The 1153433-nt window shown below is 43.0% G+C and overlaps 2 protein-coding genes and 1 long non-coding RNA gene across 3 annotated transcripts; 1 reads left to right on the forward strand and 2 right to left on the reverse strand.

Annotated features, from left to right (window-relative positions):
* Window positions 1–75527: 75527 nt before the first annotated feature.
* NRP2 (neuropilin 2) lies at window positions 75528–179669 on the reverse strand. The gene is given in 19 exon segments (XM_030580306.1): window positions 75528–78298; window positions 87480–87521; window positions 91355–91451; window positions 93008–93270; window positions 104619–104771; window positions 107117–107233; window positions 112796–112940; window positions 114493–114842; window positions 116238–116382; window positions 125172–125327; window positions 128331–128389; window positions 128392–128499; window positions 131443–131598; window positions 132283–132513; window positions 138572–138650; window positions 138652–138704; window positions 138707–138753; window positions 159260–159437; window positions 178958–179669. Coding segments are annotated over 19 exon segments (2733 nt in total). The 5' UTR covers window positions 179031–179669; the 3' UTR covers window positions 75528–78017.
* A 47165-nt stretch (window positions 179670–226834) lies between these two features.
* On the reverse strand, window positions 226835–920202 carry PARD3B (par-3 family cell polarity regulator beta). Its single transcript, XM_030579423.1, is given in 26 exon segments — window positions 226835–227816; window positions 259601–259680; window positions 296378–296513; window positions 343541–343846; window positions 366872–366982; window positions 435143–435380; window positions 436986–437192; window positions 484623–484667; window positions 502339–502454; window positions 504267–504372; window positions 509248–509377; window positions 516018–516065; window positions 516067–516143; window positions 516146–516179; window positions 516182–516190; window positions 526885–527070; window positions 548496–548624; window positions 549709–549848; window positions 554305–554663; window positions 563730–563855; window positions 568126–568212; window positions 588012–588094; window positions 636226–636335; window positions 676200–676371; window positions 864529–864630; window positions 919499–920202. Coding segments are annotated over 26 exon segments (3618 nt in total). The 5' UTR covers window positions 919619–920202; the 3' UTR covers window positions 226835–227455.
* LOC115659392 lies at window positions 900077–901951 on the forward strand. Its single transcript, XR_004002534.1, has 3 exons — window positions 900077–900185; window positions 901402–901405; window positions 901931–901951. It is a non-coding gene; the product is annotated as an uncharacterized LOC115659392 (long non-coding RNA).
* Window positions 920203–1153433: the final 233231 nt, after the last annotated feature.

Genomic DNA, 1153433 nt, shown 5'->3' on the forward strand with positions numbered 1-1153433 from the left:
TGCTGTTCAAGGTGTTTTTCGTAATATTTAAATAATGATTTACTCCCCATCGCTGTCGTTTTCATGCCCCCCCTTGGATGTTGGAAGCAGACATCTGTTTCTTTTCCTTTTTTTAAAGCAGCATTTTCAAAAAGGAAGCCACGAAACCTGTTTGCTGCCCAATAACAAAGAGCAACCCAGCCTCCGACATGGAGCACAGCAAAACCTGGAACTGATGAGTTTCCAAGAAGTGATTTAAACTGCCCCCTTGGCAATACGCTCACCTCTCATGGCAAGGAGGTTAGGAAAGGGCAGGGACATTTAGTAGCATTGTTCTCTGTATTACAGAAGAGCCCTCGTATCAGCATGGGTTGCTAGCGCTGTATCCTGCTGCTCTGACACAACCCCAGCAGAGGACGCCGTGTGTGGGGGACTCTTGCTGTCACTACAAACTTGGCCCTAGTGGGGTGGTGTTGGCACCACTTACACATAGGGTGAGTTCTCCCTCCTTGGGAATGGAGGCTTGAAGATGGAAAGTAGGGGTTAGAGGCGTGTCGAGGCCCCAGCCTGCCCAAAGAGGAGTGGTGATAAATTGCTCTTGTGTGAGTAGCCACTCTGTTGCCTCCCCAACCAAGGGCAGGGCCATGACACACAGCTGGGGTGCCTCAGGGCCTGGATTGCATAACCTTGCCCTGCAGGATGGAGCTGATTGCTAAGAATCCCTGGCATGGTTATTCAGAGGCAGGCATGCGACGGGCTGTGTGGTAGGCGATGTGGCGATAACACCAGCTGTATTTTTTTCCGTCAGACTGTCTCTATAATTGTTACCTTAGACTCTGCTATCTAAAGGAAATGCCAGACTTTACATTATCCCTGTGAAGTGCTCTGACAGGCTGACAAGGAGCTTTTGGGTTTTTTTCTCTCTCTCTTCTCTGTTAACTCTTTCAGTGCAGTGGCATTTCCAGGAGAGAAGCATGTTAGGACCAGACGATGGGGAATATTTCATTTTGACTGACAGACTTTGTGTCTGTCTGGAAGCAAATCTATGGGGCCCCCTTGTCCTAGTGAGGGAACGTGGCTGTGACACACTTTTTAGAGCCCACGCAGCTTTGTGTGTTGGTCGTGGCTTCTGTGGAGGGGTTAGGGTTAGGGTTACGGTAGCTGGAATGATTATCTCCATCCTGAGATGTTGCTCTTCACCTCCCTTTCTTAGCATTGACGCTACCCTTCCCATCTAGGTATCAACACACCTCTCTCCGTGGTTTATTTACACCATGAAAACAAGTGATTGACTGTGGCTGTATAACATGGTTTGGTCCAGCTGCGTGGTGTTGGCTTTGTTCACACTAGATTTTGCGGGGGAATCTCCCACGAGTGCAGCCCCACCAGTGCTAACAACAGTGGAGGTGCTCGTGTAAACAAGGCTTAGCAGGCCACTTGTATTGTGACTATTGTGTTATCTAGAGCTGCTCCAAAAGGTCAGATGACAAGGTGGTGAAGGTAGCAGTACCTGTCTCCCCTAGCACTACATTGCCATCACTGGTGGGCCTGCACTCATGAGAGACTGCCAAAAAAAAGACTAGTGTAGACACAGCCAAAGTAGCCAAGCCAGGGAGAGAGGCTGATAGGCACTTAGACTTGCCGCAGTCACACTGACTGGGCAAACTAGTTCATAACCCAATTCAGCCACAATACAGTTTAATAGCCATTGCTGAACTCGGTTCGTTTGGTATGTGGAGGAGGAGCATCTCCAGTTCTCCTAGCTGAGTCCTCAGGGCTCTGAAGCCTCTTCATTTCCTCATTCCCTCTGCATCACTGGCCTACCTGCAGTCAGCGGGGATGACAGGCTGCAGAACGCTTTGAGTGCCATTCCCAGTTGCCCTGTACGTGAACGCAAGCAACGCTTTCTGCAGTGTGTTAACACCATTGCTGGTAACCTGCCAGTGCGTGGGAAACAAACAAACAGGTTCAGGATGGGTAGGGACAACAGTGGTACTGCAAGCTGGCAGATGGCAATCGAAAACAGAGACAGTGAAATTGCAGGAATAATGAGCCAGATCCTCAGCTGGTGCGAACTGGTGCCACTCCATTGGCTTCAATAGAGATAGGCCAGTTCACAAAAGCTAATGATAACACTTAGCTCTTATACACTGCCTTTTATCAGTAGACCATAGAATCATAGAATATCACAGTTGGAAGAGAACTCAGGAGGTCATCTCAAAAGCAGGATCAATCCCCAACTAAATCATCCCAGCCAGGGCTTCGTCAAGCCTGACCTTAAAAACCTCTAAGGAAGGAGATTCCACCACCTCCTAGGTAACCCATTCCAGTGCTTCACCATCCTCCTAGTGAAAGAGTTTTTCCTAATATCCAACCTAAACCTCCCCCACTGCAACTTGGGTCCATTACTCCTTTTTATGTCATCTGCTACCACTGAGAATAGTCTAGATCCATCCTCTTTGGAACCTCCTTTCAGGTAGCTGAAAGCAGCTATTAAATCCCCCTTCATTCTTCTCTTCTGCAGACTAAACAATCCCAGTTCCTTCAGCCTCTCCTCATCAGTCGTGTGCTCCAGCCCCCTAATCATTTTTGTTGCCCTGCACTGGACTCTTCCCAATTTTTCCACATCCTCCTAGTAGTGTAGGGCCCAAAACTGGACATAGTACTCCAGATGAGGCCTCACCAATGTCGAATAGAGGGTAATAATCACATCCCTCAATCTGCTTTCAATACGCCTAGTTATACAGCCCCAAATCCCGTTAGCCTTCTCGGCAGCAAGGGCACGCTGTTGACTCATATCCAGCTTCTTGTCCACTGTAATCCATACGTCCTTTTCTGCAGAACTGCTGCCTAGCCAGTCGGTCCCTAGTATGTAGCAGTGCATGGGATTCTTCCATCCTAAGTGCAGGACTCTGCACTTGTCCTTGTTGAACCTCATCAGATTTCTTTTGGCCCAATCCTCTAATTTGTCTAGGTTCCTCTGTATCCTATCCCTACCCTCCAGCTTATCTATCACTCCTCTCAGTTTAGTGTCATCTGCAAACTTGCTGAGGGTGCAGTCCTTGCCATCCTCCAGATCATTAATGAAGATATTGAATAAAACCGGCCCCACGACTGACCCTTGGGGCACTCTGCTTGATACCGACTGCCAATTAGACATGAAGCCATTGATCACTATCCATTGAGCCTGATGAACTAGCCAGCTTTCTATCCACCTTATAGTCCATTCATCCAGCCCATACTTCTTTAACTTGCCGGCAAGAATACTGTGGGAGACCATATCAAAAGCTTTGCTAAAGTCAAGGAATAACACATACCCTGCTTTCCCTTCATCCACAGAGCTAGTTATCTCATCATAGAAGGCAATTAGGTTAGTCAGGCGTGACTTGGCCTTGGTGAATCCATGCTGACTGTTCCTGATCCCTTTCTCTTCTAAGTGCTTCAGAATTGATTCCTTGAGGATCTGCTCCATGATTTTTCCAGAGAATGAGGTGAGGCTGACTGACCTGGATTTGTGCTCACCCAGCTTTTCTAAATAGTCCCAAACCACTTCTTTCTCCACAGAGGGCTGGTCCCCTCCTCCCCATACTGTGCTGCCCAGTGCAGCAGTCTGGGAGCTGACCTTGTTTGTGAAGACAGAGGCAAGAAAAGCATTGAGTACATTAGCTTTTTCCATATCCTCTGTCACTAGGCTGGCTCCCACATTCAGTAAGGGGCCCACACTTTCCTTGACCTTCTTTTCATTGCTAACATACCTGAAGAAACCCTTCTTGTTACTCTTAACATCTCTTGCTAGCTGCAACTCCAAGTGTGATTTGGCCTTCCTGATTTCACTCCTGCATGCTGAGCAATATTTTTATACTCCTCTCTGGTCATTTGTCCAATCTTCCACTTCTTGTAAACTTCTTTTTTGTGTTTAAGATCAGCGAGGATTTCACTGTTAAGCCAAGCTGGTCGCCTGCCATATTTACTATTCTTTCTATACATCAGGATGGTTTGTTCCTGCAACCTCAATAAGGATTCTTCAAAATACAGCCAGCCTCCTGGACTCCTTTCCCCCTCATCTCCCAGGGGATCCTGCCCATCAGTTCCCTGAGTGAGTCAAAGTCTGCTTTTCTGAAGTCCAGGATCTGTATTCTGCTGCTCTCCTTTCTTCCTTGTGTCAGGATCCTGACCTCAACAATCTCATGGTCAGAGCCTCCCAGGTTCCCATCCACTTTTGCTTCCCCTAATAATTCTTCCCTATTTGTGAGCAGCAGGTCAAGGAGATCTCTGTCCCTAGTTGGTTCCTCCAGCACTTGCACCAGGAAATTGTCCCCTACACTTTCCAAAAACTTCCTGGATTGTCTGCACCGCTGTATTGCTCTCCCAGCAGATATCGGGGTGATTGAAGTCCTCCATGAGAACCAGGGCTTGTGATCTAGTAACTTCTGTTACTTGCTGGAAGAAAGCCTCATCCACCTCATCCCCCTGGTCTGGTGGTCTATAGTAGACTCCCACCATGACATCACCCTTGTTGCTCACACTTCTAAACTTAATCCAGAGACTCTCAGGTTTTTCTGCAGTTTCATACTGGAGCTCTGAGCAGTCATACTGCTCTCTTACATACAATGCTTCTCCCCTACCTTTTCTGCCCTGCCTGTCCTTTCTGAACAGTTTATATCCATCCATGACAGTGCTCCAGTCATGTGAGTTATCCCACTAAGTCTCTGTTATTCCAATCACATCATAATTCTTTGACTGTGCTAGGACTTCCAGTTCTCCCTACTTGTTTCCCAGGCTTTTTGCATTTGTGTATAGGCACTTAAGATAACTCGTTGTTCGTTCTGCTTTCTCAGTATGAGGCAGGAGTCCTCCCTTCTTGCGCTCTCCTGCTCATGCTTCCTCCTGGTATCCCACTTCCCCACTTACCTCAGGGCTTTGGTCTCCTTCCCCTGGTGAATCTAGTTTAACCTCACTAGGTTAACCAGCTTGCTTGCGAAGATGCTCTTCTCTCTCTTCGTTAGGTGGAGACCGTCTCTGCCTAGCAATCCTCCTTCTTGGAACACCATACTCTGGTCAAAGAATCCAAAGCCTTCTCTCCGACACCACCTACATAGCCATTTGTCGACTTCCATGATTCAAAGGTCTCTACCCAGGCCTTTTCGTTCCACAGGGAGGATGGATGAGAACACCACTTACATCTCAAGCTCCTTTATCCTTCTTCCCACACAATGCTTTACAAAGGAGATCAGTATCATAATTCCCATGCCACAGATGGGGAAATCAAGGCACAAACTGGGGAAGTGATTAACCTATGGTCACCCAACAGACCAGCTGTAGTGCCAGGAATAGGATGCAGGTCCCCTAAGTCCGAGTCCAATGTTCTATCTGCTAGGCCAGTGATCACCAACTGGAAGATTGCGATTGACTGGTCGATCATGGAGCTTCTGCCAGTCTCTGGCTGCTAAAAGTTCGGTGGCGCAGCGGGGCTAAGGCAGGCTCTCTACCTGCCCTGGCCCCATGCTGCTCCTAGAAGTGGCCAGCAGCACGTCCCTGCGACCCCTGCTCCTGCCTGCAGGTACCACCCCCACAGCTCCCATTGGCTGGGAACAGGGAACTGCAGCCAATGGGAGCTGTGGGGGTGGTGCCTGCAGGGAAGGGCAGTACGCAGAGCCACATGCACCTCGCCCAGGGGCCACGGTGATGTGCTGCTGGTCGTTTCTGGGTGCAGTGCGGGGCCAGGGCAGGCCTGGAGCCTGCCTTAGCCCTGCCACACCACTGCCCAAGGTAAGTGCCACCCAGCAGGAGCCTGCACCCCTCACCCCCTCCCACACCCCAACCCCCTGCCCCAGCTCTGAGCCCCCTCCAGGACCCAGCACCCCATACCCCCTCCTGCACCCTAATCCCCTGCCCCAGCCCAGAACCCCCTCCTGCACCCAAACTCCCTGCCAGAGCTTGCACCCCGCACCCCATCCTGCATCCCTTCCCACACCCCAACCCCCTGCCCTAGCCCAGTGAAAGTGAGTGAGGGTTAGGGAGTGTGAGCGATGGAGGTAGGGAGGATGGAGGGAGTAGGGTGGGGCCTCAGGGAGGGAGGAGGACCTAAGGGAAGGGGCCGGGTAGATCCTGGGTTGCACTTAAATTCAAAAAGTGATCTTGTGCTTAAAACAGTTGGAGACCACAGTGCTAGGCCATACTGCTGAAGCTCTGGCCCACTGTATTTAAGTGGTGCAATCTAGGTACAGCACAAAAAACTCTGAGTAGAGCCACCTGCTCTCTTTGCCACATACCAATGATGCCACTGGGGGTGAGAGAGATGCGGGTTGTCTCTCATAGTCCATTGGAAAGCTGATTGGAGTTGTAGCCGAGCTATTGGTTTTAATGGTAGAATTGTGAATGGGTGTTCTTGCTGTGTTTTGTGGTCTCTGTGAAGCTGAGAGGTAGCCTGGGGAAATATGAATTGGAAAGAAAATATCCCCAGCTGGGTGATATATGCACGATCTTTTCAAGACTGCAGGGGTGTTTTGAGAAGGAGCAACAAGGTAAGAGGTAAAGGAAAATAATAGGTAGAGATGGTTGGAACCCACAATTCTTGTTCTGTAGGAAGTTCTGATATTTTAATTTTTTCCCTATTCTGAATCTAAATGAAAATCCAAAATTTCTTGCAGAATGAAAATTCCAAAATTGTTTCAGAAACATCAACATGACATTTGGTTTTGACTTGATCAACTTGACTTTACTTTTACACTATAATATAATTTATGATATAAAAGTTGAAATATTTTGACTGTTCGATGAAATATAACGTGACATAAAAGGCAAAAAGATAACGTTGAAATGCAACGTTTCGATAGTCGAAATGAAATAGCTTTATTTAGACTAATCCTTTTGATAATTTTCTGTTGAAAATTTTGACAAAGTCAATACATTTCCATAGCTCTAATGGTAACGAAAGAAATGTAAAGCAAAGATATTAGCCTGGTAAGCTACCAGTGCTAGATATGTCTTGGTACCAGGAGAGAAATGAATACACCACAGTTATACTTGGAAGTGGCATAACCACTATTCCTCCAGTCACGGCTACTATTGGAAGTGTTGGGACCATACTGTTGCTCCTTCTGTCCAGTGGGTATATGAAATATATCTGTGTCCACTGCCCTAAAATTGCTGCTGCTACAGTTGCCCATTAATTAATAATTCTGCTGTGTTTGCATTGTTATACAGCTCCCAAGAATGAAAGTTCACTTGTTGCATGCTGTCTGTTACCACCAATGCAACAGTCAGAGGTTTTACAGTCACAAATGTCATCATATGGCTCCTGATACCTCCAGCCATCAGAGGTGGTGGGAAGAAATATTATGGAATGGTTATTCAGTTTTACATGTAAACTATGTTCTGCTGTCTGGGAACTTTCTCCTGGGTAATCTGAGACTGTTACAACAGTTGTTTGGATGCAAATCCAAAATTAAATAAACAGAAAAAATAATATATCAACTTCTGGCCTCCTGATTTATCTTGAAACATGTCACAGATACCTTGTAGCTTTTGCTGCTGATTTTTAATAGCAATCTGAGGTGACTTCCAAATGAGCAGACCTCTAGGCAGACTCTCTTCCTGACTCATTAACATGCCTGACAGTGTTCATTAGGCACAGGCCCCAGAAGCCAAACACAACAAACAAGTCTGTATGGACCTTTTGGGGTCAGAAGCTGCCTCCTGTGACTTTCTGAGTAAAATCGGTGGATGACATGGTGGCATGCTTCTGGCTCTGTCCTTAGGGGCTGGAGATGAAAACAACAGTAACTAGATGGTGTAACTTACTCTGTAGCTGACAGTTGAACCAGAATCAGTGCAAATCATGAACACACTCTTCTCGTCTGGAAGACTTTTAGCAGCTTAGAGCATGGTACGAACAGCCTGGACGGCAGAGTGGCCAAGAGACCCCGGCACTCGTAGCAAGAGTGAGGAAGTTGTGGAACATATTTTGATGTTATCTCTGGGATGGAATGTGAACCTACATCCAGCTCATGGAATTGGGGTGTGGAAGAGTGTTTTAGAACAAGGCTATCCCATCAGTAGGGCTGCTGTGCATGACGGTTTGTTACTTGCAATCCAAATAACCCGGGCTGAGGTTCTCAACTTTTTCCGTACCACAGTTCCATAATACAAAGGAAGAAAGCTTTGGGACTTGCCTCCTACCTAACCATAAAGGATCAAGGGTCATCAAGCCGCCCACCCCCAAAACCTGTTTGCAAGCCCCAAGTTGAGAATCCCTGCACTAAAGTGAAGCAAGGATGAGGTGAGTGCGTGCTGCAGAATGATGACGATGAACTGGTGTCTGGGGAGGAGACTGGGTGTACACCCAGCATGCACTGGGAAGCACTGAGCAGCTAGTGGTGAGGAACAAGGCTTCGTGGCCCCAGGTCAGCTCTTCCTAGCACTCAAGTATGTCTTGGGATAACAAACCTGGCTGCTGCACCTGCCATTTGCACTTGTGGCTCTGTTCCCAGGATAGCATTTAAGGTCCCTTGCCCTGTCCACACCTTGTTTCCTACCCCCGATTTCTCTCCCTCCATCCCAGCAGGCCACCCTCCTCTCTGCTAACTGGTGCACATGGGGACGGAAAGTTGTGTGGCATGATGCATGTCTCAAAGCCATGTGTTCATTGCTAGCGCTTTGCCTTGCCACCCTGCCTTCATCAGCACCTGGCAGCCCACGGGATCAAGCCATGGGAGGGGACAGTGTATGATTTTAAACCTTGACAGCTCGGGTCCCCAGGATCTGAACATGCATGGGGAAGAGCAAGAGGGTGACACAGCAGTTTGGGTCAACGGTTGCTGGTTGGCTGGAGGTTTGAATGCAGATACTTTCTGGAGCTAGGCAAGCTGTCCTGCTGCTTCTGCCATTTAATATCAGTCCTGGCTGAAAACGGTAAGTGGTAGTGTGGCTATACTGTAAATAGACTAAACAATAGGACCGAGCAGCCCAGTCCTTTATTCCCCACCAAGAGAATTACCTTCTACTGGAATCCTGAACTTTCCCAACCACATCACATTGTCACATGCTTCAGCATGAAATAAAAGGCATCGTTTCTCCCTCAGCCCTAGAGAAGAAGGCGAACTTGCTGGAGGTTCAGAAGATGCATTGTTGGGCTGCCAATTACCGATGTTGAGACGAAAGAACTGTGATCCTGAAACAAGGACCTGAAGGAGAAGAAAAGGATGGACGACTAGGGGAGGACAACTCAAAGGACGTATCCCCTACAAAAGAACAGCAAGGAAGGCAGGACAAAATGTCCAAACTGTGATGCTGATAGTTAAGTTCCTATAGCCACATTAATGGAGGAGTTTCAGAAGTCCTCATTGTTGATCTAACTCTGCTCCCCAGGAAAGTTTATCATTACATTCAGTGGGAACAATTTGTAACACTTACTAGTCAAAAAGGTCACTTCTGAGCCCTTTTGAAAATTTCACATCAAGGTACCTCAGTCAGGGTGCCAAGATACTATTCATGGCTCTAACACTGACCCACAGGGTGACCTTGGTCAAGTCACAGCATGTCAGCTATGCCTCAGTTTCCCTATCTATAAAATGGGCATAAGGATACTGACCTTCCTTTAGCAAGTGCTTTGAGATCTTTGGATGAAAGTGCTATGTGAGAACAAAATATTATATATATATTTATTATTATTCATGATTTATTACATAAAATAGCCTGGTTTTCAAAAGTATTTGGCACCTATAGCTCTCATTGGCTTCAACGGAATTTGTCTGTGCTTAGCACTTCTAAAAATGAGGCCATTGATATTTAGGTGACTAAATATGGATATAGGTGCCTAACTCTACGTACGCAAGTTTGAAAATGAGGCATGATCTTCTGTGACCCAGGATCTGCAGCTCAGGGGAGAGGGTGGAGAAGGTGTCTTTTGAAGTCACCTTTGCACCTTCCCAATCCTGGGCTGCTTCAGAGGCTGGGAAGGCTCTGGGCATAACACAGACATCCCTAGGAGCCTAAATCACTGCAGCCTCCCTGGCGCTGCCCTATGGACCACAACCCTGTCCACAATCTCCAGTTGCTGTATGCCATGGCCCTGCCCTGACAAAACTCTCCCACCCCACCACTCCCTATGCCAGGAGATCGGTGGAAGACAGCATATGGTTGTCTCTGCAGCGTCCCCCCCCCGGCTGGAGCATGGGCTTTGATGCCATTCCAGCCCTTTTATGTGACTTTACAGGGCTGGGGTAACACTGAGGATCTCACTGTTGGGTCTTGGTTCCCATAATCTAGCTAGAGTCTATATTCTGTTTTGGACAGTTTGGGCTCTGGAAATAGGCAATTAACAGTGAGTTTCTCTGTGTAGCGGATAATAGTCAAAACATCTTGAAAATGATTCGTAATGAGAGGTTTGAGAGCCGCCGTTGCTCCACACACACACAGACAGTGAATACTGTCATTAAGAACTCTTTGAATGACAGTTTCAGTAGTTCATTATCCTGGATCGCTGCTGCTGGCAGAAAAAAATAGGTGTGGGATTTTTTAATAATACTCTTTCAAAAGTCATTTTCATGGTAAAGCGGAACAAAATAAGGGCAAGATTCTACCTCCCCTCATGCGAGGACCGAGCGTGTGACTCACGTAAAGCAAACACCCACTCACAGATAAAGGAGCCTAATGTGTCATGACACAGGAACTAGCGCTGCAGACCAGACATAGGCCCCATTCTCAGCCTTGACACCACCAGTTTTGTGGAAAGCTGCCAGAAGGTTCCTCTGGGAGCAGCAATTCTCTGATGCTGGAGATCTGACACAGCTGGCCTCTCAGTACAGGGGTTGTGTTGACTGTGGGGTAAGGGGTGTGCCAGGGATCAGAGTGGATGAGGAAGAGCACATGGCATTTGATCCATTCCCCAGTTGGGACCACTGCAATAGGTGCAATTTAAAGAAGCCCCTCAAATGCTTTGAATCTCCCGGAGGCCATTTTGATTGCCTGTCAGGGTATGGTCAAGGGAGCGGAAAGCTGGTTTAGTCACCATTCCCCTTCTCTCACCTCAGCTTCACTGACTAACTTTGGCCCAGCTCAGGTTCTAACCTATAAAAGCCACCAGTTGGGATCAATACAATTCCAGCAAAGGTGGGAGTGAGATGCCTACCTACCTTGGGAGATCTGGACTCGCCTGCCAAGTGTTTAAAAGCTGGCCTCCATTTGTGCTAGCAAACTGGTTGCATGGAGTTGTCTGAAAACCAGGTTCACAAGTGCAAACAGGTCCGCAGAAGTCCAAGGGATGATAATTGCCTGCAGTGAATTGTGATGTGAGTGGAATACTACACCCACAATTACCTGTACCTCTGCATTGTGTGGGAACAGAAAGGAAGGCCTAATTTGGTGCTAAAAGGGTAGCAACAGGCTGGGACAATGCCAAATGCGTGCGGGTACACTGCAAACATGGAAGGAATCTCCAAGAAAGTGGCATGAAATCCACTGGCTCCCCCAAAACAAGAACACAATGGTGGACTGAGAATGAGTTGTATCTTTCGGGGGGGGGGGGGACGGGATGCTATTCACACAGCTAGCGTGAGGGAATGTGTAGGACCACACGGCACTTCCCTTCTGCTTTGGGAACGGTTAGGTCTGTTTTCTGGAGAAATTCTTCTATTCAAATGTTTTGCCTTCAAACAATGTGGCACATGGTCCCTTTCAGTCCACTAGCTCTGCTGCCTGCCGGGCCACAGACGTGTGTGTGTGCTCCCTCCTGGAGGTCACGCACTCGCTGTTCTCGTGGTTGTGTGGTAGAAACGTGGTGTGTAAGCTGGAGGTGAATATGAAACTGAAATCTGCTCCCTTGCAAACAAAGCAAAATGTTCCACGCTGGCGTCTGCATGCCCCTGCGGCTTTCCCATCCGCACACAGTCTGCTGTTAGCGGGAGATCATTTTTGCTGTAACCGCTGAGCACTGCTCAGGATGCTCTTCCTTTTTTTCCTTCTTAGCTCAGTGCTTTTAAAGGGCTGTGGCTTTGAACCCTATTGTGGCACATTCCCTGCCCTGCTCCGCTCAGGCAGCACAAAGGGAGCGAAGGCTTGTCTGCAAGCCTCTCGGTGGAGATTCTACAGGCACTGGGAATGCATGTGTCGGGGGCTGGGAAGAGCAATGTGCTCTGGCAATCTCCAGCTAGTGGCTGTTTCTTTACAAGTCATTACCAATTGGTGCAGCTCCCACGGCTGCTCTAACCTGCTCTCAGGACCAGGGGCAAGGCAGCAAACAAGAATTGTAACTGGCCCCGTGTCAGCCCCCCTCTCCACCCAGCATAAAGTAGGTATGCAGAGAATATGGTCCTGCTTATCTAATCCAAGGTGGCCTACTCCACCTATAACCCATAGCCTCCCTCTCTTTCCCCCTGCCTGCCTGCCTCAGACCATCCTCCCAACTTCTCTTCATCATTGCCTAGGTCACGCTGGGACTGCCATTGCACAATGTGATGGGATACAGTCTCTCTTCTCATGGGCAATGACCCCCATTAATTACTTTTGTGACATTTTGAGATGCACCTGAGAAGTAAGGAAGGGGTTAATGCAGGCACTAGGAATTGAGAGGTTCCCAGATGTGCTGCTTATAGCTTCTTTAAAGGCTGGCCCGAGAAGAGACAAATGGGCTTGGGGTGATTTTTCAAAGGCACTCAGGGCCAGATTTTTCAAGGTATGTAGGTGCCGAACTCCCATTGAAATCAATGAGTTAGGTTCCTAAATACCTTGAAATATCTGGCCCTCAATTCCTATTGAAAGTCTGCTTTGTGTCTTCAAAACTCTCCCTTTAGTGCACTGAAAATTGGGCCTCTTTAATTTAGGGCCTCTTTAATTACTCTTTAGGTTCCTAGTTTTGGGCACCCAGCTCTGAAAATATCAGCCCCAACCCAACAGACCTTGACTTCAAAGGAAGTGCAGTTTAGGAAGGATTGACGAAAGCCTGAGTGTGGACCTCCAGATTTGGCCCATTATAGCAGAATGGTGTCTGACCATCAGAGATGTGAAGTTCTGGAACAGCCTTCTAAGGGGAGCAGCGGGGGCAAAAAACCTAACTGGCTTCAAGTCTGAGCTTGCTAAGTTTATGGAGGGCATGGTATGATGAGACTGCCTACCATGGCATGTAGCCGGTCTGTGACTGCTAGCAGCAACTATCTCCAACAGCCGATGATAGGACACTAGACGGGGAGAGCTCTGAATTACTACAGAGAATTCTTTCCCAGGTATCTGTCTGGTGAATCTTGTCCACATGCTCAGGGTCTAACTGATCACCATATTTGGGGTCAGGAAGGTGTTTTCCCTTGGGTCAGATTGGCAGAGACCCTGGGGGTTTTCACTTTCCTCTGCAGCATGGGGCATGGGTCACTCCCAGGTTTAAATGAGTGTAAATGTGGATTCTCTGTAACTTGAAGTCTTTAAATCATAATTTGAGGACTTCAGTAACTCAGCCAGAGGTTAGGGGTCTACTTCAGGAGTGGGTGGGAAAGATTCTGTGGCCTGCGTTGTGCAGGAGGTGAGACTAGATGGTCATGATGGTCCCTTCTGGCCTTAAAGTCTATGATGTTAGTGCTGAGATTACTTGGGAAAGGTAACCGATGAGACTAGGGCTAGAATATTGTTGTCTTATATAGCTGTCCAGTAGCACGTTTTCAGTTTGGTAGCAGATGTGGTAGCAAAGTGAGCGTGACAAATCAAAAAGCACATTCCATGTTAAGTTTAAAAAAAAAGGAAAGGAAAAAAGAACAAGAACAAGCAAAACCACCGAATTCTGGATTGTGAATCCAGGATATTTTAAAAACGTGTCATGGACCGTGTATCACGATTTGTCATGCCCCTTTGATTGACTGGCACAGCCCGCTGGCAGAGTGCGAGGTACTCACCAGATACAGCCCCTTGATTCATTATTCACTGGCACATCCCAGTTGGCTTGCACGGGACTCTGGCAGAGCCCAGAAATGTCACAACATCTGCTTCACGATTAGTCATGCTTGCTGTGCATGGTACGCGTGGGGCCCTGGCAGTGTCCAGCATTTCATACCCTGTCACAGAATGTGTTTCAGGATTTGTCATGCACGCTGCCACTGGTTGACGTGTTAGCATGGTGGAGGGGCCCAGTGGTTTGCTCAGATCACGGGATGTGTTTTCCTGATTGGTTATGCATGTTCTGATTGGCTGGTGCTGCACAACCAGCAGGGTCCCGAAACCTTTTCAACACTTGCAGATGTGTTTTTGTGACTCCCTAATGGCCATTCCAATGGTCTGTGCAACAAACTGGTAGAGTCTCGTATTTTGCATAACGTGGCCGTGATGACTCACATCCACTTTGATTGCTCTGCATAGCGTGCTGGCAGAATCCTGGATTTTGTACAGTGTCACAGACTGTACATAACTGCTTGACATATGGCACCTGGGAAGAGGCCAGATTTTTTGTTCAGGTCACAGAATGTGTTTTCATGATTAATTATGCAAAACCTCCCTGGTTAGAAAGAAGGCACCGCTGGCAGAGTGCCACATATTGCTTTACATACTGTAGAAAGGGAGAGACTTTGGCTCGCAACTCTTCTTGTATGACTGCTTTTCCTCTCAATGTCACAAGAAATGTCATCTATTGATTATGCTAACAAATCCCTAGGCAAAACTCTAGCTTAGTCTCCACCACAAAGTTCTGCTGGCATAGTTGCTTAGGAGTGTGAAGAAACCACACCCACTAACCGACGTAGCTAGGCTGGCAACACTGCCTATATAGTTGCAACTTTTAGCTAGTGTCGTTTGAGCAGGTGGTTTTTAAGTATGCCAGCACAGCTCTTCCTCCTGTCAGCTCACGCTGCGTCTCTACTAGAGGGCTCTAGCAGTGCAGCTATACAAGCAAAGCATTTCTAGTGCAGACAAGCCTTCCCATAGACTTCAATGGGACGTTTGCCTGTGACGATGGAGGAATAATAGCTCTTATATAAAGCTTTTCATCTGCAGATTCCAAAGCATTTTGCACAGGAAAGTAAATATCTCGATCTCTATTATACTGGTAGTAAAGGCAACATGATTCAGAAGAACATATGCATCATGACTCATCCAGTTCCTATCCACTCTTTTATTGAATTTCATTAATTAATATATTTGTTTCCATGTATTATTTATTTGTGGGTGTGTTTTCTTCTTAGAAAATATAAACAGATATTTTGCTTTAAAAAACTTTTAATAACTCTTCTTACTCTTATTATTCTGTTACTCCTCCACATTGACTTCAGTGGACTTTGGCTCAAGACCTAAAAGCCATCTCCTCCATTAAGGGAAGCAGGTGGTCAAGCCTTGTTGCTCAGAAACAGAGCTGGTAAGGAAAACTGTTTTGTTGGGTTTTTTTGGCTGAAAAATGCCAACTTGTTGAAAATGAAGCTGTTTGCAAAGCAGTGTTGGTTTTGATGAATTTCTGAATTCAAAAACACCTTTTTTTGGGGGGAAAAAAGTTTTGAAATTTGTTCGAACATTCAGTTTTGACATTTTTCTAAATGAGCAGCTTTGGGTTTTTGAGTTGAAATGACTATTTTTTTTTAAATTTGAGTAAATCTGTAGACTAAAAATAAAATATAATATTAATTAATTAATTAATTAATAATAATCCCTGAAAAGAAAAACTGGAAATGAAATGCTTTGATGGAGTGGAACCACATTTTTTTTTGTCACTACATGAAAATTTTCAGAATTTCAACTTTCCATCCTGATTTGGGCAGGATTTTTTTTTCACAATTTATGAGATTTTTGTGAGATGGGAAATTGCATTTTCCTGCCTAGCCCTAGTCAAAAAGCCCTGGGGAACAGAGTGCCGGTGGTGTTGGAAACATGGTCTATCCATTGGGGACAATGAGCCCGTTTGAGGCAGTTCAGTTCTTGTGACGTACGTAACTAGATTTTGGTGGCCATTGTTTCCATGCGTCCTCTTCTGCGTTGGTGCCTTCAGTAACGTTTTCTTACTCACTGAAAGCACAGACAAGAATTTCTTGCTGACTTCAAGCCAGACGGGTCTTGTTCACTCTCCCGGTGTGTGAGCAGGGAGGAAGTAGGAGGAGACTAACCTTTGGGCTCCCTCCTTCTCCCCAGGAATCGAGTAGCCCTTGTGCCCCCCACCTCGCTGCCCTGGAAGCTTGACTTTTGTGCCTTCACCCTCATCCCTCTGCTTCCCAGCAGTGTAAGTCTTGTGTGTGCCCTCAGGGCCGTTGCAAGGAAGTTTCGCGCCCTAGACGAAACTTCCACCTTGCCCCCCCCTCCAGTTCTGCAACAGCTCCCTGCCATCCCCAGGAGGCGCCTCCCCCCCACGACAGCTCCCACCCTCTGCCCTGAGGCACGCCCCCTCCCCCTTGGCAGCTTCCCACCTCCTGGCCCGCGGAGCCGTGCGGTACCTCCTCACCCCAGCTCACCTCTGCTCCGTGTCCTCCCCGAGCACGCTGCCCCCACTGTAATTCTCCTCCCAGCCTTGTGGCACCAAACAGCTGATTGGCGCCGCAAGCCTGGGAGGTGGGAGAAGCAAAGCAGCGACTGCGCAGTGGAACCCCCTGGGCTGACCCAAAGGAACCCCTGGGCTGCCGGTGGCAGCTCAGACTCTCTCTCCCTTCCAGCACAGCGGCCGCTGAAACACTTTAAAAAATTTGGGGGGCGCCGCTTTTTGGCACCCCCAAATTTTGGCGCCCTAGGCAACTGCCTAGTTAGCCTAAATGGTAGCACCGACCCTGTGTGCCCTTCCCCACCCGGGGGCTCCTGCAAACACTGTGCCTCCTGCAGGGCTGCCTGAGGCAGAACTTCTCTTGGGGCTCTGAGGTGGGGCATCCAACTCCACACTAGAGGCTGTGGGGTTAATGAGCAGCTCTGTCTCCAGGTGGTTCTGTCCAGCAGTGTCTGCGCACACTGGAGGGGGAGCTGACAAAGGGAAGGGAAGCAGCTCAGAGGCAGGCAGCCAGTGGATGGGAGCAGATCTGTGTGCTTGGGAAGGAGGCGCGGTTGTTGCCTGAGACCTGGCAATACTGAAGTAAGCCTGTGAAGGAGATGGCTTTGGAAGGTCAGAAACTTCGTTTCATGTTCTGTGCTCTAATTTACCCTGTGAGTAAACGGAGACTCTGCTGGGAAGTGATACCGGAAGGCAGCCGCTTAGTGCCCCTAGGTGCAGGACTTAGTTGCCCACCATTGGGCCCTGGCTTGGCACCCAGTGGAGAGGGTGGGCCCAGGCTCCCCTACCAAACCTGAATGAGGGGACAATGATAGGAGCCAATTCCCTCAGCAGGGAACCCAGCTGGGGAAGGCCCTGAACACACAAAGGTCCAGGCCTCAAGTCCCTGACCTAAGGAGGAAGCCCATGCAGTCAGCTGAAGATGTTCCCGTTGGTGGACGTGTGTGTGTGTGTGTACTCACCCCAAAAGGGGTGGACTGGAATGTTTGATATGGCCTGAAGGCCGAGTCACAAACAGGGGATGGATCACCACAGGGTGGAGCAATAGTGAGGGAAGCCCAGGAGGAAGGCTACCTGCTGCACTCCTGCCTGGCCCCTAGGCAGCACAGGCAGTGAGCGTTCCCCTTTACAGGCTCCCACTAGGATGGTGTCCGTCTACACTCACTCCAGTGCTGGATTGTGGTGCCTCCAGCACCCTCCGTCTGCTTCCCAATATGCCTGGAGGCAAACCTGTCTGCGAATGGTCAGTATACTGCTCTTGCACAGTGGGCCAGATCCTCCCTCAGCCTGCGGAAATCGGCTTAGCTCGATTGAAATCAGCCAATCTACACCAGCTGAAGATCTGCTCCAAAGTATCTTATTCTAGTTAGGGGTCCATTTTATTCCTTTTTGGGGTATTGGTTAGTGTAGTTTGGTGCTGGCTAGCACATCACTACCGCTGTGTAGAGAGCTTCTGATTCACAGCTGTCAAATGGGCCCTTCTCACTGGCACTAAATTCAGTTGAAAAGGCTCGAACAGTTCAGTCTAAACAGCCGAGGGCTATTCTCGATTACATTTTAAAGAAGCTTAAAATGGAAGCTAAAAAACCCTGCTGTCCTTTTGCACAGAACTTTCCTCTCACAGATGTCACTGTTAGTCTCTTTCTTCTGAGCAGCCTGTAGATCTTTTCAAGGATCAAACTCTGTTGCAGGCAACCTCTCTCAGCAGATCAGTCAGCCAGACTTGTGCAGGGCTCACGTTTAGAGACGAGTGAACAATTCACAGTGAATAATTTATCAAATGAATTTAGCAGCTTTTCCTGCTCACAGAATATCCATGGCCAGATTGCAATTCCCTCAGATGTAGTCTGCATTGGAAATTAAGGCTCAGTCCACATTAGACAAAGTGGTTGCGCTAATGGAGCAGTGATGGTACAGTGAAAACTCCTCACATAGATGTGCCCACATCAATACCTGGCAGGGTTTACTTTGCGTGCTTTATTCCAGAAAGTTACTGGATTAAGCTGCATCAGTATAAACCCCATTTTAACACCAGTCCAGCACATCAGCATTAGGGGTTTGCACTGGTGAAAGTATGTCAGTGCACTGATTCCAATATTTCTGATTAGGAAAGGCCCCAATTGTCACATATTTTAAACTCTCTAAGTTGACCTTGAATGTATTTTGAGCTGAATTGGCTAGTTGCGATTGGCCAGGTCTGATACATGGTATTGTTACTGTTTCCTGATTAACTGAGTGCACAAGCACTCCTGGGTGTGAATGCCAATTATGGTACAAAACAATGAAGACAAAAATAAAGGAGAAGTAATTAAACAAAGATAAAATATGAATGTTTAGGTTTAACAATTTTGGCACTGATTCAGCAAAGCACCCACCTAGATGCTATGCTGAATTGGGAAGAGGGTCCTTAATTTCCACTTGCACTAATTAGAATTTACTGACCTTGAAGGAAATACAGGGTATTTAAGAATCAGGAAGGCAAGATAAGTATTTATGAAATAATTAACCCATTACATGCCAAGTTCCATGTTGTTAGAGACTCACACCTAGTAGGATATTGGACACTGAGGGCCACATTTTAAAAAATATTCAGCTGCCAAGCTCACATTGGGAATTAGTCTATTGTAGATCTGGAGGGCTTGACCCAACTTGGGACAGTTTTCATATTCACTGATACACTAAGGCGTGGGAGAAACCTGGCTCTGGTATGAGGACTGATCTAGCCAAAGCTTGCATGCTCTGAATAAGTGAAGCATATGCCAGCAGATTTGCTGTGTTGCCCTTGTATGTGCGCTTAAGATAATTAATTATTTCAAATTTCCAGTTGTCAGACACGGGTTTTGCTTCGACATCTGCCAGTTTAGATCAGCGATCAGTGAAAACGTGTTGATAACATCAGTTTCGCACTCACTGACATTATCCTCGGCGCTGACACCCAACAAGCTCAGAGCTGGCATACAGTGAAGGTGTCTCCTCGATGTCTGTTGCATGAAATACCAGTAATGAGCTGGATCCAACCTGGGTTATACAGTCCCTTAATTGAATGAACGTGGGAATTTATTTCTATAGTGGACTGAAGAAGGCCAGAATATATTCTGGTAGGGTGGGGGTGTGGGGAAGTCGTTCATTTAGGGTGAAAATAGGGCGAAGAGCCCAGGGCTTGGAATGTTGTTTTCATTTGCAGGCTGATAAGTCTTATAATAAGTGAGGGGGTCATAAAATGATATTTTATATTTAGGAGCCTCTTCACTTCTCTCTCTTTTGTTTTTGTTTTGTTTCCAGGATAGGGTTCTAATCAGATTGTGTTTTAGCTGCATTAGGTCATTATGATTTTAGGAAGGAGGCTGAAGAACTCATTCTAACAGAAGAAATCTTTATTCCAGTGAATCATTTGATGCTAGATTTGAAGTGTTGCCAGGAGTCATGATGCATAGTTCCAGGGGTTTCCAGTTCAGAAGGGTGAGAACCCCCTATTTCCTTGGACAAGGGGCACTGACGAATGCTAATCCCGAGTTTCTGTCCAATAGCTTGATCCAAGGGTGGTCATTATAACTGGATTTAGAGTACACAAGGTAGAAACTGTAAGGGTTAAAGCAGGCTCAGTGATCAAGTTCATTAATGAAATGATCACGGACCCATAATGGAAGCAAGATATCGCTTTGTCAGGTCAGCCTGCGTTTTGTGAAGCAATGGTGGAATGTTTGCTTTAAAGAGACTGGGCCAGCTACTCAGCTGGTGTAGTCAATGGAGTGACACCACTTTATAGTGGAGTGTTCCCAGTCACACAAGCTGAGGATCTGGCCCAATTCCTTGAGTTAATTTAAAAGCAACTGGCTTCCAAAAGTAAGGAGTGTACTTCGTATCTGAGGTCCAGGGTTTGGGGAGACGTTAAATATAGTGGACCAGATCCTCAGCTGGTATAAATCAGTGTCACTCCGTTGCAGTCATTTATGCTGATTTGTACCAGCTGAGGATCTGGCTTATTAGCAGGGAAAGCTGGAACACAGAGGAGAGGCCTGCATTGGGATCTGATAGGTTAATGGTCATATCAGCCGCTCAAGAGGGGTTCACAGTAGTGAAGCGATCTCTGAGAAACCGCTCAGTTTCCAGCTCTCGCAAGCCTGGTTCCCGGAGAGAGCAGCTGTCATGGAAGGAACTAGGGCCAGGCAGGTAACTTGCTTGCAGCCTATGCAGGTGATTAGTCTGCCCTGATCAATAATGTTAATTTCAAAGCCTAATTGGAAATTCTAACACTTACCTGCAGTGAACAGGGAGGGAGAATTAATTCACAGCTGTGCTGCTCTTTGGCTGGCTGTAGTTTGGGTGCAGACATGGGCAGGTGTGTCATGGTTTACAGCCTGAATTGTGTTGGATATCGTTGGAAAGAGCTGGAAACGGTACTCTTTATTACATGTATTACAGCCAGTCCTAGGGAACTTGGGCCCTACTGTTGCAGGTGTTGCGCAGACACATGGTAAGGGATAAGATTACAATTAGCCCGATCTACGGGGAGGGAACTGAGGCACAGAGATTAAATGACTTGGGGAAAGTCGCACAGGAAGGCAGTGGCCGAGCGAGAACTGAACCCACATCTCCTGTGCCCCTGTCCAGTGCCTTAACGCCAGACCACTCTTTGTCTCTCTGAAGGGCTGAGTGCTGCAAAAAAACTATCAATGTCCTGAACTGGCCTCACAGTCAGGGAAACTCCCGTTTTCTCTTGTTCCTGTCCAGATCAGAGCAGCCCTCACAGGGGTATCCTCTAGGCATCAGGAAAACATGGATGGTGGCTTGTTTAAGCGTGTTAAAATATTTTATAGGCTGCCAAGTGGCAGAGGCAGCTGCAATTGAGTCACTGTTTTCACACTGCTCACTCCATACCATGCGTTTTATCAGCATTATCTCCACTTCACCCTGAGTATCTGGGGGAATCATCAGAACTTATTCCAGAGTCAGAATACTGAATCTGTTCAATTTCGGCAACATGGCTGCATTCATAACCTTGTCATTATCCAGGAGATAATAACCTAAGGCAGAGTTGTTCATTTCTTAAGTCATTGAGCAATGTCCTGTTTATCATACTGTGCACATCCAAAAATATCACACACACACCAAGCTTTTTCCCCCCTAGAGCCATCTGCAGAATTCTCTGCCCTTTGGGCAGCATTATTATCATCTCTGTCCCTCGAAACAGATCGCAATTTATACCAGCCATGTTGCAGGTTACTTTATGTCCTTTCCACCACATGCTCCAGCATATGTAGACAGCAGCATCCTTCATGTATTGTGGCTCGCTGTTTTAATGTTTTTAATATGGCACCCAAAAGCTTTAAGGCAGATCTTTGCTGGGTATGACATTGGCATGTTTTAATGAGCTTTGTAGATTAGATCGATGATGTGGAATTGGGTTTTTTAAAGCGGTCAGCGAGGCTAATTAATCTGTTGTGTGTACAGAGTGTATTGGCTGTTTGGTGCCCCTGCTGGATTAACACTGATAGCACTTTTTGGCTACAGCCAAGATTTGAAATGATGTTAGAGAAGTGTGACTCTTTCCCTGAAATGTGGCTCACTCAGTTTCAGATCTCAAAGTCCACAGGGCTTAGCTTTTAAAAAGCTTGTTTATGAAACAACGTTAGAGGGGATGGGAGCCCATAGTGAGGGTCTGTAAAAATCCATTTTATAACACAGGTAGCCCCTGGATGCACAGAGATGGGCAACAGTGTCAGTACCTGTTTAAACATGTTTTTTTAGCTATGTGCTAACACAATTTCAAATATCAGTGTTTAATGGGCCTAAGATGGCAACCAATGGTCTTCATTTCCTTTTCCTTTCTCCGTCTCTCTTGTTCCCTTGTGTATCCATCTAGGTGTTTCTTTCTGCAAAGCAGGACAAATTAATACTCTAACTATACCTGGCTGTGGTATAAAGGGTGGAAAGTGTGTGGTGTTATTAGCAGTAGTAGCATAGTGTGGTCAGATTCTCAAAGGCATTTAGGCACCTAAAATGGGAGTTAGGCACGTCTGATTCCCTGTGAAGAAGCTGAGCCATACTGCCTTTCAGTCTCAGCTGAGATCAGGGCCCCCTTGTGCGGCAGCAAAGTGTCGTGTGTGGCTCAGATAGATATTTGTCGCGGCCTCTGAGCAAGCAGGAAAGCTGTGGATTCCAGGAGAGGAAAAAAAGTGGATGAAGACTGATGCCTGGTCTGCACTTAAATTAGATTGCCCTAGCCACGCCATTCAGGGCTGTGAAAAATGTAGTGCCCGGAGTGCCATAATTACATACCCTGGTGTTGATGCAGCTAGGTCAACAGACAAATTTATCTTTTGACCTGGTTACCACCTCTTGCAGAGATGGATTAACTACATTGATGGGAAAACCCCTTCCACTAATGTAGAAAGCGTCTACACTACAGCGGCATAGCTGCAGCACGGTAGGTGTGCTGCTGTAGCAGCTGCGGTGGAGACATACCCTTCGATCTGTGTCTGCAGTGGGGCCAGGTTTATGGCAGCACTAGAGACAGAACGGAGGCAGCTTGCACCTTCTGTGTTCTGGGTTGCAGGGAGGCTAGGGCAACCTCCCTTGCTGGCCCATCCTGCTGTGCAATGGCCCCCTGCTCTGGGGTTCCATTGGCCTGATCTATACACAATGTTGCAATCATTTAACGATTGGTGTGGGGTTTTTTTTTTATGACTTAGGGCTTGTCTAAACACTGAGGGGTTTTTTTTGTGCTAGTTAAATTACAGCTGTTTAGAAATGGCTATAACTGACTCAATGTAACCCCTTATGTGGGGTCAAAGTGATTTACATTTATACTGGTTGTTTTCTCATCCAGACAAGCCCCTTGTGTCAGTGCCCACTCTGGCTCCTGTAGAAGGTGTCTGGCACCAGGGATATTCCCCCGGTTGACCTGACTGCCTTTTTGCAGCCCTTTTGAGCTGGACAGCACAGGGCTGGATTCTCCTGAATGGAGTCACTCCAGATTGATATTGGCGTAACTTGTAGGCGGTTCATTCCATTTTTAGTTCTTCAGCAAATCTGTTGCCGTGTCATTCTGCTCTTGCTGTTTTTATCATTCCAGTTCTCTTTACAACCGGTGAAGCTGTCTGTTCTTGGAGACCCAGGCTGAGTGGCTGAATACATCCTCCCTACCTAGGCACTTCTAAATAAAGATCCTGCCATTGCTAAGTGACTTGCCCAAAGTCACATAGACAGACTGTGGCAGAGCCAGACTTCCTGGGTCCCAGTGTCTTAACCCCAAGATCTTCCCTTCTTTTGGATAAAGGGTGCATAAAATATTCTCCTTCTGATGGAGGTAAAATCACTGGCTGGCCTTCAGTGGCAGAATGATCCCCTTTACTGCCTAATAATAATGATATAAAACCACAATATTTATTGAGTTCCTCACCCCTTTATGAAGATCCCAAGGTACATTAACATCCAGACTGGTACCATTTGCATTTCAAGAGGGGTTAATAGAATAGTAGACCTTTTCCTCTCCTTCCCCTTTCTCTTTGGACTTTTAATCATTTTCTCTTTGGCTTGTTTACTCAGCCCTTTTTAGCATGTGTTGCTATGCAAAGTTGGAAGGAGCTGTTTGGATAGAGGAGGTGTTTGTATATTTGAAGTTCAGCAAAATCAAGGTTTGACTTGATAGCATTTCCTTTTCAGGAGGCTCAGCTGTCAAGGGTTGTTTTCTTTAAAAGAATGTTTTCAACGGTTTTTGCTATCAATCCCTGCTAGGGGATCAGAAATAAAGGCAGGAGAACCCTTTACAGTACAGAGCGACCTGGACAGGGGGCTTAAAAATAGCTGTGTTATTCTGAAAGCGAGGAGCCTGATGTACTTCTTTAGAAGAGGTGTCAAATCCAGTGGTTTATTGTTGTGATAATGCCTTGGGTGCCAGCTGAGTGCCCTTGACTGTGTTGCCTCATGATAATACCAACACTCTGTAGCTATCATGCTTTTCCTCTGGTGCTTTCCAATGATGGGTGAATTTTATGAAGCACATTTTACAGATGAGGAAACTGAGGCACTGGGCAGTCAGGTGACTTGCTCAACCTCACGCAATGCGTCTGTGGCAGAATTGGGAAGAGTCAAGTTCTCCTTGTCTCTTAGTCCCCTACATGTGCTGCTGCCCTGATGGAATGAAATCCCAGCCAGATGAATGTCTGCTGCCATTAGCCATGGACCAATTTGGCAGAAGCAGTTGTCCTGGAAATGGTGCTTCTTTGGGAGCAGAAAAGCAGGAAAAGGGAAAGAGACTTCAAGCCAGAAGGGGACCATCATGATCATCTAGTCTGATCTCCTTCTCCTGTATAACACAGGCCATAGGTGAAGATATGCGAACCAGTGATTCATGATGCCTGCTTCAGAAGCTGCTAAGATTGCTGGTAGGAAACCCCCATAAAGTATTTCTGCAGTAATCACCCAACAACAACAACAAAAATCACAGGGTGAAATGTCATGGCAAGGAACCAGCTTCCACCGAGCCAATTCATTTACAGTTCTCGTTAATTTGGGCTGACCTTTATTCAAATGTCTACCATAAATGTATTCACAATTCAGACGTTTGACTTTGTTTTGGTCGACACTACTCTAATGTCTTTTTCTGCATAGCTCTCTCTTTTTTATGGTAATCCAATGTACTGCCAACTCTTCTCTTGCTATGTACACCAGCAAAGGGAACCAGATGCTTCTTGTTTTCCTCTGAAATATATCTGAACGTTGTTTTTGTTTAGTGTTTCAGAGGGTTTGGCTAAAAGTCAATGTTTCATAAATATGGTCTGCCCTGCGCCCTGTTTCCCAACTTACTAATAGTTTTGGCTGCAGTTCCCATCGTGATTAGAAATCTCTTCTCATCCTCATGTAAATGAGCCCACTGTGAAAGCAGGCCCGTTTAATTCCTCTCATGTGTCCAACTTTAGTTTTCATTCCGAATCAGTCATTCCTTGTGAAAAGGTAAGAGCAGCAAGACAGAGCTGACTTGACAGCTTCGTTCTCAGACACTTCGGCCAGGCGTTGGCCAATGAAGAAACTTCCTTGAAAGTCATTCATTTTGTGTCTAGTACTGACAATGAAGGGAGAAAGCCATAAAATTACAGCAGAAGCTTGGACTGCAGCAAAATCCTTGTATCCAGCGGTGTTAATAAGCTGTGCAATTAGCCGAATGGCCTTGTGAAAGCTTCTGTAATGTGCTAAGGGCCAATTTATTTTCAAAGCCTAATGCAACGGATAAGGCAAAATGCATGCAAGCCCTTGGATTCTGAGTACTCACGTTAAGTATTGCACTTTTGAGCACCAATTTGCACATTCAGTTACTAGAGTTGCATGCATGGGTGCTAGTTTGCACAATACAGGTTTTGCCCTGGGTTCAGTGAGAGTTGAGGGTGCTCAGCATGGTGCAGGAGTCAGTTCAATTTTCCCATCAGTCAAATGGAGATAGTATTTACCCACCTCTGTGAAGCACTTTGGGCTGGATGCTGATTCTAGGCATAGCCTTGAGCAAGGGGTAATGTGTAAGTACTGTTACCCCAGGAATAGCCCCGGGAGACATGCAGCCTACAGACATCCACATCCTTGTCACAATTCCTCCCCTTCTTTTGCCTTGTCCCTAGGAGATGGTGTTTTAGTGCTGGCCATCGCAGTAGATGGTTCTCTTTCTTGCTTTGGCTCACCCTGGCCAGTGAGTAGAAGGAGGGAACCAAGATTCTAGTTTCAGGGAGGGAGGAAGTGGGGAAGCTGCCCCACTTAACCCTATGTGTGCAAAACCAAGAATCAGGTAGGCCATAGAAGGATATAGAGGGAATTCTTATCCCTTCTTCCTTGGGTGCATAGTCGGAGTCTAGCCCTTGGGATCTATCAATGGCAAGCACTATCTATGAATTATGTATTAGTGTATTTCTGTATATGGGGATACTGCTTCCCAAGATGAAAACCCCAGTAAACTACAAATATTCAATGATTAAAAAGGAATACTAGGTAGGTTTATTGTCCCTGTATTCGCTCCCTGCTGATTCTATTTGATTCTGTGTCTCTCTAAGGGTACATCCAGACTACCCGCCGGATCAGCGGGTAGCGATCTGTCTATCAGGGATCGATCTATCGTGTCTCATCTAGACACGATAGATCGATCTCCGAACACACTCCCATCGACTCTGGAACTCCATCAGGGTGAGTGGCAGAAGCGGAGTCGATGGGGGAGCCGCGGCCGTCGATCCCGCGCCATGAGGATGGGAGGTAAGTCAAAATAAGATACCTCGAGTTCAGCTACTCCTGTAGCTGAAGTTGCGTATGTTACATTGCGCCCCCGCCTCCCAGCGTAGACGTTCAGTAGCCTCAGGTGGTCCTGTAGTTAAGCACTACTCAGGAAAATAAGGTTCAATTCCCAGATCTGCCACAGTTGCTCTGTGTGACCTTGAACAAATCACTTCATTTCTCATGACTTGGTTCCCTATCTGTAAAATGGGGTTAATATTTCCTCCCTGACTGTCTTGTCTATTTAAATTGCACATCTTCTGTGGCAAGGATCATGTCTATACAGTACTCATTTGGGGCCTCTAGGCACTAGTGTAATAAAAATAATAAGAAGCCAAGCTGGGGAAACTTGTGAAAAGTACCTGAGTGATAGGAGCCTAATTCTCAGGCCTGATCTACACTGGGGGGGGGTCGATGTATAGCGGGAATAGTGTAGCTGAAGTCGATGTATCTTATTTCAAGTTACCTCTCGTCCTCATGGCGCAGGATCGACGGCCGTGGCTCCCCCGTTGACTCCACTTCCGCCTCTCATCCTGGTGGTGTTCCGGAGTCGACGAGAGCACGTTCGGGGATCGATATAGCACGTCTAGAGGAGACGCTATCTATCGATCCCCGATAGATCGATCCGCTACCCATCAATCCAGCGAGTAGTCTGGACGTACCCTCATTGATTTCTAATGAGATTTAGGTGCTGAAAACATTTAGGCACTCTTGACAATTTTACACACACGCCTCTCATAGCTGCTCCTATTTTTATCTCATGTCTGCTTTCACATCGCTGTCTTCTTTTGCTCTCTCTCCTTTTCCCCCCGCCCAATGCCTTAAAATCTTTTTATTGCCCCTTTCTTATTTTGGGTGTGATTGGGCTGTATTTCTTCTCCTGTGCCAGATTTATGAGTTGTCAAGAACTCCTGCCATATGCCTCTGACTGATGACAGATCCCTCTCCCTCCCCCACCAATCAGATTCATGGCTGTTTTTCAGGTCTTTTAATACTGTAATGTTGAGACTATCGCTTTTATTTGCTTTCAGCTTTGGTCCTTCTGTAGAACTTTCAGGTATTTGATAATATTGCTCCCAACCCCCAACGTACCCTGTGATTTGCAGCTGTTCTCATGAACTGTTTTGCAGTGGATTTGTTCATTGCATATGACTGGGAGAGAGAGGGGAAAAAGCAAAGCATTACTGAGGAATTTAGTTTTCCATAGGCTCAGATGATTCTTCAAAACTTGACAGGGATTGACTTTTTTTTCTTCAAAGCCATGATTTGCTGTGGAATTGTTGTGTTTTTTATTAACATACTAGCAGTGAGTGCTTAAAATGGTTGGCTTTGCAGATCCCTAACTTCTTTCTTTAATAAATGCATCTTAGGCTTACATTTTTTTCCCCTCTGTGTCAGCGGGGGTATGTGTGAACTCTTTCTTCCCCTCAGATGTACGCAGACTCTGCTTAAATCATCTTGATTTCTCTCTGAGGTAGTGAGACTTTGGCTTTTAGAAGCTTGCCACACCAGAAGTTGTTAAAGCTTCCCCATCAAAAAAGCTAGAAGCAAAATTGTGCTTGGGATTTTGTGGAAGAATGCTGGATTATTGCCAAGATATAAAGGGCTCCCCAGCTCTGTTAAGCACATTAGATGTCTTCCTAAAACATGGTTTTGAAATTAATTTGGCGATCATTGTCCTTGAAGAGTGCTAAAGGGCTCACCACCTCTGCCCCGTATTGCTCGACAATTGCAGTGGGCCGTCTCCTGGATGCTCTCCCAGAGTCTAGGGGAGCAAGAAGGAGATGGGACTGAAGTTGGCATAATGACCTCCAGCATGGGTCCTGGAGCGCTGGCTGCTACCACTAGAGTTAAAGGAGTATTTCCAGCCATTGGGGCAATGGACAAAAGTACAGGCCACTGGCTGTAAACAAAAAACCCCACTGATTGATACTAGTAATAAGCTGTTATCCTTTATCTGAATCTGCTGCTAGATACGAGGGGCAGGGGTGATGACAAACATAGCCAGCACGTGACATGTTCCATGTGCTCTTGCAAGAACAGGACAAGTGTAACTTCTCTCAATCATCTATAGGACTGTCCCAAAACACTGTAACATCACTACTGTGAGTTGTAGTGGTCTGGATCATAAATGTAGTAACAACGTTTCTGTCCTGAGTTACCTTATTATAACACCACTGAAGTCTGTAAGCAGAATTGGTAAGTAAGAGTGCATTGTGCAATGTACTTCAGTGGCACTCTTCAGCTGTAGACATCACAGTGCTGTATCATGTAGCTCTCTACAGATGGGGGACCTTAGGCACAGAGCCCTCATGTGACTTGTTCCAAGTCACCCATCGGGTAAGTGGTAGCCCCAAGAATAGAACGCATGTGTCCTAACCTATGAAAGTTTAACTATTGTTCTCTCTGGGAACAGGAGAGTGCTTGGAGGTCGACTGGGCATGACCTATAGGCAGAATGTAGCTCTCTGGCCCAAAGCCAACGGTATACTACAAACCTTTGCCAGCTTGGGCCGTGAAGAGGTGTGATCTGTGAAGTTATACTGGCCAAAGTGCACTTTTACCAGCGTAGTTTATTGCACTTCGGGATGGAGGGCCGGAGGAGGCTGGCTGTAATAAGCTATGCCAGCAAAAGCACAGTTTGGGCCAGTATAAGCTGCAGCCACACTAGGTGCACGTCACTGGCACAGCATCCCTGTAGCGTTATACCAGCAAAGCTTTCCCAGTGTAGGCCTGGCCTGAGTGTCCTTAAGTGACAGCGGGGGAAATTCACCCTAGTGAAGAGGGACACTAGGCCTATGCACGTATGTCCCACTTACACCTCAAAATAGGGCTTAAGACGGCTGGGCATGATGCACAGATCTCGTGCTGGCCCTCTGCACCAGGGTGAATTTCATCTATGCGGCATTACCTAATGAGCTCAATTCACCTCTGGAGGAAAAGGCTGAGACCCGACCCATTTGGCTGGTGGTGAATGTGGCATGGCCAATTTACTGTCTGCATCATGCTACCTAGCTGCTATCAGGTAAGTTAATGATGAAGTGACAGCTCAAGAGTTTTCAGCAAAGCAGTGTCAAGGTCAGACGCTTGGTATTTTTTATGGTCTAGTTCCTTGATATTTTTATGATATTATTAAAAATGAAATAGAGCTTCCCATGGAAGACCCACTACTGCTTGAAACACCTATACATCTGTGCACGCAACAGCACATTTAGTGCATGGTAGCAGGGGCCACATGGCCACTTAATGTGCGGCTGGCTGGCACGCTGAAATCACACCGCAGCTTGCTATGCGCTCAGTCGCCCTGTAAACAAGCCTTTACAATAGCTTGATGTGAAGAGCTTGTATCTTGAGATAGGTGTTCACATTTTCCAGGTGCCTTTTGCTTGCCACAGGTTCCATAGGAAAGAAAACGGAGGCCAATATTAGCATCTCAGCACTAAGGCCAAAATGATATAGGTGCCCAAATGTTAAGCACCTATGTAAGTGGCTTGGAAATCAGTGGGAGCGGTTTGTTGCATCACCGTGACAGGAGCTTAAATGTGGCTTTCAGGGGCAGTTTTAGGCAGCTAAATGTGAACCTTTTGGCTCAAATTCATTCTGCAGTGATGTTTAGATTTGGCCTAAGAAAACATATCTTCTGCGTATCTCCTTCTCTTCGAATGTCTACTGCCTGTTTTGTTGCTGCTGCTGCTGCTGCTTGGCTGTACTAATGTAGGGGCTAAAATGGTTATTACAGACCGCAAGTCAAAAACTAACAAAAAAAAACCTGGCAGATCAAGGGATGGCTGCAAACAAATGGGCAGCCTATAAAGAATCCAGAATGAGGGGGGGAGGTGTATGGGGGGGAGACTATCAGTTACTGTGAGGAGTGATAGGAAGCGAGGCTGCTGGGGGAAAAGGAGCCTGCTTTGTGCTTGGATGTTGTACAAGGCTTGTTTTCTGACACAGCCTGTTAAGCAATCAACAAGATCAGAGACTTAACCCAATCAGGCAGCATGAAAAAGCAATCCCACCCCTTGACACACATGGGGGTGATTAACCAGGTGGCAAAAGAAAACTCCAAGGCCAGCCATGAAAGCTTCAGCAAACTCAGGGATTCATGCCTGCGTAAAAAAAAAAGTGGTTGAAATTCCAATTAACTATCATAGCAAGTCACTTGGTTTTGCTATGCCCTATGGCCTGGTCTACAGTTGGGAGAGTGGGGGGAGACAGTAAGACTTCCCTGATAGCTACAACTGCCGGGGGGCAACTATGGTGGGTGCACTAGTGTGAACAGGTGTCACTGTCATCAACGCTGTTATTATCGTGGCAACATCTAAAGACCTCTCCCCCAGCAGGTCCTACTGGAACTGCTACTATGGTTCTTCCCCTTGGGAGCTGTAACCAGTAATGAATTCAGAGACCCAAAACAGCCTGCTTAAAACAAAGTATTCTTTATTCTTAACAACAGGAAAAAGGCAAAGCATAAGTGAAGAGCTTTGTTTAAAAAAAAAAAAATCTATATATCTATCTTACTGCCTGGCCTTGGGGTCTGGGTGCTGCTAGTTGCCTCTCAGGCCTGGTCCACACTACACAGTTAAATCGATTTAAACAGCGTTAAATCGATTTAACTCTGTACCCGTCCACACTACAAGGCACTTTAAATCAATTATAAGGGCTCTTAAAATCGATTTCTGTACTCCTCCCCAACGAGAGGAGTAACCCTAAAATCGATATTACTATATCGATTTAGGGGTAGTGTGGACAGAAATCGAAGTTATTGGTCTCATTCCTTTAATGTAGCTACCCAGAGTGCACCGCTCTGGAAATCAATGGTAGCCTAGGACCATGGACGCACACCACCGAATTAATGTGCCCTAGTGTGGATGCATAAAATTGATTTTATAATATCGGTTTTATAAAACTGGTTTTAGTAATTTTGATTTTATGCTGTAGTGTAGATGTAGCCTCAACAGTCTCTGCCTCAGTCTTACCTCCTGGCCTTAGAATCAGAGAATATCAGGGTTGGAAGGGTCCTCAGGCGGTCACCTAGTCCAACCCCTTGCTGAAAGCAGGACCATTCTGCAACTAAATCATCCCAGCCAGGGCTTTGGCAAGCTGGGCCTTAAAAACCTCTAAGGAAGGAGATTCCACCACCTCCCTAGGTAACCCATTTCAGTGCTTCACCACCCTCCTAGTGAAAAAGTTTTCCTAATATCCAACTAAACCTCCCCCACTGCAACTTGAGAACATACTCCTTGTTCTGTCATCTGCTTTCACTGAGAACGGTCTAGATCCATCCTCTTTGGAACCCCCTTTCAGGTAGTTGAAAACAGCTATCAAATCCCTCCTCATTCTTCTCTTCTGCAGACTAAATAATCCCAGTTCCCTCAGCCTCTCCTCATAAGTCATGTGCTCCAGCCTCTAATCATTTTTGTTGCCCAGTGCTGGACGCTTTTCAATTTTTCCGCATCCTTCTTGTAGTGTGGGGTGCAAAACTGGACACAGTACTCCAGATAAGGCCTCACTAATGCCGAATAGAGGGGAATGATCACATCCCTCGATCTGCTGGCCATTAGCATTCTTGGCAACGAGGGCACACTGTTGACTCATATCCAGCTTCTTGTCCACTGTAATCCCTAGGTCTCCTTCAGGGACTCCCTTTTTAAACCAGCCAATAGCACTGCTCTACAGCCAAAATGCTTCTGAAATAAATGTAGTACAACTTTACTAATTCTGGGTCACTGAGAACGAAAATGGTGCTTAAAATTGTTGATTGGCTCTAGTTTTCAAGATATGCTATTGGGTCAGTATATACGACTTGGGAATATATATGACTTGGGAATAGCGGAGGATAAGTGAGTTATAAAGGGAAGGGATCTCAATTTAAACCAGAAATAACTAAAATACACCTTTGACTGGATCTATGAATAAATCTATGACTGGGTTTGGACAGTACTTGCTTTTGAGGCAAAACAATGAATGATGCAATCTGAAGCTGGTATTGCATCATACATGATATGAATTGCATCATGTTATTCCTAGAAGTCATGGATGATGCAATCATAATGAAGCTTACATCACTCTGCTGAACAAATTGCCCTATATCAGCTCTAGAAACAGGACCAGCGCTAGGGTTTTGAGCGTCCTAGGCGGACGGCAATTTCGCCGCCCCGCGCGCTGGTCCCGCGGCTCTGGTGGAGCTGCCGCAGTGGTGTCTGCAGGAGGTCCACCAGAGCCACGCGAGCAGCCGACCGTCCGCAGGCACGAATGCGGCAGCTCCACAGGAGCTGCCTGCCGTCCCCTCCGGACACCCTGGACTGCCAGCTGCCGCGGTGGCGCCCTGACCCAGGGTCAGTGCGCCTCCGAGGCAGCTGGCAGCCGGCAGCCCGGGGTTTCCCTGGGCCAGGGGACCCCTGCCCTGGGCTGCCGGCTGCCGGGGCGGCGCCCTGACCCAGGGGACACCCTGGACTGCCGGCTGCCGCGGTGGCGCCCTGACCCAGGGGACACCCTGGACTGCCGGCTGCTGTGCAGGCGCCCTGACCCAGGGGACACCGTGGACTGCGAGCTGCTGCGGAGGCGCCCTGACCCAGGGGACACCCTGGACTGCCGGCTGCCGCCGGCAGCTCAGACTCCCTCTCTGTCCCAGCAGCAGCAGCTGCTCAACCATTTAAAAAAAATTTGGGGGCACTTTTTGGCGCCCTCAAATCTCAGCGCCCTAGGCAACTGCCTAGTCCGCCTAAATGGTTGCACCAGCCCTGTCTAGAAATCATACAGTGTCGTGCTCTCTTCTTTGTCAGTGTTTGATTTTGCAAAGGGACACATTTCTGTTTAGCCAAAGTGAGCAGAGATGCCTCGTACTTGTGTGAACAGTGCAGATAACTTCTGCTATGTTTGTGGTGAAGTGATTTTTGCATCACAAAAGCATGGTATAACCACTATGGTTAAGAAAGCGTATCACCTTTATTTTGGCTGCAAAATTGGAGATCAGGACAAGAGGTGGGCCCCACACATATGCTGCAACACTTGTGCAACAAATCTTGGCCAGTGGTTGAACAGGAAAAGGAAATCTATGCCTTTTGCAGTGCCAATGATTTGGAGAGAGCCAACAGATCATACCAGCAATTGTTTCATAGATTCATAGATTCTAGGGTCAGAAGGGACCAATGTGATCATCTAGTCCGACCCCCTGCACAAAGCAGGCCACAGAACCCTACCCATCCACTTCTATAACAAACCCCTAACCTATGCCTGAGTTATTGAAGTCTTCAAATTGTGGTTTGAAGACCTCAAGCTGCAGAAAATCCACCAGCAAGTGACCCATGCCCCACGCTGCAGGGGAAGGCGAAAAACCTCCAGGGCCTCTGTCAATCTGCCCTGGAGGAAAATTCCCTCCCGACCCCAAATATGGCGATCAGCTAAACTGTGAGCATGTGGGCAAGACTCACCAGCCAGCACTCAGAAAAGAATTCTCTGCAGTAACTCAGATCCCATCCCATCCAACATCCCATCACCAACCACTGGGCATACTTATCTGGCGATAATCAAAGATCAATTGCCAAAATTTGGCTCTCCCATCATACCATCTCTTCCATAAACTTATCAAGCTTAATCTTAAAGCCAGATATGTCTTTTGCCCCCACTGCTCCCCTTGGAAGGCTGTTCTAGAACTTCACTCCTCTAATGGTTAGAAACCTTCGTCTAATTTCAAGTCTAAACTTCCTAGTGTCCAGTTTATACCCATTCGTTCTTGTATCTACGTTGGTACTAAGCTTAAATAATTCCTCTCCCTCCCTAATATTAATCCCTCTGATATATTTATAAAGAGCAAGCATATCCCCCCTCAGCGTTCTTTTGGCTAGACTAAACAAGCCAACCTCTTTGAGTCTCCTTTCGTATGACAGGTTTTCCATTCCTCGGATCATCCTAGTAGCCCGTCTCTGAACCTGTTCCAGTTTGAATTCATCCTTCTTAAACATGGGAGACCAGATCTACACATAGTATTCCAGGTGGGGTCTCACCAGCGCCTTATATAACGGAACTAACACCTCCTTATCTTTGCTGGAAATACCTCGCCTGATGCATCCTAAAACCACATTAGCTTTTTTAATGGCCATATCACATTGGTGGCTCATAGTCATCCTGTGATCTACCAATACCCCAAGGTCCTTCTCCTCCTCTGTTGCTTCCAACTGATGCGTCCCCAATCTATATCTAAAGTTCTTATTATTAATCCCTAAGTGCATGACCTTGCACTTTTTCATCCTATTACTATTACTCCAGTTTACAAGGTTGTCCAGATCTTCCTGTATGATATCCCGGTCCTTCTCCATGTTAGCAAGACCCCCCAGCTTTGTGTCATCCGTGAACTTTATTAGCACATTCCCGCTTTTTGTGCCAAGGTCAGTTATAAAAAGGTTAAATAAGATTGGACCCAGAACCGATCCTTGAGGAACTCCACTAGTAACCTCCTTCCAGCCTGACAGTTCACCCTTCAGTATGACCCGTTGGAGTCTCCCTTTTAACCAGTTCCTTATCCACCTTTCAATTCTCATATTGATCCCCATCTTTTCCAATTTGACTAATAATTCCGCATGTAGAACCGTGTCAAATGCCTTACTGAAATCGAGGTAAATTAGGTCTACCACATTTCCTTTGTCTAAATAGTCTGTCACCTTCTCAAAGAAGGAGATCAGGTTGGTTTGACACGATCTACCTTTAGTAAAACCATGTTGTACTTTGTTCCAATTACCCCTGACCTCAATGTCCTTAATTACTTTCTCCTTCAAAATTTTTTCCAAGACCTTACATACTACAGATGTCAAACTAACAGGCCTATAGTTACTCGGATCACTCTTTCTCCCTTTCTTAAAGATAGGAACTACGTTAGCAATTCTCCAGTCATACGGTACAACCCCTGAGTTTACTGATTCATTAAAAATTCTCGCTAACGGGCTTGCAATTTCATGCACCAGTTCCTTTAATATTCTCGGATGAAGATTGTCCGGGCCCCCCCGATTTTGTTCCATTAAGCTGTTCAAGTATGGCTTCTACCTCAGATGTGATAATATCCACCTCCATATCCTCATTCCCATTTGTCATCCTTCCATTACCCCTAAGCTCCCCATTAACTTTATTAAAGACTGAGGCAAAGTACTTATTTAGATATTGGGCCATGCCTAGGTTATCCTTAACCTCCTTTCCATCCTCAATGTGTAGCGGTCCCACTTCTTCTTTCTTTGTTTTCTTCTTATTTATATGGCTATAGAACCTTTTACTATTGGTTTTAATTCCCTTTGCAAGTTCAACTCTACTTGGCTTTTAGCCTTTCTCACTTTATCCCTACATGTTCTGACCTCACTAAAATAGCTTTCCTTGCTAATCCCACCCTTCTTCCACTCCATGTAGGCCTTCTGCTTTTTCTTAATCACCTCTCTGAGATGCTTGCTCATCCAGCTTGGTCTACAACTCCTGCCTATGGTTTTTTTCCCCTTTCTTGAGATGCAGGCTTCTGAAAGTTTCTGCAGCTGCGACTTAAAGTAATTCCAGGCCTCTTCCACATTTGGATCCACAAGTTCTTCAGTCCAATCCACTTCCCTAACTAATTTCCTTAATTCTTTAAAGTTAGGCCTTTTGAAATCAAAAACCCTAGTCCCAGATCTATTTTTGTTTATCCTTCCATCTAGTTTGAACTGAATTAGCTCATGATCACTTGAACCAAGGTTGTCCCCTACAACCATTTCTTCTATGAGGTCCTCACTGCTCACCAAAACCAAATCTAAAATGGCATCCCCTCTTGTCGGTTCTTCAACTACTTGGTGAAGGAATCCATAAGCTATCACATCCAGAAAAATCTGAGCCCTACTATTCTTGCTAGCACTTGTACTCCAGTCTATATCTGGGAAGTTAAAGTCTCCCATGATCACACATTTCCCATTAGTGTTTACTTCCTTAAAAACATTAAAGAGGTCTCTGTCCATATCCAAATCAGATCCCGGTGGTCTGTAGCACACCCCAAGCACTATCTCAGGGGAGGCTCTAGTAGCTTTCTTTCCCAGAGTGATTTTTGCCCAGACAGACTCTGTCTTGTCCATTCCAACACTTCTTATTTCTTTACAGTTAACCTCCTCATTGATGTACAATGCTACTCCACCACCTTTGCCTTTATTTCTATCTTTCCTAAACAGCACATAGCCTTCAATACCTGTACTCCAGTCATGACTACTATTCCACCACTTTTCTGTTATCCCTATAATATCTGGTTTCACTTCCTGCACCAGTAGCTCTAGTTCCTCCATTTTGTTCCCTAGGCTCCTCGCATTAGTGTACAGACATCTTAATTTTTGCCGTTTGGCTTCACTCACATTCTGTACCCTGTTAGGCACAGACATTCTACCACCATCATCACCTGTTAGTCTGTTATCTACACTACCCTTCCTTCTTATGCCAATTCTTCTGTCCACAGTTGTATCCCTTCTTACTTTGTTTACTTCCCTCTCAAGGTTAAATTCCGGCGTGGAGATCTCCCGAACATCTCCCAACCATCTCCCCCAAATTTCTAGTTTAAAGCTCTCTTAATCAGGTCGGCGAGCCTCCATCCTAGAAGTCTATTTCCCTCCTTGCTCAGGTGAAGTCCATCCCGAGAGAACAGTCTTCTGTCCGTAAATGCTTCCCGATGGCCGTACATCCCAAAGCCCTCCTTATAGCACCACTGCCTGAGCCATCTGTTGATCGCCATAATCTTGTCACACCTTTGTCACCCTTCTCTAGGAACCGGCAGAATCCCATTGACGATCACCTGAGCCTTGATTTCCTTAATCGTCTTCCCCAGTCTGGCATAGTCTCCCTTGATACATTCCAGAGAGTACCTAGCCATATCATTGTTACTTCTGCATGGTGCCCCCAGTTGGGAAAGGTATGTCAAAGAAGAAAAAGTGGACTGTGCATTATCCAAACATTCCATCAGCTATACGCCTAGTACCCCACGGAGAAGGACTGCCGGTTCCTGATGCACCAGAATCCTTCTCACTCGAGTCAGACGAGGAAGAGGATGAAACTTCTGGTCCTGAACCATCAATGTCACAGGACCCACATTTTCTCCCATCCTCCTCCTCTGAACCACACCTCTTAACACAAGGTGAACTGAATGACCTTGTCAGGGATTTGGAACTACCCAAGAGTAAGGCAGGGCTGTTGGGCTCCAGACTACAGCAGTGGAATCTCCTGGCAGGCTATCAGGGCAAATGGAGCCCATCAATGCTTGCAGACTATTGCTGGACAGTGACAAGAGATGCTCCATTTAATGAATACAAGAGACAAGCCAAGAAGCACCAAGTAGACACTGAATAGGACTAAACTATGTACATAATGTCTGTTACAGCTATCCCCTTACTCCATTTTGTTTCTTACAGCTGTCCCCATACTCCATTTTGTTTTTGTTCTCCTCCTCTGGCCACCCCTCCCTGGCTGTTAAGTTGTTTACCACGACCACTGCCCTTCTCAAAGGGAGGGCCCCTTAAGTTGTTTACCAAGAGCCATTGCCCTTCTCAAAGGGATGGCCACTTGTGCTGCATGCTAAGTGGGACCACTGCCCTGTTCAAAGGGTTGGTCCTGTTATCACCTTGTTAAACCTGGGCTTTGTGTAGGGTAGGCAATGTCCAGAGCTGCAAGACCTAATGTGTTTTTAAGATCCTGGGCATGAGTCATAGGCCTCATGTGCTTTTGAGTCCTGAGGTGTGAACTCACACCTATTGTTCAGGACTCTGCCCAGCCACGTCTCTGTGCTCACCTGCAGTTTTTCCCTGTGTCTCCTCCCCTGTGACAGAGGGAGCCTATCAGGATTACTGGCGGGAAACTGCCTGAGTCTGCCTTTAAAAACAGGCATTTTTAAAACAAACATCGGAAAGGTTCCTGCATTGCTGCCTGGTCTGATCAGCCAGGGGTTCTGGGGGTTCCTTTCTCTGCTCTCATTTTATTTTAGAGCGTACCCCCGTTTTTAAAAAAAACAACCCTCCCACGAAGAACGAATTGCTGCCTGAGAGATCTCCTGATTATCGAGACCTTACCGAGCCCTCCTTGCTTCTTCTGATGTTGTTGCTGCTTCTGCCTTTGCTGCTACCTTGGGGACTGGTAAGAATCCCTCTGTGAAACTTTCCCTACTTTTATTTTATTATTTTAGCTGCTGGCTCTGTTTCCCCAGCACCCAGACTCAAGCTAAACCTTGGTCTGTGTCTTAAAACCTCTCAAACTCCACGGTGCTTTGCCGCTAAAAATAAGTTTGTGCCGCCGCTAAGCTCTGCTTCTGTGGGCTTTGCTTCGGGGCTCACTGCTTTCAGCCATATCCACTGCTGCAGCCACCATCCCTTGGCTTCCTTGGGGGGGCTGCTTTGGCAGCTGTATCCTGGGCACATACTACTCTGCCCTCTATGACTTCCCCATAGCAAAAGGTGCACCATAGGTTTTGCTTTTTAGTTTAATAAGTCATAGTTTGCTAGGATTGTAGCGCTTGTTAGTTTCACCTGCCTTGCTATAGTTGCTGTTTTGTTGCTCCGTATAGTTGCTTGTTATAGTTTGCTTAGAATTGTGATATTTGTTGTTTTGCCTAGTCATTGGTTAAGATAAATTTGAAAAAGCCATTGCCTGGTCGTATTCTGTACCTGTTTTGTTACTTTGTATAACCTGCTTGTCATTTTATATAAATTTGATTAAGTTAGATGATAGGTAAGGTTTTTGCTGTTTGAATTCGTCTTCCCGCTGTCCCAATCTCTCCCTGAACTTTCCCGTGTCTGTTTTTCCCCACTCCAAATCTCCTCCTCTGTGTACTTCCCCGTGTCTCCCTGTTGTAACCCATTGCTGCTTTTCCCCCTGTGTAACTTCCCAAACCCTTTGCCGCTTCTGTCCTTTTTTTTTTTTTGGGTGTCCCTCTAGCCCTTCCTTACACTTCTCTGCTGCCTCTCCCTGTATCCCCTGTGTTCGTGCTCTGGCTTCTCCGCTGCCCCTCCCCTACCGAAGATCACCATCACACTGCTCCGTTTGTCTTCACCCCACTGCTCCGCAACTTCCCTGAAGTGCTCTCCACTGCTGCAACCTGTTTCTTCCCTCAGCCTTTTTCCCCATTCTCCACATGCCTTCCCATTGCTTGCACGTTCAGCGCCCTCCCCTCTTGCTGCTCCCAGACTCCCCTTAAGTGCGCTCCAGCTGCTCTTGTCTCCCGTACGTCCAGCCCACAGGCTCCTGAAGACTGCTCTGGGCTTCACCCCGCAGGGCTTCAGAGTCTCTTGCTGCTTGCAGCTGCACTCTCCTCTCATCAGTTGCCACTGATCATTCACTCCTCTCCCCACTCCTGTTTCTTGACTCAGCCTTTAGGTACACTCTTGCAGATTATCTGCTATTACAACCTCACAAATTAAGTCATTAATTTTCTTCCATGCTGTTACATTGCATAATTTCACTTTTCACCCATATTGTGTCATTGCACTATGATTCACATCTTACTTGTGGTTATAACATCCCATTGGTCGCGTCCACTTTTCTGATATACTTGTATTGCATTGATGCCACTGTGTTACATTGTATATATAACTATTAACCACTTAATACATTCTATCTGAGATTGTTGACCATTTCATATAGAAGCTACCATTTTACTTTCATTTCTTTTTGGTACATTTTGCATTCCACACTGTATCTAGAGTTGTTCCTATGTAAAGTTGAGTTGCTTATTGACTGTACTGTATCCCATTGTGCTGAACCCCACTTACTGCACCCCACTGTTAGAACTCCCTACACTGTTCAATAAGAAGAACCCCCCCATCATTGTCTATTGTAAACACCCTATACACCCCATCCCATCGTATTTCATTGTTAAATTCCCACCACTTCCTTTTTCCTTTAATAAAGAAATTAATTGGCACCCCACCTGTGTGGTAATTGCTCCCCAAGATCTCATATACCTGCGGGCAGGGACACATAATAATTTTTTTGCCTTTTGTTTCATAATAAATTTTATTTATATAACCCTTTTGCTGATTTTTAAAGTGTTACATAAACAGGACAGGTGAAATATTATCATGTAAAGCAACCATAAACACATGAAAAGACCTAGGTTTACAATTTATGATTAAAACTCTACTATCTACACAATATACATAGACATAAAATGTAAAAACTTAAATATCTTAGAAACAGTAGCCAATCAGTTGTTTTCATTGTCATATTTGAATTCAGCACATCAAAATACATAATAAATATCACATTTTATCTCTGAAGCAGACTTCTCAAAAATTGTAGACTAGTGTAGTCTTGGTTCTGTCCTGTACCAGCTGAGTGATCGAGATAAACTTCAAAGCTGAGGGCTCTGCATTGTGTCTTCTCTTGCATCTGACGAAGTGGGTATTCACCCACGAAAGCTCATGCTCCAATACGTCTGTTAGTCTATAAGGTGCGACAGGACTCTTCGCTGCTTTTATCTCTTGAAAAGTTTGCCAGGAAGGGACGTAAATATTGGGATCCATCCTCAATTTCTAGGTGCAAATCCTGGCAAACCAGCTAGTGAATGACCACATGCTATGAGTACAGAGAACACAATGATTCAGTCAAGCTACTGTAGTTCCAAATTGTTACAGACACTGTAACAGCGGAGCCAGGTGAAGGCATAAGTTAGCAGTTACAGTCGTCTGAGTCACCATGTGGCGAAAGACTCCTTCCCAAACACAGGGATGGCGTGAGAGCACAAGGTATGTGTGTGTATGGGATAACTGGGAATCATGAAGGTGGGTGTTACTGTGGCTATAAGACGTATGAGCTCAAAGGTAGGGCATGGCTAATCGAGGCAGAGCCTTGGAGGTCTTCCGAGCCCTGTGGGACATTCTAACCCCTGCTTACAAGAGTCTTTTTACAGTTGAGTTTAACTCCAATGACTGGAGTGCCAGTTTACTCAAGCTCCATATGTTTGTGGTTTACTAGAGCACAATGTAGGTAGCCAGTGGCTATTACTTGGGGCTTTGACTGCAAACGTATGAGCCCAAGAATAAACATTTGGGGGTTGTCCAGACTAGACCGACATATTAGCTAATCTAGTTCATTAGCAATCACTTAACTTGAGTTAAGGAACTTGACTGCAGACAAACCCTTAGATTATATAGGGGTTAAAAAAAACCCTCCACCCACCTCTGCCCCATCTCCTCTGGTGTTCCTGTTGTTGGTCTTATAGGCAGGACTGTGACTTCACTGGTAGTGTTAATGGTAGGTATTTTTTGGCATAAAAGGCGGTATAGCCATAATGTATTTGTTTAATTCATTTGAATATGTGATAGAAGAAATGCCCGAGTGACAAGAAACTAATTAAAAATCAGAAAGACAAGATCTTAGGGGAGAGAGAACGTGAATAAGCAGGGGAGAGCCACAGGCTTCGCTACCTGCTCCTGCCAGTAATTAATTATTACTAATCTATTCATTAGTTCAGACCTGGAGTTGGGTCCCAGTCTCCTCACTGTCCCCCCTCGTTCCTTAGAGAATGTGTTTTATTTAAAATTCCTCATTGAAACAAAACTCAAAAAAAAAAATAAAGCATATTAGATTGGACTCAGCTCTTGCTATGTTCTGAGGGGATGGAGTCCAATCTCTCAGCAATTTGAAATGGGGACTCTATTGCATTAGATTGTTAGGCTTTGATTACTCTTGTATCATAATAAAAACCCCTCCCGCCACTTCCCTGTCCTTGCAGATGGTGTCAGGATTAGGCAGTGCACATCAGCATTGGTTCTCTGGAGTGCAAATGCAACAGAAAAGGGGGCATCGCCTGGTTTCAAACCTCCATTTAAAAAAACAAACCCGTAACAACGACAGCACGAAAAGGCCAAGCCTAGCTCCTGGGTAAAAATGAGAGGATTTTGGTTGTTATGGAGTGGATGGTTATGCTCCCTGGAGTTTGGCAGAGCTGTATCCCATCTATTCATTTAAATCAACTGCTTTGCCTCCCATTTTCTATTACCTGCTGTTTTGCTCTCCACTTTAGCAGTGGGGACTCTCGAACAGCATTGATTTACAGGATATGGCAGGACAGGTCTGACACTGTTGGAGTTGCTTATCTCCTGCTACGTCCCGCTAGATGAAAGCCTCTCCCTCAGGTATCAATCAGTGCATCATTCTTTATTTCTAGGAGAGGGAAGAGCTGTCAGCGTTGCATTCTGAACTGCCAGCTGCCCTTCATTGCTTAAAGAGGGTCGTTTATGCCAGAGGGCCAATACTTTGAACATGGCGAGAGTTTAACTCCTGCAAAATGTCATTTGCTTTGCGGTGGCTGGGCCTGATTGCTTCAGTATGTGAGGCCATTGGCAAGTAAACAGGAATTTTCCTCAGCGGCTCAGCCCTGCTTCCTCTGTCATGGTAATGGCTGCAATCTTAGTCATGGCTACACTGGCGCTTTACAGGGCTGCAACTTTTGCGCTCAGGGGGTGTGAAAAAACACCCCCCTGAGCGCTGCAAGATACAATGCTGTAAAGCCTCAGTGTAATCATGCCGCTCCCAGCGCTGCAAGCTACACCCGTAAGGGATGTGGTTTACGTGCAGGGCTGGGAGAGCTCTCTCCAGCGCTGGCGCTGCGACCACACTCACACTTCAAAGTTCTGCTGCAGCGCTGCCCTGGCTGTGCTTTGACGTTTCAAGTGTAGCCATACCCTTAGCCGTAACTCGGTCATTGACAGGCTGATGCAGCCGAAACAATTGTGATGTCATTACTGCTGTGAGATGCTGAAGACACATGCAAACGTCTTGGAACAAACAGAGCCAAGCAAGATGATTTAAAAATGCCAGTAGGTAGTGGCCAGGACCTTCCTACTGTAAAGGGACCCTCCTACTGTAAAGAGAGGGGAAGAAGGAATCCACTCTGTGCATGAGCCTGGCTTTCAGCTTAGTGCCAACTTCAATGAATGACATTTTTCCTGTCACTGTACTGAAAAATGAACCACCTGACACTAATGCTGGATGGGCTTTAGACAATCTGCATATTGTAGGAGGCTTCCATAGCACTGAAGAGGCAGTGCAAGGCTCTGGGGGCATTACCTGTCAAGAGCTACAACTGCCTTATGACCAAGGACCACCTTTGCTAGGTGGTTTGATCACACATCACTGGACTGCGTGTAAGAGCTAGTCTTGGCTGCAGTGCTTAGTGTTAGGGACCAGTGTAGTGCCCATACTATAATTAGATTATGATGTGGTATTATCCACACAGGTTAGAACCAAGCCTGTCCTAGCACCTTGGGCCCCTCCTGTATTATGAGAGTGTGATTGAATCCAAAGTGACTGTGTCTCAGTCTTGTGCTTAATTTCTAGAGCTGCCACAGACTCTGGGGAAGCCAGGCTCTCCGATTCCACTCTGGGAAAGGAATTATTCCGTTGTCACTCCTGTCTATTTAGACTGTAAGCACCTTGTGGCAGGGGAATGTGTTTTGCCCAGCACCTGGTGAAAAAAGGATCCCTCGATGTTGATTGGACTTTGGTAACATTATAAGGCAAGTAGTTCTAGTAACCAGGGTGGGGAGACATTACATGTGCCTTTTAAAAACTAGGGCCAAATCCATAGTAACTCCAGTTAAGTCCCTGGAATTTCTTTGTAAACAGCCCTCACCGTGCCCAGCTGTAACAAAGCTTCTTGGCATTGTCATGGCAGCTTGGGCTCCTGTGTACATACACACTGCCAAACCATATTACAGTGTCGTTGGGCATTATCATGTCATACCAGTCCCAACACTGAACATTTTACAGTGTGAGTCGTTCTTCTGTTCAGCCGCACCTTAGGCTGAAGTTTGGAACAGGAACACTAGGGGCTGCTTTGCAAAGGCAAGATCCAGCACGATGGTCAGTAGAATCGGCGACAATTATCAGGAGTCTTGGCGACTGTACCAGGAAAAGTTCATCTGTCTCGTGCACTGACAAAACAAAGGTTGCCTTTGCGTTTGACTTTGACACCAGGTTTAGCGATCAGTCTAGGTGTACACACAAAATGACATTTAGGGAAGCAGAGAAGGGGAAAAATCCCTTTTAAGGAGTGACTCTTGCTCTATGCAGCTGCAGCTTGTTGACCGACTCTTGGTGACCTTCCACATAAGGCAAATGAGCCTTTAATATGGGATGCAATCGTCGGTGGGAATATTAATGAGTGGAATCTAATATTTGTACTATTAACATAATGGGAGACTTGACATTAAAAACCATAGCATAAACTTGCCAGCTCTAGGCAGGTGCTCGGATAGGGTGGTAAGCATGGGAGTAATGTGTTATGTGTTTACACCAGCTCTGATATAACTCAAGATGTTCTGCCAGGTGTCACCAGATGGTGCTATTGTAGTCTTTGCATGCCAGCAAATGCTTAGTCTTAAAGACGTGTTGTCTTGTTGTGGTGTGAAACAGAAATCCTTGAGCGATGCTGTGGCAGATAGTTTATCTCTTTCTTCTTCTTCTCTATATATTTGACAGCACGTTGGTCACACAGCAGCTTCCTTGGAAGCAGGTATTGGCGTGTGGGCTGTATTCCTGGAAGAGGGCACTGCTGTGTCTGTGACTGCCTCCTGCTTCTGAACTGGGGTGCATGTAAGTTACTTTGAATGTATACAGCTTTTATGTCACTAATTGCTCCTTTGCTGGGAAGGCAATCTGCAAGGGCCTGATCCCTGCTACCACGTGGCAAAGGTACATTAGTGTCAGAAGAAGGGGCAACAATGAATTTTTTTTTAACAATAGCCTGGTTGATTAAAAATCCTTCACTGTGCTATATTGAAACCCCCATCTCATCAGTCCTGGGTGCAAATGTAGGCCAGATAGCCATCTGACCAGTTAATGTGTATGCAGCAGTCTGCTCCATTGTGTAAGCAGGAGGTGCCGAAGCCTGGCCAGTCTCAGTCAGTTTGGGGAAGGGAGTGCAGTGTGGGGAGTTTGGCTGGGCCCCTCCAAGCAAGTGGGTCCTCAGGGAGCCCAGCTGGAAGAGGCCCTGGGCCGGCTGATCGCACCACTCCCAAGGGACTGGAGCAATTCCTCCACCCTGGACCAGCTCTGGCTGTACTGCTGGCCTCAGTCTGGGCAGGTGCAGGTCGCCTCCAGAAGGGCTGGTTAGTGCGGCCAGGAGGCAGGGCTTGGGGTAGTGGGGTCTGGGGGAAGTCTGGTGTGTGTGTGCTGGGCTGTGAAGGGGTGGGGAAGATCTGTGTGTGCTGGGGCACGAGGGAGAGGGGGTTCTGTATGGGGTGGTGGGGCTGTGGACAGGGGGTGCTGTGCCGGGCGCTGTGCATTTGTGGCAGGGGTGTGCTGGACACAGTGGGTCCAGGGGGGGCTCTGGCCATAGGAAATTGGGTGTGTGTTCCAGTGTTTGAGTGGGGCGGCCGGGGCGGGAGGAGCTGTGTGACCAGACCTGGGCCCACCCCCTAGGGGAAGTGGGGTGCTGACAGCACAGTACCAGGCAGTCACTGTGTGTCTGGCAACTGCGTTTGTAAATAGTGCCCTTGCACTGGCTGGGCGGAGCCAGGCCATCCTGCCCGACTGACATCCCCCCCCATGCCATGCTCCATTGCCCCCATGGGGGCCCACAATGTTTGGCGCCGGGCCTACAAAAGGGTTATCCGCCCTGATCCGACTCCAAACACAAAGAAACTGGCTCAGGGAATAATTGCTCTGAGCAGAGGTGAGCAATTGAGGAAGACTTGAGCTTACCGCCCTTCAAGTGTGTTCTTCCTTCTGTGCTGATAAGCAGAGTTTGTCTACACTCTTTTGGGCGGGAGGGGGGGCATAAGCTGTGAAATGGTCATATAATTTTTGTTTTGATCCATCTTTCAGTCACACCAAGGACCCACAGCGTATGTAGTTGGGGGACACGGAGGAGGGATAACAAAAAAGAGAGGATTTCGCACGCGTGTGTGTGTGTGTGAGAGAGAGATTAGTATAGGCCTCCCTGGGAAGGGGCTGGTTGTAATAATCACTGTCAAACACACAGGCGGTAACAGCATTGCTGAGCATTCCACCCCCAAGAACTAGCCATTTGTTCTGGCACCAGCTGAAATAACTGCATGAAATATGTGGGAATGGAAAGGAAAAGCATCACTTTCATCACTTCATCACCATCCCCGCCACCAATGCCCAGACTGGCCCCAGAATCCAGCTGGACCATGTTTTGGCCTCATCATGTCTGCACTGGGGCCAGTTTCAGACCTTTGCCATTCCTGAAGCTGGCTCAGCCTTCCACCCTGCCTGTGTCAACATCTTCAGCAGGACGCAGATAAGAAGGAAAAGTTCTCTGTAAACAATGGAGTGTGGCATGCCAGGAGGCATTTTTTTAATTCAGTGGAAATGTCAAAGATCCTGCCCCAAGGACACTGAGCTACAAAAAATGCAAGAATGTAACTTGTTTTCTTTTTCTGAACCTTATTTTTGTCCTGAAGATTAGTAATTAGGCCAACAGTCAAACAGCTTCCAGGCATGTGGAATTGTGTAAAAGGTGACTGCATGCTCACACTGGCCCGGGGGTTGTGTCTGTAACAGGATCACCAATGAAATCAGGCTTCACAGATCCATCCATGGATGGGCAGTTAGGGTAACTGCATTGGATGCTGTCCTACGATGTCTCACCACCATCCCTCCTCCCTGAGCTAGAGGGCTGAGAAGGCTATCAGACCCTCCTACCATCAGTTCCTGGCTTCAGGACTGGGTCTGACGATTTGAATGGGATTAGTGCCAGCTGTGAAAATCATTGGTGACATCTACAGCTGTTAACTGAGCCCAGCAGCTCACTTCACCTACAACAAATTACACCATACTAGGAAGTTTTGGTTACTACTGACCTGGGCAATTTAAACTAGCAATATCGAGACAGAAGAGCCTATGTCCAGTCTCCCTTTAGACAAGCTATTTACTACTACCAGCATGAGTCCTGCAGCTTTGCTTTTGTTTCCCTGCAGCTGACGGTTTGCCTCAGGCATGTAGGTCAATGGGATACTTTGGACCCTCTGTTCAAGACCCAAGAAGTCCCCCCCGCTCTTTCCAGAGTTTAAAGGAGAGTCCCTGGAAACGCAAGCTGGATGTTCAGCCCATCTCAGCTGGAGGCTGCTTCATTCTGGTGAACTGTCTCACCCTTACACCGCAGCTGCACCCTCCCCAGAGCACATCAGTAAGGTTCTGACCTTCCTGGAGTCAATCAATAGTCTTTTGTTCTTACCAGGCCTAATCAGGGTAAAGATACCTGCAGGGCTGGATTTGAAAGGGCAGGAAAGCAGGTTCTCCTTCCTCCTTGGGATGCCTCCTGCCTCGAAACGAATGCTAGTTCCATCAGTGGGCCTCCAGCCAAGCTGTACCTATGCCTGAGGACTTTTCCTTCTCCACCTCCTTAATGTCTTCTTCTTCCTGCTCTAAGGACCCTCCCAAGCGCCATGCCTCTGGCCCTGATGGAGACCTTGGTCTTACTGCTATCCAAACTTCACTAGAGTAGCCAAGCCTTGCCTTGTATACATTCCCGAAGCATGCTATTTCCATCTAGGGATTACATCACTCCTCAGCCCTGCCTCAAAACTACATTTCCCCGGGTTCCTTTGCCTGAACAGGCCAGAGCACCAATAACTGGGGACTCATAACCACACCCCCATAAGGCCCCGGCACATTCCCACCCCTTACTTTTAAATTTTCCTTTTACAAAACAAACTGGACAGCCTCTCTACTGTAATGTTTATTAAATAGCATTTTTAAAGGGTTTTTATACAAATCATATAACACAGTTTGATTTTCTTTTTACGTTGAATATCACAGTAAAATAGCTGAAGCTCATATGTCCTGGCTCATCAGTGAATGGTTGACTACCTCGCACTGCAAACCTTGGAAAAGTTTCAGCTTCTGCATACAGTTCTTAAGGGTTAATTCCCATGCGCACCTCCCTGCAAATGAAATCACAACATGCAAACATGCCTATTAGTAATGATTACCTGACACTGGGAGGATGTGCGATAACATTAATACTGTGTTATTAGGGTATTTGGAATGGGCATTGCGTGAGAGACTGGGTTAACAATAGTTCGTATTTGCAGATGAGACTGCACCAATTTTACATTCCCTGTTAAAGTTCAAGCAAACACGTTAGACTGTATTAGAACAGTAAAGCACACAGTAAGCGGTAAGTGAGGTATAATGGCCTGTTTCTGCTTAGCAAGTGTGCGCATTTCAGGTCCCTGACCAACCCACATGGACTAGGAACTGCAGGACTTTATGGGTATGCTTTTCCATTACGCACAGCTTGCTAGAGTCGCTCCCATTAGTGCCACGATCAGAAGTACTCTCTCCTGCCCCAGACCACAGCTACAGTAACACCATTCAGGGGCCCATGTAATCATTTACATACATAAGACATACAGAGAATTCATGTGTGCATAAACACACATTGAGCTGACTCTATGTATAATATGCCTTGCCCCCTCTAGCTGCCTACTAGACACTGTAATATTACCATATATTAGGGACTATTGTTTCTCTAAGTTGACTTTTATAGTGGGTGACTATGGTATTTTCCATTCACCCTTCCCCATTTGTGTGATTTCAAAGAGGGATAAAGGTGATGAGTAGCAGCAATCCACCTTTAAATGGTCTGATACATTTTACTATCACTGTGTCTGGTTGTGAATTTGGGTTGTTTTCTTTTTGGCAGAGTAATGAGTAGTTGTGTGTGGAGGACGCCCACGTTAAGGGATCAATTTTTCAAAATAAAAAAAAACTGGGATGGTTTTGTGCCAATTTTTTTTTTAAGGGATATGAAATAGTCACATACTAGATAAGAATGCACTTTTCAAAAAGTGTGGTGTAAGGCCTGGTCTACACTACGTGTTTAAACTGATTTAGCAGCGTTAAACCGATTTAAACGCTGCACCTGTCCACATGACGAGGCCCTTTATAGCGATATAAAGGGCTCTTTAAACTGGTTTCTGTACTCCTCCCTGACGAGAGGAGTTGCTGAAATCGGTATTACCATATCGGATTAGGGTTAGTGTGGCCGCAAATCGACGGTATTGGCCTCCGGTGCGGTATCTCACAGTGCACCATTGTGACTGCTCTGGACAGCAATCCAAACTGGGATGCAGTGGCCAGGTAGACAGGAAAGCCCCGCGAACTTTTGAATTTCAGTTCCTGTTTGCCCAGCGTGGAGCTCTGATCAGCACGGGTGGCCATGCAGTCCCAAATCCAAAAAGAGCTCCAGCATGGGCTGTATGGGAGATACTCGATCTGATCGCTGTATGGGGAGACAAATCTGTTCTATCAGAGCTCCGTTACAGAACACGAAATGAGAAAGCATTTGAAAAAAATCTCCAGGCTATGGTAGACAGAGTCCACAGCACAGTGCTGTGTGACAAGCGTAATGGAAAGCCAAAGAATCAAATGATGCTCATGAGGAAAGGGAGGGGGGGTACTGGAGGACTCCAGCTATCTCACAGTCCCCGCAGTCTCCAAAAAGCATTTGAATTCTTGGCTGAGCTCCCAATGCCTGTAGGGTCAAACACATTGTCCAGGTGTTTCAGGGTATATGTCGTCAATTTACCCTGCCATCTCCCCACCATGAAAGAAAAGGGAAAAAAAAAAATCGTTTCTTGACTTTGTCACCCTATGTCTACTTCATGCTGCTGGTAGACACGGTGCTGCGCAATAGCATCCTCTCCTCTCCCCTCCTCCCCCCGGTGGCAGACGGTACTGCTATCCATCGTCATCATCAGCCCGTGAGTGCTCCTGGCTGGTCTCAGGTGAGGTCGGCTGGGGGCGCCTGGGTAAAAATAGGAATGACTCCCGGTCATTCCCGGTAGATGGCACAGAACGGCTGGTAACCGTCCTCATCATAGCAATTGGGTGCTAAACTCCATTAGCCCCCCCCCTTTTCATGTCTAAAGAAAAGTTTCTGTACTGCCTGGACTATCATAGCAGCGGGATGCTGGGCTCCTCTTTCCCCCCACCGTTTAATGTCCTGCCTGGACTATCATAGTAGCGGGAGGCTGCCTCCCCCTCATTTTATCTCACTAAAAAGTCAGTGTTTCTTATTCCTGCATTCTTTATTACTTCATCACAAATGGGGGACACTGCCACAGTAGCCCAGAAAGGTTGGGGGAGAAGGGAATCAATGGGTGGGGTTGTTGCGGGCACCCCCCGTGAATGGTATGCAGCTCATCATTTCTGCGGGATCTGACATGGAGCGGCTGTGCTCTCTGGTTCTCTGATACACTGGTCTCTCTACACTTGCCCCATATTCTAGGCAGGACTGACTCTATTTTTAATAAACCATAAAGGAGAGATTGACTCAGGGAGTCATTCCCATTTTTGTCTTTGCGCCCCCAGCCAACCTCAGCTAAGACCAGCCAGGAGCACCCATGACAGCAGCAGATGGTACAGAACGACTGATAACCGTCATCGCATCGCCAATTTACAATGGCACAGCAGACGGTACAGAATGACTGGTAACCATCTCTGCTACCTTGCAAAGGCAAATGAATGCTGTTGTAGTGCTGCAGCACCACCTCTGTCAGTGGCATCCAGTACACATATGGTGACAGTGACAAAAGGCAAAACGGGCTCCATGGTTGCCATGCTATGGCGTCTGCCAGGGCAATCCAGGGAAAAAGGGCGTGAAATGATTGTCTGTCGTTGCTTTCACGGAGGAAGGAATGAGTGACGACATTTACCCAGAATCACCCGCACACTGTTTTTGCACCATCATGCATTGGGATCTCAACCCAGAATTCCAATGGGACGGGGAGACTGCGGGAACTATGGGATAGCTACCCACAGTGCAATGCTCCAGAAATCGACGCTAGCCTTGGTACATGGACACACACTGCCGAATTAATGTGCTTAGTGTGGTCACGTACACTCTACTTTATACAATCTGTTTTACAAAACTGGTTTATGTAAAACTGGAATAATCCCGTAGTGTAGACATACGCTAAGTGTCACCCCTGCCAGCTTCCAACTCAACAAGGGTCAATGCTTATTTTTCAGGAGGATTTTTTCCAAGTGAGCTTTTCATGAAACTCTCAACAAGAGCCATTAACATTCATGATGAGCTAAAGAACCCTTGACTTGTGCCCACAGTCATACTTCTTTTCTCTTCACTCCAAATGCTGCCTATCACACTGAGCACTTGTTTTACTGGCTGGCTTGTTCCTAGTACACACAGCAAACGCTACTCCATGTAGCATTATGCCCAGAAAACTTGAGATTATAAAAAAAACCAAAACGAAAATACTTTGATATCTGAATGAAAAGAGAAGCACATCAGGTGTCTTACAAGAAGCTCCTGGAAGATCATATGAAAACAACAGGATATGTGGACCCTTTAAGAATAAAACTGCTGGCATATGGATAATCTATGTGCAGTAATAGAAACATTCATATAGATAACTCAGCTGTATTAAACTGAAATAACATCACTGATGTGAAACCAGGGATTTTAAATCTTTTCATTCACTACATTATGGACATAACACATCTCTTGTGTGGCATGATCACACAGACACAGAGAGAAAATACAGGCAGACCACTTGCAAGTACAAAGACAAGACTCTTCAGTTAGGCTCTACCCAGCAGAGCGTCCATGAAGAATATATTACGAAGAGGGGAAGGATGAATGCCTTGCTTGTAGTCTGATACATCACTGATCTCTAGACAGAAACACTATATTTTTCTAAGGCACTTGATCAAAACAAAACAAAACACCCCATAATTTTGTTGTTGGTGTTGGCAACAGGTCAGAAGCAGAGCAGCTTCGCACTGAAGGGACGAGAAGATGACCACATTTTGGTCTAAACTGTTTACTTGATATCCAGACGGGAGTTTGCAGCTCATACCTGACTCCATGGAAAGCAGAGGAAGTTACCATAACCCAAAGGAGAAAGAATGGTTACTGTCTTAGTAGGGCAGGCAATTAATCTAAGTGTGTTGGGTCTCACCCCGCACCATAACCCACTCCATGGAATGGTGCATGATGATAATTTTTTCCTTCTTAATCTGAGTGGCCATCACATTATCAAAGAATTTAAATATATAGCTATATATATAGCAGACCATTCTCTCAAAAAAGCCATCTCCAGAGTCTTGGGAACCTTACAATTGCGTGTCTTTTGTTTGCTGCAATTTTCTTATATATATACTTTAAAAAAGGATAAAAGAAATAAAAAGAGCCCTTCTGAGGAAGGTCGGTGCTGTTTCAATCCAAGTTCTGGATTTAATAAATGGCTCTTATTCATAAATCACTTTAAGGCTCTTCAGCTTTTCTCTGAGGAGTGCGTCTACATGTAAGGTTTCCTTTCTATTTTGCTTCTTAATCTCTTAAGAAAGCACGGCTATTTCCATTGACCCTAAAATTGGTGTAATTCTTTCCACCCCCTATGACGCCTGTATATGGAAAGTTAAAGGCAACAATCTGCTTTCATTTTAGGCGTAGAAAGTGCAGCTTGCTGGGTTTGTATAACGTGCACCAAGAAGAAATCCCTTAACTCAAACGAATATCTTGAATGGGGAGAGAAGCGGGATGGGCTTTTGTGTGTGTGTTATTTCTAAAGACAGAATGGCTGAGGAATTTTCAGCCACGTATTCGGGCAAGGAAGTGGGAAATAATGATCCACATTTTATTTCTCACATCCAAAAGGTAAAGCAACATTTCCTTGGACACGTCTCAATCATCCAATAAAGGGGCAAGGGAGCATCTGAGCTCTTTCCTTGTTCCAGCACAGTTCTCATCATTAAAATAATTATTCCGCTATCGTAGTCCTTGCAGATTGTAATCTGCTTACTGTAGTCTACAACTGTGATTTACGACAGGGGCCTCATGCCCATGCCCCTTCTGTATTCCAGATTGGTTTGATTATGGCATTCCATTCCCACAGACAACAAGTAATCTTCACCAGCTACTCTTGCCGGAATGAAATGTCACATGTGATTCCGGTGCAATCAGTCATGCCTCAGAACAGCACTTCTGGTGGTTCATTTTGACTTTGTGCTTGATGCCATCGTACAGCTCAAAGTTGTAGTTCTCCAGAGTAGTGGAGCTTCGAGAGGAAAGCCCAGTATAGGAGCATGTACAGTAGAGCAATAACCCAGCACAGATGGCCCCTAGGAAACGCCAAGTGAACTCATAGCTATGATGGTGACTAGGATTGGATCCAGAGTGTAGAGCCAGTTCTTGTCTTTGTCCATATTTGGGGTTACTGGAGAGTTAGTAGAGAACAGTGTGGTGTTGTTATCCAGACCAAAATAATCTGTAATATAATTGACATTTATTAGCCAGAGATCATTTAGTCACCTTAAACTTATTGTAAATAACAGCATCTGCGATGGTCAGAGTTAGGGCCAGATCCTCGGCTGGCATAAATCAGCAGAGCTTTCAGTCAATGGAGCTATAACAGTTTAAACCAGCTGAGGATCTGACTTTTCAAGTGCAGTTGTAGTCAGAAATCTGGTTCTGTGGGAATCACCTCTCAGGGTCTTTGTGACCTGTCAAAGCTTCCATACCTAATTTGATCCATTTGCAAGACAAGATGCAATGTGAGCTCCAGTTAATGTTTGAACATTCAGTTCTGTTGGTGCCACCACAAAACCAGTTTGTTGACTTTGCAGTGCTGATAGTAGAAAAAAAAAAAAGGAAAATTTATATTTTTTAGAAACTTAGATGCAACTTGAATGGCACATACAGTAATAGGACAGCATATCTTTAGTAACAAGGTGCCTGCTTTATATAACCAGTTTTTTTTACCATACTGCATTTAAGTCCTTGAGAAATAAACAGAGAAGGTGTTAAGCAGCATCACTATAAATGTTCCTATACTAAGTACATCTGCCTTGACTGAAAGGACGCTTCATCTATAGAAAGCACTCTTCCAACAGGGTCTTATCCTGCACCACTGGTGTCAGTCAGAGCTTTGTTATTTATGACAATGGGCACAGGATCAGGCCCATACTTCCTATCGCAATATCACCGTTGGGTTTCACTCAAGGCAAGAGTGTTACTTGGAACTACTACTGCAATACATTTCCATCAGTAGCTGAGATGTGTTCAAAACCCTGTATGCACACACGTTTGTTAATTCTCACAACAGTCCCTATGAGGCAAGGGGATAAGTATTATCATCCCAAAGCCGCCCAGTGAGGACTTCCAGACTTCAAACCGTAAGCTCAGGTGAACTTTAGTCATAGGATCCACAAGACATAAGAGGCAGATTCTCAGGGGCCGTGAGCTGGCTTCAGTGGAACTACGCACAGGGCCTAGGGCGCCTAGTGGCTGAGGGCGCCTAAAAGCCCGCTCAGGGGAGGAGGTGGAGTGGAGGTGAGCTGGGGTGGGGGGGCGCGGGGAGGGCCGCCCGCACTAACGGGAGGGGGGGGGCCGAAAAGGGGAACCGCTCCCTCCCCAAATCACCTCACTCTGCCTCCTCCGCTGAGCACATAGCCCCCACTCTAAGGCCTGGTCTACACTACACGTTTAAACCGATTTTAGCCGTGTTAAACCAATTTAACGCTGTACCCGTCCACACGAGGCCCTTTATATCGATAGAAAGGGCTCTTTAAATCGGTTTCTGTACTCCTCCCCGACGAGGGGAGTAGCGCTAAAAATTGGTATTACCATATCGGATTAGGGGTAGTGTGGCCGCAAATCGACGGTATTGGCCTCTGGGCGGTATCCCACAGTGCACCACTGTGACTGCTCTGGACAGCAATCCGAACTCGGATGCACTGGCCAGGTAAACAGGAAAAGCCCCGCGAACTTTTGAATTACATTTCCTGTTTGGCCAGCGTGGAGCTTGATCAGCACAGGTGACCCACACAGAGCTCATCAGCACAGGTAGCAATGCAGTCTCCTGAGAATCGAAAAAGAGCTCCAGCATGGACCGCACGGGAGGTACTGGATCTGAACGCTGTATGGGGAGAGGATTCAGTGCTAACAGAACTCCGTTCCAAAAGACGAAATGAAAAAATATTTGAAAAAATTTCCAAGGCTATGATGGCCAAAGGCCACACCAGGGACTCAGTGCAGTGCAGAGTGAAAGTTAAGGAGCTCAGACAAGCCTACCAGAAAACCAAAGCAGCAAATGGAAGGTCCAGGTCAGGGCCGAAAACATGCCGCTTCAACGCTGAGCTGCATGCAATTTAGGGGGCTGCGCTACCAGTTCCCCACCCCTGTCTGTGGATTCCGAGGTGGGGGTGGTAATCTCAACCATGGCTGAGGATTCTGCGGAGGAGGCAGATGAGGAGGAGGAGGAGAAAGATGAGGACGACCTTGCAGTGAGCACACAGCACTCTGTTAGCCCCAACAGCCAGGAGCTTTTTGTGACTCAGACAGAATTACTTTCCCAGCCGTCCCAAGCCACTAGCCCAGACAGTGAAGCCATGGAAGAGACCTCTGGTGAGTGTACCTTTGTAAATATAAAACATGGTTTAAAAGCAAGTGTTTTTTAATGATTGATTTGCCATGAGGGCTTGGGATGCATTAGCGCCAGTAAAGTTACTGGAAAAGTCTGTTAACATGTCTGGGGATGGAGCGGAAATCCTCCAGGGACATCTCCATGAAGCGCTTCTGGAGGTACTCCTAAAGCATTTGCAGAAGGTTTCTGGGCAAGGCAGCCTTGTTCCGTCCACCATGGTAGGACACTTGACCACGCCATGCACGTAGCAAGAAATCTGGTATCATTGCATGACAAAGCCTAGCTGCGTATGGTCCCGGTGATTGCTGGCATTCAAGAAACATCCGTTCTTTATCTCGCTCTGTTATCCTCAGCAGAGTGATATCGTTCATGGTAACCTGGTTGAAATTCAGGAATTTAATTAAGGGGACAGAGATGGCCATTTTCCTTCTGGGCTGTTGCTTAAAAGAAGTCCTTCCTTGCACGTAGCCAAGCGGGGGGAGGGGAGGAAGGCTAGCACTGAGCTTTTTTGCATTTGGCTAGCAGGAATCGTCCCAGCTACCAGCCACGCAGTGGGGGGCGGAAAGGGGGGTGATTAGCAGTGATCTTCCATGATACTAGCCAAGCGGTGGGGGGAGGGGTAAAGCAATCATCCTAGAGAATTGGATGGTGGGGGTTGGCTTCTGCTGCTGCATGTTAAGAGGAAGAAGCATCAGAGGGCACTGTGTATATGAAGGCTGGAGAAGCCGAAAGACAATGGCTTACCATGGCCGCATGCAAGCTGAATTCTGATGCCCGGACCTGCGTCTGTGAGATCTGTAACACCAGAGCCGCAGGCACTCAATATTAAGATGCAAAATGCGACCTTGTAATGAAATCACATGTGCTATGTAAGGTGAATAGTGTTGCTCACTGTGAAAGAGTATAACCATTGTTCTGCAAAATGTATCTTTTTAAATACTTCTCCCCCTTTTTTCCCTCCCTCATGCAGCTGCACATTTTTCAAGCCTCCCTACTCCATCCCGAAAGCTATCTCAGATAAGGCGGAGGAAAAAGAAGACACAAGACAAAATGTTCTCGGAAATCATGGAAGTAACCCGCAATGAAAGAGCTCATCTGAATGACTGGAAGGATGTGGTAGCAAAGTACAGGAAAGATGCCAGTGAATGTGAGGACAGGAGGGACGAACATGAGGATAGGAGAGACGCTCGAGATGAGAGGTGGTGGCAGGAAGATCAGAGGTGTAGGCAGGAAGACCAGCAGTGGCGGGATGCAACACTGGAGCTGCTGCGTGATCAAACTGATATCCTCCGACGTCTGGTGGATCTTCAGGAAGGGCAGCGGGGTCACAGAGTGCCGCTGCCGACCCTGTGTAACCACCCTAACCCTCACCATGTTCCATATCTTCCTCACCCAGACGTGTAAGAACGCGTGGGGGAAGGATCCGTGCAACCGCCCACTCCACCCCAGTGGACAGTCCAACCAAAAGGCTGTCATTACATTGAAATGTATTTAATGGCCTTTTCCTTCCCTCCTATGCTCCTCCCAAACCACACCCGGGATACCTTGTCAGTTCTCTGCCTCTTTTTATAATTATTTTTTAATAATGAATACATGATTTTTAAATGATAGAGACTTTATTTCCTTAAGCAAGCTGTAATCGAAGGGGGCGGGTGGGTTGCTTACAGGGAAGGAGTCAATAAAGGGGGGGCGTTCATGAAGGGGAAACAAACACAGCAGTCAGACCGTACCCTGGCCCGTGATGAAACTCGTTTTCAAAGCTTCTCTGATGCGCACCGCTTCCTGGTGTGCTCTTCTAATCACCCTGGTGTCTGGCTGCGTGTAATCAGTGGCCAGGTGATTTGCCTCAGCCTCCCACCTCGCCATGAAGGTCTCCCCCTTACTCTCACAGAGATTGTGGAGCACACAACAAGCAGCAATAACAAAGGGGACATTGGTTTGGCTGAGGTCTGAGCGAGTCAGTAATGTGCGCCAGCGCGCATTTAAATGGCCAAATGAACATTCTACCACCATCCTGCACTTGCTCAGCCTGTAGTGGAACAACTCCTGACCACTGTCCAGGCTGCCTGTGTATGGCTTCATGAGCCATGGCATCAAGGGGTAGGCTGGATCCCCCAGGATAACTATAGGCATTTCAACATCCCCAACTGTTATTTTCTGGTCTGGGAAGTAATTCCCTTGCTGCAGCAGTTTAAACAGAGCAGTGCTTCTGAAGACACGAGCGTCATGAACCCTTCCTGGCCATCCCACGTGGCTGTTGGTGAAACGTATCTTGTGATCCACCAGTGCTTGCAGCACCATTGAAAAGTACCCCTTGCGGTTTATGTACTGGGTGCCCTGGTGCTCCGGTGCCAAGATAGCGATATGGGTTCCATCTATCGCCCCCCCATAGTTAGGGAATCCCATTGCAGCAAAACCATCCACTATGACCTGCACGTTTCCCAGAATCACAAACTTTCGTAGCAGCAGCTTAATGATTGCTTTGGCTACTTGCATCACAGCAGCCCCCACAGTAGATTTTCCCACTCCAAATTGATGCCCGACTGACCAGTAGCTGTCTGGCATTGCAAGCTTCCAGAGGGCTATTGCCACTCGCGTCTCCACTGTGAGGGCTGCTCTCATCTTGGTATTATGGAGTTTCAGGGCAGGGGAAAGCAAGTCACAAAGTTCCATGAAAGTGCCCTTACGCATGCGAAAGTTTCGCAGCCACTGGGAATCATCCCACACCTGCAAAACTATGCAGCCCCACCAGTCTGTGCTTGTTTCCCTGGCCCAAAATCGGCTTTCAATGGCTAGAACCTGCCCCATTTACCAGCAGGATCTCCAAAGTGCAGGGGCCCGCGGTTTGAGATAATTCTGAGTCCATGTCCTCATCACTCTTGTCGCCGCGCTGCCATAGCCGCCGCCTCCTCGCCTGGTTTTGCAGGTCCTGGTTCAGCATAGACTGCACGAGAATGCGCGAGGTGTTTACAACGTCCACTATTGCGGTATTGATCTGAGCAGGGTCCATGTTTGCTGTGCTATGGTGTTTGCACAGTTCACCCAGGAAAAAAGGCGCGAAATGTTTGTCTGCTGCTTTCACGAAGGGAGGGATGAGGCTGTACCAGAACCACCCGCGACAATGATTTTTGCCCCATCAGCCACTGGGCTCTCAACCCAGAATTCCAAGGGGCGGGGGAGACTGCGGGAACTATGGGATAGCTACCCACAGTGCAACGCTCCAGAAATCGACACTCACCTCGGACCATGGACGCACACCGTCGAATTAATGTGCTTAGTGTGGCCGCGTGCACTCGACCTTATACAATCTGTTTTACAAAACCGGTTTATGTAAAATCGGAATAATTCCGTAGTGTAGACGTACCCTAAGTTTCCGCCAATCAGCGCAGCAAGCCTGAGAGGGGAGGAGAATTAGAGTGATGCCGGCGTGCTCAGCGGAGGAGGCGGAGCCGAGGTGAGCTAGGGCGGGCTCCCCAGGTGGGGTTAACTGCTGCAGGGGGGCTCCCTGGGTGGGGTTAGCTTCCACGGGGGGAAGAGAGTCTCCCCAGGTGGGGTTAGCTGCCTCAGAGGGGGGCATCCCGGGCAGGCTTAGCTTCCGTGGGGGCAGAGGGGAAGTTTCCCCAGGCAGGGTTAGCTGCTGTGGAGGGGGGCTTCCCGGGTGGGGTTAGCTGCAGGGAGGCTCTTCTGGGGGATGGGGTTAGCTGGGTGGTTAACTTCCTTGCACTGGCCCTGACTACGCAGATTCACCAGTTGAAGATCTGGCCCATTATTTTGATTAAAATAAATAAATAAATGGTCAAACCTCATCTCAAATCCTGAAATGAATCCCTAAGAATTTTTGAAGATTTGTAAAGTTCAATTATATTTAAGGCCCAGCTCTCCCTGCCTGAAGCCCAAGGCCACACAAAGAGCCAGTAGCAGAGTTGAACTAAAATCCACTCTCCTGATGCCCAGTCCTTTGCTGTGACCACTAGACCACACTGCTTCTTCAAATTTTGCAAACAATGTACACCGCTCCTAGTTCAGAGCAGAGAATTCTAAACAAGCTGTGATCTGGGGGAAGAGTTGGAGCATGTGAGATTTTAACAGACCAGCCATTCAGAACCCATCCGATAGACTAGTGGCTCTCAATCTTTCCAGACAACTGTACCCCTTTAAGGAGTCTGATTTGTCTTGTGTACCCCCAAGTTTCATCTCACAAACACACTGTTACTGAAAAAGGCTTACTTTCTCATTTTTAATCATATAATTATAAAATAAATCAATTGGGATATAAATATTGTACTTACATTTCAGTCTATAGTATATAGAGCAGTATAAACAAATCATTGTATGAAATTTTAGTTTGTACTGACGTCATTAATGCTTTTTATGCCTGTTGTAAAACTAGGCAAATATCTAGATGAGTTGATGTATCTCCTGGAGGACCTCTGTGTATCCCCAAGGGTACATGTACTCCTGGTTGAGAACCACTGTGACAGACAGTGTCACACCTGACAGTCTACTCTCCCAATGATGGTTTATCACCAAATAGAGAGAGTCGGTTTGGGATTGGGGAAAGGGAGTTGAGGGGTAAGGTGGTTTCTGGAGGGCTGTTAGGATCAGGAAGGGGGAACTGAGATGAGTGGGCCCTTGGGGACTGGAACCACGTAATAATACAGATAGGTATGAATTAGAATCCCAGATTCCAAACATGCTCTATCGCTGGGATCTTTAATTGTGTTTTGCATCTTGCCCGTATCTCTGTAGAGGTCCAAAGTAAGACCTTGGATCCACAGACTCCTCTACTTGAGGAAAGTTCAGCCCCATATGCAAAAATTGTAGATTGTACCCTTCTCTAGTAATAGTAGACTGTGACAATGCAACATAAGTTTCCCCCTAAATTTCCATTTTATACTCACCATCTTCATTGTCATCTCCAGTGTCTTGCCCAGGGATTGCAAAGGCATCCTCTAAGCTTGGGAAGTCCACTAGAATGACAAAACATGTATTGAAAACAGTCACTTTGTTATGAGACCTGCCAGGTTTGAACTATTGCAAAGTTTTCCATAGCTATGGCCAAAGCCAATGAATTATCTTGAGTGTACAACAGAATAGATGCTTCATGGTACATCACATCACATTTTTTCCCACTAAATGACCAGCTTTTAAGAAAACGAAACAGAGGAAAAAGAAAGAACCGGATAATCTGCACACCATTGAAATATTGTCACTACTGTCTTCATAATGGCCATAACTCATTATTAACATGTCATGGGTATTATACTTATAATTTTCAATAGTATCTTAGTGCCATCATTAGTTGCCATTAATGGTAGATCCATTTAACACTCTACATTTCATCATCCCACATACATCTTAGTGGACACAAAGCCCCAATGACCCACTTTCTCTTTGGTTTCAAATAAATTCATAGTAATTTAAGGAAGTCGTGTATCATCATTACAAGTTTTAATGTAAAAGCTGGTTGAGACTGAGCGAGACGGGGAGATTTGTAACTGGATGTTCATATTCAGGCATTTATGTTAACATCTCTCTGATCCAAACGCCTTTTAGTGGTGACATTTTTTTTTATTGTTCAGCATAGATCAAACCCTACTAACCAAATGCGCTTGCTGCAGTCAAAATAGAGCTAAGTTACTCTGCAGTGTAATCTTTCCAGTATTAGCACTATTCTAGGATAAATGCCTTTGTATTTACACTTGCCTACATTTTTCAAAACTAACTATGATTTTTTGGATGCCACTCGGAGACACTTTAGAAGACCAAACTTGCTGAGCACCCAACTAGCTGAAAATCAGACGTCTTCAAAGCATCTCAAGTTGGTGCACCTCCAAAACAAAGTCACTTTGAGAATATAAGCTACTGTTGTGTATCTTACATGAGTTGGCAAAGAAGAAGAGATCAATGTATTTAAAAGAAAAAAAAATCACCTAAAAAAGGGCCAAAGAAGTGTAATGTGCTTAAAAAGCAACATCTTGCAGTTCTAAGGGCCTTTCCAAAAATTACAAGCTACTGATTAAACCTAAATTAATGTGTTTGCCATGAGACTGTTACACAGGTGCCTCTGTCAGAAATGTGTATAGGTCGCTACTGTTTTTAAGTCCTCCAGCTTAATACTATTCATCTAGAACGTAGGGCCAATTCATATCGCAGACTGACTAAGCTTGACAAGAAGAGGGAAAGACATACACACATCCATTGAGTAATTTGAACTGTAACCTGTCAACACTTATCAAGAGGGAAAGAACTTCAGTGTCTTAGCAAACAAAATCAATAGTGTATCCATCACTGTCTCCATGTGCATTACCTAGAAGCCTGGGTGTATATCAGCAGCACTGTCCCCCTCACGAGAGCACCTCTCTGTCCCAGCCCGAGCCCTAGATTCCCACCACGCCATGAAGACCCCACTATCGTTCTGGTTAAGGAGAGACTGGGTGCAATTCTCCTTCCGAACACACCAATGTTGCTCCTGCAGGGCCAAATGGTACGTGTTGAGATGCCTCAAAGTTGGGGGGTGCCTTAAAGAGGCCAGAATTACTGAGCAATCACCCTATGTAAGGCAGTATGAATAAAGGGAGCTCACTGGGCCGTTAAGCAGCTGAGAACATGCCTTCCTTCAAGGGCCTGGTGGCCCAAATTCACTGCTGGTGTAGCATTTGTTCCACTGTGTCTCGTCATAGTTCCTGGCCTCTTCAGGAGAAATGAATCAGAACTGGGAATTTAGCAGTGGGTGTTTACATGGGAAAGCACCACCACTAGGCCACTGTGGCAATCGTGCCAAGAATGTTCAGTAGCACATCATGATCATCAGTGCAATGATCGCCACATTGAAAGTGGTATCGTTTATTGGGCATCAAATGGAAAGCTCCTGCCTGGAGAAGTCACAGATGCAGAGAGGCCCTTCTAGATGGTAATTCAGATGCTCTGTTTGAATTGGGAATAAAGGGAGAGTGATAGACCTGAATGGAGCAGAAGTATCTACCTTCTTCCCAGCCTTTGGGCCTGATCCCAGAACCTACTAAGTCAATGAGAGTTTTCATTGATTTAACCAGGCTTTGGATCAGGTACCTTATTAGCAGGAAACAACACAGATACTTTGTAAAGCCTGTGAGTTTGGGATTTAACTTTCATAGCATAAGGATGTGGAATGGAATGGTTCACCTATCTACAGGTTCTCTCACTCCAGACCTAGAGATAAGCCCAATATAAAACCTCAGGTCCACATCACCCTACACTTTGGAGAAGATTAGATCTAATGTTTTACAGCTAGAGTCAATGCAAGTTTGAGCTCTATATGCTCAGACTAGGCTGAACTTAGGTCTTTGAGGTGGTGTCTCAGCAATTCCTTCAGCTCCCAAGTAAAGACTGGAGACTGACTGCAGTATCCTTAACACTGGTGTTAATGCTATTATTTTCCCACATAGTCATTAGCACAGCATTCCCTTCACCCTCATTATTCAAGTAGTTAAAAATGTTTCTTTTAATTTTCAAGTGAAGATGGGAATACAAACACAGAAGGGAACGTTTGTGTCCCTCATAATGATCAGCAATGAGAGACCCAATTAATTAAGCTGAGGCTCTTCTATCAGTAGCTTTTCAAAAAAGGAGCAAGTTCACCTGATTTCTGAGCACTTCTAGGACTTGACCCACTCAGAGGAAACCTTTTAGGATCTGAAGAACTGCCTGAGGGCCTCTTGCAAGTATTCGGAATTGTTCACGTATAAAAATCACTCAGAAAGTGCCCCAAGCTAATCATCAATCAGGAGACAAGAGGTCAAATTCTGCTGTCAGTTTCACCCATGCAACCATTTTGAAAACATAGATAGCATGAGCATAAATTAAGATAGATTTGGCCAGCTGCCTGGAAAGCGAATCTCTGGACTCCACTGAGGCAGCAGAGTAGATGCCTGCCTTGGCTATTCCAAAGGCTATTCATTTGTTCAAAAACACATGAGAAACTCAACTCTGTTTTAGTTTCTTCTTAGTTAGTTTTGGTGAGCAGGAAGGAACTAAAAACGTATCGGATAATCAACACTTTTGAAAGAACATCAATTCTCCAAGCCTTAATGGGAGGACTGAGCACTGGGGAAAACTTGAATAAAAAGAACATTTATACAAAAAGCTATTTACTCTGCTAGCAATTTTCTCTACTCCCTTTGCTAATATTGCTCATATTTGTGTTTTAAGAGCTTTCTCCTACACAATCCATTTCCTCTTTCAGCTTAGTCCTGTAGCAGAGCCAGGATCCTCTATTTATCACATAGCATGCTATTGCCATCGACTTGTTTGTGATGTCATGCATCTGCTCCAATGCGCTGTCTATGGATGAAACCAAAACACCCCTTCTTTTTTCCATAAGTAATTAGCAAAATCAGCCTTGGCTGTTTGGTGGCCTGTGGCGCTGAGACGACCAGACTCACATCCAATTCCTAGTAGCTATGTGCTCCCATTGCAGAAAATAGCCCTGCATTTGGCATTAAATAGCACTTTTGTTGACAAGTGTCAGTACAGATGTGAAGACCTGGGTGGGCCATGAAAACTGACCCCATGGACGTACTCCCTCTAAGTCAGGTTCAAGGCACATTGGCGGAACCATGATCTGCTCATGCATTGTGCCACGCCCAGGGGCGGCTCTACACATTTCGCCACCCCAAGCACGGCGTCATGCTGCGGGGGGCGCTCTGCCGCTCGCCAGTCCCACGGCTCTGGTGGACCTCCCGCAGGTGTGCCTGTGGAGGATTGCTGGTCCTGCGGCTTGGGTGGAGCCACGGGACCACCGGACCCTCCGCAGGCACGCCTGCAGGAGGTCCACTGAGGGGCGCGGGACCAGCGGACCCTCTGCAGGCATGCCACCAAAGGCAGCCTGCCTGCTGCCCTCCCGGTGACCAGAAGAGCGCCCCCGCAGCTTGCCGTCCCAAGCACGCGCTTAGTGTGCTGGGGCCTGGAGCTGCCCCCCGGCCACACCCATCAGGTGCAATAAACAGGATTTAATGCACCTCTCCTGTGCATAAACAGAGGGCTTTTCATTCTTCAGGGGCTATCCATCTGCTGTCTTTCACATGTACTAAATTTACTTGAAAATGTTAAATGAAAAAAATCATTAAGGAAAGTTATGCAAGAAAGTTAAGTGAAACTCTATTTAAGTATGATGCATTTGAAAGCTTTGCCCAGTGTGAAAGGCCCCTTTTAAGAAAAATGTGTTGAATTATGGCTACGAACCTCCAGCTATTCACGCTGAAAGCAGTAAAGGTGAAGGCCAACCTAAGTGATGGCTTTCGAAATGGCCGGATGCCTAGCAGAGACTGTTATCTATTGTATCTGAGATCACCGCCAGCAAGCTAAAAGGCTAATTTATGGATCCTGAAAAAGGAAGATGAGGAGGTTTTAATCAATGTAGTTGAAATATCTTAAATAGAATGCACATACCAGCTCAAGACATGGGGCTAGCAGGACAGAGGTTGGTATTTTCAGAGACATTAGGAGGTTTAATGTACATTGCTTTAAAAAAGTGACTGAACATAATGATCGCAGGGGATGTGACACAGGAGGTAATGTGCTGACCTTTTTTGCTGCTTTCGCTCCAATTGGGCATACGTTGTAAGTGAAAACAGCATAGAGATGTCAGCACAGTTTGGAGCCGATATGCACGTGTATATCTCGGTCAGTGTGCGGGGTAAATGGCTGTAAGCCCATCCAATCAGCTCCGCTTTGGGCTATGAAGTTTGGTTTCAGTGCAGTGGCATTTTTGAGGGAACGACACTTGTTCGGAACACAATGACATCTCAAAACCAACATGCCTAGAAGAGTCTACCCACAACATGGGCCACAACAGAACGACATGCTGTAAATTTTGCACCACGTCCATATATTTCCCTCAAGGGGGCCTGTTTCTCTGTCTAGACGGACAGTTTTCCAGACTTCAAATCATTCTTGTAGGTATTTTCTGAACTCTTATCAACTTTGTTTTTTGAAGTATGGACACCGAACTGGACACAGTGTTCCGGTAATGGTCTCACTAATGCCCTATACAGAGTTAATATTACCTCCCTCCTCCCATTTGATATCCCTCTGCTCATGGAGCCAATGTCTGCATTTGCTTTCTTAGCTACAACATTGCCTTGGGAGCTCACGTTTAGTTAGGCCTTAGATAGGTCCAAGGATGGGCTCCTGAACTGCATGGCTCATTTTGAAACGCTACTATCCCTGTGGAACCCTGCTGGTGCGCTGAGGATGCGCTCCCAGAACGTGGGCTCACAATGTGGCAGTGTCATGATGCGAATACCACTATTTTGCAACACAGGAAAGGTTCCAGGTTCACTGAGCTTTGCACGTAGTCAGAACCTGAGCTGCTCCCAAATACTACAGCTACCGTATACATGACACACTTTGCTTAGAAGAACCTTGTAGAGATTTTGTAGATGCCAGGACTGAGGTGAGCTGTCAGAGCTCCATGAGGGTGACTCATACATATCTCCTGTTTTTCACTGCATTTCACTCATTAATGATGTATGCAAACATCTATTTCTTTTTTCTTTTTTTAGAAAGTATCTGAATTACTCTAGCTTATTTTGCATGCTTGGTGTACTTTGAAATCTGATCGAATGCCAAAGTGATCGCTTAAAATAACAGCACTTTATTTGCTGACACAGTGCACTGGGAATTTCCCCAAAGAAAGAAATCCACCTCATCACTCCCACTTACACACTTATCACTACCCCATCCGCTGGAGAGAGAACATGTTGAGTGGGCAGCACAGCATGAGTGCAATTGTAAATGAGCGATTATAGTGGAGTATTGGAGACCAGAGAGACTGAGTATCACCATGTGACCAAACAATAATGCACAGGACAGCTTGATGTATTAAACTCGTCATGCATGGACACTCAGGAGTTAAAGTTGTCCTGCCAACCAGGGAACTTTTCTTGCCTCAGCCATTTAACACCGAGCCATTTCTTTTAAAAGTATTTAGAGGAATGATCTGAAGCCCTACAGTTTACAAAAAGCGACAGAGTCCCGTGGCACCTTATAGACTAACAGATGTATTGGCGCATAGCTTTCGTGGAGTGAATACTCACTTTTCAGATGCATGCAGTTTACAAGTGTTTTGGGCCAATACACTCTTGCCTTAGTAGGAGCGTGGACCACTCCAATATTTTAAAAAAGGGAGCACTGGGCAGTGTACGGTAGGGACCAGCCTTGTACTAGCAGAAAAATGGACTATCATAGGCTACTGTAATATTTTCATAACGGAAAGGCTGGAAATGTACTGCAAAGAATAATCTTTGCGTTGGCCGGAAATGGACTAACTGACCTACAACAATTATCTTTGGAATCTGTTGATGCCTTTGTGTTTTTGGTATTTCCTAGGTATGTGTTACAGTTACTAAGGAGGTAGTGTTGCCTAGTGGACAGAGCACTGGCCTGGAACTCAAGAGGCCTTGGTCCTAGTCCCAGTTCTGCCTCCATCCTACGAGAGATGCAAGTCACTTCCCTCCCTGTAAATGGAGATGATGATACTGACTTCCTTTGTAAGCGCTTTGTAAGTGCTATGTACGAGCTAGAGATTGTTAGCAGTGGTATCGATTAAGGGCCTGATTCAGGAAAGCAGCCCAGGAGAGCAAAGCTTAATGTTAAATACGTCCTTATGTGTTTTGCTGGCTAGATTTGGGGTAGAGTGTGTGCTTAAGTATTTTCCTGACTCAGAACCAGGGTGAGGTAAGCTAACATAGCAAGCTTTTAAAGGTCATCACTGTGTGCACTCTTCTAGCTGTCACTTCCATACACCCATAAGCTCAGTTCTATGGTATCTACCCATTGCAACACCTTGGTCCTCTACTCTGAAAGTCACACATTACTGGGTGATATCATGTAATCTCTATGGTTCTTTACACATAGAGTACAATGCTAGTACAAGCAGGGCCAGCTCTGGCTTTTTGCCGCCCCAAGCAGCGGAAAAGAAAAAAAGATAAAGCTGCAATTGGCAGCACTTTGGCAGCAGCTGTACCGCGCCACTTCATTCTTCGGCGGCAATTCGGTGGCAGGCTCTTCCCTCCGAGAGGGACTAAGGGACCCGCCGCTGAATTGCCGCTGAAGACCCGGGCATGCCGCCCCCTCCTATTCGCCACCCCAAGCACCTGTTCCTGCTCTGGTGCCTGGAGCCAGCCCTGAGTACAAGGCACACAAGGAGACGACACTGCAGAAACATGTCCCTCAAAGGCCTGTAACAGTGTGTAGTGGTGGGTGGTCTAGATTCCATATACAGCATATAAAGTAGTGCACCAGTACCTGCATGCCGTATCAAATGCTGTGGCAGGAATTAGAACTTCTTTGTCCCTAAGGAACAAGGGCTCCAACTTTAACATCCTTTTAACTAGCCTTTTGCTTCCTTCAGTTGTTTATTTCTAGCTCTTTAATTTTAATGAACTGCTAGAAATAAAAATGGACGTTGTTTTGTTTTGTCATCGGGAAGCAGCCTGTATGGACCCACCTTGCCATTGCTTTATTTCGCTTCCCCACTGCAGTGTTGTCTCTATAGATGTGCTCACCCAATTGTTGTGAGGTTGATAGGTCCCAGTGCGAGTGAATGGAAAAACACTTTACAAAAACATGCGCCGCAGGAAGGGTTACTATCTCATATGCTTAGTAGCTGTTTTTCTAAATGAAATATCCTCACCATTTCCAAACAATTTTTATCCCCGAACACTAAACACATTTAATTTACACACTAAATGGTCTCACTAATGCCCTATACAGGTCTCCCCAGACTAATTTACAGACTAAATCCTTGCCCAATTTTAAAGGAAAGCCGTGTTTTGGATAGAGCTTAATGGAAAAGGAAAAAAGTCCCCAGTATCAGCTTGACTGTCCTGCTTGGTATTGTAACTTCTGTACTTTGTATTTAAGCCACCTCCCAGGAAGCCCTGGCTTGAGACTAACCTCAGAACTCAGAAAGGGGTGGGGTGCATGACAGAGTATGTCACTATAGACACACCTATACAGCAGCTAGAGGAGTCCTTCCCAGCTTGGATCAATATGCACGCACTAGCTCTGCTCTAGTTAGCATGTTAAAAATAGCCACGTGGCCGTGGTGGCACAGGGAGGTGTCATGGGCTAGTTGTCCATGTATGTACATAGGATGTCAAAAGAGGTGGGTACTTGGGTGGCTAGCCCTAGCTACTGACTGTGCCACTCCAGCTACACTGCTGCTGTTTGCATGGTAGCTCAAGCAGAGCTAGCTTCGGCATGTCACTCGAGCTGGGAATTACACCCGTTAGCTGCAGTGCAGATGTATATGGAGGGACATTCTCATGCTCTTGCTGCATGCTACATTCTGAATCCATGTGAACCTCAGGGCCTGTGTGCATTTCCAGTTAAATTTAGAAAGAGGGATTTTCACTAAAAAGGGAAAATTAAAGAATGGCAATTCAGAAAGAAAGGTGAAAGGATAAACAGGAGGGGACAAGAGCATGGGGGAAGTATAGTCATATCCCTCTTTCTTCAGAATGCTTCCTCCCCTATGGCCTCAACCTGCTCCCACTGAAGTCAATCTCAGGAGTCCCAACCATTTCAAAGGTATGGGATCAGGCCTCTACACAGGGGATTGGTCATACATTTTCCCTAACAGATTGGTACAGGAAGCAATAAGAACAAAGTGGATGTGAGAGATTCAGCAATGAAGTCACGCCAGGGCTGTCTTTAGCAGGTATGTAGCAAACGAAGACTCTCCATCATTAGAATCTTAAGCCATTCCACATAGGCTCCTGGAAGGCTTCTGATTTTTGCATATCCCCAGTGAAAGCTGCGATGAAATGATGCAGATTGCAGATGTGTCTAATGATGAGCAGATGTCCCAACATCTGTGTTATGCTACCCAGTGTTAGAATATAGCTTGACTGTCTCCTGCCCTGATGTGCTCACACACAAACAGTATAATCAGAAACTGCCTGGTCTCCTGAGGCGACGTGACCAGATAACTAACAGGTATTTTGCTCTCACTCCTTCTAACGTACAGAGTAAGCAACAGACTACACTGCCGGTGGCCATTGGTGCCACTGTGCTTAGCTATCTAGGCAACTAGTTGAGTGAAGTGATTCATAATGGAGTCCTTCACTTGCAGGTCACTGGTTCGACGCCATCTTAGGGCGGTGATCAGAGAAAGTTGTTTCCAATTTGACGTCTGGTGTGGAATAAGTTGCCCACATGACAAAATACAACTCTAAGTTGGTGCTGCCAGTTGTCATTTTCAGCCAAGAGGCTGAATATTGTATTTGCGCGGAGACCGACCTACCATCTCACACTGGCAGGTGTTGCCTGCAGAACAGGGCTGAGCTGCATTGACAGGGCAGTCTGAAGACAGCTCCGCCACGTTTGGTGGCTAGAGCTGCCAAGCTGCCACCTTTCATGAATACTAAAAAGGGTGAGGAGAAAAGGAACGAGCTGCTCTGCTGCCTCTGGATCTTTTTTTCTCCCTCCTTGTTACCTTTTTTTTTTTTGGATAATGGGTAAATAACGCTACCCCTCAAACTGGCAGTCACTTCCGTGATTGCTATTGGTGTCACTGAAGCCACTGATGGAAGTGCTGTGGCCAAGAGCCAGGATGCTGTCTAGCTTCTGGTCCCTTCCTGGAGTCTTTGAGCCTGATTCTGCTGCCACTTATTCTGGTGTAAATCAGGAAAAGCTGTGCTGAAGTCTTGTAAGTCTGGCAGTGTAAAACCAGCATCAAGGAGAGCAGACTCTTGCCTCCTCAGTTCCCAGCTCAGGAAAAGCAAATGTACCCTTTCAAATGAGAAACAAAATCCAATTATTGATGCTATCTGCTATAGGCACTTCTGGGAGAGCTGCCCTGAAATCAATCGCATTCTCCCCGTGAGGCATGTGGCCCAGTGTGTGTCCAGTCATGCTGCTCACTGAACAATTATTGCACCTTCTGGACCTCTTCTTGAGCAATTCTTCGTCTAAGTCACACTCTCGATGCGAAGGGGTAGCCCAAGAAGGAAGCAGCCCAGAACTTTCAACAGCACAACACACAATTTTTTTCTTCTTTAATGCTGTGATTTGTTGCCGCTTCTTTTGTCCCGTCCTACAGTGGGTAGCATATTCAGGCAGAGGCACACTTACTATTCATGGTGTTTGTGTCGACTGTCTAGTACAATGGAGCTGCACCTTATAAGCGCTTCCATAATACAAATAAAATCATCAGATGTCTTGGCTTCACTTTGGTGTCCAGAGTCAATCATAAAGGCTGATTACTGTGAACATACTTTTCTGGCATAAATATGATGCTTCACAATTAATCACAGAGCAACCAAAAGCTACTGTCAGAATTGCCATACAATGGCACTCTCAGCAAAGAGGCCAAGGACAGAAAATGCCCATGCAGTCAGGGCCGGTGCAAGGAAGTTTCGCACCCTAGGCAAAAATTCCACCTTGCACCCCTCCAGCTAACCCGGCCCCCCCACAGCAGCTAACTCAGCCCTGCACCCGGGAAGCCCCCCCCCTCCGCAGCAGCTACCCCCCGCGACAGCTAACCCCTCTCCCCGCCCATCCCGCCATGGCAACTAACCCTGCCTGGGGAGACTTCCCCCTTCCCCCGCCCCGGCAGCTAACCCTGCCTGGGGAGACTTTGCCCCTACCCCCCCCCCACGGCAGCTAACCCTGCCTGGGGAGACTTTGCCACTCCCCCCCACCACCACGGCAGCTAACCCTGCCTGGGGAGACTTCCACCCTCTCCGTCCCCCCTCCACCACAGCAGCTAACCCTGCCTGGAGAGACTTCTCCCGCTCCGCCATGGCAGCTAACCCTGCCTGGGGAGACCTCCCCCCGCGGAAGCGAACCCTGCCTGGGTAGCCCGCCCCAGCTCACCTCGGCTCCGCTTCCTCCACTGAGCACGCCGGCGCTGCTCTAATTCTCCTCCCCGCCCAGACTTGCAGAGCTGATTGGAGGAGACTTAGAGCTGGGCTGTGTGCTCAGCAGAGGAGGCAGAGTGGAAGTAAGTTGGGGCGGGGAGCTGTTCCCGTGTGCCCCCCCCTCGTTACTGCGGGCAGCCCTCCCTGCGTCCCCCCCAGCTCACCTCTACTCCACCTCCTCGCCTGAGGGGACTTTTAGGCGCCCCCAACCACTAGGTGCCCTAGGCGGCTGCCTAGTTTGCCTAAATGGTTGCACTGGCCCTGCATGCAGTGACTCATTGGTGGCTAAACAGGCAGCTTCAGCCTCCACGAGAGTTAATCTGGTATGTTTCACAGGCAACAAATGCACCAACGAAACTCACCCACCATGTCCCTACAAGTTGAGCTATTTTAAATTAAACTACTTACATATTGTATACACAGAAACAGCCCCACAACTATACCAGCATTTAAATGAACCTTTCTGGCCATATTTTTGAGGGCTGTGTACAGACAGTGGTTCTGCTTCTGATCTCACTTACACTTGTCAGCTCCACTTTAGACCAACTTGGAATTCTAGCACTTTAAAATTCTATTTGTCCTGCAGGGTGAATTCCACTGAATAACCTTGAGTTCCTGTAAAAAGCAAGCAAACCAAAAAACCCTCCCTCCTTTCCTGAAGGACCAGTGGGATTTTAAGGACCAGATCTTCAGCTGGTATAAACTGGTTTACCCAACAGCCAATCAGATCCTGGTACTTAAGTTAACTACCGAGTTGTTTTGTAGCTAAGATAGCTTTATATATTAGAACTTAACCACTTGCTTTAAATCACCTGTGTTCTTTGATGCTACAGAAGAGTGAGATGCTTTTCCTCAAGCATATACATGGGTGCCTTGTGTGACCAGCCGCTACACTACACATACTACAGGACTGATACTCAAGCTGAGACCTGGACTGCATGAACCTATTGCAGTTGTTCTTCTAAGGCCAGGTCTACACTAGAGAACTAGGTTGGTTTAACTATGTTGGTTGGAGTTTGAAAAAATCCACCTCCTTAAGTGGCATAGTTAAGCTGACCAAAGTCCCTGAGTAGACAGCGCTAGCCTGATGGAAGAATTCGCCCGGTGACCTAGCTACCACCTCTGGGGGAGGTGGATTACCTGCGCTGATGGGAGTCACCCCTTGGCGTCAGTAGTGTCTACACTGAAGCACTACTGTAGTGTTTAAAGTGTAGGCAAAGCCCTGCATCACTAACACAAGCTCCTCAAGTCTTCCTTCAATCACACAATGGCTTTATCTGTCAGCATGCTCAGGGTACGTCTCCATGGGTCGAGCTCTGGGTTAAATCCACAAAGGTGTACTTATGATGACACAGATACTCACACTCACTTTGTGTTTACAACTGCGGAGGCTGCCACTGGACCTTCTGCCTATTGCACAATAGACATGAGCTGCTTCCATTCTTTGCTCTAAAGGAGGGGAATGCTGCATAGTGGAATACTGAGCCTTCACTGTTCAGCTGGCCCTGCCCAGGAAAGCTCTACCACAGAGGTAGTCAATTATTTTTTGTCAAGGGCCAAATTTCTTGGTCAAGGTATGGGCAAGGTCTAGATTCCAGAGAAAATAATAAAAAAACACCCCAACAATCATGATAAGTAAATAAAAAGATTGCAGAGTCCAGTCAAAAGTGTCTGGCGGGCTGGATTTGGCTGCCTATTGACCATCCTTGCTCTGAGATTGCTTTCTAGGGATGAACTCTGTGCTTCATATTTATTGCTGAAGAAAGCTTACTGGAATTGCACATACGCTTTGCTTTTTGCAATCATGTGCTAATTTTGGCTGTGTGTGCATGACGTGCTCCCCATCTAGCCTGTATGTGCTTCTGTTTGAATCTTGGTCGACTTGTGTGTGAAGTATATAAGGAGTAATTAACCCCCGAACTACCCCTCTCTTTTAATTTGTTTACTTAAAGATTTTTGCTCATAGTGAGACTATCAGATATTTTCTTGCCCGCTCTCTTTTTTGTGCATGTTTGTCTTGCATTTTGCTTGGATGGTCACTGAAGTGTACAAAATGCAAATTACGAGTGTTGGCGCTCCAGTGAGCTGCACAATTAAAGCAAAAAAAAAAAAAAAAAGTCTACAGCGCTTCAGCTATGCTTATATTTGTACAGCCACAGCAAGAGGACAAAACTTGAACTCTGAATTCTTTGATTTTGGCCTAAAAGCCAAGTAAATCCAGGAAGTGCCATTGCAAAGCTATATGAATGTCAGACTAAAGCTTAATGCCGAAGAAAAATAAATAGCTACATAAACGTTCTCTTTAGAAAAAAAATAGAACTGGCTTCAAAACAGAGGCCTAGCTGCTGGCTCTTCTGAGACAGCATAAGATGCACAGGCCAACATAAAGGCCAGGAAAAGGAGAAATACTACACCAGAAGCATCTGTATTAATCCTAGGGCTTTCTACAGTGCTGCTGGGCCCTTGCTTCCCAAAGAGGGTAGACAGACATGCCTCAGCTCAGCTAGAGCGCTAAGAACAGCAGGGTGGCTGCAGCGGCTCAGGCTAGTCACCCACATATGTAGCGAGGGTCTCTGGGCTTGGGTAGCTAGCCCAAGCTGCCCTAGTCACGCTGCTATTTTTTAGCTGCTAGCTTAATCAGAGTGAGAGTATCTACAGCTACCTGAGCTGGAAATTCTGCCTCTCAGCTGCAGCATAGATGTACCCTAAACCCAAGGACTGCTGAGCGCCTTTTGTACTGGGGCGGCTCTCCTGAGCCATCACCCTGCTACGCTGGCTATACTGCTATTTTTAGCAAGCCAGAGTAGCCACTGGCCTCTTTCGGTGCTTCTGAGCACAAAATGCAGGGGCGACCGAGATCCTCGGCTGGTGCAAAGAGGCGCAATTCAACTGGGGGTCTTACTGGAATGGTGCCTACAGACCCCAGCAAGGGCCTTGCCCATTTAATTCTAAACACTGAGCCAGTCCACATGCCAAACTTCTAGCAATGGTGAACAAACCGCTGCCACTTTTCTATGCAGCTGACATTCAGAGGAGCAGAAAGATTTTTTTTAAAAAGAAGCAATTTTTTTAACAGTATATTGTGTGTATCTTGTGTAGGGACTAAGTGCACAATTTAGCTGAGCTAGCCAGCTTCCCTGGGGCACTATGAAATTATAGGTCCCAGGATTACCATCCCAAGAAATTCCATATAATCACATGTAGCAATTTAGCACTTAAGTAACTTCAGCAAAATCCCCAAACAATCATCTGTTGGTTTGGCTGCCCCAAACTCCTAACTAGAAATGGTACAAGAGAGTCTAACAGCCACTGTTAAGGACCTGATCCTGAGCATGGGGGGGGGGTCAGATTCTCAGCTGATTATAATCTTGGAACACCTACACTGACTTCCTGTACACCAGCTGGAGATCTGGCCATGAGGTTTTTTGTTAGTGACTTGAACGGACGCATAATCAATTTGAGTTACTAAAGGAAAGAGCAATACAACTCTGAAGGGAACGTGCAATGAAATGTCAGTTTGCCCAATGTCATTCTCATAAACAAACAAAGAAACCCTCCCCAGATGTTTGTATAAAAATATCATCCTTTTATTACATTCCACACAATACATCTTTAAAGAGTTTCAAATTTCCACAAGATATTTTCACACACAGGCAACTGCGCGATGCTGGGGATGTCACAGTTCTAGGAGGGAAAAAATTGGGAGTAAAAATCTTTTTTCTGTTGTCGTTGTCTTTGGTGATTTTTATTTTTAAGATTGGCCCTCAAATCCTCCTCTCATGTACACCAAAGCCTCCTCCCGAACGTCAGCAGGCCTGCCTTGCTGTAGCCAAGAGGAGAATTTTACACAGGGGTGTCGTACCAACTTCGGAAATATGACTAGAGGCTTTCCTACCTTACTGAAACTGTAGGTTTGATCTGAAAATGCACCAACAGACTTTCAATATTTTATGTCCATTATTATCTTTGATAACTTAGCATTGGGGATTTCATAGCAGAAGTGATATGTTCGATCCTGCCAGTGCTACGTAATGAAGAGGCTCACTAATAAATGACTTCCATGCTGGAAGAAGCTCTCCCAGGGCTCACGTGGTACTGAACGCATCCTGAGAGGTGATGGATGCCCCTGAGTGCCTCCTGACTTCAATGGGAGTTGAAGGCACTTAGTCTCCTGGCCCCCAGGCTTGCAATCCCAGATGTGTGTTTACTCTACACATCTCTCTCTTTCTAGATGCATCCACCAACACATGTGCTCAATGCAGAGAATCGGTTTTAGATGTTGTGCACTTTAAAAACTATCTCCCTACCAAAGCAGCACTGTGTGATGTTACCAGCTAAGCGGGCATCTCTGAAATCGGCAGAGTAAACTGCCGCATGCACTGAAGCATGCTGCTGACTAAGGCTGGGAAGGGGGGGGACCAGAGAGTGTACATCCCCATGGACGTGCACCACTGGGGATTGGCTAAGACTCGAGCAGCCTTGGTCTCTCTCGTGATACGTGCCAAGCCTGCATGTGTGGGACACACTTTCCTGATCTGACAGAATGAGCAAGACTGCAAACAGTAAGCAGAACTGTTATCTTTTTTTTCTGGGGGCATGGAGCAGACAGGGTGGCTGGAGGTCTTAATGGTGGGGATCTGATCACTTGCCACAACCAAACGTGAAAAAGCCTGAACTTTGTTCCATGGAGGCGCATTCTGCACAAATAGATCAGACTTAATGATTCAAACCACCTTTGCATGTCATCGCTTGGTAATTTATATAAGACATTTTCACTGCATTGCTTCAGAGCCAATCAATAGATGGAGGCTTATCTTGGTTTCCATTATTTCTCCTTAGTTAGAGATGCAACAATATCTGGATTTCACCAGGCCTGCCTGCTAGTGCTTTGTTTGCTAGATGTTACTGATGCTCTAAGAAGCAGAACATTAGCAAATGCAAAACTAATTGACATTCTAGAAAGTCAATTAGCCATTTTATGATGCAGCAGCTACGAACTTGGGCAGAGAAAACAGAAGGTAAATTAGACTCGTCTTTTGTAAATTTCTAGTAAAATGACAAGGAAGAGGATTCCCACTTCCCCTGCAAAAAGATCAACATAAAAACATCAGCATCTGGAGTGAGGTTCCTTAAAAAATAAATAAACCTCAGATTCAATTAACTACAGTATTTAACATCCACCTTAGATCTGCTTTAAGTCTACACATTACTCCAAGGCTGGGATTAACAGATATAAACTAAACATTCTTTACGAGCTTCTCTGTTGTAAGGCAACTTGAAATAGATTCACTTCTGGACAGGGGTGGGGTGGGAAGTGGTTTCCGCTACCAAACAATGGCTGTGTTATCATGCTGGCTGAAGAAATAAGAAGATGGGTCTTAATTCTGAACGGCTATGAACCTCTCTGAATTCTTCCCACCATCCAAGGGGGTCTTTTGGACTGTTCAGCATGGCCTGTTCTTTTCCTTATGCACCCGCTGACATTCCGATATGAAATATAAACCCAGCCAAAGCTAGATAAGGCAACAAAAAAGCATTGTTTTCTTCCCCAAGTAAACAAATCAGTATCTTTATCACAAATGGTATCCCAGGCCTTCCACAGGGGCTAACGCATTCCCTGTGTAAGCAGAAGCTATACAAGCAAGTTAAAAAGGGGCCTCTTTTAAATATACATTCAGTCAGTCAGCCTCACACGCTCCCATGCACACGTACATACATAGATTTATATAGACGCACGCACGCACACCAGCTTCTCGACTTGCCATCAAGTTTCCTTGCAGGTTGCCTACTGGGAGAATCAGTCTTTGAAAATAATAAAGAGGAGCGTTCCCTTGCAAAGTGACACGGGCGGGATCTCTCGCCTGGCGATCCAAGCTGCAGCATTCGTTTAGAGGTTGTAAAAGAACAGGAAGGGCTGGGAAGGTAGGGGACAGGGACAGAGATGTCTAGAGTTCACACAGACACTAGGTGAGGAGAAAAGTGCAAAAATCGAGGCAACGTATTTGGAGTCTGAATTTTTGTTTTTGTTTGTTTTGTTCTTGCTCCTGTTCGGCTCTCAGCAGCGCGAGCTGTGGTCTTGCTCTAGTTTTATTGTTAGGGTGGGCTCCACTGCCAAAGGAGCCCCGTTGGTATAATGGGAGGTTTTGTAGGTGATGGCGTGATCACTCTTCTTGGCCGCATAGCGGAACCGGTGGTAGTGGAGCACAAGGGCCAGCGCGACGGAGACCAGCACCAGAACAGCACCTCCGGCGGCCATAACGTAATACCAGTAGGCTGGGATGGGCTGCACTGACACCGTGTCCACTGTGGGCTCGCTCCCTGGCAGAAGGGTGCCCCCTGGTGGAGAGACACAGAAGAGTGTTGCTAGGTGGGATGCATGCAGACTAATAAAAAGAAACACACATGCTTTCAAGAGTACAGCACAGCATTAAGTGAGGTTATGTGACCCAGCTCCAGATACAAAACTTCCTTTTTGGGAGAAACACAATTTGGGTGTTGGATGAGCAGACATATTAAAGTGGCTTATTAATTAATCAACCTGGATTTAAATACAAATTCCAGCATTTTTTATATGAATAAAATCCAGTTTTTGGGGGGTTTTTTTGGAGGGGGGGGGCCTTCCCCGAATCAGCTTTGTCTTGTCTCCACATGACAGTTGTGGCAGGCAATGACAAAACGTCACTGTTTTAACTGGAGGTAGAGTTTCACAGCAAAGCAATAAGGAAGTCGCAATAGAATGCTGGGAAAGAAATCAGAGGGAGAAATATTCTTCATTCTTAAAAGAAAAAACAGTGAAAAAGATCTCTCGCCAGGGTGCCCTAGACCTCTGCATAGAGATGGGACCATGACGATTGTCTAGTTTAACTTCCTGTATAGCACAGGCTGTGGACTGTCACCCAGCAATTCCTGCATCAAGCCCACAATTTTCAAACATTTAGCAAGCCAGGGATGCACAATCCACGCTGCTGAAACTAAACTACCATCAGCCACCTGTGTCGCTGAATTCAGGCTTGGTTAAGTGTCTAGGGCTCTCCCTGTTCCTCCACGTTTAACTCTTTTTGTGCCAGCACATCTCTCAAACAGAAAAGGAAGGTGGAGGGAGGCATGTATCGCTTTGTGGCTGAGGTATTTGTTTTAAAGGTCATGTCGGGATAATACAGCATACATACAAATTCTGTTTTATTGCCAGCCCACGCACACATATGTCCTCCAACAGACTCAGAAGATGCTAAGTGGTATGTTTAGGCTAAAACCACCTATCTCACTAAAGCAGGGCGGCACTAATGCTAACGCAACTATTACTCAAATGTTGCTTTTGGAGACAAATCCTATCTAACTGGGGATGCACTTTTGGAATTTATTGATTGGCTGGTCCATGGGCGAGAGTCTCTGAGGAAACTTTCCAGATCACTTGTTCTGTTGTTGAACAAAGACATTTTAGTATTTCTCTGGAGGCAGCCTGACGCTTCTCTCATTTTGCTATCATTTCTGCAATAGAGGGACTCTTCCCACACAGATGGAATTGCCAGGAGCATCTTAAAGTGGATAGTTTGTGGGCTTCTGTGATTTGGTGTCAACTTATTATTCAGCTCACTGATAATAACTGCTGCTTGGCAACCAACTCTGTGTCTGTTTTCAGTGCATGCGCAGAAGATTCCAAGGGGAAAACGAAATACTGAAGGATGAGTCCTGCTATGCACACAGCAAGGATGTTTCCCATAACAGTCCCCACCTACCTCCCCCAGGTGTCCTACGAGACTGAGGTGGTGATCTATGTGGTAGCGCTGCAGAGTTTTGTTCTGCTGTAGCCTACATAGGAGATCATTTTGCTTCTTAGTCACAAAAGGTGATGGAAGTGAAAAACAGGGATCAAAACTGCATCCAGAGTGCTTGGTAAAGACTAATAGGGTACATCCTGCTTCTTTGGTGCAGGAGATTGGAAACGACTCACACATTTGTAATTCCAGGCAAGAAAGAGTCTCCTTTCTCAGAAGAAGTGTACGTTCCTCCCCGATACACACACAGTCACAACCATCATTAATTGGCCTGTGTCTCAGCAGAGAGGTCATTTACTAGGTGGTAACAGAAGGATGAACTCTCCTTTCACCCTCCCACAGAGGCAGTCCCTCCAGAACAGAGTGGAGGGACATGGGCAGGGCAGCATGGGGCAAGCCTGTAGTGTGGCTGCCAGGGCTGCGCCCTATTCTGGGCATAAGCAGACATGCCAAGAATGTCTGACTTATGTGACTGGGCAAGTAATTGAGCCGCTCTGTGCCTCAGTTCCCCATCTGTACAATCAGGGACGTCCCTTGCTATTTTGGTGCCCTATGCAGCCCCCCCGCTCAGAGGGGCTGAGTGGGGCCCCAGGCCTCTGCGGGGTGTGGGGGCTGGCCCCAGACCTCTGCAGGGGGCTGTGTGAGGCCCTGCCCCAGGCCTCCACGGGAATAGGGGGGCTGGCGGGCTGGCTACTTCCTGTGAGAAGTGGCGTGACCCGGCCCCAGCCTCTCTCTGCTCCCCTGGCTCCCAGCCTTGGGGGAAGGGGGGGAACTGCCCCTCAGCACTCGTTGGTGGTGCGGCTGGGAGCCAGGGGACTAGAGCAGGCTGAGGCTGGGTCGCTCTACTTACTGGTGTCCCAAATTTCCTGGTGCCCTACGAAGCTGGAAAGGACGGCCCTATGTACAATAGGGGCACCAGCACTGCCCAGCTCCCAGGTGAGGATAAATACATCACAGATTATGATGTGCTCAGATGCTGTGGTAGTGGGGGGCCATGAAAGACAAGGAAAAAAAAGCACAACACGACAAGGCACTACAATAATACACATGCTAAATAATAAACCCCATTTGACTATCATCCTCCCATCCACTCTCCCTGAGCCAGTTCCTGAGGGGTGAGAGGTGGTGGTGGTGCCAGTCTTGACTCTACAAGACTCTTGGATGGGGTTGGCCAATCTGCCCCCTTCTCCCCACATACCTGGCTGTAAGGGGCCCTAGGTGCTGTTGTCACCACATGCCACTGCAGGGGCTACTTGCTCCACCCCATAGTGCTACCACGAAGGAGCCTGGTTTGCTCCCTATCAAATATTTGGAGGGGGTTCCTAAAATCCGCCCCCTCAGTTTTTTTTCTTTAAATAGACCCACATTGGGTTATTTCTATCATGCAAAGGTAGGGGCACAGATGTACTGCACATAGCTGTAGCTAGCACAGGGTTTCTCAGACTGGGGTCATCGCATGTGTAGGGAAAACCCCTGGCGGGTCGAGTCGGAGTGTTTACCTGCCCCGTCTGCAGGTCTGGCCGATCGCAGCTCCCCCTGGCCGCAGATTGCGGCGGCCAGTAAGTCCCTCGGCCTGCCCCACTTCCAGCAGCTTCCATTGGCCCGGAGCAGTGATCTGTGGCCCGTGGGAGCCGCGATCGCCTAGACCTGCCAATTGGGCAGGTAAACACACCAGCCCGACCCGCCCCACCTGGGGCTTTTCCTACACAAGCAACGACCCGTTTGAGAAACCCTGAGCTAGCACAGTTCTGCGCCCCATGTGGGCACATGTGGCTACCCAATGGCAGTGTGCTGTCGTTGTTAGACAGTATGCAAAGTGTGAGGGGATGGGTAAGAGGAGATTACTGACCACACTGAGCTGAAAGGAACTGCACACAAGTGCCGACGAAAAAAAATTCCAAATGAGAATGTTTATTTAATGTTCTTGTAGAAAGACTGCCTTATTTCAAACTGGCTGGTGCACTGAGAAGAGAGTTTACAATGTGGTCATAAAACAATACCCAAGTAATAAACTGCTGATCTCTTTGGGGAGGGTGTAAAAGTACAAACTGTCCTGCAAAATGACAAACGATGCAAATATCTCCACTAGATCTCTGCTTGCCGCCCAGGCAGCCCAGGAATGGAAACCTACAGACGTTTTAATTATGGCTGTTTGGCGCTAACCGGCACTTCAAGGCTCAGATTCTCAGCTGGTGTATACCAGCATAGCACTATCGAAGTGAGAGGAGTGAGGCCTGTTCACAGCAGCTGAGGATCTGGCCCCAAATACCTTAAATTCATGCCCTGGCTGGAAAAGAGAGTAGTCTTCTCTTCTCCATTCCCAAAGGCTTGCTGCTTTCTTCTATTTAAAATCAAGGATTGCGCTTTCTTTAGGTGAAGGATGCAGACGTGTGTGAAAGAAACTTGCCTTCCCTCTGCCAGATGGACATGGGCACTTATTTAATTTTAAATGACAGGGGCTTTGCCAGACCTCTGTGAAGGTGTATAATATACCAGCGAGTCTCAGAGATAACCAGTCACTGTTTCCAAAAGCAAATCCACTTAGCTGAGTCCTAACAAATGTACGTATGTCTAATCACCATCCTTGCTTGCTCAGAAACACCTACTCTTAATCTGACAGCTAGATGGGGCATGAGAAGTAGCATTACAGCAGCTGCCTCTCAAACACTGAAGGCTCAATTCTGAGTGCAAAGGCCAGTAGTACATAGCATGGATAACAACACGATGTGCTTACATAACACTTTCCATTGACGAGAGCTTCACAAACAATTAACTTTGCCTCACACAGCTACTCTGAGCTACGACCCCAGGTACATCATGGAATTTACCACCAAATTTGCTCCTGGCCTCAGAAATCATGCCCAGAATCTCAACGTTGATTCAAAAAAAGTGTTGTCCTTTTATGCTTGCAGACATAATCTTAAAATGTGAACAGTGTAAACCAAGACAGCAATGCCTGCCTGAGTCTGCAGAGAGACTGAAACAATCGTATTGATAGGTGCGAACTGAACCATTCACCTCAGTCAGGGCCCAGTGGACTCTGCAATTCCGTATCTGTGGTATTTGGCATTTTCCTAAGATCCCCTGAAGTTCTGCAGTTTTGCTGGAGAATTGGCCATTTTGTTGCAGCCAAGTGCCTGATTTTGAGTCTCTCCCCTGACCCTTCTGGAACCTGCCTCTTGCTCTCCAGATTTCTCCACAAGAGGGCATTTATTGGAATTCATGTTCTGCACTGTACCATGCAACTGAGCAGCAGGGGGTTGGGAAGCCAGAGCTTACAGCCAGGCAAAGGGGAGCCAGAAGTGTAGGCTGGCAAGCTAGGCGGCCTGGAGAAGAAACACTACAGCCGCCAGGACCTTGGGAGCCAGGGTAATGAGCTGCTGAAGATAGGCATAAGCTCCCCCTTCCCTGGCATGCATGAGGGGAAAAGGAGGTGCTGAGCCTGGCTGCCGAAGAACACTGTGGGAGCTAAACCTCTTGGGGGAGTACAGAGAAAGAACCCATCCTTGAAAACTATTGTCCATGAATTTCACATCCGTGAGCATCTTCAGGTCTGGGCCAGTGCACGTGTGGGGATTGAGGAGAGGGGAACAAAAGGGTGATCAGTTAATGTCACAGTGGATTTTAGAGGCTGTGGCCGCAGAATTTGGTCTCCCCGTGCCATGGAGTCCAGGGCGCCCTGACTACCAGACATGGATTCATTATACTATGCATTTATAGGAGAAGAACATTGAGGCATAGAGAGGTTAACGTCCAGGGCTGTACATTAGATGGGGCCAAAAATGTGAAGGGAAACTAGAAGTCCTGACCCCTGCAGCCACAAAACTGATTAGCTTTTATTCCCCCGAGTAGAGGGGGATCCTGGATGGTATAGGGCCTGTGCAGTCAACTCTATACCACACCTTCCCAGCCCCACTGGTGCAGCTGGCATGGCTTGGGGGGAGGGGAAGAGTGTGACTAGAGCACCGTTGGACTCCAAAGATACCTAGCTCCTTCGAGGCTAAGGCTCAGTGCAATCTAGAGCAACCCTTACGCTACTCTAACTTGCTCCAGAAACTGAGCCAGCCCATGGCCAACTCAGAACTGGGAGGACATAAAGATGGCTTCAAGCCACCTCTGCTCTACTCCAGCCCGGTCCCAAGGATCTAGCACCAGGTCTCTTGCTTTAATTACTACATCACACTGGCCCAAGGTAGGCTGAGGAGATAGCAGAGGTCTGGAAAGTCAATTTAGCAACTCAACTAGTTAAGGAATTCCACTCATTTGTCTTCAAGCATTAACAAAACCAACTTGTAGCATTAAATGTAGTTCTTCCTTATGCTGCCGACTGCTATAAATAGCTGTCAGTCATTCAGTACATGCATACAGTACACCAATGTTATCGGCTCTGTTTTACTGGCTCTTTGTTTTCTGGAAGTTTATTTTATATATAGAAAAATGCTCTGCTAAGATGAAAAAAATCCATCCTCTTAACTACATTACTTTTCTGGTCTCCCTTACGTTCTCCCACACATCCCACACTCTCTCCTTTCTTTCATTCATTAGAGCCCTAGTTCTAAAAAAAAAGCGCCTTTCTGTTTCTGTCAGGTTCGTGTGCACTTTGTTTTATGCATGACTTGGGATGCATATCATTGTAAGTCTGATTCAGACTACAGGCTCTGGGACATTTTGTTTGTGTGCAACGTGTGCTGACGTTCACCCTTGTGCTGCCTACACACTACCACTCCACCCTCCCAGCCACACAGCAATTTCAGGATTTAACATTAAAACCAAAGATTTAGTTAAGTAAGAACAAAAATCATAAAGGACAAAAGTAGAAAATAATATGTCTAGAACCCCTAAGTCTGTGGCCCTGTGCCACAACCATGTCACAGATACACGGTCCTCTTAGAAATCACTGAAAAATATGCCAATATGGACTTGTTTTTCATAGATTCCAAGACCAGAAAGGGCCATTATGACTATCTAGTCTGACCTCCTGTATAACACAGGCCATAGTATTTCAACCAAATGACTCCAGCATCAAGCCCAGACCTGCTGGTTGATGTAAAGCTAGACAGACATCCATTTTTAAAGATGGAGAATCTACCACCATCAGGTGATGGAGAATCTACCACGTTCCCAGGGAAGTTGTGGTAATGGTTAAAAACTTGCTCCTGAATTTGTCTAGCTTCATTCAGCTTCCAGACACTGGATCTTGTAATGCCTTTTTTGTCAGGGTCAAATGTTCCATATCTCAAATGGGGTCATAGTTTATGCACACTTGACTGGTACTATCAAAGCCTGACCCACTTGCTGAGATGTTCGTTAGACTTACCACGGCCCATGCACCCACACTGGGTTATAGTTAAACTGTCTGGGTTTTTCAATCTGCCCTTGTAGCAAGCAGTTTTGCTGGATATTAAAAGGACATTAATCTAGGGGAACATGAACTTTGTCCTGCCAGGAGCCAAAGGGATGCACCTAATTAGCACAAGGACAGGTTGATTCCAGCTATCCTCCTCCTTGAAATAGAGGTGAGATCCACGGCGACCACAGGTCCTACTACGTAACACTCCATCTTGATTAGTGTGCCCATTCTCTGCATTGAGATGGAGCAGTGCATGATGGGACCTGTAGCAGTACCTCAGCAGTAAAGGAGATGGTGGCCCAGAGCACATGTATGGAGTAATAACAGTCGTAGCAATAAGACTTTCTTGGCAGCCTTCAGATTATTAAACCTCTGCTTTAGCCTGAGACTCAGCCTTTCTCGATCACTTTCCCCATCTAGAAACCAAACACTGGGATTTACTGTTAAGTCACAGTGAACAAATCAGTGCATGTGAACACGGGATGGAGGAAGAGGAGAACTGCTGGTATTTCTATCACTTCTGGGACACAACAATCAACCAGAAAACCACTGCTTTCCTCCCTGCCCCACAGAAAGCTCTTGCTCCCACTCCCTCCTACTGCCGGCCTGGCCCATCTGCCTCTCCTTTCCCCCTCACCAGCCAGGCCCTGGGAGGTATTTAGCTGGTGATAACCTCCTCCTTCAGTTTCAGCTACTGGGAAGGGTGTTCTTGGATGAGGGTCTCCAGCCAGTGCCGCCCTTCTACTTTTGCCTGCACGTGGGCTGCGGGGTTGAGTGTGTTGGGTAAAATCACAGCACTGTTGAAGTCAATGGAAGTTTTGCCATTGATTTCAACAGGGCCAGGATTTCGCTCATTATTTTTAGTTCATGTCCCAGTCTCTCTCTGAATGCTCTGCAGAGGTTCTCCACAAAGGGTACAGAGAGCCCGACCGAGATGCTATGCCAATATGACACAGTCTCAAAGGAAGCTTGTAATAGGATAGAGCCCAAGAACGCAGGCTGGTTAGTGCCTTTAGGAAAAGAAAGTACATTATATAGCAGCATACAGGAATGGTCTGTGTAATGGTTACAAGGCTTTAGATCATTGGGCTAGAATACTGTACCAGCTTCTCACCAAGGCTGTGGGTCTCAGTGGAAGGATATATAAACAAGCCAAATACCTAGAACGCTTACATTAAGAATATCACCATAACTATAATATTAGCTCATTGTTAACTCTGAGGGTGCCTCTTCTAATGCTAATAACTTACAGGCTGGTCCAAACCCCACTGAAGTCAATGGGAGATTCTCTGGCAACGCCAGTGGGCTTTGGATCAATTTCATCTGGAGCCATGAATCCCAAAGCACTTTGCAAACTATTGACAAAGGAACGGCTTCACCAATCACTGTAAAGCAGTTACCTCTGGGGTGAACCCAACACCTTTTAACAGTTCCATGCAATAGTTTAGGAGAGATGGTCAGGAAGGATATTATAACCAGCTGAAAATAAAGGGGCCATTTTAAAACAGGCAGAATGCCTTTTAAAATAAGGATTCCTGCTTTTCCTTTTTTGGAGTTTGACAATCTACACATTCACTCATGGAGAGGTAGTGAGCCTGAGATACTGAAAAAACGATGAAAAATCTTCCCCAAAAGAGGACAGATCACATTTTTTCAGTGTAGAAAACAGCATCCCTGCTGAACCAGAAACATGTTTAATGAGCAGGCACTATCTCTGAATTCCTCTTCCTTTTGTTTTACTCTGTAGGTTTTATCAAAGAGAAGAATCCCATTTGCTATTCTTTAGACTAGCATTACGCTATTAAATGCATCATTTCACCTTGTTTCCCTTTTATTGAATGTCAACTTCCAAACTCCTGGTGACAGTTGTTCTTCCAATTCTACCGCCTAATTTCCTTCTCCTTGCAAGCAGGCCTGCTGCCACTGTACCTCACTAATAGCTTTGGCATCTGTACACTGGAAAGCACCCATCTTCATGATAAAATAAATCATTGCCACCCCTTTCATTATTGATTCACTACCAATTTTTTTTGGTTAAATCTATTGGTGGTTACTCCTTGCTCCTGGGTCCTACATTTAAGCTTTATTGCGCCTCCCTGGGCATTGTGAAGCAGAGCACTTTATCCGGTCTTATTTGTCTTGATAATGGGTTTCCGAACTTTAATTAGACATGAGGTAGCAAAGCCTGCTCTGCTATCTTCTCCCCTCCTCTCCACAAAGAGTGCATAGGCTAGTGCCCTCTGCTGATGGGAAGGCATATTACACATTTACAGTTTCTCCTGTCTCGTAACAGCGTACGTTATTTTCATATGCACGCACACTGATTAAAAAAATAAAAAACAAAAATGAAATCATGCCATCAGAGAAATTACTCAAATAAGTGCCATTTTACCTGGAATGTAGAAGTTCTCACCTGGGAAAGCTGTGATGGGTTCTGCAAATGGAAAATAATATTCTGATTTTAGAAGAGAGAATGTTTAAAACAAACAGAAGATCACATTGGATGCGTCCCTAGTGACTTATCAGTGACATCTCCTCGAGCCCGACATCAGCATCTGTGACCACTGTGACTAAATGGGGAGCCCTAATCCAGTAGTTCCCAAACTTTTTACTAAGGTGACCCACCAACTGTATATAAATTCCTGGGTGAGGCCCAAAATCATACACCAGCATCCTTCTCCTCCTCTGTTGCGTTCTCCTGGCCATGTGAGGAGGCACTCACCACCTGCAGCAACACCATCTACCCTGACAATGGTGCAAGTGATCCTACTACACGCCCGGAAAAAAAAAAGGTTGAAATCAGAAACTGCACATTCAGTGACAATGGGCTAAATGAAACAGACTACAAAGATAGGCTTGCAAAATGTGCTGATAAAACAAATGCCCATTTGTTATCAATGAAGTTATCAATCATTACCTCTCTAGATACTATAAGTGGCTGTTGAAGGGGGTATTGTGGAGTTACCTTGTTGTTGGAGTTATGGTAGGCTTGCCTTGACAGGCCAGGGGGGCTACGTTTTCTTTTGCATTTAAAAGGTGGTAACTCTATCTAGCAAACACTGCAATAACTCACAGGAGCCCCTCAATGGAAGCAGGGGTGTGGATTTCACAATACTGAAGAGGCCTCTCTTTCATAGACTTTAAGGCCAGAAGGGACCATCATGATCATCTAGTGTCACCTCCTGCACATTGCAGGCCACAGAACCTCACCCACCCACTCCTGAAATCGACCCCTCACCTCTGGCTGAGTTACTGAAGTCCTCAAATCATGGTTTAAAGACTTCAAGTTACAGAGAATTCACCATTTACACTAGTTTAAACCTGCAAATGACTTGTGCTCCACGCTGCAGTGGCAGGGCTGGCACAACCCATTAGGCTACCTAGGTGGTCGCTTACGGTGCTGACATTTGGGAGGCGGCAACTGCGGTGGCCGGATAATCGGCCGCCACAGTCGTCGGTGGTATTTCGGGGGTGGGACCTTCTGCCACCTCTGTCAGAGGCACCATTTTGGGGGCAGGACCTTCCGCCGCCTAAGGCGCCAAAAAGGCTGCTGGCGCTGCTGTGCAGAGGAAGGCAAAAAAAAACACCCCAGGGTCTCTGCCAATCTGCCCTGGAAGAAAATTCCTTCCCAACCCCAAATATGGCGATCAGTTAAACCCTGAGCATGTGGGCAAGACACACCAGGCAGACACCTGGGAAAGAATTCTCTGTAGTAAATCAGAGCCCTCTCATCTAGTGTCCCGTCTCCAGCCATTGGGAATTTTTGCTACTGGCAGTTACCGATGGGCCACATGCCATCAAAGCCAGTCTGAGATTAGCGTGAGCTAAAAAGTTGGATTTAGATCCAGACTTCAGGGTACAATATGCCCCAAATTCAGAAGTGTTTGAATTCAGGGATTCACTCATCATAGAAATAGGAGCCTGCTACCAAATCCCAATCTGAATCAGTGTTCAGATTCCAAAACACCCTGAAAGGTGGGTGGTATTTGGATCTGGGGTCTGGGTTCCAGCCCATCTCTAGTTTCAATTTTCACAGGCCACATCACTTCTGGCTAGCCATGCATCCCTCTGTCTTACAGTTCCGATAAACAAAGGAGCGTGATTTTTGCAGTTACTTTGAAGAAGTGATCTGTAACAAATTACTGGATCTGAAAAGCAACAATCAGTGCTTAGCAGTGATTACTTGCTCTCAAAAGTAATAGATTTCTGAGTATTTTTAGATTACTTCTGCATTACGCCTGAGAGTCATAGAACCAGGCTGTGGCTGTATAGAGCACTGTGAAATCATCGCTCAAGTTCAGAACACGAGTGACAGGTTTTCGAAAGGAAAAAATTATTGAGAGTTAGAGTTCTTTTCAGGCTGAAAAGGAATCAGATTACTTCCCAGGATTACATTTTAAAAACAGTAGCCTGTTACCCGTGTCAGTTATTTTTATGGTGCTGACAAAGAGGGAATGTGGTATGCGCATATTGTTTCATATTACTATAGTGGCTTCAGAAGTTACCCTACAGCTGAAATAGCGTTACATTTTTCAGTTAAAACCATTTAAAAATCCCTTTGTCAGGCATAATCAAAACCAAAATATCACCATTTACTATTAGGTTCATAGGTCCAGATTTAAGTTCCTGAAAAGATACAAGTAAATCTATGTAGCAGTTTGAAGCAATTTTTAGAGCTAGTGTCTAACATTTTTTGGACCTTTATGACTTACAAAGGGCTTTGTTTTAACACTTAAAGCTTTTCTTACATGTGGATAAAAACAAAATATTAGCTAATCAGGCAAGTTTGAGTATTTTAAAAAAGCTAGAAAAGAAAAGTTATTAGTATTATTCATCATTCGCATTTCTTTCTTATGCTATGGACGCCATGCCATGTTTGTCAAATGCCAACACAGAATTTTTCACATGCAACATTAGCTCTTTTGGCACGAGGGCAAGCGGTCAGTAGAGTTCAAAGCTTCAAAGAAACTTGGACCCACGGAGCTCAGAACCACTCCAGGACAAGAAGTTGACCTCTATTCTATTCTATTCTATTCTATTCTATTCTATTCTATTCTATTCAAGCTCTTGTACTGCCCTCATCAACGCAGTATCTGAGCCTTCCAGTGGTGCATTAAGCAACGTGACTAACAACTGTTATGTGTGGTTCATTTTCTCGCTTGTCCTAGTGTCCTATCTTGCTGAATTTAGGAGGCCCCTGGCAACCTGTGCAGAGACAGCTTGCTGATGTGAACCTTTTTAAGTCCACCTTGGGCCACGGCCAGCTACAATGGAAAGACTCTGATTTCAGTCCGGTTAGGTGTGGCCAACAGCCAAGCACTTCTCCTGCTGCTGTACAGAATGGGAGGCCCACTCCCATGGACGTCTGCCAACACAGACCCCACTAATTAGATATTTTACATAGTCCAACTCTACCCACCACTCCTCTAGGGCCAGATCCTGCCATGACATTGAAATCAAAGGGAATGAACATCTTGGCAGACTCTATCCGATGTTCATTATCTGGGGACTGCCATTATCTAAATACAATAGAGGGATGGGTAGGCTAGACGGATGAACAGTTGAATTACCATTCCAGTGGTAAACCTCTAATAAATGTTTTTAAAGCTTATGTAGCTTTCATGTTTAATGAACCTGTCTACCTGACTTTTGCCCTGAACGGGGAAATGATGAATTCTAGCACAAGCTTCTCTTTCATTATTGTGTTAACACTGCTATAAAACCCCTCTGCTATTTATTTCTCATTAGAAAAGGCTCCTATTGAACCCATCAGTCCCTCCAAGCATGTAATGCTAACTGGCAGCTGGTTTCCTGTGTCTAGCACTTTCGTTTTAAATTTTGTGTATGTCCTTTTTCTACAGAGTGTTCCTTAATAACCTCACCTATTGTTTCAGCCCTCCTCTGTAGACATATATATTCCTCTTGATGCCTTTGACACCAGTACCTATGTTCCCTAGGGACTTATTTTCCCTGATATCCTTCAGATGCAAAGAGTAGCTTTGCTGAAATCCAACAAATCACTACAGCTCAGGCAGGAGAAGAGTTCCGGTCCCTTGGCAGAATCCTAGAAACAAAGGCTCTCATGAACTGGACTACTTTTGCTGCATGCAACTGTGATTCCTTGTTTCATTTTGTGCAGCTGAGAGGATACCAGAATCACCGGGTGTAATTCCATGAGCTGTGTTATGCTGGAGGTCAGACGAGATGTCACAAAGATCCATTCTGGCCTTAAGTATCTATAAGTCTGCGAGACAGATGTTTACGTACCCATACAATTCTCTAGGGAGATATCGGAGCCAATCCGGATGTCATCGATGGCAATTTCTCCCGAATGTCCTTTGCGTATAACACCATCGAACACAATCTACAAGCAAATCAGAACAGAAATGTCACCGTTAGGCTTCCACTCCCAAGCAGCACAAGCAGTCCTTGTTCCCCTGCGAGAAAGAGCCGAAAATGTGCTCCCCACTTTTCAGTCACACCTGAGGAGCTAATGGCAAGGGGCCAAATGATGGCATCCTTACCCGGTTTTACCAGTCCTCACTCTGGCAAAACTTCTATTGGCAGTGAGAGTTCTGTCTGAGTAGGGACTGAGTGAAAATTCAGGGAGTTCATCATTTGGCCCATCAGTTGACAGCTGGATTCCCAACTTGCAGTTTGTTTGAATAAAACTTATTTTTCAGGGACTACAAAACAAGGCAATTGACTTGGGGTTACATTGGTTATCATGGACTCAGCAGGACTGAATCAGCATAGTTCCAGTGAAGTCAATGGAGCAACATGGATTTATACCAGCTGAGGAGCTAGCTGATTGAGTTAAAACTGGACACGGGACATGATAAAAAAGAGGTTTAATACCTGGAGTAAGATTAAAGTGATAATATTAAGCTGTGAAAAATGCTGAGTGAAAATACCTGCATTATTTAAGTAATATTTAGTTAGTTATTTAGTAGCTGTGCATCATTTTTAACATGCAAAATACTATCTAAATGCCAGGTACCCTATCTGGAAGCACATTGCGTGCATTGATATTTTATTAAAAAGCCAAATGAATGCACACAAACCAGCAATACATCTCCAGGGACACCGGTACAAAGACCTTTGCTTCATGTTTGCAGTCATTGCTTCCTTTCCACTGATAACTTGAAGCCCAATCCTGCAGTCCTCACACAAGCAACCCTCCCTCCCCGACCTCAACTGGGAGTTTTGCAAGTCAAGACTGCAGGGTCAGACCCTAAATTCCACGGCGCAGGGACCATGTTTTCCCTTCTGTTTTGGACAATGCTGAGCACAGTGACTCAATAAGAAGTAAGAATAGGCAGCACATGTTCTCTGGCTAGCTGGCTGAGCTTTGGCCCGATCCTCTTCCTACTGACACAATGGAGGCAGGATCAGGCCGTTAAGTCTGCTTGCCTTGAATGGCTTCTGGTCTCAAGGTGCACACAGACCTGATTTCACCCTCTCCCATCCCCAACCCCCAGACTTGGAGCCAAGGTCAGGAACATGGTGTTTGCTTTTTTTTCATTCTCTTTTTCAAAGTGGGCTCCCTCCCTTCCACCTCCCCACCTTTCTGCTGGCAGGATTTGTTTGTGTTTGCTCCTTAGGGCTTTGTGTCTCTTGTCAGATTACCTGATAAACATCTAAAAGGAAAGGGAGGAAAATATTTGTAAAAGGGGAGATTTCAGGAATATAAAAGGCAACAGGACGAACAAAGCCCTAAGTCTGCGTATAAGGACAGGCATATTCTGAATAACAAATAGAGTGTTATTTAGTTACTATAGCAACATAAGAAATACAATGAAAACAGCTCTGCTCAACAACGTTCCCTAATGATGAATGGGCACAGCCCTTTGAAATATTGACATAACTATCACTAAAAGCCACTGGAAGCTGAGAACAAATGGCCCTTTATCATCTTACTTGATAGTCCATATCGTAGCTTGGCAGAATGATCCGTCCTTCTTTCCACTCATCCCCTTGGTCTTCTGAGATGATCCACAACAGCTTTTTCTCCTGGCTCGCTTCCCGCCACACCTGCAGCATTATCCCACTCCCGCCAGATGCTTGGTACCGGAACACCATGCAAACAGCACTCCTGGGCAAGTAGATCATGGGGCTGACGAGCCGAACACGCTGGTCCTCTCTTCTTCCACTGCTCTGCACCTGCAAGTAGCTTTTACTCTCTGTTCAAGGAGAAAAGAAGTAAAACCTGATCAGATCACTTGTTAGCATTTGTAATGAAAGTTACACCTTGCAGTTCTCAGCTGGGGAGGATAGCAAGCACAGCTGATGGCACTTCATAGTTCTCATCCAAAGGAGAAATTCTCCCATAGGAACCCAATGTTGTCCCAGAGGGTTGATTACATTTCCCCCTGTTAATTGGACCAATTTTCAAACCCAGGTAGTTAAGTTAGGGCACTTGGATCTATACCTGGATGCTCAAATGGGAACAAGAGCCCTAAATGGGTCTTTGGGTGTCCATGTTGATTTCAGTACCCAGGGGCAAAGTTGGGTGCTCTAACTTAGGTATTCAGGTTTGAAAATGGAGCCCACAATATATTCTTTGTGTGATGCTTCATCTCTTGGTTCTTCTAAAGGACATCAACTCATATTTTGCTTCATGGAGTATGCTGGTCCTTAGAACCAGGGGTGGCTCCAGGCACCAGCGCAGCGGTGGCTTCGGCGGCGGCAATTTGGCGGCGGGACTAGCGGACCTCCTGCAGGCGCTCTGCCAAAAGCCACCTGCCTGCCATGTTTGGGGCGGCAAAAAACATAGAGCCGCCCCTGCTTAGAACCTACACTGTGGACATTAAGGGGCACCCTTTTTAAGTATCATATAGTGATTGAAACTCAAACACAATTGTTTAGTGAGTCATTTGCTGTACAGAGCCAGGTGAACTTCATATTCAATTTCAAACATATTCCCAAACTGGGATTTCCTTTTTATTTGGAACATGAATACTGGGCTTAATTTCTACTGGTGCCAAATCAAAAAAATGGGCAGAAAGAATGAGTGTTCATTCTTGCTGCCCGTCCAGCATGAACTAGCTCAGAACATAGTCTCAGAGGATTCACAACATGGATCCCAACAAAATACCATGGGCAATATTTATGGCAAATCTGAGGTGTCTCTCATTTTAAAAACAAACAAAAACACTGCTGCACATTCATTCAGCACCATTTCATGGAGGGGAGATACACAGGGTGGTAGCTGTTGGGACAGAGAGACTAGAACAACAAACTGAAAACTTTGTTCCTGCTGTTGGGAAGTCTGAGACATAGCTCTGTGAAGTGACAACCAATAGTGACAGAAAAATTCAAGAGAAAAGATTTCTGTGAAAAGGTCAGGATTTTACAGGGACTGAGACAAAACTAGCCCTGCCAAGGGCTACATTGCAAACAATCCGGATAAATCAAGAGATATTACTAGGAGTTAGAAAACCTGTGCTGTATCAAGCATACACTCAGAACTTCCGTGGAGTTTAGTGTTTGAAAGAGAAATACCCACTGTATAATAAAAAGCCTGAGCAGTAAGGGAGATGTCTTTTTTGCCAGCAGCCATAGTGTGGTAGGATACCAATAATGACACTGGAAAGCATAAGCCAAAGATTGATGTAATTAGAACAAGTTTCAGTGCAGTTATAGTCAGAAGAAATGACTCTATAATAATGACATTGTGAGAGGTTTCATATTTATGCTGCCTGAAATTTGCTTAGCTTACAAGCTTGAAGTTGATTTTTCTAACCGCCAGCATTGCAAACGCATCTTACTATCTGGATATCAAGCTTATCAAGCTGTGTTCTTTGTGACTCCTTTCATCACCAGTGGTAAGCACTTTGCAATCAAAACCTAGCTGACAATTTTGTTGATGATACGTGAGGCAGAATAAACCCAGCTCTCCGTTTTTCCATGCTGTAGCTGGATTGGCCCTGAAGTGCAAATAAGAGATCAAACTTGTTTTTGTAAGAAAAATAAGCAAATATGACTCAGACAGTATTAAACACCAGAAGCAGGTGTGTTGAGTATAGTGATGCTTTTTTAAAACACACAAGTCACTTTTCAGGCTATAACTACATAACAATCCCTAGGGAGGAGGAACAGATAGCAGTACTTATAAAGGCCAACCACATCTGATCACACAGGTGAAGTCCACAGATGTAACTGGACTCGGAAATGCATGTAGCAGCAAAAGGCCTTTGGCATGGCACTTGGCTGGGTTGATCTAGACTATTCAATATCTTTATCTAACCCATGGCATTAAAATAAATTCCACAAAAGAACCATGTGGTCCACTCTATGCGCTGTTCCTGCAATACAGTATGTGGAAGCCCTGGAATTCCGAAATACACTGAATTTTGAGGGAAAGTTACTGCTGATATTACTGCAAAAAGAACAGGAGTACTTGTGGCTTTTAGAGACTAACAAATTTATTTTGAGCATAAGCTTTCATGCGCTAAAACCCACTTCATCAGATGCATAGAATGGAACTGTACTTTATGTACTCTATAGCTGGTATGTGTCATTAGCATACCATGTGACAGCCCTTTTCTCCTTTCCTTCACTCTGACATAGATACCACAGACTAAGGGTACGTCCAGACCCTTAGGGGTAGCGATCGATTTATCGTGGATATTGCAATATATATCGATCCCCGAACGTGCTCCCCGTCGATTCTGGAACTCCACCGGAGCGAGCAGCAGTAGCGGAGTCGATGGGGGAGCCACGGACATCAATCCTGAGACGTGAGGACGAGAGGTAAGTCGGAATAAGATATGTCGACTTCAGCTACGGTATTCCTGTAGCTGAAGTTGCGTATCTTACATCAACACTCCCCTCCAGTGTTGATCAGGCCTTAGTGATGTGTAGTTTCCTCTCCCTACTGCACTCCTGCTGTCTTAGCTCCTTTGACCTTGATGGGTGGGATTTTGAAAAGTTCTTATTTGGCCTAAGTCTGCTCCCATTGAAGTTTTAGCACCAATATCAAGAGAAAAATTAGTTCAACATTGAGCAATTTGAAAATCAGACCAAATGCATCTCCAGAACTTGAAACAGAGACCTGTAGATTGACTGAACTCAGGTTTCAAAAACACCAGAAGACAGATCCCTCCCCTCCCACCCAAAAAAACCCATACAATCAATTTTTTACTGCTGCTGCAACAGTTAAATGAAGTTAAAATCAAATTTTGTCTGATCAAAATACTCAACTTTTGTGTACTCCCTGGACATATGATCAAAAAGTAACAGAGACACATTCATTCCTTGAGAAATTCCACTGACTTCACATGAATTTGTCCACTTTGTCCATTTTAATGCAAACATCAGCAGAGAAAAAATCACAGAGTGTTTGCCAAGTCCCAGCTGAATGAAAATCATTTGAAAAAGTACCATGCTGTTCTCTAATGGAGGAGGGGACTAGTGATTCACTACAGAGTAGTGGTGGAGGAGGAGAAGATGCAAGAGATAAACAAGTGGAGGAAGAAAAAAGAACAAGCTGTACTTCACGCATATGCAGTGATAAGATATAATCAGTCGCCAAGGTCTCCTGAATTCAAATTCTCTTTCTATAATTCACCACCAGCCTTTTCAAAGGAAGAACAAAATCAACCAAACAAACAAACAAATACTCTCAAAAGAAAAAAACGAACAGCAACAGTATAATTATCTTGAAGCTAAAACTGCTTCCCAGGCAAGTCACCCAGTCAGGAATAAAAAACACCACTTGGATTTCTGAGTTTTTAGCACTTTCTGAAAACGGAATATATTTGACTGTATCCTCATCCTCCATGTGTTGCTTGACTTCTTAGACTTTGATCCTGCCATGAGATCCTTGTGTCCTGGGAGAGATCCAGTCAAGTTAACGGGGCTCTGTCTGGTATCAGGGGCTGTCTGGTGGATCCAATTGCAGAACTGGTGCCTTGAACTGTAAGCTGTTCGGGGTCGGGATGTCCTCCTATGTGTTTGTACAGTATCTAGCACAATGGGGCCTCGATCCTAAATGTGGCCTCTGCATACCCAGCTTCCCAAAGCTAGAGTCAATCCTCATTTAGGAATCTAAATAAAAGTGGCCTCATCGAGTGAAGTACTGAGCAACCCTATTTCCCAAGGTCTTGAAGATGGTCAAAGGTGCTCAAAAAACCAGGAGGTTGCATAAATTACAGAGTTGAAGAAAATATGGCACCAGCACCTTGCTGGTCTCTTTTTGGAGTGATAAAGTGCTGTCTTGACTCATTTGAACAATACCAAGCAGTATGATTCACAGATGTGCTCATTCTTTGGGCAATTCCACCAACTGCTCCCCTGCAGCTGACAGCGGGTTTTGTTGGGATGTGTTTTTGTGCTTTATAATGCAGTTTAGAGAGACTACTTGAGCAAAGGCAGACATTACTTGCTATGCCATTTGAACATGAAGCTAGTGGGTCATTCTAATGGCTGGAGGGACCTTAATGAAAAGCCTTGTGAACATGCTGAGACCAACTAAACAAGGCCACCGCAGAGCTAATTGCTGACGCAGCATGTCAGAGCCTCGCTGTTCCACTAGTTGATATTTTTGACACAGTTAATGGAAGGCTTGCAGCGCAGAGAAGACACCTGAAAGAAAATCTCTTGTGTTGCTAAAACATTTGAAGAAAAACTATACAGAAGATTTTATTAATCCTTTCAGGATCAAAAAATGCATTTCAGCCACTTCCCTGGCTCTTTGATTCAAAGCATCTGTTCTTGCTAATGACACAGTCGATAAGGCTCCCACAGAACTGGGATCAGAGGTTCAAAAGGCCAGTTCACAGGACAAATATGTTCAGGCATCTTAGCCTACTGCTGTTTCTGCAATTGGTGCTTCTGTCACTTCCCATGGAGATTTATGGATGCATCTGGATTTAGTAGAGCAAGAGCAGCGTGAACATGCAACTATCACCGACCAGACAACAGCATAATCAATTATATGTGCACCTTAGTGAGCCCCAGATCAATCAGAAGACTGATCCTCCAAACAAACCATCTGGAAATCCAAACAAACCATCTGGCCAACACGCACTTCTTTTGGCTAGCACCTTCCCCTCCTACTAGCGAGCCATGTGAGAGAGTATTAGGTGCAGCAGGAGATGAAGTCTCACAGCTCAGGTCATGCTTAAATCATGTTGGTACAGCAGCTTATCTCACAAGGTCAATCTGTCTGTACTTGGTTCCTGAATACACAACAATTGGCTCCCAAGAAAAACAGATACAATGACTGGTCACAGCAGCACATCTGGAGGTGTTGAAACAGAACACGTTGGGTCGGATATAGACAATCAATTACCACAATTCTCAGTCCAAGTTTCCTCTTCACTGGAGATTGTTGACTTAACAATTGCTATTCTTATGCAGGATCTTTGCATTCACCTAGACCTCTTTCACAAGTCACTGCACTGACCATTATTACAAAGCTAACTCCTCTGGGACTTTCAGTGAAAGCACGGTACCTCACCAACATCTGCTTCATATTGGTTAAAGCAAATATATTCTCCTGCTCCTTTAGGTCTTCATGTCCTGCTGCTAGTTGCAGAGCTTTGCTGTCTGTGATTTCCATCACTAGGTCATATTCACAACTACCAGTTCCATCTGTATCTATGTATCTATAGCTAGCTCCTGCTCTTCCAAGCTTGCAGTAAATGGTCCAGTGGACAGGGCACTGATCTGAGGTTCAATTCCCAGCTATGCTACTGACCTGCTGTGTGACCCTGTACTTAGCTCTCCATCTGTGAAATCCTCCCCTACCTCCCAGGGGTGTTGGTAAGCTAAAAATTCATACTGATTGTGGGGTTCTCCAATATGAGGGCCATGTAAAGTCTGGTTGTGGGTGCTCAGTGCCTCAGAGGCTCAAGTAGTAGTTAGAGCCAGATGTTTATGATACATGTTCTGCTCAATATTTGCATGAGGATCACCTACAAACGAATGGAAACTGCGCATTTTTGTATGTATCGGATGTGTGTGCGCCCAGGGTTCCACACACCAATCTGTGTGCCTACACACTTTTACGCATGCACAACGAAATACATCAGCCCACAAATAAAGGCATTACGTGCACCATCCAGGCATCCGTTTTTGTTGACACATGTTGGGCACGCAAATGTTTCAAAACCTGGCCCTGGGAGTCATTCGCCACTGAGCCATTTTCATGAATCCATGGGATGAGCCAGTCCACTACCTAACATTTTAAAAAATCCTCTTTGCTTTCCAAAGAATTCTCCTGCCCAGTTTTACAGGCAATATGTGGACGTTTGTACGTGGAGCAAAGGAATGCAAACATCCATGTATACGCTACGAAAGGAAGATTGGCCTCTGTGTATAAGCCTAGGGCCAAGTACTCCTGTCACTGAAGTTAATGGGAGTTTTGCCAGGCGTTCAGGGACAGAGTGTGACCCTGGCTGTGCTGCAGTGCAGGAGGGTAAGGGACGTAAGGAGTCCCTTTCTCCTCGGCTCAGGCTACCTGCATCACAGGGGGAAGGGAGAGGCCGCCATTGCAGGGCTGCTGCTCTCCCTCTTGTGCATGAGCATGGGGAGTGGCTTGAGCAGCTTAGTTGGTGCACCAGGTGAAGGGATCAGCACCGGGAGTAGGGCTGGGAGCAAGGGAAGAATCAGCAATCAGACTGTAACTCACTATGTGGTTCGGGGTCTGTTCTTGGGGCAGTGCAGCTACTCACCTCCACCTTAGTTGGAGCGTTGGCAAAGCTCGCAAGGATCAGGGTCTATTCGTGCAAGTTAGGACTGGACGGCTCACTTGGCTCCAACTGAATCAGTGGCAAAACTCCCATTGACTTCAAAGTGATTGGGTTTGGCCTCAAAGAGTCAAACTGTGTCACCCTTACTGACATTGGGCAGGATGTAACACTGCAAATACGCCCCCAAACTTCACTGGGACCTGTCCTGGCATCAGGCTCTAATCAGCACAAGCAACGGTATCACAGTCTGGCCCTATTCACAGGACTGGCCCAATCCTACTCCATGGAAATTAACAGCAAAGCTTTTATTGATTCAGTGGGGCAGGACTGAGGTCCAAGCACCTAAATTCTCATAGACCGCGATAAAAAATTAGCCCTTAAAAACTCCGGAGGAATAACACAAGGTTGGTAAAAGGGTCACCGGCAGCTTAACTATGGCCCAATATTTGTGTTATTTTTACAAAATGAGCTCTTGCAAAACCTCAGAGCAGTGTAAACATTTCCCCATTGGAAAGATTTTTAAGCAAATAAACCTTCCCCTGTTGAGTCTGCAACCCAAGTACAGCAGCACTTCAGCCCCCCAAAGTGAAGCAGGCCACAGACCAAAAACCACAGTGAAATTCTCTCCATTGATTTTCATGGCTCAGTCTCAGAGAAAGTACAATAGCGGAAAAGATACACTGTAAAAATCCTACCCATTAGTTTTGTAGAGTCACAGGTGTGGTTAGCAATGGTGGATTCATACAGGTGCTTACTTCCCATACGTAGGGCTGAAAAACCTTTGCTCACTTGGATAGATAGAAATGGAAGTATAAGGGAGGGATGATAGGATTTCTAAACTGACAGTGTTCTTGTAACATCTTCTAATAATTTCCTTAACAACTGTAAAAAAGTCTAAACATCCGTGGTCCAGATTCTCAGCTGGCGTATTCCGCTGATGGCAATGGAACAAGACTGATTTATACCAGCTGAAAATATGATGCCCAGTATATTTTCAGACTCCTGGCAGTCACTGAAGATGATGACTTTGGCAGGGCTCGTCAGCACCTACCCTACCCATCTCAAGACATCCAGCTTAACAACTGGAATAAGTGGGTTTTTCTTCAGGTCTCTCAAGGCCTGGATCCTGCCCCACTAACACCAATGGGCATTTTGCCATTGACTTCTGGGGGAGCAGGATCAGAACCTCATTGAAACCTGATCTTGTTGCAAATTGTGGTAAATTCCTTCAAGACAGCTAACGGGGGAAATCTGGGAAGCATGTGAAAATCCAGAGAGAAAAAACTGCAATCCCTCTTTGGGGCATGACAGTGGAAGAAACTGGGTTCCTTTGCCCCACAAAAAGGGAAATAGCAGCTGGTGTAAGAACAGGCTTCTGCTGAGTTGAGCCGCTTGGCTCCACTTTCACCAATAGGGATAGCTGAATTTGTCATTGGAGGTTTTAAGAGATGACATAGAGACAATCCATGTCGCTAAAAGCACAAGGAACATGGTGCTGATAAAAGAAACTTCAAGGTGCCTGTGAGAGTATCTCGGAAATAAAACTAGTGGAATGAAAGCAGAGGGTGTCTTGGCAGTCTCGAGGACCCATTATCCATGCCAAAGAAGAGGAATAATTGTGAGCACACACATAAAATGAAATGGGAACATATCTAAGGAATCTGAGCCTGTCTTTCGACAGACTTTTCTAATCAAATGCTTTCAGATGCTATTTCAGCATGGCCACTTCCTCCTTCCCATGCTCACTCAGCCAGGGCCCCTCCTTTTAATTTAATTTTTTTGTTTTGCCATCTGATGAAGAAACAGAAACACATTCCACATACCTCTTAAAGACACAGTGCATTTCTTTCTATCATGGGAGAGCCAAGCATTCCAGGTCAGCACCTTAAAATTTAAGGATCTCCAACAACTTTGAACCCCTCATTAGCATGTGCCCTGCCTCTAAACTAAGCATAGCTGCTCTCCTTCACCCAACTGCTCACCCTTTGTAGGAGCAGGGGTTCAGAAGGAAAGACCACCCTGAACAAAAAGGACTTTTCATCCTTTCTTGCCTGGTGTCTGATAATGAGTTTCATAAGTAGAAGCAAAATGCCGGAGGGGGTGACTAGAAAACCATCAGAGGAATGAAGGACTGTGAACTAACAATACAGCTACTCTGCTCCCAGTCAGCAGGCTACAAGAGGCTCTTTTTAACATTACAGGTCTCTTTTTAAAGCCGGAAAAAGCAAATAGTTGTTTCATTTTGTGTTGTGTTTTCCTTCCTAATTTCTTAAAGCGGGAACAAAGTAAGACCCAATGGTCCTTTTTTGTATAAATCCCTTTATATTTTTCAGTGCAGTGAAAAGCCAGACACGCTCAAAGCCAGGTGGCTCATACATGATTGTGTCTGACATTCTTCTCAAAACAACAGGGTGTAACTGATCAACATGGCAGGGCCAGCTGTGATTCTAAAGCCACTGGCTCTTCTCATGGACTCGGCGCTTCAGGTGAGAGTGGCGGCAGAGGGAGAAGAAGGGGCCAGCACTACTTTGGGGAGCCAGCTCGCTTTCTGGTAGCCTTTGTCATCATGAAGCATTCCAGGCTCAAAAAGAGACCTAGGCTCTATTCACAGCTCTGCCACTGATCTGCAGCGTGATCTTGGGCAAATCACTTCCTCCCTCGACGCCTGTGTTTCCTCCTTGTCTGTCCCATCTGTTTAGACTGTAAGCTCTTCAGGGCAGGGACTCTCTTGTCTCCAAACTCCATGGGGGGGCTGTAGGTGCTACTGGAGAGACAACACCCACCTTGTCTCTCTAATATCCTGGGACCAACACGGCTACCGCTACACTCTAGCTGCCACTGTAATGCGAACAACAATTACTTAGAGAAATCTCTCTGTGGTGGCCAGCTGCAAAGCTCACTAAATCAACAGAAAGACTCCCACCGGCTTTAGTGGGCTAGGGACCAGGCCCTAAGGACTAGAGGGACCTGCAATGCAGAAGTAGCAGAGAAAAAGAGAGGCAGGGTAAGAAAGTGAAGGACAGAGGAAGAAAACTCCATTAATGTTGCAGACACACAGAGAAGGCCATATCCTCTGCAGGAGCATCACTCATCCCAGATTGTCCCTAAACAAACACATATGAGTCTTTTAAGAAAAAAAGGGCAATTAATTGTAGGAAGACTCAGGGGAGAGGAAATGAAATGAAAAATTGAGTCTGAGTTATAAAAATAAGTAATTTTTTTTCCTACTTGCAGGAGGCTTATTACATTAATTAAACATTATTACAGCGAATGAGATGGGGAGGGTTCTTAAGCCTGGGACTGGCGGTAAGTGTTCTCTCCTGTTGCCTGAGGCCCCAGTGATCTTCAGATATTAATCTTCTCAAGCACTCAAAGGCTGAAGAGATAAACACTCAAAATATGAAAATGTGTTTCTCCATTTTTCACACTGTGACCTGTGTCAAGCCAAAGAATCTGTCAGATGTCCAGAGAGCCTGTGCTTAATACAGTGCTGATGGGGGTTGTAAGAGATCTGGGCGTCCTATTGGTCAATTGGAAAAAGTGTGTGCGCGTGCGTGTGTGTGTGTATAAGTAAGAGTGTGTGCACACGCATATATGTGTTTAAGAGTGAGGTGTGTGCAGAGGTGTAGTGGACTCTCCTCAATCAATGTATTTCATATATATATATATATATATATATATATATATATATATATATATATATATATATATATGCATTCCTCTTTGGCTTTGCCAGCCAGGTGTTCCCTATGCTGCCTTCTAATTGGCTGTTAGAACTGTCAGTCTGGCCAGTGCCTCTGTCATGTGGCTGACAGGTTGAATGTTTTGGTTTCAACACTGAAATCTATTGGTAAGAGCCAATGGGAGGGGTCAACTCGATCCATCAAATCCTCATGCTCTTTAGATACAGGCATTAAAGTCCTTGTGCCTCCATGTGGCATCTGGAACAGAAGTAAAGCTGGGTGAAATATTCATCTGAACCTCAAGTTGACTGAATGGGACCCTTGAATTTCCTGCACAAAACTCAGCCCATGTTCATCAAAATTAAGTGAACACAGGTTCCAGTTATGTGGAAGCTGGTGAACCTGCTTTGTACCCCAACGACATTCCTCCAACGTCATCTCAGGTAAGAAGATGGCACAGGTCCCAGGGCTGGTTCCAAGTTACAGGGATAGGGAACTTCTGCCTCCAAGCAAACTTGCAGGGCTTGTCTCACTTCCAATCTCTGCAAACAAATCTTAGCAAAACCCTTCTTCAGCTAAGCCCTGCAAGGCTCACTCAGTCCTAGTCAGAACACCAAATTCTCTGTTCCCACAACACAGGCCTATGCCGGAACAGATAAAGAGTAAAATGTAAGCAGAATTTTTTGTATCTTTAGGTCCTGGTGAGTTCAGTCCCAACAGATGACTTAAGTCTATCCCTTCAACCACAGGATGCAGAATAGCTGAAGTCAGGCTCTGCCCAGCCATGGACTTATTATGATGTGTGTGCCCATAGCAAGAGGTGGGAAACACACTGTGGGTAGTACTGATGGGCCCACAGGAGAAAATCTGGATCAGGAATTTGATGCAAGTCCAAACTTCCCTATATGGAATGGGGGAGGAGACTCGGCACCAGGCTGCTTGGTTTAAGCCCATCTCTAGCAGAGAGTTAGTGTAATTCAGTGACATGGTTATCGGACCACAAAGCAGAATATCCAAAGAATTAACAAAGGAAAACATCCACTTCTGCACAATCTCTACCACTGTTAAGCAGCGTTGCAATAATCTTTTCCATGGAGAAAATGTCATAGCCTTTCCCCCCTTCCCTTTATAATGTATGAATTGGCTTACCAGGTAAGGACCCGGTGCTTGGTCCTGAATTGCTGAACCAGGTGCTTCTAGAATGGAAAGACCACGTATAATCTGTTGCAGGGTCATTAGACCAACCACACAGGTCTTCAGCGAGGTCAAAGTTGCAATTGAATCCTACAGGAACCTGGGCATCTTATAAAAGGAACATAACAAAATAAAACTTGCTTAAAGAACAACCTGCAATAGAGGGATGTTATTTAAAAACCAAAATAGCTGGCAAGTCATAAATACTGAAGAAAGCATGAAATCTCTCCCTCACAGATGCTTTCAACCTATCTCATGTTTCGTCAGCTTTGAGGATCAGCCTTAAATTCTGCATCATCAAAATGCTCACATCAAGTCCTTCAGCTAATCCACCAAACTAAGCAAATATAAATGCAGGCACCAAATGCTTCCAGGCTCTAATCAGCATCTTCTCTTCATCCCCTGGAGTGGCCAAATATTAAATTCCTTCTTAAATGTCAGAGACGAATGCTTCCCAAGTGCCCTTGTGATGCAGTATAGTTCCACTCTGGCTCCAAAAAAAGAATCTCGAGTGCCGCAAAAGCCCAGCTATCAAGTGACAGATCTCAGCATTCGTGCCAGAAGAGAACAGGATGCCTGGAATTATGAATGGTCACCCCGGGTCAGTATCCACTAATGAAAATGTAACCTATGCAGCTATGAGGCAGCAGGGTCTAGTGGAATAATCCAAGGGATGAGAATTAAGAGAGCTAGGTTCTATTCCCAGCTCCACCGCTGACTCACTTTGTGACCTTGAGCAAGTCACTTAACCTCTCTGTACCTCAGTTTTCCCTTCTATTAAATGAGGACAATGCTTGCCTATCTTTGCATAGTGCTTTGAAGTCTCTGGACAGATTTCATTCTCAGCTCAAAGCATTATTATATGATGTGAACAGAGCCCTCAGTAACAGAACTTTGGGCAAGGATAGCTCTTGGGCCACAGGGGCGGGTGTCAGAGGAGGCTTGAAGCTCAGGCCATGTCTAACACTGTGTGGCAAGCCCATGTGTGACTCTACAGCATGCCAGCTTGCTGTGCAGTAACATCCCTACGGACACTGCTCTAGCACAATGAAAGTCCCGGAGGAGGCTTAGTCTTGGAGAGAGGAGGCTGCAATGCCATCTGAGCAGGGAAGTCACTGCATGAAGGCTCGAGAAGGGACTTCGGTTGTAGAGCAGCACTCTGAGAACGTCAGAGGAGACGCTCCTGACTCGGAAGCACGGGAAGAGGGGCCAAATATAGCAAAGGCTTGTTTGTAGCTTTCCTGAACATCACCATGCCCCAGAGTTAATGACAGTCAGCAAGAGCTCAGTGACCCACGCAATAGCCATCAGGTGAACATCGTGCCATGGTGCGAGCCATACCCCACCCAGTGCCAAGTCACAATAAAGCAGTGTGGACCTGGCTCCTTTTATTACAACCTAATCTAGCTCCCCAGGGAGAAGGTCTCTTTCTGTTAAAGTCTCATCAATTTGATGGTCCAGAGAAATATGCCTCATTGCTTGTGAAGTCGAAGAATGAAAATCACAGCTAAATATGAAGGGGACCATCTTGGGTACTGGTTCTACGCGTTAAAACGGATCACCAGGGTAGAAAGTACATCTCATGCTGCACTGCATGGCACTCCTGCTTTCTGTGGCTTTAACGAAAAATGGCATCCTGAATTCCAAAGTCACCCCACTGACGTCAGAGGAGTTCAACAGGTGTAACACTGGTGCAGGCAGGATCAGGCCCTTTGTGCTGTCTGTAGCTAATGTTTCTAGAACTCTGTCATTATGAGCGGTGTGAAATAGTTAACTTGTTTTCAAGATCTCATTAGATTCCCCTTTTATGTTTCCATCCAGGCCTTAACGCTGATGGGCCAAAACACTGGCAGAAATCTCACCTGGAAGCTTCTTCTGATGCAATTTCTAGTCAAAGTTTGCCAAATCATGAGGTCTGAATAAATGTCCATGCTGTTGGGTACCTATCCAAACCCTCAACTCTGAGGGTCAAACTCTGCTTCCAATTACAATGGAGTAAACCCACTGAATTCAGTGGAATCAAGCCCCTACATATTTATGGGGCTTATGTGGTCCCTTTAACATAGTATATGAACATGCCACAACCTTTAATGTTTTTATCCTCTCAACACGTGTTTGAGGTAGGGCAGTGCTACTATCCTCATGTTACAGATGGGAAACTGAGGCATGGAGAGACCACAGGGAATCTGTGATAGAGCAGGGAATTGAACCCAGGTCACCCAACTCCCAGGCTAGTATCCTTACCACTTTATTGTCCTTCCTTTCTCCCTCACTGTACAATCCTTCCCTGATATAACAGCTCAGACTTTGACCCTGATTCTTACAAGTACTATCATTCTATAGGTTTCCAGGGCCCAGTCCCACTGGGTAGGAGCCAATGGAAAGACGAGAGTGTTCACTTAATGGTTAACCAATCATTTACTGCGCTAAGGGTGCCTGGGTCTGGTACGTACCATCACCTTCTCCACAGCCATCGCCACACTCTGTTATCTCCTCATCGGTAGGGTATGGAGACGTGGTCTCCTCACTCTTCAAGGTGGGCTTCAGTGTCTCTGAAGTGGACTTTACATCTGCATAAAGAAAATGAAGGAGAACAGGTGATCCTAAGCCTCATCCTCAGAGAGCCCAACAGAGGAAACCAAACAGAACTCTTTCTTTCTGAATCTTATCACGAGAGGGAAAGAAAGCGGCAGTAATTTCCCACATGCTACAAATGTCAGCATGGCTTGAATAACTTGTGAAGCTTCTTTTACACCCAAAGTGGAAATAGGGAATTCTCTGATCTGTGGACCCTGAAGGATAAGGATCACCTTTAAACCGACAGGCTGTTTTTTATGTATGTATATACTAGCTAGCAGATTTGTTGTTATGCTGGATAACAGAGATCCCAGGCAGCACATTCCATTCTTTCATAAAGACATAACTACATAAAAACATATTCCCACCAATTGTGCCAGTTTTATAAAAACAAGTCACTCAACACCACAAATGATGCAACCACAGATGGACCCAGAGAATCCCTAGCATGCTCTGGCTCAAAGTAGAAAGCATCTGGTTTCATGCTCCACCTTCCTGAAGATTTAAAGTGGCTCTGTTCTATTTCCCTCTCCTCCATATAGACTCTGGGAACCTACCTAAAAGCAGGTGGCAAGGAAATTTAAGCAAGAAAATACTAAGATCAATAGTACATGACATTAAGTTCCACCTTCCTCTCCATTTACATGGGGAGTAGAGCAGTCAGCAGAGTCCAGTGTTCTTCCCAGTTTTAAAAAGGTTTCTTTGCTCTATTACATGTGATTAGGATTCTTTATTGGCACCCTTCAGGATATTATTTAATAAAACCAGAAGCTGAGGGAAATGGCTAAATACACTGAATATTTTCCATACACTGCTTCCCAGCTTCTGTGATTGAACATATTGCACATAAACTCTTGGGTTCCTTTTTTACTTTCAGCTGCCTTTTATTCATGGTAAAATACTGAACAACCTCAAAGCCTCCTAATATTTAAGTCCAGATTTGTTACTACCCCATAAAACTCCAAATGTTACCCAGAAGCAAACTGCAAGCAGCAAGGCACAAAAACAGTCATCAAAAAAAAAAAACAAACCCAAAACCATCAGCTGAAGGCAACACGTCAAAAGCTGCAAGTTACTTCCACTCAGTATGTGTTTTTGTTGTTGCTGTTCTTGGTAGGGTGACCAGATGTCCCAATTTTAATGGGACAGTCCTGATTTTTGGGTCTTTTTCTTATATAGACTCCTATTACCCCCCACCCCCATCCCAATTTTTCCCACTTGCTATCTGGTCGCCCTAGTCCTTGGCCTTTGAGATTTATAGTAGGAATGTGACAGTGGGAAAGGACCTTGAAAGGCAAAGGACCATATGCAGTCCAGATGCTCGGCTGCTGTCAATTGGTATCGTTCCACTGCTCAGGACAGCGTGTAGCAATGTACCCTGAGAATCAGTGACTATGGTGGAACATGACAAGATGGTGAGACAAGATAATGAAAATTGCAGGGCCAACGCGGGGTGTGAAATGGAAAGTGAGAAGGAGAAGGTCTCTCTTCCACCAGGCAGTGTCCTTGCGGCAAGAGGTACCTGCTGATCACACTGCAAAGTTGTTGGGCAATTGAAACCAGATGTGTGGAACTTCAAAGGAGAGAAGAGCAGTCACAAGCTAATGTTCATCAATCTCCAGTCTTCAGAGGAAAAATGTTAGCAGTTCTTTGATATGAGCCAGTTGCTGACCAGTCACTTCATCCTTTTTTTAACTACCTGCCAACAACCCATTTTGAACCTAGTTCCTGTTAGTTACCTGTTTGAATTGATAAAGTCACTAGACATTGATAGAAACAGTGGCAGCTGGGCAGGGTCCGCTCTACAACTTGTAACCCTATTTGAAAACATTTTCAATCGTCGTGTTTTAACCACGCTCCTGACCTTGTTCTCAAGCAAGTGCTTGACCATTGGGTTTCACAGCCAGGCTTAAGCACAGCTCGGTAACATGTTTGGGTCTCACCTACTGAACAGAGCCATGTCTTAAGGCAAGGCTACACAAACGAGTAGATTGCAGCAAGTTGGGGGGTGAATCTACCCCATGCTACCTTGCTGCAGAAGAACTACGTGCACCCTGCTGACAGCTGTTAAAGCGCTTTGATCTAGTCCTCTTGGAAACAGGACCAGCTCCAAGGATCAGCAGAGTGCACATGGATAGCCAGACTGAGGCCGGGTAGTGCAGCGTGGATTCACACCCCAGCTTCTCACACTCTAATTGTTTGTGTAGACAAGCTTTTAGTCACACCAAGGGATTGCTACACTGTAATCGGTTGGGTTTTGTAGTTTACATGAAACCACAGGTACTCTCCGCTCCCCAGATTGCTTGTTAACACAGTTGTAACAAGGTTTGCTCCCACACTTCCAGAATTACAAACTATGCTACCGTTACAGCTATGAATTCTTGTAAGTAAATTAAGTTAAGCGCATTTATGGCCAGCATTTTAAAAATTGCAAACTACAAATGACTAGACAGTCATGTTGGGAAATGATGGTCAAGGACACTACTTGGAAAAATGGTGCTTTTTTAACATGGTTGTTGCTAGCACAAGTTCAAAGCTCACTGTGGACAGAGCCATACAGGTGAACTTACACAAAAAGCAGAAAGGATTGAGGCAGCTGCACTGTAGAGTATGGCCTGGATTCTTTCCTGCAACAGAGTGAGCTGTGGGGGCAGGCGGGAGAGACATCATGGAGTCAATTCTTTGCCTGGCTTAGCAGAGGTTAGAGTAGCCTGGGGGCTGCTCTAAGCTACACCAGCTGGCAATGGTCCCCAAGGGACTGTCTGTCATCTGGGGACAGCAGAAAGCTGCAGAGAGGAGGCATAGGAGCTTGCTCTGCTGACTCTTCACCCATTGTTGACTCCTCCATGCTAGGGGAGATCTCAAGGGGGATAGCACCAGTTCCTGTTCCCTTGGCACTGCTAGAGCAACACACGAGTGATGGGTCAGAGGAGAAAATCTGGTCCAGAATGAGTACATCTTCAACTAGCCTAAGGCCTGTTCTCTCTTTTCTGGGTGTAAACTGTGACTGTCTGAGCCTGCTATCTCGGCAAACACACCAGAGATTGGAGCAGGGATCTCCCCAGTTAAAAGCAAGAATCTCTACAGCTTGCCTCAAAGAGCCAGGCTCTAGCTGGATGCTGTCACAGACTCACATCCACTGTGGATCAAGCACAGAGGGTGACATGCAACACATGCTGACCTGGGGGTTACATCTAAAAAATCTGCACACACAAAATGAATCGCCAGAGTACGTCTGAGTATGTGGATGCCTAATTACTAGGGTGACCAGACTGCAAGTGTGAAAAATCAGGACAGAGAGTGGGCAGTAACAGGAGCCTATATAAAACCAAGCCCTGAATATTGGGACTGTCCCTATAAATTCAGGACATCTGGTCACCTTACTAACTACATAACAGGCAAAGACAAAAGTACTCAGATCTGCCTCCACAATTCAACTGAGGGTGCAATTTACACCTGCCAAAAGGGAGGTTGCTCTGCTGAAAAGCTGCTTGAAATCAATGTTTTCTAAATTTCATAGATCTTAAGGCCAGAAGGGACCAGTATGACCATGTGGTTTGACCACTGCATATCTGCATATCACAGGCCATAAAACTTCAGCATGAGGTGTCTGCATCAAGCCTGGAATTTCAGTTTGCCCTATAACTTATTTTTTAGAAAGATATCCAGTCTTGATTTAAAGTTAAATAATTTAGGGTGAGATCCCCGCTGAACTCAGTGGGACCTTTTGCCATTGATTTCTATGGAGGCAAGAATTCACTCTTACTATTTTTTGTTTTGTTTTATAGTTTGCTGGTAAATGATTGTAACGTATTTTGTATACATCATAGAAGAAAGGAGTAGTAAAAACCCAGTGATAGGCTAGCAGTGAGCTATCCGTCATTTAAGCTTCTTCGAGCAGGAATTCTTACAAGAAAATGCCTTATACAGATGTTGTTTTACATGGAAATCAGACCTCTTTATCACTGACATCTGGAGACCAGATCCAGATTTAAACAAATCATTGTATTATTTAGAAAAACCCGAAAAACACAGGAATATTCCTCTAGCCCAAAGGGACAGCATCAAGCTGAATTCGCCTTTTTTTTTTCTTTTTTTTTTTTTGTATTTTCAAATATGGACCAAGATGGACCATTTCACACTGCGACTCAGAGGACTAAATTTAGTTCTGGTGTAAATGGGCAAAACTCCCAATGACCTCTGTGAATCTGTTCTGCAGTTTTCATGGGTCATACCTCTGTATTCAAGGCAAGAGCAGCTGCTCCAGTTATGAAAACAAGGTGGACAAATTTTCGGTTCCCTGGTCCTAGAACAGAGGGTAGCCAAACTTTTTGGCCTGAGGGCCACATTGGCGTTGCAAATCTGTATGGAGGGCTGGGAAGGGAAGGCTGTGCCTCCTCAAACAGTCTGCCCCTGCCTCCTATCTCTCCCCTCCCACTTCCTGCCCCCGGACTGCCCCCCTCAGAACCATCAACCCATCCAACCCCCCCTGCTCCTTGTCCCTTGACCGCCCCCTCCTGGGACCCCTGCCCCTAACCATCCCCTGGAACCACCCCCATCCAACCGCCCCTGTTCCCTGTCCCCTGACTTCCCCCGGGGACCCCCTGCCCCTTATTCATCCCCCCCACCCGCCCCCTTACCATGCTGCTCAGAGCAGCAGGAGCTCGCAGCCTCACCACCCAGTTGGAGCCAGCCGCGCCGCCCACACTGCTCGGCAGGATCGGCGGGCCAGAGCACTGGTGGCGCAGCGAGGTGAGGCTGCAGGGGAGGGGCCAGGGATAGCCTCCCCGGCCGGGAGCTTAGGGGCCGGGCAGGATGGTCCTGTGGGCCAGATATGGCCCGCGGGCCGTAGTTTGCCCACCTCTGTCCTAGAAGTTCTAGAACTGTCTCAAGATGCATCAGCATCAGGATTTCTGTGGTACTCCACAGCAGAGAAAAAATTCCTTAGTAGAGATCTAGCACACAGGACGCTGGGCTGGAAATCAAGGCCTCTGGCAATAACCTGCTCTGTGACCCTGTAAAGTCCCTTCTGCACCTTGCTGTGTCTCTGGTTCCCCTTCCTACCCTTTATCTTGTCTCTTCAGGAGAGAGACTGTTTCTTTCTACATGCTTGTACAATGACTGGGCAAGGCCTTGATCTTGGTTAGGGCCTCTAAACACATGTGTAGTATAATTAGTAACGTTAAAAATGGGAAATGATCACCCTTTAGATAGTAAACAAGAATCAGAGTTGGGCCTGCACCCAGCTGCCACATCTGAATCCTGCAGAACTGTGGGAAAGCTTGAATCTGGGACCAAACTTTGCAGTGAGATCTGGTCTCAAGCGAAGCACCAAATCTGACTACATTTTAGTATGGAAAAGTTTGGATTTGCATCATGCTCTAAATTGTAGCTTCACAGCTCAGGTTTACCTCTGCTGAGGTTGCAGAATTAGAACACCACCTCCTGTGGGAATGTAGGGAGAGAGAAATAACTATATCTCACCTACTTTATTATTTCAAGAAATATCACCTTGTCCTTCTGACCAGGTATAGAAATGAAGGCAAGGTTCATACCTGTCCAGTCGCAGCCCAACACCTCCAAACGCATCCCAATCCCTGCTGGGGACCAGCGTTCTGGGTGAACCCGGATGTACTGTGCAGGAACAGGGTCAAACCTTCGGACTTCAGGGATGTCGTAATGCATGTTACCTTCAAAAAGCTGCAAAGAGAGAGACACTAATCTATGCATCATGTGTATTATCCACCAACAAACCTGGAACATGAAGCATTCCAGCAAACCAATTACTAGTTCATGTTCATTTGAACCCTGTGTTCCACAGTCCAAAATCACGGTCCGTTGTCATAAAGCAAAAGAACTGGAAGCACAGTAGATACAACGAGGTATCTGCAGCAGTAAGCTACAGAAGCATGAGGAGGATTTCCAGATTTGGGGCTATCCTACAGTCCATGCACGTACGACAGATAAGGGACAAAGTATGAAAATGGAGAAGGAAGTGCAGGAAAACAAGAGGCTAAAACAAACTTGCATTAGAAGGCAGCTCAGGTTCAGCCTAGATAGCACAGATCTGGCAATATCCTGTGTTACCTGAAACAGACAGTTTTGGCTGTACTACTTTGGGTCTTATTTCCAATTTGTAGCTCTGTGAGTGAACATATGCTGTCCCCAACTCAGTCTCAAGAGAACCACAGTCTGTTTCTAATGAAACCATACCACATGCTTTGGCCCAAACTTTATATCGCCCATGCCAGATTCCCATCCAAGCTACACTGGTGCAAGGTTGGCGTTACTCCACTGGCTTCCAGCATAAATGACATCACATTTTGTCCCTGGCTATTGTCTGGGATCATTTGAATTCTCATTTTTCCGCAGTGTCTAAGCAGTGGCTACCAACCAAGCATGGCAGACAACTCCCCTTTCGGTTGCCTGTGTGTTGGGAACAAATTTAAGTTTATTGTCGCAGCTAGTCCCGCAAAACTCATTTGTGGGATTGAGATTGTTACAATGTTGCAAAAAGTTCAACTCTTTCAAGCCTCTAGGAGGAGAAACATTCACACACACACGCACAAAGAAGGTCACTAGAATCCAATGACTTAATTCCTTAGAGCAGTGCTACATATGGGGGCAGTGGGAGGTCCATGTAGATGGGAAAGGGAGGTTCCAGGATTGCCCCCATAGGCAAAAAGAGGTTTGTGGTATAGAAAAGGTGGAGAACATCATGTGTCCTACATCACCTTCTTGTCTCGGGGGTAAGTAACACCTAGAAGGCACCTTCCTTTAAAAGGTGTATTTAGCCTCTCTGCAGGGACAACACACACTGTCCAATGGATTCCTTCATCCTCCTACTTGCAAGAGCTGGGAGGATCGCCTGGATGATGGTCACACCTCCTGGAGGGGAAGGTTCCTCCTGATGTACCAGCAGCTCTGCCTGCTCCTACCAGGCACTGGATGGGAGCTCCAGTAAGAGCTCTCCATTCTCAGTGGCTGCAGGAGATGAAGGGAATCAGATCTCCCCCAGGCAGGGCAGGTATGGAGTGCAATGATATGGGGATAATGTCATGAAAGCTGGGGCTGATGGCCCAATCCCCACACCACCACAGTCCCTACATGCTGTGCTCTCTGAGAACGAACCAACCCCACTGTGAAGAAAGACAGGCAAGTAGGGCCAGTGAGTGGGGCAAAGGCTGGATGTGGAGCTATCCAACCCAGTATTATTGTCCTCTAAGGTCTTATTCCAATAGACAGGTCCTACCTTGGGTTGCATGGTTTTGGTGTCCTGTATATACTCCCAGTCCTTTCCATTCATGCTGTAGGCCACTCTAAATTTCTTCACAAAGGATCGAGCCTCTACCATGGTGATGCTGTCTCCTCCTCGGGCCCCTTGGATAACCACTCCTTTCACATTCTTAGGGACTCCCAGGTCCACCTGCAGCCACTCTTCCCCTGGCTGGGCTTGGGGGATTCGTGGGAACCATCCAGAGCGGCTGCTGACCAGCCGTGCCATGCTAGGAGACCAGTCGTACCCTCTGATTGAGGAGGCAGAGATCTGGGAGTCTGAGATAAGGCCAGAAAGCATCCCCAGCATGTTGGAGCAGGGCGAATCTGCACGGAGAGAAAAGGAGCAGGGGAGAGAGGGAAACCATCAATAACACATTGAAGTGTGTCAGCGTTATGCTAACAGGGCAACGTCCCACTGCGCTTAACTGCTAGGTACTGAAATGTCAAAACACTTACACCAGCTGTAATTCCCTTTATTGCAGCCCTCAGAGGCTGCAGGAACCTCTCAATGGACGTTCAGAACATCCTCGCTTTTGGAAACTCTGTGCAAATCATCCCCTGCCTCGTTGCTGGCTTCTCACCCACATCTACTTTGAGTCTGTTAAAAACATCTCTTTCATAGCAGAGTCCTGGCTGCTGATCCTATGGTCACAGCTTCCTTTACAAAAGGTATGTCCTGTCAAAAAGCCTGGGTGTGTCCTTCCTCTGCAAGGTCACGACTTCTGCACTGCCAGCTTCTGAGGAGACTAAGGGTATGTCTACATCTACAATTTTGCAGCGCTGGTCGTTACAGCTGTATTAGTAGAGCTGTATAGGGCCAGCGCTGCAGAGTGGCCACACTTACAGCAACCAGCGCTGCAAGTGGTGTTAGATGTGGCCACACTGCAGCGCTGTTGGGCGGCTTCAAGGGGGGTTCGGGGAACGCGAGAGCAAACCGGGGAAGGAGACCAGCTTCGCCGCGGTTTGCTCTCGTGTTCCCCGAACTCCACTGCAAACCGCAGGGAAGGAGACCTGCTTGCTCGGGGATTCGGGGAACGCGAGAGCAAACCGGGGAAGGAGACCAGCTTCGCCGCGGTTTGCTCTCGCGTTCCCCGAACCCCCCTGCAAACCACAGGGAAGGAGACCTGCTTGCTCGGGGATTCGGGGAACGCGAGAGCAAACTGCAGGGAAGGAGACCAGCTTCGCCGCGGTTTGCTCTCGCGTTCCCCGAACCCCCCTGCAAACCGCAGGGAAGGAGACCTGCTTGCATGGGGGTTCGGGGAACGCGAGAGCAAACCGGGGAAGGAGACCTGCTTGATTACCAGAGGCTTCCTCGGGTATTCTGGGATACCTGCTTATTCCACGGAGGTCAAGAAAAGCGCTGGTAAGTGTCTACACTTGATTACCAGCGCTGGATCACCAGCGCTGGATCCTCTACACCCGAGACAAAACGGGAGTACGGCCAGCGCTGCAAACAGGGAGTTGCAGCGCTGGTGATGCCCTGCAGATGTGTACACCTCCTAAGTTGCAGCGCTGTAACCCCCTCACCAGCGCTGCAACTTTGTGATGTAGACAAGCCCTAAGGCAGGCAGAATTAGGGGCGGGGTGTGTGTGTGAGACCTGACCCTAAGGAGGATTGAAGAATTAATGTCCTTTCTCTGCTTTACACAGGACAGGCTCACACAGGCAAGAGGAACAGGAGGGAGGAGGAAGAAGGGAAAAAACTAGAAATCTCCTAACCTGTGATGCGGCAGCCATAGAGCTCAAGTCTGAGAGCAATCCCATTGTGCCAGACTTGGGGTCGGATCCGGACAAACCGAGTCAGCACTGGAGCGTGGATCTTGTTCAGGACCACTTCAGTGACATCGGTGTTAGCTTGAAATACCTGCAATGGGGAGAAAATATCAGGCTGTCCTTGGCTAAGCAAAATAATCGCCCAAAGCAAAAGGGTGGGCAGGGGCTTTCAAGGACGGGCTAGTGCCCAAGCAGCAGGAAGCACTGAGGAGCAGTGCACAGGGAGCTGGACTGGCTGGAGTGGGCAGGGTGCACTGTCATTGATTCACTCTGTGACCTTGGGAAAGTCGCTTAGGCCAGAAATGGCCTCTGATTTTGGGTGTCCAGTTGGGCCTCCTTTTCCATTGGCTTCATCTGGAACAGTGGATGTTTGGCCCTAAAAACCTGAATAAATAAAATACAAGGCCAATTTTGATCGTAACTTGTCTGTGCCTGAGTTTCCTCATTTATAAAGTGGGGACAATAGCCCTTTCCCATCTTTGTGATGTCTACGGAGATCTACAGAGAACATCAGTGTGCAAGTTCAAAGCATCATTATTCAGGACCACGCTGTGGCTTTCTCTTTATAATCAATGACCACCCATGCCACTCACGTAAAAGAAAGCTTTCAGGGGCACTCTGTGATCCAGAGTGGTACAAACAAGCTGCTGTCTTACCAGATGGCCATAATCAATAACTACCATGTGGCGTTTTTTCTCGCTCGCTCGCTCTTCCATTATACAGTATACTCATAGGTCTGTCTTAGTTTTCAGTGCCATCGGGTGGAACAAGTGAAAAAGGAAACATCCAGCTTGAGTGTAGTTTTAAACTGGTTCTCTGTGCTGTACAACTGCCCACCCTGGGGCGCTGAAGTCATTACTTCCAGAGAGAAGCTGGATGCTCTCCTTTCTGAGCATGCCAGGCTTTCAGAGTTAGCGCATCATCTGTTGCAAGCCAGGAACTGCATAGACACTGCAACATTGGCTAGGCTTTATGCTCTCTCCGACCCTGCATATGCTTTGCTCAGCACAAGAGCTTCCATGAAGTTTATCTGAGAGTAAAACAGGAGGGAGGAGAAAGAAAATGCTTGGCACTGGCTCAGCTCTGTCAGAGGCAAGAGTTAAATAATTCAACCACAGATTCCTGCGATTCAGAGAAAACCAAGTGAGGCTGTAACCTGGCCCGTTGCCTTGAACAGGAGCAAGGCTCTCACTGACATATTGTTTTAAAAGCCTGCAGACAGGACACATTAATGCAGCTCTCCTGGAATCCAACCCATTGGGGCATGGAGATTGTTACAGCTGGGAGAGAGTAATTCAGCACCAAACTTGTGATGGCTGCTGACATTGTTCACAGCGCCGCAACCTGAACTCTGCTCTCCAGGCAACCTGCTGGGATCCTGCCTCTGGGAAGTTACGGCATTAGTTATGGGGTGGTGAGGAGATGGGGGCTGTACAAGGCTCTGCCTGATAATTGGGATTTGGAGTAGATACGAACTTCAACAGAAATGCTAATCCAGAGACTACAGATCATGCTGGTACTGTTTAGCAACATAGCATGGTTTATGGGATTTTAATATCCTATTTTATCCCTGTCCAACCCCCTCTTCCCATCCTTTCCTTGCTCAGCAGTCACCAGACACCCTTTTTCCAGCAGGAGGGCTGGACAAATGGTGGTTGCTGTGAGTGAGCATGTGTGTGTGAGAAAGAAAGAAAGAAAGAACGAAGGCCCACACTCTTGAGTGAGAGGATATATTTCCACCCTAAACCAAAGGCTCCAGCTTTATGTCACCTGAAAAGCTGATGTGCAGCAAATCACCTAAGAACATAAAACAGGAGAACAGGAAATGTTTATCCGGCTCTAATGTAACCACCTTTTATTTGGTTTAATATAATCCCAGTTTCCTGCTTTTTCGCGCTGTGCATCAATCCCTTCCTTCTCCAAACACATCTACATCTCTCTTTTACATGTATTTATCCTCCTCATTTCAGGCACCTTTCCTGATAATTTATTCCATTTGAGGATTACCCCCACTCTGGCCCACTTGCTGATTACTCCCATTCTGGCTTGTTCACTAGTTTATGTTACCTAATTTTTGAACTCCCTTTGCAGTATGAAAAACATGGGCCTAATTCTGAATTTACTTAGATACAGGGTGCCACTGACTTCAGCAGAGTGACTCTGAATTTACACCCATGAAATAAATTCCAGTATTGGGCCTTACAATTTTATCAATCTCTTTTGTAATGCTGAAAACATCTCTTAGATTGCCTGAAATCCTCCTCCTGTTTCTAATGAAACAAATCCTTTGACCTTACATTTTGCTTCAGAACTTAGGGACACGTTCCTTCCCCAGACAGAACCCGATTCAGGAAAGCACTTCAGCACGTGCTTCAAGTTAGGCACGCATGTAAGAACTGTGCTGAATCCGGGCCTTGTTTATGCGTTATGTGCAATTCCCATCAATAGGAGCGGCTGGTAAGGAAGCGCAGGCCCAAAATGACCCCACTTTGTTTTTTAAAGCCAGCTGGCATCTTTGTTGCCTTTGCTGCATCCTCCCTTTGTACTGCGCAGAGATTAATACTAAATGGAGCAGACAGGAGGCAGCATTTGTGGTATGTCTTTTAAGTGCTTTAATCAGTAACAATACCACCTCTTATACACTATAGGACCGAGCCCTGGTCTACACTTAACACTGAGGTTGACATAGCTATGGCACCCGGCTGTGACCTACCCCCGGGTGTAGAGGCAGCTTAGTTAACCTCGCTCTCATTGCTTAGGGAGGTGGTGTCCCTACAGTGATGGAAAAATCCCTTCTCTCAGTGTAGGCGGAATCTGTGTTAAGGGGTTATGCCGGCACAGCGACTGCACCAGAGCTATGCTGCTCTAGTCTCTTAGTGTAGACCTGCCCCTAGCATCTCCTGTGCTTTTATTACTGAACCTCTGCTCTGGGCTGACAGTTTTAATGTTTTTTCCACAATAAGTCCAGATCCTTGCCCTGATCAGATCTCTTAACATTGGCTGCTTGCTCCAAGCTTACTTACTTTTCGTTACTCCAGTAAATGTTTTTTGCCAGTCCCCTAAACACTCAACCCCTTTTGAAGCTGGTTGCGTTGCTACACATTTATCTCTAATTTTCCTATCGTCAGCAGTGACAGGATCAGCCTCAGACCCGCACCTGGCCTACATTTTGAAAAGCAATGACTGATTTGGGGTGTTTGGGTGTCCAGCATGGGACAACTTTAAGATGCCAAATTTTCAGAGGGTGGGTGCTCAGCATTTTCAGAAAATCAGACCTACTATCCCTGATCACTTCTGGAAACCTTGTCCCCCTTCCTTCTTTTGAGCTGCTGGATGCTGACCTGTTGGTGAGAAATCTATTGTTGATTGAATTTGTTTTAACTAAAAGTCTGGTCCAAAGCCCCTTGAGATCCAGGGGAAGATTCCCATTGATTTCAGTAGGCTTTGAATCATGCCTGGAGTTAACTTTCACAGCACAGGAAGAACCAGCAGGAGAACTTGTGAAGCCCAGAGCTCCAGGGAAGCGCAGATGTTTTGTTACACAATGAGAACATCACATTGTCTCCCTATCCTTTGTACACTGCAAGCCGCTCCACACTTACGATGCGCCAGATCCATAGCTGGTATAAATCAAGGCAGATCCATTGCCTTATATGGATCTGCAATGATTTACACAATCCAAGGATCTGGCTGTGATAGATGAAAATACACACACAAGGGGGGCAGAGTTGGAAGACAAATGTAAAAACCATTTACAAATTAAAAACGTCTTCCAAGCAGCGACCAAGGCAACACACTTTCACTGCAGCATCAAAGGCCTGCCTGTCCCCTCCTTACACTTCTATTTTTACTTCTGTTTTAGTCCAGCGGACAGGTCTACATGTAAAATTAAATTGATAATCAATGAGAGCTGACTTGCTTAATTAATTTGCTGCAGAAAACAGGGAAGGGGGAGGAAGCCGGGGCTGGAGGATGCCACGGTGGGTTTTCCACCTCCTGCCCCCACTTGTAAATCAGATCCAGGACACTCTTCACTTTAAAACTTCCCCTTGTCGGCGAGGGGATTTTTTTTAAGCTGCATTAGTTCCAGCGGGTGTGGGAATCCTGCCAGCTGCCAAGTCAGAAGTGAAGCAAGAGTGAGAAAAGCACCATTAAATCCAAAAAACAGTTTATGGCTAGGGACAGTCTCTTTCCTTATTTATTTTTAGTGCTGTTTTTGTCATCATGCAATTTCTTGGGACATTCCAGAGAGAGGTTTTGTGTTTTCTAGGGTGGGGGCGGGGATAGCAGCCGCTCCTCCCCCAGCTGCGTGTGTCTCTCTCTCTGCACCAGCTAGATTTACGGCAGGATTAGGTTACCCCATGGAGACAGAGGCCTGGAACAGAGCACGTTAACAGGATTAGGGTTTCAGGATTTGAGACAGAGAAGCATGAAGGAGAAAAGTCGGGGAGATTATTTTTCTTGCCAGATAGGGAGGACTTGAAATGAGGAGCACGGCAGCTTGGTGGCGTGAGGATCCTGGAGAAGAGATGGATAGTTTTGCATTTATTAAATCCAGGAACAGTGGAGTGGGGGGCGGGGGGAGAGAAATGCTCCTGCAGCCAGACAGAAAGCAGTGCACCTCAGCCTCTACACTTCACTTCCATTGCCTGCCATCGGAGCATTGCCTGAGGAATGCATGCAAGACTGGGCCCTGTGTACACTGGGCAGAGAACCATCTGCATGTGAGTGTGCCCTTTACTGGATCAAAAGTTATTCCCATTAAAGATATAATATAGGATCCTATATACCTAGACAAATCCTGGATCGGGGAGTCTGCTGGTACTCAAGGGCAATGGGAGCTACTGGTATGCTACAAAGGACGAATCGAGACCCATAAGCGTAGGAGAGCTGGGACCTGTAGTTCTCCAAAGGCGCAGCTCCAGGGGTGAATTCTAGGTCCTAATTTTCCAAATATGGACAAATCTGAAGTGATCCTTGTTTCGTCTGCACAAACAGTGAAAGCAAGTCAGGATTTGGGAGATGGATACATTAGTGCAGAGGAGAGTGTAGGCTGAGGGCTACATCTTCCCTCTCTAGACAAAGAAGCCACCCAGATCATTGAACACAGATGTCCAAAGTGAGAGTTCAAGTACTTTTTGTTACATCTTAAAAAAATGCCTGACAAAGGACTGATATAAATGGACACTATATTGCACTCAGAAATATGGCCCATTGGGTCCACTGATTCTCTGCTCTGTGGTGTAATTATAAACAGTGTGTGTGTGCACATGGCAGAGAGGAAGCCCCCAATTCTGCCCCTTCTCTCTGTTACAGAGATAAACCACGTATTTGGGAGCGCTGGAAATTTGCATCCATATTTTGCACCCTGGGCCCACGTCTCATACATGTGCATGTGTGTATGAGAGAGAGAGACTAATGGACTAATGTATAACAGGCACGTCTGTTCCACATTCATGTGGATGACTGCGGACGTATTGCCTATGTGTACAATTTTCTAGGCTAAATCTGGAGAGACGCATGCCTGCAATGCCCCAGACTAAGCGGTAATCGCTTTCCTTTGCACAGCACAGCCTCCCTCACCTGTTGACTGGGAGCAGCTGGGCTGAGGAGGCAGGTTGGTGGACAGGAGTAGAAACAGAAAGACTCTGATTAGTCCTGATCTCATTCAGGCAGCATGTCTGCAATTTGGCTACGCTCCCTTCCCTCTCCCCCAAATATATTAGCACTCGGCAGGACCACAACAGTCGTCCTCCACTGCCTTGAGCTCTCATTCATCTTGTTTTCCACCAATTTATTCTCCTCTTCCTGTTCCCTTGCCTTCGGTACACTGTATCAACGCTGACAGCAGCCAGGGAATTGAAGTCTAGCCTTTAAATTCTGCAGTAAACACCACATCTGCCCACCCTTTCCTCGGCACTGTAAGCACTGGAGGGGAGGTCACACCTGCCCTCCACTTTCTGGAGAGAACATTATCTGCCATCCACTCCTCCTAGGCTCACTCCTCCTCCTTTTTTATATCTCTCTCGGAGGAAGATGTAGATATTAGCTGACTCGCGGGTACTGCCAGTTAAGGTTGGCTCCCTGCCCACCTTACACAGGCAAGAGGGAGATGGGCTGATCTATCTCTACGTGTATACACAGGAATACCAAGTCTCCCGCCCCTCCCTACTCCTCGTGGCATCAAATCAAACTGCGGCAGACTTGACAAATCTGTTTGGCACGGTTTACTCAACTTTTCACTTTGAACCATGCGGCGAGCTGCACTGATGCACCAGGAAGAGTGAGGAATCTGCACATTAAATATAGACATCTGGGAGGTTTCCTGATGAAAGAACAGCAGTGATTAACGTTAAACGGGAAGGACAGCCAGCTCGCTGGTGCTCCGTGCACCGAGCTGTGCTACAGGGCTCAGGGATGTACAGTCGAATCAGAAGGTTCCGCACTCATCCTGCTGCTGCTCAGCTGCTGGAGACTAAATATGTAAAGGGGAGGGGAACAAACCAGTCAGCCTGATTTCAGGCTAGGCAGGTCACCAAAAAGCAATTACTTCTCCACCAGCCTCAGGAGGTGTCTGCTAAATTGAGTCCAGCACAAGGGAGAGAGACAGAAATGAGCATAAAGGAGTAAAGAGGGAGAGATTTAGATTTAAAAACTAAGGCAGAGAATGGGCTCGAAGTGGTTGTGTAGCTGAGCTGGTCTTTCTACATACAAAGGGGCCAGATCCTCAGCTGGTGTCAATGAGCACAGCTCCACGGACTGCTGCGAACTGCACTGACTCCAGCTGAGGATCTGGGCTGAGGGGTCTCACGCTTTGCGGATTTCATCTCCAGCTAGTGTAGAACATAGCTCCATTGAAGCCAGCCCAGCTGCCCTGATTGACACCAGCTGAGTTCCAAGGCAGGGAAGGATAAAGTCAGAGGTGACAAAATTCACTATCGAAATCTGCTTCACACTGAAACTGACCCTGACTTGCAAATTTCCTGCAAATGGTAATTGAAACACCAGCCTGACCAACTTGGTTTTTCTGAGCACATCTTTCTAACCATAGTTTTGCCCATTCCCTGTATGCTGTGCAAAAATGGTCCCAATGAAACTTCAAACTTCCCTGATTGTATGTTTTGTTGCAGTCTGGAAACTCAGCCAAAGTTCATCAAGAGGTCTGCTAAGGCCTAGGAGCCTTCTGAGACAATCTGGGCCCAGCTGGGACGCAGTCACAGATGCTGGATAATTTTGTACTAGAACGATGTGACATTTAAGAGATGGGCCCTAGCCATCTTGTGCAACTCCAGATCCAATCTGCCCAAAGGTGTTTGGATCTGGGAGTTTGGGTCAGGCCCATCTTCAGGAAATGTGGAGTTTAATGCTTTCAGTGTGAATCCAAGGGGTGCTAGCTGATTTGCAGCGAGCTTTGAGGGGAAGGGTCAGTCAATGGTTAGGGCATTATCATAGGACACAGGAGCCCTGTATTCATTTCCCTGCTCTGCTACCGACGTTCTGTGTGACCTGGGCAAGTCACTTAGCCTCTCTCTGCCTCAGTTTCCCTTCTCCCCCCCATGCCTCACCAGGGGTGCTCTGGGGATAAATACATCAGTATGAGGTGCTCAAATACAATGGTAATGGGGATCAAATAAGCACCTTAGACAGTTAGTTTGAACCTGAGACACAAACTGAAAGACACTTGTGGGTAGGTGAAACCACGCGGACACAGAGAAAAGAAAATGTTTGGACAAATGGCTGCAAAGTTGAGCCAAAGGGTTTCACACCCTCTGCCAATGGAGGGCTGAGAGCCTCACTCAGGAAAATGAAAAAGAAATAAATAAAGGCACTGCGAAATCACTTCACCTTCATCTCAGTTTTGTGCCCAACCCTCAGCAGTTAATGTAACAGAACAGATTGTGCAGACGAATTTCTTGCTTGTGGGACAACTGCTCCTGTTCCACGCACTGTATAGTGCCAATGTAGACAATCCACTAGGGGATGCCAACACAGCAGCCAACTTCAGTGCCAACCACAGCAGAACTCTCAGGGGCATTTCAGAAGTTCCTTTAATTAAAGGGCATCAGTACAGCCCAGGTGAATAACAGTGCCGCGCCTTCCTAAAGCCACCTCTGTTTTATATACAGCTGCACTCTGTGCAGCCAGTTGTTCCCCTACCCACTCTCAATAACACAGCGCCACACAAGCATTACTTCATTGTGCATTCATGGTGCATCCAGAGGCTCAATGATCATTAATGATCTCCAAGGGTCAAACATCCATATTACACACAATCCACCTCCCCACTCCACTACACACCTCCAGGAGCTGCGGCTACAGCAGGCACAAGCAGCACTTGCCAACTGTGATTGCTACTGCAGATCCCGTGTGCCTGACAAAGTGAATTGTTCCTCGTTATTTATTGTTCGCTTTATTCTCCAGGACACAGTGATCCCCTCTTAGGATTTGTGCCCTTTCATTTCCAGGCCTCAATAACTCCTGAATTGCAGTTTCATGTGGTTTTGTGATTGTTAACCCAGCATGGGGATGGGGCTCCAGCCATAAATGCTCAATGAATCTTGTATGGCAAAACACGGGCTGTGAAAAGCATTTTCTCCTTCATTTGCAGTCAAAGAACATACTGCAGGCTCTCTCCACTGAGCAAGATGCAACAGCAGCCAGGTTTTCTAAGGAACAGTGATCGCTCTATTGATGAGAAAGATCATTTCTGGGGAAGGCCTCCCCACGCAGCCTGTTAGCCCCAACCAAGCAGCGACAGCAAAACAGGCCTTACAAAATAAATCCTTAAGTCCGTAAAATGTATTCTCGTCTTTTCCCTCCCGCTCCTCCGCCGATGGCAAGGCTCCCATGGGTGCAGCTGTTAAGGGACAATGCATTTACCTTATGGTTTTTACCATGCCGGTACATCATCCAGTCCTCACCGTTGGTGCTGATCTCCAGCTTGTAGGAGCGGACATAGTAGCCATTCTGCGTTTCTTTGGAGATGGCACCCTGGGTAGCAATGGCTGTCAACATGGTCAGGAAACGAAGGTCCACCTGGTTGGGAGGTGAGGAGAGAAGGGAAAGAAGGACGAGGAAGAAAATGGTGATTACCATCAGTCCCACGATGGACAGGATCATCCCCTCATTTTTAAAAACTAAGGGCCAGTTGCTCAGAGGGTGCAAACCAGCATGGCTCCAACTGGTCCAGCTTGACTGGAGCATTGTTGATTTATACCAGCAGAGGATCTAATATCCCATTTGCTTTTGTTAGAGCCTATAAACACAGCTGTGGCTTTTGCCACTGCATTGCTTGAGTGTTCTGTGCAACAAGGGTCACACTGGTTTGGAAACCCAGTATACTGTTCCAGGGCTGATTTTCAGACCACTTAACTGAACATGCCACAGAGAAAAAATGTTTCATGCTCTGAAGTTTTCATGCCATTTTATACTTCCAGGGGAAAGCGAGGGGGAAAGTATGTTGCAAGTGTCTCTGTTTAAGTATGAAACAGGCTAAGTGACTGTGTACGAACGTGTGATTGATCACAAAGGGCAAAATCTTGATGCTCTTTCGCAGTTTGTACTCAGTCTTTAAGTAAACTCCCATTGATTTCAATGGGAAAAAAGCTTTAAATCGATATTAGTAAAATCAATTTTATAAAACAGGTTTTATAAAATCGATTTTACGCATCCACACTAGGGCACATTACTTCGGTGGTGTGCGTCCATGGTCCCAGGGTACCATCGATCTCCGGAGCGGTGCACTCTGGGTAGCTCAGTAAAAGAATAGAAACAATAACTTCGATATCCATCCACACTAACCCTAAATCGATTTAGTAATATCGATTTAGGGTTACTCCTTTCGTTTAGCTGGAGTACAGAAATCGATTTTAAGACCCCTTAAAATCGATTTTAAGTGCCTTGTAGTGTGGACGGTTACAGCGTTAAATCGATTTAACGCTGTTTAAATCGATTAACGCTGTAGTGTGGACCTGGCCTAAAAGAAAGGGCCTAAAGAAAGTCTTTGCTCTGACATCCAGAACTGAACTCCACACTGACAATGCTCACTCCATCTCCAGCACAATCAATATTATTCTAGCTGCACATTCACAACATTTTGTTAGGACTTCGGCCATCAGGGTGGCTGCAGAGTCAATGGTCCTTGTAAGTAGCAGGAGAGTCTCTCTCTCTCTCTCTCTCAGCTATCTAGAAAGTCCATGGAGGTTCAAGGGGCATAAGGTCAAGTCAGGACTTGTGCAGGAATGTTAACGGGCCAGCAGCAGGGCTGGTTCCTTTCACAAAGGACTTCCCTAAACAGCAGCTCAGCCACCGCTGACTCTCTGCATGTCACAAAGGCAATAAAATAGTCCACAAGTCTTATTATGTTCAAGGGTCAGTTTAACAGCAGGACAGTCAATGTGGCTCAGTGCGGGAGAGGGAGGAAAGCTGAAGGTTTGGAGTGCAATGGTGGGGCTTTGCCAACCCTGGCTTTGCGTCCAGCAGAGATGCTTTCTCACAGTGTCGCTCTGCCAGTGCTGGCTACCAGGCCCAAACAGCAGTGCCTGCCAGTGCCAGGGTGCCCTTTCAGCACTTGCTCGGAGGACAATGCTGGCTGAGCCTCTAGCAGACCATGCTTTTGACAAAAGTGATCTAGAGGTCAGTTCAATACTGCACACTGCAGCAGCTGCCTGACAACACAAAACGGTTGCTAAGTCCAGTAGTATAGCCCCAATTCCCCATCTCCACAGCACATTAACCATAGAATCATAGACATGTAGGGCTGGAAGGGACCTTGAGAGGTCATCTAGTCCAGCCCCGCCATGATGCAGCAGGGCCAGATAAAACCAAGTAAACACAGACCATCCCAGCAAGATGTTTGTCTAACCTGTTCTTAAAACCTCCAAGGATGGAGATTCTACAACCTTGTATGATAACCTATTCCGGTACTTAACTATCCTTAGAGGTAAAAGTTTTTCTTAATATCTAACCTAAATCTCTCTTTACTGCAGATTAAGCTGATTACTCTTGTCCTACCTTCTGCAGACATGGAAAACCATTGATCACCATCCTCTTTATAGCAGCCTTTAACATATTTGAAGGCTCTTATCAGGTCCCCTCTGAGTCTTCTTTTCTGAAGACTAAACAAATCCATTTTTTTAAATCTTTCCTCATAGGTCAGGTTTTCTAAACCTTTTATCATTTTGTTGCTCTCCCCTGGACTCTCTCCAATTTGTCCACATCTTTCTTAAAGTGTGGAGCCCAAAAACTGGACACAATACCGCAGTGGAGCAGGACAATTACTTCCCATATCCTACATACGACACTCCAGTTAATACACCCCAGAAAGATATTAGATTTTTTCACAACTGTATCACATTGTTGGCTCATATTCAATTTATGATCCACTATTAACCCCAGATCCTTTTAAGCAATACCATTGCCTATCTAGTTATTCCTCATTTTGTAGTTGTGCATTTGATTTTGCCTTCCTAAGTGTAGTACTTTGCATTTGTTTTTACTGAAATTCACCTTGTTGATTTCAGACCGATTCTCCAATTTGTCAAGGTAGCTTTATATTCTAATCCTGTCCTCCAAAATGCTTGCTATAACTCCCAGAAAATTTTATAAGCGTACTCTCCACTCCGTGATCCAAGTCATTAATGAAAATGTTGACTAGTTCCGGAGGCAGGACAGACCCTCGTGCATCCCCAGTAGATATATCCTCCCAGTTTTCATGGGCTATAACCCACTTATAGCCCACAAAAGCTTATGCCCAAATGAATTTGTTAATCTTATGCCACAAGGACTCCTGGTTGTTTTTACTGATACAGACTAACACAGCTACCCCTCTGAAATCCATCTTCCTAATTTGAGAGCAAACCACTGATAATTACGCTTTGAGTACAATTCTTCAAGCACTTGTGCCCACCTTATGGTATTTTCATTTAGTCCATATTTCCCTAGTTTGCCATGTGGGACTGTATCAAATGCCTTATAAAATCAAGATATAATATTCATCCTCGATGATTTCCTCTTCCTGTCACGGGGACCTGTACTAACCTGGAGGAACTCCTTGTTGGAATCGAGGTTGGGGGGTCCATCGTTGTCATCACTGTGAGCCGGCTCTGCTGTGGGGTCCATCTTCCATCCGAGTAGGTGGAGGAGGCACTGATCTGTTCATTGGAGATTCTGCCAGATTCCATCCCCAAAGGAACGTTGCACTGGAAGTCTGGAGCAGATGCACACACACAAATACACAGACGAGTTTACAAATTCTGTATCTTTCACTCCCAACTGGAAGTAAGCCATGAACTACTCCCCAGCATCTTAGATCAAACCCATATGTCTGACACGATGATCGGATTTACACAGAAATATCTGTGCACACATCCAATGCAAACAACTATTCAACATTAAGTACAGGATTGGCATTAGGTTTGCAAGGCCCTCTGTAAATTAACACACATGGGGGGGCTCAGTCCCAAATCCTTTCCCCTCTATGATAGGGTTCTTCCACCTTTGCACACCCACAACCCTCCCCCTGGCCATACCCTCACTTTTAAGGCTTTTAAATCCACATTAACTCAGCCATGTGTCATGTCATATATTTTATGGCATATGTTTCCTAAGAAACAGTAAGATACATTCCACAAAGAAAACATCAGTAGCAAGTACTACATGGGCCAGACCCTAAGCTGGTGTAAACTGCTATAGCTCTACTAATGTCCCATATGTTGAACACGGTTGAGTTAACACTGCACTAGAAACTGGGCAAAATTATGCTCTAAGCGGTGCCATTAAAGTCTCAGTTTACACCAATGTGAATAAAAGAGCAGGATTTGACACTAACATATTTCATTTTCTGACTTTAGTCCCCTTGATTTTGTACATTTAATTACCTTGTTTTTTAAAGAAGAGAATAAAAAGGGGACAAAAACAGGGGGGAAGAGGGGAATGGAAGGAGAGGGGATAAAATTGAAAAACTGAAGTGCCCTTAACTGAGGCATCCTTAACTCATGCAACCCTAGCTGAGGCATTCCTAACTGAGATATATTAAATGCAAGACTACTGCACAGAGGCAGCCATAATGCAAATGTCCTTAGCACAGCAGATCCTGACTGTGCATGTCCAGTATTCTAAATTGCTCTAGGTCATAGGTTCTCAGCTTGGGGACAACAGCCACCTTCCCTTTCTTTATTCTTGTTTGGTTTTTTTTTTTTTTTTGGGGGGGGGGGTAGGGGAGGCTTGAAACTTCTGAGAAGGGTGTCCTGAAACATATTTTCTGTTGTTAACATGGAATCACAGTACAGAAAGGTTTTGACATGGTCTTAGGTGAAGGATGCCAAGAAGAAAATAAAAAGAAACTTTAACAGCAATGTGTTAAATTGCTGTGTTTAAACATTCATAATTTTAAAAGACAGAACTTATTTATCAAACCAAATACTTTTCCCCTTCCTTAGCAAGGGCTAAAAAGAGATTAAGTTGAACTTTTCTAGCTTCAGGCATTTTTGAATTAGACAAGTGCAAAATTCCATTGGCAATTTGGAAAGTGTATTTTGGAAAACTGTATTTTCCCACTCTATCAATAATATGGCTGCCCAATTTTGCCCAGATTGTCCAAAAATTGTTTGGATTGAGACCAGACATGGAGAGTTTCAGTACAAAAGGAATATGAAAACATTATGAACTACTGAAAAGGGTGGACTAAGGTGGAAACTGCAATTCACGAGTGTGACATATCACTCCATATTCTTTATGAAAATATGCTTATGATATGAATATGACATAACTGAGATATACTTTATGCTAGATAGCTCATATGAAATATTATTGGGAAGGTTGTGATTTGCTGAATGTGATTATCCCGTGTGTCTGCCTGTAACATTTCTGTATCTGAAGTTGGGAATATTAACCACGTATCTGTATTTCAAATGTGTTACTTGGGTGTCACCCGCAACCAGCCCTTGAGGTACAACAATGAAAAAGCCAGACAAGGCTAATGGGCCATTAGCAGAGACAATGGACTCTGAAAGGACTTAGTCTTCCTGTGGACACTGGAGATAGCCTACCAGCAATGGCTGCCACAGCCTTGCAGAGACCAGGGTCCAAGTCACCTGACTCTGGATACCCCTCCTCCCCTTTTGGAATGCAGTGGTTTTCCACTAGAAGACAAAGGGTTCCCGCCTTATGCAAGAGCTATATAAGGCAGGGGAGTGACATTATCATGGGTTCTCCACTCAAAGAGGCACTGAAAAAAGACCTTGAAGCAAGAACTGAACTGGGGGGAGAAGGGTTGAGCCCAAGCTGGGAGGGCATCTAGCTTGTGAGTAATAATACCTGAGGTCTCAAGAGGGAGACCAGTGTAGCTGCCTTTCAAGACTTTCTGTAATCTGCCTGCAACAATATCTAGGGCGAGAAATACTATTTGTAACCAATTTCTTTAGTGAAACTAGCTTAGCTTGCGTGTTTGGTTTCATTTGCTTAGTAATCTGCTATGTTCTGTCTGTTGTCTCTTACATTCACTTAAAATCCACTTTTGGTAGTTAATAAATTTATTTCTTGTTTATAATAAAACCCAGTGTATGCAATTTCTAACTGGGGGGGCAAGAAGTGTGCACATCTCTCTTCAGATTGAGGAAGAGAGTGGATTTTTATGAGTTTGCGCTGTGCAGATTTTTCTATACAACGCAAGACAGTATTATTTTGGGTTTATCTCCCAAAAGGGGTGTGCACGTGAGTGCTGGGTGAATCCTTTCACACAGAGCTGACTTCAGTCTGTGTCTGCAGTGGGGTGTGGCCCTACTTGTGTGTGTGCTGCAAGAGGTTGCAGAGACTAATTCAACAAAACAGGGAGAGGGAACGCAGGCTGATTGAACAGGGGAGGCTCAGTGAAATCCCAGTACATCAGGTGGCATCCCAGAACGGGGGTCCAACCTGTCACAACCAGTAACTACAGTTTCCACGCAGAAGCTAAAATATACATAGTTTCATTTCTCTCTGTACGGCTGTCTGGGAAAACAACCTCTTGAAAACACTCATCCTGGCTCACTCATACAAATGCTTGCATACACAGACACACTGAATAATGGAAACACTCCCAGAAATTCATTAAAAATCCCACATGACTGCATGAGTCCCATAAACAGGCCTGACTGTAAAATTTCCAACTTACTTTCCGGGATCTCCTGCTGGACCAAGTAGTAGCGGGCAGAGAAGCCATCTTTAGCCACTGCCAGATCAGTATGGAAGGTAAGCGAGAGAATACCAGTAGCTGAGCGGATCTCAGAAGGTGTCCTAGTGCCACAGTACCTGCCTATCAAAGGGCCAACTGCAAAAGAAAGAGCAGAAAATAGGTCCAGCCTTTTGGTTGGACTCTTTAGTCTTTATGTAACCTGACAAGTCAGCACTACTTGGCAAGAATACATTGGTAGTGGATAGCGAGTAATAATCAACCCTGCAGAACCAATCTGGATGAAATGAAGGCATTTTTGATTGATTAGTTTCTATCACTATATTTTTACAAGAACAGAGGTAGATCAAGTGTAATATCAGTTTGTTCACCTCTCCGAATTTCTTGTGCACATCTGTGTGTCCATCTACCTGCATCTCTAATGCATGTAATATATAACACATCTGATACATCCTCTATGGGACAGGCATTATTCTGTCCTTGCAGGAGATGGACTCAGTGATCAATAGATCTTTTTCATCTCTAAACTCAATGATCCAGTGATACAATTAGAAAAATTAAAGGTGTAGGTTCATCAGTAATATGAAGTCTACGCTGACACTCCATGGGGACAACCCAGTATTAGGGACAGATAGGATTTGCATCATCACCATATTTAACAGCTGAGAAAAAGGCCAACAATATTTTGCATTTGTTACTGCTGCAGAACACCGACAAGTCATTCCCTCTATGGAATTTTCCAGACTCATCATTATCAGCTGGTTCACGGGAGAATAGCCAGAGATGGAGAAAGCCTTGGTGATACATCACCCCAGTGCTTACCTTGAGAAATGCCATCCCAGATGTCCAGCCAATCATACTTGCAATCTCCCTCTCCGACCTGCAAGGGGTCATGCTCTAGGTCAAAAGGTCATAAACTGAAGGATGATTTCCATCTTGGCTTGGCCATGATGGTGAAAGTGCAGTCCAAGTTGTGGGGATACTTATCAGGGAATCCTGGGGACTCAATAGTGCCGTTGGAGCTGGTGAAATTTCTAGAACAGTCTTCAGAGCCTGCAGGGGTAGAAAAAGCAGACATAACAAACAACAACAACATGGCTGACACTGACAACTCTTGCCTTCTGTGCGCTTGGCAACAGTCATTCTGTATCCAGAGCGTTGTCAGGATTTTTGCTGGCAACTTCTTGGGACACTAGAACTTTGTACATTTCATAAGACAGAGGGTGAGCTTGTTAAATAATTCCAACGGGCTTTGGACTGAACATCTCATGTTCACCGTAGACGTGTGCCTAGACTGCTTTGAAAACCTCACTCAGAATCTATAGCTAATCCCGCTGGAAATACTCTGAAAATGGTAGTAAGGAAATAGGAAAGCCCAAAAGGTTTGGGAGCCCAAGCTGCACTGCAACGCAATAACACCTGTTGCAACACAGTGTTATAATGTCACCATGCCAGCAGTACAGAGGTTATGCTCTGAGGCAACAGCATGGTCAGGCAGTAGTGGGTCAGGCATGAGGAAGAGTTTGCTGTTCTTTTTCACCCTTCCTACAGTCTATAGGTGAGTTCTTGGAGCACGGGGTCTTCTTAGCTGGCACTGTGAAAAGAAGACTCCAAGATGCAAGCATTCTTGGGACGCACCATCACTAACAATGGATCTGGACCCACCATGTTCGGGGTCAGATCGAGCAGACTGCAATTGGGCTAGTGTACATAATATAACCGGTTCCCCCAGCACATTGTGGGAAGGCAGGGGGAGAATGGGCATAAGGGGTAAAACACATATGGCCAGACTAAGACCTAGCTCTGTACAGCTATATTTGGGGAACTAACTGAGGGAATCACGGACCACAATCAGGGAGAGTGACTGACCTAGGGAGGAAGGAAAGGAATGGAATCTGGCAGGGCCGAAGAATTGTCTAATTTTAAAAAGAGATCTCCCTGACCTACTGATTTTGTGTCTGTCTGCTTATCTATCTTAGAACTTAGCACTAGCACCTATCACTGCAGTATCTGAGGAAATTTCCTCTTGAGAGTCATGAGATCTGGGTTATTTTCCCAGCTGTGGCACAGACTTTCAGCAAGGCCTTGGGGAGTCACGTAACCTTTCTGTGCCTCAGTTTCCCTATCAGCAAAATAGGGATACTAATGTTTACCTAGAAACAATGCTATTGTGAGGCTTACTTCAGTACTGCTTTTAAAGCCTTTCCAACTACCCTCACATGGGCAATTGCTAGTGAAGTAAATGAGCAACAATTCATTATCGCTATTATGTATTTATTATCCATCGGAGTGGCAATTAGCAGAGCAACCTCATCTGCAACTTCACCCAAAGCCTAGGACCCTAGCTATAGAGCGTATGGCCCAGCCTATGTCTCCAGAGTGTGGCTGCTGAAAGATTCAGCGGTCGGAGGACTGGTGTGTGTGTGTGTGCGCGCACGTGCGTGTGTGTTGAGAGAGATTCTGTTGACAGGAGGAACAGAGCGCTCTTTCTCTCTTATTCAGCTCTCTGCACCAGAAATGTTAGTTATTTCTATTCTTGAGGAAGACTTTCTGATTGCCAACAGGGGCAGACAATGTTACCACTTATTTATTGCTGACCTTGACGCTGGCCTCCCTCCTATCACAGCCTGCTCAAGGTGCCTCGGGGTGAAGAGGAAGGGGGAGAAGAGGAGGTTGTGTCCTATTCATACCATGGCTGCTTTAAAACCACTGCTCTTTAGAGGCTGGACAATTGACAATGGAAATCTCTAGCCTGTGGGCCATCGGAGGGGCAAAGAGGGTGTTACAGTGGCCTCTATCCCCATGACTGTAACAGAGGGTTAACATTCACTAAGGCTTTGACTTTTGCTTGATAAGGATGCTGTGCTTCTCCTCTATAAACTCACTGCTCCCACTCACCCAGTCGGTGCAAGTCTTTCTGGGACCAACCAAAGCCTTGTTATTAAGATCTGCACTAGCCTACGCAAGTTAGGAGAGCAACTTGAGACAACAGCTGGACCGTTGGTACTGTAGTACCCCTAGGTGGAGTAACACTGAGAGGAACTTCTTAACTGACTATAGGAGAGCGGCCAGCTTCTTTGGTGTGATAATGCAGAGGGAAATAGAAGAGGCCAAGCACAAACCGCAAGACAACACAATGAACAAGAATAAGACTGTATTTACTCCTGATCAAATAAAAAGGCAGCCAGATTTATGAAGAGTCTAATACACACTCCCAGCCAAGGAGGAAAGCACAGAAATATTCAATAAACCAGATGTTGACTGTCAGGAAATGTCCTCTAGGGACTATACAGCAATGTAACTGTGATACTGTGAGATAGCAATGATTTCCTCATTTGGGTCGCTTGTAGCGGTTAGTATCTTTGTCAATAGCTTGACTGTAACCAGCAAACAATGATTGGCTTTAAGGTAATCTGCAAATAATAAATGGAAATCATGTTTACTTCAGCAATATGTGCTAAATGCTCCCACTCACCAGGCTGAGAGAATAATTCAGCACATAAACAACTAAAAGGAAACCACTCAGGGCTTGTCTACGCTGGCACTTTACAGAGCTGCAACTTTCTGGGTCAGGGGTGTGAAAAAACACACCCGGGAGCGACAACAGTTTTAGTGCTGAAAAGCATCATGCATCCGACGAAGTGAGTATTCACCCACGAAAGCTCATGCTCCGATATGTCTGTTAGTCTATAAGATGCCACAGGATTCTTTGCTGCTTTACCGGTATAGACAACGCTTTAATACCAAGAGCTGCGCTCCCAGTGAGAGCTACCACCCCTCGTTCAGGATAGTTATTTTTTATCACCAGGAGAGCTCTCCCCCGGTGATAAAGCATGACTACACTGCCTATGTCACAGTGTGGCCGCACTGCCACGCTGTAACGTGGGCAGTGTAAACATACCCTTAAAAACAGGCCTGTCCAACTGCTCTGACTGTCACGCCCCAGAGGCAGGGATGGCTGGGGCCATAAGTTCAGATCTGATCTCTCCCAAATATAGTGGCATTTGGGGAAAGGGTGTTGGTTTGGAGCAATCTTTCCTGGAAGCATTAATATCATGGCTATATACATGAACTCCTGCATAAAGGGGAGTGGGTCATTTTTCTTTTTTTGGAATGGTTTTCAAAGTGCGCTTATTTATTATTCTTCCATTTTTAATAATAAAAAGGAGCTTTGAAAACTCTACCAGGTAATAAAAGAAATAAGAACTAACCTGGGATGTACAGGGCAGCAGAATTTCCTTAGTATGAGGAGGTCATGAGGGGGTCATGGGGCCAAACTTTTGAAAAGCACAATGATTCTGGGGTCCAAACTTGAGACCTCTTAATGAGGCCTGATTATCAGAGGACGGGTGTGCTCGGCATTTCTGAATAATCAAGGCTCTGTTTAAGCTGTACTGCTTGAATTGGGTACTCAAACTCATTAGGCATGTTTGAAAATTGTGACCTGGATGTCATCTTTTGGGGGGTGTCACAGCCAAACTGACCAATACAAAACCAGGGGACTTAATATTAGGAAGCAGCTGTTTATATGCTGAGTGCCCTCTCTTAATTTTGTGTGTGTGTATGTCACTGACATGGCGTATCTTAATTGGATGCCCTTTAAAGACAGTGGAACCTTCACTGGATAAGCACCAGTTCTGACTGAACCTCAGCTCTGAATCCATACGCTCCTACCTATTTGTCCACAGACAAAAGGCAGGCCTTTGTTTACCCCACAGATCTGAGGCCAGAGACCCTCCCTACCACTAAAGACGGTTCAGGGAACACTGATCTCTCTGGGTGAACAACAGGCTTCAGTGCCTCCTCACCCTCCAGGAACTGAAATCTGCTGATGTTTTGACTTTTTGCTCTATGCGGTTTCAAGCTAAGAGCCCTCTTCAGAGAGGACAATGAGCATTTTAACAGCACTCAGTACCAACAAGGAGGCCTGTACTGATGAAGCCCCAGCCCTAAGGCCGTCTACATGAAGGGAAGTATATTTGTCTAGGGAATCCAAGCTGAGGGACAGGAAATGAGAAAACTCACTCCTGCCTTCCTCCTACTCCTTCTGCTTCTCTCTGATGCAGCCCTTACTTCCTCTTCCTCCAATGGTCTTTTCCCATGACGTTAGCCCCTTCCTGGTTCGTACTCAGTGGACAGGGTGCTTCTCACTCCATGCCCATTGTACCTCCCTGCCAGCCGGCCTCAGCACGGCGTCACTGCCTGGTTTCGTGTCAGCTCAGCCTCATCCTGGCCACTGCTGCATACTGGACTACTCCCAGGCCTGCTTCATGACATAAAGTCAGGGTCTGGGACAGGCAGCAAAGGCAACAGGGACAAGGCACACAGGAGGGACTGGGATAGGACCAAGGTGTTATGGGTAGGAAGAGGCAAAACAGCCCTGGTTTGAGTCAATTATCTTCCCTCCTGCACAAAGACTCATCTCTGATCCCTGCCTCAGCGTCCACTATTCCCTCAGCAAATCCCATGAACAGCCAGTCCCGATGAGTTAACTACCCATTCAGGATTAATCAACGTTCAACCATTAAGTGAGACAATAATGTCATGAACAGGCTGGTGTGTATGTGCCACACTGCCCTCTACTGGATGGGAAAAGAACTGCTCAACTATATGCCAGAGGCTTTACATGGCCCCACCTTCATCACGATTCTCCATTTAACGAGTCACCCCAGGAATAGATACACTGATAGATTTTTTTAATCCACCACCCCCCCTTCTAATTAAAGTCAGGAAGTCCTATTTCATTTATATTCCCATCCCCAGTCAGCCAGTCTCAGCACCCAAGCCTGTATGTGAGTATGTCTCTGTGTATTTACAAGCATCTGTCTCTAAATAACATATAAACTGTGCACAAAACCACTAAATACTTATGCGCGTTGTATTACGATTCTGGAAAAGAAACAAACAAAGCTGCGCCTATTTTTGATTCTCCAGCATATTCATGTATTTGTTTCATATTCTGCTGATGATGTGACAGTCGTGTGTTTTCTTCCAGTACTCTAGCAATGGAATGTGGGCACAGGGCCTGGTCCTATGACAGATAGCTTCGGGGATCCTTGTGCAAAACATACTTATTCCCCTCATGTGCACACAAGCTCTCTCGCTCTCTCTCTCTCTCAGGGTAACTGTACACTAGAAGTGCTGTAGCACATCTAGTGAAGATGCTTTATGCCTATGGGAGAGCGCTCTCCCATCGACGTAAACCATCTCCGAGAGAGGTGGTAGCTATGTCCGTGGGAGCAGCTCTCCTGCCGACATAGCGCTGTCCAGAATGGTGCTTAGGTCAGTGTAACTTACATCGCACAGGGGGGCGGAGCGGGAGGGGAAGACATTATTCACACCCCTGAGCGACATAAATTATACCGACATAAGTTGAAGTATGTACAATGCCTCAATCTCTCTCCTCTCTCTCTCTCTCTCTCTCACACACACAAACACAGATGTTTCGTATTTTCCTTGAGACTACTTGTTCTCATGCATACAGTTTCTGACAAATATTTAGACAGAGCTGATATAAAAAGGCCTTTTGAGTAGCTTTTACTTTCTTCCAGAATAGTTTTGTATAAAACGGATTTATGAATAGTTTCTTCCTGTTATACTGAACTCAAGAGCCGCCTGTCTGACTCCCTTGCTGACACTGCAGGTAGCAGCCCCTTTAAATGAGAAGTCCACCCGTTACAAAAACCCTTGCCTTCCAGAAAGAGAAAACAGAGTCATTGATCAGTGCTTAAGTTGTATATCCACAGGAGCTCTACACAGTTCTAAAGGAGGGACAATCTTCACTTAGCCCTCACTTAACAAGCGCTTACATGCCATGAAAAAAAGATTAAGAGTGTTGTAGTTCTGGAATGCAAGAGAATTTAATGAGGAAATCTGCTTTTCATGCCAAGATACGAATCAAAAAGCACTATAACGCACCACTAAAATCTTTACCTTCTTGGAATGTGATTGAAACAGACTTGCCAAAAAGAATACCCTTTCTACTGAGCATGTGCTAAAAATCCTACTGAAAATGTGGCTTATGGGATTTGCTCTGTGATGATCCCCATGTCAGCTGCTGGGGATAGGTTGCTGTAGGTCTGCCAGTCCAAAGTCTGCCTTTGACACTGACCTGTCTTGTAGATCTCATAGCGCAAAGAGAAGCCAGCGCCTTGCCGTGCGTAATCCGAGGTGAACTTAATGTAGATGAGAGGAGCCTGAGGAGATGATGGTCGGAGGAGCGATGTTCCCACAGTGTTTGCCAGCAGGTCTGCCGACTCACTGTCTCCGTCCCGTATCTCGATAAAGTCATATCTGTCCAAGGGAGACAGAAGAGACATATGACAACAGGGTTGTGTTACAGAATGTACAGCACAAACACAATGCGTCCTTCTTCTCACCCTATACGTACCTACCTACTTCACAGAAGATCTGCCTGGCTGCTTGCTTTGCCCATATCACCCCCTTGCTTGCATCTCTCCATTTCCACTGCAGTAGGCGCAAGTTACTTGTCTTCAACTTTTGGCCCTTTATGGCTTACGCCTGTCCTAACTAGGATCTCTAATCCGCTAGACAGATGTAAACTCCTCACCTCCCCTTCTGCCCACCAATTGTCACCTTTGATTGCCCATTTGCCAAATTTTCAGACAAGCAGTCATCATGCAGTCTCCCATGCTACCACTTATGCAAAGGAGAAGCACCCTATAAAATCTTCCAGGCCACTATCCTCCTTTACATCTCTTCTTAAAAGGCGCACTGTCCCATGATGCTTACAAAACACTTGGCATTTCTTAGGCCTCGTCCAGACTAGGGGAGGAAAATCGATCTTAGATACGCAACTTCAGCTACGTGAATAACGTAGCTGAAGTCGAATATCTAAGATCGAATTACTCACCCGTCCAGACGGCGCGGGATCGATGTCTGCGGCTCTCGTGTCCGATTCCGGAACTCCGTTCGGGTTGATGGAGTTCCGGAATCGATGTTAAGCGCGCTCGGGGATCGATATATCGCGTCTACACTAGAACGCGATATATCGATCCCCGAGCAATCGATTTTAACCGGCCGATACGGCGGGGTAGTCTAGACGTGGGCTTAGACAGCTGGTCTGCTGTGATCACTGCTTATTCCACTGTTCATAATGGCCTCACTGCTTCCTTGTCTCCCTGCAGTTGCTGTATCCACCTGTTGCCTTTCATCTTAACGTTGGAGCCTGGGTCATCTCTTTGTCATAGTCTGTACAGCCCCTGGCACAATGGAGCTGAGGCCTCTAGGTGCTACCCACAATACAAATAATAACAATATTAATATAACAAACACCTCCCTCTACTGACACTTTGCTCCTAGACCTACCTCCCATCCCATACTAGCTTATGTGTTTTCTTTCCCTCAATTCCTTCCCTTGTTCTCTCTAGTCAGTTGTATTATTTGTTATTTATATTCAGCTCTCAGATATCGCTCTCTGTCCAATGATCATTCACTCTCCAAGCACTACTGCACAGTAGGTACGTTACTATCATTATCCCTATTCACACTTGCCAGAGAGGTAAAGATGGGATTTTCAAATGCACCTAAGTGATTTAGGAGCACAAGTCCCAAGGGGTTTGACAATCCCTCCCTAGATGACTTGTCCCAGGGCACACAGGAGGGCAGCGGCAAAGGCAGGAATAAACATTCTTAACCCCCAGACCCATGCTTATTCCTCTAGCCTACTTGTAAGAGTTTCCTTCTAACACTCTCTATACACAGTTTTCCATACCTCTCACTTCAGTTGACTTAAGTGGGTTATCACATTATCCATATGACCATCAAGTAGGGGTGGAGGTATTGTATCTTGTGCCTAACCCTGAAGTCTTTACACACATCCCCTATCGGCTTCAAAGGAAGTTCATGTAACAATTTAAGGATTAGTGAAAACACACACCACACACCACACACACACACACACACACACACACACACACACACACACACACACACAACCAGCTCAGTCCATGGAAGGCAGAGATGGGCCAAAGACAAAACTCCAGATCCAAACACCTTCAGAACTTGGGCAATTCGGGTCCATATCCGGAAGCAGATCCTCAACTGACATCAACAGATCTATGTCAGTTTACACCAGTTTAGGATCTGACCCCCTTAATTTAGTAGTCGAAAGCCATCTGTAACAACATGGATAACAATGGCTGAACAACACATCTTTTCATTTTAGCCATCTTTTATTATTAGAAGGGACTTTCTGGTGCACTTCTTTGATTTCATTCAGAACGTTTACCTCCCTGTATTAATTAAATAGAATATCCCAAGGATACTGATTGAATAATCTGCTACTTCTTTAAATTGATCGAAATAAAGGGTGGAATTTGGGTTATTTTTACCACGGATTATTTATTTCTTTAGGTTTTGATCAAATTAAATAGAAGCTCTAATTAACCTGTGATTGAAGTAACTGGAAGGAAATATATATATATATATATATATTTATTTCTATGTTGATTTCTATGTTGCTCATCAAATAGTATGTGGCTGTAGGTGTACAAAAGTTAGACAAGCAGTAAATGCTCAAACAACATGGCCGTGTAACCGTTTAGTTCAACATATATATCATACCAAATGTGACATTATAACAAATAGAGGCAGTGTGGCCTAGTGAACAGACACCTCTGCCCTAGGATTTAGGTTCTATTCCTGGCTCTGCCTCTGGCCTGTCAGGTGATGTGTCTGCCCCGTGCCTCAGTTTCCCCATCTGTAAATCCAGGATAATGATATTTATCTTTGTAAAGCGCTTTGAGAACGATGGATGAAAAGTGCTAGATAAGGGCTAGGTGTTATTATCATTACTCTACCAGCTCCTCCTAAAGCACTGAGTGAAACCCTAAATGCAAATACTGGGGAACTACTGGCAAATTTATGCCTAAGTTAAGCACCTGCAGCCTGTATTTTGGTGCTGTTTGGCACACAGATGCCCAAATTCCATTTGACATGCCTAACTAGACATTTGTAAACCCAGATTAGGCATTTGTGCACTCAGTGTGGGTGCCAAAGTTTGGAAACCGCACTCTGTAATGCACATAATCATCATCAGGCGCACACATTGCTGAGAGAAGCGACATAAATGTGACTGTTGATAACGAGGTCTAATTAATCAAATACAGAGCCTTGCTGTGATCAGCACTTGGGCAGACACCATGCAAAATAGAGAGAGAAAGAGAGAGAAAGAAATGAAACCCTCAAGGCTATTAGAGAGGGGCCCAAGTCACAGAATTCAGATCGAGGGTAGCCATGTTAGTCTGTATCCACTGTATCCAGATAGTTAGTCTACTATCCACCGGACTCCTTGCTGTTTTGAGAATTCAGATCTACAGCCAGATTTCAAATCATCCAAAGCTTAATGGTGCTGGAGCCTTACCAGTGTGCCAGGACCATTCTGTCTATTATGCTGACCAATATAATCTTATTGTTTCTTTGCATTCCCCTGTCTGTCTGTATCCACCTGTTTTTCTTGTCTTACACTTAAACTGTAAGCTTTTAGGGGCAGGGACTGTTTCTCTGTTCAGTGTGTGTACACAGCCTGGCACAATGGAGTCCTGGTCCACAACTAGGGCTCTTAGGCACTACAAATAAATAATAATTCTGGTTTCAGTTTGGCCCATTGTGATAAAAGCCCACTATGAAATTCTCATCTGAATCTAAAACTCCCCCTGAATCCCTTGGCGTGTTCCTCTTGCCGCATGTCTAGTGGCAGGGTAGCACTGGTATCTCTGTGTGGCAGATAAATAGTTTTTACTTGAACATCATTCAGTCTTTACACACTTTCTCTTTCCTTTCTGTGTTTAGTTTCTGACCAGCCTACCATTATTTACAGAAAACTACCTATCTTTCTTTCTCTCTTTATTTGCTTAGCATCAACCTGTGAAAACAACATGCTATGCATCTTCTCCCCCGGAGACAGGAGGACGCAGAAATGTTACACGCTGCCAGCCCTCCTACTATCCACTTTGTCACAAGATCCTCTATTTGGAAACTGAGAGTTGAAAGAAGTAGCTTTTTGGACACAGAAGGAGTCTCATGTGACTCATTCCTGTTCTGCAAGACACACATACATCATTAAGCAACAACCCCAGAACTAAATGTGCTGCTCAGAAAGGACGGCAGTCCGGATAGGCCAGGGCTCACTCCTTTCAGGGAGTTAATCAGGCTGAACTCCAACTGGAAAATGCCTGAAGCTAAAGTGCTATCTATACTTGGCCAGGTACTGAGTTAGCAGTAACTAACCAGCCTATAATTTGGTGACAAACATAATTTGGCTGGCCAGCGTGAAAGAAACCAAATCACATTTAAAACCTCCTTTAAAAGAGTGATCTACCAAAGGAAGAACATGCATGGGACTAGATCTTCAGCTGGTGTATGGAGCTACACTGATTTACACCAGCTGAGGATCTGGCCTCACACAGGATATCTAAGCAGCTTCCATTAGTGCATTAAGCAACATGATTAACATTTGTCACATGTGGTTTGTTCTCTCTCATATCCTCTCCTCAGGGGAAAAATTGTATGTGTAGAGCAATGCTTTGTTTTGGTAGGGTTTTGTTTCTCTGCTTGTTTCAACCACAGCGCAGCAAACAGAGGAGGCATTTTTTTCTAGTGAACATCTACTCCAATTCAAAAGACTTTTTTTTCTAACCACCTCTGCAGCCCTTTCACATTCAGTGAATATCTGTGTGCTCCTGAGTTAACTAGCATGAATTCTTGAATATTCATCAAAAGTGAATTTCAAGTTGTACATTTGATTATAGAATTTGCCGTTTGTGCTGAATAAGTTGGTTTACATCCCTGTAAGTCAAATCACATCATTTCTGTTCTCTCATTTATATAACTCAACAGCACAACAGGAATTTTGAGTTCATGCTGTCGCCGTGACATAAATCAACCAATCAGTACCCAGAAGAAAAGATACATGACTTATGCAATCAAGCAACACATTATGAAGTGACAAGATCTATAACATCCTGTAGACCAAGAATTAGTGAATAATTTCAAAAAACAAATAAAACTCATGAATTTTGCAATCTGCTCAAAGACAATTTGCAAATAGAAAAAAAAGGCTAAATACATCTAATGAGTTATTCACTGGGGAATAATTGCTCCTCTCTACATTAAAACATTTGGCCTCATCCAAGCATCTAAAGAGGAGTTTTCTCCTCATGAAACTAATCCTTAATAAATCAAATCTTACAACCAACTAAATAAGTTTGCAGGAGGTGAAGAGATCGTTTTTGCCAAATGTGGAATTAATACAAACACATAAGGGATTTTTGCTGCTGTTGTTGTTAAAAATCTTGGCCCAAACCCCGTAGACCTTACTGGGGCAAAATTCTCATTATGTTTTTACAGTACTTATAAAGAAATCTGCAAAGTGGGACAGTATTCACACCGGGATATTACTTCTACCAGAATGCACTATAAGAGCATTTGCTTTCTTTACTAGTTAGACTTCATGCTTGATTCCTTAAAAGTGAAAGAGCAAATATGTTCATTCCAAGAATTCACATACTAAATTGAGAATCCAGGCTAACTTCCGCAATGGAGACTGCTCATTTTCTTTCACACTTAGGTTCTGCCCACACACTGGCCCAAGCTCAAGTACGTTGTTAAATGTAGTTCTGCTACAGTGGGGTCACTGGCCAAACCATGTTAAAATCTGGTTTTGCTAGAACTTTGTTTACGTTGAGTTTAAACACAATTTCCAAACTTGGTTCCTTTTCCAGTGTATTTGGGGGTGGGGGGGGGGGAGAAGAACCCTTTGGATTTTTTCTGCCGTTACAGTTTCATTTCCAGATGGTTATGGAACAGCTCATTATTGGGTGGGGCAACATAATGGCATGATGGCATCTGAACTATCTCAGCCAATCACAAGACAGCTGGTTTTCATTCATATGCAATACTATAATTCCACTGGTTAATTAAACATAGCCCAACACAAGGCACAATTTTACTGGTTAGCTGAACTCCTAAGTCATATCTGTACAGGGGAAACTATTGTCAAATACCATAGCTAATTCCTATTCCAATCCCCAACGAGACAGTGATGCAAACGGTTGGCCCAGCAGTCAACACATATTACAAGAAAACGTGGTCAAGGGATTTTTTACGGATGCAGACCACAGTCTACATCAATGGAACAACTACTCGCAACGGCAGCTTAAGGAGGAAGGGGAATTACTGGGCTCGAAACAGTCTCAAACACAGGGTTGTGTTTATCCTCAGCATTGTACACACATCATTGGGTGTTTTGTGACGCAGGTAGTAAAAGTCGAAGTGCTTCTGCCTACGTAAGCAATGGGGAGAGAGAGCAGAGAGAGAGGGGAATACATGCTTAGCTACTCTTCTTGAAATTGCTTAACAAAGTGAGTCAGAAAACATCTATCACTTACAAATGGAGTTGCAATTTATTAAAGATTCTTTCTTAACAGAAAGTGACCTTGCTTTACCGGTGTTAAGAGAGTTTTTATAATTCAGTATAAGGCCTTTTAATATCTCTACTACTCACCCTCCTTCTTTCTTTTTTCTTACTGCCAGCCCTGTCTATTACTCAGTATCTTGCCACTCTGTGTTTTCTCCAGTTTGTAGCAGCTTTGGTGTTCGCCCTTAGAACATAGAAGGCCAGGTTTGGGGTTGCAGACATTAGTATTGTAGTATTGTAAGGTTACACTGGCAACCAGTTCATATGTTGGAGTGAATCCAGCTTGCCTCAGTCACAGGCGTAGTCTAAGTGGAATCAGTGTGTGACTATCACAAACTAACCAAAGTCCTGCCCCAGTTTGCACCTCAGTTCTTTCATGCAGCTTGGCCCCAAAATGGCATCTAGACAGGCAAAGAGCTATGCTGCTCCTTGGGATGTAGCTACACCAATGCTTCCTCCTCACAATTGATCTGAGCCAACATATACCTCCACCCTTGCATGGTCGCAGGAAGATACAAAGTCCAGAAACATCAGTATACACCTAGCAAGAATGTAACCAGATACCTCTGGGCTCTCCAGCAGACTCACCTGAGGCTACCCTGCTGAGCAACACAGCCAAAAGTGCAGAGCCCAAATTCATGTTGCTCAGTGCATGATCAGAGATCAACAAACCTACTGTCAACCACATCCTCCTAGCTGCTGAGGCCAGCGTCATCCAAACATGATAAGATAACACTGCAGGGACATGTAAGCAAGTGGTAGCCAGAGGAGGAGGGGATGTAGTCACTGGGAATGGAAAAACAAAAAAACTTCAGAAACAGACTCCAACGAGAAACTGCAAACTGGAATTAAATTGCAAACTGGACATCGTCAAATTAGGCCTGAATAAAGACTGGGAGTGGATGGGTCACTACAAAAACTAATTTCCTCCTGCCGATACTCAGTCCTTCTTGTCAACTGTTTGAAATGGGCCACCTTGATTACATTGGCCTCATTAGCACTACAAAAGTGATTTTTCCGCCCATGGTATTCACCCCTTCTTGTAACTATTGACAATAGCCCATTTCCACCTTAATTGAATTGGCTCACTAGCACTGACACCCCCCTCCTGCACTTGGCAAGGCAACTCCCATCTTTTCATATGCTGTGTATTTATACCCACCTACTGTATGTTCCACTCAATGCATCTGATGAAGTGGGTTTCAGCCCACAAAAGTTTATGCCCAGATAAATTTGTTAGTCTCTAAGGTGCCACAAGGACTCCTCATTGTTTTTGCTGATACAGACTAACATGGCTACCGCTCTGAAACCTGGGAATGGAAAGTAGAGCTTAAAACAGGACAGAGAAAAACCTTTACGACTTCCCATCATAACCCCTGTGCCTACCATAGAAGCCTGAAAATTAGCTAGTTTCCCAGCTGCAACAGTCACATGCAAAACTTTAGCTTGGATAGTATTTTCTCTACATTTTTTACTTTTGCCTTTTTAAAAAGGAGAGAGATAGATAAAATCGACCCTATTTGCAGTCTATCCTGTGAAGCCACGCTTGTGATCTAGAGATGGGAACTAGCTGCACAGTTATAATCTCAACTTTTCCCACATTTTATTATTAGTTTTATTTATAGTACAAGCATTTCCATGGTGCTCGTGACTGCAATATCTCAGCACCTGGCAAATATTAATGAATGTATCCTTAGAAGACCCTGGGAGGTAGGAAAGTCGAGAGGATTGGTGACTTGCCCAAGGTCACACAGGAAGTTTGCAGTGGAGCCAGGAATAGGATCCAGACTTGATTAAACAGATTATATTATATTAGACTAGTCTAGGCTACATAGACAGACCAACAGAAAGACAAACATATAGATACTCAGATTAAATCCAAACACTCCCAAATTTGGGAATGGTCAATGTTGATTTGGGCTTCCCAGCCCTGCACTCACTCCTTTGTCCTGTTTAGCACAGCATGTCCTACGGTAACTGCTCATAATAGGAAAAAATTGGAAGGGTGTGTGTGTGAATCACTATGATATTGCAAATTCTCGCTCGAAAGGGCTAATATACTACCAGGTAGTGCAGGTATATTGGAAAACTGCTTAGCCAGAACTTCTGCCAGCCAATCTAATTGCCTCTTTCACAATATCCCTTTTATAAAATCCTCCAAAAGTTGTGGGTGGTTTTTAAACATGCTTTAAAAATATCCTATTTCATGGTGATGATGTCACAGTTGAGAATCAACAGTTTTATTAAAAATGGTTATGGAACAGCTCAGCATTAGGTGGGGAAAGAGGTAAGTGAACCAGCAAATCAGTCTAACACTGATGTTTTGCAGCAGGCAAAATTAATGTCAACTGCATGCTGGTTAGCTCTGTCAGTTGCTCTGATGTCACCACCCAACACTGTGCTTTTCCATAAACCGCCTTCAAATCAAATAGAGCATTTTGGAAGCGTGAAAAAAGTCCCCAGTGACTTTTAAAGAAACTTAAACAATAGCAGTATACAAATAACATGAGTCAAGCTGTTGCAAAAGGTGCAGGAGATTTTTAAATGGCATATTTTAGGATCATGCTGTCAGAGGCATGAAAGTAATCTTTCTGATGACATCATAGCAAAGAACTTATATTTGCTGCCAGTAGGATTTTATCTCTAGTGATTAATTATAAATATGGCAGATAGATTTGACTTACATTGGTTTTACATGGGTGTAATTCATCAGTTTATGTGCAGTCACTCCTAATTTACATGGGTCTGAGAGCAGAACCAGGCCTGATGTATATCAGTATCTGTATCTATAAATTGGTGTATAGACATAAAGGGTGTGATTCTAGTCTGAAGCTTGTATACTCATTTATGTAGTGCAAAATGGGCATAGAATGCTACTAATTCAGAATGATAGTGTTTTATGCTCACTTTGCTCCCATTGCAGGGCGGTGGAGTAGCAAAGCCCAAAGGGCCTGATCCTCTTCCAATGTGCAAATCAGAAGTGACTTCACTGGAGTCAATGAAGTTACAGTGGTTTAAAACGGGTGTAAGTGAGAGAAGAATCAGGCCTAGAGTTGTGTGGCGTGTATGCGGTATTATGGGGTTTTATGAACAAACAATTCTTTCACTCTGTTTTGGGTTATTTCTCAACTCTTCCTAACCTAAATGACCAGAACTTCTGAGAAGAGAGAAAAACTAGCCATCCAGTTCAGGCAGTAGAAAGAGAGAGAATAACCCAAAACAGATTGGAAGACTGCTTCCAAAATGCCTCAAAGACAAAAAAATAAATAAATAAATGGAAACCCCAAATAACATCTATTTATAATCTTTGGTTTTTTCCACTGCCATCATAGCAGTGTCGATGCAGAGATTCTTCCAGCAATTACTGTACATTACGTGAAATCCAGCCAAATATACCTTGCAGAAAGGAGAATCAAAAGATTTTTAAAACTGCTTCTTTGGCAAGTTTAGACTCAGATGAGAATTTAGTTTCGGCCTCCCATTCACTGCCCCTTGCCAAAATGAACTCTGAATACTTCCCCCACATTTGTTACCATCCCTTCTTCAGGCTGCATTCCTGTGGCAGTTCTCAGCTGAGAGGAGTGTTGGATGAGAGAAGAGCTTGCATCTGGGACATATTTGGAAAACTGTTCATTACAGAAGAAAATAAGATGTGCTAATGTGCACGTTAGGGGTTTCTGCAGGCTGTTATTCGGGAGTTACACGTGGCTGTTTAATTTTATTTCTGTCTCTAAAGCCATCTCTGTACATTCCTCGCCTTACTATCTTTAGCTTCAGGGCTCTTTTTTTGCAAGAAGTCTTTAGTATTCCCCCCAAAAAGAAAATCAGAATGAAAACAGGAATAAAGTGGATTAAATACTTAAGGATCGCCCCCAGCTTCCACACTGTTCTACTTTGTTAATATTGTAATAGAATTGAAACAACTCACAGCCCATCCTGTCACACAGAAATTTGAGAAACTCCATTTGCACCTCCCTGCTTCTGCTACAATCCATTTGTGGAGAAAATTGGACTTTGTTTTCTATTTCATTTTACTGTCACCACTCACTGGCGCTTGCTCACTAGCAGAAGAAATATAATAAATAAGAGATAATAATAAGTAGCAGAAGGTTCACTGAAGAAAAGTACATGGCAGAAGCTCAGTGACAGTCCAAGTTGGTGTCATATCACATCCACAGAGCTGGACCTGATTCCTCACCTCGGAACTATGGAATAGTATTACCTTGAACCTATTCACACTTTGTTGCTTACTGCACAGCCTTTTGCTTGTTTCACTCTTGGAATAAATATAGCACCAGCCACATTAACCTAAAACTATTCATAGATTCATAGATTCATAGATTCTAGGACGGGACGGGACCTCGAGAGGTCATCGAGTCCAGTCCCTTGCCCTCATGGCAGGACCAAATACTGTCTAGACCATCCCTGATAGACATTTATCTAACCTACTCTTAAATGTCTCCAGAGATGGAGATTCCACAACCTCCCAAGGCAGTTTATTCCAGTGTTTAACCACCCTGACAGTTAAGAATTTTTTCCTAATGTCCAACCTAAACCTCCCTTGCCGCAGTTTAAGCCCATTGCTTCTTGTTCTATCCTTAGAGGCTAAGGTGAACAAGTTTTCTCCCTCCTCCTTATGACACCCTTTTAGATACCTGAAAACTGCTATCATGTCCCCTCTTAGTCTTCTCTTTTCCAGACTAAACAAACCCAATTCTATCAGCCTTCCTTCATAGGTCATGTTCTCAAGACTTTTAATCATTCTTGTTGCTCTTCTCTGGACCCTCTCCAATTTCTCCACAACTTTCTTGAAATGCGGTGCCCAGAACTGGACACAATACTCCAGCTGAGGCCTGACCAGCGCAGAGTAGAGTGGAAGAATGACTTCTCGTGTCTTGCTCACAACACACCTGTTAATGCATCCCAGAATCACATTTGTTTTTTTTGCAACAGCATCACACTGTTGACTCATATTTAGCTTGTGGTCCACTATAACCCCTAGATCCCTTTCTGCCGTACTCCTTCCTAGACAGTCTCTTCCCATTCTGTATGTGTGAAACTGATTGTTCCTTCCTAAGTGGAGCACTTTGCATTTGTCTTTATTAAACTTCATCCTGTTTACCTCAGACCATTTCTCCAATTTGTCCAGATCATTTTTAATTATGACCCTGTCCTCCAAAGCAGTTGCAATCCCTCCCAGTTTGGTATCATCTGCAAACTTAACAAGCGTACTTTCTGTGCCAATATCTAAGTATATCTATAGGAACCCCAAAATGATCAGCCCACCCTATCCTCCTATCAGTTTGTTTCCCACATTCCCTGTAATAGTCCTGCCCTTAATGATGATATGGGAAGGTCTTCCAATGGCTGGTCTGCTAAGCTGACTTCTTTTGCTCAGTAGTTTTTCACTCTCCTCTAGTTTACATTCTGGCTCCTTTTCTGTCAGATGAATTATGAAGACATTGCTCAGTTTAAAGGCAACCCTGTTACAGTAAGGCTGAACTGAAGATCTACTCTTTCTCCCTCCTTCTTAGGGGATGGACTGGTTGTGCAATTGACAACGTCTATACATTAGGAAAGCCACTTACTCTATTCCACCATACCCTAAAGTACCATCATGTATTTGATAATTTGCATATAAACCTGAACATCCCAGCCAATTAGGTACAGTGCAATGCAGGGACAGATCAAGCCAGGCTGACTCGGATGCTAAAAGCATCCTGACTTGTCTGGTAAATATCCTGCAGTTTGGCCTGGCTAGAGTACAATTTTCAAATGTTAATTTTGCACAGTTAGAAATGCAGGCCATTCACCAGAAAGCAGGCAAGAACACCAGGGATCTGTACCACTGGAGAAGAGGCTGGATGAGGATAGGACCTGCAGTGGGGAGAAAGCATGTCCCTTCTCAATAGTCCTACAGTAGAAAGTACATCTCCTGTGCCTGTTGAAATCCACCCTTAGCCGAGTAGCCGAATCTGCAGCTTCCTCAAAGGTTGTGCCTGCACTAGAAATGTTCTTGCCCATTATTCCCAATAGTTAATGCTCCACAGACACTAACACCAGGCCAAGAACTAGTGCAGACTAGAGATAAGCATTTTTACTGCCGGGTCACATACCACGTGAGTACAGCGTCTGCATGAGTGATAAAACAGTCTAATGCAAGCAAGGGCCGAGAGGAACAAACTTGGGGAAAAGCCGAAGGAACAGTGGGTGGGAATGTGAAGTGGATCGATATATTTCCTCTTATTGAGGGACGATTTGGAAGTAGGGTGACTATAATCTACCAGTCCAGGCAACTGAAATCTCTCTGCTCCCCCCACAAACAATGCCCTGACACTTCTTTGTTCAAAGATATTTATTTCCTTTACTATTAAAACAATCCTTTGGTTCACTCTCTCACTCAGTCTCCCCCAGCGTGTGTATTTTGCCCTGACAACTCAGCCAGGGAGCGTTACACGCCTTTCTCACCCTCCAAGGCTTTGGTTCAGCTCCATTGACACTAAAGGCAAGAGAATTCTCTGTGTGTATGAGGAATCAATTACTTCCTCTGACACTCTATTACTATAGCCCTCACATCTCCAGAGTCCAGATGAAAAGAGAGAAGAAGGAGGGGGCTTGAAAGGGTCAGGGTATCCCACGCTGCCATAATTAAAGAGACAGAAAGATGTCTCACTCCTTGACCAACTGCCTGAAACTGGAAGGCGCATGGCAGGAAAACCAGACAAAACAATGATCATAAAGAAAATCTTAAGAAATCAAATGGAGCAAAATAATTCTAAGCAAGACACAGCAAACACAGGATACTAGTGGGTTCTTACCCCTGTAATAATCATGTGACACACAGGCATGCTGATAAGGGACCAGTATTTATTTCCTGCTGATAGCCACCTGCCACAGGTCAAGACTACCAAAGATTAACACCTTTGTCAAATGTCAGGGCCAGTATCCCAACTCCTGGGGGCTAGTGTTATATCTTCCGCTCTTATTTTAATAAAAATGGAAATAAAACATTATATTAGCATTCACAAATCAAACAACGGTCCTAGGAAAGAAGTCAGGGCAGATGCCCTGATCCCCCTAACATTTTAGCTCTCATTGGATGTCTGTCAATAACTACTTGCTCTGAATCCCACTGAATTTCTGACGCATTGGCCACTTCTTGTTCTCATGGAAGTTCCTCCTTCAATGTCCTGTGTGAGCACTAAGGAGGGTCTGTGAACTGCAGTCTGTGTTTGTTGCGGGTGGTGTTTCTCACTATCAGTGCCTGTGCTCCTTGTGTCAGCAAAGGAGAATTCTGAATGTCCTCAAGAAAGAGTCAGTCTCTTCCTTGCTTTTATTTTGGGATCGTCTGTTCCTCCTGTAGGACTGACCCTCAGTGGCAACTGTGGCATGTAATCCCGTCCCACTTGCAAGAGGGGTCACTCTCTGACATCCTTGGTACAGGATCTTGTTCTGATAGTTTCCCCAGGATTAACTGGCTTTGGCTCAAGAAGCTTATTAGATACTGGCAACCTTCATCTCTGAGTTGTTTTTACTATTAAAAAATAAAAGCCCCGAATTGCAGTAGTCTAACAATGCTCTGTGTGGATCCCATGCATCTCCCAGGGCTTCCCTCTTTAAAGAAAAAAAAAATTAAGTTCTTTGCTATTTGTAATTATTTTTCTACTAACCAGCACAGTGAGGGTCTGACACAATGTGCTCGAACTGATATGTCAGCATGGCTAAAATGAGCTAGTCATGAAGTGTAGCCCATACCTGTTATTAGCCCATCTGGAATTGCACAGCAAACAAACTGATTTACAGTCAGTGTGTGATTACATTGATACTCGATGTGTTGTACAACAGCTGCATTTCAAATAAATTTTGAATGCTAGTTTCCTAATAAGAGATAATCTCTCTCATTTAATTCAAATAGATCAGTGCCAACCTTAGAGAATCAAAACTCTCCTGTGGTTCCAGTGACTCTTTTGCAATCTGCTGCCTTTGTTTATTGCAGATTTCACACTTGATGGTGAAATTTATGTCTGGTCAAAAGAGGATTTCTTGGCCTCTGTTCTTAGATGAGCAATGTGCCTGGTGCTTAGCATTCTGACCTGATGCTGTGTGTTATTATGACATGGTATCCTTTGTACAGAATTCCCTCATTGCAGGAACTCCACCTCTCCTTACGCTTGGAGCAGGCTACGAGTTAAATAGTGTCTCCTATTTTACAGATGGGGAAACTGAAGCACCCTACGTGATTTGCCCCAGGTCACACAGTAAGCCAAAGATGGAGGCAGCAGGCAGGAATAGAATCCAGATCTCCTAACTCGCAGTCCTGGATGTTAACTGCAGGCCCCTCCTTTTTCCCATACATAAATAAATGTCTGAATAACATAAATTAAGAAACTACATGCAGCAACGGTAGTTGGAATCTCATTAAAGGACAGATCCAATGCCCCTAAAAGTCAGTGGAAAGGCTTATACTGACAGCAGTAGGCTTTGTATCAGGCCCTTAAGGAATACATTTTTATACATATGGCACCTTTCAGACCGCCTCAAAGTTCTCCACAAATAATAATTCACTAATTTTCATAACAATCCTCTGAGATGTGTAAGCATTATTATCCCCATTTTGTAGAAGGAGAAACTGACATAAAACGAAGAGACAAGTGACATTCTCAAGGCTACACAGCAAGTCTGGAGAATTGCCACCAACAGAACCCAAGCACGCTGACCCACAGTCTCTAGTATTTCACTCCTTGTGGTTATTGTCCATTTGTTTTAATGAGATTGCTTCATTACTTTTACATTGGATTTTCATTAAGTGTGGTCAATACAGGATACAAGAGGAAATACAGAAGACATACTGTCAGGCTAGAGAGTGACTTGAAGCACATGCCTGTGTCAGGCAGCAGAAATCCCCCTTATCCCTCCATTGGGCTGTCTCGATCTTGGGTCCAGGTGCACAGGAGTAAGCAGGGCTATTCATTTGCCTACTCTCTCCCTGCAATAGGTGACCAGTGCCTTGGCTCTGTCTCCTTCCTCTCTACCCAGACAAGCTGAGCCAGTGCAGGGTGAGTAGTAATTTACTGAGGAGATAGGCTAGCAGTAAATCACTACCCCCACGTGCCAGGATGAAACAGGGAAAGAACAGTGACTCAGAAGTATGTCTCTGAGGCCCACAGGGGCAGTGTCTAAAGGCACAATCTGGCCCTTAATTTCTAACAGGGGGGATACACTGTACAGAACCCAATCCTGACCTTCCTGCGCCCAGCAGGCTGGGTGAAACAGAGTGGTGAGATAAACATAACAGCACTTCTTCTGCCTCCTCAGTGTCTGAAGAATTCAAACTATCCTTTAAGGATTTACGACCGAGAACACAAGCACAAACTTATTCAGAGTTGGCTGTATGTTTCTGTTGACAGTCAACGGGCCACAATAACTCAAAGAGTCCAGTGAGCTGTTCCATTCAATTCAGTGGGTGTTGACTCTGAAGACTAATGCCCACCTACCCAGGGATTATGAATGGGGACTGGGATGGTGGCAGAGTTAGGTTAAAGTATGCTCCAGTTTAACCACAGATTCCATTGCAGATTGCTCTGATGTCTGAACAGCTCCAGCTCAAAACACGGTTTCTGCCTGTCCAGCCCATAAACCTACAAGCAACCAAATGCCTTCACGAATGTTTCCTCTATGATTTCCCTTCCCTTCATGGTTAAAGTTGAACCCTTTCCATTGTTTCATTCACAGAAGATACAGTATGGTCGCTTACTACGTCCCCTCAATACACATCTTTCTCTAACATTATTCATATATTTCTATTTTCTAGGGATTTTCCCAATTTAGAAAGAAATGGCATTGTTTCTAAAAGGTTTACTATTGAGCTAATTCTGCATATTTTTCAAAACATTTACTAATCAGTCACCTATAATTGCTGTCTTGTCTGCTCTTTAACCTCTGCTGATGGAAGGAAGATTTCTTGCAGTGTTACGTTCTTGTGTGAAGGGATATGGTCAAGGGTGCTGGGCCTAAAATTATAGTTGCGAGCTGTGGTTTGGTTTGTGGGGACTCACACTCACTTTGCATTGACTCTCCCTTGCTCTTTTCTTGTGAGCACACAGGATATTAAAATCTACAGGACTCAGCTGAGAAAGCAGAATATTTTTGTTTGCTTGTTTCAGTGCCCAGGTTGCTAGAAATACTGAGAGGCTCATGCAACCACAACAACCTTACAGGCTAACTAGACTCTAGCTTGATGTGTCTCATGGGATCCCATCCCATATCAAACACCCACGGCTTCAATGGAACACACAGCAGCATGGCTGTTATCATTGGTATTTAGTAGCAAAGGAGATGTGTTTTAGTTGATCTAGGAGTCATGAGCCCTGGGTTCTACTCTTGGCTCCCTGACTGATGAACTATATGACCCTGGGCAAGACACTTCACCTCTCTTTCCCCTCCCACCCTTTGTGTGTCTTGTCTATTTAGAGCATCCACTCTTTGGGGGTGGGACTGTCTCCCCTTCTGTGTTGGTACAGTCTAGCACAGTGGTGTCCTGATCTTGGCTGGGAACAGTAGGTGCTACTGTAATACAAATAATTAATCAGCAGCAGAGAATTTGGCTATCCGCCAATGCTGCTACCCTCCTTTGGGGAAACTGATATTTTCCAAGATCAGCAGAGCAGCTTTAAAACAAAATATGAGACCTGTGTAAGGTGAGTTAAATTATAGGCAGGTCAGCACAAGACTGGGAGTACTGACCCTTTAAGTTCTGTTCTCATATTAGGGTAAACGTGCATGAATTTCCCATAGTGCTTTCCACCATGCCTTTCTTCTAAAAACAGTTTTTGTTCACGATGAGGTCACTCCTTTGGATCCAAATTCTGCGGAAGGTCCAAACTCTGTGGCTCAGGCTCATCTTTGGTTTTCATTCTGCCCGCTCTCTGAACAGCCACCTCTCACAAGGACCAAACTCTCTTGAGCTACATGTCTTGTTTGGCATGGTACCACCAGAGGGGGCTACAAGTACTCTTGTTGAAGCCAATAGTGTGTGTGAAATCATCACAGCCAGAGACAGCATGTCCATTGGGTTATTCATAATTCAACTGCATTTCATGTTCAGAAAAAGTCGAAAAAAACCCAAACATGCTGGGCTGTTTTTTATGTATGTATATTTTTAGATAATGCTTTCCTGGTTAAGCCATTATGACTCAAATGAGAGGTTCTTTTGTTTGTAGTAGGAGCAAGGCTGTTCCACTATGATGTGAAATGAATCTGCTTCCACCCTGTCTATACAGAAAAGACTTGGAATTCAAAGGCAGCTCTGCCCAGTCTAATCCTTCAGCACCATGAGTTTAGTAGAGCAGTGGATGGTAGATTTCAGGAGACAATCTCTGGAAGGGGCTTTTAGTGGCCCAAAGAGAAACGTAGCTGGAGATGGGACAAAAGACTGGAAAGGGTGGCTATAGAATGCAGTGATTCACGCAACACTGAAGCTTCTGAGTTGGATTTTCCAAGCAAACAGCAAAGACTGAACAGAGAAATGGCAATTACGAAGGATTGGGTAGAACAGCCACTCATAGAGAGAAACTTCATTTCTCATCTGTGGGAAGCTGGTTCAAGTCTCTCCTGAGATCAAAATAAAACTTGGCATGTGCAGGGCTGCATGGCTTACGCAATGCAATGTGACAGAATGGCAACCTTTCACAAAAGCAGCATGCTCTTTTCAAACGGGATGCTGTTTCCCGGTTCAGATAGCAGACACCCAATCCCACTGCATTGGACTGAGGAGCAGCAGTAGGAAAACGGCAGCTGCACTCGCAGTGCTGAGAGGAAGAAATGGTGAACAGACGGGCTATTACAATTATTTCCGAATAGTTTGGCTGGTCTTAACCAGAGCGTCTCTCTTTCCCTTTCCCCTTTTGCTCCCGGCTTTACTGCTGCATTATTGCATCGGAAGGGCAGCGCAGAAGATGGCCTGTTTTTTTCCAGGCTTGATTTTAGAAAGCGCCTACCCTACAAGCATTAAGATCCTGGCTCTGACTAATACACAGGAGGAGAAAATAACAGAAGACGGCCAATTTTCTTTGTTTTGAAGTGCTTTCCAAACTAAGGAGCTTCTTTGGCGCAGGGATGAAGCAGAGAGAGAGAGAAAGGCCTTCGAGGGCTTCAATTACACCAAATTATTCCTTTCATGATGGGGGGGGGGGGGAAGGCCCAGTTACTTCCTAATGTAGCTGGACACAGCTTAAAAAAAGAAAAAGAAATATGGGACTGAACAGCTGTGCCTCCAAAAAAAAAAAAAAAACCTGGCAAAAGAGAAAATAATTAAAATAATCAGCACTGTGGGAGAAACTGCTTTGCAGCGATCTCAGAAAGCTCACTGACTGAGCCTTATCCAGGAATTAACATGTATTTAGTGCCCCTTCTAACACCAATATCCCATTCTAACATCAGCCCTGGGGAGTGAAGCAGGCATCCAGGCCCTTGCAGCTCAGAGAAGGAGGAGGCGGAATCAGTGGCATGGGCATACTCCAAAAGTGTAACTTGCATTATTTACACACATGCACTAGTCCTAGAACAGAGATGCAGGCAATCCCCAACGTCAGTACTCTCAGTCCAGCACTGATACCTAGTTCCTAGGGAGTAACTCTGCCTCAAGAATTGATTCTAACCAGAGACCACTGCGGACAGCAAATTCTCTTGCTGCTCACAGAATTCCCTCCACCTAGAGCCTTATGCAACCAAAAGTACCAACACCAACCTTTCTTCTAAGGCTACAAAATTGATCACATGCCGTAAGAAAAAGAACTTGGAAAACTAGCTGTAATAGTGACAGCTGGTGGTGCTTGCCACAACTGCATTCTTATCCCCATTTTATAGATGGGAAATCAGGCAAGACGTGGGGCAATAGTTTCAGGATCAGATTTTCAAGTGCTTACACCCGCAGCTGAGGACAGCTTTTCAAAAAGAGCTCAGCTCCCACAGACTGCCGAAGGGCCAGATTTGCAAAAGCATTCAGCTTCCAACATGCTTAGTTCTTCTGAAAGCTGGGGCTGCCTGTGGGAGTTAAGCACTTTTGCAATATTGGCCTTAACTTGCCCAAGGCAACAGAACGAGTCAATGTCAGAACCAGGACTCTTAACTCCTACTGCCAGATCACACTCCCCTCTGTATACTAAAAGCTAACATTAACACGCTTTTATAGGGTTTTCATCAGTACATCTCCAAGTGCTTTACAAGGAGATCAGTACTCATTTTACAAACGGGGAAACTGGCACCCAGAGAGGGGAAATGACTTGCCCAAGGTCACCCAATAGGCCAGTTGCAGAGCCAGAAATAGAATTCAAGTCTCCTGAGTCACAGTCCAGTGGAACTGTAACATTTTATTACCATAAGTTTTGGGTGACTGCATTTAGCCGCCAGTAAGTTATGCAGCTTTGCCTAAACGCACAACAATAAAACCAGGATCACAATTTTGCTTAGATCACTTGTGTTCCTTTATGTCCATGGTCAGGGACCCCCCCCTCTACTGAACATGGGCCTGATCCTGCAAAGTATTGAACTCCCTCAACACTGACTGACTTCAGCCCTGGTTGGATCAGGGCCCATGTGTATCAAATGGGCCACATATTCAACTGGTGTAAAGCAGTGTGCTTCCATTGAAACCAATGGAGCTATGCTGATTTACACCTGCTGAGGATCTGGCGCCATAATTTTTAATCTTCAAACAAAATTCACCTAAGATTTTGCTGATTGTTTTGTGTCAGTGGGCCTGATCCTAGAGTCTCATATGTGGATGCTTTCATAAATCAAAGGGAATACTGTGTGTGGAAAGGCTGCAGAATCAGCCCCATTTTAGGAGATCCTAAACTTTTCCACATTTCAGACATCCCAATAGTTAGTCATGGACTCCGGAGGGTACATACTGATTATAAATCCACAGAGACCACACCATTAATTCAACCTTTAATGGTGCCCATTGATGCTGTTAATTATTTACTAGCTGCTAATTGATTTTCCTGGATATCCCACTTCCTGGTCTCCCCTTCAAAATTACAATTCACCAAGTGTGGCAGAATCAGCACCGATGCAGGGAACAGAACCCAACTCCTTCTATGTGCCAAGGCTCACTACACCCAAGGCTCAGATTCAGACCTTTGCCTTTTGAGTGTCACAGAGTCACACAACAGCCTGCTAGAAGGTAAGCCAGACTCTTGCTTACTCTGAAGGAGGGTGACATAACGAGGTATGCTTGGAGACTGGGGCCACCACCCAGTTTCCTGTTTTTGGGAGTGCTTGGTCCTCATGTTTCTAGATTAAGAGAGGAAGAGGAGGAGGAGCAGATTATCTAGTAAAGAAGAAGATGAAGGCTCTTACTTGCAGTCATGTTTCTCAATTTCAAAATGAGGGTTGAAGTTGAGGATAATCTTCTGATTTGCTTCCGGGGCATAAATGACCCACTCACAGTTCTGGTGGGAGGGGTAATCCTGTGGGTATTCAGGTGAAGTGATGTAACCAGCATCCTTTGAATTCAAACGACCCCCGCACGACTGAACTGCAAAAACAACCAAGAGAACAGGTGGCTGAAATTAGCTATGAACTTCAAAACATTCACATTTATGCCTTTGGTTGATAAAGAATGTTTAACAGGCCTTTATGGCAGCGCGGTCTGCAACTACAAAGCTAATCACTGGGTGCATACAGTGCAGCACATACACTACCCCCCAGACACACACACACCACATTTTAGACAGATGAGAAAAGAGCCATAAACGCTCCTGCCTCTGCAATTACAGATTTATGAAAAAAGAGGCCGTGAGGTATCAGATCATTTGGAGCTGCCTTTATTTTCTCCCTCTATTGGCTCTTTTACAGGCTCTTTCTGGCACTCTTCCACAGCAACCACAAACGCACTGTACAAACATTGCTGGATGAAAATGCACAACATACCCCTGCAATGTAGGGAAGTAGCATCATCCTAATGTCGCAGGTAAGGAAACTGAGGCACAGAGGGTTAAGTGACTTGTCCAGGTTCATACAGGAAGTATGTGACAGAGCCAGGAACAGGTCCTCAATCGCCTGACTCCCTGTTCTGTGCTTTAAACCACAAGACAGTCTTTCCACTCCCCTCTTCTAAGTACCTCTCCTCTCAGTTTTGTCTCTCTCCTCTTGAAACACTTCAAGCCAGCGGAGCAGTTGAAATTACAGACTCCGATAATCAACAATGGTGGTTTTGTGGCCCAGAAATGGCCTGGTAACAATTACATGTTGAGCAAAGGAAGCACTTTCAGCTTTGGGTTATAACAGGCCCTAGAGGGCGATTTCATCTTCAAAAAAACATTTAATCTTATGAACACCACAAATCTGATTTATTATTTCCTTACTAGCTGGGAGGAAAATCTGCATCATAGAGTCAATTGATAACATACTAAGATTCCTAACAAAGTATCTTTCTACAATAGGCATCTATATTTTACGTTCCTTTATTCCCCCAATCCCAGCAGAGCGGCCATCACTGCCACCACTGCGTGCCGCCGCTGGCTCCATTCAGCCGATAGGGCTGCACCATAGAGATCCAATGGGGGCTGCCAACCAGACGACACTAAGCCAACAGCATCAAGAGGCTACGGAAAGTGCTTGTGTCGCCTTCCCAGATGCAGACACTATTCAGACAATAGTTAAGTCACTCTTGTAGCCTGATTCCTGGTTCAAAGACAGGCTTCCTCCTCCCTGCCACACCCAGCCTGGACTAGAACAATGAAATAGACACAGTGGAAGCAAGTGCATGTGTGTGTCCACTCATTCCCAAGCTATAAACCAGCCCAAGCCCACTCTTGTTAACAGACTGAGTGACCTTCATTGTCAGTGAAGCCACATTTGGGAAGTGAACCACCCGCCACTGGCAATGTGGGATGTTTGTGAGCAAAGGCTGAAATTCCGCAGCACTCGGAGCACTTAGCCATGGGAAGGTTTTAATTTAAAAGCCACAGCAAACCAGGAGGAAAGAATAATACAAAGGGGGCGGGAGATGGGGGGAAGGAAATGCCTCCAAGATTTTGCGCCGCTGGCATCAGTCATGCTTCAATATCATCATCTGCATGAAGCGGCAAGGACTTGTGAATTATAGATTACCTCTCAGCAGCCACCCAACAGGACCGGATCTTCTTCGCTACAGGTGCAGTTCAGCCATTCCCCAGCCTGGCAATATTATTGTCTGCGCCATTTCCATCTTAGACAAACGAACAGACTGTCGAGAGTTCAAACGCACAGGGGAAAGAAAGGGCAGGCGTGCAGCACTGCACTAACGCCGGACAGTGAGGCTTTAAAGCCGTGCCTCCTTCACTTGTTCCAGCTCTGATGTGCTAATCTGCATTAGATCACAAAACAGAGCCAGGGCCTTTCCTTTAAGGGGAACACACAATCTTGTACTCACTGTCAAAGCACAGAAGGGAGCCTGATCTCTAGCAGAGATGAACAATTACACCAGGTTTTACACAAAGGCAGAGATAATTGGCCCATCACAAATTAGCCCACTTCTGAAAGTTACTCCTGTGCCTCTCTAAGCAAACTAAATGACATTCCTCTGGGTGCTCTGTGTACTGCATACACCGCAGGACAGCACTCACACAGGTTTTGTAACATCTTGTTAGTCACTGCAACTGGAAATTTAGGCTTATCCTTTGGGAAGATTTAAGGTCAAGATCCTTAGCTGGCGCAAACCGGTCTAACTCCATTGATGCCAATGGAACTACTCTGATTTACGGCAGCTGAGGATCTGGCCTTAAAGGTGTCTGAACGTGGAGCAGCAGCTGCCCTATAGGCTGTAGAGGGTGTAATTTTCCAATTTGTAAGCTCCTCTCCCAGCTCTTTGCAGGAAAACCATATCCCAGCAATCAACTTGCCCTGTGCCAGCCTTTCTGCAATGAGATCTGTGCAGCCAGGTGGAACGGTTCTTAAGACATCCCTTCAACTTAACCAGCTGCCTCCTCCCTGCAAATTCCCTGGAAAAAGAAAAAGCATGTGCTGCATGCAGACCCAGCGGTGAACAATAGCGACAGGAAGCCTCCTCAAAGGAGGAGGGGTGCTCTGTCCTCCCCACGAGGGAGTAATCACTTCCTTGCCACAAAACAGGACTATTTTTATCCCCTTCTACTTGTTGATGTTCTAAACCATATTCCTCCTTAAAAATAGCTTTCTCCTCGCATCTCAAAGGGCATCGCTGTGACTTTCCCTTTCCCCAAATAAAACAAAATCCAAAAAAAGGCACAACAAAACAGTTAAGAGCTGAGGACTCATAAGAACATCTGGTTTTGTTCTACAGAGAGCTTGCTCAATACAAAAATACTTACAAACGCACATTCTTGCACAGATCTCTTTCCCTCTCTTCTGCAGCACATGCACCTACATGTGGCTATGTGGATTTTAGACAGATAGGCAGACACATCGGCGTGCACAATCTGTTGATGCTGAGATATATATGTGTGATTCACACTTCACTCATGTACACTTCCACACCCTCCCATAAAAATCCACACATCATTTGCACACTTGTACACCCTGCTAAGGACGATAAATATTCAAGCTGCAGACTGCTTTTCTTGGAAAAGAGTGAAGTCTTGAATCAATGAAAACAAATTCAATCCTTCCACTACTCATCATCCTCTCTGCAGCTTTTTCAACATGCTTACCCACTAGACTGGTATCACCAACTAGTCACAGGATTCTCGCACCCTTACTCATGCTGAACAACAGAATGAATACTCCAGAGGAAGCCCCAATTAAGTCAATAAGACAACTCATGCATTAAGAAGATCCACCGTGTGAACACGGGTATCAGAATCTGACCTTTCTTCTTTCATTCTTGGCTGATAAAATGAGGTGCAGAAATCTACTTTTACCCCAAATCTTGGGTTCACACATTGCTGTGTAAACCCATACCAGGTAGACAGGGCGGGACTGACCAATCCCATGGGCTTGATTCTCATCTCCCACCAGTTTTAACCCTGAGTATTTTCACTAACTTCAGTGGCAAAACTCCTGATTTATACCAGGTAGGTGAGATCACAATCAGGCCCAATGGTTTTACACCCAAATTCCTTTTATGATTACAGTCTAAAAGACAAAATGTAATTGAACTGAATGAAACAAACAAACAGATGGGGTTGGGGGGCTGCATTTCTCAGCTCCATAGATACTAGGGAGATCGACAATTGTGTTTCTCTTTGTTACTGTTAGAACACCTCACCCACAGGAACATGTCACCTGCTACTCTAACAGGGCCAGAAGCTGCTGTGGCATTTTTCCCTTAGCAGCCCCCTTGAAATAAACAGCAGCAGCTGGTCCATAATCAGCACTTCGATACTATGACGGCGGATATTACACCAGCTAAATGAGGCCTCATAAAGCAACCCTGCCTGACCAAATGATCTAATGGCTCCTTGAGGTGGGCTAGACAACTTGACACTGGTGTCAGTCCAGCTTCCAGTGGACAAACGCCCTCACCACAAAAATGCGCCACCAGAATGGTCACCCCTTGTTGGCAGCCCCAGCAAAGCGACCAAACACTGATGTGCATGAAAACTGAAGGCTAATTTACATACCATGTTGAAATAACAGTGTCATTTTAAGCCAGTTCAGCTTAATTGGTGCAAAAGGTTGCGTGGGTGTTTGCATTTCAGCAAAAATCAGGCTTGTTTCGATTTACTTAAGTCAGTTAAGTTGCCTGATCTTTAGATTGTGTATTAATTATATTGATTACTTAAGAATCTACAGTTATCACTTTGAGGGTTGACAGGTCCTTGCCCCAAGATCAGGCCCGGTATTATTCAAATTATGATATAGTTGGGAACCCTGATATGCACAGTTGCAACACTCACAGTATAGGAACTCTTCTGTCTTTACAAATATAGTTTATGAATACATTTAGCACAGTGACAAACACCCAAACTCAGTAAGGTAGCTAGAGATACTACAGAACGTACATCTGCATGTCCATATACTCACATCATCCCTTGCAGAACGTGAAGTGTTAGCCACCGCCTTCCCTTCATCACCGGTGGCAGTCACTCTGGCACCTCCCAAGGACTACATCTCCTTCTCCCACTGCCCCTCGGCTGTGAGGCCACTTTTATAATATGTTACGCTGCCATTATGTTTGATGCATATTCATCAGGGGATTTTTCCCCTTTTCCTTATTTGTATTTCCTCACTTTACTAATGTCGAAGTGGCTCTCTCCTATAGGTTAGTATATCAATGATCTCAACTTATGATCATATATGTCAATTCGTTACCATGGCCCTTTTGTGGGTAGGTATCACATTTGTTATTTCTGCCCTAACTTGTTTTTTTGGTTCTTTCCAAATTCCAAGTTGTGATGCACCATGAACTTAGGAACCCCCTATGCATAGGTGCCAATTCTGTCGGTGCTCCAGGGCTTCCTATGCATAGGGGGTTTCCTAAGTTCATGGAGCACTCACAGAGAAAAATTAGCTGGTGCTTAGCACCCACTGGCAGCCAGCTCTCCTCCCTCCCCCACATTCCCGCCCACCAGTGGCCCCCGCTGATCAACTCATCTCCCTCCCTCCCAGCCAGGGCTTTGGAGCGAAGCCCGTAGCTGGAGCCCAGAGCAGCTCCGGAGCAGTGGTGCTGCAGGTTTTTGACTGGAGCTTGCTCCAGAGCCGGAGCACAGCTCCAAAGCCCTGCTCCGAGCATCTCCTGAATGCTGCAGATCAGCTGTTTCGCAGCGTGCAGGAGATGCTGGGAGGGAGGGGGAGGAGCAGGGAGGGGGCGTGCTCAGGGACAGCGCAGAAAGAGGCGGGGCAGAGTTGGAGCACAAGCAGGAAGAGGCTGGGCAGAGGTGGGGCCTTGGGGGAAGGGGTGGTGTGGGGGTGGGAAGAGGAGGGGCAGAGGTAGAGGTTTAGGGAAATGGGCGGGGTGAGGGTGTGGCCTGGGACTGAGTGGGGGTTGAATACCCCAGGGAAAATTAGAAGTCGGCGCCTGTGCCCCATGCCAACCTACTTCAATGCATTCTCTATGTTAAAGGTTGCAGCCATATATGGACCTTATGCTTTAGCTCATCACCATCTCTCTAGATGAAAGGTCCAAATATGTGTGTGAACTTTGCCTTAGCTCAACGTAAAGGATGTGGCCTGTAGGTCCTTGCGTTACAATCAAAATATACTCTAATATAAGCCTATAAAACAAATAATCAAACCCATAAGAAAATAAGAAACTTAGAAGAAAAGCTGTATAGGCAAGTAAGCAGGTTAGCCTTAGATGTATCTCATGTACCTGTTACGCACGTCAGTTCATTGCCAGGACACTTCTGTGGTTGACTCATGTGTCTGTGGTCAGAACTTCCCTTTTAAATCTATTTTCAGCTCCCCAAATACTTTGGGTTTTCCGCTGGGCCATTTTCTGTGCAAAGTTTATCTGTTCAACGTTCAGAGGCCTCAAGCCTTATGCTAACTTGCTGAAGCTAATGTCTTACAGCATACAGGCCTGTGGGTTGCTTGCATTACTGCTGAATATAATGCAAAGCAGAATATAGTGCAAAGCAATGAATATAATAAAGACAAGCTAGCCCAGGCTTATGCAAAACAGAAATAAGACACTCTTAAAGCAAAATCACAGAATCCACTCAAGCTGGTTTAACTAAACCGGTGCAAGTTTGTGTGTAGACAAGGCCTGGGCCACTGTTCCAGCCCAAGTCTGTCCATACAGGTCAGGTCTTGAGGCACATGGGCTGGGCAGGGTGAAGGAAGCAGGCACTGCTGCCGCACAAGCAGTGTGTGTTGTATGGATTAAACAGAAGATGTCAGTTTCCAGCGTGCCTTGGCAGCTTTCACCAGCCTTAAATTCCCTTAATAAAATTAAAATGAAACATTAAACATTAGCCAGATCTGCTAGGGGCCCAGTATGTTCCGCCACTCAGTAGCAAAATGCACTGTTTGGAAACCGCTCTCCTGTGCTCCCTCCCAGGCTTGCTGGAGGAGGAGAGCTAGATCTAGGATGGTGGGTCAGCAGGGGAAGCAGCAGATCTCTGGCTTGCTCCTCCCCTGTGCTCAATCACAGGGAAACGTCTCTAAACCAATTCTACAGTGCTGCCGTGGCTCTGGTGAGGGCAGGGGCAGCTGCTCTCCTGGGCATCATCCTCCCTCAGATCCCCCAGGGAGTAAGATCATTCCAGCAAGACCGTACACTGCTTCCCCCGCCACACTGGGACTGACCCCTGGAAGGTTGATGGCAAGTCCATGGCAATACAGCTCCCAGAGTACTGTGCAATGTAATGGTGGGGAACCAAAGGCCTGAGGCATCACATAAAAACATTGGACACAACACAAAGGCTCCAGCCCTCCAAAGGTGTCCTGAGAGGTTTCCCCACACAGCTGGGTTTGGAGAGCTGAGATCCTTGCCCACTCTGTGGTGCAGAACATATTTCCCCTCATTTCCCCATGGGAAAATTAGGAGAAGCCTCTCCTTGCTGGAATTCACCAGCCAAGAGCAGCCCCTCACATGCATGTGCACACCACTCCCTTTAAAGTTGGCCTGGCAAGCATTACAGAAATGGATCAAAGCAGATGGTTGGGCCCAGGGATCTGCCTAAGAGATTATATGAGAGTGCCCTGACGCCTTCGAGCGCTGTGAAATCTTGAGAGAGAGGGTGTTCTCCCACTGAGTGAGCTTTCTGCCAATTAAATCTCACCAGATTTTGCTGACATCAGAAGAGCAGGGTTCAGCGCATCCTCTGATCTTGGATACAAAAAGCGAAGGCCAACTCCAAGTATAACTTAAACTTATCCTGACCAAAGAGGTGCATTTCAAAACAAACACACATGCTGCAGCCGCTCAGAGTTGGTGGTTTCCAACAAGAAACCACCAATAAATCTTTTTGATTCACTAAGGTCATATTTGGTTACGATGCATTCATGCAAAAATAGCACATGACATAGGAGCAGTTCCTGCTGTCATAGCCATTCAAGGAAGGAGACAGAGCTGAGACATTCCAGCACCAGGTAGTCAGTGAGAGTTCTGCCTGCACCAAGAGAGAGGATCAGGCTAGGTAACATTTTGTTGAGAGTCACAACCAGGACTTTAGAACCACCAAAGAGGAGACTGCTGTCCGGAGAATCCTTTGGCTGAGCCCAGTGCACGCTGGGACAGGACTTTGGGGGCATAACCAGCGCCTTGTCAACACACACGCTGAGCAGACATGAATGATCTATGAAGTTTATGTACCTCCCTACCAAGTCCCAGTGCCTTGATTTAAGGAGCTCCCAGTAGCTGGGTGACATGCAGACCCTCTGAGTCCGTTTGTTGTATGTCAGAGTCCAAGGAGAGTGAGAGTCAAAGCTCCTTGCAGCCAAATTGGGAGCATTTGCAAAACATCAGGGCTGCTCAGGCACAGAGCCATAGGCTGTTTCCGTGGTGCCCACCCCTACAAACTGTGCCAGTCATCTGGCCCACAGAAAACATATGAGCTTTATCTGGGTCAGGAGTATCGCTCAAGTACATCTGAGTTAGGAATAAATGAGATCAAAGAGCCAGTGTTCCCCGAAACCACAGCCAGGGAGAAAGAAGGATGCGCGAAGCGGGCTGCGAGATCTCTGTCCAAGGGCATGGAGACAGGAGGGGAGGATGAGCACTTGTTGCTTATTGGCGGTCAGGACTCCATCCCCTCAAGCTGCATTCTTTATGTACTTTTTTTTAAATGCCATGAACACCGCAGCCCGTGCACTCCACTGCCTCCTCCCTAACAGGCCCGAAGATCTCTGCTCCTCGGAATTCAGCACAAAGGACATGGCCTAAAGCAGTGTTTCTCAAATGCGGCCACCCAGGAGCCATGACAGCCTCCTGGGTGGTGACGGGAAGGGAAGCAAACTATTGGCTTCTTCCTCGCCCTGCCTTCCTGTTGCTGCCCTGTACCGCCTCTGGAGACACGTGGGGCACAACGCTGCAGGAGCAAGGTGAATTCTCGACCCGCCTTGGTGGCGCTCAGTGTTAGGCAGCAGGCTCCAGTCCCGGGACTTTGGGAGCCTGGCTGCATGGCTTTTCTGGCCATGTGGCCTCAGCTTTGGGCTCCAGCCCTGGCTCTGGGCGCTGGCCTCTGGACGCTGGCCTCTGGCTCAGGTCCCTGGGTGCTGACCCCTGGCTCCGGCCATGAGGCAATGGGCTCCAACCCCCGGCTTCAACTGTGCGGCCCCTGGCTCTGACCATGCAGCGGTAGGTGCTGACCCTCTGCTCCGGCCATGCAGGCTCCCCCCACCCCATCACTCCAGACCCTTGCTGCCTCCCCAGACTCCCCATCCATCCCCCATCACCCTGGACCCCCACTGCCTTCCTGGTCCCATATCCATTCCCACATTGCCACAGTCCCTGCTATGTCCCTCTCTGACCCCCGATTTAGGGCTTAATTTGTCCTGGGGCTTGCTGAGAAAAAGTGTGCTGTGAAAAGTGATATTAATGAACATACAAATATCACTTCTCACAGAATTATTTTTATTATTGAGGCCACACAAAAAAACCCACATAAATAAATTACAATGATTTAGACGTGTCTCTGTGTATATTTATTTGTTTTTCCTAAAGTTAATTACGTATTTTAGGAAAAAACATCAGTGCAGCCACCAGCAAGGGTTGGTGGCTGTAGTCTGAGGCCACCAACATATTTGTTGTGAGAACCGCTGCCCTAAAGGCTCCTTTTCATGCCATCACATACTCACTTATAGCTCAGTAACAAAGGGTTCTAACACCTTGGTGGATTCATTATTCTTATCACCACGACTCACAGTGCTTTAGAAGCATCTATTTAGGTTTTTATAGGGTTCCACATCACAGTGCTATCTGAGCCTCTACCATAAGATAAAATCCTTGCCTCAGGGAAAAAGAACAGAAGTACTTGTGGCACCTTAGAAACTAACGAATTTATTTGAGCATAAGCTTTCATGGGCTGCAGCCCACTTCATCAGATGCATGAAAGCCCACAAAAGCTTATGCTCAAATAAATTTGTCAGTCTCTAAGGTGCCACAAGTACTCCTGTTTTTTTTGCAGATACAATTTAACACGGCTGCTACTCTGAAACCTGCCCCAGGGAGTTTCTAGTCTAGGAACATGAACAGGGATCAAACACCACAAATGTGATATCTCTGATTTAAACATTGCTTAATGATCTGTCAAGGAAAGACACATAGCACAGGGGAAAGCTAATAAGGTTAGCTATTTTAGCCCAAAAGTGGAGGTCATAGTTAACTGAGGTGTCACATTGGTTTGATTTCTGTTGTGAGCTAAAGTTTCAAAGGCTTCCTGAAGAGCTTAATAGATACAGATATACACACACATGTAAATACACTTATTTAGCTATGCAGCGCCTTCTGTAAGATGATCACAATGTGATTAAGCACACGCACAAACTTTTCAGGATTCTATAAAAGGGGAAGTTCCCCAGATGCCACCTCATCTCATCTGAGTCCCTCAAAGCTGCACTCAGAGTTTAACTAAATTTCATGCCTGAGCCATGGCTAAGCCGATTGCAAGGGCTATGTCTGTGATCTGAACTAGGATTTTGTTTTATTCAGAGTGACTTCAGCCTGTCACAAGACAGCCTCATAAGAACTCTGTCTGGGCTTAAGCAAAAAAGAAACGAGCCAATCCATCAGGCTAGGAATGCAGCCGTTCGACCACTTCCTAAGGCAACTGGGAAGGGATACAATCAGGGCTGGTGCAACCACTAGGCGAACTAGGCTGTCGCCTAGGGCACACCAAAAAGCAGATGCATGCGGGCAGTGGCCCCCATGCACCCCCTGGCTTGCCCCTTGCTGTGCTCACTCCTGGGAGCCACAGAGCCCGAGTGCGGTGAGCGGGGAGCACATGGGAGCCACCACCCGCATGTATCTGCTGCAGGAGCCCCCGGGGGGGGGGTGCTGGGTCACAGCCTCGGCAGGAAGGGCAGGGATGCAGCTGCTCCCTGCTAGTGGTCCCACTGCCTTTGCAGGGCTGCTGCCCTACTGCGCCGCGCCAGCTCCTCCATGGCTGGGGCTCGCCGCCCCCAGAAGCCAACGCTCTGGCTCTCCAGTGCATCCGGAAGGCGGCTCCTCCCTGCCGCGCTGCTGCAACAGCCCTAGCCCAGCAAAGCCAGTGAGTGGACTCGGAGCGGGGGCCAGTGGGGTGGGGAGGGCTCATGAGGGGGGGCTATGCATCCTCCAAGGGACTTCAGGGGACAGGGAAGGGGGAACCTGGACTGGGCATGGCTGACCCCCTGGGCAGGCTTGCCCCTGGGGTTTATAAAGGCTCGTTGGGATTTGTCCCTCAATGAACTGATGTGCAAAAGACAGGGGGGCAAGGTGGACGTTTCACCTAGGGCACAAAATATCCTTGCACTCGCCCTGGATACAATATATTTACTTCCTAGCACTGGATAGCAGTGAACTGACACCTCTTGGTAACTGATCGAATGGAACTGTTCCCTGTGAACTTTTACAAGGAAAAATCATTAACTTTTTTTTAAAAAGTGACAAATTAAAAGATTTCCAATCTTTGCACCCTTCCTTGCTATCTTAATCCAGGGAGGAACTTAATATAGAAACCTAACACTCGGACAACTAGAACCTCTTTCCTGAAAATCACAGGGAACAGAACCTCAGCTGGTGTAAATCAATGCAGCTAGATTGATTTACAGTAGTTGAGGATCTGATCCCTATCCTTTAAAAATTCTCATTTCATTTTTAAAAAATATTACTTTGATGAGATTTCACATCATAGCCATTTCACATAATGCCACCTGCACTAACCTCATCATTTGTCATCTGAGATCATAAACAAATGCAATTCCAATAGGGCAACTGATCTAATAGTGTTAGTTTATATTTATTTCCACTCTTCTCCAGGCCCTACTGCTAATGTAATTCTGGAACCATTGGTGATAGGTCTGGTATTACAATTCATGGCTACTCCAATAGTCATTTGAGTGGAGGAATGAACAAACATTAGAACTTTCAGGTCAACAAGGAACAGTGTCTGTTTCCACTTGCTTTTGTATTATAATTCCAAGCAACTGAAATTGCATAAAGGACTACTACTGTTTCATAGCGATATCTAGGGCCTGCAGAGTGCTTTTCATCAGTAGATCTCAAAGCACTTTGCACAGGAGGTATCATAACCTCTGTTTTACAGATGGGGAAACTGAGGCACAGAGTAGTGAAATGACTTGCCCAGGGTCACACAGCAGTACTGGGAATAGAACCCAGGTTCCTTGTCCACTTGTCCAAAGAACACATAATATGCAAATTATTGGGATCATCTTCCCCCTGCAAAAAGGCTCTGGTGGGGGGATAAAGGAAGAAGATTAAGAGGCAATTGACTTCCATAAATTAAGGAAGGGAAGGCGCATTCACCTAGGATACACGTGTAAAGAGTTTTGATCTCTTCTGATGACAGGTGTTATATAAATCTGAAATCATGATTATTGTTATTACTACAATGCCAAGAAGGAGATCCTGAATCTTACCTCTCCACCTCCACCCCCACCCCTACCCTCGCCTCCATAACGCCTTCCAGGATCATGTCTTATTTCCTTCTGTATCCAACACTTTTTGTTGCATTCCCCATCCAGTCAACTACCATTCCCTTCCTCCTCTTCCCAGGGCCAGGCTCTCCAAGGAGAAGGATCTTTATCAGAGGACCTGCTGAAGCTACCGAGCAAGTTAAAAGGCTTTACACTGAACATTTGGCACTGTGCTGTCCAAAATGCATGTCAGTAGCCTGCTAATACGCACCGCTACACTGGACACAATCCCCCTGCTGTCGTCTTCCTCGACTCTTCTGGATTAGATCATGGTTCTTTTATGGAGACACAGGAGGAGATGGTATTGTTTAAGAGCCTTGCTGGGCAAAAGCTATTTTGTCTTTCTGAGGGCTCTCTCAAATGCAGCTACTGCTAAGCCTTAATACCAGAGCAGAAGTTATTACACATTCTGGAAAATGCCTTAAATACATTGTTTCCTGCTGAGCAAACATTCAGTGGTCAGGGAGGAAAGGAAGGGTGTGTGTGGCGTGCCCATGAACATGTTTCTTTACAGCTCTCTCTCGCCCTCCCCACTCTGGAAGAGAGAATTCCAGGCCAGGGCTAGGTTCTGAGGGATCCCTCTAAGAAACGCCTGTGAAGTGAAAATGAATGGCATTGGCATGGAAGCCTATTGGCCTATTAGTCCTATCATGTAGAGGTGGCCAGAGGCAGCCAGGTTTTCAAAACCCGAACCAAGAGTGGTTCAGAGCCAGGTTCCGAAGCACCAGAGCTCAGCGTGTCTGTGAACGAGCTATCACTTCTGTCTTACCTACATAATGGGCAAAACAGAAAAGACCCAAAATGTGGGTGGTTCGAGCTTTGGATCCTATTTTTCTTGAATCATCAAGTCTGGAGGGGAAAGGGGCAATTCAGATAAAAGGTTCCAGTTCTGTCCACTCTCGTCTATTAATATGTGGGTTCACTTTGCATGCCAGCCAATGCAATCTTCATCACGATCCCTCCTCATAACACTCGGATCACTTCCTCTACATCCCTCTAAGGAAAAGGAACCGCTCTAAGAGACCATTTAAAAAAAAAAAACTAAAGGCACAAAGGAAAATCCTTTTCCCAAAACAAAATTTGTTAATGAAGTCAAAATGACAGAAGGTCACCTGCAAATTTTTTTTTAAAACACTAAGTCTTTGCTTAGCAGCCAGGATCTAAAACCCAGTCCTACATGCCCCTTCGTAAGCAGTCCCATTGAATTTAACTGGACTACTTGTGTGAATAAAGGCTTACTGGGATGAGTCCTTGTTTTTGAGGGGAGCCGAACAGGTTGATCAATCTGGACCAATTCCCGAACTCCTCCTTCAGACAAAACCCCCACTGAAGTCAGTTCTTGTGTCTATCTCTGGAGAACAACTTGGCCCTTTGAGACTTTGATGTGACTTTGACTACTGGGAGATGACCCTTTGATTCTGATTGTGATTAAAACCATGCCACTGTAGCCCGAACCACTGCAAAACTGTGCCAGCAACAACCCTGACCTGTGTGAATGCTGCTACCACAGTTTCAACCAGAGTGTGTGAAGAGGGATTTTGAAAATAACCTAGTTATCCCTTTGTTACAATTAGAAATGTGTCAAAGGGCTGGTGTATGATGAGGGTAAAACTGGACTGTTCACGCCTCCTCCTCACTCCCCAGTGTGTAAATTCTGTCATCTTTCCCTGCTTTCTGGATTAGAGACCCCAAGTGGGAGACCCCAAGATGGGAGGCTTGCCTCTGTGACTTCATATCACAATGGAGAGGAGTTTTAGCAGCTTGCAGTTTTCTCTCACACTGCTGCATATGGCCCCCACCAACACTGCTAAATGCTTGCTTCAATATTTCAACTTTAGATCCAATCATGGTGTATTTATACAGCACAGCTGGTCTGTCAGAGGTCACATAATTTGGCAGTCGTCCCAGCGCTTAAAAATTAATTTTTCCTTATTAATACAACTGGGGGTCCCACAGGATAGGATCCTAGCCTTATCTGAACCTGACAGCTTCCTAAACCCTGTGAAGGATGCTTTCTCCTCTAAGGCTATCCGTGATCCAAGGCCACTGTGTCCTGGAACCCAACTGCACTAGATCCGGTTAGGAAGCCAATCCAATGGCTTGTGCAAAGTGACACACTGTTGCAGTGGGGGAGAGCGTCTGGTTTGCTTTCTGAGCTCAGCCACCTTAGCCTGGCACAATGTACCTAAAGCAAAGAGTAAATAACGGGAAGAGAGAAATGAGAGATGGAGATGGAAAGTGTCTCCTAGAGCCCTCTGGGGAAAAGCATGTCTGCTGTTACAGTAGACGCCACAAACAATAATTCTGAGCCAGAAAATAGTTAGAAAAACATGGGTTATAGTCCCTCACTGAGCACATACTCATATGTTTTAATGAAGCTCCTGGCAACTGCCGGATTCCTAGTCTAAAAATCCTTTCTCTCCCAGTTAGTTTTCAGTTAACAGCATAACAGGATTTTAAAAGGCAAAGCAATGAGTGTTTGTGTGCCGCCCACGCGTGTGTGCATGCAAGTGGGTTGTTGGTTCTGCTAGATTACAGAAGTCATTTCTAAAAATATCAGCTTTTAGGAAAATATTTGGAAGTCTTTACAAGTGAGCACTGCTTGGAGTTGCATAAACATCATCTGAATCACTCTGTACTTGGGTCACTCAAAACCTTTGCTTTCTTATTTGATTGGTTTTGCAACTAGCTGAGGGAAGATGAAAAAAACACAGATGTCCAACCATCAGATTTATCTTTCCAGGGTCTCCAACCCACTCCCTACATAGTTATCTTAGTCTTTGCTTGACTACAAATAAATTGGCAGCTGCAGTGTTTATCTCTTACAGTAAAAATGACTGGAAGAGGTTTTTTTCTGTGTGGATTATCATATTATTGTCTATTAAAAAATCTCTCCCCTCTCTATTTACATCCCTAGGGGGAGCTTAAAGAGGGACTCTCATAATGGGGGAAAGCTTTCAAATACACCAGACTTCCAATATAAATCCATCCACCTCTGACATGTTTTTCTTACCATGTTTGCTAATTACTAAAACTACTTTTATATAAATCAGAGTGTGCACCCTGTCACAGTTTATTGTCTCTTATTAAATTACATAATGATGTCATTTTCCAGTATTTGTGATATCACAACCATTTCCTTGACAACAAAAAGTCTCATGTCAAACAGGATGAGAACTTCATTGCAAATGCAAACAGCACCGGAGGCTGGATTGCAGGGAGGAGGAAGGCACTCACCCAAATATTTTTATTGAACTACATGTCATCAGGGAATGGTAATGGGATACAGAGCCCTGCACCTCTAGGAACCTGATTCTATATCTGCTCAAGGATATGAGAGCACACAGCACCTAACAGAATCAGAGTTGCATGTGTTGTTGCCAATTTAGCTGTTTTCCAATGCCCCTGTAAATTCAAACACCCCTCTAATTTCGATTCCTAGGGAAAGTACTGAGACTTGTTTCAGCGAACAAGGGTGTCCCCCACAATGTCCCCTTTCAGACTGTGACAAAACCCTTTTCCCACAGATGCCTGTGCCGGCATAGGAGAGAGTGAAGTATGCGTAGTTCAGTAACATCCACTGAATCTCCCAGACAGCAAAGTGCAAATTTGAAGTGCAAGGCTTGTGGGGCAGAGGGTGGGGCAAAGCAGGAGAACTTGCAGGAGGGATCTGTGGATTTCTTCACGAGACCTTTTTTAAGAAAAACAACTGTCATCTGGTCCATAACAAAGGAAATAAATGTCTTCTTTAGGAGCGTTGTTATGAACTCCAGGGATAAATCTGTTCTGACAGAGATGTCCAGGACAGGGATGAATTTAGTCCCCACCAGGGCATTATTTGAGCTGCTTAGTGGTATATGCAGTATGAGTTAGATCAGGCGCTCTCAAACTATGGGCTGGGACCCAAAAGTGGGTCGCAACCCCATTTTAATGGGGTTGCCAGGGTTGGCTTAGACTTGCTGGGGCCAGGAGCTAAAGCCAAAGCCCAAGCCCAAGCCCAATCGCCTGGGACCGAAGCCCAAGTCCTGGGCAGTGGGGCTCAGGTTACAGGCCCTCTGGGGCTGAAGCCTTCTGGCTTCAGCTTTGACCCCACCACCACCAACAACCAGGGATGGTGGGGCTCGGGTTTTGGCTTTGGACTTCCCCCACCCCCTATCTGGGGTGGTGGGTTTGGGTGGGCTCAGGCTTGAGTCCCCCCTCCTGGGGTCATGTAGTAATTTTTGCTGTCAGAAGGGGTCATGGGCGCAATGAAGTTTGAGAACCCCTGAGTTAGATGGTCCTGTAGTTGGAGGGAGGGTGGGGCTCCAGTAGGGAGGGTGTATGAATACATTTGCCTTCTAGTAGTGGGTGGGTGTGGTTTTGCCCTCTAATGGCTTGTCCAGAGGTAGAGGAAAGAACCTACTACTATGATCAGCTATGGATTCCTTTCAGCGGACAAGCCTATAGTTTTGGAGCTGAAGAGTAGAGTTCTAGTCCAACCACTGCAAGTGTGTGTGATTCAGTATTTGTGCCCACTCCCTGCAGCACGTATTTTCTTTACAGTCTCAGCCTAGTTCCTAAGTGAACAGATGTCCACCTCAAACCTCAACACCAGGGCTAACTGGCAGGCCCTTCAGAAAGGCCAAGGGCTGAAGGGGCAGGGATTGTGAACTCCCACACACTCTCCCTTAGAAGTGTTCTGCCTGGGTCAGGCCAGGGCTGTGAAAGCTGGCACCTACCTTTCAGGGGCACTAAATTCACCGAAAAAATAATCTTAAATAATAGCAGAAGAAACCCAGCAGGACTCTCCACATCCAATCCCTTTGGTATAAATGATCTACAACCGGCACTTCCCCTTAATAGGGCAACACCTAAATGCACCGACAGACCAGCTACTGCTGTGCTGATCCAAACTAAGTTCAGACTCTTTGGCGCTGGGGAAGAGCTGCAGTTCAGCCCAGCTCCGGCAAACGGGAGCTTAGTCACAGCTCTGATCTCTCCCATTACCTGCTGTTGGTTTTAGGGAGGAATCAGTCAGCTGAAATGAAGCATTCCCTTCTCACGTGGGAAAAGCAACAACATCCCAGGCTCATTTGCAACTGAAATCACTTCTGGTGGAGCGAATGAGAGAGACTCACTTGGGGAAGGGGGGGGAGAGAACATATGCGCACGCACACACACACACACCCCAACGCAGACAGCCCCGGACCTGAAGTGGCTGGTGGCAGGGCGCGGTGGAAGCGAGCAGAGGTGCCCTCCAGTCAATGGGCGTCTCTGGCTGAGCGGTCTCGCCTCCGGCTGAGGTGGGGGACCCGCTGCGCTGGCAGAACTGGTAGGGATCGCCCCACCTTTCTCTCTGCTCCACTGGCCCAAGCAGATTGATGCCCAGTGGGAGCGAGGCTGCCAGTGCACACGAGAGCCGCAGCAGCCGCCGGCTTCAGGCGGGGCGGGGGGAGGGAGAGGCTAGCACCAGGGACCAGAGAAGTCCTGTCTCGCTGGAGGAATGAGACGGGGTGTGTTGCTTGATTCCTATCGTCTGCACAGCCCCGCTCTTCGCAGCTGCACAACTGCCGCTGCATGGGAAAGGCGGGGGGCGGGGGGGAGCACGCTTTAGCTGGACACTCACTCTCCGAGCTGGTCTGATTGTAAATCCCTTTAAGAGGGTTTCCCTTGGAAGTTTCTCCCCTGCTGCCTATTGCGCTGGATTTTTCCCTGTGACGCGCCTGGACCCGGATCGAGCAGGGAGAGGTGAAGGAGGAACATGGCAGCAGGCGGACACTGGGTGTGGGAGGTGTCCGCACAATCACGACTGCGGCCCCGATCCTGCTTCCCGTTGGATTCGCTGGCAGCAGGATCCGGACCCACCCGAGGGAGGCGCCCCCGGGTCCCCCACTGCTTTGGGTGCACGGGCCCCAGGGGGCAGGCGCAGAAGTTTCTCAGTCCGAGCTGGCCTCGGTGCGTTTGTTTGAGGTGCATGGTACAGGGCCCCTTGCACGCTGGTTTCTGCCTGGCTGAGCTCTGTGACAGCCCAGGGGCCACGCGCCTCGGGGCACCCCCCGCCCCGGCCTGCAGCCCCGACCAGGCGCCGAGCTGCAATTTCAAATACAAACCCCTGGCACCAGGATCACTTTAGCCAGCCTTTATCGCCTCCCATAACGTGCCAGGGTGTTTCCCAGCGCCAGACACCGGTTCTGGATGAGCGAGCGCCTTCCGCCTCGGCACACGCCCAGGGGGACTCAGAAGTGACGGGATCCGCTGCCTGCGGTGGCACGAAGGCTCCGCTCCCAGTGAAATAATGATGGTCACTGACATACAGCGAGTGCCTCCGCGCGGAGCCAGGGGGGAGCACGATGCTCGCTTAGCCTCGGCTCACCCCGCCTCCCGGCGGGCAGCTAGCTGCTTCCAGGAGTTGCACATCTTTTAATAACGGCGATAAACAGAAGGACATGTGAGGTTTGTATATTTATTCTTGCGGGTTCCTCCCTCCCCCGATCTGTCTTATCAGGGTTTCACTCCCTGCCCAGCGGTTAATGAGCTGGAAAGGCTCTGTCAGATCTCCGGCGGACTAATTAAGCGGTCTGGGTTTAGTGTGCCCTTCACCAGGGAGGAGGGATTTAGCCAGCCACCCGCGGCTGTTCTGCGCAGCCCAACATTTCTTTACCGATTGTCAGAATTAAACAGCGGATTTGGAATTTGATCGGAGTCTCGTTGTTTCCCTTATCTCAACACAGTTTGTCCTCATCCCTCCGCTCCCCCCGCACCTCCCTTTCCCCCCCCCCTTTTGGCAACTGCTTAGGACAGAATTCCATCAAGAAAAGTTTCTAACCACTTCAGAGGGCTCCTTAGACCGCTGAGGTCCGCACTGTTTATTTTATTAATAAAAATGTATATGCATTAGCTACTCTTTCCCTGGAAACAAACATTGAAGGGAAGCATCCCCAGCTGCTACAGAGCCGTGCATTTTATTAGACAGTAGGCACAAAACGATCTGCTAAGAGCCATGGGGGTGTTTTTTGGAACCGCCACACCGTCTTAAAAACATACGAACTTTTTCAGATGCAAAAAGTAGGTTGCTTTTCTCCCTTGCCCATTCAAACCTTATTTAATTAGACTTTGTAAATGTATCTACAACCGAGTGGATATCAATTATTTATGCCTTTCTGGCTGGGTTGGAAAAAGAAAAACTCCAGGGAGATATGTTCTGCTTCAAAACATTAAAAAAAAAATCTCTCCCGAAAACTGTAATGCAAAGGCTTTGTAGTTTTTTTTTAAAAAAACCTTTTGATTTATTCCATATGTGTCATCTGAACACAGCCAAAGCCTGTCTCCGCGTGTGTTTCAAAATACAGACACCCAGACCTCAGCACACTGCATCCAGGGAGAGAAAAGTTATTTCCAGCAAGGGAGAGAGTCCTGGCTCTAGCTAATCAAACCTGCTGTGGAACTGTATAACGGGAAGAGAGGATGCCTCATCCCCTGCCTGCTTTCAAAGGCAAAGGATTAACAGCTGAGGAAATTAACTTTTGTGTGTCTTACCTGCTTCGCCTAGCACTCCGGATCCAGCCAAGTACAGAGCTACAAATCCCCAAACGAGAGGCAATGTATCCATTTTTAGCGAGAAAAGGATGGGTTTTTCCCCCGCGGGGCTGGCTAGGGGCTCTCCTCGGGAACTGGAAATCACGCTGGTCTTCACCCCGCACCTTAGAATTTCCTCGGCAAATGTTTCGAGTTGTCTTTCGCTTTTCCTTGACGTGCCTTGGCGTCCTGCCTCGCCCCCGCTCCGCTGCCTTGTACAAACCCACTAGCCGGAGCCCAGGAACTCCTTCAGTGCAGAAGCCGGCTGCTGCTTCCCCGCCGCCCCCAAAAGCTAGTCTACAAATCGCGCGTGCCTGTAACGCGCGTGTGTGTGCGATCGCCACAGTCCCTCAGCGTGTCATTTCCTCCAGCGTGCCATCATCGCCCCCGCTTCCCGAGAGCCGGCGGCAGAAATGACTCGCCCGGGGCATCGCACCGCCCCGGCGCTGGAGGCTGCAGGGTGGCACCGCGCGCGTCCCGTGGTTTCCCTGCCCTGCGTGGCCGTGGCCGGGGCGCCGGGCAGTGGCACGCGGCGCTGGGGGAGGCGGAGGGTTCACGTGCCGCTGGGGTGTCTCCCCGCTATACACACACACGCACCCCGCGCCCGCCTGCGTCTCTCTCTGGAGAGGGTCAGGCGCGCGGCGCTGGGAGCCTGCCTGTGCCTCCCTCCCGGCTCCGCGCTGCCTTTTCAGGCCGCCGCGCGTGCATGTCAGCGCGGAGAGGCAGAGCTAGCCGATTACACGCTCGCCCAGGGCCCGCCCCCTCGGTGCTCCCCGCCAAAGCGGCCACCCGGCGGGCACCCAGCGCCTGCCTGCTCCCAGCACGCAGCCGGCCTCCCGCCGCGCCGCCCCGCCCCGCCCCTCCTGCCAGGGCTGGAGCGGAGCGAAGGCTTGCCCCGTCCAAGGGCCGCACCTGGGTCCCCGCACTGACCCCAAGCCCACTCAAGGGGGGGAGGGGAGGGGGTTACTAACCAGGTTAGTAACTAACTAGCTCCTAACTAGCTAACCAGGCCCTGGCCCCTGGGAGCTAGTGGACATCACAGCTTCCTCCAGAAACCTAACCCAACCCCCTGGGCTCCCATGCGCCCCTCCCTCCCAAGAGCAGCTACAGGCTGGAGCTGTACTAGCTATAACCTAAGATTGGCCACATTGGGTCAGACTAATGGTCCATCTAGCCCAGCATCCTGTCTCCCGCCAGTGGCCAATGCCAGATGCTTCAGAGGGAATGTATCAAACAGGGCAGTTATCAAGTGATCCCTCCCCTGCCCTCCAGTCCCGACACCTGGCAGTCAGAGGCACAGGGACTTCCAGAGCATGGGGTTACATAGCTGACCATCAGGGCCTATCTGCCATTCTTCAAATAGCTGAAAGGCTTTTGCTTTAACTCGCCAGCAAAATGAATACATACAGAACCTCTAGGCTGAGACAGATCATGACAAATTTTAGCCCCCAAAAAGAGAATTTCTCACAAAGATATGGGCATATCAAGATGCAGTGACTGCTTTGATGTAACCTCAACTATACCCAAGGTTAGCAGGCACCCAATACAATGCTGCAGCAGATAAACAGATGAAGTTAGGTCAACGTCCAAAGAAAGATAACTGTGCAGCAGCCTTGAATTCATCTGACATTATGATTTAAATCAAACCAAAACACACAGAAGTTAATTATACGTTTCTTTATACCATTTTTAAAAAAAATGTTGCTCTGGCTGCTAAATAATCACATAATTAAAATATGTATTTTTCATAATGATCAGGAAAGCATTAATGGTTAGATTTTTTTAAAATAACTACACATGCTGATGTGTAAATACTTTTTTGCCAGATTTTAGCTAGGTATAAAATGATCAGTGCAAGGGAAAACAAGCAAGAAAATAAAACAGTTGAAAAAGACGAGATACGAAGACAGGAAGAAGTGAAGAAACTTTTATCCTGATGGTAGCACAGTCACAAATGTTCCAAGACACAGACAATTTATGCCAACTAACTATTTTTAAAGCAAGATGCAAAAAAAAAAAAAAGTTTACATAGAGCCCCAGGCTAACAGTTTCTGAAACACATCGGCTGCACCTTGTTTTTTAGGATGAGCTTGTGGGTTCCAAGTTGTCTTACTTCAATAAACATTCATTACTGCATTATCAGAAAGGCTGTAAATAGCCAAACTGATTAAAATAATGACACACCAAGGCTAGCCTGGCTTTTGGTGTGACTCCATGCAAAAGTAGGACCTGGAAAAAATGTCAGATGGGGAAGCATCAGGACAAGAATTTCTCATGCCCCTGGGCAATTCTGAGGGCAAATTGCTTCCTCTCTACATCTGCTGCTGGAGGGGAAAATCCAGTGCTTCCATAACATAAGAATCCAAGTGACTGCTTCCTTTGCCTGTGCTTAAGACCAGCTGTATATAATACAAATTAAATAACACTGAGAAAATAAAAACTCTCTTCCTCATCCCATATACATTATATCATCTAGGTGGCAATGCTAGCTACATGAAGAATCCCATTCATTCTACAACCATTAAACTGCTGTTATTTCACACCTTTGACTATTTCACCTGCATTCTTCTCCCTGATCTGCAGCAGGATTTTAACATTCCAAACTTCAGAGCAACTTACAAAGTCATCTTAAAAAAAAAAAAGAATGCCACAAAAGTCAATTTAACTACTGCCTCTTGAGGAGGTGGCGGTACCTATGCCTACAGAGGAAGCTCTCCTCCTAGCATAGGTAGTGTCTTCACTAAGTGCCACAGTGGCACGGCAGCACAAGTGCAGTTGCAGTGCTGAAAGTGTAGACAATCCTTGAGAGCTGGAATGTCAGGCTAAGAGTACAAAGTTAGAGTGAACCCTACAGTCATGACACTCTGACATGCAGAAAAGCTATTTGTAGAGCCGTTTAAACAGTCTAGGCTATATTTCCTAACACTCAGAAGTTTGTATATGATAATTTAAGGTAAGCTCGGCTTACCTGAGACAGATGGACTGAAAAACACCAAAATGCTCCAATTATAAAAAAGTTGGTCCCTAAAAGGCAACAGAAACAAAATACACAATGGGGTGGGGGTTGGTGGTAATAAAAGTTTCATCAGAATTTGTTTAGGGTGATGGGCATAATTTACTTGAGTTCCATTGCTTATAATTTATGTATAATTTTATCAATTCATGCCAACAGAGTCTTTACAATATGATGTGAACGCACATACACAAATAGGGACTGATTCCATTATCATGGAAATCAATGCGGCCCTGATCCTAAACGCCAGGTGCCTAACTCTCAGGTTTAGGCCCCAAAGTCCCACTTATAGGTTCCATTGCCATCCACAAGACTCCTGCCAAACCCTATCCATATGTGAACTGACTCAGTGCCTATGTTCTTGCAGTGAAAGTTCTCTCAGAGCCTAGGATCCTGTCTCTGGGTATGTGCACTGCTGCCTCTCACTAGATGTTCGGACACCTATCTGCCACCTAAGCCCCAGAGTGATCACAAACCCGGGGAAGATAGGTGTTCGCTCACCTATGTTGTGGGGCCTGAGCTGGGAGACATGCTCAAAGACCACCCACTTAAGGCTAGTGAACACTACTGCTTAAGTTGATGCAACTTATGGCACTCGGGGTGTGAAAAAGATCCTGTGAGTGACATATATTACATTGGCTTAAATGCTATCCACATTGGCACTATGTTGGCAGGAGATGCTATACCACAGTTGCACCAATGTAGCACTGTAGTGTAGACTTGGCCTCTGTCGAGTCCTCTTGGAAATCCAGCCAGAGGAAGAGCTGCTGTCACTTCCCAGTGGTTAGAGCACTCACCTGGGGTGTAGGAGATTCACATTCAATTCCTCCACCACCACCCCCGCCTGTTCAGGACTGGCTCTGCCACTTCTCAGGAGGCTGCTCTAACCACTGAGCTAGAGGATAGTCTGATGTGGGGCTCCCTCAGTTGCTCCTGTTGAAGCTGCTCCACTGTGGATAAATAAAAAAAGAGTGATTGGAACAGGGGGGCCTGGACCCACAGAGTCTTCCCTCCCAAGGGGATGCCCTAATCACAGGCCTATAGTGCCATTCTCTTGCTTTCTCTCTGGCCCAATGACTTCTCCACTTTGGATAAATACTCACATAGTCATTAGGCCTGAGAGAGATGCCTAAGTCCCTTTATGGGTCCAGGCCTGAGAGTCTTTCCATTGACACTAGTGGGTGCTGGATTGGGCTCACTTGGTACAGCATCTATAATGAGTGTTACCTTCAGTGCTACGCAGTGCTTGTTTCATCTCTGTGTTTTGATACCTCATTTTGAGTCTTCATCTTAGGCCTGATCAAATTCCCATTGAAGTGAATGAAAAGATTCCCATTTACTTCAGCGGAGCAGAACTAGCTCCTGTCTTCATTGCATTTCCAGTTTGAAAATATGTGACTATTATTTACTACGTGCTAATGGTTAGATGACTAGCAAACTAGCAAAGTGTGATTTTTAGGATATAAATAGTTGTCACAAACCATAACACAGATATCAGAGTGTTACAAAAATCCACAGAATGAATCATTCCTCTCTTGAGATGTGTATCAAAAGAGCATAGAAAAAGGAAAGGTTACCAGCCCTAATCAGAGAGAATTCTAGCTGACTTTGCTTTGGTCCTGATCTTGCAGAGTTACAGTATGTGAGCAAAATTCCCATTGATTTCATTGGGTGTTTTATCTGGCTAGGGGTTGTTGTCTAACTGCGTTCTTTACAATCTAAGGGAAAGCTACATTTGTAAATGAGGTTTCGCTGTAGCAGCACTCTTCTGCCACTGAGTAAGAGAAGACGATAAACTTAAGTAAGAAAATATCAGCCGTCAAATCTGAAGTTACCTGCTGCTCTTTAAAGATTTCTCCCAACCACTTTTCAGTACCTCTCCATGGACACTACACACTCAGGCTGTTAAGCGTTTAATATCATCATCCCTAGAAGTATTCTCTCCAGCATGTGCTATTTCCTCTAAAGGCAGAACTAGAATACCAATCAGCATTGCCCAATGTAGTAATTCCTTTAAGCTCCACTTTCCACTATGTGGAATACCGCATGCAGATGTGGTCACCCCATCTCAAAAAAGATATATTGGAATTGGAACTGGAAAACGTTCAGAAAAAGGCTACAGAAATGATTAGGGGTAAGGAATGGCTGCCATATGAGGAGAGATTAATAAGACTGGGGCTTTTCAGCTTGGAAAAAAGATGACTATAATAGAGGTCTATAAAATCATTACTGGTGTGGAGAAAGTAAATAAGGAAGTGTTATTTATTCCTTCTCATGAATAAATGAACTAGGGGTCACCAAATGAAATTAATAGGTAGCAGGTTTATAACAAGCAAAAGGAAATTTTTTTTCACACAATGCATGGTCAACCCGTGGAACTCCTTGGCAGAGGATGTTGTGAAGACCAAGATCACAACAAGGTTCAAAAAAGAACTAGATAAATAATTCATGGAGGATAGGTCCATCAATGGCTATTAGACAGGATGGGCAGCGGTGGTGTCCCCAGCCTTTGTTTGCCAGAAGCTGGGAATGAGAGACAGGGGATGTGTCACTTGATGATTACCTGTTCTGTTCATTCCCTCTGGCACACCTGGCATTGGCAACTGTCGGAAGAGAGGTTACTGGACTGGATGGACCTTTGGTTTGACCCAGTATGGCCGTTCTTATGTGACTTCAGGAGATGAAGACAACCAAGTTGGTGGTATCTACCAGTTTGGAGTTAGGGCAGGGATGGGTCAAATATTAGCTTTGGACCAAAAGCCACTGGGAGCTTTGCCATTGATTCCCGCACAACACGGGACCAGGCCCTTTGAAGGTACCTATTTTGAGCTGAAGCTGTTTAGTCCTAACATGGATTTAAAGGTTAGAAGGGACCACAGACCATTTAGTCTGCCCTTCTGTGTATCATTCACGAGTAGCTGTTCACATCAATTAGCATGGCTCAGTGCAAAATTTAGGGCTGGATTTTACAAGCTCTCCAACATGTAGAAAGAACCCCCTTTACTTCAATGGGAGCTCTGCTCGTAGAAGGCTCTTTCTTAGCATCAGGCCCATTATGCCATTTGCCTGAAGTTTTAAGGCTCAGCAAGTATTCACCAGACGTCGTGGGCATAGCAACACTTTTTCCATATTTGACTATAAGAAACAGCCATAAAACCTCACTGAAAATGAGACAATGTGTAATTTAATTGTACTTTAATATATCATTTATTGCACCATCTGCATTAGATTTGGTTGAAAGAATTTCACAGACCAAGTGTTGGTTACAGTTTAGATATAATGGAATTCTCTCCCTCCCACTCCTCTGTAGCTGAGAACATTCGCTTCCTCAAATATTGACTTTTACTCATTTTTTTTGCTCCTGACCTAAGGACTAATATAGGTAGGATTTCCCTGGCATTCGTTAGCTTTGCCCTGTCCCCTAATTATCCCATCTTTTCAATAGCAGCCATCCAATCACTTTTTCTTTGATTAGGGGAGGGATAGCTCAGTGACTGGAGCTTTGGCCTGCTAAACTAAGCATTGTGAGTTCAATCCTTGAGGGCTCCCGCTTAGGAATCTGGGGCAAAATCAGTACTTGGTCCTGCCAGTGAAGGCAGGGGGCTGGACTCAATGACCTTTCAGTTCTATGAGATAGGTATACCTCCATATGTTATGGTGCAGCAGCTTTCTCCATGACTGATCATGGAATCATAGGGTTGAAAAGGACCTTAGAAGGTCAGCTAGTCCAGTCTCCAGACAGATTTTTACACCACTTCCCTAAATGGACTCCTCAAGGATTGAACTCACAACCCTGGGTTTAGGGGGCTAATGCTCAAACCACTGATCTATCCCTCCCCCTTCACCATGTTTCTCCATGAACTGGCCAACAGGAGGTGCTAGTAAGATAGGAAATCTTCAGCCTTACCTTAACCCTTAACCTCTCTTCACCCTTATTTAAATAATTAATCAAAGGTGTGTCATGTATTTTTATACCACTCTCAGGGCCCCAGAGCAGTGATACAAAACAGATTCTTTCCACCTTTATATCAGGACATATTTCCATCAGACACTTGACAATATTGCAAAGCACGCAAACAAAAGGGCAGGGCTGAAACACTGTTAGAACTGAGAATAAAAACTGATATCTGGGCCTGCATGAGAAGATAAACAGAGATTGTGCCAATAGCAAGAGAGAGATGATTCAAAGATTCTGGGGCCACACAGCCTAGCAGTTAGAGCACATGACTGGGTCAGGAGGCCTGCGTTCTCTTACTGACTCACTGTGACATTAGGCCTGGAACTTACGCTGTCTGTGCTTCAGTTCTCCCGTTATAAAATAATGCTTCCCTACCTTTGTAAAGCACTTTGAGGTCCACAGATGAAAAGTGCTAAACAAGTGCAAAATACTAATTACTACTATTAGTCTATCAGATCTGTGACTGTCTCAATGTGGCCACAAATAATAATTAACCAAATGTCCTATGAGTATGAACTTAAATACGGTCAAAATCTCATCTGGGAAGTTGAACTCCTAGTTGTATAGAGACCAATTCGAATTCAATGTGTGAACTAGTTTTTCCAAGGGGATAACCTTTCAAACCATAGCTAGCAATCTGGTTATTTCATTGCCAGTGAAATCACTGCTAATTTGAGTCTCAAAATAGTGATTGAACGGGTAGGGCTGGGAACGCTGACCTTTTGCTACTGAAGATGCTTCAGGGAGGGTCAACTCACACCCACTTTAGTCGTTAGTTCACAGACTTCCTTCAAATATTTACTCCTACACAGTTTACTAAGATGCCAGTCAAACTTCAGACTGTGGGGTTGGGGTGGAGTCTCCTCCTCTTCTGCTCACTTTGTAATTAACAAAGTTACTTGTCTGGGGAGGACAGTCTTACTTTTTGCTTCCCTGCCTTTATTGTGTTTAAACTAAAACCGAATGCATGCATTTCCCACCCCTATTCACATTCATCATTATTACTCATATTAGGCACTGCTCTGTTTTTAACTTTAGCACTGAGCTGTAATGAACCTGGGAACCATCAGGGGGCAGCTGTGACCAAAAAAGAACACAGCAAGAGAAAACAAAGGGGACAGGAAAAGACGACTAAGGGGGAAATTAAGGAAACAGGGAGGCAAATCAGGAAAGACATGAAAGAGGAAAACAAGGGAGGAAAATACAAGGAGAGAAAAAATGAAGAAAGCAGAAAGGGGAGATGAAGAAAAAGAGAATAGTCAAAACCACAACAAGGGAATGGGAAAATTAACCAATACAAAGAAACGTGAAAGGGAATAAAGAAAATGAACTAATAGAGTTAAAATACATAATCAGATTAGCAGAGGAAATGATTCATCCCTGCTCTAGAAGCTGTCTCTCTCTCTCTCTCTCTGAGAGGACTTTAAACCCTGAAGTTCTACTCTGAGCCAGGCTGTTCAAAGCCTGCTCTGAGCTGGTGTGCATGGGAAGGGTTTGTGATACTAGAGGAAAAAAGCTGCATTTTCAGAGTTAATAAAAAAGCTTTCAGACTTCAGCAAGCTGACTAAATTAGGCTGTGAATATAAAGATGCCGTATTATTTCTCAATACAGCAGCACTGTGAAAGGAGGGAATGGATTTCTTTTGAAGCAGCTGCAGGATAATCCAGGGCTTTCGGGTGTACTTCAGCCAAATGCACTCTCCTGGTTTCAGCAGGTTAACTTCATAAAAGGCTCCATCCACTGCTTTAATGTTTGATGGGATCCCCACTGGATGGGTGCATTAGGCAGCAACAACCCCCAGTGGGATGATTGTAAGTTGATGGTTTGCATGGGAAGTGGAATGAAGAGGGAACACAGAACCTAGGATGTAGGGGCTGGCTCCTGAGCTACTGTAATAGCAAGCAAGGACCTGGCGCTACGCTGATGGTTAGAGCGGTCACAGAGCCAAAACCTCAGGCCAATCCAAACAATAGGGAAGTTTGGGGCTGGATCTGAACTTTCCTGCTGCCTCCGATCTCTTTATGATGAACAGCTAAAGTGGTTACAGGGTTTCTTTAGTTCCCCTTTCTCTGTACACCAGCTGGTGCCAGGAAGTGATGTTTATCCCCTGCGGACTATTTTCTGCGGCTGCTGGGAGTGAGGTTTCCCTTCTGGATTCTGAATTACCCAATTCCTTTAAAGAGGGGACATCTGAATCTGCCCAACCAAGGGCTGCAGAGGCAACTTGCCAGGAGCCCAAGGACCCTAATCCAAAGCCTACTGAGGTCAATGGCAAGGCTCCCAACAATGTCACCAGACTTTGGATCAGGCCCTTATTTGCAGGAAATGGTGTATGTAGCAGGAATTTTCCTCAGTAATGGGGAAGGGTGACTTGCACAGACTCGACTGCTGACTCCTCTCTGACTCACTCCCAAGAAGTTCCATTGCCCAGTGTTGGTGGCTTTGACATGGCCTTGACTTTCTTACACCACTGTAACTCAGGTGCAGCTAACTCCCTCAAAGTCAGACTTACCCGGGCGGGAGCAGGCAGGACCGACCGTCCGCAGGCAGGACTGCGGAGCCATGGGACCAGCGTGCAGGGCGGCGAAATGGCTGTGCGCCAAGGGCACTCAAACCCCTAGTGCCGGTCCTGGTATAGAGCCTAGCACAATGGGGTCCAGGTCCATGACTGGGGCCTCTAGGTACTACAATAATACAAATAATACTAATTATAAGCTGTGCCATTGACTTCAGCAGGACCATTTATGTATGTAAGCACTATACATGGGTAGTACATGCTGGTGCAGAACTGGTCCCTAACTGCACAGTGTTAGAGGGGGACTTGTGAGCAATCCCATTACCATACCTCTTTAAAACACATGCATTCCTAAACCACATTATCACAGGGTCATTTCAACTCCCTCCTGCCTGAAACTTGGCAAACAAATTCTCAGCCAGAAGCAATTTCTTCTTTCTTATAAACAAAATGTCATTACCATTATTTTGGCACTTGGTTTGATAGATCCTGGCAAGAAAAGGCATGTGTATATTTAAAGAAGCATTTTTTTTTCTTATCATGTTTTAGCTTTTGACCTCTCCTCTGCTCTAATATTCATGCACATTCTGCAGTGTATTCTCTTTGTGATGCAGTCACATAGCTCTCACAACCACAAATAGGATTCATATACACCCCTCTAGAAGATAATGCTCTCTTCTGGACTACTAGGAAAAGAGATCTTTTAGGTTTGGGTTTCTTTATATGATTTTGAAAAAATATTTCTTTTGCTTCCTATATTATTATTATTTGTATTACAGTAGCGCCTCAATAAAGATCGGGATTTCATTGTGCTAGGTACTGTACCAACACCAAATAAAGGACAATCCCAAAGTTCACAATCTAAATAGGCTAGATAGAAACTAATAGCCAGCCAAAAACTATGCAACATGTGCATTGACTATACTTGCAACATTTACATAGATTGCAAACTCCTGGGGCAGCAGGGGCTGTCTTTTTGTTATGTACGTGCAGTGCCTAGCACATATGGGGCCTTAATCTCAGCTGAGGCCACAATACGAACAACAACAGGGGAAAAGTACAGAATTTTATTAGTTTATAGTTGTGTCACAGGGTACATCTACACAGGGATAAAAAACCTGTGGCTGGCCTGGGTCAACTGACTCGGGCGCACAGGGGTCAGGCTCCAGGGCTGAAAAAAAATTGCTGTGTGGATATATCCAAGTCTGAACCTCTACATAATGATTTTTCCATCCCAGAGAGTGAGCCGTGCAAGTGCAAGTCAGCTGATCTGGGCCAGATGCAGCTATGCTGTGGGTCTTTTATCCCTGTGTAGAGGTACCCACAGCATATTAGGCACTTTCCAGCTACTCAAGGAGGGATGGCCCATGCCCTGAGAACCTCACAATCTAAGATCCGGTTAGTTTCAAAATCATAGGATGATCAGATTATCTAATCTGACCTCTTGTATATCACAGGCCACTAAACACCACCCTGCCACCCCCACAGCAAACCCAACAACCAGAGTTAGACCAAAGCATAACTCAGCAGAGTTAGCCACTGTGTGCCACAGGCAGAGAACAGGAGGCCCTGAGGTGCAAACGGATTTGCTTTCCTTCCAGCTATGTTTTTAAATTTCTCTAAACTAACCCATCCCCCCTGTAAATATGCCACATCCAGCCTGCAAATATCAGATTTAAGAGCTTTCCATCCACTGTACTGAATGCTGAGCTGTTTAGAGACAAGTTTTCATCCCTAGTGCTGCCACAAGCAGAAAAGGTACAAGGAAACCAGTGAATCCCAAAGGAAGCTGTCTGAATGCCAGCTGACATAAGCCAGCAAACCAAAGAAAGGCCCTTCACACCACTGGTAAAGGAAGGGTGGCGGTGGGGAGGAGGGCAAAGCTACCAGATTCCAAGTTATAGTTAGCCTGGGCCTGAACCAAAACCTGAGCTCCTACCTTCTGCCTCCCCCGCACCCCAAAGGTGTTGGGAAAGTTTGGTCCTACATTTGGGGCTGAGCTCAGCAGCCTGAACCTGCATGTTACACCCGTAATTGCATGTCACATCAAACTCCATGCTGTGGTCTGACATGAGGCAGTGCTGATGTATCGGAGTAAAGGTAACCTTCGTAAGAGTTTCTCTGACAAGTGCAAGCCCCACCACACAAAGAGACTTCATCCCTGACCAACCCCACATTTTGCCTGCGTTCCTGCCTCCCCTCTTGGAGGCCCTGAGACGTCACACCCCATTTGGTCAAGGTGGATGTTATGTGGGTCCCAGTCAGTGCTGCTCCTTAATCACTGCTGAGTGGTTCCTTCACCCCCAGAGGTGAACGTGCACCCGTCTCTTAACATGCCGAACAGGCCCATGTTATGCCATCGATTTTTCAGCAGAACTTCCCATTGAGATTAATGGTGAAGCCTGCTTAACACTCAATAGCATGATATGGCTCCCAGGCATCGAGAGCTATGTCATACTGGACTCAATGCACAGTTCTCTGGAGCGCTGGGATTAGGAGCCATGCCTGTCTCTCTTTATAGCACAGAACAAGCAGGTCACCCCTTTAACGTTATTTTATCATAGGGTAGGCCCAATGTTTTCCAATCCAGGTGCCTAAAGCTGACTCCAATGGGAACAGCAGGTGCCTCTGAAATTCAGGCCACTTATTTAAGTGTCTTAATGTGGATTTAGGAGCCTAGTTTTGGGTTCCCACATTTTAAAATGTTGCCTGTAAGTGCTTGGAACTTGTAAACAAAAACAAAATAAAATTATAACTAAGGGAGAAAGGGCAAATTGAGAGGAAGGAAGTTAAGGCATTGGGGTGGAACCAGGAGAGCTGAGTTTAATGGCCAAGACTCCATGAATGAGTTGGGCATATCACCTGGGGCCCAATCCAATTGAAATCAATCAGCTCTGGATTGGACCCTTAATCTCTCTGTGTCTCAGTTCCCCATCTGTACACTAGGGGTAATACTACTTCCTCTCTCACCTGTTGTCTGTCTTTATTAGATGGGCAGCTCCTGCCATCAGGGACTGTCTCTTATTCTATTGCCTGTACAGCACCTAGCACACATGCCGCCATAAGACAGATAATAACAATTGTAGCATCTTCTTCGTGCCTCATCTCTCAGGATGAGACGTTCCATGCCTCAGCCACAGCATTCAGAACTCGGTCGCTTTGACCACGTCTGGAGCAGGTGGTTCTGTGAACCTCGCTATCAAGGAGATACCGAGCAAAGTTAGTATGAAACTCAGTGTCTTGTGAGTGTGTGCAAGTTTGATGGTAACCGTGGGGATCATTATCATCAGAGAGACTGAGGAATGGCAGCTTTTAGTTAAACAAATGAAAAGCTGCATTTAGTCTCTTTTGCCCCATTGTGATAGCAGTGAATAAAGGCTTTTTAATATATTTTACAGCTGCCATTTCATAGGTTTTCTGCTTCACAATAGTCTCTGCAGTTCTGACTGGGAAGTTGTTGCATAAGCTTTTTGTTTTTAACTCTCCTACTGAAATAATACATATTAATTGCCTCATTCCTGAGTTTTTTGTTGTGGTGGAAAATTTAGGAAGTGTGTTGGGGGGGGGTGGATGGTAAATCAGCAGCAGCTGGGAGAGGGGCTGGGGAGGTAGCGAGAGCAGAGCAGGGTGTCGTGGGTGAATAATGCAAGAGGGGACTTAGATGACACATTAGGCAGGCAGACAGACAGGCAGGCTCTGGAGGGAGGAGGTATAGCAGGGAGCTGCAGTACACAAGGGTTATGGAAGGAGTGGGCAGCTGAAGTAGCAGGGCAGAGATTAGGAGGCAGGAGCAGGAACAGCAAGGAGAGAAAGGCAGGTGGAGGTGGTGGGATGAAGGAGCCCCAGTGGAAAGGAGCTGACTGGGAGTACACGCTCTGAGGAGAAAAAGTGGCTAAGGGTGGGGGAGGGGACCTTCACACTGGGGCAAACAAAAACCAATACCAGTACAAGGACATTAATTAACGATAGTGGGAACGTCCATTGCACCTTACATCTGCAGGGCTCTGAGTGGTTTGGGAGGGCGGGCCAGTCATAGTAATACTGCCATTTTAGAGATGGGGAAACTGAGGCACAGAATCCTTGTATGCACCATGCAGACAGTTATTAGCACTGTCTGGTCAAAACATAGGTCTCCTGACCTCCCCTTAGTAGACCACACTAAACCCTTTTCACAATAAAAGCATTTTTTCCCCTATGGTCCCTTTGAGTTTGAAGGGGGGGCTTTCTACCTTCAGAAGTCTTTGACATTCTCAGGTGGAAGGCATCTCGTACAGGTGCCACATTCTTATTTATTTCCCTCTGCTTGGTTCCACAGTGCAGGCCCTGTTCTGCGTCTCATGGCATAGATACAATGGTGCCATCACCACTACAGCCTGATGGCTGCATTGTGGAGATAACCAGCAGGAGAGCAGTGAGAAGCCCCATATTGTAAGCACATGAAAGGTGAACAGACCGGAGTTCAAGTCTAGGACTGGAATACATCTGTGGACTGAATGCTTCCCACAGCAACAAAGTCCCAGTTTAAAATAAATCCAAAAAATGACTTAAAACCCCATCCTGCTTCCACTGCAGTCAATGGCAAAATCCCCACTGGCTTCAGTGGGAGTAAAACCAGCCCCTGGTGGATTGATTTATGACTAGCACATGCTGTACCACTGCCTGTATGTGTTTCTTTTTATTTCCATGGATGTTTTAACAATAAAGCAAATGCCTATAGATTTATGCCTATGAATTATTGTGCTTCTAATGAGAGGAAGAATTACCTGAGCAGTGTTTAGATGGTCCTCTGTTGCCAGCACAAATGCAATTGCTTGGTCATTGACTGGCTGAATATTACTGTTCACCCCATTGGTATTTCCATTAAAAATATTGCTAAATGTAACTCCACTTCTTTGGGGAAAGGGAACGCAATCTGTTTCTGCAATTACAGTTGCTAAGGAATTGGAATTGAAGTCATCATCATATTACTGTAACTCATTACAGCTACTAATTGGACACTCATCTGACAAGCACCTTATTGCTTAACTGGGGGAAAAAAGACTATTAGGGACAAAACAAAATTAAACAACTCTTTATGGCTACAGGTACTAGTGCATAATGTTTTGTATTGTTACCAACTTGGATATTATGAGGCATCAGCTAAGCCTAGCCTTGGGCATTTGCATCTACAGCTCTACTGCACTAGGATGCTTGTAGAATAAACCCAGGACTAATTTTCAGAGGTCCTGTGGATTCCCAGCAATCACTGACTTCGCTGGGAGCCCCTGGTTCTCAGCCCCTCTGCAAGACAAGTCCCAAATTGTTCGTGGCTATTGAAAATGCTATTAGCCCACCCTGGTAGGGAAAAAAAATCTGTTGTTTTTCTGTAATTGATCAAACACAAATATCCAGCTCTACAGTTTTACAACTAATCACTCTACTTCTAGGGCACGTGTCCTGAGCTATGCAAGGCACTAGCAGCTGTCATTCCAATGGATATTAATTTATATTGTGTCTCATTCTAGTTCTCCGATACACAAAGGGAATGGGATGCCAGTGGGAGCTTTACATGAAGACATCTGGTTGAAAGACAGATAGTATCCACACTGGAGAGATCACACCTGGACTTTCTGTCATGGTATAATTCCCCACTCTGAACCTTAGCATCCAAAAGATGGGGTACCAGCATGAATTCCTCTAAGCTCAATTACCAGCTTAGAACCTGTAGCGTTGCCACCAACCAGGAATTCCAGTGCCTGGTACACTCTGGTCCCCACAAAACCTTGCCCGGGGACCCCCAAGACCCAGACCCTCTGGATCTTAACACAAGGAAAGTAAATCCTTTCCCTCACCGTTGCCTCTCCCAGGCTTCCCCTCCCTGGGTTACCCTGGAAGATCACTGTGTGATTCAAACTCCTTGAATCACAAAACAGAGAGGACAATTCACCTTCCTCCCTCCTTCTCTTTCCCCCTCCCAGACTCTTCCTGAGAGAAAGTAATCCTGGCACAGAGAGAAATCAGCCTCTCTCTCTCCCTTCCCTCCTTTCTCCCCACCAATTCCCTGGTGAATCCAGACCCAGTCCCCTGGGGTCTCACCAGAATAAAAAAAACAATCAGGTTCTTAAACAAGAAAAGCTTTTAATTAAAGAAAGAAAAAACAGTAAAAATTATCTTTGTAAATTTAAAAAAAAAATGGAATAGGTACAGGGTCTTTTCAGCTATAGACACTGGGAACACCCTCCCAGCCTAAGTATACAAGTACAAATTAAAATCTTTTCAGCAAAATACCAATTTGAACTCCTTTCAGCCAAATGCACATTTGAACTCCTTCCAACCAAATACACATTTGCAAAATAAGAAAACAACCATAAGCCTAACTCGCTTTATCTACCTCGTACTCACTAGTCTGAATTTATAAGAGCCTGTATTGGAGAGAAACCTGGTTGCACGTCTGATCCCTCTGAGCCCCCAGAGTGAACAACAACCAAAATCTAACAGCACAGCACAAAAACTTCCCTCCCTCAAGATTTGAAAGTATCCTGTCCTCTGGTCAGGTGACAGCCAGGCTTACTGAACTTGTTAACGCTTTACAGGCAAAAGAGATATAAAGTACTTCTTTGCTATTAACTTTTCTTATATGTTTATGACACTTTCACTTTAAAATCAGTGTAACCAGTTGCTTCCTGGATCTCTGCTTTGTTAATATAAATTTTAGATTCCTCCTCTCCTCTATCAATCATTGGGAAATGAGATTCCAGGAAGGAGGAATTTCTGTGCAACATGTAAATGGAAGCCAGAATTTCAGGGTATTGTGTATTTGATCCAAACTGGGGTGCTGGGAGTGAGAGGGGGACGGTGGTGGGAGTGGGGCTAGGAGAGGAGTCTGTTATTTGGAATCCAGTAGGGTCCAGAAAAGAAAAATGGCTACTCAAAGGCAGAGAAATGCTTCAGTATGCCTAGCTGCTGACTCATGACTCCAGAAAACTTCTGAGCTAATATAATCTTTGAAATGTAGGGCTGGAAGGGACGGAAAAAGATCATCTACAGAAAGGATATGGATACACTGGAGAGAGTCCAGCGGAGGGCAAAAAAATGATTAGGGGGCTGGGGCACAAGACTTACGAGGAGAAGTTGAGGGAACTGGGATTATTTAGTCTACAGAAGAGAAGAGCGAGGGGGGATTTGATAGCAGCCTTCAACTACCTGAAGGGGGGTTCCAAAGAGGATGAAGCGAGGCTGTTCTCAGTGGTGGCAGATGACAGAACAAGGAGCAATGATCTCAAGTTGCAGTGCGGGAGGTCTAGGTTGGATATTAGGAATCACTATTTCACTAGGAGAGTGGTGAAGCACTGGAATGGGTTACCTACGGAGGTGGTGGAATCTCCATTCTTAAAGGTTTTTAAGGCCCATCTTGACAAAGCCCTGGCTGGGATGGTTGGTCCTGCTTTGTGCAGGGGGTTGGACTAGATGACCTTCTGAGGTCTCTTCTAATCCTAATCTTCTATGATTCTGTGATCTAGTCCAGTGGTTCTCAAACTTTTTCTTCTGTGGACCACTTGAAAATTGGTGAGGGTCTTGGCAGACCACTTAATGATCTTTCCAAATGTTTGTACCATTAGCTAACTATTGTAAAGCGCTTTGGATAAAAGGGCTATATAAAAAAAAACAAAATAATAATTAACGTATTTTTGTTCTACAAATAAAAGCACACAACTCATATTTTAATTTCAGTAGTCTCTCCCCTGCCACAGAAACCCCTGAGCTGGGGCTGGGGAAGGAGGGCTGTCTCTCCCTGGCAACTGCAGCCCTGGAGCTGGGGAAAGTTATCTTTTTCTCTGGCCTCCACAGCCCTGCACATCCCAAATTCCCCCTACCCCCTCTTCTCACCCCACTGCCCCCTCCCACCTACCCCCTATTCCCCCCAAGGCCGCCACCTCACCTTACACGTGCATCTTCTCCAGGGTCCAGGCACCTAATTAGGTGTACGGCCACCCAGGTGTGCACGTTAGAAGGAACTATCCACAGACCACCTGAATGGAGCTCACGCACCACTGATGGTCTGTGGACCACACTTTGAGAACCTCTAATCTAGTCCGTCTGCCCATGCTGAGGCAGGACCAAATAAACCTAGGCCATCCCTATTTGTCTAACTTGTTCATAAACACCTCCAAGGATGGAGATGCTACAACCTCCCTTGGTAACCTATTCCGGTACTTAACTATCCTTAGCAGTAAAATGTTTTTCTTAATATCTAACCTAAATCTCCCTTACTGCAGATTAAGCTGATTACTTCTGGTCCTACCCTCTTTAGACATGGAAAACTATTCATCACTGTCCTTTTTATAACTACCCTTAACATATTAGAAGACTCCTATCAGGTCCCCACTCAGTCTTTTCTCAAGACTAAACATAACCAGTTTTAAAACCTTTTCTCATAGGTCTGGTTTTCTAAACCTTTTATCATTCTTGTTGCTCTCCTCTGGACTCTCTCCAGTTTGTCATCTGTCATAAAGTGCAGCACCCAGAACTGACACCGTACTCCAGCTGAGGCCTCACCAGTTTTTAGTAGCTCAGGTCAATTACCTCCTGCATCTTCTGTACCACACTCGTGTTAAACATATCCTAGGACCTAAGATGATATTAGCCTTTTTAGCAACTACATCATATCATCGATTCATGTTCAGTTTGTGATCCACTATAACCTTCAGATCCTTTTCAACAATACTACCACTTAGCCAGTAATTCCCCATCTTGTAGTTGTACTTGATTTTTCTTCCTAAGTGTAGTACTTTGCACTTGTCTTTATTGAATTTCATCTCGTTGATTTCAGACCAATTCTCCAGTTTGTCCAGGTGGTTTTGAATTCTAGGCCTCCTAAATGCTTGTCACCCCTCACAGCAAATTTTATAAGCATATTCTCCACTTCTTGACCCAAGTCAGTACTTGACCTGGGACTGCTGCTGGCTGACGGATGAGGGACTCCACTAGGTAGATCCTCCCATTTTGACAGCAAACCATTGATAACTACTCTTTCAGTACCATCTTTTAACCGCTTGTACATCCACCTTTTAGTAATTTCATCTAGACTCCATTTCCCTAGTTTGCTCCTGAGAATGTCATATGGAACTGTGTCAAAAGTCTTAATAAAATCAAGATATATCATGTCTATTGCTTCCCCCTATCCACTAGGCCAGTAACCTGCTAAAGAAAGAAATTAGGTTGGTCTGGCATGATTTGTTCTTGACAAATCCATATTGGCTATTACTTATCACCCTATTATCCTTTAGGTGCTTTCAAATTGATTGTTTAATAATTTGTTCCTGTATCTTTCCAGGTATTGAAGTTAGGCTGACAGGTCTATAATTCCACAGGTCCTCTTTGTTCCCCCTTTAAAAGACAAAGTACAACATGTGCCCTTTTCCAATCCGTTGGGACCTCACCCATCCTCCATGAGTTCTCAAAGATAATCACTAATGGTTCTGATATTGCTTCAGCTAGATCCTTAAGTACCCTAGGGTGAGTTTTGTCAGGCCCTGCCAACTTGAATACATCAACTTCTCTAAATATTATTTAACCTGTTCCTTGCCTACTCTGGCTTGTGTTCCTTCTTCCTTGTTGTTTATATTAATTGGATTAAGCATTTAGTCACAGTTTCTCTTTTCAGTGAAGACAAACAAAATTTGCATTAAAAACCTCTGTTATTAGCTCTTCTCCCCCACCAAGTAGTTAACAGACACACTTTCTGTCATCTTCCTTTACCTCCAATGTAGTTATAGAGCCTCTTCTTACTGCCTTTTGAAACTCATTTGGTGCCTTATTCTTTCTTATTTTGTCCCATATGCTTGTGCTAGTCTTTTGTACTCCTCCATATTTCCACTTTTTGTAGGATTCTTTTTTGATTTTCAGATCATTAAAGAATTCCCGATACAGCCGCATTGGCCTTTACTATTCTTCCTCTTTCCTTCACATCTGAATAACTTGCAGATGTGCCTTAAATATTGTCCCCGTAAGAAACTGCCAGCTCTCCTGAACTCCATTAGCCCTTAGATTTTCTTCCCATGGGATCCTACCTACAGTACCACTTTTCCTGAGTTTGTTAAAGTCTGCTTTTTTTGAAGTCCATTTGTCCTTACTCTGCTGCTCTCATGCCTTCCTCTCTATAGAAACATGAGTCCTAGAACTAACTCCGTACAAATCCATCCATCGCGATTTTCAGAGAGAATAAGGAGAAGGAAAGACTTGTATGTTGTCACTCTGTAAATTCCATGTCCACATCCCCCCACTCCAAGGAAAGGAGAAGCCAAAGGCACAAGTTTGTGAGTCACTGATGTCTTTTGCTCGTTATTCAACAAAAACAACATGAAGACGCAACCCAGACAGAGCTGGTTCCCAAGTGACCATGTTAACAAAATATATACAAACACACAAGGACCTACATTCAGCTGGGACCAGGTTCTGGGAGCTTCTAAAACCTAGAACACAATGAGTGTCACTAGAGGGCTCACAAATTTTTTAAAGAGACAGTAACTTAGTTCTATACTCTGTGGCCAAATTGCCTGTGTGTGACTTTAAGCAAGCCTCTCAGCTTTCCTTATGTGGGAAAAAAGGGATAATGCTTATGCCCCTCATGGGCTGTTGTATTGAATGAATGCATTGTGTCAGGGAGCTCTTGCTCCCGGAAGTGTCATGTGTCCAATGAGACACACAATTAAGCTCCTGACTATCTGTGGTTATTAAAGATCCCAGGGAACTTTTCATAAGAGCAGGGATGTTAGTTCCAGTGTGCTAGCCATATTCCAGCTTGGGTCACATTACATTCTGTCTACCAGTTTTAAGTGGATTCTGTGTTTTTTCACTTCTTGTCATGAACTGTTATATTGTGTTGCTGTGCACTGTTAAATACTGCCATGTTTCACCTCAGAGGCAGCTGCACCTTATCATCATTTATTATTTGTACTGTGGTAGTACCTGGATGCTCCAATCCAGGATCAGAGCCCTAGCCCTGGTCTATACTATGAGTTTAGGTAGAATCTAGCAGTGTAAGATTGATTTAACCCTGCACCTTTCCACATAACAAAGCTATTTTTGTCAACTTAAAGATCTCTTAAAATTGATTTCTGTACTCCTCCCTGACGAGAGGATTAGCGCTGAAATCAACCTTGCTGGGTCGAATCTAGGGTAGTGTGGATGCAATTCGACAGTATTGGCCTCCAGGAGCTATCCCAGAGTGCTCCATTGTGACTGCTCTGGACAGCACTCTCAACTCGGATGCACTGGTCAGGTAGACAAGAAAAGCCCCACAAACTTTTGAATTTCATTTCCTGTTTGGCCAGCGTGGCGAGCTCAGAGGTGACCATGCAGATCTCATCAGCAGAGGTGACCATGGAGTCCCAGAATTGCAGAAGAGCTCCAGCATGGACCGAACAGGAGATACTGGATCTGATTGCTGTATGGAGAGAGGAATCCGTGCTATCGTAACTCCACTCCAACCCAGAGGACTGCCCAAGCAACAGAAGGCAGCATTCAATAAGTTTTGAAGTGCACTGTGGCCTTGTCTTTCCCTTCTCCACCATCCCTCCCGGGCTACCTTGGCAGTTTTCCCCCCATTTGCATGACAAATGAATAAAAAATGCATGAATTTGAAACAACAATGACTTTATTGCCTCTGCAAGCGGTGATCAAAGGAGGGAGGAGAGGGTGGCTGGCTTACAGGAAAATAGAGTGAACCAAGGGGGCGAGTTTTCATCAAGGAGAAACAAACAGAACTTTCACGCCGTAGCCTGGCCAGTCGTGAAACTGGTTTTCAAAGCTTCTCTGATGCGTAGCACACCCTGCTGTGCTCTTCTAACCACCTTGCTGTCTGACTGCACATAATCAGCAGCTAGGCGATTTGCCTCAACCTCCCACCCCACCATAAACATCTCCCCCTTACTCTCACAGATATTGTGGAGCACACAGCAAGCAGTAATAACAATGGGAATATTGGTTTCGCTGAGGTCTAACCAAGTCAGTAAACTGCACCAGGGAGCTTTTAAACATCCAAAGGCACATTCTACCACCATTCTGCACTTGCTCAGCCTATAGTTGAACTGCTCCTTACTACTGTCCAGGCTTCAAGAGCCATTGGAGCAAGGGGTAGGCTGGGGTAGGTGCGACTGAGCAGTGCTGCCGGCTGGGAGAGCAGCCTGAGGCAGAAACCTCCAGCTCGCATAATATTCCAGGCAGGAGTGAATCTCCATGAGATGAAACTTAAAGAAGAGAATGACCTACAGTCACTCCCATTTATGTCCAGGCGCCCCTAACCTGACATCACCGAGGTTGGCCAGGAGCACCCAGGAGACAACGATGATGGCTAGGAGTCATATTGCATCATCTGCTGCCACAAAGGCAAGGAGCTGCTGCTGTGTAGCAATGCAGTACCGCATCTGCCAGCAGCATTCAGATGATGTACGTTGACGGTGAGCTGAGCGGGCTCCATGCTTGCTGTGGTATGTCGTCTGAATGGGTAACCCAGGAAAAAAGGTGAGAAACAATTGTTTGCCGTTGCTTTCACGGAAGGAGGGAGGGAGGGGGGCCTGATAATATGTACCCAAAACCATCTGCGACAATGTTTTTGCCCCATCAGGCATTGGGAGCTCAACCTGGAATTCCAATGGGCAGCAGAGACTGCGGGAACTGGGGGATGGCTATCCACAATGCAATGCTCCGAAAGTCAACACTAGCCTCAGTACTGTGGACGCACTCCGCCAACTTAATGGGGACACACACAATCGACTGTATCAAATCAATTTCTAAAAAATTGACTTCTATAAAACCGACCTAATTTCGTAGTGTAGACATACCCTTAGCGTGCCAGGGACTGTGTAAACATCTAACCAAGAGACAGTCCATGCCCCCAAAGATCTTACAATCTGAGTAAAGAAATGGAGTAAGCAATTCTTCTGTAGAGTTTTGTTAGAGTTGTTAATTACTTTGAGATGAAATGCACGGACTGTATAAATGTAAGATGCTGCTGTTCTGATTTCTCTATCACAATTGTTCAAGACTCAGTTTGAGGATACATTTTGCTGCTTCGAGGCACAAACTTCATATAATATCTGAGCTATCGGAGTTTCCTTTGCCAGATCTCAATCCCTTGCTGCTTCCACATTATTTGCCAGACTACCCACTGCCTTTTATCGAGTGAAGTCACTTAGACTGTGCCAAGTGGATGTAAAATGCTATTGCTGGGGTGAGTGGAAAATTTGGATGTGGTGGGTTTTTTTGCCTGCTTTGCACTCATATAAATAATAGCAGAGATGCAGAGCAGATGGGAATTGGATCCTCTACCTTTGAGGATAAACAACAATTCATTCTGTATTTCCTCTTCTCAGAGTTCACAGTTGCTGAGGAGATGACACAACACACTCTTTCTTTTTAACTCTCTCTTCAATTTTTTCTGGTTCTTGGAGAATGTGGAGTGCAGATTTCCCAGGGCTGGTTGTTGGAGTTACACTATTATAAACAGTAAACAACCAACACAGGCCATACAAGGGCCATGTGAAGTGTAACCAATTCCCTCATGATCTATTAGAAATATTGTAATTGGGGCGGAAACTGTATTTTAATGCCTGCTCTGCCTCTGTGCAGCAGTCACTGGTGAGAATGGTTAAGGATTAATGGTTGCTGACATTGCTGTGCTAGACAATTCTGACTAACCCTACTGAAAATGTATAATTCCTTGAATGTAACCTAGGAAAGCAATGCAGTAGGCTGGTCTCAGCCAAATGGGCATTGCTGCAGGATCCCCCCCCACACACTTTTTTATGTACAGAGCTGACACTGAGCAGGGATAGGCTGTACCTAGAAGTCTTCGCTTTTTTTTTCCTTTTTGTGGCTAGACACAGCTCTCCAGCCGCGGATTCCTCTGGGATTGTCCAAGGTTCAGAGTATCCTCTAACTAGGATCAGGCTAGAGAAATGGTTTTCAGTCCCGCTATTAACCACAGACCCATGGATCTCCGTCTGATTTAACATTTCAAAGCTGAGACGGGAGAGCACCAAATCCTGTGTTCCTCTATCATTAGGGACCTACCAAATTCACAGCCATGAAAAATGCGTCACAGACTGAGATCTGGTGTCCCATCATGAAATCTGGTCTTTTGGGTGTTTTTACCCTATACTATAACAGATTTCATGGGAGAGCCCAGCATTTCTAGAATTGGGGATCCTGACCCAAGGGGGAGTTGCAGGGGGGTCACAAGGTTATTTTAGGGGTGTCACAGTATTGCCAATCTTACTTCTGCGTTGCCTTCAGAGCTGGGTGGCTGGAGAGTGGCGGCTGTTGGCCAGCAGCACTATGGTGCCCAGATAGCAACTGTGAAAAAAAAAGGACAGGGAGTAGGGGGTAATAGGTGCCTATATACGAAAAAATCTCCAAAAATGGGACTATCCCTTTAAAAACGGGACATCTGATCACCCTAGGCAGCACCCTGCCGGCAGCAGCTCAGAAGAAAGGGGTGGCAATACCATACCATGCCACCTTTACTTCTGTGCTGCTGCTGGCAGTGGTGCTGCCTTCAGAGCTGGCTGCCTGGCCAGCAGCTGACGCTCTCCAGCTGCCCAGCTCTGAAGGCAGCGCTGCCGCCAACAACAGCACAGAAGTAAGGGTGGCAGCACCGCAACCCCCCCTGCAATAACCTTTTGAACTCCTCTCAATTCCTTTTTTTGGGTCAGGACCCCTACACCACCACCGTGACATTTCAGATTTAAATAGCTAAAATAATGAAATTTTCAATTTTTCAAATCCTATGACCGTGAAATTGATCAAAATGGACCATGAATTTGGCAGGGTCCTACCTATGGGAGCTGCTGGAAGCGGCATGGGCCGAGGGACTTACTGGCTGCCACTTCCAGCAGCTCCCATTAGCCAGGAGCAGCGACCCGCAGCCAGTGGGTGCCGCGATCGGCTGGACCTGCAGACAGGGCAGGTAAACACGCCTGCCAGGGGCTTTCCCTACACAAGCGGTGACCCCTGTTTGAGAAACCCTGACCTAAACTGTAGCTACTGTATCTGTTCTGCAATTCATCCCAGCTGAGAGTTCTTCAGAAAGCAAACACCCAGATTAAGAAGTGAAGACTGGAGTTGATTTTTAATATATGTTTTCAGATTTAATGATCTAAATGGTTAGACGTAACCTAGACAAGACCTTCAGGTTTGTCTACATGGGAAAATTTACTGGCATTACTAGCACAGTATAATTATACCACTGTAATGCCTCATGTGAACACACTTATTCAGAAGAACAGTGACCTTTTTTTGATTTAGCTGAATTTGCCTTGGAGTGTCAGTGCATTTTTCCATGTCGTTTGCCCATTTGTATTCCAGGTGCACTAATGTTTTCTTCTCTTACAAAAGTGTGTGAGGTTTAATTCATTAATTTACATTTGTAAAGTGCTTTGAGATCCTCAGATGACCAGCACTATAAGTGTCAAGCATTGTTATTACTTTCAGATACTATGATGCCGTGGGACAAAGACAGTTACATGGAGGGTCGCCTTTGCAGTTTATTGTAGTGCAGTCTGATGGAATACATATGTGAGCCCTAATCCTGCAAACCTTTACACACATGAGTAATCCCCTGGTGTAAGATGGGACTACTCTCATGTGTAAAGTGACTCATGCATAGATATTCACAGCAGGAAGGCTTTGGTTGTTAGCTGCTGCAGACCACTGAAAGATGCAAAATGCTAACAACAGCCAGATGATATCCTTTCCCAGTGAACTGCTCACGCAGGATAATTATTGCCCTTATACAAATGAAGAGGAGGGTGATATTAACCCATCAAAATGCAGGCACTGCAGCAGAGGCCTCTCCATAACTTTTGGCAAGTCCGCCGTGCAAGGCAAAGGAGCCGTTCGAAATATTCTCCTAAATAAAGGATTCTCACCAGACTGAGCCGATATTATAGCGCTGCGGGGACCCTGTCTCTGGGACTTTTGTTTTTCTAACAGACACAATAACAGAGATCCAAAAAAGAAGGAAAACACCAGACTGCCTGTTACTATGAACAGACGACTGAAGAGCCACGAGAGGTGGAATTGGAAGATGCTCTCATTACTTGCCCTTTGCTGCCTTTGCTCATCCGCAATCTGTTACCAAATTAGAATCAAACTTCGCCTGGCGCTATGAAGTCTCTCTGTTTGATGGTCTGGTCTAAGGATAATGAGCGGCTGAAAGGGCCTCTTTTGCTCAGGCTTGTTTGCAGGGAGACCCAGATGAGCACACTTCAGAAACACAAGGCACTCTGTGATGCCCTGTGCACAGGACAGCAAAGAACAGACTCCCATCCTGAAGGTGTTTGCCTGCAGCAGCAGATTAGAAGGGAGCTCACTGAGACTGGCAAGGGGCTGGAAGGAAGGAACTTCGCAGGGAGGCTGAATGGCCAGCTGCTGGAACCCCATGACGGCGGCGGTGAGGGATTTCAAAGAGGCAGAGCGGAGAGCCTGGTAGGTGGGAGAGAGACATTCCAGCTCTCCCCAGTGGGAATCTTGTTGTTGCCATCAGTTCTCAGAGCCTGCATAATAATTACGAGTGGTTGATCAAAGTTTCTGAGAGACAGCAAACTTCTCTCTCCTGCTCTGTCACAGCGGCCACTTCCCATTCAGAGGGCACAGGAGCTAGTCTCCCTTTGTGTGCAAGGCCCTGCTCAAAGACTATGTTTTCCTGGTAATCAGATGTGTTTATTGTTGTGGAAATCTTGCTTTCCCTGAACTGGCTGAGCGGGATCAGCTTCCTGGCTTTGTCTGGGTTCAGCTGACTGGAATCCACCACTCCTTCAGCTGTGTCTCCCCCATACATACCTGGACCCCCACCAACACATTGGCTTTTTGTACTTCTACACAAGATTGGGGAACCAGGCATCAGTAATTCTTGATCAGCAGATGTGCTTTGCTTTGGCACGTGCAGGGAGGATTTCACTGGGGATCAAGGCTGGTTGAAAGAAGGTTCACCAGTAACACCATCTTCCATGAGAAGGACAAGCTGCAGCGTTCAAGCAGTGTTTAGTATTAGGTGGAGGTGATGTGCCTCTGGAATTGATCCCAGATGAAGGAAAAGGACAAACTCACTCAAAAGAGTCCCTAGTACTATTAGTTCTCCAGCACCTCTCATTCAATAGAAGCCAGACTGATGATCCACACACCTGTCCAGCGAGAGACTGGTGGTGGCTGCAGCTCAGGCGTTTGGTTAATAAGCTGGGGGCGTGATTCTCCCAAGTGTCACACCGATGAGACTCCAATGCAACCCAGCAGTGAGGAATCAGACACTTGGGGTTTAACCAGAGCTCACTCACACTACCCGAGCCTCTTTGCAAAATCAATACTGGGCTGGAAACCCCTTGGGAACTGAGTTCCAGGACTCCTTCTTTCCAACTATGGCAGAAATACTATGAGTTTGGCTTCTCTCCTCCTCCGCCAGCGCACGGCCTCATTGTAGGTCCAGTCAATATTCAGAACCTGGTGGCACGGTGTGAGGCTCTTCCTGCCACCTCTTGCTCTTCTCCCTATGGAGGGCAGGACGTTTGCTGAGTTCAGTCCTCCTATTCCCTGGGTGAAGGCAGCGACACTTCCCTGATGCCCTAGAGAAGGGCGTGTGTACGTGAGAACCAGGAAGTAAGGTTTCCCATTGCCAGCTACTGGCTGATTTTATTAAACACCCTTTCTGCAAACTCTTCCTTCTTTTCCCTTCTCCTACCTGCTGGGATTTAACAGCTCACTGGGGTGAGGGATGGGATAGTTTTTTCTTTTGGTCTGGGACAATCTGAGATAACGGCAGTAAACAAGGACCCACTCTACACTGGCAAACTTGTGGAAGTCTCCCACCGTCACCTGGTGCAGGTCCACTAGTGAAAGCCATGGTAAGAACGCTGGCCAGGCTGTTGACATTTCTAATCAGTGTCAGCTAACATGGTGGGGTAAGAACCCATCACCACAAGCAGCTGTGCACTATCAGTGCTGCCCCATAGTGGCTCCACTTGCCAACAGCATGGGTGAGGACAGGAAAGTGTCAGAAACCTTATACATGCATCGCTGTTCAGCCCTAGAAATGTTCACTCATCTGGGCTGGGTCAGCCACAGGCCTCCAGCAGCAAGGATCTGATGCCACATGGTCTAGTTTCATTACTTGGAACTCCAGTTTTCTGGAGTTTCATTTTCCAGCTAACCTTTCTAAATCCATAAATAAAAAGCACAGAACAAGCACATATATTTTCTTGAGATCCCATATCCTGTTAGGAAGAGGAATAACCTGGCTGCACAACACCAGCCTGAAATGTTGTGGGTGTTTTTTTGTCTTGTTCTTTTCTTGTGTTTACAGAGTAACACTAGTAATCAGACGATGAGGACAAGCTGGAACATCATTTGAGAGCGCTCCCAGAAGGGGTAGATGCACACACCCAGAATGGCCATCAAACAACACCATCCTCTCAATACAGTCACTAACGTGCTTGACACAAAACACATGCAAGACTCATGTGCACCGAGACAAAGGCACACCCACTTTACATATGCTTGACTCACTCCATACAGACACCCCCAGGATCAGAATCGCCAGCCTGGCAAATGCAGGAGAGCCACAGCGCACAGACGATTTTACACTCAATAGGGGATTTAACATTTGGTAGCCTGCAGCTTAATTAACATGTCAGGAATCTGCCTGCCTCCAAACAGATTCTAAAAATGTGACTGTCTGTGCTTGGTTTGTATTGGGGCCGTGTCATCTTTTCACCCTGCAATGCTGTCCATTTTGTGAGCTCGGACATTATAGCCATAGGTCAAGCAAAGCACTGCTCATTGGTGAGCTTGATTTGGACATATTTTTAAACAAAAGGGTTAAGAAATTAACGTGGCCACGTAGGTTACTTGGCCGCGAGAGGATTAACGTGAATGACCTGGTTACACAAAGTGTTTCCAAATGTAGAATGATATGCAGCAGGACTTGGAGAGCCCCCTACTCACATCCTCAGCCCCTGCCTCCCTCCCCAATCTCTCAGCAAAGCCCATATCCGTCCCTGTCAGAGCAGTGTCATTAGGAGTCAGGGATGAACACCCCAGCCAAATACTGCAGGATTTCCCATTCTCTCCCTGCCGCCGGCACAGTGCAGGGCACATTGTTGGCACAAAATGAATACCAACAATTACAGGTCTGCAAAACTGCTGCATGACAGAGGTTGGTCTCCTTTAAATAGATGTACTTGATTTTTAATAGATGCAGCTCCGTTCTGAGGCAGAAGCCGGGATCCACGTGGCCTCACACCAAAGGGAGCCGCAGCTCCATTGTTGGCTTTGCCACTGACCACCACTGTGGTGCCGACGGGCAAGTCGCTCCGGCTTTCAAAGGGAGTCTCTGACACTGAGTGCTCCACCTGAGACACTTTGGGCCTGGTTTTTCAGCAGTGCCGAGTACCCACAATGCTGGGTGAAGTCTCTGGAGGCTCAGCAACTCTGACAAATCATGCCCAAGTTATTTCAAGCAGGGCCCCCAGAATGGAGGCATCCATATCAGAGTCCGCTTTGGGAAATAGTGGCATTAATCTCTCAGCACCACCAATGTCCCTGACTGTAAAATGGACACGGCATCTCCTGCCTCACAGGGTTGTTCTGAGGCTTAAAAGCCTGGTGATGGCTGCTGGCTGACACCAGGAACTTCTAGAGCTAAACATGAGTTTCTACGGAAGCTAGGGGCTGTACCTGACTCACAACCCTGGGGACCGGGCACAGAGTGGGAATGTCGTGTAACAAACTGGCCTGCAAGTCACACAAAGCCCATTGGAGTCAGTAGAAAGACACCCATTGTCTTCCATGGACTTTGGATCAGAGTCCAATTCATCAGCGCTATAAAGCCACTCAGATCCCGGAACAAAAGGCGCAATGAAAACACAAATCCTTCATTTTCCATTTGGACTTAGCAGGTCTGATTTACAAACAACAACAGAGAAGTACAGGAGCGCTGAGAACGAAAGGCGGGTTTATTAACCGAGGAGCTCGGCACCTTGCCATCATTCCTCCTTGGAAGGCAGAGGGCTGGATATTCCATTGCCCTGCATCTTGCGTTGTCATTTATCCCAGTGCCACTGGGTGTAAAATGGTATCAAATCAGAGTGGTGGATTTCACACCCACTGTGCATGAACATCAGTGACAGCATGAGATGCACATCAAGGGGGTTTCGGGCCCATGAGTTACGAGGGTATAGACAGTAGTGAACCTGCAAAGCAGGTTAATAACTGGCCTGCAGGATCTGGCTCCATGTCAAGCTGTCCATTATTCAGAGGCCTTCCTAATTATATTAATTAAAAATGGAGCATGTCTATCAAGCCAGCCAACTCAAAGCAGTAACAGATTGGGGGCCCCATTACCCAGCCAAATGCCAGGTCTTCATTGAACAAGAAAATTGCAGCATCACTAGGCTACCATGGAGTAATTAAAAAAAAATCACGCCCCCACAGAAATGTACACAAATCCTTTAGTGAAGCCTACTCTATGAGTCTAGGATAGACCTAGAGATAAGATCAGTTCTTTCCCCTTGACAATGTCACTCACTGCAAATAATCCAGATCTTACTCCAAATCACAAGCCAGAGAGGTTCAACGATTGGGAGAGCCATGCAGTACACACGGTTGGCCAGCTATTCTCAAAAGAAACTTTTCTAACTAACTTTAGCTGGCCCACTGTCCCCTGGCACAAGTTTGTTCAAGTTAGACATTATATTTTACGACTTTCTAGAAAACCTGTTTTATACAAGCAGTAAAGAATCCTGTGGCACCTTATAGACTAACAGATGTTTTGGAGCATGAGCTTTCGTGGGTGAATACCCACTTCCTCAGATGCATGTAGTGGAAATTTCCAAGGGCAGGGATGTATATATGCAGGCAAGCTAGAGATAATGAGGTTAGTTCAATCAGGGAGGATGAGACCCTGTTCTAGCAGTTGAGGTGTGAAAACCAAGGGAGGAGAAACTGGTTTTGTAGTTGGCAAGCCATTCACAGTCTTTGTTTAATCCTGAGCTGATGGTGTCAAATTTGCAGATGAACTGAAGCTCAGCAGTTTCTCTTTGAATTCTGGTCCTGAAGTTTTTTTGCTGCAGGATGGCCACCTTAAGGTCTGCTATAGTGTGGCCAGAGAGGTTGAAGTGTTCTCCTACAGGTTTTTGTATATTGCCATTCCTAATATCTGATTTGTGTCCGTTTATCCTTTTCTGTAGCGACTGTCCAGTTTGGCCGATGTACATAGCAGAGGGGTATTGCTAGCCTATGATGGCATATATTACATTGGTGGACGTGCAGGTGAATGAATCAGTGATGGTATGGCTGATCTGGTTAGGTCCTGTGATGGTGTCGCTGGTGTAGATATGTGGTTTTATACAGAAACCTAACTTAATAGAAGCGATGGCGTTTGGTCAATTAGGAAACAAAACAATTATAACTAATTTATATCAATCTTTCCAGACAGCTTTTCTAACAAAAAAGTGACCGTCTATGACACGCTGCATAAACAAATTACCCCAGAGGAATGGGATTTGATCTGGAAAAGGGGACCAGCAACCTCAGTCTGTAGCATAATAAAAGAAAATGTCTTTAAGATACTGTTTAATGGTACCTCACAACTGTCAGGTTGAAAAATATAGAGACTGAATGAGTATAAAAGTTGCAAAAATCGTGTGAAAGATTTTATGCATATATGTGGACATGTCCAGTCATTCAAGAGTTTGGGGATACAATTTGTAACCAAACATCACAAATTGTTGGATCGTTATTACCAAATGAGCCTTTGGTAATCTTCCTGGGATGTCCTAGTGGAAATGGTCACACAAAAGAGAATGAAGAATTCATCTCTCATCTGCTAGTAGCTGCTTGAGTTTTGGTAGCCTCCCACTGGAAAAATTAAAATAGCTCAACCATTGAGGACTGGTTCACAAAAATAGAGGAGGTTGTGGTTATGGAAAAATTAACACATGAACTATTACCCAGCAAAACAGATAGAGGACAGATAAACACTTAGATATTTGGTTACCTTTTATTCAGTACTCACACAAAGTATATTCACCTGCAAGAAAGCCAGCACACCTGTCCAATTTTTTCAATTAACAACATTTGATAGACATACCTGGTTTGTTAAGTATGTGCATATAGAAATTTCAGTCTATTGAATAAAATCCCTAGAAACAACATGTTGCAATGATGCTTACGCTGTAATATGGTGACACCCTGTTAAGCAGAAAGACCTGCTGACTATACTCCTGTGTAATGTCTCTCTAAACAAAAGCTCACTGTTATAACGATGCTGTTTGGTTTCTGACATTTACATGGGAAGGATTTGTAAACTTGCTAAAACTTCCTAAATAAATAGTTTAAAAAATGCAGCAGGTGGACTGAACCCCGCCCTCCATCATCTCGTGTAATCGAAACAGCTGTTATCTCAGAGATTATGGCTTCATCTTCAGCTCTAGCAGTGACCCGCAGAGTGAGAGTGTGCAAGCTCACAGTGATCCAGAGAGAGAGCACGTGAAAGCGCACAGCAACCTACAGAATGAGCACGCGCGAAAGCACACAGCGACCCAGAGAGAGAGCGCGAAAGCACACAGCGACCTACAGAACGAGAGTGCAAGTTCACAGTGACTCATTCTCTAATATTCTGCATCTTAGGTACAAAACGGCACCTGGATTAGCATTGAGTGGGGTCATGGCGATCTGTGCCTCCATTTAAAGGCCTGACACAGGTATATTCCCTATCCAGGGCAGTGAGGAAACTGTTCCCCTCCCCCTCCCCCGCTGTATAGTAGAGCAGCCTCAGGGTTGCACTGACTCTAATAGCCCCACAGGTGAGAGTAGCTGGAGTGCACTGCAGTCCAGCCTTGCTCTCTTCCTCCTCATCCACGTTGCGCCTGGCAAGAGAGTCAAGCACAGAGCCATACTGGCAGCAGCCCTATGCTACCTGGGGAATGTCCCCAAGCAGGGATGGTGGTGAGATCTGTTGCCTGTGAGGCCCATTGACATGACTCAAGCAGTGTACACGAGCCACCCCACAAGAGAGAATCAGGCCCCGCTTGTGGAGCATGCATGTACCTTACCTCCATTCAGTGCCCGGTGGAAGTGCTGGGGTCCGCACAGCTTGAGGAAAGTCTGCTTCAATTTTACCTCTTGCTGCTAAACACACCCCCCGCCATGCATGGGCTGTGTAATCACAATCATTTGCACACCACTCAGTGCACTATGCACCATTTTGCCAGATCCCCAGATGTGCATCTTACATCCCTGAACTGGGTTCATTGTATCGTGGAGAAAATCGCTGGGACAAGCCAGCTAGATTTGGGGCCAACAGGCACAAATATGCAGAGACATATTGCCCCTTTTATTTTCAAGCCACCTTTTCAAACCTACTGTTGTTTGGTATGCACAGAAAAACACTGACATACCCAGTCTCTTAAAACATGAGCTTGCTGTTTTTAAAACATAGGCTGCAATTTAGAGCAGTGTTTTGTGGGGTATTTTCTTGTTTTGTTTTGTTTTTGTTTTACCCTGGATTCAAGGATGTGATGCATGAAAAACTCCAATTTAGCAGAGCCTCTCTTAGATTAAATCACCCGGCATAGGTAAGGTTTGGCAGACTAGCAGACAGCTCATGCTAATAGGACCAAGAATTCAGAGAAGAATGGGGTAGATTTTAATGTAAGTTTACGTTTCTTCTAATGAATTTTAATGGCATCTTTCACTACTGCATCTATGATTCATAAGAGAAAATTAAAATCCTACCTTGAAACTTATATGACAATGCAGTTAACATCTTGCAGTTTTTGGCATTATCTCTGAGAACCTTTCAGTCCCATTTCTATGGCGCATTGTTTTCCTCACAAAACCTATTTTAAATATAAAACATTGAATGTTCATTGCTTCTTTATAGCATTTTTATCCATTACCTGCCAGAGGCAAAGGGCATGAGTTTTATATAGAATTCTCAATTGAATGTCTTATTTTGCAGTTTTACTCCACCGTACATGTTTCCCAAGATATTATTTTCTTTCAGATGCAGATGTTCTTCTGGAAAAGCGATGAAAGGCAGTTTCCACTTAGAGCCCCTCTGTGCGAGGTTTTCTGCTGTGAGCACTGCCAGCATTGGCTTTTTGGGTGGATGGCTTGTCAAGTACCTTTTCAGGCCCGTTCAAAAGTTATTTCCCTCTTCAGCACTGTGATCACACCATTGTTCCCAGGAGCTGCTTGGGGATATTCAGACAGGTTGTCTCACCTTAAATCATACAGACTCACATGTAAGAGAGAAGGATCCTACAAGAGACCAGTCAGCTGCTTGGTTCCAATTTGACCCACAACCAGCTGATGCAAGTTATATTCAATATTGTCTCTGTCTACAGTGACTACTCAATGCGAGTCTATGTTGTGTTAGATATCACCAATCCTCGAACATGTGTTCTGACTCAGCATAATTATGTGGTGAAGAGAAGCACTTCGTTTCAGTAAGAGGAACTATCCCTCCCAGCCAAATTCCTTTATTACCAATTGCTTAGTGCTAGCTGGTAGCTAGCTTGGCTCTGCCACTCCATTCTATCCCCCCTCCATCTCCTAAAGTAGCAAGGGTTATTTTGTACTTTAAAAAGGTACCTAACCTGAATGGCTCCAGGGGGCACGAGGTGACTTCTGAGGCAAATGCAAAAATTATCTGGGAAGTGACATCAGATTACCTGGGAGCCCCCAGCTTACTTCTTGTCTGCCCACAAGTAATTTGTGTTTGGATAAATCCATTCCGCCACATTTGCTCTCTCTAGCATCGTTACCCTTCCTCCAGCACAGCCCAGAATTCTCTCTTTTGTTATATCGCAGCATTGAAAAGGAGCGTAAAGCACATGCAACCTCAACACGAGGCTCTGGAGCTGCTGAGTGTTGGATGGGACAGAAAGGTGAGCTCCTGGCCACTTGTAATCATTCATTATATCAACCTTCGCCAAATTCCAGCTTAGATAATTACACTTTGCTGCCTGAAAGTCTCCCAAGTCTCAGCTGAAGTTGTCCTTCGTACGCTGAACCAGGTTATGCAGTGTTGCACCACACTGCTCGCCTGTTGTCACATTCCACACTGGAGGTGACTGCATTTCAGTGCTGTGTGAGTAGTCCCCATGTCATATTACAGACACACACACTTTGGGATCCTCTACACTGAAAGGCTTGACAGAAAAGAATGTTGTTAGTATTAGAATAAAGATCTGTGCTAGGTTTTAGCTGCATGGCTCATTAAAATGGGTGGGCCTCACCTGGCTAAAATGCCACATAGCGCTTTATGCAAAGGGCAGCAGTGATTAGAGGACAGACACTTGGCTCAACACACCCTGGGAGCACAGTTCCCAGGTGAGGAGAGTCCTGCAGTTGGGAAGCCTTGGAAAACAAATAGCCAGGGAAGCAAGATAACTATTTTGAAATCATGATTACTGAGTTTTTGGTTCTTACTATGCCTTCTAACTATCTCTAGCGAGCTCTCTGGTTATCATTAGCAAAGGAGGAATTAAGACATTAAAACTTTATCTACGCGTCCAGCTTTAGCGAAAGGTCCCACTTCTTTGGCCGGATCCCTTTCAAAACTGGTGTCTGCATGGATTAGAATTTAATATGTGCCAAAACTGACTTTGCGTGGCTTGTTGACTGTGTTGGTGTGAAGGGGTTCACTTACCGCAGGAGCGTCTCTTTGTGCCCAGGTATGATATAGCAGCTCTCTCCCTCTGGTGATGGTTACTCTGGTGCTGCAGTGGTCTGTGTCTCTTCCTCAAACTCAGCCCTCTAGCCAGCTCACAATTTAATCATTCACTTCCTGGATAACAGAAAGCCCAACATAAAACAGTCCACAATGTCCTCACAAGAGGGTCTTTGGTTCCAAATCCAGGCCACACCCTGGTCCTCACACCCTTGCCTCAGGGATTTCCAATGTCCTTGTTCCCTTCTCCGGACTCATGCCATCTTGCCACGGAGGAAGGGGAACCCAGGCTCTCCCACTATATTGGGTTCAAACCCAGGGACCCTTATCACCAGTAGCCAAGGTCTCCACACTCCCATTCCTTGCCCTGTTTCCCTTGGCACCTTCCTACTCAGTCCCGTCAGTTCCCCTTATTCTGTTCCTCCACAGGACACCTCCCAGGACACTCTCTCTCCCTTGCAAGTCCAAATTCTGCCCTTCTTTCAGTGCACACCACCAGGGCCTGCTCCATCCCAAGGGCTGCTTTACATCTTCTCAGCTGTTTGCGAGTTAAGCCCTGGGATCTTAGCCTATTTCGCCCCCGGGCTTCCTTCTCACCACATCTCTATTCCTGGAGGGTGACTGCAGCACCCGTCCTGCTATAGGCCTCTTCTCTTTTAAGGAGCCTGCTCTTGCCCAGCTGGGGGTACGTCTTCACTACCCGCCGTATCGGCGGGTAGGAATCGATTGCTCGGGAATTGATATATCACGTTTCATATAGACGCGATATATTGATCCCCGAACGCGCTTATGTCGATTCCGTAACTTCACCAACCCGAATGGAGTTGCGGAATCGACAGGGGGAGCCGCGGACATCGATCCCGCACCGTGAGGACGGTAATTCGATCTTAGATACTTCGACTTCAGCTATGTTATTCACGTAGCTGAGGTTGTGTATCTAAGATCGATTTTCCCCCGTAGTGTAGACCAGCCCTGGGCTTCAGGATGGTTAGCCTGACACACTCACCAGGTGCAGCCAGATAACATAACTGGCCTTTCTGGCCTGTATTAACCCATTCAGGGCCTGTATAGGGTGTTTACTCCATCCACTTGGATATAGATGACAATCTGCATTTACTTGTACTGAATTTTCTTGAGTGTTGCACCTGTTTTTAATAAACAACAGGCCTGACTTTTGATATACCCCATTTAGTAAGCCCTTCCTATTTTCAGTCTTTCATTTCTCCTCTGTCTCCAGGGTGGGTGCAAGGATGTTTCGTGCCCTAGGAGAAACTTCCACCTTGCACCCCCCTCCTGAGCCTTGTGGCAGCTCCCCACCCCCCCCCACCTTGAGGCACCCCCCCGCGGCAGCCTCCCATCCACCCCCGCCCTGAGGCACACCCCCACCGCAGCAGCTACCCCCCTTGTGGTAGCTCCCCCCGGCCCGGAGAGCCATGTGGCAGCTCCCCGCCCCAGCTCACCTCTTCTCCACCTCCTCCCTGAGCACTCCGTCGCCACTCCACTTCTCCCGCCTCCCATGCTTGTGGTGCCAAACTGCTGTTTGGCACTGCAAGCCTTGGAAGGAGAGAAGCAGAGCAGGGCGGCATGCTCTGGGGAGGAGGCGGAGCAGAGGTGAGCTGGGGCAGGGAATTCCCCTGTGTGCTGTGCCCCCCTCCCTTACTTGCTGCAGGCGGCCCTCCCTGTGCCCCCCTGCCCCAGCTCCCTCTGCCTAAATGCTGACAACGACCGGGGCGGCCGAAGATCCGGCCGCCATGGTCGCCGCCAAAGGACCCAAAACGCCGCCCTCCAAATTCTAGTGCCTTAGGCAACCACCTACGTCGCCTAATGGGTTGCACCAGCTGTCTGTCTGTCTCATTGTCCTCTTTCTCTATTTCCTATGTTCCTTAGAAGCAACACAGGGAACATTATTCGTAGAAGTGATACGCCCCTGGCCTTGTGACTTTCCTCCTAAACACTGAACATTTTTATATTCGGTTTGGAGAATTTTATTACTACATCTGAACAGATGCCAATGTACTATACAAACTATGGCCTTGATGCTGCCACATGTGCATAATGTTGAGCATGTAAGTAGTTTGCCATTGACTTTAATAGGATGACTCTCGTATTTCAAGTTAAGCACCTGCATCAGAGTTTCAAGGGTTCTGAAATGCATGTAAAGGAAGCACTGCACCCATCTCATTGAAATGCAACATCAGCTGGGGTGGAATGGGATACCTGTTACATAACACAGAGCAACACTATACTTCAGTTGAGAACAGGAAATGATGAATTCTGCTTTGAATTGAAATCGTGGGGGGAATTTAGGTAGGCCAAATGTAGCTGCCCAAACAGGAATTTGGTCACGGCTGTAACAGAGTTGACCATCTCTTATGCACCCCCTGTAGAACCCTGCCTCAGTTTCCTTCAGGGACCTTAAGAACTCCACACAGACGTGGTGGGGGGAGGGATAGCTCAGTGGTTTGAGCATTGGCCCAGGATTGTGAGTTCAATCCTTAAGGGGGCCATTTAGGGATTTGGGGCTTGGTCCTGCTTTGAGCAGGGGGTTGGATTAGATGATCTCCTGAGGTCCCTTCCAACCCTAATAATCTAGGATTCTATGATCACCCCTACCTGGGTCTGGTTGAATTACAGGAACAGTTAAAAAACAAGACTCAAGGTTCCAAAATACAGGCTGTCTCCACATCTCCAAAGGTAATTCTCTGGAGTCTTCTACCACATCCAGAGCTCTTGTTCTGTCCAAGCCTGCTGTTCATGAAGCCACTCCTAGCCCCTCCTAGCTGGAGCTCAAATGTCTAGGTCTGGCTTCCAGCCTCAAAGCCCTTCCTCCAGTCAAGGGTCTCCTGCAGGCACCTCCTGTTTGCTTCAATTCTTCTGCAGCCTCTGCTACAGCTTCCTTTACAAGGCTCAGGTGCCTTAAGCCCAACTGGGCAGCAGGTAATCAGTCACAGGTGTGCTGGACCCTGTTCCCTCTTAAAGGGGTCAGTCAGCAGGTGACAGACGCTAACATCTCTGTGAAAAGTGCCATGGGATCAGGACCTTAGTTTTACAACTCATCTGGAACATGGAATGCCCAACAGCAGAGCATCTCATACCACAAAGCTGGAGCACTGAATCAAAGCTGGCTCTGAGGGATTAAAAGTTAAGTGTAATGAGCCATTATCACTATTTTCTGCAGCAATGCTGGGTTTTCCTTGATGTTCTCCCACTAATCCTGACCATGCCAGATCACAACCCAAGAAGATGCCTTCAGAAGTAAGAAGAAGTGATAGAATTAATATACAAATAGATGGTTGTTTGTAGTCTTAAAGCCTTTATTTTAATGCAAAATAAAACAGGTAAAATTTATATCGTTATATATAACAAAAAAATGCAAAATCATTTATGGTACCAAATTTTTTTCTCAAATTTGGTGTTGAATCTCTCCTCCCAATGATTTCACTGTATTTTTTATTCAACATACATAACCATAGTCAAGTATCATAAAAAAGCGAAGAAATAATAGAAAAGTGACTTATAAACAACACGTCCCGGTTTATTATATGTTGCTAGCAAAGGGCACTCTCCAGACTGTGCACGTAAGGTTAGAATACTCTCGCAAACAACTGTAATCACGACTGCAAGATAGGAGATAAGCAACTTCAGTTCAGTGAAAAGCCTCAGGATCAGGCCCCAGAAGAGTAATGGGACTGACTCAGAACTGTCTTTGTCTGAAAAGCAAATCTTTGAGGATGCTTATGATGATGACGATGATGAGGAGGTAGCACTTTCACTCTGTACAAAAATTAGGCAGCATGTGAAGCTATTTCTAGTTTAGGACGTTTGTGTGAGCTGGTGTTCAGGGCTGCAGGCATTATTTAGGGATAGGGGTTGTTTTCATTCTTGAGTGCCCTCCGTTTTTCACAAAGACATCTTTGCAAGAGTGCTTATAATAGCAGTTATCACAGTGGTAATGGTTCCTCACGGACCAATGTCAGTGGATCACGAGTGCTTGGTCACTCAGCAAGTCACCAGTTTCTATTTGTGTCTCTAAATCCTTCACCACTCAACTGCCTCTTTACCAGAATCATAAACCGATGCTGCAACTCAGCCAGCACAGCAGCTTGGGAGTCACAGCAGCCTTCCTGGCATGCAAGCAGGTTGCTCTTGTTTAATCCTGATTCACGCCACCGTGCAAATGTACAGCATTCTGCCTCCTGCAGTAACCTGGACTCTCCTTGAAAACCCAGATCACGGCAGGAAGGTTTTTGCTGGATTGGCACATTTTTGATGAAGGAATGTGAGGCAACTATGTGTCAAGAGCATTTAAGACACGTAACACTCCAAAACATATGGACATATGGGGAAAAAGAGCAACCTGTTACTGAACGGCTCTTTTGGATTTTGCAAGTGGTGTATTTTCAACTGTCAGTTGTAGCACCTCGTGAAATTTGCCCGGTACATATTTTCCACAATATGGTGCTAAAATCATACATTTTACATTGCACAGAAGCAGACTATACATACAGTAGTTATATATCATGCTCTGCAAATACAGTACCGCTACAAGATATTAAACCAGCAAATTGCAATTTTCTCCTAGACCAGCACCATAGATTAATGAATGGTCTGTAATACCTTTTGCTCCTGTCCCCCAGCAAGGTCAGAAGTTTTCTCCTTCATAGCTTCCAGCAGTGTATGATGTGTCCATATATTATACTAGTATCTACTATTTTTTGTTAAGTCTCTTCTGTGTAACATGTTGAGTAAGATTAACAACTTGGAAGGTGCTCGTTTGATCTGTCTCCCCTAACCAAGTGGTGCCATTGCAGTCAATGTGAGCCTTCACAGGAGGTTTCAGGTTACATAGAGACAATTGAGCAAGCCCTTCAAAGGCCATAAATAACCCAGAGGCTGTTTCCATCCTGTTTTTATTTGGCCCTGGCTCATGAAATACTGTAAATGAGTTCTGTAAGCTGTGCTGCGGAGCATTTGAAGGGTTAGTAGGTAATGAATGATAAGGCAGTAGCTTATATTCAGAGCTGTTCTTAATTGTGGTCTGGCTTGATCAAGCCACTGTCACAAACATATTTGTTTCTTTACAGCTGGATCAAATGCATCTGGGGCTGTATTTCAAAAGATGAAAGGAAAGCATTTGAATTTGTTTTCACTTTGCTTTAGGTGGACGTTCATGTCACTAGCAGCTACCCTGTGGCTGCCAAATCTTTATTAACCGAGTCTACCACCCAGTACAGAAAGCTCGTTCAAAGAAGTACAAGGCTGTGTGTGGCATGTCCCCTACACAGTGTTTACAGTGGAATGGGAATGTATCTAATGGTTGGAAGAGCCCCTTGGAATGCAGCTGTGCAAACCTGTGTGAGACTCAGATACACCATACACCAGTCTCTAGAGAGCGAATGAATCCTTACCAGTCCTGATAAAGGGATACACAACAGATGAAGGGATCCTTTGTGTGATATACAACTGGGAGGCGAGCTGTGCAATGAATCCTGATGCATTTGCTGCGTACCAAAGGGTGTCAGCCAGGGCAGGTCCCAGACCTCTCTCTCAGAGGGGGAGGGGCCCAACCGAGCTTCTGTTGCTTCCAAAGACAGAGCTTGAAGAATGATGGACACTCAGAAGCTACTTCAAACGTGTTCCTAGTTACAGGCTCTCTGGTTCCCTAAGCAATGCTTAGCATGACAAATCATTGAGCGAAGCATCCAAGCATCTGAAGCTCAGTTAGACTGCACAGCAAATGTCTGTGGAGTTGGGAAGTCGCATGGCTGGGAGGAAAATTTCAAACTGCCTCAGAGCATCTTTTACCTCCTTAAGGCCAGAGCAGCCCTGAGCTAATATTTGCAGAGAGTTGGGGGAAAGAAGCTAGGTCCTTCTTCTACCTTCTCCCGCTCCCGCTCCACTTGTCCTTCCTCTTGTCTTCTCTTTCTCCATGAACCTCAGCGTCTCTCCTCTCCTCACCTAATTGTTTTAAAAAACCTTAATTGTTTAAACCATTCTCCTCATTCCTTTTCTCTTTGCCCCCAACGTTTCTAAAGCAATCTCTCCTCTGTTATCCTCATCCTCTTCTCCATCCCATTGCTTTTAAAAGCTTAAAGCCTCCCCCTTGCCCCCTTTTTCCCAGTTGCTGTGCAGAGCCCTGCCAGGCGAATTGGCATTGCTTGGCATTTTGCACAATACTGGCACTGCCAGAGCCTGAGCTTCCTTGCAGTGATCAGCAGTGGGCCCTGCATTAACAGGTGACAATTCGAGCGGCAGGAGCCATGCACACTGACAGCAGAAGAATAGCAGAGAAGCTTACAACTGCAGGCTCAGAATTCATTAACTGATATGCCAGCAGACACCTTTATGCAAACCTGACTAGAGTAGGGGCAAGTACAGGCTCTGCCCTCCCCGATCCATCTGAATACTTGATGGAGTAACAATTTAATAGCACTTACTGTACTTCACACTTCGGGCCAGATCCTCAGCAGGTATAAATAGGATTAGCTCCACTGAAGTCAAGGAAGCTACACTCATTGACAGCTGCTGAGCACCTGGGCCCTAGGCCTTCCATTTAAGAGCTGTGCACTGCATAATATACGTACACATGGGAACAGACAGACATTTTTCAGATGGTTGCATCATCCCCTAATGATCCTGTAGGATAGTTCTATGAATACTCTCCAAACTGCCCAAGTTTAGTTCATTTTAGTCCAACTGTGTTATTTGCAATATGAAAAGTGGATAAACTTGACGCAGAATTACCAAAAATGAGGGCTCCCTGATGCATGTTCCAGCTGTCACGGAGTGTGGGGAGTCCGGCCCTGCACCCCTCTTCCTGGGACCCACAGTGACTCTCAGCCAGCCAGTAAAACAGAAGGTTTATTGGACAACAGGAACACCGGTTACAGCAGAGCTTGCAGGCACAGTCAGGACCCCTCCACCGAGTCCTTCTGGGCTTTCAGGGTGCTTGGATCCTAGCTAGGATACCCTGAATTCCGCCCACACAGCCCCAAGCCCAAACTCAAACTGCTTCCCTCCTGCCACCCCCTTCCTTTGTCCCCTTCCCGGGCAAAGGTGTTGACCTTTCCCCTCCCTTACCTAGCTCAGGTTACAGGCTCTGGCATCGTCCATCCCCTAAAGTCCTCCCCTGCTCTCCCACTCCCCACACAGACAGTCCCTACTCCATCACATCTCTCCCCCCTTCGAGACTGAACTGAGCGGGGTCACTCTGACCAGTGACCTGGGGAAGTTCAGGGTCCCCTCTCCGGGACAACGCATCCGCTGTCAGGTTGGCACTTCCCTTCACATGGACCACGTCCATGTCATAGTCCTGCAGGAGCAGGCTCCACCTCAGGAGCTTGGCGTTGGCTCCTTTCATCTGGTGCAGCCAGGTCAGGGGAGAGTGGTCGGTGTACACGGTGAAGTGTCGCCCAAAGAGATATGGCTCTAGCTTCTTAAGGGCCCACACCATGGCCAGGCATTCCTTCTCGATGGCCGCGTAGCTTTGTTCCCGGGGTAGCAGCTTCTTACTCAGGTACACGATGGGGTGTCTCTCCCCCTTTTCATCCTCCTGCATTAACACTGCCCCCAGTCCCGTGTCTGAGGCATCAGTGAACACCATAAAGGGTTTGTCAAAATCTGGGTTTGCCAGAACTGGGCCACTAACCAGAGCCTCCTTCAGCGCCCGGAAAGCCTCCTGGCACTGCTCAGTCCAAATCACCTTGTCTGACTTCCCCTTTTTGCACAGTTCAGTGATGGGGCCGGCTATGGCACTAAAGTGGGGCACGAACCTTCGATAGTACCCCGCCATCCCAATAAAGGCCTGGACCTGCTTTTTGGTTTGGGGAGCAGGCCAGTCTCTGATCACCTCCACCTTGGCTGGTTCCGGCTTTAGGCAGCCGCTCCCCACCCGATGGCCCAGGTAAGATACTTCAGCCATCCCCACCTTGCACTTCTCCGCCTTTACTGTTAACCCAGCCTTTTGGAGTCGGTCTAGGACTTGTTTAACCTGGGATATGTGGTCCTCCCAGGTCTGGCTGAAGACGCAGATGTCGTCAATATACGCCACGGCAAAACTCTCCATCCCCCTCAGTAGCTGATCCACCAGGCGCTGGAAGGTGGCCGGCGCTCCCTTGAGGCCGAAGGGCAGGGTCAGAAACTCATAGAGCCCCAGAGGGGTGATAAAGGCCGATTTCAGCCTGGCATCTGCGTCCAGCGGCACTTGCCAGTAGCCTTTGGTAAGATCCATAGTGGTGAGGTACCGAGCACCTCCCAGCTTGTCTAGGAGCTCGTCAGGCCTGGGCATAGGGTAGGCATCAGATACGGTGATGGCATTGAGCTTTCGATAGTCCACACAGAACCGGATTGACCCGTCCTTTTTGGGGACTAGCACCACTGGCGAGGCCCAAGGGCTGGAAGACGGCTGGATCACCCCCAAAGCCAGCATGTCCCTGACCTCTCTTTCAAGATCCTGGGCAGTTTTCCCAGTGACCCGAAAAGGGGAGCATTTTATAGGGGGATGTGACCCGGTCTCCACCCGGTGGACAGTCAAATTAGTGCGTCCAGGCTGGTTGGAAAACAGCTGTCGGTACAGATGCAGCACCCCCCTGATCTCAGCGTGCTGGCCCGGGGTCAGTTGATCAGAGAGGGGAATTGCCTCCAGGGAGGAACCAGCCTTTGTCCCAGGGAATAGATCTACTAAGGGGTCATCTCCCTGCCCCTCCCAATGTCCACACACGGCCAACACCACATTCCCCCTGTCATAGTATGGTTTCATCATGTTCACATGGTACACCCGACGGTGATGTGCCCGGTTTGACAGCTCCACCACATAGTTTACCTCATTCAGTTGCTTGATAACCTTGAAGGGCCCTTCCCAGGCAGCCTGGAGTTTGTTTCTCCTCACGGGGATAAGAACCATCACCTGATCCCCGGTGGCGAAGGCACGGGCTCGTGCTGTGCGGTCATACCAGACCTTCTGCCTCCTCTGGGCTCGGGCCAGATTCTCCCTGGCCAGGCCCATGAGCTCGGCCAGTCTTTCCCGGAAGGTCAGGACATACTCCACCACTGACTCTCCCTCGGGAGCGGCCTTCCCCTCCCATTCGTCCCTCATCAGGTCTAGGGGCCCCCTCACCCGCCTTCCATACAACAGTTCGAAAGGTGAAAACCCGGTAGATTCCTGGGGCACCTCCCTGTACGCAAACAGCAGGTGAGGTAAGTACTTGTCCCAATCTTGCGGATGCTGGTTCATAAATGTTTTTAGCATCATCTTCAGCGTCCCGTTGAACCTTTCTACCAGCCCGTTGGACTGGGGGTGATACGCTGAGGCCCAGTTGTGCTGGACCCCACATTTCTGCCATAAGGACCGGAGCAGGGCCGACATGAAGTTGGACCCCTGGTCCGTTAAGACCTCCTTGGGGAACCCCACCCGGCTGAAAATTGTCAGCAGCGCATCTGCCACTGTGTCTGCTTCAATAGAGGACAAGGCCACCGCCTCGGGGTAGCGAGTGGCAAAATCCACCACCACCAGGATGTATTTCTTCCCTGACCGGGTCGTCTTGCTGAGGGGTCCCACTATGTCCATGGCCACCTTCTGGAAAGGTTCTTCTATGATGGGTAAAGGCCTCAATGCCGCTTTCCCCTTGTCCCGGGCCTTCCCCACCCTCTGGCAGGGGTCACAGGATTGGCAGTACTGTCGGACATGGGTAAAGACCCCAGGCCAGTAAAAGTTCTGTAGCAGCCTCTGCCTGGTGCGCCGGATTCCCTGGTGCCCTGCGAGAGGGATGTCATGAGCCAGGTACAACAGCTTGCGACGGAACTTCTGGGGAACCACCAGCTGCCTCCTGATCCCCCATGACTCTACTTCCCCTGGGGGAGCCCATTCTCGGTACAGGAACCCCTTCTCCCACAGGAACCTCTCCTTGCAACCTCTCCTCATGGTCTGTACCGCACTAAGGTCAGCCCGGTCCCGGTGCTTCCGCAAGGAGGGATCTTTCTGTAACTCGGCCTGGAACTCAGCAGCTGGGACAGGAATGGGGACTGGCTCTCTCTTGCTGGCTGGGTCTGAGGCCGCAGCCTCTCTGCACCGTGCCCCTGGGCGTTCCCCGTTCCCTGAGTTAGGGTCCTGCACCTCAGGTCGAGTACCTTCCCCGTTGTCGGGGAGCAGTGCCATTTGCCGACTCTGACTACGAGTCACGACCAGGGCACTCTGGGTGTTACTAGGCCAGTCCTCAAGGTCCCCTCCCATTAACACGTCAGTGGGCAAATATTGGTGTACCCCCACATCCTTGGGGCCCTCCTTGGCCCCCCATTTCAGGTGTACCCTTGCCACGGGTACCTTGAATGGGGTCCCGCCCACGCCCATCAGGGTCAGGTAGGTGTCGGGCACCATCCGATCTGAGGCCACCACCTCGGGCCGGGCCAGCGTCACCTCTGCGCCTGTGTCCCAGTACCCAGTGACCTTCCTCCCATCCACTTCCAGGGAAACAATGCACTCTTTCCGGAGGGGCAGCCCTGCGCCCACCCGGTAAACCAAAAACCCGGAGCCTGGAGCATCCACAGGTGGTATGTTGCCAACCCCCCTTTCCTGGGAATGTAGCCCCTCCTCCAATTGGGTTTTTACCCAGTCCACCCTCTGTGGGTTGGGTCTGCTTGGTCTGTCCCTGAGCTTGGGGCACTGGGCCCGTATGTGACCTCGTTGGCCACAGCGATAGCAGCCCATATCTCGTGGGTCCCCTTGAGTGGGTCGGAGGGACCTGCCGCTGGATGTTCCCCTTTTGGGGGGGTTCTCCATAGGCCCCCTTTGGGAGGTCCCAGGATGACTCTCTCTCTGCGTTGAGGCAGGCCTGCTCCTTCGAGACTCCTCCCTGCCATCCCCTGCCCGACTGTCCACAAATTGGTCAGCCAGCTGGCCTGCGTGCTGTGGGTTCTCCGGCTTCTGGTCCATCAACCACAGCCTCAGGTCGGACGGGCACTGCTCGTACAGGTGCTCCAGTATGAATAGGTCAAGCAGGTCCTCTTTAGTTTGGGCCCCAGCTGTCCACTTGCGGGCATACCCCTGCGCCCGGTTGACCAGTTGTAGGTATGTGACCTCATGGGTTTTACGCTGGCTCCTGAACTTTTTCCGGTACATCTCAGGAGTCAGCCCAAACTCGCGGAGCAGGGCCTGTTTGAACAGTTCGTAGTCCCCTGCCTCCGCCCCTTTCAGTCGGCTGTACACCTCCACGGCTGTGGAGTCCAGTAAGGGGGTGAGAACTGCGATCCTGTCTGCAGGGTCAACCCTGTGCAGCTCGCAGGCATTCTCAAAGGCCGTCAGGAAGGTATCTATGTCCTCCCCCTCCTTACGCCGGGGCAGCAAGTGCTTATCAAAGCTCTTTGTAGGCTTGGGCCCCGCCTCACTCACCGCAGCCGGGGCCTCACTGCTCCTCAGCCGGGCCAGGTCCAGCTCATGTTTACGCTGTTTCTCCTTCTCCTCCCGCTCATGTTTACGCTGGTTCTCCTCATGTTCACGCTGTTTCGCCTTCTCCTCCAGCTCTTGCCTCTTTAACTCGAGCTCCTCCCATTTCAGCTCCCTTTCATATTCCAGCCGCCTCCACTCCACGGATGCCGAGCGTTGCCGGGAGGATCCCCTGCTGGGGGGTGAGCTTCGCCGGGCGGATCCCCTGCTGGCCGGGGGTGTCACGGTGCCCTCGGTATACACTGGGCTCCTCCCCGCCCTTCCCCTACGCCTAGGAAGGGGGGGTCTCGGGAAGCCCTCGTCCGCCAGCTGACCGCTCCCAGCGGGGACAGACACTGGTGCCTGAGCTGCATCTGCTCGGCTGCTTCCCTCAGAGACAGGGCTCCGTTCATTCATGCGGTCTCCCTGCTCCAGCTGGGCAATCAGCTGGTCCTTGCTGAGCCTCCCCGGGCGCAACCCCCTCTGCTTGCACAGCTCCACCAGGTCACACTTGCGCCGCTTGGCATACATCTTCCTGCTGGCCACTCACAGGCCGGGGCGCTCGCCGCTCCCCACGGTTTCCAGGGGGACCCCTAGTGCACCAGCCCTTCGTGAGGTCACCACCTCTCTGCCAGGGTCGAGCTGCAGACTCCTCGCCCCTGGGACCGCTTGCTGCAATCCCCCGGGGGACCCTGTTACTGCAAAGTCCTTCTCACTGGGCACACACTCCCAGGGGTTAATCACCCCTTCGTTTTACTGCTCCCCAGTCACTTACTGCAGGAAGCGCCGTCCACGGGGTGCAGTATGTCCCGCCGCTGCCACCAGTTGTCACGGAGTGTGGGGAGTCCGGCCCTGCACCCCTCTTCCTGGGACCCACAGTGACTCTCAGCCAGCCAGTAAAACAGAAGGTTTATTGGACAACAGGAACACCGGTTACAGCAGAGCTTGCAGGCACAGTCAGGACCCCTCCACCGAGTCCTTCTGGGCTTTCAGGGTGCTTGGATCCTAGCTAGGATACCCTGAATTCCGCCCACACAGCCCCAAGCCCAAACTCAAACTGCTTCCCTCCTGCCACCCCCTTCCTTTGTCCCCTTCCCGGGCAAAGGTGTTGACCTTTCCCCTCCCTTACCTAGCTCAGGTTACAGGCTCTGGCATCGTCCATCCCCTAAAGTCCTCCCCTGCTCTCCCACTCCCCACACAGACAGTCCCTACTCCATCACACCAGCAAACAAGCAGAAAGAGGAAGATACAGCTAAGATTAAAAACCAATGACTACGGCATTCTCAAAATATAAAACTGCTGATAAGAGTGGGAATGGAACAGCACGGAAGTCATTGGTAAAGTCACCACTGCACACGGCACTAGATTACACAAGACTCTCTGATCCCGAGAAGAGCAGCACTGCACTGAACACAGGGTCAGGTCACCAGAAGGCTTCTGTGATATAATACTTCTGTGGTGTAGATCCAAAATGGACTCTGGCGATACCACCACTGGTCTTTTACAGAGGGTGCACTGTGTGTCTGTATGTGTGTGTAGCCAGATGTGGTAAATAGCCCTGAGCTGTACTAACAGGTGCACTTACTTTTCAGCCATCACTTTCTATTTTTAATGGTGTTAAAAACATCTGAATGTCTGGTAATGCACGTACCTAAAAGACACAGTCTCTTAATCTGATATGGCCCAAGATTCCTATGAAAACGAACCTATCCTGAGGCAGGTTCAGTAAGAATGATTCCAGTTAAGGTGCCATTCCTACATGCAGTTAAGCTTGCTAGGACCAACTGTAAAAAAGGGAATGTAAGGAATCCTCCATCCCAGCCCATGTTGACAAAGTCCAGTTTCAGGCTATACCGCTGCAGTCACGGGATTCTTCTGCCTGGAATCCTGATGTCTATATTGGTATTGATCCGGGCTGCTCCCACGCTGCCCTGTTCGGCCCATTTCATTATAAGCTGGCACTCTGTGCGGTTGGGGAGGTGAAGGTGGGACATCCTGGCGGAGGGGTCCCTTGTGCTGGGTGGTTAGTTGCTGGCTTGGGTAATACTGGGGATACCGCAATTCTGCTGCCCTCATGTCTTGTGCACGAGAGTAGTTTCCTTTAGAGGGGTGGACAGCAGGCTGCCCTCCTTGGTAGTATGGAAGATCTCGCTCTTTGTATATCACTCGGGGCCCTGTTAAATACTCCATTGGTTCTGCTGGGCCACACCTGGGAAGGAAGAAAAGACATCTAGATAAATAAAGCAGTATTCCAAGCCAGCAACACACTGTACTTAAAGTTCTACATTTAATGTGGGACAGGAAATGGCACCTCAGCTGCAACTTGACCTGATGAGTCAAAACAGAACATGAGAGTAAAAAAATCCTCCCAGCTACATGATGCAGTATTTCTAATTCACAGGATACTGGGCGCCAGGGTCCTGCGCCCATCACAGCCCACTGACAAAGGAAGAGCTCTGCAGCTCACAAAGCCAGCCTCCCTTGATCCGTTTGCCATAATGGAAACAAAGATCCTTCAAACAATGTGTGTTTGACTGTGTCTTATCTAGCCTGAGGATAAACAGATGGAGTTTGGGCTACAGCTTTGCAAATCCCATAAGCCGCATGTGCACAAATAATCACACCTCCCAGCCCTGGCCCACTTTTTTCTTCTAACATGTCAGACTGTAAAACTCTCAAAACACCATAGTTGGAAATCTTGGAACTCCTGGAAGAAACAACAGGGATGTTAGGATACAGTATCTGTGTTTCATGGGCTAGCCGCCAGTGAGGTTTCAAAAAACCCCTGTGAGCTGGAGAGCCTGATGTTAAGTCTGCTCTGTAACTTGTCTGCATCCATAAGGGTTTGGCAAGCTCTGGTGCATGTGAAAAGCAACATGTGAACATGTAATCCCAGAGGATGTGCTATAAAGTCCCCTCTGTACCTTTCTGTGTCTTAAATGCCATGATTTACACTAACGAGGGATTGATATTTCTCCCTAGAATAGTTTAACATGTGATACTTCTAAATGGCAAAAATAATTGTTCTGCACAGATATGTCACTGCAGCATCCACAACAGTTCAGCACAATTAGGAGTTTTACCGTTGTGACCGAAAATGTCCTTATACTTCACTAGGGCAAAACCTTCCATTGACTTCCGTGGAATTTTTGGCCTGAGGACAAGCTGAAGGAACTGCAGGATTTTGACCCAAAGAGAAGACTGAAAATGTAAATTAGACACACCTGCCCTGGGGCACAGGACTACACCAGCGGTTGTTGAAAAACTTTTTGTGGATTTATTAAAAAAATCTCTGTTGTAAAAGATATCAGGTGTCCAATATGCTGATGACTTTCACTTCTTTCACCAAACTCTCTTTTGTTCACACAGGGATTTTATAAGCATGCTTCTCATTGCTTATCCCGGGCGCCCCTCCCAGATGCCATCGAAAATTGTTTTGCATGAAGTGAAACACAACATGTGGTTTTCTGCTGCACTCATTTAAGCCCATGGGGTAAATCACAGACATAGGCAATGAACAAACATTATCTGCCTTGAAATGAACCTACAACACTCCCCCTGGAATCGCTTAGTGCAAATGTTTCCTGTTTAAAATGGAAAGAGAGAAAGGAAGAATTCCAGGCCTTGGACTTTTAGGACCCTACGGTCCCCAGAGACGTTTTGCTTTAAAAACAGAACATTATAAAAGACAGGCCCTCCTGTTTTTTTCATGAGACAGTCCAGGCAAAGTGCTGAAGGGGTTGAAGCCACCCTCTGAGATACTAAAAGGACTCTTAACCCACATGTGTTCAGACAACTGGTATCTCTGCTCTCACACACAGGCCTTGCAACAAAGTCTAACTTCCACAGCAAGCCAAAGGGCTGCTCTGCGTGTTTCTATCAGAGGTGGTAAGAATGATGACAAGCCTGGTGGACAGGCCATCCACACCATACCTTGCAACTGGAAGCTTGTCTTTATGTGCAAGAGAAATCAAAAGTGGAAGCAGTTGTGTGTCAAGGAATAAAACAACGGGAACAAATGTTAGTGTGTCATACTTGGCACTAGTTTCCTTTCCAAGACTCGAGAGACTAGCAATTCTTAAAAGGATATTTGTCAAGATAATGGTCATACGTTTTCATGTAATTTTTCTTAGCTGTTATCATTAGACAGAATTTTTGCTAAATTGTGTTTTAAAAAAATCAAAATAATGCAAATGTGCTTAGGACAAATGCAAAGCCCAGAGGGAATCTGGGCAACTTTGAATTGGGCCCTTAATGCAAAGCAGAATTTATGATTTTAAAGTATTTCAAATGTAATTGGTGGAGAACAGATTTGCTTAAAGCTGCAATCAGACTTGCTCTTGGAACAAGCTCCTGTGCATCACGAGTTCACCCTCAACGGACCTTCACTCTCCAAGGGGTTGGATGTGGCAAAGAAGGAGCATTACACAGTGTGGAGGAGGGGCAAGAGGCAGTAGAACAGGGGCTGGCAACCTATGGCACACGTGCCAAAGACGGCATGCAAGCTGATTTTTAATGGCACGCTGCTACCTGCTAGGGTCCTGGCCGCCGGCCCCGCTCAACCTGCTGCCGAACCCAGGCCGGCAGCCGGGACCCTGGCAGGCAGCAGTGTGCCATTAAAAATCCTGCCCAGCCTGGTCCAGCCCGCTCTTTTCCGCCCCTCCCGCCTGTATTTGCATATGCTTTTCTGACCTCCGTCACTTCCAGGGGGAGGTTGTGTTTCTGCTTGGGGTGGTGAAAACAGTAGAGTGGGCCCTGACTGGCACACGAAACCTTAAATTAGAGTGAATAAATGAAGACTTGGCACACCACTTCTGAAAGGTTGCCGACCTCTGCTGTAGAGCACAGGCGCTGACTTCCTCTGTTTCTGGGGGGGAAGGGGGAGGCTCTACCCCATTCCCCCCCTTCCCCGAAGCCAGTGTCTCTGCTCCACCCCCACCTCGTTCCACTCTCGCCCCCACTCCTCCTCTCCCTAGGCCGCTCCAGGCACCAGCGCAGCAAGCAGGTGTTTGGGGCAACCAAGGGGAAGGGGCGGCACGTCGGACTCTTCGGCGTCAATCCAGCAGTGGGTCCCTCAGTCCGTCTCGGAGGGAAGGACCTGCTGCCGAACTAACGCCGAAGAAGGAAGCGGCGTGGTGGAGCTGCCACTGAAGTGCCACCGATCGCGATTGTGCTTTTTTTACTTTTTTTCGCCGCTTGGGGCAGCAAAAACCCTGGAGCCAGGTGCCTCCTGCACCCTGCTGAACAAGGCAGGCAGGAGGCACTGGGAGGAAGGGGTAGGAGCTGATTGGCAGGGCTTCTGGTGGGTGCTCCAGCTTCGGAGCACCCATGGAGTCGGCGCCTATAGGGAATGGCTTCTTTTCAGGAAAGTTGAGTGTGCTGGGGACGTGGAACCATTCAGAGTAACATTTGGGAAGGAAGAAACCAGGTTCCATGGTAAAAGTATTGGGATCTGGTTTGATGGCCAATTTTACCCATGCAGGGCGTTCCCTCTACAGGCCCCTCTTCACCTCTTCTGGGGTTGGAGTACAAATGGCTCAGCTATGCCTATGGGGTCGGGATTGGCAACTGGAGGACGGTCAGGCTGGGGAAGGAGTGGGTAGAGCCGGGCATGGTTCCACTTCACGCTTCAGAAAAGCCCGTGTGTTAATACTTGTGCAGGTTCCACCACCCTTCGGATAAAAAGCCACGAACGTTTCAAGGGAGTTTCTGTGGGCAGGGAAGGCTGGGGGAGCCTTTGCAATTCTGCTCCACTGGCAACCCCTGAGGAGAACAATCTGAGGGAAACTCAACAAAGGGTCCTTGTAGATGGGTCAGCCCCCCTTGCCCAGCTCACTTCCCAGGGTATTTCTGAAGGAGAGGAGGGGATGACCCAGGCCATTGTTCCTATTTATAATAAGACCTGGATGTTGAAACTGAACAGTTCCCTGATGATTCATTCTAGATCATCTCATGATCCCTTCTGGCCTTTAGCTCTATGTTTCTATTACTCTCTCCCCTCCCCTGCCTCATACTTGTTGGTTTATTATGGGTGATTACCTCCCAAATCCAGGCCTGCTGGCATTATTGATTTTAAAAGGGTGTTAGAGAGTGGTTTGAAGCATTTTTTGGAGCCCCCACTCCCCATGTCACATTAAGCAGCGGCTATGAATTTTTAAGACGAAGAAAAGGAAAGAATAGCTGGTGCTTGACCAACCCTGAACGTCCCTTTTATTATTTTTTTCAAGTGGACAGAAAGTCAGTATTTTTAAGGCAGCATCAGAAATGCCATCACCAGAAAAAGCTGCACTCACATGAATAAAGGGAGATTTGGGGGCAATTTCTAAGAATGGTGATTCCAGAGAGTGAATGCATTGCCACTTTGAAGCACCTCAATTTTCATCTGACCTTATACAGTCTGCTTGTGTGTGTTATTACTTTTCTTTAACAAAAACAAAAAAAAAACCAAAAAAACCCCATAAGCCAAACCAAACACCTTTTCAATTGCAGCCCCTTGGACACGGTGTTCATTTCTGAGTAGAAGCAAAACAACTCTGCATTTTCTCCCAGCAGAGGCCCTAATGAAATTCTTTCCCCCTCCCGCTCTGTTTTTGTTAGCTCCTGGTGGGTTCAGAGTTCAGAAGGCTGGCTCACACCTCCCCAGTGACCCACAGCTTGTGGGTCAGACCAACAACCAGAAGTGGAAAATCACTGACCCATGCGATCCATCCAAACCCCACAAATTGGGTCAAGCAGGTCCAGCCACTCCAAAGGGCCTGATTAGGAGCATGCCCTTTAAGAGGACACGCTGAGCATGAACTGCTCTGTGTCAGCTGTTTGCTTTCTGGTCAGTTGTTTGACCTAGGGGACCAGGGGCTTAATGTCTGGCTGCAAATGGGGAACTTACACAACAGCACGGGAAGGAGCTGATCTTGTAGCCAGGGGCGGTTCCCGACCCCAGCACGCCAAGCGCATGCTTGGAGCGGCATGCCGCGGGGGGCGCTCTGCCAGTCGCCGGGAGGGTGGCAGGCAGGCAGCCTTTGGCGGCGTGCCTGCGGAGAGTCCGCTGGTCCCATGGCTTCGGTGGACCTCCTGCAGGCACGCCACCGAAGGCTGCCTGCTTGCCGTGTTCCCTATGGCATGCTACTGTGCTTGGGGTGGCGAAATGTCTAGAGCCGCCCCTGCTTGTAGGGCAGCCTTTTACTGACTGGTTGACTTGTGCCTTTCCCCAGTGAAGGAGTAGGGAGCAGAAGATGCAGGACCAGCTACGTTAATATACTTCTCGTTAAGGAAGTTGTAGAAAGAGAGAAGTTGGAGCACTGACTTCAAGGAAGGAATCAAAGCCATTAGAGCCGCATGAAAACTCTCCTCCCAAATAGTGACCTGATGTAGGCAAAGTGCGTTTCAAAAGCCTGTTTATTGAATTGTGATGATGGGAAATACGATTCCCCACCTCCACAGAGAAGTATGGCACAGACAGAAGTCGTGCAAACTTCCCCACACTTCCTGCCAACTTGTTTCAACCTTAACCTACTGGCTCAGAGCTGTGCTGGTTGATCTTCAAAACACAGATCAGTTAGGAACTCTGACCCATTTCTGTAATTAGAAGTCCAATATAACCCTTGTTTTAAAGACGACCTGCAAAGGATGATTAAAATATTGTGCTTGTGCGCTATTTTACTTCTTGCTGATGGTTAAAGAAGGCCTGAACATCTTTGCTTTTGCTGCTTGTTTTTACCTTAGAAATATCAAGAATGTCTGACATTCCCTGGTTTTGCTATGAATCTCAGAGAGCTTTCAGGGTTGTTTACAACCTAACTGAAAGGAGCAGACTCTTTAAGGAAGATCTTCCTCTTTCCAAAATGTTCATTAGTGATTGACATTAAATGGGTGTCAATAAAAAATGGACTACAAATCGTTTCCTCTCACTTGCTCAACTTCTGCTCTCTTGGGTCTTGTGATGTCCCCATTTCAGTAATTCTCCAGTTAGCAGAGAAAAGAATTTCTCCTACTCTGACAGGAAGTACTTGTTGAAATACACCCCAAGAAAGTCACATACTTTGTTGCCAATGGAAACCCATACTTGGCTGCCGCCTCTTTTGCATCCTCTTCCATGACTGTGTAGTCTAACTAAGCAAGAGATCCTGGGTGATGGCATGAGGTAACAAAGGCAGTGATTAGAGTGCCAAAGAGAACAGAGTCCTGTCTGTGTCCCAGGATGTCAGCAAAGCATTCTCTATATATGCATCACAATGGAGTGCTGCCTGTTCTCTGTGATAAGGGCCCTAACTACATATAAAGAAGAAGATACAAACCAAGAACAGATCTAGGAATTAAATGAGGCAAACAATCAATCTTATAACAAACATACGAAGTGTTTCTTCTGAGAGTAGACCGTATAAAACTGTTTCTGACTTATATTTTAAAAAATCCTGGCTCAATGGCTATGTAGTCTCGCTCTCTGATATTTAAAGTCACGGCACATAACAGAGAAAGCAGTGCTGGTTCTAGGCACTAGCACCAAAAACTTCAGCAGCTTAATATTCACTGTGCAATACCTAAAGAGTCACTGCATGGGTCTGAGTTTCATTAAAGTCTCTCATTTGCAGGCTGGTTACTCCTGAAACAAAATTTTTGATGCCATTTCAAACCAACATTTATCAATTAAGATCACATTTTTTGCATTTAAAAAACTGAATGAAACCAAATTTTGTATCCTATTATGAGGGGGAAACTGCAGCACAAGGCGTTGCTCTGTTGCTGCTGTCAGTGAGCGATGCCTGTACCTCTCGGCAGAAGGCAGATGTCTAGCAATATTATACTAACCTCAAACACACCACACACAGATTATTTATGGGCTGAGCTGGTGAAGGTGCTTTCTCCTCCTGTTCTTTTATCAACAATGCACAACTAAAAAATCAGATAATGTAAACTAATACAATCCTAATGTCTCATGTAGCACATGCCACGCAGAGAGAGCTGTTTTTAGTTGGAGCACTGTTGTTTGGAATTCCTTCAGTGTCAGATTTCCAGTTACCAGACCCCTCAACCCTCGTGAAGGCACGAATGCGGTTGGACAGGATTAGCAGAACACTTTGCAATGTATATTACATAGCTTTGATTTCTATAGGCTTTGCGGACCCATAAAAATAATGATCATTTCATGACCTATATTACTGGGGGGGGGGGAATGGAAAAACATCTACTTTTGCTACTTGTGTTTGTTTTGGATTGCAAGGAGGAGACGTCCCTCACAGTTTGCTGGGAATTCAAGCAGGGATCAATTACAGACACAAAGCAGATACCTAGGGCCTGATTCTCCGTTCACAGCAGTTTTACACTGTTGAAACTCCTCTAACTTCAATAGTTACCTTTGACTGATCCTAGTGTAAGAGCTTGTCTGCACAGCTTTTGTGTTGCTATAAGAAAAGAGTTAATGTTTTGAATATAGTTTAGAAAGTAGCAAATTCCCAAATATGTGTGCAGTTAGACCATACAAGGGTGCTTATATTGGTATAGTTATAGCAGGACAAAAATTGTGCGTAGACCTGCCTTAAGTGACTGGAAAATCAGGCCTTTTTCTTTTTGAAAGCATATCATGGATAGCCTCTAATCAATACAAAGTATTGGAGCTGACTGAATCACAGAATATCAACGTTGGCAGGAATCTCAGGAGATCATCTAGTCCAACCCCCTGCTTACAGCAGGACCAAGCCCCAGACAGACTTTTGCCCCAGATCCCTAAATGGCCTCCTCAAGGATTGAACTCACAACCCTGGGTTTAGCAGGCCAATGCTCAACCCACTAGCAAATGCTAGTCAGAGATCTTATGAAAACATAGCTTCTGCTGGCAGGGCACATTTTAAGGGGGTCAGCAGGTGATGCATGTTTATGGGCACTGGAAGAGAAATGATGGCAGAAGAACACGATGAAGAAAAATAAGGTCTTGGATGGACAATGTGGTATCCTGGGTGGATAAAAAGGACTATTCATCCATAAAGAGATTGGCAGAGGATCATACAGAATGGCCTGCCATGACTGCAAACTTTCTGTAATGGAGACTCCACAGAAGCAGCAGATAGGGGCTCATTTTGAGAGGTGCTGGGCACCTGAACTTATTAGGAGTTGAAGATATTTATCAGGTGTTCAGCGCCTCTCAAAATTGGGACCCAAACAGGGAATTTAGCTACTGCTGACAACTCTCCAAGAAGGCCAAAGGATGTACAGAAAGAATAAACAAAAATGCAATTTAATAACCTGAAAGAACATTTTAAACTTCTATCATGAGATGACAATAACACATGATGTGAGGCTTTCCCTAGGGAGCTTAATGATTCCTTTTGTACATATGAGCACCATCGTAACGGTAACTGTAATGAGCCTCTGGTAGAAAATAGGAATAAACTGTGCTCTAGTCTGGCCATCATCAGAATTTAGGGAGAGATTTTCACAAAACACTCAGCACTGGCTAGACTCTGCTCCTATTGAAAGTAAGTGTGAAACTCTCATTGATTTCAGTGGAAGAATTAGGCTAACTTTTGAAAATCCCACCCTCCGTGCAAAAGCCACCTCCTGCCCCCTAAATCCTGCCTACAAACATCAGGAGCCATGACAATTAAGTAATTAGGTTAAAAACCTAAAAACTCCAAGCACAGTGGTTGGTATTTTATAAGTACCTGATACGGATACAAGACAACTGCTGTGGTAATTTTCCCGAGGTTGCTCCCTCTCATTTTGTTCATATGCTCTCAAGCGTGGTACATCTCCTCTGGTGGGGTATATGGAATAAAGAATTGCCTGTTGAGCAAGACATTTCTATTCTGTGATCTTTTCAAGCTTATAGGAGTCTTAAATAGATCGGTAACTTAAGTGGTGAGTCCTTACCACATGTCATTTCGAATGTTACTCATTATTCGACACTGCATAATGCCTTGTAAGTTATTAACCTCTTGGCATAAGCAACCCAGTCTCAATACTAGACAGTCGTGTCTCTTGCACTGGGAACCTCCATGTACCATCATGTGAAAGGCCTGGATTAGATTTTCAGGTCCCCTTGGCCTTTTGTTTCCTAGATCAGCAAGCGCTGAAAGCTCACTATAGAGACGACTGTTCTCAGCCTTTTGCACACTGCAATAACTTCTCTGACCAATCAAGGGAGTTATGCATTAATGGGAATCCTATCCAACCTGTCTTGACTATTGTAACACTGGGGTCTTATGACCTGTGGGCAGGTGTGAACCAAGGAGAGATTTTGTGCCTGGGGAGGGCCAGAGGATGCTGCTGGTGGCAGTGGTGGTGGCGGGGGGCACGATCAAGTTACATTCTGAGCGTAGAAAAATCTATTGAATCCATTTTTATATGAGGAATCTTGTATTTTCAAACCTTAAACAAATGAAGGGCTATTTTCAGTATTACCAGCTCAATACACTAAAAGTCACTCAATATTTAGAAGAAAAAATATCAAGCTCACACATCTGAAGCCAGCAAAAGAAAAGAAAGTTCAGGACCCTGCTGAATATTACATTTAGATTTAGACTCATACCCAAGGATGAGAAATACTGAACAGGTGAAACACTGCCACTACTGTGAGCCATGTTACACTGAAGTCTCTCTGGATGATGTTATTTGTATTACGTGAACCCCTAGAGGCATCCAGTTAATATTGGGACCCCATTGTAGCAGGCACTCTAAGAGACAGTCACTGCCCACAAAAGATTACTGTCTAACTAGATAAATCAAAGGATAACGGGGAAAGAGAAGAGAGGGGGTAAGGTGACTTGACCAAGGTCACCCAGCAAGTCAGTGGAAGAACCAAGGCTAGAATGCAGGTTAGTCCAGTGTCCTACCCAGTACTGCTGCTTTGCTGGGTGCTGCCAAGGTGGAAATTAAAGGTCCCAAAGTGTTTTTAAAAAGGTAATCCCAGTGCCCCATCCAAAATTTTTTCTCTTAAAAAAAGCACACAGGTTGCGTGTAATGTCCAGGGCTGCATGAGAGCTATTGCTGAACATATAATAGTTCCTCCTTTTGCCTGCACACTCGCTGAACTACAAGTATCCAATTCATTCTGCACAGCACTTTGAACGACACTAAAACCAAATTCCATTCCATTTGTCACATGAATTGAATTTAAAGCACAGTGATTATTCAGCTATGTTGTTAAAATGATTTTCAACAAATAATAGAAATCATTAAAAGAGTCTTTCGAAGTAATAACAACCCAAGCTGAGATTTTCACTATTCAGCCATTGGGATCTGAACATACTCTCTGATCTTCAGCAGGCTAGTAAAAACCTGTAAGAATGGGTTATTAATGTTATTACCAAGCTTTTATTTTTTTAAAAAATCATTCTTCATCTAACTTAAAGCATTCCTAGCAGTTTTCCCTCCATTGCCATGATGGAGCACGGCTGTCAGCTCCACCTCCCATGGTACAAACTGGGTGGTAAAATCATGCTTCAATACATAAAGGAGATATACAGTTGGAATTAATGGTAGCTGGTTATTTTCCTTTTCATTTCTTTTTGTTTCTGGATTCAGTTACACTCACTGAGACGTCCTGTTTTTTTTTTTTTCTTCCTTGCAGTAAAACCAAAGCTAAAAGTCCTAAGGAAGCTGACAGTTGCTTTTGCATAAAAGCTTTTGTTGTCTTCTTTAGATGCTATTTCAACCTGCATAGTCTCCAAGCCTCTGATTTATTGATTTGTTCCTAAACAACTCAAAGAAACTGTAAATTCATCCTTTATTCCCTATTTGTATTTTGTTTGAATCTAGACATTTACTTCTACACACATTTACATATGCTGATAGACCAGGGGTTCTCAATCTTCCTAGCCCTGTGACCCCCTTCTGACAACAAAAATTTCGATACAACCCCAGAAGAGAGGTCACAAAGCTTGAGCCCACTGAAGCCTCACTGCCCTGAGTGGGGTGGCCAAATCTGAAGCCCAAGGGCTTCAGCTCCAGGCAGGGAACCTGTAACCTGAGTCCCGCCACCGAGGGCTGAAGCCCCCAGACAGGGGTCTGCAACCTGCGGCATGCGGGCTGATTTTTAGTGGCACACTGCTGCCAGCCGGCGTCCTGGCTGCCGGCCCCACTCAGCCCGCTGCCAACTTGGATTATGGAACCCCAGATCAGCAGCGGGATGAGTTGCTCAGCCCACTGCTGGCCTGGGGTTCCAGCCGCCGGCCCCCTGCCAACCAGGGTTCCAGCCGCCGCCTGTGCTCAGCCCGCTGGTCTGGATGGACGGAACCAGGCTGGCAGCAGGCTGAGCGGGACCAGCGGCCGGGACCCTGGCTCGCAGGGGCAGACAGACCCCAAACTGGCAGTGGGCTGAGTGGGATTGGTGGCCGGGATCCTGGCTGGCAGCGGCAAATGGAACCCAGCCGGCAGCGGGCTGAGTGGGACTGGTGGCCGGGACCTTGGCTGGCAGGGGCAGACAGATCCCAGACCGGCAGCAGGCTGAGCGGGACAGGCGGCCGGGACCCTGGCTGGCAGGGGCAGACAGACCCCAGATTGGCAGCAGGCTGAGCGGGACAGGCGGCCGGGACCCTGGCTGGCAGGGGCGGACGGAACCACAGACTGGCAGCGGGCTGAGCAGGACTGGCAGCCGGGACCCTGGCTGGCAAGGGCAGACAGACCCCAGACCGGCAGCGGACTGAGCGGGACTGGCAGCCGGGACCCTGGCTGGCAAGGGTGGCTCAGCTCGCTGCTGGTCTGGGGTTCCATTTGCCGCCCGCACTGCCGGTCTGGCACGTGCAACCTTAAATTAAGGAAGACTTGGCACACCACCTCTCAAAGGTTGCCTACCCTTGCCCTAGGGCTTCAGCCCTGGGCAGTGGGGCTCAGGTGTCAGCTTCAGTCCCGGACCACAGCAAGTCTGATGCCAGCCCTGGTGACTCCATTATAACATGGTAGCAACTTTGGGGTCCTAACCCCCAGTTTGAGAACTGCTGGTGTAAACTATAGATTTCTCAACATACTGTGCTCCATTAATACTCCACTAACCACTCCCCTTCAGCTAGTCAGGAAACATCAGCTGCAATAATTTATATAATATAAATCTAAAGGTTTATAATAGGATAAGTGACTGAACATATAATTTTACAGCTGCAGTTAAGGCACTTACAAAGTGTTTAAATCTCCATATTTGTGAAGGTTAATCAGGTAATTATACCTGACAACTACTCACTTTGTATCCACAAGCAAGGTTACAAATGTTGTGGGGCTCCTCAAGTTTGGCCCTAAATAACAGGGGCCAAATCCTGGAACCCGTGCACACCTGTGAACTGGGAATCTCCCAGGCTGAGAGGACGGGAATCCTCCACCCAGTGCATGGAGTAGCTGTAGTGTTGCCTAGAGGCTACAACAACATTACAGCTGCAATAAACCTTGGAACTAGGGTACATGTGAGCTGTGTTTATGCTGGTTTATTCTTAAAATCTTCCACTGTTACACTAGGGTAAGCGCGGCTGTATGTGGGGAACAACTGTAGATTGGACACACTCTAGCTAAAGGTTTTACACTGCCTACAGAATTACCTTTTTTTATATTGCTGCCCATCATCATAGTATCTGAGCATCTTCCAAGTAAAGTCAATAGCAAAGTCTGCAATGGACTTCAGGGAGTCTCTGCCATTTGTCCCCTTTCTGTCTCAAAACTGAGGAGCAGGGCACGGGGTTTTTACCACCATTTTGCCTAATTCAGATCAGACCAGGTGTAGCCCTCTTTTTACACTAGAGACAGTGCAGTATGCAAGACGATTTAAAGAAAAATGACAGTGTAAACACCACCACCTTCTGTGTAAGGGAAATGGTCAATAGATCTGCCTAGTCATGGATCCAAGCTCTTCCACATCTCAACCCTTCCCCATGTCTCTAGAGAAACAGGAAGATTCCACAGAGCAGAGCTCTGAAGATCACAGAGGATGTAAAGTACCTGAGCAGTCTCCCCAGTCCAGCCCCATTCCTTTCCACAGCACAACTGCAGTTGAAGAAGGGCCAAGATATGGCCACAGGCATTGCAAAAAGTTAGCTAAAAGTAAATATGTAATACTGACAGGACTTAGAACTAGAAGGCTGTAATCCTGTTGTAGTGATAGATGGCTACTGAGAGGTTAACCCATGGCTCTGTAGAATGAGTGTTTGTGCCCCATCTCTGTCTGAATTCTCTGTCTCTTGCATGCATTTTATAAATACTGCATGTATTAACTGCTATCAGGTAGTTAAGGAGTGTGAACTTACCATTCCATTGTTTTACTTGTTTCTAAAGTCTTTGCTATTCTCTAAAATGGCAGCGCTGGGATGGTCTGCTTATTTGATTAGATTAAGGTGGTTTAATGAACCTAATTCTAGTAGCTGGAAGAATATTGTACTGAAAAGTGAGGAACAGCTGTGAATCCATTTAATTCTTCAAATGCCACCTCAACACAAACAAAGTGTGTGTGTGTGTGTGTGTGTGTGTGTGTGTGTGTGTGTGTGTGTGTGTGAGAGAGTGAGTGAGTGAGTGAGTGAGAGAGAGAGAGAGAAACATCAATGCGACGTTGTGACTTTAACTGCACAAAATTCAGGAAATTCAAGAAACAGTTCCCACAAGCAACTGTAACTCAGCCCTTTGTGCATATGTAGTATTTTTATTACTATACATGGCATTAACTTTAATGCTTTTAGATATATATGAGCAATGGGCCCTGTTCACAGATGTGGAAACCATAATTGCTGACTTTTATGTGCTTAAAAATTTCCACATTAACATTGTGGAAGTATTTTTATTTTCATTTTGTTGCATTTAATTTCCTTCTTTAAAAGCGTAAGATGCACATAAACAATTTAGTGCATATTCCTAGGTATTAGGCTGTGTGCGGGGGGCAGGGAGGGGAAGGGGGGATTTCCACAGGATCTGTGTGTGTGTGTAGGGGAATCTTCACACACAGACTGCAGAGGGCCATGTTCACATGGTACAATAGCCAGTGAATGTGTGTAGGAGTGAAAGCACTGGGCCCAGACATATCCTTCAGTCCGTGCCCACCTTGGATAGCCTCATAGATCTATATTTCATGTATAAGATGTGCACCCCCTGAGCCACGGCATAAGGGAACTTCCATGCCAAGAGGAGTGGTAGGATTTGCCCAGAAGTGAGGGAAATAGAAGAAACAGTACTTCCTTAGTGGAGACTGTTGAGAATCTGGAAGATACTTCAGAGTGGTTTAAAGAAGGAATCTCTCAGTTTGGCCAACTACGATGTAAATAATTAAATTCTAACACTGAAACAAATATTTTACATAATGAATCAATCAAAGAATTATCCTTGCTCCAGCATATTTAAATCAAGGAAATCATCACTGACAATAAAGACCTATTAAAATAGCTCATTGAAAGCCACAGTTCCCCAGGCTGCTGATTCACTAATGAATAACAAAGGTCACTTCGATACAACACAGTGTAATGTATTTTTAGACCATACAGTGCAATGTATCTTTGTGCAGGATGTTTGTAAAAAGCATCAGGATGCTTCCCAGAGGGAGGTAGAGCAGAAAGAATGCTTTACCATGGCTGAATACAACAGAGGCAGGAAGGGCAATAATGCAATGAAATGAGAAACATGGTGGCATAAATTAATTGCTGTTTGGTCCAAATACTTCAATAAATTTTGGATTAGGCCTTTATAAAGGGAAATTACATTAAGAATAGAAGAACCAAATAAATTCATGAAATATCTGTATCCAGGGAGTTCCCAGCAAGTACTGTAGTTAAGGCTCAAAATCAACAACCTAATGGAGAAAGTGAACCCCCCCAAAGTACTAGATTTGGATTGCTAAGAAAGCCCATAGCACATATTGAAAAGTTCTGTTACATTATTTTTTTCTAAGAAAAGAAAGACTGGAGTAAAATTATTTTCTAACTTTCAAATACATTTTCATTGTCCAGAGAGAACTCTGAATTCTGCATGCAATCAGAAAGGAACAGGATATTGCACTGAATGGATCTTAATTTCATTCTGTGGATGTTGTATCTAATTAGGAACAGAGGTATCAGACCAGTGGGCTATCTATTTCAATATGTTGCCTCTGACAGTGGCCAGAATCCAACCTTTCAGAGAAAGTTTCACAAAATTCCATTGTGGACGACTATGGCATAACCCACCAAATAAGGAAGCTTCTTTCCAGCCTCTTCAGTTAGTTGTTGGCTTATGCTTTAAAGCATAAAGAAAATATTTTTAAAAATTCAAACAATTGTAAAAAATGAAGCCATAAGTTCTAGAACACAATTCTGCAGTAAGAGGTGGATCCAAAGCTGCAGAATAACAGAACACTTGGTGCAGAGCCTGTGCTATTGGAAGTTATCAAAACCAAGTTTTAAAGATTTTCAGTGCAAGATTTTGAGATAAGCCAAGATAAAATTCAGATCCTGAATTGAGCATCTATCCCCAAAATTCAAAGGTCTGGGGTTTGGGAATTGGCAAAGCCCATCATAGAAATAAGCATCAGCTCTGATGTTTACACCCAGGTCTGTACTTTTCCAAAGTTCAGGACTGTTCCGATCTGCGGTTTTGGCTCACATACATCTACAGCAGCCTTCAACTACCTGAAGGGGAGTTCCAAAGAGGATGGAGCTAGGCTCTTCTCAATGGTGGCAGATGACAGAACAAGAAGCAATGGTCTCAAGTTGCAGTGGGGGAGGTCTAGGTTGGATATTAGGAAACAGTATTTCACTAGAAGGATGGTGAAGCACTGGAATGGAAGTGGTGGAATCTCCATCCTAAGAGGTTTTTAAGGCCCAGCTTGACAAAGCCCTGGCTGGGATGATTTAGTTGGTGTTGGTCCTGCTTTGAGCATAGAATTGGACTAGATGACCTCCTGATGTCTCTTCCAATCCTATTCTTCTATGATTCTATAGTACAAACATAGTAAGTGCTATGTCCAGTAGAAAAGTTTAAATGTACGATGGTCCCTCTTTTTTTTTTTAAATTAAGCGAAGGATGAACATGTGGAGCATTCCACATAATACGAAACACTTGATAAACGCTTAAAAAGAATCTTCTTCCTTTTTTCCACATGGGAATAGGACAAGACAGCGTTACTTTTCTAAGGATGCAGAATGGCTCTCTGTGTACCGAAGAAGTCATCCTTTAAACTTTTAACACTTCTGGTGCAAGCTGATGCAACTCAAAATGATATGTCTAAGAAGAAAAGATCAGGGTTAAGGGTTTTTTATTGATTCTCCCCCTCCTACCTCCACACTGGGATTAAAGTGATTTCCATTGTGACCCAACACTAGATGTAATTATAATTTCCATTTATATTTGTAGACTGTGTACAAAGAAATGTAATAATGGACAGTCGAACATTTTCCATTGTCCATTAAAAAAGAAGAAACATTTCTGATGAAATCTCTGTAAGACCAAGGAACCACTGGCGTAATCTCTCACTAACAGAGCTTTCCTAAGATGTTCGATAACAAAAGAGAAGGGAGAACAGTGAGCTTGTCACACAAAAGAATTACGTTAAAATGACATTTGGGTTGATACTCGCTCCAATAACATCAAAGAAATTCTCCGTTAAGAGTGCTAACAAGTGGCTGTGAAAAACAGTTGTAGAATTCAGCAAATAATTTGTTTCATTATTGTTTACAAAGTTAAGTGGAAAATACTGCATTCATGCAATGTTAAGGAGGCACAGTTCAAATTGCAAAAAAACTAGGAAATGAAAAAGCTAAGTTTCTGCAAGTAACATTGATTCAGCCACGTTGTACCTCCTATGTGCTTTATAGTCTGCACACAGGCCCTCTTTTTTCACTTTTTATTTTAACATTTTCTGGGAATTTATCAGCGTTTCTTACAAAAATTAAAACACGGTAAAAAAAAGTGCAAAAAATTAAGGTCATATTTCACTGTGCTAATATTGGAGGATGGGGGACAGAAACAAAGCAACAAAGAAAAAAGAGTATTGAAAGTAAAAGAACTTAAATACTGTGGTTTATTTTATGAACTGTACATACACACATGCATGGGTACATGTCTTTCTCTATGTTGCCTTACTTTAACAGACAGCCTCATATTTGCACTTAGACTAACTTATTATTAACTTGAACACATCTACCCAATTCAATGTCTTGGATTTCCTTAACCAAATTGATATTTTCATGTATGTGAGTGTTCCAAATTTTGGGTGAAAAACAGTAAAAAGCAAATAGCAGCATTGTGGAACCCAGGAATTTTTCAGTAAAAACTGAAAACGAATGGCCTTAGAGTGCATTTAGGCTGGGATTTTCAAAGGAGTTTAAGAGAAGTAGGCACCCAATTCCTACCAAATATCAAAGTTAAGCAGCTTAATTACTTTGCTGGGCCTAAAAATTCTAGTTGTTAGCCCTAGCTCAATTCCAGTTGGGTAATTACATTCTATCTATTACAAATTCCCTGTAGTTTCAGTTGGATAAGCTCCACTGTTCTTCAATTTCTGCCACAAACTATTGGGTAGCATTAGTATGTACTGTTAAACAACTTTCACATTTCACTCCATAGGTGGCTGCATTATAGCCGCAGGTAAAGTGAGCCCTGGGTACAATTTTCAGAAATGCCTTAGTAATGTAAGTGATGATGGAGAGGCAAGATGTGTTAAGTAATATCTTTCACTGGATCAACTTCTGTTAATGAAAGTGACAAGCTTTCGAGCTTACACAGAGCTCTTTTTCAGGTCTTGTCTCTCTAATATCCTGGACCAACACAGCTACAACAATACTCCAAAGAAGCGATGCTGAACATTTTATTCTCTTTACATGTAGTTGTAAAGTGTGTTGACTGCTTTGGGATCATTCGATGAAAGGCACTGTGTAAATGTCAATTTTTCTTACATGAGAACATTCTGGTGTTAATTTTCTACAGTTTTATTTTGGTTTTGCGCTGTATCTGCAGCATGAATTATTACTTGCTGTTGGTTGTACAGCATAACAGTACATTTGCTCCTGATTGGTTGTGGGTTTTTTTTTTGTTTTTTTTTACTGAGACTCATACAATCCTGTAAAAGTGCACACACCATTCTTTCTGTATATATTGCTTCTCTGTTACTCAATAAATGGAGTCAAAATTCATAATGAAAATGCCAAATCCATCTCAACAAAAGGGTGAAATACTGTCATATGAACACAGTGTGCTGATACCTTGATCCATGTAAAAAGTCATTCTCATGGATTTTCAGCTGTGAAATCCTGCTGAGATTGTTTTTGCTTGCCAGATTTTGTTGTGTCCTACAGTAGATTGCATGGCAAAATACCTTTTCTGACCTCAATAACAATGGCTATTTTTCTTCTTTAAAGGAAAACAGCTTCTACTATTAAATATGTGAGGACCTCCCACTGACTCAAGGCCCACTGTTAACATGGGGGTTTTTTACACAGGCTTGCTACTGCTAGCTCTTCTCTCTTCCACCATGCATGGCTTCCAATTTCCAAAGCTCGGTCTGACAGAATCTAAGACACATTTCACATTCTGTTTGTCGAATTACATCTAAAGTGGAACAAAAATGGTACCTAATTCACTTTCTAAAAAGCATAACACCCGCCTTCTCTCACTTCCTATGGCTGTTATGTAGTGGACATGTTTCCATGTTCTGTTTTGTTTTTTCAGCTGTTGCAAGAATATGGGATATCAATTACTTCGTGCACAGAGGATGCTGACCAGAGGAACAGCTCCTCGCTCACGTTACTTCTCACCTTTCTATCAATTGCTGTAACATTTAAATTAATGCCTATTTGAGTCTTCTCGAAGCAGAACTCTCTCTCTCCCTTTTTCCATTAAATGGCTCATCAGAGTGGATTAACCCTTTTAAAAGTAATATTTTCCAAAATGAGATACTTCCTGCTCAGCTTTTAACACATCAAAAAGGAGCACTATGCTAGCAAAGCAAGGCCTACATTAGTATAGTCAGTAGCAAGTATGAATTTTGTTAACACCTACTTAATCAGATACAGTTGTATTTTAAACTTTGCTCTGTTGCACAAAGATTTTAAGTGCAACAAGATACTAACATGGCTTAAAGACGCAGTTAAGCTTTTAATATCGTTACTGTTTCCAAAGTTATTTAAAACTCCAGTTTAATGGTATATGTATTATATACACTCACATGCACACATGTATGAAGTTTTTATTGGCATGGCCACATTACTTATTAACATTACTTGTGGTGAAGCCAGAAGTGCATTATGCAAATCTTCCCAAATTAGGGTCAATAAAACCTTTGTGCCATTTTACACCATCTTGAATTTTGTTTATGCCACATTTTGAAGAAAACCTACAGTGGAACATTTTGTACAGGTACCAGATGACAGAAGAGTTAATCTGAAAAAAAAAAATGTATAGGATTGGTAATGTTCAGACCAGTAATAGTAGTGGAGGTTAAGGTTAACATTAAGATCCCATCTCTCTTGACAACTTGGGGCTAGTAACACCTGTTGTGTCCCATTGTGACATTAGAAAAATTTAAATCCCTGCTTACCTGTAACGTGCAACATTCCTATCTAGCCCTGGAAAAATGTTGATTGTTTCTTGAGTTTTTAATATACTTCTATATAAACAATCAATATTTTTCCAGGGCTAGATAGGAATGTTGCACGTTACAGGTAAGCAGGGATTTAAAAATTTTTCTAATGGCACAATGGGACACAACAGGTGTAACTAGCCCCAAGTTGTCAAGAGAGATGGGATCTTAACGTTAACCTTAACCTCCAATACTGTTACTGGCTGAACATTACCAATCCTAGATAGGAGCTTGGACCACAATAATTTTCCAGTCCAGGTTTTACTTGATTCATATTTGGGGAGAAGATAGATAGAATATTGTGGAAAGTTGTTTTGTTTAAAAAACCAAAATAGTTGCTATTTGAAAGGTTGGAAGGCTAGGAGTAGTCCTGGGTTGGTGGGCAGAGTACAGATAAGAAAATCAAATGTGTAAATCCTGTGTATTACACACCACCAGTTTACCACATTATTCTGGAATTTACTGTGTGGTTGAAGAAATGAAGGAACTTATTCATGAGTTCCGTGATTGCATTTAGGTCTGACCCAACACCTGCTGAAGTCAATGGGAATATTTCCAGTGATTTCAATTGCCATTGGTTCATGCCCATATTGACTTGAATGTCACTTCTTGCTATTATTCAATGTGTGACAGAATCAGGTCCTTAGAAAATACCACACTTGGATACTATGCTGATGGGTGCAATAAAAGAACCTTGGATGGATAAATGGAAGAAGAGAAAGATGGATGAAAAATGAAATTTAGAAAACTGTCTTGACATGTTTTTGTAGGCCGATATCTAAACTGTTCAGAGAAATACATCCCTCACTCATGCAATGGAAGCAGTCTGGCTGCCACCTGCATGAGCTGTGTGGTAACAGCTGCACTACCAACTGCTTTTACTATTAACTTCTTCAGTGATCTCTCTCAATCCCAAATTAGGCACTTTTTAATCACTAATATTGTGAAACTCTCTCCCCACAAGGTGGCCATGGCTTCACTGAGAACACTAGTGACCACTGACTTCATTTTTGTTAAGAAGTCTGTCCCTACTACTTCTATATGGCTCAGTTTATCCCTCCTGGCATTCCATTTTATTTTGTTTTCTTAGTGTGTGGTATCATTTGTGCTTGTAGTATGTGTGCTGCATATTTGCTAATGAACCAGAACTATATTTCAGTCACTGAGATTTATATGCCCTGTAATTTTTCTAAGCTGTCCAATTAAGATGGCCCACAAAAAACTTATCTTTCTATTTTCTTATCATATTTCTTCTTTCCTGTTCCATAATAGCATAGTTGCTAAGGGCACTTTATATGTTTGTTATGAGAGCCAGCATCTTGATATTATGACAGCATAACACCTTCTTTAATATAATTAAACTACCACATCTGTCCTGTAAAGACTGGATAAAGGCTCGGTGATGGGCAGAGGTTATAAAAGCCAACAGCAGCCTGCCTTATTAGTGGACACCAACAGTACGATGGTTGAACAGCTATTTGTTTTTTGGAGTCCAGCTGAAACTTGATAGAAGGGGTAAGACATTCATGGATTACGCTGTTAGAAGCTTGCTGAAGGATATTGATGGAGCAAACTACAAAACTGGACCTACTACGTTCTGTGTGTCAGAGGTATGTATTGATAGACTCTTTCCTTCCTCCTTTGATGGCGGTATCTATCGGGTATTACTGCCACTTTTCACTGGTGAAGGCCTGTCTCTCAACCTTACCTCCAGGTCTATTTATCTAGAGAAAGTGAATCTCAAGAGCTTGGGCTGGAAGAGTTGTCTTGTCCTCAACTTATTTTAAGTGAACCTCAAGCCAAAACAAAGTGCCATTTCCTCACTTTAAAAATCCAAGGTCTACATTTTTTCAGATTTCATTTATAATACATCTTAAGCAGCTATGTCTTCACCCTATGTATACAGACCTTCTATTTATAAACCAGCCAGTTGAGTTTCCCTATCTCTTGGTCTCCTGGGCGATTTCAACATCAGTGTTGATAATGCAGAGGACACATTTGCATTCGTAGCACATCTCATTCCCCAGGTTTCACTGGGCATGTTACTCTGTTGATGTATTCTGTGGGACATACTCTTTGTTTTTTAATTTGAGCTTACTCTTTTTAATTTGCATTCACTTATCTTTTTTCCACAGATCCTTCATCTCAACCTAAAACGTTTTTACTGACACTTATTTCTTTCATTAATGGTCTGTTGCTGAAAATTTGTTTTGTTCTTGTACTCATTGGAGGGCTGGCTAATAGTGCTTCTTTTTCTGTTAATGAGGCCATGTCTCCATAATTTCACTATGTGTAATATAATATTAACTCAAATGCTTCTCCTTCTAGACAGCCTTTTTCTAGATCTCTAGGGTTTTTTTAAGCAGAATTTAGTACCTTTATATTTAGTGGGAGGCCCTTATGCCTTGACATACATTCAATTCTTTTTGTACATGTGACTCTTTAAAGAATATTTATTTATCCCAACTAATATCTACTTACAACCTAGGCCAGCTGTTTAGTTTCAAAATATTAATTGACTTTTAAACCATTCCATATTGCATCAACTGGCTCTTCGCTATGAGGAGTTGAGAGGCTTTATTAGAAAAACTGACAAAATCCACGTCTGTCAGCCCCCCTGTCCACCTCCAAAGTATTCTTCTGGGAGATCTGTTTTTCAGTTTTTGTTTTTTTGTAAGAAATGTCCCTACTGCTGTAGATATTTTCTTTGCTAAATTTTCTTTAGTTACTCCCATGGAAATTGCAGAGGTGGCCTGACAGCTGCACTTTGTGATTTGATGTCTTGACCCTTGACCTTCTTGACTTCTAAAAGAATGCCTTTCAGTAGTAAAGACCTAATTTGGCTTAGATAGGAAGCATCTTGTTAATTTCAACTAATGTTTCACTCTATTTTTAAGGAAGCTGAATTACTCCTAAAAACAAACAGTCTTCACTTTCAAATTCTACGATAAGATTTTTGTAACTATGATCCTGTTTACAATCTTTAACCCCTCCTTTTAAACAAGAGTTTTGGAGAAGTCATGTCTGCTTAGATACAAGCCCATTTTGTGAGATATGTTTAAAATAAACACCAACCTTCTCACTTTGCTGCTGGCTTTTGTATGCATGATTTGAAGACACTCATTATTTAAGACAATAAATACACTTGTTTATGATCTCCACACACTTTTTGGGGATTGGATTTTGACTCTGTGTTTCAAAATAAGACTGAAGCCATCAGTGTGATACAGGGTCACGATTTCACCATAAAATGCTTCATGTACCAATATGCAGAAATGAGAGAAACTCCACGTTTCTGCTTTGAATGGTTGACATGTATGGAATGATCATTGGTATCAGAAATTCCATTCAGGATTTAGATTCTGTCCTCCTTGAAGCATAATGACTCTTTTGATAGCTCTGGCTTTTAGGCAGTTTTTGTAGTAATCAGTTTTATTACCTGGCAGTGGTAAGTACAGTAAGTTAGGTAGTTAGACTCCACTGTGATTTTGGATTTAAGCTAATCTTTAAATGAGCACATCAGCTCAGTTCCCAAGCTAGTGCTCTATCAGGGAGGAACAATCTCTTTTTTCTCTGCATGTATTTCATCTTGGCTGTTTTATTGCAACTTTTTTCCTGGAGGTACTTGAGTAGACCAATATTCCCATTAAAACTGATTCAAAACGCACCTGTCAGGACTTTAAAACCAACTAAAACCCTATACATATTTCACTTATAATGAGATCATTGCATGGGAAGATATCAGATTTTAAGATTTTGCTGTATTTTCAATAAAAGGGTCACTGTTGAGATAAAAATCATATTTAAAAATGATCCCTACTCAAGTTACTAACATTACTTTAGATTATTAAAACTGAAAATTAAAAAAAATCAAAAGTTCCATTATAAATGCACCTCGTTTATTATTGATATTTGATGTGGCTTGGACAACTAAGTTAGGCTGTTCACTTTTGTTTCTAGTTAGTCCCAGTTATATTCAATTTCTGCTGTTACACACAATCCTCTTGTGCTTGGGTTTGCTACACTGAAAGTGACATATTTAAATTAAAACATGTAAAATAAAATTTCCATTCCTACTAAGTTTTGGAATCCCCTTCTCTCCATTCACTCCTTTTACACTCTTTTTTTTTTTAAACCAAGATTTAAATTCTGGGCCTAAATTAAGTTAGCAGCGGGTTAGCGTTGTACCTTACAGTCCCTGTTGCTGTCTTTGTTCTGCTGATGCTGGTTTGTTTTCTTTTCCTGGCTTTTCAAGACAATGGGTGGCTACGTTTTGTAATTACCATGAACCACTAATCGTTGGGTACTTTTTTTTTTTTTAACCAAAGACAGATTGGTTAAATCTAAAATTAAGTGTTATTTTTGTAAACTTACATTTAATTAGCACAGTTAAGTATCCTTTCCTAGACTGTGAAAGCATTTTATATCTTACAAGAAGTTCCATCACCACCATAATCTTTTTTTCCCCTTGTATTGTAAAACCGCTATTTGATGTGGCAGAAAACAAAAGTAACAGAGAAGGAGCTAAGCAGAGTGGAGATCAGACAAGTATCACATTAAGATGACTTCATGAGACCACCACATAGAATATAATGAATAGAAGCTCCCTGATTGAGAAACAATGGTTGACAGTGTGCCAAGATGAGGACAGAAGAGAGAAGTATGCAGAATGAGAGTGGGGTATTGAGCAAAACATTTCAGCACAGTCAAGAAACTCAGCACAACAATGATTCCCACAGCAATAAGCAACAGGAGGCAGATGGGAGAGTGACAATAAAAAAGAAAAACATTGAGAGCTCGGAGAATAATATAAGAAATGAGGGAGATCTGGACTTTCCTAAGTATCAACCTAGCTATGAAAGAACCCCCTTTTGGGAGCAAATGGGGAAGTACATACAAACATTACAGTCAGGAAACTGACACATAGCTGGTACCAACTCAGGAGGATTCAAGGCTCCAGATACTGAAGAATCATCATTTTAGATCTTTTCAGTATGAAAAGATTTATTTCTCCCCTAAGGAAGTTTACACTGGAGTACAGGGGCCAGCAGCGTTTTTCCTGAATCACTCAACCCCTTCTGCTGGACTGCAGCTGGAGTGATCACATGGTGGTGCCTTATCCCCCACTGTCTTGCACACTTAGAAAGGGTCTCTGTGCGGGACTAGTATAGGTTTATATAGAGAGGTGACCAATAAAGGGGCCAGAGAATCAAGTTTTACATGGTTCCAGTAGCTACACTGCATAAGTAGCATGGAGATGCTGTAGCCCCACATCCTGGCCCCAACTGAGAAGAGTGGACTTGACCTTCTCAAACTGATCTCCCTGCATGATTGTGCATATACATCCCACACTTTTGCCCAGTAATGTCATTATTAGGTCCCAGTGCACACTACAAACTTTAACCAGGTGATGGACAATCATGTTGAAACCAGTGTTCTGACGTAGATGTTTCTGTAGTGTAGGTAGCCCCTAGGAGTGAGGTGGAGTCAGATGTCATTCAGACAGGCAGGAGACACAATAGGGAGAGGCGCTTGGGACTGCATTTTCCATCTGGGAAAACTGATGGAAAGGAGGGAGTTTAATCCTCCACTGTTCATGAACTTCACTGATTTTTTTCAAGATTTGTCATGTGTGGAAGTAGAAGGCAAGATCTGAGGCAAGTTAACCAGTTTAGATATGTGTGTGACCACATAATCAGTGTGACAATCAACAGTTTACAGTACAGTGACTTAAGGACAAGAATGGATATCAAAATACATTAGTATGATATCACTAAGATAAACATAGGGTCGAGTGGTCAGTGATGGAGTGGAGGAGGGAGGGATACAGATTAATTGTTGCTTATCCCAAGATGAGAAAGTTGCCTACCTCTCTTACAGAATTTTGCAGGAAAAAATAAATGCAGCTAAATCAGAGTTGTTTCAGTCTCATGGGGAACATTTCAAATTCTATGATGCCTGTAACGGGCAAGTATATTCTACTGAACATCAAAAGTTGAAGATTAGCTTTGTACAAATGCATAAAATATACTCAGTAACGCAGCCTCCATGACGGAACAGACCTTTGATAATTCTCAAGATCTGTCTGGACTTGGATTAATACATCATTTCATTGCTGATAAAAGTTTGGCAAGAATGACACATTTATAAACATACAACATATGGGTTATTATGTGCACTCTCTTTTGTTCCAGGTTATTGCTACTAAAGCTGCAGAGGCGCCAACGACCAATATTGGTATTACTTGGAATACATATCTGTTGAACGTAATATCATTGCCATCCTCCTGCATATGCTAAAAACAATGCTGCAGTAAGCAAACGGAAATTACAAGGCAGTGTATAAGGCAGATATTAATTGAAGAGACAAAGGAAAACAGAAGGGCAGATGAGTTTTAAGCACTAGGAAAGGTGTCAGAAGATAGCTAGGTAGAACATCACAGGAATAATATCATAGGACAGAGTGATTTTTTTTGGTTAGCTGTGTACCAAAGGAGAGCAGTTTACAATTTTAATGGGACAGATAATACAAATCAAACACAGAATGCACTGGATGAGCCAGATGGTGGTTCTATCCAAGAAGGCCACCATTTTTAATTGGCAGGTGACATTTTTACTGAAGCAGGTTAATACTGATGCAGGTTTCAAAGAAGAATTTTAAGGAATTATTCACAGGGCAAGAGGGTCGTTGACTCATACAGTGGGAGTGAGAGGCATTTCCAGAAAACGAAGGCAGCATGGAAGAGCAGATGAGATGAGAGCTGAAGGTTATGAAGGGACAGGTGAGGTGGGCGTTATTTGTAGCGCACAAGGGAAAAGCAATGGAGCTGTAAGATGAGAGCAGACTTGTAGGCAAAAGCAGACTTCACAATCTTGAAATGATGGTAACTAGTGTGAACTTGATGAGGAAGCCAGTACAGCTTGGTGAGGAACCTACACCTCCTATTTGTCTCTTTGAGAGCCTCCTTTATGAGGGCAGCTATTATGGAAACTCTTCTTTTGCCCAGAATGGTGGGAAATGGCTTTTGCCTACATGACTGTCAATGCTGCCTCACAAACTGTCCTGCAGGAAAGGCTCCAGCCCCTTTGACAATGCTGTCTTCATGTCTTTAGTGAGAAACGTAAGCAGCTCAGCCTCTTTAATTTTCCAAGAGAAGGTTAAGAGATGAGGTGATCACAGTGTACAAGCACCTACCTGAGCAGAGATTTCTGACAGCTGCCAGCTCTTTAATCTAGCCAAAAAAGGCACAACAAGATCCAATGAATGGAAGCTGAAGCTAGATAAATTCAGACTAGAAACAAGGCACAATTCTTTAATCCTGAGGGTGAATAACCTGTGGAACAGTTTACCTAGAGAAGTGGTGGATTCTCCATCAGTGAAGTCTTAAAATCAAGACTAGATATCTTTGTATAAGACATTCCATAGCTCAGGGATGGCCAAACTTACTGACCCTCTAAGCTTCATACGACAATCTTCAGAAGTTCGAGAGCTGGAGCACATCTTCTGGGGCTTGGGGCTTCAGCCCCACAAGAGATGCCGGCAGGGGTCGGGGCTTCAGCCCCATTCCTGCTGAAGCCATGAGGCCTGGCTGGTCTGCTGCGGGGCTCAAGCCCCAAGGCCTGCGTCCCCACTGGACAGAAGTCCTTATCCTACCATCAACCCACTGCAAGGCAGAGGTCCTGAGATCTCCCTGCAAGTGTGGCGGGCGGAGAATGGGGTGGGTGGCATGAGGGACTCAGCGAGCCGCATCTTAACGGTAAAGAGCTGCGCGTGGCTGGTGAGCCACAGTTTGGCCACCCATGCATAGCTCAAACAGAAGTTATGAGCTTCATGCAGAAACTACTGGGTAAGGTTCTAGGGGCCTGTGTTATTAAGCAGGTCAGACTAGGTGATCACAATAGTCCTGTCTGGTTTGGAATCTATCATATGAAGAACCTTGAGGAACTGAAACATTGACTTTTTTTGGCATCAGCATTTCTTACTAGCAAGGGGGCTGAGATTTGTGGTATATATCACAGCATCACCAATCCCTGGGCCTGTCTTAGTGACTGTCAGTCCAGTTACTAGTCAGAGCCTACTATCGAATCCATTAGGAGAAAGGAATAACTCTTCGTGCTTAGGACATATTTCTCCAATTGGGGCTGCCATGAGCAAAATAATCACTTACATTATGACAGACCACAATGAAACTGAAGTGCAAAACCAAACAAACCTGTGAGCAAATAAACCAGCTTCATGTTTATATTTGTGCACTGGTTTAACCAAATAAATACTTCAAATGTGAAACAGAGAGAAGTGAGTTACTGAAGACAAACAAACAAACAAAAATATTTTTCTAGCTCCTCATATTATAGCCATGCTCCTATTTCCCAAATAGTACCCCGCGGAGCCTAAGACTCAAGCCCTTTTCCTTCTAAGAGGGAGGATTTAACATTGCTTAATAATACCATTCAGCACTACTCGGCTTTAGCCCTGGGGCATCGCATAACTACTGAGTGCCAAGAACTGTATATTTCTTGCAAAGCTTTATGTTCTGCCTTTACCATTTTGCTTTCCTTCAGGAGATGATGTAGCACAGTGCAGTATGAGATGGGACATGTCACTAGCCTGCCATAGTAACAGACCAATAACTCAGTAGATAACATTTGCCTCTCTCTAGATGCTTCCAAATAAAGCCGATAATCTGATACTAGCTTCGATACAAACTTGATCTCATAACTCAGTTGGCTACTGATTAAGCTAGTCACATATTAAAGCTTCCTTTAAGGCTGTTGCCTACTTTTTTTTTAAACAGACAGAAGTATTTCAACTTTTAATTAAAAAATAACCTTCCATAGAACAGATCCTGTTCCCATCAAAGCCAGCAGGGTTTTGTCACTGAGCTCAGTAGGAGCAGGGTTACCTCTATATATTTTAAATTCTTTGCTTCTTTTGTTGAAAAGGCAAGTACACTTACAGAACTGCATTTTCTTTAATTCTGCTATAAAATAAGGGTCATGAGCCAGTGACGCTCATTGATTTACACCAGCTAAGAATCGGATCCATTGTGTATGGTTAAACTTCTCAGCACTCACAGGGAAGGGAGATGAAAACATAAGGCCATAGGGCAAAGTGCCACGGGTGTTTTAAAGCTGGGATTTGAACTTGAATGAAAGATATAGCAGGAGAGCTTGAGTATGCTACTAGAGACAATCAGAGCTTCTTTGTAGGTAGCCTCGCACACCTTCAGAGTTGAACAGGTGCCCTGGGAACGTACGGAATATTTTTCAAAATAATGTGATGGTATCCTAGTTCTCTCTTGCCCATTTCAGAGGGATGCCAAAGCTCTCCTATTCATTCGTTCATTCCAATCTCTCATGCCCTCCAACATGGCTCCTGCTTGTTGCCAGGTAGCAGTAACAGTTTTATTGCATGGGCATCTAATTATTCCAGCTATTGTGTTGATTTTTTTCCCAAGAGAAATCAGCCACAGCCCAAGCCCGGATGCTTTACTTTCTGTTGCCGAAGTGTTCTCCCTTCCTCCCTAGGACTTTTGAAGCTTTACTGTCTGTTTGGCGAATTTAGGTAAATCCCACATGCTGGTGACAGAGACTTACTTTTATAAAACCATGTAAGATTAGAAATGTGCTTAATTTGTTGGGAAATGGTTTCTGCAACCCCATTCCACCACCCCTTTCTAGTCCTAAAAGCCAGTTGTTTATATTCAATTATACCTTTTTGCATTGATTGGCTGATAAAAGGAAGGTGAGAAGGATTTTGATAATGTACTGTTAGATCAGACTACCCACATTTTTTACAAATTTCCCACAATGTTCAAGATGCTCAGTTTGATGATACTGCCCATGACGAACTTTGGGAAAACTTTAGCCTACTGCAGACCAATCAGGCTGCAGTCAGTGAGGGGCAGCTGAGCGAGATCTCTAACGGAGAATGTGAACAGCATAGCAGTGTGCAGATGACATTCAGCTATGCATCACACCCAGATCAGATGGAAACAGCACTCTCCCACAGGTGTCCAATGGCTTGACTGAGTTCAACAACTGGATGAAGAGCGGGTGAATGAAGCTGAGACCCGGAAAGAAGGAGGCGATATTGATGGGAAGAGGGAAATACATTGAAGAACATGCCATCTTGATAAGGACATCTATCTATCTTAAGGGTTTGTACTGCTGCCCATTTCTCACAGTATCTGAGTGCTTTCCATGTAAAATAGATTATTAACGATCTGAAGGCAGATTTCTAGAGTTCTCAGCCTTGGTTTTCATCTGGACTCCTCTGTACTTCCGGAGATTCAAATGGGCAGCTCTGCAAAAAATCCGCATTTCCATTAGTAGCTGCCAGGAAGACTGCAGCCTCTTCTGCTGGATTCAGACTTTGCCCCAGTGACCCACTCATTTATGATCTCTGGGCTTGATTACTATGGGTGGTTTCAGAGAAGTAAACTTACAAGAGCTCTTTAGAATTGGTTCAGAACACAACAGCCAGTCTGCTGAACAACGCATGCAGCTGAGAGAACATCACTCCAGTGCTCAGCTCTCTCCTTGACAGAAACATTATGGAGGCAAACTACTGATATTGCATGAAACCTGGCAGCGTGGGTGCTAAAACCATGAGATACTGACATCCCAGCTAGAGTACAGTGAGACTCATGGTACAGCCTAATCTTAGGCAGGCAGAAGTGACTCCCTCTTTACACTGATCCCTGAAGGCTATAGAAAGTCTGGATAAATTCCTAAATTCTCCGTCCTATCCAGGTAAACCCTCCAAGCCCTGTCGAGATTTAGGGTATGGAGTCTAGTTTCCACTATCCGAAATTGAGGTTTTGAGAAGAACATGGGGAGATTAATGGGTTGAATCAGATGGAACTACTCAGGAAAAAACAATTTGGTGTCATTGTGAATAGCTCACAGGAATTGCCTACTAAGGATGTAGCAGCAATAAAGATGCAAAGGTAGTACATTTTAAAAGGCAACTTTTTTAAAAACTCTACTTATACTTAACCTGTGGAACTTGCTGCTAAAAGATATAACTGAGGACAAGAACTTAGTAGGATTCAGAAAAAAGGACTGGACACATATTATGGATAATGAGAACAGGAAAAAAATATAAAACACATTGCTGGGAATCAAATGGCACTCTGTTAAGCAGTGTTGGTCCCAGTATATGAGAGACAAGTGGGTGAGACTTTTATTGGAGCGGCTTCTGTTGATGGAAGAAACACAGTTTCAAGCTTCAAATAACTTTTCATCAGGTCCTTTGAGGCTTTGTGAAGCTTGAAAGCATGTTTCTCGACCAACAGAAGTTGGTCCATTAAAAGTTATTATCTCACCCACCTTGTCTGTCTAACGTCCTGGGACCAACATCACTAGCCCACCACTGCAGACAATCACCAATACAAATTGATAAAAGGCAGTCATTGAACCACAGATGCATTCTGTGATTTAAACAACACATCATGCATTAAAAAGTTCTTATTTAAATCCAACAATGCTGAAGTGTGTGTGAAACAGTTTTTCTTTGAGAGATCTTATTATTTTCAAGTACTGAGATATTCTAGTTCATAGTGGTATGCCATATTACATTAAAGTCAATCAGCCTTTGCCATGACACAGTTAGAAACAAACAGTCAAATGGAAAAAACTAAAGAAAAGCTGTAGCTACAATGCACATTCATTTATTTCCTAAAAATACCAGCACCAATGTGCCACGCCCTTTGGCGTGCCCACGAAATGTGGCACTACTTGATTGTCTCACTCTCATTTAGGAAAACTTGCTCCTCCACATCTCTACTGAAGATCCACTTTCTTGCTCAGCATGCTTGGAGGATAACTATTCTCTATTTTCGTTTTCTCCCCACTGCTCTAACCTTTCTTCATTTCTTTTTCTAGCATGCTAATTCTCACACTCTGCTATTATAACTCCCACAGAATCTGGACTGTAATCTTTGAAAGGTTTCCTCTTTGTCATGCCCTGCTGATTCCAGACTAAAACTATTCATAAAACCCCCCTCAAGCCCCTAAGAATTCTCTCTCATTTCCAGTGGGGTTGAGTTACAGTATATAGTTACCATAGTGGAACAGGATTGCTAGTCAAATTTTCCTTCCAGTAATGGTGGTACTGTAGGAGCTATCACTGCTGCAGTGCAAATGCCTCACAGCAATGCTCTGTCATTGCCAGCTATGATTTTAGCACTATAAACTTTGTCACAGTTATGCCCTGCTAAGACCTGTTATAACTCTAGCACACTAAGCTTCCTCAATGTCATGTTCTTCCCCTGTGGATCATGACTCTTGCTGACATGTTCAATGAGAATGACTTTATTTTTTTTTTTAACTCAACTGTCTAAATTATTAATACAGTTATAAAGATGGCATTAAATCATCAGCAGAAGGCAGCGAGACAAAACTGCAACATAATCCCTCATTTCAGAGCCAGACGGCTGTTCTATGCAGACAGAATCAGTGCATGAAGAAGCCTCAGTGATGTACCTGGGTAAGGATGCATATTGCCTTTCCATCCCTTCAAAGTGGAGATTGTGTGAACTCCCATCTGGACCTTTTCCAGACACCTGTGGAGAGAAGAGTAATTAGAGATGAAGATCAATTATACACCCCAGTTACTCAAAATTATCTCAAAATGATAATCAGAGAACAAATAATGCTGCAGGGTGCCAAAATCAACAAAAGAAAGGCAGAGCTCAGAGACTCCACAAATCCCATACTTAATCTTATCACTGCTAACAAGGAAGGGTTCCATATCAAAGGACTGTTTAGAACAGGTATGTTCCTCAGTGCGGTAGGGATACTGTAAACTTTTTTGGTTAGTTTCCCACCTGTAATTCAGTAAAATCAGGAGATAAACCTGATTACATAAAAGCATTTTAAAATTGCTGAGTAATGCACACATTGGTCAAAGGAAAGAATGAGTTTACATACTAGTTCCAGATCCGTTTATCATCTGTTGTTAATTTTTCTACAGTAAAATATGTGATATAAACAACCTTTGCTTTCATTCACAACACAAATCTAGATGCTTTCCCGAACACCGCTGTAACGCTGAATATCCAACAGGGACGCCAGTGCATTCCTCATGCTCTAGTGTCATTTCAGAAGTGAAGCATTAACGCGCTCAGTGAAAACATCAGCTCTGTACTTGGTTTGTTTTCAAGATGGCAGCTCTGGTTGGCTGGAGTGTGAAATCCTATTAGGAAGGCTCAAACTGAGGTAAGAATGCTGAACTTAGAGGCTTTTAGCTCATAGGAGTTCTCCCAATTTCACTCACTCAATGCCTGCTGATGGCCCAAGGGTTAAGAGCCTTGTTAAAACAGAGCTATTAGTCTTTTCCTCCATAAATGCTGAAAGCTCACTGACTGCATTCAGTGGTTCCTACATTAGTATGTAGTCCTATTCTGGCACTGCCAGAATCAGCAGTTTTATAAAGCAATATACCGTGAGGCCATTTAAAATCCTCTTCCCCCTTTACGATTCATGCCAGAAGGGAAGATTTGATGCCTTTTCAAACACTTCTTAACAATTCATTAAGAAGAGAAGAATAAATCACACTCGGCTTTCTGTAAATGTCTGATTACAAAAAGAGGAAACAAAAACTAAAAGTAACATGTTTTTCACATTCTACAGGTTAGAGAGCATCCTTCTGTCAATCTTGGCATTTATGCACAATACGTCAGTTTCACTAAAGAGATTTAACACCTGTTGTGATGGAAAGTTTGTGCAGTGAGGTGATTAGGCTTATTCACCTGTATATAATGTTTTCATGTACAATATCCCTTAGAGAGATCCGTAACAAAAAACAAGTCCAGTGTAAACAGATGTATTATCAGACTAAGTCGCTAGGCAGGGAGAGTTTCAGGAATTATTGTAGACTAGTAGCATTATGCCAAGTCTGTCGCCTAATATTCGGAGCTAATATTAGTAATAATCCAGCCTTTTGCTAAGTGAACAACTTATTCTGGAGGGGACCTTGGCTAATGCCTCTTGATTTGAATCAAAATGGTAAGAGGGATCCTTAAGGGGTTGATGAGTACCAGAAAATAATCATCTCTGATTTGAAATAACTGTACTTTAATAGTATCTCACTTAGGGGGAAAAAATCACTGTCCTACATTTTATAAGGTGGGTAGAAGGCCAAACAGATTATTTTGTTCCATTTTCCACCAGTAAAAGTGACACGTTTTATACAGAAAGTGAATACAAAAATTCACAGTCACTTCAGCTGTTCTCACACTTCTAATTTGAGCAGTTTAGTAATTTTCCTTAAATAGCTGGGTACTCTGGTGATAGACAATCCCAGAACTTTTTGCGGAAAAGCAAAGGAAAGAAAACAGATTTAAGCTTTTGTTTACTGAGCACAAAAATCATGTAAAATATGGTCTACCTACCTGATGCATGATAGAGGATACAGGATAAGTGATACACATGGGTAGTTAATTCCAAATTCTAAACTGGAATGCAAGCTTTCTGGTGATTACTTTTAAGCCTACTAAGTGTAACAGCAGTCAATGTACAGTAATAAGAAATGATGAAATTTACTGGGTGTTTACCAAGGAAAACGTAGTCACTATATAAGTAAAAAGTACCTACATTAGATGTGTGCATTGTAACAACCTGAAACACCAATCTTCTGATTGTTTCTTACAGAGAAAATAAAATCAGGTGCCTCCTGCCAGTTCTGTGTGTTTGTGCTCTGAGACACAGTTACCATAGAAACTAATCGTGGATACAATTTCAAAAATTTGGCTCCACGAAGCTGATGAGTAGACCCCAGTAAAACCCTTTTTCATTTTATAGTTTTTCATTTCATTTTGGGGGCCTAAGTGGGGTGGTCGGGATGCCCTGCAGTTGCAGAATGACCCTGCCTGACGCTCACTGTGCAGTGATGGCTCCTGTGCCATGGTACTGGGCCTGCCCCAGCCGCTCTGGGTGTTGTGACCTGGCACATGGGATCACTATACTGCCCTTAGGTTTGGCCCGGCAACCCTTCCATCCTAGTGGGTGGCTGGATCAACCCAGAGCAATAGAAAGACCCGGTGCGCCAGGTCACAACACCTGGAGCAGAGCCCAGCCCCACCGCACAGGAGCTGCTGCTGTGAGGTTAGGTTTTTTTTGTTTTATTTCATATTATTTCACATTTGTGAAAAACATGGGCCTCTATTATGATTCTCTGCACCCCACGTAGAACTGTCCAATAAGCTTAAAGAAGAAACTCTGTCTTTGCCTTTAATTAAAGGCTCAGCTATCCCTTCTCATTTCCTTTTCCTCATCTGTCTACACATAAGTAAAAATGATATATAACTGAATCAAAAGTAAAATGATTTCTGAAAGAAGATACTGACCTTATGAAAAGACAAAGGAAAAAGTTATTGCACTGGAAATGTCTGCCTCTTTAAATTGTTCTCTATGTTCTGGGAACAGTATAAAGGATGGTTCTGTATCAGTCTCTACACTCTTTGGGATTACTTAGGCTAATAATTTGCTTTAGAAGGACTAACGTAAAAGGTCAAGCACCAACTAGTAAGAACAAAGTTGATCTTCAAGTCCGAGCATTGGTACACAATAAGTTTTAAATACCATATTTACTTGTCTTAGTATTAACTATAAATAATTAACAGTATTAACTCAGAAAAAAGACCTAGCCACCACTGTGGAGAGTTCACTATAGATCTTTGCTCAATTTATAGAAGTGATAAAAAAAAAAGCAAGCAAAATATTGGAATGCAAAAGGAATGGGATAGAGAATTTTGCAGAAACTTTTATAATACAGTTAAATAAATCAATGCAATAGCTTTAGCTGCAATACTATGCTCACTTTCAATTATTCTATAGAATATAGTAGAAATGGTGAAAAATTACTGGAAACATGGAATCATAGAAGATTAGGGTGGAAGAGATCTCAGGAGGTCATCTAGTCCAACCCCCTGCTCAAAACAGGACCAATTCCCAATTAAATCATCCCGGCCAGGGCTTTGTCAAACTGGGCTTTAAAAGCCTCTAAGGAAGGAGATTCCACCACCTCCCTAGGTAACCTATTGCAGTGCTTCACCACCCTCCTAGTGAAATAGTGTTTCTTAATAATCAACCGAAACCTTCCCCACTGCAACTTGAGATCATCGCTCCTTGTTTTGTCATCTGCCACCACTGAGAACAGCTGAGCTCCATCCTCTTTGGAACGCCTCTCCCCACCCTTCAGGTAGTTGAAGGCTGCTATCAAATCCCCCCCACTCTTCTCTTCTGCAGACTAAACAAGCCCAGTTCCCTCAGCCTCTCCTCATAAGTCATGAGCCCCAGCCTCCTGATCATTTATGTTGCCCTCCGCTGGACTCTTACCAATTTGTCCACATCCTTTAGGTGGGGGGGGGGGGCAAAACTGGATGCAATACTCCAGATGTTGCCTCACCAGTGCCAAATAGAGGGGAATAATCATTCCCTCAGTCAGCTGGCAGTGCTCCTGCTAATGCAGGCCAATATGCTGTTAGCCTTCTTAGCAACAAGGGAACACACCTGACTCATACACAGCTTCTCATCCACTGTAATCCCCAGGTCCTTTTCTGCAGAACTGCTATTTAGCCAGTTGGTCCCCAGCCTGTGGTGGTGCATGGGATTCTTCCGTCCTAAGTGCAGGACTCTGCACTTGTCCTTGTTGAACCTGATCAGATTTCTTTTGGCCCAATCCTCCAATTTGTCTAAGTCACTCTGGAGCCTCTCTCTACCCTTCAGCTATCTACCTCTCCCCGCAGCTTAGTGCCATCCATGAACTTGCTGGGGATGCAATCTATTCCATCATCCAGATCATGAATAAAGATGTTGAACAAAACCGGCCCCAGGACCGGCCCCCGTGGCACTCCACTTGATACCAGCTGCCTACTAGACATTGAGCCATTGATCACAATTCATTGAGCCTGACAGTCTGGCCAGCTTTCTATTCACCTAATAGTCCATTCAATAATCCATACTTTTTTAACTTTCTGGCAAGAATACTGTGGGAGATGGTATCAAAAGCTTTGCTAAAGTCAAGATATATCACGTCCACCGCTTTCCCCATATCCAGAGCCAGTTATCTCATCATAGAAGGCAATCAGGTTGGTCAGGAATGACTTTTCCCTTGGTGAATCCATGTTGACTGTTCCTGATCACCTTCCTCTCCTCCAAGTGATTCAAAATGATTTCCTTGAGGACCTGTTCCATGATTTTTCCAGGGACTGAGGTGAGGTTGACTGGTCTGTAGTTTGCCGGGTTCTCCTTCTTCCCTTTTTTAAAGAACCAGCACTACATTTGCCTTTTTCCAGTCATCCGGGACCTCCCCCGATCGCCACGAGTTTGCAAAGATAATGGCCAATGGCTCTGCAATCACATCAGCCAATTCCTTCAGCACCCTCGGATGCATTAGATCCAGACCCATGGATTTGTGCATGTCCACCTTTTCTAAATAGTCCTTGAGCTGTTCTTTCACCACTGAAGGCTGCTCACCTCCTCCTCATATTGTGTTGCCCAGGACAGCAGTGTGGGAGCTGACCTTATCTGTGAAGACTGAGGTAAAAAAAGCATTGAGTACTTCAACTTTTTCCACATCAGCTGTCACTAGGTTGCCTCTCTCATTTGTTAATGGTCCCACACTTTCCCTGAGCTTTTTCTTGTTGCTAACATACCTGTAGAAACCCTTCTTGTTACCCTTCACATCCCTCGCTAGCTGCAACTCCAGTTGTGTTTTGGCCTCCCTGATTACACTTCTGCACACACTAGCAATATTTTTATCCTTCTCCCTAGTCATCTGACCAAGTTTCCACTTCTTGTAAGCTTCCTTTTTGAATTTAAGCTCACCGAACATTTCACTGTTAAATCAAGCTGATCGCCTGCCATATTTGCTATTCTTTCTGCCAGGAACGGCACTTCCATTAGGTGACCCTAGGCAGTCGCCTAAGGTGCCAGGATTCGGAGGGCGGCATTTTGTGCATTCCCCATGGGGTGCACGGGAGCTTCCGGTTCCGTTCCCATCACGCCGCCGAAGAAGGACCTTTTGCTGATGTGACGTGGAAAACAGCGGCAGGCAATGAGCAGCTCAATGACTGCTGCTGTCGCCTGCGGCATTTCGGTGGAGGGTCCTTCTTTGGCGGCGCAATGGGAGTGGAACCGGAAGCTCCCGCGTGCCCCGTGGGAAGCGTACAAAATGCCGGCCCCTGAGTTCTGCCTAGGGCGCCAGAAACCCTGGTGCCGCTCCTGCTTTCTGCACATCGGGATGGTTTGTTCTTTCACCCTCAATAAGGCTTCTTTAAAATACAACTTATGAAGAAGACTATGAACAAGAATTGAAAAGATCAGGACTGTAAGTTTAGAGAGAAGCTGAACATTTGAGAGCTGTTAAGCAATTAAAAAAAATTAATCGCAATTAATCACACTGCTAATAATATAATACCATTTATTTAAAGATTTTTGGATGTTTTCTACATTTTCAAATATATTGATTTCAATTACAACACAGAATACAAAGTGTATAGTGCTCGCTGTATATTTATTTTTGATTACAAGTATTTGCATTGAAAAAAGACAAAAGAAATTGTATTTTTTAATTGCACTACAGTACTTATATTCGGTGAATCTCCTTATCATGACAGTTGAACTTACAAATGTAGAAGTACGTACAAAAAAACTGCATTAAAAATAAAACAATGTAAAATTTTGGAGCCTGCATGTCCACTCAGTCCTACCTCTTGTTCAATCAATCACTCAGACAAACAAGTTTGTTTACATTTGAAGGAGATAATGCTGCCCGCTTCTTGTTTACAATGTCACCTGAAAGCGAGAACAGGCATTTGCATGGCATTATTGTAGCCGGTGTTGCAAGATATTCACATGCCAGATGCGCTAAAGATTCATATGTCACTTCATGCTTCAACCACTATTCCAGGGGACATGCATCCATGCTGATGACGTGTTCTGCTCGCTAACAATCCAAAGCAGTGCAGATTGATGCATGTTCATTTTCATCATCATGAGTCAGATGCCACCAGCAAGAGGTTGATTTTCTTTTTTGGTGGTTCGGGTTCTGTAGTTTCTGCAGTTTCTGCATTGGAGTGTTGCTCTTTTAAGACTTCTGAAAGCATACGCCACACCTCGTCCCTCTCAGATTTTGGAAGACACTTAAGATTCTTAAATCTTGAGCAAATGCTGTAGCTATCTTTAGAAATCCCACATTGGTATCTTCTTTGCCTTCGTCAAATCTGCGGTGAAAGTGTTGTTAAAATGAACATGTGCTGGGTCATCATCCAAGACTGCTAGAACAGGAAATATATGGCAGAATGCGGATAAAACAGAGCAGGGGACATACAATTCTCCTCCCAAGGAGTTCAGTCACAAATTTAATTAATGCATTATTTTTTTAACAAGCATCATCAGCATGGAAACATGTCCTCTGGAATGGTGACTGAAGCATGAAGGAGCATATGAATGTTCAGCATATCTAGCATGTAAATAAATACCTTGCAATGCCATCTACAAAAGTGCCATGCAAATGCCTATTCTCACTTTCTGGTGACACTGTAAATAAGAAAAGGGCAGCATTATCTCCTGTAAATGTAAACAAACTTGTTTGTCTTAGTGATTGGCTGAACAAGAAGTAGGACTGAGTGGACTTGTAGGCTCTGAAATTTTACATTGTTTTGTTTTCGACTGCAGTTATGTAACAAAAAAAATTTCCACATTTGCAAGTTACACTTTCACGACAAAGATTGCACTACAGTACTTGTATGAGGTGAACTGAAAAATAATATTTCTTTTGTTTATAATTTTTACAGTGCAAATATTTATAATAAAAATAATATACACTTTGATTTCTATTACAACACAGAATACAATATATATGAAAATGTAGGAAAAAACATCCAAAATATTTAATACATTTCAATTGGCATTCTATTGTTTAACAGTGTGATTAAAACTGCGATTAATCACAGTTAATTTTTTTGAGTTAATCCCATGAATTAACTGTGATTAATCAACAGCCCTAATTGGTAGAGTAAGCATTTTTATTTATTCTCTCAAAATGCAAGAAGAAAGCGGCATTCAATTACACTGATAGAGTAGCACATTTAAAACAGGTAAAAGGAAATACCCTTTTTTAAACAATGAACAATTCACCAGAGGAACTCATTGCCACAAAGGTTTATTGAGGCCAATAATTTAGTAGATTTAAAAAAAAAAAAGGATTGGAATTTGTATGGATAATGAAAACATCTAGAGTTACAATAGTAAAGATAATAAAATCTCTGAAAGTCTGGAAAGGATATAAACCTTTATACTTCAGGGCATCAATCAATCTCTGAAAGAGTTAGGAAAAAACCTCCCATATTAGTAGATTATACCATAATTTCCCACTTCAGAGTTTTTTATATTTGTTTTTCTTTAGCATTTGATAATTGCCATTGTTGGAGACAAGAAACCAGACTATATAGACCACTCCCCCCAAATGTCTGGCACCCAATTAACAACAAGTCAATGTAGGTATTAATGTTCTTCATAGTGTAGGAATCTTGGCATTTAACCATGAAAGCAATATGGTAGTGTGCCTCAGTTTCCTTTCTCATACAGCACATTAGGTTTGCAATGTCTTTTTTGTGTACAGTTTCCAGATTAGTTACAGGCAGTAACTGTGAAATATTAGTATCACAAGGTCTTCTAACATAAAGTGTGTTTTTAGGTATTACTCTTAACATGTTCAAGGATTTTTCCAAAAGATTAGGCACACTGTACATTTTTACAGTTCTTGTTATTAGCAACACAGTCACAGAAGTTAACATTAGCATTAATATTAACATTAAACTCATTGCAGGTGTACATTTACGTTTATTTTTGTCATGCCACGCTTTTGGCTCAATACCATTGTGGTTCTGGCATTTTAAGGATAACCCGTGGCATTCCTTTCTTCTTGTTCTGCAGGGTCAAAATCTGAGCTCTTTTGCTTAACCGAATTCATTGGCCGGCTGGGTGTGTCCTTTCTGCTAACAACTACAGGCAGGTCTTTCTCCCCCCCAGTCAGTCAAGTAATTTACATCAACACAGACACAGGGCCAGCTTTAGGCCGATTCCCCTGATTCCCCTGAATTGGACCTCATGCCTAAGAGGGCCCTGCACCCTAAAGAAGAGCGCCTAACTTAGGCACCTTTTTAATTTTTTTTACTGACCTGGTGGTGGTCCAGGTACTCGGTGGCACGTCAGTGGCAGGTCCTTCACTCACTCTGGGTCTTCGGCAGCATGTCAGCGGCGGGTCCTTCACTCGCTCTGGGTCTTCGGCGGCATTTTGGTGGTGGGTCCTTCAGTACTGCGGAAGACCCAGAGCGAGTAAAAGACCCTCCACCGAAGTCCTGATGAAGACCTGGACTGCCGCCAGGTATTCGAATCAGGTCCCACGCTTCCTAAATTTTCAGATCCTTAACTGTTACCAGTTCCAAGGCTGGACTCTGTCTTAAAGAGATACCATCCATTTTCACTAGCATGTTAGACTGAAGGTTCTTTTGTCCATCCATTACCAACCTCTGCTTCCACATGGAATCAGATGTCAAGTCCACTAAGAGAGTAGAAGACACTTCCAAAGTGTCTAGAAATGAGTTTACTTGCCATCCCCTGTGTTCTCAAGAGATTAACTGCACAACTGCCCTCCTGCTCTGCAGATTCAGCTGTCCCGTCTTCCCTCTGAACCTGAGATACAGACTGTTTACTCAAAGAATCAACATGGAGACAGTTCGAACACCACACTCTTCTCAACAAGCTGGTTAAGCTTATAGGGCTATTTAAAGTCCCTAATAATTTTTATTCCATCTGAAATCTCCTCAAAGTTATCCACACTGGCAGTGGATCTATACACTTCAGAAAGATTCTGGCAGTTAGGAACTGAAACAAGCCTCCGAAACAAACTGTTGCTTTCTCTATACAGTGAGGGTATGGCTACACTTGCAGCTGTACAGCACTGCCGCAGGAGTGCTCCCGCGGCAGCACTTTGAAGTGCGAGTGTGGTCACGGTGCCAGCACTGGGAGAGAGCTCTTTCAGTACTGCAGGTACTCTACCTCCCCGTGGGGATTACCTTAAAGCGCTGGGAGCTGGGCACCGTTTACACTGGCGCTTTTCAGCACTGTAACTTGCTGCGCTCAGGGGGGTGTTTTTTCACACCCCTGAGCGAGAAAGTTGCAGCGCTGTAAAGCGCCAGTGTAGCCAAGGCCTCACTCACCCTGAGTTAACTCAATCAAATCACTTCCACACCCATCAGTTGCAGCAAACTGCTTGCAAAAACTACCCTGAAGATTTTTCTCTTCAGGAATCTTTCTAAGCAACAACTCATTTTCCACAGAAATTCTGCCCTTACCCTCTTCACCTAGGGCTTGCTCTAAAGGAACATTTTCCTGAGCAACAACAGACTATTCCTAGGTTTCACTTAAATCCACAATCGCCTCTGGCCCATCACGAGGATTTTTACATAACTTCCTTTCAGGCAAGCTGATAGACTCACTAGCCAAAGGTTAGAACATTTTCTTTCCCTCTGCCACACAAGCTTAGGAATCATTTCCTCCTTGTTACAAGTTTTCACACTGTTAGTAACATAGTTAAATCACATTCATGCTTTCCTTGTGTCCTGGTTAACAGAGTGGTCATACTTTACTCAGCAACACACTAGCAACAGGCAAAACAGAAATACCAGAATCGCTTGGACTCTGGGAGCTATTTATGACATTAACTGGATGCAATGTCACCAGCCCTAGCAGACACAAATTTAGGAAACCTTCCTTCCTGGGCTTTAGTTGTATCCAGAACCAACTTTGGGTCAGCTGATAAATTTTCAACCATCAAAGGCTGACAGCCTTCTTCTGTCTGCTCTGCAAACAGAAACAGTTCCCTTTAACAGACAAAACAACTTATATCCTTTCCTTTGTCCCAGAACACATGGCTGGGACATGGCTGGGACATGTTCACAGACCATCGCTTGGAGACTGGGGTAGCTCCCTTCATAGGCAAGTCATTATCCCTAACAGACACAGGAACATTCCTTCACTGTCACAATTCTCCATACTGGTAACAGGTAAGGTATAAGGATACTCATGTTCCACTAACCTTGCCTTCCCAAACTGCTGATTAGACAAAGCCATCAGCTCAGAAGGCAGCCTATGCTCATCTAAACTTTCTTTCCCTTCCTCTCTGTTAACAGGTAAATTGCTGTTGTCCACAAACAGTATCTTATTACATTGAGCTACTTTAAGCACATCACTTTTACCTGGGTCAGGCTGACTTTCCCAAGCTTTATTAGCCAACAATTTACCACTCACCAAGATTGTATCCCTTCCTTCCTCAGTTAGGGCTTTAACCTGATCACCAATTTTAATTTGCTCTAGAGAAACATCTTCCTGAGCCTTATCTAATGCCAGATTCACTTCTGAGATACCAGACACACAGAATTTTTTTTCCACATATGCACTGCTTCTTTGCACAGACAAACAGCCATCTTCCTCAGACAAACATTTGGAGAAACCCTCCATAGGCAAATCCTCACCCCAACAGACACAGGTCCAGGATTATTTCTTTCTTGTGACTGGTGTATGTCAGCCTGACAGAACAAAGCTTTAATATAATTCCCCAATCAAAAGATCCTTAGGCAATAACTTCCTTACACCAGCTATAACTCCAAGTTTAACACCATTCCATTCAAGATGGATTCTGGCTAAAGGCACACTTATAGGAAACTCATAGAGGATTACAATATTCACACTCTGATTTGGTAAATAATCTTTCTCTTTGATAAGATCTGCTTTAACAAGAGTGATATTAGAAGCTATAATTTGCCCTAAACAGTGTTTACCATTGACTTTTACATTCTCTGCACAAGTTATGGGGTTATCTTCACCCAAGCTCACGGTAAAAGTATTTACATAAAACGTGGTAGTGCTGGAGTAAATTTGGTTACACACAGACAACTGCTTAGAGTCAAACAACATACCAACATTGTTACAAACTGAATAGATTCTATCTACATCCTTGTTATTGCAAGGAAAAGACGGTTATTCACCTTTGTAACTGTTGTTCTTCGAGATGTGTTGCTCATATCCATTCCAGTCATGTGTGTGCGCGCCACGTGCACGTTCGTCGGAAGACTTTTTTACCCTAGCAACACTCGGCGGGTCGGCAGGGTGCCCTCTGGAGTGGCGCCGCTATGGCACTAGATATATACCCCAGCCGACCCGGCCACTCTTCAGTTCCTTCTTGCTGGCTACTCCGATAGTGGGGAAGGAGGGTGGGTTTGGAATGGATATGAGCAACACATCTCGAAGAACAACAGTTACAAAGGTGAGTAACCGTCTTTTCTTCTTCGAGTGATTGCTCATATCCATTCCAGTCAGGTGATTTCCAAGCCTTACCTAGGTGGAAGGGTCGGAGTGAGATGTGGCAGCGTGCAGAACCGCTGAGCCAAAGGCTGCATCATCTCTAGACTGTTGGACCAGAGCATAGGGCGAAGCAAAGGTGTGGACCGATGACCAGGTCGCTGCGCGACATATCTCCTGGATAGGCACGTGGGCCAGGAAGGCGGCTGATGAAGGCTGAGCTCTAGTAGAATGTGCCGTGAGATGGCCCGAAGGGACATGAGCCAGGTCATAGCATGTGCGCATGCACGCTGTTACCCAAGAGGAGGTCCTCTGGGAGGAGATTGGTAGACTTTCATCCGTTCAGCGACTGCCACGAACAGCTGGGGGGATTTCCGGAAGGGCTTTGTCCGCTCGATATAAAAAGTGTCGCGCTACGGACATCTAAGGAGTGCAACTGCTGCTCCCATCGAGAAGAGTGAGGCTTCGGAAAGAAGACCAGGAGGAAGATGTCCTGGTTGGTATGGAAATCCGACACTACCTTAGGGAGGAACGCCGGATGAGGTCGCAACTGTACCTTGTCCTTGTGGAAGACAGTATACGGTGGGTCCACCGTAAGCGCCCAAAGTTCGGAGACCTTTCTGGCCGATGTAATGGCCACCAGGAAGACTGTCTTCCACGACAGGTACAGGAGTGAGCAAGTCGCCAATGGCTCCAAAGGCGGATGCATAAGTCTGCTTAGGACTAAGTTGAGGTCCCAGGTGGGGGCAGGGCGGCGTACTGGGAGGTAGAGGTGCTCCAAGTCCTTAAAAAATCTAGTAACTAAGGGGTGGGAAAACACAGAGTGGCCACTTTCTCTGGGATGGAATGTGGAGATAGCCGCCAAGTGCACCCTCAGAGAAGATATCGCCAGGCACTGTTGTTTAAGAGACCAGAGGTAGTCCAAAACAGCGGGGATCGAGACCTCAGAAGGAGTAACATTCTGCGTTGTACACCAGCAGGAGAATGTTTCCACTTGGCCAGGTACATTGACCGAGTGGAAGGCTTTCTGCTACTTAGGAGAACATGCTGTACCGGAGTGGAACAGCGTAACTCCGATCTGTTCAACCATGCAGGACCCATGCCGTGAGGTGAAGGGCCTGCAGGTCTGGGTGGCAAAGACTGCCGTGGTCCTGCGTTATGAGGTCTGGAAGGAGTGGTAGGGTAACTGGGCTGGCCATGGACAGATTGAGCAGTGTGGTGTACAAGTGCTGTCTGGGCCATGCTGGTGCGATCAGGATTAGATGCGCTCTGTCCCTGCGGAGTTTTATTAGGACCTTGTGAACCAGAGGGAACGGTGGGAAGGCATAGAGCAGGTGGTGCCCCCACGACATGAGGAATGCATCCGTGAACGATCCCGGTGAAAGATCCTGGAAGGAGCAGAACGCTTGGCATTTCCTGTTTGTGTGAGAGGCGAACAGGTCTATGGAGGGGAAAACCCCACCTCTGGAAGATTGAATGAATAACGTCTGGTCTTATCGACCATTCGAAGGAAGGGTCTGCTCAGCTGATCCGCCAGAGTGTTCCGAACCCCTGGGAGAAAGGATGCCACCAGGTCTATTGAGTGGGCTATGCAGAAGTCCCAGAGTTAAATGGCCTCTTGACACAGGGAAGAAGAGCGAGTTCCTCCCTGTTTGTTGATATAATACATGGCCGTTGTGTTGTCTGTAAACACTGAGACACAACGGCCTTGAAGATGTTGCTGGAACGCCTGGCACGCGAGGCGGACTGCTCTCAGCTCCCGGACATTTGTGTGGAGCGTCAGCTCCTGTGATGCCCAAACGCCCTGGGTACGAAGGTGACCGAGGTGAGCCCCCCAACCGAGAGATGACGCATCTGTTGTTAGGGACAGCGAGGGCTGTGGTGGATGGAACGGTAGCCCTGTACACACGAGGGAGGGAGTCAGCCACCAGTCGAGGGAGCGTAAGGTGCTCGGGGGGAACGGTCACCAGAATGTCTATTGGGTCCCTGTCCGGGCGGTAGACTGAGTTGAGCCATGTTTGAAGGGGCTGGAGGCGGAGCCTGGCATATTTGGTCACATAAGTGCAGGCGGCCATGTGGCCTAGTAGGCCGAGACACGTGCGAGCCGAGGTGGTCGGGGAGTTCTGCAGACCTCGAATGATCACCGTGATCGTCTGGAAACGTGGCTGAGGTAGGTAGGCCCTGGCTCGAGTGGAGTCCAGGGTTGCCCCTGTGAAGTCCAGCCTTTGTGTGGGAACCAGTGTGGACTTTTCCGCATTGAGGAGCAGCCCCAACCAGGAGAATAGGTCTGTGATTATGTCCACGTGCTGTCTGACCTGAGTCCGGGAGGTTCCCTTGATGAGCCAGTCGTCCAGATATGGGAATACATGTATCTGCTGCCGGCAGAGGTGGGCGGCGATGACGGTCATACACTCCGTAAACATCCTTGGGGCCGTAGGGGAGGACCGTGAATTGGAAGTGCCGGTGATTGGCTACAAAGCGAAGATACCTCCTGTGTGGAGGGAAGATGACAATATGGAAGTACGTGTCCTTCATATCGAGGGTGGCATACCAGTCTCCAGGATCCAAGGAGGGGATAATAGTCCTCAGGGAGACCATGCGGAACTTCAACTTGACCACAAAGTTGTTGAGGTCTCGCAGGTCTAGGATGGGCCTGAGGCCTCCCTTGGACTTGGGGATCAGAAAGTAGCGGGAGTAAAACTCTTTTCCCTTCTCGTCTGGTGGTACCTCCTCTATTGCTCCTGCGGCGAGGAGAGACTGCACCTCTTGTAAGAGGACTTGCTCGTGAGAGGGGTCCCTGAAGAGGGACTGGGTTAGGGGGTGGGAAGGGGGGGTTGAAACAAATTGAAGGCGATATCCTTGTTTCACCGTCCATAGGACCCAGATGTCTGAGGTCAACTGGGATCACGCCGGGAGGAAGTAGGAGAGGTGGCTGGAGAAGGAAGGAGAAGGATCCTGTCCTGAAACTGGTACGCCGTCCTCGTGCGTACCTTCAAAAGGTAGACTTAAGCCCCAGAGGTGCTTTTGGGGGGCCATGGTTTTGGCCCCCTTGGGGTCCGGACTGGCGTCTACGGCCACCCCACCAGCGCCTTCTGTTGAAGTCTTGTCTGTGCCGGGGCACAAAGTACGGCCGGTGGGGTTGGGGCCGGAAGGGTCTGCCTTGGGTCACAGGCGTATACATGCCCAACGAGCGCATGATGACCCTGTTGTCCTTTAAACTCTGCAACCTGGGGTCAGTCTTTTCAGAGAACAGACCCTTGCCATCAAAGGGTAAGTCCTGGATGGTGTATTGGAGCTCGGATGGCAGGTTGGAGACCTATAGCCATGAGATACGCCTCATGGTGATACCTGAGGCCAGAGTTCTGGCTGCCGAGTCTGCCGCATCAAGAGAAGCCTGGAGGGAGGTTCTAGCCACCTTCTTCCCTTCTTCAAAGAATGCGGCAAATTCCTGGTGAGAGTCCGGGGGTAGAAGTTCTGTGAATCTACCCACCTCCGTCCAGGTGTTGTAGCTATAACGGCTCAGGAGAACCTGCTGGTTGGCCACCCGGAGCTGAAGGGCACCTGCCGAATATACCTTGCGGCCCAGTAGGTCCATCCGCCTAGCCTCCTTTGATTTGGGGGTTGGCGCCTGTTGGCCATTCCCTCTCATTGACCAATTGGACAACTAATGAGGAGGGAGGAGGATGGACATATAGGTATTTGTATCACCGAGAGGGTACCATGTATTTCCTCTCAACTCCCTTTGCTGTAGGGGGAATGGAGGCTGGGGACTGCCATAAGGTGTCAGCAGTGGCCTGGATGGTCTTGATGAAAGGCAAAGCCACCCTAGTGGGGGTATCTGCTGACAGGATGCTGACAACTGGGTCCTCGACCTCCGGGACTTCCTCTACGGGAAGACTGATGTTGAGAGCTACCCTCCTAAGGAGGTCCTGATGGGCTCTGAGGTCTATCGGCGGGGGCCCTGAAGATGAGGTCCCTGCCACCGCCTCGTCTGGGGAGGAAGAGGATGATACGCCGGGAATGAGGGGGTCCTGAATGGCCTCTTGCTCATGGGTCGGTTCCTGCTCCAGCAGTACCGGGGAACCTGGTGGATGGGTTATCTGCTCCTCTGTCCCAGCTGGAGGGGGATGGCTAATGGTGGCCTCTGGAGCTCGATGCTCTGAGGAAGCGGAGCAGGTCTGGAGCAATGGAGCACCTGGGGCCTGATGGTACCCCCAGGGTGTCCAAAAGGACCACTGGTGAGGTCCCGGGTCCTGAGACCGGACCTCCTGGAAGACCCCAGTAGGCACCTCCGTATCTTGCTCCTGGTCGTAATAACTGTCCGTGTGAGAGGACACCGACGTCTGCCTGGAAGGCCATGGAGGAGCAGAGAAACCTTGGGCTGAGGTTCCGACGGACCTCGCTCCCTTCTTTAACGGGGACTGGTGCCAGTATTCGTAGTGGTACTGGGATCGAGATCGGGAACTGCAACCAGACCGGTGCTGGGAGGTCGACCGAGATCTTGAGTCCCTGCGGTGTGAACGGCTCCGAGAGGTACGGTGCCTGGATCGGCGCTGAGAACTGGAGCGGTGCCGCGGATAGTGAGATGGAGAGCGGGAGTCCGACCGGTGCCGCGAGTCTGACCGGTGCCGTGTAGGGGAACAGTGCCGGGACTGCAAGCGGCGTCGAGAGTGGGAGCGTCATCTCGATCTGGAGCGTCTGCGGGATCGTGATCTTGAGCGGTGCTGGTCCGCTGTGCCGACAGATGGTGGTCTAGTCAGGGTTGCCTTGCCCCGAGATTGGATTACCCGCACTGGCAGTGCCGGGGATAGAGGCAGTGCCAAGTCCATTAAGGTGATTAAGTCTCTCGTCGCCGAAAATGCCTCTGGCGTGGATGGTGTGGTGAGCTCTACCGTGGCACGCGCCAGGGAGCTATCAGGCACTGGACTCGATGGCCCTTGTGGGACCGGAATCAACGGTGCCAATTTAGTCAGTGCCGCGGCGGGTATCGGCACCGGGCGGTCCAATCTGGGTGCACTCTCTGGCTGTGGCGTGGGCGGTGCCAAAGCAGCAGGAGTCTTGGTCTTCTTCGACCTCGGGGAGAGGGAGCGACGTGGAGTCGACTTTGGTGTCAGTGGCAGCCGGTGCTGAGAGTCTTTAGGCGTACTGGTGCGATTCGGTGCCGTAGGGGTGCCTCTGCTCACTGACTGACCGGCACTCAGTACCGAAGGTGGCGGTGTCAAGGCCACCTCTATGAGGAGCTGTTTCAGTCTGATGTCCCACTCCTTTTTAGTTCGCGGCTTGAAAGCCTAGCAAATAGGGCACTTAGCTGTTAAGTGCTATTCCCCGAGGCACTTCAAACAGGAGTCGTGTGGGTCTCCTGTTGTCATCGGCCTGTGACAGGCCGAGCACGGTTTGAAACCCGGTGAGCTGGGCATGAGCTCCAGCACTGGGTGTGGGGAAGGGGCTACTCCTCGAATCCCGCTAAGTAGTACTAAACTAACTATACTATTAATGTAAGAACTTACAACTAAATCTATCTATCTAATATATATATATCTACAAGAATAATAACTATGTATACGATAACGAGAAACTACGAGTAGTTAGGGAAGGTGGAGGTCAGCTAAGAAGCGCTCCACTGTTCCAACGACCGACACGGGCAGTAAGAAGGAACTGAAGGGTGGCCGGGTTAGCTGGGGTATATATCCGGTGCTATAGTGGCGCCACTCCAGGGGGCGCCCAGCCGACCCGCCGAGAGTTGCTAGGGTAAAAAAGTCTTCCGACGAACGTGCACGTGGTGCGCACACATCTGACTGGAATGGATATGAGCAATCACTCAAAGAATAACTGTTTTTTCAGTATGATACAGTTCCTGTTGTTCCTTTCTTCTCTTGAACTGGAGCTTAAGTCTGTCCACTTTTGCCTTAGCTTCTAGTTCTTCAATCAAATATATGCCATTTTTTGTTCACGTTCAAAACACAGGCACTCTCTCTCAGCAGCTTCTCCTTCAATATCAGCTCTTTTTTTTTGCTTTTGTTCAAGTTCTAGGTACCGGTTTCTCATTGCAAGCACTTTCTCTGGGTCTGCTTCCTTATCACTGGCAATTAACAGATTTTTTCAGTTCCTGCTTTGGGGCTTTTTGCTTAAGCACAATTCTTCCAGACTTTTTCTTTCAGGCTCTTGACCATTGGTCAGTCACTGTAACTGATTTTTAACCCTTAAACTCTCCAATATCAAAATTAAATGTTGACAAGCATGTGGTTCTGAGCCAAAACCCCAATTAACCTGTGGTAATGTGCATCCTGCTGACTATTCCACTGTGCCTGGGGTCCTCGCGGGGAGCCAGCTGTGGTCACTCAGGGTGAACTGAAAAGAATGGGACAGCCAAACCCCAAAAAGCTGGTGGATAGTCCAATACTTAGATTCACCAAGCGAGCATAAAACAGATTCTTTATTACCTTACTGGTTACTCAGAAGTCCAAACAACGCAGTTCCCTTAAAGTGATCCAGCCTCAGGCCTCCATCCACGTTGAATATATGAAAATTTCTGTAAATCTTATTTCATCATAAAAAAGAACAGGTTCTACCAATCCCAAAGGATCCGACACATTACCTTCCACAGTAACGAATGTTTCAGATCTTACCCAAATACATGCTACAGCCAATTCTTATTAACTAAAATCTAAAGGTTTATTTGTAAAAAGAAGGAAAGGTGAGAGTTAAAATTGGTTAAAGGAATCAATTACATACAGTACTGGTAAAGTTCTTGGCTCAGGCTTATAGCAGTGATGGAATAAACTGCTGGCTTAGGTCAAGTCTCTGGAGTACATCCACAGCTTGGATGGGTCATTCAGTCCATTGTTCAGAGCTTCAGGTTGTAGCAAAGTTCCTCCAGAGGTAAGAAGCAGGATTGAAGACAAAATGGAGAAGATGCAACTGCCTTTTATAGTCTCTTGCCATGCGGCCTGTGCTCCCTTTGTTTCCAACACAAGCTGTGCAGCATATGGTTTGGAAGCCTTAGAGTTCTCTCCACAGGCATTTCCCTGCATGCCTTGCTGAATCATAAGGTGTATCTGCCTTCTCTCAATGGGTTAATTGTACAGCTGATGGTCCTTAAAGGGCCATCAAGCAGGCTAGGTAGTGCTGATGCCAAACTGTGTGGGGTGTCACCCAGAAGCATAGCACAGGTTTGAAACACAGACATATATACATATCTATAACTCATAATACAAAGGTGATACAAACATATAAACACAATTATCATATCTGGTAAATTAGGACATCTTTGCAGATATCTTACATGGAATAACTGGTTAATTACTTCATGGGAGTTAGCATCTTGCTCAACAATCTTTGTACAATATTTGCTGCAAATACATAACCGTAGTTGCAAAATGATCTACATGGTCATATTTTTTAATCAGATAATGTCACAGTAAGCTATGGCCCTGCCAAGTATGATAGCTGTATGGTACTTTAGCTAAAGACTTGTAAGAAGAAAAAATGATAGGCTGCTTGCAAATAATTTCCCAAACCTGACAATTCTTCCAAAGAAAACTGCCCCTGTGAATATGCACATATAGATTAAACCCAGTGAACAAATATCTTAGAGCTGCAGAGGGCCTGTGCTGGAATGACAAGGCATGAGTTGTCATGTGCCAGCGAGTGTTGTCATGAACTCACTGTTAATTGGGTATCTGGAAATACTCTCTCGGATTTACCTATAAATAATTGGTAGTACCGAAAAAGAGTATAGCCACAAGCAGATAAGTGCTCTCTTTCATGCTGAGAATCGTTTGCAAATGGTAGTCTCACTTCTTTTGCCCAGGAAACGTTTCATTTCATTCCTCCTTGTCCATACTTGACTTGTCTTACAGTCTGTTCTCTGAATCCAACATAAGTTTAGGGCTAGGAAATCTACTTAGCCAGGAACTATTTGGGCTATGCCATTCAATACAGGGGCCAGTGAGCATTCCTGGTGCTGGCTGGCTATTGTTTGTACACAAACAAACCTCTAAAAATCTATATATTGACACAGGGAGTCCATTAAACGTCTCAGTGCAGAGACTGTCTGTGTGTTTGTACACTGATTACATGAAGTGGTCCTGGGCTATGATTGGGATCCCAAGGTGCTACCACAATATAAATAATGATAATTCTCTTCCCATAACTCCCGTACTCCCTTTTTTGGGAGACCTCACTCTGGATGGCATTCTGCGTCTCTCTTGGGTTCTATCTTGCCTATCTGATAGGTCATGAATTCTCTGGTGAGCTACCGGAGTTCCCTGCTATATCCTTTCAGTTTGTGGTTTGTTAGAATGGAATTATAATCCAGCGTAAAATAAATCTTATGCTGACTGAAAACTCCAGCTTCCACTGAACTTTCACCAGAGAGGGCAGTAATATAAAGCCACTACCTGGGATGGGGTAGGACAGGCGCGTGTAGGACACACAGGACATAATAATAATTATACTCACCTAGCTCACAAGGATGATGTGAGACTCAATGGGTGGAACCCAGTGCATGACTCCTTAGACTTCCAATGAGATTTGTGCTCCTGTCAGTTGACGTTTTTTGAAAAGCCCACCCAATATCCACCCAGCACCCTAAGATCTTTGGACAGGAGGCTGAAAATAAGCATAGCATGCTATATGCTTTGCTGCTTAGTACATTCCTTGTGATTATCTGTTACAGGGTTTGCTCCAGATGTTTGTCTGACCTCCCTTCTCAAAGCTCTGCTTTTGTCTGTGAGCACTTCTAATCACATAGGTTGCCATTCAGCATGCAAAAAAGAGCCATGGTAAGAGGAATTTGCTCTTTGACCTGCAGATCTCTCCTCTGCTGAGACACACTTGGTTTTTGTTTTCTGTTAGGTGAAAATTGAGAAAAACTGAAGGAGGTAAAAATGAATTTGTCCCCATCTTCCTCTTAATGTTTTGTGCAAATGTCAAAATTCAAAACTCAACATTTTTACCTTCAGCATTTTAACCAGTCACATAGCTCTAGCAACTGGACATTTTAAAAGAACAGCCATTTGACTTGATACATATTTCTTTTCTAGTCAAAGTGGAAGAAAGGATGTTATACAGGGAGATAGATTTGCTGAACTCAGGGAGTTGGCCTGGGTGGTCAAACAGGTCTTTTCCACCCCTGGATTCTATGATACCCTTATTACTATGTCTTTCAAGACCATCATCCATCTTTGTTTAATTTTTCAATCAAAAGGCAAACACTTAAATTTAAAAATTTTAACTGTGTCCCTAGTTCAAAAGAATATTTCGGATGTTTTCCTTACAAACAGAAAAAGGGATGTATTTTGGTTTCCTGTTTTGCAATGAAAGTTGAAACAGTGATTTTGCATTATTATAACACTCATCATTTCTCCCTCTAATTTGGATGGTTTTTAATAAAGCTCCATTGATTTCACTGAAAGAAATCCCTCCTGGCAAAAGCAGAACATACATGCTGATTGCTAAATATGCGGCAATTATCATATTCAGCGGCACACTTTAATATCTTATTTATAGATGTATCTATCTATAATTTGCTTTAATTAAGTTGCATCGATTTTAATGACAGAAGCAGTCTTCAAAGAAGGGACGAGTGTTAAATGATCACATCAACACTGCTCTGTCATTGTTTGGACATAGGACAGCACCTTCAATACTTCTCCATTGTATACTCTTTTCGTTTTCAAGTGGCTGTGATGGCAAACCCAAATGACCTTCAGTGGAAAACCTCAGAATCGCCTCTATTTGACTGAGATCACTTTGACTTCCCTAGTACGCGCTAAACCTAAATACAGGTTAGTTTTGGAGAATGAAGAAGGAATCAATGTTTTCCATGTGCTCATGGAACTGCACTATGCCTTCTGGAGAATTTCTTGCATTTGTTTCTATTTTAGATTAAATTTGGGGTAATTTTATATTTATGTCTTAAATTATTATATGATGCCCTGAATATCTTATGTTGGGCAGGGAGGCAACTAATTCTTACCCTTAGCATCTCCTTGACAGCTCAGAATGATGAGCAAATATTTTAGGGACCTGATCCAACAAATGGCCCTGTATGGGTTGACCCCTGTGTATGTCTGCACAGAGTCCCAGGTGCAGGGTCAAATCCTCACTTATTTTTAAATTAATGCTCTGTGAGCTCAGGCTTTTAAGGTGCCGAGCATTCTGGACATGATCCAGCAAAGTACTTAAGCCTGTGCTTAACTTTAAGCACATTGATAGTCCCACTGATTTTAGTAGGACTACTCACATGCTTAACAAGTTAGATGTGTGTTTACATGCTGAATCTGGGCCAGAGTAATTAGCACTCTGCAGGATCAAAAACTCAGAGTAATACCTCCTTTGCCCCTCTTACTATTTTTTGACAATGTTTATCATCATTTTAATAGCATCAAATTCTTCTTGGAATACTGAGATACACCTGCATCTCTCCTCAGGCTCACGTCCTTTTTCAGTGAAAATATATAATTAAAACAGGAACCATACGTGTTTTCGCACACACTTAACCCCCATTCTAAGAGTGGAGAACCCTGTGTCCCTATGTCCAAATTAATTCACAGATGCTACGCTGCTTACCCTTGTTGATGATCTGTCTCAAACATTTTTAGGACAGCAAGTAATATATTGGAATGTCTTTAAAACATTACCTCTCACGATGTTAATCTATCACCCACTCTTAGTGTGTATATATTTTTCACACAGGGTGAAAAATAAGCACGAGTTTTCTAAATCACTGCATTTCAGAATACATCAACATTAATTTTGTAAGAATTCTTCACTTTAAAGAATTATCCATGTTAAAATGCAAGGGCATGATCTCAAAGGAAGATCTTCAAGGCAGCTATGCTAGCACATTTTCAGTTTCTGGTCATCATTTTTCATTCACTGATTATCGCTATAAGCGTTGATTAATAGTTATGTTCATGCTGCTAGAATGCATTTCCCTTGGGTGAAGAAAACATTCTTGTATAAAGAAAAAAGATAATAATTACACCATCCTTTCTCTTTCCCATAAAAAATGCACAGAGACAAGCACATCAGAGTTACTGATGATCTTGGTTTCCCTGGTTAGTGGTTTTGAACAGTTTTGCTTAAAAGATCAGCCAAAGCAGTCAGAACACTAATTTGACAATCAGCTTGCAAGACAATTAAGCGTTCCTTGATCTCATGAGCCCTCTTCTTTTGGAAAACAAAAAACAAACAGAGATATAAACAATAGGGCTTAGATAGTGGTGTTGCTGATATACCATGATTTTGTTTGTCAGTATCCCTCTTCCTTATCCCAAAACCACCAGGAAACTTCAATGACAACTGTGCATCAAACTTGAAACTAGTAGGTCTGATTAATTTAGTATTTATTTTTTCTCCTCAGTAAGGCCCTAACTCTTACTCATTGAGGTGAACTTGTGACTTAGATTTAGATAGAGAGAAAAATTCTTTATAAAGACAATAGATGAGGGACTACAAACGCAGATGGGAACTTTAAAAGGGAAACAGGTTGTTCCCATAAAGTGGTTGTGTTTAAAAACATGGCAATTGCCACAGCTAAATAGAAAACATGATCTCATCATTTCCTGTCTCCCCTATAACTAAGTATAGAGAATTCAGCAAAGGGGGAGATGAAGTTATCTAAGGCAAAACTAAAAAAGGTTTTGAGCATAGTCTCTCTCTGAGTGCATATTCTGTTTTCTGAACCTCTGCTCAATGATCCCCTGGTCCCAGATCCTTGAGGGCTATCAGTTTCCTTTGCCCATGCTAAATTAGATCATTTCCTGGCCCGTGATTTTCTCCCTGGGTGGCTTTTCTTTCCATTAATCCTATAATGTGTTTTTGTTAATTCTACCTCTTAATTGTCTTTAATGAACACCAGATTGGTGATCCTCACTCACAATACTTACTACTCATGGTTAAAACAGAGAAGCAGAGACCCTTCAACTAATAATAGAAGAACATTAACACCACCCCCAACCTTCACCTCAGTAGAGACGTTTATATCATATCTGCATTTTTTCTTCCTTAGATAGTAGGTGCATTTCCATAACTTTAACATGGAACCAGATCAATTCACATAGTCTCATCCCAAACCTCTAAGAGGAGGAGCCATTTAACTTTTGATTAACTTTTTTGCGGGGCGGGTTTGGGGGGCAGGGAGCAGCACAGGCCATCTCCCTTTTAAGTATTTTACAAAATGCTGTGAGCCAGTTCTTCCCATCTTGTCAAAAATATACCTTAAATCCAACTCTTTGTGTTAGCCCAGGGGTCGGCAGCCTTTCAGAACTGCTGTGCCGAGTCTTCATTTATTCACTCTAATTTAAGGTTTCGCGTGCCAGTAATACATTTTAATGTTTTTAGAAGGTCTCTCTCTATAAGTCTATAATATATAACTAAACTATTGTTGTATGTAAAGTAAATAAAGTTTTTAAAATGCTTAAGAAGTTTCATTTAAAATTAAATTAAAATGCAGAGCCCCCTGGACCGGTGGCCAGGACCCGGGCAGTGTGAGTGCCACTGAAAATCAGCTTGCATGCCGCCTTTGGCACGCGTGCCATAGGTTGCCTACCCCTGTGTTAGCCTATGATTGAGACTAATCCCCTTTTTGCTCCTCCCCATCTTGCATTCTTTGCTTTTCCCTTCACTGTAATTAGTTTACAAGACTATTTATCCACATGATTACCACTTTTAAATTACAGTCTTCTTTTCTTTTACTCCAGTTCATCATCTTGCATCATTTTGACTTGGTATCTGTGTACCCAGTTCTATAAGGCATTTTCTCATTATGTTATCTCTTAATATAAAGCATTTTGAAATACTTTGTATGAGAGACACTGTATGGAGTAAATTGAATTGAATTTTTTTCCTCTCAAAGTCAGGGGCTTTCAGCATCTTTCTTCAGCTAAGTCAGCAGAGTTCTCAGCACCCAATGCCAATATGCAATGGCTACTCTCTGCTGTGCATGCACAATCATTTAACTTTACTAGGGAAAATGAGATTGTAATGTCAGAACCTGGGGAGCAAACAGGAGAGCATCTCAAGATTTATATTCATTATGGTGATGGCAGACTAAAGACTCCAGTCCAGCTTTTGTAGCTTTTAATGATCAGAATCTGACTCTGATATACTGCCATATCTTCCTGCATCTGGTGTTGATGCTGGATGCGGGGATGGTGTGTGTGCGTTGGAGAGGGAGGGAAATAGCAGGGCATGAATAAAATTGCAGAGCAAGTGGTGGAAATAGACAGTCAAAAGCTTCCTACAGTTAGGCAGACTCACAGGGGAGAGAAAGGCTTTCTTTGTCTATAAAATCTTGCCTTGCTGGAGGTCCTCAAGAGTAGAAGGGGTAGCCTAGAGGCAGTAAATCTCTCACTTGTATTATTACATTCTAAACACTTAGCTACTGTACCAACCAGTGCATCACCTCAGGGAAGAAAAGGAGATGGGGTGGGGAAACCAGAACAAAGGAAAAAAAGCAAGCAAGCTAGTAGATCAAAGTGGAAAACAAACCCCCTCCACAATCCCGCCCCCCTAAACAGCTCATGTTAAAGAAAACAGCAAAGTTATCATCAAGTTGTTAAAATTTAACCCCAATTCCATCTGTTGTGATTTAACAGCACACTGGAACAACCTTCTTAGAATTTCAATGGTTAGTCTGTATCACGGGGTATTAAATCCACCTTAATCCTGTTAAACACAGATATGACTAAAGAGAGTCTCTCTCTTGCAATGGCATTATGACAAAAGCTCTCCACACGGCCAATTCAATCTGTCTAAAAAAAAAAAAAAATCCCTGGATTAATACTGAGCAAACTGCATCAGCATGAGCAGGTTTCAAGAGCAGTTGCCTTCCATATGCTCTGGCATCAGGTTCTTTTGGATCCTGTGGTACCAGTCTGCAAATGCTACAGACATTGTTTCTCATGCTTGCAACTGCTGTTGGGTGGCGACCTTCCTTGCTTGCTGATACCAGTTGAGCAGTTGGTATAGTTTCTCTGTGATCTGGTACTGTCTGTTGTTTGCTGGTACCAGATGGATACCAGATGGGGTATTGTGGGCAATGCCTTCCCTGTGTTCCAGTCCCAAATTCACTGCCGAGAGGGTCAGTCTTGTCAGTTAGTTGACTCCTAAATGGCACTTCAAAGCAGTACTCTGAAAAAATCTCAACATCTGTTCCTTACTCCTAATGACCTTAAAAAATGTTATAGTTATACTTTCTTTTACCCAAGAGTTACAATACATCTGCAGGAAAATACAACCCTCTAGCAGCTTGCAGACATCGAACTCACTCCTGGCTAATGGCAGCTCCAGAAGCTACCATCTCAACTACTACGGTCAGGACTGAATGTGAAATATAATCAATATATTCTTTTTCTGTGATAGTGCCACAATACAGAAGTTCAGAGATACAGCAGTATTTTTAGTGTTAAAATGGAATAACAAGAAAACAACAACTTTAAGTGCCTTTGAACAGTATCAGGGATACCTTAATATGGAGCACAAAGCATGGAGAGAAAAGAAAAAAGAGAGAAAGCAGTGGAAGAGACCTGTTATAAGTATTAATTTTTGATTTGGGTCCTTCAGGTTGTTGACCTGATTGTCAAACTGGAGACAGAAGTAAAAAAGTCAGTTAGTGCTTTTGAATGCTGCATACCACAGTTACTTCCAGTGCCATTTTGTATGATTTTTTTCTAAGTTTACTTAAGAAAATACAGTTGCGCTTAGTTAAATTATCTATACACTTAGCACTGGAATGATGTCTGATGGAAAATATAGCTGACATCAAAGCATATTACCAACCCCTCAATTTGCTTCATAGAGAAGTTATGATAAACAGGTTATGTGTTCCCCAAGGTTACCATGGAAACTCTCTCTTTCCAGGCCATCACTTACAAAGGTAAAATTTGCATTAAAATATGATGGAATTTGATTTTTTTTTGTTAGACTCAAGTGGGGTCATGCTACCATACACTATAGCTATTATTTCAAACTCGGGAACATATGTTGAAGGGAGAGATCTATTAATCCCTGTAAGCACCTGGGTGACCAATTACAGTTTAATTGCTAACTTGACAGGTATCTCCCTGGCAAATTAACGGAAAATACTTTGAAAATTAGCTTCTAATGCAAATAGAAATGTTAATATGGATCTGCTAGTTGGTAGCCACCAAACAGTACTTTATTAATTCCCTGTGTAATCATTCCTCAGGAAAGGCAGAATTTAGATTGTCAAAACTCTGTTCTGCTGATGGCAGGACAGATATGTAGGGCACCGTCATGTACTTTGAATGATACATGTGTACCACTTTTTTTTGGAAAATACGTTGTGAAATTACTGTGCCTTAAATGTAATTCAAGTAGAGGTACATTAAACAGAAGCAAGAGCGTGGGATGTCTGCAGGGGTCAGGCTCTGCTTACCTTGTTTTGAATGACCTATGGTGAAATGGGACTTCTGCCATTAACTTCACCAGGGTCAAGATTTCACCCTGATCTTTATCCGCTGCTGCTATGATTTGTTCTTGGGAATACCTTAATGTGTAAAACTTACCCACTCCGTTCTCAGATCCCAATGGCCTTCATGTCCCAAAGTAACTACTCTCACATTAATTACATATACAGTACTTTCAATAACCTACAAGGGAGGCACATCTAATAGTCTGCAGAATATATGATTATATTGGTCATAATAATGCGATGTATAATAATTATGACAATCATTACTTTTGGCACAGCAAATATAAATGTTTAAGAGTAGAACAATGTACTCACGATCAAAACGGACTAAACTGAATGTCAGCAGAAATCCTGGAATAGCCTCTCTTTTACACAGTCACACACATGACTAGCAGATATTGGTGGTATTACAGATTTAATACACCTCTACCCCGATATAACATGAATTCGGATATAACGCGGTAAAGCAGTGCTCTGGGGAGGACAAGGCTACACACTTTGGTGGGGGGGAGGGATAGCTGAGTGGTTTGAGCACTGGCCAGCTAAACTCAGGGTTGTGAGTTCAATCCTTGAGGGGGCCACTTAAGGATCTGGGGCAAAATCAGTACTTGGTCCTGCTAGTGAAGGCAGGGGACTGCACTTGATTACCTTTCACGGTCCCTTCCAGCTCTATGTGATAGGCATATATCAATCAAAGCAAGTTCAATATAACACAGTTTCACCTGTAACATGGTAAGATTTTTTGGCTCCCGAGGACAACGTTGTATCGGGGTAGAGGTGTATACTACTGGTAACACACTTGTGGTGACCTAGCACTTCAGGGTTAACAGATTATGCACCATGACCACCTGGGCCTTAGTGGAGGTGGTAGGGACAGAACCCATATCCTTCTGCTCCAAAAAGCATTCAAACCTCTATCACTTGATTTAAAGAAGAATTTCACTAGCTATTGCCAGTATGGGACATACAACATGCAACTCAGCAGCAATGAGTCCATGCAGTGGCTATGAGACATATATGTTAGCTAGACCATTATTTACACCACTACAATAGAAAAAGGTAACAAAACAAACTGTGCCAAACAAATAAATGGCTGATCTGCAAGTACCATAAAAAGACAAAAACCAGCTTAATATCAAGGTTCATCCCTCAGATCAGTTTACTTTGAACAAGTGTCTTACCATGACTCAGAGAGAGTCCTTTTTTATACTGGCAAATTTCTAAGCACAGAGACTTTAAACAAATCCGATTTACTAAAGTATACATGCACACTAAAAAAAAGATTTTAAAATTAGAAATGCAAACACAAAAAAGCATTAAGAATTTTTGCAGAGCTCCTTAACACAGCACATTCACTAGATGGAATGCTTTTTAATTAGATGTTTGCAGTGTTGTGGTTGTCGTGTTGGACTCAGGCTATGAGAGACAAAGTGGGTCAGGCAATGTCTTTTATTGGACTGGTGAAAGAGACAAACTTTTGAGCTTCACAGAGCTCTGTGGGGACCCGAAGAAGAGCTCTATGGAGCTCAAAAGTTTGTCCCTTTTATCAACAGAAGTTAGTCCAATAAAAGATATTACCTAACCCACCTTGTCTCTCTTTTCATTACACCACATTTTTAGCAGCATTAAGGGGTCAGTGCTCCTTTCTCCAAGCTCCCACTGACAATTAGAGTTGGTCACAAAAATGTGGACAGAAAATTGAAAAAGAGAATAGGTCTTGGACAAAAGAGCCAAAGTCATGTAATATATCAGCCTGACCTGGTAAATGGAGTTTTCTTCTCCCATTTTTTGTGCTGTATTTTAATGCTGTCTTGTTACTAGATTAGCATCTGCACTTCAGACCTTACACTAGGAACTAATAAAGTTATCCACCCAATCTCTCGGTGTCTGAGTCACTGACTTTATTTTTCATTCTAAATAATTATAACAGTGTCGCTTGTTTGCTGAGAAAAATCAAGCCTCTATATATTCATAGATAATTGCTTATGCACAACATCCAGCGATACATTCTAATTACTTTTCACATCTTTACTGTGAAGAAATCTTGAACTCTCCAGTCTTCTCAACTGCCTGACAACAACATACCCATGCTACTTTCAAAGCTCAGTGCTACTGGACTTTTGGCTATGATGTAATTTAATAAGCAGATCTGCTAATGCATTTTGCAGTGAGCATTTCCTTCAGAGAAACTTTAAGGAAATACTTTAAGGGAAACTTGAAGGAAATATATCTTACAGATTATGCCAGGGTTTTTTTAATTGTAAAGGGGGGGTGCACTCAGAGGCTTGCTATGTGAAATGGGTCACCAGTACAAAAGTTTGAGAACCACTGGCTTATGCTGTAACATTAAAAAAACCAAACCACACCACAAAAAAAAAAAACCACCACAACAAAAAACCCACAACCTCACAACTATACAGATATATCATAAAAAGGTCAGTCCAAAAAATTAATGTTTTTGAAAATATATTTTAAAATGTCTTTAATAGTCACATATTTAACTATAGCTATGTTATTTTTACAAATGAGAGGTCTGTACTTTGTTACACTCTCAATGAAATTGTTACTCTGCATGACCCAACTCATTTTGGCCTCTACTTTATTCCATGAGTTCTGTATAAACCACTGTGGGCTGCTGCACTGAGGTTATTCTGAAAGCTGCCTTCAATTACCTTAAATGGAGAAAGTTTTGAAAGTCCTTACTCAAAATGCCTATTGATTTCAGGAAGGTTTCCTAAGTAAGGACTGCAGGGATATGGACCAACATTTTCCTTCTCATTCTACAGTAGCTAGGTAATTTTCGGGATCTTCTGTAAGCTATTTTAGGGAACTTGACAGATTGGTATCAAATAAAAATGAAGACACACAATATAAAGAGATTTGTATATAAAACTGCAAAAGTTAGGAGCCAAAAAAGTCAATTTATTTTAAAATACACTAGATATATAATATTAAAAATAAAACCTTTTGCAACTCCTTCCATATGGGGATCTGATTTTGGTCTATCAGACCCCAACCCAACAAAGTACTCAAGCACCTGAGTAGTCCCACTGATTTCATGTGCTTAAAGTGAAGTGCTCTGCTGCAAGGCCTCATTCCAGAAGTCAGAAAAAATCCCTTACTAGTGGCCTGAGGAAGAGGGAGGTCAGTTTTTACTTTTTGTAGTCTGCAGTCAGACTACTTTTCTGTAGTCAGAGTTGTGAGCAGCTGTATTTGTTCCTATGGTATGTGGGGCATTGACTTGCTGGAGGTCAGGAATTGAGCTGTCATGCAGAAATACATTTCTGCAGGGGAAAGGGAAGGTTCAAAGAGAAATACTAGCTCTGACAACTTCTCATGAAGGCTCAGTGTTAAAACTCCAATCCTCTTTCATTTTTCCCATGATTCACGCTCCCAATATGAGGCCAGCCTGAGATCTGGCATATTTATGAGTGTGTGCACACATGCTCGTGTATGGAGTGATTCTTAGAAAAGCCAGCAGGTGGCTAGAAAATTGGAAAAACTGGACTAGAGATGGTTTGCCAAAAAAAGGAAATAATTCTCAAAGAGCCGGCTACCTTACCACTCAGATAAACTACATTGCCCCACTAGTAAATAGAAACCCACAAATAAATACATGTAGGTCCAAGCTTTTAGAGGGCCATTTTTGTATGCAGAAAACTGTGCACCACATTAGATGCAAACGCCTGTTTGAGCACCCAAGTGGCAGTAATTGCTCACACCTCCCATGGCACAATCACTTATTCAGTGACTCCACTGATCATCTAAATCACCAATTAGATGTTTCTTTCTGATGTCCCTTAAACGTTCCAGCTAAGTGGGTTAGTTTGCACTTAAAAATTATAAAATAAAACCTCTGGGGTTCTTTATAATACATCAACACATGTGGCAGCAGCTGTCATGTTTTTTGTGATATTGTGCTCAAATTCTCAGTTTGAGAGAGACGATCATTCACTAACTGCACGAGATGTGACCCCTGCAGCATGTTTAATATATAAAGTTCTCCTGAGTGTGCTTGGAGCTGTTTAAAGATGACTTCATCCATATATACGAGAAGCATTGTTGATGTATCAAAGTAGTAGTCTTTTACAGCAGTAAGCAAAGGAAAGAAACAGGATATTATTTGCTTCTGTTTATTTAAATCATTTACCTGGAGATGTAACAGCGAAGCTTTAATATTTGCTCCTCTCAGACACCAACTTCTACATTTAAATATTGTGAAAAGCAACATCTTGATTTTCAGAATAAGCGACACTACGTACTATTGGAATTCAGCCTAACTTTTAAGGCATGCATGCTACCCAGTGGAGTTTATTAAGATGGTGTGTAATAGTATTCCTTCCCTTGGTAAAGAGAAGAGAGTAGTTTGACAATGTTAGCTAAGAGACATCAGCATTTCAGATTCTGCTCTAGTTTAGATATTTTGTGCCTAATTCAACCTTTGCATAAGAAAGAGTGACTCCAAAGAAGTTTATGGAGTCACTCAAGCTTACCACTAAAACGGGCAGATTTGGGTCTCTGTGTCTCCTTTCTGGAACAGTTTATTTTTCACATGAGGTTTGATTAAGATTTCACCACGACAATCCTTCCACATCCCCAAAAAATCAGAATTTCATTGCTTAATCAGAGCAGTTGACATTGTTTCAGAATTATCCCAATCCAAACTCTGCAGGTCAGACAGAATAGACGCATAGGCCAAAGGAGAGTTCTTGATGGGTAAAAACACATTTTAATAGGAGGTTTTAATCTTCATTAGTCCTATGATGCTTTTTTAACAGCACAAATATTTCTGAATGCTAGTTTTCAAAGTTGCTCTACTCTAAACAAGTTTACTTTTCCCCTAAAAAATTAAATGTATTCAACTGAGTAGTCGTCGGCAGCTTTTCAGAAAATCTGGAATTCATAGGAATTCTCCTATGGTTTCCCTCAGTACATAAAATTGTCATTTCTCCCATTGCACTAGAAGATAGGAATGTTATTATTCTAGAAGTTGGAATTTTGGTTTTTAACCATGATCCAACACAAACGTTTGTGGTTTTTTGGAACCTAACCTGCTTTAAACTCAACATCCTGAAGCTGGAATTAATTGCTCATTAAAACACAAAGAGCTCCTTTTTCACTCTAAAGTAAGTATAGAACCTTTTGACACATTATGGAAAAATAATGCAGTTCTCAAACTTCCTTTTCTCTGTTTGATTTTTAGGTATGGACCTTTGCCAGATACACAATAAACTGCTTGGCCTTTAACACAAAAGGGTATGATTCTTCTTTTTGTAACCTTAATTGGGAACTGACAAAATTCACTACACTACAAATTTGCTTCAATCAAAACCTGTTGACAGATAATATATTAAGGCCTAGTGCACAGATCTGAGTGGAGATCAGATAGCTGAAGAAAGATTTATCAGTTAACAAAAAAATGAAAGGAAAAAAATCCTAATTTGCAAATGAGGAATAAAAAGTTGTAAGATCTGCTGTATACAAGGTATCCTATAAGATATTGTTAGGCTGCTGCAGTTACCTACAGGTTAAGAACCACACTCAATTTGTAATGAATTATACACAGTCCCTGGAAGAACATGAACAAAATAAGGCTGTGAGAAGAATGTAATGTCACAGTGAAGGCAGGACTGAGGTTTTAAGTAACAGGATTGGTATGAAATCTGTGAAACAATCCAAGTAAATCCACAGATAGGTTTTTTATTCTGCATTTTTTAAACTTTCTCTCTGTCTCTCTCCCTCCGTCCCACACACATACTTTATTGCCTTGATTGACCATTCATTTCCCTCCCTTATTTTTTTGTTTTGTTTTCTTGTTTCAGTGAAGCAATGGGAGGACAGCACCCATAAAATGCGCCTTTTGTAATTCCCTCCAATTCCTAAAGTGACTGTCCTAAGTTCCTATGGCCCATCTCTAACAAAGCTATCTTAGAATTTGATCAACAGCTCACTTTAAGTCAATGGGACTCTCTAATGGGCTTTGATCAGGCTCTTAAAGCAATATTTTTGTGAAAACGTGCATTATTTAACTGGTGGGCTATTAAGACACACACGCTTACTGACATGGGAACCAGTACACTCCAGTAATACACCCACATGGTTACTAGTGGATTTCAGTTTTTAAAATGAAAATAGAACAGCCATTTTTTTTCTGGAAAGTATTTATACTTTATAATCAATATTTCTCTTTACTTAACTGGCCCTAGAGAAATAAAGATGTTTCACTTTAAGCCATCTAACCCTTGTGAATCTGGCTTATCATTTTCCCCCAGAGTAATGAAGCTGGAGAGAGGGAGAGAGAGAGTCTAACGAGCATGAAAACAAACAACCACCCAAAAAACCAGAGTAACTGGAAATAATTTTGAAGTTTTATGCTAGATAGCACAAACCGTGCCATACAAATGTATCTCTTTACTTAGACATACTAAACTGAATTATTCACCTGTTCTTTAGAAGAAGAAAACCCAGGCTGAGAGGGAGGGAAAGCAGAAAAAAGAGCAAGGGAGCAAAAATATATACAACAACAAACGAGAAGAACAGAGGAGAACTGAAAAAAAAAAAAAACAGGAACGTGGGGGGAGGAATGAAGAGTGACTAGCAAGCTTATTTAAAATGAATTTTTGACCTTATTTTTAAAACATTTATGGATCCCAATTGCCTGTCATGAGATTATGTTCCCTTACAATGCTGGCTTTTCAGCTGGCGCTGCACTTTAACTTGATTTGTCCCATTTTTTAAAAAGTAGATTGTTAGAAATACCCTTTCCACCAGAAATTCTGTCCCATTATAGTGTCAGCTAAAGGCCACTTGTCAATGTCAGCTTTATAAGACAGAAATGTGCGGTGTGAGCTCTCAGGCTTATTTTTTTTGGAGGTCAAGTCCTAACGTCCATCTCTGAACCTCCTGCTTCGCTGTGGATAGTGTCTTCTTAAATTATCTTATGTTATTTTCTAATTTATCTGAATGTTTCATTAGATGGTGTACAGTAATTACAGCAGCTGCTGTACATTAGCAAGACATCTTAAAGGAGAGCTGGCTTAGGTATCGTGCTGATTGACAAAAGCACAGTATTAAACTTATCTAGTATTAAAAATACATCAGGAGGCTGCTTCTCCTCTCCAGCTGTGAGAAGAAAAGCACATAAAGCCCATAACAGCAGGATTTCCTCCTGCTCAGCTGCCTGCTGCCTCTTTAGGGGAGAGACCTGACAAAGTGGAGACTAAAGTAAGTTTTTCTTTATTTACAGTGATGGAATTAGTCATCAGATTGTCTTTTTACTGGCAAACAGAGGTTGAGAAAATCGGCTGTTGCTCAGTCTGTGTTACCATAATGCTGCCTGTGGTCAGTGTTAAAACCAGCAGTGTAAGGGCCCAAATCAGAGGGCTGCTCTTGAACTACCAACAAGTGTGAGGAGAAATGGAGCAGTGGCCACTATTTTTCCTGGTCCAGAATATGGTGCAATACCAAACTGGAGCTGGAGAGATTGTGGCAGGCAGGAGATTTCGCTCTTGTATCTTCCCAGTTGTTGGTACTTTTCAGAGAAGGTCAGGCACTCAAGGCCTTTGAAACTGTACAAGTGACTTTGACTGGTGAAACTATTTAGGTGTTGCAACAAACTTCAGCCATCAAGGTTAAGTTAGCATTTAGAGCAGATACTATATAGTAGGTCTTCCTCTCAACAAAAACAGTTAAAAATCCATGCCTTAGAAAGAGGAACAGAAACTATCTTGATGCCTCTAATATTAATCAATCTAAGACTGAGAGCTTTAAAGCTCTCTCGAGTTCTTTGATTAAGGACATCTTGCCTCACAGGAAAAAGGAAGCTTTGGAAATCGGTAATCTTTGGACATTATATTTAATAGAAAAGGCTTAAAAGGGATTACCTATAAGGGACCTTTGTGAATCTTTGGCAATTATATTGAACCATAAATCTGAACCTCTTTGGAGGGGTAATAAAGCCTTATCAGTTTCAGATAAGAAGTGGAAATCCTCAGTCTGCTTTAGGTGCATCATTGGCCAGGTCTCGAGTAACTGCCAAGACACTGATTATTTCTTTAGCCTCTGTCTTGGATAGATAGATATATTTTATTTAGATTATAAATTTGGGTTGTAAAAAGATTTTTTTAAACCAAGAATGGAAATTTAACAGATTCCCAAATTTGGTTCACAACTTTCAAGCCTATGGAACAAAGTTAACTGCTCTAAGGGATCTTGCTGGGAATGATATTTCTGAAATTACCTCAGAAAAATGATGGCTCTGTATAATTTCAAACATACGTAATATACACTTGTGATTGTGATAAAGCCACATTTTGTTTTTTAGGAACACAAAGCACAGTAACTGAAGATTTCAATTTTTCATTCAAACTGATAGTCTGGCAAGTTTGGGGAATACTGGAGGCATTGATGATGTTAGTACTTATAAAAATTTGGTTATACTTGGTTTCTAACATGTTTTAAATTATTACGTTTGTTTTTTAAAATAAAGTTTGAATTTAGTTTAAATTGCACCACGTCATGCAGCATCACAGAGAGTTGCATGTCTGAACATTGATTGGCCTTATTTATTTTTAGAGACCGAGCGCAACTCTGAAATTCTTGTCCAGGCAGAACTCAGATTGCTGCAGGATCCCATAATGGTCTCTTATGATATGAAGATATTCCATATATTTAAGGCATCAGAGGAGTGAGGAGAACTGGATTCTATTGCTGGCTCTATCCCACACTGACACGGTATGCCCTTGGGACAGTCACAGCACTTTGTTCCCTGGCTGTAATATGGGGAAAATGGAATTTTCCTACTAGACAGTTGTGTTATTAGACTTAATTCAATCCTGTTGGTAAAGCACTTAGAGAGCCTCTGAGTGAAGGCTCTATAAAAGGGCAAGGTATTAATTTTTTCACTTAAAACGTGAAACAAGGGGAGGCAAGGGAAGCGTTTGGCCCGGACTCTTAATAGCCCTGGCACAGGTGTGGAAAGGGAAGGTGTAAGTAACCTTACCCCCACACTTGGGTCTCCTCATTCCCATGCAGCAACCAAGCACAATTTGAGTCAGTGTTCTCCTAATCCCCACTTCATCTCAAAGGGAAATAGCTTGATGAGCAGAGGGACCGTACTGCATCCTGGTAAGAGACCTAGTGCCACCTTGTGTGCCTCAATGTTTTGGAAGGAATCATGCTGGCTGGGACCACCTGCAGCAAGTTGCCCCGGGGATGGTGCAAATCTGGTCCAATGCTTACATCTAACAGTGGGTGGACATGACAACATTGGAAATGACTCACTTTAGTAGAGTTTAAATTATACAAATGATTTGTTTGATGGGCTGAAGTTAAACCCAAATAGTCATGCTAAACTGATACAGAGACACAGTATCTGGAAAACAAAAACAAACCAGCCAATGTCATCTGCAAGCTTTCCATACTTCGAAAAGATTTGCTGGATAGCAACCTACCCAATGCTGATCATAATCAGATGACCATGTTCTCATCTCATCATCCTCGTAGAAAGGTAAACCGTCTCGCCTGGCCTGATGGTATTCCTTCCGTAGCTTCTGGATACGGTCTGCATTCCCACCAGCTGGACAGCCACTGGAAAATAAAATAATAAATTACATACATACACTCCTGACCATCCATATAATGCTGATACCAATGTGATAAACTCTGACCTTCTCACCTGCACACTGCACAGTCATTCCTATGAACAATGACAAATGGCTACCATATTTAAATAAATAATAATCATCATCTGCCACAGAACTATTTACTTTGTCACTCTAAATACAGAATTTTCCCTGAAATTGCATTTGACTGAGGTAAGTAGCATTCAGACCAGGAGCAGTATAAGCTTTCTGGTCTGATATTTCATGAGCTATCAGGGCTAGGAACAAAAAGTTCTATATCATAAAAAAGGCAGGAATCCCATTCTCAGTTACAGAAAGAACTAAGATTCCAGCCTTGAGAAATGGGATTGGGGAGGAGTCAAACTATAAAATGGGGACATTAATACATATGGAAGAGTAGCATCTGGTACTTTTAAATGTTTTTAAAATGTATTCGACCCTAACACTGCAAAGACTTAACACATATGCTGAACTTTATGCACTGAGAATAGTCGCAATCAAGTCAATGGAGCGACTGACAGCGCATGAGTTCAGCACAGGCATAAGTCTTTGTAGGATTAGGGCTGAATACATTTGACAAACATTTAAAATGATCAGATACTCCTTCCCCATATATAATAATGTCACTCTTTTATAGCTTGACTCCCCCCCCCATTTCCCAGGGTTGGAATATTAGAAGCACTGTCTACATAGCTTTTTTTGAAGCACTAGTGCAAGCCCCGCTAGTCCGAGTCTATGAAACTCTTCTAAAATAGTTTTTCTGTAACGTATCATATACGGCAAATGCAGATGACATGGCAGAATAAAGGTTTTATTGGCACTTATTTGAGATGTGTGCCTAATGGCTTTGTGGTCACCCCAAACTCATACGAACAAAGCCTTAATATTGAGGCACATAATCATATATTCTCTTATCCTGCAACCTTAACTCTTCCATTTTGTGTGTACGCAAAACAATAAAGATGCTAATCACATAAGCACATGGACCATGCATAGGTGTGCCAGGGCACAGTGTAAGGAATCTTCACCCTCGATACATGCTAAAGACTGTATTTGGCACCTTTTCTTCAGCAAATTACAGAGTCAACCCAAATTCACCTGCAGGTTGCAGCAATAAGATTCAACAGGCAAATATAAGCTAAAGATGCTTTTGAAAGAAGAGTTACTCTTTAATAAAGGCAGACTTCAGCAATGTGCCCTATTTTATCCATAACGTATAAACAATAAGCATAGCTTTTGAGGATGAAAAAATCCTGATTTTTCTCTCTAGCAACACATTTAAAGAGATTCTTGCTTTTTAAGGCCCAAGTCCCTCTCTTTATATTGGGAGAGAACTTAGAGCTGTGCTAGTGTAATATAAAGCAGGCTCACTCACTCTGGAGTAATGTGAGATGAATATGATGCCTTCTCCAATGCTCATGCAACAGTTCTGAATTTCAACTTGGCTCCTGACAATTATGTGAATATATGAACCACATTCAAACTCACCAGATGAATTCAATCAGTGCTGTGCAAATATCGCATACATAATCTATTAGTTTACCCCAAAGAAACTGAAGCATTGAATTCAGACAGAATGAAGTCATCAGTAATAAAAAAAAGAAACTGATAAGGCAATATTAAAAAAATCCACAATTTTCCGACATTTGCAGGGAAGATCATATGTTGCCTGTAAACTATTCTCCCATCTGCCTATAAATACATAATTAAAAAATATGGGTTTGATCAGATAGCAGTTCTCAAGTAGGAGAACAGTAGAAGAATACTAATTCAAATGCTTAGAATGCATGTCTGCTTATGCTGAAAAGAAGCCTGACCTTACAGAAGAAATATAAAAACAATATCCCAATCAAAGTCAATTTATATTAAATAAACCCATTAGAAATACTCATTTAGGCTTGTGAGTGCAGAATACAGAACCATTGCAGGAGCCCAACCTACAATGTGGTGTTCACATCCAGAAAGAGCTAAAAATGACCACAGACTTTCCTACTTACACAATTTAGTGCCTAGCTAATTTAATTGACTTAGCTTCTCACACAATAAGCTCTTCACACAGAGTCACACAGTACACCTGATCACACACATTCACACAAAAAAATTAAGATGGCTACAGAGTTGTCACCTGTCAAGAAAAGATTTAAAGTGAACCACCCACTCTATACAAAGCCAGAAGACTTTGTAGCAGATTTCAGAATGATTTTCATGAATTTAATGCGATTGACTCAGAAGTGGCTGAGGTTGGCATGAATCACAGAATCATTGAAATATAGGCCTAGAAGGAGTCCCCTGCACTGAGGCAGAACCAACTAAGCCCAACCATCCCTGACAACCTCTTCTTAAATACCTCCAATGATGGGGCTTCCACAACCTCCCTTGGAAGCTTATTCCAGACTTAACTGCTTGAAAGTTTTTCCTAATATCTAACCTAGATCTCCCTTGCCACAGATTAAGCCCATTACTTCTTGTCCTACCTTCAGTGGAAATGGAGAACAATTGATCTCCGTCCACTTTATAACCATCCTTAACATTTTGAAGACTCTTATTAGCTTCCCCCGCAGTCATCTTTGCTTAAGACTAAACATGCCCAGTATAAAACCTTTCCTTGTAGGTCAGGCTTCCTAACCTTTTAACATTTTTGTTGGTCTCCTCTGGACTCTCTCCAATTTGCCCACATCTTTTCTGAAGTGTGGTGCCCAAAACTGACCACAGTACTCCAGATGATGCCTTTCCATGGTTGAGCAGAGCAGGACAATTACCGCCGATGTCCCAGGATGATATTAGCCTTTTTCACAACCGCATCACATTGCTGCCTCTCATGCAATTCCTGATCTATTATAACCTCCAAATCCTTTTCAGCAGTACTACCACCTAGCTGGTTATTCCCCATGTTGTAGTTGTGCATTTTACTTTCTTCTCCTAGTACTTGGGTTATTTGGACTTTTGTTACCCTGGAAGAGCACTATGACAGTCACCCAGCTGGAGAGTTGAGGAGAGTCAGTAAACCCTGGCCACAGGTCTTAGGGGAGGGTGCTAGACAGAGGATCTGCACCCCAAGAGTGTGCCTAGAGCCTCCAAGATAGGGACAGTGCGTGGACTCTGTTCAGATTCCAGAGGCCTAAGGCACCTGCAGATTTAGTGGCTGGACCCCCTCACAGCAGTCTGAGTGGCCAAGAGGGGGTGCTCGACTAGATTTGAGTCTCTGGACACTGCAAAATTACAAACAAATGTAGCACATAAGGACTCAGCTGAATCATTTAAAGACATACACATCTTTCTAAAAAGCAATGAACATTTGGTTTCCAGTCGGTTTCCTAAATGCATTAATATTGCAAAGCTTTACTTTTCGGCCACTTACCTCAGGATCTAATTTTCCCCAGTTGACTGGCATCCTATAAGCAACTTGTGGTTACATTTTTAATTTTTTTTCCCAACAATTATGAAAAATGAATACTTGCTGAAGCTTTCATTCACAAAAGGAATAAAATACAAAACGAATCTCATGTCGATTCAAAAGAATGGGCTGAATCTTCCATTCACTACCTATTATAACACAAAACTAATTATATCATAGCTACTGAAAAGAATTTATTGCCTTGAGCATACATATAGAATATAAAGAAACACAATGCACAACACTGCAGATTAGTACTGTTCATCTATGGTACCTCTCATTTAAGAAGTCAAGACCAAAGCATTTCAAAAGATACAATATGGTGCCAGCATTTATCTTCCCACACTGAAATGTTACGTTGTTAATCAAAGTGTTTTAGCAACCTCAATAATAAGGGGGAAGAGAAAAAATGGTTGAAAAAATGACAAAAAGAAAATCCATAGTCAGAACATAATTCTACAATATTTCAACGTCCATCTTTGTCAGCCACCAAGAGAGTTTAGGAAGAAATGAGCTTTTGTTATTGACATCTGCACTTGAGTAAATGAATGATATTCCAATAAAGGGCTTGTCAGAAAAATTCTCATTGACAATTCCAGAACCTGCAAGATAATAAAAGTAGTATCTTAAAGGTCCATAGAGACAACTCAAGTTTTAGGAATATACATCAGGCACTGACAACCAAATCTGGGAAATATAAATCTTAAACGTTTTGAGCTATGGAAATTCCTTGAGCTTGATGGACTCTGCAGCACTTACCTTCCTGCTCTGAGCAGGAAGGTACCTTGTGTGTATGTAATTACAGACTTCAGCAGTAGAAAAGGGGCCACAGCAGGACGCTTCATTTGGCAACTGTGAAATGCTTGTCAGATCCTGTGAACAGAGTCTGTGGTTCCGCCTAATCATTTGAATGGGGATATGTTAAGGTGTGTGTGTGTGTATAGACAGGTTGATAGACAAGTAGCAGATAGATACAGAGAAGTATACACTGCTCTATATCTAGAAACGTGCACAAATACATCTCAAGCTGCCTGCCTATACAGATAATTAGAGAAAAACCAAATTAGAGAGAACTTCCTTTATAAGTTTAAGTCTACATACTAAAATTTCTGATGAGCATCCTTGAGTCATAATTTGCTCTACAATACCTAAAAAAAAAAGTCATAAAAGTTACTCAGCTGCACATATGTTGTCACTTTTCAACTCTGCAGAGCAACATAAAAGCACTACAACCACTTATGTCCAAAAGGTCAAAGACTCCTAAAGCAGCACATGACCATCATTTGTCTGGATGTAAATTGAGCCCTACTGACCTTATAACATCATTGCTGACCCTTTGACATTAGGAGCTTAGTGGCTAGAAGGCAGATAATATTCTTAGGCTCCTGTAGATTAATTTTTTTTTAAAGTTTTCTTTCTTTCCTATTCTTGCCAGGGCAATTAGCTGTATAATTAACCTTTTCCTGCTCAAACCAGCTGACAATGTTCACAGGAACCTCGCAGAATTATCTGAAGACTGAGACTGTTTATAAAGCATCTCTCTGTGACTGGACATGAAGCATCTATTTATTGTCCCCTCCTTTCTGGTGACATGCAGCACCTTTTCCTATTTGTGGTGGCAGATGGCCCGGCCACTCAGGCGAGGACCATCTCTTCACTCAGGGGTACATTCTGTCTCCATTCCTGTTCCTTTTACAGCCTGTAGCTGGTTATCACCGTGTCACATGAAAATGGGAAGTCAGCCTCCTTTTGCCTTAGAAAAACAAAGCTGGCCTACCAAAGGGTTAACCTCATCATGAGCAGGTATAAAAGAGAGAGATGTATGTAATTCCAATTAAAACAGGTTATTTGTGATCAAATGGGAGGGAAAGACAATTTTTTAACATTTCTTGTGCGTAACAGGCATGTATTCTATGTGATGGAAAGTGATTGTTTTGTTGTGCTCAGTTTATTATGCCTGTTAGAGGAAAGCAATCACCAGATTTTAATTAATTAAAAAAAAAGGTGGCTTACGGTTCAGTCTAGTTAACGGTAATGCCTGAGTTTCTGGCATGTGAACAGTTTACTTCTGTCTTGTTGATCTGAGATGTGAATGTGTCTCAGAAGGGTTAGGAAGAGCAGACAGATTAGGGACTCGGGTGCTGACTACAACTGAACTCTCCATAAACAATACACAGTAAAAATAATGAAAAACAGACTTCCCTGGTATTGTCAGTAGCCTCTAGACAATGCAACATTTTCTGGTTTCTTCAGTAAAGATGATACCAATTATGTGTTTTCTCCATCGTGATAAAGTCACGTGCTAGGCATAATTGAGGGCCTTCTCGCTGAGGTAATTTCTTTTGGATTTATAAGGCAAAGTACTTAAATTGCCCTTTTTTTTTTGGCACTTTGTATTAGAACAGGGTTTTGTTCTTTTATTTTACTGAAGAAAAACAGCTGGCATATATGCAATGTATAGGTCACACCAACACAGAGTGCATGTTTTAAACCCTCTCACTCCATTTACAGCAGCTTTAACAATTCAACAAAGCAAATGCTGCATGTTAAATCATTGCAAGGAAATACAGTTACATTTCTTAATGGCGATCACACCTGTATGTAACTGGCAACTAGGTTTTTTTTATTTGCACACTACTGCTTTTTGGCACTTGAGTTTATTAACCTTTTTTTAAAAAGACAGAAAAATTAAATAAAACACCTTGAAGACTTCTAGGAAGGGGCCCCCTAGCAGGCCACTTACTACAAAAAACAAAAGCAGGATGGATACTGGGTGACAGTACACTGCAGCATTAATTTCTGAGCTCCCATGTGAAGAATGAGATGGAGAATCTGAGAACCCAATCATAGTGAGCAATGCAATCCACATCCTAAAACATACTTTGCTGAAAACAGCAAACCCAGAGCTGACTTTATCTATTATGTCAAAGAAAGCACCTTGCCAAGTTCTTCACAAGGGACTACATTCTGCTCTGTTACACACATGCAAACCCATGCTACCTGTAGAGCATCAGGAACTAATTCATTATGTGGATTCTTTCTACAATACTTGGCCTAAGTAGAAAATACCGTACATTTAAAATGTTACCAGTGAAGTTCCCTAAACTTAAAATTACAATTCATTGAGTTTGTAATCCCAAAGAAATAACGTACTCCTCTCTTTAAAAAAAATTATTTACCCTGCCCAAAATGTCGGGGCGGGGGACGGGAGAATAGATCATATGGTCAAAATGCATCCTCATTATAAAGTGGTTTTTTTAATGGATGATCACTACTGGGATAACATTAATCTAGTATCAGGACTTTTACGGGAAAAAAATACAAATGCAATTTATCTCTTTAACTGTCAGCTGCATTTCTAGAGCTTTAAAGTCTGTAGCTTCCAGGGGCCTTTTGTCTTTCTGCCATGGCAGGAATATCTTGGACAGCTGTAAGAGCTTTGTAAGCTATCTTTCTCAAAATCCATTAGCTAATTCAAGGAACCTAATTAGAGCTGCCATTTTGATGGAGCATACTGAATGCTTAGTACAAACTAGTAACACCAACAATGTTTATTAAAAATCACAAGAACCAAAGCCCTCAGTTCCATATAAATATTATTAATGGACAAATACACAGTACTTATTAAAACACACATGGTGTTAAATATCTATACAAATATACCTACACTAAAACCACACACATGACCAGATGGAAAAAATATATTCACAAACACTGAAAAATGGAAGTAAAACCTAAGGACTATTTTATATAAACTGTTGAAAACTAAAGTTGCCTCCTTTGGCGAGATCCGTATGTGCATTAAAGAAAGCAAAGCAGGTTAAGAATTATCTATTTCTCATGTTTTTACTAAGCGTCATGCTGACAATTTGGAAAGAATTTTATGCTTCCCTCAAGAATGTTCCCCAGCTGGAGCCATTTTATAGCTTCTCTTACATCAGCCACTCCAGTCGTCACAGTGTGCAGACATTTACACATATTCCAACATTGCACTGGTTAGGGCATCCAAAAATTTAAAAGGAATTTGCACTGTTGAGCTGTAACTGAATTTTGCTGCTGACAGCAACAAAAATGGTAAAGGGAGCCAACAAATAAAGACATCTGGAGTAATGCTCTCCTACGCTTCACTGTATAACAAGCCAAATATAATGAAAGAACAAATCTGGACTATTGAGACAGTAGTGGATCTACGGCCCACTCCTAAGAACATCAGAAATCTAATTAGGTTAGGATGTACTCGCATATACCTTGCTGTGTAAATAACGATGTTATTTGGAAACTTCATGGCCTTGTTTTCAATTCAGAACCCTGACAATCTGAAATACAGAAGAGCTGATATTACTTGTTACTCTTTCCAATTTGATGTGCCTCTTCACACACATCTAATTTTGTTTAGATTCTACCTTTATGTACAACCAAACGTGAGAAGAGGAAGTCACATTTTCTATAGAAAGACAATAGATATTCTTAAGCCACCAGCATGTTTAAGGTGAAAAGTGTAAACCTTACCAGGAAGAATATAATACACCTCTACCCCGATATAATGTTGTCCTCGGGAGCCAAAAAAATTTCCTGCATTATATCGAACTTGCTTTCATCCACAGGAGTGCGCAGCCCCAAGCCCCCAGAGCACTGCTTTACTGCATTATATCAGGGTAGAGGTGTAGTCTAACTACATTACAAAGAGGAATAGTGTAAATAGCAAATGAAATAGCTTTTAATGTATTTCATTAGCTGTCAGTGCAATGTGTGGCAAGATAAAACCATCCTACGTAGTATCCAAGCATGCTAGAATAGCCTTTAAGAAACATGGGGTTTCTTATTAGAGATGCATTTACAGGAAATCTTTGGAACATCCCAGGTCTAATATAATGAGCCAAAATTCACTCATCTTAAATATATCACTGAAATGATACAAGAGGGTTTTTAATATAGATGCAACATGGATGTTCAAAATTACACTTAATAAATAAGGTGGGCTTAAAAGAGAGTTATTTCCTTGGGGAAGCTGCAGGTCAAGGGACTAAAATCTCTGTTGAAATACATTATCTCTGTCATGGGTGGTGCAGCAAGACAAATTGATTTTAGCTGTCAAAATGATATGGTCACATTTTCAAACTCAGGCTCACATGAATACATTCTCACACGTGTGCACATGATAGACAAAGGGCTATGTCTGCAACTGAGGCACAAACAGATTTTACACATGTAAGATCTAACCATTGTCTCTTGTGTGCACAAAAGCTAGTGTGCAAAGTTGCACATGCATGTTTTCTAGAAGCATCCTAGTTCACATCAATAAAGACTGACATATCTCAGGGAATAAAATGCACTTTATGGTAAATTCTGTAATTTAAGAAGGGCATGATTGGAACTGCATTTTGGCTAAATATTTCAAACCTGGAGGCCCTAATGTTTGACATGCACTGAAGGTTTGCAAATTTTGCTTCCACCTTTTCCCCTCATTTATGTATAGAGCACGAAGGCGGCTCTGCCATTCCTGGGCATTCCTGTCTGGGCTACTCCTTCCATGTCCTTTATGTTCAAGTCCCAAAATTTTTCCCTCTCTATGTACTGTTTGATGGAGGGATTATTTTGGTTGGCCCCTTTTATGCGTTCCTCTACCTGCCCGATGGCACATCTGCCCTGGCAGATGTTCTAACTTCATTCTTATATATAGTTATTATGACAATGTTAAATTAAACCAAGGAGTCAAAAATGTATAAAGTACAACTGGACCCCACCACAGAGTTTGGCTCTGGATTCAGACCCCATTCCAAATTTCCCCAAAATTAAAGATGTCTGCATTAGTATGACGCACTGTAGAGAAAGGAACAAGCAAAACATTCTGGCTTTGAGTTGGAACTTACTCCAAAGCTGTGGTGGGCAACCAGCAGCCCTCAGGCCACATGTGTCCCATCTGCTGGCTGGCTGCGAGACATTTTGTTTACATTGACTATCTGCAGGCATAGCCGCCTGCAGCTCCCAGTGGCCGTGGTTTGCCGCTCCCAGCCAATGGGCGCTGCGGGAAGTGACAGCCAGCATTTCCCTGTATGTTTCAATGGGTCTTCCTCCCCCTTCTACTGAGCTCCGTCCTTAACCCTCTCCTCTTCTCCACTTACATCTGATCATACTGCTTCAGTGACCATGCTTACGGATATGACTTAGACATCTATCTTTCCATATATTTTTCTCCCCTCCTTCTTGCACCTTAGCTTGTCTTTCTGACACCTCCTGGATGCCTTGCAGGCTAGGATGCCAGCCTCATCCATCCATTTGTTAGCTTCTCCCACCAACTCTTCCCCTTCCCCTAGGCTGGCGTTACACATAAAGCCTTCTCTAGTGTGTGAAGTGACTACCTTTCTGCTATCAAATCCACCTTTGAGACCCATCTCTCCCGAGATACTCATAAGACAGTCAGTTGGTTAATAATGGATAGACTGTGGGGCAGATGGGGATAGTAGACACATTCTTTATCTTTCTCAACAATTTTAAAACGCTAATGGCTATAATGCATACTTCATTAACAACAACTTCATCAAAATATTAATACTGTCAAGTCAAACACTTAAAAGTTAGAAAACGTTCTTCAAGATCTGAAGAAATACACTGTGTAAAGTTTCTCTCTTTCACCAACAAAAGTTGGTCCAATAAAAGAGAAATTCTCCCCCTCTGCCCTTGTCTCTCTATTGAGTATGCGAGAACTGCAAAATTTCTAAGGCTTATAACTTGGCCAAACTGGGGTGGATTTTCCTGGGCAAAAGGCACACCACTGAGACTAGACTGACTCCCCTTTCAAATTCCAAGCCCCTATTCCGAAGTATAGAGGCACTACAGTTTACTCAATGAAACAAGATTTTTTTAAATATGAGTAAAAATATATTTTCCCCTAATCTCATTGTGAAAATAGTGACAGACTGAAAGAGCTCAATCTCTTTAGCTTAATAAAGAGAAGGTTAAGGGGTGACTTGATTACAGTGTATAAGTATCGACATGGGAAACAAATATTTAACAATGGACTCTTCAATCTGGTAGAGACAGATATAACAATCCAATAGCTAGAAGTTGAAGCTGGACAAATTTAAACCGAAAATAAGGTGGAAATTTTTGGCAGTAAAGGTAATTAACCACGGGAACAATTTACCAGGGATCGTGGTGGATTCTTCATCACTTTCGACAATTTTTAAATCAAGACTGGATGCTTTTCTAAAAAGATACATGCTAGGAATTATTTTGGAGAACTTCTACGGCCTGTGTTATAGAGGAGGTCAGACTATATTATGATCACAATGATTCCTTCTGGCCTTGGAATCAGTGAAAACAGATAAATTATTTTAGCTTTCCAAAAACATTCAGCCTGAGGCAGACACTCAACACGGGAAATCTGAATCTGAATGGTTAAAGTTCAGCAAAGTTATAAGCAAGTGAGAATAGGATCTTATAATGGGAAGTGTCACTACCAGTTCTGCTTATAAAAAGAGTGGAATATATTTGACTGTATGATACTTCTTCCACTCTTCATATGTGAACTGTCTTTGGAAATTGTATGCTTCTTGTACCAGGAACAGAGTCATCATATGTTTTTGTACAACATCTAGCACCGTGGAGACCCACCTGACCTTTCAGCACAACCACAATATAAATATTACATAACAACAACAAATTGGAGGGCTGGCTAGCTGAGTAGGTACCACTTCTGCATGTGTTCCATATGCAGCTGCAGTCAGCTTAATGAGATAGCTAATTGACGAGTGCTACTTCCTTCACTTGTCCATTAGGATAAGTACAGCACATGAATATCTTCCCCATCAAAGACAAGAAAATGCATTAATTTTGGACTTCTTAGAGCTGCTAATAAATCTGACACTGTCTGGCAGTTTTCTTCATTTCCTACCATTTGACAGATACTGTGATCACAAGTTACAGAGAATGTATTTTCCTCTGTGAAATTATCATTCCAGTGAAACTAGCCAGAATGAAACATTATCAAGGTACAGAGAAGCAGGGTATCATTTTATTTTATTTTTAACTTTAGGAAGCGACTCTGCAAATGTCTGTTGGAGGGAGCACAATATAAATTCATAACCCTGCACTATGCTGTATATATGAATTTATTATAACAAATAAACATACCAGGTGCTTGTTTTTGCAGCAAAGTTAGTATTCCTCTCACAAAGAGCCAGCCTGGTTTTAGACAGACCCTTTACTGTAAATCCTTGTCACACACCCCCCCCCACCGCCTTAAACTGACATGTGTGTGGAATCAAGCAAAATCTTCCTCATAATTTTTCATTACTAATGGCTTCTTTTTGGTATGTGCGTTTGAGAGGAGGGAAGGCAAAGGGCAGGAAAATCAGTTTTAAGTGCTCTGCAAATGATCTTCCTGAATCTGGGCCTCATAAATCCTATCAAATGTTATATTTCATCAATAGGCTGGAAAAGCTTTTTTCTCTGCAATGATGAAGCCCAGCTTTAAAATTTATGGTTTCATTTTAGAAATGGACTATAAAAAGAGGCTGAGTTAGCTGTCTATCAATTGAACCTGAAACTAGCAAGTAAGGTGTGGGCTTTCAAAATGTTTATATATATAATTGTGTGTATATCTATTTATGTGTGTGCATGCATATACACACACCGTTTTAACAGAAACAGCTCTTAAAAATGCAAAAAGGTTTGATGAAGATGATGACAGATTGATGTTGTATTGTCATAAGAATATCCATACTTGAGTGTAACATTCCTTTTTTTTATTAACTGATAAGAATATTATTCTTCCTAAAATCCCTCCATTCAAACTGATAATTCTGCTAAAGGAAATATCACATTAACATGATAAAAAATTTATCTGGCACAGTTTGACAAGCAATGGGTCACTGTGATTTGTCTTATGAATTTATATTTGGAGGGGTTGTCGCTATCTACATCCCAGAGTTGCTTCGTCAATCAGATACCACGATGATGGGGATGATATAAGAATCCAAGTGGAATAGGAAAAAAAAAGAGTCTAGATTAATTCTTATGCAGGATTATCATCACACATTACCATGATCTTTGCTGCTCAGATCAATCTGAAATGTAAGTATTGGTGGTGACACAAAGCCTAGCAGTCTCATTGTTTATTATACCATGATGGAAACCTTAGCCTTTGGGAACATAGCTGAAGCTGAATAGTGAATGTTAAAGAAGAGTTACGCAGTGTTGAAGTTATATTTATTCCAGGCAAAGAATCAGAAAACAAAGCAATCTCTTCTTCTCTTGCTGCTGAGCTAACACACACAAAATTAAATACTGAAAACTAAATTTGGATAATGTTAGGGTTACTGGGGACACGCACTCCAAGGTAATTTCTGAAATAAGCACTTAAAACAAGCAGCTGATATTGCTCATTTATGGTCAGTAATGGGATATGCCACCAATGGCAATGGGCAATCACTTCTCCAGTGTTAGCAGGCAATGTAGCATATACAGAGCCATATCATCCTCCAGCTTTGTGAAGTCCCCTTATAGATAGGGCCCTACCAAGTTCATGGTCCATTTTAGTCAATTTCACAGTCAGGTTTTTTTAGAACCGTAAATTTCATTTCAGCTACTTAAATCTGAAATTTCACAGTGTTGTAATTGTAGGGGGTCCTGACCCAAAAAAGGAGCAGTGTGTGTGGGGATGGTTATTGTAGGAGGGTTTACGGTACTGCTACCTTTACTTCTGTGCTCCTGCTGGTGGCGGTGCTGCCTTCAGAACTGAGCAGCTGGAGAGCGGTGGCTGCTGGCCGGGAGCCCAGCTCTGAAGGCAGAACCACCATCATCAGCAGCGCAGAAGTAAGGATGGCATGGTATGGTATTACCACCCTTTCTTCTGCGCTCTGCCTGCAGAGATGAACCCTCAGTCAGCAGCCACCATTCTCTGGCCACCCAGCTCTGAAGGCAGCAGTGCAGAAGTAAAGGTGGCAATTCCACAACCTCCCTAAAATAACCTTGCAACCCCCCAAGCAACTCCCTTTTGGATCAGGACCCCCAGTTTGAGAAATGCTGGTCTCCCCTGTGAAATTGGTATAGTATAGGACAAAAGCACACAAAAGACCAAATTTCGGGGGGGGGCGGGAAACCAGATTTCCCAGTTTGTGACATGTTTTTCATGGCTGTGAATTTGGTAGGGCCCTACTTATAGAGCTTAATAAAGTGTTAAGGGCCATATTGTGTCTCCATTTTACTGTGAAGCAATTGATTGCAGTGGGGTTGCACGGAGCACACACCAAGGCAGAATGTAGCCCTTAAAGATTTAGACACACTTTGGGTGGGTTAAGGATGCCATGCCACACTTATTGTTGGGAATGGCCTTTCTTTTATCATTGCATATAGCCCTCAGTATGAAGTTTTGTATTTACACTTATATTTGTTTCAGTACTAAGTTTCTAGTGAAAGTAACTTGGTATTGGGGAAGGGAATGTTTTTTCATTCTGTTTGCACAGCACCCTGCACAATGGGGTTCAGGTCTATGACTAGAGCTCCTAGGGATTACAATGATACAAACAATAAACAATAATAATATGAAACACAGTATATTGAAATGCAATAGTGATACCCTAACATGTAGAAATGAATAGTGCTGCAGCCTCTTCCATTTGAATGGGATTTCTTGTTACTGGAAGACATCTTTAAGAGGTCTTAACCAGAAGATTCTCTTGGCATGTCTGCTGAATGGTACATTTCTTACTGCAGTGATGGATATTGGCACTGTTCGATAAGCACAGAAGTTGCTGTGAAAATCCAGAGGCTGAAATATAATTATAATTTAAAAAATATTTTCAGATGCCAATAGAGTGATCCAATTTAACATTAATACCCATGAACGTTTAAAAAACAATGTTTAACAGTGTCTTAGGAAGCTACAAAGTTATTAAAGGGCTCTGACGGGGAGGAATAATAATTTTGGAAGTGCAAGAGATATACACTCACTTTCTCTCTCTTTCCCTCATAGTATTTTACATTTGTTTCTGTTCCAAGATTTCACTTTAATCATATAATTCAAGTCTTCCAGACTGCTCATGCAAATTTCAATACCTGAATTAACTTTTCTTTAGGCTAAACTCCCTGTCTGTCAATGACAAGAAGTGCACCATGCACACTTTCTCAATCATTTCATTCCTCTTTCTTCTTAATTTCTCTCCTGTTTTCTATCTCTGCACCTGTTTTTCTACAATTTCTCTCAAACTACACTGCCCCCCTTCCATTCTCTTCCTCCACACTCATTCTCTCCAGCCCTATCTTCTCTTTTCTCCTCTGGCTCTATTCGGTTTGATCAACTAAAACTAGCACTTGTTTATGTTGGGAAATGTATAGTTCAAGGGTAATAAGATATACATAACCTTTCCCCTCTTGGTCACAAGTTTGAATCTGGCTTTGATCAACTGTGACCAAAATTCATTACCATCAGATGATTTTTCAGTGTCATTTATGTGAAATGCATTGTGGGTCTTACTCCAGTTTCTAATGGATAGCATACTTGCCTAACCACAGGCTTTTGGCAATTTCTCTGGCCTGTGAAACTGCCTACAAAATCTTAGGATTTTCAGTAGTACAAAACATAAGAGAGACTATTATTATTTGTACTGCAGTTGCGCCTAAGAGCCCCAGTCATGGACAAAGCACCATTGTGGCATGTGCTACACAAACACAGAATAAAAAAGGCAGTCCCTGCCCCAAAGAGTTTACAATCTAAGTATGACATACGAAGCATCCAACAGCAGATGTGGGAGTAGACACATACAACAGGCAGATGGGGCGGTCGGAGGACACAAGGTAGCAGTATGTGTGACAGTGATGCTGAATATATTAGAAAACAAAGAGAGATGTGTCTTGCCTAGGCAGGCTGCAAAGAAGACAGTCCTCGAGCCTGAGACCTTCTGATGTCTGGATCCTTTTAAAAGTCTACTGTATATTATTTGCCTGATTTTTTTTTTTAAATGACTTGATATATTTTCTTGGCAAACTGGAAAAAGCAACTTTGCTGGAAGGGAAGTGTCTAAGGGTCAGCCAAGAGTAAAGTCTCGGGCATTTCAGTTTCCCTCTGTAGGTAGTAATGATGGACAGATGTCCATATCACAACTGGCAATCTCAGCAGAAAAATCAAGGACCAAATAAGCATACAAATGGATCAGAGCTTCCAACCCCAGAGCATCACCCATCAAGGATATTCCTGCAGGGCTGGTATGATGCACTTTGGCAGATTGGATTGAGGGAATTTGCACTGCTGACCGCACTGTATCTGTTCAGTGGACAGAGAATGTGATTATTTAGTGCTGTCTATCCAGCATCCCTCACAAGCACTAATTGTAGGGGAGAAATAAAGCTGGGTCATTAAAAAAAACTGTACATCCAGACTGAAAAAAAATTGATATCAAGTTTCCATCTGATGCATTTTGTAATGACCAGTGGTTCTAAACCCCAAAGGAGGTAGATTATTACTGTCTAAAGCACAATCACCTTAAAATTTCTCATTTCCCTTGAAACTCATTTGTCAATAATCAAATGGATTTCTGATCTTATTAATATGCAAAATTACCCTTCCTTTTCTTTCCTTCTTTCCACACTGCTCCCTATGGAATAGTCATTAAGGCTGTTCCATGAATTAGCTCCATTTACAGGCAAAAGCAAGAACAAAGATACACCCTCACCATCTTACCCCTTTCCAATGGAGAGCCCGTGACATATTGAATATACACTTCTTGAATATACCCTGAATCTTCGGGCACGCAGTCTGGAATTCAGAAACTGAGCTTGGTCCTGGGTTTCCTGTTTGGCTGCAAAATGTGCTTTCACTAATCCCTCAGGCTGCTTTGCACTGTCAGTTTTGTTTTCTATTCCAGATTTCTGCTGTATCTTTTTTATTAATATAGGAAACAAAACAAAACAACTGACATGAAGGAGACGTCCACAGAGTTCACACCCATAAAGAAAACATAGGACTATATGTCCACATTTGCATTGCAATATTGTGACCATCTGTAAAATATTGACCTGATCCTGTGCCCACTAAAGACAATGGCAAAGGTTCCATTGACATCAGGCCCTATGAGAATTGTGCCAATTACAAGTTTATCACTATGAACAGAACATTACAAAATAGTTCAGTACTGCCCATGGTAGTCATGGAGACAATGATAAAGTGCCTATGGCTCACTCATCACACTAACTAAATCCTCCACCCTTAAATCCTATGGCAGAATCAGTCAATTCTTTGTCCTTCAGAGAAAAATAAAATAAATGGTGCTATATTACTGCAGTTCAACTGAGCATTCCAACAACATATACTCATGTGGGTGCAATCTGGACCCGTGGGCAAATTTCCTTTAAGAAAACAGATCATATTCCAGTGCTTTGCAAGTGGTATAAAAATAGAATCCTTGCAGAATGATATTTCAACTTTTCATTATCCCAAAGAATGTATAAGCTTATTCAGGTATTTCATAGCTGTGATGTTCCAGAGGACGGTGGTCTGCATCAGAACAGCAGTTTTGAAATTAGCTTCCTAGAGTTTTATCTGCATCTCTTCATTGCTTCTTGGCAGGAATATATGCTTGGATAGTAGATTTTATAATTCAGATATGCGCTCAATGTACTTTCTTAGGAATTCTTAAAAATCTGTAACAAGATTATGGGTGACATACTGGTCCTGTGGAAGTCAATGACAATGACAGTAGCTGAGCTCTGACTGCATTGCTAGCTGGAGCATCAGCAGACGGGTCAGTAGCTCGAATTGAAAGCACCACTTGGGCTAGAGTATGGGTGACGGGTTAGTGGCAACACTTGAGATACACTTCAAGCTAACACTGCAGCGAAGACCAGCCCTGAGATTCACAATAAACTGTATGTCTGGAATAGAACAAACCCAGTTCAACTCTTCCCTTGTTTCTTATGCTGTCAGTCATTTTCCAAAAGATCAGCAACAAGTTATCTCAGTCTGCTATTGCAGGAAAGCTTACATAAAGAGATGAATTTCATAGCATGCTTAATATGCAGACTCATCCTGATCTCCAGTTGTGGGTACTTCCATAGCCAAGAAGGGCCTTTTGTCTAGAATGCTCTTGGATAACTTGCTTGGAGATTGTCATCTTGTTTAATCATAGCTGCTATGAAGGTGCACACAGAGGGACAGAGACACGCACACAGGTGGTCTCTGAGCCAGCAGGGACCTAGTTCATCAAAGGATTTAAAGATCAGGACTGACACACTGAAAAAGATCCAGAAATGTACGAATAGCCAGTGTAAGATACAGTGAACCAGTCATATGTGCTTCCTTCACTTGGCTGTTGTCTAAAGCCCATGATACACCACCACAATCCCTCAAATCCAGATTAATGCTGTGCACAGACTACACTCTTACTCCTATGAAACTGAGCATTTTCACCTAGACTATGGATTGTCTCAGAGATCAGTTTAGAGGAGGCAAAGCCCATAAATGATGGATTGGAACAGAAGTCAGGAGACAGAAAAATTATATTTACCTACCTCAAAAGGGAGTTAAGTGACTACTATAACATTTGTTAATCGTGTTCAGATCCTAAAATGGCAAAATCTCTCTACACAAGTACAAAGTACTATTCATTATTATTACATCTCATGAAAGGGAAACAATTCACAAAGAAGGATGCATACGAAATCAAACATACTCTGCCCAAGGTTTTTTTTTTTTTTTTTTAACCTTTCTTATTTTTGATTAGTGCATTCCTCACGCTGACATCCTCCAATGCATAACATACTGGTCATACTGTAAATCACTGCCAAGGAAAAATATTTTACTGAATAAAGACCTATTAATCTATTTACACTTAACTAGATTTTCTTACTCTCCATCGCTTTTGTAAAACACTTTAAAAACATTTGTCCCTAAGGAGTCAATGAGTGCGACACCGGAGGATACTAGCATCTACAACAGTAATGGAGAATCCAATACACACAGGTTCTTGTTTCACAGGGCTGTGCAACCATTTCCCCTCTTACACACAACTGTGCATATCAGTGTGCTAGTGATGCTTTTGCAAAGAGGGTTTGACAACAATAGAGAGTCCCCTGCCTGCTAAACAAGAAGTGACAACTCCATTTGAAAGCTGTCCCTGGATGTGTTTTATGTGTAGAAATTATCTGTGACAGTTCAGATCAAAATAGACTTTTCATATCACATAGGTGGTAAATGGACGATAGAGCAGGTTACTTTAAATGCTATAGTCTAGTCCAATGAATGTTGCAGACAATTTGTTATAATTTTCTCTGTATTACTAGTTCTAAACTTTGAAAACAATGTAAAACTCATTTTTCCCAATAGCATGACTTTAAAAGAACAGGTCAAAAGGTAAAAAATACAGTTAACAAAAAACAGCCCTGCAGGAATATGGCAAAAAAAAAAAAAAAAAAAGGCTCAGGTTACAGTAATTTGGCTGTGAAACTAATGAGTATAAAATGGAAAATAAAACATCATTTCATCATTCTTTACAAGGAGATCCCAGGGACTAGAGGTGAAATGCTGATCCTTCCATCGTAATCAACAGGAGTTTTGTCATTTACTTCAATGAGGTCAGGATTTGATTTTAGGATTCAGCCTTCATAACAGACAATGAGAGTCCGTAGACAACAATTATTTGCATTTCAGGCTGCACAAAGGAAACCTACAACATCTGGACTAGATAAAGGTGACATGGACATAATTTGCAATTTTTTCAAATGTCAGGTTTAATGGATCATTTTTTGCCTCTGATATTGGATACAAATTTCTGTGTATTCTGGAAAATCAGACCTGCTGATTTTCAAAGATACACATCTTTAAGCACCAGCATGCTATCTTAGCTGAAATAAGAGAACAGAGAACGAAATCAATAATGATTTCACACGTTACTGTATGCAGTTATGTAGTGTGGTAATTCCTTTTACTATACCTTATGCTGCTGTGAATACATGTTTACTGTCTATAATATTTATTAACTAAATTTCTAAAGACGCCTACCTGCATTCTGACACTGGATTATCACATTTCTTCCCAGTATACATGTATTCATATATATTACATTTAAATCAACAGGTTGATTTTCTGTGCATTTTAAAGAACTACTCTATTAAAGCAAATTATACCAGTCCAGATTCACTACTTCATTACTCCAGTTTTACACCAGGGCATATTGCTGAATCAGGCTCACTATTGTCTTTTCACTTACCCGGCAGAGTTGGTGGGGAAATTGATGTTTTGTACATTGCTTTTAAGATGTAAAGTGCTACATAAACTCTAAGTATTAGAATCAAACAAGTAGTGAAACAACAAGTGAGTTAGGTCATCCCAAACAAGCGCCAACAAACCTTATGTCATGTATTTTGTTATGTCTCACTTTACAGAAAATGTATTCTGAATTTTTTTTAATAGAAACATTTTTCCTTGGCACTATTTACATCATTTTGTATGTATATCTGGGATTTTGTTTTCCAATGCACTTTACTTTGCATTTATTAAGACTGAATTTCATCTGCCATTTTGTTGCCCACTCACCCAGTTTTGCGAGACCCCTTTGCAACTTTTTGCAGTCTGCATTGGACTTAACTATCTTGACTAATTTTGTATTGTCTGCAAATTTTGTCACTTCACTGCTGATCCCTTTTTCCAGATCATTTCTGAACATACGAATGGCACTGGTCCCAGGACAGACCCCTAGGGGACACCACTATTTACTTCTCTCCATTCTGAAAACTGGCCATTTATTCCTACCCTTTGTTTCCTATCTTTTAACCAGTTATTGATTCATGAGCGGACCTTCCCTCTTATTTTGCTTAAGAGTCTTCCATGAGGGATCTTGTTAAGAGCTCTCTGAAAGTCTAAGAACACTACATCCTCTGGATCACCCTTATCCACATTAGTTGATCTCCTCAAAGAATTCTAATAAATTGGTGAGGCATGGTTTCCCTTTACAAAAGCCATGTTAACTGTTCCTCAACAAATCGTATTCATTTAAGTGGGCACATCATGGATTTGTATAGTGTCATCATATTTTCTGTCTTATTTTCTATCCCTTTCCTAATAGTTGCTAATATTCTGTTAGCCTTTTTGACTGCTGCTATGCTCTGAGCAGAATTTTTCAGAGAACTTAGCCAGGGTGATTCCAAGATCCCTTTCTTGGGTGGTAACAGCTTATTTAGAACCTATCATTGTATCTGGATAGTCGGGATTATTTTTTCCAGCGTGCATTACTTTCCACTTATCAGCGTTGCATTTCATCTGCTATTTTGCTACCTAGTCACCCAGAGGCTGATTTCAATGATAAGTTACATACTACAGGTAGCAGCTTTGCAACTTCATATTTGAGTATCATCTGAACTCTTGGGTGAATACCATCTGCTTCTGGTGGCTGATTACTGTTTAATTTATCGATTTGTTCGAAAACTTCTTTTACTGACATTAATTTGGGACAGTACTTCAGAATTGTCACCCAAAAAGAATAGCTCTGATGGGGATATCACCCCCGCATCCTTTGCAGTGAAGACTAATGCAAAACAAGTCATTTAGCTTCTCTACAATTACCTTGTTTGCCTTGAGTGCTCCTTTAATGTTTTTGTCATCTAGTGGCCCAACTAGATTCCTGCTTCTGATGTACTTAAAAAAAAGTTATTATTAGTTTCTGAGTCTTTGGCAAGTTGCTTCGCTAAGGGCTAGTCTACGCTGGCAGCGCTTTAACGTGCCTTGTGTGGTCGCAGCGCTCTAAAAAACAACACACCTCATGAGCACTGGTCAGGGCCGGCTCCAGGCACCAGAGCAGCAAGCAGGCGCTTGGGGCAGCCAAGGGGAAGGGCCGGCACATCCGGGTTTGTCAGTGGCGGGTCCCTCTCGGAGGGAAGGACCTGCCGCCGAAGTGCCGCCAAAGAAGAAAGTGGCGCAGTGGAGCTGCCACCGAAGTGCCACCGATCGTGATCACAGCTTCCCCCCACCCCGCCGCTTGGGGACGCAAACCCCCTGGAGCTGGCCCTGGCGCACTGTCTACACTGGCACTTTACAGCACTGAAACTTGCAGCACTCAGGGGTGTGTTTTTTCATGCCTCTGAGCCAGAAAGTTGCAGCATTGTTAATTGCTAATGTAGACAAGCCCTAACTCTTTTCAATTTACTTGCCAGGTTTACGCTCCTTCCTATTTTCCTCAATAGTATCTGGTTTCCAAATTTTAAAGGATGCCTTTTTGCTTCTAATGACCTCCGTTACTGTTCTGTTTAGCCACGGTGGTATTCTTTTGGTCCTCCTACGACTTTTTGATTTGGGATATATATTTAGTCTGAGTTCTATTATGAGCTTCCATATTATAACTGAGACAATTTGTAGCAAGCAACATGACTTAATACATCTTTAGTACACAGGTGTGCAGAGGTTCAGATGGGGTGTTCACTGATGTACTGGCATCAGCACATTCCCTTGAACTACCCAGGCAAGCATAAAGTGGCTGCCTAGAAACCCTCTCTCTGTTTTCTCTTTATTGGTGAATGCACACCGTAATCCTTCCAGATTGCATATCTATGTAAGCATAGTAGTGAACATGTTCTTAAATGCCATTCTCAATCTGAGTGCCGCAAAGATTTAGGAGGTGCCATGCACTATGTTGGGGAAAACTCAACAGACTGAAACCATTTTTACCTGCATAACATCAATAGTTTGATCCTTAACTCGGAGGAAAAACTAAAACAAAAAACACAACTACAAACATTCTGAAAAATGGCCGTTTTTTCCTGGTCATATATCTCTGTGACCTATAGCTCAAATGACCCCAAATTTGAGTCAGAAATCCTATGCTGCACTCTCCTGTGGGACTTAAAAAGGTCAACCTTTAAACAGAACTTGACACATCTTTAACTATAGTGATGTAGCCATGTGCTATAATACATTATGGAAAAAAAACAGGACTAGATTAAAACACTTTGTCATTGCAAACACTCTCCAGTGGGATAAAGCATTCAGAAGATATGACACCTCAATCCTTTCACTAGCCAAGAATTGAATACTGTTAGTCCTGCATCCATGGGAGGAGATAGATTTTCACAGCTAGAAAGAAAGGAAAATACAAGTTTGCGTGAAGTTATTTAAAAAAAAAATACAGCGGTTAGAAGCTGTACAGAGGTTTGCCATATTAGAATCAGTCCTAACAGAGATGAATTAGTGGGCACAGTGCAGGTTAAATGATCAAAGATATAAAATAAATATTGCTTGTCACATGGACACACGTGGTATAAATGGGAATATTTAGTCTGGATGAACTGGGTTTGGTGGAGATAGATTGAGATGCTGTACATCATTCGTAAAGAACTGGCAAGTTGGCAGTGGTGCTCCAGAATGAAACTTAGATTTCTGCCTCTTAAGCTGTGGAGTCAGAATGTGTTGGAAAGGTGCACAAGACTTTTCAAGCTATGCAGCAAGGAGGTCAAAGCATCAACACTGCTGTAGACAGTGGCATTTACAGAGAAAAGAAGGGAAAGATCAACCCACCCCCTTTATTCTCCCTTTTCTGAAGCAGCTGCATAAACACTGTATAAAACATAAAGCAACTGTCTTTTGTCTTTTTTCAAACCAGGGCTAGCAATAACTGAAAATTTCAAAGAAAGAAGACAACAACTTTCTTCAGGTGAGGGACTGCAGACCATCTGCCTGTAATTTGTGTCCTTAACAATCAACAACAATTAGGAACAGGCGCTTTGCTGATTTAATGCTGTTCCCCAAGCCTTCCTACACTAACCCATACCCCTGTCACATTATTATGGAAGTAACTGCTGATTTGTAAAGCAAGGACTTGCATTGCAACAAGCTTCCTCTATCATTACCTGAGAACAGAGCAGAAGCACTTCAGGTCCCTGGTTAGGAGCACACTTACTGCATACAAGTGCTCAATTAAAGCATCCTTTTCAGACAATTATTGAGCATTACAGCAACTCAGACACAGAAAATAGCCCCCCAAAATACAATGTGCTTTCACCCCTCCGTCAAAGCTGTACATTTTCTAGCTGGGCAATAACACTGCACAAGACTCACCAGGTTATTCTGTTTTGAAGATTTTCTTTAAACTCCTAAAGTTTATTTACACACTCACACTATACTTGTGTCCTAGACTATAAACTTCTAGACTGTCCTCAGACTCATTATTTGTTTTTCATGGATTTTATGCAGATTCCATAATGATTATCTGAGGCTGATTCCCATTTATGAGGTAATAATAGGCTGAATACAATTCTAAGGCCCAAGGCAGACGTGTTTATGGTAGATAAACTCTGAGGCTGAAGGATCTACTTTAGCTAATACCACATTGATAGGAAACACCCTCAAGTTATTATTACACTGAACATTTTAATTTAAAATTGAAATTTTAAATGAACAAAGAAAATCGACCATAAAAATGGGCTGTCAAATGAGTGTTTAAAAAGTTAACACACTTGTTCGGCCCTTCCTTGCTCCATTAGCCCTCCTTTCCTCATGATTCTCTTGCTCCCATCCCACACCTTCCCTACAAATCAAGAAAAGTCGTGCACCCTCCACCCTGAATTGGGAGGGAAGAGTATGGATTCTTCCAGTGCAAACACAACATCTGACTGCTATTCTGTGGAGAAGAGCCTTGCCGGCCTGCGGGAAAAAGAAGAGATGATCAGGGGAGAGATGGGAGGCAGGAAGGAAATGAGCCAAAGACTGGATGAGCTAGTGTTTTTTCACAGTTGCATTCAAACCATTCCAGAAGTTTCTAAAGTTGGTTCCCTTTGCTTTTTTGCAAACAGAGGCAGCCACCTGTTTTGTAGGTAACTGGACAGCACAAAATGTTTCATGTGAGTGCTCTCTGTTGGTCTCTAAAAATGAACTCCAGACATCTAGGATGTGTAGTAATATAAAGATACTTGCCGCGGGGTTAGCTGAAGCAATATGACTTTCCCATGTCCCTGTGTCCTCACAAGAGGCCTTGCTTTCTCTGGGATACAATCCAGACTATGGTTACAAAGAAGTTATTTTTCTTTCTGTAGCAGTCCCAGTGTCAGTCTCTGTACAATGGCCAAAATTCTATTGGACTACCAACGTCAACAACAAATCTGCTGCAGAATGTCACACCTGACAGCGAATCTGTTAGTGAGTCAAGCCCCTCAGTAGCACTTACTTTGGTTGCCAAATTGTGCCAGGCTTCCCTTTGTAGATGTAAGCAGTCAAAGAGTTCAGAGTTTTTACCAGAGTAGCTGCTCATTTATCATTTCTAATGTGAACAGTATGCCTGACTGATGAAGAAATAAGAGAATGATACCACACTGCCTCTCAAAGTTTGCTGTGACACTTTGGACTACTGGCTGTATCAATGACATCATGATCACTGGTTGAAAAATAACGTTTCTAAGTCTATTAACTGCATGCACTGCACAACTGCCAAGCAATATCACAATTTTTCTCTTTTTATAGTGAATCCTGCCTCTAGCCAGTTCTTCCATATCTCTCCAGTCATCCAAATATTTTTGTTAGTAACATATAGTAATGATTACATTTTTAAAACAAGATAGATTCTTGTTTTTTCTAGTGACTACAGGATCCAGTTTTTTCCTGATGTCTATATTTGCCATCAATACTACTGCAGTGTTACTCAGTCTTTGCTTGTCTTTCCATCAATTACATCTTGACATTATCAGGGTCCTGGACTCTGTTTAGGAATAATAAGGCTTTTCTATTGATCTCTCCTAATGTCACACACTTGACCCTGCATAAAGATGCAGTGTTATTTTTGTTGACTCACTCCGAGTTCTGATCAGGTGGATCCTATTAGTTCTAGCCCAGGATAAAAAAGGATTTGACTGATTCTCTGAGACAGAGGAAACTACGGACGGGGACTGATTGGTCCTGCAGGGAAAATCCTAGAGAACAGCCAAGCTGGGGAAAAGCTTATGCTGAAGTTTATGTTTTGTTATTATTTAAGTTAACAATAAATGCAAGCCCCAAGAAGGAGATAAGTGTGCACTACGGTAAATCCAGTATTTGTCTGTTCTGCTCAGCATAGAGCAAGAACTCTACCTACTTATAGACACCTAGAGGTATGTCTCCACTTCAGAGTTAACTCAAGTGATTGGCATCCAGGTCTGTGCACCCAGGTTAGCAGCCACACTGCAAAGCCGTCACTGTAGGTATGTCTACACTACGAGATTATTCCGATTTTACATAAACTAGTTTTGTAAAACAGATTGTATAAAGTCAAGTGCACACGGCCACACTAAGCGCATTAATTTGGTGGTATGCGTCCATGTACCGAGGCTAGCGTTGATTTCTGGAGCGTTGCACTGTGGGTAGCTATCCCATAGCTATCCCATAGTTCCCGCAGTCTCCCCCGCCCATTGGAATTCTGGGTTGAGATCCCAATGCATGATGGTGCAAAAACAGTGTCGCGGGTGATTCTGGGTAAATGTCGTCACTCATTCCTTCCTCCATGAAAGCAACGGCAGACAATCGTTTCACGCCCTTTTTCCCTGGATTGCCCTGGCAGATGCCACAGCACGGCAACCATGGAGCCCGTTTTGCCTTTTGTCACTGTCACAGTATGTGTACTGGATGCCGCTGACAGAGGCGGTACTGCAGCGCTACACAGCAGCATTCATTTGCCTTTGCAAGATAGCAGAGACGGTTATCAGTCGTTCTGTACCATCTGCCATGCTATTGTAAATTGGCGATGAGATGACGGTTATCAGTCGTTCCGTACAGTCTGCTGCTGTCATGGGTGCTCCTGGTAGGCCTTCGCTGAGGTCGGCCAGGGGCGCATGGACAAAAATGGGAATGACTCCCCCGGTCATTCCCTCCTTTATGTTGTATCTAAAAATAGAGTCAGTCCTGCCTAGAATATGGGGCAAGTGTACTAGAGAATCAGTGTACCAGAGAGCACAGCTGCTCCGTGTCAGATCCCGCAGAAATGATGAGTTGCATGCCATTCTAGGGGGTGCCCCTGCAACAACTCCACCAGTTGCTTCCCTCCTCCCTCAACCCTCCTGGGCTACCGTTGCAGTGTCTCCCCCATTTGTGTGATGAAGTAATAAAGAATGCAGGAATAAGAAACACTGACTTTTTAGCGAGATAAAATGAGGAGGAGGCAGCCTCCAGCTGCTATGATAGCCCAGGTAGGACATTAAACGGTTGCGGGGGAGAGGAGCCCAGCATCCCGCTGCTATGATAGTCCAGGCAGTACAGAATCTTTTCTTTAGACATGAAGGGGGGGGCTGATGGAGCTCAACCCCCACTTGCTATGATGAAGATGGTTACCAGCCGTTCTGTACCATCTGCCAGGAATGACCGGGAGTCATTCCTATTTTTACCCAGGTGCCCCAAGCCGACCTCACCTGAGGCCAGCCAGGAGCACTCACGGGATGATGATGAGGATGGCTACCAGTCCTTCTGCACTGTACCGTCTGCCACCAGGGAAGGGAGGGGAGACGATGCTGCTGTTCAGTGCCGCAGCACCGCGTCTACCAGCAGCATGCAGTAGACATACGGTGACATTGAAAAGGGTCAAGAAACGATTTTTTCCCCCTTTTCTTTCATGGGAGGAGAGGGAGGGTAAATTGATGAGATATACCCTGAACCACCCTGGACAATGTGTTTGACCCTACAGGCATTGGGAGCTCAGCCAAGAATGCAAATGCTTTTCGGGGACTAGGAGATAGCTGGAGTCCTCAGTACCCCCTCCCTCCTTCCATGAGCGTCCACTTGATTCTCTGGCTTTCTGTTACGCTTGTCACACAGCATCGTGCTGTGGACTCTGTATCATAGCCTGGAGATTTTTTTCAAATGCTTTGGCATTTCATCTTCTGTAACAGAGCTCTGATAGAACAGATTTATCTCCCCATACAGCGATCAGATCCAGTATCTCCCGTACAGTCCATGATGGAGCTCTTTTTGGATTTGGGACTGCATGGCCACCCGTGCTGATCAGAGCTCCACGCTGGCCAAACAGGAAATGAAATTCAAAAGTTCATGGGGCTTCCCCTGTCTACGCGGCCAGTGCATCCGAGTTCAGATTGCTTTCCAGAGCGGTCACAGTGGTGCACTGTGGGATACCGCCCGGAGGCCAATACCGTCCATTTGCGGCCACACTAACCCTAATCCGACATGGCAATACCAATTTCAGCACTACTCCTCTTGTCGGGGAGGAGTACAGAAACCAGTTTAAAGAGCCCTTTATATCGATACAAAGGGCCTCGTTGTGTGGACGGTTGCAGGGTTAAATCGGTTTAATGCTGCTAAATTCGGTTTAAACGCATACTATAGATCAGGCCTGTGTTCCATACTGGTGCTTCGCTCACTTGAGGGTAGATTCCTTGTTTCTTTGTGCTGCAGTAAGGTGAGCTGCTCTATAATTCTTTCCTAATGAATCGTGGGAGAACTTGTCTGTTATTCTGGGCGCATAGTGGGGAATTGTGCAAAAACAATGGAGGACTATCAGCACTTGAGTTATTTAGCATGTGTCCTCACTACGAAGTGGGTGTCCTCACTTAAGCTTAAGCCTATACCCCCCGTCAAGCTAGCTAGCTATCTTAGATTGAAAGCACCACTAAACATGGGTCAGAGATTTTTATGTGGGGACAGGAGAAGAGTTGGGAGTGAGACCCAAGTAAGAGCCTGAGTCAACTCTGAAAGTGAAGAGATACCTGGCAGTCAATGTCCCATCCAGAACTGCATGCAGGTAAAACTTTTTCTTTAAAGATGTAGTTTAATTATTGTGTTCTCTTTTCGTGGTACCTCAACTTCCTCTCATTCAAAACCACTCATCCATGTCCACTGACGTCACTCTTCCTTGCCAAGTCTAGGAACCACTTCTCCATATTTATTGGCCTTGATATCTGTGCTGTCTTAAACACAGCTAGAATTTTGGGGTGGGCCAGCAAAATAATGTTGTGTCTACTTCCCCCTCTCCTCCGCACAACCAAAAAAAAAAAAAGGCATCAGACAGCGAGACTAACAATTGTGGCCATAGCATTTAGAGGGAGCAGAGAGCCAGGGCTGCTTAGGCACATAAGTGACTGGAGAGACAGACGTGGGAATTTTGAGTAAGGCACTATCTGCTGTTTGTATCTACTGTCTTCAGGGAAACAGGACTTCTTTGTAAACAAACAGGATTGTACCAAAGAATATATGTAACTTGTATCATCAATTTCTCTCCCTAATGGAAACAATCCTGTCGGTTTTGTCCTGATGTGGAACAGGAACATTTCTGAAATTTCAAACTGTCTTGTGGGACAGGAAAATCATTTTCCGCCCAGCTCTAGCTGAGAGCAACAGACCAGTGGAAACTAGCAGGAAAATAAAATTACATGAAAGTTTTAAACATTTTCTCCATTTTTTAATTAGAATTAGATTTGGTATTTTTATTTAGGATTACCAGCATCCCAGAGGTTATGTATTTCTCTGTTCATGTTCCCATTGTGCAGCTATTAAGTATGAAAAAAATGTAGAAAAAACCGTATTTCCTTACAGCACATCTACTAAGGCAGATTTTCCTGTTAAAGAAGAACTGCTTAGTTAAATTGCTAGCCTGCTAAATGGAAATACCACAAGCTATTAGAGGTTTGCACTTTCAATATGCAAGTGACTGGCCTATAAACAAGATTTTAACAGCTTCTCTTCTGAACAGCTCTGACTGTTTAATTAATCTTCAGCTATTAACCATTCATTTAAAATGCCACTTACGAAATCTTAATTTTGCACATTATCAACTGGTACACAAATAGCTATCTATGAGCAGTAGCGTAATGATCTCCCTCTCTCTTTCTTAGAGCTCACCAACCCTATAGTCAATTTTGGCTTCTTAATTAACCACATACATATTAGCATTTAAAATTAAATGGCTGTTTTTAAAAAAGACTTAATGTGCAGAGAAAAGTTAATACTCAGATTCTGCTGCTTGTTAAAGGTACAAAAAACAGCTTTTTCTCAAACAACCTCCTGCACAAGACAGAAATTGGGACCTTTTGCCCTCATCAGAAAAAATCAGCAATGGAAGAGAGACATGCAGGGCCATATAATACCATTCAAACTGTATGGAAGATCTCAACTTTTGCTTTTATTTATACATTTAAGAAGATGGCAACACCATCCTCCAGCACAAGTGCAGGCAGATGCTCAGACACACACATGCCTTTTGCATACGTGTCCAAGGACTGCAAAAATAAGGATGTGGGGTTAACAGTAAATAGGCAGAGTTATCACAGAATGATACCAGGCAGTATCATCACATAAGAAAAGGTAGATCTGGAGGGAAAAAAAAATCCGATATACATGAATGCTTATCACACCTGCACTAACTGAGGCTCATCAGCATCTGCTTCAGGGCAGTTCCTAGGGAGTTGTTGGATTACAGCAGGTAAGATTGTACACATCTGTCAATAAGTAAGATGATCCAGATGCAAACCTAGCACTCAGGATGTCCTTGGCTGGATTTGTGAGCAGTCCCACAAGATATTAGGTCTGCTCACCAGTGGATGGCTTACAGTAAGAATGTATGGATTATTGTAAGCTCTTCCAGGCAGTGACCATCTTAGTACCTACCACAGAGGAACGCTGGTTCTGACTATGGCTTTAGACTTTACTGCTAGATAAATAAAATAGTGAATTTTAATCTGCGGCAGATGCAGCTTCAAAGTTATTCATGTTATGTAAAGAAAAACTGTACTCATTTTCCTCAGACTAGCACTTTGAAATTTCCAAAGATAAGGAGTATAAATAAATTAAGAACTATATTTGGCAATGAATTTGGCATGCTTTAAAATGCATACTACTGGGCTGAGCAAACACATTGAGCGATTTGTTCTTCTTTAGCACCGTACCTGAGATATATCAAGTGTTTCATAAATCTTTTACATCACTATGTTTTAAAGGAAAAAGAGGAAACTGCTTTTTTAAAGTGTGAAATGGGGTTGCAGCATGCACCATGCATGTCATCTAAGGGATAGGAATGTGCAATATATCATTTTTTGACTATGGTATGATACCTGATTAAAGTATGATCACGTATATCATTGTTGCTACCATTGTTATACAATTGGAACAAATCTTGCACAAAGTATGCCATAAGGTGTCAATGGAAAAGTTATGATTTGATTACTATTGTATGTGTAAATCATTTTTGTATTGAGAGTTATGAATATTGACTATATACCCATGTTTCAAATGTGTTTGCTCCTGTGGTAACACCCACAAGGTGGCTAGTTTACATCTAGTCTAGCCAGCACATTGTGAATAGACCATTCAAGCTGATGGCCCATCAACAAACACAATGGGCCATGGAAAAGCTTATCCCCACCGGATGGGCCTTCCTGAATATGGGAATACTTCAGCCTGAATATGGGTAATGGTTGCTCCTGAGTCATCGAAGCATGCAAGGACATGTGACTTGCCCATGTGACCATGAACTTCATCTTGTGCATGTACTTTTCCACAAACTAAGACAGAGTTTTCCCTCCACATGGGAGAAATTATAGAAGGCCCTGGAAGCATCTCCATTTTGCCTCTTTCCAGCTCTGATCTCTGGATTATGGACTAACAGCAGTATTATGACCAATGGACTGAGGACCTTCTAATCTTTTGGATGTTACCAGAGACACTATAAGCCAGCAGTTTATTCCATCACTGCTGCAAACCTGATCCAAGAACTTTGCAATGATTGTATGTATTTGATTCTTTTGACCATTTTAACTCTCTCTTCTTTCTTTTTTCTTATAAACAAACCTTTGGATATTAGATACTAAACGATTGACAACAGCATGATTATTGAGTAAGATCTAAATTATATATTGACCTGGGTATGTAGATGGTCCTTTGGGATCATAAGAACCTTTTGGTTGATGAAATTAGTTTTAAATAACCACTCATCATTAAGTCTAGTTTCACTGCCCAGATACAAGGGCTGGGATACCTAAGGGTACTGCATTTGCGACTTCTTATTAGCCAGTGTGGTGAGACAAGTTTACTTTTGTTACTGGTTTGGTATATCTTATGGAAGAATAACCACCAATTTAGGGTGAGTTTGCTCTATTTCTCAGCAGTTTGTCCTAAATCTGGCATCCTCACCTGTGACCCACTGAGGCACGGTGACACCCAGGTTGTGCTATGGCAGAAGTTAGCAATATTATGAGACAGCCTAGATGAATAAGGACTGTAAAGAGATGAGACTCACTATTCCTTTCAGTAACATATGTACCACAAAATACTGCATTGTGAAATGTGTGAGACAATGTTGTGTGTGGATTTATGGATACTCACTGCTATTATGCTTTACAGTCTGTGACTAAAATTGTTTAAACTCTCCCAGGTGTATTAGGGGAGTATTGATAAACATGCTTTCTCCAGACAAAGGAAAGAGGCTAACTCCTCTGAATTTGGACATATCTGGTTAATGGGCTAGTCATTTATCTCAGAAGTTGCAGGAAGAGATAAATTGTATTATAAACATTGCCAACAGCAGAAAAGACAGCCTGGAGTCTGTACCAGTGTGATGGGGGTCTACACCCCACACTTGCCTGGAAAGGGTTAATGTAGGCTAAGAAGGTGGCCAATTAACCAGACAGGCCACAGCTGACAGGAATCAGGTGGCTTGAGTAATCCCTTGACTGACGGAGGGAGCCCAGCTGAGAAGAAATGAGCTGTGCGGGATTTATAAAGCCAGGAAATAGGTTGCTGAAGGGGGCAGTAGGGAAGTATGCTGCAGTCACTGCCTGGGAGGAGTGTTTCATAAGAACATACGAACAGCCGTACTGGGTCAGCCCAAAGGTCCATCTAGCCCAGTATCCTGTCTATCAACAGTGGCCAATGCCAGGTGCCCCAGAGGAAGTGAACCTAACAGGCAATGATCAAGTGATCTCTCTCCTGCCATCCATCTCCATCCTCTGACAAACAGAGGCTAGGGACACCATTCCTTACCTGTCCTGGCTAATAGCCATTAATGGACTTAACCTCCATGAATTTATCTAGTTCTCTTTTAAACTCTGTTATAGTTCTAGCCTTTGGAGGCTGCAGAGACATGCAGCCTACAGCTGCTCCCTGGGAGGAGGGAGTGGTGAAGCCAGCAAACCCAGAGATGGTGGAGTGCCAGACGGTAAGGAAACGGGCTCCTCACTGGCTGGCAGGGGAATCTGGGCCCACCCTGTGCTCTGGGTTCCAGCTCAAGCTGCCTCTAGACAGCAGTCAGGGTCTGTTTCCTGTTAGGGAAAGGCCTAACAGGAAACAGACCCTGACTGCTGTCTAGAGGCAGCTTGAGCTGGAACCCAGAGCACAGGGTGGGCCCAGATTCCCCTGCCAGCCAGTGAGGGAGTGGCACCGAGGCACTGAATGGGACAACGTCCTAGGCCTGCTGAAGGAAGATTTTGATATCCCAGAAGGGGAAAATATGTACAGGGACCTGGCTGGAGGGCTGAGTCATGAAAAGGCAGCAGCAGCTCATGGAGTGAGAGGGGCTGCAGACCCAGAGAGAGGGAGGCAGCATGCCCCTGCAGAAAGGAGCATCCACCTCATGAGGTATTTCCTAGAGTGACTAGGAGGAGGTGCCAGCCTAGTGGTGGGTTGAGCACCCCATTACAACCAGACAGAATGGCACCCACACCTATGGAGCTTTATGTGGGGATACATTTCAGAAGAATACATTGCAAAGTTTTATTGGACTATAAAGAAGAGTGAACTTTCTAATGGCTAAGACATTTTCTCATCAGGTAAAGGATAACTTAAGGGTTCACCTCCTGGTCACTGGTGATTTCTCCTATGGAGACAAGCCCTTCGACACTTCTGAAAATTTTATACTACATGGTTGTGAATGGACTGTGTCCTCTGAAGAGGCAACTATATGGCTTTTTGATACTGAAGTCCTTCCTTCTCTACCTTCTCACAGAAAGTTTGCACTATTAAAAGGCATAGCCCTGGATACATACAAGAGGCTGCATTACTGAAAATTAAGGGTGATTAGAAATAAACAGAAAAATGCTGATTGACAAAGAAATAAGTGTGATTTTTTTCAAGTTAATGTGTTTCTATTTTTAACTTATGTCAGTTCTTAGGATTCCCGGAGTGCACTGATCATACTAATGCTTTGGTTACATTCATGAAGAAGAAGCACTTAAATTTCTATAGCACCTCTCATCTCAAGGATCTTGGCAAAATATACACAGGATTACTTCACCTTCACTGCAATGCAGCCATCACTGAGAAGAAATGCACCAACTGTTTAACAGTGCACAGGAATGCTACATAGCAGTTTAAAACAAGAAGAAAAGAAAACTATGCAAAACTGAAATTGCAGATGGAGTTTTAGGTAGAAGGGATGTAAGTATGCATGTTGGAAGTACAAAAGGAACCTGCCCCGGATGTATGCATTTACATAGCAGGGGTTAATCAAGTTCTTCCTAATCACCTGAGTAATAATCTCAGTACATGCGTAGAGCACTGCAGCCTGCATTTTGCACTGTAGAGGGTTCCCAGGTTGGTATGGGACAACCCATGAGTGCGACACTATAGTAAAAAAATAAAATCAGACCATGATGTGTTTTTTAGGGGGGGGAAGGAAAGGCAGTTAATTGTATATCAGCTATAAGTAGCACTTATCTGGCCATAGAGATTCTCTCATTATAAATGGCCTTATAATTTTATAAAAGTCATAAAAATGATAATACATTCTTTAAAAAAAATTTGATTTCTTGATTCAACAGATGAGTTTTAATTCTCTCTGGCAATGACACATAACTGGAATTCCCAGACTAAAATGAGATCATCTACGCTCTGCTGAAACCAAAAAAGAAAGATTTTTTTTTTTTAAACTTTAGTCACTACTCAAGTCCCCACACACTATATCACCAGCTGTGATTCAGAGGGAGGGAAAAAAAAACAGTATTCTGAAGAAAAATTAACGGCAAAAAATCATGAGACACACAGAGAGAAATCTAGCAAAACATGAACTATTCCATGAACACTGATAAAAGCAAAATAACTTTTGTTTGGCTAATAAGCATCCATTATCCACCTCCCCATTGTTCTGACGCAGATGAGCTCATTTTCACACCTGACCTAAGATAGATTTGTTTGGTAATTAATGTAGTTTTTCTTTCCACAGCTCCATCTCCTCTCAGTAGCCCACACTGGCAGGATTTCCTTGCCTCCAGTTGTCAGTATTTTCAATAAAAGACGGTTACTCGCCTTTGTAACTGTTGTTCTTCGAGATGTGTTGCTCATATCCATTCCAGTTAGGTGTGCGCGCCGCACGTGCACGCTCGTCGGAAGATTTTTACCCTAGCAACTCCGGTGGGTCGGCAGGTCACCCCCTAGAGTGGCGTCGCCATGGCGCTGGATAAATACCCCTGCCGACCCGTCCGCTCCTCAGTTCCTTCTTGCTGGCTACTCCGACAGTGGGAAAGAAGGGCGGGTGTGGAATGGATATGAGCAACACATCTCGAAGAACAGTTACAAAGGTGAGTAAACGTCTTTTCTTCTTCGAGTGCTTGCTCATATCCATTCCAGTTAGGTGATTCCCAAGCCTTACCTAGGCGGTGGGGTCGGAGTGAGATGTCGCAGAGTGCAATACGGCGGAGCCGAAGGCTGCGTCATCCCTAGACTGCTGAACCAGGGCATAGTTGGAGGCGAAAGTGTGGACCGAGGACCAGGTCGCTGCATGGCAGATTTCATGAATGGGCACGTGAGCGAGGAAAGCAGCTGATGATGCTTGCGCCCTGGTGGAGTGCGCAGTCACGTGGCCCGATGGGACGTGAGCCAAATCATAACAGGCGCGGATGCATGACGTTACTCAGGAGGAAATCCACTGCGAGGAGACAGGAAGCCCTTTGATCTGCTCAGCCACCGGGACAAAGGGTTGGGGGGTTCTGCAGAATGGCTTAGTTCGGTCTATATAAAAAGCAAGCGCTCTATGAACGTCTAGGGAGTGTAGCTGCTGCTCCCTGCAAGATGAATGCAGTTTTGGGAAGAAGACAGGGAGGAAGATCTCCTAGTTAACGTGGAAGGCCGATTCCACTTTGGGGAGAAAGGCTGGATGCGGTCGCAACTGCATCTTGTCTCTGTGGAACACCGTATACGGGGGGTCCACCGTGAGGGCCCGAAGTTCCGAAACTCATCTCGCGGATGTGATGGCCACCAGGAAAGTGGTTTTCCAGTAGAGGTAGAGAAGGGAGCAGGTTGCTAACAGTTCAAACGGAGGGGACATGAGTTTGGCAAGAACCATGTTAAGGTCCCATGTTGGGGCAGGGCGGCGTACCTGAGGGTAGAGGCGCTCTAGGCCCCTAAGGATCCTAGACACCATCAGATGGGAAAACACTGAGTGGCCATCCTCTCCTGGGTGGAATGTAGAGATGGCCACCAAGTGGACCCTCAGAGATGATACTGCCAAGCCCTGTTGTTTGAGGGACCAGAGGTAATCCAAGATGTTAGATATGGATAGCTCGGCGGGAAGGAAGTTCTGCTTCATGCACCAGCACGTGAAGCGCTTCCACTTGGCCAAATATGTAGCTCTAGTGGAAGGCTTCCTGCTACCCAGGCATACCTGCTGCAACGGGGTGGAGCAACGCAGCTCAGAGTGAGTCAGCCACGTAGGAGCCACGCCGTGAGGTGGAGCGACTGAAGGTCTGGGTGACGGAGCTTGCCTTGGTCCTGGGTGATCAGGTCCAGGTGAAGAGGCAGGGGAACAGGGTCGGCTATGGACAGGTCTAGCAGCATGGTGTACCAGTGCTGTCGAGGCCACGCTGGAGCTATCATGATCAAGCAGCCTTTGTCCCTGCGTGCTTTCAGTAAGACCCTGTGGATGAGTGGAAACGGTGGAAAGGCGTAGAGCAGGTGCGTCATCCATGGCACAAGGAAGGCGTCTACCATTGAACCCGGTGAGAGGCCTTGAAAGGAGCAGATTGTCTGGCATTTCCTGTTCCAGCGGGATGCAAAGAGGTCTATCTGGCGAAACCCCCACTTCTGGAAGAGTGAAAGAGCAACGTCCGGGCGAAGCGACCATTCGTAGGAAAGGAAGGATCTGCTGAGGTGATCCGCCAGCATGTTCCGAACTCCTGGGAGAAAGGACGCGACGAGATGTATAGAATGGGCTATGCAGAAGTCCCATAGTTGTAAGGTTTCCTGGCACAGGGGGGAAGATCTCGTGCTGCCCTGTTTGTTTATATAGTGCATGGCTGTTGTGTTATCGGTGAATACTGATACACAACGGCCCTGCAAGTGCTGTCGGAACGTCTAACAAGCAAGGCGGACCGCTCTCAGCTCCCGGATGTTGATGTGGAGGTCCAGCTCGTGAGGTGACCAATGGCCTTGGGTGCGTAGGTGCCCGAGGTGAGCCCCACAACCGAGGGATGATAAGTCCGTTGTCAGGGACACCGAGGGCTGGGGCGGGTGGAACGGGAGCCCCGCACACACCATGGAGGGATCCAGCCACCACTGGAAGGAGTCTAGCACGGTCGAAGGAATGGTGACGATCATGTCCATAGGATCCCTGGCTGGACGGTATTGCAAGTTGAGCCAGGATTGGAGGAGCCGTAGGCGCAGTCTTGCGTAGTTCGTTACGAACGTGCAGGCCACCATGTGGCCCAAGAGAGCAAGGCAGGTGCGTACTGAAGTAAGCGGCGCCGCTTGCAGCCTCTGGATGATGGCCGTCAGAGCCTGGAACCGTAGCAGTGGTAGGCAGGCTTTGGCAAGAGTCGAGTCCAAGGTGGCACCAATAAACTCTATCCTCTGAGTGGGGATTAGAGTCGATTTTTCCACATTGATCATTAGACCTAGATGTAGGAAAAGGTTCTTGACAATGCGGACGTGATTGAGGACTCGCGTCTTGGAGATCCTGTGGATAAGCCAGTCGTCTAGATACGGAAAGATGTGTATCCGACTGCGGCGAAGGTGGGCGGCGACTACAGCCATACATTTGGTGAATACCCTTGGGGCTGTAGAGAGGCCGAACGGGAGGACGGCGAACTGAAAATGCTGCCGGTTGACCACGAACCGGAGGAACCTCCTGTGAGGTGGGAAGATGGCTATGTGAAAGCAGGCATCTTGCATGTCGAGGGCGGCATACCAGTCTCCAGGATCCAGGGATGGGATAATGGTACCGAGGGATACCATACAGAACTTCAACTTTACCATGTATCTGTTGAGTTCCCACAGATCGAGGCTTGGTCTGAGACCTCCCTTCGCCTTGGGGATCAGGAAGTAACGGGAATAAAACCCCTTGCCCCGTTCGTGCTCTGGTACCTCCTCTATGGCTCCTTTGGCGAGGAGCACTTGCACCTCCTGTAGGAGGAGTTGCTCGTGAGAGGGGTCCCTGAAGAGGGACGAGGGAAGAGGGTGGAAGGGGGGTGTTGAAATAAATTGCAGATAGTATCCAAGTTCCAACGTGCGTAGGACCCAACGATCAGATGTTAGCTGGGACCACGCAGGGAGGAAAAAGGAAAGCCGGTTGGAAAAGGGCGGGGACGGATCCTTTAAAGAAACTGGTACAACGCCCTCAGGCGCACCTTCAAAAGGAAGGTTTTGGCCCGGAGGGAGGCTTGGAGGAGCTTTGGTTCTGGCTTCCTTGGCTGCCTGATTGTCTCCAGCGGTCGTTTCTGCCTCGCCATCTGGCGAAGTCTTGTCTCTGCCGGGGTTGAGGGTAAGGGCAGTACTGTTGGGGTCGGAAGGACCTGCGCTGAGTTACAGGCACGTGCATCCCTAACGAACGCATAATGACCCTGTTGTCTTTTAAGCTCTGCAGACTAGGGTCAGTTTTGTCCGAGAACAGCCCTTGACCCTCGAATGGAAGGTCCTGAATCGTATGCTGGAGCGCGGGGGGAGGCCGGAGACCTGCAGCCACAAGATCCGGTGCATAGTCATGCCAGAGGCCAGAGTCCTGGCGGCTGAGTCCGCGGTGTCCAGGGAAGCCTGGAGGGAAGTTCTCACAACCTTTTTCCCCTTGTCGAGGATCGCCGAGAACTCCTGCTGTGCGTCCTGCGGAAGCAGCTCCTTAAATTTGTCCACCGCTGCCCAAGTGTTGTAGCTATAGCGGCTAAGGAGGGCTTGCTGGTTGGACACCCGGAGGTGGAGAGCTTCCGCAGAGTAAACTTTACGCCCAAGCAAGTCCATGTGCCTTGCGTCCTTCGATTTAGGGGCTGGGGCCTGCTGGCCATGGCGCTCCCTCTCGTTAACCGACTGGACGATGAGGGAGTAAGGAGGAGGATGCACATATAGATATTCATAGCCCTTTGAGGGCACCATGTACCTGCGCTCTACTCCTCGTGCAGCGGGCGGAACAGAGGCCGGAGACTGCCATATTGTAGTGGCATTGGCCTGTATGGTTTTGATAAATGGGAGAGTAGTGGGGGCATTGGATGACAATATGTCCACCACTGGATCTTGGACCTCTGGGACCTCCTCGGCTTATAAGTTCATGTTCTGTGCAACACGCCTGAGGAGGTCCTGGTTGGCTCTGAGGTCAACTGGAGGAGGGCTGGCCGACGAGGTTCCAGCCACCGCCTCGTCAGGGGAGGACGAAGATGAGAGACCTGGAACGAGCGGGTCTGAAGAGGGCTCTGCCTGAAGCATCGTGTCCATCTCCCTGGGGAGCTCGGAGTCCTGTGGCTGGGTCACCCTTTCCTCCATAGCAGGAGGGGGAGGGTGGGTAATCGTGGTCTCCAGTGCCCTGTGTTCCAAGGCCGTCGAACGCGGTGGACCTGGGGGGGGTCTTGGGCTTGATGGTACGCCCAGGGCATCCAGAATCCCCACTGCTGCGGACCATGATCCTGAGGCTGAGGCTCGCTGAACAAGGCAGCAGGCATGTCGGTGTCCAGGGCGTATATACTGTCCACGTGAGAGGACAGGGACGGCTGTTGGGACGGCCATGGAGGAGCCAAGCGAGGCTGGTATGAGTTCCTCGCTCCAGTCGTTGGAGACCTCCTCGGTGCCGGGGATCGGTATTGGGAATGGTACCGGTACCGAGACCTGCAACCAGCACGGTGCCAGGAGGTCGACCTGGATTTCGATTGTCTACGACGAGGTCGGCTGCAAGAGTCTCGGTGCCGGGAACGGTATCGAGAGTACCGACCAGGACGAGAGGTGGATCTGCGCCGCGAGTATGACCGGTGCCGCCTGGGTGAGCGGTGCTGAGACTGCGAGCGGCGTTGAGATTGGGACTGACCGCGAGACCTGGAGTGGTGTCGAGACCTGGATCGGGATTGGTGCCGGCTCATCGACTCCAGCAAAGGAGGCCTCATAGCGGCATGCTTGCCTCTAGAATGGAGAACCTGCACCGGCGGTGCCGGGGGTTGAGGCAGGGCCGATTCAGTCATTGCAATAAGGTCCCTGGCCGAGGAGAATGTCTCCGGTGTGGAGGGGACCGTCAGCTCGACCAAGGGTCTCACCGGGGAGCTCTCCTGGATCGGACTCGACGGCTCCCTTAGGACCGGAGTTGACGGTACCACAATCGTTGGTGCCGTGGCAGGGGTAGGTGCCGGGCGATCCGGGCAAGTCTGCACCGAAGGTGTGGAGGAGGTTGAAGGCCTTCGGTCAGGTCCCTGCACCAGAGAAGGCTGGTGCCGAGGTGTCTTGGCGGGGCTGGCGCGGTCCGGTGCTGGAGAAGCGCTGTCAGCGCTCGGTGCCGAGGATGGAGGGTTAAGGGCTGCCTCCATAAGGAGAGTCTTTAACCGAAAGTCCCGCTCCTTTTTAGTCCGCGGCTTAAAGGCCTTGCAAATGCGGCACTTGTCGGAGATATGCGATTCCCCAAGGCACTTTAAGCAAGAGTCGTGGGGATCGCTTGTGGGCATTGGCTTTTTACAGGCCAAGCACGGTTTAAACCCTGTTGAACCGGGCATGGGCCCGGGCACTGGGTGCGGGGAAGGGCTAGAGCCCAAACTCCGCTAAACTATGTACAACAACTAACTAACAACTTTAACTATAAAACTAATTATACTATGAACTAAGTCAACTATTCACAACAAGAGATCAGACGAATGGAGAAGCTAGGGAAGTGGAGGACAGCTAAGCCGCACTCCACTGTTCCAACGACCGACACGGGCGGTAAGAAGGAACTGAGGAGCGGATGGGTCAGCAGGGGTATATATCCAGCACCATGGCGGAGCCACTCTAGGGGGCGACCTGCCGACCCATCGGAGTTGCCAGGGTAAAAATCTTCCGATGAGCATGCACGCACACCTAACTGGAATGGATATGAGCAATCACTCGAAGAAGAACTGTTGGTTTAGATGTCACAAACCATTCTATAAATTCATATCCATTTATTCAGGTTTGGCACAACTCTAATGGTGAATACAAACAAACTTTTGTCTTTGAGAGAGAGGAAAGATAGATTCAATACTGGCAAAGGCAGCCTAACAGGAATTCCAGTTTCTCCAATATGGCCAAACAGGCTCTACAAGCCCCAGATTCAACTAAGATTTTCTTGCTAGCAGGTTGGTAATGGACCAGCCCAGGGAGACCAGGCTCACTCAGGGCTACCTCTGCCTCACCTCATCATCAAAATTTTTTTTTTTAAGTTGGGGTTTTCCTGTTCAAGTTTTGGTTTTAGTTTTCCAGTAAGTGTTGCTTGTGTGGCTCGGAATTAGAGATGAGTTCATGCTAAAATCCCAGCTCCAAACACTGCAACCAGACCTGGACTTGGATCAGAGTTTGCAGCTCAATCTTATCACAATAGCAAACAAAGTCTACATTCAGTGGTAAGACACACTCTATCCAGCCAAAACCTACATGTTCATGGGACAGACTTGTACATTCCTTTTCACTTTCACAAGAAAGCGATACATACCACAGCTTCAGTTTCAATGGGAATTGTACAAAATGTCTTGTTAAAATGGAATTCTGTAACAGAACTCTACACTCCTAATTAGGTCTGGTGCAGCTAGCAACACACCTAATAATGGGTCTAATCTACATATGTTTGAATGTGAGAAATTTCAGATTTGGATCTGGATTTCGAATCCTCTACATTTAGCACAGAGTTGACATAACTGGCTCCTATGCATGGGGAGGGGGGGGGGGGTTGATGGTATGGAAGGGGAGATGACAATTAGCTGCCTCTCCTTTGTATGGCAGCTATCCCCTTCTTGACTATCCGATCGAGAGCTTTCTCCTATACTGTATTCAGATAAATGAGAAAGAGAATTTGGCATATTCCCTGCTAAGCATTTACATTTCTGTTCATGTCACAAATTCCAGTGATCTGTATCTCAATGATCCTAAGACCAGGGCTGGCCTTACCATGAGATGAACTGAGGCAGCTGCTTCAGGTGCAAGACTGTGTGTGGGGTGTGTGGGGGGTGGGGTGGGGGGCGCACTAGGACCCAAAGTGCAGAAAATTGTGTCTGCTGCTGGTGCGTATGTATTCTCTCTGCTCTAGATGCACAGAGATGGTGGAGTGCTGTGCTGGAGGAAGGAGGGCACAAGAGACATAACAGGCAGGCAGGAGAAAAGGTGAGAGGGAATAAAGCAGCAGGAGCTGCAGGGAGAGAGGACAAGGAGCTTCTTACGTACCTCTCTAGCACCCTCAGGAGCCTGGACTGATTAACACCAGCTTCTCAGGGAGCCTCCTGTTTCCTGCTGCTTCCCTGAACCTGCTTGAGGAGACCAGGCAGTCAACTGAAGCAGTAGGAGCCAGTTCGGCCCTTAAGATGCTGATATCTTCCTTCACTCAGGCCCTGCTACCGGCCTGCTTATTTTTCTCCTTCAATTGAGTGTTGAGAGCCTACAGCTGGCACAGAACAGCAATCGTGAGTGAAAGAAGAAAACGCCCCTCTGGGGCAGCATTCAGAAAAAGAGAGAAAGCAAAGGAAGATTTTCTGTCTAAGCAGGAACGAGCTCTCCTGAGATACACAGACACAAATGTTCATGGTGACCCTTCTGGCCCCAGTGAGGATTAGGGTGACCAGATGTACTGATTTTATAGGGACAGTCCCGATTTTTGTCTCTTTTTCTTACATAGGCTCCTATTACTCCCTAACCCCAGTCCTGATTTTGCTGTCTGGTCACCCTAGTGAGAATGTGAGTGGTGAGGAGGTGCCTGATCTTCCAGTTAGTCAGAGTGCAGGTGACCTAGCAGCTACTGCAGAGTCCATATCTCCATCTCAAATGGATGTAACCATGCATATTCCTGAAGAAAAATGTAGGTCAGAGAAGAGTGTGGAGGAGGCGCAAGAAACAGCTGCTGCTGAGTTTAGTTCCTTAAGTCTAGATTATCCAGGACTGTGGATCCACTTGAGCAGTAGCCTGAGGGACTTCCTTGTACTGCATTGGTCACAGCAAGTGAAAAACTTCATGTTCCCCAAAGACAAGGAAAATAGAAGTTTCCATCCAACATATTACTGGCGTGAAATCCCCAATGGTGACAAAGTGGAAAAGCCATGGCTTATGTACTCAAAACCCCAGAATGCTGCATGCTGTTTTTGTTGCAAACTCTTCCAGCCTAATGTTCCAGCCACTTTGGGTTCTACAGGAACAAAGGACTGGAAAAATCTGGCTAGAAATCTGGCATGCCATGCGAAGGCAGCAAATCACCAGAGAGCATTCCATAGGTGGAAAGAGCTTGAGATGAGACTAAGGTTAAAGGCCACCACAGATGATCAGCATCAAGAGAAGATTGTATCAGTGACTCTTTACTGGCAAAATGTTTTGAAAAGGCTCATTGCCATTGTGAGAATGCTTGATACCCAAAACCTAGCACTGCATGGCACTTCAGATCAGCTGTATGTGCCTGTCATAAACAGATAGCTAAGGGTTAATGTCTCTTTCACCTGAAGCACCTGACCAGAGGACCAATCAGGAAACCGGATTTTTTCAACTTTGGGTGGAGGGAATTTTGTGTCTGAGGTCTTTGTTTTCTGTCTGCCTGCTTTCTCTGAGCTTTGGAGAAGTAGTTTCTACTTTCTAGTCTTCTGTTTCTAAGTGTAAGGACAAAGAGATCAGATAGTAAGTTATATGGTTTCTTTTCTTTGGTAGTTGCATGAATATAAGTGCTGGAGTGCTTTGATTTGTATTCTTTTTGAATAAGGCTGTTTATTCAATATTCTTTTAAGCAATTGACCCTGTATTTCGTCACCTTAATACAGAGAGACCATTTGTATGTATTTTTTCTTTCTTTTTTATATAAAGCTTTCTTTTAAGACCTGTTGGAGTTTTCTTTACTTCAGGGAAATTGAGTCTGTACTCACCAGGGAATTGGTGGGAGGAAGAAATCAAGGGGAGATCTGTGTGTGTGTTGAATTTGCTAGCCTGATTTTGCATTTCCTCTGGGTGAAGAGGAAAGTGCTTTTTGTTTCCAGGACTGGGAATGGAGAGGGGGAGTCACTCTGTTTGGATTCACAGAGCTTGTGTCTGTGTATCTCTCCAGGAGCACCCGGAGGGGGGAAGGGAAAAAGGATTATTTCCCTTTGTTGTGAGACTCAAGGGATTTGGGTCTTGGGGTCCCCAGGGAAGGCTTTTCAGGGGGACCAGAGTGCCCCAAAACACTCTAATTTTTTGGGTGGTGGCAGCAAGTACCAGGTCCAAGCTGGTAACTAAGCTTGGAGGTTTTCATGCTAACCCTCATATTTTGGACGCTAAGGTCCAAATCTGGGACTAAGGTTATGACAGTGCCAAACAATGGAAACTTCCCTAAAATTGTGTAGCTGATGTCTGAGTTTGATGCTGTACTCCAGGAGCATCTGAGAAGAATCACCACCCAAGAAATGTACACACACCACTAACTTGTAAAAATAATTCAAAATGAGATCATACAGTTACTGGCAACAGAAGTCAAACAGAAGATTGTGGCAGATCTGACGTCAGCAAGATATTACTCTCTTATTCTGGACTGCACACCTGACATCAGCCATACGGAACAAATGACTTTAATGGTGCGTTTTGTAACAACAACAGAACCTAGTGAAAATGTCCCTGCAATGGTGACTGTCAGAGAGCATTTTCTAGAATTTATTGACATTGATGATACTACAGGAGCTGGTATGACAAATGTGCCTCTTAAAAAGCTGGAAGATACGGGAATTGCGATAGCTGACATGAGAGGTCAGGGCTATGATAATGGTGCCAACATGAAGGGAAAGAACATAGGAGTGCAGACACGGATCCAAGAGTTAAACCCTCGAGCTTTTTTTGTCCCATGAAGTTCTCATTCATTCAACTTGGTGGTCATTGATGCAACATCAGCTTCTAATGAGGTTGCTGAATTTTTAAATGTAATTCACAGCATCTATGTATTTTTCTCTGCATAAACTCATCGATGGCAAATTTTGAAGCAACATCTGGGAGTTTCCTCTCTGACACTGAAACCACTGAGTGTCACACAATGGGAAAGTCGAGTGAAGGCAATAAAGCCTATCAAACACCAAATTGGGAAGATAGATGATGCCATAGTTGCCATTATGGAGGATAATGCTATGACAGGAACTGTTTGTGGGAGAACAGTGGCAGAGGGAAATGGAATCACTAGAAACATTCATAACTTCAAATTTCTATGTGGCTTAGTGTCGTGGCCTGACATACTGTTTGAAATAAATGTTGTAAGCAAGAGATTTCAAAGTGTTGACCTTGATATTATCTGGAGCGATGGAACAACTGGACAAAGCAATGGCATACCTACAGTCTTACGGTCAGATGAGGGATTTCAAAACATTCTGAAGAGTGCACAGAAGTTGGCAAAGGAACTTCACACTGAAGCTATTTTCCCACTCATTCAAGAATACAAGAGTAACCGAAGAAGAGGATGACATTTTTATTATGAGGCACAGGATCATCCCATAAGAGACCCCAAACAACCATTCAAAGTTGAATTCTTTAAGCAGATGCTAGATTGTGCAATACAGTCAGTTGAAGAACATTTAATACAGCTCAAGGAACAACAGTATATTTGGGATGTTATATGATATTCCAAAACTCCTCACTATACCTGAAGATCTACACCAGCAATGCAGGGCACTGGAGACAGTGTTGACATATGATGACATGCGCGATATTGATGTGAGTGATTTAGGTGAGGAACTGAAAGCCATTTCAAGATACATTTCAGCAAGATCAACTCCAAAGGCTGTTCTGGAATATATGTGCACAAATAAGATGACCACCCTCTTTCCAAATGTTTTTATTGCTCTGCGCATACTTCTAACACTCCCTGTAACAGTTGCCAGTGGAGAATGCAGCTTCTCCAAGCTGAAGTTAATAAAAACACATCTATGCTCCACAATGACATAGGAGAGACTGGTCAGCCTTGCAACCATCTCAACAGAGCATGAGCTGGCTCAGACTGTGAACCTTCAGGAAGCAGTTCAAATCTTTGCAACCAAGAAGGCATCACTTTGGTTATTCAAACAGATAAAAATGCCAGTATTTACTATGCAGACAAGAAAAGTTACATTTGCTGTTCAGGCATTTGAAAGTTAACTTAATTAAAATTTTTGAACAAGGCATTTTAAGTTGTTAGTTCTCCTTTATTGGGGTAGGTAGCAGAGCAGTACCATGAGAGGAGTAGAACAGAGAGAAGGCAGAATTGAGACCTTCTGACGTTTTGGCCCAAGAGAGGGGGGATGGGGGCCAAATGGAGGTATCATTTGAGCTCCCCGCCTCAGGTGCCAAAATATTGTGGGCCGGCCCTGGCTAAGACATATCCAAAGTATTGTATCTCTACAAACTCAAAACTCTCCATGTCTATGCTCTCACAGCCTCTCAAAACACATCCAGCACAGAATGTGGCAGCGAGGAACCATATTACAAGCCACCATACAAGATTCATTCACTAATATTTAAACTGCTCCCGCATCCCATATTCCCAATTCTTCTAATGTCCATTCACTCATCTTCTTTGCACAGTCACATACTGGCAAGAAAAATCCCATGTACATTTATTAACACCATGACACTAATGAAATCATATATGTCTTATACTCCCTAACTCCAGAAGTAACCAGCTTTAGAAACCTCACAGTGGTGGCTGTATCACTGAGTCACAGGGTTTTCTTTTTAATTCAAAAAAAAAAAACTTCACCATCTTTCTTTAATGCTATCAACCCGGAAGCTTGACAGTAAGGATTAAAAATTGCTCCTTCCTTCTCACTTGGTTATTGGAAAGGCTGTGAAAGGTAATCAGTCTTGTGAAGCTACACTTTACAGTCTGCATAAAATGCCATGATTCCCAGTTCTCTCCCCAACCTAACTGAAAGTGCATAATATCACCCAGCTGGGGAAATGTAAACTGTAAACATATGCAAAATATCACACCATCACACAAAACCCTGTTATAATGGGCACTGGCTGATCATCAGGACCAAAAGCGATCTAAAAACAGAGTTTTGCTGAAGAATAAGAACTTTTCCTGTCTAAAAGAGAAAAAAACACTTTCTCAGCAGCATAGGAATTGGATTGGAGCAGGCAGTTCATTCATTCTGTTTGTGAAATATGGATCTTTCTATAATGATTTTTATTTGACTGCTGCTTTATGTAGACCCTTCGGGGTACTGTTGGGGCAAAGGCTGTTCTTGGTTAAAATGAGGTAAATCAAGAGTAAAACCATTTTTTTCTATTCAGTAAATGCAAGTGCATGTGAAATTGAAAAATCAGGTGATCTGCAGCCATTGGGTAGTATTACCTGTCAGCAGAGGTCTGTGGATGGTGCTGCTTGTTTATCTTTGCATACAGTCCTTCCAAATGCTCCCTCTCTCCTGATACTGAAGGAATATCCCGTGGGTATCCAAAGGTTTCTGCTACAGGGGGAGACGATGGCCTGTAGACATTTGCTGCTGGATAAGCCTCTCTGAAGTGATTCACTCTGGCATAATTTGGATCCATCTCATCATCATCATCAATATCAGGTGGTGGACTTACAGGGCTCATGGAGTAATCAGCAAGCCCTCTTGCCTGCTTTTGCCGTAACTTCTGATGTTTTGCACCAATCCTAATATTAGAAAGAAACAAAGAAACAAACACCCACATTTGGATTTACTCCAGCAATGACAGCAAACCAGTAATGCATCAAGCAAAATTTTAAAAACATCTCTCAGCTGTTCTAAATGCAAACTATACGTATATTTCAAGACAGTAGAACTCCAATGCAAGCAGAAATATCTAGGTTCTATTCCTTTGGCATGCATCTTTGTAAACAAGACGTGTTATCATTCTGCACTCTGACAACAGATTATTGCAGAACAGGATGCAATTTTTCACAAGTATTCCTGATAAGTGCTGTTTGTGTATACATGCACAAACACAGTTTCAATCATACACAGATCTAATATTTTAGAAATACATCTCTACTAAAGGTTTGTGCTAAAACCACAACACAGGCTTAAATATCTATCTAACCTAATCTTCAAACTTTTCATCTAAATTAGCCAATAAAAATATTATTGCCTCTTTGGCCTCTTGACTGACACATATTCTTCTAAATAAATTAACCTGCGAAAAGTGGATTAAACTTGAAATAAATGTGAAGATGGCACAGTTGTTTGCAAAGCAGGAGCAAAAGCAATTTGCTTGAGATTTTATATATATATATATATATATATATATATATATATATATATATATATATATATATATATTCCCATAAATGGAAGACCTTACGTCTCATTATATAAGGGCTAGGGACAGAGTAAAACAGGGAAGAAATTAATAGAAACCTGACAGAGATGGATTGGTACATATAAGTGAATTAAAGACTATTACTGGCAGTGCTCCACTGTGATAAAGCCTTAAGTGGTATTACAAAACGCTTCTGCTAATCAGTGCCATTGTATAATTTGTGGGGAATAGGAATGGGAAAACATATTCAGGTAAATTTTGAACCCAAACTTCAACGATTCAATATTTACTCCTGAATCAAAAATACAATAAAAGTGCCATGAATGTGCAACTTCTGTTAAATGTTCAGTTCCTCTTTAAGATGGCATAATCAAACACAAAGAGAAGAATGACAGCAGTGTGCTGACTGTAGTATGGAGAATACCCTGGAGTAAGGGTACTGTACTTATGGAAGTGTGTGATGCAGGAAAAGATGCAAGGCAGGAGCATGTATAACACCTGTAAAAGTCTACATTTACCTCGGTCACTGTATCTGAAGTATAGCAGCATTTCCCCATACTTGATAAATACAGTGAGTCTACAGACAGAAGAAGAGATAGGAAAATACTTAATGTGGTTAAACATTGGTTATGACTGTGGCCAAAAAACATATAAACAGTGTGTGCAGGACAAATAGTCAAAGGCCTGGAGATGAGAAAAGAAGAGGTTTTGGAGAAAATCTGGAAGGTCCCTGAAAGATACATAGCCCTGGAAATAAGATGACTAAACCCCACTGAGATATTAATGCATTGCTGTACATCCAGTTGATCCATTCTTTCCAGATATGTGCAACCAACTGGAACATGTACATGCTGATTTTTATTTTGCTTCATTAGAAAACATATTTCAGTATGAAAAACCAAGATGCATCTTGTGGTGGGGAGGGACGATGCAGCAGCCATCTTTGATGGGTGTCAATGAGGTGCGCACACCAAGGTTTTGGCAGCCGGTGGGAGGGAGGGGTGGAAAAGAGGGAAGTGTGTTCAATTTTTCCTCTCCCACTTCCTCAGCCATGGAACACTCCTCTCTTCCTCCTCCCAGGTCACCCTCCCTCTTTCCGAATAAAACCTAACCTATACAGTCAGTAAAAGGTGGGTGAAAGAACAGTAGTTTTCTGTGTCCTCTCTACTGTTTTCTCCAAGTCCTCTAGCCCCCATCCAGTTACTGAATTTTCTGCAGATAAGGCTACATTTAATTTATTTAATTTCTCTTACTGTATTTCTTCTGTTTCCTTTTTATTTCTTTGGTCCTAGTAAGTTCCTCAAAGTACCTGGGCTTTCTGTTCTCATACCTTCTACGTTTTGTGTTTTCTTTTGGCTTTTTCCTATTTCTCCCCTCTACCCAATCCTGCTCTCTCTGTACCCTTCAGTCTTCTCTGCTTTTCTACCCCTCTCATTCTCTCATTACACCACACACATATTCTTTGTTTCTCATTCACATGCTGGCCCAGCCAGGTCAGTAGCCTTGTGTTGAGGGTGGAGGCTGACCAGCCTGTAGGCTCACCACTGATAGCAGTGCCAGGATCCAGAGTGAGTCTTTGATTCCACATGGATCTGTTACTATGTGAATGGGAGATTTCACTGGAGGGGTCTCATGGAGGGTATCTCACATACAACAGACCTGGTCAGTGAGGCACATGTGCTCTCAGCTAGCCTGCTGTCAATTGCATTGGCTCAGCTAGCTTATGGCTCCTGCAGATGGCCAGAGTTTGATGTGGTTTACATAAAGCGGGGGACAACTCTGTTTTTTGTAAAACAGACAGGGACACTGGGATAGATATTGAGGAAAAGAGACATTCCTTTATTCAGGGACATATGGTTACCCTGGGGTGGAGAAAAAGGCAAGCATGGATATACAACTGGAGTCTATGATGAAATTACTATAGATGAAAACAAACACTAATAAGCAGTGATTGGTTTTCCTTTCTATACTATAGCGTCAAACCTCAAAAACAGCCCCAGCACAAATAATTAGTGAGTAGATGAAAATATGCAAGTACGGGTTCCTGAATAACGATAAAAGAAAGACTACACAGCAGGAGGGACCCAGCCTGCCTGCGTCAGTGCTGCCAGAACAAACTCACCACATTTTATGTTAAGTCATTTGGAAAAAGTTCTATTCCGATCAATTCTTGCAACACAACAATCTTTCCAAGGTGAGTGCAGTATGGATCCTATTGTCAGGGAGTGCTTACAGTACTATGATGACAGGGATGGATTTCCATTTGCAATACAGCAACAGACATCAATACAGCAGGGAGTGGGTCTGTATCACTGGTTTCTGTCTTTTATCCATAAAGTGCCTTCACAAGAAATCATCTTGCAGAAAGATTAATATTTTACATGCTCCACATGGTGTTATGTTTAGAAATGGAAAGATGAAAGCGCTGTTTAACCTCCCCACCCCCAAAATAGCTTATAGCTTATTGGACCCAAAACATTTATCAGTTCTAAAATCCCTGTTTCTGAAAGTTCTGCCTTTTGCACATTAAATGCTTTTATAGCAATATAAGATTATTTCTGCTATTGTGCCAAATCCTGAGAGATGCTGAACATTTGCAAATATATCTAGGAAACTGATGACAATAGACCAGATCCTCAACTGGTCTAAAATGGCATAACTCGATTGACTTAGAGTGCGCTTATTGACATCAGCTGAGGATCTAGCCCAATACCTTTATGCTGCACATCAGGGAATTTCTACGGGTGGGATAACATACAGGTTTTCTACTAGCCTTAATAATGGGATGTTGTATCTCCTTGGATGGTCTCACGAGGAAGGGCAAAAGCAGCAGCACATAACATTCTCTAGGGGAGAAGACTTGGGGCAACTCATCGGAATTGCAATGGTGAACTGAAATGGACTCTGAACCGATACATACTATACTCCTTAGAGATTGCAGACTTGAAGGTAACAGAGTAGCACAACCAGTGGCATCATGTGCAACTTGCTTTCATGTTTGACAGTGAAAGTAATTTGTTCTGCCATCAATACTGGTACCTTCTGCACAACAAAAGCTGGAATCAGGTTAGCACAATTTTCTTTTGTTACTGTGAATAAGCCTAGCCTCTTCAAATTTTCCTTATGAATGCAGCCTACAGTCACTTTCACTGGTATGATCTGTACCTGCTCAAGAACAATTACTTCCTTTCTATATTATGCTGACCAGTCAATGCCAGTTTATGTGAATTTCTTGATGATCAATGTCTCATCTTTTCAATAGGGCTACTGTAATTATATTAATATTTCTTGTTTCTTTCTCACTCTTTCATGGAAATCTATAACATCTGCGCAATGATCTCTCTTTCACTCTTTCTGTTTTTCATTTCAATCCAAGCTCTACCTGATGTGAGAATTGAACTACTCAGGCTGTATAATTTCAGTTTTGTATCTACCTATTTTACTAAACCTTCCTTTGTTCGTCTTACCATAGACTCATAGACCCATAGACTCTAGGACTGGAAGGGACCTCGAGAGGTCATCGAGTCCAGTCCCCTGCCCTCATGGCAGGACCAAATACTGACCATCACTAATAGACACTTATCTAACCTACTCTTGAATACCTCCAGAGATGGAGATTCCACAACTTCCCTAGGCAATCTATTCCAGTGTTTAACTACCCTGACAGTTAGGAATTTTTTCCTAATGTCCAACCTAAATCTCCCTTGCTGCAGTTTAAGCCCATTGCTTCTTGTTCTATCATTAGAGGCTAAGGTGAACAAGTTTTCTCCCTCCTCCTGATGACACTCTTTTAGATACCTGAAAACTGCTATCATGTCCCCTCTCAGTCTTCTCTATTCCAAACTAAACAAACCCAATTCCTTCTGCCTTCCTTCATAGGTCATGTTCTCAAGACCTTTAATCATTCTTATTGCTCTTATCTGGACCCTCTCCAATTACTCCACATCTTTCTTGAAATGCGGTGCCCAGAACTGGACACAATACTCCAGTTGAGGCCTAACCAGCGCAGAGTAAAGCGGAAGAATGACTTCTCGTGTCTTGTTTACAACACACCTGTTAATGCATCCCAGAATCACGTTTGCTTTTTTTGCAACAGTATCACACTGTTGACTCATATTAAGCTTGTGGTCTACTATGACCCCTAGATCTCTTTCTGCCATACTCCTTCCTAGACAGTCTCTTCCCATTCTGTATGTGTGAAACTGATTGTTCCTTCCTAGGTGGAGCACTTTGCATTTATCTTTATTGAACTTCATCCTGTTTACCTCAGACCATTTCTCCAATTTGTCCAGATCATTTTGAATTTTGACCCTGTCCTCCAAAGCAGTTGCAATCCCTCCCAGTTTGGTATCGTTCACAAACTTAATAAGCGTACTTTCTATGCCAACATCTAAATCGTTGATGAAGATATTGAACAGAACCGGTCCCAAAACAGACCCCTGCGGAACCCCACTTGTTATACCTTTCCAGCAGGATTGGGAGCCATTAACAACTACTCTCTGAGTACGGTTATCCAGCCAGTTATGCACCCACCTTATAGTAGCCCCATCTAAATTGTACTTTCCTAGTTTATCTATAAGAATATCATGCGAGACCGTATCAAATGCTTTACTAAAGTCTAGGTATATCACATCCACCGCTTCTCCCTTATCCACAAGGCTCGTTATCCTATCAAAGAACGCTATCAGATTAGTTTGACACGATTTGTTCTTTACAAATCCATGCTGGCTATTCCCTATCACCTTACCACCTTCCAAGTGTTTGCAGATGATTTCTTTGATTACCTGCTCCATTATCTTCCCTGGCACAGAAGTTAAACTAACTGGTCTGTAGTTTCCTGGGTAGTTTTTATTTCCCTTTTTATAGATGGGCACTATATTTGCCCCCTTCCAGTCTTCTGGAATATCCCCTGTCTCCCATGATTTCCCAAAGATAATAGCTAGAGACTCAGATACCTCTTCTATTAACTCCTTGAGTATTCTAGGATGCATTTCATCAGGCCCTGGTGACTTGCAGGCATCTAACTTTTCTAAGTGATTTTTTACTTGCTCTTTTTTTATTTTATCTTCTAAACGTACCCTCTTCCCGTAAGCATTCACTATACTAGACATTCCTTCAGACTTCTCAGTGAAGACCGAAACAAAGAAGTCATTAAGCATCTCTGCCATTTCCAAGTCTCCCATTACTGTTTCCCCCTCCTCATTGAGCAGTGGGCCTACCCTGTCCTTAGTCTTCCTCTTGCTTCTAATGCATTGATAAAAAGTCTTCTTGTTTCCCTTTATTCCCATAGCTAGTTTGAGTTCATTCTGTGCCTTTGCTTTTCTAATCTTGCCTCTGCATTCCTGTGTTATTTGCCTATATTCATCCTTCGTGATCTGACCTAGTTTCCATTTTTTATATGACGCCTTTTTATTTTGTAGGTCACACAAGATCTCAAGGGTAAGCCAAGGTGGTCTTTTGCCACATTTTCTATCTTTCTTAACCATCAGAATAACTTGCTTTTGGGCCCTTAATAGTGTCCCTTTGAAAAACTGCCAACTTTCCTCAGTTGTTTTTCCCCTCAGTCTTAATTCCCATGGGACCTTACCTATCAGCTCTCTGAGCTTACCAAAATCCGCCTTCCTGAAATCCATTGTCTCTGTTCTGCTGTACTCCCTTCTACCCTTCCTTAGAATTGCAAATTGTATGATTTCATGATCACTTTCACCCAAGTGTAGTACCATTGTAGTTTCTATTTTCTAAAGTTTTTCCATTTTCTAAAGTTTTAAATATCCTGATTGCATATCACCATGTTCTGACCCAATCCTTAAGAACATTTGTTTTCTACAAAACATACCAATAAGTGCCTAATAATCCTTTATCCCGCTTCACCCTATTATCTTCCTCTCCCATATAACATTCTGTCTTGCCTCCCAAACCTGCTATCTGTTGCACATTTGTACAGTGTTTTACCCTGTTCCCCTACTCTCACTTCTCTTTTGTTGTGTTTTCTTATAATTTAGACTAGTTCCATCTCATACCCTCATCACAAAAATCTGCCAAATCAACAGAATTGTCACCGCAAACAGCCTTGAAACTACAAGAGTACTACAATTACAGAAGAGACTAACGTATCACAGGATGGGTCTGGTTAAACAACTGGAAGCAAGAGATTACATGTCACTCACCATCCTGACACCAGCAGTGAAACTAAAGAGGAGAGGCACAGGTCACAATCTGAACAGTTTAGCCTAATACTAAGTTTATATAAACTTCCTGATGAGGGAATGAGAAATAAATCACATAGGATGGAAGGAAGCCAGTGACATTTCCCTTCTGTATCCCATATCAATTCTGCTCACTCTATTCTGCCACCTGAAACCAAGCATCCAGTTAAATCACTGCATGACAAATGCATCCACTTCCGTTAGCTGTGCATCTGTGAAAACACAGCCCTCTCACCTAGGTAGCTAGAGCATAGGCATCTTAGAAATCCTGTAGCATGTCCTGCCCTCTTAACCTCCTGTGATCCCCCCCTCTTTTAATTGTCATCCAAAGCCAAATACATAGTTCCTGCCTAAAGATTTTCCGTAGCTTCCAAGGCCCAGAATCTATCATGCATAACTTTCCCTAGCCACAAATAAGCCAATAATTTTGGGCTGCAAAGGCCAAACGCTCACATTGCAAATCAAGGGAAAGATAGTTGTTTTTTCATAGATTCATAGATTCATAGACTCTAGGACTGGAAGGAACCTCGAGAGTCATCGAGTCCAGTCCCTGCCCTCATGGCAGGACCAAATACTGTCTAGACCATCCCTGACAGACATTTATCTAACTCTTAAATATCTCCAGAGATGGAGATTCCACAACCTCCCTAGGCAATTTATTCCAGTGTTTAACTACCCTGACAGTTAGGAACTTTTTCCTAATGTCCAATCTAAATCTCCCTTGCTGCAGTTTAAGCCCATTGCTTCTTGTTCTATCATTAGAGGCTAAGGTGAACAAGTTTTCTCCCTCCTCCTGATGACACCCTTTTAGATACCTGAAAACTGCTATCATGTCCCCTCTCAGTCTTCTCTTTCCCAAACTAAATAAACCCAATTCCTTCAGCCTTCCTTCATAGGTCATGTTCTCAAGACCTTTAATCATTCTTGTTGCTCTTCTCTGGACCCTCTCCAATTTCTCCACATCTTTCTTGAAATGCGGTGCCCAGAACGGGACACAATACTCCAGCTGAGGCCTAACTAGTGCAGAGTAGAGCAGAAGAATTGTCTTGTTGTCATGTCTTGTTTAAAACACACCTGTTAATGCATCCCAGAATCACGTTTGCTTTTTTTGAAACGGTATCACACTGTTGATTCATACTTAGCTTGTGGTCCACTATGACCCCTAGATCTCTTTCTGCCATACTCCTTCCTAGACGGTCTCTTCCCATTCTGTATGTGTGAAACTGATTGTTCCTTCCTAAGTGGAGCACTTTGCATTTGTCTTTATTGAACTTCATCCGGGTTACCTCAGACCATTTCTCCAATTTGTCCAGATCATTTTGAATTTTGACCCTGTCCTCCAAAGCAGTTGCAATACCTCCCAGTTTGCTATAGTCTGTAAACTTAATAGGCATACTTTCTATGCCAATATCTAAGTCGTTGATGAAGATATTGAACAGAGCCGCTCCCAAAACAGACCCCTGCGGAACCCCACTTGTTATATCTTTCCAACAGGATTGGGAGGCATAACTACTCTCTGAGTACGGTTATCCAGCCAGTTATGCACCCACCTTATAGTAGCCCCATCTAAATTGTATTTGCCTAGTTTATCGATAAGGATATCATGCGAGACCTTACCACATGCCTTACTAACGTCTAGGTATACCACATCCACCACTTCTCCCTTATCCACAAGACTCGTTATCCTATCAAAGAAGGCTATTAGATTGGTTTGACATGATTTGTTCTTTACAAATCCATGCTGGCTATTCCCTATCACCTTACCACCTTCCAAGTGTTTGCAGATGATTTCTTTAATTACTTGCTCCATTATCTTCCCTGGCACAGAAGTTAAACTAACTGGTCTGTAGTTTCCTGGGTTGTTTTTATTTCCCTTTTTATAGATGGGAACTATATTTGCCCTTTTCCAGTCCTCTGGAATCTCTCCCGTCTCCCATGACTTTCCAAAGATAATAGCTAGAGGCTCAGATACCTCCTCTATTAACTCCTTGAGTATTCTAGGATGCATTTCATCAGGCCCTGGTGACTTGCAGGCATCTAACTTTTCTAACTTTTTATATAACCCTGATAAGAATATGGGTAAAATTTCAAAATAACTTAAGTGCTATTTTCAACAGTGGCTTAAGACACTGAAGGAGTTTAAATCTCATTGAAAGTCAATGGGCCTTAGGCTTCTAAATATCTAGGTCAGTTCTGAAAAAGGAACTTATGTGCTTTTGAAACTTTTACCCCATATCTAAAGTACCGTGGGGCTGCTCAGCACAAGAACAATAATTTATGGTATACAAGTTCATTTATTCCTCAGACCTCTTTCCAATATGACTAGGGCCCTACTAAATTCATGGTCCATTTTGGTCAATTTCATGGTCATAGGATTTTAAAAATCATACAACTTGTGATTTCAGCTATTTAAAGCTGAAATATCATGGTGTTGTAATGGCAGGGGGTTGCAACACTGCTACCCTTACTTCTGCGCTGCCTTCAGAGCTAGGCAGCCGGAGAGCGGCAGCTGTTGGCCAGGCACACAGATCTGAGGACAGTGCCCGACCAGAAGCGCAGAAGTAAGGGTGGCAATATCATACCATGCCACCTTTACTTCTGCACTGCTGCCTTCAGAGCTGGGCAGCTGGAGAGCGACAGCTGCTGGCCAGGAGCCCAGTCGTGAAGGCAGTGTCGCTGCCAGTAGCAGCGCAGAAGTAAGGATGGCATGGTATGGTATTGCCACCTTTATTTCTAGGCTGCTATCTGAAGAGCTGGGCCCTCAGTCAGCAGCCACCACTCTCTGAGCACCCAGCTCTGAAGGAAGCAGTGCAGAAGTAAGGGTGCGCTGCTGCTACTGGGGCGCTGCCTTCAGAGCTGGGGCCCAGCAAACAGCTGCCACTCTCCAGCCACCCAGCTCTGAAGGCAGCACAGCAGTAAGGGTGGCAATATTGTGACACCTCTAAAATACTCTTGCAACCCCTCCGGCAACTCCCTTTTGGGTCAGGACCCCCAATTTGAGAAATGCTGGTCTCACTCATGTAATCTGTATAGCAGAGGGTAAAAGTACACAAAAGACCAGATTTCTCAGGGGGAGACCAGATTTCACAGTCCATGGCGCGTTTTTCTTGGCTGTGAATCTGGTAGGGCCCTAAATATGATCGATTAACATAAATTCCATAGCTGGCACCTTTTCTGTACCACCAGGATGAACTCTCTAAGGAACTTCTATTCAATAACCACATCTTTTGTGGGAAGGAACAGAACATTCTAGCCTTCAAGTTCTTCTCTGTTGTGTATCTCAAGTAAGATGAACAACTGGTTAGCACAATGCGCAGCACGCAAACCACATGTTGCCAGTTACCATCTGTAATGAAAAATTGCTAGCTACTGCAGAAAGGCTGCAGTTACAGTTGTGGCTATGTAGACACAGCTCAAAGGCTTCTACTGACAGCACTGGAATTGCTGAGGAATCACAAGGCAGACAATGTACTATTTTCTTCTATCCAGCATGAACAAACTTTCTGCTGAAAATGTACAACAACTAGTACAACAATCTGTTTTATTATACATCAAGTATAGATTGTGTGTAGAGCACATGGGATGCGATGATCCATACTCCAAGATGCCAATCTAAGTAGATAATACAGTCAAACAGAAAATACACCTGGTGACCAAACAATGGTGGTGAGGAGGGGTTGTTTCATTTTTAATAGAGTACAGCAATATATTTTGATTCAAAGGATTAAAACTGATAGGCTTTGCAGAAAATCAGAGGGGTAGCTGTGTTAGTCTGGATCTGTAAAAGCAGCAAAGAATCCTGTGGCACGTTATAGACTAACAGACATTTTGGAGCATGAGCTTTTGTGGGTGAATATCGTCAGATGCATCTGACAAAGTGGGTATTCACCCACAAAAGCTCATGCTCCAAAACATCTGTTAGTCTATAAGGTGCCACAGGATTCTTTGCTGCCTTTGCAGAAAATGTGTGTTTTAAGCAGCGATTTGACTGAGCATCAGTGAAGGAAATTCCCAAAGGCAAAATAGGAGAAGAAACAATAACTACAAAGGTGAAGTGTACAATAGGAATAGATAGGCAGGAGGCATAGGTCATTTACGATAATTAGTATTCAATTTGCAATTAATATAGTGAAAAGGGAGTGGCCATGAAAGCGCCTTGAGATGCAACTGGATTTTCTCAAAAAGGCCCAATCCTGTGAGACTTTTAATCAGGTTAATTGGTGTAATACACAGTCTTCCATTCATTCTGTCTTTCCTTGTGTGCAGCAGAATAAAAGCCACTGCATTTTTCCACTCACATGATGCTGCCTGAGATCTCCAAACTGCAATGATTACTCAATTTGCATCTGATTTAGAGTCTTAATATCTCAACTGTGATTTTACATAACATTTCTGCTTTTGTCTCTCATTTCCCTAATTCATACATAGATTGAGAAAAGCGTCATCTAGGAGAAAGTACCCTATTGCCCCAGGAGGTCATTTGGATTTCCGTTGGGTTTAAGGTTTCAATACTTTTTTCCATCTGGTAGCACAACATATTTCAGTGGTTAAAACATCATATTTTCATTCATCTACATAAAAGTGGACCAAATAAATTCTGCCTTTAGACCTTCATATGCAACGCTCATTAAAGTGAATTGAGTATTTCATGTGAATATCTGAGGGCAGCATCTGGCCAAATGCTTTAAGCTTTTTATTTTATCATTATTAACATGCATGACCTTTTCATACAAAGTATTAACAAATCTAATTCATAACTTGAATGTGTTACCTTTAAAAGTCTCATTTGTGTTTTGTCAATCTTTTATTCTCTGGTCAGGCCCAATATTTTAAAGTGGGAAGTTAAGTATTTCTCATAATTCGGTGCTTTAGTCTTCAACCCCCAAAACAGTGGGTAACTGAAGGAATCATCTGAAGGCAACCAGGTTGGACCAGTGTAAGTGTGCCTGCAGTATTGTTATTACTAGATATATCACGCATAAAAAGGAAGAACCCAGCTTGAGTACCAGGGCTTCTTTTCAATTGCCTTGCACTGTGTGTAGTAATATATACATGTGTAAAACTCTACTATTATAAGGGTATGTCTACACTACCCACCGGATCGGCGGGTAGCGATCGGTTTATCGGGGATCGATATATCGCATCTCATCTAGACAAATCCCGCGCCGTGAGGACAGGAGGTAAGTCGAAATAAGATACTTCGACTTCAGCTACGCTATTCCCGTAGCTGAAGTTGCGTATCTTACATCAACCCCACCCCCTAGTATAGACCAGGCCTTAGTTGGTCAAGTATATTACTCCCAGTTTGCATAACTGTAGGAAACTGTAACAAGATGCATGGCAATGCTTGCAGCACTCTCCTTAATGCAGATTCATATTCCCTGCACCTCCTCTCCTGCTCATCACTCTTTACCCTGAGCTCACACTCCCTCCCGACACCAAACTTGTGCTATATAGGATTAAACATTAATTTAGTAAGTGTCAACATCCCTGTAAGGTAGCTAGGAGATACATACTAGAGAGATTATTTTGTCCACCATTGAAGCGCAACCACCTCTGGGGTGAAACATGGCTGTTTTACAGTGTACAGCAACACTGTCCAATTGAAATTACAGGAGAAATTTAGGTATGCAAAACATACTTACTAGAACATTTGCTACTTCTTGAACAGTAGGGTGGAGGCTATACAAGGTTTTCCATTAATGTAATTTCAATTTTTTTCAGTGAATTTGTTTTGATCATGGTTTTATCCCTTGCGTGTGTGTTTTAGTCAATTTAAAAGTGGTCAACTTTTACTGGAGCAAATAGCCATAGAAAGAGAATTGCAAAAAGCATGTATTTGCCGATGTAAATATTCTCCCCAAAGTCCTTGTAACTTAACCAATCAAGGAAAAGAAACAAATAATCACAGCTATACAACACAGCTCAAGTTTTGAATATCTATGATCTTTCCATAAAGTAAACATTTAATAAACAAATAACCAGATAAACTGAATGATGACTCAATGTGAAGAAACTGTAATATACTTGCACATTATTTTCTCAGCTCTAGTGAGTATCGGAGTTGGAATCTGGCAAAAAAAACCCATGAGATTAATACAACTGTTCTTAAGAAAAATACCATGTGACCTGTATTGATCTCAGAATGCGAAGATTTTGCTTTTACACTGAATTAAAAAGACGGCATCTGAAACTTCATGCTGCAACATTGGTTCATGACCAACTCAGAGAGAAGACCGACATTTACTCAATCACCAGCAGTATTTCCTGTGCTAGCTGTCCTTGGATAGTCTCCTGTCCAAACACTAACCTGTCACAACTTTGCTTAGGCTAGTGAGATGTTATGAGCTCAGAGCACAAAGTATTGGAGTGCATAAATGATGTTATTTTTCTCCATCTGAAAGAAATTCTAAGAGTGGAAGAGTCAAAACGATATCCCTGTGATATGATTTTCCTCTAAACATTTTTTCATTATATATTATATTCAATTTATGTTTATAGACACATATACAGAGCCTACCTACAAGAAATACAGACAAATTCACCTGAGTTTGGGTATGAAAGGTTTACTTTTTAATTAATAGTCCCTGATTTAAAACTAAGCTGAACATGAAGCGATGGGACTTTTTAGTTTTCCAGTACTAAATCTGTTGTGGAGAATTAAATGTGTACACTGCACACACACATAAAAATTGCAAACATCTAGAAGATAATAAGGTGATAAGTAACAGTCGGCATGGATTTGTCAAGAACAAATCATGTTAAACCATCCTAATAGCTTTCTTTGACAGAATAACATGCCTTGTGGATGGGAAGAAGCGGTACAGCTTGACTTTAGTAAAGCTTTTGATACTGTCTCACAAACAAACCAGGGAAATACAACCTAGATGGAGCTACTACAAGATGGATGCAAAACTGGCTGAAAAACTGTTCCCAGAAAGTAGTTATCAGTGGTTCACAGTCAAGCTGGAAAAGCATATCAAGTAGAGTCTCGCAGGGATCATTTCTGGGTTCTGTTCTGTTCAGTATCTTCATCAATGATTTAGATAATGGCCTAGAGAGTACACTTATAGTGTTTGTGGATGACACCATGCTAGGAGGAGTTGCAAGTGCTTTGGAGAACAGGATTAAAATTCAGAATGACCTGGACAAACTGGAGAAATGGTCTGAAGTAAATAGATTAAATTCAATATGGACAAATGCCAAGTACTCCACTTAGGAAGGAACAATCAGCTGTACACATACAAAATGGGAAATGACTGCATAGGAAGGAGAAGTTCAGAAAGGCATCCGGAGATCGTAGTGGATCATAAGCCTCAACAGTGTAACACTGATGCAAAAAAAGCAAACATAATTATGGGATGTATTAGCAGTATTGTAAGCAAGACACAAGAAGTAATTCTTCCACTCTACTCTGTGCTTCAGCTGGAGTACTGTGTCTAGTTCTGGGTGCCGTATTTTAGAAAAGATGTTGACAAATTGGAGCAAGTCCAGAGAAGAGCAACAAAAATGATTAAAGGTCTAGAAAACATGACCTATGAGAGAAGATTAAAAAAACTGGGTTTGTTTAGTCTGGAGAAGAGAAGACCGAGAGGGGACATGATAGCAGTTTTCAAGTACATAAAAGGCTAGTACAAAGATGAGGGAGAAAAATTGTTCTTCTTAACCTCTGAGGATAGGACAAGAAGCAATGAGCTTAAATTGCAGCAATGGCAGTTTAGGTTGGACAATAGGAAAAACTTCCTGTCAGGTTAAGCACTGGAATAAATTGCCTAGGGAGGTTGTGGAAATTGCATCACTGGAGATTTTTAAGAGCAGATTAGACAAACACCTGTCAGGAATGGTCTAGACTATAGTCCTGCTGTGAATGCAGGGGACTGGATTAGATAACCACTTGAGGTCCCTTCCAGTCCTACGATTCTATGAAAAACTCCTTTGCTAACTGCCCATGCCTACAAACATGTGCCTTAGACTCTCTGGCAGAGAGTGGGAGAGAGAAGAGAAAGTTTGCAGTTATGGTACTGCCTCCAGTACATGCTGATGGTCATACAGATTTCTATATACTGTGGGGGAAAGCAGTAGTGGGCTTTCTGAGCCATTTTTCTGCCTCCTCTGATCCTGGCATTCGCAAGAAGCGGAACTAGCTTCATTTGTAAGTTAGAGCAGCCACCAAACTTCTCTAGCTTATGTCAGATGAAACAGTTTCCTAGGAACCATTCTGTGAGTCCAGGATCACTAGAACAGTGGCATGCACACCCCATCTTTGAATGTCCCATGTGCAGCACAAAGCACAGATCCAGCTTTATAGTACTGGGAAGCTCCCCTACATCAAGACAGCTTGAAATGCTCTGCATTGCTTGAGCAGTACCAAAGAGAATTACCCTTGGCGGAAGATCTCAATCTCTGTCTCTGCAACTAAACTCTCCAGCAGCAAAAGAACAACTTGATTATTACTTTTCCAAGTTCCATTTTAATCCCATGTTTCCTATGAAGTATGCCTTTGGCTTGCAAGCAGTCAATAATGCAATCAGTTATAATTCTCTTTAACAGTGTCATTTTAAAGATGTATCTTCAAAAAAAAGTGTCACAGCATGGCATACTACTCCAGAGAAAGCCAGGCCATTATCGACAAAATGTTTTGACTCTTTAGACAGAATAGTCTTTGAAAAAAAGCATCCAGATCATAGCGAAATTATTGTCTCAATGAAGGGCAAGCCAGTGATGCTATGGGAATGAAACTCTGGGGTTCTCTAGAGGGCCAGGCTATGACATACTGGAAAGTGCCAGCTGGACTGCGGCATCTGGGAAAGAAACCTGGTGATTGGATAAAAGCATTATCTGTCAAATAATCTACACCGTGCGTCAGTCTGGCTCCCACACCCAGTGCAGTACTCAGCTCTGAGCCAGAACATTCTGGGTTCAAGCACCAGGCCAGCACTGTACTGGAGGTGTCCGTCTTTGTGGACTAGCAGCGTGTAGCTTGCTGAGTCTGTCAGAGCAAATTCTGTTTTAGTAACAACATAAATTGGAACTGGAAGCTTAAAACCCACCACTTGGTTTAAATGCAATGTCATGCCCTATGAAAGGTGGGAGAGGATTGCTGACATCAGTCAGTCCCAGCCACATATCAGACCCTCACTGCTCAATGGTAGGCTTTTATTACACTTTCTGGTATGTATAGCAGCAACAGATCTAAAATGAGAATCACTGAGAATCAATGGGATAGGATTCGTCTGTTCTCCTGTCCAGTGCAAGTGCTGCCGCTGTAATAAACAGAAATCTGATAACTTCATACTGTCAGCACAAAATGAAGCGCTGACCTTGACCTGTGTAACACCATCCAGTAATTTTTTCAGAACTCCTACATACCGTGCTACCCTGCTATGATCTAATAAGAATCTACAAGTAATTAACTGGAATTTTTTGAAAACCGAAGCCTTAATCAAATATGTATTCTTATCAGGGTTCCAAGTCAGCAATAAATTGGGACATTTAAAAAACTGGGATCTAATCCAGTCTGTGATCTGATCAGGGTTCAATGGCTATAATAAATTGGGACTATTAAAACTGGGATCCCATCCAACACTTTATTTTGTCTAAACCACAGGACCTAGCTGTGCTGCAAAGTCAGGAATATTCAATGAACAGTAATGCCAGGTTGGATTAACCCTGAATAAATAGTGATACCAAAACACACGGGAGTCCCAAACAGGTATGATCTTCCCAGGACTGAGGTAGGATAGAAATCAATTACCAAGATTTTATCAGAGAATCAATATGATCACCTCCAGGTTTTTATTTTTATTAAAATAATAATAATACTCCAAGACTTAGCAGACTATAGCACAAAAGCCACATGAAGCACATGGGTTTGTTAGCTATCTGTGTGTAGGTTTTAAAATGTACTGTACAGTTAAAACTCTTAAAATTTTGCTTTTGAATACCACAAACATTCACTTCTCATTCCAAACAATAGCTGGCTGTTTTATCAGATTGCAGCTCATGTGGCTATTCTGGTTTTCATTTTCGTTTCCAGTAACATACAAATCCTCTGTAATTAAATAAAATGAAATAAATGCTGATAGAACAGGAATAGATTTTCACTCACTAGCATTCTCACAAAATGTTTTCTCTCTGAATGTTTTTATTTCTGTAAGACGCATTTAGTTTCTACAGGTATCACGCAGCTGCAAAATTAAATATCAGTTTGCCAAATATCAAAAACACATGTATTGATTTAAACTATGAGAATGGGCAACAAATGCAGCAGCCAATAAGACAAGGGAGAAGGTCTCACAGCTTTTGGAAGGAAAATTTAGAATCTTCAGTGTAAAAACTGAATCCAATTAACTTTCTCCAAATTTGAGATTTGCTCTTACCTACCTTCAGTTCAGGCCACTTTTTGAAAATAAGGGCCATTCCCTTGGCTTTCCCCCATTCTGCACAAAAACTTAAATGCTACTTTTAAAATTCTCCTCAATTAATTTCAATGAGAAACACAAAACTAAGGTTTAACTAACAAAATAAACTAGCTACCTCCCATAAAGAACCAGTGCAGGGCATTAGTCTGCACGCAGTGTGTCTTTATATTAACTAAGTCATATGTTATTTATTAAAATCACTCCGGTGTCAATGAGGAGCTTCATTTAGGGAAATTTTATTCTAACGTCTGTAAGATGTTCGACTGCTGAAAAGGAGACTTTGGTTTCAGCAGGGATACTCCAGTAAAATCATCCCAAACAAACAGGAAAAAATAGTTCTCTTTCAACTGTTACTCACTTTATTTGCATTTGAAAAGAGAATAAATTACTACATGTAAAACTCAAGTACCTAATATATTTTTCTCATTTGTTTTACAATAGTTTTCAAATGTTAAAAAATTAAAAGGCATCCCTACATGAGCTAGACAGGAAGGGAAGGGAAAAAGCCTGGGTTGAAAAAATTAAACAAATAAAATGACCACCTGTTCCAGTACTTAATAATTTACTAAAATAACAGCTTGTTTTTAAAGTGTAAAGAATGACAATTTGGTAGTAACTGATTGTGAACACACTAAAAAATATAAATTTGACTCAGCTTGATCAACTTTTTTTTTTTAAATCAGCCTTAGACATAGTATTTGCTTTTATTCCTTTTATGGACAGATTCTAGCCCTTTGGAGCTGATGTTTAATTATGGCCAAAGCAGGACCGGCTCCAGCCACCAGCGTAGGAAGCAGGTGCCTGAGGTAGCACTCCATCTGGTATCGGGGCAGCACGTCGGGGTCTTTGGCGGGAATTCGGTGGCGGGTCCCTCATTCCCTCTCTTCCTCTTTGAGGTGCTGCCAAATTGCCGCTGAACAGGAAGAGAGGGAGGACCCGCCCCTGAACTGCCGCAGAAGAAGCGGTGCGATTGAGCTGCCGCTGAAGTGCCACCACCCCTTTTTTTTTTTTTCTGCTGCTTCGGGTGGCAGAAAAGCTGGAGCTGGCCCTGGGCCAAAGCCTCCAAAGTGCGAACAAAATGATGAGTTTATTTAAAATAGGGCCTCAGTCCAACGAATCATTGACTTGCATTAGAAAGGACAAGCTATCAGCTCAGAGGATCAAAGAGCCGGGTAAGGAAAACCTCCTAATACAATATTGCCATTAAGTTCTAACATTCTTCTGTGAGGATTTAGTCATATGTGCTGCTATGAGCAATGAAAGACTGAAGGAGAGTGGAAAAAAGGAATAAACTGTGAAATTCAGAGGAGGTGTTGACTTCATATACAATTAGATACAGATAAGGCTATTACTGAGGAAGTAAGACTAACATCCTAAATTCCCATTAACCACTTCAAGCCCGTAGTAACATCAATCACAGAAAGTAATACAGGTTTCAGAAAGAAAGGGTAGGTTTTTGGTTGAGGCGGTAGATGATGAATCAGGAAATGTGGGCGCAGTTCCCAGCTCTGATAGAAACTTCCTTTTGGGAACCTGGACAAATCACTGAATTGGCATCCGTAAAATGAGAATAATGATGCTATTTTCTTTCTCCCAACCTTTGTCTTTTAAACCTGTTGGCTCCTGGGGCAAGGTCTGAGATGTAGTATGTGTTTTTACAGCATCTAACACAACAAAGACCTGAAGTTGGTTGGGACCTCTAGGAACTACTTCTAATATAAACAAATAATTAGAGCTGGTCGAGAGTTTTTCAATGGAACATGCCAATTTATCAAAACAAACTTTTTGCAGAAATTTATCATCTTCGTTGGGAAGGTTTTTCAGGCCCAGGAAGCAATTTTTAGCCAAAACCACAGAGACTTCCACCCCAAAATAGCCAATAGCCATAGCCTGGGCTATCGAAGATCCAGGTTTTAAGTCCCTGCTCAGCCTGAATTGGAGCAGGGACTTGAACCTGGTTCCCCAATGAGTAGGCTACAGAGTCAGTCTCTCTCTATCCCAGCGAACATTTAATTAGTTCTTTCTCATGTTATCATTTCAAATTTCAAAATCTCAAATTTATTTTGTGGAATGGAATTCTTGCTTTCCAGCCAGCACTATAAATAATAATGATGATGTTTTACCTTCACATTTTAGCGTAGGGTGTGTTGGTGGTACAAAACTGGCACAGAGAAGCAAGAAAAGGAAACACAGAAAAGAAAGGATTAAAAAAGAAAGATGTGGAATTGAAATAACGTTTATATGGGTACAGCAACAACATTTCACCTTGTAAGGGTCACATATGCAGCCTGATGCCCACTGGATTTTATGAAATATGATGTTATTGAGTGGGGGGGATTTTTGCACTTTGCAAAACTCCAAAGAAATCTTACTCTTCTAAGTTGTGAATGCACTTCCTACTGGAAAACACACCCCACAGAGATCTTGTGCCTTTGGAGGCATGCCAAACGTGCAGTGCATGCAAAACCAACCTCCCAACATCATGCAAGGTCCACACAGCTGCTAGGATGCTGAAATGCCCTTGACCGTTAATCCTATCCCACCCACCCCAAAAATCAACGACTCGAATCTCTGCCACTAACACCTGATATAGATAGCTCAGGGTCTGAAAAAAATGTGTCAGATCGATGTACGCACACGTGTGGTGAAGGAGTATTGGTTAGTGTGGCAGATCTTTGAAAAACCCAGGCAGTCAGCATTTAACTGACATACAACCTCAAGCAGCCAAACTAAGTTTTTTTTATTCTAGGGATGGAATTGAGACTTCACAATAAAAATTACTCATGTAACTATTCATGAAAAGGTAAAATTAGATAGGTAATTAATATCACTTACGAAAGTCAAAATTAGAAAAGTAATTAATACTTTGCTCAAGGTTAGTTAGGAGATTATCTTGTTTACAGTTCTGTAGTCTATCACTCTACAGTCAAGTGCTTGTTAGTTTTGTCATAAATACATTTCACTCCAAACAACAGTGCAGTTGAAAATATGATGCCTACATTCTAGCAAATCTTTAGTGAAGCTTGGTTTGTTAAAGATGAGACAACGTATGCATAATTGCAGTTAGTGAAGTCATAGTAGCAGCGAGATCTATGGTGTAGGCTCTCCGCATGGTTTTCTTTGCCAATATGTGCATTAAAATCTTAGACTTGAATTACATTATGCATTACAGGATTACTGAATCTTGGGACACAGTTATAAAACTCATCCATACTGTCTTCATAAGCATCGTCATTAGGTGAATAGTCAACAACAATATAAAGTACTCCATTTCATTTAAACTGGGTTACTTATCTTGAGGCTGAACTTAATCAACCCCTCATATCATTCTTGCACAGAAACGTGTGAGAAAACCAGCTATAGTATGCACTTTTCCTTTATCATTGCTAAAATCTTTGCCACCCTGTGACCAGTAGTACAAGATAGGGTTCAAGAGTCAACTAGTAGATAGTCTTGAACGACAAAAAATATATAACTATGCTCTTGTTTTAGTTAGGCAGCGTCATGACCTGCTTGTATATACAGTATATGTTATACCACTTTGGGGATAATACGAGTATTTTTTTTATGTAAGCAGAATTATCTGAAGGAGAGAGGCTGATATTTCTATTCATTTGCATTGTGGAAGAAGAATCAAATAAGTGAGTTAAAAATATCAGCTAAGTTCATCAACTTCTCAACACACCTGCTGTTCTCCATTTCAGTTCAAACACTTCCAGGGCAGAAAGTTAAATCATTATTAGAGAAGAGAAAACAGAATGAAGACGACATTAGACTGCCTGTTTCTAATACACCCTTACCAATTTACTATCAGTCAGCGATTGTGGAGTTTTAAAAAGCAGTTAACACTAAAGAAATGTTAAGAACAATTATCTCATGTCCAATTGGAACATTAGCCCTTTAGACAGAAGGGCTCATTCCTTTCAGTCTGCCAACATTTTAGTAAATGACACTGGCCCTTTAACAGATGGGATACATACTTCTTAGCTTGCCAGTATCCTAATAAAAGACACTGGCTTCTTTAAAATGAAGGACACATACTTCTCAAATTGCCAGCATCCAAACTGGGAATCAGTAGTTTAAAATAAAGGTAGCACTCCACTGCCTGGCAAAACCAGGGACATGCTACAGAAATTTTAAAGCAAATGGTATAAATCCTACCCCGAAATTATTTAATTTAGATAAACTACCTATTAAAACACCGGGTAGGTATATCCAATTATCAGTACTACAGTAACTGGATAGCCCACCATCTCCTGAAATAAGTGGAATAAATATTATTAATAACCTTTGGGATACTTTCCCCCATCAAATCCCATTAGTCACCCAGTCACATGACTAAAATACATTGTGCAATAGTCTTTCAACTGGGTAACAGTGCATGAAGGGAGGCTAGATGTCTCAAAAGACTTGTGAGCAGCAACACAAAGGTAGGGCTGTCCCCTTAGCTCTTGTGTGTGTGTGACATCCCTGCAAAGAGAGAGAATGCAGCTGCCCGGGTATATTGAGAAAGCAGCGATGCCCATTTTCTCCCCATCTCCCAATGAGCCGAATACTCTAATGAGGGGAGGAGGGCCCTGCAGTGTGCCTCTTTCCCCAGCTAACACACATTACCACAGTGTGGGACCTCTCATATGAAAAACACGTGCCACTATTGCTTGAGCTAGGAGACTGCATCCCTTTGATGGCAACTGTAGCAGACTCATTAACCTCCTACGTGCACCATCTACTGGAAGGGAACAAAGACCCAGCCTGTGGAAATGTGGTTGCACTCAGAAGGCTAGTCTTTATTGGGGAGCAGGAGAGAAGCGTTTGCTCACCTTCAGGGCAGCACTGCAAGGATTACCTATTTTTCCAGGCTTTTTCAAGAGTGGGAACTCAGGAGGGTGGGAGTCAGGAGAAGTAAAAGCTATTAGTTCTATTGGGCTGGAAAGGCACTGAGGTTGTTGAGTTTATGGATGGGACAGGTATATTTTATAAGAGAGGAAAAAAAGCAACAGAAGAAAAATAACCCCCCCTTGGTTTACAATGGTTCTTCAGTCTCTCAGGACCTCTTCTAACCTTTGGGACTACTTTATTCCCATTGTCCTTAGGCATATTCAGCATTTGTGTACTTTATATTATTACAACATGAATCTAGAGGTTAATTTCTTCTATAACCTTGAATGAACACAACACGAAAAAGGAGGAAACAACATAAAGATGAATATACCAAAGCTGCACTTAAAGCAGAAAACCTATTGATTGGCACCATAGTCAGAAAAGGCCTGGAGTGCTGGAAACCAGTACAGGGGTTGTAGGAAGAAAGGGAACCTGGAGGCCCATACAGAAGCTGTTCCTACTGCCTTATGGAGGAGACGGGGAGCCCAGTGCACAAAGCTCCAGAAGTAGCAGCTCGTAGCATTGGGAGGGAAGCGAGGAGAAATGAGACCAGGCCTCAGGAGAAGGTCCCCTTACTGGCATTGGGTAGTGTGGGCCCTGAAGAGGAGCTGCTGCATCAGGCTGGGCAGAGAATGCATTAAGCACCATCAGAGAAGTAGAGGAAGCAGAATAGATGTTGTTATGCAGTAACCCAGCATGGCAGCAGCCTCAGGAAGGCAAAGCCAGAAGACTGGCCTAACAATGTTGCACTGCAGAGACCGACTGGCAGAGAGCTGGGATGGCATATCACTGGCCCAGGCCTGGAACAACTGCCCTGGCTTTCCCTCCTACATAGGAGGTCCTTGCCTTCTGTTCTTCTAATCAACATAGATGTTTACATGATTTACTCACCTTTCACGCTCATCTTTCATCTTTTCTAGTTCTTCTTCTCTCAGTGTGCCGTGTTTTGGATTTTCCTTCTGGTCAGCTTTCCCACCTTTCTCTTCTTTCTTCTTTCCAAATCTGATTAAGACATTAGGAAAGGGTCAGGGGAAGAGGAGAGAATTAGTAGAGGAAAAATGCAATATTTACTGAGTACACAACAAAGCTGCAGATTTACGCAATGATAATGTAGTGAGCTATTGCCTAGAGTAAGGGACCTATCGCAATAATAAAATAAATTACCAATAATTCTGACTATACACCATTTACACAGTACTTGATCATGAACGTATTTGGACTTTGAGTGCTTTAGAGAAATTACCACCCCACAAGACCTGAAACAAAAGCAGCTGCTATGCTAAGCTATTATTAGCATACATTTCAAAGTAGCTGAAGGTTCTTCTTACCAGAGAATAGGCTCTCTGAAAGCGATCTTCAGAGCAATCATATGTGCCAACATACAGAGTTGACCACATGTTCTACTTCTATTGGTAAAAATTGTCACTCATTCGCATATGGCTTTAACGTAAAGGTACAGGGTTGATTTTTGTTTAAAGTCACAGGAAGGTGCAATCAGGATCAAAAATAAATCTTGCCCTATTGCAAGATGAGAGAGATAGCTACTTCACAAAAGTCCTCTCTTAAATGCTTTACTTTCTATCTAATAAAGTATTATTGATATTATGAGAATGCTCCAGAGATCCCAGTCATTCCTGGGGTTCCATTGTATTAGGCACTGTACGAAGACATGCAAAACTATATTCCTTTCTTCACAGAGCTTGCAAGAGGTTATTAAGTGGCAGAGCTACATTTCATTTCTTATTGAGTTAGCTCTTGAGGTTGGATACACTCAGTATTATGGGCTAACCCTCCCAACCTCCCAAATTTGAATTCCTGAATTTCATATGTCACAAATGATCAGTCATTTTTATCATACTGCAACCTTTCAAGTGCCTTTATATGCAAATTAAGGCTAACGATTTACAAACATTATTTCTTCATGGAGCATGCTGTATTTTAACTTCATTACTACGCCTCACAACTTTTTGAATACTTCTATGGAAGTCAGTAACATTTCCTCGGTGATCTTTCCTTTATCCTTTTTTATTTTTCATTTCAGTCCAAACTGCCTTCAGTACGATAGCTGAACTACACTGCATAGACTTACGTTGTACATCACAGACCTCCTTTGACCAAGGCAGAATTCCTATGACTGTTCAGTCAGACTATGTCTACACGTGGAGCTAGATGTGTGAGGCCCAGCTCAAGCAGACATGCTCTCATAAAAATAGTGGCGTAGCCATGGTGTCACAGGCAGTGGTGGTACAGACTAGCTGCCCACAAAGTCCAGGGAATTTGTACTTGGAGTGATTAGGCTGCAATGCTGCAGCTACCTTACTATTTTTGCCGCACTCACTTGATGAGAGTTAATGTGAGTATGTCTGTGCGAGCTGGGAATCACACCCCAGCTCCAAGTGTAAACGTAGCCTCTGACTCCCAAAGTCATGATCCAGATTGGTAGTGAGTTTAATCAAATGAGCCTGAGCCTACAGAAAAATGACATCATTAGACACCAAAGGGCAAATCTTGCAAATAAGGCATTTCCATTATGACAGCAGCCATATTTACATAGACGAGGAAGTAGGGGTGTGGGGGGTGCCGCAGCATCCCCAGGTTTTATGTGGGGCTGCTGCGGACTCCACTCACTGGGTTCAGGTCCCGGGGGCCAGCCCTGTGCCCCACTCCCCAGCTGCTGGCTCTGAACTCTGCTCCTCAGGTTCCTGCACCCAGCCCCACCCCCCATTCCCAAGCTTCCGCACCTGGCTCCCCGCTCCCAGGGCTCCACTCCCAGAGCCCCACCCCTGGGGCTATGCTCCAGGCATCACATGGCCTGGCTGCCGGCTCCTGCTTAGGGCTCCACTCCTGGCCCCATGCCCACTTCCAGCTCTGACCATGGCTTCCATCCCCTTACCCCTCTATGGGTCCCCCCTCACAGAAACACAGCCCTGCTCCCAGCCTCAGCTCGGGGGAGAAGGGGCATGGACAGGGGTCAGGCTTTCAGCACGTCCACTACTAAAAAATCTTCCAGCGCCACTGCATGTTTGTGGGTGAGTGAGAGAAAGAGACACGGTGATGGTGAAGGAGCAGAGGGAAGCAGCAGAGGTGCAGGCAAGAGGACTTGACCCTCCCTCGTAAATGTGCAGAAGAGCTCCAGGGTGGCTCTTTGCAATGGAATGAGGAAGGAGACTGGGCATATTGGGGGTATGGTGGATGTGTCTGTACATACTTCATCTTACTCTTCCCCACATCTCTGCAGTAGCAGCCACAGCCCCAAGTCCTATTTAAAGCACTAATGGCCTGCTGCTCCAGAAAATACATGCCACTTCCTTAGAGATCCCTGTTCCAAACATACACCTGATCCACGAGCCATACTTGGTTCTCCTTCTATCGTCCCATCTCACTACGGTGCTATCAGAATAATTAAATTTCATACCTGCGCTCTTTTCAAGTGGAAAGTCTACATTCGGGCTCCATTATCAGCTTCTAGGTTCCTGTGGTCTCCAGAGACTGTGGAGCCACATACATGTGAAGGGGGGGGGGAACACTGCAGCTAGGAAGAGATGGGAAAGGACAGGCATGTGGTTGTGTATATCTAGATGTGAAAGAGTGATTGAGAGAGCACACATGTGTGTGAAAGAGAAAGTACTGAGCAGGAGAGATGGACACAGAGACTGGTGAAAAGACACAGGCATAAAAGAAGAGCTAGATGGGACCACGCAGATGTTATTTCATATAGGAATGGAAGGTCAAACCAAACCAAAACCACTCACACACCTTAGTCCAACACCTGCAAGGTGGATGGGAAAAGAATCTGTTTTCCAGCACTTGCATATTCGCTGAAGATCTCTCATGGCAGTATCCTCAAGAGAGAATGCATTAGCTCTTGAGTCCTGGCCCTGATCTGACTCTGGCAGTTTGTTTATATTCTTCCTGCCTACAGTTCCCCCACAGTATCAATTACGGCTTTGTGGAGTCTAGTATTTGTCTTGAGTATTTATAGATGCTGAAAACATTATTCTTGGACATTTTGTGTTGCTGTAGGGAGGTAAAGTTAGATATGTAGCATACAAAAATGTTAAAAAAAAAGATTGAACTCCTCTGACTTTCAAGTCTGGGTATTATTTGTTGCTTACGAAAGGAATTTTTTTTTAATAAAATGACAATTTTGTTTGTAATAACTGCCAGTTTGACATCGCTTTGCACAAACACTGCTGTCTGCTAGTATAGCGGCTGTTGCCATGAATTGGTAAGGTCAAACATAATTATAAACTAGCAGTGGGGCGTTAGTCTTGATGAAAACAAGTTTTTCTGCTATTTTTGACTTCACCCAAGAGCTGTGTGGGCTTACAATATTTACCTTCCATACTAAATATGCAATATGCTGCCTAAGGCTGGGGAAATGTTCTGATTTTGGCCTCCTCTGTTCATTACTAAACTCTTAAAAATCTATTCCTCATTATTATTATTGTTAATTATTATGATGATGTTTTGCAGAACAGCAAAAGTCCAGCATGGACATTAAGGGGCAGGGGGAGGGGGGGAAGAGAGAGTGTATAAATTGCAAAAATTCAACACCAATTTGAAAAACCATATGTACTGCATAAAACCACAAAATATCCAGAATCATCTCAAACTGCATGTATACATCATTCCCTGAAAGTTATGGTATTTGCAAAGGTCTGTGTTCTCTGATGTGTTCTAAATTACCACAGACATATGCTGATGAAATTAACTTCTAGTTATTGTAATTTTGCATATTTTGTGCATTCCAGGCTTAATATTTCTCTAACATTTAGGGGACAAAATTATTTCCTTGCTAACCTCACACTGGGCCTGATTCTAAACTCCCGCTGAGTTTAATGTATGGGAACAAGGCTGTTGTAACAACTGCATTATGGTATTAATCAAGTTAAGACAAAAATTTTGTGAAAAGTGAATGGCTTTTGGCCTTGAGGCTTACAAAATCTACAGACAACAAATAACCGGATTACAGTAAAACCTGCCTTTTATATTAAAATGATTGATATAAGACTAAAACCATTAGTGAATAAATTTATTGCACACCAATCTTTAAAAGCTCTTTCAACAACATTGTACGTAGCAAAATTCTCTTAAGGTACTATCTGACAGAATTGTTACTTATTCAAAAACTTACATAGCAGAGGGAGGAATATAATTAGAAGACCTGAAAAATGAATAGATTGTGTGCATCTGCTTAGATTGTTTTGTGCGGAATGAAACCACTTAAAATAATAATAGAAGGGGGAAAAAACCATGTAGCAAAGTTATGCATTTATGTGTCCTACGCAATATAGTGATTACCTGGTGTAAAGCCTGTGAAGGAAGTTGTAGACGTAGAAACATTAGTATGCTTTTCACTATACAAGGGTAATATTCCAAATGCTCTGAGCACGCTACTCCTGCATGCAGAAGTAGAGAGGGATTTTCTTTACGTGATCTGCCCTCAGAAAGATGAAAATGAGTGAGTCATCCTCATGTGAAAGCCCATGTACTATTCTTGAAAATGTTTTACTACTCAGATGGATTTCCTTTTGCTAGCATTAGCTTTACCCATTGAAAGAAATCACCAAGGTCCTGAGAATACTTAAGGTATTTTCTATTAGAAACACTGAGTGAATCAACTCTTTGATTGCCAAATGTGTGATTTCTTACTGGAATATTTATGACTATATTATTGGTTCTGGTACATAAAGAGGGAATGTTTGTATTTCTACAGTGAATGTTAAGAGATTGTGAAAAAAATGCTACCAGACCGTTCATTCTATCAATGTCTTCATCCCTTTTTAAATTTCAAGATTTCAAGGACAAAAGCAAACCTCCTGTTCTATGGTCCTTCCCTGTTGTTCCTGGGAAAAATGTCTTAAATGCAAGACCTGAAACTGTGATCATGGCAACATTTCATTTCTGTGTTGAAGAGTGAGTTTCCAGAGCTCAAACGTGTTGATATTTGCTTCAAGGATTAAAAAGTAGGGAGGTCTATAAAGTCCCCATACTTCTAAGCAGGAGAAACATCTGCTGGGTACAGTCCCAAGCAGCTTGCTAGCTAAATCCAGCAATTGGGAATTCTTTAGTTAATTAGGTTCCCCCTATCGGTAGGTGTCACTGCAGCTAATAAAGAATGGAATTGCAAACATCTGTGGTGAAAGAAAAATAATTTAATTGGTCCAGGACATGAAAAAAACAAACACGCACATATCCCAACAATGCCATAGCATCTCCAGAAATGATTTGGAAAAAACCCTAGAGTGATTTGTAAAGTGTATATAACAGAAACACCCATTTCACAGCAAATGAAGAACAAAAAACCCATGCTGAGATTATTAAAGCAGCTCCACTATGAAGGACTAGAAATATAAAAATAACCCTCAAAATTAAATCTGAATGCAAGTAAGATGGGTGAGCAAGAAAGATAAAGATACTAATAAGGTATGATTTTCAGGTTCACACAGGGACTATAAAAAGCTTATTAACTGCTGTTACTGCTGTGTGTTTTAAGTTATTTTATCACTCAGCTTTACAGCAGAAGAAATACTCTCTAGAAGCAATGCTGTGCTTTGATTAATTACTTTCATACATACACTTTTACAGCGTATTAGACATTGCTGTGAAGATCTTTAGTGAGTCAGATTAACTGCTTGTGATTACTGCCCCAGACTCATTTTATGTTTATATTTATTTTAACAGCAATGTTAATTAAATATTTGTTTTATACTTCTAGTGTTTTTCTAACTACCTAAAAGGGTTGTTATTAAATGTTTACTTATTGGACAGAAGCTAAGTAAGCCTTATAGTATTATTGGGGGAAAAGATTTTACGAAAGCTACCGTACTACACAGACTATATAGCAGGTCTCAGTAGACGTAGTCCACGATTGGAGAACAAGTGCACACAACACAACTATAAAGCGCAAGTCAGTCATAGTTTAAAATAAAGCACTATACAGAATAATTGCCTCTGTTCAGCAAAGGCAGGTACCCACCTTCCTTTTCTTTCACACCTGGCACCGCCTTTTCCACAAACTGAGAAAAGGTTGCTATGAGGGAGCAATAGGATCTGTAAGCAGATTTGGTTTCTTTTGCAGGCAGGGACTGGGTTACATAGACATCTTGGGATTCTCAAATCCACTCAGCCTACTATGGATCACTTCAAAGGCTGCTCTGAGCACAGAATTATTTGCAGATGGAAGTAGTTCTAAGCAGTAAACACAATCAAACTTTGCATTCATAGGGCTGCTGAGACAATCTGAGGAAAGAGAAAACTGATCTGGCCACAGGCTAATGAATTTAGTTAATGTGCAGTCCAGGTCAACGTATTCGATTTTCTGTAACTATCAATCTGATGTGAATTTTTTAAATTAAGCTCTAAATTCAGCCACATTTTGGTAAATCAAAGTATGCTCTTGCTAACCATCTTCAAACCCATTTTGGAGAGAGTTCAACTGCAGCAATAAAACAATGGGGTTTAGCTGATTACAGGCAACAGGAAAAGGAAAGGTTAAGCAGAAAAAGTTGATATTCAGAAGATTTCTTTCTCTATTAAGGATGAAGCAGTCTCATTAAAGAAGCCTACATTATTAACACTAATATTGGTTGCTGCCGGTTTTTTATGCCAATTTTGAGAGAAACAAGGACGTATTTATTATATTCAACTGTTGGGAACAAGACTAAAATGACCGAGCTTTCAGATTCAGTCTAATGGGAGTAAAACTTTCTTTTTAACAACTCTGATTAAAGACAAAAAAATAAAATAAAAAGAAACCCCACCCTCTACTTCTTTGATGCTCAAATTAGCATCTTTTCTCCAGCATGCTGAATTAATTAGTAGAGTGACAAAGGAATTAGTCCTGATAGGATCAAAGCTGAAACCATATTTACTGGAATTTAAAATTAAGAACATAGAGCATTAACCCTCCATATTCCATGTAACTTTCTACATCCCATACTATCCGCCATCTGAATTCCCTGACAAAATAAACCAACAGTGCAATATTTTTCCTACTGAAGTTCTTCTAGAAAGAAAAAGACTCTTGCCTCAAAAGCTGCCACAGCAGAGAACTTTTCCAATGGAACACGCAAATCTTGAAGTGTTTATTTTTACATACTGCTGATTACGTAAATTCAGAGGCATTAACAGAATGAAGCAAACAGAGTCCAGAGAGGATATTTAAATAGCATTTATATAAATGCTTGGCTCCCAAAATTGTTACTACTTTTAAGGGTCAGTCAAGAAACTCCTAGTATCAAATCTTCTGAGAAGTCTCTTTGCTGTAGTACTTGACAAATAAATATCTATATTAAATGCAGAGGACCAAATTCAGAAGCTACATATCAAATGCAAGAGCTACATTACAAAGTGAAGCTTAATACTGTAGCATCCATGTGAAAAGCAATAAAAAATGGTCATCTAGGATTAAATGTCTCCTGGTTTTGGTGTTTTGGACAGAATACAAGCTCCAGTATCAGATAAACAAATACACCCCATCTAGTTTTCTGCGAGTTGGCTCTTTTCCACAGATGTCGCAGACTAAAGGTGGTCTAGACAGGTCCCCTACAGTTTTCTCTCTAGAATCATTGTCATTATCCCTACCTCTATATGCCTCAAATCCCTCCTTTTAAATGTTGAATTTGTCCTCAGCTTCAATAGCAGTGAGCACTGTACTACACTGCGTGAACTGGCTGGTAGGAAATGCTTATCTAGTAGGGCAGCTCTATCCCTTATCGCCAAAAGCCGAGCAACACCTCTGTAATACAGTAGTTTCACCAGAGCCAGAAAGGAAGAGACACCTGAAAGCACTCCACTCTCATACTCAGGTCTTCTGTGTCAGAAGAGGCCATCTGCAAAAGCACTGTGCCAATCTACTGAATCAGTTGCATGGAATAACTCTCATTAGCTTCTCTAGCTATGTAAACACTAGGGATAAAGGGTGGTTATTAAGGATAACAACGGTTTAAGATATTTATTTTTGGAACAAGTGATAATGTATTCACATTGTACGGAATGGGAGAGGGGAGCGGGAATTGTGCTTTTACCGAGTGGTGTTTTCCTGTGATATTAACTAACTGCAGGAAATCTGTGACATCAAATGGTGGCCTTGCTTCTATTTCCATGTTCACACAAGCTAGTGCTCAGGTCTCCTATATTAACTGTTTCTCTCTTTCTTTCTTGCAAGGGGCACCCATTCCAAGCAGTGTAGACTCCCACATCAAGCATATCAACCCCACAGTACTGTGGCACAGTTATGATTTACAACTTGACCAGAGGAATTAGAAATTGATTTATAGTCTGTCCAATCCACCAAGTTCTATTTGCTTGTCCACTAGACTGTGTAACTACCATTCTCTCATATAATCTTATATTTTCTTCCTTTCCCATGCCAGTGGCTGATTTTCTTCCCCTTTGTTCAATACCACAGGCAAGTAATTACATCTAAAGTGAAAGCAAATACTGTTCTAGATATTAGCCTATATGGAGTTTGCAAATGTAATCTATGTGGTAGCCCAATAACAACATTTTCAAAGGCACCTACATCCCATAGTCAAAAATGATTGATTTTCCACTGACTTTCAATAAATCTTGGGCTCTTAAATGCCTAAAAGTCATTTTTGAAAAGGGATTTAGGCTCCTTGGTCACTTAGGTACTTTGAAAATGTTCCTTATTGTTTTTAAACTGTTTTGGTATAAAATTTAAGTGTCAACTCTAAAATGCATCACATAATGAATCTGAAATCTGTTGTCAGAAAAATGTATCAGCCGTGATACCTAGTACATTTTAACAAGGCTGGGGGCATGTGCGTGGGGGTAGGCAGAGTCAGAATAGATATAGCTGACAACTAGGTTGTGTATCAGGCATCACTAAAGCCCCCTACTTATTCCCATCACAAGGCCAATAGCAAGAGCTCCCTGAAAAATTTTGGTGCCAGGCCACTACAAAGCTAGGCAGATTTCACAGAAAGCCCTCCCTAATATTCTGGCACTCTAGGAGCTGCTTACCTTGCTGATGCCTAATATTGGGTCCGTGGCTGAGTGACAAAGTGAGTTAATACGCTGTTGTGTTTATTTCTCCCATATTCCTTTTTGGACACCTAGGGTAAATCTGGATTAAGTCGGAAACAGGAATGAGGTTGGAGGTCTTAAGTCTAGATCTCACTAAACAAGTATTTATACATCAACGTTAACATAATCTGACACATTTAAATGCCACTGGCGACCTCTGCTCAGGACACTCTGAGCTGGAATCTCAAACTTCTTGTGGGCCAAGACTGAAACACGCTAGCATAGTAAAGAGAATAAGGCTTGCAAAGCATCTGCTCATATGTACTTGGCCTCATTCAATGGTGTCGTTCTCCTATTTTTATGTGCACTAACATCTATCCCCCATAACAACTATATTTATTTCTACTAAAATATTTATATTTAATTTTGTAGTAAAGTAATAGAACTTGAATTCATTTATTCTTAGTCAGTGGGATGGTCCAGTGAGTGATGCTGCACATGGGCGGCAGGTATCAAAGGCCAGTGGAGGCTGTGCCTCCCCAAACAGTTCTGTGTGGTCCTGCCCATGCTCCACCCCCTGCGCCTCTCCTGCTTCTCGCTGGTATTCTGCCACTCTTCCCCTGTGGCTGGAGCTGGGGACAGCCTGTGGCCAGGGACTATAGGTGGCTTGAATTGGTGCTTGCTAGGGTGACCAGCTGTCTGGTTTTTGACTGGAACACCCATTTGAAAAGGACCTGGTGGCTCCGGTCAGCACTGCCAACCTGGCTGTTAAAAGTCCAGGGATAAGGCAGGCTAGTCCCTACCTGTCCTGGCACCTAGCAGGTCCAGTTCCTAAGGACACGGGGCTCCATGTGCTGCCCCCACCCTGAGCACCAGCTCCGCACTCCCATTGGCCGGGAACCCTACCCCAGAGCCCTCACCCTTCCTGCACCCCAACTCCCTGCCTTAACTCGCAGCCCCCTCCCACATTCCAAATCCCTTGGCTCCAGCATGGCAGCCCCTCCCATACCCCAAATCCCTCATCCCCAGCCTCACCCCAGAGCCCTCATCCCCTCCTGCACCAGCCGGGAGCCCCCTGTACCCTGAACCCCACATTTCTGGCCCCATCCTGGAGCCCACAGCCCCCGTTAGAGCCCTCACTCTTTCTTACACCTCAAGTTCCTGCCCAGTGAAAGTGAGTGAGGGTGGGAAAGGCGGGGCCTTGGGCAGAAGGGGTGGGCTGGGGGCTAGCCTCCCTGAGCCCAGAGTTCATCCTCCGCCCACTGTGCTGCACCAAGCTATCCTTTTTAACAATGATGCGTCATCCTCAGAAATCAGAGTTTTAACAAGGCTCTTTCAAAGTACAGATGGTTAAGTTAGTTCTGATCAAAACAGAATAGCAGCATTATAGAAAGGTGGGGCTGGAAGGGACCTCGAGAGGTCATAAGTCCAGCTCCCTGCTCTGGGGCAGGAGCAAGTAAACCTAACCATTCCTGACAGGTGTTTGTCCAACCTCTTCTTAAAAACTAGTAATGGAGATTCCACCACCTCCCCTGGAAGACTACTGCAGAACTTAACTATCCTTCTAGTTGGAAAGTTTTTCCTAAAATCTAACAGAAATCTCCCCTGCCTCAGATTAAGTCCATTACTTCAGTGGACAAGCAAAATAATTGATCACCGTCCTCTTTATAAGAGCCCTTCACATATGTGAAGACTGTTACCAGGTCCCACTCCGAAAACTGTCCTTGGGTGAGCCCGAACCACCAATCTTTCGGTTAACAGCTAAATACACCAACACACGGTGTCATAAAGGCAACCGGCAAAGTCGTAATAGCCCAATTCACAAACTAAACCCTAAGCTTAAAAATGTTTTGGATTGAATCCAATTTAAAACAGATCTTAGGAGCGGGGCCCAGGCCTTCCATTCTCTTTGTACAGCACCCCAGCACAATGATTAGTTAAGCAAACAGGCACGCAATCACCACTTACACAATAGTCCAATTACACTTACACTCAAAGATGAAATAGCTTATCAGTGGGTGATCAGTCCACTGACACCAGAGTGAAGCACAATCTCATAGTCTTGGAACTTAACAGTACCACTTTGAGGTTAACTGGCATTCTCCCCAAATTAACAAAAACTACCCCTTTTATAAGCAGCAAAGAGTCTTGTGGCAGATGGGTATTCACTCACGAAAGCTCATGCTCCAATACGTCTGTTAGTCTATAAGGTGCCACAGGACTCTTTGCTGCTTTTACAGATCCAGACTAACACAGCTACCCCTCTGATACTTTACCCCTTTTATAATCCATTATAACACTAATTAGCATTAAAAGTCCCCATTACCATATTCACATTTCTGCTACCTCCTTACTGGCTCTTTAAATTACACATTCTTTAAATTAAAACCTGCACCAATACCCTTCCAATACTATCAGCATAGACACCATTTCAATACATTTCACAATTCTCCAAAGAACTCATTAAAAACCTTGCTCAAACCAGTTGTAACAGAAACTTAGCAGCAACATAACCATGCTACCTTCCATTTTCCCCATCTTACTGTCTCCAACTTATCTCTAACTTCTACTCACACTGGAACTCAATGTTCCATACTTCTCTACGCTTAGGTTAACTTAGGACAAAGTCTAATTTCTACTTGACATAGGCTACACCGGGACACTGTTCCTTGGTGTGCTCTACTTCACCCCCCCTCCACCTCCTAACAGTCTAGGTCACAGAAGTTTGGAGGGTATGGAAAGGAAAATAATCAGTTGTCACATGAATGCTGCAATAAGACAGCCATTAGGGATCCAAACTTTATAAAACAATTTTTAAAAATCTACAACATCTCCCTTGTTTTTTTTCTCTCTCTCTCCCTTCATTCCACTTTACTTCCTTTCTATTATTAGTAATGCTGCTTCTACTACATATGAGCGACCAGAATTTCTAAGTAAAAAGCTGGGATACAGGTCATGCAGGTACACTATGGATAATTTTGGTGGGAATCAGCGAGACGTAAACAGAAGGGGATTTGCAGCTAAGGGAGACACTTCCTCTCCCAGTATTGACAAGTCTCATGGTATTTCTTAAAGCTCCAGCTGCTAGAATCAAGAGACTGCACAAGAATCGCCATTCTGATTTGAAAGGAAAGTTAGTTTCTAGACTTCATGGTTGTGGAGAACAGCCTGAAAATGTGAAGTGGGTGTATCATAAAGGCTCAGAAACCAGAAGACAAATTAAAAGACCCCAACATTTATTTTTAAAAATCTCAGTTTTAAAGCTAATCTCATTATTTTTTGAGATTCCAGATTCATGATTTTTCTGATCTCCAGACAGATTTTTGCCCCAGATCCCTAAACAGCCTCCTCAAGGATTGAACTCACAACCCTGAGTTTAGCAGGCCAATTACTCCAACCACTGAGCTATCCCTCCCCTTAGCCATTACTAATTCCAACCTTACAGTCTCTTGTATATGTGATATTTTTAGGTGTCATGCAGAACAAAGCAAAAAACAAACAAAAAAGATTTGTTGTGTTATCATTTGAAAGATGTGTTTCAGTATAATTAATAATAGATGTTTTTGCATTTTTAACTGTCAAAATCAGGCTGCATGATAAAAAATACCTTTCCTCTGTGGCCATAACCATGGAGCTATGGTACATTTCTAATTAGACATAGCAGAATGTGGTTAACATCATTCCCTAGAGATTTATTGTTAGTTTGCAGACTCTTTTCAGTAGAATTCTGTTAATGTTAAGGTCCACTGGAGGCCAATAACAAGAAGCCACTGGGAGGAGAAATCTGTCTGCCTGTCAAAACAGTGGCTATCAATTATAACTATAAATATAATTCCTTTAAATATCTTGGTGGTGTAGAGATTTCAAGTGATGCATGGGTCGGAGTGATTTTCTACTGTGCTAGAGGGGCTGTGGGAGAAACATCTGCCCACATGACACAAATGCACTATGATTTTTCAACCCAAAGTCCAGGAGCATTAGAGTCCAGTCCTCTCAAACTCCCTTTGAGATATTTTCTCCAGAAAATACACACAGCTTCCTGTTTTAAAGAGTTTACATGGGACAACTTGGCAAATATGGCTTCAACTCATTTCTGTAGCTGACTTTGTAGCAAAACATTTAGACAGTTACAATGTTACTAAATAGGAGATGAAATAATGGAATGGTTGAAAAACATAATACATAAAAAACAGCTAGCTGAAGGCTGCAATTACACTGTTCACTAGAAGAACCTAATTTAGGACAGAACTGTGGAGCAGAGGTAGCTATTTGCCCTTTGATACAAGCACGTAAATCTCATTAGTATTACTAAGAGTTATACAAACATATTGAGGAGAACATGCTCCCAAGTACTGTATATTGCAGGAGATTAACTGCACCTCATTTTGGGGACTGAGGGAGGTACACTCTGCCATTCTCAGGCAGCATCTCTGCTAGTTAATTAAACAAGAACCTCTGCTGTCAATCTCAAGAGGGAGCTCTTGCCATGGTTGACACAAAGCCAATTGTCAAATGTCAAGAATGGTGAGAGCTCCCTGTTGAGAGGATGACATTAAAGGAAAAGCACAGTAGATAAATTTCAACTTCCCTTTGCCCTAACCCTTCGCTACTGAATTTATGTGGACTTTGAAAGTAGTTATTAGAAATCAAAGTTAGTTAGTTACAGTTGTGTAAATTTTGGAGAGAAAGACAAAGTACCTTTAATGGAGGGACTCAGTATATGGTAGCTTTGGATACTAGTGATTTCCTCTTGTGGATAATCAAAAACTGTGTATATAAAAACAAGTCAGTATGACTTATAACCTTTTGGTCACTTTGCTGCTAATTTCATGACAGCAGAGTGACCAATCAATAAAGGTAAAAGTTAGGACTATACCATAATCACAAGATGTCTCTGGCACCTAAGTGATAGAGCCCAAGACATTCTCTCATCAAACTCTGAAGAAAGTAGGCGCACTTACGACACGCTTTTCTCAGTGCCTGCTTTACGTACAAAAATAAATCTCAGAACAATGGGAAGCTGCAATCACAGCTGAAAACTTTTTGACCACTATTATATGAACTACCCAGTACTGCTATACATTAGATACAATCTTTTCAATATTATATTTCAGGTATTGCTTACCATATACATATGGAGCAAAGAATCCTGTGGCACCTTACAGATCCAGACTAACACGGCTACCCCTCTGATACATATACATATGGTTACAATAAAAACTTCATGACTATTTCTATTTCTTTAATATCAAAGAAGCCCTGCTTTTTGAGCTAAGAGTCAGATAAACTGATTTTGATAGACAAGAGCATGGAGAATTTGTAGAACAGATCTCAAAAACTTTAAATACTTGTGTATTGCCAACTACATACTAACAAGGTAGCTTAAAACAATATGAGCATTCTAATTTTGGCTAGGCTATGCCAGCTCCATGCCAGCTCCCAGAATCTTTTCTCTCCCTAAATTTTCTTGTCCATTATGCTTTGGTTACTTGAAACAGAACGGTTTAAACTCATTTTATTGCATTTGTTGGCAAGTTTATGGTGACAGTCTGCCATTATTTTCCATGAAATATACTAAAAACTTTAATTACTCTCTGCTACTTTCTTATTTATGTATAGTGACGTCATGCTTGCTACCAAGGTTTCTCTTTGATTTCTGTTCACAATTTTCCCCCTTGCATTATCTGAGATTTTATTCACTCGTTCCATTTTACTGTTACTGTAAGAATGACAAAGAAAACGTATGGATAAATACCAGACTATTTGTAAATAATGTAGTCAATTAATTTAGCAATTTTTTTGTCCCAAACTGTCCACAGATCAATCATGGTTCTCCTGAATTTGTAGTTATCAGTGTTTGTTCATCAAATCATTTGTGTGAACAAATTTTAGCTAATGGGTTATCCATGAATTGCACATTAGGGTTATTCATCATACTGAACATTTTGGATATTTGTTGTCTGTGATTGGTTGCATAGTATTGTTTCTGCTCCCTGATTGGGTGACCTAATATTTAGAAACTATTTCCCTAAACACTTCATTTCTTAATTGAACATATTTTGGCTATAGGCCCAAAATTTGCTGCATGAGAACAACTGTATGAACAAAGGTTCAACCATGCAAATGTTTGTGAACAGGCTTTTACACTATTTGACCAGCTGTAATGCATCCATTCACAGTTGACAGTTTCAGTGGGATATAATTTATCTGCGCTGGAGAACAAACCAGAGCTCTGATCCTGAAAAGACTTAAACACTTGCATTCAATCTCACTGGATGTCTCCTTGATCTTGTATTATGAAAAGGGTAAAAGCAGTTCTTGATTTACCTTTTCTATATCATTCATTCATTATTTGATCTCTCTCTATAATGTCCCCTCCTCTTTCACTACTCTAAACTTAACAGTTCAGCCTTTTCAAACTTTCATCATCTGGAAGTTTTCCCATTACCAATAATTTCTTTCATCCTATTGGTCCCCTATATTTTTGCTATATCCTTTGAGATAGTCTGGTCAGACATGAATTCTAGGTGAGGATGTACTACTGATTTATATAATGGCATTATATAACTAAAGCGCTCTGGTCTCAATCTTCCCGCCGCCCCGCCCCCCCCCCCCCCCCCGCCTTCCCTTGCTTGGGTTCAGTGGCTGGGAATGAAGTCACTGCTATTCCTTTCTCTCCAGTCACACAATCGCCTGTCACTTTCTGCTCTACTCTTTCAACAGTAGCTGCTGAAGTGTACCACTGTGTCTCTTTCCCAGCTGCTTCTGGATGGTAGATTATCCTTAGCTCACGTCCAGACTAACCCGCGGCATCGGCGGGTTAAAATCGATTGCTCGGGGATCGATATATCGCGTCTAGTCTGGACGCGATGTATCGATCCCCGAGCGCGCTTACATCGATTCCGGAACTCCATCAACCCGAACGGAGTTCCGGAATCGACACAGAGAGCCGCAGACATCGATGCCGCGCCGTCCAGACGGGTGAGTACCTCGATTTTAGAAATTCGACTTCAGCTACGTTATTCCCGTAGCTGAGGTTGCGTATCTAAAATCGATTTTAATACCCTAGTCTGGACGTGGCCTTAGAAACACATAGCCCAATAGTCTTTGGAGGAGAAGAGTAACAGACACAGGAGTGTGAAGCAAAAAATCATGGTCAAATCCAACGTCCTGAACTACAGTTTCTGGAAAGTGGTGTATCTGGAAAATAAAATCTGCTGAGTATAGTTACAACAACTGAATTCAACAAATTCCTCTTTTGTGCTGCTAGGTATTCTTACTATAACAGATACCTAACTTATTTCTCTATAATAAAGGCAGTATTAAAATTGAGTAACTTCTCCATCATTATAAAGATTATTTCCAATCTTCAGCCAATTCCTAGAAAGCTTTAACTAAAGCCGACAACTAACACTTTATTTACCAGGTCAGTTGAAGTCTGTGTGAATTTTATGGAAAGATAGACTCATAGACTTTAGACAATTATGATGGTCCCTTCTGGCTGTAGTCTGGCCTTTGGCACATTGCAGGCCACAGAACCTTGCCCACCTACTAATAGACTCAAAACCTCTGGCTGAGTTACTGAAGTCCTCAAATCTTGATTTAAAGACGTCGAGTTACAGAGAATCCACCACTTATTTTAGTTCAAAGCAGTAAGTGGCCCATGGCCCATGCTGCAGAGGAAGACAACCCCCCCCCAGGATCTCTGCCAATTTGACCTGGGCAGAAATTCCTACCTGACCCCAAATATGGAGATCAGTTACACCCTGAGCATGTGAGTGATACCCACCAGTCAGACACTTGAGAAAGAATTCTCTGTAGTAACTCAGAGCCCTCCTCATCTAGTGTCCTATTTCTGGTCATTGGAGATATTTGCTAATAGCAGTTGTAGATGGACCATGTCCCACTGTAGGCAACCTCATCACACCATCCCCTTCATAAACTTATCAAGCCCAATCTTGAAACAAGTTAGGTTTTTTGCTCCCACTGTTCTCCTGGAAAGGCTGTTCCACAACTCCACTCTTTTGATCATTAGAAATGTTAATCTAATTTCAAGACTAAACTAATGCTTTAAGACCTTGAATACAACTGAGGTCCAACTAACGAGCCTGTACTTTCCCAGATCACTTCTTTCCCCTGTCTTAAATATAGGTACTGATCTTGCATTTCTCTAGTCAGAGGGTACCATCCCTGAGTTTATGAGTCATAAAAAATCCTTGCTATTGGGCTTGCAATTTCATGTACCAGTTCCTTTAACATTCTTGGGTGGAAATTATCTGTGCCCTTGACAGGGCCATCCTTAGGATTTATGGGGCCCTACACAGTATTATTAAACTGGTGCCCCTATGCCGGATGGCAGCCCAAGCTCACAGCCTGGTGGGGGAGGGGGAGGAGGGACTTGACAGCAAAGAATAACGAGATGCCCAGCCTGCCTCATGATGGCAGAGAGTCACAGTTCCCCGCAGAGACTTCCATGCCCTCTCCCTCATGCAGAATGGACATGAAGAAAGTACCTAATTAAAAGCACTAAAATTTGAGAATAAAAAATGTCAGTCACAGGTTTTTTGATATGCCCTGAAGTTTGTCAGAGATTTATTTGCAAAAACTTCATAGTAAGGGTGAGTCAGCTGTCCTGCTGAATACAACATTACATATAATGGAATACATGATGCAGCTCTTCTCTGTTTTACATTTTCTTCATCAGTATTTCTAAGTTGAATTTATATTTTAAATGTACTCAAATCTTAAGCCAGCATTCCAGATTACTACATATTTAACTCACTGAAAGAAAGACATTCTTTTAAATTAATCAGAGAGGTTTAGTGTGTTCATAAGAATGTTCATTGCTTTTAGAAAAAGGGAACAGTAATTTACGTTGTGTGATCTCCATAACAAGAGACATGGTTATGAAATTTCACCAACTTTAAAAAAATATGTTTCCAAAGATTTTAGGTATAACAAGGATTTTGTCTTACTAAGGTACTGATTTTGCTGGAGGGTTCTTTTAAAACTAGTTTGTCGGATAGTCAGAAGTAAAGAAAAGGAACTCTTTGTCCAGCTATCTGGAAGGGAAGGACTGTTGTCCCTTTAAGGGCTCTCTTCAGTGGGGAGTGGGGGAGAGGTGGTGAAGGGATGGACAGAAAGGACAGGAAGACTTGGAAGCACTTTTTTTTTTTCAACTATAGTAATTAAAATGTGTATTTTAGATAAGGGAGGTCTTTTGAAGGATTTATTTAAAAAACTATGTCTGAAGATCCACGCATTTAAGGCTAAAGATGATTGTGCATCTTAAACTCTATGCAAGCATTTTTTAGAAATGTGATTTTATAATCTTCACCAGCTCACTAATGAACTATTTTTAAAGCAAATTTTAAACTAAGGTCCTGTAGACTGACATGTTCAGTGTAAATATTAAATTAATGCACAACTGTTTTTGTCAGTAAAGTCAGAAACTGACAGCATAAAAATTTATTTGGGCATAAGCTTTCATGGACATCTGATGAAATGGGTTCTAGTCCACGAAAGCTTATGCCCAAATAATTTGTTAGTCTTTGAGGTGACACAAGGACTCATCCTTGTTTTTGCTGATACAGGGCTTGTCTACATCACAAAGTTGCAGCGCTGGTGAGGGGGTTACAGCGCTGCAACTTAGGAGGCGTACACATCTGCAGGGCATCACCAGCGCTGCAACTCCCTATTTGCAGCGCTGGCTATACTCCCGTTTTGTCTCGGGTGTAGAGGATCCAGCGCTGGTGATCCAGTGCTGGTAATCAAGTGTAGGCACTTACCAGCGCTTTTCTTGACCTCCGTGGAATAAGCAGGTATCCCAGCATACCTGAGGAAGCGTCTGGTTATCAAGCAGGTCTCCTTCCCTGGTTTGCAGGGGGGTTCGGGGAACGCGAGAGCAAACCGCGGCGAAGCTGGTCTCCTTCCCCGGTTTGCTCTCGCGTTCCCCGAACCCCCGTGCAAGCAGGTCTTCTTCCCTGCGGTTTGCAGGGGGGTTCGGGGAACACGAGAGCAAACCGCGGCGAAGCTGGTCTCCTTCCCCGGTTTGCTCTCGCGTTCCCCGAACCCCCGTGCAAGCAGGTCTCCTTCCCTGCGGTTTGCAGGGGGGTTCGGGGAACGCGAGAGCAAACCGCGGCGAAGCTGGTCTCCTTCCCCGGTTTGCTCTAGTGTTCCCCGAACCCCCCTTGAAGCCGCCCAACAGCGCTGCAGTGTGGCCACATCTAACACCACTTGCAGCGCTGGTTGCTGTAAGTGTGGCCACTCTGCAGCGCTGGCCCTATACAGCTGTACTAATACAGCTGTAACAACCAGCGCTGCAAAATTGTAGATGTAGACATACCCACAGACTAACAGGACTACCACTCTGAAACCTGTCAGTCTATACCTTGGGGTTGGCAAATGCCTGTTAAATGGCTTTATTACCCCTTGAATGTCTCTTTAACAGTTTCAATGTTGTGCTAATAGGTCTGGCAGGCTGGAGATTTTTTTCACTTTTAACTACTAGATTCCCTCCCAAGGAAGACTCATCAGGCTAGAGCAGCCATCTGTGGGAGCCAGCAGAAGGGTCAGAACAGGGATAGGAAAACAAGAGGGTGGACACTAAGGGCTGGTCCAGACTAGGGGGGGGAAATCGATCTCAGGGCTTGTCTACATCACAAAGTTGCAGCGCTGGTGAGGGGGTTACAGCGCTGCAACTTAGGAGGTATACACATCTGCAGGGCATCACCAGCGCCGCAACTCCCTGTTTGCAGCGCTGGCCGTACTCCCGTTTTGTCTCGGGTGTAGAGGATCCAGCGCTGGTGATCCAGCGCTGGTAATCAAGTGTAGACACTTACCAGCGCTTTTCTTGACCTCCGTGGAATAAGCAGGTATCCCAGCATACCTGAGGAAGCCTCTGGTAATCAAGCAGGTCTCCTTCCCCGGTTTGCTCTCGCGTTCCCCGAATCCCCGAGCAAGCAGGTCTCCTTCCCTGTGGTTTGCAGGGGGGTTCGGGGAACGCGAGAGCAAACCGCGGCGAAGCTGGTCTCCTTCCCCGGTTTGCTCTCGCGTTCCCCGAACCCCCGTTCAAGCAGGTCTCCTTCCCTGCGGTTTGCAGGGGGGTTCGGGGAACGCGAGAGCAAACCGCGGCGAAGCTGGTCTCCTTCCCCGGTTTGCTCTCGCGTTCCCCGAACCCCCGTGCAAGCAGGTCTCCTTCCCTGCGGTTTGCTCTCGCGTTCCCCGAATCCCCAAGCAAGCAGGTCTCCTTCCCTGCGGTTTGCTCTCGCGTTCCCCGAATCCCCGAGCAAGCAGGTCTCCTTCCCTGCGGTTTGCTCTCGCGTTCCCCGAATCCCCGAGCAAGCAGGTCTCCTTCCCTGCAGTTTGCAGGGGGGTTCGGGGAACGCGAGAGCAAACCGCGGCGAAGCTGGTCTCCTTCCCCGGTTTGCTCTCGCGTTCCCCGAAACCCCCTTGAAGCCGCCCAACAGCGCTGCAGTGTGGCCACATCTAACACCACTTGCAGCGCTGGTTGCTGTAAGTGTGGCCACTCTGCAGCGCTGGCCCTATACAGCTGTACTAATACAGCTGTAACAACCAGCGCTGCAAAATTGTAGATGTAGACATACCCTCAGATACACAACTTCAGCTATGTGAATAACGTAGCTGAAGTCGAATATCTGAGATCGGATTACTCACCCGTCCAGACGGCGCGGGATCGATGTTTGCGGCTCTCTGTGTCGATTCCGGAACTCCGTTGGGGTTGATGGAGTTCCGGAATCGATATAAGTGCACTCGGGGATCGATATATCGTGTCTAGATTAGACGCGATATATCGATCCCTGAGCAATCGATTTTAACCCACCGATACGGTGGGTAGTCTGGACATGGCCTAAGACCCAGTGGTGCCCCAAATTTTCAGGTGCCCTACGCAGCTGCCTATGTTGCCTATGCCTAAGGACGGCCCTGGCCCCTGATTTGGTTCCATTAAGCTGTTTGAGTTTGGCTTACATCTTGCATATGGTAATTTCTGCTTCCATATCTTCGTTCCCCATACCCACCCTGTCACAGTCTCCAGGCGCCTCATTACTCTCATTAAAAATTAAGGCAAAATACTCGTTTAGCTGCTGGGCCATGCCTAGATTATCTTTAAACTCCACCCCATCCTCAGTGCTTAAGTGGTCCCACTTACTCTTTCCTAACTTCGTTTTCTTTTAATATGGCTAAAGGACTTTGCACTATTGGTTTAATTTCCTTTGAAAAATCCAGCTCTGCTTGACTTCTGGCAGATAGAACCTCACTTTAAGCATTGTAGCTTCATATGAAATATATGACAATGAAAAATCATCCTTTGTGTAATACAATCAGTATTATTTAGAAATAGATTGACACTCAGAAGCCTCTTCAGTGGAGATAGTTGAATGCTCTTCTCTGCCTCAGAAATACCAAGGAGGCAGAATGGAAAGTTTGAGAGTTTAAATGCCTGGGCAGTTTAAGAAAGGAAGTAACCTAAGGACTTAACTGCATTGAAATGCAAAATATGCTTTTTGTCACCTGAACACAAAAGAACTCAGATGTAATTTCTAGGCTTAAACAATAAAAGACAAAGAAAATAGTAAACCAGGGAGGAACAAGTCTCTTATTTACGTCACTTCAATTTAAACAAAACACAGAAAGAGAAAATACTTAAATTGAACTATTCTCAGGGAAGCTGACACAAGAATCACCAACCCCTGACCCCCAGAATAGTGACTCTCAGAATGAAGTCAGATTTATTTATATTCTGACCATTAACTTTAAATTTTGTTTTACTTTCTAGGTAGTCTATACTAATTTATTTTTCATCAATACAATTAAATAGAAAGAAAGGAGTGATGAAATCTGAATAATAAACTTGCTGTGAATTCCGTTCCCCATCTTCTAGTTCTAGTAGTTGCATTGTTTTGTGTGTGAGAGCATGCACACGTGTGTCTGTGTTAGCGAGTAGGCATTTAACCCTTTTCCTGTCTACTTGGCACCAGCCATGGGATGTTCAGAGGAATGTCATTTCCCTGAGGCAGAGACAAATGACACACAAAGGTCTCTCACTCTAGTGCATCTTTTTTCCTAGTACAGCTAGAATTTACCATTTTACAGAACAGCTGCACCGAAATAATTTAAATATAATGCTTGTTTGTCCTGCAGTCATCAAGTGATCATATCAACAATACTCATTCTGTCTCTCCTGTCATCAAACTTAGATTTACCACACAGCCGGATTACTTTCCCAGTATCTGACCAAGATAGGGATCTGGTTGAAAAAAACTGGTTGCAATTTAATCTCGACAAGTCAAAAGTGAAGACTGTCTGCCAGGGAAAGTGTTGAGACAAATGGGGAAAGGCAGTGTTTGCTTATCTGCAGTGGGGTGTTGTCTGCATTTTGTCAAGATGGTTCACAGCCTTATAGCACTAATGTATTCATTACCACTCTCTGATCACCAAGGCACGGAGGGGGCCCACAGTGCCACTGTACATAGGTGACTAGCCAAGAGACTGAGATCTCTCCTCTCTCAGGCTATGTTTACACTACACACCTTTTTGTGACCCAGCCGTGCTGCTACAGCCGTGCTGCTAAAAGGCGTTCAGTATAGCTGCTCTTTGTTGGCGCGAGAGAGCTCTCCCGCCAACAAAATTAATCCACCCCCAATGAGAGGTGGTAGCTTTGTTGGCTGGAGAACTGTCCTGTCAACAAAGTGTTGTTCACAGTGGTGCTTTTTGTTGGTAAAACTTTTGTTGTTCAGCGGGGAGGAGGAATGTGTTTTTTTCACATCACTGAACTACAGACGTTTTACTGACGAAAGTGCAATGCCGACAAAGCCTAATACAGGCATCATAACTCATTCACGCCTTTGTCATCTCCAGGTTAGTCTGCTTTAGGATCCTTGAAGAGGGCAAGGATACGTCTACACTGCAATAAAAGACCCATGGTATGGCTGCACCTGACCTGAGTCAGCTGACTCGGGCTTGCAGGGCTATAAAATTCCGGTATAGACACTCCAGTCCAAGCCTAAATGTCAACACTGCAATTTTACAGTCCTGTAGCCTGAGCCAGCTGACCCAGGCTTTGATACTCTGTGCCGCAGATTTTTTACCTCAATGCAGACGTACCCTAAGAAGTCAGCTGGCACAAATTGTCGGGGTTTGGGTAGGATCTGCTGTGAGCACATAGCAAATCTGCTCCAGGCTCTGCAACAACTCACTGTTCACTTTTGGGTGCCATTCAAGTGGTGGTAACAGTCCTAGACAGATCGGGGCCATGGCTGCCGAAGAAACTGCTTTTCACCTTAGATCCTACCACAGCAATTAAAACCAGCTGGGCTGCTCTACTTTCCGAGACTGACTCTCTTGCTTGAGGACCCATATCTCTGGAATCTGCTGCTCTTTTGCCAGGTCAAGAGTTAGGTAATCTTCAGAGCACAATATAAGAATGTCTGTTTTATAAAAGGAAGTGCATATCATAGTAAATGTTTTTAAGCATTACTAAATAAATAAGAGCAAGCACCCTCCTCCTTAGCTGCAAAGCCAGTCATCGAAGACTGAAAGAGAGGTGCAAGCTGAACTTTTACTACAATGCCACCACTTTGAAAGTATTGGACCTATAAATGTCATAAAATTCCCATCCTGGGAAACAGTGTGATCGCTCTTCACACCATCTTGTGAGGCTCATTTTCAATCCCTCTGAGTAAGACACTGTTTTTACTTTTCTCACCTTTAAAAGCTTTAAGACTTAAAGTGAAACAAGTAGAAAAAATGAAACTTTTAAAAACTTTTTGCACATAGGCATGGAACATGGTCCACTCTCTGTGCCTGATGCTACATTTGGCTTTAATAGTGTGATATTCAAAGGTACAAAAGGGAGTTTGGACTCCCTGAATTGGTGGAAGTTGGGGGTCCATTTCCTCTTTTTGCCCTTGAAATTCACCCTCTTTAAGCTTTACAAACTGATGAGAGAATTTTCTTCTTCCTGGCAAAGGGTGACAAAATTTCATAGATCTTGCAGCATTCTACAAAAGCCTGCACTTTGCCTCATAAGGCAATGAGGCTTTTGATTTGGTAGCATATGTTAATCAATTCATCTGCACTGAAGTGAAATTCATTAGTAAAGCCAAAGAGGAAAAAGATGGAACCTGGATCCTCAAGGCACTTGCAAAATCTTTGCAATATCCTGTCCTAAACCTAGCAAACATGAACACATACTTGGAGTAATTTGAGTAGGTGAACTTCATAGCAAGCCTTTCACTTATTTACAACATTTTACATAGGATTTCACAAGACTATATACAATTATCTAACAAGCTATCAGCTGTGCTGCATAACATATTGAACAAGAAGCTGAATCTTTTTTTAGCTGTATCAACAAGAATAAATATCTATAGGAACAGTGGAAAGCAAAATCAGAATAAATCTAGGCTATTTTGTTCTGACTTTAATAGTATAGTAGAGCTTCTGTTTCATACTGAGAGCAAATTGTGCGTGCCAATGTTGAAACCATGAAAATATTTAAATCTCCAACTACTGCTTTTACACTGCCAGCTACCTGTACTGTCATAAATCCTGGGGACTTTTCTATAAAATAATGCACACAGGACCCAGTCTGTAGTTTAGCTTATTCCTGCAGATAGCAAGAGAGTTAACTGCAGATTTACGTAGATGCAAGAGCACCACCTGTTGACTTTTATTGTCTCTCTCTTTGGTTTCCATGTTACCATGGTAGGTGGAATCAGACCATTGCTAAATGCTAGAATGACTTTCCTTGCACATGAGCCTGACAGTCAGCCATGATACTATGCTTGGACAATGGAGCTGGGCAAACATATCCAGAACACCTTTACATGCTTCCCTACTGATGCAATTATCACAGTTCTCTTCCTGTCATTATTGGGAGTCCTTGTCTAAGCACTTCCCTTATGACTGAATCATCTTTGTTGTCTTGGTTTCCCAGAGCTTCCCCAGAACAATTCACAGGAGGATCCCAGGGCTCATATTCCCCCTCACCACAATCCTCAACATCTCACATTTCATATCCTGGCAGTGGGACAACAACAATAGCTGGTTAAGTAACAAGTGGGTTAAGTTTGCCTTAAGCAGAAACTGACCTCCCAAATGATTTAGGCAGGTGTGATAGAACAATTTTTATACATTGGGTGCTGAGAGCCACTGAACCAAACTGTAAACCCTGTATATAATGGAAACCACTTCAAGCCAGGGGTGCTGCAGCATCCCTAGTTCCAGCACCTATGGATCTAGGTAAACAGTTGAATGAAAATATTTAAATCTACTACTGCAGAGCTCCTGCTAATACAGAGCTAATGGAGGAGCAAGAGGAATACTGAAAGTACCAGTTCTGGTATTAAGGTGGATACATGTGGGCAGGAAGTTTTTTTTTTTTAATTTAATTTAAATATATTTAAAAAAGATTTAAAATTAAATTTGCAATTGACAAGCAGGGCTAAGTACTAAACTTTTTATAATATATTCAAATAATTTAAATTAAATACAAAAATACTATTAAGCAGTACACATTTGCTACCAAGTTTTAAAGAAAGTCAGATGACTGAACTGGCTAAGCACCTGTAAGTAGAATTTGCTGAAGTGCCAAACTGGCTTTTCATAGCAGTAGCCTCTTCTGCAGATGCAGAGAAAATATTTTCTTCATTTCAGTTTGTACAATTTAGTTCAGTTCAATGACTAGTTCATTCAAAGTAAACAATTGGGAGTTGGAAAAGCAAGGGAAGCTTGTTTTTCTCTTTCAATCCATAAATACAAAGACGGCTGAGAGGATGAGATCTACTAATTCTAAAATTCTGAAGGTTTTACTGACCAAATAAATCAGTTCAATTCACTAACTACAGATAATAATTCCTTAGTGTAATAAAGTAGTTAGTTTTAAATGCAAAACGTTTTGATAAATGTTTTTCTAATGTATCCAGCACATGTAAGGTACTATTAGTTAATAAAAAAATGCTCTTTTAGTGCATTTTTAATTGATTTTGAATTTCCATCCAAATAGAGCTTGACACAAAATCACAAGTAAAAAATTAATCATCCAGTAAATAAGAAATGCATCACCATTTTCTAATATAGTAAAAAATAGAAAAATTAAGAATCTGAATAAATATAAATAAAGCTACATAATCACTTAAATAAATGTGTATAGATATAGCGTGTCCTCCTGGTTAGCAAAAAGAAGCACCAAATTAGCAAGTAGCATAGTACAAATGGAAAACACAATTCAAATTGTTGATTTAAATCAATCCACCCTCCATGTGAGCTTATCAGAGAGCAAGCAAGCATGTGTGTAGGCTCTGTGAACTATTACTGCCGGTATTAGCAGTAGAGGAGTCAGCAAAGGAGCCAATGTAGGCATTCTGAGGCCATTGATGAGCCTACAGTACCTGTTGTGAATATAATCACTTAATAAAAAAAAAATTGGAAAGGAGATTTTTTTTTCAAGTGTAAAAATGTGGTTTTGGGAAAATGTATAGAAAGTTGTAGCCTATATCTCACAAAGAAACAAACATAATGGCTACCTTTTAAATCATCACCTTTACATTTAACGTACTTAGCCCTCCATACATTCAAGTACACAGTGGAAGTGGCTGGATTTATACATTAAAGCATTATTTACTTTTGAATTCTTAACTGACAGGTTCTCAGTTAGTTAGCACCAACAGAAATTACAGCCTCCAATGACAGTAGCAAATGCAGAAAGCAACAGGCAACAGAAGAGGCAGGTACTTAGAGATGAACAATGGCACTCTCCATGGATGCAACTCACCCACCGGCTCTGAAAAGGCACAAAACACTTCTCTCAACCCACTTCAGGCAAGATTCCATTAGCAGTGGTGGAGACAAGACAACCACTTGGGACCATTTCCCCCAGGCTGAGATGGAGGTGGCACACCGCTTGAGTATGTATACAAATATTTGTCTTCTTGGCCATGAACATATTTGAATATGCATATAATTATACTCATATGTACACAGCCACATTTTGCAATTCTCCGTTATTTAAATATATGCATATTTAAATAGGAATCCCAAGCAGGAGACTAACTTCCCTCTCTCTAGCCTCATTACAGGCTTGATCCAGTTCTCACTGAAATGAGTGGAAAGTTGCCCATTGACTTCTAAGGGTGTTATTTTGGGCCCTCTAAATCCACAATGCCACTCCCCACCACCACCAACATCCTCCCAAAACTCACCTCTTCCTTCCTGTGATCATACATTACAATACACAGTATATGACACTTGGATTAGGATTGTAGGGACATGACGGTCTTGTACAGCGCAAAAAGGGAGATTTGGGGCTTAAAATGAGCATGTGTCTGTTGCGATCTCCCCTATCCTCTTTAAGCACATACATATTTCTAGAACAGATAAATACAAAAAACCATAACACTTCATTATGAAGCTGATTAGTCTAGGTTACATATGTACTGTTCCAATGGTCCTAATTTTCAGCAATGGCTTCTAATTTTAGAGACACAATTGGTAACACTAACTGTTTGGGCTGCTCCTCAGCAGTTAGATGTTTAAGTATTACCAATTAAGCCTACAATTCATTGAACGTATATTCTCATCCTATAAATTTATTACCCAGTTCACCATCTTAACATGATCAGAGATACCAATCACAAAATCATAGAAATGTAGGGCTGGAAGCAACCTGCACTGAGCAAGGACAAAGTAAACCTAGACCCTTATCAATATGTATTTTTCCAACCTGTTCTTAAAACCCTGCAAGGATGGAGATTCCACAACCATCCTTGGAAGCCTATTCCAAAACTTACTACCCTTATAGTTAGAAAGTTTTTCCTAACATATAACCTGAATTTCCTTTCCTGCAGATTTAGCCCATTACATCTTGTCCTACATTTATTGGACATGGAGAACAACTGATCACTATCTTCTTTAAAACAGCTCTTAACATATTTGAAGGCTTTTATCAGGTTCCCATTCAGTCTTCTTTGGTCAAGATTAAACATACCTGTTTTCTTTTAACCTTCCCTCATAGGTCAGGTTTTCTAAACCTTTTATCATAGTTGTTGCTCTCTTCTGGACTCTCTCCAACTTATCCACATATTTCCTAAAGCATGGTGCCCAGAATTGGACTCAATATTTCAGCTGCAGCCTCACCAGTGCCAAGAAGAGCGAGACAATTACCTCCCATGTCTCACATACAACACTCCTGTTAATCCACCCCAGGATTATATTAGCCTTTTTCACAACTGCATCACATTGTTTACTGCTATTCAATTTGTGATTCACTATAACTCCCAGATTCTTTTCAGCAGTACTACTACCTAGCCAGTTATTCCCCATTTTGCAGCTGTTCATTTGATTTTTCCTTCCTAATTGTAGTACTTTATATTTATCTTTACCAAATTTCATTTTGTTGATTTCAGACCAATTCTCTAATTTGTCAAGGTCATTCTGCACTTGAAACCTCTCCCAGTTTGGAATCATTAATGGAAATATTGACTAGTACTGGAAGCAGGAAAGATCCCTGCATGACTCCACTAAATGCATGCTCCCAGTTTGATAGCAAACCACAAATAATTGTAAATCCATTGTATAGTAATTTTATCTAGATCACATTTCCCTAGTTTGCTTACAAGAATGTAATGTGGGATTGTGTCAAAAGCCTTACTAAAATCAAGATATATCACGTCTACTGCTTCCCCCATCCACTGGGCCAGTAACTTCATCAAAGAAGGAAATAGACAGTTACTCACCTTTGTAACTGTTGTTCTACGAGATGTGTTGCTCAGATCCATTCCAATTAGGTGTGCACGCGCCGCAAGCACGTTCGTCGGAAGATTTTTACCCTAGCAACACTCGGTGGCTTGGCTGCGCGCCCCCTGGAGTGGTGCCACCATACCCCTGCCGACCCAACCGCCCCTCAGTTCCTTCTTGCCGGCTACTCCGACAGTGGGGAAGGAGGGTGGGTTTGGAATGGATATGAGCAACACATCTCGAAGAACAACAGTTACAAAGGTGAGTAACCGTCTTTTCTTCTTCGAGTGATTGCTCATATCCATTCCAATTAGGTAATTCCCAAGCCTTACCTAGGCAGTGGGGTCGGAGTGAGCTGTGGCAGAATGCAAAACTGCTGAGCCAAAGACTGCATCATCTCTAGACTGCTGAACCAGAGCATAATGCAAAGCAAAGGTGCGGATCGAGGACCAGGTAGCTGCATGACATATTTCCTGGATTGGTACATGAGCCAGGAAGGCAGCAGATGAGGCCTGAGCCCTGGTGGAATGTGCGGTGAGATGGCCCAAGGGAACATGAGCCAAGTCATAGCAAGTGCGTATGCATGCCGTCACCCAAGAGGAGGAGACAGGAAGGCCCTTCATTCGGTCTGCCACTGCAACGAAGAGTTGGGATGATTTATGAAAGGGCTTTGTCCATTCGATATAAAATGCGACATCTAGGGAGTGCAATTGTTGTTCCCATCGTGATGAGTGCGGCTTCCAGAAGAAGACCGGAAGGAAGATGTGCTGATTGGTATGCAAGGCCAATACCACTTTAGGGAGGAACGCTGGGTGTGGTCGCAACTGTACCTTGTCCTTGTGAAACACAGTATACGGTGGGTCCACCGGGAGCGCATGAAGCTCGGAGACTCTTCTGGCCGATGCAATAGCTACGAGGAAAACTGTCTTCCAGGACAGGTATAGCAGCGAGCAAGTTGCCAACAGCTCGAATGGTGGAGACATAAGTCTGGTTAAGACTAGGTTGACATCCCAGGTAGGGGCAGGGTGGCATACTTGGGGATATAGGCGCTCCAAGCCCTTGAGGAACCTGGAAATCATAGGGTGTGAAAACACGGAGTGGCCACTTTCTCCTGGGTGGAAGGTAGAAATGGCTGCCAAGTGCACCCTCAATGATGACACTGCTAGGCCCTGCTGTTTGAGAGACCAGAGGTAGTCCAGGATGGTGGGGATCGAGACCTTGGTGGGAGAAACATTTTGCGTTTTGCACCAGCAGGAGAAACGCTTCCACTTGGCCAGATACGTAGACCGAGTGGAAGGTTTTCTGCTACCCAGGAGTACTTGTTGCACTGGGACAGAGCAACGTAACGCTGACTGGGTTAACCACGCGGCAGCCATGCCATGAGGTGAAGGGACTGCAGGTCTGGGTGGTGAAGTCTGCCATGATTCTGAGTTATGAGGTCTGGATGAAGAGGTAGGGTGATTGGGTTGGTTATTGACAGGTTGAGCAACATGGTGTACCAGTATTGCCTGGGCCATGCAGGGGCGATCATGATCAGGCGAGCTCTGTCCCTGTGGAGCTTTAGTAGGACCTTGTGAACCAACGGGAATGGTGGAAAGGCGTAAAGTAGTTGGCGCTTCCATGGAATCAGGAAGGCGTCCGAGATCAAACCCGGGGAGAGACCTTGGAAGGAGCTGAACCTCTGGCATTTCCTGTTCTCGCGGGAAGCGAAGAGGTCTATATGGGGAAATCCCCACTTCTGGAAGACAGAATGTATAATGTCTGGACGAATCGACCACTCGTGAGACAGGAAGGATCTGCTGAGTTGATCTGCCAGAGTGTTCCAAAATCCTGGGAGAAAGGATGCTACCTGGTCTACTGAGTGGGCTATGCAAAAGTCCCATAGTTGGATTGCCTCCCGACAAAGTGGGGAGGATCGTGTCCCTCCCTGCTTGTTTATGTAGTACATGGCCGTTGTGTTGTCTGTAAACACTGAGACACAATGGCCCTGTAGATGTTGCTGGAACGCCTGGCATGCCAGGCGGACTGCTCTTAGTTCTAGGACATTTATGTGTAACGCCAGCTCCTGAGATGACCAAAGGTCTTGAGTGCCAAGATGTCCGAGGTGAGCACCCCAGCCGAGGGATGATGCATCCATCGCCAGGGACATGGTGGGCTGTGGCGGATGGAACGGCAGTCCTGCACACACCAGGGAGGGCGTTAGCCACTAGTCGAGGGAGCCTAGGATGCTAGGGGGAATGGTGACTACCAGGTCTATGGCGTCCCTGCCTGGGCGGTAAACTGAGGCGAGCCAAGTTTGAAGGGGACGCAGACGTAGTTTGGCGTGCTTGGTCACGAATGTGCAGGCAGCCATGTGACTGAGGAGGCCAAGACAGGTGCAAGCCAAAGTTGTCGGGAAGTTTTGAAGGCTTTGTATAATTGATACTATTGCCTGAAATCGAGGTCATGGTAAACTGGCCCATGCGAGATTGGAGTCCAGGATGGCCCCACTGAACTCTATTCTTTGTGTGGGCACTAGAGTAGATTTCTCTAGGTTGATTATCAGGCCTAGTCACATGAAGAGGTCCTTGACGACGCCCACATGACTAGTGACTTGGGCCTCGGAGGTCCCCCGAATGAGCCAATCATCGAGGTATGGGAAGACACGTATTCGACGACGATGGAGGGAGGCAGCGACTACAGCCATGCACTTCGTGAATACCTGAGGGGCTCTAGAGAGGCCAAAAGGGAGGACCGTAAACTGAAAATGCTGATGGTTGACCACAAACCAGAGGTACTGTCTGTGTGGAGGGTAAATGGCAATGTGGAAATATGCGTCCTTCAGGTCGAGGGCGACATACCAGTCTCCGGGATCCAAGGATGGGATGATGGTCCCCAGGGATACCATGCGGAACTTTAACTTTTTCATGAACTTGTTCAGTCCTCACAGGTCTAGGATAGGTCTGAGGCCTCCTTTCGCCTTGGGGATTAGGAAATATTGGGAATAGAACCCCTTGCTCCTAAAGTCCTTCGGTACCTCCTCTATGGCTCCCATGGCAAGGAACGTCCGTACCTCTTGCAAGAGGAATTGCTCGTGAAAGGGGTCCCTGAAGGAGGGACGAGGAGGGGGGTTGGAAGGGAGGGAGTGAAAAACTGGAGGTGGTATCCGAATTCTACCGTGCGTAGGGCTTAACGATCAGAGGTTAATTGGGTCCACGCAGAGAGAAAAGGCGGCTGTAAAACTGAAAAGGATCCTGGGAGACAACTGGTATATCGCCCTTGGGCGCACCTTCAAAAGTTCGGTTTGGATCCCATCGTTGGCTTGGAGGGACCGTTATTCTGACCCCATTGAGGTCCAGACTGTCTTCTGTGGTTGCCTCGACCTCGCCTCCTGCCAAAGTCCTGTCTTGGTCTAGGCGGGGGGAAGGGTGTTGAGGTTAGGTGCGGAAGAATCTTAGTTGAATCTGTGGTGTATGCATCCCGAGTGAACGCATAATCACCCGATTATCTTTCAGACTCTGTAGCCTAGGGTCCGTCTTCTCAGAGAATAGACCCTAGCCATCGAATGGCAAGTCTTGGATAGTGTGCTGAAGTTCAGGTGGCAGGCCTGACACCTGAAGCCATGATATACGCCTCATGGCGATTCCAGAGGCCACAGTTCTGGCTGCCGAATCGGCAGTGTCCAGCGAGGCCTGGAGAGAAGTTCTCGCCACCTTCTTTCCTTCCTCCAATAGTGCCATAAATTCTTGGCGGGAGTCTTGCCAGATCAGCTCTGTGAATTTCCCTACCGCCTCCCAGGTGTTGTAATTATACCTGCTAAGTAGGGCTTGCTGGTTCGCCACCCTGATTTGGAGGCCCCCCGCAGAGTAGATTTTAAGACCCAACAAATCCATGCGCCTTTTAATGGGGCAGGGGCTTGCTGGCCATGGCGCTCCCGTTCATTTACGGACTGTACGACCAGTGAGCAGGGTGCACGTACAAGTACTTGTACCCCTTAGAGGGCACCATGTACTTCCGTTCCACTCCTCTGGCCGTGGGCGGAGTAGATACCGGTGATTGCCAGATGGTATCTGCCTTAGCTTGAATCGATCAAATGAATGGTAAGGCCACTTGAGTTGGTGCATCTGCCGACAATATCTCTACCACGGGGTCCTCAACCTCTGGAACCTCCTCCACCTGCAGGTTTCTATTCAGGGCCACACGCCTCAGGAGGTTCTGGTGTGCCCTGAGGTCAACTGGAGGCGGGCCCGATGAGGATGTCCCCGCTACCACTTCATCCGGGGAAGAGGAAAATGAAAGGCCTTGGACGAGTGGGTCCTGTATGGTCTCCTGATCATGGGGGACGTTAGAGACCGGTGGACCTGAGGGTCCGATGCGTGGATGGAAGCTTCCTCCGTACCTGCAGGAGGGGGGCAGCTGACAGTGGCCTCTGGCACCTGGTGTTCCGATGGAACGGAGCGTGATGTCACTGTGGGTCCACCTTGGGCTTGGTGATATGCCCAAGGTGTCCAGAAGGACCACTGATGAGGTCCCTGGTCTGAGCCGTGGGTCTCTTGGAAGATTTGGCTGTGTGTATCCGAATCACGGTTGTGTGCGTAGGAGGCACTGTCCGCGTGTGATGATACTGATGTATGGCGAGATGGCCATGGAGGAGCTGAAATCACTTGGGAAGGATCTCTGCGTCTGGTTGATCTGTCTCCACATGGCACCGGAAAATGGCACGGGGTGCCGTACCGGTACCGGGAATGAGACCGGGACCTGTGACTGGAGCAGTGCCGGGAGGTCGACCAGGACCTCGAAGCTCTACGTCGAGAGTGGCTGCGAGAGGAGTGGTGCCGTGAACGGTGCCGGGAGCTGGATCGGTGCCGAGTATCTGGTCGGCGAGCAGGATCTCGAACGGTGTGGCGAGTACAACCGGTACCGAGATGGAGAGCGGTACCGGGATTGCAAGCGACGTCGGGACTGGGATCAGTGATGGGACCGAGAACGCCGGCGGGACCTCGATCGTGACGGGTGCCTTTCAGCGGTGCTGACCGAGGATGGTCTCAGCAGGGCAGGCTTGCCTACTGATTGGAAAACCCACACTGGTGGTGCCAGGGGTTGAGGCAGCGCAGGCTCTGTCAGGGCAATCAGCTCCCTTGCCATAGAGAATGTCTCCGGCGCGGAGGGAACAATAAGCTCAACCACGGCGCATGCCGGGGAACTGTCAGGCACTGGACTCGATGGCTCTTGCGAGGCCGGAATCAACGGCGCTGAAGTTGTCAGTGCTGCGGCAGTTGTCGGTGCCGGGCAGTCCGACTTAGGTGGGTGCTCTGACTGCAACATAGGCACGGGAGTCGCAGGAGTCTTGTGCCTCTTGACCCATGGGGAGAGAGAGCGGTGCTGGGTAGGCTTCTGGGCCAGTGACAGTTGGTGCCAAGGGGCCTTCGCGGTGCCAGTGCGCTCTGGTGCTGAAGCTGCACTTCTCCCCGGTGCGGACTGTCCGGCACTCGGTGCCGAGGGCGGAGGAGTAAGGGCTGCCTCCTTCAGGAGCTGTTTGAGACAATGAAAGAACTACGAGAAGCTAGGGAGGAGGAGATCAGCTAAGCCGCGCTCCACTGTTCCAATGACAGAACGGGCGGTAAGAAGGAACTGAGGTGCGGTTGGGTCGGCAGGGGTATATATCCAGCGCCATGGCGGCGCCACTCCAGGGGGTGCCCAGCCGACCTACCGAGTGTTGCTAGGGTAAAAATCTTCCAACCAACGTGCACGCGGTGCGTGCACACCTAATTGGAATGGCTATGAGCAATCACTCGAAGAAGAATTAGGTTGGTTTGGCATGATTTGTTCTTGACAAATCCATGCTAGCAGTACCTTATAATCCTACTGCCCTCTCTGTGCTTGCAAATTGATTGTTTAACAATTTTTTCCAGTATCTTTACAAGAATCCAAGTTAGACTGACAGGTCTACAACTCTCTGGGTCTTCTCTGCTCTCCTTTTTAAGAATTGGTACTATGTTTGCCCATCTCCAGTCCTCGGGGATTTCACTTATTCATTATTTCTTGATAACTGCTAACGATTCTGAGATTGCTTCAGGTAGTTTCTTGAGTATTCTAGGATGAATTTCATCAAGCCTTGAATTCATCTAATTTATCTAAATATTCTTTAACCTATTCTTTCCCTATTTTGGCTTGCATTCCTTCCCTCTTGTTATTAATATTAATTGTTTTGAATATCTGGTCACCATTAAACTTTTGAGTGAAGACCTGAAGCAAAACAGGCATTTAACACCTCAGCCTTCTTGATGTCATCAGTTATTAGCTCTCCATCCCCACTAGATACAGGTCCTATACTTTACTTTGTCTTTCTCTTGTTCCTAATGTATTTAATGAACCTCTAATTGCCTTTTATGTCCCTTGCTAGGTGTAACTCATTTTGTGCCTTAGCTTTTCTGATTTTGTCCCTACATACTTATGTTATTCTTTTGTACACCTCCTTAGAAATTCACCTGTTTCCACTTTTTGTAGGATTCCTTTTTGGGTTTCAGGGCATTAAAGAAATCCTGATAGAGCCATATTGGCCTCTTACAATTTTTCCTATATTTCCTTTGCATTGGGATAGTTGGCAGTTGTGCCTTAAATATTGTCTCCTTGAGAAACTGCTAGCTCTCCTGAACTCCTTGATCCTTTCTTCTCATGAGACCTTACCTACCAGTTCTCGGCATTTGTTAAAGTCTGAGGGTTTTTTTAAAAATCCACTATCCTTAGTCTGCTGTTTTCACTACTTCCTGTCCTTAAAATAAACGTTATCATTTCAGGATCACTTTCACCCCAATTGCCTTCAACCTTCATATTCACAACCATTTCCTTCTTGTTAGTCAGAATCAAGTCTAAAATGGCTGTCTCCCTGGTTACTTGCTCCACTTTCTAAAACAAAAAGTTATCTTCAATTTATTCCAAGATCTCACTACATGCCCACTCTCTTTGAACTAGGGAGAATGAGCTTGAGTCATATCAAAAGCTCATTTCAGCAAAGTATTGTAATACCTGTGCATAAGGGGACAAAACTGTGTTTGGAGTATCAAGGGTTAGAAGGGTTTGCAGTCCATGTCTAGATAACTGATAGGGGTACTGAGTCTTATCGGTATCTAACACATACTAGCACTTCCATTATTCATTTGCTGATATTTTCATATTAAAAGTTAAAGTTGAAGATTTAAACTTTTTTTCTTAAGTACATAAATTTAAGTTATTATTACCACCAATTTTGCCCTCTCATCCAAACATCTTTTCCCTTCTAATGCAATAACTTCTCTACACTGCATATTTTTTTAACCTAAGTGACACTGTTTAATTTCAAATCTTTTTTTAATCACAGAAGGAGCAAATAAATTAACAGTCTTCAGACAAGAAAGGAGGATTTTTGCAAGTTCAGTGGCACATGCAGATGTGAAAGGAGTTTCTAACTTCATGGAAGAGATTCAAGTTTCAAAAATACAAATGCAAAAATCTTTGGCCAAATCAGTGCTACAGGCTTCAGTGCATCCTTTTTAAAAAGCAGTAAGGGGGCACTATTCATTTTCTTACTTAAGAATAACATCCTGTATCATATATAGCTAGAGTTAAAATGGGTCTGTTAATAATAATTGATTATTCATAGATTATAAACCAGAAGGGACCACTACGATCATCTAATTCGAATTCCTGTATAACACAGATCATCAGATTTTCCTGAATTACTTCCCATTTGAACTAGAGCATATTTTTCAGAAAAATATCTAATTTTAATTTAGATTTTTTAATTGACAGAGAATCCACCACAAAAATTGTTCCAACAGTGAATTATCCTCACTGTTATAAGTTTCAAGTATCAGAGGGGAGCCGTGTTAGTCTGGATCTGTAAAAGCAGCAAAGAGTCCTATGGCACCTCATAGACTAACAGACGTATTGGAGCATGAGCTTCCGTGGGAGAATGAATACCCACTTCGCTGGATGCATGTCACCCACGAAACCTCATGCTCCAGTACGTCTGTTAGTCTATAAGGTGTCACAGGACTCTTTGCTGCTGTTATAAGTTTGTGCCTTATTTCCAGTCTGAATTTGTCTAGCTTCAACTTCCAGACATTGGATCATGGTGTACCTTTGCCTACTAGATTGAAGAGCCCTTTATTATCAAAGTTATGTTTCCCAAGTAGGTACTTAAGACTGATCAAGTCTCTCCTTAACCTTCTCTTTGTGGAACTAAACAGACTGAGCTCCTTGAATTTGTTACTATAAAGCAGGTTTTCCATTCCTTGAATCATTCTTGTAGCCCTTCTCTGAAATCTCTTCAATTTATCAATATCCTACTTGAATTGTGAACACCAAACCATTCCAGTAATGGTTGCACCAGTGCGAAATACAAAGGTAATATAACTTCCCTACTCCTACTGAATTCCCTACTCCTGTTTTTACACCCCAGGCTAGCATTAGCCCATTTGGCTATAACATCACACTATCCTTTTCAGATTCACTGCTTCCCAGGATAGAGTGTCACAACCTGAGAGTATGGCCTATCTTCTTTATTCCTAGAAGTATGGCTTTATATTTGACCATGTTAAAACAATTGTTTTTTGCCAGAATTCAGCTTATCAAACAATTCAGCTTACTCTGTATCAGTGCCCTATAATCATTATGTCCCACTCTCCCATTTTTGTATCATCTGCAAAGTTTATTAATAATAATTTTATGTTTTCTTCCAGATCATTGCTAAAACGCTAAAATAGCATAGGGCCAAGAACCGATCCCTTCAGAACTCCACTAAAAAACACACCCCATCAATGACGACTCCCCAGTTACGATTATGTTTTGAGTTAATTCTATGCAAAAGAATAAATGGACACAAATCAGACATCAAGAATTATAACATTCAAAAACCAGTCAGGGAACACTTCAACCTCTCTGGTCACTCAATTACATACCTAAAAGTCGCAATGCTCCAACAAAAATACTTCAAAAATAGACTCCAACGAGAAACTGCAGAACTGGAATTAATTTGCAAACAGGACACCGTTAAATTAAGCTTGAATAAAGACTGGGAGTGGATGGGTCATTACACAAAGTAAAAACTATTTCCCAACCTTCTTGTAAACTGTTGGAAATGGGCCATCCTGATTATTACTATAAAAGTTCTTTTTCTCCTGCTAATAATAGCCCACATTAATTTATTACTCTTGTTATAGTTGGTATGGCAACACCTATTTTTTCATGTTCTCTGTGTATATACATCTTCCTACTGTATTTTCCACTGCATGCATTCGATGAAGTGGGTTTTAGCCCACGAAAGCTTATGCTTAAATAAATCTGTTAGTCTCTAAGGTACCACAAGTACTCCTTAATCCATTTAATGTGTGCCGTGTTGATTTTGTGTCCTTCTAATTTATCAAGTCAAACGCCTTACCAGAAGTATGTTATACCAATGCTATTACCTTTAGTCAATATATATAAACATACATACATACACACACAGTTTACTGCAGTGGTGTTCCAAACTGAGAAAGTGGGACTTTCCTCTTGCAAACTCAATCTAAAGAGAAATAAGGGCCATTTCATTCACCCCATTTTCAGTTTCTGGATCGTCATTCTAATAGCCAAATTTACACCAAAACCAGGGGGAGAAGTATTGAGAAGAATCTATTTTCTTTTAGATAAGTTAAACTTTTAGGCCACTAACAAATTCTCAGATAAGTCATTCTCTGGGTAGAAAGGATCAAACTAAAACTGTGAAAATAATTACCTTTGAGAGAGACTTCTAGAGTCATGCATTAACCACATGAAACCTATTTACAGAACTCCCTGTAATCCAGGACACAAGAAACCACAAAGGTCTGCAATTAATTTCCAGCCTCAAAAGATAATCCATAACTGTGCAATGCAAAGAAAAGTTTTGCTGTGATTTTCTGTACACACACAAAGTTTAAATATTTAGTCTCTGGTTTGTGCTAGCTGTTGCATTCTGCTATCATTATAAGGGAATCTATGATTTGCAGCCACTACAAAGTAGAGCTGGTCGGAAAAATTTTGATGAAACACAGTTTCGTCTGAATTTGCTGATTTGACAGCATGAAAACCTTTCCTGGAGATGGCCTGATTTTGCCAGTGTTCCAATGGAACACAGATGAAACACTGTCTGGTTTCAGGCCAGCTCACCACCTCAGCAGCCTGCCTTGGTCTGCAGCAGTCCACACGGCCGGGGATCCTAGGGCTTTCAGGGGCAGCTCACCATGTGGACAGCGCTACAGCTATGGCTCTATTTCCTTTTGTTGACAATTTCAAAATTGTGCAAGTTTGTCCCTAATCAGAACAAAACCAAATTCTGAAATGTCAAAATCCTCTGGAAATGGAATTATTTTTTTCCACCCAGCTCCACTACACAGACCACTGGGTTTAAATTACAAATACCATCTTTTTATAATGCGCGCACACACACTCACTCTCTCTCGGGATCTTAGGATAACTTGGTAATGATAAACAGTGCTGCATATAGGAGCTTTAAGACTTTTCACTGTAAATCTTTCTTCAGCTATTTCAGTGTTGTAGAAAGATATCTGCTGCATAGAGTCTGTTTTTTCTCAGTTAACTATGATTGTGCCTCCTGAACAACCACATACACATCTGGAACGTAGGCAGATTGACACAAAGCATTTGGAAATCTTTCCTATCTAGCTATGTATGCAAAGTGGAAGCCTTCATGAAATTCCCTAAATGAAGAACAAATTTAGATCACAAGTAGGTTATTTTAAGAAACGGGAAAACACAGGATTTAGAATGAAAAATATCTTGCAAGTTTAAATGTAAGGATGTGACCAGTGGCTCCTTAGTACACACTAGTAAAATATCTGAGGAACACGTCTGAGAATAGAATCGTTATCTTCAGTTTCCAAGGTGAATGCCAGCACCTTTGACTAAAGGAGTAACAACTAACTTGGGGTAGCAGAAGCCTTGATTGAAACCATTATGTTTCACTCACTCACTGTGGCTGATCATGCCTATAAGGACTTCCTTCATTATATACGAGTCTAGGAGATAAAAGGAATACAAATCTCCAGGATAGTCAGGTCAGAGTACATGCACAGTAGTGACACATTTTCCTCTATGAAGGCAGAAATTTTCCAGACATGATAGATGTGTTAAGTTCTCTTTTCAGGAGAAAAAAAGTGCTGTTAGAGCTCTAGCTAACCTTTGCAGCAATTCTAAATTCACAGTACAAGTGTGGAATCTTGTCTGGGAAAAAGTTGATCTCTTGCTTCTTGCCTGGAAGTTACTAGGTGCTTTAAGTATCATTACAAAACTTCTAAGAGGGCAGAATGGATGAAACAACACAGAAGGAACTAAAGAAAACCAAATCAGAACAAAACATGGCAACATTTGTTTTGTTTTTTAAATCCAAACAAGTTTATAGCACAGAACTATGTTGCTTCAATGTAATCAAGTGCTTTAATAATGTTAAAAATCTTTCTTTATGAGATACAACAGAATACAGGAGAAGATTGCTTCTGAATGGCTACTCCAAAAAGTCTAATCAAAGACATTTGTCAGCCTTATCAAATGCAGATGCATGGACTTAGGGGCTGGAGAGCATCTCTTGTAAAGAAAAAGACTGACAAAATTAGGGTGGATTCAAGTACCTTAAAACCTAATTCAGCTCCTCATCATACAGAATCCTACACATACACGAGTGCTCTTAAAGTCCAGACACAGAATAATGTTCAACACGTCTGTCTCTGATGTACTTTTAACTTAAACCCAAGTTTTAATAAACCAAACCAGACCCCTGCTCTCTATTACAGCAATGAGTACACAGCATTGAGAAGAGAAAAAACATTTAGAACCTGAAGAGGATCCAGCTGTATTCCACCTACACAGAAACAACCAACTTTGAGAGCTGACTGCCGGTATCTCCAGAATACTAGTTTGGTGTAATTACTCAGTAGGTTGTAAAGGACTCAAAAGGCACCATGTTTAACTCTTTCTGAAGAAAAGCAGTCCTTTTACCTTTCCTTTTAAAAAGAAAAAAAAAACACTTTTTTTCCTGACTAACCCATATCATAAGCAGCATTTAATTTTGAATTATTTGCAAAATGTCACGCATAGCAATCTGGTGCACTGCATTTATCCAAAATTCTCATTGGGTAATTTAATCACATTTCTCCGAAAAAAAATGTTAAAAACAAAAGATCCTAAATTAAAATCAAAATATTCATTTATCACACTGTAATGCACTCCCCATCATTTGATGGTATTTTGCAGTTGTTTTGTATATATAATTTAAGGGACAGTATCCCAAGGTGAAGGTTTTATTTAGAGCAATTTTTCAAAACTTATGAGAAACATTTTTCTGAATGTTAAAATAAAATAAAAACTATTTTTGCAATTAGATCCAAACAGCCTTGCAGAAGCTTAGATATTGTGGCATCGTGGTAAAGCATAAGGAATCGGAAGTGAAATTGACGCATCAATTCTCAATGTCCCAAATGAGTGAAATGGGAAAAATGAAACACACATCATAGAAGGTAAACAGCGGACAGGATTTTTAAAGTTCTTTCAGTGTTAGGCTAAGGTATGTTTAGAAACCAAGAAACACAGATTTAATTTTTAAAACCTATTGTTTTAAACATCAGTGCTACTTTTAAGAGATATGACAATAAAATTAACATTCTCCATCTAATTTCTGAAATTTGCATACTATAACAGGACCATGACCGGTCAGTTAATATAATCTCTGACTCAGTATATAGCCAGGAATTTATGAGTTCTTAAATTGGTTGTGCTCTTAAGTCATTGCCTGAACTTTTGACTACTCACTTGACCTCTACTGGCCCTGCCTAATTTATTTATCAAATGGTGATAACAATGATTATTTACTGGCTGGGATCTTGTAATGATTAAGTAATGCTTATAAAGTGCTATACAGTTGTAGTTTATTAATTATTTATTATTATTATTATAACAAGAACAAGATGGACAGGGTAAAACTTAGAACTGATCGAGAAAAATGTTGTATACTATTGAGAATTATTTGTTTTCTAGCCTGCTTTCAAATATCCACTAAGAGATCCATCTGCCCAATCCATAACACCCAAGTTCTCTAAATGAACACTTGGAGAAGCAAATGAAACAACGTAAAATAGCAGAGCTAAAGAGATTACCAATTCTCTCTTATTTCCTGATGATCATTTCTCTGCTGTAAAGTGCAGGCTTTATTATTAAAGATGGACAGAATACAAGTACATTCAGTAGAGACCAGTTGTTCTGGAAATAACTATCATTTGGTAAATGGCATAATAAACACTTTAGGATCCTTGATGCAATGGGTAATGAGCCAGTGCAGTCATAAGAGTACAATGTCAATGTTAAGATTATACTATGTCTCACATTTTATATCTTTACATATATATAGATATCCATAGTTATATAATATTTCTGCTATTACACTTATGTTCCTCTTGATAGCAAGTTTTTACTCTTTCCATGTATTCAACAAGTCACTTTTAAAAATAACATCATCAACTAACATTTTAATTTTATTTTCCCCTAGTCCTCTTTCATTTTACCTCGCCTACCTATATAAATCGCATACCTTTGTTCATCAGTACAACTGACTGTACTATATTGTGAAGCATCAGAGACCCCAAAACTAAATGCAATTTCACAGCAAGTCATCAGAATGCATCTAGCTCATGCAGTGGAGGCAATTTTAAATCCCCAGTCTATTCTCCATGCCGCCATGGAGAATAATGACAACACATAACATATCCCATTCATACTACAGCTCAGAGGGTAATGAATTACTTAGACAATTCAGCTACTCACTATTAAAAGATTACCCCAGTAAAAATGAAGGTTTTTGGAGGTAAATGATCATTTGTTGACATAATGTGAGCAATAAAAATCACAGTATTATTGATATCTTGCTACATTACATGGGTTAGTTTGTGGCTAAATTCTCAGATTAAATTATGTTTAAAGTTAGTTTGAATCACAATCCCATGTTATATTGTCTACTCCAAAAGCGACAAACATCCAATTTTTACATGACTCTCCAGACTTTCTTGCTCTTTTCTTTCTGAAAGCATTAGGCATTTATATCAGGAACCTAAAGGACAAAGATAGTTTCTGCTTCAGAACCTGTGATTTCAAGCATCATTTCCCCGAAAAGCGATCTTCTGTTAAACAAATGACAAACGTTCCCCTCAGCAAAAGGACTGGGTTATGTTAAGAAAAACCGACACCATATTCTTTTACGAATGAATGGGACTGAGTCTGTTCCTTATGTGTTGTATGTAAATGCACATTTCCACAAAAGAATACTCAATCACCAGGCATGGAGCACATCATCATCTAATATAAACAGACTTGTTAATATGGACCATCTGCAACCTTAGATCCATCTAAGCGTCTACCTAAGGCCAGTTAAAGAATACTTAAAAGTTGGATTCATATGCTTTTTCCTGCCCCCCATATATTTTTGCTGTTCAGTGACAGGGATGACAAGAAGGCCAGCAGGAAGAAATTAGACTGTCAAAAAACATCAATAGTCATAACAATTCTTCTGTAAATGATTTTTCAAAGTCTGTTTCACTGTGTGTCTAACTGAACAATAACAAGCATAACGCCCACTTCAATTTTAGAAACAAGCTGAGGAGGATATCTGGCCACAAACCCATGAGTGATTAACACACAGAAAAATCCCATATCGGGGATTCTGGGAGCTACAGTACAAAGAAAATGCTTTCCTGGACTAAGAGAAAAGCATGCCAGAAAGTTAAAATTAAGAAAAAAAATTAGTGTTAAATAATGAAGGGCAATCACAGTTTTAATGACTATTCTGTCCTTAGTTTACCTAGAATTTTGTCTTCAATTATATTTATTTCATTTACTCATATGTATTATATTGGTGTTTTCTTGTAGATTTTTGTATTGACTAGCCATGGTTATGTTAAGAAGACTTTGCCATCCCTGCCCCTCTACACGCCCCCCCTCAATGTATTATCTTTTAGTCCCTTATGTAAAGTGGCAAAGGCAGTGGAGTCGACTTCCACCTTTTCTCTAGCTAAATGTTAGATATTTTTCGAAGGCTAACATAGGCACTTTACATTGGCTAATGCAACCAACTGTAACCTTGTTTTTCCTTCATACAGTGAGGGATCAGTTGTGCAAGTCCAATCTTGGGGCTTGTGTCCATACCTGCATGGGAAGGAGGCAGCAGAAAGAAAGCAGGTGCAAGGAGCTTTAATCTCCTTACACATGTGTGCAGGAACCAAACCCAATGGCATTTGGTGGCCTAGAGAAGGCGAATGGCAGAGCTCTGTGTCTCTCCCCACTGCAGCAGAGCTTGCCCTATGCAGAGGGGTTGCTCATTGGACCTTCTCCAAGTGACAGAAAGATGAGACGCGTTACTGGGAAGCCCCCAAATCATCATCATTTTTTTCCTTTATGAGATGAAGAAAAAAAAGATCAAGATTATAAAAGATTGACTCAGAAAGAGAGTAAAGTGAGAGGAAGCAAAGAAGAAAAATAGATGCATCTGAGTTTCAACCTTAGTAGTCTCTCTCCATATTCTGAGAGCAGCTGTTATGCACCATCCTTCACTTTTCCCCTGTATACTTTCCCCGTTCCCCCCACAGCTTGCGGACATTTTATGATTTTAACTGTTGGTTCAACATTAAAAACAGCTACTTTCCTAACATATTAATAATCCTCTGCTTTCCCAGCTAGTAAATTCTACTCTGAAAAGTAACACAAGAGAAGAGCGGAGTGGGAATTTTCTGATGAAATGTTTTTCATGAGAAATGTCAAGTTGTCAAAAAAGAAACTGTTTGAGGGAAAAGTTTAGTTTCTAAGATGCTCCCAATTTGAATTTTTTTTATCCCCCTCGCAATTATTGGAATGCCCTGTTTGGCCATTTTCAAAACAGAAAGTTTCATTTTCAATTCAAAACGCCTTTTTGGTTTGAAATTTTAGTTAACATATCCTAAAAAAGGGTTAAAATTTTTTACAAGGTCAAAATGGAAACAAAAAACATTCTTAATTATCAAAAATAAAATATTTCAGTTTACCCAAGCTGAATTCCGCCCCTACCCCCACCTCCCCAGTACTGGTTTGTGAACATTTTTGAGATTGATTTTTTGTCCCATTTCAAGATGGGAAAATTTGTGAAATCTCAAACTCTTGCGAGGAGGGAAAACTGTTTCTTGGCCAGCTCTACAAAAGAGAAATGTTACCTTCTTACATAACAGACCGCTTCCCCCAAAATCAGTTATATTACTTTACTTTGGAAATAAAATAAGTTTTTACTACTTTTTATTCTGTTAACCTAGTAGACCCAACACAGCTAAAAGAGGGAGAACAGGATTTTACTCCCATTTTGAATTATCAACAGAATTGTAAACTCCATTCCAATTAACAGGCTAAATTCTGCTTTGAATTATACCTGTGGAATATCAGAGGGGTAGCCGTGTTAGTCTGGATCTGTAAAAGCAGCAAAGAGTCCGAGGAAGTGGGTATTCACCCATGAAAGCTCATGCTCCAAAACTTCTGTTAGTCAATAAGGTGCCACAGGACTCTTCGCTGCTTTTACCTGTGAAATGCCACTCAAGAGAATGGGATTGCACAGATTTAACAAAGGTAATAACCACCTGGCCTCAAAAACTTTGTGTTTGGGGATGATGACTGAGCAGGAAGAAATGTCTTGATTTCCACGTCCCAGGGAGAGTTTGCAGGGCTAGCAGTTAAAATTTACATATGGAGTTAATGAGAGAAAAACAGAACTTGGCTGTGCCACTTTTAGAGTCACTATTCAGGGAAGAAGTACACTTAGAGAGTCCTCTATCTCAAGCTAAGCTCCTTCTAGGAAGTTTCAGAAAAGCTTCACTCTGAAGTCTTGGTAGAACTACAAGTAAATTCCACTGTAACCTTTTAATCCAAAAGAAAATGCATTAGTCCTAAACAACAGTTTTATATTGGTTCAGTTGAATCACAAAAGCATAATCCATGGCAATTTTGGGGGCCAGATCCAATGCCCATTGACTTCAGTGAGCTTTGAATCTGGCCCTGGATGATTTTGACACTGCTTAAGGCAATGACTTCTTGGTTTCATGGTTTCACACCAATACTTATTAGCTTGACAAGTTTGCCAATTTCCTCTCTAAGAAAGTCAGAATGCTTCAGGATGTCCTCTGCTAGATTAGGGGTATTATTTAGCATCCAGCTTCCTGATGGCTTCCTTTAGCACCTTTTACTTCATTCTGACCATTTCACTCAGCTTCAGTTGACACTGCTGTTCTGAGTTCTGTAGTCAAGCTGAGGCCTTGGCTACACTCACACTTCACAGCGCTGCAACTGGGGTGTGAAAAAACACCCCCCTGAGCGCTGCAAGATACAGCGCTGTAAAGCGTCAGTGTAATCAGGGCAGCAGCGCTGGGAGCGCGGCTCCCAGCGCTGCACGCTACACCCGTAAGGGATGTGGTTTACATGCAGCGCTGGGAGAGCTTTCTCCCAGCGCTGCTGCTCTGACTACACTCACACTTCGCAGCGCTGCCGCAGCAGCGCTTCCGCAGCGCTGCCGGGGCAGCGCTTTGAAATTCCAAATGTAGCCATACCCTCAGTATGAGTACTTGTTCAGCTTATCCCTAATTCTTTCTATTTTTCCCCTGAAGCAATTAATTTATTTTATTGTCAGTCCCATCACTGGTGATATTAATTTGTTCCTTGTTTCTTGGATTTTTCCATCAGCATCTGTATATTGCTAGCCTTGGTTCTAAAGGAGTCTAATATAAAACTGCATGTTGTCAGTAATTTTTGCCCAACTTCTTTGTTCTATATCTCAAAATTGCAAAAGTGTATTGTTGACCTGAATCAAATGTTGCTGTTTCTTCAAAAGATCAGCATGATTATTTAAAAACTGGATTTTAGGACTGAATAGATACTTGACTGACACTGCCTTATTAAAGGTCTATAATGATCTTACTATTGTTCAGTTATGTGGATTGTCATCTGGGTTGATTCTATGTAACTTGTCTGCACCACTCAATACAATTGATCATAAGAGTTTTATACAGTGTCATCTAAATTTGGTATCCAGTGGTTTTGCACTCTTATGGTTTGAGTCCTTCCTCACGTAATGTCTTTTTCTGTGTAGTCTATAGTAAAATTATTATTTTTCTTATCCTGTGTTTTTAAATTTCTGTGGATATTCAGTGGGATACTTTTCTGGGTCCATTGCTTTATTCTTAGTAGCAATAGTCACTTGGTGCGGTTAATTAAATCGCGTTACTTCAATTATCTGTCTGTAGATGATGTGTCAACTGACATTTCTTTCTAGGTGTTAGGTGTCTGTTTCCTCCTGAGGATTTTTTTCTGAAGGCTTCTACGGGCTTGGCTACACTCGAAACTCCAAATCGCTGCCGCAGGAGTGCTCTCTCGGCTGCGCTTTGAAGTGCGAGGGTGGTCACGGCGCCAGCTCTGGGAGAGAGCTCTCCCAGCGCTGCATGTACTCCACCTCCCCGTGGGGATTAGCTTACAGTGCTGGGAGCACAGCTCCCAGCGCTGGGGCACTGTTTACACTGGCGCTTTACAGCGCTGTAACTTGCTGCGCTCAGGGGGGTGTTTTTTCACACCCCCGAGTGAGAAAGTTGCAGCGCTGTAAAGTGTCAGTGTAGCCAAGCTCTACCTTAGAAAGTTTCTCTCTTTGGCTGATCTTTGCAACTGAGTGCATGAGCTGCTTATTTGAGCAAGAATATGAGGTAACTGTAGCTATACAATAAGTTTTCGTTTTCTACTTTTGGTCTTTTTGCTTTGAGAAAAACACTTCCTGCTGTTTAACTGGTTTGTAGACTGTGACATTTGGGAGGATTTTTTATACTCTGACTTTTTAAACTCAAATTTCAAGTAAATAATTGGAAACTTCAGATTACATTTGCTAAATATTTCCCAAATTGGAGACTGGCTGATAGATTTTGTGACTACGCTCAAGTGTTTCTCTGCTTTTATCACAAGCATGATCTTCTTGCTAGTCTTCACGAACATTCTCCTTCGGGTTTATAAATTGGTATAGCATTACATAGTCCATTTCATTTTCATTGTTTCCTTTTTCTTGCAAACTACTCATTTAAGGCACTGGTCACTTCTAGATTTAAAGATTAAGGTTTAGAATTCTCTCTGATATTTAAGGCACAGATCTCTGCTACACCTTTGCAAGGCTTGTTTTGTGTCTATATTCTGCCTCCCCTGCTTGATTAAGCTTAAAGCTTTGAACTGTTTAAGTTACTTTCCCATTTTGTTTTATGGAAACTTATGAATGAAACTGGTTTCAGCTAAACCAAAGATGATGTAATGTTTGCCCCTTCTAGGCATGGACCCACCGTTATAGAAGTGAACGATCCAGTCTAAATCTGTTCTGCAAAAAGAAGATAGAAAACTCTTCACAATGAATTTTTTTTGACTGTTTCCAAATGATGACAGCCCAAATTCACCAAGCTGCCCACCACCTGGAACAGCTGCACTGTATTTTAATTCCTTAGATATGACTGTGATAAGTGCTCTGTCAATGTCCAAAACAAAACAAAACAAAAAACAACACATGGCTGCCACAAACAGCCTTACATGAGAGGACCATGACGAGTGATCTAATCTTTTCCCAATAAATTCTGACAGGTCATGTGGTCACCAAGGTGACTGATGAGATGACAATTTACAATAAATAAATATCTGAGAAGGACGATTAAGAGTCACTGTATTAACCGCTACAATATCCCCCAAGGCCATTAATACAAAGATCCATTAGCTACACACTGTCTTCCCTTAGAGATGTCTTCCACAGATTTGGGTCCATCAGTCTCTGTGGGCAGACCAATGAAACACTTCATAATGAGTTTTCTCCACAAGCTTATTCTTGGTTTCTTTATTCTATAATTTTCCCTCTCTGTAATAGAAATCCTTCCCACACCAAAAAACAAAAACAGAAAACACTGACACCTCATGACTCAAATGTGTTATCCCTGCTTACAAACGCTTATATGAAGGATGGCCAATGGTTAGGGCACTACCTAGGACGTGGGAGATCCTAGTTCAATTCCCTACTCTGCTGAAGACTTTGTGTGGGATCTTGGGCAAGTCACTTAGCTTCTCTGTGCCTCACTTACATATCTGTAAAATAGAGCTAACAACATTTGCCTTTCTCACAAGGGTGTGGTGAGGATAGACACATGAATAGGTGTGAGGCATTTTGAGATCAATTGATACAAAGCATTATATAAGAGTTAAGAGACAGAATAATACCTAATTTTTCAGAAAAAGATGTGTAGTGTTCTTCTGAAAACTAAATTAATTAAATTTCAGGTGACTCATATTGATCCACAAGGTCTGTGAGTGATTATAGCTAGGAATTTAAAACAGTAATGTTATGGACCTTCACTATATATTATACATTATATACGTACACACATCTCAGAAGAGATGGTTAAATGCTCCAATTTTAGCTTTGCTGCAGACTTTTACTATGTGTGTACATACAGTGTTTTAATAAAAATCTAGACCAAAAAAAGATATGTATTGATAGTAAAGTTGTATTTATTGCACGTTCCTTTGCTCAGTGTTAGACTGAGATATCTGTAAGTTAGTAAACTGCAGAAGTCAGTCCTGAACTATTTAATTATCCAAACCTCAGCCCACTGAGATTTTATTTTTTACTTTTAGTAGTTAAAAAACAAAACAAAACAAAACAAAAACTTCCTCCAGTGAAAGATTAACTTGTCTGTGTACCCAACTGAAAATGGAGCAAGAGCGTGGGCAGCAGTTTATAGTATGACATAAGCTTTCCACAGTAGGCCCTAGTCTGTAGTGATTTTTTCCCCACTATGAAAGGCTCATCCACTTACAATCTTTTAAAAACTCTGCGCTAAACCCAGAAATGATTAAAACCCATTCACTCCAGTTTGAATATTCTCACAAGATAAGAGGAAGCCAGTATTTCAACTAAAATAAATGTTAAGGACTATACAATCACACACACATCCATTGAAATATTTTTAGTGTACTTCAGACTGTCTAAAATGTTATGAGCTTCTAACTGGGATGACAGATCACATATTACATCACAGCATGGTTTCCTCTCCCTCCCTGCCAAAAATCCAGAAAGGTCTTTCTAGAACTCTGACGTATGGAACTTTAGTAAGGACTAAAGCCAGTTATCCATTCAGAACTAGGAAGCGGCATGCCAGACTGGTTTTCACTACTCACTGGGTACAACATACATCACATGCAAATCAACAAAATTAGGCAGTTTCACACAGAACCAGTCTGCAAGAATTACAAACATCATAATGGGGAGATTTAATAAAACACCATCGGTGTTCATATTAAGGATGCCACAGATACAGTTTCATCTACTGTTTGTAGGATTTTAAACTGCTATTTTAAATTTAAATGGAATTCAGCAAATATTTACTATACATGATGAAAGTGGTTAACACTAGTGGCTATATGCAGACACAGAGTACCATGCTTGAATTTTTCTCCACATAATTTTTCAAAGCATTTCAGTCTGGACCTATCATTGCAGTCCTGACCCTTTCTTAAGCAGGCTGAAGTGTTCCAGGTGAAGAGTGGCTTTATGAAGAGACAAATATCCACTAGGAAGCAGAAAAAGACTAAACTGGTAGACACTAAGAAAAAATTGTGTCCAGAGGAGAAAGGCTAGTGAATTAATCTATTGCTCTTAACTTTTTTACGGGAAAGAAATAATTACTAATTTATTTTAGAGTAATTTAGGTCAAGCAGGTTACTTCCAGCCTCAAGGAAATATCACATTTCCTGGTTCTAGTAAAAATGATCTCCTTTTATGACTGCTTTACACAAATACAATGGGAAGTACCGTTCTGCAAAATCTCCACCTTTTGTCACAAAGTTCTCACATTTAGATTGATTTTTTTTAATGTGACTGACACTATAAAATAACAATCACGTTAACATGTATCTTTAACAAGATTAAATATATTTTAACACAGTGAACTCTCACAGTCACCTTTTGTTGGTTGTCAGGGAGGCTAAGAGGCACTTTAACAGACACACCCTTCCACAACAAGAGAATAAAGGAAAGTGGATTTCTTTGAACAGCTTACTCATCAACCTAGTTTTTAATTCAGTGCAGAACATTAGTATGTCAGTTATATGAAACAACTCCAACAGCAAAAGCATCCAGGTTTCCAGACATGGAAAAATAAAACAAAAAACAACAAAACATGGTTGTGGAGCTGAAAGAATACAAAGAAGTACAGCTTGCCTTTCACCTTGTTATTTTCTTACCAGAAAAAAAAAAGTCTCTATACAACTCTACCGTCCATCTGTCACTGGAAAATAATTTTTACAACTCTATTTTCACTTTATTACCTATAAATCTGATAATCTGGGGTTAGTGCAAGGTCAGGTATCCACTACCTTCAAATACAGAACAATAAAGGGCACAAGACTACAGTATATTATTTCAAACCGAACACTGAAGTTAAACAGTGAAGAGCTATAGTACAGTCTCAGAACTTTGTCTGACAGATACTAGACATATAGACAGACAACTATTCAATTTGTGAGTCAACTTTCAAGACTCGAAACAAATTTTTTAAAGTTCCTAGACTACTGGCAAGAGGCAGCAATATATATCTCACCACAAATAGTCATCATTTACCTAGAATTCCACACAGCGATGGCTGCCAGACGTCCTCTGTGACCTTGCCTTCATTTCTCTGTGCCTCAGTTTCCTCATTATAAATGCCTACTTAGGTTCCTTACATTATCATGGCTAAATGAACATTTGTAAAGTGCTTTGGAGTGATTACATTGAATGTGCTACTGAGGTGGAGGACATTCCTATTACTTGTATGTTGTAGTAGACTGGCAAATGTTTATGTGCGGAGAGTTCCCAGTATTGCAATCAGTACTGCGCTCCCATTAGGCTGGGTGTTCTATAATCATACATAGAGACAATCCCTGCCCACTTTGCAATCCAAAAAGATACAAAAGAGGTGAATAGGAGAGGGTGGGGATATAATAAACAAACACAGTGATGAACCACACAGTTTTGTTAGTTACATATACCAATTAAACATGTTGATATTAACGAGGAGTAGAGACAGGAAGAAGGAATGGAGAAGTTGGAGTGAAGGAAGAACAGCTTCCAATCTGCCTAGCTATGGTCAGCAGGCAGAAGGGCTTTGGAATAATCATGGCAGAGGTGAAGCTGAAGGAAGGGTGTGACTGAGGAGAAAGGTAGTGATGTGGTATCAGGCCGTTTTCCCATGCATGTTGGGTTAGAAAATGCAAAGCTGTTTAAAGGACAAGATGACTGTTGGGTGGTAAAGGCTGGGAATGCTAGTGGAGTGGAAAGTTAGTAGATAGAATGGTGGGGTGGGCCTAAATGGAGGAGGGCCTTAAAAGGTAAATACAGGAAACGTGCGTTTGAGGTGGAGGAAATTTATGAGGGGAAAGGAGCAGCAGAGGGATTCTTTGTAGTCAGAATGATGAGCCAAGAAAATGATTTTAAAAACAGATGTCCAAATGGTCATGAGGGGTGCTAAGTGGCAGTAGTCAAGGCCAGAAAGGAAGAGGTTGCCAATAGTCAAGATGTGAAATGATAAGATCTTGGACAAGAGTTTTAGCAGTGTAGTCACAGAGAAAAGGCCAGATCTTAGAAATGTTGTGTAGGAAGAACTGGCAAGATTTAAGTCACTGCCTGAATGTGTCTGTTTATAAGAAGGGCTGAGTCAAAGATAATGCTCAGGTTATGGGCCTGAGTGAGTGAGAGGATAGTGCCGCTGTTCGTAATGACAAACAAGGAGAGAGGGAGCGGGGAGGGCTTGTTGTTGAGACAGATGAACCGCTAAATTTTGGCCATGTTGAGTTCTAGATCAATTGAATATCCATGAAAAGAAGTCAGGAAGCCATGTCACAATGCTGGACTGGCCATAGAGGGAACACTCATCAGCAGAGAGGGAGACTTGTGGGTACCATTGCCATAACAGTAATCAAACACATGATTTTGCAGATGAAAGCATGTATAGATAGGGAGAAGAGGAAGAGGAAGGGACCACAAATGGAGCCTTGTGAGATACCCAGAGAAAGGGGAAAAAGTGAAGAGGACAAATAAGAAACAAGACTTAGCTGGAGCAATCAGAGGAATAAGAGAACCTGAGAGAACAGAGAGCAGAAGCTAATGAAGGTCAGAACTCAACTTTCTAAAAGTTAAAAGTGCTAAACGCTTCTGACATGTCACGGAAGATAACAGAACACAGGCCCAGAGACTGGCTAAGAAGAAGTCATTAGAGACTCTGGCAAGAACAGTTTCAGTGGAGTGTTGAGGGTTGAAGTCTGATTAGGTAGGGTCAAGAAACTGCAAGAAAAGGGTCGGCAACCTATGGCACGCATGCCACCTTTGGCACACGAGCCGATTTTGCCCTGGCACGCGGCTGCCAGCCAGGGTCCCCGCCGCCGGCCCCACTCAGGCGCACCCCCTGGCTTCCCCCTCACCATGCTCGGGTTCTGTGGCTCCCGGGCGTGTGTGTGTTGCCAGGGAGTGCTGCCCTGAGCCTGTTGCGGGAGGGGCGGTGGCGGCTCACACTTCTGGGAGCCACAGAGCCTGAGCGCGGTGAGGGGGGAGCCGAGGGGCACACAGGGACCGCTGCCCGCATGCATCCGTTGCAGGAGGCCCCTCCCAGGGGGCGGAGGGGAGCCGGGCCGCAGCCTGGGCAGGTGCGCCCCCCGGCTCCCACCTCACCATGCTCGGGTTCTGCAGCTCCCGGAAGTGTGAGCCGCCACCGCTGCTGCCCCTCCCACAGCTCCCCCCCCCCACTGCCTCAGGACTCCATGTAGAGTTTTCCTCCATGTGGAGGCAGCATCTGACCAGCATGGGCATTGTAAGGGGAGTCCCAGGGGGCAGTCAGGAAGCAGGGGGATGATTGGATGGGTTCAGAGTTCTGGGGGTCCTGTCAGGGGGCGGGGAGTGGTTGGATAGGGAGCAGGAGTCCCTAGGGGTCTGTCTGGGGGCAGGGCTGTGGATACGGGTTGGGGCAGTCAGGGGACAGGTAGAGGGTAGGGTCCGGGGGGGGGGGGTCTCAGGAGAGGGCAGCCAAGGGACAAGGAGCAGGGAGGCTTAGGAAGGAGTGGGGTTCTGGGGGGGCACTTAAGGGCATGGATCCCAGGATGGGGCAGTCAGGGGACAAGGAGCAGAGGAGAGTTTGGGGTTCTGACTGGGGCAATCGGGGTGGGAACTGGGAGAGAGTGGGCAGCACTCTCCCCTCTTTTTTTATTGTTGAAATATGGTAGACCTAGGTGAGGGAGGAGATGTGGGGTGCATGGGGGCTGGTGCCCGCATACTTCCACTGCAGCCTGCAGGAGCCCAGGGAGTTCCGGGCCGCAGCCTGGGCAGGAGGGGCGGGGGGATGCAGCTGCTCCCCGCTAGTGGCACTGCTGCCTTTGCAGGACTGCTGCCCCTCAGCACCACGCCGGCTCCTCCATGGCTGGGGCTTGCTGCTGCCGCAAGCGAGACACTCTGGCTCTCCAGAAGGCGGCTCCTCCCTGTCGAGCTGCTGCAGCGGCCCAAGCCTGGCAAAGCGAGTGAGTGGACTTGGGGCAGGGGCTACCTGGGTGGAGTGGGGTGGGGAGGGCTCGCGGGGGTCTGTGAACCCTCCAGGGGAGTTCAGGGGATGGGGAGGGGGGAACCTGGGCTGGGGAGCAGCCCCGGGCATGGCTGGCCCCTGGAGTCTATAAAGGCTCGTTGGGATTTGCCTCTCAATGAACCGATGTGCAAGGGGTGGGGGGGAGCGCAAGATGGAAGTTTCACCTAGGGTGCAAAATATCCTTGCACTGGCCCTGCCTCAGTGGGTGCGTGCACCCAGGTTAAGAACCACTGCACTAAACTGATAAGATCAGCATTTTAATTTAATTTTAAATGAAGTTTCTTAAACATTTTTAAAAACTTGTTTACTTTACATACAACAATAGTTTATAGGCTTATAGAGAGAGACTTTCTAAAAATGTTAAAATGTATTACCGGCACACGAAACCTTAAATTAGAGTGAATAAATGAAGACTCGGCACAGCACTTCTGAAAGGTTGCTGACCCCTGCTGTAGACAGCATGTTCAAGGAGGTGGAGACAAAGAGGAGAAGAAAGATTGGGTAATGGCTTGAGGGTGGGTCATTTTTTAAGATAGGGGAGTTGAACGCATGCTAGTACTTGGGGAGAAAAGAACCTACTGAGAATGTGAAGTTGAGGAGAGAATTGAGAGGGGAGGTGAGAGTAGACAATGGAGGTAAGGAGATGAAAGGCTGGAAGAAAGCAGGCAGAAAGTCTCAGTGATAGGAGAAGAGGAAGAGAGTATACTAGGGAGTTGGAGGAAAAAGGCTGGGGGAAGTCATGCCACATCATCATCTTATATTTTTAAGAAAGAAACCGATCTTAAGTACTTATATGACATCTATTAATGTAGTATCTGAGCATCTCACAATCTTTAATGTATTTATCCTCACAGCTACCTTGTGAGGTAGGGAAGTGATATTACCTCATTGTTCATGTGGAGAAATGAGGCACCAAAATCAATGGGAGTCAGGTTCCTAAACACCTTTAAAAATCTGGTCCCACTTGAATCTAGGGTTCTCAAGTCCCATGATAATACTGTATCTACTGGACTATTCTTCCTCTCTGGACTATCCTCTAAAATCCCGCACTGAGAAAAAGGAGCAGGAGTGTGGGGAAGAGTGGCTTACATGGGTCCGGTATTCTTAAGCGACTGTAACTCCATCAGAGGAGTGAAGTTCTGGAACAGCCTTCCAAGGGGAGTAGTGGGGGCAAAAGACATATCTGGCTTTAAGACTAAGCTTGATAAGTTTATGGAAGGGATGGTATGATGGGATAGCTTAATTTTGGCAACTGATCTTTGATTACCAGCAGATAAGTATGCCCAGTGGTCGGTGATGGGATGTGGGATGGGATGGGATCGGAGTTACTGCAGAGAATTCTTTCCTGAGTGCTGGCTGGTGAGTCTTGCCCACGTGCTCAGGGTTTAGCTGATCGCCATATTTGGGGTCGGGAAGGAATTTTCCTCCGGGGCAGATTGGCAGAGGCCCTGGAGGTTTTTCGCCTTCCTCTGCAGCGTGGGGCATGGGTCACTTGCTGGTGGATTCTCTGCAGCTTGAGGTCTTCAAACCACAATTTGAAGACTTCAATAACTCGGACATAGTTTAGGGGTTTGTTATAGAAGTGGATGGGTAGGGTTCTGTGGCCTGCTTTGTGCAGGGAGTCAGACTAGATGATCACATTGGTTCCTTCTGACCCTAGAGTCTACGAGTCCACATGCTCTAAAATTATGATTACCCAAAAGTCAGCTTTGCTCCCTTTTACATGTCAGCAAAACAAAAGGTCAGCCTGCTAACAAATACTGGCAAGGCCTGACTTTCATCTATTAATAGTTAGACACATTTTTAATGCAACAGTTAAATAAATGGCTGCATGTCTGTAATCATTGTGATTTAAAATGTCAATTGGATTTGAAATGCCATGTGCATTTAATCAATGTCTCTGTATTATAAAATAAACATTACTTTAGTTTGACTTCTTTGTCTGGCATAAATCGTAATTCAGTGAGATAAGAACATTTCACTTTCTCTACAAATGGCTGTTAATAGCAATACCTGTTAAACTGGCACCTGCCAAAACTTTGTAGTTACAGAATCTGTTTGAATTCCCATTCTTTGTCCCTATTTCTATACATTTGCTGTTAAGTTTTTCTTTATTTATATAGCAAGTATATGAGCCAAAGAAAAAATACTTTAGTTAGTTCTTTAAAGGTAGAATTAATGTCTGGTACTTGTACTATATTTATTTCTTGTCGATAAAGGTTGTTTAAATGAGTAATGGAAAAGTATATTGACTGAAGAATAAATACAACACTAAAGTGTACCTAATGAGGAAACACTTTCAAGGACTCATCTTGCAGTTTGTGTTCGGCCACTTCCGCAGAGGAGTACTCTGGGAAACAAGTAAATTGAAGTCCGAGGTCTGGTCTATAAGGTGGGTTTATATGCTGCAAACCAGAGTGTGAATGTGCAGCATGCTAGCCTGCCGTGCATTAACACAATGGTCCCCAAACTGTGCGGATGCCCAGTTAGGGAAGCATGGAGGAATTTTTGCACGGGGGCATGTGGTGGGACCTGAGCCAACCTCCACGGGGAGTGGGGAGGGAGTGCCACCCAGTCCTGCTCTGCCCTCAGCCACAACTCCACTCTGGCCCCTGCTCTGCCACCCATCCAACTCCAGCCCCATTCACAGCTCCAATCTGTCCCCTGTTCTGTCCCCAGCCTAGCTCTGCCCTCATTCCCTCTCCAGCCCCAAGCCAGCTCTGCCTCTAGCCCCACCTCCTCCCCATCCCCAGCTCAGTCACCAACTCCACCTTCAGCCCAAGCTTCTCCACTGAGCCAACTGTGCGGTAATGGAGGGGGGATGCCGCCAGATTCCATTACTGTTAAGGGGGCAGGCGTGACAGGAAAAGTTTGGGCACCACTACATTAACACATTGCGTGCACCTTGCTACTTCACACTAAGGTCCATAGTGAATGCAATAGCAGGAGCAACACAGCGAGTTAGAGCACGGCAAGCTAGGGCCCTGTAGATTCAGTCATGTACTAACTCGAACACAGCAGCCCAGAGAAGCCTGTGAGAAGCTTGTCATCCCAAAGAAAGTCCTACTTGTTAAATCAGAGCCCACATTTAAAGCAACTCTGGAGATTCCATTTGTTTTAACAAGCACTACATACACAGAAATGAAAATTAAGCGTGTGTGTGTATATTTAAGTAGATATCTCAAGGAAATGAGTATGCAAATTATCCTTTAAAGATACAGCTCTCAATTGTATTCATTTAATTACAGCTTAAATAATGGTATTTTATCCTGAAGTAGAGATGCAGCTATTTTATAAACGTATCCTCTGCTTCTCAAAATACAACTTTGTGATTTCTAGTCTTTAAAAGTAATCAAGCTGGACTTTGTGCTCTGACCTGTTAAGCAAATATCTCATTATCCAAGTGAAATAATGAGAATAAGAGGTCTATTTTTCTTCAGTGCACTTGTATAAGTCTCATTAACATTAATGAGATTTATGCATGCATATTAAGAGGAGAACAGACCCGTAATTAAACAAATAAGTCTTTAGTAGGCAGTCTGCATGATCATTTTTAGTACAGAAAAAACCTCGTCTCTGCTTTGGACAAACTATAAACATAATGAGGTAGTCCTCAATACTATGGAGAAGAAGGAAGAACATGTCATATATCGTTGAGGTTTTTAAAAAAAAATGATTTGACAAACCACCAATACATTTTTAAATTCATTAGCTGCAACCTCCTCACCTCTTCTGTACACACTAAAATAAAAACAGTTTTATTTTACTGAAATATTTGCACAGTAGATGTGCTTAACAGATGAAAGGAAATTAAGGTCCCATAATAGCTTCACAGCTTTCCAGAACACTGGCCACATCAACTGGTCCTCTCCACCAAAGGCAAAAGGACACAATCTGTCTCAGATTTCTCTGTTAGTTGATATACAAATGACTCTAAAATCACCTTAAATTAATCTGATCATAATTTAATCTAGTTGTCTCTTTTTTGTTTACCAATGTCTACTTATGTATATAGAGAGTGATGGAAATAAATATTAAATCTCTCTTCAGGCAGCAGATAGCTATTATTTGCCCTATCTGTCTACATTATATTGCTAACTTTTCTCACAAACGCTTAACTTTGCAGAGCAACACAGGCTAGAAAAAAAAGATAATATAAGATGTCACACCGCTACACTTAATGGAAGTCAGAATCTGAATATTATGCTATCTACTCTGCAATACCATTACAGGATCAACACCGCCAGTCATAAAAAATATCATTCTGAGTACAGGGCCTGTAATGGTAATAACCGGGGGAGGAACAGAGGGAACGAGGGTCATTTCTCTCTTCCAACTAAAATGAAAAATTAAAATCACTAGGGCACTTAGCTCAAAGGAAAATTGGCAAATTAAGAGTACAAAAAATAAAATATTCATGGCTCATATTGTGAAAAGGAAAGTAAATAATTTAAGATGAACTGTTATGTGAGGAAAAGTAGCATTTCCAAAGAGGACAAAAGTGACTGTAACTAATATTCTCTTCTCTATTTCTTGTTCCCAGCACTCAGACGGGCGTGTACACAGAACCACTTATGTGAACGGCAGTGGCCATTGACATTCAAATCTAGTGTGTTTTGTTGTTGTTGTTGTTGTTTTTTTTTTTTTACTGATGCCAATCCAGTAAAGCTAATTGTACAAATGGAGCTATGTTACATTAAGGGTATGGCTACATTTGGAATTTCGGAGCACTGCCATGGCAGCGCTTTGAAGTGTGAGTGTAGTCAGAGCGGCAGCGCTGGGAGAGAGCTCTCCCAGCGCTGCATGTAAACCACATCCCTTACGGGTGTAGCGTGCAGCGCTGGGAGCCGCGCTCCCAGCGCTGCTGCCCTGATTACATTGACACTTTACAGCGCTGTATCTTGCAGTGCTCAGGGGGGTGTTTTTTCACACCCCAGTTGCAGCGCTGTGAAGTGTGAGTGTAGCCAAGGCCTGGGAAAAGAGAGAGCTTCTTTTCAGTGGGTTTCTGAACCCAGACTGAAAAAAGAATGAGGAGCTTCTTCCCTGGGCGTGCCAGATTGGCTGTCCTTTTGCCTCTGAATCATCATCAAGTACACAATTGGTCTGGTACTACAGCAAAACATCACGACTGCAGCCTGTTGGCCTTGGCCTACAGGGAACTAGCTATTAAAATTTCACTGGCATGGCTGTAGTCCATTAGCTAACTTACCTTCTTACCCATAAAACCGAATGGCTACCCAGAAATTTTACAACTCTATCTGGAAAAGGTAATAACAAGGGCCACAGACATGTTACATTTATTATACACTAGGCGCATAGCAGCTGTGGTGGGATGAGGGACAGAGTAGGACAGATGTCACATTCCCTTGGTGATTTAAAGGTTCAGTCTTTAACTTAATTTGAAAACTGAGTTAAAGCCCAGCTTTGTGGGGAAAGCCTATAATGACAGGCAGGACAATTAAATAACTATAGAGCATAAATTAAGAATCTAGAGTCCTTCACCTAGCAAACTCTGGAAAAAGCTGTTTTCCTCAGAATCTTGGTTAGATCTGTCCAGAGCTCCCAATGCTAAGTGCTAATGCATTTTACATTAGTGTTCAACATCAGGAAATTCCAATGCTCTGCACCAAGTGGTTAATTAACCCTTTAAAATAGCCAAAAAGTAATTTAGAAAGGGCTTAGATGCAATTCTGAAACAATGAATGAGACAATCACCTTATTTAAAGCATAAAGTATGTCATTACAGCACACAGCTTCTCATGCAAATGAAGAATCCTTCAAGATGAAGAGAGTTGACTTGAAGAAGAGCAAGCCTCTCCAAACCTCGCCATGGCCTGAAACAATGATTAGTGCAGGAAGAGAGGGCTGAATCAAGAACTTAATGGGATACTGTCTAGTCTCGCTGCTATTATGGGTCTCTATGGAATACATAAAAGTTTAGAGTGTAACTGAATGAGAATATTTTGGGATATTCAAAAAGAGTAACTGCTTGGTGCTAGACACTGGCTTTTCCGGATGTTATGGCATAAATTCAATCACAGCTCCATGAATGATAATATTTAATATACAGTAATTACCACCTGATATATAACATCCAATACTTTCATTATGTTGTCTTGTGTTGGGTCACTTTCTAAGTCGTTATGAGCCAATGTAACAGAGTGTGGTAAAATACAAAATGAAGCTATGTGAGCTAATGCTAAATGCAAACATTTTACTTAAGTAGATGCCTGTTATTCTTTGGATAGTACATATATGGGCCAATATTGAGGGAGGACAAAAATACATCACTACCCACAATACTTAGCCCTTACTACCAAGAAGAAGAACACCAAACATCGTACAATGAAGTGTCCTGCAACTAAACATTGTCAAATACTATTATGGATTTTAAAAACTGACAAATTGAGAACCAGCTTCAGCTATGTTTAAAAATCTCACATCTGGCTAAAAGGGGTAATCACAGAAAACGTGGAAGTTGACAGTTCCTGTTTAACTGTATACAACATAACACTGAGTTTTTAAACAGTGATTAAAGAATACAAGCATACCTGCTTGATGGTCTCCCTGAATCATATCCACCTAAATAAAACTTCAATCCATGAGAAATTTAATAGGAAAGCAATTATTTTTTTTAATTAAAAAATATCCACAATCCACAAGTAAATAGCAGCTGAGCAACAGATGAGGAACTAAGTGAAATCTGTTAGCAACTGGTGACAGCTTTGATATTTTCTGTTGTTAAAACGGGAGAGGGGGGAGCGGAAAGTGTTCAGCAGTGATTCCAATATGTTCAAAAATCTCAGCTGAGAAAGGCTATAGCAGTAGTTACTTTTTTCATACTAAAGATAAAGGTTAGGGGTGGTTTTAATACATTAAACTGCATTGGTGTTGACAAGTGAAACAAGCAAGCTCATATGGACATATTACAGATATGAAAAATACGCAATCGCTATATACAGCATAGTAAGTATGCATGTAGTGCATAAAAATAACCACCACAGTCTAGTGCAGAGGTGGGCAAACTACGGCCCGTGGGCCACATCCGGCTGGCGGGACGGTCCTACCCGGCCCCTGAGCTCCCAGCTGGGGAGGCTAGTCCCTGGCCCGTCCCCTGTTATCCCCCCATCCCTGCAGCCACATGGGGAGCACTCTGGCCCGCTGCTCCTGTCGGGCTGCACGGTTTGCTCCTGCCCATCTCCCAGGCTTTCCAATAAGCCAGTCCTGCCGCTCCGAGTGGCATGGTAAGGGGGCGGGGAGCGGTGGGGTTGGATAAGGGGTGGGATCCCAGGGGAGTCGTTAGGAGTGAGGAGTCCGGGGGGGCAGTCAGGGGACAGGGAGCAGTTGGGTGGGGTGGAGGTTCTAGGGGGGCAGTCAGGGGATGGAGAACAGGGTAGAGGGGTTGGATAGGTGTGGGAGTCCCGGGGGGTCGGGGGGCTGTCAGGGGATGGAGGGTATGGATAGGGGTTGGGGCAGTCAGGGAACAGGGAGCGTGGGGGGTTGGGTAGGGGGTGGTCAGGGGACAAGAAACACGAGGGGTTGGATGGAGAGGGTCCTGGGAGGGAGCAATTGGATGGGTTGGGGGCTATGAGGGGGGCAGTCAGGGGGTGGGGGCCAGGCTGTTTGGAGAGGCACAGCCTTCCCTATCAGCCCTCCATACCATTTTGCAACCCCAACGTGGTCCTTGTGGTCAAAAAGTTTGCCCACCCCTAGTCTAGTGTAACTTTTCCAGTAGGTAATGGATTAATTTGTGCCTTGAACAGCTCTTCATTCTCTCTCTCTTTACAGTCTAGCTTCCACCCATTCCACTGAAACGACCTGTGTCATGGTTAACAATGATCTCTTCCTGACCAAATCTCAAGGCTGCTTCACCATTGTTATCTTCCTAGATCTGGGACCTTCAACATGGCAGAATCACCCTTCTTAAAACCTCTTCTTTGCTTGGTTTCAACAACTCTGCTTTGCCTGTTCTCCTACTACCTCTTCCAGCTGCTCTTTCAGTGTCTCCTCTGTTGGCACTTCCTCCCTTCCTCTGTCAGTCTATTACAGGGTTATGTCCTTTGCCCTCATCCTCCTCTCACTCTACACTTTTTCTGGGCAGCCTTGTAACTAGAACTACCATCTCTACAACGCAGACTCTCAGGTTTCTTTCTCCATCCAAACTTTCTCTTCCTTGTTTGCACTCGTATTTCTGGTAACTCCTATGACATGTCCTGCTGCTAGCTGGAATTCAACATGTCAAAAACTGAACTCTACTTTCTTTATTAAAAAAAACTTCCCACCACTTCTTTTGCTATAAATATTATCAGCCATTCTCCATGTAGCAGAGACTCACCATCTTTGTGTCATCTTCGTGTCATCTTCATCTTCTCTCTCTACTCCACAGATGGTCTACCACTAAATCATGCCAGTTTCACCTTTGTCACATCTGCCTCTTTCTTTACATTCCTGTTGCTAAAATACTTGATCATCCTGAACCTTTATTACTTCAATATCCTTCTTTCTGACCCTCCTGACACTCTCCTCACTCTAATCAGTCCAAAACTTTGCTGTGAATATCACCTCTGATACCTAATGCTATTACAATACCCAGTCTCCTTCTAAAATTTCTTCACTTGTGCCCCAAAGCTCCTTGTTCATGCTTTTAAGGCCATCCACAATTGCCACCCCCACCCCCACAATACCTGTCTGCATTTGCCCTCCCCCATTTAGGTTTGATCTGAGAGTCAATAAGACATGTTCTGAGTCACTTAAGTGCTTTGCTAAATCCTACTCTTATTTCCTCAAATGCCCTCTTTGCTCAACCCAAATTGCTCATCTCCATTCCTTGTTTCATGCTCCCCTCTATGGCTGGGACATCTTTCCTGACCCCACCCATCATGCCTCCACTTGCTCCTCCTCCAAGTTCCTTCTCAAAATCCACTCTTCAAGAAAGCTTTTAAGTGATAGCCCCCTAACGTTAAAACAGATATAAATTATAATCATGTTTTAAAAAACACAAAACAAATGAAAAACACAAAGAAAACCCTTAGTTACTCTTTAGAAGCATCTACAAACTTCCCGAGTACATAATTATATTTTCCTGGCCCGCAAACTTCCCTTCTGTTCCATCTAATCTTGTCACCTCCATTTTCCATGTGTCTTAATTTAGACTGTAAACAATTTGAGGCAGGAATTCCATCTTTGTCCTGTCCCTTTGTCATGCTTGATGGATATATAATAAACAGTAATAGTGAAAAATATCAGTTGATAAGACTCCCTATCAAAATTAAATCTAACTGTGGGAAAAGTTCAGATCAATAATATATGCATGTAGTCAAAATATGAAACATGCAGATTTCATGTTGTTATCTCTCTAGAAAAACAGTATTACTTCTGCTTGAAGTGAAGTTATACTCTAAAAAGTGAATCAGAAATACTGGAGTCCTTTAGTTCCATGTTTCTTGTTTATCAATAACACTGCCAACCGAACAAACTCGATCTTGGATCTGAAATCAAGCATAAATCTTCACCAGTAATAAAGATTTAGAATGTGGATGTTAGTCAACAGATCTGTTGGTGATGCATGAGCCAGAATAATTACATTTTTGCCAAATTAGCGTGCAATCCAGTTTCCATTCTCACAGTTTTATTAGCTCTACAGGGTTAATGGGAGCACAGGGTTAATAGGTATGAGACTAAAGATACAGAAAGAGAAGAGCTGTTGAAGAACTCACTATTCTAATTAAATAAAAAAAAAAACACGACAGCTTCATTTTAAGCCAGATTTCTTTAAACTCTATGAACATAAATGTGTGTGCAAATTCCACACTTAGTTAGCATGTATAATTATTCAAATAGTATGCATATCTGTGCATTTATGGACAGATATCTTATTCTCATTAATCATTGTGGTAACTGTATGTGCAAACTAAGTATACACTTGTGCATGCATAGTTTGGACAATCATACCCTGGCAGTCCATAAACTCGTGGAAAATTTCTAAATGGTGTGCACAAATTTAATAGGTTTCAGAGTAGCAGCCATGTTAGTCTGTATCCGCAAAACGAACAGAAGTACTTAGGATTGTATTGACATTAAGTGGAAGAAAAACAGCCAAGTCCTTGCACATAACACTTTGGAAACCAACGCCTTATGCTGTGTATCAAGGACATCAAGAGGAAACAAAAGCTCAAGTTTGTATGTTCCAATCTCTATATTTTGAAAAGCATGATCTGTGGGGCATCTTTGTAGTAGAATTTCTGAGGTTACAGCAAAACACCTCTTCCATTTAAACTATGCACCAAGGTTTTGTTCCACACTAGGTTGGCCTACACAGAGGCGGCTCTATTTATTTTGCTGCCCCAAGCACAGCAGTCAGGCAGCTTTCGGTGGCATGCCTGTGGGAGGTCCGCTGGTCCCGGGCCTTTGGTGTGCCCACCACCGAAATGATGCCAAAACCACGGGACTGGTGGACTTCCTGCAGGCATGCTGCTGAAGGTAGCCGGACTGACGCCCTCACAGTGACCCGCAGGCCGCCCCCTGTGGCTTGCCACTCCAGGCACATGCTTGGTGCACTGGTGCCTGGAGCAGGCCAGAATATACCAGTAGTGTCCAAAAGTTTAATGTAATACCTAGAAATAGCAAACATTCCCCTCAAATGCATTTTTCCCTTATATTTTCTTTATGCTCAAGCCTCATACAGTTTTCCTGCCAAATGCACATGAATTCCAGGGGCACAGAAAGTTTTGCCAGCTAAAGGTCTTTTGCCTTAGTTAATGGTTTGGTATAAAAATTGATAGTGCTTTCTTTTTAACCGACAAACATTTTTGTCTGCTTCATGAGATCATCAGTGATTTCACAGAATATTTTCATGAGCTTCTTCAGGAAAATGTGTGTGTGTGCGCGCTCGTATATGTTTTATGCAGAAGAACCATAGACTTATAGACTTTAAGGTCAGAACGGACCATTATGATCATCTAGTCTGACCTCCTGCACAACGCAGGCCATACAATCTCACCTATCCACTTCTGTAACAAACCCCTAACCTATGTCTGAGTTATTGAAGTCCTCAGATTGTGGCCTGAAGACCTCAAGCTACGGAGAATCTTCCAGCAAGTGACCCATGCCCCATGCTGCAGGCGAAAAACCTCCAGGGCCTCTGCCAATCTGCCCCGGAGGAAAATTCCTTCCCGACCCCCAAATATGGTGATCAGTTAAACCCTGAGCATGTGGGCAAGACTCAACAGCCAGCATCCAGGAAAGAATTCTCTGCAGTAACTCAGATCGCATCCCATCTAACATCCCATCACAGACCACTGGGCATACTTACCTGCTGATAATTTGGCAATTGATCAATTGATCAATTGCCAAAATTAGGCTATCCCATCATACCATCCCCTCCATAAACTTATCAAGCTTAGTCTTGAAGCCAGATATGTCTTTTGCTCCCACTACTCCCCTTGGAAGGCTGTTCCAGAACTTCACTCCTCTAATGGTTAGAAACCTTCGTCTAATTTCAAGTCTAAACTTCCTAGTGTTCAGTTTATATCCATTTGTTCTTGTGTCCACATTGGTATTAAGCTTAAATAATTCCTCTCCCTCCCTAATATTAATTCCTCTGATATATTTATAAAGAGCAATCATATCCCCCCTCAACCTTCTTTTGGTTAGGCTAAACAAGCCAAGCTCTTTGAGTCTCCTTTCATAAGACAGGTTTTCCATTCCTCAGATCATCCTAGTAGCCCATCTCTGAACCTGTTCCAGTCCGAATTCATCCTTCTTAAACATGGGAGACTAGAACTGCACACAGTATTCCAGATGAGGTCTCACCAGTGCCTTGTATAACGGTACTAACACCTCCTTATCTTTGCTGGAAATACCTTGCCTGATGCATCCTAAAACTGCATTAGATTTTTTAACAGCCATATCACATTGGCGGCTCATAGTCATCCTGTGATCAACCAATACTCCGAGATCCTTCTCCTCCTCTGTTACTTCCAACTGATCTGTCCCCAATTTATAACTAAAATCTTGTTATTAATCCCTAAGTGCCTGACCTTGCACTTTTCACTATTAAATTTCGTCCTATTACTATTACTGCAGTTTATAAGGTCATCCAGATCTTCCTGTATGATATCCCGGTCCTTCTCTGTGTTAGCAATACCTCCCAGCTTTGTGTCATCCGCAAATTTTATCAGCACATTCCTACTTTTTGTGCCAAGGTCAGTAATAAAAAGGTTAAAGATCGGCCTCAAAACTGATCCCTAAGGAACTTCACTAGTAACCTCCTTCCAGCCTGACAGTTCACCTTTCAGTACGACCCGTTGTAGTCTCCCCTTTAACCAGTTCCTTATCCACCTTTCCATTTTCATACTGATCCCCATCTTTTCCAATTTAACTAATAATTCCCCTTGTGGAACCGTGTCAAATGCCTTACTGAAATTGAGGTAAATTAGACCCACTGCATTTCCTTTATCTAGAAAATCTGTTATCTTCTCAAAGAAGGAGATCAGGTTGGTTTGGCACGATCTACCTTTTGTAAAACCATGTTGTATTTTGTCCCAATTACCATTGACCTCAATGTCATTAACTACTTTCTCCTTCAAAATTTTTTCAAAGACCTTACATACTACAGATGTCAAACTAACAGGCCTATAGTTACTCGGATTACTTTTTTTCCCTTTCTTAAAAATAGGAACTATGTTAGCAATTCTCCAGTCGTACAGTACAATCTCTGAGTTTACTGATTCATTAAAAATTCTTGCTAATGGGCTTGCAATTTCATGTGCCAGTTCCTTTAATATTCTTGGATGAAGATTATCTGGGCCCTCTGATTTTGTCCCATTAAGCTGTTTGAGTTTGGCTTCTACCTCGGATGTGGTAATATCTACCTCTATATCCTCATTCCCATTTGTCATCCTACCATTATCGCTAAGCTCCTCATTAGCCTTATTAAAGACTGAGGCAAAGTATTTATTTAGATATTGGGCCATGCCTAGATTATTCTTAACCTCCTTTCCATCCTCAATGTTTAGCGGTCCCACTTCTTCTTTCTTTGTTTTCTTCTTATTTATATGGTTATAGAACCTTTTACTATTGGTTTTAATTCCCTTTGCAAGGTCCAACTCTACATGACTTTTAGCCTCTCTCACTTCATTCCTACATGTTCTGACCTCAATAAGGTAGCTTTCCTTGCTAATCCCGCCCATCATCCACTCCTTGTAGGCTTTCTGCTTTTTCTTAATCACCTCTCTGAGATGCTTGCTCATCCAGCTTGGTCTACAACTCCTGCCTATGATTTTTTTCCCCTTTCTTGGAATGCAGGCTTCTGAAAGTTTCTGCAGCTTTGACCTGAAGTAATTCCAGGCCTCCTCTGCCTTCAGACCACAAGTTCTTCAGTCCAATCCAGTTCCCTATCTAATTTCCTTAATTCTTTAAAGTTAGTCCTTTTGAAATCAAAAACCCTAGTCCCAGATCTATTTTTGTTTATCCTTCCATCTAGTTTGAACTGAATTAGCTCATGATCACTCGAACCAAGGTTGTCCCCAACAACCATTTTTTCTATGAGGTCTCACTACTCACCAAAACCAAATCTAAAATGGCATCTCCCCTTGTTGGTTCTTCAACTACTTGGTGAAGAAACCCATCAGCTATCACATCCAGAAAAATCTGAGCCCTATTAATATTACTAGTACTTGTTCTCCAGTCTATATCTGGGAAGTTAAAGTCTCCCATGATCACACAATTCCCATTAGTGTTTACTTCATACCTCAACATGGCACCAAAACCCTTCTTTTTCGTTTTCTTCTCTGGATCTTCATTTTCTTCCTTCCTTTTCTTCTCTTTGACCTTAGCTTTGCTCTTTCCTTTTTTCTTCTCCTTCTCTTTATTTTTTTTGTCTTTCTTTGCATTGGTTTCTACATCTTCTAGTTCAGGATTCCCTTGCAGGATTGATTCAAAGTTCTGAGTTTCTTGACCAGAGGGAGAGCTCTTCTCAGATAGACCATCTGCAGAGACAGAAAGAGAATCAGTAAAAATGGGTATGGGCCATTTATGATCAGGAAAATGCAAATATGCAATACAGAATCAGTGTAAAATAAAGTGCTGCAATAGTTCACAATGCACGTTCATTTAATCATATCATTTAAAAAGCAGACTAAACATATATCTAGTTAATTCAAGTAGGGGTCTATTGTCAATTAAACACAGAATTATTATAGTTACTTATTTTCTAGTTATTATTCCTGGTATGAAATTCTTCTTTTTGAAATCTGGCTTGTTAACCTCCATCAAGTCAAAAAAGCCCACAAGCTGAGACACAAACAGCGAGAGCTTATTTCATCAAGAGGTTCTAAGAACTTGCAAATCCTAACTACTATACAAAACTAATGTAGTCACTCCTTGCCCTCAGGCTATTTCTGATGTCTCTAAAAGGAACAGCAAGACAATTTCTCTGACTGTTTAGAGGAGAGCTAGTGTAGTTTCACTTTAGGAACTCAAGAACTGAACATAATGATGCAGTTCATTCTGTAAACAGGGGGTTTCCAGTCTGGGGACTGTGACCCCAATAGGTGTCATGAACAAGTGGGGTCAAGGTATTGTGGCTACTCTGTCCTTCCTGTATTGCTAAACAGGGCTCCTGCTAGACACGAGGGGGTTCCAGTGTGGTCTCAGTATGGAAAAGGGAGATGCAAAGGAAAAGGATGAGACTCAGTGCTGTAAAATGTACAAAACAGCAGCAGAATTGATCAAGACCAATGCTACTTAAAACAAATTGAAAACTAAATAGTTACACAAACCTTTGTGGATTCGGGGCGTGATCCACCCTCACCACTGAAGTCAATCTGAGGGTATGTCTACATCTAAAATTTTGCAGCGCTGGTTGTTACAGCTGTATTAGTACAGCTGTATAGGGCCAGCGCTGCAGAGTGGCCACACTTACAGCAACCAGCGCTGCAAGTGGTGTTAGATGTGGCCATACTGCAGCGCTGTTGGGCGGCTTCAAGGGGGGGTTGGGGAACGCGAGAGCAAACCGGGGAAGGAGACCAGCTTCGCCGCGGTTTGCTCTCGCGTTCCCCGAACCCCCCTGCAAACCGCAGGGAAGGAGACCTGCTTGCTCGGGGTTCGGGGAACGCGAGAGCAAACCGGGGAAGGAGACCAGCTTGATTACCAGAGGCTTCCTCAGGTATGCTGGGATACCTGCTTATTCCACGGAGGTCAAGAAAAGCGCTGGTAAGTGTCTACACTTGATTACCAGCGCTGGATCACCAGCGCTGGATCCTCTACACCCGAGACAAAACAGGAGTACGGCCAGCGCTGCAAACAGGGAGTTGCAGCGCTGGTGATGCCCTGCAGATGTGTACACCTCCTAAGTTGCAGCGCTGTAACCCCCTCACCAGCGCTGCAACTTTGTGATGTAGACAAGCCCTGAGAGTTTAGTGAAGTTGGTTCAGGCCCTAGGATAGCATGCACAGTAATTTGGCCCTAATTCAGCAGAACACTTATGCAGAATGCCTTTAACTTGATTTTAGCACCTCCTTTGAATGCTTTGCTGAATGGAGCCTTGTATTAAGTTGTGGAAGTTTCTCAAACAAGTACATGAAACAGCTTACCCTCTTCTGCATCTTCAGGTCCATCATAAGATTTGTCAATGGCAGCTCTGAAGCTCTCGTTACAGCCCCGACCACGGACCATGTGAGGCCTGGGTCTGTGGAAAGGAAGCTCATTCTTCCTGACTTCAGCCACAGCCGTCTGCAAGCTCTCCAGGGAGCTGGACTTTTTTAAGCCCAGAGTGGGACCAAAATCTTTGCCAGGAGATTCTGGGGAAGGAAAAGTTAATGTTTACATTTAAAGTACATAGAAATAAAAGTAATACAATTAGAGCAGTCGAGCAATTAATAAAAATTAATAAAAATTGTGTGATTAAAAAATAATGAATTGGGCTATCAAACAATAATAGAATACCATTTATTTAATTATTTTTGGATGTTTTCTACATTTTTAAATATATTGATTTTAATTACAACACAGAATGTACAGTGCTCACTTTATATTTATTTTCTAAAACAAAAGAAATAGTATTTTTCAATTCCCCCATTACAAGTACTATAGTGCAATTTCTTTATCATGAAAGTTGAACTTATTAATGTAGAATTACGTACAAAAAAGCCTTAATTCAAAAATAAAACGCTGTAAAACTTTAGAGCCTACAAGTCCACTCAGTGCTACTTTTTTTTCAGTCAATTGCTCAGACAAAAGTTTCTTTACATTTTCAGGAGATAATGCTGCCTGCTTCTTGTTACAATGTCACCTGAAAGTGAGAATACGAGTTCGCATGGGACTGTCGCAGCCGGTGTCAAAAGATATTTACATGTCATATGCGCTAAAGATTCATAAGTCCCTTCATGCTTGAACTACCATTCTAGAGGACGTTCATTCATGCTGATGACAGGTTCTGATCAATAATATACATGTTTAATTGTGCACATCCATTACTCAGTGGCTTTAAAATACAATGCAATCAATGTAATTAATTTTAACAACATCAAGTTAAACAAAGAGACATTTTACCAGTGGTGTTCGGGAGCTCTCCCCAACCAAATTTAAGGTGAAGGTTGCAATGATTCCTGTACTGACAGCCAGGGCTGGCTCAAGCTTTTCTGCCTCCCCAAGCGGAAGGAAAAAAAAAAAAAAGCTGCAATTGACGGCACTTTGGCTGCAGCTCTACCGCCCCACTTCATTCTTCGGTGGCAAATTCGGCGGCCAGTCCTTCCCTCCGAGAGGGACTGAGGGACCTGCCACCAAATTGCTGCTGAAGACCCGGATGTGCCGCCCATTCCATTCACCGCCCCAATCACCTGCTTCCTGCTGACAGCAATCACCCCAACTCAGGACATTGCTGAAAGGTCCCTGTTAGAGATGATGCATCCTTAGAACTCACAAAAATACTTATGAAAAACAAATTTCTGGCTTTTGGAATGGCTTCAATTGCATGGGCGGTAGATATTTGCAAACAAATTTTGTGTGAGAATATATCTCCAGATCTCCTACAAGGTCTTCATCCAAAGCCTTCACTTCAAGTCACATAAGCTGATCACTGTCCTATGCTATCAATACACTCAGCATGTTTTTCAGCAACAAAGCATAAAGATTTCAAGCAAAACAAACAAAATATAAACTTGTTTGCCCAGTGATGCTGCCTCTTTCCTTGCCAGGAGAAGCAAGTAGATTCCTAGCAGATGTCTTCTGTCTATGAACACATCCATCTCATGGCTGACCAAATTTTTGGGGGAGGCTACCGCTAATATAATTGCTGCACCACACTGCAATTCATCAAGATTTTTCACTTACAAAAATGGATTTCAAGAGGCGGGAAAGCTAAAAAGAAAAAGTGAGAGTTCTGAGATACACTAATCCAGAGGAAAATGTAAGAAATGCATAGATATGACTCAAATTGAAACAGTATTTTGGTTTTTACTTAATTTGTATATGATAAGCCAGGAAAAGGAACCAATAAAGGTAGAAAATAGAAACAGCTCATGCACTCCAAGGCTTCAGAGTAAGCCATACTAAAAGGCACAATATAAAACAGTGTCGATAGATGTTACCACCACAAGTAGCTGGATGACATCAGAACAAGAGACTATCACAAACAATTTCACTGACTGTCCCTACTGAAGAGATTCTAGGATCACAAGAAAACCAGAAATATTGATACTATGCTGTTATTTCAGCAATTCTGGAATAAGTCTCAGTCATTTTAAGCATCCATTTTTTTGTGTGAAAAATAAGAGCCGAGAAATAAATAAAATGCAATTAGTGAAATCTTAAAAAGGAATGGGAAAAGCTAAGCATTGGCACCAAATGTCGAATCATCATAAGAGTCTACACAAAGCAATTTACACTGCCATTCCCTGGGACTTTGACATGAGGTTAAAAAAAAAATGAAAAGACAGAAACCCAGTTTAAGGGAAACCTGGTTGCTAGGTCACGAAGTGCAACCTTCTTTTGTTCATTAATTGCCATTCTGGAGACTACCATTATTGCCAAATTAGTGAGTGCTAAAATGGATTTAGAGCATTGACTTGCATAAAACATAAAGGTGCTTAAAATCACTCAAAACGTGTGCATCAGTAAAAGGTACTGTGGTGTCTGTCTCAGGCGGAGAGTGAGGAACAAGAGACAAGAGAAGCATAATCACTGCAAAAGAAAGGGCAAAGTGAAAACCTCTCTGATCAGCACAGAAAGAGCTTTTCAGTCAGAAAACAGCTCTGATTGCTAGGTTTGGACAGGAAGCCACTACACAGCTCTCAGTAACTTAGAGCATGGTACGCTGCATCAGCTAAACTAAATACAACCCTGGAACTGGACTGGGCCATGAAGCAGACCTAGGGTTAGGACTTCTGTCTGGACAAATGTAGGCAAGGTTATTACAGAGGTGATGCCTTTGACTTCCATGGGGAGCAGCTGCTGCCTGCATCACTGGCAAATAATTAATAGAGCATTGTTAACAGCAGGTTTGGAGAAGGTCATGTACAGAGTTCCCACCTCCACAAGAAAGAAGTAATATATAAAAACCTAGGTATCATAAATAGAAATAAGCCAACAATTCAGGCTGGAAGACTATCCTGCCTGTTGAATTTCACTGATGAGCAACCCTGGTTCAAGGTAAACTTTTTATTATGAATTGACCTATGTATACAAAGAGGCAAGAAACTTCCTACTAGTCTATGTAGTTGCAGCCTGCGACTGCCTTGTGTGGGTGTTCTTTGTTTCTGCCCCCAGCCATGCAGTGTGTCTAAAAAAACAAAGCCTGTATCTGGAGTGTACGGGAAATGTAGCATCTGTACACTTTCTGGAGGATTTACTTCAAAACACAACTTCCTTTTTTTAGATCCCTTTTTAAAATTTCCTGATGGAACTAAAACACTATCAAATCATTACAATTACAGTAACTCTGACTCAACTGTTCAGGTCACTTAAACACAACCCTAACATGTCTCATTCAATCCCTTAGAGTGTTTCAGCAGTCTTCCCAATCTGCTGCATTGCAAACCCTCTTTCATCAAATCCTCATTTGTAACAGACTGGTCAGTCTCATGATCAATACAGGGTCAGTTTATGAATTGCTTTAATCTTAAGTGAAGTGAGAGCGGACACATAACCATGCCAAGTTGTCAGGTATCTTTGAGCAGACACTTAAGATTCCTTAGTAAGATTCTGCCTTCATCTGTGATCACTGAGTATGAGTGAGGTGACTCTTCCATCACTAACTTTGACTGGCCAGTGCCCCTCTTGCCCAATTCTCACTCTTTGTTTTCGTAACTGTGGGAGGTCTTGCTTTTTTATTGTAAAATTGTGTCTGATTCTACTTTCCCAGTCCTTTCCTCACTATCAACAGACTTCTTCGGCTCTGGGAACACTAAAAAAGCTGCTAGTGGAGCCGCTCTAAGCCAATGGGAGAGACCTCTCCCATTGACATCATCTGTCAACACCGGTGTTCAAGTTGGCATAAGTTATATTGCTCAGGGAAGTCGCTAATTCATGCCCCGAGTGACGTAACTTATGTCGAATTATGCTGCAGCATAGCCATAGCCTTGGTCATCCTTTGTTTTTATCTGGTAATTGAGTATTTATACATCAGTTGTAGAGGAGTTCTGTACTTCTGACATGTTCCACAGCTGCTTGCCATCACTTTGATGTTACTATTCATCTGTGGCCAGAAAACAACTTCTCTAGCTCTCCTTTTTGTTTTGGTCATTCCCAGGTCCCTTCATGTATTCATTCCAATATTTTCCTTCTCAACACTTGGAGAACCACAATGTGTGTTCCCTTCAAGAGCACTCCTGAGATCACTGAAACCTCCTTTTTACAGTAGGGGTATGCAGCTGGGAAGGGCTGATTTTTGACTCCTTTGCTTACTGCTTGTATCACTCCTTGCAGCATTTCACCTTTTGCTGTTTCTATATACAATTCATCCCATATACCTGCCACTTGTCATGTTCACATGGATGTTTACTGTCCGTTCCAGACTATCTATTGTCAGATGGCACTTGTGCTCTTGGGAGAGTGTCTGCCTTTACTATGTGGCATCCATAGGTGCCAACTCCAGGGCTAGAACACCCACGGGAAAAAAAAATAGCTGGTGCTTAGCACCCACTGGCAGCCAGCTCCTCCCTGCCCCCTCCTCAGCGCCTCCTGCCCACCAGTGGCCCTGCTGATCAACTCCTCCCCCTCCCTGCCCAGTGCCCCTCGCCCACCACGATCAGCTGTTCCGTGGCATGCAGGAGGCAATCGCAAAGAGGGGGAGGAGTGGGGATAGGGCATGCTCGGTGGAGGGGGCGGAATGGGCAGAAAAGGAAGAGGCAGGGCTGCATCTTGGGGGAAGGGGTGGGTGAGGCAGAGCAGGGGCGGTGTTTTGGGGGAAGGGGTGGAGTGCGGGCTGGGCCTGGGTGGGGGTTGGGCACCCTCAGCGAAAGGAAGAAGCTGGCACCTGTGGTGGCATCAACTGGCACTCCAGGATTACATCATACTTTTTTCTTTTTCAAAAGCAGTCACTGTTTCTTTGGTGGTGCTTCATTCACCAAGCCCCTTTTTGTGTAGTGTATTCAGTGGTTTGAGAGAGTTTCTGCTTTGATGCCCCAACTATAGGGAAAGTCATGAAAATCATGTTCAGGTTTACTTGAATCTTTGATTGATCGGAAAAGCTACCCTCAGAGGCCAATCTCTGCCAAGTATGTAATTTCTGTTGTTTGAAATTGACATTTGGTCTTATTGGTCATTAGCTCTTACAATTTACTGTACTCTCCTCATTCCTGATGCTCAATCAGAGAGCTGGCCCAAATTATTACATCATTGATGCACCCTTTTACTCCTGCCAGACCCTCTAGCAAATGGCTCATTGTACGGTGAAATTTTTCTTGAGCCAAACATACGCCAAAAAGCAGTCTTGGGAAGCAGTATCTGCCAAGGTCTGTTTTGAAAGTGCAGATCTTGGAGCTTTCTGTGTTCAAAAGATGATCTGCCAAAATCCCCTTGATACATCTAATTTGCTGAAGAACTTGGCTCCTGCTGTTTCAGACAACAGTTCATGTCTTTGTGGACAACTGGGAGTATTCTCTTTTTATGTTTTTGTTCAGCTCCTTAGGGTATGAACATAGCCCTTTTTTCTCTACAATTATTAAAGAGCCAATCCAACCTGTTGACTCTTCTCTTCTCCAAATGATAGTCTTTGATGTCGTGTTTTGCAACTCCTCTTCTAGCCTCTCTTTTAAGGTCGAGCTTTTCATGTAGCATGCACCACAGGGTCTGCATCTTCTCTTAACCGTATCTTGTATTTTACTGGGAGATATCCATTTCATGTGAATACAGCTTTACATACAGCAATACTTGAATACCCAGTTCTATGTTATCTTTATGACTCTCTATAGTATACACCCTCTTAACAAGACCAAGCGTCTCTCGTGTGTAGGCACGAGTCTGGTTTCTTGTCTCCGTGTATTATCAGAAACTCTTGTTTTGTTTTCCCTTTGTATTGAAGCATCAGTCTGTATTCTCCCAACACTGGAATTGTTCCTCCATTGTAGTCTTTCATAGACACTCTTTAAACTCCCACTTTCCTGTGCTCCTTACATCTCAATTTCATTTTCTGTTATCACATTTACTTGTGCCCCAGTGTTTATCCTGTATCTCACATAAGTGCCATTTGTGCACATTTTATTTAGCCAATCTTTTGAGTTTTCAGCCTCCTCCAGTATTGTGCTTAAGAACAGCTTTTTCTCTTCACTTAAGGAATTCCTTTCTGCACCCAATACATGCATTTTCTCTGCACATTTTAGCCCAATGGTTGGGTTTATCACAGTTTCTACATATTTGCCTGAATCCTGGGCATTTCCTATACAGATGCTGGTTGCCTCATCGCTGGCATTGCTTCCTAGTTTTCATCTTTGGCCAAATTATTTTTCGTGAACTTTCCCTTGTTGGTTAAGTTCTGATACTCACAGTTATGCGGTGTGTGTCTTTCTCTAGGCTTTGTTGTTGTTGAAGATGCTTGGCATACACATATTGCTCTTTCTAGTGTCATATCCATCTCCCTTAGAAACTGTTCATAGACTTTCTTATTGTTACACCACAGAACAATGTAGTCTTTAAAGAGAGTCTTTTAATATTCCATATTCACAGGACTGACTTTTTAGTTTTAAGTCTGACAAACTCCTCTATTGTTTCCCCTTCATTCTGTGGTCTCATCCTGGACATCTCTTTCATCAGTACATTTTTTCTATGAACAAAATGACCCTTAAACATTTTCATTATTTCTGCAAAGCTCTTCTCTCCTTCCCCACCACCATCTGTATGGAACACATATACATCTAAGGCTTCTGTGCCTGCCACTGTTAACAGTAGATCAATCTTTTGCTCATCCTCCAGTTTATTTGCCCAAGAGGCTTTCACATACAGCTCATACTGCTGTTTGAATTGTTTCTAGGAGTGGATTCTGATTCTCATGGCTGGTGGAGGAGTCACTTGCAGTTACACAGGTTCTGTAATAGCCAGTTCAATGTTACCTCTCACTAGGTCTTCCAGCATGCTGTGCCCCATTCCTGGCACTACAGTGTATCCCACTGCTGAGCAGCGTGGCATCAAGATACACTCTATTATGAGCAGGGACTATGGACAGCCATGAAGTAACAAACTCCCTACTCCTCTGTGTCGCTGCAGCCTGCAACTGCTCCAAGTCAGGCTGCCTAGTTTCTGCACCAGCAGAAAGTGTGCCAAGGCATCAAAGACTGCATGAAAAGTGTACAAGTGTGACATCTGTACACTCCCTGGAGGACTTACCTTACAGCCCAGTGCCTAGGCACTAATGGTGATGATGAGGAAACAGTCTGGCTCAAATGCAGAGGGGTAGGCAAGGGGGTCTGGGAGGGGGAAAAAGTAGAGGGTGGGATGACAGGCAGGACCTCAGTAGGAAGGTGTGTTAAAAGCAGGAGCAGATGGGGGCTAGGAACAAGAGAAAGGATAGAGGCAGAAGCAGGAGGAAGATAGGGTAGGAACCTGGGAGGACAGGAACAAGAATAGGGCAAGAGGGGTGTGCAGCAGAGGAGGGGAAAGAGGTAGGAAGAGGTGGGTTGGAAACAGAAGAGGACACAGGAAGAGGACTCTGTAACCCCTTGAGAGCAATCCCTTACAGAATATGGACTTGAACCCACTATTCCGGAGTCTCTACACTCCCTTACTGTGTAGCAAATACCTGTGAAGCCAACCGGCAAAGTGTACGTCTCCATCCCCATCCCCATCCCAGGTAACCACCTTCTACTGCTACCAGTTGCTCCATTAGCTCAAGTGACAGACTGTTTTATGGATATAAAGATTGCAGCGCTACAGATGACCCATGTGGGGGTCAATATAATTCCACAAAGAAATTATGTTTTTTTTTTAAATTTTCAGTGTTTTTATTTTTTAAATGCAGTCGCTTACATAGAGAGAGAGCATTGTTTTTTTGCAAAGTCAAGCACGCACGAGTTAGGAAATGCCAGAATTAAAGTTACTTGTGCGACCTTAATTTGTCCCGGCCCCAAGCTTTTAACTCCTCCCCCTCATCTGCTCATGTTTCTACACACCATCTTACTGAGCTCCTGCCCCTCACTCTACCCCACACCTCTTCCCCATCCCACCACAGCCCTCAGACAGTTTGTGTGTACATATTAAGATGCAGTCTTTCATTATATGATTCCATATTATCCAGTAAAATCTGGGTTGTGAGAGAAGACTCTTAAATCTTCAACAACTGCATGGGAAACACAGTTAATGGCTAAGTATTTAACTTCTTGTATAAGCATTCTTTATTTTGCCAGCTTGTCCTACCGTGAAAGTCCCCCTGAGGAATTAATTTTAGCAATAACTAGGAACTTCCCCTGTTTTTTTCCCCTAAGAAGAACACTTAGCCACTTTCATGTAATGTTTTAGGTTTGCTGTTCAAAAGAGGAAAAACAACACAGCACTATTTACTCATCTAGTAAATTCATTAAATAATTTAAATCCCTGCTAATGTCCCTAAAATTAAAGCAAAAGTTCAATAGCTTGTGATCATTTTATGGCCTAATATTATAAAACATTGTGTTACCTTGAAAAGATGTGCAGAAATACTAAAGGTTAACTACATTTCCCACTCACCAGAAATGAAAGTGAAATTTCATCTGTGAGCTCCCCATATTCTGTCATTTTAAAAGGTATCTTCATTTATTCAAAAGCTTATCAAGGCCCTTCTCTAACAGATTAATAGTTGAGCATTTAGTTCCCCCTTTCCTCAGGCTATAATCATTTAGTCTGAGATTTCATTCGCAACACTGGAACTTCCCGCTCTAGCACTAAAATCTGCCAATGAAAGAATATCTGAATCCAGATAAACATTGATTAAATTTTTCATTATTGATGACGGTGCTATCAATTATTAAATTATTCCCTTATTAAAATGGGAATATTTAGTGAAGGTGTTTACTTTAAGAGGAGAGTTAGGTCTAACTCTCAGACAGTTTTACAGTTAACACCTTCTCCATTTCAGTTTCTATTTCCTTCATCTTTCTTCGTGAGGCTGTGACAATCGTGCTAGTCAATCTACTTATTAAGAGATGTAGGAACAGCCACAAGTAGGCAGACGAATGAGTCCTCTACTTTACTATCCTTTCACAGACAGTGGCCATTACCAGATGCTTTAAGATGCACAAAACCACATAATGAACAATTATGGAATAGACTGCTCTTTTTGGAAGTTTTCCCCTCACTCCCTCCCCATCAGCAATTTAAGATTGGCTTATATGGTGAAGCATGAGAATTTATATCCCTTGTACAAAATCCATCCTATGCAATAACTGTAGATATTCTTACTGTTCATGTAAATTAAATATCTATTCCTTTACTGATTCCTAACAAGATTTTGGGCACAAATAGTGAAGCAATGACTTTCACAGGTTAATTCACTGTGTACAAAATATTTCCTATTATCAGTTTTAAACCTGTTGTGTTTTCATTTTATTGGATGTCCCCTTGTTCTAGTTTTATGATAAAGGGTAAATAGGAGCACCCGATTTACTTTCTGTAAGCTGTTCATTATTTTTATATACCTTTACTGCTAAAATACATATAACCTAATTTTTAAAATCTCCTCTCCTATGTATATTTTCTTTCCTCTGACAATTTTGGCCTTTCTCGGGACCCTTTCTGTTGGTGCCACAACCCTTTTGTGATAGACTGATCTGAACTTAACCGCAGTGTCCAAAAAGTTGGTGAACCCTTCTCTATTATCCTTTGTAGATCATCTTTACTCAAATTGTTATAGTCTATTATTAGATTTCTCTTACTGATGAATCAGTTCTCTTATATGCCCTGATAAATTTGTTTTGCTCCTAATACACAAAGTTCAAAAATGGCCTGCTAGTAGAGCTGCTTGAATATGGCATAAGCAGCATATGTGAAAAATCCTTCGAGTTATGAATGGCTGTTTGGTTTGACAATGTCCATACTATTTATACAGTATTCATAAGTAGTTTTTTTTTCCACATGGTTCTTTGGGTACTGGTGGTTGTTCTTATAAACACCTGAACTCACATGTAAACCAGGACATTTGTGTTCAAACAAGAGGGTTTTTCATTCATATTTTTCCAGAAACAATACTCTGGGACTTAGGTGACCAATTAAACATCACAAACAAAACCAGCAAATAATGAATGTTGTAGGTGAATCATCTGTGTAAAGTCCTAGGTTGAAAACTGGTAGTCTAGATGATTCAGTGAATACTTATGAACAAAAAAATATATTAATAAAATCAGGAATACTTCATAAACAGAAACAGGACCAACTCAAAATGAATAATTCTGACAGTGTTTACGTGCAATATTCCAAGATCTAAATTTAGCTTATGCTATGCAGATCTTTCTTTCTTTCCATGACGGCTCAAATAATTATCTCCTAGTCTAACTTCCAAAGCATTGGAGATCATGTCTTTCTGATCTCAATGATTTCTTTCCTTGGAGACCAAAATTTATTTTGGACCACATGTTAGGTGGGCAATTTCCCTCTTTCTGATCCTGTCAAAGAAGCATTCTGTAAGTGATTACCTTTAACAGGAAAATTGTGTCATATGTAGCTCTACTGCTTGCCTGATTCATTCTTTGACACCAATACGATAACTATGTTCTTCTTTGATATACAAATAGAGAACAAGTTTTCTTCCTGTTTCTACCTTTCCGTCTTTGTATGGGTCATACATTTCCATTCACATCCCATCTCTCTCTCTCCAACATGCAAACAAACCTACACCTTCATCTCTTAAACCAGATGGGAACAGACCAGGTTGAGGCATGCTGCCCCTTGTTCAGCCACCTAGAAGACTGGTAAATAGGTAAATAACAAAACCATTAAGGAGAGAAATGGCCATCCAGAAAGGTGCAGGAAATGAGGTTGAAGAAAGAGGGGAACAGGAAGAGGTATCAACCTGTATTGGCTATGTTAATAAAAAAGCCCCTAAAACAGCCTGAACTCATGTTTATCATTAATACTATATTGTACGTGGTGATTCATCATAATAACAAAAATAATAACATGCTTCAAAGAGAGTATTTAGAGCTATAATGTGGTTATGACCATTTTTGAGGAAAAATGGAAGGGAAAAAGGAATGGAATAATTATTAAATACAACATTGTATTAGATTATGAATGGTCAGGAATCAGATCTGCTGAAACCCTGAATATGTATTACTACTTTCTGCTGCATGGTGCATGCCGAGAGTGTTTTGTTTTGGTTTTTTTTTAATAGCTGAACAGGCAAAAAATAATTTTTACTAAAGGAGAGTGGATATCCTACCATTTACATCTCTGGGAGCTGGGACAAAGTGAATATTGTTAACAAAACCACTCCCAACAGCCAGACTACTGAACTACAGAGTCATTTGGCAAAGAATAACCTGACCCAACCTTGACTTGCCATGACTTGACTTGGGCATATGACCTTGATCTTTTGCTTACATGCAAAGGAACTGATGGAATAGGCTGAATTTTGTATGACTGTGCTGATACCCATGTGTGCTGATGTTAAACTAAAAATGTGTTTGGTCAACTGATTAATTTACACTAGTAAATAAGCAGACAATGTATTCCTATTTTTAACTTGACACAGCAGAGTTGAAAAGGAAAACAGAATTACAGAAGCAGTGTAGCTCTTGGTCCAGGAGAGTAAGGCAGGGTCACAATTGTACAGAATGTTAAGGTACTGGGATCAAGCTCATAAAATAGTGCCTTCCGGCTTCCCAAAAACCACACACAGAAGTATTCAAACTACAGTAAAGTAGACAAGAACAACATACTTGGTCAACCTAAGGTCAGGGGGAGGATTTCCAAAGGCAAAAGGGGAGGCAGGCAGCCAGTGAAAGTAGATTGCCTAATTCTCCTTTATGCCTTTGAAAATCCTCCTCTAAATAAATTGATGTATAAAAGAAAAAGTGTAAGTTTCCCTTTTAATAAGCACTAGGTCACAAGAGAAAGTAGTTGTCATTAACAACCTGTGGCACAAGGTACCACAGAAAAGAGAGAGAGTGTCATGGTCCCTGCCCACGATAGTCTCATAAGATTATACAGTCCCTCAGTTAATTGATGTTCACTTTTTTGCAAACAATCTTAGTTTAACATGATTACATATATTTCTGGTAGGCGTCACAACGTGTACAGTTGAAAAGGACTTCTCTCTCTCTTTCTCTCTCTCTCTCACTCTTCCTAAAACATCAACACTCAGATGCTCAGAATGAAACCCCTCCTTTCCAAATCAAAGTCATTGCACTGTTTAGTTTGTGCTTTTCAAATAAGTAGCTATCAGAGGCTATTTGTGTATAGAGATCTTAATGATGCTATGGCCCTTTCAGCGCTGGTTCATTTAGCATGGAAGACATTATGAAAGACTTGATAAAAGCAAGGAGAATGTACTTAATTTCCTGCATTCACAAATAAGAGATAACATGCATCTTCTAGTTGGTTTCTACTTCAAGCCAAGTATCCTAAATTAGAAGCAGAAATACCAAGTGCTGAATAATGTTACACCTGACAGATACATCTAAGAAAGAAAAATCAACACATCGGGGAATTTAACAAGTTCTCTGATTGAAAAAGTTTGCTACAGACTTAAGATTTACTGACATTTCAATCTACTTTATTCTACATGATGATTGCAAATTAGTTCATACTTGTATGATCTACAATTTCAACTATGAATAATGGCGGTTTACATCTTGAAGGCCAGGAAAGGATGCTGTTTGTTAGCTGAGGAGGACATGCATGGACTAATACAGTCACTAGATATTAGTCAGAAATGCAGGACTACGCTGTGCTGGGAACCAACACTGGTGCAGCCATTCTCGATAGTCTACCACTAACAGATATTGCAGTTGTGAGGCAATGTGTTACTATTTCAAGAAGAAAAACTGCCTGTCACTAAACATGAGTTTTTCTATACATCTCTGCAAAATGGTAATGAGCTTCACAGAGTCACAGAAATAAGAGTACGAATTAAGAAGAAAGTTAATTTCAAGCAAAGGGATGTTTAGCTTTGTGATGAACATTTCAGACAAAATACAAACTAAGTTAGTCTCTTCACAAAATTTGATGCCCTTGATTAGAATAATTAGCTTTCTTTATTTGATGGCACAGTTTAACCTTTGACACAAACTTTTACTTTATACCACAGAAGTACATGCAGTAAAATGTTTTCATAGGAATTTGAGCCTCTACCCCGAGACAGCTTGTAGTTTTTTCCCCATTTGGTGCAAAATGAAGGGCCTGCAGTTAGTGTGACTCTAGGAATAAATTAAGCTAATTTATCATCTTCAAAACAGGAGATTTCTCCTAAGGATGATTTATGTCTATTAAATGCATTCTAGGATTTAGCTGTTACAACCTACTACTGGAGAATGCATATGGGAAAGGCCAAACAGACTGGAAAATCTCCAGGTTTCAGAAAATATGATTCCGAGTGAGTTCAGGAAATCTGTAAATTGATCAGTCCAAAACTGAAAAGTAGTAAGAATTCCAGTGCCCTGTTTATTTTGATTCTCCTCTCTCTTTGATAAAAATCACAGATTTTTCCATGTTACAGATGACCAGGGAACGTGATACTTTCAATAAATTGATCTAGATTACAAAGGCACAGACATTTTAAAACAACCTTTTTGATCCCAATCCAAAGCTGCACAATAAATGAGGGGCCCAATGCTAATGTCCACGCAACTTCACTTATGTGTGTGAGAACATGGGGCTATCTAGAATGTTAAATTTTACGTCTGAGCATAGTAGGATGATTCTTCATAGACTGCAGGAGGAAGGATGATACGGGGGAAAATAAGGCAAATCAATTAGACAACACATTTCTTTGAGAGAGACTTCTTTTTCTGAGAAATATGAAAAAAGTGGACATTTACACAAGATGCCATTTACTTTGCTAGTTTCAGTTTCCCTTTCTTTAGTTGAAAATATTTTCATTTGAGCCTTCTCACTCAGTTTCTGTTCTTGCTTGATACTGCAGTGAAGTAATAACCTTGTTTTTATTACATCAGTCTGTTGCTAAGGAAATGACAGATATCTCAAATCCACAATAATGACTTGCCTCAGAAACAAATTCAGACCCTGATTCTGCAACGTATTATGCACAGAAGGACCCCTGCATGTGCTTCAACATGGCTCCATGTGGGCACACGGAACTACCCATGCGCAACATAATAAAGGCTGACAGGCTGAGGAAGAAAACGCTTGTTTAAACAATAAAAGCTCTGATAATCAGCAAAATAGGCAGTTTTTCTTTAAAAATAAATAAACAAACAAACAAACAGATAGATACAAGGTATATGGATTTGTTTTAAGACAGGTATATTTTCCCAGTGTGACATTTCCTTGTTCCTTTAAATTTAGCCTATCTATACATTGGGAAATACTGCCCCTTTTGCAATGACTTCAATGTAAAAAGCTTGCCCTAATTTTCTGCATTAGATGTGGATTAAAGCCAAAGAAAGAAAGGAAGTGGAACATCTTTTCAAAATGTTAATCATGGTAGAGCACAGTAGGTCCACAGGATAGAGATCTGGTGAGTGACACAAAGCTCTGCTGCCCCAGGGACTGGAAATATGGAGCCTGATGCTATTTCATTGGAATCAAAGGTAAAAACCCCATTGACTTAAGTCAATGGAAATTATACTTATAGCTTTGATTTGGTAAAGCACTCCAGCAAATGCTTAACTTTAGACACATATTTAAATCCATCTATATTTAGCCAAGTAATTAAGCATATGCTTTAAGTTAAGCCTATTCTTAAATTCCACTGACTTCAGTGGGATTTAAGCATGTATTTAAACTGTTTGTTGAATCAGGGCCAGAGTAACCACTTAATCATCTTAGGCTCTGATCTTGCAATCAGATTTTTAAAAAACATACCTTATATACATATCCATATTGAAATTAAAAACTGAAAATAAAAAATCTTATTATTAACTTCTAGTTTTTCAGTGTTTTCTAACTGAAGCTGTTTCTGAGTTATTTGCATGTGAATGAAAAAAAAATCCTTTTAAATCAGTCATCTTATTTACAATTGATTAAATTAAGAAGTGCCAAGCCAATTTTTTACAGCAAGTTTCAGTCTGGACACATTTTTACAAACACACACACCCATATGGGGCTCTGCAGTGAAAAATTTTTCAAGAATAATTTTGGGGATTAATCAAGGGTATTATAGCAACAAGAGAAGATTATCATTATTATAAAAGAAAAGCCAGGGTTAGGAGAGCGAAGAAAAACATTTCGATGTTACTGATTTAACCTGCAATTAAAAAAAAAATCATTGCATAAAATAATCCTTTTTTTTTTCCTTCTGCAGAAATTATAAGACTAGCAGAAAACTAAATCCCTAACAAAATAAATGGGGGAAAATCCTTTGCTTATATTTCTTCTGTACACCTGCCTGCTCTCTGCTCAGTGAATCCTGCACACTGGAGATGTTTATGAGTTCATTTTATTGCCGTCCCCGTGCCCCCTCCCCCCATAACTGCCCAACAGACACTCTCATTTAAGAAGCTCTAAATATTGTTGCCATGGGTGACACATGAACATGGAGCAAGGGAAAGCTCGGCTAATAAAAAGGCTTTCACAGCATTTCAGCCTTTGCTCATAAGTAAAGTTAAAATTTGTGGCTTTTAAAATACTGGATCTGGGAGAGGTCAGGTTAAATGGCTGCTAGTAATAAAAGGAATCAATATGCCACAGCATCTGAAGCAGCCAGCAAACTGAATAAACACTTAATCCAAATCCACTTGGACCTGAATTAAAAGAACATAAAATACTGTATTTTCTTTGTTTGCCCTCCATCAGTCAATAGTTTGCATTGCTGGGTCCCCTGGAATTCCACACAGGAAAATAAACAAACATTTGTTGGCCAAGTGGCAATTAAACCCTATGTGAAGGCCCTGAGGAATTATGTGGGCATTAACCTTATCAGAAAACCACTTTTAGATTAGCAGACTACAAACACAAATGCATCTCTGTCTGTGAAGATCCTGCAACACTTATGCACAAAAGCTCCAGTGGACATTGAGATTTTCAGTCTCAAGCGCTTCCTCACAGTTGAACCTAGTATATTTCAGCCAGCCACCCCCTTAACTGTAATCCCTGAGTGCAAACAAAATCACCTATAGCAATAATTAGTATGTCCAGTAATACAGAAACCTTGACAGATTAGTCTTCATTGCACTTGAAAACAAAACAGAATCAAAGAACAGCTTTCAGGTCTCTTAATCCTAAACCTAAATTTGGCTCAATTTGTGACTAGATTTTCAAGAGTAATCATGCAAACCCATTTTTTTGTATTTATCTACGTGTGTTTATGAGGAAATGTGCTGGTTAAGTTTGAGCCTGGGAAATTATCACACTTTTTGCCAGAAGGTGCTTTTAAATTACCTACATAAAAGATGCAGATACATTTGAGGACCATATACACAGGTTACTTCACAAAAACATTGATGCATTTGAAATTACAGTTTATAAACTTAAATAATTTTTTTCTTGAAAAAGGGTTACAAAAGCCAATGTATCTAAACTAAAGCAAAAATACAGCTCTCAAACTGGCAAATATATAATTCCATCAGACCTATTATTAATCAAGAAAAGGGGTTCTCTGGTACATCTCTCTCTCAAAAAGTCCAAAAGACCTGGGAAAGGATTATGCAGGTTTTCTACAAAACTGCCCTCATCAACATGCCCTTTTTATCCCCTTCTGTGTTCTAAAAAGATTATCAGAATTTTTAAAAAGTTTGATAAAAGCATTTTTATTATTGCTTTCTTAATAGCTGGAGCAACAGCTGAAGTTACATTAGGACTTCATAATTCCTATTTTTTTTTAAAACACACTTGACATTTTCTTGAAATTATCCTGAAACTTTCCATGTATGGGCCCAGCCCAGAAATGAAGTCTTGTTGGTTTTTTTGGTTTTGGTGGGATTTTTTCCTCTCTTTTTTTGAAAAATGGGGAAAAAAATAAATAAAACTCCCTTCAACTATGTTTGAGTTACTGAGGAGTGGAAAAAGAACATTTTTCCATAAGTATAATACTCTTTTCTCATTCACCAATAACTCTTTTCTCATTCACCAATAACTCAGAAAATCTTCCAAACTTTGCATGTAAATAGCCTGAGAACTAGATTCCTTTCTAGGATTTGGGGAGAAGGGAAGTTTAATTTCCATGTTCTGTTTATTTCCTCTAACTTTATTTGGATCTGTGTAATTTTGGCAATAATCTTGCACCTACAGAACATTTCCCACAGGCAAGAGAATATGCAGACATATTTCAGATTCACTGTTAGCAATACTTAGATGAGTAATTAACCAGCAATTATCTGTCCATCCACCCACCCGCAGCTATAAAGGGATACTTGCAAATGCTCCTCAACCAACAACTTTGATAAGATGCAAGTGGTAAACTCTGGAAGGCAAAAGGGATATGGGGGAAAAATAAGTAAATTAAGAAAAACTTTAGTACTGAGCAGACTGATCTAATGCGTCCTTAAAATATGAAAAACATTTTATGGCTTTTTCCATAAAAGTGAATCGTTATAAAAACATGTCCAATTCAGGCAGAAAGTGGCAAAAAAAAATGTTCTTCTAAGCAGCTACAACAGAAAGTCTTACAAAGTATTATACAATATGCAAAGACACGGACTAATATGACATTTGGCAGCATTGTTGGGATTAGCTGGCATCCGCAACTGGCTTACAAACCCAGCCTCAGCTAAAAATAAAACAAAAATACCTCCTTAACTACCTATGTTGATTAAGGTTGAGGCTTAATTCTATGGTGTATTACTTTGTGTATTACATCTGTTTGGGTACATGGTACTATCCTTCTTAAAAGAGTTTTGTAGCTCCCCCGAGGGATTTGTGTGTCATGATGTGTTCCTTCAATAAAAAAAAGTTATTTTTAAAAAGAAAATTGGCAAGAGTGAATGAGACACCAAATAAAGCTAGTTTCCTCAAATCTGTATTTTTGTAAAACCCACTCCACTCTGAGACATTTACAAAATATGCTCTAACCCTAAATGTCATCTTGAAAGACTAAGCCTTTCTAAATCTCTTCTTGTTAGTCTCTGTCTCCATTACCATTACAGCCTTTTCCCAATGTTATTGGGAGGATTTTGACGCCTGCCTTTTAAATAGGGGCCTTAAATAAGCCTTACCATACTACTAATTACTTGTGTGTTTATACAGTTGACAAATACATACACAGTTCTGTCCTGCTAAGACTTGTTTTAATTGCAAATTATAAATATGTGAGTAGGATTGTTGCTCCAAAAGAGTGAATCTCCTCCTCCATCTCCTCCCTTTTTTGCATGGTCCACATCTATGCACATAGTTTAAATACAGCAGCAAGATTACTACTTCAAGCAAATGAATGCCTAAATGTAATACATGTAATCACTCGCCCTGGTCTTCCACTTCACGTCACCTGTGCAAAGTTTAGAACATTTGGTTGTGTGTGTGTGTATGAGAATGCTAAGTTTCCATCCATCTGCTGAGCAGGTGGAGAATGGGTGCAAAGATTCTTCCTAGCAGTAATAATATTGGACCAGACTACAGGCGATACAGGGTCAGAGGAAGACAAAGGGTGATCTCTAAATATAATTGTTTATAGAGAATGATCCACAAATAAGTGTATTTCTAGTCAGGCCACATAGGACAGAGTTTTTGGCCCAACACTATTTAATAATTTTATCCATGATCTGGAAGAAAATATAAAATAATTACTGATAAGGCCACAAATTTAGGAAAGCATCCCCATTTGGTAAAACATGTGCTTAAATACCAGAAAGGAATGGACTTAACCATGCACTTACAGTATTTTCCTGACTCAGGGCCAAAGTTTGCAGGTGACGCTAATATTGGTGGGATGATAAATAACATTGAGGACAGGTTACAGTTACAACTAATCGAGGGATGTGATAAATTCTCCTTCAGTGGAAATCTTTATATTAAGGTAGGATGTCTTTCTGAAAGGTATGCTCTAGTTCAGCCACAAGTTGTTGGAATGGATTGATGGAGGAATCACTGGATGCAATTTTAAGGTCAGTGCAATGCAGAAGGCAAAACTAAATCAGGGGTGGCCAACCTGAGCTTGAGAAGGAGCCAGAATTTACCAATGTACATTGCCAAAGAGCCACAGTAGTATGTCAGTAGCCCTCCATCAGCTCCCCCCCGGCCCTGCTCCCAGCATCTCCTGCCCACTGGCAGCCCGGCCAATCTGTGTCTCCCCCTCCCTCCCCTCCTGATTAGCTGTTTCATGTTACTCAGGAGGCTCAGGAGAAGGGGGTGGGAGGGAGGGGAAGGAGTGAGGGCACGGCAGGCTCAGGGGTAGGAATGGGTGGAGTGGGGCAGGGCCTATGGCAGAGCCAGGGGTTGAGCAGTGAGCACCCCCCAGCACATTGGAAAGTTGGCAGCTATAGCTCCAGCCCCAGAGTTGGTGCCTATATAAGGAGCCACATATTAACTTCTGAAGAGCTGCATGTGGCTCCGGAGCCACAGGTTGGCCACTCCTGATCTAAATGATCGTAATGTTCCCTTCTGGTCTTAAAAAAAAAAAATATTTTCAGTTCACAGAAATGTTTATTGCTCCAACTAAAGTGAGCTGATATATATGAAAGATTAATAGCAGAGAACACTGAAACCTTTGCTTAGTTCAGATACCTAAGGGTGGTTGATGGCCATTCTACAAATACTATCCGAACAGACCTTCACTCAGACCATCAGGGACCATATTTAGGGCTGGAGACCAAGGGCCAGATCCTCAGTTGGTGTAAATAATCAAATATCCACATGCTGCAATGGACATCAATTTACACTAGCTAAGGACATGACCCTTGGTATCTGCTTACCTTTGGAATACAGGCTCCAAATTTTGGTGTTACTTTTTGTCGGGAGACACCTGCCCAAAAGGAGTCAGTCAGAGTATAACCCATTTAATATAAATTACAGCACAAAGATCAGATGTTAACTATAACCTGCGTTGAATTCATACTAATGACTTATGGTAGAACCTGAGAGATACGAACACCTCAAGAATGGAGGTTGTTCATAACTCTGAAATATTTGTAACTCTGAACGAATGTTACGGTTGTTCTTTCAAAAGTTTACAAATGAACACTGACTTAATACAGTGTTGAAACTTTACAATGCAGAATAAAAATGTTGCTTTTAACCATCTGAATTTAAATGAAACAAGCACGGAAACAGTTTCCTTACTTTGCCAAATCTTTTTTTTTTAACCTTTCCTTTTATATTTTTAGTAGCTTATGTTTAACAGTACTGTATTGTATTTTCTGCCCCCTCCCCAGCTGCTGCATGATTGCATACTTCTAGTTCCAAATCAAGTGTGTGGTTGACTGTCAGTTTGTAACTCTGGTGTTCATAACTCTGAGGTTCTACTGTATATGTGAAAAGCTTTTCATTCTTTCACAATCCACTAAGCCATCTATGTTAGTTCCCCAGAAAAAATATTTTCAGTCAAGCTACAGTAATCCCCATAACCATGAATCCAAGGCTTTTCTTTTTCCAATACCAGAAAAATATTTTTACTGTTCTGTAAATTCTGTTTTCATTTATTCAAGAAATTCACACCATGAGGAAAGAAATAAGATCATAAAGATTTTTAAAAACTGTATAAAGTTACCCCTTCTCAGATTATCAGTAGCTCATGAAATATTATCCTATACCTCAAAGTACATAACTATGGGTATGGCTACACTTGCACTTCAAAGCGCAGCCGTGGCAGCGCTTTGAAGTTCTGAGTGTGGTTGCAGCGCCAGCGCTGGGAGAGAGCTCTCCCAGCACCGCACATACTCCACATCCTCTACAGGTGTAGCTTGCAGCGCTGGGAGCCGTGCTCCCAGCACTGTGGCACTGTTTACACTGAGGCTTTACAGCGCTGTATCTTGCAGTGCTCAGGGTTTGTTTTTTTTTTCACACTCCTGAGCACGAAAGTTGCAGCGCTGTAAAGCGCCAGTGTAGCCATGGCCTATGTGCAAGCATCACCTGTGAGGGCACTCCTGCAAACTACACTCCATGAGAGTAGGCTTGATTACTGCTTCCTCCACTCTCTTGTGATGTCTAGCTACCTGACTTTGCCAAACTACTCATTTCTTTGAGTCTATTTACTGCACGTTCTTCCCTGCATATTTCTTTTCTTCTTCTAGTTTTCATTTTCTTTTAGCTATAAAGATATTTCCAATATATATAAAAACAACACTGCCACTTTGAATTTTTTTTTAAATTGGTGACATATATTTTTTAAAAGAGCACCTTTTAAATAGTTGTGTGTGAGTGTGAGAGAGAGAGAGAGAGAGCGAGCAAGAGAGTGCGCGTACTCAGTGGTTTGAGCATTGGCCTGCTAAACCCAGGGTTCAATCCTTGAGCGGGGCACTTAGGGATCTGGGGCAAAATCAGTACTTGGTCCTGCTAGTGAAGGCAGGGGGCTGGACTAGATGATCCTTCCAGTTCTAGGAGATAAGATATCTCCATTAATTTATTTATGTATGTGTGCGAATACACATTACACACACACATATATATATTTATATAGGGTTCCCGACTCGTCTGCTGATGTCCAGATGGCTTTTTTGGGCCTGATAACATCTTCAGACATATATTGGGTCACGCATTCTCAGTGCAAATGCCTATTTGTAGACTCTTCAGTTTCACTGCTGCCTAGGGTGACCAGACAACAAGTGTGAAAGATCGGGATGGGAGTGGGGGGTAATAGGAGCCTACATAAGAAAAAGACCCAAAAATCAGGACTGTCCCTATAAAATCAGGACATCTGGTCACCCTACTGTTGCCATTGCCAGTGAGCACCCTCTTGCTGAGCCTGAGGAAGAGTTATGAACATGATCTCTAACCACAACACTTTTTATGAGAACAAAGTTATTGTTCTAATGCTGATGGCAGGAATCAAGGGAGGAAAAATATTTTTCTTCTCTCTCTTTCTGCTCTGGTAATTTTCAGTGTTAGTAGATACAAAATTTTGAGACACAAGTGTGATATTTTAGTTTACAATGTCTTTTTTTAGATCCTCAAGCATTCTCAGAAATAAATGCTCCCCCTTCCGTAATCTCTCTTTGTGTGTTACATTCTGATTGCTTAGAGAATGTTGTGCTGTCACACAAGCACTATCAGTTGGCTTCCAGGTCTGATTAGCCGCTGCTCTCTCACTCCTCCCCATTTCCCCCTCGACACACTGTGTGAGAAGGTGGTCAATATTTTGTTTTCTCTTATTGTTCAATTTGTGACCGCACACCTCATTTAGTGCACACCATTCAAACCATGCTTTCAAGACAGAATAATTAATTTCCTCCTGAGCTTTTCTATGGTGCTCACCACTATAATATCCCAGTGGCTTACAAACAATTTATTTATCTTCATAACCCCCTGATATCACTGTTTTACAGGTGAGGAGCTGAGGCACAGAGAGATAGATTAAGGTCAAAAACTTCCACTAATTTTGGGTGCCCAATTTGGCATCTAGGACCTGTTTTTTTCAGAATACTTACAATTATACAGCACTTTATAGGTTCAAAACATGGCTCCCATTGAGTTCAGTTGCAGACCTCAATGCTCAGCATTTCTGTAAATCAAGTCACGGGGTATTAAGTTGGACATCCAGAAAATGAGGGACCTTGCACTGCTCTGATCTTCAAGCTCCTCAACATGTTCCTTTCCCCTGATAGAGCCTTCCCTTTCCAAACTTTTAACAGGCCTTTGCTAAAATATTTTCTGCTTTGTTTATCTGAATTATCTCCACCGTCAAACACTTATTTACAACCTAAAAGTACAAACTTTCACTTCTTGTGATAATATGCTGCCTCTCGGATGCATCGGTTTTATTTCTAAATGTTAGAAGAGTCGGAAATAGACATTAGATATCATTACTTGTGTTACTAGCTCTTTAATAGAGTCTTAAGACTAAATAATGACAATATCGCTAACATACCAGAAATTATAGCTTCTGCTTCGACTAAAGTTAACACCTCCCTCATAACCATTAAGAACAATGTACATTAGCATTTTGAACAATTGCAAAGATATTAAACAGCTCTGCTACACTTCTTTTCCAATGTCAGAACATCTTATTGTACCTTTTGTTACTGTGACTACTGCTACAATTTAAATTACACTTTGAGTTGACCAAATGTGGAGGAAAATAGTTTCTCTAGAGTGTTCCATGATCAGCTTAATCAAACTTTTTTTGTAACCCATACAATTATATCAACTCTTTTATTTTATGCTTTGTTTCTTCTGTAAGTATTTGAAGACTGAATACCTGAACCTGTATTCCATTATTTAGCACGCATCCTATTTTTCTTTCTTTACCTGCAATCTCTCTCTATAGACCAGGAGTAGGCAACCTATGGCACGCGTGCTGATTTTCAGTGGCACTTACACTGCGTGGGTCCTGGCCACTGGTCTGGGGGGTTCTGCATTATAATTTAATTTTAAATGAAGCTTCTTAAACATTTTAAAAACCTTATTTACTTTACATTCAACAATAGTTCAGTTACATATTATAGACTTATAGAAAGAGACCTTCTAAAAATGTTAAAATGTATTACTGGCGCACGAAACCTTAAACTAGAGTGAATAAACAAAGACTCGGCACACCACTTCTGAAAGGTTGCCGACCCCTGCTGTAGACCAATAAAATATATTATTTGTACTAAAAAAAAAAAGAGGATTTTTTTTGCTAATCTGTACAAGTCATTCTATTCTAATTCTTTGGGAAGGTAATGAATAGCAACCTGTATTAGGATTGGGGACTGACTCATGATCAATTACTTCAATTTCCAAAACTTTATGATTACCATGGCATGGCTAACTAGTATTACTCAATAGCTTTTTCTCCTTATGCTTAATAAATTATTATTATAAATTACTGTGACTAATATGAATGAATGTGGTGAACATGAATTTCCTATGGCTTGGTACGTCTCAATTTGCTAAAGGGTTTTGGGAGCAGGATTGTCTTAGCATCAGACAGGTGGTGTGAAAATTTACTGAGGGTGCTGAAATTGCACTTAAATGGTTAATTGAATCTCTATCTGTGCATGTTTCGACATGAGATTTTGAAACATGTCAGCCAACTGACCAGCTCACAAAGTAAAGAAAATGGAAAACCATCCCATCAGTGGGCTTGGTACAGTTTGAGCCAGGTCAAAATAACCCTTTTTGGATGACACTGTACTAGGAGCTCCAGTGAATGATTGTTGAGAGGGTAAATGCCAACTGATCTTTGGTCTCTGTTTGTTTTGCAGTCTCTTTTAAAATATTAATTAGAAAAACATGTAATGAAACGCCCACAAGGCACATTTCTGGCACATGTGACTCCTCTGAGAACAAGAGGTAGAAATGCTAAGCAGAGGAAGTTAGTTAGTAGTTCCCCAATTAACATCTGAAGAGGTCTGTGATGCTGTAAGACAGAGAGCCTCAGGGTAACCAAGACCCAGCTTTGGGGGACATTTGACAGACCAAGTACTTGAGAGGGAAAAAGAAGAGAAGAAAAGAAGTCTCCATCTAGGATTGGTAGCTGTACCTGCTTTGTTTGCCAATCAGGCTACTGCGTAAGGCCAGCATAGTTACTGAGGGTTTATGCTTGGGGAACTGAATCTTACTAGAGAGATGCATTATATAGCCTTTTACTGCTCGTGTGATTCTCTCTCAAATAAACTGATGTGCACTGAGCAAACAATCAGAATTTTCATTGGTACCAGTAATAATCTGCCCCGCTGTGGGCCATTAAAGATCCATTTCAACAAGTAGTCCGGTAACTCCCAACTGATACGTATGCACATTAAGGAGTTTACCTCAGACCAGGAAGCTAAACTCAAATATCTGGAACAAAGATTAATTTTATATGTGACCTATAGCACGCTGAATCATATCCCTGTCAAGAAAGGGTGTCTGCATGCATGGTGGACATGGGATAAGAGGTAGTATGCATGTCTCTCTAAAATAAAATAAAAGAACTTAACAGGCAAGACAAAAGTAGTCTCTCTTCCTACTTACCTAGCCACTGATCCATCACACATGGGATGTGTCCAGAGTGAAAGAAAACTGAGGCAAGGGAAAAATACTGGCACAAGAAGATTACAGAGATACCAAAGCATAAAGAAGCCAAAGGATGTATTGGCAGAAGTCTGGAGATCCAGTAAATAATTGTATATGAATGTGCATAAAACGGACCAGGTTGCTGCTTCACAGATTTCTTCCGATGAACAGGACTTTTCTGTCCAACAAGCCCCAGCGGATTTGGTTGAGTGAGTGCTAAGCCCCTTTGAAGCTACCGTCCCATTAGTTCTCTAGGCTTATTTAATGTAGTTATAGATTGGGATAGAGATGACATCTTTATGCACATGGACCTTGACAGGGAAGCACTCCTAGACTCCAGGCCACTTCTAGACTCACTTTTTTCAAATTGAGGAGTTCCTGCTCAGCCTCAGGTACCTGTGAGCAAGAGGAGACACTTGGAACTTAGTCTGGATGTAATCCCCATGCTGGGAAAACCAGAAAGTCTCTTGGAAATCTACCATCTTTAACATGCTGCCTGCCCAAGTTCGCCAAACTCTGTGTTGTAGGGGAGAATGAAAAAGAAAAAAAATATGAAGCAATAGTTCAGACAATAAAGCAGCAGAAAGTCAGTCAATGTCTTCCTGCAGCTTGGTAAGAGGACCAAATCGGAGCTACTACTGTCAGTTGCAGCTTAGCAGAGAAAGACTTCTGATTGGAAGTTGGTAGGAGGGAAGCCTTAATTCACTCCTTTGAGAACTCTAGTTTCCTGCATCTCTAAAGTACGGAGACGCAACCCAAATATGATGGAACAGTGGACATTCCACTCAGTAGTAACACTGAACATTTTTGCTCCAATTGTAGGGCCTGATATTTTCCTCTAAAAGTGCTGGCACAGTAAATCCAGTATTGCCTGGATAATTCCCACTTGAAATAGTTCAGTGAATAACACAATTTCCCAGTGCTAAAGATTCTATAGAGCAGACTGATTTCTCAGTAAGGGGGTAAACCAGCAATCAAGGATATTAGTAAAAATAACCAATTATTCATTACTTTTTTCTCAATTTCATTGCCTCTTATGATTTTACTGCTTCCTGGCTTGGTGGAATATTTTCTGGCTTTAACGACTTCTGTGAAATTACTGACTCAAATCGACTAACAAAGGAGGCTGCTGTTTCTAACATCACTTCACACTTTTTATTCAATTATATTATTTGTATCGCAGTAACGCCTTGGGCTAGGTGCTGTGAAAACACAGAACAAAAAAGACGGTACTTCCCCAAAGCGTTTACAGCCTATGAGTGTTTCGTTGCCCTTCTGCAGCGCTGGCTAATTTCAAAGCACAGTATTCCTTTTGTGTGGCTAGGCTGCAGACTCCTTGTCTTTGCAGTGTTCTGCTTTCCTTGCAGATGATTGTTCAGCATTGTATGAGCTGCAAAAGTGTAGTATACGGTACATTCCTCCTCTTTATGAGCATGTCACCTCAACATGCCCCTGTGTGTCTCTCTCTCCAGCCCACTCAGATGTTTTCCACTTTCAGGTGAAAATAAGCAACTGTTTTGATGTAAAATTAATTCTCTCAGATTTCTGTTGAGACTGAACCTGAATTGCTGTTGAGTTAAGTATAGTATTTCAGATGAATGTTGTGAGTGTCAGCCTGTAATTGAGTCAGTGTCAACTCCTCATAGTATCTTTCAGATGAAGACACAAGTGGTTCATCTCTTCTGCAAAATAATACAATCAACTTGGCTCCTGAAGTCAAGCACAGAATTTTCTGCTGTTGGTATGTAAACTGCTTTTGAGAATCAATTATTCTGAGTCAACATTAATAGCCCTGCCCTTCCATTTTTATAAAAAATAGGTAATTTTTCCTAATACTGTACATTCTAATCAAAAGCCTGTAATCTACTTTAGCACTGACCACCTAGTCATCAGTAGCTCACATTTTGGCACAGTATTAATACATTCATATAGTTAACTATATAACTCTTCAATGTCAGCATTCTTGCCTGCTGTAGGTTTGAATGATGTTCAAATTCAGTGGAGCACACTGAAGAAATTGGAAGGATAGTATTTTGGCAGTTTAATCGAAAACAGCTAGTTTGATTTATAACCAACATTGATGTTGCCATATAATGTATGACTGCTGCATTTCAATCACTAGATTTTCTTAATCTGATTTGGAAATTAAACTGGTTATCCTGAAATCTTTAGGCTATTGATTTATATAAAGATACTGAGAAATTCTATTTGAAATTAAAAATAATTTTCTATCAAAGAGAACACACACCTGGAGGACACATTCAAAATTGTTAAAGCACATCTCAACATTAGTGATTCTAGTACTGTTCTTAATTTCATTGTTTATTGATTCTATTTACTCAAGAATCCACTCATGGCTTCCATTTTCTAAACAAGCCACAAAATGGGAGTGTCTTTCCTACTAATGTAAATTAGAGTGTAAGTGGAGTCACTTCATATACTGTAACTCATCATTAGAATGGAAAGAGAAATCTTGCTTCTACTTCTTTTACTATAAATAGCTTTATGGATGTTCAAGTTCTCATCTTTTACCCTGAGTTGCAGAAAATTTGCTCTAACAAAAGAATACAAGAGAAAGAAGGTACAGTTTTTATTTCAAATCAGATAAAATCATATATGACAACAAATACTTACTATATACACATTTACTATAATTGTAACATTTGAAGAATTATATTGAAATGAATCAGACTATTTTCACGGTACGCAACTACTCAACATGAACATAGGGAGCAGAGTTTGCTCCATATCTGGCAATTTTACCACTCACGTTAGATACTAGGCGTTCCTTGTTCCCCTAGTGAAAACAAGGTACTAAACATGAGAAAAGATGCCAGAATCTGGCTTTATGTTGAAATTCCAGTCAGAAGAAGGTATTAATCTTTCGGGGGTCTGCATACATGCTACTAGGAAAGTTGTTTCATGACTCTGAAGAATAAAAGTCACTTAAGAGTTCTTTTTTTATTTTGTTTTGGCACTGAGCTTTTAATGTGTATCTAAATTGGCTGTCTTTGGGTAAATGCATTGGGCCTACCTAAATTTCCTCTGTTCCACAGGTACCTTTGGAAAAATAGAGGCATAAAACAAAGTAGTGTTTTCCTCTGGTGTGTTTAGCTTCTTTAGTAGATAAATGCCCAAGTCAGGATTTTCAAAAGTGGCTCATGATTTTGGGTGCTTTAATTTGTTGGGTTCCCAACTTTAAACCCTTAAATGGATGGGATTTTCAGAGTGCTCAATAGACCTGTGTAGAGGATGGAAGTTCTGTTTCAGAGAGGATTTAGAAATTTTGAAATTGCTTCATTCTAAACTAGAATAAAACTGAAAAATACTCTTATGACTGAAAATTCCCATATCGTTTTGTTCAGGTTGATCAAAAGGTTCCATTTAGATTTTTGACTATTTTGTAATACATTACACATTAAAATTTTAACAAATTCTAAACAAAAAGTCATTTCAAAATAAAAAACAAAATGTTTTACTCCAAAAATATCAGAACAGGATTCTTCGACATTGTCAGAACTTTTTTCTCCAGTTTTCTTCCAAAACAAAATTCAGTGAAAATCAACCCAATTTCGATGGAACCAAATATACCATGGAATATGGTTCTGTTGAAATTTCTCCAACCTTGGTTGGAAAAACTGACATGAGATTGTAACCAAGAAAGTAAAACCCAGCTGAAATTTTTTGACTAGGGTCCCCATGTGGAAGATCGTTGCCTAGGTAAGCTTAGCATGCATGTAGACTGTTTCTTTGTAGCATTTTTATCCTAAAATCAATCAATGTATGGCACTTTGTGAAAGGGTCACTGGTAACCCTGTCATCATACCTGAGAAAAAGCAGAACCACAGGTACTGGACTAAGGTCAGACCTGCTGGGATAGTCACAGTGAATTGCAGGGAGACTGCAAATGTAAATCTCCAGTCTGAAGGGAGAGGAACATGGATCGCCATCATAGAAAGGTGGAAAGCTGGAGGTCTGAGACCAAAGGGAACCCTTGAGGAGAACACATAGGTGCAGTTAACTGTGATACTGCCCTCTCAAAAACATGCACTTTAATGTGTCAAGTTGTACATCAAAAATCACTAGTCACTTCTGAAAACCATGGCCCCTGATTTTGTAATGATCTCACAAATTTATTTCAATGGCATGAGGTATTCTATAATTATCTTCTGTTGCTCAACACTGTTCAAAAGCTGATGCATTTATCCTCATTGTTAGCTACCGTTCATTTCAGTAGCGGTAACTATTTTTTTAAACTAGATATTGTTTATAGACTGAACTGCACTTTCTACATTCTAATTTGTTTACCAACCCTGTAATACTGTATCTACCATATGAAAAATAAAGTGCATAATTTATTTGCATTTTCTCACTCATTTGCTAAAAGGGCTCATGAAATTTTAATAAGTAATTAAAAAGAATACACTAATCTGTATATTAGACACCCTGTATTAATACTTTTTTTTAGCTATGATAGTTTTGAGAACAGGGATTAACTGATATTTCATAACTTTAGTGGTCTGTCTTTATTGTTTAAAGGATAGATAGAAAGACAAGAAATACTCTAATAAATAGCCTTATACATGATCTATTATTGGTGTATTCAATATTTAGTATAATTTGGAGGAATAGGATTAGGATGATATTCTGACTACTATTTACATTTATTTTTATTGTGTTGTAGGTTTCAAAAATAAGCAGCAAGTTATTTTATATAATAGCTGAAAACACTTAGCTCTACATGTAATTTTTTCTATTTTCTGTATCTGTAAAATGAACAGGAAGTGTTTTGTTTTAAAATAATGTATCAATTCTAGAGGGCTTCAGTCAAACAATTTCATTGTTTTATTTTTAGAATTTAAACATTTGAGCAGATTATAAAACAATGAAAAAGGAGGCATCTGAATAGCAGTATTTTATTTAATTTCTCTTTTATCTATAACTAAAAAATAAACCTTTTGTGAACATAAGAAATCATGCTAACTGCAGACATGCAAAAAATATTAACTTTCTTCTTTATCCTCCTGCACCATGCGGTACATTCAGCCTCCACCAGTTTCCACCACTTATTTCAGTCATGTCTGTTCAGGCTTCTGAGGGTCACATTATACTCATAGAATCACAGAACTGGAAGGGACCTCAACAGGTCATCTAGTCCAGTCCCCTACACTCAGGGCAGGACTAAGTATTATCTAGACCATCCCTGACAGGTGTTGGTTCAACCTGCTCTTAAAAATCCCCGGTAATGGAGATTCCAAAACCTCCCTAGGCAATTTATTCCAGTGCTTAATCACTCTGACAGGAAGTTTTTCCTAATGTCCAACATAGACCGCCCTTGCTCAAATTTAAGCCCATGGCTTCTTGTCGTATCCTTAGAGGTTAAGAAAGAACAACAATTTTTCTCCCTCCTCCTTGTAACCACCTTTTATGTACCTGGAAACCGGATGACTGGAAAAAGGCTAATGTAGTGCCCATCTTTAAAAAAGGATGCAGGGAACTACAGGTCAGTCAACCCTACCTGGAAAAATCATGGAGCAGATCCTAACGGAATGAATTTTGAAGCACTGAGCAACATCAACCTCCGTGAAGTCAATGGGTCACGAGGAAATTCAGTGCTTTGCAGGATTAGGCTCTATGTCTCTGTAATAACTTCACCTCTCAAGGTGCTTTGTCCCTAATGAGCCCTTCAAAAATGAACACAATGTATCTCCCTCATATTCTCTGTCAAGTTTTCAAACCTAAAGTAACACACTTTATGCCTTTAATATGAATAAGAACACACGATATCATCCACAGGAAGTCAATACAGTATTAACAATCTCAACGAGAATTCTGTGCAAGCATCAGACCATAGTCAATAATCCCTGGTCCTAGCTGATGACCCCTTGGGGCTGTGGGCAGCCTATACAGGAGCACCATTGAAGTAGCATCAGGGAGTTGACTAGTACTAGAATGGCTACAGGATAAATTCAAGGCAAAGGTGGCTTAAAGCTGCCTTTTCACACCTTATCCTCAGACATGGGTTAAATTTAGACCCAACCAAAGAATCTGGCTCCAATGATCTATTTTACAATTATGCATGTATTACCATATGATGTTTTTATCTGTATATATACAGACATAGGCACACATACTCACTACAACAGGGCACTGGCCCTGTTACATCTCAATACACCTTTTACAGCTTTTAAAACTGAGAGTTGTCATTGCAGGTCACTTGCTAGTAAGGTGCCCTACAGGAAGGCTTCCTGCTCTGAGGCAGAAGAGCAGGTAGGGGGATATCCGGTCAGGGAAAGAAGAGAGAGAGGTTGATTCCATATCTGTAAGGCAAAGGGCATAAAAAGGAGATGCTTGCAGGGAGCAGGGGCTGGCTATTGGGAAGGACTGGGAAGCCCTGGAGATGTGACCAAAGGCAAGGCTCTGCAGGGCTGTGAGGCTGCTTTGAGGTGCACGGGTTTGTTCTGAACCTTTTGTTAATAATGAAAAACCCTAAAAAGAGAATTGGAGCCGTGCCTTCAGAGTGTGATTTCACCTGCCCTGGCTGGTGTTTTCTAAATTGTTTCAAGCCCATTTCTTGGTCTCTAACAGAATCAAACATCATCAAAACAATCTACAACTTGCTTTCTCCTTAACGGCTTATTGCATGCTGTGACGAAGTGGGACTGTTCTTAATGTTTCCTCTGAATACTGTGTGGGTACCTCAGTTTCCCCTATGCGTTTCCTAAGTCTCTAGGGGGTGAGATTGTTGCAGAGCAAAGGGCAAGTGTGCATAAATGGCCGGCACTCTGTCTCCTGGCAACTAATGGCCAGGGCCCTTCCCCCCAGGCAAGGGGATAGCCAAAGGTGTTGGAGAACAAAGGTCAGGTGACCTCCTGGCCTGGGAAAGAGGAAAAGGCCAGAAAGGAGGGGCTGGAGAGTTTCAGCCTTGGGCTGGCTGGGGCATCGTAGAGAACCCCGAGGTTGGGGGGGTAAGTTCCCTACTACCCTGAAGAACCTGACTAAAGGGGTCCTGTTTATGCCTACAAGCTCTGGTGTGGACTGTGTTCCTGTCATCTAATAAACCTTCTGTTCTACTGCCTGGCAGAGAGTCACGGTGAATCGCAGGAAGCCGGGGGGTGCAGGGCTTTGTCTCCCCCCAAACTCCGTGACACATGCACACACGGACTGTTCACTATTACAGTGAAACCAGTCTGTGTGATTATTAACTGCAGTAGCTGCCATTGGCTCATCTTCAATTCTGCTGGTTAACTAACAACTGAACTGCTAGCGATAACTAAATTTAAGGGATTACTGCTTAATCCGATGCCACCCATCATAATTAACAGTAAAGATCAAACAAATGCAATGCAGAAACAGGAATAAAAATAAGACTGACTGTCCTAAGCATGCTGTCTATGTACAATAAAAGGTATTTTAGCATCTTCTGGAAGCAATTTGTATGAAAAGTGCTAGGTATTATTATTATTATTATTATTGCACGAACTGCTAAAAACGATTGATGCTGTTCCATGAGCAACTACACAATTTTCTTCAAAGTTTTTTTCCTCTGCATAATATTACTGTGCACAGTTTTTACTATGCAAAGATGTATATTAATAGTGCTGGCAACCTATTTCTTACAATAAAACCTTATTTAAAAATGTTATGAAAAGTAAATACTACATAAGACAATGTTTGAGAAATGAGCTGGAGTTGGAATATCAATTACCTGCTGCTACCCTTAAAAACCTACATCTTAGCAAAGAAAGATGAGAGGATTTAAATGATGATAATAAAAAATTCTCCTCTGCTGAGGATTATAGATCCTCCCTCCCCCACAGACCCAAACTCAGAAAGTAGAGCAAGATGCACATGGTAAGCAGTGGAGTTAGAGCAGAAAAAAACCCAGGTAAATCTATGAGTTATTTCATTTTGTATTTTCCGTGAGTCACCAATAACCTATTCTTGCTTCCCTCCAAGTTTGTTGCATAGCTAGAAAAAGGGGGCATACAGTTGTTCACTAATCCTCCTTCACTGCCTCATCTGCTGAACTGTAAGTTAGAGGGGCAGATGCATCATCTGGGAAGTTTTCCAAATTCATCAATTCCTTGGCACCAGTGATTTCAGTGTGCCCATTGCCAGCACTGGCTGTTATGCCCATAAAAACCTAACTCCTGGAGGGAAAGAATTAAGAAATGAGGCACTCAACAGTGGCTGCAGGTTTCTTCAGTCGCAATGAACAACTAAAAGAACCATAGTAACTGCTAATGCTTTTCAGTCCCTAATACACTCAAGGGTTTTCCCAAACATCTGCAGACTGTTGTCATGAACAGGGCTTGAGAAATGTACACACTAGCCGGGGAACTAAACATAGCAGTGAGAGGCAGATAAGAAAGACTTGTGATGAGGGAACACAGCCAGATCTGAATTTGTACATTTGTAAATATGTAGCCCAATGGTTTTAGAATCACATGAGCAGTTTCTTCTCACTAATGGGTGACACAGGCTCTCAAGCCACTCCTAGTGCTTTCTGCAATGGACTCAGTCTGTCGGCTGTAATCAGTCACCACATCGGATCAACGTTACTTTTTGAAGAGTCCTTTGCTTAGAAGGCCCTATATGCATGGAAACTGCCTGACCCATTTGCAGGATTCAACAGTTTTCTGTAGATCAGAGAATTTCCATAGTAGAAACTGAAGTTTTATCAGCCAAATACAGGTCCTTTGAGCGTTTTGCTTTATGCTCAGAAGTAATGAGCAGGCAAGCGATCCTTGCTTTTGAGATTAATAATGTCAAAATTCCCAAGATTCTAAATGTTAAATTCACCTGACTGACTGCTCCCAAGGTGACGCTTAACGTGAAAGAGTCCCGAGCATCCACAGTTCCAACAGAAGTGAATGGGAGCTGGAAGACCTCAGGACTTCTAAATATCAGGCCTTTTCTTCTGGCTACATCTATTGCAGACTCAATTATATCTAAGATTTTACCATCACTGCTCATTTAGAAAAATTCGAGGTACTATTCCTTAATCTTATTGTGATAGGCTGCCCCCCTAGGATGCCACCCGACGTGCAAAGATACCGCTGAGCCCGCCTGTTATGCCAGTTTGGGACCCCTTTTTACCTGTCTTGTCGAGCCAGGCTATTAAGCCTCTTCCAGCACACACAGGCAGGACCATACCCAACTGCAGAACGAAACAGACACTGAGATGAGTTCTGGGAAAGCTCAGCTTAGGGGACTTGCCCCAGCACACAAGTGTCCACTTCTTTGGAGTGCAGACCCACAGATATATTATGAAATCCCCCTCCTTCCTCAATGTGGAGGAAGGTATGTGCAACCTCTCCTCCCTCTCGGCAATTAGAAATTACAGAAACTGGGTTTACTAATAAACAGAACAAATTTAATGAACTATAAAAGGCAGATTTTAAGTGGTAAAAGGGCTAGCAAACAGAACAAAGAATATTACTAAGCAAATGAAACCAAACATGCAAGCTAAGCTAGTTTCACTAAAGAAATTGGTTACAAATAGTATTTCTCACCCTAGATATTGTTGCAGGCAGATTACAGAAAGTCTTGAAAGGCAGCTACACTGGTCTCCCTCTTGAGACCTCAGGTATTATTATTCACAAGCTAGACGCCCTCCCAGCTTGAGCTCAACCCTTCTTCCCCCAGTTTTTTACTTCCAGGTGTTTTTTCGGTGTCTTTTTGGGTAGGGAGACAGAGGAGAACCATGTCACTCCCCTGCCTTATATAGCTCTTGTGTAAGGTGGGAACACTTTGTCTTCTAGTGGAAAACCACAGGCATTCCAAAAGGGGAGGAGGGGTATCCAGTAGCAGGTGACTCGGACTCATATCTCTGCAAGGCTGTGGCAGCCATTGCTCATAGGCTGTCTCCAGTGTCCACAGGAAGACTAAGTCCTTTCAGAGTCCATTGGGTCTGCAAATGGCCCATTAGCCTTGTCTGGCTTTTTCATTGTTGTACCTCAAGGGCTGGTTGCGGGTGACACCCAAAGTAACACATTTGAAATACAGATACGTAGTTAATATTCCTAGCTTCAGATACAGAAATGATACAGGCAGACACACGGGATAATCACATTCAGTAAATCACAACCTGCCCAATGATATCTCACATGAACCATCTTGCATAAAGTGTATCTCAGTTATGTCATTCATATCATAAGCATCTTTTCATAAAGAATATGGAGTGAAACGTCACACATTCACTCACAGCATCGCTGCTAGGAGCAGAGATTGAGTGGTTTGGAGTAGCAAAAAGAGCTGTTTTAAGTACTTACATATTCTATGCTGACTTACACCACTTTCCAGTGTGATTACACCGGGCATAAATCATTTTAGAATTTGGTTGTGTGTGTGTACACGTGTATTCCTATAAATGTGCGTGCAATGTCAGCAATCTAATCTATAGTTATTTTGATTTGATGTAGTTCCATCCAATGCCTTAGTTGCACATACTATGCACGGAGTCAAGTATCAGAGGGGTAGCCGTGTTAGTCTGGATCTGTAAAAGCAGCAAAGAATCCTGTGGCATCTTATAGACTAACAAACGTTTTGGAGCATGAGCTTTCGTGGGTGAATACCCACTTCTTCAGATGCATGTCAACTATGCACGTGAAAACATACCAGTTTATGACCTATATATACAAACTGAGCACAAACCTCATTCACAGCAGGTGGGACACTTTCTCTGGCAGGCTACAGGGGCCATAAACTATTAATTTATGCAGAAGTTAAAAGTTTCATTTAAAAATAATTGTTTCTAGTCAGAACCTGGTGGGCAGAGGTAAAACTGACAAGAATTAAGCAGCTGCTTGATAAAGCTAGGGGTAGCAGCAAGTGGTGGGCCTGGAGATATTCATGGGCAAGGAAGATCCCAAAATTGAGGTGTTCTCTGCCCCCCCCCCCCCCCATTCAGCCAGTAGGCTCTAGTGGGGTGTGTATGTATGTGGCACAGTAGTGCAGACCTCTCCACAGCCTTCACAGCATGCAGGAAGCTTTGAAGGTGGATCAGACAGCTCCCTGTCCCTTTGACTTCACAGAGGGAGGTGGAATATTACACCCCCAAGACAGTTTCAATTAACAGCTCTCTTTGAGAAATGTCTGACCTCTTCACATCGCCAGCAGACTGGGTGGCAGGTCAGACTGAGTTCTCATTTACGTCAGTGCAAAGTGGGTATAAATGCTACCAAATCTGAAAGGCAGCATTTTGCATCCACACAGCACAAGTATAAATTGCAACAACAAGGTGCAAGCCAAATAAGGGAGAATCAGAGACACGGTGTTTAAGAGTTTTCCTGCTCTCAAGCCTGAAAATGATAGAACAGGACCTGCAGCAGAAAGCTCTGACTCAAAGCAGAACTCTGTAGTGGGGACATGAAATGTGGCAGGTTAGGAACAAGTGCAGACAGGCATAAGAAAAAGGGCTGTGATTTTCAGCTGGAACATGCAAGTGGTGAACACCCTCCAATCACTCATGCTGACATTGCACCATTCCCAGGATGAGTATTTCAGTCTGCAACAGATTGAGACCTCTGCGTGTGTGCCTCCTTTTAGTCCACTGTAATCTGACAGCCAACACATTCAGTCTCAAAAGAGGGGGATGGGAGTGTTCATTTTAGACATTAAAAGACCATATGCAAAACAGAAATATTAATCACAGCTCTTAAAAATCTGAATGGTTTTATTGAATGTTACACTAATAAAACATTTTCCTGTTTTTAATAAGCTTGTGGTATTTTGCCACACCCCAATGGGATTGGCTTCACTGAATTAAATACAGAACAACATCCAGTAATCCCTACCAACAGGAAGAAATTCCAGCAATATAAAACTCTGGTTAGCAAAGTTTATGTAATGGGAAGATAAAAGAAAAACCCTGTGATGAACTGGGGCTATGTCTGTACAATTTATGAATTGTGATTGAGATTGTGAAACACAGATGTATTATGAGTGCCTAGACATGCGTGGATCCACCATTGCTGACAAGCCCTGTAGAAAGTACACATCAGACAGATACAATAGAAGGTGCTTAGGGCGTAAAGACCCTATTCAGGTACAAACATCTGGAAAAGTGGGTGAGCTGTTTCCTTAGAAAACCATTTTAGCTGATTCTTCAAACAGGGAATATAGGAGCGGTGGAAACTTACCAGGAGTAGAACAAGAGAGACCGGGTGAGCAGAAGGGATTTAAATAAAGAAAAATACGGGAATAGAGGGGCCAAACAGGAAGAGGAAGCATGAGGCAGGAGATAGAAAGGTCTACAGCTGCTTTTTCTGCTCCAGGAACACATGGAAGCTATAAAGTTGGATTAACAGGCTTGTGGAGGATTCCCTGAGTAATGTAACACTGCTGTAGTGGCTCCAACGCCTCTTACCAGCCCCCTGAACAGGGATGTATATGGAGAAGGGGGACATTGCCCCAGTATCTCTGGATGACAGAACAACCCCTTTGCAGATTTATGTGAATTGGAGCAGATCTGAAGCTTCTCTAATCTACATCTGAGACTCATCTGTAGAGGAAAGAAAGGTAAATAAAAGCAGCAAAGAGTCCTGTGGCACCTTATAGACTAACAGATGTATTGGAGATGTATTGGAGCATGAGCTTTCGTGGGTGGATACGTGCATGCATCCGACAAAATGGGTATTCACCCTGAAAGCTCATGCTCCAATACGTCTGTTAGTCTATAAGGTGCCACAGGACTCTGCTGCTTTTACAGATCCAGACAAACACGGCTCCCCTCTGAAGTTAAATAAAGGTATTGTAAAGCTCCATTCTCTAGTTATGCTGAGCACAGTTCAGACACAGCCCAAAATCATGGCTTATTCTGCTGAGGTTGGACTATACTTATTGTCCTGCAGTGTTCCCTATACCAGCAGATTCATAGGGTCAGGAGAAGACGACTGTTAGGGGGACTCTTGACACCTAAAAACCTCCTCAGGAACCTTGCTCTAGCAAACCAGACAATGAGGAAACATTTCTTTCTTGCCGAGGCTTGTCCATCATTATGTCACCCTCCTTCCCTGTCACTGGAGAGGTTGCTTACAGAGGGTGAAATACTGGCGCATTTTAAATCAGTGGAAGTTGTGCTATTGACTCAATGGGCCAGCATTTCGTTTTTTCTCCATCTCAATGCCAAAACGTAAAAGGGGCCAAACTGATTACTGTCTGGCACTGTTGGCAAGAAAAGTTATAAGTGGGAAGGTGTTTTTAGGTGAAAAAAAAATGTCCTTCTCAGGGCTGAAGTGACTGCCTGTTCTCTTCCATGGTGGAAGATAACCCAGCCAAGCCCAGGAAAGCTGTGAAGAGGGCAGGTCAATAGATCTCCTGGTAGCCTGTCTCTAGTCTCTGGCAGTGAGGATTATTGGTGAGGCCCCCCAGTCATGCATTCAGAAAAGATTCTAAAGAAGTTGCTGCTATTTATTCAAATTAAATGATACAGCAGATTTTGTTAACTCAAAGTTCTTGTCTAGCAACCGTTAGAGCAGGGGTAGGCAACCTATGGCATGTGTGCCAAAGGCGGCACACAAGCTGATTTTCAGTAGCACTCACACTGCCCAAGTCGTGCCCACCGGTCTGGGGGCTCTGCATTTTAATTTAATTTTAAATGAAGCTTCTTAAACATTTTGAAAACCTTATTTACTTTACATACAACAGTTTAGTTATATATTATAGACTTATAGAAAGAGACCTTCTAAAAACGTTAAAATGTATTCCTGGCACGTGACACCTTAAATCAGAGTGAATAAATGAAGAATCGGCACACCTCTTCTGAAAGGTTGCCGACCCCTGCCTTAGAAGCACAAGAACTAATAAGTGTCTGGCCTGTCACCTTCCAAGTCAGTGAAAAATTTAAGTCATCATGTAAAAGCACACACAATTCAGTAGGGGGAAAAGATTGCTGTATCAGTCCCAATTATTGTACAGCATTATAATAATCAACATCTGGAATACCCAGTCTGAGTTCCCCTTGCTAAATCAAGAAACATTAGAACTTGATAAGTTCACTCATTCTGTTTCCTAGCTTCCCTGCTTACTCATTAACAGTTTATTGCGTCAGAAAAGTTCGAGTAGGAAGACATGTTTTTTCTATAACAAAAGTTTCAAAATTCATAGTCAGTACCTTTAGCACTAGGGCAAGTAAAGGATCATCTCATTCATATCCTTCCTTAAGATCTAGTGAAAGTTAGAGGCCTAGGATTTATTCTCTCGAGCCTCCAATCTATGATTAAATGTAACATTATCCTGTATTAAGATACCATAAAGATTCTTACAGTTCAGTATTGTTCTGTTTCTGTCCCTTAGGCATGGTGTACGCACAGTTTTTGTACTAGTATAACTATGTGGGTTGGGGTGTGATTTTTTTTGGTAACAGTGTAGTTATACTGTGATGCAGGCAGAACAAGTCCCAGCTCGTGCCAAGGCCCATAGGCCTCACTGAACACTGACAAATGCAGAGCTGGAAACCAGCCCGGCTCACCTATGTGTTCGCATTGTTAACACAGGTATTAGATTTATAAAAATGAGTTAAGTGTATAGATTTTATGAAATGCTTGTGAGTTGCTTCATACATTAATCTCACTTATAATATCTGTGTGCCATGCTATAGGGTACCAGATATCAGAGAGGTAGCCCTGTTAGTCTGTATCCACAAAAACAACAAGGAGCCCAGTGGCACCTTAAAGACTAGCAAATTTATTTGGGCATAAGATTTCGTGGGTAAAAAGCTCACTTCTTCAGATTCCTGGAGTGAAAATTACAGATACAGGCATAAATATATATTGGCACATGAAGAAAAGGGAGTTACCTCCTAGCTGTCTTTGAGATACCACTGACTTCCTGAGGAAACTACAATGCATCGGTGATCTTCGTGAAAACACCATCCTGGCCACCAGGGATGTAGAAGCTCTTTACACCAATATTCCACACGAGAATGGACTACAAGTTGTCAGGAACAGTATCCCTTATGTAGCCGTGGCACATCTGATGTCTGAGTTTTGTGACTTTGTCCTCACCCACAACCATTTCAGATTTGGGGACAACCTATACCTTGAAGTCAGTGGCACTCCTGGGGTACCCACATGGCCCCACAGTATGCCAACATTTTTACGGCTGACTTAGAACAACGTTTCCTCAGCTCCCATCCCCTAGTGCCCCTCCTCTACTTACGCTACATTGATGACATCTTCATCATATGGACCCATGGGAAGGAGGCCATTGAAGAATTTCACCTGGATTTCATCAATTTCCATCCTACCATCAACCTCAGCCTGGACCAGTCCACACAAGAGATCCACTTCCTGGGCACTACAGTGCACATAAGTGATGGTCACATAAACATGACCCTATACTGGAAACCTACTGACCACTATACTTACCTATATGCCTTCAGCTTCCATCCAGGAGACATCACATGATCCACTGTCTATAGCCAAGCCTTAAGATACAACCGCATTTGCTCCAATCCCTCAGAGAGAGACAAACACCTACAAGATCTCTATCAAGCATTCTTAAAACTCTAATACCCACCTGGAGAAGTGAGGAAACAGATTGACAGAGTGACATGGCACCCAGAAATCACCTACGACAGGACAGGGCCCACAAGGAAACCAACAGAATACCACTGGCTATCACATACAGCCCCCATCTAAAACCTACCTCTCCAGCACATCATCAAGAATCTACAACCTATCCTGGAACAGGATTCCCCACTCTCACAAGCCTTGGGCGGCAAGTCAGTCTTCGCTTACAGACAGCCCCCCAACCTGAAGCAAATACTTACCAGCAACTACACACCACAGAAACACTAACCCAGGAACCAATCCCTGTAACAAACCCTATTGCCTTCTCTGTCCCCATATCTACTCTACTGACACCATCATAGGACCCAATCACACCAGCCACACCATCAGAGACTCATTCACTTGAACATCTACTAATGTGATATATGCTATCATGTGCCAGCAATGCCCTCTCCCATGTACATTGGCCAAACCGGACAGTTTCTACGTAAACAGATAAATGGACACAAATCAGACACCAGGAATGGTAACATACAAAAAGCCAGTAGGAGAACACTTCAGTCTCCCTGGACATTCAATAACAGATTTAAAAATAGCCATTCTTCAACAAAAAAACTTCAAAAACAGACTTCGAAGAGAAACTGCTGAGCTACAATTCATTTGCAACTTAACACCATCAATTTGGGCTTGAATAGGGACTGGGAGTGGCTGGCTCACTACAAAAGCAATTTTCACTCTCTTAGTATTGACACCTCCTCATCGATTATTGGGAGTGGACTACATCCACTTTGACTAAAGTGGCCTTCAACATTGGTTCTCCACTTTGTAATGTAACTCCCTTCTCTTCATGTGCCAATATGTATTTATACTTTTTTTCTGTAATTTTCACTCCATGCATCTGAAGTGAGTTTTTTACCCATGAAAGCATATGCCCAAATAAAGCTGTTAAGTCTTTAAGGTGCCGCTGGACTCCTCATTGTTTTTATGCTACAGGGTAGTATTTAAGTGTTTGCTTTGTGGCTATAAAAGTGTTTGCTCTACTACTGTAAACCCTCACAGTCAGGAGAGAAGCATTACCAAGTGTCATCTCCTGACCCACAAAAGAAGGTCCATAGACACCAGATAAGTCAATATGGAACATCAGTGAACAAAAGACTTTGTTGATTGCTTCCCCCACACCCACAAAGAGGAGACTTGCACAAAGATTCATCCCAGCACAGCTTGAGCTCTGGGGGAAGGGAATCACAATCCCTGTCAAGAAGAAATTATTTCTGTCCTCCAGATGTTAACTATCCTTCTAGTTAGAAAGTTTTCCTAATATCTAAACTAAATCGCCCTTGCTGCAGATTGAGCAGATTATTTCTCAGCCTACCTATTGATTCTAATCCCACAGGAGACACAATCTACATAACTGGGAGGTAGAAAACCATAAAGCAAACTTCTGAAAGAGAGGCCTCCTCAAGCCCTGCTACCATTATTTCAGGTTTCCCAGTTGCATGTGATGGTGTGAATTTTCAGGTGACAACTTCTTCTTTTGCCAATATACCTAGAGAAGCCAAACTAAGGTTTAACAGAACTTAAAAAATGGATCAAAGAGGCAAATCCATCATGAATAAAGAAAAAAAGATATCAAGATTATCTGCCAAAATGTGCACAATAATCCAACATTACCCCACAGTCTAAAGATTCAAACCACAAGAGAGCCAATCACACTAACAAGAATCAGAGTCCAACTGAGAACATTATCCAAAATGACCAAACAAATAAATAAAGCAAGCCCCCACAATTCAAAGGAAACGGCAGGACTTTATATACAGTCAGATGGTGGAGAGGTCCTTTTTAGAGAAGGGCTTCCAACTTAGGTCAGCAGTGATTAAACTATTAAACTATTTTCTTTGGCTGGCATTTTGGTATCTATCTCCCATTGAAATTTTCTGGGTGCTGAGTGCCCAGTGCCTTTAGACCCCTTTGAAATTTCCAGCCACATTGATATCTGTGTCACAGAGAGCACTTGCTTTGTAAAACAGTGAGACCCTTTATGAGAAGGGGACACTGCAGCTTCCCCATTCACCTGATCTTGTGATCTGGACTATCAAAAGTAAACCACAGATCATACACTTGCTAACAAGTAGCTTTACCCTTTCACTCACTGGTGCTTTTATGGTGCCTTTCTGTTTTACATCTCTACAGAAGGGTGTTTTGGAAAATGAGACATTAAAACAGAAATAGGAGAGCTTTTTTAGCCCATTTTACTAATTAATATGTCAAAGCTCATAAAGAAGAACTCGTCAGCTTTTCTCCAGTACTGCATCATCTTAAAGAGCTGTGTCAGCAAGGACCTCAGCAGACAGACAATACATATTAAAAGAATTTCAAGCAGTAAATCAAAATACAAAAAGGAAAGTGGGGGAAAAAAGGAAAATAAAACACGAATAGCTATAAGCTTCCAGTACATGATTTGGGTCTTTTTATAAAACGAAGAAACATCAGTATTTTTTCTACATCACAGGATCTTGTAAATAATATCTTCCTCCTCCTCCTATTATTGTTCTTCTAGTGAAGGAAAATGAAAGACAAGTTTAAGGAAGAGCTCATACAAAACTGAACTAATATTCTCTGGATTTTGACCTCTTGGATATTTGTGGGTCATTTCACATTTTTAAAGTTTACTATGTTAAACGCAAGGAGAAGTGGAGATAAGAAAACACTCCTGCCTTCCTTAAGGAATTTTGAGGTTCCAGGTTCTTTCCAGGGCAGACTAAATAGGACATGTCAACACACTAATTCAGGGATTCGACTCTTTCCACTGCAATGAGCAGAATTTTCTTCAGAAAACATCTGCAGTTCTAAGAACTTAAATAGGTTTTGCAGTAGCCTCATTCTCAGACAGGCTACACGCACAATGAAGGTGCATAATGCCACAATAACCAGAACATATAGTCACACTCTTGTTGTTTGTAGCGCATGCAAGTGAAATAGAGGCACCTGCAGGGACACATCTTCCAAGAGGAATGCTTCAGTCCTGGGGAAATCCAGGGATGTTTCTAAAATCACATATTTTCATTAGAAAGTAAAAAAGACTATTATATACCAGGAAACAGAAATAGGAGGCTATAGCTACACATGCTTCTAATGCCTTGCCTTGGGACACAGCTCTGAAAAAACATTTGCTTAGGCAGAGGTAGACTTAAGAGACCAAAATGTGCTATCACTTCTGCCCAGTAAGTAGTAAATACCCTCCATACTGTAACTAGACTAAAGGATGGAAGCGTTTTCCATCCACTACATACGAGAAGGATTTTTCCTTCGAGGGTTATTGAACCACACATCTCATAGAACTAGTCATGCTGAAGGAGAGAAGGGATAATTGCAGTGATTGTCAGTATGTGATAATTAATTCACTAGAGAAATATGTTTAATTTCCTGAAGTCTAGGATGAGGTGGAATCTCTCCTTTTTGCAATGAGAAAAATAATAGGCTGTTTTGTTCCCTGCAGCAGAAATGGGAAACCTAGGAAGGGTATGTGATGGAAGATGAAACAGGAAAGGATAGCCCTGGTCTTTCCACCTTTAAAATCCAATAGTCTAAAGTGACAGAATATGTCAGGCAAACAGGAACAGTAGGAGAATAACTCCATGCTCTTGAGCAAATTTTAAATATGACTATTTGCAGGGGCCAATGCAGGAAGGTGCTTAAGAAGCTGAAAGGAGGAGTCTGTTGCTTTTTGTTTGGTTGGTTTAGGCAATCCTAGATGCTGGTATCCACAGGAAAAAGTGCTTTTCAATCCTCTGCTGACAGAGTTGCTTTCCATGTTGAGGTCAGACAAATCCAAAGGATAGCAGTTGCTCGTCTCCCTAAAATTTGCCAAAATGTCTAAAAATAGCCCCAAACAATAGAAGACTTGGGACTGCTGCATCTTTCATTAGGTCATCTATAGAGAATCTGGAGAAAGGTGTGTAAAGAAAATTGGAAGTGCTGCTTAGGAACCTGATATTCTAGGTTTCAGCACCTTTTAGCAACTGACTGCCAACAATTTATGATCTCAACAGGTTCTGTTCCAGTGTTTGTTGATAGGAAGACCCTCTGTTTATCCTTGGCAAATTGAATGATGTTGCAATATCTGTGAACCTTCTCCTGACTGGAGAAAAGGGGCATACCCAAAGACCTTTCTATCTGATGAGTATGAAGCTTTTTTATACCCAAAGGAGAAGCAGCTGAAACAAAAAGTTCCTCCTCAGCTGTAGGAACAGGACATATGAGCTGATCCTCCAGTTTCAGAAAGAATATTTGAGGTACACAGATGAGAGGAGAAAGCCAGAGGAAGAATTTAAAGGGCACTTACCCTTAAGGAAATGGTCTTCAAGTATGGAATGCCTAAATCAGACATCTGTATAATAACAAGCTACAGCAGACGTAAGGCTGTATAGGCCAGGAACACCATAAATATGTAGAAATCTTGTTATTGACTGGTCTTTGAATCCAGGTTTTTGAAACAAAAGTGGTTGTAAGGAAATCTGCACAGTAACTCTTTGAGAACTGAATCAGGAAATCAGTGGATGTTTCATGCAGAGAAAGGTATGTCATGAGAAAAACAGTTGTTTTCTTAGTTTAGTTCTTCTATCAGAAAGCAAAGCTGAAGCTGTCCACACATGTGAGAAGATATGGAACATAGGCACAGGCATTTCTTATGCCAGATCAGAGAGAGACAATAAGTGACAAACCAGGCTCATGACTGTTACTGTACCTAATAAGTAGAGCAAATGTTGATCTGTGATAGACATGTCATAAAAACATTTCTCCCTAGAGCCTTGAATTTTCATTTGCTACTTTTTTCAGGGTTAGACATTGAAAGAATTTTATTGACACTAAAGAAATTCTGTTTGTTTTTTTTTAAATACCAGAACCACTGCTCTAATGGTCAAAAATGATTAGATATATACTTGAACTAGGAAAACAACAGATTTATGAAAAATTAAACTTTGTCGAATTAAAAAAGAAAGGTGAACTTGTTTCAGATCTTACAAACTGATGTAAAAATACAGCATCAAAACATGTAGTAAGGAACAGCACTGAATTTCATGGTTATCTATTATAGGTAAAAGTTCATCAGTGGATAACCTGAAATTTCTAGAAACCCTGTTTCCATGTCTCCGAAGTCACATGAGTTTTTGCATCATTGTTTAATGGCTATCCTAAAAATCACAATCCTTTGGGATGCATACTTGAAAATTAATCATAGAATCGTAGGACTGGAAGGAGAGGTCTTCTAGTCCAGTTTCCTGCACTCATGGAAGGACTAAGTATTATCTAGACTATCCCTGGCAGGTGTTTGTCTAACCTGGTCTTAAAAATCTCCATTGTTGGAGATTCCACAACCTCCATTGGCAATTTATTTCAGTGTTAATCACTCTGACAGTTAGGAAGTTTTTCCTAATGTCCAAACTCAATCACCCTTGGTACAATTTAAGCCCATTGCTTCTTGTCCTATCCTCAGAGGTTAAGGAGAACAATTTTTCTTCCTCCTCCTTGTAACAGCATTTTATGTACTTGAAAACTGTTATGTTCCCTCTCAGTCTTCTCCAGATTAAACAAACCCAATTTTTTCAATCTTTCCTCATAAGTCATGTTTTCTAGGCCTCTAATAATTTTTGTTGCTCATTTCTGGGCTTTCTCCTATTTGTTCACATCTTTTCTGAATGTTGCACCCAGAACTGGACACAATACTCCAGTCGAGGCCTAATCAGCGCAGAGTAGAGCAAAAGAATTACTTCTCGTGTCTTGCTTACAACGTTCCTGTTAATACATCCCAGAATGATGTTCGTTTTTTTTGCCACAGTGTTACACTGTTGACTCATATTTAGCTTGTGATTCACTATGACCCCCCAGATCCCTTTCCGCAGTGCTCCTTCCTAAGCAGTCATTTCCCATTTTGTGTGTGCAATTGACTGTTCCTTCTTAAGTAGAGTACACTGCATTTGTCCTTATTGAATTTCATCTATTTACTTCAGACCATTTCTCCAGTTTGTCCAGATCATTTAGAATTTTAATCCTATCCCCAAACCACTTTCAACCCTCCCAGATTGGTATCATCCGCAAACTTTATAAGTGTACTCTCTATGCAATTATCTAACTCACTGATGAAGATACTGAAGAGAACTGGACCCAAAACTGATCCCTGCAGGGTCCTACTTGCTATGCCCTTCCAGCTTGACTGTGAACCACTGATAATTACTCTGGGAACGATTTTCCAACCAGTTATGAACGCACCTTATAGAAGCTCCACCTACGTTGCATTTCCCTAGTTTGTTTATGAGAAGGTCATGAGCGACAATATCAAAAGCCTTACTAAAGTCAAGATACACCACATCTACCACTTCCCCCCATCCACAAAGCTTGTTACTATAATAAAGCAACTGCATCTTGTACAGTACTGCAACTTGTTTCACAGAATTTTTATTACAAAATATTATAATTTTTATATATTAAAATTATATATTAAAATTTTTATTATAGTAATACTGTTGGATAAAAACCTTCCTTGCTAACAAACATAGATCTTAAGCAGTTTAAGAAAAAGTGGATCCTTTTGTTAGTATAGTCACACTGAAAGAACAACTTCTGCAGATGAATAAATGGGAATGAAAAAACAATAGTGAAAGCTTCGGTAGGGCTGTCTTTCTTCAATATTTCAGATTGTGAGAGTGGAAAACTGAAATTCTTCCAGGAGGACAAAGAGAAAGACATTTATATTGTTCACAATTTACATTGTTTAAGTGCCTACATTGGCACATAAAACAGTTACAGGTTTTGTCCTGTACAGTGTTCAATAGATATATTTTTAAAGAAACCATTATTGCTCTTCCTGCAAATGAGCCCAGCCTATGTATGGAACTACATACACTGCCAAGCAGTAAGCCAGCCTTAATTTATCACTGTGGAAGTGAAGTTATGCATTAATTTGCAAACCTTTCAGCCATCACAGTTGCTATAAGCGGGATCCAGCTGTTGCTCACAGACTGGCTCTTTTTTGAGGGAAGGGTAGGTGAAGTCAGGTAAAAAAGTTCTTACCTTGTTTCTGTCCAGCCAATGAACTAACCTGGCTTTCATCTGCCACTGGAGGAGACAGAGAGAGACAGAGATAAGAAATTCCTTTAAAACTAGTAGTCTTTGAAATGTCAAATCATTTCAGACACATGATATATTAATTTTTTAGTTTGTAATGATTTGCATAACAGCTTTTTTTCCCTCTCATCCAGCTGGGATACCTCAGAGATCTAGCACCTGATCCAAAGTGTGTTAAATTCAATGGAAGCATTTCTACATTTGAAATTCAGTTGTGGACAGGGCAACTGATTTTGTAAATATCATATTTTGCCCAAAAAATCATAGGACTTTGGAAAATTGTAACATTTTCAGGTCAGAGGCCACAATCCTGGAAAAGAATCCACAAGTGGGGACCCTCACATCTGCATGAAGTCCCACTGAACTCAATGGATTCTGAGCAGGCATCAGTTCTCCTGGAAGTAGATCCCTTTGTAGGAACTGTGCTTTGTTATGTTATGAAAAAAATGGTTTATAACTCATACCTTTACAGTCTACATCATCTTGCAAAGCATGGATCTAAATAGCCTTATCATCATCTAAATAGCCTTATCAGTCTGCACACAGAATAAACCGTGGAGAACTATTTCTAAACTTAACAAAAACTGTAATTTTGCATACTAAGTATACTTCAGTTTATTATCATACATTTCATGAAACTAATTAAAACATTCCCCCAGAAGCTTGTGTGGAAAAACCAATCACCCTTTTTAAAAAAGAATTTTATGCAAAAGAACAAGTGCTAATGTAATGTTAAGGCTCATGAATCTAGCAGAGAAACGAGCATTAAGGCTGATAGCTTATCCTTAACTCTTCCTGCCTAGCCACCTCTTTGAACTTATGTCTGGTCTCCCTTTACAGCATAACAAATTGTCAAGCCATACAAAATATAATACAAATTGGAATTTATTATACAATCTTCCCTGTAGTGACCACCATTAAAAAGTCAATGTTTACCCACAGTTGCAGGAAAGACCACAGAAAGACTTGTAATACAAGCGAAACTTCCTATTCTTGCTATGTGGAAAAGCTGTAGAATCTTAGATACTACTGTGTGGTAAATGTAGGTAAATGAGAAAATTGAACAGCAACTACTGTACAATAATTTCCAGTATTGTATGTAGCCATCAGACCTGGCTTGATGTTTAAGTCTCAATAGAGATCTAAAACATAGGTAAATACCATCCCAGTTTTACAAATGGGAAAAAAAGGAACAGACTGGTAAAGTGTCTTGCTCAAAGTCTGCCTCAAAGTCAACGTCTGATTCAGCATTAGAATCCAGGTTACCTGATGCACAGGCCCATGATGAAGTCACTAGACCACTATGTCCCCCACACTCTCAATACACACCGCCCACATTCCACAGCAATAAAACAAACAACCTAATGTGGTCTACTTTATGGGGAGAGACTTGTCAAAAATGACTGGGACTACGTTTCCACTAGAGAGCTTACAGCAGCACAGCTGTAAGATCGCTCATGATGTAATCCCTTTATGTGGATGGGGGAGAGCTCTCCCTTCGACATAATTTAACTGCCCCCAACAAACAGCAGTAGCCATGTCACTGGGAGAAGCTCTCCCACCGACAAAGTGCTGTACACACCATAGCTTTTGTTGGTGTAATTTAGGCTGCTCAGAGGTGTGTTTTTTCACATCCCTGAGTGAGTAAAATACGTTTTGCTGAAATAAGTGGTAGGGTAACCAGGCCCTAGTAATCTTTGTAAATTTCTGTATAATTGCAAAGTATTGTTGAGGTCAGGCCGAAGTGGGAAGGGAACACAAAAAGAGGTGTGGGCACCAGGGCCTATTATCATTCTTTAGGGCATATAGTCTCTGGAGGAGATGACAGACAGACATACATTTCACTACCCAGTCAAACAGCCCTCAGAACCGGAAATGAGTTTCCTGTGTGATATTTCAAACTGTGCCCCCAAAATATCTACCTTCAAGCTGAAAGTAAGCATGGAAAACTTCACTCTCAAAGGTTAATGTTTTGACAAGTTATGATTGTGTGAAAACAAGGGATTATAATGGAAACTGATTTGCAACCTTAATTATAGCAGTCACTAATGGCAACCGCTATAATATATGGTAATTACCTGAAGCAGGTTGTATTACAGTACATGGCAACTATAAAAAAAACAAGATACCAAGATTCATAGATTTTTTTTAAAACTCTAATGATTGGATTTGCCTGAGAGAGGTTTATATTATTAAAAGGGATAAACCCATTTAACTCAAGCATACCTTACATACTGGTTTCACATATAAAAATTAGATTTTAATACTGGAGGGAAAAAGGAAGAGTGAAATGATTATAAACTGAAAAATCTTACAAAAAATACATCAGCTTGCCCTTTGTCTTTGAGAAACTGGTTTAAACATTCCCCAGACTTAACTGGGAAACACACTTCAGTTATGATTTCAGCTTATGTTCATAACTTTACATATAATCTTATAAACAGGTACTTTACCATGATATTACTGATCAGCAAGTTATGACTTTCCAAATGATATCTCACAGGGCATATATTGTACAAAGATTATAGGGTGTGAATAAAGGGGTGTATTCCATCTAATGTCTCACATCTAAGTAAGATAAAAAAAATCAATAAGCTGAGTCCTGTACAATAATGACAATGTTCATTTTTCACTTGTGTTCTTTTTTCCTCAGCAAGACCTAGCCACACAAAGTTTTATTTTTAAATTTCAGCCACTGTTGGAGTATCTCTGCAGAAAGGCATCTGATTTTTTTTTTAAGCTGGGGGAGGGAAAACCCTCTTTCCAAATCACTACTAATTCAATAATGGCTGGACTATTTTTGAAGAAACATTTAGAGAAGAAATTACCTCTGAAATCATAACAAAGGCTAACCATGGAAAGTTTCAGCCCAAGAGAAAAATGCCTGAGAATGTTCTGAGCATCTCAAGATAGCAGTGCATACAGAAAAACTTCACAGTACAAAAATTCAGCTATAGCTTTCCCTAATGAGAATGTTATACATACATCTGTTTTTAATGTAAGAAAGTTAGATGTGATACACTACAAAAAAATCTGTTTATTTCTGGGACCAGGAAGTAAGGAATGGGGAGCAAACAAACAAATGGAAATGAGCAGTATAAAGATGATTTACTTCTGGGGGAATTCTGCACCACTGCACAATACAGAATTTTGCAGAAATTAACACTGTGTGTGCAGAATTTTCTTTCCCCCACAGAAATGGGCTGCAGTTTTCCTGGCAGCCACTAGGGGCCTCTGGACCCAGCAGAGCCCAGCTCGCAACTAGAAGACGCTGCCAGAGGGAGGGAGAAGGTTCATGGCAACTGCAGTTCCCAGCACGCCCTGAGGGAAAGAGACGGTGTTGCACTGCAAATTGCACACAAGCCCTGGACCCAGCATCCAACTGTTTCTCCCTCTAGATCCCTGGGTTCTGGGTGGGGAAGGGGGGCAGGTGTCTGGGCTGGGGGGGGACCACAGCTGGGCTCTGGGGGACAAAGGGAGTGGGTGTCTGGGCTCTGGGAGGGAAGGGATGTGGGTATCTGGGCAAGGGAGGCCCTGTGTCTGGGCTCTGGGGTGGGGGAGGGGGCGTTGGGTGTATTGGCTGGGGTGAGAGGGAAGATCATGTCTGGGATCTTGGGAGGGAGGGATTGTGGGTGTCTACCCGCCCAACTGGGCTCTGGAGGGAGGGGAAGGGGACAGAGAAACAGGCACTGGGTTGTCATAGGGGTTTCTTTAACTCTCTACTCCTTGGGAAGTGTTTGTGTGTGTCTGTGTTGTTACAGACATACTTGCTGACAGGTATTTTGAAATAAATTACCAAAATAATTGAAACTAGTGTAATTCTGTAGTGTTATTTTGACAATTAAAATTTGCAGAATTTTAAAATGTGTGTAGAATTTTTATTTTTTAGGTGCAGAATTTTTATTTTTTTGGCACAAAGATGATACTTTCTGTTGCTGAATTAAAAAAATGAGACATACCTTTGGATCATTGTAGGCTACATCTATATAATGTAATGATTATTTTCTTAATATGCATTATTCATTTGTCAGTTATCTGCACATCCCAACAAATACATTATAACTAAGGCTAAGATTTTGTCACGCATATTTTTAGTAAAAGTCACAGACAGATCACAGGCAATAAAGAAAAATTCAAGAAAGCCCGTGACCTATCTGCAATTTTCACTAAAAATATGCATGACAAACTGGAAGCTACGGGGTCCCCATACCACTCTAGGGGCCCCAGCTCAGAGCTGCAGGGTCTCCTCACCACCTGTGGCTCCAAGCTCTGGGGCACCCTGGCCGCCCGTGGTGGCTCTGAGCTTTGAGGCACTCCCGGGGGCCCTTCTGCCCTTGGGGGCTGGGAGCTCCCAGGGAATGCCCACTGCCTGCAGCAGCTGGGAGCTGCGGGGCACCCCAGTTGCCTGCGGCAGCTCAGAGCTCCAGGGCACCCCTAACTCCTGCAGTGGCTGGGAGCCTGGGGCCCCCCCAGTTCCCAGCCACCACCTGCAGTGGGGGGACCCTGCAGCTCCCAGGCACCAGGGGCTCAAGTCACAGAGGTCTCTGCAAGTCACAGATTCCGTGACCTCTGTGACAAAATCCTAGTCCTAATTATAACTGGTGAAACCAGCCACTTGTTTGCAACCAGCACCTGCAACGCTCATTGAAATGTAAGTGACTAGTAAGGACTACAACCTCTTAATACAAACGTACAGATCTAGGGACTTTGCAAGACCCATAAGATCATCCTCTGCTGACAGAAGATGGCATATTGCTAATAAGCAGAAATCTTTCCAGTTAAACACTCACAGCTAGCATTACTCTTTTTACAATGACAACACTATGTTAAGAGGTGGAAAAACTAGATAACATGAATATGCAATGATGTTAAGATTTCCAATATTTCATGCTGAAATAAAGTAGCACTCTAGAACATGATGTAATGTTTAGTATCAGTAGAAGTAGCTATGATGGTAAAAATGCTTGTCTACTCCCTTCTACTCAGTCTTTGATTGGCCTCTCCATGCCACGCGCAAGACAACCAAGTTATGTGTTTTACATCAATGTTTTTCTTTTCAGTGGAGTAGCGTGCAGCGCATATTCTAAATAGAGTCATAAGAGTTTTGCTTCTCTGGATACAATAACACTTTCCTTAATGGTCAGTAAATTAATTTCAAACAGATTTATTTAGAAAATCAAAATCAATGCATCTGCCAATAGTGATAATCAATGTTCCTCCTTTTTCGCAGATCAGTTTCAGCACCATAGCTTTCTTTTCTCAAGCTAATATAAAGCTGTTCTGTACCAAAAAAATCAAGTTGTTCTTCTTTTCCAAAAGCAGGGTATTACTATTTTAACTTACAGTGCCTCTTTAATTTACATCATGGTTTTTGCACACGCACTGATACCTATTTAAAAAAACCCTTTAAAAATGTGTGAAGGCTACAGTACCATACTTCTGGTGAACAAAATGACATGCTTCTGAAGAGCAGTTCTGCATTTCTGATTATAAAAATAAAAAAAGCAAACGTAAACCAATAAAACATCAAGGAATTTCCTGGAAAACTAATTCCTCAAACAACATTCTGTGTCTGAGAAAGCCTAACATAAAACTTTTTATAATAAGCCAATTCATTAGCAAGGACCTTACTCCCTAGCTACATACACAAACGCAGCTTACAAGCTTTTTAGAATCTAAATAAATTACTTTTTCTGATCTAAACATATTACAGTAATACAAGGCAACAAATCGGTGACTGGCTTTCCAGATGGATGTTATCCTTACACAGCCCTTTCAGTATAATAAAGACATAGCACTATCAATTAATTTTAGTCAATGATCGTGCCAATGACATGACTCTCCTGCAGCTTTTTTTTTTTGGCGCAGTGGCTCCCAATCTAGTCATGGGAGTAAATTACTCACAGGGATTGTGTCAAGTTTTGGCTCTCAACTACCCCTTTGAATGTTTTGCTAGTTATTTCATTTATTTTTTGGAATCTCCCTATTACATTTTAGAAGTGCTGGGGACTTTTACCCCTTCTGTACTGGGGAGGATGGTTTACTGTTACACGATAGGACACAAGCCGAAAACTCAGATCAGTTCCCTAATCAGTCGTATTTCACACCTCTTTTCCTCAAGAATTTTCTGTTTCCAGTGATGCTCTAAAGCAGGCAAGGGCCATAGTACATTTTGAATTGTGATCATGGGCCAGGTCTACAAAGTGAGAGACATAAATTATCCGCAGTCCATAACCATTCTCCCCTACTGATAACAATGGGCCCGATCCTGAGAGATGCTTACTCACTTTAATGGGAGTTACAGACACTCTGCACCCCTCAGCATGAAGACTAATGGGACGTTTGAACAAAGATGGAAGATAAAGTATGGCTGTTATGTAGTAACAAAGGGCAACATTTTCCAAAGTGCCTTAATATTTGGGTGTCCAATGTGAGCTACTTAGAGCCTGAAGCATCAAAGCTCTGAAAGGCTTCTCAGATTCTTTTTCTCATCTTTACTACTTTGCTCTAAACTGTTCTTTCAAGAAAGATTGTAATTAACTTGACAACTTAATTCAGTTATGTTCCAAGAGCTTCCCTGACATTGCAGATTCAATACATCCCACACTTTGGCACAAGCCTCTATTTGCACCAACCACTACTACTAAAGAACTGACTATATACACTCTGTGCCGTACTGTACACAGGGACCACATTTCTATTTTTAAATTAAAGCTTTTTATTTGGCAGCATACAGCATCATTGTACCATTACAGTCGCCAAATTCTTCTTTTTCTTTTAGTGGCACATCACCTTCATTCTTCAACTGAGACCATCCCCCTTATTTCACACCTTTGCTGTGTAGCTAAATACCTTATACAATCATTTAATTGTTTAATATTGTTGGGGTTAATTCATATGTAATCAATGTGTGAGGAATAGATTTATGCTATAGGTAGGTAATCACGTAGGAACATGTAGGAAAATATTATAGGGGTATAAGATTGATATGCATATATTATTGGTAAGAGTGTGTTAGGTATACAAGTAAGGTAAGACTGTAAAGTGAGACCTGTCAAATTTCAGCTTAGCCACATCAGGCCTTCGCCTGAAAGAAGCTGACATGACTAGTGGACCCAAGGGGAAGGTGGTACCAGTAGAATTGCAAGATTATCATGAAAGATGTGTTAATGGGTGATGTTCAGGAAAATATGCAACCCCAGGCCCGTTATTACTGCAAGTTGCCCGATGGTAACATCATGAGAAATTCTGCAATGACTGCAAGTTACCATGGGAACTTATTATGTAAATGTTAATGATGATATGGGGAACTCAAAATATAGGCAATGGAAAGTGGGGTGTAGAATTTATGAGGTGTGGAAGTCCTGATAAGGGAAAGGGTTGGAACTACCATGCATCTGCATAAGGATTACTGGTGTGAGTAACCGAATAAAGGGGTTCCTTCAGGATCAATAGGGAGGAAAAATCCATCAGGAGACCTTCCACAGATGACCACTCGATGAGAGATCCACCCATCTCAGTGGTACCATTGGGGATGCAAGTCTGAAAACACTGATGCTGGACATTTTATGGTAATCCTCTACCTTTATTTATGTATCTAAAACATTGATTATCGGTGTATTATGGTTTTTAATAAAAGGGAAGATTGATAACTTGTGAATGTTATTGTGGTCACTGTTATTGCTCCCAGTGTGCTCCTACAGTCTCCAGACCTAATGATATTTCTTTTAGTGGTTGTCACCCTGCTAATTCAGATATTGCAGCCCTTAGAGAGCTCAAACCTTTGGTACAGGCTGCTATAGTTTGACATACCATTTGCAATATCAACTCATCAACATTATGAAGGCTACAGTTGCCTTTTCTAATTCTCTCTAACCTCTACCGAAGCAGATGAATCTTTCTAATGAAACACAGTACAACATTAATACTGATCTAGCTTGACTATAAACCTACACTATGTCATTATCACTTCTCCTAGGCTCCCAGAGTTAATCCAAAAGTTCATAATCAAATCTCTCATTTATAAGTTAGAGCCACTGGGTGGGGAATAAGGTTTATAATGCAATTATCTTAAAACTGATCTAAAATTTAAACTTGATTACCACCAGTCCCTTCATGTTCACAACATCAATACATGCATATAATCAATTTGTTCTAATATTTTAATTGTCTAAATCAAGTAACTCCAAATTTTACAACAGATTGAGGTTCATTCTCTAATTAGAAATACATTAAGGCATTCAAATGTTTTCCTAATTTTTGAGAACACAATAGCATCCATTTCTAATATTTCACCTTGTAATCTGCCCTCAGAAAATTTTACAGCATTAAAAAGTTACTTTTGATGTGAGCTGGATGCATTTTGAGATGCTTGTTAATACTTTGTCCCCCAGACAAGGGCTTATGTATTATAATTTTGCTTAGCCCCATATTAGCTGAAAGGAGAGTCTGACTTTTATTTTAAAAAAGTCCTGCCCTCCAATGGATGATTTGGCAAATTAAAGTTGTTCCCAAATTCTTATTCAGAAAGTATATTGGAAAGTGGTGATCCTCCAGCATGCCTTCAATCTCTTAATTCATGCTCTAAGGAACTTGACTAGGTTTTAAACTTGCTCACAACTCAAACACGTCTGATTTATATTCTGCAGTGACTTACCAACGCAAACGGCACTTTCACGTTTTGCATACAATTCTCATGGATGTAGTTTTTACAGTATATTTATGTAAAGCCTAAGTTATTCCTGTGCATAACAATGTATGGAAATCAAAGGGGTTTATAAGCAAACAATAAAACACTCCTTTTTCTTTTAAAGCACACACACTCATTTTCACTCTCCAGGTCAACAACAGCAACAAAAAAACCCCATGTTGCCATATATTATTACTTTTGGGAAAAAATACAGTTGAGGGGGAAAAAGCTAGTGTAAATGGATGTTGGTGAGTTATTATGGTAGTTATTTTCTATACAACTATGTGGGGAAATGTGCATGTATAGAAGGTGGCTAAAGGAGAGGGAAAAATCATTCTTTCAATGAATTGATTGCTGCCTCTCCTTTCTCATCTGCCATTATCTTTTGAGATAAGTGTCTGACTTATTTGTGAAAAGGAAGATACAACATGTTTTCATTTCTATACTTCTGAATTTGTTGTGCTGGAGTTTATAAAGGTACATAATCCACAGGTCTAAATTTGGCCAATAACACTGCTCTACAGCCAAAATGCTTCTGAAATAAATGTAGTCCAACTTTACTAATTCTGGGTCACTGAGAACGAAAATGATGCTTAAAATTGTTGATTGGCTCTAGTTTTCAAGATATGCTATTGGGTCAGTATATACGACCCTTGACTTGGGAATGGCGGAGGATAAGTGAGTTATAAAGGGAAGGGATCTCAATTTAAACCAGAAATGACTAAAATACATCTTTGACTGGATCTATGAATAAATCTATGACTGGGTTTCGAAAGTACTTGCTTTTTAGGCAAAACAATGAATGATGCAATCTGAAGTTGGTATTGCATCATATATGATATGAATTGCATCATGTTATTCCTAGAAGTCATGGATGATACAATCATAACAAAGCTTACATCACTCTGCTGAACAAATTGCCCTATATCAGCTCTAGAAATCATAGTGTCATGCTCTCTTATTTGTCAGTGTTTGATTTTGCAAAGGGACACATTTCTGTTTAGCCAAAGTGAGCAGAGATGCCTAGTACTTGTGTGAACAGTGCAGATAACTTCTGCTATGTTTGTGGTGAAATGACTTTTGCATCACAAAAGCGCAGTGTAACCACTATGGTTAAGAAAGCCTATCACCTTTATTTTGGCTGCAAAATTGGAGATCAGGACAAGAGATGGGCCCCACACATATGCTACAACACTTGTGCAACAAATCTTGCCCAGTGGTTGAAGAGGAAAAGGAAATCTATGCCTTTTGCAGTGCCAATGATTTGGAGAGAGCCAACAGATCATACCAGCAATTGTTACTTCTGCATGGTGCCTCCAGTTGGGAAAGGTGTGTCAAAGAAGAAAAAGTGGACTGTGCATTATCCAAACATTCCATCAGCTATACACCCAGTACCACACAGAGAAAGACTGCCGGTTCCTGATGCACCAGAATCCTTCTCACTTGAGTCAGATGAGGAAGAGGAAGAGAATGAAGCTTCTGGTCCTGAACCATCAATGTCACAGGACCCACATTTTCTCCCATCCTCCTCCTCTGAACCACACCTCATAACACAAGGTGAACTGAATGACCTTGTCAGGGATTTGGAACTACCCAAGAGTAAGGCAGAGCTGTTGGGCTCCAGACTACAGCAGTGGAACCTCCTGGCAGGCTATCAGGGCAAATGGAGCCCATCAATGCTTGCAGACTATTGCTGGACAGTGACAAGAGATGCTCCATTTCATGAATACAAGAGACAAGCCAAGAAGCGCCGAGTAGACACTGAATAGGACTAAACTATGTACATAATAGTTTTTTGCCTTTTGTTTCATAATAAATTTTATTTATATAACCCTTTTGCTGATTTTTAAAGTGTTACATAAACAGGACAGGTGAAATATTATCATGTAAAGCAACCATAAACACATGAAAAGACCTAGGTTTACAATTTATGATTAAAACTCTACTATCTACTCAATATACATAGACATAAAATGTAAAAACTTAAATATCTTAGAAACAGTAGCCAATCAGTTGTTTTCATTGTCATATTTGAATTCAGCACATCAAAATACATAATAAATAGCACATTTTATCTCTGAAGCAGACGACTTCTCAAAAATTGTAGACCAGTGTAATCTAAATCTAATTGTGCAAGCATCAGGATCGGATTTTGGCTGGCCTTGCAGCGGTGTCTGAAAGCAAGGCATAAGGAGCCCTCCTCCTCCTTGCACAACAGAGCAAGGGGCATCACTCATACCAAATGTGTGTGCCCCTGCAGCACAAGGAGCGGTTCCACAAGGAGCAACAGACTCCATAAAAGGGGAAAGGTCATGCTGTCACCCTCCTCCTGCGCTAACTGTTGGACTCAAACCAGAGCAGGGGAGGGAAGGAAACATATACCACACCTTTCAAATGGTAGCGTTGCTCTCATGTAAGCTCCCCCTATGCTCCTGGAGGTATTCTTGCTCAGTCACCACAGAATCAGGCAGAATGTCATTGGGATCTGCTGGTGGCTTAGAACCCCTCTGCATCCTGCCGCTATAGCGGTAGCAATAAAAGGTTTGAGAGATCCCTTGACTTTTACCCTACAATAATGGAGGCTAGGGCCCTGAGCCAGACACACTTTAACTCCCCTCCCTGAAAAACAGTATCAGCACACTTGCTATGTAGATTTTTCTCAGACTTCCAAGGATGTAAAATTTAATTAGCATTTCCAACAATAAACACTTTAATTACTGCTAGTGTATTCCAGTGAAAACTAGGTATCCTACAAGTAACTGAGGGTTTCTCCAAATATATAGGCTCCCCAGATTCTCATTTTTGAAGTCAAATGCTATACCACATGTACCTCAGAGTCATTATTAACCTTGAGTCAGACCACATGATTCATCGCATGTGCATTACAGAGACTGCATTTGCAAAAACAGGTACCAGGGTCCAACCCCCTTAGTTTCTGCCCCTGTGTACAAACCGCGATGAAGACAGAAATTAGGAGACAGCAAGACAGTAAAAAATGAGTAGCTACTGCTAAGTAATCTCTAGCTTTACCTTCATATGTGCAGCTCCCTCAACTGTACAGAGGAGACTGAAAATGACAAAGTGATGCTGCATATTAAGTCCCCTATATTATTTGATCACTCCCTCTTATTTCCTGCTATTAAGAGTCAGCCATTAAAGGTATTAGTAATGATTTAACTTAATTCGTATTGCCACAATTGGAAAACAGACTGGTCTTCCACAAAGGTTTTACTACAAAAAAAAAAGTAGAAGAGAAGGGAAAATAACGGTAGTTTTAAGCATGATTCTACTCGGAAAAGTGAGTATATAACAACAGCATATTCTTACTCAACAGAATTGCTCCTTGTGTAGGTATCAGCTCATTTTAGAGACAAAACCATTTTTTACTATTTCATAAACTTGTTAGCTCCACAGTGCAAACCAGATAAGAGGTAGTGAATTGGGCTCTGCTCTTTCTTGTGTCACCAATAGACGTGTTTACTAATTTCCAATTACAGGTCTAATCAGTGACACCTGGGCAACTGCAGTGATGACTATGTAGCTGCAGTGGGCAAGTGAACAAACAACAAAAAACAGCTGAAGTAGACTATTGTTGATTCCTGGAAGACGTCTCCCTTGTGCAACTGAGATGCAGTTTTCTACATATAGCGTATCTTGCAGACATACTTCTGTGTGTGCAATAAAAGCTAATGGTGAGTACACAACATACTTTAATAGAACGACTGCACAGAAATCCGAACTATTACTACTGATTTTCACATTTTAGTAAGGCCATGTCTACATCTAAAATTTTGCAGCGCTGGTTGTTACAGCTGTATTAGTACAGCTGTATAAGGCCAGCGCTGCAGAGTGGCCACACTTACAGCAACCAGCGCTGCAAGTGGTGTTAGATGTGGCCATACTGCAGCGCTGTTGGGCGGCTTCAAGGGGGGTTCGGGGAACGCGAGAGCAAACCGGGGAAGGAGACCAGCTTCACCGCGGTTTGCTCTCGCGTTCCCCGAACCACCCTGCAAACCGCAGGGAAGGAGACCTGCTTGTTCGGGGAACGCGAGAGCAAACCGCGGCGAAGCTGGTCTCCTTTCCCGGTTTGCTCTCTCGTTCCCCGAACCCCCGAGCAAGCAGGTCTCCTTCCCTGCGGTTTGCAGGGTGGTTCGGGGAACGCGAGAGCAAACCGCGGCGAAGCTGGTCTCCTTTCCCGGTTTGCTCTCTCGTTCCCCGAACCCCCGAGCAAGCAGGTCTCCTTCCCTGCGGTTTGCAGGGTGGTTCGGGGAACGCGAGAGCAAACCGCGGCAAAGCTGGTCTCCTTTCCCGGTTTGCTCTCGCGTTCCCCGACCCACCTTGCAAACCGCAGGGAAGGAGACCTGCTTCCTCGGGGGTTCGGGGAACGAGAGAGCAAACCGGGAAAGGAGACCAGCTTCGCCGCGGTTTGCTCTCGCGTTCCCCGAACCCCGAGCAAGCAGGTCTCCTTCCCTGAGGTTTGCTGGGTGGTTCGGGGAACGCGAGAGCAAACCGCGGCGAAGCTGGTCTCCTTTCCCGGTTTGCTCTCGCGTTCCCCGAACCACCCTGCAAACCGCAGGGAAGGAGACCTGCTTGCTCGGGGGTTCGGGGAACGAGAGAGCAAACCGGGAAAGGAGACCAGCTTCGCCGCGGTTTGCTCTCGCATTCCCCGAACCACCCTGCAAACCATAGGGAAGGAGACTTGCTTGTTTGGAGAACGCGAGAGCAAACCGGGGAAGGAGACCAGCTTCGCCGCGGTTTGCTCTCACGTTCCCGGAACCACCCAGCAAACCTCAGGGAAGGAGACCTGCTTGCTCGGGGTTCGGGGAACGCGAGAGCAAGCTGGGGAAGGAGACCAGTTTGATTACCAGAGGCTTCCTCAGGTATGCTGGGATACCTGCTTATTCCACGGAGGTCAAGAAAAGCGCTGGTAAGTGTCTATACTTGATTACCAGCGCTGGATCACCAGCGCTGGATCCTCTACACCCGAGACAAAACGGGAGTACGGCCAGCGCTGTAAACAGGGAGTTGCAGCGCTGGTGGTACCCTGCAGATGTGTACACCTCCTAAGTTGCAGCGCTGTAACTCCCTCACCAGCGCTGCAACTTTCTGATGTAGACAAGCCCTAAGTGTCTAACTTCCTGTGAGTGACTGCTGTCAGTGTCCCAGTTTCTTTGGTATTTCAATTAACTTGTACCTGGGTTTTGCTGTAAGTAAACTGCACAAAGAGGACACGGGTACATACTAAGGCTATGACACAGCATCATTTAAAAGCATATACTAGTAAACTTTTGAAAGCATCAGAATATTTGCATCGAAGATCTCCAGCCTCGATGACTAGCGAGGTGTAAACTCTCAAAGTAGGGACAGAGGAATAAACGTAATCATATTCCACAAGCAAGCATTTGACCTAGCTTCTGCAGCTAAATAGTAATGACGCAGAGAACTGCACAAAACTCCTAGTAGCTATACTAGCTTAACATTGGCAACGTGAAGTCTTGAGAGCTTTTGTTGCTGTAACATGAGTCTCTTCACAGAAGGTGTCAGTTTACACAGCCTTAGGACAGAAATAAACTTCACTTTGGACTATACCCTATATGCAAGCGAGAATGTGAGATTTACCAAAGTCTGATTTTCTTGGGACATAAAAACTAAGTACCCACTTCAATTCCAACTTGTGTAAAAGGCTGCCCTTTTTGGGTCATGGTTTAATAAACGGTAAGACTCCTCTTCTATCATGCTGACGGACCTGAGGGTCTGTCCTTCTAGACTAATGAAGCATATCATATTCCAGATGGCTTTGAAGAATACTATTTTGCCGACAGATCACACTAACCACTACTAGAATTTTATAATAACCATATGTCCTTGACTTTTGATATTGTGGCTTCTGAATGACCATTTGCTGGATCCATAGCCATAGGTCACTATGGTTTTTTAATTATCTGCAACAAATGAAATGAATTAGAAGATGGCTAGAATACCAATGGTAGATTGATACTGACAAAGCATTTTTGAAGTCTCTGTCACTGTTGTACAGGAGGCAAAGAAGATTGTCTTTGTCTCTACTCCCTTGGCGTCAGCAAACTCTCATATAACAGATCTTTTTGAATGGTGATTAGCCTAGTTAAACTGCACAGTATTCACTATCAGAGTTGAATATTTTTCACTGAAGAATTTTCATTATACTTTGGAAATAAAATTAGTCAGATCACAACTGAGCTGTCTGCCTTTATGGAGATGAGGCAGGGTTTTTTTGAGATTACAAATACTGTTTCCTCTGCAGTTTCAGCCAGGGTTGCTCATCTTGATTCTGGGAGGTGCGCCAGATTACAACCTGTAATTTGGACTCTCACCCATCCTGGTGGCCAAGGAAGGCAAGTAGGGAAGTACTGGGCTCAGTACTGGCTAAGACTATTCCCTATGGGATGAGGAAACATGGAAGAAGGGTAGGGTATGACTTATTTTTAACCAAGTTCTTGTAAGACAGCTAATTCAGAAAACCAATTATTGACTCTGACAGTCTTGACAGCTATCCATCTGGATCTAATCTGCCTTTTCTGAAGGAAACTATGATCCTTTTTCAGTCAGGTCTCCTTGACTTCAAGGTCACACAGGTTTCAGGCCCGGGAACAAGACAGAAAAAGGCCAGGCTGATGACCTGCTAACAATGGATGAAGGTCAAGTATTTATGACAGTTCTTTTGTTTGTCAGCAGTTTTTGATGCCTCTGATCAACAGATATTATGGGCTTATCTGTGGTACCTAACAGGGCAAGTAGAACAGCTATTATCTTTGTGAGATACCCCAGTAGATAGTTTTGGACAACTGGTCTTGTGCTCTAAGGACTCTGTCATGAAGGATACCTCAGAAATAGATTTTGTCACCCTCCCGTTTAACACATATGCAAGTTAGTTGAGAGGGATAGTGAAGGGACATGGGCTGTGGTGTGTTTGAATAATGCCAACATCCAACTCACTGTTATCCATGCTTGGCCTAGCTTGTGCAATGAAGCAAATGATCCAGTCTCTTAAGAGATGGAAGCAAGGAAAAAAGAGAGCTGGTTCCAGTTTAATGCCGGAAGAATGCAATACAATGTTGGTGCGATGGGAGAAGCAGCTAGAAGAAGTTCTGAGGATAGTATTGGAATCCTGGATTTAGGCAGCGTGCCCGACAAGTCACAGTTTGGTGTTGCTTCTGGATGCCAGGCAGAAGCACGGCTGGCTCCAGGCACTAGCTAAGGAAGCAGGTGCTTAGGGTGGCCAACACAAAGGGGCACCACTCTGTCCGCTATTGGGGAGGCCCGTCCAGGTCTTCGGCGGCAGGTCCCTCGGTCCCTCTCCTCCTCTTTGAGCTCTTGCTGAAGTGCTGGTGAAGAGGAAGAGAAGGACCCGCCGCTGAACTTCCGCTGAAGAATGGAGCGGTGCAATTGAGCTGCCATCAAAGAACTGCCGACCGGCTTTTTTTTTTTTTTGGCAGCTTGAGATTAGGCTATTGTAACATATCGTACTTTTGACTACCCGTAGGGACTACTCAGAAATTGTTTCACTAGTGCTCCATGTTCTGTTCTGGTTGTATATGGAGTTTAAAATGTTGACATGGAAAGCCTTACTTGGTTTTGGACCCTGCAACCGAAGAGACTGGTTCTCTCTACTATGTGATACTGTGGCAATTGTATCCATGTAGTGACTCAAATTAGATTTCCCTGGTTTAAATGGGAAAAAGCTGCTTAAAAGGCATGTTTGTAAAGGTTCCTCAGATACTTCAATATGTCTAATCTCACTCCACAGGTCTATTAGGGTTTTCTAAATACTGGTAACCATACCCCCCAGGCTCCGCCCTGTGCCCCATCTCTCCCCTCAAAGGCCCCACCCTTGATCTACCTCTTACCCCAGGCCACACTCCTCCTTCATGTCTTGCCCCGCCCCACCAAGGCCCTGCCCGTGTTGCTCACTTCCTGTCTACTATGAAAATGCACATATTTTCTGTATTAAAAAATCAGAACACAAAATACTAAGATAAATCTGCACCATGTCAGAAGGAAATACAATGCGACCACCATTTAAGAAGCTTTAATCTGTTGGCTCTGTGTGTGTCTAAATAAACCGTTCATGATCTATTTAAGGCCCTCATCTAGCAGAACACCTACGTGCACGCTTAGCGCCACACCAGTGGAACTACTCAAACCTATTGGATCAGGGCATAAATATGAAATACCCAGAAAAAGAGAGAGATGTGCCATATGGAAGAAATATAAAAGGTTTTACTTGGTTCCTGATTCTTTGAGTTTTAAAAGGCTTGGAGACTTTTCTTCTTGCTACTGTTAAAATACAACTCAGTTTTCCCCACAGAAAAGTATTTGGGTAAAAACCAAATAAAAAAAAAAAAAAAAACATCAACCCTTGCACAAACAGTTTGCTAATATTGTGAAAACAACTTTCTCTCAGTTTCACCCATGTTGCAAAATTTTCTGCACAGCTCTGATGGGTAGTGGACCATAACCTTACACCTATGAAAACCTACTGCGATGTTTTGATTGTTCAACTTTGTTATTGTCAATGATCTTGTCCTAAGAAAATCAGCTGTTGTCTAATTCAGTTTTGCAATTGCCTAAATTCTATCAGAAAATAATATGTTTATTGTTTTGTTATAAACTTAGACATGCATGGACTGTTTAAAGACATAACTCTGGCAATTCTTCTACCTTATTTTCACAAAAGCTCTCTTTCAACTGAGATTTCAATACAATGTATGACAACAAAATGATATTTGGGGGAAAATATGCTTAATTCAATAACTATAGTAATTGTGATTAGATGTTATAGGAGGCATACTATTGTCCCCACCACAGCAGCTCTGCTGAAGAACATGCTCACTGATCTGTGCCTTTAAGTAACAAAAGCAGAAAATAAGGAGATACTGCAGATGTGCTATGGCTAAAATGATGACCTGATGACCCCACCCCCCTCCAGCTTACCAAGATCCATGCTTTTGGAGGTTCTCAGATTAATTGATTCAGGCTGCTTGGCTGGTGTCAAAGATCTGAAGTTGATGTTCTGATCTGTTAAATATGCTGCTGAATCCACTACAGAGCTGTGGAAAAAGCCATGCAAAACATTGAGACATTAATACAAAACCAAGTGAAGTAATTAAAACTTTCACAATATAAATGTATTTTCTCCTCCAGTTGTTTGCAATCATGCATCTTAAATAAATCTCTGATTGTCACGTTTCTTTTGTGAGATTTAGCACCTCTACTCACATGTATTTAATTATATATATTTGAATACAGATTCTTCGTGAAGATAACTGCTGTTTTTACACGTTTAATATTTAAATATGATTTTATTTAACAGAACAGAAGGGGAAATATCTAGTGCCAACAGTCTTGTTTTCTCTTCTGCTGAGCTCTATTTAACTACCTCCTGTCTGGATTGTTTACCAAATAGGTTGCACAAAATGCAGCCCCTGCACCTGGTTCACTCTCGCTGACATGTCAACGATCTATGTGAATGATGGCATTTAAAAAGACCACCACCACCCATCATCATTTCACAGAAGCTCACCATAAATAAACCTGCATGGAGGAGCAAAATTCTGTTTCACAAAGGACTGAAATTTGAAATTTGGTTCAGTTTAGAATTGGAATGAAACCTGAAAATTTCAAAATTCTCTATGAAGGAAAATTCTCCCCACCTGCCCTCCCAAAAAGCAATTTTGGCTCAATGAAAAAACTTTTTGTTTTCATTTTGATTTTATATTAAAACATATAATTAAAAAAATTAAGATAATTTCAAACAAAAGTAATTTCAAAACGAAAGACTGGAAAATTTCATTCAAACACTGTTGAAAAAGGACAGTTCAAGAATTTGATTCCTTTCCCCCGCCCATTTTTCCCTGAAAGGGAATTTCAGCAAGACAGACACAATTTTGCAAAGCATTTCAATTTAGTTGCAATTGCATTTTCTGACAGAAAATGGTTCCAAGTTTTTCTGACCAGCTCTACTCTCAGTTTCAGTGTCAGATGATCATATCCCAAATATTTAAAAAGAGAAATAAGAGTGACAATCTCTCTCTTCCTCCCTTCCTTCCCAGTCTGCAGGAGATATATAGCCAAATCCTCACTGAGAGTAAAGCAACTGAGAATCTGGCCCATCATTTGATTAGTTTACAAAGGATTTTGTTTGCTTGTTTATGTTAGTTTGTATATGTGAGTGTGTTATACACCTTAGAGACAAGAGAACATCATATTAAAAGAACAAAATAGACACCAATGAAATTCATGTACATTAAGTAAAACACAATGAAAAAAATTATAAGAATCTACCTGGATATGAAGTGTTTAAGGCACTGGTGGGCAACCTGTGGCCCATCAGGGTAAATCTGCTGGCAGGCTGCAAGACAGTTTGTTTACATTGACTGTTCGCAGGCATGACCGACCGCAGCTCCCAGTGGCTGCTGTTTGCCGTTCCTGGCCAACGGGTGAACTGCTGCCACTGGAAGCTACAGGAGGCCATGCCTACGGACGGTCAATGTAAACAAACTCGCGACCCGCCAGCGGATTACCCTGAAGGGGTATAATATACCATTTTCTTTGAAAAATAGAGCATGATTATGAAAATAATTAATGTTTAAAAATCCGTGCACCAATGAAGAGTGATAGATGTACCATAATTTGAAAACTACTGAAATAGATAAGATATTAAATTCCAAAATAACCAAGCATCATTTATATTGCAGAAATGTCAACTTGATCGCAACTATTATGTGCAGATTCCACATCTACTTATACACACAATAACAGTACTTTTAATCAATGAGAAATAATATCACAATCATCAGTGAGAACTGAGACATTCTAGCCATAAATAATAAAAATAACGGCAATAAAAAGTAAATCCAAACCTATGATTATAATCTTCAGAAAGTAGCTCTTCACTTGGGTGTGGGGGCAGGGGAGGTGGAACTTCATTCTCAGCGCTACCATGATCGGACATAGTCAGCTCTGAAACTAAAAAGGGTTAAACAAAGTAGTAGCAGCAATTATATTACACCAGTTCACTGATCCATAACTAGACTGGAAGGCCTGAAGTGATCCACAAATTAGATAAATGCCTAAACTAATTAAATAAAAGAAAGGTTGCAGAGTAGCAGCCCTGTTAGTCTGTATCCGCAAAAAGAACAGGAGACACTTGAATAGATATGTGGACAGATAAACACCTACAAGCATTCTTAAAACTACAATACCCATCTGCTGAAGTGAAAAAACAGATTGACAGAGCCAGAAGAGTACCCAGAAGCCACCTACTACAGGACAGGCCCAACAAAGAAAATAACAGAACGCCACTAGCCATCACCTACAGCCCCCAACTAAAACCTCTCCAGCGCATCATCAAAGATCTACAACCTATCCTTAAAGATGATTCCTCACTCTCACAGATCTTGGGAGACAGGCCAGTCCTCGCTTATAGACAGCCTCCCAACCTGAAGCAAATACTCACCAGCAACCGCACACCATACAACAAACACTAACACAGGAACCTATCCTTGCAACAAAGCCCGATGCCAACTCTGTCCACATATCTATTCAAGTGACACCATCATAGGACCTAACCACATCAGCTATGCCATCAGGGGCACATCTACCAACGTGATATATGCCATCATGTGCCAGCAATGCCCCTCTGCCACGTACGTTGGCCAAACCGGACAGTCTCTACGCAAAAGAATAAATGGACACAAATCTGACATCAGGAATCATAACATTCAAAAACCAGTGGGAGAACACTTCAATCTCTCTAACCACTCAGTGACAAACTTGAGGGTGGCAATTTTGCAACAAAAAAACTTCAAAAACAGACTCCAAAGAGAGACTGCCGAACTCGAATATGCAAATTAGATACAACTAACTCAGGCTTAAACAGAGACTGGGAATGGTTGGGTCATTACACTAATTGAATCTATTTCCCTGTGCTAAGTTCTCCTCACACCTTCTATGGGTCAACTTAATTATCACTTCAAAAGGTTTTTTTCTCCTGCTGATGATAGCTCATCTCAATTGATTAGACTCTTCCTGTTGATATGCATACTTCCACCTTTTCATGTTCTCTGTATCTATAAAATATCTTCTGTCTGCGTGTTCCATTCTATGCATCCGAAGAAGTGAGCTGTAGCTCATGAAAGCTCATGCTGAAATAAATTTGTTAGTCTCTAAGGTGCCACAAGTACTCCTGTTTTTTAAATAAAAGAAAGTTCAACTGTTTTAATTTTTTTGGTTTGCAACGTATAGGTAGTAAGGTGCCTTCCCTGCAGATATCTCCTCCTTCTCTGTTCTTAATAGGAAAAAAGAAAAGTTGCTATTATCCCATGACAGGATGGCTAAGCAGGAAGCCCTAGATCATTGTCTAAATTCCTCCTGTAATGCCCGTCTACGACCACGAACATGACAAGTTCCTCTTCACCATCATTCCTTCCTTCTACTCTATACTTTCCTATCATTTACTCCCTTTGTGATCACCAGTCTATGAACATCTCTGACTTTTCTTCCTCCTAGCCTTCACCTTTTCTCCTTGTCATCATTAACTGCCATCAGCATCATGATTGCCACTTTCAACTCTCTCCCTCTCCCTGTAACTCCTCATTCTCTCTCATGCCATTCTGAATGCTCCCAGAAGCCCCACCCTTGACCTCCCATTATGTGCTACCTCCATTCTGGTCTCACATTACTGAGCATCTTTGGAGAAAAACTAGTGACTATACTGACTTCTTCCACTGCGTATTCTCACTCCCTCATCCTTCTTCCTTTCTAGACACCATTACTCCTATTGTCCCAAAGTGACCTATACCACAAGCTTATCTATTATGTCAGTTCCCTCCCTAAAGGCCCTGATCCTGTGAGTTACCAAGTGCATTTTGCAATATAGTGAGTGCCCTTAAATTCCCACTGATTTTACTCCTGAAATTCAGTGGGAATGATGTGTACTCAGTACATCTGAAGGTTGGTGTGGTGGTTGCAGAGCTGCCATGTAATAATCTATTAATACTGATACAGTATTCATAAAATTATGATACACGTGAACTGATCAATGAGGTGATATATCCGAATTTCGTGTTATATCAGGTCAGGTTATATTGAGGTAGAGGTGTACTTTGCTTTTAAGATAGCAGTCTGGTCACTGGTTACCACTGTCATAGCACCTGGAGGGGACAAAACTGCAGGTACTGAAGATAAATCAGATCTGCTAAGATAAGCATGGTTAAATTATAGGAAGTAGTGGCCCAAGGCCTGATCTGAGAATAGGAGAATTGCATGATTCCAATCCAGGAGAGAAGACATGGCTTGAGGCTAGACACATGAGGGAAGTGCGCTCTAAGAGACCAAGTGGGTCAACAGTGCAAGTAGCCCACTAACTGTGACAGTTGGGCCTTAGGTTTTATGCCATTTGGAGCAGGGAATGTTTCAGGCATTGTTTTTACAGCATACATTTTTTTTTTTAAATAGTAATAGTCATTTTCATTATCAACGAATCTTTTCATGCACACACGCCACACTTTTAAATGTAGATACTTGTATATCCATGAAGATTCAGCATGCCAAGCTATCATAGGGTAGATACTTTATCTTTACAATATTTCTTAACCAGAGAGATGACAGCAATTCCTTTGCAACCCTGATCATTTTTTGGATGTAAAAGAGCTTCTGATGAGGCAGATTCCAGTAATCTTTCAGCACCAGAAATGTGAAGTTGCTGGCACTGAAGTACTGCTTCTCAAAAAGGTTGTTCTAAAACTGCTATTTCTGCACAACAGCTTGGCAAGAAAAAAAAAATAGGGACCTGTGGGTGGCTAGCATTATTCATGCAAAAATAGACTGAACACTGGCATTTCAATATTGGATTAAAAACGCTCCTTTATTGAAATATCCACAAGCAAGACAAAATGTAATGTTTTGGCTACAACAGCTTTTCCCCAGACATTATATTTGATCTTGCTCGTGTACAATAAAAAAGATTCTTTAAAAAAAAATAAACCTAGTATTAATAAGCCAAGCTTCAGTTTATTTTTATTGAGCTTCTAGAACAGTCTTATGTGTAGAGCAGTGACTGGTATTAGAAGTAACTTATTTGACAACATTAACTGAGAGTATGATATTTATTAAACATAATTCAACTTCTGCCACTAATTTTTTGCATTGGAAACATTGGGTATTGTGTTGACATCTCTGCTGTCTTTTATTACTATTTATGTTATGGTAGCACCCAAAGCTTCAGATCAGGACTGGAACCACAATGGGCAAGGCGCCATGAAAACATGCAGGAAGAGACAATCCCAGTATCCGATATAAGACTGTAATCCTGCAACTTGCTTAGTGTGGGAAGACACACAAGCACATTTGGATTCACTGTGGCCCTGTGGGATTGCATGGTTTCACGTGTGCAGATACCATAGTAGGATTGGAACCTATTATAAAAGAAAATGCAAAAACTGTTTGTAACAAATGATATGGGGGTGGGGGTGGGTAACATGGATAGTAATGTGGGTTAAAGTAGGTTAACTGTTCAAAATTAAACAAATATTTCTACAGTAAAATACATGTTACATGTATGTGCATTGTATTATTTTAAGCCCATATTCTCTGCTCACATCTCCCTGAAGGATTTCAGCTCTGATATAGAGAACCCTCTACTAGGTATTTTGCTGCTCTAGGCAAATGCGTGTCCCATTCCCCACCCCCCAAGCTGGCATTCTATTTGATTTCACTAAATAAATCTTTTTTAAACGTAAGTCACAAAGATACTTCATTTAGTTTCTCAGTAATATTTAAAATTCTCTCTTCTTAGTCTTTTGACTGACACCACCCATATCTTCCCAGGCCTTGGTTTCTCTCTCTCTCTCTCTCTCTCTCTTCCCTCTCTCATAAAGGGTCTCCTCTCTTTGCCCTATGTCTGTGGTGTCTTCTCAACATCTAACATCCATTCACCTCTCACATTGTGATGGGTTGTCTCCTTCCTTTAGCCCCTCCAAAATGTAACACAAAGAACGAGCAAAACAAAGACACACACTAGCAACCTCTGCTGCTGGGATCCCTCAGAAAGTATAGCTCTTCCAAACAGGACTTATTCTGATCCGTATCTAGGTACTTTAAAAAATGCCTGATTAGGAACATGAGGAGTTCCACTGAATGGGTGAGAACACCTAACGAGACTTCTCAAATGCTTAAAAATTAGGCATATGCTTAAATACCTTGTGGAGTCAAGGCTATAAATAGCCGCCAGTGGGGTTTTTCTGAGGGTAAGGGGAGGAGATAGGAACATAAAGTGTCAGTGCTAAAGCTGGGTGTTGTACTCAGCTATTTACAGACTAAGAAAATTATAGTTACTAGTTTCAAAGTCTGGAATGGGGAATACAATTATGATGTCCTAATTCTATTGTACATTAAGGGTCGGTTTTGAATCTTAAAAATATTTTAAGTCTTAATAAACTAAAATATCAAATCTTATGAATATTATAGTATAGTATAAATTCCTACTGGATTATAAAATGGGACACAAACTAGACAATTTGCTTTTTAAAATAATCACTGTATCCATCAAGGATGTATAGAAAATAAACATTTTGACAATATATATTTTGCAATCATCATTTCTTTTTTATCCAAACTTACGTATTGGGCAGTGAGCTAGAAACTGTTACTTAAACTGGAACGTGTGCCAGGAATTTAATTCACAACTTCTGAGTCAGCTCTCCCACCCTCCTCGAATCTTCAAGCGTCAAAGTAACAGAGCCTGCACTTACTCTAATTAACTGTTTTTCTAGTTGATGTGGATATCTGAAAACAAAAAGAGCACTTTTTTTTTTGGCACGAAGAAGGCTGTACAGTACATACCTTTTAGTCTTTCCTGAGGACTGTAAGTTACAAATTGCTGCAGGACAGCATCATTGCGCCTGGAGATAGTGGTAAAGGTCTGACTGCCCTCAAGTGCTGGTTTTGGAAAAAAACCATGATCTGAGCGTTCCTAAGAAGAAACAAAATCACATATTTTAATGTAAAAAATACTGTCCAATAAAGCCAAGGAACAGTAATCACTAAATCACACTGGGGTTTGTGCATAATTTGTCAGGTGTTTATTGTATATTATTAAACTCTGCAATGAGAAATATGAAAGATGTCTTCAGACCATTGCTGACCACGAAACAAGAGATTACCCTTACATTCTAAATGATCATCCAGGATGATAAACAAAGAAAAGGACTTCTTTTTTTTGACCCACAACTGACTTCATGTTATTACTCCATCTGCGAGGGCAGCTTGTGGCATTGTCAACATAAAGGCACAGGCAATGCCAGTGATACTTCTTTGCCAGCCAGCTGGTTCCCTTCGCTCAGAGACTGAGTGTGTATGCTCTGATGATCACACACTAAAGCAGCCTTGTAACCCCTAAACCCAGGTCTTCTGGTTGGCAGCTGAACAAACTTTTGCCACACCTCTAGTTTGTTTTTCTTTTGAGATATTCCTCCTTCTCCCCCCCCCCCATCCATATTGCAGCTCCTAACTTATACTCCTGACAGTTGCTGTTAAAAATGCACAATTTATCAAACTGGGACAAACCCAAAAAGGCACTTCTGTAGTTGTTGTACAGGGCAAATTATTAATATACACAGTAAAATGCTTTGGCTAATTATTACCAGGTAGAATGATATTCTCAACATTGTAGTTTCTTTGAAAAGCTGATACGTAACCAGAAAGGAGCCTCCACTTGGCCTCTATTTTACAAAGTTGCCTTCACCTGGGCCAGAGGATTTCATATTGCAGGTGTAGCACTTATACATTTTAGAACATGTATGTCCGAATTTTTTAGTGTCATTAAGTTTTTGTAAGAAGTGGATGGAATGCCAAGGCTATATTTACCTACATCCTGTCCCTTTAAGGCAGGGGTCAAACTCAAGTTACCTTAGGGCCAGCACCAGTCCTCAAATCCTCCCAGTGGGCCAATAATGTCACTCATACTGACCAGAACCCACCCCCCAAAACTCCGCCCCACCTGCCTAAGGCTCTAGGAGGGAGTTTGGGAGCAGAAGGAGTGAGAGGTTGGGCTCTGGGAGGGAATTTGGGTGGGGGAGGGGGCCTGGCATGCAGGTTCTGGGATGGAGTTTGGGTGCTGGGTGCAGGCTCTGGGCTGGGGCAGGGAGTGGAGGTGCAGGTGGAGGGGGTGGGGTTGCAGGCTCTGGGAGGGAGGATGCGGGAGGGGTGCAAGCTCTGGGAGGGAGACTGGGGACAGGAGAGGGTGTGAGGAGGGGCTGCAGGCTCTAGGAGGGAGTTTGGAGGCAGGAGCGAGTATGTTTGGAGGGGGTATGGGTGAAGGCTCTGGGAGAGGGTCAGGGGGTGCAGCACCTTCCTGGGGCTCCAAGGCGGGGTGGGCCAAGGAACCTCCGGGTGCTGCTGCCCCCAGGGACTGCCCCCGCAGCTTCCCATTGGCTGCAGGAGTGGTTGGGGTGGGGGCAGTGCGCTGAGGCACAGCCCTGCCCCAGAGCCTCAGGGAGGGACCAGCAACCACGTGGAGTGAGCGAGCAGGAAGCTGCTCAACTCTGCTGTGCTGTCATTGGTGGGCGGGGCCCGGGGGCCATTTTAAATCACCCAGGGGACACGCAGGGGGCAGCGTGCCCGGGGGCAGCAGGCGAGGCCAAGGGAGAGACCCGGCCCCCAAACTGCTGGACCCCGCAGGCCTCAGTGGAGAGGTCCTCGGGCCGCAGATGGCCTGTGGGCCAGGAGTTTGAGACCCCTGCTTTAAGGCAAGGAACTATGCTGAAGAGGTCAAAGGAAGCAGGGTGTGGTGACAGAAGAGTCTAGCCCTCCTGGAAGACACTGTTGCAGTGGGCTTTTGCAAGCCCTGTGTTTGCCTGATTCTGATTACAGTTTTAATAAAATGTTCCAGTTTTAAACAGCACATCTAGTCCTGAGTGTGTAACACAGGCACCAACACTTATGCATCCCTTTTTGGGTACTATTACTTGTGCATACAGATTATGTGTTTTGTGTGTAAAACTTTTATCTTCTATGCACATAAATGATGGTACTGAAAAATGCATGCAAGTGAACATGCCTGCAAAGTTATGCTCAAAGCAATAGAGACTAGGTTAAATTGCCTTTGAAACTTATCATCATCATCATCACGATGTTCCTATTATGCCTCTGGAGTTCAGTGCAGTGACGATGCTCCTCCACTCCAGTCTGTTTCTGGCAAGTCTTTCAATGGTTACCCAGCTGTGTCTCAGGTTTTCCAGCTCGGCTTCCACAGCTCATTGCCATGTTGCTTTCGGGAGGCCTCGTTTTCGCTTGCCTTCAGGTGTCCATCTTATTGCTATTCTGGTGATGGAACCAGTTTCCATTGGAAGCACATGACCGATCCATCTCCAACACCTCCTGGCAATGATGGTGCTCAGATCCTCTTGGCTGCACTGTGTCAATAGATCTTAGTTTGAGATTGTTCTGAGCCAAAAGATAACGGAGGATTTTTCTGAGGCAGGTTGTATGGAATGAAGACAGTTTGGACATGTCATACTTTCTCATTCCCCAGCTTTCTGCACTATAAAATAGTGTTGAAAGTACGCAGCTCTGATAAATCTCGAGTTTGGTTTTAGTGTTGTATTTTGATGATTTCCAGACTGTATTTAAGCTCCTGAAGGTGTTCCTAGCTTTACTGATTTTGTTCCAGATGTCCTGATGGTGCTGTCCAAGTATGTCAATGTTTCTACATTTGTGAGAACATAGTCATCTATCCATACTGGTGATGGTGAGGCAACATTAAAGGTCATGATATTTGTCTTATTGTAGTTGATTTTCAGTCCAATTTGCTGGCTGAATGCATTGAGTTGGGTTGTTTTCTCTTGTATATGGTGTTGGGTATGTGATAGGAGAGCAACATCATCTGCGAAGTCCAGGTCTTCAAGGGATGAGAAGAGTGTCCATTTAATGCCTCTTGACATGTCTTCTGTTGTATGCCACATTACTCAGTCAATGGCAATGTTGAAGAGGATTGCAGACATGACACACCCCAACGTACTTCTCTTTTGACTTCAAAACTGAGCTCACTGTGATCAACACTGCATGTAAAGTTGAAATAGAAGCTTTTGATGACGTTGATTATATGGAAAGGAATTCCATATGCCCACAGAATGCGCCATAAGCTGGTCCCGTGAATGCTATCAAAAGCCTTCTCAAAGTCTATGAAATGTATGTAGAGTTGCCATTGCCATTCTAAGCACTGTTCTATTATGTTTTGTAGAGTGAAGATCTGGTCTGTGCATCCACGCCCTTTCCGAAAAACAGTCTGCTCTTTTCTGAGAACACTATCAACTGCCTCTGATATACGCTGGATTATGATATTACACAATACTTTGCTTGGCACAGATAAAAGTGGGATACCACGCCAGTTATTACAATCACTAAGAGTTCATTTAGTTGGTATCTTCACTATAACCCCATTGGTCCAGTCATCTGGCACTTTTTCCCTTTCTCAGACTGATGTAAAGAGAGGGGTCGGGACAGATGTGGCTAATTTAGGATTTACCTTCAACAATTCTGCATTCAAGTTATCTGTGACAGAGCTTCACTTTTTGTTAAGGATTTGATAGCTTAAATGATCCCTTCCTTAGCTGTGGTGTCTTTGTTGATATCAAGATCTTCTTCTGCTTCCTGGATGTTTGCTTCCTCTTTGGGTGGCTCCCTGTTCAGCAATTCTTTGAAATGCTCTGTCCAGTGCATTTCTTGTTCTTTTTCGGTTGTTAGCAGGTGTCCTTGTTTGTTCCTGATGAGAGTGTTGTTGGTGTCTGCCATTTACCACTGATAAGCCCCGTCATTTTGTAGACGGTTCCCTGTTCACCACGAGTAGCTGCATCCTCTGCTTGTGTTGCCAGATATCAATGTAATGCTGTTGTCCGCTCTCACAAGGCGTTTGACCTCCCAGTGTGTCTCGCTATACTGCTCGTGATATTTGTCCTTTAGTTTCCTGGATTTTATGTCCAAAACTTTTCTCTTCAGGGCTCGTCTGGTTACTATGGCATTCCATGTGCTGGGTGTTACCCATTCCTTCCTTCTCTTCTGCCTGTAGCCTAGACAGGCTTCACTGCTCTGTTTATAAATTGCTGTTACTTTGTCCAACTTCTTGTTGATCTCCTCATCTGCATTGCCCTTCTCTTCATCAAGGTCTGCAAGTGCTTGAAACCTGTTCTTGAACTGCAGAATGAAGGCTTTATGTATTTCAAGGGACTTTAGCATGTCAATATCATGTCTCTGTCCCTTGTTTGGTGGACCCACACTTCTCAGTTTTAGCTGTCACAAGGTGGTGGCCGCTGCCAACATCTGCACCCCTTCTCACTCTCAGATCTGTCAGTGAGTGTCGCTGTTTGCATTGATCATTATATGGTTCTTCTTTGCCTTATAAGACTAGTGATTTTCCAGAAAAAGACAGGCTGGCCATAAGGCCACCTTTACTAAGACCACTTCATCAATTTTGAGAGCCTACTGGTGACAACACAGAGACAGCTACAGACCTAGTTTCCTAAGCTGCTGCTTCTCTTTCAGTGGCCACTGGCCAAATAATATGTTGACTGTTTTCCCCTCCTCCTCATTAGAATGCTCTATTCACAGACAGTTAAATAGTATATTCAGAGTCTCTTTATTATGGGGAACAGCCATTGTTAACAATTGTACATGCCTCCGGTGTACAAGAATTCTTTAAGTTACATTGGGAAGATTTACCACTTATTCCTTACACTAAGTGATCCACATCTATTACCTTTTGCAAGTATATGCTGGCTAATCAAGCCCTGCACCGATACGAACCACTACTACTAAATTAAAGATGGGGACCCACTGGGAGAGGCAGTCCTAAAATTAACAACAACAACAAAAAAAATCTGCTTTTCCTGCTCTTTGATAAATGACACAATCGATATCTCAACAACTGATCAGTAACCAGCTTAATTAGAGTATTCAGCTTGTAAAACAGAGCTGTCATGGAAGGCCTCCATTAGTGTCTTGACCAATAAAACAAATAATGAATTTTAAAACACGTTCTACTATACCAAGCTGGAATGTAGCAGGCAGGAAACGGTTTTGGGGAAAGGGAAAGAATGGGTCATAGCCCATTTTGCTATAGTCTCCAGCCTCAAATGGAATTACAATTGAACCTCGAGCATGTTCTATAAAAATTAATTTCTGTTTAAAATGAATTTGATTCAATCAAGAGCTCATTATGTATTCTTCACAGGGCATGTGTCAGAATTGTTTATGTGTTTCATACATCTGGGTAATGTATAAAACTATATACTTTGACTATGAAAAAGCAGCTTCTTGTATTTTTATTACATCAATAATTCAGTTGTAGTATTTTTGCCAAAGTGGACTTTTTAAAAATAGAAGGTAGCAATGATAAGCTTTCTTTCTAGTTTTCTCAGTAGATGGATTATCATTCATACTTCATCAGACAATACATATAATGTATAATACTAGTTTTACATAAGGTACAGACCATGAAAGATAACTGCAGTTGAATCAATTTGCTTTCTTAAATTTAAGAATAATAACCCTAGAATATGCTTTCAACTGTCTAGAGTGTATCACCATTGATTGTCTAATTGTGGTAATAGACTATAAAGGGTCTCTGTCTCCTGCAGGAAAAGATTGAAATTATTACCCAGTAATCTCAGAAAATGCCCCAGGTAAACTACCCACTTGCTTTCCTTGTGTCCCGTCTGCTGTGTTACAGTGTATCCACATGAGACAGCCTTTGTGAAAAGCAACTTCCGAGTGTAGTTACAGTATAAAAATTAGCAATTTTTTTTTATGCCAATCCAGGTAGGAGGTAAAGCAAGTTTAAATATAACTAGTGAAGTGGAATCTACCATATCTTCACATCTTAAGGGAAAACAGCTTCCCTTCCCCAGAACAACCATTCTCTCTTATCTTTTATATATAAATACATACACAAAATATTATTCTCAAACATTCACCCAGAGTACTATCATGTGATTTCTAAAGGCCCTTTTTTCTTTTTTGATCTTAATCACAGTTGTATCTGTTTCTCATGAACAGTATATATATTGAAAATCCAGTAAAAAATTATTTAAAAGTGAACGTTAAAATTAGTGGTCATGGTGGATAAGCACCTCCAGAAGCAGACAGCTATTTCTTTACAAGAATAGTAAAGTCACACAGACAGATCGCTTACCTCATTTCCTAGAGCTGAGTCAAAAAATTCAAGAACTCAAAACTGTAGTACCTTTATTTATTTATTTATTTTAAAGTGGCTTTCCTTAATGCAAGTACTAATGCACTCTTTTGAATCAGTGCAGCGATGTGCCCAGGTTTATGGAGTCAGAACTATAATTTAAATGAGTTATTTTAAAGTGTTAGTTAAAGCCATAAAGGTGAGTGAAACTGTAACCTCAATGAAATCAATTAGGAGTTCTGCACATTGACTTCAATGAGGCCAGGATTTTTCACCCAGTATCTTTAAGACACACATAGAAATAGGAAGATATTTTCAAAAATGGTGGGATGGAGAATTGCTCCAATAATTATTATTAATGGAACTGTGAATACAATTCTTTGCTTACACAAGGAGGTCTAACTCACGAACAAGTTTTTTGCATCACCTGCATTTGTCTATCCAGTCTCCTGAGAACCACCAACTGAATCATCCCCGCGAATGTTCCCTTCCATAGACATGGAACGCCTCAGTGTCTCCATGGCTTCATGGTTGGATTTCCCCAGAAGAGACTCCCATTCACTGCAATCAGCTGGTCATTTATTCGCATGAGCGACCATCCTAGAAGGCAACCAAAAATATTAAGTAATACCATGTAGGGGCAACATGTATAGGAGAGCCAAGATACAGTCCATGTTCTTTCTTAGAAGCTATGTACAATCCAGTTGTAAATATCACCAAGTCTACGTAAAAAGTCTATGTAGCACTAGCTGGCTCATTTCCCAGTAGTTGAGTAGTACAGTTCACGAGACAATTATAAAAACACAGCACTTTGTACCAGTTCTATCTAAAGAGAAGAAAATGGGAATATGGACTCTGGATAGCAACTTATACCCATCTGTTAGTATCTGTTGTACAACCAAGAATGAACATTGGAGTATATTTTTAAATTCTGTGCATCTGTTGTCAGAATCAGCTAAGAAATGATACAGCTCCACAATTACTCTGTCCTATGCTGCTCATCATGTCATAGTTAATATGCCACATATAAGGAAGTGTTCTCATATAAATGGGTCACTAGAAGAAAGCATCCACATTTTATGAAAACTCTTCATGTATTTTAACAGCTAACCCTGCTGCCACAACAAATTGAAGCTTGTGCCATCTAGAGCGGTTTGTTGTTAAAGAAATCCATTCACATTTCAGTCCAGAGTTTGCCGACAGCTGTAGGCATAATAAACGTATAGGACCACTTAGTTTCTGCCTTTAATGTGGGCAGATTGTTGCTTTATTAATATCTGGTGAATGATTTTGTTTGTTTATGTATGCAGGAGAATACAGAGATATAAAATACAGAGAATTCTGCTGATCAAGAATTGAAGGTTTCTCTTAGGTCTTGTCTACACTGCCACTTTACAGCACTGCATTTTCTTGCTCAGAGTGTGAAAAAACACACCCCGATGATGCAAGTTTCAGCGCTGTAAAGTGGCAGTGTAGATAGTGCGCCAGTGCTACTCCCCTCATGGGGTGGTTTTTTACAGTGTTGGGAGAGCTCTCTTCCAGCACTGGCGCCATGACTACACAGCCACGTTAAAGCGCTGCTGGTAGTGAAGACATACCCATAGAGTTCATTCAGTTCACAACTATCAAATTGGTGTCAGAACTCTGAAAGAAGAAAGAGAAAGGGGCTGAGACTGAAGAAATCTATCATGAATGGAAGAAGGGCTGAAAGAACAACAGAAAGGAAGTAGGATCAAAAACACATTAGCTTGTTCAACTATGAGCTCGTGTGTTCTTCATAATGCCCTCATCAGAACTGGTTTCTACATCTCATTGCTGTGCAATCCAAAATGTGTATACTTTTCCATTTGTATTTTTCTATCACACTGATGTTCAATTAACTCTTGTAGCATTGCTGCCAGGTCCAACTAAATGATTTTTGTGTGGAGTGACAGTTTGCCATGTTAAATCCAGTTTTCTTAAGTATTATTTTTGCTGGAACTGGGAATCAATCACTGTTACCAGAGCAGGGCATGATGAGAAAACAGTGTCACAGTACTAAAAGGAACAATGGGGCCAGAAAAGGAAAACAAACAGGGAGGGAATAGGAGGAGGAGAGGACTGGAAGATGAGTGAAACAATGAGGGAGGGTGAAAGGACAGAAGAAAATAAGGAGGATTATGACCTTCGTATAGAGGGGGCCAGGAAAAGAGCACAGGAAGCATTAGGTAACGATTTGGGAGGAATATAGTGGAAAACACTCCATTGTCTGTGTCTGATGCCAACGTAAATTTACAGATAGCCAAAGGAATATGCTAGCCCCACCTTTCCACCACATACAAAAAATTGGTGCCTTAGGAATATGTGAATGTGAAGGGAGAGAAAAGAGTTAAACACTTTGGTACAGGGCCTTTATTACTCTCGCACATCAGTTATAATTCCTTTGTGCCCTAATAAAATTCACTGAAATAATGATTCCCTTGATTTCAATGGGAGCATGAAGGAAAAAAGCTGCCTTTTTGTAAGCCTCTAAGGATTTTAACCCTTTTTTTTTTTTTTAAACAGGTTCATATTCTTCTCATACAATCCCATAGTCTCTTTCCTGTTCTGTGTATATACCTGTGAATAAGCCCTACTTGCTTAAAAATCTGTCAAAGCTGCTTGCACAAATATGTACAAGTACACACTAGACATTTTCAAATTTTAGCCTACATACAGGAATATATCAATAATTATTTTTAATTAATCAGTACAGCCTTAGACACTCCCATACTTTCTTGTTTTTGCTTTGCAATTCTTTCATGTGAGATTAGTATTTCTGCAGATGTTGGCTGTCTTTTATAAACTCAGTTCTTAAAAGCTCTTTGACCTCTTTAAATGTGGTAGGTTTAAATGCAAAGCTCATGACATATCTGATGGACTGAATAAAAGCAAAGTAGTCCTACATGTTTACAGTGCAGTACATTTAGAACTACTAAACCATCCCACCAAAGACAACAAACAGTTGGAGGCAGCTGAATACTGTTTTTGCAGGGGACCAGAGAAAGTTATTTAGCACAGAGACTTTCTGTGATTTTGAGGATTGGGGAAAATGTTTGAACAACCCTCAAACTCAGATTCGCACATTACTGGTATTATGGTCTAGTGTTAGTACACTGTACTGCAAGATAATACATTTGGCTCAAGACAAGCTATGTTTGTACTGTTGTACAGTATTTGTATTTTTCCTTTTATCTCTAAAAGGTTTCTTTCTGCTGCCTTTGGATTAGGAAAACAACTTTTAGAGTCTGAACAAATTAGGTATTTTTTCATTCCATCTTTGAACCTGCAAGTGGGCCACAGTCATTAAGAATGAAATTAATGTTCCCTGGCATAGTCTGAGTAAACGTGATTTATGTGGGGAATCAAAGCAAAAGGTAATTTATGGCCATCTCTATTGTAGGCAGGCCACAGGACACTTAGCATTTTGATTGTAATAGTGGCCATGACACTGTATTCTTCTACGTGGAGTTTGCCCCTTAAAAATCACACTCTGGCCACTCCCTGGGACCACCTTTGACCTTCTTCCCTCTGAGTGAACTGCTTCCTGGCATTCAGTGCAGCCATTCTGTTCCCTGACCCACCTCATATAATTAACTACTAATCAGAGGTGAAAGTAAGCTGGTATGGTCCAGTACGGCGTACTGGCAAGAGCCAGTACGCCATGCTGGACTGGACTGGCTCCTGTGGCTGTGATTTAAAGGGCCAGGGCTCCAGCCGCTGCAGGGAGCCGCGGGTCCTTTAAAGCGCCGCCGCAGCTCTGGCAGCTGGGCTTGGGCAGGGATTTAAAGGGCTCACTGCTCCTGCCACTGCAGGGAGCCCTGGGCCCCTTAAAGGGCCACCTGAGCTCCAGCAGCCAGCTCAGGAAAAAGATTTAAAGAGGGCCTGGTGCTCCTGCCACTGCACGGAGCCCTGGGCCCTTAAATCCCCGCTGGAGCTCCAGCAGCTGGGCTGCCTGCTAGATGTGGTACAAACATACAGGAAGAAAGAATCTCTGCCCTGTAAAGCTACAGAGGATGATGTTGTTAGGAGGAGCAGGATTCCATCCCAAGTACCCTGCCAACATGCTACAAAAGGACGTGAAATTGAAAACATACAATTGAAGAGTGAGAGGATGCATCTAAACACATTCATCCCAAGAGGCACTTTAGCATCTTGTCCTCAGATGAAAGCATCTTAGTGTCCTGTTCTATATAAGTACAAATGTCATGTATATTGGTAATACCTCTCTTATAGCTATTGAAGCCAAAGAGTACATTCTTGCAAAAAATCACAAAAGGAGTTGATGTGGATCATTAAAGAGCAATCATCAGTATAACAGTGGTTTAATCTTGTACGGTTCTTTAAATGCATTAGGATTCTTTTTAGGATTATTACTTTTTCATGTCACTATTTTTTGTAAGACTAACTGCTGGATGAGTTAAGTTATCCAATGATCGTGAGAGATTCTGGTCGTTTCTGGGGGGTAAACTGCATGAGTGGGGATTCTCTAAAATCTATAAGATGCACTTCACTTTTCTATATAAAAATTAGCCTAAAGATTTCAATTTCCCCCTACATTTTCCACAATTTCTTTACTGGGTTTCTTCATTGCCTGCTAAAACAAGTGAGTTAAATCATTGGTGCTAAAATTTCAGAAGTCATTGAAAAATGTTGGCCTGTCTTCAGACCTTCTGTCCAGACTGACGAACAACCAAATTGGTTTGCATTTTGTACATAACCTAATACATTCTTTTCATTCTGGAAAACAGACGTCAGTGAAAGAAGTCTCAACTCTGACACATTAAAGACATTTGACAGCATAAAAAGGCACTTTCCATGAATAAATATCCAATTTGTAACACTACATCTATTGCAATGCTGAGACAAATTGTTGGTCTCTTGCTGGTATGTGTGATCTGTGAAAGGGTAAGTAACAATCTGATGACTTGAAGCTGATCTGCAAATCCTGTATTCATGCTCTTCTGAAGACAAATTGTGATTGTGTGGGAGGAGGTGGTTTTTCAAAACTGTAATATCTAACAATATAACAAAGACCAGATTGGTTTTTACATTCCAGCCACAAAAGTGAGATACTGTGAGATCATCCTCATGCCTAAAGGGTTACGAACTTCTTGATTTTGCAGTAGTCACAATTTCACAAAAGAACCTTGGTTCACTGACAAGCAATACATGTGCTTAAATCCAAGTGTTTTTGGTTCTAGAACAGGGGTCAGCAACCTTTCAGAAGTGCTGTGCCGAGTCTTCATTATTCACTTTAATGTAAGGTTTCACATGCCAGTAATATTTTAATGTTTTTTAGAAGGTCTCGCTCTGTAAGTCTATATCTTATATAACTAAACTATTGTTGTATTGTAAAATAAACAAGGTTTTCAAAATGTTTAAGAAGCTTCATTTAAAATTAAATTAAAATGTTATCTTACACCGCTGGTCTGCTTAGCCTGCTGCTGGTCTGGGGTTCTGTTCACCTAGGCCGGCTGGCAAGGTCCGGCAGCCAGAAACCCCAGACCGACGGCGGGTTATGTGGGGCTGGCGGCCGGGATCCCAGACCGGCAGTGGGCTGAGCGACTCAGCTCGCTGCCGCTCAGGGGTTCCATCCACCAGCTCCTGCCAGCCAGGATCCCGGCTGCTGGATCCGCTCAGCCTGCTGCCAGTCTGGGGTCCTGACCCTGCCCACATACAGTGGGTACCTACCTTCTCCCTGGTTCTGGTCCATTCTCTTCCTCTCTCTGCACTGAGCTGAGGGTGGGAGTGCACTGAGCACAGGGCTGGGGTGAAGGAGCAGGCTGGGAGTTGGGGTGTAGGGGTCTCACCATGAAGCTAGAATGAGGGAGGGGGTTCCGGGTTGGGGCAGGAGGTTTGGATGTGAAGTGCTTACCTGGGCAGCTCCCATTTGGTTCAAGGGGTGCAGGTGGGAATGTGTTGTGGGGGGGGACGCAGGAGCTCCCGTTTGTTGCTCAGTGTGGGGGTGAGATGTGGGGGGTGCAAGAGTCAGGATGTGGGGGTGCATGGGTGTGGGGGGGTGCAAGAGTCAAGGCAGAGGGCTGGGAGCATGTAAGGGGGTGCAGGTGTCAGGGCATGGAGTGGGGAGGGCTGGGTATGTGCGTGGGGCCAGAGTCGGGGCTGGGATCATGGGGGGGTGAAGGAGTCAAGCAGAAGGCTGGGTGTGTGTGAGGGAAGTACAGGGCTCAGGGCAGGTGCCTGCGGTGTGTGCAGGGCGGCAGGGCTCAGGGCAGAGGGCTGGGTGTGTGTGTGGGGGGTCAGGGAAGGGGGGTGTGCAGGGCGCATGGCTGGGTGTGTGGGGGGTCAGGCAGGGGCTGGGTGTTTGTGAGGGGGGGTCGGGCAGGAGGGTGTGCAGGGCTGGGTGTGGAGGGGGTCAGGCAGAGGGTTGGGGGTGTGTGTGTGGGGGGTCAGGGCAGGGAGGTGTGCAGAGCGCAGGGCTGGGTGTGTGGGGGGGTTCAGGCAGAGGGCTGGGTGTGTGTGAGGGGGGGTCAGGGCAGAGGGGTGAGCAGGGCGCAGGGCTGGGTGTGGGGGGGTTCAGGCAGAAGGGCTGGGGTGTGTGTGTGGGGGGGTCAAGGCAGGAGGGTGTGCAGGGGGGCAGGGCTGGGTGTGTGAGGGGGGGTCAGGCAGAGGGTTGGGGATGTGGGGTGCTCATGGCAGGGGGATGGAAGGGATATGCCCCTATTCCACTTCCCCTTCCCCAAGGCCCTGCCCCCGCTTCTTTCTGCCTCTGCACACTGACTCCACTCCTCTCCCACCCCCCCTCTCGCAAGGGCCACCAGCTGATGGCTGGCAGGGAGGGAGGACAGGAACCCAGCACACTGCGGGAAGAGGCAGGGGAGCCGGCAGGAGAAAGCTTCTGCCCCCTGTCCTTGCAGGAGGGGGTGGGGAGGCGGAGAAGAGTTGGCCAGGCCGAGCCAGGCTCCCGGCAGGCAGCAGCGTGCCATTAAAAGTTGCCAACCCGTTCTAGAATCTAGTACAATAAACTGCAGGGGCAAATGCTCAGAATAAGTGCAAATAAAAGCTTTGAATTTAAAATTCCCAATACACAAGGCTTTTAACATAAATGTTAGAAGCCTGATTTACACATACCTACACACTCTCTCTCTCTCTCTTAAATTGATGCAAGGAATTTTATAGTTGTTCACAGTTGGGTGCGGACTGTGCCGTGCAAGATAGCCAACCACAGGAATATAGAGAATTGGAAACCCAGAAAGAGTAGCTTTATTTACATAATACAATTCAGGGTGGTGTGGTGACTTGGCTGCATCACACTGAGTTACTATGAAGAACATCCAGACTTGGAAGGGACTTGCTATCTGTGTCAGTAGAAGGCTGTTTTGATACCCTTTACATTATCTTACCACGTTTGCTTTGTCAAACTCATTTATCATTCCGTTCCAAGCAGGTGTGGACAATGAGCAACCTCTTTTTAGACTGCCCCCTTCCACTGCTTCATGTTATTCCTCCTTGAGAAAGGACGTTTTGTATCCAGTCTGGTTTTAAGGGTTGTATTGGCCGTAATGTAACAACTTGTGAAATGGAACTTTTGTTAACAGGTCATTTGGGTGGTTCATTCCTAGAGCAATGTAAGCAGATTTTGCCCAGCAGTTAATAGTGCATGCATATATAAATACAGCGAGAGGAAGGATGGTCCAGTGATTAGCATGGGACTTGAGAGACTGGGATTCAATTCCCTACCCTTTGTGACCTTGGCCAAGTTACTGTGTCTCTCAGTGACCCATCTATAAAATGAGGATAATAGCACTGTAATCAGGCTGCACTATCATAGATTAAAATCTATTCAAATCATTAACAAAGAAATTAGCATCATCTCCATAGATCCATTTCTGATACACTATCTATCCCAAAGTATTGCACTAGCAACTATACAGGTGGGAAAAGAAACAAACAGTGACCCTAGAATGAAAGAAATGATATGTATTCTTCTTTCCCTTATGTTCTTTATAATTTCAGCCTTTACAATGGGAAATGTACTGTGATAAACAACAGCAATGGAAAGAGTTGGGGAGATGGTGGGAGGAATTTGGCAGACGTGTTAATTGTTAATATTTTAGTTTAAATCTGTTATACACGTTTCCAACTATACATGGATTCACAATACTACAATAAACAGTTGAAAACCCTCACACAATTCTAGAACTGGAGAACAGGGAAAAATGCTCATCCCATTGTTGGTAAAAGGGGAGTAGGTCATGCGGGTAGAATTCTGATGCTTGAAACCCCAGCAAAGAAAAACAACAACAGTGAAACAAACTTTGTTTCTTGGTTAACCAATTTTCTTGCTGTCACAAAAACAACCCCCTCCCTTTAAAGGCAACTAAGTATTAAACAGTCATATAAAGGCTAAAGCTGTGACTGATGCCATCTGGCATTAACACCAGCCGTAAATATGTGGTTGTGTCATTTTTAATGTTGTGAATTGTCTTACTCAGCAGGCTAGTGTCAGGGGAGGAATTTACACAAACTGAATTAAAGGTGTTTCCACAGAAAAGAGAATTGTTAGTATCTGCTGAGATAACACAAAAGAAAATATTACATTATAGATCCAAAACAGCTAAACGTACTACATGACAAGATGATTCAGACTCTTATTTTTAATTTCACTAAAGCTATCTCTATTCAAATTTTATTTGGTGAATTTGCTGCCAATAAATTTCCCAAACATTAGCAAGTTATTCAAGTGCTTTTTAATTAAAAAAGTGAACAAGTGTCCTTACTTCCATGAGAGAGATGAACAAGTCATAATGTTGTGATTTATCAGTTGTGTTCAGCTCAGACATCAGTTCTATGTAACTGTTATTAAGCTCAACTAAGGCACGCTTTGTCCATAATACTAACAATATTTTGATTGGCAAGGAAGAAAAATATGACAAACTAGGTTTCCACTGACAGTTCAGATTGAATACATTATTCTCCATCTCACAGGCTTGCTGAATTTTTATTCTTGTAAACACTAAATAAGTTTTTAATTTCATTGTCTTTACACTGCTTTATGGGTCCAGCAGTGTCACCCTCGGAACTCTGGAAAGACTAAAAGCAGCCCAGAGAGAATGCTACATGCAACATGTTATTATGGAAATGCCCTAATGCAGCAGTGTACAAACTTTTCCTGTCATGCCCCCGCCTTACCAGTAATGGAATCCCCTCCATTACTGTACAGTTGGCTCAGCAGAGGAGTTTGGACTGAAGGTGGAGGTGGGGGCTGAACTGGGGATGGGTGAGGAGGAGTTGAGGCTAGAGGTGGAGATGGCTTGGCAGTACAGCGGGGGCAGAGTGAAGCTGTGGCTGGGGGCAGAGCTGGGCTGGGTGGCAGCCGTTCCCACCTCCTATAGGGGCTGGCTCAGACCTCACAACTCCCCCGCTCCCCCAAAAAAGTTCCTACGCACTGCCCTAGCAGGGCATGCACCACAGTTCGGGCGCCACTGCCCTAATGGATCAGTAGTTAAGGCTGTTTTGAGTTCTCCACTTAAAGCAGGTATGAATCTCTTAATTAAAACAAGAACATTCACAGAAATCATTCTTAAAAATGGGCTTTTGCAAGAACTGTAATCTTCTATGGCATTTCACACTTTTAAGTGCCATTGTGGTACAATTCAAGAAGATTTAAAATAGCTCTTTTCAGGTTTCCACCATTTTTTCTCCCTAAGGTCACAAAACATCACAATCTCAAGTCACAAATGTACAACTTCACAAGGGTTTCAACCTGCATTAATGCCCAACCTGGAGTTATTTGTGAGGAAAAATAAAATATAAAATGTGATTTGGCTTTTCTGTTATAACTTTTGTTTTGGTTTGTTTTCTTGCGTCACAGAGGCTGGCAGAGCAATGAATGTTCACAGCCAGCTTCAGCTGCTTCCCAGGTCATGAGGAAGGCCATCTCCCCATCTGACAATCCTATCCAGGTTCTTACACCACACTGCACTGTGGAGTCAAAACACCTTCCAGAGCACTTTACCGGATCGGCATTCTTTCTGACAGACCTTGCTAGGTATGCAAGTTCAGGGCTTTCTGTCACAAACTCTAGCAAGTCTATAGCGGGAAGCGATAGCTCAGTGGTTTGACCATTGGCCTGCTAAACCCAGGGTTGTGAGTTCAATCCTTGAGGGGGCTGCTTAGGGATCTGGGGCAAAAACTGGTCCTGCTAGTGAAGGCAGGGGACTGGACTCAATGACCTTTTAAGGTCCCTTCCAGTTCTAGGAGATTGGTATATCTCCTATTATTATAATAAAAAAGGAAGGGGAATGGGTGATTTAGAGAATGACAGATAACAAGGAAGCTGCAGCTTCAGAGGATACAGGAGACACCTATAGGGGTCAGGGACAGACATGGAATGAGAAGGCAGCATAGGGGGCACAGGGACAGAGAAACACCTTTCTCCACATTAGACATTTTAAGCATGCAAAGTTTAGCACTTTCAACTTGGAAAAAGAGCTTGTCTGAACTATCTTCCTTCCTTCACATTCCATAAAGCTGTGAATCCCCCTTCAATACACATACCCCATATATAAAAATCTACAAGCAGAAGAGTCCCACGGCAGTAATCACCGTTGCTATAGTGTGCCTCATGACATCTACCAGAGCTTAGTTTTCCCCTTTCAATACTTACACATCAGGACTAATTGAAACTTTTGTTGTTAAAACAAAACCACCACCACACCACACACCAAGGAAATTCTCACACCAAAAAAGCCAATAATGTACAGTTAAAGTTGCTCAAGTGTATTTCCTATTACCACAAATTAAAAGTCAAGGAAACCATCAGTTTAGGCAACATTAACATCCAAACCAACCTCAATTCACATCTCTTAGTCCCCTTCACTTAGGCACTTTTGGAAATTCTACCCAAAGCCCATTTCACTCCAAAAAACACTAATGACAATACTCATAGTCAATTATGCAAAAATTCACTCAAATGCACAGCCTTAACTCTGATATCACTTTAAAAAAAAGGAGAAAATATACATTTTTTTCAATACAAATATGCATCTTCGTAAGATCTTTTATAGAATAAAGAAACACCTGAGCAATCTTAACTATGAGGTAAATATTGGTGTGAGCGCTAAATATAAATATTTATATATGTTAATAGGATATATATATATATATTTATATATGTTAATAGGATATTATGTGATGTGTTGGAATTAGCACTATTTAGTAATTTTCTGGAAGTGAGAAGACAAGAACTCGTAGAAGAGCATGTGAACATCTGAATGCTACCACAGACAAGAGCTAATTCAATTCTTCCATACCTTAAAAGCTGCACCTCCATGGATAATGGATTTGATGAAAATCCCAAGGTCAGCCCCAGTCTCCCGAGATTTGTTGCCTTTCAAGCTGACACCAAGTCCAGCAGAACCTGAATCATTCAGGGGTATCTCAAAGGTCAGCTGTTCTGTGGTCTCCAGTGAAAGAATACTGCAGTTGGGCTCTCCTTTCTGTTGGAGAAATTGATAGATGAAAACAGTGAAGGAAAAAAAGAGAATATTACACATAGTGCATTCTAGGTTTCCCAGATCTAATTCTTTGGACAGGTTCATGTAATTAAAAATAGTTTTGCACCATAGTTCCTTTATCTAGTCAATAGCTTTTGGGTTATTGCCTATGATTTGGTCACATGATTCTGTGACCTAATATATATATGATTAAAATATTTATAAATATATGATTACATGGAATATCGAAATACTTCAGTACAAGGTACTACAAGTTTGATGCTGCAGGACATTTAAGGCGAAGGATTCTGCATTTCAAACATATACAAACAGCTACATTAAAAATGTACTCATATAATCCCCTCTGCCTTTACATGTAGTGCTCACTGATTTTAATAAGAGTTGTGTGGTTAAATTTCATATCGCTCTAAGTTAAATCCTTGAAAAATTATTGCACCCTTAGTGGATGAATTGGTGCCTGCTTTGGATATCTTTTAAAGTTTGGAGCAGCAGTGTAAGAAACAAAATTAATAGAAAAATGGTATATGCAGAAAAATACTATTTTAAAAACCAGAACATGAAGTTAGCATTTCTCAAAGGTGCTGGACTGAAGTCCTCTGTTAATCCACACAGGACATGGAAGTGGAAACTTCTCAACATTGTCCTGCCAATGTTCCTCAAACCTAACTTGGAGGTATAGTAGAACCTCAGAGTTACAAACACCAGAATTAGGAACTGATCAATCAACTATTTGGAAATGGAAGTACACAATTGGGCAGCAGCAGAAACCAAAAAGAGCAAATACAGCACAGTACTGTGCTAAACATACACTACTAAAAAAATAAAGGGAAAGTTTAAAAAAATATTTGGCAAGGTAAGGAAACCGTTTCTGTGCTTCTGTGCTTCTGCACAGTAAAGTTTCAAAGTTGTATTAAGTCAATGTTCAGTTGTAAACTTTTGAATGACAACCATAATGTTTTGTTCAGAGTTACGAATCATTCCCTACCTGTTTGTAACTCAGAGGTTCTTCTGAACCACCTCGATGGGTACAAGGAAGTTCATACCCTACACCCTTGACATCTCTGCTGAGATTGTCACACCGTATCAATGTGCACCAGTTGTGGTGCTGGTTTCTGGATAATCATAATGCTTCCTTTATGACCTTAAAGTTTATTATTCGGTCCAACTGGCAGTGGACTGAGGCCACTATACAATACATTTAACACCCTACATGGGCAGCAAGAGGTGTTAAAAAAAAAGACAAGGGTAAAAACTAAATGTAAGTGAATATCAACCACTGAAATAGTATCAATTAAATACATGATTCACTTATATGTATCTAAGACGCCACTATTGCCGATGGAGAGTAACTACTGTCTGAGGGAGGGGTCATACTATTCAGTGAGCTAGAACTATAAACCTTGATTCTAATATGTACCATATACAAATATTTATTAAAAATTAATTGCATGAAAGTCAATTCATTAATTGGAAAATACAAAAATGGCACGGTGTTGACACTGATAATTACTGTCTTGATGTCATTAGCTTATCTCCAGTACTCTTGCTCCACTTCTGTGCTCTTGCCTTTGTTCACTTGAAGTACACAGCTTTCTGTGGCATTTTTTCTTACGTAAGTAATTAACAAAATTATAACATATGGAGGCAACAGTCCTGTAAAAGTTCCCAAAGCCAATGAACTAAAATAAATAAGAAAAACTGGGCTAGAGTGGTTAGAGAATATGGTTGGATGTCTGGATTTGTATTGTCACCTGTGACAATGACTCATCAAATGAGTTCTGTCAAGTTACTTAATCACATGGCCCAGAAGCAGAGCCTCAGCTTTCCCTCTAGCTGAAGTTAATTAGACTGGATCTTACTGATTAACGATTTGCAGTTATGAAATATATTACCACAATGGGGCTGCTAGGAATCTACTGCTAAGGTATGTATCCCACAACATGGCTCAAAAGAGGGAATCCTTCATCTAAGATGTATCTTATCTAGCCATAGGAAATCTTAGATGTGGAGCGAACTGAAGCCCAAATCTGACAATCCCAGGATCAGTGTGAGAGAAGATGAGTTTTAGCATAAACACTCAGATATTATGGAGATGAGGCTCTAAATAAATACTGAGAGAGAGAGAGAGAGAGAGAGAGAGAGAGAGAGAGAGAGAGAGAGATTACCAGATCTTTTATTCACAGCATTTGAAATGCGGGAGGGGGGTGAGAGGGAGGGAGGCAGGCATGGCACAGCACTACATTTTGGACCCAAAGTAAAATACCAGCAACAAAAAAATTCTGGCTTCTCACTGAAATATATACTACAACTACACCAAACATCTCAAGTATCTCCTAATGCAATGATAGCACCCCAAACGCCTTATATAAACTGGATCGCCTACATTTCTGCCTGCTACTTGCTTGCTGCACCAAATATGAGCTTTATTTTCAACTAACAGCATAGGAAATGGACAGGTAATATCCATGATACCTCATATAATCATATCATTTCAAAACATGAATATTGGGTGCACTTGCTGACATCATTCACTTATATATTCTCTGGGATTTTCTGTCAGTATCCTTTTGGATCTCAAAATAAACGGCTACTGAAACAACCCAAAACATAAAACAACTCCCTATCATCATACCAAGCCAGTACAACTGAAACCTTTGTGCCCCCTCAGCACAGTGCAAGAAAGTCTAGCTGTAAGACAGATCTTACAGCAGCGAACAGGAGCTGCTAACAGGGAGTTTTGCAAGGGAGTTTGGAAGGGGAGTAGGAAGGGGGGGTCCCTTGTCGGTCTCATCTGTGACCCATTGGTCCCCTGAACCCATAACCTGAGCCACATCGAAAACCTTTCTGTTTACAGCAGAGAGGAGCGGATAGGGAGCTATAGACAGGAATTTGAGAGAGTTTGACAGAGGGAGGCTTACAATGGTGAGGAGGACCCGCAACACCTGTGCCAGCACTGCTTCTGTCTCCTCCACCTGCGCCTGTAGCCAGACAGAGCACCAAAGCATGGATGCTTTTACCCAGATTCTGGTGTGGGCTTGCAAAGACTGTAATTTGCAATTTCCACTTACTGATATCCAGGCTGGGGGTGGCATCCAATGTGAAAGGTGCTTGCTGGTGGAATCTCTCAGGCAGCAGGTGGGAGAGCTACAGGAGGAGGTGGCCAGGCTGAGGAACATCCATGCCCATGAGCAATTCCTGGACAGTATCCATGTGGAGACAGCTGACGGTGCTGTCCCAGTTGACAGGACTACTGACACTCCAGTGGAGGAGGAGATGCTTCACACTCCAGTGGAGGAGGAGGCTCAGGGCGGACACAGCCAGCTGGTTACTTCTAGCAGCAGGCAGTGCTCCACCGCTGCTGCGAACCCTCCTGCTGTGATAAAAGATAACCATTATGCTCTTCTTGATACAGGAGAGAAGAAATCACCCCCAGCAGTTAAGGGGGTGAAGCTTCGTACCCCTAAGGCTGGGAGGTCTGCTGCCACCACTGATAAGAAACGTAGGGTAGTGGTGGTTGGAGACTCTCTGCTGAGGGGGACGGAGACACCCATCTGTCGCCCTGACCGTTCATCCCGGGAGGTATGCTGCCTGCCAGGGGCCCGTATCCGAGATGTTACAGAGGCTTTGTCGAGGATTATCCGGCCTTCTGACTACTATCCCATGCTACTCATCCATGTGGGCACAAATGATACTGCGAGGTGTGACGCTGAGCAGATCAAGAGTGACTACAGGGCTCTGGGAGTACGGGTTAAGGAGTTTGGAGCGCAGGTGGCATTCTCTTCGATTCTTCCTGTTGAAGGTAGGGGTCCGGGCAGAAACAGATGCATCGTGGAGGTGAATGCCTGGCTGCGAAGATGGTGTCGCCAGGAGGGCTTTGGCTTCCTCGACCACGGGATGCTATTTGAGGAAGGACTGCTAGGAACAGATGGCATTCACCTTTCAAAGCGGGGAAAGGCCTTATTTGCGCACAGACTGGCTAACCTAGTAAGGAGGGCTTTAAACTAGGTTCGACGGGGACAGGTGAGCAAAGCCCACAGGTAAGTGGGGAACAAGACCTGGGAGATGGGTTGGAAACAGGAGGGAGCACGGGCTATAATGGCAGAGAGGAAGGAGGGTCAGGGCAAAGCTGGGAGGCAAGATCAAACCAGTATCTTAGATGCCTTTATACAAATGCAAGAAGTATGGGTAATAAGCAGGAAGAACTGGAAGTGCTAATAAATAAATACAACTATGACATTATTGGCATTACTGAAACTTGGTGGGATAATACACACGACTGGAATGTTGGTGTGGATGGGTATAGTTTGCTCAGGAAGGATAGACAGGGGAAAAAGGGAGGAGGTGTTGCCTTATATATTAAAAATGTACACACTTGGACTGAGGTGGAGATGGACATAGGAGACGGAAGGGTGGAGAGTCTCTGGGTTAGGCTAAAAGGGGTAAAAAACACGGGTGATGTCGTGCTGGGAGTCTACTACGGGCCACCTAATCAGGCGGAAGAGGTGGATGAGGCTTTTTTCAAACAACTAACAAAATCATCCAAAGCCCAAGATTTGGTGGTGATGGGGGACTTCAACTACCCAGATATATGTTGGGAAAATAACACCGCGGGGCACAGACTATCCAATAAGTTCCTGGACTGCATTGCAGACAACTTTTTATTTCAGAAAGTTGAAAAAGCTACTAGGGGGGAAGTTGTTCTAGACTTGATTTTAACCAATAGGGAGGAACTTGTTGAGAATTTGAAAGTAGAAGGAAGCTTGGGTGAAAGTAATCATGAAATCATAGAATTTGCAATTCTAAGGAAAGGTAGAAGGGAGTACAGCAGAATAGAGACAATGGATTTCAGGAAGGCGGATTTTGGTAAGCTCAGAGAGCTGATAGGCAAGGTCCCATGGGAATTAAGACTGAGGGGAAAAACAGCTGAGGAAAGTTGGCAGTTTTTCAAAGGGACGCTATTAAGGGCCCAAAAGCAAGTTATTCCGATGGTTAGGAAAGATAGAAAATGTGGCAAAAGACCACCTTGGCTTACCCTTGAGATCTTGCGTGACCTACAAAATAAAAAGGCGTCATATAAAAAATGGAAACTAGGTCAGATCACGAAGGATGAATATAGGCAAATAACACAGGAATGCAGAGGCAAGATTAGACAAGCAAAGGCACAAAATGAACTCAAACTAGCTATGGGAATAAAGGGAAACAAGACGACTTTTTATCAATACATTAGAAGCAAGAGGAAGACTAAGGACAGGGTAGGCCCACTGCTCAATGAGGAGCGGGTAACAGTAACGGGAGACTTGGAAATGGCAGAGATGCTTAATGACTTCTTTGTTTCGGTCTTCACTGAGAAGTCTGAAGGAATGTCTAGTATAGTGAATGCTTACGGGAAGAGGGTACATTTAGAAGATAAAATAAAAAAAGAGCAAGTAAAAAATCACTAGTTAGATGCCTGCAAGTCACCAGGGCCTGATGAAATGCATCCTAGAATACTCAAGGAGTTAATGGAAGAGGTATCTGAGCCTCTAGCTATTATCTTTGGGAAATCATGGGAGACGGGGGATATTCCAGAAGACTGGAAGGGGGAAAATATAGTGCCCATCTATAAAAAGGGAAATAAAAACAACCCACGAAACTACAGACCAGTTAGTTTAACTTCTGTGCCAGGGAAGATAATGGAGCAGGTAATCAAAGAAATCATCTGCAAACACTTGGAAGGTGGTAAGGTAATAGGGAATAGCCAGCATGGATTTGTAAAGAACAAATCGTGTCAAACTAATCTGATAGCGTTCTTTGATAGGATAACGAGCCTTGTGGATAAGGGAGAAGCGGTGGATGTGATATACCTAGATTTTAGTAAGGCATTTGATACGGTCTCGCATGATATTCTTATAGATAAGCTAGGAAAGTACAATTTAGATGGGGCTACTATAAGGTGGGTGCATAACTGGCTGGATAACCGTACTCAGAGAGTAGTTGTTAATGGCTCCCAATCCTGCTGGAAAGGTATAACAAGTGGGGTTCCGCAGGGGTCTGTTTTGGGATCGGTTCCGTTCAATATCTTCATCAACGATTTAGATGTTGGCATAGAAAGTACGCTTATTAAGTTTGCGGACGATACCAAACTGGGAGGGATTGCAACTGCTTTGGAGGACAGGGTCAAAATTCAAAATGATCTGGACAAGTTGGAGAAATGGTCTGAGGTAAACAGGATGAAGTTCAATAAAGATAAATGCAAAGTGCTCCACTTAGGAAGGAACAATCAGTTTCACACATACAGAATGGGAAGAGACTGTCTAGGAAGGAGTATGGCAGAAAGAGATCTAGGGGTCATAGTGGACCACAAGCTTAATATGAGTCAACAGTGTGATACTGTTGCAAAAAAAGCAAACGTGATTCTGGGATGCATTAACAGGTGTGTTGTAAACAAGACACGAGAAGTCATTCTTCCGCTTTACTCTGCGCTGGTTAGGCCTCAACTGGAGTATTGTGTCCAGTTCTGGGCACCGCATTTCAAGAAAGATGTGGAGAAATTGGAGAGGGTCCAGAGAAGACCAACAAGAATGATTAAAGGTCTTGAGAACATGACCTATGAAGGAAGGCTGAAGGAATTGGGTTTGTTTAGTTTGGAAAAGAGAAGACTGAGAGGGGACATGATAGCAGTTTTCAGGTATCTAAAAGGGTGTCATCAGGAGGAGGGAGAAAAGTTGTTCACCTTAGCCTCCAATGATAGAACAAGAAGCAATGGGCTTAAACTGCAGCAAGGGAGATTTAGGTTGGACATTAGGAAAAAGTTCCTAACTGTCAGGGTAGTTAAACACTGGAATAGATTGCCTAGGGAAGTTGTGGAATCTCCATCGCTGGAGATATTTAAGAGTAGGTTAGATAAATGTCTATCGGGGATGGTCTAGACAGTATTTGGTCCTGCCATGAGGGCAGAGGACTGGACTCGATGACCTCTTGAGGTCCCTTCCAGTCCTAGAGTCTATGAGTCTATCTTTATAGTGAAGAAGTTGGAAAATTGCTCATGTCCTTAAATGATGACAGGAGAGACAGCATGGATAAAACAGATTGTTCACTCCTGAACAGCTCTGTCAAGTTTTTTTTTTCTTTTCTTCTTTTTGCCATGTCCTTACAAAGGACAGAATATTTTATAACAGAAGCTGCAAAATGTTGTTAATTCTAGTGGACAACATTACAATAACTAGGCAATTAACATGTGCTTTATAACATTGTTTCTAAATATAAGTGAGTTCAGTTTTAAACTAGATTTCTATATAAGTAGACTGCTAAAAACAAGTGAAAAGCTAACCAAACTCTTCAAGTTTTGCACAACATTTTTACATTTATTTAATAAACGTATTCTGTGCATTAATGCTTTTCACTAATCCATTGGGTTACCATCTGCGTGCCTAGATATGCTATTTGTATCAAATGAGATTTTAAAATGTGTTCAGTGAGACATAAATACTATTTTTTTTTCAGTATTAGGTTTCTTTCAGCTCTTCTTCAATACCCAGTTTGGAATCCTTATAGTTTCACAACGCTTTCACTGCAGCGCTCTAGGTATAGAGTAATTTTATTAAAGAAAACCTCAATAAATTTAACTTTAATTTAAACAACAGCTGCTGGGGGGGATAGCTCAGTGGTGTGAGCATTGGCCTCCTAAACCCAAGGTTGCTTGTACCTATTACTAGAGGAACTCTCTAGACAATCCCCCCCCCCCCAATACCTTTCACAACTGCTCCTTATCCAGTAGAGCTAAATTGGTTTAAAAACTGCCCTTCTTGGGTGCATATTTACAGTCAGCTTAGCTAAGATCCAGCTAATGAATGCTGACGATCTGGCCCTTTTGACTGATAGCAAAAAGGAAGTGGTAAACATGGTATCAGAGTGGACATTTGTGTTTGAAAGTAAACGCAAAGCAAACTGAAGTTATGCAAGTAACAAAGATGGAGAAAGAGCTGTTGATAGGAGTTTCAGGAAAGAAGCTGAACCAGAAGAAAGAATTTGGTATTGGGAAATACACTTACTACCATCACAGAGAATTCTGGAGAATTGAAAAGAACCACCCAGTATGCATGGGCAGCCGTGAAAAAGGTGGCAGGAGCGCTGTGGGACCAGCAATTAAGTAACAAACTGAAAGAAAAAGTTTACAAGGCATGTGTTTGTCCCTGCCTGCCCTACGGTTTGGAAAGGGTGGATCTGATGGAAAGGGAAAAAAAAAATATATAGGTAGTAAAAAACAATATACTGAGTAGAATGGAAGACAAGCAGAGCTTAGAGGGCACATGGAAGAAATCAGGGGGAAGATGAACTTGGAACTCTTTGGGTATATCTACACTGCAATTAAAAACCCACAGCTGGCCCATGACCGCTGACTTGGGCTACGGAGCTGTTTAATTACAGTGTAAATGTTTGTGCTTGGGCTGGAGAGCGAGCTCTTGGACCCCACGAGGGGGGGGGGTCCGGACCCCAAGTCCAAATGTCTACACCACAATTAAACAGCTCCTTAGCCCAAGCCCCACAAGTCTGAGTCAGCTGACACAGGCCAGCCAGAGGGCTCTAGTTGCAGTGCAGACATACCCTTAGTGATAGAATGCCTGGGAAGCACATGTCTGAGGTGGGTGGCACATGTGATAATGATCAGCGAAGAAAGGGTGGGAGGAAGGGGACAGCAAAAAAGGATATGGAAGACCAAGGCAATGGTGGAAAGACTTTGTTAAGAGAAGTTTGAAGAGAAAAGGAATGGAACTCCAAGACATACGAACCCATGCCATGGTCTGGAAGGAGTGGCGAAGAATTGTGGGCACCTCTGATCCAGTGTAAATGGGAAAAGGAGTCAAAAAATGAAGTGAAGTTTACCGTAAGATCCAACTAAACGTGACTTGCAATCAAACTAAGCCTGGTTTGTTTTAACTGTAATGTCACACACTAGCTAGCCATGAAATGAAACTGGATGAAATCCCACTGATCACAATTCTTTAGAGAACAGGTGAGAGGAAGGCTCAGTGTGAAACTACAGTAGCCCTGTCCTTATCTCTGCACTTAAGACATACCATTCCTTACCTATTCCGTGGAATCTAACCGCAAATGCTTGGATGCTCAGCATAGCAAGTAGCAATTACTTCATCACAGATAACTACAGCAATGAAAAACCTACTGAAAATTTCCGTTGGCAGAGAAAGAAATACAAAATATATTTCCTAAAAGTTTGGTTTCCTTCAATACACCAGTAACTTTAAATTCTCATCCTCATAACTCCTTCTGCTCTTCATAATAGATGTCCCTTCACTGATGACTGTAAACAGCTGCAAAATTCCTAAAAATAAGGGAATCTGTCCAGTTAACTGCCTTTTTTGAGTAACCAGTCTCATGAATATTCATTTGTTAGTAGCAACTTCCCCAAATCCTAATTTTCCCTGATATTGCTAGAACACTGTCTCAATACATCAATATTTTACAGAAGAGCAGCAATCTTTGACTGAAAGACTTATGGTCTGGTAAGGCAACTCCACTCTGATGCACTAAGTCTTCAATTCTATTAGAAATACCTTTGCTCTCAGTTCTTTACTTCGAAACTGGTATCATCCTATAATCCTAGTCCACTTGAGGATGGTGTGAATGCAATGAGCTGCAACACTAATAAGTTTCTGTTCCAGAAAGAACACAGTGACTGTCCAAAATGATACACACTTGAGTTTCTCTTTCTACACAAACAATATTTTAGAATTACTCCAGGCAGTAATTAAGGTGAATTTTTCTCCACAGTATATATAATATACATCCACATCTCTTACAGTGTAGTGTACTGGTGAAGTTGCATTCCACTACAGAGCCAGGTAAGCAATTCAGTAGTACAGTGGGTCACAGTTCTGTGTTTAACAGCATCTCTGCTCCCTCCACAGTATCCTCAAGGGTGCCCGTTAGGTATTAGGCCTCAGCTCTCCATGGGAAAGGACCTGCGTCTCTCCCTCCAGACCTGGGATTTAGGTGCCATCCCCTGCAATTCACTGTGACTATCCCAGCAGGTTTGATGTCAGTCCAGCATCTGCAGATTGCTCTCTCAGGAACAATGCCAGGGTTACCAGTGGCCAGCCAGCTTTCACAAAGTACAGTCTATTTATTTTAGGACAAACGGATTACAAAGAAACAACAGTCTATATGCATGCTAAGCTTAGCAAGCATCACTCATCTTCCACATGGAGACACTAGTAGGTTTCCAGTCCCTCAAACCCTTCCAGCAGGTTTTTTTCTTCTTCGTTAAGAACTTATGTTGTTTTTGGATCAAAATGACGGCCCTTCTCAGCCAGTTCAGTCTGGCCCTTTACACCACAAGCTCTTTGTCTGTGGGCCTCTTAAACAAAGTATGAACCAGTAAATGTAAGTCACCTCAGGAAGTGGTACTTTTCTGGAGTTGTTTAGCAGTCCTAGGGTCTGCAGTAACTGTCCCCCAATGATTCTACTATTTGGGGGAAACTCAGTAACCCTCCTCCATAGAGTCAGCATACGATCCTTAGTTCACAAGGATATCTATAATATTTCTAGATACAGAAATGTATTACTACTCCCAAGGCCTATGGCATTTGGCACATCTCAATAGAATAGTTTTTTGAAGTTTTCATGCTCCCGAGATCATGCATCTATCACAAGATGATCCCTAGAAACCCTATATTTTATATATATATATATAAAAAGATGCTGAATTTTAATTCTGCCTAGATATATTCATGAACCTAAAGGAAATAAACTTCAGGGTTATGCTTGAGTAAAGAATGGTTACTTAGCCTACAGTAATTGTGGTTCTTCAAGATCTACTGGCCATAGATATTCCTCTTCTGTTGCACACGTGCATATGAAACTGGAATCTTTTGAACAGTAGTATCTGTGGGGCTACACCTGCACCTTGCAGGGCCTCCAGCACCCTGTAGCTGAGAGTACAAAGGACAGTGCAACCACAATCGCTCTCCAGTTCCTTAACTAAAACAGAATCCAGATTGCCAATGACTCCATAGTAACAGAGAAGGAATGGAGATTATGGAATATACATAAACATCTTGAAGACCAAAGTTACTGTAGGGTAAATTATCCGTCCTTTCTTTGAGTGATTGTCCCCATGTATTCCTGGAGATGGATACTTAGAACCTACTGAAACAATGACTGTAGGGCAGCTTTGCAAAGCAGACATTGGATATGGAGCCCTTTACCAAGGAGTAATGCTGAGTAAAGGTGTGAGTTGAACTCCAGGTAGATGCTGTATAAAGCGCACTACTGTATAACATGTTCTGTTACAGTCCATTTCAACACTCTTTGGGTGAACACTGGTTGACCCTTCAGTCTGTTGGTGAACACTAGAAACAGTCTGGTAGAATTCCTGAATAGTTTCACTCAGTCCAGATAGCAAGTGACAGATCTGATAACATCTAAGGTGTGAAGTTTGGCATCCCCACTGCTGAGTGGAGAGAGATTTGGGGGAAAAAACTAGTAGGTCCATAAACTGAATAGGAGTGAAAGAGTGGACTCTGCTATCTTGACTTTGAGGCCAAGAGCAGCAAAAAGATCCAGGACTGTTTGGCTGAGCTTCTCATGTGATGATTGACCCTCTGTGAGCCAGTCATCAGCTATGGTACTTGACTCCATTGCCTTCTTGGATGTGCAGCCATGACTGCTAGCACTTGGTGAGGCCTCTTAGGGCTGTGGAGATTACAAGGGAACCATCGTGAATCAGTAATGAGACTTTCCCACAAGAAACTAGAAGTATTTCCTGTGAGTAATATGAATTACGATATGGAACTAGGCATCTTGCAAGTGAGGAGCTGTGAACAGTCTTCAGGATCTCAGGCAGGAATTTGAATTTATCATCCATTAATTTGAAACAATGGATGAATTTGTTGAGTTGTCAGAGATCCAAAATGTGATTTCAACCTCTTTTCTTATGTAGGGCTAGGAGTTGCAGAAGGGAGTCCACTTTGTTTCTGAGCAATATCTTGTGAGAGAGTTCCAGAAGAGGAAAGGAAAAGAGTAGGGAGGGGTTGGAATTGGATAAACAACCTCTGTCCACTATTTCCAGGTCTCACTTGTCTGAGCTCATCTGGTTATAGACTTCCCAATAAGAAAAATTGGAGGTGTGGGGACATAAGCAACTGAAAACAGGGGTGTATTACGGAAAATGACAGACATCTTTAATGCATGTATCACTGTCTCTCCATCTATAAACTCATCAATTTTTAATTTTTGGGTTGTGTAGGCAAAGAATGGAAAGTGTTTCTGGGATCTCCAGTAAGATCTAACTGCTGCATCTTTCTGAAAAGTTTTCCAGTGGGGGTAGGCATGCACTGATATTCATACATAGATTGTTATGACAGCTGGTATTACTTGGCAACTACACGATTTGAAATAAGTGAAAACAGTAATTTTCCAAAAATTAAACACTTGCTGTAATCAAATCTCTCTTAAATCTTATGGCAGACCTCTGAAAATTCAATATATATTGGATATAGGCAATCTGCAGCAATTTTATAATTTGTTTGATAGGACTGAACAATAGAATCAATCGTCTCAAAATGCAAATGACTTCACTGTTATATCAGTAAAACCAAGGCTCTTGTTTGAGAAGTTTTGCTCCCAAACCTGGGATTGATGACTGTAGTTTGGTAACATAACAAAACAAAAACACCCCAAAGCCCTCTCTCCTGCAAACTCTTACTCATTAGTCAGAAAATGGCCAAAGTTCATAAAGGACTGCATTTCAAAAAAAGGTGAGGGGACTGTGTAAACCTGTTAGACATATTAGCAGAAAAACTTACAACTATAGCAAACCAATGGTCAATGCAATAGATGGAACATCTTGAATTAAGAGTTTCAGGAGACTTACTTGAGTACACTGCTAGCTAACTAAGTGTCACCACTGGTTTTTACTAAGCTTTAATAAGCACATTTGTGATACAAATCTCTGACTTGTTAATTAAAAAGCTATATGTAATCCTTCAAACAGCATAATATCTACTTATATACTTCTAATATCTTTCCACACCTACAGGCCACAGTCAAAATTCATCTTCAATCTTCCCTACTGCTACAGTAGAAACTGTCTTCTACCTACAACAGAAACAGAACTGGAAGGTTTTAAAAATAAGCATTTTCATTGTGTTATTTCTTTTCAATACGGTCCATGGTATCTACTAAATATCATGCTCAATCCTCCATCTCCTGAGACACCACTTTCAATTAAGCCTCTCATTTAATCTAAGAAAGTCTGTTCTCATTGACCACTGCACTTTTTATCTGTGGATTTATGATAATCTAATGCACATCTCCCCGACTGGAAGGGCTGCCTTATTTATCCCCATTGTTCTTTTGCCAAAAGAGAAGCTTACAAAAAACCCAGTTCTCACTGAAGCCAGGAAGGAAATAGCATTTGTTTAACACAACAAGAGGCCTTTCACTACCTGACTGATGCCCTTGACCAGCACACTATCATGGCCTCTCAATGTGCTGGCTGCCCCTTGCCTGGCTGCTCAGTTCTGATAAGAGATGCCAAGTCCCTTGAGTGCCATTCAGAGCTCAGAGTGAGAGGCAATGTACCCATGAGGATTATTTTCAAAGGCTTATGAAGGAAATAAGACATTTACATGCTTTCTCTACTATTTTCTGCAAGAAACCGTCTAGGTTAAAGAGCAATCTCTGAACACTGACAATTATTTGACAGAAAGGTTTGAAAAAACATGCTGAATTGTTTACACCATTCTTTACCTTCTTTCCAGTAAGAACTTTGACACAGTTTAAAAACAAATATAGATATACTGTAATGCTTCTGAAAACAATGCTCCAAGGTAATGGTTTGATGTAATGTCACAATGAGGTAAATAACTGAAGTCACTGTTGCATATAACCCTTACCACACTTTTACAGAAGCGTTATATCTGCATTTATCTACCTACCATACTGTGATAAAAATAGTCATTAATGGTACCTCCTGTTAAAAGGACAGAGGTGAGTGTTATTTTGTGCTTGGATATTTTGCACATTAATGTAGTGCACTGCAAGTCCATGTCACATTGGATAGAAAGGGTTTAGTTTGAAATACCTAGATGCCTTGGAACCACAGCTTTGAATACTGACGGAATCAGATTCAGCACTTTAATCTTCCAAGGATGATAAATTGCATTTCACATTTTACCACGTGAGACTCCGTCAGAGACTTCAAAAAAACTCCAACTTCTTTTGTATACTCAAACTCTCATGGCAATTTTTATGAGAGAAAATGGTCTCCCTTTGTGAAAGAGTTTTGTCATAATAATAGCTCAGTGCTTTGCTGCACTCTTAACACCTAACTATCCAGCCTCGCTTCCTTCTGTAAGTTATGAGACTCTGAGAAGTAGACTGAGAGGTTCATTAACTAGTTAAGACTAAAGCCCCATTTCAGCCACGCATTTACTCATGCAAGTAACCCCACTAACATCGAACATACTTTAAGGCAGGAATACGGTTGAGGACCTTGCTGAATCAGGACCTAAATTTGCACACTACCTTCAAGAAGAGTTTAGCACAGCACTGAGATATTACCCAAGCTCTATGGAACACTGTTAGTAGATGGTCAGCCACATACAAATCTTATTAATTTTTCTAACTGACTTAATAGCTACAGTTTTAGAGTAGGGATGGTAAAGAGAACACCCTTTGGCTAGTTTTGTCTACACACTTCAAATCCCAGAGAGGTTCACAATAAGAAGTCATATCCTAGAACAGTGGTTTTCAACTGCAGGTTGCGACCCAGTACTGGGTTGTGAAATGTAAGACCAATGGGAGCTGGGGGTTGGGTGGGGTGTGCCTGCGAGCAAGAGCCACACGGAGCCACTTGCACACTTCCGCCTAGGAGCCAGACCTGTTGCTGGTCCCTTCCATGACACAGCGCAGTCCGCAGTGCCAGGACAGGCAGGAAGCCTGCCTTAGCAACCCTGCTGCGCCACTGACCGGGAGCCACCCGAGGTAAGCTCGTGCCCCAACCCCCTGCCCCAGCCCTGAGCCTCCTCCAAAACCCAGAGCCCCACCCTGTATCCCAAGCCCCTAATGCCTGGCCCCACCCCGAGCTTGAACCCCCCGCCCAGAGCCCTGACCCCCCACCACAGCCCAGAGCCACCTCCCATACCCTGAACCCCTCATTTCCAGCACCACCCCACAGCCCTCATCCCCGCACCCCAACCCTCTGCCCCAGCCCTCAGCCCCTCCCACACGCCAACTGGGTCCCCAGAAAAAAAGTTTGAAAATCACTGTCCTGGAAGAAATTTTTCATAGATACATTCATAGATCTTAGGGCCAGAAGGGACCATGATCATCATTTCTGATGGGTAGATAAATCAGATAGATTCATAGATTCATAGATTGTAGGGCTGGAAGGGACCTTGAGATCTGATGATGCTTTCAGATAGTAACCCACTATAGCTGCCAAATGGATTTAAGTAATGACCAAAACAAATCTTGATTTTACAGCAAATAAATATTGTAGCCCAGATAGCTGGGAGTTGAGGCATAAAAAGCCTAAATTTTCTGTTGAGAGCCATATGTTATAGTGTCTCCATTCCTATTCATATGTCTTTCTGGTTTCTAATTTCATGGATTCAAGTGTGATGACAACTAAGACTTCAGAGCTTTCTGGTATATATGATGCCAAATATGCTGATATTATCTGGAGATCTTCAAGGGATTTTTCATAAGTGTTTGGAAACAGACAGACTATCCTGAATCAAAATCCAAGACAGCCACCCTTAAACACCTTCAAAGGATTTGGGTCCAAAGCAATACCAGTTCCAAATGAAGTCAGCCCCTCTGCAGCTCTCAACACAGATATTGCTGACCCTCCTTGAGAAAGGCTCAGAACAAACTAAAATTCTTTGTTTTAATGGGAGCTAGAGTGATACACAACAGCACTGGCAAAACCTCACTCTAGTACCGCAAAATGGTGCAAAAATAACACCCACTCAACAAAAATAGTCTTAACAAAAAAACTAAACAACTCAAACAAATTATTCTAAGCTAAGGAGGAAAAAAAAAAAAAAAAACCAGAGGCAGCAGAAATAAACAGGTAGATGATACCAAGACCAGCTCGCCACACTTCATGCTATGATCCCCTGCATAAAAACGTGATAGTCATTTTGGATAATGAACAAGATAACTAAATAACACTGCCTCAGTACACTATTTCTATTACTCTAGCTGTTACCTATAGTAAGTATAGCTAATACTGCAAATACTGAGGTAACTATACACTTAGTTCATATAAACTGCAGAGTTTAAACGCTGACTACTATACCCTTTGCAAAACATTCTAATGTACAAAGATGCACATGCATGGTCCTCTCTGTCAATACTTTTTAGATTGTTCCAGATTAGTGGTGCCCACAACTCCGAAAACAAGACTCTGCACAAGAAATTCTTGAGGGAGATGTGATTTTGATATGTATATAGTCTATAAACCACCTTGGAATGAAAGATTCTATATACATTTAAGATTTTCTCCCCTGTATTTATATAAGGTACGAAAATATTCATATAGAAATTGTATTATATATTCTTTAAAAGCATTAAAATTTGATGTGTATCATGGGCCAGATTTTCAAAAGCTAGACTTCATTTTTGAGAAAGAACAGTTAAGTGCTGAGGTGACTGAATTTATTTTAACCATAATTTAGGATACTTGTATAGGTGCCATACGACTCTTTGCTGCTTATATATGAGAGGAATTCCTAATTTAATCTACTAATCAGGGATTTTAAACATATTAATTATTGAAATTGTGAGTACAAACAATTGAAGGTACAACAATGGTTAAGACTACACTGAAATTTGGTGCAGTCTTTCCTGCAGATTAACAGGTAAGAAACAATAAAGAAATCAAGCTTAGAATACTTAAAATAAAAAGGACAACATTTCAGACAAGCAAGAAATCTTCCATTAGGTGAAGAATTCCAGGTAGTGCAAAGAATTAATTAGAAAAAAAGCTAAAACATAAAAGTTAATTGCAAAAGAGTGAGTGGAAGAAAAAGCATAACTGAACTTGCCACTAACCGTGCTTCCTTCCATACTGTATAATAAATACGTAAAAAGAGAGAATTCTAGATTTAAAGATCAACAGTTCACATTACACAGGTTCTTCTCCTATAGTATTTGTTATAAAAACACTAGTGACAGGGTTTTTTTTTTTTTTTTTTTTTTGTTTTGCTTTGTTTACTTTCTCCCTCAGGTGAAAAATGTGTGTGGCAACAAGACAAATAATGATCACAACTAGACTTGGTTATTCAAAACCATCTTTAAAACAACAGAGATACAAAGCTTACAGTAATGTGCATGCCAAGGCTTAAAATACATAAAAATACATATTAACCTTTTCAATGCTTTATGATTTGTGACAAGTTTGGTGGAAGGGCACTTCTCTGCCTCTGTGCATACACATCCTGTAGCTTGAACACTCATTAAAAATAACAAGAACATTTTTAAAAGCCACTGCCCCGAGAATGAACAGCGCCATACCATAGAAGGGTTAAGCTTTAGCTGATTCTAATTTAAGTGGCTTTGTATTTTACCAACTCGGAGAAAAATAAAAATGATCTTTAAATCATTTTAAAAAGAGTGCCACCTTAAGATCACACATTTTTTCCTGGGGAAAATGAGAGAAGAGAAAGACAGATAAATACATGATCAAAACTCTGTGTATATTTTCAGAAATAGGAGAGTAGCCTGAGTTTGATGTATGTTTTATTTATTTTGACAATAGCTGGATAATCCATCCCTGATCAGCGAGTCATTTTTTCTCTAATCTTTAAACATTTTAGAAAATTTACACAGTACTGCATAGCTTAAATCCAAAATGCATCTATAGTATGCACTAATCACAGGCTAGTCTGTAGTCGAGGATAATTAAGCAATTCAAGATCATCCTGAGTTTGTAACCAGATCCTTACTCAGCTATTACATAGATTCATAGATTGTAGGGCTGGAAGGGACCTTGAGAGGTCATCGAGTCCAGTCCCCTGCCCTCATGGCAGGACTAAATACTGCCAAGACCATCCCTGAAAGCCATTTATCTAACCTACTCTTAAATATCTCCAGAGATGGAGATTCTGCAACCTCCCTAGGCAGTTTAACAAGTGGCAGGAATTCCTAGTGCCTTTTGGCTAACTGGACAGTCTGTGGTTGGCCCAAATTCTACTTTCCTCATCTGCTTCAATAAGAAAATCTCATAAGAGCCCCTTATTCTCTTTCTGAGTAATGACAATAACTCAAGGAGCATGCTTTAGGTTTTATTTAATGTTTATAATGGACGATCAATGTAATCATACAGCTCTCCATGTTAACTTTGACAGGGTTAGTATAACTAAATCCCAATCCTCTGCAATCCAATAATATCCTCTTTTTACAACATCCCCTCACCTACACCAGCAGCAAGACACACTCAGGATAAAGGTTTATTGCTCTCAATATCTAATTTTTATATTTGATAGCAAATTATCAGCATAAGATCAGAATGGCAATACCCTCAAACAGTGCTCCTATGCAATCTAATACAGTTGAAATGTTACTGAGGGCAAACCTTCATAAAGAGAGGCTTTGTTTTACCATCCCTATTACCTTACCTTATAACAAACTCTACTACTGTTAGGGGGCAGGTACCAGAATGTCACTCTGGGTTATTTTACTCATTTCTATCGAGACTAGTGCTTGAAGCAGCCAATATGTTTAAATAACAATGGAATGATAAACAAAATAAAGGTGTTTTGTACCATGCCTTGGAGACTGTGAAAGACACAGTCTGCCATGAGGACACAGAGTGTTTGAATTGGACCTTTCAACAGCAAGGTTGCCAAACAATTCAGATATTTTGAGATCACCAACAACAACTTGAAGTGAACTCATATATTCAGAGCACTGCTCAAATGTAGAACCGGTATGCCGTAGCAGCATTTACCCTATTGTTAAAACCACTAACATAACAAACTTTTGGGTCATATTCTACATGCAATACACAGGGTCTCAGCCTGTAGCTAAAATCATCCTTAGCAAATATTGGATTAACCATCTACTTTCCTCCTAAAAACAAACATTCTAAGTTATTTTGTTTCTGTTTTCTTCTCCTCTTCTAATCCTCTAATTCTTTCTTCTCTTCTAATCCTCTGCCACCAAAAGTGTATTGTTAGTGGCAGAGAATTACTCTAATTCAATCTTAAAATTAAAAACAAACAAAAAAGGCACATCAAGTAGTTTTGATTCCTTTTAAATCTCCGCTGAGACTATTTTCAGATGCCATATGACTTCCATCAAACATCGCATTAATCTGAACATCTGGTAGCTAAGCATTATTGTAAGCCATATTTCTATAGCAAGTTACCAAGCAGATATTACTGAAACGTTTCTAAATTAGAAGGACATGTTCCTTAAAAGCATCCAATACAAATTTCAGGTATTAAAATACGTTATATGGTAAGTCAAAGGGTTTACAAGGACTATAGTACTGTATTAGAATTCACGTCATCACTATTGCTCTGAGGGCCATCTGTGCATCATTCTCATAGAGAAAGTAATTTAAGTGAAGGATAAATGTGGCTACCTTTTGGGTCTCAATCTTGCCAGTAAGGAGTAACTTGTGAAATATAGCTAATCCTTGCTTTAGGGTCTAGAATTGACTAGCAAGCTTGGCAGATAGAAATTATAAATACATTAGAAATCTCTACAGCCTCTTTTACCCACCAGAGATTGCTGTGATTTCCAGGAAAATCTGACATACAACAGCAAAGCAGAAAACATAACACTAGGTGGGAAAGATATAGACACGGAAATGGTTAAAAAAAATAAAAAGAATGGCACACTAAAAAACCCATACACTTCTCAAGCAATGGTATTTTCTAACTTACATAACACAACTGTTCGCTTTTTTCCCCTTTATCTTTATTGTTTAAAAAACTGGGGAGAGGAAGAAGGAGAATTACATTTGAGTTCTGATCCTAAATATGATGGACAGGTTTGTACATTTATTTAGAAATTCTCGCCTTCATGCCCATACATACAGTGAATTTAGAGCTCAAGATCTTTCTAAATAGGGCTTCACCAAGGTCAGCATGGTTGGCAGCTCTGGGAACCACTAATTAGCAATGTTATCTCTTTAATAAACCTGGGATGGATTTGATAGCATTCCATCACTAATTTTTCCCCTTACATAATTGCTCAAGCAAAAAGGAAAATTAAAACAAAAATAGATTAGCTCAGCACACTTCATTTTGGCTCTGGATCAGGAGTACATGTACAGGAAGCAGTGGCTAGTAGCTGCAGAAAGACAGAGGGTCACATCACAGCAACTAACCTACTCCAGGGCTTCCGATAGTGGCGCAGGCAACACACACACTTTGCTCAACAAGGATTAAGTGATAACAAGGAAACAAGAGGAAAAGTATGAGAAAACATACCAAAGTGGATTGCAAAAGGAGATGGTGCTAACAGGGGGAAAAGCGAAGTCCTGACAAAAGGAGAAGGCAAGTTCCTCAAGTAAGAAAACAAGAAAGGCCATTTGTTTTCTTCAGAGAAAACAGAATGAGACAAAGGCAGGAAGTGCTGTCCTTCCTTTATCCTGCAGCGTTCTCACTGGAAAGACAAGTATATGCATCAGTTGAGATAAGGGAAAAGAGATGGCCTTCTTTGAGAGGAAACAATATGTATCTCTACATTAATGGACTCCTCCTCTGAATATTTAAGGTGGAAAGGAATATGGTTTCACATTCAAGGTTTCCAAAAGCACTGCTCTATTTGACAGTAGTACACTGGCTTAGTAAATTAATGTGAAATCTGTTAAACAGCTTAAGAACAGCTCACACAGAACATTTGCCAAGAAAGCAAGGTTCTCCCCTATCAGCCCTGAGACCTACTATAGAATTTTCCCTTCAGCACATATAACCGCCACACAATTTGCCACAATTGGTATTCCCAATTTAGGAGATGCCAGTACTGAACAACGGCACTGTCACTATTGTGTAGGCAAGCTTCAGAGCCTGTCAGCAACCAGTGTCATTAGTCCATTACTTTCACAAGCAATGAAATTCACCATATACACTCAAACTTAAAACAAAACCCTAAGCATAAAAAAAAGAGTACTTTATTTTCAGGCATGCTCAATCTCATCCTTGCATAATTCATTTACAGTATTCCCTTGTGAATTATGCCTATGATGTCACTTCTGGGATGAAAATCAAATTCCAAAGAACTGCATTAAATAATGGGTAAAATTAAATATAAATACTTCTCCAAGACCAGCCTTAAATAATAGCCCTTCACTGGCTTCTCATCCAGCGGCAGTTTACTTGTATTTCTTAGGTCAATTTTTAAACAAAGAGAACTAGTCTGATTCGGCATAGCAGAAAGAACATTACCAGCTCTCGAGGCAGAAAGGCTTCCTCCTGCCGAGCCACGATCAGAGAGACAGTCTCCCCTTGCTTAGTGCTTCTCAACATAGCCACTAGTTCTTCTTGGGTCCTGCCAGTGACATCTCTGCCGTTCACCTAAAGGACGTAATTAGGAAACAAACAAACAAACAGTAACTCTGACTAACAAGTGCTGTCTTTGATTTTCTAAACTGGGAGAGGTGTGGTTCAGTGGTCTGAGAACCAAGAAATGTTGAGTTTTAAGGGTTGTCTGCATGATCCGTAGCACAGACCACAGGACCATGAGTTGCAGCACACACTGAAGTGTTGAGCTGTGACTGCCCTGTGTAGACCCTACTAGCGGGAACTACAAAGTACCTAGCTTGCATTGATGTAGTCTTCTGGGACTACATTATTGCAAATTAGACACCTGTGAGTTCATGCTAGCAAGGTTTATATAGGGCAGTTACAGAGCAACACTTCAGTGCGTGATGAAATTCACACCCCCGTAATCTGCGCTGCAGAGCCATGCACCCAAGCTCTTAATTTGGTTGCCACAGCGAGTTTCCTCTCAGGCCTGCACAAATCACTTATCCTCTTTGCTAATTTTCACCATCTGTTAATGGGGATTTATAATACCTACCTGGCAGGGGTTTTGTAAAGATTAATCAGTTTGAAAAGCTCTTTGAAAATGAAAACCACTAAACAAGAGGTAAGTAATATTGTTTACATTAGTGCTCTTTGAGGTTAGCAAGTAAAAATAACCCCATAGATAATGAGTTCATAAGTCATACAAGTATGAACATTTAAAACCGAGAAAATACAATGCAACTGATTTAAAATATGCATTAGAAAAACATTCACAGTGAATACACAGATTCTTGAATATTATTTCAATTGATGTATCTATTTTCAAAATCAGACAGCCATTTTATCAGCTCTCCCTTATTTGAATGCCTTGCAAGACTATTTTCATAGGCACCTGATTCTGAACTGTATATTTAAGTGAACAAGCAGTATGAAAGCATGGTACTTTTAAAAAAACCCAACAACATACAATATGGGGAAAATATGGAGTTTAAATTAGGAACATGCCATGCTATGCTGGTCACTAGTAATTACAGAAAATACGAATATATATAAAACATATATTTTAAAAGTCAATAAACAATCTTTAGTGGTGAGAAAGGAACGGATGTTTGATATTTCCAGCTCTGCTAACCTCCAGTATTCGGTCTCCTGACTGCAAACGACCATCTTTGACTGCTGCCCCTTTTGGCAAAATATTCTTCACAAAAATAGGACCAGGGCCATGGATTGAAGAGTCTCTGGTAACCACAGTGAAACCAAGTCCTTCAGGACCTAGCGTGCAGATAGAGAAGGCTCATTGTAAATTTCAACAAGAAAATGATATTCATTAAAATAACGGGACAGTAAAATTTAAAAACATAAGTATCAAGAGCAAGCATTTAGATTAGCTTTCAACGAAAGCTGCTTCAGCCATTGAGCATGATTTCATGGAGGACCAGAAGAGTAAGTATTTCGCCACTGTCAGAAGAGAGAGGTTCAGACCCTGCTGTTAATATGCATGGAGGGCTCACTCTAAATATAATGCCTCTTTCCCAGGTAGTTTTGGGACTGCTTTAGATATTAATCCTTTAGAGCCAAATCATCTCATAAAATAGTTTGCGCATAGTGGTGTAAAGCAAAGAAAATTATGGTAAAAAAATTAGGCAAAGCAGCACAAATACAGGAAGGGGGATTGACTGACACTATATTGTGTGCCTATAATCAATGACATGATTGTTACCCAAAATATGCTCAACATTCAATTAAAGGCAGAAATATGGTGACAGTGATGAAGAGCACAATAACTTTACACCATTCAAAGGGTATGGAAAACTTTACTTAAGTCTCGGTAATGTGGAATGACTCGATATTATCTTAAGCAGAAATCTATGCACACTTAGGTTTTCATCGGTCCGGCAAGGGTCTGGGAGATTGAGGTTATCAAAGCCAGCCCTGCATATTGGCATTAAAGACACTGCTTCACATGATATCTCACAAGTTACAACTTCAGAGAACTTGGAAGAGTGCTGAAGGAGCCATGTCAAAGTGATTTTTTTTGAGATCCTTTCTGTCCCAAGAGTGAAGGAAGACAGAAAGAAGGAGATTCTGGTAGAGAACTGTTGACTAAGCAGTGTAAGGTAGCAAGTTTTAATCGTGAGGAACATTGACCTATCTCTTATGGAGAGAGTGGTTGTATAGATTGGATAGCCTCCATTTTAGCAGAAGGCGAACCAAGCTTCTAGGGAACAGCAGGATGTTTAACAACAAAAGGAGTGAGTGAAGCGAGGGAAGGACGAACAAATGAGCATTTATTTAGCGCAAAATCAAGATGCCACGAACCAAATTAATCAAGGCACCAAGAGAAGAAAAATTTTAATTGCCTGTACCAACGCTAGGAGTGGGAATAATAAACGAGCAATTAAAAATGCTCATTTATGAGGATAAATTCAACCTTGTTGATATTATTGAAACATGGTGGAAAAATCTGTATGATTGGAATGTCAACATCTCTGGTTATAACCTATTTAAGGAAGGATCAAGTGTGCAAAAAGGAATGAGTAGCAGCACTCTGTGTCATGATGGCATTGCCTATTTCCAAGCCACTGACCAACTTTGGAAGCAAATAATCTTGAATGCTTATGGATCAATGTTTTAACAGTTAAAGCACAAGACTGGTACTAATGCGCGTCTGCTCCAGACCACCAAATCAAGAGAGAAGACAACGACTGTCTCCTTAAGCACCCGTCTGTAATATATAGTGAAAACTCAACATAAGCGATTTCAAATTTGGGTGACATATGCTAGAGTTCTCATGCTGCCAGTATTAGAACACCCTTGCAATTTCTAAAAGTCATATATGACTATTTCCTAACACAAAAAGTGTGGCAGCTATAACGGGAATTCTATATTGAACCTCACCTTGACAGCTAAAGAAGAATATATCATAGAACTAAAAATTAGTGGTAGCTTAATTCAAGTGATCATGACTATCTTACATTTGTTATGTGTAAACAGAATTTAATAGAGCCAATGTTGCAAAGCAGAAAACAATTATGAACCAAATCAGCTGGGAGAAAAATTTAAATAAAAATATGAATGATAATTGGGAACTGTTTCAGAACATTTTACTCGATGCCCCAAAAGCCACAAATCGAGAAAGCAGTCTATGACAGTTTAAAAATAAAAAATAAACCTCAGCCTGGTTCAAAAGGGAAGCAAAAAAGCAGCAATATAAACAGAACAAAAACAACCCCACTAATAATAAATGTAAAAAACGGGGCACTGATAATAATAAATAGAAGTTATTTGCTAGGAATTGTTGAAAATTGATAAGGGACGCAAAAGGACACAAGCAGAAATATATGGCCAGCAGAGAGACTACACAGTAAGAAAGAGGGTTTTGTGTTTTTTTGAAAACCTCACAAATAAAAGAAATCTTAACAATGACATTGGTCCATTATTGGACGGAAATGGTAGAACTGTCAGTAATAATAACGAAAAGACAGAAGCGTTAAATAAATATTTCTGTTTTGCACTTAGGAAAAAGCCAGATGATGTATTCCTATCAGACGATGATGGAACACTTTCCATTCCAACAATAATTACACAGAATGATAAACAGCAGCTAAAGTTACACACCTTTAAATCAGCAGTTTTAAAAGAGCTGACCAAAGAACTCTCTTGAGTGTTAACTGCTTATGTTTAGTAAGACTTGGAACACTGGAGATGTTCTAGCGGACCAGAAAAAGATAACATTTTACCAATATTTAAAAAGAGTAAATAGGATGACCTCAGTAACTATAGGCCTGCCAGCCTGACAGTAATCCCAGGTAAAATAACAGAATGGCTGACGCGGGACTTGAATAATAAAGAATTAATGTTTTTATAATACCAACTAACATGAGTTTATGGAAAATAAAACTTGTCAAACCAAATTATCATCATTTTTTGATGAGATAATAGGTTTGCTTGATAAATACACTTAAACTTCTGTAAGGCATCTGGCTTGGTATCACGTTACATTTTGATTAAAAAACAGAATACTAAAAAATTAACATGGCACATATTAAAATGGATTGAAAACTAGCATACTGATAGCGAAATATAATTGTAAATAGGGAATCAACATCAAAAGGGTGTGTTTCCAGTAAGGTCCTGCAGGGATTGGTTCTTGTCTCTAAGCTATTTAATATTTTTGTCAATGCTCTGAAAGAAAACATAAAATCACTACTGATAAAGTTTGCAGATGACACAGAGTGTGGGACTGGTAAATAATGAAGGTGATAGATCTGGACTGCTTAGCAAAGTAAGTGAAGGCAAATTTCAATACAGCCAAATATAAGGTCATACCATCTAGGAACAAAGAACAGAGGCCTTACTTACAGGATGGGGACTCGATCCTGCGAAGCAATCATTCTGAAAAGGACTTAGGGGGTCATGATTTATAAACCGAGGAATATCAAGTAGGAATAGGGAGCTAATATTATCTCTGTATTGGGCATTAGTGCAACCACTACTGGAACACTCTGTCCAGTTGTGGTATCCACATTTCAAAAAAGGATGTTAAATTGGAGGAAATTCAGAGAAAAGTCAAAAGACTGATTAAGAGACTAGAAAACATGCCTTACAGTCAGGGCCGGCTCCAAGGCTTTTGCCACCCCAAGCAGCCAAAAAAAAGCAGCGATCGCGAACAGCGGCAATTCAGCGGGAGGACTTTCACTCCGAGCGGGAGTGAGGGACCCTCCGCCGAATACCTGAACATGCCGCCCCGCTCCGGAGTGGCGGTCTCAAGCACCTGCTTGCTAAGCTGGTGCCTGGAGCCGGCCCTGCTTACAGTGAGATACTCAAGCTTATCAAAGAGAAAGTTAAGGAATGACCTGATCACAGCTCATAAGTATCTACACTGGGAGAATAAAGAATTATTCAGTTACACAAACGAAGGGATAACAAGAGCCAATGGCTGGGAGATGGAGCTAGACAAATTCAGACTAGAAATAATGTGCTGATTGTAACAGTGAGAGCAATTAAACATTGAAACAATTTATCAAGGGTTGTGGGAGATTCTCGATCATTGGACATTTTAAAATCAAGACTGGATGTTTTTATAAAAGATGTGCTCTAACTACTGGACTTGATGCAGGCATTCATAACAGGAACTCCTCTGGCCTATGTTACCTATCATGAACCACTTATCGGGTCAGACCAAATGATCATAACGGTCCTTTCTGGCTTCAAAATCCATGAATTACAGGGAAGTGCCTGAAAGCTCCACTCCAATTAATCTGTGGGGCTGCACTGCACGTTCTCAAATTTAATTGCTGCATCCCATGTACTTGCTCTAATTTATCGTTCTTTTAAACTATCCCCCTTGCACACTCAATACAGCTGCTTCGCTTCAAATTATGTGGCCTCTGGATCTTCTAACTACAAAGCCATGGAAATTTTGTATTTGTTTTTCCTGTTCTGCTCATTTTTCCTAAGTGCAGAATGCAACAGCATCATCTTATATGAACTTTCTCCCCCAACGACATCACACCAGCATGTAAAAACAAAACAGGGCAGGAAAAACGTGGCAAGAGTCCCCAGTGACGTATTCGGAACACTGTGTTATCTTTTACTAAAGTATTAATAACTAAACTGTTTAAACACTCAGCTGGTCCGGTGCCACTAGTTCAGTTAAAAGTTAAGGTACCAATACAGAGAACATGTAATTGTTACATTACGTCACTGCTCATTGTTTACCCTTTACCTTTCTTAAGGTCTATCTTTATTCTCTTTGCATTTTTCTTGTTGCCGAAGCCCATCAGAGGAGACAGTGATGGCGAAGATGGTTTCTTACCCAACCTTGGGAGATTGGGGCTCTTAGCGTGTTGTAGTGTTGCCTGCAGATCTGTCTCCAGGCTGTTCATTCCAGAGAGGTCTAGTGTTTTCACAGCTGGTTTCGTAAGAACAGGAGGTGGAACCTTTGTTTTTGGAACTCCTTCATCATTTGCGAGCAAACAAAGGGGAGCAATGACAGACTTTTCATATTGTTCACGATTATATGGAGGAACCACTTCCAAGAAGACACTTGAAGATTTCATTGCCTGACGGAAGATATCCTGAGCCCTTTAAAGAAAGGCATGAAAACAGATACATCAAAACCAGAAAATCTGCGTGTCACAAGGTTTGGGGTGCAATACAGACCAGTAAGGAGTTGAGTCACAGCCTGCCTACCAGCTTGAGTGCCTTGCAATGCTTTGCTGCTGCAGCTTCCAGGCTGGGCCACTCACAGTCAGCCTACCAGCATGCAAGTCACACCCTGGTTCAGCAGCTCTAACCTTAGCTGCCTGTCTGCAGCCTCACACCGACTTCCACCAGCCTCAGTTACTACTTGCAGGGTGACCCCAACACAATTCCAGTCCCAAATTTTCCCCAAACCATGTCTTCTGCAATGTCCTGTCTCCAGGACAGTTCAGAGAAACAATAAGGTTTGTTGTTCCTCTAAAGACACAAAAGCACATCACAGCTTATTAACTTAACTGGGGTAAATATACCCTTCCCTACAAACACAGAACTGAGCTAGTTTATAGTGAAAACAAACCAAGTTGATTAACAACTGGACATAGGTTAAGTGATATCAATTTAAAGGAATAAAGCTAGACAGGGCTACATACAAATAAAAGTGAAAACATGAACATAAAAGGCTAAAACTTAATCTAGAAAGTTATAGGTTTTGTTCTAAATGGCTTCCCTCATCAGTCTTCCTCCTTTCCACCCCGGTTGACATTTCCTCAGTCAGGACCTCCCACAGAAGACAAAGCGTTGACTTCCCTTGTCTTCTTAAGTGTCAGCTATATTCAGTTTCCAGAGACTCCAACCCCTCCATGGTTGAAGAATCCATATTTCTCATCTTGCAAGAGCTCTGGCCTCTGATGTCTGTCTAGTGAGGGATGACAAAGACGGCTTCTATTTTTGCTTACATCTTCTAAAGTTCAATGCTTTTGTTTCAAGGGGCATGACGAACTCATGCTGTTTTTCCCTTCCTTTGGATTTCCCATTCCCCTGTACATTAATGGAGTTTCCACTGTTTTCATTCCACCATACTTAATATACATAGGAGACAGGTAAATAGCTGCTTTCTCTCCTGTCTGAGAGGGAACTTGTTTCTCCGTTTGGCCACAGACTTTAAAGCATAGTATCATTAAATATCCATATTTCATCATATAGTGTTAATCCATACATTTCACAATAATATTAACCACCAGTGTGTCACTTCAGAAAAGACCTCACTCTGTACACTTTTATAATACAATAGTATTGCATAAATCAGTTGATTCAGTTGCTTGTCACTTCATGTTCAGCTGCCCCAGTCATTACAGACCAGTAAAACTTTAAAATGGGTCCTTCTGAGGGTTACTCCCTCCCTACAACATAAAGTTTATTCAAGCTGTGAGTAAGGTGACATGGAGTCTAGTGGTAAGGAAAGCTCCATACTCTTTTCCCCCTATTTGTTAGCTTAAAAACTCTTATATTTAAAAATGGATCTTCATTGTCTTTGCCTGAAAACCAGGCTGATCAGATAATCAAATATACATATCTTTGTCTAAAGCAGACCTGTTTACCCAGTCCCCCTGAAATAGTTCATAGAATCGGAGGCCTGGAAGAAGCCTCAAGGGGTCATCTAGTTCAGCCCGCTGCACTCATGGCAGGGCTAAGCATTATCTGACCATCCCTGATAGGTGTTTGTCTAACCTTCTCTTAAAAATCTCCAATGATGCAGATTTCACAACTTCCCTAGGCAATTTATTCCAGTGCTTAACCACACTGACAGGAAGTTTTTCCTAATGTCTAAACTCCATCGCCCTTGCTGCAATTTACGCCTGTTGCTTCTTGTCCTATCCTGAGAAATTAAAGAGAATAATTTTTCTCCTTCCTCCTTGTAACAACTTTTTTATGTACTTGGAAACGGTTATCATGTCCCCTCAGTCTTCTCTTCTCCAGACTTAACAAACCCAATCTTTTCAATCTTCCCTCATAAGTCATGTTTTCTAGACCTTTAATCATTTTTGTTGCTCTTCTCTGGACTTTCTCCTATTTCTCCACATCTTTCCTGAAATGTGGCACCCAGAATAGGACACAGTACTCCAATTGAGGCCTAATCAGTGCGAAGTAGAGTGGAATAATTACTTCTTGTGTCTTGCTTACAACACTCCTGCTAATACATCCCAGAATGATGTTTGCTTTTTTTGCAACAGTGTTACACTGTTAACTCATGTTTAGCTTATGAACCACTATGACACTCAGGCCTTGTCTACACCACAAAGTTGCAGCGCTGGTGAGGGAGTTATAGCGCTGCAACTTAGGAGGTGTACACATCTGCAGGGCATCACCAGCGCTGCAACTCCGTTTGCAGCGCTGGCTGTACACCCGTTGAAACTCGGGTGTAGAGGATCCAGCGCTGGTCATCAGGTGTAAACACTCACCAGCATTTTTCTTGACCTCCGTGGAATAAACAGGTATCCCAGCATACCAGAGGAAGCCTCTCTGGTAATCAAGCAGGTCTCCTTCCCCGCGGTTTGCAGGGGGGTTAGGGGAACGCGAGAGCAAACCGCGGGGAAGCAGGTCTCCTTCCCCGCGGTTTGCTCTCACGTTCCCCTAACCCCCGTGCAAGCAGATCTCCTTCCCCGCAGTTTGCAGGGGGGTTCGGGGAACGCGACAGCACACCACGGGGAAGGAGATCTGCTTGCACGGGGGTTCAAAAAACACTGGAGCAAACCGCTGGGAAGAAGACCTGCTTGCAGGGGGGTTCGGGGAACACCGGAGCAAACCGCTGGGAAGGAGACCTGCTTGCACGGGGGTTCGGGGAACGTGACAGCACACCGCGGGGAAGGAGATCTGCTTGCATGGGGGTTCAAAAAACACCGGAGCAAACCGCTGGGAAGGAGACCTGCTTGCAGGGGGGTTCAAAAAACACCGGAGCAAACCGCTGGGAAGGAGACCTGCTTGCAGGGGGGTTTGGGGAACACCGGAGCAAACCGCTGGGAAGGAGACCTGCTTGCACGGGGGTTCGGGGAACGTGAGAACAAACCGCGGGGAAGGAGACCTGCTTGGGGGGTGGGGGTGTTCGGGGAACACTGGAGCAAACCGCAGGGAAGGAGACCTGCTTCCCTGCGGTTTGCTCTCGCGTTCCCCTAACCCCCCTTGAAGCCGCCCAACAGCGCTGCAGTGTGGCCACATCTAACACCACTTGCAGCGCTGGTTGCTGTAAGCGTGACCACTCCGCAGCGCTGGCCCTATACAGCTGTACTAATACAGCTGTAACAACCAGCGCTGCAAAATTGTAGATGTAGACATACCCTCAGATCCCTTTCTGCAGTACTCCTTTCTAGGCAGTCATTTCTCATTTTGTGTGTGCAACTGCCTGTTCCTTCCTAAGTGGAATGTATTGCATTTGTCCTTATTGAATTTCATCCTATTTACTTCAAACCATTTGTCCAGTCCATTTTGAATTTTAATCTTATCCTCCAAAGCACTTGCAACTCCTCCCAGCTTGGTATTGTCCTCTATACCATTATCTAAATCACTGATGAAGATATTGAATAGAACAAGAACCAGAACTGATCCCTGCGGAACCCCACTTGATATGCCCCTCCAGCTCGATTATGAACCACTGATAATTACCCTCTGAGAATGGTTTTCCAATCAGTTATGCATCCACATTATAGTAGCTCCATCTAGGTTGTATTTCCCTAGTTTATCAGATGGTCATGTGAGAGAGTATCAAAAGCCTTACAAAAGTCAAGATATACAACATCTACTGCTTCCCCACATCCTTGAGGCTTGTTACTCTGTCAAAGAAAGCTATTAGGTTGGTTTGACACGATTTGTTCTTGACAAATCCATGCTGTTACTTATCACCCTATTATCTTCTACATTTCTGCAAACTGATTGCTTAATTATTTGTTCCATTATCTTTCCAGGTACTGAGCTTAAACTGACTGGTCTGTAATTTCCCGGGTTGTCCTTATTCCCCTTTTTTATAGATTGGCACTATATTTGCCCTTTTCCAGTCCTCTGGAAACTCACCCATCTTCCATGACTTTTAGAAGATAATCACTAATGGTTCAGATATCTCCTCAGTCAGCTCCCTCAATATTCTAGGATATATTTCATTAGGCCTGGTGACTTGAAAATACCTAAATTGTCTAAGTAATTTTTAACTTGTTCTTTCTTTATTTTAGTCTATGATACTACTACCTCATTTTCATTGGCATTCATTAAGTTAGATGTCCAATTGCTACTAAACTTTTTGATGAAAACTGACAAAAAAATCATTTAGCACTTCTGCCATTTCCACATTTTCTGTTATTATTTCTGCCTCCAGCCTCCCACTTAACTGAGTAACGGGCAAACCCTGTTCTTGGTCTTCCCTCTTGCTGCTAATGTATTTGTAGAATGTTTTCTTTTTACCTTTTATGTCTCTAGCTAGTTTAATTTTGTTTTCTGCCTTGGCCTTTCTAATTCTGTCCCTACATACTTGTGTTGCCCAGTTTAAACACACTTTAATTCCAGTGTCTATTCAAAAGTCTTAATACACACCATGTGCATACATCACACAAGAATATTAATAATCAGAGAGTTATTAGTTTTCAAACGGTAACTCAAAGTCATATTTTGTTCAAAGATTACTACAATAGTGTTTACTGTCTGAATACGGGGTGCTTAGGGTCACACTGTACAATATTTCTACATGTCTTGCTGAATACTTGGAAATTGTTTACAGCTATGAATTTATTCTACCAACAGAAAACAAAAATAACTATACATTTCAAAGTAAAGCAATCCTCTTTCAAAAGTCAACAGTAAACATGCAGTAAGATTTGCAACATCACAGTATTTTCCTACGCTTTGAATAGGAATCGGGATAAGTGAAGCTGGCAAGATCTCTGGGCTGCTATGAATGCTGCCCACTTGCAAACTCCTAAGTTGGAGTCAACACAAGAAAGACCGTTCTTGGGTGAGGAGGAGTAGGAAGCAAGACTCTAAAGGAGAACGCTGACTAAAACAGTTATCTCATAACTGGAGAGGAACTGTAGTGGGAAAGATGGTGGGGCGTAGCATTTCTCCAGCAGGGTTCTCCAGAGACCCGGAAGAGGAAAGTGCATAGCTGCTTCCAAAACAAATATGGAAGAGCAGAAGCCTGGAGCAGCAGCACAGCTCAGGGCATGGACATGCAAAAACAAAACAAAAAAAACAAACAAACCCCACAAATTGGCCCTGAGTAGAAGAAATGTTCTATTCTTGCTACATGTAAAAGCAGGAAAAGAAGAGAAGACTATCTCATTAACAAAAACCTACTACTCCAAGCCAATGCTTGCAATTCAATAACAATCTTAGTATGAGGAGAAACTGATGATAGACAGTTGCCCATTTTAAACAGCATGGCCACAATTAAAAACTCGCCAATTTCCTTAGACAATCTTATCTCAATATTTACAACATAGCCTATTATAATAAGTAAATAAAAGAAATACTAAAGTCAAGTTATTTAAGGCAGATTTGGAAAGTTTTTAAGCACAACCACTGTATATTTTACATATTCACTAATAAAAATCCCTTCACAATTTTTCAAAGACACATTGAAAGGGATCTCTGGACCAAATTCTCTCTAGATTAATCTGGGCAGAAGAGTTTAAAAGTGCCCCAACTCTATTATACACACACAAGATAAAGCTCAAAAATGCTTTAAACTACAGTAGTGAAAGAACTATGCCTCTCAGTCCATCAGACATCAGAGTTGAAGGTTATGCCTGCTTCTGTACCATACATTGTTTATTTCAAAAAAAAAATCTCTCTCATCCCTAAACCACTAGCTAATAGATATTTAAGAATGTAAAATCTTCACTTAATTTATCTCAGACCACTCCCCATTCTCATATCATTGCAAGCGGCCACCTGACAATGCACTATATGGTGGCTTAAAAGCTGATTTTTAGGAGATGCATATTTTAAACATATCAGAGAGAGAGAAATAGGAGATCTCTCACAAACTAAAAATAATGGTGAGAACACCAATAAATCTGTACGAAACCTAGAAGCAGGACCTGAGGGGAAAATAACTGCCAGCCCCTCCCTCTCCCCACCCCGTTTTTTTTTTGTTTGTTTGTTTTAAAGAAAAATGTAATGGGCAGTGAAAGTCAAATTCTTTGAGCCCCCAAATGCATACTTAAAGAAATAAAAGCCAAAGACTCAACCAAAAGAGGTGCTAAGATCTTCAGAATCCAGCAGAATATTAATTTAATAACACTAAATGAAAAAGGAGACTCACGGTAGAGATATACAAAACCATTATGAACATGAAACTACAACAAATTGCCTTCTAGTGAGGAACAGCAACCTTTCAGAGCAGTATTCAAAAACTGCCATCTAAAATAGACAAACTGAAAAAGAACATGTAATCACTACAGCCTGTGCTAACTATTGAAGGACCCTTTGCAATCAGCAGGAGAAACCACGACCTTACCACTAATACAGTCAAACTGATTACTCTTTCTGTATCAGTAGCCAATGCAACAAGTACTATAAACCCCTGTCATTTGACAGAGGCATCAAACTTTTGTACCCCCGATTCACTTCAGGTGATGGGGCCAGGAAGTAAAGACTATTATCTTACTCTTGTAGGTTACAAGGGGGCCGGAAGAAAATTAAATCTTTGGCAAAAACTGAACAAGTCTCAATCTCTCAGTTTAAAAGGGAAACTGACCGAGAACTGACAGTTACTGTAGTGCTTCCAAGTATTCCAGAAAGCAAGCAGTATTGCAGAGAAATCAGAGGGTGAAATTCTCCACATCGCTACAGGCCCAGAGGCATTAAAAATCTATAGTGTGTTCCAGAGGAGGCAGGAAGGGGACTGCAAACATCTACACAGTTATTCAAAAATTCAAAAAATAATTTGATCAATGCAAAAAATCACTTGAGAAAGTTGTATTTTATTTTCTTAACAGAACACTAGCTGCTAGGTAAGACCATTGGCCTTTACATTACAACCCCATAACTTAAAATTCATTTGACAATTTAGAGATCAAATTATTAAGTGGTATAATTGATAACTAAATAAGTAAAAGGGACTGATTTTGCAAAAACTAGCCTGCAACAAATACCAACATTATTTATATATAAAAGCTTTACATCAATTACTTATTGACTTATTACTAGCATATAACAACACTGCACCAAATACCAGCATGTGTACCTGTGTACAACAATGCTGGACCACATCTACAGTCGTACTGCAACACGTTTGCATACTTGCATTCTTACCTGTATAATACGTCACCAAAAATATCTACCTATGTAGTAGACTAAAAATAGCTATATGAAAATACAAACAATATAGGTTGATGGCGTTTTGTTATGTTTAACCTTACACATCACATTTCGATCTACTGTTTTTCTTGCCTAAATTTCCCTTTTCTCAAAATTTCCCTTTTCTGGCATGGACTAGAAATGCAGAAGGCACTCAAATGTAGCATTCAAACTTTTTTCAGCATTTCAGTTTTATGGGACGAATGCCTTGATTCAGCAGTCCATAGAATTCAGCAAAGCACTTAAGGTGGTCCTTAAAATTAAGCAAATGCCCAAGTCCCATTAACTACACTAGCACCTGAGTAGATACTTCTAGCTAAGCATGTGCTTAAACATGCTGAATAAGGATTTTTCTTAAGCATACACTTTGCTGATTTGAAGCTGAAGTGACCAGGTTTTCCTAGCATCATCTGTGAACATTTGGCAGGTGAGAGCAGGGGATGCATGGGGCCATGGAACTCTGTTATGATGTGGAAACTATTTTCCACTGCAGGTGGGGAAAGATTGACAAGTGTCAGAACCTAACCAATCATCAAAACGAAAATGTACCATGGAATAGATATCAGATATTTTGAACATGTACAAACCAGGGAAAAGGGAGGGGACCCCACAAAAACCTTAACTACTAAAGCATAAGATCAGCACTGTTTTTAATCAAACTACTGTAGATCTGCACATATTCATATGTAACACTGAAAATTTGCATTGAGCATAAGCACTGAGCATTTGGCTTATGGTTTAAACTGTTAAGCATCAACTCCCCAAAGCCCTCAACAGATTTTGCTGTCTGATGAATATCACTCGTGTCTTTTAATATAGGGATTAAAAATAAAAATAAATTACTATTTATTTTAAGCAAATATTTGTGACTACGAAATTTAAGAGGCTATTCATTCCAGCAAAAAAGTCTTCTTGAAGGCACACATTATCCAAAGTATTCTGTTACATAAGCCAGGTAGGGATGGACAATAAAGTCAAAAGATTTTAACTCAAAACTACAAAATGTACCACCCTATGCTTTTAACCTAAAGTAAGCCTTGCAACTTAGTTCAACTGCTGTACATTTTGTGTTAGAAATCATTACTTTAACCATTTTTAGACACCTGAAAAGAGTTGTAGCACAAGAGATTCTCTCTTCCTTAACTATTTACAGAAACACCACACTCTCAGAAGTTGTGGGCACCACCAAAAATACCATATGTTCAGTTTTGGATACATTAATATTAGAAATTTATCAAAAAATTGGAAGGAAATAAAAGACAGGTAAAAAAAGTAAGTGGGGGTGAAGGGACTGACTTTTAAAAATAAGTTATGCAAACTAAATCTATACAGTATTGTTTGGCTAAACAATTACTAATAGGTGATAATGTAACTCCAATAACTTTCGGAAGTGTAAACACAAAGGAGGAAGAGGATTTATTTAGGATGCTCCAAAGGCATGCAATAAGGAGTAACGAAATACAAAAGCATTGATCTAAGGAAAAATTTCCAAACACTGAATAGTATCTCATCGGAAGTAGTGTTCCATTGTTTGAATTATTTAAAACTGGAATGGACAAAACAATTTAGAATACATTGTAGGAAGTTCTACTTCACTGACAGGTGAAGGTTTTTCCAATATTATAATTTCTATGATTTGAGTCTATGATGGGAACTATATATTACTGCATTTGGAAGTTTCATGAAAGAGAATTATGATGCTTTAGTTATATACATATTTTATGGTATTTTACTTGCACCATGCTACGTTAATCACCTCAATAAGTACAGCATTATAGAAAATTCTGGTGGTTAACAGAATCAATTAAGTAATTAAGCAGCACTCACTGTGCAAAGGTTTTATCTACGAGGTCCACATTGTTAATTTTCACAATACATTCATTTTCATGGAAAAGACCATCACGCCTGGATCTGCTGTTCTCCTCAATGCCACGGATAAAGAGTCCTAGAATCCTGAAAAGCAATAATAAAGCTGATGCTTATTCTATATTAGATTTGTATACAAGACATTTATAATAATTACAAATAGATATTGGTCTCTACTGAGGAAGGAACAAAGTTCTTCTTACGGTCTACTAATCACACCATATTAAGTCATTAGTCTAAAGGAGAGATTTCCAAAATTTATTTTCCATTAACGAACAAGGACTCCAAAAAGAATACGAAACCAGCCAGTATAATTTTAGTCTGCTAACACTGTTGGTAACTGTTCTTAACACTTCAAAAAGTGCTAACCGCATTAATCTGGGGTTGGAGAAAGGGAGGAGGAAACCAGCCCCATCTTTCCAGACAAAACGGTAGGATAGAATTTATGCAGGACGGATACATGTTAACAAATAAGATGGAATCAATTACAAGGAAAAGGTTAAAGATAAGTGCAAAACAGTGATTCTAATTGTACTAGATCAAAATACAGAGGCATTGCTACAAGGAATTGGAAGCCCATTTCTGCTGACGAAGGGATGACATGCACAAAGAACAATCTCTTTCTAGTCAAGTCCAAAGAAACCGAGAAATTAGGCTAATCTTGCCCGTATTGAGGCCTAGGATTTCTTGAACCGCTGCAAACCACAGTGATCCAGGTGGAGGGGCAGTGTGCATTTGTTATTAAAATTTTGAAAAGCCCTCGCCAGGAGATCTGGGTTGTATTCCTATGGACTTCCTATACATTGTTTCTCAAGTCAGTTAAATCCCCACTGACGCACAGTTTCCTCATTTCCATGAGAAATGAGATCAATGTTAATTTCCTACCTCACAGGGGTATTGTGAGGTTTACTATATGAATATTTGTAAAGTGTTTTCAGAAGCTCAAACAGAAAGTGTTGCAGACGTGCAAAGTAAATTACGTAAAGAAGAGTCAGACTTCTGCCTTAGAGAGGCTGTTGTCCTTCCCACAGCATGCTAAGCCCTATGCTAAGCACTAAATCAGCAAATGGGAATGATTTCAGGTAGAAAACTGTACTTGCTTGAGACTGGATTAAAAACCTGGGGTGTCACCAAGACTAGTCTAACATTCCATGTAATTGAAGACTTTGTGTGTACACAGACACGTTATAATCCTATTTTTATGCATTAACCTACACATACCATAACATAGATGACATTTAGGATACGTCTACACTGCAATGTAAAATCAGGGTTCAAACTCAGGCTTAAGCCTATATTAGTCCTTCATCTACACACAGAATCGTGCTAATCCAGGGCCTGGACCCAGAGTCATAGGACCCCACAGGGGTGGTGGGTCCAAACCTGAGTCAAGTCAGACCCTGGGTCCAATCCCTATTGCTCTGCAGTATATATGCAGTCTTAGTAGATTTGAGCACTGGGAGATCCCACAATCCCATGGAACAACTCTCTCTTCCTTTGGACAATCAAGTTTGGTGGAGATTCAACTTTTTCCACGCTGCACCACAAACCAAGGGTTAGAGCGGCCACATTTCGGGAGGGTGCTAGGAAATCTGGGATATGGTTGGTTGGATTTGAGTCTGTGTACTGCATCATGGACATCGGAGCCCCGAGTTAGGCCTGGGTTAGAAAATTTCCAGTCTATGGTTGACAATCAATGTAGATGCTCAAGAACTGGGTTTTCTAACCCAGGATCTACTGACTTGGGTTCCATTAACCCTAGGCTTACATTATAGTATAGACATAGCCTTAGAGGCCCTTTTTATTGGTTTGACTCAGTAAAGTATCAATATATAATTTTCAACTTCACAGTTCCTTTACACCAGTACTATTCATCTGATTTGTATTTAAATCTACTAAGGCAAAAAGATATGAGTTTTGTTTATCTACAATTTTTTTTTAAGTGTGCGTTTTCCACTAAGAAGCATTACTAGATTGGAATTTTGCATTGTAATAAATTTGTCATGTAGAAGATCCCCTAATAACATTGTAGCGTATGAAAGAAAGCTTTTTATTTGAGGGCAGGCAAAATTTGATAATTTCCATGAATACCAATAGAAACAGCCAATTAGCTGCAACTACGAGTTAAATATTACAATTTAATTTCAAATAATTACATTAAGATTCAATCTAGTAAAAATAAGGAAATTAAAGAAATTGAAAATTAAGTCTGTTGCTGTGATCTTAACTAATCCCACTGTGCCCAGAGTCAACAGCCACATAGAACTATAAGATCACTGACTGGCCTGATATTCTCCATATGTGCTGCATTATCTGGACATATGGGTTGAGTTAAATATACTGTGACAGCCTAACCTCATTACTTTTATTGTATGAAGTCTCAACTTTAACATCACGTTAATGTGATTTTTAAATTTAATTTCTTTTCTTTTATGGTAAGTCTAAAGTGCAAAGAAAATGAAAAACTATTTCAACTAGTTATTGTTGCTCATTTGTATATTAAAGCCTAAGTGCCAAGCATTTTGCTTAAACTCATTCTGAAAAAAACCAAACAGAATAGGATTACACAATGAAACATTATTCCTAAACGTTATTCACTCAAGATGAATACCTGAATTAGTGTAATATCAATACTATTCTTATTAGAAAATACCAGTTGATCTACAAACTGTTACAACAAAAACACCAGTCAAGGCGGATGGCCAACATGCTTGATAAAACCTGCCCTGTCATCAACATCCTTCTTGTGTTTTGATGAATTATGAAATGTATGCACTAGTCCATGTTTGATTAAATAACAGGAACAAGTGGTTAAACCATTCTGGTATTTTACAGAAGACACCAGTACAATTCTGCCAAGTGTCATTAGAATTTCTCAAGACAACTGGGTAAACACTCAGCCTGTCTGTCAAAAAATAGCTTGCTATAAGCCATGCTCCACAGCATTTGAAAACAAGAATATTAACATGCACAGAAAGTAGGCCAAGGAGCTCTGCTGGCTGTTCAGTGAATTATTTTAAAGATACCCTAAGCAGTTAAAATTCAGCATCACAAGTACTGCAGTAATATTAAATTACTGATAATATTTTGCAATTTTATGGTGCCTTCCACCTGAGGATCTCAAAGAAGAATTAGCAAATTAAGCCTCACTATGCCCCTATAACATAAGGAAGTATTGCCTATATTTTAGAGATGAGGAAACAGAGCGACTTGCCCAAGGTTAAACAGGAAGTCTGTGACGGAGCCAATGATAGAACTCAGAACTCCCGACTTCCAATCCTTCCTCCTGAAATAAGGTGATGACATCTTTTCAAGCAGAAGATGGTCAACCTGCTTTTTGATTTGGCAACTAAAATACTCCAGTTGAATTTGAATCCATCTAAAGTCTCAGATCCTGCTGAGAAAATATTCACAAACAATATACTACCTGAAAAGAAACAAATATCACTTTTTTTCTCCTGACTTTAATTAACATTCTGAAAATCGATAAGTTAAGAAACATTTAACTTCCTGATTAGACTGTGACCTTTTTTTTTAAAAGTTTGTAATTATAATTGGCCTAATACTAGAAGCAGCCATTTTACTATGAAGTGATGCCATTTATGACACTAGCAATTTTCCATCCCTGTCAACAGTGTTCTCAGACTGACAGCACTACAAATTAGCTCTTTGGCAGAAACCTCATATGTCAAATTTTAGTCTAGAGAAAATTTTTACATCCGAGTTACATAACTTGGAAAATAGGGAGTTATGATGAAAATGCTGTCATATACTCAACTACATTACATCAATATGATCTTTCCACTATAGTAGTGGATCTCAATAAACTATGCTTAATAATTTACAATTAAAATAATCTTACCATGCAAAAGTAAAGTCCATAGTATATTTTGTAAATGCTAAAGAACCTAATTTGAAAGGTGACTTGAAAAAAAAAAAGGGAAGAACTGACAAGCCAGTCATTTTGACTTTTCTCTGTCTGTTCTGCTATTTAACAACAAGGGGTCAGGGAGAAAAATCCAACTGGACAGAAAAACACCTTTCAAGAAGTACAATAATCTTAACTAGAGACCATGTTACCATGTGTTCATTCAGAAAAAAAAATGCAGAGATTCTTGGAAGTACAAACATTATGAACATATAACAGAAATGAGTTTTGTTCTCTGAATATACACACAGAACCAAATAGATGTATGTCAGTGAAGGAATACAGTATATTGGGCTTGGTTATTCGCTGTTAAAAAAAACAGTTCTAGCTCCCCCTGATGTTTTCACAGTAGAGATATTTTAAGAGAAATAAACACAACTGACGCATTTTTCATTAACATGCTTCTCTAAAATATGGAAAACATCTTACCTTCCACTCAGAGATGAAAAGAAGGGTACTACATGTATCCCCAGAGGGCCACCTTCCCCAGAAATCTCTACTGTTCTTGTCATATCACTAAGAAAGAGGGAGCAAAAACACACATGAAGCTGTACTAAGGAACACATGAGAAATATCTATAAAAAAACACATTACGACAGACAAGAAAGGCAGTCAAAGGAATTTAAGTGCAGAACTCAATAATGTATATAAGAGATATTGCAACTGGAAACGGCTGACATCTCTGACTTTGTGGATGAGAATGTATATGCTTTGAATGAGAAAGGAAGACATTACATTAGTTGTCTACATGGGGAAATTGACTGTATAACTATTGCAGAATGAGCTTTAGCTCCCCGTGTGAGCACTCTATTCTGGAATAAAAGTTGTTTTATTGCAGGATAATTGTTGTTCCAGAATAAGGTGACTTATTCCAGAACAGGATATCCACACAGGGAACTACTGCAGAATAGCTTGACTGAAATAGCTATTTAGGTCAATTTCCCTATGCAGACAATCCCTAAGATGCATACCATATTTTAAGGATATCAAACCAATACGAAAAACAGTCAAAATGTAATTACAGCAAAGTGATCCACACACTCTGTCCTCAGTTACAGGCATAGAATGAGCACCTCTGAAGACACAATTTGGCTCACTTATATGGAAAATATTTCCTTCCTGAAAATTTTTGAGATCCTCTATGATGGTTCAGATGTGGGATATAGTACCTCCCTGTTAGCTGCTGGAAATGATGCTAATATTTTTTTGCTGCTTGCTGGCTCAATGAGAGTAACATGAAACTCGCTTACACAATATCTTGAAACACATGGTTTCTCCATAGGCATTAAAATGTAAAAGATACATCAGCAGTTGCTCATATGAAAAAAGAAAGCATTTGGACTGACATAAAATCTCAAGAAAAATAATCAGGTAGAAAAAATTTCCCACTCTCTTTGCCAGTCTGATTTCCATTTCCTTATGCCATCTAGAGAGTAGGAACCTCCAAAAACTGTGTTGAGAAGAGCAGAAGGGAAGGCTCACCATCTAACAAAAGTCTGCTGGATATTTTTTCAACCTTAAGCAGATCCAAATTTAATCAGACTACAAGAAGTTACATTAATGAATGGATGTTAGACTCATAGACTTTAAGGTCAGAAGGGACCATTATGTTAATTCACTGTATAGAGAAAGTGTGACACTAAACCAAGGGGGCCACTCCACATATTGCCAAGAATGAGTTATCCACCTTCTTTGACCAGGAAGGGGACACTGATTGCAAGTGAGCGTTGACAGATTTAGGCATTTCTTTTCCCTTAATGAAGTAAATTTCCTGGTTAAGATTCTTTATTCAATTGCATAATGATGACTTGGAAGCAACTTGATTTAGAAATTAGGCTGGTTTGCTAAAGATAATGTAGAAATGAGAAGCTAATTAATGTAGCCTTGTCACATGATCTTTTGCAACTTTGTTTTTCAACACAGCTACTGCTAAAATATATTCTGTTTTAAAAAATGCATACTCTCTAAAAATGGAATGGAGAGGACTTAAAAAAAATCAATCCCAAAATAAAATGTCTTCTATGAAATACTTTATCTTATATGGAATTTTATTCCTATAGCAGTCACAAGCAATAGACTTTCAAAATGTCTGTTTTATTTTGCTACATATTTTTCTTCACCTCACCTTCAAGATTTAGACAGGGAGGGATGGATTGTCAAAGTATTAGTATAAATTCATGGACAATTTCTAGGTAATTAATAGACCGAATTTAACTGATGGAATTATTCAGAAAATATAAGGTCTGATCAGAACTACTGTCAAAAACTCCAATAAACATCGCATGTGTGTGGAAAAGTTTGGTTAATTTTTTTCAGTTCCATTCAGACTTTCCTCCAATTCCTGCTTTCAGATAGAAGTGGAATCATGAAAATACAAGACAACTATTTTTCTGATATTCTAGACCTGTTCAGAACCAAAGAATACCAAGAAATTAAGCTGCTGGCTCCTACAGACCCAAGAGAGACAACCACAAGAAGTGAATTTGGTGTTTGATTTGTAGAGGAAAAATTAGCAAGAATTACAGCTTTCTCCAAGTAACTCCTATTTTGTTTAAGTTCTATGGGCTAAGGGTTGTCCTCCTGTACTTTCTGTGCATTATAGAGGAATATTGTGAGGGTAATCATGACAGATAGGGTCTGTCACCTTAAATTAATATATTCAACATTAAAAACTTAGGCTCAAAGCCAATGACAACATACATGTTTATTTTTAAGTCGAACATAAAAACAAATGAACAGAAATGCAAGGTTTTTAAAACAGGAGATGGACAACTTGTATATTAATGTCATCATTCCACAAACACTTAAGCATGTGCTTAACAGTTACGCATGTGCTGAGTAATTGCAATATTGAGACCTAAAACAGGAAGAGCACATTTCATATATGCACTAGGAAAAAATACTTTAAACCTTTTTTTAAACCAAAAAGTGATCACTAGTCCTTATCTAATTGAATTTTTACTCCCAGATAAATAGTTTGGATAAGAGAAAGTTAAAGATGAGAAGATATTGCTCTTTAGAACAACATTAATAGACTGTTATGACCAAATTCTGCTTTTTGTTAAACCTATGAAAATGCCACAGTGCAAGAACAGAAAATAGTTCTTTATAGGTTTAAAAATCCTGAAGAGCAGACACTCAAGAAATTTGCAATTAAACTTCCAACATCTTCCCTATATACATGTGCATCCTGTACCCACAGTCTGGAGTAGCTAGCTGTCACTTAGAGCAGTGTTTTTCAAACCGTGGGTCGTGGTATGGGTCGCAGTACTGGGTCGCAGCACATAAGGCACTGGGTTGCCTGCTCTGGTCAGCACTGCTGACCACGATATTAAAAATCCCGTCAGCAGTGCTGCCCAGCTAAGGCAGGCTAGTGCCTACCTGTTCTGACACCGCGCAGTGGCCAGCAGTGGGTCCAGCTGCTAGGCTTCTAGACAGGGGGGCCACAGGGCTCCACGCACTGCCCCTGCCCCGAGCACCAGCCAATGGGAGTTGGGGGCGGGAGCAGTGCCTGCGGGCAAAAGTTGCGTGAAACTGCTTGCACACCTCTGCCTAGGTTGCTGTTGCTGGCTGCTTCTGGGGCGCAGCGTGGTCCATGGTGTGAGGACAGGTGGGAAGCTGCCTCTGCAGCACGGCTGTGCCGCTGACCGGGAGTCCATGGAGGTAAGTCTGCACCCCAACTCCACACCCCAAGTCACCGTCCCAGCCCTGAGCCCCTGCCTCAAACCCAGAACCCCTCATCCCTGACCCCACCCCAGAGCCTACACCACCAACCTAGAGCCCCTCTTGCCTCTTAACCCCCAGCCCAGAGCCCCCTCCCACACCCAACCCCTCATTCCCAGTCCCACCCCGCAGCCCTCACCCTCCAACCTTCTGCACCATCCCTGAGCCCCTTCCATACCCCAAACCCCCCATCTCCAGATGGGTCACAGGCATCAACAATTTTCTTCAACAGGGTCCCCAGAAAAAAAAGTTTGAAAATCACTGCCTTCGAGTATATGAATTACAACAGTGTACTCTTCCACATGTCCAGTCAGCCCATGGTGGATAGAAGGGATCTTTGAGTACTTTAAAGACGGGTGCTTACAGCCTTCAGATTCAGGCCCTTGATTGAAAAGGGATCACAATTTTGTCAACAAGCAGTACATAAGCTGATACTGAGGAGGGGAAAAAAAGATGCAATAAGTGTATCTCTGCCCCTTCAGATGATGTCATATCACTTGGTGAATAATCGGAGGGAAGGTAGAGAGCAATAGTTAGAAATTTTGCTGAAATAGCTTTTGGAGCTTATGATCACATGAATGAGCCCCAAATTTCAGGCCTCAGAAATTAATGAATTCCACAGGCACAGCTACAGATAGTAGACTGTGGGGCTCACAGCAATTACAAGCTCTGCTGACAATTTGCTCACAGGCCTTATAAATTCTTGACAGCTAAAGTTGAAAAATTCAGAGAGGAAAAAAAGTTTTCCCACAAAACAAGAACCCAGGAGTGGATCCACAGGACAGGGTCTTTATAGACTCTGCGTCACCCAGTGTACACGGAAGGGTGACGGCTCGGAAAACGGGTAAGCAAGCACTACCATCTCAGTGGAGCCAGGGGGAACACACCCTCACAAAAGGTTTGTGATGTTTGATTGCTTTGCCTTGACCATGTTTTAAACCCATCCTACATATCTTGAGCATTTTAAAATATTTGTAATTGAAAGAGCAGGTCTGGCCCAGTTAAGTCAGAACAGCAACAGATGGGAACTTTGGTGTATGGAACAATGCATGGAATGTGCATCTGTGTGCTGCCTTTCTAGATTCCATAGCACCAGTTAGGCCTATTATCGTCCTTATCAGACTTTCAACATCATTTCTACACAAAAAAGTACGGATTATTTTGCATTTTATGAGAATTTAACAAGCACTTTTTTAGATGTTCATTTGAATCAAACTTGCCAGCTTTTCAAGGTTCGCCTCTCACTGTCATATTTAAATTATCCTAAATATGTGCTTGTGTGTGTGAGTCTACTGTGCTAAATCTACTACAGTGGTCTATACTAAAAAGAGAATATCTGCCTGATGCTACCATACTGTGGTAGCTGAGATCAGAGTCTGGCATACCATGGACCAAAGGCGCTATTATCATTTACTATTTAAATTCTTCATTGCTCAATGTTTATTGATCTCTGCCAGATCCTTTACAGTCCATCACATTGGTCAAGATGGGCTTCCAATCACACTGCTAAAAATGCTGATGAGTATTGTTTAAAAAAATGTAGCAGCATGCATGCCCCATAGTTCCTCTGAAACACCACGGGCAAAATTTCCCAAGATAAGGCCTAATCTTAGGTGCTTAAGTGCATAGCCTGATCTTCAGAGTTGCTGTGTACCTACAGTGCTTTTGTAGCCAGATACACGAATCCCACCCCCCACATTAACCCACCCAAAAATACTATATCAGGAATTAATGTTTTGTGAAATTTAAAATGGGAAAATTAACCTGATGAGTTCTTAAGCTAAGGCATTCTACACAAACTTTTCAGAAAAATACAGACAACTGATCTGGACTGCTGTATGGGATTTGTTCAGAGACAACTAATGAAGCTTGTTCTTTTTGACTTTCATAAAGTAACATGAGGACACATGCCTTGACGGAATTTCCTTTCTGCTGGGGAGTATGATGGATTGGACCCATATTGGGCTGTTTGCCTCAGGACATGATGGGGAAGTATCCCCAATCTCAGCTGAAAGACTAAGTACAAGAGAAAAATCATCTCATTCAACTGTATGTGAGATTGTGTATAACACAACAAGCAGCAATAAACTGAATAAATGAGGTAAAAGTCAAATACCCAACATGCTATTTACTTATTCCTTTGGCTCCGGTACGTTTACAGCCTTGTCCAGGCTGTGTGCCAAATAATTCTTAGCACAGGCCGAACTTGGTGAGGCAGCATTTCTTGGGCTGATAACTATAAATTCCATGAAAAATTGTAAAAGGAAAAAATGCAGATTATGAAATTGCTGCCTCTGGAATTGAATTCTCCAGAACAAGTAGGAATGTAGAGTTGCAATCCTGAGCACATCCTGTGGAGGCTACAGTGACCACAGATAAATGAGAAGCAAAGGAAATGTTTACTCCCAAATACAGGGAGGTTAAATGTACTTACTGAACTGTGCTTTTCATCCCTTGTTTGTATTACAAAAGCATATCCAGCCATATCAACTGCTGTGAGCATTCAATAAGAGAAAACATCCACAAGGTAAAGCACCCCCAAACACAGGCTGTGCTGTTTGTTTGGCAAGCACAGGGTTGTGCTTTTTCAGGGGCAAAAAAATGTTCTGTGCCCAATTACTAATGGGAATTTCGGAGGAAGCAGAAATATTTTTATCCATATAGGGAATGTACATGGTTCTGACCCAATATTTTATTAAGATATTATACTAATTTATTTGCATATGCTAATTCAATTTCTACACTAAACCTCGAATTTTTAAAAGCTGCCAGCTGACTCTCTCTGGGTGAGAGAGTAAACTGCCCCCAGGATGTCAGCATCTGCTTCTAGCAGTGGTTCCAACTGACTCAGTCAGAAGACAAATTGATTTTTTTTTTTTAAATCAGAGATGATCAGAATCAAACCAAAATGACGTAGGACCCGAAAGGAGAGATTGTGGATGGCGATCCTAGGTGAGATGAGTGCTGTGGAAGGTAAAGGGAAAGAGCTTAACAACAGTAAAAAGTAGTGAAGAATATATTGTCATGTATGAAGAAGGCAGCTGAACATTCAGAGGATGGTGTGGGAGTTGCAGTCAGAGAGAGGAGGACCACAGATTCTCTCTATCCTACAAATCAATTGCCATAAAAAAAAGGAAAAATAAATATATTAAATGTGAAAGAATTGAAGAAACCTCCAAAATCAGTTTTAAAAAGAAGCCTCACCTTCCCCACCTCATTTATGTACCTTAAATGTATCTATCTAGGAGAGACTCAAAATACTGAGCACCAAAATCAAGAATCTCTCCACCAAAAATCTGTTTTTTTTGCTTAATTCACATTAGATCAACTGCCTAAAAATGCACAAACAAATCATACAGCCTGCAGGCACCAGGTTTTAAAAATATGCTCCACCTCTGCTTTCCAGGCTGTCGTGATACAGCAAGACAAAGAAGAGCATAAGCAAAGTGAAGAGAGGCGGAGAAGGAAGGTGCAACAGATATACTTTATTTATATATTGGCTGCGTTTAAATCAAGTGGGTCAAGGAACTGTGATCCTCGCCTCTACTAAAAAGAAATGGAAGGCAAGAGTGAACAAGTGTAATTAAATACTTAATGAATTATCCATGCAAGAAATATTCTCTGAATTCCAAGTAATCCAATGTTAATAAACTAAATATCTACTTTCAAATAGATTAGGTTTATTTTTCGTTAACACGGTTATTTTTACTATGGAAAAACTTTTTAAAATGAGGTCTGCAAAAACAACACTTCTGTTTCCACATGGTGTGCCAAGGGGTGGAGTTTCAGGGCTGGCGATAAACTCCTACTGAACTACTGTAGAGTCCAGAGATCCTTCTGCTAGCTGTAAACAAACCCCTCCACTCAAGTAGATCTGGTCAGGAAAGGGGAATGGTAGAGAGGAAAAATACCATATTTCTTCTGCACAAATGTATTATTGTTCTTGTATAAGAATTCATAAAATTGTGATCTGCATTCTAAGTAGCAAAATATGGATTTGATTTTAGTAAGTGCTTCTTTTATTTTATACATGTTTATTGGAGCATTTATTACTTAACAATGCAATTTGGTCCTTCCCCTTTGACCATTATTTTCCCCACCTGCTATATAAACAAAAACACCCCCTTCTTCCCCCGAATCTCTTCATCCTGATAGGAGATCCAAAATAAAAATGACACCTTCAAAAACTGCAAAAAATGGACCAACAGTGGATTGTAACAAACTCCAGCCTTCATATTGCATGTTAAAAAAAACACCAAACTCCCCCTCCCACCCAAACAAACAGAAAACCTAGGAAGGGTCAGTGATAGAACACACGTTCTCTGCCTGCAAGGTGCTGAATACCTTCAGTTCTCAAAAGAGTCTCAGAACCCTACAGGATAATAAGTAAGGTCCACGCGGTATCAAAGCACCTTTACAGGGAAAGTGCTTGGACAGTCTAGGGAGATAAGGCCTCATCCTATGAGGTTCTTAGCACCTCCTGAAAGTGCTTAGCACATTCTCTCTCTATTTTCATGAGGTGCCACATAAATGTTCAGAGCTTTCAGTAAATGAACTGTTTTTCTTCAAATGGAATAGTTTTTCCTACCTCAATGAAGAGTATAAAACAAGTTGTCCAAAGCTTTTAACTTCAATTACAAAGTCATAAAATGTCAATCATAACATATGCATATAGATTTTCAATTTATTTATTTTTATATTTGCATGACTCAAAATCACTGAAACAATTTTGCCACAGCTGAAAAAAAAAAACCCAAAACAGTTTGTGAATATGGTGAACTGTATTCAACAAGGTTTGGGTTCTGGTGGTTTGGCAACTGTTTGTGGCGTTTGTTTTGAACATGTTATTTCAAGATATATCATTCTCATCTGACAGTAACAATTTAGAGAGTCTTGAACATTTAGAAAAAACTCAGGAAAAACATGAGATACATTTAGACAATTAAAGAGAAAAAAAAGAGAAGACAGCAAAATTTAAAAAGAAATACTTGCATATACAGGAAAATAATTGTTCCAGAAATAGCATAGCAAAAAGAATCTAATTTGAAACTTAATAAAAGACAAAACTATTCTGCTAATTTCTGGCAAGAACTGTTATTATTACAAATATTGCTAATATTTTTAATATTTTCAGACAGTCAAATTGAGGTATTAGTAAGGTGGATAGTTTCTCTTCAGTACTCATCTCACTATTTCCTTTAGAAGTCAGTTGTTTAGAGAGCAAAGACTGTCAATTTTTTTAAGGTAGTCTTCCCCTTCTTTACAAAGGGAAAGTATGCATCACAACAAAGCAAACTCCTTGAAATTTAAGAACTGAAATTTTGCTCCGAGTTTTTAATAGATTATATAACTCACTGCTGGGTGAATTCCACAGAAATCGCAGGGCACCTTTGTTTTTTCAGGATGAAAATCTAAAATGCAAGACATTACCCCAGTAAATATTTCCAAACTATGGGGAAAAGAGTTTCAGATTCCTCACTTTAATGTTTTGGGGAGAGGAAAAGTATTTTTTAAATACATCAAATCTCTTGCATTTAAAACAAGTTTAAAATTGTGATATGCATGAACAAGGTACTTTCTGCCAGAAGATTAATTTAGTGCAGCTTTTTATCTGATTAGGATTCATTAGAATCCATTTCCTACTCCCCACTTTCAAATTTGGCCACCATTATCTTTGAATTCATCAGTCCCAGACTGGATATGGTAGCCCACTGCATCTGTGACTGCAGGTAGAAGCAACACAGACAGAGTTTACTACAAAGCATATTATCGCTTTGTTCTGGCCCCTCCATTGGCTTCTAATGTGCTTCCCCGGCTTGTTCAAGCTTTGATTTCAATGCTCAAAGTCCTCAATGGATCAAGACTGAATTACATCTCCTATGGCATATCTCCATCCATGAACTGCCAGAGAGTTTACAAAACTCAGGATGAATCATATAAGATCTGGAGATCAACTATTCTCATTCAATGGCTGTGAAATGAGCTTCCAGACAAAGTCAGACTAGATCAGAGTTTGATCAGTTTATGGGCATGCTATAAAACCCTGCTATGTGTGAAAGTTTTCACACCACAACCAGAATGAGGTGCAGGATACAGAGATTAAATGTAAACAAACAATATAGCCTTCTGTATTAGGGGGAGAGAGAAGTGCAGAAGACTCCATGAACAACAGACCTCACCTTGCAAGTCTAATTTACTTGGGAGGCACCTCAATAATACAAAAAGACAAGTGATTGATAGCTGGAGATACACACAATTATGAAGAATCCTGAGTAGAGGCAAGGTCTTGGTTATCTTGATAAACAACATGTTGTCAAATAACAAGAACAATATGAATCAGGGAAGAAGTGACATTATCAAAAACACACTGGGTACAAGCATAAGATAAGGACAACAATAATCATGAGTATATCGTGAGCAGGGCTTGATTAATCCCAATTACAAATTAATGGGATCAAGAGACATTACAGAAACAAATGAATGCACAGATTTGGCGATGCATAATAATTACATCAGGTGAAACAGGCTGTAGCAGCCTTTCACTAAATTTTATAAAAAAACATTGGCAACCAAGCTGACTAGGTTCAATACATGTCTGATGAACGCTAATCAGCAAGCATATAGCTTGGAGACCTGGCAGGTGCATAGCAAGCTGGAAGAAAAAAAAACTTTGATACCTCTTCACAACAACGTTACCATTCTACAAATAGACCAATGTCAGAAAGGATTTAAAAAGAAACTGGAAATTGCCATACCATCCAGATGATGACCAGGGCCTCAAAGAGGGAGGCTAAACAAACAAAACAAATCAGACAGATGGGTTGAAGATCAGGGCCTTCCCCACTGTTCCTTAAAAGAGGAGAAAGCCAGACACAAAGTGAAATGACAAAGACAGTGAAAGAAGGAGAAAGAAACTAACAAAGAAGCATCTTTATTGATAGGGCAAAAGGAATTGGTGATGTGCCCAACAAGAGAGATGATAAGACGGTTACTCACCTTTGTAACTGTTGTTCTTCGAGATGTGTTGCTCATATCCATTCCAGTTGTACGCGCCGCGCGTGCACATTCGTCGGAAAACTTTTACCCTAGCAACTCAGTGGGCTGGCAGGTCGCCCCCTAGAGTGGCGCCACCATGGCGCTTGATATATACTCCTGCCGGCCCACCCGCTCCTCAGTTCCTTCTTGCCGGCTACTCCGACAGTGGGGAAGGAGGGCGGGTGTGGAATGGATATGAGCAACACATCTCGAAGAACAACAGTTACAAAGGTGAGTAACCGTCTTTTCTTCTTCGAGTGATTGCTCATATCCATTCCAGTTAGGTGAATCCCAAGCCTTACAAAGGCGGTGGGGTCGGAGTGAAATGTGGCAGAATAAAACTGCTGAGCCAGAGGCTACAGCCTCTCTTGACTGCTGAACCAGGGCATACTGCGAAGCAAAGGTAGGGACCGAGGACCAATGGAGCTTCGCGACAGATCTCGTGGGTAGAAACACGAGCCAGCAAGGCGGCAGATGAAGCCTGAGCCCTGGTAGAATGCACGGTGATGTGGCTTGGGGAAATATGAGCCAAATCATAACAAGTGGGGATGTCCGCCATCACCCCAGATGAGATCCTCTGAGAGGAAAACAAGCAAGCCCTCCCTTTGGCCCACTACCGGGACAGAGCTGGGGCACCTTAGGAAATGGTTCTGTCAGCACAATATAATGCGAGCACTCCACAGATGTCCAAGGAGTGCAACGGTTGTGCCCATTGCGTTGAGCTGTGGGTAACATGAAAGGCCAAAACCACCTTAGGGAGGAAAGCCGGGTGCGGTCATAACTGCACCTTGTCTTTGTGAAACCTAGTGTACGGCGGAACCCCCGTAAGAGCTCTGATCTCAGAGACCCGTCTGGCCAAGACTAGGTTGAGGTCCCAGGTCGGGGCTGGGCGGCGCACCCGAGGGTGCAAGCGCTCTAAGCCCTTGAGGGACCTCGAACCCATAGAGCGTGAGAACACTGAACGTCCATCTTAGCCTGCTGGAAGGTAGAGATGGCTGCTGAGTGTATCCTCAGCGATGATACCGGCAGGTCCTGCCGCTGAAGGCCAGAGGCAGGCCAAATAGAGGGGATCGAGACCTCAGCAGGAGCAAGATCGAGCGTATTGCAGCTGTAAAAGAAACGCTTCCACCTGGCCCGGTACGTTGACCAGGTGGAAGGCTGCCTGTCACCCCGACTCAGGTACGCAGCAGCCACCGTGAGGCGAAGAGGCTGCAGGTCCAAGTGACGAAGCCTGTCGTTGCCCTGAGTGATGAGGTCTGGGCTGACAGGCCGAGCAACGTGGTATGTCAGTGCTGCCTGGACCATTCTGGAGTGATCATGATGATGCGCGCTCTGCCCCTGCGGAGTTTGAGCAGGACCTAATGAACCAGTGGGAACAGTGGGAAGGCATAATGCAGTCGGCCTTTCCACGGCATCAGGAATGCGTCCAAGATCGATTCCGAGGAGAGACCTTGGAAGGAGCAGAACACCTGGCATTTCCTGCTCTCACGGTGAGCGAACAGGTCTGTGTGAGGAAACATCTCCACTTCCGGAAAGCGGGACGCCTCACATGGGGCAGAGTGATCACTCGTAAGACAGGAAAGACCTGCTGAGTCAAAGAGTTAAGACGTTCCGAACGCCTGGGAGAAAGGACGTCGCCAGCTCCATCGAGTGGGCCATGCAAAAGACCCGGAAATGGATGGCCTCCTGACAAAAAAGGGGGGAGGACTATGTCCCCCCTGAATACTTATGAAGCACCTGGCCGTTGTGTTGGCTGTAAACACCGAGATACAACGGCCTCGCAGCTGCCGCTGGAACCCCTGGCATGCCAGGCGGACTACTCTCATTTTTGGGGCATTGATGAGGAATGCCAGCTCCCTAGAAGACCAAAGGCCTTAAGCTCGGAGGTGACCATGAGCACTCGAGCAGAGAGATGATGCGTCCGCCGTCAGGGGCAGTGAGGGCTGGGGCGGATGAAACCGCATCCCTGTCCACACCAAGGAGGGAGTTAGCCACCACTCTAGGGAGCCTAAGGCGTTCGAGGGAACGGTGACTACCATGACCATTGGCTCCCTGTCCAAGCGGTACGCCGAGGTGGGCCAGACTTGGAGAGGACGGAGGCGGAGCTTGGCGTGTTTGGTTACAAACTTGCGGGCAACCATGGACCCAGGAGACTGAGACAAGAACGAGCTGAGGTCGTTGGGAAAGCCTTCAGACCTCAGATGATTGTTGCCATCGCCTAAAACCGCAGTTGTGATAAGCAGGCTCCGGCTAGGTAGGAGACCAGGATAGCCCCTAGGAAGCCCAACCTCTGCGTGGGAACCAGAGTGGATTGCTCTATAGTAAACAGCAGGCCTTGACCTGTGAATAAGACCGTGACGATGCCCACGCGCTGAGTGGTTTGTGTCTCAGAGTCTCCTCGGATAAGCGAATCGTCCAGATACGGAAAAACGCATATCCGACATCAGCGACGGTAGGCGGCGACTATGGCCGTAAACCGGGAGTATTGACCGTTGGCTATAAAGCGGAGGCATCTCCCGTGTGGAGGGAAGATGGCATTGCGAAAGTACGCGTCCTTCATATCCAGGGCGGCATAGTAGCCCCCAGGAGGCAAGGATGGAATAATGGTTCCCAGGGATACCATGCAGAACTTCAACCTTATCCTAAACCGGTTGAGTCCGTGCAGGACCAGGAAGGTCTGAGACCTGTGTTCGAGTGGGGGACTAGGGCATAACGGGAGTAAAACCCCTTGCCCCTTTCGTCCGCTGAAGGGGGACAGGGCAGGAGCATATTAAAGGTGGTACCTATGCTCCATCGTGCGCAGAACCCAGCGATCTGAAAGTAACTGGGGCCATGCCAGGAGAAAGCGGGATCGGGATCCCGTCCTGCGACTGGTACACCGCCCTCAGGCGAACCTTGGAAGGTCCGTCTTTGGCCCCAGTGGTAATTGCGAGGGACCTTGACTTTGGCTCTTTAGGGGTCCTGACGTTCGTCTGCGACCACCTTGGCCTTGCCGTTTGCCAGAGTTCTGCCTCTGGCTAGGCACAGAGTATGGCGGCTGGGGCCAGAAAGGCCTGCGTTTGGTCGCTGGCGTATACATGCTGAGACGCATTAGGACCCTATTGTCCATCAGGCTTCGCAGTCTGGGGCTGTCTCTGCCGCGAAGATGCCTTTACCAACAAAGGGTAAATCCTGAATGGCATACTGCAGCTCCGGCCGGAGGTTTAAAACCTGAAGCCATGAAATGCACCTCATGGCGACACCCAAGGCCAGAGTGCTGGCCGCAGAGTCCGCTGCGTCCAACGAGGCCTGGAGGGACGCTCTGGGAACCTTCTTTCCCCCGTCCTCCAAGACGGCAGCGAACTCCTGGTGGGAGTTTTGAGGGAGAAACTCCTTCACCCAGGTGCTATAATTATCGCAGCTAAGCAAGGCTTGTTGCTTTGCTACCCAGAGCTGCAGGGCCCCTGCAGAGTACACCTGGCGGCCAAGCAGGTTCATTCGCCAAGCCTCTTTCTGCTTCGGGGCTGGCGCCCGCTGGCCATCATATCAGGATCGTGGTCCTGAGCATAAAATCTGCGCATATGGGATGACACGGATGCGTGTCCGGACGGCCATGGAGGTACTAAAAGAAGGCACAGGCAGAGTCTCTGACTCATTCGGACCTTGCCCAACTCGGCACCGGGGACCGGCACCGGGAGGCGTATCGGTACCTGGAACGAGATCCAGACCCGCAACCAGAACGGTGTCGGGAGGTCGACCGAGATCTCGAGGCTCGGTGAAAGGCTACAGGAGTCAAGGTACCTGCCACGGTGCCAGGAGTCGGAACGGTGCCGATAGCGGGTCGGCGAACGGGATACCGACCGGTGCAGCGAGTGCGACCAGTACCGAGGAAAACAGCACCGGGACTGCCAGTGGTGTCCGGCGTGCCGACAGGACTTGGAGTGTCTGCGGGACCGTGATCATGAACGGTGCCGCTCTGCTGTGCTGACAGAGGACAGTCACCTGAAGAGACTGTATTACCCGCACCGGCGGTGCCGGGGTCAGGCAGCATTGACTCTGTCATGGCACTGAGAGCCCTCGCCGTTGGTAACGTCTCCGGCGTGAAGGGAACAGCAGGCTCAACCACAGTGCATACTGGGGAGCTGTCAGGCACTGGATTCGACGGCCCTCGTGGGACCGGGATCAACGGTACCGAGGTCATCAGAGCTTCGGCAGGTGTCGGTGCCGGGCGATCCGAGTTAGATAAGCTGTCTGGCTGCGGTGCCGTCAGCACGGAAGCAGCGGGAGCAATACGCTCAACCACGGCGCGTGCCGGGGAGTCGTCGGGCACCGGATTCGATAGCCCTTGTGGGACTGGAATCGACGGTGCCGACGTTGTCGGTGCCTCAGAGGCGTCGGTGCCGGGCAATCCGACTTAGACTAGCCCTCTGGCTGCGGTGCCGTTGGCACGGAAGCAGACGGAGCAGTAGCTCAACCACGGCGCGTGCCGGGGAGCCATCAGGCACCGGATTCTACGGCCCTTGTGGGACCGGGATCGACGGTGCCGACGTCGTCGGTGCCGTAGCAGGTGTCGGTGCCGGGCGATCCGACTTAGACGAGCTCTCTGGCTGCGGTGCTGTTGGCACGGAAGCAGCAGGAGCAGTAGCTCAACCACGGCGCGTGCCGGGGAGCCGTCAGGCACCGGATTCTACGGCCCTTGTGGGACCGGGATCGACGGTGCCGACGTCATCGGTGCCGCAGCAGGTGTCGGTGCCGGGCAATCCGACTTAGACTAGCCCTCTGGCTGCGGTGCCGCTGGCACGGAAGCAGCAGGAGCAGTAGCTCAACCACGGCGCGTGCCGGGGAGCCGTCAGGCACCGGATTCTACGGCCCTCGTGGGACCGGGATCGACGGTGTCGACGTCATCGGTGCCGTAGCAGGTGTCGGCGCCGGGCGATCCGACTTAGACGAGCTCTCTGGCTGCGGTGCCGCTGGCACGGAAGCAGCAGGAGCAGTAGCTCAACCACGGCGCGTGCCGGGGAGCCGTCAGGCACCGGATTCTACGGCCCTCGTGGGACCGGGATCGACGGTGCCGACGTCGTCGGTGCCGGGCGAACCATCTTAGACGAGCTCTCTAGCTGCGGTGCAGTTGGCACAGAAGCAGCAGGAGCAGTAAGCTCTACCACGGCGCGAGCCGGGGAGCTGCCAGGCACCGGATTCAGTGGCCCTGGGGGACTGGAATCGACGGTGCCGATGTCATCGGTGCCTCTGCAGGTGTCGGTGCCGGGTAATGCAACTTAGGCGAGCTCTCTGGCTGCGATGCAGGTGGCACGGAAGCAGCGGGAGCAGGGGGCTCAACCACGGCGCGTGCCGGGGAGCCGCCAGGCACCAGCAGGAATCGTAGGCTTTCTCGACCTCGGAAGAAGGGAGCGGTGCCGAGTCGACATCGGTGCCGGCGACGGCCGGTGCCGAAAGGCCTTGGTAGTACCGGCGGGGTCCGGTGCCGAGGAGGCGCTTCTGCCCGCCGCTTGAACATCGCTCGGCGCCCAAGGTGGAGGGGTAAGTGAAAGTCCCGCACCTTTTTGTTCTCGGCTTAAAAGCCTTGCAAATGGGGCACTTAGCTGTCAAGTGTGATTCCCTGAGGCACTTCAAACAGGAGTCATGTAGATCTCCCTTCGGCCGCGGCTTCTGGCAGGCCGGGCCCATTTTAAAACCCGGTGAGCCATGCATGGGCTCCAGCACTGGGCTCATGGAAGAGGCTACTTCCTGAACCCCGCTAACTAAACTAACCATGTTAGCAAAGAAAACACGTATAACTATACAAATATATATATAAAAGGGTTATAACTGCATAACTATATACGAGAAATACAAGTAGCTAGGGAAGTGGAGGTCAGCTAAGCCGCGCTCCACTGTTCCAACGACCGACACGGGCGGTAAGAAGGAACTGAGGAGTGGGTGGGCCGGCAGGAGTATATATCAAGCGCCATGGTGGCGCCACTCTAGGGGGCGACCTGCCGGCCCACTGAGTTGCTAGGGTAAAAGTTTTCCGACGAATGTGCACGCGCGGCGCGTACACCTAACTGGAATGGATATGAGCAATCACTCGAAGAAGAACTGGTAGTTAAGAACTGTAGCCTGGGTCTTGTGAGAGACAACAGACTTCCTGTGTGATCTCGGCAGGCCCTTACCATCTCCATCTCAGTTCCCCATCTGTAAAATGGGGATAATAGTGCTTCCTTACTTCACATGGGAGTTGTAAAAATAACACAACAAACATTGTGACGTGCTCAGGTACTAGAGTGATGGGGGACCATATAAGTATGACAGATAAATTAGATAAGAAATCCTCATGACAGTGCTGATTACAGTAAGGCAAATTTCAAGAGATCAAAAATCATGAGAAATTGGTGGCTATCTTACAAGTTCAGCCCTACTGACAGTAATAGGAGATGGTGGCCATTCTGAATAAGGGAAAATTTGTGAACTGGAAGGCTTTCATCACATTTTCATGAGAGAGGTTAAAAAACATCCCAAAATTGCTAGACATGATAAGAATCACAGAAGTTAGCAGTACTGTGATTAGAAAACAGATTTCAAAACAAAGACTACTCAATAAGGAAGAAAAAGTATTAAATGAACAGACTGCCATATGTCCAGAGGGGTCCTAAAAAGAGTGTGAAACAGTGGTTAAATATCCTTGTGGCATCTACATGAATATACATCTATGCTGTAGGAAGGATAAGGATGGGGAAATCTTTATTTAGATTTAGAGCACTGTAAGATGGTACAGAAGATGTACAAAACAAACATGGAGAGAAAAAAAAACAAGTTTACTGCTTCTAATAGCTTATTATCTCACACTTTAGCAGAGTTAAACATGGGACAACAATTTAGCCTCAAGAAGTTGGAGCGAATTTCAGAGTGAATCAGTGTAATAAGCTTAGATGAAAGAAGTGGATTTTAAGGAGGTATTTGAAAGCAGAAAATGGAAGGTGCTTAGTACACAGAAATAGTAGGTGATTCCAAGCATAGGAGCAGACTGAAGGAAGGCAAAGATGAGTGAGATGGCACGGAGTGGAGTGAGCAAAAGACAGAACAACAAAATGAAAGCAAAGTTGTATGTGCGGATGGAGTTTTACACATACTGCTCAGGGCTTTTAGATCATACAGTTTTGACAACTGACTAGAAAATGCAAAATTATAGTCAAGGATTATTTGCCTTCACCAAAATTGAGTTGTTAGTTTGATTATGATATCTTAGCCATCATGTTTCGTTTTCCAGATTACACCTTTTACTTCACAGTTAGGCAATGTACTGTCATAACTAGTTTTCTATAACAAAGCATTTTAACGGACACCAGATTGTTTCACATTATAAAAGTGACTTCATAGTAGTGTGATTCATACGAGTAACTCCCAAGATTAAGATTTAACTTGGCATAAGGACAGGTGAACACTAGCATGGAATCATTTTGCTCTGAACTCACTAGACTAAGTCCTTAATGAAATTCAGCATGGCACCAATTATATTAGTGGAGGATCTGACCCATCTTGAAACTTGATGACTTTGGTTTACCCAAAGGTCATTTTTTGTTTTGGTTCACATTTTGAGTTTTGCCTAGAATTTTAGATTGGAAGAAACCCAAAAACTCAAAGTGAAACAACACCTAGTTTATACCAAATCTTCCATGGTTTCCAATCCAAATTGTAAATCATGTTTATTTCACTCAAAACTTGGCCTAGAGTTACCCTTTCAGCAGTGTTTCCCAAGTAGTCAGAAAAACTAACCAACAATTTAGATCAGAACAACAGCAGTAGACTTCTGCACCAGTTATCTCCTGCCTAGCATAACTAAGGGAGAAAGAGGACTTACTCATCTGATTGTCCCGGAGGAACAGGTCTCATAAAAGGTGCCTACGCAAATTTGCCTATCCTGTATAATTGATGCTTTGGATATAGCATTTTACAGGTTATAAAAGTGTATTTACAAATATAATAAAAATTTAAAAAGCAGCTGAAGGAATAACCTTAATAATAAAAAGACAGATGGCATTTTAACCAAGAAAATGACCTACTTTTGTGGGACATTGTGGATCAGAGGAGTGCTTATTTGTTTAGATACATGCACTCCAGCTATCTTAGTCTTTAAGCTGCTTTTTAAAAAGCAAAATACAAACATATAAAAGAGCAGCATATTTCTTCCTTCCCCCATATCCCACAACCAGTCAGAACATACAAGTCAAAGGGCTTGTCTACATCACAAAGTTGCAGCGCTGGTGAGGGGGTTACAGCGCTGCAACTTAGGAGGTGTACACATCTGCAGGGCATCACCAGCGCTGCAACTCCCTGTTTGCAGCGCTGGCCGTACTCCCGTTTTGTCTCGGGTGTAGAGGATCCAGCGCTGGTGATCCAGCGCTGGTAATCAAGTGTAGACACTTACCAGCGCTTTTCTTGACCTCCGTGGAATAAGCAGGTATCCCAGCATACCTGAGGAAGCCTCTGGTAATCAAGCAGGTCTCCTTCCCTGGTTTGCTCTCGCGTTCCCCGAACCCCCGTGCAAGCAGGTCTCCTTCCCTGCGGTTTGCTCTCGCGTTCCCTGAACCCCCGTGCAAGCAGGTCTCCTTCCCTGCGGTTTGCGGGGGGGTTCGGGGAACGCGAGAGAAAACCACGGCGAAGCTGGTCTCCTTCCCCGGTTTGCTCTCGCGTTCCCCGAACCCCCGTGCAAGCAGGTCTCCTTCCCCGCGGTTTGCAGGGGGGTTCGGGGAACGCGAGAGCAAACCGCGGCGAAGCTGGTCTCCTTCCCCGGTTTTCTCTCGCGTTCCCCGAACCCCCGTGCAAGCAGGTCTCCTTCCCTGCGGTTTGCTCTCGCGTTCCCCGAATCCCCGAGCAAGCAGGTCGCCTTCCCTGCGGTTTGCAGGGGGGTTCGGGGAACGCGAGAGCAAACCGCGGCGAAGCTGGTCTCCTTCCCCGGTTTGCTCTCGCGTTCCCCGGACCCCCGTGCAAGCAGGTCTCCTTCCCTGTGGTTTGCAGGGGGGTTCGGGGAACGCGAGAGCAAACCGCGGCGAAGCTGGTCTCCTTCCCCGGTTTGCTCTCGCGTTCCCCGAACCCCCGTGCAAGCAGGTCTCCTTCCCTGCGGTTTGCAGGGGGGTTCGGGGAACGCGAGAGCAAACCGCGGCGAAGCTGGTCTCCTTCCCCGGTTTGCTCTCGCGTTCCCTGAACCCCCCTTGAAGCCGCCCAACAGCGCTGCAGTGTGGCCACATCTAACACCACTTGCAGCGCTGGTTGCTGTAAGTGTGGCCACTCTGCAGCGCTGGCCCTATACAGCTGTACTAATACAGCTGTAACAACCAGCGCTGCAAAACTGTAGATGTAGACATACCCAAAGTCATAAACATTCATCATCCAAGGTAAACGATACTCCCATACATAAAAGTGCTTAAGTATGCGAGTGAAGTGAATTTTCAGGACGGAAGAGGGAAAAAGGAGGGAGACACTATGATGATGAGCACGTGTACTTAAAATAAAAATGTAATAATCTTCTTGTCCTGCATGCTGGCAAACGTATTCATGAATCAATAAACAGAAGGTGCTCATACCTGAAAGTGAACTTGGCCTTCTGTGATATCAGCTGTTCAGTGTGCCCAGTGAGATCCATTTCTCCATCTTCAAAAGATGCACCCTATTGAGAGATTCACATTTTGAAACAAAATATATTTTTATGGATTTGAAACAACAGTTGTATGAATTTTGAGTCTCCGCTTGCAATGGAAAACAAGATCAAGAAGTATCTCAGCATTCCCACTGGCAGTTGAAATGAGAGGTTCTGTTCTATATATAGAATGTGAGGCACTCTGCTGTTTCTCTGAGCACTTTGTATCTGAGGTGTTTTCCTTACGGAACAGAGTCCTTTGTGCTTACAATTACTTTCTGGTTTAATACTCTGGGAAGTCCATGATCATTATTTGCTTTCAGAACTCAAATGCTAACATATTGTACAGTAATCAAGGCCATATGTATTATATGGTATATCAGGTCTATATTATATAGCAGCAATCTCCCCTGCCCAAACTTACTTGGCTTGTTGAGGGATTTGGTAAAGGCACCTCCCCTTTCATCCTGTGGTTGTGCCCTAATTCCTCATTTTCTTCCCCTTCCCTGAGTGGCTCATTCCCTCCCCAAATTTACATGGTCCATTGGTGACTCTGATATGCTCAGTGTCTGCCAGCTCAGAGTAGAAGGGGATCAGAGAGGAGGAAAACTCATCCTGTTGGAGCCCGGCTCACTGGGTCATCTTGCCCCACAAGTCTAGATCTCCTCTACCCTCATGAGTCAGAGAGAGGCATAACATACTCATGTGGCCGCACATGCAGATGCTGCAGACTAGAGCTTGCATACCCAAAAAGCTGCTTGGAAACGGAAAAGGCCTTCTGGCTTCTCCAATGCCATTTGCCAGAGGATGAGGGTGAATGGCTGGAGGGAAATGGTTGTGAAGAATCACCGAAATGCTGCAAGGAAGAAAGTACTTGAAGCTGAATTTTTCTGGAGCTTCTGAGCTTCATGGAGGTATAGTAGAGGTACCCTCTCTTATGCAGAGCTGGCCTGAAACGCTCACTTTTTCTGATCCAGAGCCACCTTCTCAGCCCACGAGGAACTGGCTGGCTTTGAAGAAACACAGTAGCTTTGCCTCTTCTTCAGTATCTGCTCTGGCAATAGTGCTATAGCAGGGAGAATATTTATGGGGTAAAAGCAGGGGTTTTTTGCAACAATCTCACAGAAAAGGATGTTACGCAGCCATTTGACCAGACACAAAATATGCTGCACACAGAGACCTGACATTAATGCCAAAGCACTTTGGAAACTATTATTTAACTTTCTGTTCCAGAACCTCACATTCTTTGTGTTTGCTCTTTTCTTTATTGGGAAAGGGAAGAGGTACCAAAGAGATAAGACCACTGTCAGCGTGTGATGTATTAGCTTTAATGTACTGTACTTCACTGTGACCCTCATGGCAATAATGTAATCAGAGCAAAATCCATAACAAAGACCTTCTCTGGAGAGGTCACTTCTGCCAGCTCTGTAACAGGAATATAGCTGGAAGATATAAATCTTCAGATGTCAACACACAAAGAGAATTCAATTCACTGTTTGATCTTATCCAGATTAAATAAAAATTAACTTTAGTTTTTTTAATTTATTTGGCAATGGCACACATTCTTCTAGTGTATATTCTTACTGTTACCAAGTTGTCTTCAGATAACCAGAGCGGCAAGGTTGTATACCGAATCTAAAAATACCAGCAGGATTGGTTATTCTATTTCTCAATAAGAAGATCTTATGGCCTAAGAAGAAACTATATTATAACCTTCCATTTCTCAGAAAAATAGGACTTTGTAAAACTGGCATTGTTGGGGTCAGTACATATGGTGTCTCGATTTCTATGACAAGTTGTTCAGTTTATAAGTAACAACGGGGAAAAGGATAGATTTTTTTTTTTTTGCAAACTAAGCTTGGAATCAGTAGGTCAAGCTGGGTTTTATCTTGTTCCCAAACTATCAACAGAATTGTTACCTAATCTTTTTTTTGTCATTAAAAGTAAGTAAGTAAGTAAGTAAATAAGACCGAGTACACAGAGGAGGCAGGTATTTTGCAGTCATTTGCATAATGGAACCACTCTTCAAGGGACAATTCTCTGATAAACTGTAAGAATTCCCTACTCAGTATTATCTCATAAATTAACAATGCAATCTCAAACAAAGGATAAGTGATGCAAATCTGACACACGGTCTCCAAGTGATGACTTCCACTTCCTAGCAAATCCAGCCTTGATGACAATAAGGTCCACAAGCAGACCAACTTCATTAACAGGAATGTACTAGATCTAGCAACTCACTAGCAAAGCAAACCCTATAACATGGTAATACTGGTGCCGAAGAGGCTCTTGCCTTTGTATAGCATTGGCAATAGTAACAGGAATAGAAATATCAGAATTTGATCTCATACTGCACCTTTTACTCACAAAAGTATTCCTAGATTTTAAGACATAGAGGACCTTTTGATCACCTGAACTCCAGCATAAAAAAGACCTTAGAAACTCACCCATAATTTCTGCATCAAACCCAGTACTTCTGTTCGAGCTGTACTCTCAACTCAAAGACATAAGGCACTCAATCACAATAATTATTAGGAGCTGACAAACAGTATGCACACAGCCTTACATATTAAAACCTCTTATTGAGAGAGGAAAGGTGGACCAGAACACTGAGTTTACAATCTAAGAAGTGGAATGGAATCTCGTTTCAGTGCAATAATCACCAGAAATGGACAGAAGGGAATTCCATGTAATACCACAGCTAACCTGTAGAACTGTACTAGGTTTAAGCCCATCACCTTCTGGCCCAAATGTGAGAATGCTAGCGCGTAAGCTTATGGCAACACAAGAACCATTTAAAAAAATAACAAATAAACCCACAGCAGTGCTTCTAGGGCTGATTTTAGATTTTTCAACAGCAGTAGACGTGAGTAAATTATGTGGTGACACAGTTATTAAAGTCAACTGACAGCATAATACAAAAGCACTACAGTTTGTAGTTTGCAAATAAAGAGCATAACATGCTAAATCATGTGGTGAAAGGAAAGTCATGAAATTGCACATATCTAAAAATAGAGAATATTTTTACTTTCACCTTATTTAAGACATTTAAAGAAAGTGCTGTCAAAAACATGTCTTTCACATTAGAATCAGAAGGGAGAAAACAAGCCTTCTGTAATAAAGTCAACTCTGAAACCTATCCTCTTGTCCAGTCCTGTACATACACGCATAACCCAAGCACTTAAAAATTTCTGGAATTGCTTTTGCTACAGCTCTCAAATTGCACACGCCTGCATGCGCCTGAGAGAGTGTGCAAACCATTGATTGATACAGATTAGAAACCTTCCACCCCAAGAAGATGTACTATCTATCATTCCTTCTCAACAAAAAATACTGTATTTAGATTTTCTGTACATTAAACACAACACTGAAACGATGTTAGAGATAACCAGGCAAACAGTGTAAAAATGTTCCATTACAGAGCTAGCATGATAAAATGGCTACTTACCTTTTATTGTGATTCTTCAACAGCATTGTATCTGCACAGTCACACTAGAGAGGAATGCATCCCCAACCAAGCAATGCTCAGCTTCAGAAATATTCAGAGCTCAGGTTATAAAAGGATCCCCAACTACCTCAGTTCCTTCTGGTAAATCAAGAATGCTGTGAGATTAATAGTTATAGGCAATGGGGAAGAAGTGCAGGCAATGTGAAAATGCTGATACAAAACTCTTGAAGAGCTACAGTTATGACAAGTAACCATAACTTTCTTCTTGTGGCCCAGTCAATGGCAGATACACAGCGTGGTTTCCTACCTCCACAGGAGTTCTGCCACCATTGCTTTCAATATTAGCATCGACTGGGTGATGGATAAGCTTGAGGAGGCAGCTGTTGATGCTGCTGAGCTGAGCACTATTCTGTTTTGAGATCTTGCATAAGCCAATGACATTTCTTGTTGACTCAGTTTGGTGAATCGCTGCACTGACAGGTCAATCTTGTTGGGCAAGAAGCAGCACACGTTGGCCTGGTTATTAAGCAGGATAAAACAAAGACCCTGACCATCACTATCATGTAGCCTCCAGCTCCAGATTATAACCAGCTCAGTATTAACCTGTCCGGGCAGGACATTGGGAAAGTGGCATCTGTTGAAGACTTGGACAGCATCACAGACAATACTGGAGGATGCAGACACCTGTATAGCAGCAGCTGCTGCCATATTTTGGGCCCTTTGGCAGCCTCTGTGGAGATGCCACAACATCAAAGCTTGCTTCAAAGCTGCAGATCAATAGAACCCTTGGTTATACCAACTTTATTGCATAGCAGCAAAACATGGCACAGATGAAGTCTAAGAGCATTGGACTGACATTTTCAATTCTTATCATGTTTGCCAGCTGCTCCACATTAAGCATCAGGACAAGATCAGAAGTGAAGATATTCTAAGCCACACACCGCAATTGCCTCTATCAGCACTGGTTCGGCTTAGGCAGCTTTCTTGGCAAGGACATGTTATTAGGATGGAAGTCCAACAAATTCTGAAGCATCTTTACCAAAGAATGCCGCTACACAGCTGGCGATCAGGTGGTTGCCAAAAGCTTCAGTGGTGTGATAAGATTTCCAGGGATGGACAAACTGAGTATCCAGCCAGACTACTTTAAGAACCCATCTGGGAAGTGCTGAGTCTGCCAGGAGATCACATTCCTTTGGGATTTGCCATGATGATGATGGTTCCCAAAGCAAGTCTCAGAATCAGATGCTGAGTTGAGAGTAGTGCTGCGTAAATGCCTGAAGAAAACCCCAAGCGGCAGCCCTGCAGGAAGAACACTTTGCACCCAGTGCATAAGATGTGCACTTAACATTATCTTTTATCAATTTGAAGAATGCATCAACTAGGGGAGTTTATGTACATATAGATGAAGCCCAAAGTGAAATATCTTGATTTGGAACTTTACTTTAATTGAAAGAGTTAAAACTGAAAATAGTTATTTGAAGTTCAAGTTTACAGTGCTGCATCCCTTGAGGACACAGGCTTTTATTAACAAAGGAAACGCAGTACCAGAAAATCCTAATCCTAAAAGTAAAAGGTCACAAAGCAGCAGTAGCAGGTTACAGCTTTTTATTTCCTTATTTGGCCAATAGCAGCTCTCCTTTCAAGAAAGTTCAGCCGGAGTTCAGATCTTACCAACCTAACAAACAGAACCATGCAAGGAAACTTGTGGGCTTAAAGGGATACTTAGTTTACAAATGCAGGAAATGTATCATCTGTTGCTCTCACAGATGAGTTTAATTACCACATTTAAAAAGTGAACATTTTTAGCAACACTTTCAGGATCACGGGAGCATTTCTGACAGCCAGAATGAGTTTAAACACCGCAGCACTATTTTTAGCTCTAAAAATAAACACTTTCATAAATATTCCCAAACCAATTAGCAGCAGCTAGAAAGTAAAGGTGTTTACATTTAGTTAGGACTAGACCCAACAATTTACAGACTCCACATAAGAGACAAAAGAGCGCAAGTCCAGTCGACTATCAAGGGGTGAATGCAAATTTACTCTGTTTAATTTTAACATATTTTAACTTAACCTTAATGTAAATCAGTTGAATCACAAAGACACACGTGCCACTAACTGAGAACTGTTCAAAATGTTCAAAACCACCTGTTGTACAGCCCTTAAGATTTTGATAGAATGATTCCACATCTTACTGCATTTCCTCAGAAGAAGTCACATTATTTTCATCTTGTTCTGTTAGAACAAAGCAAAGGCTACTGATATATAAACATTGTGTGTGTGTGTGTGTGTGTGTGTGTGTGTGTGTGTGTGTGTGTGTGTGTGTGTGTGTGTGTGTGTAAAAAACAAATGAAGCACTGTTTGTTGAATTATAATAATCAGAGTCTTTTATTATTACAGTATTACTACAGGTATCAAATCCAAAAACCCTAGAAATGCTGGAAAGGGTTCAGAATACAAACCTTATCTGCATTGTCGGGCTGCACATTTACAATGGGCCTAACCTAAACCTTGGATGCCAACAATTCTCAGTTTTAGGGTGGGAAAGATGGGAGGAGGTATTCAAACTCTGGATTCCAATCGAAATAACTGATCTCAGGCTCATTTCTAACTACTGCAACACTATAACTACAAAACTTCCAGTGGTATTTTGGGTTTATAGGTCCAGCCCTAATCTAGTAGCCTTTAGGCAAATAGTTTAACAGCATAAATGTCTGTATGAAGTAGCTTGCAGTTAAATATTACCAGTTACCTAACTCCAAGTAAAGTTTAACTTGTTATTAAGAAAGCACCACAGGGAAAGCTAATATCTAGGAACATTAAACAGACATTTACTTTAAATTTGAAGTAACCATTAGCTATTTCTTCTTCTCCAGAGCAAGGATATTTTCAAGCTAGACAATATATTGACTGGTGATGTATCTTACAAAATAAGCAGTCAGTTATCAGCAATCTGTTCTTTGCCATCTTTGTAGAGGAAAGGATGGATCAATAAAAAAAGGTTTTTTCAAACAACAAAGAAAAAACACAAGCCTGCTGTGTATTAAATACTTTTGGTGGACTACACAGAAGATTAAACTCATTTAGGTATCAGAAACAAAAACTATTGATGTCAAGATCAGCATTTCATCTGTTCAGCAAATCTTTCAACATTAGGCTATCACCACCCTGTCTGTCTCTCCCACACAGTAACAAATAAGAGGAGAAAAAAAGCTGTCTGAAATAGATGTTTGCAAGCAGAATGTTCAGTACTGCATATGTAGAGCTAAGAGAGGCTTCAAGAGAATTCTGGTTTCATTTTAACACTTTGCTATTTATTTCCTCCACTAAATTCAAACATGAAACTAGTCCCTTGAAAAAGAGCCAGAGAAAAATGTATTTCTGAGCATGCTCTTAATTGCAAAGTCCATCTCAAAGATGAAGGTGCTGACTGATGGACATCTAACTGCCATATTTTAACCAATATTTTTATAACTGTAAATATACATTTTAAAAAGAATGAAACATTCCTAATTGTATAACATCCATTTGTCTAGGAGTCCCATAGCATAACTACCATCAAAACATCAACCAGACTCTCTTTAAATAAGCCAAACTAATGTACATGCCAGTCAATAAAATACTGCTAAACTGAAGGAAAAGATTGCAATATTTTCTCCCAGACTTTTCCAATCTTTCCAGAAGTGTGCTTAATGTAGATCACTCTGCCACCATAAAATGTGAATGTATTTTTAAACAGCCTGCAATACTTCCATTTCACATACTGATTAAACTACATCATCCTCTTAACCATTCAGAATAAAATTCATTTGAAATGGATAATTGATGGAATTGTGCAGTGTCTACAAATACAATTAATCACTTGATGAAGATGATTTTAGGGCCAGCATAGGCAACAAATATGAAAACATGAATCTTAAAGCTTCTTTGAGTTTTGTCAATTGAAATGTATTCCACTGGACTCCTTGATATGGTTTGGGAAAGTAGTATGAGGCCAATATTCAATTGATCTGATGTCTAGTAACTACGTTTAGGCCACATATATTTTGACTTCCAACATGTAATAAGTCAAGAAATGGTGGCAGCAGCATTTCCCCACCATGACCACACAGGGATTTCCTGGGTGTCTGCATGTGCCACAGGAGACTCCAATTCAATAAGATAGTTCCTAAGCATGTACTTAGGAAATCAGTGGGGCTACTCATGTAAGCACATGCTTTAGTACCTTGCTAAATTGGTGCCAGGATGAGAACTGGGACAAGGAAGGAAAGAGCTAATGGTTAGGAACACCTGTTATGGTACCATAATCAAAATAACACTAGAAAACTTGACAAAAGCAGACAGAGGGAGAGGAAACAAAAATTCAAATGAAAAAACTTACCGGCTGCAAAAAAAAAAAAAAGGGGGGGGGGAGGGGCAGAATCCTGCCCTTATTTATTTTATATATCTTAATCTGGATTTAGTTATCAGTTATTAGTTTGGGTTTGCACATGTCTTTGTGAGTTTTCTCTATTATGACTATTAATCACAATAGTCAGTAATTTTAAATTCTAAATTAATAAAATTATATATAGACACAGTATGTTAAATATCTTTTAAAACTAAACTATGCTGTCCTTGGAAAGTTTCTGCTACAGTAAAAACTCTACACAGCTATACTTACTGTACAAGGGCCAATGTCAATATTTGAAAATTCAGGCATTGCATCATGACACATGCAGAAATAATCATAACATGAAAAGCTGGATAGAGGCTGTCTTGTGTCTCGCCCTAAAGTACTGAAGGCCAGGAAAACACTATTGTGTGTACATTTCAATGTTGTATAACAATGAGTATCTTAAAGATCTTTGTATAGAGCTATACAAAACCTGAGATGGTGTAGAAATAGTAATATTTGAGCTCCTTCAGAGGAAAGGGATTATGCGTTAAGTGAAGAGTAAATTATGCATTTAAATAGATTGAAGTAGAGCTGGGATCATTTCAGGCCTGGGAAATTGTAACTAGTACACACAGTATTAGTCTGCCAACAAACTGTATGAAAGCTGCCAGGGCAATGAAACACAAGGCCTCAGCACCAAAATCAAAGGCCTCTTAACACTTAAGGTAAAGGAAATTCTCTATTAGCTGTAACAGTATTAGAGTTCACACCTTTTGTGGTCAGTTGCTTTGTGAGGGAGGCTAGGAAGAACAGACAGAGCAAATCCTAGTGTAACTAAGCGCAGGGCTCAAAGGAAGAGAAAAATTAATACTAATATTGGCAAACTTCTTCAGAAGTGACATCACATCACTCCTCTGCACATAAAACATGTCATGACTTAAGTCCAGGGCTTGAGACTTGAGAGCTTCCAGGGCTACACATGAGCAGTCTCTTCTCCAGCGTGATATAAAAGCTGTCTTTCATAAGCCTTGCAAAGGATACAAGATATTGGGATTTAAAGCCATTAATGGTCTAAGGCCAGGTCTACACTAGAAAATTAGGTCAGCATAGCTTTAGAGTTGCCAGGTGTCCAGTTTTCGACCGGAACACCTGGTAAAAAAGGAGCCCTGGCGGCTCCAACTGGCACTACCAACCGGACCATTAAAAATCCGGTTAGCAGCAGAGCGGGGGCCCAGGGCTAAGGCAGGCTCCCTGTCTGCCCTAGCTGCGCATGGATCCTGGAAGCGGATGCCAGGTCCCTGCAGCCCCTAGATGCATGAGTGGCCAGGGAGGCTCTATGCACTGCCCCCGCCCCAAGGGCCTGCTCCACAATTCCCATTGGTCAGAAACCACGACCAATGGGAGCTGCAGGGGTGGCGCCTGCAGGCGCAGGGGCAGCACATAGTGCCTCCCTAGCCGCCCATGCATCTAGGGACCTGGCAGCTGCTTCCGGGAGCCACGGTAAGCACCACCGGGACCCCACACCTCCTCCTAACATCCCAACCCCCTGCCCCAGCCTGGACTGCCTCCTGCACCCAAATGTCCTCCCAGAGCCCACTCCCTCACACTCCAACCCCCTGCCCCCTCCTACAGCCCAAACTCCTCATCCCTGGCCCCCACCCCAGTGCCCTCACCCCCCCCACCCCCCTAACCCCCTGCCCCAGGCCAAAGCCCTCTCCCACACCCTGAATCCCTCATTTCTGGCCCCACCTGGAGCCCACACCCCCAGCCCAGAGCCCATACCCCAACCTCCTGCCCCAGCCTGGAGCCCTCTCCCACACCCCAAAGCCCTGATCCTCAGCCTTCACCCCCAGCCAGAGCCCTCACCCCCTCCCATACCCCAACCCCCTGCCACAGCATAGTGAAAGTGAGTGAGGATGGGGGAGGGCGAGCAACGGAGGGAGGGTGGGGATGGAGCTTGCGGTGGCAAAGCCTCAGGGAAGGAGCGGGGCAGGGGTGTTTGGTTTTGTGTGATTATAAAGTTGGCAACCCTATCATAACTACACCACTCAGCAATGTGAACAAGCCACAGCCCTGAGTGGCACAGGCAGTATTTACACTGAAATACTACAGCAGCACAGTTGCAGTTTCCTGCTGTAACATTTTTAAATTCAGACAAGCCCTAAGACTGAATTTTGCCTGTCTTAGACTTCAGGCAGCAATAAACTTTTGCAAAGGAAATTCAGCATTTGGGATGAAGAAAAGGAAACATTTCTGGAAAGAAAAAAACATAGCGGCTGCTTGAAGTTGCTCAGGGATTTGGACTATTAAAATAAATCCCAAGAAGATAGACTGGGCCAGTCATGTGATTATATGAATCTAATAAGCAGAGGTGTGCGATGACTACATTTATCACCCATCACATAGATATCAACTTCACAGTCTAATGAATGTATACACCTACATAGATGCTTGCGTTTTTAAAGTCCTCTGAGAGCCATCATGATGAAAGAAGTTATATACATGTAATATACTCTTTAATTAGACCTACAGAATTTTTTTAAATAAGACTATCCACAATTAGAAGCCTGCACTATATCACATACTAGATCAACTAACTGCAGAAAGAATTGTTTGTTTTGGTTTTTTAAATGCAATGCAAGCTAACAGAGAAAGCAGTAGAAAAATTAAGTAATTATTCAAAATGTATAAATCTATAATCAATCACTTACCCTAAGTGCTTCAAGAAAGAATAAAAATAAGACCTAAGACAGAAGGCAGAATTCGTATTGATAAAAAAACTGCTCTGTCTTTGAGCAACATAGATTTTACTTTGCAGATTTTCGAGCTTGTGTAAATAAAGCATTGAAAGCACTGCTAAGAGCCGTGGGCAGGCACTGTGGATGGTTCCAGCTGTGCAAATGTACTTTTTAATTTTAATACCTTATTTACCTTTTGGTCTTTTAATTAATTTGAAGTGGATTTAGTAGAAACGTGCTAGATTAACAGTCCTGCAAATCCATGACTTAATTTATTTCTGGAAAATATATACTAACATTAAACATCAGTGCAAGACAGTGAAGAACCAGGTATTATGCATTTAAATTTACTGATCCCACTGCTTCCTGCTCTTGGACATGAGAGGTTTGTATTCAAGTATGGTGCATAACCTTTGGACATTTGAGTTCCCACCAGAGTTGTTTTGGAGCATTCACATGGGAACAAAGCTCACTGAGAAACTACGCTGGCTCCATAAACACTTACCTCTTTCCCAGCTGGATGGGAATTCCCTTGGGGCAATAAATAAATGCAAAAATTAGCATTAAATCTCACATATATTTCTGCCAGGAAATCTACCAATTGGTCTCAGAGCAAATGAACAAAACTTAATGTCATCGCCTTCCAGCCTGACATGCCACCTCCAGCCCCTCAAAATCCAGAGCCTGAAACCCAGTTTACATGAAGGACTTTCCCGCAAGGGGAAGAAGAAACAGGAAATTATTCTGTCATGCTGCCCACTCTGCACTTGTATTAGTTTTGGATACTTTGTGCTCATTTTCCTTTGCTCCCTACTGTAATATAAAGCAGTGTCTTTAAATTTAAAGGCATAGAATGAAGCATATTATTTGAGAAAAAACATATGTATAATACCTCTAGAGACATATCAATTAGAGAGGGTGGATAGTCTACTTCCAGTCTGTAACATCTGTCCATTAAACAACAGAACTAAACTTGGCAGTTTTTATCCTCCACTTTTATTTGCACCTTGGCACTAGGACAACCTAGTTTGCTTGTAAGACACTAGCAATGAAAACTAGTGAAAGGCTGCTCAGAATATTCACACTGGAAATCTATATTTTATCTGTCTAGTATATTTACAACTGGCATATTTGATACTCAGTGGTTTACGTTAACAAATATGTATGCATACAACATAATTTACCAAAAAACAATACATTTATTTTCTTTCTTGCACTTCAGATATACTTTTCTCTTTGTATTTCTGCCACAAGCAGCAGAAAATATCACTAAATAGCACTATTTGGGAATGGCACTTCTCTTTGGATTGATAGTATTTGGAGGGTGGGGCAGAGTTGATTCCTGGGCTATGTCTATACTATAGCTTATGTCAGCATAACTTATGTCACTCAGGGATATGAGTTACACCAACATAAGCACTGGTGTGGTTAGCGCTATGTTGGCAAGAGAAGCTACCGCTGCTCACAGAGATGGTTTTCTTATGCTAACAGGAGAGCTCTCTCCTGTCAGCAGAGTGTCTTTACCAGACACAGCGCCGTGCAGCTGCATTGCTGCAGCGCTGTTATGTATAGACAAGATTTGAAAACTACAAAGTCTAGAGTTTGGTTTCTTTGTCAGTTGTGCAAAGAGTAATAGGTCACATCTCTTTTAAAAATAATCACTAAAAGCACTGTACAAATCAAATCAGGATTATTTCTTCATCAACATTTTATTTCATCTAGTTAACGTTCTAAATTGTATCCTGTGCAGTCCTGCATGCTATTGCAGATCTCCAATCACTGAAAAATGGAATCCAAATTTTAGTACCACCATATGAGACTGAAGAAGGAATATTTTCAAAATTACATACAGTTACATGGAAAAATCTTTACAAATTTAGTTAGTAGTAACAAATTAAAACCTAAACCCTTTCTTTAACAGCAACCAATGTGTATTCAGTGCTATCTGAAATGCCTGAAAGTACACTTCTATTCTGAAAACTGATTGTACAAATGATAGGTTAGTGTTATATCTTTATTCCCTTCAGTTAACCCATTATCAAATTTAGCTGAGTTTCATAGTCAAACAATTTTTTTTTTAAATATATAAATGACACACACAAGCTTATGGTGGTATCTGAAAAGCAACAATGATGGTGCAAAAAGCATTTGTCTGAAACCACCCTCTCACCGTAAGCTGTAGTGAGAGGTTGGTTTCCAAATGCCAAAATCCAAATCAGCTTCCAGTTTTGCCCATTATTAAAATTTCAAGGTATGTATTTTTTTTTGTTTGCACTTCACCACCAACGATTTTAATTCTAAAATCAGAGATTGTGACACACAAAAATAGTGTGGCTTGCTTTTCCACTGTTCTGTTCGCTCTGCATTGCTGAGAAGAATATCTTGTCTTTCAGGCATATCATGTCTTCAACATCAATATCCTATAGCGAGGGAGGGCAAAAGTTAGGACCTGTCTACATGAGAAAATTGTGCTGATTTAGCTAAATTGGTTTAGAAACTAAGTTAGTTAAATCAATGCCATCTCCTGGTGTGGGGATGCCTTTATTTTGTTTTAAAGGTCCCTTATATTGACTTAGGTTCAGTTGGTAAGGAAGTGACTTGGCCAATTATCAATAAACTCAGCAGATAAAACTTGGAAATGATAAGAAGCAGACAGCACGGCCCTGATCTTCCAGTGGAGAGAGGCTATTTTACATTATATCACTAGCAGATTATGGTCTTATACCTGGCCGTGGAAGGATAAACTCAGTGTACAGGAATCCTTTGATGCCATAGCTCCTATACCAACTGTTCGTCCCTGACACCAACGTGGGAACTGTGGCCTAGGGAACAAGGCACAGCCAAGGTGTCCCTGTACATCATTGACCCCTGGCTGCAGGCCCAGCCTCTCGGGTTAAGGCTGAGAACTGCTTTCTATTTAAAGGTCAGGTTTTCTAAGTCTCTAAAATGTGCATGCTTACTTGGATTGTCTTGACAGTTCCTGTGCCTTCTGGGGGTACTTCACAGCATTAGTGGGGCAAATTGTGAGTCACTGGAGCAACGAGTTCTCGAGATACATCATTTTACAAAATCAACCAATTTGCATAACTTCTTTTCATAACACCTGAGGCTCAAACTATCAGTCTGATTGTCCCTCAACTAATGTCAGTCACTCAACATTTCTCTGAGCTAGTGCCTGGCACCCACTCTCACTTTAGGGAAGTAATATTGAAACCATTACTAAAGGGAGAGTTTTGTGGACCCGGGCCTAAGTGAATTGCCCAGTCCCACACAGGAAGTCTGTCATGGAGCAGGGAATTGAATCTAAGTTCCCTAAGTCCAGGGTCCCAACCACTGGACCATCGTTCCTCTCATGCCATATCTGTCTCGCCCTTGAAACCATGTCCCCATTGTCTCCATGCTAGTCCCTACATCCGTTCTCCAAGCTCATCAATCTGCTCACCCTATGCTGACACCTGACTGTCCATGGGGAGAGGGAATCAGGCTGCCTGGACAGAGAGAGAGAGAGGAGACGAGGAGGCAGTGAAAGACGTAACATGCAACCAGCGCATTCTGTAGCTGATGTAATCATTGCCAAGGAGCCGCTGGCAGTACTTGCCCTCAGCCTTTGCAGACAACGCAAAACATTCAGGGAGTAGAGCACATGATCACTGTTGAACAAAGTCTAACTCTGCCTTTTTGCTAAGGCAAAACTTGTGGTTAGGGAAGCTCTGCACATGAGCTACCTACACTCCATAACCACTATCCCACATCTACTATATTTTACAACAGCCTTCACTTTCTTATACAATCCTTTCAACCTTACAAAAAGGATGCCATCTAACACTATACTTTGATTTAGCCATCATTAATCCTACAGATCACTCTCATATCTCATCTCACTGTTGACAATCCCCATGGCAGGAAGAACCCTGTGCACCAGTACTGGCACAACATACAGAATTTAGGGCTGAAATGAGACACAGTAGATTGCCGCATCTGTATAAATGGAAAATATGACAAATAAGAGCTGGGATGTGTGGAGTGTTGATATTCCTTTTCCTCTAGAGGAAATGGCTTCTCAAAGGAAGCAACTATAAAGTTACAAACTGTTAGAGAGGGGCTAGCGATCAATAGCATCCACTGCTCTGTTGGTCTCAGAAATGCTTTAAAACTGAGATAAGTATTCTAAGATGCAGGGCAAACCAGGAAAAATACTCACTAGTTTCACTCCGAAAGAGACAAGTGGAAATACATCCCATTCAGGATACTTTGAAAGAGGGTATTCTAGCCTCCAGTTAACCACTGAAGGGACACCCGCCCCCCCTCAAAAAAAACCAAACCTACTATGAATGACTTAAAGAAACCAATGCTACCCAAGCCCTTGCAAGTAGCAGAATATTAGGGTCTACATTTTTCTTATTATGCAGCAATCTAGCCCCCTATAAAATGTAACAAGACAAGAGAGCAACAACAAATGTCTTTCCCAGATGAGCGAGGCTCACATCTCTTCAGTGCACAGGGGTGCAAATTCTCATGTCTTGCATTTAAAAAGGGTGCGTGTACACACACTCACACCCACACTCATTTAGATATTAGGGCTTCAATTTAAGCCCTCTTCCCTTTTTGGTGGCTAACAAGGACTTACAGATCTGCCAGCAATGGACATGCTGTCAAGATGTAGGACAAGAATGAACTCTCTGGAAATACAGTGCAGTCAAAGGCTATTCTGGATATAGTATTTACTTGACACTATTTACAAGGTCAAACACCAACTGAGGAAGCATGAAATTAAGAACAGGATTTATACAGGAATGCCTTGCTGAAAAATAGTTATTTGGTAAAAGTACATATTCACTTCCTGAAATGTACAGTATCATTCTCCATGACTATCTAGGTCTTTATGTGACTCAAGATCAGGACACTGAGATAAAAGGGAGCAACTTGATGGAGACTCACTTACCCAACACTCTCTCAAGAAAGTTCCAGAACAACCCTGCAATCAGGCTGTTTACTTTAGAACTGTCCCATCTTGAACCCCACCCCTTGAACACTGTGCACCAACGTGACATCACTAGATAAAAGGAATTTTTATTCCTGGTGAGAGTGAAGTATTCACTTTGTGTGTGTGTGTGTGGGGAGGGAAGGGGCGAGTAGACTGCAAACTTATTTGCTCCTCAATAGATTCAGGCACTGAGTTAATGAAAGACTTATCAGCTCACTCCAATGCAAGTAGCTTATTTGTAACACACTAGGCATGACCCCCTCAGATATTTACAGTTCAGATGAGGCTTCAGTCTCATAAGCAATTTAAAAAAACTAGAGCTAAAAAGCCCCCCAAACTTCTATCTGGACATAAGGACAATAAAAAGCTTCATAATATTTCCCAGTACAGCGCACAAATCTCCAGGGTCCGATGTTTTTCTTTATTCTGCACCAGGATATGGGAAATGTAAACCAGCCAATACCTCTTTTAACTTTGTGGATGTACATAGGTTATTAAAATAAAGTACTTCCTGTTAAACGCCAATATACTGAACACGTTTGTATTTGCAGAATCTATCCTCAAAGACGGTTGAATTCCTCAAAAAATAAATTCACCAAATGTGATCTTCCTGGCCTATTGTGCACAGAGATAACTGGGTACTGAGCAAAACTTGCAGGAAAACAGGACATAAACAGAGATAAATTTTGAAGTGGAAGGACACAATTCACTTTTAGCCTTACTGGTGCTAAATAAACAAATACAACAGTTATTTAAGTCCAGAGCCGTGTTAAATAGCCTCCATATCAAAACACAAATTCAAGGTTAGTCCTCTTCAACCTAACCCCTAGCATTCAGCCCATTTTGCATGGTGGAATGAGGGTACATCAGTCTGCAAAGACTTATGCTCTTCCTCCAGTCTAATAAGGTCCACCAGCTGATCTCCTCGGTCTCACATTTAGCTCTGGGAGGTTTGAGCCTCTCACCCACGTAGGACCCCAGTTGTAAGCCATGTATTAATTATTAACTCACTTACAACTTTTAAATCCTGTCCTTATTCTTTATTAGCCTAAATCTGGGCCTCTAGAATGTGGCGAGGAAGACAAAAAAGCTCACTAGACAGACATCTTGCCAATCCTGCACTGAGAGAAAACTTCCTTCCTGATCCCAAAAGCTGGCAGTCAGATCTGCAGCACCAGTTCAAGCTACACCTCCATCGTAAGAGTGCGAGGGTGGGGCAGCAACAAGCAGCTGCAGCACAATGCATAATGCACACTTCATATACAGGAAGGGGAAAGGTATGGGAGACAATCAGCTACCCCCAACCTAAACAATGGCAGTGGGGAGAGGTAGAGAATACTCACCTCCCCCTTTTACTACCGCCTAGGCAAGATATCCATCTATAGCTACTCAGGGAGAGGGGGAAGCCATAGACTAGACAGGCCTGCCCCTCCTGTCAAGACTCCTGTAGGTCTCTCCCCCCTGCAGGTCCAATCAAACATTCTCCTTGGTTAGAGTGGAGGGAGGAGGGGAGTTTAAGACAGCCAACACAATATAGGCAGATAAGGGTTAAATGAAAGCCTGAATCCCTTTGAAGAATTAAGAGTTGAAAATATACTGCCTTAGATAGAGCTCTTGATCTTGATCCCAAGCCGCAATGGGAACTAAGGCAACTCTGTATCATTTTGATGCTGTACAATTAAATTTTAGCATTTTAATTTTGTACAGTTCTGTATACAAACGTGCAATATTCTAAACCTCATTTTAGGATCTGAAATTGCAGCTGCAGTGTAACACTATATTTACAAGTGGATATTTATAATAAATCCATAGGAGTTGACTCACATGACTAAGACATTAATACTGCTGGCTTATCTTAAATCCACAAGGTAATTTAAAACACAAAGAGCGATCACCTGAGAGAAAGTTTCTAACAAATCCTTTTGAATCCATGAAAGTATTTTCAACCTCTCTCAGGGTTTAGAAATACACTAGAAAATAACCTTTTGTAAAATGCTTTTGGTTTTATGTTAATTATTAACTGCTTTTTGAAGTAACAGCCTGGGTGAGTAAATAATTTGACAGCATGATGGTATAAATTGCAATGGAAAAGGCAAAATAATGATTTTATTAAAAAATGATTGAGAGAAGCTAAGGTGCATTGAAATTTTTTAAGCAAAGACAGATCATCAGATGGAAATTCACTGGGTACAAACCAGCACAGCAGTAATAAAGCTATATAGATTAATTAGGGTTGAAATACTATAACAAGCAGAGTCTTGCATAATATCTCCTACTGGTAAAGATTATAAATACAAAGGGACCAATCATAAGTACTGCAAGACCTGCTACTAATGCACCTGATTTCTAATTAATTCAAGGAAAATAACAACACGATACCCATCACTAACTTCATTTTCATATCATACAGGTATGTTTATTGACTGAAATCACTTCTTTGGGATTACAGAAGGGTTTAATTGCACTATAGCTATAAACTAATAGAGCTGCATCCTTAATTGCAAGAGCAAGGGTCAGGGAGTAGATTCTTGCTGCTTAGGTAAGCATGACAAGTGACATGAGCAAATGAGCACTACTCAGTAAGAGAGACAGTAGAACAGGTTATTAGATCTCGTGTTTCTTGTGTACCTCCCTACACAAACATGCGAAGTTCTATGGCCCACTGGTCTCCCCTTGTTCAGACAGGGAAATAAGTGAGCTGTAAGGGTAGTTAGCAATAAAATGAGCTTCCAGCAGCAGTACCTGTTTTTTAAGTAAATGTTATCACTTATACGGTGGTTTCCTGTAAACAAAATATCCCCAGAAGCATGTTTAGTACAGACGGCTGTGAAACAAAGTGAAAGGCGACATCTAATCTATCTCCGCTAGTGCCATTAACTAGTTCCATTATCTGCCCGCGCCTCTGTAGGAGATCTTCAAACTGGTTTCAATTTCAATGGAAACACATCCACTGTGACAGAATAACTCTCTTTTCTTTGCTTCCTGCAAATAAAGGATAGTCGTATCTCAGAGATGCAATAAACTTCATAGTGTAGCCTCCGTTACCAACATTCTGGCTCCATATAACAAAATCAAACAAAAATTCCTGATCTGTTGTTAGTAGGTGTTGACTAAATTGTCATTCTATCAGCTTGGTCTTTCCACACTTAAATCTCAATCAAAACAAATCACTTCATGACAGTCAGTCAAATTCCATGTTAGGATCACCTTAACTAACGCACGGAATGTATAATAATAAAAAACCTTATATCTGAGTAGCATATAAGGCTGCTGCTCGTGTTAACATGTTTGCAATTTTCTGTTCAGGTCTCCATGAAGTGCTTGGACATTTATTTTTTTTTTTTAAGTAGATGCAGGTAGCTATATTTTGGTCAGCTTCTCAGGCCTTGGCTACACTTGCAAGTCAGAGCACATTAAATTAGCCCCGGGTGCCCTAACTCCTGAGGTGTCCACACTGGCAAGGCATGAACAGCACCCAGACTCCAAGGCTGGACCACCCCTTGTAATCCACTTCCACAAGAAGCATAAAGCTTGCTGCAGCTGGAGCGCCGCAGTGCCAGTGTGGACACCCTGGTCTATTAATGCGCTCTGATCAGCCTCCAGAAGTGTCCCACAATGCCTGTTCTAGCCACTCTGGACATCGCTTTGAACTCTACTGCCCTGCCCTCAGGTGACCAACCATCAGACCCGCCCTTTAAATTCTCTGGGAATTTTGAAATCCCTTTCCTGTTTGCTCAGCAAGGCGTAGAGTGCTCTCAGCACATCTTTCCAGGTGACCATGCCTCCACACGCCAGGTAATCCCCAGTATGGAGCAATGGCAAGGTGCTGGACCTCCTCAGTGTTTGTGGCAGGGAAGCTGTCCAGTCCCAGCTGCACTCCAGCCACAGGAATTACGATACCTTTGGGCAGATATCAAGGGCCATGATAGAAAGGGGCCATAACTGGGACGCAGTGCATTTCAGGGTTAAAGTGAAGAAGCTGTGGAATGCCTACCGCAAAGCACAAGAGGCAAACCGCCGCTCCAGTGCTGCCCCCACGACTTGTCGTTTCTACAAACGGCTGGATGTGCTACTTGGGGATGACCCCACCTCCACTCCAAAGAGCATCCTGGACACGTCAGAGGCCGTAGCAGCCTAGAGTTCAACAAGGCAGGAGGAGGAAAGCGAGCGAGGGTGTTGAGGAGGAGGGTGGACCAGAGCCAGAGGACGGCCCGGCATCCCTAGATGCATGTAGCCAGGAGGAAGGTAGCCAGTCGCAGTGGACAGTGCTTGGGGAAGAACAAACACCAGAGGAGGTGTCTGGTTAAGAGGCTTTTATTTTGGGAATGTAGTTGTTCAGTGCAGGCTCCTGGAGCGAGGAGGGTTGCAGAAAGAAGGCTGTGTGCATGCCTCGATGCGGAATTGGGCATTCATGTGCTCTCTCATATTGTGGTAATCTGCCTCAGTGATCTCTTCAGAGGTCTCATGCAGAAGAAGGGCAATCCACTTGAGTAGGTTCCTTGGCAGAGCTCCTGTGCTCCTTGTCCCACTGAGGCTAACACGTCCACCCCACTGTGCCATGAGGGGTGGGTGGGGGGACCATTGCTCCACACAGGCAAGTAGCATAAGGGCCAGGCAGAAGCCCCACATTGTAGTAGAAGACCCTCCCTTGCTTCCCAGGTCACCCTCAGCAGCGAGATATCTTCCATGACGAACTCACCCTGTGGAAAATGTGCAGACAGTGTTCAGTATAGGGCCCCCCTGCAGCTGTTGGCTCTCCCCAAGGCATGGAACCCCAGAGGACAGTACAGTCCTGAAACAATCAGTCCCCTTTGCCCCTGTGCTTGCTTACCATTTTGGGGCTCCTGTGGGTTATGTGCGCTTCTTTTGGGACAGGCACTTTCTGCTACTGTGAACACTGTACTTGTCTTTAAGTACAGTTGAATCATTGCGGTGTCTGGTGTGAACAATGTTGCCTCTGTTAAGTGTTGCATTTTGGCTTTACAGGTGCAACCTTGAGATCCCAGCCGTCCTTGCTGTCAACGGCCAAAAGACTACAAAGAATCAGGAAGCCTCCGCGAAGAACCAGAGAGGACCTGCTGCATCCCTTACTGAAAATCAAAAAGTACAGGAGTGGTGGGAGACTGAAAGGAGACTCCACCAGCAGAATGCAAGTCACTGGCACGAAAACATGGAGTGGCGCTTAAGCATTATGGAGCGCCAAGTGGACTCGATACAGATGCTCACAGCACTGCAGATGGAGCACATCTGCCCCTGCCCCACAGCCCTTGCCCCAAAACTCTTTCCCTTGTGCTTCCATGTCACCGCCAACCCACTTCCCCCAATATCCAGTTTATCATCGCCACCAGCAGCCTCCAATACCTGTATCTTCACCACCCAGCCCTGCAAACTACAACCTTTACCCACTGCACTCAACCCCCATCACCATGCATTTTAGCCAGCCAGAAGCGCAGCACTCATTGCATGGCACTCCAGACAGGAAGGTTGAATATGTTAACAGGACATACGCAAATCTGTGACTGTCCTGTTCCCCACCTCGCCCCCTTCCCTCCTCCCACATAGCACAAATGTGTCATGCCCTTTCTGTTTCCCCAGCAGTTGTGTCTCTTTTCAATAAATGAATTTTTTGGCTTTGAAAACATTCATTATTGCATTAAGTAAAAGATACCGTAGCTCAGAAACACAACAGGCACTGCAAGTCAGTGCATCATACATAGCAAAAACAGATGCCTACTAGCACTGGAACCACTGCACTTCACTCCCATGCAGGGCACCAAACATTACTGGCGCTTTCAGCATCAAATTGCTGCCTCAAGGCATCCCTAATCTTTACAGCTTCGCACTGGTCCCCTCTAATAGCCCTGGTCTCTGGCTGTCCAAATTCAGCCTCCAGGTGTTGAAACTCCATGGTCCATGCCTGAGTGAAGCTTTCACCGTTCCCTTCACAAATGTGATGGAGGGTACAGCACCCAGCTATAACTGTGGGGATGATGTCATCGGCCAGGTCCAGCTTCCTATACAGACAACGCCAGCAGACCTTTCAATAGCCAAAAGCACACTCAATAGTCATTCTGCACCAACTCAGCCTGTTGTTGAACCGCTCCTTGCTGCTGTCAAGACTCCCTGTGTAGGGTTTCATGAGCCATAGCATTAAAGGTAAAGCGTCCATAGCATCCAAGGATCACAATGGGCTTTCTGACTTCCGTTACGGTGATCTTCTGGCCCGGGAAGAAAGTCCTGGCTTGCAGCTTCCTGAACAGGCCAGTGTTCTGAAGATGCATGCGTCATGCACCTTTCCAGATTAGCTTGCGTTCATGTCCATGAAATGCCCACAGTGATCCACAAGCGCCTGGAGAACCACCATTGAGAAATGCCTCTTCCAATTTATGTACTTGGAGGCTAGGTGGTCTGGTGCCAGAATTGGAATATGCACCCCATCTACTGCCTCTCCACAGTTAGGGAAAACCATTTGTGCAAAGCCATCCACGTCACGCACATTGCCCAGAGTCACGGTTCTTCTAAGCAGGATACGATTAATGGCCCTGCAAACTTGCATCAACATGATTCCAACGGTCGACTTTCCCACTCCAAACTGGTTAGCGACCAATCGGTAGCTATCTGGAGTTGCCAGCTTCCAGACTGCAATAGCCACGCGCTTCTCTACCGGCAGGGCAGCTCTCAATCTCGTGTCCTTGCACTGCAGAGTGGGGGCAAGCTCAGCACATAGTCCCATGAAAGTGGTTTTCCTCATCTGAAAGTTCTGCAGCCACTGCTTGTCATCCCAGACTTGCATGATGATGTGATCCCACCACTCAGTGCTTGTTTCTCGAGCCCAAAAGTGGCGTTCCACAGTAGTGAGTGGTGTTCCTGGTTGGCGGCATAGCGGGGGACTAAGGCAGGCTCCCTGCCTGTCCTGGCTCTGCATAGCTCTTGGAAGCAGCCAGCATGTCTGGTCCCTAGGCACAGAGGTGACCAGGGAAGCTCTGCGTGCTGCTCCCACCCTGAGCACCACCTCCGCAGCTCCCATTGCACAGGAACTACGGCCAATGGAAGCTGCGGGTAGGGGCAGAGTGCATTCGCGCAGTTACCTGGCCCCTCTGCCTAGGGGCTAGAAATGGCAGCCGCTTCCAGGAGCAGTGCGGAGCCAGGACAGGAAGGGAGCCTGCCTTAGCCCCACTGCACTGCCGACCAGGAGGCGCCTAAGATAAGCACTGCCAGGCCGGAGCCTGCACCCCCAAACAGCCCCTGCCCCACGTTGGAACCCCCCTCCCACACCCTGAACCCCTCATATTTCTGACCCCATCCCAGAGCCCACACCCCAGTTGGAGCCCTCACCCCCTCCTGCACCCCAACCACCTTCCCCAGCCCAGTAAAAATGAGTGAGGGTGAGGGAGAACAAGTGACAGAGGGACGGGGGCTGGGGTGAGAGGGGGCAAGGCCTCAGAGCAGGGGGTAGGGCAAGGGTGTTCAGTATTGTGGAATTAGAAAGTTGGCAACCCTAGTCCAGTGACAATTTCCTTTCCCTGCTGTAGACGAAAATCAAAGTGTTTCTGAAGTAAATGGTAAATGAGTTATGCCATTAATATCCACTAGTTTGCAAACTACCTTTGTCTGAGGTTGGTTTTTTTATACTGTTTGTCTGTCTGCTTGTTCACATTTTTAAAATCAGTTCAGTCCTGGCAATAGCAGAAGAGAAAAGAAAGCATGGCAGCTTAAAGTTCAAAGTAGCTCCTAGAACCTAAGTATGGTCACTTAGTGCAAGTGTGCCAGGGAAAGGTAGGGTTGATTGAAAGATCTGTTTTGCACAGAGGCAGTAATGAATAATGACATGCTATAACGAGCACATCTTCTTACAGAAATTAAAATCCATCAAAAAATAAAAAACAAAAAACCCTCCCCTCACGTTCAACATGCAACCCAACTGTAATGCACACCCTTCCAGTTCCTCAAAATCTTACTGCTAAACTTTTTAATTCAGAAGCCGTAATCTAGTACCACCTTAAAAAGTTCCAGAGTCAGAGGGCTTGTCTACATCACAAAGTTGCAGCGCTGGTGAGGGGGTTACAGCGCTGCAACTTAGGAGGTGTACACATCTGCAGGGCATCACCAGCGCTGCAACTCCCTGTTTGCAGCGCTGGCCGTACTCCCGTTTTGTCTCGGGTGTAGAGGATCCAGCGCTGGTGATCCAGCGCTGGTAATCAAGTGTAGACACTTACCAGCGCTTTTCTTGACCTCCGTGGAATAAGCAGGTATCCCAGCATACCTGAGGAAGCCTCTGGTAATCAAGCTGGTCTCCTTCCCCGGTTTGCTCTCGCGTTCCCCGAACCCCGAGCAAGCAGGTCTCCTTCCCTGCGGTTTGCAGGGTGGTTCGGGGAACGCGAGAGCAAACCGCGGCGAAGCTGGTCTCCTTCCCCGGTTTGCTCTCGCGTTCCCCGAACCACCCTGCAAACCGCAGGGAAGGAGACCTGCTTGCACAGGGGTTCGGGGAACGCGAGAGCAAACCGGGGAAGGAGACCAGCTTCGCCGCGGTTTGCTCTCGCGTTCCCCGAACCACCCTGCAAACCGCAGGGAAGGAGACCTGCTTGTTCGGGGAACGCGAGAGCAAACCGCGGCGAAGCTGGTCTCCTTCCCCGGTTTGCTCTCGCGTTCCCCAAACCCCTGTGCAAGCAGGTCTCCTTCCCTGCGGTTTGCAGGGTGGTTCGGGGAACGCGAGAGCAAACCGCGGCAAAGCTGGTCTCCTTCCCCGGTTTGCTCTCGCGTTCCCCGAACCTCCGTGCAAGCAGGTCTCCTTCCCTGTGGTTTGCAGGGGGGTTCGGGGAACGCGAGAGCAAACCGCGGCAAAGCTGGTCTCCTTCCCCGGTTTGCTCTCGCGTTCCCCGAACCCCCCTTGAAGCCGCCCAACAGCGCTGCAGTATGGCCACATCTAACACCACTTGCAGCGCTGGTTGCTGTAAGTGTGGCCACTCTGCAGCGCTGGCCCTATACAGCTGTACTAATACAGCTGTAACAACCAGCGCTGCAAAATTTTAGATGTAGACATACCCAGAGTTAAAGTTTTTCCTGTGATTGAGTTGGAAGAATATGATAGATGGGTGTTGGAAGTGACAAGGAGTCAGGCTGAATACTTACGATGCTTAGAATGTGGATTGAAGTTCATCGTAAATATTAAAGTTGCCTTACTTGATTTCCTTGATTTGTAATGACTATGTTAATAGGAAATTCGTTTGGGCAACCTTAAATGTAAGTTAACGAGAGTGTGTGTTTATGTATTATTTAGGTTTTAAAACTTCAGTTTAATAAGCTTATACACAGCAAATAGTGCAGTTTTGTTTACCACTTGATTATTTCAAATATTATTACTTACAGATAAACCAAACGTGAATTATCCAGGTCTTATTATAATTAGAAATACTTCACAGGCAGAACTGCTGAAAGAAGAACAACATGTCTATGCACCTATTGGAAAACAAGAAGATCTATGCTAAACTAATTGAAACAAACACCTGGTAAAAATAAATTAGCTAGTAGAATGTTTTGTGTACTGAGGTCACACATTAAAGCTTCCCCACTTTACCTCATGGAATTTTAAGGCATTTTCCACAGATCTTTTTAATAGTATGAACAATTGATTTCAGGTTATTGTACTTGGCTTGCAGCTTTGCTTATAGTGAACACTATAGTTTCTATTTATCTGCATACTTAATAGCCTACAAAAGTGACTCTAGTATGTGAATGCCTTCCATGTATTTAAAAACTGTTAGTAAAAATATAGCTCATACTTTCTTCCCAGAGTGTAGGAGAAATAGCTTAAAGTAAGAGAGAGAGAGAGAGAGAGAGAGAGAGAGAGAGAGTGTGTGTGTGTGTGTGTGTGTGTGCATACGTACACACACCTGTAGCAGGGTGCTGCTGCAAGGGCACCTAATTAGCCCCAGCTCAGCCAGCCCCAATCAGCGGAAATAGATTGGGGCTGGGGAGAAGTCTGGTGCCTGGCCTCTGGAACTGGCTGCACCTGTGGGCCTGCAGGTTGAAGGGCCATAAAGGCTGGCTGACAGCCAGAGAACAGGGGGGAATGGCCAGAGAAAGGGTGGTCTCCAGGCTGGGGTAGACTCTCTGTAAAAGAGGAGACAGTAAGACCTGTAAAGCGCTGTAAATAGTATCACTGCTGGTGGGAACTTTGTGTGAATAAAAGCCATGGGGGCTGCATCAAGAAGAGGCTCATTGTGCTTTACTGGGACAGCAAAGAGCTTCAGCAAGGGGGGCCGAGGAAAGGACTGGGCTACACCACCTTATTGAACAAAAGCCAAGTCAAAGGATTTAGTTTTGCATTTTCACTTCTGAATGGGGCAAGGGATAGTAGTCACTCACTCCACAGCCCCGGTCCCTAGTCTAGGATTCTGTCAAGGTTCTCTCTCTCAATCATGGTCAAGTGCAAGAGTTTCATATTTCTAGGGCAATGTAACGTCCAGTGGAAGGCACAGTCACAGAGGGAAAGGCACTAATCTCAAGTAGTTGGGTATAATTCCACTGAATGCTTTGAAATTCAGCACAGAAACCTTGTATGGAACTCTATATTCAATGGGGAATAGCTAATACAGGGAACAGAGAACTACGGCAATGTGATCATGCTGACCTGTGTGGCTAAGTAGATAGACAGCTGCATTTTGTATCAGCTGGAGCTTTTTGAGCAGGGTTTCTCAAACAGGGGTCACTGCTTGTGTAGGGAAAGCCCCTGGCGGGCCAGGCTGGTGCATTTACCTGTCCCGTCCGCAGGTCTGGCCGATCACGGCTCCCACTGGCTATGGATCGCTGCTCCGGGCCAATGGGGGCTGCTGAAATCCCTTGGCCTCACCGCTTCCAGCAGCTCCCATTGGCCTGGAGCAGCAATCCGCGATCGGCCGGACCTACGGACAGGGCAGGTAAACACACCGGCCTGGCCTGCCAGGGGCTTTCCCTACACAAGTGGAGACCCCTATTTGAGAAACCCTGTTTTTGAGGGTAGGTGGTTTCACTCCTAGGTATAAATTGCAATAAACAAGCCTTGAGGTCACGTATGCATGGATTACCATGGTTATGTCTGAGCTACATATCAACGGGCACAACCTTCTAGCCAATCAGACTTAAGTGGATGTTTGTGTCATCATGGCTATTCACACATCAACAGCAACAAGCAGTCCAATAAGACCCTAATACAGCAAACCCATTTAAAAGCCTGAACACAGATGCTGTTGAAAGTGAGGAATAATAGAGAGGCAGCAAATTCTTGAAGTTCTTCCCTCTACCTACCTGTAACATTTGAATCTTGCCTGATTTTGTCTGGGCAGTGAAAACGTTGGGAGACAATAATGCTTACATTGGACATAAAGATGTTGACCTCTGTGTCACCTGCAACTTCAACCCAATAACCTGAAGTGGCACAAGTCCCTCCCGTCAGACTGAACCTAGAGGTGCATTATGGACAGCTGTTCCTCCACCTCCTAAGGCCTCACCAGCCCTCCCATTGGCTTCATACAGATGTTGAATAATATAAAGGAGGAGCCTTCTGGGACTCTGCAGGTAAGGGCTTTGGAGGTGGACTACTTTCAGAGTCAGGGTAGTGACACTATCAGACCCAGGAAGTGAAATTAGTTCCTGGTAGCACGGAGGTGACCGACTCCACTGTTTCTGGGAGGTCTGTGTTCCTCTGTCTGGTGAATATTTCTTATTACTGGAGAGAGGTTATACATAGATGACTAAGATTTTCTAAGGTGTCTAAGGGATTTGGATCCCTAATTCCCATTAAGCTGAACAATTAGTGCTATGTATACAAATATACATAAAGAGTTGATGCTAAAACACCATTTGCTTATGCAGAACATGTTCTTTCCTGTGGAGAATGGAGAAGAAAAGCAAACCTGCAGAACTGGCGGAGGTGATTTTAACCTTTTCCAGGCTGCAATTGCTTAGTGTTTCCGGATCGGGGGTGGGTGGGTGAAGAATGTTCTCTTCCCCTTGTTAGTAAACCATGAAGGAATGAGCAGAGAAATCCAGTTGTTTATAAAAATGAGACTTAAGACCACTAAAGTCATAGCTTCATTTCAAACTTAGCTATTAGAAAGACCTTTTTCTCTTATCTACAGCTGTCGCACTTGCAGCTATGACTTTATAATGGTTTCCTGCCCTAAGAGCTAGTATAAATCTAGCACATGCTCTGCCTCCAACCATCTCTGAAAATAAACAAAACTAATCAGGTCTAAAAACTAGCTTATGTTGCGCTGTTCAAAGTAAATAGAAAGAGTCTGGTACAGATAAACTAATTTCCACCTGTTTCTGCTTACTGCATATACACTAACTCAATTTAGATTGATCGGATAATGTCTGCAGACTTACTACAGTGGCACAAGGCTACTACATCCATTCAAATTAATTCAAAAAGCACTAAGATGAAAAGTTGTTTGTGTTCCTTTTAATTTTATTTTAGCTCTTTGTTTATCTCCCCACTTCAAAGCACTTCCAGTATAAGGAACCGTTTCAGTATCTGACATGTTTGTAAAATTAAAACAGAAAAAATGTGCCAGCTTCTATCTGCTTTAAATTGCAAGGCACAACAGCCTTGAGTCAGAAAAGATTATTTACGAGAGCACATACTATAATGAACCCAGGAGTGCCATTTACAGTGGGAAAAACATATTAGAATAGAAGCTAAACATTTTCAGTTCCGTTTGTCTTATTTTGCAGGAGTCTTGTGTTCCCCTATGCCAGTTATGTGTAGAATACAGCAAGCTTTTCTCACACTCATTCAGGTTAGAATTACCAACAGGGAGAGCTCAAAAAAGTTTAGACCCAAGTTTTAGTCCCTCTTGTTTACTTGAATTAACTGACCCCCCACACACACACACAAATGATTAAGGTCTCATTTCAGCAAGGTACTTAAGCATGTACCACTTAGACCACTAACATGTTCAAAGTTATGCAAAAATACCGTGTTGCATCAGGGCCAAAGTGATTCCACATCACAAAAAGCCTTTACAGTTTTTAAATGGTCTTTGATGGTGTCTGGGTGAAGTTCAAAGTGTTGACTAACATAAAGAGTCCTATATGGCCTGGGCCAGGTCTGCCTGAGAGATTGCTTCTCGCACCATGACACACCTGCGGGTCAGCAGGGACACCTGAACTGGATCCTCCTGACTATAAGAGAGGGCGGCTGTTCAACTGACCTCTGTGAGGGCTCCAGGAGTCTTGTCCCCCGACCCTTGTCCCAAAATAGACCATGTTTGGTGATCTTCAGACACACTGCAAATAGCCCCTGTTTGAAACAGTGTTTGGAGAGGGCTGAGGGGACTGCTTCCTAGATGAGGAAGGGGTAGAAAAGAGTTTTGGTCAGTGTCTGGCTGGCTGAGTTTCTGCTGGAATGCTGCTAGAATACAATTATATTTTATAACTAATAAAGGCACTGGGGTGCATATAGTGTTGGCTACCGTCCTCTAATATTTTTAAATCTAACTAAATATATACATTTAGTCCACTCTTGTCAAACAACAAACTATCTGAGATAAGAAAAGAACTGAATTTACACTATATCTTGGTAATACAACGTATTAGGTGAATGCACACTTGATAGATACAAGTCACCGGACAGCATTGCTTAGAATTATTTCCCAATGATGTAGCATGTCTTCACCAATAAATAGAGCTCCTAGTGTCCTCTGAACTTTTATAAAACTCTGATTTGTTTCCAGAAGCCAATAAGTGCTAGGACTTGTCTTCCTGGTTAATCTATATTGTACTACTTAAAAATATTCCTCTTGCAAACAATGTTTGAGACAGTTAATATACACCAGCCAAAAACTGAAAATATTTCATCTTATTGAAAATGCAAAATAAATCAGTAGTAAACGGTACATATCAAAACAATAAATATAGTTTCTGAGGTTTAATTTTCACTTACTAAGCATGTGTCTTTCGGTATTATCCCTACAATTCCTCAAAGTTGCAAACTAGCCCCAAATATGGAGCCTTCTGGCTGAGCTCATAGCAAGAAAGATCAGATTCAAACTCAATATGAATAATTAATAAATTAAAGAAATAATCAAAAAGTGTTTCCATGGTCAGGAGTATAATGATGCCACCAACAAGGTATTTATAAAACAAACCATTTACAGATAAAACCTTGTGTATGAAACTTATATTTGGGAAACTCATAAAAAATAGGTAAATGAGACCACTTGTGGCAGTAAGCACTATATAGAGTAATAAGTGTTAGCAGGCCAGAGACCTATAATGATAATATTTCGTATATTTACCATCATATTTTTAAATACATATTCTAGTCAGAGTAAAAGCTCAAAAATGGCAGTAATCTATGTAGATGGCACCTCAGTAAAAACCAAAGGGAACATTAAGTAACAGCACAATTTCTTTTGTTTGCAAAGGTTTATTAGTATTAGAAATGTATTTTACTTTACTTGTCAATAACAAATGCCTTTTTGGTTTATCTAGTTGAATATTGCAGTTAATTTGTCTCTCAAATTATTGCTTGTTTTTTTTTAAATGGCAATTGCATACAAATGAACTAGACACAGAGAGCAAAAAAAAATTCTATAAAAACCTCTATATCATTAAGTTTCTTGCTTCAACTACAAGACTAGGGGAAAGTTGTTAAGATAATAGTTGGGCATTTGGCAAAGATTTTTGACCACTGAAGTCACCTTCAGATCCCAGCTGTGGCTCTGCTACTTGTGAAATAATATGGTAATCCCTCAAATTATTATCTTAGACTTGATACTTGTGTTGTGTGCTTCCGTATTTTTGCTAAGATCATTAAGCCAAAAAAGGATGCCCCTCTGAAAGCACGTGGAAACTGTTGATGCCTTTGAGTGAAGATTTTATGTTCTGGTGTGGTGAACACAGGAATTTAAAACAAAAGACAAAAACAAAAACACCTCATCTATGAGAAGAGCAGAAAATTCTTTGGCAAAGGGTGTGACATTATTGACATGAACTGTGACTGTATAGATCATTGTTGCAACCAGGGACCTATGGCTGCACCAGGTCTTGTACAGAGGACATCAAGTGGGGTGTCTATGGAAAGGTTGTAGTGTGCTGGATATGATTATGCTGTCTATGTGTATGTATCATTTTTGTACTTGAAGTTATGAATATTGGCTATGTACTTCTATTTCAATGTGTTTGATTCTAAGTAGCCTCAGTGAAGCATTTGGTCAGCTTCTTGAGAAAGGACTATTCTCAGTAAGTGCCCAATCAAGAAACACTTAACTGACAATGGACTTTGGGAGACGCCATTCCATATCTGAGCTTTCCTGGTAATGTTCAAACTAACCTGTAAACAATGGGATTGGCCTGCAAAAAGCTGAATCATTCATACACATGTGACTTACCCAGGTGGCTACAAACTCCATCTTGTTGCTGTGACTTTGCACAGAAGAAAAAAAGGAGTCTCCACCCACAAAAGAGAAAATATAAAAAGCCCTGGAAACCTCTCCAGTTCGTCTTCAGGTGGCTTACAAGATGGCCTCTCCACCCCAAATTGATGACAGAAAGAAAATGGAACAAAGGACAGTAACTACGGGGATGTGTGAGACTGCTGGACCCAGACTAGGAAGGAATCCAGTCTGTGAAAGAAGCTTATTAGAACATCTCTGGGGGCGAGATTTCATCTGTAATCAGTTTCTTAATATATTAGGCTTAGACTTGCGTGTTTTTGTTTTATTTTGCTTGGTAACTTACTTTGTTCTGTTATTACTTAGAACCACTTAAATGCTACTTTTTATATTTAATAAAATCACTTTTGCTTATTATTGAACCCAGAGTTAGTGACTAACACCTGGGGGAGCAAACAGCTGTGCATATCTCTCTGTCAGTGATACAGAGGGCTGACAATTTATGAAATTTATCCTGTATGAGCTGTATACAGAGTAAAACAGATTTATTTGGGGTTTAGATCCCATTGGGAACTGGGTACCTGGGTGCTAGAGACTGGAGCACTTTCTAAGCCATTTTCAGTTAAGTCTGCAGCTTTGGGCAGACATGGTTCAGACCTGGGTCTGTGCTTGCAGCAGGCTAGCGTGTCTGGCTCAACAAGACAGGGTACTGAAGTCCCAAACTGGCAGGGAAAAAAGGCTCAGAGGTAGTCTCAGCACATCAGGTGGCAGTCCCAAGGGGGTCTCTGTGATCCAACCCATCACAAAGGGGAATATGAATTTTTGACAGACCACTATAATTAAATTTGTTACTAAGAATACTGGCTGTTTGGCATCTTTGTTGTTGACACATTCAAGTTTTGGTTCGACTTTCAGACCAAGTAGAAGGGAATAATATCATTTCTTTTACTGGTAAATGGAAATATTTCTCCTTCATGGTTTAGAAACTATTTAATCTTTGTCTTCTTCTTTGACCTTCCTCTTTCCCCAATGTCCTTGCAACTTTTCTAAAAAGTGTTTCATAAAATCCCCCTTGGAATACGCCTCTCCTGGGTCAGAAGCAGATAATTTTGGCTCCTGTGGAAAATGTCAAAAGATGAGGAGGATGGAGAACAGCTGGCCCTTGCTCCGCATTGCTGCTCACAGAAACACACTCAAACCAAGCCAGCATTTTCCGTTTGATGTCTATTCTGCTGTCTGAAGAACACCACATCTTGCACAGTCTTCCCCCCTGCCCCATCCACCACTCAACTCCAGATTGGAAGAGCAGTCGTCATATTTCCCAGCCTTACACTAGGCCAGCAGAAATGGAGGACCTTCCTTTCGTTCAGAAAAGCTAACATGTATGCTTTTTCCATGCCATTTTTATTTAATTTTTCCACAGACTATTTCATAGACCGTGGTTAATAATACTAAAAAGCAGCAGAAGAGGAAGGAAAAGAGCCCAATTTACTTCTAAGAGTATTAAATGTAGAATAAGTGTGATTGCCTGAAATATGGGGTTATTTAGCCTTCGATGAGCTGCAGCAGACCTACCTTGTGCAGAGGCTCTTTTATTGAAGGTTACAGGGTCATGTTACTCTGTCTCAGCCAATTGCTTAATAGACAATAGTATGGATGCAAACAATTATTGACTAGCTGGGAGAGTAATATGGAACTATTTTAGGTATCACAATACTCCAACAAATTCCCTTATGTTTTGCAATTTATGCATTTAAAATATTACTCACAAATAATTGTATGATCTATTCAAGTAGGAAAAAGATCATACATATCTGTATACTTTACTAATAAAAATGAGAGATAGGGCTCAAGGTGTCTGGATTCAGATCTAGATTAAGTTGAGATTTATGGGCTGAGCCGGCTGACTTGGTACCACCAACACCTCATAGCTATTCCTAGTTGATTTTTCAACCAAAGTTGCAATAACAGCTGATATAATCATCAGATTTCTGCAAGATTCTCATACTTTGGGCCAAAATTTGTATTCTCCTGTGACATTTCAACTGCAGTGACACTGGAATTGAAAAATAGGCCCCTCCTTGTTTGGATCTGACATGCAAGCAAAGCCATCCATTTGGCTCAAAATCCTGATTGCTGATTCTCCCTCACCACCTGCCTTCCAAATTTAACGATGTCTAAGATTATTATTTCCAGCTTTGGTAAGTCCCTAGTATAAATACAAATCCAAGTGACATCAAAAGTACAAATGGTGTGTAAAAACTGGAATCTTCGGAGGAATATTCTAATTTCAGTTTTTACTAAATTGCTCTATGAATTTACAGTAAGTTATGACTGCCAAGAATCAGGATTTTTCCAGTGTTCATATATGTGCTGAACAGTGGCAGGCCAACATGATAATTTCAAGACATGTAACTACAGGTCAGGAGAGACATTGGGTACCCATGATGACTGAAGCCCAGACTTGAAAAATCTCTAGGGACAGGTAATTAAGGATCCATGCTCACTCTCCCAAACACACACAGCTAGTTGAGCCAAGTTAAAAACTGAGTATGTGTACACTTTGTCAATTAGAGACTGAAAAAAGCCACTGAACCCATTTGCAATGGCATACGGAAATGACATAGCATCTGAGAGAGAAGCATCATATTTCAATATGCTAAGATATGTTATGTTAAAATGTTTGAGCAGTTTTTCTTAAATTTCATATATTTCTTAGGAGGTTACCAATGTATCACTCAGTAAGATCCCTGCCACTACTCAGAGTGGACTAGCAGATGGACAAACAAATTTTATTAGGTCAGACTCATATAAGGTTCCACTTTATTTTAACAAAATGTTTCTAGAGCTTGTAGGTGAGAGAACTGCATCAGACATGATGACTGTTGTTCTCCATTTAGTTTTTAAATTTCACTGTCAAGCTTGTCAGTGAAGTAACTTACTAAAGTTTTACTCCAACATCTGTGCAATAAGCCAGTGATGCTGCAGTTTATGAAACTCATGATTAACTAAGCTGCCTATAAAAACTTTTCCCAGACAGAATAATATTTGGTAGGACCTCTTTGATGTGGGGAGAGATGGAATGTGTAAACAACATTGAAAGCCAGTCACACTTTTGGTCAGCCATGTGTCACCTCCCTCACCTGTGTTTTTATTCCTCTCTCTCTAAAACAAGCTCTCTTCTTTTTTGCACAGAGCCTGATTCTCCACTGCCTTCTATTTGTACAATTAAACAACTGCACAAGGTAGAAAGTGGTGAAAAATCAGGCCCTAGGATTCTTTGAAGTGTGAGTGAAGGCCGACTGAGTATTTTACAACAGGAAAACAAAACTAACAATAAGTACAGCTGCAGCACCAAGCAAACATCCATCTTTGAAACCTTTTATTTATTACATATTTTTGTTCACACATATGCATAAAAACCAACTACATTTCTCTCACTGGGAACTCTCAAACTATGGAAAGTAACATATTCATGACTGAAATGTCCGTTGCTTCTATTGGATGTACACATTGAAAGTGTGAGTAAACATACATGTTACTCTAATAATTTTACTAAAATAGCAACTGTTAATTTCTAGCTCTTATTAAATACCATAAAAAGGTCTAGCTGCCTATTTCAAATATTTACATGTATTTATTTTTGCCTTTTTATTTCCACTCATCCTTAGTTGGTACTCAAAAGCATAGAAAAAACAGTAAAATCTGATGTTCAAATAGTGTAAGCAATCACAAAGAACTAAATGCATCGCTCCGCCTACCCCTCATTCCTAGCACAGGACACTTTCACCTCCTTTTTCAGTTAATCAATTTATTGTACTGAAATCTTGCTGAATGCTTGAACATAATTTTTTAAATCTTCTAGCCTTTCTTCTGAAGTACATACAGTTTCCTTTTGGCACATATACCATAGCACACTGTACAATAAAGATAGAAGGAAAACTAGTACAGGATTGAGAAATAAGAGAAAAATCAGGACAAAAGAGCAGCTTTTGTTAACTTGACAGTCCTCAGCTAGTTGCATAATATGCTTTATAAAAGATTCTTTAAAAAGTAGCATTTTTTACGGTTTAAGACTGCCAGCCAGCTTTGGCTTCTGCAGTGCCTCACGCCAACAACTTCAAAACTAACTCACTCCAGATGTCCCTATGATCATCTAATCAGACATCAAAAACAGTACACTGACAAGCTCTCACACTGATTATAAGTATTCTATATATGTTTCCACAGCATAAACACACACACATGCACGCACAGTTGCTACTTTAAAAATGGGATTCATCTAAATCAGAATTCTATTTTAAAACACACGAGCAGTTGCGAGAAGAAATTCTCCACCTTCTGAGTGAGAGAAAAATCTTTTAAATCTCCCCAAAATTTTCTGTACACTGCAATGGCAAACGTTTCAAGAGTAGCAGTTAAACTCGATTATTAACAGGAGAACTTGATACTGAAATTTTTTCATGTCTAATAACCTTGCCATTCTCTGTGGAGAAGACTGGGTGCTGCAGTACTTCAGTGTACCAGAATCTTGCCTCTCTTCTACACTCACACCAGCCTTGCTGGCCTGCCTAAGAAAGTGTTCTACCATGCTCCTTGGGTACCTGTTACAAAGAGATCTACAATACAGCAGGGGTTCTCAAATTATGAGGCATGGGAGTGCACCAGGGAAGTGCCAGTAGCCCTGTATTTTGGCCAGGGACGTATAGATGCTGGAGAATAGCCAGAGCTCCACTCAGTATGGGCTTGGGGCAGAGGCAACCAGAGCTCCTCCTGGGTCAAGGACCTGGGCCCCACATGGTTCCTGCCCTGAGTGATGTGCTGTTTCCCCCATTGCATAATGTACAGCCGGAGTCTAAGTAAAGTAGCTGGTCCCAGCTGGGGATGATCTCACCTCGACCTGGCTTTCCCCGACCCTGGAGGAGGTTACCCAGCATCGTCATTGACTTCCTGCTGCACCATACTGATACGGACCTCAAAGTGCTGGTGGACTCGTGAGTGCCTCCCTCTGAACCCCCTAGTGTGCCGCCTGCCAGGGGCCTCCGCCTGCACTTAAGAGAGGCCCTGCTCCCTTCCTGTGAGCCCAGCACTCATGAGGCCTGTTCTCTTCATTCAAGAGCCTGTGCAAATTGGGAAGATCAGGAGGTATCACACAATCTGTGGGTGTTATGATTTCCTAAAATGTTTGTGCAGTGTTATTTTAGCTGCTGTGATTGGTACTATTTTTGAACAGAACTATGTGATAACGCAAATGGGTGCTGTCATTTATGTAATGAAATGTCATTTATGAAATGAAATGAGTATTTATGATACTAATACTCTCTTTATAACTACAGTAGAACCTCAGAGTTAGGAACACCAGAATTACCAACTGACCAGTCAACCACACACCTCATTTGGAACCAGAAGTATGCAATCAGGCAGCAGAGAAAGAAAAAAAAAGCAAACAGTGCAGTACTACTACTAAAAAAAAAAAAAAAAAAAAGTTTACAAAACAATTTGACAAGGTAGGAAACTGTTTCTGTGCTTGTTTCATTTACATTAAGATAGTTAAAAAGCAGCATTTTTCTTCTGCATAATAAAGTTTCAAAGCCATATTAAGTCAATGTACTGTTGTAAAATTCTGAAAGAACCATAACATTTTGTTCAGAGTTACGAACATTTCAGACTTATGAACAACCTCCATTCTGAAGGTGTTCGTAACTCTGAGGTTCTACTGTATACAGATCAAAGCCTTCTACTTTATTACTCGTATTCTTGCAAAGCACAGCATTTTCAATTCTTAGACAACACAAAGTAAATTATGGGAAGGGCCAATTGTTTTTTCTAAGTTTAGTTTGAGAATACCTACAATACAGTAACAGCCTCTTTTAGTCCTATGTAAAAGTAAGTTTAATCAAACTGGCTATTACAAGATGAACCTCAGAATATCAGACTGGTATAATCCCTTTCTTTCACATTACTACTACAAAGATAAATAAAGTTTGAAGTGCAAAGAGTCAAGGATAGAAGCATCTAATGACTATAAAAAACAGCACTACATAGTAAGTATGTGGCTTAGAACCTATATAAAGTATTCTCTTGTTATGTCTACACCTCACTCTAAATCTGGGGTTTGACTCAGCTTTAAGCCCAAGCCCTCATTCCATCCACACAGAAATTAGTCTAACTGGTGTCAGGAACCCCTCTGGGCTCAGGCCTTGCTGAGGGGTGGGTCACAGTCTGAACCCTGCTATGAGACAGGTCAAAGCCCAGGGATTTTTCACTACAGACAGAGCTCAAGCCCAGGTCGCCAGACTCAGATATGAAGAATCTACCAATGCTATCCCACAGTCCTTCAATCCCAAAACCTTCTATGTCAGGAATGCAAAGCAATCTCCTGATTTATATGCAGCATCACAGCATTTAACCCTTCATTTCTATGCATACTGCTCAACTGGAAACACAGTCAGCGCTCATTTATTATATGTCAGCTGATGTATTAACTATGGCCAGCAGTAAAAAAAATCCTGCATCAAGCACACTGGTAGCAGGCCAGAGAGAAACAAACAGATTCTGGTTAACTGCTGAGATGAGGCAAGCAAGACATTCAACTTCAGTAAGAGTGCAAGAAGTGATCAGGACTACAAAACCATATCCAAGCAGCTGGAGGCACTGGCGATCAATCACACAGCAGAACAATGAAGCAAGCAAATCAAGTGGCTGAAGACAGAGTACCACAAAGTCAAGGACGCTAATGGCACCTCTGGGAATACCCTGTCTTCCTGCCTGTTTTCTGAGGAATGGGACCACATACTGGGAACTGTAGCAAGCACTGAACCCAGCATGACAATCTGCTGATTGGGATGGCACCCTTATAATGCCTCCACAGTCACAGGCACCCCTGGAAGAGAGCCAGCCGCCAGATGAAGGGCAAGAAGTAACCCTAGACCTGAGGGTGGAAATAGAAGAGGCTCTGCTGCTGGAGCAGCTACAGCACCTCCTGCATCTGTACTCAGAAGTGTTATTTGCAGATGGGCCTTGGCAGCAGCGCGCTGCAGAACTGGCATCAAAACAAAAGATGCTGGAGCCAGAGACAGAGCCTGGTAAGTTTCTGCTGCCATGTTTGTTTTTATTGATAGATGGATGGGATGGGAGGTATTTCTGGAATATGGGCCTATTAAATTATTAATAGAAGCTGTGGTTTTGGTATTCAGGGCAGAATCCATGCCATTCCCCTAGCACCTGTCATAAACAGATAGCTAAGGGTTAATGTCTCTTTCACCTGAAGCACCTGACCAGAGGACCAATCAGGAAACCGGATTTTTTCAACTTTGGGTGGAGGGAATTTTGTGTCTGAGGTCTTTGTTTTCTGGCTGCCTGCTTTCTCTGAGCTTTGGAGAAGTAGTTTCTACTTTCTAGTCTTCTGTTTCTAAGTGTAAGGACAAAGAGTTCAGATAGTAAGTTATATGGTTTCTTTTCTTTGGTAGTTGCATGAATATAAGTGTTGGAGTGCTTTGATTTGTATTCTTTTTGAATAAGGCTGTTTATTCAATATTCTTTTAAGCAATCAACCCTGTGTTGTGTCACCTTAATACAGAGAGACCATTTGTATGTATTTTTCTTTCTTTTTATATAAAGCTTTCTTTTAAGACCTGTTGGAGTTTTTCTTTACTTCAGGGAAATTGAGTCTGTACTCACCAGGGAATTGGTGGGAGGAAGAAATCAGGGGAGATCTGTGTGTGTTGAATTGGCTAGCCTGATTTTGCATTCCCTCTGGGTGAAGAGGAAAGTACTTTTTGTTCCAGGACTGGGAACAGAGAGGGGGAGTCACTCTGTTTGGATTCACAGAGCTTGTGTCTGTGTATCTCTCCAGGAGCACCTGGAGGGGGGGAAGGGAAAAAGGATTATTTCCCTTTGTTGTGAGACTCAAGGGATTTGGGTCTTGGGGTCCCCAGGGAAGGTTTTTCAGGGGGACCAGAGTGCCCCAAAACACTCTAATTTTTTGGGTGGTGGCAGCAAGTACCAGGTCCAAGCTGGTAGCTAAGCTTGGAGGTTTTCATGCTAACCCCCATATTTTGGACGCTAAGGTCCAAATCTGGGACTAAGGTTATGACAGCACCGTCCCCCTACTTTTCCCGCATGCCACATGGGATTCAAAATGGACCACACAAAAGGAGGAAAAAAGTTAAAGCAGTTATCATTAAACTTTTACTAGCTATTCACTGATTGTTTTAAGTATGGGTTATGACTCCACATACCCTCCCGTGTAATACAGCACACCTTATACATCGGCCCAAGTATCTTGTTAGCATGCACTGATAGCTGTCCTCTGCTGGCCTGGAACAGAAGTTCCCATGCTGCTACCTGACATGACTGAAAACAGACAGCTAATGACTAGACCACTCATAAGTGGGGGATATAGAAATAATTTCAACTGAATTTTGTTATGTGTGCCTTGCCATGATACGTGATGGTTTTCAGTGCTGCTCCAGGGATGTCTGAAGAGAATGGTGTTATGTGTGTGAATAAAATACAGCCTACTGACAGAGTGGGAAATGTGATTTTTCACCATGGTCACACAACGTGCTCTTTTTTCTCCTTTCAAGGTCCTTCCACCTCCACAGTGCAAATACATGGCACCAGGAGCCTGGGGAAGAGTGAGAGTCCAAGATGAATTGATGGGAAAAGCTGCTAGATAAAACAAATTGGCAGATAAGGTTCCACAAGGATAAGGATGCACGAATGGTGGAAGTGACACAGAGGCTACAAAACACAAGAAGAAACTGGTGGACAGACTCATGGAGCATAACTGCAGGTTGAAGGGAGGAAGATGGAGAGCAGCAGAAGGAGCTGCTCGACAGATTACTTGCACTCTTGGTTACCACACTGCAAGCTCCACTGCCGCCTTCAGCTCCTGAACTTGCCCCACACCGAGTGTCCTCCATACTATCATACCCTGCAGATTGTGTCTCCTTGAACAATACAGGGGATGGCGGAACCATGTATCAGGTAATGAACACTAACACATGGAACAGACAAATGTACACTATGCATTCATCCATGTCTGTCCAACCAAAGCCCACATGTGGAAAACGTACCAGAAAAGCCCAGGAAACAGAGGCAGTAGTAGTACTCTCTCTGATTTATGTACTCATCTGCTCCTTGTAGCCTGCAAACTACAGGCACACGAGTCCCATCAATGGCCCCTGTGCACTTTGGAAAGCCCATTCTCTCAAAGCAAGCAATTATTTCAGGAACATTTGTAATGTCCACTTATTTGGGTGCATCACTGTTCTGATCAACTCATAGACCTCTGCCACAACAACCCCACAGCTGATTTGCTAACTCCAAACTAGTTAGCCACAGGCCTATAGCAGGCTGGGGTAGCCAGCTTCCAGATGGCTATAGCGGTGCTCTTCTGGAACATCATGGCCTCCATCATGCCTGTGTCCTGACGCTGGGGGTCAAACTGATCACAAAACAGAAGAAATATGTGTTTCTTCTTGCAAAAGTTATGGACATGCTGCTGATCATCCTAGGTCCTCATGGCAATGTGACCATTGGCAGTCTGTGCTCCAGAAGTGCTGCTCTACACAGGGGGGAATCTGCCGCTAAGACAACAAGCATCAGCCGGGTCACAGCCGGCATGTCAGTATGCCCCTGAGAGGTACCTCTGCCACTTCAAAAACTGCCTCCAAAGTGTCCATCAATGTCTCACAGATGCTCTGCCTGTTTCCCAAAATACGACTGATGCATGAGGTGTAGATGTTCTCTCACTGAGTCTGGATCCACATTGGCTCCAGGTGCTGGAAGCGTGCAGACAAAAAATGGCTCAGCTGGATGCATTTGCACCACCCATAACATTTCTGGTCGACTCTCATAGGATGGGCAGACAAGTACTCTCAGAATCCACTATGAAACAAGCCCTAGAGCAGCTTCATCTGGCAAGGGTACTAAAAATCCTGGGATACAATAATATACACTCATGGACGCTGAAGCTCTGACCTGGGTCTGTGTGGTGTAGTATGGATATGTCAAAATAGTTGTGAGGCTCAGGTTTCCAACGCAGTCTGGACGCTCAAGCATGGCCTTGGAAACACCAGTTTGCAGACCTGGATCACACAGATCCAGGCTTTGTGTGTCAGATTGTTCCAATTCAATTGTTCCACTTAGTTTTTTGTTTGTTGTACCAGAGAAGGTGGGATCTAAGAAATAAGAAATGTTCCTCGCTGTATTTCTTTCATACATCAGTATAAGCACCTCATTAGATTCCCTGGCAGAAAAGTGGCATTCAAAACACAGTTTACATAAAAGATATTCCCCACTTTTGCTTACTTTCCATCTATGTCTCTAATACAGTCATATCTGATCAGAAGGCAGATTGGGGGGTGGGGGGAGACTTAGTGATATGCTTCAAACTCTGTCCATGCAATAGGCTCAGCCTACAGGAGATGCCACTTACAGTAGAATTTGCAGAGGTTGAAATTACAATTACACCAGGTCTCTGAACTCCTTGGGTTTGGTGCTCAGTGGGGTCCATGGACGCCCAGGCTCTGTTGGGTTGCCTGTGCTTGGCTTCCCCCCAGTGAGGCTCATATGCCCCACTGTCCTTTTTAACCTTGGTTTCCCTATTGGGGGTGCAAGGCAAAGGGAACCTCAGATACTCCATTGCGCCCTTCTAGGCTGTTTCTTGACCCAGGGAAGAACACGGAAGTGGATGGCAGTATGTCTTTATTCCACTTCATTCGTAATCGTAAAGTGAAGTGTCACTCATAGTTGATTGCACAAATCCTCAAAATATGATCCTCCCTCTCCCTTCTTTCATGAAATAAATCAAGTGTACAACTGTGCCAGTGTTGCCAAGTCTTGCAATTCTATCACAAGTCTCATGATATTTAGTGTCTTTCCTAAGGCCCCAGCTCCTGGAGTTGTGGAAGAATTTCAGCTTTAAATTCTATCATGTACAAAGACACCAGAAATTAAAACTGCCTGACCTGACCAGCGTGAGTGAATGTTTGGCCCTGCTAAACATATTGGACAGAGGTTTCATCTTTTAAAAACAAAGTATGAAAAAGCCTCATTGCAATGCACTCTCCTAGCTCTAGTTTTACCAGAATCCAGCTTGAACTGCTGGATTTACAAAGTCTACAGCTATTATTAAAATCACTGTGTAAAAAAGACCTTTTCTGCCCTGCAGTGCTTCTAAACAATGAGATTAAACAACATAGTATTTGCCCATTTTTTCTTACAATATTCATGTCTTTTTTTTTATTTTGGAAAAAACTATTGATAAATCTTTACCTCAAATGTAAGCTTTGAATTGCAGCATTAATTTACATCTATGTTTACACACTAATATAGAAGCATATGTAAAAGGAACAAACAATTGAGTTGGGCTGGTACATACACATACACACTTTATGCTAATCTTCAGACACTTAATCACAAAGGCTGATACTTTAAAATCACAATTAACGCTGGAAGAACTGGAGGAGGTTCTGACCCTTTTTAACAAGGACTTGAAACATGAAAAGGTTCTGATTAAATATGAACCTTATCCAAAATTGCAAATTACATGTCTACAATACAGAAAATGAAACCAGTTTTGACACGTTCAGCAAAAAATTGAGACTGGGTTGAGCCATGGGAGCAGCTCTTAAATTGATCTGACTCCTTAATCTTTAAAATATGGATTAAATGCAATTTAAACAGCCTACTGATTAACTCTGAGATCAGCTAAACATCTTCTCAGGGACCAAGACATCATAAAGGAAGTCATAATGTTTCCCCAAATCAGGCCAGAGAGTTCACTGCAGTGGAATCCTGGCCTCACTGATGTAAATGGATAAATTCCTATTAATTTCATTGGGGCCCAGATTTCTCAAAGTGAACCTTGTTTGTGAGTTTATCAAACTACGATGTCTTGTGCCAGATACACTGGGGTTATGATTTTGGATTCAGATTTTTGTTGGAACATTTCATCCATCAATATTTAGAATGATTTCAGATTAGCTGGAATGGGGAACCGTGGCCACTGGGAGCTGTGGGAAACCGTGCAAATGTAAACAAACTGTCTGGCGGCCTGCCAGCCAATTACCCTGACAGGAAGCAGGTTGTCCATCGCTGCTGTGAAGCCTACTGGCTGCACCAAATGTAATCCATACCCACATTAAAGCATTCGATCGCAAACTTCCTTTTATGAAATGACTGCAAGTGTGTTATATTTAGGGCTATCAAGCGATTAAAAAAATTAATTGTGATTAACTGAGATGTTAAAAAATAATACTGTAGAATACCTTTAAATATTTTTAGATGTTTTCTACATTTTCAAATATATTGTTTTCAGTTACAAAACACAATAAAAAGTGTACAGTGCTCACTTTATGTTTATTTTTATTAGAAATATTTGCACTATAAAAAACAAAAGAAATAGTATTTTTCAATTCACCTAATACAAGTCCTCTGGAATGGTGGCTGAAGTATGAAGGGGCATATGAATGTTCAGCATATCTGGCACATAAATACCTCGTAATACGTGCTACCAAAGTGCCATGCAAATGCCTGTTCTCATTTTCTGATGATATTGTAAATAAGAAGCAGGCAGCATTACCTCCGGTAAATGTAAACAAAACTTGTTTGTCTTAGTGACTGGCTGAACAAGAAGTAGGACTGAGTGGACTTGCAGGCACTAAAGTTTTACATTGTTTTGTTTCTGAGTGCAGTATGTAACAAAAAAAACCCTACATCTGTAAATTCCACTTTCACAATAGTTTGCACTACAGTACTTCTATGAGGTGAACTGAAAAATACTATTTTTTAACCTTTTTTCAATGCAAATATTTGTAATGAAAAATAATATAAAGTGAGCACTGTACACTTTGTATTCTGTATTGTCATTTATATCAATATATTTGAAAAAGTAGAAAAAACTTCCAAAACATTTAATAAATTCCAATTAGTATTCTATTGTTTAACTGTGTGATTAAAACTGCAATTAATCACGATAAATTTTTTTAATCACAATTAATTTTTTGAGTTAATCATGTGATAATCGACAACTCTAGTTATTTTATTTTCTATAATATCCTCTCACATCTATTTGCAACCTATTCTTTGTAAGCCAAATCAGTGTTCACTTCCATTGGGACTCAGATGATAATACACCTCTCAAGATCTGGAAATGCAGCAGAGAGTCCTGTGGCACCTTATAGACTCTCAGACGTTTTGGAGCATGAGCTTTCGTGGGTGAATACCCACTTTGTCGGATGCATGTAGTGGAAATTTCCAGGGATAGGTGTATATATATATATGCAAGCAATATATACCTGCCCCTGGAAATTTCCACTACATGCATCCGACAAAGTGGGTATTCACCCACGAAAGCTCATGCTCCAAAACGTCTGTTAGTCTATAAGGTGCCACAGGACTCTCTGCTGCTTTTACAGATTCAGACTAACACGCTACCCCTCTGATACTTAAGATCTGGAAATATATTTGTAAGCCAATGTAACAATACAGACAGAATGTTGTGCTAGTAAATACATATCCATATAGCAAATAAATACAACTTTTTGAACTATATATTCTACACTAACTTTTATTTGTCTCTACTCTTAGTCAGCATAAACCAAGCTAATTATAAAAGTTAACCACAATAATAAATGTAAAGCTTTAAGGAAAGTCAGCTGCACCATGAACATGTATACTTATTTGTATTACATACACTGTTCTAAATTGGCATCATCTGTTAGGGATAGCCAGATGTAATTTACCTTTGGCTCTGCATTCATGAAGGTAATTTAAATTAAATTAATGTTAAAAGGGGGGAGGGACATAATTTGTTCTGTCTTCTGCTGTTGGATATCCAATGTAATTTTTGTTAAAATAATTTTTAACATACATTTGGAAGATCTTACAGATGTTCAAAGTAAGTCTTTGATACTGCATTTCTCAGTTTGTCAGAGATTGATTGATTTTTTTTAATCCCTGTGTTCTAAAACAATCTTCAGCTAATAACTATTTTTAATTCAATAACTTTTTTGACAAATCTTCTCTCTCTGCATCAGCACTATTAACTATGCAAGTTCTAGGAATGGGGTTTGTTAGTGCAGCCTCTTTTTGTTGCAGCAGCATTAAGTACTATACCAGACATTTTGTATATCACAAAACATTACCTTTATCCTCTGTCTTCTTGACACCAGAAGAGATTTTAAGGCAATAATTAGATGATATTTAAAAATCTGATGCCCTTCCCCCCTATTATTAGGTGTTCGGTTTTTCTTGTTGCACCCACAATGGGAGCGATTGTCCTCTGAGGCACAGAGGCATCTTGTGTGATCTGATTCAAGCCTTTCTGAGTCTCCCATCTATAGAAAGTGGGGAAATAGGAGTCCCATGTATTCTTTAATGCCACTGTCATAAACAGATGGTTACGGGTTAATGCCTCTTTTACCTGTAAAGGGTTAAAAAGTTCACCTAGCCTAGCTAACACCTGACCAGAGGAACCAATGGGGAAACAAGATGTTTCAAAAGGAAGGAGGGAAGTTTTTCCTGTTTGTTTGTTTATTTATTTTTAGAGTTTTAGCCGGAGTGAAAAAGATCAAGGAACCAGCCTCTTATCAGAGTAGTAAGTTTTAGAAAGGGATAAATAGGTTTATGTTTATTTTCTGTGTAACTTGTTGTGGTACCATTAGGGAATTATCAAAATTGGGTATTTGGGTATTTTTTTTGTGTAACTAAATTTGTGACCAGGGGAACATCTTCTGTGTTTTAAATCTGTTGTCTGTGACAGTAGCTGGTATGCTAATCTCTTCCAGAGGGTTTTCTTTTACCTTTCTTTTCTTTAATTAAAAGCCTTTTTCTTAATACCTGATTGATTTTTCCTTGTTTTAAGATCCAAGGGATTGGATCTGGACTCACTACGGAATTGGTGAAGGGGTCTCTCAAGGCTACCCAGGGAGGGGAAGGTTTTGGGAGGACAGGGAGTGATCCAGACACTGAAATTCTGGATGGTGGCAGTGGTACCAGATCTAAGCTAGTAATTAAGCTTAGATGTGTTCATGCAGGTCCCCACATCTGTACCCTAAAGTTCAGAGTGGGGAAGGAACCTTGACAGCCACGAAATTCACATTTGCTGCAAAGCTTTACCTCAGAATCTCACCTTTACATTTTTTTTTTTAAATCTTTCTAGCCCTCATGGTTGCAAAGAAAACCCTGAAAATATGAACGGACACAAGTATGGCTACACTACAAGCGCGTCAGCAGCACAGCTCCTGCTATACCATTGTAGCCTAGACACTTGGCCTGCTAAACCCAGGGTTGTGAGTTCAATCCCTGAGGGGGCCATTTGGGGATTGGCCCTGCTTTGAGCAGGGGGTTGGACTAGATGATCTCCTGAGGTCTCTTCCAACACTAATAATCTATGATACAGCAACAAAAGGGGGTTTTCTGTCACTGCAGTAAATTCACCAAGAACCAGTAGCTAAGTCAACAGAAGAATACTTCCATTGACCTAGCTACATCTACAGTGGGAGTTAGATCAACCTAACTATATACCAGAGATTTTTCTCGGCCCTGAGCAATGTAGGTAGGTCTGGTATAGTTGAACCCTTTATGAGTCTACAGAATAGCTGAGAGGTGTGAGCTACCTCATTCATCTCAATTGGGTGTTAAATCTTCAACCCAAAAAATGATTATTTGAATCCTAATATTGTCAACTATTTAATTGATGGTGATTTTAACAGAAATATTCAAAAATGTGCTTATCTCACAATCTAAAACTGTCTCCCATAGCTCCTCATGTGCCAAAAAAGATGACTGCCCCTACTCAGCTGCCAAAACTACCAGCTTGCCCCTGACAACCATCTATGGTGCAGATGATACTATGTACCACTGTGCCTATTTTGCCGGCTACTCAAGGACTCAAACAAAACATGGTGTTTTAAAGCACTGAGAATTCTCATGTGTCAACTAAGTTGACCCTTTTAAAATTCACTGTTGTTGGCAATGGGCATCTGACAAGGAAGATCTAACTCTCAGCTTAAAAAGAACTGACAACTGAATTAGTATATTGACCTTGTAGAGTGTTGAACTAGGATATTATATACATGAGGATCTCTGGCACACACTAACCATACTACTTTGCAAATAACCAACACAACAACTCTATAAACAAAGATGCATATCAGAAAACAGGATGTAAAAAGAGTTAGTCATATGAACAGGATCAATGGACAGAAAACTAATATCCAGTAAAAGAGATAATACACAGTATTAGTCTGCAGCATTTGCAAAATTAAGACTAGCATACATAGCATTACTACACATGTAGTCTGATTCTCTACCCTATTATTTCAGTTATCTAATGCCGTGACTCATTGGTTACACAAGCATATAACGAAGGTAAAGAAGTGCAGAATCAGGCCCATTGAGCTTTGTGAGCAAAAGCCAGGCCCACAGACTCTTTCTCCTGCATGATATATTTATGTGACCCATCTGACATAGCCAGATTCTGCAGAATCTAGTCTTACGTTAAAAAAAAAAAAAGTTATCTTATATTTGCAAACAAAACCTTCCAAATGTCACTCAACTGTAACTGAACTGTATTGCTCTCATGAATCTGCACACAGCCTGAAACAATGGTCCAGTGAGGTATAAACTCCCTGGCCATCCCATTAATCTTATTTGTATGTTAGTACTAATGCCTAATGAGAACAGCTATATCAACATTAAAGTGATCAGCAATTAAATAATCTGTAAAATCAGGAAGTGGGTGGAAGTGAAGGCCTCGGAAAATGGCGACTGGATGCTGCAGGAGAAAAGAAATGCAGAGTGAAGAAAAGAGGAAAGAAAGCACAGAAAGAAAGGAAGATGAAGAAAAAATAAACAAAGGATACAAACTGTGGTGGTTCTAAAAAGAGAATTTTGCCACTGGAGAGATGCTGAATTGGACTATATGGTACTGAACAAATAATGAATGAGGAGACTTACTAAAAGTTCAGCTACTGCACAAAAGTCATAGCCTAGTCTGACTCTTTACTTAAATCTCCTCTTAATAAGAAAAGAGACTCACTGTGACTTAAGGATTATACTTATACTCTAACAGAACGTAAACAGAATTCAGCCCTCTCCATAGCATGAGCTTGATACCTCTGTTTCAAGGACAAATTAATTTAATTCACAAAACAAAGCTATATATATATGCAAGTAAAAACAACTTCACCCTTCCTAAAAACATAAATGACGTGATACTTACAGCCACAACAGATTTCAGACTATTGTCAGTGGGGTGTGAAGCACCTGGAAGGAAGCCAGCAGGTGGGCCCAGCGCTGGGTCACTGCTCCTCCTCACTAGCAGCGGTGTGCCTAAAAGACAAAATAAAGGGTTGAGTCAATAAGCTTCAGGGAAAAGCTCTGTGCAATTACTGTGCAATTTAATTTAAAAGACTTACAGCTTACTTTTTCACACAAGATTATTTCTATAGGTGCCTGTAAATTCTCAGAACTGATAGCATTCTGTCACTTATTATCCACTGACATATAGACATCACAAAAGCCATAGACCCAACTGCACAATCCTCCACGATGGCAACGCTAAATTGATCAAACATACGCTAAAATAAAAAAATGATGACAAGCAGGAAGAAGTGACATTCTTTCAAAACCAATAAAATAACCACTGCAGGGCTTTATGGCCATATGTAGAATCACATTCCAATATGGAAACCATATGCCCACTTTAAGGAATGATCCCGTAGGGTACAAAGACTCTGCTAGTTTTGTTAGTTTCCAGTGATAAATAGAGGTTAGGTGTCCAGGCTGACATTTTCAGCTGTACCAACAGCCTTTCATGTCTCAGGACAGCTTTTATTTTATTGTTTTACTACAGACGCTAGCTTGGTAGAATTGGATCTCAGGATCACATTTCAGTAGTTCTCTCCTTTCATCAAAGGTTTCCCAAGGCAGTATGGGTAATTACCCATCTGTCTCGAGCCTTTTATGCAATGCTCTGAAAGATTATAGTTCCCTATTCAACATGCACGTGAGGCCATTTGGGCTGCAATGCCACAAGCAGAGAAATAATATACGTTTCTAATTCTCTTTTCCACAAGACTTAAATGGTACATCTCTCTGCTTTCCCAATGCCTGACTCAGGAAGGGCCTGCAGCTAACAGACACAGTGCAGACAAAACAGAGGTGGTGGTGTTATGCAAGCATCTACATCTATTGTAGCAGTAGCAGTATCTGTTCCACATTATTGAGCACGCCTAGACCTTCCATCAACAAGTTTCACAACCTTGGCAGTTCTTCTTGATCCCAACTTGTGCCTGGATTCTCAGGTAGCATCTGCGGCCAAATGCAGTTTATATATCTATATCTATCTACCTACCTACCTACCTATGTGCATGCATGCATGCACTTGGCTCACCTATTGCAGTCACTTCTCTGGTTTAGATCTCACCAAAGTTATTCATGCCTTTATGACTGTCAGTGCACTCTATCTGGGGTTACCCCAGAAGATCAAGATGATATCAGTACACATATTTTTGTGACATTAAATTCCATCCAGTTTGGTATTTATTCCAAACATCCTGTTCACATTTCTCCTGTAACTTTACCACTTCTCTTTAATCTGTCATATCTCAAATCTTCCCTTCCTTAGCAAAGTGCTAGAGACAGGAGGCTTTCCTCCTCTCTCCAGACACCTTTGACACTAACATTCTGGACCTATTTCAGATCTATCAATAGCACAGAATCTGTTCAATTCCACAAAATTAGTCATATACCTTTCTGCTTATGAAAGTTACTTTTCCTTCCTAATCTAAACTTGACGTTAAGTATAGTTACTGCAATTGGCCAATGCAGTCCTTTTGGACAGACTCCATGTTTGTTTCTTTCCTGTGAAGATTTCATTCCTACGTACCTTTGGTGACAACTCTATGTATGTTTCAAGACCCCTCCTCTATTGCACTCCATAAATTTCAGAACTCTGCTCTATTTTATCCATAGGCACATTTGTCTTTTTGGTCATCCTGTCTTTACTTTTCCCCTTAACTAATATTTTAATACTAATGATATTACATGTACAAATTTTTACCTCCAACTCTAATCCATCCACTTTCTCTGCCTCCCTTCAAACTACATCTTCATCTCAACTTCCTTTAGCTAGATATCTCAAAATAAAAGAGCTCATGTTGGGCAAAAGAAACATCCTCAATCTTACATAAAACTCTTAACTCCCTTGATTTTATTTTGCATTTAACTGAACGGTCCATAACCCTGGCATCATCCTCGACTCTGATAGTCTCTCAATCTCCCACATCTCCGATGTCTTAATTTCCTCTCACTTCAGCTACTGCAGAACCTTTTCTGTGGACTCTCCAAATGACAGCTAACCTGTAGCATGTGCCAAATGCAGTTGCCTGCCTCCTCCCATGCGCAGAGAAGTATGTACATCCACATCACTCCCATCTTCAAGCAACCTCATTGCCAAGTCAAACTGGTCATCTTTTTTTAAAAGCCCTTCATAGATATACTTCAGCTTCTCTCATACCCTTTCTTGGTGACCCAGCATTAACTTTTGTCCCTTCATTCAGCCTCACCATCGTGAGCATACCATACTCTCTTCAAAAGCTTTGGATGTCGGGACTAACCTTACTAGGTCATTTTGCTCCACTGATTCAATTTATTTCAAATCTCAGCTGAAATTATCTTCCTCCTTTGCCTATGTCTCAATTTATCTCTTACTCTCTCTACAAGTATTATTCAGCTGTGCAGCAATAACTTTGATGTCGGGCTATTCAAAGTGAAACTATTGTGAGCGAGCCCTGCCAGTCAATGTTTTGGAATCCTGCAGGACATAGGATCATTCATCTAGTCACTCATTCTGGGGCATTAACTCTCAATCAATAAAATAATAAAATATATTAAACCTCAAGAACCACAGCAGTAGTTAACTAGATAATTATCTGAATTATAAAAATATGGTGGCTGATCATTTGATTATTGATAGTTTTTCAGATGGCAGTCAAATATTAAACCTGAAATTTGGGATTCATAATGGAAATGCCAGCTGAAACCTAACAGTAGATTAACTAACAGTCTTGATAAAATTGTGTGTGAAACATTTATTTGATAGCAAAGCCAAGAGCTTCAAAGCCCTTAGACTTGAAAAACAAGCCACTCCTTGATTGCTCAGATAACCTACCTATTCTTTAAAAGAAAATTTTTCCTTGTAGGAACACACAGTTTTGAAAGAGCTGTCTACAATTTCCTTTTTCTCTCCTCTTCCATAATGATTTCAAAACAACTCGAGACATTACAATTTGAATCAGTTGGTGTCTTCTAATCGCCCATTCCCTTTTCATGTAATGCAAACACCATAGAAGAAAGATCTCTCTCTAAACTACCAAGGCTAGTGTCAGATTTGTATTTTTGTTAGCACCTTCCAAAACTCAGTGATTCTTATTCCAACTCCACCCAATACACATTTTTAAAGGAAAGCTAAAAACACAACTTTTCTTTAAAGGCCACTATCCCAACCTCCTGACTCCCTCCTCTCAGGGTCACAAATCAAGATTTGCAAAGAGGGAAGAATTTACCCAACACCTGTTAGTGGGGGAGAAAAACACTAACCCCAACCCCCTAGGTCACGCCCCCTTCCAAAACCACACCCCCTGCAATTTAAAAATGTTTCCCTTTTTTGTACTGGCTTCTGTGACTGCTTCATCTTTTCCTTGTCATCCCATCCCCTCCCACTTATCTAATCACACACAAGCCTTGGAAAGTTTATCTGAAAATTAATAGCCAGATAACCTATCAATCAAAAGACATGCACAAAAGGTGAGTTGGCCTACTGTCCAAAACCAATGCCCACATAAAGGAGCCAACATCACCCCCTTTAAACCTAAGTGCTGTGAAAGTAGAAGATGCTAGTGTCCCTACCAAGTTGCGGTACCTGGACCCCTGCTCAGGGGCTTCCCATCTTCCACATCAGTCTCTGGCTAGTAACTAACATATATGAAGTCTCTAATCTCCCAAGACTGGTGGGAGAAGGCGCATTCTGTCTCTTTCATACAACAGCTTCTTGGCTAATAGGATGAACCAGTGTATGTTTGTTATTCTACATTTCTCTTAATTTTTTGGCTGCTGCAAGGTGGTCTCCTCTACTCTACTCAACCCACAGCCTCTGTTTTTGAGACTTCTTCCCATTAAAATACTTCAGAAATCTCAGCTCAGACACCAGTGCTAGGTACTCCAGGAACAGCTTTGCCCCCAAGAATTATGCCTGGTCTACACTGGGGGGGGAGTGGGAATCGATCAAAGTTACGCAACTTCAGCTATGTGAAAAACGTAGCTGAAGTTGACGAACTTAGATCTACTCACCGCGATGTCTTACTGTGGTGAGTCAATTGCTGCCACTCCCCCGTCGACTCTGCCTGCGCCTCTCGCGGAGGTGGAGTACAGGAGTTGACGGGAGAGCGCTCCAGGGTAGATTTATCGTGTCTAGACTAGATGTGCTAAACCCTCTGGATCGATCGCTGCCCGCTGATCCGGCAGGTAGTATAGACATACTCTTGGTGATATTAAGGCAGAAGGCAAACTGTCCTGCTACTTACAACAGCTACCGCCAAAAAGAAACCTCATCAAAAAACTAACAATCCAGTACAAGGATTCCTTCAAAAGGTTGAGTGTTGCTCAAATATGTGCTCCCATCTTAAGAAAAAATATTTTGTAACAGTGCCATCTGGTGCATGACTCATGTCATAACAATATAATAGGACCACTGCTTAATAGGTGGGAGGGAATGATTTTCCCATCCTGCAAAAATTTTCAAGATTTCTAAAAATTTTCCAGTCCTGAATCGGGACAAAAAGTCAAAAAAATCTCAATTTTTCACAAACTGATCATCCATAAATTTTTTTGGATTGTGAATTAAAACATTTTGTTTTGATAATTCTGAAACATTTCATTTATATTGTGACCTTTTAAAAATGTTTTCCTTTCTTGGCATGAAAATTCCAAAATAAAAAGTAATTTTGAACTAAAAAACAACACTTTGCTTCAAAAACACCACAATGGGACATTTCAACATTTTTTTTAGTTTCAAATTAGGAGATTTGTTAAAGCTAACCCTTTTCTGCAAACACTTTCAGTTTGATGAATCAGCATATTCCAACTGAAGAGTTTTTTGGCAGAACATTCCCTTTCAGCTCTATCTATACTCCATTACTACTGCAGTTATGACTTTGTTTTCTTCCTTTCATACACTGAACATATCACCAATTTGCAACAACTCAACATTTAGCTTATATTTCTACTTACATGGGCAAATTTCCCACTGAACTCTCATCAACCAGTCCCAACATTATAAAGGTTGGTAAACAACAACCTCAAACTGAATCCAACAAAATGAGAAAAGATGGTTACTCACCTTTGTAACTGTTGTTCTTCGAGATGTGTTGCTCATATCCATTCCAATTCCATATCCATCCTTCTGACGAGCCATGCCACGTGCAGGCTCGTCAGAAGATTTTTACCCTAGCAACACTCGGTGGGTTGGCTGGGCGCCCCCTGGAGTGGCACCGCTATGGATATATAAACCCTGGATTATACCCTGCCGACCCAACGGCCCTTCAGTTCCTTCTTGCCGGCTACTCCAACAGTGGGGAAGGAGGGCGGGTTTGGAATGGATATGAGCAACACATCTCGAAGAACAACAGTTACAAAGGTGAGTAACAGTCTTTTCTTCTTCAAGTGCTTGCTCGTATCGATTCCAATTAGGTGATTCCCAAGCCTTACCTAGGCGGTGGGGTCGGAGCGAGATGTTGCAGAATGCAAAATTGCTGAACCAAATGCTGCATCATCTCTAGACTGTTGAACCAATGCGTAATGTGCAGCAAAGGTGTAAATCGATGACCAGGTAGGTGCCCGATATATTTCCTGGATGAGGACGTGGGCCAGGAAGGCAGCAGATGAAGCTTGCGCCCGAGTAGAGTGGGTGGTGACGTGGCTAGCCAGAACGTGAGCTAATTCATAGCATGTGCTGATGCAGAATGTTACCCAAGATGAAATCCATTGGGAAGAGACTGGTAAGCCTTTCATCTGGTCCGCGACAGCTACAAAGAGCTGAGGTGACCTTCGGAAGGGTTTGGTTCTCTCAATATAAAAGGTGAGAGCCCTGCGGACGTCCAGGGTGTGTAGCTGTTGTTCCTGATGCGATGGGTGCGGCTTCGGGAAGAAGACTGGGAGGAAGATGTCTTGATTGACATGAAAGGCGGATACCATATTAGGGAAGAAAGAGGGGTGCGGTCGCAGCTGTACCTTGTCCTTATGGAATACAGTGTACAGGGGGTCCGCTGTCAAAGCCCGAAGCTCAGATACTCATCTTGCCGAGGTAATAGCGACGAGGAAGGCTGTCTTCCAGGAAAGGTACAGCAGCGAGCAAGTGGCCAGTAGTTCGAAAGGAGGACCCATAAGCTTGGCTAGCACCAGGTTTAGATCCTAGGAAGGGGTCGGGCATCTAACTTGAGGATACAAACATTCCAATCCTTTGAGGAACCTTGAGACTATAGGGTGAGAGAAGATTGATCAGTCATTTTCCCCTGGACGGAAGGCGGAAATGGCTGCCAGATGCACCTTTATGGAAGAGATCGCTAGGCGCTGCTCTTTTAGGGACTAGAGGTAGTCCAGGCTAGTGGGAACGGACATCTGTCTGGGGACTAAGTTATGTTGAGCGCACCAACAGGAGAAACGCTTCCACTTGGCAAGATATGTCATTCTAGTGGAAGGCTTCCTACTGCCCAAGAGCACCTGTTGGACCGAGGCAGAGCAACGTAATTCAGACTGGCTTAACCACGCAGCAACCAAGCTGTGAGATGAAGGGACTGCAGGTCCGGATGGTGAAGCCTGCCAAAGTCCTGTGTTATGAGGTCTGTCAAACAGATAGTTAAGGGTTAATGTCTCTTTTACCTGTAAAGGGTTAAGAAGCTCAGTAAACCTGGCTGACACCTGACCAGAGGACCAATAAGAGGACAAGATACTTTTAAATCTTGGTGGGGGGAAGTCTTTTGTTTGTGCTCTTTGTTTTGGGGGTTGTTCGCACTTGGGACTAAGAGGAACCAGACATCAATCCAGGCTCTCTAAATCTTTCTGAACCAGTCTCTCATGTTTCAAACTTGTAAGTAACAGCCAGGTAAGGCGTCTTAGTCTTATTTTTGTTTTCTCAACTTGTAAATGTTCCTTTTTGCTGAGAGGATTTTACCTCTGTTTAGCCTTAGGTTCAAAGTTACAGCAGAGGGGGTTCCTCTGGGCTATATGAATCTGATTACCCTGTAAAGTGTTTTCCATTCTGATTTTACGGAGATGATTTTTACCTTTATTTCTTTAATTAAAAGCTTTCCTTTTTAAGAACCTGATTGATTTTTCCTTGTTTTAAGATCCAAGGGGATTGGATCTGGACTCACCAGGAATTGGTGGGGGAAAGGAGGGGAGGATAGTTAAATTCTCCTAGTGTTAAGATCCAAGAGGTTGGATTGGTGTTCACCAGGAACTTGGTGAAAAAGCCTCTCAAGGCTGCCCAGGGAGGGGAAGGCTTTGGGGGGACAGGAAGTGATCCAGACACTGAAATTTCTGGATGGTGGCAGTGTTACTAGATCTAAGCTAGTAATTAAGCTTAGAAGTGCCCATGCAGGTCCCCACATCTGTACCCTAAAGTTCAGAGTGGGAGAGGAATCTTCACAAGGTCCAGCCAGAGTAGCAGGGAAATCTGGTCTGCCACACAGGTCGAACAACGTGGTGTACCAGTGCTGCCTTGGCCACGCTGGAGCAATCAGGATCAGGTGGGCGCTGTCCCTGCGGAGCTTGAGTAGGACTCTGTGGACGAGTGGAAATGGTGGGAAGGCATAAAGTAGATGCCTCTTCCATGGGATCAGGAATGTGTCTGAGACGGAGCCCGGGAAGCATCCCTGGAAGAAGCAGAACACCTGGCATTTCCTGTTCTCTCGGGAGGCAAATAGGTCTATGTGGGGAAACCCCCACTTCCGGAAAACAGAATGGATGACATCCGGGCGAATCAACCACTCGTGAGACAGGAAGGATCTGCTGAGGTGATCTGCCACGGTGCTCTGGACTCCTGGGAGAAAAGACGCTACCAATTCAATCGAGTGGGCTATGCAAAAGTTCCAAAGGTGGACGGCTTCTTGGCAAAGGAGGGAGGAGCGTGCTCCGCCCTGCGGGTTTATGTAAAACATGGCTGTTGTGTTGTTCGTGAACACTGATACACAACGGCCTTGGAGATGGTCTTGAAACACCTGGCATGCTAGGCGGACTGCTTTCAGCTCCCGCACACTGATGTGTAAAGCCAGTTCTTGAGGCGACCAGAGGCCTTGAGTGCGGAGTCCCCTAAGGTGGGCACCCCAACCCAGAGATGACACGTCCATGGTTAGGGCTGAGGGTTGAGGTGGGTGGAATGGCATCCCTGCACAGACTAGAGTGGGGTCTAGCCACAAGGTTAGGGAGCCCAGAACCTTTCTGAGGATAGTGAGCACCGAGTCCAGGCTGTCTCTGCGTGGTTGGTACATTGAAGCAAGCCAGGCTTGAATGGGACAGAGGCATAGCCTGGCATGCTTGTTCACGAAGGTGCAGGAGGCCACATGACCTACTAGGCTGAGGCAGGTGCGCACCGACGTTGTCGGGAAGTTTTGAAGCCTTCGCATTATTGAAGCCATTGTCTGAAAACGCGACTGCGGGAGGCAGGCTCTGGCCAGATTGGAGTCCAGAACCGCTCCAGTGAAGTCTATTCTCTGCGAGGGCATGAGAGTGGACTTTTCCGTGTTGATCATGAGACCTAGGCTCCTGAAGAGATCTCTGATGATGTGCAGGTGCTGTAGTACTTGCCATTGGGAAGTCCCTCGAATGAGCCAATCGTTGAGATACGGGTAGACGTGTACTCGACGACGGTGGAGGGAGGCGGCGACTACAGCCATGCACTTTGTGAAGACACGCGGGGCTGTAGAAAGGCCAAACAGAAGTACAGTAAACTGGAAGTGTTGATGGTTGACCACAAAACGGAGGTACCGTCTGTGTGGTGGGTAAAGTGCAATGTGGAAATACGCGTTCTTCATATCGAGGGTGGCATACCAGTGTCCTGGATCCAGGGATACCATGCGGAACTTCAGCTTTATCATGAATTTGTTGAGTTCTCGCAAGTCTATGATCGGTCGTAGACCTCCCTTTTCCTTGGAGATTAAGAAGTAGTGGGAATAAAACCCCTTGCCTCTCATGTCCTTTGGCACCTCCTCTATGGCTCCCATGGCTAGGAGCGACTGGACCTCTTCTAAGAGGAATTGCTTGTGAGAGGTGTCCCTGAAGAGGGACGGGTAGGGAGGGTGGGAAGGTGGGGTTGAAGCAAACTGGAGGTGGTATCCCTCTTCTACCGTGCGCAGGACCCAACGATCTGAAGTTAGCTGGGACCAGGCAGGGAAGAATCAGGAGAGGCGGCTGAAAAAGGGAGGAGAAGGATCCGGTGGGGTAACTGGTGGGCCATCCTCGAGCGTCCCATCAAAAGTTCTGCTTGGGCCCCGCTGGTCGTTTAGGGGGCACCTGATTTTGAGCTCCTTGAGGGCCAGACTGTCTCCGACGATTCCCCCTGCCACGCCTTCTAGTGATGTCCTGATGCGGCCTAGTCTGGGCGTAAGGATGGTGCAGTTGGGACCGGAAGGTCCTGAGTTGGGTCACTGGTGTGTGCATACCCAGCGAGCACATTATAACGCGATTGTCCTTCAGGCTTTGCAACCTGGGGTCAGTCCTGTCTGAGAAAAGGCCCTGGTCTTCAAAGGGTAAATCCTGAATAGTTTGTTGCAATTCAGGGGGAAGGTCTGATACCTGGAGCCAGGAGATATGCCTCATCGTCACTCCTGACGCCAGGGTTCTGGCTGCACAGTCCGCTGCACCCAGAGAGGCTTAGAGGGAGGTTCTCGCTACCTTTTTACCTTTCTCAAGTAGGGCCGTGAATTCTTGACAGGACTCCTGGGGAAGAAGCTTCGTGAACTTCCCCAAGGACACCCAAGTGTTAAAGTTATACCTACTTAAGAGGGCTTGTTGGTTCGCCACCCCTAAGCTGGAGGCCCCCGGCCGAGTATACTTTATGGCCTAGTAGGTCCATACACCTAGCCTCCTTTGACTTAGGAGCCAGGGCTGGCTGGCCATGACGCTCCCGTTCATTCACCGACTGGACAACTAGAGAGCAAGGAGGCGGGTAAGTGTAGAGATATTCGTACCCCTTTGAGGGGACCATATATTTCCTCTCTACTTCCCTTGCTGTAAGTGGAATTGAAGCTGGGGATTGCCAAATGGTGTCCGCATAAGCCTGTATAGTGCGGATGAACGGAAGAGCGACTCTAGTTGGTGCATCAGCCAATAGGATGTCCACAACCGGGTCCTCTATTTCAGGGACCTCCTCCACCTGCAAGTTCATATTCTGAGCCACTCGCCGCAAAAGGTCCTGACGGGCCCAGAGGTCAATTGGTGGAGGGCCTGAGGAGGATGTCCCCACCACCGCCTCATCAGGTGAGGAAGAGGAGAGGCCCGGGACCAAAGGGTCCTGTGGTGGCTCCTGGACTTGAAGGGCATCATCTGCATCCAGTGGAACTTCGGCGACTGCAGATGGTATTGGCCCCTCATCCGTGCCTGTAGGTGGGGGGCAGCTTACTGTCACCCCTTGTACCAGGTGTTCTGATGGGGCCGACTGTTGAGCCACTGATGGTGCATCCTTGGCTTTGGTGGTATGCCCACAGTGTCCAGAAGGACCAGTGATGAGGCCCTTGCTCGTGGTTCTGTCTCTCCGAGAATATATGGCTGGGGACAGAGTCACGCTCCTGATGATAGGATGTGCTACCAGCCTGCGATGACACTGATGTGTGTCTGGAAGGCCATGGCGGTGCCGATAGGCCCTGGGAAGCCGTCACTGATCTCAACGCTCGGACCCAGGGCAGTACCAGGGAGCGGTACCGGGAGCTATAACGGCACCACAAGCAAGACCAGGACCTTCTATCGTGTCGGTGCCGGAGGTCGACCGAGATCTCGAGTCCCTTCATCTGGAGCGACTGCAAAATACACAGTGCCGAGATCGGTGCCATGAGCCGGATCGGTACCAGGAGTATCTGTCCGGTGAATAAGATGTCGAACGGTGCCACAAGTGCGACCAGTGCCACGATGGAGAGCGGTGCCGGGACTGCGAGCAGTGCCGGGACTGCGAGCAGTGCCAAGAGCGGGAACGCACGATCGAGAGTGTCTGCGAGACTGGGATCTTAAACGACATCTCTCTGGTGGACCAACGGAAGGAGGCCTTATGGCCAGCTTGCCGATGGATTATATGACCCGCACCAGCGGTGCCGGGGGGCTGAGGCCGTGTTGACTCCGTCATTGCAATGAGCTCCCTTGCCGTGGAGAAGGTCTCCGGCAAAGAAGGGAGGGCAAGCTCTACCACAGCATAAGCCGGGGACCTGTCGGGAACCGGATTCAATGGCCTTTGTGGGACCGGAATCGACGGTGCTGAGGTTGGCAGAGCCACAATCTGTGGAGTCGCAGTCAACAGTGCCGAGGCAGATGATGGTGCTGGACGAACCGTCTTGGAAGAGCGCTCCTTCCGTGCAGCTGTAGTTGAGGCACTATGTTGCTTCCCGGGTCTTGGAGACAGGAAGCGGTGCCGAGCAGATGTTGGTGCCAGTAAGGGTCGGTGCCGGGCCTCCTTCTCGGTACTGGAGCAGTTCGGTGCCGGAGGGGTGCTCCTTACCGAAGCAATCTGTCGGGCACTCGGTGCCGATGCTGCAGGACTAAATGCCGACTCCATCAGGAGCTGCTTCAATCGAAAGTTCCACTCCTTCTTCGTCCTTGGTTTAAAGGACTTGCAGATGTGGCACTTATCAGGAAGGTGGGATTCCCCTAGGCACTTGAGGCAGGAGTCGTGGGGATCCCCTACTGGCATCGGCTTTTGGCACGCCGAGCACAGTTTGAATCCCGGTGCCTTGGACATGGGCCCGCACGGGGGTGGAGGAAAGGGGCTAATCCCTGATCCCCCCCTGAACTATATACACTAACTATAAAGATAAGAACTAACTATAACTATAAGAACAAACTACAGACACAGTAACAGTAAAGACCTATGAGTAGCTAGGGATGTGGAGATCAGCAAAGCTGTGCTCCACAGTTCCAATGACCGTCACAGGCGGTAAGAAGGAACTAAAGGGCCGTTGGGCCGGCAGGGGTATATATCCAGCGCCATAGCGGCGCCACTCCAGGGGGCGCCCGGCCGACTCACCAAGTGTTGCTAGGGTAAAAATCTTCCAGTGAGCATGCACGCAGCACGCGGCGCGCGCACACCTAATCGGAATCGATATGAGCAAGCACTCAAAGAAGAAAGGAAAATTGCAACAGAGAAATAAACTCAGGCAATCCTGTGGTTCCCACTCTCTCAAACTACATTTTCTCATGGTTCACAAACCATGCTTACACTAGAGGACGATACATCATTTATACTGTTGCTGCTTCTATGGCCTGGGTCATTTGGTCCAGTAATAAGAATAGCTCTCATAAAAGTGTACATTTTTAGCCTTGATTACGAATCTAAGAAAAAACAGTCAAAAACTGATGGTTGCAATGGCTGCATTCCATTTTCTTCTTCATTTCACGGAATAAGAGGTTAAAGATCAAGCAACGCTACAGTACACGTAAGTGGTAAAGAATCTGAGAGAGATATATATATATTGTGTGAGATCATTATAGTCTCAACAGTTCAGTGCCACGCTGTACTTGCATCATATGCCAGTGATTTCCAAACTTTTGAGGGTTGCGCCTCTCCTTATCCTGTGCATGCCCCCACACAGCTGAGGGATGGGGCAGGGGCTGTGGGGGGGAGAAGAGGCCACAGCTGGGGGGTGGGGCAGGGGCTAGAAGCTGGGCCTGTGGCAAGCTGTGGTCTGCTTCTGGCCCTGGGCCACGAGCGAGCTGGGGGCAGGAATGTGCTGCGTGGGGATGGGCCCAGGGATAGGGACGTGGCTGGGGGGCAGGGCCGGGCCAGAGCAGAGCTGGGGGCCAGGAGGGGCTGAGTGGTGCTCCCAACCCACCCCCCTTCATGGGGGCTGGCCCAGACCCCACCACGCCCCTCCTGGGCATTCCTCTGCACCTCCGTAGGGAAGCACGTCCCACAGTTTGGGGACCTCATATGCCAGGATCAGCTGTATCTGAAAAACTATTTCCCAGCTAAGTAACATGCGAACAAAGCCACAAAAAGTAATTAGAACCCAGTGAGTGGCATTTATTTAATCTTATCTTATTGCAGTAAATAAAGCCAAGGCCATTTGTTTTCTGCAATTAAATGGCCAGCCATGGGAAAACCAGATACTATTTGGTACGTCATTTATTGTTTCAGGTATTTCATAAAAATACATTCCTACTAAGCCACTGGCTACTACCCTGTGAAAGAGACAAATAGTGTGGAAATTAAGGGTCTATTGTCACTTTTACACAATACAATTAAAAAATCTGTTCGAGAAAGAATTAAAGAATTGTACTAAGGATGTACATAGATTTGCAAGAATTCAAAAAAAATTTTTTTTATAATTTTGATGGATAATATCCATGTTTATTTTAAAGCTATTTTTAGATTTTCATTGATTTAAATGTTTACAGTTCCACAAACTTATGGGGGGGAGGTTAGACAATTATTTAATGACAGTAAATGTTGAGATTCAAAAAGTTAAAGCTTTATAACTGTTAAAACAAATTGTTAACATATACAAAGTAAAGAAATAAATTCTCAAGCAGCATTTTTCTTACTTTGTCGATCTGCAAATTTTGATTATTACTGATGGGAATATTTTTTCATAGGTTTGTGTGTGTGTGATGAAATCGATGTTTACCGACAGTTACCAATAAAAACTAAATCCTTCCAAATCTACCTGTACAGTCCTCATGTAACTCCAGTGCAAACCAGCTGTCAATGCTTGTGAAAAAATATGGACCTTCTGATAGTGATACAAATATACTCTCTAACCAGTGTTAGTACTAAGGAATAATTAGGAAACTGTGTATATAGATAATGGTACCTTGATAATACACACAGTACAAGCCTGGCGTGTGCCCATTACACATACTTACCTTGAGTGTATTCACTACTGTCTCCCCTCCGAACACCGATAATACTTACTGAGCACCATCATTTTTTTCCATCCAGTGCAGATTTATTTTAGATAACTGGACACTTTTTGACAGACAGACAGACAGACAGAAAGATAGGCAGTTCGACCATCTTTTTCCTTACCTCAGTTAGGGAACAAAGTGTTTTTGTTGGTTTATTTAAGGGGGCAGAGGGTTCACCCACCTTGCTCTCCTTTTATTACCTTATATTTCTATATTATTCTACTAATGTTGTGGCATTGGCTTTGAATATTTATTATAATAATCCATATAAGATCAGATAGACAATGCATTTCTTTCTTTGAATGCCAGAACACACAACATCCTTTTCTGGGTAGGGCAAGTAATCAGATTATCTAGAAACACTGTTGTTGCAGGTAAAGTATTTGGTGGTATCTTAAAACCCCCAAATTTATGTTCAAGAACCAAAAGTATTATCTCATCTTCTGTGAAATTCATACATTCCAGATGACAAATTCAAATGCACCTCTAAAATTGTAAATGCCCCCTTGTGACCATATTTTATAACCTCAATTAATGCAGGGACTTTTCCCCTACTCTATAATTTTAATGTAGAATCAAAAATTCAGTATCCTATTGCATGTTAAAGGCTCTAATGTGCATATGGCTGTGTCAATATTATTGTTATATATTTAAACTTTGACAACGCTGATAAGAAAATGCCCTGCTATCTTTCCCTTAAAGTAAACTATGTATTATCTAGTTTCAAGCAATGTGGATCAATCATTTTCCATTTAGCTAGCATCACCTTGCCAAAGGATTCGTATCTACAGAGATTCACTGTTAACAATACATTTTCCACTAATCCTTATGTTTTGGAAAGAAAGTTTTTTTTAACTGAAATAATAGTTGAAACAAGCATATGGTATAAACCACTGCCTTTTTTACACATAGATTTTAAATTAATTACATTAGGGAAAATAGAGGAGAGCAGTGCTGCTATTTGAGCCCAATTAATAACTGAAACATTTGGATAAATACAATGTCAGAGGAAATATCTCCATACAGAATACATTTAAGCACTACTTTATTTTTATTTTAGAAAAAGTTTATCAAATGTACTTATGAGATATGAATGCATACACTAAACAGGTTACTTTCCCCTCTGTTCTAAGGCACAGTTCACATGCCCTGTGTAGGATCAAACTCACCACTTTTCCCAGTGTTTGACTTTAGGGAAACTAAGTGAGCAATAACACTTAAGCTCAAAGTTGCCTGTTCTGAGGCCTTGTCTACACTGGCAAGTTTCTGCACACTAAAGCAGCTTTCTGCAGTGTAACTCTCGAGCTGTACACACTGCCAAGCCATGTAGTGTGCAGAAATGGTGCAGCTGCAGCACTGGTAAAAAGCACACCCTGATGAGAGGTGTATACTTTCTGCGCCAGGGCTACAGCACCGCAGTGCCAGTGAAGACACCCTGATCAATTACAGCGCTACGACTGGCCTCTGGGAGGTGTCCCACAATGCCTGTTTTTGCATCTCTAGTCATCGGTTTGAATTCTAGTGCCCTGCCCTCAGGTGACCAACCATGAGCCCCACCCCTTAAATTCCTTGGCAATTCTGAAAGTCCCCTTCCTGTTTGCTCAGTGATGCATGCAGTGGTCTCAGCACATCTTTCCAGGTGACCATGGTTGCTCCATGCACCAGACAATCCCCTGCTTGGAGCAATGCCAAGCTACTGGACCTCATCAGCAGTTGGGGAGAGAAGGTTGTCCAGTCCCAGCTGCGCTCCAGCCGTAGGAATTATGATACCTGCAGATAGAGTTCATGATGCTTGACAGAAAGGGGCCATGACCAGGTCACACTGCAGTGCAGGGTCAAAGTGAAGGAGCTATGGAATGCCTACCACAAGGTGCTGGAGGCAAACCACTGCTCCAGTGCTGTGCCCACGAGCTGCCGGTTCTACAAAGAGACCCCAACTCCACAGTGACCCCACCTCCACTGCGAAGGTCACTGTGGATACTTTCGTGGCTCACATGCCAGTCGAGAGTGGAGCTCAGAGATGCGTGAAGTCAAGATCTCTTCTCTACCCTAGAGGAGGCTAGCCAGTCACAGTCGTCGAAGCTTTCTGAAGCATAAAAAGGAGAGGAGGCCCCTGGTAAGTAGCTTTGATTTGGGGAATCGCGGAAGCGAGTTGTTGGGGGCAGGAGGGTTGCAGAAAGTAGGCTTGTGTCTGTATGATGCGCGTACCAGCACATGCCTAGCCTGAGCAGTGGAACACAGTGTTGATTGACTCCCTCACTTCACGGGAATCTGCCCCATAGATTTCCATGTAACTCTCAGAGATACTAAGCAATCTGCTGTTGCAGGTTCTTTGGCAGAGCTGCTTTGCATCTTTCCCTATTAAGGGAACTTTCCTGCGCCACTCTGCCATCACTGGGGGGAGGGACAGGGGTGGGGACCATTGCTGCACATAGGCAAGCCACATAAGGGCCAGGGAGGAGGTTCAGTCTTGGAGAAGAACCTCCCTTGATTTCCTGCTCACCCTCAGCAGCGAGATATCTTCCATAATGAACACAACTTGTGGAAATTGTGGTGAGAGTAAATGATTATAAAAGCCCCCACACACACACTACAGTGCTGGCTCTCCCCAAGAACCACGTGCCCAGTGTACAGTATGGTCTTGGGACACTGATTTCCCCTGTGGTTACTCACCATTTTGGGGGTCTTGTGGCTCATGTGTGCTTGCCTGGGGTCAGCCAGTTAGCGACAGGTATGTGAATACTGGCTGTGTTTTAAATGACTGAATCAGTGGTCTCTGTGTTGCAAACAATACTGCTTCCGTAAAATGTTGCATTTTGGCTTCACAGATATGACCTTGGGAGCCCAGCCTCCCTCTTTGTTATCGCCAGCTGAACAGCTGCGCAGAATCAAAGAGGTCACGATGCACTCTCCAGCCGAAAAACAAGAATTGAAGGAGTGGTGGGACAGTGAGAAGAGGGACGCACCAGAACGAAACCACAGAGCGCAAGCAGGTCTTTAATTGGCCAAAAGCACTCAACAGTCATTCTGCACTTGCTCATCCTGCTGTTGAACCTATTTGCTGTTGTCAAGGTGCCCAGTGTATGGCTTCATAAACCACGGCATTAAGGGGTAGGCAGGGTCTCCCAGGATTACAATGGGCATTTCAACTTCCCCTACAGTGATCTTCTGGTCCGAGAAGAAAGTCCCTGCTTGCAGCTTCCTGAACAGGCCAGTGTTCCAAAAGATGTGTGAGTCATGCACCTTTCTGGATCAGCCAATGTTAATGTCCATGAAACGCCCATGGTGATCCACAAGCGCCTGGAGAACCAGAGAAATACCTTCCAATTAAATGTATTCGTGGCTAGGTGGTCTAGTGCCAGAATTGGACTTTGCATGCCGTCTATCACCCCTCCGCAGTTAGGGAAGCCCATTTGTGCAAAGCCAGCCACATCACGCACATTGCCCAGAGTCATAGTCTTTCAGAGCAGGATCCGATTAATGGCCCTGCAGATTTCTATCAACACAAGTCCAATGGTCGACCTTCCCACTCCAAACTGGTTAGCGACTGATCTGTAGCAGTCTAGAGTAGCGAGCTTCCACAGTGCAATCACCACGTACTTCTCCAGCGAAAGGGCAGCTCTCATTCTTGTGTCCTTGTGCTCCAGGGCTGGGATGAGCTCATCACACAGTCCCATGAATGCGGCTCTCCTAATCCAAAAGTTCTGCAGCCACTACTTGTCATCCTAGACGTGCATGACGCTGTAATCCCACCAGTCAGTGCTTGTTTCCCAAGCCCAAAAGCAATCTCATGTCGTAGCTACTACGCGTGGCAAGATCAATGTCAAATTCCTCTTGCCTTTGTAGTTTAAGGAATAACTCCACTGCCACTCATGACGTGTTATTGAGAGCAAGCAGCACATTGATCGACAGTACAGGATCCATTCCTGCAGACCAAAAGGCAGAGCACACAGTACACAAACTGTCAGAAGATGGTGCCAAATATGGACAGAAGCAGAGGGATAGCCGAGATGCGAAGCAATGCATCTGTTGAACAGAAACCAGGATGCCCCATGACCCCCGCCGCCTTCCCACAACTCTTAGCAGCAGAGGAAGGAAAGCAAGAGATGCTCTGTTGGATAGCTACCCAGAGTGCACCGCTCCAAATACTGAAGCGAGTGCCACAAGTGTGAACACGCTATTGCGCAGGCAGCTGACAGAGTGAACACACAACAGTGGTTTCCCTTCAGCACTCTCTGAGCGGTGCTGTAACTACTGGCGATGTAACTCTGCCCGTGTAGATATACTCTCAGAGTTCTTTGCCCTTGATCGCTCAGCCGATGTCTAGCTTCTCTCTGCATCAGCTCTAAAACCTGATTCCTCCCTTTTAATTTCCTCTAGGCTTGATGTTGCATGTAGGTGTTGTGAGATCAGCTTCAGCCCTTGTCCCCGGAAGAGATCATTGGCCACTTCGTGTACTGGTCCACTACGGCATTTGTCCACCTCCACCACATTAACACAGTGCTGGATAGGTATCAAATCACATATGGTGAATTTGAAAGTGAGTTTTATTGTCATTGGTTATTGGGAATACAACCAAGTGGCTACACCACTAGTTTGGGATGAAACAGCCCAGAGAAGTAATGTTAATGTACAAAATACTAATACTATGGTTAAATCGTGTTAGCAAGTGTTAAGTCTCTAATACATTGTGTCTTGGTTCACAGGTGCTGACTTATTTTTCCCAGTGGGTTCTCCACCCCCACTCCGCCCTTTCCCCCAGGTCCCATCCTCACCCCCCTCCGTTCTGCCTCTTTCAGTCCCACTCTGTCCCCTACCTCAAAGTCCCACCCCCGCAGCTCTCCATCCTCTCCTAAGCAACTCCAGCCAGCTGCCAAACAGCTGATTGGTAGCCCTGCCAAACAGCTGTGGCTAGTGAGTGCTGACCACCCTCTATTTTTTTTTCCATGGGGGCTTGACCCCAGAGCACACCCATGGAGTCGACACCTCTGTCTTGGGTTTGTTCAAATAAAAAGGAAGAATGACTATAGAAGTGAGCATACATGCTTGGATTGAGTACCATAAACTGGATGGAAGGAGATTTGTAATAAACCATCTACAAAATTAAAGTCATAATTTCAAATGTTGTTCCTGCACACTAAAAGGCTCACTGATGGGAAAAAGCTGCCCATCAAGTGTGTATCCAATTGTCAACTGGAGAAGTCATTCCAATGACAATTACTCTTTTGACTGGCTCTGCATTACATATTCTACAGCAGACGATAAAAATTCTCTCACACATAAACCTCTAGAAATTTTAGAACAACTGCCTTTGCTCAAATTTCAAAGCTTGTATCCAGTGTTGAACATACACAAAAATACAAAACACCATATAAGTCTGAAATTGCAGTCTCAGTGTAGTTGGATAATTATTGACTGAAAAATATCTGGCATACTAAACAGACAGTAACAACCATACAAATCAGGACTCACACCAGCTTTTAAACTGGTTCTATAATGAATCAACCCAGGCACTGAAAACAAAGCAAGTATTACAAAAAATACCAATTTTTTTTAATCCAGGAAAGCGTATTACTACAATTTACTTAATATCATAAGAACCTGAGATACAATTAGAATTCCAGTTTGGTTGTCAGTAACATATTATACCCCTTAGTATCCAGTAATTAGGTCTGTTTTCCTTGGTTTTCTACAGAAATTTCATGTTACAATCAAAGAGATACTCCAGCCAGTCAGTGCATTTTAAGACAGTGCATATTAACTACGATAGTTAAATTCACTCAGGGCTTGTCTACATCAGAAAGTTGCAGCGCTGGTGAGGGAGTTACAGCGCTGCAACTTTGAAGGTGTACACATCTGCAGGGCACCACCAGCGCTGCAACTCCCTGTTTGCAGCGCTGGCCGTACTCCCGTTTTGTCTCGGGTGTAGAGGATCCAGCGCTGGTGATCCAGCGCTGGTAATCCAATGTAGACAGTTACCAGCGCTTTTCTTGACCTCCGTGGAAGGAGGAAGCCTCTGGTAATCAAGCTGGTTTCCTTTCCCGGTTTGCTCTCTCGGTCCCGGAGCCACCCAGCAAACCGCAGGGAAGGAGACCTGCTTGCTCGGGGTTCCGGGACCGAGAGAGCAAACCGGGAACGCCGCGGTTTGCTCTCTCGGTCCCGGAGCCACCCAGCAAACCGCAGGGAAGGAGACCTGCTTGCTCGGGGTTCCGGGACCGAGAGAGCAAACCGGGAACGCCGCGGTTTGCTCTCGCGTTTCCGGAGCCACCCAGCAAACCGCAGGGAAGGAGACCTGCTTGCTCGGGGTTCCGGGACCGAGAGAGCAAACCGCGGCGAAGCTGGTTTCCTTTCCCGGTTTGCTCTCTCGGTCCCGGAACCCCGAGCAAGCAGGTCTCCTTCCCTGCGGTTTGCTGGCTGGCTCCGGGACCGAGAGAGCAAACCGCGGCGTTCCCGGTTTGCTCTCTCGGTCCCGGAACCCCGAGCAAGCAGGTCTCCTTCCCTGCGGTTTGCTGGCTGGCTCCGGGAACGCGAGAGCAAACCGCGGCGAAGCTGGTCTCCTTTCCCGGTTTGCTCTCTCGGTCCCGGAACCCCGACCAAGCAGGTCTCCTTCCCTGCGGTTTGCTGGGTGGCTCCGGGACCGAGAGAGCAAACCGCGGCGTTCCCGGTTTGCTCTCTCGGTCCCGGAACCCCGAGCAAGCAGGTCTCCTTCCCTGCGGTTTGCTGGCTGGCTCCGGGACCGAGAGAGCAAACCGCGGCGAAGCTGGTTTCCTTTCCCGGTTTGCTCTCTCGTCCCGGAACCCCCCTTGAAGCCGCCCAACAGCGCTGCAGTGTGGCCACATCTAACACCACTTGCAGCGCTGGTTGCTGTAAGTGTGGCCACTCTGCAGCGCTGGCCCTATACAGCTGTACTAATACAGCTGTAACAACCAGCGCTGCAAAATTTTAGATGTAGACATGGCCTCAGCCTTCAGTCTCCTTATTTAATATCACCTGAGGCAATGCGCATTTGTCCTAACACGTACTTAAAATGTAACTCTCAGTAGGCAGTCCATGCTAGCCTCATTACAAAGCTATGCCACTTTCTCTTATGTAATACGCCTCTACTTTTTAGGTTAAAGCTAATTTTAATTACTCATAAGAGCAGCTATCTATATAATTTAAAATGTTTGACTATCTGTCTTAGGTATTTTTAGAGTGCCTATCACCGTGATATTTAAATTCCCATGGGTTCAAGGATTAGATTAAACAGACTGGGACTAGGCAGACAATCAGGCAATTGACTCAATCCAATCCTCCAAATGGAAGTAAATCCATTTCTAAAGTATGAACCCTTTTATATGCTCCCATTTTAATTAATTCATAAAGCAACCCTACCCCATAAGGTGAAATGGTTTCTCTCATATTAGGAAAAAGCAAGTGCAAGTAAAATCTTAAAGAGGCTTTATCAAAAATACTGCCTTTTTTTTATATATTTGTTTTGATTGGTGCCAGAAGACGGTTCAACACCCTGATCTTTTGCTGTCGCATACATTATAAAACACTTACGTAATGAATGAAAATAAGTTTTATAAAACACAGTAATGGTGTCTATGCTTTATACCTTCACAACCAAACATCTTTGGGGTTCTCACTGTTTAGAGTGGCACATCATAGAACTATTAAGGGATTGAACATTTTAAAATATATCATCTTGGGTTCATACATTTACCTACTAGCACAAGAATCTTGGATGTTAAATTTTCAGTAGTATTGTTAATCCAGACCCTTAAATTTCAGAACTGAAATATCAGCATGAAACAAAGTTAATGCCTCCTTATCTTACGGCATTACACATTTACAGAAGGATTACCAGTAACTGAGCTGCTTGTAGACTTTTTTTCCTCCCTAATATACCATACTTAAAAGAGATCTTATCTTCAGGACCAAAATTTGGAGTTTGAATAGATCCTGGTTAAATCACTACATCTGCCAGATGCAGATTGATATCAAGGCCTACTGTCATGGAGCAGCTGTTTTTAATGCTCCACCGAGGAAGTGTATAGATTGAATTGAGTTCCAGGTGCCTCTGAGGGACAATTCTTCACTGAATCACTACTGATTGTAGGCAGTTGTCTAAACTTGAAAGTTACTTTTTGGTGTATCCATGTTATGATCTGCAACACCTGTTGCACAAGCCATGCATGCACACCACATCATTTCGCAAGTGAAGTACATTTGCCTCACATCACTGCAGCCACACAGCACAGCGATGGTTCAAAATCAGCACTTAGCATTCTGGTCAGACATCCCACAGTGCATTGCACTTTTGTTGTGCTTCATAAATGTTGGGACTTTTCTCACTGCGCATTGTGGTATTCCTCCCAGCAGGCAACGGAATTCAGTGGCTTCAGCTCAAAACTAAATAATTCCCCTGATTACTCTCCTTTCCTCCCATCATCCATCTGGAGTTTGCGAGCCAGCGCCATTCAGGCAGCATGCAGAAAACACTGGAAAAATCTGCAAACCTCATGGTGATGATGATCAACAGGCCGTTGCAAGCATATCTAAAGTTGTGCAATGAAATCAGAACCAGGGCAATGAGGGCACCTGAGGGAGAGGCTGAAGTTGAGCATACACTTCTACATTTTTTCATGGAGCGGTTTCACCTGATGGACTGCTGTTCTGGGGCTTGACTAGTTGGATGGGATAACGATGCAGACCTGAGATGACCAGCAGTGATGGCAGTTCTGCCAGGAATCAAAAGACACTTTTCCAGAAATCTGTGCAGCACTTGTGTCCAGGAGATGCAGCAGCAGAACGCCTATATGAGAGCTCTCCTCAGCATGGAGAAGCAAGTGTCCATCGTCTGGAAGTTTGCCACAGTTGAATGCTACCAGTCAGTAGCTAACCAGTTTGGTGTTAGCAGATCAACCATCAAGGCTGTTGTCCCAGAAGAGTGCACTCTTGTCCAGAAGGTGCTATCCCATAAAGGTCATAAGGCTGGACAATGCACAGGAGTTTATTAATGGTTTGGCATTGTTGGGGTCATTGAGGGGGGATACACGGTTTTTCTTTGCCTCCCACACCATGCCTCAGAGTTCAGAAACAGAAAGGGCTATTTCTCCATGATGCAGCAAGACCTGGTTGATCACTGCAGAAGATTCACCACTATTCATGCAGGGTGGTCTGTAAAGGTATAGGATACCAGGACCTTTAGAAACTCTGGACTGTTTGCTGTCACTACAAGTCGGACTTCTCCCATGGTCTCTATAGACATTCATGGCATTGCCATTCCTCTAGTCATTCTGAGAGACTCATCTTACCCTCTTCTTTCCTGTCTTAAAAAAGCCTTTTACTGGACAGTTGGATGAAGGAAGAACTAAACTCCTGAATATCTGCAGAATAACAGTGGAATGAGCATTTGGAACATTCATTCAAAAGGTAGAATGCCCAGGCTGGAGGCTGATGAGAAATATCTGCCTTTTATGATAGCTGCCTGTCATGTTTTACACAACCTTTGTGAGAAAAGGGTGGCCGTGAACATGGATGAGAGGAAAAGGGTGGCAAGCTTGCTAAATGTTTTCATCAGGCAAAGAAGATGGCTCTACAGCATGCTGCAACTAACTCAGGGGCACAGTCAGGGATGCACTGTGCTCTACATTTGAAGCTAGCGGCTCACTTGTGAACAATGTACATGCTTGCATGTAAAGAATAAATCAGGATTACTGCACACATATCAATGTGTACTGTACATGCAGTGCTGCAAAGCTTTGGTTATGCAACAGGTGAGGATTCTCATACACGCACAAATTTTCACAGAGTATACTTATGGATTTTATTATATTGAATGTGAAGGTGAACATTTTCATGAATTGTTTACTGAATTAGGGCAGTTAGACACTAATGAATTGTTCTAGATGCAGAACCATAACTGCAAAGACATTTTCAATGAATTTTAATAAATACACCATTTTAAACATTGAGAGCACTATAAAAATATTATTACACATACATAATGTGCAAATTGAAAAGAAAACAACCTTAAGAAATTGTAAAGAGTAGCATGAAAACAATTTTACACTTTGAGGTCACCAATATATGCACACAGGGCACTCAAAACTGCTCTCTGCATCCTGGGATGTAGGATGGCATAGAAGAGCCTCTTGTAGGTGAGAACTCCCATTGTCTCCTGTTTTCCTTTGTTGTTCTGTGGTTCAGAATCCCTCCAAAAGGCCCTTTTTCTGGGCACTATTGCAGTGAATGGTGTGTCCTAGAATGTGGAGATTTCAGAAGTAGAGGGCTACGTGGGATACCTCAGCTGTGGTGCAGTCCTTGATCAGAAAACAACCCAGAGGAATGTCTGCCTCAGTACCCTCCTCAGCAGATGTGCCTGTGAGGATCTAGCCATTTTCTGGTCCTTTTTTCTTTTCCTCTTTGTCTTGATCCAGGAACCCCTGCCTCCACGCCTCTGTCTTTTTATCCCTCCCCTGGGATGCGCACAAGAGTTCTTTGAACATCTCAACCCTGGTGCTTCTCTTCTTCCTACACACACAGGAGTTCACTTAATGTTAGCACTCCGTCCTTTGGGTGAGCCTGTCATAAACAGATAGTTAAGGGTTAATGCCTCTTTTACCTGTAAAAGGTTAAGAAGCTCAGTAAACCCGGCTGACACCTGACCAGAGGACCAATAAGGGGACAAGATACTTTCAAATCTTGGTGGGGGGGAAGTCTTTTGTTTGTGCTCTTTGTTTTGGGGGTTGTTCGCTCTTGGGACTAAGCGGGATCATACCTCAATCCAGGCTCTCCAAATCTTTCTGAACCAGTCTCTCATGTTTCAAACTTGTAAGTAACAGCCAGGCAAGGCGTGAAAGTCTTATTTTTGTTTTCTCAACTTGTAAATGTTCCTTTTTGCTGAGAGGATTTTACCTCTGTTTGCTGTAACTTCGAACCTAAGGCTAGAGTGGGTTCCTCTGGGCTTTATGAATCTGATTACTCTGTAAAGTATTTTCCATCCTGATTTTACAGAGATGATTTTTACCTCTCTTTTCTTTAAGTAAAGCCTTTTTTTCTTCATACCTGATGGATTTTTCCTTGTTTTTAGATCCAAGGGGATTGGATCTGGACTCACTGGGGATTGGTGGGTGGAAAGAAGGGGGGATAGTTAATTTCTCCTTGTTTTAAGATCCACGGGGTTTGGATCTGTGTTCACCAGGGAACTGGTGAAGTCCTTCAAGGCTACCCAGGGAGGGGAAAGTTTTGGGGGGACAGGGAGTGATCCAGACACTGAAAATTCTGCATGGTAGCAGTGATACCAGATCTAAGCTAGTAATTAAGCTTAGAAGTGTCCATGCAGGTCCCCACATCTCTACCCTAAAGTTCAGAGTGGGGAAGGAACCTTGACAGTTTTCAACAACCTTCCCTACTTATGCATGCCCCTTGGGCCTGTGGTATGAGGGGGTGTGGCTGTGGAATGGTTGTTCTGCCAACTGGGAGAAGGAATAATGAATACAAGGTGGACTGTGGGCATCAGGGGTGGTGCTATGTAAAGACAGTGCAGTAGAGGCAGATTAGTAATTGCCTATGCACTTCTGCAGATCGCCAATAAGATAGGTTCAGGAACTAACAGCAGACGCAGGTCAGTAACTGTATGTGCATTTCTGCAGGCTCTCCTTCCTTTGGGAGATATTATCCTGAAGCATGTCCCCAGAAAGACAGAAAAGGGTTCTATTAAAAAGGCAATGGACAAACTGGGAAAATGTAGAGTGCTGCTGTTTGCCAGGATGGTGCCCCCATAGCTGGTGCAGAAGTGGAAAGGAACCACAAGCCATATGAGTACTGCCAACAGAGTTGCACTGCTGTGCAATCTTCATGTCAAATCAGAACACTTCCTTTGGCTTAAATTCTCTTTTCTGAACACTCTTAGATGAGCACAAAGTGCACTGTAAAACAGAAATTCTGCTCTAGCACAAAGCGGAGTGAAATCCTTACAGCTCTCCCTATCATTATCCTTCACATTCTCATAACCCAGACACAGCTTCTTTCCCTTACTGAGTGTGACATTACCCAGGGTACAATCTGGACTGTTAAACAGCTGTGTCCCCTCAATTCTCCAGCTGGGGCTGACTTTTTACACTGCTTTACTGTGAGAGCAACCACTCCTGGTCTGCCCATACACAGCCTTCAGCATGTAAATTACTCTCAGCTATACTGTATGAGTGTTATAACCAGCTACTCATTAATTACACTGCAGGGCAACACCAGCAAACTCCCAGCCCCAGACTTTCTCCCAGAAATGTGCATCTTGGACTCCTCAGCACCCTTCTGGGTAATACAAGCTCATATAAAGTCTGTCATTTCATTAATAGAAAATGATATGTACAGATCTTGTTATCTCAAACGAAGTTTCCCAAACACTTCAATCCAAGCACACTGGTTTTGATAAAACAAGTTCATTATCTACAGAAAGATAGATTTTAAGTGACTACAGAAAATGATGCATAAAAGTCAGAACTGGTTACAAGAAAATAAAAAGGTAAAACAAAATTAATATCTAATTTAACAAGCTAAATGAATTCAAAGCAAAAAGGTCTCTCTCTCCTCCTATTCTAGCAGTGTTACTAGCTGAATATTTCAGCGAGGATCCCTCCCCAGTCCCGTGATGCTTCCTTTGTCCTTCAAGTGTTGCCGATGCCAAGGGTAGAGAGAATGGGAGAGATATTTTGGGGTGTCTGTTCCCCATTCTTATAGTTCTATTTCTTTGAAAAATCATCTCCACCTGGGGTTCAGGAGACAGACGGTCAGTGGAGACAGGAACCTCTAAGCGGTTTCTGTGCCAAGATATATATTTCTCATTCACACCCCTTTTCCTGCCAAAGAATGGTCACTTGACCAGGTGATCATCTATTTGATCTTGTTGACACCTGGCTGAGGTGTCGGTTTGCCTTTTGTTTCTGAGGAACTGGTTTTTTCCTATTTTTGCAGACCTGTAATATCTCTCACTAATGTCATACAGTATAATCTTATAACTTTACATACAATGTTGTCATACATATTGTACCAGGACAATAATGATCAGCAAATTATGAGTTTTCAAATGATACCTCACAAGGCATACTTTGTTCCAAAATCCACTATTGTTTTGTAAAAAAGGTGAAGATAGGGATACAGGCTGTCATAATAAGCCACTGGTTTGGGTCCCAGTTGTACTCCTTTTCCTTCATTTACTCAGACAGCTGCTTTATAGTTGTGCATTCCAGTGGCTAGAATTTCAATGGGCCTGTACATGCTCCTCTTGCCAAAGGGCAATGAAGTCCAGGACCTCCACATCAGACCATGATGAAGCATGAGGCATGACTGATCAATAAATAGGATTATAACTCAGGTATCTAAACTCTCCGGCTGGAATTGCAAAGGACACCACCTGGCTACACACAAGCATTTAAACAGAGAGATGACATCTGGTCAGGATGATCCTGGAACAGTATAGCCCATACAGGTGAACAGACAGGCCAATCCAGGTAGCCAGAAACACTGTGTGGGATAACTGTGGGAGGTCTTGGCAGATATGCAATAGTTGTTTCGGGGTAGGGGTGCATCCACCTCTCCTCTGCTGCAGATAAACTCATCCTGCATCTCATAATCCCACTTTAATAACCCATATTGAAAAGACAGATGATTTGTAACCAAAAAAAAATGTGGTTGTGGACATAAGGCACTTAAACATTACATAATTCATAGACTCAGACTCTAGGACTGGAAGGGACCTCGAGAGGTCATCGAGTCCAGTCCCCTGCCCTCATGGCAGGACCAAATACTGTCTAGACCATCCCTAATAGACATTTATCTAACCTACTCTTAAATATCTCCAGAGATGGAGATTCCACAACTTCCCTAGGCAATCTATTCCAGTGTTTAACTACACTGACAGTTAGGAACTTTTTCCTAATGTCCAACCTAAATCTCCCTTGCTGCAGTTTAAGCCCATTGCTTCTTGTTCTATCATTAGAGGCTAAGGTGAACAAGTTTTCTCCCTCCTCCTGATGACACCCTTTTAGATACCTGAAAACTGCTATCATGTCCCCTCTCAGTCTTCTCTTTTCCAAACTAAACAAACCCAATTCCTTCAGCCTTCCTTCATAGGTCATGTTCTCAAGACCTTTAATCATTCTTGTTGCTCTTCTCTGGACCCTCTCCAATTTCTCCACATCTTTCTTGAAATGCGGTGCCCAGAACTGGACACAATACTCCAGTTGAGGCCTAACCAGCGCAGAGTAAAGCGGAAGAATGACTTCTCGTGTCTTGTTTAATTCAAGTTATCCTCCAATAAATTTTGTGTGTAGACAAGCACTTGCAGAACACCTGTGGGAAATGAAGTAGCAAGGAAAGAGGTTAGAGTGCTAGTTGTGAAAAACCTCACTCCAAGTGCTATCAATTGGGTATAGAACATTTACACATTTCTGTGTGATGGGGAGAGAAGTGAAATAAATGTTTTGTCTGCATTTATGTCACCAACAAGTTGCCTTAACTTTATTAGAATATCAAGCTTCTTACTATAAAGGGATTTTCCATCGATTTTTCTGAACACACAGATTGTATCCAAGATTATTTGGACGAAACCATGAGTGTCAGATCAAACAAATTGTTGTCTCTAGATGGGTTTTATCCTGTTTTGCTCTACATAGCTTGAACTAGACCCTTGCCTCCTCATGGGTAAGGAAGTTCTTGAGAATTACAAGAATTACCACTTCCCTTTGTGAAGGCAGGGTACCACTTACCCTTAATCAGGTCAAACATCTGCCTGAACCAATCTCGTTTTTATCCTCACCTGTTGCTACACTTTGTCTAATCTCCCATTTCTCAGGGAAAGTTAAATTGGTAGTGGAGCAGCCCTAATCACTTCAGAATCTCATAGGCATACTTGGACCCTATGGACTGGTTTTAGGCATGGATGTTGTACAGCAATGGTAACAGACCCAATAGCTTCAGAACTCCTCCTGGCAATACCAATGGGCTTTGTGAGAGAGTGTGTGGGAAGGGATTCATTATTGCCTTTCAAACAAGTCTCAAAGGGTAATAAGAGCACTTATTATTCCCATCCAAATATTTTGTGTGGTTTCATCTGGTCACAGATCTCATTAAGCATATGCAGAGAGCTTCTTGGTATGAAAACGAGACATATTTGCTTGCAGTTGCATTCTTCATTTGCTTAATGTCTACTGAAAACAGTTCTCGGTACTAGGGTAACAGAGCTACGAAGAAAACAAAATAAAGGGCAGCTCACAGTGCATCTAGGGGAAAACCATGGACTGAATCAAGGAAAAAGAAATCCAGGTACTTTAAAATAGAATAAATTAAATGATTCTTTATTCAGTTCTGGCTAAGATGCTAAATTTCTGTCCTGAAAACCAACAAGATATGAAGGGATGCTTCTCCCAAAGCCAATGGCTAACAAAAATTAAACACAATGTGAGGGCCTGAAAGTGCTAAAGTTACAGTGGGTAATAGAAAGTGAGTAAGGATTATATGGCAGTGGGCAAACTGTCTGAATCCCTTAACTGTATTTTATTTTGGTCAAACTGTACAATGGGTATGTTGATGTCTATAGCAAACAGATACAGGTTAACGCAAATTAAATATATACATGAAAATTTATATAACTGGACTCCTAGATTTAAAAAACAAAAAAAGGTGGTTGTTACCATGAGGCCAGGATTATTATTTTTTTGGCCTTCTTTAGGGGTTTAAATTTTGCTAAGACAGTCTTAATTTGACTATAACTGCTGAAAAAAATAATTTTAATCAATATAACTTAATACTTCAACACTTCTTAATCTAAAATATAGTTTTCTTCATATTTTTTTAAAAACAAACAGTTGTCAGTTTTCATAGCAAGAGATGCAATAATACTCACTAAAAGAAGGAATCAAGAAAATTTGTGTGAGGTAAAAATCCGCACAGAAAACATATGTTTAAAAGGAGTCTAGTATCTAGAAAATGCATTATAGTTTCCACAGAAAAATAATCCTGTCTTTAAAAAACACCCTACAAGCTCTGAAAGTCTGGACATTTCAGGTATGGAATCATTTTCGGATAGGATATAGAAATCAAGCCAGAAAGTCATCTACTCCTTACTTAATTGGCTGGAAGACACACATATTATTGTATTGTTTAGTCTACAGAAGAGAAGAATGAGGTGGGATTTGATAGCTGCTTTCAACTACCTGAAAGGAGGTTCCAAAGAGGATTGATCTAGACTGTTTTCAGTGGTAGCAGATGACAGAACAAGGAGTAATGGTCTCACATTGCAGTAGGGGAGGTTTAGGTTGGATATTAGGAAAAAAAATTTCACTACGAGGGTGGTGAAGCACTGGAACAGGTTACCTAGGAAGGTGGTGGAATCTCTTTCCTTAGAAGTTTTTAAGATCAGGCTTGACAAAGTCCTGGCTTGGATGATTTAGTTGGGGAATGTTCCTGCTTTGAGCAGGGGGTTGGACTAGATAACCTCCTGAGGTCCCTTCCAAACCTGATATTCTATGATTCTTGTTCCTATGTCTCTTTACAAAAGCACTGTAATACTATTCCAGTTCCATCAAGAGGAACTAGTACAAACCTTAACTCCATGATTCAAGCTCAACCTTAAGTCACAAAGTACATCATGACTACACACTGACTTCTCTTTTCAGTCATCTTCAAACCTTCAGATCTCCAAAAACAGGCATAATTTGTTTTTCAAAGCACTAGTAGGCTTTAATTGATCACCACAACTATTTAAAACCAAATTAAACAATGCCGCAGAGGAGAAGAGCTATCAAGTATGCTGTCATCCACATAAAACCTCTTACCAAACAGTGCACAGGAATGATACCGCTATTTAGACAGCAGCTTCCAGAGGCGGAGAAAGAGGTTGAAGTAATATTTTCTTAAAGAAAGAATAAAAAATGTTTCCTTAAATCACCAAAGGCAGAAATGTCAATGCTAAATCTTACTATACTCTAAATAACAAGTAATGATATTTAGAAAGCAGAGCACAATTGCAAATATAGTGAAATGTTAGGTATTGAGTGGTTTCTACTAACACACTTATCAGTGTGGATGAAGCTGATGATCACACTGAAAAGTATTCCCTATACTTATAGATGAGTTTTTAGCAAGCATATTTTCACTAGATATTAGATTAGCAGCAACATGCAATAGAGATTTAAAAAATTCATGGGCACTCTGTACTATTATGAACACAGTATTGTATGTGGGTGGCCTTTCACATAAAAGAGATTTGTAGAGAGTGACTCAATATGGGTCCAATACTGGTAAGCAGCTCAAAGAAAGAGAGTTGACAATACTGTTGTAGTCCTGCAATCAATTGATACATAACACATTAGACCTCTCTTTACTAACAAAGCACATCTTACCCCTTCTGTGTAAGTAGTTCATTCTTTTAAACAGTCCTGAGATTAAGTGCTTATCTACTTTAAAATCTCAATCTATTAGCGTAAAAATACTCAGATAGTACTGGAGTACTTGTAGAATCTTAGAGACTAACAAGTTTATTTCAGCATAAGCTTTCGTGGGCTACAGCTCACTTCTTCGGATGCATGAAGTGGAACACACAGACGGAAGTACCCATATCAACTGTAAGAGTCCAATCAATTGAGATGAGCTATGTAGATGATTCTTATTTTTAGTACCTATTACATTTATGTAACCTTTTTCATCTTGAGCTATAGAAAAGCATTTAAGTAATAGATGAAAAGCATGTATATAGTTTGCTAACAGAACGTACCTCTAAGGTGAAACATGACAACACTGTGTCTAATACCACTACAACAATAGCTTACAACAAGGATTGAAGAGTACCAGTCAATTAAATCTACAAAAGGAATTTAGTGCCATTTCTATAAAGCCTGTTAAACTACCACTAGCCAAAAAGAAGCATCACTAAATATACAGCTGAAAAAATCAAACACTAACTCAATAAATAGAAAAAAAAATAATGTAAAAATTCAGAGAGCTAATAAAACTCATAACTAATTCCACTGTTCATTTACAATGCTTCGTATAGGTTGTTTCTGATTCCCCCTATGTTTATCAATTATGAATGTTTGTTAGTATGTTGGATACTTGTATTATAAACCAGGCAGATAACATGCATCTCCCTGCAAAGCGTTCCACACACTGTTTTGGTGCGATATTATATACACATATATACATACACACACACTACATTATGCCTAACTACAGTTATTTTCAATCAGCCAAATAGAAATTTGGCCAGGACACCAAAATTAATACCTGTTATGGAAAATGAGGGTAATATCTGTATTATGGTTTGTAAACATGTGTACCTCAGTTTACCTGTTGACATTATCTTGAATGACTGCACAGAGTTAAATCAAAGGAGGCTGTGAGAGGGAAACCAACAGCAATGGCAAAGATGAGATACTATTTTAGGGGCCTTGGAGAAACAACCAGGTAGCTACAACTTGGCTCCAACTAATCTGGCAAGGTTTATTCTTCCCATGCTGAACTTAGGATCCAAGGGGTATATTTAAATAAAGATGACACAAAGAGTTTGAAGCGTCAGTTATTGGTCATTGGGGGTAACCTACAGAGTATAGGGGGATGCTGGTATATGGAAATTGGGTTAGCACATAACATATACAGTCTGTAAGGTCCCCAGTGCAGGGTGTACGGTGGGTGGGATCAAGAAGCAGTAAGGAAGCAGTGAGGGTACATCGCTCATACAGTGGATTACACGCAGTCATGGGTATAAGTAAGCGGGCCGGGTAATGGGGACAGGATGACCCTCGCATGGTGGAATCCTACTACAAAAGATCCTAGCCTAGGCAGGAAGGAGGATCATCAGCCATCAACTGGAGGTTAGTCTCTGATAGGGAGAAATAGCATTCTACAAGAGCAGTCTGCATCTCTAAATCCAGAGATGGCGGTAACTGGGCTGAATGGAACTTACCAAAATTTGCAAGGAAAGATCAGGGATCACGTAACGGAAATATGTTTTTTTATTGTTTTAACCCTTCCCTCTGAATGCTATATACTGGTGAGTGGAAAAATAAAGAATGTTTTGTTTTGAAGAAGTTGCTTCTGAGTCACTTTAATCAGCTTGCTGGTCCCTGGAGTGAAGGGGCTTATAGTTGCCACACACAGTTAGGCCTCTTGTGTTAACATGGTTGAGAAACAGGAGATTCGCCACCCACAGATCTAGTCCAACAGCAGTTGGTTCATGGGGTTCTACCCTTTGAGAGAGGTGAAAGAAGCTAAGCCTATTATCTGATGGATGCACTCAAGAGGGACTAAAAGGGGTTGAAAGCACAGCTCGCCCTGTAACTGACACCCACACTATTGCAAAATGTGTCATTTAGTCTAAAAGCTGGAGACCTACTGGGCAAAAGTGCATTCATTTATTATAAACATATTTAGCTTCAGATACAAACAAACACATTTCCGCCGCTGTGACTGACTGGCAAAAAAAAATTGGCTGAAGTATAAAATAATAATGTCACAGGTTTCAAACAATCTTTTTTTTTTAATCTTTGTTGCCTTTATATGACATTTTTCAAATTGTGCTTCTCCTGCACACCGGTACATAGAGCTGCTATATGGTAGTTAATTTAATTTTAAAAGGACTCCTTTAGACAAGCATTTTGAGAGTGCTTTACAAACTTTTAGCAGTCTTTAGTAAAGATCTGTGAGAAAATATTCATCTCTGGTGAAAGGGGGGGGGGGAAGTTTCACAGACATTTTGCGGTTCTGCATCCACATTTTTTTCTTAGTTTTGAAGAGGAAGGTAGTTTCTATAGGAAATGAAGTGCCTTTTCAAAATGAAAATGGTGTTAATTTTTGTAGAATAAATTTGTTAAACCTGTTGAATTTGTCCAGGGTTTTACCAGTATTATTTTCTTCAAGACATTCTCCATTCAATGAATGGAATAGCATAACCTTCTTCTTATGAAATATAGTATATTGAAGGCAGCCATGAATCCTTCCAGTTTGCTCACCTTTCTGGCTGACGTGATGGCAACTAGGAAGGCAACCTTCATGGACAGGTGGGAAATTGGCTAGTGGTTCAAAGGGTGGGCTTGTAAATAGTTAGAGTGCAAGAATGAGGTCCAATTGCAGTGTTCATTTTATCACAGTGGAAAGGTCCAAATAAGACCTTTCAGGAACATGCCTGTTGTGGGATATTTAAAAATAAAATAGCATTCAGAGGATGGAAGGCTGTGATTGCTGCTCGATGGACATACAGGAAGCAAACAGAAAGCCCTGATATCTTGAGGATGAGGAAGTAGTCTAAAATAGCAGAAGTACCCACTGTTTCTGGGGATAATTGGTTCTGCTGTGTCGAGATAGATAAATGCCTCAATTTAACCAGACAGCATTTTCTGCTTTGATTGAACGGTGTCTGAATATGAACGCTCTAGGTCTCATGCCCCTCCAAATACTAAACTGTGAGGTGGCAATGGAAGGGACGAATTTTGATGGGAGGACAGGTTGACATTCGTAAAACTTCAGGAAACCAAAACTGTCTGGGCCAGCTGGTGCAATGAGAATGGCCTAAGTTTTGTTGTGATGAATATTTTGCAGGATCTGTGGTAGCACTGTCTTTGGAGAAAAGGCATCTCTCAAGTGCTCTGTCCAGGATAACAGAAGGGCATCGCCCCTGGAGTCCCAGCCCAGTGCTGCTCTGTGGAAGTATAAACTGAACTTCTTGTTCATCTGGGAATTGAAAAGGTTCCAGGATGGTGGTTTGCCACTCGGTGGAGGGGGGGGAGGTAGAGGAGGGCGGATTTTGTTTAGGGTGGAACTGTGTATCTCCCACTGGCCTGTGAGGATGCGACTGCTGGGACTGTCTGCTAGAGAGCTCTGAATACCTGGTAGCTATGCTTCCAAAAGTGTGATGTCGTTTCTGATGCACCAGTTTCATAAATTGACTGCCTATATATATAGAGGAAGAAATTTTGCCCCACTGTGCTTGTTTATATAAAAGACGGTTGCCATGTTGTCCGACATTATCTGGATGCAACAGGACTAAGTGGGAGGAATGCACTGCACACTATCCAGACTGTCCTTAAATCTAGGAGATTGATATGAGTCCATGACTGCCCATGTGTGCTCCCTAGACTACAGGGGATGCACCTGTGATTATGGTTACATCAGGTGTGGGTGGAAAGAAGGACTCCTGCATGAACTTGTTCTGGGTTCATCCACCAAATAAGAAAAGCCATGACCTTGGCAGGAGCTGTCAGCTTGGTATTCATGTTGTCTCTATCTGCAGAGTAAACAGACTAGAGCCAGGCCTGTAAGCAATGGAGGTGATGCCTACTGAACAGTGTTATGCAGGTACATGAGGATACGTGACCTGAAAGGGGAGAAGCGGACCTTGACTGTGATTGGAGGTCAGAGGACGACTTGTTTAATCAGGTTGCTCGTGGCCTGGAATCTGTTCATGGGGAGGCAGACCTTTGCTGAGGTTGAGTCTAGGGCTACTCCTATTAAGTCTACAATATCTGAGGGAGTCAACGGAGACCTTTTTTCGGTTTACACAGATTCCCAATGATGATGGAAGATGGAGCAAGGATAGCATTGCTGACTGAACTTCTTGGTTAGATCTGCCCATTAGGAGACAATCATCCAAGTTATGGGAGGACAGTCAAGCCCTTTTGTCTCATCTGGGCCACCATCACGGAGAGAACCTTCCTGGAGACCGTGGGTGCTGTTGCCAGCTTGAACGAGAAGTACTCTAGAAGTACACTAGTGGTGGTCTTGTCCCACTGTGAATCTGATGAACATTCCATGGGATGGATAAACATGCACATGAAAGTAATCAACCCTCGTATCAAGAGTCGTGAACCATCTGTCCTTCTCTAGGGAGGAAATTATTGATGCCCATGTTATCTAGTGAAATTTAGATTTGTGAATAAAGATTCAGCTGATGTAGATGAAGAATGGGTCTCCATTCTCCTCTTCTCTTTGAAACTATGAAATATGGGTAGAAAAAACCCTTTTTCCTTGATGCTGAGGTTGCACTTGCTCTAGAGCAGTGGTCCCCAACTGTTTTAGGTCGCACCCCATCCCTTGTTACTGTCCGCAGCCCCCGCTCAGCTGGAGCAGGGAGACGTGGACAGGAGTAAGGGAGGCCAAGGCTGGGGCCACAGCTGGGGGAAGGGGCAGGGTGGACAGCTGGAGCCAGGGTCAGGAGTGGAACTGGGTGGTGCACCTTCCCCATTCCCCCATGGGGGCTGGACCAGGCAACTAGCCCCCCCAAAATGTTCCTCCACACCCAACAGTTTGGGGACCTCTGCTCTATACCCCTCACCAGAGGAAAGAGTCCACCTCCTGACAAAGGATTTCCTCATGACAGTGGTCCCCGAAGAGGGGTCAGGAAGTGAGTTTGTGGGGGAGGGAGGAGGACTCAGACTTTGAGGAGGAGATAAAATTCTTCACTCTCCCACTCCCACCTCCTGAATAACAACTGAAAAATGGGTATGAAACTTATTTCTGAAAATCTGATTTAAATTTACTTAACTTTTGACATGACCTTTGAATTAATATTTTCAATATGAATTTAAAAAGGCAGGTTTTGTTTTAGGGCAACTCAGTGTATCCAGAGATTCGTGGCAGGCCTTATAGTCTTATGAAGTATATTTGAGTTATGAATTGAATTGAAGGGGCAAGTGCCCTGTAGTGTATGCAGTATACTGGAGTGCTTTCCATTTCACAAAACAAAGAAAGGCAAGAAACAAGGAGAATGAACTCAGTCCCACCCCAATTTTCCCGTTACTGTCCTCTCCCTGCCCAACAGAATGGAAATAACATTGCTACTCTTCTTGAGGAAACAGGGCAATTGGTCACGTGAAAGTATGTCAGATCTTCATATAGATAAAAATATATATGTCTACCTGAATGAAAAGTAGAAAGTTACCATAGCTAATTACCAGATCATTCCTCTATTGCATGGATAAGACATTCGACTAAGAAAAAGGCCTTGTCCTCAGTGTTAATTGTTTGGTAATCAGGCCTATCAAGAAACCGGTAAGATTAAAGCCCATGACCAAATTGTGACTTATGGATCTAACTGAAGCAAACAACTTCAGTTCCTGCAGTAAATTTCATTCCTGAATTCCAAAGACTTTAGCAAAGCCCTTTTAGCAATAAAAAACCATTACATACTTACTTGCGTTGTCTGAATTCAGACACTGTTAGCAGCAATACCAGATATTCTGCTTCAGTTCTGCTGTGTGTGTGGTGCACGTATGTTTGTCTAGGATCAGATGCCAATATTTAACCTCATATTATGGGCATGGCAGATACTCAGACACTGTGGCCTAATTAAAGGTATCACATTCCCCTTCATTTTCTTAAAGGCAGCACCAGAAGAGGGTTTTAGCTTTTTATAATAGTGCATGGAAATACTTCCATGTGTTTCTCTATGCAATAATTTTGATTTAACTTAACAGAAAACTATTAAATTTGACAATAATTAAATTATATAATTATCTGTAAACTTTTGAAAAGAGATAAGTGCTAAATATTATGAAAACAAATAGATAAAAACCAAGGCCCATATACTTTTTTGAAAATGTTTTGTTAACACACATACGGAAACAATATAGCGTCTGAGGTACTTTTAGCTTTAAAGTCAAATATAGGGTTGTTTTTGAAAAAAGAACTGGATCATTTTCAAAGTGATTTGCTAACAGAAAACCAAGAATAACTAACTTGGGAAAGGGAAAACTAAAATTGCAGTCTTAGTTGGACTGGCTACTATCTGGAAAGCACTGATCACAAAGGATATGAAATAAGTAATTCTAAGACTAAAGAGGAAAAAACAACAGAAGAGATATATCTAGTAACATATCTAGTATAAATAAAGATTGATTAGCCAACAGTTACAATATAGTTTCTTAAATTTTATATGGATTCCCTCATGTTTGTAACAGAAATAATTTAGTAATCTGTTTATTCAGCCCCAAATTCTAGGTATTCTTCTGGGGATATCACTAAAAACTTGTCCATCATATGAACAATACTTCTAAACAGACTTCTAAAGTACAGATTCTTCAATGAATATTAAAAGCAGACTAACTATATATTTTGTTATTTGAACCACAGATAAAATCCCTATTTAAGTAAATTCAGAGATCTTCTGTACATTTAGAGACTCTTTAAAAGTCTGAACTCTGGCACATGCTTAAAGTAACCACTTTTCAGGATAGGTGTATATCTTCTTACACCAGGGATTTTTGCTCACTATGTATAATCACAGTCATATCTTTCTTCAGTGAAAACACTTTACTACTTTTTGCTGCTCGTAGCCAATGCAGAATCAAGAGGATTCACCATATTCTAATCTAGCTCATACATCAATACTATTGACAACTATGTTTTATTTACATTTTTACTTCAGTTTGCATTTGGATCTGGTATAACTGAGGACAGAAGACAATAGACTTGTATAGATGACAGTAAGGGCAAAATTAGCTTTGCAGAATTTTTGTCATCAATGAGATGCAATAGCCAGAAAGAAAACCGGTGGACTTTCAGAACTCATATTGAGGTTGTGGGGCAGACAGTTAGAAAACCCTTCATTTAAATGAAACCAATTTGAAATGTAATCATTGAGACAAATATGGAATCCCAACATCCTCATTTTTACGTAGTCCCTTTTTAGAGAAGGCATTCACTTTTATTTCCAGAGAAACGTGTATAGATTGGAAATTAACTGGGACCATAATTGGTTTATCTTTTTACACTATCTTCATTCTCCTAATACTCCAGAACATCCTAGCATCATTTCCGTTATGAAAATGAAACTGTCTGGTAAATGACATAGTGGTGACCTACAGCACTGCTAAAATTAAAGGTCTATTGGCATTGCCATTCTTAACAAAAATTCAATTTAGTTGCTTTACATACTTTTGCCTAGAGGCTAAAATATGAAATATAATTCCTTCCCTCTCCCAAGATGTGAATACAGTATTGAGCTAAGACAGGGCATGTGTAGTGGTCCATTAAAATATGCTTCAAGGGGATCATCTGAACAGTACTCATTTTTCAGAACACGTTAAGATATCTTTTGAATTTCATGCTATATCTTGTGTGTGTAATATAGAATGTGAATTCATTCAATTAGAGGTCCTTCAGACAGATGAAGCCTTTCCATACATATCAAGAATACAGTTCACAACATTCTGAAATATATGGACGTTACATCAAGAACACATCATTTCCCAAGACTACAGGCCTGAAGAAATCCTACAGAAGGCTGAAATTACAAACACTCTGAATGACCTATTATAATGTAAACCTTAGTCTGGAAGGTTTCATTGACTTCAGTTAAACTGAATGCTTTCCCTGACAGGCACAGACTAGAACAGTTAAAGATTCTCTTCACAGCATTAACTTCCTTTTCAATAAAGTGTTTGTGGAATGCTCTTTTTAATCAGTCTTTTCCTTTAAAAAAAAATGAAATTAAAACAAAGCAAATAGAATGCAAAACATTCCATTTCAAAAGTCATAAGTGATCTAACTTTAAACCAACAAGGCACAAACATTTCAGACCCAAGACTGAAATTCTAGCCTTAACCGACTCACATGTGCTCAGGAATTTTATCACACACTGTTCAGAGACCCCTATAATATATAGTCACATTAGAGTAAATTAAGGCAGGGTAGTAGCCTTACTTCTTACGTTTTGTGTTCTAAGCCGCATACTTGGTTTATTAAGGAGATCTCGCTATTCAAAATTTTAATAGTGGTCTCTAGCAGAAAACAGGAAAACATCCCTTAGCATCATTAATTTTCTGGATACCTGTCAGGCAGTGCTGCTCCTTTGAGGGCACACCAGAATGGGAATCATCTTCAATCTGTTTCTGAAAAATTCTGTGTGGTCTCACCACAGCATTAACACACACACACCAACAGGAAGGATGAAAATAAAGAGGCAAAAGACCAGCAATTTAGAGAGGCTATGGCACATAACCCTCCTAGATGATGATCAGTAGTCATTTTAAAAATTGGAAGACAATGCGCACGTACCCAATTTCAGTGCAGAAGGAGTCACCTCAATCTCACCACCAACTGGCTGAAAGGTAGCCAGCTGGGCAGCCACTTCCATCTCAAAAGGATCTGGGCTGGGTCTGTCTGTCAAACTGACACTGGTGCTGTCAAGCTTATTGTGCAATTCTTGTTCATCATACACGGCAATCAGCTGTAAAACAAAAGATATTACAGTTTATACTTAAAATATAGCTGACGCTGATTTTCAGTACAAATATTGCCTTGACGGTAGGATAAAAGTATCAGACAGATTTAAAAATGACAGAGGCACATATTCAGGAAAATACTTAAACATGTGCTTAAATCCACTGACTTCAATGGGACTTAAGCATGTTCTTAAGTGGAGACCTGAAAAGAGATGCTTTTCTGAATCAGCACCTTAGTTTACTGGAAAATTTCTCTGAGGATTTTCATTACAAACCTCTAAATAGAGAAATCCATATTTCAGCCATAAAAAATAAAACTCTTAACTGAAGCACTGCTTCCATGCTCGTCTAGGCTAACTTTCAGAAATTAAAATTGAGGGAGGGGGGAAATCCAGCTAACCAAGTTTAAACACTTGAACAAAAAAAAAAAAAGAAAAGAAAAAGTCCCACAGCACAATGCAGGTACATAGAAGTGATGTATACAAGACTTTTCGTTGTTTTCAGTTTATCTTCTGGTAAATAAAAAAGGGACAATAGGTGAATACTGTGTTCTTACAATATCCTAAGGTATTTATAAGACAACATGTTCAAGAATAAAAATATAATTGAATAACCTCTTGTTTTTCCAGTTTTAAAATCCCAGTGTCATTTACATCAGAGAGCTTTTGGAGATTAAATTTAAGGCACATGTGTCACAGAATCATAGACTATCAGGGTTGGATGGGATCTAAGGAGGTCATCTAGTCCAACGCCGTGCTCAAAGCAGGACCAATCCCCAGATAGATTTTTACCCCAGTTCCCTAAGTGGCCCCCTCAAGGATTGAACTCTCAACCCTGGGTTTAGCTGGCCAATGCTCAAACCACTGAGCTATCTCCCTCCTCTCCCTTTTGATCCATTCTCAGAGTATCCACTGGCACCAAGGGCCGAGGATGTGACTGCAACAATATTAACAGCTTCAGAATCAGTGTATTTCATTGAGGAAATCATCTCATTCTGTGCTTTAAATGGACATATGTTGTCCACTGAATTTCATCTGAAATGGTTTCTGCAGTTTAGGATGTACGTATTTTGTTTTAATACTTAGGATTTATTAAGAGATTGATTTAGTCGACACTAAATTTGAAAAGAGCACTTTCTAGATGATTCCAAAAAAACCCAAGCATTAAGGTTCAGGTTATTTTTTCATTTATATACATATATATACACACACACTCTCTCTAATATATATATATATATATATATATATATATATATATATATATATATATATATATATATATATATATATATATATATATATATATATATATATATATATATAAACCTATGTGTGAGTGTGAGAGTGAGAGAGTATACACACGTATATAGATATACCTTGAAGATTTGTATCAAAAAGATATACCGAGATAAGTAAAATATTGAAGCAGAGACAAAGATTTAAAGACACTCATTTGCCTAAGGGAATAAAGAAGTATACAAGATAAAGGAATGAGACACAAAATAAAGGAGGGAATAAGAGGAGAAAAAAACCTGAAGTGCTTCTAAGGAAGAAAGTGACATTTTTAGGTCTCCCACTCATCTATAATTTGGTTGCTAGAAATGTGTCAGTTCATGTTTACCAATACATATTCCAGCAACACACAAAACACCCTGAATAATTACAAAGAAAACTTGCTTTCCTTTTTAGACAAAAAGACTGCTTTCTTTCCATGACCATGCTTATATTCTTACTACACATAATTTTTTTTGTATTTAACCTAAACTTATTGGAAAAGATTAATTCTAGTAACAGAACTTTTTTTTTTGCAATGCAAGTCATGGTAAAGTACAATGAAACTCATCATCATAGTATCTGTGCACCTTACCAAATACATAAATCCAAATGGGGAAACTAGAGCGACACATACACATCAAGACCAAGACAAGAGTATGGCTGCTTTTCTTGTTTGTTAAATAACTATTAACAATAATGTCATGGGAAAGCTATGATAAAAAGGTGTCACACATTTTTTCATGAATGTTGTAACGATTGTATCATTCATAGTTCAAGGAAGTTCACGGTTGTGGATTAGCTTCACAGAAGCCTTAGTCTTCAGCTCCTACGAGTCTCACCTCTCCCATAATAACTTTCCTTCATTCTCAAGGATTGTAGCTGTTACTGAGGGATAAGGAGAGCCAGATAGCACAGGTCCAACTCACTGAAAGCTTTGAAGATCAACACTAGGATTTGAAACTCATTTTGGTATGTGATGAGTAAATAGTGAAGCGAATGGAGCGTGAGTGTGAGGTGATGATTAACAGGCACACTGTTCTGTGTTGCACCAGGTGGAGTTTCTCTGTGGTTTCATTACCCGGTGCAAGACAATAATATAATATATCTCAATACAACAGCACACATATTACAATAGTATTTTATACTACTACTATGTATTGGCATAGCACTTTTCATTTATAGATTTGAAGTATTTTACAGGAGGTGAGTAAAGCATTATTAGCCCCATTTTACACATCCGAAAAATGAGAGACAGATTAAATGAAACGTTAGCAGTAATCATAATACTATATTATTGCAATGAACTGAGAAATAAAACCACAGGTAGAAGAAATTCTACGAGGTATAACACGCAATACGCCACTTGCTGACTAACACAGGGTGACAAACACACATCACTCCCATGCTCCATTCACCTCACTGGCTACCCAACAATTATCAAATCATTTTAAGATACTAATCTTGATTGTTGAAGTTATCTATGAGTCAGGTCCTGGCTGTCTTTGAAACTGCCTCTTCCCAGATAGTGTCACACAGTTAGTCAATGGCAAAGCTGTAAAGAGAACCCAGGTCTTAACTCACTAATCAAATGTGGAGATTACAGATGAGCAGATCATTTTGACCAAATCTATATGCCAAAGTGGGATGCAGTCCTCTAGCCAGCCTAAATCAGTAAAAGTATTTTCTATTGCTGTCATTATTTGAGAATCCGGCAACAATGAAGAGTGTAGAAGTCTTCTTAGCTGTGCATCTTTATGTCAGGTTCTTGTTATATTACAGTAATTATTTATAAGCATTTCTGTAACAGTCACCACCAATTAAGTTATGTGAACTGGACTTAAACTCCCATCTTTTACACCGTGTAAAAGAGGTGATATTTCATGCAGAGTATACTAGTAGCTAAAAAAATTAAGATCTTCCTTCATCAATGAAATAAAAACTAATTCATTTATTAAAAACATTTATTCAGAAGAGCTACTCAGGACTCCATTTACAACAGCACCTAGCTTGTAACCATATTAACATTACAAATGCATTACTAATCAATCAAAACATAATAAATATCAACTTCAGCCTCTCAAAAAGAGGAATGAATAAAATTAAGGATATGCAAATTAGCTATTAAAATAATTTTAGTAATTGACTGCTTATTTCCAGTATTGAAAATTCTTTAATTGGAGAATACTACTATCCAAGCAAGATTTTAAAAATCCTACATTAATATATATTACCAAATATCCTCATGTTTTGAACTGGTCACTCTGTCAAGTTAAGCTATGTGGATCAGCATACTAATTCTTTTAAATAAATCAGTGTATCAAAAGATTATTCTAACAATATATACAAACAATCTGCAAAATGTGATCCCATTATTCTATTGATTAAAATTGTCCACTTGGTATATTCATTTTAAACACTTCATTTTTTAAAAAAAGTGACTTAAGGAAAGAATATACAAGTATTTGTCATCACAGAGTACCTTTAAAAGGCATTTTTGTATAATTAGGACTTCAACTCTACACATCATTGTAACCTCCACTTCAATCTAGCACCTTTTAATAATCTATCAGTCACCAAAACAAATAATAAATTATCAGACCTATTGCACTTACTTGTTATTTTGTACACAAAGAATTTTAAGTATGCAAAAACCCACCATAAGGTAGCAACATGGAACAGATATATTTGATTACCACTACAGTTGCCAGTAAGTGTGGAAAGCTTATTGTGAAGCAATTTAGTAAAGTCAAATTTTGATTTTGTAAGGGTGTCCTATGTTAAAGGCATATCAAGAGGTACTAAAACTATCAACATTTTAAAATTATTCCAATTACATGATTTACAGAAAAATACAAAATATGTGTACAAGTTTAGAGAATATATACCCAAACAGAGCTACAAACATGGATTCAGCAAATACAGATATAATCTCATATATAAGAAGAAGGGTAAATGACAATAGGAGGAAAATAATGCTATTGAATGAGGAGGACTGAATACAAAGCAGTAAAGTGTTGCACCTGAGGGAATCAGTGGCCCACTAAGATGCAGAAAATTGATGGAATGTTTCATTTAAGAATCATCCAAAGATAAAATATTCCCTCATCCCTGCTCCCCATAAGAAATGGCATGTTTTCCAAGGGCTAACAATCTTTTCAAAACTGGTTACATTCTACCCTAATAACCTTCAGCAACTGCATGCTCTCCTCACTTCCAGAGTGTGCATGCATATACATACATATACAGCTACACCTACAGAACATACATTTATTAGCACGCAACAATATAAAAAAAAGCAAACTACATAATATGTTCCAATGAAAAATCTGATTAGTTACAAGTTTTAACCAAGCACAATTAAATCTAAATAATATTGTGAAGTTTCATAATTTCACAAGGAGAGAAAAACAAATTATCACCTTTGAATGAATGGTAGAATGCTGCAGACTTATTTGAAAGCATTTGTCTACGTGTACCTCAACAGCAACTGGATTTTTGTATACCATTTTAAACAAAGGCTTCATAATGATTTCTCTTTTTAAAAAAATGCTTTTGACAACTAGATTAGTGTTGTTAATCTTTTTTTTTTTAAAGTCTTCTTGAGTACAAGAACAAGCATAAACATATGACTTCACTAATTTCAGCCAACATAAGTGGAACTAAAGAGATCCTTCTATTTCCTCTCCAACCCAAAACATTCTTCATCTACATAGTGCCACTCTGGTGTAAACCTCAAAGGAAAATAACAAAACTTGCATGCAATTAAATTCATCATCTTTCAAGTACTGACAGGTTAAAAATCCTTTAAAAAGTAAATGTTTTTACCTATGTTAATAACACATTAGAAGATTAAAAAGGAAGGATTATTTTAAGAAGCAGGGGGACACTTTTCAAAGTCACAGATATGAGTTAGGTGCCCAGCTTCCATTAATTTTCAGCTGGAGATGGGTGACTAACTGCCCTTTGTGCCTTTGATGATAACCTCCTCTCCCAATTAGTTTTCACCAGTCATAGTTTGGTTTGGGTTTTTTAAATGCCCTTCACTCAGTTTGGACAGTGAATGCAGACTAGACAGGGTCCTGCTTTGTTTACAATCATCTTTGTTTCAGTTCTGATGATACATGCTTGTGACTGCAAACACTGCAGGAAACAAAAGTTTAAAAAAAAAAACCTTCATTTTTAAACAAATTATAAATTTCCAATTCCTGCTTGACAGTGCTCCTTCACGAAAAGTATTTCTCAACATCTTAAGCCTCATAATAAATACATTTCCTAGTTCACCAAAGAACTTTCAATCAAGAATCATTCATGTTTCAACAAAAAATTGTGGGTACATAGTAAAGAAATGGTTCAATGGGCTTGCCATTGAACTCCGTGACCTACGTAGAAATGATGGAAGTAAAGTTTAGTACAGTCTCATACAACTTTGTCACTTTCCTACTTCACAAACATAAATGAAGGTTACTTAACTGTAACCAGACTTCTTCAAGATGATGCTCTGCATATTACTACTCGTGGGATCAGGGGCGTACACGGTGAGCTTCCAGAACATTCTGAAAAGCAGTGTCCATTGGGGCCACTTACCGCTCCCTCCCCCTTACATCCTGGAGTATTCCAAGGATATAACAGGGGGGTGGGGAAGGGTCTGAAGCCCAAGCCCCGCAGCAGGAGGCTGCGCATCCAGTGACTCAGTGCTCCAAGGACCCCGCCACAACCCCAGTGGCTCAGAACTCAGGGCCCCTGCCTACAGCGACTGACAGCTCCAGGGCCCCCTTGAAGGTCCCCACCACCCGCAGTGGCTGAGTGCTCTGTGGCCCCCACTGTCTGTAGTGCCTTGGAGCTTCAGGACCCACCACTGCCCACAGCAGGTGAGAGCTCCGGGCCCCCCAGATATACCCTTGGCAGCTGATGGCTCTAGGGTCCCCCCCAATGCGGCTTCAAGCTCTGGGGTCATACTCCCTACCCCCGCCGCACGCAGCGGCTTGGAGCTCTGGGGCCCTCTACCAACTGACAACTCTGCCCCTGCGCTGAAGCAGAAAATGTCACGGAGATCTCTGAAAGTCAGATTCTGTGACCTCTGTGACACAATCTTATTCTTAGACATCATTAAAGATTGGTGATTCTGTCATTCAATATCATGGGTAAAATAATTAACTTCCACAAATTTTTGCTTTCCAAACTGCTGGGTCTCCTGCCTTTGAAATGATGAGGGGAGGCTCATTTAGGGGCAGGAGACCCAGCAGACTATATTTGGCATCTTGATTCCAGATTTTTGGGATTCTTGATTCTGAGTGTTATTCTGAGGTCTAAAAGATCCTATTAAAAAGGTGGTGTCTTTGATCAGTCAAACATACTCTGTGAATTGAAACAGATTCTTCATCTATGCAGTATCTGAGTGAGTGGATCTGATAAGATCCTCGACTGTTCTAGATTATTATACTTCGGATAGTTTAAAAATAAAAAACAAACCCACCCAAGAGAGACAAAACCACCTTTTTTGATTTCTTCCAAGAGACATTTAGTTATTTTTCTATTACAACCACTGGTGCAGATAGACAGTCTTTCCTCACTTTGAAATAACTTTATCTATGACAGAGTTGCTCAGTATATACCTAAAGCTGCTTGGGGTAGTACTTTGCTGTGAGAACTACAGAAATGTGGACTAAATTTGGCATCATTATTCTTGGGATGTACTGCAAATACTGAATAGGTTCATTTGTCTCATCCTAAAGGTGTTCCCTTCTAGCATAAACTCAGGTATTGTAATTTATTTGTTTATAAAACTAATAGTCTTCCATTTAAACACTGGTAAGATTGTTCTCTGTACTATATTTCTATAAAGCCATTCTTGACTTTTTAGAGCATTACTGCCATATCAGTTGCATTCTTACTGAACAAGTGATCCTGCCTGCATCTTCTTCCTAACTATGTAAGATACCTGGTATCTCCATCTCTTTCAGACCACTACTATATCTGTTTGTCCCTTAGCTTCATTTACATTTAAGGAAGGGGGTGTCATACTTTTCATAGTCAGAAAACTTTGTTATAAATAAGGATAAGATTGTGTCATGGAGGTCACGGAAGTAATGGATTCTGTGACCTACGTGACATTTTCTGCTTCAGCCCTGGTGCAGCAGGGGGACGAGGACCTATCAGCCATCATGGACAGTAACAGGCCTCAGAGCTCCAAGGCAGCGCAGGTGGTGGAGGCCATGGAGCCATAAGCCACCGTGGATGGCAGGGATGCTGGAGGTCTGAGACAACACAAAGACCCTGGAGCAGTCAGCCACTGTGGATAGTGGAGGCCTGAGCTCTGAGCCCCTGGAGCTGCGACAGGGGTGCCAGAGCTCTGAGCCACTGGGGCTGTGACGGGTGCTAGATGCCATCCCCCCACTCCCAACCAGGCTCAGGATCTTTTTCATCAAACACATAACCACCCCTGCCCCGTGGCAGGACTTGGGCTTCAGTGAGCCCCCCATGTCAAACTCGCCCTCCCTCCCATTATTTTTAGTAAAATTCACAGACAGTTCATAGGCTTCTGTGAACTTTTGTTTATTGTCCGCGACCTGTCCATGACTTTTACTAAAAATAACCATAGCAAAATCTTAACCTGATCAATGAGGATACTGAATTTATTAAGAAATTTCTCCACTCAGCTGGCTAAAACAAACCCCTTTGGCGGTCTGTGTAGTGCATTCCTTCACAGTTTACATAGAATTGGATTTTAATGAAGAGGAGAAAGCCTTGCTGGTTAGATAAAAAGCTCTTAGCTCCAGTACTTATACATGGTGCCAAATCTCCTACCAAGGTCACAAATCTGGGAATGGATGGAGATCAAGTCGAAGAACCCTTTCCACCTTCTAGAACTACTAGTGCAGATGGCAGGAAGATGAAAAGGAAACTCCCTGAAGGACATCTTCTTCCCCATTTTATGACATAAGGCATCTGAGACATTGTGGCTCAGGTGTGCCCAGTGTCAAGAAAAGGTGAAAGTCATAAATGGCTCTGCTGAGACCTTCGGCACAGCCTGATAATCAAGCTATCATGTAACTGCACCAGTAAGGAACCTGTCCACTGCAAGAAAGTTTGCAGATCTAGAATATATCATGGCTTCAGTGACCATGCACTATTTTTATGTAATTTTTAAATTTAAACTTTCCTGGCTTTTTAATGTCTTTCTTTACAGCTAAGATATTTTCCCTTAAGATATTGACATGTATTTGCAATGTTAACTCTTGTTTAATGACGTTTTGATTTGGAATGTCTTTAGCTTTTTGTGAAAGCTGCCTAGGAAAAATACAAAAATGCATGCCATATGGAAGCATTCAGTTACATCCAAGTATGTAAACAGATTTACACCCTCCTTTAGGTGAAAGCCATGTTACTCATCATTTCTTTGCCTTCTTGTTATAGTTGCACCAAAGTATCTTCAAAGGGCACCTGAAAATTTCTTAAATTCTGAATTCCATTCAGAATCTCTGTATCAGACTCTGAAGACCTCAAGAGTTCTGTAGTGATTAGGATGCTCCATGTAGTGTATTTATGGTTTCCAGTGCCTGCTACACCCTTTCTGAGGCTTACCAGTTCTGCTGAAGTCTGATACGCATTTGTTTGCAAAGGATCTGATGGATTGGCAACTTGGCCAAGACTGAACATAAAACAAGACTGGCGACACTGGGTCAGACCAATGGTCTATCTAACCCAGCATCACTGCTTTTCAAAAGTGGCCAGTACCAGATACTTCAGAGGAGATGAAGAGAAAAAGGAAATTTATTGAGTGATCCATCACTTGTCGTACAGTCCCAGCTTCTGGCACTCAGAAGTTCAGGAACACAGGATTGTGTCCCTTACCATCTTGACAAATAGCTATTGATGGACCTATCCTCCATTAACTTATCTAATTCTATTTTTAACTCAGTTATACTTTTGGCCTTCATAACATCCTCTGGCAACAAGTTCCACAGGTTGACTGTGCACTGTGTGAAGGAATTCTTCATGTTTGTTTTAAACCTATTAATTTCATTTAGTGACTCCTGGTTCATCTGTTATTTGGAAGGGTAAATAACACCTCCTCATTCATTTTTTCCATACCATTCATGATTTTCAAGATTTCTCCCATTTTTTCTTTTTGTTGTCTCTTGTCCAATCTGGACAGTTCCAGTTTTTTTTAATCTCTCCTCATGTGAAAGCTGTTCCATACCTCTAATTATTTTTGTTCGCTTTCTCTACACTTTTTCCAGTTCTAATATATCTTTTTTGAGATGGGGCAACCAGAACTGCAACACAGTACTCAAGATGTGGGCATACAATGGACAGTGGCATTAGGATTTTTTCGGTCTTATCTATCACTTTCCTAACAGTTCCTTACATTCTGCTAGCTTTTTTGACTGCCGCTACACACCGAGGAGATGTTTTCAGAGAACTATCCACAATGACTTCAAGATCTCTTTCATGAATGGTAACAGCTAATTTAGACCCCATTATTTTGTATATACAGTGTGGATTATTTTTTCCACTGTGCATTACTTTGCATTTACCAACACTCAATTTCATCTGTCATTTTGTTGCCCAGGCACCAAGTTTTGTGAAATTCCTTCACAACTCTTTGCTGTCTGCTTTGGATTTAAATACCTTGACTAATTCTGTAACATCAGCAAACTTTGCCACCTCACTGCTTACCCCCTCTTTCCAGATCATTTATGAATATGTTGAACTGCACCGATCCCAGTACAAATCCATATGAGATCTCCCCTATTTACCCCTCTACACTGTGAAAACTGACTATTTATGGCTATACTTTGTTTCCTATATTTCAGTCAGTCACGGATCCACGAGAGGACCTTCTCTCTTATCCCATGACTGCCTACTTCGCTTAAGAGCATTTGGTGAAGGACCTTGTCAATAACTTTCTGAAAGTCCAATTACACTATATCCATTGGATCACCCTTGGCCTCATGTTTGTTGACATCTTAGTCACATACAGGATCTGTGGATCATTGATGGGCTTCATGTATTTACAGTACACTCTGACATATATAATTAACCCCATTAACTAAATACATACCACCATTTTTTTAAAATGGCAAAGGTCATGTGTTGCAGAATCTTCAAATCTTCTCAACAAACCAAGTTTAAAGTTTGCCACAATGTGATAAAGTGTTAATTTGCAAAACAGGCGAAATACTAAATGTTTCTAATTCTCATCTCTCAAATCATCTGAGCAATTTCCCTTCAAATTTGGCCAAAGTTTGCATCTTCTGACCCAGCATATTTATGAGCCAGGTGTGCATATCTAACTGATTGATGAGACTGCATTTATTCATTTCAGTCCAATTTTGGCTTTGGTTAGCATGGGTTACAGTAGATTGAGTAATTAACACTGAGATCTGGGGCAAAATTTAGCTGATGAACTCTTCACGAGTGACTAAGTTATAATTTTCTTAAGCCGCTTAGCAAATATTTTAATACAGTTATGCAGATCTATAGTAACAATAAAGCCATTCCTTTAAGGCTGACTGTAGGCTGCTTTCCTGACGCACATAAATGCTTGTGCGAAAATGTCAAGGATTTATAATTATGATGTCAAATGCATAAAATACATAAAACGAGACTATTAGTGTTGATTGAAGTAAATATCCCAAAGAACCTTTCTCCTTTCTTGTGTAAGGAAATTCACATTCAATGTTACTTGTAGGCTGTCACACTCATTATGTTCCCATGTGATACTGCTTCTGAGTTTTGCTCGATAAGAAATGCCCTTTGTTTTCATTTTTCATCTGTCCCAGTAAAAACAAACAGAGGAAACACTATTAAATTCAAGATGGATCATTTGCTTTCTGATTTACCTTCAAACTGACTACTGTCACCTATAAGGACTTTATAGAAGACTAGCTGGTTTTGGAGAACACCTTTTAAAATCACACAGATACACCATAAAAATCAGATTGTAAGGACTATATTAGTTATAATATTTATGATTGTCAAATGGTTGCCATAAAATATGCAACTTTTATTGCACTATGTCTGAGATACATCACTATATCTTTATGAGGCTTGCCAACTCTCCAGAATTGTCCTGGAGTCTTCAAGATTTAAAGATTAATCTTTTTAATGAAAAACTACATCACGTGATGAAACCTCCAGGAATACATCCAACCAAAATTGGTATCCCTGAATACATAGAAAAGTACAGAGATATCCTCAAATACTGTGGTGTGAGTTAACTGTTGGTAAATATTAACTTCTTAAAATGAGGTCACTATCGACCTCACAGGATTGTTCAGATGCTAAATTAAATGCAAGTCCAGTGTCAGGAGATCCTCCAAAGGAATGCACCAAATAATTTCAAAAGTAGTAGAAACACAAAGGTGAACATTCTAAAGGAAGTAGACTGAATGGTATTTCGAGAGAGCATAATTTCATTTAATACATTTGAGAGAGAAAGCGAGAGAGAGAATCTGAACTGTAAGTGCCTTTTACAGTATGTGTTCTGATTTTTCAAACCACAGCAAGCTAAGTATAAGCAGCTGGTTGCTCTCACTTATAGTAAATCTGCATACCAAATCCAAATTTATTGGGGTTTTTTTTCTGTAACTGAAATACCTGTTTGTTCTCTTTTTCATCTTACGTATGACCCTCTCTCCATTATGGATACAAAATTAAAGAACGCAGAGCCTTGGAAATGAGGATTCACATGTTCCCTTGTTCCAACTTAGACACATGAGAATTTTTCATTTGTATACATTAAGCAAAAGCTATAATAAAAGGACACTATATAATTTTTCAGTTAGGATAAACTTCAGTTACTTGTCTCCTCCAAGCCCATGCACAGTTATTTACTTGGCCTTCTTAGTTAATAAAATATTTATGATATCAAACAGCAAAAAATTGCCATCCTTCTCTGCAAACTAATCAATTAAGCTTTTATAATTTTATTATTTTCTTTACAGATTTCAACCCCATTTTTGTAAAATTAATAAATTTTGGTTGGTTATTTTCATAACACCAGAGCAAACATCTCTTTAAATAGAAGCTAGATGCTATTAAAATAAAAGGGAGTGATGTGGCCTGGAGGAACTTCTAGCAGTCTATTCCCCTCCCACGCTCCCCCCATATGAATCTTCAAGTATACACCAGGTGTGACAATATGGTCTGTCCTTAAGCCACATTTTTTGTCCTTGGTATGTAATATAGATGTTAATTTTATTTTCAGTGTTGATGAAATAAGATTTTGGTGGTGGTGTTTTTTTGTCAGCTGATGCCAGGATTTGGGGGTGGGGGGTTGGAAATGGAGCTAAGGAGGCTTGAGGGATAGAAAGAAAAGGAAAAGAAATGCAAAGAATACAATACTTAAACTTAAGCCTAGGAGAAAATGAAAAACCATCTGTACCACACAACATGCATGACAACTTTCATTAATACATGCAGCCTTGATAAACCTTGGGATGCTGCCAACACATCACGGAGCTCTAGCATTAGTCCTGTCCATGCAGAAAAACATTCGTTATTTACAGCTGCCATGGCTATCAGTCTTACCAATGTTTGGTTTAGCACGTCTGTACCATTTGCCCAGCCTCCAACAGTTTATACAGAACTGAGAGTCATTATGACGTGGACAAGGTTGTACCCAATAGTAAGATGATGTTACAAATCTTTGAGGGCCCTCCAACACTAAAAGATATTCTGGGGCGGCTCCTGGTATAAAAACTATACACACTTTTGAAACAAGAAAACACTTTCTATTGTCTTATGTGCACTGTGAGTGACCGAGTCTCACACCAGGAATAACCCTAAAAAGTCTTATCCCTTATGAGCACACTAAAAGTGACCTTGTCTCAGGCAGGTATGACCCTAAAGAAACCCTCTAATAATTCCTTGAATACATGCTTCATGAAAGATGAAATTCATAAGAGGAAAAAAGTGAAGAGGAATTGCACAGATATCTTCAGAACTGGTTTCAATAATTGGCCTGTTCATAAGGTTCATATTACCACATAAATTAATAACTGACTGCATATCCAATTACTGACCCACACAGATGACTTGTGTTATATAAATAAAACCTCTTTCTAAAGGCAAAGATTAAATAAGAGATATCAATATGTCTAGAATGGGTGAGAAAGAACATTTCTATCAAGCTATGCTCCTCTTAGGAGAAGATCAATAAAATGCAAAATCATGCAACTTTTAGTAACTTTATTTAGAAGAATTGTGATCCTAAATACTACATTTTTAGAAATATTAGTTCTCAAACAAACTATCAAAAGGAGAGACTTGAAAAACTATTCTGACTCAACATCTTAATGCAGCGTTACTGTGAAAACAATGAAACTAAAAGTAACATTTCCAGAGATAAAGTCACAGCTCGAGCAATAATAAAAAAAACCCCTTCAGTGACAATTACTCACTTCAGCAATCAGTTTGTAGCAGACATCCTACTGCTGCTTTGCTTATTATAGTCCCTAAAAGAATGGTCTACATGCTGCAAATTTCAGTCAGTTTTCTTCCCTAGCATTAGCTTCCTACAGTATAATTTCATAGTTAAATTTAACAATTTCTTAGTAAACAACTGGAACGTTGACATCACACCCAAAACTCATAGGGGTATTAAATACAACATTTTAAGCTGCTGTAATTCACAGTGAATTCCGACTACTACTGCTGATGGAGTACTATATGTAAAGTTAGAGAGGTGTGCGTGTTAGATTTGTTAGAATGCACCGCTTCCTCTGTTTACTGCAAGTGATATAGCACTTGCATTTCATATTCAGAGCGTGCACATCTCCTTTCCAAACAGAATACGTATGATGAATAATGAATATTCAGAAGACTGCGGTATTAGGAATACTTTTATCCCAAATGAAATGCGGGATTCAAAACATAACACTATAGAATTTCTTTCTTAAATTGTGCTGTAATTGCCCTTCTTCCCTAGGTTCTTGAATTGCCCTAAATGTCAGGCTGTGTTTCAGAGTACCTTTACTTCAAGTGTTTTGCTGAATGTTTCAGACTCACACTCATTTTTTGTTTCATTTAGTTATAAAAAGTGGAGCACTGTAATACTGTACATCTCCAGTATGAACAAAGGTTAAAACTATCCTTACTGTAAATCTACATAAAAAAAAGTTACAGAACATTTTCCTCAGTTAACACTAGGAAGGCAACAAAACAAAGGGAAACAATCCTGTTGGATGCACACTTTTACCAGTGATTGAACATACAGAACACCTGCTAAGTAAAATCAAGCTAAAATCCCTAATATTTAGGCAAAAAAAAATGTTCAAAAAGTATATTTGGCAAAAAAACTGTAATCCAAATTCAGATTAATATTATTTGATAAAATATCGGTCTGACTGACCAGTAAGACCTCATATCATTGTAACATTTTCGCATGTTTAGGAAATAGTTTACTTTTGATCAAATTAGCCCAAGTTCTCTGCAAAACAAGGATTCAGCTTGGGAACATCGCATTTGACTGGTCAGTGCACATATACGGTCAGTGCACATATAATAAATTTAAAACGGAGTTTTCTTCAAGGGATAATTGCTGGTCATTTGTTTTAAGAACTTACTCATAAAACAGACAGAACTTTTAGTATTCCCATGCACAAAAATGAATTATGAACTAAACTCCAATATTCTATGGTTCCAAAGTTAAACAAACTCCACCATGTTCCTTGAGGGTGATAAACTGAAAACTTTTCGCCAAAGAAGAATTTTCTGGTTGCTGAAATTATATGTATTTGATAATATTTTAAAACTGTCACTTATAACTTAAGAGTAGTGCTCCCACTTTCTTGTCTAGATTCTTCATGTTGGGAATCATTTATGTATGTAAACAGCTCTACTGTAAAACATTCATGTCAATGGGTCTTCTCATGTAAGTGTCATTCAAGGCGAGTAATGGTTGCACAATCAGATCCCTAATTACTTCAACATGTTACAAAATCTTTATTTCATTTAAGACAACAGATATCATATTCCCAAAAATAAATAAATAATAATAGACAAGACAGGAGATTTCAGTGGTTGCAGATGTATTCATTATAGTTAAACCTGCGAGTCTTTCATGGAGGTCATGAAAGTCTCAGATTCTGTGACTTTCTGGGACCTCTGTGACTTCCACAGCTGCAGCAGCTGACCCCAGGGCTGCCTGAGCAGCCAGGGATGGCCCTGGGGCCAGCCACTGCTCTGGCGGCCCTGGGGCTAGCTGCACGGGCCACTGCTCAGGCGGCCCCAGGCAGCTGATCCTGGGCACTGCCCCGGGCTGCCCCTCCCAGGAGCAGTGGCAGGGCCTTGGGCCGCCCCCCACCGCCCAGAGCAGCAGCATCTGCCTTCCCCAGCGCATAAGATTTAGTTAGGGGTATTTTTAGTAGAAGTCATGAACAGGTCACTGGCCATGACTTTTTGTTTATTGCCCGGGACCTCTCCATGACTTTTACTAAAAATACTCGTGACTAAATCGTAGCCTTAATCATAGTACAAGATGACACCAATAAAAACTGATCTGCTACTTCACAGTGCATTGTACTAAATTATCTCCTATTCCAAGAATAGGAAGTCACTGGAAATACCTAGAATAAGTTCACCTACTATAGTTCTGCCTGCAATACAGCACCTCTAGTGGATCAAAATATTACAGTAGTAGAGATTCAGCCACAGAACTAATGATGTTTTTAAAGGATAAAAGAAAGGTTTCAAATTATCAAATACATTCTATGGTTAACAAAGCAGTGTATTAAGGGCATGTCTACACCACAAACTTTTGCCGACACAAGTGACATCAGCATGAAGCCACCGCAGTTAGGTTTGTGCAAATGCATACTTGGTGTCTCGTATCAATAATGCACATATTCACCAGGAGTGCTTGTTTCCATGCCTAGTGTGATGCACCCTGGTAGGTATCCCAGTGTGCAACTCATAACCATCCATGCACAGTGTCTTTTCGGAAGTTTTGACAAGGCATCATGGGGCAGAAACAATTCGCGCAGAAGTGACTGGGAACAAGGGGTCAAGCTCCCATCATGCAATTTTCTCCACTCCACAATGCCATCTCTAAAATCTGTGCACCTATTTTGAAAATACCATGAACCTGCACAGGACTTGTCACTATCTACCAATCTGTGACAGACACATGGACCCTGCACAGTTCTGCACTGTTGTCATAAGCACTTTTGAAAGTACAAGACACATGATACTCCAGTATCTGCAGAGCCACAAGAAGAGTTGTGCGGAAAATCACAATTTTGTAAAGGACAGATTGCCATGAGATACAGTGAAAAACAATTCAAAGTTGCTGCTGTTGGCTTATGAAGCAGCTGCAACTGATGAAGTGCCACTCCTGGGACTGAGAAACGAGCACTGACTGTTAAGATTGCATCATAATGCAGGTTTGTGATGATGAGCAGGAGCTGCAGAACTTTAAGATGTGCAAGGTCACATTCCTGAATCAGTATGCCAAGTCCACCAAAATGAGGACTGCTCTGACACTGAAGAAGCAAGTGGCAATCGTATTGTGGAAACTTGCAACACCAGATTGCTACCAGTCAGTAGGAAATCATTCTGGAGTTCGAAATTCCACAGTGAGAGCCATTGTCATGCAAGTGTGCAGGGCCTTTAATCGTCTCCTGAAGCACAGGACTGCGACTCAGCAATGGGAAGGGCATAATTATGGATTTGCAGCATTGGGGTTCCTGAACTGCGGTGGAGCAAGAGACAGCAAGCATATCCCTATTTGGCACCAGACCCTTGCCAGAGTTTATCAACAGAAAGAGCTGTATCTCTATAGTTATACAAACTCTGGTGGATTACCATCATCAACACTGACTGGTCAGGGAAAGTGCATGATGCATGCGTCTCCAAGAACACAGGACTTCTCAGAAAGCTGTAAGCAGGGTCTGTCTCCCCCAACCAGTAGATGACCATTGGCAATGTTGAAATGCCAATAGCGATCCAAGGGGACGCAGCATCTCCCTTACTCCTCTGGCTCATTAAGCTGTACAATGGCCACCTCGACAGCACCAAGATAAGATTCAACTACCATCTCAGTAGGTGCAGAATGACAATTGAATGCGTTTTTGGTAGACTGAAGGGGTGCTGGCATTGTTTACTCACAAGACTGGATCTCAGGGAGAAAAATATCCCAGCAATTATAGCTCTCTGATGTGTCCTGCATAGTATCTGAGAGACAAAGAGGGAAAATGGCTGTCTGCTGAGTTTGAACAGCCAGATATAAGGGCTATCAGAAGAGCTCAATGAGGCATTATAGGGCTAAGGAAGACTTAACAGTGAGCCTCAGTAATACATGGTGTACTATGCTCTACCTGCTCCTGCACTTCGGAGGTGGGGGCAGTTTGGAGTTGGGCGGTGCTTGGTGAACATCTACGAATAAAAGTGACCATGCACCTATTCCTTTTGAGGTGCTTCTCGTACACTTATGATTATTACACCGTGTTTGTCACTGATCCTATGAGTTGTGTTAAAGTGTCACAATTAAGAGGGTGTTTTCAATAACACCAGCCATTCTGAAGCATATGTTGGGAACTATTAAAGAGGAATTGTTTTCCAAACAATAAAGTATTACCGAGTAACAAAAACACTCCAAAAGTTCTGTGCAAGTTAAAAGCAAATAGATTAAAACCTTAATTAAACATATGAAACAGAGCTTAAAGAAAGGGAAGGAACATTCATGTACATTTTAGCTACACATTTAGCAGCCATGGTTGTCACAGGTCAGATATATATGCGCATGTGAAGCTGTGGTTGTTTTTATATCCCCGGGATGGAGTGGTAGGGATAGTCCCTGATGCCACTTCAGGGCAGGGGAGGGGCATAGGGACGTGCTATACTGGAATTCTGCATGCAATGCATAGGGAGGCGAGTCTGGGATTTTTGGTACACAAGTCTGCAGCATCTGTTTCTGCTGCCGTAAAAGCCCCATTACATCCTGGTACATCATCTCTGACTCCTTGGCCTCTCTCCTGTCTGCTCTTTCCTTCTCCATAATATCTGTAATATTCATCCTCCGGGACCTCTGCTCACGGTCTGATGCAGCACAGGCTCGCAGGATCTCACTGAACACGTCACTCCGAGTCATCGCATTCTGATTCTTATCTGGCTCAGGTGTTCCATGGGCGGGGAGAGGCGGAAGGAGGGGGAAGGAGGAGAAATCCCTCAAGGCCACAACAGCAGCAACTACAGATAACGCACAGAGGTACCACTGTCAGTACCAGGGGCGGCTCCAGGCCCCAGCACACCAAGCACGTGTTTGGGGCGGCAAGCCGCCAGGGGACGCTCTGCTGGCTCCGCGAGGACGGCAGGCAGGCTGCCCTCGGCGGCTTGCCTGCGGAGGGTCCGCTGGTCCCACGGCTTTGGAGGAAGGCAGCCTGCCTGCCGTGCTTGGGGCGGCAAAATGCCTAGAGCCACTCCTGATCAGTACAGTCACAACAGAAAGCGAAAGTTAAGATTCAGAACTCTCTTCTCTTGCTCCCCTGAAGTTTTACAGATATGTTGAAACAGTTGCTTCAGAGTACTTCTGCACAGCGTCACTCACAGCTCCAGACATGGTGAATATAGACCACCAGGACGAGGAGGGAATTGCTCAGTTGCATGAAACTATAAGTATAGGGCAACGGCAGTGAATAATGGTACAATTTTTGACAGGTGGTGGTGATCTGAGATGATGATCTCTCACTCCTGAGGGTAACAAAGGCAGAGAGAGCACAACTGCTACATGCATCCCTAAGCCATCCCAGGCCCGTACACTCTTGTTACTGCAATGGTGCCTGCCCGTTATCGCCAACTGGTGTAGGAAAGCGTCCTCCTATGGAGGAAGAAATAAGGCTGCCATCCCTAGAAACCTTCAGGAGAGGATTGCAGAGCACCTCCATGGAAGTTTCACTGAGATCTCTCAGGAGGATTCAAGATATATCACTGTGTAGATGAACAAATTGCTCTGCGTGCCTTCCCCACCTATCTGAACACAGAAATGAAAAACAGATAACTCTGTCTCTCTTTGTTGTACTGCTATCTCTTCTACTATGAATAAATTAATTAAAAATTGATAGCTGTAAACTGCTACATTGGGGGTGCCTCCACCGGAATGAGAAATAAATGTACACACGAACTCAAGGTTCCTGTCCCTGCATCAGGCTTGCCTATGCTTGCCTGCTGAGACAGACTGGACTGCAGTGGAGTCTCAAATAGGTCCTGGCTCATGGCATTGCTGCAACCCCCTTCTCCCCGGTAGCATGTTCCTCATCCTTCCTCGCTGTTCACATAGGGGTCAGTGACTTGGGCTTCTCCGAGGTATCCACAGCAGTGTATTGGGTGGTGGTAGTGTCCCCGCCAAGTACATCTCTTTGTAAAAGCAGAGGTCTGTGGCTCAGCACTAGATAGACTACTGGACTCTCTGGCATGCCTGATGCAGTTCCTTTGCTTTCACACGGCACTGCTGCTGATCTCCTGCACCCTCCATGCAATCTGCTTGGAGATGTCCATGTTTCTACAGCTGGTTCATAGCTGTGCTTGCACAGCCTCTTCTCCCTACAGGCCCAGGAGATCCAATATCTCCTGTCTACAACAAGCCGGAGCACGTCATGAGTATGTAGGCAGAATGGTCAGCTGGCCGGTTGCGCACAACAGTGGAGACCTCGTAGGTGTGCCTGCCAAACTGGAAAATTAGAAAAAAGGCATTTCAAACATTCTCGGGGCTTTAAAGGGTAGGGGGGCCTTACAGTTGCCATAATCCCTGGGCAACGGAGTTCAAAATTGTGATCAGAGCAATCGGTGCCAGGCATCATGGGACAGCTGCTGTAAGACTATTAGGGCTGACATAGGTAACAGTGTCTACATTCGCATTGCATCGACCTCAACACATAAACCATGGTTCATTGCTGCTTATGGATGTGGTATGACTATGACAGCGTAGTGGAGTGCTTACATCAGTGGGAGACAAACTTAAGTGTAAACACGTGCACAACTTAGTTGATGCAAGACTGCTTATGTTGATCTAACTTTGTAGTGTAGACCAGGCCTAAGAACCTGACTGTGACACATAGCCAGAAAGGGTTAAGCATCCCATCCTGCAGGATAAAATGACTCATGTGCAACCCTTAAAGACACAGGGGTAGATAATGTTTGTGTTTTTGTGTATTTAGATATATATTGGTAGAGGTCAACAATGTAATCAAATAGTCCCTGTCTATGCTGTATTCTGTTAATTCAGAGATCAAAGGGACATCTTAACATTTAAATTAACTGTAAACATAAGATATCCTTGTATTCATCTCTCTTTGAAATGTATCCGCACATGGTGGAAAAACAGGCAACTCTCTTATGTTAATCTGTCTGGTTAATTACCAATGATGCTTAGAAAATGGGTCCATGTCAAAGTCCCCATGAGTGCCTATTGTTTGCCGAAGGACTCCAAGCTGTCACAAGAGGGCCTGAAACTGTATAAAAAACCTTTGGTACTAATCCTTTTATTTAATCTCAGATCTGCTTGAGGCTTCATGCAGGGGAAGCCTAAACCATAACGACTGAGATCCCAGTCCTGACTGGACCGTCCTGAATATAAACATTGGACTATAACTTATGAACTATTTCTGAAAGAACTCTTTGCAACTACAAAGCTCACCATCTCTGCTATGAATTTGAATGTCAAGAATTGTACTCATCCCTGTATGTATACTGATCTTTTAACCAATGCTCTCTATCATTTCTTTTTTAATAAATTTTAGTTCAGTTAATAACAATTAACCCATGCATTTGGGTAAGATCTGGAATATTCATTAACCTGGAAGGTAGTGTATCTGATCCTTCGAGACTGGTAGAATTTTTTTTATATAATGAGTAAGATTTTCAGTAATCCTCATCACATTTGACTTGCGTGTCTGGGTGGAGGTCTGAGGCTGGATTGCTTTAAGAGAACCAAGTTGTTGGCTTTGGGTTAATCAGTGAGGTATTATAGAAGCTGTTTCATGCTGGCTCAGTAAATCTAAGTACTGGAATATCCACCAGCTTTGGGGATTGTCTGCCACAGTTTACCCTAATTGAGTGACCTCAGCTGGCTCTCCTGGGACTCTGGTCACACTGACATAAGACAGTGCAGACCCATTAACTACAAGAGCTGTATCCACTTATAACTGGGGTAAAATTGGTCCTGTGGCTTCAACATAACCTAAAATACATACATACATACATACATACAAATAAATTGAGCAGGATAAACAACAGGAAATCTTTGACAATCAGGCATTTATGCTGTCCTGTCCCTGACTAAGATCACAGTGTTACTCTGCTATTTTTAAAGTCTTATAAATTACATTCTTCTAGTACACTGAGATCTATGAATGTTCAAGTTGATGGAAAAAATGGGTACAGTAGCAGATGTAGTCTCCTGATTCAGTGGGTACACATGATGGAGAGAGATCTGATATATAACAAACACATTCCCATCAGTAAGTCAGTAGACATACATAGTGGTGTTTGGTAAAATCTCCAGAATAAGATCATTTCTGATTTACAGAAGGAGATGGCTTCAAAAAATCCACTCAACATTGGTGAATGGGACACTTACACCAAAAGCATGGGGGACATTCCTCATCAATCTCTACAAAATTAAAAAAAAACGAACAAACAACCCATTCTACCCGTTATGGTCACAAAGAACTCTCCAGAAGGGAATCACATGTAAAACCAAAACAGTTTTTCTTAGACTGCAGACTGACACACCAAGTAACTCAGCTGCTGCTCACAGCCCTGCCAATCAGCAGCATTTTGAAGTGGAGTTAGTTTCGTCTGCTGTTATCAGACCCGAGTGGGTAGCAGTGAAACTTGTAAGAATCATGCCATTTTCACAATTCTACCATTGAAAATCTGGATATTAGCAGAGGCAGATACTGCTGTTGCTCACTGAGGAGGGCACAGAAATAAAGGCTACAGGAATGATGGAGAAACAAATCACTTTTCTAAACAGGATGAACTCATTGTCATGTGATATACAAGAATTTGCTAATGAAGGCGACAACTCGGCTGTACAAGAGTTTCTTCAACATCCCTGTTTGTATTTGCCTTCCAAAGAGGCTTTCATGACCATACCTCTGGAAGGTTTTCTTAATATCTTTTTAAACCTGATGATATTCTTCCAAAACATTGGGTTGTTATACCAAATATCCTTCAGCACAAAATGTACTTTCTAGATTGCCTTTAAAAGACTAAACATTATATTCTGAAGATGTATCTTGTGTACAAAGAGGCTAAATCAACCAGTTACCATCCAACAATTTCACCAGTACACGCAACACGGAAGATGCTGTCTAAAATTCCGCACTTTAGAATGGACAAATAGGAAATTTTGGGGGAGAACAACACTTTACTTTTAGATGAAGGTTGAACTTTTAGTAGGTGGGCGGCTCTTCTCTGGTATCTGAACCCCTTTCAGTATTCATGACACGTTCCTAATCAGCATTGGATACATTGAATTCACTTACCTTTGCAGTTTATATATGTATGCCAGTCTCTTACTCTCTCTCGAGGGGTCAAGAGAAACATCACTTCATCTTTGATCTCTAGAGATCATCTTGCTTAGTCTACAACATTCCTGAAAACTGGATTCCCCCAGATATTATTAAATAACACTGAATATAAATCAGCATTTCCTGCAGTGTACACATATGAATCTGAAGAACAGTTTGTAGCACAGTACCCTACTGGTCAACCTTCTGCTAATAATTTTCTGACATTAAATAACACAAATGTACATTATCCTTGAGCAGCAGGACCATGAGTGGGGCCGGGGGTATAACTGGTTCATGAATTTGTTAGTACCTACGGAGCCTTATCTAAGTCACTTGTCCAAACCTGGTCCGCATTAGTAAAGATGTGAAGTCTCTTGACTGGTGATGACCTAAATGAAAAATTTGGGTGTCTCAGTCCAATTTCTCATGGACAAGTATCCACATTACAAAATGTACCACTACTACTGGAAGTCTCATCAGAAAGAACAAGAACTGAATGGGCATGGATACTGAAGCATATCTCTCTAAAAAGGGTTCCCAAACAGAAGACTGGTCTCCAGAGATGTCAAGCTGACACTTTTGGGATTATAAAATTTACTCCAAATATATCAAATACAGAACACCTATTAGATATCAGGATTATGGTTACCTTAAAAAATGAAGGGGACAGAGTGTTAGCACTCAAATTTTGTAGCTCTATGTATTGTCCTATAAATCTGAGCTCACTTTATTAAAGTCTTCAAAAAGTATTTTTGGTTCTAAAAATGCAATTCACTATTGAGCTTAAGTCTTTCTACTAGTGACGTATGAGGGACTCATCCATGTGTTTGTAACTAAATAGCTACACTACTGATAATAGTCTAAAAAAGATAAGTACATATAAATTGAAAATAAATATAACTAAATATTAAACAGGAATAACAAAAATGTTTCTGATTTTCCACTGAATGTAGATTTCTACTAGAGCAAATAGGGTACATTTTTATACAAACTATAACAAAAATAACAGTCTACTTGCAAGGTTGTCTATATACTTTACTTTTTTAAGCCTGCAAAGAGAAGACCATCTATAGAAATTCCTCCGATTTTTCCCTTAATGGATGAAATGTTTAATAAACTCACACTTCATTAGTTAAATCGCCTCTGTTTCCATTTACCAATATTTCAAAATGCCTACATTCTAGTTCCTTAATTTAAAACCCCGCCGATAACGCAGGGTCCCATCAATTAAAATCCACTGTACATTAATTGCAGCTCTGTAACTATGCAATCCAGTACTTCACTCATCTGCACTAGTTTCTTTGTAGGTTTTATTTATCTACGGCTAGGGATAATTTTACCCAAGGCAGATATGTGCACAGAATGCTATGTTTTTTATTAATTCTAATGATGAGAACAGTTATTGTTAGAAAATTATTGCAAGTACACTACTTACTGAAATCTCAAAGAAAGCATGTCTTCACACCAGAAATGTAAGATTTGAGATGGAGGACTCTTAAAAAGCTTTTACTGCCTGGAGTGCTTTGACCTTCCTCCCACTGGAATTGGGGCTTCAGCTAATCTAATGATCCATGACATTTTGCAACTAATTTTTATTAGCAAAAAAGCCGGACTTTCATATTTGCCCTTTGCAACACTTAAGAACACAATGACAATACTGCACATGAATGTGAACATTTTATTTTCCTGAAGCTGGACCGAGCAAATTTTTAACAAAGAGAAATAATCTCAGCATTGTTGCCTGCAATACTATCATGAACCATAAAAGAGTATTTTATCAAGAATTTCAACCCAACCCAACCCAACCGTTAAGGAAAAAACTCTTTTCAACTGACCCACACTTCACCAATACACTTAACATTATGGGCAGCAACTATTCTTTCCATATTTCAGCTTGTCTATCTTATTCACCTACATACCAACACTCTCTTTCAGATTTTACAGTCTCAGTGTGGAACACACTCCCATGCCAAAAACAAACAAACAGAGGGTTATACTAAGAAATACATACATAGTTTTAAAAGGGGTCTCTCTTACAAGTAGGCAGAAATCACACAGGAGTGATATCCAGACCCAAGTGCCCACTACAGAAAAGGCTTGCTCACCTGCCAATCTGAGATACAAAAGTGAGCTTCCTAAAACTTGTGTTCTGCTGGGAATAGATATGCAGGTCTTAGACTTGTAGTAGATTAAAAACGTACAGCTCATATTAAACATGTTAGCAACAATCTGCAATGGTCACACACCCTCAGTGGCTAGAGGTCAGCAAAGTGTATATACACAGTACTGCAACAGATAGTGACGAGAGATTTTACTCCACTTTCTTTAATTTTAACTTTACTGGTCTAGGATGCAAGCATTTTTCTTCCAAGTTCCGAAGGGCAATTTTTGCACAGACTGAAGAAACAGAAAATGGGATTAACTGAATATTTCAAGGTGAACCACCAGTTTTCATGAATATTGCTCATGAGTTATGAGACTTTCAGGGAGTTTTCTCATGGGACTGAACTGCTGTGGAACTTCTAGCTGTGTAATCCCCTTACCACTTGATTAAAATACTTGGAACTTGAGATTTACTTCATATTATTCAAGTTTTACTCTTCATGGATGACTGGGTTGTTCTCCATCGGGCACTATTTCAGCCTGGAATTTCCGAGCAAGGAGTCGACATACACAGGAGATTTAAATGTGATGAACTATACTGCTGAAGTACTCACTTTGGCAGCAATATAGATCCTCAAAGAAATAAATCCTTTCACTGAGGCTCGTCATAGGATGAAAAAAGGAACAAGACCAAATGTTAGAGGAAAACTTATATAAGCAACTAACTGCACAGTTGACAAGTGAAAAACATTCTAAAAAATATATGCATCTTTAAAAAGCCAATTTAGGTGACAGAGCCATAGTCTCACACAAAAAATCCTCATTCTCCAATTTTACCATTAAGGATACATTTTTAGAAAGAAGAGAGAAAATCTTCAGTAACCACACAAAGCAGCTATAACCTTACTGAGTTGTCCCATCATTTGGGGTCACAGCTGTCAAAAGGAAATATCATATTAGGCATCAGTATTTCAGGGCAGATGTAAATTATGCTGAAGCTAAAAAAAAAATTGCATAATTAAAATAAAAGACGGCTACTCACCTTTGTAACTGTTCTTCGAGATGTGTTGCTCATATCCATTCCAGTTGAACGTGCACGCGGCATGCGCACACCTGTCGGAAGATTTTTACCGTAGCAACCCCTGGTGGGTCTGCTACCCAAGAGTACTTGTTGCACCGAGGCAGAGCAGCGCAACTGAGACTGGGTCAACCACTCAGGAGCCATGCCGTGAGATGGAGGGACTGTAGGTCTGGGTGATGCAGTTTGCCGTGGTCCTGAGTTATCGGGTCCAGGTGAAGAGGTAGTGGGATACGGTCGGCTATTGACAGGTCTAGCAACATGGTGTACCAGCGCTGCCTGGGCCACGCTGAAGCGATCATGATCAAGCAGGTTCTGTCCCTGCGTACTTTCAGCAGGACCTTGTGGACAGGTGTACAGCAAGTGAGTCGTCCACGGTATCAGGAAAGCGTCTGCTATCGAACCCTGTGAGAGGCCTTGAAAGGAACAGAACATCTGGCATTTCCTGTTCTCGCGGGACGCGAAGAGGTCTACACGGGGAGATCCCCACTTCCAGAAGACCGAAAGGATAACATCCGGGCGAAGTGACCACTCGTGAGAAAGGAAGGATCTGCTGCGGTGATCCGCCAGAGTGTTCCGAACCCCCGGGAGAAAGGACGCTATGAGGTCTATAGAGTGGGCTATACAAAAGTCCCAGAGTCGTAACGCTTCCTGACAAAGGGTCGAGGACCTTGTGCCACCCTGTTTGTTTATATAGTACATGGTTGTTGTGTTGTCGGTGAATATTGACACACAATGGCCTTGCAAGTGCTGTTGGAATGCCTGGCAAGCAAGGGGGACTGCTCTCAGCTCCCAGACATTGATGTGCAAGGCCAGTTCCTGAGATGACCAAAGGCCTTGAGTGCGTAGATGCCCAAGGTGAGCACCCCAGCCAAGAGATGATGCGTCCGTCGTCAGGGACGCAGAGAGCTGGGGCAGATGGAACGGCGGCCCTGCACACACCAGGGAGGGGGGTCAGCCACCATTCGAAGGAGCCTAGGATGCTCGGGGGAATGGTGACGATCATGTCTATGGCATCCCTGCCTCGTTGGTACACTGAGTTGAGCCACGATTGGAGGGGACGGAGGCGCAGTCTGGTGTATTTCATCACAAACGTGCAGGCAGCCATGTGACCCAGGAGACCGAGGCAAGTGCAAACCGAAGTCAATGGAGCAGCTTGCAGACTCTGGATGATGGTCACCATTGCCCGGAACTGGGGCAGCGGTAAGCAGGCTCTGGCGAAGTTGGGAGTCTAGGGTGACACCAGTGAAGTCTATCCTCTGAGTGGGAATCAGAATGGATTTTTCTGCATTGATCATTAGGCCTAGATGTAGGAAAAGGACCTTGACAATGCCGACGTGATGGATCACTTGTGTCTTGGAGGTCCCTCGGATGAGCCAGTCGTCTAAATACGGAAAAACGTGTATCCGACGACAGCGGAGGTGGGCGGCAACTACAGCCATGCATTTTGTAAATACTCTTGGGGCTGTAGAGAGGCCGAACGGTAGGACCGCGAACTGAAAATGTTGGCGGTTGGCTACGAACTGGAGGAATGTCCTGTGAGGTGGGTAGATGGCTATGTGAAAATACGCATCTTTCATGTCGAGGGCTGCATACCAGTCTCCAGGATCCAGGGACGGGATGATGGTCCCCAGGGATACCATACGGAACTTCAACTTTATCATGTATCTGTTGAGTTCCCGCAGATCCAGGATAGGTCTGAGACCCCACTTTGCCTTGGGGATTAGAAAGTAGCGGGAGTAAAATCCCGTGTCTCATTCATGTTCCAGTACCTCCTCTATGGCTCCTTTGGCAATTAGCGTCTGCACCTCCTGAAGGAGGAGCTGCACGTGAGAGGGATCCCTGAAGAGGTATGAGGAAGGGGGGCTGATGGGGGGGGGCGTGAAATAAATTGGAGCTGGTACCCAAATTCCAGCATGCGTAAGACCCAGCGATCTGACGTTAGCCGGGACCAAGCAGGGAGGAAGAGGGAAAGGTGGTTGGAGAAAGGAGGGAACAGATCCTCTGACGATACTGGTATGATGCCCTTGGGCACACCTTCAAAAAGAGGGTTTTGGCCCTGTGGAAGGTTTGGAGGAACCTTGGTTCTGGCCCCCTTGGTTGCCTGACTGCCTCCGGAGACCGGTTCTACCTCACCTTCTAGCAAAGTCCTGTCTCTGTCTAGGCTGAGGGTAAGAGCAGTGTGGCTGGGGGCAGAAGGGCCTGCGCTGAGCCAGTGGCATGTGCATGCCTAGTGAGCGCATAATGACCCTGTTATCTTTTAGGCTTTGCAGCCTAAGGTCTGTCTTACCGGAGAATAGGCCTTGCCTTCAAAGGGGAGGTCCTGGATCGTAGGTTGGAGCTCCGGGGGAAGGCCTGAGACTTGCAGCCATGAGATACGCCTCATAGTAACCCCGGAGGCTAGGGTCCTGGCCGCTGAGTCCGCGGCGTCCAGGAAAGCCTGGAGGGAAGTTTTAGCCACCTTTTTTCCCTAGTCCAGGATGGCCGCAAATTCCTGTCGGGAGTCCTGCGTGAGCAACTCCTTGAATTTGTCCGCCGCTGCCCAGGTATTATAATTATAGCGGCTAAGGAGGGCTTGTTGATTAGCCAAGCGGAGTTGGCGCACCCCTGCAGAATAGACTTTGCGCCCTAGCAAGTCCATGCGCCTCATGTCTTTTGATTTTGGGGCTGGGGCCTGCTGGCCATGGCGTTCTCTCTCGTGACCAACTGGACAACGAGGGAGCAAGGAGGGGGATGGATGTATAAATATTCGTAGCCCTTGGGGGCACCATATATCTACGTTCCACTCCCCTGGCAGCAGGTGGGACAGAGGCCGGAGACTGCCAGATCGCATTGGCATTGGCCTGGTTCGTCCGTATAAAGGGGAGGACCACTCTTGTGGGGGCATTGGATGATAAAATGTCCACCATTGGGTCCTCTACCTCCAGGACCTCCTCGACTTGCAAATTCATATTCTGTGCCACACGCCTGAGGAGGTCCTGGTGGGTCCTCAGGTCGATTGGTGGAGGGCCTACAGACAACATTCCAGCTACTGCCTTATCAGGGGAGGAGGATGAGAAAAGACCTGGGACAAGTGGGTCAGTAGAAGGCTCTTCTTGGTGGACAGCCTCTGTCTCCCTTGCGATCTGGGAGTCCTGTGGCTAGACCGGCACTTCCTCCGAAGCAGAAGGAGGAGGGCGGCTTATAGTGGCTTCCGGCACCCGGTGTTCTGATGTGGCAGAGCGCGATGGGCCTGGATGCGCACCTTGAGCCTGATGATATGCCCAAGGTGTCCAGAATGCCCACTGTTGAGGCCCGTGATCCTGAGCCTGGGGCTCGTGGAATATCATGGCGAGCACATCGGCGTCTCTGTCTTGGGCATACGCACTGTCTGTATGCAAAGACACGGGCGGGTGCTGGGACGGCCAGGGAGGAGCTGAAAGACCATGGTAAGAGTCCCTCTCTCTCGCCGTCGGTGATCTCCTCAGCACCGGGGATCAGTACCTGGAGTCATACCAGTGCTGAGAGAGAGATCGGGACCTGCAACTGGCGTGGTGCTGGAAGGTCGACCTGGATCTCCAAGGTCTGCGACGGGAATGGCTGCGAGAGTCGCAGTGCTGGGAGCAGTGCCGGGAGCTGGAGTGGTACCGAGAGTACCAGGCCGGAGGTCGAGACGTCGATCTATGCCGTGAGTACGACCAGTACCGAATATGTGAGCGGTGCCGGGACTGCGAGCGGCATCGGGACCGTGATCGTTGATGAGACTGGGAGCGGTGCCAGGATCTGGATTGTGATCGGTGCTGGTCTGCAAAGCCAACTGAAGGAGGTCTCATTACGGCTGGCTTGCCTCTGGAGTGTAATACCAGCACCGGCGGTGCCGGGGGTTGAGGCAGGACAGACTCCGTCATGGCTACAAGGTCCCTGGCTGTGGAGAATGTCTCCGGTGTAGAGGGGACTGTAAGCTCAACCACAGGCCTCGGCGGGGAGCTCTCAGGGACCAGACTCGACGGCCCCCGCAGGACCAGAGTCGACGGTACCGCAGCAGTCTGTGCCACGGCAGGTGTAGGTACCGGGCAGTCCGAACGAGGCTGCGTCTGTGGCGCCGAGGGCACCGAAGTAGTGGAGGACTTCGACCTCTTCTGCTTCGGAGAGAGAGATCGGTGCCGAGCAGGTCCCTGTGCCGGAGATGGCCAGTGCCACGGTGTCTTGGCGGTGCCGGCACGGTCTGGTGCCGGAGGAGCGCTGCTAGCAGAGTGCTCAGCGCTCGGTGCCGAGGACGGAGGGTTCAAAGCTGCCTCCATGAGGAGATTCTTTAGGCGAAAGTCTCTCTGTTTCTTTGTCCTCGGTTTAAATGCTTTGCAAATACAGCACTTATCTGAAATGTGCGATTCCCCGAGGCACTTTAGACAAGAGTCCTGGGGATCACTTGTGGACATCAGCTTATTACAGGCCGAGCACAGTTTGAACCCCAGTGAACCAGGCATGGGCCCCGGCACCGGGTGCGGGGAAGGGGCTACTGCCCAAACCCCGCTGAACTATACACACGAACTATTTAAGAACTATAAAACTAACTATAACTATATATAAAACCAACTATATACAACAGATAGGGAAGAAACAAGGAGTAGCTAGGGAAGTGGAGGACAGCTAAGCCGCGCTCCACTGTTCCAACGACCAACACGGGTGGTAAGAAGGAACTGAGGAGTGGTTGGGTCGGCAGGGGTATATATCCGGCACCATGGCGGCGCCACTCCAGGGGGGCGACCCAGCCGACCCACCGGGGATTGCTAGGGTAAAAATCTTCCGATGAACGTGCACGCGGCATGCACACACCTAACTGGAATGGATATGAGCAAGCACTCGAAGAAGAATTTTACATTTTCATTAGTAGTTACCTAAATTTGTATATACCCCACAGGGAACCAAGTTTCAAAGGATTCTACTGCTTCATATCCCATAGGAAAGTCCATTTTCTTTTGAAGTGTTAAAGACATTAAAAAATTACCCATAAAGCAAAAATGTTAATAGTATACTGGAGAAAATATATAAAACATAGCTTTGGCTAAGTGCTGCAAGCTAACTTTGACAGGAGTTCAACAGACTAAAAGCACCCACAGTACCCACCTCTGTCACCAGCTATTGCATGCTACCAATATTTATAAAACTTAAATATTTAAAGTACAGCAGTCACTTAAAAACAACAGCTGTGAAGAGAAAGCTGTCAAACAATGCAAGAACTAAGCTTAAAACTTGAAAGAAATAATTTTAAATGCAGGATACTGAATTTTAAAGTCAACATTCATTTTCAACCCCCCAAAAAACCAAACAGCTAGAAGTGACTACTTAGCAATCTATAACATTTTGCCCTACATTGTAAAAATTCTATAAACCTGCTTAAAGGCAGGAGGGTAAATAAAAATTAATTATTTCGAACATTGACCACACGGAAGAAATTCTGTTATAAATTATGTGACTATTGAACCAGTACTGATTAGAGTCTCCATTTTTCAAAAAGGTATTCAAACCTGATAAATAAAAAGCAGCATAGCTTGGCGAAGATCACCTGTTTAGCCTCACTTATCTATTGCACATCTGCCACACCACATTATCTTACTACTCAAGCATCATTTCTGCATTTCAATGTAGCAGCTCTATCAGATTAATGCCCAAGACAATTCAGCTTTGTGGCAAGTAAGTAAGTGGACATACAGGAATATTATGCATGGCCTGTAGCATTGACACTAAGCAAAGGAAATGTGATTAGCACCAAATTGCATCTGACAGGGGAATCAGAAAGCTGTCAAACACAATGACATGGATTCAGTATTTAGAAGGCAAAAGAGGGAATAAAGGAGCTGGCTAGCCTGGCATGGAGACAGCAATAAAACACAACAGCTATGATAAATTAATTCATTTACTTATGAAAAATTAGAGGCTTCCACACACAGCTCTCACTTATAATCTTGTCAATCTGGCTGTGTAAATAAAAAGCCTATACAACACACACTGGAAAAAAAGCAAGCAAGCTTATAAGAGAAGAAAAGATTTTTGCATTTAATCAAATCAAATAATGTCTTGCTTTAAACCACACTGGACTGAGCCTTTAATAGGAGTGGCTAATGCAAGGATGCATTATAACTGTTACTGTGATCACTAAAGATATACTCTGTTAGTATTAAAGTAACATACAGGTTGTGAGATGAAGAACTCAAAAGCCAAATAAAGAAAATAGTAGATGCTATTAAAATGTCTACTGAAGGGATACCTAAGGGAGCTATTAGAGAGGACAAGAATGCAACTGTGTCCTTAGGATTAAATCCTGACACACGAGCTGGATCTGGATCAAGGACATGGTGATGAAGCAGCTGTCCTAGTGTGCCTGATAAAGGACTGGAACATGGAAATCCCCTTCTGGGAGGGGCAAGTTTTCCTGCATCCTTCTGACCAGAGATATGTCCGTCCTTGAAGGCTCCAAAGAACTCTATTCTTGGCCACTAGGAGACCATGGTCTGGAACATCAGGATTTGTGGCAACTGCATAGTTTGCTTCTCTATGTGATTTTGCCCAGATGAAAGTGTTGTTTGAACATGGTATCACAAAGACTCTGTCCTTTTAGAGGGATGCTGCAATGACTAACAAGTCTGGTAACTGACTGGGGGGCAAGGGATGAGGCCAAACCAAGGAAGAGGAACCTGTACTTGCTGAAAGATAAAATATAACCTGACACAAACCTAAGGAACTGATGGGACTACACAATCAGGATGCAAAGACACACAATGGAAGCAAAGAAGTTCTTTTGTGAATGGTTGTCAACATCAGACTTTGTTTTCAGGCTTTGGTATTTCATGTACTGGTTCAACTACATCAGATCCACCCTGGTCTTCCCTTCCTAGATATCTTGAGGGCCATAAACATTTGAAGTTCACTTCTTTCACATATGGTGCAGAGACACTGGAAGAATGGTTCCCACACTTAAAAACTGGCAGAATATTATGTCATTATTATTATTAGATATTTGTATTAGAGTAAGCCCTAGAAGCGCCAACCAAGATTCGGGTCCAACTGTGCGAGGTGCTTTATAAACACAAACATGTACTAAGAGACCAATGCTGACCCAAAGACCTTCTGTAAAAACATAAGAACAGCCATACTGGGTCAGACCGCAACTCCATCTAGCCCAGTATCCTGTCTTCTGACAGTGGCCAATGCAGGGAGAATGAACAGAACAGGTAATCATCAAGTGATCCATCCCAGCTTCTGGCAAACAGAGGCTAGGGACACCATCCCTGCCCATCCAGTTTAAGTCTGACAAGACAGACAAAGGATGGAGAAAAGGATTATTATTATCCCCATCATATAGAAAAGGAACTGAGGTACAGGCAGATTAAGTGATGTGCTCAAAGCCACACAGGAAGTCTTTAGCAAAGCCAGTCACTAAACCCAGAGGTCCTGCATCTCAACCAGTGCATTAACTATAAAACCATTCTTCTCCAGATTGTAGAAGTAGAAAACATTGTTGTTAAAAAGTGGCCCAAAAAGTATTATTGCATATCATCTTCTTGATAATTACACTACCTTCTGCCTCTCCTAAAAGGAGAGAAAAGATAGTGAAACATTTGTTAGTATTTCACTTGACATATACCATTCTGCACTTCTGTTGCAGGGCTACATTGTTTCAAGTCACCAACATTATCTAACATTAAAATATTATATATGATACTGAACTTTAATATTCTATTAAATTAAATATTAAAATCTTCCTTATCCTCCAATCCTAAAAAGATCAGCTTTAGTCTTATAAAAATCTCGAGAAACACCTACACGTTTAAAGGAAAAAGAAAAAAAAGATAACCACAGTGGGAAAACTAATTGGCTGTTATCTCTTTACACCTTAAAATATCTAGCAGAACTGGGCTACAGGAGTGTCACTGTCAATTTAAAGCACCCTACATACATTTAAAAATAAAAAATGAATGTAAAATGAATCTTCTTGATACAGATTAACTAAAAAAAGTAATTTATGCATGAACTAAACATTTCACATATACAAACATACTAAGTTAAAATACAATATCTTTATATGGCTATATCTATATGCACACTTATAGATGTGCAAAAATAATAGATGTTGGCCAAGTTAGTTAAACAACTGGCTAACTTGGTCCAGTCTTACCAATTCACTGCTCCTACCTTAAAGTTTTGTCTAACTCCAGAAACAAAAGTACTTTGGATTGTAACATTTATAGCTGCTATTTAGCCTACAATTCTGCAACTGATAGCATGCAGGTGCGCTGCAGTATCCATATAGATACCCACTGAATTCATCATGATTTGGGAGATAGACTTTACTAGGTTTCCATGTGGGCATGGTAAGGCGACTGCATATGTCACAATGCAGGATTGAGGCCATGAACTCTCTTTTATTCCAGCCATTTTTATCCTGTCACATAGTTTAATTATTCATTATCTAACCAGGCAAACAAACATATTGACAATTGCATAAAAATAGGGCTTGACAAATCCACTTGCTCATGGAGAAAGGCTAGCAGGGGTTTTATCCAGGAGTTTCTGAAGAACCTAAATTTTCCGTCTCCCCAGGTTAAGCTTCTAGCTCTTACGGTTATGAAGACAACTTTCCTAATATGAAAGAATAGATCTTGCAGACAGCTAGCTAGAAACCAAGGGAAGGGAACTGCCCAAGGTCCAAATCCTAGCCCAAGTATAGCACCAGCAGCTAGGTAAGCACAAGGGAGCTTCTTTGGGGGAAATATTAGGAACACTGCATGACCTCCTTTTCCCTTGCTTCCCAGTGGCAGCATAGCCTAGTGACCAATTGGATGACGACGATATGTTACAGCTTGCCAAAACATACTGCACAGGTGACTTACTTTTCATGAATAACTGTGTATTTTGCTTCTTCTAAATAAATACATTAATAAGCAAAAATCCTTAAATATTTCTATAGAGATTTCTTCTCTGACAGCATATGCTATACAGCCTGTATTAAACGTCTTCTTCACCTCTTTTGTGGGAGTGTAAACAGGTCTGTACAAAAGTACAGAGAATAAAGTTTTAGTGGTAGATATTGCCTGGGTTGTACTCCAGATTGGCAATCAAGTCTGGACCGGTTTTAGTTTTTTGAACTCCATCTCACTGAATGTATCAATATTTTGTTTCACTTTTTTGGATAACAAGAAAAGGGCACATCTTCATATGACATTTTAATATCAACAGTGAATGACCAATGGAGGGAAGAAGTGAAATCCTTAGGAAGCAACAACTCAGTCTATTAAAGAACATTTATGAACTGACCTCTCAACCCCTTTAATCAGTCAAATTAACAACCATAAACTTCAAATGATTTTTTAATTGTTTCATATTGGATTTTTACAATGCTTTGAAATGGGCAATTATGAAAGGCACTTCATTTGTCTGATTATGTTAATATGCATCAGTGATAACAAAATCACAGAATATATCAGAATCTTTAATATGACATCTACCAAAAATCTTCATATTTAGTGCCAAAATTTCATCTGATCATTTGTGTGAATGTGATATTTCTGCACACAATCATTTACATGCACCAACTGATATCTGTTCATATGGAAACATACCAAAAGCACAAAATAGAACTCACTGAAAACGTGGCCAGTAAGAGTTAGAGGCAAATTCTTATTGCATTGGTACAGAGATTTAGTTATACGGGTGCTGTTAATGATACCCTACCTCACGTGGCTAAACAGTCATTTAAAAACACATTAGGAGCATATCCTGTGGTATAAGAGAGAGTTTGTTTTGATACTACCTGCAATGTTAAAGTTAAGATTAGATTATTCCTCACAACTGCACCATCAAAATTACCTCTAGGATCAAATATGCTGTACAATATCTTTTAACAGCACAATTTTGGTTGTATTTTTTTAACTACATGTATTATTATTGTATTAAAGAAAAACAGAACACTGAACTGATGACAGCTATTGCAACTCATAGGTTTTACATATTGTGAACAAAATATATATTTATGATGGTTGCAGTTACATTTTAGAAAAGTGTTATTATTATACAGATAGCTCAATTAGCATGTCACAATTGGTCTAAATACAAAAATATGACCAGTTGGTACTGGCTTATTTGAAGGCGTGATACTCATTTAAAAATTCTATATTTTAAAACATTTTCATTATACCTTTTCATCTCCACTATTGCGTGAGAGAGAGTCCTGTAACGTTACAGCACAGGGCTGAGCTGAGGAGTAGATCATAAGCAATATGGTAATGCTGGAGCAAGCACTTAACGGATAAGATAAGACTTGAATTAACCATTCTTTACTCCTTTCTTCTTTCTATTCCTTTAATCTTCTATTTAATTCCAGTAGATTTCTTGTTTAAAAAAAAAAAGATTAACTTTTTATTCTCTTTTAAATTTTCAAGAGAGGCATTGGTATACAGATCTGCTGCAAAAGAAGTGTTGAAGCTCTGTTTGTGGAAGAGCCTGATCATTTTCAACATTGATTTCTACACTAAAACAGTTGCTACAGTGATTCAATATTCTGCATTTCACAAAGCATTTAAAAATCAAAAACACTTCATTATAGGTGAAGTGTCACCGTAACAAGAAAAGGGTCAGCAAAGGCTAGATTAAGGCATAGGCACTGCAGGTCTGTGGTTCGGGCCACAGCTCCTGGTATCATGTGATTATACCAGAATCTCAATTCTCATTTAAAAGAGAAATTTGCTTCTAGGCATCATGGTTGTGAACAAAAGCTTGAGAACATTAAGTGTGGGAGATGTTGGGATATCTGAGTCAGCAAAGAGCATAAAAGAAAAATAGTGTGTGCATGTGTTTTCATTTTCCCCACCACCACCCCAGGAGAAAGCCTGGCCCATTCATCAAAACAGCTACACCACCCCACCTGCTAAAGTAAATACCAGGGGCCCTTTCTGCAGCCACCCATCTCTGTCTAGAAGGGAATACAGAACCCTTTTGCTACTCCAGAAAGGAAGGGGGGGGGGGGCACATGTCAATGCTCTTGCTATTCTGCCACCAACACTCCCAAGTAGGGTCAGGGCTATGGCACAGATATGGAATCAAGAGAGGAGCCACAGGTAGCCTCATAAGTGCTCCTAAGGCTCTGGAATTCCTCAATATGGGCCTGCCTAATGAAAGGTTTCCTCACTACCCTTCATTCAGGAAACAGTGGCAAGGTCACTTAATTCCCTACAACTGCAGGGAACTTTGGCAGCAATAGATGTGAGGATGTGTGGAAACCCTTATCGTTAACTCACCCAAAACACACACCCACTACAAGACCAGATCAGCCTGTCTTCACCAATGGCTGAGAATAGTAGGATCAAGACCAGGACTCAGGGATTCCTGTAATAAATACAACTTTTTTCTCTCTCTCCTCTTCTACTATAGCTGAAGATAAACAGAAGGTGACAAATGCTTTCAAATACAGCATTTAATGTAGGAATACCTTAAAAACGTGACAGTCTAAAAGAAAACTACTATAGGGCTCTATATAGATAAGTGGTTCTCATCCTATTTACCACAGTGAGCCGCACAGGCAGCTTTCTGAGTGGGCTGCATCGATACAATTTAGATAATGTTTTCACCCCTCATATACACTATCTGTACAGCTCTGAGGATGTCACATGGGCTGCAGCTACGTGCTGACTGGGCCGCAAGTGGCCCTGCGGGCTGAGGGTTGAAAAACACTGCTATACAGTAGATGGTATCTCACTGATTTAATATTGAAATTATGAAGTTTGCAAGAAATTATACTGACATGCACACACATTTGTAAACTCTGCGACAGAGAGACAGATAGACAGATAGACCGACCTGCAAATTCACCTTGGGTTTTTTCCTACCTCATGCACCACCAGTACAGCCTCAGGAAGCCAAGCCAAAATAGGTCCTCATCTACACCTTTAACAACCCTGTTGTCTTCTGATCCTTCCTTCAATGACTCAAGGCCCAATGAAATTGAACAGGTGTTAATGAAGGTCCAATTTTGCCTGCAGAACCTGCATCTGACAAAGTGGTTATTCACCCACGAAAGCTTATGCTCCAATACTTCTGTTAGTCTATAAGGTGCCACAGGACTCTGTTGCTTTTTACAGATACAGACTAACACAGCTACCCCTCTGATACTTGCATTACAGGTGATAATGTGAGATTAAAAGAATTCAGCTTCAGTGTCAGAGCCTAAAGGCTTGGCTACACTGGCACTTTATACCACAATAAAGCCTCCCAGAGCGCTCTACCTTAACTCCCCATCCACTTTGGCAAGGCACGTAGAGCACTCTGACTCCCAGGCTAGAGCGCTCCTGATATTCCACCTCCACGAGAGGGATAACAGCTGTTGAGTATTGGCTGAGACGCCCCAGGGCTAGTGTGAATGCGGAGTTACATTACAGTGCTCTGATTGACCTCCGGAAACGTCCCATAATTCCCTTAAGTCAAGTGGCCTCTCTTCTCTTTGTTGTGAAATGGGCTGAGGAATGCGGAAGTGCCTTTTCAGAGCTCCGTCTCAAACAGTGGCTGCTTATCTGCAAAGGGGCAAAGAAAACGTTTACTGACGGAGGGAGGGAGGCAGGCATGTGGGCTAGGAGGATCTGAACTTACAAGACAGAATGCTGACACACTCAGTACTCCAAAAACCGCTCTCTCTCCCCTCACATACACACAACACACTCCACCCCACCCCTCTCATCTGAAAAGCATGTTGCAGCCACTTGAACACTGCAATAGTTGCCCATAATCCACGGCTCCCAATGCCACTGCAAATGCTGCAAATGTGGCCACGTCAGTGTGCTTGCAGCTGCCAGTGTGGACAGATTGTGCCACTTTCCCTAGTGCGCTCTCCGAAGGCTGGTTTAACCCAAAGCACTCTACAGTTGCAAATGTAGCCAAGCTCTAAGGCAAGTTTACAGGATAGTAAGCACCTATTTATTTTAAACCTGAGCGAATTACCTGTGGAATCAGTGGGATACAATGACTATGGAGCCAAACAATGTAATTTTTACAAAGACACTTTTCAGAGTAGAATCACCCTTTGAAACCTATCTGGCATGTGATCGCTGAATTCCATGAGGATTAGTACAGTGGAACCTGCTGCTTCGAATAAGAATAACAAGCGGAAACTTGATGACTCTGAAGAAGTGGCTCTTCCATGGCATAGCTCTCAGAGAAGGCAGTCTGTCTCTGCTCCACACAGACAAAACTGAATTATGTGTAGAGGACACTCCCTCAAGCATGGTAATCAATCCATCCTCCCTTCCCAGAAACACAGTACATGACAGCTGAGATCAAAGTAGACAGCACATCCATACTACCTTTGGGGCAAAGAGGCTGTTTTTCCTCAGCACAGCGAGAGCAGAGAATGACTAGGTCCAATAATTTACAGAATGTCCCTGGGATCCAAGACAGAGCTGTCATTTGTGGATGAAAGATGGGCTTGAATGGACTGAAGGCGAAGCTGCCCCATCCTAACAAGAAGAGAGGGACAGATAGGCTGTGCAGAAAGTCGGTCACTGAGGACACAGAAAGCTGTTTTAAAATGAACTCCTTGTCTCACCACCTTTGTGCATCCACCATTGCTGGGCTAGTTTTTAGTGCAGGGATCGGCAACCTTTCAGAAGTGCTGTGCCGAATCTTCATTTATTCACTCTCATTTAAAGTTTCGCGTGCCGGTAATACATGTTAACATTTTTACAAGGTCTTTCTATAAGTCTATAATATATAACTAAACTACTGTTGTTTGTAAAGTAAATAAGGCTTTTAAAATGTTTAAGAAGCTTCATTTAAAATTCAATTAAAATGCAGAGCCCCCCAGACCAGTGGCCAGGACCCAGGCAGTGTGAGTGCCACTGAAAATCAGCTCCCATGCCACCTTCAGCACCAGAGCCACAGGTTGCCTACCTGTTTCAGTGTTTCCCCAGTATAAACAGTTAGTCAATTTATCCCTTAACATCTACAGGGGAACAGAAAGCCTTTACAATTGGGGGTGGGGCAAATCCAGTACATACTATTGTGACAGGCTCCCCAGGTGTCACCTGGATCTGGGGTACCACTGAGACCTCTGACTCACCAGCCTGAGCTCCCTCTCACACTGTGCTGCTGTGACAAACTATAGACCACTCCCAATTCTACACTTCATCCAGCATTCACACAGGCAGCGACACACCCAGCTCCAGTTACATGCAGGCTGACCAGCCACTGCATGAACCCATAGAGAGGCTATAGCCAAAATAACCCCATAGCCTAGGACCCCAGAAGTGCACCATTCTGCACTGATCGAAACCCCAACCAGTATGAATTTTATTACCTAGTTTGCCTCTCCCTCAATGTGGAAAGGCATTTGCACAATACACTTGTGTTAAACTAAGTTGAGATTTTCCCCAGACCCTTCAGTCAAAGGCACACTGGTTTAGATTAAAACAAAAAGTTTATAAAACTACAAAAAGATTGATTTTAAGTGATAGTAAATAGATCCAAGCAGATTATCTAGTAAATCAACAAAATTGCAAACTAAGTCTAAAATACTAGAACGACTGGATATGAATTAGCAATTTCTCACCCTGGCTGATGACATAAGCAGACGTGCAGATTCTCAAGGCACAAGCTGCACTTGCTTTGCAGCTTGGGATCCCCACCCCTGCTCCAAGTCCTTCTCTTTCAGAGCTTCTCTCAAGTGCTCAGTTGTGGGGGATGATGTAATTCCCTGCCTTATATATCTTTAGCATATGACAGGAACCTTTTGTTCCAAATACAGTTCCAGTTTGTGGAAAAATACAGATATCCAAAATGGAGTCCAGAGACATGTGGTCTGGTCACATGCCCTTGCAGAGTCATAGCAGCCATTACTTACAGGCTGTCTGGAGCATTCTCAGGAAGGCTAAGCTATTCCACAGCCTATTGTCTCTGACAATGAGCCATTAGCACTGTCTGGCTTCTTCGTTGTTGTACCTGAAAGGCTGGTGGTGGGTGTTTTCCAGAGTAAGCCCATTTGAAATACAGCTCCATAGTCAATAGTTATAACTTAAGATACAAAAATGATACATGAATACAAACAGGATAATCAGAATCAGCAAATCATAACTTTTCCAATGACTCTATACATGACCCATCTTGTACAAAATGCATCTAATTATGTCAATCATATCATAATAATATTACTATGATGAATATGGGGTGCAGTGTTAAACATTCAAATGGAAACTGGAATTTCTGGAAATTATTAAAGTCAATTTAACAGTTTCTCTTTAACTGAAGCTTCATTGTAACAGAATTCAGTACACGTAGCTTCCTTCAGCTTTATCTAGTTTGTAAACATTTTCTTAAATTCTAATTTTCTTAGACAATAAATGGTATTAAGTGAATTTGGTTTAGTACAAAAACTCTCATAATTTTATGAGTTTTTTTCATTGAAAACTTTACATCATATCTTCATTAAATATTCCTGAGTAAAATTTGTAAACGGACAAAAGCAAGGAAATTCCAGGTTAAAGCTACCTGTCTCGTTATGCCCACCATTCATGAGGTACGGCATGGAACTTCAAGCAATGAGTGATGTTGCTGTGTACCATATATGCTTGGGATCTAGGCAAAATGTGTTGAACTAAGAACCGTCAGCCATACCTTTTAAATTTCCTGGCATCTGTCATACTGTGTCAAAACCTCAATGTTACTTAAACATATTTTGTGTGTGTTAATTGGCTACGTTTATGCTTCCAGTCTCATTATATCATGGGAGAGCACCTTCCCTTGGTTTCTTCATGACTCAAGAAGAAAATTTCTGTCTCCTGAGAAGCAATTAAAAGGATTGAAAATAACATTCCTCAACAGAGGGGTGAAGGGAGCAATGTTAGTTAAATATAGATAAATCATCCCCATTATTAAAAAGCTATACGTTTTTAGTACTCCAAAATCAGCATTAAACAAAGAATATTACCATAATTTTCCATAAAATAACAAACAAACCAAAAAGTATACAATCCCAAACTTTTATAGAAAGCAGAACTAATCATTGTTTCAACAGCTGCTTGGCAGAACTGAGCACATAGGAAGAGAGGAAAAAAGTGGACAAAGTGTGTACGCGTTCCCATAAACCATATCGCTCTAATCTCACATATTCATTTACCAACAATTTCCATCAGCATAAATCAAAAATATATTTATTAATATTTTCCACAAAATATTCAGTTGATAAAATGTAACTTTTAAAAATGGCTACAGCACTGAACGGTACATATTTTTAAAAAAGAACTTTATACAGATATTACATCAGGTAGCATGAAACACTAAAAATGCTTCTTTCCATAATGCACAGAACCCCTCCACATTCCTCCCACAATACTATTACTCAACAAAGAAGAGGACAACTCAATAGTTACCTTGGCCAGTAGTAACCAGAGATATATGAATGAATGAGCTGGGACGGATTATGTGAATTCCTCTGGGGAATTTTTGCAGCACAAGGTCCCAGGTACGCAGATGTGGCTATTACCTGCAATTGGTTGTACTCAGTTCTACAAAGACTTCCCTGTAGCCATGAAAGGAGCAGAGGATGGTAGTCTTGTTCTCTCTGTCGTCTGCAACTGCAGGTCTCTTCTCCAGGTTTGAAAAATACAAAAACCTCTAACACCTTTTAATGCAGCAGTCCCCACATCCCTAGTGGGGGCACAGAGGAACATCTGGAAAGGCGTGGCGAGAACTGGGCCAGCCCTCACAAGGGGGAGGAAGGGAGCACCACCCAGCCCTGCTCTGCCTCCAGCCCAGCGACGGCCCCAACCGCAGCTCCACTCCACCCCAAGCCCAGGACCAGCACCACCAGACAAAGCTCCACTCCGCCCCCTGCTCCATCCTCAACCCAGCTCTGTCCTTATTCCCTCTCCCCCCGCAGGCCAGTTCCAGCTCTAGCCCCAGCTCCTCACACAGTATAACTTCTTAGCCAGCTAATTAACCATCCCTCAAGTCAGTTCTCTTTTTTTGTAAAGTTCAAATCTGCATTCTTTAGCAATCTACTGGATCTTAACGATTGTAGGTGGATGTCTGAAATATAGTCTCTCAGAATTCACTGGGGAACCCTAGAGGAAATGTGGAAGTTTTAACAATTCTGGATACTGACTGCTGTTTTCACAGAAACAAATGTGAGATTTCAGGTGATTATTTTAAGTTAGTCATTCTGGTTCTGCCAATCTGAGGTCAGTTGCCATGGAATCAGGAGCGGAAAGAATGTGGCCACCAATAGCAAAACTGTTCAAGCTCTTGTAGGTTTGAGCTGAGGGTGCCACTTGAGCTTCCTAAGCAAAAAAAGCAGGCTCCCAAAGACGATAGTGTTTCAAATGTTACACTGATAATAAAATATATATTATTTTCATTTTATTTTATGTCTTCTTACACTGAAGCATTTTTAAAAATCAACAATTTAAAAATATAACAAATTTTATTTGAGTAATGATCTCTTGTGTACTATTATACTAGATACGCATCTGTCCTAGATTTTTCAAAAAGAGCAGTAACTGCAGACCAATTTCCGGGTGTGATCCAAGGAAGTGTTGATTGATCTTAATTCCCAGTAACAGCAATGGGAGTTAATTGTGACCTGCACTTCACAAGAGGCATCTTGGAAGATCACAGTAGAACATTAATCACTTCTGATTACAAAGTAAAACTACAATAAAGAAAATTAATAAAATCCATCACAACCTTATATTCCAAAATATAAACTACAACAAGTCTGAGAAGGAAACTATGGAAAACAATCCACCCTCACACTTTCCCTGGTTAAGATCTTATGTTTGTACAGCTCTTCATGAATCAGCATATGGCCAAACACTAGAGCTGTTAGGAGAAAATTCATTAAACAACATTCCACCACACACCAAATAAGCTTGAATCATAACCAACTCTATTTAAGGCAACCCATAAAAATGTAAAACAATCCATCTACTTTGGAATGTAATGTGTTTTTTAGTAACTTCTGCTCAATAGCCTAACTAGGGTAAAGCGGAGTTCCACTGTTGCTTCAATACCATGCAATGTGTTGTAGACATTCTCCCAAGTGAGCATAGCATACAGACAGCATTTTAAATTTTTAATCAGGAAGTCTTTACCATAGGTATAATCTTCAGTAAGAGACAAGAGAGAGAGATGCAGAAAGCTGGTAATTACAGTTACGGGGGGTGGGGGTGAGGAGGGGTGTCTATGGGAAAATCATCCAGGTTTCCACTTTTGAGATTGAATACATCAGACACTGGGCGATTTAATAAACCAAGAAATAGGGGGCTCCATCCTCCATGGTGCTGAGCACTCTGCCCCTATTCCAGCATAGCACTTACATACATGCTCAATTTTAAACACATGAACAATCCCACTGAAGTCAATAGGTCTACGCATATTCTTAAAGTTAAGCACTTGCTTAACTACTTTACTGTTCCGGGGACAGAATACCAGCCCAACTGCAGGATCCAGCTTATAATGGGCCTGTTCTATGGACTTCAGTTGTAGTAGACTATCTTAAGAACTATTTCATTATACCACTCATGGGCACATTTACACTTAATTTAAGATCACTGACAATTTTATGAGAAGATCATGCCTCACTAATGTTGGAATTATTTAAGGACATTACTGCCAGAGTAAATAAGAAAAATTCTAGATATAGATTTGAAACAAAATGGTTGACTGAATTCCACATGGGGGCCAGAATCTTGAAATAAGCAGATATCAAACATTACTGAGATAAGGTAACAAATGTTTAAGCATATATGGAACCTTTCCAACCTAGAAAATGATTACTAATAAAAAGAATGAATGATAGATCTCCACATTCAATTATTAGGCATGAGAATTAGATAAAAATATTGAGACTTTTGCTCTCATATGAATTTATGGAACTCAGTAAAGACAAGGAGGATTGTGTACATATATCTCAGGGCAGAAGAGGGATTTTTCATGTTTGCAGATTAGGCAACTGAAAGGATTTGTGAAAACAGTGTAGTCAATGGGTATTTTCACTTTGAAAAGATGCAGTTAAATTTAGAAAAAGTTTTAAAAGCAAGAATAAACATGGAGAATATTGTTAAATAGAAAGAAGCAGCATGCTGAAAATGAAGTAGTTTTGCGAGTTACTGACCTGAAGTCATGAGCTGAATGGCAGGCTGTTATTTTTGATTCATAGAATTACCTTTTATTCACACTTCAGCCTTCCAACAACATATACTGGGGGGATATTTGCTTTCTTTTCTGCAACTGCATTTTGAAATGAATTCTTTGGGAAAATGCTACCATAATGGGACTGATTTATGAAAAAACTGAAGATAGGTTCTTTTCAATGGCATAATATTAACAACAATGACATTCCCAATCATTTCTCTACAGCCACATTTTAAACAAGAAATTCCAATGCCAACTTTTAATTTTCTATATTTTGAGTAAAACATAACACCATAAATACTGAACTGTGACATGATCCACTAAAGTACGTGTTTTCTATAAATATCTATTTCTATACAAAATCATTTTTGATAAATTTACTCATTAACAATATCATAATTTAGCATATGATAAAAGTTCCTAGTATTTTTTCCCTATACTTCTAAAACTACAAAGTATTCACCCATTCTGGGAAGGCAATGTTACTGAAGATGGGTGACCAGAGACATCTGAAAATGGGTGTGAAACACTGAGTGATATGACATGATGCGACCACGATTGTGCAGCCAATTTAGATCTGGCAATTCATGTTCAGAACTGTACCAGCTATCTGGGATTAAATACTGGTTCCAGCCAAGATCGGGGTCCCATTGTGATATATACTGTACAGTGAGAGATGAGTTCATAATCCAAATAGAAAAGGACAGTAGAAAGGATGAATTTCCATCCCCATTTTACAGATAGGAAAATGAAGCACAGAGATTAAGAGACTGCTCAAGGTTCTCAGGAAGCCTGTGGCAGTCGGCAATCGAACCCAGATCTCCTCATTCCCAGTCCAGTGCCTTAACCAAAAAACCATCTAATCAATTATAGAAAATCATGGTCCAATAAGATATAATTTTTCAAAATAAGTAAATCCTGAAAGAAAGACATTTTCTTTCCCAAAATGCCTTCTCCAAACCTTTCATGGTGGGAGAAAGTTCTTCAAGAAGCTATTACTATTGTCCTCCCATATGGTCTTTTCATGGAATTACATTAATTCTAAACAATTTCTCAGGAAGGATTCCTGCTGAGAATTCATTCATTCTCTCTTAAACACACCCACCTTTGTTTAGAGACAGGTAAGGTTGATTCAGGACATCTTTGCACAAAACATGAACAGCCACCTCATCTGCTACTGTATCACCAGATCAACACATTTGACTGTCACACAATCGATACATTGAAAAGTTATTCTGCCTTAATATTGGTGAAGTCTCCGTTAAGGTTTGGGGGGATACCCATTGCTTTTTGGTATCTATTTGAGATGAAAATGAATGGCTTATGGATTGCACTAGTGATAGCTTCATGGACAACATAATGGTGGCAATGAATGCCAGAGATTTTCCCTTTAATATCTTATAAGATTTGAATGTATGGGGTGTGTTCTGATGCAATCTTAGTGGATGGACAGATTAATATAATACATACACGCGGCTGGTGTGCTTCATTGGCTTTCCAGCCAGACACCAGGAGGTGAAAGTGGCAAGGAAGTTGCACCTGCCTGGGAATCAGAGGGATAAACTGTATTTCTGAAGTTGCTCCTGAATATGTTGATCCTTCTGAAGGACATGAAAGACTGCAATGTGGATCAGGAAGGTCTTTGTATCTATAACATTTTATCCTTGTTTAAAATAACTACTAAAAAGTTATTCAAAGTACATACACCAGGAGCAACCCACCATACTTAGCAGCAATGAGAACCTCTGCGAAGGAATCTGCATCCTCACTCACTTCCCAGAACATGCTGCTGACTCTCATGCAGATCTGGAAATTGGACAAGAGTGACTGCAGCCACAGAGTGTACAGACAGGCACTCCAGCAGCAGCTCTGCGTATTCTACTTCCTCTCCTTCTGGGTCCACCATCTGTACCAGTGTGAAATGTCTCTCTCAAGCTTTCAAATCTGCCAGTACACGACTAGCATTCTAAGTGTGTGAGAAGGGACCAAAACGGGTGTATTAAAACATTTTCCCATACAACTGTTTGCGGATTAAGCGGCATTTATCCTTGAGATTTAAAACACATGCACGCACACGCTGAAGACAACATTTCAGCTTGAGCCTAAATAAGGCTGGTCAATCTGCCAGAGCAGCAAAGATCATGGAGAAAGGAGCAAAAATCAGAATTTGAGGGTCAGTAGGCCACAGATGCACATGGATGAGGGACTCCTGTGCATGAGACCAACAGTCAAGTAAGCACCTGAGTCACAGTGAGTTTCCAACATACCTTGTTTTTCAGAATAAGGGAGCAGAGGGGTTCCTTGATGCACCCCTACCCCTATTATGGGACACTAATACCTGAAATCCTTGAAATCAGGTAGTGGAGAGAAACCATCTCCAATATGTAAATGTTTAGTAAATGACTGCCATAGTATCGTCTAGTATTGACTTAAAATCTATGCCGAAAACACTTAGCTGTAGTAACTGCTGAAATTATTATCACCACTCTAATAAGGTGATATCAAGATATTTAACAACAGTAATTTTTAAAATTGAAAAAAATAAATAAACATTACTTCTAATTGTTCTTGTTCTAGCCAGCACTCGTGTTCTCTCTCTCTCTCTCTCTCTCTCAATATTCTACATAAACAGAAAGAGTATAATGTGAAAGTGAGTCCCACAGATATTTTGCAGGAAGGATACAAAAATGGTGAGGCACCCCACTAAAAAAATGTGTAAAGTGAGAATTTTTGAAGTCTTGTTATTCTTTGTGTATGAACCTGAACCACACGAAAGCAAAACAGAAAATTCAAATATAGCGTAGATTCTAATGTCTATGTTTAATTTATCACCTCTTTTACAAAAACATTTTAAAATGAAGGCTTAAACTGTTCCATTAAAATGAACACTGCCAAATGAACAGCGCCATGTCCTTAACTATAGCATTGCTACCCCTCCACCAAAATTAATATTTTAAAGCTTTACTGTGCAGTTGAAGAAGGGACCCAAAAATGTCATGCCAAGGATGGCTATAAGAACCTGAATGGTACTCTTTTCCCCTCAAATACAGCGATATGTTTATCTTCCTTAAATGACAACGGTACAATATTGGAAGCTGAATCCAGTATTAGGAACTCTATCCAATAAATTAAAAAAATATGACCACTCAGACCCCAAAATATTTTGGATTATACTATTCCTTTCATCTAGGAGAAAAGCCACTAGAAAACAGCTATTTAAAAGAGTTGTTTTCCTAAACAAGTCTCTCCTACATTTTATAGACCAATACTTTACATTAATATACATGGATTTACACCCTTCTTTCCCACACGAGAATTAGTATTCCATCTATCCTTAAACTCTTTTAGCTAAGGAATTCACCAAAGCTCTACTCAAAAAATTGTCTGTTCCTATCAATGTCTACAAATCTCAGTCACTGTTTTTGTTTGTAATTATACAAAGAGAAAACATACACTGCTCTGCAGCTGTTTCCAAACAATTTTGTAGCTGAATACAGATTAGGACATATTCAATGATATTAAGGCAGTTGGGTAAATCAACCTTCTTTTCCCCCCTCAACTGAATTTGTAACCAGACAGCTGGTTCAAATTAGGTATCACCTGATCCAAAACATTTCACTTTTTTTTTTTTAAAAGCAAAGTTAGAAAGAGAATGGTTCGGTTATATAAATAAGAAATAGCTATAAAAATAGACAGGTAAGAAAAAGGCTTTCCATTTAAAATGGTCAAGCTAAACAAGGTAACATAGGATCTGAAAGCAATACGTTTGAAATGTACGTGTTTTTTCTTCCAGTGTTTGCACATTCTTTGTTTATTAAAAATAAGAGATTTTACAGATGTTGAAGTAAGTACTAGGCAGCACTGGCTATGTCCCCTGAATGTAAAAGGAACAATACTGATCATTAGCAGGAAAAAATTTTGAACTTCGAACAATTTTACGTAGATGAAGACCTTAATAAAAGTCAGACCTGAGGTGTTTTCATTTCCACTTCCATCTCCCACACAAAAACTTCCCATTTTACAAACCAACACTGTATGTGGAGTCTGCAGCTTGGGGCCTGCTCCTTTCTCCCCTCCTAGCAGGAAGATCTGAACTGCAGTAACATTTTAAGAGTAATATTTTCATCTGGATTTTCCTGTTTGGGGTTTTCAGGAACCATGCCAAGGCACTGTCAGAACTAAGGGGAAAAATCACCTCTCCAGGACCAGCTTGATAGGAAGAAATGAGAAAATATTTCAAGCGCAGAGAATACAAATGGCAGCCTAGATATAATATTTGTGTGTCTTTCTGTCATGAGGGGATGGCTGAACTACTAGAGGAAGATGGCTTTTTGGAGTCTGTCAGTTGCAGCATACTCAGGGCTCAAATTGAGCCAGCTTGTGGCAGCTCTATGGAATTTTTTTTTTCTTTCTTTTTTTTTTTTTTAAGGATGCCACTCTGATCTCCAGAATTTCATCTTTTATTTAAAAGAATGCAAGTCTCACTCTGACTCATGAAGGAAACAAGCCAGAAGGGATGGGCACAGCACAGAAAGGCATCTGAGCCCACCAACGCAGAGCCAAGATCAAGCATCCCGACAGAGACCAGCAGGGCTCCTCCACTGAGGCAAGTCCAAGGATAACATCTGAGTGATTGCCCACCAAGGCAGAATGAAGCCTGAGTAGCCCAGCTGAGCATATGAATCCTCCTAAAGGGTGCCAAATTTGAGGAGTTTGGCAGGAAATATATGAACAGAATCTTTACATGTGCCCTGAGAGAGGCATCTCAGATTGTGTCTCTGATGGGTAGAGACTAATGTGAGAGAGGAGCTTAGAAAAGTACCACTGATTTCCCCACCCTTGCTCATTTTTGAACCATAAAAATTATAAAGTGCTATTAGCAGATGCAAGTACACAATAGTTAAGGATCCTGTTTCTGTAATGCATTCAGACTACTCTATATTACTTAAATTATATCTCCATTTTCTCTTTTAAAATAATTATTCCAGTGAAGTACTTATAACTAAATAGAATATTGAATTAATCCTCCTCCTCTTCAAAGTAAATAATTACATCTGCTTCATTCCATAATTTTACCATACACACCTCTACCTCGATATAAGGCGACCCAATAGAACACGAATTCTGATATAAACGTGGTAAAGCAGTGCTCTGAGGGAGGGGGGGGGAACTGCGCACTTCGGCACAAGTTCGATACAATGCAGTTTCACCTATGACGCGATAAGATTTTTTAGCTCCCAAGGACAGAGTTATATCAAGGTAGAGATGTACTGTAGTTCTGTTTCCACACCTCTTGTTAATTTCTATTTATTCATTGAGATTATTATAAAATAGGCTACCATATATATATATATTTTGTACTATTAATGGACCTCACTCTCTGTATCTACGTATTATCTTGAATATCATTTTCTTACCAGTCTTTTTTTTTCCCCCTGGGGTGGGGGCAGGGAGAGGAACAGAACAGGAGAGGGGAGGAGAGAATCTTTACCCCATGTGAAAAATCTTGTTCTACAGATCAAGATTTAGAAGTGGAAATAGGAAATGGAAATATAATATGAAGATAACAAATCATGAAAAAGGGCATTTGTTTTCATGTAAATCTGCAGTGCAATAATGAATATTGGGTTGCGATAAACTGTTAATGTAAATAAATGTAAGTAGTAAAGATTAATATCTGCTTTGTGAATGTGTGTGCATATTTTGAGAACCAACTAAAAACATTTAGTGCAAGCTCATCTGACCACCATATCCAACATAGCTGAGTCATATACTATCCAAGACCTGCTGTGGAATTTGGCAGAAAAAGGTCTGGCTCAAAAATCTGCTGCGGTAGCTTCTTCATTATAGAGACCTTTCATGCAGAATATAAAACATCTATAATATTTACAGCACCTGGGTGCCTGTGCTATTAAACATCAATACAATCTGTGTTTATATCATCTCCATACTAATCAGATCGATTACTACTGATCTATTGCCTTGTCAAGCCATCGTAATACTAATCAAACAAATGGAGCTACAGGAAGATGAATCGGATATATGGGTATTTAATAGCATACTGCTTCAAAAAAAAAAAAAAAAAAAAAAAAAAAAAAAAAAAAGGCCACTGTGCAGCTGTGTCATAGGAATTAACAGAGCTGCCAGTGAGTCATGGATGTTACAAGTGGTGCTGCAGCAATTTTGTCAGCAGCCACCAAGTAGGAATATAATCCAATTTGGTGTGATAAGACAGACATGAAAAGAAAATATGGTTATTCATTCTGCTTCACTTGCCAGAGGCAGTTTGAATATAGTACTTTAGAATATCCCAACATAATTGCAGGGGAATGGCATGACCCTGGATAATACTTCAGGCACTGACCCATTATTTTTTAAACTATGCATGAAAAGGATAAACAACATTTATAATCGCAAAGTTTTATGTAAACATTCAGTATACAAATTTTTATAGAATAGGGTTCCGCCCACACACACACTAATAATTATCTATTGTACCGCTTCATTATTAAGAAATTTAACATTAAGTAGTCACTATCTTTGACTTTCCTCTGATCTGTAGCAGCAACTAAACCATTTCAGGAGTTCTCAATCTCATTTCTGCTAGTATATAATGAACATAAAACATTTGAGTGTAAATATATAAAATAAAAGCTTTTAAAATAATTCCCATGCATTTACAGTGCCATTATTTAAAAAGATAATAGAAAATAAGCAAAAAATTATCTTGTCTTAATATATGGTAACAAAACTGTTAGGGAAATTTATTTTCAGTAGTTCCAAACTGGACTATTACAACACTGGAAAATATAAAAGTTAACAGATAAAATTGTTTTAAAACTTTTAGACAATTCATTTAGATTTTTATTCCTTTTATGAAAAAATCAAGTGATACATTTGTGAAAAGATTTTACGTTAATTATAGGATGAATTTATACTAACATTTTACTCTTATACAGCACATTTCACCTCAGCATTGCAAAGTACTTCACAAAATATTACATGAAACCTTTTAATGGCCAAAAGAGCTGCTCTTTGCAAATTGTTCTCCCAGTTTATTTTTAAAAGAAAGAAAAAAGTTAGAAAATGTTAATATTTATTAAAATTACCATTTATGTAGTGTCAATTACATTTAGAAGAAAATTACAGTTCATTAAGATAAAAGAGATGATAAAGGGTTAGAGTTTACATTTTTGCTATTGTCATATGGGTCCAATTCTGCAAACCGTTACTCGTGTAAGAGTCTATAGGATCAAGACCATAGCTTGACTGCAGACAATTTACTGCAAGGCTATGTAACAAGGCAACAGATATGTTTACATTCTGATAGCTGTTTCTTGAAATGAAAAAAATGTAGGAAAAAAATGGAAGCACGCTGACAGAATATTCTAGAACACACCAAAAAATATGACCCCACTCTACAATTTCAAAAATAGACATAGGAAGTTATAAGTATTGAAATTGTTTTGCAATCTTTTAACTATAGTTTTCACTACTGAAACAATGGAAGAACATATGCTTCTAAAATAATATATTACTGCCATTCCAATATTATTACTGTCTCCTTCAGAATTTAACTTATCCCCATCCAAAATCTACTTTCCAGAAAGCTCTCTAAACAAAGTGCCATAAAAAAAACAACAACAAAAACACACCTTTTCTATTTTGTGCTACTGTACACCTTAAAAATAATCATGGGAAAAGATTACAAAACTACAGTAACTAATCGATGTTTCTTTTAAAAAGTTACCTGGAAGAAAAAACAGATGGTACTCCAAACAAACAACATAAAAATAAAAAATCCTCCAAACTGTTGAAGCAGTAGAACCCAGCTGGTATTCATTTGAACCAGAGGAGTGCAAAAATCTGCCCTGAACACTCCAAACCTCAGAAAGTATTAACACCAGATACAGTTTAGAAAAGGGGAAGGAGGAGGAAAATATGGATGTGTTAATTAACAAACAAATTATTTTAGTAAAAAGCAAATGAAGAAACATTTGCACACTATCAAATATCTGTGTCATGGGTGGATTGGACAATTCCTAAAAAAAAATCACCGTAAAATACAGAACCCTGCACATCTACGTATCTGGGTTCTGCATAAACAACTAGGGACTTCTGTATTAAGAGGAAGCAGAGGCAACAGATTTAAGCACTGTCAGGGCAGCTGTTTTGTTCACTGTTAAAGACCTACTTTTTGCATGAAAATTCTATTTAGAGACAATTTTGTTTACATGGATCATATTTTGTGTAAATCCTTCCCTGACTCTTCACATCCAGCCCCACCGCCTTTTTTAAAAGCAAAAAAACCCAAACAACTATATGAGTCATATCTGCATAACAGGATATTTGCTGCTCAGGAGTTCATCTGCTTCTGCGGCTTATTCCTCACCTAAAATTCTAGCCTACAAAGACATCACAATTAGTTGCTGTGGAGATGGATCACACTGATCAGAGATGGAATTATAGCAGGGGGTTCTCCTGTGAACCCCTCAAGCTTCATTTTTAATCTTGCCTGGTTTCCACTCAGAACTATGACTTGAGCCATACTTGCTTCTAACTCATTAAATTAGGCCTGAGTTTCTTCAGGTTAGTGAGAAAAATCCAGGGAGTTTAGTTCCATTATGAAAGTTGAACACTGATCTGATTATGTTGTCAAACTGAGGATTGTGAACTTTCAATAAACAGAGACCCTGTTTTCATGCAAATGCTACTTGTAATAAAAAGATAGGAAAGAAAATGTCAGTCGAATTGTTCCTGTAAGCAAAATGTTTTTCAAATGCTTTCATGAGGTGTCAGCAGCTCTAATTAGAATTGGATTCTACAGTGAAGCAATACAAGTAGCAGGGAAGCCTTCCGTCGGAGCTGTTATGCTTGAGATTTATACAGAGATGAGCAACAGAAGACTGCAGACAATAGCCAGACACATATGTACAAAGGAGTTCATGCCATGATTTATATAGTTCAAGACTCTGAAGTGTCACTTGTGTGTGGTGGATTTTTACCACAAGTATATGTTCAACATTGTTTTATTAGCAGAATTCTAGCAGCCTGTTTCTCACTCTCAGAACTCTTGCACCAAACTTCCAGCAATTCTTAGTTCTTAAATTACAACAATTACAGTGGCCAGAAAAGGACACTCTACTGTATCCCTCAAGACTTCCAGGACTCAATGGTGAGCAATACTCTTATAAATATACGCAAGAGGATCACAAAAACCAATAAAACAGTATGAAAACAGCAAACAAAAATTTGAGTACATCAGAAGCAGAAAGCCTGCTAAACAATCAGTGACCACTGTATGTTCGAGATGCTAAAGCAGCACTCTGCCATTGCGAAGAAACTAAACGAATTATTTGCATCAGTCTTCACTGCAGATTCCCACACCTGAGTGATTCTTTTTAGGTGACAAATCTGAGGAATTGCCCTAGATTGAGGCATCACTAGAGAAGGTTTTGGAACAAATTGATACATTGAACAGTAATAAGTCACCAGAACCAGATGGTATTCACCCAAGTGTTCTGAAGGAACTCAAATATGAAATTGCAGAACTACTAACTTGAAGTCTGTAACTTATTTAAATTAGCTCCTGTACCAAATGACTAGAGGACAGCTAATGTGACCCCCATTTTTTAAAAAGGCACCAGAAGCGATCCCAGCAATTACAAGCCTAACTTCGGTTCCAGGCAAATTGATAATTCTGTTCTTTACTATAGTTTCAACCAAACACACAGATGAATACGATTTGTTGGGGAACAGTCAATATGACTTTTGTAAATGGAAATGATACCTCAACAATCTATTAGAATACTCTGGGGGGGGGGGGTGTCAACATACATGTGGACACGGGTGATCCAATGGATAGAGTGTATTTAGATTTTCAGAAAGCCTTTGAAGAGGTCCCTCACCAAAGGCTCTTAAACAAAATAAGCAGTCATGGGATAAGAGAGAAGGTCCTCTCATGGAGCAGTAAGCGGTTAAAAGATAGGAAACAAAGGGTAGGAATAAATGGTCAGATTTCAGAATACAGAGAGGTAAATAGTGGTGTCCCCCAGGGATCTGAACTAGGACCAGTGCTGTTCAACATATTCACGAATGATCTGGAAAAAGGGATAAACAGTGAGGTGGCAAAATTTGCAGATGATACAAAATTACTCAAGATAGTTAAATCTAAAGCAGACTGCAAAGAGTTTCAAAGGGACTTCACAAAACTGGCTGAGTGGGCAACAAAACAACAGATTACTTTGCAATTATCAACACTGAAATTCATGCACATTGGAAAACATAATCCCAACTATCCAAACAAAATGATGGGGTCTAAACTAGCTCAAGAGAAAGATTTTGGCATCATTGTGGATAGTTCTCTGAAAACATCACCTCAATGCGCAGCAGCAGTCAAGAAAGCTAACAATGTTAGGAATCATTAGGACAGGGATAGATAAGAAGACAGAAAATATCATAATGCCTCTATATAAATCCACAGTACGCCAACATTTTAAATACTGCGTGCAGATCTGGTCATCCCACCTCAAAATATTGGAACTGGAAAAGGTACAGAGAAGGGCAACAAAAATGATCCTTCATATGGAAGCAGTTCCATACCGCTAGAGATTAAAAAGTCTGGGACTTTTCAGCTTGGAAAAGAGACGACTAAGAGGGGAATATGATAGAAGTCTATAAAATCTTGACTGATGTGGAGAAAATGAATAAGGAAATGTTACTGACTCCTTCACAGAACACAAGAAGTAGGGGTCACTCAATGAAATTAACAGGCAACAGGTTTAAACAAAACAAAAGACGTACTTGCATACTCACACAATGCACAGTCAACAGGTGGAACTCCTTGACAGGGGATTTTGTGAAGGCCAAAACCATAACAAGTTTCAAAAAAGAAGCAGATAGCCATTGATAGATCTACCCTCCAGAAGGTTATTTGCCAAGATGGGCAGGGATGCAACACCATGCTCTGACTGTCCCTACCCTACATTTGCCAGAAGCTGGCAGTGGATGACAAGGGGATGCATCACTTGATTGCCTATTCTGTTCATTCCCTCTGGGGCACCTGGCATTAGCCACTGTCGGAAGGCAGAATACTGGGCTAGATGGACCATAGTCTGACCTAGTATAGCCGTTCTTATGTTCTTAAAAGAGATGAGGAATACTTTTGGGATACCAACACACCAGGGTACAAATGCCACTGAAAATCATAATAAAAGATATCAGTTTCAGCAGTGTTCAGTCAATATTTTTCAAATAAACAAAGTAAAGCTTAGAAGGGTGTTACTCAGCATCCACAAGACATCTAAATGCAAACAAAACAACCATGGTCTTTAAAACTGTATTTTGCTTTCTTTTAGTAATCTGTGGGCTCTAACGCAGAAAGTCAAGACTACAGAATCTGATGCTATGGTAATACAACAATCACCTTGATTTTACCCAGCATCAACAACAAATTATCCTCTTTAAAAAAAAAAAAAATCCCTCCAAAAGCAGCTCAATAAGTCAAGCCCAGCAAATCTGTAAATCTCAGGGCTGCCAGCCTGTTGTATAAAATGGCAGAAAAAGAAGCATTTACCTACTGCGCAGGGGTGTTATGACTATTAATTAAAGTTTGTGAAGTGCACTGAAGCTGAAAATTATCATATACCACACTAAATATTAATTACTACTACTACACAGTGCTGAAGTTGTCAGCATACTCATTATAGACTCCTCTTTGTTTAACAAGTCAAAAAAGTACTAAACAAATAATGAACACTTACTAGGTATAGACACACACTACATGACATAACAAGCAACATCATCATGGGTTATCTGTAGTTGTATATACTCTCAGTACATCTCTCTCCTATAAATTAGACAGACAGACCAACCACCGACAGACTGACCCACCTACATTCCCTGCTGAGTACAGACACAGGGAAGGTTTTTGCATGTGAAGGGGCTGACTGTGGCTCCTGAGGTCATTTCTACATTGACACTAGCCGTGCCCTCTAGTTATGGGCCTGAAGGGCCAGTATACCACCTAAAAATAGTTGGAACAGTAGTATTCCAGTCACACGCCACCTCCAGCATTGTGGCTGCAAGAGAAGCTGGAAGTGCTGGCTCTACGCCAGCTCGGGACTTCCCAGAATCAGGGGGTGTGCACTTGAGTCCTGGGCAATTCTCTAGCTGAGTCTTCCCATGCAGAGCTGATTTCAGTGTCCGTGTCTTTCTACAGCTGGGTGTGTCCCTACCTGTGTGCGTGCTGCAGGATGCTTGAAGGGCCTGGCTCAGCGGGACAGTGTAAGGGAGCACAGGCTAGTGGAACAGGTGGGCTCAGTGGTACCCCAGTACATCAGGTGGCACACCAGAGTGGAGGTGTAACCTGTCAAAATTCTAACCAGAATTTCCATCCAATTCTATTCTGTCCTCATTCACAGACCTGATAAAACCTGTTTGGTCTCAGTTCAGCACACAAATGTATGTATCAAGTGTCTTAAATGATATAATGGAGTAAAATTTATTTTGTGCAAAGACATCTCAGATTTGGCTCAAAGAATCATTTCCCATCCTTGCTACATAAGGGAACTGCCCACTTCACTCCCAAGTCTCTATCACTAGGTATTTTCCTTCTGAAAAATTATAAAACATTGATTCAAGAAGTCAGGAGAAGTACATCAATAAACAGAAACACGGCAGCATATTTTCTCTAAAATAATTGCAGGATACTGGCGCTTTTCCTAAGTAATTATTACATTAGTTAGCCCCTTGTTCCCTATAGGGTTATGCAAATAAAAAAAAGATGACAACGACCTAGTTATCCTATCCACGGGAAAGTAATTTGTGTGCAGCTACACATCAGCTGTAAGTTTCTGTGAGATAACAAGGCTTTTTACACACTCCCCAGTATTTTCAAAATGCTGTGTGGAACATTCAGGCAACTAGCCAAAGGAAATGGAGATAGAGAGGGGCTGATGACTTGAAGGCCTACAGTTACATTAAATCTTTAGCTCCTCCTCTAGGCTCTTTCCCTCAGGATGTCACCACCAGCCTTCATTTACATGCTTTCAGTCTCCCATACCCCATATTATATAGCAGAAATGATATTAAAACCAGGCAAACTCTTGTCTAGAAATGAGTGATTCAGAGCAGAAAAAGCCAGTTAGCAGCTAGTGGTTTGGTAAAGAGAGGTAATGGTCCACACCCTCTCTCTTCCCAGGGAATACAATTTATCTCCAGCTGGGAATTTCTATTGCACATAACAAATGGAACTCATCCAATAGTCATACGATCACAATATTTTTTCCTTTTAAGGCTAAGAAAACATTCCACAATCTCACCAATTATTTCAAACACACAGGCATGATGTCTCTCTTCTCCAATCTAACATTCCTGAAAGACATCAGTACATGTCCAGTTAAGACTATAGCGCCTGGCCCCTGGATATTTTTGGCAAACTCCCATCCAAAATTAATCTGGTACTAGCAACAAGAGTTCCAACAAGATGATCAGCAGTCTGAGTTCCAAAATCACAACATGCATAGCACTCAACTGAAGGAATCACCAGATACAAATTTCTATTCTTTAGTCTTTTAAAAACTGTAATGGTCAAACCTCATATTGCTCGGAACTTCTTAGTCATACAAAGGTTTAAACATGTGAAGTCTACCTAAACCTTAAATAAATCTGCCACTGACACAGCACTGGCATTCGTGTTCCCCACACAGATTCTCTCCTTCCCATTCACAGACCCAGAATACCCTTCCCTCCTATCTTCTCCCTCCACCCTTCCCTCCGCCCATCTGCATTCTCTGACAAGACCTCTTGGAGGACAACCCACTTCCCCACTCAAGCAGAAGGCGTATTCTGACAAGATGCTGGAAGAGACGGCAGTAGTTTCATTGCTGCCAACTCTAATGAAAAACTCTAAAACTGAAAATATCTATATTATACCTTACTTACTTTTAATAACATAATGATCAAGCCATATAGAAATGTGCTAATTTTTGCAGTTTTTGAAATTGAAAGGCCATCATTTTATTAGGCTACCATATACCATTTGCCTACCTCTTTTCCTGGCAACTAGCTGAAAATGAAATGTTCTGCAGCAATGAATATTACAGGAGTAGAACATTTATAGCAGCACTCTTGTAGGCTGATGTAGATGAGGCACAAATAACAGGGGGCAACTACAGCACCCAACAATTACAACCTCCAGGTTAGTTTAGAATGCAGAATCGTCTTTTTCAAAAAGTTATTTTTGTAAACCGAAACAAGTACTGCAGATGTACTGTGTGTGTATTATTGGTACTGCTATAATTGTCACCTTTTTTTAAAAAAAAAGCAAAAGATTGTATGTAATTAGTTCAGTTTGTGAAGGTTTCCCCCCCTCGTCCTACAAAAAGAACACCATTATATCGTGTTAAATGACTCCACCCAAGAAAGAAAGAAAATGCGAGGCAAACTATCAATCAGCTGTCCTATTTAAGGACTATTGTCAACATTTTCAAACCAGAGTGGCTAAAGATAGCTATTTAAGTATGCATTTAGACACCTATGTGAGAGACCTGGTTTAGCACACAGGATGGAGATGCCTGAAGATGAGCTTATCTTTGAAAAGTCAGGCTACTTATTTAGGTGCTTAAATATAGATTCAGGTGCCCAATTCTAGGGAACCAGGTTTGAAAGTTTTGGAAAAATATCTACTTTTGTAAAGTAGAGCCATTTTTCTGAGTACTTCAAAACCAAAAAACATTTAAAACTGCGAGCTAAACTATACAGGAGCTAGATATTAACATGCCTTCAGTTATAAATAAAATGGGCTAACAAAACCAGAATTTCCCTAATAAATCATAGAATCATAGGACTGGAATGGACCTCAAGAGGTCATGTAGTCCAGTCCCTTGCATTCATGGCAGGATGAAGAATTATCTAGACCATCACTGACAGGTGTTTGTCCAACCTGCTCTTTAAAATCTCCAACAATGGAGATTCCACAACCTCCCTAGGCAATTTATTCCAGTGCTTAATCACTCTCACAGTTAGGAAGTTTTTCCTAATGTCCCACCTAAACTACTCTTGCTGCAACTTAAGCCCATTGCTTCTTGTCCTATCCTCACAGGTTAAGGAGAACAATTTTTCTCCCTTCTTCTTGTAACAACCTTTTATGTCATTGAAAGCTGTTTTTATGTCTTTCCCCCCCACCCCCCAGTCTTCTCTTGTCCAGACCAAACAAACCTAATTTAAAAAAAAATAAAGAATCTTCCTCCATGTTTTCTAGCCCTTTAATCATTGTTATTCCTCTCTGGACTTCTCCAATTTGTCCATATCTTTCCTGAAATGTGGCACCCCGAACAGGACACAGTACTCCTGCTAAAATGTTTGTTCAATCTTTTGTTCCTGTGAGAACCATCATAAACGTATATTGATAAATAGTCTATAAATAAGAGAAAGTGGAATCAGTTCAAGGTAGGCATTATAGTAATTTTGTCTAGCAACAGAAATGTGACAAATACTTAAATGGAGAAGCTTCAGACAATTTTAGCTATATCTGTATATTTAGTTATCACAAAAATAGGATATTCCAAAAAACAAAACAAAACACTGTCACATTAAAATATTTTACAGCTAAACAGCTTTTGTTATCATATATTAACACATTATCAAAGACCTAAAAAAGGTTTTACATGTGTTTGTTGCAAAATTTAGTGTCTTTATTAAATTGTAGTTGGGTGGTGGTCCAGTAACAAGTATTTATGAGCTAACAAGCAAGAAGAGGCTTAAGTTTATGAATACGTTAAAGGATTACTGCTTTACAATACTGTGAGAAACAAGATGGATCAGGTAATCTCTTTTATTGGACCAATTTCTGTTGGTGAAAGAGACAGGCTTTCAAGCGACACAATGCTCTTCTTCGCATCTATGTGGCTCAAAAGCTTCATAGACCTGAAGAAGAGCATTGTACACCTCGAAAGCTTGTGTCTTTCACCAATAGATATTGGTCCAATAGATGATATTACCTCATCCATCTTGTCTGTCTCATATCAGAAAACCAAGAAGGCTGCACCACCACTTAAAATACTGCAGTAATCTACAGCAATTAAAACAAAGCGCAGCGACAGTATAGGAACAATCAGTGCTCGAATGTTACTATGTAATGCAGTAATATTTGGATAAGAGTTACACAAACAAGGGAATCAAATGGATCAGGAGATTAGAAAAAGTTTTCAAATTCCATTACCAGGTTGTCAGTTCAAATATAGCCCAAGATCAGAGTGACCAAAACCTGTCACCATCTAATGGTCAACTGATGGCTTGTTATGAAAAATTATGGGTAGCACAGAAAGGGTCATTTAGGATGAGAAAGAAAAAAAGGACATTCATTCAATGAAATTAAACTGTTAAAACAAAAATGACCAAAGAAAACATTTTTAAAAAACACAATACATAATGACACTATAAAATTCACTAGCATAAAATACCAAAACCAAGAGCTTAATAGAATTTTTAAAAAGGATTAGCTGTCTATATGGATAACGAGAACATCCACAGCAACATTAGAAAGGATGAAAATGGATAAAGATATAAACCTATATACTTCAAGGCAGAAGCCAGTTACTAACTGCAAGGGATTAGAAAGAAATTTCAACCATGGGCAAGCTATTTCATATTTGTTACTATGTGGATTTTATACGTTTCACTGTAGCCATAGTCAGAGACAGGCTATCAGACCAGTTGGACCACTGATCCATTGCTGAAAAAAGAGAATGCTCTTATGGGTAAGGCATTGGGCTGGAATTCAGGGAAGTTATGTTTTGTTCCAAGGTCTGTTGCTTAATGTTACACACAAAGTCTGTACATATCCAAGTATCCCATCTATAAAATATGAATAATACTTCCCTAGCTCATGGGGAGACTTATGGGAACAAATTCAGTGAAACACATACAGTAATCACATGCTAAGATTGTAAATGCCACCAAAAACCCTATACGCAAATTAAAAATACAAAACCAAAAAGGATCTGATCCATAGTGGCAATTATGTTCCTACATAAAGAGGAGCCCCAGTTGAAGACCCAGTGGACATGCGTGCACATCAGAAAACAAACACCGGTATTGAAACACTTGTTGGCAATCCAGCAGAGGACTGGAGACCGGACTACACATACTCTCGGAAGTGACCCTTCCAGGGTTGAGGCACAACAGCGTATCTTTTAACTAGAGAACTTCACACAGTCACTGTATATTCTGTACATAGAGGACTTCTATCACCATGACTGTCAGCATAGCTAAGTCAGAATTAAGTACATTACAACATCCAAACCATTACAATAATATTTCTGTAAGAATTCTATGGCCTTTTCCCTGTTACCTTGCAAACAATCTATAGTGGGGTGGGCAAACTTTTTGGCCCAAGGGCCACATCTGGGTATAGAAATTGTATGGTGGGCCAGGAATGCTCACAAAAAATTGAGGTTGGGGCAGGAGGGGGTGAAGGCTCTGGCTCGGGGTGTGGGCTCCAGGATGGGGCCAGAAATGAGGAATTCAGGATGGGGGTGGGGGGAAGGGCTCTGGCTGGGGGTGCGGGCTCTGGGGTGGGGCTGAGGGGTTTGGGGTGCAGGAGGGTGCTCTGAGTTGGGACTGAGGGGTTTGAGATCAGGGTTGGGGCATGGGTGCAGGAGAAGGTTGAGGTGCAAGCTCCGGGCAGTGCTTACCTCAAGCAGCTCCCAGAAGAATCAGAGAATATCAGGGTTGGAAGGGACCTCAGGAGGTCATCTAGTCCAACTCCCTGCTCAAAGCAGGACCAACCCCCAACTAAATCCCTGAATGGCCCCCTCAAGGATTGAGCTCACAATCCTGAATTTAGCAGGCCAATGCTCAAACCACTGAGCTATTCCACATTCCCCTATCGGCTCCTACATGGCCAGCAGACTCCACTGCGCATTGTCCCATCCACAGGCACCAGCCCTGCAGCTCCCATCAGCCATAGTTCCCGACCAATGGGAGCTGCGGGGATGGCGCTTGGGGTAGGGGCAGCTAAGCCCCCTGGCTGCCCCATGGCATAGGAGCCAGAGGGAGGATATGCCGCTGCTTCTGGGAGTCACATGGAGCAGCCCTCAACCCTGCTCCCCAGCTGGAGCGGCGCAAGCCCCAGACCCTGCTCCTCAGCAGGAGCTCGAGAGCAGATTAGAACAGCTGGCAGGCCAGATGCAGCCTGCAAGCCTTTGTTTGCCCACCCCTGATCTATAGCCTGGTGGTATTCACCAGGCTGAAGGCAAATTGACAGACAGATAAAAAGGAAGATTCAGGATAACAAAAAATGTACCAATGTTTAGAGAACTAAAGCACACAGCAAGAGAGATAATTTATTCCAATAGTGCTTGAAAAATTAACAAATTGCAGTAACTCACTAGCATGACTATCCAAATACATAAACAGTGTACAGACATAACTAATCCAGTTATAGCATCCAACACAGTAATTTATTACAATTAATTTATCAGAGGAAGAAGGTGACCTTTAATAAACTACCATCTTAACAAATATACAGGAATCCTATTTAAGTAATAAGACAAAGTCAGTGCATCATGCTAAATGCTCATATGCCTCAGGTGCTTTCCAAGGCACAAGGCAAAATTATGGCTCTCTCAATGTAGGGAAGAGGATGAGCCTGAAAGCACTTGTTTACTGTAACAGTTCTGACAAATGACATTCTGCTACTACTCATCATGCCCCTACACTTATGAAGAATGGAGTAGTTAATTATCTATACCAACCAAATGCTTTTAGAAAAGAAAAAGCTGTTTATCAGCTTCTCCAAGTTGTCTGCACTTCCAGCCTCCTCCACTCTCATACTTTTCAGACAGGTCCTATACATGCTACCATCACATTCACTCTCCTGTCAGTTTCAATAATGTCTGCATTCATCAATGGAGCACATTTTTCAGATTAAAAAAAATGTGTTATACAATGTCTCTTCAGTTACAGAACGTTTATGGGCTAGCACATACTTTTACTTTCCAGAAGCTTCTCACAGACAAATGATCCATAATAAAATTCAGAATCATATTTCTACTTGCACTATGCACCCGCAACTCTCAAGAATCACTTTCTGACACCCTTTTTAGGAGAAAGGTGGTATGAAACCTCTTAAAATGGGAATTTTGGTAGGTGCTACAAATGAACTTAACAAAAAGTCCCTCGCCTTGTATCTATCCACAAAAGATCTTATAGCTCCATCTAGCTCTATACAACGGAACTCGATGCAATAATAACTAAATACAGAAGCAGAAAATTTCAGTATCATTTGCACACAATAATGTAATATAAATACTGACTGTTTAACTGACATTGGTGTGAATTTACTTTTTTTTTTTTTTTTTAAGGAAACAATTGGTTCTAACCATTTCTTTTATGTATATGACTATTCTCCACTTTGATCTTTTTCCATTTAGGTAGCAGTCTTGATATATAAAAATTCATCCTTCATTTGCCAAAACAAAGGGAAGGGAATTAGGACTCTCCTGCTTTTAATCTATAAATGGTCTGCAATACCACACTTAGTTTCACATGCATTGTACCTATTCTCTAATTCAAGAAGACAAAGGATCAAACCCTTTCCAGAGTTAATGTTCATTGACCTAGCAGGCACATTAGATGCACAGAGCTAAAGGATGAGAACTGTTCAATAGGTCAATAGAGGCCTCAGAGAAATACGCAGCCTGCAAAACACTATGAGAAGACTCCAAGTTCTCCTAAACACATGAGTTCGTTTCCAGTTGAACATGTTATTTCAAGGACACATTTAGCATGCAAGTTTATCGTAAGGGTTAAACATCATCAGCTAAGATATAGATTCTGTCATTAGTTGTTAACTTTTAAAATGAAACATCTATCTTACTGGCTTAACCATTCTGGTCCCAGACTCATCCACTACTTCTATGTTGTATATGAAAAGTGGACGTGTCAATAAAAAGGGAAACAAAACTTAAGCAGTTAAAGAGAACATTTAAAAAATGTTCTTATCAGTATTTTCCTCAATTTCTCTTGTTCATGATACTCATTTAATTAGAGGTTTAAGCTGGACTGATAGAGAGTTTTGTATGAGAGATTCTTCGGTTAGTCAAAATCCTGTGTTTTTACATTATATATTTTTGCAACGGAAATGATTGAACTGTTATAGATTCAGATTCCTGATATAATTTCAGATAAAATAGTGAGACAGGATGAGCTCACTATGAACAACAGAGTAGTATTTCACCGATTTGTATGTACAACTAGGAGACGCTTTGTGCGTTACAGACTTTTGCAAACTGCCCAATAAGCAAACAAACTATTAAAAACCGCAGGGCTTTGTACTGTAGTACAAAATTTACAACATTACTTTATTTTGACACTTGTAGTCTACAGTATTTTTAAATCATAGCATGCGCTGTATATTTTGCATAAGTGAAAGTTTTAGTAACAAGTTCTGACTGCACCAGTTAGAGGGTAGAAATGATGCTCTGTGATCATTACTGTGATTATTAGAGATTAGCAAAGTGAGAATCTGGGAGGCTCTGTGGTATATCTTTACAAACACAAATTCATGTATCTAACAATAGAAATGCCAAAAGAAAACCAAAATCACTGCAGTTTATATAAAGTTTTCTTCAGCATGACAAAAAATTAAGTAAATACATAAAAATCTCCATACTCACTCCAGTGGAAATTCCTACAGTCAGTTGCAGGGGATCTAGAAAGTCAAGAGAGTGACTTATTCCAAGTGGAATTTACCAATCCCTGTCAGGAATGGTATGGGTTGTCTACATGGAAATATGCTTTTATTACTATGGATCACTCAGGCCAGGTAGTAGATACCATACCTGTCCCACTGATCTTGTCTATGCCTTTACTGGATAAAAGAGAATCTTATCTTTGGCTTACATCCTTTAATTCCTATTTGGACACTTTCAGACTGCCACCCTCCAACTATATTATGATCTAATTACAAAGATCCACCAACAAAAGGTAAGTTTGTCTAGCCAAACATATTCTTCACACATTTCTGGTGCCTATTTTTTCCTCTTAATAAATGTTCCATTTTTTCCACTTGTAGTAGAAGATAAAAGATGGGAACTGACAGGATTTCTCTCTCACACATTAGGAATCTGTGCATCTGCTTTTCTTCTAAACTTTCACTAATTCTTCAGTTAGCTGTGAGTTTTTCAAAATTATCCACAAGTTAATATTTTAATTGCCCTTAACTTTAGCTAGTATAAACTCAGTCTGTTTATTGCCCTCACTTTTAACTTGCAAGCCTGAACTGACTTGATATTCCTGTTTTGTTGGTTAACCCTTTTCAATTTTTAGTACACTACCACACACACATCTCCCAACAACCACTGACACATATTAAAGAGCAATCCATTGGAGCCAGACTGGCCACTTCTTATCCCCACCATATCTCCCCCAACAAAGAAGTGTAGTCTGCAGGGCCCAAGATCAAAGGTCTTTTGGGATTTTCCAGTCTTTTTCAGCACTGATTATTTGAATACTTTCTTCCTATTATTCCACCTTATTCAATAGCTTTCTTATTTCCTCAAAATTTGTTTCCTTGAACTACAATAGCAATGTATGTCTACACTACGAAATAAGGTTGATTTTTATAGAAGTCGATTTTTAGAAATCTATTTTATACAGTAAATTGTGCATGTCCACATTAAGCACAGCTCACCGTCACCACTGCTGTTGTGGGCAAGTCTACTGTGGCGGCTGCTGTGATCCAAGTAGCCAATGCAATCATTGATGTTCTGTAATCAAGGGTAGTGACTATGGGAAACGTGCAGGCTTTTTTAGATTTTAGGTGCATCGTATTCCTGTCCTTTGTCTCTGGTGAAGAAGTCTTGCAGCCGTACATTCCAGTCCAGTCAGCGCTGCAACACTCCACTGCACTTCTGTGGTTGACACATGTAACAGTTCCAAGGCTCTTGCTCTTTTGCCTTAGCCGAGGTACGTTACCCTACCCGGACCTCCAAGCATTCAACACAGAAGCACCTGCAGTGGCTGGCATTGCTACACAGCAGCAGCTCCTTGCCTTCACAGCAGACGGTGCAGTAGGACTGCTAACTGTCGTCATCCACTGCTTCTGCTGCAACTCTGCTCTCCTGCTCCCCTGCGATGAGCTTGGGGATCCATACAGGTCCTCCTGGGTGCTGCTGGCACCAGACGGTGCAGTAGGGACTGGTAACCATCCTCATCGGACATGTAGCTTGGCTGCGGGTTCTAGGAACGTCTTCCCTGCCCGGCTCCTAGCAACCTCCAGGGCATGGTGTACGGCTCCATCACTTCCCCTGCAACTCTGCTCTCCTGCTCCCCAGCAACAAGCTCAGGGGATCCGTTCACGAAGCCTGGACAGTAGTAAGGAGCAGTTCAACTATAGGTTGAGCAAGTGCAGAATAGTGACAGAATGTGTCTTTGGACGTTTAAAAGCTCGCTGGCACTGTTGGTCACACCTCAGCACAACCCACATCCCATTGTTATTGCTGTTTGCTGAGCGCTCCATAAAATCTGTGAGAGTTTAAGGAGGAGATCTTTATGGCAGGGTGGGAGGTTGAGGCAAATCACCTGGCATCCGATTTTGAGCAGACAGACACCAAGGTGATTAGAAGAGCACAGTAATGTCTGCTGCGCATCAGGGAGGCTTTGAAAACCAATTTCATGACTGGTCAGGCTTCGGTGTGACAGTTGAGTCTCTCTCTTTGATGCAAACCCACCCCCTTTGTTGATTTTAATTCCCTGTAAGGCAACCACCCTCCACGCTTAAAATAAAGTAACTATTGTTTTGAAACCATGCATTCTTTCTTTATTATTTAAAAAAAATAATAATAATGAGATGACGGACAAGGTAGCCCGGATGGGATGGGGGAAGGGGAAAAGACAAGGCCACATTGCTTAATGTAGCCACACTAAAAATCAAACTGTTTAAATGACAGCCTTACGTTGCTTGGGAGATCCTGTGGAGTGGACTGGCTGCATGCCCAGAGCCTCCCCCTCTATGTTCTTGGGCATCTGGGTGAGGAGGCTATGGAACATGGGGAGGAGGGTAGGTGGTTATACAGTGGATACAGTGGGGGTCTCTGCTCTTCTTGGCTTTCCTGCAGCTCCAACAGATGCTTCATTATGTCCGTTTGCTCCACTATTAGCCTTAGCATCGCATCCTGTTTCCGCTCTTGCCGCTCACTTAATTCTTTCCTGGCCCCTGCTACTGAATGCCTCCAAGCATTAAGCTATGCCCTATCAGTGTGGGAGGACTGCATGAGCTCAGAAACCACGTCATCGCGAGTGCATTTTTTTCGCCTTCTAATCTGCGGTAACCTCAGGGATGCAGATGATAGGGGGAGTGTAGAAACATTCTACACTCTATGATTTTGGGGGGACTGCATAGACACCTGTGCTGCTGACTTTGCCACGCTGACCAAACAGGAAATGAAATTCACAAGTTTCCAGGGATTTTCCTGTGTACACTGGCTAGTGCATCAGAGTTCAAAGTGCTGTCCAGAGCAGTCACAATGGAGCGCTCTCAGATAGCTCCCAGAGGCCAATACCGTCAATTTGCAGCAGCACTACCCCAAATTCGATCCAGCCAGGTCGATTTTAGTGCTACTCCCCTTGCCGGGGACGAGTACAGAGGTCGATTTTAAGAGACCTTTAGGTCAACGGAGTGGGGTTGATTGTGTGGACACATTCATTTTTAAATTGACCTAAAGCGGCTAAATTTGATCTAACCCCGTAATATAGACCAGGCTGCAGTGTACTATGAACTCATTCCTTAATATGCTGAATTCAAGAAACTCATAGTCACTGATTCCTAAATTCCCTATCACTAAATAGGTGATACTGGATGACTTCTACCCTAGTTGGAATCTTTGTTTTTCCAAATCAAACTTCCCTTCTTTGTAACTTAGAAACGTCTTTGATGAAAACTGTTAGACTGTTTGTTGTCTACCACATGTCCAATTGTTGAAATCCTCAATAAAATGGTGCTCTGTACCTTAGAGTACATTGACTGTAGGTCTGAGAATCTTCCCTTTTTTCCTTCTGTTCTCGTAGTCTGTAGCAGATGCTCAGTCACTTCTTTATTTTCAATCTTTAAATTTTTCCTGAAAGAATTTAATCATTGGCAGATTGTAGCTCAATAGCATTGTACATAATGTTGACATCCTCCCTTTTCCCTCTTCTTCATTTAATCTCTTCTTTATAGCTCATATTACTTACTCTATAGTGATGTACTTGTTATGAGAATCTTCCCAACCAAATTTCTATTATGTTCTCTAGATCCTCCATCATTTAGTGTCACCTCACTTCCCGTTCTTCTTGCTTGACCTCAATGCTCCTCATGTTTAAGTAGCGAAATTGTGCTCTAATTCTTCCTGTTTTGTTTCAACACACCCTCTATCTTGTCTTGCTTTATATACTATAAGTACAGAATAGATCAAATGATAGGCATAAAAAAGGACCTTCTGCCAGTTCCTTTAGTTAAATTAGGTCCACCCAGCAAAGCATTCAGTTAATACAAAACAGTTTTGAATCTGAATACTCATACAGATGTGTAGACATCACCCATAAATTAGTACTTAATGAAATTTTCAAGTCACCATATACTTTCAATAAGCAAAAAGGATGTGATGTAAAGTATGTGCAAATACACTCCTTACTGAAAAAGATTAAGGGTTTATAAGAACAAGGGTTAGAAGCAATTTTTTAAGTAACTCGTCATGACTACATGTTGTTCTCCCTCATAGTGGGTGGCTAACAAAACCAAGAACTAGTGATGTGTGGGAAGATTTAAACCGCAATAGTATGATTTACTGGTACTAGTATTTTTCCTTATCCTTTATTTCACCAATACAAATAAAATATGCATTTCTGGATTTGGATTGAGATTTTCTAAGAAGTCTTGGGGAGTTTGGCACCCAACTCCCCCGGACTCCTTCAAAAATCCCAGCAAGAGTCAGAGTGCTTGTGAACTATCCTACTTGTATGTCTAATGGTTTTAACACAGTATCTCCAAGAAATTAGCTGCCCAATTCATAGGTATCAAAGAAATGTTGATGCACTTCCGGGTAAATTTTAAACAGTGCTTTGAAATATTCTGTGTAAATTATTAATTTACTATTAGAATCAAATATATTATGCTTTTAGAGTAAGTTACATATATTTTGATCTCTTTCATACTTAAAATCATTAAAGTGAAAATGCCAAAGAATTTATCATAAACACACAAATTTATGGTTTTATCCTTCTTTTAGATTAAGAAAAATATTCCTTTAAATGAAGGTCAAATATTTTCCTTAAACCAAAAGAATAAAACTTCAGGAACTGATCTGCACGATTTTAAAAGAGCAAGTATGCTTATAATTAGCAAGTCAGCTGGACAGTAACAACAGTATCATGCTAGCCTTATGCTGTACCATGTTGTTCGTCATGTTAATCTATTTAAAATTCCTCACTTTCAAGCAAGGACTGCATAATAGTCTTAAAACAAGGTTAAACCTTAGAAGTTCCATTAATATCCTCCCTAAGGCTACTAGGACATTCCTTAAAGCAACAGAGTTTAGGTTTTGCTGTGGATTATACTTCAGGGTATTTCTTTCTAGGTCTGTTACTACAATGAGTTTATCTAATGTCTACATCAGTGGCTAACCTCCTTTCAGGGACTGTTTTCTGAGATGCTCATCAGAAGTCCCAGAATAACACAGCAAAAGTAAAATCTGGAAAATTGTAAAATTTGCTCTCCCTGTCACAAAAATAAAGTTTCAACTGATTATCAGGCTCATTTGTGAGAAATGATGCAGTTCTATATCTAAGTTTCAGATACTGTATTTAGAAGCAGAATTGAAGCCTTTAAAACAAGCTATAGTCTATCACAATGGATCTATAGTTTTGGTTCCATAAGGTTATGACTCAGTTTCCCAAATGTCAGAAAGGGGGCAAAAGGAGGTTTTGTGGGATTTTATTGTTTGTTTTTAAAACACAGCCTTCCCTTTGTACCCATAATCACTGAACTTTCTCTTTCCTTATTTCCCAAAATTTCTTTTATAGGGTCAAAGCTCTTTAAAGTTTGAGGTTAAATTAAAAAAAAAAAAAAAAAAAAAAAAAAAAGACTGTTACGCACCTTTGTAACTGTTGTTCTTCGAGATGTATTGCTCACATCCATTCCAGTTAGGTGTGCGCGCGCTGCGTGCACGTTCGTCGGAAGATTTTTACCCTAGCAACACTCGGTGGGTTGGCTGGGCGCCCCCTGGAGTGGTGTCGCCATGGAGCCAGATATATACCCCTGCCGACCCAACCGCCCCTCAGTTCCTTCTTACCGCCCATGTTGGTCGTTGGAACAGTGAAGTGTGGTTTTACTGACCTCCACCTCCCTAGCTACTCGTAGTTCTCTAGTAATTTTGTTGTGTATATAGTTCAAAGTTAGATCAATATAGTTAATTTTTATTGTTCATAGTTAGTGTATAGTTAAGAGGGGTTCGGGGATTAGCTCCTTCCCCGCACTCGGGTTTCAAACCGTGCTTGGTCTGTCATAAGTCGATGCCGACAGGAGATCCACACAACTCCTGCCTTAAAAGTGCATCGAGGAATCTCACCTGACAGGTAAGTGTCGAATTTGCAAGCCTTTTAAGCCAAGAACAAAAAAAGAGCGGGACTTTCGGCTAAAGCAGCTCCTCATGGAGGCAGCTCTTACCCCTCCACCTTCGGCACCGAGCGCTGGTCAAATCGGCGGGCAGAAGCACCTCCTCGGCACCGGACAGCACCGGTACTGCCAAGCCCTCTCTGCACCGGCCATCGCCGGCACCGAAGTCGACTCAGCACCGCTCTCTCTCCCCAAGGTCGGGAAAGCCTAAGACTCCTGCTGCTTCCATGCCACCTGCACTGCAGCCAGAGAGCTCGTCTAAGTCGGATCGCCAGGCAACGACGACATCGGCACCATCGATTCCGGTCCCACGAGGGCCATCGAGTCCGGTGCCTGTCAGCTCCCTGGCGCGAGCCGTGGTTGAGCTTACTATTCAAACCACACTGGAGACATTCTCAACGGTGAGGGATCTGATTGCCATGACAGAGTCGACGCTGCCTCAACCCCTGGCACCGCCGGTGCAGGCAATACAGTCTATCAGCAAGCCTGCCTTCATAAGACGATCCTCTGTCGGCACAGCAGAGTGGCATCGTTCACGATCATGGTCCCACAGACTTTCCAGTTCCCATTGGCGCTCCCGCTCCCGACGCCGCTCACAATCCCGGTACCATTCTCCTCCTCGGTACCAGTCACACTTGTGGCACCAATCGGTATCCCTTCGCTGGCCTGTACTCTCAGCACCGTTCCAGCTCCCGGCACCGCTCTCAACGTCGAGCCTCGAGATCTTGGTCGACCTCCCAGCACCGATCCAGTCGCAGGTCCTGATCTCGTTCCCGGTACCGGTATGCCTCCCGGTACCAATCCCCGGTGCCGAGTAGAGCAAGGTCCGCTAGAGACAGAGACTCTGCCCAGGGCTTTTCAGCACCTCCACAGCCATCCAGACACGCATCAGTGTCCTCCCACGCGGACAGCTCTTATGCTCAGGACCGCGATTCTGATGTACTCACCGAGTGTTGCTAGGGTAAAAATCTTCCGACGAACGTGCATGCGGCGTGCGCACACCTAACTGGAATGGATATGAGCAAGCACTCAAAGAAGAACAAGCAACTTGACCTTGCAAAAAAAGTTTGTTTTTTAAAAAAAAATTATAAAAGCATAAATCCAAAGTGACTTGATCTAGAATCAAATTTGCTTCACACATTAGTCCACGGGGCTATTTTTATTAAGGTTAAGTAGATTTCATTGAATTGTTAGAGGTCGCATTTTGAACGTCTAAAACTTACTGTAGAAGGTCACCATGGAAAATTATATCTTCCATTAGAGTTACTGGCGATGTTAGGAATAACTTGAGAAATGCCTGCACCACTTGAAAATAAGACAAATAACTACAAATCTTTGATTAAGGTGTAATTTCAGCCAGCACTGGATTGTGGAGACATTGTAGTGGGCACTTGGATAGCTATGGCAAGTGTTTCAACTAATGGAGCAAGAGAGAACAGTGATAAAGGATGCCCTTGCCTGGTGCTGCTCTCCAAGGAGAAAGTCTGTCTGGAACTGGCTCAAATTAAAGATGTGGAAAATTCTAGAACAGTATGATGGACATAAATTGATTTTTAAAGTTAAATTTCTTCACTACTACAAAACGATAGTCCTAAAAAAAAAACCCCTATTGAATGTTTTCTCTGCATTTAATGATGGCAAAAGACCGTTTTAATCTACTCATTTAATGTGATGAACGGTTCAGTGCTTGTTGAATATGAGGATTTGTGGCTTCCCATGGAATAAAACAAGATGGGTCTGTGTGAATTATAACGGTAGGGCAAGTGACAGCACATTTATTAAGACTTCTGCTAAATTTTATTGTCTAAATCAATTATATGGATTAATCTGATGTGTCTTTTTTTAAAGGAATTTTCAGCCTTTTTTTCAGAAGTACAGTTACACTGGAACTCTAAAAAGGATTTGGGGCAATTTTCCTTGTTCAAAAGGAGTGATAAAATCTTTAAAGTATTTGAGGTATTAGAATTTCTGTAAGGATTTACAAAACCTTGCTGCTAAAGATCTATGGCCCTGCACATTAACTTTTTAGAAGGTCCTGTGCAGAACTGTGAACTTCCTCTACATCTGTTTCAAAATTGTACTTTCTGTTCTTCAGTATTAGTATTATTTTGTTATTTGGTAACCTGTCGGATTTTTAGGTTCAACTCTCCCTTCCCACACATCCCACCCAAATATACAGACAACACACACCCATCTTGGTGGTGCAGTAAGAGTTTCCAAGAATGAATGAAAAAATTTGTAGTGCTTAATTTTTTTAAAATCATTTTTAATTTTCTTCCATTATAACTGAGAGTTAGACATTTGGGTTATTAACATAATTTTAAACAATACAGTATTTCCAATCTCTTATAGGCCATGCAAGAGAGTGGTTTGTGACAGTTTTAAAATTATAACTGATTTTATTTGGCTTGAGTTTTTCTTCGGAAGCAGCAATGTTAAGTTACAATTTCCTTTCCAAGATCAACTGCAATGCTAAAAGGGGGTCTTATGGTTTGCATCATGTATGTAATAATGGTTATTCCTATAATGCATTTCCTTAAATCTCTCCACAAAACCTACAGAGTAACTGTAATTTAGTAGATAGCCCAGTATACAGTAGTTCCAATTTTTGACTGAAGGCCAGAAGAGGGGGTTCAGGAAAGATTTATTTCAGAAAGGGGTCCCCGTCAAGTATAGGTTGTAGTTGTTTAATGATACCCGATATGGGTTCCAGTGTGGAGTGGTAGATAACTAGGGGTGTGTAGTAGCAGGGGGTTTTATTTCTAAATTGAAGCAAGTTCTCTCACAGTATTTGGGTGGCTCATTCCATGATGTGATCTACTTATCTGGTGGAGTGTCCTTGTTTGGTGAAGGTGGTTTGGAGTGTGTCCTGTACTTTTTACTCAGAGCATATTCTGTGGTATCTGAGTGCCTGGCTGTAGATAATAGATTTTCTGGTGTGTTTGGGGTGGTTACTGGATCGATAGAGGTGGTTGTGGTGATCCATGGGTTTCCTGTATATAGTTGTCCCTAGGGTTCTATTGGTGAAACTGATTATGGTGTCCATGAAGTGCAGGAATGTTCCAGAGAGAGTTTAATGGACAGGTGGTGGTTGTTGAAGTTGTGGCTGAAATCTATGAGGGAGTTCAACTCTCTCTTCACAGGATAACAGTATCATTGATGTATCTCAGGTATATCATTGGTTTCACGGTGTGTTTTGTCCCTTAACTACTTATGTTACTTAACTACTTATGCTAAACAATCTGTTCCACCTTCTATTTAGCTGTGACACTCTGAGTACCTCTCCCAGACCAGAAGAAGAGCTCTGTCTAGCTTGAAAGCTAGTCTTTTTCATGAAAAGAAGTTGGTCCAATAGAACAGATTACTCTCACCCACCTTGTCTCTCTAATACTCTGGGACAACATGGCCACAAAACCACTGCAAACAAAGATGTCAAAAAATCCACAAGAAATCAGGTACTGGATGAAGAGCAGCTGGCTCAAAATCAACCTGGGCAGGAACAAAATGATGCTCATTGGTAAATGCAAATATTTTGGACAGATGCAGGGACAGTGTCTCTACCTCCCAATGAAGGCATATAGCCTCCATTCAAAGTACTGAGAAGCTGCTGACTCCTTGCAAAGCTTGGATAAAAGGTAGTATTCATTTCTAAAAGTTCTGCCTTTCATCTCTAGCTCACTAGGAAACTTTGTCCCTTCCTCCCAGATGAGAACTTGGCCACGGTAATCCCCAGGCTGGATTGCTGTAATTCACTGTATCTGAAGCTTAGGGCTTGTCTTCACTACTGGGGAAAGTCTGCCTAAGTCACGTTACTTCAACTACGTGAATAACATAGCTGGAGTCGACATAGCTTTGGTAGACTTACCCCGGTGTCTTCACTGCACTGCAACGACGGAGGATGCTCTCCGGTCGACTCATCGCTATACTTGGTACTAGACCCAGTAAAATGATCCCTGCTGCATTGACTGCGGCAGTGTGGATCTCCCTGATAATAGAGACAATTCCTTAATGTGAAAATGATGCGCAGGTTCCTGCTGGCACAGCAAGCAGTCGCTCATCTCTTCCATGGTCTAGACTAGCATGAGAACATCAGGTTTAAAACCTTCCTCTCTGAACAAGCTTTTTCAACATAATGACATTCACATTGGGGAAAGATAGGTCAGTGGTTTAAGCATTGGCCTGCTAAACCCAGGGTGGTGAGTTCAATCCTTGAGGGAGCCATTTAGGGATCGAGGGCAAAAATCTGTCTGGGGATGATTGGTCCTGCTTTGAGCAGGGGGTTGGACTAGATGACCTCCGAAGGTCCCTTCCAACCCTGATATTCTATGATTTTATGACAATACTGACACCCCATTCTACCAAAAAACACACCAAGTTAAGAAAAAAAATCAATGAAAATCAAATAAATTTGATAAAATGTATAAACTCTATCCTGAAAATAGAGAAGTGCCAGAGAGACTCCATGAAATCCCAGAAGGACTTCACTACTGCTATTGATTTTATATGGCAGGTGCTTAGATACAGTGATAATGGGCAGCAATATAAACCCCAAGTGAGATTATTTATTTTAAAATATTTGTGAATCTACCACTTCATATAGCGGTGCATGATCTGAAACAGGTACCACACATCTTAGAAACTAAATATTTTAAAGCTTTTTCACTTTTACTGAAAAATTGTATTCTAGCAGAGGAATGATGTACTTCAGCATAAAAAAAAAATTAAGTCTTTACCACTTGGGTTCAGTCGCCTTCAGATATCGAATACAAGTTGTTCCACAAAGATAGAACCTGAGGGTTTGATTTTCTGTTTATCTAGAAATTGGAGGGGAGGGGGCTAGTATAGAATTTGTGTTTTCACAGCACTAAAGTCTTTCCCAATAAGAACTCATTTGTTAGACAGGAATAACTGGTACATAAAACCGACAGAAAATTGAGAGATTTATCAGGAGATCTATTGTTATATCCTTGGGGGCAACAGTTTTAGGAAGAAATCACTGGAGACACAGAGAGCTGTAAACCTTGAAACAGCCATTTTATTGCCACTCACAGAACTAACCAACAGCCAGCCAAAACTGGCTGGACTATCCCCTAATAATCTAACTCAATTGCCATAGCAACACAAGATTCTATTACCATGACAACCTAATACACAACATATTCCTCCTCCCTTAATAAGAATGTCCCCTAAATAAAACAAAAACACTAAACTAGAGAAGGAGGGTAGACTGCCTCCATTCCCGGCTAATCCCCGGGTTTTATTTTGCCCTGTAACCGTGGGTTCACCCTAGCTAAAGATCCAGCCAATGAGGAGGCCTTCTGTCTCTAGGTGGATGACGGCGGACTTCTGGTGTTGCTGCACCCGAAAGCGTCTTGGGCGCGGGCCTGACAATGGGCTCCGGGTTCATAGAGTGAATGGGTGAGGATAGGGTATCAGTTCGTGCCAGGCAGAGAGGTCTCTCTGTCGCTGGCTGTAATGGAGGGGAAAAGTCAGGAACAGATGACTCTTGATTCAGTGTCTCACCAGAGGTGATGAAGTCAGGCAACTCAACCAAAGATGTGTCCTGAGGACTGGTATGACCTGGCAGCAGCCGATCTACATGTTGGCACCAGGTGAGAGCCTCTTCAGTCCGGACTGTATACAAAACAGGTCCCGTTTGAGCAATGACAGTGGCAGGGACCCATTTAGCTCCAAAAGTATAATTCCGAGCCAAAACCAGCTGTCCCGGCCTAAAGATTCAGTCTTTTGCTCTGGGTGCATGCCTCATGACTTGATATTGCTGCTAACATTGCACGTGTCAGGGTTCAGAAGGTTTCAGCAGATCAAAGCAAGTGCACAGCTGTCGTCCCATCATTAGAAAGGCCAGGGATGCCTTGGTCATAGCATGAGGTGTGTTTCTGTAGGATAGTAAGAAAGCATCCAGACACTTCTGAATGGATAATTGTCCCCTTGCTGATTTTAAGGCTTGTTTCACTGTCTGCACAAATCTTTCAGCTAATCCATTGGTGGATGGATGATATGGTTCTGAAGGGATGTGGTGTATCTCATTTGCATTCATAAACTTTTGAAACTCCTGAGAGAGACGAACTGCGGTCCGTTGTCACTCACAAGTTGTTCTGGCAGACTGAAACGACTGAAGAGTCCTCGTAGTTTTTGGATAGTACTCTCTCCAGTAGTGGTCTGCCTTAGAGAGACTTCTGGCCATTTAGAATGGGCATCTACCACCACCAAGAACATGCTTCCTTCAAGGCGGCCAGGGAAGTCAACGTGAATACCTTGCCATGGGTTTTCAGGCCAGTCCCATGGATACAGGGGTGCCCATTGGGGTGCCTTCCTCACATCCTGACATGACATACAAGCTCTTGCCTTCTCTTCAATAGCACTGTCCAATCCAGGCCACCAAAAATAGCTTCGTGCAATTTCCTTCAAGCGCACTATTCCACAGTGACTGGAATGGAGCTGTTCTAACATCTGTGATCAAAGTGGTGGTGGGATAATGACACATCTCCCCCACAACAAACAACCAGATTGGATTGATAAGTCCGTCCTCCTGGACATGTAGGTAACAAGGAAACCAGAGAGGTTCGTCAAGATGTTCCATGCATTACCAGGTACAGGTCCATAACTTGGGACAATACTGGGTCAACTCTTTACCTGAGTAGCGGTGATGGAGTGTATTCTCCACCTGTTCGAAGTAAAAGGATTTCCTTCTGGGCAATATCTCGACAGTTGACTGGCAAAGGCAGCCTTGAGAGACCATCCGCACTGCCGTGCAGAGTGGATTTCCAATATTTGATTTCATGTGCATGCGTGGAAAGCAACAACGCTCATCGTTGCAAACGAGTAGTGGCTAATGGAGGAATGCGTGTGTGGGGTCCAAAAATTGAAGTCAGAGGTCGATGGTCTGTGATAAGAGTAAACTTCCATCGGAACAGGTACTGATGAAACTTCCGAATTCTGAAAACAATTCCCAATGCCTCACGTTCGATTTGTGCACAGTTAGTTTCTGCTTTGCTTTTAGAGTGCATGAAGCAAAAGCAATAGGTCTCTCTTCTCCCAAAGGCATAATGTGTGACACAACTGCTCCCACTCCATAAAGGGACGCATCGCAGGTGAACTGTAGAGTTAAGGATGGCTCAAAGTGCATCAGAACTTCAGAATTTAGCAATGCATTCTTAGCTTTGTTTAATGCAACATCACAGGCTTCAGTCCACTTCCAGGCCTTGTTCTGCCCAAGGAGTTCGTGAAGTGGTTTTAGCAGCGTGGCTAACTGTGACATCAACTTTCCATAATAGTTCAATAGTCCTAGAAACGAGCGAAACTGGCAAACATTTTGAGGAGGGGGAGCCTCCACAATAGCCTTAACTTTGGCAGGGGCCTTACGAACACCTGTAGCATCAATTATGTGCCTCAAATATTCAACAGAGGGCTGGAAGAATTCACACTTGTCTTTGCGGACTCACAGTCCATACTCTTCCAGTCTTTGTAGGGTAGCCTCTAAATTCTTTAGGTGATCCTCCTCATTCCTTCCAGTGACCAGGATGTCATCCAGATAGCACTGGACTCCTGGCAAGCCACACGAGATCTGGTCACAATATGAGTCACAATACTCAACAGCTCTTGGGACCTTTCATCAACATGCATCTGTAAATACGCTTGACTCAGATCAATCTTACTGAACTTTTGTCCCCCAGCCAGGCCTGCAAAGAGATCATCCATGTGGGGGAGTGGGTATTGCTCTGCACACAACACTGGGTTGACAGTGACTTTAAAATCACCGCAAATCCAGAGGGAGCCATCTTTCTTCACTATTGGAATGATAGGAGTGGCCCATGAGCTATGGATAACTGGTATTAGGACTCCATTGGTGACCAGGCGCTCCAGGTCCACTTCAACCTTTGGCCTGATGGCATATGGCACAGTTCTGGCTTTCAGATATTTTGGTTGACTGTCAGGTTTAATGCTCAACGTCACAGTGATTCCTTTCATACTTCCCAGATCCTCTCCAAAAACAGTAGCATGTTTCCTTAGTATAGAGGTCAGATTGGTTTCTTCTTTAGTCACTCGGCGCACTTCTGCCCAATTCAGCTGGATCTTCCTAAGCCAAGACCTACCCATTAAGGCTGGGTAATGACCTCTCACCACAAACACTGGCAATTTAGCAGCCTGTCCACTGAGCTCCACTTTAACATCAGTAGTGCCCAACATGGGCATAGCTTTTCCCGTATATATGTCTTCAGCACTGTTTCTGTTGCTTTAAGCGGAAGAGGCTGTAGCTTTTCTTTATACACAGTCTCTGAGACCAGCGAAACGGCTGCACCGGTGTCCAGTTCCATGCATATAGATTTGCCATCCAACAACAGGGTTACCCAGTATTCATGTGAGCCCACTGCCAAAGACAAAACGTGGAGTGGCTCTTCTTGGGAGGAGGCATTTCCTTGGTCATCCTGGATCTGCTCTAGGGTATGCAGATTTCCCTTTTTGTTCGGCCAGACCGCAGGCCTCTTTTTCTTTTGTTTACAGGCACACGCGGTGTGTCCCTTTTTGCCATAGTGTTGAAACACTAGGTCCTTACACCAGCACTCTGATGCACGGTGACCCAGCTTACCACAGTGGTAAAATTCCTGACTCCCCACGTTTTGTGGGTAGGTTCTTGTGACACCTCATGCACCCTAGGGGATGCACCGATGGATTGTGCCTCCTTTGTAGCCAGTTCCATGGAGACCGCAATACCAATGGCCTTCTGTAAGGTAAGCTGAGCCTCTGTCAATAGGCACTTCCGTATAGCTTCACTGGGCAGGCCACACACTAACCTGTCACGTAGGGCATCATTTAACATCTCCTTAAATTCATAGTGTTCTGCAAGCTCTCTCAAAATTGCTACAAATTGTACAACTGTTTCGTCTTCTTTCTGGTCTCTTTTGTTGAACCTATATCGTTCAGCAATTACCAGTGGTTTTGGAGAAAAATGGGACCCCAGGATTTCCACAATGTCACTGTAAGATCTAGTCTCTGGCTTAACAGTGTGTAGTAAGCTCCGTAGCAGGGAGTAGGTCTTAGCCCCTACAACACTTAAGAATATTGGCACCTTCTTCTCTCTTCTGTAATGTCATTTGCAGTAACAAAAAGATCAAAATGCACAGTATATACAGGCCATTGCACTATAGTCTCCTCAAAAGGTTCCAGGGGCCCTATAAATATAGGCATGATTTTAGTTATCAGTTTGCAAAGTCAGTGCAAACAAGCCAGTTCTCACCCCCTTCGAGCAGCAAAAAAGGTTTGTTTGTTTGTTTTGTACATTCACTTCTACTTCCTTCTGTTGCTGGGGCAGCACAGAGATCCCATCCTCGTCGCCACGCTGTTATATCCTTGGGGGCAACAGTTTTAGGAAGAAATCACTGGAGACACAGTGAGCTGTAAACCTTGAAGCAGCCATTTTATTGCCACTCGCAGAACTAAACCACAACCAGCCAAAACTGGCTGGGCTATCCCATAATAATCTAACTCAGTTGCCATAGTAACACAAGATTCTATTACCATGACAACCAAATACATAACATCTATACCCTCATCAGACATTATTGCTGGTATACTAGAAAACAAGAGAATATCCTCTCTCATCAGCAATGACTAAAGTCATTACAAAACTTAAGTTCTTTTGCATTAATATAGCTACTTTCCTTCCTAGGTAGCACGGAATGCAGCTACTACTTGTCCCACCTAATTTGTTATATTCAGTAATTAAGAGGTGCTTCCTGAATTAGGCAATATTCAGATTAATTTCTTATGAAAGAAGAGGACTTCCTGACATTTTATTGGGTGATTACTTCCTTAATCGTCTATGTACAGAACTCTAAAGAATGAAGTACCAGTCAGGTGGAAGTCTGCATTTCTTAATGTCTGTCCAAGCAATTTTGGTCTAAACAGGCGGTTCTAAATGTAATTTTGCCTTCCAGAATCACCCTCTCACAGGGAAACTATTGGGTCTCAGTCTGATGAAAACCGAATAACTCTACCAAAAAAACCTTCAAAATTTTAAAAATATTCTTAAACACACTAAAACTACATAGATTACCCTGCTGAGGGCAAAACAAACAAAAAAGACTCATTATTCAAGGTGCCTGAACATTGGCATTTCCATTCTATGGGAAACACAGACATGTTAAAAAAAAAAATCATTCTGAATCTCAGGAAAATGTTGAAATTTCTGTTTCCCATAACAAAATACTTCTAAACAACAACTGACGTTGGATCTAGTTTTGTTTCAATTTAGACTTTGTGTACAGTAGTTTTATATTTTCATTGTTATATTGTGTTTTATAGTATTTTATTTCATGAATACACAATAAAATATTTATCAGTTTGTAAACAAAAAGTCATTTTGAAATTAAAAAATGGGAGTGTTCTGTTCCAATAAAGTGCCTGCCAAAATGCATTGTTGAGGTTTTTTCCAAAAAGAAATCTAATAAAAGTTTACTCTTGTAGACTAGTTAGATTTTGAGGAATTGGTATTTTCCAAAGAAAAACATTCTATTGGAAAAATTTTGATCACCTTTTCTCTTCGCAAATGGCCATGATTTAATACAGAACAAAGGTCTAGTCATGATAGCCCAACCAAATTCACAGTTTATTTTAGTAAATTTCACAGTCATAGCATTTTTAAAAATATCTTGAATTTCACGGTTTCAGATAGTTAAATCTTAAATTTCACAATGCTGTAACCATGGAGGCCCCAACCCAAAAGAGGGTCACAGGGGTGGAGGGGTCACAAGGCTATTATAGGGGGGTTGAGTGCCTTGCCAGCAGCCACTGCTATCCAGCCACCCAGCTCTGAAAGCAGCACAGAAGTAAGGATGACAAAACCCCGCCCCACAATAGCCAGATTTCATGGGGGAGACCAGATTTCACAATCCATGACACATTTTTCATGGTTGTGAATCTGGTAGGGCCCAAGTTATTAAAATTAACACAGAACCAATATCATTAATTATACATTGAATATAGTATATGGAATGCAAAGACCATGCTCATTCCGAACCATCAAAAGTACAGACTATAAAATAATTATTAAAGGAAATGTCCCCTATAATCACTGAAGCTAACTGCAAACCTATAACTAATGAAAAATAAATTATTTACATCTTTCATATAACAAATAGTACTGCCAATTTAATATCACACCAGCATTAAAACAAAAAGGTGCCTTAAGACTCTTGTTAAGTTTCTGCTCTTGAGTCTTTGCATATTTCAGAGTTTCATCAAGGTATTAATGAGAATGGTTTATGTTCTTTTAAGACTCCTTGGTGTCATCAGATATAAAATAATCCGTCCAGGAACCAATCTGTAGTTTTCCTGTTGGATTGAACACAATTCCCCAGCTCTATAAAAGTAGTTCTTTCCCTTTTGAGCAAGATCTCTTTTCCATGGATGAGTCTTCTCTAAATTAATATAGGAGAATAATTATAGTTTGAGGCTACAGCTCATAGCTATACTTGGCACTTGAAAAAAAAAAAGTTAATTAAAAAAAAATCTTACACCACTGCTGCCTGTGAATCGAAGCGTTCTGGGACCCATTCAGACAAAGCTTAGTGGGAACCCCTGATCCAATCATTCAGGGAGATCCAGGAGCAGTATACTGAGTCAACACTTTTCATTTTCAGTATCGTAAGTTTAGTCATCTAAGTAGTTGACTATTTTCCAGGAGCTGCAGATAGGCTGATGCAGACCCTGTTACTGTCTCTTCTGCTGCTGGGAGATGATTTTGGAATCTATCTATCCATCCATCCTTTCCATTAGTTGGTTTAAGTAAGAGTGCAGAGCATAGGCGCCAACTCAGTGGGTGTGCCAGGGCTGGAGCACCCAAGGGGAAAAAATGGTGGGTCCTGAGCATCCACCAGCTCCTCCCCATCAGCTCCTCCCACCCGCCAATAGGCCCCACAGATCAGAGCCTCTGCCAATCAGCTGTTTCGTGGGGTGCAGGCAGGAGGCTTTTCGGGGAGGGGGGAGGAGTGAGGATGCGGCACGAAAGGAGGGAGTGGACGGAACTGGATGGGAAGAGGCAAGGTGGGGGTGGAGTGGGGCCTGGGGCAGAGCCAGGGTTGAGCAACCCCAGCACTTTGGAAAGAAGGTGCCTATGGTTCAGAGATATTTTGATTTCTGAAAACTTACAATCACTAGCCTCAGACAGAGTTAGAGGCACTGAGAAAGCAAACAGACAAGAATATAAACTGATACTATCTTATAATCAAAAAAGCATTCCATAGAGCTAGGGAAAGCTAGTTCTGTGATATAAATGGTTAGGGAACCAAAAACTGGGGACTTGAAATGACTGACTGACTATCTTAGAAGAATTCCACCGAGAGCTCTCCCATGAATGCGCACGCTGCCTTGCTGCTATGCTGCATTACACAATCTCAGGACACGGTTTCAAAAAACATAAAACAATGGGTACTTTCCAAGTGAGAATTCCTAGATGAGCATTGAAGAAAATTAACTTGCATAGCAACAACAAAGCTTAATAAATAATAATTATTATTCTCTCTACCAAACAGTTCTTTTCCCCCCCCGGAACTGCACCCTCAAGCCACAGAACATGAAGGCCCAAAATTTCTGCCATTATTATTTTTAATTGCCTTTATGTTCATTGAGTTACTTAAGGGTAGATGGAGTAATCAAAATACCACAAGATCACCAGAAATAGTGGCCTATTTCTTAAAAAACATAGCAATAAAATAATACAAAGTATATTATAAATGGCACCTTTTATTGGAGGATTTCAAACTGTTTCAGAAACAGTTAATTAAGTATCCTGCCATCCTTTCTGGGGTTCTGTAGGTAAAGCACTGTAATTAAGTGGAATTCATACCCTGCTCCACAAAGAGTTCAGCACATTTTCAGTGTGCACGTACTTAGCACCTTTCTGGGATTTGAATTTATTGTTAAACTTAAACAACAACCACTACCACCACCACCAGTCCTAGGTGGAGGTTTTCTCCTCAAGTTGGCTGTTCCAAGGGTTTTCCTTATGGGATCCTTGGAGAGTCTCCAACTCCTCTTCTACCTCTTGGATTTGAGAAAATAAATCTCACCGTCTGACCTGTCATTTAAAAGTGAGCCCTGGATCCTATGTAATTTCCTGGCAACCTTTTAGTAGCATAATCAGGTTCCCTTCACCTGCCACCATAAACACAGCTACCACTAGAACAGAACACAAAGTACACCTCTACCCCGATAGAACGCGACCCGATATAACCCGAATTTGGATATAACGTGGTAAAGCAGCACTCTGGGGCGGCGGGGGGGAGCACTCCAGTGGATCAAAGCAAGTTTGATATAAAGTGGTTTCACTTGTAACACGGTAAGCTTTTTTGGCTTCCAAGGACAGTGTTATATTGAGGTAGAGGTGTAGCTTAAACAGCACACAGCAACACTGCAGAAGAAAAAATGAAGATAACACACTCATCTGACACTGCAAGGAAAAGCTACCCAAGTTGGACATCAAAGTAGCAACCCTGTTACAAAAAAATAGGCCTTTGACTCTTCAAATCACAATCAGTAAAAATGATTATAGGTTTCATCTAAAGGATGTCAACTCCGGCAGTGTAATGTCTCCAAACACCATACTCAAGCATTGTTTTCAAAGGAAAAGGGCCACACACTATAACCCTAGCCTCCCTCTTTTTGTCCTATGACTGGAGAGGTCTACCTTGAATGGTTACAATACATGCTAACTACTTATGCTAAACAATTTGTTCCACCTTGCATTTTGCTGTAACTCTTGGCCCCTTCACAGACCTGAAGAAGAGCTCTGTGTGGCTCAAAAGCATCTCTCTCTCTCGATATTATCTCAGCTACCTCGTCTCTCCTGGGACTATCAGAGATACAGCTACACTGCATACTTACTGAATCAACATAACTGCTTCCTGATGCATGAATCTAGATCTAGCAGTTCCTTGCAATTCTCCAATCTAAATAGAAGTTTGGTCAGACTCTGCTTAACTAGGGAAAGTTTGTGCCATCAAAGAAACAAGTGGTACAGATTTAGATAATCTGAAAGTCTTAGATTCTCTAAATAATATCCTTAATACAATCAATGAGGGTTCCTTTCATCACTTAGCCTACGTCCACACTACAGCTTTAAATCAATATTAGTAAAATCAATTTTATAAAACAGGTTTTATAAAATCGATTTTACGCGTCCACACTAGGGCACATTACTTCGGTGGTGTGCGTCCATGGTCCCAGGGTACCATCGATTTCCGGAGCGGTGCTCTCTGGGTAGCTCAGTAAAAGAATGGGACCAATAACTTCGATATCCGTCCACACTAACCCTAAATCGATTTAGTAATATCGATTTTAGGGTTACTCCTTTCGTTTAGCGGGAGTACAGAAATCGATTTTAAGACGCCTTAAAATCGATTTTAAGTGCCTTGTGTGGACGGTTACAGCGTTAAATCGATTTAATGCTGTTTAAATCGATTTAACGCTGTAATGTAGACCTGGCCCAATACTTTCTAAAATACCTTTAAATCCATTTTCTAGAATCATCTTTTGTGAGCCTTGTTTGATTCACCTGGACTCATATAGGATGTTCACATTCCAACTAAGTTATATGCAGAACTTCAAATAAGTCAGCACTTAGAGGAAAATAATTAGAACTCTTATACAATTAAGACATAAGACACTCTAGGGCACTGCATTTCTGCAGATTTACTACTTGTCTAGTCTGGTACATTAAGGCAGAAGCTAAAGGCAAATTTACTTAGCCTCTGGGGAAATACAATAATCCACAGAAATTCTCCGCTTAGGTCAAGTCAGCTGCCATTGAATCTCTTAAGCTTGAAAAGTATTTTTTTTTGTTTAACTGTACCGGTACATATGCTTGTACCATCCTTGTATTAAGGCGTCAGAGTTAAGGGGGAAAGACAAGCTAATTCTCTCATATTTACACACACACACACACACACACACACACACACACACACGTTCAAAAAAAAAATGAACATGAAGCAAGTACTACAGAAATTTGCTATGGAACCAGCAATTTTATATTAAAAATGGTTAGTAGTACTTTCCATGGTATAGCAAGTGAACTGCTTGGATCCAAGAAATCAAATAATTAAATTTAATGACCCAATTTTAGTGAAATTTAAGAACAGAGCAACTGTAGATACAAAACTAAAGCTGCACTGATATCAACTGAAAGATGCCATAAGAGAAAAAAAAAAAGCTATGTCATAACTATAAAGAGAAGGGTAACAATCCTCCTGTATACAATTCTATAAAATCCCTCCTGGCCAGAGGCACCAAAAAAAAAAGACGGTTACTCACCTTTGTAACTGTAGTTCTTCGAGATGTGTTGCTCATATCCATTCCAATTAGGTGTGCGCGTGCCGCGTGCATGTTCGTCGGAAGATTTTTACCCTGGGAACACTTGGTGGGTCAGCTGAGGCACCTCCTGGAGTGGCGCCGTTATGGCGCCGGACATATGCCCCTGCCAACCCAGCGCCCCCTCAGTTCCTTCTTGCCGTCTACTCCGACAGAGTGGAAGGAGGGCAGGTTTGGAATGGATATGAGCAACACATCTTGAAGAACAAGTTACAAAGGTGAGTAACCGTCTTTTCTTCTTGGAGTGCTTGCTCATATCAATTCCAATTAAGTGACTCCCAAGCTAGGCAGTGGGGTCAGAGTGAGATGTCGGAGTGAAGGACTGCTGAACCAAATGCCGCATCATCTCTGGACTGCTGCACCATGGCATAGTGGGAGGTGAAGGTGTGTACGGATGACCAAGTCACTGCTTGACAGATCTTCTGTATGGGCACATGGGCCAGAAAGACTGCAGATGAAGCTTGAGCCCAAATGGAATAGACAATGACATGGCTAGTTGAGGCGTGAGCCAAGTCATAGCACGCATGGATGCATGACGTGACCCAAGATGAAATTTGCTGTGAGGAGACTGGTAGGCCCTTCATCTGGTCTGCCACTGCTACAAACAGCTCAGACGTCTTTCTAAAAGGCTTTGTTCACTCGATGTAAGAGGCGAGAGCCCTACAAACATCTAGAGAATGCAGCTGTTGCTCTCGATACAAAGCGTGCGGCTTCAGAAAGAAGACTGGGAGGAAGACGTCTTGGTTGATATGGAAAGAGACACCAACTTAGGGAGGAAGGCAGGGTGTGGTCGCAGCTGTATCTTATCCTTATGGAACACCGTACAGGGAGGGTCCGCTGTGAGGGCCCGAAGTTCTAACACGCGCCTCGTCGATCTAATAGTGATGAGGAAAGCTGTTTTCCAGGAAAGGTACAGAAGCGAGCAGGTGGCCACTGGCTCAAAGGGGGCACCTATGAGCCTGGATAGGACCAGACTGAGGTCCCATGTAGGGGCCGGATCACAAATCTGTGGGTACAAACATTCCAAAACCTTGAGGAACCTGCTGACCATAGGATTAGAGAAGACTGAGCACCGGTTCTTGCCAGGGTGGAAGGCTGAAATCGCTGCTAGGTGTACCTTGATGGATGAGACAGCTAGGCCGTGCTGCTTCAGGCACCAGAGATACTCTAGGATGGAAGGTACTGGCACTTTCCATTTGGCCAGGTATGTGGATCTAGTGGAGGGCTTCCTGCTACCTAAGAGTACTTGCTGCACTAAACTGGAGCAACGCAGCGCAGACTGAGTTAACCATGCAGCATCCATGCTGTGAGATGGAGGGACTGTAGGTCTGGATGGCGTAGTCTGCCGTGTTCCTGAGTTATCAGGTCTGGCCACAATGGTAGAGGAATTGGTTTGGTCACCGACGGGTCGAGGAGTGTGGTGTACCAATGCTGTCTGGGCCACGCTAGAGCGATCAGGATTAAGTGGGCCTTTTCCCTGCGTAGCTTGAGAAGGACCTTGTGGACCAGTGGGAATGGAGGAAAGGCATAGAGCAGGTGGTCCTTCCAGGTTATCAGGAATGCGTCCAGCAGGGAGACTGGGCGGCGTCCCTGGAGAGAGCTGAACACCTGGCACTTCCAATTCTTGCAAGCGGCGAAGAGGTGTATGTAGGGAAACCTCCACTTCCGGAAAACAGAATGGATAGCATCTGGGCGAATGGACCACTTATGGGCTAGAAAGGACCTGCTGAGGTGATCTACCAAGGTGTTCTGGACTCCTGGCAGAAACAACGCCACTAGGTCGCTTGAGTGGGCTATGCAAAGTTCCCAGAGATGTATGGCTTCCTGACAAAGGAGGGAGGACTGTGCTCCACCCTGATTGCTCCACCATGGCCCTTGTGTTGTCTGTGAAGACAGACAGTGACACAACGGCCCTGAAGGTGTTCACGGAGTACCTGACACGTGAGGCGTACCGCTCTAAGTTCCCTTATGTTGATGTGTAGGGTTATGTCCTGTGCAGACTAAAGACCTTGTGTGTGAAGTTCCACAAGGTGAGCACCCCAGCCCAGAGATGATGCATCTGTGGTCAGGACTAGAGAGGGCTGTGGGGCATGGAATGGCATCCCCCCGCCAACCAAGGTGTGGTTCAGCCATCAACCCAGAGAGGCTAAGACCTCCGTTGGCACAGTGAGAATTGTGTCCAAGCTGTCTCAGCCTGGACGGTACACTTATGAGAACCAGATCTGAAGTGGACCAAGACGTAGTCTGGCATGTCTGTTCATGAAAGTACACAAGGCCATGTGGCCCAGAAGAGCGAGGCACATGCGCGCTGTTGAGGTCGAGAAGCTTCAGAGGCCCTGAATAATGGTCATCACGGCCTGAAAGCGGGCCTGTGGTAAGAACGCTCTGGCAAGATTCAAGTCTAGGATCCCCTCAATGAAGTCTATTCCCTGTTTAGGTTCCAGAGTGGGCTTTTTGGTGTTGAGCAGGAGGCCAAATTGCTTAAACAAGCCCATGACAAAATAAACATGAGACCACACCTGCGTTTCGCAGGAACCTCAAATGATCCAGTCGTTGAGGTATAGAAAGACTTGTATCCGATGTCGGCGAAGTGAGGCCGCTACAACAGTCATACATTTTGTGAAGACTGGCCTGTCCACAGCGCCAAGAAAGGGAAGGACAGTAAATTGGAAGTGCTGCTGGCTGACCACAAAGTAAAGGAATCGTCTGTGCGGCAGGTAAATCGCTAAGTGGAAGTACACATCCTTCATATCGAGGGCGGCGTACCAGTCTCCAGGATCCAGGGAAGGGATAATGGTTCCCAGGCATACCATGAGGAACTTCAATTTTCCCATGAATTTGTTGAGCCCGCGCAGGTCCAGGATGGGCCATAGACCCCCCCTTTGCCTTGGGGATTAAGAAGTAATGGGAGTGAAACCCCCTGCCCCTCAAGTCCTTTGGTACCTCTTCTATCGCTCCGATGGACAGGAGCGCCTCTACCTCCTGTAAGAGAAGTTGCTCATGAGAGGGGTCCCTGAAGAGTGATGGAGGGGGAGGGAGAACAAACTGAAGATGGTATCCAGTTTCCACCATGCATAGGACTCAACGATCTGAGGTTATGTGCGACCACGCAGGGAGGAAAATAGAAAAGATGGCTGCAGAAAGGCAGGAAAGGATCCGGCAAGGAGATTGGTGCTTCGTCCTCGAGCACACCTTCAAAAGTTTTGTTTGGACCCCGCCAATGGCTTTGGGGGCCCTGATTCTGGCCTGGTGGAGGACCAGATTGTCTCCTCCGATTACCATGGCCATGCCTTCTGGTGAAGTCTTGCCGTGGTCAAGGATTAGGGTAGGTGCGCTGTGGCTGGGGCCAGAAAGGTCTGCGCTGAGTCACCGGGGTATGCATGCCCAGTGAGCGCATGATGGCCCGGTTGCCCTTCAAGCTCTGAAGACTGGGGTCAGTTTTGTAAGAGAACAGCCCTTAGCCATCAAAGGGCAGGTCTTGGATGGTCTGCTGCAACTCCAGAGGAAGGCCGGACACTTGTAGCCATGAGATGTGGCGCATGGCCATGCCCGAGGCTAGAGTTCTAGGCGCTGAGTCCGCCGCATATAAAGACGCCTGCAGGGATGTCCTCGCCACTTTCTTGCCTTCCTCGAGCAAGGTCGCAAACTCCTGCCTGGACTCCTGGGGGACCAACTCTTTGAACTTCCCCATCAAGGTCCAGGTGTTTAGTTATAACAGCTCAGGAGAGCCTGCTGGTTAGCTACCCTGAGCTGTAGACCACCAGTGGAATAAATCTTGTGCCCGAATAAATCCAGGCACCTAGCGTCCTTGGACTTAGGGGCGGGCGCTTGCTGGCTACGTTGCTCCCTCTCCTTCACCGACTGCACCACAAGGGAGCAAGGGTGAGAGTGAACAGAGATATTCATAGCCCTTGGAGGGCACCATATATTTCCTCTCCACTCCTCTCGCCGTTGGAAGAATAGATGCTGGGGACTGCCAGATCGTATCTGCATTAGCCTGGATGGTCCTAATGAAAAGCAGGGTGACACGTGTGGGGGCAGCAGCCAATAAAGTGTCCACCATCAGATCTTCCACTTCCGCCACCTCCTCCACTTGCAGGTTCATGATTTGTGCCACCTTGTGCAGGAGATCCTGGTGAGCCCGAAGATCGATAGGCGTTGGCCCAGAAGAGGACGTGCCTGCCACTGCCTCGTCAGGCGAGAAGGAAGAGGATACCCCTGGGACCAGTGGATCCTGGGGAAGTTCTGGTTGTGGAAGGTCCTGGTGTCTGAGGTCCACTACAGTGGTGGCATGGGCTTAGTCTGGGGGAATAACAGTCGCATCCAAGTCTAGCAGGGGAGGGCAGATTACAGTGGCCTCAGGCGTCCGATGTTCCGAATGAGCTGATCGAGAGGCGCCTGAGAAGGCACCTTGGGCTTGGTGGTATGCCCAAGGCATCCAGAAGGACCACTGTGGTGGTCCCTGATCAGGGTCCTGACCTTCATATTGTCCTTGGCTAGCACCCTCAGCGCCCCGGCCCTGGGAGTGGTAGCCACTCCCTGCCTGGGAGGACGACGAATTTGATCGTGATGAACAGAAGACAATTTAAGATATTCCACTTACCTGCTCATCACAAGTATTTATTTTCCAAAACTTCTTTGGGTGTTTTTTGTTCACTGGGTTTTTTTGTTTTTTGTTTTTAATTTTCCTCTATTGTTAATCCATAGTATGATTTAAAACTCTCCACATAAAATGTGAGTAAACTACTCACATCTATTATTTCATTCTGTACATTTGAGAGAAGATTTACTTTCCTTTTTTAAAAACAAGTAAACAAACTGGTCTACTTTTAATTCCATAGCACAAAAACCCAAATCGATCCTTCAGTCATCTTCTTTCTCTTCTGACATTGCTAACCTATTTAAAATTTAGTAGCTGCCTGGGTGTTCTCTACCACCTACTTTATGACACCAGAGATTGGCTTGATTAAAAAGAACATAAGAAAAATAAATGTGATATTTACATTTCTGAATTATTTTCATGATCCCAAAGAATCCCTTAGAAATGATGAAAACATAATATTTAAATTATTTTCAGTCTTCAACAATAAATTATTCTGATAGTAAATTCTCTATGAAGTTAACATGACCACTAGAAAAATAGCAACTTAAGTTTTATTATCTCGCTTATTTGAATTCCACATACACCACTATGCTTCATACATTATTCCTATAACTTTTGACAATGTTAGGAAATTAATTTCTAAGATTACCTAATTGTATTATTAACAGTTCTCCACTGAAACCAAACACATTTAAGTGAAAAGAAGTTTCTTTCTACAACATCCCAACTCATTATTTACAGAGTCACATTTATAGGGTCACACTAAGTTTGGTCCTTTTAATCAAAATACAGTCAAACCCCGCCATAACACGATCACAGGTTGGCTCTCCTTTAAGGTACAGTATAATACAGTATGATACTGTACCAATGGTCCCCAACACCATAGCAGGGGAGAGAAGCTGCAGCCCCGCACCTGTCGGAGGGAAGCCGCGGTTCCACACCTGCCTGGGACAGAGAACTCCGGGGCTGCAGACGCCCGTGCTGTCTGTATCCGGCAGGCAGGGAGCTGCGGCTCCTCTTGAAGCAGGAGGGAAGCCGCGGCCCAGCACCTGCTGGGAACAGAGAGCATCGGCGCCCACAGCCCCGGAGTTCTCTGTCCCTGGCAGGCGGGGGGCCCAGGCACCTCTTGAAGCGGGAGGGAAGCTGTCCCCAGCAGGTGCGGGGCAGCAGCTTCCCTCCTGCTTCAAGAGGTGCCTGGGCTCCCTGCCTGCCGGGGACAGAGAACTCCGGGCACCCTGCTCTCTGTCCCTGGCAGGTGGGGAGCCACGGCTCCTCTCCCCTGCTGGGCATCAGGGGCCCTAGGTAGTGCACCTCAATGCACCACTCTGGGGACCACCTGACAGATTTGAAACCCGCTATACCACGACCCTGCATTTAGCGCGATGGGATTTTTTGGACCCCAAACGTCACGTTATAGTGAGGTTTCACTGTAACGTCATGGTGACTACTTGAACGTAACCATTAGTATCCGAGTGCTACTGCGCATGAGCCTGAGACGTGAGAGCAGATAACATCTCTTCGTGACTACAATACAGCAGTCAGGGATGACTCTCCAAAGCAGCGGTTCTCAATCTATGGGTCAGAACTCCAAAGTGTGTCACAACCAGTGTTCCCTCTAATTTTTTACATCCATGTGCAAAACGAATTTTGTTATGAGACGTGTGGTGGGGCTGAGGGGCTCAGGGTGTGGGAGGGGGCTCAAGGCTGAGGCAGAAGGTTGGGTGCAGTGGGTGAGGGCTCTGGCTAGGGGTGAAGGCTCTGGGGTGGGGTCGGATATGAGGAGATTGGGGTGCAAGAGAGGGCTCAGGGCTGGGGCTGTGGGCTCTGGGGCCGGTGGGGAGAGGGTGTCTCTCCCGGCCACTGCAGCAGGTCAGCGCTGGGGCTGCTGGGGAGGGGTGCCTCTGCCGGTCGCTGTGGCAGGTCTGTGCTAGGGGAGAGGTATCGCTCCCCACAGCAGCCCTGAGCCCCTGCGTGGGACTTAATGGGAGCTGCACAGCTGCATGGCCACACATCTTAGAGGGAACTTAGGTTGCAACCCCATTTTAATGCGGTCGCCAGGACTGGTGTTAGACTTGCTAGGGCCTCAGGCCGAAGCTGAAACCCGAGACCCATAGCCCGGTGCCGAAGCCCCACTGCCTGGGACCGAAGGTCAAGGGCTTCAGCCCCCGGTAGCGGAAGTCAGGCTTCGGCTTCAGGCCTGGGCAGCAGGGCTCAAGTTACAGGCCTCCTACTTGGGGCTAAAGCTCTTGGTCTTTGACTTAGTACCTCTTCCCCCTCCTGAGGTGGAAAGGTTCGGGTGGGCTCAAGCTTCTGTCCCCACTCCTGGGGTCATGTAGTAATTTTTGCTGTCAGAAGGAAGTCACAGTGCAGTGAAGTTTGAGAACCCCCTCTACAGACACTAACAGTGGTGCTAGTGTAACACCGACAGAACCCGGTCGTCAGCAGGTGGGATCGAACCGGAGACCTATGAAGCTTAATGCATGAGCCTCTACTGCATGAACTAAAAGCCATGTGGCTCTTAGCTGAAGCTGTAGCAGGCTCATTAATCTTTAACTGGTCTCAGTGCCACGAGAAGGGGACAGAGCACCACATCCGGGAGGTATGTGGGTTACACTAGTATCCCAGCCTCTTTGTCTGTCCACATTTAAGGGCTTTGTCTGTCCAACACTTAAGGGCCTGGTTTACTGAGGTGCAAAACACTTGTCGATCTCATAGATCTCAGCTAACAGTGTGAGGGCTCAGTATCTCTGAACAGCAGACCTTAAATGCCCTGCAAGAATTCCATACATGAGAATATTGGTATTAGCGAGTGTACACACACACACACACACACACACACACACACACACACTTCCCCTGTTGTACACAGTTGGCCTCCTGTGATTAGAGTTAGTTGGACATATGGAGTGCCTTGATGCAAGATCTGAGCTGTAATCTTGGTATCTACAGCACTCTGGCTCTGCATTACCAAAACTCAGTGCTGATACTATGGCTGAGTGTTCAGGCACATGTGCAGTTGAACCATGATGCTACTTCTAAATATCGTACTAGCATGAGGGGTATAGCAATACGTAATCTGCTTCATTTTCTGGAAAACAGTAGTGACACCAACTTTCAGAGTTACCAATACTAAAAATATTTATTTTCTTCTCTAATACTACTTTTTCCAAGTAATGAAGGGGGAAGCATTGTCAGAGACTGATGTATCAAAGGTGGAAATGTTAGAACAAGTTTATCAATTAAAGAGCAATCAGAATTTTGTCCTCAGTAGTCTCAATGAAGTCAGTGTGGCTATTCACATGCTTAGTTATGCAAGTGCTCTCCTGGTTCAGGCCTTAAGAATGAAGTGTCTGGAGTTGCTAACACTTATAATCAGTACAGGTTTCTTGCTCTTACCTTTAAAGACCTTCACGATTTAGCTTTGCTCTATCTATCTATTTTTTTAAATCAAGTAGGTCATCTCTAGCTGCAACATTCTGAATTAAAAAGAACAATATTGCTGCAGTCAAGACTGAGGGGAGCAGGTTGCATACTCAAGACACAGTCTGAAAGGCTCCTACCATCAGAAAACTCGTATTGATTGAGAGAAATGGCTTTCTGCCCTTTGTAATTCTTGTTTAATAAACAATTATTACATTTTCAGTCTGGTTTTCTGCCCCCCCCACCCCAAACTTAACAGATGTGAAATGAGTTCTAACCAAATGATACCAAATACAATCGTCTGTTCTTTTTTTATATTGCAAGAAAACCCAGTACTCTGTTCGTCTGATGAGCACAGCACAGATCTAAAGCAGGAATCAAATCAGTTTGTCTGTGATTACATTTTATTTACTCCCTTCACATAACACTAAAGGACTTACTCTCCTAGCACTCCAATCCAGTTGCCTTAGTTATCTGCAGCACCACTGTACTACTTTCTAAATCATTTTCATCACTGATTGAGTCTTAGACTCATGCTTTTACACTGAGGCAGTTAATTCAATGCAAGTGATAACTCATATCGAAAAGGAAAAAAAGAAATACTATCAGTGGTGAAACGTCAAAATTATTTATTATTAAAAATAACACAGAAAAGCCATTTTTTAACAGTACCAGAGAATGTTTACTTAATATTATGCAAAGATGTTTTCATCAACATTAAGTTACACACACACACACACACACACACACACACACGCGCGCGCGCGCGCGCACCCCATGAACACTACAAACCAGACAGGTTTGAAATAGATCTAGTTGGACTGCATGGCTTCCTTCAATACCAAATTGACTGTTACTTTACAATTTTTTTCCTTGTCAGGTTCATTTTTCAGTTAATCTTATAAAACCAATTTTTGAGTCAATGTCATCACATGGAGCTTCATCTGAGATGACAACACACAAAATATATGTACAGTAGAGAAACTGTATTCAACAATTAATATCCAGGATCATTTTAATGCTGCACTAAGTTAAAATCTAATATAAAATATGCTATCTGGAATTCGTGAAGAAAAAAATAGTTGTAGGTTTTTTTGAGAGGAGCCTTTTAAAAGCATACTAATTCTGCATTTATTGAATAAATTTGTCAGACACACAAAATCTAGCAACTGTGTACACAGATACTGTCCTCTGACATTAGAAAAGAATGAGCTTTGACTGCTGAGCCATGCTGTTGGCAATAGATAACTCTCTATCTGGTCTTCAACTTTGGAAGTTGTTAGTGGAAAGTGTTAGTTTACTATGGATGCTACGAGACACACATGACATTAAAGGCCAGGTCCACACTACAGCGTTAAATCGATTTAAACAGCGTTAAATCGATTTAACGCTGTAACCGTCCACACTACAAGGCACTTAAAATCGATTTCTGTACTCCAGCTAAACGAAAGGAGTAACCCTAAAATCGATATTACTATATCGATTTAGGGTTAGTGTGGACGGAAATCGAAGTTATTGGTCCCATTCTTTTACTGAGCTACCCAGAGTGCACCGCTCCGGAAATCGATGGTAGCTTGGGACCATGGACGCACACCACCGAAGTAATGTGCCCTAGTGTGGACGCGTAAAATCGATTTTATAAACCCTGTTTTATAAAATCGATTTTACTAATATCGATTTTAAGCTGTAGTGTGGACGTACCCAAAGATCAGGAGACAAAACATTGATATATATAAAATGATATCCTTATTAATCAAATATTTCTTGTTAACAGTCTTTTAATTACTTGTCAGTTTTAAGGAAAGAAAAAATACAACGCTTAACAGCTAGTAAGCTAAAAATGATAATCTATTTAGAAGCAGGCGGATAGGTTGTTAGATGCATATTCCAGCTATTGTTCTGGCAAATCTTGGCTAAATAAAAGAGCTCATACTCTTGCTAAATCATAAATATCCATGTGACATCAGCAAGTAAGGACCTTTGATGATTTGCTCTTCAGAAAACAAATAAGCAACAGTAGGTGGAAATGGGGCAAATCCAGTTACCTCAAACATTATGAATTTGGAAATAAAAGCCTATTAAAATAGTGATTTGAATTTAAAATTTAAAAAAAGCGTCATCAACCCATTGACACCTGAATTTGTGATTTCTTCGTTTATGTACTATTTCCAACAATGGCTAGCACAGTAAATGTTATGGCTGTACAGGTGATGCATATAGCTGTGACTGTGATATATTACCATTAAAATAATGAACAATTTAGTTCTCTAGCATATTCTCAGCACACAGCTATATATAAATCTAATATTGTTAAGTAGCCATCAACTGCATAAAGTAGCCATCAACTGCATAAATCACAAGAGCTGTCAATCAACTCTGAACTGATTACATTCTATTTTTAATATCAATGAGGAAAACATTCCAGGGTCAAGTGGTTGAGAAATCTTATGCCTGTAAGTCACTATTTACGGGAGGCTTGTCTCCTTGAGTTTCCAGGTGCAGAGGGGAATCATGGATAAATGGGAAAATCTGTTCACTAGTCAAAGGCCGAATGGGCAGTGATACCCCATTAGGATCATAACTGTCAACAGTAGGTCCAGTCCCATGCAGTTCTTTCCTCCAGGTGGCCCCTGCATGAGGAGTACAAAGAGTGTAGACTTGTGACAATGAGGGTGCAGACAATGAAAGTATATTTACATATAACAAACAAAACAATCAAGCTAACGAATGGCAGCTCTATGAGCACCCCGAGGGACAGACCTTCCTGGCTGTTGAGGCAGAGAAAATGAATTCTGGGTAATGTAAAGGGAGAAAAAATACAGAGTTATCTATCACTGAGGGGAAATAGGGTACAGCACTCCTTGCGCCTATGAAGCTGGAACCTCTAGGTCTGAAAGCCCAGTGCTTCTGATAGCTTGATATAAGTGAGAGACCTACTTAGATAAAGATTGTACGTTGCTGAAATAAAGTTTTAGTCATTAGAGGGCAAATTTTGTTTTGCTTGTAATCATACCACCTCTTTCATTCCTGCTTAGCATCACAGATCTTTAGCCTTTGTTGTTAAACTGATTGTTGTTTTATTACAAAGCCATCTCAATGCTGTGTATTAAAAAGAAAGGTGAATTTTCAGCTAACCTAACAGGCTGACATGTGCTCTGTCTCTTTGGAGTCAGCGAACTTAATTTCTAAGTGTTCGACGACAGGGCCTGGACACTGCACGTAGACACTTCTGGGTAACTCAGGAAAAGACGGTTACTCACCTTTGTAACTGTTGTTCTTCGAGATGTGTTGCTCACATCCATTCCAGTTAGGTGTGCGCGCCGCGCGTGCACGTTCGTCGGAAACTTTTTACCCTAGCAACTCCAGTGGGCCGGCAGGTCGCCCCCTGGAGTGGCGCCGCCATGGCGCCCAATATATATCCCTGCCGGCCCGCCCGCTCCTCAGTTCCTTCTTGCCGGCTACTCCGACAGTGGGGAAGGAGGGCGGGTGTGGAATGGATGTGAGCAACACATCTCGAAGAACAACAGTTACAAAGGTGAGTAACCGTCTTTTCTTCTTCGAGTGATTGCTCACATCCATTCCAGTTAGGTGACTCCCAAGCCATACCTAGGCGGTGGGGTCGGAGTGAGAAGTCGCGGCATGGAGCACTGCAGTTCCGAAGGCCGCATCCTCTCTCGACTGCTGTACCAGGGCGTAGTGGGAAGCAAAGGTATGGACCGATGACCAGGTCGCTGCCCGACAGATTTCCTGGATGGGCACACGGGCAAGGAAAGCCAGCGACGACGCCTGCGCCCTGGTAGAATGCGCAGTCACACGGCCCGTAGGGACATGGGCCAAGTCATAACAGGTCCTGATACAGGACGTAACCCACGAGGATAACCTCTGGGAGGAGATAGGAAGCCCTTTCATACGGTCCGCTACCGCCACGAAAAGCTGGGGGGATTTGCGGAAGGGTTTGGTCCTCTCTATGTAGAACGCGAGAGCTCTACGGACATCCAGCGAGTGGAGCTGCTGCTCCCTGCCTGAGGAGTGAGGTTTTGGGAAAAAAAAACGGGAGGAAAATCTCTTGGTTGACGTGGAAGGCTGAGACCACCTTGGGTAGAAAGGCAGGGTGTGGTCTAAGCTGTACCTTGTCTTTGTGGAAGACCGTATATGGGGGGTCTACCACAAGGGCTCGGAGTTCCGACACCCGTCTAGCTGAGGTGATAGCTACTAGAAAGGCAGCCTTCCAAGAGAGGTAAAGCAGGGAGCAAGTAGCTAACGGCTCAAAGGGGGGCCCCATGAGCCGGGACAACACCAGGTTAAGATCCCAGGTTGGAGCAGGGGGACGGACATTAGGGAATAACCGTTCCAGCCCTTTAAGAAATCTCGACACCGTCGGGTGAGAAAAAACGGAGCGACCGTCCGCACCCGGGTGAAAGGTGGAGATAGCTGCCAGATGGACTCGCAACGACGATAAGGCCAGACCACGTTCTTTGAGGGACCAAACATAGTCTAAGATTTCGGATACCGAAACTTCCATAGGGCGGAGATTTCTCTCTACGCACCAACAGGAGAAGCGTTTCCATTTTGCCGAATATGTGGCTCTTGTGGACGGTTTCCTGCTGCTCAAGAGCACCTCTCTCACAGGCGTGGAGCAGCGCAGCTCGGAACCAGTTAGCCATGCAGGAGCCACGCCGCTAGGTGCAGCGACTGCAGGTCTGGGTGACAGAGAGACCCGTGGTCCTGGGTAATCAGGTCCGGATGAAGGGGCAGGGGAACTGGGTCGGCTACGGCCAAGTCTAGCAGCATGGTGTACCAGTGCTGTCTGGGCCATGCCGGGGCCACCATGATCACACGAGCCCTGTCTCTGCGCACCTTCAGGAGGACCTTGTGAACCAGAGGGAACGGAGGAAACGCATAGTACAGGTGGGTCGACCACTGGATGAGGAAGGCATCCGCTATCGACCCCGGCTCCCTGCCCTGAAAGGAGCAGAACGCTTGGCACTTCCTGTTCCCCTTGGACGCAAAGAGGTCCACCCGGGGATAACCCCACCTCCGGAAAATGGAGAGAGCGACGTCCGGGCGAAGGGACCACTCGTGTGACAGGAAGGATCTGCTCAATCGATCCGCCAGCGTGTTCCGTACTCCGGGAAGGAAGGAAGCCCTGAGGTGAATGGAGTGGGCTACGCAAAAGTCCCAGAGTCGTATCGCCTCGAGGCACAGGGAGGAGGACCTGGTGCCGCCCTGCTTGTTGATATAATACATGGTCGTCGTGTTGTCCGTGAACACGGCTACACAACGACCCTGAAGCTGATGACAAAACGTTTGGCAAGCAAGGCGGACCGCTCTCAACTCCCTCATGTTGATGTGTAGCCCTACCTCCTCCTGGGACCATAGGCCCTGCGTCCGCAGGGTCCCTAGGTGGGCCCCCCAGCCTAGATCTGAGGCATCCGTTGTCAGGGATACCGAGGGCTGAGACGGGTGAAAGGGAAGACCCGCACACAATACGGACTGGTCCAACCACCAGCCGAGGGAATCTAAGACCTTCTGGGGGATTGTGATTAACATGTCTAACGGTTGCCTTGGCCTGTAATGACTGATAAGCCACAGCTGGAGAGGCCTCATGCGGAGCCGAGCGTAGTCGGTCACAAAAGTGCACGCCGCCATGTGGCCTAACAGGGTTAGACATGTCCTCACTGACGTCAACGGGGCTGACCGCAAGCGTTGAACGATCGCCGCCATGGTCTGGAACCGCTGCCGAGGCAGCGAGGCCCTGCCCACAGTGGCGTCCAGGACGGCCCCGATAAATTCCACCTTCTGAGTGGGCCTCAGGGTGGACTTGTCTGTGTTTATCAAGAGGCCCAGACTCGCAAACATGCCGGTGATCACGCGGACATGGCTGTTCACCTGCTGTTCCGACGTGCCCCGAATCAACCAATCGTCCAGATAAGGGAACACGTGGACACGGTTGCGCCGAAGATGCGCCACGACAACTGCCATGCATTTTGTAAACACCCTCGGGGCCGTGGACAGGCCAAACGGGAGGACCGCAAATTGATAATGACGAGCCCCCACAACGAAGCGGAGGAAGCGTCTGTGGCGCGGCCAAATGGCAATGTGGAAATACGCGTCCTGCATGTCGAGGGCGGCGTACCAGTCTCCCGGATCCAGGGATGGAATAATGGTCCCCAGGGATACCATGCGGAACTTCAACTTCACGAGGTATTTGTTGAGCTCTCGCAGGTCGAGGATAGGCCTGAGGCCCCCCTTGGCCTTGGGGATCAGAAAGTAGCGGGAATAAAACCCCTTGCCTTTCTCGTTTTCGGGAACCGCCTCTATAGCTCCTTTGCTGAGGAGCGTCTGCACCTCCTGCCGAAGGAATTGCTCGTGAGAGGGGTCCCTGAAGAGGGACGAGGAAGGAGGGCGGGAAGGAGGAAACGAAACAAACTGCAGGCGGTACCCCGTCTGCACCACGCTTAAGACCCAGCGGTCCGATGTTATTTGGGACCACGCCGGGAGGAAAAACGAAAGGCGGTTGGAAAACGGGGGGGAAGGATCCATAGGGGAAACTGTTACTGCGCCCTCGAGCGCCCCTTCAAAATGAAGGCTTAGGACCAGGCGGGGGTTTTGAGGAGCCTTGGTTCTGTCCCCCTTGGTTCCCCGACTGCCTGCGCCTCCCGTTCCTGCCGCGGTGCCTGTAAAGGTCCTGCCGCTGGCGGAACTGGGAAAACGGCCTGCGTTGTTGTTGTTGTTGTTGTTGAGGCCGGAAGGGTCTACGCTGCGTCACGGGAGTGTGCATCCCGAGGGACCGCATAACGACTCGGTTGTCTTTCAGACTCTTGAGTCTGGGGTCTGTTTTGTCAGAAAACAGGCCCTGGCCTTCGAAAGGAAGGTCTTGTATAGTATGCTGGAGTTCCGGCGGAAGGCCGGAAACCTGCAGCCAGGAGATGCGACGCATCGTAACTCCTGACGCAAGGGTACGGGCAGCCGAGTCCGCAGCGTCCAAGGAGGCTTGCAAGGCCGTGCGTGCGACCTTCTTGCCTTCGTCCAAGATGGCCGTGAACTCTTGGCGAGCATCCTGTGGCAGCAGCTCCTTAAATTTGTCCACTGCCACCCAGGAATCAAAGGCATATCTGCTCAGCAGGGCCTGCTGGTTGGAGACCCTGAGCTGCAGCGCCCCAGCCGAATACACCTTACGGCCAAGGAGGTCCATCCGCCTGGCCTCTCTGGACTTGGGGGCCGGAGCCTCCTGGCCGTGACGCTCCCTATCGTTCACCGATTGCACTACCAGTGAACCGGGAGTGGGGTGAACATGTAGATATTCATAGCCCCTAGAAGGGGCCATGTACTTTCTCTCGACTCCTTTCGCTGTCGGAGGGATGGAGGCCGGGGACTGCCAGATAGTATTGGCATTGGCCTGGATGGTCCGTATGAAGGGCAGGGCGACCCTGGTGGGAGCATCAGAAGAGAGGATGGTAACAATTGGGTCCTCTATCTCCGAGACCTCCTCTGCCTGCAGATTCAGGTTTTGAGCCAATCGCCTGAGGAGGTCCTGGTGCGCCCTAAGATCCAGCGGGGGGGGACTGTTGGAGGAGGTACCCGCCACCGCCTCATCCGCGGAGGAGGATGATGAGACCCCAGGCACAATAGTGTCCAACTGAGGGTCTTCCTCAGCCCTCGCCTCTGTCTCCGGAGCCACAGCGGAGTCCTGCTGTTTGGACCCTTCGTCCCCTTCCGGGGAGGGAGGGGGGCGAGACAAGGAGGCTTCAGGGGCCCTACGCTCCGCAGTCGCCGGCCTAGCAGGGAGCTGCTGGGGGCCCTGGGCCTGATGGTACGCCCAGGGTGTCCAGAATCCCCACTGTTGTGGGCCTTGGTCCTGCAGCGGCGGACCAGCAAACAGCGCCGCCTGCCGGTCGGTGCCCAGCGCATAGCCGCTGTCCGTCTGGGAGGATACGGACGGCTGCCTCGAGGGCCACGGTGGGGCCGACCCTGGATAGTACGGGTCTGCGCGGGCCGGCACGGAGGATCGTCTCGGTGCCGGGGACCGGTGCCGGGAGTCATATCGGTGCCGGGATCGGGACCGGGATCTGTCACGGTGCCGGGCGCCGCTTCGGTGCCGGGCGCCGCTTCGGTGCCGGGACCTACTACCAGCTCGGTGCCGGGAGATCGACCGGGACCGGGACCTGCCACCAGCTCGGTGCCGGGAGGTCGACCGGGACCTGCCACCAGCTCGGTGCCGGGAGGTCGAGCGAGACCTGCCACCAGCTCGGTGCCGGGAGGTCGAGCGAGACCGGGACCGGGACCTGCCACCAGCTCGGTGCCGGGAGGTCGACCGGTGCGGCGAGTAGCGTCGGGACCTGCTCCTGGAGTCGCGGTGCCGGTGTCGACTGGAGCCTGACCGCGACCGTCTCGATGCCGACCGGTGCCGCGAGTGCGACCGGTACCGCTGAGGGGAGCGGTGCCGGGACTGCGAGCGGCGTCGGGATCTGGAGCGCCCAAGACGTCGGGACCTGGATCGGGAACGACTGTCTGTGGGCGGTGCCGACATCATGGGCTTGCCTCTGGACGCGACCCGCACCGGAGGTACCGGGGGTGGCAGCCGAGTAGGCTCCGTCAGGGCAATAAGGTCCCGAGCCGAGGCGAAGGTCTCCGGTGTGGATGGGACCACTATCTCAACCCCAGATCTCATGGGGGAGCTCGGCGGCACCGGACTCAACGGACCCGCCGGGCCCGGAGTCAACGGTGCTGACGGTGCCGGCGGCGCCGCGGCCGATGTCGAGGCCGGGCGCTCTAGCCGGGTCTGCCTGGCCGGAGTATTAGACTTCGACGGCCTTGGCTCTGGCTCCAGTGCCGGAGAGGGTCAGTGCCGAGGAGTCTTCTCGGTGTCGGAGCGATCCGGTGCCGGTGCCGATACTACGGCCTGCGAAGCCGTCGGGTCAAGTGCCGCCTCCATCAGGAGAGTTCGGAGCCTTTGATCCGTCTCCTTCTTTGTCCTCGGCTTAAAGGCCTTACAGATGCGGCACTTGTCAGATCTGTGCGATTCCCCGAGGCACTTCAGGCACGCTTCGTGGGGATCGCTGGTAGGCATGGGCTTCTTGCAGGCCGCACACTGCTTGAAGCCCGGCGAACCAGGCATGAGCCCGGTGCCGGGTGCCGGGAAGGGCTAAGCCCCCGGCGAAAAAGTACTTTACAACTAATTAACTTAACTATCAACTTAACAAACTATTTAACAACTGTAATGGAACTAGAGAATAACAATAGATAACGATAGATAACTAGGAGAGCTAGGGACGTGGAGGACAGCTATGCCGCGCTCCACAGTTCCAACGACCGACACGGCGGTAAGAAGGAACTGAGGAGCGGGCGGGCCGGCAGGGATATATATTGGGCGCCATGGCGGCGCCACTCCAGGGGGCGACCTGCCGGCCCACTGGAGTTGCTAGGGTAAAAAGTTTCCGACGAACATGCACGCGCGGCGCGCACACCTAACTGGAATGGATGTGAGCAATCACTCGAAGAAGAACAGGCTGATTTAGACTGGCAGAGCCTTGAACAATTTTGCTGGCAAGGCAGGTAGACTGGTACCTCAGGGAACTGACAACTTGGCAGCAGCAAAGCTCTCATTCTTGCTAAGCCAGAGTGGTAACACAATGGCTCACAGTTCTGGGTGTGCAAGCATCACCACGTCACAGGGCTCCTTGCACTCTCCTCCACTTTTCCCAAAGCCACAAGTGGTTAGACTGTCCTTAAGTGGCAGCGTTATGCACTGTGCTATGGAAGATGCAAGTTGATGAGAAGTTTTAGGACGCTTCTCAAGTTGGTACAAATCTTAGTGATGCTCCCAGCTGCCAAAAAAGCACTATCTTACAGTGTCCTTTCACATACAATCAGTTACATTTGCAGCTACACAGCGTCACTCAGTGAAGATACCAAATCCTCCAGTCTCAAGGTGAACGTAAATTTGCATTGACTAGCTGGAGCTGTAACTGTACCCATATGTAAAAATATTGTAGAATTTAACAGGGATATAGTCAGAAAATCTGTGAAAATGACTCTACAAACTAATATTATTGTTTGTATTATGTGACAGCCTAGAAGCGTCATACAAGGATTAGGGTCATGGTAGGCACTGCATAGAAGGTAGTCTCTGCCCAGAGAGCTTAAATACAATTTAATAGGAAATGTAAATTATTACATTAAATAAATGGTAAAAATACCTTACTGAAAAGCAATTTGAAAAGTTCTATAGGACTTTTCCATAAGGATTGTTTATGCTAATGAAGGCTGTAATGCAGGGGTTCTCAAACTGGGGGTCAGGACCCCTCAGAGAGTTGTGAGTTTATTACATAGGGGGTCGCGAGCTGTCAGCCTCCTCCCCAAATCCTCCTTTGCATCCAGCATTTATAATGGTATTAAAAAACAACAACGTGTTTTTAATGTATGGGGGGTGGACTCAGAGGCTTGCTATGTGAAAGGGGTCACCAGTACAAAAGTTTGAGAACTACTGCTGTAATGAATAGTTACAACTTTGTATCTGGAAAACTAAGTGTTGGAAACTAAGTACTGGAAATAAAACTTATTTCAGATGTGTGGCAACTTGCTTTTTTAATAGTGACCTCAGTAAAAAAGATAAAGTTGCTCAAGAACAAACCGTATCTGTAAACTAACACACTGTAAATGGTGTTTGTAAACCCCACTACAGACTGAGCCTATTATCAAGCACGCCTGTATTAGAGAACCTATAGCATTTTCAACATGAGCAAGGTGAGCCTGGTGACTGATAACACACACAAAAAATATTTTCAAAAAAGAGAGCTACAAACAAAAGATTTTTAAAAAGTGACTTGATATACTAATTCCCCAGAGAACAGCAGGGTCCCTTTATCCACAAAAGACGAGATATCTCTCAGATCAATCTTAATAGCTGTGCATGTTATAATAATGAATCCAGTGCAGTGAGAAGCCAAGGTAATGTAGACTTAAGTACAAACTGGCAAACTATGCACAGTTCTTTAAAGTTCCCCTCTAAAGATGAGTGAAAACATGATTTAACAAACAAATCTGTGATGAACAGGAGCTTCAAGTATTCTTCTTGCAATCCTCTACTATTTTGGATTTTCCAGTTAAGTTGTAAGCCGGTTATCATTTCAATATCTCAAATGTAATGCACTTATCAAATATTTATGTGCTTTTGATTATTGCTCCAAGTTAATTAAAAAAGGCAAATGAGAATGTTCTCAATGACATATGTAACTATATGTTATGTATGGTGTATATTAACATACTGATGTGAAGTTATAGTGCTTCAAGAATTAAAAATATATACATATTTGCCTTAATCTCTCACTGCTTGAAGTGCCCCATTAAAAACTTCAGATGTGAATTTAGTAAATACAAGCAAAGCAAGAATTAACACACTTTTAAAACATCAATAAACAGCTGAACAAATGTGTTGCTCAACTCCTCTAAATTGTGTTTATAGCTCTTTTTCAGTAGAGTGTATTTTATTTCCTTCTTCTCAAGAAGAAACATTGGCTTTAACAGATTTTTCCTGCACTGCTAGAGTGGGAGCAAAATGGCAAGGTGGAAACAGCAAATGGGGTAATTAGTTACCTTAGAATTTGCCAGCATCAGAACCTTGTGATGTCCCCACAAACAATTTTTCTGGAACCTTCTTAAAAATGGCTGAGACACACTGACAATGTAAGCATTTGATTAAAAAGGAAATTTTGAAGAGACTTTACTGGAAATCCCAAGTTTTCAAAATATAGTGAGGAGGACCACCATGGAACATTTAGCAATTAAGTTTTATAAAACTTTCCATAAAAAAAGGAAGTTCCTCCCCTTTAGGAAGGCATGTTTTTCTCCCTATAAGCAAAAGGTTACAGCACATGGAAATGGCTGCCAAGAACCTGAGAAATCATTAACTATGATTCAAATTAGGAGGTTCCAACAAATCTTATAAGAAACATACTATTTTCTTTTATGCTGAATGCTTGTTAATTAGAGTTAGTTTTACAAAGTGACAAGTTGTTTTGTGGTTTAAAAAATGTTAACAGTCCCAGATCTCAGAATCAACTCAAAACTAAGAAAGAAGTCCCTTTTGTTTAGCAAAGGTTCTCTAGATCTTGATGACACCCACCCATCTCCTTGTAAATATTTAAAATTATATATGAACACATTATACAGAGTAACTGACAACTTTAATAGAAAGGGAGATGCAACAACCTGAGTCTTCATCCACTCCTAGTAAAGCTGATTGACAAAAAAAAATTGCCAAAACTAGACTCAAGATGCTAGTTTTCAATCTCTCCTTTCGTATCTCTGTACAAAAATACTTTAAAAACAATATTCAGAACAAAATTCTAAATAGTCCTATTAACTGAACAGTTAAACATTTTGTAATTAAACTGACAAGTTCTTATCAAAGCTCTGTTTCTGATGCACTAATAATACAAGATCGGATGATTCATTGCACAAATGATTATGGATTTAGCTCTTCAGTCGTTACAATGTTTTTAGGGATTTTAAGGAGTCCAGTGGCACCTTAAAGACTAACAGATTTATTTGGGCATAAGTTTTCATGGGTAAAAAAACACTTCTTGCAGATGCATGGAGTGAAAATTACAGATGTGGGTATTATATACGGATACCTGAAGGGAGTTACCTCACAAGTGGAGAACCAGTGTTGACAGGGTCAGTTCGATCAGGGTGGATGAGAAGGTATCAATTCTAGGAGAGGTAAAGCTGCTTTTGTAGTGAGCCAGCCACTCCCAGTCCCTATTCAAGCCTAAATTAATGGTGTTAAATTTTGCAAATGAATTTTAGTTCTGCAGTTTCTCTTTGAAGTCTGTTTCTGAAGTTTTTTTGTTCCAGTATGGCTACTTTTAAATCTGTAATAGAATGTCCAGGAAGATTTAAGTGTTCTTCCATTTGCTTTTGTATGTTACCATTCCTGATGTCTGATTTGTGTCCATTTACAAGATCTTTATCAAACATTCTTAAAACTAAAATACCACCTAGGGAAGTAAGGAAACAGACTGACAGAGTGAGACAGGTACTCTGAAGTCACCTATGACAGGACAGGCCCAACAAGGAAAATACTGTCAACACTGGTTCTCCATTTGTAAGGTAACTCCTGTCTCTTCATGAGTCAGGATATAATGCCTGCATCTGTAATGCATCTCAAGAAGTGGGTTTTTTTACCCACAAAAGCTTATGCCCAAATAAATCTGTTAGTCTTTAAGGTGCCAGAGGACTCATTGTTTTTGCAGATACAGACTAACACGGCTACTGATACTTGACACCATATAGGGATTTTAGAATTTTTTTAAAAAAACACTGACTCTTGTCTCTTGATATTGTGCAAGTAGTACAACCAATCAACAGTTTTGAATAAGCAATTTCATGAAACCTTATGAGCATTTCCAGTTTTCTTATTCCTCTTCAAACTGGAGGTGTTGGCAAGTCATATACAGAGGTCCAGCACAAGTTCCATCACTTATGGGGAGATTTTGTTAGGCATCAACACCCACTGATTTTTTTTTTTTTAATAGGAGCTTGGCTCCAACTGCCCCTTCTTACTTTTACAAAACTTTCACTTTTAACCCAAATAAACCCTATTTTGGGTGTGTTAGTGGGACATAAATGCAACGGTATTGTGCCAGCCATCTATACAAGTATGAATTTCACTCTGAAAGTTTATATTGAGAAAGTGGATTTTCTTAAGATGATATAATGAGCATGACCCTGAATGTGTCTCATCTCAAGCAAAACTGTCACTTAAGTAGTATTAATGTATTATATTTATAGCCTTTATAATGAATGCTAGTTATTGCTATTTTACTTGCAAAATATATAAAATTCAATACATGTTACTTCCAAGAGTTAAGGTCTATTTAATGCTTCAGAGAAACTTGAAATATATTTCACATAATACCGTTTGGATTGTATTTTTGGCCAACTCCTCTTTTTTTTAGCCTCATACTCAAAAAGCTCTGAAGCTCAAAAACTCATCCCTTCCAACAAGAGAAGTTAATTCAATAAAAGAGATATTCCCTCACCCACACACTCATATTCTCCCTCTCTCTCACTCATTATGGGTAGAGATCTACCATAATTATGAAATGTGAGACCATTTTTTTAAAATAGCCCAGAAACAAAACAAATCACATATTCTCTCTCCATGTCAGAAGCAGAGGCTCAGATGAAAGGAACACAGCTCATCCTGAAACCCTTCCTTATTTACGGGCTCATCCTGAAATCCTTACTTAGGAACTCCCCAGCGATCAGAATTTTGTCTGAGAAAATCCGAGTAAGAACTTCAGAAAAGCCCTAATTATGAACAGTCCAAGGGCTTGTTGACACAGCGCAGCAGTGCACACTGGAGGGGTGTGATTTTTAAGGCGCACCAATGTGTTTCATACTACTAGCCCATGGGGACCCTGCTGGCAGGTACTAAAAGTTCCCCAGTGTAGTTTACGAGATTACATTAACATGCACTAGGAACTTTTAGTGCCTGCCAGCAGGGTCCCCACAGGCCAGTTGTGCATCAGTACATCGCCCACTTTTAGAAATCACACCTCTGTAGTGTGCATTGTTGAACCACATAGACAAACCTGAATGATGAAATCATTACGTTAACAATAATTCAATATCTTTAAAATGTTGCAGGTTTACATTCCTCTTAATAGGCTGACAGACTTCCTGGGGTACCCAGAGTTGTGAGGCAGCACCTGACCACCACCTGCCCCTGATGCAAAGAAGTTTAGTCTGTACTTGCTGTGGAACAAAACAGCCCAGATCTCTGCTAATCAAGACATTGGCATTACAGATTTTGGTATTACAGGTTTTAGTTACTTTGCAGTTAACAACTGTATTATTTTCTTTTAAAATCACTGAAGCGCAGTAGGGAAGAACGTCATCATTTCTTTTTTCCTTAACCCTACTTTTAGATAACGGACACAAGACTTACAAGTGTTGTAAGGGATGAAGTCTCAGTGGTATATTAAGTGAGATTCACTGAACAGTTGCAACACAACCATAAAGATCAAGCCAGGCAATTAGAACATTGCATTAACAGTGAGGACCAATTCCTGTTCACATATACTAGAGTTAATCCAGAATACTCCAGTTTATTCTTCTTCATTTACATCACTGCAAATACCAAAGGGACGTAACATCCTTGTAGATAGAATGCAACCTGGACTGATCTCTAGTTAGGTTCTTGTATATCCAGCCCACTTTATTCAGTTTATATGTCATCACTGGCCATTTTATTGAACCATCAAAGCTTTTGGCGACCATATGGTCACCAGCCATGTAGCAGCATTCCTTGATAAACATGCTTCATAATTCATTGATCTTCAGTCCTAATCATATGTCTGCACCAAGAAAGCCGCTGAAACCAAACCAGCGCTGACGGAGGCAGCTGTTGGTTTTGACTATGAATATCCTTATTTCTGATCTTGTCCTTAATATGGAGAGCTGACAAAGACAATGAACATAGAATCATAGATTACTGGGGTTGGAAGGGACCTCTGGAGATTATCGAATCCAATCCCCTGCTCAAAGCAGGGCCAATCCCCAAATGGCCTCCTCAAGGATTGAACTCACAACCCTGGGTTTAGCAGGCCAATATGCAAATCACTGAGCTACCCCTCCCTGATAACAGCTATCAATCTGCTGCTCTTCAGACTTCCTTAGTGCCCTCGTTTCCTTACTATACAATAAAGTTGGTAAAACCCTGGTTCTACAGATCCACTACTTCGTAGCAAGCTTAAAATCATGACATCGCCAAAGAGACCAGTAAAAGGCCAGAAATATGACAGCAGCTCTGCTATACAAGCATTCAATTCTTTTGAGATGCCTCCAATGCTATGATGCTGTCCAAGTATTTGACAGTTGTCATCAGCTTTATGTCCCAACCAGAGAGGTTAACACTGAGCTGGTTGCAATCTGGAGCAGGAGGCTGTTCGATGGTAATGACCAGGGACTTTTATCCGGATTCATAATTGGACTAGTATGTGCTGTTTCTTGTCCAAACAGATCAGCAATCAGCTGCAGTGTTTCACCAAACCAGGAAATGTCAGTGTATTTGAGATCTCAAAGCAGAACTATATTCATATCAACTCCCTCCAGGGTCAGTACATTCACATAGTGAGGGAGTTTACACTGAAGATGAGCACCTGCAACAATCTGATCAATTGTCCTTGTAGCTGAAACAGCCAAGAGTTTCTCAGCTGCTGAGGCTAAAATGACCAATGAAATAGCCATATCAGTATCCTGCATGTTGGCAGCAAACGTAAATACTCCAGATTCACTGTTATAACTGAGAGCAGAATTTGGCTCTCAGTGGCCAAACTAATTTTATAATTTGAATTGAAGCACCAAGACTTACTTCTGAATCTTATAGAAATAATCTCAAAGATGTTTTCTTAAGGGGGGAAGCTTACGTTTTCAAATCAATGGCATATAAACGATTGCCAAAAATTCCAAGAAAACAAGTTCATAGTTCACTACTTATTGAATATAACTCACATTTGTTCAAAACAGATTACATTTGTTTTGGGGTTTTATATTTATTCCTCCTCTATTCTGATGAAACTTTGAGTTTCATTCTTCAGTTCTGAAAGGTATGACTGTATAATTAAGGTGTCTACCATTACAGTATGTAACTGCTATGATGAAGCGCTCAGGGATACATATGGACTTCACAAGAGAAACACTAGTTGTAAAGCTTCACATTACATAGGTAAGGTTGCCAACTTTCAAATCACACAAAACCAAAACACCCTTGCCCTGCTCCCTACCCTGGCCCTTCCTTGAGGCTCTGCCCTGCCCATTCCATCCCCCCTGCCTCTGTCACTCACTCTCCCCCACCCTCACTCATGCAGTCTCACTGGGGTGGAGTTGGGGCTTGGGAGGGGTTGAGGGCTCTGGCTGGCAGGGTGGGCTCCAGAGGAGGGTAAAAATGAGGGATTTAGGATATGGGGGAGTGCTCCAGGCTGGGCTATTGCGCGAGGTGCAGGCTCTGGGGTGAGGCCAGGGATGAGGGCACTGGCTGCAGGAGGGGGCTCTGGGCTGGTGGGGTGGAGCCAAGAGGTACAGAGTGTGGGAGGGTTTTATGGACTGAAGCAGGGAGATGGGGTGTGGGAGGGAGTACAGGTTCTGGGCTGGGGTATGGGCTCTCAGGTGGGGCCAGAACTGAGAGTTTCAGGGTACAGAAGGGGACTCCAGGAGAGTGTTTGGATGTTGGAGGGGGCACAGGAGGGGTGCAGGTTCTGGGAGTGAGTTTGGGTGCGGGAGGGGGTGCAGGGCTGGGGCAGGTGATAAGTGGGGTGGACTCCGAGTGGCGCTTACCTTGAGGGGCTCCCCAGAAGAGGCAACATGTTCCTAGATGGAGGCACAGCCAGGTGGCTCTGTGCTGTGCACGCTGCCTCTGCCCACAGGCTCTGCCCCTGCAGCGTCCATTGGCTGCGGTTCCTAGCCAATACAATCTGCAGAGCCAGCACTCAGGGCGGGGGCAGCGCACGGCCTAAGAGCCAAGAGACATGTTGCTGCTTTTGGAGAGCTACATGGAGCCATGTAGGAGGCCTGCCAGCCCCACCAACCAGACTTTTAATAGCCCGGTCAGCACTGCTGACCAGAGTAGCCAGGGTCCCTTTTCGACCAGGTGTTCCAGTCGAAAACCCCCTATAACGTAGGGGATGGTTTGTCTCCCAAAAATTACACCTCAATAGTCAATTCTCTCCAGCTTCTATATGGAACTCTATATACATTTTGGAACTGATTTTGAAAGCACTGGAATTGGAATTTCATTACCACAAATGAACAGGTCTTCACTACCATTAATGTTTCCTGTGCAACAGAGGATACATTTAGTAAATTCCCCTAGAACACTCTGGGGTTTTCTGACTATTCCATCAATGTGACAAAATCTGAAAAAAATGCAGCAAGACACAGCTAATGTTGGATTGCTTACATTAGTTCTACACACAATAATATTTCAACAACAGTGAGTATGGATCATTGCTTTATTCAAATTTCTATACAAAGTACCGCAGATTTTTTTTGCTTGTGTTTATTCCTAGGAAATAAACAAACACTTATTGCCAGTTACTAGAAAAGTTAATGATCCACACAAATACAACATGAAAACTGAAAGGTATGGGAATTGAAGTTTCATCCAAACAAAATAAAAATGAAATTAGTTCTGTTAATTTTTACAAGAGTATTTACATATTTTCCAGGTAGCACTTGAAATATATGGTTATTCTTACAACTTTGTTTTCATTTGAGTGATAGATGTCAGTCTCCTTACTAATGTCTCAGTGCATCTTCCATTTATGTAAGATTTTAAATTGTATGGTGTTAGAAGTTATATGTTAAGCTCAGAAACTTATTCTTCACATCTGAATGCCTGTGTTACACTCAAATCAAGTGAAATGAGTTTGAAGTTCTCAAATCTAGTCCTCAGTAGACACTTGTCTGCATTACAAAACTTCCATAAAACATAGCAGTCTGACATCTGACAGTCCAGGGGTTCTCAAACTCGGGGCCGTGACCCCCTCAATTGTTCACAAATTTATTACGTGGGGGGTTGCGAGCTGTTAGCCTCTGCCGCCAAACCCTGCTTTGCCTCCAACATTTATAGTTGTGTTAAATATTTTTTTTTAAAAAATGTTTTAAATTTATAAGGGGTCACACTCAGAGGCTTCATGTCTGAAAGGGGTCGTCAATACAAAAGTTTGAGAACCACTGGTCTATGATGATGAGGTGGAAGACTGCATTAGCAGTGTATCCGAAGTCAGAACTGAGGTCCACTGATAGAGCTATATTAGGGAACACGTACACTAACTCTTGAATCTAGTCATAGTGCCAACAACCTGATGAAAATATACAAACACACCAATAGCAAATGCAAAATGTATAAAATTCAATACATCTTACTTCTGAAGTTAAAGTCTATTTAATGTTTCAGAGAAACGTGAAATAAATTTCACACAGCTATCTATGGTAGTTTACAAGCAATGGTTGTACAATTTGGTTGTGATGAAGGAGAGGCCTATAACTCAGTTCTGCCTAACCTGGTTCAAACTATAGTCTTCTCCCCCTGCCCCCATATGGATCAGGAAGCCAAAGTACTGCAGGAGCACTGGCTCAGTTCAATCCTCCACTACACAATGCAATGCAACTGTATTTAGCAATTGCCAAAAGCCAGCACTCCTAATAATAATGGTAGGAATTATGGACTGTGTATATCAATAATGCAGGGATACAACCTCAGTTGTCACAGATGATGCATGGGGATTCACCAATTCTGTCAAAAGCACATCTGCTGTACAAATGTACTAAACTCTTATCCAGATAAGAAAGATTAGATAGAAGTATTATCCCTGGAATAGTTTTCTTGCATAGCATAGAAACACACTTAAATTAACTTGCCATGATGCCAGCTTCAAATCAAGTAAGAGCAAAAACCCCTCATTGCAGCAGCAGTCTAAACCACAAAATAGCAGTAATGGTAAGAGGCATTTCCTTACACAATATGGCTACTATCCTTTCAATCTGACTTTGAACAAGCAGGGGTGCCAAACTAAGGTTGTAATATTCAACCTTCACTTGATATTTATCTCCAGGGCAGAAAATAATTGGATGTCGCACCTATTAACTCAATGTCATTCTGCTAATTATTCTTTAGTAATATTCTCATTTTTTTCCCCTCAGCACTGTATTTTAAACAGGATTAACGTATGCACTGGTGAAATTATTTTCAAGAATATCACATAATACAGTAATTACTCTCAAACTTCCCTTTAAATAGTACATAAAAACAAATCTCAAGAGACTGATTTATATTGAACTTAGAAAATGGTGGGGGTGTCTATCTTTTTACTTAAAAATAAAAAAAAGAAAATAATAAAAATATCACCCTCTTTTACTTTTTAGAGATAAATTCTGCCGCCACTGCCAAGACCTAATCAATGATAAAATTTCAAATATTAGCAGTAACCAGAAACATGAGCCCACCTCAGCTACACAACTACCTCCCATTTCTGTATTGCATCCACACAAAAGCTACAGAAACCTTCAAAATTATTATTATTATTATTATTTTGCTATTTGCACTTAAATTTGGCTTTCCAAGATACTTTAACTTTAACACATTAATCAGTGGAATCTGCCTTATATTTTTACTCCTTTTGTTTCTATTTTGATTGAGGGAAAAATCAATTTGCAATTAAAAGTTTTCATGTTCTACATTAAATATACCTTTGTTTCAATTCTGTTAGCAAAAGCAAGGACATTACCACTTCATATCAGTAAACTAGATGACTTTCTAGGTTCAAATATCACTGTATCTGGTCATACAATAAAAACATATTGTATGGAATAACTTCAAAGAAAAAACTAACTTGTGAATGTGAAACGAAGCAAGCTTTACCATACAGTGTCTCTGAAAAACAGGTGATCGGACAGTCCAACTTGCTTCATTTATAAAATATATGTAAAGAGCGCTACAGAAAATTAGACACTGGGGTTAGAGCAATGACCAAATTTAATTTACACAAAGAGTCAGGAAAACAAATACCATTGTGAACTCCAGTGCAACCCTCAGCCCCAGAAATGCTAAAGGGAATAGTAACAATAACGAACAACTATTAGACTCTGCAAAATACAAGCCAGAAAATCAAAAGGAACTGAACATTTTCTGCCAAATTACCAAAAGGAATCATTTGTAAAAAAAAAAAACCTAACAAAGTAGTTGTGAGTATAATTGATAAATAGGATCCATCTCCCACAACTCTACCTGAACTGGAAGAAATCATCAGGAATGTTTCCAATAAGACTCCTCTTCCCCCAACCCCAAAAAAAAACCCAAAACCAAAAAACAAACAAAAACTCTCCTAGAACACTGTCCAAATATACGAAAGAGTCTGCAAAATACAGCACGAGGACACTAAGAAATTACCAGTTTTAGATCTTTAGTATTTCTAAGTACTATTATTTGATTGATGGCTGGTTTATCTTTTAGACTTGACAGGATTAGATTTTTTATTGGTATATGCACAAACTGGTGAAAAAAATAATTCCACTGAGAATAATCAAAATTTACACAAATGAAAAATTTTTTAAAAAATGCTGCTTGAGCACTTAGAGTTTGATTTAAGAATATTTACTTTGTGTATTTTGACGTGTGATGTTGACAACTTGTGTTTTAACACTATGAAGCTTTAACTTTTTGCATGTAAACGTCTACTGTCATTAAATAATTGTCTGATTTCCCCACCACCACAATCCCATTTCTCATAACTGTGGAAATTTAAATAGATAAAAAATGAAAAAAATGCTTAAAAATAAACATCCATATTATCCATCAAAATAAAAATAAAATAAAAATTGAATTCTGCCAAGTTCATTTATTTTATTATGGGTGCTCAGACGAAGTCTCAGCTTTAGAAAACTGTGCAATTTTAATAAGTGTTAAATTGCCCACTTCTTAGACAATACGTTTCTATAAAAGAAAATTGAGTCTATGCAATATATAGACTTGGTAAAATTATTTTTTTCTAATTTTGATGGATAATATTGATTTTTCCACCCTCAATTTAAAATATTCACAGTTGCAGGAAATTATGAAGGGTCACAGAAATATGTAATGATTTGACACTGAGATTAAAAAAGTTCAATCTTTATAATCACACAATTGTCTACATCCCATCAAAATACATAAAGTAAATATCCTTAAACCAAACTCTAATAAGTTCTCAAAAAGGTTTGGTTTTTTTTTTTTTTTTTTTTTTTTTTTTAAATATATGAACATTTTGAGCATCAATGGAAATTTTTTTTGGGGGTGGGGGAAGTTGTCGGTTTGCGTGTGTACAGTGAAATTGTTCATCTAGATTTACTGATAAAAATCAAATACTTCCAAGCTAAATCACACAAATACATACGCTCAGAGAATCTTAATTTTTTTTTGTATGAGTCTGTGTAAGCACGCATGCTAAATACACGTTGTATATAAAGATTTTATCTGCATGAACTTGGCATAGTCTTGTTTTTCACAAGTAGCAAAGCCTTAAGTGAACATCATGCTAATATATATTTTTAATATGGCATATGTTGCAAAGAAATTTTATAATTTGTATACCTCAATCTATAAAGCCAACTGCAAAGGGATAGCCATAAAATCCTCTTAAGAATGACCTAATATGGCTTTTACGTACATAAAAATCTTGTTTCATTTTCAAAGCTAAAAAACAAAAGACGAGTTATGCTAAAGGCAGGGGCTTCTTCCCTTTTTTTAAAATGAAAACATCTACTCCATTCCAAAGCCATAAAATGCAACATAAGGGTCACAAAATATCAGACCTTGACTTGTAATTGACTTGGACCGCAGGCAGGTATATTTATGAGGGGAAAAGACAAACATGCTTCTCTGAAACGCTGCTTATAAAAACCTGGTGGCTATTTGACAATTCTCAGTTGCGTGGAATGCTGCAATAAGTTCCAGGGCAGAAGGTGGATAGATGATTCTGGGGAAGACAAGTGAAGCATTCGAAGGGGCATCAGAAATACATCTATCACCCACCTGGATAACACCTGCAAATACAGAGTATGCACACATACAAGTATATATTTTTAAAAACAATTATATTACATGCATACATACACACACTATTTTTGATTGGACACACAAGAATGAAGTTAGGTTCTCTCAGCACTAGTGACAGAGGGCAAAACACTAATTACTAAACTAGGAGTTGGTTGTGAACTGTTCCTACTTTAGAAAAGTATTGTATGTTATTCAGAGAGACTTTTTCCACCTAGAGAGATTTAATTTTTTATGTTAGAGGGCAGCTCCTCCTCTGTAAGCCAATGCCATTCTGCCAGAAAAGCTCCTGTTAACATAAGAACGGCCATATTGGGTCAGCTCAAAGGTCCATCCAGACCAGTATTCTGTCTTCTGACAGCGGCCAATGCCAGGTGCCCCGAAGGGAAGGAACAGAGAAGGTAATCATCAAGTGATCCATTCCCTGTGCATTGAACAACCCGTGTTATGATAATAAACTACATCAATAGGAGAAATAGAAACAAAACAAAAAAATACCAAAAGAAAACCAGCTCTCCCCTGCACAGTAGTATGGACAACTGTTTTTCTCTGATGAACATGTAATGCAGTATAGTGGACTCCTACTCATGATCTACTTAATCAATGCTTCTCTCAGGGCCAGACTGAGAACCCTTATTCACACAAGTAGCACTACTGACTTCAATAGACCTACATGTGTAACAGGTCTCCAGTGTGGCTAAAGAAGTTACAATCTGGCCCTAACTGACTGAGTCAAAAGATTATGGGGCTCGGAGTGATAATTAACTAGAATAAGTTGTAAGTAATTTTATTGGAACTGGATGCATCTCAAACACATGCTGGTTCTATGAATTTGATCCTTTAAACAACATCTTTTAATCTCCATATTCTCCACCGCAGTGATAGATGCTGTCTATGAAATGTTGCACTCTTGTCTGCTAGCTTGTTCCTTCCATGCCAATTATTCATGCTGTGCTTCTTGCAACTACCCCTCAGACTCAATAGACAGCCAGTTTGGTCCTATTCCACTGCAGATAATGTTCTCTCTCAACTCCACAGGTCTGCCCTGTAACAGGATTTCCCTTCAGAATAATGGCTTCTGTTAAATCAGATTCCCATATATTGGTGCAAAAAGTCATCTGCTGAGATGCATCAATAAACACCACCACCTAGTTCTTACACAGTATTTTTCATCAGTAGATCTCAAAGTGCTTTACAAAGGAGATCAACTATCATTATCTACTCCTGTGATGATTCTGTGCTGATGCAGGGGAACAGAACTCATAAGGCCCCCAGTTTTCTGTGCTCCCCACGCAGAAAAATGCATAAAAAAAAAAAATCTGCTGCCTAGGCAGCGTGCCTGTTCCAGCATGCCTAGAATAACCTCAGGGACGGGGACTGGACACGCATGCCCGTACGATCACTGTTGGGAGCATTGAACTCTCACCCTGACAAGCCCTACCCCCTACACCTGGACGCCTCCGACAAGTCCCCCACACCCAGACCCCCACCCCACTGATCCCCACCCAGTTGCACCTGGACCCCCACCCCATCAAGCCCCACTCCCACAGCACCCGGACCCCCCAATCTCCCCACACCCAGACCCCCTCGCTCAGCCCAGCCACCATCATCTGGATCCCCTGCAGAGTCTCATTGCCCCTGCACCCGGAACCCCCAATGAGCCCTTGTGCATCCAGATCTCCCACTGAGATGCCCACACCCAGATTGCCCCACACAGAAAGCTCTCACCCCACATGTGAATCCCTCCACACTTGGATCCTGCTTGGCTGAGCCTGCCTACCCACACCTGGTGTATCTGGCACAAAGGGGCAGGCTCTGGGGTGTTTCTGGGGCAGGCCCAGCACTTGCACTGTGTCAGGGTCAGGTGCATCCTCACTGCCGAGTCCCTGTACTGGGGGAGGTGCAGGCTTCAGGGTGATCTTTCACTTCAATGCAGCCAGTGGGCTGTGCTCCCCCCTGCCATACTCGAGCCACATTTATTGACAAATAAAATTTGAGGAATTTGGCAGAATTGTAAAATATTGTGTGCATAATTTTTAATTTTGGGCGCATAATTCCCTCAGGAGTAATTATCCACAATATATAGATAGGGAAACTGGATTGTGCTGAATTTTGTCACTGTACACCAGTGGTTACCAAAATGGGGTTCATGAACCCTTGGGTTTTTTCAAGGGGTTCTCAGAAAAAATTATGTAATGGCGGACATAGCAGTCTCTAGGGATTCTGGGTGCGGGAGCCGGCAGCCCGAGCCCCATGACCATGGCTTCCTGGCAGAACATAAACTTTGGTTAGATCAGTGCACTAAAACCAATATAACTGCACACCCAAAAGGACTCTGCACAACATTCAGACAATTGTTTCCAGCTATGTCAGGTGATAATGACTGGCTTCACAACCCCTTTGATGATACCATTTTCTCAATGCAGATATTGAGCACTGAGGAAAAAGAGAAATTGATTGAGATCATCTGTGATTACAAACTGAAAAGGAGTTTCAGAAGTCTGTCACTGATAGGGTGAACAGATGTCCCAATTTTATAGGGAGAGTCATGATTTTTTGATGCTTTTTCCTCACATAGGCACCTATTACCCCCTACCTCCTGGCCTGATTTTTGACACCTGCTATCTAGTCAGCCTAGTTATTGATCAACTTTTGGCTGAGTTTAAGAAATGAGTACCCCTTGCTGGCAGAAAAAGCTACTGTAGCTTTATTAACATTTTGAAAATCAAAATACAGAAGTCCCCAGCAAAAGCCAAAACCAAATACAGAAGCAAACTCAATGCTGAACCAGACCTGATTCCGGACTTCCAAGAGCAATGCAGATCAATGCAAGTGCATCCATTACACTGAGGAGATTCAAATTTCAACACTCCTTATGAGAAACGCAAAGGGACGTAGATATTTTTTGCTGTTTCTAAAATTAAATAGGCTGCTAGTGTTGTTTTTAAAATTATTATGAAGAAGTTTAAGCTTTGTTGTAGTCCTGCATTGTTTACCTGGGCTACTCAAGAGCCGAATGCTTGTGGGAGGAACTCTTTATTTCAGTTGGCTTCTTAAATACCTTCATGCTGTTTCCCGTCTTTTACTCCTTGATGAAACATGTAGGAGGCTTAATTGAAGTGATATGAGCTACAAAAGTGAAATCTTGGAAGTGTGTTGCCATTTTCATAATGTAGTAAAATTAACAACAATGATAAATAACAACGTAATAAATAGTGTGTCATAAGCGTGCTTGTGATAAATGAAGTGAGGGTAGCTCCCTTTTAGGGACACCCATCCAGCCAGTTAGCTGTAAAATCCCTTGTGTCTGTTCTCTGCTTGCTTTACCTGTAAAGGGTTAACAACCCCACAGGTAAAGAAAAGGAGTGGGCACCTGACCAAAAGAGCCAATGGAAAGGCTATAAGTTTTTAAAATTGGAAAACAAGACTCCCCTTTGTTGTCAGTGGTTGTTCTTCGGAGAGAGGCGACATGCAGCAAGACTGCTGTGTAAAGCTTTAAGACAGGTCTCAGAAATCATCGGATTATACCTAGAATTACTTATTTAAAACCGCCCAAATATGTAAGTAAATTAGAAATGTTTAGATAAATGCAATTGGGTTTATTTCTTTATTTTGGCTTTTGGATCTCCTCTGTGCTAACCTCAGATACTTTTGTTTTCTTGTAACCTTTAAGCTGAACCCCCAAGAAAGCTATTTTGGGTGCTTAATTTTTGGAATTGCTCTTTTAAAATCTAGCAAAAGTCTAAATTCCAGTTGTATCTTTTTTCCTTTTTGTTTTTAATAAAATTTACCTTTTTAAAAAAAATAAAGGAAATAAGCCTGATCTCATAAAATGTCCATAGTGACAAGATTAAAACTACTTAAAGTAACAGCCAATATTGAAAATAATGTGTAATTCTTGTTCTCTGAAGAAAGCAGTCACAATATATTCCCATTTCCTAACCCACACCACTGTACCCAAATCTGGGTTAGAATGACCCAAGTTTAAAGCTTTTAACTGCTATAGCGACACTTAGGAATTACCATCCAGTATCTTGTCTCCAACAGTGGTCAGTACCACATGAAACAGAAACACAATGTTCGCCCCTCCCTCCATTAAGGCTTCTCCTAATCCCCCTCAAAATTAGAAATTCATTTAAACCATCAAGTATGACGTTTAATATTTCTTCCAAAAGTTGGTTATCATTAATTATTATAACTTGTTTTCCATATCAATATGCAATCCCCATTTTTTCCCCAATCTTGTTCAATTTTTGGCCTTACCAACATCTCATGGCAATGAGTTCCACAGTTTAATTATATATTTATAGGCCATGTCCAAATCCTGAAATTTCTCTCTTTCCGCATACAAGGAAACCATTTTTTGGCTAAAGCTACTCCATAACCTGCATTACAGGTATGATAGTTATCATGAAGAGGAAAAAAAAAAAAAAAAAAAAAAAAAGCTTATAATTATCCACCAGTTCTTCCATTAATTAGAAATTAAAAACTCACAAGTAACTTAGAGATCAGATAAAATGTTCTCAAGTTCATAAGCAATGTGTAAATTAACTACTACACTCACTTTAAAAAGGGGGATTTCGTTGACCTCAATGGTGTTATATTAAGTTGTAACAATGTAAATAAAATTCAGAATAAGGCACAAAGAAAGTTACAGCTACAGCATGCTACATCAATAAAATTGTCAGATAATTAGGTTGATCACTATTCCAGGATCACATTACATTGTACATATTACAATTTAAACACGAACACTGCATCTTTGTAATATGTGATTTAAGTGAACGTTAAAAAGTTACCATATGTCTAGTTATCTTAAAGAATATCACTTATTACTGAAGAATTAAAAGAAAGAATTACAAAGCAAGTTACTTTATAATGTAATAAAAACAGTCATCGTATATAAGAACAAAAGGCCTCCCAAAAATACACATTGCATAGTGTATAGATATTCCTAAAAAATCAGGTTCTGATGTCCACAATCACTATAATTTTGACTTCTAAAATCATGCTTTTGTGTAACAAAACAAATATGATCAACGTTTTTAACATGGTGACTGTGAACTTAGTTTCACTATTCCTCTTATCTAAGCAAATTACTTTTTTTTAAAATGTACATTTACATACAAGAAATAACTTCATGCAGAACTACAACTGATTTTTTTTTTTTTAAAAAAAAAGGGAGCAGATTTTCATTCTGCTTCAATCAAATTGCCAGTGGAATTCTGATTCCAGAATCTTTATTACTAGTGATGATGTAAGAAGCAGAAAGAACATGGCTTAATATCAGAGCCCAGCATTGGCTGTTAAAAAAATAAAGTTTTTGTTTATAATCTGAACAAAAAGTTTATACATCAAGAACACTGGAAAAGAATAACTGTAATTTACAGACAACACCACATTGTTATTTACAATCATTACCTTATAAACATTACAATAGCTTAAAATAAAAATTACATCGGCTCTCTTTTCTTAATCGTACCCCATACAGTAAGTATATTATTATGGTTTCATTACAATCCATTGAAAATAAAAGCCATAGGACTAGAATTAACACTCATCAATAATCTAGTATTATGCTATTGTACCTAAAACATAGAAGAATGCTCCACTTCTCACTTCATGTTTCACCTGAACGTAAGTGGACTTTGAAAAGGAAAGAAAAACTAGGTTTAAGTTGCACATCAAATATACAGTTTCTGGCCTATAAAGAACTAGAGAATCTATTATTGCAAAAATAAATTCCTTAAACCCAATGCCACCAATCACTGCCGAGGGAACACCAATAATGTAAGCACTTATTTTCTGAAACATTTATGCTCTGACTATGAAACGCTGCTATGTAAACAAGGGGTAGTCTATAGCTCCCATTCTTCTTACACCTCACCTGTCGTAGACTAGGATCTTCCTTAGAGCTTTTGTTGGCAGGCAGGCCTGCTAGTAAAGAAACTCTTCTCCAGACAATCTGCTGACAGTGCTTCATAGGGAGAAAACTGACAATTAGGGCCCCCCCAGGCCCGGTTCTCCTCTTCAGACAGATGCAGTTTCAAGAGGCCAGGCCAGCTTCTCCCACAGCTCCCGATTTATTCTGGATAGACACCTTTATATTCACTAGGGAAGATAGTTGCTTGCAGCTTTTTACAAGGTTCCAGCCACCATATTTTACTATCTAATATATTTTTTTAAAGGTACCTTTTCTCCTACCCTATAAGTTTCAGGAACTTACAAAAGGCTTTCAGTTACTATTTGGGTAATTCCAGGAACTGGGAATCTGCTGCTGAGCCTGCAGCCTGTGCCGTTTGGTACTCCCCAACAATTCACACAAGTATTTTGTAACGTTTCAGAAAGACAACAGAGAGACCTTATAAAGCTAAATCTATAAACTACAACAGAAACATCTTTTGGTAACTTCACTGTTCAAAAAATAAATGAGCTAAAATTATGGAGTTTTTAAAAAGCTTTTCTTTATTATTATTTCAGACTCGCAAATTTTTAGCCACTGACAATCACAGGCTGAAATGCTTTTAAATTCCATAATTTTAGCTAATAACTATGGTTGCTTAGGTTTCTATAGTTACTCATGAAAGGGTCATGACTATCTAAAATGCATGCAGTCTCGCTCATAAATTAACATCATGATAGACTGACAACATTTAACGATTAATTAGGCTAAGACCTCAAATTCTTAGCAGGAAGTAAAGCACTGAATCCCACAATGCACAGAACATTTGTTGGAGTGGCAGAGAACACAAATAGATCTAAATTTTTTAAATACAGGTCCTCAAATAGTCAATACGAATATAAATGTATCTTTGGGTTCTGGCAACACAGGGAATTTAAAGTCTCAGCTTATACACAAGCCAACTAGAGTACGCAGCAGGCAGACCCAGTGCATCCTTTTCCCCCACAACACTGTCCAACCAATTACCCTAATCCTGTTCTGGAAAGACACCTCAGCCCTGCCCTCTTTCCCTTTCCGACACTCCTCCACCCTCAAAACATAGCATAAAAGGATGTTTTCGTCTCCATGCCATGCCATCTCTTCACGGCACTTCCAAACAGAAAATAGCAAAATGTGCTGAACACATGACACTTTCTGACCAAAACCACCTGACTAATGGAAAATATAAAATTTAAGATCACATATACTCCAGACGTGGACATGAATCAAAAGATTTTGAGAGTACAGACAGCTGCAGCAGCACAGGAGCCAGCAAACAGAGCTGTAAACAGGGGAGTTTCAGAGGGAGTTCTGTTGGAGGAGCAGGTTTGTGTAGTTTGTAATTTGTGGATTATATTGTGTAGTGTGTGTGTGTGTGTGTGTGTGTGTGTGTGTGTGTGTGTGTGTGTGTGTGTGTGTGTGTGTGGTCTGCTAGGGGCAGTGTGCTGGGAGAGCAGCGGAGCCCTGATTAGGGGGCGGGGCTTACCTGATTAGGGGTCCTATATAAGGAGCCAGCCAGTCAGGCAGCAGCACAGACAGCTGCAGCAGCACAGGAGCCAGCAAACAGAGCTGTAAACAGGGGAGTTTCAGAGGGAGGTTGCGGGGGGAGGTTGCAGGGGAGACTAAGACAGAGGAACCAACAAGCAAGTCAAGGGATAGGGTGGTGGTCTGGTGCCTGCTGGGGGCTTGTGTTGTGTTGACTACCAGGCATCAGGTGGGAAGGCCATGACTGATACAGAGGCAGCAGTGAAAGACACAATGAGGATGACTGGATGTGGAAGCTGCGGCATGTACATGATCCTGGAGGGGGTACCTGAAAAGAGCTTTGTCTGCATGAAGTGCCGCCTGATAGAGCTGATGGAAGAGAAGATCCGAGGACTGGAGATGCAGGTGCAAACTCTGGTTGAGTTCAGAAGGGGATTTGAGCAGACAATGGAGCACAGACACAAGGGGGCTGAAGGGATAAGCTCAGATGTGCAGATGGAAGCAGGACCAAAGAATTCTGAGGAGAGACTGCTGGGTGAGGAAAATGGATGGTGGAAGCATGTGACTAAGAGAACCAGGCAGAGGAAAAGACGGGCCAGTGAAGGAGAAATAGAACTCAGGAACAGGTTTGCAGAGTTGGAAAATGAAGAAGGGGCACAGCAGGTGGTTGCTGAAGGAGAGAGGGCAAGGAAAAAGAGAAGAGCTGATAGTCCTGCAAGAGGAGGGGAGGAGTCAATGGAGGCAACACCAAATATAAGCCCCAGGAGGATTGCGAGGGGGAATAGGAATCGAGAGGACTTGCAGCCGGTGGGTGCGGGAGATAGACTGGAGAAGTGCACTGTCACTAGGAAAAGGCAGGTCTACGTGATTGGAGACTCCTTACTGAGAAGAATAGACAGGCCTGTGACTAGAGCTGATCGGGAGAACAGAAGGGTGTGCTGTATGCCGGGTGCTAAGATACAGGATGTGGACCTGAGGCTGAAAAGGATACTAGCGGGAGCAAGGAAGAATCCGTTGATTGTCCTTCATGAGGGAACGAATGATATGGCTAGATACTCTCTGGAATGTATCAAAGGAGACTATGCCAGACTGGGGAAGACGCTTAAGGAAATCAAGGCTCAGGTCATCTTCAGTGGGATTCTGCCAGTTCCTAGAGAAGGGCGACAAAGGTGTGACAAGATTATGGCGATCAACAGATGGCTCAGACAGTGGTGCTACAAGGAGGGCTTTGGGATGTACGGCCATTGGGAAGCATTTACGGACAGAAGACTGTTCTCTCGGGATGGACTTCACCTGAGCAAGGAGGGAAATAGACTTCTAGGATGGAGGCTCGCCGACCTGATTAAGAGAGCTTTAAACTAGAAATTTGGGGGAGATGGTTGGGAGATGTTCGGGAGATCTCCACGCCGGAATTTAACCTTGAGAGGGAAGTAAACAAAGTAAGAAGGGATACAGCTGTGGACAGAAGAATTGGCATAAGAAGGTAGGGTAGTGTAGATAACAGACTAACAGGTGATGTTGGTGGTAGAATGTCTGTGCCTAACAGGGTACAGAACCTGAGTGAAGCCAAACGGCAAAAATTAAGATGTCTGTACACTAATGCGAGGAGCCTAGGGAATAAAATGGAGGAACTAGAGCTATGGTGCAGGAAGTGAAACCAGATATTATAGGGATAACAGAAACGTGGTGGAATAGTAGTCATGACTGGAGTACAGGTATTGAAGGCTATGTGCTGTTTAAGAAAGATAGAAATAAAGGCAAAGGTGGTGGAGTAGCGTTGTACATCAATGAGGAGGTTAACTGTAAAGAAATAAGAAGTGATGGAATGGACAAGACAGAGTCTGTCTGGGCAAAAATCACACTGGGAAAGAAAGTTACTAGAGCCTCCCCTGAGATAGTGCTTGGAGTGTGCTACAGACCACCGGGATCTGATTTGGATATGGATAGAGACCTCTTTAATGTTTTTAAGGAAGTAAACACTAATGGGAAATGTGTGATCATGGGAGACTAACTTCCCAGATATAGACTGGAGTACAAGTGCTAGCAAGAATAGTAGGGCTCAGATTTTTCTGGATGTGATAGCTGATGGATTCCTTCACCAAGTAGTTGAAGAACCGACAAGAGGGGATGCCATTTTAGATTTGGTTTTGGTGAGCAGTGAGGACCTCATAGAAGAAATGGTTGTAGGGGACAACCCTGGGTCGAGTGATCATGAGCTAATTCAGTTCAAACTAGATGGAAGGATAAACAAAAATAGATTTGGAACTAGGGTTTTTGGTTTCAAAAGGTCTAACTTTAAAGAATTAAGGAAATTAGTTAGGGAAGTGGATTGGACTGAAGAACCTGTGGATCTAAATGCGGAAGAGGCCTGGAATTACTTTAAGTCGCAGCTGCAGAAACTATAGGAAGCCTGCATCCCAAGAAAGGGGGAAAAAAAACATAGGCAGGAGTTGTAGACCAAGCTGGATGAGCAAGCATCTCAGAGAGAGGTGATTAAGAAAAAGCAGAAGGCCTACAAGGAGTGGAAGAAGGGTGGGATTAGCAAGGAAAGCTATCTTAGTGAGGTCAGAACATGTAGGGATAAAGTGAGAAAGGTTAAAAGCCAAGTAGAGTTGAACCTTGCAAAGGGAATTAAAACCAATAGTAAAAGGTTCTATAGCCATATAAATAAGAAGAAAACAAAGAAAGAAGAAGTGGGACCGCTACACACTGAGGATGGAAAGGAGGTTAAGGATAACCTAGGCATGGCCCAATATCTAAATAAGTACTTTGCCTCAGTCTTTAATAAGGCTAATGGGGAGCTTAGGGGTAATGGAAGGATGACAAATGGGAATGAGGATATGAAGGTGGATATTACCACATCTGAGGTAGAAGCCATACTTGAACAGCTTAATGGGACAAAAATCGGAGGGCCTGGACAATCTTCATCCAAGAATATTAAAGCAACTGGCACATGAAATAGCAAGCCCGTTAGCGAGAATGTTTAATGAATCAGTAAACTCAGGGGTTGTACCGTACGACTGGAGAATTGCTAACATAGTTCCTATCTTTAAGAAAGGGAGAAAGAGTGATCCGAGTAACTATAGGCCTGTTAGTTTGACATCTGTAGTATGTAAGGTCTTGGAAAAAAATTTGAAGGAGAAAGTAGTTAAGGACATTGAGTTCAATGGTAATTGGGACAAAGTACAACATGGTTTTACTAAAGGTAGATCGTTGCCAAACCAACCTGATCTCCTTTGAGAAGGTGACAGACTATTTAGACAAAGGAAATGCGGTAGACCTAATTTACCTCGATTTCAGTAAGTCATTTGACATGCTTCCACATGCGGAATTATTAGTCAAATTGGAAAAGATGGGGATCAATATGAGAATTGAAAGGTGGATAAGGAACTGGTTAAAGGGGAGACTACAACGGGTCGTACTGAAGGGTGAACTGTCAGGCTGGAAGGAGGTTACTAGTGGAGTTCCTCAAGGATCGATTCTGGGACCAATCTTATTTAACCTTTTTATTACTGACCTTGGCACAAAAAGCGGGAATGTGCTAATAAAGTTCGCGGATGACACAAAGCTGGGGGGTATTGCTAACACAGAGAAGGACTGGGATATCATACAGGAAGATCTGGACGACCTTGTAAACTGGAGTAATAGTAATAGGATGAAATTTAATAGTGAAAAGTGCAAGGTCATGCACTTAGGGATTAATAATAAGAACTTTAGATATAGATTGGGGACGCATCAGTTGGAAGCAACTGAGGAGGAGAAGGACCTTGGAGTATTGGTAGATCACAGGATGACTATGAGCCACCAATGTGATATGGCCGTTAAAAAAGCTAATGCGGTTTTAGGATGCATCAGGCGAGGTATTTCCAGCAAAGATAAGGAGGTGTTAGTACCGTTATATAAGGCGCTGGTGAGACCCCACCTGGAATACTGTGTGCAGTTCTGATCTCCCACGTTTAAGAAGGATGAATTCAAACTGGAACAGGTTCAGAGATGGGCTACTAGGATGATCCGAGAAATGGAAAACCTGTCATATGAAAGGAGACTCAAAGAGCTTGGCTTGTTTAGTTTAGCCAAAAGAACGCTGAGGGGGGATATGATGGCTCTTTATAAATATATTAGAGGGATTAATATTAGGGAGGGAGAGGAATTATTTAAGTTTAGTACCAATGTAGATACAAGAACGAATGGGTATAAACTGGACACTAGGAAGTTTAGACTTGAAATTAGACGAAGGTTTCTAACTATTAGAGGAGTGAAGTTCTGGAACAGCCTTCCAAGGGGAGTAGTGGGGGCAAAAGACATATTTGGCTTTAAGATTAAGCTTGATAAGTTTATGGAAGGGATGGTATGATGGGAGAGCCTAATTTTGGCAACTGATCTTTGATTATCACCAGATAAGTTTGCCCAGTGGTTGGTGATGGGATGTTGGCTGGGATGGGATCTGAGTTACTGCAGAGAATTCTTTTCTGAGTGCTGGCTGTTGAGTCTTGCCCACATGCTCACGGTTTAGCTGATCGCCATATTTGGGGTCGGGAAGGAATTTTCCTCCAGGGCAGATTGGCAGAGGCCTGGAGATTTTTCGCCTTCCCCTGCAGCGTGGGGCATGGGTCACTTGCTGGTGGATTCTCTGAAGCTTGAGGTCTTCAAACCACAATTTGAAGACTTCAGTAACTCAGGCATAGGTTAGGGGTTTGTTATAGAAGTGGATGGGTGGGGTTCTGTGGCCTGCTTTGGGCAGGGGGTCGGACTAGATGATCACATTGGTCCCTTCTGACCCTAGAATCTATGAACACTACTGTTTTATCCACATAGTGCTAAAAAATTAATATATCCTAATTGATTATTTTCTTTACTGAGACTAAGAATGTTGCTCTTTATACCACATGCCATTTAATTCAATGACTTATTTTTATAGTCTATTCAATATTTTCAACAAAATATACTCCATTTTGCACACATGCATAACACATCACAAAAGGAAGCACAACACTTGAAAATGATTAATATTAGTACATTCCTACATCAGCTGTGCCAGATATTTGCCAAAGAGGGAAAAAAAATGCAAAGTGAAAAGTAAGCAATGAAGCTCTGGCAAAATGAAAAAAGATGGGTTGGAATTCTTAAGAGTTGTAAAACACATTTCAGAAATATCTGACTGCCTCAATCTTCCCAAACATGTATTATGTAGGCACACAATCTGCACCTTCCCAGGGTCTCCCCAAATGCCTTAAATTACTCTTAACCTTCCTACCCTAACTCTATAATCAAAGGCTCTGGGTTAAACCAGAGGTTCTTACCAGAAAAGAGAGCTCTTGTCTGAGGCTATAAATGTACTTCCACGTGGAGGCTCAAAAGGGACAGAAGAGACGTCTCTTTCTCAGGGTGATCTAAAAGTTCTCCAAAATGTACTGCATACAGTCTCTGGAAGAAACTCTTCCAAGTCCATAACAAGTATGGGGGAGGGGAGAGGCAAGCGGAAGGGGAAAAGGACTTTCCGTGAAAAAAATGTTTGGCTAATGTATCATTTTCATCATATTTAAATTAATGTTGATTTCAGCACTTTTAAAGGTGACCTGATTTTCAGCATAAAAAAGTGAAGCACACCCTCACCCTACCCCATTTATCCATAAGACAGATGTAGCAAAGCAATCCAGCCTTCAGCTTCCACCCAGACCCCCAAGTCAAATATGATGGGGATTATTGAAAACCTTGTTTATCATATTAAAAGTTCTACCATTCCCAAAAGGATCGGACACATTACCTTTCGGGTCAATGAATGCTTCAGATCTTCCTTACTCTAACAGCCAATTCGTATTAACTAAACTAAAATGTATTTTAAAAAAAGAAAAGAGAGTGTACTGGTTAAAAGATGATTATACATACAGACATGAATACAGTCCTCAAGTCAGTTTCAAAGTAGAGATGGTGAGCTTTACAATTGCATAGAGTTCTTTTAGAATTAGTCCATAGATTATAGTCTAATGTCCAAATAGTCTGTAACAGGGCAGTCCAGGGTGTAACTGGAGACCACAGTCTTGTGACTCCTGATGAAACTTCAGCAGATCTGAGGTAATGATTGACCAGGGAGGTAATGTGTATGATCCTTTAGGATTGGTAGAACTTTTAATATGATGAACAAGATTTTCAATAATCCCCATCACATCTGACTTGGGTGTCTGAGTGAAAGCCCAAGCCTGATTTGCTTAAAGGGAGCTGTGTTCTGGCTTCTGTGTAACCAGCAAGGTACTGCAGAAGCTGTTCTAGTTTGCTAGTTTGGTAGATCTAAGTATTAGAATAACCACCAGTTTGGGGGATTGTCTGCCTCATTCTTCACAGTTTTTCTTAACTGAGCAACCTCAGCATCCTGCCCCCAAAACCCCGGTCACAGGGTAAGGGAATGAAAGCTTCCCAGCTGCTCACTAATGTGCCTCACCCTGAAGCGGGACAGTAGACTGGCCTGGATTCGTGTCAGTTCAACCTTTGCCTTCTCTACAAATCTACCAAACCAAAAAAAAATAACTTTACCGGAAAAAAAAAAAAGAAGCCAAATATTTGTTATATGGAAACCTGTCTACAAGGAACCTATTTCACACAATGGCACCAACAGACATCAAATGGTAATTACAATACTTTTGGTCACTACAGACCAGGTTTGGATTTGAATTGATGACTTGGAGATGAAAGACTTCCTATACTGTATTGCATTACCAACCACTTGACTCATCCAAATAATCTAGAACAGTGGTTTTCAACCAGGAGTCCGGGGCTCCCTGGGGGCCCGCAAGCAGGTTTCAGGGGGTCCATCAAGCAAGGCTAGTGTTAGACTTGCTGGGGCCCAGGGCAAAAAGCTGAAGCCCCACCACATGGAGCTGAAGCCCAGGGCCCTTAGCAACATACTTTCGTTGGCCCTGTAGCAGAGGCACCAGGCAATTGTCCTGCTTGCTATCCCCTAACATCAACCCTGGCTTTTACATGCAAAAAAAAAAAAACCAAACCAGTTATTGTGGCACAGGTGGATCAAGGAGTTTTTGTAGCATGTTGGGGAGGCCTTGGAAAGAAAAAGGTTGAGACCTCCTGATCTAGAATATATTTTAAATACAACCCCTATCCAGTTTAAGGATTTCTACCCAGCAAAGCTTCCTCCAAATTATATTTAGTGTTTGGAGAGAGGGAACAAAAATCCAGGCTCAAGCAGGAGTTAAGAAAACATTTCATGTAACCCCAGCCTAATTTCAAATTAAATATATTGAATACAGCATCACAATGCTCACTACATTGCCACAAAGCAGGATAGTGAGAGTAAAGCTTGGTAATCTAGTTGACAAAAGTATTAACACTGAATGAGTCCATTTTTTTCAGAACATACAGCACGAAGCTTCAAAAAGGCACTTTTTATAAACTGAAATGAAATTAAACAAAAACACTGAAGCAGGCTACCTCAATTAGAATAGATGTAAGAATATTTTAAACATCAAATTAAAGCCATGCTTTTAAAAATCTCCATTTGCTTCCTAACAAAAACTTGGGAGTCAATCAAGAAATTGAAGCCACTGGAAACGAATGTTAACGTTAACACTGCACTAACTTTGAAACCAAAATAGTTAAACATAATTCATTTCTTAACCTTTTGGGATCAAAAAGCAAGTTGGCTTTACCTATGAATTATGCTTCTGCGACAGGACTAAGTGAAAAAACAGTGAACATGGTTACTGTGTGTAACTGCGGTGGCCAACTCCTGAGCATTCCCTCATAGTCAGAGGTCCCTGTGTGGTGCCCTATTACCAAATCTCTCCCCTTTTCAGGGCCCCTTAACCCTGCTGTCTGTACTTTCTGCTGCATGGCCAACTGCACCTTCCATTCCACAGAAGAACTCCCGATGTCTATTGCTGCTGGCCAGCCAACAAGTGACCAGCTTCCTCCATTCTGTGCATCTGACAAGTCCCACACTTTCAGTTTTCCTCTTTGATGGGAGGAGGTCTGCAGGATCCTGCCAGCTATGCTCGCTGTAACAGGGCTAAGGTCTCCTTTACACCTCCTTGTAGCCTGGGGTCATGAGACAGACAGCCTGCCTCAGTTTCCCCTCTTGGACTGTTCAAATAAAACCATTTCTTCAAGCATTTTCTTGGTCAAAAATAACCCACCTTTGTGACTAGGTTTATTAATATAAAATAAACTGCAAATAAAACTCAAAATCCCAAAACAAAGTCCATTCCTAATTCCACTCAACAAGTTTTCTCTTCCTCATTCCCTTAGGAAGCAAGGTATTTTCAAGGCCTCCCTGCCAGAAGAGCTTTGCAGTCACAAGTGCTGACTTTCCATTGTGCTGCAGGCTGCTCAATTTCTGGCTCTGCCCCAGGCCCTGCCCCCACTCCACCTCTTCCCTCAAGGCCACACCCCCACTCCACCTCTTCCTGTCCCATTTCTCTCCTCCCCCGAGCATGCTGTGTCCCCGCGCTGCTTCTGGGAGCTGCTGAAGGTAAGCACTGCCCGGAGCCTGCACCCCTGGCCCCAACCTCCTTGCCCCAGCCCTGATCCCCCTTCCGCCCTCCAAACCTCTCGCTTCCACTCTCCTGCACCCCAGAGCCCGCACCCCCAGCTGGAGCCCTCACCCTCCCACCCCAACCTCCAATTTCATGAGTATTCATGGCCCACCATACAATTTCCATACCCAGATATGGCCCTCAGGCCAAAAAGTTTGTCCACTCCTGCTTCAAGGGCAAGCTACCCTTCCACACTGTGTTTGCAATGATCCAAAGACAACAACAGAAGTTATTTTACCTTAACCTCCTCAGTATAAAACTAAAAGCTTACTGTAAATCAGTGATGCCATAGTCTCTGTTGCAAACTTAAAATACTGATAATATTTCATGAACTTTTAAAAAGGCAACATATATGCTCTAAGGTTAGGAGAAAACAACACTATGTCCAATACATTAAACGTACTAATCAGTAATGCAAATGGCTAATCAACCACCACACGCCCCTACATCACTCGCTATATGTATCATCTCTTAAGATGTTTATATATTATGTTTGGAAAAAGTATTTCTTCCTAGTTCAAATGCTTGGTAAGCTGTCAATTTAACAAATATAGCTTCAAGAGTCAATCTAAAAGGCTTGAGTTTGTGTAATAAAAAAAAAAATCAGAATGTTCTCAGATTAGCACGCCAGTTAAAAAAATTATATTAACAGAACCTGCCTTAAGAGCATTTTATATGAGAGAGAGAGAGAGAGAGAGAGAGAGAGAGAGAAGCCTTGCACATTAAGTAAATGCTAGTCTGATACACATACAACATTAAGATGATAAAAAGCAACGAAGGATAATAGCAAAATCTGTTTTTAAACTGTGAACAGGTTTGCTTTTTTTTTTTTAAAGACATCTTAAAATATGTCTTTTAAAATCAAAACAGCAATTTTAAATGGTCCCATGACAAACTATAATTGAACATTAAGCCACAGTACTGTACATTTAAATTCTTATTACCAAGTCTTCCTGATAGCAAAGCTGACAAAACTACCTCTCCAATCTCCACAAAGCATTATAGTTCTTTACATACCACACCTAATTCACAATGGGTACAGATAATTCAAAGGCTACCCAACTGCTACCACAAAAACAGGAAATCAAGACAAAGGATGAGAAAAATGGAACTCATTTTAAATTGGAAAAAAAATCTATAAATTACTGTAATTATTTTAATAGCCATTTCAGAAAGGACACTAACAAAGGCTTGGTTTTCTCATGCATGCACATACGTCTCTGGTGATCCTTAAGAGGGATACAGGCTATTCTTATCTACAATTCCTACCTAACTCTTGCAATTTGCTGAATAATAAAGCTAATTTATATCATTTCAATTCTTCTTTTGATTGCACTTTTTTCTTCCCCCAAACAAAAACATTACAATCTGCTACTTCTTTGTTATCAAATGCAGGGCTCATGCTGTTTGCCAAAATTGTATAGCAGATTTTTTTTTAAAGGAACTGTTTTTAAAAATAGCCTGGTGCAAAAAGTGGAAAAATCATTACTGATGCTTTTCAATAGCAGAATATGTGTGTTAATATGAGACAACCATCACACAGATTTGTGTAATAAAAAAAAAAAAAAAGACAAAAGCAACCACACACCTCAGCAGGAGCACTATAAAGATTTTTTTTTTTTAAACAATAGTATGCCTCACCAACACAAATTTACCTATAATTTTCCAGAATTCTGGGGCATCTTACTGGAAGTTACATTAATATTTTATGGATATTAAAACAAACTTCCCAACAGAAAAACAGAGTTGAACTTAAACTAGGTTTCAGAGAATTTGTGTTTTAAATTTAGCCACCAGCTTTCTTTATGTACAAGCTGCTCTTCCATGCACACATAAAGAGAGGCAGCCAAGTGGGACAAAGCTGTTGCAACCCCTTTCTGGGTTTCCCCAACGTCTGCCTCTTCGGTCTTCTGCGGCTAGAACTGCAGAGTGCATTCTGGGCACAGCCCAAGGGTAGCTTTAGTTCAAACCCAAGACCAATCTCTCACCCAGATTTCTTCTTGCCTGTGGTAAAAATAATCTGCACATGGAACCAAATGCATGCCCCATTTCACAAAGCGATCACTCTGTATCTGACCTATCTGTCCTCATCCTCAAAGAAACTTGCACAACACTTTCAAAAGGTGAGCATGGAATCTTACATTCATTACTCTGCCAGACACCAAAAATGATGGATTGAAGTAGTAATCCACTAACCCCCTCTTTTTCTCTTCTGATAGCAGAGGTGTTAATGGGCCACTCTATCCCTTACAGTATGTACTAACAATTTATGCTAAACAATCTGTTCCACCTTGCATTTTACTGTGATGTGGTTGGGAGTTCCTTTCCCAGAACTGAAGAAGAGCTCTGTGTGGTTCAAAAACTTGTCTCTCTCACGGAAAGCTGTTACCTCACCTACCTTGCCCATATTAATGTTGGGTTTGTATCATTAACATATACCTAGCAGCATCTCGAAGGCTGGAATTTGGCCACAGAAATGTATCAGTATCATCAGTCTTTGTTAGTTTGCTAAGCAAAATAAGGCAATGACAATGAAGTATAAATTATGAAATGTGAAATACAGAGGCTCTGAAACCTAGACACTGAGATGACATTTTATTGTCTGATTACATTAAGAACACATTACACACATAGACAGATCTAGATACTATTCTATTTCTAATGTTAAGTTGCTCATTTTGTAGATAAACCTGTCTATTCTTTTATTATTGTCTACAGAAATATATAAAGCAAATATTAAGTATTCAAATGCCAATCAATACAGTATTTCTATTTTGCTAGTCCAGAAGAAGAAAAAGTCTACAATTACTACCTAAAGTAATATGGAAAAAATTCTATGATTCCAGTAATGTTTATTCTCACCATCTTTGTTTCTCCAATCTGATATCTGAAATGTTGGTCTTTTATATTTGTATAGGCTATACTAAAAATTCTTCTGAATGGAGACTTTAATCCTTAAGTGTTCTACAAAGCTCTGGATATATATCTACAATGCAGTATTCTATAAATTATTACCTTTCTATTTTTTGTATTTTATATACAAGTTCACAGTTATGCAAATAATCAAACCTTTCTAATTCATCATTTGTTGCCTACACAAAAGTTATAACTACAGTAGCACCATTCAGTCATCTCTAAATTGTTTAAATTACACCTAGTTTCATAAGTCTTGCACAATAGATACCGCAACAGATTTTCAGTGGCCTGGTGAAACATAGTCTAACTTAAATACCTATTGTGCAGGCACAGAGATGTATTCATCCTTGACCAGGTTTTTATAGACACTGAGCTATGTCTTCCATTATTATTTTACTGCCTGAGGATGACTGCCAACCATGTTCCTTCCACATCCCACTCCCTCTTGGACAAGTAAATACCACACATTATTTCTTCAGGGCTGTTCCTTTTATTGTCAACAGCAATGGGAGGCAAAAAGGAAAAGATCAGTTGTCATTGCTGTAATTTTGAAATTACCAGTGTTTTGCAGCCCAACAGCTCAGGGGCAGGGGGGAGAAGAGAAAAGACTGCTTGCAGCATGGCCTCATGACTTCTCACTGATAGAAAAGATTCACTTGTGATGGGGAACCAGGAGGAGGCAAGATAACATCTCCCCCTCCCCTATTTTTCCTATGTACAGATATTGTACTCCAAAACCCTACGAAATATACAATACTGGCACAAATATTTCCAAGTGAAAATTGAAATATCACTGGCCAAAAAAATACATTTGAAGCAAGAAACTATGTTCACTTTCCATACAACTGGGGAATAAAGTAAAGTAGATATTATATACACACTAATGAGCCCACTACACAGACTGCCCATTAAGTCAGTCTAAATACGTCAAAGAGAGTTTGATATTTAGCAACAAGGCAAGCCTTTTTCCTGGTTTAAGGATTCCTAAAGTTGGTGCAAATATGGAAAATACTTCCAGGCTTCAGAGTAAGCTCAGTGGATTTTTAAACCAACAACGAAGCAATCCCATTAGAAGATGGAAGGCATATATAATATTATGAATAGTGTTATAAAACTAAACAAAATTAACCTATTGAAATAAAATATTTATAAACCTTGGTTATGGAAATTCTTTCTAGTTAACACTGCAAGAGGATTGGTATGGAACAAGTTCATACTCAGTTTTTCCCTTTAGAAGTAGACACGACAGATGACAATATCCTGCAATAATCTGAACAAACCTTATGGAATTAAGTGAAACCTTACTAAATTAAGTATTGTAGGAGTAGACTGTGTTAAAAATACAAATAGTTATATACTCTTGTGGGATTGTATCAAATTTTTTTTAGGTGAAAGACAATATTAATGCCATCTCTGTGTTAGCATTAGGGACTTCAGCAGACCTTTTAGGACAATACGTGTGAAGCAGATTTCCTAGGAAATACTTGGTGAGGGAATGCAAGTAACTCCTCTCCAAATCCATCTTTTTAAAGCTGCCCCTTGATCAGAAAACCATTGTTTGGATAATTACCTATTCAGGGTCTCTTCAACAGCCCAAACAGGACAAGTGACTCTCAGACCATGTCTACACTACCAATTTGTGTCAGAGTGATGTGGACACCCAAAAGTCGGCATAATAAAAATCACAATTTCGTATTCACACTTGCCCCTTCTGTCAGACGATCATGTCCACAGTGGGGGCACCATCATCGACATTGTGAGCAATGTACTATGGGTACCTATCCCAGTCCTTCGGTCGCTAGGTATTGTGGGACAACGGAGCAGATGCCGGCGCATCTTGGGAAAGTGCTAAATGTCCCGTGATGCGTTGCTTTCTGTCCCAGCACTCTATGGGCTTCCAGCTTTCTTTCGTGGCACTTTTTCAACAGCCCTTCTTTGCTGTACACCCCAGCATTTTCTTGAGAAGAGATGGATACCACACGTCTCTCCTATGCTCGTTAACTGTCATGAAGCCATCGCAGATGGCAATGCAGTTAATTGTGAAGTCCCTAACTGAGGAAGACTCGCAGGTGCCCGACATTCTGCATGATATGGATAGGAGCAACTTTAGATTGCTTTTGGCATTCACAGAGCAGGTGCATAGGATAGACTGCTGCTTTTGGGCTCGTGAAACAAGCACTGAATGGTGAGATCATATCGCGCAGGTGTGGGATGACGGAGCAGTGGCTACAGAACTTCCAGAAAGCCACTTCCCTGGAATTGTGCACCGAGTTCGCCCCAGACCTGCAGCGCAAGAACACCAGAATGAGAGCTACCCTCTCGGTAGAGAAGCAGGTGGAAACTGCTGTATAGAAGTTGGCAACTTCAGACTGCTACCGGTCAGTCACGAATCAATCTGGAGTGGGGAAGTCAATAGTTGAAGCAGCGTTAATGCAGGTGTGCAGGGCAATAAATCACATCTGCTACGAAGGACAGTGACTCTGAGAAATGAGCATGAAATAGTGGATGACTTTGCAGAAGTGGTTTTCCATAACTGTACAGGGGCAAGAGGTGGCACACATATTCCAGTTTTGGCACCAGAGCATCTTGTGATGGACTACATAAACAGGAAGGGGTACTTCTCCATAGCGTTGCAGGCACTTGTGGATCACCGTGGGAGCTGCACCTTCCCAGACCAACCCGTGTTGATGTCAGTGAATGATGCACACATCTTCAAGAATACCGGCCTGTACAAAAAGCTGCAAACAGGCCCTTTCTTTCCTAACCAGAAGATTACAGTGGGGGTTGTTGAAATGCCCATAGTGATCCTGAGGGATCCTGCATACCTTTTACAGCCATGGCTTATGAAACCTTACACCAGACACCTGGACAGCAGTAAGGAGTGGTTCAACAACATCAGGCTCAGTAGGTGCTGGATGACAGCTGAATGTGCCTTCAGCAGATTAAAGGCACGCTGGCGATGGCTTTATGGCAGGCTGGACCTCACTGGGGAGAATATTCCTATGTCATAGCCACATGTTGTACATTGCATAATCTCTGTGAAGCGGTCAGAGAGCCCACAGGGGAGCTATACGAATCAGAGAGGCTTTGAGGCAGCATTTTGACAATGACCAACAGTAACATACATTTCTGTCTGAGTCGCTTTAATGTTACATTCCATGTAATTTTTCTGGGAGGCAGTGGTGACATTTGGGGCCTTATATTCCTGTAAAACTGATTAAAATGCCTGTGCATGTATTGACAGTGCCTGCAAACTCATCCTGTAGAGAGAAAAAAAAAGATTTACCATTATAAAAAAAAAGTTTGCTTTTATTGCACAAAAAACAGCACACACAAACACACGGAGGCTTGGCGGGAAAGGAGGAACCCAGGGAAGGGCAGACTTTCACAGCTGTGTGTAGGTCCAGCTATCATTCTGAAAGCTGTCCAAGGGAGTGGAGTGAAGGGGAAACTGAGAAGCTCCGGAAAGTGAAAGGATGAAAGGAATGTGCAGGAGGTGTTGGGGAGCGGCACTAGAAAAGAGTTCTGAATGTGCTGCAGTGGAGGTTGAGCACTGATCTCCTCAGTCTGCAGCATTATTGAGGACTTCAGCATCTGTGCTTGCTCCTCCATTACTTTAATCATCCATTCAGTAGCATCTTTAAACGTGGGATTCTCTTTTCTGTCTAGTCATTTGGCTTCCCAGCACTCCTTTCCTTCCCTTTTTTCTGCATTGGAGCATGCAGTACCTCCCGGAACACGTGTTCTTTGCTGCAACTTGGGCACTTCTTTATCTGGTGCACACACTCTGCCAGGGTATGTGGGGTGTTCCAGAAGGCCACATCTGGTGAAGCACAGGGGACAATGCACAGAAGTGGGATTGTTAAGTTTCATCCACAGCACTGAAATATTTCAGTTAAATACACCTTTTGTAATATTGCCATCACTTTCTCACTAACCCTAGCCAGGCACACATCTCTGCGAATACCCAAAGCATGATGAGTGTTGACAGGGGAAAAGAGCACACTCTCTTTGCAAGTGTAGTGGAGCAGCATTCTAGGGAACAAATTCTAAAATTCTCCCACAGTGTTTTCCACAGGTGGGGATAATTCTAGCAGACATCTGACTGCTAAGGGTAAGCGCAAATTCGTGAAGCTATGGGTAAGTAGGAAAATGAGGGTACATCTACTCCATCCTCGTGGCTTTTGCCCTGCTCCCTATGCTGCTCACTTATGTACCATTTTGGTCCCTGCACAAGTGATTGCTGAATGGTGCAGGAAAGTTTCCTACAATGGGTGAAGGAACAAAGCTGCTCTGCCAATGAACCTTCGGCAGAGGATTACCGAGTACCTCCAGGAAACTTTCCTGGAGATCTCTCTGGAGGATTCCCGTGAGATCTCGGCATGCATCAACATCCTGTTCCGCCGTATTGATTAACTATGCAAGGAAATGTCCAGCTCACAGAAACACAGCCAGCTTTGTACATTTCTGTACCCTGAACTCACCTCCACATAAGACACGCCACAGCAACTTACCAGGAGTCTTCTTTTGTGCTTCTTGCTTGCTGGAGAGCAACTAGTGAGGCTGGTTAGACACCTCTGGAGTGAAGAGCAGTTCCTGGCTGCCTGTCCCACCGGGCAACCCTATGAGGAGCTGCACCTCTCCTTTAACTCCACCTCTTCATCAATAACTTCATCCTCCGGGTTAGGTCTTCTTTCCGCTTCCTCCATGCCCTACAAAGTATCCACGGGGCTCTTGGCGACAGAGGTGGGGTCACCACTGAAGACAGCATCCAGCTCCTTATAGAACTGGCAGGTCTTAGGTGAAGCACCTGAGAGACAGTTTGCCTCCCTCACTTTACGGTACGTCTGCCTCAGCACCTTAATCTTCGCTCTGCACTGCAGTGTGTCCCAATCATAGCCCTTTTCGCACAAGCCTCGAGAAATCTGCTCATAGGTATCCCAATTCCTACAGCTCAAGCGCAGCTGGGACTGCGCAGTCTTCCTCTCCCCCTATACTGAGCAGATCCAACAGCTCTGCAGTGGTCCAAGCGGGAGAGCGTTTGCTGCAATAACCTGCCATGGTCACCTGGAAAGATACGATGAGGCCTTTCCACGCAGAGCAAACAGGAAACGGAATTTCAAAAATTCCTAGGACTTCTAAGGGGGAGGAGTGGATGGTTGTTTAGCTGGCTGCAGGACAGTGGAGTTCAAACTGCTGACCAGAGTGGTCAGGATGGGTATTGTGGGACACCTCCTGGAGGCCAATTAAAGTGACGAAATGAAGTGTGGTTTCTACACTTGCCACTTACTCGACAAAAACAGACGTAAAAGACAAAAATCTTTCCTGAGGATGGATGTATTTTGTCGCCCAAACCAGGCATTTTCCCCAACAAAAGTCACAAAAGTGAGTGTGTACTCACTCATTATTTGGGTTGATAAATGGTAGTTTTGGAGACAAAACTTGGTAGTGTAGACAAGTCCTCTGTCACCAGTGTCGTTCTTCTGAGTAAAGGGTGTTATGAACTTGAAACTACAGGAAACCCTGCGATGAGTTTTGAAGGATTGCTCCTCACCTGCCAGAGCCCATGATGGAGTCAGAGAAATCTCTAGTAAACTTATTAGCATGTGTTTAGGTTCTTTTATTGTTTTTAATATTTTTTTCTGTAATGCTTTTTCCTTGAGAATAAAATGGTCTTGCTTAGAACGATCTGCGTGGTAACTTACACTTGCAGCAATTACACAGTGTACTATCTCTGAAGAGAAGCCAAAGAAGCCTGCATTGGCAGCCGTTTTTTTTGCTGCGGATAGCAAAGTATAGTTAGGGTACTGTGCAGTCTGGGAAGGGAGCAAAACATATGTCTCCACCAAAGATAGGCAACAGCTGGGGAGCCAGAAGCCTAGAGTGAGTGCCCTTGCTGGACTATAGAGAGGGAATACAAGGCAATTACGCTGAACTGTGACAGATCCATGTATCACAAGTTATGAATGAAGTTTCATGTAACATTTTGGTGGGGCACACATACAAAGAGCAATTCATAAGCCAACTACTTTAGGAAGAGAATGAAAAGAAGGCCTTTCCTAAAGATATATGAAAGAGACACTTCAGAGACAGCTAAAACATCAAAGTAATTTTGCACAAAGTGCTAAAACATGGACTTGAGGCCAGAAAAAGGTTTAAATGAGAAAACAATGAAAAGATTTTTCCAAATTCTTTCTGCTTTTCTATTTAAAACAGTACTCTCCTGCATCATTTGATATTTGTTGTGGATTTTCTTAAGCTCACAAAAAGTAAATACAAAATACTTACAAATTGCTTCTGTGAACTGTAAATCATTATAGTACAAACTGGTGATTTATAACTTATGGTTCTTTATACTGTACTATTGACACATGAATCAAATTAAACAGCAAAAATAAAAAAGGAAAATAAAATAGGATCTCATAGCGCTTTCATCCATCATTGGGCAAAAATTGCTTTTGAGGTTGAAAGCTAATTTGTTTATAATATAATCCAATATATGCTTAAATAAGCTAAAGTTTCAGTTCTTTTTTGACTTATGAGTGTCTCAGAAAGCATGTGTGTGGATACCATGTCTAGTAAGCCAGAGAACTTCTTGCCTCACAGGGAGACTTGTGTGGAAGAGAGATGAGTACAGCAATTCATTCAATAAAAGCAATAGTGAGGCATAGTTGGTAGACAGCACCACACAAGACTAACTCCTTTATAATTCCTTTAAAGAGCTACCCAGCTGTTTGATCCAAAGTATCTGAAGATGTGGTGTTGACCTCTATTACAGATCTACAGCTAAAATCAAATTTCTATTAGGATCAGTAATTGAGAGACCTTTTCTTTTAAATGGGTAACTTCTAAAGATTAGATGAATTGGCTGGAAGGATGAAATTAGTTATGTGCAGATCAAATGTTATCAGTTAGCATTTGCACAGTGGGAATTATCTGGCTTATTCTCCTTAAGGTTTTTATGAAATACCTTTGACTCTTCTGCAGAGGATGGGGAAGTAAATTTCAAGCAGCTTGCCAGCAATTCAGCATAATCACATTTTAGGCCAAAATGCCAACAAGCGTCAGGAATTCTCTGAGACTTGAGACTAGAAAAGCCACCTCTGATTAGGCCCATATTACCAAAGTTAACCAGGCAAAGTGTGCAAATTGTGGAAACACAATGAAGCTTCCTACTCTGTGGAACCCAAAATTTAAAAATGTAAAGTCTCTTACTGCTAGAGAAAAGTTAGACTCAAACTTTAAGGTCAGAAGGGACCATTATGATCATCTAGTCTGACCTCCTGCACAGTGCAAGCCACAGAATCTCACCCATCCACTTCTGTAACAAACCCCTAACCTATGTCTGAGTTACTGAAGTCTCAAATTGTGGTTTGAAGACCTCAAGCTGCAGAAAAACCCCCAGCAAGTGATCCGTGCCCCATGCTGCAGAGGAAGGCGAAAAAGTTGTTGCTATTGACTTACATAGGGAAAATGCTTAGGGTTTCTGCAATAAACAAAACATGTGCACCACTTAAAAGACCTGGTAATCAGAAGAACTGATGATATAGTCTAAAGTGGGAGTTCTCAACCTTTTTCTTTCTGAGCCCCCCACCAACATGTTATAAAAATTCCATAACAGCTGTTTTTCCGTATATAAAAGCCAGGGCCGGCATGCTTGACAGACTCCCTGAAACCTGCTCAGTGCCCCCCCCCCCCCAGTTGAGAACCACTGGTCTAAAGATTTTATTACATTGCAAAACTCAACTACAACAATATTGTGATACAAAATAATCAGTGTATCTGTTACTAATATTAGACATGTTACAGTATGGTTTATCATGCAACTGGGGCATTCATTGGTTATATTTGTTAGAGACAAGTTAAAAGGACTGAAAAGGCTGGGAATACTGCTATAGACTGTTCTTTACTATGTAATCGAAAAATGGCAAAAACTAACCAAATCCAATATAAATGCATCTAATAATGTGATGCAACTTTCTGAAGATATGGGCAGGAAAATCTACTGTGATTGACATGCTGATTTCAGAACCTGAATTTTTCCCTTCATTCCTGAAATGATGCAGTATTTTACCCTCAAATGAGACATGTTTAAGTTTTTCACATGAGTGAAAGCTACAGCACTCTGGAAATAACAGGTATTTACTCAAACTTATACAACAGATATTAATACAAAAGCTACTGCTCCTGTTAACAGAGAAGCTTTTCAAACCATATCTAATAACACCTGTATGTATACTGTAGTTAAGCTACTCTCTGAAAAATAGTTCCATATCCAAGTTTCCCCTTTCACACATTTCAACCCAATTAGAGACAAGATAGATTAGTGTGAAAAAGAGTGTTAATTTTAGAAAATTAATGCATAAAACCCAAATGTGTTTAATTACTTCAATATTTCGCACGTATACGAGAATTATTTTTAACTAGTTCTGGAAAACTATGTTTAAAAAAGTGAAATCAGAGTCAGCAGCAGTTCAGTGTAGAGCCATTAACTGGAAATCAATTTAACAGTTCACTTCTAATCCATTTTTCATCAGTTTATAAAGGCAACTACAAAAACCACAGGACTCTCAACGTTGTTAGTTCATGTAGTTTTATTTCACAAACGCAGTTAGTCCTGAAGGGTCTCTTACTTATTTTTAGCCAAAGAGTGTGCTGGGCACTGTATAAAAGACACAAAATAAAGTTTCCCCACTGAACAAAAATTTCAAAATGGAATAGAGAAAATACAAGATACAGGGAAAGAACATTAAAAACCTTGGAGTGGATAGAAGCTTGGGGAGGGATGTTCCATGCCTAAAGAACTGAATGGAAATGGAGTGGAAGACGGTGACAGAAGGAGCATGAGGGCAGGTGTGAAGGGTGGGGATAAGTGATAAAAAGGTGAGGGGGGGAGTTTTATAGGCCTGGTCCCTCCTCCCACTCCAGCAAATAAACCCAAGCGGGCATAAAACAGGCCAAGAAGTATCACATTGCTAAAACGTTCAGACTTTTTATTTTAGTCTGCTTTTCTCTCCATAATCTATTGATAGCATCCAACTCTATCTATAGTTAATTTACATTTACAAAATATCTGATATGAAGTACATAAGGGACACTTACAGCAACTTCAGCAACCAATGTAAGATACATATTACTGATTATTTGTATTACCATAGCACCTAGAAGCCCTCGTCATATACTGTCATCAGGTACAAAGCTCAATTTCTTCAAGAAAAGAGTTAATGCAGAAAACCCCATAATCCTGAAAAAAATTAACTCTTTAAAAAGGTACAACCTCCAAGGCTATTAGCTTACTGTTTTAGAAGTCCAAATTTTCCAGAGGAGCCAAATTTGTGCACACAGTTACAGGCACTTATCTGCACAATTAGCCACTTTTCACAAGCAACCAGATGCATGAACAATGTTTGCAGGCACAGTTTGGAAGGCTCTTTGAAATTTGTCCCATAGTACGGTACTTACTTTCCAATTAAATAAAACAAAACTGTGAAACATTTGTTTCAAATTCCTAAATTTAATACATTAACAGTACCAGTAGTAAAAACATTTTTGGATTTCTGCTAGTCAGCCATTCAGGGTCAAGATAGTTGAAAGCACATCATCCCAGCAATAAAGCTGCCACCCTTCGTTCAGGGTGGTTATTTTTTAATCGCCAGGAGAGCTCTCCCCTGGCGATAAAGCGTGACTACAGCGACTGCGCTGTAACGTAGGCAATGTAGACATACCCTAAGAGAGGAGATATTTCTATGATAAAAAAAACCTCAAGATAGATAAAAGGAGAAAAGAGGGTGTGAGCAACCCAAAAAAAAAAAAGATAGGATATTGAAGAAAAACAAAATAAGGAAAAGAGGGAAAAGGAAAGGAAAAAGAAAAAAAGAACCCACTTTCCAAATGTATTCCTCATTACTCTAAATTCAACTAAATAAAGAAATTACTAGTTACCGTTTACAATCCTCAACTGCCTACACTAGTTTCGCATGCCCTGTAATTGTGAGATTTTCAAACCCTGTCTACTCCTTGCAATTCACCACATACAGACTACTGCATAAACAGTAATTGATGTGGTTTAATAAATCCACAGTTGTATGTGAAGTGCCAAAGCAGCTGACATTTAAGGTGTCCCAAGGCTCCTTAGTAATTGGCTAAACTACCAGGATACACAAGTCACCCTTAAAAATTTGTCAGTGTATTGCATTAGGTAAGCAGTTTGTTCATAGCACTTCTTTGAACACAGGTTCTTACACTTCTTAGTTTGGACTATATTTTAGCAGAGATAAATAGTTTGGAGATTTACTACCTTGTAATTTCCTATACTTACTATAGAGAACACAAAAGGAATTTTGCTTCATTAATATACAGCAAACACTGAGATAACGTTATGCATTTTTCTCAAGTTCTGAGTTTAACGTGAAGCCACTATACATGTCAACTTGCTGTGATGCTTGTCAGTCATGCATCAAACTCTAAGTAGGGTGCACAGTGATGACAGGCAAAAACTGAAGTAAAATTTGCCTCTAACATCTCTAGCCCCTGAATCCTAGATCTCAAGTCTTTTGAAGACAACAGAACCAGGATACGCACGTGAGATGTTTGCTCTCCTGGATGCGGTGCTGTTCTCCGGTCTTTCAACATATACAGAATATTTCAAACAAACAACATTTACGTACACATTTTCAAATTTCTAAAGAAAAGCTCATTGTGTGCGTGTATACACACATACACACACGCTGAAGATGGAGAAAGAGGCACAGGGATATTAAGTGATGTGCATGAAAACAGTGTATTTCTTCACAGTTAGTTACATACAAGACAAAGTGACCTGGGTGCTAATCCTAGATCTGATGTTTACATGTTGCATGGTGTTGGACAAGTCAACCTCGTTGAGACTCACTTCCAGCCCCCCGCCCCCAATCAAATCAGGAATGATAAAACTTGCTACCTTACAGAAAGGCTGGAAGTCAATTACAACTTCGTAAAGCATTTTGTGATTTAATGAACGTTAATACAGAAATACAAAATACAATGGCCATCCAAGAATGGCAAAGCCATGTATGTAATTCAGTCCCTCTCTCTCCCTTCACCCTAAAAATAAATAAATAAAGCTGTACATCATTCCTCACAAACTAGTTACATGAGCCATCACTGACATTTTTTCACACCTTTGAGGCAGATTAAGACATACAGCCCTCCATAAAAGGACAGTTTCTTTGTAGGATGGGGGAAAACAACATTTGAAGACTTTAGTTTTACAAAACTTTATTTAGTCTTTCACTTATTTTCCCTCTCACATACACAATACACCTCAGTCACCTAAAACATACTTTCCACGTCTATTATGTAAAACAGCTGTTAGTTAATTAGCAGTGCAACACCGAATACGCAAAAACTGCCATGTTTAAATTATGCTGTAATTCTTAAAATTTAAAATAACGAGATATTCAAATTGATGTCTATTTTTAAATGCAGCATAATCACTAGTGTAACCGTTTGAAAAAAGTGTTCCAGTCTTTGTTTCTTGACATTTCCCAGGTTTTACAAATGGATTATAATTCCCTGTATATATTTGCACACTAAATACTTCACAGCATGTTAACTTAAAAACAAAAATAGTTATAGTCTCAGTACATGAATGGGCCCATTCTCCTTCCCTAATTATAACTTGGCAATTTGAGTGTGTAAAGGAGAAGAATTAAATGTACCTCAAACTTCATATTAACTGTTGGCCAGTCATTATGGACACACTTATCGACAGATGTGAAAGGTATTTTGTTTTCAGTAAGTCCATAGAAGTGGTGCTCCTGGACTAGGGTGAAGAGACTGGGCTGTGACATAATACATTACACATGTCCACAGTTTACAATGTACTGTAATAAAACTGGGGATGGAAAAAGTTAGCCTAAGTGATAACTTTTAAAATTTATTAGATTGATGGAATACTTAAAGTAAATATTATAAACCCAGACAAGTGTTAGACTTAAAATTAACACATTTAACATTTATTGAAATTAATTAATACTAATGAGTACTCATACTAAACTAACTTGAGACATTCCCATAGGCCTCAACGTGACTAGACTTTTACCAGAACTCCTAAAGAAAAGTGTAATGTTTTAAATATTTGCGTATAACCAACAAAATGCTAGGCACTTAAATTTAGTCTGTATGTCTGGCTGTAAACACGGAAACTAACCAAAAAGGGAACAATGAATTCCATTTAAAAAAAAAAAAAAAGATAGATTTTTATAGGCACTATATTTTAATGTTCCAAAAGAAACAGATAACGAGTTTGGGATTGAAGTGACACCGATTAGCTAATACAGTTTTAAATAGGTCTTCTCAATTACTAAAACAGAATTCAGTCATTATAGTTGTACACTGATACAGGGTTTTTTACATTCACTTTCTCCTTTTTAATTTTCAAAACTCAATCACCAGACACAGTACAGATGCAGCCACAAACACCAATGCCTTATATGATTTTTTTTTTTTTGCATAATACAAATCTACACAATTACACCTTTGTCTAAACAGTAATAAACTATCTATTTGGGTGACTAATGTAATTTCAAAGACAACATATCAGGCAACCAAAACATTTTGAATTAATTAATTTAGTTGTTAAAAATGTACCCCAACATCTTGTAACTTTGTTTCAAGCGCTGCATTCACTCACCCTGAGGGAATCTTTAGGGTACTCCATCTGTGTCTACACATTCAAAAGCAGCAATATCTTTGTCAATTACAGATGACTACTTTGCCAAAAAAATTATATATATAAATATATAAATAAAAAGAATGTTTTTTAGTTTCTAGTTTAGTTCATTAGTTTCTACTAATGTTAACATCCTTAATAAGGTGAAAAGATACTTTGGAATATTCTACAATGAAGTCCAAAAAAATCTGACTGTATCCAAATCATAATCTGTACATTGAGGATTAGATAACGTTATTAGTGGTCTTACAGTTTAAAAAGCTATAAAAAGCTAAGTATTACAATTGTGTGGAAAGATCTTCCTCTTGGAAAGATGGTTAGTGTTGGAGCGAGGGGGTGGGAGAAGGGGAACATACCAAGAATATCTTATTTAAGTTAATGCACAAAAGAAAAGACTTTGAAAGAATGATAAATGATTGTTAGGTTACAAGGAAGAGGGGGACACAAAAACCATGCCATTCTGAAAACTAGTGGACCACTACAAGGAGGGATGCCTATGTCCCAAATAAAGATGGCACAGGACTATTAGAGGCATTTGTTAGTTTTCCATAGTGAAATAACTGTATTTTACCCTTCTCCTCCTGAACATTCAAAACAGATTGGAAATCAATAGTTCATTATCTTAAATAAATATTTTCATTTTCTCTGTAGTAGAGTACAGTAAACAATCTGTACGTTCCAGAGAATGGATAGTTATTTTATACTATCTGAAACTGTACTGTACAAGAGGTTTACCAAGGGACTGCTATGTTAAAGCATGATCATATTCTCATAATACAATAAAGTCAATGTTCAGAATTTTTTTTTTTAAATTGGAGCAAGAAGCACACTGGGGAAAATTCCAAGTATTATAATTCACAGTAACACCTACTGTTTGCAATACAGTCAAATCTTAGGAATTAAAAAATATTTTTTAATTCCTATTTTTGTGATATTTTCAACATTGTTACCTTTTATAACTAGAGGTTTGTTTATATTCCCAGCCATCCTCCACAGAGCAGTCACTGTTACTAATCAAATGGCTTGTAAACTGGGAATAGTGGAGAGTGTTTAAATGGACAGTTGGGGCAGTTTAAAAAACAAAACAAAACAAACAGTGAATTTCACGTTAGAAAAAAAAGTGAGAAAATGGAAGGATTTTTGTTTGAAGTTTTCAAGATATCTTTATCACAGCAGACATCTAGAGCTGTAATATTGCACAAATAAGGGAACAGATGGGGGAATACCAGTTACAAACACTGATGAACTTTGCACAGTCTGGGAACCTCTTGGTTTTTAGGTGCTCAGATATTAGTTATGATCAAGCAGGCAAGATGATTTTCAGAATCTGATTGGTTCTCTTTCCAGACAGATCCTATAGTCTCTACCTCCAGCTATCTCTCATATTTTTAATAGGTTTTACCCTGTAATATTGTGGAATCATTTGTACTCCCATGAGTTGTTTTCAAGTAAGAATGCCAGGGTTCTAGATGGTCTGACTTCAGGCACAAATTTTCTGTACATGGCCAACTGTTCAATTTCCTAAACTCTGCAGTGGAATGGTTCATTAGTTTTCAGTTAATCCCTTTTATGCTATACCAGACAAGAGTATAAAAAACTTTTTCTTCTTTCCAGCAGTGAAGCTATGAACTGTCTTTCCCCCCAGTATCATTGCCCCTGTAGAGAAGGGTTGGTTTGTTGGCTACCAGATTCTACTTAGGGTTTTTATTGCTGCTTCACCTGTCAGAAAATCTCGTACCAGACCTTAACAAACCTGACTAGAAAGGAGGTTGGTGGAATCCGGGAGGGGGATTAGCGAACAATAGGTGCTCATATAGTATGGTGAAGGTCTGCAGTATAAAACCCTTAGTTATGTAGGTAGAGGGATATGGTGTGGTGCAGAATGACTCACAGAAACCTCATTTACAAGTAATAACTACTCTTCTCTACCATTTTTCTTGCAAGCTCTGACAGTGGGACTCCTAAAGCAGCACAAAGAAAGAATTACAGGTGATGTCACCCCAAAATGGCAGCCTGGGATACCTGCCATCCAAACACTGCAGCCAAGGATGCTGCCACATCCAATCTAACGTTACACAAAAGTTATTGATCACGGTATAAATTTCTACTCTGCAGTACCCTGAGAGAATCTGCCCTAATCTCTAAAGGAGAATTCTGACCTCATTTAGCCCCATTATCTTATTTTTGCCTGATTCAATTATACTCTTGCTTAGGTCCCAACAGGAAAATTAGTAGGTGACCTAACTTCTTAGCAACTAAAACGAACCTGAGATAGACATACCATGTCCACTTCCAAGAAGACCTTTGAATCAGAACATAATAGGTTAAAGTGAGGGCCCCTCCTTTAGAAATTTAGGCAGATTCTATCAATATATTGCTGAGTAGATATTCGTGTTTCTAACCCCTAGTCAATGTAATCTCCTCTCCCTGTCATAGTTCAAATACAAACATCCATAGATGTTGAGGGACAGGAGGAAAGGGGAGTGGTTAAGTAAAGTAATGAGCAGGGCATAAGAAACCAACAAAGCCATGCTGTCTCAGACAAGCTCCCTCAAGAGCAGAATTTTTTAAAAAGGAAAAACAAAAAAAAAGTAGTGTGGGAGGGGGGAAGAATACACTCAATCTTGTTTTTTCCCAAGATAATCATAAAATATGCACAAGCTCAAATCCCAACTCCAACTCCTCCTCTGCAGGTCACCTTTCCAGTAATAAAACATGTCTACTAAAAACAGACATTAAAAGCTTAATTTCAAATATTTTACTCCTCGTCAGCTGTACTATAGGAGAGGCCACTAATTTTGAAATAGAGGAACTGTATACAGTTAAAACGCCACAGCAGCTGTGATGCCTAGACTGTGGGACCACAGAGGCCTCCAAAATGCACAAGCCTGGGGTATCCCCCACACTGATGTCAGGCTACAAGCCTGCACTGCACTTACACACAGATATCTACAGGCAGAAACATGCCCATTTGTGACATGAATGATCTCCCAGCCACTCCTGAACCATCAATAGGGAGGCTCCAGCCATATCCCCCCAGCTCCGCAATCTTGCACCCCAGAACTGTAGTGTCTGGCACTGGTCAGAAGCCTGGCCAGTGTAAGTTCATTAGTTAGCTCGCCACTCTGACAAAAGTGTAGTGGACAGGCAACAGCTCTTGTTAACCTGAGCTGAGATTTCCCAAGCACTTCAACCAAAACACACTGGTTTATTAACTGCAGATAGACAGATTTTAAGTGATTATAAGTAGCAAGCATAGAGATCAAAGTTGGTTACTTAAGAAATAAAAATAAATTTCCAGTCTAAATTCTATACACTAAGCAGGATTTGAATGAAGCAGTGAGTGCCTCACCCTGGCAGATGGTACAAGCTGATACCAGTCAGCTGTGTTCTTGGGGAACCAGGGCGCAGTATTCAGCCTGTCTGACTCATGAAAGATACCCACCACCAGCTCCGCTTAAATCAAAACCCATCAGAGAAAAGACTTGCAGAGAGCAATGAAGGGCAGATGGGAGACACACCTAGATCCCTCCTGACAAGGGTGACAAGATTAAGACATTTCCATTAGCATTCAGAATGAAGAACAGAGACAATTCCCCTAGCCTCATCTGCATGAAAGATGGGACAGGGAGACATCTCAATTTGCATACAGAATAGAGAACAGAGAACCACACTGAACTCTGGGACCAGAAAAAGCAGGGAAGCACTGCATCATGGGAATCTCTGCTCGAGATGTTAATGAACATATGCCTGCCCACACACAGCTCAGCAGTTATCAGACCAATTCTAGTAATGAGTCCTTGATTGATATCCAAAATACTGAAGCAGCCTTGTTGCATTGAGAGCTCCCTGGAAGAAAACACCAACCATAGCCAAGAGTGATCAGCTCGTACTGTTTAGCCGAGAGGTGGGCAAAGTACGGCCTGTGGGCTACATCCCGCCCGCGCGACCATCCTGCCCAGCCCCTGAGCTTCCGGCCCCTCTCCTGCTGCTCCCCTTCCCCTGCAGCTTCAGCTCACTGTGCCGCTGGGCAGCTCAGCACTGGTGCACCCCCCATGGAGGAGAGTGGCAGGGGAGAGCAGGGAGGGAGGCTCACCCGCAGCCTCAGGGGAGCAGGTGGGAGGTGCGGGTGGGAGGAGCGTGGCAAACATAGCCGGAGGAGTCAGGTGGAGCATTGGGCAGCTGCACGGCTATCCGGAGAGAAGCTGCATTTAAAGGGGAAACCACTGCTTCTCTCCGGCTGCACAGCTGCCCCTGCTCCTCCTGAGTCCTCTGCCCATGTTCACAGGGCCACATTCCAAAAGGGGCTGGAGGGGTGGAGTTTCAGGGGGGTGGGGAGGGGATTGGATAGAGGTTGGGATCCTGGGGGGTCTGTCAAGGGGCAGTGGTGTGGATGGGGTCAGAGCAGTCAGGGGACTGGGAGCAAGGGGGTTGGATAGTGGGTGGGCAGTCAGGGGCAAGGGGTCCCGGGGTGAGGGACTGTCAGGGGACAAGGAGCAGGGGAGGTTGGATGGGTCGGAGGTTTTGAGGGGGGCAGTCAGGGGGTTGGACGTGGGAGGGGGCAGGCTATTTCGGGAGGCACAGCCTTCCCTACCCAGCCCTCCATACTGTTTCTCAACTCCGATGTGGCTCTTGGGCCAAAAACTTTGCCCACTCCTAGTCTAGCCTAAAGAAAACCCTTGAGTCATTAGTTTACATATAAACAAATCTAGTTTTCTCCCTTGAACCACTGTATTTTCTCTACAAAAATCCCTACTCACCCTCCAGTCAGTGTTCTGATGCACAGACTCAAGTTTCACTGGGTCCACTGGGATTCCATCTCCTGACTGATCGTGCTGGAGGCTTTGCCTGTCTCCTGCTCTCAGGACCCTGAGCTACCACCATCATCTGGGAATCATCTGGGAACGAGTTCAAGATTTAGGGAGCAGTGAGATTCCCTTTCTTTCTCTCCCTGTTTTCTTTTCTACCTTAGGTATTAACTTTTAATGAAGTATGCTATGTTGGTTTAGCCCTCCTTGTGTAGTTATCACTATTATTCAATAAATAACTTGTATGGTTAAGCTGGTTGCTCCTCTCTCTCACGGAACTTTACTCTTTTGTGTTTTTTGCTTCCCCATTTACTTTACAGCAATTATTCTTTTACTTAAGCTAAAGATTCCTGCAGTGCCCAAAATACTGCGCGGTTTTCTCATCAAGTAGGTTACTACAAGTACAATTGTGATGTGAGAGTGGGGATAGGGACATGTTGAATCTGGAACGCATAAGAGGGGGCAGCGTGAAAGTGCTGCTCAATCCAGCCCATTGCATCCAGAGACATAAGGGGTCAGTTTGAAAGTGATAACTGACCCAGTCCGCTCAGACTTGCATGTGTGCGCGCACATGTGCTGCAGGATAGCTCCATTGGGAGGGGACTTGCATAAGGGAGGAGTAAAGCTCCATATGAAAACACATGTGACTGAAGCAGTATATTGATAGAATTACAGAACACACACACCCTCCCCCAGAAGAGTAACCCGAATAAATGAGCATACCCCAAAGTAACAGGCAAATCTGGTAACAAAGCAGGTTGCAGTTCCTCAATACACAGACTGAGACTACCTTCCAGCCTGGGACCACCATTCTCTAGTTCGAAGACATCCTCCAGACATTCTTCCAGGTGTTGAGCTGGGAGATGATAAAGGCCAACTGATGATATCTCTCTCTCTAATATTTTCTTTCAGCTTGCTGAAAAGATATTTACTGTGATGTAGGTTAGTCCATTCCCATGGCACACACGCCTCCTCCGAGAAGTTCTGACTATGTGTTGATGAGCCATCATCATCGGGTTATTGAAGGCTACCTTATTGTTGGAACTGAAACACTGGTTGTGGGTGTTAACAAAATATTTCACTAACACATATAGCAATACTTCATAACTTCAAATACGATAGTACATACAATCCAATAGATTATTAATGTTCAACAGAACAAGACTTTTAAAATGCCTCACAAGATATACTTTGCACGAAACATATCATAATAATATAACCAGGGTGGATATGGAGGTTCCAGGGTGCTACGTTGAACTACATAATGTCACAACAGAACAGCTGCAGTGATCCTGATATGCTGTTATAATGCTTCAATATAGACACTACCTACACCAACAGGAGGGGTTCTCCTTCTGTCTTATTTCAGTGCATCCCAAGTAAAGGTTTCACTAGATAGAAGATAGAAATGATCTGGAAATCAAAAGAAAATCCATGGTGCTACTGAACCAAAATTCTAAGGATCAAATTCTGTCCTTAAACACAAGCTACTCTCAGATTCCAGGGGAAATGGCACGTGGATAACTGAAGACCAACATCTTTCCTTCTGTAAATGATTGGCCAGTATATTATTAGCAATATAGTGAACGAGATCCTCATCTGGAATACACTGGCACAGTTCTGCTAACATCCACGGAGCAAGGCCGAACTACACCAGCCAAGAACCTGGCCCATTATCCTAACTGGTAACAGACTAAAGGCTGCCAGATATCCTTGAAACAACTCATGTAGACTTTTGGCACTAAATATCTTGCTACATCAGAGTCAAGTATATGCCTAATTTCAGGCATATGAGTAATCCCATTTAAAATCAATCAATCAACTTAAACTCCTTGCTGAATAGGGACTAAAAGTTCCCATTTGTAACAGGACTGTTTGCTTAAAAATTCTTTGGCCAACGTGTAATAGTGACACCTTCTTACATTATAAAAACTGGTCAAGTATTTGAAGTTATCCACAAGTTATATAAATTGCATGCTTCAGTGCTGACTTATTATGAAACAAAGTGAGACTGTTTCTGCTATTGTTAAGGAACATGGTACAAAGCTAACACACAGGCTAAAAATATTCCAAGCGGTACCCTTTAAGAACACAAAATAAAAAAAAAGAGAGAAGGGGCACCCATTTTAAGCCACTGTCTGAAGTGATAAATAATCCCTTTATAATGTTCACCTTTCTACCAGGGAAACCGAGAGATTGATGGTGTTATCTTCAACCCTAAGAAACCACTGTGAATATTACTATGGCAACTAGAAGTTATTACTAGAGTAAAGCTCTCATTATGAAAGTATTAGTTTAAGAACATAAGAACAGCAACACAGGGTCAGACCAAAAGGTCCATGTAACCCAGTATCCTGTCTTCTGACAGTGGTCAATGCCAAGTGTCCCAGAGGGAATGAATAGAACAGATAATCATCAAGTGATCCATGCCCTCACCCATTCTCAACTTCTGGCAAACAGAGGTTTGGGACACCATCCCTGCCCATCCTGTCTAATAGCCATTGATGGATCTATCCTCCATGAATTTATCTAGTTCTTTTTTGAACCCTGTTATAGTCCTGGCCTTCACAACATCCTCTGTCAAAGACTTCCATAGGTTGACTGTACATTGTGTGAAAAAATACTTCCTTTTGTTTGTTTTAATCCTGCTTGTCTATTAACTTCATTTGGTGCCCCCCCAGTTCTTGTGTTTATGAGAAGTAAATATCACTTCCTTATTTACTTTCTCCACATGTTATGATTTTATAGACCTTTATCATATCCGCCCTTAGTCTCTTTTCTAAGATGAAAAGCCCCAGTCTTATTAATTGCATCTCGTACAGAAGCCGTTCCATACCCCTAATAATTTTTGTTGCCCTTTTCTGAACCTTTTCCACTTCCAATGCATCTTTTTTGAGATGGTATGACCACATCTGCACATAGTATTCTAGATGTGGGCATACCATGGATTTATATAGAGGCAATATGATATTTTCTGTCTTATTATCTATCCCTTAAGGATTCTTCACTTTTTTTTTTGACTGCTGCTACACATTGAATGGATGTTTTCAGAGAACTATCCACAATGATGCCAAGATCTCTTTCTTGAGTGGTAACAGCTCATTCAGACCCAATCCTTTTATAATGTATAGCTGGGATTATATTTTCCAATGTGTGTTGCCTGTCATTTATCAACAATGAATTTCATCTGCCATTTTGTTGACCAGTCACACAGTTTTGAGAGTCCTTTTGTAGCTCTTCGCAGTCTGCTTGGGACTTAACTATCTTGAGTAGTTTTGTATCATCTGCAAATTTTGCCACCTCACTGTTTACCCATTTTTCCAGCTCACTTATGAATATGTTGAATAGGACTGGTCCCCCAGGAGTCTGTACTGGGACACCACTATTAACCACTCTCCATTCTGAAAACTGACCATTTATATCATCCTTTGTTTCCTATCTTTTAAACAGTTACCAGTCCATGAGAAGACCTTCCCTCTTATCCCATCACAGCTTACTTTGCATTAGAGCCTTTGGTGAGGGACCTCATCAAAGGCTTTCTGAAAATTTAAGTACGCTATATCCACTGGATCCCCCTTGTTCACATGCTGGTTGACTCACACAAAGAATTCTAGTAGATTGGTGAGGCATGATTTCCCTTTACAAAAACCATGTTGACTGTTCCCCAATAAATTATGTTCATCCATGTGTCTGACAATTTTGTTCTTTACTATAGTTTCAATCAGCTTGCCCAGTATTATCATCTTATATTACAAGAAAAACTTAAGTTTTAAGATTTTTAAAACAACTCGGGTTTGATATGTAAAGGTGCTGGCTAATCTAATATACTATATGAAGAAAGATTCCAATTGCTCTCAAGCAAATGATTTTTTAAAAGTAACAAAGATAAATACTTATCATGAAAATCCAAAGTAAATGTTTTATGTTTTCTTCTGCTTACTGATATAAAACAGTGGCATAAGTGTGCTATACCGACAGGATAATTCACATGATGTATGGCAGTTTGTCACTAGCATTGCTCACAATATGCCGCAATTGGTGGTAAAATTAGTTTGAGTAAATCATACCGCAGAGATCAGGACCAAACAATTTGATATTTTGTACTGGAAAGCTCCCCCTGTTGTCCCCTCCCCACTCCTCATAACATTTGTCAAGTCTTCAATAGCATAAATTCTTCAACTAATAAATAGTGGTTTAAAGAAAAATAAAACAAAAAACTTTGTCACAAGATAGCTCAACTTGCTTGTACCATTGGCAAATACAGAATGCTACACAGCTGAGAAAAATTCTATTAAAGCTACAGTACATTCCTGGGGCAATGGGAGGCAAAAAGGCTATATACTGTCTCCAAATAATAATCACTCTTACCAAAATAATTATACCAAGATAGGTTTTCATCTTAGATCACTTTAGCCGAGAAAGGTGCCTTCTATATTACTTGTGTCAACCAAAACAAAACAGATTTTGAGAAATTAAGTTGCAAAGTCTCTAGGACAAAAAAAAGTTAAAATAGAAGCATGACACTCGTCTTAAACAAAAAAATAAATAAATAAAAGGATTGCTTAGATCTATTCACTACTATCACAATGATTGTAGTCGGTTTTGAAAGAACAAACTACATATATTTACACAAGGGTTACGAGTAAAATCAAAAGGCAATTTTAATTTCATATAGATCTGATATCTTGTAACTCAGTGCCCTATACATGGAGATCAAAAATACTCACATACTTATTTTCTACCTACTCCAGCAGTTTAACTTAAATTTCATAAAAGGCACAGCAATATATCTTAAGACACCTGGTCCCTGCTGCCTCATTGTTTGTTAATCCAATTATCATAATGCTGTATTAGGCTACAGGGACTTTCTGGCCATACAAGCCTTTCCATACTTACAGTGGTTGCCATGGAACAACATTAGATATAAATGGAAATTCTGGAAACATCTTTAAAGGCTGAACTTAAATGCAAAAAACAAGAAACATATGTACCAATCTAAAAAACCAACCATTTTGAAAAGTTTTTAATACAAAATACATTTGCGTCAAATGAAAGACTCCATAGATTTTAACATGTAAAGCACAGAGATCAGAAAATCTCAGGAACTGTGAAATACTGTTTTTTGATTCCTTGACAGTCACTAATCTCTGTGTAGTCCCAGGACGCCAAACATTCATAATTTTAAAGGTCTGCCAATAACTTAAGTCAAACTAACCCCAGCAGTTTCTTAATCCTGGGACCTCAAATCAGTAGCAAATTAGGACAATTTCTTCTGCAAAAGATAATCAAGTCTTCACCTTCTGTAATGAAATGTCTTCCAAGAAAGTGAGTATCAAGTGGATTGCACCAATGGTTTACTAGAAAGAGCTTTATTATCCACTTGCAAGTTATAATTTAGTGATATAATGTATAAATAATGTACTAGAAAAGAATAGTTTAAATAGTGTTTTAAAAGAAAAATAACTACTGTAATCTATTGAAATAGTTTTATGTAGATAAGAGCTTTAGTTCAGCAGGTAATATCCTTTTTCATGTCCCTTTTTGTGCGGGTCATCTCATTTTATAATAATGATTCTTTTATTTCATCAACACAAGCAAAAACAAACTATTTTCTAACAAAGCAGTATGATGTCAAGTAAGCAACAATATGAAAAAAAAAATCTGTGTTTGCAAAGCTAACGTATGAAACTTAGCTGGCTTTCCTCCAGTACTCTATTGGAGAAGAAGAGACTGGAGAAAATGGCACCTTCCTTATCAACTGACTCCATCTGTGCATTTACAAATCATATCTCCTGCCTCTGACTAAAATAAACTTTGTTACTTTGTCTTAAGTTGACTGTAAACTCTTTGGGGCAGAAACAGCACCAGCAAAATGAAGCTTCAAAACCTAGCTGGAGATTTCAGGCCCTACAATAATAAATGAAACTACCTTTTATCATTTTTCTGTTCTTTGTTTTACCAACATGGTGTCTACCTTTATAGTTTAAAGGGAACCCGAATTCCTATGTACATCTTTACAATACAGACTTAAGCATGGATATGAAACAAATGTAAATTCCAATCGTGTGAAGAAAAACTATATTCTAAAAAAACCCCATAAATGACAACTCATAATAAAATGCTAAAAGATTTGACAATAAAACTTAGAATAACAGGAACGCGTAAAATTAGAACTTAAAAATTCAGTGAAAATTAATGCAGAGAAGTGTTATCAACAGCAATGACTTTACTGTATACTTGAACTACCTAGCACTGCTCAAAAGTTAAAGTCTTGTGAATGATAGTTAGCTGTTCATAGACTCATTGATTTTAGGATTACATTTGTCCCTTCCGGCCTTAACACAGCCATAGGACCATCCTGTATTAATTGCTGCTTCAAGTCCAACAAGTTGTGCTTGAACTAGCACATGCTGTGTACAGGGTAGTTGTAGCCGTGTCATCCCCAGGTTATTAGAGAGACAAGATGGGTGAAGTAATCTTTTATTGGACAAATTTCTGTGGGTGAGACACACACGCTCAAAAGCGTGTCTCTCTCATCTGCAAAAGGTGGTCCAATAAAAGAGATTACCTCCCACACCTTCTCTCTGTGAACTAGCATGTCTTTTAGAAAAATATCCACTCTTGATTTAAAACTTTCCAGTAATGGAGAATCCACCACAGTCCTTGGTAGATTGTTCCAATGATTAATTACCTTCAGTGTTAAAAATTTGTACTTTGTTTCTATTCCAAATTTGTCTAGCTTCGACTTTTGGACATTGTATCTTGTTGTCTCAGTCTGATAGATTGAATAGCCCTCTATCAAATTTCTGTTCCCCAAGTAGATACTTCAATTGTTCATGTTCAATATGGTACATTTGTTACAAAGAAGTACACACACACACACACACACACACACACTGATGTTATGCATTAGCTGCCCAACTGCCACAACGGAAGTTGATTTGGCACACCATATTGCATCTTCCTCCCTTTAATCTCCCTCGTCCCCCCCCCCACACACACACACACACGAGAACCAGAAAGGGCAGCCTACCCCACTGCAAAACTGCTAATACATTTGATGAAACAAATTTAGCAGTAACATGTTTAAAAAACATGCTTCTTGTCCAACACATGGAGCATGCTCCACTAAAGTCTCTTTTCCTCTCTCTGACCATCCTAGAGTGTCGCCATTTTCTACCTACACTCTTTAGGAAAGATTTTTCAAACTTTTTGCCCAAACTTTTCCCTTGGGACAACAAATCAAAAGGTATGGGTAGTGAGGAAGGCACCCAGGTGTCTTCCACCCTTATTGAAGATGTTACCTACGCTGACAGGAGAACCATATAGCTATGTTGACAGAAGAAGCCCTCTCGTCGACATAGTGCTGTCTACATAGGAAGCTGGGTTGATACAATTGGACCGCTCAACAATGAGAATTTTCCACACTCGAGTGACGTATTTATACCAACATAAGTTTGTAGTTTAGACTAGGGGTCTGCAACCTTTCAGAAGTGGTGTGTCAAGTCTTCATTTATTCACTCTAATTTAAGGTTTCGCATGCCGATAATACATTTTAACGTTTTTAGAAGGTCTGTTTCTATAAGTCTATAATATTTAACTGAACTATTGCTGTATGTAAAGTAAGTAAGGTTTTTAAAATGTTTAAGAAGCTTCATTTAAAATTAAAATGCAGTGCCCCCTGGACTGGTGCCCAGGACCTGGGCAGCGTGAGTGCCACTGAAAATCAGCTTGCGTGCTGCCTTCAGCACACATGCCATAGGTTGCCTACCCCTGGTTTAGACCAAGGCTCAGACTGAACAACCTGGATATAGTCTCCAAGCCTAGCACTGCTCAAATCAGATGGCAGCAACAGGATAGCAACTCAGAAATAGCGGTCTTTTCACTGCTCCAGCAACAGCGTACTACACAGCACTTGTCTGCAATCTGCCAGCTCACCTTTATCCACAATCCCTGCAGACTTTACTCAGATAGCAGTTCCACTTAAAATTCTACTTCCGATGTACATTCCAATACCACCACCTCCCAAACCAAACAATTAATTGAAAGGCTTCTCATACTGGGAAAAAGTGGCCTGAGCATCAAATCCACTCACACAGCTATTATGGCAGGTTGTTTCTGTTCCTAGTACAGACCCACAACATCGTCCATTCAGGCCAAGGATTTTCCCCTCACCTAGCCCATGGCCTCTTCAGACCCTTCAGCATTTCCTCTTCCTCTCTTCCCATGTGGCCTCAGGCCCTGTAGTCTCAACATGTAATCTCCAGGTTCTGGTCTCCCTCCTCCCATCCACTCCTCTTTTTAAGTTTGAGATAAATATAAAATTCTCTCTTTTCAGCTGAGATGCAGAAAATAACTGCAATCATGCTCCCCTAAGCCCTATTTGCCAGACATAGGCCCCATCCCAATCAAGGAAAACCTTCTACCTCCCTCCCTATGAATCAACCCTCCCACACTCACACTTTAGATAACAGCATTCAATGTCACAGTGTCACCCATTCTGACTGCCTACTGAAGAAGGGCTCTAAAACATTCCTGGGAGGGTCACAAGCCATTGAGAACTACTTTGAAACAGTCCTTGGCCAAGTGAGGGAGGCTCCATACAAGTGGAGGGGGGTCTGCAGTGCCCCAGGTGTAGTTCAGCCCTGGTCCAATGGGAGCATGGGCAAGGAGGCTAGAGCATGCTTATGCTTTGGCTCCTGCCAGGGTTGCTTCCAGACTGGTCAAGGTGAGAGTTCTGGCCTGGAATCAACCTTTCTGACATACATCAACACTCAGGGAAAGTAAAACTTCGTACAGAGACGCAGATGTAAGTGTTGACATTAGATTCCACAGAGAAAGACACAGGGGTGTGGTAGTAAGAAGCCACCTTACAGTGAGGATACGTCTACACTACAGGATTATTCCGATTTTACATAAACTGGTTTTGTAAAACAGAATGTATAAAGTTGAATGCACGCAGCCACACAAAGCACAATAATTCGGTGGTGTGCGTCCATGTACCGAGGCTAGCGTCAATTTCTGAAGCGTTGCACTGTGGATAGCTATCCCGTAGCTATCCCATAGTTCCTGCAGTCTCCCCTGCCCATTGGAATTCTGGGTTGAGATCCCAATGCATGATAGTGCAAAAACAGTGTCACGGGTGATTCTGGGTAAATGTCGTCACTCATTCCTTCCTCCGTGAAAGCAACGGCAGACAATCATTTCACGCCCTTTTTCCCGGATTGCCCTGGCAGATGCCATAGCATGGCAACCATGGAGCCCGTTCTGCCTTTTGTCACTGTCACCGTATGTGTACTGGATGCCGCTGACAGAGGTGGTACTGCAGCGCTACATAGCAGCATTCATTTGCCTTTGCAAGGTAGCAACGACTGATAACCATCTCTCTGTACCGTCTGCTGCTGTCATGGGTGCTCCTGGCTGACCTTCGCTGAGGTCGGCCAGGGGCACAAAGACAAAAATGGGAATTCCTCCTTTATGTTGTATCTAAAAATAGAGTCAGTCCTGCCTAGAATATGGGGCAAGTGTACTAGAGAACCAGTGTATCACAGAACCAGAGAGCACAGCCGCTCCGTGTCAGATCCCACAGAAATGATGAGCTGCATGCCATTCTAGGGGGTGTCCGTGCAACAACTCCACCCATTGCTTCCCTCCTCCCCCAACCCTTCTGGGCTACCATTGCAGGGTCCCCCCATTTGTGTGATGAAGTAATAAAGAATGCAGAAATAAGCAACACTGACTTTTTAGTGAGATAAAATGAGGGGGAGGCAGCCTCCAGCTGCTACGATAGTCCAGGCAGGACATTAAACGGTGGAGGGGAGAGGAGCGCAGCAGCCCGCTGCTATGATAGTCCAGGCCGTACAGCATCTTTTCTTTAGACATGAAAGAAGGGGGGCTGAACTCCATCAGCCCCCAGTTGCTACGATGAGGACGGTTACCAGCTGTTCTGTATCATCTGCTGGGAATAACCGGGAATCATTCCTATTTTTACCCAGGCGCCCCCGGCCAACCTCACCTGAGGCCAGCCAGGAGCACTCACGGGATGATGATGAGGACGGTTACCAGTCCTACTGCACTGTACCGTCTGCCACCAGGGAAGGGAGGGGAGAGGATGCTGCTGTTCACTGCCCCAGCACCGTGTCTACCAGCAGCATGCAGTAGACATATGGTAACATTGAAAAATAGTCAAACCATTTTTTTTCCCTTTTCTTTCACAGGGGGTTGGGGGTAGGGAGAGTAATTTGACAAGATATACCCTGAACCACCCCGGACAACATGTTTGACCCCACAGGCATTGGGAGCCCAGCCAAGAATGCAAATGCTTTTCGGAGACTGCGGGGACTGTGGGATATCTGGAGTCCTCAGTCCCCCCTCCCTTCCTCCAGGAGCGTCCATTTGATTCTTTGGCTTTCCGTTATGCTTGTCAAGCAACACTGTGTAGCCTGGAGATTTTTTTCAAATGCTTTGGCATTTCGTTTTCTGTAACGGAGCTCTGATAGAACAGATTTGTCTCCCCATACAGCGATCAGATCCAGTATCTCCCGTACGGTCCATGCTGGAGCTCTTTTTGGATTCGGGACTGCATCGCCACTCGTGCTGATCAGAGCTCCACGCTGGCCAAACAGAAAATGCAATTCAAAAGTTCGAGGGGCTTTTCCTGTCTACCTGGCCACTGCATCTGAGTTCAGATTGCTGTCCAGAGCGGTCACAGTGGTGCACTGTGGGATACCGCCTGGAGGCCAATACCATCGGTTTGCGGCCACACTAACCCTAATCCGATATGGTAATATCGATTTCAGCGCTACTCCTCTCATCGGGGAGGAGTACAGAAACCGGTTTAAAGATCCCTTTATATCGATATAAAGGGCCTCGTTGTGTGGATGGGTGCAGCGTTAAATCGGTTTAATGTTGCTAAAATTGGTATAAACGCGTAGTGTAGACCAGGCCTGAGTAAATGAGATTACCTATAGTTACACATTAGATTGGTTAAAAAAATAAAAAATAAATGATGGGATTAAAAAACAAAAACAAAAAAAACTCCACCTTCCTCTGAAGCTGTGGTTCTCAAACTGGGGGTCGGGACCTCTCAGCGAGTCACGAGGTTATTACATGGGGGGTCGTGAGCTGTCAGCCTCCACCCCAAACCCTGCTTTGCCCCCAGCATTTATAACGGTGTTAAATATATTTTAAAGTGTTTTTAATTTATAAGGGGGGGCCGCACTCAGAGGCTTGTATGTGAAAGGGGTCACCAGTGCAGAAGCTTGAGAACCACTGCTCGGAAGCATCTGGGACTGGCTGTAGACAGACTAGATAACAGACTAAATCAACCAGTGTTCTGACGCAGCAATTCCTATGTTCCTATCACAGCTGTCCCACTCATCATCTTGTTTACATGGTCTATTATTTTGCCTTGGCTGCAACCGCTACCTTTTTGGACAGCATCTTGATTATTTGAATTTCATCTGAGAGGGGACTAATAGCTTCCCATAAACCAGATTCAAATTCAACTGTCTGAAGGGGATTTTTTTTTCTTAATAAAAAAAAGAATCCGAGAGTGCTAGCTATATTACATTGAGATTACTCCCCTAGTACAGAGCTACATCAGAGAAACAAAACAGGAAAGATAGAAACAGGCCTAATCAAGGTTCCTTGAATTGTAATGCATGTGTTATGCTATTATCATGCCATGGAGTTATGAATGTTTTAACCTTTTTGATTTTGTTTTGCAGCTCAAGTGTTTTACTCCTGGATATCAGATTACTTGTATGTAGAGAGATATAACGTTTTAAATGTAATAGAGATTTTTATTTTACTTTTTATAGCTAATTAGTTGAACTTTGACAAGAGAAAAGAAGCATTCAACACTGGTCCTCAAAAACAGTAATTATGTTCATTTGTTTGTTAATAGGAAACTACAGACGTACTGTGGAGCTACTGTTGCAGTTGTACACCAAGTTGGTGGGGTGGGGGGAGAAGGGACTAAAAAAATGGAGAAAGACCTGAATTTTCAAATTATCTCAAGTTAATTTTTTTCCTAATGCCTTTTTAGCAGAACATTAAAAATTAAAATGCAAAATAAAGTGTTTATACTGCAAAGAAGTCATGCACAACAAGGAAGTTTATAGTGTACAAACTTAGTTACTTAATTGATCAAGTGCTGTCAACAGTGGCAATACCAGTACTTTTTGTTCCTCAACAATAGCAGCGGTAAGAAAAACAGCATCTGCTTCAGAAAACATGTGAAGTGAAAAACAAACAGTTAAAATCAAGACTTCAGCACGACTTTCTAGAAATGAAGTAGGATTGAAAGGAAAACCAGTTCAGCCACCTAAAATTTGTTCCAGTTCAAGAAAAAAAATTTTTTTAAACATGCAGCACAATTCGCACAAGGTTAACCACTTCAACCAAAGCAAAAAGATTTACATTAACATTAAGGCCCTAACTCTTACGACAGAAAAACAAGGGAAAAAACGCTGAGGTTTTCTACCCATTTCTGACCCATTCACTGTGCCTGGATTCTATAACTCAGTGTCTAGCAGAAAGATGTTACTACACAAAAACAATTTAAAAGTATAGGTTAAATATGAATTACCTTATTTTTGTGCAAGCCAGGCCCTTCATTCTTATTTTCATTAAGGCTACACTGTATATAAATGCTATTTATCTTCTGCAATATGCCATTATTAATTGTTAAGAATCTAATTTTCAGCACATTCAGCCATTAAAAGCAATGTGATTTATGTTGTCTTGCATATTTTGAAAACAAACAAACCAGGCTCATAACAATTCAATTTCAGATTTGAAGAGTGCAAACCAATGCAAGACTATGATCTCAACAGGCTATAGATGTCCAATTTCATAGTACACTGCAGCATACACATTTTTTTTTCTCCGTAGTGCAAGTTAATCAATCATTTAACAACTTTAATCAGAGAAAGCCATGATGGGAGGGAAGAGCCATAGCTACAGACAACCACCTCCATTCCTCTGTACATTCTGAATATGCAGATAGCATAAAATACTAGTAATATTCTAGTTAATAAACTATTTTGCTTCAATCATTAAGTTTAATATTTAATTTCTAATTTTATATCTCTATTTGCAACTCAAACTATTATGTGAAATAAGACAGACACTTTGAGGAATATCCCAGGCTTTACCTACATTGGTCTCTTAACCATTAGTGAATACTAACATTGAAAGAGTTCGTTACAAGAGGGAACAAGAAAATACCTATTGCAGGAGACCGGAGTTAGAGGATGAGGAGAAATTACATTTCCCCTGCAGGAGAAAGGGCTTCTGAACTCACAATGGATGATGAAGCATGACTACCATCCCTCTGCCTTTCCACAACTCAAGAGGCAATAGTGTCCTTAGCTGTCCCCTTTGCACAGTGGTCAAGCCTTCTGCCTTGGCAGGAACCACACTGTCATCAGGTCTCTTCCCATGTCTCCACCACTTTCTATCTCTAGCCCATCCCCAAGAGGGCTATGGAGCTTTCCTAATGGAATTCCACCAGGTTAGGAGGAATGTACATGGTGAGAACTGTTCACTCTGCTCTAAATCCTTTTTACTGGGCCTGTGTATGACAATCTTCAACTATTTAAGAGTAGAACTACTGCCCTCTCATTTGTACTCACCAATTTAAGTTGAAGGGAGCAATCTGTAAGAATCAGTATCATATAAGATGTGGGAGTTACTATGAAAAAGATTGTGTAAATTTTATGAGAGAGAAGTGATGTTGCCTTAATCTACTTCAAAACTTGACACAGCCTCAGTCCATTATTCACGTCTAAGTAATCTCAGCCTGAACTCAAGCATTGATGTTCTTTGCTTTCTCTCATGAAGCATCTGCTTGTCATAATGTTCCATTAAAAGAGGAAAGTCACAAAGCACGTCCTTAACTCTTCACACCTGCTGCAGTGTAAAAGTGATTTGTATTCCCATGTCAAATGCCACGTAAGATTCATTAGCACCATATTTACTTACTACAAAAAGGCCCGTGGAAATTAATAGAGCAAATGTTCTATACGGTTTTAGCCATATGAATGTCAAAACTAATACAAAATAGTGTAGGCAGTAAAACAGCTAACCAAAATCACAGAATTATGTTTTAATTGCTTAAAACGTAGCATACCTCCTTACATCTAATTAAGAGTACTGCAGCAGTTGCTATGCCAAAGTATATTAATCGTTATATTAAGTACCATTGCAAACACTTAAGCACAGACATAACTTAACACACCAGTATTCCCACTGAGATCACATCTCCACTGAAATCCACTTACCAAAAGAAATATATTGTAGTAGTACACATTATAAATACTCAAATGCATATAAGAAAGAATTTATTACATCTTTGCAAAAATATATTTTTTACTATTGAATTTATTTTAAAAAAAGTCAGAATTTGAAATCTAATCTTTCCCAAAAGCCTGTTCCCTCAGAATCAATGCACACCTCTACCTCGATATAAAGCTGTCCTTGAGAGCAAAAAAAAAAAAAAAATCTTACCATTGTAGGTGACACAATATTATAAATCGAACTTGCTTTGATCCACTGGAGTGTGCAGCTCCGCCTCACCTCCCCCCCCCCCGGAGCGCTGCTTTATTGCGTTATACCCAAATTCATGTTATATCGTGTTGCGTTATATCGAGGTAGAGATGTATAGATTTTCACAAACCACACCCACTTAAATGTTTGGAAGGTAAATACTACCAAACGTGTATGTTGTTTGACTTTAAGCACAATGTTTACAAATGAAGTGTTGCATATCCCACAAGCAAAATTTTAGGTTCTGTTTCTCTGGTACATTACTTTTCAATTGATCCCACTACTGGGGCTCAACACTGTTGTATTCACGATGCATTTTTCTCCTCTTTTCCCCCCCCCCACCCTTTTTATACATAAATAGTTGAAAAAACATTAAAACTGGGAAACGCTAACAACCACTAATACATGAAGACTTGCTCAAGCTCTCTCCAGTTCTTGGTGTTCCTGTCTTTAGGCTGAAGATTTTATAATATTTTGATATTTAGAATCTTTCCAAGAATGAAGTGACTCAGAACCACAACCCTATGTGTCATTTATCAGTACTTTTTTTGTTTATTTGTTTTAAAAATCAACTTAGCAAAGCATTGTTTGAGGAAAATATTTTTACCTTCTCAGAGTCCATTAAGGTTTGTGTCTAATTTTAAATGGAAAGGATACTAGATGTAAAATTCCATTCAGAACAGGCAATGAAACTCCAATTATGTTGACTAATAAAGCAGGCTGATATTAGATGGTTAGTGATGGTCAAAGATCCATGGTAGTCATATTTTTACCAGACATACTTACTAATCAAAGCTTTTAATTGTACAAATTGCTAATTATGAGCTTTGAAATATTTGCTGTTATTTATTCAAGATATATGTTTGATCCTTCTCAGTCTGAACTGATCCTTAAAAAAGAAACCCCCAGTTCATAGAAAATTTGGGATAAAAGACTTTTATGATACAAAAATATTACATTAACTTTAGAAAAAATCAAAATGTTGGAGTTCGTAAGTGTCCTTTCTATCACATTTGCTCCCGGCAGTTTAGTTGAAATAACCAATTATTCTTTGCAGCATGCCCCAAGAATATCTATTTTAACAAAATACCATGTCACCTGAACTTATAGCATTAAACCTGAAGAAGTTAAAGCTTCAATGGATGAAGAAGAGGTTAATTTACTCAAACAGGAATTGCAACATGGCTTTAAATTTATAAAAGTGATTTTTCTTTAATGGTCTAAGCAGTAATATATGACCAGTTATACACTTATGTGGCCATGAACACTGTGAAGCACATTATGAAACATGAAGTCAAACACAAGAGTGCCTCCAGTATCCAAGTAGTAAGTATACAATACTATAATTGCATAGCCTGGAATGTAATAGTACACTTATTTTAATGTCTGGGCTAATGAGTTCTGAACTTCCAGCCTATGTGGATACAGTTTCATAATTACACAGCTTGAAATCCTCATCAGCAAATCCAACTGCTCCTGAAATCCAAATCATTTTATAACCTTGAATAATGCATGGCACCTCTGCAGCAAGAAATTAAAACAAATATCATAAAAACGCAGAGATTCGTAATCTATATTCTGCAAGAAACAATGAGCCACTAAGCAACATTTAGTCCAGTAAGTACTCAATGTTACTGAATTTTTCCCCTCGAGCACCCATCAGTCAGATCCCATCTCAGGTGAACTACATTGGAAATACAGTTAAAATCATGTCACAACCCTTTCAGAGAGGCTTAACTAGACATTCTGTTCTCTAAATGTGCAGAATTGACCTCAAGCATCACCTCTTCCCTCCTCCTCCCTTAAAAATGGTGTGGTTTGGTGAGGGGGATAAATATAAAACAGGACCTAGAGGAGTTTTTCAAGGCATGGTGTTACTTAATTTTCAAAACCGACAACCTTCTGTCTTAGTTCATCAAAAAATTAACAAACCAGGACAAACATTTTTTCACAACAAAATTCACGCGCTTTTTACATGGTTTCAATAAAAAAAAATCCAGTGAAAAATAACTAGTTTTAGCAGAGAGTTTTGCTTTGTGTTTTTAAAGCAAATCCAAACACTTGGAGACAAACTCAGAACGTGCAATCCAACACAAATCAAGATGAGAAAAAAAAAGGTCCTCAGAATCCCTGCAAGGAAAGAGTGTGGAAATTCACACAGCTCTATTATTTTCCAACAAGTCAGAATCTTTTTTCAGGTCAAATTTAAAGCCACTGATGAAATATTTGGAAGAGCTATTAGAACAGCTCCTGCAAATGTATTTCTGCTTTAAAACAAGAGTAGAGGGGTAATTTTTAAATTTTCTTATTTTCTTCCTTCTAAGTGAAAGATATCCCCCAATCGCAGCTACATAGTTAGTAACTACATACTGTATAATATTTATTCCTACTGAAGAATGTTTTGACTATAACTGCTACTTTAATATGCAAATGATTCTCAAAAACATTTTTATTTTTACAGTTTGATTGCTGAGAATTAGTTAAGAACATGTAAATACCATTTACCAACATTTTCCTAATATGGGTAAAGATTTTCATCCCAAGAATTTTAAGTAAAGGGCAAAACATGAGGAAGTATTTAAACTCATGGGGCAAACAATGTTATGTCATCTTACATATTATTGCTGTTAACTTAAGTATATCCTCAGACATACGGTATAGAGCTAGAGAATGGAGAACCACAGGACACGTATCCTGAATGTAGCAAAGCTAAAATGGGAATACTGAATGATAGCTTTTAGAAGCTACAGTCGTATTACTAAGAATAATCAAACACTTCTTTAAAAATCAAAAGTCTATATAAAAAAAAACAAAGCTAAAAAAAATGACCTTTTTAGCTACCATTCTCTGCCACACAAATGTTAAGATGCACTTTCCCCCTACATACATTCAAATGGGATCATTACTGAAGCAACACAAAATATGAGTACAAACTCCAAAAAACTGAGTAGCAAGGTGTCATTTTGGCTGATATCTAGGCATCTTTTGACAGGGATATAAACTGTTGCCTCAAGATGACACTTAAAACTGGTTTGAAAGATTTTTATGGGTTCTTTTTACATATCTACCACATTCCCCCTTTTCCATCCTGAAAATCCCTAACTTTAGAACTGATAATCCCTGTATCATCTCTTTAGCACCAAGAAACTTAAAATATAAGAACTGACTGCCCTTGGAAGAACAGTTTTCTGAAACAAAGCATTCAAACTTTCAAGACTACAACTAAGATACTGGCAGAAGCCCAAAGTAAACTGAAAAAAGTTTGACGCACGTCAGTTTTCTATGCATGCTTGCAGCAACAGATTTAATTGCCAGGGAAAACAGATATGTTAAAACAATGATTTTGCTATGGTATTAACTGGAAGTCATAATGAATTATTGTGTGTCAAAAATTCAGTCTAGAACAGCATTCTATACCTTATAAGGAAAAAGAACTTTTTTTTTTAATATAAAGAAAAGAAAAAGGTCTTGTTTGCTGTAAGTTTCATTTAAGTCAAGAGTTTCTTTTACAATACACTGGCCTGTATTATTATACATACATTTCACAGTAAAGGATTTAGACCTATTTTATCAGTTACTATAACGTTTTTTAAAAATTAATAATAATAAATGATTTTATCTGTGTTGTGATGCTGGCAGACCGGACGCCAGCTCAGGCCAAGGCTCCTGTGTGTCAAATGAGCACTGACCAATACACAGTTGGAAACCAGTCTGGCTCAACCATTAGCAGTGTTAAAATAGAGGTTACATTTATAAGAATGTGTTTAGACTTTATCAAATGCTTGTAGAATACTGCATGCGTTAATCTTACTTTTAACATCTATAACTTCACGTTACGAAGTTATATTGAATGTCTGCATTGTAAACCTCTGTAACTCACCAACAGGACAGAACAATTAACTAATGTAAAAAGCTGGCTTCCTACAGAAAGTGGTAGGTTTTGCCCACTAAGACGGCTCATTTGGTTTCAGTGCGCCTTTGTGAAACATCAAAGAACAAAGACTGCATTTATCCCCCCGGCCCATGAAGAGGAGACCTGTGTGTGAACTCATCCCATCAGCCTGAACTCTGGGAAGAGTGGAATAAAAATTCCCAACAGGAAGAAACTGGAGGACCTCTATACTGCTTGGACTTTGAGAGAGCATGATTTCCAAATGTAAACAGACCCCTCCAGCTGCTTAGCTCTAAAGGACATATAGAGCTTGCATATTACAGCAGCTTCTACCACCTTTTGGAACCTAAGACTAACTCATTTCTGTGAGTATGTTTACCTGCTTTAATCTTGTACAATAAGATTTCTTTTTCTCAGCTAAGAAATCTTTAGTTAGTTTACTGCAGCATTGGCTACAAGCACTGTCTTTGGTGTAAGATCTGAAGTGCAAATGACCTGGTGTGAGTGACTGGTTCTTTGGGTATCATTGTGATTTTTGGTGTAAGGAACCACCTATCACAATGAGAAGCTTTCCGAGGTAGCAAGATAGAGTACCCAAGAGGACTTCAACTCCATGGTTAGGCTGTTATAGTGCCTGAGAAGCTTACACTTCATATATTTAAATATAGAATTCACAACCAGTTTGGGGTTTGTACCCTGCTTTGTAACAGTTTGCCCTAAGGTTGGTATCCATGCTCTTGAGCCACTCCCGACAGCATGACATGTGTCATGCTGTCTTTTACACCATCAGTGCCTTTTAGCGAGAGAAAGGGAAAAAAAAATGTTATACCTTCCAAAGGAAAGATTTAGGTAACTTGAAAAAAATCTCAAAAAACAGGATAAAACAAAAAAGTCTACAATTTACATGTCTATTGTTGAAAAAAATTCATAGAATCACAAAAAAAAATCCCTACGTATCTAGCTTTAATATTTTAACAGAACTTTCAAAATGCATATGATTAGCACAATATAACTAAAAAAAAATTCTACCTCACTTAGTTACTAGAAGGGCTTACAAGGAACCCAGCTCCTACCCACACCCTGCCACCTACACAAAACTAGACTTTAAATCACATTTAGCCAAGCGGAAAGGTTTTCTCTACTTGTATGTATTCTATATGAGCATGAGGTTCATTTCAGGCAAAAATTTCTGTAGAAACTGTAACATCATTATGTTCAGTGAATGTCATTAAACACTTACCTTCTTTAAATGGAACTTTCAGTTTGAGAAAGAGAGAAAAGCCTGAACAGTCTAAACGTCTGTGTCTCCCCAAGTGAATCACTGAGTAAGATTGTTCTAAAATAGCAAAGTTAATATTTCAATTCATGTTAAGAAAAAAAAAATTTCCTCAGTTTCACCATACCTTTCCCATATCATTTTTATTCTTCAGATCACTCTTCTCTATTTGTCTTTGATACTATTCTGATAGAATCAAAGTAGATCCTTGCCACACTTCAATTTGTCCAACACTAACATGCAGGTTATCTATTTCTTTGCCATCCACGGCCTCAGAAAGCCTTTAGCTACATTCCCTCTCACATAAGAAATATTTTATGGGGGCGGAGAGAATGCACAACTGAATACAAGGAAGAACAATGGGGAAAAACTGGGTAATACTAGACAGTCTATATTAATAAATATGGCACTACAATGCATGGACAATTGTGCTTGTCACCTTTATCTATGGCAGAGGAACTCAACTCAGAAGACAAATGCAAATAGAGTTGTAGAGAACCACTGTATAATACCAGCACATCATCTTCCCAATCATACCCAATGACCACTCCTAACTATGAGTAATGGAAAGATCAGGGCATCTGCTAAAATAAAATGCATACCTCAAGGCTATTTGAAGAGAAATATTCCTATGATGAGTAAAGAGTCTAATAAGCTAAGCAGAATACACAGCCTGAGCCATGCTGGGCTGTGGGGCTACTCAAAGACAATGTACACTGGATAGCAAAGACCTTTTTTTAATAAAGAACCAGACAGAGTTTCATTTACCATTGGCCCGCTCCTCGTAGTTCTCTAAGTAGTCAGAACTTCAGCCTTCTCTGCATCAGTAGTTGCAGATGGGACTGAAGAGAATCCCAGTCCGATTACCATACCCAGATTATGGTCCATCAACCTGAGTTTCTCAGAGGGAACCAAATCTTTGTTTATATTTCATGTCAAGGAGCTTGTGAAGCTATATGGTTAACAGTTTTACCCCTCAAAGGGAGCAATAAGAGAAAACTGCTGCTGACCTTGTCTGCCTGTCAAACTGCACATTTGACACGGACACAGGGGCTCAGATCAGATCAGATGCACTCAGTCTTTTATGGTGGGCTTTTCTCATTGCTGTGTTGGGCTAAATAGTGCTCTGGAACCTCTTTAAAAGACCCTTTTTCATTTGGGTTATGAGAGATCTGAGCAATCTCATGAGAATAAGCTGCACAGCAGCAGTTATGTGTTCTCCAGGTATAAGTCCATAGTACACTAAAAGGTTATAAGAATGCAACACCTCAGATAGCACATAAGGTTATTGAGGTTTTTATGTCATAGAGATCTAAGGGCTTATCTTCACTTCAGTGTTACCTCAAGTTATCTACATTCAACTTACTTTCTCTCACATTAGCCTACCTCAAGTTTGAGAGGTAATACTGTAAAACAAACGTGTGTTCCAACTACACAAGTGAATGAATGGGTCAGCAGCCCAAAGCAGTTGCATCCCTAACAGCGTTACTAGTTCAAAACTCAAACTTCAACCCATACCCCCTGATGTGCCTACTAGCTTGAATTTTGAGCACCACTTATGTGAGTTAGAGATTTGTGTGGACAGGAACCGGATTAGGAGAAACACCATGGTGTAAACAAGCCCTAAGAGTGAAGGCTGCTTTAAGAATACAAGAACCTTACACCAACCTAATAGAGGTTTTGTATTTGTCCAGAATGGAGCTGACAGTTTTATTCTGAGTCTGCACCTAACTTTGCCTTTTAACTGCCCTCCTTTCCCCTACAGTTTCACAAGTGACACCAACCCTGACACCTTATTTGATTCCTTCTTTCACTCCTACCTCTGTGCCATTTTCCATGATAGCATCTAGATCTGGAACACCCTCCCCAAACCCATTTGCACACCTAGCACACTTTTCTCCTTTAAGTTCCTCATCAAAACTCAATTCACTTCTAAGTGAACCCTCAGAAGTATTCTTTTAAAAGCCTCCCCCCCGCCATCCAAAAAACCCTCAAACAACTTAAGAGACATACTCAGCCCGACAACAGCGGCACACATGGGCCATAAAGTCAGTTTCATTGATCAGCTGACGATTCCTGTAGCATTTGGGCATTATCCAGATGGCAGAGTATATTTCTAAACACCACAAAACAGACAATCCATAATATTTTTTGTTGTTGAAGAACAGGAAGCAATTCATTGTTTTGCTATTTTAAATATTTAATTATTAATATACAAGCAATTAAAACATTCATTTTGACATCCTTTGTACCAAGCCCTGTTTATTGCATTCATCTGATCTACTCAGAGTCATCATCTTAATGGCTACTGCTCTTATGAGATTCTTTAAAATGGTAACTCTGTTCAATATCTTCATCAAAGACTTAGATATTGGCATAGAAAGTACACCTAACTTTGCAGATGATACCAAACTGGGAGGGATTGCAACTGTTTTGGAGGATAGGGTCATAATTCAAAATGATCTGGACAAATGGGAGAAATGGTCTGAGGTAAACAGGATGAAGTTTAATAAAGACAAATGCAAAGTGCTCCATTTAGGAAGGAACAATCAGTTTCACACATACAGAATGGGAAGACAGACAGTGATTTTGCTCACCCTCTCAATTGTATGAGACTGCAATGAAAATGGGAGGTGACAGGGAGGACTAAAAAACTTCTCTTTTTGAGGCATGACGACATGGTTTTAAACAAACGCAGAAACCAGATCTACAGAATATGGAGATGCCAATTTCATGTGCACAAATTTTCAGTGAATGCATATTTTCAGTTTAAAATCCCCACTTGTAAGTGTATAAATGGAGATTATATTAATATTTTCTTATCAGGAAACCCCAATGTACTTTCTCATTTTAAAAGTACTCACTCTACCAAAGAAAACCAAGCTATGTATGCAACAGAAACACTGTAAATAACATTCAGGCAGGGGTGGGGGAGAGGGAAATGTTCATAAGATTAAACGTGCAACAGGTTTAACAGGAAGTTAAAAACATTTCAAAGGTGAAAACTGCAAAAAAAAATTTGTGCATGACAGTCATTTGCATTTTAAAAACTGGTCACTGCATCTTGAGTACCAGTTGCTCATGGAAATGACCACTTTGTGGAGTCATCAGATGAATGCTCATTTTGCTGATGCAGCCCTTTGTTCCATCCTCGGAACTTTAGACTTCTAAATATAGTGAATAATTAGATGTTCAAGTATTCAACAAAAAATAACCCTCATAGAAAAACCCTATAAAATCGGAGACAGTTCATAGGGAGAATTAAACGTTTGTTCCTAGATTCAAGTGTGTGCGCGGGGCCATTTTTAAAATCTGCAAGCATTTAGGAGAATCTAAATTTACAAAACAGAACATCATGAAGATTGTGGGAATAAGAAAAAGGAACATGAGCCAATGTTAACAAATAATGTAACTTCAAATTCCTAATAGGATTATGGCATATAATGGACATTAAGTACCCATTCCTATTTCCATTTAAGTTAATATGAGTTTTGCAATGGAGATATGATACTTAAATGGAAGCAGGATTGTATTTACACAGATTTACATTTTTTAATAAAACGTGATGGAAATATGGACAGTACATGCAAATGTCTACAGAGTCAAAATATACACAGCCCTATGAAAAAAATGCATTTTCCCCATATTTTTCTACAAGTTCTCTACCCTTGGAAATATTCTGATATCTCTTTCAAAGACAAAATAAAAACCTTTGTTATGGTCTATTAAAGTTATGTACAATTCAAAAACAAAAAAGCCTATTAAAAACAGTAACACAAATCCCCATAGGGATAGTATATAAACTAGCTTGAGAGTCCAATAGCTTTTAAACAATTGACTCCAGTCTTGACATCAAATTCATCGCTACAGACATTGAGAACAGAAAAATTCTCATTGAGAAGATGTTTCATTGAGCCATCCTTAGTGACCCTGTTTTTTATCAAGTGCATCTGGTTAATTTAGGGGCTTGCAATGTATCCAAGTAGTTAAAGGTTATCCCTTCCAATGTGAATAACCTCAATTGTCAAAAATTAATTTTCATCTTCCATTGTGCTGCTCATTCATTCAGCTAGCTTTCTTACATACCTCAACATCCCTATGGCATTCTACAATCTTAACACAACCCAAGAAATTTTGTGTCACTTCATTACTCAAAGCATTCTTAATATATTAACCACCATCATTATACACATTAAAAGTTCTATGGTCAACAGTCTGCAATCCTGAAAATTAGCCATTTAATCTCATCTCTAAACAAATTTCTTTTTGTTTTCTGTCTCTAAACCAATTTCTGATTTATGACAGTACTTTGCCGTTCACCTCCAAGAGTACTTTGTTTCCTTAATAATCTATTGGAAGGACTCTGAGAAAGGATTTTTGAAAGTCCAAATGAGTTATATCTGCTAATTCTCTTGTTTGCTATTTTGTTCACACACTACAAGACTTAATAGGTCGGTGATTATGTTTTCTTTTTCAGAAGCTGTGCTCATTTATTGCTATCATGCAATGATATAGGGGCATTTATTTTTTTAAAATCATCACTTCAACTAGGCTACCTGGTACTGAAGCAAAATTTACTGGTTGGTAATTCCAAGAATAACCATAATGTCTTTTTTAAAAGAATCTCTGATACCCTATAAAAGGACTGGAGTATAACTATTTTAATGAGATTGCATTATTTTGCTAGGAGCTAAGGGCCAGATTTTAAAAGGTATTTACATGCCTAACTGCCACTGATTTAAAATCTGTCCCCCAGCCACTGCATTCTTCAATTGTTCAGAATACTTAAATGAATACCATAAAGCTCTGGTGGTCCTCCTGTTCTTTAAATGTGGCAATTTGTTCCAGTACCTCATATTTATAACCAGAAATGATTAGGTCCAGTGCAACTCCTGAGTCATAAAAGACCCCTGCATCATGACACTCTATTGTGGGCATCTTTCTCTGACAAACCATGAACTTCGGACACTACCTCCAAAAAGTATTCGAGGCCTTCAGTTGCCAGTGCTCTGGCTAGGATGACCGGGGCGTCCCATTTTCAACAAGAACACACGGTCGAAAAGGGACCCTGGCAGCTCCGGTCAGCACTACCGATCGGGCCGTTAAATGTCCGGTTGGCAGTACTGTGGAACTAAGGCAGGCTAGTCCCTACCTGTCCTGCTGCTGCGCTGCACCCAGGAAGCAGCCAGCAGGTCCAGCTCCTAGGCGATGGGGCCATGGAGCTCCGCACGCTGCCCCTGCCCAGAGCACCAGCTCCACACTCCCACTGGCTAGGAATCACGGCCAATGGGAGCTGCAGAGGAGGTGCCTGACGGCAAGAGCAGTGCACAGAGCCACCTCCCATGCCTCTGCCTAGCCAGCAGGTCCGGCTCCTAGGCGATGGGGCCATGGAGCTCTGCACGCTGCCCCCGCCCAGAGCACCAGCTCCACACTCCCACTGGCTAGGAACCACGGCCAATGGGAGCTGCAGAGGAGGTGCCTGCTGGCAAGAGCAGTGCACAGAGCCACCTCCCATGCCTCTGCCTAGGAGCAAGACCTGCTGGCTGCTTCTGGGGTGCAGCACAGTGTTCAGTGCCAGGACACACAGGAAGCCTACCTTGCCCCCCTGGACTGCGCCACTGAACGGAAGCCGCCAGAGATAAGTCCATGCCCCAACCCCAAGCCCCAATCCCCTGCCCCAGCCTTGAGCCCCCCCTCCACAACCTAGATCCCCCTCATGCACCCCAAACCCATCAGCCCCGGCCCCACCCCAGAGTCTGCACACTCAGATGGAGCTCTCACCCCTCTGGCCCAGCCCATAGCTCCCTCCCACACCCTGAATGCCTCTCCCCCCACCCACCAGCCTAGAACTCCCACCTGAACCCCAAACCCCTCATCCCTGGCCCCACCCCAGGGCCCTCACCGCCTCCCACACCCCAACCCTCTACCCCAACCCACACCCTGAACCCCTCATTTTGGCCCCACCCTGGAGCCCACCCCCCCCCATTTAGAGCCCTCACTCCCTCCCGCACTCCAATCCCTACCAGCCCAGTAAAAAAGTGAGAGACTGGGGGAGAGAGGAGGAAATGTAGTGAACTGGGAGCAGGACCTTGGGGAAGGGGCAGGGCTAGGATGTTCAGTTTTGTGGTATTAGCTGGTTCTAAAATGTTCTTGAAGTCTGTCTTGCACTATGTGTATTCATTGTTTTTTTATTTGTTTACCTCGCTTCCTAAGATTCATAGGTCTTTAGGGTCAGAAGGGATCTAGTCTGACTTCCTGTATAATAGAGGGCATAAAATGTCACCCATTTACTCCTTTAGGGCGCTTGATAATTAAGTGCTTGTATAGGAGAGAGAATGTATTTTAGTTTTAAAATAAAGTCCTAAATGTAGGGTATACCTCTAAATTCAGACAAATAACTTCTGTCTTCAAGCAAAATCATGCATTTTGTAATAATTTTATAAAAAGAAAAGTTTTTTTTCTATATTGCATGGAGTAATGCCAGGGTTTTCCATGCTGATGAGCAATGATTTCAATATAGTTATTAAATGGAAAGTGAATTGCAGAGTTAAAACTCTAGAAAGGGCTTCTCTATCCCAGTGCACCAACAATGAATGTCTACACTAAAGCACACTCTGCGTACCTCTAGTAGGATCCATATAGACGTGCTTACAGACAAGGAGACTGTGTTCTTAGCATGGATTCATTTGCTTTCTGACACATTTCTTTACTTTACTGCAGAATATTTGTAGGCTGTTAAACACATTTAATTAGAATCTAGGGAGATTTAGCACTGGAATCCAAAGATGAATGTTTATACGTATTAAGCATGTAGACAGATTTTTGTGAGCAAGTTTTATTGTGGAATGTTAAATAATCATAGCAAAGGAAACTATTTTTCATAGTATCCCCTGAAAAAAGGAAAATCTGTTTGTAACCAATTTAAAAGATGCCTAAAAGTCCTGATACAGGAGCTCTTCAAGTTACACCAATCATTTGTTTAACAAGTCTTATTTCACATTTTTCTAACTTTAATATAAGGGAGAATTATTTGAAAAAGTGTAGAATAAAAACTTTAAAAATAACAAGCATTAAAATTAGCCCTTTTTAAAATGTGGAAAAAAAATTTCAGACACTTCTAATGTGAAAGTATTATTACTGAACTTCAAAATCCAGACAAAAAGAATGAGGAGTACTTGTGGTATCTTAGAGACTAACAAATTTATTTAAGCATAAACTTTCATGGGCTAAAACCCATTTCATCAGATGCATGCAGTGGAAAATACAGTAGGAAGAGGTATATACACAGAGGACATGAAAAATGAGTGTTGCCATACTAACTATAACAAGAGTAATCAGTTAAGGTGGGCTATTATCAGCAAGAGGAAAAAAACTTTGGTAGTGATAATCAGGATGGCCCATTTCCAACAGTTGGCAAGAAGGTGTGAGTAAAAGTAGGGGAAAAATTTGCATGGGGAAATAGGTTTCACTTTGTGTAATGACCCATCCGCTCCCAGTCATTATTCAAGCCTAATTTAATGGTGTCCAGTTGCAAATTAATTCAGATTCTACAGTTTCTTGTTGGAGTCTGTGTTGTTGTTGTTGTTGTTTTTTGTTTTTTTTTTTTTTCCTCCTGCTAATAATAGCCTCGCTTTCCGGTGAGGAAGATGCTGAGACAGAGACCTTAAGAAAGGCACAGTCAATAAGGAGGACAGGAAGACCCCAGTATTTCCCTATGTTGATCTTTTAAGTCTGCACTTGTAGAGCCCTTATGCGGGGAGGGGAAGACCTGCTTCTTACAGGACTGAGGAGTTGAGCAGTGAGAATTACACAGTGCAATTGCATTCCCTCCAGAAGGTATTCTACAAGAAGAATAGGCCCCGTACTTTCTTTCTGGTCTTGTGCACGAGTCCTTTTCAGGATGGGACCTTCCCATAAGGAAAAGGGTATTGTGGTCTCGTTTCGGTTCCTTGACTCCTATCTTCCTTCCTGTGTCTTCCAAGAGGGAAGTCTCTTCTCCCTCACCCCTAGTGAGACAGCATGCCAGAACTATATTTCTTATCCAATTAAAAAAATTTGATTGATCCTCTTAGAAACACATTATTTAGTCAGTTCTGACACTGGCAGTTGCCAGACACTAAAACTGAATTAGACTAACCAAAAGTTCTGTATCGTGTCTATTACTGCAAATCAGAATTTTGGTTGGGAACCTGGGGTCCAAAGGCAGCAGCTCTACCTGTGAGTTGGTGCTAAGATAAGGGCTATGTTCAGTTTATCGCAAAAGGATGTTACTTTTACCGTTCCTCCCAGTTACCAGGTAGGACTGTTGCCTTCCCTTTCTTTCTGATGGCTACCTTTTAGTGCCTTTTGATCACTGGTTGGGCTACTGAACTCACTTGGACTCTCAGCCAAGCCACAATTTTGCCAAAGTCAGCACTCCTACTATAGATATGAAGATTAATTGGCTGCACACATACATTTTTCCTCTGCTCTTCCAACATGTAACATGCCTTCATTTTTTCCCCACATAAGTATTCTCCCTTTTGAAGGTCTCAATCTGCTTTGTCTCTCGTGATAATTACTCCCTTTGGTCTCTCCCTGGTTTGTTTGCAAGTAACATTCAAGCCCTCCATATTTTCCTTGAGCACAGAAGCCACCCTGTATTTTGTACACATTTCACCACTATTGTCTTCTGACATACACAGGAACACTGTACATAATTCACACCAGTTTGCCCTCTGCTGATTATTATTCATTCTTTAGTACAGTTATTGCATCTTACATTAGGAAATCTCTGTGGTGGTGAATATATCTGAACTTTGAATTGTCTTTACATTGAGAGAGAGAGAGAGAGAGAGAGAGAGAGAGAGAGAGAGAGAGAGAGACACACACACAAGCACAAATTTCCTTACATAGGAAATATTTATCTGAGAAAATTATTTTCTATCATTGAGGACATTCCCTGCCCTAGATATTACTCAAGGAGGAGACTTGCTCATGTAACCAAAAATCAATGCCACTTCAGCATTTTCCTGCCCCTGTTCAGATGTTCACTTGCTGAACTTCTGAAGCACTGCACTCTGATCCCAAAACGCTACTTCCGAAGTTGAAATTACATCAACTTCTAGAAAACTTAATAAACTAACATTTATTTTACAGAGAGTCTTCCCAGAGCAATGAATGCCCTTCATTTTGAGAAACAGAAAGTACAGTCCAGGGAACTAGTTTTCTCCCTCTTGTACATTTGTCTGGATATTACTGATAGGAAATAGCTTCCAAACAATTCCTAGAAAGAGAAAAAACTTCACATCCTAAGCCACAAATCCCCATAGGAGATATAAAAATGGGAATTAAAATTAATGCTAATTTCCTTCCTGCCTTAATTTAGATTGAGGGAAGATGGAATGACCAAATGCTGCATCACTCAAGGACATAATGTCAGTATTGTAACATTTGGTGAAGTAGTTGCAAACTTCCAGTAGTCAAATGGAAAGTCTCCTTGTACGAAGCTCTAGATTTCACAGGCTTTGAGGAGTACCTCCTGAAATGCACTTTGATGTATACGTATGCCTTAATAGATGTTCTACATGCTTGATATATGAGAACTGGTCCATTCAGAGAGACTGAGCCTTTAAGCATTTAAGATCCCAATGAACAATCAATAAGATAGCCAATTCTCTACACACAAGCATAGAAAGACACTACAAGCTGATTCCAAATCCAAAGTGTGAAACTGTATGTTGGCTGTGTACCAGTTAGAACCTGGACCAAACTTTCCAAGGAAAAACTCAATATAGGCTTCCTTCAACAGACAGAACTCACAACACTCTCCACTTATGACATCATTTCTATAAGGAAGGGAATAAACAAACATGGCAAAGCACCCTCTTGCGGATTACACGGAGTTATTTTGAAGATCTGCAAAACCAGGATGAAGTGCAGGAGTCCCAATGGAAGTCTCAACTATTCAATAGCTATGAAAAAAAGATTTGGGAAGATTACAAAAAAAAAAATCTTGAACAATAAACCAGAGGGTAGAAAAACTGAACTTTTAGACACGAGGAAATTACTGATCTGCAACTGAACATTCTTCAAGAGGTGTAGTCCCTATTTGTATTCCACTGTGGGTTGCATGCATGCGCACTATACACCCAGAGCTGGAAAATTTGGAAGTAGTGTCAATTGGTCCCCTTTGGGATATGAAGGGACTCGTCTATCTTTTGGTTGAAGAGCTGCAATTCACCAAAGGGAAGGGCCTCAATGGTATTCTGGGCCTCCCTAGGGAACCCTTAAGCATGGATGCATGCATGACTCCCTGCACATAGCAGCAGCTGTAGCCATAGCTCTAGAGGAGGTATCAGAGTTGTCAACTGCGGATTGAAGCATGGTGTTGGTTTTTACTTTGCCTTCATCTATCAAAGCTTAGAAAGGAGCTCTGTCCTGTTGCAGATGCCTGTCGGTAATCATAGAATCACAGAATATCAGGGTTGGAAGGAACCTCAGGAGGTCATCTAGTTCAACTCCTTGCTCAAAGCAGGACCAATCCCCAGACAGATTTTTGTCCCAGATCCCTAAATGGCCCCCTCAAGGATTGAAATCACAACCCTGGGTTTAGCAGGTGAATGCTCAAACCACTGGGCTATAATCTTTTCAAACTTGGCATAGTTCAGGAAGTCGTAATTGGCTACCCTTAACTGGAGGCTAAATGACAAAACTTTCTCCCCAACAGGTCCAGACATTTGCCCTCTTTATCCATAGGAGTAGATTGGGTATGTTGTGGTCTAGCCCTTTCAAAATTGGCCTGGACAAGCAGTAGAGTTGGGAGCAGGGTGAGAAAACAAAAATTCTACTGGTGGACCTGTGAGTGTAGACACTTGCACACCAGAGTTTGCCTCCTGCTGCGAAGTCGTTCTCGTTGCTGAATCAGGCAGATGTAGAGGGAGAGTTCCCCAGCCTGACTGAGGCTTCATGACCTTTTCCATGAGGTGTTTCCAGAGACAAAAGTTCTCACTCCTCTCAGGTACAGCTGGAGAATGATCAAAGATACTGCATCTCATCGCCATGTGGGCTTCCCCAAGCCAGTATAGGCAGCACTGGTGGTCATCGCTGACCAGGAAGGATCATGGGCAAGAAGCACAGGGTTTGAAGCTTGGAGTCCTGAGCGTAGTCAGGTACCTGAATGTGATACAGGGAGATGGAGTGGAGGGTGTTTCCCAAAGAGACAGTCCAAACACTCAACTATATAAGCTGTTAAAACTATTTACAAAGCAAAATCTAAACCTTATTTTGTAGGATAAAGACAAAGCTACTGACATTGGCTACTTTAACCTGGACCATGTGGTGATGAGAAGTAATTCGAGAAACGGTCAGTTCACCCTACCCTTTATCCCCACAGCCAGAAGTACAAGGAGAGCCAGGGCAAAGGCATGCACCAACAAACGCTACTTTCAAATTCTCTTGCACTGGGCATATGCATAAACCCATGGTGGGAAACAAAGGAACCATTACTCAACAAAGAACTGAAGTTTAATCCCTTAGGCCTCACAAAAGAAACTCAATCTGTGACAGACATTTGGACAGACCTCAGTCTACGTACTAGGTGACTAAGACCCCCACCCCACAAATCCTTGTGTGCTCCAACCGCAGGAAATTTCTGGGATTTTGAAATACGATGTTAATTAGTTAACAGAAGCATCCACGTAACACTCAAATGTTATGACGTTTAAGGTGAATAAGGGGGTACTGATAAAAAACTAGCTTTTGAAAAACTGGATGCTTCCTGGTTTTGCAGTTTCCATCTTTAAGAACCTAGTTAATATTAGTCTGTGAAGCCAATACACTGTAATTAGAATTACATATACTTTATCGAGTCTTATTTTTCAAGTTATTTCAGAGAATGTATACACCAGTACATATATAGAAAAAGTGAAGATGTCCATTTCTATGTTCATGTATTCCATTAATTGAGAGCAAAATACCAGCCTGCTGTTTTAAGTTACAAATTAGTCTAGATGAGTGAGAAAGCCACAAAGAGACAAAAGATCAAACATGTCCTATTTTAGCTCACCACTTCCCTGCTGGTAGCATTTGAAAATTAAGCCATTTCACCTTGACTCTTGTTTTGTCTGGCATCCATGTAAGCTGTGGTAAAGAGTGGTTCTGTTTCTCCAAGTATAAAGGATTCCAGTGGCCTTGTGCTTCACATTATTGCTGTGTTTTTCCTTGGCAATTTATGTATGCCACAATCATCCAGTTGTTGTTCCTGGTTTGATACAAAAATGTTCCTGGGAATTTTGTGAAGCAGGGCTCAATAGCACGGCTGGTTGCTTCTGAGCAATATCAGATTTAAAAGTAAGTTACCAATGATTACTCAGAAAGAAAACTGAAGGATTTAGATGCTGCATTGTTCTTTGTATGTGTGTGTGCATAAAACCAGGACAAGTATGATACACAAATGCTTGGAAACAATTATTTGAGCATAAGATACAATAATTCTTCCGTCACTCTTTGAACTGGTTTTAAAAAGTCCTGGAACATTTTCTGTTCTGAATCTTATATCTACCACAGATACAGAAAGAACGAAGATGACAGGTTTCAGAACAGTAGCCATGTTAGTCTGTATCAGCAAAAAGAACGAGGGAGTACTCGTGGCACCTTAGAGACTAACAAATTTATCTGGGCATAAGCTTTCATGGGCTAAAACTGCAGTGGGTTTTAGCCCATGAAAGCTTATGCCCAAATAAATTTGTTAGTCTCTAAGGTGCTACGAGTACTCCTCGTTCTTTTTAGAAAGAACAAAGTGACAGAGGTGAAGGGTCTAAATTCCATAACCATTTCCTCAATTATCCAAACCCCTACCATTATATCTAAATGAAACTCTTTCTTGAACAAAGGTTTCATAGTAAGATGGCCCATCATGATCTCAGTGGAACCTCATGAGACCTCACAACAATGTACAATTCAAGAGAGAGACCACTGCTAGATTATAAAATGTATTAGAAACGTCAACTGTAATTACACACAGTGGAATTGTTTTTTCTTGCATTTGTTAATTTAGTGAAATACAGCTAATATGACATGAAATCCTTCAAAGACCTTGCTGCTGCCACTCTGTATATACTGAGCTTTAAAATTATGTAGTTTTAGTCATCCTACATTAAAAGTATGGTTTGTAGTGTTACACAGCAACCTACTGTTTTGAAGTCGGAATTATTCCAAGCAACAAGTCAACTCTAACAGTCAAGCACTTTTCTTTCAATAAGCACTAATCTCATTTTTTTTCTCTCGCACACATCTCCAAAATATAAATTAGTTTAGCAACCTGTAATGATGTCAGGAAAAAAAGACTACTACTCTACGAGATGAAGAGTCCTACACTGAAAAGGCTTTTTCTGCAGGATAGGAAAACAAATTTCACATTTTCAAAAATATATAAACAGCAACCAGTTTTTTGGACATCTGCTTTAATATTTTTTTCTTGGCATGAATATTCTTATGGCTTAGATTTCAATTCAAATACAATAATGAAATGTTAATCAGATCTGAACTACACTCTTCAGACTACATACTGCAAGTAATTTATTGATTAATTCAATTAAACTACACTATTCTGTCAGGGTAATTAAGAAGCAATACTAGGTGAGCTATTTCTATGTACATAGAGGATACCCTGGGTCAGGAATTCCCAAGCTGGACACCCATGGCCTTTGGGAATATATATAAAACACACACTAGAGTGTACTGGAGTAGGTGTGACCTGCCTAGACTTTCAGTTCCGTTCCGAAGCTCATTGATTCTATGTGAATTACAAAATAGAATTGCTGCAGTTCTTTACATTAATCCATGACTTATGAGTGGTTCTCAAACTTTCCTCTAGAGATACTTTAAAAAAAAAATTTAGAAATATTACTAGGATAAAGTTAATATCCAACTCCACATCAAAACTCCAGTTGCATAAAACTACAAGAGAACCATAAAATATCTTGAATTAAAGGATTAAGTTTTAAATCAAATACTTATCTTACGTGAATATATCAGCAGTTCTGGTCATACATTTTGCTTTTGCAGTAGTGCTGAATGAAAAACATAGTTGCAACATGTCTAGGCAAATGTGTTTGATTTAAGGATACTGAATACTGCACCACATTCTTGGTACCTAAGTACCAAGCAAGTATATAAGGTTATTGAAGGTACACAGGAAAGGCAAGTACAATATTGTAATTCAATCTGCAGCCACCACCACCACCACCTCCTCCTCTCTATATTTATCTACCTTATCTTTGTCCTCCACAACGTCTGCCAGCACATCATCTGGGTCCAGGATCCCCCCATCTGTATACTCGAGGTGGTGAATGTTCACCCAGTAAGCAGGGTCCTGCAGAACACCAACAAAAACAAGGTATTTTATCAAACCAAACTTCAGCTTTTAGCTCAAGAAAGCCAACAAGATTTTTGTATTCCATTTTTACTTCTCTCCCCTTTGGTAAAGATGTTTGTCTAAAAATTGAATATTTTGAAGACTATTTCTGGTTGAAGAGTTCAAAGAAACATCTACTGATACAAAGAGTGTGAATTTGTGTGTCAGGTTACTACCAATGTGATCTTAAGATGTATATCTGCATTGATTTACTGTACATTTCAATTCTTTACCAAATGTAAATGAGGTTAGATGGATTTTACACCTGTGGGATAGCTCAGTGGTTTGAGCATTGGCCTGCTAAACCCAGGCTTGTGAGTTCAATCCGTGAGGGGGCCACTTGGAGATCTGGGGCAAAAATCAGTACTTGGTCCTGCCAGTGAAGGCAAGGGGCTGAACTCAATGACCTTTCAAGGTCCCTTCCCGTTCTAGGAGATGTGTATTTATTTTTTTATATTTATAATTGGAGATATACCTATTACAAGAAAGAAATTTAAATAAACCATGCTATATCATTGTAAACCACTGTAATTTAAAGAAAATTTACTGTCTGACAACTTGGGGAAAATGTATATTGTTTTGCAAAACACACACTCATACCGTACCCTCTCTCACCTACACCATCCACCAAGAATTTCCTGCTTATGAAAGTTGCTCCCCCAACAGAGACAACTGATAATGGGATTCACTGAGGCAAAATGCAGAAGACAATGTTTGTGAACGGGTAAGCTTACTCATGTAATTTGACATGGCACAACAGGAACCAAGTTTCAGTCCTCAGAAGATAGCATCTTCCCCTCTTCAACTTTAACAGAACGTTACACAATGCTTCCCCTGAAGCCAATGGCACAGTCATCAACTTCAGTGGAAGAAGGTTTGGTTTCTAAATGAATTTCTTACTAGAGAATTCCAAGTGTCATTCCTGAGGTTAAGCACTGAACCAGAGTTAATCATCAATAATATTGGCAAACATAGTGCTGACTTGGATCTCCTCTTTGTAGCAGGCTAAAAAAAGGACAACCTGCTTAGTTAAATAAAAGAACTCAATAAAGAAAGCATATTGTGCCTTACAAATTAAAAACAATTTCAGAAAAAGTTATGCCATTCTACCCTTAAGTTACCCCCACTGAATTTGAATAAAGTAGTTAATAATTAAATCCACATCTTAGAAGATTGTGCAATTTTAAATCTATGGGGAAGTTAAAAGCAAAAGCACCCCTTTAAAGGGTGGAACCAGCACTGAGAGCTACCTTCTAACAATAAGGTGCTAAACAGCAAAATCACAGGGTGAGAGAGAAGCAGTCCAGCTAGGGCTTCCCTTGTACCTCTATAACCTCTTGGATGTTGGTAATATCAGACTGAGGCCTGATCTGCATTAAAAATGTTGAAACATTGTGGGGGGGAAAAGGCAAGCACACCCAAGCGCCATAGCAATACCAACCTAATTCTCAGTGTAGATGCAGATAGGTGGACGGAAGAATGCTTCTGTCGAGGTGGGTACCATAGCTCAGGGAGGTAGTATCCCTACACTGAAGTAAAACACTCTTCTGTCAATGCAGACTGTATGTACACTACAGGGTTATGCAAGCATAGCTACAGGGCTGTAACTATCCTGGTTTAGTTCCTGTAGTGTAGACATGGCCTGACTTCCCAACTAGACTCAGGTAATCAGCCGATTACTTCATCTTCCTCCCACTCTCTCCCACACAGGACCTATGTGCCCAGCCTGATTCTCCTTGCCTTCCACACTCATCACCATTATCCCCACCTTCTCTGCTTCTTTTATTTTCCCCTTCTCTTTTGCTTCTATTAATTCTTCCCCTCCAGTCTTCTCGCCATCCCATTTCTTAGACTCTTTAAAAGTTCCCCCCCACACACACACACACAAAATAAGTCACAAAACTGACAAAAGCTATAAGGGAAAAAAAAAGAACCACACTGACCTAACCAAAGGTTTGTCAGCTACCATCTTGATTCTTCTGCAATGTAACCATTTCTCCCACTCTCTTGTCTGTCATGTCTATTTAGATTTTAAGTTCTTTGAAGCAGGGAATATTTGCATAGGTTTGTATAATATCTAGCACAATGAAATCTCAATCTTGGCAGGGGTGCTCTTATGATACAGACAACAAAATACCCCCCTGAAAATTAAGATTGTCCCTCATCATATTTATATAAAGTGATATTTTGTAACAGTTTTCATAAAAACCTGCAGATTCTGACCGACCGAGAAAATCCTACAGCAGATGAGCAAGAGACATTAATGACATGTTAGCTGACTATATACATACGTTATGGACCAATTTTGATTAAGCCTGTTTTTATCATCTGTACCAAAGCCAAGAAGTGCTAAGTGCCTCAAAAGTAAATAAATGAATAAAATAAATCAATCAGAATGGGGGTGGGGCATCAGTCCATTACATGCTACCATCTTGTCTGCACCGCAAAGTTTCCAAGTGAGTCCATGTTCCCTCACACAGCAAGCACATCAGTTCCTCAGTTGCCAAAATCCTCCTGCCCACAGGATGTTGCACCAAAATTATCCCTGCAATATAATTAGCACATAGGGACCCATTTTAGTCTCAAAATTTGCATGCCAAAAAATAAACAGAGTACAACACGACCCAAAGCCCAAAATGGGAGAAGAGGTACAATTAAGCCCATAAGTTTCAAACAGTCATAAATGAAAACAGGTCGCAATCCACCCACCTTCAATTCGGAGCTTTAGCTCATAATCCTCCACAGAAACTCTCTGATAAAACCAAAACATCTACTGGGAAGCGAGCCAATTCCACCCTGCCATACGTAATGTTTAAACAAGTCATTTTTCCATAGCAACCTTATCTATCTTCCCTTTACCTACAAGTTGTAAACTGAACTAATTTTATACTGATAAAAGGAAGTTTACAAACCAGGAAAAAGGATTTCCATAAGAGCACTTAAAGGGCAAATTTACTTTCCATTACATAGTTTCAACAGCATCTTTACTACCACATGCTATTTTAATTGAAATTGAATATTTGGTATACTCTCAAATTAGAATTTTCACATATATTAATATCTGACTGCATGAGCAAAAATTAATTTAACCTTCTTCCTGTGCTTAAACCTCATGTGACGGGTTGGATCACAGAAACCCCATTGGTACTGCCAACTGATGTGCCAAGACTACTTCTGCCCCTGCTTTCCCTGCCAACTTGGGACTCCAGCTCTCTGTCTTGTTGAGCCAGATAGGCCAGTCCACTCCAGCACCGACCTAGGGTCTGAACCATGTGCCCCAAAGCTGCAGATTTAACTGAAAGCAACTTAAGAAGTGTTCCAGTCTTAACACTCAGATGCTCAACTCCCAATGGTGTCCAAACCCCAAATAAATCTGTTTTACCCTGTATAAAGCTTATATAGGGTAAACTCAAGTTGTTCACCCTCTATAACACTAATAGATATGCACAGCTGTTTGCCACCCCCTCCTCCCGAAGTACTTTGGGTTAATAAGTAAAAAGTGATTTTATTAAATACAGAAGGTAGGATTTAAGTGGTTCCACGTAGTGACAGACAGAACAAAAAATTATCAGCAAAATAAAACAAAACATGCAAGTCTAAGCCTAGTACAGTAATATAACTGAATACAGATAAAAATCTCACCCTCAGAGATGTTTCAGTCTTTCACAGACGGGACGCCTTCCTAGTCTGGGCATAATCCCTTCCTCTGGTACAGCCCTCGTTCCAGCTAGGGGATTTTTCATGATAGCCACTCCCTTTGTTCTGTTCCACCCACTTATATATATTTTGCATAAGGTGGGAATAATTTGTCCCTCTGGATTCCCACCCTTCCTTCTCAATGGAAAAGCACCAGATTAAAGATGGATTCCAGTTCAGGTGACATGATCACATGTCACTGTAAGACCTCAAGCCTTCATTCCTCCCAGCCTGACTCACAGGAAGGCCTGCCTGCAAACTGAGCCATCCACAGTCAATTGTCCTGGTTGATGGGAGCCATCAAGATTCCAAACCACCATTAATGGCCCACATTTTGCGTAATTACAATAGGCCCTCAGAGTTATATTTCATATTTCTAGTTTCAGATACAAGAGTGATACATTAATACAAAAAGGATGACCACACTCAGTAGATTATAAGCTTTGTAATTATACCTTACAAGAGACCTTTTGCATGAAGCATATTTTAATTACATTATATTCACACTCATGAGCATACTTTCATAAAATCACAGAGTGCAACTTCACACCTCAATCTATATGTTTTTAATTATATACATTACAATTTTCACATATATTTGGCCCAATCTTAGTTCCAGGATAGTGCAGTCACTCTCCCATCTTCAGTTGCAGGAGAATATTATACAAGACATTAGCATGCACTACTGTGAAGGTATCCTCTCTCTGAGTCCAGTGACTCCCACATGTTGACCACTAGCCATATACTCAATATTGTGTGTCTTGTTCTTCCTTGATTCTGTGTTTGTAAGGTGCAGTGTGGCTTTACAAGCGAATAATTCAATAAAAGTATCTTTATAGACTCAGACTTTAAGGTCAGAAGGGACCATTATGATCACCTAGTCTGACTTCCGGCACAATGCAGGTCATAGAATCTCACCCACCCACTTCAGTAACTCGGACATAGATTAGGGGTTTGTTATTGAAGTCCTCAAATTGTGGTTTGAAGACCTCAAGCTGCTGAGAATCCCCCACGATCTGAGGAAGGCGAAAAACCTCCAGGGCCTCTGCCAATCTGCCCTGGAGGAAAATTCCTTCCTGACTTCAAATATGGCGATGAGTTAAACCTTGAGCATGTGGGCAAGACTCAACAGCCAGCACTCAGGAAAGAATTCTCTGCAGTAACTCAGATCCCATCCCATCCAACATCCCATCACAGACCACTGGGCATACTTACCTGCTGATAATCAAAGATCAATGGCCAAAATTAGGCTATCCCATCATATCATCCCCTCCATAAACTTATCAAGCTTAGTCTTAAAGCCAGATATGTCTTTTGCCCCCATTACTCCCCTTGGAAGGCTGTTCCAGAATTTCATTCCTCTAACGGTTAGAAACCTTCGTCTAATTTCAAGTCTAAACTTCCTGATGTCCAGTTTATATCCATTTGTTCTTGTGTCCACATTAGTACTAAACTTAAATAATTCCTTTCCCTCTCTAATATTAATCCCTTTGATATATTTATAAAGAGAAATCATATCTCCCCTCAACCTTCTTTTGGTTAGGCTAAACAAGTCAAGCTCTTTGAGTCTCCTTTCATAAGACAGGTTTTCCATTCCTCGGATCATCCTAGCAGCCCATCTCTGAACCTGTTCCAGTTTGAATTCATCCTCCTTAAACATGGGAGACCAGAACTGCACACAGTATTCCAGATGAGGTCTCACCAGTGCCTTGTATAACGGTACTAACACCTCCTTATCTTTGCTGGAAATACCTCGCCTGATGCATCCTAAAACTGCATTCGCTTTTTTAATGACCATATAACATTGGCGGCTCATAGTCATCCTGTGATCAACCAATACTCCGAGGACCTTCTCCTCCTCTGTTACTTTCAGCTGATGTGTCCCTAGAAATACTCTTGTATATTCTGTGAATTTGGCACCATTTTCACCCTCCAATGTTGCATTGAAACCACCCACCAAAATTGTTCACTTAAATATCAAAACGCTTGAATGACAAAAATTTACTAAATAATATGCAAAGACAAAACTGGTATTCATAACGATGAAATTCAGTCTATTAATTACCTTAGTCTGAATTTCAGGCCACTATTACACCTCAAAACATGACTCTTTAAACCCAAGAATTCAACTGTTTTGGGCATTTTCAATGTGCCTACCAAATTTTGAGATTAAATAAAAAAATAAAAAAAATCAAAGAAGAAACTTATCAAACACATGATCTCAAGAACAAAACAATTTGTTTAATGCAGAAACCTTGCAAAAAGAATAACTTGACCCTTATAATAAGCTTATAAAATATGACTCAAACTGCATCATTAGCAATAGATGCTTATCCTCTACCTTTCAATAGTCATATAAATGTATTCATAGTTAGTAAAACTGGGACCTTTGATTTAAATAGTACACTTGCAAATTACACAAATTTCTGTGGGATAGTGTGTTTATATCAAACTATATTAAAACAAATTATAAATTTCATGCTATTTCGCACGTCTACTGCACATGGTTTTAAGATGCTTTTAAAGAAAAAACAGCTGGTGAAAATATTTTTGTTTTCCACTGTGTTTGTCTACTTGACATTTTATAGCTTCTATAATCCAAGATGCCAATGTTTTAGGAAGAAAAGTTGTGTGGTGCTAAAGAATGCAACATGCTGCCCAAAATACAAAACCAAAAAGCTCAACAACTAAAAGCCACCCCCACATACGACAATAACGTCTTAACTTTTCTGTAACCTGGGATCACAAGAAGAATCCAGTAACAGAATGTCTGTGGGTGGGCATAAGAAAGAAAAAGCAAATTCCTGCAAGAGTCTGAAGCAGCAGAGTTTAACTTTCCCCACAAGCATCCTAAGACAAAAAATACTGCCAATATAAAATTTAGCTTCTCATTCTCATAAGTAAGATATACAAAAACAAACAAGACATTCAGGAGTAACTTGATGCTTCAGTATTCACATATGTGAGCATAAGGAATTGTTAAGACTTACACTAAAATATAAAGATGAGCAACTAAATATTAGCAGAAAAAATAATAAAATTTTTTAATGTGTGCTACTTTCCTCCTTTCTCTAGCATTTCTGGCCATTTCTATATAGTAGAAGACCAGTACTTGGTGAAGCATCATGATTTTAAGAACGTAACCTCCAAAGAAGGCTGCACTAAACATTTGGTTTTAAGAGACCAAATTTCACATTGATGTTTCTAATGACCTTTAAGCCTTGTAAAGCAGCTATCATATAAGAAGAGAGAGAAGATTTGTTCATACTTATATGTTTACAAAAACAACAGTATCAATTTGTTATTGACCGCCTAATTGTAGAAAATTCTTTTCGTTCACCTCCAAAAGCACAAATAATCAGTCAAATTTGCAAAATCACCCATCCATTCCACACACATCTCAAGTACAAAGAATATTTTACTCTCTCAGCAAACTCCAAACGTTCTCATGGCACAAGAAGGAAAAAACTGTTTCCACTCAAAGTCTAAATAGCTGCAATAAATGTAACATCCTCCCCCACTCCCACCTCTAGAGTTGCAAATTAGGCACAAGCCATTCACCTCCAGTTGCTGTGAAGTTAAATGCCATGAGAACAACAATTCCCCTCCCCCCATCCTTTAAGATTAAAAAAGCCAAAACACCACCTTTATTTTAAGGAAAGAGAAGGACTACAAGTGCAATCAACTAATAAAAAAATTCACAACCAGGGTTCAAAGTGAGTAGGAACAGGCCTGAAAGCAGTTCCAGCACTCCTCTGATGGTACCATCAACATCAGAAGAATCTAAACTTTCCATAAAGGAAAATATAAACCATAAGATCTATCAAGTTTATTTTACTTAAACGTTTTGATTAGACACGTTCCATATGATCTTCTCTATTATGAGCGTCAAGACGACTTTGGGTCTCCCTGGACTTTAAAGGTCTTGGTTTTTCTGATATCATGGGATAATTCTTTTAAGAAGAGTACCACTGGAGTTACAGACCACTTTTTAAAAGGATGCACTAGAACTAGAAGAGGAGTATTTTCATTCAGACTTAACGGGCACCATTCCCTGACTGCAGTAGGGAAGTTAGAGTTTAAATTGTAAAGTTATAGACTGTACCAAAGGAAAACAGTTTATATACATAAGGAAGGGTTGACTGTAAATTTGTAAAGTCTGTTAGCTGATGTAGCACCTTGCTTCCCACACACAAACACAAAACTATATCCTATCAACTAATAATTTAACATTTTGCCACATCCTGGCTTAATTTTGATATAAAAATAAAAATCAGGGTACATACATCACCCCATTTTTGCTTAGGATTAGGATGGATTAATATACAAAATAATTATTGACAGACTCAAAGGCTAGAAAAATCAGGTTTATACCCAAAATCAGTAATCACGTCTTCTTCTAGAGGCAACTGTATCCTTAATGAAAACAACATATTAAGATGAATGTGTTAACTTTTTGCTATTTACCCTATTTTCGGGAGCAAGTAAATGGGCCACAACAGCCGGTGACAGATTTGCATATTGGGTCTATAGGCCGAAAGTCAGTTCCCTGAAGGTTCACAACTGGGTCTCAGTGGTGAGGTCATTCTGAGTTGGCATGGAAGAAAAGACACATGTTATAGAACCAGCAGATGCCCCTCTTCAGCAGCCATAAAGCAGCTATCTGCAATTATTGTATACCTGCGTGAAAGCAGTTTTGGATTTTGTAAAAGGGTTGAATAATGGCTCGTCCACACTGCCCTCCAGTCTGGACCAAGAGACTTGTACTAAACTGCTGCGCTGTAACCCTCATGTGAACACTACAAGCACAAACTGAAAGATTCCTCGTTTGCATTAACATCATAGGTGCTGGAACTAGAGGTGTGGGTGGGCTGCAGCACCACCTGCCTTGAAGTGGTTTCCATTATACAGGGTTTACAGTTTGGTTCCATAAGCAGCGAGTTATATGGGCCCATGGTGTCTGTGCTCCACCAATAATTTAGAAACGTGGGCCCAGCTCCACAAATGTTTGGGCTTACCACATTTTGGGAGGCCCCACACTTCAGGGGTATGTGGGGTCCAAGACTGCCTGGGAGGTTAGTGGGGAGCTTGGTGCTGGCAGTAGCATGCAACCCAACCCCAGCCCGCTCCTGCTCCATCCCCTCCTCACCCCCAAGCCTCTGCCTCACTTCTTTCCGGTTTCCACCCCCTCCTCCCAGTGATGCCAGGAGCTAGGACCAGCCCACGCCCCCCCACAGCCCTACTAATCCCCCAGGCCGCCTTAGACCTCACATCCCCCTGAAGAGCAGGACCCACCAAAGCACGGGGCCCAGGGCGGTTTCCCCGGTCCATCCTAAGGATGGGACAGCTCTGCTTAGACACATTCTAGGCACCACCAAAAATTATACAAACCTGATGTCCATGTTTGGTTCAATGGCTCTCAGCACCCCCACTATATAAATTGTTCCAGCACCCCGATGAACATAGTCCTCTTCTAGCAGGACTACATTAATGCAACTGAGGAAACTTTTAACTCGTGCCTAGTGTCCACACAAGGGTTACAGCACAGCTGTTTGGAACAAACTGCTATTCACACCCCCATGGTCCAAACTGTAAGGCAGTATAGACACAGCCTTAATCATTAGAGCAAAGAGATTTAGGGTAGGTGTAGATACGAGATCTGTTCCCAGGGGTAACTGTAAACTGGCGTGAAATGCTGTAGCGGATGATATGTGAAGGACTTGGCAGGCCTTTACAAGTTGAGCAAGCCATAGTATATGTGAATTGGAAGGTGGCTACATTCATATGCAAGCAGGGACGATTGGTGATTACACACCAAAAACATATATATATTTTGGTGCCCAAGTTTGCAGAGAAGATGGGGAACACTTCTTTGATTAGGGAGTGGATATATATGTTGGCTGATATCAAAAAGGGAGTTAACTGTTTGTAAACTCAGCTGGAGGTGAAGGGCAGGCAGACAGGCTAATTGCTGGCACCATCTGTTGGCAGCTTTACAAGGCAGCGGGGCTCCCATTCCTTGCTAAACCAGAATAAGGTGAAGGCATCCCCTAAAGAAGCTGGTGGATGAGGTTCAGGCTCCTAATGTCTGATACAGCAAGGACACAGTCCCCTTTTCCCCAGCCCTTTCACCCTCACCACAGTGGGCTGCTAAGCAGCCCTTCTACAAAATTGAACAGGTTAGTAAATGAAAGAGGACCTTTTCATTGTGTGTATTATTGACAGATAGTTCCAAACAAGTCAATGCAGTTGTGGCCTAGTTAATCCATGTTCCCTGCCTCTTGTATTTCTGGCTGCATGTCCAGCACAATTGCTTTGTTTTTTCAATGTACCAAATTGGAATCCACAGAAGAGGTAGTTGTGGTTCAAAAGTGAAACTGAAACTTCATCTGGAGATGCAAAAGTTTCAAATTTTACCATTTTTTATATGCAGTGTTGTAGCTGCGCTGGTCTGGGAAGATGAGAGAGACCAGGTGGATGAGATAATAGGTTAACAGACCTCTCAGAATAGTTAGTGTGTTATAATTTGAACTACAGCCGAGGGTTACCCCATACCAAAACCGCTCACTAAGATTTAATAACTGTCTGTCCCAGTGGTAATATAATTCACCTGGCAGGTGAGAGCTGGGGGAGGGCAGGAAGCAGGAAAACAGAGGTTACATCACAATAAAAGGTTATTTAATGGTACCGAAGATTATACAACTGGTGTCCAAAAAACACTCACAAAAATAAAAATAAAGATTTAATTTAAATTGGAACAAATGGAACTGGATTCCACCTGGATTCATTAAATTGACAAAGAATAGTAAAAATTTAGAATTATTCAAATACACACAACAACTTACTGAAGGGTACTTAACTAAATATAACCCTCTAAATAAACAAACATCTATACCTCTATATGCACAGGCTATTATAGATTATTATAACTATTCTCTTCAAGGTTCCCTTTTCCCCAGATATCTTGCTGGGTACTATCAAATGCTCAAGGCAGTCTTTGAGCTTTACCTGCCTCTTGTGACCTACTGAAGTCATGGACTCAACTCCAACGGTGCTCGCTGGTGCGGGGGACATTAGACCAGACCCACAGGATCTAAAGTACCTTTGGTTCTCCTGTTCCACATCTTCAGGACCACATGGATCAATAATAAGAGACAATAGATCCAGCCACCTCTTCTCCCTGACCGCCTCCAGACTCCCTGCCCCATCCAACACCCCCGTCCTGACTGCCCCCCCGACACCTGCCCCATCCAATCACCCCTTCTCCCTGTCCTCTGACCACCCCCAGAACCCCCACCCCTGACTTCCCCCGCTGCCCCATCCAACCCCTCCTCTCCTTCCTGACTGCCCCCCTCCCAGCACCCCTGCCCCGTCCAACCACCCCTTCTACCTGACTGCCCCCAGAAGCCCTGCCCCTATTCAACCCCCTGGCCCCTGCCGACCCCCCAAATTCCCCTGCCCTCTATCCAACCTCCCTGCCCCCTTACTGTGCTGCATGAAGCACCAGTGGCTGGTGGCGAGGCTGCACCAGGACAGGTAGGTGCGCCGCCCAGCTGGAGCCAGCCACACACACCGCGCAGCACAGAGCACCGGGTCAGGCTGTGTATTTGCAGCTGTGCTGCCCCAGGAGCTTGCAGCCCCGTTGCCCAGAGCATTGCGCCCACAGCACAGTGAGCTGAGGCTGCAGGGAAGGGAGGACAGTGGGGGAGGGGCTGGGGGCTAGCCTTCTGGGCCAGGAGCTCAGGGGCCGGGCAGGAGGGTCCCGCAGGCCCCATAGTTTGCCCACCTCTGGTTTAGTGTAAGTTAAAACATATTTTAATGGACTATTCAAGATGAAGTAGCCTGTTAACACCTTTCACATTAGTCCTGGAGAGGGGAGGAGGATATTGATTGTTGTAGTAATTCATAAATCCAGACAGTGGCTGTTCAGTCCACTATGAATTTAAAACTTTGAGGCTCATCTTTTGAAGGTGTTATGCAAGTTTCCTTTGAGGATGAGGACAGAGAGCAGATATAGAGTCATTGCTTGTGAAAAGTGTTTACCCACAGGTTAAAGGAACAAGCCAGGACGGGGAGGGAAAATCAATAAAGCCAGGAACACCTTCAGGAGCTTAAATACAGTCTGGAAATCATCAAAATACAATACCAAAACTAAACTCAAGATTTATCAGAGCTGCGTACTTTCAATCGTGTATGGGTTGTAATTGTTAAATGTTATGATTTCCAGTATTCAAATGCACATACCAGCATCACTTCAATGAGTTTCGCTGAAATCAAAACAAGTCAAATGAGGTAAAATTTGTTTCTTGGATACAGAATCAACTATAATAATAATAAATTTGTTATGAGTTTATCTAGGTTGATAGAGCTAGTTGGAAAATTTCAACTATCCTAACACTGACAAAAGGATAAATATTTTTCACTAAGTTAAAATGGAGGAAAAGTTGACCAGTGCTAAGGCTACTCAGAAAAATCTCAACACTTCAAAAACATTCACACATAAAAAGCAAAGATTTGGGGGGGGGGGTGAGGGAAATGCGGAAGGTTTTTTCTTTGTTTACTTCTCACAGCTCTTGTTGGTAACTATCTTCTAAGGAGCATCTGCTGCTAGAATGATTCCTTCCAAGCCCTCCTGACAGGAAGTTTGCAAGTCCAAATAGTTTCCTTTTTAAGTAGAGCAAGAAAACTAGTATCCTTAAAACTTAAAACATTAATAGCTACAGAGAAACTGTAGCCAACCGCTGAAGAATGTGTACAGTATGCTTGTGTCACTCAATGCACTCGTGTATTAATGGGGTCATTTAAGAAAAACATTTGTAGCCGCCTCCTCTAAATAGCTCCTGAAATCCTAATTACCTGAATGGGGGCGTATAAGCCCTGGAACGCTATGTATGTTATACAGTCTATCTATACCTTTACTCAAGGCATTATCCTAAATTTAAAGAAAAAAATATTGAGACATTACCTGGTCTAATTCACCTCAGCATTTCTCAAATACACATGCACTGTTCAATATTCATTCTGCCTTAGGGCTGCAAGTCATGTTTATGTTAAACAGCCTTTAAATGGTTTGATGTTAATCATCTACTCCTTTATGCGAGGGAGAGCATTTTAGGAATTACTATGCAAATATTTACCAAATGATAAATTAAAGCCAGGTCACATGAATGCACAAATGCCAACGAGGCACAGAAATACCCTTTGATTGAGTAGACCTCGCTTCACTCAGCCAACAAGTTCAGGCTTTTGCTAAAATTAAAATATTCCTATATGGCAACAACGAACTTCAATAGCAAAGATTTGCGCATAAAATTTAACAATCTAGTACAAGATTATTTAATTTTGGTCAAAAGCAAAAGCCTGGGCATAGCGTAAGAGTATATGGTTTGTCTTTTTAATTAAATTTGTACTGTGTGTACCAAGTTAGTTTACTCATTCATTGTAGAAGTTCTAAAGCTTAAGATGCTTGAGATCTATTGGACACAGTTTTGAACAAAATAAAAAAAAAAAAATCATGCCACACCACCTTGATCCTCATTTCTTCAAAGTTTGCATAATATATTCAGACAGAAGTAGCTTATCACTTTTTTTCTCCAAATACTTGGCTACACTGCCACCTATAACATCACCCAAAGTGAGCTATGTAGTAAGGACTATTAAGTTTAACATGAACATTTAGTAAGGTTCTCCTTACTGATAAATAGGTGAGAGAAACTGGTCCTCTTATACACTGTACAGTGCTGTTTACTCTTTTGGTAGTTTGGGATTATTATTTGTTTAGTGCCATGCTTTGCACTATACAGCACACAAAAATAAACAGTCTTTGCCTTTATGAACGTAAAGTACAATGGAAGATACACGGAAGACAGGACACCGGGAAATTCAGAAGTGGGGATGACTTAGCAGGTTCTTCTGCAAAATCTATGCATTATTTGCTTCAATCATGTGTCCCTGAAAGGGTAAACTGTACACCAGAGTAACCACAAGAATGGAGCTCTGGGAAGGGTGTGCTTAACCTACTGAGGCAGCTTGGATTGGGAAGCTGGACTGCAGGGTCCTACTTCTGAAAGGGATACCAGACAAAGTCTGCCCAGGCAGTGTGCCTAGAAGTAAAATGTTCCTACAGCCTGCCTAGATCACAGGGGCACTAATAGCACATGAATACAGTATTGGGATTAGCCTAGTTAGTAAGTGTCCAGCAGGGTCATCTTGTCATAGCTGTAAAAAACACGTATGTTACTGCTTTATGGCTTAGGGTTAGGGAGCATTTGGAATCTGGTTATTTGGATGTCTGATGTTTAGTAGGTTTAAAAGAAACTTATTGAAGAGAGACAAAAAATTGTTTATGTAGTTTATTTATTTTTGTTCTCAGTCATAAATAAATAAAGGTGAAAAAGAAAATCACAAGCTAAAGGTTCCTGTATTAAATTCTATTTATTCAATTTTCTAGGTGCATTATAGATACATTTTAATTTTTTTTATCCAGTTTAAACACACATACACTAAATAGGTTCACATAAACTAATGCAGCTTGTAAGAGATTTCTTCTTGTAAATGTTTCAATCATGTCTCTCCTAAATCAAATGTCACAAACTTTCGGTGGTGACGTTTTTCAAAAATGTGATATATCATCTCCTGACATATGACATCCTTAGGCTGTATTATCTATCAGACCACACAGTATTTTAAAAGCATTACACTTACAAACCACAGCCTGCAAAGGTGAGAGACAGGAGGGAAAGGTGAAGAGGTTACAGGGGAGAAGTCTATAAAGACACATTAAAAAATAAATTTAGTTGGAGAAAGAGAGAATGCAATCGCCTTCTTCAAAAGCCAGACAATATTGAGCAAAGTAATTGCATAGGGGGAAATGAGAAATTCAGGCAGGGAAGTTTGGCTGTGTCTGCATGGAGTTCTGTATTTAACAATTTTTTTTAAAACCACGTTACCTAAACCTGCCTAAAGCAGATCTAGAAAACACAAAAAAGGTACAAATGCCAGCAGACTACTCCATTGCTATCAGAAGATTTTTGTTAGGGGGATATGGGTAAGGAGTTCTGAAATGAGCAGGCAATCAGAGCAGGGGATTTGCATACTATACAGTTGATAAATAATCACTTAGCAACTCTGCTGATTGTTAGAGCCGCTCAGCCTGAACTAACATCACCTGCTCTGGGTCAATAACAGGATAGTATACCCGAATTCTGGCCTAGCTATATGAAAATTGTCCACTGTCAAGTGATCACATATCAAAGAATGAACTGTAATGCCTGCACCCAAGGGAGTACAGAATCTGCTGTAGGAATCTTAAATCTGATTATGACATTCAATATTAAATTTTCGATTATATTTCTTTTTAAAAATATTAAAATATATTAGAATTATATTAAGAGAACCTGTAATTGCAGAAACCCTTTCTGCAGCAGAGGGGACGTAGCAGCTGCACTTTATTCCATGAAAGACGGATGTTTCTTATCCGGATGCTGACCAGACAAAATCATGATCAGTTTATGAAATCTGACGGGTTACAGACTAAGGCTTCAAAAATCATTTGTCAGTAGCAATTTTTCCCTGCTCAGCCTCAATTTCTGCAAAAATTAGGCTTTCATTTTTTTTTTTTTTAAAGAGAGCTATTACAAACCTAAGTTTCTAGCTCTCATTGTTGAAGATACTTTCCGAACTGGAACCAAATTTAAATCAATACAGCATTTTATTCCTCTCCACAGCTTTGCAGAGCAGCAGCAGCAGCATGAAATTAACAAGACTGGCAGCAACAAAACTGATCATTCAGAACCTTAGTTGCACTACTGCCACCATCAAGAATTATGCTCTGGCTTACAGCTTTTTAGCAAAGACAGGTATTGGAGTTGGGGTATATCTACACTTGAAATACCACAGTGGCACAGCAGCTGTGCTACTGTAATGCTTCAGTGTAGACACTACTTACACCAATAGAAGGAAGTCTCCTATCCAGCGAGAGATGATAGCTATGTCTCGCTATCTACACCAGATGTTAGGTCGGCTTAACTACATTGCTCAAGGGTGTGAATTTCACACCCTTGAGCAAGGTAACAGTTGACCTTACCATTTTAGTGTAGATCAGGCCTTCGTCACACACAGACGCCCTCCCCACCACCACCACAACACCCCTCCTGAGGAAGTAATAAGAGATATGGTAGATGAAAATATAGTGCTGAAAAGTGATGGTCACAAACACCACCCTATATCAGAAAACTACTGACCATTATATTTACCTACATCCCTCCAGCTTTTATCCAGACCACATCACACGATCCATTGTCTACAGCCAAGCTCTAAGATACAACCGCATTTGCTCCAATCCCTCAGACAGAGACTAACAACTACAGGATCTCTATCAAGCTCTCTTAAAACTACATAACCCACCTGGTGAAGTGAAGAAACAGACTGACAAAGCCAGAAGGATACCCAGAAGTAACCTACCACAAGGCAGGCCCAACAAACAAAACAGAACATCACTAGCCATCACCTACAGCCCCCCAACTAAAACGTCTCCAGCGCATCATCAAGGATCTATAATCTATCCTGCAGAACAATCGCTCACTCTCACAAATCTTGGGAGACGGACTAGTCCTCACTTACAGACAGCCCCTCAACCTGCAGCAAATACTCACCAGCAACTACACATCACAGAACAGAAACACTAACCCAGGAACCAAACCCTGCAACAAACCCTAGTGCCAACTCTGTCCACATATCTATTCAAGGGACCCATCATAGAACCTAACCACATCAGCCACACCATCAGGGGCTCATTCACCTGCACATCTACCGACGTGATATATGCCATCATGTGCCAGCAATGCCCCTCTGCCATATACACTGGCCAAACCAGACAGTCTTTACTCAAAAGAATAAATTGACACAAATCTGATATCAAGAATTATAGCATTTAAAAACCAGTAAGAGAGCACTTCAGTCTCCCTGGACACTCAATAACTGCCTTAAAAGTGGTAATTCCTCAACAACAAAAAACTTCAAAAAAAAAAAAAAAAAAACAAAACAAGAAACTGCAGAACTGGAATTAATTTGCAAACTGGACACCATCAAATTAGGCCTGAATATAGACTGGGAGTGGATAGGTCACTACAAAAACTAATTTCACCCTGCTGATACTCACACCTTCTTGTCAACCATTGAGAGTAGCCCACTTCTACCTTAATTGAATTGGTTCTTTAGCACTGATCCCCCACTTGTTAAGGCAATTCCTATCTTTTCATATGCTCTGTATGTGTACCTCCTTACTGTATTTTCCACTCCATGCATCTGATGAAGTGGATTTTAGCCCACGAAAGCTTATGCCTAAATAAATGTATTAAGTCTCTAAGGTTCCACAAGGACTCCTCCTTGTTTTTGCTGGTACTGACTAACATGGCTAACACTCTGAAACCAGTGGGTGAAGTAATATCTTTTATTGGACCAACTTCAATTGGTGAGAGACAAGCTTGCCCAGAGCCCTTCTTCGGCTCTGGGAAATGTAATACTCCCACTCCCATTTTTCTTCCCCCAGTTCCATTCCTTTCTCCTCTCCCCTCATGACCTTGAATGATCCCTTGAAACTTCAATCCAACAAACCATCTGTTCCACCTTGCATTTAGTTGACACCCTAAAGGGTATGTCTACACAGTTGATGTTAACGTGGCTGTGTAGTCGTGGCTTCACCACTGGGAAAGAGCTCTCACATCCCTGAGCAAAGAAAGTTTCAGCGCTGAAAGCGGCTGCGTAGACAAGGTCTTAGTTTCCCAGACCTGAAGAAGAACTCTTGTAAGCTCAATAGCTTGTCTCTCTCACAAATAGAAATGAGTCCAATAAAAAAAAAGACATTATCTCACCCACTTTTTCCTCTCTCTAATATCCTGGGACCTAAATAGCTACAACAACACTGCATGAAGAGTAATTATTTCCCACCACCCCTTCATTCAAAGCAGCGAGGCGGCTCTGGACCACAAAGAGGAAGAACAAGACAAAGCTTCTTCTCCCACTTGCTGCTGGAAGGATGCAACTTCACATTTATCAGAACTTTACTAGATAGAGGTCCAAGTCTGGGCCCAAATCTAAAGCTTGCTTAGCATTTTAAATCGGACCAAAAAAATAACAAAATCTATTCAGAAGGATGAGACAATGCACTCAAGCATGCATTCACAGCCCCTTCAACAAAATAATGGAAAAGATTAAGGCCCTGTGATTTCAGTGGGCAGAAGACGGCTGTGCGAAGTGTGCCTCCTAATCCTAATGAATGCTCCTCACTCAACCCTCTAGTCTAGAGGACTTAGTACCAACCCAAGGTCCTTTCCTGTATGTGTGTTTTGGTTTTGAGGGGTGGGAATTTCTTCTCTATGGTTAAATCTCTGCGTATGTGGGCAAGAATCTTTAAAATCTCATTAAAATACACCATGACTCAGTACAGGGCTGGAGATCAAAACAGAGTTCTAGTTGCAGTTCTGGCATTTACTCTCCTTGCTGCCTTGGGCAAGCCAGAACTTCTCTCAACCTCAATTTCCCCATCGTAAGAGGTGGACATTACTTATGGCACCAGCTCAGCAAAGTACTCAAGCACATGCTTAAGTCTATTGCAGCCAATGGGACTTAGTCATGTGCCTACCAGCTTTACCATATCAGGGCTTAAGTACACAAGTTACATGAGCTTTGCAATTTCCATCAGATTATGGACTTGGCTATAGGCTTTTCTCCAAGCCAAGACAGCCAACAATGGTATGAAGGAGAGACAAGTGTAAGCGGTCACAGGTAGGTGGGATATTGTGCATTTTCAAAAATAAGCCAAGAGCCCTCTGCACTTTGCCACGTAAACCAATAAAATGAATTAAAAGTGAGTCCAGATTACATTGTGGCGGTGTAGTATATGATTCGTGATAAAAATACTAACAACCACCTCTCGTATTTAAACTGCACCATGACAGGCCTCACATAAAAAAAACTGCCATACTGGGTCAGACCAATGGTCTATCTACCCCAATATTCTATCTTCTGATAGTGGCCAACACCAGATACTTCAGAGGGAATGAACAGAACAGGCAACCATTGAATGATCCATTCCATCGTCCACTAAAAGCTTTTGGCAAACGGACTAAGGACATCCAGAGCATGGCGTTGCATCTCAGACCATCTAGGCTCCATCAACTTATCAAATTCTTTTTTGAACCCAATTATACTTTTGGTCTTCACAACACCCCCAGCAAGGAGTTCCACGGGTTGACGATGCATTGTGTGAAATACTTCCTTTTGTTTCTTTTTAACCTGCCACTTATTAATTTCATGACCCCTAGATCTTGCATTATATGAAGGAGTAAATAACATTTCCTTATTCACCTTCTCCATGCCATTCATGATTTTATAGATGTCTATCATATGCCCCCCCTTAGCTGTTTCTTTTCCAAGCTGAACAGTCCCAGTCTTTTAACCCTCTCCTCATACAGAAGCTATTCCATACCTCTACTTTTTGTTGTCCTTGAATTTATATAGTGGAATTATGATATTTTCTATCTTATTATCTACCCCTGTCCTAATGGTTCTTAACATTGTTAGCTTTTTGACTATCACTCCACATTGAGCAGAGGTTTTCAGGGAACTATCCATGATAACTCCAAGATCTCTTTCTTGAGTGGCAACAGCTAATTTAGACCCCATCATTTTGTATGCATAATTGGGATTATGTTTTCCAATGTGAATTACTTTGCATTTATCAACATTGAATTTCATCCATCATTTTGTTGCCCACTCACCCAGTTTCGCGAGATCCCTTTGCGACTCTTCATAGTTAAATCCAAAGTAGACTATCTTCAAAATTTGCCACTTCACTGTTCACTCCTTTTTCCAGATCATTTGTGAATATGTTGAACAGCACTAGTCCCAGTACAGACTTCTAGGGGACACCACCATTTACCTCTCCACACTCTGAAAACTAACCATTTATTCCTACCCTTTCCTTTCTGTCTTTTAACCAGTTAGTGATCCAGGAGAGGACCTTCCCTCTTATCCCATGACTGCTTACTTTCCTTAAGAGCTTTTGGTCAGAGATCTTGCCAAAGGTTTTCTGAAAGTCTAAATACACTATGTCCACATGGTTGTTGACACGCTCAGAGAATTATAGTAGATTGGAGAGACGTGATTTACCTTGACAAATGCCATGTTGACTCTTCCCCAACAAATCGTGTTTATCTAGGTGTCTGATAATTCTGTTCTTTAGTATAGTTTCAACCAGTTTGCCTGGTACTGAAGTTAGGCTTACTGGCCTGTAATTGCCAGGATATCCTCTGGCACCTTTTTTAAAAATTGATGTCGCATTAGCTATCCTCCAGCCATCTGGTACAGAAGCAGATTTAAATGATAGGTTACATATCCCAGTTAGTAGTTCAGCAATTTCATATCTGAGTTCCTTCAGAACTTCTCGGTAAATACCATCTGTTCTTGGTGTCTTATTACTGTTCACTTTATCAATTTGTTCCAAAATCTCCTCTACTGACACCTCAATCTGGGACCGTTTCTCAGATTTGTCACTGAAGGAATGGCTCATGTGTGGGAATTTCCCTCACATCCTCTGCAGTGAAGATTGACGCAAAGAATTCATTTAGTTTCTCCGCAGTGACCTTTTCTTTCTTGGAGTGTTGCTCCTTTAGCACCTTGACCGTCCAGCGTCCCATTGATTATTTAACAGGTTTCCTGTTTGATGTATTTGCAACTTTTTCAGAAACTCTCAAACTAACAGAAAAAAAATTTTTTTTCCAAATTCTTTTTGGTCTGCCTAATTACACTTTTACACTTGACTTGCCAGAGTTTATGCTCCTTTCTATTATCCACAGTAGGATTTAGCTTCCAATTGTGTTTAATTTGGGGTATACACTTAATCTGAGCCTACATAATGTTTTTTCTTTTTCTTATATTTCCATGCAGCAGGCAGGCTTTTTTTGAGGGGATGGCGGTGTATGAGGTGGGGGCGGGGGAGGGAGGCTGTATCTTTTAATTTCTGTTTAACTAGTTCCTTTGTGTAGTTCTCCTTTCTGGAGTTAAATGCTACTGTGGTGGGCTTCTTTGGTGTCCCCTCCCAGGATGTTAAATGTATTTATATTATTATCGTCACTATTACTAAGTGGTTCAGCTATATTCACCTCTTGTACCAGATACTGTGCTCCATTTAGGATTAAATCAAGAATTGCCTCTCCTCTTGTAGGTTCCAGGACTAGCTTGCTCCAAGAAGCAGCCATTTATGGTGTCTAGAAGCTTTATTTCTGCATCTTGTCCTGAGGTGACATGTACCCAGTCAACAGTGGGATAACTGAAATCCCCCATTATTATTGAGTGTTCTATTTTTATAGTCATTCTAATCTCCTAGAGAATTTCACAGTCACCATCCTGATCAGATGCTTGGTAATTATTCCTTCTGCTATATTCATATTATTCAAGCATGGAATTGCTATCAATAGAGATTCTTTAGTACAGTTTGAGTCATTTAAGGTTATTATATTTGACTCTATGCTTTCTTTCACATACAGTGCCACTCTCTCACCAGCACAACCTACTCTGTCATTCCTATATAGTTTGTACCTGGTATTACCGTGTGCCACTGATCATCACTATGGCTCCATGTTTTTCCACAGAGGTCACAGATTCCGTGACTTACTGCAACCTCCATGACTTCTGCAGTGGACAGTGTGGCTGACCCCAGGTGCACAGGCAGCCCTGGGGACCACCACACCGACCACTGCTTGAGCAGCTCTGCAGCCAGCTGCACCAGCCGCTGCTCTGTCTCTCTCTTTTGTGCCTCCCACAGACACACAGCTGGCGCTGCAGGCTTCCCTGACACACACCCCAAGCTTCAATCAAAGGTATTTATGGTAAGTCATAGGCCATGATTTTTTGATTCTTGCCCAGGACCCGTCCTTAACTTTTACTAAAAATACCCGTGATTAAATCGTAGCATTAATCATCACTATTCCACCAAGTTTCTGGATGTCTATTATATCACCAACATCATTCAATACCAAGCACTCAAGTTCACCGATCACCTATTGTTCTATTCACAGTGATTAGTTTAATGGCATTAAAGAGATTTTTTGAGTGAAAAATCATACCTGATCATTTAATATCAAGTGAAAAAAGTAGTACATTTTAGGAGTAACATGCATGCAGGCAATGTTCAAACAATACATATATTGACAGACTAAAGGTCATCTGGAAGAAACCCTACACTCACATAGTTGGAGAAAAAATGGAGGTGAATTATGACTAGAAGTAACAAAACTGCATTTTACCAACCATTACACTGTCCGTAACAAAAGTACAAGCCCACTGATCTCCAAAACAGGGGGAGGGAAAAATCCATCTGTGACATGAACCTGAAAGGGTTAAGCAACTTGCAGGCTAAATGACCCAAATTCTACCTTTAAAGATATATCAGAAAAGTATGTAAATGATAATAAGGGCTATTCCTTATAAACAGCTAGCAAAGCCATGTTAGATAGACTAGACCTTTGAAATGTAGACTTGTATTGTTAAAGATCTGGAAGAGGATAGTGATTGTAGTAGTCTGTGTATACTTAGATCTTCTGAGATGTTAACCAGGTAAACAGAGGGTTCTTATTTGTTACTATATCTATTGTTTCAGAGATCAAAAGCGAATACTAACATTTAGATGAAAATTAGGTGTAATCATTTCACTGTCTGTATTTCTCTTTGAAGTCTGTAGTAAACTATCTATGAATTGCTTAATGGATAATTCCCTTATGCTGATGAATGCAACTAGTGTATACACTACCTGTGTATACATAGGAAACAGGTGATTCTACTTCAAAGCCACAATGTTTCACTCAAGGACTGCATGCTGTCAAGAGGCTACCAGATAACTATACAAAGAACTCTTGGGCCCTATTCTCAGATCTGCTTATACTTTTTCAGGGAAAGTTTGAGTCGCAAGACTGAGATCTTCAGCACCAGACTGGATTCTCCTAATATTGGACTATAACCTATGGAACCTATTCTGAAAGAACTTTCTGCAATTCTAAAGCTCACCATCTCCACTATGAAACTAACCAAAGAACTTTATTCATATCTGTATGTGTAATGATCATTTAACCAGTATTCTCTTTTAATAAATCTTAGTTTAGTTAACAAGAATTGGCTGCAAGCATATGTTTGGCTAAGATCTGAAATATTCATTGACCTGGTGGGTAATGTGTCCAATCCTTTGGGATTGGTAGACCTTTTTATATGATGAACAAGATTTTCAGTAACCCTCATCATATAGGACTTTGCTGTCTGGGTGGGAGCCCAAGGCTGGATTGTTTTCAAGAAACTGGTTTTGGCTTCTGGGTAACCAGTAAGGTATTGTAGAAGCTGTTTTGTTGCTGGATTGGTGAATCTAATTATTAGAAATAACCTCCAGTTTTCGGGATCATCTACCCCATTTTTCACAGCTTGCCCCGATTGGACAATTTCAGCATGGCCCCTGGGACCCCGGTTAACACCGGTCAAACTGCCATTTATGCTAGGGTGTTTGTAGCTACATAAAGAGTACATTGGAAAATGATCTGCTCATGCCTACGATACACAAGCGAGGTCTGGAATCAAATCTAGGAAATACACAAAGTCATGGGAAATAAGACCTCTCAGGATAATGCGTGTACACGTTACTTGGTTTGCTGCCAAAATATGGATACTGATTCTTAGAGAAACAATTAAATGGCTTCATTTGTTGAGCAAGATGACAATCAGAAGATAAAAGAACAGGAGTACTCATGGCACCTTACAGACTAACAAATTTATTTGAGCACAAGCTTTCATGGGCTACAGCCCACTTCACTAGATGCATGCAGTGGAAAAATACACTGCATGCATCCGATGAAGTGGGCTGTAGCCCACGAAAGCTTATGCTCAAATAAATTTGTTCGTCTCTAAGGTGCCACAAGTACTCCTGTTTCTTTTTGCGGATACAGACTAACACGGCTGCTACTCTGAAACCAATCAGAAGATAGAAATCCCCACAATCTCTAGTAGAGAAAACTACATAAACAAATATGATTTAAAGCAAAAGTAAAATGGTACAATACAATAGAAGGACAAGCATCAGGTTTTTTCTACCGTTTTAGAAGATTTGAGTATATTATGAAAACCAGAGACATTTGAAGCAAGCAAAATGTGTCTGAAAACCAGTTTTTCTACACCTTGTATTTCATATAAGCCAAACTTTTATACAATCACAGGTTTTACCACAACTACAAAAATTGTCATGAAAAATCACCCCAGAACATTCTACTCAATTTTTACCATGATAAAAAGACAGAGGGAATGGAGGGAAAAAAATCCCTCATTTATCAAAAAATAAATAAAGGAGGCCTGGGAGAGTAGAATTTTTACAAGGCCACTTTAACATAGTCATTGACTTAACGCAGCAGAACTCATTCTCAAGCTCAACAGAACACTTAAACTAGCAATGGGCACTCTAAGAATTCATACAAGATTGACTGCATTGATCTCTTAAGAATACTAGTGAGTCACACATCATTTTGTATTTTTTTTCAAGTCTTTACACTACAGTTGTCAGCAAACTCAGAAGTCAAAATGAAGGAGTAAAAAGAATAGCAGTCCTTTTGAAAGTTCCAACCATAGAACACTCTTCCTACTGAAGATGCTAAATTAAGTCCTCAAAGATGACTCTGATAATATTTTTTAAACCTACTCATTAATCTCAGTTTTTTAGGATTTAGGGTGGACAAGCTTGGTTCTAACACACTGGGGCTCTGAAGCACCTGACCTCTGCACCTTCCTTTTGGCTTGTTAGCTGCAGGGGTCAAATTGGAAAGAGCAAAAAGATATCTGTAGAATCATAACCTACAGTTTGTCCAGGGTCACACAGCAAGATCATGGCTGACAGTACTCACATCTCCTGAGCCCCAGTTTAGTGACTTAGGGTTTGTTTACACTGGCACTTTACAGCACTGCAACTTTCTCACTCGGGGTGTGAAAACACTCCATGAGCACTGCAAGTTTCAGTGCTGTAAAGTGCCAGTGTAGACAGTGCACCAGTGCTGGGAACTATTCCCCTCGTGGAGGAGGGGGGGGGCTATGCCGTGACTACACAACCATGTTAAAGGGCAGCACTGCCACAACAGCACTTTGACGTGGCTAGTGAAGACATGCCCTTAACCACAAGGCCATATTTCTTACCTAATGCCTCCAGGTTTTCCCTCTGAAATCAATGGGACTACTCAGGTGAATAAAGTCAAGCACATACCTAAATGTTTGCTGGACTAGAGTCTTAGGGCTTGTCTACACTAGAAACTTGCACTGATGTAGCTCATAGACTTTAAAGGTCAGAAGGGACCATTATGATCATCTAGTCTGACCCCCTGCACAATGCAGGCCACAGAATCTCACCCACCTACTCCTGTAACAAACCCCTAACCTATGTCTCAGTTATTGAAGTCCTCAAATAGTGGTTTAAAGACCTCAAGGTGCAAAGAGTCCTCCAGCAAGTGACCCATGCCCCATGCTGCACAGGAAGGGAAAAAACCTCCAGGGCCTCTACCAATCTGCCCTGGAGAAAAATTCCTTCCCAACCCCAAATATGGTGATCAGTTAAACCTTGAGCACGTGGGCAAGACTCTTTAACCAGCACCCAAGAAAAGAATTCTCTGTAGTAACTCAGATCCCACCCCATCTAACATCCCACCACAGACCACTGGGCATATTTACCTGCTAATAATCAAAGATTAATTAAATTGCCAAAATTAGGCTCTCTCATCATACCATCCCCTCCATAAACTTATCAAGTTTAGTCTTAAAGCCAGATATGTCTTTTGCTCCCATTACTCCCCTTGGAAGGCTGTTCCAGAATTTCACTCCTCTAATGGTTAGAAACCTTCATCTAATTTCAAGTCTAAACTTCCTAGTGTCCAGTTTATATCCATTTGTTCTTGTGTCCACATTGGTATTAAGCTCAAATAATTCCTCTCCCTTCCTGATATTTATCCCTCTGATATATTTATAAAGAGCAATCGCATCTCCCCTTGGCCTTCTTTTGGTTAGGCTAAACAAGTCAAGCTCTTTGAGTCTCCTTTCATAAGACAGGTTTTCCATTCCTCATATCATCCTAGTAGCCCGTCTCTGAACCTGTTCCAGTCTGAATTCATGCTTCTTAAACATGGGAGACCAGAAATGTACACAATATTCCAGATGAGGTCTCAAGAGCGTCTTGTATAATGGTACTAACACCTCCTTATCTTTGCTGCAAACACCTCGCCTGATGCGTCCCAAAACCGCATTAGCTTTTTCAACGACCATATCACATTGGCTGCTCATCGTCATCCTGCGATCAACCAATACTCCGAGGTCCTTCTCCTCCTCTGTTACTTCCAACTGATGTGTCCCCAATTTATAACCAAAATTCTTGTTATTAATCCCTAAATGCATGACCTTGCACTTTTCACTATTAAATTTCATCTTATTACTATTACTCCAGTTTACAAGGTCATCCAGATCTTCCTGTATGATATCCCAGTCCTTCTGTGTTAGCAATACCTCCCTGCTTTGTGTCATCCGCAAACTTTATTAGCACATTCCCACTCTTTGTGCCAAGGTCAGTAATAAGATTAAATAAGATTGGTCCCAAAACCGATCCCTGAGGAACTCCACTAGTAACTTCCTTCCAGCCTGACAGTTAACCTTTCAGTATGACCCATTGTAGTCTCCCTTTTAACCAGGTCCTTATCCACCTTTCATTTTCATATTGTGTCCACATAGGTATTAAGCTCAAATAATTCCTCTCCCTTCCTGATATTTATCTCCATTTTTTCCAATTTAGCTAATAATTCTCCATATGGAACCGTATCAAATGCCTTACTGAAATTGACATAAATTAGACCCACTGTGTTTCCTTTGCCTAAAAATTCTGTTACCTTCTCAAAGAAGGAGATCAGGTTGGTTTGGCATGATCTACCTTTTGTAAAATCATGTTGTATTTTGTCCCAATTACCATTAACCTCAATGTCCTTAACTACTTTTCCCTTCAAATTTTTTCCAAGACCTTGCATACTACAGATGTCAAACTAACAGGCCTGTAGTTACTCGAATCACGTTTTTCCTCCCTTTCTTAAAGATAGGAACTATGTTAGCAATTCTCCAGTCGTACGGTATAACCCCTGAGTTTACTGATTCATTAAAAAAAATCTTGCTAATGAGCTTGCAATTTCATGTGCCAGTTCCTTTAATATTCTTGGATGACGATTATCTGGGCCCCTCGATCTAGTCCCATTAAGCTGTTCGAGTTTGGCTTCTACCTCCGACATGGTAATAGCTACCTCCATATCCTCATTCCCATTTGTCATTCTACCATTATCCCTAAACTCCTCATTAGACTCAAAGACCGAGGCAAAGTATTTATTTAGATATTGGGCCATGCCTAGATTATCCTTAAACTCCACTCCATCCTCAGTTTTTAGCCGTCCCACTTCTTTCTTTGTTTTCTTCTTATTTATATGGCTATCGAACCTTTTACTATTGGTTTTAATTCCCTTTGCAAGGTCCAACTCTGCATGGCTTTTGGCCTTTCTCACTTCATCCCTACATGTTCTGACCTCAATAAGGTAGCTTTCCTTGCTAATCCCTCCCATCTTCCACTCCTTGTCGGCTTTCTGCTTTTTCTTAATCACCTCTCCGAGATGCTTGCTCATCCAGATTGGTCTACAACTCCTGCCTACGAATTTTTTCCCCTTTCTTGGGATGCAGGCTTCTGAAAGTTTCTGCAACTTTGACTTGAAGTAATTCCAGGCCTCCTATGCCTTTAGATCCACAAGTTCTTCAGTCCAATCCAGTTCCCTATCTAATTTCCTTAATTCTTTAAAGTTAGTCCTTTTGAAATCAAAAACCCTAGTCCCAGATCTATTTTTGTTTATCCTTCCATCTAGTTTGAACTGAATTAGCTCATGATCACTCAAACCAAGGTTGTCGCCTACAACCATTTCTTTTATGAGATCCTCACTACTCACCAAAACCAAATCTAAAATAGCATCCCCTCTTGTTGGTTCTTCAACTACTTGGTGAAGGAATCCATCAGCTATCACATCCAGAAAAATCTGAGCCCTATTATTATTACTAGTACTTGTTCTCCAGTCCATATCTGGGAAATTAAAGTCTCCCATGATCACACAATTCCCATTAGTGTTTACTTCATTAAAAACATTAGAGGTCTCTATCCATATCCAGATCAGATCCTGACAGTTTATAGCACACCCCAAGCACTATCTCAGGGGAAGCTCTAGTAGCTTTCTTTCCCAATGTGATTTTTACCCAGACAGACTCTGTCTTACCCATTCCATCACTTATTTCTTTACAGTCTACCTCACCGACATACAGTGCTACTCCACCACCTTTGCCTTTATTTCTGTCTTTCCTAAACAGCACATAGCCTTCAATACCTGTACTCCAGTCATGACTGCTATTCCACCATGTTTCTGTTATCCCTATAATATCCAGTTTCACTTCCTGCACCAGTAACTCTAGTTCCTCCATTTTGTTACCTAGGCTCCTCACATTAGTGTACAGACATCTTAATTTTTGCCCTTTGGCTTCAGTGACATTCTTTACCTGATTAGGCACAGACATTCTACCACCAGTATCACCTATTAGACTGGTATCTATGCTACCCTTCCTAGTGTCCATTCTCCTACCCATGGCTGTATCCTTCCTTACTTTGTTCTCTTCCTTCTCAAACCATCTCCCCCAAATTCCTAGTTTAAAGTTCTCTTAATCAGTTGTGCCAGCCTCCATCCTAGAAGTCTATTTCCCTCCTTATTCAGGTGAAGTTCATCCCAAGAGAACAGTCCTCTGTCCATGAATGTTCCTTAGTGGCCATACATCCCAAAGCCCTCCTTATAGCACCACTGCCTAAGCCATCTGTTGATTGCCATAATCTTGTCACACTTTTGTTGCCCTTCTTTAGGAACAGGCAGAATCCCACTGAAGATCACCTGAGCCTCGATTTCCTTAAGTGTCTTCCCCAGTCTGGCATAGCCTCCCTTGATACGTTTCAGCAAGAATCTAGCTATATCATTTGTTCCCACATGAAGGACAAATCAGCAGATTCTTTTCTGCTCCCATTAGGATCCTATTCAGCCTCCAGTCCACATTCCGTATCTTAGCATCTGGCAGACAGCACACCCTTCTGTTTTCCGGATCAGCTCTAGTTACAGGCCTGTCTATTCTTCTCAGTATGGAGTCCCCAATCACATAGACCTGCCTTTTCCCTGGTGATGGTGCGATTCTCCGGTCTGTCCCCTCTGGCTGCACATGCTCTCGATTTCTATTGTCCCTTGCAATCCTCTGCAATCCATCCCATATCCTCCTGGTGGTCATATTTGGTGGTGTTGTCTCCATTGACTCTTCCTCTCTTCCTTTAGGACTAGCTGCTCTTCTCTTCTTCCTAGCCCTCTCACCTTCAGCGACCACCTGCTGTGCCCCTTCTTCATTTTCTAACTCTGCAAACTTGTTCCTGAGCTCTATTTCTCCTTCACTGGTCCATCTTTTCCTCTGCCTGGTTCTCTTAGTCACATGCTTCCACTGTCCACTTTCCTCACCCAGCAGTCTCCCCTCAGAATTCTTTGGTCCTGCTTCCATCTGCAAGTCTGAGCTTTTCCCTTCAGCTTCCTCATGTCTTTGCTCCATCATCTGCTCGAACCCCTTCTAAACTCAACCAGAGAGTTTCCACCTACATCTCCAGTCCTCGGATCTTTTCTTTCATCAGCTCTATCAGGCAGCACTTCATACAGATGAAACGTTTTTCAGGAACCCCCCTCCAGTATCATGTACATGCCACAGCTTCCACATCCAGTCATCCTCATTGTGTCTTCCACTGCTACCTCTGTATCGGTGATAGCCTTCCCACCTAAAACCTGTTAGTCCAGGAAACACAAGCCAAAGTAAGCCACCACCACCTACAGCAAAACAAACCCCCAATGGGCACCAGAACACCTGCAGACCACCACCCACTCCCTTCACTAGCCTGTCTATTCCTCTGCCTACATCTCTTAGTCTCCTCCACAAACTCGCTTTGCAAATCCTCATAGAAACTCCCCTGTTTACAGCTCTGTTTGCTGGCTCCTGTGCCACTGCAGCTGTCAACAGCTGTCTGCACTGCTGCAGCCCTTCTGGTGAAGATGCTCTAAACCCATCCGATTAATAACTCCACCTCTGCAAGAGGCGGTAGCTAGGTTGGCAGGGGAAGCTTTCCGAGATGTCACTCTGGGGCATGGATTATTCATGCCCTGAGCAACGTAGTTATACTGAAATAATTCTGTAGTGTAAACCAGGGCTGTATCTGCAGTTGCATTGACTTATGTGTGGAAATGGGGACAGCACTATTTCCCATCAAATAGATGTTTGACGAAAAATTCATTCAATGATTGAGAAACAGAGGATGATGATGATGAAGAGCATATAAGTACCAAGACAGAAAGGCAGAATGGGCTATTGATGCACAGCAGGAGGGGAGTGAAATAAGTAATACACTATGCAGAGCATTGCTTAAATTTTCTTACTTCTGTCAGAAGCATTAAAGATGGGCTCAGCCAGTGAAAGGAGCTATGTCTGTGATGCTTTACAAGAGTGTCAAAAGGCTCCTATTTATGTAACTCACCCACATATTAAAAGGGAAAAAAAAAGTTTAATACATTTACAATGTTAATCCAATTCAAATGATTTTTAGCCCGTTTAAAAAGGAAGGGGGGAGGATAGTCCTATCTCTCATGCTCTGGAAGAGATCAAGGAAATTGTACCTCGTGAGAAAGCAGGGCAATTCTGGTAGTTGGTCAGCAGAGAAGGGACTAAGCAACAACCACCAAACAACAAGTCTGACCTTCTCTCAATATCTGCAAAGAGGAAGGGTAACCCAACAGCTCTCTTATACATTTAGAATATCTAGCAAGTGCCTAGACACAAACCTGGAACTCTCCATCTCAAATGTTCACTTTGATAATGTTTGCACTTCAATAAACACAGCACAATATGGTTAATTCTAATCAGGCCTCATATCTAATGATTTCTTAATTATTTAACATACTTTGTATCTACACGTGGTCAGGCAGACCTGGACAAGTTTTCAGCCCAGTGCCAAAAGCCGTAACTCCATTACCTTTAAAAGGAGATAGAGACAAGAAGAAAAAGACAGAAGCAGGACAAACAGTAGCAGCATCAGATGGCAATGAACAACAGGGCAAAACAACAGGGATTAATTATTCCTGCCTTTCCCCACACCACTGCATGATATCCATACCTTTGCTTTAAAAAACCCAAACAAAACAACCAAAAACAACCACCTCCACCACCGACTACTACACAGTGTTTCAGCTGAGGACAAATTTTTTCTCCCCTTTCTCCTCTGCTGTTCCTTTCCTCTAACTATAAAGCCTTCCTTATGCACCTCCACTCAATACATGGGGAGCTCTTTGGAAAAGAGACACTGTTCTCCTGTGGCAAGCCCCACGTAATAAGATCGTGGGTCCCTGCAGATTGTGCTTACCCAAGGAACTGACCACTTAGTTGGGTAAAAGAATTAGGTCGCCAGGTAACTCCCTAGCACTGGGTTTTTAAAAAAAGAGGCAAGTGTCCCAACTATGGATTTGTGGATCTAATATGAACCACTTCCAAGTTGCTCTAGAGGATAAGCAATGGAGAAATACACTTTCCTGAGAGTAGCTGACAAACAGTATCCTACCCCAAGTAATCATATAGTCTGTCTTTCTGCTCTTTTCCCAAACACATGGAGGTTTTAAAAGAAATCAAATATTTGAGAGAGATTGGCTATTCAAACACAGGTTCAGATAGACTTGGGCATGCAATTTTTACCATGGGAACACAAAACTTAACAGAACCTTTTTTAAAAAAGGTTTAAAAGGTTGAGCTGCATACCAGTTTTTGGTATTCATTTTACAGCGAAAACAGACCAGATGACCAACATACATATCTTGGGTGACCAGATGTCCCGATAAAATCAGAACGGTCCCGATTCAGGCGTTTGTCCTGATATTTCGTGGTACTTTTTTTTTTTGCTCCACCGGTAACACTCCCCACCCCCGCATGTGTCCCGATATTTTCTTCCTCTCATCTGGTCACCCTATACATATCTAGTATTTATGTTGAACTATATTACTGTATCATTAACAAAGGCAAATATTCCAAAGATATATGTCTTATATAACTTTTAATTTTTCAAGTGAACATAGCCACAACTCCGAGAAAAACTCCTTTTGCACATTTCCAAAACATTACAAATGTTTTGTTGCTTTTGCATTCTAAGATTTGTATGCCAAATGAGTTTTTTTTTGGTTTTTTTTTTTAATAAATGTTCACTAATGGTACTGTGAACACTAAATTGGCCAACTTGTGAAGCAGCTGTAAATACCTTGGAAAAAAATTAATCTAATCAGAATGGAGGGCTAGTATTATCTCAGCTGGAGTGAATCCATACAGCTCTACTCAAGTAAATAGTGCTATGCTGATTTACAGCAACTGAGATATTGAAAAAGAAAAGGATACATGGCTACAAGTTTACAGTTCTGAAAGAAAGTAAAGCTGTGTACTCAACACCTCACTCCTGTATTCAGAAGCAGTTTGAGGTTATGTAATTTACAACCTCTCTGGGCTTGCCTTCAGTCAATCACTTATCAGCACAGTTGGACTTTCAAATATGCAATTGCAGTAGCTGATTCCATCCTCCTTTAAGATACAGATCAGATGCCACCGGGCCAATTAAAAAGCAAATCAAAACTGGGATGATCTAAAGCTCTTTAGGATAATGATACTTACCTTCATTTGAAAAGGGACTCAGTATGTATGGATAAAAAGCTTATATGGAATATTAGCTTCACTTGTTTTTCTTTCCCAGATTATGAACAAACAGGAAAATGAAGGTGAAGACGACTGAGTTAGCTGCAGAAGCCAATGTTTTAAGTTTCTCATGTTGACATAACAGAATGGCCCTACTGGGTCAGACCAAAGATCCATCTAGTCCAGTATCCTGTCTTCCGACAGTGGCCAGTGCCAGGTGCCCCAGAGAAAATGAACAGAACAGGTAATCATCAACTGACCCATCCCCTATCACTCATTCCCAGCTTCTGGCAAACAGAGGCTAGGGACATCATTCCTGCTCATCCTGGCTAATAGCCATTGATAGACCTATCCTCCATGATTACATAAGAACATGAGACCTGGCTGACATAGTCGATTTAATATTTTTTTTTTGTTTTAAATATTTCATTTAACTATTTTAGTTTAAAACAAACAATTTTAACAAAAACAAGCCTGATTTTAAAAAACTTGAATGTTTACCTAAATTCAGAAATTCATATACTTGCTTTGTTAAAATATTATGTGTTTGCTGTTGAAGAAAAAAAATCCAGAACATTGTTGTTTTCGTTAAATAAAACAATTTAAATATCCGTCTGGTGATGTTCTCCTCCTAATACAGCATGGCAAGAAAATCCTCCAAATATTAATGTTTAGCCTGTTGAACTGGAGATAGTTCGCCTCCCAATGACTTCATATATATCTGCTTCAATTACCTTTGGTAAATGAAATAACCAAACAATAATTCGTTTTCTGATATAGTTTGAAAACTTTTCAGATTAATCACTTTTAAAATGTATAGTATGTATCTTCTAAAAATGAAATCTACATCTGAGTTGTGAAGAATATGTATTAAGGATATAACAATCAACAAGAATGCACTTCTATGTAGAAATCCATGATTAAATTGAGTCTTCCTGACTAGTAATTAAAATCAGGATTTAAATCAAATCCACCCTGTATTTTATCCATGTTACATATGAAAGGCAATTTTCATTTTACTGCACTTGTCACTCCATTTCATTAATAAATCTGTAAACATATCAAAATGGACTCAACAGGACTTTTCCACACAGATTAAGTTCACAGCATTTCAGTAAGGATACACACACTTCACCTTATTCCCAGTGTCTGACACACTCCAGACAACCATCTCCTTACTCTGACTCCCTCCAAATCATATACAGATTAACACAAATTTATCCTCTGAATCACCCCCAAATCATTCTTTTTTTGGACTGTGCACTCTCCACAAAAGCTTCTACATTACCAATTATGTCAGGCTCATAGTGGAACAGAAACAAGAGTTTAATAGTAAAAAGCCATAAACAGGTGTTGGAAGTATTCCCTTATATGCTCAAGCCTATCCTAAACTATCATAGTGAGACACATGTAACATGAATGTCAATGAAGATAAATACCTTTTATCTCCATACTGGACCTTTCCCCACTCACATTTGTAGAAGACGTCTCCAGTTTTTCACATGTGATATTTTAATAGAAAACATGGATTTTAACTTTAACTTATGCATTGCCATTTATACAGCTCATCTGTATAAAGTAGTCTCTGACAGAAAAATAAGTCAGAAAATAAGTTAATATTTAATGCTTTACATTCCCATAGAGAAGAACAAAAATCCATGTCAACCAAGAGCTGGATTTTTGCATTTAAATCTCTGGAGGCGGGGATAAGAGGGGGTGGAGAGTATGGGTTTATGGAGGAAAAAGTTGTATGAAAGCTGACAGGCTTAGTGACATTAAAAGTTTTGAAGAAGCCACCAGTGAACCAGAGAACATTTATGAACTAGTTCATGAAATAAAGAGAAGATCTAAGTGATGGATGTTTGCATGGCAGGATATAAAGATTCCTACTTCTGGATAAACTGTGAACAACTTTAGGGACCTTTTAATACAGACATGCAGCTATTTTCATGTACTTTAAAAACAAAAAACAGGACGTCAGGATTTCAAGAAGATGACGGTCTGACAAAAGTTGCTATATGCTCAAAACTCCTCTTTCTGAAGCTATGATGATGTTTTGAAGGTCAAGATCTGGCCTTGAAAGCTTCATATGAAAAATGAGAAGCTATTATGGGAGAGGTATGTTGAATATTTGCATCCACTGGCCTTTTCCATGGATAACCCTGTAATCATGGACATAGAAAAGCCTAGCCAGAAGGGATCTCTCAACAGTAAAGTTAGTGTAATATTGCTCAACAATAATAGCAAACAGAATTATAACTAACCTTTGGAAACACAATATTAACATCAGATACCAAGTATTTCAAATTAACCAAAAAGTGAACACTACTTTGGAGAACTAGGTTTTTAATTATTATTTTTTTTAAGTACAAGATGCAACAATAATAATCCAATTCTCAAGTTGAGTTTCTATATTTGAACAACAAGATTTCCATCTAGGCTGCTGCTTCACTTCTTTAAATCTACTTGTGTAGGTTAAAATTGAGACAGTCATTAAGACAAGTTTTTGACCACATTAACCTTTTCAAAACATACATATTATAAAAAATACTAAGAACTCATTACTACAGACAGAATACAAGATGAGAGGCAATCAATATTGTGATGACATTTATAGTGGTTGTGATACAGTATGGCCAAAGGGCAGCAGGAGAGTGTTAGCAGGGAGCCTTATTCCCTGCAAGGGGAGGAAGGTTTGCTATAGATTAACTAGAGCTCCTGAAGCCAATTAGAGCACCAGCAGTCAGTCATGTGATAAAAAACCCCTGCTTCAGTCAGATAGTGTGGGAGTTGGAGCAGGAAGGTTTGGTTGGAGCAGAGAGCAGTTCGAAGGAGTTGGAGAAGAGAACAATTTTGAAGAGAGACAAAAGGAAAGTTTGGAGAAGTGCTGCAGTAGGCTGAGAAATCCAAAAGAAGCCCTAGGTAAGGGGCATCTGGCTTGTGTAGAAGTAAGGGATAAAAAGAGTGATCCGAGTAACTATAGGCCTGTTAGTTTGACATCTGTAGTATGTAAGGTCTTGGAAAAAATTTTGAAGGAGAAAGTAGTTAAGGACATTGAGGTCAATGGTAGTTGGGACGAATTACAACATGGTTTTACTAAAGGTAGATCATGCCAAACCAACCTGATCTCCTTCTTTGAGAAGGTGACAGATTATTTAGACAAGGGAAATGTGGTAGACTTAATTTACCTCAATTTCAGTAAGGCATTTGACACAGTTGCACATGTGGAATTATTAGTCAAATTGGAAAAGATGGGGATCAATATGAAAATTGAAAGGTGGATAAGGAACTGGTTAAAGGGGAAACTACAATAGTCCGTACTGAAGGGTGAATTGTCAGGCTGGAAGGAGGTTACTAGTGGAGTTCCTCAAGGATCGGTTTTGTGACCAATCTTATTTAACCTTTTTATTACTGACCTTGACACAAAAAGCGGGAATGTGCTAATAAAGTTTGCAGATGACACAAAGCTGGGGGGTATTGCTAACACGGAGAAGGACCGGGATATCATACAGGAAGATCTGGATGACCTTGTAAACTGGAGTAATAGTAATAGGAGGAAATTTAATAGTGAAAAGTGCAAGGTCATGCATTTAGGGATTAATAATAAAGACCTTTAGATATACATTGGGGACACATCAATTGGAAGCAACAGAGGAGAAGGACCTTGGGGTATTGGTTGATCACAGGATGACTATGAGCCGCCAATGTGATATGGCCGTTAAAAAAGCTAATGCGGTTTTAGCATGCATCAGGCGAGGTATTTCCAGCAAAGATAAGGAGGTGTTAGTACCGTTATATAAGGCGCTGGGTGAGACCCCACCTGGAATACTGTGTGCAGTTCTCGTCTCCCATGTTTAAGAAGGATGAATTCAAACTGGAACAGGTTCAGAGATGGGCTACTAGGATGATCTGAGGAATGGAAAACCTGTCATATGAAAGGAGACTCAAAGAGCTTGGCTTGTTTAGTCTAGCCAAAAGAAGGCTGAGGGGGGATATGCTTGCTCTTTATAAATATATTAGGGAGGCAAAGGAATTATTTAAGCTCAGTACCAATGTAGATACAAGAACGAATGGGTATAAACTGGACACTAGGAAGTTTAGACTTGAAATTAGACGAAGGTTTCTAACCATTAGAGGAGTGAAGTTCTGGAATAGCCTTCCAAGGGGAGTAGTGGGGGCAAAAGACATATTTGGCTTTAAGACTAAGCTTGACAAGTTTATGGAAGGGATGGTATGATGGGATAGCCTAAATTTGGCAAGTGATCTTTGATTATCAGCAGATAAGTATGCCCAGTGGTCGGTGATGGGATGTTGGATGGGATGGGATCTGAGTTACTGCAGAGAATTCTTTTCTGAGTGCTGATTGGTGAGTCTTGCCCACATGCTCAGGGTTTAGCTGATCGCCATATTTGGGGTCAGGAAGGAATTTTCCTCCGGGGCAGATTGGCAGAGGCCCTGGAGGTTTTTTGCCTTCCCCTGCAGTGTGGGGCATGGGTCACTTGCTGGTGGATTCTCTGCAGAGATTCAAACCACAATTTGAAGACTTTAGTAACTCAGACATAGGTTAGGGGTTTGTTATATAAGTGGATGGGTAGGGTTCTGTGGCCTGCTTTGTGCAAGGGGTCGGACTAGATGATCACATTGGTCCATTCTGACCCTAGAATCTAGGAGTCTATGAATCTATGAAAAGGAGGGCAAGAAGCCCCTTCACAAGCTGAAGGGCAGGAGAGGGAAGTAGCCCAGGGGAAGGAACCGCTAGTTCAAGTGGTTCACCACAAACCTCAGGGCCCCTGGGTTGGGACCTGGAGAAGAGGGCGGGCCCAGGTCCCTCCCTCTCCACTCCCCTCCTCAAGGACACTAGTGGGGTAATTAAAATACTGGTTCAGAGGCAAGCAATGGTGCCCTGAGCCTTCTCCAAAGAAGAGAAAGCGCGAGACCCAGCATAACAGTACCGGCAATTTGCCACATGGTATAAAAAGTGTCACCTGCATGAAAACCCATAATTATCAAATACTTTACACTCATTTTTGCACAAATTAAGTTTTAAGAAGCTTGTCTTTTAAAGTGACTACTGCCTCAGAGGAAATTTAGTTTCTTGGCAGAGCACTTCCCCTATGGCCCCAGTCATGCTCCCCCTGACAGGCAGACTCCATGAGCAGCTTTTCTTGTCTATGCTAGTGGTTTGCACTGGTACAGCTACAGTGACGACTGAAACAGAGGCCAACAAGTGTAGAGAAGTCCTTAGTTTGCCACCCGGTGTCACATGGCTATACACATTTCTTTGCTTTAATCTCCTTGCACTGATTTTACCAAGAACACCACACTTGCTAAAGTAGTGGTTCTCACCTAAGGGTACGAGTGCCCCTGGTCGTACACAGAAGTCTTCCAGGGATTACATCAACTCATCTAAATGTATGCCCAGTTTTACAACAGGCTACATAAAAAGCACTAGTGAAGTCAGTATAAACCTAAAGTTTCACACACACGCGTAAAAGAATCTCAAGCTTCATTCTAATGTCAAACCTTCTATACTCTCCTTCTCCCACCCACTGTTAACTAGAAACAGTCACATTTTCACCCAGACAGGGCATAATAAATTTATTGTTAAGCATGAGATAATACCATTATGACTGAAGATGGCAAAATTTTACAGGATGGCAGTGAGGCACTAAGACAGACAGTTTAAAAAAAAAAAAAAAAAAAAAAAAAAAAAAACCACAATACCACCCAATCTCACTTTGCCAATAGAATTAACTTCCCAAACCTGAGAAGAGAGCTCCTAAGTTTCCTCATGAACCCCAACCTCTCAGCTAGCAGAATATTCTTCTACATCATCATCATCATCAATGGGGAAACTGGAACAATAGGAAGCAACTTGATCCGCCAAACAGTTAATCTCTTAATATACAATGCATAAAAGGTTTAATTTCAACCCAGAAAAATGGAAGACACTTATAATCATCACAGCATTCACATCTGAATGACAGCTAAACATAAAGGAGCATCAAGCATGCAGCCATCTGGAAACAAACGTATTCTTTCACATTATCTGTTCTCAAACCTTTAAGACAAAGGGACAGAGGCTGGCCCAAGACTGCATAAGATGCTCATTTCAAATCCATTGTCATTAATAAACATTGTCAAACCTGCAATAAAAAGGATAATAAGCTATCAGATTCTTCCACCTTCTTTGAATTCTAAGGGACTTGCTTGTTTTAACTGGGAAAAATCAGTAAATGAGAGATCCCTGAAGTTGAAGGATGTTTTCCCAAAAATTACGTAAGAGAACAAACTTTAAAGTTGATTGCAATCAAATAAATCCTTTTGCCAGCTTTTATACCCAATATGGAATCATTTTCACTGTCTATCAATAGGATATATCCAGCAGAGTTCAAATTCTTCTAGAGCTTACAAGCACAGGTTCTGCTCTCATCCCTTTTTGTCTATTTAGCAAAGTTAACGTTGGACAGAGTGGACAGTCCTGATAAGAAAAGCCAATTTTAAAATCAAAAGTTGGGAATAAAATGTAGAAAACGTGACTGATTTTATTTCTGAGGTATTTATGCAAAGGTTGGTTTCTCTCTAACACAACGGTTAGAGTAGTGGTTTTCAACTTGTGGTTCGCAGATCCCGGTGGTCTGCAGGCTATGTTTAAGATTTCTAAAGGGGTCTGGCATCTCCATTTGAAATTTGTTTAGGAGTCCATAGATGAAAAAAGGTTGAAAACCACTGATGCAGATGAACATTCTATACCTCAAAGTAGCATCCCGAAACCCCCATATTCACCACTGTCATAGGATATGCTTTGTACAATGCATGCCTTGCGAGTTATTTTAAAAGTCTTCATCAGTTGAACCTTAATAGCCTCTTGAATTCTATGTACTATCTTTGTATGGGAAGTTATCAAGTATTGCTATACAAGCTACTAAAATATGTTGTGAGATTGGGAGATGCCCACAGCTGGCCTTTCAATAGTGACAAAGGAGCAACTATCACTGGCCAGACAGGCTTTGATGGCCCATCAAGAAAAATCCAATATCTCAGAGACTCCCTGGAGAAGGCATGTGTGCAATGAGGGCTGCTTAAGCCCCCATGTCACAGCAAGAATCATTCTAGCAGTTGGTAGAAAGTATAAAAGAGGGACAGTGACTTCATTACTTGGCCTCTCTCCTCCTCCATCTCAATACCTGGAAGATCGTCTGGAAGGCAAAGACTTTGAACTAGGGAGTTCAGTCCCAGGCTGAGAAGGGAATCCAGACTGCATACTGAGAACTGTGAGCTGCCTGTAACATATATTGACTGGCTTGCAACTTTTCTATTCTAGTTTCATAAAGCCTGCAACTCTTAGGAAATTTACATTAGAACTGACAAGGATTTTTTGACAACTATCAGAAAACAGTGTGTCGAAACCACTGGATATGTATCAGTTTCAATGAAAATTTTCACCAGGAAAGCACTCTCAAATCCAGGACAGTTTGACCAGAAACTCTGAGGAAGACAGACTCAGCCCCACATAGCTAGCAGCCTGGAGGCAAGGGTCCTCATTTGGGATATAGGAGACCCACATTCAAACCCCTGCTGTACATCATTTGAAGCAGAGATTTGAATCCATGTCTCCTGCATCCTAGGTGACTGCCCTAACCACTGGACTACAGAGTCAGTCTCTAAGTCTACACTGTTGGAACTGTTTCACTTTGTATCAATTAACTATATATTCACTGGATGAGAAAGAAAGAGAAACTGACTCTATAGCCCAATGGCATTAGGGCACACATCTAGAATGCAGGACACAGAGTGGCTATTCCATATTATGCAGATAAAAACAGAGTGAGTGGATAACTTAGCTAACGCTAACAAATATCTTCCCTCCCTAGTAGAGGAGAGAGAATATACACACATCTTCCATTCTGAATCTGCAGCAAATGCTCTTCTATCAAGGGTCTTCTCCCTCTGGCTCTCAAAGGTGTTTATACTGCTTCAGTTTTCACCACTTTTGAGATAGCAGTGTCAGCCAAGTAGGAGCAGTGGTTCTCACAGCACACACAAACTCTGTCCCACATTCCACTGCTTCTCTCTCTCAAGTTGTAGACAACCACTACCTACCGCCAAGCCTCACAGAATTCAGCTGGATTTCCTTACTCTGGCATACTTGGGGTTAGATTCTATAAGTCCAAGAATAGCAACTGCCAGAGTGGCATCCTCATGATTTAACCTGGTAATACCTAAATATCTTCCCTTAGACCAGAGCAGACAAACTATGGCCCAGGGGCCACATCCGGACCTTCAGACATTTTAATACGGCTCTAGAGCCCCTGCTGGGGAGTAAGGTTGGGGGCTTGCTCCACACGGCTCCCGGAAGCAGCGGCACGTCCCCGCTCCTGCACATAGGGACAGCCTGGGGGCTCTGCATGCTGCCCCCACCCCAAGCACTGCCCCACAGCTCCCATTGGCCAGCAAATGGGGCCAATGGGAGCTGCAGGGGTAGCACCCATGGACCGGGTAGTGCACAAAAGGTGCCTGGCTGCGCCTCTGCGTAGGAGCTGGAGAAGGGACATGCCACTGCTTCAAAGAGTGCTTGAGGTAAGCGCTGCCCAGGGCCCGCACCCCTGACCCCCTCCCACACCCCAACCCCCTGCCCTGATGCCCCACCCACCCTTCGAACCCCTTGGTCCCACCCTTCTGCACCCCAGAGCCCTCACCCCAACCCCCTGCCTCAATCCAGAGCCCCCACCCACACCCTGAACTCCTCATTTCTGGCCCCACCCCAGAGCCCATACCACCAGCCGGAGTCCTCACTCCCTTCCGCACCCCAACCCCCAATTTCTTGAGCATTCATGGCCCACCATACAATTTCCACACCCACATGTTGCCCTCAGGCCAAAAAGTTTGTCCACCCCTTCCTTAGACCATCTCAGAATCAGTATTCCTAGTTTTAGCACACATCTACAGAATCCCTAGAGCACCATATTACTTTTAAAAGTACTGCTGACTTGCTGGAACTAGGGTTATTTATTGTCTGACATAACTACTGTGTATCATGTAGGTAACTATCAAAATCACAGAAAACCCTGTGTCAAAATCTTGATTGAATTTAAAAAAAAAAATAGCACCTTCCAGAAAGATTTGAAGCTCACTAGATTCAAGCTACAACAGCTAGGCAGTCAGGTAAGCAATATCTAAAAAGGTACAGGTCTTCAAGTGAACATCCTGCAACTGACCTCAGAGCAGGAGTTCCAGGCATACACACCTCAAGCAAATTCCAAACACCATGGAGATGATTTCTTGACCAAAACTGTATGAGGCCTGAGGCATAATTTCTCTTTCCCTTTCAGAGATGAAACAGACAAAACCTTGGATCAAGATCTATTCGCAGCTACCACTTCTGCAACTGGCAGAATCCAAAAACAGCCACCCTGGGTGTTTGTTTGGGGTCCTGATTTGCAGAAATGAACAGCCTTGCTGGTGTTGAGTGAAGATCTTTGGGCATTGGAAAAAGGGAACCACTATACCCCAGTTAGCAATGAAGGCACAATTCTCCTTCCCATTCCTCTAGCTCAGGGGTTCTCAAACTTATTTGATTGAGCCCCCCTTCTGTACCTGGGGTAGGGAGAGGTGTAAATATATTCCACCCAGCTCTGAAGGAAGAGCAGAGAGCAGCAGCTGCTTGCCGGGCGCCCAGCTCTGAAAGAAGCACCGCACCAGCACAGAAGTAGGGGTGGCAATGTGAAAAGTGATATTCAAAATATCACTTTTCACAGCAGACTTTGGCTCCCTACTCCCTGGGGCTGACAGCCGGCGCCTCACTACCTCTTGGTGAGGGATCAGGAAAGGGGGTGAGAGGAGAGCCTGAGACAGGGTGGCAGGACTCTGGCTCTCAGCACGAGGGTGGCAGGGTTACAGCTGTCGCTTTATCCCTGCCTCCTGGGTGTATACGGCCCTTCTGCACAAGCCCCAGTCACCAGGGCTGACAGCCAGCGCGCGCGCTCTCTCTCTCTCTCTCTCTCACACACACACACACACAAAAAAAAACCACATAGTTTGCGCCTCCCTTAACACATTTCTGCACCTCCCTTGGGAGGCCCTCACCACAGTTTGAGAACTACTGCTCTTGCTGGAACGTTTGTCTCATCCATGCAGGTCCAAATCTCTATAGAGTCTAAAGAAGTGAGTAAAGGTGAGGCACAACACCCTCACAAAACCAAGATGAAACCAAATTTGATGCAAAAAGAAATAAAACATCATTTACACTATGGTAGTACTGGAATCCATAAGCTCCCTCACAGTCTCCCCCCTCTCTCTCACACTGCACAGGAGACATGCACAATTAGAACAAACTGCAGTAACTCACACATGAGAATTCTAATAGAGGACGACTATTGTGCATCATCCTTTTTACAAAATTTTAAAAAGTAAGCACTAGAACCACCTCAGAGACACCCCTTCCAACCTAGATGAAACAATATTGCCCCAAAGCAAGCCATGGCATCAGAGGCTGGTGAGAGACTTAACATAAATCAGCATGGACACCTTTCCTGCATCCATCACTTCATGTCATTCATCAGGTTTTGTTTTTAGACCTTTCTGATAGAGAACAAGGAAGCATTGAGATTGGAGCTGCTATGCCACCACCTTTCCCACCCAAAAAGAAGGTACAAAACTTGAATAAAGTTGGAATATCAAGCGACGATATCTTCAGTATATGTCTAACCACCAGTTTAAGAGCAGCTAAATCTTTACCTTCCCCAAAACAAAATATTAACATGTACTATAACAGAAAATCCAAAGCCTTACTACAGAATTAGCGAGCCATGAGAAGTATGGGTCCAACCTCCAGGTGGGCAGGCATAGCTCTCAGAACATCCTCCACATCACTGAGGGTGGTGACGGGGAATGAAAATAAATAGTGCATTTCCTACCTGCAATTCTGTAGCCAGGATGTCAAACATCTTCATTAAATACAGATTTTGGTCTGCTTCCTGAAGACAAAATTTCTTTATTGGAAGTAACTTTTTCATAGTAAACATTCTGATTGGTCAGTACACCCACCACTCAGAAGAGTTCCAGTAGTTAACACCTCATATAGAAAAACAAATGGATTTGTTACACACACACACACACACACACACACACACACACACACACCCCCAAGTCCTTTAGGCTGCAATCCAACAGACTTGGAGCAAGAATTCCACCATGAAGTTCTGACTCACCTGCAAACAACCACAGTCAGCCAATTAAAAATCATCATAACCTGCAAAGACAACCTTTCATAAAGGGGTAAAGGAAGAAGAAACCTAGGTTCCAGTCTGTTGTTGCTTGTAAATATAATTTGCACTCAAGCAGATTGCATTTGTGTCTTAAAAATTTGATAGCATTTTGCTTTATTAATTAAAAATAAAGGTCTCTATTCAGCAACAGCTGCTACCATTATCCGTGGGAAGCCAAAGGACTGGTTTAGACTTCAAAGCACAGGAGTATCACAGGGTGCAATATGAAGTGAGCATCTTGTGTGGTAGTGATGCAGCATGAACAGACATCACTTCTGAATGCTAGTACTGATGATGGTACAGAAATGATAGTTTTATCGTAGATAATAGCAAATACTGATAAGATCAGACTTTGCAGCAGTTTACTTATTGGAGGTATCTATGGCACAATCACTAGACATCTAAGGAAAAATTATATACATTTATGAAGATATAGTCTTACCCTTTTTTGTTTGCCTAAAGTAGGAAGCATGATCCAGAAGGCCCTTTGAATCTAATCACTGTTTTTTAATATTGTAAATTCTCTTTTCTTCACAGATAAAAGAGTAATTCTGTATGAAAAGTTAGCCACCGGCCTAGGTGGCTGGAACTAGGAGTGCTGGAGCATCCCCTGGCTTGAGGTTGTTTCTATCATATACAGGTTTACAGTTCAGTTCATAGAATCATAGACTATCAGGGTTAGAAAGGACCTCAGGAGGTCATCTAGTCCAACCCCCTGCTCAAAGCAGGACCAATCCCCAATTAAATCATCCAAGCCAGGGCTTTGTCAAGCCAGGCCTTAAAAACCTCTAAGGAAGGAGATTCCACCACTTCCCTAGGTAACCCATTCCAGTGCTTCACCACCCTCCTAGTGAAAAAGTTCTTCCTAATATCCAACCTAAACCTCCCCCACTGCAACTTGAGACCATTACTCCTCGTTCAGTCATCTGGTACCACTGAGAACAGTCTAGATCCATCCTCTTTGGAATCCCCTTTCAGGTAGTTGAAAGCAGTTATCAAATCCTCCCTCATTATTCTCTTCTGCAGACTAAACAATCCCAGTTCCCTCAGCCTCTCCTCATGTCATGTGCTCCAGCCCCCTAATCATTTTTGTTGCCCTCCGTTGGACTCTTTCCAATTTTTCCACATCCTTCTTGTAGTGTGGAGCCCAAAATTGGACACAGTACTCCAGATCAGGCCTCACCAACACCATATAGAGGGGAATGATCACGTCCCTCGATCTGCTGGCAATGCCCCTACTTATACAGCCCAAAATGCCATTAGCCTTCTTGGCAACAAGGGTGTGCTGTCGACTCATATCCAGCTTCTCGTCCACAGTAACCCCTAGGTCCTTTTCTGCAGAACTGTTGCCTAGCTATTCGGTCCCTAGTCTATAGCAGTGCATGGGATTCTTCCGTCCTAAGTGCAGGACTTGGCACTTGTCCCTGTTGAACCTCATCAGATTTCTTCTGGCCCAATCCTCTAATTTGTCTAGGTCCCTCTGTATGCTATCCCTACCCTCCAGCGTATCTACCACTCCTCCCAGTTTAGTGTCATCTGCAAACTTGCTGAGAGTGCAGTCCTCCAGGACATTAATGAAGATATTGAACAAAACCGGCCCCTGGACCGACCCTTGGGGCACTCCGCTTGATACCACATGCTAACTGTTCCAGCACCACTGGCAAATAGGTTCCAAAGAGAGCAACCAGAAAAGTGTGCATGCCCAAGAAGAGGAAAGAATGATTCATGTCCAAATTCTCAATGTTACTTGGGTAATAAGTACTATACACACTGACTTTCAAAGACTTGCTCCCTGAAGGAATTTCCTTTTTTTAGTGAATTTATAGATCCGTGTGTTCGTTAGCATTCAAAACTTTGTTTCTGGTTATCAAGTCTAACCATGCTTGTTTTATTTTAAAAAACTGCCTTGAAATAGGAAAATATTATTATTGAGCCTTTTTATTTATAAAGACAAATCACAGCTGAAAACAGCTTCTGCATTGTATCAATTGCTATAGCCTTTTAGCACCATTATTTTAAGGGTAAAAGACAGACATTTTAATTAATACTGGATGATATTTTAGATAAGACAGGTGTTTATACTGAAACCTGCAGTCCTTATGGCATCCGACTGATTAGGAAAGCCTGAAGAATGTTGTGCTCCATGTGGGAGGAAGTCTGCTGGTTCAACAGCAGGATGCAAGGCTCAGCACAGTCTGGTGCAATTCAATTGATGCACCATACAGAACAAATATAGGGGAAAGTATATTTCATAGAAAGTACAACTATTATTGCCAAATAACTTTAGTCACTTTTTCAAGAGTTGTTTGGCATTTTATACAATATCAGTAGGATACATACTGTCTGTCATTGTCAACTGCTTTTTAGAAATCATGTTGAACTGACATTCTATACAAGCAAAAACATTTTCCCTTTGTGGGAAATAAGTGTTTAGATCAATTTATTTCAATTCCATCCTTTGCCAAAAGCTTTTTTGAAGATGATAAAGCAAGTAATCAGGGAAGGAGAGTGTGTGCATATTGATTTGGAAGAAGTGAATGCATAATAGAAATTTTGCCTGCTAATTGTCTCCCTCTGTCTTCTGTAAATCAATTCAGACTAGATTGGTTTCTATTGCTGTTTGCCCAAATGAAGGGTGAATTGCAACCTATCAGTATGTGCTACTTTATGAAGCCCTTAAATATCTTCCTTCTAGAACTCCATTTTCAATATCTGATTATTCCAGTCTAGCTCTCAAACACTTCAGACAACTCTTAACACTTTGAACTTGATAAACAAGATCAAAGATTTATTTTATAGACCCTAGAATGATCATGTATGTAGCATACACATTTATAGTATTTCCAGGGTGGGTCAATCTGACTACACATACTGCATTTTTACCAATTTCATCCATCTCTACTTCTTTGATAGATTTTTTTTTTATATTTTATTACCTGATGCCTATGTGTTTTAAGCAAGGCACTCAATGTTAACTGAAGTCGATAACCTGTTCTCTCTTTTTACTGATCAAACCTGAAAAGTGGCATGACATTTTGTAAGTTAAAGTAAAGAAAACCGCACAGGACAACATCTTGTATGACAAGTTTGATTTTCAGCACAAAAGGCAGTTTTTCTAGCCAACTTATAAACACTTATGATAGGCAGGAAAGGAATGGGAAAAAAAAGCCTTAACAGTATATCAGCATTAATGGGAGTGATGAAGTGCATCAGTAACCATTACTGCTATTCCATAAACTATGTTGCACAGAAAAATGTTTAAGTTTTAGCTATAACTTTGCAAACTGATAGAGTTATCAGACTAATCAAAATTAAGACTTGATGAAAAAATTGAGGACAGAAAACCTTTGATATTAATGGCTAAATGTCGTCTCTGCCTCTACCTCTTCCCCCCCCCAAATTATGCATTGGAATGATGTCTCAGAGCAATTAGAAAGAACACCAGTAGTTATAGTAGCTTCTTATCAAAGAGATAATTAAATTAAAATTACACTAGGATATGGAAGCAATTTTAAAATTGTATTCAAAATATACCGTTAGCCCTAGATCAAAAGCATCTCTGTTCCCATGAAATCATCTAAAGGAATTCCCACACAAAACATGTTAACTGTGTTGTTTAAATACCAAAGCCAGTGTTTTTACACAGCCAAGAAAGATTTACCGTCTTAAACTATGATGCTAGTCTAAATACAAAGCATTGAAGAAGTTCCAGCTACTGTGCTTATCAAATGGGGTCATCTTTACCAGCACTCAAACAAAAAAATGGAAGAATAAAACCATTGTCACAGAAAAAGCTAATGTCAACGTGATACATCTTCCAAAAGGTTGAAGTGAGGCACAAATTAGCCAATAGTACATATATGTTTAAAAGACTCAAAAAAGAAGCCATAGAAGTTTATATTCCCTACTATTACTGGAAATAGCAATACCATTGTCAAGTTACTTCTGTATGAACTCCTGTTTAATACTGAGGTTAGTGAAGTAATTTGGTTCCTTCCCCCCACCCCAGCTATCCCTTTACTTATCTGGAAGAGGACTTCTCATCCTATACTTGTCAAGCAGTCACTCATAATAATGTGGGAAATCTAATACCAAATTAGACTCCAGTTTATTAGTGCACTATCATAATGAGCAAACTGGAATGCTGGACAGCTTAATTATGATTTTCACATACAAAAATATATATCAAAGCCCCAAAGACAAGTTAGAAACTTGATAATGAACTGCAGTTAATAAGAGGACAAGAGAATGTTAATATAGATACGGGGATGAGAAGTTTAAAAAAAAAAATCTGAGTAAGTGTTTAAAACCAGAGCTTAGAAATACGTAAATTATTCCTGATGTAGAAAGCACATTGTGGATAAATACAAATGGCATTAAAATATAAAAAGAATGAACAATTTTAGGGCACATAATCTACCTGGTCATGGAAGAGCCCACAAAAGCTAAAACCTACTTCTGGAAGAGGAAACAAGCAGTACAAATTCATTAATATTCTGCCTCTATTAATATTACCTGCCTTCTACTTTGCTCATAAATTAAAACACAACACTTGAACAAACAGAAGAGTGGGCACAACGTGGTTCATCTTCTACATTTTGATATCTTCCACAATATCTGTGGAAACTTGGACTGTTTTTGCAAGTCAGATACTGAGTTTTGGTTCAAAATAAATTTTTTTAAAGCTTCCATTTTTAAAGAAACTGCAAAAGAACATTTAGTACTCCTTCTGCTGACTGCTTAGCAGCAGCTAGATACCGTTCCAAAAGCTGTGATCGTCATGCTATGGGGCAGGCATGAAAACAGAGAGGTTTATGAAGTTACAACAGAGAGAAATATTTTAGCAGCAAAAAATGTAAGGTGACATAAATAGTCAGCCTATAACAGTAAGCCACTAAATACCTTTCAGCACAGTGCTGCCAATACACAAATAAGTCAAACATTATTCCCTGTCCAATCAGAGATATGTGACCATTGCATTGTCTTCACCACTATGTCACCGATATCCAGTTTAGTAGTCAAGGAGTTTATCACTACCTCTGTGGAACAAATTAGTGTTTTCGGTATAGTTTCTAATCAGTGGGCACCTACATCACAAAACCATAACTGACACTCTAGTAGTCTAGTTGGCTTTCCAAGGGGGGAAGCCAAGCATTCAGTTGGCATAGCAGTTTAGTCACCCTCTGAAGTGGTTCCACCAAGTGAACTATCTAATGGTTAAAAACAGATCCAAGATTTCAGAAGGGGATTATGGACAGAGACCATCTTTGTTTTGATGACAGAACAAAAAGTATTTCTACCTTGGAGGACTGATATGCATTCAAACAGAATATGATCATACACCTCTACCCAGATAGAACACTGTCCTCGGGAGCCAAAAAAATAAAAAAAAATAAAAAAATCTTACCACATTATAGGTGAAACCGTGTTATATCTAACTTGCTTTGATCCGCTAGAGTGCAAAGCCCCGCCCCGCCCAGAGCACTACTTTACTGAGTTATATCCGAATGTGTGTTGTATTGGGGTAGAGGTGTATCTACATGTAAGACTCTCCCCTATTGTATACTTTGCCTGTTCTTTTATGAAAGTGAGAAAGTTTACAGGAATGCTGTAAATTTTGTTTCAAAGGAGATAAAGTAAAGTAAATGTTACTTTATCTAGAAGAAGGGATGTTGTATATCTCATTCTCCAGGCTCACTGCTGCTCCTTTCTACTAAACATCCATGAGAACAAAAACTCCATCATCATTTTTTAAGTTAATAAAATACCATTGCAAGCTTGACAAAGTTAAGACAAAAACAATATATAGTTAAAGTTTCAATGTCCAGACTTAATTAAGGGATTACCTTCACTGCAAAATTATCTTGTTATAATTCTATCATTACCCCCTAACTTCAGTTCCTTCTTTCCACGTGCAAAAACCTCTAATTCAAGTCCACTGAGTTTTTAACTCAAGTAGGCTGGCACCAAAGCGGAAACTGGCTAAAACTCAAGTGAGCATAGCACAACAGCTGCTAACACAAACACTCTGCAGTCCAGACACAGGCTAATAGCACTCAAGCATTTGGAATTCTTGGGTACCTTCCTAGAATTCCCACTGTGCCCTGAAAAAGAGACAAATTCTGGGAAAGAATTCAAAAAGTGACTTGGGTTACTGTTAGAGCTGGGCAAATAACAGATTTTCCATTTGCTGGCAATTCAGGGGGGTGGGGTGGAGGGAGAGAATCATCTAGGGTCAAACTAAACATTTTGTTTAGATTTTGACCATTTTATGTGTTAAAGTAATTTTATCCAAAACATGAAAACCCTGAAGCAAAAATTCACCTTGCAACAGAATTAAAAACATATGTAAAAAAAAAAAAAGTGTTTAGATTTTTTTGGGGGGGTGCTGTTTTTTATTTATTTATTTAAACTAAAACACTTCTGCAAATTTGACACAAATTTGCAAAATGTTTCAGGGGCAGATATATGCTTTGGCATGAAAAAAAAAGTCTAAAAGAATTTCACTCACTTTTACTTCCCATGATATTTATCCTTAGAAGTCTTAGCACTGCACACAGGCAAACACAGCAACAGCATGCACATAGCAACTCAAGCGTTATTTTGCACTGTGGCCTCTCACTGAAGCCTGACTAACTTGAGAGGTAACTCAAGCTAGCTATGCAATGAAGACATATCCTAAGATAGTAGAAATATCTAAACAAACAAACAGAGTAGTTAAATAAGAGATGGTATGGAGGCAGTCAGAAAGATTATGTGGACCTATTTGCAGAGCTTTGGAGCTGTGCTCCAGCTCCGCTTCAGCTCCAGGCAAAAACCTGTAGCTCCACTGCTCCGGAACTGCTCCGCGCTCCAGCTCCAGGCTCCGCTCCAAAGCCCTGCCTATTAGTTCTACTGAGTATAACTAGATATTGTTCCAAAAACTGTGACTGTCATGTCATGGGGCAGGCATGAGAAGAGAGAGGTTTATGAAGTTACACACCACAAAACAAAAAAACAACAACAAAGGCAGATATTGACTTGTACTGAAGATTTGTTTACCTGAGAGGTAAATATTGACTGAGATGAAACAAAAGTAGACATTGCCCTCTCAGAACAATAAATCTTGATTCTCAAGAAAACCGTTCTTATAAATCTCCCTCCCTACACACCACCACCCCCATCTCACACACACGTCGTTTGTTATTTTTCAAAAATATCTGGAATTCTCTTCTTTCTGAACATAATTCCTAAGTATAACAGCCTTTTTTAAACTGATATTTTCATGGGGAGAATTTATGTTTTAGGGGGAATTTAAACATCCAGTGAAGTTCTTTTTAATCTCTGATGAGTCAATCGGGATGTAGAACAAGAGGTTTGACCATTTAAAATTGCACCTATTGATTGGGAATTCTGTCCCAATAGCTGACCTTCATGTACAACAATGAAAAATTGTCTTATTGCATGACTTTTCAGCTGATAAATAAAATAATTCTGACTTATTAACAGTAGTTATTAGTGAGCCTTTATGGTCAAATCTTGCCTTGTATCTGCCATGTGATCAGTCCAAGTTTGTTAATAAAATGCAGCAGGCTATAGCAAGTAAAGTGTCTCCAAGACTTTCAGTTATTTATTTGCAAAATCACATTGAAGTGGAATAGCTATCAATTTACTATACATTTTTGTCCCATTACAAATATTATAAAAACCATAGTTTACCAAGGAGCTAAATTCTTGAGACCATTATGAACTTGACTATTATAATAAAAAAAAATAGTAAAAATACTTAACATACATAAAATGAACACTACCCCTACACCCTCAGCTTTGTCAAAGGCTGGAATTCCATCAAATGAATATGGTAAGATAAGAAACAAATGCAAAGTTCAAGGTGTCTGTTTATATCAGTAGAACCCCCAAGATGGGATTAAAACCTTACATACACATTACGAGTATTGTAACTATAGCACAACTTTTTTTTAAATAAAGTAAAAGTCTTCTCTAAATCTGTTCTATCCACTTCCCAAACCTCTCATTCTGAAACTGTGGTACATTCCCCTCGTTTCTACTTTCCAGCTCCCCTATCCCATCGCTACATACTTCCGGCCCTTTTCTTATCCCTGTTTTCCAACCAGACATTATACATTTAAGCCATTTACACTTATAATCATATGAGAAACAGGTTTTAGAGTGTTATCACTATTGTTCTGTACTCTAACTTCAGTTCAAATAAAGTGGTCTAGAGACATTCTAAATACATATATTTTTTAAACTTAAGTCAGTAAATGTCTTTAGTAACAAGCCTATTAGAAAGTCATATGTATTATATGCCCATACTTTACAGCAGATTTCAGACAGTGACTAATGCTACAGGGTCCCAAGTCTGTGTTCAGTTTTTACTAATATTAACATCTGTAAGTGTATTAATTATATTTTTAAAATTGGGAATAAAGTGATAACAGGCCTAATCCATCCATGTTAGACAATGAACAAAAAAAACAGAGGCCCACTAGAATGGTTAGTGAATTCTATATACTGTATAATTAAGCAACCAAAATACAACAGTAATAATTCTTTGGAATTCTTCTAATAGTACAACCTCCAATGATACTTAGCTAAATAAACAAACTGAAGATACCTAATATTTTGCATTAAGGTCTAAGACAGCCAATAAGATTTGCCAGAAGCCAGCTATTCAAAGAAGTGCACAGAAATTTAACCTGTGCAACTCACGGTGAACTAGAAAAGGCACACACCAAAATCTCAGCCACTGAATTAGAGATTTAAATCCAAATCTGCTCAGTACTGTTTCAGCCTCTTATGTTCTTTTCTTTTGATTTTTCCTATTATGTACATTTACTGTAGTTTCAAATTACCAACATTGAAGCTGACCAGAGTTTTAAAATAAACTGGGCTTGTGCCCTTTTTTGGTTTCCTTATGATATATAAAGAGAGCCTGAAAAGTTTGAGAAGGGATGAGAAGTGTGAGAACGGATTTTGCTTTGTTTTAATCTTAGAAATATCAAGAATGCAACATCTGGTTTCCCCCAATATTGGCTGAAGAACCTACTGGATGTTTCAGAGGTATATAGGGTCAGTTCTCACACCTTAACTTAAGGGGGCAGAGATGCTGATTCTTTAAAAAACAAACAAAAAAAAAAAAACATAAATCCTTTTTCTTGAAACATTATTTAACTATACATACACTGTTATAACCATGTTGGCCCCAGGATACCAGAGAGATACAGAGTTCTGTGTAAGCTCGAAAGCTTGTCTCTCTCATCAACAGAAGTTGGTCCAATAAAAGATATCACCTCACCCACCCTATCTCACTTGATTAACTAAGTAGGTATTAACAAAACAAAAAGACAAAAAAAAAAGTTTGACGGTCTAATTAAAAATTTCTGTCTCAATTGTTCAGCCTTCATTCTGAACACTTGTTTACAATTTCATTAATTCTCCAGCCACCATAGGAAGAATTCTAGACTAGGCAGGATCTGCAGGTCTAGTGTAAGTTTTGTCCTGCTTGTTTCTTTTGGTCCTCCTTCACACACCGCAGAGAGAGCACAAGCCAAAATTTTTCAGGTCACCTTGAAACTTTCCTCATTACTTGTTCAGATGGCTCACCACTTAGTCCAAAACTTCACCACCACAAGAAGAGAGCTGAATTCAATATTTTTTTAAAAGAAGTTTACCTAGGCCAAAAGTCCTTTTGCTTCTTATGCATGAACTTTGCATTAATGCTGAGGATTATATTTGGACAGTTTGAGCCATCCTGATGGCCCAAAGCCTAAATGATATTTGCTAATTTCCATAACACTATTATGACAATATATAATCCTCAGTAGTGATTATCTATATGCACATGGTGTACCAGTATGGATAGAAAAGAATATACGATAGCCCTGTTTTATACAGTATCTCACACAGGCAAATCACTACAGGTGCTTGTGTAGGCAAACATGGAAGTCACTGTAACTACCGTAGTTAATACAGATTTGTACAATAATAAATTTAGCACTTCAGTAGATGTTTTCATACACTAATATTCAAAACACTTATGAAGGGATGGTAAATATTATAATCCCAGTTTTACACATGAGAAAAACAAAGGCAGAAAAGTCAGATGATTTGCCCAAAGTCACAGAATGAGTCAGCAACATAGAAGTAATGAAGTCTCATGGGTTTCTGATTGCCCTTTTGCACTCAGATCTCCCTCAGTCTCTGAAGACCCAATCCTACAAATCCTTGCTCATGGGCGCAGTCTCAATGAAGTCACAAACTATTCCTCTGAACAAGTGTTTGCAAAATCTAGTCTTTGAACAGAAACTATTGATCAGTACCATACTGAAGTTATTCACTGGCCAGTCCTACTATTTTTAATCTCCACCAGACCCAGACAAAAGAAGCCTTGATCAACATTCATCTGAAGAGTGGCACCTCTATTCATGCAGTACCCCTAGGATCATAATGTCTAAGCTGAAGTCCTACCATACTATGTAGACTTTACTGTAGATAAGTATCTTTATAGCACAGCATCTGTGGCACAATATACAATCTAAAATACAAGAAAAGTTTACACATTTAGACTAATGGAACACATTTTTAGCTTGTCTATTATCAACTGTTCATGCAACTATTTGACAGTGCTGTTCAGAACACTAGTCCACCAAACTCCGACTTCTAGTCCTTATTTATTACAGTAACTACTGAAACCCAACTTCTGTTTCAAAACTGAGTAGTTCTGTTCTTCAATGTCTCTGCTGCAGCTCATTCTGGACCTGCTGATTCAGGATCCCACTCATATCCATCTACTATTTCAACTGTAAAGTCACCAATTGCAAAATACACACCTTTAAAAAAAAATCCACTATATACTTAGGCTAACTAATAATCTATATATATTGCAGGTGTATAGAGGCTCCTCTATAAGCAGACTGTCTGGTATAAAGGTGCAGTGATCTTAAGTGATCTTGGTATGAAGTGGATGTGGTAATGTGGTGTGTTTGTCTTACCTTTTCTTTGGTTTTGAGGTATCTCTGAAGAGCCTGCTGGGTTAAGTCTCTGACACTGAGCCGCCCATCCTTACAGGGAACCACAATCCCCGTCTTCCCAAAGGAGACAGTCACCTTCATCTCAGCCAATCACCCCAACCAGTCATTAAACCAAGGGTGACAATGAGCAGGCCTAGGAGCAGAGGTGGGAGCTGCTTCCCTGAAACCCTGGGGCCGGAAATCACAACAAACCGCCAGACGAACTGGAGCTGAGTCTTGCTGTCAGGAGCAGGTGCCTGACCCAGGCTCTGGGGGGGCGAGGGCCCCACGGCTGCCCCGGGGGCAGGGCTAGGAGAGGGCCGCTCACCCCACCCCCGGCCTTCACTAGGGCGCTCAGCGCAAGGGCACAACGTGCCCCGGCGGGAGGGAGACAGGGAGGCCCCAGGCGCGGAGTCTCTCGGCAGGGGCTGGGAAGGGCCCTGGCAGGCGGCTCTCTCCGAAGGGGCAGAGGAAGCGGCTGCGGCTGCGGCGGGGCTCCCGCTTGGCTCTCAAGGGAAGCCCGGGCCGAGCTCGGGGATGCAACGGCCGCGGCTCTTCCTCATGCCCGGACGCCTCCGCGCGGCTCCTAGTTGCGGCCACCGGTTCCCCCGGACCCTGGCGCCCCGCGCGCTCGGTGCCTCCAGCCCGGGCCGCTGCTCCCCGGAGCAGTGAGAGCAAAACTTTGTGCCGGCTCCTCCGCTCACCGCCGGGCCGGGCCTGGCCTGGCCGCCAGGCTCCGGCTCTTAAAGGGGCCGCAGCGCCCTGAGCCACTGGCTGCAGGGCCTGCGGCACCACGGCAACCGAGTCCCCAGCGCGGGTCACACACAGTACACCTTGCACAGCTACAGCCCGCACAGCTATACCCCGCACCCCTCACAGATCCCACACAGCTACATCTCACACCGCTATACCCCTCACCCTGCACAGCTACACCTCACACCCCGCACAGATCCCACACAGCTATGCCTCACACTCCGCACAGCTACACCTCACACAGCTATACCCCTCATGCTCTACAGCTACACCTCACACAGCTACACCCCTCATGCTCTACAGCTACACCTCACACCCCACACAGCTACACCCTGCAGCACAGATCCCACACAGCTACTCCTCACACTCTGCACAGAGCCCACACAGCTACATCTCACACCCCGCACAGCTACACCCCGCACAGATCCCACACAGTTATACCCCTCACCCTGCACAGCTACACCTCACACCCCGCACAGATCCCACACAGCTACATCTCACACCCCACACAGCTATACCCTGCAGCACAGATCCCACACAGCTACATCTCACACCCCGCACAGCTACACCCCACACAGATCACACACAGTACACCTCACACCCTGCATGGCTACACTCCGCAGCACAGATCACACATACCTACACCTCACATACCTACACCCTGCAGCACAGATCATACACAGCTACACCTCACACCTTGCACAGATCCCACACAGCTACACCTCACACCCTGCACGGCTACACCCCACAGCACAGATCACACACAGCTACCCCCTGCAGCACAGATCATATACAGCTACACTTCACACCCCACACAGCTACACCCCACAGCACAGATCACACCCCACCGCTATACCTTTCACCCCGCACAGATCACACACAGCTACATCTCCCAGCTGCACCACACTGCACAGATCACACACAGTTAGACCCTACCACACAGATCACACACAGCTAGACCCCACATTCCGCACAGTTACACCCCACATAGCTTCACCCCACCTCACAGATTACATACAGCTACACATCAAACCTGCACAGCTACACCTCAAGAGTTTTGTCGTTCAGTTGCCAGTGTAGACATAGCCTAAGTCAAGATAGTGGGTGACTTACATCAGCGGGAGCATCATTGCAGGGTAGAAACCGACAGAGTTAGGCTGACTTAAGGCAGCTTATGTAAACATGACTCGCTATAACCAGGCATTATAGTTTTAATGGTTATAAAATGTAGCTTTTTGAATCTCAATGTCTACTGTCATTAAATAATGATCCAAGCCCCATGATTTTCCATAACTATGAAAATTTAGCTCTATAAAAGAATTAAAATGTTTTAAAACCATTGTGTTGTATATCTGTGAAAATGTAAAATAATAAATGCTTAAAAATAAACAGGTATTCTCCACTGACATTATTTTTTGCAAAAATGAAGTCTGCCAGTCTAACTACACAGCATACACCAGAAACATCATACTACTTACAGCACACCAGAACACACCACATAGCTTAGCAAACCATAACAAAGATACCAGAAAACACAGCACATAAAACATTGTACATACCACAGCACCAAATATGCATCATACCCATTAAACACACACAATACAACACAAGGGAGCTATAAGTACAGCTATGCAAAATTAAACCCCTAATCAACTCAAATTACAGCTCAAAATGCAGTCCATGTTCTCAGATTGCTCAAAATTTGTTTAATCTATCCTGAACCAAATTACAGTATAAAGTGGAAATCACAATGAAACCCGGCCAAAACTATTTGATTTTGAGATTCAAAGAAACTCAAAGTGAAACTTGGGGATGAGGTGATGGTGGTAAAGCTGCATGAACTCAGGCAACAGACACAAAGAAAAGACAGACAAAGTGGGTGAGGTAATAACTTTTATTGGACCAACTTTTGTCTCTTTTCACCAACAGAAGTTGGTCCAATAAAATATATTACCACACCCACCTTATCTCTCTAATATCCTGGGACCAACATGACTACAACACTGCATATAACAAACAAAAGAGTCGCACAAATTCCTTGTGAACTGAAACTACTGGATTTTGCAAAACTCTCTTTATTAAATCTGGAAGTGTCTGCCACAAGACAGTGGCATTTTAGAACTTGAAAACAAAGACAAATCATTTAAAAACACACTGAAAAATAGTAGTACTGATGCTGCAAGCTTTGTAAATGTGTGAGCATGAACAATCAGGCCCAATATTTACAGGAATGATAGTTGTTATAAGAATGATCAGAGTCCTCTCATTGGGGAAATTGATTACCTGGAAAAAGTTATTCATCCAAGCTGCACCTAAGGATTCCAAACCATCCAGCACCTATGGATCAGATACACATTTGACACCCAGTGCTTACAAATCTGTAGAAGAGAACTGGGTGGTAATTATGGCACAGGAAGTTAGTGTTAACCTTTTGCTGTTTTTTTAGGGTTTTTAAAAAGCTGAACTAAATGAAGTTTTAATTTAAGGTATGTCTACACTGGCAGAGTTACATCGCCGGCAGTTACAGCGCTGCTCAGAGAGCGCTGAATGGAAACCGCTGTTGTGCGTTCACACTGTCAGCTACCTGCGCAATAGTGTGTTCACACTTGCGGCACTTGCAGCAGTATTTGGAGCAGTGCACTCTGGGCAGCTATCCCGCAGAGCATCTCTTCTTCTTATGCTGCTACAAGTTGTGGGAAACTGGAGGGGGTCATGGGGTATCCTGGGTCCCAATGCCCCACGATGCATTGCTTCATATCCCAGCAATCCCTGTGCTTCCGTCTGCATATGATGCCGTCTTTCAAAGGGTTGTGTACTGCATGTTCTGCCTCTTCGGTCTGCAGGAATGGATCCTGCACTGTTGACCAATATGCTGCTCGCTCTCACTAACATGTCACAAGTGGCAGTAGAGTTATTCTTTAAACTACAAACGCAAGAGCATTTCGACATTAATCTCGCCAGGCGTAGTAGCTATGACACAAGATTGTTTGTGGCATTCACGGAGGTGCTGACCACAGTAGAACACCGCTTTGGGGCTCAGGAAACAAGTACTGAGTGGTGGGATCACATCATCATGCACGTCTTCGATGATGAGCAGTGGCTGCAGAACTTTCAGATGAGGAAAGCCACATTCCTGAGACTGTGTCATTAACTTGCCCCGGCCCTGCAGTGCAAAGACACGAGAATGAGAGCTGCCGTGTCATTGGAGAAGCGTGTGGCAATTGCACTGTGGAAGCTGGCTAATCCAGGCTGCTAACAATCAGTCGCTAACCAGTTCAGAGTGGGAAAGGAAACCATTGGACTCATGTTGATGGAAGTGTGGAGGGCCATTAATTGCATCCTCCTCTGAAAGACCATGACTCTGGTCAACGTGTGTGACGTTGTGGATGGCTTTGCACAAATGGGCTTCCCTAACTACGGAGAGGTTATAGATGGTACACATATTCCAATTCTGGCACCAGACCAGCTAGCCACCTAATACATTAATTGGAAGGTATTTCTCTATGGTTCTCCAGATGCTTGTGGATCACCCTGGGCATTTCACAGACGTTAACACAGGCTGGTCCAGAAAGGTGCATGACACACACATCTTTCAGAACACTGGCCTGTTCAGGAAGCTGCAAGCAGGCACTTTAGTCCCGGACCAGAAGATCACCGTAGGGGAAGTCAAAATGCCCATTGTGATCCTGGGAGACCCTGCCTACCCGTTAATGCCCTAGCTTATGAAGCCATACACGAGGCACGTTGACAGCAGCAAGGAGCAGTTCAACAACAGGCTGAGCAAGTGCTGAGTGTGCTTTTGGCCATTTAAAGGCCTGCTGGTGCTGCCTATATGGGGGGCTGGACCTGGCCGATGACAATAGTCTTATGCTTATAGCCGTGTGCTGTATACTCCATAATATTTGTGAAGAGAAAGTGAAAGCTTCACTCAGGGCTGGACCACTGAGGCTCAGTGCCCGGAAGCTGCATTTGAACAGCCAGAAACCAGGGCTATTAGAGGAGCGCAGCGCAGGGCACAGGTGCCAACTTTCCTTGGCGCCGGTGGATGCTCGTGCCCCCCCGCTCTTCTCTGACTCCACCCCTCCCTGCCCCTATTGGACCCTTCCCCAAATCTCTGCCACAGCCCCACCTCTTCCATGAGCGCGCCATGTTCCTCCACCTCCCACTCCCTCCCACCGCTTGCCACGCCAAACAGCTGTTTTGTGGTGCAAGCACTGGGAGGGAGAGGGGAGAAACAGGATGCAGCAGTGACTCAGGGGAGGAGGCGGAGCAGACGCGAAGGTGAGCTGGAGCAGGGAGCTGCTGGTGGGTGCGGAGCACCCACTAATTTTTCCCCATGGGTACTCCAGCCCCAGAGCACCAACAAAGTTGGCATCTATGGCACAGGGCCAGAAGGATCAGGGATGCCTTGAGGCAGCAATTTAAAGCTGAAATCCACTAATATTTGTTGCTATGCTCAGGAGTGCAGTGCTTGTAATGCTAGGAGGTGATTGTGATTGGTGCAGACAATGCACTATGAAGAATATTAAGAAAATTGCCTGTTGCTTTGCAGGGCTCTGTTTGCTTTCAATTAATGGAATAAAGATTGCTTTCAACCCAAAACAATTCTTTTATTAAAAAACAACAATTGGAGGAGAGAGAAAAACAAAAAAAACACATCAGCACTGAGCGGGATGGGGGAAGGGAGGAGGTGGGGTCCCGGGACAGTTAAAGATTTGTGTATGTCCAGGTATCATATCCATCCTTGTCCTTTGGAGTACAGTGAAGGGAGTACTGTATTTCAGCAGGGCTAAACTGCAGAGGGATCGGTGTTGAGTGCAATGGGTACTGGGAGTCTGCAGGGCTGGACTGTGACGGGGCAGGAGTGAAATGCAGTGGGTACAGACTGGAGCCAGGAGGTTGCTAAGAGTGTGTTGGCAGAGTCTCAGGGGCACATGGGAAAGAGTTTTGCAACAGAAGCTGCAGGGAAAGCAGGCATGGAGCTGCTCGGTTTGCAGGGCTAGTAGCGCAGGGAGCCTAAGAGACTCTCTTTGGCTTCGTTCTGGCGTGCCACATTCTTTTTTCAGTTCCTCTTCTCGCTGTCCTGCCACTCCTTCAATTCTTGTTTTTCGGCCGGGGAGTGCATCATGACATCACACAGAAAGTCCTCTTTAGTTCTTCGTGGCTGCTTTCTAATTCTGCACAGCCGTCAGCCAGCGATAACAAAGAGGGAAGCTGGGCTCCCAAGGTCATCTGTGAAGCCAAAATGCAACATTTTACAGAAGCAGTGTTGTTTGCAACACAGAGACCACTGATTCAGTGATTTAAAACACAGCCACTATTCACATACCTGTCGCCAGCTGGCTGACCCCAGGCAAGCACACATGAGCCACAAGACCCCCAAAATGGTGAGTAACCACAGGGGCAGGGGAAATCAGGGTTCCAGGACCACACTGCACAATGGGTATGTGGCTCCTGGGGAGAGCCAGCACTGAGAGGGGGCCTTATAATCATTCCTGTCCCCACATTTTCCACAGGCTGTGGGAAGATACCTCGCTGCTGAGGGTGAGCAGAGCATCAAGGGAGGATCTTCTCGAAGACTGTGGCTTCCACCCTGGCCCTTATGCATCTTGCCTATGTTCAGCAATGGTTCCCCTGCAGTGTCGGCAGAGTGACACGGGAAAGTTACCCTTAATGGTGCAAGAAACAAAGCAGCGGATTCTCCAGTATCTCCATGAGAGTTTCATGTAGATCTTTGAGGCAGATTCCTATGAAGTGAGGGAGTTAATCAACACCCTGTTCCACTGCTCAGACTTGGCATGTGGTGGTATGCGCATCATACAGACACAAAACTGCTTTCTGCACCCCTCCTGTCCCCAACAACTTGCTTCCGCGATTCCCAAAATCAAAGCAACTTACCAGGGCCCTCCTCTCTGGTTTGTGCTTCACCAAGCTCCAACTGCAGTGGCTGGCTAGCTTCCTCTGGGGTAGAGAAGCGCTCCTGGCTGCATGCAACTTTGACTTCTGAGTCGTCCTCTGCCTGTGTCCCCCTTCACATCCTCATCCAAGATTTCCTCCTCCTGGCTCGGTCCACTCTCGACTGGCATGTGAGCCACCGAAATATCCACAGTGACCTTCACTGTGGAGGTGGGGTCGCCACTGAGTATCACATCCAGCTCTTTGTAGAACCGGCAGCTCATAGGCACAGCACCGGAACAGTGGTTTGCCTCCCGCGCCAGCTCCTTCACTTTGACCCTGCACTGCAGTGTGTCCTAGTCGTGGGCCCTTTCTGTCATTCATTATGAAATCTGTCCATAGGTATCAATTCTTATGGCTGGAGTGCAGCTGGGACTGGACAGCCTCCTTTTCCCAAATATTGATGAGGTCCAGCAGCTCGGCATTGCTCCAAGCGGAGGATCGCCTGGTGCGTGGAGCAAGCATGGTCACCTGGAAAGATGCGCTGAGACCACTGCACGCATTACCGAGCAAACAGGAAGGGGACTTTCAGAATTCCCAAGGAATTTAAGGGATGGGGCTTACGGTTGGTCACCTGAGGGCAGGGCAGTAAAGTTCAAACTGATGACCAGAGAGGTGAAAACAGGCATTGTGGGACATTTCCTGGAAGCCAATTGTAATTGACCAGGGTGTCTACACTGGCACCACCATGCTGTAGCCCCAGCACAGAAAGCTATACACCTCTTGTCTGAGTAGTTTCTGAGCACTGCGTGGCTTGGCAGTGTGTACAGCTCGGGAGTTACACTGCAGAAAGCTGCTTTACTGAGCAGAAACTTGCCAGTGTAGACAAGGCCTAAATCATTAAACTGGACTTGTTTCTCTTAGTTCGGACAATAAAAGTCAATGAAGTCAGTTTCACTTGCAGGTTCCCAGTGCCTCAATGTTTGCTTTTTAACACATAAACATTCTTCTGCAGTGTTTTTTGTTTTTGCAAAAGTGTTTCAGAGGAATTCAAAAATAATTGGGGAAACATTCTGTTGTTGCTGCATTTTATAGGGCTAATGTTTTACAAAATTTAAACTTGGGTCAAATTTAAAGTGGACAGTGTCCCTTTAAAATAATAATTTACTACGTACTGGTAAAAAGCAAGTTAATAGTTGTGATACAATCCTTACAACAGTTGGGACCAAATTCTCTGCTAATCTAATTCCACTGATGTCAATGGAATTAGGACAGTAGAGAATCTGGCTTTTTGTATCTAGACGGTTGAAGTATCTGAAAAATGTCTGTGATTGAAATATACAGTACTGTATGAATGGCAATACCAAGGTAGAATAGTCTGAGCCAAACTAAGGTAATATAGGACCCTAGGCTCTATATAACACAGAGATCCTCCATGGCCCTTCCTCCCACTCTTGGATGATAGTTGAAGGGGGTCCCTGTCCCACTTCAGTGAGACAAAAGCAAAGGAACAGAGTTCCCTTCATTTGCCCCTTCCCTCACCTATCAGGAGCAGCACCCCTTTCCCTCAGGGTGGCAGCCAGGTGGCCCTCAGTACTTTGGCCAGCATGCAAGGTTTGTCTGCTTGGGTGAGTGGCAGAGCTCACATCGCTCTTCTCCTGCCACACGTGCTGGAGTAGTGTTGGCAGGGCCTCCCAAAGATGGGTATTCGAGTTAACACCTCAGTGAGGTGCATGAGGCAATTCAAACTTCTCAGACCTGTTATTTCAGGCTTTCTGCAGACTCAGGCAGATATCACTGCATCAGCTATAGCCGAGTCCCTGAGTCACATTTGGAAGTTTTTCTCCCCCAACCATTGGGGCGGGGAGGTGTTTTGTTTTTTGTTTCTTAAATTAACACTGAGATTCTATTATAATCACATGACCTCAGAACCTGGGCCCTTGGGCACAGGGCTATGTCTTAATTCAGCTCTGGTTATAGATTAAAATTTGCCCCATTTTTTGTCTATTTTTGTCAGTGTTATAATCTTATTCAACACAAACATTCAAACGATAAGGAATCAAATAGAAATGTCCAACATTTTGTATTAATGGCAACTATGTGTCATCCCAAAGGATTTCATACCAGCTGTCCCTCAAGGAGCTCTCTCACCTCCATGTAGTTCAATGTAACAGAGGCCAGCAGGAGGGATTATTTCCAAGTAAGATGTATAGTAAACTGAAGATATACACCAGTATATATGCTGTACTGCCAACAGCACAAATTTGATCTTTGCCCTGTTGGAATGTTTGGCCAAAAATGTCAGCAGTTTATGTTGGAAGTATCCTATTCTCAGCCCAGAAACCTTGTTGCAGAATAGGGATTGGCAGTGCTGCTCTTTCCCATTTTATAAGGCTATTTAGTGAGGAGATTAATGAAGAGGTAGGGAGTTAGATTAAGATCTATCTTAGTGTGTCTCTCATCTCCGTGCTCGATATTGAAAACAATCCATTGAATGTAGTGTTAAAAAGTCCATGCATGGAGGAGAAGGGTTTCAGCTGCAAAATTTCCACAGGGATGCCTCTATGTCACAGGACAGCTTTGCAACGGTAATATGCCTTCATGACCATGAGACTGGACAAATGTAGTTCTCCCTCAGCAGAGCTCCTCCAATGCTTGCAGCTTGCGCAGAATAGAGCTGTATATTTGTTCACTGATGTGAGCAGCTGTGATGTCACACCCACACTCTGTTCTGTACAGCCTGGGACTAGTGCTGTGGTGATGCGATTTATGCATTCCCCTCACCCCCTTGCTCAATGCTTAAAAGCACACGCTGGCCTTTTAAATAAAGGAAAGTGCTGGGTTTTGGGAGCTCACCCCTGTATTGTGCCTTCTAGCTGCATGTCATTTCCAGATGATATTTACCTCCCTACAGTTTTCTACCACTGTTTTCCTTTGTTATTTTATACATTACATGTTTCATTAATTGTTCAGTTTACTGATGTATTATTGCCTGGTACCATCAACACTTTTATTTGCTGTAACTTTGCCAGTGTCTATCCATGTACTTCTTTTAATGAATAATATTTATTTTTAAAGTGAAAGAGTTGCCAAACAGCATAATTGACAGTGCGTTTTTTGAATTGGCTGTTTTTATCTAGTCTTATTTCTTTATTAATAATTGTTTATTTTCCTTTGTCCCTTTTTCTCGTGGCTCTATCATACTATCTGATGATAAAATCTAGAGATGATAAAACAAGAGTTTCTTCCAGGTGCATTCCTCCAAGGGGGAAGGATTTGTACAGAGTGTAGAAGGAACGTAGGCTCCAAAACTTATGTTAGCGCAGGTACTAAAGAGAGAGGAGGTTCTAGTACCGAAGACACAGATCCACTCCTCATCTATCAGCATTTCCTGAATGCAAACTACTTCAGTCTCTGCATGGAGTGGAAAGTGCACAGTAGAAATGAAAGTTGCTCCTGCTTTTTCTGGCGGGAACACCATCAGTGTCTAAAAGGAGCAACATGGCATAGAGCGATTATTCCCATCCCCTGACCCACAGAATCCTGGCTATAAAGGGTTGGCTTAAGGGGGCATCTGAAAGGAAAAGAGTTAGCATGCTGCACTGCCTTCACTCCCTTCGTTTTTACAGTGGTTTGCTCACCTCCACGTCTCCCAATGGAAAAGAGCACGAGCCCCCGATTATTTGTTCATTTCACTTGCTCTGCCCTGTTGCTCAGCCATTCCCAAAGGTTGTCTAGCTTGGCACTCTTTTGCCTTCCCTTAAAAAGTTTTCTTCTATTTCATTTTTGCTGATTTTTTTTTTCCTCCTAGAATCTCAGACAAATGTTGTACTGTCCTTTGCAATTTAAAACACAATCTGTTACAACCCTTGCTCTGATAAATTCAGCCCAATCCAACTCTAGCCATTTAAGAAACCAAACCCAATCAGATACACCTTTAAAAAATACAGTTAAATGGGGGTTTAAATGCAGCCCATGGGAAGGGAAGTTTTGTAAAATCACACAAGTTCAGCTCATTCCAGAATTCACACCTACACTGAAAATGGAACTGGGATTTAAAACATTCTAAGGAGCAGCACTGCCTACTAACAAAGCCATCTGGGACAGGCCAGCTAAAACATTCTGCCTTTCCTTCATCCTTTTACCAGGTACACTCCCAAGCATTATCCTTTCCCATCCATTTCTTGTACATATCCAAAATATTCCAGCTATAATTTCTAGGTCTCCTGTGACAAACAGTCTAGACCTGCCCTGTAATCTAGGGTTCCTTGCAACGCCTATTGTTGTATCTCCCAACATGGACCTCTCACAAACAGCTTGCCAGCATGCAGGTCACTCTCAGATGTATCTGTGTGTAACTGCTGCCTGCCAGTCACACCTGGCTCTCACCAGCCTGGATTATACTGCAGGGAGACCCCAACACACTCCCGGTCCTGGATTCTGCCCCCAAAAATATATATCTTGTACTGCCCAGCCCTCTCCTGGACAGTACAAATATATTAAGTCAGTTATTCCTTCAAGGGAATAATATACACTACAGTTTATTAGCTTAAATAGAGCTATCCAGGCACTGTAACCTAAACACACTGGATTACATAAAACAAGCTGTTAACTACAAAGAGATTTTAAGTCAGTACAGATAATGAGGCATAAAAATCAGAAATTGTGACAAGAAAAATAAAGATAAAATGCTCTCCAGTGCCTAACTTAATCTATATTAGATTCAAGCAAAGTTTCTCACCACATGCTTCCAGCAGCATTCCTGACCAAACTCTTCAGGTCAGGACCCCTTCCTCAGAGTCCAAAGGGTATTTTCTTTGTCTTCTCAGGTGTAGAGGCTGAGATGGGCAGGGAGACAGAGAGAAGAGTGTCTTGGGGTGTTTGCCCCTCCTTTTTAGAGGTTTTTAGTCCTTTAAAAAGCATTTACAGCTGAGAAGAGGAGACATGCAGTCTGTTGGAGGAAGGACCATGCCGTTTCTTGCTGAAATGCTTATCAGTTTGTCCCTGCCCCACTTCCTTGCCAAAGACTCCCCACTTGATAGGTGTTGGCCTATTAGCTTTGTTGATACCTGGCTGGGGCGTTAGCTTGCCCTTTGTCTTTGAGAAACTGGTTTAATCACTCCCCAGACTTATCTGGGAAACCTGCTTCAGTCATACTTTCAGTTTATGTTCGTAACGTTACATATAATGTTGCTATATGCACTTTACCATGATATTACCATTCAGCAAGCTACAAGTTTTCAAAAGATACCTCATAAGGCATACCTTGCACAAAAATTATTACAATCATTTACAGTGGTGAATTAGCCACTGGGCCAATCGGGCCTGTGCCCAGGGGCCCCAGCCAATTGAGGGACCTAGAAAAATGGGCGCCCCTGTGCACCGACCTGCTCTACCCACCCACTGACCGCTCCTGCTGGGAAGGTGGGTCAGGGCGCGGGGGTTACCCCACTCCACCCACCCAGCACTCCTGCTGGGGAGTAGGACAAGCCCCTGTGCCCAGATCTCACTCTCTGGCAAGAATGCTGGATAGGAGCAAGCTAGGGAGAGGGGACTGCAGGTGGAAGGGGTGGGGAGGGCCCCCTACTTCCTCTGGTCCAAGACCCAGCAAAACCATAATCCACCGCTGAGAGTGTGTATGACATGGCACAATGATTTTCAAGCTTTTTTCATTTGCAGGTCCCTACAAAATTTTAAATGGAGGTACAGACCCCTCTGGAAATCTTAGACATAGTATGTGGACCCCAAAGTGTCCATGAACCACAGGTTGAAAACCACTGACAGTATACAGTACATATTGTTCCGGTTTCCATGACATTCTCAGTATTTCCTAACACCATTTCAAAAGCTTCCTTCTTTTCCATATACTGCCATCAGAATCCAGTTTTGACACCTGTGCAGCACGCTGTACCTTAATAGCCAATGGTGTATAAGCCTGACTTTTATAGTAACTGATGCACACTTTTCCTTTGAAGAAACAGTCATTCACATGAAGACTGAAAATTTTTCTGGAATAATCCACAAATTCATATAGTGTGGAACCTGGACAACAGAAATACTTTTTCTCATCCAGTTTGTATTGGTGAAATCTACGACTTCTCATGAGCGATGCACTTTTGCCTTTTTTATGTAGATATTTTTACTCCTTTTAGCCAGAGTGATTAGACAATTTTTGGGGTCTTTCGGGTTGTTAGAAGAAACAGATGATAAGCATCCGGTATTTTTTTTCAATGCAATCCTGTTTATTTACAAAGAATGTACACAATATTCTGTTTCACTGAACATGGGAGGAACCAAAGAGGGAAGTTTCTGTACTCACAATGTCAAGCCTCTTTCCAACCAGCACTCTACCCAAAAAGCTCCTCAGGGTTACATTACAAGTCCTCCTCTAACTACTGCTGGGCTTTCCCACTGATTTCACTGATTCTGTGGTATTTCTGCTGCATCTCTCTCTCTCTCTCTCTCTCTCTCTCACACACACACACACACAGCTGCAATCAAATCAGTCCTCCACCCCTATGTATATTATCAGACCCCCTGGAAACTCCTTGGACTGCATGGCCCAGCCATTGCTCAGGCTTGCATGAGCTCTAGTCCTCAGGCAGTGGTTTTCCATTGTTTCTGGGACACTAAACATTGGATCATTTAATTGTCCCCTCAGACAGCATGAATGGAAGGGGGCTGTCACACCCAACAGCTTCAGTGAAGTTGTGTGATTGCCCCACCCTCCACATAACAACATGAAACTCATATTCCACACCCCACTTCAGATCCTGTCATTACTGCATATTGAAAATCTTGCTTGGATTCAATAATGAGGATATTAGTATAATGAACTCATGGAATTTGCTCTTGCCAATTCAAACATTACCAGTGTCAGGAGCAGCGGCATGCATTACTGTTTCAGTACAGATTGAATTTCTTGATGATGTACCAGTCTTTGAGAGCAGTGAGAACACAAACAAGGCCACCGCTCTTAGTGGGAACCCTCTTGGTATCGCTGTGAAAAATAAAATCATAGCACGGAGATATTTGGTATTCTGAATGCTGTTTCTGGACACAGTTGAAACAGTACCATAATTTAACAAGTATGCAAGAAAGCTCAGTTCCAACAGAGATATCCAGGGCTTTGAATGACAAATGAACTCTTAGAAGGCAAAATCCTCATCCCATTAAAGACAATGTTAAACTTCCATTATCCCTACTACGGCCATGATTTGGGCTAGATCACATAAGCATGAATTCTTGCTGCTGAATGATTGTCTTGCCATTTCTGTGATGGCTGGGAGAAAAGGTATTTGACTTTGTTCTTACCTTGTGGCACCACATCTCATTCTCCTTTTCTCTTAATTCATTCAAAGGTGGCCAATAGCAGTACTTTCCTAATAAGTGTGTAATTGCATAGTCATTGCACTGTCTTGTGATTGCATTGTTAATAATCGCAAATTATTGCAAGTGAGTTGCTAGTATTTGCACAGGCTTTCAGATCTTTTCTCTTTGGTAACAGAATGAATAGCATCTTGCATCAACAGACATAAAAATGTACAACAGTTTTCTTTTTTTGTGTGTGTCTTTTCTATTGCAGCCCTCAGGGCTGGAGGTTCTTTTTTAACAATAACTAAACTCTTCACATCTTCCCTGCGGGTGAAAAAATACATTGCATCAGACTTTAATAAAGTTTTACTCTCTCCACCACCTTGGTTTATTTTCATGTGTTTCTATCAGGATTTTACTCTGATGATATTTATTCATGCTGGGTAGCGCATCACGCACCCTGAAATCTTTTGGAAGCTTTCTGATAGCAATTAACAAGCTACAAGAGTTTTGCAGATATTGCTGTCACTCAAACTCACCCTTTCTTTACTTCAGTGGGGTTTCATAGGTGTAAGTGAGAGGAGAATTTGGCTCGTTTCTCATTAACATACGCTTTCTGGTCACACCTAACCAGCCTTTGTGCTATACATGTCACATCGCTGCTACTTTGGCATCTCTCCATGTTCACCAATCAGTGTTTTCTCTGCCAGCTGCAACAATGGCACCCATACCTGCGAAGCTTGAACATGTGGACGTCAGGAAAAGATTTTCCAAACTCCTCTTAGGCTATGTCTACACTACCGCCTATGTCGGCAAAACTTATGTCACTCAGGGATGTGAATATTCATGTTCTTCTCTGAACTGAGGCCTGAGAGGAGAATGCATAGCTACTGTATATACTTGTTCATTAGTCCGTTTGTTTATAAGCCGATCACCCAAGATGGTTAGGTAAAAATAGCAAAAACTGTATGACCCTTTCATAAGCCGACCCTATATTTCAGTGGTTGGCAAACTTTGGCTCCCGGCCCATCAGGGTAAGCTGCTGGTGGGTCAGGACATTTTGTTTACTTGGAGCATCTGCAGGCACAGAGCTCCTTAGCTCCTCACTTGGAGCTAAGGTTAGGGTTCCTATGGGTGGGGCACTTGGAGCTGTGGTTAGGGTTCCTATGGGTAGGTCGCCCCGCCCTATGGTTAGGGTTCATATGAGTAGGGCACTTGGAGCGAGGGTTAGGATTCCTATAGGTAACTCACTTGGACCTAGAGTTAGGGTTCCTATGGGTAAGGCTTCCCTCCTAGGGTTAGGATTCCTATAGGTAGGGCTTCCAGCCCTAGGGTTACTGTTCCTATGCGAAGGGTACTTGGAGCTAGAGTTAGGGTTCATATGGGTAGGGATCTTGGAACAAGGGTTAGGGTTCCTATGGGTAGGGCACTTGGAGTTAGAGTTAGGATTCCTATGGGTAGGGCTTCCTGCCCTAGGGTTAGTGTTCCTTTGGGTAGGGTACCTGGAGCTAGAGTTAGGGTTCCATGGGTAGGGCACTTGGACCTAGGGTTAGGGATCCTATGGGTAGGGCTCCCTGCCCTATGGTTAGGGTTCCAATGGGTAGGGCACTTGGAGCTAGGATTAGGGTTCCAGTGGGTAGGGCTTCCCACCCTAGGGCTAGGGTTGCTAAAGGTAGGGCAGTTAGAGCTAGAGTTAGGGTATCTATGGGTAGAGTGCCCCACCTTAGAGTTAGGGTTCCTATGGGTAGGGCACTGGGTGCTAGGGTTAGGGTTCCTAAAGTTAGGGCACCTAGAGTTAGTGTTAGGGATCTTAAGGGTAGGGCACTTGGAGATAGTATTAGGGTTGCTATGGGTAGGGCTTCTCTCCCTAAGGTTAGGGTTTCGAAGGGTACAATTCCAATTGGTAGGGTGCCTCACCCTAGGTTTAGGGTTTCTATGGGTAGGGCACTTGGAGCTAGGGTTAGAGTTCCTATGGGTAGCGCTTCTCGCCCTGGGGTTAGAGTTCCTAAGGGAAGGCTACTTTGAGCCAGGGTTTGGGTTCCTGTGGGGATAGAGCTTCCCGCCCTAGGGTTAGGGTTCCTAAGGGTAGGGCAAATGGAGCTAGAGTTAGGGTTCCTATGGTTAGTGCACTTGGAGCTAGGTTTAGGGTTCCTAAGGGTAGGGCACTTGGAGCTAGGGTTAAGGTTCCTAAGAGTAGGGATTCCCGCAGTAGGGTTAGGGTTCCTATGGGTAGGGCACTTGGAGCTAGGGTTAGGGTTCCTATCAGTAGGGCACTTGGAGTTAGAGTTAGGGTTCCTATGGGTAGGGCTTCATGCCTAGGGTTAGGATTCCTAAGGGTTGGGTACTTGGAGCTAGGGTTAGGGTTCCTATAGATAGGGCTTCACACCCTAGGGTTAGGGATCCTAAGCGTAGGGCACTTGGAGCTAGGGTTAGGCTTCCTATGGGTAGAGCACTTGGAGCTAGGGTTACAGACCTAAGGAGAGGGCTTTCTGCCCTAGAGTTAGGGTTGCTAAGGTTAGGGCACTGGAAGTTAGAGTTAGTGATCCTATAGGTTCAGCTCCCTGCCCTACGGTTAGGGATCCTATGCATAGGGCACTTGGAGCTAGGTTTAGGCTTCCAATGTGTAGGGCACTTGGAGCAAGGGTTAGGGTTCCTACAGGTAGAGCTTCCCGCCCTAGGGTTAGGATTCCTATGCATAGGACACTTGGAGCTAGGGTTAGGGTTCCTAGGGTTAGGGCACTTGGAGCTAGGGTAAGGGACTCTATGGGCAGGGCATCCTGCCCTAGGACTGAGTTGCTAAGGTTAGGGAACTGAGAGCTAGGGTTAGGGTTTATATGGGGAGGGCTTCCTGCCCTAGGGATAAAGTTCCAAAGGGTAGGGCACTTGGAGCTAGGGTCAGAATTTCTATGGTTAGGGCACCCCGCCCTATGGATAGGGTTCCTATGTGTAGGGCACTTAGAGCTAGGGTTAGGGTAACTAAGGGTAGGGCACTTAGAGCTAGGGTTAGGGTTCCTAAGGGTAGGAATTCCTTCCCTAGGGTTAGGGTTCCTATGGGTAGGGAACTTGGACCTAGGTTTAGGGTTCCTATGGGTAGGCCATTCGGAGCTAGGGTTAGAATTCCTAATGGTAGGGCACTTGAGGCTAGGTTTAGTTTTCCTGTGGGTAGGGGGCCCCAAACTAGGGTCAGGGTTCCTATGGGTAGGGAACTTGGACCTAGGTTTAGGGTTCCTATGGGTAGGATGCTCCGCCCTAGGGTTAGGATTCCTAAGGGTAGGGTATTTGGAGATAGTGTTAGGGACCTCATGGGTACAGCACCCAGCCCTAGGGTTAAGGTATTTAAGGGTAGGGCACTGGGAGCTAGGGTTAAGGCTCCTATGGGTGGGGCGCTCCACCCTAGGTTTAGAGTTCATATGGGTATGGCAGTTGGAGTTAAGGATAGGGTTCCTATGCGTAGGGCACTTGGAGCTAGGGTTTGGGTTCCTATGGTTAGGGCAATTGGAGCTGGGATTAGGGTTCCTAAGGGCAGGGCACTTGGAGCTAGATTTAGTGTTCCTGTGGATAGGGCGCCCCAAACTAGGGTTAGAGTTCCTATGGGTAGGGCACTTGGAGCCAGGGTTAGAGTTCCTAAGGCTAGCGCACTTGGAGCTAAGGTTACAGACCCTATGGGCAGGGCATCCCGCCCTAGGGTTAGGGTTGTAAGGTTAGGGTACTGTGAGCTAAGATTAGGGTTCCTAAGGATAGGGTACTTGGAGGTAGGGTTAGGATTGCTAGGCGTAGGGTAGTTCGAGCTAGTGTAAGGGTTCCTATGGGTAGGGCACCCCGGACAACGATTAAGGTTCCTATGCGTAGGGCACTTAGAGCTAGGTTTAGGGTAACTATGGGTAGGGCATTGAGAGCTAGGGTTAGGGTCCCTAAGGGTAGGGCACTTGAAGCAAGGGTTAGGGTTCTTATGGGTAGGGTGCTCCGTCCTAGGGTTAGAGTTCCTGTGGGTAGAGAACTTGGTGCTAGGTTTAAGGTTCCTATGTGTAGGGCTTCCCGACCTAGGGATAGGGTTCCTAAGAATAAAGCACTTGGAGCTAGGGTCAGGGTTCCTAAGGTAAGTTCACTAGGAGCTAGTATTAGGGTTTCTAAGCGTAGGGCACTTGGAGTTAGGGTTAGGGTTCCTATGTGGAGGGCAGTTGTAGCTAGTGTAAGGGTTCCTATGGGTAGGTCACCCTGCCCTAACGCTAGGATTCCTATGTGTAGGGCACTTAGAGCTAGGGTTACAGTCCCTAAGGGTAGGGCACATGGAGCTAGGGTTAGGGTTTCTAAGGGAAGGGCACTTGGAGTTAGGGTAAGGAATCCCATGGTAGGGCACCCTGCCCTAGGTGTAGGGTAGCTAAGAGTAGGTCATTGGGAGCTAGGGTTAAGGTTACCATGGATAGGTAGAGCCTCCTGACCTAGTGTTAGGGTTCCTAGGAGTAGGGCTTTCCGACCTAGGGTTAGGGTTCCTAAGATTACGGTACTTAGAGGTAGGGTTAGTGTTTCTAAGGGTAGAGCAATTGGAGTTATGGTTAAGGATCTTATAGGCAGGGCTCCTGCCTTAGGGTTAGGGTCGATAAGTGTAGGTCACCGGAAGCTAGGGTTAGTGTTCCTATGGGTAGGGTGCCCTGCCCTATGGTTAGGGTTCCTATGGGTAGGGGATTTGGATCTAGGGTCAGGATTGCTAAGGGTAGGGTACTTGGAGCGAGGATTAGGTATCCTATGAGTTGGGCTTCCTGCTCTAGGGTTAGGATTGCTAAGGGTAGGGCACTGGGAGCTAGGTTTAGGGTTCCTATTGGTAGGGCGCCCCATCCCAGGTTTAGGGTTCCTATGGGTAGTGTACTTAGAGCTAGGGTTAGCGTTCTTATAGGTAGGGCTTCCCATCCTAGGGTTACGGTTCCTAAGGGTAGGGCACTTGGAACTAAGGTTTGGGTTCCTATGGGTAGGGCTTTTCACCTAGGGTTAGGGTTCCTGAGAGTTGGATACTTGGAGCCAGGGTTAGGGTTCCTATGCGTAGTGGACTTGGAGCTAGCGTTAGGTTCCAATAGGTAGGGCTTCTCTCCCTGGGTTAGGATTCCTAAGAGCTTGGCACCTGGAGCTAGGGTTATGGTTTCTATAGTTTGGGCACCCCGCCCTAGGTTTTCGTTTCCTATGCGTAGGGCACTTGGAGCTAGGGTTAAGGTTCCTATCCGAAGGGCACCCTGCCCTAGGGTTAGGGCTCCTAAGGGTAGGGCACTTCGAGCTAGAGTTAGGGTTCCTGTGGGTATGAAGCCCAGCCCTAGGATTAGGGTACCTATCAGTAGGGCACTTGGACCTAGGGTTAGGGTTCCTAAGGATAAAGCACTTGGAGTTAGGGTTAGAGATCCTATGGATAGGGCCTCCCGACCTAGGTTAGGGTAGCTATGGGTAGGGCACTGGGAGCTAGAATTAGGGTTCTTATTGATAGGGCAGCCCACCCTAGAGTTAAGGTTCCCATTGTTAGGGCACTTGGAGTCAGGGTTAGGGTTCCTATGTGTATGTCTTCCCGCCCTAGGGATAGGCTAGTTAAGTGGAAGGCACTGGGAGCTAGGGTTAGGGTTCCTTTGGGTAGGGCACCGTGCCCTAGGGTTAGGGTTCCTATGGGTAGGGCTTCCCGCCATAGGGTTAGCTTTCCTATGGGTAGGGCACTGGGAGCTCAGGTTAGGGTTCTTATGGGTCGAGCTTCCCGCCCTAGGGTTAGGGTTCCTAAGGGGAGCGCAGGCCTTAGGAAGTGCAGGGCCTAATTCAAACAGTTTCGAAGGGGCCCTGGCAGGGATGACTAAAAAAAACCAACCGAACACTTTAAAAAAATTATGTGGGGGTTGTATCTATTGGGTGGTGCTCTGAGTCTTTGATGGCACTTCAGCGGTGGGTCCTTCACTCACTCCAGGTCTTCAGCGGCACTGAAAGACCCGCTGCCGAAGTGTCGCCGGAGACTCAGAGTAAGCGATGGACCCGCCACTGAAGTGTCGCTGAAGACCCAAAGCGCTGCCAGGTGAGTAAAAATTAAAAAGGCGCCTCGAGCCAGGGAAGGGATTCTCACTGGGCACGGGTCCTCTTAGGCTCAGCGCCTGATTCAGTTGAATTGGTGGAATAGGCCTAAAGCCGGACCTGTCCCTGAAGGCAGAATTTCATAACATGGCTAGACTGTTGCATGCATTCCCCTCTTCCTCAACTCTCAGCCCCAATGATAATAAGTGAAATGGAAAGAACTCAGCTGGACTGTCAGCTCCTAGGCAGAGTCTGCAGGGCTGGCAGCTGGAAACAACATCTTTTTGGCTTCAAAGCTGATCACCTTAGGGTGTAAATCACTGAGACAATAAAAACGAGGAGTCCTTATGGCATCTTAGACACTAACACATAAGCTTTCATGGGCCAGAACCTACTTCCTCAGATGTGCAAAGTGAAAAATACAGGAGCAGGTATAAAAACATGAAAGGATGAGGGTTGCTTTACCAAGTATTAGGTTAATGTAACGAGATAAACCAATTAATAGCAGGATACCAAGAGAGGAAAAATAACTTTTGAAGCGATAAGAGAGTGGCCCATTACAGAAAGTTGACAAGAAGGTGTGAGCAACAGTAGGGAGAAATTAGTATTGGGGAAATTAAATTTAGTTTTGTAATGACCCAACTGCTCTCAGTCTTTATTCAGGCCTAATTTGATGGTATCCAGTTTGCAAATTAATTCCAGTTCTCCAGCTTCACACTGGAGTCTGTTTTTGAAGTTTTTTTTGTTGAAGAGTTGCCACTTTTTGGTCTGTTATTGAGTGACCAGAAAGGTTGAAGTGTTCTCCTACTGGTTTTTGAATGTTATGATTCCTGATGTTAGATTTGTGCCCATTTATTCTTTAGTGTACAGACTGTCTGGTTTGGCCAATGTACATTAGATTAGGCCCGAATAGATTAGCCAATGTACATTAGATTAGGCCTTCTTGTCAACTGACTCCTCGTTGTTTTTGCTGATACAGACTAACATCGCTACCACTCTGAAACCCAAGAGACAATAAACATGAAATGTCTATGTTGCCATTTTCACAGATATTTGAAGCACCATTCTGTCAATCCACCACCTTCCAACAGGATGCTGTACAATAAATAAAGTTATTTATTTATTTTTTTGCAGTCATATTAATGCAACATTAAGGATTCAGTGTTAAGATTTTAAGAAGCCATATTGGGCAAAAGTGTGTTTTTTTCTTTATTTACTCCGAAGAACTTTAAAAAGGATGCATGTACTTTCCAAATTAAATAACTAGCTAAACAAAAATTACTTTTGGACCAGGCTGAAATATGGAAAACTTCAACCAGTTGGTGGTTTTATTTTTAAAGTTATGACTGTTTGAAAACAAGGGGTTTTAACAGAAACAGTTTTGCAACTTTGATTACAGCAGTTTCTACCAGGCAACCAACATAAACACAAACAGATAGAGCCAAGAATGTAGACAGTTTAAGTAGTTTTGTGCTCCAATACCATAGTCTTGAGCATAGTATAAAAAGATAGATAGTAAAGAAGAGGCCAGAAATAGGAGGGAGCTGAAAAAACAGAGCAGAGTGAAAGTGACAGTAAATGGTACAAGTGAAAAGGAGAAAGCAGGAATGTAATAGTGGGAGGGGCTAAGATGGGAGACAGAGATGGCAGCAGCCCGGAAAGAATAGGGTAGCTGCTCAGATTTTCTCAGACTGTACTCTGCAAACATGGTTCTAGCAGGGCGGGGTTAAATTTAACGTTCAGGGAGATCACTACTGGAACACGGTGTTTACTTCTGGTGTCAAGATTCCAAAAAGGATGTTGAAAGATTGTAAAGGGTTTAGAAATGAGCTGCCTAAAACATGCCTTATAGTGAGAGACGGAAGAAGTGTGATCTCTTTAGTTTATCCAAGAGAATGTCAAGAGGTTACTTGATCATGGTCTATTAGTACTTACATGGGGACAAGATTTCTGAAGTTCCTTACCAGAAAAAGGCATAACAAAATCCAGTGGTTGGAAGCATTATGCAGGGTTACCCCATATAATAAAATAATGATTTCTCTAATAAACTTCAGCTCTGCTAATGGAGTACATTGCAGTTAAGTCAGTTTTGTGTGAGAGACCCCGAAGTGTTGTAATGGGAGGTTTCTCATGCAGTGCACCACAGCAGGGAGTATACTTCAGAGTCTGATGACATTATTTAATTATGCTGATGTATCACAGTGTTCTTTGTATTACCTGAATAGGGTATTTAATACTCTGCATCGGTAGTTATGCATGAGAAACTGAACAGTACAGAACAGGAGGGTCAATTGCAAACAGACATATTTAGCAAGATTATAAAGTAGAGTGTTGATGAGCAGTGATTAAACACACAAGTGGAGGAAAATGTAGTGATTAGAGATTTAGAAATGCTATAAAAAAAAGTGATATTTTACATTTTGGGAGCTGGAAAATGCCTGAGATGAAAGTTCCTCTGTGGTATTTATTTTAGATTTGAATGCTTGCTACAGGGGCTTTTTTCCTCCTTTTTTGGTTTATATTAAATGAGCTCAAAGTAGGAAAAAAAAAAAAGATACCCCCCTCCCCTTTTTTTTTTTTGCCATTAAGGTTCTTGCAATAATTATGATGCCTACAAAATATTTCCAGTGGGATTCATTTTTGTTTACATATCAGGCCTTAGTTAACCAATCCTTACGGATCCATTGTGGGTTTGAGAGCATAATGCCAACGTTTGAAACATTTATTAAAACAAACTATTTATAGGTTGCGAATTGGGTTGGCCTTGTTTGTATAGCATTCCCAATATGATAGCTGGAACACTTTAAGAGGGAAGAGCCTACTAACAAAGCCCCAAACCTTTCCTCTTGGAGAGCTCAACACCCAGGGAAAATAGGTCCAACTAAGCAGCTGCCTCGGAATACATGGGCTGAGATCAATCTGAAGCATGCAAAGATGGCACTTGCACTTAGATAAGCTTTTGAAAATCAGGCATAAATGCTCAGAGGTCCACAGATGAAAACCATTGCAATACACATGCAAAAATATTATTGTATTCTATTTCTTAAGGAGAACCATACCAGGATTCTAGTATCTATTAGCATTAAGCAATATCAAGAACAGTAACCTCATTTCAAACTTTGAGGAAAATTTCCATTCTGACACATCAAGTTCCATATCTGGGAATTCAGTGCTGTAATCTTCTGCCATATCTGTGCTCCCATTAGGTCTATTACAGCATTAGAGTCTTGTCTTCTTTTATTACTTCTTGCATTTCTGGTAAAGTTAAAGCTTATATAACTGCAGGGGTAGCTATGAAGATGAAGTATTGTTCTGCTACCAATAGCGTATATAGTGTTATTGCACTAATGGGTACTTTGAAATATAGTCTGTTGGGTTATTTTCTTTCCCTGGACCATACAATTTTAGAATCATAACTTACAGCTATTGCAACTGTCACACAGGAACATTTCAGTGTGCACTGCGCAGCGTTGCCAGCGCTCACAATTTTATTGAGAGTCTCGTGTATTTGGTGTTTTACTTAAAATTCCAGGTCCTGGAGTCAAGAGATTACAAGAAAATCACAGATTTTGTTTAAAAAAAGGCAGTTTCTGGCCCTTAGACTTGCTGAGAAAAGCTTGAAATTGTGACACAAATGCATAAATGCTCAAAACCCAGAAGGCAATTTTAAGAAATAGCATGATCTCTGAGGGCCTGACTCATGATTTTTAACATTTGGGGCTGGCAGTCCATAAAGTTGTCAGAGATGCCTGGTGATCTATTACGATTGTAAATGGAGGTTCATAAATAGATGTGATATAATTGACATGCCTAGATGGCTGCTAGGCTGCAAAGTACTTTGTTAGATCTGCTTCCAGTGTATACATCCATATTTGGGATCAGCATGCACCTTTGTTATGTCTGATTTGTCATATAATTCATTTCTGGCTCTTCAACTGGGGTCACTACATAGAAGTTGGTGTGAAGCTCATCAGTGAAATTCTATATTTCCTCCCCATGGTGCACTCCTGGTTTGAAGAAGCTAATATACAACATGCCTTTCCTATGTAATGCCAACAGACAGCAGTTGTTGTCGGCTGGGATTAAACCAGGAACCTCTTGAGCTTAATACATTAGCCTCTACTGCCTGAGCTTAAAGACACCTTCTCCTTAGCCAGAGTGATAGCAGGCTCACCAATCTCTAGCGACCCCTAGAGGGGGACAGAGCACCACACTGAGCAGGCATGGGTTATACCTAGACAGGAACATACCATTGCTATGTCAACACTGTCCTGCGTTTTGGACTACGAAGCATGAACAGCAATGCGCACCCAAGAGCTGCACTGTAACTCCTCCTTGTGGATGCTGGGGGCACAAATTAAAAGGTTCCTAGTTTGCAAACTATCCACAGTATCCACGCCCAGGAGTTACAGCGCAGTATTTTGGTGCGTACTTGCTATTCACATCCCTGGTGTCCGAACTGTGGGGCAGTGTAGATGAGTTCTTTAAGTAGGGTTGCTGTTGGCTTGATTCTTTTTTCTCAGTCCATTATTATTTGTTTTACAGCAGTGCCTAGAGGCCCCAGCTGAGATTAGGGCCCCATTGTGCTAGATACTGTACACACACATTGTACCTTTTCAGGAATCTCTTACTGTCTAAATACCCAAGCCATACAATGGAAATATCAATATTTCCCTGTTTTACAGATGTGGGAACAGAACTGACTTGTCCAAGGTCACACAGCAAGTCTGTGGCAGAGCCAGAAATAGACTCCAGCCTTAAAATCAGTCTAGTGCCTTAACCACAAGGCCTGACTTCCTCAGCACACTGCCTGGTTACCCTCTTCTGAATGGAAGACATGGCCACCAAATGCAGGTTATGCTTTACTGGGTTCCCATTTGGCTCTGCTCATTGTAAACTGCTAGACGCTCAAATTGCTCTGGAAGGGTGACAATGTTCTTCTGGAATTTTGCCAGAGATTAAAATTTCATCACTGTGTTTAAGTGTGTTGTGAACATGTTGAATTACTTTTCGGATAATATCTTTAAAATTGTCAACAGCTGAGAATATTCCACACATTAATCTTTTGTGCTGTCTCGAGATAATGCAGGCAGAAAATGCTTCTTCAAATAACAGGTTGGTACAAATTCGGATGGTCATTTAAAAAAAAAAACCAACAAGAAATCTGGCTTGTCAGATAACTTACCCACGGGTTCAGTGGCATCCTTTACAATAGTGAGATGCATCTTACAGTCCTTTGTCGATACCCTATTAACGCTCCTGTTGCAGGCAATAGAATTTTTAACTGAGGACTCAGTCCTGGTATTGCCATGATTTCAGAGCAATGTGCTTCCCGTAGAGCAGACAGGAAGGCAGATTGTGATTTTGAGAGTCACAGGCTACCCTCCAGGTTCCCCTTGCTCCAAGGGGGACATAGCCGTGCCCAGGGTATGTTAGCTGGCTTGCTCCCTGCCCACTCTTGCAGAGGGAAGGGAACACAGCAGTTCCACCGAGGCTGCTCTCTCCACAGTGCTGCTACCCGTGATCCAGGGAGCTGGTGCAAAAGAGTAAGGGGGTGTTGTCATGGCGTCCCGGGCGATGCTGTGGAACTACTCCATATGAGGCTAGTCAAGACTCTGTGGGAGCCTCCTCTCTCTGAGCATACTGTTGCCAGGGCAAGAAGCTTACACAGCTTTGACCTTCCTGGATCTGACTTTGGAGCATTCAGCATCCCTTTCCACACCAGGCACTTCCTGCCCCGAGTCTGCCCGGAGAGCCCTGCACTCCAGCTCCACAGTCAGATGTGACTCTCAGCCAGCCAGCAAAACAGAAGGTTTATTATTAGATAGGAACACAGCATAGACCAGAACTTGTTAGCACAGAAATCAGAGACTTTCAGCCAAGTCCATCTTGGGGAGTCCTGGGCCAGGTGCCCTGGACTCTCCCTCTTCCAGTGCCCCCAAGCAGATTGCCAGCTCCCAGTGACCCAACCTCAGACACCCCATTGCTCCTCCTCCTTGTCTTTGTCTCATTTCCTGGGCAAAGAGTCATCTGGTTGCCACCTGGTTGCATCCCCTCCTGGGTCTCAGGTTACTAAGGGCACCAGTCATAGAATATGTGCAAGCTCCTGGAGCAGCCTCATCTGCCCAGGAGGTCTCAGCCAAAGTCACACACCCCTATTCCCACCACAAGGTATTGGTGCAGCACACAGGGAAATTGAGGCACACACAGTATTCATGCAAAACAGTAAAGCTCACATAGGCTCAACACTAAGACTCACATACAACATAACAAGGGAAAATCCTCACTTTGTCACATTGGAATGTCATAGAGCTTCTTCCACAACCATGCAAAGAGGAGCACAACTTGAATACAGGATTTTGGCCATCCTTATTCTTCAGAGTTCCATGACTCATCGTCCCCTTGTTTTCTTAGATGAGATTTCACTTGTATGGCTGTGCAGTGGGATACACTGATTAGGCTACATGTTAACACATTTGAAGGTTCCAAACTAGAGCACCTTTCTATAAAGCTAGTTTCACATGAAGGATCAGAAAAATGCATGACTGAGAAAGGCGGAAGAGAGGGACAACTCCTACAAAAAGCAGCTGATAGGTAAGAGCAACAGGGATAGAAACAGGGAGTATAGAGGCATAGCTGCAATCAGTGAGGAATGGAATGTTAAAGCACTTTCCATGGGTTGGTTTGTTTTTAATTTGGGTGGTGCCAGGGGCGCAAACCAGAACCTCATCTCCAAACTCCTTCACATTTCTCCTGTCAGTTTCATATCCCTGGATCCAAATTCTTCTAGACTGTTACAATTCAAGATCCAAGTGGGTTAACTCCAGATTTTGACACAAAAATCTATTGAGAGAGTGAATCTATTGGCCAGTGAAGAAATCTTGTGAAAGAAGCACTGTTGTGGCACTGGTGGGATAAAAATCTCATGAGAATGGCTCATAAGATTTTTGACAGGGTCGGATTCATACCTGAACCCTAGCGCAGTTTCAGCCACGTATCCAAACTCTGAACCTAATCTTTACCCAGATATTGCCTCCTTGGTAATTCTCTAATACCAGTTAATGTTTAGAATCAATCATAGGTTAAAGTGAACAGGTAGCTTTCAGGTGATATTTGAAGCGAGAGGGTGAACCAAGGGGAGAAGGGGCATGTCAGATAAATGGATAGCTCTTGTGAAAGAATAACCCCCACCTGTGGAGCATTTATCTATCTATTGCCTCTCACATGCCAGAGGGAGCACTGCTGTAGGAGGTTTTCATTTCTCACATCCAATGTTTGTCTGTGTTAACGTTTTAGCAGCGGAGTGACCCAGCCTGCATCGTCCATTGCCTTCAATTACAAAGAAAGTTGCAGGGCATTTTTTTCGTGTCTCCCTATTAAGGAGTCAGACTGTCTTGGACACTTGGCACTTTCAAGAGTGATGTGGAATTATTTGGGTCAATTCCATGTTTAATGTAACTTTGACTTCACGTTTTCTTTAATGTGGGTAACATTCAGCGTGGACTTTGCATTCACCAGTATAATAAGAATATTGGTATTCAGCATACATGTTTCAGTGGCTGAACTTTTGATCTCTGGAGCCTTGGTTTAACTGATGATAGCTCTCTTTTCACGGTGACTTTTTTCTAAATGCTTCAGTGCATCACATTCTTTTTCATTCAGCCTATTCAAGGAGAAAATATCTGAGTGAAATGAGTAGCACGAAGAGCAGCACAAAATGACTGGGTTTGGACCACTTATATGATAGGTGACCTTTTATAGGGCAACTATCTGTGTGAGGAAGACATTCCTGGCCACACTTGTATTACCTAGTACATTTCTCACAGTGGGCTGTGCTTTGCTTTTTCTCTTTCCTTGAAGGCTTCATAATGGAATACTTGGGCCAAGGTTTTGTTTTGTTTTTAAATGTTTCTAAAGTTAGGAGCCTAAGTATGGATATAGCTGCCTAACTAATTGGCCAGATTTTCAAAAGCACAAAACCCTTAGCATCTTGGCTCATTATTTAGCATCCTAAATGTAGGCTCCTATTTTTTAAAATGTCGCCTTCTGTGCCATATTCGATAGCTCCAGTTCAACCCATCCCCACAATGGATCTAGAGTCAGTAAAACATCCCTAGTCAGGATGCTTAAGTTTAAGCAGATGCTTAAGACCCACTGAATTCAAAGGGACTTAAGCTCACACAAAAAGCTTAAGTGCTTTCTAGAGCACTTTTAATAGTCAATTTTCTGAATAAGGACAAATGACATCATGATAATCTACCGGTACGTTTTATTTTCTTTGCCTTTATTAGGCATTTGTAATGCCACATATTTCTGGTCGGCAAGTTATGAGTGCATCTATGGATTTTTTTTGGTGGCTGTTTAGCCATCTGAAATTTACATATTCAGTGGTTTCTTTTGGATTAAAACTCTCAGCAGTAGCAGGCTGGCATCCTTCAGAATCTTCAGTCACATTCTCAGAGAACATCATACCATTGTGTACCTGCACACTGGAGCGACAGCACATTTTCTCCTTTCATGCCTATGCACTCCTTACAGTCATGAAGTTCTCAGGTCCATATATCCCTTTTCTCCAATCAGAGCATAGTAAAGGGTTGTCTGAAGCATCAGATACAAACATAAGAAAAACCCAATATTAACCATGTCACTTACGATAAATGCAAATTCAGGTCTGTATATTTTTCGTTCTATTTACTTTTGCAGCTAAATTGCTCTGATTCTTATTTCTGCCTCTTATTTCTGCCAGCCTTCAACTTTAGAAGGATACATGATATTATTAGTGATATCACTGGATCAGGGCCGTCTCCAGGCACCAGCGCAGCAAGCAGGTGCTTGGCGTGGCCAAAGGAAAGGGGCAGCACGTCCAGCTCTTCGGCGGCAATTTGGTGGTGGGTCCCTCAGTCCCTCTCGGAGGGAAGGACTTGCCACTGAATCGCCACTCAAGAATAAAGTGGCGGTGGTAAAGCTGCCACCAAAGTGCCGCTGATTGTGGCTATTTTCCCTCCCCTCTCTTGGGGTGGCAAACACACTAGAGCTGGCCCTTCACTGAGTTCTAATTCTTCCCTGTCTTATTATCTCTTACGTACGCTTCCTTTCTGGCTTGATGTTGATCTCCAATATAGCTCCAAAAGTGAAACAACCTGTATATGTGTGTAATGCGAGCTTCTAAAAGCAGCCTCGGTATCAGAATGTTGCTGCAGTTGTTATTCATCTGCAGCAAGGTACTTCAAAAGGTACTTGAAGACAAATAATTGTATGTAAATCCAAATGATAGTTGAGAAAAGGGGTGTGTTTTGATTAGAAAACCATAACATTTATTAGCCATGGGCAGGATGGGAGGAAAGAATTATATGTTGAGCACATTTTCTGAGCACAATGTAATCCACAGGCTGCCTCCAAAGGCTAAAATTTTCAAACAAGGATGTGCAAATTTAGGCACCTAAGTAAGTGCCCAGATTTTCACCTTGGCTACAGAGTCACTGAGCACCTACAGCATCTTCAAAAATGTTGGGTCACATATTTTGGTGCATGAATATAGATTTAAGTGCCTAACTTCAGGAACTCGTGTTTGAAATTGTTGACCTGTAAGAATAAGCCATGCACATACACAGCCTCTTTGGACACATATTCAACAGGAAGCCATTTTCCTATATGCTATTCAGCAAACAGAGATGCAAACGCAATATCCAGAACGTTGGAACTAATGTGAAGCCACAATCAGGCCTTGGGAAATTTTGAATCCATAATCCAATGAGTTCCTTTTATCCACGTATGCAAGGCAATTAAAATCTGTTAATGATGCTTCATTTAATTAGTTGTTACAAAACATTTCTCTCCACCCCCCATTAGATAACTGGAGAAAATGGTGTATACAAAGAAAGAGAGGGGTCTGCAGAATGTTGTGGAGTGTGATATTACACCTCGTACTGTACCAGCTCTGAAATAATGTGACATTGTTAGGGCCAGGTGTAGTGATTTGAGCAGGAGTCAAGCCAAGGGACGGAGCTGGAGTCAGAGTCAGGACTTGAGCCAGGGGTTGGAACTGGAGTTGGAGACCAGGGGCAAGGATCAGAAACACGACAGGAACCAGGAACAGCCAGGAAAGCAGGAGCAAGGCAGGGAAACAGAGTCCAAAGTAACATAGAAGCAGAGCCCAGTTGTGCAGACTACTTCCTGTGCCTCTCTTTGGGTTTAAAAAGAAAGCCCTGACCAGAGTTCCAGGTTTTCCTCAGATCAGGACCCAGGGAAGCCCCGCCCGATGTAGCTTCAGGTTTCATGGTCTCTCCATTCAGTTGGTTAGCTGTTGGCTGCGAGCAGGGTGGTGCTGTCAATGGGGAACTCTGTGGACCCAGGTTCAGGACCCACAGGGTCATAACATACATAGATCTTGACTGGAGCAAGCATAAGTGTAGCTGACACAATTAGAAACAGAACTTGCAAACTTAGCTATCGAGTTGCTCCTGAGCAGCAGTGTCACCGAAATCAGATTAGTTAAACCAGCAGGACACTAATGTGGACAAAACGTGAACATGTGGAGAATGAACCCACTGCCTCGTTGGTGTAGGATTAGAGGAAGATATACAGACTCCACTCTCCATAGGATTTAGAAAGAATGATTAATTTATGGGTTGGGATATTTTAATAATATTACTGCCATTTCACTTTTAAAGAGAGTGTAGATAAAAGAAAGCAGTAGGATTTTTTAAAAAGCCTAGCCATTTTTCTATGATGTACATGCATTTTCTCATTTTATCAAAGAAATTTGTGTTACTATCATTCCCAAATTGTAACACATAAATCAGGTTCCATTCCTGAAATTAAAGATCTAACAGACTTATTAGTCTCCTATCACCTGGAGGCATTCTTCCTAGAGTTAATAACATAAAAGCGAATGACTATCTGGCCACGAAGAAAGGAATGAAACTTTATAGTACATAAAAATAGGAGATCCTTAAAGGTGGGGGTGGATGAAAAGGGGAATGGTCAAAATGAAAAGCTAACACTGTGTTGTGACACTACACAGCTGGACTAAGGAGTAAAGAAACAGAAAATCATATTTTGTATTTTTATAGTAGTTTTCATCTGCGGAAGTCAAAGTACTTTGGAGACAGTTAATTGGTCACACTGTGAGATTGGGAAGTGTTACTATTCTCAGGAGACACAGAGCCCACGTCCAGACTAACCCGCGGCATCGGCAGGTTAAAATCGATTGCTCGGGGATCGATATATCGCGTCTAGTCTGGACGCGATGTATCGATCCCCGAGCGCGCTTACATCGATTCCGGAACTCCATCAACCCGAACGGAGTTCCGGAATCGACACGGAGAGCCGCGGACATCGATGCCGCGCCGTCTAGACTGGTGAGTACCTCGATTTTAGAAATTCGACTTCAGCTACGTTATTCACGTAGCTGAAGTTGCGTATCTAAAATCGATTTTAATACCCTAGTCTGGATGTGGCCAGAGAGATAAGGAGACTTGGCTAAAATCCTACAGGGAGCCTGGGGAGGAGCAGGGCCGGCAATAAAATGCAGCTCCCTTCCTCTCAATCCAGTGCCTCAACTGCAAATGAACCTTCTCTCCTGGTCAGCTGTTTTGTGAAATTTGTGAAATCCACACGTTTAATTAAAATAAAAAAGTTGGTGTCAGACGTGTGTCAATCGTTGGGCTTTTGGTGCCACAATTTTGCTTATTAATAATAACAGTACCTAGCTCTAACATACTGATTTTTACCAGTAGATCTCAAAGCACAGAGGTGAAGTAACTTGCCCCAGGTCACCCAACAGGCTAATAGCAGAACTGGGACTAGAGGTTGAAGGAGTTGGGAATAGAGGTTGAAGGGACAGGGCTCCCTGGGTCTAGTACTGTCCTTCAATCCCTCCAGGCCCAATATGGAGTTTGTGCACCCCATCACACTCCTATAGTCCTTAATGGGAGCGTTGCCTGACTAGGGCCTGGTCTACACTGGGGCGGGGAGGGAGAGGGGGCGGGGAATGGATCTAAGTTACGCAACTTCAGCTTTGTGAATAACGTAGCTGAACTTGATGTGCTTAAATCTACTTAACATGGTATCTTCACTGTGGTAAGTTGACAGCTGATGCTCCCCTGTCAACTCCGCCTGTGCCTCTCGCCCTGGTGGAGTACAGGAGTCGACAGGAGAGCGCTCGGTGGTCAATTTATCATGTCTAGACTAGATGTGATAAATTGACCCCCACTGGATCGATCGCTGCCTATCCATCCATCGGGTAATGTAGACAAGCCCTAGGCGTGGACTAACAAGGACTAGAGGATTTGAGGGACTCCGAGTTTGATTATTCCAGGTTAATATTACAGTGTAAGATTTAATATCTAGTGCATTGCACTTATAGTGCTAAAATGATGCACCACATATAATGTTTTAACTTGCAGTTATAATATAATAATGGTCACCCCCTCACTTGGGAAGTCGATGGGAGTGGCTGTTGAAGGTCAGGTCACACATTTAGAGCCATTTTTTAAAATCTTGGCCTCGGTTCATTCAGAACATGGGCTTTGTTTCTGCCCTGAAACAGTCCAGGAAGAGCTGTAAAAATACTGAAGGTAAAAGATGTAGGCATATTTTGTAATTCATTGAGCCATGAGTGAGCAGTTTAAATTAGAGCAAAATAAGGGAATATACAATGTTTATTCAGCCAAACCTATGTTTTCTCTGGGATCTAAAAAATACTTAATAATAAATGACAACTCCCATCCCACAGCAAAGCAATAATTTAAAACTAAATTTACATTGTAATTAGCCTTTCAGAAACGTGAAGAACTTCAGTATAGACGTCCATTAATAACCTCACGGCTGTTGGAAAGCCTGTTCCACCCACACTTGCTATTTAATTAAACTCAGAGTTCCTCATTTATACAAACAGACAGTTATGAAAAGCAGGTGGCTCCTAATTTGAAGATAATGGATAGATGGATCTTGATAGAACGTCAAGGCCCGCGGTGAGATTATCTTGCTTGTACCCTTGAATTTTTTTTGTAAAGCTAGCTTTGGTTTTCTCATAAGGGCTACAAAATTTAGCATGTCTACCACAGACTCTACTGCACATTAAATTTACTTGATGTTGCAGATTATTTTCCACGATGAAAAACTACTAAAAACTACTAGTTTAGAGCGGCTCGTTAGCAAAGGTACAACATTGCTGGACTGGCCTTGAGTGAAGCATGGGAGAACCCTGCCATTCAGGCTGCAGGGGCTGGAAGCAGCCCCACCCATTAAGGTTCAAGTTCCCCTACAGATGTCCTTTCACACAGCAACTTCCTTCTCTACCTTACCTGGTGACCTCAGGAGAGAAGGAAATGTTGAGGGGGATGGGGGAGGAAGAGAGGCTGGGCAGTGGAAAGGGAGGTTTTCCAGCTCTCTTGTGATGTGAATAACCTCTTCCCATGTTTACTGGGCTTCTGAAGGTTCTTAAACTCCTCAAATCTAAGGTGAGTATGTGGGGGCTTGATGTTCTGTGAGTATTGCACGCAGCTCTTGTGATGGGTGAGTGGCACTCAGAGAATCACCTGCTGGCCTGTTCACAGATTGACAGTAGCCTCAACGGAGATTGTGTATTGGATTATGAGAGCTGCAGTGGTGAGCTGCAGGGAACAGGATGAAGGAATTGTGAAAGAACTGTGATGCTCACAGAACAAAAAGTGACATATTACCTATGCTTGATTGTCCAATATACATTTTTGCTACATCGGGCATAGTATATTGAACTACTCTCCAAAATCAGGAAGTATTCTTATTATATACCAGGGGTAGGCAACCTAGGATGTGTGTGCCAAAGGTGGTACACAAGCTGATTTTCAGTGGCACTCACATTTCCCGGGTCCTGGCCACCAGGCCGGGGGGCTCTGCATTTTAATTTAAGTTTAAATGAAGCTTCTTAAACATTTTAAAAACCTTATTTACTTTACATACAACAATAGTTTAGTTATATATTATAGACTTATAGAAAGAGACCTTCTAAAAATGTGAAGACATATTACTGGCACACGAAACCTTAAATTAGAGTGAATAAATGAAGACTCGGCACACCACTTCTGAAAGGTTGCCGACCCATTATATCCCATCAATATGTGGGTACTCATTAGTGAAATATAGTGAGTCTACTATGTGCTTTTATAGCAGTGTTCACTAAAGATTTCAAAAAACACTTCACAGGGCATCATTACCTTCAAATTACTGACAGAGAAACAGAGGCAGTGAGAAGTGCTGTGGCCAATGCCACATACTGAGCTGGGGCAGAGAGTTGGGTTTAGAACTCAAGTCTCCTTACTCTCAGTCCCTTGATCAAATTGCTAGATCATATTGTTTCAGCAGTAGGATTTTTTATTATTTGAGAGTTTTAGGGTAGCTTCTGATGCACTTGGAAGGTCAGTCAGCATATCTGGGCAATAAAAAAAAAGGAGATATCAAACATGTTGTGATGGGGTTCCCCATCATGTGCTAGAGAAGTGTGTGTATGTGGGAAATCAAATCAAAAACCTCCATTAGAGACATGCTTCACACCTGTGGGGTGACAAATTGTCTCCAGGGCAGAGGCAGGTGATGCTCCATTAGACACTCAGTCCTTATAACTAGGCTGAGGGAGCTCAGTAAGAGAAATACTATAAAGGAGGTAGGACTATCCTGTAGTGCAGAAGCAGCCGCCAAAGGGGATGATAGAGGTGCAGTGCTGATTCCTGAGGCAAATGGATGTTATGATTATGAGTGGAGACAGTTATGCATGTTTAGCAAATGTGGAAACTCAGTTATAGGCTGTAAAAAGGAGGAAGAGAAAGGCTGATGGTTACACCACCAAGGCTTCACCAAGAAAGATGTCCCACTTTGCATTGCAGCTGCACTAACTAATTCAAACAATGAAGTATTTAAAGTCTTAGAGATTACTTATACTAGAATAAAATGAGTCTTTTATACCCAATTCTAACAGTCATTTAAAGAGAAAATATAATCACAGTATAATCAATGGAGTGAGTAATATTTACTGGTTGAATGATGAATGGCTCTCTGGAAGAAAGGATATTTTTATGTATGACTTCTGACAGCTAAGGTAGCTGTAAGCTGCAGCCTGAAATAAATAGCCATCTTATCTGTAGCAAGTTGAATGCTTCAAAGAGTGCAGGCAAAGACATGACAACTCCCATCTCTAAAGTTCTGGATTTTTCTTTTTGTTGGTTTCTGTTTGCCTCCCACTGTTGCTGGGTCAACTTCCCTTTTTCAGGAGAAATTCTTTAAAAGGGGTTTTCGTGTAAAGAAAAATTTCCCCAAGAGTTAGACTTGATTTTTAGACTATATTCCCCTGAGCAGGGCATTTCATCTATTCAGTGTACAACTCACGCTAGCGTTTTCCTACACTAACACCCCAAGCATAAGAAAAAATACAGGTCAAAATATAATAGCTAATGCTGGTACAACAGATGTTGATGATTCAATAAAACTGGTTGAACTATTGTACTGAAAGAGAGAAAATGCTCTTAACTCCCTTTTCTGAAACTGGCTGTATGAAAATCAGATGATCTTTTCTGTCTTTGACCCCTTTGTTCCTACTCTCACTGCTCTTTCCACCTTAACACTCAGTCTTGATTCTCCCCTTCGTCCCTGCAAGTCTCCCCTTCTGTTTCTGCAGCTGCTGTGCTGAGTACTTTGGAGAAAGTTCCATGCTGAATTCCTCGTCTTTTATAGGTTGTTCTCTCTTCTCTGTAATAGTGTGTCACAATAGCCTGTATTCCTCCATCATCTGAAGGCTAACTGTGCACCAGCCCACAGACCTGTTCAGCTGTCTGAGGAACTGCCATAGGTAGGAACTGGAGCCTGTCCTGATCTTCCTTTTTATGATCTTGTGAGCCATTTCACCCCTGAAAAATACAGACTCCGGGGAAAGTTAGTCAGCATTGTTCCCCTGAATACTGACAGTCAAATCCAAATCATGAATTAAATTAAACGAGACACCCCTCCCCGCCGCCACCTTATTTAAGAGAGAAAAAATTAGATAAAACCAAGAAGTAAAGAAAAGCATTTCTTGTTTCTCATCTAGGCAAGGACTTCAAATGTCACTAAATAATCTTCCTCTCATGGAGTTTTAGTCCAACAATGTTTAACCCCATCCTTGTATCACTTCGTTGGGATACATCTCTGACTCCAAGTTTAAGGTCTGGTCCCTTTTCTCTTGTTCTTTCCCTGTATGCCTACCCATCCTCTCCTCATTTTTTTCCCTTTTTAGCCATACTCATCTTCACATCCTTTTCCTATGCTTCTACCTACAATCTAGGACCTTGGTTCACTAAGGTTACCTCCACACTACCCACCAGATCGGCAGGTAGCAATTGATCTGTCGGGGATTGATTTATTGCATCTAGACTAGACACGATAAATCGATCCCTGAACACACTCCCCATTGACTCTGGAACTCCACCAGGGCGTGAAGTGGAAGTGAAGTCGACGGGGGAGCTGTGGCCATTGATCCCGCACTGTGAGGACAGGAGATAAGTTCGAATAAGATACATCGACTTCAGCTACGCTATTCTCGTAGCTGAAGTTGCGTATCTTACATTGATTCCGACCCCCACCCCAGTGTAGACCAGACCTAAGTCCCATTGACTTCCATGGGTCTTAAACACATGCTTAAATGCTAATCTTAACAGGAATGCTTTCCTGAATCAGGATCCATGTTTAGAACAGCCTTCCAGCTCCAACAGGCACCTTCTTTCTCCTTCAGATCCCTTTTTCATAGGTTGCCTGTTTCATAAAGTCTTCCGACATCAAAGAGGAGACCATTGTCCTTTCTACAGCCAGTCCTACATGTAAAGTACTGCCTTCTTTTTACTTTTGTTTGCCTTAGAGCATAAGCTCTTCTGGGTAGGCCCACTGTCTAATTCTGCATTCCTTTATGGCACTTCATCATTATGTGTACAAATACAATGGTCAGGGAAGGTGCAAGAGGCAGCTCAAGGATGAACCAGCCCTTCTGAAGCTGCCCAGAGCTTGCCACACAATGGAGACAACCTGAGCACTATTTATTTTTGAATGGTCTTTAAGCTATTTGGGGGCTGGGGGGCAGGGAATGAATCTGGAGTCTCCTGTTTCCAAAGGAATGGAACTGGAGAGTCAGGTTTCCTGTGGGAATATGATATCCAGGGGAGACTCTGTGCTCATGAGAAGCAAAGAAAGATAGTCTCCCCCTAACCCCATCCCAAATTCCTGCAGGAGCCAGCTAAAGTGACAGTTATGCAGCTCTCACCTTGCATTGTCAGGCTTCTCTATTTATGACTTTTAGAAAGCACAATTCGATTTACTATTTCCATATAACTGTGAAAAATGACCAATTATTGATTTGAGTTTTTTCTTTTTACAGACTGTCCAGAAAAGGGAAAATAAAAATTAATGGCAGGCTGACGTATTAGTTTGTTCACAAAACCTCTTTGTAGCTGTTATTGTATGGCCTCCCCTGGCTGTAGAACAGAGAAAGATGGAAGAATGTGTCAATACATTCTTCTCTCAAATGTTTCATTTATTATTGAGTCTATATGGAGGCTAACATCTCTCTTCTCTGCCAGCATCACACTGATGTAATCTCTTCTTCTGTATTTTGTTCCCTAGCTAGCCTTGCACTATTCTTGTTCAAGCAAGAGGGATAGGTACTTAGAGAATGAATGTAATTAGCTTGAAGATGTGGTGGCAGTATACTTAATTGTTATGTAGGATTTGCTGTCAAAGGACTCCCACACCTCGGGCTGGTGATAAATAAGCCTGAAGCAAGGTGATTGTTGGTCTCTTAGAACATCTTTGTTTGAATTTCACCTTGGTGATGACAGTATTTCCAGACTGTCAGACTTAAATACAGCTTAAAGGGATTTCCTCTAAAAGAGATGTATGCATAAAAATAAGCACTAGACATTTAAAACATAGTAATATTGATGTATGGAAGGATATGGACCTGAACACACCCAGTTTCTGAGGAGCTGGCTCCAGATCTTGTATATAGTAGGTCAAGCTTTTCTCTATTAAAACACAAATCAACATATTTGCTGCCTATGTGTCTGGGTCATTATGGCTTATTTTCCTAATAAAATGAGTTTTAGTACTGAAGAGTCAGGGATTTCTTACGCAGAGAAACTGAGTGACAATAGTTACAGTGGAATAACTATTCCATGATACCTATTCCAATATAACTCCTCAGTGTGGATTTCCTATTCTGGAATAAAAGTGACATTCTGCTTACAGCTATGCTGTTCAATATCTCCATGTAGAGAAGCACTCAGTAAAGCTATGGAAAAGTGAGCTGGATTCTATTTTGAATCATGCATAGTCAATTAAGTTCTGATTGCTAGATCTTTATTACAAGTGATATTTTAATAAGCATTAAAGAATACAGCTTAGAGTTTGAGATCCCAGTATGAATTTGCAGTGTTGACAGTAGAAAAATCTACTCTTGATTTATCATTTTAACAAATTTAATACAGAAGTCACTGAGAGATGATAAATGTGTCATTTTAAGAGTCACTTAGACTATAACCCTACTTTAATTGCAGAAGATACAAAATAAGTGCCAAATGGAAGTATGAGAAGCAATTTTTTCCTCTTTATTACTGACACAAAAGAAGCCATGAGCTTATTCTTTCAAATTCTATAAATTCAAAATACTCTGTACATTTCTAGCAGTATTTCCCCAGAAAGAGAAGTAAAGTCTATCTACAGATTGTTACAGTTCTGAAGCAACAGATGGGAAAGACAGTAAGTAATTTAAGTAAGTCTGATAGTATTACACTAAGCAATTTCAAATGAGAAAATAAGACTTACAGTTTAAAGATTTCTCTTCCAGTAGTAGCTTGAATATTCTTAATCAGTATGGCCATAGTCCAGTTTCTTATGAGGTCATTCCTCACATAGTATGGTCCTTTTTTTGCCCTGGAATAGTCCCACGACTACATTCAGGTGGCCAAATACTGTATGCAGAATTCAAGTAACCATGGCAGTCCAATCGTTTTCTTATCCCTTGGGATCAAATGTACTGAAAACAACTAGAGTTAAAGAATTGTCTTTGGAAAAAAAAAAAGTCAACTCAAAAGAAATATCCCCCTTCGGTAGAGCTTAGCAAAAGCTACAGCTTCCTCTTTCTGTGAAAATTTAAGCCTTAGAGACTGTATCTTTGCAATAAGCTTTAAAAGCAGAGACTTCTCCAGTTTTAGACTTTTTTTGGATTTAGAAAATTGGAAGCACAGGCTCGATTAAGAACCAATTAAAGTGACATTCCAGCATGAGAGGAGTGCTCAGAACACTGCTATAATCAGTTAAAATGTAATGGAGTTTCTAACCTTTTTTTTTCCCCCTTCATGAAAGTATCAAGGAGGGAAATCCTGGCCCAACTGGAGTTTTGCCATTGACTTCAATAAGGCTAGGATTCCACTCAAGTGTTTACAACAATACCACATCGACCTATAATATCATCATATCTCACAAGCTAAGCCAGGAAGGGTCAGGCTTGTCCAGGACTTTGTTATCAGAATTTGAAGGAGAAAACCTCAGGCTGCATTAGCTATTCAGTGTAACACGCTGGAGATGCTGCCTTTAAAATGAAAGGTAAAACTGAGTTATGAATGAATCAAATCAAAGCTATTCTTGGTGGTTGTGGACAGTTGCTATGTATGTATTCATTTATTGATAAAAAGGATAACACCTTTTCAAATGACCAGGAACCATGAAGTTGCACTGTACCAAGTCTATAGGGTGACCAGACAGCAAGTGTGAAAAATCGGGATGGGTGTTGGGGGTAATAGGTGCCTATATAAGAAAAAGCTCCAAATATCGAGACTGTCCCTATAAAATTGGACATCTGGTCACCCTAAATCTATATAAAACTACACTTACCTTTGTCTTCCTCTCACCATTTCTCTTCTACTGTTTATCTCATATGATTTGTTGAGTCTTTTCTTAAACTAAGCCCTGATCCTGCAAAAACTTATGCACCGGCTTAACTTTGTGCTCTGTGGGTAGTCTCATTGAAGCCAACGGGATTATTCCTGGTACTTTAAAAATGAAGTATTTGCAGCACTGGGGTCTCAGATTATAGACTCTGCAGGACAGGGATCATAGCTTCTTGTGTGTTTGTATATTGCCAAGCACAATGTACAGGAATAATGGGACCGCTCATGCTCACTATAATGATCCTGTGACACTGTTTTTGTGGGAAAGTGTCTGTTGGCTCTGATCAATTTCCACTTTAGGTGCTCATCCCATTCTTATTTACCTGAATTTCCCCTGGAGTTACAACCCCCTAGACTAGCGTACAATAGTCTTCTTCACTTCTTAGCCTAATATGGCATGTAGTATAACTGTGTCCTCTTAAACATCTGCTGTCGTCCTTCCCAGAGCTGCAGTTTGGTGTTGGAGGATATGACTTTGGTATATGTAGCTTGTAATGTCACGGGGGGAGGAGTTTGAAAGGTACTCTATTAATATAAGGGTTTTTTAAAAAGAAATGAAGTAAGACAATAGCTTTTAAAGTGTGCTCCATGGAGCACTTTGGTATATGTAGCTTGTAATGTCACAGGGGGGAGGAGTTTGAAAGGTACTCTATTAATATAAGGGTTTTTTAAAAAGAAATGAAGTAAGACAATAGCTTTTAAAGTGTGCTCGATGGAGCACTTGGGGGTGGCCCACTGAGAGCTGGCAGGTCACATGGTGCAGGCTCTGCTCCTTGTCTCCAGCTGCTAAATTGTATCATGATACTGTTCAATATACATTAAACAACTTCCTACTATTACTTTCCTAAGTAAATGGCTTTCATTGCCTCAGGGATGTTCTGCAATTGCAAGCAGGAGGGGGCTGATCAACCAGACTCTTTCTCTCTATTGAGATGTGGTCCATTCTCTGAAAAAGCTTGAGAATCCTTGAAATAAGATGCTAAAGAGACAGAAAGAAATGACACTTTCAGAACACTTCTAAATCTTGTCCAACATTCCTGGTTGGATGAAGTGCCTCAAATAATAAGCCCTAATAAAAGACGCCAATCCCACTAGCTGAGCCATGCCATTGACCACGATTTTCAAAAGTGACTTGGGGCAGGGGGGAAGGGGAGAGATGAATACCTCAGCATTTGGTTGCCCAAATCATCAGTCATTTCTGAAACTCTTAGAAATCTTCACGTAGCTTTAAAGGCTCCCCTGTGTCAATTGCCTTGCTGGACTGGAGCCAAAGGTACAATGATGCATAGTGGAGAAGTAGAGGTTTTAGAACATTGTTAACTTTACATTCTCTGTTTATTGCACAAATCCCAGAATTTCCATATGCCAGTTACTAGAAGAATCACTACACATCTCCTATAAAGTGCAGTGACTCTTACAAAAACAAATATTTGACCCTGCAATGCATCCTTGAGTAGCATTGACAAGGGATTGGGATAAAACTTAGAAGAAAGTAACTGAAAATGACAAAGTAGGTGAAAATGCCTTATCTACAATATCTGACCAATACAAACACATACAGCATTTGCATTAAGAGTAAATGTGCCCAGAAAATAAAGGATGTCTGAAACACCTACTGCTAATGCCTCGGACATCTGCAAACCAGTTATTTCCCATCTCAAAACAATCCGTCTCAAACCAGTACTGGTACTGACTTCCCAAGTGAAAGTATCACAGGTAGAAGACTAATTCAAATTGTCCATTACTCAATCACACAACCACATGCTGACACAGCTAAAATGAAAGTTTCATGCATACAATCCAGTGGTGATGATTATACATTTCTCCCAGGTTTTGTTTAAAATGGCCATGTCACTACCCTTTTGTCTATTTTAGAATGTGGACATATGATAACATGGCTGCCCAGGCTGGTTTGGGCTTTGTACCTTTCCGAAGCGACAAAGGATTGTGTTCCCATTACAGTAGAAGGAGCACAGATCACAATCTAAAATCTGTAACAAGAATATGAGACGCTTGTACACTTCCATTCTCATTACAGTGTTTGTCAAAAAGACGAATTAACGTTGTGCCATTTTCAACTCTCATTACAATCTTTGTCGTCAGATTAAATATTAGACTTTTAATGTCTCTGTGAATTATAGCAGCATGCTCTCCTATGTTGACCTTTTCAATATTCTATGTTTTGATTGGTTGGCATTTCCACTCCTCCTCGACCTGCAACCATCAGACTGAACCTGTTGGAAGGGCTGGAATGGGCAGCCAAAGAGAATGCAGACTAGTGAAAAGGTCACCATAGTACAGTCCCTCCCATCTTTCACAGAATTTATTGCATTATTAAAATTGTTATGTGACGGTATGAGAAGCCTGAGACTAGGTACCATCTAACACCTCTCTCATTACTATGCTACAGGTGAATTGCAAAGTTTTACTAAAACAGCAAAAATGAAGATCCAAAAATCCAGACTGTGTTCAAGCTAAAAAATATCTGCCTACACTTAATGACCCCCCCACCTCTGCCCCAGGTTTGTTAAATAAATTTTAAAAGCAGCTCTGCTTACATTCCCCTTCCTAAGCTGGGCTTGTCTACATGGCGGGGCAATGTACAGAGAAGTGATTTCTAAAGGACACGAATGTGTTGCACATTAGTTGGTCTGTGTAGCCCCTGCAGGTAACCCCTCATTGTGAGGGAACAAGGTTCTACATTACCTGTACTTAACAGGCACAATCTGGCCCTGTATGTGCATTGGGTTACATTCTGAGGCACCTGGACAGCTGATTTATAGTAGCCCTGTAGTGTATCTTTAAGTAAACATCCCGCTTTCCCTAGTGTAGTCAAAATATGCTAGTATAGTTATTATACAGTGTCTTGGTATCCCAAGAACTGCTGGGATGCCACAAACATTCCCCCTCACTTTTTTTTTTTTAAACTCAATCAAAATCAGTCTAGTCAGTGCAGAACTGCTTGGCCATTGAGGTGGTATGGTAGAGAGGGTGGGTGCTTCTGCCTTTGACCCTCACTTCCTTTTTCTGTAGGGGTACCAGAGCCATGTGGACTTTGTGTGCAAATGGAGCATGTTTCTATGATGAGATTTCATAAAGATCTGAAACCATATGCAATAATAAATACAAAAGAAACAAAATCCCACACTGCACATAGCCCTAAAAATGTTACCACAAAAACATCCTGGCTTTTGATATTGGAAAATAGTCTCCTTACCTTGAAGACTTCTGTCGTGGTTTCTCAGCAGCTGCGATTGATCTCCAGGCCTAGGCTATTCACTCACTGGATGAGTAGACACACAATTCTGTGTGCCTGTATTTTGTTCATTGGTTTTCTTTCTCTTCCCCAGGGAATGTGATAGTAAAAGCATCAGCTCAGTTCACATTGTCACAGGCCCAGCTCTGCTTTGAGAATTTTGACAAAAGCTGCTGTGCTTGATCAACTTCAGCCAGCAATGGCCTGTACTTCTCTGAAGAACCTGCACTGTCTCCCCCAGAGGAAGATTTTTTTTCACATTTTCGCTTAAAATTCAAATCACCTTGACCATGTGGCCTATCACCACCCAAAACCAACTCAGCTTAGGAATCCCGGGATTTGGCAAGAAAAAAAGCACCCATTCTTAATGACAATAGCTTTCAAGGGCAGCTTGGGAACACCCTGAGGATCACTTGTTAATGGTGCTGGAATAGGTGTGGCTGCAGTAACTATAGCTGCTAACCCTTTCATGTCCCAAATCCATTTACTTAACTTCACTATAGCTGTGGGAATTCTTCCTCACCTTTCCCACAACACTACAATCCTCTAGCCCTCCTAATGTTTTGTACGGAGATGCATTTAGAGGGAATCTAAACTGATGTATGCGGTTGATTCCTTAAGAAACAGTCTATTGTTAAGAGTTCCCAGCCTGGAATATATGCAGTGATGTTGTCCTGGAAAGCCAAAGTGGGTGAGGAAATATCTTTTATTGGACCATCTTCTGCTGGTGAGGGCAAGAAGTTTGATGCAGAGATTTTCTTTGGGCTTGTGGTTACAGCGCTGCAACTTAGGAGGTGTACACATCTGCAGGGCATCATCAGCGCTGCAGCTCCCTGTTTGCAGCGCTGGCCGTACTCCCGTTTTGTCTCGGGTGTAGAGGATCCAGCGCTGGTGATCCAGCGCTGGTAATCAAGTGTAGACACTTACCAGCGCTTTTCTTGACCTCCGTGGAATAAGCAGGTATCCCAGCATACCTGAGGAAGCCTCTGGTAATCAAGCAGGTCTCCTTCCCCGGTTTGCTCTCGCGTTCCCCGAACCCCCGTGCAAGCAGGTCTCCTTCCCTGCGGTTTGCAGGCGGGTTCGGGGAACGCGAGAGCAAACCGCGGCGAAGCTGGTCTCCTTCCCTGGTTTGCTCTCGCGTTCCCCGAATCCCCGAGCAAGCAGGTCTCCTTCCCTGCGGTTTGCAGGGGGAGTTCAGGGAACGCGAGAGCAAACCGCGGTGAAGCTGGTCTCCTTCCCCGGTTTGCTCTAGCGTTCCCCGAACCCCCCTTGAAGCCACCCAACAGCGCTGCAGTGTGGCCACATCTAACACCACTTGCAGCGCTGGTTGCTGTAAGTGTGGCCACTCTGCAGCGCTGGCCCTATACAGCTGTACTAATACAGCTGTAACAACCAGCGCTGCAAAATTGTAGATGCAGACATACCCTTTGTGTCATGGAATGCAGGCATTTTAATGGCTACTGTGGGAGAAGGGGAACACAGAAGTAGTATCTCAGAACAGTGCATATATCTAACTACAGGAGCTAGATACATACAGGGAAAGTTCCTTAGGCAACCAGTGAAGGCCCACCCAGACTGGCAGCAACCCAAGTACTCTCCTGCCTGCAGAGAGAAGGTGAAGGGGGGAGGAAGGGGAGAGAGGTGACTGAGGAAAATTATCTTCAGTTAATTAAAGGAGCAAATTTTAAAGGTATTAGCTAAAGTATATTAAATCCCTGTGTAGATGGTCTCTTCATAAGTAAAATGGCCTCAGTTTGCTTATCTTAATTAGCATTAGTGAATTCACTAAGTGACTCCATTAACTGAGGGCTTGTCTACATAAGCAATTAGACCACAGCAAAGTGAGGGGTGAATCTGCCACACACTAGCCTGCCTTGATCTAACTGCCCATGTGGATCCTGCTGACATGTGTTAACAGTTTGTTACTATACTTTGAGCTAATCCTGTTTCAAAAGGGACTAGATCAAAAGTGTTCTAACAAATTTAATACAGGTCAGCAAGGTCTGTGCAGACAGTTAGACCCGGGCGGGCTAGTGAGGGTAGATTCACTCCTCACCTTGTTGTGGTCTAATTGTTTGTGTAGACAAACCTTAAGGCTAGTTTACTTCTCGATTGGAACCTCCACACAAGGGTTTAATGAGTTTCAATTAACACAGTTTAATATGGCTTAATTTCCAATTATAGACAAGCCCTTACTCTCATTTCCCTGCTTGTCTCCAGACCTAGGCCTGAGAAACCTGAACTCTCATCTACCAAGAAGAAAGCAAGGGAGGGGAGACAAAGTAATCAGGCCAGAAAGGTAAATATCTCTTTGAACCAGCCTTAGGTTGGAACAGGCTAAGCCAGAGGAGGGACTAAAATTTAGCTGGGGAAAAATAAAAAGCTAGCAGGCTAATGGGCATAGATGGACTTTCTAGACAAGTATCATATTTGGGTCCAGACCCAGTCTGTGAGGACCTCCTATCATATCCTGGCTGCTGGGTACATTGATAGTACTCTGGAATTATCTCTAATAATAACTTAATGGGAGAAAGTAGAGGAAGAAGTGGGGACTAGACCACATTCCAGCCTGCTGAGTAATTAAGTGTCTATTTAAGCAGGGAGAAGACTAGTGCAGTTAGGCTGCAAAGAGAGTAGAGTTAAGCAGTGAAGAGAAATGAAAGTGCAAAAAGGATTTTCAAACCAAGGATGGAAAGGGGCTGTCAAAGATTAAAGATGAGATGGCAGCCAGGTGTGCACAGAAGTTGTTGCCTATCGCCTTGTGGGAGGCCACAATTACAGACTTTGCGCTCCTCCAAGTGTGAAGTCTGCTTAGGGCTAGTGCCCCACTCCTGCTAAACTCTTCAAAAACAAAGGGGATAAAGTGAGATCATAACCCACCCATCCAGGGGCGCTGGACTGATAGTTCGTACTGGACCCTCTTAAAGGGATGGGAGGTGCTGGGGCTTTTTTTTTTTTTTTTTTTTTTTTTTTTTTAAATAAACTCTTTCCTACATAGAGTTGTGGTTTAAGTACACAAAGTGGTTTAAATTGAGAAGAGAGGTATCTAGGATTCTGTATCTCAAGGCTAGTAAAAAGAAACTAAGGCGTGTTTATAAAAGACACCATAATATAGATTTATATATGGAATATAAATATAATAAACTTGTCACCCTGAAAGTTCTTAAGTGTTTTATAGACTCTCCTTACTCTTCTACCACTTAAATGCAGTCATCTCTGGTGCAGAATTCAGTAGCTATTCTGTACCAGCATTGCTGTAAATCAGGGAGGAGGAGACTTGACTTGTGCCCAGATTTTTCCACAATGCACTAGCACATTTCTTTGGCCTGAGCTAAGTTTTATTTTAGAACCCTATGTATTATCCTGTAGTGAATGTCACTCCCATGCTGGGTTTAATGCTCATTCGAATTACCTGGTTCTGGCCTGTTCATCAGCCTCTCTTCAGGGTGACCAGAAAACATTTACAAAAATAAAAATATATATTAATGTTTGAACTTGTGAGGCTTGTACAAATGTAGAAAAATTCAATCAAGTAGGAAAGTTAGATGGGCTGGAAAATGTGTCACTTCGTTCCTGACTAAGAGTTACAACACTAAGAAGGAGGTGGAAATGTCATCCTCTAAAATATCATGAGGACAGTCATGTGTCAAAGGGGTGTGGACTGGACAGGTGCAGGAGACACAGGTCACTTTGGTGTCAGCCCACCAAGTGATTCTAGACAGCACCAGCAAAGAGGTGGGACAAACTGAATTCGAAGAACAAGTTCAGGACAAAGATGACTTTGAAGGTCTCCTCCACTGTGGCCCAACCAAAATTAGACCTCTCCAGATCTGAGTCCCTGCAATCAGCTTCACAGCCCTCTCCAGTAGTCAGGATGCCTCCAGGAGCATGAGCGGCATCAATCAGAAGCAAATAGGTTCCTCTCTGGATAAATTGAATCCAGAGTTTGGTACCTTCCCTGAAAGCCATGTCTCTGATATGGAGACTGAGACATCTCCAGGTATTGGGTCCATGACCATTTCATACTTTAAAACTAAAACCGTGGGGGTAGATATCTTAACAGTCTGTTAAACGTGAAAGCTCACGAGGTCCCTTGCTGCCAGCGAGGGTGGGTAGCTCTTCTAGACAGCAAGCAGGTGACGCTGCCATGACACTAGATTATCATCTGAACATCCCTGGAGTGAAATGCATCCCCTGGTTGCTCTGAGCCTGAGTAAACAGGATTTATGCAGGGAAACTATGCATGGACTGACAGTAAGAGATTTCTCGGCCTTCCTCCAGCTTTCCAGAAGAGCTCTGGGTAGGAGCTTAGCACCTCCACAACAGCAACTCCAGCCACAGGGCTGCAGTAGGGCCTGTTATCCCCTATATAGAGATGGGGAAGGCCACTGAGTCCTTGTAAACCCCTCTGTTCACAGCGGAAGGTGAAACTTGCATAGTGCCTGGCTTGTCAGCCTGTTTGGTGGGCACCCTACATTCAGCAGCTCCAGCCACTGGGTTCCATTGCCCACCAGCCTCAGGTGCCTGCTCGGGATGGAAAGAGACAGTATTTGCTCCCTAATGCAGGCTCTAACCATTCCTTTGGGATGCATTTGATAAACTGTAATTCTTGTGTTTGGCACTATGTGGATGGGAGGAGACTCCCACTGTATCCTGTGCCCCAAGATATTCTCTTGATTTACAACCCTTCTCCAGGCTAACTTCTTCCAATCACACCTTTCCACTGTAACCTCTTTCCTTTCCTCTCTCCTAATATGGCCCCCTCAAACTAATCCCAGAATACAGGAACTGATTAATACTTTAAAAAAGTATTTAAAGCAGCATTATATGAAACAATGAACACACTTCATGGGAGATTTGAACTGTGTTCTGAACCTCAGACCTGCTGTACACACAGAATTTGAACCACTGTAACTGTCAGTTGGGGGGGATGATTTATTTTAAATGCGATAGTTATACCAGTACAACCCCAAGCTTGAACACTATTATGTCCCTGTACAGGTGCCTGATACTGGTGTAGCTTATTTCCCCATCCCACAAGTTGGGTGTATGGACAAGGCTTCAGAAGACTTGAATGCTTTTAACAAGCGGAGCTGGTCTTTTTGAGACAGGCTGTGTAGCAATTTCCCCTTCCCTCCCCCCCCCAGCATGGCACTGACTCCTGTCCACCGTAATGGCACTGCTATGTATAAGGCCAGACTGAGGATTTGACTCGGACTACATCAAAATTGTGTCTAGGGGATTTCCAGGCCTCCCATGAAGGAGTGGAGCCCCATGCTTATTCCTTTGAGCCTTAAATGATCAATTTGCATCTATTTTCCAGGCTATCTTTGCAAAGAAAAGGGCTAGAGGTGTGTGTGTGTGTGTGTATGTGTGTGTGTGTGTGTTTCTTTAGCTGAAAGCTGAGATGCTCCCCCACCGGGCCCTAGGTTTCTTAATGCTAACAAGGAGCGCTCTCACATGAGCCCTGTAAGGCCCCTCCAGCTCAACTCACATCTTTGTTCAGCGCTAGCTGTGAAATAATTCTTCCCCCTAAAGGAAGCTCCTTCAGTGTTTTCCCTGTTTTTGTAGTAACAGACGCTGAGCATATAAACAACTTCACTGCGCGCTCCAGTTGAGTCAATGCCTGTTGGTAAGAGCCTCCCCTCAGAGAAGACACTACAGAAAGGAATACATCTAATTCCAAATACTTGTAAGTGCTAGAGATATTTAAAGCATTAATCAGCAATTAATACAAATAAGAAACTCAGTCTCTCGCATCATTAATACTAATTATGCTTTACAGTTGTATTTTCCAAGTAAAATGACAAGCAACATGTATATGGAGGAGGCTGACTGACAGAGGTTCAGAAACGGGGAAGCAGCTAAAATGAAGGAGAAAGCAAAGTGACAGGGGAACTTGAAAAATCAGTGGGATCACTCAAGCAGTAAGGTGCAATGATAAGGGTATCAAAGCTGGCCCGTAGATATTTCAGGCATTTAGGTCAATGTTTTATAAAGCTGGCTTCTGATTCGGGGTGGCTGAATTGTTGTGTATCCAACTTGACTATACCTTGGTCCTAAGTTTCAGAGGTTCTAAGTACCCACAGCTTTCAATGATTTGGTTCTGGGAACTCGGCACCTATGCAAATCAGGTCCCCAGTGTCTTGGGTTGGGTAATATTGGTGATTTAGAGGAGTGTTTGTACAGATATTGTGCCACGCCGTCTTTTCTGTGAGGAATTTCCTGCCCTGAAAGATGAATTCCATTGACTAACACTGAGTGCCTCCCTGTGATGTTTTGGGGACTACCCAAACTAGTAAGGAGTTCAGTCGCTGCCTGCCCTGTAACCTGGGGTTAATCTTATGCTACTATGGATCACAGCACTGACACCAATAGCCATCCCACAAGCATAAAAGGCTCATCCTGGCTTCCACCAACGTGCATACTAAGCTAGTGGTGAAATCTACAAGATGAAACTAAATGCAGGGAATGTCCTGGTCATGAATAATAACAAAGGATGGGACTGGTATATCTTGGGGAAAGGTGAGAGGGCAAGAAACACACTGAATCTTTCACCTGAAGGGCAAGGTGGCTCTGCGCACTTGTCATGAAAGGAAGCTGTAAAGTGCTGCAAGGATTTTAGGTGAGCAATAGTCCACAAGACACAAGTATCTTCTGAATGAAGTCTTAAGCTCTAGAATGTATGTTATGATGTTTTATATGTGACCATTTGTTTCCAATACTTCTATTTGCTACTAATTGAACCCCCATGCCTTATTAAATAAACTTAGGCCAGGTCTACACTACCTGCCAGATTGGTGGGTAATGTTCGATGTATCGGGGATCTATTTATTGTGTCTCGTCTAGACGTGATAAATCGATCCCCGAATCAACGCCCATACTCCACCTCGGCAGAGGAGTAAGTGGAGCTGATTGGAGTTGTGGCAGTCAACTTGCCGCCGTGAGAATGGCCAGGTAAGTCGAACTAAGATACTTCAACTTCAGCTACCTGACTAGTGTAGCTGAAGTTGCGTATCTTAGATCGATCCTCCTCCCTAGTGTAGACCAGCCCTTATTCTTAATTTCACTGTAATCAGTTCTGCGTGAAGTGGAGCAGTGCCCTGAGGTAGAATTGGTAAGCTGGGATGTACTTTTTCTGTGGAAGCCGCAAATCTGTGACTACAGCAAGAGTTCAGTGTATATGGGGCTGTCAGCACCAGGGAGGTTCTCCTAGGGCTTGCAGGTTGGGGTGAGGTTATTGCTAACCTGTAGAGTGACAGGGGACCTGTGAGGCCGTGGAGGATGCTTGTTGCCCATGGCCAGAGCAGCTGGGAAGCAGACCCGCAGTAGACACAGACAAGTCTTCCTCCTGCTAAGGACAGGTGGTCATGAGGTGCCTATCGACCATGGATACCACTGGGAAGCATCACAACATGAAGAATGATGTATTTGACAGAGTACAGTGCAATTCAGTGCTGCATTAACACATTGTGGTTTGGTTGATAAGTTCCTCCTGAGTAATAGCAAGAGTAAGGATAAAGAAGGGAATTCCTAGCTAAGCAACTCATCGGCGTTTTGGAAATTGCATTTATACTCATGTCCCTTCAGACATGACTATTCTTCACCTTTGTTCTGCCCTGCTGAGAGCAAGGGCAGTGGATGTGCAGGAGGCTTAAGATTTAGTTCTGCTCAGTGTGGAGGCTTCGGCTTTGTCTACACTCTAAAATTAGATTGGCCTTTCTATGTTGTTTTGGGCTGTGAAAAATTTTGCACCCTGAGTGCTGTAGTTACATCAGCCTAACCCCTGAGGTAGATGCAGCGAGGGAGGTGGAAGAATACTATTGTCACCTGGCTACCACCTCTAGGAGAGAGGCATTAACAGCACTGATGGGGAAATACCCCTCCTGTCAGTTGTAGGAAGCAGCTACACTATAGTGCTACAGTGGCACATCTGCTGTGGTGCTTTAGTATAGGCATCCCCTTACATCTGGTGGTTAAACTCACTGGTAGCTTCCACCCACTTTTGCTCTGAACTGGAGCACCATACCCTTGGGTAAACTGTACGAAAGGACTCGTAGGACCGGGGCCTAAATCAATTCATTCTCTCTCTCCCACGCATGCACACTTGCACCCCTGAATATCAGCCAAGCACTTGAAATGCATAGGGACTTTCTTTTTATAACAAGTGCTTTGTATCTGGACTTCCTCTTGCTTCACTTGGTCCTGCCACAAAAGTGCGGGTTGGCTTGCTGTGTATGGGCCTTAGCTGAAAAGCAAACACAGGGAGGAAAATTCATGAGAATAGTTGTCTCTGCCTTTGTACTGATCTTCCAGGGCTGCAGAAGCATCAGTGTGTATTCAGCCGGAAGCCAGTTGAGAGCTGGATTAGCATTGGCATAACACCTTATAAAGTTGCTGGAAATACTGCTCTAAACAAGCATATTTCAGGCTCATATGTGGTCTCTAGCCTACTTATGCTTACAGGAGCTACAGCCTGTGCATAATGAATAAGTATGCAGACATCAGACAAACATTTACCAAACAATAACACACAGGGACTATAGCTATTCTACTGTCCTTGGAGTCTAGAGGGGAAAAAAAGAATATCTCGGTGTAGCAACTGCTGGCAAAGGCTGAGCTTTTCATGTAGATGACTCTAATGCTTCAAATGATATCTGTTCTGTAGTAAGGCCCCTTTCTGTGTGAAGGCCAGTGTTATTTACCTGTCTACACATCCTGCTCAGTACTGGAACAAGACTACCTGAACAGCAAAGGGCCAAAGCCCGGGGCATTCATAGATGCTCACTCTGATTATACTGCAGTGCATACCTTCAGACCTCATGAAGACCACTCGTGTGCAGGGCTGGCCTTACCATGAGGTAGACTGAGGGGGGCCACTAGGACCCAGAGTGTAGAAAATTGTGTCTGCTGCTACTGTATATATATTCTCTCTGCTCTAGATGCACAGAGAGGGTGGAGTGCTGTGCTGGAGGAAGGAGGGCAAAAGAAACAGAACAGGCAGGCAGGAGAAAAGGTGAGAGGGAATAGCAGAAAGCAGCAGAGTGGCAGGGAGAGAAGAGGAGCCTCTTGTATACCTCTCTAGCACCCCCAGGAGCCTGGATTGATTAACACCAGCTTCTCAGGGAGCCTCCTGTTTTCTGCTGCTTCCCTGAACCCACTTGAGGTGAACAGGCAGTCAACTGAAGTAGTAGGAGCCAGTTAGGCCCTTAAGATGCTGATATCTTCCTTCACTCAGGCCCTGCTACCGGCCTGCTTATTTGTCCCCTTCAACTCAGCGTTGAGAGCCACTATAACTGGCACAGAACAGCAGTCATGAGTGAAAGAAGAAAACGCCCCTCTGAGGTAGCATTCAGAAAAAGAAAGAAAAGCTTCCTTTGCTTTCTAACTAAGCAGGAAGGAAGTCTACTAAGATACATAGACACAAATGTTCACGGTGAGCCTTCCAGCCCTAGTGAGGATGTGAGTGGTGAGGAGATGCCTGATCTTCCAGTTAGTCAGAGTGCATGTGACCTGGCAGCTACTGCAGCATCCATATCTCCATCTCAAATGGATGTAACGATGCACATTCCTGAAGAAAAGTGTAGATCAGAGAAGAATGTGGTGATGGTGCAAGAAACAGCTGCTGCTGAGTTTAGTTCCTTAAGTCTAGATGATCCAGGACTGTGGACCCACTTAAGCAGTAGCCTAAGGGACTTCCTTGCATAGCAAGTGAAAAACATCATGTTCCCCAAAGACAATGAAAATAGAAGTTTCCATCCCACACATTAGTGGCATGAAATCCCCAATGGTGACAAAGTGGAGAGGCCATGGCTTATGTACTCAAAAACCCAGAATGCTGCATACTGTTTTTGTTGCAAACTCTTCCAGTCTAATGTTCCAGCCACTTTGGGTCCTACAGGAACAAAGGACTGGAAAAATCTGACTAGAAATCTGGCATGCCATGAGAAGGCTACAAATCACCAGAAAGCATTCCATAGGTGGAAAGAGCTTGAGATGAGACTAAGGTTGAAGGCCACCATAGGTGATCAGCATCAAGAGAAGATTGCATCAGTGATTCTTTACTGGCAAAGTGTTCTGAAAAGGATTGTTGCCATTGTGAGAGTGCTTGCTATCCAAAACCTAGGGAACTGGGATTGTTTAGAGGGAACTGGGATTGTTTAGTCTGCAGAAGAGAAGAATGAGGGGGAATTTGATAACTGCTTTCAAGTACCTGAAAGGGGGTTCCCAAGAGGATGGATCTAGACTGTTCTCAGTGGTAGCAGATGACAGAACAAGGAGTAATGGTCTCAAGTTGCAGTGGGGGAGGTTTAGATTGGATATTAGGAAAAACTTTTTCACTCAGAGCACTGGTGAAGCACTGGAATGGGTTACCTAGGAAGGCGGTGGAATCTCCTTCCTTTAGAGGTTTTTAAGGTCAGGCTTGACAAAGCCCTGGCTGGGATGATTTAGTTGGGAATTGGTCCTGCTTTGAGCAGGGGGTTGCACTAGATGACCTCCTGAGATCCCTTCCAACCCTGATATTCTATGATTCTAGCACTGCGTGGCACTTCAGATCAGCTGTATGTGCCAAACAATGGAAACTTCCCTAAAATTGTGGAGCTGATGTCTGAGTTTGATGCTGTACTCCAGGAGCATCTGAGAAGAGTCACCACCCAAGAAATGTACACACACCACTAACTTGTAAAAACAATTCAAAATGAGATCATACAGTTACTGGCAACAGAAGTCAAACAGAAGATTGTGGCAGATCTGAAGTCAGCAAGATATTACTCTCTTATTCTGGACTGCACACCTGACATCAGTCATATGGAACAAATGACTTTAATGGTGCCTTTTGTAAAAACAACAGAACCTAGTAAAAATGTCCTTGCAATGGTGACTGTCAGAGAGCATTTTCTAGAATTTATTGACATTGATGATACTACAGGAGCTGGCATGACAAATGTGCTTCTTAAAAAGCTGGAAGATACGGGAATTGCGATAGCTGACATGAGAGATTAGGGCTACGATAATGGTGCCAACATGAGAGGAAAGAACAGAGGAGTGCAGACACGGATCTGAGAGTTAAACCCTTGAGGGTTTTTTTTTTTTTTTTTGTCCCATGCAGTTCTCATTCATTGAACTTGGTGGTCATTGATGCAGCATCAGCTTCTAGTGAGGCTGCTGAATTTTTTAAAGTAATTCAAAGCATCTATGTATTTTTCTCTGCATCAACTCATTGATGGGAAATTTTGAAGCACCATCTGGGAACATCCTCTCTGTCATGGAAACCAGTGAGTGCCACACAATGGGAAAGTCGAGAGGAGGTGATAAAGCCTATCAAACACCAAATTGGGAAAATATATGATGCCATAGTTGCCATTATGGAGGATAATGCTATGACAGGAACTGTTTGTGGGAGAACAGTGGCAGAGGGAAATGGAATCACCAGAAACATACATAACTTCAAATTTCTATGTGGCTTAGTGTTGTGGCATGACATACAGTTTGAAATAAATGTTGTAAGCAAGAGATTCCAAGGTGTTGACCTTGATATATCTGGAGTGATGGAACAACTGGACACGAGAGCGGCACCAGGGTTTCTGGCGCCCTAGGCAGAATTTGGGGGGCAGCATTTTGTGCACTCCCCATGGGATGTGCAGGAGCTTCCAGTTCCACTCCCATTGCACCACCAGAGAAGGACTCTCCGCTGAAATGCCACAGGTGACAGCGGCAGTCATTGAGCTGCTCAATTGCCTGCCACTGTTTTCCGCAGCACGTCGGCAGAAGGTCTTTCTTCGGCAGTGCGACAGGAGTGGAACCGGAAGCTCCTATGTGCCCCTTGGGGAGTGCACAAAACACCACTCCCCGAATCCTGGAGCCCTAGGAAACCTGGGCTGTGCTCCTGGCTCTGCCACTGACTTGCTGTGTGACTTAGGGCAAGTCACTTTACCTCTCTGTGCCTCAGTTTCCCCCATCTATCCTGGTTACTTAGTCTGCGAGCGCTTTTGGATTGGGACTGACTCTCACCATGTGTATGTACAGTGCCTAGCACAATGGAGCCCTGCTTTCAGCTGGGACTTCCAGGCACCCCTGTAATACAATTAATTGCGATCGCTTATGTGGACTACAATGCCACTTTTCATGGGGTATGTCCAAGAGGATACATGGGAGACCACTTTGCTCAGCCCTTGAATATATCTGCATTGCACAGTGAACATGTGGCATTATAAGAAGGCTCACTTTCATAGGAATTACCATGGCATGAAGAAAAGAAAACCACCTGTGATCATTGCACCCTTATAAATGCCTGCTGGTGGACATTATTATTTATACTGTGACAGTGCCCAAAATGTGCAAGGTGATGTACAGACACATAGGATGATCTAGGGCCAGATTCTCCTCTGGTGTAACAGAGCCTAGCACCATTGACATCACTGGATTTCACAATGATTTACAGTCCTCAAGTTCTGGCCTTATATAGTCCCTGTGCTAAAGACCTCACTGTTCTAAAAGAGAAGCTGATGTGGAAGAGATTCAACAACTAAAGTCATAGAATCATAGAAGATTAGGATTGGAAGAGACCTCAGGAGGTATCTAGTCCAACCCCCTGCTCAAAGCAGGCCCAATCCCCAACTAAATCATCCCAGCCTGGGCTTTGTCAAGCCGGGCCTTGAAAAGCTCTAAGGATGGAGATTCCACCACCTCCCTAGGTAACTCGTTCCAGTGTTTCACCACCCTCCTATTAGGAAATAGTGTATCCTAATATCCAACCTAGACCTCCCTCACTGCAGCTTGAGATCATTGCTCCTTGTTCTGTCATCTGCCACCACTGAGAACAGTCTAGATCCATCCTCTTTGGAAGCCCCCTTCAGGTAGTTGAAGGCTGCTATCAAATCCCCCCTCACTCTTCTCTTCTGTAGACTAAATAACCCCAATTCCCTCAGCCTCTCCTTGTAAGTCATGTGCCCCAGCCTCCTAATAATTTTAGTTGTCCTCTGTCCAGTTTGTCCACTTTCCTTCTGCAGTGGGGGGGACCAAAACTGGACACAATACTCCAGGTATGGCCTCACCAGTGTTGAATAGGGCGGAGTAATCACTTCCCTCGATCTGCTGGCAATGCTGCTACTAATACAGACCAATATGCTATTGGCCTTCTTGGCAACAAAGGCACACTGCTAACTTGTATTCAGCTTCTCATCCACTGTAATCCCCAGGTCCTTTTCTGCAGAACTGCTGCTTAGCCAGTCGGTCCCCAACCTGTAGCAGTGCATAGGATTCTTCCATCCTAAATGCAGGACTCTGCACTTGTCCTTGTTGAACCTCATCAGATTTCTTTTGGTCCAATCCTCCAATTTGTCTAGGTCACTCTGGACCCTATCCCTAACCTCCAGCGTATCTACCTCTCCCCTCATCTTAGTGTCATCTATGAACTTGCTGAGGGTGAATTAATCCCGTCATTCAGATCATTGATAAAGATGTTCCACAAAACTGGCCATCTTGTTGACCTATGCCGTATGGTCTTGTTGGTTCCATATTGCTTTTTATTTGTTTTTATAGACATACCATGTCCTCATGCCATAAAACCAACATCACTTACATGTTTGTCTGTAATGTAAATTAGCCTCTCCCTGTCCTTCTGCACATGGCAGTATCATATGTCTTGCCTAAACTGCTCATTTAGGACTTGATCAAAGGCCCATTGAAGGATCTCACTCTCTTCAATGGGCTTTGGATCAGGGAGGCCCAAGATATCTGTATATGGTTATTCCTGGGCAGCAGTCCCCTGGGAAAGCAGAACTTCCCTCTCTATTGCTTTGTGCCCTCATGCGGGCTGTCAAGAAATGTGGAGTTTTGCTACAACTCATTTTAAAAAAAAAGTCAACAGAAACAGAACCTTGTACTATCATATAGCAAGATATTCTGCAATGTTACCATTTAGCAAGACACGCTTGTCCTGTTGTTCCAATTGGTGAGGTGGCTTTCTCTTTCTGCTGCGACAAACTGTGTCTTTTCACCACTGGGGCAAGACTAAAGAAGAGATCTCTGAATAAGGGAGCAGTTTTATTTTCCTGTCACAGAAAGATATGCAAGGCTTTTCAACAGGAGAATAAAATATAGCCCTGCTTTCAATTCCCCTTTGATTTTTTTCCTAAGTTTTACAACCTTACTTATCTGTAAATAAGAGTTATATATATTTTTTCATAACGTGCTGCATAAATACATCCTCATGCATCCAGGAAGCTGACAGCTGCCCTTGGAGATACAGTATGACAGCTTAAAATCCACGAATCAGTCACTGAGATATAGTGACTGTACACAGTTTCCACTAGGATGTATCACTGAATCCAGGAGCTAGCTATTTGAGATATGCCATCATCACTCTAATAGATTAAAGCACCACAGCCAGGAAACAATTGTGTAAGAAAAAAATGGTATCAGAGATCTGCCAGGTTACAGCGCAGATTCCAGGAGCCAACCAGGGGCAGGCAGTTCTGTATCTCTGTTTCCAGAAACCTACAGAGAAGCCTGATGACAGTTCTGTTCTCAGACAGCCCCATTATGACCTAATTAGCATACATGAATTGCAGATTTAATGCATTAAAGTGATGTACAAATCATTAATTTTTTGTCAAATCCGTGTCAGCCGTGTGTATGCCTTCCTATTTTAATGTTGCATGACGGTGAAAAGAAGCCTAATCCTCTGTATATAAAGAGGAGAGATTTGGGGTAGCTGATCTAATGAGATCTATTTAAACACTGTGTGTTTTTCAGCTTTGAGTGTATCTGCTTGGAAAAATGCTACATTTGTCCCATTAGGGTTAATTGCGAAAGGATGTAAATGTAATCCCTAGAGGATAGTCTACATGTTATCTGTATGAAATAGATGTAAAGTGGACTTCTTGTGAACACCTCGTTTTAATTTTGAGGTAAATAAAAAAGATTTATTATACACACAGGACGGGCCTGATTTTAGAAGGGATGAATGCCTATCTCGCCACTTGAAGTCAGTTAGACTTCTTGGTTTGCAACACCTCTGAAAAATCAAGCCATATATATGTAAGCACAAACTCTGTGCAAAAAATTGACCCCATTAATATGATACCAAAATAAACATATAAAGTCCATTTCTGTTCTACTAACTTCCAATCCAAATTTAGCACATATAGCTACACCAGAGGAAATGAGGACAGCTTTAAAGAAGGCATTTATGCTCTACAGCTTATGCGAGTCTTCAATATTATATACAGCCTGGGGTTAGTTGCTCTCCCAGTTGCCATGCACGTAATCGTACTGGATGTTCTTTCTGCTGTGTGTTTTGGGAATGCAAACCCACCCATTTTGGCAGTCTTTCGGTCAGAGACTGACTGCTTGCTGTTACCTGATTTCCTTTGTGTTTGCCCTCCTTAGAATGGACTTTGAAAGAGCTGTCAAGTCTTATGTTAAAAACAAAATGATAAAACCACTGTACTGTACTAAGAAAGCTAATTTCTGTTAGAGCCCTCCAACCACCCCATTAGAGTGTCATCCTGGTCCCATTTCATTCAACAGGTTATCCATACAGAATACTTTACATTAAACCTGCAGAATGAAGCAGAGCAGTTCCACAAAGCAAGATGTTTATTTTTTAGCTAGTGATGTCCAGATGCAGGAAGCGTAGCGTGTATTACTTACTGACTGTTATGTACTGTCTTTCACCCATCTTGATCTATGTGTTCATTGGCTTCAGTGGGGCTGGATGGGCTTTAGATGAGGGGAGATGTATGTCTACATCTAAAATTTTGCAGCGCTGGTTGTTACAGCTGTATTAGTACAGCTGTATAGGGCCAGCACTGCAGAGTGGCCACACTTACAGCAACCAGCGCTGCAAGTGGTGTTAGATGTGGCCATACTGCAGCGCTGTTGGGCGGCTTCAAGGGGGGTTCGGGGAACGCGAGAGCAAACCGGGGAAGGAGACCAGCTTCGCCGCGGTTTGCTCTCGCGTTCCCCGAACCACCCTGCAAACCGCAGGGAAGGAGACCTGCTTGCACGGAGGTTTGGGGAACGAGAGAGCAAACCGGGAAAGGAGACCAGCTTTGCCGCGGTTTGCTCTTGCGTTCCCCGAACCCCCCTGCAAACCGCAGGGAAGGAGACCTGCTTGCTCGGGGTTCGGGGAACGCGAGAGCAAACCGGGGAAGGAGACCAGCTTGATTACCAGAGGCTTCCTCAGGTATGCTGGGATACCTGCTTATTCCACGGAGGTCAAGAAAAGCGCTGGTAAGTGTCTACACTTGATTACCAGCGCTGGATCACCAGCGCTGGATCCTCTACACCCGAGACAAAACGGGAGTACAGCCAGCGCTGCAAACAGGGAGTTGCAGCGCTGGTGATGCCCTGCAGATGTGTACACCTCCTAAGTTGCAGCGCTGTAACCCCCTCACCAGCGCTGCAACTTTGTGATGTAGACAAGCCCTTAGTCTACAGGCTATACCTAAGCTTGTCAAGAGCAGCAATAAATAAACTATTTATTCAATTCTGACAAATCACATAAGCACAGACAGTGGCTGGGCTTTACAGAGGGTCTAACAGAGTTAGGCACCTGTTTCCCAGTCCAGTCGGTGTTGGACTCCTAACTGCCTTAAGATCCTTCGAAATTCCTGACCTCCCTGATGGTCATAATCCAATCAAACAGCAGTGTCTTTGAAAAGCCCCAGACTTTCTCATGATCCTGAAGCAGGAGATTTGAGCAAAGGGCCTTTGTTTCAGTTCTGCCAGTTTCAACAGTCAACAGCACTTTTGGGTGGATTATTTCTCCTCCAGTTCCTTAGAATGACTTGCTGAGCAATGAATAATCAGCAGTGTAACAAATCTTTTCTGACAGCAGAAGAGTGCAGAGATGATTCTCCTCTAGCCGGTGAAATAGGATACAGAGGAATGGAAGTGCCTTTCAGAAATGTGTTTAGAAAGAGACAGCCCAAGCTGTTTTTATGGCTCGAGAGATCCATGGCTTATACCCCAAAGTGACCTCATTGTTGCCAACCTGGTGGATTTTCCAATAACCACGTATAGTTTGTGTAGTAGGCATCAGAGCATTTTCATTGTCCTATAGCACACCCTGTCATCTGGAGCAATAAGGAACCAAGGCTGTGAATTAAATCCCTCTGTAGCTTTACTGGTTAAAATTTTGACCATTCTTTTGAGAGATTCCAGTTGCAGGAGTAACACATTAGTATCTGCCTGTTAATAATAGTCACCTTGGGATAGCCCAATTCAATTCAGTGTAGGGTGAGTATCCTTTTCAATCAGCATGGCAGAGGTAAGGAGTTAATGACTCATGTTAGGATGACCATCTGTCCCATTTTTAAAGGGACAGTCCAATTTTTTGGGACTTTTTCTTATATAAGTGCCTATTACTCCCCACCCCCTGTCCTGTGTTTTCACAGTTGCTATCTGGTAACCCTACTCATGTGTCTGTGAAAAAGAAGCTGGAAGAGAGGAAGGATGGTCTTGTGGTTAAAGTGTTGGACTTGGACTCAGGATACCTCCATGGCAATGACTGGGACTTACTATTTCCACCCCTTTCATTCCTGCTGTTGTGGGACTCTACCAAGTTAGGATAGAAATCCTGTCGACTGTGGGAACCAGCAAGAATGGGTGACAATTGTAGCAGTGCCTCTGGTTGGGGGAGCTTGTCTGCTATTTGTAGCTAAGGTATGCACCCTGTGCATCTTGCAAGGTCCCCAGTTGCTTGTGGGTACCCATGCAGCAGCAGCAGCAGCAGCCAAGAGTGCTTTTAACCATTTACGCCAGGCAAAAAAGCTGTCTTTTCCTGTTGAAAGTAGACTTTTACCACATTTGTCCATATCTTTGTCACCTTCAGAGAGAATTACTTCAAGGCACTCTATATGGGGTTATGATTTCAGACCACTTTACACAGGACAGAATGAGGCAGCCTGTTTATTTAATAAAGTTTTATGTAGAGAGCATGTTACACCTGTGCTCTGCACTGGCTACCAGTTTTAAACACAAGAACAGCCATATGTGGTCAGACCAAAGACCCATCTAACTCTGTATCCTGTCATCCCAGATGCTGGTCCCAGATGCTTTAGAAGGAATGAGCAGAACATGGCAATTTGAGTGATCCATCTCCTGTCATCCAGTCCCAGTTTCTAGCACTCAGAGGTTTAGGGAAACCCAGCGCATGGGGTTGTGTCCCTGACCATCTTAGCTAACAGCCGTTGATGGACCTATCCTCCATGAACTCATCCAATTCTTTTTTTAATCCTTTTATACTTTTGGCCTTCACAACATCCCCTGGCGATGAGTTCCACAGATTGACTGTTGGGTGAAGAAGTGGGTGTTGAGTGTTGGGTGAAGAAGTACTTCCTTTTGTTTGTTTTAAACCTGCTACCTATTAATTTCATTGGGAGATCCTGTGGTTCTTGTGCTATATGAAGGAGTAAATAAACACTTACTTATTCACTTTCTCCACACCAATCTTGAATTTATGGACCTCTATCATGTCCTTCTTAGTCATCTCTTTTCTAAACTGAACAGTCCCAGTCTTTTTAAACTCGCCTCAGATGGAAACTCTTCCATACCCCTAGTTGTTTTTTTTGCCCTTCTCTGTACTTTTTCCAATTCTAATGTATCTTTTTTTAAACAGGGAGACTAGATCTGCATACAGTATTCAAAGTGTGGGTGTACCATGGATTTATATAGTGGCATTATGATACTTTCTGTCTTATTAGCTATCTGTTTCCCAATATTTCCCAACATTGTTAAGTTTATTTTTTTTGACTGCTGCTGCACATTGAAAATATGTTTTCAGGGAACTATCCACAATGACTCCAAGATCTCTTTCTTGATGGGTAACAGTTAATTTAGACCCCATCATTTAGCATGTGTTCTTGGGATTATGTTTAAGGCTGCAAGTTTGTTATGAACGTCATGGAATTTGCAGATTCTGTGACCTCTATGACTTCTGCAGCAGTTGGTATACCTGGCCCAGGTGCCGCCAGAGCAGCTCAGGCAGCCCCTGGGCCAGCTGCACTGGCCACTGCTGTGGCAGTTTTGGGCCACCATGCTCCCCTCCTCCAGCAGCAGCAGGAGTTTGTGTGTGGAAGGGGGGAGGAGGTTGGGGCACAGAAGCAGGTGAGGGCTGTGGGTGGACCTTACTTTGAGGGGGAGGGGGTTCCCTGGAAGCAGTGACATCCTCCTCCTTCAGGTCCTAGGCAGAGGCATGGCCAGGCAGCTCTATGCGCTGCTTCTGTCTGCAGGCACCACATGCATGGTCCCCGGTCAATGCGAGCTGTGGAGCCATAGTTTAGGGTGGAAACAGCGCGCAGAGCTGCCTGGATATACCTCTGCCTAGGAGTTCAGGGAGGGGGATGTCACTGCTTCTGGGGAGGCGCAGAGCCGGGTAGGGAGCCTGCCAACCGCCTCTCACCCCCCAGCACCAGCAGGGATCCTGGGCTGCATGCTGCCGCCTGCTTCCTCCCAGCACCAGCAGGGGTCCCAGGTTGACCTCCTCCCAGCACTCGTGGCAGTTCCAGGCCCGCCAAGCACCCGTGGCATCCCTGGGTTATCCCCCCTTCCCCAAGATTTAGTCAGGGGTATATAGTACAATGATGGACAGATCATGGGTCATGAAATTCTGTTTACTACCCGTGATCTATCCATGACTTTTACTAAAAATACCCATGACTAAAACATAGTCTTAATTATGTTTCCCAGTGTGCATTACTTTGCATTTATCAACATTGAATTTCACCTGTCATTTTGTTGCCCAGTCACCCAGTTTTGTGAGATCCCTTTGTAGGCCTTTGCAGTCAGCTTTGACCTTAACTATCTTGACTAATTTTGTGTTGTCTGCAAATTTTGGCACCTCACTGTTTACCTTTCTTTCCAGATCATTTATGTATGTGTTGAACATCACTGGTCCTATTACAGATCCTTGGGGGATGCTCTATTTACCTCTCTCCACTCTGAAAACTGACCATTTATTCCTACCCTTTGTTTCCGGTCTTTTTAGCAGTTACTGATCCTGAGAAGACCTTCCCTCTTATCCTATGACTGCTTACTTTGGCCATAGCTACACTGGCGCTTTACAGCGCTGCAACTTTCGCGCTCAGGGGTGTGAAAAAACACCCCCCGAGCACTGCAAGATACAGCGCTGTAAAGCCTCAGTGTAATCAGTGCCGCAGTGCTGGGAGCCGTGCGCTGCAAGCTACACCCGTAAGGGATGTGGTTTACGTGCAGCACTGGGAGAGCTGTCTCCTAGCGCTGGTGCTCCGACCACACTGACACTTCAAGCGCTGCTGCGGCAGCTCTCTGACATGTCAAGTGTAGCCATACCCTTTGCTTAAGAGCATTTGGTGAGGGACCTTGTCAGAGGCTTTCTGAAAGTCCAAGTACACTATATCCACTGGATCACTCTTGTCCACGTTTTACTGATTATTATTAATATTATGGTAACACCTGTAGGACGCAACTGAGCTCAGGGGCCCATTGTTCTAGACCAGTGGTCTCCAACCTTTTTTACGCTCAAGATTACTTTTTGAATTTAAGTGCAACCCAGGATCTACCCCTCCCATTCTCCAAGGTCCCACCCGGCCCAGCACACTCCATTCCCCTCTCTGTCGCTCGCTGTCCCCCACCCTCACTCACTTTCACTGTGCTGGGGTAGGGGTTTGGGAGGGGGTATGGGCTCTGGGCTGGCGCTGAGGGGTTCAGAGGGTTGGGGTGCAGGAGGGGGTGAGAGGTGCTGGCTCTGGGAGGGGGGTCAGGGCAGAGCAGGGGGGTATGGGATGCAGGAGGGGATATGGGGTGCTGGCTCTGGGAGGGGACTCACGGTTGGGTTGGGGTTTGGGGTGCTGGCTCCAGGACGGGGGTCAGGACTGGGGGTTGGGATGTGGGCTCCCGCCAGGCGGTATTTACCTCGACTGGCTCTCCGTTGGCAGATCAGCAGGGCTAAGGCAGGCCAGCCCTGGCCCCACACTGCTCCCAGAAGGGGCCAAAATGCTGTGACCTCTGGGCAGGGTGGCATGTGGCTCCGCGCACTGCCCCTCTCTGCAGTCACCACCCCCATAGCTCCCGTTGTTCACAGTTCCCCATTCCTGGCCAATGGGAGCTGTGGGGGTGGTGCTTGCAGGCAGGAGCAGTGCACAGAGACCCCGTCCCCCCCTCTCCCCTGGGGTTGCGGGGCTGTGCTGGCCACTTCCAGGAGCGGCGTGGGCTGGGGCAGGCAAGGAGCCTGCCTTAGTGCAGTCCCGCTGCACTTCCAGACTTTTAGCAGCCAGAGATTGTGATCGACTGGGAGACTGTACAGGATTGACCAGTCGATCGCAATCGACCGGTTGGTGATCACTACTTAGACACTGTGCACACACTTAGTAAGAGAAAGTCCTTGTCCTAAGGACCTTGCAATGTAAATAGACAATACCAGGGAAAGGTGGGAGGTGAAAAAAGGCATAAAGAGTGGTAATGATTTGCCACAGCAGGTAACTGCTAATCCAGGGCCCTATCCACTAGACTATATTGACTGTAAATTGACTCCAAAATGAAGCTTGAGAGATTGTTTTTTGTCCTATAAAGTCCTAAATGGCTTGGCTCTTGGCTATTTGAGTGATGCCTCTGTCTCCATGTGTTACTATGATGGTTTTGATGTGTCATTGGAAGTGTTGGAGCAATGCTCTCAGGTTAAATGGGAGGAGGCTGGTGACAGGGTGTTCTTGGTAGAGTCCTTGGCTTTGGAATTTGTGCCTCGCGTCCCCTGTTGTGTTCCACTGCTGTCTGGAGTTGGTAACCTACATACATACCTGAATGCAGAGACAACAATGTGAACAGAACCCAGCTATGGGCACAGGTATTGTTACGCGATAGGCAAAGGTTCAAACACGGACATGCAGGACGTCTCCATATCCCTGTGCACCCTTTAAAAAGGGCCCACACAACAAAGTGCATCAAAATCACTGAAGTCCTATTTCAGCCTTCAGGGGACTCCAGTGGCAAGCAGACCTTGTGCTGGCCCTCTGCACAGGGTAAATTTCTGCACAGGGTAAATTTCACCCCCCTCCTTTACACGCAGGAACACATGCTAAGAAAGTAGTGGGGTGTGAGTCAAAAATGCACACATCTGAAGAGACACCAGCATGCAAGTGAGCTCCTTAGCTGTGTATTTCCATCTTTGGCTTTCCTCCCGCTGTTAAGGAGGAGTTACTTGACGTCTGCACAGCAGTGGTTTCATTAGCACAGAATCTCGGTTCCCTGCATTCCCTGCCCTGCTCATTCACCTTATAATTTGGATTTATATACACAATACGGTGAGGGATCAAGTCCAGTTTCCTGACTGATCAGCTGCAGTGGATTTTGGTCATAGAATTCTTGGCCTGACCCTTTTGCCAAAATGTAAATGTCCAGACCACTTCTTGGAGCCCCCTTAGCTTTCTTATGGACTAAAAAAATCTAGACAGAAGATTCAAGGAGCACAGCTCCTCTCTTGAGTTCAGAATCCCATGGAACCACTGAAGCAGGATCAGAACAAAGCCCACTAATTAAGCAGCAAAATCCTGGAGGATGCCAGCTGGCTCTGGGGATTTGTTTAATTTCATTAATTTGATAGCTGCTGCATCATCTCCTGCAGTAATTGGTGTATTGAGCCTGTCCCTGTGCTCTTATATGAGAGAGGAGAGCATGATAACTCCATTTCATCCAAGAGTTCAGACAGTCTAGACCTAAATTGCACTTTATTAGCTATCTTCAGAAGGCATTATTTATCAAGTAGTTTTCTGGGAGATTGTTCAATCCACACCCATTACCCATGCAAATTTCCCATGTTGTGTTGGTTAAGCTAGTTGCTGCTATCATAACTGGACTGACAGCAACCTGTAGGCTTGTCTCCACATTCCAGATCTGCCTTACTTTTTATTTAGCATGACAGAGCTAGGATTAGTCAATCCAGGGGATTTGTACAACTGTGGATAAAAGTTAGCCTGGACATTTTGCCTTTATATAAGAACCTATGTCAGCTTTGCCATTAAAATTCAACTGAAAACACCTGTGAGAACTCCATATTTATTTCCAAACACCAGGAATATCTCACAGTGTTTTTCCACAATACAACGAATCCAAATACATCTCAAAACCTGAATTCAAATAAAATGAAATCACAAGAGGTAAGATTATCAAAAGAAGTAAAAGCCTAAAATACTTGGTCATGTTCATAACCTGATTCATTTGAGTCCATCAAATCCCAGGCCTGTTCCAGGATTCATCTGGTTTCTAGATCTGGTTTTAAGATATCTTTAAATATTATAAGAAGATTGTTCCCTCTGCCTTCTGTTGTCACAATCATCAAGTTTGGCAAGGAGGAGCTTCAGTTTGCGTTGAGGAGTCAAGATCATTGGTCGGGTTGGGGGTATTGTTGATAAAGATGCTACATACGCTAGTCATTGGAACATACAATTTGCCATGCCAGCCCAGCCCATCTTGTCTGGTAACCTGGCTTCATCAGTGGTCAGTATTTGATGATTCTGGCTTCCTGATCCAGTTATCTGATCAGTCTTTTGGCATTTCCTTCACTGAGTACATCAATCCTTTTGGGGTGTTCCTCATTGTGCATAGTCCAATCCCAGTTATTTTAACTATGCTGCCATACTTGCCTGCTCTGAGGTTAGGTTTGGGAAAGACTGCATTTACATTCTTCATCTTCTATCCATCAACATCTATTGAGCCTGAACTATTCCAGCTCCTGTTGTAATTCCTTAATTATACCGGCCAATCCTGGAATGACAACAGAGAGAGGGATTTTATAACTAATGGCTGTTACATTTCCTATGGGGGTTATTGCCTTAAATTTGTGCTACTCCACTAAATAAGTCAACTTCTTAAAATGTTGGTAATACCAATAACTCCTCAGAGAACATAGCACCAGCTTTTCTCTTGATCTGGAACCCTACACAAATGGTGCATATCAAGGTAGCTGCATTAAAAGAAGGGAGATGGACAAATAGTATTGGCTTGATCAAAACCTTGGACAGTGGTTTCCAAACTGTGGGTCAGGCCCCCAAATGGGGTCATGCCATCAGCAGATGGGGTCATGGTGATCCCTTCTGTGTGGAGGACACCATTTTGCTCCTCACAGCCTGACCTCATATGTACGGTACGTATGAGGTCATGATGCATGAAGGACGCCCTTTTGCTCTATAAAAGGCATCCTCTGCACAATGTAACCTCGCATGCACCATATGTACAAGGACACATTGTGCGGAGGATGCCATTTTGTAGAGCAAAATGCATGCGAGGTCATGCTGTGTGGAGGATGCCATTTTGCTCTTCAGTACGGTGTCTTCCATGCTGTCTGGGTCCCAACAGGAAATACTTCCTTAAAATCAAGTCATGCTGGCAAAAAGTTTGGGAGCTCCTGGCATAGGATAAGCAAGCACTGCGTTAAGCTTTGTTACTGAGCTCTACTTATTTATTGTAATATTCTGGATAGTTCACACATGGGTGTTTCCTGGGGAGGCAGCTGTGGAGCAGATTTGTTTGTGGAAAAATGCACCTTAGAATCTAAGATGAGTTCTCAGTTGTTATCTACCCAGAGTTTCATCTCAGGTCACCAAGGGTGAAAGTCTGCGGTAGGAATGCTCTATAGCACTCTGCCCTTATAAGAATGTTTTTATTCAACTACAGAGGGGTTGTTGTGTGTAGAAGACATGGTAGTGATGAACCCTATAGAGAACCTTAGATAGAAAGATATCTCTGTACATGGGAATTGAAAGGATTTCAGGCCACAGCTGGGTGCTTAAAGTTAGCATCCTATTTCCATGGCTAGAAACCTAAATAACAGTGGTCTGATTTTCAGAAGTGCTATGCATCTGCAAAATCCACTGAAGTCATTAGCATCTTTGAAAATCAGGCTATTCTATTTAAGGTGCCCAAGTATGAATTTAAGAGTCTGATTTTAGGCACTCAAGTTTGAAAATTTTGGCCTTAAGGTGAAAATCTTTTGCTTGACTGTGCAATCCATATTCGGAAGGTTATTTCTGCTCTGAATCCTTTACTAAGATTTTATTTGTAGCTAAAGTCCCAGGAAATTCTTCATATCACCTGTAAGCAGTGGTTTCCCCAGGAACTGAAATTGGGGGGGGGGTTGGAATTTATGGGGTGGGGTGTCAGGGCTGATGAAATATATAAAAGAGATATGAATAAAGTAAATGTTTTGTTAGAATAATGCAAATTTAACATAAGGATAATGCAAGTTACACCAAAACACATAACAGGTCTAGATTTCTAAAAAACATTTTAAAATGCATTTAAGTTAAATTGACCTTTGAAAAGTAAGTCATCGTGGGATAAGAGTGAAGTCTTTTCATGGGTCAGTAACTGGTTAAAAAATGGGGAAACAAAGGGTAGGAATAAATTATCAGTTTTCAGAATGGAGAGAGAGAAATAGTGGTATCCCTGAGGGGTCAGTACTGGGACCATTACTGTTCAGCATACTCATAAATGATCTGGAAAAATAAGTAAACAGTGAGGTGGCAAAATTTGGAGATACAAAACTATTCAAGATACTAAGTCCCAGGCAGACTGCGAAGAGTTACAAAGGGATCTCACAAAACTGGGTGACTGGGCAGACAAAATTCAATGTTGATAAATGCAAAGTAATGCACATTGGAAAACAATCTCAAGTATAAATACAAAATGAAGAAGTCTGAATTAGCTGTTAACACTCGAGAGAGATCTTGGAGGCATTGTGGATAGTTCTCTGAAAACATCCACTCAATGTGCAGGGGCAGTCAAAAAAAGTGAACAGAATGTTGGGAATCATTAAGAAAGAGATAATAAAACAGAATATATCATATTGCCTCTATATAAATCCATGGTATGTGTACACCTTGAGTACTGTGTGCAGATCTGGTCACCCCATCCCAAAAAAGATATATTGGAAATGGAAAAGGTACAGAGACAGGCAACTAAAATGATTAGGGGTATGAAACAGGAGGAGAAATTAAAATGACTGGGAATTTTCAGCTTAGAAAAGAGATGAATAAGGAGGGATATGATAGAGGTCTATAAAATCTTGACTGGTGTGAAGAAAGTGAATAAGGAAATGTTATTTAATTCTTCACATAACAGAAGAACTTGCAGTCACCCAATGAAATTAATAAGCAGCAGGTTTTAAAAAAAAACAAAAGGAACTACTTCTTCACACAACATAAAGTCAACTTATGGAACTCTTTGCCAGGGGATGCTGTGAAGACCAAAACTACAACAGGATTGAAAAAAGAACTAGATAAATTCCTGGAGAATAGGTCCATCAGTGGCTATTAGCCAGGATGGGGAGGGATGCAACACCATGCTCTGAGTCTCCCTAGCCTGTTTGCCAGAAGCTGGGAATGGGCAATGGGATGGATCACTTGATGATTACCTGTCCTGTTCATTCCCTCTGAAGCACCTGGCCTTGACCATTGTCAGAAGACAGGATACTGGGCTAGATGGACCATTGGTCTGACCTAGTATGACCATTCTTATGTAAAAATTAATTATAATAATAAAAATAATGATCTCTCAAGATAAGAATGATGTGAGATAACAACCTTGGCAAATAATGCATTTTAAAAATCTCGGCCTACTAGGAAACATATATTTATATAAGTTTCCATTCCCAGTCACAAATCTAGCATTCTGGAGCAAAATCACTAAAATATAATCCAACAAACAAATGTTTATTTAATGTGCCCCTCACTTTTCCTGCCACCGCACCCCACTCACAGGTGTTGTCCTTGGTCTGTGGAGACTCAGAATTCAGAGGTGCTTTCACATGAGTACACCTCCCAGGTGGAGGGCAAGAAGGCACCTAGCTCGTTCTTCCAGCTGGTCACAGTTTGCTCTGGCCACTGCTCTTTATTGTGCCACCATTCACTCCACCACTCTGTTGCCAATGGCCCTCCGCAGTCATCTTCTGTTGCCACCTGTCACTATGACCTCTGCGAGTTGGTCTCTTGAGGTTCCACCCAGCTGTCAGTGATTTCAGCTGCGCTCTCAGTGCGGGCACCTCGCTGCTAGTGCAGTCTGGGCTGTCCCTTACACAAAAACACTGTACCCACAGGAACACTGTCCCCAAAGCAGGACTAAGCACTTAGACCTGATTGTCAGTGATTTCAGCTGAACAAAAGAGTGTCTATGGAGCCTAATCAGCTCTGTCTTTAAACAGTGGAGAGGGACAGGTCCCCACCCTCTCTCTTGATTAGGGTGACCAGATGTCCCGATAAAATCAGGACCGTCCTGATATTTGGGCAGTTGTCTCACGTCCCAACTGATCTTTGGTTAGGACGCAATTTGTCCCAATATATTTTTTTTTCTCTGCGAGCAGCACTCGGCTTTTTTTTCCCCCTCCACTGACAGCACTCGGCTTCCCCCCACTGTGTCCCGATATTTTCTTCATCTCGTCTGGTCACCCTGCTCTTGATGCCCTCAATCAGCACAGGCTAAGTACAGTTCTACTGCCTTTTACTCATACAATAAGAACAACAACATTTCATATCCTCTTCCCCCACATTCAAGTGTTTTGTAACCCAACCCCACCCAAAATCTATCACTTGGGCAACACAACTCTGTTCTCTGGATACCTAGGTAGATTAGGTGTGAATGTAAATACAATCTGGTCCTGAAGCCTTTCCCCACAGCCCCAAGCTCATCACTAGCTGTCAGGGAGAGCTCATTTAGACACTGCTTATAAATCATCATTTGAAATTATTAGGTTGGCCAACATCACTGAAATGAATGCACTGACATTGTTATAAAAAACAACAGCTATATAAGGAAGCTAGTCTATGTTCATACGTTTCAAATCTATTATACTTTTTCAGATGCACGTATTTTATCATACACTGTATATGCTTTTAAAGTGTGTATTAACGTTTCAATTTCAATTCAGATTTCCAAACAGTCACTAAATTGGCATGTTTCAGAGTAGCAGCCGTGTTAGTCTGTATCCGCAAAAAGAACAGGAGTACTTGTGGCACCTTAGAGACTAACAAATTTATTTGAGCATAAGCTTTCGTGGGCTACAGACCACTTCATCAAATGCATAGAATGGAACATATAGTGAGGAGATATATATACATATAGAGAACATGAAAAGGTGGGAGTTGCCCAGCCAACTCTAAGAGGCTAATTAATTAAGATGAGCTATTGTCAGCCGGAGAAGAAAAACATTTGTAGTGATAATCAGGATAGCCCATTTAAGACAGTTTGACAAGAAGCTGTGAGGATACTTAACATGGGGAAATACATTCAATATGTGTAATGGCTCAACCATTCCCAGTTTCTATTTAAGCCTAAGTCGATAGTATCTAGTATCTGCATCTCAATTCAAGTTCACTAGTTTCTCATTGAAGTCTTTTTTTGAAGCTTTTCTGTTGCAAAATTGCAACCTTTAAATCTGTTTCTGATTGGCCAGAGAGGTTGAAGTGTTCTCCTACTGGTTTTTGAATGTTATGATTCCTGATGTCAGATTTGTGTCCATTTATTCTTTTGCATAGTGACTGTCCGGTTTGGCCAATGTACATGGCAGAGGGGCATTGCTGGCACATGATGGCATATATCACATTGGTAGATGTGTAGGGGAATGAGCCTCCGATGGCGTGGCTGATGTGATTAGGTCCTATGATGGTGTCACTTGAACAGATATGAGGGCAGAGTTGGCATCGGGCTTTGTTGCAAGAATAGGTTCCTGAGTTAGTGTTTTGTTCTGTGGTGTGTGGTTGCTGGTGAGTATAAGCTTCAGGTTGTGGGGCTGTCTGTAAGTGAGAACAGGTCTGTCTCCCAAGATTTGTGAGGGTGAGGGATCATTTTTTAAGCTAGGTTGTAGATCTTTGATGATGTGCTGGAGAGGTTTTAGTTGGGGGCTGAAGGTAACAGCTAGTGGCATTCTGTTATTTTCTATGTTGGGCCTGTCTTATAGTAGATGACTTCTGGGTACTCTTCTGGCTCTGTCAATAAAAAAAAGAAATAGTAGTATTTATCAGTAGTGCAATCTCTTTATTATGAAAATACAACTTACAAATGTAGATTTTTTTGTTACAATAACTGCACTATAAAACAAAACAATGTAAAACTTTAGAGCCTACAAGTCCACTCAGTCCTATGCCTTGTTCAGCCAATTGCTAAGATAAACACATTTGTTTACATTTATGGGAGATAATGCTGCCCGCTGCATATTTACAATGTCACCAGAATGTGAGAACAGGCACTTGCATGGCACTGTTGTAGCTGACATTGCAAGGTATTTACATCCAGATAGTCTAAACATTTGTATGCCCCTTCATGCTTCAGCTGCCATTCCAGAGGACATGCTTCCATGCTGATGACGCTCATTAAAAAAATAATAGATTAATTAAATTTGTCACTGAACTCCTTGGGGGAGAATTGTATGTCTCCTGCTCTGTTTTACCTGCATTCTGCCATATATTTCTTGTTATAGTAGTCTCGGATGATGACTCAGCACATGTTCATTTTAACAACGCTTTCGCTGCAGATTTGACGAAACATAAAGACGATACCAATGTGAGATTTCTAAAGATAGCTACAGCACTTGACCCAAGATTTAAGAATCTGAAGTGCCTTCCAAAATCAGAGTGGAACGAGGTGTGGAGCATGCTTTCAGAAGTCTTAAAAGACCAACACTGTGATGGGGAAACTACAGAACCTAAACCACCAAAAAATAAAATCGGTCTTCTGCTAGTGACAACTGACTCAGATTATGAAAATGGACATGCTGGTCTGCACTGCTTTGGATTGTTATCGAGCAGAACCTGTCATCAGCCTGGACGCATGTCTTCTCGAATGGTGGATGAAGCATGAAGGGACATATGAATTTTTAGCGCATCTGGCATGTAAATATCTTGCGATGCTGGCTGCAGCCCTGCTATGTGAACACCTGTTCTCACTTTCAGGTGACTTTGTGAACAAGAAGTAGGTAGTATTATCTCCTTCAAATGTAAACAAACTTGTTCGTCTGAGCGATTGGTTGAACAAGAAATAGGAATGAGTGGACTTGTAGGCGCTAAAATTTTGCATAGTTTTATTTTTGAATGCAATTATTTTTTGTACATAATTCTACATTTGTAAGTTCAACTTTCATGATAAAGAGATTATATTACAATACTTGTATTAGGTGAATTAAAAAATATTGTTTCTTCTGTTTTTTACCATGCAAATATTTGTAATAAAAATATATATAAAGCGAGCACTGTACACTTTGTATTCTGTGTTGTAGTTGAAATCAATATATTTGAGAATGTAGAAAACATTCACAAATATTTAAATAAATGAGATTCTATTATTGTTGAACAGTGCGATTAATCACACAATTAATCGTGATTCATTTTTTTAATCGTTTGACATCCATAATTTAAACCCACTCTGTTAAAAAAGATGGGCAAAACAAAATCTTTATCTTACAGGTCTTTTTTTATCAATAACTAAAATTATGTTACTGTCTTCAAATTGCTCAGACTCACTAACAGTGCAGCTATCAGAAGATTTGATGAAAATATATTCATTTGAAAATATAATTTCTTTGTAGTTGCTGGATTTTTTTCACCCCCAGACTGTCTGGACCACTGGGAGAGGTTGCACAGCTCTGAATGATTTTTTTTTCAAATGACATGTGAAGTAGTTGGGGAGCTACTATGTTATGTATTCAAATGAAAGGCTTTTTAAAAACAGAGTTGAAGTGAACAACAAATTAAAAACACAAACGCCTTGTTCTATCCTTTGGCCAACCTGTCTGTGTCCTTATGAACACAGAGAGAGGGACTTCCAGAGGAGACACTTCTGTGAAAATAATTTTACCGTTACTCCCCCTACCAGCACGGACATGCTGCGCCGAATTGCAGCAGTCCCTGTGTGGGTGAACTGGGTTCTGGTGCCCTTTCCCTACTGCCTTAGCACAACCCCATAGGAGGCAACTGGCATGTGGCTGTTAGTGGATCCTGAGTGCAATGCAAAGACGGCTATCCCATAGGGTGCTAGTGTAAACATTTTTAAAGGTTGTGGGTATGTTGGAGGCCACACTCATGAGGCGGAAGCCAGAAGCTAAACATTCAAGCGAGGAATGTGGGAAGCTAGAGAAAGAAGTGGGGAAGCCCTGGGCTGCTAACTCCAACCATCCAAAAATCATGAGCGAGGCCCCCGAAAATCCTGGCTTAAAAAACATGAGACATAACAATAATAAATGTGGGGTTATTTTTATTCACCTTCTGGTTTTTGACCCTTTAAGTCTCATGTTTTCAAGCTTTTTCTCCATCACCATAGTGGCTGGAAGGCTGGACACATATAATGAAAGCTGAGATCCTCATTTAATTGCTCCACTCCCGGAGCCTGGGTTTAAGAAAACCACCAAATATTGCAAGACTCTCAATAAAATCACAAGAGCTGGCAGCTCGGAGAACTAGACCAGGTGGGATGGAGTGGGATTTCAAGGAGGGGAGTCAAGTAACTGGGTTGGAAAGAGAAGGAAAACCAGAGGGGAGAAATGAAAAGTGTGACAGGGAGAGAGGAAGCAAAGAATTCAAGGATTGGGTTACGTTAATGAGGTCATATATATATATACTGAACATGCAGATTAGGGCACTATTTCATTTGCATGAGTTCTCCAGTTTTCTAAACCTTAAAAAGTATGATGTTGTAACTTTTTAAAGCAATACTGTGTGTCTTGCCCTGATAAGATAGTTCTCACAGACCTCCAGAAATAAGTACCGGTAGTTTTTAGGGGACCCCTGGAAATCTGACATGGGAGAAGGAGTAATGCTTTTGTGTATTGAAAAGGAATTTGGAATTACAAGTATGACCTTAATTTGATGTATCTATAGAACATCTGTAGTAGTTTTTTAGAGAGTAAAATATAGCCTATTTTAAAGGCCATCACAAAGTCTGCATCTACCATAAGGGTAAAGTAGGTGAGTTTCACAGGTCTATTTATTTCAGCTGCTTTGCAGCACTCTGGGGACACAAATAGACTCAAGGTTTATGGCTGCTTTGCATTACCAGAGCAGTTTGAACAGCCGGAGCACGTGAGTCTGGCCCGTAGTGCATACAAAATAATTCTTGGAAAGATAGTTTTATGAATGATAAACTATGTAAAACGCTTTTCTTCCTGGCATTATTCATATCTGTGTAGTTATCAGACTGCAAATAAGTCTGAACCAAATGCAGAAACACTTTATGAAAATAGAGCGTATATATCAATGTATGTTGTGTATAATTGGTGCCATTTGAAATGATGAAGTACTACTAGTCGATCTTTATAAAATAATACTTTGCATTTATATAATGTCTTCCATCTGAGATCTCAGAATACTTTGCAAACATTACTGAATTAACCTTCTCACTGCCTCTACAAGGTACTGAACCAATACTATACCTATTATACAGATGTGAAAATTGATACACAGAGAGATTAAAACCAAATGCCAAAATTTTCCAAGTTGTGTACCTTGAAGTTAAGCACTTAAATCTATATTTAAATACCATTTTTAAATTTTTTTTTATGGAATCTGTGGGTTCTCATCATCTTTGAAAATCAGGCACATTATTTTCATACTGTTATGGATGCAGACACCTCATTGGGTTTAAATGATTTGCCCAAAGTCACGTAGTGTGACAAAGTTCCTCCTCTACCTTTGTGAGTCCTGCGCTTATTGGTGGATTTGTTCACCTCAGTGATCTTCCCCTCTTTTGTGGAACCCACAGTCTGGGTCAGCTCCTCCTGTGTCTGATCAGGAGTTGGGAGGTTTCGGGGGAACCCAGGCCCGCCCTCTACTCTGGGTTCCAGCCCAGGGCCATGTGGATCGCAGCTGTCTATAGTGCCTCCTGTACCAGCTGCATGACAGCTACAACTCCCTGGGCTACTTCCCCATGGCCTCCTCCAAACACCTTCTTTATCCTCACTACAGGACCTTCCTCCTGGTGTCTGATAATGGTTGTCCTCCTCAATCCTCCAGCAGTACACTCTCTCACTCTCAGCTCTTGCTCCCAGCTCCTCACACACGCTCCTTCTCCTCTGGCTCCCCCCTGCCTGACTGGAGTGAGCTTCTTTTTAAACCCAGGTGCCCTGATTAGCCTGCCTTGATTGGCTGCAGGTGTTCTAATTAAAGTAGCTATCTCTGTTGCCTTCTAGAAAGATCTTAATTGGCCCCAGGTGCCTTGATTAACCTGGAGCAACTGCCATTTGGTTACCAGGGTGCTAGGGATTTGTTTAGTCTGGGGCTAACATACCTGTTTCTCAGTACTTTACTGTAGCCATGGGGCCTTGCCCCATCATATATCCCCCCCCCCCTCTGCTCAACACCATAGGGTTGGGCAACTTGAGACGCCAGGCAGTGTGCTCGAGAAAGGCCATCAGCGTTGCCGTGGTGGCATCCAGCCCTGTGCTGTATGCGGAACTGGAATGGTTGGAGGGATAAGAACCACCTGGTGACCCTTGTATTCTTTTCCTTATTTCTCTGCATCCACTGGAGGGGTGCATGGTCCGTCACAAGAGTAAATCACCGGCCTAAGAGGTAATAACGCAGTGTCTCCATAGCCCATTTGACAGCAAGGCATTCTCTCTCGACTACTGCATACTTCTGTTCTCTTGGGAGCAGCTTTCTGCTTAGGTAGAGGATCGGGTGTTCTTCTCCAATCATTTGCGACAGAACCGCCCCCAACCACACCTCGGAAGCATCTGTTTGCAAAATAAATTCCTTGGTAAAGTCTGGGGCTATGAGGATGGGGTCATTACAGAGAGCTGTCCGAAGGTCTATGAATGCCCTCTCTGCTGCATCGGTCCACTTCACCATGTCTGGACCTCGGGCCTTCACCAATTCCGTTAGAGGACTTGCCCTACTGGCGAAGTGGGGAATAAAACGTCAGTAGTAGCCTACGACACCCAGGAACGCACGGACCTGCTTCTTTCGGGTCGGCTGGGACCAGTTTTGAATCACCTCTAGCTTATTAGTTTGGGGCTTCACTATATCCCATCCTACAATATATCCCAGGTACTTAGCCTCTGCTAGTCCTATGGCGCATTTAGCGGGATTAGTGGTGAGGCCAGCCTGCCTTAAGGTGTGTAGTACGGCCTCAACTTTCTCCAAGTGGGTTCCCCAGTCTGGAGTATGGATGATGATATCATCTAGGTATGCGGCTGCATAACTAGTATGGGGGTGCAGCAGCTTATCCATGAGGCGCTGGAATGTAGCTGGGGCCCCATGTAGCCCAAAAGGGAGGACTGTGTACTGGAATAGCCGGTCTGGGGTGGAGAATGCTGTCTTTTCTTTAGCTTCTTTGGTCAGGGGAATCTGCCAATACCCTTTTGTCAGATCCAGTGTAGTCAAGAATCGGGCACTACCCAGTCGGTCAACCAGTTCGTCGATGCGTGGTATGGGTACGCATCGAATTGGGATACTTCATTCAGTCGGCGAAAGTCATTACAGAATCTCATGGTACCGTCAGGTTTAGGCACTAGAACTATTGGACTATACCACTGACTGTAGGATTCTTCAGTAACGCCTAATTCTAACATTTTCTTTACTTCAGCCTTGATTTCCTCTCTTTTGGCTGCTGGGATTTGGTAGGGTCTCAGTGTTACCTTGGCTTTGGGGATTGTGCGGATATGGTGATAGGTCTCAGTCGTCTGCCCCGGTTTTGTAAAGAACACATCTCGATTGCAATTAATCATATCGGCTGCCTCAAGCTTTTGATTTGGCGTCAAATCAGGTGATATCCTCACTTGCTCATGTAAGTTATCCTTTTGGGGATGGGTCTCCTGGGTGACTAAGCATGCCTCTCCATCATGCCAAGGTTTTAGAAGATTGATGTGGTAAATTTGCTCAGGTTTCCTGCGGCCTGGCTGCCACCCCTTATAGTTTACCTCTCCCACGGCTTCAATCACTTCGTAGGGTCCCTGCCACTGGGCCAACAGCTTGCTTTCTGCTGTGGGCACCAGGACCATTACTCGATCCCCTGATTGGAACTGTCGAAGCTTTGCTTAGTGGTTATAATGGGTTCGTTGGGTCTCCTGTGCTTTCTCCAAGTGTTCCCGTACAATGAGTGTAACTCGAGCTATCCGATCCCTCATCTGTAGTACATGCTCGACTATGTTCCTTCCAGGATTTGGCTCCTCTTCCCAGGCTTCTCTGGCTATATCCAATATGCCCCGGGGATGGCACCCATATAGTAGTTCGAATGGAGAGAAACCTGTGGAGGCTTGTGGGGCTTCCCGGATGGCAAACATGAGGTAAGGCAATAGGGTATCCCAGTCTTTCCCATCCCAGCTCACCACTTTCCTGATCATGGCCTTGAGGGTCCTATTGAAACTTTCCACAAGGCCGTCTGTTTGTGGGTGGTATATAGAGGTCCATAGGGCTTGTACATGGAGCAATGAACAGAGATCTTTCATCAACTTGGACACGAAAGGTGTCCCTTGATCAGTCAGTATCTCCTTGAGTAGCCCAACCTGGGAAAAGATCTGTAGTAGCTCCTTAGCTATTGTCTTGGAGGCTGTGTTGCATAGGGGAACGGCTTCTGGGTACTAGTACAACCAGAACATGTTGGTGGCCCCGAGCTGTCTTCTCTAGGGGCCCAATCAGATCCATGGCTGTGTGTTCAAATGGTACCTCTATTATTGGAAGAGGTATCAAAGGGGCCTGCAAGTGTGGGCGAGGGCTATGTAGCTGACACTCTGGACAAGAGGTGCAGTATCGCCTGACATCTTCATGTACTCCTGGCCAGAAGAACCTCCGCAGGATCCTGGCCTGGGTTTTCTCTACCTCTAGGTGTCCTCCAAACAGGTGACTGTGGGCGAGGCTCAATATGGCTTTTTGATGTTTTTGTGGCACCAGAAGTTGATGTATCTCCTGCCTCCTGCATTTGCACCACACTGTACAGGAGATCCTTTTTCACTATAAAGTAGGGTCTTGACCCCCGGCCCTTCCCCTCCACTGGTGTTCCATCTATCTCAGCCACCTCTTTCCTGACATTATCATATCTAGGGTCCTCTGCCTGGTCCCTCCAGAAAGTCTCTCTCCCAGGACTAACCTGCCTGAGCTCCCAGGGGCCAGCTTCTGTTTCTTCCAACGGCTCATCACTATCATGGCTGGGGCCAGCCTCCGGCTCACCTTCCGTGTTGGTAGTTTCTCTGTGGCTGCTCGTGTCCATCTGCCTACTAGCGCGGTCTTCTGGCCCTGGGTCAGGATCCAGGTTCCCAAGGCCTTCGCGGCCTTCCTTTCTTTTTTTGTCTTAAGGGCCTTTTGGGGGGCTGAGAATAGATCCTGAGAAAACTCTGAAAACATTGGGGGTTGACATTCCCCCAACGATGAGTCGCTGCCAGCAGGGTCCCCATCTCCCTCCAGCCTCTGTGGGGGGAGTAAATTATCAAATCCTGGATAGTCCCTCCCAATGACTACAGGATATGGGAGTTTAGGAACTACGCCCACTGTCACCTCAATGGGGTTCCCCTGAACCTCTATCTCCACTGGGATGGTGGGGTAATGACTCATGGCCCCATGCACGCATGTCACTGCTACGCTTTTGGCTTGTAGCAGCTCGCTACTTTTTACCAGCTTACCCTTATAGCACTCCCTGAGTCCACAAGCGCTGCAGTCTCTACTCCATTTATCTTCACTGGCCTGGTGTAGTTATGCGGGGCTAATGCGACGCCCGCAAGGTGGATAAGGGAGCATGGGACTTGCCAATCCCCCAAATTGCATTGCATAGGCTCCTCGGTGCTAGGACACTGTGCTGCTATGTGTCCCCACTCCCCACATGCATAACATCTATAATTGTTTCTAATCATTCCCCTACCATGTGGGTTAGGGGGTTTAGTCTCAGGGTTTCCCCCACTCAGGCCAATCCCTTCCTTCTGGGGTCTCCGCTGGTTTTCGGCCCCCCTCTTCCTCCACCTAGGACTCCCCAGGGGTTTGGCTGTCCCACCTTCCAGGGCTGGGGTTGAGTGTTTGCTATGAAAGGGGCTTTCCTTGGGTAGTTGGGTCAATTCCCTGGCTGTCATGCGTCTTTCTACCAGCGTGATCATCTCATCATAGGTGGACGAAATGTTCTGGCCTACCCATTTGCAGAGATCTGGTGGCAGTGCCCTCATGTACCAGTCAATGACCAGAACCTCTAGTATCTCTTCTGGACTCCAGGACACTCTTTGCAACCGCTTTCGTGCAAGATGGATGAGGTCATACAGTTGGGACTGTGGGGTTTTGTCTTTCTGGTACCTCCACTCGTGATACCGCTGGGCCTGCACTGCAGTCGTTACCCCAGATATGGCCAGAATCTCTGCTTTCAGCTGGGGGTAGTCTGCTGCAGCCTCTTCAGGAAGATCATGGTAGGCCTTCTGGGCCTCCCCACACAGGAATGGGGCAAGGATGCCAGACCACTGATCTCTAGGCCAGGCCTCCCGTAGGGCTGTCCTCTCAAAGGCCAGAAGGTATGCCTCTACATCATCCTCTCGCGTCATTTTCTGCAGCCAATGGCTGGCCCGTATGAGCCTCATCCCATCATGGCCATGGTTCAGCTCTGTTAAGGGTCTTTATCTGGTTTACCAGTTCCCGCAACATAGCTCGGTCTTGAGAAACCTGGTCCATCAGCAGGCGATTAGTTTCTTGCTGCAGCCGCACTGCCTCCTGTTGGGCGGCTAACTGGACACGGGTAGCCTCCTGCTGTGGCTTGCATCAGTGCCCGCACTATGTCATCCATTATGGTGAAAAAAAAATAAACCCTCTCCTTTTTTTTAAAATCACCCTCCTTTTTTTTTCCTGCCGCTCTGTGCACACCAAAGAATCCCACCCCTGACACCAGTTGTGACAAAGTTCCTCCTCTACCTTTGTGGGTCCTGCGCTTATTGGTGGATTTGTTCACCTCAGTGATCTTCCCCTTTTGTGGAACCCACAGTCTGAGTTAGCTCCTCCTGTGTCTGATCAGGAGTTGGGAGGTTTGGGGGGAACCCAGGCCCGCCCTCTACTCTGGGTTCCAGCCCAGGGCCGTGTGGATCACAGCTGTCTATAGTGCCTTCTGTACCAGCTGCATGACAGCTACAACTCCCTGGGGTACTTCCCCATGGCCTCCTCCAAACACCTTCTTTATCCTCACTACAGGACCTTCCTCCTGGTGTCTGATAACGCTTGTCCTCCTCAATCCTCCAGCAGTACACTCTCTCACTCTCAGCTCTTGCTCCCAGCTCCTCACACACGCTCCTTCTCCTCTGGCTCCCCCCTGCCTGACTGGAGTGAGCTTCTTTTTAAACCCAGGTGCCCTGATTAGCCTGCCTTGATTGGCTGCAGGTGTTCTAATTAAAGTAGCTATCTCTGTTGCCTTCTAGAAAGATCTTAATTGGCCCCAGGTGCCTTGATTAACCTGGAGCAACTGCCATTTGGTTACCAGGGTGCTAGGGATTTGTTTAGCCTGGGGCTAACATACCTGTTTCTCAGTACTTTACTGTAGCCATCTGGCCTTGCCCCATCACAGTAGGCAGTGTGTAGCAGAGTTGACAAAACTCTGAGTCCTGTGCTTTAACGAAAAGACCACTCTACTTACGTCCCAGTTTAACTTTTTTCCATTTTTGTGATAATTTTTTCCTCCCGTAACAAATAAGAGCCTCCAATTTATCAAAAAAAAGTGCTGAATGCACTCCAGTAGATTAGTTTGACCTAAGTACCTATTTCAGCCAGAAATGGGCAAGGATCCAGATCTTACCTGAATGTGAGGAAATTCTGATCTGAAATAAGAACCCAGCTTTGGGACATCTCTAGTTTTAACTGTATGGAAAAGTGCTGATTTTTAGAAATAAACGTGTTTGAAATAAAAATAAAAATAAAAAAAGCCGGGCTAAACTGTGGGTCTCATCACATCCTATTGATTTGCCGTTGTTTTAATGATGGTGCCTATCGTAAATGTACAGGTTTGGCCATGACGGAGATCCAGAGTGAACATTTTGTCAATTCCATTTCCCTCCTTAGGTCTTGATCCTGCAAGGAGCTCACCATGGACTGATCCTTGGACTCACATGGAACTCCACTCACTTTGCTAAAACATAGGGTCAGCCTGCGCTGAGCTACACCTCTATCTTGTTATAACGCCACCCGTTATAACACAAATTTGGATGTAATGTGGTAAAGCAGTGCTCCAGGGGACGGGGCTTCACACTCCTGTGGATCAAATCAAGTTCGATATAATGCGGTTTCACCTATAACGCGGTAAGATTTTTTGGCTCCCGAGGACAGCGTTATATCGAGGCAGAGGTGTACTTGCAGGATCGAAGTCTAAGAGAGAAACGGGGATGGTGGTTGGGTACCATTTGGTAATAGAAGAGGGAGCAGAGAAGCCCCAAGAGCAGAATCTCCTCATTTGTACCCATTTTACAGTGGTGTTATTCCGCTGACTTAAGTAGAATGATTGCTGCCTTATACCTGTAGGAAGAGAATGCAGCTCTAGACAGTTCATGTTCTCTGGACAGGTGTTGGAGGCTGGCAGAGGGGGATAAAGGTGGAATAAATACTGATAGGGTCTGAGAGGAAAAGTGTCAGATGGATCACTTGGAGAACAACAGTTACCACTAATTCACATTGTGGTATTGGTGTCAGTCTCTGAAAAGAATGATCACTCACCTGCTGGGGTAAAGATAAATGGTGCCATTCAAGAGATAGTGTATGTATTTATGTAGGGAACTGAGGAATCAAAACAAAGTGGATTATTAAAAAAAAATGTAGAAGAGTAATAGTACTTGGCAAGTTCATTTCCACCATCTAATAACTACACAGTCAGCTACTACGTTTTTCACAGGCCCTAATGTCATCTGCACTGATCTGTGTTTAGTGTCTGAGCAGTAAGTTAAGTCTGTGTTTTCTCTCCTTTTTTTCCTCCCTCGCTCTCTTTCAAGACAATGAATTCTTTCCCTGGTTTCTCAATTAATAGTTTGAAAGAAATATTTACTGAGCAAATGTGGAATGCATCAGAGTGCTTTGCAGAGCTGCCAAGAGGTCAAAGGCCGAGACTAAAAATGATGTTGAAACAATAATTAATTAGCTGACATTCCCAAAGCAAATTTTCTAAGAGAGCACCATCGTAAATCAAGACACCCTGTCAAACTGACAGGAAAATAATTAATGAGGGAACGGGGTAAAGGAAGAAAGGAGGAAAGAAAATGCTTAAGAGCAGAGCTGTTTTATTTACACTTTGAAAATGATCTGATCTTTTTCACACAATGTTCTCGCCCCTAAACAACATTCTTCTTTAGTAAATAATTGCAATCTGCTTTCAATGGCTAAGCCACAAAATGTTCCATCCTGAGTAAATTTTATTGGCTGCATGGGAAACTGATCCAAGTATTTACAATACAGTTATAGGACTTCTGGTCTGTAGAGTTTTGGGGAACTCCTGGAATATTCAGTATCACATACACAGCAGAATTTCTTTGTGTAGGAAGAGCTTTGAAAGCTCCACCAGACCCTTCATGCAGCTGTAGTGATAGTTTTGAGAGTTGCTTGGGTAAAAAGGATGAAGGTGAGTCAGTGAGCAAATCAGTTGCCTCTGTCTAAGGACCCTTCTTTCCTTTTTGGTTAACCAATGTTGGAGTGATGATAAGATGAAGACAGGATATTATAGCTGGTTCTGGCCTCATCAATGTTATGACTCATCCTTCATAAAAGTGATTGTTGCTTTAGGTGCTATCAACCATCGCCTTTCTTGTTTAAGGACCAAGTGCTCCTGTCCACTTCTGTGGCACAGAAGGAAAGAGCCTTTAGTAACTTAAGTGGTAATGCCCCCGTGTTAGGCAAATCAAGTTGGTCCACGGTGCCCAGCCGAATTAGCCAGGCTGGGTTCATTATCCTATAAATAAGCAGTTCTCACTCCCCTCCCCACCCCCAAAGGCGGTGTTGGAACTAAAACAAAATACATGAAAAAATCAATTAAGCTTTTATAGGTACGAAGGATTTGATTTTCAAAATTGCTGCAGGAACAGGGACACCGAGCTCCTGTTCAAATTTATAATAGAAGATCGCAACCAAAGTCTCCGTTTCTTTAGATTTGGGGGGTGATCCTGCATTCTTTACTCAAACAAAACTCTGACTGAAGGCAATGGGAATTTTTCACAAGTGAGGAGCGCAGAGCAGGGCTGTAGCTAAGCTAGTTTTAGCCACATGCTTGTAAATTTCACCATCCTCTTCATGGAAATCATATCAGCTCACTCATTGTTATTCCCACTAAAAGCCTGTTTTCGCACTAGTAAATATTCTGCTCCTGTATTCATTTGTACACATGAATGTTCCGTTTTGTGTTAAAGGGAAGCTGTGGTAGCAGTTCTCTGGGGATGCTGCTATAATCGATTCACAAGGTTGACTTGTTTAAGTGGGATTTTACTGTATTACACAGAGGATTTTTTCCTAAGGATGTGATTATTCCAGGACTGATCCTACTGCTATGTTAGGACCACTCTTGGCATTGTGCATGTGTGGCATGGGATTAGTCTGCTGGTATTGTATAAAGTGACTTAGACATGTTGTCTTACTTATTATCATGTGGTATTGTAGATCACTTTACAGGAGCAACAGCTGCAGCCATCACTCCTCCAGTTACATCATAATTTGGTATGTCAGACACATCTATAGGATGCAGGCTGCAGAACACTGATTCTTCTCACTTGTCAATACATTTATTTCTCTCTCTTCCTTTTTTTAGTAGTAAAACCACCCTACCTTCCAAACAAGTGGCTACCCCAGTGACTGGCTGTAAAACACATGGGGCCTCTATAATCTCATCAGTACCGTAGCTTTCTTCCAGCGGTTCTGATAAATGATTAGATATATAGCATTCATTGAGTACATTTAGAGTCTGATTTTCAGAGACATTTTGCCTTTGAAAATCCCACTGACTTTACCCAGCATTGTGGGTGCTCTGCATATTTGAAAAACAGGCCCCGTGTATCCGCTACATGGGAGCAATGCTGAAGCTGCACGTCAAGTGCTTAGGAGAGAATGCCTGGTGTTGCTCAGTATTGACCCTCCTTGACTATTTGATTAACCAAGAGGTGCCCTAGCCAGCCACACCTATCCAACCCATAGGCAAAGCGTATTCAAATTGCCACCACATGTGTGCACTGGCATTACTGGGGAGGGGAGCACTTCAACCAAAGGCTGCTGAATTCGGAAGATCCTGCAGAATATAACAGAAAAGTGGTGAAACAGAGATGTTGCTGGGTCTCAAAAGTAATCTTATCTCAGCATGAGGGAAGGCTTGTAGTTAAGAATCTGGAATGCTCTATCCACTGGCCTGCCCACTTGTCCATGGTAAATTTATGGTGACACATGAGTGCCAAAGCCCAGAGATGAGAAGTTGAAGTGGGGGAAATCTCCAGGAATCTGAAAAAGGCTCAAAGGTCTCCTCTTGGGGCTGGGGAAGGAGAATATTATTATTTCATCATCACTAATTCCTAGATCCGATTCAAGGCAGCCTATTTGTCTCTCCCTGGGAGGAGAACAAGGCTGTCAGGGGTAGGGGAATGTTTGACACATCCGATCCTGTCTTTTATGACAGTTGCTGCAACAGAACAACTAGCACTGACTTTCTGGTGGGGAAAGGGGGTGTTTGTGTAAGAGATCCACCAGAAAACACAGGAGGAAGCTATACAAGCTGGAATTTTACAACAGCTTCCTCTCCACCTCTCCCCTCACTTTTATTTGTTTGCTTTTGAGGAAGAACCAAGAAGGGAGGGGGAATCCAGCCTGTTAACTGGCAGCAGCTGACATTTTTATGGTTTTTTAATCATAGAATATCAGGGTTAGAAGGGACCTCAGGAGGTCATCTAGTCCAACCCCCTGCTCAAAGCAGGACAAATCCCCAGACAGTTTTTTTTTTTACCCCAGTTCCCTACCTAAATGGCTCCCTCAAGGATTGAACTCTCCACCTTGAATTTACCAGACCAATGTTCAAACCACTGAGCTAAATAATCCCCAGCCACTGCAGCATACACAGACACCATGTTCTCTTCCTCATTAAGAAAAGGGATCCCCATTAAACCAAAAATCCAGGGTTAGCCCTCTTACTTTCAGACTGTTGCCTGCTTTTCTTTGTATGTACCAAGGACAGCACAGAATAATGCAATCTGGAGCACCCTGTCTTCTCATCCTGTGGTCAAAGGGCAGTAACAGAGAAATCTAATATGGATCTTTCTTTTTACTGCATTCACTAGGCAGGAGTGAAAGCTGCTGTTTGTTGTTTCCATAGAATCGCCAGATGCATCTTATAGCAGTTTATACATTCAGATACCCAGCCTGATTTGCTTTTAGATTTGATAGCAGCCTTTGATTCCATCAACCACAAGGATTTGTTGACATTACTGGGAACCATAACAGAGATGAATGGGATCACATTTACGTAACTTTATTCCTTCTTTTCTAAGAGTTCCCTGCATTGGACAATGGCTTATCCACCCAGAGTACTCTCTAATGTGATGGGCTCCACCCACTCCACTGTTCCGGGCATTCCAATCTAGGGAGGCAGTGTTGGCTGCAGTGCCCTGGGCAAATGAAGGACTTTTAGATCAGTGTCTCTCTTCTTCACCCTCGGGCAATGCGATGACCCCCTATTCCTAGGTATCTGGCTATGATAAGAACTTGTCTGAGAATGACCTTGCTGAGGCTCAGTCCCAATAGGAGACAAGTGATGCTGGAGGTAACACCGAGAAAATGGGGCAAGGATGGTGTTGGCGCCCACAACTTGCACATTCTTTGTGAGCCGGGTATGGAATTTAGGTGGGGCCCTGGCATTGCTGGTTACCCCTAAAATGCCAGGTGGCAGCAGTAGCTAAAAGACCCTTTCTGTATGTAGTTGGTGCACTGACAATGTGTTTTTCTTTCATTTGTGGATCTTGCCTTGATCACCCAAGCGGTGATGTTCAAATTGGCTAACTTTAATGCACCTACACCCTAGCCTGCTTGCTCAACAGGGCTGGCTGCCAGGACTGTATTACCAGGACTGTATTCATAGACCAGGGACCAGAATGATCTAGGCTGGGGAACATCAGGAGGGGCTCCTTTCAGAGTTTTCCTTCTGCTGAAGGGAACTGCTGTAGGAGGGGCCAATCCTGGTCATTGTCTCACTTCTGGGATACACTCTCCCCTTTGATAGTGCAAGAGACCTAGTATGAAAGGATTTGTCATTTGCGTCGTTTCTCCTTGTAGTTCTGATAGTCCATCATACCCCTGGGGTCTGATGGCCCCACTCCTTCCCAACTGATAAATAACCTCCTTTTTTATTTCAGCCACCAAGAAATCTCTCAAGTCTCTTATTCCACATATGAGGAGTTTGAAAAATGTGTTAATGCAACCATTTTGGGGTATTAATTCCTGGCATCCCACTTGTCATATTTTGATTGTCTCTCAAAGAACAACAACATATTTTAACTCTTTGCAAATGAACCGGCATGTTGTTATGGTAACTAAAGTTCTAAAAATAATGCAAAGAAAAGACCACCTTTAACTGATATCATGAGAAGTTGTTATGGTAACCAGAATTTTAAAAGTAACTAGGTTAAACTATACTTTTTATCCAGAGCTTTGCATAAACAAATTCTGATTAAAATATCAGGTTTAATTTAATCAGTTAATTAATGTCACTAAATGTCATTTATCTTATAACTCTCATTTATATTCACTGCAATATTGTCTTACTTACTGAGTTCTAACTATTTTGCCATCAATCTGGTATTTTGGAAAGGAATGACTACATTTATTTTTGGGCATGGAGCAGCTGAATTGTAATTTGTTGTGTTTCTACCTTGGCGGCCCCAGTTCTAATCTTGCTGAGTCTAGTGTAAACCACAGGTGGCACCACTGAGGAGAACTTAGTCACATCGGTGTAGCTCCGAATCAGATCTCATGTTGCTATGGTTCTACTGTCGCTTCAATGCAAATTACTCATATCACACCGCTGGCCTGATCCATCCCTCTGTCTCTGAGTATGCCTACACTTTGAGCTGGGGGTGTGATTCCCAACTTGAGAGGAAATGCCATACTAGCTCTGATCAAGGTAGCACGCTAAAAGTAGACTGTAGCCATGGCTGCCTGAGCAGTGGGAGGGGCTAGTTGCCCCAAATATGTGCCTGTGGTCTCAGACGGGTACATGCAGGTAGCTAGCTCATGCTGCCATGGCTCCCACCATTACTCTGCATGCCATGCCATGTGTGCTAGCTTGATCAGGGCTAGCGTGAGTATATCTCCTCAAGCTGGAAATCACACTGCCACCTGGAAGTGTAGACATATCCTCTGTGCCATCTCTTCCTGGATATCCCAGCCCCAGGTCAAAATTAACATGGCAAGAACTTCCACTCTTCCTCCCTTCTCTATCATTAGTGGCAATCCCACTATCCTCCCTGTCCTTTATACAGGTAGTGACATGCCCTCATAATGGGATGTATTTTTCTCTTCCAAGATCTTTACATTTCTCTCTGCTCCTACTGCAAAGAGCGCTTGTGCAGGCATTGGTTATTCCTTTGCCTCAATTACAGCATCCTCTTCTTTCTGGACCTTCTAGACTCTCACCTTGTCCCCTTCATAAGTGATTTCTCTCCCGCCATCCATCTCCACCCTCTGACAAATAGAGAAGACACCATTCCTTACCTATCCTGGCTAATAGCCATTAATGGACTTAACCTCCCTGAATTTATCTAGTTCTCTTTTAAACCCTGTTATAGTCCTAGCTTTCACAATCTCCTCAGGCAAGGAGTTCCACAAGTTGACTGTGTGCTGTGTGAAGAAGAACTTCCTTTTATTTGTTTTAAACCTGCTGCCCATTAATTTCATTTGGTGGCCCCTAGTTATTATATAATGGGAACAAGTAAGTAACTTTTCCTTATTCACTTTCTCCACACCACTAATGATTTTATATACCTATATCATATCTCCCCTTAGTCTCCTCTTTTCCAAGCTGAAAAGTCCTAGCCTCTTTAATTATCCTCATATGGGACCCGTTCCAAACCCCTAATCATTTTAGTTGCCCTTCTCTGAACCTTTTCCAATGCCAGTATATCTTTTTTGAGATGAGGAGACCACATTCAAGATGTGGGCGTACCATGGATTTATATAAGGGCAATAAGATATTCTCTGTCTTGTTCTTTAACCCTTTTTAAAAGATTCCTAACATCCTGTTTGCTTTTTTGACTGCCTCTGCACACTGCGTGGATGTCTTTAAAGAACTATCCACGATAACTCCAAGATCTCTTTCCTGATTAGTTTTAGCTAAATTAGCCCCCATCACATTGTATGTATAGTTGGGGTTATTTTTTCCAATGTGCATTACTTTACATTTATCCACATTGAATTTCATTTGCCATTTTGTTGCCCAGTCACTTAGTTTTGTGAGATCTTTTTGAAGTTCTTCACAGTCTGTTTTGGTCTTAATTATCTTCAGCTTTTTAGTATCATCTTCAATCTGTCCCACATGCTGCAGCAAAAATCATGTCCCTTGGTACATCCAGCTCCTCTTCAAATCCCTTTCATGAGCTTTCTCTCACCTTCTGCAGCTAATTTCAGCATCTTGTCCTTGTTTCCCAGCCCTGCTCTATCCAACTCCTCTTTCTGTCTCAGTTCTCGCTTCAGTTTTCACAGATTTGTAGAGTTTAAGTCCAGAAGGGACCATTTGGATCGTCTAGTCCAGGGGTTCTCAGACTTTTGTACTGGTGACCCCTTTCACACAGCAAACCTCTGTCTGCATTCCCCCTTATGCATTAAAAACACTTTTTTTATATATTTAACACCATTATAAATGCTGGAGGCAAAGCAGGGTTTGGGGTGGAGGGTGACAGCTCGCAACCCCCCATGTAATAACCTCGTGACCCCCAGAGGGGTCAAGACCCCCAGTTTGAGAACCCCTGGTGTAGTCTGACATCTGCATAATACAGACCAAAGAATTTCCCCCAGGAATTTCTGCATCAAGCCCCTAACTTCTGTTTGAGCTGTAACATTTCTTTTAGAAAGACATCCAGTCCTGATTTAAAGAAGCCAAGTGACAGAGAATCCACCTTGACCCAATGGTTAATTACCTTCACTGTTAAAAAAAATTGTCTTATTTCTATTCTGAATTTGTCTAGCTCCAGCTGCCAGCCATTGGACCGCACTATGCTTTTCTTTGCTAGATTAACAAGCTCCCTATCGTCAGAAATCTTCTCCCCACATCCGTACTTACATATAATGATCAACTCAACTTTCTTTTGGATAAGCTAAATGGACTGAGCTTTTTAAGTCTCTCACTGCAAGGCAGGTTTTCCAGAACCTGAATAATTCTTCAAGATTTTTTTCTGAGTCCCTTCAAAGTTTTCAGCATCCTCTTGGAAGTCTGGATGCAGTATTCCAATAAGAGTCTCACTAATTCAGTATATAGAAGTAATATGCTCTCATTATTCCTACTATATTCCTCTTATACATCCATTAGCTTTGTTAGCCATAGTATCACTCTGGGAGCTCGTGATCCTCTAAGTCCTTTTCAAAATCATTGCCTTCTAGAATTCAGCCTCTATCAGGAAAGTGTGACCATTCTTGGTTTGTAGATGTATTAAAAGCACGTTTTTCAGAAAAACCCAGGTTACTCAGCAATCCAGGTCACTCCAGAGAATTGATCGGTCATTATTATTTACCACTCCATCTTTCTGAGTCATCTGCAAACTTCATCAGCAATGTTCCCTCCTTCACCCAGTCACGATTTTCCTTTCACTTTTGCCTCCAAATCTTCTTCTGTGACTCCCCACTTACTCTTGCCCCTCTTCCCAGTTCATGCTTCAACTCCTTTGTCTTCAAGGTCAAACATTCATTTATTTCCTAAGGCACCTAGTTCGTCCTGCCGAGAAGTGTTAAGTCACATGACTGAAAATTCGTGTTTTTTTTTTAAAAATTCTTGCTAGCAAGAGGCATGCAAAACTTCCCCATTCAGGCATCCTGCTTTTCAATATCCTATTCCCCAGCCCTCATTTGTGCCTGGCCCAGTTAGACTGGAAATTTTTGTGAGGAAGGTACCTTACCTGTAAAACTTCCAGCACACTGTTCATACAATAAATAAATGAATAACAATAATTATTGTTGACAAATGTATAAGCACAGTCATTCCCAGATGTAGCTGAGCTAATCTGTTTTCCTCTCTAGATATATTGTACTTGAGCCATAAACCAATTGTGGAAGGAGCATTTCTGTGTTGTAATGAAATGGAGTCGTCTCTGAGCACAAGTGGTTCCACTTCCAGCGCCGCTTCAAGTGCTGCTTCACAAATTAAGCTTTTAATTCAGTCTATGGGTTTTTTTAAAAATCGGAGTTGCCAGCCAGAGAGCAGCAGCTTTTACTTTCGTTTATAGGTTTTATTTTAAAAGAATCTTCCCTTTAAATGCTTGTTTGTGTTTCACGATTTGACTTGTCGTAATTGTCCATTTTAGCTCTCCCACTCAAACCGGTATTTCGTTCACTGCACCACAGGAACAGATTTCCCAACTTTTGGCAATGTTCTCCTCTCCCTACAGCAGAACGTGGCTCTGATATTTTGCTTCCCTACTTGCGCAATGTTCAGTTGAAGTTAATGGGAGGTTCCCTGCCTGAACAGAGAACAGAATATTACAGTTGACTTGATGAAATCAGCTGAGTGGCTCGCAGAGGAGAATTTGGCCCACAGTGCTGAACATTTACTTGCCAGCCTATTATTTACTGTAGTCATGGAGCTTATGTAATAGCCACATCCCCTGTGCTGCTCCTTCAAAAATACCAACCTCAAAATCTTTAGTTATTGGCATTGGGGGGAAAAACATGTATCAAACTGAAGGGAAAACAGCCACAAAACATTATTATATAGAACTGAAATCTGTGCATAGCAGCCCAGGAAGACGCACAGCACCAGACACATATCCCCACTTACTGTTGTTGGAGCATGTTTGTTTGGAAATCTGCTGCCATGTTTTCACATTTCACCATCGAGGTGCGGACAGTACAGCAACTGATGAGAACTTGTAAGCCATTGTCTGTAGTCACGGTATTTAGTTTACAGGGTGTCCTGCTCAGTGCTTCGGTCATTCAATATAGCCATTAAAACTGGTTGTAAAATGGGGTTCTTGTCTCGAAGAAACTAGTGCCAAGACCAACATTCACCGCCCTGTTTTTATCAGGATGTTTTGAGTAAAACAAAATATTTCGATTCTGAAATGCTCCGCAGGGCCTCATGGGACACACAGTTCAGGTGCCTCATGCTCTACCCTGGACTCCTTGGTTGGACTACATATCCTCTGATGCACCACAGTCCCCTTTTTTCGGAGAGGAGAGGTGATAAGTTATGGCTGTCCTCTGGCCATAGTGCATCATGGAAGGTGTAGTTTGGCTGTGAATCTTGGCCCGCAGAAGAGAATGGCAGTATGAAGCACACAGACTCAAACGCCTATGACGCATCCCAACAGTATCTCAGAATAAATATATTTTGGTTTTTCATTCATTTTTTTGATGAAGAATCAAAATTTGCCATGGAAAGCAGACATGTTTCAAAAAAATATTGTTTAATCAAAAAACTGATTTTCTGTCAAAAAAACAGCTTAAATGGAAAAATTTTGACCAGCCCTAACAATCATCATATCAGGCAGGAGAACTTGACCAGTTCTTTTAGACTCTGAGTTCTCAGAGCAGTGACCCTCCAATGCACATCATGTGTTTGTGCAATGCCTGCCGCAATGGAGTCCTGGCCTGGTTGAGACCCTTAGGTGCTACCATAGTATAAATCATCATCATAAACCAGAATTCTTGAGCTTTAGAGACTGGACTGGTAGTAAATTGATATCTTTTCTTCCCTCTGTGGAACACTATCCATGGAAGCATATGATCCTATATGTAAGGAACTGACATACTTTCATCTAGTGTGGGACTTCAGTGCTTAAGGGCTTTGCTGAATTGGGGCCTATTTCTTTCCCAGCATATCATTTCTTTTTCTGTGTTTCCTTGCTAAGGGATTTTCTAATTACAGATTAGTAAATGATTGATCGTGGATGGATGGACAGATCATTATCAGCCAGTCTGTCCAAACCATGTGAGGAGAAGTGCGACTAACCAGAGATTATTACACCAGACAAGTGCTTAGAAGTATTGATCTGATCTGACTAAATAGCAGCTATGCTGAGGCTGTGCACAGCTGCCAAATTACAGTGGGACACAACAGCTGGAGAAAGTCATAGGAAGCCAGGAATTACTCAGCTGCCACTCCTCCAAACCACGTTTGACATGCTATTTATCTTCTGCCTCTGAAAGTCTTTCTTTCCAAGTAAGTGAGCGTGGGTATGTGATAGCTCTGGGGGTGTTTTATTTTCTGTTGAACAAACAAATTTTGAATGAGCAGAATCAGAGAGTCTAAAATGGTACAAAAGCAACCCGTGCACTAGTTAGAAGATGTGAGAAATTAAATTAGGTCTAAGAAGATGCCCTTAGTTCCAGGAGCAGTGTCAGGGATTAATATAAATTGTCTAGGAGAGATAAAACTCCCTTTCCATTTAGGTCCCAGCACACACATTCGCTACAGGTTGGCACGTCCCTCACCAGTAGCAAAACAGAGCTTTCATATTAGACATCTGCGGCCCACTGCTTGCCACCTTCCTCTCTGGAGTGACTCTGTGCGGCTGCTGCACTTATTGGTAGTGCACTGGAATATCCTGTCCCCTGGAGCACTCATGGACGCATGTTGCTGAATGCTCCTTATGCCAACCTTAGAGTGGAACCTTGTGCTCTTTCCCCAGTGCTAGCTGCCAGCCGCTCCGCAGGAATGCAGGGGGAGGACTGGCCACGCTCTCCTCCAACCTGGCTGTTACATTTCCTCTTGAGGCTTGTGGTGCACTCCCTTCATGGCACAATAGTCTGTCACTTGAGTTGAGGTGGAAATAGTACCTATCTACTGAGCATGTGTGGTGGGAGAAGACATTTGAAGTTACACTGGAGAGGCGGGTAGCTCTGAGGAACTAAGAATTACATCATATGTCTGTACAGTGTGTAGCACCCAAAGGGCTTGGTTTCTAGAAGCTTCTGTAATACAGAATGATAATTCTTTGAATCAACCTTTTTTGCAGTTCACATTATTCTAGGCAGCTTTGGGGTATTAGAAAGGTAGGCTGGGATTATCAACAACTGGCCTTACTAAGCTTCCAAATTTCAGTGGGAACAGGTAGGGCAATGATGAGCACTTCTGGACAGCCCAGCTAGCACTGGGTAGAGAAAGCTAATTCTGATTCATGGAGGATTTTAATACTGTGAAACTTGGTTTCATTCCAATTAGGAATGAAAACCATACATCTCAACTCTCCAGAAAAGGGAATGGAGTTCTGGAGCTACTGGGCTCCCCAATTCTAAGGCAGTCCACCTCGTGGACCACCCCAGGGCCACGGATGCTGGAATTCCTGGGTTCCCATCTGCAGAGCAGTCCACATGGCTGGCTGCCCCAGAGTCACAGACCCCAGAAGCTGTGGACCCTGGATTCTGTCGGAACATCAGCAACATTGAATTGTCTCCATGGAACACTTCAATTTTGCCAAATCAGCAAATGTTGACAAAACAATATTTTTGTCTGAATTTTTCTGACCATCTCTAATCCCAACTTTACTGTCAATGAGGCCCTGAGGAAAAATCTCTCTGTACTTACAGAGTGTGTCCAGCGAGCATGCACGAGAGAACCATGAAGTTAAAAAAGCATTTTCATTTCTTATGATGAACTACGAACGAGACAAGCTCCCCAACAAAAAAGGTGCCCTTGTGTTAATTTGTTATAAAGCTTGAAATAAGGCAATTTAAGCAAAATTAGAATTAATATAAAACATTTGTCTCCAACCCATTAAACAATAACATGGAACAGTACATCCGTCAATAAATACAGTGCGGTGAGATGAATTTGAATTAGGCTTCATGTAATACCATGCAATCGCCCTTTTAAAAGACGAGATTAGATATCAGATGTTTACATATTTTGTTATCACAACACAGTTGCTATATACCTAGCTGACAGGGGCCCTTATAAAGTAGTAAGCTGAAAGGTAGACCACTATCCGTTTATTATGGTGATTCATTATTTGTACTACTGTAAAGCCCAGGAGCTCTCGTCATGGACCCGGACCCGATTGTGCTAGGTACTGTACAAACAGAACAAAAAGACAGTTCCTGTCCCCAAAGGGCTTACAATCCAAGTTCTGTTTTTTCTTTCCCCCCGTATTGTTCTATTCTAAGGAATGAGATCTGGAGGGGAAGTGATTTCCCGCATGAAAAAGTTTAATTGAATTTTTTTAGTTCTGTCAACATTTTTCTTTGAAAATTTCAAGTTGGTTTAATTTCAAAGTAATTTTTGTTTTAAAATCTTAATTTAACCATGTAAAATGTTTCAGGGCCCTGCCTTGAATTGCTTATTCACCCAAAACTCTCTGGTCAGTCAACAAAAGCTGGATTCTAATTCTAAGCACAGCCCAGAAGCTGGAACAACTCCTAGTGTGTAGGTGGGAGCCCTGAGAGGCCTTGTGACTCTCAAACACACCCCTCTGCATCACAATTCTTTCTCCTTTGCTTTGGTTCGCGATTTGCTGCTGTCCTACACCAGCCCCAAATGACAACCAGCACACGGCAGTTCAGATGCATTGGTTGGAGAGTGGAGGATGGTGGAGCTAAGCTCTCATCATTCCTCACCCTTCCCGGAGCATGTGTTCTAGGAGGGGTGAGTAAGCCAGCACCCAGCATGTACCTGGACCCAAGGTCTGGATGCAGAGGTGTGATGGGGCTTTTTCTTCCATGCACCAGTGTTCTGTCCAAGTCCTGATCAGACACAGTCCATAGTGTCTTGACACTCATATTCGTTTGCTGTTGTTCCCCCCATGTCCTCCCGGTTCTGTCTCCTTTCTTGGATTGAGGAGACTCCTCAAACAGGCAGTCAGCACTGACTCAGTGCTAATCAGGGTGGCAACATCTGTTGCAGGGTTAGCAGTACAGTCAGGAGATTAATTACCTTGGGTGGGCTTTAATGCATTGCCTACATTGTCAGAGAAATAGCTGACTGCCTAGGTAGCGGTTGTCACAGACAGCACGACCAACAATATTTATGTATAAATGGACAGCTCTCTCCATATATTATTGTTCATGGTTAAGCGGGTAAATGTTGGAAATGAAAAGGACTCTTGAAAGGATGAGTCAACATCATGACGTTCCAGATGTTCCTGACTGAGCATCAGAAACCAAACTTCACTGAGTGCTGGAGGCAACACAGATGTGCCTCTCCTGGGCATAGCGAAAGAACAGAAGATCGGTAAATTAACATACAGATTTCATTTGAGACTCGTAAAAAGATGCCATCAACAATTTGAAATGACAAGTAGGACGTGAGATGGAGGATATGCTAAACCACATCACTGTCCCAGCAACTCCATTATGTTTCCTCCGGCAGAGCCAATAGCTCATGCTTCAGAAGGTGAAACTCCCTTATAGTGCACTAGGCAAGGCCCTGATTCAGCATGCACTAAAGCAGGGCCCAAATAAATAAAGTTGCAAGGGCCTAATCCAACTCCCAGGTCAACAGGTATCTTTTCATTGACTTCAGCGAGAGTTGGATTAGGGCTTAAGTGGGAAGCGTTCGTGCAACGATCGCCCCATATTCCGACTCTGTGAACACATTCCCACTGCTCCAGGTGAGATGGCTCCTTGTCCACATTCCCTGTCTTTCTTCACGATGGCCTGGGTGTGAAAGCAGCTCATGCGTAGGGAGCCTCAGGCAAAGTCGTTTCTGTTCCCACTGCAGTCAGCTCTGCCCCTGGCGCTCCTGCAGCCTGGCCCCAGGGAGCGGCCAGCAGACGTGTCCCACCCAGAAGTAGCCAGAACAAGAGGCAAGCTTACAGTGAGCAGCAGGTGGGAGAGGGAGAGGGGAGCTGAGTGAATAATTGATTTTTCAGGTTGGTGGTCAAACAAAAAAAATCTGAAGGAAAAACATTGGTTTGTTTCAAACCCAAACTGATTTTTTTTCTATTTTTCTTACTGAAGCAACTGAGAAAATTTCATGTGGGGTCCACTGACATATTTTGAGTGTCATTTTGAGTGGCATTTCTCAATGAAACTGATCCGTTTGAAGCAAAATGTCAAAGCGGTTCACTTTTAATTGATGTTGAAATGAACTGTTTTCATTGTCCTCCTCCTTGTTTTTATTCATCCCAAACTATTCACCGAATTGTACCCAAAGTTGCAAAGTTTCAGTCGCCCCAAAACTGCACTTTTTGCCAGAGTTTTCCAAGCTCCAAAAAAGAGCCTCAGGGGAGGAGGAGCAATGAAACAAGGGAAGAAAGTAAAGAAGAGTGTTAAAGGATTGGGGCCTACCTTAGAGCACCCTCCTTCTGCTGGACCTGCATTAGCTTGAGCTGAACCACCTCCCTGCCAGGGAAATTCTGCCTGGAGCCCTCTCACAGAACCCAGGGAATGCAGTTTCCAGCAGGATTAGTCATTGTGGGTTGTTCTCTTTTATTTCAAGCCTCTTTAACAAAACAAGATCAAAAGTTTCACAGACTCTGACCGCAGAGATGTAGTCCCGTCCCCAAGTCTGTCCCTCCCACCCCTAAATCCATCAACCCAGATTTTCTGGCTCTTACCTCAGAGCCCGACTGATAACAGGACTTCCCACAGCCACCCTTCTGGCCATTTGTTGCTTGGGAGCAGTACTCCTCTGCAGGTGCTCTAGCTGCAGTCCATCAGGCACAGAGCCATTGGCCCCTCAGCTTTCTGGCTGGTATTGCAGGACTGCCCTCCATTTCCAACTACCTTCTTTTACGAGGATCAGCCAATTAAGTTGCGGGTCCTTTTCCCAAGTGTAGCAAGTGGGGCCACAGGTGCTGACTTTTATCTTTCCCTGTGGGTCCTCCACCCCTGCTGCGTCTTGCAGCCCCTCCCCCATTCCGCCCCTTGCCTGAGGCCCCACCCTCACTCTGCCTCTTCCGGCCCCTGCTCTGCCCCTTCACCTGAGGCCTTGCCCTTACTTCACCTCTTCCCGCCCCCACTTCACCCTGCTCCCCCGAGGCCTCTCACTGCTCTCCGCCCTCCCCCAAGCGCCTCCCGCCAGCTTGTACCTTCACAGAGAGACAAAAAAGGGTAGAGGCAAGGGGGGAAACGGATGGCTACACAGGGCATAGCATGGAGGACAGAGTGTAAGTGTTGGTGTCCAACTGCTAAATTTTCACTAGGGTAGCGTGGGCAGCAATGGTTGGGAATGACCAGTTTATAGCCTGCTGCATGAGAGCTGGTTACTCTTAGCACAATAATTCAACCAAATTAGATAATGCCTAAGAATAAAAATGACAGGGAAAGGCAGGAGAGGGCCAGTCCATTTGAAAAATGATTGGCTAGTAACCAGCCCCTCAAAAGCAGGGGCTGTTCCTGAAAAGCCTCACTCCTGGGATTAATATTCTTGCAAGTAGCCCCGATGATGCACGTACTCCACAGACGGAAGCAACCTCGTTACAGTCAATGGGCTACTTGTACGAGTAAGGGTCAACAAGGTCAGGTTCCCAGCCAATAGCTACTGAGGCACTGAGAGAAAGCTTCTCCTTCGCACTGCTGGTAAATGACCCTTTGAGGCTCTTTTACACTGCCAGAATGGTGCAAAAGGGCTTTCGTGTCAATGAGAATAAGCCCAGGTGTACACTACAAAGCTATGTTGGTTAGATTGTGAAAGAAACCTACCCCCCACCCTCCCACAGCTGACATAGCAACACAGGCAAAACCCCTGGTATAGATGCAGTTGTGGCGACAAAAGAGCACTTTTGTCAGCATAGCTAACGTCATTAGAAGACATGGTGTTCCTGCACTGGCAGAACTTCTCCTTGTGTTGGTGTGCACCATGCCTACACTGGGGGGCTCTTCTGGGCCAGCTCTCCTGGCAAAGGGTTGAGAGCGTAGATAGACAAAGCCTATGTGCTTGTCTACACATGGAGTTAATCAGGAATAGTTAATCTGCTTTAAAGTCACACCCTACATTGTTCTGGAAGAACTTGCAGGTAGCAGGTCTAGGCCAGGCCTAAGACCCTGAGGCTGGCAGTAGTGTAAACACCAGAGGGCAGCAGTTTTTTAAAAAAAAATCTGAACGTTGTTCAAATCTCCAACCTTCCCTTCAGGGCATGTGCACAAGTGGTCATCTGTGTTTTCCTTTCAGTCCCCATCATGTACCCTTTGATCAAAGGCAGTTCAGGACAACAAGGCAATATAGGAGATTGGTTTCAGCAATTACACCTATAACTGCTATTTATAGTGAGTAAATCCTGGCGAATCAGGCTCTCCATTTATACGGAAGGAGCAACTACATGCAGTATAGGACCCCAGTACATGGTACACTGAGACTATTCACTGACCTAGATCAAGTACTGGTTGTGCTTTGGTCTAACATCTGATTGGAGGGGGTCAGAAAAGTAAGAGCACTTTTTATAAACCCCATTTTCTCTGTGTGCACAGGTGTCTGTCTCCCCCTGTTACTCCTCTCTTACTGCACCCACTTGGCCCAGTGACCACCGGGAACTGCATAAAAATCATCCCCACAATTACTAGATGGTGGACCATGGACTCTTCCCGCTGGGGTACCTCCCTAAAGGTCTACAGGCTCCTCGAAGGTTTTCTGTGCTACTGTCAGGTGTAGGAGATGAGAGAGGCCATTGATTATTCATGGGAGCAAACCCTCCAATATCCCTGCAGGCTAGAGCTGTGATGTTGCCGCACGGGCAGAGCTATCCGCCAGAGCTTCTACCAGGTGCTGCTTCTCCAGCCCTCAGCCCCTTGTGTGCTAGGTGGATGGCTCCCTCCCAGCCACTATCGTCCAGGTTTATAGGCAAACCTTACCCCTCACTCACCAACCTGCAACGTTCCGTAATTCTCAGGCTTTAGTGTGAAATAGCCGGGTTCTACTCTAACAGCTTTCTAGTACCCTCCACTTTCCCTTCCTGTGGCTTATAACTGTGAAGTGACTAATACTCACGCAGTCAGCGGAAGGTGGTAGCAGAGGGTTGGGTCTAATCAGCATCCCTACACATGTCTAGTTAGCCTAGTCCAATTCTACGTCAGGTAATATTTCTGTTTTGAGCCATCTAATTACAGACATCTATTCAGTGGCTGGCATGGACAGCCAGAGTGGTTGGAAAAATGGAGTGTAATGTTCTGGCTTTTCCCCCTGCCAAATTAACAGTGAAGACCTTTTAAAGTATGCTTCATTTAGGCACTCTTATTATCAGAAATATTCCACAAGCTAGAATCAGGCCCTGAGTGCAGTTGCACTGCTGAGATAAATCCCACTGTTGGATCAATGGCTGGCAGGGTTCCACTGCAAAGAAGCTTATAGCAGTATTGCAGGCCACTGCTGTTAGCACTCGACATCACTAGTTCACTGTGTGAGCACAACTGAAGGAACCACCGAGGGAAGGGAAGAAGGGGCAAGATGAAGGGACGTTTTTCCTGGCCTCCCCTCTTACAATACTGTGCTAGGATTAAAATACATTTCAAAATGTCGGGGAAGAGAAAAAGGAAATGAACTGGAATTATGATACTGCCTGTCTCCTTTTATTTTCCTGTGTATTTAAGTGGCGGGGGAAGGGGAAACTCAGGTTTGGAACATCATTCTGGATGTGGTTTGGAATACATTTTTTAAAGAGAGAGGTTTTCAAAGGAGAACGCTAAGCAGACGGAGAAGTGACATGCCATTTATCCAGGTTTTGTAAAGTAATGAGCTAGATTCCTCGGTGATCAATCTCTCCCCTTCAATTAACTGCAATAAATTTCTCATAAAATATTCTAAGCAATGCTGGACTTTCCTCATGCCTTATATCATTTATGGGACATGTTTATTATACTTGTCCTTAAAGCAACTTTATATATTGTGTCTTATTTCTCAGCCAGGAAAACAAGTTGCAGAGTTATCTCAACTGAACATTAGCTCTGCTATCTTTCTTGTAACACACACGCATACTGCCCTTTAGAGGTGACATCCTGCCATGACCGCTGGAAAAATCAGAGCTATTAAGATATACTTTGATTACAATGTGTTCGTGCCATTTTGACCATCTGGGTGGTTTATTAGAACTAGGGTCTATTCTGTACCGAAGAGGGTCCATATTCTGATCTCAGAAACACTAGTGTAAATATGGGGTAACACTACTGATTTCAATAGAGGTAGTCCATGTTTACAGTTGTGTATCTGATGTGAGAATCTTGCCTCAGGTTTGTTTCCTGAAAAGGCTGTCGTGTAAAGTTTTGAGAATTACAGCTATAACTGCAACAGATTTCCAGGTGCCTCTGGACATCCCCACAGTTGGAATACAAGAACTCCCATGTCGACTTGAGTCGAATTGACATGTTGCCATCCTCTGTAACAAATGAGAATGGAAATGATGAGAGAGGAAACAGCAGGCTAACGCTATTACTTCATCAACTGCTGTAACAACCAACCAGCCCATTACTACTCTGCTTTGCTGCTCACTGGGGACTCTGCCTTAGCAAAAGAGTGGGCATTCTCACAGACTGTAAGATAATGACAGCCCAGCCAGGCCTCGGCAACCCCAAGGGAGGTGACATCCAGTCAAGCTAGTCTCTGTCTCCTGCGCTGATGGAATATAAGCCCCTCTCCCCCATCTCATTCTTTTCATCAGCCAGCTGTCTCAGACCTCACTAGCTAGAAGCAGTAACAGACAGACAGAGGGAGAGAGTAATCGAGGACTAGAAAAAACTTTCTTGCGTACAGTCTGTCTTATCTGACAATTTCCCTGGCTAAGGCTTTACTTTAAACAAACCAATGTGCACATTTTCAAGTGCGGACTGAGCAGGAAGCTGTATGAGAGGCAAAGCTGTTGTGTAAACACATTGGGAACTGGGACATTTAATTTAAAGAGAGAAGAGCTAGGAGCACAGATGAGCGCCTGGTTTTAAAAGAATTGTGAGCTGCTCATCCCTGTAGAACTAGTGTAACATTAAGTCACATGATAGACTCTGAGATCCCATCTTGGCCTTTTGCTGTCATGCCAGCAGAGACTGAAAGTGCTGTAGAATAAGTGGATCTGAGGCCATAATTTGCAGTGATTACATTATTCAACAATTTTTTTTTTGCTCTTTTCTGGCCCCAGTTCTCTTGAATCTATTAGTCATCCCAAATTACTGGCCAAATAATTTATATGAATAATGTAAAAATGTGAATTAATATGCACGGAAATGTTTCTGCACTATCTGCCCAGCTCTGCTCTGAGAGTAAGTGTAGACAGAGGGGAAGGTGGGGGCTGCTCCCATTGCAGCCTCCCTCTTGCCAATTCAGAAGCAGTGCCACAAACTCCTCGTGCCAGAAGGCAGCATAGGGTGAAGTTAAAGGGTAGAAGTAGTATGAAGGAAAATGGGAGATCTCTCTGTGAGGAAAGCAACCATACCCACAAATCATAGACTGACAGGCTCTAATAGCTTAGTGGCTACTAAATAACATTGGCCCAGATCCCCATCTCTGGCCGCAGAGAGTACAGTGCAACTTGGGGAGGGTGTGCTGAATTAGCAGCCAGGGAACAGTTAGCTGCCTAGAAGTCCTGGCCATCTAATCTGCCGGCTACTGGCCAGCATCAGGGCACAGGGGTAACAGGTCCTGGGAGAAGATAATGAAACATGAGGGGTGTGTGTGTGTGGGGGGGGAAGGGTGTTTGTGTGTGTTTGTAAAAGAAACAGGGAGACTTAAGTTGTAAAATGCTATTTATCCCTCAGGGAGCCCACTTATTAGTAAGACTTTAATTAGCAATAGGTTGTGGGAGATTGTAGCTCTTCTTGCAATTAACCCTCGAGAACCACCAAGGTCAGCCTAGAGATCATCCCCACAAGGGTCCTGCTCCATTGAGGAAGGAATTTATACCGTGCAGGGAGCAGACTGCAGTTTTGCTCAGGATTTCCTGAGGCTGGAGCACTGCAGGCCAACTTTTTCCAGAACGACGCCCTCTGTATTGGTAGTGAAAGTCTCTGACAGCTACTTTTTTTTGCTTCCTCTGCCTTTTTTTTTACTTGCTTTCTTCCTGTGAAGGGATTAATTTATAGCATTAGGAACTGTCTCCCCCACCCGCCTCCCCAATGTCACACACACACACTTGCATTTCCTTGCAGACAGGATTTGAGTCATCCAATGGAGGTAAGTAGACTGATGTCATGTGAAACACCCCAGGCTTCCGCATTTTGAGTCAGAGAAATCGTTCCTCAAACTGGGCAGAGCAGTGGGGACCCTTCCTGACTTATGCCCCTAGCTGTGCCTATGAACAGCACAGATTTCTTGGCTGGAGGACAGGTTATTTGCATCCGAGTGACCTCTCATCAAAGAGAACACCAGGCTCTCATTTGACATTATGGATTGTGCCAGCGTGTGCGAGCGCTCCAATTAATAGATTGTGAGGTCTTCTAGCAATATTTTTACCTCAAAGGAAAGAGTCCCAGAGTGTTTCCCTCTGGGCACAGTGTGTGTATGGATACATTAATCATATTCATCCTCCTCTAGCTATAATATGATCTAAGTATTTTAATTGTGGATATCTTTTCAGTTTCCCAGTTGCTGTGTAGGATGTCCCAGTTATATCACAGGGCAGTGTCTTGATCCAAAGCACTTTCATAATGTTTGGCTAGTATCTGACCATCACACCCTGGTGTGGAAGTGCTCTGTACTGGTTCCTCCTTATTGTTCTTCTAGTGAAGTCAAGGGAAGTTTCCTTATCAGGAGAAGGATCAAATGCTATCCTGATTCAATAGCGTCTTTATCTCATCTTCAAAGCCTTCATGACTGGGAAAAGAAACACATTAGTGCTGTAATAAAGAGGAATATCAATCTTAGAAATGGGCTTGACTCATATCCAGCCACCAGAAAGCTATGGAGAAATCTAAATCTGAGCATGGATCCAAAACTGTGCCGTTTGAACCCATCTCTTAATCTAGGTGTCTGTAATTTTTGAGATCCTGAAATTGGGCTGGTAGCTTTGCCTGTACTTTATTCGCAGGGGGGCGATTCAGAGTTTTCTCTTTGGATGTACTTTCAGACCAAAGATGTGGCTTCCCATCACATTCAGGACATCAGAGAGGCAACTGGATGCACTGGTTCTCTAATCTCCTGTGAACACGCTAATCTTTGCATTGTGAAGACTATTTAGCTGGGAAAGAGTTAACACTTTCACCACTCAGTGAACAAATTGCTTCATTTAGGGGGAAAAAAGAGAAACCTTCCCAGAAAATTGGATGTCAGTGGATTATCCCTTCTGAAACCTATAGATTAGTGGGCTTGAAGAGGGCATCCAAGCGGAAAAAATGTAATATCACTGTATGTGGGGGAATGGAGAGGGTGGGACTGGGACTGCTCCTTCATTTCAGCTCAATTACAGGGCTCTCTTATCATAGGCATCAGATGAGGCCTATCCCACTACCTTCTTCCCTTAAGCCTATCACTGTATTTTTATTAAATATTTGAGGGCCTTCTAGAATTGTGAAGCTTCTTGCCATGGATGGAGTGTTGGCTAAATCACGTTGTCTCCTCAATTCTCTCCCCCACCCTACCTCTCTTTATGCACCTGAATACTGCAATAATACTGTATCTGAACCCTAATTTTGCAGAATGTGTATGATCTCAGTGGGAATGAGAAGTCACTCCCCCATCCCCCACCCACTCACACTTACAATTTTAGACCAGAATCTCTTCTCAGATCCCCCAGTGTAAATCTAGAGCAACTGCAATGGAGTTAAGTACCAGAACATCCAAGGAAGTGATTCTGGATTTCCTCTGGTATGATGGAGATCTTGGAGTGCAGATTGGGAAGGAGAAATACTAGGCCTCAAGGTATTTGGGATACAGCTTCCTCAGAAATCTCAGTGAGTTCTCCATGGAAGACGTAATGCAACCTAAGGCCATGTCTGTGGTGACAATGCTCACGATGTTATCACAAGTCTTGTGATATTTCTGTTTTTTCTTAGATCCCCAGCCCCTGGAGACAATGAGATCTCAGATCACTTAAAAAGGCTGGGGGGAATGAGAGCACATATCTATCCAGGCCTCATGGCTGCAGACAAAAGCTTGAAAATATGAATGGAGCAGACCCTAAACATTAAAAGAACCCCCAAATTATTATTTTCTTAGAAAATCTTATTTATTTTAGCCACTTGTGATTTTTTCTGGGACCCGACTCATGACTTTTAAAGACTTGGGGTTGCCAGTACCATGATGGGTCTCTGGATCTACACAATCTCCACTCCTTCCTCCTAATTGGGCACTGAGGCCCAGAGAGAGTCCTCTGCAGGATTGCCAATACGGTGATGGGTCTCTGGATCTACACAATCTCCACTCCTTCCTCCTAATTGGGCACTGAGGCCCAGAGAGAGTCCTCTGCAGGGCCTGGACGGGTGTGTGAGACAGAACTGTTCCCTTCCTTCTGCACAGAGTGGAGGAAAGCCATGTGTGAGGCTGAAGGGGGCATGATCTGAGCCGAAGTTTAGCAAACTCAGGATGAGGTTAATATATATACTACAATATACAAAGTGTGAATATTTCTCTGTCTCTCTGTTTTTTTGGGGGTTTTTTTTGGACCATTTAAAGAGCCACTGATATGTTTCAGAAAAAAATAAGCTGGAGATAGACCAGAACTGCAGAGTTTTTTGGTTCTAGGACTGGATCTGAAAATGTGAAAAGTTCGGTGGACATTTGAATCGAGGTGTTTGGCTGAGGCTCATCTCTGTTTTAAACACTTTCCATTTGGAAAAAAAGAAAGTCTGCTGATAGAAATCAGTCTCTGTATTTTCTCTTCCTTCATTCTCTACTTCTAGTGAAGTTTGCAGCAAACCGAGCTTGTATAAAAATGTCCATAGCGTAACATACATATTAATCAATATCATAATAAATGCAAATATTTCACAAGAATTAAAGCCTTCTTCCCCTGGCTTCTTGACAAACATGTCAGAGGACAAAAACAAACTAGACAAAGACATCATCCATCTCCCATCACAGATTCCAAACAAGTTTTGTTGAGAAAGGTGCGTAAAAAGGGTGGTCTTATGGTTAAACTACAAGACTGAGAATCAGAAGATCTGGGTTCAGATTATTTCATCCTTCTGGGAGGAATTCATGCCCCCCCTGCACCATTCAGGTTCCAAGGGGTATAGGCGGTGCAAAAAGCATTGCCCACTACACTGAATTTCTGCCTTGTATCAATGTCCTTAGCTGTGAAATGGGGTTAATAGTATTTTCCTGCCACACAGGATGTTGTAAGAGTAAATTCATTAAGGTTTGTATAACTCTTTGAGATCCCTGAGTGGAAGTCCATCCATAAGTGCAATGTATTATTCTTATATTCAGAAAAGGGACTAAGAAGAAATATTACCTCTTGTTAGAGGCAACATAGGTTCACATAAAATGTCTTAGAATTATTAAACCCCATATAATCATATTTGATCATTTCCCCCCACCCACACAGTATTGCCAGTCCCACATGTCCAAAAATCATGAGATTTAAAAAATAATTTTGGGGTTCATTTTATTTGCCATCCAGTTTTTGAGTGATTAGGATTCATGTTTTCAAACTTTTCTGAACGACCATAAATTAACTTTAAAAAAAACAAACAAACCTGAAAGTGGAGAATCTCACCTCATCACATGACTTCAGAAATAGGAGTCTTCAGAAAAAAGCCATTAACAATTGGAAGACTCATGATAAAATCAGCAGTGTTGGCAATACTGTTAATTCAAAAGGAAGGTTCCATTGTGCATGTATATGGGCTTACATTTTCAAATGTCACTCCTAATTTTGAGTGCCTTGATACTGGAGTACTCAATTTGAGACACTTTAAAGGGTTTGATTTTCAGAAAGTGCTGAGCACTTGCTCCCTGAAAATCAGGCTGGTTTAGGACTTCTCAAGTTGGGTATCCCAAATCACTAGTCACTTTTAAAAATGTAGGGCCTGCCACATTAGAAGATCTGATCTAGAGCATGGGATATTATATTGTTCCTTAAGGGAACGTGGTTGATGTAATCCAAGTGTGAGGACCAGATTAATTCATCATACTCAGATTGTTGTCCATAGAAGAACAAGCCAATGCTGTTGGGATTATTCCTTAAATCGTCTCTCCATCATACTAGGAAAGGAGAACGTTTGTCCTTCCAAACTAGTGCAATATTGCACTTTGCTCCTAGCAGAGCTGTGTACTCAATCATACAAGCAAGCTGGTCCTGCCCTACGAAACTCACCATCTTCCTCACCATAAATCCTACTCCCGTTCGAGACGTTGCAGCTGGCTATTGTAGAAATGATTGGGCTGTCACAAACAGAAAATTATGGCTTCAGATGGAGACAGATGAACTCTTAAGAAACAAAGATCAGGTAAGTATTCACCTTCTATCCATGTGGTTATATTTAGTTACATTGCAGGCTCCTCGGGGAAGAGACTGTTTCTCAGTGTGTGCATCGTGCCAAGGACACCTTCGTTGATCGCTAAATAAATGCACAATTAGAATAATAAGCAGAATTGTTTCTAAATAAAATATTTTGCAAAGCTTTCCAAGACATACCATCTGGTCTCTAAGGCATAGGGCCTGATCCCACAAAGACTTGCACATGTGCTTAATTTTGCACCCCTGAGTACTCTCATGGGATGACTCAAGTGCACAAAGTTAAGCGAGTGTATGTATTTGCTGGACTGGGACTCCTAAATTTGTAATTTCTCAGCTGCAATATTTATTGTTCAAGGAAGTGCAAGCATGCTCTTCGGCAATATGTGCCAAGCCAGGCCCTCAGAGATCAGCAGCAAAGCATTGTGGACAGCTCATGAAAACCCTTATTTTAATGTCCAGTTTTAACAAGGCTGTTTTCTTAATCTTCTCAGTTTGCTGTAGAAGACTGGCATACTACCGGCACCTTGGCAGCCGAGAGACAGCAGAACAAATCCCACTCCTGTTCGGAGCTGAAAGTGAAAATAAGGTGTGAGGAATCTAAAGGAAGTTATAGCATACATGGCAGATGTTGTTACATTTTGTCTAGTAATCCCCCAATGTGTCAGTCACATGGCTGATGACAATCCCAAGAGAGGTTAATGGGCACTGACACTACTTGTTAGGATTTTTTTTATTTTTGTCAAGTGAGTATGAAAATAATATTACAAGTGTACCAATAACAGCAGGATGAAAAAATAAATAAATCCATAAAAATGAAGGGAGGGCAACATCAGAGTTAATGACACATCAGCTGGCCGTGTAACACATTAACAGCTGAGCTGAAGCCCAAAGCACCTTTTTGTGTGGTGAGAAGTCAAAACTGGTGTCCTAAGACAACCCATGCACTTCTTCTCCATTTCCTTTCGTGGGAATGACTTTGGCTGACACATAAGCTTGCTCTGATGAGCTTTGCATGAGGAAATGATACATGCTGATATAAATCATGGATTTCTAGGGCTTCGTTTCGAATGTGAGTTATGACTGAGCATATGACTGGATATAGAAGATGATTTGTGTGGTTTTCATGTAGCTATTGGACTTTAATTTTTCACCTGATTATCCATAAAAAATAAGTGAAGAGCAGCCTAGAATGTTAACATGTCTGCAAGGTGCACACAGCTGCTTGCATAAAACAAATTTAGTCGCGGGGAAAAACATTCCCATTCTCTCAGTGACAGTTTTAAGAACAAATTCACAAACAGAATTTGCACATTTCTTTTCTTCCCCTCACCCTTTTCACAAACAAAAACTGCCAACCTGTTAATCAGCTCCCTGATGTCAGACAAATGTTCCAGGGAAACATGTGCCAATTATCCATTGATATTGGCTGAAATTCAGTAGGATGGAATGAATTGATGCTGGCATTCCATTTGGTGCAATGCAATATCTGATCAATAGCAAGTAATTGTACATCACTTTGTGGAAGAGAGAATACTGAAGCTGTTACATCACTAGGAGTTACGGATGATATTAATCACCGCCAAACTGTTTCATCAATGTAATTTCTTTTCATCAACATGCTGTGGCATTTGAAATGTTGGACATAAAAACCTCTATACTGTATTAACTTGAAATTAAAAGCTGTGCATCCCAATTAAATGTAACATTTGTTACCATGGCTGAATGGTGCTCTCACATCGTTGTGCAAAGTTATAGAATTCGCACTTTTAACGATCAGAGAAAAATACAGAAAAGAGTCAATTAACAAGAGTCATCTTGGTTGGGGGATATGCACTCAAATACGCTTTCCTTTCAATTTCTCCTTTTTTAATTGTAATCAACGTGGAACCAGCAGGAAGAGAAATCCATGTTTCCCTCCAGCTTATGCTAGTTCCCAGGTGTTTGCAACGTAGGAAAGTACTGAATACATATTAGGAGGGCGGCTTTTGAAAAGAGACAGGTTTTGTTTGCCTCACTCTTTGCTTGTGCGAGGTAGCTACTGTAAATGCACACCCCTCTTGCAGTACTGTGAAGTTTCTGTTGCTTTGATACTTGTGATACATTCCAGCCACTTTTTTTTCCAAGTCTATATTTATTAGGATGTATCTTTTACCACTCAAATGTAGATATTTGCCAGGTTGGGTCAGGTGGCATCGTATCTAATGGTTGAAGGCTGCTTTTCACTCATCACACATGGGGGAGTAGCTGTGTTATCCTCAAGAATGATTTCCACTCTCTTTATTACTGTTTTCTTATTTTCATTGGAAATATTTATATCCATGTCAGGTGTGGTGGCCAGGCAGTTATGACAAGAGAGCAGCAACCACGACTCTTGACCTCTGGTCTCTCACTTTTCACCAAGTCATTTTAGGACCCTGGGCAGGTTACATAGATTGGAAGGGTCACAAGCGCTCAATGTTGGCCAAGCTTGGCTCCTGTTGACTTCATTGCAGCCAATAAGCTTCCGTCAAGAAGCCAAGTTAGGCTGGGCATTTGGAATCAAGAGAAGAGGCAGGATATAGGAATTGAAGCATTTGCAAATTCTAGAGGGGGTGCACTTCAGACATCTGCTTGGGTATGTATTCGCTTACTGTCTTCATTGGCCTCTGTCTTTGCTTGGGTATGTATTCGCTTACTGTCTTCATTGGCCTCTGTCTTTGCCTATCTGTCTTTGCCTATCACCAAACCAAACAGTTCTATTATTAAGAGGGTCTTTAGGGGAAAGGGAATAGCATATTTAAGACAAAGCAAAACATCCCGAGTGGAATAAGAGTAATGTGGAAGTAAAAATTCCTTTAATAACACACTGGTCAGGTGTTATATTGCCCTGACATCTATCTAGGGTATTTATATGCATAGGCGCTGACTCTGTGGGTGCTCCAGGACTGGAGCATCCACGGGGGGGAAATGGTGAGTGCTCCGCATCCGCCAGTAACCCCCTATCAGCTCCTGCACCCCCCCGCCTCCCACCCGCTGGCAACCTGGCGGATCAGACCCTCCCCATCTCTCCCAGCCCCTCCCACCCTCCAAGAACAGGAGGTAGGGCCTTAGGGGAAGGGTGGAGTGGGGGTGGGGGCTGGGGCAGAGCTGGGGATAGAGCACCCCCCAGCAGTTTGAAAAGTCGGCGCCTGTGTTTATAGGCCCCTTATTATCTAGCATTTGAGCCCGTCAGCCTTTAAGGACTTTATATTCACAATGCCACTGTGAGGCAGGGCTATTATCCTCATTTTACAGCTGAGAAACGGAAGCACAGAGAGACTAAGTGACTTGCCCGAGATCCCACAGGAAGTCTGTGGCAGAGGAGGAAATTGAATTCATGCCCACCCTGGCCAGCACCCTTACCACTTAGCCATTCCGCTGCTCATTGCACAGGCAAGTTCATAGAATGTGTCCATCAGAAAAAAGCAAACTGTCCAGTCAGCAGTAAGAATGGAATGAAAAAAGATTTGAACACAGTCTCTGATTTTCAGACGTGCTGAGCACCTGCATCTCCCAATGACATCAGTGGAGCTGTGAGTGTTTAACCTTTGAAAATGAAGCTATATTAAGGCATGGAGTCACACTGTGGCCGATAGGTGAGAACATGCTCTGTGTTCTTTGGGCTGGTCCACACTACGGGGGGAAATCGATCTTAAATACGCAACTTCAGCTATGTGAATAACGTAGCTGAGGTCGAATATCTAAGATCGGATTACTCACCCTTCCTCACTGCGCGGGATCGATGTTCGCGGCTCTCCCTGTCGATTCCGCAACTCCGTTGGGGTTGATGGAGTTCCGGAATCGATATAGGCGCGCTCGGGGATCAATATATCGCGTCTAGATGAGACGCGATATATCGATCCCCGAGCAATCGATTTTAACCGCCGATACGGCGGGTAGTCTGGACGTAGCCTCTGTTAGATACAAAGCCCGTGGGGAAAGCTGTGATGAGAATAGATGATCATATTGATTGTAGGGTTGCCTAATCATGATTTTATCATGGGTCTTGTCATATTTGGTGAATTAGTTTCTTAAATCCCCAGCTCCTGGAGCTGTGAGAATCTCAACTTTTCATTTAACAACAAAAAAGTTTCTGGCCCTAGATATTGTGGAGAAAAGCTTGAAAACCTGAACCCAAAAGGCTCAAGAAACCCAGAAGGAAAATAAAAGGAACCTTAAATTTTTATCTTTTAATGATTTTTTTATTTTTAAGCAAATCTCATTATTTGTTGTTGCCTGACTAATGATCTTTGAATGTTTGGGGTTGATAATGCTGGTGATGTTTGTAGTTTGGGTTGAGCTAAGCTCTCAAAAAAACTTCTTGCGTTTGAAGAATTAGATTGCAGCTGATATTAGAGTAAGCTTTCTTGTGAGACTTCCTATGCTCCTTGCTTCCAGCTGGGCTAAAATACCAAGGACACAATTCAGGAAAGCACTTAAGAACAGGCTTTTAAGTCCATTCCTGTTCAGGAAAATACTTAAGCACGTGCCTAAAATACTTAAGCACAGATTTACAAACATTCTTAAATTAAAGTCCCATTGCAACATACGTACATGCTTGAAGTTAAGCACATGTTTTAGCAGTTTCCTGAATAGGGATGCCTTACTGGCTTATGGGCAATAAAAGTGGTGTAGACTATACTTCTGCTTTTTGCTTTTTGGGGCACAAAGAACTCAGGCCATTCTTACCGGATGGGGGACTCTTTACGGGGAAGCAGTGACTCTGAAAAAGATTTCAGAGGAGATCATGGAGGAAAATCATTTGAACATGAGCTCTCAGTGCAATGCCGTGGCCAAAATGGCTAATGTGATCTTGGGAAGCATAAACGGGACTCTCAAGTAGAAATAAATTATTTCATCTTTGTATTTGGCTCTGGTGCAACCGCTGCTGGAATACTGTGTCCAGTTCTGGGGTCCACAATTCAAGAAGGATGTGGATAAATTGGAGAGCATTCAGAGAAGAGCCCTGAGAATAATTAATGGATTAGAAAACCTGCCTTACAGTGATAGACTCCAGGAGCTCATCTATTTAGCTTAACAAAGAGAAGGTTAAGGGGTAACTTGATTACAGTCTGTAAGTCCCTACCTGGGGAACAAATATTTAATAATGGGCTCTTCAATCTAGCAGAGAAAGGTACAACACAATTCAATGGCTGGAAGCTGAAGTGAGACAAATACAGACTGACAATAAAACATACATTTTTAATGGTGATAGTAATTAACTATTGGAAAAATTTACCAGAGTCGTGGTAGATTCTCCATCACTGACAAATCTTGAATCCAGATTGGATGTTTTTCTAAAAGATTTGCTCTAGGAATTATTTTGGGGAAGGTTTGTAGCCTCTGTTATGCTGGCTGTCAAACTAGATTACAATGATCCCTTCTCTGGCCTTAAACTCTATGAATCTGTGAATGCTGGCTGGCTGTGAAAGGAGTCCGGAAATGAAAAATATCAACCAGATTTTTTTAAACCTCAAAGAGGTTGGAGTTTTTACTAGAGATTCAGAGAATTTATTGTACTTGATTTTTTTCTGAACTGGTTTGCTGATCTGTAGAAAATATATACAATGTTCATTTGTTTTTTTGCTGAGACTTACATGTTAAATAAAATAAGAAGTTAAAAATGAATCAAGGAGATCGGTCAACCCTCAGCGGGCTTGGGGCTGAACAGCAGTGGGGTTTGAGGAGCGACATCTTGGTACCGTTTGACTATAACTTGTTTGGAGGTTTAATGCCCAGTCAGTCCCCCTCTTCTAAAAGGACGGTAGCCATATTTACTGGCCCAAGAAAATAGCTTCTCGTGGCATATGCAGCTATGTGACTGTAAGGTTATTTACTCTGTACTGTACATTTAAAGCTGAGGTGACCCCTGTAGCCTTGCTCCCTGTGAGCCGAGTCCCAATGCAGCTGCTGTCACAGAGCAAGTCATACACATTACTCCAGTTTTTCACTGGTATATTTCCATTGACAAATCTTGCTGTCCCCAAACAGACAACACAATCCACATGCGAGGACCCCTGCATGTAGCCCCAATGAAGTCGGTGGGGCTCTCCATGCATGTGTACCTTGTTAGATGTGATTGTAGGATTAAAGCCTTTTTTTAGTTAAGTTTCTCTGTTTCATTTAGTCTAAAACAAGCCACCTAGGCAAAGAGTACATTTGCTTTTTGACTATGGACCCCCTCCCCACCCCAATAACATCTGTATGCAAGCATTGCTCAGATCATCAGCCAGATACTGCCCTAAATGACAGCTCCACAAAATGCACCTATTTTGTAGAGCTGTTGTTTTGCTCCTGCATTTATATTAAGTACTTATTTTAGCAACTAATTATCTAACAGCTATGCAGAGAGTGGGCCAAAAATGTAAAGTAGCTTTCATAAGGGGAACCAAAGCACGAGGCTGTTTGAGCAGGAAAGTCTACAGATAAATGCGTTGGTGATCAGCCACAGGGATAACTTGCCTCAGAAGGTCAAAATGCAATTATAAGGGGTGTAATAATTGTACTGTATCTCTAATGTGTTCATTCCAAGGTGGCCTCTGGAGCAGTTATATTGAAGGTATTTTAGTCGTGGCTTAGACATATTAAAACAGATGACTAGCAGCACTGTGTAGACCGTAACAATGGAAGCGAATATGTGGCTCTGTATAGCATAAGAATGATGCTCAGTTATTCAGAGGAAGCAGCAAAGTGTTCTGTTCATGGTTGAGTTCTGTTCCTGACTCTGTAGCAGATTTACTGAGTGGCCATGAGCTTATCACCTTTGTAAAGTGCTCTAAGCACAATGATGGGGGTGGTGGGCTGGGAACTTTTGTATAAGTGCTGATGGGGGGGGGGCTGAGAACTTCTATATAAGTATTATTAGTACTGTGTTTTAGTTATGCCTTTCACTGTGAGGAGTGTATGGGATGAGAGTTACAGGTGAATAAATGGATGACATCTGTCTGTCTAGGTATTTATATTGCACTCATCATCTGGAAAATTTGGTGTAAATGACTTGCCACAGGAATGGTGTGGCAGAAGCAGGGATGGAATCCAGTTCTCCGGGGCAGCGTTCAGCCTCCTGAACCAGCCTCATTCACTACCCACCTTCCAACTTTTGCAACAAATGAAGGAAGGGGTCCTACAAACCCCGACCTCCTTCACTACACATTCTTGGGTTGTCTCAAAGAAATATGCCATCAAAAATTAAAGACTGTGGCATAACACATATGCACAATGTAACGTAAAGTAGGTTTTTGTGTAATTTCCTAACTTTTAAAAAAGTAAAATGAAAAAATGACCAAAAATTCCAAGAGGTGGCATCATATTGGCACCCACATGGCTCACCTGCAGGGTTGGAATCTTTAGCTCCACCACATGGACCTCTGTCTCTTGAGCTAACAGAGTAGATGATAGCAGGGGCAGGTTGTAAGACTTTGCGGACTAGCCCCACAGGGGGATTGGACACTTTGCCAGAAGGTTTCACAGATATTTGCTGATACCTTGGCCTGGTGAGACTGATGAATCTTAGGTTCCATCCCAGGTGTGGAGAGGAGCACACTGTAGTGACAAAGGCTCTTCTGCCTATTGTCCCCCAGACGTGACCCTTTCTGCCCCATCCCCTCCATTTTGTCCCTGTCCCAGTGCTGTCTCTGCCACCCATCTCTTCATCTCGCTCTCATTCTTACCTAGCCAGTCCCTCTTTTCACTCTTCCAGTGTCTCATCTCAGTTCTGCTCCTTGGCCAGCTAGTCCCAGTCCCCCAGTCCTGGCTCCTCATCTGATCGCACCCCCCACCAGCCTCCTCTCCTCATCTTCCTGCCAAGGCTCTGTGATGCCTTGTGAACCAGACTAGTAAGGGGTTTTGTCACCACCTGCACTGTAACCCTGGGTGATTCTGTGATGGGCGGCTTTGGCTCAGAGCCCTGCCACCAGCAGCCTGCTGACCCTGGCTTCCACTGGCTTGGTTACTTTTTGCAGGGTGATGCCAACAGCTCTGAGTCTCCCCCAAACCATCGCCACTGCAGCATCCATTTTGTGTCACCAGACCCTCACAGAAGTTATCAGGTTTGCTGCCCCTCAAAGAGAGAGAACACACACCAGTTTGTTAGTTTGGCTGAAAATTTTACCGTCCTGTCTAACACGTAGCACTGAGATGGTTTTTCTAATCAAACAAGAATAAGTTTATTAACAAAGATCAGACACGGAAGTGATAAATAAGAACAGAAGACACAGATGTGGTTACATGTAAAACAAAACACACTTTCTAATGACTAAAACTTAACCTCAGCAAGTTACAATCTTTGTCTAAACAGGTTTCTCACCTACAGTCAGTTCCCAGAGACTTCAACTCCCTTTGTTGAGGGATCCAACTTTCTTCGAATACAAGAGTTCTGGCCCCCTGTATCCATCCAGTGATGGATGACAAAAATAGCCCTTTGCCTCTGCTTATATCTTCCCAAACTTCATTGGCTCTGTTTCTAGAGTCAGAAAGGTTGCAACCTCCCTCCCCCATTGCCTGGATCAAGCCAGGGGATGGGAAATTGAGAGCACAGGAGAGACCCTCCGTGCTTTCAGTATCAGGGCCTGGACTTGCGTGGCCTGCAATTGCAGGGAAGTCCTGCTCAGCCCCTGGGCTGGAGCATGCTCACTGTTGCTGGAATCTTTGGTTAATTAGGCTGCGTTCAAACGAGTCTCTACTGTGCATGTGCAAACTGCAATTTTTCAGAGGCTTATACCATGGCAAAACACGACATGTCAGATTTTCACAGGGACAGAAAAAGGGGCATCCCTCATACAGAGACCACTTTCCTGCCAAATTTCAAGTCCCTGCTCCAAAGCATGGGAACACTAGGGCAGTTCAAAGCAAAGGTTAACATATTGTTGTAACTCAAACAATACAACACATTTTTCTCTAGCTTTGTTCTTGGAAACAGCTGAACCATGTTGGCTGAAATAAAAATAATAACTATCAGCCTGAGACAGACACCTAGCATGAAAAATTTCAGCCCAAATAGTTAATGTCTGGCAAAGTAATGAGCAAAGAAAACAGGGTCTTCTAATGAGAAGCGTCAGGTGACCTTAATGGTAGGTTGTGTTACCAGTCCCTCCGATAATATGCTTTCATGTCATAATGCTTGTGACGTTATTGGTATAAACTGGGACCATATAGAACATGGTTTGCAACCAAGGTCCTGTGGTGGCACCAAATCTTATGTAAAGGGGATCATATAAGGTGTCTAAGACCAGGTTATGGGTTGCTGGTTATGATTATGCTGTCTGTATGTCTGTATCATTTTGTAGTTGAAGTTATAGTATTGGCTGTATATTGTCAGTATTTCAAATTGGTGCTGTAGTTCTGGGTGACACCCCAGATAAGTTGGTGTTAGTTCTGCTTAGCCTGCTTGATGGCCCATTAAGGACCATCAGCTACACAATTGACCCACTGAGAGGAGGCAGATACACCTTGAAACTCAGCAGGGTGTGCAGGAACTGGCCCATGTGACTGGAAACTCCATGTCGCTGTAATTTTCCACAGTAAGAACAAAGAAGTGTTCTGGAAAAGCCTATATAAGCTGATGCCTCATCTCCATCTTGTCTTCAATCCTGCTTCCTACCTCTGGAGGGACTTTGCTACAAGCTGAAGCTCTACACAAGGGACTGATGACTCATCCCAGCGGGGTATGTTCTCCAGAGACTTGATTTGAACCTGCAGTTTACTCCATCACTGCTACAAGCCTGAAGTAAGAACTTTGCCATTACTGTATGTAATTGATTCCATTTAACCCATTCTAGCTCTCATCTCTACTTTTTTCCCTTTATGAATAAACCTTTAGATTTTAAATTCTAAATGATTGGCAACAGCGTAATTTGTGGGTAAGATCTGATGTGTATATTGACCTGGGTCTGGGGCTTGGTCCTTTGGGATCAAGAGAACCTTTTTCCTTTATTGGGGTGTTGGTTTTCATAACCATTCATCCCCAGGACGGGTGGCACTGGTGGTGATACTGGGAGACTGGAGTGTCTAAGGAAATTGCTTGTGTGACTTGTGGTTAGCCAGTGGGGTGAAACCTAAGTCATTTGTGTCTGGCTGGTCTGGTTTGCCTTAGAGGTGGAAAAACCCCAGCCTAGGGCTGTAACTGCCCTGTTTAAGCAATTGGTCCTGAATTGGCACTCTCAGTTGGATCCCGCCAGAACCGCATCGTCACAATGCTCAAAAAGAAAGACACCTATGTTATTCACGTCTAACTCGTCTTAAAATCTCACTAACTTAATTGACTCAATCGTGCCTTGTGACAGTGAATTCCACCAGTTAATAATGCCTTGCGTTTTTACACTAGGAACATATGGAGTATTCAGACAGTCATGGGCTGCATTATCCTATGCCTTTAAATCTGAAACCTCTAAATTTTATTGTGTGAGCCTCTCATTCCAGCATTATCAATAGCATAATGACTAGCAGCACCTGATGGACTTTCTCTATAGCAATTATTATTCCCATATATTTCTATCGTGTCCCTTGTAATTCAGCTCCTTGCTTTGCTAAATAGTCCTATTTTTGCTTTAATCTCTTCTGGTATCATTTTCTTTGCCCTTCTGGGGGATCTTTCTATTTCTGAAATGTCCTTTGAGAGGGGAAAAAAGTTGTGTTTTAATTTTAAAACCCAACAGTTTTTAGCAACACCTGTCAGTGCTTCCATCTCTCCAATCAGTGAGCAGTGCTTGGGACTGTCTCAGTGGGAGCTGACAATTTGATGATACTTCATCAGCATGGCTCTCCTGCTGAGAAGTAGATTGAGACAAAGGAAATGGCTCTTGCTAATGGAAAGGATGGGAAATCAGATTTTCTAAGTTATTGTTAGTAAGTTCTATTATATGTTATCTTTTAATAAAAGATTGGGGGGCGGGGGAGTTAATTTAACAGTAGACAATGGCTCTTGCTTGACACTGTCCAGTTCCCTTCCTTTTCTGCAGGCTTCTCTCACGACGACTATATTAGACTGTTGCCGCTGAGGACAAAATGTAGGTTTTGTGGTTAATGGAGCGGACAGGGCCATGAGAGCTGTAGTTAATTCCTGACTCTGCTACAGACTTATATGAAGGTGGGCAAGTCACTTATGCCATGATTAAGCAAAGTGCTTAAGCATGTGCCTGACTTTACACAAATTGCACAAGACTCACTGAGGTCTGTATGGGTTTTGCATCCCACTTATCGCAGTGGTGCATCACAGCACACTATACTGCACTTTCCTTTAAAGCAGTGGTGGGCAACCTGTGGCCCACAGGCTGCACGCAGCCTGTCAGGGTAATCCTCTGGCTGGCCGTGAGACAGTTTGTTTACATTGACCGTCCGCAGGCACGGCTGCCCGCAGTTCCCAGTGCCTGTGGACGGTCAATGTAAACAAACTGTCTCGCGGCCCGCAAGAGGATTACCCTGACGGGCCGCAGGTTGCCCGCCACTGCTTTAAAGTGAACGGGGAAGTTTATACTATTCTTGACACTGTTGCTTCAGTCTTGCTGGCTGGAGACCTAAAAGAGAGGCATGCAGTGGTTTGGGTTTCCAATGCTGGCTTCGCTTTCAGATGTTAGACACTTTTTTTTTTTTTAAATGAAAGCTCTAGATTATGCAAACTGAAGGCTCTAGCTCTGTAGTGCCCAATGGACTTTTACCAGAATACAAGCCCAAAGAGCTGGATCAAGGGTGAAATCCTGGCCCCATTGAAATCAATGGAAGTTTCCCCATGGCCAGGATTTCCCGCCAGATTGAGCCAATGGGAATCGTTCCCTTGATGTTAGATGGAGCTGGATTGGGTTCTATTGCTGGAATGCCTTGTGGATTTCTGTTAGTGCAGAGGATTATAATCCCTGTATTCAGGAGTCCTGGTACAGAGGGCATTAGTAGTTTGGAACTAGGCATCTAAATTCAGACCATTTTAAACATCAGACAGAACATCTTGGATTTGTCAGCAGAAAAACAGGAGAGTAACATCACTATAGCTTACCCACATGTGGTCAGACAGCGTCTGACCCCTCTGGGGATATGTGTTCAAGATGACGTTGGAGGGAGAGTACAAGAAACTTTCCCTTCCTGTGCACTTCCCTCTCCCTTTGTGCAGTCCCTTCATTCTCCTACGAGCAGGTACTACTCTCTGCTAGCATCCCCTGTGGTGCAAACAACACCCAAATGAGTGTGGGGAGGAGATGCTGTGCATGCAAGCCAGATTGTCAGTGGAGAGCATGCTGCATGCGGGGGATCACCTGGAGACATTGTGTCTCCCGCAAGTTCCCCCTTGGGTGGTGCTGCTCTGAACTGCTGCAAATGTAGGCAGTAGTTCAGTCAGTGGCACAATCTGACTTAGAGTGTCCAACAAACTGTTACTACTGGAAGCAGGCTGCTATTTGTTCACTTTAGTGAAAGCAATGCCTCCCCTAGCTGTTTGAAAAGCAAACCCGTCGGTAATCTCCAGTTTGTATTTGCCAAACTCCAGTGATCCCAGTGAAATGCTTCTGCAGTTGTGCAGAACAAGCACAGCTTTCTTAATGTCTGTTAGTGCAATTCACAGGCTTCAGGAAACCCATTCACCGAGCAGTTAAACAACTCCTTCCTTTGATGGAGCTCTCAAGGGCGCCCTTATAACAATGCGAACAGTAGATCTCGAAGTGGGGACGGGGAGGGAAAAATCTATCAGCTGCAGTACCTAGGAACACTGGATTTAATAATGTAGTGAGAAAGCCTGCAGTGGTTTCTGCCAGAGTCACAGCGCACTTCTTCGTTACTGAAAGTGAAATAGCAAAAGTCTGTGGTGCTATTGTTAATGTAGTGCTGCTGTGTGAGAAACCAGTCAGTTCCCAGGCTCTGGGAACAATCTCTTGTTCCCCAGGCTAACAAGGGCTAGAAATCCCTTGCAGCAACCCCTGTGCCTGACCTACAGACCCCTGGGCCTCATCCTCAGTTGGTATGAATCAGCAGGGCTCTGTTGATGTCTGTGCAGACTGAGGCCAGTTGAGGATCCGGCCCAGTGCAAATAGGCTTTCTATGGCCTGATTGTGTAAGAAATTAAGTCAACATTCCCATTGACTTAAGTGGAAGCAGAAGGCCGCCTTTAATAACCGAGGAAGGTTTCAGAGGTGCAGGGCCACCATGGCTGGCTGAGGGTGGAGTCTTCTAATGAGGACCAAGATGAAAGTCTGCCATATAAGACACCACCCATTTACCCCTCCTAAAAAGTTTGATAAAGTTACCAGAAATGTGTTTATCTAATTATGGAATCCATATTTCCTCCTTCCAATTTTTCATACTTCTATACTTCTTCCTCTTCTACAATGCTAAGAGACACCCTGGCTGTTACTGTATATTAATTGCTTGTATGTACTACCTCTGCTTTCAGGTTCCCTGGGCATGCAATCTAGTTTCCCCTATGCAGGCCATGGACATTTGAAATGACACAGGTTTTATAGCTATATGGTCACATGAGTAACTAAGCATATCCAGAATATATTCAAATGAGGACTTTTATTCTCAGGATCCAGGATGCTAGTTTATATCAGAGGAGGGCTGTGCATAAACTAATGTTAGCTGGAATCAGATGACCTATTGGCACTGTCTTAAAAAGCTAAAGTAATAAGATTTGCATGTTGGATCAACACCAAACAGCTTGGTATCCTGCTTCCAGGAATGCCCAATATCCAATCGAGAACCAGGTGGAGAAGAGACTGGTAGCGCATCAACCTAGCCAGTTGTCTAGTGCTGTACGTGAAGGAAAAATATTTCCCCTCCCCCTGGCATGTAGTCATTTCATACCATGAACCATGGGCTGTGAAGACCCTTAACATTGTATTACTCTTTTACAATGGTAATACAATTATCCGTCCCTTTCCTTTTTCAGAACTGTTTATTTAGGAAGTATAAGCAAGCCACGTATTCATCAAAAATGCAACACTAATAGTTACACAAAAAGACATGTTGCTTTTTTTGGGCAGTGAACTATTGTGCAGTGATAAACATCCGATGAAGTGGGTATTCACCCACGAAAGCTCAAGCTCCAATACGTTGGTTAGTCTGTAAGGTGCCACAGAACTCTTTGCTGCTGATAAACAGAGATGACCCTCTGTCAGTCAAGACTATTTCCACAAAAAGGGCCTTGAAATGGGGCTTACAAACCTCTTACTGAGCACAGGCAGAAGGGAGAGGAAAGCCACTCCTGCTTAAAGGCAAACTGCTTGATCGCACCCCCACACAGCTGCTAGAACTGCCAATCATGGGGTGTGTCTACATGGAGATAAAAGCCTGCAGCATGGCCACAGCTGGCCTGGATCAGCTGCAAGGGGCTTGTGGGGTTAAACATTGTTATGTAGGTGTTTGGGTTCAGGCTGGAGCCCGAGCATCTACACAGCAACTTTTCAGCCCTAGAGCCTGAGCCCCAGTCAGCTCACCCAGGCCAGCTTCCGGGTTTTATTCCCAGCGCGGTGAGTTGTATGGGCCTGTGGTGCCCAGACTCCAACAAATTCAGGGCCCGGGGGGGGCCCAGCTCCATCAGTGTTTAGGGCCGAGTCTCTCTCCTGGCCCCACCTGCCACCCTGCGTGCCTCTCCCAGAACATCCCTAGGCCCCACCTGCTGCCCCCGCACGCCTCCTACAAGGTAGTGGTGCCAGGGGCAGGCTGAGGCAGCTGCTGCGCCTGAGGATGGTGGAGGGGAGGAGAAGCATGGCAGCCGACCCACCCCCGGCCGGCAGGTGACTCTGAGTCGACTCCAAGGGGAGGGGGGGTTATCCTGGCTAGACCTCCTGAGCAGCAGCCTGGTGGGACTTGGGTGAGTGTTGGGCCAGGGAGGCCTCCTGCCCTGGAGCTCGCTGCTGCCGGTGGGGAGAGGGCTTGGGGAAGTTCTCTTCTCTGGCTCCTGCCCCAGCCCTGAGGCAGCCTGCCTGTTGTACCCCAAATGCCTCATCCCTGGCCCAGCCCTGCACCCTGCTACCCCACCCCTCTGTCCCAGCCCAGAGCCCACACCCAGCACCCAAACCCCCACCCAGCACCTCAAAACCCCTCCCACACCCTAACCCTCTGTTTCCTCCCAGAGTCCACACCCAGAACCCAAACCCCCTCCTGTGCCCAGCTCCCCAAACTCCCTCCCCCACTTCCCCCTGCACCTCAACCCCCTGTCCCAGCCCAGAGCCCGCACCCAGCACCGAAACTCCATCCCAGAGCCTTAGGCATGTGTGGAGGACAGGGGCGGGACTTGGACCCATTCTGGGCACCACCACAAATTACACAAACCCGCCAACCCTGTTTATTCCCATGTAGATGTGCCCATGGATACAGCTGCCCACAGCTGTGACCAACAGCGAAAACAAGGGCCTCTATGGAGGGGAGAGAACAGAGGGGGAGGGAGATAGAAAGGCCAGAGATAGTAAAGGGGCTACAGCCCCATACTAGGCTGCATCCGAGAAAGCAACCAAGAGACAGAAGGGGTTGCAAGCCCTACAACTGAAGGTCTGACAGACTCAATTTAAAGTGAGGAGCCATGATCTGATCTAACTGGCCCTCCTCCATTTGTTTACAATCAGGAGAAGCTGAGACCCCAGAAAGACCACACCAAGAGGTGATCACAGGACCTCCTTCCAGAGATGGCCACAATCTGCAAGATATTTCTGCTGTATGGGTGCCAGGTAAGAAATCAGGAACCACTGTAGTCTCACTACAGAAGAGCGCTACAGCTTCGGTCATTATCTGGTGACTTGCTATGCCCCCAGAACCTAAAGCAAATGACTTAGCTACCTTCAGATATTCTACAGTGTCCATCACTGGAGGGTCTGAGAGTAAACCTTTCTCAAACTGGTCTCTCTTATAACCAACTGCTGTACAGGGAAAATACTTTGTCTACAGCTGCTATAGGAACCTGCAGAAACCTGGTGTCTACTTGGAATCCTGGACCAGGATCACTGAAAACCCCACAGAAGAACAAAAGGCTACAAATTATCTCCCTAGTATAGTAAAGTTAAGACATTAGACTGTTAAAAAAATCTTTTCTCAGTTAAAAAGAACTGGTCTGGAGTCACTCCTTCCTTTAAAAATCATGATCTGCCCAGTTCCATAAATCGATGAAGGAATTTTGACTGTTAAACTTAATTGACACTGAATTAAAAGAAATGAATTTAAATCATTTTGCCATTTTCTTTGAGAATTAGTTTTTGGCATTGCATTTCTCTCTATCACGATGCAAGGCAAAGTCACATATACTGAGGAAGCAAGATTAAGGTGTACAAAAGATTAAGCACTCTGAGAAGGCAACATCTGTGGCAATGCGAAAGATGTTTCAAGGAAGAGTAAACAGGCAGGAGTAAAACAGAAAATAAAAACTGACTTTTAAGTAAAATCAGCAACAACTTGGATTTATATAGCACTCCATATGTTCTACATGAATAATACCCCCAGGCACTTTAAAGTGAAATAAGGCAAGAAGAACGCTCAAAGCAATAAACTAAAAAATAAATAATTAAATTTCTTCAAGATGTTTCCAGCTCTGACTAGGTGCAACTCTTCCCTTGACGAGACTGTTGGTAATGGTGTTGAGGTGCTGTTGTTTTACATAATTGACTCTGGACAGATGCCATGATGCAGTGATAGAACAAAGACCGCCTGTAGTTTCCTTGCTTGTTGCTTTGGCTCTTTTAAATTTAATGCTATGGCACAAGTTTGAGTGCTTAGAAACATTTAAGTAGTCAGGGTGATAATGTTCATCGGTTGGGGCACTACCATGGAGATGATTATAGGAGAAAGTGGGCCTTGGGTAAGGGGCAATGCAAAACATTGAGGGATTCGGTATTTAGTTAGTTTGTTTCATTTTAGGGAGGAGGAAATCAAGAACGCTGTGTTTCAGAGGGCTGTCTGGGTGGATTTGCCCAGCTCATGTGCTAATGAGAAATGAAAAACAACTTGGCATAAGATTTACAGTAAAAAATGCAAATAATTCTATCATGAAACCTCCCAGTTGTCTAACACTGTAAACATGAATCATGCCTAGTCTAAGGCACTCTTCAGCCTCATTCTAGAACAAAGAGGGTGTGACAGGATCGCCGGGGTGCAACCTGAGACTGTGGGACTACTGTGCCCCCTTTACTCACTATCCTGGGTTGTCTCTCACAATGCCTTACCGGTGGCAAGCAGCACACGCCTCCAGGTGCTGTTACCACTCTGTACAACTACGTGTGGAGCCCCACACCCAGCTGGATTGCATGAATTCTCCCAGAGCCACTCATGAATCACAGAGAGAGGCACCAGCCAAATCCCCCTTAGCTCCCAGCCTAGGAATATACCATCTTGCACTGCTCAAGACCCTTTCTTCAGCAATGCAAGTCTATTAATTAGTTCACCACTTTGTCAATGGAAAGTGGATACACACCAACCTTTGTAAACCTGAGTAGATTTACCAAGCACTTCAAGCAAATTCACTGGTAAAGATAAACAGTGAAAACAATTTTATTGATTATAAAAGATAGTTTTAAGTGATTGGCAAAAGGTCAGAGACAGTTACCAAAGAAAACAAAATAAGAGCACAATCTAAATCTTAAATCTGTAAGATACTAGGGACTATTTAGATCAAGCAGTTTTCTCAGCCCACTGGATGTTGCAGTTCATAATACGCAGGTTTCACCCTTGAAACCTGGGCCAGTCTCCTCTGTTGGAGTCTTCAGTCTTCTGAGCATCCTTGTTGTTTGCAGTGTAGGTTGGGGAGGAGAAAAGGCCAAGCATGGGGCCTGTTTTGTACCCGTAATCCATGTGGTTGAAGAACATAAGTCCAGGCATGTCTTGTGGGCATTGTTGAGTCACCAGGCAAGACTGAACAATTCCCCTGGCGTGGTCTTGTGCAAGTGAGTCATTGAATTGTAACTCCCTTTCTGGACAAGAGCTGTTGATTGTTGTTTGACACCGGCTCTGGCACTGGTTAGGTCACTTGTCTTTGTGTAACCAACATACCTCCTGGGTGTGGTTCTCTGTCCCATATAGTGGCATGGAGATGACTTAGAAATTAATGAGTCTGCTACAGCCTTAGCTAAGAGGCATGTGGCTTTTAGCTCATGCAGTAGAGGCTCATGCATTTAGCTCCAGAGGTCCCAGGTTTGATCCCGCCTGCAAACGACTGCGGTCTGTCGGAGTTACACTTGTCTCTGGGGATCTAATATCTGGGTGATTCCCTAACTGACAGCATATTTTAGTGATAACCATACCACACAACCTCATAACTTCATATGCTTTAATGATGTACATATTTAGATGGAACAGTGGGTTTCAGCAGATCATAGCCTTTCCCACGATACCTCACATGGCTTGCTTGTATGAACTATCACAACTGTATACAAATGATGACTATGGGGGTTACAGGGAGCTCCTCTGGGGTGTAGAATATCAGAGGATATTCCAGTTACAGTACACAATGGGGTCTTTCCATTCTCTCCCTTCCATTCACTAAACCCACATAGCCCACATCAGATGAAGTTCAATGAAGTCACCCGCACATCCTTTTCCCAAATCCAGTTCTCCTGATGATAAAAACCGTGCATGGTTGAATCGTTCTCCCTCTTCCACCCTAATTATACAGTTGTCATATGACAGCAGCTCAGCAAGTCAGTTGTCTGTTTGCTGTAGGAACATCACTGAAAAATTGCAGCTGCTGGTTGTACAATTTTTTTCCGGCCATGCCTAGTCCAAAGCTGTCAATCCCTGCCATTGGTGTGAGAGCGCTCCATGCTTTAGGACCTAAAATCCACATTCATCAGATGCTGAAGCTCTCTATTTAAATGCTAGTAGGGGCTGAATTTTCAAACCTAGGCCTCTTACCAGGAGATCCAGATGCTCTGTTTGGGTGCTCAGATCATGTATGTACTACAGGGCCAGCTCAAGGCACCAGCGCTCCAAGCATGTGCTTGGGGTGGCACTTTTCTGCTCCTTTTTTTTTTTTGGCTTGGGGTTCAAAATGCCAGGAGTCGGCAGAGGTGAGCTGAAGTGGTGGGGGGCACAAGGAGGGCCGCAGGGAGTAACTCTGGTGGGGGAGAGGAACCAATCCCCCCAGCTCACCTCCACTCTACTGCCACCTGCTCCCCTGAGCATGCCGCCGCTCCGCTTCTCCCCCTTCCCTCCCAGGCCTGCCACGTGAATCAGCTGTTTTGTGGCAACCCTGGGAGGGAGTGGGGAGAAGCCGGAGCGGTGGCAGCACACTCAGATAAGCAGGCGGAGTGGAGGTGAGCTGCGGCGGTGGGAGGGGGGTGCGGGGAGGGCGGCAGGAAGTAACCCGTGGGGGGCAGAGAAACTGCTTCCCCCCAGCTCACCTCTACCTCCTCCCCCAAGTGTGCCGCTGCTCCACTTCTCCCCCATCCCTCCCAGGTTTGCCTGGGAGGGAGGGGTAGGAGGAGAAATGTGGCGTGCCCGGGGGAGGAGGTGGGGCCGAGGATTTGGGGAAGGGGTTGGAATGGGGTGGAGTTGGGGTGGGGCCAGGGGTGCATGGGAAATTTTTTCTGCTTGGGGCGGCAAAAAAACATGGAGCTGGACCTGATGTACACACGTAGTACAGGCTGTTGTATGTGTTTAGCTGCCAACATGAATATCCAAGTTGAAATTGTATTTCTTATTAAGGCAATCACAGCAATCATCTTAACTGATTTATTACTGATATTGTTGTAGTGCCCACATACCCCAGTTAGGATTCCCACTGTACTAAGCATTGTAGAAATAGAGACACAAGACAGACCATGCCTAAAAACGCTAACAATTTATGCTTGAAAACAGAGACCAGAGAATCTAGCACTCTCTCCGGCCCAGGTGCATTCAGCTATGGCGAGTCAGAGCATTGAAAATCCAGCTGATTCAAAAACACTTCCTTCCAAACCCAAGCAGAGGAAGAAATATTGTCAGTGGTAAGGATCCTCTTACTTTTTAATTCTTCACTGTTTAGATGACACAAGGATGAGCCTCGAAAAGGGAACTTACAACATACGTACGCACAGCCGAAAAGTGTGCTACTAAAATGATCTAGGTGGGGATTTTCAAAGCTGCCTAAGGGCATTAGTTACTCACTTCCCACTGGCTTGACTCCTTCGGGGCTCTGAAAAATCTCAGCCCTAATGTCCACCGGTTTCCTGTAACAGGACTGAAGAGATGATGCAGGCGAATGGTGACACCGGCTGAACTTTTCATGAAAACTGATTCACTCCTAGAGCTAGAGCCTCATTTTGACTGGCTACCTGAAGACAACCCCTCCCCAACCCACCCCATGTAGGATGCCAGAGAGCCTTGGTGTAAGGAGCTTAGTCAGGGAAACGGGACACGACCAAAGAATGCTGTAGTCCAATGTATCCCCAGTGCTTCAACAACCCCCTAGGCTGCTATGATTTGCACAAGGTGCTGAACTGACCAGGTTTGGGGACCCACAAATGTGACCATGCTAATTTTTGTCTTTGCCTCATCCCTGGTCCCGAGCCACAGTGTAACTTGGCTAAATGAGAGGATCCTGCTTGTAATGTCCATGAAGAATCTTTTCACCACCAATGGCTGTTGGTCACAGAGGCTGAGGGTAGGGATGGACCATTAGACTTCTCCTTTAATTTTTATTTCTCACACACAACCATCATCAATAGAAGAAGAGCCTCTCCTTCAAAATAGGACTAGATTTAGGCCAAGGAGGCAGTGCTTTATATGGATTAGGTTAATCTCAAATTTGGGGTTTAGGTTCAAGGCTGATCAGGGCCAAAGTTTGGGTGCAGATTTGATGGCATTGAAATCTCATACTGTTTGCCCCAGGGTGACAGACTCTTACTACTCTGCACAGGTTATGGGACATGGCCAAAGAATGCTGCATTCTAGTTCTTCTTCTGAGACTACTTAGTTTTAGATGCGAAAATCCTCCATTAAGATTTAGAAAAATTGCTGCTGGATCATTAGTTCCAATCAGGATGTAAATAAAAGGGATGGGTTTGGGCCAGAGAAAATTAGGACAGACATAGTTCTGGAGAGAGAGCCTAAAATCACCCAAACTCAGCCAGGAAGCTAAGGTGGAGGTTCATGCTGTGTTATTGATTCTGCATCACGGTTCTGCAAACCATGCCTCAAGATGGAGCTGAGTTTTGAACACTGAGATCCTGATCCAGCTCCCAGTGACTTGAACTAGAGCAGGTCCTAAATCAGGATCCATTTTGCTTTGTTAAGGGTACAGTGGGGATTCAGCTTCCCACTCCTTATTGCCACAAGATTCCTCTCTGAAAATCAACATTATAAAGATGGAAACCTCACCAGCTTAGCTGTTGCTCTGATATTTTTCATTCTCTTGGGCCAAGGGAACAACTGGTCCCAGGAGATTTAAGCCCCACTCAAATTCGCAAACAAAAAATAAGCCTCTTCTGGTTTTAGAGTTAACCTGGAAAAAAACTCATTGGGGGCAGGTATCAATCTGAGGGTTAAAATGGACTTTCCTTCCTCCCCAGAAATTCAGCCTGCAGCTTAAGTTTTGGTGGATCTCTTTTGACTGTGTGAGGCAGGGGAATTACATGGAAGAATCAGGGAAGGATTACATGAAAGTTTCTTTTGTTTTAAAAAGTAAAAGACGGCCCATATACAAACACTGTTACTGCCCAAGTTTGATCATTAGCAGCACTTAGAAGCATTTTAACTCAACCCTTGTTTCCCCCCCTCCATTTCTGCCTCTTCCCATGTTGCCTCTAGTAGATCCTAAATCTCTACTAAGAGAAGCTTCCCCTCACAGTATGTTGTATAAACATGTCTGCTTCCCTGCTCTCACAGCACTTCACACAGGTGGGTGGGGTATCTTTCTGCCCATTTTACAGATAGGGAAAAAGGAGGCAATAAGAGGTGAAGTAATTTGTCCAACATCACATTGTAAATTAGCAGTAGAGAGCTGGGAACTGAACCGAAATGTTCCAATTCCCAACTATGTGTCCACTGACCACACAGCCTCTTCTAGAGGCCTGTCAGTGTATACATCCTCCTCTGAACAGAACTATACCCTTCTAGAGTCATTCTGTCTAGGTCATGATTTATTATTGAAAAGGCACTTCTGAAACAGCAACATGTGAAAATCCAGCCTGAGCTTCCCCAGGCTAGTCTGTCTCTAGAGTTGCTGTATCTCACCCTAAAGTTGCTCCCCCAGTTTGGCTGAATTTTATCATTTCTTAGAAGTGGGGCTCTCTAAATCCACTGTGACAGACCCAGGCCAGTGGGGTACAGGAGTCTGGTAGAGGGCAAATATACTGATCACTGGATGAGTAGTTTTTTGTTCCCTGAGTGACCAGAGCAGGGGCTGCACTAGAGTAATCAGGAACCTGTTAGAACAAATTAAGGCAGACAGGCTGATTAGAACACCTGCAGACAATCAAGGCAGGCTAATCAGGGCATCTGGGTTTAAACAGGAGCTCCCCCCAGTCAGGCGGCGAGGAGCCAGAGGAGAGGAAGTGTGTGAGGAGCTGGGAGCAAGAGGCACAAGCAGCTGAGACTGAGAGGCTGTGCTGCTGGAGGACTAAGGAGTACAAGCGTTATCAGACACCAGGAGGAAGGTCCTGTGGTGAGGATAATGAAGGTGTTTGGACGAGGTCATGGGGAGGTAGCCCAGGGAAGTGTAGCCGTCATGCAGCTGTTACAGGAGGCACTATAGACAGCTGCAGTCCACCAGGCCCTGGGCTGGAACCCAGAGTAGAGGGCGGACCCGGATTCCCCCCAAACCTCCCAACTCCTGATCAGACACAGGAGAAGTTGACCCAGACTGTGGGGAAGATCACTGAGTGAGCAAATCTGCCAATAAGCGCAGGACCCACTAAGGTAGAGGAGGAACTTTGTCACACCACACTCACTCTCTGTGTGAACACTGCTTTCTCTTCCCATATAGCCAGGTAGGGTAATGAGCCAGCTATGCCAGTGTGATTCAGCAAAACCTGTGTAATGCTTTCAAGATTAATTATAATCTGCTAACAAGATGAGGTTTTCAGGCAAATACTGCTACCCTGCTACCGGTAAATTGCTTATGATTTCATCACTCAATTAATTCAAATCTTCCTGTTGCTTTAAAAAAAACACCCCAAACCTTCCACTTAAATCACACATACTGTGAACAGACCAGCTAGCTCATCACCTCACACTCCAATAACAAAGAACCAATAGCAAAATCAGATAATTGAAATATAAATAACAATGACCCGTTTTCACAAAACAAAATGGCCACATAGTTATTAAACTACATTTACCAAGAGGCCATAGGGTTTAGGTCAAAGGTCACAACAGCTTCCCAGATATAAGAAGCCCGAACTGCCGACTGCACAAGTTACACAGAGGAAAAGTAACAATATCTGATTTCACTAACCAAATCAATGATTTATGTGAAGGCAACTTTTTTAATACATACAACATTGCATTAGGCCCCACTTAGCAATTATCTTTGAAAAGTCACGGAAGATGGGAGACATTCCAGAAGACTGGAAAAGGGCAAATAGAGTGCCCATCTATAAAAAAGGAAATAAGGACAATCCGGGGAATTACAGACCAATCAGTTTAACTTCTGTACCCTGAAAGATAATGGAGAAAATAATTAAGCGATCAATTTACAAACACCTAGAAGATAATAAGGTGATAAGTAGCAGTCAGCATGCATTTGTCAAGAACAAATTGCGTCAAACCAACCTGATAGCTTTCTGTGACAGAGTAACAAGCTTTGTGGATAGGGGGGAACTGGTAGATGTGGTATATCTTGACTTTAGTAAGGCTTTTGATATTGTCTCACATGACCTTCTCATAAACAAACTAGGCAAATACAACCTAGATGGAGCGACTATAAGGTGGGTGCATAACTGGTTGGAAAATTGTTCCCAGAGAGTAGTTATGAGTGATTTACAGTCATGCTGGAATGGCATAATGAGTGGAGTCCTGCAGGGATCAGTTCTGGGTCAGGTTCTGTTTAATATCTTAATCAATGATTTAGATAATGGCATAGAAAGTACACTTATAAAGTTTGTGGATGATACCAACCTGGCAGGGGTTGCAAGTGCTTTGGAGGACAGGATTAAAATTCAAAATGATCTGGACAAATTGGAGAAATGGTCTGAAGTAAATAGTATGAAATTCAATAAGGACAAATGCAAAGTACTCCATTTAGGAAGGAACAATCAGTTGCACACATACAAAATGGGAAATGACTGCCTAGGAAGGAGTACTGCGGAAAGGGATCTGGGGTCATAGTGGATCACAAGCTAAATATGAGTCAACAGTGTAACACTGTTGCAAAAAAAGCAAACATCATTCTGGGGTGTATTAGCAGGAGTATTATAAGCAAGACACAAGAAGTAGTTCTTCTGCTCTACTCCAAGCTGATTAGGTCTCAACTGGAGTATTATGTCCAGTTTTGGGCATCACATTTCAGGAAAAATTGGAGAAAGTCCAGAGAAGAGCAACAAAAATGATTAAAGGTCTAGAAAACATGACCTATGAGGGAAGATTGAAAAAATTGGGTTTGTTTAGTATGGAAAAGAGAAGACTTGAGAGGGGACATGATAACAGTTTTCAAATACATAAAAGGTTGTTACAAGGAGGAGGGAGAAAAATTGTCCTTCTTAACCTCTGAGGATACGACAAGAAGCAATGAGCTTAAATTTCAGCAAGGGCGGTTAGGTTGGACATTAGGAAAAACTTCCTAACTGTCAGAGTGGCTAAGCACTGGAATAAATTGCCTATGGAGGTTGTGGAATCTCCATCACCGGGGATTTTTAAGAGCAGGTTGGACAAACACCTGTCAGGGATGGTCTAGATAATACTTAGTCCTGCCTTGAGTGCAGAGGACTAGACTAGACAACCTCTCGAGGTGCCTTCCAGTTCTATGATTCCATGATTTCTATGACTTCTCTTTAGATTGAATGGTATGGCAGTTATATTTTTTAAGGCTATGGAGCATTTTAAACGTCCCTTATGCCCCTATATGTCCTCCCGCATAACACAGTGGTTGCACAATTTAAAATCTTCTAGTTTTGCCTTAGATCAGGTTACCTAAATGCCTGCAGTACTGTCTCTGTTTGGTATCTTTTTATACAAAGAGTACAGTTAAAAGGTTTCCTTCTCTTTGACAGTTTCTACTCGTTCAGAGGGAAGCTATCTCCCCCATGTACTGCCTCTCAAAATGGAAGCGCTGAAGATCCACTCATGATTACATTGGTTAACCCTCATCAATAACTTCCACTGCTTCACGTTTCCACTCCCTTCCCCCTCTTACCCCCATCAGGTTTGGCTCCCTTCTTGAGTCCTCTCTTCCTGTCGCTGGGGCTGGCAGAGAGCTAGGGTTGCTGGTTGTGCAGCAGAGGAGAGTTTCCTTACCCTGCAGCTGCTGCAGCCCTTCTTCCCTCTTGCCAGGATCCTGCAGGCTGGGTAACTGGCGGCTCTTGCATCTCCTCTCTTAGTATTCATAATTTATGTGACCAAAAGACTTGGGAGAGGAGAGAGGCGGGAAGACCCTGGCAAACAACCTTCTCCCTGCTCTGCCCCTGCCAGACACCCATGAGCAGCAGAGCAACTTGCTCCTCTTCCCAAAGAGATGGGAAGAGGTATTTCAGTGAGAGCTACTCTGTTGAGAGCACACCCTGTTAGCAGGTGCGTGGTGAGGAAAGAGTTTTGGCAAGTTTCTGAAATTAGTTACTGAAATTTTCTTAACATGAGGCATGGTGATGGGTGACTTATTTTTTGAGTAACTTGAATGCTTGTGTGTGTGACATCGGGGGGCCAGGAAGCTGATGTCTCTGGTCCCTGTTGAAAGAACAAACGCTGCATAGTGCTGAGGGCAGGAGTGAAGATAAGACTCCCTAGTGATCTAAAATTTCCTCCCAGTCACCAAGAGTTGTGATGATGGACATTTTAAAAAATCCTTCTTGATTTGCATAAAAAGCTAAAATGATGTACAAAGGAAAACACACATGTTCAGATTTCGCACTGCCAGTAACTGCTCACATCTTGCCAGTACTTGAAGGTCACGTCTGAATGTGGCATTAAAGTCTTTCCTGCTTTCCCAAGTTATTTGACATCATACCAATAGGTAAAATTGAATGTGTTCTGAGAAGCTTTTTTATAGACTTACAAGTTTATTGACTGCCAGTATTTAGAGTGGCCTAATTTTATGCACAGATATGTCATATTGGAATAATTATACCAGCTGTTTGCTTTCCTGAAGCAAGGTGCGGTACATTGGGAACCCCTGGTTCTTGGATTTCCTTCTTTTTTGTTTTTGCACAAACATAACGGCTATGGAAATAAGTGTCTGAGGATTTAATAACTATGGTACTGCCCTACAGAAATCACCTATAGCTGTGATCTGAACATGTTTTGGAACAAGTCCCTTTGAAGTGAAAGTTAGACTGCACCAATGTTAGCCCTACGTCTGCGGCTGTTTAGCTGATAGCCTGTGCCACGGGGAAGAACTCAATGGGAAAAGGTGAGATGCTACTATGTGCAGATAACATGGCAATAAGGACATTCTCAAAAGAAGACTCAGAAGAAATCGTAAACCAGTGGTATGGCCAGCTAAACTAGTCCACCACTAGTAATAATTTGACCATCTCAGTATTCATGTGAAAGATTCCTCTTGGTGAGAGCAAGGTAGGCAAATAACCCCCCCTCCCCCAACTCTACATTATATTTTGAAGCCTCGCCAGCATTTTTCATTTATTTCCATTGCTTTCCCTATTTGCATTTACTCAGGAGCTACCAGAGCTTATCCACTTTTGAAGTAAGCTTAAATAAATGCTGTTAGTTGATGACTATCAATCCTACACAAGTGCATAAGAAGATAAGTTTTCTCAAAGCTGTTTGCTTGGGGATAGGCGGTTGTTTTAATGGCAAGTTTATTGAACACTGTGCTGTTTATGTGCTGTAATTATTTTTCCTTCAGGGCAGGTGATATTATATTAGTCTTTCTGGTTTTCATTAACACCTGCATCTCTCTTTGCAATTAGCAAAATGATACACTGCATCTGTCATTCCACCCCTTGCCCCGCTAAAGAAAAGACTCCAAACAGAAAACGTGATCTTAACAGCAGTAAAAAGGAGTAATGGTGACCTGTACTTGCTTACAGCTTTAATGAGAAGGGCTGAATTAGTCAAACAGAATGCTTTCTATGCAAACAACCTTCCCTAATATTAAAAAATAATTCATATCATGTATATGGTGTCAGGCAACTCTATTAATGCACCAATCTGACAAATGTTGTGAGTGGGGGTGCAAAAGGGACATATCATTCAACTGTCTTGACTCAGAGCATAACAAGAATGGGAAGGAGGACAAATGTAACTTACTCTGGATACAGTCCCAGAACTGTAATCTCATTGTTCTTCATGGTGAATTATATAGAAGTGCTGAAGAAGAGAATATGATTTTAGCTGTGTTATATATTTTAATCACTTTCCTTTGCCACTAAACAAATAACTCATTGTGAAATGCTTACCAACGGGGAATATTAATTTTTGAACTATGAAATAAATGGGCAGAATGAGGCTGGAATGTAAGAATGTTCTGCTAGTTGCACCGAAATGGGAAGAGATCTCTATCCTGGGGAACCAAACTCGGCTCTGGTTTAAGCAGAAGCAATTCCCGTTGACTTGCTAGGGAGTTGGCGGCTGCAGCCAGAGCTGACTTTGGCTGTCTATCTCTAAGGCACCCTAGGAATACATGTGGTCGGCCTCTTTGTTTGGAGCTGAATAGCTTGGAGAGAATTCTGGAGCTGGAAACCACAAAGGAAAAGTGGGTAGTTAGTTGTAGGTCTAGAGTTGGGAGCCATGTTGAAAGGGTTGCGGTTGCCAAGACATGTTGAACCACAGTCTCTGCTGGCAGGAGCGGTTGCAAATCCACTGAAGACCATACAGCTGAGCCTGCTTAGGCCAATAGCGAAATTGGCCCATTTGTGTGGAGGCTGGTAAGAAGAGACAAAATTTGAAGGCTCCTAAACAGCTTAATCCAAGGTTGGAATCCTTGGCTGATCCTCTCCAGCATCAGAAGACCTAAGAGACCTCAAGATGGAAACTCTCTAAAGTGGGTGACAGTCCCTGGGTGAAGTGTGCTGCAGGGAGAGGCTACCATCGAGAAGCAGAATAGGTATCAGGAGGGACTGGCCGGAGATTGTTATGAAAGTTATTTCTAAAGTAACTGCCTGTCTCTTTAAAATGTGTTTGTGTAAAATCCCTAGGTTTCTTCTGCATCCTTAGCCTGGACTTCTATGTCAGACCTAAGACAAAGCTAGTTTGACTAACCCTTTCCCAGCTTTGTGTCTGCCGTTTGTAATTCTATGCAATGGTAGGTGGAGAAAGGTCCAACGTGATTGCCTGTGAAACAGGTTGCTATGACAACACAGAGATCGGGGCAACAAGCCTGTATGCTGAATTTATACAAACTGATTTTCTGGGGTATATGTGGTTTGGGGGTCTACAGACAAATGGTCACTCATAAAAGTAAGTGAGAACTTCAGTGCGCACCCTGGCGGAGTTGGAGTAGTGGTGTGCATGGGTCTCTGTGAAAGGAGGTTGATTCTGAATCTGGGTTATGGTCCCTGGGTCAGCAGGGTCTGGGAGAGCTGTGGAGACAAAGCAATCAGTAGAGTGACACACATGGTCAGAACAATCCCATCTGGGCAATCAAGAAAGGTTATTGATGTACTCTGAAATGGTTCTATCCAGTCCTGCGAAAGGGTCGTGGATGTGATGAAAGGCTTTGATGGAGTAGGTGTAAAGTGGGGAATCACCATGCTGCCTTGTTAAAGCCCTGGGAAGTGAACAGCAGCACTGTCTAGGAGTCACTTAAATTAATACAAATGAGTTTTATTAGAGTCCCTAAGTTAAACCTGCCAATATTTCAGCCCAGAGAACTCTTATGACAGGCGTGGGCAAACTTTTTGGCCTAAGGGCCACATTGGGTTTCCAAAATTGTATGGAGCGCTGGTTAGGAGAGCCAGCCACACTGCACCACCGCGCAGCACAGAGCACTGGGTCAGGCCGCGGCTCTGCAGCGGTGCTGCCCGGTAAGACCTCGCAGTCCCACCTCCCAGAGCATTGCGCCAGCGGTGCAGTGATCTGAGGCTGTGGGGGAGGGGCATAGCCTCCCGGGCCGGAGCTCAGGGGCTGGGTAGGAGGGTCTGTTGGGCCGGATGTGACCCGTGGGCTGTAGTTTGTCCACCTCTGTCACATGAGCTGACAGTATTACTGTAGCAAGGATTGGGGGAGAAGGATATATAATTTTTTACTCAAGTCTTGTAATGAAAGGTTGGAAAGCAAGCTGGGACAATTAAATCTCTTGGGATTGTGAGGGGCCTCTCATATGGGGTTCTATTCTGTTACCCTTCCTATTCAAAGTGTATGTAAGGCCATAAGAGGGGAGAGAGGAAAGACTGCATTACGTAAAACCCTTTGTACAGGAACAGCTGGAGGTCTCAGACAATATTATGTTCCAATTCTGAGCTCTGAAACACCAGTGTAAACGTTAAGAGTAAATCCAATGAACTCAATGGAGTTATTTTGGATTTACTACGGTATAAGTAAGACCAAAATGTATTAGTCTAGGATTTGAAATTCCTTTGACACCTTCCTGGCCTCAGGGATTTCAGCTTCCCTTCTCAGAGGAAAGGAATAAAATCAACAAAAGTGATCAAATAATGAAATATTTGATTTCCCTTTTTTAAAAAATATCACCACACTTTAGAACAGAGGTGGGCAAACTACTGTCCGTGGGCCTCATACTGCTCGGCCCCTGAGCTCCTAGCCCTGGGCCCCTCCCCTGCTGTTCTCCCTCCGCTGCAGCCTCAGCTCACTGCACTGCTGGCCCAATGCTCTGGATGGCAGCGCTGCGAGCTCTTGCTGGGCAGTGCAGTTGCAGAGACGCGGCCTGACCCAGTCGCTCTGTGTTGCGCGGTGTGTGGCTGGCTCCAGCCGGCTGGCACGGCTGCCTGTCCTGGAGCTCTGGGTAGCTCAGCTGGAGCACTGCCAGCCACCGGTGCTCCAGGCAGCATGGTAAGGGAGCGGGGGGGGGGGTGGATAGAGGGCAGGGGAGTTTGAGGTGGTGGTCAGGGGCCGGGGGTGTGGATAGGGGTTGAGGTGCTCAGAGGGCAGGGAACGGGGGATTGAATGAGGCAGAGGTTCCAGGGGGGCAGTCAGGAAGGAGCGGGGGTTGGATGAGGCAGCAGGGGGCAGTCAGGGGCTGGGATCCCAGGGGGGCAGTCAGGGAAAAGGGGTGATAGGATGGGGCAGGGATCCCGGGGGGGCAGTTAGGGGGCAAGAAGCAGGGGGAGTCAGACAGGAGGTGGGAGGCAACCCTCCATACAATTTTGGAAACCCGATGTGGCCCTCAGGCCAAAAAGTTTGCCCACCCCTGATCTGTAGTAATGGCCCCAAATACACCTTACAAGAGCCAGTGTAGGCCTCAGCTGTGGCTGTGTTGCACAGCTAGGGATGGCTGAGCTGATTCTGAGGAGGAATACACCATTTCCTTGAGGCAAAACAATGAAACTTAATGCAGAGTCCAACATGGTTATCCCAATATGATGAGGCCTCGCCTCCCTGGCTAAATCCCAGAAAAGGGAGAGTCTGAGTCAGTTGTGTGGCCTGAAGGCATCTTCCAGGTTTCAGTGAGATATCCACACCCAGCCAGGGCGGGGATGGCTTTGGAAAAGTTTTCTCCTAAGGACGCATATTCCAGAAAATATTTAAAGGCTCAGTCCCACTTACTTGCTTCTACTGGAGCAGTGCCAGGGATTCTGCAGCTTCCCCGATGTCCCAGCAGGTGAACAGTCTGGATGGGAACAGTCTGAATGAGCTGCCTATCCTAAAAATGCTATCTGATTGACAGCTCTGAACTCTCCCCTATTGAACTGAAGAACCACCCCCTCCCAAGCAGTTTACTGCCACCACCCACCACCACCAAACAATGGAACAAGTATGGCTCCCCCTCCTTTCACTTCACACATTGGTCCAGACAGTGTTGGACATGGATGACGGGTATCATAGGCTGGGGAAGGCTGTGCCTTCCCAAACAGCCGGGTGTGGGTGCGCCCATGGTTCAGACCCCCGAGCTCCTCCTGCTTCCCGCTCCGACCCACTCTCCCCAGTTTCCCCGTGCAGTGGCCCACCCTCCTGGTGCTCCAGGGCTGGGATGTACCACCTGCCTACCTGGCACTCTGGGTCTGTGGGGGCTGGGGCTGCTAGCCTGGGGTAGGTGCTGGTGGCTGTGGTTGAGGGGGATCTGGGCTGCGGGAGGGGCACAGAAGGGATGGAGCTGGTGGCTAGTGCCCCAGGTGTAGTTCTCTGCATTCACAACATTGCTGAGCTCCAGATAGTGGCAGCTCAGCTCAAGGGAGGCAAAGCTTTCAGTCTTCCTGTTCCTCCCAAAACAGGCATCCTCAATAGGCCGTGCCAGAGAGTCCATATATTTTCCAAATCTCTGGTGAACAGCTTGCCAGCACTCTAGCTGCTTTTTCTCCTCCATCCTTGGATCAGTGGTGGATAGATGAGTCACGGAAATGAAACATACAAACATAGAAAAGGAGAAATTATGCAGTGGTCTCTCAAGCCAGGGTTGCTGCACAAGACCAGAAGGAGAAGGATTTCTACATTCTTTGTTGGGAAATATTGATGTTTGCTCCCTTAAGCCTTTTATCTGATATATTTGGAGCCTAAACCACCTTAAAGGTCCTTCTCTCCCATTGCTTTCTGTTCCAATCTGCTTTTGGTCACTTTCATTCATCTATCCATGGCTGGCTGCCTGGATTAATTTTGGACTGAATACATTTCCTTGCATTACCAACATATGTGACAAATAAGTAATCTGACTAATCAGAATGTATTAGAGTGCAATGTTCCAGCTACTGAAGGACACTTGGAATTCAGCAAGTTGCATCTGTCTTCCCCTAAACACTATAAATATATAATATAAAATACACATAGAAGCTAACCCACGCTGCAGAAATACAAACTCTTGCAGATCAGTGCTTGCTTTCTCTTTTGGATCAAATACGTTAACTGTAGCGAAAATGACTGACACACTTTTTGCGGTTTTAATTTACATTTTTTCAAAGGCCCATTAAACATTGCCTTGAGATATTATTTGTCTTGAAAATATTTCCAAGTTTTAAAGTGTAACATGTACCTTTGAAGAATTTCTCAAAACATTTTAGATGGACTCTGCAAATTTAAACTAAACTTCTCCCCTACCCCCCTAACAAAACCCAGTATTCATTCATTAGGGATACTAACAGTATTTGAAAGGATGCTAAAAATATATTCCTTTATCACAAGTCATCTGCACAAGCCAGATGTCAGGTATATCTTTCAATTAAGGAGAAAAGCCTAATTTAGTGAGAATTAGATCTAAATGGGATGCCAATCAAATTGCTCTGGCGCTGATCACAAAGTGTGACCCCTGCTGCATGACAAATATTAGCGCTTTATTGGGTGCAATAAGCATCATGCAAAAGATGCAAGAGCGTCTGTTGATTCTCACTGGAACCAGAGAGCCCTATTCTGTGAGAGCAGAGGGCACTCAGCACCTCTCAGGACTAGACACATGGTCTTCAGGATGGTCCAGTCTATGATGTGGTGGTCAAGTTGCAGCCTTTTTTGAGGATGTGTGAGCAGAGGAGCTCTGCAGCCAGTGGAATCCATAAATGAATTCTGGCAATCCAGCAATAGTGTCTGTGTAGGGAGTGTGGGATGGCTGGCACACCCTTTAACACAATGCAGTGTGCACTGTGCCATGCATTATTCTCCCAAGCCAGCCCAACTCCAGTAGCTGATGTGGAATACGGATGGAGCCTCTTCTCCCATCCCTTTGTGCCTCTGGACAGTGTCAATCACAACTGGATTTTAACCTTTTTCCATTACGAAATTATCCATACAGTAAGCAGTCAACATTTTCTGTGGCATAGAAGCCATAGAAGGGCTCAGATTTGACTTCCCAGCTACACAAGGCATTTAGCAAGAAAAACAGCAGACACACAAACCCAGTTAGTTATCTGAGGTTCATGAGGGTTTCCCATGGAGATCTGCTTATACTCCTCCTACTCTTTGTGGAACCTGATTCACTGGAGCAAAACTCCACTTCCATATAGCTCTGGAAGCGACTTCGGGGTTCACAAAGCCCAGCTGGTGCATGTGTGATGTAATTTCTGTAGATGGGCAAGCTGGAGCCAGGCTGTCATTTCAACATTTTTGGACAGGGATCCCACCCTTAACACTTAAGTTTTATCCAGATATTGGTATTCTGGCATACCAGCTTTCCTGCTAATCTGTTAGTGTGGTAATGTTCCCACTCATAATGTGGCACAGTATGTCAGCTGCAACCCGCCACAGATATCAACCTAAACTGGATTGAGAATAGCCAGCAGCAGAGCCTCCTGCTAGTGGACAAAGTGCCAGATTGGACCACATGTTCTCTTACTAGAGATTGGCGTGCCTAAAGCTTTTTACATGTCAAGTAAAAGGATTTAAGGGGAGAAATCACTCTTCTAAAGACACAAGTTGGGTGAGGGAATATCTTTTATTAAACCAACTTCTGATGGGGAGAGAGACGAGTTTTCAAGCTACACAGAGCTCTTCTTCAGGTCTGGGAAAGGGACTCAAAGTGTCTCAGTTAAATACAAGAAGGACCAAATTGTTTTCTGTTCATGCTTGTATTTAGCTGAGATGCTCTGAGTACCTTTCCCAGACCTGAAGAGGAGCTCTTTGTAGCTTGAAGGCTTCTCCCTTTCACCCACAGAAGCTGCTCTAACAAAAGATGCTCCCTCACCTCTCTGGTCTCTGTGATATCCTGGGACCAATGCAGCTTCACCAACACTGCAAATAAGCCTTTCTATTGCAGGGTACCTGAGCTGAGAGGCTCCCCTTCAATGCTTCAGAACTTTGTGTGTCATATCTATGGCATGGTTTTAGTCTGTCTCTTTTTCAATCTGCTTCCATGCTGCCAAGGAAAAGGAAAAGTTACGTCCATGCAGAATATCCCCACAATCATGTCTCTCCTTGCTTTTTGAAGTTTTTCTCCCTCATTTCACAACCTTGCATCCCTGTCTCAGGTGAAAATTGGTTGTCCTCCAAGTACAGACCCCTGCCCTCCAAACTGCCATGGTTATATTGTTCCTGAACATATGTCATCTCTATGATTTGGTCTTCCAGGAATTACCAACATTGTCCACCACTGCAGTGCCATTCCAGGCAATATAGCTGTCAAGGACATTTCTTATGTACATGATGATGTCCACTAGTTTAGATGAAGGCTTAGGAGCTAAAATATCATACTACAGAGCCAAATTTAGTCTTGGCATAAGCAGATATAACTCAATTGACTTCAGCATAGCATGGATACAATAGACTTGCACTGGGACAGAATTGGGCCTGTAGCAGGGCAGTCTGCCCCTTTGAGGGCCTGTGGTGCCAGGGCAGACCAAGCCCCAGCCCAAGGAAGTGTTGAGAGCCAGCTGATTCAGCTAAGCAGCAGCTAATGACTGGCTCTGAACCACAGCTGGAAGATAAAAGTGGCCCCAGCTCTGTGAGATATTAGCTGCGTAAAGACAAATGCTGCCCTCAGCACTGGCTGGCCCTGTAGTCCCTCTGAGGGGGTGGGGAGAGAAAGCGAGTGTGCGCTATGGGCACTGAGGAAGTGGTGGGATAGAGGACCCTGGAGTATCAGGTCAGGACTATCATTTTTGTTACTTTTCCATAGGTTTTGCTTTTTGTGCAGCAGAAGACTAAAAGAGCCTGTGTAGAAGGCTCAAACTGAGTTAGGCATGGCTGACTGTTTCCCCCACAAGCTGCTGGATAGGCTCTGGGGCCTTTGTATCTATGGCCCTCTGATTGCACCTGTCTTTCCAGCATTGGAGTTCAATGAACTTGTTTGTTCTCTCTCAGAATACATGGGTTGTTTTTTTGTAGTATAGGATGAGGAAGGAATGGTGCTGCCATATGAAAGGGTTGCCTTTCTGTACTCTCTTTAGGAAGTCTTTAATTAGCAATGTCAAGTAGGGTGAGATGTCTCATGTGAGAGACAAGTTATCTGCCAGAGACCTGCCTTATGATAACCACATAGATTACATATTTTCTCAAATATCCCAATAAAATATAACCAGTTCTCCCCTCCTCCCCCCGGAGGTGTAACGCACATGTATGGCATCTTAAAAATTCATGAAAACTTTGTCAAGATTTTTCCCATTTATTTTGAAAACTTTAAAGTTTGCTGCAATTCTGAAACTTGAATGATTTCAGCCAGCTCTCCTATGAGAAAATACTGCCGAAAGAGTACAGAGTAAATGCTGTGCACAATATACTACAGACAAAGTAGAGAAAAACTTCTGGCACATTTGGATCACCTATATTCACAATTAAGCTGTTTTTTGTAGCTGTCTCATCTGGTGAATTACACTTGCATGGCTGCGCTGCAGGTTGAAAGGAAAATGAGTGAGTACATGCTGGTTAAGTATTAAGATACAGAAGTTAGAGAGGAGAGAAGCTATTCTATAAAATGTCTGATAATGAAGAGAGACAGCATCTTTGACAGTGAAATTAAAATTACAGAAATGCTACACATGTATCAAAGGGAGTGAGAAAAAATTGTGAGACCTGTTAGATAGTAAGAGACTAGTTTCAATCCTTTGAAAACTGGGATTGAAAACATGGAGTCTCATCATCTACAAGGGCTCATCAGTTGCCCATCCACAGAATGAGAAAAGGAAGTAGTGTTTATATTGGGTGTGGATCCATATTTTCTGGGATGTGGGTTCAAAGCCAAATCAGGTCTGTGGTTTGGGTTTGCATCTGACAGCAACAAAGTCACATGAAGATTTCATGGAAATTTCATGATCCACTAATTTCATGACCCTTCTGACATCCTGAATGGTGGAAATCTTTATCTGAACTCTCCCATGAAAGTCTTTAAAAGATTCTGGCTCTCTCTGTTGGGACCAGAAAACTAGATTCTTTCCAGTTGTGTATCCAACCTAGACCCAAAGTTGTATTCATATCCAGGGACTCAAATCCAAACACCCCCACCCCCTTTTCTCCCTTCGTGACATTTAAAGGGGTTGGTGTTTGTGCCTGTACTGTTGGCCTGTCTGTATTTTAGATGTATTAGGGACAATGAACGTATGCTGCCAGTCTCTTGAAGCTTTGGATTGCATTCAGGCACAGGGTAAAGCCATCTAAAATATGCGGCATTCTTCCTCCCCTGCCATCGTATATTTGTTTTTCTTTTGCTATAACAAAAGCAGGTGTTGCTTTTGTGCTTACACTCCAAGTGAGATGGACCTGCTAGTCAAATGAATTTCAGGGTGCTGGACTGGCTGCAGCTGTGGGAAGAGGAAATAGATAAGATTAGTGGAATCTAGATGCTCTCATTTTAGTTTTACATCATCCCTGGAATCCCAAGCACTCATCTCCTTTCCTTCCATTATTACTCACTGGATCAGCCCCTTCCTTCTCCATTATCCTGACTTCCCTTTTCTTCCCCTCCCCCTGAAACTAGATATTGTTCAACAGACTCAGGAAGGATCCTGTTTTGTTTCTGTTGCTTATAGCACAATTGGCTGTGCTAATGTTTCCTGTATAAGCTGAGATTGGGCAGCTCTCCAAGACCATACGTTATGCAGTCATAATCTTGAATCTTTCTGCAAGTCTCTACCAGAATCCCTTTTGCTTCCTTTGTGACAGTTGATCTCTAAAGGGCCCTCAAGTTTTGGACTGCCTGGCAATATCAAGGGGAGGCATGGTTGTTTCTGGCATCAGGCAACAGCTATTCTTTACAGTTCTGTTTGAAAATATAAATCTGCCCTTAGTCACACCGGGTGAAATAGACAGCCAGCTTTTTCTGGTTCCAAGACAAACAGATCATGTGGATTGCACTGGTTGAAAAGAAGCTAATACTCCAGAAGTGAAATCTACATGGCTCCTGAGAATACGAGGGTCTGAGTTTCTTAGCAGCTAGACTAAAAGATTCTGAAAACCATTTGGTGTTTGTAGACATGTCAGCAATTTATTCCTGATTTATACTGGAAGCAGAGATTAAATCTGGCCTATACACATCTGACTACTAAGGTCTCTCTCTCCTCTTTTCCATCTATTATTACATAATATTTTTATGTTTCAAAATACTGAATAAAAATCATAATGTACTTGGTAGTGAATGTATGAAAGAGTTTGTCTTTCAGTGATACTAGCTCATAGTAGCTGCAGCATATACTAAAGGGTTGTACTAAGCTAGTCAGCTAGAAAAAGGTGGCTGGGACGTGCTCTGAAGCTGATAATAATCTATCATCTTTCTATATAAAATTACTGTTTATTTATGTCAGCATAGCATGGTTCTCAATATGACTGGTGTTGTCTCACTGTGTCCTTGTGCCCCCTTGTCTGTCTGTCGCTATTCACCTGTTGTCTCTTGTCTTATAAATCAAAGAGGGCAGGGATCACATCTTTGCTATGTTTGCACAGGCCCTAGCACCCTGGGATTCTGGTGGTTGCTCTACGTGCGATACAGAAAAGAAATAATGGAACAATGGGTGGTTTGATCAATTTTTGTGGTTCCCAGAAGGAAACTAAGTTCCCATATAACAGCTTAAAAGTAAGTGACAGAATCAGATGTTTGAGAGATCAGTCCACAGAAAAGTGACCACCTGAGGTTGCCAAGGGACCTGAAACTTACAGGCAGCCTGGAAGAAGTAATGTGAGTTTTGAAACTGCATGAAGGCAAGGCATGGAGCCATGGAATTTAAGGTCAGAAGGGACCACCAGATCATATAGTCTGACTTCCTGCATATCACAGCCCATCAACACTACCCAGCAGCCGCATGCTAAACCCAGTAAATGAAATGAGACCAAGGTAGTACAGCCCATAGGAGACTAGACTGTTATGTGCCACGGGCAGAGAATAGCAGGGACCAAGGTGCACCAGTGCCCAAGGTTCCCACAATGGCAGATTTTGTTCTAACGAAAGTACTGCCACCTCTGCATTAAGATTCTGTTTTCAGTCGAAGGGCACTGATGAGGAAAAGCAGCCCTTGTGGAAACAGTGGCTCTGTAACAGGGATGTATTGAGATAATCAGTCTGGTGGGCTCACTGGAGCGTGTCTGAACTGCCGCAGTGGCTACCACTGTCTCATTTGAAGGGGAGCAACGACTGGTAGATATTTTGGCTCTGCCTTGCCACATGCTCTGTGGGGCAGTGTGTACAGAGACCCCTTTACGGTGGGCAGGAGAAAGCTGCCTCTCCTGTGCAGGAAACCATCCAGGCCTGCGTTAGTCAAGGACCACAGCGCTCAGGCAGCTGGGACATGATTCGCTCACTTGTGTGGAGCCAGCCTATGGTCTTCCATCAGATCCCTCTTTCCCCTTGACCGCCCTGATTCCTTGCTCATTCCCGAATGTTGACATGTGTCAGAGGAGAGGTCTCATCCCTTGTATTCAAAAGATGATTTGGGTGACTCCACCTCTCTGATATAGTCTTGCAGTTTACAGAAATCTCTAGATGTGTTCTACAGACTCTTCCTGTCATGCTGTCTAAAGTGGCTCCTGACCATGAGTACCTACCTCAGGGAAGACCACCAAAAACAAGGCGGACACCCCAAACTGGTGGCATGTTCTATAATTAGATTTTACCAACTCAGTAACGAATGTGAACTCCTGAATCATTAAAAGTCTTACCATGGAGTCACAGACAGTCCCCATAGACTCTCCAGACTATCTTGGCACCTAGGCAAACTGGACTTTGATAAATGGTCACTTACACCAAAAATCGCACAATATTTAGGTTGCTTCCTTCCAAGAGATCTGTCACTCACCCCAGGTCAATTGGTACCCTAGATCCTACACCAAAGAGAGTGTCTGTAGCCAGTCCTGTAATCAGCTATTAAGTTGCTTTAACTAGAGAAAAGAAATGAGTTATTTATAGGTTCAAGCAAGCATGTACATACAAATGAGTTGCAATCTAAATCCAAAGAGTGATAGAGTTGTCATGATCTGTTCATTCAAAATGTCTTTCAGGTCAAACCAGGTCGACCCTGAGGGTCTCTACTTTAGTTTACTGTTTCTTGCCCTGGGAGAGTTTAAACAGCAAACTTTCATGTCCACTATTTTTATTTCCCTCTCTAGAATTCAAACCAATGGGATGAGGCCTTCTGCACGTACTTCTCTGTGGGTGGATGGGGCACGTAACAAAGCTTTTGCCTTGTGATGGCCCACTTCATTTTTGATAGTCCTCCTGGATGGGTCGGGGCTCACAAGTTCAGAGCAAACATATTTTCAAAGTTATAAAGCAAAACTTATAAGGAGATATGTAGCACAGAATACAGATGTTACAAGTAAGATTAATGCATGCATCAACTTACAGGCATTCCATAGAGTCTAAACACTACATACGTTCTTACAAGACTGCTAGCTTTGTTCAAAATAGGTAATATATAAGTGAGCTGCTTTGGTTTACGCTATGAGTTTGTCAGTTCTTAGCTAATGCTTTCCACCTTGGCCAGAGCTGGCACTTGGTTTACCAGTGTCACACTTCCATTTAAGCGTTAGTTGCTTACTCTGTGTGCTATTGCTAAGGCTTTTCAAATGCCTCCAGATCTTAAACCATGCTGCTTGCTGGTTTGCAGAGTCAGTATTGAGGGGTGTTAGTGCCCAGGATGGCACAGACATACCAATGGTATGATTCCTATTTTGGGTTCTGCCACTCCAGGTTTGCGTTTGTATTTCATAATGCACAGAAGATAGGAGGCAGGGTTCTGAACACCACTCAGAACCCTAATTTTAAGGCTTGGACTGTGCAGAATGGAATTACAGCAAGGCCTGTGAGTGAAAGATACAACAGCAGAAGGCAAAGCTGGGAGTAATGGGAGCAGGTGTCTGGCACCTCTTAGAATTGGAGCTAGTTCCCTGACATTTAGAAGGCATAATGGCTGCATGTTTGCATGCCAAGTATTGGGAGTATGGGATTTATCCAGCATGTGCCCACCTACTTTCTGCATGTGGACATTTGTTCTCCCACCCACCTAATTAGGAAAATAGAGTAGAGAAAATTAAGGGGTGGATTTGTTGTTTTGTTGTGGCTGTTTGAAGGCAAAGTTTGCTGCAGAACATGACAATCCATAGAGGCGTAGCATTGTCTCTAAACCCAGCATTAGAGCTGGCTTTCCCCAGGAAGACTTCCAAGAGGAGAAGCTGTGGCACAAAACACCACTGCGGTGGGTGAAAATAAGCATCAGAATTACTGGACTGACCTTTGCACCCCAAAAATGAATGCTTGTGACAGCATAATAGTTAGAGATGGGCAAAGTTAAACTGATGAAATTGATATCTTGCCTCTTATCCAGACACTTTACCACAAAAACTTCTTCCCAAAGACAAAGGATCACTGGGTGAGACCTGCTGCCTCTAACACACCCAGGCTGAGCCTGGTAGAAAATTTCAAACAGAACTACTTTGAGGGAGCAGCTTGTGTACCTTAAGTTTCCTCCAGCGAGCCAATAGTTACTGCCTCTGGGCCTGCTTTGGTCTGAGCTTACGTGCTTTAAAGGGTGGGGGGGCACTCAGCTCTGCTTGCTGCTTCCTCTGGCTAGATAGTGCCCATCTCTGAGATTTATACAGCTAGCCTCAAAAATCAGTCTTGAACTTCGTTTCATTCACGCTTGGCTTGCTGCAGAGTCTGCTGTAGGCTTCTGATAAAGGTTAAAATATTGAGCAAAAGTGCTCAGGACTCAAAAGCTTGTGGCCTTCCCCACTCATTTTGGTGTCCGGAGCGTCCACTCAAATTCACTTTCCTTATAGCCTTCAGTGTCACACATCTCTATTGGCCCTGTTGTTGCATTTATAGGGTTTTCCCCTACCTTGCTCTCAGCCCTAGAGAGCTGATCTGAGCAGTGTTAGTGGGGTAGGTAAAGGTGGGAACATATATTGGAGATGAGGTAAGTTCAGATCCCTGCCCATGTTTGTGTTTCAGCTCAGTCAGTGTTAGAATATTAAGAGGAGCCTGGGATTTTTTGTTCTCAGTGCTCAGACAGCTGAGAACTGTTAAGCAGAGGAGCTAGGATGGGCAGTTGTCAGTCAGCTTTTGAGAGTATACATATATCCAGGAATACGCAGCTCAGATATTAGCCCACCCCCTCCCAAAGCTACCTTCAGGCTTGAGCGTGTGCGTGGGAGGTGCCTACATATGCCATAGCACTTCACGGTACAGAAAAAAAGATCTGACTGAGGGAACAAAAGGGAATTAGTGTTTCTCAGCATCAGTTCCTAGCTCGGAGAATCCTGCAGACTTTAATGGCCAACTCCTGCGGAAATTCAGGGCCTATCTTTCACAGGGACTGAGAAGTCATTGAAGTCAATGGGAGCTGCAGCTTCTCCTGCTCAGAAATGAGGTCCTAAATCTCTGCTGAATAGGGCCCTTTTAGATAGATTACTAGAACGGAGTTTAGTGCACTGACACACAGGGGTGTTGGAACAATTTTTATAGTGGGGGTGCTGACAGGCATTGACCCAAACTGTAAACCCTGGATATAATGGAAACCACTTCAAGCCAGAGATTGCTGCAGCCCCCTACACCTCTAGTTCCAGCACCTATGCTGACCCTGGGCCATGCTTTTGCTTTTCGGTTTCTTAGCTGCGAGTTGGAACAGCAGGAGGCTTTTCCTCTGTTCATCCTCCAGCCCTTTATGAAATACAGTGTGTAGAAACTTTTTTGGCAACAACTCCCTACTTAACAATAATCAGACCATATTGGGACAAAGTATTTAAAATATGTAGCGATGTGGGACTTTTTTAAAAACAGTAAGCTTTAAAATATGCAGTGCAAAGCTGCAGGAGTCACCCTCATAGGAAACCAGTGCACATCTTGGAGCTGAGTGAAACCGCTTTTCCTTCTAATTGATGAGCGTTATGCTACATTTTGGGGGGGACGGGCGGTGTTCTGCCAAAATGTATAAGCTTCACGTCTTTTGAAGTGATGTAATGACATTTGTAGCTGTTGTATTAAGAGAATCATTAATAAATTGGGCTATAAACACCTGGGTGAATGCAGCAGACTCCAGCTGAAAATGTGCTGAAGAAGCTGGATGTAATACTCTGGTAACTGGCAAACAGGCTACCTGTTGGTTTACTTGTCAGCATTGAGAGCTAGTGCTGTGGCTACCTGGGGTGTAATTCTATTTGAGGAGAAAATGGGGTTCTTTTAATTAAAACAATTGGCTCAACATCATGTCATTTAGTCATCCAGGGCTTTTTAAAGAAGATTGAAATCAGTCCAATCAGGACTGTTGTCTGAGCTCTCCAGGCAGAATGAGAGAGGTCTGGGGTTAGTGGGAGCACTAAGTGGGGATGAGGCCCTGAAATTTGCTTTTTGTGGGTATAGCCACGGGTTGCTGAAGTCAGTGACTGGACAGGGGTAAGTTAAAGAAGTATGGGCTGGATGATTGGAGTATAAGGTGGATAGAAAGCTGGCTACATCGTTGGACTCAACGGGCAGTGATCAACGGCTCCATGTCTAGTTGGCAGCCCGTTTCAAGTGGAGTGCCCCAAGGGTCGGTCCTGGGGCCAGTTTTGTTCAATATCTTCATAAATGATCTGGAGGATGGTGTGGACTGCACTCTCAGCAAGTTTGCAGATGACACTAAACTTAGAGGAATGGTAGATATGCTGGAGGGTAGGGATAGGATACAGAGGGACCTAGACAAATTAGAGGACTGGGCCAAAAGAAACCTGATGAGGTTCAACAAGGATAAGTGCAGAGTCTTGCACTTAGGAAGGAAGAATCCCATTCACTGTCACAGACTAGGGACCGAATGGCTAGGAAGCAGTTCTGCAGAAAAAGACCTAGAGGTTAAAGTGGACGAGAAGCTGGATATGAGTCAACAGTGTGCCCTTGTTGCCAAGAAGGCTAACGGCATTTTGGGCTGTATAAGTAGGGGCATTGCCAGCAGATTGAGGGATGTGATCATTCCCCTCTATTTGACATTGGTGAGGCCTCATCTGGAGTACTGTGTCCAGTTTTGGACCCCACACTACAAGAAGGATGTGGAAAACTTGGATAGAGTCCAGCAGAGGGCAACAAAAATGATTAGGGGGCTGGAGCACACGACTGATGAGGAGAGGCTGAGGGAACTGGGATTGTTTAGTCTGCAGAAGAGAAGAATAAGGGGGCATTTGATAGCTGCTTTAAACTACCTGAAAGGGGGTTACAAAGAGGACGGATCTAGACTGTTCTCATTGGTACCTGATGACAGAACAAGGAGTAATGGTCTCAAGTTGCAGTGGGGGAGGTTTAGGTTGGATATTAGGAAAAACTTTTACACTCAGAGGGTGGTGAAGCACTGGAATGGGTTACCTAGGATGGTGGTGGAATCTCCTTCCTTAGAGGTTTTTATGGTCAGGCTTGACAAATCCCTGGCTGGGATGATTTAGTTGGGAATTGGTCATGCTTTGAGCAGGGGGTTGGACTAGATGACCTCCCGAGGTCTCTTCCAATCCTGATATTCTATGATTCTATGATTGTATCTCATTTAGAGAGGGAGGTGAGTGGATGTGCTGGTGTTTCCTAAACAATAGCTCAAAACGACAACACCCCAATAGAACAAACTCTTTTGGTGTTAAAGATAACATGCCATGACTGCAGAAGGTGTTGAGAAGAACTAGATCTCCTAGCAAAAAGCACATCTTGCCCAGATCTAAAACTAAAGCATTGCTTTGAGTCCATCTTATTAAACTTACATGGAATTTAGTTTGTCTGCTGGCAGCCTTAAGGAGACAACAGTGATGTCATAGGCTTGTAAATTGCTTTGGAATTAATGCTGCTATACAAACTGCCTATACAAAGGACAGCCAGTATTGCAATGGGTTACCTAGGGAGGTGGTGGAATATCCATCCTTAGAGGTTTTTAAGGTCAGGCTTGACAAAGCCCTGGCTGGGATGATTTGTTTGGGATTGGCTTTGAGCAGGGGTTTGGACTAGATGACTTCCTGCGGTCTCTTCCAACCCTAATCTTCCAAGATTGAAATGCAGATACCTCTGCATTGGAATACTGCAGTTTTCTGTCAGCAACACAGTTCGACACAGAAAGTAAAGAACATTGCAAGTGAAGGATATAAGTAATTAGGATGCAATGACCACCATTTCTAATCCTTCTTTGGACTCTGCCAACCTAAATTCAGTGACTACACAGTAGATGAAAGACTGAGGAACTTGAATATTGGATTAGCAGGGGCCAAATATACAACTGAGGTAATGCACTCAACCACTAGGGGAAGTAGGTGGGGAAATGACCACTCATAAATCTTCTAGTGGGTTTGTCTAAAATTTGAAAATGTTAGGTAAAATGTTTTAGCACCATTTAGCATCTAGTCTAACCAAAGACAAGAATGTTTAAATTAGGGCTGTTGATTAATCGCAGTTAACTCATGCAATTAACTCAAAAATTAATCGCACTGTTAAACAATAGAATACCAATGAAATTTATTAAATATTTGTGGATGTTTTTCTACATTTTCAGATATATTGATTTCTATGGCAAGACAGAATACAAAGTGTACAGTGCTCACTTTATATTTTGATTGCAAATACTTGCACTGGAAAATGATAAATAGTATTTTTCAATTAACCTCATACAAGTACTGTAGTGCAATCTCTTTATCGTGAAAGTGTAACTTACGCATGTAGATTTTGTTGTTGCATAACTGCACTCAAAAATGAAACAGTGTCAAACTTGAGCCTACAAGTCCACTCAGTCCTACTTCTTGTTCAGCCAATCACTCAGACAAACAAGTTAGTATTTACAGGAGATACTGCTGCCTTCTTCTTATCTACAATTTAATCTGAAAGTGAGAACAGGCATTCACATGGCATTTTTGTAGTTGACACTGCAAGGTATTTAGGTGCCAGATATATTAAACATTCTTATGCCCCTTCATGCTTTAGCCACCATTCCAGAGGACATGCTTCCATGCTGATGATGCTCTTTTTAAAAAAAAATGTTAGTTAAATTTGTGACTGAGCCCCTTAGGGGAGAATTGTATGTCTCCTGTTCCCTTTTACCTGCATTCTGCCATATATTTCATGTTCTATCAGTCTTGGAGGATGACCCTGCACATGTTGTTCATTTTTAGAACACTTCCACAGAAGATTGACAAAATGCAAAGAAGGTACCAATGTGAGATTTCTAAAAATAGCTACAGCACTTGACCCAAGATTTAAGAATCTGAAGTGCTGTCCAAAATCTGAGAGGGATGAGGTGTGGAGCATGCTTTCAGAAGTCTTAAAAGAGCAACACGCTGATGGGGAAACCACAAAACAAGAACCACCAAAAAATGAAATCAACCTTCTGCTGGTGGTATCTGACTCAGATTATGAAAATGAACATGTGTTGGTCTACTCTGCTTTGGATCCTTATTGAGCAGTACTCATCATCAGCATGGATGCATGTCCTAATGGTGGTTGAAGAAAGAAAGGGGATAAGAATGTTTAACATATCTGGCACATAAATACCTTGCAATGTTGGCTACAACAATGCCATGCAAATGCCTATTCTCACTTTCAGGTGACGTAAATAAGAAGCAGGCAGCATTATCTCCTGCAAATTGTAACCAAACTTGTTTGAGTGATTGGCTGAAGTAGGATTGAGTGGACAAGGAGGCTCTAAAGTTTCACATTGTTTTATTTTTGAATGCAGTTATTTTTTGTACATAATTTTACATTAAAATAGAAAATAAGTTCAACTTTCATGATAGAGATTGCTCTACTGTACTTATATTAGGTGAATTAAAAAATATTATTTCTGTTTATCATTTTACAGTGCAAATATTTGTAATAAAAATAATATGCACTTTGTATTCTGTTGTAATTGAAAGCAATATATTTGAAAATGTAGAAAACATCCAAAAATATTTAAATAAACGGGATTCTATTACTGTTTAACAGTGCGATTAATCACGATTAATTTTTTAAATCGCTTGACAGCACTAGTTTTAGCTGGTTTTGGTTAATCCCAGCTGCTAATTCCAGGGTTTTCCTAGTTTGGAAACATCCATTTAGAGCAGCACAAAGTCCTAGAAGATTCTCTCCACCATGAGATTATTGTAACATAGCTGAGGGAGTTGCATGGGGAAAAGAAGTTGGAATGTGTGGAGGAAAACTCTTGGCCTATAAAGAAAAGATGCAGGAGACTCTTCCACATGGGGTCCTATCGCACCCATCTGCCTCAAGATGGAAATGATTTTCTTGCCCATGTCTGTGAAACAGACTTCAGAGAGTTCTGGTTCTGGAGCAACATGAAGAAAAACTTTTCCTTCTGAAAAATGACATTGTTTGGTCGCTGTGGTGAGGGGTGTAGGAGAAAGGGAAGGGAGTGAAAGAATAAGTATGAAGACACGAGACTAGTGATTTTGGGAGGCCAAAGGAGATTGGAGAAAGAAGGGTTGGGGAGCAGGCAAATAGTAGGCACCCATAACTCCTGTAGAAAAAGGAAAAGGAAAACAAATCAAATCCTCCCTTCTGCTGCCCCTTGTAATTTTACAGAAATCATCTGTAATTCTCCCTGGAGTCCCTTATTGACAGCTGGCAGATGTAGAATGAGAGAGGGTCCCCAGAATGACTAATCACAAGTCACAGCTGGAATCTCTATGAAGACAGGGATGCAGTGAGGAGAGGAACTTTTGCTGCCACATGGTGGCAGAAAGGAGAACTTGCAAATTTTATGTTCTCCCTTGTAGTCCTTGGCCAAAGAAATTGCCTTGGTTTTTGTGCTTTCCTATAAAAATGTGCTCATTTTGAAAAATTAAAGCCAGGGAAAAGATACCAAGCAATCAAGTGATATGCAATTCATTTAGTGCACAACGTCTTCCTGTGTAATCCAGATAAAATGCTCACGTGCCACAGGCTTATCAACAAGTGTTTTTGAACAGGTGCTTAAAAGCCTGCATCTCAGAAGCAGTTGTGAATGGTACCTCTTATTGCTACGGTTGCTATAGCAAGCTCTTGTTCTTAATTGAATGCCACAGTAAATAATACTTTATAAGCTTGGGGGAAAAAAAAGGCTAGAACACCAGCTAAAAGTGCCCTGAGCCACTTTAAATTACTATTTTTTTTTTTGCCAGAATTGTACATTTTGTGCTGTCGGGTATAGAATGGGAACACCTGTTTATTTTGTTATGATGCTTCTTTGTCTCTAAAAATGCCAGGAAACGTGTAATGTGCATCTGAGCTCTTTAGTAAACAAGTAAACGAATGATTAAGTTCATTTTAAAAATCCCTTGTTTTCAGTTTAAACCCTTTGTGAGTTTTTTAACCATATTTAGCAGGAAAATAGGACACAGTGGACTGAAATGACCTTTATTATAACTCCCCTACTCACACCAGGGGGTGACACCTGGGAGAAACTTACTCTTCTTATTTTTTTTAAGTGTGAACAGCCCTTGTAACTTTATAATTCATAAACGTTCCAATTAGAGAGCTCACTCATGCACCCGGCACCCCCAGAGTAGCACATGGACAATGCTGTCCTGGAGAGAATCGCAGAATGTGGGCAGAAGGCAGCGGGAACTCCACCTGAGAAGCAGCTGAGAGCAACAAGGATTTCTTATCTGGAGAGAGGGAAGGGAAGGGGAGGAAATGGCTGGCCTGATGACAAACAGCTGTGAGGTAGGAGACTCAAAGACTCCTGCAGGGAAATAGAAGGGACAGTAAGGTTAATAGAACCAGGAGATTCTACCTGTTGTGCTATAGAAAAGAAGAGAGAGATTAATTGATACATGAGAGGCTGGGTTTTGAACCATCGGCATGGGCTGAAGAATAGTCTTGTGGTTGAGGTACTAGACTGGCAATCAGGGGATCTAGGTCAATTTCCCAGCGCTGCTACCAATTCCCTTGGGCAGGTCACTTCATCTGCTTGCGCCTCAATTTCCCATCTCTAAAATGGGGCTAACCTTCTTTATTTCACAGGGGTCTTGTAAAGGCAAATTGATGAATGCTCAGATGCTGCAGCAGTGGGGATCCTGGCTGTGAGCACATCTTTTGTAAGCCATCTATCTCAGGAAATAAAGGGCCCAATTACTCCTCACTAACTGTTTCTCAAAGATGTTGCCTCCTCATTAACAGGCTACATCTGTTTCTTACAATAATTAGCTCACAGTTCAATAGGTAGCTCCTGTCTCTTTACACCTGTACTACAATCAATGTGGAAATTACAGAAGTGCATGCTTCTCCCCCCTGAAAGTGGCTTCAGTTACACACATTGTTAAGCACCTAATAGAAAACAACTGTGCGTTAGAACCCTCAAACACAGGAATTAAAATGTCTTTTTTTTTTTTTTTTGATGGGTGCCAGTGCACATTTCCAAACCTGCGTGTCATGCCTGGGCTCCTCTGGATTCAAGAGGAATGGGAATATCCTCAACCAACCAGTCATGGGTCAGGCCAGAAAGCTTTATTTCCAGCCACCTGTGCAATGGGAAGGGGAAGTGAAGTGGGGGTGGGAGGGGGAACCGTGCACCAGCTGGCCCTGCTGGTGCAGCACTATAACTGAATTCTTTGGGGTGGAAGAGTGTGAGGTCTGGGGTCACTTCCTGCCAGGTTTGTTCTGAATGGGAGGGGATATGTAATTGCACGGTCTCACTGTACCATTAGTGTCAGGACTCATTAGGAAGCCAATCCACTCAGTGACAGTAGGCACACAAAGAAAGAACAAGCCAAAGTCTGCAGCCTACAGGAGCAGTCCTTAGACAGGAGTTGGTGGGGGGGAGCAATTGTAAAATTCCCTGTCTGGGTAATTAGAGTCAGCAGGGAATTGGATCAGCTACGGCAGAGCTTTCATTTCTCTCCTTGCCATTTTAGCAGGATTGGCAGGTGCTGCTTTATTCCAGGGGTGAGGTGATGTGCCTGTGTCATAATTCACAATGAGAAATGATCATCTCTTTGCCGCCATGCTCCTGAGTGGGCTGAGCAGGCAGTCTGCCATTACTATTGTTATTAGTGCCTTGTTAGCACAGAGGGGGGAGAGTACTGTTGGTGGCAGTCTCCGAGAGAGAGTGGGAGATTGTAGGAAAACACATTGTAGGCCGACTGGCAAACACTGGTTTAGAAAGTTGGTGAGGAGGGAAGTTTAATGTTTCGCTCTCCCTAGGTTGGGATCCATTTGTTATTTGTAGAAAAGAGCAAGTGTACTGACAGGATTATTCAGTGTGCAAAAAGTGACAGCATATTAAAGAAAAATTGCAGCAAGACAAGTTAACGGAGTCAAATACGCAGTAAACAAATGTGAAGTGTCTGATGTTCTGCATTTTGCTTATTACTGTTAGTTAAGAGGTTTGCTTTGGACCGTAGAGCTGGAGAAAGACCTAATCTGTCTCTGTGCAGGGACGCTATTTAGAGCCTGATTCAAATCTATGGCAAGACCACCCCTGTGACTTTGCTCAGCTTTGGCTCAGGCCTTTAGTTCCCTGACAGACCTACAGGATCAGATATTCAGCCGATACCACACTTGGTTGCAGTCGGAAGGCCAAGGAGTGAGTGAGAAGCCAAGACAGAGTCTCAGAAATGCTTCTGTAAACAGAACCCTTCTTACTCTGTAGACGTTCCCCCCCGCCACCCCATGATGACTTCTGTATCAGATTGGCTTTGTGTGCAAGTTGCAGTCAGATTTTGGCAGCGGTGCTGCTTAGCTGAATCCAGTATCTGAAAATCAAACTGTTCTTTCTGCTGCATCCATCAACAGCAAAAGGAAATATTTAGGAATTTAAACTTAGCTGATTGGCAACTTTGTTAACTCTGCATGAGGTGGAATAAAATACAGCTCACTCTTCTGGGATGCTGGCTCTGTAGTCCTAATCATAAACTCTTGGCTCTCCTGCCCCCTGCCCCAGTATATCAAGTGTTCACGCCTCTTTTTAGCATGTTGGATTGGTGGCAAACTAACAAATCACAATCATCCCATAATCTCCAGCTTCCTCAGTGGAATCCAGACCAGAGCTCCAAAGTGCTCAGACCCTCTGAGTACCGAAGATTAAATGGTGGGAATAGAAGCAGTAATAGCTGCTGATTATAGCTACAGCAATGGTTTTCTCATAAGGCAAAGGCTGACGCTATATACAGATGTATATTTTGTTGCATATTATTCCCAAATGTGCCATGAGAGAGATGGGCCACACATGGAAACAGGAAAAACTCAAGAGTTCAGCTGAACCTGTCTTGTTGAGAAACAAAGGAAATGAATGCTTAAGCCTTCTTAATACCCCCAGCCCCCACACTTAATTGACAGCTACTTTAGTCAGAACAGTCCCAGTTCCCTCTGCCCCCGTCCTCAGTGGGCCCTCTGCCTGGATTGCTTTAAATCTATTTGGGATTTGAGCGTTATTTGGATTAACTCATTAGTGGAGCAGCGTTCTGGCCAACCTGCTAATCTGTGGCAGTGGTGCATAGCACTGTGACAGTATTACCCTGCAAATGAGAAATCTAATGAGATTAGGATTTCATGCATTCAGACAAGCGTTTGAATGAAGGGTCTGCCGGCACTTGGTCTGAATCACTGTGGGCTGGGAAGAGAATGAGGTGATCAGACTGCGACTGCATCTGGGCAAAGAAGGGCAGCCCTGCTATGCTGCGCAGGAGTATTAGCAGAATCAGAGGAGAGGGACAGCCCCTTCCCATCAGCCTCCTTTGTGTCTCAGACACATACACGTAGGATGGAAAACTAGTTTTTTCACTGAGGAGGGAGGACTGGGGGAGGCTCCCCACTGAAAGCTCTGGGCTGATCCCTGAAGGGAGCTTTGCTGCTGTTTTTCAAGGGTGGAAGGACTCTTAACTCCACGGTTGTTTTCATGTTGCAGTAGGGAGACTCTGCGCAAGATGTGCCTGCCAATGTGCGTGCATAACAGTCTGCTCTACTCTAAAATTACACACAAGATTAGCTGCCTGGAAATAGTCCATTCAGACTTTCTCTTCAAGGGGTTTTTGGTTTCACTTTAGTTTTAAACCCTCCAAAATTTAAAGTGATCAGGCATCTCTCCTGTGTGCTGCCACAGAGATTTGACCAGACTGTGCATAGTTTGGGGGTTTTTTTTATGTTCCCTTGAGGCTGCATGGTGACACCCAATGGGATCTTTGAGCTTGTCCTTCTGCCCCACCAACTGAGGGGGAAAGCCTGAAGGTTCCATGGTGTTTGCTTGCTAGTAAATAGACAATTGTGAGATGAGGCAGGAGCAAGTTAGAAGCCTGGGATGCAAGCCATTTCTTGAACTGTACTCGCCTGCCACCCGGTGATGGCTTTTGGCATTTGCAGGTGCTAGTATGATAAAGCTTGGCAGCTACTCCTTGGCAATGCTGAATTTCCTGGAGCTTGTTGCAGTATTCCTTCCCTAATTACTGGAAAAAGGATTCAGACCCTGCCTAAAATAAACATGTTTTAAAATAGGGGGAATGTCTTCCTCTGTTGCTATTTGGGATTTCAGAGCTCTTCTCCCCCACTCCTGTGGCTACCAGTTATCACAAATATGCTTGGATCCAAAAGGTGAGGGGCAAGTAGGAGCATTTTGCTTGGGGAAAGCAACTTGTGAAGTAGTGTGCCTGTGGGTTTCAGACATCCCTGGGAGCAGCAGCAATGTTTCAGTGGCTCAGATAATACTTTTCTTCCCCAGACCTCAGAGCTTCCATTTCCAAAAAACCACCCTCCCTGCGGCAAGATTGAAAGTGCCAAAGAGAACTTTGCCTTTTTTCAAACACAACTTAACTATCATTTAACCAAAGAGAAAAAGGGCTAATTGAGTAGTTCAACAGACAAACTAGAAATCCAGTTGTAGATGATTGTTTTAATTAGGCAAACTAGGAAAAACTTGAAAATCACATTTAGTCCTGATTAAATAATAAACAATGGTCACTAGTTGGTAGCAACTACATATAGAATCATAGACTATCAGAGTTGGAAGGGACCTCAGGAGGTCATCTAGTCCAAACCCCTGCTCAAAGCAGGACCAATCCCCAAATGGCCCCCTCAAGGATTGAACTTACAGCCCTGGGTTTAGCAAGCCAATGCTCAAACCACTGAGAATAGTCTTGTCTGATTGCCAAAGACGATTAGATTTTGAAAGAGGACTGTAAAAACCTGAGGTAAAGGTTCAGAATGGGAGAGTTTCCTCTACTAGTAACAGGATATAACTTACTTACGTATGGGCTAAAGCTGCTGCATAAGTGTCTTGTTGGCTGGAGAATTTAAAAGACCCATAGCCTTTCTTACTGAGAGGCTTGACATTCAGCCTTGACAATAGCACCTGGATTTATCTAGGCGATCAGATATATTGAGCTGTGGATCTTTAACAAGTGAGTAGGGAAAGAGATGGCTGGCCATTTTTCTTCATGTTGTAGAATAGGTTTTGTTGTTGCCTGCCAAAGACGAAGGGAAGAGGGGGAAAATATCGTGATCAGACAGCCGCCTTTAAAGTGTGAGGTGGGTCATGTGGGAAAAGGCCTATCTAGGGTGTGGGTAGCAGGAAAGCAAAAACCTATTTGCTCAAAAGGGTGCTTAAATTCCATTAATATGTACTGCATATCTTTAAATGTTCTGCTAGTCAAGTATTGTGTTAAGTGGAGGAAAAAACACGGTGGCTGATTTGCATTTTGTTGTTAATTCAGAGAAATGGGGGGAAAAGTGAAAATTGTCAGCGAGGTGCCTTAGTGAATCTTTATACAATGGCAACAATTTCTGTATGGGAAGCAAATACTTAAAAATCAGTAAAAGGAAATGTAATTCAGGGCAGCTCCTGTACTTTATCTTCATATAATGATATGGCAAAGCCTGTATTCCAGCACTCTGCAGTGAATTATGGGGCAGCGCAGAGCTTGTAGGACTGCAGCAGCTTTGTGCAGAAATAAAACACTATGGGATATGATGTCCCATTAGGAAAAAGTGCTATGAGGAATTCTGCGATAGTCTAGAAATGGCACATTTCATTCAGTAGGTTATTTACCACTGCTTTAGATTCATGGTCTGCTGAAGAATATGAAAGCATCTTTGAAATCCATTTCTGGGATCTCATTTAAATGTTTTGCTGAATGTGTCTTTGTCCCAGTATTTCAGATCTGCAAAGGCAGTGTAATCGAGTGGACAGGGTGCAGGACTAGGAGTCAGAAAACCTGGGTCTATTCCTGGTTCTGCTGTGTGAGTTTGAGCGAGTCTTTGTTCCCCCACTCTTGTGTAAGTGCTTTGGGGCAGGGATTGTCTCTTACTATAGATATACAGAACCCAGCAAAATGGGGTCCTGATCTTAATGGTGGCCTGTAGATGCTACAGTAACACAACTGTTTCTAATGGGGTCATTTCTTGATCTCTCTGCATGTTGTTCAGTAGTTTGGAAACAGGGCAAGTCCTATAGGTCTGATGATGCTAGGCATAAGCAGACAAAGCAATTGCTTATGGCCCCAAGAGGCTCGGGGATAGAGTTACCAGATAGCAACTGTGAAAAAACGGGACTGGGGTGTGGGTTAATAGGTGCCTATAGAAGAAAAAGTCCCAGAAAAGGGACTATCCCTTTAAGAATGAGACATCTAGTCACCCTACCCAGGGGGGCCCACTTTAGTATTACCTCCTAGCTACTATTAACCATATTTAATATGGGCTTTTTAACAAAGGTATAAGTATGTGTTGTGTTGGTGTATGTTTTGGTTTGTGGAAATAATGCAAGTATTTTAGGGAGTGGGTGAGGAGTACCAAAGGGGGCAAAAATATCCCTATTGGGCTAGCACCACCTCTGCATACGGGCATGTTTATGACTATCTTGTGGGAGAAAATTACCCTGTGGCTGCTAATTCTCCTTATAAATCTGGACCAAGCAAGCAGGGGAGTGAATATGATGCAGTGTGAGAGAGAGAACTTTAATCTATCTTTTTAAAAAATATGTAACTTTCTTAACATTTAAGGAAGCGTCACAGCTTTAAAAAAAATCTCAGCTAGAAATTAAACTGACTATATATATATAGATAAACAGAGACACACACACAAATCACCCTAGAATAGACCTTGTAATTTCTGTTACTGTATGATGTATCTGTCTCTACTAACAGATATATGCCAGTGCTTCTCAATATGTCTGTAAATATTCAAGGTTTGGCTTTAATGAAAAATACTGTATCTATAGAGAGGAAAGGTAATGGTTTATATGCAAATGTTACAGTGCTATCTTTTGAGTATCTCAGGGAAAAAAAATCAAACCACCGCCTTCAATCTTATTTAAATAAAAATAATAAAAAAAATCACTTTGCCTCAAAAGATCCAAAAACCTGAATATATTTTCCTAGCTGATTGATGCTTTTCCATTTATTTTTAAATGTAATTTTCCCCTGGTAAGGAATTGTTCTCTTGAATGTCAAGGAGGAAATATTTCCCAAATCATATTCTCTGATTGGCTGGTTTGAGCCTAATCAGATAGTTCAGTTGTGAAGAGTGGATGTGGGGAGTAAAGAAAGGAGCGATTTGTCACGCTGGTTTTCCAGCCATTGCTAAAGAGCTGCTTTGTAATGCCAGCCTGCCAAATCTCCTGGCCACAATCAAATTACTCTTTACTCCTCTCTTCCCTCCCCCACATCCCATATGTACATGCATACACACACCCTAGCCCTTCAGATCGATCACTGACAGAATAGTTATTAAACAAAAACTCAGCCCAGGGAATTATTAATCGCAAAGATTCATTTCTTTATCAAATGTTGTGGCCTGGAGGGAGAGCTCTCTAAGCTTTCAGAAAGACCATAGCACATTAATCACTGATGGAAGAGGGGTGGGGTTGGCATTTTTAGCACTCGTCAGATCAGAAGCAGAAGCATACTCTAAACACTGTGCACCAAACACTTTCACAGGCGGTCACTGATTTCTGGGTGCCCAGCTTAAGCCAGGCTTTTACAGGGACCATGCACTCAAAACTGCTGCTGCCGTCAATCAGTGCTGCAGAGGCTCATCTCTAGTAAAAACCAGACCAAGACTGCTTAAATGAAGTTAAACTGAGGCACCCAAAAGCAGATGCCATTTGTGAAAACTTTGGCTTTTCTGGAAGTTTAACCTTTAGTTCACATATGTATAATTGTAAATTACTGTCACAATAACTGTGAGCTGTATCTTTGGGCAATTAAGATGGTGTTGTACACTGCCTGAGACTGGAAGCTCTTACCCTGTGATTAGTTAAATTTGTTAATTAACACTGACCTTGTTCACTTTAATACTGTGACCTTTAACCCCTTAGTAGGTGGGGAGTTGGTTGCTTCTACGGAGTTGAGATGCTTTGTGAGGTCTATAATGTAAACTAGCATTTAGTTGACCCTCTATGAAAGGGTGGTATATCATGTCAAGCAAGAAGCCTTTATCATTACAGCTCCAGCAATCCTGCGGCTGCATTACTGATTCTTGTGCTATCACTTTAGATCTGCTACCAAGCAATTTTTCAGACTTGTGAGGTTGAGTGGTGGGTTTGCATGCACAAATCATTACCACTTATTCATATCAATCTCTTCCTCAGAAGAAGGATGGTTTTGTAGTTAAGGCCGTAGAATGGAATACAGGAAATCAGAGTTCAGTTCCTAGCCTTCCCTCTGTCGTCTAGGGTGACCTGGCACAAATCCACTTAAGGATTGAATGCTTAAGAAGGAATACATACCCAGAGTTTCAGGTGCAATCATTCTGAGCTTCAGTACTCAAACCCTCTGAAAACTTTCTCACTCAGTTTTTCCATCTGTAAAATGGAGCTAATGTGTCCCTATCTCACAGGAGTGCTGGAGGGGAAATTCATTATCTCCATAGCATGTGCAAGCAACTGCTGTCAGCTGCCTCAGGTCACTGGGGGCAAGAACTCTGTCTGACTGCATGTGTGTACTGTGCATGGTGCAGAAGGCCCCAATCTCATCTGGGGCCTCTGGGTTCTACTGCAATATAAATACTCTAAAAATAATAGAGCTAAAAATAAGAGGTTTCAGAATAGCAGTTGTGTTAGTCTGTATCCATAAAAAGAACAGGAGTACTTGTGGCACCTTAGAGACTAACAAATTTATTTGAGCTTAAGCTTTCGTGGGCTACAGCTGAATGCATCAGATGCATAATAGTGGCTCTTGCAGGCAGCAAACATGGCTGCCATGTAGTGTAATGCTGGCTTGCAGCTCTCATTTGTCCAAGTAGCTGAGAAGAGAGGAGAAACATCCACCCTCTCATTCCTTTGGGGAGAGAATGTGGTTTGTATTCGATCAAATGGATCTTCAGCACCTGAAAACAAGCAATACAATCTTTGGGTTTGGGTGTTGCATCAACATGTGAGACTCTTTTTCTGGGAGTCTAGTTCCCTGATGAAGCAGCTCTGAGCTCTGCCAGGTTGAGGACAGCTGTTTTTGAAGTGAATCTTTCTGTAAGCAATCTCCAGTTTCCCAGGGTCTCATATCCATTCTAGGTGGATTAAGTACTAAAGTGTAACTTCCGAGGTCATAATTGACCTAATTATCCTATATGGAAACTGCCCTCCTTCCATTGAGTAGGTCCTCACAGATCAAAGAGTATATTGCAGAGCCACTTTGAATAACAATCAGGTGGCCTCCATTATGAGCAAAATAGCAAAGCTGAGTGACAGGCTACGCACTATATACACTGTATCTGGTTTGTCCACCAGCGAAGCCCTGAAATCCATATATTGGGGGGGATTTCACACTGCAAAAGCCGTGTTTGTTTTTTATTGCACCCAGCAACCCAGGAGTTGCTTCACAACCCTGAGTGTGACACCTTTGGTGGTACATGAAGGAAAATCTTGTATTATGGAGCAGTTTTGCCAGTTTTCATTGGGGAAAAGAATATACACACATCCTAATCTACTAACCTCTGAAACACACACTGTGTAAGTAGTTTTATCTTTCTTGTTCGAGTATATTACAGCCAGCACCTCTAGACTCAGAATTAATGGGATTTTGTTAGGACTATGCTGTAAGACTTGAATTATTAGAACAGAATCTTTGCATGGGGGATTGCACACTTCCTTTGTTCTATTAAAGCTGTTTTCTCACCTTTCAGCAAGAAGCTATGGCTGGGCCCATAAGTGGGGACTGTAATCAGGATCTACAATCCTCTCATTAACAGTTCAGAGGTATAATAGATCTTAGCTTTTGAGCTTAGATGCTGTTTTTCATTAACAACTTTTCTGCTGCTTTTCATACTGGCCCGGTTGGTGAAGCATCCATGCACATGAGAGGTATTGGTGGTGGATACAGGCTTAGCCTGGTGTTAGCCGTTTTGAGGGAGGTTTTTCCTCTGCTACAATATCACTACTAGTTGAATGTCTCTCCTGATATGAACCAGCTACTGGGGGAACAGGGCCTTCATTAGACTTAGAGACATACCTGTGTCAAATAGGGTAGGACTTCAGGAAAGTCTGGTTTACAGGCTTTGGTTTAGGGTTATCGCTGATATCCAAGGACCAAACCATTAATTCTAATTAAGCGATCTAGCCTCTCTCTATCTGGTTCACTGAGGCAACTTTTTTCCTCTAGTGTCTGGGCTCGGACATTTTTGGGGGGTACCTAGTTGAAAAGCTAGCAATGAATGTTCCCTAAAGCACGAGCTACTTTGTGGTAGGGAAGGTACACAATGGCTTTATTGCTGTAGTTCAAAGACAGTGTAGCTCTTCCACTTCTAATTAAGAATTACAAATGAACAGGAATGACTCCTGGGCGCCTATTATGTTGGCATCTGTGAATTCAGTGTTAATACTTTATATCATCTATGAATTGTGTTACAGTAGCACCTAGAGGGCCAAGCCAAGTTTGAGGCCTTATTGTGCTAGGCCCTGAAGAGTTTACAATTTAGACAGACCGATGGACGAAGGGTGGGGAGGAGAAACCAAGCACAGGGAAGGGAAATGAGTGGCCTGAGGTCACCCAGCAGTCAGAAATAGAACTCATTGAGTCCAGTGGCCTATCCAATGGCTCACGCAGCCCTTTGCTGTAGTTTTAGACTAACGCTGGATTTCTACAAGAATGTTTCCTTTTCTGTTGCTTATTGAGCGTGTCTCCTAGTGGTTAATAATTAGACAGAGTGGCCGTATCTATACTAGGATTTTTTCCCCTAACATTTCCCATAGTTGCTGCCACTGGTTTTGCTTCAGTAGTAGTTGAATTCTGATTGCAGACAGATCTTCAGAGAACTGATGGCATTTTAAGCACTGTATCATCCAGATCTACTGATGGAGGTTAGATGATAAAGTATCTAAACCCCATGGAGCCCTATCTACACCAGAGCTCCTATCCTTGTGTCAGGATGTGGGCAGTCTGACCTAGGGGCTTGTCTACATCAGAAAGTTGCAGCGCTGGTGAGGGAGTTACAGCGCTGCAACTTAGGAGGTGTACACATCTGCAGGGCACCACCAGCGCTGCAACTCCCTGTTTGCAGCGTTGGCCGTACTCCCGTTTTGTCTCGGGTGTAGAGGATCCAGCGCTGGTGATCCAGCGCTGGTAATCAAGTATAGACACTTACCAGCGCTTTTCTTGACCTCTGTGGAATAAGCAGGTATCCCAGCATCACCGAGGAAGCCTCTGGTAATCAAACTGGTCTCCTTCCCCAGCTTGCTCTCGCGTTCCCCGAACCCCGAGCAAGCAGGTCTCCTTCCCTGCGGTTTGCTGGGCGGTTCCGGGAACGCGAGAGCAAACCGCGGCGAAGCTGGTCTCCTTTCCCGGTTTGCTCTCGCGTTCCCGGAACCCCCGAGCAAGCAGGTCTCCTTCCCTGCGGTTTGCTGGGTGGTTCCGGGAACGCGAGAGCAAACCGCGGCGAAGCTGGTCTCCTTCCCCGGTTTGCTCTCTCGTTCCCCGAACCCCGAGCAAGCAGGTCTCCTTCCCTGCGGTTTGCAGGGTGGTTCGGGGAACGCGAGAGCAAACCGCGGCGAAGCTGGTCTCCTTTCCCGGTTTGCTCTCTCGTTCCCGGAACCCCGAGCAAGCAGGTCTCCTTCCCTGCGGTTTGCAGGGTGGTTCGGAGAATGCGAGAGCAAACCGCGGCGAAGCTGGTCTCCTTTCCCTGTTTGCTCTCTCGTTCCCGAACCCCCGAGCAAGCAGGTCTCCTTCCCTGCGGTTTGCATGGTGGTTCGGGGAACGCGAGAGCAAACCGCGGCGAAGCTGGTCTCACCCCCCTTGAAGCCGCCCAACAGCGCTGCAGTGTGGCCACATCTAACACCACTTGCAGCACTGGTTGCTGTAAGTGTGGCCACTCTGCAGCGCTGGCCCTATACAGCTGTACTAATACAGCTGTAACAACCAGCGCTGCAAAATTTTAGATGTAGACATGGCCCTAGTGTTCAGAGCAGGAGTTGGGAGTCAGGCTGGGTCAGATATCAGGAGATCAGACAGGGCTGGCCTTACCAGGAGGCGAGGCAGGCAGGGTCAGGTTCCCAGGAGATCAGCAGCAGGCAGTAGGAGCGGGTATTGCAGGGGAAGCAGCCCTGAGCAGGGAGAACCCCGTTGCATGCAATTTCCTGCTCCTGTGCTTGGGTTAAATAGAGGCTGAGGACTAAGCAGGACCCCTCAGGCTCCACCAGTCATATCCCAGGACTAGAGTCTTCTGTTAGAGTTCAGCTGCTATTCAAGCAGCTGTTAGCAAGTCAGTGGTTGGAAGGTTGGGACTGCCTAGCTCTTAAGAGACCAGGGTACAAGCCCTGTGATCCCTGATATACACTGCTGGGAAACTTTAGGTGAAAAAATCTAGTACAGAGACATCCAGTGATGTCAAGAACTGGCAAAAAAAAAATGGACAGAAAAGATGACAAGGGACTCAAAGGAACTCCCAAAGCAAACAAATTGGGCAACACGATAGCAGGTGAAATTCGGTGTTGAGAAATGCACTTTGGAAGGAACAGCTTAAACTATTCACACACACTGCTGGGTTTTGATGGCGTTGGAACTTCCCTGGAAAAAAAGATTCCAATGAAGATGTCAGCTCAATGTGAAGCACTGGTTTAAAAAAAAAAGGGAATGGTGGGAATGGGACTAAAATGTTAGTCTATATTAAAGAGTGGGAGAGAGTAATGTGGCATATATTAAAATGGGATTACATCAACTGATGTTACAGCTTCATCGTAAGTATTGAGTTCATTTCTGATTCCTTCATTTCTAAATGGCCATCGCAAAGAGGGGCCCAGAGAGGAGCAAACAAAATTATTAAAAGCATAGGGTGGTGGGGAGGGAGGGATCCCATACTGGATGGGATACCAAGGACTAGGATGACTTGGACTGAAAGCAGCAAACTAATAGGGAAGATAGGAGATAATAAATTTCATCCTGTCCCAAAGTGAAAGTTAGTTCTTGATGAAACAGGAAGGCACAGACTTAAATCAGATCAAAGGAAATACTTTTTTTTTAAAATGCAAAATGTAGAGCAAGATACCCTGTTCTGCCCTTTGGGTGCCTGGCCCAGTTTTGCCCTCCTTCGGTACCGGGGCTGTCGTGGCTGGGCTGCTACCTGCAACATATTTCAGCGCAGCCTACAGGTCGGTTCTGCCATCAGGGTGCATCAGGAGCTAAAGAGGAATGATGGTTCAGGTGCTAGCCTGGGAATTGGGAGGCCTAGGCTCAATACTCTATTCTGCCACAGACTCTTTGGTAAGTCACTAAAGTCCTTCTGTGCCTTGTGTTCCCCCTCCATACAGTGGTACTTGATCTCACAGAGGTGTGGTGAAGATAAATACATTAAGACTTTGAAGGCTTTGGATAATGGTAGGTCTAAAAGTGTCATACGTAGATTCTTCAACAGGGCCTTATGTGCCTAAACCTAAGTACTTGCTGGATGAAGCTAGATTGCTCTGTGTCCTGCAGGATTGACCCCTTAATGAACAGCCTGGCACTGCTCGGTGTGTATAGTTTGCTATTACAGAAACACTTTGTTCTTGATTAATTTCTGCCTAAAGAAAATCCTGCTTGGGAACATTACCCCTTTTCAGATGAGTAACCAGGTCTTTCAGGAGAGAGCTTTCCTGTGATGGTTTTTAGATAAGGGGCAAGATTTTTTTTCCACTGTTTGTTTTTTGTCTTTAAGCAGAAATATTGCTGAGGATCACAATACCCAGAGTATCTTGGGAGCACATCATCCATAAAGAATCAAAGGAAAGGGGGACAGGAAAATGCGTAGTTGCATCACTTATAAATTAAACAAATCTGCCACACTGATGATACATAAAACGTTGCATCTAACTGTGCAGCCTTGATTTATTCTAATGGGGCTGTCACCCCCAAAATGCTTCCCCTCCTTACTGCTTGGCTCCACCTCTCCCCAATCACTGAGTTTGAGGGGCTCAGGTAGACTGTGGGTACATCCATACTACCTGCTGGATCGGCGGGTAGTGTTCGATGTATCAGGGATATATTTATCACATCTTGTCTAGACATGATAAATCAATCCCCGAATCGACGCCTGTACTCTACCTCGGCAGGAGGAGTAAGTGGAGTTGACGGAGGAGCTGCGGCGGTTGACTCGCCGGCGTGAGGATGGCCAGGTAAGTCGAACTAAGATACTTTGACTTCAGCTACACAAATAGTGTAGTTGAAGTTGCATATCTTAGTTCAACCCCCTATTTCCCCCTCAGTGTAGCCCAGACCTGTGACATTGTTGTCATTTAAAGTGGAGTCTAAATTGTGCTCTCTAAAGTGATGTAAATCCAGGTACTCCATGGACTTGGTGGATACTCACCCTCTGGATTTACACTGTTGTAAGTATTTGGCCTTTGATTTGAAGCATTCTTGCCATCCGTGCTTTCTGTCTAGCTGGTTACCAGTGTCTTGATATAGCTACCTGATTGGGCTCAGGCTGTTAGGACTTAGAAGGGTTCTTGCCTGGGTTTACTCATTTAGGGCTCCTGATTGAAGGAGATCTATAAGCACTCCCACATACTCAAGTGTAGGGAGAAAGAAGATTAGGAGGGCATTAATTTCCTGAATGCTGGTTTTTGGGTGGGCTGCCATGCCATGCCATAATTCACTGCAGTTGTGAGACGCAGCCAAACTGTGGTACCAAAGAGTTCTGTCAGTATATGCCCTGATAGCGTGGGTGTGTGGCCACCATGAAAACTTGTTTGGTGGATTGAATGCCAGGTGGAAACGAAGCATCGCTCATGAGCCATCTAGACAAATTCTAATCAGTGTAGGGAGGAGCCTGCTGTTGTGATCCATTCCAATGAGGTAAAGAAATTTGAGATATTGTGGAAGCTACATTTAAATGAATGTAGGAAGAAGTTTTCAGTGAAAGAACTCCAGATTCTTTTGCTCACAGGCCAGTTAAGGAAACTACCAGGTTCCAGTGTATGGATGAGAAAATGGAGCAGAGAGGTGGCATTTAAATGTAGTTGGCACTAAGGGCTTGTACACACAAGTTGTAACAAAGTAAGTGCTAAAGTCACTCAAGGGTATGGAAAAGCCCCCTCTCCCTCCAGCAACATAAGTTACACTGACCTAAGCACCAGTATGAACAGTGCTATATCTGCAGGAGAAGCTCTCCCGCTGACAAAGCTGTGACCACGCAGGGAGGTGGAGCAATTGTGCTGAAAGGAGAGCTCTCTCCCAGCAGCACAGAGCGTCCGCACTAGCAGCACTACATCAGTACAGCAGTGCCACTGTAGTGATTCTAGTGTAGACTAGCCCTAAGAAACCTATTGGAGAACACAGCATATTCCAAAGGGATGGTGTCCTCCTTGACCAAAGTAGAACCAGGCCACTGGTAAAAAAAAAAAAAAATTAAAAAAAATTTTTTGGTGGTGGGGGGGAAATATTTTAAAATGAGAGGTAAGGAAAATTCAGCAAAGTCAGAGGACATATCTCCTGAGACAGTGATATCTGCTAGAAGTGTTAGTAACATGACAAAGCAAAATAACTGTTAGGGGAAGAATTAATTTCTGCACTGGAGGAAAGACCGGCTAAGTCATCAAGGCTCAGTCTAATGTAGATAAAAGAGTAACTTCAAATAGGCATCCTGCCAAGAATAAAAACTCTAAATGTCTGTATTGCAATAGCAGAAAGCTTAAGAGCAAAAATAGGCTAGCTGATAGTGGAAGGCCCGAGACCTAGCAGGCATTATTGAAATACAGTGGAATGCAAGTAATGGCATATGCTAAACACTGGGTGTAAATTATACAAAAACAAATTAGTTGTAGATCTGTACATGGGTTGTACAGAGCACATATAAATATACATAATGTATTTATATTACACCATATGTGGGCCTGGTGATTTACAGACAAGTAGGACACTCCCTGCCCGACGTAATTTAAAATCTGGGTTGAAAAAGAACTCAGCACCTAGAGGAAGTGGCCAGATTTTCAAATGTGTGTGGCACCCAGCAGCTTCCACTTTTGTTGCTAGGAGTTGCTGGCTGCTCATTGGTCAATCTAGTGAGAGAATACTAACATTTTGAGTAGAGATGCAATCAGAACAGAGTCTCAAAGACCTTTTTAATATATAGCCATTTACAGATGGGTTAAATGTCTGCCACCCAGTCAGACAGCAAGTTGCAATGGCAGAGCTGGGATTGGGACCAAAGAATTAATAGACTCCACTCACCCCTAGATCAAGCTTCCTCTCCACGCTTCAGCAAAGTACAACCTTCATTAGAAAACCTCTTTAAACAAACAGATGAAGTGCACACAATATTTTTACTCCTCAAAATCTGGAATACTATATGCCATTTACATTGAGTCATTTGAAATTGCTCCAAATGAAACATTATACTGTGTTGTGCCAATGCTTTAAGTCTTTGTGCTAAGGTTATAATAAGCACGTTCACATACACACAACCTCCAGTCAATAGCATTCCAGATTTAGTATAGCAGGAACATAAATCTGTTGTGATGCATCATGTTTGTGAGTAGCTTTCTGTGGGAGAATACGTGACTTAGTGTTCATGAATGTAAGCAGCATTGACGGCTGGAACCTGAAGTCCACAAAGTTCAAAATGAAAATCAGATTCAAATTTTTAAGTGAGGGTAATTAACCATGGGAACTTATTACCAAGGCTACGTCCTATGGGTGTGATTTTCCCCTGCTTGCACACACATGCTTGTGCTAGCGCTCATCAAGCTTGCAGGAGTATAAATAGCAGTGTAGCTGCAGTAGCATGGGGAGTGGCAGCAGACGTATGGCTGAGCTGTGCTGATTAGAAACCCACACTTGGCATGGCTGAGGCATGCCTCCACTGCCGCTACTCCTGAATCTACACTGCTATTTCTAGTGAGCTAGTGTGACCCTAAAAACCCCTATATCCACACCCCACACATTACTGCAATAATATTGGCATAAAATATGCCTTGTGGGAGGGTATATGAAAGGAAATAAAACACTGATTATTAATCATTGGCAAGTGCATGTGTTAACATTAGATGTGAAGTGATGAACTCTTTCCCTGTATAATCTCACTAGAACATCTTCAAGACGGAGACAGCCTAGCCTAGGTAAAGGTGATGAACAGGACTGTCCTAGACAAGAGAATGCAGGTTTACCTCCGTTTATGTATTAGCCATAAAGAAAGCTATCAAGCAGCAGGGGTTATCTTGAGCTTGAACTTGAGAGACAGCCAATTAACATGACTCCTGCACCTGATTTAAAAACTCCAGCTGATAAGTTTACCACTCGATTAAGTGATACCAAGAGAAAAGGGATAAAGGCAGTGATGGTTAAAAGCGAATAAAAGTGGAAAAACCCACCACACACACACAGTCTAAAATTTAATCTAGCAAGATATTCTTTGTTCAAGATGGTTCATTTCATCCCCAGTCCCCTTTCCAGGTCTACTGGCCAGCACCCATCTCTGCCTTTATCTCCTTTCCCTTGGTATCACTTAATCGAGGCTCTTTTGTTAATAAACTTGTTTTGTTTTTACTGTAAACCAACTCAGTGCTGTGTTTGATGGGAAGCGTGTATTTACCCCAGTTAAATGTATGAGCTGTGTTGTACTGACTCTTTAACAGAATTTGCACAGACAACAGGGGAATCTCACCCCTAGCTCATGGTGTAGATGTAGCCAAAGGGGTCTGGTAAACTCATCAGCTGGAGTCTTTAAATCAGGATTGGATGTCATTCTAAAAGATGGGCTCTAGCTCACTATAACTTGTTGGAAGAGATGCAGGAATCACTGGATAAAACTATTTGACCTTTGTTATGTAGGAAGTCAGATTAGGTGGTCAGAATCGTCCCCTCTGACCTAAAAAATCTATTCTATTAGCTTGCAAAGCTATTATTTAACAGAACAATTCCAGCTCACCATGTCCATAATCTGCAATTTAAAAAGTTTTGAAATGTGGTTTTACATGATGCACGTTATCATGACTGATTTGAGTTTAACAGCTTTGAGATTGAAAGTGTGTGTGTGTGTGCACGCGCGTGCAAGGGGGAGAAGGTATTGCTGTGCTTTGTTCTTGGACTAGATGGCTTTGGTACCACAACAGCATTCTATTATGCACTCGTTATCTTAGTACTACAAAATATTACACATCAAACAACCATTCAGAAAGGCTATTGTCCACCCCATCCTTGCATCCTCTGTGGAGTGTGCTTAGAAAGCTTTTTTTTGATACTTATTTTCTTTTCTTCTCTCTTCAGAGCAGTGTGTGTGCGCAAGGTGTTGTAAAAGAAATGGCCTTGCTTCTTTCTCTGCACACAGTGAGATGTGTTCTCATTCTGACATCTGGTGGTTGGGGGGTCCACAGCTCCTGAGCCATTGGGCACTTACTCCTTCGCATCAATAAGTCTTACTCTTGGACTGTCAAGTCCATGACAGCTATGGTCAGGGAAGATGATCAACAAGACACAGGCTGCCCATGACATAGCCAGGGCCCAGAGTATAACTTTCCAATATAAACAGCACCCCTTATTTTGGATGTGAAACTTTCTTTTGCTAGAGTCACTAGACTTTTCTACTCCCTGTTGTAGTGGCAACACTGAGGCCCAATATCTCTGGTATTCATACTGCTAGGCCCAAATATTGTACATTCTGAGCATACAAGATCTGAGTCAAATTGTGCTTCCATTCACTTCAGTTGGACTTGTTGGTGCCCTGCACCTCTGAAGACCAACAGCGAGGTGATCAGAGGCTCAGAGTCCAACTTGGAAAGTTCCTAAGTTAAAGTGAGAGAACAAGTTGACAGAGAGGAGAGTGGGCCCTATTAGCTGGTTGTTGGATGGTGGAGTGATCCTCGAATGTTCATCTTCCCTTCCATCACCACCTTTCTGGATGATGAGGCAGTATCCTTAAAGGAACATTGTTGAAATGTCAACAAATTCATTTTGGGATTGGGGCGAATTAGAAGAAAGTCTCACTTTAATGAAACTAATCCATCTGGCCTTACCTAGGAACAGAGATGCATTTAAGACTATGCCACCCCAATCAGCTAACCAACTCAGGAGAGCACTTAATTAGTTGATTCCAAGACTAAAATATAGTGGAAAGCATTTGATATGTGTTTGCATTCAATAAGCCTTTTGCCTGAAAAGTAGAGTTGGTTTGGATTTATTTTTTGCAGTACAAATGAAAAGTTTGGCTCCTGTGTGTTCTGAGTTCTGCTTTCTGAGATCCAAAATGAATGTTGCATCATACACTTATTTCTCTGTAGTATCCAAAACCACTGTATGCCTGCGGTCCAATCTCCGTCTTTGAGATCTGCCCCCCTGAGTTCTGCTATCCCATCTTCCCGTCCAAATTTGTAGAGGTGTTACATCAGTGAATCAGGTTGTTCCAGCTAATGTTATCTGCTACATGAGTTTATGCCAAAGTGCCCTCCTGCAATAGCTCAGGCTAGGATAAATTTTTGATTTTTTTGTTTTGCCTAGAATTGTAGTTCTACCCACTCTCCAGTTTATATCTCTTTGACAAGGTACCAGTCTGACAGTTTATACAGATGACACACTGTGAACACTCCCATATGCCTCAATGTGGTGTCAAGCAGGGGCTGGGCTGCTGGAGCTGTGAGTCATATAGCAGAAGACCAGCCCATTTATGATCATTAAAAATCCTGTTGCACTTTTTGCAAGTAACCAAAATTTGTTCTAATGAAATTCCACTTTGGGAAATTTATATATTGTGTCCCAATTTCCCCTGCATTTTGGCTTGGTTACAATATTTTTCACTTCCTGTCTTACATTAATGTGTAGCATTGCTGTACACTTCTATGCAGCTGCTGAGTTCCACCTTCAAAACTGCATTTGCAATTCAATGCAAATGTAGCATTTTGTAAAATGTGTTGGTATCGTTGAGGATGAAAAGTGATCCCACAGCATTTTACAAAATGATAAATGCAATATAGAGTTACAGGACAAGACTTTCAGACATGACTAGCCATTCTGAGTGCCTCAGTTTTTGAATAACACAACTTTTGAGACACTTAACAAGGGCCTGATTTTCAGAGGGCAGGTGCTCAGCACTTTCTGAAAATCAGAAAGGCATGTCGAGTGAAGCATCCAAAAACAGGCACCTCAAAATGACTATGCACTCTTGAAAATCTTGTCCTTCGTATATTAGGAATGTTATTCTGTGCATTTCTTCATTCTGTGATAGCTGGAAAACAATCTTGCAAGTCTAAAACTCAGTGTTTAGTTATGCATTGGACATGTAATAGCTAGCCCATAATATTGCCTAAATTAAATCCATTTGTCCCCCTCCTTCCCTAATTCTGTCCCTCCATATCCATTTGAATTACATTCTCTTCTCCGCTGCTCTTCCAGTTGATAGTCCCTTGATTTCATAACCACAAACATACTCAGCCACACTGTATATAACAAAGATTAAAGCTATGTATATAAATCGGGCTCCAAAACTGTGTATTTTCCTATTATTGTATTTTAAATGCCTTTCCTTACTAATTACTGAACAACAATAATTCATCATTTTTACTTTTTAGATCCCCACGTATTTTTGAATCTCCCACATATAAATACACAAAACAAACTCATAGCAAATCCTTTTCTATTAACCATACTTAAAAACAGAAAGCTAGATAGTATCTGTCAACAAATTTAGCAGCTGCTTCCTTCCACTGCATGTGAAACACATTTACCTTTAATATTGTGGCATTAGCAATTCTATAATATCACTTTGCCAACAAGCTAACTTCCCTCTCTTGTGACCTCTTGCTTAGCTATATAATTAATCCAGATGGTCCAATGCTACTTATAACTCATCACTTATTTTCTGGATCCCACACATATAGCTGTATTCTACGTCATTGTGAATCCTTCTGCTCTGTACTGGTACCTGGACATTTTTAGTTATTTATTTATTCATGTGATGCATAAATGTGCCAATGGATGTCCACCCAAGTGCTCTGGTCACCCTTGGCATAACAAAAATACATGTAAAAGAATTGATGGAAACCCACCACAAATCCCCATCCCTGTTGAATAAAGTCCCACCTCTGCAATTGCGATTTTCTCCCCACCATGTCTTCAAATATCTGAGGGGGAAGGGTTCTGCTGTGCAATGAGCCCAGACAGTAGAGCTGGCTAGAAACCAGAATTTCCATTATGTGGGAATTCCCAACATTTCAAATCCAAACGAAAATTCAAAATTTTGAAATAGCCACAAAATGGAATGTCTGAAAAATGTATCTTTGGAATTATCAAACCATTTTGATGATATAAAATGGTATTTAATAATATATGGTATTAATATTGTATCAATTATATAAATGGTATTTTAATTGAGCTCTGACTTGTATATTAATCAAAATAAGCATGTTTCATTTCAACTTCAGTGAAATGAAACATTTTAATAATGAAGTGAGTCAAAATTATTTGGAGGTTTTTTTCCTGTTGCCATCTGTGCACTATCGTGAAATGTTTTGATTTTGACAAAACTGCATTTTCCAATGGAAAGCTAGTCTGTGAAAAAAATGTTGATTAGCTGTACCCACAGGTCACTGAATTTGAGCTATTTCAGACTTAAGGAGAGGAGTAAATTCCAGTGACTTGGGGCCCTTCCAGAGAACACTCTGCTTGCCAGAATTCCCCTCTCATTTATACCAGTGGGGCTCCAGCCTGAGCGCCTCTGCTGACCTCAGACTCGGCCCTGGGGGAGACATGGTCTGTCAGGTAGGCCCTAACATCTATAGGGCTTTAAAGGCCAATGCCAACACCTTAAACTTCACCTAGAAATCCCCAGAGAGCTTGTGCAGATTGTGGAGCATTAGGTTAGTATGCTTGTGGCACTGACAAATAACCCACGTAAGGTCTGATCCCCTTCTCTCTTCAGTCACTGGGGGCTTTGCCATTGGCTGTAATTGATGCAGCATCTTGCCTTGTGTATAACACTGGGATAAAGAGATGACAGTCCATCCTCTATTGCTGGGCCATGCCCTTCCCAGGGTCTGCTGCCTTGCTCCTTTCCCATTTATAGTCCTGTTTTCTCAATATGTACCTTGGTTTCTCTGGATTTCTTCTTGCTCACACTCCCCTCAAATCCTGTCCTTTCTCCAGACTGCAACTTCATCTCCCTCACTGAATTCTTCAGTCCGCAAAACTCTCTCATTACCTACTTCATCCCTAATACAATACTTTCCCCTTATTAAAAGGAGTCACTTTGTCACTTGTCCCACTTTCAAATGTATTCTGCTGTACTCTCAGCACTGCTCCATTCTATTTACTACCTCTGGCAAGCTGAGTCCCACCTGCACCCCACCCTCACCAGATGGTGAACTATCTCCATGACATGCTAGAGCACACCATCAGTCAGTTCCATTATGCCCATCTTCGTTTATCTGCAATAGAATTAGACCCCAGCAAGCTGTTCCAGCCTCATGCTCTCCATTTCTCACCTTTTAATTCAATATTTAAAAAGGCAAAATTCTCCGTCAAGTATGAAGAGATATTCATCTCCACTTCCTCTAGCCCCATTTGGATGTAGGTTCCTAAGCACCTAAATCCCTTTTGAAAATGAGATTGGGGATCCTAAATCAGTTAGATATTACAGTACTGAGCACAGCAATGCCTACGTACCTTTTTAATATCCTTGCCCAACTGCTTTAGTTGCTGATCACTTTAATGGATGAACTGGCTGAGAATTGGGACCTGCTGCAAGGAAGGAAATGCTGGGTGAAAAAGCCCATACAAAATGGGCAAGAGGGAAAGAAACCAAAAAGGAGGATGGGGAGGGAGGAGAAGCCCAGGTCAGAATATGGCCAGACCAAAGGGCAATGGTCCTAAAAGATTATTTTCCGAATGAGGGAGGTTGAATGCAACAATAAGATACTGACTACCTGATAAATAACAAAGCTTGGTTTTTACAGCATGGCCAAATTCTACTTTTGAGCGTGGTGCAAACCTTCTTTTGACATCAGTGGGAGATCCAGGGTAGACAGTCTTGAATTTCTATGTCAACTCAAGGACCATAATTAGAAATGGAATTCAAGCCGCTGCACAAAATGTGTCTTGCACTCCTTCCCCTAACGAAGATTCTTCTCAGGATCCCCCTTGGGCAGCCTTCCTCACTCTCTCCAACGTAACCTTTTCTGTGGGGGTGGCCTGGCGTAGTCACTGCTGTGCACTCTCCGACATTAGTTCCTGGATGCTGACTGTAGCTGGGTTGTTTCTCAGAATACTGTTAAGTTTGTGGAACAAAATGTTCTAAGAACCAAGGAAATTCACATCCGTTGCTCAGTTCACTCATGCTCTTATGCTTCGGTGTTGTAGGGGTTTCGGGTCACTGGACATTGCAACACGCATTCAGTTTTTCAGTGAGCTGGTAGAGGGCACAGGACGAAGCTTTGCTCTGTTACACTTTTGTTAGCCCCGTTGACTTCACTTGGGGTATAGCCTGGGTATAAATGACAGTGGAGTTTGGCTAAGTGTGTTAATGTTTCTAAAGGCCAGGCCCCCTTGTCTCCACCGCGCCTTTAATGTTTTATGTGCTCTAAGGGATATATTGTCAGCCAGCCCAACCTCTCCCTAGTTGTGAGAGTATTGCACTAGCTGAACAGAGGCCACCCTCTGGAAACTTTACCTGTCCAGCTGTAACTGGTTTCATAGGACCAGATCCCCTAGTCTAGCCACACTGGCTCCCCAGCACACTTCATGCTTTTGGCCCAGCTGGGGACTGGAATGAAGTCTGCTGCAAGTTAGAGCAGACTGATGGCTACTGTAATTTACATAGGGTGACCAGATAGCAAATGTGAAAAATCGGGACCGGGGGTGGGGGCGTAATAGGAGCCTATATAAGAAAAAGACTCTATAAAATCTGGGACATCTGGTCACCCTGAATTTAGACCCTGGATGGAATTGGGTTACTATTCTATGAAATGTAGGTCTAGTTTCACCTCAATCTCAAAGCAAGGATGAGAGAGGCAGATCCTATGAACCCTTATTCCAATGAGTAAAATCCTTCTTCCCACAACTAGCCCTATTGAAATCATTGGCTCTGTTAAGAGACTCTGGCTTTGAACATGTTCTGTTATGGCTAACTGATTCTCTATTATAACAAGCACAGTTTGAATCAGAAGGGAAAAATTAACTGGCTACTATGATGAGGTCTAATACTCAATTCATAGGCCCTACCAATGATCACTATGTTAGAAAATCATTTCAGGTTTAAAGAAGGAAACCAACACCGCTCATTAGCCACAGATCATTATAATGGCAGCTCTGAATGGAGGCCGCATGGCCCAATAGGTAGGTTGCTGAACGAAGAGTCTGGATACCTGGCTTCTAGTCTCAGGTCTGCTGTGCCCTTGGGCAAGTAGCATCTTCTCTGTGCTTCTGGTTCCTCTTCCATCCTTTGCCTTTAGGGGATGACCCATCTCCCACTATGTGTATATGCAGTGCCTAGCAGCCCGGGCCCTCGAGTCACTCCTATAATACTAATTATAATTAGTATGTTATCAATAAAAGTTTCTAGTGTTTGAACTGGGGTTGGGAACAGAATGGATGCGAATACAATACTTCCACTGTACTGTCAATTGGAAAAAAGTGAAATTTCTTAGGTAGAAGGGCAGTATGTTCTATACAGAGAGAGAGGATGGTCCGTTAGTTATGGTTATGGTGACCATACATCCCGTTTTGGCTGGGACAGTCCTTTTTCCCCTGTATCCTGGCCGTTCCAATCTTTATTTATTTATTTTTAAAGCAGGCATTTGTCCCATTTAATCAGTAAATAGGACAAATGCCCACTTTTTAGGTGCGTGCGGGGCAGAGTGGCAATACCAGCCCCACACGGGGAAAGCAGCCTGATGCTGGGGGCAGGCAGGGCTTGGGTGAGTGGCTCAGGTCAGCCCCAGACAGGGAGAGCTGGGTTTGGGCTAGCCCCACTCAGTGCCTTACTTTTGCATTGGGAAATATGGTCATCCTATATAGTGCTAGTCTGGGATTTAGGAGACATTAGTTCAATTCCCTGCTCTGCCAAAGACTTCCTGTATGAACTTGGTCAACTCACTTAGTCAGCTGTAAAATGCACTTCATTATATCACAGGAGTGTTGAGAGGATAAACACATGAGGTGCTCAGCTACTGTGGTAATTGGGGCTGTACCAGTACCCAGGATAGATAGGTCCACAGTGAGCAGTGTAATGTTTGTTTTGTTAATGTGCTTTTGTGTTCATTCTTCTTGGAGTATAGAGCCGTGTGTGTGTGTGTGTGTGTGTGTGTGTGTGTGTGTGTGTGTGTGTGAGAGCGCATATGCATGGTATAAAAAAGATCAGTGTTTGAAACTGTGGTATTTATGGGCTTTCAAAACTCGCCCAAGAGAATTCCCCTCCCCCCTGTTTATTAAAGGCTTGGTACACTTGTGTGAGGTGCGTGCAAATGCTAGGGGAAAGTAAGGGCAGTTAGCTGCTGTATGAAATATAGGTCCAGGTTTCACCTCAATCTCAAAGTAGTGCACTGAAATAAGAGCCCCTTGGGAGAACAGCTTGAAATGAGCATCTTGCTTTGTGACCTCCGTTAGACCAGAACTTGGTGCATGGAATAGGCCAAGACACTGCAAGAATCTCCTCTTACTCTCTCAGTGCTACCTGCGTGTGAGGTTAGGAAAGCAGGGGGCAGTAAGGAGGCTGAGTTTGGGGATTGTTGGTTTTTTTACACTGAGATACACACACCTTGAATGTTGTTGTGGGGTTTGTTTCCAGTTTTTTAATAACTGGACCCTTGTATACCCCTGCCCTCCCCTCTCCCCTGCCTTGGCAAGACCCCAACCTGCCCTCTCCTCCTCTGGGAGTTCCCTAATCTATGTATCAGTGGCAATCCTATAATTCCATATAATTGTATTAGTCTCAATAGCAGATTAGTTTTAAGTGCCTCTGCAGACAGGGAGCTGTCAGCTCTCCTATTGTTTTCTACTTAATGTGATTCGAGGCAGCAAGAAGAAAAGCAGCGGAGAGCTCTCTGTCTCACATTACAGCCCACGATTTCTAAACCAATTAAGGAAAAGGGATTTACAGTCAACTGGATTAGGGGCTTTGTTTATATGCTCCCATATTATAAAAAGAAATACCTTCCACTTTCTATCTATCCTTGTAATCAACTTCCTTCCTCTGCCTTTTGAAACACCCATCTCCTTACCTATCCATTTACCAGTACATCTCACAGGTGTGATTTCTGCCATCTGTCTGGCTAATTTTACCAGACCGTTTTGTTACATATTTGTTTTCAATGCAAGCAGTGTATGAAACCCTTTGTGTAACGCTGAGGCAAAAACCAATGGCTGAACTTGGGTAGATTTCAGACAAACCTCACCAAAATATGAATTTCTATGCACTGGGTGAGGCAAATATTCCAGTTCCATCAGAAAATGTATCCTGCTGGAATGTTTATCTAAGAGCCAAGTGAGCTGGGCATTTGGATAGCAAGAGTGTGCTCCATCACTATCAAGCAGGGAAATGGTGCCAATAAAACCCATAATGTTCACACATGGTGAAGGAAGTGAAATGAGATTCCTGTGGTAAATGAGATCAAATAGCTCACAGGTATGGTCCCAGATTGGGCCAGCTAATTTGCAGATCAAGGACAGTCCCTGATACCCTGGTGCAGTACCTTCCTCTCCAATTTCAATAGCTAAGGTTGCGGAGTAAGATCCTGCTCATGCTGAGTACAAGTATCCAAATCTGAGGCCAAGTGCTAAGTGGTGAGTTGGTTCTGTGCTTCAACAACAACAACAAAAGCAACTCATCTGGTACCTGATACGTGCCCACAGTAGACATACAAATCAAGTAGTTACCACAGTCCATAGCGCCTACAATGCCTCCGCTATTGCTGTACAGGGGAAATAGCCTTGAATTCTTAATTCAGAGTGAATTCCCATTATGGGGCATTAACACATTCAGGTGACAATGATTTTAATGTTTCCCCTGCTGGTGTTAGACTAGCAAATACCTTACTTTACGGTTTGTTCCTAGGGCAAAACTGGTTTGGAGGAGCATTTTTACTTTGAATGGAGATTTTTCTATTGAATTCCATTTCCTGAAAGCATTTTTTCCCTTCCAATCAGTTCAATATTTAAACAGGTTTAAATTTTAAATCTCCTCCACTGTACAAACCCACTTAGATTTTTAAATTACAGTAATTCTTCACCAGCTTTCATTTTTAAAGCAATGCAATATGTATAATCCATTCCATGAATCTTAGATAAGTTTAGTATTCTGATACTGTGCAATTTGCTGCCTTGCAATGAAGCTTTGCAGTGCAGGTGAGCTCTTCCACTCCAGGGCAGTAGCTTTATTACAAATAGGTTTTAAAGAAATAAGAATGAAAAATGATAGATCAGAGAATCATAGAATATCAGGGTTGGAAGGGACCTAAGGAGGTCATATCGTCCAATCCCTTGCTCAAAGCAGGACCAATTCCCAACTAAATCATCCCAGCCAGGGATTTGTCAAGCCTGACCTTAAAAACCTCTAAGGAAGGAGATTCCACCACCTCCCTAGGTAACCCATTCCAGTGCTTCACCACTCTCTGAGTGAACAAGTTTTTCCTAATATCCAACCTAAACCTCCTCCACTGCAACTTGAGACCATTACTCCTTGTTCTGTCATCAGGTACCACTGAGAACAGTCTAGAGCCGTCCTCTTTGGAACCCTCTTTCAGGTAGTTGAAAGCAGCTATCAAATGCCCCCTCATTCTTCTCTTCTGCAGACTAAACAATCCCAGTTCCCTCAGCCTCTCCTCATAAGTCATGTGCTCCAGCCCCCTCATCATTTTTGTTGCCCTCCGCTGGACCCTTGCAATTTTTCCACATCCTTCTTGTAGTGTGGGGCCCAAAACTGGACACAGTACTCCAGATGAGGCCTCACCAATGTCGAATAGAGGGGAACGATCACGTCCCTCGATCTGCTGGCAATGCCCCTACTTATACAGCCCAAAATGCCAGTAGCCTTCTTGGCAACAAGGGCACACTGTTGGCTCATATCCAGCTTCTCGTCCACTGTAACGCCTAAGTCCTTTTCTGCAGAACTGCTTCCTAGCCATTCGGTCCCTAGTCTATAGCAGTGCATGGGATTCTTCCGTCCTAAGTGCAGGACTCTGCACTTGTCCTTGTTGAACCTCATCAGGTTTCTTTTGGCCCAGTCCTCTAATTTGTCTAGGTCTCTCTGTATCCTATCCCTACCCTCCAGCGTATCTATCACTCCTCCAAGTTTAGTGTCATCTGCAAACTTGCAGAGAGTGCAGTCCATGCCATCCTCCAGATCATTAATGAAGATATTGAACAAAACTGGCCCCAGGACCGACCCTTGGGGCACTCCACTTGAAACCGGCTGCCAACTAGACATAGAGCCATTGATCACTACCTGTTGAGCCCGACAATCTAGCCAGTTTTCTATCCACCTTATAGTCCAATCATCCAGCCCATACTTCTTTAACTTGCTGGCAAGAATAATGTGGGAGACCTTATCAAAAGGTTTGCTAGTCAAGGAATAACACATCCACTGCTTTTCCCTCATCCACAGAGCCAGTTATCTCCTCATAGAAGGCAATTAGGTTAGTCAGGCATGACTTGCCCTTGGTGAATCAATGCTGACTGTTCCTGATCACTTTCCTCCCCTCTAAGTGCATCAGAATTGATTTCTTGAGGACCTGCTCCATGATTTTTCCAGGGAGATAAACCATGCAGATTGCAGCAGAATCCAGCTAAATGTCTCTCTTAAAACTTCTTCTTCCTATAGTGCTCATGACACTTAAGAATAGGGTGACCAGACAGCAAATGTGAAAAATCAGGATGGGGGGGTGGGGGGTGATAGAAGCCTATATATGAAAAAGACACAAAAATAGGGACTGTCCCTATAAAATCGGGACATCTGGTCACCCTACTTAAGAATGGCCATATTGGGTGAAACCAATGGTTCATCTAACCCAGTAGTCTCTTTTCTGACAGTGGCTAATGCCAGTTTCTTCAGAGAGAAATGAACAGAACAGAACATGGCAATTACTGAGTGATCCATCCTCTGTTGTCCAGTCTCAGCACCTGGCAGTCAAAGGCTTAGGGACATTCAGAGCATGGAGTTGTGTCCCAGATCATCTTGGCTAAAGCCATTGATGGACCTATCATCCATCAACATAACTAATTTTTTTTAACCCAGTTATACTGTTGGCCTTCACAACATCCCCTGGCAACAAGTTTCATATTGACTATGTTTTTGTGAAGAAGTACTTGTTGGTTGTTTTGTTTTTGTTTTTGTTTTAAGCCTAGAGCCTATTAATTTCATTGGGTGACCCTTGGTTATTGTGCTATGTGAAAAGGTAAATAATGATTTCCTATTCACTTTCTCCACACCATTTGTGATTTCATAAACCTCTATCATATCCCTCCCTCTTAGTCGTCTCTTATTTCCAAGATGAGCATTCAGTCTTTTTAATCTCTCCCCATATGGAAGCTTTTCATATCTTTAATTGTTTTTGTTACCCTTCTCTGTACCATTTCAAATTCTAATATATCTTTAAGATGTAGTGACCACAACTGCACTGAGTATTCAAGGTGTGGGCGTACTATGGATTTCTATAGTGGCTTTATGATATTTACTGTTTTATTATCTATCCCTTTCCTAATGGTTCCTAACATTGTTAAGTATCAGAGGGGTAGCCGTGTTAGTCTGGATCTGTTAAAGCAGCAAAGAGTCCTGTGGCACCTTATAGACTAACAGAAGTATTGGAGCATGAGCTTTCATGGGTGAATACCCACTTCATCGGATGCATGACATTGTTAGCTGTTTTTGATTGTTGCTGCATATTGAGCAGATGTTTTCAAAGAACTATCCACAGTGACTCTGAGACCTTTCTTGCGCGGGAACAGCTAAATTAAACCCCATCATTTTGTATGGATAATTGGATTATGTTTTCCAACATGCATTACTTTGCATTTATCAACCAACCACCGGTGATCAATACAATGCAAAATAGCCCCTCCTGCTCTTACAGGGATCCATTTGTAGTGCTTAGGGTTCAGTTCTTATCACCTCAATGCCACACTGAGGTTAACAGCTTTAAGGAGCACTCAGAAGAGAGAGACATTATTGGAGATGAGAAAGATTAACAAACTAGACCAAGATTTTCAAAAGTGACTATTGACTTTTTTCAGTGTGTCTATTTTTAGGTTGCCAACCTGAGACCTCTTAAAGGGCCTGATTGTTGAGATGGTGGCTGTTGTGATTTTTTGCTCTTGTCATAACACAAATAATATGAAGAAACAACACAGGTACAGTTGGGTCACAAATAACTGTTTACTAACTATGCACAAATATGCAAGGCGTAGCTGCATATGTACTGCTGCTATGGCTGGTATTAGTGGCTTCTAAATTCTGGATGCGCACAGCGAGAGGGCTCCCAAACTATTTAAAGAGATAATGTTTTTACTTCACTGTCCAAGAGACACAGACAAGGTTTCCATCTCAGGACCAAAAGACCAAAAACATCAAGACACTAGATCACGGCCTTCAATAGACCAAGAGACTACTTACCTGTGATCTGAGCTCTAAGGAGCTACTCTTTGCTTGTACACTATAGCAGGTGCTCAGTTGAAAAATCAAGTCCCTTAAAGGTTTCTCAAACTGGGCACCCACTATTGCTAATCACTTTAATCTTCTCCAAAGTTTTTTTCACGTAGGCTATTTTGTGCCTGTTTTCCAACAGTGGTGTAGCCCCACCAATGCTAGGAGAGATAGTGGCATTCATGTGGACTGGCTCAGGCATTTCCAGCACCAATTTAGGTTTTCAAAGGCCTGGGCTTGGTCTACACTAGCAAGCATGCATATAAATATTATATATAAAATATAAATGTTGCTATCCCTGGTACAGCTATGCACAAGATTTACTAGTGTCGACACACTGAGTTGCGAGTATAGCTCTTTGAAGCTTTCAGAGTGTAGCAGTCTGGAAAAACTGAACAGTACAGGATTTTGTAATTTGAAGATGCTGCTGCCATGGTATATTTTGGTCAGCTTGCCCAGAATCAAACCTCGCTTTGATAACCACTGAGGGTAGGAACTTCTCACTTATCACTGGGGGGAGTCCATTACACACATTCTCAGTTGGAAGAGAAGGGACAGATACTGGGGAGAATGATAAAGGCATACTCATTCCTCTATTTTAATGGTGACCTACAACAGCAGAGGTTGTAAACCTGCCCCTGCCCCTCCACTTTATGGTCTGTAGAGAATGCCTGGTTTTGTACAAGTTGTTCAGTTATGTACTTTGGAAACATCAGGTCTCTTGCTGGGAGGTTTGTCTAAAGAATTACAGTAGTAATTACATTTTGATTACCACTACAAAAAGTATTTTTCTCTCCTGCTGGTAACAGCTCACCTTAACTGATCACCCTCGTTAGACTGTGTATGGTAACACCTATTGTTTCATGTTCTCTGTGTGTGTATATATATCTTCCACTGCATGCGTCCGATGAAGTGGGCTGTAGCCCACGAAACCTTAAGCTCAAGTAAATTTGTTAGTCTCTAAGGTGCCACAAGTATTCCGGTTCTTTTTGCGGATACAGACTAACATGGCTGCTACTCTCAAAGTAGTGGGACTGTGACATCACAACTGACCAAACTAAAACTTAACTCACTGGGATGGATGTTTAGTCAGAAAGGGGCCCTGCAGAGGATTTTAAAAAGACTGGACTTGAGTTGTTCTTTGATGTACAAAGAAGGCCTGAAAGGTTGGTTGTGTTTTAAGAGAGGGATATTTCTCTACATGTATTTTTTTTAACCTTAGGAATATTAAGGGCAGTTTGGTCTTCTCTGGTTTTGCTGATGGACTTATTGGGGGTCTTGGAGCATGTTTATAGCTAATTGAAGATATAGTCAATTTTTGACCAAAGCCTCCTTTCTCCAGTGTGTTAACTGAACACTAAAGTTGAGCATGTTAACAAAACAAACAACCCCCCAAATCGTTTCGAACAGCCTAACAATGAGTCCCATCCCCTGTCAATTCAATTTTCACTCTCTTGACTCTTGTGACAACTCCATTTCACTAGTTCTCCCATTAGAATTCAGGTTCTGTCTTTCCTGGAAAAAATATATATAATGTGTTTAAAAATACAAACAACAAAAAAAGCCAACGCTTCTTCAGGTCATGTTTATACGTCCCAAGAGAAGGACAAATCCCCATTTCCCCCTTTCTATGTTCTCTAGCCTTAGAGGAGTGTCCCCCCTCCCTCCACAAAACTAAAGATGACAAAGGTTGATGTTCCTGGTAGTGCAGACATCAGAACACCTAACCCTTTAAAAAACAGTAAAACAAACTCTCTTTCAGGAATTCTTTATACATCATACAAAGCAAAGACAAACACCCTTCCCTCCCACTCCATTTCAGGTCACAATTCAGCTCTAGCGACATGGTAAGAAACAAAATCCGTTAACTATTGGCTACTTTTGCACAGCAATGTTTTAAGTATTTCACAAGCACTTCTGGACAGCATGGAGTACTTTGTAGTGAAGTAGCTTTATCTAGTTCTGTGTCTACACTAGCACTTCTATCGGTCAGGGGTGTGAAAACCCTCTTACCCCCTGAGCCCCATAGGTTTCACAGACATAAATGCCTGGGTGGACAGGGCTATGTTGGCAGAAGCGCATCTCCTGCCAACATAGTTCCCGCCATTCGTTGGGGGTGGTTTAATTATGTCAGCAGGAGAGCTCTCTCCCATCTGCATAGAGTGGCTACACAGGAGACTTGACAGTGGTGCAGCTATAGCGGTACAGTCTGGGTAGATTTAGCCTAACTGTGAGAACAAAGGGATGAATTAAGCAAATGAATGACAAATGCAGAAAGCAAACCTTTCTAAACACCATGCACAAATCTGTACTAAGACGTACGTCACATTTCACAGGTAATGACCGATGCCCACTAGGCCTGTTTTATCATGTGCTGCTTTGTATTTGCTATGTGTTCCCTTGACTACAAAGTTTCTTGTGATGGCTTTTAAAGTTCTCAAACATATACAAATTAAGTTCCATACCTTGTATTAGTTACTATAAAATCTAGAGGCGTTTTTAAAAGAAGTAGAACTTTTTACCTTGATGTGATGAAATTATGATTCTCCTTTATGACTAATCTTTTAGTGGTTGTGAAGCCCAGAGATAATATGGCATAGGAAAGCACAATGGACAGCACACAGCAGCAATCAAACACACATCACCAGAAACAATTTGTGAGTAAACTACTTCCCATTAGCTTGTAAATTCAGCAAATATTCACCTTGAACACAAATCTGAGTAGTTATTAAAAAGGACAGTGTCAAATCTGGAGTTTGGGGGCGAGAGGGATTCAAAGGACAAAAAAGAATCGGGGTGGGAGGAGGAATTAAAATTGTAGCATGAACAGAATATTTGCATGGTTTATTTTAATGTCAGTGAAGATGGTTCTTATTAAAATTTAGATATTCTCCAAAAACATGGAAACTCAAATGCTACATTCCTGTGTTAGTGAATGAGAACAGGAAAGTGCAATTGACTGTATTTAATAATAATAAAAACTAGCTGAGATCATTTCAGTCCAAGATGAGTTAAATGCAGAAACAGTACAACAGTACAAATAGTGAAAGTAAACTAGATGTTAACAATTCTTTCTTTTAGTAATCTTACTGTAAAGTATTTATAGCAGCAGGGCTATTTAAAAAAAATCAGTGGGCCAAATTCTGTCCTCCATTACACTGCTGTAAATCCCAAGTAACTTGAAATTCAGTGAAATCAATGGAATCTCTCCTGATAGTTACCCTGGTGAAAAACAGCATAAACTTGTCCATAACTTTCATCCTTTTAACTTTCTTTTCTCATTCAGCTCTTCAGTATAATAAACATCAAGCCCTGATGCTATGGTGTGGGTATGTACACGTATATAAACTTATTGCTTGATTTGCCTTTAATAGTTTATTAACTAAACAAGAATAGCTTTTTATTATAACTTAAGCACAATGTTCTTGCCAAATGCTGCCAGTCTTTAATATTACATCGGTTTGATATTTTTAAAATACCACACTGAAAAGATGATCAGTGTTTGGCTTGAGCTGGCAGAAGCAAAGGACTTTCAGTTCTGCTATTGCAGGTGTCCCAGCCTGCCCTCGGTCTGGAACTCAGTCTAGTGGAATAAGGCGAAGGCATAGGGTCCACTCCTGCAAACACTGCTGTGTATAGTACTTACTACTGCAAGCAGCAATAACAATTCTCTAATGGAACTTCTCACAGCATTAGAAATACTAAATCGTGCCATTTGCAGATCCATGCTGTAAGAGTTCCCTCTGCACAAAGAACTCCCCACTCCTGCGTGGAAGGTGGACTCAGCTAACTTCTGTGATGTCGAGTCCTGTCTCTTGGACTCGGTAGAGGCCTCACTACCAGCTCAGAGATTGGAGCCAGGGGGAGGATTAGGGAGGGATTGGCAGAAACACTCGGTCACCCCCGTGCATTCTCTGGAGATTGCCAAGGAAGGGTCATTCAGCCTGGCTGCAATATCGATCCTGCAGAATCCTTCGTATTGTAAATTCTGCCCTCCAAAATTAGCTGCCTCCCATTGCACAGGATCCAGGGGCGATGGCCAGAACTTCTCTGGATACAAAGTTGCTGAATGGCCCTGGCCTCTCTTGGCCACCCTGCCATGGCAGATCGATGGCTGAGGTAGCTATTATATCTGCCTGCGGGGTCCCGCCTAATGCATGAAAAACCGAAGGTGATCTCTCCAGTGCCCTGAGTATAATGAGAAGGCAGCAGGGCTTGCAACGACCTATGAATGGACACAGATATGCCTTTGCACCTGGAGCTATTCCTTTTGTATTGGTGTAGCCCCTAGTCTTTCTGTCCAGCTTAGGGTTTTCTATGGAGCCCATTATTATAGTCACATGGTGGGCAGGGGAGAGGTGATACTTGATACTTCTGCAATTGAATCAAGCTACATTTTTCCTTTTACAGACAATAATGGTGATGTTCTTCATAATCCAGGAAACTCTCCCTCCCAACTTCCAAGCCTCTACAGCTTTTCCTGTAGGTCCATTTTACACCATCAAAGCTTCACACAGAGGTCCTCATGGGGCCTGATTCCTCCTCCTCCTCCTCCTCTTCCTGATGAATCTGCTTGTCTGTGTTATGTTCACAACATTCACAAGTAGAAGTTGGATAAAAACCTAAATAAAATACTTTCTGCAAAGTTGCAATGCAATGCTGTTTTCTTTCTTAGAATCCAAAACCCTAAAGCAAGAGAGACAAAGCAGGTTGTTCCCTGAGGCAGAGGGGAACAGTTCAACCCACCTTTCTCTAGGCTGGCTCTTTGCAGACTGACTGATGATCCAGGTCACACAATTTCCTACAAAGTCCCCTGGCCTGCAAGTGAGACTGGGAGAAAACCCTCAAACTTAAAGGGATTGTTTTAACACCGCTTTCAATATGCCACCATCTGTAATCTCTGCTGCCTTCTGAGGATCTTTTCTGTGCAAATGTAGAGCTGCTGCCAGTGTCTCCCAGTGCAGTTCCTCATTCCTCTGGTCCTCACCCTGCTCTTGAAAGTGGCATTCCTCTCACTATCCAACATACTAGTCACTGCTGTATTACCAGAAGTCTCCTGCCATCCCATATCACACTTAGCTGTATGGATGGGTGAGTACTGATATTGAGGATTCAACTTGGCACACTGTAGAATGGGCAAGTGTCCGTCTTGAATCGGATTAACCTATTATCCCAGGTCTTGCTTCATAGGACCATATGCCACTTTATCTCTTCGTGACGCTGCTTACTGCTCCCACTGGTACCCCATGTTGCAGGGACACATGGTGATAAATAGCACCTTTCAGCTGGTCTTGGACCCACAGATGTAGTTTGACTTCTATATTTGGGGGGGCAGCTCCAATTAGGCCAATGGGGCTCTGTGTGGGAGGGTGGGGGAGACAAATTATGCACCTGCCTGAGGCTTGCAGTTTGGGAGGCAATGTCCCCTACCTTCCCCCAAACTATGCTTGTGCTTGGACCACTTCATCTCCCCAGATGGCCACTGGTGTCGGTATGTTGGCCTCAGACTCTCTGGCAGCATGCTCATAGGAAGGTCACCAGGCACAGGAAGACATGCTAGTGACTGATGCAGAATGTATTTGCTGCTGAAGAAGTTGATCGCTAGGAAAATGGTGCAGAAAATGAACTTCAGGAGGTGAATAGTGCTGTTTTTTACAGGCAGGTAGCCTCTGGCAACATTGAATGCAGAAAGGAGATTGGAAAGGCCAACTAAGTGGTGTCACGGTGACAGTTGCACTGTGGAATAGCAGAGAGTGGACTATATAAAGAAAGAGCTTCACGCTACAGGGCAGTCAGTCTGGCATCTTTCCTGAGTCCTAAATTCACACACAGACATGTTTTGTTTTGAAGAGGGGGAGAAAGCTGGTTTTAAGAAATAACGTCTTTTACTTAAACTGTGTCAAGAGACAGGGGCGTGTCTTTTTGCTCATTGATTTTTCTGGGGATTCAGATGGAAGGCTCCCTTTTTAATACTGTTGTAAATCCTTCAAAAATTGATGAGAGAAGAGACCATTAAGTGTTGGCACTGTTGCAATTTACATAAAATAGAATGTGCAATATATAGTAAAGGAAAAAACTTGAGCGTATGATGTGATATGAGAAGTATGTCCAAAGTTAGGGATGACGTTTCATAGCATGATTTATGAGAAATGGGTACATTATTGAAAGGAATCCATTTGTTTCACCAGTTTAGCCCCATTTTCTCTTTGCAAACTGTCCTTGCCATACATAGATTTTTACAAATACATTTGAAATTAGTCAGTGAATAGTTTATCAGTCTATGGATTTCTCATTAATTATGAGCTGCTACCTTTCTACTTTGAATATTCACTGTTTTAATGTGCTATTTGTGCTGTGATTGATCACCTGAGTCACACTGCTGAATCCTGAATGGATGAATTCCAAGATGGCAGTGTGAACACTTCTACAAAAATACTGCTGTGGCTCAATATTTGCATGAGTATTTGCAACTTTCATGCTAAAAATTTAGTGTTTGCGGAAAGTGGCTGAAAGAGAGCAAAGACTATCAAAACAAATCCATTCTTAGAATATAAGAACACCCACACTGGGTCAGACCAATATCTTGTCTTCCAACAGTGGCCAATGTGCTTCAGAGAGAAACAAACAGAACAAGCAATCATTAAGGGCTTGTCTATACTGGTAATTTACAGAGCTGCAACTTTCTCGCTCAGAGGTGTGAAAAAACACCCCCCTGAGCGCAGCAAGTTTCAGTGCTGTAGCATGCCAGTGTAGACAGTGCACCAGCCCTGGTAGCTACGCCTCTCGTGGAAGTGGGGTGTTTTTAGATCCCTAGGAGAACTCTCTCCCAGTACTGTGCCACGACCACACAAGACACATTAAAGCGCTGCCATGGCAGTGCTTTAACATTGCCAGTGTAGACTAACCTTAAATGATCCATCCTCTGTCAGCCGCTCGCAGCTTGAAGCAAACAAAGGCTAGAAAAATTCAGAGCATGGGGTTGCATCCCTGACCATCTTAGTTAATTTCATGGAGAAGAGGTCCATCAGTGGCTATTATCTAGTTCTTTTATGAACAATGTTATAGTTTTGGCCTTCAGAACATCCTCTGGCAACAAATTCCACTGGTTGACTGCATTGTGTGAAAAAGTGTTTTCTTTGACTTGTTCTTAAACCTGCAGCATATTAATTTCATTGGATGACCTCTAGTTCTTGTGTCATGAGAAGGAGTAAATAGCACTTCCTTACTCACTTTCTCCACATCAGTCAACATTTTATAGACCTCAATCAGATCCCCTCTTAGTTGTTTGTTTTACAAGCTGAAAAGGATTTCTGAAAGTCCAAGTATACTATATTCACTGGATCACCCTTGTCCACATGCTTGTTGTCCCCCTCAAAGAATTCTAATAGACTGAGACATGATTTCCCTTTACAAAAGCAGAGTTGACTCTTCCCCAACATATTGTGTTCATCTGTGTCAGATAATTCTGTTTACTATAGTTTTAACCAATTGGCCCAGTACTGAAGTTAGGCTTACTGGCCTGTAATTGCCAGGATCACCTCTGGAGACATTTTACTAAAACTGGTGTCATATTTAGCTATCCTCCAGTCATTTGGTACAGAAGCTGATTTAAGTGATAGGTTGCATATCATAATTAGTAATGTTGAAGGAACTCAAATATGAAATTGCACAACTCTTGGGTGAATACTATCTGGTCCTGGTGACTTGTTACTGTTCAATTTATCAATTTTTCAAAACCTTCTCTATTGACACATCAGTCTGTGACAGTTCCTCAGATTTGTCACCTAAAAAGAATGGCTTGTGTGGGAATCTCCCTCACATCCTCTGCGGTGAAGACTGATGCAAATAATTCATTTAGTTTCCCCATGATAGCCTTATCTTCCTTGAGTGCTCCTTTAGCACCTTGATCCTCGAGTGGTCCCACTGAGTGTTTGGCAAGCTTCCTGCTTCTGATGTGCTTACAATTTTTTACGGTTAGTTTCTGAGTGTTTTGGCTAGTTGCTCCTCAAATTTTGTTGGTGCAAATCTCTTTTTTCATGGTCCAAATCTGCTTAAGAAGTACAGTGACGCAGCATGCACAACTAAAGAGTACAAGAGGCTGGAAATTGTGATACTTGCCAAATATGATATTCATGTAGTTAAAGTAAATATTAAACCCAACACTCACAGCAGAAGCCTTCTGCTGTCTGTCAGACTAGTTCTCGCTAAAGAATGCCATGTAGTGACAATCTATACTTGACGAAAGCCATGAAATGAGCCTATGGGAGCTGCCTTTTGCACTGCAACCGGAAAGTTCTCAAGTCTGACCTATGACTAGACTTCTCCATCAGCTAAGTAAAAATCCTACAGTGCCCTTCTCTTAAGCATAGTTCCCAGGATACAGATATATTTTTTCAGACCTGCTTCCTTTCCCAAACACACTTTCTTTCAAAATTAAAAGCATATGAATCCAAACTGTATCTTGGAGTAGCAGCCAAAACTCAGGTCACAGGCTGGTGCATGAGGCAGAGCTGTATTACTCCTGGGTTGTGCTTTTTTTTAAATTTAACAGAGAAATCTCATTAAGTGGCTTTGCATTTTCTGACTTCAAACAATGCTATTAAAATAGAGCACAGTTCTTAAGATTCCTGAGCAAAGCAAGGTTGCATCTCGTTCCTTCCCTTTAACTCCCATCTTCAAAGTCCTGGAGACTACAGGGTGTTTTGTTTTACTGGTTGCTGTATAACAAGAAAAGGGGTTGAGTTCTAGGGGTTAAATATCACTTAAGAACTTCAAAGTGGCTCCTTTGAGAGGAGGGTCTTTGACTTTGCATCTGGTTATGGGAGACACATGGAAAAGATTACCATGAGAAACTGCCTCTCCCAGCTGCTGCCTGTCTTAAATTACTGCTGTGCAGCAGCAGCCCCAATCACTTGCACATGCCAAACATGGGTTTTTTGGCTTATTTCAGTCTACTCAATTCCTTGCAGGAATTCCCCCAAGGGTGGAAAGGATTTCCAGCTTGTTGAAGGCCCTTTTAAACAATTTGGGATGACTCAGGTGGTTTCTGAAGCTCAGGGCAGGGCTCTAACATGGAGTCTTTCAAAGTCGACAGCTGCCTGACGCGTGAAAGAGCATATCGCTTGAGCTCGTCTGCACGGCTATCTCCATGCATCAAGCAAGTCTGCTCTTTTTGTGAGAAGAGAGCCACTGTGCTCTCTGTTGCACATTCCATGCATCCTGGCTCTCGCATGGGATGCCCCCTTGCATTAAATAATGGGCAGCCATTGTTCTATGCCATTTCTGGACAACTGCCAATTACTGGATCAATTTCACCTCTCCAAACTTGCTACTTTTAGCAGCTCTGATTGCCTTGGTTTTCCTCCCCTACCTGTCTCCTAAGAGCCTCACAAGGAAAATGTGCTTTAATTATATTCAGCTAACACACACAAGGTTTAGTCGCTCAAACTCAATAGGGTGTAATGGCTTCTCACCCCACAGAGTGCTCTGCTAGCCATGCATCACCTAATCAGATGCAGAATCAGGGGTGGGCAGAGTAGAAAAAGGCTGCGGCTAGAGTAGTACAAAGAATAATTGTTAGCAGCCCTGAGCATCTCAGGGCATTGTTAACTACATCCGGGGCTGGCTTGGGCTAAGGGGCTGGCTTGGGCTAAGGTGCTGTCTAACTGTGGTGTAGATGTCTGGGCTTGGGGTGCAGCCTGAGCTCTGGGACCCTCCCATTGCACAGGGTCCTAGCATCTGGGCTCCAGTCCGAGACCAAATGTCTACACTGCAATTAAACAGCTCTTTAGCCCAAGCCCTGTGAGCCTGACTCAGCTGGCACAGGCCAGGCCTGGGTTTCTAATTGCAGTGTAGAGATACCCTTTGACCTCATTTCCTAGTGTATAAGCAGAGCCCTGAAAGCTTCTGAAAACAAGGGATTCCCACACCAAATAATCACACCAGCACCCCTCCCAAAAATCTTCATTACATTAGATCTCAGGACATCCATGATTCCATTTGGTTTGATTAACCCCTCCCCCCCCCCCGATTGTATATAATTATTCTGTAAATGATAGTTCTGGTATTTCAGCTGAGCACCTAGTTGAACAGGATGTTGCCTAGTTGTGTCCATGGTCTGTTATGCAGGAGGTTATACCAGATGCTCATAATGGTCTCTTCTGGGCTTAAAATCCATGAAAACTGTTGGAGGTGGTGAAGATGGGTTAAAATTAATCTAAAAATAGTCTTCTAATTTTATTTTTGGCTAAGTAAACTTTGTTTTTATTATAGCAAATACTTTCTTAAGAGACCAGAAGGAATGATTTTAAAGCATGTTACTTGCTCACAACATTAATTATGGTAATGCTCCATCATACTTAGCCAAGCTGCTCTCTTTGATCTGCTACTGCGGCCTTCTGCCTGTTCCTTCAGTTAATCTACATTTTGTTTGTGCCAGAGTTTTTTTAGCTGTTCTGCCTCTGGTTTGTTATATATGGTACTAGCCCTGTGGAATTACAGAATCTACCCTACAGGCTGTTTTTTAAATCAAGGCTTAAAAAAATTCCTCCTTTATGAAAAAATGAAGAGCAGTTGATAAATTATTGATTAGCTGATTCACTCCATCTCTTTTTGTAATTCACCACTGTTATCCATTAAACATTATTTCCTGTAACACAGTGCACTGGTCCTCTTCTTCAGCTGGGATTTATTTGTGTACCTTTAAAAGGGCTTAGTTTATTTTGATGGGGGGTGTTGTGGTGGTAATTTGTTCTTGTCAAACAGTTTGGGTCATGTTATACGACACATTCCAAATGAGTCACATTTGACAAAAGCGCCCGCCTTTAATATCTTCAAATTAGACCTTTCCAATGTCAACTCCCTTTTGTTCCAATATTTTTTGTGTGGATTTAGTGCTTGTGAATGGCAGTCAAACTGACAGCCCTAGAAACTCCTACCTAGTAGGGGGAGAAAACCTTGGTATAATAGGCATTACTGAAACATGGTGGAATGACAAAAATCAATAAGATACTGTAATTCTTAGCTACAAACTATACCCATAAGACTGCTTAGGTCGCAGAGGTGGGAAAGTAGCTATACACCTGTTAGACTCCATAGACTCTAATAAGGTAAAATTTAGGTAGAGAGGCTCACACAACAAAGTCTTTATATGGATACAAATCATAAATGTACTAGCAGGATTATGGTAACAGCTTTCTGTTCAGAAAAAGGATACAGTGTGCACATTATTAAGGGAGGTCACAGGGAACTGCAGGAGAGTCTCCGTTATGAACACCTTGGGAATGGAGGCTGTTTGTAATTCTGTAATGTTCATAGCTCTGAACAAAACGTTATGGTGGTTCTTTCAAGAGTTTACAATTGAACATTGACTTAATTCTGCTTTGAAACTTTACTATGCAGAAGAAAAATGCTGCTTTCTCCTTTTTTTCCCAGTAGTTTGTTTAACACAGTACTGTACTGATTTGCTTTTTTTTGTCTCTGCTGTTGCCTGATTGTGTACTTTCAGTTCCAAATGAGAGGTGTGTTTGTGGCTGACTGGTCAGTTGGTAACTCTGATGTTCATAACTCTGAAGTTCTACTGTAAATTCAATAAAATGGTAATAATGGGGGATTACAACTAACCTCAAACTGATCAAGTATTGTGAAGAACATGGTCTACAGTAGCAATTTCTCAACACATTAAACTAGTGCTGCTTGGAACAGCTGGTTCTAGCATAGGTGCGGGAACTAGATGTGCAAGGGGTGCTGCAGCACCCCCAGATTTTATGCAGAGTCCTGGCTGCTGGCCCCCCCCACTCCTATCTGGGTCCCCTGCTCCTGGAAACATGGCCCTGCTCCTGGCCCCAGCTTGGGGTGTGTGTGTGCGAGGTGCAGACAGGGGTAAGAGAGCTGGCTTTCAGCACCCCCACTATTAAAAGTGTTCCACTCCACTGGATTCTAGAGCACCTGGGTGGTGAGGTAACTCCAATTAATCCTAGGGAGCTGCAACAGGAGTTGGTTCAAAGTATAATGTTACTTAAGCCATTCTGTAATTGTGCCTCAATATAATTTAAATTCAGGTCCCGGAGGTACCAAAAACTAGCACAGTGACATTCCATTTTAGAAAGGAGGATTGCCACGAAATGAGAAAACTTGTCAAAAAGACACTAAAGAGTAAGGGAAGGGTTTCATGAGATTTCATGAGAGTCTAGCCAAGGTAAAAGAGCCATATGACGGCAGATGAATGTCAGTGCTGTCAAACACAAGGGAATGCTCACAGGAAGGTATGTGTGTGTCTCTGGACTGGAACACTCTATGCGATCTCTCTTTGAGGTGGGGTGGTGAGAAATGAACTGTGTTTTGAGTGGGAACATGCCAATGGTTTACATGGTGACACTAACATTTTCATATTTCTATTCTTTCCATCTATTAATTGTTTGCTTCTTTGACTAGATGTTTTCCAGTGAGATCTCAAGGATGACTCTTTCCCCACTGGTTATAGTTAATCTAGCTGCCAAAGCCCAAATGTGATAATCAAAATGTGTATAAGTAGTTCGAATTATTCCTTCCATTGTGTAACAACTTATAAAAATAACGTTAACTTGACTGATTGGAGACCAGAGCTATAGCCAGTTTATCCCCCCTGTTTGGGACTGCGCAAAAGGAATTACTCCTCCAGCCCTAAGGGTATGTCTACACTACCCACTGGACTGGCAGGTAGTGATCGATCTATCGGGGATCGATGTATCGTGGCTCATCTAGATGCGATAGATCGATCCCCGAACGTGCTCCCCGTCGACTCCAGAACTCCACCAGGGTGAGAGGCGGATGTGGAGTCGATGGGGGAGTGGCGGCTGTCAATCCCGTGCCCTGAGGACAAGAGGTAAATCAATGTAAGTCGATCTAGGATATGTCGACTTCAACTACGCTATTCTCGTAGCTGAAGATGCATTTCTTAGATCGACCCCCGCCCCCCGTGCAGACCAGGCCTATGATATTTGTAACTCCTGTGGGTTGCTTGACCCAAGAAAGGGAAATCATCATCATGAAAAGTATAACAGGAGGAGCATAGCAGATGGCAAGGCTCATATAACTGAGCCGTCCTCTTTCCAACAGCAATTCTACTCCAATGGACAGAGCTTGGGATTTCTTGGCTGTTCAGGTAGGTCACCTTTACATGTGAATCTGTCGGCTAGGCCAAGCGGGTGGCATCTGTTGCCTTTCAAAGGCATGTGCATCTTTAGAAGCTGATCAATGTGTTCAGTTGAAATGGGCCTTCAGAAATACTGTTTTGGGTGTTCACAACAAACCAGGCTTACTGAATAAAGCCCCGCCCCCTGTGAGGGGTGTGGGGGGCGTCAGTGCAAAGCCGAACCTGTGTGTTTTGTCTCTGGCTCACTCAGCTCAGTGGTGCTGTCAGTCCACTCCTGGCATCCAGGAGTCTGGAAACCCTGTGTTCTCAGGCCTGTCAGGGAGTTGATAGGGGAACCCAGGCCTGCTTCCTCCACCGGGTTCCAGTTCAGGGCCCTTGAGCTAGAGAAGGAGAATCAGGGTTTGTTGATTCTGACCATGCCCTGAGCTCCTTCCTTCGGGCCACTTTAGGCTCTTCAGTCTGTTGTCCTGTTTGCCCCTTTCTGGGGTGTTGTCTCTGGACAGCTCTCCAGCAGCCTGCTGATAGGACTTTCTGCTGCCTGCTCACTCCTCTGTTAGCCACCCTGCTCTTCTGCTTCCCAGTCTTTCTATCCTCCCAGCTGGCAGTGCCTATATTAACCCTGGGCTAGTGTGGGATATGTATATGCCATCACCACTGATTTCTGCCCCCACCCACCCAAATAAAATCAAGTAAAAAGAATAGAGAGGTGATGGGGGAGTGAGTGAGAAGGTACAAATGCACTGTTTCTGTTCTGGACTTTGAGCTGAGTTTCCCCCCACAGAGCTGGGTTGGAATAAATCTTAGAAGAAGCAGTGCTCTTTGGGGGCTGGTAAGAGGATAACACCTCTAAAATTGAGTGATGTTTGCAAAAAACCTGAGGGTTGAGAAGTTATTTACACTTGTGCTCATTTGCATGTTGATGATCCCCAGAATACCCCATCAGCTCCCAGCTAGTGCACAGAACAATGCCATTGTCAGCGCGTTGGCAGGATTCTGAAGGGTCTGATGGGGTCTTTGGATGCAGGGTGTGATGTAAGCACGCCCAGGGGGTTATGTAAAGGAGAATGTTTTGCCTTGAAGTCTTCCCCTGCAGCTGATTACAAAACTAACCAGGGATGTTGAGGGAGAAAAATAGAGACTGATCTTTTAACTCAGCTGAAACACATTAGACTAGGAGAGTCTTTGGGACAGAAAATTGAATGGGAACATGGTAAATATACTACTAGAGAAACAGGTGCACTCTACACATGGGCTGCGGGTGAAGCTTCCCTTGGAGATGCTAGTCCCTTGTCCTGCCTCTTCTAACCAAGGCCCTGTACCCGCTCACTGTTCTCAGCCCCCCCGTGGCCCAGGCCGGGTGTGTGTGTGGCAGGAGGGAGCTGAGAGCTCAGTCGGGGCCACGTAGGTGGAAGGGGGCTGAGAGCTTGACCCCAGCTGGGAACACAGCAGATTGGTGGGCCCTGGCTGGAGTCCCTCACCTGTTCTGTTCCTCCAGCCCTGGGGCTATGCCAGGAGGAGACTTTTCTGGGCTGCCCCAAATTAGCCGGGACCCCTGGACATGGGCCAGTAATCTGCCCCTGTTCCCCGCCTCCTGGCGGCATGAGGTTAGGATAGGCTTAGCCTCCTCCAGCATCCATTACGCACCACCCATGTCTCTACATAAATAGGAGTGAGTGGTGAGTGTGGGTATTTTTTGTTTTTTTTAAGTACCTTTCTTCTGATTTTCACCTCTGGCAAAGAAGAGAACATCGGGGATTTAAACATTATGTAGGTTTCCTGCACTTACAACACCTTGAATATCAGATTCTGAGTGCTGCTTAGTCCTGTTTCCTATCCCAAGTCTAACCAGCCGGAAGCTGTAGGGGCTTGTCTCCCATTTGTTTCTTTGGCAAACAGCTGACTGCAAATATACTGCAGAGAGTTACACTGCTTCAGTTCTCTACTAGAGGGTGGGGGGATGGGGAAATTAGCAGTTTCAGCATGCACGTTGCTGCCTCTAGAATTAGGAACTGACCCTCTTTAATGTTACCGGTAAAATTAAACTGATGCGCCAGTCATCCGTGGCAGGCTTCCAGCTCTCCGCTCTCATGGGGGATTGCCCTTTCCTTAGAGATAAGGAAGGCTGGATGCTTTCCAGAAGGGAAGGAAAACCCACACCAAGCTGCCTGGGGCTACAGCTGAACCTGCTTGCCTCTCAAGGAAGATGTTTACTATTGATGAAACAGCAGAGACTGGAGAAATAAATCAAAGGTAATAAGGGGGGACATCCTCTCCCCAGCAAATATATTATTTCATCATCTATGATTCACAATAAAATGGCACTTATGAGTCTTCCATGCTTACTAATGTAGCTGGCTGGCTCATTTTTTATTAGAGCAGCAGGCCGGTGGTTTTGCTACTGGAATTCCAATTTTGTTACCTAGCAGTCCAGTGCAAGGAGCATCCCTCACTGGAATGAATCTGTCAATAGGGACATATTGGTGTAACAAGGGGGACTTCTGTTGCACCAAAGGGAAAGATATGACATCAGCTGGCCTTTAAGTTCTGAGTAATGGAGCTGATGGCATCTCATTCCTTTCCCAGGTAAAGGTCTGATTTTTAAATTAGCTGCCAGTTAAATCAGTCTGTCATCAGAAGATTCTTCCAGGAATCTGTTGCCCATAAATAGACAGCCAATTCAAGAGTTCTTGTGACATCACATTCTCCAATACATTTTGAGGAAGGAATGCTGGTCGTGTGGTAAAGGAACAAGGTGGGAGACAGGGTTCTATTCTCACTTCTGTAATGGATTCAGTATATGCTTTGAACGGGTCATTTGCATCCAACGAAGTGGGTATTCACCCACAAAAGCTCATGCTCCAATATGTTTGTTAGTCTATAAGGTGCCACAGAACTCTTTGCCGCTTTTACATGAATATTCTTGGCTCCTCAATATAAGTTATTGTATCATGGTAGTGCCCAAAAGCCTTAATCACAATTAATGATCATGTTAGGCACTGTACAAATATACAGGAAGCCGTGGCCCCTGGCCTGGACAGCTTACAGTCTACTAGTGTTTTATTTTAACAGGGAAACAAATTCTGAGCAGCCAACAGGTGGAAATGTCCCACTGAACCCTTCACTCCCCACACCATCCCTTGCCTTCTAATACAAAAGACCCAGATAAACCTTTGTGCACATGAAATATAAAAGACCTGCAGAAATAAAAGGCTGTTGCCAGGTTTTTATCCCTAAAAACTCCAAGTGAGCAGCTGTGGACAACGAATGTCTCTAGCCTCTGGCCTTGCTACTTGCCTCCTAGATCCCTTCCTGCCTAAACAATGAATGCACTCTTGATCGTGAGTTACCTACTGTTTCAACATCTGAACTTGTCACCAAGGTGGGTCTCCTTCAGTCATGTTTGGCCTTGATCATTCAGTGCTTCCTAAAGAAAGGAATGAGAGCTTCGTAAAGAGCCTCCGTTTTAATGTTGAATGGTTATGTGAAAAGCAAAGGCAAGGCAGGCAGGAGAAAAGCAATTTTTTTTTTCAGTGTTAAGTGGTGCTTCTGTGTTTATATAGCTTCTTGACTAAGGCAGTCACTGCTGCTTGGTCATTTCTGGTCACCAGCTCCTGCTGGGAACATCTTGCAGCAATTTTCAGTGTGCTGTAAATCTGAAATTAGAACTGAGACTCGGCACAGATCAATTCCCATTCCACCTGCAACTGAATTTGGGTTCTGCAGAACTTTATTACAGCTATGAAAAAGCTTCAATGGGCTGTGCACTAGTAAGATATCACTATCCAGCAGGAGAGTTTACCAGCTTCCAGTAATCTCTAGCACATGGTTTATCAGCAAGAGCTGGCATGTGATGTTAGAGGAGAACATGCACAAAAGGAATACGGAACATAGAGAACAGCTGAAATCATGCCAGCATTGGAACACTTTTTCACTCCTTTAATGTGATCTATGGGGTCTTGACAAAGTGGCTTTTCTTGACTCTGATCATGCTAATCCTTCCAAGCAGAGCTGTGGTGGTATTACCGCACCATTTTATTATGAACAGACACATTTTTTCCTTCTACCTCAGCAATTTCGTGTGTCAATCACGCCAGCGTGCTCAACTCTGAACTGTCAAAGGCTGATCTTCATCTACTGTGCATGCCACCGGCTAGGAGAATGCATGGATGATGCAGAGTGTAGGGAACAATTTGTCCCTCCATCCTTTCCATCTTGCACATCCCTACCCAGTTCTATGCTATCTATTAAACTAAAGAAGGATAAGTCCAAGCCGTAGCCCATGCTAGCCAATTCCTTGGGTACTTCTGCATATAGGGAAGTATAATTTCCAGTTCATACAGAGGCATATCCTTGCTCTACAAGAGTTCATGGGCTAGTCATTGAAATGCACTCCCGTCCAAGGCCCTAGGTAAGGACTCAGGTGCCTAGCCCACACCACACTGCTATTTTTAGCATGCTAGCTCAATCAAAACTAGCATACGTCTGCCTGAGCTGGAAATAACACCTCCCAGCTGCACTGTAAGTGTATGTGTTGTTTTAGTGCAGTGTTTCCCTTATATTTGAAAACTGATCTTCCCGTCACAACAATGAAAACATCCTGACCCTCTCCTCCAGCCCCAGCATGTGATGTTAGTGGCTTACCCAAAAGTAAGTGGTGATTTAGAGAAGATTGTGCATATCTTCATAATACGCTGCTGCTTCTTCTTTCTTACAAACTTTGAGCAGTGAACTGCTTTAAATATCAACATTAAGTGCACTATTGTGTATCACAGAACAATTATAAAGACCAAAACACCCTGTCACCTGTGGGCAAACACTTTTTTTCCCCACAAAGCAATCACTTCATATCTGATTTTTAAGTCCTCGTTCTCAAAGGAAACCTGCACATGGCCTTGCAAAGATTAGACTGGGAAGTGGGAATTTCAATTCATAACTTTACTAGTCTTAATAAAGAAACTGTGTTTTGTCACTCATCGCGACAATTTGTAACACACTGATCCTCTCCTTCCCTCCCTTTTTTTGGTCCTACGACTGGAGAAGAGTTAACGAGACACTTCACCTCGAATGGTGTCTTGGAATATATGTTGACTACTTATGCTAAACAATGGGTTCCACCTTGCATTTCACTGTGCTGCTCTGAGTACCTTTCACAGACCTGAAAAAGAGCGGTGGGCATCTTGAAAGCTTATAACTATCATCACTGGCAGCTGAGTTAGCACCTATTGAAATGAATGTATAGTTCACACCTCTCAGACATTGTTTGACTCTCTGCAAGCTCAGGCAAACATTGCATGATTTATGCTCAAAACACATTTTCAAAATTCTCTTCACAAGCACAACAGCTAGAGGCTTACTTAAAAAAAAATGGAAGCAGAAACTGGAGAACATTTGATCATTAAAAAGAACAGGAGTACTTGTGGCACCTTAGAGACTAACAAATTTACCTGAGCATAAGCTTTCATACATCCGATGAAGTGGGCTGTAGCCCACGAAAGTTTATGCTCAAGTAAATTTGTTAGTCTCTAAGGTGCCACAATATGCCTGTTCTTTTTGCGGATACAGACTAACACGGCTGCTACTCTGAAATTTGACTATTAGTTCTTCATATCCTGCCCCAGCGAATATGCCCACACTTTGGAAAATGCGGATTTAGTGATTTAGAGCCAATTTCTGATCCTATGGGACCAATAAGAGTTTTTTCTCATTGATTTTAGTGAGACCATGATTTAGGGCTTCTTTTATATTGGTTAAAACACTGCTGCTTCCCCTTTAAAATGGTGACTTCTGCAGCTCATATTCAATATTAAGGATTTTATAGTTTGGTCAGTGCTTCCATTAAAATAAGAAAGGGAACTAAATAGTGCATCAGAGCTTTCCTCATGAAGCGGCAGTTTAAATCTCAGTAGCCACTGTACAGAGCACGGCTCGCTGAGCTTTTGCATCCCCATGTGCTAGGCATTGGTAGTTGCCATTTAAAAGCAGTTGTTCCCATGTGGGAACCAGATAGCAGTGAACAGCAACAGTTTTTGTGCTGTGGAGATCAGATGTGCTGTCCTGTTAATGGCTTGAATTTGCAAGAGGCCACTGCTGAAGGCCTTGCAGAAATGATTCAGCTCATTGTCCCTAGAGAGCATTTGGGAGGGAGAAACGGGAGGGGGTAAGGGAGCAGAAGGTAAACAAACCACCTTGAGAGCAGGAGAAAAGCAGCCGAGTGGGACTAACCTCCATGATTAAGACAATACAGACAGTATACTACATAATGCAGGACAGGCATTATCATCCGATGCTTGTCAGTGTCAATAAAAGGGTCTGCTGCAGAGCAATAATATCCTAGAAAAGTCTACTCTTGTTAATTTCACCCAGCAGCCTCTACAAAGCAAGCTTCCATGCCACTGAATTTTTACCCCTCAGGAAAGGAAGTATTTGCCTTTAAAGTCAGCCTGAGCTTGCATTCCACTGTGTGCGGCAAACCCTTTTGTAATACATTTTTCACTAGAACCGTGAAGTTTTCCATCCAACCTGCCAGAGACAGTGTCTCACAATCTGCAGTAATTATCCTGACAAGGTCAATTAGTAAAAAGAAAAAAAAAAATGATACAGTATCTTGGCCACTGGTTTTCCTTTTACTGCTATTTCTCTTTAGGCTGCTCTTGGCACGGATTGACATGGAAACTGCATTGCACCAGAGAGAAACTATCTTGAGGCCAGAGGGAAAGTAATCTCCAGGCAGAGATCGCTCTCCTGCTTTGTAGGTGTTCAGAGAAGGGCCCCTACCTCCTGAACACAGCCAGTAGTAGAACCACTGCTAACAGCAGTACCAGAAGCAGCCTTGTATTTTCTGCTATCCAAACACCTGAAAGGTGTGTGTGTGTGTGTGTGTGTGTGTGTGTGTGTGTGTGTGTGTGTGTGTGTGTGTGTGTGTTTTGATTTCCAAGCTAGAGATGAAAATTCAGACCAGAAAAATAAGAAAAGAGAGAGACTATTCTTCCTTTACAGAAAGGGATTGAATAAGAGAGTTATGGATTCCCATAGATTGGATATTTGATCAGTAATAATAGCCACACATCCAATGTATTGTATCAGGCTTGTAAAGAATCCCTCTGGGCCTGTAGATGAGTACTATGAGCTAAGAGGTGAAAACATTATCTAAAAGTTGTACTGTATATCTGCAGGGCTCATGCAAATAAGTAAGATCTTCAGGGAAAATAGTTATTCCGTCAGCTCATTCTTCTTACAAAGTTGACATTAACATGCATTATTACCAGATAAATACTTCAGTACATCATATCCGCAGTCAGCAAGAGTGGTACCAACTGGAGTTCTTAAGCTTTCTCCAGTTGGTGAATGTAACATAAGGAAGATATTGGGTTCTCAAGGTGCCTTTCAAGACTGAGAGATTGACTTGACAAAGAATATCCTGAAATCTTGTTTTCTACCCTGCTCCTCTGCTGGGTTTGGGAATAACATGTAATTCAAACTTGGAAAGAATCCTATGCTGTTTCCTTCAGACTTATTCCTTCCACATGTGAAAGCTAGTAATTGAAACACTTCATCTCCTTTCATAACTGAAGCAGGGAAAAAATAGCCAAGGATTGTTGATTGAAACCATATTTCCTCAAACTTCCAGTAATTTTATTTGATTTTAAAAGAAATGTAGCTAGAGTAATGAGGGTGTTTTTTTTAATACAGATGGCTTTAGCAAATCTAGTTTTATCTGGCCTTACAAATAAATCCTTATAAACCTACAGCTCTTGTTCCTGGCATATGATACTAGCCATGGTGTTACAAACTTGAGGCAGGTTTAGTTATAAATGCTGATTCAGCTTCAGAGTACTGCCAGGGTGGGAAGAGGCTTGGAATGGATGATGTATTCTGGCTTAAGCCTCAAGAAGTGTCCACATAAAGATTCAAAATAGGCCTGGGTAGACCTTCATGCCCCACCAAAGGAGACATGCCCCGTACTTAGGGAAAGGCTGATTTATTGTTTGACAACCAATTACTGGTTCCCAATGAAGTCAATCGGAATTGTCTCACTGATTTCAGTGGGACCATGACTAAGAACATCTTTTATACGGGATATCACCCTACTGTTTTCATTTACCTGCACGTCCACCAATGTAATATATGCCATCATATGCCAGCAATGCCCCTCTGCTATGTACATCGGCCAAACTAGACTGTCCCTATGTGAAAGGATAAATGGACACAAATCAGATATTAGGAATGGCAATATACAAAAACCTGTAGGATAACACTTCAATCTCCCTGGACACACAATAGCAGACCTTAAGGTGGCCATCCTGCAGCAAAAAAACTTCAGGACCAGACTTCAAAGAGAAACTGCTGAGCTTCAGTTCATCTGCAAATTTGACACCATCAGCTCAGGATTAAACAAAGACTGTGAATGGCTAGTCAACTACAAAAGCAGTTTCTCTTCCCTTGGTGGTCACACCTCAACTGCTAGAAGAGGGCCTCATCCTCCCTGATTGAACTAACCTTGTTATCTCTAGCCTGATTCTTGCTTGCATATTTATATCTGCCTCTGGAAATTTCCACTACATGCATCCAACAAAGTGGGTATTCACCCACGAAAGCTCATGCTCCAGTAGTCTATAAGGTGCCACAGGATTCTTTGCTGCTTTTACAGATCCAGACTAACATGGCCACCCCTCTGATACTTGACATTACTGCTTCTCCTTTAAAATAGTGACCTCCCACTTCAGCAGTCCATATTCAACAAAGTATTTTATAGTTGGAGAAAGCTGCTACTAAAACAAGAGAAGGGAACTAAATTATGCATCAGAGGTTTTCCTATGAAGCTGCAGTTTACCTTTCTGTACTCACTGCACAGAACCGTGTCTGCATGCCCCATCCTCTTTGAAACTGGACGGGACTCTTACTCGAGGCACTGAGAATGAGAAGTCCATAACTGCAGCTGTGTTGTAAAACACGACCATGTAACTCTGGAGAAGAAAATTCAACATGAGGTCACTTACTGTGCAATTGGCTGGCACGCTGGTTAACAGTAAGCCTGTGCTGAACTGTCAAGGTAGAGAACATGATGCTTTCTATTGGCTTGACTAGCACATTTTGAATACACAAACTTTCAGGCTTTCTTCCGAGGAGGGTAGTTCACACACAAATCATGTTTCTCGCCTGTGCGTGGAACTAATTTCCATCCAGTTTGGTTTTTTTAAACCCTCCCTGTCTTGTAACTATGCTTTCTCTGACTGTATACTGTTCAGGAGGGAATGTTATTGTAGAGTGTGAACACAGTACGGTTCTGCTCAGTAAAGCTCTTCTAAATATGTTAGCTCTGCCAAAAAATACAGCCTCTCAATGTCCTTCCAACCATTCTTGTGCAGTAAGTAGGTACAGCATAGGCCAATGCCATGTGTCTGGTAGGGTGGAAGACTTGCCAAAACGTAAAAAACTGTAAGTATAGCATGAATGCCAGTGGCACCTGATCAAGCGGCCTGTTTGTAAGAGTGCTGTCGTCCGCCTGGTGCTATTTATTGTTAATATCCACCAGGAGAACAAAAGTAACTGATTGTAAAGTGCTATCTACGTTGGCCGAGCCTTGGGCCCCCAGGCATATTCAGCTGCTGAATTGGGGCTTCTATAGGATCCATCCACTAGTAGTGTAAACACTGCAACTTTTTAAGAACATACAGCAACTTACCCAGGGTGGAAGTGAAGCATACAAGACAAAGTTGAATTGATTGAAGGACATTCACAATAGGTTAGGTGGGCACAATTGACAGGTTATTGTCATTTTAAAAGATATTCTGTAATCTGGAGTGGGAGTCACAAAAGCACTGAGTATTGGCGTTTTACCATTGACTTCAATAGGAACACAGCGAGGCCAATGCAGAATGCTTCGGTAATCTGATCTCCATGTACAGGCGTGCTATCCCTAGATTGTGTCAGTGCAAAGCACAGCAAGAGAACTGCCTATTAGGTATGTGCTTCAAAAACTGTTAATCTTTAAACAATGTGGTATTTTTATCGGGAGTATAGGGCATAATCCCTTAGACACAATCCAACTTCCAAATGGGTAAAGACTTTTACCGTAGAATCAGAAATCTCTGTTTCTTAGGGTCAAATCATTCTAAGGAGCTTCTACACCACTACAGAGTTCAGCCTATCTGACATTATGTCAGATGGAGAGACTGTTTAACTTTACATTAATTATGATCACAGATTGGGGACAGAAAATCAAACTCCAGGCTTGGTTGAGAAGGTATTAATACATGATACAATGCCATGATGTGTCGCTCGAGCCAGTGCCACAGACATGCTAAATGAGGAAGCTCTGCTTTGATCCTTTTTCCATAAGACAGACAAAGAAAACACATTCTAATAATAAAGTAAAAACATGCCTTTTATTAAAGCCTGACCATTCTGACCTTTATACAATGCGTTATTGACAATTCCATTAACATTTATTTAAATTTAATTTCCCAGACCAAGACATGACAGAAAGTAAAATACGTTCATTTCCATTGTAAAACTTTAATGCATCTTTGAATTAATTGGGCACTGTCTTCATATCAAATGAAATAAATGGGTTGATAATTGATTAGAACCTCGTGGAACGATGGAATCTCATTGGCTAGAATAAGAGAAGTGACCTATAAAAGGTCAAGATTCTTTCAAATAATTTCTTCATCAACATGCTTTTTTTTTAAAAAAATCTATCTCCAGGGCTTAGATGAGATATTCTGATTTGATAAATAACATTTGTCAAGGCAAGTATGGGCTGTGATGAAACTTAACTCTTTGCAAACTCTGGACTGTGCTGCAAAAGACAGAAGTTTCTTTGAGCCCCTGTTGCCTAACTTTATTAGTATTCTCTATAGCCTATCAGGGCTTTTCTTGCCTTCATTTTCCATCCTGTCCAATGGGAGCAGTCAGCCAGGTCTCCCCCTCAGCAGGAACAAAGACTCATGGGCAGGAGTGGAGTGGGGTTGGTTATTTCTCTGCCTCTGTTATGCATGCCACACACTTTTAACCTCTCTTGTTCTCCCAGGACAACTTTGCCTTTCGATAAGAGGGCAGAATGAGTAGGCTAGACGGCTGCTGCTGTAGTGCGGCTAGTGTTCCCACCCCAGTCAGGGGGCCGAGTGCTTCACCTTTGTGGCACAATCCTCCTCCTTCCACAGCTGAAGTGCTAAGCCTGCTCTTGAACCTGGCCCTCTTTCCTAGCCATGCGAAGCATCACCCTCTTCTCTCCTCTCTGTGTGGCTAGTCTGAATACAATAAAGTATATAATGACAATGATACATTGGCGAGCCCACCCCAAGTGCCAGATGAGTTAGTTGAGCTTTACAAGTTTCCAGATCAGTGGGATGCATCTGGAAAGTCGCTCAGGATTCTGCTTGATCCTGAGCCCATACCCCATTATACTGCAGCTTTTGCTCCACCAGCTTTTTATGAGCTTAAACATATTGCCAGAATGAGGTGTTCCCTTAAGTCGCACGCTGCTCATGCTGCCACCCTGGTTCATGCAGTAATCGCAAGCAGGCTTGATTAGTGCAGTGCTGTTTGTGCAAATGCTCTGCCTCCCCATCAGCAGAATCAAACTGCATCAGCCAGACTTCCTGCTGCGATGATTAAATCAATTAGACGCCTGTGCCGTGTTCCCTGGACTGACTCCCAATTCATCAGTGCAGCAATAATAAAATGCGGAGCCTTACCTGAGGAGCCCCCTTCCTCTCCTCATTTTTAAGAAGCTCCTGAAAACCTACCTCATCTGGGAAGCATTCCAGCTACAATGACCACATACCCCTCTGCGAATGCCTATTTGGCACTTGCTTGTGTTGTAATGACTTGTATTGCAGTGTAGCTGTAGCGTTCCAGAAGCACTCAGGAGCTGGGTTTGTCAAGAGAGAAGGCGCGGTGCTTTTAGTAACTGCACAAACACTTGGCTCAGCCTGAGTCCCTGAAGGCGACTCAGAATGTCTAGTTCCAAAGAGACAAAACTGAGGGACTTAACCTAGTTATTCGCATAGCCTAAGCCAACCCATCCCAACACTGCACTGCCTCATTTGCAGAGTTACTGCCATACAAGTAGATTGATTCCTATCTCCATCCACTTGTGGTGCAAGGCTTGGAGAGCTTCAGACTGTCTGTTTCATTGAGCCATCAGAAAGTGCACGCTCCCTCTAAGCACGTTTGTGATTGTTATTTGTGGCAACAATAATTATCCATTTGTAAAGCCAAGAAGGGCCGAAACTGGAACCTCAAACCCAAACAGTCCTTAAGGTTGGGGATGCTGAAAATCCATCCATCTGAACTCGAATCTGAATGATGTGGCTATTGCTTGTGAAGCCTTTGGCTACCTTGTTTATATGATTGACTTGTCTGCTAGTTTCTGGACTCTTAGGTCATAGGGGTCTTGACTGTCTTGGAGTTCCACTGTTGTTATTGTTATGCCTTTTGACCTGAGAAGCTAGCCAAAATTTGGGATCTTATGGGATCTTCTGTTAGGAGAAAAAAGTGATGGAGTCAGGTATTTCTTTGGTGCAATCACATTCCTTTAAAGCTTTGTTTCCCTGATCACAGTAGGACTCAAACAGGAGAAGACAATTTCTTTGATCACAGTCCCAAGCCTCTTTCCTACTAGTACTCTACCAAAAAGTGCTCTTTCTTTGCTTTTTTTCCCCCTAAGGTTCGCACTACAAATGTCTCCCTGGATGTCTTTTTCTTGGGGCTTCCTTGCTGCCTTCTCTGTGTGCTCGTGTGGCATTTCTGAAGCCTCTCTCTATCTCACTCCCTCTCAAGGCCAGCCCCTATGTGTGTGAAAGACACACTATTGGTCACAAAGTGTATAAAACTTAAAAGGAACAAAGCACAGTCCTGATGCCCCTTTCTACCCTATGGACCAGGCTCTCTGGCAAAAACTATAACTCCCATGGTGCACTTGGAGATGATTCCCATAAAACACTACACAGCTTGGTCAGGCAGGTATCCATATTGCATAATAGGAGCAGTAATCCAAGGAGCCCAATCCAGAGAAGAGAATAGGTGCCCAACCCACAACTCCCATAAAGAAATGTGCTGATAGGGGAATGCAGTTTGTTTTGCTTCATGTTTTGTTGAACTGATTTGCTGAACTGACCCCAAAAGTTTATCAAAATGAAATTTTCTGATTTGACCCAAATCTGATCTAAAACAAAATATTTAGTTAAGGTTTTCCAAATGGAAAATCAAAACTGCAATTTTCCCACAGAAAATTTTGATTTTTTTCCCCCCAGAAACTGAACTTTTTGTCAGGAAATCATTCTAATCAGCTCTAGTTAGGCATATATTTCTGAGGGGAAATGGCTTTCTGTTTCACAGTGACCTGAGCCTCTATCACCATGCTGGGAATTTGATTCTGTGAGTCTCCGGCACTGCTTCCTGGAACCTCTGGGTTTTCTTTTAAAGTCTGCTATCAAAGTACTAACCAAGCTCAACCCTACTTTACTCATAAGATCTGACAAGATCACATCTTGAGATGAAATAGCTCCAGGAAAAAAACAAGTGTAGTGCTATGTAAGTCACACTTAGCACTCTTCTCATACATTACAGGTCAGGTTTCTAGCCTGTACCTATCAGTAGTGACTTAGAACTGCAGCTACACCAGGAGAATGTAAAAAGATGATATGTAGGCAATCGTTCAGGAAAGGGAATGCAGTTTGACTGTACAGATGTGCACCCCTCGCTTATGAAAAATGAGCTAAAAAGTTGTGGCTGAAGCAAAACTGAACTTTGCTTTTGTCGTTTTAACTCTGGAATGACCCCAACCTTCATCTCTTGCTGTTCAATGCCTGGCTAAGCTGTATACAAGACTGATGACTCTCCGCTGCCTTGTGTGGTTGTTTACATCTGGGCAAAGTGGATGTAAAATGGCAGCACACCAGAACGATCACAGTATACATCCACATTGCTCTCACTTTCAAGAGGAGAGCAGGCTGCACATGGTGCAAAGCTGGAGAATGCTCTTATTCCTTATCTTATGGATTAGAAGGCGTAAGAGCACATGTGTCACTGAAGGCTGCCTGTATGATGCAGCTGATTCAGTTCTGGCCAGCATTTGTCCAGCATTCTGTAAAGCATGAACCAAGGGGAGCAGGCTGTGCACTTGGCATCGGACCCTGAGGGCAGGAAGATTTCGCTCCCAAAGATGAAATCATCCAATATTTTAAGTTTAGGATAAGAAGTCAGATGGGAATCTTTGTCATTTACGTATCACTTTGCTACCCCTGCCTGACCTGTCTGAGATGGTGTTGGCCTTGGCAAAGGGCTGCCTCCTCCAGACTCACTGGCCTGAAGAGCGTCACGCTTTATGCCAAAAATACACTGGCTCAGAATCTTATGACATTCATGGCAACCGGGGATTATCCCAGGGATTTTCAGATTCAGCCCACTGTGAAAGGCACAGTCTGGATCTTATCTTTGGAAGGAGTCTAGAGATTGAGGAGCTAAACAATATACCATTGTCCTGGTCAGATCATTAACTCCAGTATGACAGCAAAACCTATCCCCACTCTTTTTACGGAGATGGACCTGCTCTGATGATCCACCCTCACAGACTCATGGCCCACAAGGGTATGTCTACACTACAAAATTAGAAATCAATTTAAGAGCCCTTTAAATCGACAAAAATGGCTTCGTCATGTGGACTGGTGCAGGGTTTAATTGATCTAACGCTGCTAAATTCGACCTAAACTCGTAGTGTAGACCAGGGCCAAGGGATTCTAGACTGAGGGATTATGTTACATAACCACTAGACTACTCGTTAATAGTTGAGTGAGGTGAGATGAAATAACTCTTGTGCCCAACCTCGTACTTTAGAGAGGGCTTGTGATTGATGAGGTGATGGATGATGCAGCAAGAAGAATGGAGCAGTATGTCTGCATCTTCAGATGGTACAGCATCATTCTTTCCCAGTACGATTTTCAGTCTAAATCCTTTTCAATGCTTACCTGCTTTTAGACGTGCAGACAGTACCAGTGGCTCATACTGCTTGTTTCTGTCCACAACTAAGCAGCAGACGGGAGCCTGGCCTCTCAGATGTGATCCCTCTGTCCTCTCCAGTCCGGTTTACTACCATGTAAACCTGGAGAAGACAGGGAAGCTTCAGCTGGTGCAAAAGCCAGTGGTTGCTTTTGAATGGGGAGGAGTGATGTGAGCTCATAATACCTGTGCCTCCCTCTTCTGCTGCACTGGCTGACTCTTCGGCTTTGTTAGGCAGTTCAAAAAGTTAGCATAGCAACCATCTGTAAACTCCAATATAGTATGGTGACAAATTAAAAGACAGCGTCCTTCCCTTGGCAGCAACCATGTGTTAATCGGAGTGCTCACATAATAGACCGTCCCTGCCCCAAAGAGCTTACTGTCCATGCGACAGGTGGGTAAGACAAATTAATGGGGTGGATGTCAAGGTACAGCTTATTAACTTAGCAGCTAGAAGTGTCAGCACACCCACGGCCTGGCTATTAACAAGTGGTATAGGCACTGACTTTCACTCTTTTCTGCGGGTGTGCGCCGCCCCCTCCCCCAAGGCCCCAGTCCGCTCTTGACCCTCTCCCAAGCCTGTCCCTGAGCCACCAAACAATTCTTTGGTGCCATCCCCAACCAATTGTGGGTGCTGAGCACCCAGTATTTTTTTCTATGGGTGCTCTAGGCCTGAAGTACCCACTGAGTCAGTGCCTATGTCAAGTGGTGTGTCAGCACCCTGGCACAGGTGAGTTTTTTTAGGAGGGCTTTCAAAGAGGACAGCGTTGGGCTCTGCTGACTTTAACAGGGAGCTCTTGCCAAGCAGAGGGGCAGCATGGGTGACCGCACACAGGTTTTTGAGGAATAGTTGGACTAAAGGGTGATGAAAGCTGGCATCCTGGGCAAAGTGGGCCCAGGAGTCGATGGCTCAGTGAAATGAGTTGACAGGTAAGCTGGGATAAGTCTCCTGCCATGGTCTATTTTCCTTCACTACAGCTGAGGACTGCTGGGCAATTTTGGCGCTCAGTGCCATTGGCTGTCAGTTTGAGCAAGGCAGGGTTGGGGGTACTTGGCATTGTGATCTCTTTAGGGTTTGGTGTTCCCAGTTGGGCCTGTGTAAGGCAGATGCATGGGAGTTCTCTTTGGGCAGTGTGTGACTCAGGACCACATAGCATTCCAATACAGCTGCTGTTGGTGGCTGGCGCTACAGGATACGGTGATGAACACTGGGTCCCAGATGACTGTTTGGCAATCAGGAGGGTGGCAGCCAAAGTAAAGGGACATTTGTCATGAAGGCACAGAAATTTGGCAGCTTGGGGAGCTATTTGGGATCACTGTCCCTGCAATGTGTGGGAAGGTTTGGTGGCTGGGGGGGGCCATCAGGAGAAGTTGTTCATTAGGAGACTAGATCAGATGGAAGTAGGGTTTGGTCCCCAGGTTCACCCTTGCAAATGGGTGCAGAGCACCCAGAACAGCCAAGGGCCAAATAGCCCAGTCTTGTTCTCACCACGTCCCTGAGAATGAGACATCACACTTGTAAATGACTATCGTCATGCTTGATTAAGTTAAAGCAGCAAAGAGTCCTGTGGCACCTTATAGGCTAACAGAAGTTTTGGAGCATGAACTTTCGTGGGTGAATACCCACTTCATCAGATGCTACCCCTCTGATACTTGATTAAGTTGTGAGCTGCAGGGGTTTAAGTCTCCTACTCACAAAGCTCAGAATCCTCACCAGCCACTCAGGTTGCTCTCATAAGGCACACTCTTTTACAGCGGTAATGATAGACTGGCATTGAGGAGCACTGACATTGCAGCTACCCCATCAGCTCAGCAGTATTATTCTGGATCTCTTCCCCTTCACGCTAAGGGGCTTTTTACCATGTAAACGACCATTGATGCATTTAACAGCTTCATTAATTCAATCGCCACGTCTTGCTGTATAATAAGAGAGAGAGAAGAATGTGCTGGTCTGGGAGGCAGTCAAAGATTTCATCACGCTGCCTGGACAGTTGGAAATCCCTGTAGCAAACATGTTGCGCAGAGGCCAGCGGAGCCAGTGGGCTGTGTTTGCCAGACTGCTGCTGAACTGTGCTGCAGGTGTTCTCTGTAACAACGACACATGTTTGAACCAGGCGCCCTGTGAAATCCGAAAATGTGCACTTCCTCTGCTTTGTCAGCATGGCTCCTCTTCGCCTGCAAGGTTTTCAAAAGCACAAGGGAAATGACTCAGCCGGCTGAATGTGGGAATTATCCTGTTTAGCTGCTCTGCTTTATCCTGTCAGAAAGCCACGATGAAAAACCCCAGTCACAAGAGACCAAAGGGGCTCCCACATGACTGACAGACACCAACTGTTTGAAAACTCTCAGATCCTGTTATCGAGAGGAGCCTGACCCTTGCGCTGCACCTCCATTTATCATCATTTTAATCCAGTTGGAAGTCTTTTCAAAAGCCTCCATTTTCTTTCATGCCTTTCCTATTCTCTTACCCTGCATGTTCTCATCTCCTTTTCGTTTACTTACTTTTTTGGGAGGGAACCCTAAACAGCCTTCATTTGTTTAAGTAGAAAGGGATCACTTTTCAGAAGGTTGTAGGCTAAATCCTCCTGGTTAAACCAGTAGGATGATGGGATTACTCCCCAGAATCAAGTCCAGCCCAATTTTACTGAGCTGCAATCAGCCTGAGTAGTTTTTGGTTTGTTTTTTTTAAATTGTTTAGTGATCATGAATGTTCCCAGACTAGCAGCATGGGAAAGAGTTTTCCATACATCAGGCCTAAGCTTCTCCACACTGTTATTACAGTAGCACCTATGTTGGTCTCAGGTATTCTGCATTGTCACAACAAGGCGGTGCCTGCTTCAAAGAGCTGACAGTCTAAGGCCCTCTTTCCTGAAGCACTTGAGTAACTTTTAAGCATGTGCAGAATCTCTAGAGTAGACTACTGACATGCTTACTTTGGAGTTCAAATCCAGTGCCTGAACTACAAGACCATCCTCCTCCTTTCCATGTAACATCTGCCCGGCACTGGAGGGACTACCTGGAGGTGTGATTCCGCCCTTCCAACCTGTGACCTCACTGACAATATGCTGGCAAAGGTGCTAGTTATGTGGTGGCTTTTGTGCCCTTTAGGACCGGGGCTCAGGCACTGATGTATTCTGTGAACACGTCAGGATTGTGATTGTTTGGAATTTGAATTAGAGCATTGGTGGGGAGAGTTGGGTTTGAATTTATTTGTTATGTTTATTAGAAAAAGCTCCGAAGACAAGCGCTTAAAATTGCTATGTGCTTATGTAATTACATGGAATGTATAAACCGAAACAGCAGGTTTCAACTTTGGCTGCTGATAGAAAAATCACGTCTTCTGAAAACAAAGAAAAGACGAACCAGGTTGCTAACATTTTTGTGTGCATACATTTGATTTGAATTCACAGTATAAGTGCTACCTCCACCAATGATAAACAAATAAATAGTGGGCCTGTGGTGTAAGACTGGGAGTAGAAATCAGGAAGAGCGGTTGTCCACTTCTGGCTGTGGCACTGTGCTGTATTGTCCCCTGGCACAAAAGGGTCATGAAGCTGGCTTGATTGGCTTCCCAAAGATTCTTGTGCCATCACCCTTCATATCCCTACTGTAGTGGGGATGTAGCCAGAGCCAATATGCATCAGCTATTTCCAGGTGCTGGAACAGCATCTTGGTGTTGTGCGTAGCTAGGTATACTTTTTAAAGCAGCACTGAGGCATAGTCTAAGTCTTTCTATGGGCCCAGGATCAGAAAAATGCAAAAGTGATGTAAAGGTTGCAAGAGTCAGACCCCTATATAGTGAGACAAATAAGTTCATTGCCTCAGTTTCCCCTTGTTTAAAACAGGGCTGTGGTGAGGATTAATTAGATGATGATAATACGTGTTGTGTATGTAAAGCACTATATAAGTATCAAGCATGATGATGATAGATGAACCTCAAAGGTTTAGTTCCAGTAAAGCATTGCAAAACTGTAGGTGCTTATCTGAACCACGCCTAAACTCTCTGAACCTCTGGGATCTGAAAAACTGCGCCTGAAGCCTCCTGGAAATGTTTTTTTGTTGTGGGGGAGGAGCACTTTCCTTTCCAGTACGTGACAGAACCAGGAAGTACAGAGCTGTCCACAAACAAAACCCAGGGAGAAAATGTGAACCTCCAGAGGTTCAATTCAGATTGAGTCCAAAATCATGATGAAAATTTGGGGTGAGGCTAGAGTAGGGGATATTCTGATTTGATCTGCACTGTAATTCACTCAGACACAAGTATTGAAAAACACGGGTATTCAGTGGGAAAAAAACCTGGGAACAAAGTTTGGCCAACCAGCTCCAAGCTAATAGTAAGAGAGGGTTGTGTACAATCAGTCCCATTCATGAATTCTGGAGGATTGTTTTAATTCTCTCTTCCAGGTCCGCCCCCCATTCTTTTTAGCTGAAGTTAAACTCATAGAAATAATATAAGAACATAGAGAGACCCCTTGTATTACATGGAACTATAATCCAGTCTTCTTGTTCTGCTCTGCCCACTTCTTTTCTAAACAGTGTTACCAGGAAACCCTTGACACAGTACAGTAAGGGTTTTGAAAAGTCCACTGTGCAATTGACCTGTGGGAGAAGTTCTTTATCCTCTAAAGATTTGTTTAGTACTGAATTCTGGTCCACGCACAGGTTTCTGGTCCCTGTGTTAACTCCAGTACCTACTCCTACCTATTCACTTATTTATTTTTCAATTTATACAGTACACCGATAATAAAATTTTAGGTGCATGAACAATCAATATTGAACACAGACGACAAAATTGAATCTAAAACCTGCTAGTGCTAAGATCCGCCCCACCCAGTCTACCCTTTTAATAAAAATAGGTGGGTAGATAGATTTTACTAGCCACAGATTTGCATGGTATCAATTTCACCTTGCAGGGACATAAAAGTTGTCACTTACTGAAGAAATTCTTAGCATGTCACAAATAAAGTAAAACTTGAATTCTGTAATCTAGCAGTGTTTTAAATGATTCACAGGCAAACTTTTCTGAGTGAAGAATATATTGTCTTTTAATGAAATGAAATGTATAATTTAAAAGACCCTAAAACATGAAATTGATGAAACTTACCAGATGTCACATGAAACTTAAAACGTGGTCCTCCTCTGAAAAGTGTTTTAGTGAATCTGAAACTTTGCTTAGTAGATCAGTTCCCCATGTGTATCTGCTTTCTTTAGTGACAAAAACACATTTTACTGCTAAATATCCCTATTAGCAGTGGGGAGCCAGAACAGTTATTAGAGAGTGAGTTGGATTCTGTTGCTCCTTTTGCATTGCCAACAGAAGATTTTGTGAACTTTGAGTCATTTGCACTTGTACAAATCCAGTATCCAGACACCCACATTACTGAGACCATAATTTAGGCTGCAGAACCTTTTATTACTTTTGATGTTGAACAGATCTCAGGTGAAATTTGCAAGGCTGGTAGTTAAGAACACAATAATCTCTCTACTTACCACTTGAACAGATTTGATTGCTAAAAAAACACACCAAACAAACACATAACTATGTGGCAATTTTTACAAACACTTTCAGAGTCTTCCCTGATGTATACAATCCCATGAGCATGCTTTTTTTTTTGAGGGCAGGGGAGTAAATAGAGCTCAACACATATTTTATTCAAATTTTGCCTTTTTTCTGATTAAAAAAAAGTCACAAAATTCACACATTGATTCATTATTAAAATTACTTTTGAATTAGTTTATGGGATTATCCTTCAAGTTCAGCTTGTTTAATCTGTGACTATTACAACTGCAATGCACATTGTAAAGTAAGTAACTGATATAACTTAAGTAACATATTAACTAATCAACGTTATGCAAAAGTTGAATTGCATGCTCCATTTTAATATTTGCATTTTGTGCAGTGGGTGATGGTTTCATAAGTCACCCAGTCAGGGATCTGAGATATAACAACATGACTTATGTAACTCACAGTTATCATGTGGATTTTAACTGGGATGTTAAAGACCCAATTTAAACTGTGCCAAACATATCTAGAGGCTATGATGATTGCCAGATAAATGCTTGCAATAACAATGTAAAATGGTGCTGGAATTTCTTGCATATCTCGGTTTCAGGTTTTGGATTGTCTTTCACTAAAACATTAGTACTACATATAGTAATTAATCTGAGGGAAAACAATTCTCAACCTCAGCTCTATCTTACTTATGTTTTTCAAATAAGAATTCATTAAACTTCCTGTTTGCTGGGGTGGTAATATTTGTTTGTGCTCCTAACTCTTAAAAAATTGCAGACTCTCTTCAGCGTCAGCAGAATACTATTTGAGGCTTCAGTGAAGTTTTGAGCATCAACAACATAAACTACGGAGCTAACTGGTAAAAACTCACATTCCACTGCTCACTGTAGCCATATATTCCATCACTGTAGCCCAGTGGGCTCACAGCAGTTTGAAATTATCCTGGCATGGCCCTCCTGGAGATTAATTGTCCACCAGGTACCAGGATTTTTAAAAGACTCAGATTTCCCATGATTCAGATAGACTAACAGCTGTGCCCGTGCTATGATGATTTGCACAGTATAAAAACCTAAATAGAACAGTACTGAGACCATCAGCAGAGCACAGGGAAGAAGCTCCTTTTTGACTCTTGCATGGAAAATACTGACAGCAATGAAGTTCACACCTGCTTTCACCAGATCTGAATCTGACCCCATGCCTGTAGTAGCAGATGCTAGTAAACCTGGAATCCCTGAGTCTCTTAGTTATGTTGCTACCTTCCTCTGCAAGGAAGAACGACATGGGGGCCCCAATGAGGTGATCATAACATGAGCCAGACATTCCAGCTGCTTTTGAATGGCCGCAGTAATGTTCATTTAAGGTAAATGGGTTACTCTGAAATGCAGCCATCTTCTATAATGTGCTGCTAGCATGGCTTTGCCTAGTTGCTGAGGCAGTGGTACCACAAATGCTGAAACCAGGTGCAGGAGCTCTGCCAAAAAGCGCTCTCTCCCACTGTTTTCAGATTTGCCCAGTGCGCCGTTCGAGATAGACTGTTTGATTGTTGGCTGCTTATCCACAAGTCAGCTGTAAGCCTTGTACATTTCTCCTTGGCATTTTTTTAGTGCCTCGCCGATACGTTCGATAAACAAGGCAGCGATGATGGAGCCAAGGATTCTGCTTGGGAGCGGGTGGCAGGCTCTGGAGTCTGGGTTTAAACGTCTTTAAAGCACACTGTTTTGTTCACCAAATGTATTGGTGTACCACTGGCAGACCGACATGGGTTCTGGATAGAGGTTACTTTTAATATCTGGCCCTCGCTTTAGGACCTCTTTTAACAGCGTTACTCTCAGATTGCTTAGCCTGCCCTCTAATCAGCTGTTTAGAGTTCTGTAAAAGTATTGGCTGGCTCACAGGTGGCCAGTCAGAGGGCAGCACCATAGCTAAATCTACTCCAGTGCTGGCTTCATTCTAGCCCTCTCCTGCCTCCTTTCTTTCCCCAGTTTTTCTGGTTACTCAGCAGAAAAGGATGGCATTTTGAAAGCCCATGGCCACTCCATAGGGTGACCAGACAGCAAGTGTGAAAAACTGGGACAGGAGGTGGGGGGTAATAGAAGCCTATATAAGAAAAAGACCCCAAAATTGGGACTGTCCCTATAAAATCGGGACAGCTGGTCACCCTACCACCCCATCATCCTGTTGAGCCTTATGGAACAGCCTAACTGTAGTCAGTAAGTTAGTATAGCTTGGAAATGGTTAAATTGTATTGCTTCCTCTCCCGCCTCTGCTCAGCAGAAGGGCCATGTCTCTGTTCAACAAGTGGGCATGCTCCTGTCAAGGAAGGAATAACCTGGCTCAGCATGCTGATCCCAGTGGCATAGCAAAGATAGATGTTGCTGCCTGAATCAAAGCAGAGGGAAGCCCTCTTTCCTTAGCTGCTGGTGCTGCTCCTCTGTTGGTCACCGGGGTCACCTGCATTGCTTGTAAAGAAGCAGAACCCAAACTTTGGTGGGCTGGATCATGTGAGTGCTGAAAGTGTCTCCTCATAGCTGTGTGCTACCCAGGGTTACCCCCTTTCCCTTCAGAGTGTGTGTGTGTGTGTGTGTGTGTGTGTGTGTGTGCGCGCGCGCGCATGTGCGTGTGCTGCAGTGAACAAACTCCATGAGAGAAATCATCCCAGGGCATGAGAGTGCCTCCTTCAGAGAAAGACTGCTGGTTCTGTGGAGATGGGAGGAGCTTGGTTTTGTGTGTGGACAGGAGACATGTAGAAGTAGACTAGGTACTTGCACCAGAACAACCTGAGGGAATTTCCCCATGTGCCTTGTCAATCTGGTTTAGGGTCTCTGCTATAAATGCTACTGCTGCTACTGTTTGCCAGGCCAGTTTGGGGAGTTTCACAGTGTCACCAGTATGTCGCTCTCCACTTCCTCACTCGAAGACAATGGGCAGCTGGATGCTGATATGAACCCCCCCTCTGTCAGGTAGTGGAGTGTTTATTGCTCTGAACAGAACTGGCTCAGAAACAGAGTTCTGCCTGTTTGCTCCCACACCCCTCAAAAAACCACAGCTAATAAATAACTGGCTACTTTGGGGTATAAACAGTGATTTCTCCCCCTTCCACAGGCTTTGTAGCCTGCTGTCCTTTAAGCAAAGTCTGTTCTGTCTCTTTTTATCACGCTTACTCTGCCCGTATCTCTTAGATTAACATGGCAGTGTCTCTATTTCCCACCTGGGCCCACCTACAGTGTGAGCAGACCCCAGCCCTAAATCACAGCTCTTGGCCAGGGTTAAAGTATCTCCGTTAGAACAGTTGCTTTGTCATCAGTGTGCACGTTTACAATAGTTATGAAGCAGAGTTTCCAACCTAGCTCTGAAATACTGGGGGAAATGCCGATCTTGTGGTATGTTCCTTGTGGGATTTTTGACTTGGCCAAAACCATTAAGGATGCTCAAAAGTCTGGAGAGAGAGTTCATTCTCATGAGATGTCAAGCTCCATTTTCAGCTGTGTGCCTTTCAGCTTTCCATTTGCAGGCAGGGAGAGAGGCCTCTGAACTAGACTGTAAGAATCATGTTCCCCTCTCCACAGTGGCAAGAAAAATGGCATTAAGCCGCTGATGCCCTTAAGCTGGGTAAGGACACAGGTCTTAAAGTGTAGATAGATACAGCCATAATGCTGTGTCTTTCCCACTTACATAGATAGGGCCAAATTCATTGGTACACCAAGCATTGGAGGTGCTGCCCGGGCCAGTTTGGACCCGGTGCAGCATAAAGCAGCCTTTGGGTTGCTCCAACGTGCACCTGAGTGTCCATGGCCTGTCTGGTCTATTCCAGAACCCAGGAGTTGTCCCTGTCATGTTCCCAATTTGCCTCTTGCACTGGTGATCCTATAAGGGTTGGCAAAATGCTGGTTTTGCCAATTGTGCATAGGCGCCTATGTGTGGAGAATTCTCCAGGGAGTCCTTTGTGCAGAGCTGGCCTACGAGGGGCATGAGGCACCATGATTAGCCCAGTGCCTCCAGTTGCAGGACCTCCGCTACCAAAACAAGTACTTCTCAGTCCTCCCTTTCCTGCCCAGAATAGAAAAGCTTCCCCAGGAGTTTTCAAGCACTAAGTGGGTCAAAAAATATCCCAAGAAAAATAATGCTGAGGATGTTGTTGTTTCAGCAGGTAACTGGGATTTGCTCTCACATGCTGACCGCAGAGCTGCAGCTGCCCACCCATGTGGAAAGGTGCCAAACCACACAACATGAGCAGAGGGTGGGTTTCCTGCTTCTCTCCCCTATTGCTCTTACTGAGGTGCAGTTAAAGGCCACTCTCCTACTTTACTGGGGGTACATATGATGGGAAATGAAAACCATGGGCCTGCTGACTCCCCTGCATTCACCTCTCCCCTAGTTTGCCTGTTCCCTAGTTGCTGCTGTTTGTAGCAGACCTCTTAGCATTTTATTCTGCACTGCTCTGTTGCTGGTGATGTCACATCAGATGAGATGAACAATTCTTATCTGCTGATGTCAGCACTAAAGGAAGAGAAGGAAATGGTCTTTTTGCCTAAGCTATTGTGAATCAGCCTAGTAAACCAGACTATACATTATGCTTTTGTTACACTGAGAGTTAAATTACAAGGAAATGAATGGTGCATAATAATTCCCTGTGTCACTGATTTCCCTGCTTCTCAGCAAAATGTTCTCTCCCACAAACAGGTTTACAGTACTGGCCTTTTCACTGTGGAAGAGGCGCTATCTAGTGGTTATGATCTGCAAAAGGACTGCTGGGTGTGGGGAGAGGAACAGCAGAAATGGATAGATGTAAATGGGAGTAGGGTATTATAAAGGGAAGACATGTTCAGATGGGGCATATTACCTCAGTCCTAGATTTATTTATTGTGTTAAAGGCAACATAATGTGCTCTGAAGACAACTCAGGGCCTGACTTTTCTGACACATCAGTTTTATACTGCTGTAATACCGGGGCCATCCCTAGACCAAATGGTGCCCTAGGCAAGGAGTGTCTTATTATTTTTATTGCATTTGTAGCCCATTTCAAGCCTTTGATGCACGATTTGCATGGATGATTTATCCTTGTCATGTAAGATGATAAATTTGCACACTATAATCTGTAAATCTGTATTTATTCATGCCATATATAAGCCACGTATAATTCTCAGAAAATCTGGAAGGTTCCGTGAGATTCTACACATGCTAGGAGGTTAGTGAAAAATGAATCCACATACAGAACACCTGAAACATTTTACTTCAGACTTTCTATCTTCCCTTTTATCACTAACAACATAAACAGCACCCCAAATCTAGAGGACCCTTCCCCCAACCTGGCACCCTAGGCCATTGCCTGGGTAGCCTGCCCCTAAATCCAGCTGTGTGTAATACTATTGAGATCAATAGAGTTACTCCTGATTTACAGTGATCTAAGTAACAGGAGACTCAGGTGCTAAATATCTCTCCTATTATTTAATACATTATTAACCTTAAAACATGCTCTCATGTTTGTTAGGTGTTTACAGCTGTATTCCAGCTGGGATAAAGTACTAGCCAGTAATTCCCTTTCTGAGGGGGTAATGTTACATTCATTTAATCTTCCGCTTGCATCAAGTGATTCAAATAAACATGTAGAAGCATCAATCCTTTTAAAGCCCCATTTTCTTCAGCAGGGCTTGATGATTTGAAGATTGCAGAATTAATTTGTAGAGCCGGTTGCCTACTGGATCTTTAACAGATGAAATTGAATAATGAACTAAAACAAAGCACTGTAATACACTGCTTGAAGTAAACCAGTAAACACGCTCTACGTTCAAGCACCACATGTCCATGTCTCTGTTTGTATCAACATGTACACACACACACGCACACACATTGATGTAAGCAAACATATCCTCTATGCCAGAATTTGTCAGTGGACATGCCCATAATTCAATGCCGATTTATGGGGATCTTTATCTGAATTCTGATCCTTGGGGTTATCTAATAGTAAATGTCATGAGACAATATCTGAACCTGGCAGGTAAGAGGGAGCAGAGATGCTCTGTTGTTGATGCTCCTTCAACACAGAAGGATGTTCAAGATGCTCCTTCAACACAGAAAGAGCGCTTAGCTGAGGTCATGACATCCAGTGTCAGGCCTCACTTCAGGTCCAGGGCACTGTGCTAGGCAAGGAGAGGGAAACTGGCCTGCTGGAGGAAGGAGTGAGCAGACTGAGCAGAGCTGGGCAGGGGGAGGATACATACTGCCCCCTTTTCAATTTACAGAGCTTAGTCCAAAGAGGTTGACTACAGGCCTGGGGATGTATTATCTTTTTCTGTGCAAACCCCTCTTCACATATTGGTCCTGAAGGGCAATGTGGCCAGGGGGGTGAGGGGAGCAAGGGGAAACTCCCTGCACTGCCAGGGACTTGGGGGAGGGGAGATGAGGAGTTTTGTTGGACAGAGCCGATGTAGAAGCACAAGGCCATTACATGGATGGCCCTAGCATCCTGCAACTTGCTTAGGATCTGTCAGGCTTCGGGGTAGCGGCCTCTTTGTGGGTGGAACGAGACAACCCCATATGGGATTGTGTATTGTATCTGGGCAAGAGGATCCCTCCCCCCGACCCCCTGTATCCCTGAATTTTGCTGCATGGAGATGATCTGGTTTGCAGCATCTCCTCAATATAGGGTGAAGTCCTTCGGCCCCACTGAAGTCAATGGGGTCACAATGCTCATAGTGGAGAGCAGAATTTAGCCCTCTGCATGTGACAAGGGGATTCCTAGGAGGACTATAGTAGCAGATCACACTGTTAGGGGTCAAGCTGCTCAGGGCCGACTGGAAACACCTTGATCTCTCATGGGTCCTTCCAGTGTCCCACTATTTTGAGGAGAGATCAAAATTAGGCTGGTTGTTCCCCTCTGTGCCATTTCATTGTAACTGAATGTGTCCTGTCACAAGGGTCTGGTGAAACAATTTATATACGCAAGCTAAGAAAAAGGGGAAACGATTGAAAGTTAGGGAACATTATTTCCACAGGAAAACAAGAAACAATGTACATAAACTGGAAATAATACACACTTATATTTGAGGAAAATGTGACTGCATTTCTACCCTTGTCTAAGTAACTGCTTGGGCAAAGAGATCAGGGCCGGCGCTTCCATTAGGCGACCCTAGGCAAACGCCTAGGGCGCCAGGATTCGGAGGGCGGCATTTTGTGTGCTCCCCACGGGGCGCACGGGAGCTTCCGGTTCCACTCCTGTCGCGCAGCCGAAGAGGGACCTTCTGCTGACGTGCTGCGGAAAACAGTGGCAGGCAATTGAGCAGCTCAATGGCTGCTGCTGTCGCCTGCGGCATTTCGGCGGAGGGTCCTTCTTCGGCGGCACGATGGGAGTGGAACCAGAAGCTCCCGTGCACCCTGTGGGGAGCGTACAAAATGCCGCTCCCCGAATTCTGCCTAGGGTGCCAGAATCCCTGCGCCACTCCTGAAAGAGATTAACTCTTCATTTTCTCCATACCAAGTCAACAGTGAGTGCTAGCCCTCTCCCCTTCTCCTACTCTCCTTCTATCACATGGGTGAATGCTAAACTTCACTCTATTATGGAGCTCCTTCCATGAGTTCCAAGCCCCAAACCAGAATTCTACTTCCAGCTTTTGAGCTGTAGGCACACGCAGTTGCTCTGGTTTCTCTTATCTCTGGACATCCCATCATTTAAAACTCCTGCAGAACTTCACACCAGTGGAACGCTTTGTGGTTTGGTCACATACCTACAGAAATCACAGGTCATCAGCAAGGTTTGAACCTGAAAAACTAGCTGTAAGAAACTGGCAATTAGAGCTGCAAGGCCCAACTGCTAGAGGGTCACCTGATCCCAAGCATTAAACCAGTGGATTATACCTGCATCCTGGTGTTATTCCTTAATAAGCCCATCATGTCAGTTTTCTAGAAAAGCCCTGCTTTGTAGATCTTTAATTACAAGCTACTAATAACAGTACAGAAAAAAATCAGCTGACCTATAGGGGGGTGATGTCTCTTAGCACCTTCCTGTCAGTATAAAACCTCTCAAATCTATTATTTTCATTGTACAGAGACGTACACTTTGATACTAAATAAACATGTGGGAGGAAATGAGAGGAGAAGAGATGCTGCTGTAGAAAGAACTGAATGTCCAAGCTTCAAAACAGAGAGAGAGAGGGCTCTTCACTTGAAAACATTTTTTCCTCTTATAAACACCACAAAAGATCATTTCATAATTACAAACTAATGTATGTGGCTTTTTTAACAAAAAAAAGAAAGCTTTGTTTCTCAAAGGCACCATATGTATCACATGCTGCAGTTGCTATGGTAATTACTCCTGTTTTATTGAATAGCACTGCAAGGGGTTATACAGAAATGAACTAAATGGCCCAAATGCTTGTTAGAATGAATATGCCCAGTTATTTATAAAAGGTGCCATGAAGCACTCAAAGAAAATAAGAGGAAGGGAGGGGAAGGAAGCACTTTTATAAAGCCAAGACCGCCATTGTTCAGCCATTTTCCCTTTATTGGAGGAGGTATTCTGCGACCCTTGCAGTTAAAAGGAAAACTAGTATGTCAGTCTGGGGCTGGTAAAAGTGTTTATTTCATGTATTTGCTTTGCTGGACCATACCAAGTGGAGCCAATTATGAATAAATGAATTGGAGAAGAGCCAAAATTAGGACCCTTAATCTTCTCTTCAGATTTCAAGGGGCAGGTTAAAATCGCTAAATCTGAATATGCTCCTACCATTTGTGTTTCAAGCTGGATCAAAGAACAGAAGGGGCCTGTTTTCCTGTTCAAATCTGGTTTTGGCCAGATCTCTCAAGCAGAGCAATTTGCTTGAGATGGCAGAAATCTCGTGAGAGCAACTCACTTGTGAGCTTACAGCTCCCAGGATTTTTGTGCTGGCCAGCGCTGATTTGGCCTCAGCTCCTGGCCTAAACATGATCTGCATCTGAACACTACCTCCTTGGCACATTTTTGAAACCGAATATAGCAATTAGCAAAGCTATCCATCCAAGGAATGTTTCTATGCACTGTAAATAAATTAACAGGAATTAATTAATTCAGCTAATTAATTTGATTGCGGCAAATTGATAAAATTTTACCAAATGCACAACATAAATTATTTGTCTGTATGTTATCTGTATGGAGATCATTAGTTCTTTATGATATCCAGGTCACAGATGAAATCTGAGACCTCACTGTTCTGTAAAATAAAGGGAAATATACTTTTCCAGTGATCTATGACATGGTGACCTTCAATGCCAAATAGTTTAGGAGTTTATATAGTTCAGTATTCAGAATGACCAAACTTTATAGGGTGAGCAAACTTCATTTATTTGGGAAGAATAGTCATGGATGTGTTGAGTCTGGATCTTTAATTAAGTTTGACACCTTTGCTGAATGGGGCCAAATGAGATTCTATCACGATTTGGCAGGCTGGGCCCCTTCAAAGTAAATGGAAGTCAGCATGGAAAACAAGATGTCCATGCCAAGGGCATTGTATGTCAGGTCTCTGTTAATGATTCTTAGCATAGAAGAAGTGGTGTGTGTGTGTGTGTGTGTGTGTGTGTGTGTGTGTGTGTATATATATATATATATGGTTACTTTACTTGTAAGCTCTTTGGGTAAGGACCATCCTTTTGTTCTGTGTTTCTACAGCTCCGAGTACAGTGGGATCCTGGTCCATGACTAGAGATCTTAGGCTCTTCTGCAATACAAATACTAATACATCTCTACCCCGATATAACGATGTCCTTGGGAGCCCAAAAATCTTACCGCGTTATAGGTGAAACCGTGTTATATCGAACTTGCTTTGATCTGCTGGAGTGCACAGCCCTGCCCTGCCCCTCCAGTGCTGCTTTACTGCTTTATATCCAAATTCGTGTTATATCGGGTCATGTTATATCGGGGTAGAAGTGTACTTTATTTTGTCTAATTGTGCACCCTCTCAAACTTCCTAGGTATGAAAGCTTGACTCAGACTCTGTTATTGAGTTTACTCTTCTCCTAGGAGAGACACTGGCAAAAGAAGAGAGAAAAAATCCATAAGTGAAATATGGAGCTCTGAGCAGGGGAGAGAGAGACTCATTGAAAATGGATGTGTGTATGCTGAATAGAGGGCACTATATCAGGCCACCCTAGCTCTTGAGGAATTATAAGGGCTTTCATCTAACTAACAAGTTGGAGTTGTTTTTAAATTGAATCTGACTGAAAAGAACCACATTGCTTAATGACAGATTATAAAATTGTACAAACTCCAGTTAGTTTAGCAAATCCTTTGTCTTGACTATTAGGCTGAGAGGTCCACACACCCTTAAACATCACAAGATCAACCCATCCCTAGCTCTCATTCTGGTGTCCTGGCACCTCCCGGATCCACGGATGCAGGGGCCCTTTGGAGCAGGGATCTCTCAGTCCTGTGCAGAAATAGAGGGGTCAATTGCCCTTGCAGCACCTACCCTGAACCCAGCTAAGGCCTCTCCTTGCCTGTGATGCTCCACGCTAGTGAGGTAGGCAGCAAGCTGAGAAGAACAGGACAGGCTGAGTGGAGGGAACACAGTACCACAAAGCTGCCAAAGCAAAAAAGAATCCAGCCTGGGTCTATAACCTTTCTGCAAAGTTCACTTTGCGGGGTGAGGGGAGACCCCAGGAACATCTTGGGGAATCTCAAGTAGCCTAGCTCCATTGGAAGGAGGACTCTGGCAGGCAGAGCCCATGCAAAGGAATAAGAGCCTCCGAGGGGTCCCTGTGATACTGTGGTGATTCTAGGGAGGTTGTGCAGTGGGACAGACTCTCCCCCCCTCTGGTGAAGTGATGGGTAGGAATCTCTGTGAGGAACCACCCTGCTGTGGGTTTTCCCAGGAGAGAAAGTGAGCCATCTCATGCTTGAGCTCCATCCACATGGGCTAGCCACACTGCATCAGAACTTGATCTGGTCACCACTGTGGTTAATATTCAGGGCAGCCCAGGTAGCTATGCTGCCTGAAAGGACTGTAGAGATGGAACTTTATTAGGATGTCTCCTAGGGAACAGATTTAGCTCGATGACAGTGAACCAACTCTTCTCTTAATCAGTGAAGTTGCTTTAACGAGCTGTCCACAGGGGTGCCTCAATTAAGAGGCTCTCCTGGATGAAGCATTTGTGCTCAGTTAGGTTTGATTTCACAGTGATTTCCTCCCCTTGTTTGTTAAGCACTTCCCTTTTGTGCTGTGGAAGACGTGTTTTGTCTGGTCTGGGGATTTGGTCTGCCACCTTGGAGTTACATCCTCCAACCAGATGGAAGCGGGACACTGTCTCCGGCCCCTGCAGTCAGAAACAGCTATGCTTTTTAGCTGGCAAGCAAGCAGCTTCTTTTGCATGGAAAGCTGTGTCCATCTCTCCACCAACTCACACTAATTATGTCAGCTTGATTTTTTCACCCACCCTCCACTTGCTTCTTTTTCTATGCCCACATCTGTGACTACCAATTAACACAGCAGTGAGTTGCTGCAGCACCCCCGAGCAGACTAGCCTAGCCTTAATGGTTTTCAAATACTATTTTGACCTGAATGAATTCCCTTTGTTGGACAATTATAGTCTTGTATAAGCTATAATTACAATGGGAGGCTAGGCCTGTAGATACCAGTGAGCAGTGATGTATTGAGAACAAACAGTATTACAAGCCTGTCAATATGCCCAAATACTCTCATTTAGATCATTTAAAAATGTTTAAGAAATCATTAGAGCTCAAACCGAATGCACGAAGTGTGATTATCTACTCGCTGCTAACAGGAAAGGTTGTCACTTCTGTTATGCGAAGCAGACAGCACAGCAGCTGAATTTATTTTTAAGCAGCGTGTGACATAAATAGCAATCTTAAAGGGTTTTGCCATTAAAAACACCACTGGAGGCTCAGCTGCAGTCCAAAGGACTTTGGGAAGCAATGTTTCGAGAAGAGATTGCAGTGGAACCCATAAAATATTTAGCTGAGGCTCTAAAGACATTGTGCTTGGCTTCCCAGAACGACACCAGGGCACCCGCCAATGCATTATTAACAGCTTCAGAGTTGAGACGTGGGAGGGGAGTGTAGCAACAGAGAAGGATGCAACATGGATGTGGGGTAACAATAGTTTATAGGAATCACTCCAAAGTATAGGGAACAATGTTTAGCCATTACCCTGTTGCGGGAGAGTGCCTGGTGGTAGTTACTCATGTATGCTGAGGGCTGTCAAGAGAAAAGGATGCATGAGAGATCCAGTGGTTGAAGGAATTAGAAATAGGGAACATCACACTGCTTGTTGCAACTAAGTAATTATTACCCCAAGAAGGCATTTTGGGGGCTTATGGTGGGTTTGGTCCATTTCCTAATATCCACATTCGAAATATCATCAGCAGAGAGGCCAGAGACTAAGGGCTTGTTTGAGCTAGAGACTGGCCCTAATCCACAAAAGAACTTAAGCACACACTTAAAATTAAGCAGGTGAATCGTCCTATCGACTTCAGTGGAATGACTCACTTGCATAAAGCAAAACACATTTAAGTGCATTGCTAGATTGGGATCAGAATGCTCAGCATGTTGTAAGATCAAGCTCTGAATAGGATTGGAAATGGAGTTACCCAGGCCCCCTGAGCGGTATAAGGATTGAAACATGAAGGAGTCTTGCACTGCCACTTTGGATGCTGTACCTATGCTGAGGATGGAGGACGTCTGTCTCCAGAGCTGTCAACCCAGCAGCTTTTGTGAACCCTTAATATACTTTTAAAGTTAAATCTATATCATTATTTCCTAAGTCTGTCTGAATTAATCTCCCAGAAAGACTGCATGAGTTTTATGTGTTGGTATCATGTGAAAGCCATTGACCAGAAGACATGCAATATATTTTTGATTAAGTAAATGTGTGATCAGGTGAGCTCCAAAATCAAAATGGAAAAAATACCTTTTCCATGCTTTTAAAGGGAAACAAAAAAGTTTAATTGATTTAAAGTTCATCGAACATGTAAACTTAGCCTAGAGGCAAATCATTAACTTCCCCCTGAAAGAGCATAATTGCATGGGTACATGTTCATGAAAGCGAAGTGCAGAATGGAGAGAAATTCTGCTTGTCATTGGATAGCCTATATGCATGACATTTAGACAAGATGCAAAATTTGAATCCAGAATTCAAAGTTGTTTGCATGCAGGTTTTTGGCTGCATCCACATTGCCAAATGACAGTGGGACTTAGGCTCTGACCCTCCTCCTAGGACCTGGGTCCAGAGTGATTACTTATGGGAATCAGACAGATTTGTATGTGCATGGGAGGGGCCCAAGCTTGGTGTGCAGTGTAGGGATACACACAGTTAGCTCTGTGTCAAAGATGATGCCCAAGTTACAGGCCTGACTGACACGATGTTGAGTCCCCAGCGATCAAGAATGGAGATAGCAGTGAGGTCTTGGAGTGGGAGATTAAGATCTGTGTTTTAGTTACATTGAGCCTGAGCTGATGGCTAGATATCCGTGACTAGATGTCAGAAAGAAAGGCTGAGATTTTACTCTGGGCAGCAAGTCTATTGAGGTAGATCTGTAAGTCATCAACATAGAAAAGGTAGTTGAATTACTGTTTGAGGATCAGATTGCCCATAGATAAGGTGTGGAGGGAGAAGAGAAAGGGACCCAGAGCCCTGTGGGAACCCCCTCCCCTCAATAGAAAGTTAGAGGCGGGGAATGAGCAGGATCCTCCAAAGGAACCACTGAAGAAGCCTTTAGAGAGGCAGGAGGAGAACCACAAGAGGATGGAGTTCTGGTTGCCAAGATGGTCGATGCTGTCAATAGCAGCTGACGGGTGAAGGAGGATGAGGATGAAGAACTGCCTCTGAACTTTGGCCAGGAAGAGATCCTTACAACCTCTGGTAAGAGTGGTTTCAGGGGCATGGAAGATGGATTGGAAAGGGTCTAGAATGGAGTTGGAGGAGTGGAACTCCAGACAGCAGTTGTAAACAGCAGGTTTAATGAGTTTAAAGATGAGAGGGAGATGGGGCAGCATTTGGAGAGGCAAGTGGGGTCAAGGGTGGATGGAAGCGACGACTCCACATTTGTAATGTGATGGGGAAGAGCAAGAGGAGACTGAGAGGTTAAGCAGAAGACTGCGGGAAGGGATGAGAGTGGGTTCCAGGGAGATAGGATGGGATGGGGTCACTGGAGCAAGTGGAAGGGTTAGAGGAGGAGAGAAGACGAGAAACTTCTGCATCTGTGACAGGAGAGAGGGAGGAGAGAGTTGTAGGAGTGGAAAGAGGCTAAGGGGAAGATGAAGCCCCTGTCCTCACAGAAACCTGCCCTTTCTCCTCATTGCTCCTATCCTCCCCTACCCTACCACACTCACCAGAAGTCACTTGTGCCCCTGTCCTTCCCTTTTCCAGAAATAACAACTTGTTTGCTCCCTGTTTTCCCTCTCGGCCTTCCTCCCACTGCAAAAATGTCTGTCTTTGGCTTAAACATTTCCTGGTGCCTCTGTGCATCTACATTACACTTGTCAGTGAGTTCTTGTGTCTGGGTTCCCAACTGCTCCAACTCTGTGGTGTAGGACCAGTAAGACAGTTTCTCAAAAAGTTTTTAAACTTCCCATCCAGTTGAATCTCTTCTCTTTTCAGATTTCAAGGCTTCACGATAGGAGACTCAGCCTTGCTCCCAGAGTAGTTTTTCTGCTGGTGCTTCTCTTCCTGGTGTTGTTTTAGTCGAACAACTCCTGCAATATGTATCATTTCAATTATCCTGAAGGTTTACACTGCTTACAATGAACCAAGCTATGCTTCCATCTTCTGCCCGGTATAGTCAG

This window comes from Gopherus evgoodei, chromosome 11 (genome assembly GCF_007399415.2).
Source record: "Gopherus evgoodei ecotype Sinaloan lineage chromosome 11, rGopEvg1_v1.p, whole genome shotgun sequence".
NCBI lineage: Eukaryota > Metazoa > Chordata > Testudines > Testudinidae > Gopherus > Gopherus evgoodei.